This window comes from Ambystoma mexicanum, chromosome 12 (genome assembly GCF_040938575.1).
Source record: "Ambystoma mexicanum isolate Mex_15411 chromosome 12, UKY_AmexF1_1, whole genome shotgun sequence".
In the NCBI taxonomy this organism is placed as follows: Eukaryota; Metazoa; Chordata; class Amphibia; order Caudata; family Ambystomatidae; genus Ambystoma; species Ambystoma mexicanum.
The window spans coordinates 456,120,046-457,265,522 of NC_090936.1; the positions used below are offsets into that span (position 1 = coordinate 456,120,046).

Consider the following 1,145,477-nt stretch of genomic DNA (forward strand, 5'->3'; position numbering starts at 1 on the left):
CTATCCCCAGGTGCTTCGACTTGTTACTCATTTCCCCGTTCTCTGGACCTCTTACGCTCTTCACCATTACCTAGGTGCCTTGACATCTTACCCAGTGCCCATTTCCCCAGGTTTCTTGTATTCTTACCAAGTAGCTCCAGCCCTGACGTTCCCTGTGTGCCCTGCCCTTGCCCCCTTATCGCTTCTGTGGTGGCTTGTAATCTTCCCTCTTCCTTTGTCCCCCCTGTGGAGTTGGCTTCTTCCCCCATCGTCCCCTGAACCGTTGTCCTCTTCTATGCTTTCCTTGCATCCCCGGGTATCTGTACCTCTCACCTGATCCTTGGGTTCTATCCTTTCATCCCGCTTCCCGCCGCCTCTCTGGGTTTCCCCTGGTCTCCCCCGTTATTCCCCCATTCCCTGTTTCCTTTGTTTCCAACCTTTATGTCCTCTACAACCTTCTCTCAGCTGATATACCCTTTTGCCGTGCCTTTGGACCTCTGCCCCTTCCCAACCTAACTTGTTTCCTTGCACACTTCTACCTTTTTGCTTGCTAGCCCCTTCCTGCCCTAAGCCTGCCACTTTACCTTTCTGCTTACTTCCTTTACTTCCCTCTACTTCCCTTTACTTCACATTACTTTCCCTTTACTTTTGCCTTTACTTTTACATTTATTTTGTACATTTTCTTTTTGGAACCCACCTCCCACCTGTAGTATAATTTATAGTGCTTTGAAGTATAGCGCCTTGAAGTTTATAGCAACTCACTGAATGTGTTGGCATCTTGTTACCAGCAATAATGTGAAATACACATAGAGCCAGTCCTATGTTGCCAGTATAACAGGTGAATAGGTGGCTGGAGGCATGCAAGGTATGGAATTCATAATGCAGCCAAAGCCCAATATAAAATACAGAGAGTAAAAATGCATCATTTTTTTCTTTCTACAGAGAGTAAAGGTGCATCATTTTTTTTTCTCTGGATTCCCTCATGCATAGAGGACTACATTATTGAATATTATTTATATAACTGACTGATTTAATTAACAAGTACTAATCACTAATGCTAACTCAAAAACATTATAATGTGGTCCCATGTACAAAGTGAGGTGAAAATACATATTTTGAAATTCGTTTTAAATAGTGCATTTTTCTCTCTTCTTTTCTCTTGCTGTGCTGAATGCAGAAGGCAGGAAGGCAGCAGGAAATCGAAAAAGATACAGTTATTATAATCTGAGGCTACGATTGTTTGGGACATGAGGGTGTTAACAGAATACATTTTCTGCTGATATGATTGGAAGGAAGTGTATCTTCAGTTATGCCATGTAAGCAGAATGGGACAGGTGCAGAGTTCTGCTGAGGAAAGAATGACAGAAGGAAAATCAGATCGCTTTTGCTGGGCGCCAGAGACAGATGATCTTGGTGTCTTAACATTGGCTTGAGAACCCTTTGTTCTCGCCACACACACTTTAGACACTGAGATTACGAAGGCAACCCCTGCTGAACGGGCCGCTCTTCTGAAGGAAATCATCTGGGGGAGAAAACCACAAATCATTTGGTAAGCAGCCAAGTTCGAAGTGAGGTTATTTTTATGCGATTGCTTGCGAATGTGTTCGAGAAACGCTAGGCAGTTTGGATAGCAAAGCAAAAGAAATCTTATGCATTTAATTTGTCATATGATAATGTTGCAAAGTGAATGGTGCTCTGTTTTTGTATTGTTTCTTTTCTTGTTTTTTATTACAGAGAACAACACGATGTAATTGGTAAAATGTCATTTTGAATGGCAATTGTTTCTAAAACACACAATATAAAAGCAGAACGTGCAGAGAGTTTTTGTTTTTCTCTTGGTGCATTTGGAATAGATTTTATGATACGGGGAAGATTTCTTTTTAGGTAGTACATTTGTCATTTTTCCATGCGGATGAAATAATAGATAGAATTAGCGGTGATAAATAGATGTATGCCTGTGTTCCCCAGTGCATGGTGTCTGGGTGAAATCTAATACAAAATATAGATTACTGGGGGTCCATGAACCAGTAATAAATCAGTAATGAGGCCTATGGAAACACAGTTCACTGATGTAGATAAATCAGTGATAACACCACAGGTTATTGGTGATGCTCTGTGTGAAATTGTGGTGTTTCTGAATGTAGGTCCAAGGCTCTCTATAGATCACAAGAATAGTATAAGAATAAGGAAGCTTTTGTGTATGTTGGAGCCATAAATAGAACAGGAAAGTTATGCTCACCACTAGAAATGACCACCAATAGTGTATATTACTAAATTATCTAATATAGTGTAACAAGACATGGTCACTGAAAAGAGGTAAGGCCAAACCCAAACTAAATGCAAAGATAAGTCATCGCCAAATTACTATTTATTTTTGGGCAGTAAGAAAATACTGCCAGACCCCAAATCTACACAAAATATCCTACATATATATAGTACATATATATGGTGCGTTGCAGGCCGGTAAAGTAATCATACAGCACCTACTGGGCGTGGCAAGTGTGTCTCACACTACCATCCGTGCATTAGAGGGAACCCATTTCATAATAGCAGTGTGACACTAAAAGTGAATTTCAGAATGTCTCAAATAGAAGCCACATTCTCAGAACTAGTGCAATATCTGGAGGCAAAGTTATATGCACATGAGACATGGTCATCAAATAATACCACAGAATGGCATGACCGCATTTATGGTGAAGTGCAGAAAGAACCACTAGACAGCATTTTTGCAGAAGGCAGCATAATTCAGGTCTGCCTTCTGAGATTATTAAATGCAGCTGATAAACATGCAGAGAAAGATTGTCTGATACGGCTATGCGCCAAGACATGGTTTATTTTCAATAGGTCCCTGCTGTAGCATGGTGACATCTGCTGCACTGATGTGGAATCCACAGGGATTCCAGAAGGGAATGTGGAAGGAGAAGGGAGAACATTCAAGGGACGTTTGGAGAGACTGAGGATCCCCCTTCAGAGCCTCCCTATATATTTATCCCCTTTTAATACCTATACTTCTACTTATTTGTATTAATAAAATCCCAGTTACATTTATACAACTGTCTCCTCCTCCTTGATGCTACATTGGCGACAAGGAAGTTTTGGAGAGCAATTATCAGATGGGAGCCAAGTAATCTGAAGTTCCAGGTGAGCGTGAAAGGACCTTTGTCTTCATGTATAGTTGGGAATGATACAAACGATTTACTATGTATATTCTGCGTGTAGAAATACATGTATATTATGCCCAATTGAACTCACGGTTCTTGTTAGCACGTGTGCATCTCGAGCTGCATCTCGAGCCGCTCATTGAAAGTAAACATCCTCCGGAGCTTGCCACGAGCCCGTAGCAGTAAGGAAAGCTTGGCATATTAAAGAAAAGAAACTGCAACGTCATGACGCACGTCACGCAAGGACGGCCATCTTAAGTCGGATTACAGTTACAGTTACAGCCACTGTGAACTATTATAAGCTCCTATTTCATGAAGATGTTCAAAATAAGCAGCGATTTTTATTTACGAAGACAACGCATGTGATGACGCTTATATTAAGTTAAAAAAAAAAAAGGGGAATAATTGTAATTGAGGATCAGGCAATCCGCTCCTGCTCCTACTCGTCCCAGTATCTGCTTGTAAATGAGGATCGGGCAATCCACTCCTGCTCCTACTCGTCCCAGTATCTACATAAAGCAATAAGAGCTAACAATAGTTATATTATAGGGATATATGTGACACTCAAGAATCTGCGCACCAAACACACAAGGAATGTATTAGATGTGGGAGAAGAAGAGCCTTGCAATTAAATAACAAAGAGGTCTGCAGCAATCATTAGTAACAGAGGAGCAGGTGCCCATTCTGTAGCTGGCAATATGGCAATACACACTGTCCCACTACCAGCCATGTTTCTGCTTAAAGCTGGAGAACCGAACTTACCATGGAAAAGATGGTTGAAGTCGTTTGAGCACTATGCTTCAGTGGTCTATGGAGCAAATTATGTGTGGAGAGAAAGAAATCACTGTTACTTCACTGTTTGGGACCGGCAGGACAAGAGAAGTATGAGGACTTGCAGAACTTAACTGATGATGAAGGGGATATGAATGAATACGAAAAATGCATTGCTAAATTGAATAAACACTATGAGAAGAAACTGAGTACAATATTGGAAAGGTATAAGTTTGGCAAGAGGTCGCAAGAGAATGGAGAGAGTGTGGAACAATTTATAACTGTCCTGAGAAAATTAGCTAAGAATTGCAAATTCGGACAACAACTAGATGAAAGGCTCAGGGATCAGTTAATGCTGGAGTGTAACAGCGCTAAAATTAGAGAGAGACTATGGGCTGAAGATGACCCGGATTTGGAGGTGGTGCTACGCATAGCCAATGAAGTTGAACACATGGAGAATTGTGTCAAGACGCTAGAGGACAGAGTGAAGAGTACCACTCTGAAGCCAGAAAACGCTATCAATGCTATTCAAATGACAAAAGTTGATAATGCGATCAGTCAAAATGCTGTGGCGAAACGGAAAGAGGAACACAGGATGCAAAATACATATAGATACAGCAATGATGTAAGGAGTAGAGGATTTGCACGAGGATATGGGGCATACAACAGAGGACGGTTTGTGAGCAATAGACGACCTCAAATGAGTCAAATGAGCCAGAGGGGCAGAGGAAGGATCAGGACATGCTTCAGGTGTGACAGTTCCATGCACTTGGCTAACAGCCCTGATTGCCCAGCTATCCACATCATATGCAAAAACTGCAATGGAAAAGGCCATTTGGCCAGATGTTGTAGAGTTGATAAAGGAAGCATGAATTGGATTGGAGGTCCAGAAGAATATGAAGAGGAAGAATGCGTCTTTGCTGTGAGTGATACTGCAAATGGTATGGAACTGGAGAGTCCCAAAACCATCATTATGATAAATGATGCTCCAGTAAGAATGATGACTGATTCAGGAGCAAAGTACACTTTTCTGCCCGAGAAGATATGGAGAAGAATGGGTCCAAGATGGCTTAATGAGTCAGACATTAATCCAAGTGCTTATGGTGGTGTGAAAATAGATGTTGTTGGATGGTTCGAAGCGAAACTAGCCTTTAAGGATAGAATTTCCAAAGGAAAGGTCTATGTGTCAAGAAAGGGAACAATGCCTTTACTGAGCTGGACGCATCAGGCATGGCTGAAGGTCAGATTAGATGCCAGTGCTGAGGAGTCTATATATATGATTGAATCTAAAGAGATGTCTATAGAAACAGTGAAGAAGGAAGTGTTCAAAGACGAAATAGGCTGTGTGAAAGGGATTATGCACAGGATACAACTCAGAAATAATTGCAAACCAGTTGCACAGAAACTGAGGAATGTGCCCTTGGCCATGAGAGATGAGATCAAAAGTGAATTGAAGAAACTAGAAGAACAAGGCATAATTGAAAGGATTGATGCTTCAGAATGGGTATCACCATTGGTAGTGGTGAGGAAGAGTTCTGGAAAGGTTCGAGTGTGTATCGATCTCAGAGAACTAAACAAGTGCATCATTCCTGAGAGACATCCACTTCCCAACAGTCAAGAGTTGCTATCAACAATGGGGTCGGCAAAAGTGTTTTCGACTTTAGACCTTACCTCTGCATATCACCAAATCAGATTGCACAAAGACTCAAGGCATCTGACAGCATTTATAACCCCGGAGGGTTTATATCAGTATAGGAGGATGTCATTTGGTCTTATATCGGCAACTTCAGTGTTTCAGAAGACCATGCATCGAATTTTTGATGGTGATGAGGGCATTATTTTTTTTCAAGATGATATTCTTGCATTTGCGAAAGACCAAGTGGCACATGATAGAATTCTGGATGGTGCATTGAGAAAATTGCATAAGATGGGCATGACATTGAGCAGAGAGAAGTCGAAGATTCATAGGAAGGAAATTGAATATCTTGGTCATGTTATTTCGGAGCAAGGGATTACACCTAAGCCGGATTTGATGTCTGCAATCAATAATATGGCTTCACCGGGCAATAAGGAACAATTGAGAACATTCCTAGGAATGGCCGAGTATTATTCTAAATATGTGAGAGGATTTGCAGATCACACAGCTGTATTGAGGGATCTCACCAGGATGAATATTAAATATGAATGGAATGAAAATTGTGAGTAGGAATTCAAATATATAAAGAATGCTCTGACGACTGCTCCTGCATTGAAGAACTTTATAAGAGGACAGCGTACGATAATCACAACGGATGCCAGTAATGTGGGTCTGGGTGCAGTATTGGCGCAACTACATGATGGAGAGGAGAAAGTAATTGCATTTGCTTCAAGGCTGTTAAAGGGAGCAGAAAAAGTGTATGCAACTATTGAAAAGGAGGCCTTGGCTATTGTGTGGGCAGTGGACAAATTCAGAAGTTTTGTCCGAGGGACACAATTTGAGATAAACACAGATCACAAACCACTTGTGGAATTATTCATGAACAAAGGTTTGGACAAAGTGTAAGCAAGGATACGAAGATGGGTTCACAGAATGCAGGAGTTCAATGTAGTGGTTAAGTATATTCCAGGAGTGAGGAATTATGCTGCAGACTGTTTATCTAGGTTTACGAATGTTCAAGAGGAGAGTGGAAATGGAGGTGATGAGCATCAACAAGAAATTATATGTATGTTACAGGATACAGCCATTGCTAAGGAAGAATGGTTGGGAGCCATGAACAAAGACGTAAAATTGCAGTTTATGATGGAAAATATAAACAAGAGACATGTTCCTGTCAATAAAATCAAGGAGGCAGATGTGCAAGGATTATGGAGTGTCAGAGACGAGCTGAGTGTACAAGATGGATATTTGTTTTGAGGAGACAGATTGATTCCACCTGAAGATGTCAGGAATAAAATAATTGAGCTGGGACATGAAGGCCACCAAGGCATTTCCAAAATAAAGTGTCGGATAAGGAATACGTACTGGTGGCCGGGATGTGATGTGGAAATCGAGAGGAGCATAAGAAACTGTATCCTTTGCAATAAGTCTGATAAGAGTTGTGTGGGCAATGAGTATACGATGGTTATGACTGATGTGCTGAGTAGACCATGGATGAAAGTAGGGATTGATATAATGGGTCCGATATGGAGTGAAGGAAGTCAAACGTTTTGTGTGGTTATGATTGATATTTTAACAAGATGGGCAGAAGTGAAAATGATGCCTAGTGTTACGACCAAAAATATTATCAACTTCATAGAAGAGGTATGTGGTCGGGAAGGATATCCTGGAGTTATTCTATCTGACAATGGTCCACATTTTGTATCGAGAGAGATGGAGGAATTTTTAGAGAAGAAATCGATTAAACATGTGACTAGTGCGGTCTATCATCCAGAGACCAATGGTATAGTAGAAAGATACAATAGGATTCTGAAAGATGCCATTAGATGTGCATGGGCTAATGGGATGAGTTGGAAAGAAGCTGTTAGTGTAACGCTCACCTGATTCCCGTAGAGGCGCCGGTCTTGACTGGGCGTATACCGTATTTTCAAAGGTGATGTGTAACACACGGCTGGCTCTTTGGGCTGGACCTCTGTGCACTGTATGTCTGACTCGAAGGGTAAGATGTCTGCAGATAGAAAATATGGGATTAAGGAACTGGGTTATTGAATGTCTCTCTCTTCTTCCCTTTCTCTTCTCCTGTAGAACCCCAAAGGTTAACGCTCTCACCTTAGGTAAGTGAACGCCGTGCTCTCCATCTGCCTCGGGGCAGGGTGCTGTAACCAGTTTCTTCACTGGATAAGGGGAGCAGGCCTCTTGACTTCAGAGGACTGCTGTCCGTATGTTTACTGCACGAACGGTAAGTTTCGAGTAATTCTAATGTCTTTAAAGTCTTTAGTAATGATGTTTCTTGTTTTGCAGGGTTCCGGCGATGGCGGATGACGGGCTGAAGTGAGTTGAAGATGGAGCCCGTGTGATGAATAGAAGCGCCTGGAAGCACGTAAGTAAGCGCTTGTTGCCTGCTTCACGATGCGCTCTAACTGTCTTTTTATTTTGCAGGTACAAGTTCGGAGCGGCTGCAGGGTGCCGGAATACCCACTGGGTTAGATGTGGAAAGGAGTAATGGCACGTGAGTATTAAAGTTCCCCAATGTCTTTAAACGCACCTTGTTTTGTCTTTCAGATGCGGGATGCAGCGCCGAAGGCCTCCGGAGCGTGCGAAGAGTTGGTAAGCTTTTGTCTTTCAGATGCCGGAATGCAGTGTGAAGACCTCCGGAGCGCACAAAGAGTAGGTAAGCCTTTGTCTTTCAGATGCCGGAATGCAGCGCGAGGCGTTGGTGACAGCCGATGGACCAGGTAAGTGAAGAGCTGTCACTGAAGACCGTAATGCTAACCTGTTCTTTCTTGTCTTTATAGGTGTTGCTGAAGACTGGATTCAGGATGGTAAGCCTTTTTCCTTAGGCCCAGGATCAGACGCAGAAGACACGATGAGCGTTCTGCTGCAGAGGATGCAGAATAACGCAAAGCAAGATTCATCCATCGGGTGTGGTTTAAATAGCCTCCTGTAGTGCTTAGGTGTCTCCTTCCACAGCCACGCCTAGGTAAGAAAAGAGTTCCTGCTTTCCAGAAGAGTTCCAGTGTTCTGAATCTAGGGAGTGGCTCCTGCCCCACCCAACAGGAAAAGTAGTTCCAAACAGAAGAGGATCAGAGGCTCAACTGGCAGGCAAGTAAGCAGCATGGTCTGCTGCAGGTAAGTCCACCCAAGCATTATGAGCCCGGCGCTTCCAGCGCTGGGACTGGGCATATTTATGAGCCTGGTGCCACTGGCGCCAGGACTGGGTCCAAAAGGTCCCAATTGGGACTGGTTGGCACTCGGAACCTGGGTTATGGATCTGCTTCCAAGGGAGTTGGGAAAACCCTGACCTTTTGGAAGCAGAGATCATGACAGTTAGAAATGTCATTATGGCACATAGGTTTACTCCGCACAGTTCTACAGGTGTATCACCATTTGAACTGAGCAGAGGTAGAAAAGTGATCACCAAATTGTGTCCTGGATGGATGGGTGAAGTGGTAAATATGGAACTGGTAACCAGTAATGCTTTTGATATGATTAGACTGAGACAAGGTAGAAATAAAGCATGGCATGACAAGAAAAGATTCAAGAGTAATGAGGCATTGGAAGTAGGTTGTTTTGTGAGAGTGAAGTTGCCAGAAGCTTTGAGAGTGAAAGGCATTAAGTGGTCAGATCCCATTCAAGTTATTGAAGTGTTTAAACATGCTGTACGAAGAAGTGATGGAAGGGTGTGGAATAATGGAAGAGTGATGGGAGTGAATAGGCAAATTATTGGTGATAGTATGGATAGAAGTGATGTTGTTGAAAATAGAGAGAACCAGAAAATTTCCTTACCAGCTAATCCCATATATGTACCAACTGTGATGAAGACTTATGTATCAAGGTTTGGAAGAAGGTACCAGAGACTGATGTACTTAACTGACTATGGAGAGTAATGGCTTGTCTAGAAAGAAGAGGGATGTGTAGCATGGTGACATCTGCTGCACTGATGTGGAATCCACAGGGATTCCAGAAGGGAATGTGGAAGGAGAAGGGAGAACATTCAAGGGACGGTTGGAGAGACTGAGGATCCCCCTTCAGAGCCTCCCTATATATGTATCCCCTTTTAATACCTATACTTCTACTTATTTGTATTAATAAAATCCCAGTTACATTTATACAACTGTCTCCTCCTCCTTGATGCTACACCTGCGAATGCTAGAAAATGATACTAAGCTGATAAACAGGTTAAAATCTGATCTAGATGGGGCAAGTAAGACCGAGGAAATGTTAAGAGCAGAATTGGAGGGATGTCAAAAAGACATGCAGTTAAAATATAGAGATCTTGATACTCAATTGTCTAAAAGCAAGAAACAGTTTGAGGATAGTGAACAAGAACTGGTACATTTAAAGGTATTGGTAGACCATATTAGACAAGACAAAGATGAGGTTGTTTTGGAAATGCAGATTTTACAAAAAGAACATTGTGAATAAGAAAGTGATCTCCAAAATGCTGAACAGGAAATGGTTAAAATGTTTCAAGAAAGAGACAAGAGAAACAAAGAATTCAGTGAATGCCAAATGCAAATGTGTGATATGCAGGAGTTAATTATGAGTGATGAAAACAACTATTTGCAAAATGAGGCAGATAGGCTCCTTAAGAAGTGTAAGGATTTGGAACAGCAAATATGCATTTCCAGGTCCCAGGATAGAGGCAGGGCACCACATTCATTGGTGTTGAGGTGAATCCTATTTCTACCCAAAGATCTAGTGCCCCAGTGATTGGGCTGGTGACTGAACTTGGTTGCAGTGCCCTTGGGGGTTTTGATACACCAATTGGGGGCTGCCACCAATCCCATACACCTGGAACCAGGGTCGAATCACCAAGTTGTGCAATTCCGTGCATAACAACGAGTAGCCCCATAAAGATAATGAAATCCATCAAAGCCCTGATCAAACCATTTAAAAAAGGAGGGGAATGCTGCATAGAGGATCACTTAGAGGCAGTGCATGACATATTTAAAGCCCTCCAGATACCTAAGGAACAATACATGCAGTATGTTCATTTAACTCTGGACGCTCCCACAGCCAGTATCATAAGGGGATTAAATGAACAGCAGAATATCACATGGGCTGAGTTTAAAAAAGAGATTAGGCATCATTTTTCTCCTTTCCAGTCATTCCAAGAGGCGAAGAAAGTTGCTTACACAATTACTGCTGGGCCTAATACATCCCCTCGCCAATTTTTGCAAGACTTGAAAAGAGCTTTTTCTTGCTTTGATGTATCTTTTGACCCCAATTCCAATGAGTTTAAAACTGCCTACTTCTATGGGCTACAGAAAGACATCATATCCCAGTTGGTCCGTGAATTTGACTATGACAAGTCCCTTGAATGTATTGTACACCAAAGCACAAAACTATATCAGGTACTCTATTGTCAGGGTAGAGAAAGTGATAAAATGAAAGACACTAGACCAAAATCTAAAGAACCCTCAGCAACAGTGATGGAAATCAGGTCAGCCAAAATGTCCCTTAAATCTGCTCAAAGTCCAGGTAAAATAATTTGACACCTGAACAAAGGGGTAATCAACAAAGGTTGTCACTCTCTGCACCAATGTTTCAATCACATGATCCTAGTAATAGGGAGAGCTGCATCAGCTCTAGGTACTTAGGAGACAGGCCCCGGGCAGGATATCGGCCGGATATGTCAGGTGTGAACAATAACCAAAGACAAAGTCAGGATCAAAGAAATAATGGTCCCTACCAGACATTGGGAACACAGAGCAGATTTGATCCCAACACCATGATATATGGTAATCAGGATAGACCCCGATATGTGGACCGATTTACTGATAATGGGAATCAACATAGGGGTCACTACCCACAGCATGAGAGACAGGACATGAGGCAGAATATGAATTACGCTCCACGTCAATAAAATGATTCACCACCAGGGAACTACAACCAAAGGATGGGTGCACCTCGCTCGCCTCCACATATGAATCAAGAGTTCAGAAGCAATCCCAATAGAAATCATTCTCATGAGAGATATCAGAATAGATTCAATCAGGGGGGAAACAACCAATATCGATCTAGGCCACAGAGAGAGGATTCTAGAGAAATGGAAAGATTCCAGTGTCTCGAGGCCCAAGTGAAAATGTTGGCTGAGCAAATAGGAAAGCTCTGTACAGCACAAAAAAAGTTATCAAAGGAGGGGGCAGAAGACCATAGGAATGACCAGGGGGTTTATGATAGTAAGTGACTAAGTAGGAATGATACCTGCAATGCTAGGAAAACAAATTGCCCTGACGTGATTTTGCATCATGACTCTGAGATGTCTAAAGATTCAAAGATAAAGATACTGGTAAATGAACATGTGACAGAAAGTGCAAATATCTTTATGAAAGAATTCCGGTTTAACCTAGAGCTAAATCAAATGTTGGAGATTTGTACAAATGAAACAGGAAAACCTGAAATTCCAAAAGAACAAAGAGACATATTTAAGAAAAATGACTAATGTATGGGGAATACCAGTGAACAGGGAGTAAGTGGGGATGCTATAACTCCATCCCTGGGCAATCAGAACAATAACCAAACACAGGCAGAAAAAAATAATGCTCAAAAGGAGGGTAAAGTTCAATCACCCAAATAATTCTTTGAGCCACATATTTTTGAAGAAGTTAAAAGGACTGGTACCATACTAAATGATTACAAATGCACAGAGTTAGACAATGACAAATTGCCAAGTGATGTTGTTACACATGTTCAGTTGGAGGATTGTAATGTGGCCTCTGATGATCCTCTGAACATGGGTAAATGAACAAAGTCTCTCACACAGAAATGGACATAAAGAAGGGAAAAATGTCTTTCCATTTACCAATGTGTTCAGCCAAAAGTGAAAAAGGCCGAAAAAAGGTGAGTCCTGAAATCAGTAAGAATTCGCACTTCTTATGTGTATTAGAGGAAGTTGAAGACAGGTATTATGCTCCCATCACTGTAGAAGAGAAATGCAATACATTTCCAATGATTGACATTGGAGCACAGGCCACAATTATGTCCAAAGAATTGATAAAGAGTATCAATGAAGGGAGATCTCCACAGAATCAGATCACAGTGAGGCAAAATGAAGGTCCCGTGCATAACTTTAACGGGGAGGAGGTGCCTATTATAGGTGTTACCGAGGTTGACATAAAGATAGGAAAACACAGAATGAAACAGGAGGTATTGATCACATCTATTTGTGAAATTCCATTTCTGATGGGGACAGATTTCCTGAAAAGATTGTCTCCTCTCATAGATGGGGTGAATGGAGTGCTGTGGTCCTTAACAAAAAAAACATTGAGACCTAAGAAACTAAAATCACAAAACACCAATATAAATGAATGTCACACCGTTGCCAAAACAAATGATGCAGTAGAGGTATATCTCCAGAATAGCTGTATACCTAGCGTCACTGTTATCTTGATATGTCAAGATAAAATGCAAAGTGAAAATGAGAAACAATCTGTACAAATGTATTTAGACCCTAGGAAAAAATGGCAAACTGCAATAGATGAGCACACATTACGTTTTTATTTAAAAGGGAAGACATGCAAACAGAATACTACTCCTAAAACAGACACAGAAAAACACATTACTAGTCTTGCTTAAATACACATGGAAGATGAGCAACCATGGGTTCACATTCGTATAAATGACTGTTCTAAAGTAGTAAAAGCCATACTAGCACTTGAACAGGAAAGAAGCTTTATAAATGAGAAATTACTGCAGAAAATAATGGAGAGGGATGAGATCCCAAAATGTAGAATTAAAAACCAATATGTCTCTGGTTTGGAAAGTCCAGACTTTGAAAATCGAGTTGCGGGCAGATGTATGCTGAAGATTAGTATTGGACAGAAAACAATTCACCATAATGTGTGGATAGTGCGTGGGACACAAAATGACTTTTACATGGGCAATGATATCATGCACAGAATGTGTATGGTGTTAGATTTTCTTAATCAAAAAATATGGTCACGTCTAGGTGGGCCGGCACCTGAATTATTTGAAGACAAAAGACGAGCTTATCATTGCGCACAGCTGGTCCCATATGCAATTGAATTACAGCTGAGGAAGGATACTATTATCCCTGCATTCACCAAGCAGGTTGCCATAACGCTAAAATGCAAAAATGGACAACAGATGAAGGATTCTGATGCATTTGTGTGCTTGAATGAATCCATAAAACAGCAAGGCCTGGACTATGAATACATTCCATTGATAGATGTTGGTGAAGGGTCTGTGAAAATTATGGTGAATAATAAAGGGTGTCAAGATATTCATTTAGAGGAAAATTCTTCATTAGGAATGGCCATACAAAAATCACATTATACTGCAGATCTAAATAACATGGTGATTGGAAATATCCCTGAAAGGTAAGTAGATGCCAGGGGTGTGTTGCCAGAGTATCTGGATTCTCAGCCCCAGGGAATCTTTAAAATTCAATCTGTGTACCCTTATGATTCAAATTAGACAGTGTGCTGTCATCAAAATGATTATATAGTATTTGACTTAAATGAAAAGGAAACAGAAAATCAGCCCATTGAAGTGGAAGCTGATATGCCAAAATATTTAAAAGTGGCAGCTTTACAGAGAGACACAGCCACACAGTTAGAGGAAAGCACAGAGATTCCTTCACTGGAAGATTTCCCAGAATGGTAGAGGAGCAGATTTTATCAGCAGTTGCATGCGATAGCGAATAAGATAAAAATGAACTGAGAAAAATATTTATGGAGTTTAAAGATGTCTTTGCTAATGATGCTTATGATTGCGGCCTAACTAATTTACATGTTGCCACACTACCGGAAGGGTGTAGTAGAAGCCCAGTATTTGTGCACCAGTATAGATTACCACTGGCATGTTTAGAGTCACTAGCAGAGATAATTAAAAATTTGGATTCTCTGGGAATTATCAGGCCAGAGGACATCCAACACACCTATTCTAGGTGTGTTGAAGCCAAATGGTCAATGGCGCCTGTGTGCAGATTTGAGAGAATTAAATAAAAGAGTGCCAGTGTCCAGATGGCCACTGCCATTCATTGATCAAGACCTGGCTCAGGTGCATGGCTCAAAAGTATTTACTACATTAGATCTCACATCTGGATATTGGTGCGTGCCATTGAGTGAGGAGATTCAGAACTTATTTTCATTTTCATTTGATAAGACCCAATACGCATGGGTTAGAGTTCCATTCGGGTAGGTCAATAGTGGGAGTGAATTTGGCATATTTTTAACAAAGGCCATTCCTGGTGCAGCGGAAAGAGGAACCATAGTTTACGTGGATGATGTCCTGATAAAAAATGAAAGCTTGAAAAGCCATTCTGATGAAATTAGACATGTTCTTGGCCAATTGCAAAAGGCAGGTGCCAAAGTATATTTACAAAAAGCACAATGGTGCAAGAAAAAAGTGAATCTTCTAGGCCATGAAGTGACTGAACATGGACTAAACCCACAAAAGAACAAATTAGAGGCCATGCAAAAGCTAAAAGATCCTAAAAGTGTGAAAGGGTTAAAAAGATTATTAGGAATGATGGGCTATAACAGAAAGTTTATTGAAAATTATGCTGAAATTACTCAACCATTGACTAAACTACTAAAGTTGAATACACCCTGGAAATGGGAAAAAGAGCAGACTGAGGCAGTGGCTAAATTAAAGGAATGTCTTGTAAAGGCACCATGTTTAGCATACCCCATAAAGGATAGGGATTTATTTATAGAAATAGGTTTATCTGAATATTGTATGTCAGCAGTGTTATCACAAAAACATGATTTGAATCACAAAACCATTGCTTATGCAAGTAAGGCGTTTTCCCAAGTTAAAATTAAATTCAGTGAATGTGAAAAGACCCTTTTGACCACTGTGTGGGCGCTACAGCATTTCCGCCCCATTGTTCAGGGAGAAAAGGTAATTATTGAGACAAATCATCAACCTTTGCAGTTTTTAGAGAGTAAAAGAATTAGGTCAGGCAACCTAGCACAGTCACAAATTACTTCATGGACACTGGCATTGCAAGGTTTTCCTGTAGAAGTGAGGTATGGCCAAAATAAAAAGAGCCCAGTCGCTCAAGGTTTGGCAGATCTACAAGACTGTGCAGCTGAACATGAATCAAATGAAGAAGTGGAATCTAGTTTACAGGAGTTTGGGCAATCATCGCACAAAGCTTTTGATGAAAAGACATGCAAGGATTTGCCAACTGTATATGTTGACGGTTGTGCTTTTCACATTGAAAATGACAGTAATAAACAATTGGTGTCAGGAATAGGAAATGTCTGGTTGAAATGTGAAGGAATTCCCAGTATAGGGATGACAATTGGGGCTAGGAACAGTCAAGTAGCGGAATTGGCAGCCATTTATAAAGCAATTACTACTGCAGTTGACAATAAATTTAGTGAAATTGTCCCGGTGACTGATTCTGATTATGCACGAAATAACTTTGTGGAATATTTGCCTGGCTGGAAAGCAAGAGGCATGATTACACACAATAAAAAGCCCCTTAAACATGGAAAAATGATACAAGCCATAGACAAATTGGTGTCAGGGAATGATTTGACAATATACTGGAGGAAAATTCGTGGACATTTAAAAACTCCAGGAGAGGATAAGGAGGGAAATGATGAGGCAGATCATTTAGCTAAAATTGGGGCTGTGATGGGAGAGTTGCTACCTATTGAACATTTACTTGGTGAAATAAAAATTGATGCAGTTACACGCTCTAAAGCTACAAAAGAGGTGGATCAACCAGTAGTACAATGGAGTTATGATACACCAGATCAAGATCTGATTAAGGCACAAAAGGATGATCCAATTTTGGGAATCTATTATAATCATTTGATAGACCCTGAACAAAACCCTTTAACAGAAAATGATTGTGTGGGAAAAGAAGAGTTGAGGGTGATATTAAAAAATAAAAAACTAATTAGACTACAGGATGGACTCATGATTAGGGAGTCCATAACAGGACAAATACAGTGGGTGGTACCCCTTTCATTCAGAGGGCTAATGCTACACCATGCACATGATGCAATAACTGCAGGACACAGGGGTTCACAGAAGAAATTAAAGATACTGAAAGATTATGCTTACTGGCCACATATGTCCCAAGATGTGGAATTATATACTAGGGGATGTCTAGTATGTGCCCAATTTAAACCTGCTTCACCAATGCATAGAGCCCCATTAATGAAAAGAGACTTAACTCTTCCATGGTCAGATTTGCAAATAGACTATGTAGGGCCTGTAAAAAGGTCGAGCAGGGGCAACCGTTACATTTTGAGTGTGGTTTGTTTAATGTCAAAACGGATAGAGTGTATTCCTGCACCAGATTGTAGTGCGCAAACAGCAGCTATATTACTGTTAAATCATATATTTTCAAGATTTGGGTTACCACAAAGAATAGAATCAGACAGAGGAAGTCATTTCACAAGCGCTCTAATGAGAAAGGTGTGGCAAATACTGGGAGTGAAAAGAAAACTACATGTTGCATATAGACCCGCCTCTTCTGGTGGAATTGAACGCTGTAATAGGTCTGTTGTGGATCTATTACAGAAGTTTGTAGCAGAGGCAGGTTCCAGCTGGGATTTACGTTTATCTCTGGTTTTGATGGCAATCAGATCACTCCTGCCAAAGCAACAGGTATCAGCCCTCATGAAGTATTGACAGGTAGGAAAATGGTGTTGCCGCAACACCTGCTGTACAGGACACATATGCAGACACTTGTAAGTGCAACTACAGTTCATGAATATATGGAAGAACTGAGGAAGCATTTACAACATGCATTTGCTTTTGTGCAGCGGAATTTAGAAAGTGCTGCTGACAGTGCAAAATCATATTATGATAAAAAAGACATCCGTGAAAGAATATAGTGTGGGGGATCAGGTGTATACATTTCATTCTGGAAAAGGTAAACAAAAACATTCTAAATTTCTGGCAGCCTGGCAGGGGCCATTTCAAATTATAAATAAGGTATCTCCAGTAGTTTATAAAATTTTGAGAACTGAAGGTGAAACGGTAACAGAGCAATTTGTTCATGTTAATCAAATTAAGCCCTGGCACCCCAAATATGAGGTGAGGAGGCGTGAGCGTTTAGAAACAGATCATGTCCCTTAAATACATGAAAGAAAACACACAAGTCTATTTATAGGGCCCAATATCAGAGAAATAAAAACAAAGGTGAAATGGAATAGATGTAAATAAAAAGACTATATGTGATGATCATTAAAAGGGGGCTGAGGCTAATGAAATTGTTTTATTGCAAAGTTGAAATATGTTAAAAGATCAATGATGCTTTATGTATGTTTGTTTTCTCTCTAACATGTGCTTAATTTCAGAAAGCGAAAGAGAAAGGGCGAAATACATTTTATTTTTGGTAAAAGGGTGAAATTAGTATTGTGCCATGTACTTAATCTGTTTCTTTTCTATTTGATTTAGAATCACTAACCTGTCTTTTGTGGTCGGAGGTCACAGGACCCGAGGACACGGGAGATGAGGGAGTCTTGGAGTCCACAGGATGAAGATCAAGTGATGCCTGCCTGCGGGTGGGGGTGAAGACAAAGTAACTGGGATGCCAAAAGAGATTACTCCTATGGAAAAACATCCAATTGTGCCAGGATGAAAGAATTCACCGGATGAAGCAGATGATGTGATGTTGCTGGTTGGGACGTATCAGAGGTGGACATAACTATAGAAAAAATATTTGACTGAATCGGAAGTGTTGTGGGTGCATTAATTCGGATATATCCTGGAAGTATGGAGTTCCACATCTTTATTATTTTAATTAATTATTTTAATTTGTCATGTTAATTCTTTGTTTTAATTATTTATTTTATTTTGTTATTTTATGATTGACTTTGAGTATGAAAACAAAACACTGGACTATGGACATGTCAGTTGGGAAGAAATATGTAAAATATTTCATAAGAACTGATGGACTCATTTGAGATGAATTTTGATTTTATGGTGGTTAAACAGTGATTTATTGTGAAAAATGTGAATATTCATTTTGTTGAATTGCTATGATGAAAAAAGAAAAAGGAGCGCAAGTTGGGTTTCTTCCAATTGTGGCTTGGACCACTGCCAAATTGTCAGAAAAGGAGGGATAATGTAGTATTATTTATAGTGCTTTGAAGTATAGCGCCCTGAAGTTTATAGCAACTCGCTGAATGTGATGGCATCTTGTTACCAGCAATAATGTGGCATACACATAGAGCCAGTCCTATGTTGCCAGTATAACAGGTGAATAGGTGGCTGGAGGCATGCAAGGTATGGAATTCATAATGCAGCCAAAGCCAATATAAAATACAGAGAGTAAAAATGCATCATTTCTTTTCTTTCTACAGAGAGTAAAGGGGCATCATTTTTTTTCTCTGGATTCCCTCATGCATAGAGGACTACATTATTTAATATTATTTATATAACTGATTGATTTAATTAACAAGTACTAATCACTAATGCTTTCTCATTAACATTATAATGTAGTCCCATGTACAAAGTGAGGTGAAAATACATATTTTGAAATTCGTTTTTAAACGTGCAATTTTCTCTCTTCTTTTCTCTTGCTGTGCTGAATGCAGAAGGCAGGAGGAAATCGAAAAAGATACATTTATTATAATCTGAGGCTACCATTGTTTGGGACATGAGGGTGTTAACAGAATACATGTTCTGCTAATATGATTGGAAGGAAGTGTATCTGCAGTTATGCCACGTAAGCAGAATGGGACTGGTGCAGAGTTCTGCTGAGGAAAGAATGACAGAAGGAAAATCAGATTGCTTTGCTGGGCTCCAGGGACAGATGATCTTGGTGTCTTAACATTGGCTTGAGAACCCTATGTTCTTGCCACACACACTTTAGACACTGAGATTAGGAAGGCACCCCCTGCCGACCGGGCCACTCTTCTGAAGGAAATCGCCTGGGGGAGAAAACCACAAATCTTTTGGTAAGCAACCAAGTTTAGAAGTAAGGTTATTTTTATGCGATTGCTTGGCAAATGTGTTCTAAAAACGCTAGGCAGTTGGGATAGCAAAGCAAAATAAATCCCATGCATTTAATTTGTCATATAATAATGTTGCAAAGTGAATGTTGCTCTGTTTTTGTATTGTTTCTTTTCTTGTTTTTTATTACAGAGAACAACACGATGTAATTGGTAAGATGTTATTTTGAATTGCAATTGTTTCCAATACACACAATATAAAAGCAGAACTTGTAGAGAGTTTTTGTTTTTCTCTTGGTGCATTTGGAATAGCTTTTATGATACAGGGAAGATTTTTTTTTAGGTAGTACATTTGTCATTTTTCCATGCGTATGAAATAATAGATAGAATTAGCGGTGATAAATAGATGCATGCGTGTGTTCCCCAGTGCATGGTGTCTGGGTGAAATCTAATACAAAATATAGATGACTGGGGGTCCATGAACCAGTAATGAATCAGTAATGAGGCCTATGGAAGCATAGTTCACTGATGTAGATAAATCAGTGATAACACCACGGGTTATTGGTGATGCTCTGTGTGAAATTGTGGTGTTTCTGAACGTAGGTCCGAGGCTCGCTATAGATCACAAGAATATTATAAGAATAAGGAAGGTTTTGTGTATGTTGGGGCCATAAATAGAACAGGAAAGTTATGCTCACCACTAGAAATTGCCACCAGTAGGGTATATTACTAAATTATCTAATATAGTGTAACAAGACATGGTCACTGAAAAGAGGTAAGGCCAAACCCAATCTATATGCAAAGATAAGTCATCGCCAAATTACTATTTTTTTTTGGGCAGTAAGAAAATACCACCAGACCCCAAATCTACACAAAATAGCCTACATACCACCCTCCACTTGCCCCGTGGCGCCTCAGTGGTCATGCTTACGTCGCCGTCAGATTTCACTGACTGCAGAGTCCCTTGTGGTTTCTGACAGCCCTTCCAGCCTTGATGCACCATGTACCTCCACTCCGACAATTCCCCTGTAAAATTAAACAGGCAATTTAACAATGGTCATTTAAATAACTTTTCTGGTGTGGGCAGGCATACGTTATCCTCTGCTGTAGTGGTCCTGGCAAAGAGGGTTCCTCCCCGTGAGTGCTGCACTTTTATACACCCCTTGTGAGGGTGGGCGCAACCCTCACTTCCCTACCCCTTTCCTGTCCTAGCCCCCTGAGGTCCCTTCACTCCTCGCCCTTCCTGTTGCCTGGCACCCCTCGGTCTACATCTGCTGATCCTAGCTGCTTGGGAGGGCAGCGATCCTTCAAGGGCCTGTTGTGCGCCGCCGCAAGGCAGCAACCATCAAGGCCTCGTTGTTCGGCGCATTCCCTGCCATTTCTTTCAGCAGCAGCAGAGCATTTCACATGCAAAGTGAACAACACAAAATGTGTTGATGTTCACTTTTACTGTCATAGATTTGCACGCGAATGCATGCTTTGTTAGCTCCTTCTTTTGGAAATGTCCTGTTGTGCATATGAAAGCTCCACTGCTGACGAAACAAACGTGTTTGGGAGTTGCCAGCTTGACATGTAAACAAAAAAACAAAAAAACAAAAAAACAACAAAGTTTGGTTTTATATCACTAGACAAAGGTTCTTAACATCATGTTTAGGAAGGAGCTGGACGTGTATGACAAATCTCCATATCTACTGCTTTGATTCTACAATTCTTATTGAATGTCTTTAAGGCACTGCAAGTACCACAAGGTTAAGCAGATTTTCAGGCTTGCATTATCTTGCATTCTGGGCCTTCTAGTTTAAAATACAGGATGTGGGAATAAAGCTACAATGAGATTCATTTGGTTGAACATGTTGCTATAAGGATTTACATGTTGTCATGTGGCATTACAATGCAATTTGTTTAGTTTGGAACTAAACTCTGTAAGACTGTATTATCGGCCTTGAAATCAAAAATTAAAGTATGTGTACCAAGTAAAGGTTTGTATGGTATGTGGTTACATTTGCAGAATCGGTTCCTGGTTTACTATTAGTCAAAATGTGTGATCCTGGTCAAATCATTTAATCTCCAATTTAACTAGAAATATTGGCATCATTATAAGTGATTAAGTTCACACTATTTGAAAAAAGACATCCTTGCAATGGGACACATTCAATGAGTAGGGACCAAATTGTACAACCTCATGCTCCTCTGTTAGTGCCTCCCAAAACTGTCACCTAGAATTGCATTATTGGTGCACTGGCCCTCCTACAATAGCAGCCCTAGCACCTAGCTAGGGTGGCGGGTTGTGAGTCGATGAGGGAGGGGTACCTTTAAGGGGGGGTGGTTTGCCTGGCGCCATGCTTCCAGAATTATGTCACAGTTAGGTGCTGCTGCTCGGAGCCAGAAGAAGAGTCCTGTGGGGTCTCGGGTGGGGTATAAAGGGAGGGAACGCAAGGTGCACTATGTAGGTAAAGAGGAGGCTCTGAAATTTAACGGAGGCTCTGAATTGCAACAAAAATGAAAACTGATACCATTTGCCAACACAAGTGTGAGACTCTGGACTGAATCTGGTGTGAGTCAGTATTCTGAGTGCATAGAAACATTCAAGGTAAAAGGGGGGTATGAATTTGTCATTACATAAAAGCTAATGTTATCACCACACCATGGTATAGCATGGACTAAGTTGCAATGAAGCAGAAGACTAACAATTATTAACCCCTAACCCTAAATATCTAATAGCCTGCTAATATTCAAGGCAGGTCAGCCCATAGCAAAAGCAAAGAGGTGATGGCTGGAAGGTTTAGAATGAATCTTAACCACTGGCGTTGCTTTGGGCAACCCTCCAGACCACCGTTCTTCTCCTGCCAAGCCATTACAGAAGGGGGAAGACCATATGCAAATCAGGCTTGGCCCCACCCCAAAAGGGCAGTCCAGCCCGAACTGCTAGGTCACATCCCTTCTGCACGAGACCACAAGCATCCCCAAACATGTTTTTCCCTTGTTGGGGCTCACCAGTGAGGCGTAGCTTGGGTCTCTAGGCCCAGCAGGCATGGGACCCACGTCTGGGCATACCCGTCCCACTCGGGGTGACAAAGCAAAAACAAAGAGGTGATGGCTGGAAGGTTTAGAATGAATCTTAACCACTGGCGTTGCTCTGGGCAACCCTCCAGACCACCGTTCTTCGCCTGCCAAGCCATTACAGAAGGGGAACGACCATATGCAAATCAGGCTTGGCCCCACCCCTAAAGGGGCAGTCCAGCCCGAACTGCTAGGTCACATCCCTTCTGCATGAGACCACAAGCATCCCCAAACATGTTTCGCCCTTGTTGGGGCTCATCAGTGAGGAGTAGCTTGGGTCTCTAGGCCCAGCAGGCACGGGACCCACGTCTGGGCATACCCGTTCCACTCGGGGTGACAAAGCAAAAACAAAGAGGTGATGGCTGGAAGGTTTAGAATGAATCTTAACCACTGGTGTTGCTCTGGGCAACCCTCCAGACCACCGTTCTTCACCTGCCAAGCCATTACAGAAGGGGAAAGACCATATGCAAATCAGGCTTGGCCCCACCCCAAAAGGGGCAGTGCAGCCCGAACTGCTAGGTCACATCCCTTCTGCAAGAGACCACAAGCATCCCCAAACATGTTTCGCCATTGTTGGGGCTCATCAGTGAGGAGTAGCTCAGGTCTCTAGGCCCAGCAGGGACGGGACCCACGTCTGGGCATATCCGTCCCACTCGGGGTGACAAAGCAAAAACAAAGAGGTGATGGCTGGAAGGTTTAGAATGAATTTTAACCACTGGCGTTGCTCTGGGCAACCCTCCAGACCACTGTTTTTCGCCTGCCAAGCCATTACAGAAGGGGAAAGATCATTTGCAAATCAGGCTTAGCCCCACCCCAAAAGGGGCAGTCCAGCCCGAACTGCTAGGTCACATCCCTTCTGCACGAGACCACAAACATCCCCAAACATGTTTCGCCCTTGTTGGGGCTCATCAGTGAGGACTAGCTTGGGTCTCTAAGCCCAGCAGGCATTGGACCCACGTCTGGGCATACCCGTCCCACTCGGGGTGACAAAGCAAAAACAAAGAGGTGATGGCTGGAAGGTTTAGAATGAATCTTAACCACTGGCGTTGCTCTGGGCAACCCTCCAGACCACAGTTATTCGCCTGCCAAGCCATTACAGAAGGGGAAAGACCATATGCAAATCAGGCTTGGCAACACCCCAAAAGGGGCAGTCCAGCCCGAACTGCTAGGTCACATCCCTTCTGCACGAGACCACAAGCATCCCCAAACATGTTTCGCCCTTATTGGGGCTCATCAGTGAGGAGTAGCTTGGGTCTCTAGGCCCAGCAGGCATGGGACCCACATCTGGGCATACCCGTCCCACTCGGGGTGACAAAGCAAAAACAAAGAGGTGATGGCTGGAAGCTTTAGAATGAATCTTAACCACTGGCGTTGCTCTGGGCAACCCTCCAGACCACCGTTCTTTGCCTGCCAAGCCATTACAGAAGGGCAAAGACCATATGCAAATCAAGCTTGGCCCCACCCCAAAATGGGCAGTCCAGCCCGAACTGCTAGGTCACATTCCTTCTGCACGAGACCACAAGCATCCCCAAACATGTTTCGCCCTTGTTGGGGCTCATCAGTGAGGAGTAGCTCGGGTCTCTAGACCCAGCAGGCACAGGACCCACATCTGGGCATACCCGTCCTACTCGGGGTGATAAAGCAAAAATAAAGAGGTGATGGCTGGAAGGTTTAGAATGAATCTTAACCACTGGCGTTGCTCTGGGCAACCCTCCAGACCACTGTTTTTCGCCTGCCAAGCCATTACAGAAGGGGAAAGATCATATGCAAATCAGGCTTAGCCCCACCCCAAAAGGGCTTTCAAGAACATGTTGAGTGGAAAGGAAACCAAAAATACATATTTTGATATGGTTACCAACCGTTTTGTGACAGGTAGGCAATTTTGGCCTTTTTTCCAATAGGACATACGTGGACGGAATGGAAGAAAAGGGTAGGAAAGCTGAATGGGAGGACAGAAAGGCATACATTTATGAAAAGTAGACAAAATTCAAAGTTTAGGAAGGGGTGGTTTGCACAGGTCAGGCAACAACTATGTAGGGCAAAATTCCATGGTTTGGGGAAAAAAAAAGAGAAAAGGCTAAAACACAGGTAACCCCAAGTCTTTCGGCAGAGCAGATTTCCAGGAATTTTGCTTATACGGACCACATACAGATTTGGGCCTAGGGTGTGGAAGCCACCAAGGAAAACAGGGAAGCCCATGCATTTCCGAAAAGAAGACACCCGTGGGAATCCACAGAGGTCCGACTTGCGCAAATCGGGCCAGAATTTATTACCCCTGGCAAAGTCCAAAATGTGCTGAAATTTCTTTTTTTCTCGCACATTGCACTCTGCTCACCCACCGAAACACACCGCCAACACCAAAAGGCCTACCTTCCGCGTTCCCGCAGGTATCCCGACAAAAACGGTACCTCACATGTGTGGATGCGCCTACCTGGGCGCAAAGGGAAAAGCCTAAAACACGGGTAACCCCAAGTTTTTCAGCAGAGCAGATGTTCAGGAATTGTGCTCATGCGGACAACCTACAGATTTTGGCCGAGGGTGTTGAAGACACCAAAGAAAACAGGGAACCCCATGCATTTCTGAAAAAAGGATACCCGTGGGAATCCACAGAGGTCTGACTTGCGCAACTCACCCCATAATTTATTACACACAACCCCCGGCAAAGTCCGAATTTTGGCAAAAAACCCACAATTTTCAGACATTTACCGAACATGCCACCAACAACACACGTCCTACCATCCCGCGTTCTCACAGGTGTCCCAACGAAAAAACGGTAACTCACATGTGTGGATGCACCAACCTGAGCACAAAGGGAAAAAGGCTAAACCACTGGTAACTGCCAACGGGTTTGGGGAGACAACCTACAGATTTGGGCCTAGGGTGTCGAAGCCACCAAGGAAAATAGGGAACCCCATGCATTCCAGAAAAGAAGACATCCATGGCAATCCACAGATGTCTGACTTGCGCGAATCGCCCCAGAATGTATTACCCACACACCCCGGCAAAGACCCACATGGTAGACAGGTGCCAAAAGCACAGGACATTACCCCTGACTTTCCTGGAGGTCTGGCTGCCCTGCGTTACAGTTTCTCCCTCTGGTAAAGGACGGGGAATGTCCCGGGCCTCCCGGGAACCAACGCTGCGCTTGGGGACATTCAACCCACATGGGAGTCAGCCGCCCAAGGCCAGCGATATGACCCCCTTCCACCCTGGAGCTCTGGCTGGGTTGCGTTACAGCTTCTCCCCTCTGGGAAAGGACAGGGCCCCTGCCGAGGCTCTTGGCACTTGGGGATGGTCAGCCCACATGGGAGACAGCCGCAGAAGGCCAGGGACATTACCCGTGACTTTCCTGGAGCTCTGGCAGGCCTGCGTTACAGCTTCTCCCTCCAGGAAAGGTCGGGGACCCTGCCGGAGCTCCCTGAAACCATTGCTGGGCTTGGGGACAGTGAAACCACACGGGAGACAGCCACCCAAGGCCAGGGACATCATCCCCGACCATCCTGGCGCAAGGGCTGAGCTGCAATACAGAATTTCCCTTGGGTGAGGGAAGGGGCAATTAAAAAAGAATATGCAACATGAAAATGAAACACACGCCGTCAAATAAATGATGGTCTGAAATGAATCATTGCAGGGCTGATGGTATGCTGAATGTCTCAGTAATGGCAAATGAAAAGTCAGAATCAACTGACTGTCTACCCTTACTTGATAACCATAACACTGTTCATACCTCCACTGTTGGTGGTACCGTACCAGGTTAGTTACCCTGAATTGTGCATACTCACGTATGCCCTGCCCCCAGCAGCAAAATAGGCTGTTGAGGAACCATGCTTATGATCCTGTGGTCCAGCTAAAGAAAAGGGAGTTGCAGAGAGCTTTACGTATAAACAAGAGCCTTAATGACCAAGAGTGAAAGATTCTCAAACTCACATATGGGCAAAGGTTGAGAGCACATAGATACAGGATGCTGTTGAAAGATGCTACTAAAATGCTGCACCTAGTTAAATCAAGGGATGTGAGCTCCTTTTGGTGAGTGATTGCTAACACCTTCACCTCGACCTCCCATGCCCAGATCAATCCTATCGGAGAACAAGGCTGGATTGATCATTTTACAAAAGTTTATAAAGAGGATCGAAGTGAGGATGACCAGCAATCAAAATGATTATCGGGAACTTGGAATTTGATCTTCTCTGAGGAAGACATTGCCATCATAATTAATCGTAGTAATAACTCACAAGCACCAGGGCCTGATGGCTTGGCCAAAGCAGTTTGGAAGCTGGATCCAAACGTGTGGGCCTGTGTCTTGTGAATCATCTTTTGGGGGAATTACATCACTGGACAGTTTTGTTTGTTTTATTATTTGTAATGCGCACCAGACCCGGGGGCATCAGGGCGCAATAGGCATCAAGAAGTTAGTTAAGCTTAAGTTACAGTACACGAACCGGCAGTTATACAGAATTATACACAGGAGTTCAGCTTGGGTTACATTGCTGTAGGACAGGTACAAGCAGTGATAAATAAAAGCAAAATGCATAGCATATGTACAGTCAGAAGGTGAGGTGAGGTTATTGGTCATTATCCTTAAGCCAATGGATGAGATTGGACCTGAAGCGAGGGTAGGGAAGGTCTTCCCTCAGAGGCAGGGGGAGGGAGTTCCAATATTGGGCAGCTTTAACCGGGAAGCTGTTTCCACCCGTCTTAGTTTGTTTGAATCTAGGCACTGATAGCAGGTTGGCATTAGCAGTTCTTGTGGGGCGGTTGGAGGAGTGTATGCCAAGATCTTAGTCAGAGTCCATTGTGGTCCCTTTTCACAAAAAGGGACAAAGATTGATCCCAAGTAACTATAGACCTATCACTCTTTTAGCTATTCCTGCTAAAATGCATGATTCCTTAGTCCGGAGAGATCTGACTGGCTCGGCCAAGTGTCTGGGTAGACTAGACACGTTACAGACGGGCTTTCGAACGGGGACTGGTACAAAACGCCAATGCCTTTTTTGTGGGACTACTGAAGAAACAAGCCATGAGAAGGTCAAGGCCTGTGTACACAGCTTCTATTTACTTTTCCATGGCATTTGACAGCATCGACAGGCACTGTTTATGGAGTAAGTTGAGGCTGTGGAGCTGTCTGGAAAATCTGCTTAGGATAATTGTGCCTCTGCACTCAAATACTTCCATTAGGGTGAGGCTTAAAAGCCAGGGAAGGTTATCGAGTGTAATTGAGACCACTCGCGGCCTTAAGCAAGGCTGCAGTTTGGCCCCCATACTCTTCAGTTTGATCATCTCAGACATCAGTGACATTTTTCGGAACATCATTAGCTTCTACCCGTTCCTGACTAATTCTCAATTGGACTATCTTTTTACGCTGATGATTTAGCCCTGTTTGATTACACTCTGATTGGGTTCTAGCACAAATTGGACGCCCTGGAAGCGTATGCTAATCAGAATAAGTTAGTGATTAACATGACAAAATCAAAGATTCTTTTTTGAGGCCGGGAATGAAGCAGAAATACAAGAATTTTCACTGGTGTGTGAGTGGGGCCATTCTGCAGAGAGTACCTAACTTGATCTACTTGGGAATTGGATCCATAATAAAATAGAGTTGCAGAGGCACGATCGATTCAAAAAGGCAATGTTGGCTGCTCAAGCCTTTACAGTGAACTGCATGTTTGGCCATTTCTCTTTGACACCAGTGTATGGTTTCTACAAACTAAAGGTACTGCCAATAGTAACGTATGGGGAAACATGAGGCTTCCAATTCTTCTGGACTGCTATGCCATGGAGGAACTGTTTTGGCGGAAGATGCTGCAATTACCTAAGGGAGTACCAGCGGCTGTAATCTGCTATGAATTGGCCCTATCCTCCATTAAATTCTACATTCTTTGAAAAAACCTCTCTTTATTAAGGAGCATAGGGTGTGCTTAGGAGGACTCAATCTGGTTTGAATTAAAGCTTTTGCTGGAAAATAAATCTTGGGCCTCCTAAAATGAATGGGAGAAACAATGTGACACCATCTGTGAGGATTGTTGTATCCCTAGGGAGTTGGTTTTGCAACACCCTGCTAAAGCAAAAAGAAAACAAAGAACTGGATTGGATTCACACCACTGAAAAAGTGAGAACGTACCACTTATACATAGACTTGTCAATTGATGCAAGGGCAATAAGTGTGTATCCAGAATATTTAAGCAAGTCCCCGAGTGGGTCTTGGGATGCCTAGGTTATGAGGCTGAGGCTAAACCTGCTTCCTACCAATGAAATAATGGGTGCCAGGATAAAGACACCCAGAGAACAAAGGACATGCAGGTTTTGCTCCATGCCTGACCATGTGGAAACTCTATGCTACATTCTCATACACTGTCAGACTTTGGAGGCTAAACATATGCACTATTTTGGTCATTTGTTGCAATACTATGACTATATGCCTACTGAAGGGATGTGGTAACTTATTATGATTTCTTACGGTCAGGTCAATTGGATGGCTGCTGCAATACATTTCTTAAAAGATGTTTTGGAGTTCTGATGATGAAGTTGCTCTGTTTAGGAATCTTGATGGATTTACCCTACTTTTTAAAATAAATGTGAATTAATTCTAATGTCCTAATGACTTTTTTCTTCTCTCTAAAAGTTCTAAGAATATGTAAAACTTAACTGATTGTACGTTTTGTATGAATTTGTTAAATGTAATTTTTTTAACCCAATAAAAATGAAATAATAATAAAAAAAGAAATTAAAATTACCCAAAAGACAGGTGCAGGTCAGTGTTACTCACCGAACCAAGGGTTCCGGAGAAGCAGAGGTGATTGCTGATCCTGGGCCAGGATGGTCTTGATTGAAGAGGAAACTCACTTGAGGGAACTCTTTTTTATGATACACCCCTCTGCAGTAGAATAGGAAAACCGCCAGAGGAACAAATCACACAAAAGAGCGGGAAGAACACACAGCCAATTTACCAGGCTTCAAAAAAAGACAAGATGATTAGCACACAATAAAGCGTTAACAACCTCCTAAGTGGAAAGGAATTTCACCTGCATGAGCGCTGAATATTTGTATGCGAAGTGTGGCCAGAACAGCCTCCTCTCAAGGACCTAGAAGCAGTGGGGGTGGTGAGAATTATCCCCTGGCTGAGATGTGGAAGAAGACTATACAAACAATGAGAGCATCTTCCTTAGCGGGTACAGATTTAGCTGAAGTGGGAGCTGAGGAACTAAAGAACAAAATCCAAACAACTACTGGGATAAAATAATAGACAGGAATGTTAGTAAGGGAGGCTATGCCCAATCGGCACGAGGGCCACACTAGAGCTGGGTTGGTGCACAAGATGTACCTGCGACTCGTCCTGGATGTGCTAAGTATTCTATTCAAATTGAGTAACTTCGGGGGGTGCTGTTACGCTTGACGGAGTATGGCTGCCTGAAAAGGAGCTCCGTGCTGGGCGACTACATCCTTGCTGACATTTGCAGCAGTACGACGAATTTTGTGAAAAGAAGACTGGGGGCTCATTGCACGAGACCCTCTCTGACTGCCACCTGAGTATCAGACCGGGATTTCACCCCCATCCCATGGATATCGCTGTCTCTGGGAGACCGGGAGGCAGGGTTGCCCTGATCCGCCTTTTGCATCCAGCAGGGTCTGCCTCCCGCGTGTGGAGCTGCTGCGGCTGCGAGGGCTGCTGAGGGGGAGGGGGTAGCGGCTGTTGGCCAGCTGTCACCCAGCGCCCGTGGAGAGAGACGTCTGGAACCCATTTTGGAGGGTGACTGGTGTGCAGCCTTTGTCCCATCATCCCCAGTGGCTGCTGCCCCCCCTCTTGCCTGCTGCCCACTCAGCGGCCCTACGTGACAGAGGCCTAGGCTGGAGCCCAAGACTTCCTGGACAGCCCGGGGGCCTGGGTCGCACCCTTCTACGGCTGGGTGGGCTCCCAGTGGAACGCTTGCCTGTCCTGACGACGAGAGGACCGAGCCAGCACCCGCCCGGGCTTGCAGGAGGTGGGAGGACCTCGCTGGGTCCACACGTGGATGGCGCCATCTCCCTGGTCAGGCGGGTGAGTCCACTATTTCACATTGCTGCTGCTGGCAGGGTCGATCAACGGCAGACTACTTCCAACTCACGACATGGAGCGGCCAGGTGTAACTCAATCCCACTGTCGGTTTCTCTGCAACACCCAAAGGTTTCACCCCCCTCCTTCCTGCTACCACTGCCGTGGACATGCAGCTACTGCCGTGGACATGCAGCTTTGTTCTTATCCCTACCTGCAGAGCCACAACTGTTTGCTCCTTAACTTGGTCCCGAAACGGGACTCCTCCGTATAACCTGCTCTCATCAATCAATAACTAACGTTGCACATTCCCTGTATCCAACAACTGTCTGTTACCTTGGGAGCAGGAGGATCTTCGCTCCCCATTTAATACGTGAGGGGAAACAGTCCATTTGCACACAGAGGGGCCCAGCTGAAATGACCAACAATGCCAGCTATCTTACCATCATCAGTGTTACTTGATAGTTGACCCTGGTTTCTCTTTGGCGACCGCATTCCTAAGAACTACATTGGAGGATTCATTGGTCTGCCCAGATCCCTCAGCCTTTTTTCGAGTATACCTTGGTCCCATTTCGTGCAGGTGACCCGGGGAGGGGCTACACCTGCATATCTGAAACTGTACTAGCTTATGCCCCCGGCTACAGTTGGTGCCACACCATTGTTTCTTCTTGCGTCTCTGGATTTATGTGGCTGCAAGCCCTGTTGAAACCTGCTGGTGAGTGGACCACTTTATCTCTACTTCAGCACCCTAACAACTGCATATAAACCAGTTTGCCTCTTCCCTGCCACTTAAGGAGTTCACAGTCACCCTAGCTCTGTCCTCGAGTATGCCTACCCGTCCTGGGAAACGCCGCACTTATCCTCCTGCTGGGGTCCCTCTTTATGAACCCTTACACAGGATCTGCACGCAAATCTCTTTGACCCCCCTAGCCCTTGGCCAAGGGCCTGCTCCAACATATATCACAAATCCAGGCCCAAGTCCGCTCTCCATGACCACCCTGATGCTTAATACACCACCTAGGACCCAGAGATCTCTGTCTGATCGCCCCAGGCCACTCGCTCGAGAATTGTCATATAACTTGAGTGCGACGCATGCTCTGTGGGGCCACCCTGGCTTCCCCTGCATGGCTCGATCGCTGACCGTGGACCCCGCTGAAACCATGACAAAAGGGGCCGGCAAAAAACAAAGCTCCATCAACATGTTTGCGAAAGCTCCATCTAAGTCGAGTGAAGCCGCTTTGGAGTCCGAGCCTGCCACATCAGCACCTCCTGATTCCGCAGAGTCCCAGAAGATGATGGAATTCATGCGGGCAGGGTTTACCACCCTCCACTCTAAACTCAATGATATAAATAGGCCCATATCATCAATCAAAGCCCACATGGAGAAAACTGATGGCCGGGTCACGGAGGTGGAGCCTAGGGTGGGTAATGCGGAGGATAACATAGCTGCCCTCCGAACGGAGGTCACCACACTGTCCAGACAGGTGTCGGAGGTTGCCAAGAAGAATGAGGATCTCGAATAACGCTCAAGGCGTAACAATCACCGCATCATCGGGATCCCTGAAGATAGAATTGAAGGCACCATGGAGGACTATATTGAACAACCTTACTTCTACTAATGAACTCTCCGAAGCTCTCCCCGCAATTCGCCATAGAGCGAGCCCACCACGCCCTGACAGCAAAACCAAAGCCAGGTGCCCCCTTGGACCCCATCATTGCAAGGGTTCTGAACTACTGTGATCAAGATACACTACTCAGGGCTGCGAGGGCCAAAGGAGAACTCTTCCTGGGATCTTCCAGGATCCACTTATATCTGGATTTCTCGGTCTCCGTTCAAAAGGAATGCAAAACCTTTCTAGCAGCCAAGAAAAGATTGTGTGAACTGGGGGTTAAATACGCCATGCTATATCTGGCCAAGCTCCGGATCTAACACTCAAATCAAGTTTTTTTCTTCACTATTCCAGAAGAGGCATCCAAATTTATAGATGAGCATTCCCCCGGCTGACCATACTTATCCTGGTAGCTACGACTATTTCACATACACCACCGGGAAATATATACGTTCCGGCCCGAGAGGCCCTGAATCTTGGTGTTGAGAGTTCCTCGTTCTAAACCTTATATTGAATGCATAGCTCTATTCACTCATAGTTTAACCTCATTGTTGTACTTTGACCACCAATCTTGTATACTGCTTGCGTTAAGTACCATGTCAATCCTTAACTTGTTCCCAGCTCGGATGCATCGCCGCCCAACCGGTGCACAAGCTCCCAGGCGTTGATGCCATTGTTTTTGGTTTTGTTGGATGCAAGTTGGGTTTTCACTCCTCTGATTGGGAGAGGGCTGTGGGTGGGGAGTTATGACAAAAAATGCTTGACATGCAAAGTAGAGGAGTATGAGATTATACTATGTGTATGAAATTTGTTAATAGACACAATGTGTCTAATGACCCAGGAAACAAAATAATGTTTCCTGGGTTTGGACCACCGACTACTGATCCAACATCTAATAATGCCCATGAGCCTTGTTTACCTTGATGGCTGATCACAACCCGGTCTGCATGAGTTGGAATGTAAGGGGACTCAGTAATTACAGGAAGATGAGGAATGTACAATTATATGTTGAACAACATGGGGTTAAAATATTTTTTTTACAGGAGACACACGCTCGATCTGAGGTCTGTGTAAGATTTGCAAAGATATGGGCCCCCAAAGATACTACACTGATTACTCCACTCAAAACAGGAGTGACATGATCATGATCCACAAGAGTGTTAAGTTTCAACACATTGTGTCCCACATAGACCCTTTGGGGCATTATGTCATGCTCTATGGCAGGCTACACAATAAAGAGGTTGTGCTACTCAACATCTAAGGGCCCAACATTGATGACCCTGAGTTCTATACGGACCTGGCTTCCCTGCTTGCCGGATTTCCCCTTTTACTGATCTTCTTGGGAGGGGATTTTAATACGATCCTTGATGTGGACTGGGATAGATCGGGTTCCAGGCCCTGTCAACTTTCCAGAGCAGCTAAAGTAATTCTGGATGCTCTGTCTCAATTGGCGGTCTCGGATGCATGGAGACTAGTACATCCCGATTCCCGAATGTATTACTTCTATTCTTCGGTGCACGACTCGCATTCCAGGATAGATAGGTGGCTCACATCAGACATACCTATTTGGAACATCACACATGTGGCAATCCTCCCCAGGACACACAATTCCCTGGTGACCATTTCCCTTAGTTGGGGCACAGACCATAATAAAACCAGATCGTGGATAATGAAGTTGCAATCTCTATCGGACATAGCCTTCAATGCGGACCTGGAATCTTCCATAGATGATTATTTCGCACTAAATACCGATTCGGTCCGCACACAAGCTACCCATTGGGAATCGTTCAAAGCCTACATTAGGGGAATAGCCATTTCCAAAGAATCTGGGATCCTCAAAGGGATCTCGAGGAATGAAACAGCACTCTCCTCCCTTGAGGCCCAATAGGCCAAGTTACAGTCTCCTGATACCCTTTCCAATATCGGTATAGAATTAGACACGCTCGGCACTCATGCAGAACGGGGAAGGAAATTCATTGACAACCCCGGGCTCACTCGGAGATATAAAGTTAAGGTGAGCAGCCTGGCCGTTTTTTGGCCAGGCTCCTCCGCCAGGAAACGGGTTCTCTTCATATCCCGGCTATAGAAACATCTGATGGTTCCTTGGCCCTTCTTCCACAGGATATTAATGTGGAGTTCCTTCCTTTCTATGAATCCTTATATTCAAATGTTGACACTGTTCCCATGTTTGAGGTTGACGTGTACTTGGACAACCTACCCCTTTCCATTCTCTCAGATGAAACTAGCAGCTGTCTTGATATACCAATTACGGCCAAAGAACTATCAAAAGCCATTGATTCACTAGCTTCAGGTAAAGCCCCTGGTTCCGATGGCCTCCCGATCAAATTTTATAAACAATATAAATCCCGACTGGTCCCCCAACTCCGAGCGCTATGGGAAGAATCCTGCAAGGTGGGTATACTTCCCCCCTCTCCCTGCGAGGCCATTATATCTGTTCTACTTAAACCGAGTAAACCTCTCACTCAATTCGGGTCATATCGGCCTCTCTCCCTCATTAACTGCGATGTTAAGATTTATGCTAAAATGTAAGCCCTGCATTTGACTCCTTATATGTCCCACATTATCCACACGGACCTGTCAGAATTTATCTCTGGGAGATCCACCTCCCTCAAACTGCGTCATCTGTTTAATATTATCAGTCAAATTGACCCTAACACTCAGGCCGTGGTGGCTGCCCTCGACATGCAGAAGGATTTTGACTCCGTCTCATGGAGCTACGTCTGGCATGTGTTTGAGAAATACAATTCTGGGCCCCGTTTGCTGTCCTGGGTCAAATTGTTATATTCAGATCCAGTGGCCATGGTCCATACTGAGGACAGATGCTCGCCTCCCTTTCACATAGCCAGGGGACCAAGGCAGCGCTGCCCCCTTTCCCCCCTTGATTTTTGCCATAGCTATATAACCTTTAGCAGACATAATACAGCAGATCCATTCACACCGGGGGTCTGAGATTGTTGGGGACGCCGGACATTATCTCCCTATATGCAGACGACTCCTTACTCTTCATTCGCTCACCATAGCACAACCTTGCCCCGGTCCTGTAAGACGTCATCCACTTTGGACAGATGTCGGGACTCAAGGTTAACTGTTCTAAATCAACTCTTTGTCCACTTACTGATGCCACCATTCCCCCCCCTTCAACCTTATGGGGTTCGCCTGGTCACAATATGAAATCACCTATCTCGGGGCAGTGGTCGCGCGCCTATCTGAATTAGTGTTTGAGGCTAACTGTCAGAAATATTTAACTACGCTTACCAAGAAATGTTTGGGCTGGGCCACGGGCCAATCTCACTAGCTGGCAAGGTCGGTATTTTAAAAATGATTGTGCTTCCTCAACCTCTTTATCGTTTCCTTAACCTTCCTCTGTGGCCCGGTAGAGAATTTTTCCAATCTCTAAACCGCACGATCAACACATTCCTATGGCACTCCGGTGCAGTTCGCCTCAAATTTGACACATTAGCTTCTCCCATGGCTAGCGGCGGCTTTGGAGCTCGCAACTTTGAAAGATATTGGCTGGTCGCCCAGGCACAATTTGCATTACATTGGTTTACCATTACGAATCCCCCTCCACATATTAGACTTGAGCGGCGTGCGGTTAAGGGGTGGGATATACGCTCTTTGGTTCTTTCGCCCCCAAATCTTAACTGTAGCCCCTTGCATCCTGTAGGCACCACATTCCTTGCTCTGTCTAAGATATGGACGGGGTCCAGCACTTCTCGCCCCTTTCACAGCTGTTTACCTCTCTGGAATTTCCTTTCGGGAGCCCCCTGTATTCCCCTGCCTTTAGTGCGCCACTGGGCGGATGCAGGATTCAAAACCATTCAGGATGTCTTCGACCAAGGTAGCTTCCTAGAATAGTCGGACCTACCAGATGCCTTGCGGCGGAAGCCATCCATTTGGCTTCAATGTTCAGGCCTCCGCCGATTCCTCAAGAGGAGTTATCAGAGTTTTCCCATTATACCCCCTGATGATCCTATTTTAGCTGAAATCCTAAATGCTAATGCCTCCAGAGGGAAGGTTTCCAGATTGTACGCTTTACTACAGTGCAGAGCTACTCCTCCGTTTTATAAGCTTAAATGCTCTTGGGCGGAGGACCTGGAGATTGACATGACTGATCAATGCTGGAATCGTATGTGTGCTCGCACTCACAATGTATCATTTAGTTCCCACTTTAATCTTATTCAATTTAAAATTTTACACAGATTTCACTACACCCCAATTAGATTACACCACATGTCACCTGATCATTCCCCCAGGTGCCCCAGGTGTGGATCCGAGGATGCAACGTATATCCATATGATAAGGTCCTGCCCCTGTCTTGCCCAATTCTGGGTAGAGATCTGTTCCACGCTTTCTGATGTCTTGGATCACGACATCACCCCATTCCCGCTAAAGTGTCTTTTCCATGAATTTCCTGGTGTTGGTCGGGACTCCAAAAAGTTGGCGGGGCTCTGCATGCTTCTCGCAGCACGTTGTATTCTGCTATGATGGCTCTGGCCCATGCGCCAACACACTCACAGTGGCTCACCGCTGTGACCTGGGCCTCAGACACGGAGGAGGCCTGGGCGGTCCAGCAACCTCCAATGTCCAAACCCAGGAATATCTGGTTCCCGTTTCGCTCCTACATCTCCTCTTTCTCAATCAACGATGATGATGGGTCAGTTGCACTTTCTTCTCCTATCAATGTTTTGACCTGAACTATGGCACTAACTCCTGTATTACGTGTGTGCTTTGAATGTTGCCTGGTGTGAAGACTCCTCTGCCTGATTGTTGATACCGCACACCAACTGTTTGTGTCAATACTGTAATTGCTGATTACTACTTATTGCTCACTCTTCTTTTGTTATGTCAAGCACAATAAATAGTTTAAAAAAGAAAATTGAGTCTTTCCAGGGACTGAGGATGCTGGAAGCTGAGTGTCCAAGTAAGAGTTCTCGTGGAGAAGGAGGTAGGCACAGACGTTGATTCAGAGTATGTTGACGGTGAGTACCGTTAAACCCTGGATTTGCACTATGAGTAGCCCAGCTAGTGACTGGAATTGGAATTCCGGAATGCAAAGGAGTGCCGGCAATACAGGTAGAGGCAACCCGTGTGTCAAGTGAGGACTCTGGAATGCCTAGTAGAGCCGAACAATGCAGGCAGAGGTAGCTCATGTAGCGAGCCTAAGTGGGCAAGCAACAAAGTAAGCAAAGTGCTGGGGCCAGAAGTAGAAACAGTCCTTAGCGGGAGCCGGGGTCACAAATTAGGAAGTACAGCGAACGCCGAGACCGGAGGCAAGGTGTTAAGTACCACAAGCCATGTCTGAAACAGGAATGCAAACAGGAGCCGAAAACAAGAGGCGGAAAGCAGTTCGTAACACGTGCGCAAGATCGGTACCAGTGCTGAAGGTCTCAGAGTAACCAGAAGGACCAGAGGCAGGGACAATCCAAATAACAAGCCGGCTTTTACTGGCAACATTATGTATGGGGACATTATGTATGGGGACATTATTACCTGATATCGAAATCCAGGTGGATGCGATAATGCGCTCCAAAACAATTGAACAGCCCGTGGAACAGTGGAGCTTTGATACTCCTGATCAAGACTTGATTAAGGCACAAAAAGAAGATCTTATTTTAGGCCCATTTTTTAACCACTTGCTTGATGCAGAGCAAAATCCTTTGGCTGAAGAAGACTGCAATGGGAAAGAAGAACTGAGGGTGTTCTTAAAAAACAAAAAGAGTATTTGTTTACAAGATGGACTGATCATTTGAGAATCTGTGTCAGGCCAAATCTAATGGGTAGTACCTTTGTCATTTTGGGGACTGATGTTACATCATACCCATGATGCCACAACTTCAGGCCACAGAGGTTCGCAGAAAACATTTGGAATTTTAAAGGATTATGCCTATTGGCCACACATGTCTCAGGATGTAGAACTACATACAAGGGGATGTCTGGTGGGCGCACAATTTCAACCTACTTCCCCAATACACAGGGTGCCATAAATGAAACAGGTCTGACACTCCCATGGTCAGATTTACAAATAGATCTCATCAGGCCCGTGCAAAAGTCAGCACAATGAAAAAGGTATTTGTTGACGGTCACTTGTTTGATATGCAAGTGGGTGGAATGCCTCCCAGCCCCTGACTGATTTTCTTTCAAGATTTGGTCTACCTAAGAAAATAGAACCAGAGCGTGGAAGCACTTTTAATAATGCAGTAATGACAAACGTGGCAAATCATGGGTGTAAAAAGAAAATTGCACATTTCATACCGACCCTCTACTTCTGGGGGTGCAGAACGTTGCAATGTGTCAATAGTTGATATATTAAAGAAGTTTGTAGCTTCTGGACAGGATCCAGTTTAGATTTGCAACTCCCTCTGGTGCTAATGACTACGCCATCTAGATCAACAAATCTCAGCCCACATAAAAATGTTGACAGGTAGGAAAATGGTTTTGCCACAACACCTGCTTTACAGGACCAATGAGCAGGTCCTGGTAAATGCAGCCACAATCCACAAATATGTGGAAGAGCTGAGAAAGCATTTGCACCAGGCTTTTGCGTTTGCACGGCAGAATTTGGAAAAAGCTGCTGATAGTGCAAAATCATACTATGATAAGAAAACCTCTATGAGGGAATATGAGATAGGCGACAGGTATATAAGTTTGATTTTGGAAAAGGTAAACGCAAAAACGCAAAGTTCCTTGCATCATGGCACGAGCCATTTCGGATTGTGGGTATGGTTTCACCTTAGTTTACCGAATTGCTATGAAGAGAGGGAGAGTTAACTGAGGAACAATTTGTTCATGCTAATCAAATGAAACCGTTCCACACAAAGCATGTAGTGAGGAGATTACAACAGGTTGGTTAAACCAATAGGGAATGAAAAGTGTAGTTACATCTGAAAATGAAGTATTTTTATCTCATGGAGGTTCACCTTGGCAGGTAGGTAGGTAGGTAGGTATGAATAATATAAACAAATAATAATAATATCAAATTGAATTGTAAAAAAGGGGGGTAAAAGGGAAGATACATCCGGTAAGTAACTGTGAGTACATTTTAAAATGTATAACAAGGGGGGTGAAAAACAGGCAAGTACATTATAGAAATGTGAGAACCAGGTGTACAAATAAATAAAAAAATAATTTAAAAAATATATATATATATATACGGTAAAACAAGGAGAGAGGCGCACTCCAGTTCCCTGCACAACCTTCTCAGCCATTAGTGTTCTCCTCCGACCGGTTTCTGTGCTCTTACATGTCATCAGGGAGGCTGTCTTAACTTGCAGCTCACAGCAAGTACAAGTGATGATAATCAATGATGAGTGCGCCCCTCTCCTCGTTTTACTATATATATATATATATATATATATATATATATATTTGAAAATGAATAAAGATAAGTCAAGAGTTCCAGATTGGCATTTATTATATTGGTAAGTGTCTCAGGGTGATGTATGATATCAGGTTTTGAATAAATGTTGAATTCTCACAGTCAATGTTCAATTTGTTTATATTGTTTTGATAAAAAATGCCATATTGGATTTTGTTATGTCTAACCTGTACCTTTGCTCCCAGTCAAGCATCCAAGGAGATACAGTCATGCTATGGGATTCCATTTGTGAGCCATATGTTTTATTTCCAGCTAGTTACGTATTTTCCATGTATGTGTATTTTATAGCATAATCCACATTTTGATTTCAGGTAATCCTAAAAGGACCGGGAAACATGAATGAATCAGTGTTCTTGTTCTTGATCCCTCATCTGTCTATTTCTCTTTTGCTTTAGATACTAACCACTTCCCATGCCAGCACTCCAGGAGGTGGAGGCCGCTGGATTCCGAGGAGCTGCCGCCGGATGAACGGGAGTCCCCGGGAAAGAAAAAAACCTGGGCTGAAAAAGAAGGAAGAAGATAGTGACCCCTGATGGAAGTCCCAATCACTGAGGATGAAAACTTGCCTCACATTAAAGCAGCGGCAGGGTCGCGGGCCCCCTTTAAGCCTGTTACGCTCACCTGGTATCCATGGGGACGCCACCCAGCCCTGGTTGGATGATTTGCACACTCAAACCCTCTCCCGGTCCCTTGGTAAGGCGTTGGTAAGGCGTTGGTAAGGCCTCTGGTTAAAGATGGGTCTGCAATATAGGAGAGCTGGATTCAATACCACATTGTTTTTCTGTTATCCCACCTCCCTTGGCCTCAACTCCTTCCACCCCCTTGGGCCTTCTCCTCACCATAATATTGTAAAAGGTGGATTCTCTGTCCTGCTCCTCGTGGCAGGGGCGCGTAGATGTGGGGGGCGAGCTGCGACCAAGTTACTTCACTGGTGCAAGCCCCCCCCTGTGGGAATCCAGGCTGCTGCGACTCCGTAGGTCTGCTGCTTTACAGTCTTTATATGCAGTTCTTATGTTCCTCTTAGTTCGAATAATAAAGTCTTGCTTCTTTCCTTTTAGGTATGGAAAGGTATTTAGGTGTTGTCATGCAGTTTGAAGATGAGCATGGGCCGGTAGGCGAAAGCGGGGTGCGCACGATGCTGTCCGGTGAGTAATGCGCAATGCGCAGCGCTGTTTTGACTTTTATATTGCTAACCTGTGTCTTTTCTCTCCTTGCAGGTTGCAATGTTCCTCGCCGAGCGATGTAATGTTCCAGCAATGATACTGACCAGGAGATGACTACCCAGATAAGAATTGTGTGGCTTTCTTCATTCAGGAGGAAACCTGAGTAAACGCTTACTAATGCTGACTTTCTTTCTCCTCTTTCCAGGTTATGGTATTCCAGGATGCATGCAGTGCCGGATGATGTAATTTGTACTTTCATGTGAGTGGAACTGAAGTCGTGATGGATTGAAGACAGGATACTGTTCCAGGTAAGTTTCGTAGTGTTCTTTCTCTCTCTGCAGGTCCTTGGTTACAGGTAGGCTGGCATCAAAGAACTGGACACAGTGAGCATTACGCTGCTCACAGCAGAATAACGCAAAGCATGTTCTGCTGTTTGGGTGTGGTTTAAATAGTCTCAGGTAAAGTAGTCCAGGTAAAATAGTCCCAGGCCTGCCACACCCAAAGTAGTCCAGGTAAAGTAGTCCCAGGCCTGCCACACCCAAAAGACTAGACTGCATAGCTCAGTTCCTTGTAACTGAGCTATGTGTGTGCCTCCATGTTGGCTGAACGCCCCCCAAGTTAAATAGTCCCATGTAAATAGTCCCATTCTAATGTTGGTCTTCATGATGGTTATGAGCCTAGCACCAAAGGTGCCAGGACTGACTCCAAGAGAGTCTTGGATGAGGTTTTAAGGCCTTTGACCTGGCCCTAACTGGAAGGCTGACTCGCTAGTGAGGGACAGGGGCAAGGGTCATGACAGCACTCCCGCCAAGGCCCCTCTCATGGTGGCACTTCTGCCTGGTCCTGGTTTGGCGGGGTAATTCTGATGGAGCTTTTTAATTCCAATCAACTAAGTAGTATAGTTTGGATCTGGTATATTTTGAATCTAGGATAGCCTTTACTTCAAACTCTGGTTCTCTGTCAACTAATCCTGGTTTTGGTGGTGTCGTAACCCGAGTACCGGGTCGTACCGGTTCGTACCAGTTTCAGGAGTGATACGTGAAACACAGGATGAATCTGCGAAGTGGGTGGTAGGGCTAATTTAACTGCCATTGGATTTATTATGGATTCAATAGAATAAGGTCCCAGATATCGGGGACGTAAGATCTGAGTCCCTTTTATGAGCACATATTTTGATGTTTACCAGACCTTGTCTCCAATTTGATAGTCGGGGGCTTTACTACAATGTTGGTCAGCAAATTTCTTTTGTCTGTTCTTGGCTTGGAGTAAATGTTCTGCTGCCTCTTTGAAGCCCTGGGAAATAGTCGTATGCAGGGTTTTAACCGCTGGCATTTCCAAAGGGGTTGGGGGATCCAATTCTGAAGTATTTCGATGTCTACCATATATAGTGTAGAAAGGGGTTTGTCCAGTGCTGGTGTGTAATGAATTATTATAGGCATATTCAGCTATCCATAACAAGTCTTTCCAATTTCTTTCCACTTGATGTAACATGCAACGTAAGTATTGCTCGATGGTTTGGTTTGTTCTTTCTGTTTGGCCATCTGTTTGAGGATGGTGACTTGTGGATAGTCGAATGTCAATTTGGGCCATTGAACAGCATTTCCTCCAGAAGTTGGATACAAACTGACTACCTCGATCTGAGATCAAGACTGATGGAAAGCCATGTAGCCGTACGATTTCCTCCAGGAATACTTTTACTAAATTGGATGCATTTGGAAGACACTTAAAAGGAAAAAAGTGTGCCATTTTAGAGAACAAGTCTAAAACTACTAAGATGGGGTTGAATCCTGGACTGGGAGGTAGATCTGTAATGAAATCAAGGGACAGTGTGTGCCATGGTGCGGGAGGAATTTCCAATGGTTGGAGAAGACCAGCTGGTTTCTGCTTTTGGGACTTGTTTTGTGCACACACACTGCAAGATTGGATACATTGTATAATGTCTTTTAACGCCATGGGGGACACCAATAGTTGCGTTTTACTTTAGCTAGAGTTTTGGCAATTCCAGGATGACCTTTAATCAGGGAGTCATGATAACCCGAAATAACCTGCTCTTGTAAACCTTTACTTGGCAAGTATAGAAAGTTCCTAAAATATGGTAACTGGTCTTTAATGGTGTAATGTTCTCCTTGAGTGCACCACTCTTGTGAGAAAGTGGGATCCATTAAGCGATGGATCTTGTTTTGGAGTTCACCCTGTGTCAATGTTGTCGTAAGACCCAGGAGTTTGTCTTCTGGAATTATGGCTACTGGATCTGGAGTTATGTATACCCTTTCATCAACACCTATGCGGGACAAGGCATCAGCCTTAGCGTTCGGACACCTGGCCGGTAGGTGATCACATAGTCATATTGAGCAAAGAAAAGAACCCACCACAGTTGACGGGATAATTGAGCCTTTGCTGTTTTTAGGTATCACAGGTTTCGATGATCAGTTATGACCGTGACAGTATGTCTAGCACCAAGGAGATAGTGTTGCCATGCCTTGAAAGCTGATTGTATAGCCAAGAGTTATTTGTCTGTGATGGCATAGTTGTGTTCGGGAGATGAGAATTTTCGTGACCAGAAGGCCACAGGGTGTAACTGGCCAGTTCCTGGGTCCCTTTGTGAGAGAACAGCTTCCACAGCCATTTTAGAGGCATCCGTTTCAACTAGATAAGGGAGGTCTGGGCAAGGATGCCGTAGAACTGGAGCAGAAGTGAATGAAAGGCCTTCTCTGCTTCTTCGGTCTAATGGAACTTTTTATTGTTTTTTCTCAATAGTGATGTAATTGGATGCACTATTTGGGAAAAATCTGGGATGAATCGGCAGTAAAAGTTTGCAAAGCCCAACATACTCTGGATTCCTTTAAATGAAGTTGGTGACGGCCAGTTAAGAATGGCATCTACCTTGTGCCTATCCATTCTGATACCTTTTGGTGTGAGGATAAAACCGAGGCACTCCACTTCAGTGACATGAAAAGAGCATTTTTCGAGTTTAGGATACAGTTTATGTTGGCAGAGTTTAGTAAGGACGGAGCGGACAGGCCTTACATGGACTTCTTTTGTAGCAGAATACACTAAAATGTCATCAATGTAAACCAGGGCGCAAACGTCGATTAACTCCCGCAAAACATAATTCATAAAGTACTGGAATGCAGCAGGAGCGTTGCAAAGTCCAAAAGGCATTACCTGGTATTCATACAAGCCGTATTGGTACAAAAGTGTCAGGGCTCCATTAGATGTCTCTTGGTCTGATAATAGATCGGTCCCGCATAAGATTAAACATTCCAGAATCCACAGTAGAGCGAACAGTTTTCACTCTAAAGCGGGATTCTCTTTAGCTCCTCAGAATCATGGTTTGTCTCTTTCCCCGCTCCCTTTCAGGAAACGCTATGGGTTGCCTTGGATACACTGGCGCCCTTTGCATTCACATAGGTGTTCAGGCCTACGATGCCGTGTTATGCGTGCAGTCAGCTGACCAGTATTTAAGCCCCACCCCCGCGCACGGCGTTGCTTCTGAATTTGTAAATTTCCTAAGCTACGCATCTTGTTACCTTGTCTTCTGGCTCCTTGAATCCCTGGTTTTCTTTGTGACTTTCCTGTCTTGTCATTGCCTTCATCTTACCTGCTCATTGCCAGACCCGGAACGGCCACGAACTGCATTCGCCTCATCCCTCAAGTCTTACACGCTCATTGCCAGACCCAGAACGGCCACGGACTGCATTTGCCACATCCCTCAAGTTTTATCTGCTCATTGCTAGACCCGAAACGGCCACGGACTGCATTCGCCTCATCCCTCAATTCTTACCCGCTCATTTCCAGACCCGGAACGGCCACGGACTGCATTCGCCTCATCCCTCAAGTCTTACCTGCTCATTGCTAGACCCGGAACAGCCACGGACTGTACTCGCCTAATCCCCCAAGTCTTACCCGCTCATTGGTAGACCCAGAACGGCCACGGACTGCATTCGCCACTCACTTGGTAAGCACATACAGTTTGGTTCTTCCTTTTTCTTACTCTTCTGTCCTCTTGGTAGCAGTTACCTTTCTTGTTTCAGGATACTCACCAATCTAGCTTAGAACTATTCAGTCCCATTCTAATTTTCTTGCTTGTGAGTATCAATTCTTCACCTTGTTTTGAGATTACATTGCCTTAAGCCAAATGTTAATACTTGGTTAATTTTTCTTGCAGCCAGCTGTCTGAGTACCAGGGTGTACCAATATTTTCGGGCAATACTCACCTCAATCTGTCCTTTTTTACTCTTGAGGGGTATATTGTCAGAAAGACTCAATTGCATCACGACACGTGTCAAACCACCACTACTGGATTTAGCCCTTGGGCCCTAACAGAAAGGCGGTTTTCCATTTGTTTCCTTTCTTCACTCGAGCAAGATGGTATGCCCCCCTAAGGTCAAGTTTGGTATAGATTTGGGCATCTTTGACTTGACTTGATCCAATAATTCGGGAATAAGGGGCAGTGGATAACATTTTTTTACTGTGATCTGGTTTAATGCACGATAGTCGATGTAAGTCCTCAAATCTCCTTCCTTCTTTGGTACGAAGAATAAGGGACTGGCTGCCAGTGATTTAGATGGGTGGATAAATCCATTTGCCAGGTACTGATCAAGATAAGATTTCAAATGGAGGTTTTCTGGTTCGGTAAGTGCATAGATTCGACCACAAGGAATTTGCGCACCAGGTATGAGGTCGATCTGACAATCGTAGGGCCTGTGCGGTGGTAGAGTATTGGCTTGTTCTTTCTGGAACACGTCTTGAAATTCTTGGTATTCATTTGGTAGAGTACTAGTCACGCCTAGTACAATCACCGCCGTACTGGGAGTAGCAGATATACATAAGTCTGTTTTCCCCTTTTCTTGGTAATAACAGGTGCGAGCACAATCATCGGAAAAGGCCAACATCTTGGCACACCAATCTTTTACAGGGTTGTGAGCTACCAACCATTGCATCCCTAAGATTAGTCGAAACTGAGGAGCTTTGATGAGATCGAATGCAATAGATTCTCGGTGTCCATCCTGGCACAGTAGGGTTAGTGCTACTGTGCATTGGGTTACTGGTCCGGAAGCTATTTCTGCCCCATCAACAGTAGTAACTTTTTCAATAGTCGACTTAGTGCATAAGGGAAGCCCCATCTCTGCTGCCAGATCTTGGTCTACATAATTCCCAACTGCTCTGCTGTCTATGTATTCTTCAACAGCATGCATCCGAGACAGTTGTTGGTGATTGATTTGATCAAAATTACTGGTAATATAAAGTGTGAGGTCTGTGGCTCATCCTTCTCGCTCGACAAGCGGACCTCTACGCTTGCTGGGCTTGGTAGTTTTCTGACTCCTTGTTATTATCTTCCTTCTCTGTGGCTCCAACAGTTCTCCTTGGTGGTTTCACTGGCCATTCTTTGAGGAAGTGGCCTGATTTTCCGCAATATAAGCATAATTGTTGTTGCCTTCTCTTGTCTCTTTCAGTTTTAGTTAAAGTGGGCCGTACACCTCCGATTTGCATGGGTTCTACCGTGTTTTCCAATGTACGTGGAACATTATCCTTTGACTGGACATACACAGCTCGAGTGTCTAACCTTATCCGGTCAGCTTTTTGGTCTTGTAATCTGTGATCTAATTGCACCACAAGGTTGATGAATTCTCCACAGTCTTTAGGTGGGTTAACCACTTGAGCAAGGACATCCTTTAGTTCCCCTCGTAGACCCCGATGAAATAGTGTGGTCCTCTTTTCCTCAGGCCACCCAGCTTTAACGACTAGTCTGTTAAATTTTGCTATATAGGTAAGCAAGTCTTGACTTCCTTGACGGAGTGACAAAAGTTTGTTGTCTAATGCTTGGCCTTGGGTATGACGAGCAAAGAGTTTTTCCATTTCCAGCTGGAAAGCCCCAAAGTCATGTAACAAAGGGTTATGCTGACTTACCAATGGTACAGACCAATCTGCAGTACAGCCACTCAGATATGACAAGACAAAAGCAACCCGCACTTGGTTGTTAGGAAAAGCCCCAGGTCTGCAAAGGAAATGAAGACGACACTGGTTCATGAACGTTGCGTACTTCTTGGGGTCCCCTGTAAATCGTTCAGGTGGAGCTAAAGGAACTGCCCCAGGAAGGGTTATTTGTACTGGATTGCTGGAAGAAGTTGGTACAGGTGCTTGCGGAATGTTACCAGGCAATGGGGTCTGTCCTGCCTGTGATTGGAGCAATTGTCTACTTATTTCGTCGGTACGATCCTTAGTAACAATCAAATCCCTCCTAAGAGAGTTGGTTTGTTGCCTGGCTGAATGTACTTCAGCGTGTAATTGTCCCAATAACTGAACTAACTGGTCAGTCTCTGAAGTCTCCATGACGCCCAGGTGGATAATATTATTGAGGCTTTGCGTTCTGTTACGCTCACCTGGTATCCACGGGGACGCCACTCAGCCCTGGTTGGATGATTTGCACTCTCGAACCCTCTCCCGGTCCCTTGGTAAGGCCTCTGGTTAAAGATGGGTCTGCAATATAGGAGAGCTGGATTCAATACCAGATTGTCTTTATGTTTTCTCACCTCCCTTGCCCTCAACTCCTTCCTCCCCCTTGGGCCTTCTCCTCACCTTAATATTGTAAAAGGTGGATTCTCCGTCCTGCTCCTCATGGCAGGGGCGCGTAGATGTGGGGGGCGAGCAGCGACCAAGTTACTTCACTGGTGCAAGCCCCCCCTGTGGGAATCCAGGCCTGCTGCGACTCCGTAGGTTTACTGCTTTACAGTCTTTATGTGTAGTTCTTATGTTCCTCTTAGTTCGAATGATAATGTCTTGCTTCTTTCCTTTTAGGTATGGAAAGGTATTTAGGTGTTGGCATGCAGTTTGAAGATGAGCATGGGCCGGTAGGTGAAAGCGCGGTGTGCGCGATGCTGTCCGGTGAGTAATGCGCGATGCGCGATGCGTGACGCTGTTTCGTCTTTTCTATTGCTAACCTGTGTCTTTTCTCTCCTTGCAGGTTGCGATGTTCCTCGCCGAGCGCCGTAATGTTGCAGCATTGATACTGACCAGGACATGACTACCCAGGAAAGAATTGTGTGGCTTTCTTCATTCAGGAGGAAGCGTGAGTAAACGCTTACTAATGCTGTCTTTCTTTCTCCTCTTTCCAGGTTATGGTATTCCAGGATGCATGTGGTGCCGGATAATGGACTTCGTACCTTCAGGTGAGTGCAACTGATGTCGGCGATGGATTGAAGACAGGATACTGTTCCAGGTAAGTTTCGTAGTGTTCTTTCTCTCTCTGCAGGTCCTTGGTTTCAGGTAAGCTGGCATCAAAGAACTGGACTGGTGAGCGTTACGCTGCCCACAGCAGAATAACGCAAATCATGTTCTGCTGTTTGGGTGTGGTTTAATTAGTCTCAGGTAAAGTAGTCCAGGTAAAATAATCCCAGGCCTGCCACACCCGAAAGACTAGACTGCATAGCTCAGTTAGTTGTAACTGAGCTATGTGTGTGCCTCCATGTTGGCTGAACCCCCCCCCCCAAGTTAAATAGTCCCATTCTAATGTTGGTCTTCATGATGGTTATGAGCCTGGCGCCAAAGGCGCCAGGACTGACTCCGAGAGAGTCTTGGATGAGGTTTTAAGGTCTTAGACCTGGCCCTAACTGGAAGGCTGACTTGTCAGTGAGGGCCAGGGGCAAGGGTCATGACAAGCCTTATGATGGATGTGCCACTAATCTGAGGGAGTTGGCTTTTACAGAGAGCCTACTTATCTTTCCCTGGCACAATTGACAGCTTTCTCCAGGTCAGTTTTCCCTCTCTATTGCATGGACACTCTTAAAAACCTTCAGAGTAAGTTATTTTCAACTGAGACATTGACTTCAACATTTTCATTTCTAGGGTTGGACTGATGCAACCATTAATGGAATAGGCATTGTGGGCAACATCATAATTTCTTTAAAGGTATTTTATTTTCTTTTTAGGGAAAGGACTTGGTATCTGTAGCTTATTGATGACTTATTAAAAAAACTCATTCAAAAAAATAAATAAATCAAAGATTACTAGAATAAAAGAAAAAAGACAAAAACAAGAAATGATCAATAGATCGAAAAATCAAAAGATAAAATAAAAACATCTAAATATTAAAAGAAAAATTAAAAATATGCATTCAGAGATATGTGAAGATTTTTGGTTACCAATTACATGATGTTTAATGTTATAAACATTAATGGATTAATTGGCGTATAAGAACCTAAAATCAAAGTATATTTTTTAAAATGTTTTCTCAAAATCACACGTGGATAGAACTGTAGCCGGGATTACTTTGTTTCTGCAAAAACAAAAGGGGTAAGTATGTAGGAAAAGAGGAGGCTCTGAATTTCAACAAAAATGAAAACTGATCCGATTTGCCAACAAGAGTGTAAGACACGAGTGTACAACTCTGGACTAAATCTGGTGTGAGCCACTATTGTAAGTGCATAGAAACATTCAAGGTAAAAGTGGGGTTTGAAGTTGGCAATACATAAAAACTAATGTTATCACCACAAAAAAATACAAGGGGGGTCCTGGGAGTCCCTCTTCCAGATATTGGTCCTGGTTACGTGAGTCTTACCCAGATTCTTTAGCTCACTATCTTTCACAGAGGAGAAATATCCAAAACATATCAGTCTTTTTTTGTCCTGCCCTGGGGCAGTCCAGCACCAAAATGCTCGGCAATTCTCCTCTGCACAAGAGTAGCAACAGCAACCCCAGACACGTGTTTCAGTCTCGTTGGACCTCATCAATAGGGTGGAGCTGTGCCTCACTTACAGCAGTGACCAAGGGATCCACGCCTGGATTCCCCAAGTAATTTAGGGTAAGACCCAAAGTTACATAACTTATGTAACAAAAACACAAGGGGGGTCCTGGGAGTCCCTCTTCCAGACATTAGTCCTGATTACGAGAGTATTACCCAGATTCTTTAGCTCACTATCTTTCACAGAGGAGAAATATCCAAAACATATCAGTCGTTGTCCTGCCCTGGGGCAGTTCAGCACCAAAATGCTAGGCAATTCTCCTCTGAACAAGAGAACCAACAGCAACCCCAGGCACGTGTTTCGGTCTGGTTGGACCTCATCAGAAGGTTGGAGCTGTGCCTCTCTAAGAATAGTGAGCAAGGGGTCCACGTCTGGATTCCCCTAGGAACTTAGGGTGAGACCCAAAGTACCATAAAATATGCAAAAAAACACAAGGGGGGTCCTGTGTGTCCTTCTGCCAGACATTAGTGGCAGTCTTACCCAGATTCATATGCTCACTATCTTTCACAGAGGAGAAATATCCAAAACATATCAGTCTTTGTCCTGCCCTCGGACAGTCCAGCACTGAAATGCTGGACAATTCTCCTCTGAACAAGAGTACCAACAGCAACCCAAGACACGTGTTTCGGTCTGGTTGTACCTTATCAGTAGGGTGGAGCTGTGCCTCTCTAAGAATAGTGAGCAAGGAGTCCACATCTGGATTCCCCTAGGAACTTAGGATGAGACCCAAAGTTACATAAAACATGCAAAAAAAAACACAAGGGGGGTCCTGGGAATCCCCCTGCCAGACATTAGTCCTGCTTACGAGAGTTTTACCCAGATTCTTTAGCTCACTATCTTTCTCAGAGGAGAAATATCCAAAACATATCAGTCTTTGTCCTGCCGTGGGGCAGTCCAGCACCGAAATCCTAGGCAATTCTCCTCTGAACAAGAGTACCAACAGCAACCCCAGACACATGTTTCGGTCTGGTTGGACCTCATCAGTAGGGTGGAGCTGTGCCTCTCTAAGAGTAGTGAGCAAGGGGTCCACGTCTGGATTCCCCAAGTAACTTAGAGACCCAAAGTTACATAAATTATGCAAAAAAACACAATGGGGGGTCCTGGGAGTCCCTCTGCCAGACATTAGTCCTGGTTACGAGAGTCTTACCCAGATTCCTTAGCTCACTATCTTTCTCAGAGGAGAAATATCCAAAACATATCAGTCTTTGTCCTGTCGTGGGGCAGTCCAGCACCGAATCCTAGGTTATTCTCCTCTGAACAAGAGTACCAACAGCATCCCCAGACACATGTTTCAGTCTGGTTGGACCTCATCAGTAGGGTGTAGCTGTGCCTCTCTAAGAGTAGTGAGCAAGGGATCCACGTCTGGATTCCCCAAGTAACTTAGGGTGAGACCCAAAGTTACATAAATTATGCAGAAAAACACCAGGCGGGTCCTGGAAGTCCCTCTTCCAGACATTAGTCCTGATTACGAGAGTCTTACCCAGATTCTTTAGCTCACTATCTTTCACAGAGGAGAAATATCCGAAACATATCAGTCGTTGTCCTGCCCTGGGGCAGTCCAGCACCAAAATGCTAGGCAATTCTCCTCTGAACAAGAGTACCAACAGCATCCCCAGACACGTGTTTCGGTCTGGTTGGACCTCATCAGTAGGTTGGAGCTGTGCCTCTCTAAGAATAGTGAGCAAGGGGTCCACGTCTGGATTTCCCTAGTAACATAGGGTGAGACCCAAAGTTACATAAAATATGCAAAAAGAACACAAGCGGGGTCCTGGGAGTCCCTCTGCCAGACATTAGTCCTGCTTATGAGAGTTTTACCCAGATTCTTTAGCTCACTATCTTTCTCAGAGGAGAAATATCCAAAACATATCAGTCTTTGTCCTGCCCTAGTGTAATCCAGATGTGGACCCCTTGCTCACTGTTCGTAGAGAGGCACAGCTCCACCTCACAGCCCAGGCCCAACCAGGCCGAAACATGTGTCTGGGGTTGATGTTGGTATTCTTGTTCAGAAGAGAATTGCCAGGTATTTCGGTGCTGGACTGCCCTTGGGCAGGACAAAGACTGATATGTAGTGGACATTTCTCTTCTGTGAAAGGATGGTGAGCTAAAGACTCTGGATGAGACTGTAACCCGGGATACAGGCCGGTAGTAGAGCTACTCCCAGAAACCCCCTTGTTTTTGAAATGTTATCACCATAGTATAGCATGGACTAAGTTGTAATGGAGCATAAGACTAACATTTATTAACCCCTACTCTACTAAATCTCTAATACCCCGCTAATATTCAAGAGAGCTCAGTCCATAGCCCTATGGTGCAAAATATTGGTGACAAGCCAGCTCATTTTAAAAGAGAATAAATGTGCAGAATGAAAGCTGCTTTCTTGCAAGGAAGATGTGAACAGAAGAATGTGGAGTCTGTTATGCTCAAAGCAAGCTCATTGTTCATTTTCAGAACAGGAACCAGAGCCCAAGATAAGTAACTTTATTTTTTAATCCTTTGGCTTCTGCCTGAATCGTGGTCAAAGGTGCAGGCTGAACACATGCTCTCTGGACCTTTCTAAAGGGTTGGTTACTGTACAAAGGGAGGTGGTTTCGATTGGCACATGACATCATTGTCAGAGGCAGACATTCCTTATACTTTTTTTGAGCAAACATTCATTCATGGGCAGGTCACAGAAAGAATTCAAAAAGAGCCGTCTATCACGGGTCTGCACAGGCTAGCTCTGCTGAGTTCATCCATGCTGAGAGGGGAGAGAAGCAAAAAAAGACATTTTCCATGCGAAGCACTGAACAGCTGAGCTGAGGGGGAGTCCTGGCTTTGCTGTACGGGGGCACAGAGAACCAATCCTTATATTGGTAGGATTCCAGTACAGTGAGGTGCAAGGTGAATTAATGTTTTTTTTTACAAGAATATTTTACAGGCAATTACAGTTTGAAGAGTTTTGGCGAAATTGACAAATGTGCATATTTCATTTTGAGGTGCTGCGCTGAGTAATTGCTATATTTGAAGGGTTTTTGATTAAGTGCATTTTACAGACAGTCAAAGCCTAGAAAAGTGTGTTCACATTCTTAAACATAGACAGCTATTATTCATGTGTTTTTCACTGTTCATGTAGCAAGTGTCAGATGTAACAGGAGGTTTATGAGCTGTCAAGGTCAGTTATAGCAGTGTTCTTGCCACTTATTGCAAAGAAGAGTGTTTGAAGTCTATTGTATGAAAAAGCTATTTACTGTACGGAGGTTTTACAAATTAGATGTATTTGAGGTAATGTTTATTTTTATTTCGGAATCACAGGGGATGTCGTGTGAAAACTCAGTGCATTGCACATGTTTTTGTACTTTGCATACATTTGAATCCCTTATAAAGCACAAAAAGAAAAGAAGTAAGTCAGCCTTGGTCTGGGAAGCAGGTCATAATTGCTTTCTACCGCAAGTGGTATTTTAATTTTACTGCATGTGGTAAAATGCAAAACCAAACTGGTCACTGGGAATGGGCTCATATCCTAAGGGGCTGGTTAGATGAATGACAGCATTCAGGTGACATGGTAAGTGTATTCTGAAATACCGCAAAACAGACCCCAGTTACCACATGATAATGAAATTGTGCCCTAGTGCACACCAGGTCCAGTTGTTAGCTTATCGTTTATGATCCCTGTATAAGAATAATTCCAGGTAGTCCTATATATTTGGGGCTCACCAAAATACCACAAAACACCCTAACAAATCCCTCTCGTTTGTCTTCTCTCTGCCTGAGAACAGCGAACTGCAGAGGCAGCTCTGTTAGCAAATTTTCCTGCCCTCCCGCCCTACAAATGGGAGGTTGTGGGGTGGGTTGGTTGAGATAGGTTGGCGCACTTTGCATTGAATTGAGTTATGGGCTCAACCATTTTGGGTCACTGGAGAGGAGATTTATTGCTGATCTATGCTATGGTCCAAGGTTCAGTGCAAAACTGAGAGGTGTCATGCCAGGGGCTCAGTGAGCGGTCCTCACCGGTCCGTGAATAAGGGGGGCAGGACTGGGGGCTGGTCAGTTTCAGTAGTCACATATTTCCCTCAGGGCCATTCCCTGAGCATGGGGAGTGATGGCCATTGCCACGCTCAAGTAGGTAATAGATGAAGTAATGATAATGATGTAATAATTACGTAATTGGTGACGTAACAGTTAATGTCGTTGAGCATGTATGGCCCTGTCGCATTTTGGTAATGTAAGAACTATAATAAATGTGGTCTAATGCCTTCCAAAGCATGTCATTGTCTGGTGACCCTCACTGGCTCTGCCGCATTCGTCACCCAAAGTCCTAGATCACTTGATTTGACAGGCAGATATCTCAATCTTTCTGCTATTCTAGGATCTTGGGTACACTAACTGCGGCAGGCTCAACATTCATTTTCTCCCATGTTGCTGTCAATCACAGAAGTTGCTTCCGCCATGTAGAGTACTGCCCCACAGGGAATGAATGAAACTCTTTGCTATATCATGTGATGCTGTGATTGCATCCATAATAGCACACCTTCTGCCATTTCTCATTTTAAAGGAGCCTTAAGATCCAACAATGATGGGGTAGGGGACTAATGCAGGAATGGGGGGATCAAGGCAAGATTACTTTGTTACAAAGTTGGTGTGTGCAGGTTTCGGACGGTGGGTTCTCTATGGGCTGTAAGCGTAAGATATTTGGTCAGCTGTCCAAAGCAGTAGTTAATCTGCACTCTTGGTTGCCAAGGTACTTGTTTAAGTGGTTGCCTGTGTGTCTTTGCTTGAAGAGTGCAGGGAGTCGTGTTGTTTATCTGTGGTGGGGTAGTTTGATGTTTAAGGAAATTTAGTTCAGACACATGCCTTCAGATTGTGTATGTTCCATTGTGTAACCTGTATTGTTTCGATGGGCTGGTTGTGTGCCACGTTGTATTGTCAGTTAGGGTGAGAGGTAGAATGATTTTGAAGTGGCTATTGTTACCATATCTTTCTCCAATCTTTCGCTGTGAAGACCTGCTCTCAAATCTTGACTCTAATTCTCCCTCTGTCCTCATCCTTCTTGACCTCTGTTCTGCTTTTGATATGGTAAAACCACAACATCCTGATCTCTGTCTGCATGATACCCTGGGCATCACTTAGCAGGCCCTGGCGTGGCTAGCATCCTTTCTCTCATATCGTCCTTTCCAGGTGGAACTTTGGTCCTTTCTCTCTGCTATCACTCTCTCTACTTGTGGTGCTCCAGAGGGATCTAATCTATCCCCCTGGTTCTTCAATGTCTACATGGCCCCTTTGGCCCACATGATCTCTTCTTTCACCTCCAAATTTCAGTGTTATGCGGATGACATAGAGCTCTCTTTCAAGCTACCGTCGGTCTCTTCCTGTTCCTTCCCCTCCTTGCTCACCCCTAACTGTCTGTCCGCAATTCAGTCCTGGTGTGATTCTAATGATCTCTGCCTTAATGCCAGTAAGACAGAGATCATCCTCATTGGGGCCCCTGTTTCTGCTTTCCCACTTTCACTCTGGCCGGCCTCCCTAGGTCCTGCGCCTTCACCCATCAATGAGGCAAAAAATCTGGGGGTTATCTTCGACTCCACTCTCTCCTTCTCTTCTCATGTCTTGGACATATCTAAAAAGTCCCACAACCAGCTGTACCTCCTCAGAGGCATTCCACCTTTTCTCACTTTCCCCCAGAGGCTCACTGTCACGCTGAGCCTTGGCCGTTGATCTGTGGAAGCTGCTGAACCCCACCAGACCCTCAAAGATGTGAAACATTCAACTCTTGTTTTCCACAGCTAAGTATATCACACCCTCAAGGGAAAGGGGGAATTGAGAAAATAACAAACAACAGACACCTTCCGGACCTCCAGATGATCTGCAGCGTAGGAGGAAAATACAGGTTATGACAGCATGGAAATAGTTAATTATTGCATTTCCTACAAGAATTGACCACTATTACTGCATACCTGTTTATCCTCTGCAGAATGCTCAGAGGATGAATGTTAGCTTTTGAAGAAACACACTACACAGTCTCACCAACTTGAAACTAAATTTGCTTCTTCACTTATTCCATTGTTCAGAATTAACCTGTTGTCAGATACTTGAATGTATAGTGTTTTTAAAAGCAGTTCCAGAAAAGGTTCTATTCTATAAACTGACAGCAGATCTATGCATCAACTAAGAATAACATGGAGAAGAAGCATGGGTAACACCAATGAATGTTAATTTGAATTGCTTTCCATGCAGATGAACTAATGTTTAACCACGCTCCTGTCTCCACGGATTAAGGAATTAGTCACTGCGCAATTAAGGTGTCCTATGAATCTTTTTATTGTTGACTTTGTGAGTTAATAAAGGAAATTGAATGTTCAACACACTACTGGCATTCAAAAGTCTTCCGCATGCATGCGGCGCGGACGGCAACGCAAACCTGGTTAATAAAACAGGATCCGTGTATGCCTGCGAGCCGCTGACAGCTGACACTTATTCACAGCTATCAGCTAAATAAGCAAACATGGCCGTGTCTACCGCGTGCGAGACTTATCAACACGCGTTAATGCGCAGCGCTTTAATTGAGGAAAAAAAAAACTTTTATAATTAATTCCTAGTGATTCTCCGTAAGCGCGAGCAGCCGAAAACTGTCTTCAATAGAGTCGAGGCTCGAGCTCTCACAGTTAAGATTAGATGCGCAATGTAACAGCACAGTAAACCTTAATATGTACAAGCGGAACACACAGTTATTTTAAAACGGAATATCTTGAAAATTAGTTTTAACCAACACGCTCAGACAATGGTTAAAACACTTGCTCTTCACAAATAAAATATCAGTCTTTTGTCACTTATCTTAAAGAATGGTTCATTCACTGCTTCCTGTGAATCCTGGTATCAGTTCTAGATAGTACTGGAATAATTCTTGCTTCTGCAAACTCCTGTTCCTGTTGATACGCAGATAAAGGCCCAAAACACTGGGGAACGTGAAACGCCAGACCTGCTCAGCTGTTTAAAAACGATGAAAGGTAGTTGGAATTCCCTTCCACCAAACGAAAGGAATTCCCAGCCAATCAGCTCACTGAGTTTGTCCTCCATCTTGGCTTGGGTTCCTATCAGTATACCAAACTGAAGTTAAGGAAACCTTCACAACAAAAAATGACACCTCAACATTTTCTCCTAAATTCACTCCCAAAACTAATTAACCCACACACTGGACCTACCTTAACATACATAATCATTCCTTGAAGACAATCCTGACAGCAACCCCCTCCTCAAAGCCCTGTCCCAGGGCCTGGCTTGTAAGAAAACCTTTTATGAAACTTGGCTACCAATAAGGGGGCGTGTACCACATCAACGTTCTCCCAAGTTCGCTCTTCCGGACAACAACCAGCCCAATCAATAAGATATTGTAACTTTCCCCTTACCAACCCGGAATCCATGATGGATTTGACCTCAAACTCTTCAAAGCCTCCTTCCACTAAAGTAGGACTCACAGGAACTCTTAATCTAGTTCCCCGATATACAGGTTTTAATAAACTAACGTGGAAATTAGGGTGAACCTTTAAATTGACTGGTAATTTCAATTTCACAGCAACTGGATTCATCACCTTCTCCACCTCAAATGGACCAACATATATTTGACTAAATTTATTTCTTCCTTTAATTTTCAAATGTCTTCTAGATAACCAGACCATCTCTCCCACCTTATACTGAGGACACCCACTTCTCTTAGAATCAGCATACTTTTTATACTTAACTTTACTTTCCATTAAACTATTTTTTGCTTTTGCTAAATTCTTTCTCATAGCCTGCAAACAGACTTCAACTGGCGGATTTTATTCTTCCTTATCAATGACATCTGACAAAAAACGAGGATGAAAACCCCTTCCCAAAAAGAATGGAGACATGGAAATAGACTCCTTTTCACTATTATTGTAAGCAAACTCTGCAAGCCAAATTAGATCTACCCATTATGAACTCCCATCCAAATAACACCTTAGATACTTCTGTAGCTCTTGATTTACCCTCTCAACCTGACCATTCGTCTCTGGATGATAACCTGAAGATAAACTAATTTCCATTCCCAAGCCTTTAGAAAATGCTTTCCAAAAATTAGAAATACATTTAGGACCTCTGTCCGAAATGATTCTGCTGGGTAGACTATGCAATCTGACCACCCTCTGAAGAAAATTCCGAGCCAGACTTTCCACAGTAACTGCTGCCTTTAATGGAATAAAATGTCTTTCCTTAGATAAAAGATCAACAACCATTAAGGCAAGATCTATATCCTATTTAAATCAGAACAACATGATCTTGGAAATGCTCAATTTTGTTCTACAAAACAATATATTTCTTTTCAACAACATGATCTATCTACAATGCCAAGGCACAGCCATGGGTGCAAAATTTGCACCTTCATATGCCAATCTGTACATGGGCAGCTTTGAACTCAAACATGCATGGTCACACAAAGCATTTACAGAAAACAATCAGATCATTTTTTGGGGCAGGTATATTGACGATATACTAGTGATATGGAATGGTAACCAAAAATCTCTGCAAGACTATCAAAAACAGCTCCACAACAACAATTATAATCTAAAACTTACTATGGAAGAAAGTCCAGACCGGATTCATTTTCTTGATTTAGAACTGTATATAGAAGACAAGATTCAAACTACTCTCTATACAAAACCTACTTCTGGCAATAGTATCTTACATGCCGACAGTAATCATCCACCACATACAATAAAAAATATACCCTATGGAGAATTTACAAGAATTAAACGGAACTGTACCAAAGACAGTGAAATGTACAAACATTTGGAAACAGCAACGGACAAATTTCGAAAAAGAGGCTATCACGGCAAACTTTTAAGAGAGTCACTAACAAAAGTTCAACAACGGAATCGCCAAGATCTTCTACATACAACAACACAACAAAAACAAGCAGACAAAAAAGCCAACAAAATAAGATTTGTTACTACCTTCAATTCAGACAGCAAAATTATAAGGAAAATCTTAAATAAACACTGGAATATGCTTACATTGGATGAAGAGTTGAAGGATCACATTGATGACCACCCTCTGACCACATATCGCAAAGCAAGAAATCTCAAACAAACTCTATGCCCATCGCATTTTACACAAGATTTATCAAAACAAGGACAAACACAATTATGGTCAACAGAGAAACTAGTAGGATTTTACAAGTGTGGTCAATGTAACTATTGCAAATTAGCAGAAAATGGCAAAAAATCTATAACTTTACCCAATGGAAAAACGCACAATATAATGGACCTCATGAACTGCAACACGAGCAACATAGTATATACCATCATCTGTATATGCAATAAACAATACATAGGCAGCACAACAAGAACTCTTAAAATAAGGATTGCTGAACATTTACGCACAATCAAGAACAAAGACAATAGATACCCACTGGGAAAACACTTCGTAATGGAACATTCTGAAGAGAGTATGGATGCGATAAGATACTTTGGCATTGAACAAGTCAAGATGGGACAGAGAGGTGGCAATAAAGAAAAGAAACTTCGGCAACATGAAGCAAAATGGATTTGTTTAATGGACTGTTGCAACAAAGGTCTAAACACTGATACGGAAATGGAACACTTTTTGTAAAATATGTAAAATATGTCTAAACAAATTGCAAAAAATGTAAAAAATGCAAAATATTATGTCAATTTATAATTCATAGTGATAACTTACAAACCGGTTTCTCCAGAAGGTATAGACAGTTCCCTATGTTCGACTCAATGTAAACCGGCAGAGACTAAGTTCTCTCCTCCGGCACAAATACGTTTTCTCCCGATCCAAAATGGCGGTCGGAACAACTACGTGACACACGGTGCGTAGTGACGTCAGTTTGCGTCCACGGCGAGGTGACGTGATCATGTTGCGACGCCATGGACTCACCATAAAAAGCAGCGGCTCTCGAGGGGTGCAGCGGACAACCGTATTCGATGCACACCCTCGAAAGTGACCGCCAAGATGATATAAGACCAAACAACACTTCCAGGTAAGCCCAATAACAGCAACCGAGCATATTCTAAATGGCAGAACTTATTTTTGTTAAAGAAGATGTTACTTTTCAACTGTAATAGGCAAACAGCCACGCTAACATCAACCACACATTTAAAAATTATATATTTTTTTGTAATTGTTCAGAAAACTTTGGATATAGACAACGAATTTGTGTTAAAAAATTAGACGATGAAGGAAATTGATGTAATATCAGAAGCTAGCACTAACAAGGAAATCCCAATATATGTAAGTAGGTACCATATATAAATAAACTTGAATAGGGCAAACCTGATGATGATCTGCTCTATAAAGCATTGATTTGCTGCTTTTTTTCTTTCTGTTCCTTTTTTCTCTTTAGCTCCAACCAGCATAACTATACGTTAAAAATCCCTCCTGAAGATCCTTGCCAACACAAGCAAGGTGAAACACGTGTAGAGGGTGAACCTTATAACCCTCACAAATGAGAAACAATGTATTGAATCAACTGAGGGTGAACCTTATAACCTTCACAACTGAGAAACAATGTATTGAATCAACTGTGTAATCAATCAAATAAAATTTATATTTGGAGCGCAAAAGTGGAAGTCTGGTATTTTTCCAAGGAATTCATTCATGACATTGGGCAGCCGCAATGTCCCAAGCTCCACATGCAGCAAACAAATAGCACAATATCAGTGCAGTGACCTCTCAAAAAACAGCATCAAGGTAGCTCGCAACAGCTATTCAGGCTGAACGCACTCTCATCAACAACCACTAAAACTGACGTACAGCCTTGATCTCTGGGTAACTCCGAAATAAAATCAACAGCTACAGTGTGCCAAGGACAAAGAGGAATAGGAAGAGACTCCAGCAATCCCATGGGCTTTCCAGAATTACGTTTTGCTTGAGGGCAAACTGAACATGTTTTCACAAAGTTCAATGTATCTTGCAGTATCCTTTCCCACCAAAACTCCCTCCAAACTAAATCCAAAGTTTTTCTAAAACCAGGGTGTCCGGAAAACACTGATTCATGACAGTCCTTTGATGCACATTCTCTCAGCTCTTGCGATGGTAAATATAATCGATCATCAAAAAATGGAAGACCATTCTGGATTTTGCGAGCTGGATCTTGCAGCTCCCAATTTTCCATTTGCTCTTTCGTCATCATCTTTTTTATCTCTTCAGCCAAGTTCCTGGGTATGTGAGTTCCTGCCAACACAAAACACTCTGAAGCAATCAAAGGCCGAGGATTACACTCACTTTTCACAGATTCGCTTCCTGGGAATTGGCGAGACAAAGCATCTGCCTTACCATTTAACTTTCCTGGCCTAAATGTGACTACAAAATCATAATCCACAAAACGACCATCGTAATTGTCTAGGAGTTAACGTCTTAGCTGATTTAAAAAATAACATATTGCGATGGTCAGTTAAAACTGTTACAATGTGTCTTGCCCCTAACAAATGATGACGCCATTCCACAAAGGCTGACTTTATTGCTAAAACTTCCCGATCCGAAATGGTATAATTATTTCCGCTGGCAAAATTGTTTTGGAAAAGAAAGCCACAGGATGCTATTGTCCTGTCTCTGGATGTCTTTGAGACATAACCACTCCCATTGCCAAGTTTAAAGCGTCTTCCTCAACAAAAAATGGCTTAGCAGGATCTGAATGCACCAAAATAGTGCTGGAAACAAAAAAAGCCTTTAACATCTGAAAAGAATTCTCTGCCTCTGCGTTCCACAAAAACTTCACCCTTTTCTTGAGTAGCTTGGTCATGGGAGACATGATTTGAGAAAAACCTTCAATAAAACAACGATAGAAATTAGCAAAGCCAATGAAACTTTGCACTTCTTTTACTCTGGAAGGTGAAGGCCAATCTATTATTGCTTGAATCTTTCGAGGATTCATTTCTAAACCTTTGGGAGAGATTAAGATGATTATACCTTAATTTCTGAAGTACCTTTCGCATGTGGATTTGATGTTGAACTAAATCCGAAGAAAAAAATGAAAATATCATCAATATACACTACCACAAATACATCGAGAAACTCTCGAAGTACTTCGTCAAAAAAAAACTGGAATGCCTCAGGGGCATTACACAATCCGAATGGCATGACAAGATATTCAAATAGCCCAAACCTTTTTTAAAAGCTGTCTTCCACCCATCCCCTTCTTGTACTCGAACCAAGTGATAGGCTCCTCATAAATCAAGTTTAGAAAAGATTGTAATACCTTGAATTTGATTCAACATTTCCGAAATTAAAGGGAGAGTGTACCGGTTTTGAATTGTCACCCTATTAACTGCACGGTAATCGATACAAGTTCTTAAGGAGCCATCTGGCTTTGGAACAAAAAACAAAGGGGAAGCAGCAGGTGATTGAGAATGCCGAATGAACCCTGTCTTTAAATTTTCAGTCAAATACTCTTTTAAATATGTATTCTCTTTTTCTGTGAGGGAATAAACTCTACTACTTGGTAACACCGCCCCTGGCTCTAAATCTATTTTACAATCAAATGGTCTATGTGGAAGGAGTTCACCTGCAATCTTTTCACCAAAAACATCCCAATAATCTTGGTAACAATTCCGTAATTCTCCAACTGCAGCTCCAATAGTGTAAGCAGATGCTGAAGAATCTTCCTCTGACAAAATTCTAGACACAGAAATGTTCTCCTCCTTAAACTCTCCCAATCGACAATGTTCCAAACAAAAGTCAAATGACAACTCAACTGTCCTCCGACCCCAGTCAATTCTTGGATTATGGGAAGTAAGCCACGGCATACAAAGAATGATTTTTAATTGTGGTGCATCAATTAATTCAAAAGAGATCTCCTCTCTATGACCACTGGTCATAACCATGTTCATTAACTCAGTTTCATGAGTGATAGGGCCAGATGTCAACGCTGTGCCGGCCACTGCCCAGACCTGTTCTACCATTCCCTTGTGTTTAAATTGGATGCCCAGTGCTTTAGCCACAACCCAATCCATGAAATTTCCTGTGGCCCCATAGTCAATAACTACTGGCCCTGATCCCTTTAATTCAGCATTTACCAAGAAGGATATGTTCACTGTTAAATGTGGTACTGCTGCTTGTAGAGTGTTCGCCACTTGCTGTTTCTTAATAGCCGAAGTGATAGGCCTTTTTGGAGTATATGAACAATTTCCTAAAAAATGACCACTCCTACCACAATACAAGCAAAGTTTGCTTACACGTCTTCTCTCTTTTTCCTCTTTAGTCAAAGGACCCCTTATCCTTGAACCTTGTTCTGACCCCTTTGCCTCAACTCCCCGACTTCTAAATTCCTTATTTACAAATTCCAACCTGGAAGAACGTTCTCCTCTACCCAAACTTCTGACTTCACCAAATACTCTTTTCCGTTCTACCTTCCTCTCATTTAAACGGAAATCCAATTGAATGACTAAGTCCATCAATTCATCACATGAAGCTGGTCTATTAACCACAGTAGATAAAGCATCTTTCAACCCTCTATAAAAGAGTGACAATCTCTTTTCTTCTGGCCACTTGCTCCCCAACACTAATGACTTAAATTGAGTGATGTAAGCGACCAAATCTCGCCCTGCCTGCCTGAGTTCCAAAAATTCACCATCAACTTCCATAGAGATCTGTCGCCGGTCAAACATCTTTCAAAACTTCTCTTGAAAGAGCGCAAAGTTTCCCAAAGCTAAATGTCTCTGACTAATCAAAATCCATGCCCACGCAGCTGCCTCTCCAGATAATTAGGACATAACAAAAGTTACCTTGGCAGTATCAGAAGTGAATAACTCAGGCCTGCTTAAGAAATGAGGCTCACACTGGGTGTTAAAAAAATGAAACCTTTTGGCCTCCCCTCCAAACCTTTCAGGAGCAGCCAAGGGAACAGGAGTTAAAAAGGATCGAGCACCCTTAACCATTCCACTACTCCCAGTTTGAACAAAATTCTCATCCTCCCGGTGCAACATTGGTGGTTCACAACCCTCAAGAAACCTGGAAGCACCTCCCCTCCTATTCACAGCTTCCTGTAGACTGGTCACCTTCTCATTTAATTCTTCCTTCTTTTTAATTAATTTCTCAGTTTCTGCATGGGAAATGTTTAATTATTCTCTCAACTCTCTAATCATATCCCCCAACACATCCATTGTGGTCTGGAAGAGGTTACAGCAGCTCAGGCAGATTTTAAAAAGTGTGGCCTTTCATTCTGTCACATTGAGCCTTGGCCGTTGATCTGCGGAAGCTGCTGAACCCCACCAGACCCTCAAAGATGTGAAACACTCAACTTTTGTTTCCGCAGCTAATTATATCACACCCTCAAGGGAAAGGGGGAATGGAGAAAATAACAAAGAACAGACACCTTCCGGACCTCCGGACCCTCAGGATGATCTGCAGCGTAGGAGGAAAACACAGATTATGACAACATGGACATAGTTAATTATTGCATTTCCCACAAGAATTGGCCACGATTACTGCATACCTGTTTATCCTCTGCAGAAGGCTCAGAGGATGAATGTTAGCTTTTGTTTGAAGAAACACACTACAGTCTCACCAACTTGAAACTAAATTTGCTTCTTCACTTATTCATTGTTCAGAATTAACCTGTTGTCAGATACTTGAATATATAGTGTTTTTAAAAGCAGTTCCAGAAAAGGTTCTATTCTATAAACTGACAGCAGATCTATGCATCAACTAAGAATACCATGGAGAAGAAGCATAGGTAACACAAATGAATGTTAATTTGAATTGCTTTCCATGCAGTTGAACTAATGTTTAACCACGCTCCTGTCTCCACGGATTAAGGAATTAGTCACTGTGCAATTAAGTTGTCCTGTGAATCCTTTTCTTGTTGACTTTGTGAGTTAATAAAGGAGTTTGAATGTTGAACACACTACTGGCATTCAAAAGTCTTCCGCATGTATGCGGCGCGGGCAGCAACGCGAACCTGATTAATAAAACGGTGTCCGTGTATGCCTGCGAGCCGCTGACAGCTGACACTTATTCACAGCTGTCAGCTAAATAAATAAACACGGCCGTGTCTACCGCGCGCGAGCGTTATCAACACGCGTTAATGCGCAGAGATTTAATTGAGAAAAAAGAAAACAACTTATATAATTAATTCCCAGTGATTCTCCGTAAGCGCTAGCAGCCGAAAACTGTCTTCAATACAGTGGAGGCTCGAGCGCTCACAGTTAAGATTAGATGTGCAATATAAACAGGACAGTAAACCTTAATATGTACAAGCGTAACAAATAGTTATTTTAAAACGGAATATCTTGAAACTTAGTTTTAACCAACACGCTCAGCCAATGGTTAAAACACTTGTTCTTCACAAATTAAATATCAGTCTTTTGTCACTTATCTTAAAGAATGGTTCATTCACTGCTTCCAGTGAATGAAGCTATCAGTTCTAGACAGTACTGGAATAATTTTTGCTTCTGCAACCTCCTGTTCCTGTTGATACACAGATAAAGGCCCAAAACACTGGAGAACCTGAAACGCCAGACCTGCTCAGCTGTTTAAAAACGATGAAAGGCAGTTGGAATTCCTTTCCACCAAACAAAAGGAATTCCCAGCCAATCAGCTCACTGACTTTGTCCTCCATCTTGGCTTGGGTTCCTATCAGTACACTAAACTGAAGTTAAGGAAACCTTCACAACAAAAAATGACACCTCAACATTTTCTCCTAAATTCACTCCCAAAACTAATTAACCCACACACCGGACCTACCTTAACATACATAATTATTCCCTGAAGACAATCCTGACACTCACCATCTCCATAGCCCTGGTTCTCTCTAGAGTGGACTACTGCAACACTCTCCTTCTCAATAGTCCTACTTCTACTCTCTGACCTCTTCAACTAATCCAGAACAGAACCGCAAGAATTATCTTTGGCCTAAAGCCCAGGGACTGCATCTCTCTGCCGCTGAAATATATCCACCGGCACCCAGTGGCTGCAAGGATCAAGTTCAAGTCCCTCTGCATAGTCCACAAGGCTTTCTGGGGACAGGCCCTGCACTACCTACAACGCTCTGTCCCTAAATACTCCCCTTGTAGAGCCCTCTGCTCGGCCTTTTCCAACTCTCTGTGTGTGAGCCATTTCGTTAAACAGAAATTTATGATATTATTGGTTATTTTTAACACGCTTAATACCCATAGGTTTTTCAGCGTGGAACCGCGGATCAAACCTGTGTTGCTCTGTGTCGTCTTGCTTCCAAGGCGCGCGTGTTGCAGCTGAGCTATCCTCCAGAGACAGCACTTTATCCTCTGCAGGTCCCTCCCACTGGAACAGCCTCCCTGCCTGTCTCTGTCTTGAGCCAGATCTCCTCAAGTTTCCAGAAACTCCTGAAGACCTTCCTCTTTCTCTCTCCCTCTCCTGTGCTAACCCCCTTTCTCCTTCTCCTGCTTCCTCCCCAACTCTGCCCAGTTTCGCTGACTGGTCGCCTGGTGCACCTTCAGATCCACACAGGTCCCAGGACCCCCCGCCAGTCCTACACTTGCCTCCGGGACTCTGTACTCTGCCTCACACTTCTACACTCAGAACACGTTCCATGTGAAAGGCAACCTCTTCTGCACTTAACCCAGACCCCTGAAGGATTGGGTGCATTTGTTCCACAGCCGCCTCCCTCCCACTTTTTTAAAAAATGTTTATTTTCATTTAGTTTAAAAAACTTTTGAAAATAAAACACATTTTTACGGTTCTCACGGAAACCCTACACTAAATTACATATATCTTAAAACAGTTTTCACAAAAACCCTACACTAAGTTACATATATCTTAAAACAATATAAAGAGAAAGAGGGATAAGTCTCTGAGTGAAGGGTGGAGACCTTTTGCTCTCAATCTAGTACAATTACCGACAGGGCTTATATACTAATCGTGCTGGGGGATATCTGATCCAACAGCAGCTGCAGTTGTGCTAGGAATTTCATTATTGCCAGCATCAATGATTTACTCTCACAGTTGTGGAGTGGCGCCACCATTCTTCTTCAGTGTAGGTCTGATGTTTGTCTATCTCCTTCCTTAGGCATGTCTCCCGATGTTCGCTCAGTTTACTGCAGGTGATAATTAGATTTTTAAGTTTTCGTCTTCTTTTAGGCAAAATCTACATGTTATATTGTTTGTGCGAATCATCTTCCTGTTTTCCAAAATTTCTTTGGTTTCAAATATGTTGAGGCGGAATTTCAGATACAGTCTTCTTAGATGTTTATATGGGGATAGCGTTAGATATTTTGGCATCCTGTTAACCCTTCTGGCCTCAATGGGTGAGTTTTTCATGGATTTATGGGCTGATCTTCTCTTGCCGATTTCAATCCAGTCAAGCTCCAGTAACTTCTTTTTGACTGTGGCAGGGCTATTCCATAGTAGAAGTTCATCAGTGTTTAGTTGATTTAAAATGGTCTTGCTATGTTCCCTTCATTCCGCCAAAACTGAGTTCCCTGGTTGGTTTTTGTCAATTAATATATTAAAAGGTGCTAATTTTGCATCAGCATTGGTCTTTCGGAATAATGTTAGTTTATTCCAAATTATTCTGGCGTTGAGTGTGGATATTCCCATTTCATACAGGACACAAGCAGTTGGCGTGCTTTGTGGTATCTGCAGAACTTTCTTCCAGAAATGGCCCTCACATCTTGACCAGGTGTTACAGTCACATCCAAACATGTTTTCGGCTCCATAAATTAGAATTGGGATTACCTTGGTTTGAAAGAATTTTCGAACTGGGACAAAGGAGTATTTTCCGAATTTTTTATGTAGAGTGATCCCTTGTGTGGTTAGTTGATTGCAACTGCTTATTAGTTTCCTCTTCATGGGCTCATCGTTGATACTAGAATTAATTTGTGTTCCTAGATATCTTGTATGAGGAACCCTAATTAATTTTTTTTGTCCAAGTTCCCAGCTGGCCTTTACCTGTCTCGGTTTTCGTCCTCTTCTATCTTCCAAAACCAGAATTTCTGATTTTTTTGCATTGATTTCCAGACCTAGGCCGTCTGTGAAATTTTTTAGCGCTGATAGTTTTCGCTGCAATCCTATTGGAGTCTGGTCTAGAATGACCATGTCATCAGCATATAAAATATGGTTAAGTTGCTGTCCATTTATCTTAGGTGGAAAGGAGTTCACACTTTTTAGGGCTTCTTCAACCTCTGATATATAGAAGTTGAACAGTGTTGCGCCAAGTGGGCAGCCCTGCTTCACGCCTCTTTCCGTAGGAATCGCACTTGTTAGGTTTCCAAGATTGTCCAGCCGTACTTTAATGTGGGTTCCTGAGTATAATTCTCTTATCGCTGCGATTAGACTGCCATTGGAGCCTCTTGCTTTTAGTTTCAGCCATAGGAGGTCGCGATCTACCCCGTCAAATACAATCGCCATATCTATAAAGGCTAAATACACTTTTTTGCCTAATCTTATCGCATCCACCTTCAATAGGTTCAGAATAAGGAGATTAAGGCTACAGCCCACTCCTCTTACAAATCCGGATTGGCGCTTGTCGTAAGTCTCTGATTTCTGGATCCATGTTGTTAATTGAGCTAACAGAAGACTCGCGAAGATCTTCCCTACCACATCGAGTAGAGCTATAGGCCTGAAATTTGCAGGATTTGTGCGAACTCCCTTCTTAAATATAGGCATTATAATTCCTGATTTCCATGTCAGTAGGAACCGTCCTTCTTTAATTATTTGCTTGAAGAGAATATCGCAGAAATCAGTCCACTCCTTGATGTTCGCCTTCAGATCGGCATTGGATAGACCGTCAGGTCCTGGAGCCCTTGAAGCACTGCATCTTTTGATGCATGATCAAATGTCTTCTTTATCGATCTTAAGATCCCAGAGCTGACCAGCTTGTTGGTTCTGATAGCATACGCTTTTCACCTTCTTGAATAACACCGTAAAGTGTCCTTCTCACTCCCTTTCTGTGACCATATTCGAAAGAATTGCTTTTTCCGGATGTAAGGATTCATTGATTATTGTGCAGAATCCTCTCGAGTTTTTCTGGTTTAGCGCGATCAGCATCATCTCTGCGTCTCTTTGTTCCATTGATGCACCATGGGCTTTGTGCCAATTTTTATATCTGTTCTTCGCTTTCTTTTTTAGAGTCTTGCCATCAAGATCATGCGAAGTACAGATTTCTCTCAGGGTTTTCCGTAATTCTCTTTTTTTTTGTACCACCTCAATATCATACTGGTGTTTATGGTAGTTCGTTTTATTTTGTGCACTCTTTTTTTTGATCTTGTAGATTTCCAACAAGTGACTATATTCAATCGTGTCCCTTTGTGTATCATTATCAATCGACCGACGAGACTTGATTATCTCCAAAATATCATCATTTCTTAGCTGTAGTCTGTTGTGTCCAGGTTCCACGGCTAATTGGTGGTTCCATTTCTGGCGCTGAGTCAGATGTTGATTATGCCATTCCATTAACAATACATTGTGATCACTTTGCTTTGTTTCCGAGACTTTGAGTGACCTTATTTCGTGCAGTATGTTTTCGTTCACAAAGAAGTAGTCTAGAATTGACTTTTGAGACCCCCTTTGCCAGGTCGCATTTGGTGGAATGTCACCCTCTATTGTGCCGTTCAGCATTACTATGTTTCTACGTTACATCTCTTCAAGCCAGTTATCACATTTGCTCTTCTCTCTGTGTGTTACTGAATTTTTTAACTGTTCTACTTCGGTCAACTTCATGTTGAAGTCTCCACATATTATGATGCGCGCATTCTGGTCTGAGGTTAGAAGGTTGTCCACTGTCTCCAGTATTTCGTCTGCGAATTTCTGATGGGTTCCTATAGGTGTTTTCCAATATATGTTCATTATATGAATGATACTTAACACCGATGATGTCTTTTCAACTTTTTCGAGGCTAGCAATCTGTAGATGTGGCGAAATTATTTCCGCTGTTTTAATTCTTAGCCCACAATTTCTTTTTATGAGGATCATTTGGCCTGATGTCGGACGGCCCTTATTTCCTTGTGATGCTGGATTTACAGAAACATCATAGCCCTCTACACATGGCGTATTGATTAGCCATGTTTCCTGTAGGCATATCACGTCCGTTGTCGTTAATGCTTCAGGCATCAACCTCAATAAGTGTGTAAAACCTCTGGTGTTCCATGAGGCGAACACACTGTTGGATTTCTGTTTTTGGGATTAACTTGAACTTGGTTCATTCAGAGATTTTGCGATCCAGGACCAATCATTTGTCATCCCTTTCGTTTTTTTGGAATCTTCGTCCGTCACTGCACTTTTCTCTTTAGTTGCCCCATTCTCCACTGTTATTTTTATTTTGTTTTGTTTTATTTCATCTATTGAGAGTAAATGGGGGGACTCAGTCTCTTCCCTCGGAGGGTTGTTAATTTCTTGTTCATCTTGACAATTTCCGTTCATTCCAGCTGTAATAGATGTGGTGACTTTAGGCAATGTTGATGGATAGTTTTGTTCTTTATCTGTGGGATTTTCATCATTTGCTAAGGCATTGTCTACCTCATATACTTGGAACCCTGCTTCCAACAACTGGCGTTCGCACATCATTATTGCTTGAGCATCTTTCTTTTCTTTGATGTGCAATAACACGAATTTCTGGTTTGTATCCACAATGATTTCAACTCGATCGATTTGCGCACTTTTCAGCGTTCTCAGAACCGGAATCGTTTGGAAGAGCTGCAGTATCGAATATCTGTTGAGAGGAGTATCTCTTTTCCTATGTTCAATTTTTTCAACTAGAATTCGATAGAATGGATGCTGGCTTGGTGCTTCTTGTTTTGGGGGGTGGGCGTTTTACGCTCCCTATTGTTGGACATTTTTAATTTCTCAGCATTTGCCTTATTCGTACTTCCTGCTTCATTTGAGGCAGTTTGAGCTCCTTCTTCTTGAGTGGGTCTAGTTGGGTCTGTGCTTATATGGGATCCATTGTTAGAGCTCAGCGGGTGTTCCGATTGTTGAGTAACTTTCATCCTTTTTTCCTCTAGAGTTAGAAATCTTGATGTTTCCGATCCAGCCACATTTTTTTCAATCTTTTTGAGCTTCATTTTTGGTGGCGAAATTGGCCAGGAGATGACTCTTTTGTCATAGCTAATGACTTCTTTTTCTGGGACACTTTTTTGTGGGTGGCATTGCGAGGAGTCCTTATCATCTGGACATTTCGAATGACTCGATTTGTCGTCTGATGTGTTCATTCTGTCCTTCGCCTTCTCACCGTTTGGCTCATCAACCGTTGGACTACTGTAAGTTGATAAATTTAGTAGTTCTTCAGAGTCATTATCATCATCATCAACCATTATTGGGGCAATAGTCTCCTTAGGCCCGTTGTTTTGCTTTGTGGTTGAATCATTTGGTCCACTGTATCCGGCTCTATTGTACCTTTACTGTTATTCTTTTCGGTTTGCTCCGAGTTGTTTACCGTAATGTTCAGAGCTTTAATGTTTCTAAAAGAATTTGCAGTGTTTCTTGAGGTTTTGTTTTTGTGTGGCTCTAAGTTTTTGGACTTTTTTTTGCATTTGCCTCGTTTTGTTTTATCTTCATTAGACTCTTTTTCGTTGCTTGAACCATCAGATTTTTTGTTTTTTCAAATATATCGAACCACTCACTGTCTTTGTTCTTCTGGTTTTGGTTTGCCACATTCTTCTCTCGGGTCTCTTCAATCGTTTTCTGTTCAGAAGACACTTCTTTTAGCAGGTGTCGGTTTACAGTCATTTTTTCTATTACCTTTGGGTCGTCAGTTGACTCCTCTATTACTCTTGATTGAGACGGATGGCAGCACTCATTTATAGATGGTGCCGATGGCACCGCATTCTTTTCACTCTCTTTTCCCCAAGGTCTTTTTGTCATCTGTACTGATTATCAATTCTTTGTCATAACAACAGTTCTGAAGTATTGCTTTCGTAGGTAGCTTTCTCATTCCTTCTGTTTGTGAATTATCGTTTATTTGGGCAAAGGACTGACCACTTGTACCACGGATCAGCGCGGTCCCGTTTAATGCAATGGGATCAGATCTACTTGGGTTTGGGTCAAGATTCATAATAGGTTCACATTCTTTTTGTAAAATAAGGAGTGCTTGTTTCGCTACTTCCGCAAAGAGTCTCTTGTCTTCCGAGTTATTTCTTAAGGATTCTTTTAGTGTTATGAGCGAGATATCATTACCTCGTCTCATCGTGGTAAACTGTGCAGTCATTTCCGATAAGTCGGCTTCTAGTTTTATGATTTTTGAATTGAGGAGGGCAACCAAAGTCACTTGGTCTCGCAAGTTTTCGTTTAGATTTTCATACAATTTTAGTAATGGCGCTACAGCTATGGTAGTTGCCGACATCTGAATTGGGCTCAATTTTGCGATTATAGACTCCACAAGCATTGGCATAGTTTGGGCAGGGCTTGGTTCTCTCTGTCGCCAGTTGATGGCACCTTGAGCAAGCCTATTTCTTTTCTCTGGAGAGCTGTCGCTACTGTTTGAGTCCGATGAGTGACTACCGGCCGTCACATCTTGTGGTCTTTTGGGAGGACGGTCCTCTGCATCCAGCATGCATCCAATTGCGTTCATTTTATTTCCGCTTTTAAAGCGTTTGTTTAGCCCACAGGTTTCTCTTTCTGGGCTTTCCTCACCCCTGGATCTCTTTTGTGATGATAGAATCTCGTCGTTTCGTGCCTCAAAGGATGGAGTGTTTGTTTCAAGGGACAATATTTCACTGATGTTCTTATCTTTTTGTTGTGACCAGTCTGCGAAGGGGGTCATTCTTCCACATGTGATAGATATAGTAGCTCGCTCTGATTGAGTCAGTTTCGAGTTTAACTCAGCGAGGTCTCTTAGTACTTGATCAGCAATCCCGAGGGAATCTCTCCGCCGGGGTGGCTGCACGCAATTTTGAGCCTCCATTCTCATTTTCCACATCTCTGTGTGGGCCCAGATGTCCTCCAAGTCCTCCTTCGTTGAAATAGCTCTTGGTGGGGCACTTGGAGAACGTTGATCCCTGTTGCCATCGAACACCGGTCTCTCCTTTGAGGGGTGCACATTGTTTCTTATCTTCGGTTCACTATGGATTCCCAGTGTTGGTTTGTGCATCTCCGCACCTTTTAACCAAGCCAGCAGCTTTAGAGACGATCCGGGTCGTGGCAATTTCCCCAGTTTTTGTGATAGGTATGTGGCATCCCCTTTTGAGAAGGCGTTTTTGCTGGTGGAATTTTCCTTCGTCATAGACTCTGGGGTATTGCAGAGAGCTAGTACCACGTCTAGTGGGTTCTTTGTGAGAGGGGTAAGTCCCCCTGTCCTTTTTGTAGTTTTGTTAGGTTTTGTCGCCTGTGGAGGACTATCATGTAGTTGTGAGCAATGTACCATTGCTAGGCAGAGCGGCTCATTAGGCTTTGTCGCACCTCCCTGATTAGACTTTGAATCCGCCTCCTCTTTCTGCGCTTCCGCCGTCCTTGCGGCTTCCCGCATTATCTCAGACTCACGACTCTGTGGATTGCCTACGTTGATGTATTCGCGAGTCTCTTTGCAATCTGCCTCCGGCAACCCCACCACTTTGCACACGCTTGCAGAAGTCTCTTCCCTATCAACATCGGCTTCATCATCTGATGGTATGCTTATTATCTGTTCAACGAGACATGTGTAACTGGAGCCGATTCTCAGACTCCTGGCGAGCTGGTGTGCGTGGGAGTGGGTGACGGTATCTCGCACTGCCGAAGTCAGGTTCTCGCAATGAGGTTTCCTTCTGTGCGGCTGTAACATGCATATCGTTTGCTTGCTCGCCTAGTGTTGTTAGACTTGTTGTATCGCCTAACGCTGCTTGTGCGAGCCCGCACTTTACTTGAGCACGGGTCTTAGTCAGTGATCCGTTCCTCATATTAGAGGCGGTTAACTATTTACTATATGCAGGTTTTTCGGCACAATATGTGTTCGAGCTTTACGTTAACTTAGACGAGAAATGCAAACAGGCAGAATTTTCAATGTCCTTACTTCGTCTTCACTTCAATCCGTTGCATGGAGATTTGGTCCAACAGGTGTGTGTCTCCTTTCTCACGGACAGGGGGGCACCGACCCCTGTCCGTGCTGCACACACGTAGGGGGCACCACCAAGGACCACTTCACACCACTTCCTCTGCGCGCGCTCTGCGCTGTTTTGAGGCAGTTATAGCCACAGGCACAGGTTCGAGTGCACAGGCTACGACTCCAGGCTCAGTATGGAAATGAAAAAAACACTCCAAAAATGGCTGCACACACATAGGGGGACCACCAAGGACCACTTCACACCACTTCCTCCGCGCACGCTCTGCGCTGTTTTGAGGCAGTTATAGCCACAGGCACAGGTTCGAGTGCACAGGCTCCGCCTCCAGGCTCAGTATGGAAATGAAGCAAACACTCCAAAAACGGCTGCACACACGTAGGGGGGACCACCAAGGACCACTTCACACCACTTCCTCTGCGCGCGCTCCGCGCTGTTTTGAGGCAGTTATAGCCACAGGCACAGGTTCGAGTGCACAGGCTCCGACTCCAGGCTCAGTATGGAAATGAAAAAAACACTCCAAAAATGGCTGCACACACATAGGGGGGACCACCAAGGACCACTTCAAACCACTTCCTCCGCGCACGCTCTGCGCTGTTTTGAGGCAGTTATAGCCACAGGCACAGGTTCGGGTGCACAGGCTCTGCCTCCAGGCTCAGTATGGAAATGAAGCAAACACTCCAAAAACGGCTGCACACACGTAGGGGGGACCACCAAGGACCACTTCACACCACTTCCTCTGTGCGTGCTCCGTGCTGTTTTGAGGCAGTTATAGCCACAGGCACAGGTTCGAGTGCACAGGCTCCGCCTCCAGGCTCAGTATGGAAATGAAAAAAAACACTCCAAAAACGGCTGCACACACGTAGGGGGGACCACCAAGGACCACTTCACACCACTTCCTCCGTGCGCGCCCACGCTGTTTTGAGGCAGTTATAGCCACAGGCACAGGTTCGAGTGCACAGGCTCCGCCTCCAGGCTCAGTATGGAAATGAAAAAAACACTCCAAAAACGGCTGCACATACGTAGTGGGGACCACCAAGGACCACTTCACACCACTTCCTGTTTACGCATTTGAATGCACTAGGCCTAGTAAGATCGTTTTTGTCCGGTCCTCGCTTTGTCTTCCCTCCGTAGCTTGGTTGCACCTGAAACACTTGTGCATAGGTGCATTATTGATGATGACCTATCAACCTATTCAATATGAATGTCGCCAGGCCAAGCACGGTAGTTTGTTGTTCTGTATGTCCTTTCCCCCTCTCCACCCACCCTTCTCTCCACAATCCTTGTCATGCACTTGTACTATCTGGCAAGTCGTTAGACTTAGCACAGCAGCTTATTATATGGCACTTGCACTAGTAGAAATGCCTCTGGCCTAGTATATTAGTTAATTTTGTTTGATCATTCAGAAACTTTAAGGCCTAAGAATTACTTTTTTCCCTTGTTCCCTTCCTGCCTTGAAGTGCTTTGAAGCACCTCACTTGTGTATAAGCACTTTACAAATAAACAATTACAATAAATGCTGAACTTAATTGCATGCTCTCCCATACACCAGAGTTCCCCGTTTTTTTTTTGTGTTTAGACAATTTTTACAAATGAAGCGACAGTGTGTGTCGTGATTGTGCCTTTTCGATCAGTCTTCTATGTTTTCTTCCTGTGGAAGTAAGGTTTTAGCCTTTCCTTCAAGGTCCAAACTCTGAAGGAATTTGGTTGTAGCTATGGTCAAGGATGTGGTGTCTTCGCTCATCATCCAATTCCACCAGGCTTCTTCATTTAGTGTCAGATTTTTATGTCTGTGTGGTTGGAGATATGAGTTTTGCAGTCCCGGGACAAAGTAAGAGAAGGTGTTGCACTGTCTCGGTGTAATTTGTGTTCTTGCAGTAGCGACAAGTATTGTTCTTAGATTGTTTCAGGAAAAATAAGACTTCATTCGTTTTCAGGACGTTTAGACGGGCTCTTAATCGGGAGTTGCTGATCGGGTGTGGTTTAAATAGCTTTGGAAGAAGTTCCAAGTGTATCCTTCCTCTGATTAGGTATGTATCCTTCCCCGACCACACCCGGGTGGAAAGTAGTCCCACAGGTAAAGTAGTTCCATTCAGGCCTCAAGAGGGCCTGGATGTGGCAGCATGGTCTGCATCAGGTAAGTGCACATTAAAACACTTGGACACATGTCTAGCTTTATGAGCCTGGCGCCTAAGGCGCCAGGACAGAGGTCCAACATGAGCCTGGCGCCTAAGGCGCCAGGACTGTGTCCAAAGGGCCCCAGCTTGGGCCCGCTGGCACTCCCCTGGGGGAAATGATGCCTGCCTCTGGGGTTGCTGGGTTGGACCTGGCTCCTTGGAGGTAGGCATCATGACAAGAATCTCGGCACATCCATCAACATCATGCTGATTAGCATTCTAAAGGCGAAAGTGACGGAAGGTTACCCAAGAATATTATAGCCTCTATAGACCTGGTCCAGGCATTCGACTGTGTGAACAGAGAAAAACTGTGTGATAAACTGGAAAAATCAAGATGTCCATCTACCATCTTGCAACCAATCAAAACACTTTATAGTGAAACCTCAATGAGAGTGCGACTAAACGCAGCAGGCCAGCTGTCAGACCCCATAAAGACAGCTAGAGGGGTCAAGCAGGGATGCCCTTTGGCACCTGTGCTTTACAAAGCTTACATGGCCGACATTGTGGACACTGAAAACGACACTCGATCCTTCCCTCCCACAATAGGGGAGTCTAAGGTTACAAGACTCCTCTACTCGGACGATATAATTCTCTTGGACCAAACGGCCATCGGCTTACAGCGCCAACTAGACAGTCTCGCAGCTTACTTAAAGAAAAACGCCCTTGATCTAAATGTAAACAAAACTAAGATCATGATCATCGAAAAACCAACAAAACCGACAAGAAGACCACACCTGTTCATAAACTCAGAGAAACTGTAAACGGTGGAAAGTTTCACTTACCTGGGGGTCAAAATTTCCCAAATTAGCATAGACATCACACAGTCGAATGCCTGGACCAGGTCTATAGAGGCTATAATATTCTTGGGTAACCTTCCGTCACTTTCGCCTTTAGAATGCTAATCAGCATGATGTTGATGGATGTGCCGAGATTCTTGTCATGATGCCTACCTCCAAGGAGCCAGGTCCAACCCAGCAACCCCAGAGGCAGGCATCATTTCCCCCAGGGGAGTGCCAGCGGGCCCAAGCTGGGGCCCTTTGGACACAGTCCTGGCGCCGCTCATGTTGGACCTCTGTCCTGGCGCCTTAGGCGCCAGGCTCATAAAGCTAGACATGTGTCCAAGTGTTTTAATGTGCACTTACCTGATGCAGACCATGCTGCCACATCCAGGCCCTCTTGAGGCCTGAATGGAACTACTTTACCTGTGGGACTACTTTCCACCCGGGTGTGGTCGGGGAAGGATACATACCTAATCAGAGGAAGGATACACTTGGAACTTCTTCCAAAGCTATTTAAACCACACCCGATCAGCAACTCACGCTTCGCGTTGTTCTGCTCCTCGCAGCTGGACGCTCACCGTGTCAGCTCCTGCATCTGGACCTCAGCCACGCCTGTCAGTATCCTGGGTCACCTGCAAAGGGAGACAAAAGACCTTACCTGCTAAATCAGCACCACAGAGACATCACACTGACGATCCTGAAAAGGAAGACATCATTTTAAAAGCATTTCGCTACGATCGCTGCAGTGCTGCATTTCACTCACCTTTCCTGGACGCCACCATCTTCAGCAGCGATCATCCGGATCCACAGCCACTTCCCAGAGCCTAGAGAGAAAAAGACAAGAACAAGGTGAGAGAAGGAAGGGAATAGGAAAAGCTCAGTTTCCTTGTAAGTCTTACCTGTTGGGTCATTCCCATTTCATTTCGGGTCTTGCCGCTTCCAGGCATCCGGACCCCGGCCCCTATGGGGAAAAAAGACAAAGACATTGAATGAGCGAATGCAAAGACATTACCCGAGCGCTCATCCAGAACTTACCTGTCATTTACTGGAACTGCACGTTTCACTTCGGGTCGGCGCCATATCTCCGGCATTCCGAACCCCGGCCCCTAAGGGGAAAAAGACAATGAACATTATTATTAAGCTTGGACTTTTGAACTTGCAACATAACTTTTACAGAGCCTTACCTGAATAGTCAAGCTTACCTGAACTCCCATCAATCCTCAATCCAGTGAAGTAACTGGGTTTCAACGCGCCCCTGCATCAGAAGCAGGATGGAGAGCTCATCCTTCCTGACCCTAAGGTGAGACTTCACGGGGAATCGTGGAAGGGTATCGTGGAGGGTTGGAAGAGATTGGGAGGCTTGAGCATAACTCAGTCAGTAGGTAATACTCCCTTTTCACGCACAGGGGAATATTCCTGCGAGCCGGAGAAGCCAGAGTAGAGGCGCCCTACCTGTCCATCTTCAGAGTTCTGTGCTTCACCATAGAAGATGCATCAGCACTAGAAGTCAGACCTGCACCTCCGTTTGAATCAGGTGAGCGTTACAATTCTTTACAAAGCCGGATTGGTACGGGTCTGCTGTTTTTGACTCCTTCTGCCAATCCTGGAATTCGTCCAAGATCAAGGCCCCAAATAGCTTACCTATCACATCAAGTAAAGCTATTAGCCTATAGTTTTTAGAGTCTTTCTTTGGTGCCTTCTTGTAAATTGGGACTATGTTCGTCGTTTTCCAAGATCCAGGTATGTTTCTTGTGGCGAGACATCTGTTGAAAATCTCTAGGATCAGTGCTGCCCAATCTTCCGGGTCCTCCTTTAGATGAATGTTAGAGAGTCCATCAGGGCCCGGGGCTCTGGAATTTTTCAGCATCTTTATCTTTTTCAGGATAATTGATTTGTTGTATGTTATGGCCCAGTCGCAAGGGATGTTGTTAGCCGCATCGGGTTCACTGGCTATTAGCTGTTTGAACAGGTTAGTGTAGTGAGTCGACCACGTTTCCTCACTGACACTATTTAGCATAGCTGTGTCTGTGGATGTTGTTGTACCTTTGATAATAGACCAAAAGTCTTTGGAGTTTCTGCTACAGACGGCTCGTAACATTGTCTCCCCATCGTGTTGATATAATCTCCATCGAGAAGTCTTTAGCCATGATTTGTAACTTTTTTTTAGTTCAGCCGCAAGGGCTACATTTTCTCGAGTAGGAAATGTTTGAGCACGTCTCAAGGCTTTTCTCGAGTTTGTTTTCCTCACCCTTAATTACTTGTTGTGTCTATGAAGATGCGTGTTTCCAGGACCACTTCTTGTTGGCCTGTGTTGTAGGTAAGGAACAAGGAGCGGGCGGTAGTCCAAATTTGTTGTTCTCGGGTCTTCCATATTCGACCCGTTCTTTCGGTTGTAGGCAATCATGATGAAACTGATTGCTTCTTTTGTCAGCTTTAGCTGGGTCCCTTGTGAGTTAGCTTCGACCTGGTACGGCATTACCGTGTGTGTATCTTTAAATGATGGCCATGTTGCTGTTAGGAGATTATGGTCACTTCGGGTAGTTTTGATCACCTTAAATGAATCGATGGGTGAATATAATTCCTTGGAGGCAAAAATGTAGTCAATGGTGCTCTTGTGACCTTCGCTTTCCCAGGTCAGGACTGGCGGTGAGGATTTGTCTAGTAAATTTAGATTGTGCAGATCCCGAGAATACATAAGGTTGATCCATGGTCGGCCCCTTATCGTCGATTTTGCTCTATGATGGTTTCAAATTGATATTGCTGTGTCTTCCCATCCAGTTTCTGGGCAGGTTGCATTTAGATCGCCACATATCAGTATGTTATCCACATTGTAGGTGATTGTTGCTTCTGTCAGTGTTGTTTCACCAGCATTTAGAAATTCTTTAATAGAATGTACCGTGGGATTCCATTAAATGTTCAATAATAAAATAAGTTCCAACTTTGTGCTCGTAGATGACCTCCGGCTTTGATTCCATTCCAGGAGAATCACTTGGATGGAGAAGGACGAGACCAAGCTGCGTTCTATTCGCAAACTCCCTCCTGTGCGGACCGCTGTTAGGAGGCACAATGTCGGGCGACCTTTTGTTCCTTTGTGTGCCGAGGAAAGTAGAGTCTCGAAGCATCTATACTTGGGGGAAGCAGAAGCCAGGTTTCTTTTAGGCATAGAAGGTCAAATTGGCCTATGTTAATCTCACCAACCTACATGAGGCGAATATGGCCTCTGGTGTTGTGCGTTTTTTCCATTGGATGATCCTCTGTTGCAACTGATAGAGGATGTTGTTGGTTGCTATTTCCTGGTATAGCAAGCCAGTGCTGCTGGTATACATGGCCACCTTTTTGAGTCCTTGTCGGTGTTCTTATGTTGCCCTGTTTTTGTAAGGGCTGAAGTTGAGTTTTTCCTGTTTTTTTTGTTGCTATCGGACATGGGTCTCGTACCTGCTGATTTTCGAGTTAGGTCTCTCTCTGTGTCTCTAGTTTGATCTCCCTTGCCCGTTATTAAGTTACTTGAAGATTTAGGTCATGGATGGTTTTTCACGATCGATGTTGAGTTAGTGAGATCTTTCCCACTGTGTCCAATGGTCTCGTTAAGCCAGTTTCTTACATCATGCTTTGTGCAGTGTGGGTCGTGCCCTCTCTCTTCTGACGTTGTTTCTCGGAGATGGTATCCCATTTTATGAAGTTTACCGGCAGTCAGGGGCAGACGTTTCTTTATGGTTTGAGATGTGATGTGTAGAAAGATACTGTCAGTGCGCCGTTTGTGGGCAAATTCTACAACCTTTATGTCTTTGCTTCGGATCCAGTCTTCGTTCATTATTCTGTCAAAAAAGCCTCAACATTGCTCTTCTGTTTAAGATGATTGTTTCTCCTGTGTTTGAGTATTTTTCTATCTTTAGAGTTCTTGTTGATTGACTCCTGGGTGTAAAGAGTGCTGAAGCTTGTGTTTGGTTGGAGGCTGAGTGTGAAGGAGGACATGGGTTTCTTTGGTGATATCTATTTATTTTTTCAAGAGGTTTTGTCCAGGGACGTTGGGCGCCATTGGTGTGGGTTATGTTTCTCTGCTCGTAAGAGCAGTTAAGTTTCTCTGTTTCTCTTACAGGTGGTGTAATTTTCTCTGTATTTTCTTTCTTCGTTAGGCGTGTCTTCATTAGGCTTTGAGCCAGATGGTCGACAGATTGTTCCTCTTCTTCGACTCGCAGGGTGGTATTCGCTCTGTTTCCTTTCCATGTAAGGCATGACTTTGTTTAACTTCAAGCCTGACAGTCGACGGAGCGTTCTCCTTTCTGGACTAATCCAGAGCCCCCCTTTTGTCCAGGGGGACCAGTCGGGGCTCGAGAGTGAGAATTCAAGCTTTTGGTAGGTGGTGTTTTAGCTTGCCCAAAGTGCCATCATACTGGGGTGGGCAGTGACCCGCTTGCAGTTGGCACTTCCTTGTCTGTTTGCCTAGGGGCTTTCTCTCACGGTGAATGTGGTATCGAGTATTTCAGCATCTGACAATTCAGATTGGTTAGTGGACAGAGTTTTGCCCAGTTTGTTGAAAAACTTGCCGATTGGGTTGTTTGTGAAGGACATATTTGAAATTGATTTTCTGAATTGGGTTTTCATGACAACCCTCTGGTGTGGCATTGATGATAAGGTTATGTTGGTTTTTGTCAGTTTATGTCGTTGTAGACTGGGTCCTTCAAGAATTTTATGGTTTCTTGACTCGCAAATGTTTCTTTCACTTTTTGGCCTGGGGGGGTGAAAAAATCATTGTACTGTTCAGCCCTCCGGGAATTATCTCCCCTTCCGGTTTATCTGTGATGGAGTTGATCAGGACTTTTATCCGGTTGTGTTCTCTTAGCATGTTGAGGTTGTCTGTGTCTAAGTCATCGTGGTCATCCGAGTTGATTCTAGCTATGTTGAACAAATGGTTTTCTTTAAAATCAGTTAGGTCTAGGTGTGGGCTTGGTAGTTCGCCCCTTGCTGTTACCGGGTGGACTTCATTCTCCAGATTTGAGCAGAGATTGGTTGGTTGTTGTTCCATTTCATTATCATGGATTGTTTCCTTTAAGTTTTGCAGTTTATTGTGCGTTTTTTCTTTATTAACAGTCAGCAAGTTCACACACTGCTTAGTAAGAGGGTGTGCAGTGACTTTGGTGTTAACTGTGGTAGGGGGGGGCAAGAGGTCTGGTCGCTGTTGGCCCTCATCCTCTCCCTTCACTGTGCTTGCACATTTCACTTCTGCCGGGTTAGAGTCAGAGTGTTCAATGCTGGCTCAAAGAGCCGGCTTGCAGGGGGCGGACTGTTGTGTTCACCCATTTCCGCATCAGCAACTGCCCCCTCAGCCGTCTTTGAGTCCTCTGATTGGTCGCCCACTGTTATCGGAGAACTGCTCTGTTTCGAGCACGGTTCGTCATCAGAGGAATAGGCCGAGTCATCGGAGATGTGAATCGAGTTGACGCCCCGAGGTAGGTTGTGTTTGTGTGGCGACCTCAGCGGGGGGATTGGAGGGGAGCACTTGACCTCCACAGACTCGCTTTTCTGCTTCGAGTTGGTGTCGAATGTTTCAGGATGGTAGGATCTTTTCCAGGTGTCGCAGATTTGATTCAGAGGGGGCGAGGAGGTGGGGTAGGGGGGTGAGTGAGAGTTTTGTTGTACATAAAGGGCTTGGCGATCTGGTCGATCCGAGCTATCTTTAATTGTGTAGCGGCCACTTCTCAGGAGGCGGCCAGCGTCTTCTAGTGGGTCTACTACGTCTTCCAGTGCTGGTCCCTTCTTCATTTACCTGTTCTCCCTCACGGTCGCCTTCCCTCCGGTCTCTCCCGTTTCGGTCACACTCGCCTTGAAGTCAGTCTTGTCAGTCAAGGCTGCCATCCTGCCCAGCTGCCGGACTGCCAGACTGCACTTCCTCGCAGCTCTCCGGAGCCGCTCTGCGGCCGAAATGGGTTTTTAAACCCTCCGCCTTCAATGACAGGCAATGGAAAAAAGACTGGCCTTCTCACAGGAAAAAGAAAGAGAGCAAGCTGCCAGATGCCAGGGAATAAACCATGTAATATACACAAATCCTGCGTGGATTAATTCAATAATCTTTACCAATTGTCATTCTATTCTTCTATAGGCATACACTCGACAAATCAAATCTCCAGGTAATATGACAATATTCAAACCTGTAACTTTCAAACCTATATTTTCTTTAACTTGTTTTTTCTTACTACATTTCTTTAATGTCCCATACACTCAACTAATCATCCATGGTGTATTTTGTTAGGAAACACTCCATGTATTAATTCCAGCATTACCTTATATGCATTGATATCAAATGACTACATCCATTGGTATGCTGTTTGCTTGTCTACCTATTGCATCAATACTACTTTACAAAGACTAGATACAACAGATCACAAACCTTTACAAATATGAACAAATCTACACAATTCACTCAAAAATATACAATAAAGTGGCCAGGTGCCATTAGAAACATGCTGAAATACATATTTCCCCTTCTACCATACTAAAGTGCCACAGTGTCTGTCATAAAGTGCCATAGTTTTCTAACTTGTTAAAGTGCCTAGTACCTATCATACTAAAATTGCATACTAAGGTGCCAACTAGCATAACATACATTATCTAACATCATTCTAACATTGAAAACAGAATACCCTTCCTATTTTTCATACAGCCTGGGTGTCGGCTATTTCAACGATGTGCAAGCAACCTCATGTTCCCCATGGCTAGTTTAAATAGGACATATCTGTATAAAAGACATATTTACAAAAAGTGCGCAAAAGAGTGCCACATGTGGTAAATACTATAGTGATATATTAGAGTCAAACAGTTCCCCTGCCCTCAATAGAGGACATTATGTTCCATATTGAGGGCAGGGGAACTGTTTGACTCTCATATATCACCATAGTTTTTACCACTTGTAGCGCTCTTTTGCACACTTTTTTGAAGTATGACTTTTATGTATTTGCTATACACCTGTTTGGTTTTAGTGGTACCATGTGTTTGTTTAAATGATAGAATCATAAAACATGACCAATGTTCGTCCTATGTTAATAAAAGAATGAAATGAATTGGTTATCATGACTCCTGACCTATCGCACTCCTTTCTACGTTTTTGAGTCCTTATTTTGAAATATTGTCCTTTTTTGTTCCATGAGACATCACTCATTGCTTTTGCTTCAATTCCTCCCCGATGTCCACGATGAAGGGGATACCCATCCTTTTGGTATAATCCTAACATAATGCACAATGAATGTTTTGTTGTGTTTATGGGATATTAAAAAAGTGGCAAGAAAAAACAGGAGTTAAACAAATATAAATGTGAAAATTACAGGTTTGAACATTGCCATATTACCTCGAGAATTGGTTTGATGAGCATATGCCTATAGAAAAATAGAATGAAAATTGGTAAAGAACTGCATTGCATGGGCACACCATGCAAGGGTGGAAGTTTTGGGCTTTCAAAGTGCACTTTAAGCAGCAAAAGCACACAGAAAATTGGAAGTGTTTGCTCCAGTTTGTTTTTACCAGAAACTCACCAGTGAGATAAGATTCAGAAGAGACCGACTCACCAGAGCAGCTAAGAAACAGAGGGGCAGCGGACCACAGTGCTTGCTTTTATCTTAGTTTTACTCCAGTCCTTTTTCTTATTTTGGCTATTAGGTGGTGCTTACAATCTGAAAGTATTGCACTGGAGTACAACTAGGAAGGAGATGACCTGTGAGGAGGGACGCGCAACTTGAGGGTGTTGGTTAGCCATTTACCAAAACATATCTGTCCATGGTTATGTTAATCCCTATGGTCATCACCACCCCCTTCCTGCCCCTGCCCACCCAAAACGCATCATCCTGAAATTACCTTGAGCTTGCTCTATTAAGCAGTAACATTAAACTTTGCCTTCTAGTGTTATTTTCAAGCAGTCTACTGAGAATTAATGGCTTAATTGCAGCTGCAAATGAGCTATTGGTATACTAAAAATGTCTTAATCGGTTGGGTCTTCAACCACTTGATTTATATATATTCCTTAAACAGAGATCCTGTTTAAACAAATATTTGGCTTGTGTATAAGTATTAGATAGGCATATGCCAGACATTCATGGGCCTAGATAATCACACCATGTTCCAGCTGTTGGCATTTTATGGCCAAGTAGTACCATTATGGCCAGGTAAATACATATTCAATGCCTACACAAAAGCCGAAACTGTTGTGTTTGCTAATTGTTGGATTCAGTAAAAAATAAAAATAAATGCCATGAGGATTTGCAACTACGAAGTGTATTGAGTTTAAGGTATGGGTATTGACTGCTTGAAATATTTAATTTCTGTTTTGAACAATTACTGTTATTTACGAATAAAAGTATTTAAGAGAAAAACATACAGTGATTTAAAATGAACATTAAAGTGTCCCATGTCATAGATTGACTCCCTGTAGTACACAGGCAGGAAAGGGATTTTTACCGCCTGACACTAGATCCATATGCAGCTAAAATGTTATTGCCAATCAAAATATGTTTAAAATATGTTTGTAATTGTGTTTTTTTAGTGTAAATGAAGATTCACAGATAACACTAATATAATGTTCTAAAGAGATGTGTGTCAAATAGTATCTTGTTTAATTTGCATGCACAGTTTTAATAAAGATTTACATTCATAAATATATTGTTTTGATATGTGTCAGGGACAAATCTAGTGCCACTAGTTTATTATTCCAGGCAATGTCTAGCCAACATTGCAAATTAAAGGTCAAGCCACCACCCTACCCGGCACTGTACCTCCCACCGCGGTTTCCCCAAACACTTCCTCTACACCTCTCACCATCCCACTACTCCTTTTTGGATGCAGCCAGAGTACTGCTAGTTCCTTTTTTCCACTTCCACCACTGATCTAAACAGATAAAGGGGCATGGAGGGGACGGAAAGACATAGGCTTGAATATTGCTTAATGTTAAGGCACTGCATTTTGCTATGCTTTTAAATATAATGTGTATTAGGTCATGGCTAAATTAATTGGGGAAACTCTACAACAGCTACGCCTTGTCACAGTCCTTCCTAATGAGGAGAACTGTACCTCCATGACAGGGATCCGGATTGACTTCCCAATCCCGGAACGGACTAGTCACATTTCCTACACAGCAAGCCCTTCCCCCTGCATCGAGGATAAAAGCACCAAGGGCCAGCAGGTATATGGTGACAGCTTATTCTGGGCAAATCCTGGAGACTAAGGCACCCGAAGTGAGTTATGTGGTCCTTTGGGGCGTGAAGGTGGTAGGAGGCAGCAGGGGCACAGCGGAGCTTCTTCAGAAGCTAGCAGGTGCAGTTTGAGTCTTGTTTTGGCAAGTTCCACCGATGGAATGGCTTGGATGTCCGTGAGGAAGAGCATTCAGGTGGAGTGGAGCAAGAAGAGAAAAGGAGCAAAAGCAGGAGAAGGAGCGAGGGTGGGTGGGCGGTTTGACAGAGTGCTTGCAGCGGGACAAGAAAGAACAGGAATTTAAAGAGAGCAATTTTGCATGGGTGGCCATGCAGCACACGGTTGGTTGGTTGGTAGAGGTAGGAAAGGATCTGGGTAGTTTTAGATGTGTGCTTGTTGAAAGTTGCGAACTGGAGAAAAAGTGGTCAGAGAGATAGGAAGATGTCAAGTCAAGTGCAGTGTTTGTAAAGCAAACAGAGGAAAGAGTTTGAAGGAGGGAGGGATGTGTGGGAGTCTGTGTGTTGTCTACAAGTGTGAGTGAGACTGGTGCCCTGCATAGCTTTGTGGGCTGTAGGTGTCATGTGTATGATGCATGTCATGGGTGCTCTAAAGGTGACCATTTGTCAGTTGCCCGTGTGACCGAGTATTGTTGAGTTGATACTACTTTTACTAAATGCATATGGTTAATCAGGGTTACTTCACGGTATACTGGATTACATCTCATTCCTTGCTGAAGCTGCAGACATCTGTTGTAACATTACTGCTCACAAGTTGGTCTTCTGTTTGGTTCAGGAGACGTCAGCCAGACCCTAACTGTGCTGAAGTGGAGATGGGAGGGAGCAGCTGTCACTTCTAACCTGAAGGGCATCTGGTGGTGTCTGCGGGCCAAGGTGCTGGTCCCATCTCCGGTGTACATACAGCTTCATGTTCTTCTTGGGACGGAAGGTGTGGTGCACAAGAATGTTTTACCCAGACAAGGAATCATAGGACACAGAACATTCAGTACCAGGACCAGGCTATGTGTTGATGCAGAATTGTTACCCCATAACAACTGACAAAGCTGAAAAGTGTTGCAGGCCACAACAAGAGAGGGGCTCATGCGATACACTGGCCAGTGCCTGGTATTGGCACAAGCAGCCATTTTGCCCAAAACAGCCATCATGAGTCTAGGTGCTTTAAAAGATTTTGAGGATGTGAATTCTTGGACTGCTCAGAGGTCCTGGATGGAAGAACATGTGCTCACTTCCAGAACTTTGAATGGCATGTGGCAGATGGTACCATTCGCAGCTGGCTGCTGGGAAGATGCCTGCTGTGTGCAGTGGTGATATTCCATGATTTCTGTGCCCTTAGGCCGGCCTATGAAGAAATCAACCTTGGGCATTTGAGATTATTTCTACAGTTAAGGTGAGTAGTTGATGGGGCCCTCTTTTTTGTACATCAACATTTTGACAAGTGGAAACGCCCCCTGTGTGCTCCTAGTCCTTCCCCTTTTTGTTATGTGATTGATATAAACTTGATATAAATTTAATATAAAATTGATATCAAAGAAAGATATCTATTTTATATCAAATGTATATTTCTTTAGTGGTCTTCTAGTTTTATTTCAAAAGGATATAAAGTGAATAGAAATCTTATATAAAAATTATATAAAGTGAATATCAAATTTATATAAAAATGTAGCTGCGAGCGTGCATCTGCGGCGCTGCATGTTTGAGGTCGAAGTGAGCTCTGAAGACAGGGACTGTGAACTTAGGGTTTTGCAATGTGACGCAAGAGTGGATTTGGCCTGCCAAATATATAACTGACATCATGATTTTATAACACTTTGTATATATATTCCTTATACATCTATGCACAGTCGCGTACGTCATCATTTTATAACACTTTTTATATAGATTTAATATAAAAGGAGGTTGCGTTTTCTAAGGCATGCCATCAAAATTTGAAAATGTTAAGGAGCGGATTGAGGTGAAAATAGGTTTGGGATGGTTTTGGTATTTTAAGGTGAATAAAAGTGGAATGTAAATGTATAAATGTGAATACTTTTTTATATTAGCTGGTTGTGGTTTTTTAGGTTGAGCTGGTGCAGACATGCCACATGCCCTTGCTTGTCTGTTCCAGTTTCTATATTTTTAATCACGCTATAGCTCTTGTTGTGCAGTTGGCTGTAATATATAATGACAAAGGCGGTCTCAGAGCTATAGCGTGATTAAAAATATAGACACTGATGGGGTATAGCTTTATCAAATACTAACATTAAACCTGACAGAGTGCAGATAGAGGCGGGCACACTGGCCCAGGTAAATAGGCAAAGTGTGTTTTACAGGGCTGACACAAAATGTTCAAGCTTTTGCATTTGGCAGTGCTGTGTATTTGAAAAATATTAACAATAATTTGAAATGTTATAAATAAAGTGTGGTTTTGCAATGCCCATGGAAGAGTTTAATGCATGGGGACAGAGGGAGCGCTTTGTGCCGGATAAAAATATCTGCAACAGAATTCTGGGCATGCTAGGCAGAAAGAAGCATTAGGCCTTTTAAAAAAAACTATTAAGAACAATTTTCATATATCACTTTGGAGTCACAGAAGATCCAGGGCCCTGATGCTTCCCTGTGCTGTTGATAATTGGAAGCCTGTTATCTGAAACCCTTGGGTCTGAAGAGGGCCCTCCCTTTTCTGGGTTTAGGGTTTAGAAGAAATATTGTCAGAAAGAACAAAAGGAAAGATGTAAATACTTTCCCATTTAAAATGGGTGGCGCTATGTTTCAAATAATGTTATTATGGTGTTTATATTCTAGAGCCTATGTTCATGTAGGAAACGGCAGAGAGATATACAATTGTAAGCCAGTGTTAAACATGTGCAAACATGTAAGAAATGCATTTATGCCAGCCTGCATCTTTATATATGGAAGCTGCAGTGTCCTTTTTTAATGCTATGATAAAAAAATGTAGAGTTCTCCGACTTTGCATGCAGGATAGTATAATGTGTTGGTAACTGTTTATGGCGCAGTTACTTAATCAGTCCAGCACTGTAATATTAACGCTTGCCAATATTTTTAAAAGAGCTGCCGACATATATGTGGGGGAAGTTCAGAGTGTCCGCTTGCATCTTTATATATGGAAGCTTCAAACATGAAGAAAATGTTAGCTAGTCACTGTTAAAGCTACACTATAAAGTGTTGTCTTGTGCCAATATGTAAACCTACAGCCGTTTTAAAATGCAAGCCAGTGTAAATATGTATTTTAAACTAAGGAAATGCTGAATAGCCGCGTGAAAGATGTATTGGGTGCCTTGACGCTGTAGCCAGTGTGCAAAAGTTGTCTCTGGAATGTACCTGGCGAGATAAGGCTGTCTGCAAACTATATGCATATTTGCTGTACAGTTTTGGCAGTGTGTATGCCTTTTCAAACTTGTCTTATCAATGTTTCTGCAGGCTGCCACAGGGAGTGCATTTTATCTGCCATGAAAAGAGTATTGGTGTTATGGAAAGCTGACTTCAAAGTTTCTGTATTAACACAGCTTTAAATTGTAAGCATTTGTAAATTGTGTCAACAATGTGCTTTATACAATTATTTTAACTTTTCTAAAATGCTGAGGCCTGGCTGTAACTATGCACACCGCTTTGTAGCCTGTGGACAAATGTGTACACATGATGTATGTGGCTTTGTGAAGTGGCAGATAGCACATGGCTGAATAGGCGTCTTTGTGGAAAAAAGTGCAACCAGTTTTTTTTTCTTTCACACAGGCAAATGAAAATGTTAAACATTGATACAAGTGTTAGAGTGCTGCAGCATATTCTGAGACTGATGAAATATGTTTTTTAGGGTTGGACCTTCATTAACACAGCTTAAGACTTTAATATTTTTCAGCTTTTAGGCAAAGGCAAAGTTGATAGCCCTGGCCTTTATATAGGTATAGCAAAGTTTGTTCAAAGTAAGCAGAAATGAATGCAGAATCTTACACCCGGGGCTTTATTTGATAACAAATGTACTAGAAGTACTGTTTGAAAAATCTAATGTGTTTGAAAAATAGTCTGCCAAATGCTAGCGACCTGAATTTGAATATAGGGTGTGCAGAAAATATATTTTATACAAGTGTTGAGGAGGGCTGGGCTTACAGCCAGAAACTATGTTAGTGTATTATATTAAATTAGACTCCGGGACTGAACAAAAAGTGCTACATTTCACAAGTGTGTGGGGGAAGCTCGGAGCACCAGCCTGCATCTTAATATGTAAAAGCTGCAGTGTGCTTCTAAAACACAATGATGAGGTAGAAGATAACATTGTTATGGTAGAGTTAAAAAATATCACAAAACGTAACATGAAGAAAATGTTAGCTAGCCAGTAGTAGAGATTCACTGCAACGTGTGGCCCTGTGCTAATATTTAAACTTAGCGAATTAGACACCATGCACTCCAAATGTATGGCGTGATTATTATAGAAAAACAATTCAAGAAAATATAAAACAGGTTTTAAGGTGCAGAGGAGAAAAGAAACAGCCCTGGCATATGGGTTGTCAATACAATAGAACAAGAATGTGTTCCCTGTTAGGGAACTCCCGTCCCCTGCGCACTATCTATGGCTAGAGTAGCCCAGTCATTTTCGAATAGTAGAAATAAGTATTTCAATTCAAGTTACTGTTTTCTCTGTAGATCTGTTTATGCAAATAAGACCAAAAGTAGTCAATTCACAAAGTCTTTTTTCTTTAACACGGTGATTTATTCCAAATGTATATGCCCAACGCGTTTCGAGATTCATTCTCTTCATCAGGGGCTGTGAGTTCAGTCAATTTCCATTTATCTACAAATATTCAACAAAAATACGAATCAATAAGTGTATAATATCCAAAGTAATCATAGTGTAAATCATCTAAACATTGTTCTTGTACAGAAATCAAGTTCAATCATCATATGTCAACACCTGATCAGATTTCTCATAATGTGACAATTTAAATGAACCAGAATTTTTTACAATGTTGCCCATCCTCAATTATAATTTCTGAATATAATTCATGATTGAGAACACAATAAGGAAGTTTTGGAAAAAGATAAATACCATGTCAAAAATAGAGAAAACATGTTAATTCTGTAAATGGTGAGATATGCTAGAGATTAGCCTCAAGAATATGTCTATGCTTTGGACTAAGTGTTCTGACTACATAAGTGAAAGAGAAGTTCAAGCACTTACTGCAGTATAGGGTGTAGCTAATTCCAGACGTAGCAGAGACGCCAAATAAGTGTGGCTGAAGCGGGTCAGCCGAGAACAAGTCTCACGGTCAAGAAGTCTGTGTTCCTACGGACAACAAAACGGGGTAAAAGTAAAGAAAAATAAGGGCCTGGGCTTAAAGTATGTCAAGAATTGATGCAGAACGAGCCAAAAAGTACTTACAATAGGAGGATTCACGAGCTATCCAGTTCTTGCCTTGTCCAAAGCAACAGAACATGGCAGCATAAATATACGTCATGCGCGTGACGTCATCACGTCGAGAACGTGTCTGACGTCACAAAGGTAAACAAGTGGCGTTTGTTGGCTATGTGACGTGATTACATTGTGAACACAGTTCTTATTACTATTGTAATGGAAGGAACAAAGAGTAATGTGCGAAATATACAACCAAATTATCTGATCCTGTCTGCAGGTCAAATCGCGTGTTGTGAGTGTATGTAAAAAATCAAAAGAATCTTATAATGGAAGCAATAGCATGCGATCTGGGATACCTTTCACTGCTTAGTCCATATCAGTAAGGGTATTTCTAAGACTTAAAGAGCATTGAAGTGTCAGAAAGACTGTCGTTGTCAGAATAAATAGTAAGGTGCTGTGGTATATATGGTGTACAACTAAAATGGTTCCTGTCTCCTAAAACTGGAGTGCACAATCTGATACAGTACTAGACATTTCACAAATTAAGTCAATAAGTCATAAACAGATCCACAGAGAAAACAGTAACTTGAATTGAAATACTTATTTCTACTATTCGAAAATTACTGGGCTACTCTAGCCATAGAGAGTGTGCAGGGGACGGGAGTTCCCTAACAGGGAACACACTCTTGTTCTAATATTTAAACCTAAAACAAAGGCATTTACTTTTTAAAATAAACATGTTGTGGAAAAGGTGAAGCCGGGAGCTTTATACAAGTGGATCGAATTGTTGATTTTTTAAAAATGGTCCAAGTGTTGGGGTGCTGCATCGAGTATAAGATGTGATGCTGATGTTTATTGTGTAAAAGGTGATTTATACTGATTGTATATTTTTATGCTTTTTATGGAAATGTCTGCCAACTGGATATTGCAGCACGACGTCTCTATGGATGTGGAATGTGGCAGCCAATAACCAGTAGCTATTGGATTTATGGCGTTTGATGCATCTAACGCAACACGCCCCATTTGCTTTCGGGTCCAGCAAGGGCTGATGGAGTTTTTGGGGGTCCCAATAATATAAAGCTGTTATATTCCGATGCAATAATGGATGTTTTGGGATTACAGCCTTTATCAATTACCACTGGAATGTCTGGGATGCCAACACAACAGAGTTGTTTTTCAAATTTATCAATGGTTATTTTGGGACTGCAGCCTCCAGAACGCTTTTGTTTTTAAATGTTAACAAGCCTCAATGATGATGGGGGGCTGCCGCAGTTTCAGAATGGCTTTTGGGGCACTTTAACATGGGTGAATGGATGGGACATTTCAACGATGGTGATTGGCTTTTCCGATTTCTCAGTGGTTCTCGGTAATCAGTGTCTTGGTAATGCTCTGGCTTACGGATGCAGGGCAAAGAAACTGTGACGGATTTATATCAATCCCATATCAAAAGGAGGCAGGACTAGGAACATACCAGGGGCGTTCCCACCTGTCAAGAAATGTTGATGTACAAAACAAGGGGGCGACAAGTACTACTAAGGTGTTTAGGAGCGAACAAAAGTTAGTTTAACAAATTCAGTTGTTGTCTTTTACAGTCTGATTAAATCTACCCAAAAGGTTCTCAGATGTCACCCCAAGCTGCTGACTCTGATTCTTCACCTGGATTCCTGTGAAAGGCAATAAAACAAGGAAGACAGACGAGTACAGATTTAGTCTACGTGCAACTTCACTTTATGACATATTATACTTCCCATTTAGAATCACATCCGGAATGGCATTACTCATCTTGATTAAAGCTCCGGCGAAAACAAGAGAAACAAGACATAGGGGGAGGAATTTACTAATCCTTGGATTGTTTATGAACCTGAAATACAGAGACCTTAAAAAGGAACACAGAAATACAATGCCTTAACTTTGTATTCAAATCCAGGGTCAAGGAAATAATTAACTTTCACTTGCTCCGATTCTTTGGTAAACATCATCTGTAATGTGGAGTCGAGCAAATATAACAGTTCAGAAACCTTAACTGCTGATAATTAGTGCTGGTCAGTGTGGAGAAGGGTGAGCAACATCCAACCTGGCATTTATATTGTCCGCTAGTGAAGGAAGAGACCAGGATCTTAAATATCTCATTGGATTTACCATGCAAGAGCACATGAGCCGGTGAGTTTCAGAGGCACAGGAATCACTGAGCAGCTCTGCATGCGAGCACGATACTTTACAGTAACAGTATCAGTGAACACATTGTTTGTGCTGTTAAACTGAAAATCTGAGTTGTTACAAACTGATAAGCCATTGTTAAAGATAATAGAAGGTTTAAGAAGAGAAATATATGCGAACAAACTTTCCCATTGTGATTCAATTAAGGCTTTACACAGAAAGTATTATAAAATTGAAAAGGGAAAAGAAACATTGCGCAAGCCACATAAATGGTTTGAGTGTTTGCTAAATGAGCTAAAGAAGTGTTGGGAAACCTTTCAAGACTAATATATTTGAATTATTCCAATGAAAGGCACATTGTGAAGATTTATTGAATATGGGTTGCACAACAATTTAACTCAAATTGTACAGTCACAAACATTGCAGGCTGAGGAAAGCCAAACAGTGAACTTTGTTAACCAAACAGTGAACTTTGTAAATAAATTCAGTGCCAGAAGGCCAAAGACTGGAGGGAGATATATGACTTTCACTGGTTGAGCCAGGAGAGTACCAAGGAGAGGCCAGAGAAGGGTAAATATTGTCCACCAAAGCCAAGAGACCAAGAAAGAGGGATCCTGGTTGCGTGACATGTGATGCGTGGACCGTGTGGTCCAACTGCACCGAGACCAGTGAGCCCTGACCTGTGATAACCCCATTGTTTAAAAGACTGGAAGATATATACTTGGCGGAGCTGAAGTCTTGGGGAAGGGAGCCTCAAGACAGAAGGAGGAATATCTGTTGTCTCGAGAAGACGCCTCGAAACCATCATTTCTTTGAACTGTGCGATTTGAAACTTGGGGAGATGGGAACCCCGAAGATTGTGTAGAACTGTGTTACATTGAGAGGGAGAGAGGACATTCTGAGACATTTGTCGAACTTTCTTGAACCAGAGGAAGGGGAGCTGGGGAAGAGGCTGAGAGCTGGAGGCAGCTCAGAACTTTGTGTCGATTACCATTTATTTGATTATTGACATCCATGCACATTCTTTAGTTATAGTTGTGAGGGCAAGCATAGGTTTTGGACATAGACTTTTAAGTTGAACTCTTTGACTCAGACATTCCTTAGTTTCGTTCGGGCGGGGAAATCCCACCTCAGCATAGGGTAAGTTAGACCTTCTACCATCCTGACATTGGAGGTAATTACTTTATTTTGAATTTTGAATCTACTGTCTGTGTCGTACTTCATGATGCCTTCACAAATGGTGTCAGAGGTGGGATGCAGCTCAACCGAAACAAGTTGGGGGACCCTAAAGTTTCAGAAACAAAGTGCCAGAGCATCGCATCCCACAGTAGCCACTAAAGGCTCTATTGGGTTCGATATCTGTGGTAGTAGGGATGAGACAAATCCTTCAGGTGAAATAAGACTGATTTTATATTGATGCCACCCCGATACATACGTTAGACTAGCACCCAAGTCAGGGTTAGCATGGAGATTTGGGATTGATGTTTTGGCGGGCGTGATAGACCCAGACCTCCGAGGTGATGTTAAGTTCTTGTTACAAAATCACAGAAAGGACCAATTCCAAACTCACCAAGGGGGTAAGGTTGCTAAAGGCTGCTTGAGAAAGCAGTATTCCCTAAGCTTAAGGAGAAATCGGGGGAGGGAAGCACAGACACCCTACAGAGGAAGAGCCGGTGACACTTCCCTATTTAGCTTTTGCTCAGAGAAATGACCCCTTGTTGGATGGGGCATTCTTGCAGGTAGTATCAGAATCAAAGGGTTGTGAGAAGGGCGGGGGGCCTTCTTTGTTTTAAAATATGGGCTTTTCTATAGAGGAGATACAACTTCCAGAGGTCTAGTAAAAACTCAGTTGGTGGTCCCCAAAGTCATAAGATGGTGGTACTAGAGATAGTACATTCACATTTGACAGGAGGTAATTTGGGGCAATTCAAGATTCAATCACATATAGCGAATAAGTGCTCTTGACCCGGAATTTGCGCAGACATTACACCTTCATTCAAGCATGCACAGTTTGTCAGAAAACTAGCACACATATTCCACCACCAGTCCCCTTGAATCTGTTACCAATAATTGAAGTGCCATTTTCCAGGATTGGTATGGATATTGTGGTACCCCTAGAGAGTTCTAAACTGGGGAATAAATACATTCTAGTCACTGTAGATTATGCCACACGTTATTCAGAGGCCTTTCCCCTGAGAGCCAACACAACACATCAGATCCTGAAACACCTGCTCTATTTTATTTGCAGACTGGGGTTTCCAAAGGAAATATTGACGGATAAGGGTTCGACTTTCATGAGCAAGCTTATGGGTGGGGAAGTTAAAGAACTAGTACCCATTTCTGCACTGAGAACATCAGTGTATCCTCTCCAGGCAGATGGCCTAGTGGAAATATTTAATAAGACTCTTAAGACCATACTCTGAAAGTTAGTTGAACAAGATGGTAAAAGTTGGGACCAAATGATATCGTGGGCCTTGTTAGCAGTTTGGAAAACCACTCAGGCCTTGACAGGATTTTCCCCACTTGAACTCCTTTATGGACAAGAACCACAGGATGTCCTGGATATGTTGAGGGAAACTTGGGAGAAGAGAGAGGAAGCTCCAATCCTCCACTCCCAGATTGCAAATAGGTTAAAAGAACTGTGAGGGTCAGGCATGTCTCTTTAATTATGGTCAGGCAGGGATAATGAAGCATACACACTTGCAGCCTGTCAAGGGGTTGCAGGTGTATAAAAAGAGATCAGCCCAGCAAGAGACATAGCAACAGGAAACCAGGGAGACCTGTCTGAGGAGAAGCAAAACGAGAAGGCCAGCAGGAGCTGTGGCGAACTGTGGGGAGCGGCGCGAGCCGAGCTGAAGTGTCTTTAGACTGGCTTTAAAACTCCTAACCATGTGTGCAGAGTTTGCGCAGTGGGAAGCAGTGCTGAACTGGGTCGATCCTGTAATCCTGAAGACTGATGCTCATTAACTCTGGGTGTGAGAGCCATGACGGAGCGTCTTAGGGGTAGACTGAAGACCCTAACAATTGAGGTAGCAGTGGAAGCAGAGGAATCCTTCAGATTCTGCATGTGCATTCAAGAGCCGGTGAGTTTCAGAGACACAGGAATCGTTGAACAACGCTGCACACGAGAGCGATACTTCAAAGCAGCAGTATCAGTGAACGCATTGTTCATGCCGTTAAACTGCAAATGCGAGTTGATACAAACTAACAAGCCATTGTGAAAGCAAATAGAAGGCTTAAGAAGATAAATAATATCTGCAAACAAACTTTCCCATTGTGATTCAATTAAGGCTTTACACAGAAAGCGTTATAAAACTGAAACGGGAAAAGAAACGTTGTGCAAGCCACAGAAATAGTTTGAGTGTTTGCTAAATGAACTAAAGAATTGTTGGGAAACCTTTCAAGGGAAATATAAATTAATTTTCCCAATGAAAGGCACGTTGAGAACATTTATTGAATATATGTTGCACAACAATTTAACTAAAATCTTACAGTCAAATGCCTTGCGGGATGAAAAAAGCCAAACAGTGAACTTTGTAAATAAATAAAGTGCAGCAAGGCCAAAGACTGGCAGGAGATGTATGACTTTCTCTGGTAGAGCCAGGAGGCTACCAAGGAGAGGCCAGAGAAGGGTGAATATTGTCCACCAAAGCCAAGAGGCCAACAAAGAGAGGGATCCTGGTTGCGTGACATGTGATGGGTGGACCGTGTGGTGTGACAACAGCACTTAGATCAAACCCGGAGGTTTGTGAATTGTTATTGAAACAGATGTTTGAAGAAGTGGGTAGGTTATCTGGACATAAAGTGAATTGGGACAAGACTGAGGTTTTCCCGTTATCAAGGATTCATAATACAGAAATTCTGAATATGTGGAATTGTAAATGGTCCCCTGAGGGGGTTAAATATCTTGGTATTCATATTACTGGTGATTTAAATAAAATTGTGTAAAATAACTTTGATATGGTGTTGGACAAAATATTTTGCTCTATAAGAAGATGGGAAATATTTAAACTTTATGGGCGAAAATAAACACCATCAAGATGGTCCTGTTACCAAAAATACTCTATATTATTCAGTCGATTCCATTTTTGATCAGTAAGAAGCAGATATTGAGAGTTGATAAGGTTTTCCAGATTTTTTTATGGGGCTTGGATAAAAGACCTCGTATTCCACAGTATATATTGATGCAGAAGGTTGAAGAGGGTGGATTTGGCTATCCTGACTTGCATAAATACTGTAAGGCATTCTTGCTTAAGAAAGGATGTTATTATTATAGAGATGATGATTGTACAGGACCTAATTGGTTACGCATGGAAAAGGATATCTGCAGTCCATATCATTTGAAGAGCCTCTATAATATGGGGAAAACGTTGACTAATAGACTGCAATTTAAATCAATACTGGCAACTAGACAAGTTTTTTGGTTGTGGTTTGGAGAGAATAAGCAGACGTATGGATTTAGTGAAGATGCTTCACTGTGGTATAATGAGGTTGTACAGCTCAATAACAGATGCCTTAACTGGAAAAGTTGGGTTAGGATGGGTATTTTCACCTTAGGGGATTTATTTGATGGAGATCGTTTGCTGTCATTTGAAGAGATGCAGAGGAAATTTGGTCTGAATGTTAGAGAAAGAAACAGATATTCGGATATAATCTCGTTAATTAATCTTCGGAGAGGCATGTTCAATTGTTCCATGGGAACTAGACCGGATTTGTGCCAACTACCTTTAGGACAAGAGTATAATGCTTGTACATACATGAACTTCATGCACTTGGATAATAGACATGTTGAGGCTTGGGAGAAATTAAGAGAGGCTTGGTCAGTGGACATGAATACGAACTTTACGGATAAAGATTGGAGAGATATACTTAGAGTGAGTGCCACCTTAGGAGTAGACTTAAATCTATGTTTTATCAGACAGAAAATAATAGGTAGGGTATACTGGACTCCGGTTAGGATGTATAGATTGAAATTGCAATTGGATGATTTGTGTTGGGGATGTGGGAAAGACAGATGTACCTTGTTACACCTTTTTTGGAGCTGTCCCAGAGTTTGTAGCTTTTGGAATGAGGTAATTGACAGAATAGAGTTGACTCTGAGTAGAATTTTACAGAGGTCGGCAGTTAATATCATTCTTCTTCTACATAGAGGTTGGTGTGAAGTTTCTATGAAATACAGTGTATGGACTGATAAAGTTCTGCTAGTAGCAATGAGACTGATTCTCCGGGTTTGGAAAACCAGGAAAAAACCCTCGGTGGAGGAATGGTTAGTGGAGTTGCAGACCCTATCTAATTATGAAAAAATGTCATTCAAGGCAAAAGAGAAGGAGGAGTACAGTTCGTTATGGGGGCCATTTAATGCCTTATATGACTGAATATCTAGGAGGTGGTTAATGTTAAGGAATGGGAAATCCCTTTTTTCTCTTTTTCTCTTCTTCCTTCTTTCTCTTCTCTTTATGTTCCTTCATCAGTTTCTTCTTTGTTCTTTTTCACAGTGGATTGGTTGGTGTTTGTCTGTGCGAAGTTTTGTGTTTGTGTTTGAGTTCTGATAGGAGTGGTAGTTATATTTTTTGGAATTTTTACTGTTTGCATATATTGAAAGTGTTAAGTATGTCTATGCGGGTGTGTTGGGTTATAATGTATACTTCTAAAAATGTACTTCTTGAAATGTAGTTAAACTGAGAGTTTATGTTCTTGATGTAAACTGAAACCCTTGTATCATATTGGGATGAATTGTATTTGTTGACATACTAATAAAAAGATTTTTTAAAAAAAAGATCAGTGAGCCCTGAACTGTGATAACCTCATTGTTTAAAAGACTGAAAGAGGTATACTTGGCGGAGCTGAGGTCTTGGGGAAGGAAGCCCTGAGACGGAAGGAGGTATACCTGCTGTCTCGAGAAGATGCCTCAAGACCATCTTTTCTTTGTACTGTGCTATTTGGAACTTATGATATGATATGATATGATATGGCATTTATAACGTGACTATACACAAGTGTTTCAAGGGGTGAATATCCTTAGGGGAAGGGAACCCCAAGGATTGTGTGGAACTGTCACCTTGAGAGGGAGAGAGGTAATTCCGAGACCTTTGTGGAACTTTTTTGAACTTGGGGAAGGAGAACTGGAGGCAGCTCAGAACTTTGTGTTGGTTACCATTTATTTCATTATTTACATCCCTGCACATTGTTTAGTTTTTGTTGTGAGAGCAAGCATAGGTTTTGGACACAGGTAGACTTTTAAGTTTAACTGTTTGACTCAGACATTCCTTATTTTCGTTCGGGTGGGTAAATCCCACCTTAGCATATGGTAAGCTAGGCCTTCTACCACCCTGACATTTGAGAATCTTGAATCTCTTGTCTGTGTCATACTTCATGATGTCTTCACAGTGTATAAAGTTACCTTTTGACACAGCTGTTCCATCTTCAAGGGAAAGCCATGGAATGTTAGTGGCAGAGGGCAATGGACAGTCACCCTTCAGGTTACAGAACAACCGGCCTTTGTGAGTTAAAAATAAACTAACTGGGAATGGCTGGAATCAGTTGGAAAGGGAGGGGAGTACCGTTTGTGGTACTCTGGTGCAGCTGTGTCTCCTGCAATCCCTCATGGCTTGATGAAGCTTTGTTAGCCTGTGCAACATATGCCAGGGGAGGCCTGATGCAGCCTGGACAAGACACATCCTGTCCTGCGGGGTATTACCCTGCCCTGGGGCCAGATGGGGCCGGGTGAGCAGAGCTGCAAACTCCAGGGCTTCATCAGCAGTGCAGCCAAGTTGAAGGTCCTCCAAGTCCCATGCTGCAGTAACCTGCACGATTTGAGTTGAGGTATGGCGATGTGGCTTGTCCTAAGCCAGACTAAAAGGGGCACTGTTTTAGATGTTCACCTCAGGGGTTCCTTTTAGCGACTCCCTGAAGGGTGAGATGGCCAGGTTTGAAAGGGACCTGCAGACCAAATGAGTGCAGGAGTGAAGTTGAATATGAACAAGGATGTAATTTAAGATGTAGCAGTCATGTGTCTGGTTACTGTTTTAAATAGTATCCCTGTTTTGCCGATGGTGATAGACAAGCCAGCAGATCAGGGCTAAAAAAAAAAAAAAATACCTATTAGAATGCCATTACTATTATGGAGGTTTCTTAGCTTCTGCCCACTGCACCTTTTTCTTCTGTAGCTGCACCCTCAGTTCCCATCCACCCAGTGTTGCATTTCCTTCATTATTTTCAGGTTCCCAGTGTTGTGTTTTATATTTCCTGTTACAATTTGTTCAGTCTTATTGACCATTTTTCATAAGTATTCCCTCTTGTTGAGATTATGTTTATATCCTGTTTCAACACATGCTAGCTTGTAATTAAATAATCATGGCTTTCACACTGTGCAAAGAGAAACACCAACCTTCATGGGCATCTCTCCTCCAAAACCTCTTTAGAAGTTTCAATTAATCCTCTGACCTATTCTTGTCCAGTCCGCTACTCAATTTACTGTCTCAGCTGGGCATCGCACATCCAAGGCATGATGACATCAAATGCAGAAACTCACAGCTCTTCATCAAATAATCCACCAGGGACACAGGCAGCAAAGACAGAGACAAGGTTTATATCCATTCAGCTCTGCAGAAATGCGGACGGGAAATCGGTGTAGTATCCCCCACCCCAGAATTGAGGCCTCAGAGCACAGAAAACTCAGGGTTTTTATTTATTTATTTATTTGTTTATGGTTTATATAAACCTTTACAAAATAGTTCATCAAAATAGTTCGAACAAATAGAATTACATTTTGAAAAGACAATAAAACAGTTTTGATACATTATCTTCAAACACAAGTCAAACCATCTTTTTAAACATATTATAATCATGACAATTCAGAACTACTAAAACGTAAATAAACAGAAGAACATTAAGACCAAAATTAAGAACAGTTCGTATCAAGTCAATTTACAAAACGTTAAAAGATTTCATTAGCTTCTAAAACCTGTTAAAACCAATACATGGAGGTCTCGATGTAAGGAGACAGTTCGTTATGATCATTTAAGATAAATCACAAACATTTTTTAAAAATGCCATTATTCTTAATTTTAAAACAATCGAGGTGTTATGTTTAATTTGAAACCATAAGAATTCGGTGTCAACGGCGTGTAGGTGCAATACAAATTGTTCAAAGTAATAAATCCTCTGTTTTAAAAGAGCTGGACATTGTAGTAATAAATGCTTCAGAGTTTCTTCAGTCCCTTCTGACTTACAATATCTACACCATCCCCAGTTTATGTTCTGGAGATTCCACCTCTTTAAAATATGGTTTGTTTTCAGGGTATCGAACCGAAACCTCATGAAAGAGTTTCTAAAAATTCGTGAAGGATATTTCACTAAATAGTTCTGGAGAATGGGGTAAAATTTCCAAAAGGAGTGTATCTGATTAATGGTTTTCGATTGTTGAACCATATCTAGAGTCATTTGCCAATCATTACATTGGAGTATATGCTTCACTTTTTGCTGTTTGTTTATCAACATCTCCAGACTTACACCTGCCTTCAACAATGTATCTTCAGCTACAGTCCTTAAATTCACACAGTAAGGGTTAGATCGATCGTTGGCTGCAATCGTGTATAGAGAAGAGATATCATTTCTCATACATCTTCTCCATAATGACATTTTTCTCCAAACAATAATCGATTGTAAAGATTACAGCCCAAATTCGTATCTGATTGCCTGAATAGGCACACCTTTAGGAATGAAGAACAATACACCTTTCCACATATCTCTTTGAAGTTTTTGTTATAAAATCTGAATCTTCAAGCTCATAGAATTCTAAACCATAAGTGAGTTTAGGAATACCAGAAGTAATATAAAAGCGCTTCAGAGGTATGGCCGTGAATCTTCCATATTTGGCATCAATTTTCGACATATGTCGCTTTATTGTTTCTGCTTTAACCTCGAGGTGTCTTTTGATTATGGCCATCGAGCTATTTGCTGTAAAGTGATATCCTAAATATCTTAGGACTATTTGACTTTTTAAGCGTTTTTCCTCGCAGCACCAGGTTAGGGGTGATTGTCTTTTATTCGATTTTCCCATTCTCATGATAATAGTTTTCGCAGCATTAATTTTTAGATGTAGATCAGCAGTAAATTTCACAAATGCATAAATGAGTTTTTGCAGACCAATTTTTGTGCGATCTAATAACAAAAAAATCGTCTGCATATGCTATCGATTCAATTGGAGTTTCACCTAATTTCGGAGGAACCAGACCCTTACCCGATACGGCGTGAGCGGCTTTAGATACATATAAATTGAATAAAGTGGCCGCTAACTTGCAGCCTTGTCTTAGACCATTAGCGATAGAAATTTCCAAAGAAAGTCGCCCTGCTGAGTTAAGCCTAACCTTGATCTTAGTATCAGAATATAAATCGATAATCATCTCTAATAGATGTCTGGGTATCGAAAGATCTGTTAGGATTGACCATAAAATGTGTCTATCTACAAGATCAAATGCTTTAGAAAGGTCCATAGAGGCCACAACGATCACATAACCCAAGTTCTTAGCTGTTTTGGATTGGAGGCTTTTTAAAATAAGGCCTCCGCAGTCCGTCCCTACGTTCTTTCTGAATCCAATTTGTTTGACATCTATTATGTTATTGGTGGTCGCCCATGCATCTAGTTCTTCTAGTATAATGGACGTGAAAATTTTGTACTCGGGATCGGAAATTGCAATTGGTCTATAGCTTTCAGGAGCAGATCTAGGCCCGTGTTTAAAAATTGGAATTAATATTGCTAATCTCCATGAATATGGTAGTTGCTAGGATATTTTTAAACAACATGTGCAGAATATCCCCCCATAGCTGTGGATTAGTTTTTAGGGTTTGGTTAGATAGGTTGTTGGGACCTGGTGCTGCCGATTTCTTAGATTTACTAATATTAGTGATATTTTTAGGAGAGATATCCAGTGTCCATGTGGATTTTTTTATGTGATGATGGCTGCCGCTGTCAGTATCATCACCGTACATTTTTGCAAAGTGAATTTTCCATTTGCGTTCGCTGATCGAAGTCAACAAATCTTTTTTTGTGAAATCTGAGTCGCATTAATTATCTGCCAAAAGGTAGAGATATCTTTACCCTTAAGTATCGCAAGCATGTTTTCGCCGTCCGTTTGATCTCTAGCAACTCTATTAGCAATTAGCCAGTTCTTGTATTGCTGCTTAATGCTTCTTAATTTCTTTTCTCTTTCCACTCCCTTATCTGTTGTTTTTAGAATGCCTCGTAAGTCTCTTCTTAGCTGTTTTTTATGGTTTACAATATCAATGTTCAAAGAGTGTACATGATTAGGGGGAATCTTAGTCATTTTTTTTTACCACATGCAGAAACTATCACTTCACTAATATAGTTCGAGAAAAATGCAGGTGTCAAATAGTATTGACATTCTTCATGAGTCATATTCTCTTGATTTTTTTGTAGAAGTGATGTAAATCTCTTGGGATTGGAATATGACCAGCGTATACGAGTGCCACTAGGATTAGCAATCAAACCCGGCTTGTAAAAATCATCGTCTTCATGTTCATTCATGTGCGTTATGTAGGTCGACAGGAGATTATGATCGCTGGATTTCATTTCAATTACCATTAGATTAGATATATATGCGTCTAAGCCGTAAGAAACAAATACATAATCGAGAATTGAACTGCAACCTCTCGCATGCCAAGTATGGGTTTGGTTAGATAGTAGTACTAGACCATCACTTCTGCGAAATTCAGCCAAATAGCTCCACGCAATTTAGCATTATCATTCAGGACTTTGGGTTGCTTACTAGTCGCTTTTAGAGTACACATTAAAGAGTCAATTTCCATGATAATTATGTTGCAGTCTGCATTTAAATCACCAGCCATCATAACCAACCCATTGACCTTCACATCGCGCCAGGCATCAAGTTTTGTCGTTACTTCAGCTAGTTCTTTGATTAGGTGTGACACATTATATTTCAACGGATTCCAATATATGTTAATAAGACATATGTCAACCTGGGTACTTCCTACTTTGATTGTACATGTAACTACAAGAAAAAATTTCAGTTCAGACCATATCTCGGCGTTTCTGGCTTCAAGTGTATATTTACATGCGATTAGCAAGCCTCCCATGGGCATCCCTTTGAGTCCTTTTTTCGCAGTTATTTGCCAGATTTCATGATCTTCCCAGGTAAACTCCGTTATGGCCCATGTTTCTTGCAAAAAAATCAGCTCATGTGATGCTAAAAGATCTGTTACCACAGAATTATTTAGTAAATGCGCGTGGCCTCTAGAGTTCCAAGAAGCAATAGAGGTTCAAGTGGATGTGCTAAAGAGGTTTTGCCAACGCTTTCAGAGAAGTGATAGCGTCTCTAAGTGCTAAAGTGAGACCTCTCCACTCTTGCTTTTCAGTACCAAAGCCTTCTGTGTCATCTACGTGTGTTTTGGGATATAAATTACTAGTATTACTCCCTACATACTTAGATACTATGGGTATTCCTTGTTTGAGGTCGATGTGAGAGTATGGATAAATATCAAAACCTTTACATTGCAGGGTTTCAGCTTCTTTCAACAATGTATCTCTGACCAGCGGTGACGGAATTACTAACCGCACATAGTCCAATCTTTGTTTGTGTAAAAAATCTATCAGCACTATGTCCTGCGAGGAAACCAGTGTCAAGGAGGGGATCGTGGCAAATAGAGAGAGAATGTAGGGACGATTCAGAGAAATTTGTTTACCTTCAGGAAACAGAGTAGTCATTATTAGGCTAGGTATCTCACACAAGGCTGGATTCTTTAGCTCTTGGCTGTTTTTTACCCAGTCAACATTTTCCTCTGCTTTTTGTGTTTGCATTCTAGCCTCGCCATGTACTTTGTTTCCAAAAGAGAAGTGTTTGTTATTATTAAGTTGGTCATCTAGAATTTTTTTTACAATCATTGCAATTTCTGATTGTTTATCCACACATTCATGCTCCATTTCTTTACAGTTCACATGCGTGCCCTGTGCCGCGTTATCGGACAGGGTATTAAAGCCATTTTCAGCATTTGACACACGATCATAACACAAGCCTTCAGTCTTCTCTGCTTCACAAATAGGACCATCAGATAAGGGCAGGTGAACTTTATTAGCCAGTTCATTAGAGGTATGGGAGATATCAGAATTTTTATTATTATCTTTCGATACAAATTGCATAACCTCTTCCTGAAGAGTGTTACCGGGTGGCAAGAGTTGTTTTAATTGCAAGGTAGTTGGGTCACCTGGTGTTTTTACCGGGATCAGTTTGGAATTAGAGTTATTTACCTTCTGTTTCTTAGATGTTATTTCCCCAATTTTCATTTTATTTTCATTACATATGCCTGCAGCATTTGCTTTGAAAATTTCAAATATGTCGACTAGACCAGTTTTTAATGAAGATAATTGTGAAGCAATACCCACAATTTCTAGTTTATTTTTCATGGTCTCTGAGATTGATTTTTCGGCTTCACTGTAGCCGTCTTGAATTGCCGATTTTACTAAAACTCTTCCATTCTCGAATCTAGACTCTTCATTGGGTCTACCTTTCACCATCTCGATATTTGTCTCATTGGTATCCACCAAGTCTTGATATTCTTCATCTATTATGTTTTTAAAGTTGACATCTCTTAAATATTTTCGCGATGTTTTGTTTTGATTTTTCTTTTGATTTTTCAGTTGCATTTGTTGTTTTTTTCTCTCTTTTTTAGATATTTTTACCTTAGGTGGTAGAGTTATAGGTCTGGGCAATAAGTTTCTTGACTCGTTGTCCAGAGTGGTTTTGGCCACTGATTCAGGCTTAGAGACATTACTTTCAGTCTGTGAATCTTCTATGGTAATTGACTCTATCAATGGTGCTTTCGCTGAGTCGACAGCGTTGTCTACTTCAATAGTTTCGACTCTAGACTTGTCGTTTACATTATTGTTTGGTGTTAATGATATTTTGCAGGTTTCCTTATGTATTAACGCATTAAGGTTCAAGGGGACCTGGAGTATAGACATATTTATTTGGGTCAATATTTCGGTATGTTTTCTTAGTTCGCTCAACATTAATCTATTGAAAATTCCCATTAGTGTACATAAGTCAGTGTTTTTAGAATTATCCATTGTGATCCCCTCAGCAGTCGGATCTTCCCCTTTCTCAGTACCATCAATATTTTCTTGAAGTTCAAATATATCCACATTCGCAGTTTTAAAAATATTAGGGGTGTCGTCCATTGACTGTTTAGCCAAGTCAGGTTCCAACTGAGTTGTTGATATTTCACCCCAAAAGGCTTTCAAGCTGTCCTTCTGTGGGTGAATTACCACGTCTTCGGCAAAAAGGGATCGTGAGGTTTCAATAGTTTGGCAGACGTTATTTTCAGGTTCTTTGTTTGCCTTGAGCTGATTTGAGCATGCCTGTGCACATAGCAGTAGCTCGTCCTCGCATGGAGGAGGTAGAGGAAGAGCGGCGGCACGCGCAAGGCTGGCCCTCCGGGTTGAGACTGCAGTAAAAAATTCAGCTTGCGGGTCTTTCAACATATTGACAGACTTCATTTTTTTGCATTTCATCTTAGTATCGCTAATATTCCTAATCAACTTTTGTATCCCAGTTTAAGTTATATAGAATGTCAAGGTGTCTCAGTAATAATTCTTACCTCCCTGTGATATGGATTTTTAGAAAACCAATGCACTATCAGTGCGAGTGTGTCAGGTACCGCACAACATATAAGTCGCCCGTATCGCGCACCGTGCACTGTTCACAGTTAAGCAGTTAACAGTAAACAGTGCTTGCTGGTGCTTACTCGGTGCGCGCGCAGGTGCGCTGCAGTATGGGTAATTATAGAGAGAGGGCAGGGGCAGGAAGGGGCGGATCCAATGATGCTCACTGTAAAAGTAAGAACAATGTTTTAGGCATCAGTATACATATTTCAACACTTAAAAATGGATAGTAAAAAAAAAAAGTGTCCGTGATATTTAAAGTCCTTTAAAGTCCGTGTGAACTACAAAGTCTTACAACAAAGTAAGAACTACAAAGTCTTATCATGGGAGCGGGCAGGCTTGTGTCTCAAATATTCACCGTCAGGCAACTAGTGTTGCAGTGAAAGACGTCCTCCTGCTCGATTTCCAGAGTGCAGGCTTACAGGTTGCAGCAGCATACGGGGACGTTTCCAAACGGCTTCAGACCACTTGTCAGCATCTGTGCACAGTAAACAGTGCTTGCTCGTGCTTACTCGGTGCGCGGGCAGGTGCGCTGCAGTATGGGTAATTATAGAGAGAGGGCAGGGGCAGGAAGGGGCGGATCCAATGATGCTTACTTCAGGCAACTAATGTTGCAGTGAAAGACACCCTCCTGCTCGATTTCCAGAGCGCAGGCTTACAGGTTGCAGCAGCATACGGGGACGTTTCAAAACGGCTTCAGACCACTTGTCAGCATCTGTGCACAGTAAACACTGCTTGCTGGTGCTTACTCAGGGTTTTTATAGTTTTACACAGTGAACCCAATACTGAAAATCGGTATGATACATTTAATTTGTTGCATTAACAAAAGACCTTCCAACAATACTTTCTTGGGGCACAGCTTTACATGACCATCGTAGTTAGATGGAATACAGCGCAGCCCAACCACATGACACAGCCCACCCTCCCCCTGAGGGAGCTTTCCATCACATCGAACAGTACTAAAACTGCAGACTCTGCCGACACATGGTGGCCATTCCAGTTCTCAGGCAGCTAAATGTCCCTTCATAATTTAATAGGGGACGTGTAGGTAGGCATACTTGGAAATCGGACAGTGGCTTATTGCATCCTCCCACACCCTTATGGGCACCCATGCGCTTTACCAATACATCAGGGTTTAGTCTGCGCCACCACCCCTTAGCATGGCTGCAGTTCATTAGTCATTTTGACAATGATGGCTGCTGCTCTGCACTGTTCGAGACTCACATACATCCACCCTGAATTGTTGTGGCTACTGTGGTTTTTCAAGTCCTCTGCCAGATTATGAAGATTAGAGAGAGCCACCTCGAACCCCAATACTTTGTTGGAAACATACTCTGCATTAGTTGATTCGCCTTTCAACTTCCCCAATTCTAGATTCAAAAGGTGCCCATCTGTGATCCATTTGCTGCATTTTAGCATTAGTAACTGTCATGACAGGCTTGCATGTCTGTAATTCAACAAGGATGGTACTCATGACAGAATCAGACAGGGGGAGGAGTTGATTTTAGATCTTATAGGGGCACTTGTGGTAGAAAGGAGTGGATTCCTTGGTAGGGGCACCTTCTTCAGAAGCCATTAGTCCTGGAGATAACGCAAAGAACAAGTTACTTACCCCTGTTAATGTTCTTTCAACTGGGTGTCCTCATCTTTGATATTCGATATCCAGCTTCAGCTGCTCCGGAAAGAGTTTTCGGCAGAGGGCGCTGTGCGTTGATGGAGTTGACTCGATGTCCCTCGAGAGCCTCCGTCTCGAGGATGATGTCATCGAAGGTATATATAGCATGCGCAGTGCATGTTGGCTTCAGTTCTGTTTTTTCAGTAGAAACTACCTGCATAACCCCAGATTTGACCAGACTAAGCTTTGAAGGAGCGTAAGCTGTAATAGCATGAGAATTTCTACTGTGGGGTAGGCTGGGAGAGCGATCATCGAGGAATGCATGGGAGGAACATCCAGTCGAAAGATCTTTACCAGGGGTGAGTAACTTGTTCTTCTAATGGATTGTGTCCTCCCACATATTCTTCATCTTTGATAGACTCCCAAAGCAGTGTTTGTTTTGGTGGAGGAAGTAAGAATGTTCTCAATGGTTTTCATGAATCTCACGGAGGACAGCTTTTCCAAAGCTTTTATTCTGACTGAGGGAAGAATCAAGGCAGTAATGCTGCGTGAACGTGTGTGTAGTAGAGCACGTAGCCGCCTCACAAATGTTTTTTATCGGGACACCCCTTTGCAGAGCCATAGAGGTAGCCATGCACCTAGTGGAATGGGCCCTTAAGCCTTCTGAAAGTTCTTTGTCTGCCAGCCTGTAGCATTCTGAAATGGCCAGAATTATCCATCTGGATAAGGTCTGCTTTGTCACAGCCTGACCCAGTTTGTGACCTGTATAGCCTATAAAAAGCTGATCTATACGGAGTTTGAATAAACTAGATATGTAGAAGCTTCGAGCTCTATGTGGTTCCAATCTGTGCAACCTCTCCTCCACTTTGCCAGGATGAGGTGGAGGATAGAAAGTGGGCAATAAAATGTTCTGTCCTACATGAAAACCTGAAATGATTTTAGGTAAAAATGAAGGCTTAACCCTCAGGACAACCTTATCCTTGTTAAAGGGTGGTTTAGATGAAAGTGCCTGCAATTCACTCACTCTACAGGCTGACGCTAATGCTACCAATAAAATGGTTGTAAACGTTAGCAACCTTAATGGACATGAATGTAGAGGTTCAAATGGGGCACACATAAGACATTTTCATACAAGATTAAGGTCCCAAACTGGAACCTGGAAAGGAGATGGGGGTGAGCGGGAGACACATTGGTGAGTCCCTTCAGAAATTGTGTTACCAGTGGTATCTTAAAATATGATGATTCCTCAGACGAGCACATAAAGTTGGACATCACCACCGAATAGCCCTTAATTGTTCCAACCTGGAGCTCCAGATTGGCCAGGTATAGTAGAAAAGAGAATACTTCTGTTTTTTTGCATAGTAAAGGGTCTACATTATTGTCCTTACACCTGCTGCAGAATTTGTTCCAACGCCAACGGTGAAAAGGACTTTGTTGCTAGCCTTCTGGCCGAAAGCAAAATCTTCATTACGTCATCCGGGAGGTGCCAATCCTTGTATCTCAGCCTCTCTGAAACCATGCGTGAAGACTGATAGTCTTGACCACTGGATGGGGAATCTCTCTCTGTCTCTGACAAATTGGAGGACAGATGGACATGTCCAGGAGGTCCGGGTACCACGTCCTCCTGGTCCAATCAGGATCATGGGTTTCCCGAACTTTCTCAACCTCCTGATCACGTGAGGAATGACGGGGAGTGGAGGAAACATGTACAGGAGTGGAAACTGCCAGTCCACCACAAATGTGCCTCTTAGAGCTCCTCTTGGAGAAGTACAGTTTGCACTTCCGGTTGACAATGGTCCACTTGAGGGGTCCCCCCAAAGGTTGAAGATCTCTTGAAGGATTTCCTGAGCTAGTTCCCACTCGTGGGGGGCTGTGCTCTGCCTGCTCAGAGCGTCCGGCCTGCGTTCTCCTGTAAGGAAAAAGGTGTTGGGTGTCCCCGGCCCGGGCCATGCGGTGAGGTGGCGTGCTTCTGAAGGGCAAAAACGGCAGAGAGGTGGGCACCACTATAAATTCAAAATTTGGAGCAAGTGGCGTGTTTGTTGCGTTTGCAGTAATTTGCTTCTCATATATGGAGCTACCAGGTTAGGAATAGCCCAAATGACACCGGGGCTATAACAAAAACATAGCATCAAAAGAAAAACAGAGTGGGGTCCACCCTGTAAAAGCTGGTGCTCCTCGTTGCTCCTTGAAAGGAGCTAAATTCATTTGTACTCAAGTTCCACCTGCACGCGTACTGAAACACACACAGCAACACCATGAAGCTCAACACAATTATTGCATACCGTTTCTCCCGCAGAGATATCTACCCCGTATATTTGAAATTGAAGGAACACGAGACACATATTCTCGCCAGTCATAGCTAAGTTAATTATTAAACATGACGCTAGTTACTGAATTTTGTAAAAGGTATGATACAAAATGCTAATATGGGTTTGAGTATTCTAATTAGGGTACTCTGTCTCTTTCTGTTTTCTCCTGACCTGTTCATCGGCATGCAACCATGCATCTTTTGTGACACGCTCAAATGGGGGTATGTAAATACTTATAATTAATTACATGATTGGAATGTTTGCTTGAATTAATGTTTTTTTGAACTAACGTAACCCTGACGAAGGTGCTTTGCACCGAAATGCATTGGCCAAAGAGCTTGTACTGTTAACTGAGGATTTGTTGATTCTCTTGGGATAATTGTGTGATTAAAACACAAATCTTTTACAGCATATTTTCGAATTAGTATATTTTGAACATTTGATCATTGAAGCAAGTAAACTATAAATAGTACAATTGACGATTGAAGCAAATATATTACAAACAAAAGCTTTACATTTTGGAACTTGAGTACAAATGAATTGAGCTCCTTTCGAGGAGCAACGAGGATCACCAGCTTTTACAGGGTGGACCCCACTCTGGTTTTCTTTTGGTGCTTCTGAAGGGCTCCGTTCCTCATTGGGGCAGATTGTTCCGTCAAACGCAGGAATTAACATTGCCTTGGGTGGAGCCGGCGAGCCCTCCCCAGGCCTCAGTTAAGTGCTACGGGGAGTGTGAGGGCGATTGGTGTGAACATTCATTCAAGGTCTAGGGAGGATAGCTCAGGGGCAACGTGCTCACCTTGGAAGCAAGACGACGCAGAGCAACACAGGTGCGATCCCCGGGTCCGTTTTAGAAACCTCTGGGTATTAAGCACGTTATAAATAACCTATCATATCATATCATGAGAACAAAATCAACAACATCCGACAAATCATACAAAACAGACCAACCAACCACAACCCTCAACCAACCGAACCTAACACAGAGCCCCAGCACAAACTCCAAAACTAACCAGAAATATCAGCAGGGGCATTCACCTTGTTGGTAAAACACAGCAAGAAAGCAGGATCACACATGGATGCCTGCCCCCCTGACATCTACAAATCAATCCTCACACAAGGAACGCCATCAGAATATTACAGAAACCTCCTTAATCTCTCACTAGCAACAGGAACGGTACCAAGAGCCTTGAAATCAGCATATATCAAACCATTTTTAAAAAACACAAGAGGCGAAGTAGAAGACCTCTCCAACTACAGGCCAATTTCAAACATTCCCTACCCAGCAAAACTCCTTGAAACCTACGTATATAAAATAACCCAAGAACACGTAGAAAAACACCACCTGCTAGACCAAGCACAAGTCGGTTTCAGACGCGCAAGAGGAACAGAAACAGCACTAATATCCATCTAGGACGACCTAAAAACTAACGCTGATTCCAACACAACCACAGCCCTGATTCTGCTCGACATCACCGCAGCCTTCGACACTGTCAGTGATGACACCCTAACCAAAAGACTAGAAGACACAGGCATAACGGACATGGCACTACTCTGGACTAAATCATTCCTAGCAGACAGAACAGAAACCGTATGGATAAAACCCTTCAAATCCACCCCACGAGTTAACGACTGTGGAGTACCTCACTATCACTGCTGTACTTCAACATCTACCAGACTCCAGTAATCAGAATCTTCAAAAAATACATTACATGCTACAACTACGCAGATGACACTCAAATCATCTACAAAATCGAAGACACTCAAGTTGATCACTCAACCCTAATCGAGTGCCTAAAAGAAGTCTTTAACTGGATGAATGCCAACAACCTGAAAATCAACCCAGGAAAGACATAAATCATGATCATATCCAATAACAAAAAGAGAACAACACCTACAGTCCTTGGCCAGCGGAAATGGGAACCGCACCAACACCACCTAAGGTAGTAAAAAATCTGGGAGTACTGATGGACAACACCCTAACCTCAGAACCACAAATAAATGCAATCATCAAGAAATGCTTCTTCCTCCTCCACACAGCAAGAAGAATCCTACTTTTCCTCTCCTTCACCCACAAAACACCCACTATCGTCGCCATCATCATGTCAAGAATCGGCTATGCAAACAGCCTCTATCTCGGGATACCAGAATACCTTCTGAAGAAACTACAACGGATCCTAAATTCAGCAGCCAGACTGCTCCTCAAACTATCACCCCAGCCCTCAAAACACTGCACTGGCTCCCAGTCAAACATCGGATCACCTTAAAAACAATGTGCATAACGCACAGGGCAATCAGCGGACAAGGAGCTGAATTCCTACAAAAGAAAATAACAATCTACAAGCCAACAAGACTCCTCAGATCAAGCAACAAAATCCGCCTGGAACAAAAACCATACCTTAAGAAAAAAATTGGGGGCTCCTCCTTCTCCCACTTAGCCACAAAAACCTGTAACAACATCCCGAAAGAAATAAGAAACACCAAAGACCACCTACAATTCAGAAAATTACTAAAAACCTGGCTCTTCAACACCACAGATCCAAACTGAAAAACCAAAACAACCGAACGGGAAACACAAACAAAAGGAGGACTAAACTTAGGATGACACTGACCACAGCCAGAACTGACCAGAGAAACCCTTACTACAACAATAGAGACAATGCTAAGTCTAATAGGGCACAAGCGACACACATGAGGACAGAAATCAGCATCCCTAGCCAACCCCAGCCAACAACCTCACCCGCCCCATGACTGCTACCAGATTTCTATACTTGCATAGAGTTGTGTGAATGTTAGCACTGGCCACACTTGAACTAAGTTGTGGAAAATGGCATGGGCACTGACTGTGTGGAGTTATGAATGAAGGCAGGTGCCGCCTCTGGACATAATTGCAAGCGTTGGCATGTGCCACTTCTTGAAGGAGCTAGGAGGAATAGCTGGCAAAACAACCATATATACTGTTTTGTCTGTCACTATCACGACATTCTTTCCCCGTACAGAGGGTAGAAAGGCCTCCAGAGCAAGCCTGATTGCCCTCAGCTCCAAAAGATTGATGTGTAGTTTGGACTCCGATGGAGACCAACAACCACTGATTAGATCGCTGGTGTGGGCTCCCCGCCCCGTGAGTGAGTTGTCCGTCACTACTGTTATCTCCGGCCATTGTTGCCAAAATGGTTCTCCCCAGAATGTTGTCCTCGCAGGCCCACCACAGGAGATCCTGTACGACCCTGCTTGGAACCTGAGGTAGGTCTGACATGTTGTCAGAGAATTGAGACCATTGTGTTCTGAGAGCCCATTGAAGGGTTCTCATTCTGAGGCGAGCCTCTGGCATCAGAAAAAGGCAGGATGCCATGAGGCCGAGCAACCACTAAAAGTCAAAGGCCGGGAGACGCTGGGCACTCTGAAACCTTGAGACCATCTGCAGAATGTCTGGAGCCCTCACCTCGGGTGGCAAGCTCTTTCCCAAGGATGTATCCAGTATACCCCCGATGAAGTGGAGCTTCTGAGAAGGTGTCATATGGGACTTCTTGTAATTGAGGGAGAAGCCCAGTTGGTGAAGAGAGTGGCAGGTAACGTTCAGATGATCCAGGACTGTTTGGGAGAACGCGCCTTGATCAGCCAATCGTCCAGGTAGGGGTAGACGTGAATCCCCCCTCTCCTGAGACTCGCTGCAACCGCAGCCATCATTTTGGTGAAAAGCCTCGGGACAGAGGTCAGCCCAAATGGCAGAACTCGAAACTGATAATGAGAACCGCCAATGGCAAACCTCAGGTACTTTCTGTGCTCGAGATGGATTGGTACATGAAAATAAGCATCCTGAAGTCCTATGGCACTATCCAATCCTGGATTTGGAGGGTCTGAAGGATCTGAGAAAGTGTGACCATCTTGAACTTGTCCTTCCTGAGGAACTTGTTCAAGCATCTCATGTCCAAGATGGGTCTCAGTCCTACGTCCTTTTTGGGCATTAGGAAATATGGAGAGTACCATCCTTTGTTCCTCTCCACTACAGGCACTGGTTCTATAGCGCCTTTCTCTAGCAGGGTCAACATTTCCAGCACAAGGAGAGGATCTGGAACTCTCAAAGAATGGCTCCCCGGTGGATGGTTTTGAGGTCTCTGAATGAAGGGAAGGCTGTAACCTTAGGCTATGGTTTCCAATGCCCAAGCATCCGAAGTAATGTCTCGCCATTCTTTCAGATGCTGAGACAGTTTGCCTCTCAGTGGTGTTTCATAACTCAAGACTTCAGAGAGGTTTTGAGGCGGCTGAAGCAGTGGCTGTTGGTAAGGAAGCCCCTGCTTGCGCAGGCTTTGCACCTCTCCCTCGCCCACGAGGGAATCTTCTTTGGCCTCTTTGACCAGCCACTCCTCTCGTTCTTCCAACTGAGGAGTAGTAGCGAAAAGATCTACCCCATCAAGGCTGTCCACTGGTGCGAAAAGGCTGAAGCTGCCTAATAGCGGCACCAAGGATTTGGCTGCCGCCTTCGAGGTCTGCAACTTCTCAAGGCTCTCGTCAGCCTTTCTGCCAAAAAGGGGAGACCAGTCAAAAAGGCATGTTAAGTAGTCTGGATTGCACATCCAGCGCAAATCCCAACTTCCTCAACCACGCAAATCTGTGTATTACGGTGCTTGTTTCTATGGCTTTGCTGATGCTGTCAGCAGAAAGCAGACCCGACTGAAGAGACTCGCACATGGCTTCTTTGCTGTCTCTAACAATAGCCAAGAATCCGTCTCCTCCCCCCCCCCCCCCCGGGAACATGCTCAGCCGCTATGGAAATACAGTCCGATAAGAGTGAATGAGAATTTTGCTAAGGCACACGTGGAGTTGGCTGATTAAAGAGCCATGTTCCCTGCAGAAAATACTTTCCTTGCCCATGCATCTACTCTTTTGTCATGCCTATCTGGAGGAATGGTTAGGTAAGTTGCTTGTTTTGAAGTTGCCATAGCTGCCTGCACCACCAGACTTTCTTGGGTGGGGTGTTTTGTTTTGACAAGTAGTTGGGGTCACTACTAGATGGGTGGTATTTTCTAGTCAGGTTTTTGTTTGCTGCCGGAACTTGACTCTGGCGTTTCCCAATTTGCTGCCACCCTTTTTTGAAGAGCAATGTGGAATGGTAAAATGGGATCCATTTGCGGACCCTTTTCAAGGATGTCTGTTAGATCATCCTGCTCGAAGAGGAGGGCAGGTTTGCGACATCCCAAGTAATCTACAACATTAGACATCAACTGTCTATTTGATGCATCTGCATGCTCACCAGCTTCAGGTTTATCAAAATCTAGCTCTGGTGAAGTGTCAACTCCACTGGCTGTTTGCAAGTTGTCATAAAGATGTTTAAGCTTGACTCCTCTGAGATAAAACTCTCAGGCACATTTAGTGTACAATGTAGCCCAAATGGTGCATTGTTATCCGATGGCTCATTTTCCTCATAAATTGAGGTTAGTGATTTGAAATAATCCTGTCTTGGTAAAGGAGTAGAAGTCTTATCTGGGATGGGCATCGAACGCTTCAGAAATTTTGAATTCGATGCTCGAGGAGTTGTAGATATTTTTACTGAAGTCATTTTCGGCTTCAACGGCATCGAGATAGCAAGGCGCAGCTGGCGTCGATGGTGTCGACAACCTCGATCTCAACTTATGCTTCGATTTAAGGCTTGAAAGCTCCTTCGATGATTTATCATAACGTCTAGGCTTCACCGGCTCTCAATGAGGATCTGGCCTTCGTCCCGGGCTCGAGGGCATGCAGGATTTGGCTCGAGCCCTTTCCTTACCGGCTTTAGAAGGTGCGGTAGGCTCATGGCTTGTCAAAGGTTTTTGTTTCTGAAATATTTTTACCATTTCTAACCTAAATGCTTCCCATGCATTTCTACCCTAAATGCTTCCCATTCGGCAGGAGTGGAGACCTTTGTTGGACAAGAGATAGCTCTATCAGGAAAGGAGTCTGACGACGAAGTCGAAGAGGGGGACCTGTGGTGTTTCTTTTTCGACTTCCTGGATGACGATGAGGAGTGGTGGGAGTCGCTCCTCGATCTAGACCTTTTCACCTTCTTCCTTTGAGGAGTCGCCTCTCGGCTCATCCGAAGAAGGTTTTTTTCGACGGGTCGTCAATGGGGATTTCTTGGGGTTTCTACCTACCGCCAATTTCCCCTTTGGATCCTTCAGAGCTTTTCCGGTCATCGACTGGCATTCCGAGCAGGCGAGGTCTTGTGCTCCACACCGAGACACCACAAACATACTCGATGTGGGTCGGTTATCGACATCTTGGAGCCGCAGTCCTGACACTTCTTGAACTCGGACTACGGGGTAGTAGGTGTCGAGGATGAAGACATTTTCACGAACAATAGAAGCGCACAGAATTTTCTTGAAGCGTAAGCTTACTCGGAAAAATGGTACCGAATCCAACGGGCGCTGCGCGTGCTATATTTACCTTTGATGACATCAGTCTAGAGACGGGGGCCCTTGAGGGACATGGAGTCGACTGCACACCGCAGAAAACTTTTTCCGAAGCAGCTGAAGCTGGCTATCGAATATTAAATATGAGGAATACGTGGGAGGACACAATACATTCGAAACAGGATCTACACACTCATTAAAGGAACTACAGCTGAGACATTTTATATAAAGTAAATAGCCTGGAATGAAAGAAAAGTTGCATGTACAGCATAGAAGTGTTATACATGCCAGCACTGCAAGCAGAGGTTGTGTGCAAAGGAAAAAGAAACAGCCAGTTCACATTGTAGCTTCATGCACCATATTACACATTGATAAATCAAGCTTAGAAAATATTTATGCACAGGTAACAGCAACGTTGTTTTCTTCAGGAAAAATATTGCACATGATTATAAATTTAAATTAATGCACCAGAAAAAAAAGGCTCAGAGGTAAAAACCTGAGCATGCTGTTATAGCATCATTAATTCAAGCAAAACGATGTAGCAGGTATGCCAAAAAACATTGGTTAGTCATAAGGGCTATGCAGGATAATAAAAACCCTTTTGGAATGACTAGCTAAGAAGCACACATTCACCGGAGTGCGCAATGTAACCTGAGGGAATGCCAGTGTGATCCTAAGCAGCCATAGGCAAACATGACATAACGCTGCAATGGGCAGCGCATCTGCGTGTCCCCCACACACAACTAATATACCAATAAAAGTGCTCCAAGGCTTCACCACAGGCTGCTTAGTGTGCGAGGATCTTTGAAAAGACACACAATTCCCAAACGGCGGCACCCATCATGGATGAAGGACAGCAGAGCAGGATTGAGCGAATCAGGCCACCATCTCCTTCGGCGCATAGCCATGGTCTTCTTGTGCAACCTATAATACATGTTTTCTTTATTGTGGAGATACGAAACATCAAGCTGAATGACTACATGCATGTGAGTCTATCACATAATAGCCTATTCAGTTGTATATCAGTCTTGAAAGTGCATTAGAACTCAGATATAACAGATGCTCATGTTCGAGATCAGCCATAACTGGATTTTAGATTCATATCAATTTCTCTTCTCGTATTTGCAGTCCCGTGCTTATCATGGAAAAGGAACAAGTTACTTACCTGTAACTGTTGTTCTCCAGCATAGGTCTGGCATGGATTCACATGCTCATGAATATTCCCCGTCGTCAGGCCGGGAATCCTCGGTAAAGAAAAAAATCAGTATCAGTTTCGTTTCTGATCTGTCTTTCTTAGTAGTAACCAATCACTGATCTCTCTGGGTCATACTGCCCTCAGCCAATGACTGCCCTCTACCTAAGCCCCTCCCCTGGCAGCCATCCTCAGATTTGGTAGCACGTAAAGTGGCAGTATGACCAAGTGAAGAGCCGCAGAGGGGAAGGAGGGAGGGTCCGCATGTGAAATCAAGCCAGACTCATGCTGGAGAACAACAGTTACAGGTAAGTAACTTGTTCCTTCTCCAGCATGGGGTCTGGCATGGATTCGAATGCTCATGAATATAAGAATACATAGCAGTATACACATGCACAACCACAGGAGGTGGCAACAGGCTCAACATTAAGCAATACATTAAACATCTCTTACCTCCTCACCAGGCTCACCTTAAGCGAACAGGTTGCGCAGCACTCCTTGGCCGACCCTGTATTCCTCCCTGGAGTCCCGATCGACGCAGTAGAATCTCGTGAAGGTGTACGTCGACCTCCACGTAGCAGCCCTGCAGATGTCCAGCAGGGGCACACCAGACAGGAACGCCGTGGTAGCAGCGATCGCTCTGGTCGAATGGGCTCTCGGACGGCCGTGCAGCGGTCGGTTTGCCAACCGGTGACAGTGCATAATGCAGCCGGAGAGCCATCTGGAAATGGAAGCCTTCGAGAGAGCCTTCCCTTGATTCACAGGTCCAAAGTTCACAAACAGCTGTGACGTCTTCCGAAAACTCTTTGTGCGGTCCACGTAGAACTTCAGCGCTATAGCCACATCCAGCGAGTCCAAAGTCCTCTCGGCCGGAGACGACGGGAAGAAAACTGGCAACACCAATGGCTCGTTGAGGTGGAAGTCCGACGGCACCTTGGGCATAAAGGAGGGGTGCATCCTCAGCACCACGCTCGTGTCGTGAAAAGTCAAGTATGGAGGCTTGCAAGATAGGGCCTGGATCTCTCCCACTCGTCGTGCGGAGGTGATGGCCACAAGAAATGCTGTCTTCCACGACAGGAACTTCAACAGCGCCGAATGCATAGGCTCGAATGGGGCCCCCATGAGCCTGGTCAGCACCACGTTGAGCTCCCACGCCGGGGCAGGGGCCTCCACTGGCAGGAACGATCGGAATAGTCCCTTCATAAATTCCTTCACCAGGCGCGCGATACCACAAGGACGCCCGCCCTGTAGTTCTGGTGTATCGGGAAATGGCAGCCAGATGTATTTTGATGGAGGCGTGAGCCAGTCCAACTTTGGCCAGCGACAGTAGGTACGGCAATACTTGAGGGGCCGTAATCTGCAGAGGGTTAATCTTCTGCGCACGGCACCAGACAGAGAACCTCTTCCACTTATATCCATAGCATTTGAGAGTTGAGGACGCCCTGGCTTTTGCAAGAACCTCTCTGCAGTCAGCCGGGATATCGTATCCTCCAAACTCTAGTGCAAGCCTGCAAGTTCAGCGACTCCAGGTCGTGATGGAGAATGGCGCCTCCTTCCCTGGAGAGAAGATCCGCGTCTGTCGCCAGCTTGATAGGTGGGGACGCTGACAAATCCAGAAGGTCCGGGAACCAGATCTGTCTCGGCCACGCCAGTGCGACGAGGATCATCATGCACCTGGACCTCTTGAGCTGGTTGATGAGACAGAGCAGCAACGGCAACGGAGGGAACGCGTACAGGAACAGGGCATCCCAAGGGAACGAGAAAGCACCGCCCATGCTCCTCGGCTGGGCGAACCTGCTGGCGAACCTCTGGCACTTGGAGTTCATCGCCGTCGCGAACAGGTCGTTCTGGGGTTTACCCCACCGTTGAAAGAGCCGGTCCACCTGGTCCTGGCGTAGTTCCCACTCGTGGCACGAGCGCAGCTCCCTGCTGAGTGAGTCGGCGATGGTGTTTTTTATTCCTGCCAGGTGGAAGGGAACCAGAAACATCCCCTGGGCGACGGCCCAGTGCCACGGATCCTGGGCCTCCTTGGATAGGGCTGGGGATCTGGTGCCTCCCTGCTTCCGGATGTAGAACATCGTGGTGGTGTTGTCGGTGAAGATCCTCACCACTTTGTCCTTGAGGGACGGAAGGAACGATTTGAGCGCCCAGAACACGGCTCGTAGCTCCAGGATGTTGATGTGAAGAGACCTCTCCTCCGGGAGCCAGAGGCCTCTTGCGTGGAGATCTCGGGTGTGGGCCCCCCATCCCTCCAGGGAGGCGTCCGTCGTTACCGTCTCCTGATACGCTGGGGCCTGAAAATCCATGCCTGCCGAGAGGTGCGCAGGGGCACCCCACCATAGAATCGCCCGACAGAACTCCTCGTCGAGCGGGATCCTGTCTTCGAAGCAGCCCGCCGCTTGAATCCAGCGGGCGTCGAGGAACTCTTGTAGCGGACGCATCCGAAGTCTGCAAAGGGGCACAAGGTAGATGCATGAGGACATCATCCCGAGGAGGGACTTGATGGACCTCACTCTGGCCAAATCCGTGGCTAACAGGCGCTGCACCTTGCCCAAAATGGCCTTCGTCCTTTCTTCCGACGGAGATGCCAATCGCTTCACTGTATCGAGCTTCGCTCCCAGAAACAGTGCCACCTGCGACGGGACCAGATGGGATTTGGGGTAGTTGATGGCGAATCCCAGCTCCGTGAGCAGGCGGACGGTCCTTGCTGTGTGTTCGACGGCGAGTTCTTTTGACCTTGCACGGATTAGCCAGTCGTCCAGGTAGGGGTAGACGTGGATCCCTTGCAGGTGCAGCCACGCCGCCACAGGTGCGAGGCACTTGGTGAACACCCTGGGTGCCGACTTTAATCCGAACGGCACGGCTCTGAATTGGTAGTGACGCCCCTGGACTACGAATCTGAGGAACTTTCTGTGACCTTTTAGAATGGGGATGTGGAAGTAAGCATCCTCCAGGTCCAGTGACGATAGGAAGTCGCCCTCCTCCAGTTGTCCCAGCACGTGCTGGAGGGTGACCATCCTGAATTTCTGTGCCTTGATGTACTTGTTCAACCGACGCAGGTCCAGGATGGGGCGCCAACCGCCTGTCTTCTTTCGGACGAGGAAGTATCTTGAGTATACTCCGGAGCCCCGGAGCCTCTTGGGGACGAGCTCGATGGCACCCTTCCTGAGCATCGCCCTTACCTCCAACAGCAGTTGAGGGACGTGATTCTCCTTCCTGGCCACAGGAGGAATGCGAGGACACTTCTTTTGAAATTCCAGCGAGTGTCCGCGGGCCAGGGTGTCCAGCACCCAACGGTCGGTGGAGATGGACTCCCACACGCTGATGAAATTCGTCAGCCGGCCTCCCACCGGGGTGCTTCGGTGAGGGCCCGACGCTTCGGCCGGTTCAGTCCTGCTTGGAAGAGGCCTTGCCGCCTTGGCCTCCTTGCTGATGGCGGCAAGACCCTCCTTGCTTGCCGCGGCCTCTGTAGGCCTCCTGGGACGAGGAGCGGGCCGCCTGGCGGTAAGTAGAAGAGCCGCCGCTGGATCCCTTGGAGGCTCCCTGTCTGCCTCCAGAGCTCCAAAAGGGCCGCCGTTGCTGAAGGACTCCTAGGGCTTCCATGTCTGTCTTGATGGCCTGGAGGGACTCATCCACCGTCTTTCCCAATAGGTTGTTGCCGTCGAACGGCATGTCCAAAACTCTGGTCTGGCATCCTGGCGAAAGTCTGTCGCTTTGAGCCATCCTCGTCGTCGGAGGCAAACCCCGTTGCCCAGTTGGCGAAATCCGGTATCGGCAATGTCCGTTGCCACCGTTATGGCGTGATCCGATGCCACCTCTCCTTCCTGCAGAATCTGTAGGGCCTCCGCCCTCTTGTCGTCCGGTAAGAAGTCTAGCAGAGGAGCTATCTTGAACCAAAGCTCCCTGTCGTACGGGCCACAATCGCTAAGGCATTGGCCGCCTTAATCGTCGTCGCCGCCGACAAGATGACTCGTCATCCCATGGAGTCCAACTTCTTGCCCTCGCTGTCCGGCGGGGAAGTGGAAGTTGAAGCCGCCGCACCCACTGCTTTCTTCTTGGCCGCTGCCGAGACGACCGAGTCCGGCATGGGCTGGGCCCTGAGGCACAAGGGGGCGCTATCGGGGACCCAGTACTTCTTCTCGTACCTGTCCCTCTTGGCGGGTGTTTCCACCGGATCCTCCTCGGAGGCTGAATCCGAGTCTGTAATGGCCACCGGCCCCCCCCTCTTTTTCCGCCGGGGTCTTCACGGGGGTCTTAATGATGGTCTGGAAAGAGGATTCCCTCCGCGGCGGCAGGAAAACTCTGGGCCCCGAGGCCACCTCCACTGGCGTAGCCTCTGCCGGCTTCACCAGGGCCGCTGCGACAACCTCGATAGAGGCCTTTGCCGGGTGGATCAAGGCCCTCACCACCTTGGGTGCGTCCTGGGCCTTCGCTTTGGGGGGAGGGTCATCGCCTCGCTCCCCCTCGGCTCCCTTCGAGATCGACCGGGGCCTCTCCAGAAGCTTACCCGGGTTCTCGGACTTCCTCTTCCCCGAACCAGAGCGCTGGCTCGTGGTTGATCGTGCCGGGGAAGTCGTGCCCTGCCTGGCAGCCGAGGAGCCCGACCTTTCAGCGCTCCCGGTGCCCGCAGACACGCAGTGCTTGGCCTTCTGTTGGGCCCCCGTAGCCGGGGACCTCACAGAAGACCTCACAGAAGACCACTCAGACTTTTTCTTCGCCTTCTCACCTGCTGTGCCCTTCTCCAGCCAGGCAGCGAGGCGGGAACGACGATCTTGCTTGGTCCGTTCCGACAGGTTCTTGCAGAACGCACAGTCCTTCTCCATGTGCGTCTTGTCCTCATGAAGGCAGTAGAGACATCTTGAATGCTCGTCCTCCTTGAAAACATTTTGCAATCCGCATCCTGGGCAGCTCCTCAACAGCTTGGATCCGGGCGTCGAGCTTCCCTTGTCCTGGGCCATGTCCATTGAGGTAGGCCACAGATCTTCTGGAATCCTCCAAGAAGCGTAACTCGACGAAAACTTCACCCTTGAGGGGCATAGAAGAATTCCGAAACGGGTCTCCGTTATCGGAAGTAGAAACGGTGGAGCTTGAAGCTCGATTAACCGAAAAAAATTAGAAAAATCTACTGAAAAACTCCCAACACTTGAACGTGCGGTAAAAATCTGAGGATGGCTGCCTGGGGAGGGGCTTAGGTAGAAGGCAGTCATTGGCCGGGGGCAGTATGACCCAGAGATCAGTGATTGGTTAGTACTAAGAAAGACAGAACAGAAACGAAACTGATACTGATTTTTTTCTTTACCTGACGACGAGGAATATTCATGAGCATGTGAATCCATGCCAGACCCCATGCTGGAGAAACGACAAATACTGCACTGGAATGCAAAATTGCATGAGTCAAAAAGGTTTCAGAAACAGAGTATCACAGTTTAGTCTTATTTATGAGAAATGAAAGAGGTGAAGAGAGTGGGTGGTAGTTTGTATTTTTAGGGGGTGTTATAAACCATGAAACATTCATCTGAAGGGCATCTTGGAGCGGTTGATGCAGCGTCTGACATTAAATCTGTACACTCTAAGGGCAGCATTTTGAACTTAATCTTGTCCACATTACCAGCTTCAGTGGGCTTCAGTACTTCTTACTCAGTAGTTACTCTGCATGCTTGACAGAACAGCTATATACACTACTAGAAGTCAAGTGGGTTTATTCCATGGAGTGTGAGTGTGCGTGCCGGTCTGTGCATCTTGAGATGGAACCGTGTGCAACCTGCACATACATATTTGACATCCAGCTGGACAGAATAAGCATTTTTTCCTTTTTAGGTGAATCATCAAAAAAAGGAAGAAGAAAAAGAATCCAAAGAAATTTAAAAAGAACTCCGAAGAAAGTTTGCTTGGGGTGGCAGGCTCTTTCCATGTGCCAAGAGTGGATTATTTTTGGTCACTCACTTCATCTTAATACGTTTAAAAAGAAATCCAGCAGCTATATGTGCCCCATGCATTTTGGTTTTCAGCCAAATAAAAATTCCTGTGTATTAAAATAGGGAACACTGGCGGTTCGTAAAAGGATAAAAGTAACACCGATCAGCTATTGCTATGAAGCAAGACTAAATTGGGAATTGAAAGCATGAGGAGACATTAAGAATTCTCTCTGTGGATGAAACAAAATCATAAAATGTGTGGCTGGCTTTATGAGTGGGGTAGTGCACTATGCTGTAAACAGGAAATTCAATGACAGCGTAATCCATAAACTGGAGCCAGTAATTTAGATACCCCAACCACAATTTAGTGGGGGCAGATGGAGATCGGAGTTGCAGTCAGGTCTGCTGGTCTAGAGGATGATCAAAGATCTGGTTGGGGTGGTCTTTACGTTAGAATGAAGATTCCAATAAAGGTAAATGAGAAATTGTAATAACACAGAACCTCAAATTTGGGTAACTATGTCCTTAAGAAGATGGACATTGATATCTTTCCTAGACACAACTGCAACACCCCTGCCAGGTCTGCCTATCCTATATTTCGATAGGATAAGACAAACCTGAGGAAAGAAGTCATATCGCAGGGCCTTGGTGGAATCTGCAAATCATGTTTCAATGATTAAGAAAATGTGTAGGTTGCACTCCTTTATGGCATCAGGGAAGAGCATATTTTATAGTGGATCAGGAGTTTAACAGCAGAGTTCTAACACCCTGCGATCGGGTGGAGCAGGTATGATAGGTGATGGCCTTACTGTTATAGAAAGTAGAGGGGGACTTGGGATGCAAGAGCCTTAGGGGGGGCTGCATAAGAATTGGGAATTAAAGTGGGGACTTCTGCGGGGGACAAATGATAATAGTTTTAAGGTTCGATTGGTTTGGAGATCAGTGCTTACCTTCAGATTTTGACAAACAGAGGTAATAATGAGTAATGGGGACATTGCATTGGTGATGTGAGGAACAGGTGGATTTCACCTGAAGCTCAGTTTGAGCATCGGCACGTGCAGACAGGCTTGCCTTTGGTGTGCCTTCAGACAAATAACTTCTGTGTACCCAACCCAGACTTCCAAGGGTGTCCTATGGAGCCTAGGTGTGCTCCGGCTCAACAAAAACGCTACAAACAAATGAAGGATTATTTCACAATGAGTTGGCCACGAGTCCCTAGGAGTCCAGGCACACATCTGTAATTTTAAGGAAAAGAAAGTATTTTTAAAATAAAGGATTGTAATAAGAAATTAAAATGGGGTTACAATGATGCACCCTACAACCCTTACAACCTCGGTCTAAACGTGGGTAAGACAGAAATCTTGCTGATTGGTCCTCTGGCGGTACTAAAAAAAGCTTTATGACCAACACTCAGCATTCAATATTGATAACATCCGGATCCCCATCTCCTCCTCAGTCAAGACCATTGGGGTGTACCTGGATGCCATCCTCTCACTGTCTCGCCAGGTCAATTCCATAGCATCCTCGCCAGCCTACCCGACCAAACTACTGAATGCGGCCAAACCCTTCCTGTCCACCGACAGCTGCCTCACCATCGCCAGGACGGTCAAAGGCTCAAGGTTGGACTATTGCAATGTCCTCTTTGCCAGCACCTCTGCCAAAAACATCCAGAAGCTACAATTAATTCGAAATAATGTGCTACGAGCTACCCTTAATATCCCAAAAGGAGAACACATCTGCAGCCAGGAGAGCAGCCCATCGGCTGCAAGTCAGAGAGCATGTCCTATTGAAAACCCTGGCTATCACCCATAAGTGCTTCTTTAAGATGGCACCCCCTTATATTTCCCAGAAGATAAGGAGAGCCTGCTCCTCCAGACCCACAAGAACCCTGTTTGCCCATCGTTGCATACAACCTAAAGTTAGGCGTACCAAAGCGGGAGGCGCAAGTTTCCCCTACATTGCAGCCAAACAGTGGAATTCCCTGCCACACACCCTGAGAGCTGAACCATCCTACTGGGCATTACGCAAAACCCTCAAAACCTTGCTGTCCAATTAGAGCTGGCCCGTAACATTCTTTATGTCAGGTACCATTGAAGGTACATTACCTATACAGACACTGCCTACATATTGCAACACTATCAAATTGTATGTAACTGATCACTGTAACAGCGCTGTGATGCTCTTGGGCTGTTGTGTGCTTTATAAATGAAAATAAACAATCCCCCCGCCCCCAGGATACAGCAGAGTAAAGTTTGTTCATGAGGGCTGGGGCACAGTAGTCAGCAAACCTTTGTCTTTGTGGGACATTACGTTAAAGGCAACTTCAACGATAAGAGGTTCCTGCACTCTTGCAGCAGAGAACATATGCAGTTTTTGTTCAATTAAACATATGCTTCGTGAAAATTCAAACCATACTATTAGAATACATACAGTGTATGACATTTAAAAATCAATCATTTTTTATTACATACATTTAGTATATCAAACATTGAAAATGTACAGCAATAAATATAGACCATGAGTCAATAGTCTTTGGGGGAGCTAGGAATGGGAGATCATTGTGGCAGGGATGGCACCACAGAACCTGGTAGAATAGATGGAACCAAGGATCCTTGCCTGTGGGAATATCTGAAGGCAGAGTGGGCAAGCAAATATTCTATTAGTTGTGGGACAACAGATCCTTAAGTGCCCCCCTAAGAGGGTGAGGGGATGACAGGAAGAAGAAAAGGAAGTCTGTGCAATAGGGTTGGAGGCTGCAAGATCATTATGGTACAAGTGGGCAGCAGAGGATTGTAAGTGTTAGAATCAGAGATCCTTGTGGGATGGGCGCAATCCTAAGTACTTGTTGGATCAGTGGCATCTCAGATTATTGTGGGAAGATTGGAATCTAAGATCATTGTGGTGTGGGAAAGGGGAGGCAGTATCTCCAGGCTGAGGAGTAGGACCACAGATCCTTGCTCGAGGGAGTGATTGAGGGCATTCTTGTGTGTGTTAAGGAGCTCATACTTGAGGGCCATGCCAACCAGGGAAGCATGGCGGTGCTGTTCCTGTGAGCCCGGGCCATGGGGCACTCCCACCACTTGTTAATGAAGCGGTGGAAAGGGTCCCCCCTCTGTGACATATGGGTAAACCCACGGTGATGGCCAAGGTCAGCGGTTGACCCTGGTGACCCTCCAGTGGTTGTTTAGAGAGAGCAAATGCCTTGGAGGAGCCGATGAGCAAAATGGCACCTGTGTGCTGGAGGATCGGGTAAGCCGTTGGCTGCTCTGATTCAGGCAGGCAAAGTGCTGAGGGAACAGCATGACAGAAGCGAACAGCTTTCTTGTTGATATGCTGCCGTGTGGAGGATCGGAGCGAACTTGGTATTGAAGGCAGTGGGTCATTGGAGCGGTCGCCATGAGCGGCTCACATGTACCATGGCTTAAGAGCCAGCAAAGAGGGCCAGTTACGTGCAAGCTTGCTGGAGGTGCTGGAGTCCATGCCGGCGTCCGTTTGATGGAAAACCAAGTCTGCACAGGGACACGGCCAGAAAAGGGAGAGGCAATAGGTGGCTTGTCCTTATTATTCCATGAAAATGACTCGTGACCTTTGAGGTGGAGAGGGGGCCAGAAAGGCAATCAGTGAAGTTGCACTTTTGGCGGCTCATCAGGCATTTGGACAGAATCTTGGCGCAGTGGCCCTTGGTAATGGTCTAATGTCATTTTGAAGTAGATGTTATATCTCCTGTCATGACCCAACATGGCTTGTGTTCGGAGTAGGTAGGAGAAACACTGAGGCTCCAGCCTGACTTTAGAGGTGGCTCATGGACAGTGGGGTGGGCATTAGAGAGGTTTCCTCAGACGCATAGAGCCTACAGTGTTGATTACATGGGTTAGAGAAAGCAATATGGCGAAAGCACCAGCGAAACCCAAGACGTCCATATCAGGGGATATCAAAAGCATGATGCAAGTTCAGGAGGGCACAAAGAAAAATTAACAGCTTGCAGCTGTGCAGATACATTCCCCACGAGAGTCAGTGATGATGGAAGACCCTCCTACAATTAAGTCCGATTTACAGCTCATGCTTGCTAAAATTAAAAAAGAAATTAAAGACAGTGAACCTTACAAGTCCATAGCAGACATGGATAAACATGTACTGGCAGCAGAAAAAAGATTGGAGGAGGTAGAAACTACCCTATGTGACCAGGTGCATGAACAAGCTGAGCTATCAGAAATGATGTCAAAGATGGAACAAAAGTTGGAATTCCTCATGGTGAAGCAGGAAAGATGGTGAGAATAGAATGCGTCAGAATAACATCAGGCTGCGGGGGACTCCGAAGCAAATAGCTGATAACAAATTGGAAGAATATGTGAGAGCATTGTTTCAGGATCTGGCACAAGCAATCTTACAAAGGAGGAAGAATCTGAGATTAGTGACAAGCTGGCTCTGGGAAAGAGACGCACACTACAGGTGGGCCTTCCACTGCAGTCTGACCTTCGAATTCAAAGGAAAATCTTACAATGTCTCTAAAGAAGAGGAGGTTGCAGAGCTCTTACAGAAGGACAGAGGGACTACATCTTTTGATTTATACCCGGATATGGACGGCACAAAGAGGGGACAGAGAATGTCAGAAAGGGGAGGTTGGAAGAGGGGCCATCCATATCCTAGGGTGAGAGGAAAAGGAGAGCGTATGGCAAATGTTGCCTGAACTAAGGATGGCTCCACTTGTGGATGGTAATATTGTCAATGAGGGGTTGGGGGTACATGCATGGGGAGAGGAGTTGTTGGTGTGGGTCAGAAACAGTGGTGTGGGGATTGAAAGGAAGTAAATTGATTGATGAGAGGTGGGAGCAGAAAGGGACTTTGGTTCTGAAAATTGACCCCAAAATCCTTGGACGACTGTAGGGTCCAAGGAGTCTGAATAATTACTTCAGTTTTGTGTTATGACAGTCACCCTTATTGTTTTGTGTTCTTTATTTGTTTTCAGTAGTGTACTTTAGTAGTTTTCAGATGTGGTGACATGGGTGGGGATGGGAATTGAGGACATTTATTTATGCTAATCAACTTTTTGCAACAATTATGGGGGAGAATGTTAGTAAGCGGGGGATGGCTGACTTAGGATTGGTGACCCTGAATGTTCAGGGTCTTAATTCTCCTCCAAAGCGGGCTTCCGGACTGCAGAAGTTATCAGAACTGAACATCTCTACTGGTTTCCTCCAGGAAACGCATTTGTTACAACAGGATGAAAGGAGGTTAAGACATAAATAATCCCCTACTCAACATTTTGCTTCCAGTGGGTTTAAAAAGAGAGGTGTTGCAATTTTTTTTGGACTGGGAGTAAGGTTCAATAAAGAATACTTATATAGAGATGCAGAGGGCAGATATTTAATTCTCAAGGGGCAAATAGGGGGCAGGTATTCACTCTTGTGTATTCATATTCTCCTAATGATCATCAGGACCAGTACCTCGGAGGTCTTTTGAGTAGGTTGACAGGCTTTGTGAGGGATATGTTAATAGGAGGAGATTTTAATTGTGTGATGGACCCCACTATGGACAAGACACTTTCCCCATTGAAAAGATTATAATAGATGCCGACAGGAATTAGCGAGGCCTCTCCGGAAATAGAGACATGGCGTTTTTTCCATTCAGAAAATAGAGACTATAATTACTTCTCAGCGGTTCATAGGGCCTACTCCAGGACTGATATGGTTTCCTCAAAGATGATCCCAATGGTGCTTTCGGTAGATATAGGTCTTAGATATCTTTTCGATCATCCGCCGGTAACTGTGGCCACGCAGATAGATAGGTCTACTGAATCCAAGAGATAGGGGTGGCGCACCAATGATTTGGTTTTAAGGGTTATAGCAATAAGGGCGCATATGGAGGAAGTGATTCAAAATTACTTTAAAGAAAATGAGGTGGGGGATAGGGACTGGGGAATTATTTGGAATGCAGAAAAAGCTGTCATTAGGGGGGGAATTCGCCAGGAAAACAGTGGCTTTTCTGAAACCAAGGGACCACACGCGAATTGCGCTGGAGCAAGTGGTTTAACAGGAGGAACAGGCGCACAAGGGTAAAGGTTCTCTAAGAGCATTAAGAGCAATGATGAAAGCTCGAACTCAGGTGGAGGCGCATGTGGCAGACCAGTCAGCCCAAAAGATATTACAGGCTAAAGAGTCTTACTATATTAAAAGATAATAGGGTGAACCAACTAATAGCGGCAAAATTAAGTAAACAAAAACTGAGGAATTATCTTGCAGAATTGAAAAATGGAAAAGGTATAAAGCATCAAAAAGAGGCTGATGAAATGGAAATTATTGAGCCATATTATACACACCTATTGAAGGGGGAGAGTTGGGATTCAACACGACAAAAATAATGTTTACAAAGGGCAGGCCCACTAAAGGCAGCAGTGGAAGATCCAGCTCTACTAGATAGCCCCATAACCCCAGCGGAAGTTGGGCTGGTTATTGATGCGTTACCTCGGAATAAAACTCTGGGACCAGATGGTTTTCACAATGGGTATTCTAAAAAATTCAAGCCATGGTTAGTACAACCTATGGCAAAATGATTTAATGCAATTCTAGAAAGAGGGTTGGTGTCACAGGATATAGGTATTTTGATGACAACACTAGTACTTAAGCCTGGTAAGGACCCAGTAAAATGTGAAAGTTAGCGCCCTTTTTCACCACCCTATTTCTCTCCTCAATCGAGATGCTAAAATATATGCCAAACAGTGCTAATCGATATTCTATATCACCTCTAACAGAGACAAGAGTAAGGGCAAGAGTGATAAAACACCGTGTGCATAGGTATGATAAGGCTGTTCAAGAACAAAAACAAATGAAGTGGGAAGTTAATAAGTGATATTAAGCCGTGTGCCCGGGATTTAGTGTTGTTAGCTTAATCGGGAAAGAGAGACAAAGATACAAAAACTGGCCCAAGGCCCATCGGCACTTATTCCTGCAGCAGGATGGGCAGGCTATGGTAGCCATTACTGAAGTGAAGTCAGAAGCTAATTTCTGGTCTGATATTAATGTGCTGGAGATAAACCAAGAGGTGGTTCAAACAAATCCCATACCAGACGATGTCTGAGTTCTACACTTCTTGGATTTGTAAGGAGAAAAAGTGTGTGACTCAGCGCAGATTGTGCCCAAAGACGACATAGTCTGGAGTTCAGATTTTAGATTGGATGACTGAGTCGCACATTTGTTGGGCAAGTAGCTCGAGGGCAGGGGGCCCCAACCAACTATCTAATACTGTCTTTAAACAGGCTCCATAGATGTGGGCATCTATCTTGTATATCCTGTTCAGGGACATTATTGGTCTACAGAGGACTCTGCTGCCTTGGAAAAACACATACATGATTCCAAATTATAAGAAAGGCAATCTTTCTACGTTGGGTAACACTCGCTGATATGTTTAGCAATATTTTCACGACCTTAATCTTGGATTAGGTTGAGCAGTGGGCAAGTGAGGAAGGTTCTGTTAAAAAAGGCCCAAACACGGTTCGATTGTAACGGTTTCCTTATGCATGGTTTGCAGTCAATGGCCTGGGGTAAACACCCCGCCGATTTACATGTACCATTGGATCTCTCCAGCGCTTTTGATTCAGTGGACCATAATTTATTATGGGCAAAATTACAAAGCTGGGGTATGCCCATCGGCCTCCTCAACATTTTTATATATCTTTACACAGAGGCTTTGATTTTGGGGAGGTTAAATAATGAGGGGTTATAGATACGAAATCTGGACTGCAACAAGGGTTTTGGCACCGCCCTTTAATCTGTATGTTGCATTGCCGAAAGTAAAGGTAAAGTTATCCTGGCTTGTGTACAGCAATTTTCTTCTCTTTGTTATGACACCAATTAGCCTTCAGCGACTGCTCACAGCATTTGCTCAGTATACAGGGGTTAATAAATTAAAAAATCAACCCTCAAAAAACAAAGGTGATGACGTTTTGTTGTAAAGCGAAGACATTTTATATTGGTAAAGTGGTTCCAAAACTACGTTATGGTTTGGAGGTCCTCCCCACCTGGTTGATGGAGGAATTGGACTACTACAAAGCCTTGCTTTGGAGGAGGACAGTGTTTTATTCCGCAGTGTGTCCCCTTAGCGGTCATTCGTCATGGGTTTGGCCTGCAATCATTTTCTAGTTAAGGTAGTGTGGAAGCAGCTGGTTTTGTACGTGAAAATTCAACACTATGTACGCTGATTTAGGAATAGTGGTGCATACCTATACCGGCTCTGCTAGAAATGTTTTTGTAGGTCACCGTCAAGACCAACTTGGGGGGTAAGATGGGTCTAGTGACATCTTGATCTCTAACCCATCCAAAGTGAAAGTTACTGTGTTATTATTAAGGGACCGATACGAACAGGGGAGGCCCTTGGTGAGTTCACTTTGTATGGACACCTGAGAAGTGTTCACGAGAGAGAGGGTACAGCAGAATCTTATGTGCTAAGATTTCCGAATCGGGGGTATAGGAATACATTTATGAGATTTTGTTTTAATGTACTACTAACAAAGGGAATAGTGTGCATTCGAAATGGGTTGCTCAATGAATTGCCCTTTTGTAGGTTTAGTTGTAACCTGAGGGCAATGGAAGATTTAAAGCATCTATTATTATTTTGACCTGCACTGGTGTCTCAGCACATTATATTTCTTGGTACTTTTGTTAACAATTTGGCGCATGTGGACTCAGAGCAGAGCACCTATGGTCAATCATGTTGGGGGGCAGATCTGTTGCTCAGACACTTGCTGTGGTGAGATTCTTAAAGGACTAGACCTATGGAAATGAAAAAGGCAGAATCCTCTGATAATTGTATTTGTACCTTGTTGTATGTATGGATACTCTTTTCTCTTTTACTTAGAAACCATGTTATTGCTCCTGTTTATCTATTTTTTATCTCAGGATAATTTAACGTGATAAATTGCAAAGATTTTGATTGTATGTTTTAAAGAGATGAACTATAAAGGTTTGTTTTAAAACATAAACAATAAAAAAATTCAATAAAACATATGCCAACATTTTATCTTCTATATTGATGTTGGTGTTACCCAAATTAATTCACCCAGACCAAACTGGTTTCATTACAGGGCGGAATATGCATAATAACATTCAGGGGGCTGTCAACCCTATTGACTGGGGGAAGCGGACGGGGCAAGAAATGTCAGTGCTGGCTTTGGATTCATGAAGAGTATTTGACAGCATGGACTGGACGCATTTGCAGCATACACTGGAAGCATTTGGGTTGGGACCCACTATTATAAAGATGATCTTGCAAAACTTTCAGATTCTGGTTACGAGAATTAATATGAATGGAACACTGCCGGCCCCTAAGAATATATTGAGAAGCACTCGTCAGGGATGCCCGCTTTCCCCATTGATTTTTGTGATGGCAATGGAGCCGCTTGCCTACAGGGTTAGACGGGACACTGATATTGTGGGGGTGATGGACAGGGGGCATAGCTCCCTATGCAGACAATATATTGTTGTTTCTGCAGGATACAGAGAAATCCTTACCGAAGGTGATGACAATCTTAGGGATTTGGGGGAAGTCTCTGGCAATTATAAGAAATCTAAAGAGCTCAACATTAATGGAAATTTGGAACATCTGGAAATGGTTGAAAAATGGGTCACGGAATAGCCTATAATCTTGGAACGGGAGGGGGTAGACTATCTAGGGATATGCCTGACAGCTTCTTATACGGAGCTATACAAGGCTAATATCCCTCCTCTTTGGAGAGACTAATTGAGGATCTTAAACGTTGGGACCTGCCGGAGCTCTCATGGTTTTCCAGAATTGAGGCGATTAAAATGACCTTACTCCCAAGAATCTTGTATGTGTTTAGAGCTTTGCCCATATGTATTATTCCAGCCGTTATAATCAAGAGATTACAGGGGGGAGTGTTTTCTTGGAATTGGCCAATTTAACCGAATATATTTTACCGTATGACCTAGTTGACTGCATTTAGGCTGTACAAAATGATCACACAACTAAAAATGCGGTCAACTAGTCCATACGGTTCCATTATAGCAAACAAGGTGAACAGGGGTTGCGTTGGTGTCCCCCGCTCCCCTTGCTCGCTATAATGGGAAAGGGGGTTGATGGGTTGTCCCCCGCTACCGGGACATTAGAAGTAGGGGACTTTTAAAAACAAAATCAAAAACAGAGGAAGGGATCATGCAGTGTCAGTTCTGACCCACGTTGCAGGGACGGAACTGACGCCATCAGGGTCAGAATGAAAGCGGACGCTGAAAGGTAAATGGGGGAGGGGGTGGGTTGTATTGGGGGGAGTGGGAGGTGAAAATGAATTTGTGGAATTTGGCCTCAGCCAAATTGGGTTTTCAGCAAAATTGCCTATAGTCAATTCCGCTGTGAACAATTATGCCACGGTCAAATCATACCAATCTGTTTTCTTTTATTTGGAATAGGAACAGAGCTAGAATCCCGAGAAAAGTCCTTACTAGAACTCTGCTATTAGGTGGGCTGGGTAGCCCAGATATCAGGATATATTTATTGGGAGCCCATATTACACCTAGGTTGGAATGGAAGTTGCAACCTGGAATTGAAAGATGGCGTGATGTGGAACAAGGGGCGACATTATCCCTTTAGACAAACTCCCTTTTCTGGGTGGTACAGCAAGACACAGTGGGGGTGAACAAATGGAGTCAGCTAAATGTTCCTTAACATACCGGAATAGGGCTTCAACATTTAAAAAAAAGATGATTCCAGGACTGGGGTCCTTATCTTCTCAGTCACAATTCTGATTTTAGACCAGGGATGAGTAGGAATTACTTTGATGCCTTGACAGGGTGAGATGCTATTATTCTAGCAGATCTGTATAAGGAAGGGGTTCCCCAATCCTTTGAACACTGTAAGGAGACATTTTAAATGGGACAAAAGGAATGTTTTCGCTATAAACAAATCAGACACTAGTTTACAAATAGAGAAGTTCGGTGGGCTGGTAAACACCTGGAGGGATTGAACTCACTATGGTAGAGGGAGGGGTGAAAAAAAAGCATCTCTAACATTTGGATACTGCTTCCGCAGAAGATCAGATTCCGTATATGGATCACTGGGAGAGAGACCTAGACACAGACATTTCAGAGGAAAGGTGAGGCCAAATATGGGAAAGGGCACATAAAACCTCCAAGTGTTCGGCTAATAAGGAAGCAGCATATAAAATATGCTTTAGATGGTATCTCACCCCTCAGCATTTCAGTAATATAACAAAATCTTCCCCTCTGTGCTGCAGAGAATGTGGGGATATTGGTAACCTGGGACATATGAGGTAGCCTTGCCCATGTTCACAAATATATTGAAAAGAAATATTGGGATATATTAAAGAGATCACAGGGGTACAATTGCCCCTAGACCCTGTGGTACTGATACTGGGGGCGGCCTCTGCTGGGATATATGGAGCAAGAGGTGCACAAGCCGATCACACATCTTTTGAATGCCCGCCAGGTTAACAATGGCCCAGTTTTGGAAATCTAAAGAAGGTTGTATTCTTGCACAATGGGGGTGGGGCAGGGTGGGGCGAATATGGCGAGGGCTAGTAATGGAAAAGGATATTGCCAATGACTTCCTGGACACTACCACAAATATTTAGTGGTCTGGATCCCGTTACACGAGTTTTTATGACAAAGGGAAAGGGATTTGCACTTTTATAGGCCAATGTCATTGAACAATTTTTCAATATGATATGGTTCAACATTGAATTTAAGATTTGTGTCAATAAAAGCGGGGGAGGAACTCTTGTTTATGGCATGAATAAGGGGGAAAAGGGGTATTGGGTCTTTTGAGATCTCATACATGTCGCTAAAGTTAAGTTATGATATGGGATGTTCAGATTTGGAAACGAGATGATGTATTCTGGTATATTCAGAATGATGGGTCTGTGTACAAGGTAGGTAGATGAATACAAAAATGCAAAATAAAGCTTATAAAAAAAAAGGGCTCATACTTGCTAGATGGACTGCCGGTTCTTTGATACAGGAGCATATGTTTGATGCAGTGTACAACACACTATTTTGGGAGTAAAGACATTTGAATTACAGGGTGCATAGAGTTTTCGTGCTGAACAGTAGAATTGATCTTTTGAGTGGAGTAGTTGGTACCGTCAAGACAGGAGTGTGTCTTTCTTTTTGTCATTTTGTTCATTTGTGGTCTGATGATGAGTTGAGCTCATGTCTTTATCTGACATTATGGGATGAGTAGATTAGATCCTTGTCTTGAGAGGTGTTATTTCTTTCTTGTGAGTGGAAGATCTTTGAGGCTTTAACACATTCATGTTGGAGGGACTTTGCCTAGAGACTACTGCCAAGGTGTGGGGATAATGGGCACATCCTGGTAGTTGAAGCTGCAGATCACTAGTGGGTGGTGGCATACCATTGTAGCAGGTTGAATTAGAGCTGTGTTTGGGGCATAGATGGTCATTTTAATGATGCAGGAGAGCCTTTCTGAGATGTACAGTGAATGATGCAAGGATGTATGCAACCTCTTGCTAAGGGCTGATATGGTGCCCCTTCCCCTTTTGCAAAGGTGCCACATTTGATGATTTTAGTTCCAATATGGTACCTCTTGTTGTCAGCAGTTCCTCGCAGGGATCGACAGAGCAGTTCCTTGCTCATATAGGTAGATCCGACCCTTGCTGAGGTGAATTTAACAATTAACTGCATGGCTGACTAGAGCAGTTACTTGCTGGTAGAACAGTCACTCTTTGTTTATAGTAAGGCAGATCATTGTTGGGGATACAGCACGTCCTTTGTGGTTAGAACATGTATTATCTGGGAAAGCTTAAGATGTTTCTAGCAAAAAGGAAAAGTACAGATGGCATTGACTCTGGGTGTGGTCAGTCATTCTCAGATATATGAAGCCCACCATGAAAATACTGCTTTGTCCCTTTCAACAGTGATGGGCTACGAGGCTTGCAATGTCAATGAGCATCAGACAAGACCTATATAGTCAGTCTCATGGAAGCAACAGATGCAAAGACTCTTGGTCCTTCTGATGTGCTTCACAGGCTCAGTGGTAGATCCCAGGCATGAAGTTAACAGGAGTAATGGCCTCCCAAGCTTGCCGCAGCATCCAGATGAGGCTGGACAGTAAAGGGTGAGATAAAGAGGCAGCTGTGGAAAAAAAACACATTTTATTAGAAATGTTCTTAAAGATGAGCTTCATACATATATTCTCAAAGTCATCATTTTATGGAATGGTGAATAACTCTCATGATTCATTCAGACTCAAAAAAGGTCTCAATCTGTGACCTTAGCAGGGACACATACCAGAACCTTTGCACAACCTTTCATACTCATGCTGCCTCAGTATCTCAAACAGCAGGATCTACTGTGGCATGGATGACAAGCAACAGGTCTCACATACTACCTTCTCCCTAGAGCTACTCTATGGATAAAAGATCCATTACAACTGGGGCCCCCTTCCAGAGACAACTGATAAGCTTGTATTTCCAGCACTTCTGCTCTATTTCTAGTACATCGCTCACACCCAGCACACCTGCCTCACACACCTTAAGTATCCCCACACTGAGCACTGATGTTAATTTCTATTCAGCCTCCCATATCAAGCAACCCTGCTTCATTTCATGCCACTCTCAGTCTTCCAACACATTTGCTCTACTACATGCAGTTATCTTACATGTATGGAACTTGTTCCATTCCATGCATGAATTTCACCCACAACCAACATTCTTGTCCAATTCCCCAAAGCCTACTGTAAAGGAATCATGAAGAAAGACACAGACAACAGATGCAAAGCTCAATATAAAAAGGTTAATTAAATCAAATGTCAGTATGGTAGAAGGCCTAACTTTCCCTATCCTAAGGTAGGATTTCCCTACCTGAGCGAAACGAAGGGAAGTCTGAGTCAAAGAGTTCAACTTTAAAGCCGGTGTCCAAAACCTATCCTTGCCCTCAAGCTAGAATTGCCTCTAACTTTAATATTTCTCCTTCATTCTGTGCACCGAGAGCATGGTTCTGCTTCTAAACCTCTGCGTGCTCCGTTAGCTGAAGAACTACAGTCCCCAGCACCAATTGTAGTTCATTTGTCCTTTACCTTGCCTGCAGGCATGGCAGAGCCAGCGCAATAGCAAGAAGCCGTTTAGTGCCAGTTGTGGGCGCTGGATGTTTTACCTTCTAGGTAAGTGTACTTCTAGTTGAATCTTCTTGTTTTCCAGGCCTGAATTTTGTGTAGCTATTTTAGTACCTTTACCTGTAGTGGCAATCTTCACCATGGCTTGTTCCTCTACTCCTGATTTAGCCATGGCTGCCTGGAAAACGGCACGGGAAGCCATTGCATTCAGATATTTACAAGAATTCTAACCGAGTTATGTTGCACCAAAACATGATATACCTGCCCATGAGGACGGTACAAATATTTCAACCATAGATGTAGTACAAGTGGACCTCCAATACATAGGATAGGAAAACTTAGTAATCGCTCAGCATAACTTAAATACCACAGATAATGCTGGCCACTATCCTTGCATAATCAATTTGGATAGTCATGATAATACCAAAAGTAATATGGAACAGGATAACATCATAAATCTTAAGACCTCGGATCAGACTATTAAAAGTCAAAGGGCCTCATTACACGGATGGCGGTGGACCAAGGTGCTATTAGCACCTTGGCCCATGCCGGTAAAATACCGGCACCGCCTTGGTGGAAAGGGGAATTACCGCCCTATTCCAAGGTTGGTGGGGCGGTAATTCCCCCTTCCCCCATTGCCCTTCCCCATTCCCATTTTTGCCCCATAGGGCTCTATGGGAATGGGGAAGGCGCTACTTACGGTACCGCAAATTGCGGTACCGTAATTGGCTCCCTGGTCCCTTTGCGGGTTGGTTTTTAACGCCTGCAAAAAGCAGGCGTTAAATTCCCCAACCCGCAAAGGGACCTCGTAGTAAGACGGTAAGGGTTTACCGGTACCGGTAAAATACCGGTACCGGTAAACCCTTACCACCTACCGTGTAATGAGGCCCAAAGTCTGCTCAAAGTGATGGAGGAAAAAAGTCGAAGTTGCTGTTCCGAGAGGGCAACAGATATACAACCGACTGTGGCACTCATTCAGAGAAGGGAAATACACATAGAGACGCACTATACATTCAAAGAGCATGCGTCTAACCAAGAAATTACACCACAAGCACTCACCTCAACTTTAAATGTTCATCAGGAGAAATTAAAAATATACGCATGGAAGAAAGAGGAGGTTTAGTCACGAAACCTGTCTGAAAGAAAGGCACAAACAAAAAATTGCCCTACTTAATACTCGTTCACAGGGTAAATCAGCCAGTAATATTCAGGACTAGATACTGGACAGAAATATAGACATCATGGCTATTACGGAAACGTGGCTGAAAGATTCCAGTGGTCAAAGCCACTCCGAAAGTCTTCAAATTCCATGGTCAAAATAGAGACTGTGGAAATGGGGCAGGAGTAGCAGTTATAATTAGAGGAGACTTACGCCTCTCCAGATCTACTGTTACTTGTGAGGATTGCGAGATACTACACCTAAAAATCACCTCGTATCTGGTGCACTGTACTAATATGCATCTCGTTTGGTGGCCGATATACCAAGATAATAACTTTAATGAAGAACTGATATATATTCGAAGGATCTATGTGATTACTGCAACCCTCATAAATCTGATGGCCGAAAATTGTGACTTTTTTTTCCAACACCCTTTACACCACATACATATGCGGTTGGAGACCCCTGCATCCTTCCCATACTTGTATTATATCCCATACCACCTCCCACTTATACATGTGCTGTAAAGAGGGGGGGGGGGGTCAAAAAAATGAAAGTGTCAGAATTTTCGGCAGTCTGAATTCTGGAGGTGACATGTTGGTATATTTCCTATTCTAACAAATTTAAACAAATTGGACTCCTCCACCTTGTTGATGGGGAACTTTAATAGGTGGAGAGGGAATGAGATTGATAACGAGTCCCTCCTGCCGAAACAAATACTAAATAATATTGAAATTGCAGTACACAACAGCGAAACCGACCCACATTAAAGGCAATGTACTGCACTGGGTTGCTTCCACAAAGCTGCAGATTGGTCCCATTATTACTGAACTGTGTGCTTTGTCTAACCCCTTTCTTATCAATTTCCAGATAATCTTATCAGGAAGCAGGGCTTGGTATGCAAACCTCTCAAGAGTATTACTAACAGAAACTTGAAAAAGGTTAGTGCCGATAAGTGCTAAGGCCGACACAAATGCCCCAGAACATTTTCAGATTAAGTGGATTAACAGGGAGTCTCAGAAAGGAGAAGGTGTTGCTATTTTGGCAGAATTCCTTGCAGTGTTGTGCGACGCAGGAGATACTGCCCGTTGGTACGCAAAACATTGCGTGAATGTTCACGCATTCAAACCATTAAGAACCGAGGATCGGACCCTCTGTGGCAAAGCCCTCACAGGACAAGGATGCAGTGTTGTGCGACGCAGGTGCACAGGAGACGCTGCCCGTTGGTACGTAATAAGTTGTGCCTACATCCACACATCCAAACCTTTAAGAACAGAGGATCAGACCCATGTAGGACAAGGCTCCGGTGTTGTGCGACACAGGTGTTTGGTGACAAAGGGGTAGCGGCACAGAGTGCAAGCGTGTGGCGCAGCTGTTGAACATTAGTGACCGAAAGGTTAGAAAGGTGCGGGAAGTGGGAGCAGCCACTACTGCTCTCTATTAAACTTCCCGGCCTTTGCGTGTTCTTCCACCTAACCATCTGACAAAATGTACTCTGTCTCTGCACAACCCTAGGCTCTCCCCTCTAGCGACTGGCCGTACTTTGTGTTTTTGTGTCCCTTCTCTATGTCCCCTTTCAATTGCGGCAACTGTTGTACTGTGAACTGTGTCCAATTAGGCTCTCTCCCACTCTCTAGGTCCCCTTTCAACTGTGGCTACTGTTTGTGCTGTGAACTGTGTCCCATTAGGCTCTCTCCCATTCTCTAGGTCCCCACCCCGCTGTGGGTAGCGTTGTACATTTGTGTGTCACCCATCTGCTCCTCCTGTGTGCTCCTGACTGTGTTTCCCTCTATGTGCATCCTTTGTTGTGCAGCGCCGGGCTGTGCATCTCTCCTTCTCTCTTTCGCTCCCTCCTCCTCCTCCTACTTTCCTCCTTGCACCCTCTATGGTGCTCTCTGCTTCTCCCATCTTTTCTAACTCCTACTCTATCTCCTATCCCTCTCACAAAATCTAGAAGGAAGAATTTAATGAGGGACATCCTGGTCTCCAACCCAGGACTCCCTATCGCTGACACCTACATCAGTGCTTCCTACAGACAGACTCTCACCGACATCCTCTTTGTCGTTCCCTCACCAGACCTATGGACCCCTCATATGGTCTCGGCTCTCTCTCATATCTCTTCCTCTCCCCTTAATGGTGGCACTAGGTGGGAGGCCTGCTTGGCCTCCTACCACTCCTCCAAGCCCATCATTAATGTCTATCTGAATGGCACTGTCTTGGTCCAGGGCCCTCAGCCCAATCTCCTCCTTTTCGATAGGCATCTTCCGCGTCTCGTCAACATCCTTCCGTCTCATCAACATCCTTCCTTCTCCTGCTACTCCTTCGAGCATCTCTCAGGCGCCTCTGCGACTTCTGTCTTCCGCCGCCACCCTGGCACCTAACTCCTCCTCCTTCTCTCTGGTTACTATGCCACCTCGTGTTACCACCTCTGCCCACTCTCGGGACACTCTACCACTTCCGCTGGGCGTACCACAAGCCTGTACCCCACCCCGGAAGTCTTTTAAATGTGGCAACCCGCTCTACGTCGCTACTCTCAATCCTCGCTCTGCTGTCAAACACTCCTCTGACATCTGCCACCCCCTCGAAGAACTTGACCTGGATGGCCTCTCTCACCGAGACATGGTTCGCGGCCATCTCTGTCATAGGTATTGACACTCTCCTCCGTGATGGCTACAAGATCCTCTCCGAACCCAGAACCAACCGGCCCGGATGGTGGAGTAGCTCTGATCTTTCCATAGTGGGTCCCTGCTTCCATCGTTCCTATGCAGGCCTATTTCTCCTTTGAATGCTTGGTCTGCAGGCTCTCTATCTCTCCTAGCCTCTCTCTGACTGTGGCCACCATCTACATGCCACTTGGCAAGGTTGCCTTCTTCCTCTCAGAGAGGGCTGGCCTCTCCTCTTCTCTCCTTTCAACTTCTCCTCCTCCATTCTACCCTCTGGTCCGACACACTCTGCCGGACACACCTTGGATGTTCTCATCTCCTCAGACATCCCCCTCTCCAACCCTCTCACCACTCCTCTCGCTTGGACTGACCACTTTCTGCTCTCCTCTCACCCTCTCTCTCTGTCCCTCAGGCTAAGCCTACCCCAGCATTGCCATCTACCTTCTCGGTCATTCAGCCCATGAAGCGTGTGTCAGTGGATGCCTTTGCTGCTACTTTCTCTGCTCCTCTTACGCTGCGGCTGACTCACACTCTGACACAGCCCTCTCTAACCTGCATCTTTCTATCTCCAACACTCTGGACGTCCTTGCCCCTGTCATGAGAATCCGTCTGAAGCCTACCTCCAAGTGCAACTCTTGGTATGCTCCGACCTCTCTGCCCTGAAACTCAAGTGCAGGGTGGCTGAGAGAAAGTTGAGGGCTTTGGGGCATACTCTGACAAACTTGCCTGCCGCCTTCTCCAAAGGCAATACAGACTCTGTCCTGTCCAAGAAGAGAGTCCACATCCAAGCCTGCGTCTCCGCCTCCTCTAACAACACAGTCAAAATCTTTAAAATTTGCAAGGAGCTAGCCAAATCTTCTGCAGTCTCCACCTCTCCTGTTCCCTCCCAGGCCCTCTGTATGTCTCTGGCTTCTCCCTTCACCACTAAAACTCAGGACATCCTGTCCTCTCTCTCCTCTACCTCTCCCTCTACCTCTCAGCCCCCCCTCTCGCCGACCCTGCCTCTCCTCCCCCTGTCCCCCTTTCTCTCTGACAACACCTAACGATGTTTCTAGACAAGTCCAATCTATGAAAGTATCATCCAAACAGGTGCTCTCCTGCTCCTCCAGGACCACATTGACACCCTTGCTCCAGCCTTGGCCGATTTCTGCAATCACTCTTTCACAGCTGGATCTTTCACCTCTCTCCTCAAGCACTCCCCTGTGCACCCCCTCCTTAAAAAGCCTTCTGCTGATCCTATCAGTCTGGCAAACTATCGCCCGATCTCTATCACTCCTTTCCTGGGCAAAATCTTGGAAAATCTGCCCATGTTCCAGCTTACTCTCTGCACTGAATGTGTTGGTTGTCTGCATAACCATCACTCTGGCTTCACAGCAGCCAGAGGCACGGAAACTGCTCTCCTGAACACCTATGAAGATCTGCTCATTAATCTTGATTCTAGCCTTCCTTCTGTCCTCATCCTCCTTGACCTTTCCTCTGCTTTTGACATGGTCGATCATGCCATTCTGATTAAACAACTCATTGAGAACCTGGGCATCACGTATCAGGCTCTGGAGTGGTTGCCCTCCTTCCTCCTGGACCGACCCTCCCAGGTGCAACTTGGGTCCTTTCTGTACACCACCTCTCTCTCCACATGTGGTGTTTCCAGGGCTCTATCCTCTCAACCTGGTTCTTCAATGTCTACTTGGCCCCTTTGGCCCACCTGATCTCTACCTTCTCCCTAACTTTCAGTGTTATGCAGATGACACTCCGCTCTCTTTCAGGCTCGCCTTAGCCTCCTCTCCTCTCTTGCTCATTCCTGACTGTCTTATCTGCGATTCTAGATTGGTGCACCTCCAACGATCTTCCCTTTAATGCCAATAAGACGGAGATCATTCTCATTGGGACCCCTGCTCCCGCTTTCCGACTCTCCCTCTCTGGGCACCCTCCTTGGGCCCTTTTCCTTCGCCTTCCTGTGAGGCTAAAAACCTTGGTGTCATCTTCGACTCCACTCTCTCCTTCTTTCCTCACATCACGGACCTTGCCAAGAAGGCCCACTACCAGCTGCACCTCCTCAGAGGTATTCTTCCTTTTCTCACTTTCCCCAGAAGCTCAGTGTCTCCAGAGCCATGGTTCTCTCTAGGCTGGATTACTGCAACAGTCTCTTTCTCAATCTGCATTCCTCTACTCTCCGCCCTCTGCAACTAAGAACAGGACTGCAAGACTTGTCCTTGGCCTCAAGCCCAGGGACCATATTTGCAGTGGATTAACTTTGCTGGAAATGTTGGGGGGGACATGACATCTAAAGGAAAAGGTGCCCCTGCCAAATGAATGGGGACAAAATGGTGTGCCACGAAAGTTGGGGGGACACTCTTGTACCCCCCTAAAATTACGCCTATGCGTATTTTTCCAACATTTAAATATCTCCACTCACTCCCGGTGGCTGCAAGGTTCAAGTTCAAGACCCTCTGCATCGACTACAAGGCTTTCTAGGGCCGGAGCCCACACTACATCCAACTCTCTCTTACAAAATACCTTCCTTCTCGAGCTTGTCGCTCGGCTACCTTGAACTCTGAGGGTCAGACGCTTCCCGAGGCAGAGTAGGGTGTAGATCTCTCTCCTCTGCAGGTGCCTCCCTTTGGAATGGCCTTCCTGCCCCTCTCAAACTTGAGCCGGACCACTTGAAGTTCCGGAAGCAGCTCAAGATCTTCCTGTTCTCCTCTGCTTTTTCTATCCCTCTACCATGCTGGCCTACCTACCTGTCTGCTGCGCCGACTGGTTGCTGGACTACCCTCAGTCTTACTGGGTACCAGGCTCCTCCATGATCAGGCCGATTTCTGCAATCACTCTTTCACCGCTGGATCTTTCACCTCTCTCCTCAAGCACTCCCCTGTGCACCCCCTCCTTAAAAAGCCTTCTGCTGATCCTATCAGTCTGGCAAACTATCGCCCGATCTCTATCACTCCTTTCCTGGGCAAACTCTTGGAAAATCTGCCCATGTTCCAGCTTACTCTCTGCACTGAATGTGTTGGTTGTCTGCATAACCATCACTCTGGCTTCACAGCAGCCAGAGGCACGGAAACTGCTCTCCTGAACACCTATGAAGATCTGCTCATTAATCTTGATTCTAGCCTTCCTTCTGTCCTCATCCTCCTTGACCTTTCCTCTGCTTTTGACATGGTCAATCATGCCATTCTGATTAAACAACTCAGTGAGAACCTGGGCATCACGTATCAGGCTCTGGAGTGGTTGCCCTCCTTCCTCCTGGACCGACCCTCCCAGGTGCAACTTGGGTCCTTTCTGTATACCACCTCTCTCTCCACATGTGGTGTTTCCAGGGCTCTATCCTCTCACCCTGGTTCTTCAATGTCTACTTGGCCCCTTTGGCCCACCTGATCTCTACCTTCTCCCTAACTTTCAGTGTTATGCAGATGACACTCCGCTCTCTTTCAGGCTCGCCTTAGCCTCCTCTCCTCTCTTGCTCATTCCTGAATGTCTTATCTGCGATTCTAGATTGGTGCACCTCCAACGATCTTCGCTTTAATGCCAATAAGACGGAGATCATTCTCATTGGGACCCCTGCTCCCGCTTTCCGACTCTCCCTCTCTGGGCACCCTCCTTGGGCCCTCTTCCTTCGCCTTCCTGTGAGGCTAAAAACCTTGGTGTCATCTTCGACTCCACTCTCTCCTTCTTTCCTCACATCACGGACCTTGCCAAGAAGGCCCACTACCAGCTGCACCTCCTCAGAGGTATTCTTCCTTTTCTCACTTTCCCCAGAAGCTCAGTGTCTCCAGAGCCATGGTTCTCTCTAGGCTGGATTACTGCAACAGTCTCTTTCTCAATCTGCATTCCTCTACTCTCCGCCCTCTGCAACTAAGAACAGGACTGCAAGACTTGTCCTTGGCCTCAAGCCCAGGGACCATATTTGCAGTGGATTAACTTTGCTGGAAATGTTGGGGGGGACATGACATCTAAAGGAAAAGGTGCCCCTGCCAAATGAATGGGGACAAAATGGTGTGCCACGAAAGTTGGGGGGACACTCTTGTACCCCCCTAAAATTACGCCTATGCGTATTTTTCCAACATTTAAATATCTCCACTCACTCCCGGTGGCTGCAAGGTTCAAGTTCAAGACCCTCTGCATCGCCTACAAGGCTTTCTAGGGCCGGAGCACACACTACATCCAACTCTCTCTTACAAAATACCTTCCTTCTCGAGCTTGTCGCTCGGCTACCTTGAACTCTGAGGGTCAGACGCTTCCCGAGGCAGAGTAGGGTGTAGATCTCTCTCCTCTGCAGGTGCCTCCCTTTGGAATGGCCTTCCTGCCCCTCTCAAACTTGAGCCGGACCACTTGAAGTTCCGGAAGCAGCTCAAGATCTTCCTGTTCTCCTCTGCTTTTTCTATCCCTCTACCATGCTGGCCCTACCTACCTGTCTGCTGCGCCGACTGGTTGCTGGACTACCCTCAGTCTTACTGGGTACCAGGCTTCTCCATGATCAGTCTCCCCTATACTGCCTCTGCGCCTACCGTGCAGTTAGGGGCTGTATCTGTAACCCCACAGTCCCCTGCCTCCTTGCACTTACCCAGAGCCACACTGCCCTGGCTGCACTTATTCAGAGCAATACTGCCCTGATTGCACTTCCCCCTTCCCTCTCCCTGGCACTTCCCCTCCTGCCTTCCCCCTGCACTTTACATCGAAACACTTGTGCACAGGCATATTATAATGGACATATCATATCATGCAAAGTATCATGGTTAATAATACTCCAGACCTTGACCCTCCACATATTCTGGTGGCAAGGTATAACCATGACTTGGAGGCAATGCTTAATAGCACAGCACCAATTAGGACAAAAATGGTCAGGGACCAGCTGAACCATCATGACTGGTTTTCCCCAGAACGTACAAAGCTCAAACAAGAAAAAAGGAAGGCAGAATGCTGCTGAGGCAAAGATAAGTCAGAAGAAAATAAGACCACTTGAAAACATATTGAGAAACAATACAAAGAAGGTATATGTTAATGTTAAAGGTATTTGTACCATGCACCGTCACCACCAGAGTGGTCCCCAGGCGCTCTGGCGGATCTGAAAAGGAGGGTGTGAAAGAAGGAGGGCTGGGGGGTTTAGAAGGGTGTAGTGGGAATAGGAAAGTGAGAGTTGTAATGTCCTGTTGGCAGCTTCAGTTCGGTTTGCACCGTTCGTTGCGCTTAATTGCGGTTTTCCGGTAGGTGCGAATTCCCATGTGCTGTTGTGCCGGGTTATGTGTTATTTTTTATTTTATTATTTTAAAATGTTTTGGTTTAAATATTAAACCTTTCATTTTTTGAAAAGATCATATTGCATATCTATTACAAGCGCTGACGATTGTCTTTAGGAAATTTGTTACTTAACTGTCTTCAAAAATTGTCTTTAGGAAATATACAATGGTGAAAATCTCCTTTTTTGTTTCGCCCCAGAGGAACTTTGCCCATCGATCTTCTGGATTCAATTGAGCTGTTGCTGATAGATACATATCTCTAATACAGATCTTAGTATTGGTCAGGGCTGAGCATAATATGATAAATATGTTTCAAAGTTTCTGTTTCGTTTTCTTTTCTGCAGAATCTACAAAAAGCCATGTCCTTTGGTAAGAGTTTGTTCGATGCTAGAGATTCACTTGTTGGCAACAGGTTCAGTCGAAACTGGAGAAAAAAGTCTCTGGCTTGGGTAGATGGGAATTTTTGGAGCTATGTCGGCAGACAATTAACTGAATGTATGTCAAATTTGCAGTCTTGGTTAAGTTTGTATTTTCCTTTGGCTTCAATAGTCGCTATCCAATCGTTTTGAAGGAGTCTTTTTTTTGCTTTTTCTGGTCGTTGTGTTAGTAGTTCGATTGAGATGTTTGCTGCCTTTCTGATGTCTTCCGTGTGATTTTTCCTGCAGAGTAGTAGCTTGTGCTGCGTTTTCTTTTGTTTGAAATATTTGTAATGCTGGAATATGTTGGTCAGACAAGATCTTCCTATATAGATCTAGTTTTCTCCATGTGTGTAATGATGATAGCGATTGGAGTGACAATTCATATCTAATGCGAGCCACGGGAAGTGACTGTAGTAATGCTAACACTTTCCTCCAAAAAAGACCTTCCAGATGTGCCCATATCATGCTGTCCAGGTTGATAAACGATTCACTGCCGTACAGGAGGATGGCCACCACCTTTTGTCTATAAAAAGTAATGATCGGTTGTAAAGTAAATTTGCCATATTTACGGTGGAGAAAAAGACCTTGGCGTGCTAGTGACAAAGTTTTGGTTTTCAGAGAATTGGCCCAGTTGACTTCTGTTGCAGATTGATTCACCCATATCCCTAGGTATTTTGCGGTTGATACTTGAACTAATGGTCGTTGGTTTAAGTACATTGTTTTCCTTTCTTGGTTATTTTTATTAGTCGGTGCTAGCATCATGATTTGCGATTTTTGCGTGTTTATTTCAAGGCCATTTGCCTTCATGTAGATTTCTAGTGTAGACAGAGCTATTTGCAGCCCTCTTGGTGTTTGAGAGCAGACGACGATGTCGTCAGCATACATCATACAGGGGATGGGTGTTCCATTTAGCTTTGGGGGCTTAGCTGTCCCGGTGTTTGTCTCAGATTCATAGTCAGCTATGAATAAGTTGAATAATGTAGCCGATAGTGGGCAACCTTGTTTGAGGCCATTAAAGGTTTGTATATCTTCCGAGACTGTGCCATCCTTTGAGAGTCTGACTGATGTATTTTCATATAGTAATTTCAAAGGTTCCAATATGTGATCTGGGCATCCCCATAGATGTAATTTAGACCAAAGTTTTGTTCTATTCACTAAGTCAAACGCCAGTTTGAGGTCAATGAATGCTGCATATAGTTGATGTTTATTATGGATTGCTTCTAGTTTTAACAAATTTAGGAGTAATAAGTTGATGTTTATTCCGACGTGCTTTACAAAACCCGTTTGTCTTTTTGCAAATATTTGGTTTGTTTTTGCCCAGGTGTTTAGCTGTTCTAGCAGTACATTTGCAAAAACTTTCCCCAGTGGATCCAAAAGGGCGATTGGTCTATAATTGCCTGGATCTTTAGAGTCATCTTTTTTATAAATTGGCAGTATTACTGCTTTTTGCCAAGATGGTGGTATGGCTTTGATTTTATCGATTGCGATGAAGATGAGGGAGCAGATCTGTGTCCAGGTTGATTTGTTGGCTTTAATGATTTCATTTGAGGGACCATCGGGACCTGGTGCCCGTGACGGATTTAATTTGGAAATGGCCCTCTCAATATCTTCAGTCTCCCAAATGAATGACCAAGTCACTTTTATTTGTTTATTAGGTTGCTTTCCTTCATTTGTGGTTTCCTTGTAAAGGTTCGAAACATGCAATTTCCATCTGTGTTCGTCCACATTGGATGACATTGGGATTACTGCTTCCTTTTGTGGGTTTAGAAGTCTCAATAGGTCTCTGGTGTTGTTTTTTTGTAAGTCGGACAGCACTGTTTCAGCGTCATTCTAATTTTGCATAACGCGATTGGTTTTTAGCCAGTTTTTGTAGTTTTGTTTTAGTTGTCTTATTTTTTCGTGGTTTATTTCTGGTAGCCGTTTTATCGTCTTGATTTGACGTCTCAGCTCCTTTTTTTTGCTCACAATTGTATTTGAGTATGCATGCGCATGGGGTTTGGTCGATTGGTTTGTTACTTTATGAGGTTGTTCGAAATTATTCAATAATTGGGGATAATTCAATCGTTGGCTGTTATACAGAGTATCGCTGTTTAGGCAGTCAGAGAATTTTCCCAGGGTGTAGCTTTTAATTCCTAGTCTAGTTAGCCTTTTGTTTATGCTCAGTTCTGGACATTGCAATTTTTCTTTTGGTGGGTTGTGCATTTGCCATGCAATTGTCAAACCTCAAAACCCTCCTATTCCGCTAAAGTCTTCCACATGCACTCTCATGCTTGCATTGTAACCACAGCATAGCATAACCTCTAAGCTCAATGTTTATTACCAATGTGAAATGTACTCGGTAACTCGGTTTACATCTGTAAACACATTCCTATGCTTGTGTTCATGACTAAGTCTGCTGTAACAGCGCCACGATGCCCCAGGGCAGTTCTGTGCGCTTTATAAATGCAAATAAATAAAATAAAAAATAAAATAAAATAAATTGTCAAGAGCGAATGGTCACTCTTATCAGATTTCACAATGTCTGCTTGGATTAGTTTGGAGCGGATCTGTTCCGGCAGAAATATATAGTCAATAGTGGCACCAGAGGAGCCTCCGGACCAGGTCTGCTGTGGCTTTGCCGTTGTTTGGTCTAAGAATGGTACTCTGGAAAGGTCTCTTGTCGTCAATTCTTTTAACCATTGTTTGGCATGTGAGGCAATGTTGCCGGTTTTTAATGGTAGACCCATTTTGTCAAACAGATGAAGATTCAGGTCTCCACATAATATTATGTTGATCTTTGGGAATCTTAAAGAAATATCATCTAACCCAGAGCACACCTTATCAATGAAAATGTCATCGGCTATAGCAACTGGATTCCAGTAGATGTTGACTATGCCGAATATGTCTCAAATATTTGTTGCATCTATCTTGTTAATATAGTTATTTGTATCCAATCGTTGACACTAACTGATTCAACAATTTGGAAATTACTGCTCATTTTGATTAGGGTGAGCAGTCCGGCAGACGGCCTTCCTTTTTTGTTTTTTATAGCTGGCGTCATCAGCACGGTATAATTATCGCAAATTGGTTGAATTGTAATCCAAGATTCTTGAATGCATATAATATCATAAATTGTCAAGTCATGATCCTGGTCATTGAAGAGATGGCTGTTTCCTCGTGTGTTCCAGGAGCATAAGGAGACTTTAGACTGAGGTTGTTGCAATAATGGTTATTGGCTTATGTCTCTTTGGTCGGAGTATGTAGTTTGGGACCAATCCATTACTCTCTTTATTTGATATTCATTTTGATTCATATATTTTTGATGGGACTTGTGTAAATCCCGGTAATTTTCTTCCTTGGTCCAGGTGTTTCTTTGGTTGTATTCAGTTCTTGTCGATCTTCGTTGATTGTCAAAGTTGTTTGGTTGGTTAAAGAGGTAGCTCTATCTTTGAAGATTTTTTTCCATATCAGCTTCATCTTGTGGCTTTGCATTATCCACTTCAAATCCAAGTGAGGATAATGTCTCCTTATGGTTGATAATAAGATGCTTTGTTCTGGCAGAATTAAGGAGTAATTGTATCCTATCCAGATATCTCTCGTCTGTGAGGTTTACTGTCAAGCTGTCATGGGTTTTGATGTTTTTTAAGTCCGGAATGACCTTGAATAACCTCAGAACATTTGTTCAATTGAGAATCAGTTCATCAGTGTTATTTTGTATTCTTTTTAAGACAATTGCACGTGATTGGGTGATTTTTCGTGGGTTGACAAAAATGGGTTGCAGTGTTCCAGATTTTGGTGTTTGATTTATACCTGGTGACGACTCGATATTCCAGACATCAATTCTGGAATGATTTAAATGTACTTAATCTGAGGCAAATGTGGAATTGGATATATCTTCGCATGATAAAGTTAATTGTGATTTCTGAGATGACCGTGTTTTCTCATATTCATCTACAATCACAAGAGAAGCATCACTTGGTTGAATCTGAGCTTCTTCTGAGTTGTATGGTTCTTCATCAGGGTACTGTGACAAGTTGAGCAGCAGTTCTAGCTGCGCTTCCTCGGTTCATTCTTCCGTTTGGCTGTTTTCTCGTGACATTACCGAGCTGTTTCCTGTCTCACTTGGCAGTTGGAATGGAGGAGCACTTGATCCGTTATCTGCCACTGGTAGGGCAGTGTTCATTGTTTGATATGGCACATTGAGGTTTTTCAGAAAGGCTCTAGAGCCAACTTGTTTTTTTCTTTTTTTTGATTTTAAGTGCTTTTGTAACTTTGTGTTGTTGACCGTAGGACTGAAGATGGCGTAGATGCTTGCTATTGTTTTAGAATTCATTTCTTTATTTTTGTTTTGCATGTTTGGTATACTAACACTTGTGCCGAGCTCTTGAGGTAATTGAGTAAGATTGTTAGACTGATTCGACACTGCCGTTGCTGGCCCAGTTGAGCAGTTTTTTGTGCTTTTATCATGTGTGGTTGTTTTGGTTTGGCAATTACAAAGTGCAGGATCAGTTAATTGAGAATCAGTTTGTTGTTTGCTGGCGGTCATCATTGTTATTAATGCTGAGGTTAGCTGTGAGTTGTCTGCTCTATCATTTATCGCAATGTCTGAGAGGCGTGATTGCCATTTCTTGCTTGTTTCGGCCTCATAGTCTAAGCGATTTTCAATTTTGTGTATAAACGACTCAATAAAGATCTGTTTCGGATGAATGAGTGTCAATAGTGTGACTTGGTCTTTACTCGCCTCTAGACATGCTTCTTGCATTTTTAGAAAAGGTAACATTGATTGTGATGGGACCGCAATAAGCATATTTTGTAGGTCCTGCATGGTAGTCGGTATTGAGGGAAACTGTTCAGTGTTAGGTGTTGTATCTGAATACCCATGTTTGAGTGGGTTCACTTTGTGTGTTTCATGTGCGGAGGGCCTGTTGGTCTGAGGCAGTATGTGTGTTATCTGTTTTGGTTTGGTATCGTCTCCTTTTGGAGCATCAGATTTGAAGTGATCATCCAGCAACATTGGCTGAAGCTTGGACGTAGCTTTTTTCGTGGTGTGAATGTCCAAAGACTTCCTTTCATTTTTCTTGGTTTGCCAAAAGTGTTACAATCTCGATCATGTCCAGTGATAATCGTGCTATTTTTGGGTTGCTTTGGGCTGAGAGTGAATTTGCTATGTCCTGTGAAAGACGCTTGCTTCCGTAAATTGATTGCCAGCGTCTCTTCGCTAGCGCTGCTTTGTCTCTTTGAGAGATCAGTGGTGTGGATTGGTCCTCCAAGGCGTGATTCCCTGTTAATGACACATTTAAAGTATTTGTTAATGACGAGTCAACGATGTCTTTATCTTCATCGTATATAAAGATTTTTTTTGTGCACGGCAGTCGGGTTGCTGTTTGTTAGCTCTCTTATCACTCTGTTCTTCAATGGCATCGCATTGTTTTCCTCGACTTGCTGAATCCTCACTTGGGAGGTTCCCTTCATGTGTAATGGTTGAGATCTTCTTTTGGTTTGTTCTATCTTCTTTCTGGGAAGTGGCAACAGTTTGGAAAGTATCTATAGGTGCAAAGCTGTTCCTTTCTTCCTGTGCAGCGGAATCGGCTGGGGCTTCGTTTCTTGTAGGATTGCTCATAGAATTCTTTCCCAGCTGGATTGGTTTCCCTATTACCAAAAGTTGTGTAATTTCTGCCTTAACTGGTTCTGAAAAGGTCAGATCAAGGGTTTTTGAGCCGATTTCGATAGGCAGAGGCTGTGAATCAGATGCCAAAAATACCTCTCAGTCTTGATCACTTTTAGTTGTTTTCATGATTTTCGTTCTTGGTTTACTTTGCATGTTAGATGTAGAAATCGCTTTTGAGCGTTGTCTTGTGTGAGGGCCACTTTAAATGTTGTTTAATGGGTCCAGTACAGCATCTTCTGCCATCTTATATGCAGATTAAATTTCGAGCTTTGTAGTTTGAATTGGGAATCTATCTGCAGTGGCCTATCCTGGTTAAAACATTTTCTTAATTGTGCCGTGGGCTAATTGTCAGTGGCTGCTTCGTTCTTCGACTGAAAGTTTGATTTGTTCGAGGTAAAGTTGGAAACCTTTCCCAAGTCTTTGCTGCTCTTGAGTCAAAGGCACATTGCCTGCAGTCCTCGGGGCTCACTTTAGTGTTTCTGAATTGCGATTGTAGGCTCCGAGTTGAAGTATGAGCTTACTAGGTACCAACAGCAAGGTCCGGGTGGCTCCTGAGTCAAATGCACGAGGCCCGCAGTCCTCAGGGCTAACTGCTGTGCATCTGAATTGCGCTTGCAGGCTCCGGGTTGAAGTATGAGCTTACTAGGTACCAACATCAGGGTCGAGGGAGGCCGTAGGCCTCAGTGTCGGTATACGTTCCCTTCAGTAGAATTTTTTTTTTTTCCCTATAACAACGAAATGACCCTGTGCAATCAAATGCTATGTGCTGTTGATAGGAGCACCAGTATTTGCAGACAATTTGGTGGCACACGTGCTCAGCTGTAAATGCTCAAGTCTCAAAGCAACAATTTGATTTGGTTGCAATCTTTTGTAGAATGTAAAATATATTCAGTTACGTTAAGCAGTTGCAGTTTTATGGCTTCTTTTATACTGTAGTTAAGATTAGAGGTCTGGAAATCAGAGGGGTACTCTAGAGATTATGCTCTTACCTTATCTGGCATATGTCTCTTACTCCTGCTGTTAGAGGCTGCACCATGGCAACGCAGCAAACAGCCAAACAGCAGGGTAGAGAGCAGCCCTTCACACGACAGGGCTTAACGCTGCAAGGGTCGCTGGGGCGTTCTTTTGTGTGCCTTCTTCCTGGATGGGCGGGGCAATGGGCAGAGCAATCCAGCAAGTATCACAACGCTGTTTGTGATTCACTGTACGTATCTCACTGAAGAATGAAGATTATACACATGAGCCCAACGATACGATTTCCTCTCCGTGCAGTCAATTCAAAAAGGATTTGTGTACTGTTCCTTACACGTTTGTACCACGCAGCACAGCCAAACAGCAGGGTAGAGAGCAGCCCTTCACGCAACAGGACTTAACGCTGCAAGGGTCGTTGGGGCGTTCTTTTGTGTGCCTGCTTCCTGGATGGGCGGGGCAATGGACGGAGCAATCCGGCAGGTATCACAACGCTGTTTGTGATTCACTGTATGTATCTCACTGAAGAATGAAGATTATACACATGAGCCCAACAATACGATTTCCTCTCCATGCAGTCAATTCAAAAAGGATTTGAGTACTGTTCCTTACACGTTTGTACCACGCAGCACCACCAAACAGCAGGGTAGAGAGCAGCCCTTCACCTGACAGGTTATGTTTTATTAGTCTGTTGTTGCAATGTGGTGAAGTACATGCGGATTGTTATGCAGAGAGGTGGTTGTGTGAGTTTCTGTATCAGATGTGTATATGGAAAGTTGGGGTTTTAGAGTTGGTTTAGCAGGCTTTCCTTACCTCTTTGTCTATGGTAGTGGGAGAAAAGGACTGGATTTCGCAAAGTGGTAGACATTGTGTCCCGATGCGACGCAAGCCAATAACCACAATCCCGTCTAGATGCGACACATGCCAATATGCGCAGTTCTAACAGAGAGCGGCATTGGCTAATATTTACACTTCTATTTGGAGTGGCTAGCAATGTTAGGGTACAGTTCATCTAGATGTGAGAGGGGCTAGGCAACACAGTTGACAGCTTAGTGGGTATATATGGGGTTAACAGTTGCCAAAAAGATAGTGATACATCATGCAAGCTTTAGGCTAAAGGCTGGTGGGGAAGATAAGATGAGAGAGGTGGGTCAATTCAGTGGGGCGCAGTGATTGCTGTGAGCGAGTGAAACAATGTTATGCGCACTATCACCACTGGAGTGGTCCCCTGGCAATCTGGCGGATCTGAAAAGGAGGAGGGTGGGGTAAGTTAGTACGAGTGAGCGGGAAAAAGCACAAGAGAGCTGCGATGTGCTGTTGGCAGCTTCAGTTCGGTTTACACCCTTTTGCTGAGCTTAAGTGTCCAATGTGGTTCGTAGAAGTAATGGTAGGTTGTGCAAGGCTACGTGAGGTTTGTTTGTTGTTGTGGTGTACTGAAGTGCGTGCGGTTTGTTGTGCTTTACAGGTATGGTTGTGTTTAGTCCGAGTTTAAGAGGTGTACACAGAGGTGAGGATTTTTAGTAGGGTTGGTTAGTGGCATCACTATATGGGTGTGACTCATGCTAATATTCATAATTCGGCCAGATGTTGTACATGTCAATCTTCACAATTCTATCTAGATGCGACTCATGCTAATCCTCCCAACTCTGGCCAGATGTGCTACATGCTAATCTTCACAATTCTGGCTAGATGTGGTACATGCTAATCGTCACAATTCTGTCTAGATGTGATACATGCTAATCTTCACAATTCTGTCTAGATGTGACGCATGATAATCTTCCCAATTCGGTCTAGATGTGGTACATGCTAATCTTCACAATTCCTTGTAGACGTGGTACATTTCAATCCTCAAAACTCTGTCCAGATGCGACACAAGGTTGTTTCACAATACTACCTAGATGAGACTGGTTAGGCGATGGCTACCTTGTGGATGTGGGGTGAATGCTAGCTAAGGCTGATAAGCAAAGGTAGGTTGAACACCTGAGGTTGTAGGAAAGGTAATGTGATTGGGTAGTTAAGGTGCTATCCAGGATGGCTAGCCAACATAACAGTAATTGCGAGACATACCACACGACCGTGGGCACCATGGAAATACGAAATGAGAGAGGTAGGTCTGTTTAGTGGGGTGCAGTGATTGCTGCCACTCCCCAACCGCACCACACTCATCTTGTTAGTCGCTGATGGTTGATGGCTGCCGGCTTCCTGCTTCCCCAGCTGAGACCTGCCGACACAATCTGGAGCTGCTTATGCAGGAGTTGTCCTTTGCCTCTGGGTCCTTCGCCGAGGACTGCCAGGCAGGACGGATGCCCTGGTTAGAATTCTTTAATGGCTTTCCTGAACCAATCGTGGTGCAGGGGAGCGAGTGGAGGCGGGACAAAACTAGTAAAGTCCGGAGGGAAAGGGGAAGCACCGGGAACAGGGGCTTGTTAAACACCCAAAACCAAACCTAAATGGGCAAAATGGGAGCCATGGGCACCTCTCACCTGCCTCTGGGACTGAAAATGGCGTGGTGAGTCAGCTTACACAGGGTCTAGACCCTCTTTGTAGCTGGAGGTTCAACTGGCCAATCAGGGTGCAGGGGAGGGAGTGGAAACAGGACAAAACTAGCAAACCAGTCGGGAGGGAAAGTGGAAGCACCGGGGACAATGGGCTTGCTAAACACCCAAATCCAAACCTAAATGGGCAAAATGGGAACCAAGGGCACCTCTCACCTGCGTCTGGGACCGAAAAAGGCAAAAAGAGGTTCTTTTAATGGTGAAATTGAAAACTAAGGCAATAATACAAAAAAACTCTTTGAGATCCTGAGAACACTTTACTTAGTACAGAGGTGGACTGTATAAACATGCAGCTTGCCTTTGCCAACAAGATTGCAAAGGCATTCGCAAAGATTGCACAAGAAACTAATTTAGAAATGCAGCCTCAGAAAGAAGCAAAATGTGTAGAGAACAGCGACTCTTTTAGCTTTTCGCCTATTCTGATTCCTGAGATAGAAAAAATACTAAAGAAAATTCCATCAGGGGTGCTGTGACTGCTCCAGCTCTTCTGTGTGACTCACGCGCCTCCTACATACCATCAGGGGTGCTGTGACTGCTCCGGCCCTTCTGTGGGACTGCCGCGCCTCCTACATACCCTCAAGGGTGCTGTGACTGCTCCGGCCCTTCTGTGGGACTCCCGTGCCTCCTACTTACCATCAGGGGTGCTGCGACTGCTCCGGCCCTTCTGTGGGACTCCCACGCCTCCTACTTACCATCAGGGGTGCTGTGACTGTTCCTGCCCTTCTTTCTCCCTCTGCCTGCAAGCACCTCCCTTCCCTGATTCCGGATCCTGGCTCTTCAGTGGGGACTCTCGCACCTCCGACACACAATCAGGGGTGCTGCGACTGCTCCGGCCCTTCCGTCTTCCTCTGCATGCAGGCACTTCCCGCCTTGACTCTGGACTCCCGCTCTTCAGTGGGACTCCCGCGCCTCCCACACACCATCAGGGGTGTTGCGACTGCTCCGGCCCTTCTGTTCTCCTCTGCCTGCAGGCACCTCCCGCCTGGACTCCGGATCCCGGCTCTTCGTTGGGGACTCCCGCGCCTCCTACACACCCTCAGGAGTGCTGTGACTGCTCCGGCCTTGATCTATGCCGCTGGGGTTGGCTGACTCCCATTTGAGACTGGTTTTCTCTGCTCCGGTTGACTTGTCCCCAAACAGAGGTGCTCCTGGCTCGGTGTACCGGTGCGCCTCCCTTACCTGCAGCTGCTGTTTCCCTTCTGCCACTCCTCCTTCGTCTGGCTAATGTGGCCCTTCGACCTCCCACACATCTGCCTTCAGCCTCTGGGCCGCCAACCTCTACTGGATTGAAGTGATTCTCTCGCCCTTTCTCTGCTGTCTTTGATTCTGCACCTACTGCTGACCCGGCTCCTACGACTACAGAAGTGATTCATTAACTCCTTAGACTCATTTAGTCGCATTACCACCTTAGACTCATTACCTCCTCCATTCCCCCTGTCTGCTCCTCCCCCTTCCATCCCTTCCTCTTCATTTTCTAATATTTCTCGTCCCACTGGTCGTGGTGGAGGTGTTGGTATCCTCTTCCATCCTAAATACCTTTCATCTACTTCTACACTGTCCTGTTTCCTAACACTCTACACTAATGCAGCACCCAGTTTTCCACTCTCCCTACCCTTCATGGACAATCCTACAGCTCTTTTACATCCCCCTCCATCCTTAATTCAGCACTTTCTCCACCATACCATTCCTATCATTGTGTGCTTTCCTCGTCCCTAGTTTATGTTTCCACCTTCCCTGCAACATCTGGTCTTCAAGTCACAATCTCTAGCCCCATTGTAGGACCCATGTCCTCAGCTCCGTTATCAATGGTAAATTCTGAATGGTTTTTGTGCCAAAAAATGCATTGCTTGTCCTGTGATTTGTATTAACATAAAAACATAAAGTAAACACTAGTGGGTTCTGTGACACAATCCTTTTCTATGATAGAGTGACCTACATTAATCTATAATAAATCACTGGTACCTTACTGTCTTTGCACTAAATATTCCAGTGACCTATGAAGAACCAGAGAAAAATGTCTCATTTCAGCCAAGTACATTAGCAAGTAATTCTGAAGGAGTTTAAGACGTTTCCAAAAGTTCTCCCACAGGAATCAATGGGGTCAAATCCCACAAGTCTGCTTCATAGGGAAATGTAAGGTAAGTTCTCCTTCGACACTGAAGGTGCAGCAGAAGGAGCTCCCGGCCTGAGGGGACCCCCAAGAAGAGCTCCAGCGCAAGTCTGAGAACCAGAATGCCAGGAAGAGTTCATTGCAGAGGGAATACAAAGTTAACTCCAGCCAATAGAGATCAGTGATGGAGAGGTGGATCTCAACACCCCTCTACTCCCAGAAGCAAGCAGCCTGTGAAGGTAGAACTAACTACAGGACAAGGACACCATGATCAGGGGACAAGGGATCATAGTGGCGGAGCAGCATCAAGCCACTCGATGTCCAGGCAAAGAAGACTCCCCACCTTTAGACACTTAGGCCACAAGGATTTTACAGTGAGGCAGCACTGCAGGTAAGGAAGATGTCTCAGAAAGGCACATCCACACGTGCCAACAAGGATGATAGTGGTAAGCAAATGGGACAGCCATAGGTTGGATTCCACGAACAGTAAAGGAGCATGATGCAAGAACAAAGCAGCTAGGATCCAGCAAGTATGGCCAAACCAGGATCTTCAGAAAAAGCCAGATTGCCTGCATTTGTCAATTAGGATCTCAGAAAGGCACAGGGTCTACCACTGATACTAAATTCACCCAGGGAATGGCCAAAACCAACCCACCAATTACACTCCAACCAGCTTACAAAGGATTTGGCAGCCAGCCAATTACGCTCAGCAAACCATCAAGAACCGTGCCTCCGACAACAGATGTAGACTGGGAAGTCTAAGGACCTTAGAATAGTATATACTAGTTTGTACCAGAGCCCAGGGTACCTTTATGGGCTCTGGGTGAGCCCATGTCAGCAAAATGACAATGTTGGCAGTGCCTCATCGTCCACACAGACAAAGAAATGGCCCACATCAAAAAGGGAGTATTGCTTAAAAAATGCATCCGTAACCAATGGCTTTCAAATAGGTGCATTAGGTTACTAATGTGGTAAAAGTGGCTACAACACTGGTGCAGCCACAACTAAAACACAGCTGCCATCAGTCCAATCAACAATACACTTTCAGAGTGAGAATCATGCTTGGACCAAAATTAGGTGAATAAAAAGAAGCAATCCTGCATTGTTAGTCATATGGGCTACTAGAGGTTGCATATAAGAAAAGGGTTGCAGTGGTAAGAGCACTTCAGTAAACGTCCCTTGAACAACAAAAGTAAAGTAAAAAACATGGAAGCCAGCAGAAGTCTTTGAATGTTAGGGAGCCAGAACCCCAAAAATGAAATCCTGCCCTAAAACCCCAATTTCATATAAATGTGGAGGGCCAGCACCATTGCGTTTTAAAACCTAGGGATGAGTTCAAAAGTAAAGAGGAGGAGGCCAAGCCAAAGTATGGATGGGAGGAACCACTGCCTTAAGCTGCAACCTTCGAAGACCATCTTGGCAGCAATGGTTTACTGAAATATTGGTTGTATCAAACTTCCTCTACCAGAGAAAGGGACCAAGCTGGGTGCCCACATTCCTTGACCTGGTGACACCAGTTGAATTGTAATAACTAGAGATCTCTGCCTTCAGGAAGCCTTACCACCTGTTCCCTACACAATAAATGTACAAGAGTGACGGACACAAAGCAGACCGATAACAGATGGCACCCATGACATGTTGCTGCTAAATACAAAAAAATGCCTCAAGAAAACATATCCATACAAGATGTGTTTCTCTTTTCTGAACATTACTGCTGAAAATTGCTGAACCTTCCGCCACCAGAACAGTGTCTTATCGCTTGAAGATCCCCCGGAAGCTGCTCATTCAAAGCAACTGAAGACTGAAGACCAGCAAATAACACTGCTGAATTCAGGCCACCATCAGAACACAAGAGACGACAGGTCGAAATCGGACACTGTTGAGGCCGAGGCAAGGGACTTCCCACTAAGTTGCCTTTTGGAAAGGCATTCTGGTAATGTTCAATATATGCTTCCTAATAGGAGTTGCCAAAGCCTCAGGAACAGTCAATCAAATGCTTGTCTGACTCATCCTGCTATTTTATACATGACACTAACACATGTTTGAGTGGCCACTACTGATAGCAATCTTATCACACGATCAAGGTTGAATTTAGGCATCGCAGATTAACCGAACTTATAGGTTAAGAACAATAGTTAAGCTCACGTAACCATTTACACAAGAAAGTTAAAACAAACAAATTCTCTGTATCTTTTTTTCTCCTTCATGAATGTTCACCAAAGTTGTCATGCAAAAGACCCGGCCAGGTCGGGACACTCATGCTAAATTTAGCAAAGTTTCAGCAATGTTTTATTGCCCAAAATAATTGTTGACAAATACATGTTTCTTGTACTGCAGTGTACATGGAGGTTGAAAAGTTAAGCTTTCAAGCAGCATATTTCAAAATGGTCGACTTCGGTTTCCAAGATTTTTGGCACACATGTAACCCTTATCCAGAGATTGTGCATGTTGTAAAGAGTTTGCTTGTAATCAGAGGCAGGCAAACTTGAGATATTTACTTTAAAACAAATATTTGCATGTCTGCACATGTGCAGTAGGGTTGGAGGGCAGGAGCATATACAGCAAAATGCACCAAATGTGCACAATGCCTCCAGACACCATCAATACTTCGCCAAAAGTGAGTCCCCTTCCACTCCATGTTCTATAAACCGCACATATGTGGATCATTCACAAAATATTCTGCATGCACCAACAAGACAAACTGTCAAAAAAGCGTGCTAAAAAGAAATGTTTGCTCCTAATACCTTGCCACTCCAAACAAATTTGTCAAAATAATATACATTCAAATCATGCACTACTCCTCTTGAAAAAAGAAGAACAAAATACAATGGCAATTTTGCTTTGAATACATTTTAAAGTTACTATCTATAAACAGTTAAAGTCTACAAACAGTGGGCAAGCCAACATTATGGTTTAACTTATTATGAAACACTACACATAAAATAAAACTAACATTCTTGCAACCTTAATTCACCCTCATAAACAAGGCAAAACGTAAGATCAGCACATATGTACATCTTTACAACACAACCCTACAACATGAAAAAATACAGAGCAAATATGATAGTAATAATTTCTGTGATCATAGACTTCGCAACATGGAAGTGGCGTAGCTTCCAACGGATGCCATATTGCAAGGGTTTTGTTGTGTGAAACCATCACCTTTACATCACTTCAACTGAAGTTGTTTTACTGAATTTCAAGGGTTTTGTTATTCTATATCTCACACTACCTGCAATACTCAAGTTGGTTTTCTTTTCCCATCATCACAGATGTCATTTTCAATATTATGCTGCCAAGCTACCGTGAGAAACCAGAAGGTGTCTCACCCGCTAGTCTGTGGGGGCCTCTCCCTCAGGCAGCCAGGGCAAGGCCCATCGCCTTTGGATCCAGACCCTGTGGGTGAACCAGTGCGGGAGGATCACCTGGGTGAGGAGTCTTTGGGGGATGGGACACCGGATGGCGAGATGCGATATCCCCTTCCCTGTAACCGCTTTACCCCCCATCTTATCCAAGAGGATTATTTAGAAACTCTACCACCCACACCCACCCCGCTTCCCGTCACAAACACTTTCACACGGACAGCCCATTCTGGGAGAAAACACACTCACACCGAGCATTGTACCTGACATGTCCCACTACTGTGGTCAGGCAAGGTCGAGCAATTAGCGGTAATCATTCACACCTGACTTCCATTAAACTTCCCCCCACAGATAAAAGGCGCAGCACGAGAGCACACTCTGAGCGAGGCAAAGCACACGAAGGAACATTACTTTTCCGATGGCAGCTGAAAAAAGGAAGAAAGACGGCAAACCAAGAAGGGTACACAAGGAAGGAAATACCCATGACCTTTTCATCGAGAAACTGCTACTTTCCAGAATCCTTCAGATTAGAATGAGTGAGGCCAGGAAACCAGACTGAAGAATCCCATATTGTGTGTCGGAGATAACCAAGGCCCTCCTGCATGGCTGACTGGGTTGGGGAGGAACAGCAGCCGTGATGGTACCGGCCTTGGCTCCAAGATAAAAGGAATGAACATAGCCAGTGAGTTGGGGAGACGATACAAGACCGGTCTGTGTTGAACTCAAGGTTGCAAGCAGCAACATTGTATAAAGAATGAAGATTGAAACGCGTGTGATGAAAGACACAAGCAAAGCCAAATTGCTAATGAGCGTTTGAACATTTACATAGGAAGATACGATACCAGTGACAGAGTGGTCCAGCACCACGAGAGTGTGCATTCCAAGGTCTCTGTACAGTATGCAGCCAAGAAGTGTCAGAAACGAAAGTGAAGGATTATAAATTAACATTGTGTGAAATAAATCGAAGTGGTCCTGCGACAGTTTGAGCAAAACCCATCGCATATTCAAAAGTCTTTGATTGCTGATATCCAGAGGAAAAGCCAGAAAGTGAGATGCATGGTTCGAGCCCAAAGGAGGGAGACCAAAGGTGAATATTGTGTAAAAGGGGTCCGAGCCCGAACGAGGGAGACCAAATGTGAATATTGTGCAGCAGGGGTCCGAGCCCGATCGAGGGTGACCAATGATGAACAGTGAAAGTGAGAACTTGTAAATGTGAAAATCCTGATAAGAAAGGAACTTTGGTACTTGTTTGTTTGCGACAGTCCCTTTGCAGAAAGATATTGTTATTGGTAAAAAGGTTTTGGCAGAAGACCCTGTTACCAATGCTTTGAACTGTATCCTCGTGGAAGAGAAGCCAGAGTGTGTACGAAGCTCGAACGTGCCGCCTTGCCCCGTGCTGAATATGTGGGGAAGGGAAGCCAACTGCTCAACTATACTGACATATTATTTCTTGAACACTCTTTCTTTTGCATACATTATTGTCCCATACCATTTTGTATTTAGAAGTAAGGATTGGCAATAGGTTTAATAGTATAGGCCCTTTTATTTTAACAGAAGACACGACTAGGACTGCGTTATTATTATTTGATGGTCGTAGCTTGCTACCATCCTTAGCTTTAGGTTTAGATAGGTGTTCAACCAACCCATTGAAGTTCAATAAAGACCCTTGAACTGTTATCACTTGTGTCTGTCTTCACTGTTTTATACCATGTCTTCCTTACACTACGCACCATGGGATTTCCCCCCCATTATGGGTATATGTCCAGTGGCCACTAAGCGATAATGAAGACGCGGGACAAGAATGTGTGTGATATTTAGTATATTTTAGCATACATTTTGAAGAGGGTTTTTCCAGATTTTATGAAGAGAACACAATAATGTTCCTGCTATTGCAATGAATCATCATTAGAAACACAGAATGCCACTCGCACAAAAGATTCTAACGAATACTTCACTCATGATGTAAAAAAGACAAAAACACATCATCATTCATTTGAAAAGGCAAGAAGAATAAAAGTAATTATTATGCCTTGCCCCGCACAAACTCTCAGGTTTCCCACCTGCTACAGTTTCAGCTTCCCCACAAACTCCCTGTATGCAAACAACCCCCTTCTAATCCTCCCAATATAATTTTAAGCACATTCTAATTTCGCATACTCAAATCAGTGAAATAAAAATTGCGTCTTTTAATTTCTGAAAATCCTAAGTTGCTGCAATGCCCCACAGGAGATTTATAAAACGTTTTTATGTTAGTGGTGCTACTCAAATCAGTGAAATAAAAATTGCGTCTTTTAATTTCTGAAAATCCTAAATTGCTGCAATGCCCCACAGGAGATTTATAAAACGTTTTTATGTTAGTGGTGCTCCTTTTTCAGCCAAATCTAAACAACAGATTTCCACCAAACCAAAAAAGGGCACATCTGCACCACTTTGACCCACTTTTGAAACAAATCTGCAGCAAATCTGGCAAGCTGTTTTGGCTTTGCAACTGTTCAATGAATGCTCATTTTACCAATGGCAAAAGCAATGCAAAAATGAAAACACATTTTTACAGGCTTTATAACTTTAAATCATAGCACGACTTTGTCCCACACTTTACAATACTGTGGGCCCCACGCTAGGAAACATCTTTGAAAAATGTCATACAGATGTGTTGAACGAATCAACATTTATTAGAAATCGAAATGTTCTCAAAGTCAATGGGTCTTAGGTGTCATTTTAACTAAAGAGGGAATATGGTGGCCCACATACCTCTGTTTGGAACATCTAGCCAGCTCTGCTCCTGTGAGCTAGCTTAAAATCACTCAATCACTGCTACCCTCTTGTGTCAAGGAAGTTGTGGGTTAGCTTGTTCACCTAGAAATGGGAAGGTAATGCTAGCTTCTACCCTTAGGTAGAACTGGTGGAATTCTAGCACTGACCCACCATTTACTGTGTCTGTTCTCTGTCATTAGGCCTTCAAAGAGGTACATACGGGTTGTCTTAGACTCTGATGTGCAGTGCATCTCCAAACCAAGAGGATTGCCCTCAGGTGCAAACAGTCTAGTGGTCCAGACCAACTGTTTGGGCCAAAGTAAAGTTTGTCAAAATTACTTTGTTTTACATTTGGGCACAGACAGATTGGAGGTGTTACTGAATTCACTGGGCAGTTCTGAATAGTATGTGTCTGGGTAGACTACAGGAGCACTGTTGCTTTGTAAATTCTGCTATTCAATCCACTGGAACGGCCCTTGTGTAATCAGTCTGACAGAACTCAAGAGCATACAGTTGGCAACTAAGAAATATTATCTACATTATATTGCTACAGCATTTAAAAGTGATGGATTACATTAGTGGCCATGTTCATAAGGCAGTTCCAAACTCATAATGAGACCTCACAATGTTTCTATAAATCCTTTTGAAGTCTTAAATTATAGGTGTTAAAAATGCAAAGAAGGGTCTGGTTAAGTTAACTCATGCCTTGGTGGGAACATTAGCAGGAGAGTGTCCTCCTCAGTCATGTCACATTCACTCTCTCATCCAGAGGTGGTCCAAATCATAGTAGCAAGAAAAGTAACTTAATGAAGCCCCAAAACTCCCCTCCCACCCCAAACCCATCAAAACGGTGTTCACAAACAAGCACACATTCCCAAATTACCTTCCAGACCTTCTTCCTCACAAATGCATCCCCGGAATGCCCCCAAAATGCAACACTGCTCCCGTAATCGTCGATTGTGTTCATCAAACAAAAACCAACATAACCTATTAGATTCTTCTAAATATGCTAAAGTTCACAATAAGACGGGTGCTTTGTAGTCCCAGGGCCGTGGCTGTGGAATATATTCCCTATGATCAATTACACTGAAGCCAACAACAGCCTTACATATATATATATATATATATATATATATATATATATATATATATATATATATATATATATATATATATATATATATATATATATATATATATATATATATATATATATATGGGATACATTACTCTCCGTTATCGTATTTCTGATGCTTGTATCTGCTTAGATTCACATGCTGTGCATAGGCCGACATCTAGTGGAAGCTGCGGAGTATTACAGTTTGTTTTTCGAAACTCGAAAATGGGCGTCGACACATGCGTGCCAATAATACTATCCCTAGTGTGACGTCCACTGTACCCAAGATCCCTCAAGCGTCAAGAATCCTCAGATTGTATTTTTTCTGACATGAGGAAGCACGAGGAGTAGCGTGAGTACAGATAATCCAAGCAGATAGACAGAAAGGTAAGACTACAAGCAATCATGCGCCTTCTCTCGGAGGGGAGGAAGGGTGGGTAGCAGATACAAGCATCAGAAATACGATTACGGAGAGTAATGTATCCCTTCTGAGGCTTGTGGAATCTGCTTAGATCACATGCTGTGCATAGATTAGCGAGCAGTACCAGAAGAAGGAGGTGGGATGTGAGAAGGGTCATGAGCAAATAAGTGTCTTAGAACCGCTTGTCCCACTTGTGTATCTGCTTTGGAATGGGTGTCAATGCAGTAATGCTGAGTAAAAGTGTGAATAGAGCTCCAAGTAGCTGCTTTGCAAATGGTGTCGAGGGGAACATTTGCAATAAAAGCCAGAGTGGCCCCAATGCCTCTAGTAGAGTGGGCCCCTGGCGTAAAAGGCAGAGTTTTTTCAGAGAGAGTGTAACACAGCTGTATACAGTTGATAATCCACTTCGAGATGGCGCCTTTAGAGACGCGATCCCCCTCTCTGCCTGTAGCTACGGAGACAAACAGTTGATCTGTTTTCCTTAGCGGTCTGGTTTTATTTACATAGTAGAGGACCGCCCTACGCACATCTAGGGTGTGTAGTTTCACCTCAGCCGAGCTTTGCGGGTTCTGGAAGAAAGCCGGAAGCTCGATGGACTGGTTTACATGGAATTTTGATATAAATTTAGGTGAGAACCTAGGGTGTGTGCGTAAAACCAGTTTGTCTTTGTGGATAGTAAAGAAAGGATCCTGCACTGACAGAACCTGAATTTCACTGACCCTTCTTATAGAGGTAATGGCTACTAAGAAGGCCGTTTTATAAGTCAGGTGTTTGAGACTACTTTTATGCATGGGTTCGAAAGGGGGGCCCATGAGCTTAGCTAGCACCACATTAAGGTCCCAGCCTGGCGGTGGGTTAGAAATAGGAGGGTGAAGTCTCTTTACTCCTTCGATGAAGGCTTTAACTACTGGTACTTTCCACCACGACACTTTGCTATGGGAAGTGGTGTAAGCCGAGAGGGCTGCCAGGTGTACTTTCAGAGAGTTAAAAACCAATCCTGCATCTAGCAGGTGGAGCATGTATGTAACAATGTTGGAAGGAGTGCAATCAACCGGGTTGATTTGTCTACTCTGGCACCAGATAACGAACCTCTTCCACTTGTCAAAGTAACAGTGCCTTGTGTTTGGTTTCCTAGATTCCTTTAGGATGTCCATACACCTCTGTGGTAGATTGAGATGTCCAAACTCTATGACCTCAGGAGCCATGCTGCTAGATTCATTGAGTTGGGTTGCTGGTGCACTGTTTGACCTTGTTGCTGGGACAGTAGGTTGTACCAGGCTGGAAGTTTGATGGGCTCGCACACCGTCATCCTGCGTAGGTGTGGGAACCACGGTTGCCTCGCCCACATAGGAGCAACTAGGATGAGCGTCATCGATTCCTTGTTCATCTTGTACACCACTTTCCTGATGAGAGGAGTTGGTGGAAAAGCGTACGCAAACATCCCTGACCAGTTCATCCACAGGGCGTTCCCTTGGGAGTCTGGTTGGGGGAACCTGGATGCAAATCCTGGGCATTGTTTGTTTTCGCTTGTGGCGAATAAGTCTATAGCGGGGAAACCCCACTGAGAGAAGAGATCTTCTACGATCTCTCTGTGAAGGACCCATTCGTGTTCCTCTGGGAGGGAGTCTCTGCTTAGAGCATCCGCTAGGGAATTGAGCTCCCCTGGAACATGTTGCGATGACAGGAAGATGTTCCGTCTGAGTGCCCATATCCAGATTTTCTGGGCAAGTTTGGACAGATTTGGCGAACGAGTCCCTCCTTGCTTGTTCAGGTAGAACATGGCTGTCGTGCTGTCCGTCCGGATCTGCACTGACAAGTTTAGTAGATGGGGCTCGAACGCCTGAAGCGCTCTGAATACTGCCAGAAGCTCTAGCAGGTTGATGTGGTTCTTGGCTACTGAGTGAGACCAGAGACCCTGAGCTGTGTGGTGGAGATGGTGAGCTCCCCACCCCGTCAGGCATGCATCTGTAGTCACCACTGCCTGTACTTCGGGATCGTAAAAGGGTTTTCCCCTTGCAAGATTCTCTCTTGTCCACCAGTGTAGGCTTTGTACAAGTGTTGGCGAAACGACCACTAGATCGTCCCACTGACCACTTGCCTGAGACCACTGTTTCGCCAACCATTCCTGTATGGGACGCATGCGCAGGCGCGCGTGGGGGACCAGGTAAATGCATGACGCCATCATGCCCAGTAACCGCATTGCCTTGCGTACCGATATTTGTTGACCGGACTGATAATGTGGAATTTGCAGTAGTATATTCCGAATTCTTTCCTCCGAAGGGAAGGTCAACCCTTTCTGAGTATCTAGGATTGCTCCTAGGAACTGTTTTGAGGTGCTTGGCACTAGGCTCGACTTCTTCTCGTTGATTGAGAAGCCTAATTCGTGGAGGAGGTCGATAGTCCTCTGAATGTTTGTCCTGCATATTCCTGGGGTTTCCCCCGTTATGAGCCAGTCGTCCAGATAAGGGTACACTGGGATTGCCTCCCTGCGTAGGTGTGCAGCTGCCACCGCCAGTACCTTGGTGAATACCCTTGGTGCTGAAGCTATCCCAAAGGGCAGTACCTTGAATTGGTAGTGGCGACTGTCCACCTTGAAGCGCAAGTACTTTCTGTGCGCTGGGAGCATGGAAATATGAAAATAAGCATCTTTCATATCCAAGGTTGCCATGTAATCCCCCTTTTTTAGGAGGGGGATTACTTCTTGTAGCGTGGTCATACGAAATTTTTGGGGCTTGACATACTTGTTGGCAGGCCGTAAGTCCAATACTGGGCGCATTGTCAAATCTTTCTTTGGCACAAGGAAGTAAGTTGAATAGATACCCTTGTTTACCTGGTGTCCCGGGACGAGTTCTATCGCGTCCTTTTCTAGTAGAATGGCGATCTCCTCGAGAAGGATCTTTTGATGTTCTAAGGAGTGTACTCTTTGTCATGGAGGATGGTTCCGGGGACGCTGCAGTAGCTCTATACAATATCCTGTGGATACTGTTGACAGCACCCATCTGTCTGAGGTGATCCCTTCCCAAGCCTGGGTGAAGTTGGAAATGCGTCCCCCTACTGGGGTTGCGTGAGAAGGGACCCTGAACTGAGCGTCACTGCTTTGGTGGAGGCGTGCCGCCTCCCTTGTTGGGGCTGCCTCTGCCTTTTCCACGACCTCTTTTGTTACCCCTGCCGTAACCCTGGGTAGACTGCTGGTTGTTGTTCCACTGTGTACCCTGCCCCTGGGAATAGTTGGATCCTCTCTGTGAATTTTGGCCGCGTGGGCGACGAAAATTACTATTTCCTCTCTGGTTAGGGGGTTTATTGGTTAGCTGGCCAAGGGATTTGAGTGTCTCGTATTCGTCCTTGGCATTCTTTAGTGCGTCTTCGACCGCTTTCCCAAACAATAGATCGGGTTCCACCGGTTTGTCTAACAATGAAGCCTGAGTTTCTGTTTTAAAACCAGACTGCCGTAACCACGCATGCCTTTTGATAACAGTACCTTCTGCTATCAATCTTCCTGCGTTGTCCGCGGCGTCGAAGGTTGCTTTCAAGATGCAACCAGACATGGCTCTACCCTCTGCGGAAATCCGAGCCAATTGGCCCTTTAACGGTTCAGGAGCAGAGGCTATGAGTGCCGCGACTTCTTCCCACTGACGGCAGTTGTAGCTGGCCAACAGGGTGGTGGAGTTAGCAATCCTTGCTTGGTAGGCGGACGTTGAGGCTACCTTTCTGCCAAAACCGTAAAGCTTTTTGCTCTCCTTGTCGGGAGGAGCTTCTGACGAAGACAAGGGTGTTCCAGCCCTCTTCCGAGTGTTGGTAACAACTAGGGAGTCTGGTTTCAGATGTCCTCTTATATAGAGAGTGTCAGACTGGGCTGCCCTGAAAAGTTTTTCAACCCTGGGGTTGACTGCTCTGGTGAGGTTTGGGTTCACCAGGGACGGATCTATTCTTCGCTGGATGGATTTAAGGATAGGGATGGTCTGGGCAACCGGCCTCCTTTCTCCAACCAACTCTTCTGCAAAGTCCCTTTCCTCCTGTACACCGTGGGTGTCAATGTGAAAATGTTCTGCTGCGCGAGCGAGAACCTCGTTTAGGAGGGGCTGGTTATAGACTGGCGAGTCGGTAACTGGGGCTTCGTTCTCTACCGGGGAATCTACTCTGTATGTTTCCGGTTCATCCTCTTCCTCCTCCTGGTCCTCATCATCCCCATAGTATTCCGTCCCGGTTTGCTCTTCCATAATTTCAAACTCTTGGTCCCCACCAAGGAAAGGCTCTCCTTGGTACCTAGAGTAAGGTGTAGGGTAAGGCTGCACCTCGAAGGGTTCAGGTCTTATAGTGGTTTCAAACCGGGCCTTCTTACTTAGGGGGATAGGATCAGTCGAACCTGAGGGTGTGGCCCCCTGTGGGTCATACGAGAGGAAATGTTCTGGATTTTTATCATAAAAATCAGCCAAGGAAGACATTCTTGACATGACTCTATCTATGTCTTCACTGGACCATTTCTTGGAACTGGGGATGACTTTTTCAGGCAGTTTAAGGGATCTATCATGAGTACCCTTGCTGGTTGTTGATTTATCAGCAGACTTGGATTTGTCTGTATGTTTAGGGGGGAAGGATTGTCTTACAGGTGAGGAAGAATGTGCAGGTAGTCTTTTCTGCTGTTTTCCCCCCTCCCCGTGCGTAGAAAAATGTTTTCCCTGTCCCTTGGAGGCTCCGGATTTTTTCGACGCCTGGCGTCGGGGATCGGGAGAGGTATCTCTGTCCTTCGAGCGTGGGGCCTCGCTGGTGTTAATTGCGGGCTCCGCCTCCTGGATCGCGGCCTGGGGGTGGAAGTCGTCTTCGTCCTCCGACGATCGAACTTTTGTTAGTCTAGGGAGTGAGGCACTCTTGGCAAGAGTGGATGATTGCCTTGCGTCATGCGGCGATCTCGATCGAGAGCGCCCAGAGGACACCGAGTCGGACCGTTCTATCTGTGCCTCTTTCCGAGAAGTCGACGTCGTCGAGTCTCGGTTGGACTTAGTGTGCTTAGTGTGTGTAGGGTGTGTAGCGCTTGCGTCGCCGGGGGTCTTCCCCATAGCCGCCCTGCCGGACGACCTTCCGAGGTCGGGGACCTGCGCTCGGCTGTCTTTCGACGCCGTAATGCCCTCGCCGTCCGAAAGTACGGCGTCGCTGCCATCGCTGAAGGCACCCTCCGCTGCTATGGCCGCATGCCTGGCGTGGTGGGCCCAACGCTTTGTCGAACGGTCCTTAAGTGTCTTAGGTTTAAACCTACTACACGCTCTGCAGTTCGCTTCGGGGTGGTCCCTCGGCAAGCAGAGATTGCACGTGGCGTGCCTGTCGACCCAAGGGTATTTGCGATTGCACTTGGGGCAGAATTGAAAAGGGGTACCCTCCATACGCACCTTGAGGCAGCGGGCTGATAAGTGTAGGAAATATATAAGGTGTACCTATATACTAAGAGTGCAGAGTATGTACCACCCCCCACTCTCCCTACTTGCAGGGCCGAGGCCAGCGGCCTACCAGGCCCGGGCCGAGGCCAGCGGCCTTCCGAGGCCCAAATCCGTCGTGCAGCAGCCGACGGTCGATTTCTTCTCCAGCCGGCGTCGAGTGTCGAAGTTCGACGTTGGGGTGGGGAAGGATGTCAATAACAATTCTAAATTTATAATTTTAGCAAAAGTATGGCTAAGGCCAGGGGACTCCGCAAGATGCTTCCGACCAGTATGGCGGAAAAAAACAATCTGAGGATCCTAGACGCGTGAGGGATCTTGGGTACAGTGGACGTCACACTAGGGATAGTATTACTGGCACGCCTGTGTCGACGCCCATTTTCGAGTTTCGAAAAACAAACTGTAATACTCCGCAGCTTCCACTAGATGTCGGCCTATGCACAGCATGTGATCTAAGCAGATTCCACAAGCCTCAGAAATATATATATATATATATGGGATACATTACTCACCGTAATCGTATTTCTGATGCTTGTATCTGCTTAGATTCACATGCTGTGCATAGGCCGACATCTAGTGGAAGCTGCGGAGTATTACAGTTTGTTTTCCGAAAGTCGAAAATGGGCGTCGACACAGGCGTGCCAGTAATACTATCCCTAGTGTGACGTCCACTGTACCCAAGATCCCTCACGCGTGTAGGATCCTCAGATTGTATTTTTTCTGACATGAGGAAGCATGAGGAGTAGCGTGAGTACAGATAATCCAAGCAGATAGACAGAAAAGGTAAGACTACAAGCAATCATGCGCCTTCTCTCGGAGGGGAGGAAGGGTGGGTCGCATGTGAATCTAAGCAGATACAAGCATCAGAAATACGATTACGGTGAGTAATGTATCCCTTCTGAGGCTTGTGGAATCTGCTTAGATCACATGCTGTGCATAGATTAGCGAGCAGTACCAGAAGAAGGAGGTGGGATGTGAGAAGGGTCATGAGCAAACAGGTGTCTTAGAACCGCTTGTCCCACTTGTGTATCTGTCTTGGAATGAGTGTCAATGCAGTAATGCTGAGTAAAAGTGTGAATAGAGCTCCAAGTAGCCGCTTTGCAAATGGTGTCGAGGGGAACATTTGCAATGAAAGCCAGAGTGGCACCAATGCCTCTAGTAGAGTGGGCCCTTGGCGTAAAAGGCAGAGTCTTGTCAGAAAGAGAGTAACACAGCTGTATACAGTTGATAATCCACTTCGAGATAGCGCCCTTAGAGACGCGATCCCCCTCTCTGCCTGTAGCTACGGAGACAAACAGTTGATCTGTTTTCCTTAGCGGTCTGGTTTTATTTACATAGTATAGGACCGCCCTACGCACATCTAGGGTGTGTAGTTTCACCTCAGCCGAGCTTTGCGGGTTCTGGAAGAAAGCCGGAAGCTCGATGGACTGGTTTACATGGAACTTGGATATGAATTTAGGTGAGAACCTAGGGTGTGTGCGTAAAACCAGTTTGTCCTTGTGGATAGTAAAGAAAGGATCCTGCACTGACAGAGCCTGAATTTCACTGACCCTTCTTATGGAGGTAATGGCTACTAAGAAGGCCGTTTTATAAGTCAGGTGTTTGAGACTACTTTTATGCATGGGTTCGAATGGGGGTCCCATGAGCTTAGCTAGCACCACGTTGAGGTCCCATCCTGGCGGTGGGTTCGAAATAGGAGGGTGAAGTCTCTTTACTCCTTCCATGAAGGCTTTAACCACTGGTACTTTCCACCACGAGACCTTGTTATGGGATGTGGTGTAAGCCGAGAGGGCTGCCAGGTGTACTTTCAGCGAGTTAAAAACCAACCCTGCATCCAGCAGGTGGAGCATGTATGTCACAACGTTGGAAGGAGTGCAATCAACCGGGTTGATTTGTTTATTCTGGCACCAGATAACGAATCTTTTCCACTTATCAAAGTAACAGTGCCTTGTATTTGGTTTCCTGGACTCCTTTAGAATGTCCATACACCTCTGTGGTAATTTGAGATGTCCAAACTCTATGACTTCAGGAGCCATGCTGCTAGGTTCATAGAGTTGGGTTCCTGATGCACTGTTTGACCCTGTTGCTGGGACAGTAGGTTGTACCAGGCTGGGAGTCTGATGGGTTCGCACACCGCCATCCTGCGTAGGTGTGGAAACCATGGTTGTCTCGCCCACATGGGAGCAACTAGGATGAGCGTCATAGATTCCTTGTTCATCTTGTACACCACCTTCCTGATGAGAGGAGTTGGTGGAAAAGCGTACGCAAACATCCCTGACCAGTTCATCCACAGGGCATTCCCTTGGGAGTCCGGCTGGGGGAACCTGGATGCAAATCCTGGGCATTGTTTGTTTTCGCTTGTGGCGAATAGGTCTATAGTGGGGAAACCCCACTGAGAGAAGAGATCTTCTACTACGTCTCTGTGAAGGACCCATTCGTGTTCTTCCGGGAGGGAGTTTCTGCTTAGAGCATCCGCTAGGGAATTGAGCTCCCCTGGAACATGTTGCGATGACAGGAAGATGTTCCGTCTGAGTGCCCATATCCATATTTTCTGGGCAAGCTTGGACAGATTTGGCGAACGAGTCCCCCCTTGCTTGTTCAGATAGAACATGGCTGTCGTGCTGTCCGTCCTGATCTGCACCGACAAGTTCAGTAGATGGGGCTCGAACGCCCTTAGCGCTCGGAATACTGCCAGAAGCTCTAGCAGATTGATGTGGTTCTTGGCTACTGAGTGAGACCAGAGACCCTGAGCTGTGTGGTGGAGATGGTGAGCTCCCCACCCAGTCAGGCATGCATCTGTAGTCACCACGGCTTGTACTTCGGGATCGTAAAAGGGTTTCCCCTTTGCGAGATTCTCTCTTGTCCACCAGTGTAGGCTCTGTACGAGTGTTGGCGAAACGACCACTAGATCGTCCCAATGACCACTTGCCTGAGACCACTGTTTCGCCAACCATTCCTGCATGGGACGCATGCGCAGACGCGCGTGGGGGACCAGGTAAATGCATGACGCCATCATGCCCAGTAACCGCATAGCTTTGCGTACTGTTATCTGTTGACCTGACTGATAATGCGGAATTTGCAGAAGTATATTCCGAATTCTCTCTTCCGAAGGGAAGGTCAATCCTTTCTGAGTATCTAGGATAGCTCCTAGAAACTGTTTTGAGGTGCTTGGCACCAGACTTGACTTTTTCTCGTTGATGGAGAAGCCTAATTCGTGGAGGAGGTCGATAGTCCTCTGAATGTTTGACCTGCAAATTCCTGGGGTTTCCCCCGTTATGAGCCAGTCGTCCAGATAAGGGTACACCGGGATTGCTTCCCTGCGTAGGTGTGCAGCCGCCACCGCCAGTACCTTGGTGAATACCCTTGGTGCTGAAGCTATCCCGAAGGGCAGTACCTTGAATTGGTAGTGGCGACTGTCCACCTTGAAGCGCAAGTACTTTTTGTGCGCTGGGAGCATGGAAATATGAAAATAAGCATCTTTCATATCCAAGGTTGCCATGTAATCCCCCTTTTTTAGGAGGGGGATTACCTCTTGTAGCGTGGTCATACGGAATTTTTGGGGCTTGACATATTTGTTGGCAGGCCGTAAGTCCAATACTGGGCGCATTGTCAAATCTTTCTTTGGCACAAGGAAGTAAGTTGAATAGATACCCTTGTTTACCTGGTGTCCTGGGACGAGTTCTATCGCGTCCTTTTCTAGCAGAATGGCGATCTCCTCGAGAAGGATCCTTTGATGTTCTAGGGAGTGCACTCTTTGTCGTGGAGGATGATTCCGGGGACGCTGCAGTAGTTCTATACAATATCCTGCGGATACTGTTGACAGCACCCATCTGTCTGAGGTGATCCCTTCCCAAGCCTGGGTGAAGGTGGAAATGCGTCCCCCTACTGGGGTTGCGTGGCAAGGGACCCTGAACTGAGCGTCACTGTTTTGGTGGAGGCGTGCCCCCGCCCTTGTTGGGGCTGCCTCTGCCTCTTCCACGACCTCTCTTGTTACCCCTGCCGTAACTCTGGGTAGACTGCTGGTTGTTATTCCATTGTGTACCTTGTCCCTGGGCATAGTTGCCTCTTTGTGAATTTTGGCCGCGTGGGCGACGAAAATTATTGTTCCCCCTCTGGTTAGGGGGTTTGTTGGTAAGCTGGCCAAGGGATTTGAGAGTCTCATATTCATCTTTGGCATTTTTAAGTGCGTCTTCGACCGCTTTCCCAAACAATAGGTCGGGTTCCACTGGCTTGTCTATTAAAGAAGCCTGGGTTTCTGTCTTGAATCCCGACTGCCGTAACCACGCATGTCTCTTGATAACAGTACCTTCTGCTATCAATCTCCCTGCGTTGTCAGCGGCGTCGAAAGTTGCTTTTAAAATGCAACCAGACACGGCTCTCCCCTCTGCCGAGATCCGAGCCAGCTGGCCCTTTAGCGGTTCTGGAGCAGAGGCAATGAGCGCCGCGACTTCTTCCCATTGATGGCAATTGTAACTAGCCAACAGGGTGGTGGAATTCGCAATCCTTGCTTGGTAGGCGGACGTTGAGGCTACCTTTCTGCCAAACCCGTAAAGTTTTTTGCTCTCCTTGTCGGGAGGAGCTTCTGATGAAGATAAGGGCGTGCCAGCCCTCTTTCTAGTGTTGGTCACCACTAGGGAATCTGGTTTAAGATGTCCCTTTATATACAGAGGGTCAGACTGGGCTGCCCGGAAAATCTTTTCAATTCTGGGGTTGACAGCTCTGGTGAGGTTAGGATTCACCAGGGAAGGATCTATTCTTCGTTGGATGGATTTGAGGATAGGGATGGTCTGAGCGACCGGTCTTCTCTCTCCTACAAACTCCTCCGCGAAGTCCCTTTCCTCCTGTACACCGTGGGTGTCGATGTGGAAGTGTTCCGCTGCTCGAGCGAGAACCTCGTTAAGGAGGGGCTGGTTATCAACTGGAGAGTCAGTAACTGGGGCTTCGCTTTGTACTGGGGAATCTACTCTGTAAATTTCCTGCTCATCTTCTCCCTCCTCCAGGTCCTCATCCTCTGCATAGTAATCTGTCCCGGTTTGTTCTTCCATAAATGCAAACTCCTGGTCCTCTTCAGGGAAAACTTGTCCCTGATAACTGGGGAGTGGAGTAGAATATGGAGTGGAGTAAGGCTGAACCTTGAAGGGTTCAGGTCTTTCGACCCGGGGCTCTTTACTTAGCGGGATAGGATCGGAGGAGCCTGAGGGTGTGGCCCCTTGAGGGTTATATGAAAGAAAGTGTTCTGGGTTCTTATCATAAAAATCAGCCAAGGAAGACATCCTAGACATAACCCTGTCTATGTCCTCACTGGACCATTCCCTGGAACAGGGTATTACTTTAGCAGGTGATTTATTTTCAAGGGTAGACTTGTGTTTGCTTGTCTGCTTAGGCTTTACAGGGGTGGAAGGCTGTGCTTTCCGCTGTTTCCCCCCTTCTCCGTGCGTGGAAAAATGTTTTCCCTGTCCCTTGGGGGCCCCAGAGACTTTCGACGCCTGGCGTCGAGGGTCTGGAGAGGTATCTGTGTGCTTCGGGCGTGGGGCCTCACTGATGTTAACCGCGGTCTCGGTATCTTGGAGCGCGGCCTGGGGGTGGAAGTCGTCTTCGTCTCCCGACGATCGAACTTCCGTTAGTGTGTGTAGCGAGGCACTCTTGGCAAGAGTGGATGATTGCCTTGCGTCGTGAGGCGATCTCGATCGAGAGCGCCCAGAGGACACCGAGTCGGACCGTTCTTTTTGTGCCTCTTTCCGGGAAGTCGACGTCGTCGAGGTCCGGTTGGTCTTAGTGTGTTTAGTGTGTGTTAGGTGTGTAGCGCTTGCGTCGCCGGGGGTCTTCCCCATAGCCGCCCTGCCGGACGACCTTCCGAGGTCGGGGACCTGCGCTCGTCGGCTGTCTTTCGACGCCGTAATGCCCTCGCCGTCCGAAAGTACGGCGTCGCTGCCATCGCTGAAGGCGCCCTCCGCTGCCATGGCCTCCTGCCTGGCGTGGTGGGCCCAACGCTTTGTCGAACGGTCCTTAAGTGTCTTAGGTTTAAACCTACTACACGCTCTGCAGTTCGCTTCGGGGTGATCCCTCGGCAAGCAGAGATTGCACGTGGCGTGCCTGTCGACCCAAGGGTATTTGCGATTGCACTTGGGGCAGAATTGAAAAGGGGTACCCTCCATACGCACCTTAAGGCAGCGGGCTGCTAAGTGTAGGAATATATATAAATGTAACTATATATCAAGAGTGAAGAGTATGTACCACCCCCCACTCTCCCTACTTGTAAGGGCCGAGGCCAGCGGCCTACTAGGCCCGGGCCGAGGCCAGCGGCCTACCGAGGCCCAGATCCGTCGTGCAGCAGTCGACGGTCGATGACTTCTCCAGCCGTCGTCGAGGTTGAGGGTCGACGTTGGGGTGGGGAAGGGAATGAATAAGAATTAAAATTATAATAACAGCAAAAGTATGGCTAAGGCCAGGGAACTCCGCAAGATGCTTCCGACCAGTATGGCGGAAAAAAACAATCTGAGGATCCTACACGCGTGAGGGATCTTGGGTACAGTGGACGTCACACTAGGGATAGTATTACTGGCACGCCTGTGTCGACGCCCATTTTCGACTTTCGGAAAACAAACTGTAATACTCCGCAGCTTCCACTAGATGTCGGCCTATGCACAGCATGTGATCTAAGCAGATTCCACAAGCCTCAGAAATATATATATATATATATATATATATATATCTTCCTGAAAATGCATTTACAGCTTCTACCCAGGAAGCAAACGCAATTTAGTATTCAATTTGTTGATTACATCCTCTATAAATAAATAAATAATGTTTCATATAGTGTTCCATGATACATTTCTCTTGGTTCTAAGAAATCTGATAAGGTTTTTTATTTGTATTACCCACATTATTAGTAACAGAAAGGTGTTGCTATTTTGGCTCTCACCCACACTACCTTCCTCCAAATCAACCCTCCGGTTTGCATACGACATGGCAGCAGAAGCCATACATGCCAACACTATCCATTCCATTCGGGAGATGCCAGTCCAGTCCTGGCTTTAGCTTTGCATTCTGGAACTTGTAGTCCTGGGAAAGAGGAAATCCAGGACTGCAAGTAAGAAGCAGAAGGCCACAAGCAAAATCAATTATTTGATTTCACTGGAGATAACATCCTCCTGAAAAGTTTGGGCGTCCATGCATAAGCCCAGCACACATTTTGGAGAAAAGGAAACGCTACCATGCAAACCACTCACCTGGATCCAACCTAAGCATCAGCAGGCAGATGATCACAGCAGCCAGAACCATCTTTTTTAGAGGGAGGGAGAGAATGTGGGACCCTGCTGACCTCAACGCTCTGTAGAGAAACTTCAGCAGGGTTCTCTGCCTGTGGGGTGCAGGATCTAATCAGCAAAAAAGAAGACATACATCTTAGGGACAGTAAAAAACATGCAAATATACAATTTGAGACAATGGCCTGATGGATATTCATGGTAATCGAGTGGAGAGAGCGGATCTTGAGGCAGCTGGCTTTTATACAACTGAGGCAGAAGCAATCTGTTTTTTAAACCTATAGGCAAGCCATTCCTTCCACAAAATGAGGTTTCACACATGTGTTTATTTATTTATTTATATAGCGTGCCAAGCCCTGGGGCATCTGGGCGCATTGAATACAGGTACATGTGATACAGGAAGCATTATTTACAGATTGCATAGGCAATTTTCTTAGACGTATAAATGATACAAGACATTATTTACAGTACACTTACATATGATACATTTTTAACAGCCAGCCAATGAGTAAGGTCATTTGTTTCTTTAGACTTCTTGTGATAGAAGCCATGTTTTCGCGTTTTTTCTGAATAGGTGGAAGGAGGGTTCTGATCTTAAGGTAGATGGTATGGTGTTCCACAATTTGGCGGCTAACACAGGGAAGCTACTGCTTCCGGCTTTCTGGAGCTTAAACCTGGGGATCTTTAAGCAGTGAGCTTGGGACGATCTCGTAGGGCGTGCAGAGGTATTTCGGGTGAAGTTGTCGGCCAGATAGCTAGGCGCCCAGTTAGTGAGGCACTTATACGTAAGTGATAGAGATTTGTACTCTATCCTTTGGCTGACAGAAAGCCAGTGGGTGTTTTTTCGTCTTATGTCATGTTGAGATCGTGGAATGTTTAATGCTGATCTGAGGGCATTATTTTGGATTACTTGCAGCTTGTTAAGGTTGCGTTGGCTTGTGCCTAGGTAGAGTGCATTGCAGTAATCAATTTTGGAGAGAACTAAGGCTCTGGCTATGGAAGTGCAGTTAGTGGTGGTAAGAAGTGGTCTACAAGCGCAGATTAGCTTGCAGGTGTAAGCCGTGGATGAGGCTTTTGCGTTGATTTGTCTAGTAATAATAATAATAATAATAATTTGGCATTTATATAGCGCTACGAACCCTCAGGTATCTGAGCGCTGCTTATTATTACCCACGGTGTGTGGTGCTCATTTATCGACCTCGGAAGGATGAAAGGCTGAGTTTGGCCCCGCCGGGATTCGAACCTGCATTAGCAGGCTCTGCACCGATGTCAAAGCGAGCGCTCTACTCGCTGTGCCACTTGACCGGCTTACTAGTCATAGTAAGTGAAGAGTCTAGGTAGATGCCTAGCGTTTTGACATCCTTGGATACGGTTATGTTGTTGCCATCAATGTTGAAGGTACTGCTCTACATATGCACTGATTGAAGTTTTAACACCTTTCTGTGTGTCCAATTTGAGCTTCAACATAATGCAGTTTTTCAGATCACAGGCAACAGAGCAGCCTGGAGCATAGATGACTGCAGACGCAAGTTAGAAGACAGTCAAAACATCAAGGGCTGAGGACCTGCACCCAGTGCGATTCAGCCTCTATGGGTTTTTTAATACACTGCTAGTCATCCTTCGTTCTCGGTTGCTCTTCAGCTGGTGTGACGAATCCTTGAATATTGTCCCTTCTCCCCAAGGGGGAGCCCCTTCCCAGGAAGCCAGGGTTGGCAAGGCTGTTACACAGATAGCCCCCCTGGGGGTGCTACTCAGCAGGAGGATGTCATGGGGAGAAATCCCCCTTATGGGACTAGGGACGACTTCTCTGGCAGAACGCAGTATGTCCATAATACATCCCAACCTCGCTCACCCTCATTCCCTGGACACAATACACTAGTCCCTCACACTTTCATATACTTGTGTCAAGTAGTTAATCTAACCCCCTGTGAGGTCCACTGAGACAAGAAGAGTAGGGACTACATGCCTGAAGTATGCTGGAAAACTGGGATGAAGAAGAGTCCAGCAAACCCAATAGAGAGTGATCATATTCATACTTGGACAAAGAAGACTTTCTTTTTCCATGAGCATTGGTGGAGTACCAAGCCAAGAAGGCTTTTGAGACTTTTGGGTTTCACCTTTTTGATCACCCAGAAGTCAACTGGTTAATCATACAGATGGAGACCTTTTCTCTAGACCAAAAAGATCACGTCTTTAATTAGTTTGATTTAGAGTGTAAGGGAAGGAAATAGATTTTGACAGTATTTGGTTGAGGCAGGGAAAACCCTCCTAGTAATTGGGACACCTAGGCTAAATAAAAGTCTATAGCCAAAAATATGACACCTGTGTGTTAGTCTCTACTTCTACACATTTACACTGGTTAAAAAAACAAAAAAATGTTTTGGACACATTGCTGTGCTATACAGATGCTCTACTGAGCTTGTCTGCCTACCACTCCCTAAAAGTCATAAACCAGGCTAGAGAGGGCAATCGCGGCAGTGGCCTAATTTCCTGGAATTGGATTGCTTCGTAGCTCCTCTCTAGCTGCAATCTAAAAGTCTAAGAGCTTTACACTGTCACAAGATCCCATTTGTGACTTGCACTTTTGATATGGGCACAATGTAAAATGGAGTGTTTTGTTTGTTTGCTTTATGCTTCTAGAAAGGCAAGCTCTAATTAGTGTGAAATACAGCTTTTAAAGTAGAAATTATTCCTAGCAGATGTAAAAAGAAGCCATTTATCTCTAGACATTTGCAGCTATGTATAGCTATGATTGTTTTGTGTACGACTCTGTCTAATGAGTCTAATCTATGTTGAAAGGAGTACGAGGTACATGAGCACAGAAAATGACTGTCCCATTTCTTTCCCTATCTGTGTGGTACATGTAAGATGTTGAGCTTTTTACTGTCATGTAGCCTACAGTGCACAGTGTTATGCAGGTGTAACCCCCTGGCTCGAACTGACTTCTCATAGGTTGGCATTACTGTCCATTTTGGAGTTTGTAGGAAACATCTGTAAGAGGAGAATATAGATAGACAAACACCATTGTTACTTAAACGCCTTTTATTTATTGTGAAATATATTGGTGCTATGATGTACTTTTGTAAGCTTGTTTCTGCCCAAATTTATTGTGAGAGATGAACAAGTTACTTACCAACTGTAACGTTCGTTCGACTGGATGTTCCTCCCACGTATTCCTCATCTTATGATAACTCGCTGTCTTCAGCTTTGCTGCTTCGGAAAAAACAATTTCTCTCGGCAGAGGGCGCTGTGCTCGAGGTCGTGGCGTCGATTGTCCCTCGACGGACTCTGTACTCTGTCGACGTCACCGATGGTATAAATAGCTCAAGCCGCGCCCGTTGCTTCAGTTCTGTTTTTTCGATGAAACATATAGGAGGAACACCCAGGCGTGCCCCATAACTGATGCACTCATCGTGAGAGGAAAGTGTAAGAAAACGTAGACTGTACTGTGGGGTAGGATTGTCAGTCTAGAAATACGGATACCTCTACTTTGAGACCGCAAACGCATTCTGGTGGCCGTGGGCCAACCGTCTCATGCACGATATGACAAAATATAGGTTTTCGAGTTTGCCAATGAACGGCCATTTTGATGTAACAAGAATCGCCATTTTGTTTTCTAACCATTGCTCATTGCTTTCTGTTCCTATTGCTTCGCAGTATATTTTCCGCTTACACTGCTCGACTGTGAAACATTGTTGTCTGTATGTGAAAAGGACAAGGCCGCAGGGCCATGAGGATAACAAGAGTTCGCTGAAACACAAACGTAGGCAGCGCCAGGAAGAATGACCGGCTCCCTCCCGAATGTAGCCTTGAAGCAGAACTGCAGGTCATCTAATCATTTCACAGCTGCCAGCCAGTCTCGTTATATGGTAGAATATGTTAGAATAATACTGCTGAAGGCTTGAATTATGCTTTTCTTACGGCCCCCCTTTTGCTAGAGCATGTCGGCTCCCAGGACGGGAATAGCACCTGACAGATAGCAAGGTCCAGAATGCAACTCCCCCCATATGTAGTTTGCTTTCAAGAACAGAAGCGCTGTGTTCTATTCAACAACTGAAAGATGCCTTCGCACTCACAAATTGCAAATTGTTACTAGAATAGATGTTTGAAGGTGTCATAGTGGTCAGAGATGTCCATCATCACACCAAGTTCAAAGAAACCCAATAAAGGGGGTTGTTAAACATGTCATTGCTGATTGTTTGATATGCATTTTGTATATATGTAACAGATGTACGTAATTCACTCTCTTGCGTCCCTCGAGGTCTAGAGATACACGTCGCGGGGCGTGAGACCGAGTTGGCCAACTGAGACTTTTGCTTTGCAATAAACCCTAGCTTTGGGAATACAACCTCGTGTCTGGTGTATCTATCGTGTGTGGTGACTCGCCTTGTTTCCATAGACGTCATGGTCCCCTAGGGGCCCCTTTCAGGATGGGAGGGTCGATGAGGAATACGTGGGAGGAACATCCAGTCGAAAGAACGTTACAGTTGGTAAGTAACTTGTTCTTCGACTGGATTGTGTCCTCCCAAGTATTCCTCATCTTATGATAGACTCCCATAGCAGTGACAATTTTGGAGGCAGGAGTACTAGTTTTAGTTTTCGTGAACAGAATGCAGAACTGCCTTGGCAAATAATCCCTCATTGGAGGAGGCAGTATGCAAGCAGTAATGCTTGACAAAAGTATGCATTGTTTTCCAAGTTGCAGCTGCACAAATATCTGCTGCCGGGACTCCCCTCTTTAGAGCCGCAGAAGTAGCCATTCCCCTTGTAGAATGGGCACGAAGCCCATCTGGTGGGTCTTTTCCCACTAATCTGTAGCATTCAATTATGGCTAAGATGATCCAGCGGGATATGGTCTGTTTTGTTACAGATAAGCCTAGTTTATGACCAGTATAACCCACAAATAGTTGGTCATCTTGTCTCAATTTAGACATCCTTGAGATGTAAAAACTAAGAGCCCTCTTGGGATCTAGTCTGTGCAGTCTCTCCCCTTCCTTGCCCAAATGAGGAGGAGGATAAAAAGTTGGTAGTACTATTTTTTGTGACAAATGGAAGTCCGAAACTACCTTTGGTAAGAATGAAGGTTTAACTTTAAGGACTACCCTTATAAAAAAATAGTATATGGTGGTCTGCATGAGAGAGCCTGAAGTTCACTAACCCTGCGGGCTGATGATAGGGCCACAAGAAGGACAGTTTTTAGTGTTAAAAGCCTCAATGGACATGAGTGCAGAAGCTCAAAAGGTATACACGTCAAGAATTTTAATACTAAATTTAAGTCCCAAGTTGGGACATGAAACTCTCCACACTCCACTATGAATGCGTCTCCCAGAGCTCCTCTTTGAGGAAATTCCCTTGAGCAGTACTGATCGCACTTCCGGTTGATCGTGAACAGATCCACTTGAGGGGTTCCCCAAAGGGCAAAGATCTCCAGAAGGACTTCCTGAGCCAGCTCCCTCTCGTGAGAGACCGTGCTCTGCCTGCTCACAGCATCTGCCGCCGTGTTCTTCTCTCCGACTAGGTGAATTGCAGATAGAGAGATTTCTTCTCGTATTGCCCAGAACCATAGCTGCATCGCCTCTTTGCACAGCGGTAGTGACCCTACTCCTCCTCTTTTGTTGAGGTAGTACATGGCCACCGTGTTGTCCGTCATTATCAGGACATTCTTTCCCTGTACAGAGGGCAGAAAGGCCTTCAGCGCTAGTCTGATTGCCCTCAGCTCCAAAAGGTTGATGTGTAGTTTGGACTCTGATGGAGACCAAAGACCGCTGATTGTCAGATCGTTGGTGTGTGCTCCCCACCCTGTGAGTGAGGCGTCCGTCACTACTGTTATCTCCGGCCATGGTTGCCAAAAAGACTCTCCCTTGAGAATGTTGTCGTTGCAAGCCCACCATAGAAGATCCTGAGCAACTGCGCTCGGGACTTGCAGAAGATCCGACATATTCCCTGAGAACTGAGACCACTGAGTTCTGAGTTCCCATTGAAGGGATCTCATTCTCAACCTGGCCTCTGGTACTAGGAAAATGCAGGATGCCATGAGGCCGAGCAACCTGAGTAAATCGAAGGCCGGTAGACGTTGGGCATTCTGGAATTTTGTTACCATCTGCTGAATGTGGAGGGCTCTCACTTCGGGAGGCGAGGCTTTTCACGAGGAAGTGTCCAAGACTGCTCCGATAAACTGGAGCTTCTGGGATGTATCATGTGGGACTTCTTGAAATTGAGGGAGAAGCCCAATTTGTGGAGGAAGTGGCAGGTGATCGAAAGATGTTCCTGAGCTTGTTCTGGAGAACTTGCTCTGATCAACCTGTCGTCCAGGTAGGGATATATGTGAATACCTCCTCTCATGAGACTTGCTGCCACAACCGCCAACAGTTTGGTGAAAACCCTCGGGGCGGAGGTCAACCCGAATGGCAGAACTCGAAACTGATAATGAGAATTGCCAATCACGAACCTCAGGTACTTTCTGTGCTTTGGGTGGATTGGCACATGAATGTAAGCATCCTGAAGGTCCAATGATACCAACCAATCTTGGAGTTGGAGAGCCTGAAGGATCTGAGAAAGAGTCACCATCTTGAACTTGTCCTTCCTGAGGAACTTGTTCAAGTTTCTCAAGTCCAAGATGGGTCTCAGTCCTCTGTCCTTTTTTGGAATGAGAAAATATGGGGAGTACCAACCTCTGTTCCTCTCCGCTACAGGTACCAGTTCTATGGCACCTTTCTCTAGCAGGGTTAAAATTTCCTGCAACAGGAGCGGATCTGGAATTTTGACGGAGTTGGCTCCCGGTGGATGATTCTGAGGCCTTTTTAGAAAGGGGAGACAGTAACCTTGGGCTACTGTTTCCAGTGCCCAAGCATCTGAGGTAATAATGCCCCGCCATTCCTTCAGATGCTGAGAGGTCCTGCCACCCACTGGTGTTTTGTGCAACAAGGTCTCAAAGGGATTTGGAGGCGGCTGCAGGAGTGGCCGAGGGTACAGATGCCGCTCCTGAGGCTGATTTTGCACCTCTTCCTCGTGCTCCACGAGGGAAGTTTCTTTTGCTCCTTTGAGAAGCCTGTCCTCTTCCTCTACCAAAAGAGGAGTAGTATCGAAAAGAACGACCCCTCCAGGAAGATGAGCTGGAATAGGGTTTTAGAGGCTGGCGCATAGAGGCGCTAAGCGATTTAGCTGCCGCTTTCGAGGTCTGAAGTTTTTCTAGGCTTTCATCAGCCTTGCTGCCAAACAGCCTCGAGCCATCAAAGGGTATGCTAAGGGCTAAGGAGTCTGGCTTGCACATCTGGTGCAAACCCCGACTTCCTCAACCACGCAAATCTGTGTAGCACAACGCTTGCAGCCATGGACCTGCTGATACTATCAGCAGTATCCAGTCAAGACTGGAGACATTCCCCCATTGCCTCCTTCCCGTCTTTGACTATATTCAGGAAGCCTTCCCTTTCCTCGCCTTCCGGAATATGATCAGCCGCCGCCGAAATACAGTCACACGGGGGTATGGGTAAACCTGGCCAGGGTACAGGTGACATTTGTCGATTTAAGGGCCATACTGCCTGACGTGAAAACTTTACGTGCCCATGCGTCAACTGTTTTATCCTCTCTATCTGGAGGAATAGTGGGATATGCAGTTTGTTTTTATGTAGATGCTGCCTGAATGACTAGACTTTCTGGAGTTGGATGCTTATTTAAGTATTGAGGATCCGTTCCAGCTGGTCTATATTTTTTGGGAAAAGTGCTATCTGCAGCAGCAATACTCTCAGATCTATCCCAGTTTTTCTCCACCGTCCTCTGAAGAGCCCTGTGAAAGGGTTGAACTGGATCTTTTTGAGGCCGTCTGACAATTACATCCGTCATGTCATCCTGTTAAAAAACGGGTGAAGTGCTACCCCAACCCATATATTCTATTACTCTGGTCATAAGACCCCTGTACACAGCATCTGCATGCTCTGCAGGATCAGGTCTGGCAAACTCTAATTCTGGGGAGGTGTCAATTCCACTGGTAGAATGTAGAGTATCACTCAGGTCTCTCATTCTAGATTCCTGGTCAATAAGTTCCTCAGGAACTTGCTTTGTGACATAAGAAACTCCAAAAGGAGTAACTTCGTCTTCTTCTGAGCCAGATTCCTCATAAATTGAGGACATGGACTTAAAAAAGTCTGACCTGGGCAAGGATGCGAACCTCCTTTCTTCTTCTACCATACGCGTCGAAGGGATTGATAAATCCTTCGAAGTTGTCGAAGGAGTCTTCGATGACTTCGAAGATGACTTCGACACGGGCGTCGAGGATGTTTTTGGTTTTGGTGCCGAAACGGTCGACGCCGACGGCATCGATGAAGTCGTCGAAGCCTTCGACGACTTGTGTTTTTTGTATGGCACCGGAGAAGGAACAAGTTACTTACCTGTAACTGTTGTTCTCCAGCATGGGTCTGGCATGGATTCACATGCTCATGAATATTCCCCGTCGTCAGGCTGGGAATCCTCGGTAAAGAAAAAATCAGTATCAGTTTTGTTTCTGATCTGTCTTTCGTAGTAGTAACCAATCACTGATCTCTGCGTCATAATGACCACAGCCAATGACTGCCCTCTACCTAAGCCCCGCCTCTGGCAGCCATCTTCAGATTTGGTAGCACGTGAAGTGGCAGTATGACCAAGTGAAGAGCCGCAGAGGGGTAGGCGGGAGGGTTCGCATGTGAATCCATGCCAGACCCATGCTGGAGAACAACAGTTACAGGTAAGTAACTTGTTCCTTCTCCAGCATGGGGTCTGGCATGGATTCACATGCTCATGAATATAAGAATAAATAGCAGTACACACATGCACAACCACGGGGGGTGGCAAAAGGCTCAACATTAAGCAATACAAAAAACTCAACATTAAGCATCTCTTACCTCCTCACCAGGCTCACCTTAAGCGAACAGGTTGCGCAGCACTGCTTGGCCGACCCTGGACTCCTCCCTGGAATCCCGATCGACGCAGTAGAATCTCGTGAAGGTGTGCGTCGACCTCCACGTAGCAGCCCTGCAGATGTCCAGCAGGGGCACACCAGATAAGAACGCCGTAGTAGCAGCGATCGCTCTGGTCGAATGGGCTCTCGGACGGCCTGGCAGCGGTCGGTTAGCCAACCGGTGACAGTGCATGATGCAGCGGGAGAGCCATCTGGAAATAGAAGACTTCGAGAGAGCCTTCCCTTGATTCACAGGTCCAAGGTTCACAAACAGCTGTGATGTCCTCCGGAAACTCTTGTGCGGTCCACATAGAACTTCAGCTCTCTAGCCACATCCAACGAGTGCAAAGTCCTCTCGGCCGGCGACGAAGGAGACGGGAAGAAAACAGGTAACACCAAGGGCTCGTTAAGATGAAAGTCCGACGGCACCTTGGGCATAAAGGAAGGGTGCGTCCTAAGCACCACCCTTGAGGCATGGAAAGTCAAGTACGGTGCTTTGCAGGATAGGGCCTGGATCTCTCCCACTCGTCGTGCGGAGGTAATGGCCACCAGGAATGCAGTCTTCCACGACACAAACTTCATCGGTGCGGAGTGCATCGGCTCGAATGGGGGCCCCATGAGCCTGGTCAGCACCATGTTAAGTTCCCACGCCGGGGCCGGGGCCTTCACCGGCGGGAACGACCGGAACAGTCCTTTCATAAACTCTTTTACCAGTCGATGGGACCACAGGGACGTCCGTCCTGTGGTTCTGGTATATCTGGAGATCGCCGCCAGATGAATCTTAATGGAGACATGGGCTAGCCCAGCCTTTGCCAGCGATAGCAGGTACGGCAGCACTTAAGGGGCCGTAATCCGTAGGGGGTTGATCTTCTGTGCTCGGCACCAGATAGAGAACCTCTTCCACTTATGACCGTAGCATTTGAGAGTCGAGGACGCCCTGGCCTTTGCAAGAACCTCTCTGCAATCGGCCGGTATATCGTAGCCTCCAAACTCTAGCGCTGCAGGAGCCAAGCCTGCAGGTTCAGCGACGCCGGGTCGTGGTGGAAGATGGCGCCTCCTTCTCTGGAGAGAAGGTCCACGTCCGCCGACAGCTTGACGAGAGGGGACGTTGACAAGTCCACAAGGTCCAGGAACCAGATCTGCCTCGGCCACGCCGGTGCGACGAGGATCATCCTGCACCGGGACCTCTTGAGCTGGCTGATGAGTCAAAGCAGCAACGGCAACGGAGGGAACGCATACAGGTATAGGCCGTCCCAGAGGAACGAGAACGCATCGCCCATGCTTCTCGGCTGGGGAAACCTGCTGGCGAACCTCTTGCACTTCGAGTTCGCCGCTGTTGCGAACAGGTCGATTTGGGGTTTGCCCCATCGTCGGAAGAGTTGATCCACCTGATCCTGGCGCAGTTCCCACTCGTGACAGGCGCGCAGCTCCCTGCTGAGCGAGTCGGCAATGGTGTTTCTTTCTCCTGCCAGGTGGAAGGGAACCAGGAACATCCCCTGGGCGACCGCCCAGTGCCACAGATCCTGTGCCTCCTTCGATAGGGCTGGGGATCTGGTGCCTCCCTGCTTCCGTATGTAAAACATTGTCGTGGTGTTGTCTGTGAAGATCCGCACCACCTTGCCCTTGAGCGACGGAAGGAACGATTTGAGAGCCCAGAACACGGCTCGGAGTTCCAGGACGTTGATGTGCAGGAGCCTCTCCTCCGGGAGCCAGAGGCCACTTGCGTGGAGATCTCCGGTGTGGGCGCCCCAGCCTTCCAGGGAGGCGTCCGTCGTCACCGTCTCCTGGTACGCCGGCGTCTGAAAGTCCTTGCCCGCCGTGAGGTGCGCTCGAACGCCCCACCACTGAATCGCCTGCCGGAACATCTCGTTGAGGGGGACCCTGTCTTCGAAGGTGCCCGTCGCCTGCATCCAACGGGCGTCGAGAAATTCTTGAAGAGGGCGCATCCGTAGTCTGCAGAGGCGCACCAGGTAGATGCAAGAGGACATCATCCCCAGGAGGGACTTGATGGACCTCACCCGGGCCACGTCCGTGGCTAGCAGGCGCTGCACTTTGCCTAGAATGGTCTTTGCCCGTTCTTCCGACGGGGCTGCCAGGAGCCTCACTGTATCGAGCTTCGCTCCCAGAAACAGGGCCACCTGATACGGCACCAGGTGGGACTTTGGGTAGTTTATGGCGAATCCCAGGTCTGTGAGTAGCTGGACGGTCCTCGCAGTGTGTTCGACGGCGAGTTCCCTCGTCCTTGAGCGGATGAGCCAGTCGTCCAGGTAGGGGTAGATGTGAATCCACTGCAGGCACAGCCGCGCCACTGCAGGTGCTAGGCACTTGGTAAAGACCCTGGGGGTCAACTTCAATCCGAACGGCAGTACTCTGAATTGGTAGTGGCGCCCCTGGACGACGAACCTGAGGAACTTTCGGTGACTTTTGAGGATGGGAACGTGGAAGTATGCATCCTCCAGGTCCAACGACGATAGAAAGTCGCCTTCCTCCAGCTGTCCCAGTACGTGCTGGAGGGTGAACATCCTGAACTTGTGTGACCTGATGTATTTGTTCAAACGACGAAGGTCCAGGATGGGGCGCCAGCCGCCCGTCTTCTTCCTGACGAGGAAGTACCCTGAGTACACCCCGGAGCCCCGGAGCCTCTTCGGGACAAGTTCGATGGCGCCTTTGCTGAGCATCGCCCGTACTTCCAACAGCAGTTGCGGGACGTGATTTTCCTTCCTGGCCACAGGTGGAACGTGAGGGCACTTCTTCAGGAATTCGATAGAGTGTCCTCTTGCCAGGGTATCCAGCACCCAACGGTCGGTGGAGATGGACTTCCACACGCCAACGAAATTCGTCAGCCGGCCTCCCACCGGGGTGCTGCGGTGGGGGCCCGAGACCACGGCCGGTTCAGTCCTGCTTGGAGGTGGAGGCCTTGCCGTCCTGGCCACCTTGCGGACGGCGGCGGGGCGCTCCCTGCCTGCCGCGACCCCTGTAGGCCTCCTGAGACGAGGATCCGCTGGATCCCTTGGAGGCACCCTGTCTGCCTCCGGAGCTCCGAAAGGGCCGTCGTTGCTGAAGGGCTCCTAGGGCGCGGGCCGTCTCCGTGTCCGTTTTTATGGCTTGGAGGGATTCGTCCACCGCCTTCCCGAACAAGTTGCTGCCGTCGAACGGCATGTCCAACACCCTGGTCTGGACGTCCTGACAGAAGTCGGTCGCCCGGAGCCAACCCCGTCGTAGGCAAACACCGTTGCCCAGCTGGCGGAACCCGGTATTGGCAATATCGGTTGCCACCGTTATGGCGTGGTCTGACGCCACCTCGCCTTCTTGAAGAATTTCCAGGGCCTCTGACCTCTTGTCGTCCGGTAGGAAGTCCAATATGGGGGCCAGCTTAAACCAGAGCTCCCTGTCGTAACAGGCCACGATCGCCAGGGCGTTGGCCGCTTTGATCGTCATAGCCGCCGACGAAATGACCCGCTGCCCCATGGCGTCCAACTTCTTTCCCTCGCCGTCCGGCGGGGAATTCGACGTTGAGGCTCCTGACCCCGCAGCTTTCTTCTTCGCCCCCGCCGAGACGACCGAGTCTGGCGTTGGCTGGGCCCTGAGGCACAGGGGAGCGGTTTCGGGGACCCGGTACTTCTTCTCGTACCGGTCCCGTTTGGCTGGTGTCGTGGAGGGGTTCTTGAGAACCGACAGGCCCTCCTCCCAGATGTCATCGATTAGGGGCACCGCGATGACAGTCTTCCTCTTGGCCTCCCGGCGCTGATAGAGGAAACCTTCCTTTTCCTGCTCCTCCGGGCAGAGCTGGAACAATTCGGACGCCCTGGCGATCATGGCGTGGAATGAGCCAATCTCGTCGGGCGGCGAGGCCCGTGCGACGGGAGACCCGTTCCGTCGTCGTCGCCCTCGCCCTCAGAACCTGTCGTCGAGCCCATCGCACCGTCATCTCCCGACTCGTGGGAGGATGAGGAGGGAACTGTAGGCCTTACGGGGGCGAGCGGAGGAGAGGGTTGGGTCCTCCGTCGTTTGTTCTGAGGACTTCCCGACGGGCCAGGTTGCGGGTCCTCCGGCCTGAGCCGTGGGAATCTCGTCCTTATCTCAGAGCATAAGGACTGGATCGCAGACAAAATGGCTGCCGAGCCATCCTGAGGCCTAGGTTCCGGCTGCGCCGGAAGGGAAGGCTGCTCTTCCTCGCCATCGTCGTCTTCCTCGGTTATCTCCCGAGGATCTTCCTTACGGGATCGAACCTTCTCGAATTGGACTTCGAGGTTCCTCACGGCCTCGGTCAGTTCCTCCTCCGAGGCGGACTCCGAGCTCGAGGAGGCTACCGTGCCCCCCCTCGCTTCTTCCATCATGGTGGCCACGACGATGGGCTGAAAAGAGGATTCTCTAGTCCCGGAGGCAGTCTCCGCTGGCGGGGTCTCTGCCGGCTTGGCCAGAGTCGCCGCGATCGCCTCGATAGAGGCCTTTGCCTGCTGGGTAGGGGCCTTCACCACCTTAGGTGCATCCCGGGCCTTCTCCTTCGGGGGTGGGGCGACGCCTCGCTCCCCCTCTTCCGAGATCGGACGGGGCTTCTCCCGAAGCTTACCCAGGGTCTCGGACTTCCTCTTCCCCGAACCGGAGCGTTGGCTCGTGGTTGACGGTGCCGGGGAAGGTGCGCCCTGCCTGGCGACCGAAGAGCCCGACCTTTCGGCGCTCCCGGAGCCAGCGGACTCGCAGCGCTTGGCCTCGTGTTGGGCCCCCGTCGCCGGGGCGCCCGCACAGGACTTAGAAGCCCGCTTGGACCCTTTCTTCTTCTCACCCGTTGAGCCCTTCTCCAACCAGCTGTCATGGTCCGCTCCGACAAGTTCTGGCAGTCCTTCTCTACATGAGTCTTGTCCCCATGAAGACAGTAGAGGCATCGCGAATGTTCGTCTTCCTTAAACACATTCTGCAGCCCGCATCCAGGGCAGCTGCGAAACAGCTTGGGTCCAGGAGACGAACTCGCGTCCTGGGCCATCTCGAAGTAGGCCGCGAATCTTCTGGAATCCTCCAAGAAGTTGATTCAACGAAATCTTCACCCTTGAGGGGCGTAGGAAAATCCCGTAACGGGTAGCCGTTAACGGGAGTGGAAACGGTGGAGCTTGAGGCTCGATTAACCGGAAAAATGTGAAAATTCACCTGAAAAAGCGCGAAACACGCAGTAAAAGCTCGAGAGCTAAGCACAAGGACTCCCAACACTTGAACGTGCGGTAAAAATCTGAAGATGGCTGCCAGAGGCGGGCTTAGGTAGAGGGAAGTCATTGGTTGTGGTCATTATGACGCAGAGATCAGTGATTGGTTATTACTACGAAAGACAGATCAGAAACGAAACTGATACTGATTTTTTCTTTACCGAGGATTCCCAGCCTGACGACGGGGAATATTCATGAGCATGTGAATCCATGCCAGACCCCATGCTGGAGAAGTGCTTGACTCCCGAAGAGTCTTCGACGGCTTGGCGTCGACTCGAGTTTTTTTAGTATCCTCAACACTACTGGTTTTTACCACGGTAGTCTTGGACTTCCCTTTGTCGTCCAATGGAGCGACCTTAAGGGTATGGCTTTTTTGAGGTTCTTTCGAGGGGGTCGGGCCGCGTTCTCGAAAACCTCCATCATCTTTTTACGGAATTCTTCCCATTTACTGGGAGAATCCGATTTTGTCGGACATCGAATTTCTTCGGTCGACTCTGAAGAAGAAGATGATGAGGGAGCTCTATGTCTCCTCTTCATTTTTTTAGACGATGACGAAGATTGTCTCGATCCACTCCTAGATCGTGATCTCTTGGAGTGCCTATGGCGATCAGATTCCTTCGAATCAGTCGCTTTCTTATGATTTTTAGACGTAGCCTTCTTAGAGGCTTCCCTCCCCACCGAGAGTTTACCTCTCCTCTCACGAAGAGCTTTCTCGGTCATGGATTGGCAGGAACCACAGTCGTCGGTTCGGTGACTGGAACCGAGACACCAGAGACAAACCCGGTGGGGATCCGTGATCGACATTTTTGATCCACAATCTACACACTTCTTGAACCCAGTCTTGGGTGTCGAAGGAGTCGAAGATGACGACATTTTCTTCACAGAAAATCTGAAGCGCGCTGTTCTCGATAGCAAAGCGATCGGAAAAACGGAACTGAAGCAACGGGCGCGGCTCGAGCTATTTATACCATTGGTGACGTCGACAGAGTACGGAGTCCGTCGAGGAACAATCGACGCCACAACCTCGAGCACAGCGCCCTCTGCCGAGAGAATTTTTTTTTTTCGAAGCAGCAAAGCTGAAGACAACGAGTTATCATAAGATGAGGAATACGTGGGAGGACACAATCCATTCGAAATATAGGTTGTTTGATGTACTTTTGTTAAGCTTGTTGCCATGAGGTGGTCATTGATTCTGCCCCAAACTATTTAATGTACTTGAAGTATATAAATTCTCTCTGGTAGGACCCCGACCTGGATTGCTTCCCTGTAGGAGGACATTCTGAACGTTTGGCCAGTAGCAATGGGCTTTCACCCACCTGACTCCTTGGTGAATGGAAGAAGGAAAGAATGGTTGGAGCTAGCAATGGCTGCTGGAGGACAGTTGAGCAAAGAAGAGAAGGTGACCAGGCGGTGTCAGTGCAGCTTCTCAGGTGTCAATCGCCCCAGAATTCCCCAGGGGTGGCAAGGCAGCGATGTGGCATTTCACACCTAGGCCATGCGAGTGAAGCAGCCCATTTCCAGAGCCCAAGCGATGATTGCAATGGAGCTGTCCAAGCAAAGTGGGACCCAGCCCATGAGTGGGACGATATAAGACTGATTGAGAGACTAGCACCAGAAGCAACAGGCGTGTCTTTGCACCAAGCACAAGAATTAGTGGGCCGAGCCAGAAAGCGCTTGCTGTCATTTCCAACAGTCATCGAAACCGATCGACCTTGTTGGTCAGGAGACCTATCATGATCATGACGATATCCGTAAATTTGTGTTAGGATACGTTGTTTATATATATGCTTACCCTGTGTGAGCATTGCTTTTATGTTATCCCGTATGCAGGGGTGTTTTAGGATCCAGGAGTGACGTTTTGATGTTCCTTGAGCCTGCTGCCCAGTTGATTAATAAAGTTCAAGGAAATTCCACTTGGCAGCATGCCTCTCAAGAGCACATATGAGACAGGGCCAATTAAGCAGGCTTGTCTGTGATCACCTCCTTGTTTGGATTTTTAATTTTGTAAATCTCATTGAGTGTGTACATTTGTGACTAGGGACAGCTTTCTCTCTCTATCCCTATTAGATAGGCAACGCACCACTGGCCATCTCGGGAGAGCTATCTCTGACAGGGTCAGGGTGTGCTTCCTTTTGAGGGAGAGCCTGTGCGTTTATCTGACATTTGCAAGGATGAAAATGATAATCTGTGTTCAAATATAATCCCGAGGTGGGGAGAGAGCAGCCAAGTGCCCCGGGGCAGGGTGAGAGCAACCAGGTCTCCCCCTACCTCCCGAGGCAGGGTGAGAGCAACCAGGCCACACCCCTCCCTGAGGCAGGCGTGAGAGCAACCAGATAACTAAGGTGGGTGACAGAAATCAGACCCCAAGGCGCGGGGAGGGGATAGAGAGAGGCAGGCCAGGGGGGAGGGGGATACATCAGACTCCAAGTCAGAGTGTGAGACCAAGACCCCAGGGAGGGATATAAACCAGGAGATAGCTGAGTGGAGAAAACACCATGAGATTCCGTATGGGTCGCCCAAGGAGAATACCTGTTGTGGACCTACGAGCCAGGGGGTTCCCAAGGGAGGAAGATGACCCAAGACTGAGACAAAGTGCCTGCCAATTGTAAGGAACTCATGGTGGCAACAGTAAAGACAGACACAAGTGATCACAGTTCAAGGGTGTTTATTGAACTTTATACCGGTTGGTAAAACGCCTAATCTACACCTAAATCTAAGATGGGAGCAAGCGTCGACCATCAAATAAAAATAAGGCAGTCCTAGTGGCATTGGGTGAAACAATAAGGGCGTATACTAAGAAACCTATTGCCAACCCTTACAACTAATACAAAATGGGTGTGGGATAGTTTTCAAGGAAAGAACTGTTGTCAAATAATAGTTCAGGATGCAGTAGCTTGGGTCCCCCTTCCCCACGTTTTGAGCACAGGGTAAGGTGGGATCCTGGAGCACAGCACAGTTCTCGAGCTTTCCCCAGCATGAGACGACAATTCCGGTTTACATTTCTCAGAAGCCTCGACAGCCAAGTCTCCTTTTAACAAAAGTCTCTTGCCTTCGAGGATCACTAAAATAACAAACAAACACAAAGTTCCTTTTCATGTTTTCTTTGGGTGATGGATTCACCCCTCGGCCCCCCCTCTTCTGGGCACTGACCCTTCCCAAATCGTATTCCATGAATTAATAAAAGTTCCTTTTCCTAATGGACTTTGGGTGATGGCTTCACCCCTGGATCTCCCTTGTTCGGGCTCAGACTCCTCTCGACTGTTGGCCTCCCTCTGCCGGTTTAAATATGGCTTTCAACAAAGTCTTCCTCTATCGTTTTCATACAATGTCTTTTCATCAGTTGACTGTGAACCTCACTTTCTCTGGTTCACTGGGTTCCCCTCTTCTGGGCGCAGACCCTCTCACTTTCCAGCCTCCCTCCACAGGGTTCAACCTTACCTTCACATTTACTTTCAATGCTTACGGGATTAACTTCCCTTGCTTTCTCATGTGGCGGGATTCATTTCCCTTGCTTTCTTTATAATTCTTAGGTCAAAGGCTTTCGACTGTATGGGGATTTTGCTTGACCTCCTGTACGACCACTTTGACCTAACATGACGGCTTTTGGCATCAGTAGTTTCACTCAGACGAGGATCAACCAGAGTCTCTCGAGTTACCACCCACGTGGTGCTGGTTCCCTCTGCAGCTGGTCTCTCCTTTAACACTTTTACAGTTCTTTGAACTTGGTTAAGTTGCCCCTTTGCGACATTCATTCACCACAGCCCGGCTCTTATCGGTTCTACCTTCGATTTACCGGCTGTGCTGAACCGCTGGGCTTTCTTCATAACTGGAGTCAAAGCCTCCCTCTTGCCACCTTAACAGCCTCCTTGTCAGCCTCTCGATATTTGCAGCCTTTCTCCTCCTTCTGAACTGCCGGGTCTGGATAGCTGTCTCCTGGTCCGGTCTGCCTTGCTCGTACTGTGCTCTCTTGCTCCACCCTTTATCCCTGTGGGGAAAAGGAAGGGCCGTCAGGTGTGTGTGATTTAAGTCAATTGCCTGACTCTCCTTGACCCTTGCATTGGGACATGTCAAGTAAGGAACAAGTTACTTACCTGTAACTGTTGTTCTCCAGCATGGGTCTGGCATGGATTCACATGCTCATGAATATTCCCCGTCGTCAGGCTGGGAATCCTCGGTAAAGAAAAAACCAGTATCAGTTTCGTTTCTGATCTGTCTTTCGTAGTAATAACCAATCACTGGTCTCTGCGTCATACTGACCACAGCCAATGACTGCCCTCTACCTAAGCACCGCCTCTGGCAGCCATCTTCAGATTTGGAAGCACGTGAAGTGGCAGTATGACCAAGTGAAGAGCCGCAGAGGGGTAGGCGGGAGGGTTCGCATGTGAATCCATGCCAGACCCATGCTGGAGAACAACAGTTACAGGTAAGTAACTTGTTCCTTCTCCAGCATGGGGTCTGGCATGGATTCACATGCTCATGAATAAAGAATACATAGCAGTACACACATGCACAACCACGGGAGGTGGCAAAGGCTCAACATTAAGCATCACATCAACTCAACATTAAGCATCTTACCTCCTCACCAGGCTCACCTCAGGCGAACAGGTTGCGCAGCACTGCTTGGCCGACCCTGGACTCCTCCCTGGAATCCCGGTCGACGCAGTAGAATTTCGTGAAGGTGTGCGTCGACCTCCACGTAGCAGCCCTGCATATGTCCAGCAGGGGCACACCAGATAGGAACGCCGTGGTAGCTGCGATCGCTCTGGTGGAATGGGCTCTCGGACGGCCAGGCAGCGGTCGGTTTGCCAACCGGTGACAGTACATGATACAGCCGGAGAGCCATCTGGAGATGGAAGCCTTCGAGAGAGCCTTCCCCTGATTGACAGGTCCAAAGTTCACAAAGAGTTGTGACGTCTTCCGAAAACCTTTCGTGCGGTCCACGTAGAACTTCAGCGCTCTAGCTACATCCAGCGAGTGCAAAGTCCTCTCAGCCGGCGACGAAGGCGACGGGAAGAACACAGGTAACACCAAGGGTTCGTTGAGATGAAAGTCCGACGGTACCTTGGGCATGAAGGAGGGGTGCGTCCTGAGCACTACCCTCGTGTCGTGGAAAGTCAAGTACGGTGCCTTGCAGGAAAGGGCCTGGATCTCTCCCACTCGTCGTGCGGAGGTGATGGCCACGAGAAAAGCTGTTTTCCACGATAGAAACTTCAACGGGGCCGAGTGCAGAGGCTCGAACGGAGGTCCCATGAGTTTGGTCAGTACCACGTTGAGCTCCCACGCCGGGGCCGGAGCCTTCACCGGCGGGAACGATCTGAACAGTCCCTTCATGAACTCTTTCACCAGACGATGAGACCACAAGGACGTCCGGCCCGTGGTTCTGGTGTATCGGGAGATCGCAGCAAGATGAATCTTGATGGACGCGTGTGCCAGACCAGCTTTGGCCAGCGTCAGCAGGTACGGCAGCACTTGGGGAGCCGTAATCCGTAGAGGGTTAATCTTCTGTGCGTGGCACCAGACAGAGAACCTCTTCCATTTGTGTCCGTAGCATTTAAGAGTCGAGGACGCCCTGGCCTTTGCAAGAACCTCTCTGCAGTCGGCCGGTATGTCGTATCCTCCAAACTCTAGCGCTGCAGGAGCCAGGCCTGCAAGTTCAGCGACTTCGGGTCGTGGTGGAGGATGGCGCCTCCTTCCCTGGAGAGTAGATCCGCGTCCGCCGGCAGCTTGATTGGCGGGGACGCCGACAAGTCCAGAAGGTCCGGGAACCATATCTGCCTCGGCCACGCAGGTGCGACGAGGATCATCCTGCACCGTGACCTCTTGAGCTGGTTGACGAGCCGGATTAGCAGAGGCAAGGGAGGGAACGCGTAGAGGAACAGGCCCTCCCAGGGGAACGAGAAAGCATCGCCCATGCTCCTCGTCTGGGGAAACCTGCTGGCGAACCTCCGGCACTTGGTGTTCGTCGCCGTCGCGAACAGGTCGATCTGGGGTGTGCCCCACCGTCGGAAGAGGCGATCCACCAGATCCTGCCGTAGTTCCCACTCGTGGCACGAGCGCAGCTCCCTGCTGAGTGAGTCGGCGATGGTGTTTTTTATCCCTGCCAGATGAAACGGCACCAGAAGAATCCCTTGGGCGACGGCCCAATGCCACAGGTCCTGCGCCTCCTTGGACAGCGCTGGGGACCTGGTTCCGCCCTGTTTCCTGATGTAAAACATGGTGGTGGTGTTGTCGGTGAAGATCCTCACCACCTTGCCCTTGAGGGACGGAAGGAAGGACCTGAGGGCCCAAAACACTGCACGGAGCTCCAGGACGTTGATATGCAGGGACTTCTCCGTCGGGAGCCAGAGTCCCCTTGCGTGCAGATTTTCGGTGTGCGCTCCCCACCCTTCTAGGGAGGCATCCGTGGTCACAGTCACCTGGTGGGCTGGGGTCTGGAAGTCCATGCCCGCCGTCAGATGCGCGCGGGTGCCCCACCACCGTATCGCTCGTCGGAAACTCTCGTCGAGCTTGATCCTTTCCTCGAAGCTGCCCGTCGTCTGGATCCAGCGCGCATCCAGGAACTCTTGCAACGGGCGCATCCGGAGCCTGCACATGGGAATGAGGTAGATGCAGGAAGACATCATCCCGAGGAGGGACTTGATGGACCTCACCTTGGCCGCGTCGGCCACCAACATCCGTTGCACCTTGCCCAAGATGGTCCTGGTCCTCTCCTCCGACGGGGAGGCCAGAAGGGACACTGTGTCGAGCCTCGCTCCCAGAAACAGTGCGACTTGCGCGGGCACCAGGTGGGATTTGGCGTAGTTCACGGAGAATCCCAGGTCCGTGAGGAGTTGGACGGTCCTTGCCGTGTGGACCACGGCGAGCTCCCTCGTCTTGGCGCGGATGAGCCAGTCGTCCAGGTAGGGGTAGACGTGAATCCCCTCGCGGCGCAGCTGCGCCGCCACCGGTGCGAGGCACTTGGTGAAAACCCTGGGTGCCGACCGCAGTCCGAAGGGAAGGGCTTTGAACTGGTAATGACGCCCTTGGACCACGAATCTGAGGAATTTTCGGTGCCCCTTTAGGATGGGAATGTGGAAGTAGGCATCCTCCAAATCCAACGACGATAGGAAGTCTCCTTCCTCCAGCTGACCCAGGACGTGCTGGAGGGTGACCATCCGGAACTTCTGCGCCTTGATGAACTTGTTCAGGCGTCGCAGGTCCAGGATGGGGCGCCATCCTCCCGTCTTCTTCTTCACGAGGAAGTAACGCGAGTAGACTCCGGAGCCCCGAAGCCTCTTTGGGACGAGTTCGATGGCGCCCTTTCTGAGCATCGCCTTTACCTCCAGGAGAAGTTGAGGGACGTGAAGTTCTTTCCTGGCCACGGGGGGGACGCGCGGGCACCTTCTTTGAAACTCGAGCGCGTGGCCCCGGGCCAGGGCGTCCAGCACCCAACGGTCGGTGGAGATGGACTCCCACACGCTGACGAAGCCCGCCAGCCGGCCTCCCACCGGGGTGCTTCGGTGGGGGCCCGACCCCACGGCCGGTTCAATCCTGCTTGGACGCGGCCTTGCCGCCTTGGCCTCCTTGGCGACGACGGCGGGGGCCGCCAGACTTGCCTCGTCCTCTGTAGGCCTCTTGCGACGACGAGCGGGCCGCTTGACGGTAGGAAGCGAAACCGCCGCCGGAACCTTTGGAGGCGCCCTTGCCTCCGCCGCTCCGAAAGGGCGTCCGCCGTTGCTGCAGCACTCCAAGGGCCCGGGCCGTCTCAGTATCCGCCTTGATGGCCTGAAGGGAATCGTCCACTGTCTTCCCAAACAGGTTGTTCCCGTCGAAGGGCATGTCCAGGACCCTGTTCTGGACGTCCTGCCGAAAGTCCGTAGCCTTGAGCCATCCGCGACGTCGAAGGCAAACGCCGTTGCCCATCTGGTGGAACCCAGTGTCGGCGATGTCCGTCGCCACGGTGATGGCGTGGTCCGAGGCCACCTCACCTTCCTGCAGGATCTCAAGGGCCTCCGCCCTCTTGTCGTCCGGCAGAAAATCCAGCAGGGGAGCTATCTTGTACCAGAGTTCCCTGTCGTAGCGGGCCACGATAGCCAAGGCGTTGGCCGCTTTAATCGTCGTCGCCGCCGACGAGATGACTCTGCGTCCCATGGCATCCAATTTCTTTCCCTCGCCGTCCGGCGGGGAAGTCGACGTGGAGGCCGCACCCCCCCCCGCTTTCTTCCTGGCTGCCGCGGAGACGACGGAGTCCGGGGTAGGCTGCGCCCGGAGGCATAGGGGGGCCGAGTCCGGGACCCGGTACTTTTTCTCGTACCGGTCTCTTTTCGCTGGCGTCGTGGAAGGGTTCTTGAGGAGGGAAAGGCCCTCATCCCAAATGTCGTCCAACAGAGGCACTGCGAGGACCGTCTTCCTCTTGGTCTCGCGCCGTTGGTAAAGGAAGCCTTCCTTTTTCTTCTCCTCAGGGCAGAGTTGGAAAAGCTCGGATGCCCTGGCGATCATTGAGTGGAACGATCCAATCTCGTCGGGCGGAGAAGCCCTGGGGGGAGGCGACGACGGAAAATCCTCGTCGTATGCCTCGTCGTCCGTACCCGTCGCTGCCGTGTCAGTCCCCGTATCATCCCCTCGGGTGGACGGGGAGGAGGGCTGGACGGGGCGCGACGGTTGAAAAGGAGGCGGTGGATGGATCCTTCTTTTCTTGGTAGGGGGAACACCAGAAGGTCCCGGTTCTGGATCCCCCGACGGGAGAGGTTCCTCCGTCGGTAACGGTAGTCTCGTCCTTATCTCGGAGCATAAGGACTGTATAGCCAACAAAATGGCCGCTGAGTTGTCTTGCGGCGCTGGCAGAGGGGAATCCGACGGGCGAGCAGGGGCCCCGTCGGTATCCTCGACGATGTCGTCGTCGTCACCTGCGTCGGGGCCCATTCCGACGGGCTGGTCTTGTTCCACGCCTAGGCCGTGGCTTAAGACCTCGATCAGTTCCTCTTCTGAGGTTGAGGCCGAATCTATGACGACGCCCTGCCCCCCCTTCTTCCCCACGGAGGGTTTCACGGGGGTCCTATCGATGGGCACGAAAGAAGACTCCCTCCGAGGAGGCAGGGAGATTCTGGGCCCCGAGGCCGCCACCACTGGTGCAGCCTCCACAGGCTGGGCCAGGGCCGCCGCGACCGTTTCGATAGAGGGCTTGGTCGAATGGATCAAGGCCTTCACCACCTTAGGTGCGCTCACCGCCTTATCCTTGAGGGAGGGGGCACTGCCACGCTCCTCCTCTGCCTTAGAGCTCGACCGGGGTCTCTCCAGGAGCTTCGCCGGGTGCTCGGCCTTCCTCTTACCCGACCCAGAGCGTTGGCTCGTGGTTGATGGTGCCGGGGAGGGTGCGCCCTGCCTGGCGCCCGTAGAGCCCGACCGTTCGGCGCTCCCGGTGCCAGCGGACTCGCGGTGCTTGGCCTTATGTTGGGCCCCCGTCGCCGGGGCGCCCTCAAAGGTCTTAGAAGACCGCTCAGATTTCTTCTTCTTCTCGCCAGACGGGCTCTTACCCTCCAGCCAGCTGGCGAGACGTTGATGGCGGTCCTTCATGGTCCGTTCCGACATGTTGCCGCAAAACGCACAGTCCTTCTCCACGTGCGTCTTGTCCCCATGAAGGCAGTACAGGCAGAAAGAGTGTTCGTCCTCCTTGAAGACGTTCTGCAGCTGGCATCCAGGGCAGGCCCTGAACAGCTTTCCGGGCGTCGAGCTTCCCTTCTCCTGGGCCATCTCCGAGACCGGGCCTGAGAAGCTTCTGGAGTCCTCCGAAGTGTAGCTCGACGAAATCTTCACCCTTGAGGGGCACAGATGAATCCGACACGGGTCCCCGTTGATCGGATGTAGGATCGGTGGAGCTTGAGGCTCTTTTGACCGAAAGAATCGAAGTTTTTGTGAAAAAGCGCGAAAAAATAGCACTAACGCTCGAGAGCAATAGCACGAGGATCCCAACACATGAACGTGCGGTAAAAATCTGAAGATGGCTGCCAGAGGCGGTGCTTAGGTAGAGGGCAGTCATTGGCTGTGGTCAGTATGACGCAGAGACCAGTGATTGGTTATTACTACGAAAGACAGATCAGAAACGAAACTGATACTGGTTTTTTCTTTACCGAGGATTCCCAGCCTGACGACGGGGAATATTCATGAGCATGTGAATCCATGCCAGACCCCATGCTGGAGAAACAGGTTGCATATTAGTCCATTGTCTGTGGTGTTGTGCTAAAGTGCTCTGTCGGAAAAAAAGGGGGGGGGCAGTGTTTGTGAATTTCCTACGGAAGAGGATCGGAAAAAAGTGTGTTTTATGGAATTACAACCCTCATGTTAAAGGGTTTTTTGGTGATCTCGGAAGGGTGGGTTTTGGAGGGTTTGTGAGGTAAATGGAAATAGCTGGGATCATAAAATGAACGGAGGGGATTGTGGGAACGGTAGTGTTTTACCAAGTTAGACTGGGTGTTCGGGAATCAATTATCAAAGGGACGTGAAGAAGAATGATTGGAAGTAGTCGGGTAGAAAAGAGGACAACAAAGATTCTGAGAGAGATGGTTTCTGAAGGTGACGGAGTTTGGAATGCTAGTTGGTTTAGCAGAGGTGTAGCAGTGATTGGATTTTACTAAGGGAGGTCAAAGTGGAATAGCCAAGGAAAACCTTGGGGACTTTGCCCCCCTCACCTTCCCCCTCGGTATAATACTGCGTTCTCCCTTTTGGCATTTGCTGGGAGAATACCATGATGTTTTTCGAGAGAGAGAGAGAGAGAGAGAGAGAGAGAGAGAGAGAGAGAGAGAGAGAGAGAGAGAGAGAGAGAGAGAGAGAGAGAGAGATTGACCAAAGACTGATACGCAACCCGGAGATAGGAAGGTGGTATTCTCCCATGTGGACCTGAGAATCCTCTATTCAGGGGGCCGGGAGAGGGCCATTGCTTTTGGATACCAACCCTGGGGGTGGACAAGCAAGGGAAGATCACCTGGGTAGGGGAGAAAGGGGATGCACTCAGAAGAATACCCCAGGCGAGATGCAGTATCGCAACGAGACGGTAAGTGAAAGAGAAGAAGTCCAAGAAGCCTTTGTGGGCTATGCAGGTCCCATGGTCCCTACCCCAAGACAAAGGCAAACATGTCACTCCGGAACAAAGCCTGGCACGGGGAGGACAAGATAAGTTAAAGACTAACTCAAATCCCAACACTTTGTTGTCTTCCCCTAGTTTAGATCATATGAAGTACTATGAAGATCAATACCCTCAGGTCAGGGTGTTTTGGGTAGAGGGGAATCCGATATATTATATAAAACAGGGCCAGGGATTCCCCTCTCTCTTTTTCCAATCGCCTTATAATAATGTAATCTATAGAAATAAATCCCCATCTTATCTTGTATCCCCATTTCAATAAGTATTGGGACACAGAAGAGGCGACCGGGAGCAATGATGATTACCCATAGAAACGACATAGGAATACAAAGTGAGGCCTACCATGTAACACCAGTAGACTGTCCCACTGATAGAGTCAAGAATGGTCAGGCAATCAACCCAAACCATTTACCCCTGACTCCACTTGACAATTACTTCAGGAACAAAAGGTGTGATTCTGCCAAGAAGTACGAGCGAGTTGGGATTGCTGGTTGGAACATGAAGGCAGCAACATGAGAAGCCTGGGAGGACAGGAGGAGAACGGGACACCGAAACGCTGGCCCGGTGTACCAGAGGGGTCGCAGCGTGGCAGAGGAGCCCTGTCTCTGAAGCCGAAGGAAGGCGAGTGGTTGCTGATTGGCCGTGTCCAGGCCAATGCTTGTTCCCCTGGAACGTGTGTCTGTCAAAGGGGTGTCTGAGGGGCAGGTGGTGAGACCCTGACCTCACACGCCGGATCCCGGGAAGCTGCTCGCTGGTGTTACACTGCCTGGGTGAGTCTCCATGTGAATGAGAGGAACCAAAGCAGCGTGAGGATGGCTGGAGCGGGAGCAGCGGCTTGAAGGAGAAAGCAGAAAGTAAAGTGGTAAGCGGAAAGTAAGAGAAAGCAAGGAAAAGCAGGGTGAGGGTGCGCAAGGGGTGCAAAGTAAGACAGTAAAGTGAGGCTCCAAGCGAACTGACAGATTGTAAAGCAGAGTGACAGAAAACAAAGAGAGGGTACGAGTGACCCGAAAACAGGAAAGTAGGGTGCGAGCGACCCGACAGATGAGAAAGGTTAAAGATAAAAAGAAAGAAAGTAAAGAAAGGGTAAGAGCAACCCGAAAGCTCCAAAGGAGGGTTTGAAAGACTTGCAAGTTGAAAAGAGAAAGTGCAAGAGGCACGATACAAGGAATGGAAGGTGCACGAGCAAAAGACAGAGTGCTAGGGGCACGATAAAGTCATGTAGAGTGTGCAAGAAGCACTGTGAAGAAGAGAGAAGCATGCAGGTGTGCACCATAGAAGGAAAGAAAGGTGAAATAAGGTGAAAGAGAAACAAAGCCAGAGTGGAAAGGTGCCCAAAAGGAAGAAATATAGTACAAAGAGAGGAGTCCGAGTTGTCGTGCCAGTGAGGACTCAAAGCCCAGCGTTTTCGAAAGTCTCTGACACTACCCCATGGAAAGAACTGTGTGTTAAAATGGTGCATCTTGACAAGGTGAACTTTTGTGTGAAACCAGAGGGGCGTAGGCTTGGGGAAAGGAACCCTGAGAGGCCCTCAAAATACCTTGTTGAGTTTGAAGAAGAGGGGCCTAAACCTTGGGGAAGGGAACCCTGAGTGGCAACAGGAACTGTGTCTTTTTGTTTGGAACTGGAAGGATCGAAGCTTGGGGAAGGGAACCCCAAGAGACCCAGAGACATTGTGAACTCTATTGACTTACGGCAAGAGCCCTACCTGGTTGGTTACAAGGGCAACCCTTTTGAGTTGAACTATTTTGAAGTGGCAGAACTACACCTATTGTTAAGATCACCAGAAAACAGCTGTGGTTTATATTTCCTTTTTAGCCACCATTTTTTCTTTAAGGAGATCCCTGAACATATTTTGTCTGAGAGTGAGGGAAAGCATAGTTTAGACACAGACAGACTTTATTTTTTCACTTACAGACATTGACAGCCCTTAGAAGCATTAATTGAGGGAACCACCCCTTTAGAGTTGGGGCCAGTTAGGCATTCCACCAACCCAACAAAGTTTAAAAATAAAGGCGTTCGAAATGTGACTTTTGAGTCTGTGTCTCTCTTGATAGCATGCCTGTCTCACAGATGCCTTTACTTGAACTGAACAACGGGGAAAGAAACCCCTTTATGACAGAGACATCACAGTGGGATCGGAAACCTGACACCATTCTATATATTTTGGATAAAAGACCCTTATTGTACTTTTGTGTAATTTAGGTTCTTTTTAATATACAGTGGAAGAAATAAGAATCAGGCTACGATAGGTTTCTGGACGGTGGACCAAACTATTTTGTAGGACATCCTCACAAGCACTCTTTTAGACTGCTTCCTTTTCTTTAAGAGTAGGGAGGAGAAACATGGACACTGCTTAGGTTGTTGGTTTTCAAATGAAGAACTACTATACCCAAAACACCACCTTGTACGACTCTTGATTCTAACTGACCACAATGGACAGTGACGTAGGCTTTTGGGAGTAGGAATTGCCTTATGCAACAATAAGTTGTAGCAATAAGTAGAAACAGAATGCAGCCGTTTGAGGATAACAATTTGATGACTCTTCCTACAGAGAATGCAATGTTCTAAGAAAACTCCCCCAATAGATGTGTCCCTGTTTCAGTCCAAGCCCAGGTGCTCTTTCCAAGCCTGGTTCGGGAGAACCGAAGTTCGGTGGGCACCAGAGTGTGGACTAGGTTTCCAGCAAGACATAACACATTGGGCCACTCAGAGAGCATGCACAGACGCGGGAGGGCCCCATGGTGATATGCAGCATTAAGGCAGAAGTAACTTCACAAATAGTGCACTTATCAGTTGGCCCCTCATCTGGTCAGCCTCAGGTGCATTCTTTGCGTGCTGTTACAGAAGTGTTGGCTGGACTGAGGACTGGGAGTCTTAGGTTGCTATGACATCATCTTTACTAGGGTCGCTGGATGGGCACCATGATGCACCATGTGCTGGCCCATGCTTCGAGATGCAAATGTGATTATAGTAAGGTGGGAGTACTGTGGCTAGTCAATATTTACAGTTTAAGCCAAAATAGAAGCCCCCCTTCACAGTGAAAAGAGATCTTGTGTGTAGTGTATCTCATTTGGGGTAGTGATATTACCTGCTTTTTTATTTTAGGAGAGGGGTACTATCTTGGAGCGTTTCACAAAATTCTTTATTGAAAATTGCCTAACAAAGTCATCCTTTTCAGTTGTTCTGGGAGGGGAAGGTTAAGTATTGGTCCCCATCCGGCCTGGTGGTAAAGGAACTGCAGGTGGGCCAGACGCAAACTACCCTTTACTACACAGGCATATGCAACATCCTGCTGAACTACACAGCTAACTTGATGCACCCAAATGCGACAACTGGCAAAGATATGAAATCTTACCAACATGTTTCTTTATGTCTGGCAACAGTTCATCCAATTTGGTCACTTCTGTTTTCAACTGGAGGCCAGGGTGATCCCAGGACTGCCTATGCTCTGCGATGCATCCCAGGAAAGTCTGCTGCTGCTTTTCAGAAAAATCTCCACATTTCATGGCCAGGTCCTCAGCCTCTTCAAAGTGACCAAGGGGCAGCAGCACCTGCTTGAGGAACAGTCTGACAACCGTGGTATATCCTGGCAGACCCTGGTTCGTCCGATGCCTCAACCACTTGCCACCAACCTCCAGCATTGCCAGCGGCTCCTCCACTTTGCTATGCAAGAGGATGCTGTGGGGAACCAAAGAGAGAACACGAGCATCAGTGGAGCTCCAGAATAGTTCCCTTGACATTGAACATTCACATACAAATAACACTCCCAAAAGCCCACATTTAGCTTGGATAATTTTCATTGAAAACAGTGGCACGCTGCCCAGTCTGCCCCTACCTACTCCCTCAAGCAGGACCATAACCTCAGGGCTGCATTGTTGTTTGTTCGCATTGATTGCAACCGAGCTACAACATACTGTGGTCCCGTCCCCCTAGCTAAATGCACTTCTGGGAAGTGGCCGATTCTGCTCTCTGCAGTAGACAAAGTGCACTTTGATAGGGCCAATGAATGCACCACCATTGAAGGCAGTGACTTCTCTGCTCTCTTAACCTAATCTTTTCTGTTTCATTCTTTCTGTTTAGGAGCTTTGCTCTCTTTATTTTTCTCTTCTACGACCCAGGCTCATTGCTCCTCCTTTACTGCAAATCTCTGTTCTGTTCCCAACACATTTCCAATGTGTAGTTTCCCATTTACTGAATATCAATCGCTTTGTTGTCTAAGGTTTAATCGAACAGCTTTACCAGACAATCTCTTCTTGCTGCTTTAGTCGCCTGTGTCTGCCCTCTGCCTCAACTACACTTTTATGTCTTTTTCCCGCCCTTTAATTTCCACTGTATCTTCTCCCAGACTCCCTTCAAGGGGGCCCAATTCTAATGTGTCTAAATTAAAAAATAATGGAAGTCCAGTTGACCACAGATGGAACCATGTCATTTTATAGTTTAAAGATAATAGTGCAAAAATCAATCACCTAAAAACATTTTTCCTTAAATATCTTTCTAAAAGGACAAACAACTGTTGATTTTCGTATCTTTTCAGATACCCATAAACAAAACCATAGAACCAAAATTAGTTGGTGAGTGACAGAAGTAGAGAGATTTTGTTTCCTTTCAGATTTTTACATAGACCAGTCCCAAAACATTCTCCTTTCCGTCATGTACTTTATCGATGTATGATTTTTTGCTACCCTAACTGGGTTACTCCCTCTCTGTACCACCTTAACCGCAAACCAAAATTCAATGATTTCCATATCAATTCAAGAACTTACATACTGATGTACAATAGCAATCTACTGGGCTTGCATTCCAGTGTGACCCAAACACACCTGTGGTTGCAGAATTTCTAGAGTGCCCTAGCGTTCAGAGGGTGGCATCTGAGGAAGACTGTCTGTTGCGCCGATGCCGATGGGGTGCCTCATCGAGGTGAAAGGATTGATTTTGTTTCCAGATAGGCTAGGTGGCAAAAGGGGTCCCAAGCCCAGCTTCCCCAATGCAGTCCTCACCTGCTTCAGTAAGAAAATACGCAAGTGGTAGTTGATAAATCTTGTGTGTCTGCATTGTGAATACCAGTGCTTTGGGCACATGCACATCAGTAGATGTTACACTTGTAGGCAGTCCATATTATGGCTCGGAAGCCAGTCTGGTATAAAATTGAATAGAAGGCCAAAGGCCAGTCTTTCAGAATTGCACCTGCTCTTGTTGGTCACTGCTCCTGATTCTTCCAGTCATGGCAGCTTTTTGTCTGGTCATGCATGTTTAGTTTACCATGATGGATCCCTAGTCGGTTCTGCCACAAGGCTGGCAATACCATTTCTTAGCTTCAGTGCATTTTCTTCATCTAGCCTTTTGGCTCAGTAATATTTCGAGTATGCTCACCTATGACCTTCTGGGCTTAAAAGCTCAATATTAATATTGTTTTTATTTATTAAAATAGTACAATACAGCAATTTACAAGTTTTTTATACCACCCATCATCCAATAAAATCAAAAGAGAGGTATAATATGTGAAAGGGCAAGGAAACAACAACACAAAAAGTTTCATCAAAAGGTAGTGAGTAGAAGCTCAATAAGTCCCCACATTTGGGTAAAATGATAAATTGTGTTCACATTATTTACTTCATAAAAATAAATCTGTATATCATCCATGTAGGTGTGAGTGTGATTAAAACCACAAACTGGAAGAGAAGACCTTCACCAGTTACATAAGGCTTCACAAACAAATATTAAATGTCTGCCTGTTTCGAGGACATTTTCCCTGCAAAGTCGGCAACAGCAAGAGTTTCTTAGTAGGCCCAAACGCTCCATAATCATCTCCATTGTCGGAAACAATACAGAAATTGGTGCGAAGCAATGTATGTACAATCCAATATATAAGGGAAAATAAACACTGGGACGAGGACAGTTAACATATTGGCATATAAAATCACTTGCTAACGATTTAGATGAAAGGTTCACAAGTGATTGTTCGAGATCAACATTTTACACCTGAGCTTTGTAACTGGCAGATAATTTAGTAGTTGAATATTCTGCAAGTGAAAAAACAAATCGCTAGAACCAAAGACAAAGCTCATTGTACAGGTTTTTGAATTTACATTTTCCTGCAACCAGACACCACACTAGATGTTATTAAGCCATAATATATCGTAGTGTGTCCGGAGAAGTCTGAATTATTTTCATAGCTTAATTAACCTTATTAACCAATATGGCACTAATAATAAATGGAAGCTGAAATTTAAGGTAAACAAACTCAATCGGAGTTGAAGTCGATAACTAAAGAATACTTTTTAAACATTACCGTTCCATTTTTTAAAATCTAGCTGAGTGTTTAAAAGCCTGTATTACTCCACCCCGTATACAATCACTGGGTGAACTTTGGCTTTGTAAAGTTGCAACAGAGAGATGGGTAGCAGTTTTCTCTGGCGAATTGATTGATGACCCCAATTAGTTTAATGAATTTGGCAAGATGTACATTCCATAGGAGGTTCAGGTCGAGGCTAAGACCCAGGTAGTCATATGGATCAACCTGCTCTATCCTTTGATTTCCAATTCTCAGTGAACTTTTATTACCATTCCTAGGCAATTTTGGACTAAAAAACCATTGTTTTGGTTTTATTAATATTGATGATCAGTACGTTTAGTTTGACGTATTTACAAAGATTGTTCATTGAGATTTGGAGACCTCAAGGTGTAGCATCAAGCAGAACTAGATTGTCTGCGTATGCTAGCCAAAATTCTGTATTTGGTCCTAGTCTAAGGAGATCGCAGCTGGAGTTTAAGTACCAGAGGGAGGTCTGCCAAATAAACATTAAAAAGTAAGGGAGCTAAAATACAACCCTTTTTTAATCTGAGCCTTGACTTTAGAGGATAAGGAGATAATCATCTTTAATAAGCCAAGTAGGATACCCCAATCATGTAGCTTTTACCATAACCGCTCCCTGCAAATAGTATCAAACGCGGCGCTGAAATCAATAAAGCATACACAAGTCAACTGACTTCTGGTCGCCCAGTTATATTCAATAAGGTTGACCAACGTAAGTATGTTGGCTAAAGTGCCAGCACCCTTAATGAATACCGTTTGAAACATAGGGAGCAAACTGGCCTCTGTGGCCCACAATGTTAATCTAGAGAGGCGTACTCTTGCAAAAATGTTGGCAGGAGCGTCTAGCATAGCTAGCAACCTGTTCTTGGAATCGGATATAGGTCCCTTTTTTGTGAATTGGAACGATAATGCTTTTCCACCATGATGAAGGGATCCGACTAGTCTGACTGATGGTACTAAACAAATGAATCTAGATTTCCTTACCATTCAGGGTGATCTTTGATGAGAGCATTGCAGATAGCATCTGGGCCGGGAGCATAGGAATTCTTTAATGATTGAATAACATAGCTGAAGTGTCTCTGTGTCAACTTAAATTGCCAGGTGATGTTGGTCAGTTTAGCTGTGTAGGTGGCATCTGGGAGTCTACCCAGTGTATCCTTAATGAGCAGAGTCCAACTGTCAATAGTCACATCCCCAACAATTAAGGTTGGCTTAGTTTGGACCTGACCAATTGCCAGAAACTTTGATGGCTACCCGTTTGTACAGAGACTGCCAAATCTTGACTGCTATCTTTTCATTTCTGGTTACGATAGTGTTTCAATCATTTTATGTACATACGTTTCCGTTCCTTCACCAAAGCTGCAATCATAGAGTTCTCCAATTTATTTATTCCTATTCAGGAAGCGAAAGAATCGGTAGTTGCCTCAATCCTTTACATAAACTCCTTTCTTGATACTAAGATAGACTTTCTGTATCCTATTAGCATGAACACTGAATGGCGTAAGAGTACGTTATTCATGCACCTATCCTGCAATTACTGCTACACAGGATGTTTAAAATTGATATGAATGCTAAATGGTTTCCTGACAGCCAACAAGCAAATATTCATGCATTTTCCAAGTATGAGCACTCAGCAGTCAGTTCATTACAAACCAAGACATTGTGCTTATTTTTTACCATTAACAAAGCAAAACGTAATGGGATTCTCTGGACAGACACACTATGGGTCGACACCTTTGGGATGTATTACTGCATAGAGTACTTTAAACTGTATTTATTTAATCAATGTACTCTGTATTATCCCATGTCAAGCTATGTATCGTATTTCAGCTAGCTCTTGAATAAGCGCATTTTAATACACATTGCATAAAGTGTTTAAATTAAGCTCAACATTACGAAAAAGTCCCAGCTGTTCTGGCCAGTCAATTACTGTGTCACTCTTGCATAGTTGCCGGCCACTTGTCAGGGTTAATCTATTTTATTTCTGAGTTTTCATGTTCAGTTTTTGGAGGCGCTGCTTTACATGCATTAGATTGTGCAGCATCTGTGCCTAACTGATACACACAAGATGGACCGTTACCGCCTCACTTCCACATGCACAATCTGGTAAGTGCAATACATGCAAAATGGAAGACTCGGGTGATATTTCACGATACAGTTGTGCATGACCAATCGCACTGGAGCAAGCAGTTTTGCACTTGCCACTAATGTAAATGTGCACGTGCACAGGTACAGTTATATTGTCTCATGTCATTTCAGAACACCTAAGATGTTCAATTTGCCCACCATTTGTATGATTAATGAATAGAATTTTATAATTGGTTTTGCATTTTTGGTGTCCAAAACATGTATCACGGTAGTGAAGGTAATCTGGCAGACTGTCTGGGTCAGATGCCAGATTGCAAGCTCCGTATTAACCTGTGCTGATTTAGGCGACGGGGCGCTGATTTGCTACATATTTTCTAGACTTTTCCCCAAAATGTTTTAGTCCGAAGCAGGGCAAAGCTGGCTTCATCAGAAGGGGTTAAACCAGGCTGTTCCAAAAGGGGAAGCATCTATAACTTTTTTAAAGATTCAGTGAACGTGCCTTGCCTAAAAGACAAATTCATCAAAGAAAACCAAAACAATAGAGATTTTATCATCAGGTATAGCTTTCAACAGAAAAGAAGTAATACAATCTGCATAAAAGGTGGGTTTTATTCCGGAAAGTAAAAGATAAAAATCTGACAAAGTAGATAGAAAGAAAGAATCCTGTGTCAGGGAGACCCGCAGAGAAAGTCCATAAGGCAGGGTTGGAAAATGGTGAGTTTTTAAAAGAATCTCAGATTGATGTTTTTCAATCTTATCCAATAAATGGAAATGTAACGAATACGCTAAGTGAAAGAAAACTAAGCTGGCATCTCAGCAAAAGAATGAACACATTTTTTAATAACTTTGAAAAGCTCCCCGGGGTTGATTGAAAGCTGATGAAATTTGAATGGCGAGATAAACAGATATAGCAGTATAACATTTATAAGAAGCACAAAGAGAAGAAAGACGTGAATGAGTAACAGGGCCACTGGTTTTTCTTCCAGACCATTTCCAGATGCCTTATACCTAACTTTTCAGACATTAGATCACTAGAATAACAGTACAGATGGGCTACAAGAAACACACAGAGGAGCAAGTTTGTCAGAAAACGTCTCAGCAGTTAGCTGATAATGAGAGGTTACAACATTTACATCAGTGACATTGGAAATAGGAGATACAAAACCAGAATAAATTAAGACCCTAATTAATATATTAGCAGAGATATTTTTAAAACCCCTACATTTGCACTTAACATTGGGTCCGGAAAAGGGTTTACTTGTTTTCCTTTTTGTGTAATTAAACAAAAAAGAAATACCAAATGATCAGGCCAGTCAATGGGGAATATATCACAGCACTGCACAAACCTTGGATGAAATGACCAGGTTTGAAATATTTCCATGTTTATGAACCGGTAGACTAACAGATTGCATTACATTAAAATTATCTCAAGAGGCTGACAATAAAGACATACAAGGGTCATCAAACATTCTAGGGAATGTTAAAATATCCAAGAAAGATTGTTAGAATGGTTAATAGATTTAGTAGTGAAAATTTCACAAATAATTCCAACTGTATTTATAGAGACTGGTGGAGGGGCATATAAAATATTGAAATACAAAGAAAATCTAGGAGAAGAATAAAATACAAAGTAATCATTTGCAACGCAGAAGAAAAGAAATAAACCATTTGCAAGTTTAAACTATTTCTAAAAAATTACAGCAAAACCACCAAGAATTCGAGAAAAACATTATACAACATAGATCAAGATCAGTTATTAAACTCAGATCATTGATAGAAAGTGCATTCGATGCCACTGAACGAGCATTTGAAAAAGTCTGAAAAACAAGTGGCTCTCAGCAGTAATATTTGTAGAAAAACAACAAATCTAAATGAACTGTGGTTACAGAGACATATTCAGGGAAAATATGGGGACGGAGCAGGACTGGAACTGGATGATAACCCCAACGCATTGTAACGATAAAACCCAACATTCACCACACAAACCAGCACATAACGGGCTTAAGATCACGTCTTGGCCTTGACTGAGCGGGTCTTGACAGAAACACCTAAGATACTGATGATGAAAATAACCAAAGATCACATGCAGTTACTTAGCCAATCCAATAGTCCCAAAAAGGCTGCCTTTCATGCATTGATCCGAAATTGAGGGAGCTCGGGGAGCACTGCCACTTGATCCCCACACACAAGGGAAATTGACTCCTCCAATAGGGTCTGATGGTGAATCAGTGGTCACCACTGTGGTAATTGTATAGAATGTTGATTGGATGCAATGTTATTTAAAGGTAGTTCTACATTGTTCCACCACAGTGACGTTTGACAAATGGGACACACTTGCCAAAAAGAAAGTGTGTTATGTTCCCTTATGCCTTATTTAACGCAGCAGCGTGCAAGGAAGCAGAAGCCCAGAGACAGGTACGAAAGAATTAGGTGTGGGTGGGGGAAGGGAGTTGGGAAACTGGGATGAGCGAAGGGTCACGACAAAACAGGTACCGCAGGGGAGGGTGCGCACCCCCACACTCAGACCAGGGAAGGGGGAAGATAGGCTGGGGGATGCGACGAATTTGGACAATTCATCCCTTGTTGCCAAAGGAGAGACACCCCCTGTGATAGGGAGGTTGGCCCACTTTGCAAGACTCTGCCTCTCTACGGTTCTGGGCAAGTGAAACCACACTGGGAGTGACACCCCATTAGGCTAGATTTTCATTTTTATACACAATCTCCTCCACATGCGAATCCCCCAGAACGTTTTGCTGGACTAATGGATTTTTGGTCTGTTCCCTCTGACTGAGTGGTAACGTTTTTCCACACTCTCTCATTCTTTTACCCTATGCTTTGGTATACTTTTTAAAATGTTCTTTTTATACCTCTTTCTTGGAGAAATGCTTTCCAGCACATTTATGGAATCTGTCTTTGACTTTTGCAGCACACAGCACTTTCTATGAAGTGTTGCTGGGAGCCCCTTTTCCCTCTTTTATTTTCTGTAATTTCCTTTATTGGAACACATGTTCCCAAGGGCAGGGGGATATTTAGTATCCTCCCTATCTTTTATATTGTGAGATCAGCACACCCCACCTTAAGTGGAGTGCTGATGGGTTATGCAGTATCCCTTTTCTCACTGCTCCTGTAACATTTTGGTTACAGTAACAATCTAATCTGAATAGCTGGTGGCAGGGTTTTTATCCTACCTACTTCTGGGCCAGTTATACTCGCAGGCTGTACCTCACAGCCGCATTAGTGGACAGAAGGGTCACCACTGACACAAAATGTTGGCTGTGTATTCTTTTGCCAATTCAAGATAGCTTGTCCTTTCTTGGTCCTTCTTCTGTGGTACAGGGTGGGGGAGGTCCTGGTTTGACCTATGTCTTTGGTGGGATCCCTTTGAGAAGCATGCAAAGGCTCCAGTGTGCCTGTGAGGACAGGAAACTAGGAGGATGCTGTGCCTGGCTGGAACCAGTTCCAACTGGGAGGTTGGCGGTCCTGAAAGGACAGCCACCAGCCAGAGTTTAAATGGTGCATGGGTGCTCATTGGCTGGGTTCCTGAGGCTGAAGACAAGCTGACCCCTGGAACAAAACAATCGATGAGGAAGAAGAGGAGAGATGTCCGCATGCTGCTTCCAGATGAAAGGAGATATCTTCTGTGTAATCGCTGTCCGACCCCTTCTTCCAAGTGTCAGGAGAACTCCAAAGAGGAAGACTCTTCCCCTTCAGACTGGTCGAACCAAACAGTCTTAATAAGACATGAATTTTGAGCACTCCCACAATGAGCTGTGACCTTCACAGGCTGCAAACCACCAATACCCTGGTACCTGTGACCACTGTGCAGTGCATCGTCTTCCGAAGATCGAATCCTCCCAAAACTTTGGTGGACTCCTGCCGGACCTCCAGTAGAAACATTCCACTCCTTGAAGTCCCCCTCACCAGAGTGCTGGACCGGAAAAGCAAGACAAATTGACCGAGCGGTAATTATTCTTCACTGTTGCTTCTCAAAATGTGCCAATGTTGCTACTCAAAAGGTGCCAAAATCACAGAAGCCTGAAGAATCCTTTGCTGGAAGCCTCTTCACTCAACTGCTGCTGCGAGATCCACTCCAGTGTCCCTTCTTTCATCTGTCTGACCAAGAATCCGATGACCGGGTCTGCTGCTGCTGCATCGTGGGGGCATCATGCTGCATCCTCTTCTTCATGCCTAAGGTATGCTAGGACTCTTGGTAGAACTTACCTAGAGTTGATTTCAAGGCATAAAATAAGCAGTGTTGCATAGCAATCAATTTGCTATGCAATTCTGTAGGTTTGCTAATATAATTGGCATATGTATAGCAAAGCTAGCTATTTAAGTTACCCTGTTCAATGAAAGCACAGCTCACCCTACATTCCTCTTACCTTCAGGGCTCTCTCCAACGTCTTTTCTCTGCTCACTGCACATTTAAAGGGGCTAATGTAGAGAGAGTGCAGCAGTAATCCTCTCCTTCATACAAGTGCCAAAGGCCTATATGGGAGTGCTAGGCAAGATTTGGGTTTTCTTTTTCAAATAATTGCAAAGCAGAAGTAATCAGGATTGTAAATGTATTAAGTTAACTATAATCTGTCTGGCAAAGACCAATATGTGTCAACTTACATTTTTTTTTAAGATGGTCTTTGTCATGATTCCTGCCCCTCATGTTCCCAGCCCTCCAGAATGTCAGGTTGGGGCCAGGCCACAATCACCTACATGGCCCTCAAGGGCCTCTCCATCCCTCCAAAGACCCACTTGGAGTCAGACTTGGCGCTTGTGGCACCAGACTCACTCACTCCCATAGGATAACATTGGGGATTGGACTTGTAGTGTATTGAAGGTGACAAGATGGATGCCCCCACATATTTCGGTTCCCAGAACTGCATGTGCAGTCTAGACTTTTGGGTGTGGTTCAGCCCAGAGACACCTGGGTTACCCAGAGACTATTTAAGCCACGCCCAGGCTGAGAAACATGCTTTGTGTTTTCTGCATCTGCAGCATGACACTCACCGTGTTCGGATCGGTCTCCAGTAGGCCTGCATCTTTCTTCTGCGCTCAGCTCTTGCAAGAACAAGAACAGCTAGGAACAGCCTTACCTTGCGGCGCTTCTGCCCATCATTCATCGCTCCTTCTGTTCTGCGGGCATCTTCGGCGGTGTCATGCCCATCCCGGCACGCCGCTTCCCAAGGAAAAGGAAAAAGAACAGAAAAAAGGCATTAGTAAGCATTCAGCAAATCTTCGCTTATTTTTAAAGACTGTACGAGCTTCAAACGCTTACCTGAATCCCAGCCGCTCTTGGGGAACTCTGTCTCCGGAACTTCTCATCCATCTGCAAGAGTGAAAAGACACTCCAGGTTAGCGTGGAAACATCTAGAGGCGCCGCATACCGTGCTTACTCACCGCATTTCTTCTTCATAACCGGCATCCACGTTGAAAACGTTGCGGCACCTAAAAGACACAGAAAAAGAACTCAGTTCAATACAAATACGAAAGGGTCGCATCGCGCATCATGCTCTCACTCACCTTCAGCGCTACTCATCTCAGCAGCACGTCGACATCCCCGGCCACCGGCCATCATCTAAGGAAGGAAAGGAACGAAGTTAGAGAACTGTTTAAAAGACTCATTATACTTACCTGTCGGACTCTTGCCAGTGAAGTAACTAGGCAGCAACAAGTCTGCATCAATCAGCGCGCCCCTGCGCTGAAAGCAGGACCGAGAGCACACTTTCCAAGAAAACAAGGTGAGCTGTGGATCAAAGGGAAGGGTTGGACCCCGGGGAAGAAGGGGTTCAAGCACACAGAGACAATAGGGAGTTAAACTCTACCAATCCTGTGTTTCAGGCCCAGTCTCCAGTCGAGTAGACTCCAGGGAAGGGTTCGAGGTCGTAAGAGGTCAGAACAGGCTGAGTGACGTCCCCGTGGATACCAGGCGAGCGTTACAGTCTTGCAATTCCTATCCTAAACATTTAAGTTGTTACATAATACATAATTACAGTATTGCTACTGTAAAACACTGCTTTGTCTCCATGTTTTACAGTAATGTGTCTAAATCTCATAGGGTCAACTATATTTCATTATGTTGGGGAAGATTAATCATACTGACAAGTGAACACTTTTGAAAATGTGCATTATCACACAGCCAAGTACATTTGATGGCAAACCTAGTTCTGTAGCTTGCTGGTTGCATGCATCTTGCAACTGGTGCTCAACCCATGAACAAATCCCATACTCTTTGACATATTTGATCACTGCAAACTCCAATATTCCACAAAGGGTGCCTAGTTCTCTGCCTGCAATGCCATTCACGCTACTTAGTGTTTTACTTTCTTTACTCTTACATAATGAATACACAAAGCTAAGATTTAAACAAAGTAGTGATCAAAAGTTCCAGCCAGTATGTACATCCACAGATCTACTCCAATGCCATACACTGTAGTTAGCCTGCAGAGCTAGCTTTGCTCTAAGATTATGATTGCATTATATGTTCGCACCTGCGGGAGAGAGCTAGCCAAACTCAGAGCTTTTTATCATATCTATTTATTTGTGTCCATTCATGCAGCTAACCTTTTCCATTTTACAGACACTCATGCAGGGCTCGTAAGGTATTTTCACCCACTTGCATAGTTTAGTAGATTTTATGAAGGGCGAGCACCATTTGAAGGGGATGTTTGAAATATTTATTTTATATTTACTTTGTTTGCAGTAAATGTCAAATAAAGGTTTCACTGTGCATGGCTGGCCTCTGGGTGGCAGCATGTTCCGAACAAAGTAGGCTTGTGGTAAAATGCATTTAAAGTTGTTGTCATACGTTGCCATTGGTCAAGTGCATTTCTCTTAGGTCAAGTAGGTAAACTAAGATACTTGACCTGCAGGTCTAGTGGAATTTTAAAGAATTTGCAATGACTGACTCATTTCACTTATGTCTTACTTCAGCGGCACACAACACTGCTGTATTGTTGCTTATTTTATGTCTTGGGTACAAATAACTTCTGGTGACATTAAAAATATTAGTACAACATTGCTAATCAAATGGGGTTGTTTGCTACTTAAGAACATTTTAATTAGCAAACTCTTCTAATCAATTTTGGAAAACTAATTTATGCCTTGGATTTGCTGCTCCTTTGTTGCTGGAGTGCTGATTCATGTGTTTGGGAGTTTGCCCATACATGTTCGCCTAGGCCTAACTCCTGTGTGCTTACAGGGAGCCTTCTCCGAAGTGTCTGACCCCATTTCCCAACCAAAGGTTTTACTTACTTGCTACAGAAGACTTCCTCTGGAACTTTTGAACTTTCTACAGCTTGTGCCTTACATGTTTGCCCTCCAATCTGTTTCTGAGACACTCATAACTAGATAGGGACCGACTTCTATTTAGGGCTGTGTTTAATAATTACAAGCATTTACTTGCTTTATGTTGGTTTGGTTTCAGCCAATTTTACCTGACACAGATCTCTGAGAAAGTTATTACAAAAGTTTTACTTACCTTTGAATTGCATACGCCCATTCTACACGTAGTACAAAAGTGATTTATTTACTGTGAATCATGTTATAGTACTTACCTTTCTGAAGAATGACTTACCTTACTGTATATATACACAATACATCATTACTTTTACATAACTTTTAGTGTGTTAACGTTTCTTTGGCCTATGTGTATTAGGTTCTGTGTACCTCCTACAGCCCTTTCTCCCTCCTAAAATAAGGCTGGCTGCTGAGCCATTTCTACCTACAAAACATGTGTGGTTGAGGCCTACACTAAGAGTTGGAGCCCTGCGTCCCAAGTGCCAGTCTTCTAAAATCTTACATAAGGAGGACTTTAGTAAAACTCTGCAACACTCCCCTCACTGGGACAAGGACTCCCAGTCCAAGGAGGACCTCCTTGAATGGACTACATGTTCGCCTACATGGGTCCGTAAAGATATTTACTACAAATCCCAGCAATCCTTTCACCCTGTTGGCTTCAGGTAATCCTGACTGTTGTCTGAAGGCTGTCGTAAGGGACAAAGGACACCTTTTTTGATTGCGATAACATACATACATACAGAGAATAAGAACTGGAAATGGAGAGACACCAGCGGATCCATGCTTGACTCCTATGGAAGGAGGAGAGTACACAGAGGCAAGCCTCTCTGAACACATCCTGAGGGGAGGAACTATGTGCAGCCACAGAGCCAGCGGTGGCATAGCAGCGCGAAGCCTGGTAGCTGGAGGCTACGAAGCGGATATGATGACCAAGCAAGAGGCTCCGGTCAGGAAGACAGCCTAGACAGGGTGCAAACCATCTTCCTGGTGCTGAGACCACTAAAGCTCAGTGGTGGGATGGGTGCCCAGCAACAGACACCGAAACAAGAAGATAGCAAGGAGCCAGAGTCCTCGAGTTCCACACAACGAGTGCCGGTACGAGCGAGACGAGCATGAACAGGGATGCGAACGCTTCCACCGGTAGGACGCCAGAGAGGACAAGAACTCTGCCAAAGCCGTTCCCAGTACGAGACACTGGGAAACCGGAACAAGCATAAGACCCATGTAATCTAAACAAAAACAATGTGAAAAATGCATATCAAGGCTGGAAAAGTCCCCTCAAGCGCGAAAGCCTGAATGACTGAAACGGCATGAGGCCCAGTACAAAGAGAGTGACAAACACGATCCGTGTCTATAAAGGCAGGCAAAGCCTTTTACAGTATCAGAAAGTGAGAGGCTTATATGGACACACGTCCTGTGGACTGGAAAGTGAAGGGAATAAGTATGCTTCGCATTCAGGCTCGGGAAGCCAACAAGTGTGGGCAAGCAATTAGAGTGAGAACCAATAATCCTACCTAAGAGCTGTGGGACTTTTGGGAGTGCCAGTAATACGGAGGTGGGATACAATGAAAAGCAGAGTAATCCTGGAGAGATTGTTACTACTGGTAAAAGCTGAAGTGATCCTGGAGGGATTTAGCCAGCGGTAAACCGTGAATGATCTAAAGAGAGTAAGAATTAGTCTGTTCCCAGAGAGGGAGAAGAGATAAAAGACATTTTAACCTACTAACTACACACCAGGTCTGGACACTGTGTAGTGACATTATAACGGAACTTGGAGACTGATAATAAGTCCTAAAAGAGCCAGCCAGGCAGAAGCTCATTCCGAGGTGGTTGTGCAAGTCACCTTTCTTTTTAGTTAGATTTTTTCCTGAAGTGGTGGGGCCAGTTACTAATTATGAATTTGGAATACAAACTCTTATTTTGGGCACCCTTATCTTGTTTTAGAAGGCAGGGAAGTCCCCTCACAGTGATAGGGCTATATCATTATTAGACACCTCATTCAAAATCTTTGAAAGGGTCCTCTTGGGTGACAGAGTCCTGGCTCGGGGAAGGATCAGTCTTGACGGACATTCAAATTGTTTTCCGACCAGGATAGGGAACCATGGAACAGGGGCTCAATTTGTATCTCCTCATCTCTAATATTGTGTTTTGCAAGGGAGAGGCGGTTTACTTGGCCTTTATGGACCCATGCATGGCCTTTGACAAAGTTGATAGCCTTATGTTGTGGGCCGTGCTGGGGTTGCTGGTGTGCCCAGAGGAAATATTGGTGGTCCTGTGAGAGATCCACTCGGAAAACAGGGCAAGTGTCCGTATCGGACCAGGGGGCCAGTGTACGGAGTGTTTCAATGTTGGAATGGGGGTTCGGCAGGGGGGTGTGCTCGCTCCCATATTGTTCACACTTTACATTAATGGGCTTCTGAAGGCCTTGGTGGACACAGACGTAGACTACCTGAGCCTGGGTGGTAGGCCCTTTCCGGTTCTGGCCTATGCCGTTGATACAGTCCTTATGACCAGAAGCCCAAGGGCCCTGCAGGCTTTGGTAGACCCCTATGCAGACTTTATGGAAGGACCCCTATGCAGACTTTATGAAGGGGCTGTGGCTAAAAATGTATACTACTAAGTCTGTAGTAGTGGGCTGTGTAGGAAGGAAGAGGCCAGCAAAGATGTGACCCATGGCTTGTAATGGGGAAATTATTCTGAGAGCAAAGGAATTTGACTATTTAGGTGTCAGATTCTCTGAGGCCGTTAATGGCACTGCTCATCTGAAGAAAAAAAAACTGTCTGTAAGAATAGGTCAGCAGGTATTTCTCGTTTTCTAATGAGGTGTAAGGGACAGCCCCTGAAACCTGTTCTGAAGTTCTATGCAACCCAGACCAAGGCAGATACTCTGTACGAGCCCTACTGTGGGGTCACATAAAGGCCCTTGAACTCCAAGGGAAGGAAAATAAGTGTTTCAAACAGCTTCTGGGCCTCCCTGGCTCATACCCTTGCGTATCGTCCGCAGGGAGTTGGGGAAGGAGTATTGGGAAGATGAATGGGCAGCTGCCCCTAGCAATTTTTGGTTACGCCTATGGGCCAATAAGCATGCTACTTTATGCCATTTTATTATTAGATCCACCTTGTGTAGGGAAAACTGTTGTAAAATTCCATGGCTAATGTATATAAAGGAGTCCATGTACTCCAGCAACACGCAGGTTGAGTCCCACCTCCCAAAAATACACTGCTGTCTCCCACGAAATTGAGAGTATGCAAGCAGCCTTTGAATCAGGAGACATGTGAAAAAACAGGTCCACTTGGAACTATCAACCTACTCTGAAAACCAACATTTGTTGATAAGCAGGGTGGATGAGATCCACCCGTACCTGGTGTGGGTGTCCAAAGATGAAGGATAGATGGCTCCAAACGAGGGCCAGGTTTAACTGCCTACAGTTAAGGTGCAATACAGAAAAGCGGCCAGGTTTCCCCAATGATCCAAGCTGCCCAATGTGTGGGGTGGCAAGGGAAGACCTGAAGCACGTTTTGATATTCTGCCCCGCTTTTGGGGAGATCAGGAGCACCATCTTGCAGGTAGTGAAGAATAACAACATCCGCCTTCATAGGCCGTCAATATCTACTCCTGATGGCAGAATCGAAATCGACTGCTTAGGCTCTCCTGTCTTACCTGAAAAGAGAAATGTACTAGAGGAAGGGGATTTTAAAAGGTCTGGAAAATGTTGAACGGTCTAGAGCTATAGAGTCTTAATCCCTCTGTGAACGTTTCGGCACTGTAAAAATCATTTCTAATGTTATGCACTTACTGCCGAAATAAAACATTTTTTTCTCCCATCTGTTTATGGTGATGTCTGCTTGATGGATGATCCAATCCAAATAAACTTGATTGAATTGATTGACAGGGGTAGTTAGGCATGTTTCCTTTATTTAAATAAACCTATGTCTAACATGACCCATTGTTTTAGTCCTTCTTCTGGTTCATCACAGGGAGCACAGGTATTCCCAGCACAAGTCAGGCGAGGAGGAGCTGGGGCTGCAGTGCTGTACCCCATATTAGAGGTGGCAGCGAGAAGGAAGCAGCACCACAATGTTGTTTTCAAACATTCAAACAGCATAATAGCTGGGCTCAGGAAACTGGGCTTCAGCATAACTGGCCTGCAGGAAAACAAATATCTGTGCAACGTTACTGCTCCCCTTCTGCACTGGCACAGATAACTTAAACAAATATTGAAAAGATGCTTCCCATAGCAACTGCTGGTTCTTATAATTAATTCAAAGTTACCCATTCCTTACTTTTATGTGCGGACAGTGAGTCTCCATAAGTAGGTGGGCATATGCTCAAACATGGGTCCCTTGCTCACTGTGCAGAGGGCATCAAGTTACCCCTCACTGATAAGGCCCAAAAAGGCCAAAACATATCCGTGGCCTAGCGTTGCTGCCTTTTCTGGACTGCTCCTTTGGGTAGCAGCTACAAGACTACATTTACACATGGCTCGTCCCATTCTGTATTAGAAGTTGCCCAGAGCAAATGCCAGTGGTTTTTATTCTCTCACAGCTTTCCATGGTTTGGCCTATATAGTGATTTATATAATTCGCCAGTAATAGTGTAGGATGAGTTATACCAATTGGGGACTAAGGGATGATTACAATTCCATAGGGTACTTAAAAAGAGCTAGACCAGAGGTTACAGAGTGCGAGTGAGGATGAGGTGATGTCCCAAGTTAGATGTTTGGTTATGGGAATAAAAGGACCTTATGGGCCAGGTGCCACCACCCGCTCCATGACGGTTCTGTCATATTATCGACAGTCATTCTTATGACGGGTGCTTTTACAAAAGCTTTTTGCCAGAAAAATCCATTGAAATGTTTATTTTTTATTTTTGGGGGGCTTACCCCTCCCAAACCCGCTCTCCCCCACCTATTTTTAACTGCCTCCAACCCCCCTAACTCTTATCTGCCCTTTCCCACCAACCCCGCCCCCACAAATGTTCAAAGAGTTTTTTCGCCAAATTGTTTTCGTAAAAACAACCGCCGAACAAAACGACTGTCGATGAAACGACGTTGTACCCTTCATGATGCAAACCCAAGAGGAGGCACACTGATCCTCCAAGCTCCCCAGTCTATCATGATCCGCAGGATAAAGTCTGTCAAGACCATGTAAAAACACTCTGATCTGCTAGAACCCCAATGATGTTTGTGGTGAGAGTAGAGGGATTTCAGCATGGTCGGTCCAGTCAAAAGAGACTGGGATCATGCAGAAAATGCGCAGGGAGAAGGCAAAGACCAGGTTGAGCTTGTTTTGGGGAAAAGTATGATTTCTTTGAGCTCCATGGTGATTGTCAGAGAGAGTAGCGATTAATGCATGTGTTTTCCTGGTTGAGAAGCATGGACATAGAAGTCTCTGAGAAGAATGCTGTTAGAGAAGGACATTGTTAAAGAGGAGAGAAGGTTAGAGAAGTCGACGATCAAGTCACCACTTCCCTTAGGTGGCACGTGGGTGAGGTGGAAAGAGACTGAATTATTGCGTTAGGGGGATACAGCACAAAGGGTATTCGAAATAGTTATTTGTAGGTGTCAGGATTACTGTACAGGGCCAGTCGATCATATGGATGGCTGTCACCCCGCATTCAGATTTCCCCATGCCAGTCAGTATGTTGGATACAGATATCCCCATGCCAGTCAGTATGTTGGATACAGTAACCTTGAGGTAGAAGGACGTCAAAGATGTGGGAGAAGGTGTTTGTGAACCAGGTTTCTGTGATAAAGAGCCTTAGGATCATTGTAGAATAGGAGGTTGGCGATGGTGGCATGAGCAACCACTGAGTAATCAGTATAAAGGGGCGAGTGTGGGTAGTTGGAGCGTGTTGTTGGGATAGACAGGAATGTTGATGAGGTTCATCAAGGTAGCTGTCCAGGGCTGCCTTGGGCGCCTAGATGTGCGAACCCTGGAGATGATGGGGATAGGCTGTGGTAGCTGCAGACACATGGTGATGTATGCTTGATGTGTGAGGGGAAAAATGAAGGGCCCTTGACCCTATCAGGTCTGACCAGGCAAGGTCCTAGTCTTCACTCATCCTTTGCTGAGGGAAGAGGGTGCTGCCTAAGGGGGACTGGCAAACTAGGTGACGGACAGAAGAAATAAGTGGCAGAGCTTAACCAGTAGATGTGGGCGAAATGACTTCCAACTAAACAAAATTGGCAACATTTTCCTCCAATTTTCTTTTGCCAGCGGAAGAGATTTCCTAATTCACCTCTAAAAGAAATGTCAATGTCTTTTGCATGGAATTTCAGGTGGAAGAAACTAAACTTGTTGGGCAGCAAAACACCAAAATGGCCGCTTTTGCACAGCGGGTGCCATAGAAGGCACATTTTGCTCAGAATTCGCCAATTTCTCTGCAGAGAGAATCTCGGCTGTTTGGCCCACCCGAAGCGAACGGACTTCATAGGAGAAGACGTGAAACAGTTTGTGGGCCGAGAATATCAGTGGCATGGCATGTGACCAGCGGTCTCTTCATTGCTGTCTTCTTGGAGCTGGCTTGGAATGTTTACATAGCCAGCGGGAAACTAGTGGGTTGCAGTGCAGCTGAGTGGAATGGTCAACTCACGTGAGCAGCAAACTCCTCCATGCTGTCTTCTTGGACATTGCCTGGAGTCCTTATGTAGTCCCTGTGAAACAGGTGGTGGGCTGGGCTGGTGAGTGGCAGGACCTAGACACATGGCCAGCAGCTTCCTCAATGCTGTCCATCTGGAGCTGGCCTGGAGTCCTTATGCAGCAGCCAGGAAAGGCAGGAAATTGGTGGTGGGCAGGACAGCTGAGTGGCAGGGACTGGTCATGTGACCAGTAGCCTCCACAATGCCGTCTAGGGGCCTGATTCTGAGCTCGTACTCAATGCCACGTAGTAATACGACATTCCCTGCTCCAGATCCTTTGACCTCTATTCTGCAGGAGTGGAGTGTAATGGGTTACCCTCTTGGGAGCTTGGTATCTCCCAGGCTGGTGCTATTGTCTCGTGGCAGTGACCACATGACAGGAATTGAATAAAAGGAATGGAGTTCGGAGACGAGTTCAGTCTGCTGCAGAACTCTGTGTCTGAGCCCCTGTGAGGAGCTGCTGCGACGGACTCTGTTCCTTTAAGGCAGAGAACCTGCCTACAAAAGCTGTGTGCCAGCGCGGAGCGCGACGCGGAGTTCGGAGACGAGTTCAGTCTGCTGCAGAACTCTGTGTCAGAGCCCCTGTGAGGAGCTGCTGCGACGGACTCTGTTCCTTTAAGGCAGAGGACCTGCCTACAAAAGCTGTGTGTCAGCGCGGAGCGTGGCGCGGAGTTCGGAGACGAGTTCAGTCTGCTGCAGAACTCTGTGTCTGAGCCCCTGTGAGGAGCTGCTGCGACGGACTCTGTTCCTTTAAGGCAGAGGACCTGCCTACAAAAGCTGTGTGCCAGCGCGGAGCGCGGCGCGGAGTTCGGAGACGAGTTCAGTCTGCTGCAGAACTCTGTGTCTGAGCCCCTGTGAGGAGCTGCTGCGACGGACTCTGTTCCTTTAAGGCAGAGGACCTGCCTACAAAAGCTGTGTGTCAGCGCGGAGCGCGGCGCGGAGTTCGGAGACGAGTTCAGTCTGCTGCAGAACTCTGTGTCTGAGCCCCTGTGAGGAGCTGCTGCGACGGACTCTGTTCCTTTAAGGCAGAGGACCTGCCTACAAAAGCTGTGTGTCAGCGCGGAGCGGAGTTCGGAGACGAGTTCAGTCTGCTGCAGTCCGCTGCACGTCCGATTGCACGCTATCACATCCTGGTAGCGGGCTGAGCTGCAGCCATAATACAATACAAAATGGTGAATACGATACTGAAGGAGGGACCGCAGACTCGGCAAAAAGCACTGTTACATCGAAGGAAGCCACCGCAGAGGCCAAACAAGGAGGTAAGCCTGGTGGAATTGTCTGCGCTGAATGATTCAACTGGGTCAATTATAAATATGGACAGACTGGAAATCAGTCGACCGTTGAAAGGCACAGTGCTTTCCCTAGTCTATTTGTCACAGACGGTAATGGGCCTCCCGCAGCCTGAGACTGTTTACACGGGAATTGAAAGTAATGATGTCATAATACCTCATCAAAATATGCATCTAGACAAATTTGAGAGCGGCATTGTTGAACCGGAAAAAGCTTTTTCGCCTTCGGTCTACATTGACGCTTATAAAACCCCACAAATCTCTCCCTTTGAATTAACTGACCTCGATTTGTTGGGTATTAACATTCCAAATGTTCTATCTCAGACCAAAGTCTCATTGCCTCCCCCCCTGGCAGATCATAGAAGAGCAGGAATGCAGTCCACACCTTTTTCTCCAATGTTGCCACTTGTCACAAAAAACATACCTATGTCTTCAATACCTTTCAGTACTATGAAAGCGGTTGGCTTGAACACAGATAATGAAATAAACTCGGGGGAGGGGGCAAGCTTTGATCCTATGCCGACTGAATTGCTGAATGTAAGGATACCTGAAATCGCCACAGTGGCGGAGAAAGACCTTAGTCAAGGGGTCTGCCTTGAGGCCGTGGGCACAAACAAAACACATGCACTTCAGAGGCAAAAATCTCAAGACTTTTCCAGAGGCAAGAAACCTACAGAAGTACCATCGACTGAACTCTCAGGACACGAAGCAAGGTTAGCTACAAGGCTAAAAGCCGACTTCTTAGCAACCTATGAGCGTTTAAACGACAGCTTTCGGCAAAATCAAATGGCACATTCATCTAGAAAAGAACCGGCAGACATCAATTTAGTAGGGAATTCATCTTGGAATACATCATTCAGGTCTGAGGGTTCTATGTCAGCCGTAGACAATTTGATACTTCAAAAATCGGACGCAAACTTGGAATCGGTAGGCTCAAAGGATGTAGAGGCCAGAGCTGTCATGAGCAACTCTAAGTTGACTGGTCGGAGAAAGGAAAAGAGAGCCCCACTTGGAGAGAACCAAGATGCCTCTGAACAAGAAAGGCCTGAACCCCCCTCTAAAAGCTCGCTATCCACAGCGGCCGGAATACAAATCCACAATAATGTATTGGCCGCAACATCAATTGCCTTATTACCTTTTATGAAATTGTATGAATCCCTGCATGATGCTGTGAGTGACCAATTGACGCTTCTGGCTTCTGTAAATGCAAAGATTTCAACTTTAGAAACCTTTTCGCAAGCAATAACGCACAGAATGGACTATGAAGCTGAAACATCCCTTAAATGGCAAAACAGATTATGCGAACTTGCTCGCCAGGCAAATGGTGATAATGCGGGCTTAATTGATGCAGTAATCGAATGTACAAAATGGATGCGCCATAATAATCCAACGAATAGCCGGACAGGAAATGCGGGAGCTTATGACTTGCCTAGATTACCACCATCGACTGAATCATCAAATGATAAGCCTGGCGTGATTCCAAAACCTTGTTTCAAGCTCTCAGGACTGTCCAGCTGTAATATGGGCACTGCGTGTCCAGTTAATGAGCAAATGAATATTGTGAAAAACGTCGTTGACGTAAGTGACAGGGGCGCGAAGTCAAAAGAAGCAAGCAAAAAGCAAACGTCGCGTGTCCAGCTCAACTCGCTGTCCCAGCAAGAAGCACCCGACAATACCAATAATGGTGTTGTGACTAAATCATCAGCGGAGCAGGAGCAAGTACAAGGGGAAAGGTTCCCAGGGCCAGATGTGGAAAGAACTGTCCCAGGAAACTTATCTGAAATACTCTCATTTGGGATCTTTAATAAATCCACAACAGCAGAGAAAGCGAGCAAAAACCAACCCTTGGACAAAAAGAGTGGGGGAAAAAACTTACAGACGCGATCTACCCAGAGGCAAGTGGCCAAACGCGCGCGTAAAACGAGCAGCAAAAAATTCATTCGGAATCTATCAACACCGCCACGCCTGTCTATGTTTCAACGTCAGGCGAAACAACCAAAGGAGTTATAAAAGAAACAGAATCAACGAGAATGCCTAAACGGGGCTTGAAAAGAACAAGAGACTGTTCAGGTTGTAAGGACGACGAAAGATATGAGTCATCTATTGACTTATGTGAATTCTCAACCTACTCAATTGACGACGACGAAGAAAAAGAAGTGGCTGCCCCTACGGTAGAAGAATCACCGGGTAACACGGGTAAAGCCAAAGAGACTCAGCCCAGACCGAGCCTTCGAACGGTCATTCCACCACAAGTAAGTGGGCAAGCAATCAAAAACAACAAAAAGGTGCCTCTGCCTTTGCCAACAAGTACGGAAGTAGAAGAGCAGAGCAGTAAATTGCCAGCTGCCCGCGCCCAGCCAAATGACATGTGCGGCAAATTAAATCCGAAATTAACAAGAGCACAAATTGAAAAGCTTGGTAAAAATTCTAATTTGAAAAACACAGAGTCGAACACTCCATTTGTGAGAGGCATCTGGAAAATACAAATCAAAAATGTCCTGCCAGAACAAAAAGAAGTAAATTTGAATCGTCGGAACATACTAAAACTTCTACAATGCATCCCAACTCTCCGAGCTACCAAATCAGATGACATAGCAGTAGTTGAGTACATGTCTGAAGACCATCTGGACTGGGTAAACTTGCATCTAAATTCCAGCAAGCTAAAGAAAGCCGTAAAGGATGCTGCTGCCGACTTTTTGTTCTTCGGATTCGAAATTATATGTGCTGATGCTCAGGACGTAGAAAGCTTCCCCTACTCTTCTATGGAACAAAAAGAGAATGAAATAAGAAGAAAAGAACTGTGGGACCATATAAGGATAAAGCGATCATCGTGCCAAAGTCATGCAACACAAACTGGACAGTAGCTCAGCGTAGATGGATTTGACATTAACAATCAATTAATGTCATGGAACACACGAGGTTTTTCCCATCTTTTTGAAGGACAATGGCAATTAGCAGACAAAACTTCGGCTACGTGAATGCCCAGTGTGCGATGGATATACAGTCCTTCTCAACCCGGCAGGAAAGAACTTGTTTGGTCGTCCCTTCTCTGGTTTGATAACCATGATAAATAACAGCGAGGACTGGAAGATTTTGTCAACTAAGAATCCAAACATGTTCGCACAAGTCACGACAATTCAAGATTCCAGGTCCTTAAACTCCAGAGACCAGGTGACTCTGATAGTGAACATTTACTGGAACCCAGCAATGATTTCACAATCAAGATTTATTTCTGAGGTTATGTCCGCAATCGACGAATGTTTACTCTCCTATACGGATCCTGCAATTATAATATGTGGGGATTTCAACTATTCTTGGGTAAATAACCCTATGACAAAAAGTATAACAACCACATCGAGGAGCAATGAACATATGCAGGATCGGGGTGAAAGATGGGCAAAGGAACTTGCCCTTAGAGACTGCTCTATGCTGAATGGCTGCACTTGTGGCGACATCCCCCCGGGTCCTACCTGGAAGAGAGGAGATTCAAAGAAGACGCTCGATTATATATGGGTATCTAGGAACTTTTTGGAACAAATAATCACTCTCAAAGTCACCGAGACAGAAAAAAGTGACATGACGCACTAGTGCTGAAATGGCTGAAAGTTCAAAAAACAACCTTGATAAAATACTCGGAGAGGATAACCATAAACAATGGAGCAAATAGACTACGTCTGAATGCACCAAAGCTGGTCAAGACAATATTCCGTTTTGCTAACGCGATCGACACAACGGCAATGATAAATTATACATTGTTATTACATCAATACAAAACGAAGTCAAACAAACGAAAAGGGCAAGATGTCAAAGCAAAACATACTTTTAACCCAATAATAAAACAAGAGAAGCAAAATCTTCGGAACGACATCAGACTCTTAAGAAAGGATCCTAATGCCTGTAATAATATACTAATTCAAAAAAGAAAACAGCGTTACCGAAACTGGATGAAATCTTTCAACTTGAGTCGAGTCCAAGCCCAAGCCGAACAAATGCTAAAACTTATTATGCAAAAAGATAGTAGACATATTTGGGAGATAATTAACACCGGTGGGATTAAACATACTTATGCAATGTCAAATGGAGTCAGTGGAGCAAGCTGGGTGGCGCATTTTACTACCATATTTGATGATTGCAACTGCAGTAAGGTCCCCCAACCAGTGCTACCTGATGTAAGATGGAATGTGGCAGACGCAGAGGAAGATATTAATCAGGCAATTCAGAAGCTAAACTCTTCCAGAGCAGTCGGCCCCGATGGTATTTCAAACATGTTGCTAAAAAACCACAGCTCTATATGGGCAAATCTGATGAGTATTCTATTCGAAAGAATTGCTCTGGAAAGAGTACTGCCTGACTCTTGGTCCAAGGCGGTGGTTGTTCCGATATTCATTCAAAAAGGGTAATCGGGACGACCCAAACAATTATCGCCCGATTGCCCTTTTGGATACAATTGGAAAAGTATTTGGGTCCTTTCTCCAGAAACGTCTAGCTCACTGGGCTGAAGATGTTGCCGCTGTTGATCGACGTCAAACCGGATTTACAAAAGGTGTCGGGGTTGAGCTTAACCTAGTGCTTTTGAACTGCCTAAAACTAGATGCACTGAGGTGTAAGAAAAAACTATATATCGCCTTTATAGACCTGAGTCAGGCTTTCGACAGCATAAATCGTAATCTGCTGTGGAAAAAACTTCATGATTGGAAATGTCCAAGTGAGCTGCTAGCCCCTCTGATTGCGCTACATTCCAACACATCCATTAGAGTTCGGCTAAATGAGCAAGGCGACTTATCTGATGAGATATTGACAAAACGAGGAGTCAAACAGGGTTGCCCTTTAGCAGCCCAGTTATTTAAGCTCTTCATTTCTGATCTACCTCTAATATTGAGTGAATTAAGAGTTTTTCCCCCGTTGGTGAATGGTCATGAATTAAGTTGGGCTGTCTACGCCGACGATATTGTGTTTATGGATTCCACTCCTATCGGACTGCAACGCCTGCTAAATGAATTCCAGAAATATTGCATGCAAAATGACCTACGAATTAATACCAAAAAGTCAAAAATCATCGAGGTGGGTCACTGTAAACCAAAGAAGACAGGTAACTTTGAATGGAGGATAAATAATGAACTCCTTGCGATAACTGATAGCATAAGATACTTAGGTGTTTTGTTTAACAACTCAATTCGAGAATGGGAGTGGTCTCAAGACTTGGTGGCCCGGATGAAAATGTTTGCTTTGCAAGGGGCAAAATTGCATGCAGCCTACGGAAAATTCACTCTAAAGCTGGTTCTATCATTCTACCTTCAAAAGGTAGTTCCCGCTATAACCTTTGGGAGTGAAACATGTTGGAATCTTCCAGAAGGCTTGTAGGACAAGCTTGAAGGTAGTTTTTGGCGTAAAGTGTTGAGATTACCAAATAGCTCATCAACTGTGGCAATACGATATGAGCTATGTATTGAGGCTCTATATGGAACTGTTCTGTGGAAATCAATCTCCATGTTTAGGAAAATGCGGACGGAGATGGTAGTAAAACCATATGAAATACTACACTCTGTTTCTGAACATTCATCTGCCTTTTTATTAAAGGAGTGGGAGAAAAAACTACTTCTTGTATTAGAAGATGCTGGAGTTTCTGTAGAGACTGTAATACTTCGCCCCCAAATTGCGAAGAAAAAAATTTGTCACCATAACTGGCTAAAAAATGAAGAACGCCGAAACAAACTGACAACTTCTCTGGACCTTGGAAGTGCGCTAAACAAACTTGATGCAATTCCAAAATATTTGGAGAAATTTCCTTCACAATACCATCGTAATATGTTCCTGCGGATGAGACTAAATCTATATAAAACTAGGGAGATACAGCTCCTGAGGCATGATCCACTGGTGCAGACGGCAGAATGTAGATTCTGCAAACTTGGCCAAGAATCGGTGAGACACCTAATATTGGACTGTGAAGCCATTACAGCGCAGCGTAGTCTGCATTTAGACCGCTTTGCTCCCTCTTCAGGAAACATGGATGCCTGGTGGTGTTACCTGATCGCAGGTTTCAACACTCAGTTAACCTGCGCAATAATAAACTTTATGGACGCTCTACAGCTAAACACTGTGTAATGTAATTAGTGATTTTAGCTAGTGAAGACCTTGAGGACTTGAGGCACAAATGTAACAAAAAGGTTTTCTTTCTTTTGTAATAAACTAATGTTACAATAAAAAAAATAAAAAAAAAAAAAAAAGGAATGAGCGGGCTCCCGCTCATCAGTCTTGCAAGCAACTGAACATGGTGTGCTGTGCCCTTATTGTGCAGCACCATGCTGGTGCTGCGTAGCTGACAGAGGGCCTGCCCTGCAGGTCCCTCGACCATAACAGTGCCCCTGCCGGGCAACGCCGTCTGGCTGTCTGCCATATTAGTAGAGCCCCTGCTGGGCAACTCTACCAATGTGGAAGCCGTGCCCCTGCTGGGCAACGCGGGCGTCATCTGCCGTGGCAGGCCTGGGTGCCTCCAGTCCATGGAGGAGCCTGTGTGCTCACGGGTTGACTGGGTGCCCCCAGTCCGGACCGGTCTGCTGGGTGCCCACAGCCGTGATGTCATGTCGGGTGATCCCTACCCTTAATGCTGCTGCGTGATCGCAGCCCGTGTGTCGCTGGGTGCCCCCAGCCTTGGTCAGCCTGGCCTGCGCAATCCGCAGGCCAGGACATAACATGGAGGAGAGATGCTGTGGCAGAAGGCAAGAGAATTAATGTAAAAAGTGCACAGATTAAGCGCTGAAGGGTTAACGTGCACAGAGCACCTCTGGAACCAAATGCAAAATTCAAAGCCACATTTCTACAGTACAAAAAGTGTCGGCGAGCTTGCAGGGGGTCGGTAGCACTTTCTGTAAATTAGAAATGGGTCTGGGTGGAAAGAATATTTTTAAACTAACCAATACACGGTTTCACAGTGTACTCTTCTGCCATCTTGTGGAGGAATTTTGTATTCGCCTTTAGAGGTATTGTTAAAGTAAAACATTTTTAAGTAGCACATTTTTGTAGGAAATGCCGTGTCTTTTATCCAGAACGACACCCAGTGGGTGCCCTAATTCAGCACCTTTTTTTAGGGGCAAAAGTGACGTTGGGGCGAGCAGAATGAGCATGCACTGGCTGCTCTGCACTTTGTGGTCACGAGGACTTTGTGGTCACGATGGCTGTTAGGGAAGGCACTGGCATGAAGTTTAATCGAAAGTGGTGGGTTCCTTGCGAGACCGCCGATTTTATGTTGCATCACAATATTTTAGCTCGCCATTTAGAAAAGTTTAATTCTGCCGTACAACATCACTTTTCTAAATTTGCACCGTGTTCAGAATCAGGGTCTAAGAGGTCGATTTGGCGCTAAACAAAGAAGGGCGGGAACTACGAAAACGAACCATGTCTGATTAGAAGCCGCTTTACTTTTTTCAGCACTGCGCCTGTGATTCTTGTGCCAGGGGTCGCAAGGACCGTGCCAGGGGTGTCAAGGGAGTTGCCATAGGTACTAGTTGGCACCCCATGTGAACCACAAATGGCATGCAGGAAGCTAGGATTACCCAAAGGTAAACCCGTCCCATTCAATCAAATGGTTGCTCAGCACCAAGCATTATTATGCGGAGTTGAATTGTTTGTATCAGCATAGCCAATGTGTCGGTATGATTCGTGCAGTCCAGTTTGTGAATGAACTGTGTTGATATTTAGAAACCGCAGAGCTCATGTTTGGGGCTAAATTTGATTGTCGCCGCTTAATGAGATGAGCCAGTAGGATGGACTATCAAGCGCGAGGACGCCCCCGAATTCCTTCTATATTTCCAAAGAGAGGCTGCTTTGTTATTTGAAAGAGAGCAGATTACATTACTGCCACCAAAGTAGGCTCCCTTCCCTCTCCAGCTAAAACAATGTTCAAAGTGTTTATGGATATATTCTGCACTTTGTTCAGTTTTACTAACATATACAAAGTACTATATAAGGTAAATAATTCTTGGAGGTGTGATCAGTCTGAAAAATATCATTACCATCTTGTCTTTGACAGCCATAATAATATTTTTGCTCAAATCTGATTTTAGCTGTAGAGATAACAGCTTGCACACACACACACACCCCACCTCCCTCCCTGTTCATAGACTTTTTATGCAGGATAAGTAAGCAAGTTAGCTCCAGATTTAGAGAGTACCCAAGCCGTGGTCTTCTAGTTGCCAATTCAGATCTAGTCTTTCTGGACTGGGGGCTCTCCTTAGCATGGTGGTTGCATGTTGGATTGCCAATGACCAAAGAGAACCGTAGAGGACATATCTTTTGTCATTTAAGAGTGTGAACTTTACATTCATTGGACAGGATTTCCCCACTCAATAATAGTTACAGAGTATTTCAGTTAATGTCCAAGGAGTCAAGAGTCTAGGCTGAGAGAAATACATTCAGTGAGAGCTTCTGAAATGATCTCCCTGAAAGCAGATTCTAGAAGGGGGTTTATTAAAAGTTAATCGATTTAGACCGCTAGTACTAGATGTAAGAACATTGAATATAATGTATTTTATTTATTTATTGAGCATTTGTTAGGCACATATACAAGTTACCAGGCACCACAAGGAAAGGTGGGGGGGGAACAAGGGGAGCAAAGAATAATGGCAAAAGATAGTAAATATACAATCGTGGTCCTACTAGGGCTTGTGACATTCGGACGTGCAAGTGCAGTGAACAGAAGTGCAGGAAATTGGGGAGGGTGCAAGGTATGGGAAAGTGCTGGTAGAGTCCTGATGAGTTGATTCAAGAGTCTTATTAGAATATCAAATTGTGTACTGCGCATCGGCTGATCAGAGACTGAAATATAATATAAGCAAAAGATTTCCCTCAATAATCTTCACACGCTTGGTTCCAATGTTTATCTCGACGACCCTCCCCAATTTAAAGTCATTTATAAGGCCCAAATATTTTTCTGTGGTACAGTGGATGAGACCACCCACTCTGAAAACTTTCAAAAGAATAATATACGATCATTCCATGCTTAATGTGCTGAAACTTAAGATTTTCTTCCTCGGTTATGCTTTTGTGGCCCACAAAAACATGTTTCCTTTTCTTTCATTTCTGTGTTATTGCGATATATTATTATCTTCTGTTCCTTCACCCGCCACTATTTTTGGATTAGAGGTACTCCAACGGAAGGAAAGGGATGAGGATTGGGAGGCCGGCCCCTTTCAAAAGGCTTCCATGAGAGCGCAGCTCTTACTATGCTTGCTTTCAAGGGCAAGGGGAAAGATTATGGGTTGGAAGTGACAAGAAAGTGGAAAATAAAACTTGGTGAATGCATTTTTATGAAATAAAAGACCTGAAGAAAAATGGAACCTCCTCCCCTAAAAACAGGTAGCAACTAGGATCCCAAAAGCAGGGTAAGGCACTCTATTATTCTATATACTGTCGCGAAGTGCAGCAGAACCAATGACGCACAGGCTCAGAAAATCAGTGTTTAACAAAAGCGGTTTTATTGTGGGAGGTGCAAAATAAAAAGGGAAAACAAGAAGGATTCTCCTAGGTTCCACTGCAATAAGAAGTCGATGGGCAATATACAAAACTCTCCTGTAGAAACAAAGTCTCTCACTGCAGGGTCCTGTACCAGACTAGATTCAGTGACTCACAGTCTAGGGGTTTAAGTGACTTTGTATTTTTTTTCTTCATTCTTGGTTGACTAGGTCACTTGTCAGCTTCTACTTGTCTGGTTCATAAATTCTCTGCAAACTCTTCCCATCATGTCTGTAATCTGCCCTGCTAGGCCTAGGCAGAAAAATGTTGGAGGCTGAGGTGATGCCAAGCAAGGCTTACCAGCCTACATCCAAGGCTGGGCCACCTTCTTTGGTATTTTATTTGTCCAGCAAACCCGTCTCAACTTCCCACCATCCAGTCTTTCTTTACATCCTCGACAATTCAGGTTGATCTATTTTCTTTAATAAGAGGGGGTTCATTAGTACCTTACCCCTGCATTCTATTCTCATTGCCTTTCAGACACTTTGCCACCTGCTCCTTCCTTCTCATCTCTCAGGCTTAGCTGGCATGTCATTGTCTTCTCCTACCAAGATGTTCATGCTTTCTTCCCTTACAGCCCTCAGTTTTTCCTCCACCCATCTGTTCTACGCCACCTCGGGTTCTTTCACCTCTTCCTTTTCCTCCCCAATCTGGTTAATCACCTCCTCCTTTCTCTCCTTCACATTGGTTTCTCCTCCTTCCTCTACTACTTCTTATCACTGGCTTCCCCCCTCTCCAACATCCTCTGGTCCGCTTAGCCTTCTTCCTGACCTACTCACTCCAGCCCTTCGTACTTTTTCTAAATTAAGCTCTTCCTCTCTAGCCTTCTCCCTCCAAACTCCTCTTCCACTCTGCGACTCCAAACTTTCTGCCTTGGTTTCTTTCCTCTAGCCTCCTGCACCATGCTCACACGCTCCCTCTCCTGCCAGACCTTCTCCCTTAAATACACTCTATATCCCACCTCCAAGGACCTCCCATGGCTATCTAGATTCAGATGTGCTACCTTCCCGCTTCTGTAACATAACTGGTTCATTAGATTTGTTTGCGAGCCAAGTGTGCTGGGGAACCCTCGTTCGTTGGGCCTGAGCCTGCAGCACAGAGGTTTCTCCAGCAGGAATGTAAGCCTCTTCAAGCAGGCATTCAGTTTGATGTGTACAAAGCATTCCTGAATCCCACATTGAGTAGACCACCAAGGTAACGCGGTTTACCAGGAACATGTGGGATGTGCTTCACTATAGGCTCATGTCTGAGCTGGGGGTCTAGGGCCCTTAGGCAGGAAACACTGAACTGAGCATCTTACGACAATATAGTCCCTGAAAGCGACAGATCCTCTACCACAGGTATGGGGTGAGCCAGGGGATCCTACCCACACCACTCCCAGGCTCAGTAGGACTTAGCTGGCGGCGCCAACCAGCCCCTGTGGGTGAAGGATGTGGAACCACCCGCAGTGGTTCCACACCCTTCACCCACAGAGTCAGACAGGGGACTTTATCTCAATACTTGCCTTTGATACATGGTTTATTCAATAAATAAGTGCTGCCGAAGTGTTCCGCAGTGGCTGAAATTGGAGGTGTGCTTCATTTCTTCTTTTCTCCAGTGCAACGTGGGGAGTGTGTCTCTTTAAAAACACCTACCTGCATCAACATTTAAATACTGGAAAGCCCCAAGGCGCAGCAAAGTTCTGCAGACATGTTCGGCCGGGTTTGGCTGGGTGGTTGTAGCACACAAGGTTCGCTTCTGAGGACCTGTGTGCTGTCGCCCTCCCCGCTCTTTCCTCGGCCTCTTAGTGCTGTTGGGGTAGGCCGCTGCCTATAAAGAGGCTTTTCTTTTTTGGGCTCCCTTGCTTCCCTCGCTTCCTAATTTTCGCAGCCTCCTCCGAGGACAACTAACCCTATCCCTCTATCAGCTATACCAACAGGCAAGGTCTGGCGAGGAGGTAACCATCGTGGTGAACTGGAGCTCAGGGACTCTGAGGACTTTTTGGATCTAAAACAGGATTGTATTAGAAGTCCTCGGGGGTTGTACAGCACCGGCTGACATTATCGCAGTGAACAACCAAAGTGAAGAACTAAAGTGTCCGAGTTAGATTGTTTGAACAAGCTGCACTGTTGAGCGAGCTGCACTGTGGAGTCCGTGCATACTCATGCTGAGTCTCCTAAGAATATTTCCACAAATCTACACAACATATTTTGAACTCTAGCTGAGATTGCTACTGCAAGGGTAACCGTGATTTGAACTCTGCACCTTGACTGGTGAACTGCGATTGCTGTAACATTACAGAAACACAGGAACACTGTCTTGCGGGCAAGATTTGTGGGAGTGATTGAGCAGATTTGCATGACTAGCAAATTGGTGGTGAGGGTTGGTGGATTTCAGGAAAGGACAAGAAATCACTGACATAAATCCTCCACCAAGGTGACTGTGGGCCAAGTGTGTTTGAGCCTTGGGTGGGAGCAAGGAAAGGCCAGTATTTTGAATCGTATCAGTTTTACTAAAAATATAGAGTTGACTGCAGGCAAACTGCCTTTGAGCCTCGGAAAATGTAAACCGTGTATAAAAGGAGGGCCACTAAATTGGATCAATAAGTGGTGAAAGTACAATCTGAGATGTGGTTGGAAGTCAACAGAGTCTCGTTCAAGGAATCAGCACAGTCTTCAAGAAAGGCGTCTAAAAAATCCACACCTGCAAACAGAGAAATGGCTCAATTGAACGATTTAGGAGGGAAGAGGGCTCTGGTCGATGCAAGTGGAAAAAACTCCCTCTTTTAATCAGGGAGAGGCAGTGCTTGAGGCTGAAAATCCATATTAGTCCATTGACCTTGTGTCAAATACAAAAACAAGGATCGATATAGAATTGAAAGGGGCCCCTAGGGGACCCTGACGCCTATGGAAACAAGGCGAGCGAGCTTCATACGGGGGGAAGAGTTGCATTCCGGACCTTGCTATCTATTAGGTGCTATTCATGTCCTGGGAGCCGACACGCTCTAGCGGGCACAGCAAAAGGGGGGCCGTAAGAAGAGCATAATTCAAGCCTTTAGCTGTATTATTCTAAAATATTCTACCATATAACGAGACTGGCTGGCAGCTGCGAAATGATTAAATGCCCTGCAACTCTGCTTCAAGGCTACATTCGGGAGGGAGCCGGGCATTCTTCCTGGCGCTGACTACGTTTGTGTTTCAACAAACTCTTGTTATCCTCTCGGCCCTGCGGCCTTGTCCTTTTTACTTACAGACAACAATGTTTTACAGTCGAGCAGTGCAAGCGGAAAATATACTGCGAAGCAATAGGAACAGAAAGCAATGAGCAATGGTTAGAAAACAAAATGGCGATTCTTGTTACATCAAAATGGCCGTTCATTGGCAAACTCGAAAACCTATATTCTGTCATATCGTGCATGAGACGGTTGGCCCACGGCCACCAAAATACGTTTGCGGTCACAAAGTAGAGGTATCCATTTTTCTAGACTGACAGAATCTGACTACAGGAGCGAGAATAACATTATCGAGGAAAGTGCAACTCCGTCTGAAAAGGCTCTGTTACCATTGATAAGTAACTCAATAGGCATAGTGGCAAGGACTTCAGGAACCTCTCACATAGAACTAAATATTTTGGCAAGAGAATCAACGCCTGAACATCAGACAACAAAATTGATGTTGAATAAACCACTGAGTATCTCTGAAAAACGCAGGAACCCTACACTCTGGGCTAGGGTATTAGTAAAACTAATTGACTCGGAAGGAAAAAGTCCAGAGGAGTTTAATTTATAAACAAGGTATCAAAAAGATTTTATTATGCCTGATACATCATTTGAACTGACAAATGAATCGTGATTTAATCAGCACTTAGCATTGTATTTACATTGCAGGAGAATTAAGAACATAGTAATCCATACAATTCATACAGTTGACAATAAATCATTCACTCATTCGTCCACACACAGCCCCCATACATATTCTATACAATGTTTATACCCTACAACAATACATATATGATAAAGCCTGTTAAAAATCATAGCTAGCAGGTTTCGTTTAATAAAGTGCATTAAATGTACACGACCATTACATTTATGACAAAGATGGTCTGCTCCTGAGGTGGGTCAATTATATATGCAATATAACCACATCCGATTTTTCGACCGGTTTCAACGTGTTTGAATCACTTAGCAACGTCTTCAACAGGAAAACAAAATTACACTCTAAAATAAAGGGAAGCATACAAAACAACTATGAGAACCTAACTCTCAGGTAACACAATAGACACTGACAGGGACCATTCGTAATGGAAATGCCCCCACAATTCAAATAATTTTAACCACCATTCCAAACTACATAAAAACGCATTAAGGTGGTGCAGACCAGAAACGTTATCTCTGGGGTGCACCACTTATTTCCCACGGTATCAAACAGGAAGTGCCACCATAAACCACTGGTGCCCTGAGGTGAGATGGAGGAATAGGCCAAGACATCTACAACCACATGTCACAGAAAGGAATGAATGAAGGCCTGTAGTAGTCATAAGGAGGTATTTAAGAAAACTTAAGAAAGTCAGCCCACCTGTACCATAAGCTGGTGACATGCATTTAAACATAGTGGCATCGGGGAGCTGCACCATTCACAAGTAGAGAAAATCTGGAGAATTTTTTCATGCAAGAAGCCTTAGGGTAGTGTGCTATCACTAACCTTATAGCTAGGCGGTGCAACTTCCCAAAGTATCAGAAGCTTCTGCAGCAATGGCCACATATGCCGGAGGTCAGCAAAGTCTAAAGTGAAATGAAAAATATTGAGGTCCAACCCATCCAAGATGGCTGCTGGGACCAAAGAGGCAACTGAATACCAGGAATTTACCACGTTAACCTAGTAGTGCCGCAAAAATCGATTCAATCACGATTCCCAAGGCAATTGCAAGTCCCAAGGCAATAGTCCGAACGGGGCATCTCAGGCATGAGCCAGCACTGAAAACATCTATAAATGTAGATGCCATCAACCCGTGTGGGTATGTGAATATACATTATATTAGTGGCCATCCTGTGGAGGCAGCAAGAAATTTGGCATAGGAACCGCCAGTTAAGGCTAGAACAGAAAACAAGTATTCACATAGGCCAAGGAATACTGCTGAAAGTAGATGCCTACTGCAGTTACCCCATAGTAGTGAACAACAGGCTAATGTAAGCCCGATGCCCACAATTTCTAAAATCCCAAACAAAATCAATTTGTATAATGTGGCTAGTACTAGTACACACAAGGCTAACATATTGCTGTATATCTAAATAGCTCATATGTGAGCCCCATGGGGTATGAGGGCTACCCCTCCCTTCGCTATCAGTGCTCCCTCCCAAATGGATAACGTACCGTGTTATCCGCGCGTCTCCTACAAAGGCCCCTCGTTAGTCACAGCATCAATAAAGTGCCGGAGCCTCTCCACGAGCGTCGCTGATTGCATGACGATCGATAGTAGCATAACGCGCATGTCTATTATATGGCAGCCAATCCAATAGCGCCCCGCCCCACATTACGGGAGAAAGTCACCTGATATACCACGTCTAAAGTTACAGAAGACGCTGGTAGTCTGTCCCATACTGCTAAGCTGATCACGTGGCACCAACTGCGCACGTCCATCGCGGGATGCTGGATCTATGTTAGCCCAATGTCTAGCAGTAGCAGCGGCTTGTACAGAGCAAGCACGTGTCCCCAGATTATTATAAGCCTTGAGATAGGTGCGGGCTTAGAACCATAAAGGGAATTTTCCGATGTTACAAACCAGAGAGGACATCCTTTTAGCCGCAGAGGGCTTGGAGCCATAGAGGGGGGCAATGTTGCCCATCGAGTAGAGGGGAAGATGATTTTTAATTTTAATCACAACTTCCTATTAATAGTGGAAGTTCAAGATACAACCGCATAGCCCCATGTTTTTTCGATATATGTTTTAAACCATGGAGGGGAGAAAACCATGGAGGAAAAATTCTAGCCATGCAGGAAGGATGTTATTTATAAAACTATGTCTGACAAATGGTTGGCAAAGAGTATCAGTGTGAGACAAATAAACCGGGGTCAGGTCTCATCACCATACCCAGTTAAGTGCATCAGGTGGTCCTGAAGGTGCAAACGTGAGATGTGATATCACAATGTGATAGGACCAGAGTCGGGCCACAAGATGTCTGAGGTCTGTCAGACTAAATCACTTGGTGCCCCCAACTCTTATGACATAAGGGGCAATGATTAGCCCCACATTCTGAATAGAATGGTGAAGGGTCTGAACCAACGGACTTCTGTAGAGTCCCAATATGCGACTCTTCACAGTTTGGGTTCCAGGGTTCTAATGTATTGGGACCTTTAATAAGTGTTTTAAGATTAAAGGGGAACATTGTTTACATCAAATAAGTTGGCGTCTAATACCTCAAAGAAAACCAAGCTGAATACATCAAAGCAACCATTAAGCGAGAAAGCGCATAGTGGTTTAGCTTTAGAACAAAATCAGACAACTTTGAAAGGGCTAATGTATAAGGCGGTACATGACAAGCCAATAAGAAAGGACCATCAGCACAAAATCCCAGGGGCAGAAATGAGCGATGTCAATTTCCTAGAAGCGGTATCAGGTCTGGAAACTTTGGAGAAAGGATCTGCTAGGTCACTGGAAGGAAATGTTCAAAAGGTTCATCAATCAAATCAAGGCGAAAAATTGGACCTGGTAGAATCAGCCTTGAACATGATCCAGGATGATAATTTCTCTTTTCTAACTGAACACTGTTCCCTGACCCCAATTATAAGTTCAGCTCTGGAAAGCCCCACATGTTGTTCATGAAACTTTAGTGGAAATGGATGATAGAATTAGGCTATTGGCTCTCTCAATATCTGCATTGAATTTAGTTTTGAGTTTGTCTCACTCTAAGAAAATATTAAAATAACACTTTCACCAAACAATTTGCAACTAAGTGAAATTAAAATCGCTCTACTTTTAGTAAGAGAAATTCAAGTACAAAATGAGACAAACAAAGCTGCAAATAGGGAGACCCAATTTACGATAGAACAAGCATTGTTAAAAATGTATGATAAAGCAGGATTGATTTCTAAGGAGATGGGAGCTAACTTAAAAACATTATAACAAACACCTTTGACTGTAAATGTTGATAAACCAAAACAAGTGTTATGAAGAATTCTAATTTCTGTGCCAATTCCCTTCTACCTTAAAGACCCCCCTGCTCTTTTGCTGGACTTTGGGACTTTTAATTTTTATCCTGGAGTGAGTGAGACCTTTTTCTCAATCTCGCAAGTATTTTTCTCTGATTTGAACCCTGTGTTTCTTTTGGTTTTCGGAATCTGAAACTCCATAGGCATCATCATTTTGTATTGTGACACACAGCACCTTCAGTGCAGTGTCACAGAAAAGTCCTTTTGGATTTCTGTTAAGGTTTAAATACCTTCTCTTGGATAAACTACTGTTTCCAAGAGTAGTAAAGTGAAATTGACGTTAGTTACCTTTTTCTCTTTGTAGGCCCAGTACACACTATCATATGTGGAGTGCTGGGGGGTTACTTAGTATCCCCTTTGTCTACCTTCTCATGTAACATTTTTTGTTACCCTTACTAGAATTAATGGCTGGTGGCAGTGGTTTAATTTTCCTACCATTGTCCCTTTTTACCGCAGGCTGAATCCTCAGCTGCAGTATTGCACCCAGGGGTGCCCATTTTGTCAAAATGGCCCGTCTTCTTTTTTCGCTATTTCTTGTTTGTAAGGTCCTTCTTGAGATTTACTCTGCACGCAAACCCAGGTTTGGTCATTTGTTCCTTTTGTCTTTGGCAGGATTCACGGGTGAAGTCCACCTCTGGCCCCAGCGTATTTGGCAGGGCAGGAGGCGAGGGTGGTTCCAGAAACTCCCTGCACTTAGTCTTCTTGGTTACAGGAATGCACCCAAAGGTGATCGGCTCGCTGGCTGTCCTTGGAGGACAGCCACCGTGCTGTGCGAGTGACAGCTAGGCTGCAAATGAATGTGAGAAACTTGCATAAAAGGCGAGGTCTTTTGTAAGGAAGGCAGAGTCGACCACTGGACGAAGGAACCAAAGAAGAAACTGGAAGAGAAGCTTGCTGCATCATCCTTGACCGTTAGTTTGCCCGGAGAAGCCCTGCTGCAGTGCTGGAGCTCCACATTTCGAATCGACTAGAGAAGCCCGGAAAGGCTTACTTCTTCTCTTGGTTTGGTGGGACCAACTGACCCCAAGACGAACTTGACTGGAACTCCTCTCCCTGCTGGCTGTTCTTCTTTGCTGCTGCTGGAACCGAGTGCCAGGGGACAGGAACACCAGGAACAAGTGCATCATCATTAAGCCGGACCCGAGCTCCAGGAAGATCCTAAGGACTCCCTTGAAGCAGGATGACACAAGCCTGAGCCACCTCAACACAGTGCTGGACCCCAGAAGCAAGGGGAGCTCACAAGGTGTCCAGGAACCGCAATGGTGCTATTTGCCGGTGGCTGAAAGCGAAGTGCTACTGATCTGGAGTAAGTCCATTGCCGCCGCCGACCTTCAAACCATAGTGCAGGAGTCCCCAGATGTCCTCCCTCTTGTCCCCACGACTGAGGCCCAGGAACAACAGGATCTGCAGGACTGCAACAGGAACAGAAGCTAGCTGGATCCCTTTTCTTCACACTCAAGGTACTATGTAACTAGGGGTACTTACCTTTTATTGGGTGTAGCTTGATTGCTCTCACTGGAGACCTGCGTTGGCTGCCCTTTGCAGAGTTGCTTGCAGCTTTGATTTTCACAAGCCTCCCAGCTTGTGGCCCAACAGTGATTCTTTTTTTACAACAAAACTCTCTTTAACATTGTGCAACACTTTTGTGCTATCTTCTAGAAGTGACTCAGCTTCACTAGACTTTGCTCAACTGACATTGGCTGTCCTAACTCCCTGAAGACTCTTCTTACCCTCTAACTTTGTGTTCATCTGTCCTTCAAAAAGTCATACATAACTTGTATAGCTGGGAAAGGGTTAGCCTATATCTGGGGACGCGGTACAAATACCTTTAACATTGGCTTGGAGAAACTGGTTAACCTTTGTTTCCTTCCCTAACCTGTGTCTTTTTCCACAATCTCAGTATTGCATCAAGTGTTACAGTGATATATCAACGTCCACAGTGGCCTAGCAATTGAAGGGGGTGTGGTGTGGTGTGGTGTGGTGTGTGTGTGTGTGTGTGTCCATCCTTGTGGGGACTTTGGTGTGTAAACATGCACACGCTGTGGGGACCTAAACCCAAGTCCCCACATGGTAATGTGTCCCAAATGACTTAAAATGGCCTAACACATCTGTGCCAATTTTTACAACTTTTGAAAAAATGGCCTTGTGGGGACCTGTGTTTATTTTGGTGTGTGGATTTTTTTTTTCTCAGCTCTGCCCCCGTAGGCTGGATGTGGTATTGCAGTCATCAACACACGGACAGGAATTTAAACACACTTCATAAATCTGATGCCCTACATGCTTAGAACAGGCAGCAGATTCATGGGAACCATTTATAAACACTCAAAATTGTGTTAATGGCCTAAACTCTTTCCTCGTTGTGTTTAAATGGAAAATAAATGAAATAAAGCAGGGTGTTTTGCATTTTGTATGTTTACAGACTTTTATAAAAAAATAAATACTTAACGGAAGTATTTCCTTATTGCACAACACATTTCCAGATTCAATTTAAGCACTAGCTTCTTTTGCAACAAACCAATCAAAATGTGACTTTACTTCCTTATGTTTCTGTAAATATGTTGAAGTCCCCACAGAGGTGGTGCGTGATTATATTGTATTCCACACTGTGAAGATCTTACACATATTGTGTGCAATGATGCCATCTTGCCTTTAGTATGATATGTGAATTAGTTGAATGTTAGCTTGACATTTATTTCACAGGGTTGATGTTTATTTGATACCAATTGGATCCCATTACAAGTTCAGTGGTAAGGGGAAAAAGTGGCAGTAACGGAATTCCTGCCACTTTACCTATCTGCTGTTATAATGGTTTTTGAAAATGGATGTTAATTCTTCTGGTGGAATTAACCCTGTAGATACTAGCACCAGATGAATAAACATTGAAAACCAGAAATAATTCCACCAGGGCTAAATCCACTGGAAGAATTAGTGCTGGAAACAAAAATGCTAATTCCATTGTATGTTCAGGTTGAAATACTGGACTAAACACTACCAAAAATAGTAGCTAATCGAACCAAAAACAAAAGGTGAAGGTAAATGCATTCAGGTGATGGAAATGAAGCCACAGGCGCACCCAATAGGCCATGAAAGGGTATGTGAGGCCCATACCTCCTCCAGAGACATTTTCCAACACAATGCAGCCACTGTATGCAGCCACTAGACATAGCAAACCCCAGGCTCTAAGAGTTCCTTCTGTACATTAAGCTGAAGAGGCATGCACAGCTGCATCACAGAGTACAACCAGCACACATTTACAGGAAACACCTTGCAAGGATAGCAACCATTCCTTGGGTTAAGCAATCTCCCTGGGCACTACCTGAAGAACAGCTGATAACAATTTAGCGCCTTAACAGAGAGACGTCAGCTGAGCTACTCTCCCTGATAAAGGCAAATCTGCAAAGAATGATCAACACAAGAACAGCCATCCTGCCATTGCTGAATCTTTTGTCAGTGCTGTACGTTTTCAGAACAAGCACCTTCCAGCACATTATGAGCATGCTGCATGGCTAGTTACAGCCCATGTTTTCAATTGTGCTTGCCCAGGTTCTGGACACTGTAGAGGAGCAGCTGAATGCCTCTGCAGGATGTCCCGCCCTCCTACTGCCTGTATTTTGGGAGGCTGAAACTGCACCATGTTTGACACCAATAGTTGTGACCATACCGCGTAGAGTATTTGAGAAAAGATACCCATTAAGAAAGCCATACCTGATGTACCCCCATAGAGATGACAATCTCTTGGAAGAGATTCCTGAAGGAATATGAAGATGAAAGAAGGAGAAGCTGGTGACATCACAAGAAGTAAGATTGACGCACTGAGAAGAGTGGCTGAAGAAGAGGATGTATGGACCTTATAGAAACTGATGACGAAATATGGAATTGCATGAACATCATTATGCAGAAATTAAGATTGCACGCGTAAAGAGCACTGCAGAAAATGCAAGCCGTTTAATACTGTACAAAGGCATAAACGCAAGTAGAACAAACAATATTAGAAGCTATCTATACGTAGTGAATAGGCTGCAGGCAAAGCCATCTTTATATAGTGTCTGGACATCAGTGTCACAATTTTAGTAAGTTCAAATCCACAGAGAAAGAAGGATTGAGAGATGTTTGTGTCGCAGCACAGAATTAGCTGGAGATCACAGACTTGAAGGGTGAAGCTGTTTGGCCTGGTGTCAAAGCTGAAGCAGCCGAGAACTAGTTATCTATCCATGAAGAACAGAAACCATGTGTAACGCTCACCTGATTCCCACGGAGGCGCAGGTCTGGCTTCGAGTGCTGATGCTTCTTCAATGGTGAAGCGCAGGACTCTGAAGATGGACAGAAAGGGCCCCTCCACTCTGGCTTCTCCGGCTCGCAGGAATATTCCCCTGTGTGTGAAAAGGGAGTATTACCTACTGACTGAGTTATGCTCAAGCCTCCCACTCTCTTCCAACCCTCCACGATACCCTTCCACGATTCCCCGTGAAGTCTCACCTTAGGGTCAGGAAGGATGAGCTCTCCATCCTGCTTCTGATGCAGGGGCGCGTTGAAACCCAGTTACTTCACTGGTTTGAGGAGTTCAGGTAAGCTTGACTATTCTGGTAAGGCTCTGTAAAAGTTCTGTTGCAAGTTCAAAAGTCCAAGCTTAATAATAATGTTCATTGTCTTTTTCCCCTTAGGGGCCGGGGTTCGGAATGCCGGAGATATGGCGCCGACCCGAAGTGAAACGTGCAGTTCCAGTAAATGACAGGTAAGTTCTGGATGAGCGCTCGGGTAATGTCTTTGCATTCGCTCATTCAATGTCTTTGTCTTTTTTCCCCATAGGGGCCGGGGTCCGGAAAATGCCTGGAAGCGGCAAGACCCGAAATGAAATGGGAATGACCCAACAGGTAAGACTTAGAAGGAAACTGAGCTTTTCCTATTCCCTTCCTTCTCTCACCTTGTTCTTGTCTTTTTCTCTCTAGGCTCTGGGAAGTGGCTGTGGATCCGGATGATCGCTGCTGAAGATGGTGGCGTCCAGGATAGGTGAGTGAAATGCAGCGCTGCAGCGATCGTAGCGAAATGCTTTTAAAATGATGTCTTCCTTTTCAGGATCGTCGGTGTGATGTCTCCGTGGTGCTGATTTAGCAGGTAAGGTCTTTTGTCTCCCTTTGCAGGTGACCCAGGATACTGACAGGCGTGGCTGAGGTCCAGATGCAGGAGCTGACACGGTGGGCGTCCAGCTGCGAGGAGCAGAACAACGCGAAGCGTGAGTTGCTGATCGGGTGTGGTTTAAATAGCTTTGGAAAAAGTTCCAAGTGTGTATCCTTCCTCCGATCAGGTATGTATCCTTCCCCGACCACACCCGGGTGGAAAGTAGTCCCACAGGTAAAGTAGTTCCATTCAGGCCTCAAGAGGGCCTGGATGTGGCAGCATGGTCTGCATCAGGTAAGTGCACATTAAAACACTTGAACACATGACTAGCTTTATGAGCCTGGCGCCTAAGGCGCCAGGACAGAGGTCCAACATGAGCCTGGCGCCTAAGGCGCCAGGACTGCGTCCAAAGGGCCCCAGCTTGGGCCCGCTGGCACTCCCCTGGGGGAAATGATGCCTGCCTCTGGGGTTGCTGGGTCGGACCTGGCTCCTTGGAGGTAGGCATCATGACACCGTGAGACGTTGAATCATCTCGTGTTAAGGTGCAAAGAAGGAACACCATGAGTGCCAAGTTTATTAAAGGCAATGAAATGCTTCAAGACAGGCTGCAATACGGGCTCTTGTCACGTAAACCAAGGATCTAAATAGGAGTTGGGCATGCAAACCAGAACTGTGATAAGCGTGTGCCTGTACTCCCTTTTATTCCCAAGAGAAGAGAATCTCCTGCAAGGCCAAGTTCAAGGGCAGTCTGCATGGCAGAAGGCATGGGCGATGAGAGATGAGGGGCTAATTGGGTGGGAAGCAAAAGTCATGCCCACCTCCCGGCACCTGGGAATGAACTTATGTGCTGCTAAGGAGCCGAATGTTCCAGACATGGTACAAGCGTGCCAACTAGTTATAGGGGGTCCTATAGCAAAGGGCTTTATAGGAGCCAATAGTATTATGTGTACTTAATAAGTGTTGAAGATGACTTGCACTAGGGGTGGGCATAAGTTGTCCACCTGACTATAGAGACCCAATCACAACCTGTTCCTATATAGAAATTTTACTTAGATGTTCCCCTTGACCCAAACACAACACTGCCATAAGTTTCTTTTATTTGCTACATAGTATGACATCACTTATGATGGATTTTCAGTACTTAAGTGTATTTATACGTGATTTGCATTGAGAGCTCGAGCAAATGTCCGTTGATGTCCATTGTAACTCCCTATATTAGACAATTGATATTAAAACAGTTGCATGAGAGTTTTGCCATCTACCTGAGTCGGTCTGATTATTTGGTGCAAGAGTTATTCTGCATCCCTTCCATGCATGACATGTTACTGATTAAGGACCTTGAGTTCAACACGCTCATGCAGTATGCAACCGAGTACATCTCCCTGCCCATCACCCATGCACAGGTAAAGGCAACAAAGGCACAGTTGTCTATGACATCCCACTTCCCCAACATCATTGCAGCACTGGTGACATTGGTGGTACCCAAAGCATTGGAAGAGGTGTACCGTAACGGGAAACAGCAACATTCTCTTAACACACAGGTCACCTGTGATGCAGAGTTTAATGTGACCCATTGCTATGCCTGCTACTCCAGGTTCCACCCATGATTCCATGCCCTTGTGCAACAGTACACTACCAGTATATATGGTGACCCAACAAGGCCAACAGACCTGGATCCTGCGTAAATACAGTCAACATCAAACACACATTCAGGGTTCACAAGTGCAAAGGGTAGGACCAATGAGGGGGTGGAGTTTAATTTATTTGACTGTAATGTAATGCATGACCTATCACAGCCCTGTGCTAGGACCTGTCCTGTGACCAAGCACATAAGAAGCTCTAGCCCACTGGACAAAGCCCTGCAGGATAACATCTGGGCATGAAAGGAATGCAAAAAGCCAAATGAACAATGTCTAAACTACAAGTCTCCCAATGTATAAGAAAGCTATACCTAGATAGGAGACGGCACAGTTCTCTGCTGTAAGATGACCGACGTAACACTGACAAGCAGAGATGGCACAAAAAGTGCATCGTATGAAGGAGGATCACGGTCACAAAGTGCACAGGATTATCAGAAAGTATATCAAGGCACATGCATGAGTGCACAGTACTGAAGATTGAAAGATAACATGTGTTCTATATAAGGAGCCCGATCAACAGAAGCAGATCTCTAGAATTGCGGCAAAGTAAAAATTAAGTTTTGAAATGGAGGATATTAATGACTTAATTGGCAAATCATCTGGTGCTTGGGCACCCAGATTGAATGGACTAAGCAATTATGTCTTTAAGAATGCAACCAATCTTGGGCACACACACTGTTCTTATTGTTTAAGGATATTCTAATTGAAAAACGAATACACAATATTTTGAAATTATCTAACAATATCCCCATCAAAAAGTCCTGCTAATTACAGGTAAACAGCCTTAATAGATGCAGAGAGCAAATGATTGTCTTCCTATTTACTAAGGGAACTATAAGAATGGGCTTCCTTAACAGGCTGCTTATCAAAACAGCAGACAGGTTTTAGGACAATAATTGGCACAATGATTAATGATCGATTTGTAATCGATGCACTTGTACAAATATGACAAAAGATGCCCCCCTTATTTGGTGCATCTATTGATCCGTCATTAGCATTTTACATGGTTGGCCATGGGGTGGGGGGTTGATTTCACTGTGCAGGTCCCCACACGGTAAAGTACTTCAAATTATTTAAAACAATTTAAAAAACAACTGTGCTAATTTTCGCATCTTTTAAAAGATGGACCTTGTGGGGACCTGTGTTTATTTTCGTGTGTGTATTCATTTTCTCAGCAATGCCCCCGTAGACCGGAGGCTGCACTGCAGTCTTCAACACACACTTGGGATTTTAAACACTCTTCAGCATTATGATACTCAAACTATTGGCAGACAGGCGAGCATTTTCAAAGGAAAATGTGTTGCCACACATTATAGGTTTCAGACGAATACAAAGTTCTATTTAATGTATTTTTCTCCTTTTAATAAAATTAAGTATGAATCAAATGTAGTCTTACATTTGTCCTTTATATATGTTCAAAATGTTTATTTTGAGCTATTTTAGGGCATAACTACACTATTTGATCTATTAGTCATTATTTTAGTGCTAGAATACTTCAACATGACAGTTGATTGATTGGCTGCGGGTAAAATAAACACGTTTTTCTTGGCCGTTTTTGAAGTCAGGAGTTGCTTTAGCTGCCTGCGTTTCCGTACAGGTGATGTTATAATGAATTGTAGCACACATAACTGTTTTCTTTGCTTACTACCTTACAATGTAGAATGTTTCCCTGTAATACATTAATGGGCTGATTCTCAAAGAATCAGACATCATAAAATAGCTCTGGCGATGCTATGTCTTTTATAGAACTTATTGACAAAGGTGACTTGCACATTTCATAGGCACTGTACTCTATTGCAAATGGTGAACTGGTCAATTATTTGAGTATATAGCGTTAGCACTAATATACTGAGACGTTCTGAGCACCAACGTGGCTTCTGGTTGTGCAACTCACTATGACAGATGTTAAATTGCATAACATTGAAAATTCCCAAAAACAAAAAAACAAATTTCCATCGCTGTATGAGGCATAGAAACACCAGTGAGACAGCAACATTTCACACTGCAAGTGCCTTGTTTAGAAGCATCAGATATGTGTACATTGCCCAGCCCTTTGAGTCTGGCTCAAACAAGCTATCGGTGGAGATGTGGATTTTCCTTGCGTTGAAAAGTGTGTACTGTTTGTGAATACAAATGTGCTTCCTTTGGCGAAGAAACAGCCCCACTAATCACCAAACATATGCAATTATGCAACATTCAGAAGGGATGAGAGTGACATTGAAGTCCCTACAGAGATGGTGCCCTATGATATTCAAGTTATGTATGTATGATGTGTGATAATGTTGCAGTCCCCACAGTAGTGGTGTGTGTTGATGTTGACGTCCCCTCTGGGATGGTGTGTGATGATACTGAAGTCCCCACTAGGATGGGGTATGATAACTCTGAAGTCCCAACTGGGATGGGTTGTTATGATACTGAACTTCCCACTGGGATGGTGTGTGATGATTTTGAAATCCCAAGAGGGATGGTGTGTAACAATAGTGAAGTCCCCACTGGGATGGTGCATGATGATACAGAAGTCCCCACTGGGGTGGTGCGTGATGATACTGAAGTCCCTACTGTGATGGTGCGTGATGATACTGAAGTTCCCACTGGGATGGTGCGTGATGATACTGAAGTCCCCACTGGGATAATGTGTGATGATACTGATGTCCCCACTGTGATGGTGTGTGATGCTACTTAAGTCCCCACTGGGATAGTGTGTGATGCTACTGAAGTCCCCACTGTGATGGTGCGTGATGATACTGAAGTTCCCACTGGGATGGTGCGTGATGATACTGAAGTCCCCACTGGGATAATGTGTGATGATACTGAAGTCCCCACTGTGATGGTGTGTGATGCTACTGAAGTCCCCACTGGGATAGTGTGTGATGCTACTGAAGTCCCCACTGTGATGGTGCGTGATGATACTGAAGTTCCCACTGGGATGGTGCGTGATGATACTGAAGTCCCCAGTGGGATAGTGTGTGATGATCTTAAACTCTTCCACAGATGGTGCATGGTAATATAGAAGTGTCCGCCGATATGGGTGTCATTATGTTGAAGCCGAAATAAAGATGAGGTGTCATAATATGGAGGATTCCACAAAGAGGACGTTGGATTACAATGGCCCAACGTTGATGTTGTCTGATGGTTCGGATAACTCCACAAGTCTGTTGTGTGAAGATATTGAATTCTCCACAGGGATGGTGCATGATGTGCAAATGGAAATTTCCCATCTGGGAAAGGTACAGTGAGTAAAAAGCGTGTGCCGCAAACTCTCATCTCACAACAGGTCATCAGCCATGTTCTTTCTGGAGAGGAGCGCCTACTACCTTTTTTGTAAATATGGTGCATGATGATATAAGTTCACAAAGATTCAGAATATCATTATATTGAATCCCCAGAAGGATGAGGAGTTATGTGGTAATTTCCACACAGATGGTGTATGATACACAGATGGTGGTTGATGATATTAATGTCTATACAGTGATAGTGTGTGATGATTAAGATGTCCCCATCAAGATGATATGTAATTCAAAGAATGTAAAGGGAGGTTCTGTTATTATATTGTATTTTTACAGATGATACAGATGTCTCCACAGGAATAGTTTGTGATAATGTGGAGATCCTGTCATGGATAGTCTGAGGTTATTGCCAAAATGTGGATGTTTTTCAGTTGTGTTCAAGTCTGCATAGGGATGGTGTGCAATGACATTTAACTATTTACAGGAATTATGAATTTTGCCATTGATAATTCCACTTGGATGGTGATATTCGACTGAGGAGGTTGAGGTTCCCATGCAATGTTATAGTATGACTTCGGATGTGTGATAAACTCTCCTCGTGGATTTTCTATGCTGCTATTGATGACTCCAAAGCGATTTTTTATAATGGTGCTGAATTCCCTCCAGGGTGGTCTTTGGGTATACTGAAAATGCATACCTCAATTGTATGTATGATAATACTGTCTAGTGAAAGATCCAATTTAAGTAGACAAAGAATTCCATTTGGCTGCTATACATTGCCCAACTGGTGGGGGTGGGGCAGTCTGATGATATTCAAGACCAGGTCCCTAAAGGGATGGTCTGAGATGACATGTAGTCTGCAAGTGTGTATTATCACTTTGAAGCTACCTCTGGAATATCTTCAGAATGTTTATTTTTAGCTATTTTAGAGCATAGCTGTACACTGTTTGATGTATTATTCATTATTTTAGTGCACAGAATATTTCAAAAGTACAGTTTATTGTTTGGCTGTAGGTATAATAAACAATTCATAGGGCCTCATTATAACTCAGGCGGTCCGGAAATAACGGTGGCGGTAAACCCGCCGCCACCGTTGTTTCCGGACCGCCTGATCCCGACTCCTGCAGGCGGGAGGTGATGTTCCCGCCAGGTCTGACCTGGCGGGTTTAACACCGCCCGCCTGCAGGCGGACGAGGAAACACCGGCAGCATTACGAGATGCTGCCGGTGTTTCCATGATCCCCATTCCCATCGAGTCCCATAGGACTCGATGGGAATGGGGATTAACACCATTCCGCGTCCGTGATTCCTGGAAAACCGGGGTTGTAATGCCACGGTATTTCCGGGAATCACGGAGGCGGAATGGTAATACGAGTCCGGCGGTAACCGAGGCGGTTTTACCGCCTCGGTTACCGCCGGACTCGTAATGAGGCCCATAGTGACTTTCTTTCCTGGCAGTTTTTGACATCAAGAGTTACTTTAGCTGCCTGATATTCAATACTGGGGAGGTTATGATGAATTGTAGCATGTGTCACCTTTCTTTTTTGCCCGCTATCTTGCATTTTAGAATATTTCCCTATAATACATCAATGGGCCAATTCAGAAAATACCAGATATCACAAAATAGCTCTGGGGATGCAATATTTTTTACAGGCTTTATTCACAAAGGTGACTTGCCCATTTCATAGAGGCTGTGCTCCATTGAAAATGGTGCACCGGTCAGTTCTTTCAGTACATTATTAGTATCACTGATGTACTGAGAAGTTCTGAGCACCAACATGGCTGCTGGTAGTGCATTTCACTATAATGGGTGTTAAATGGAATACCATAGAGAATTCCCCAAAAACAAAAAAAACACATTTCCATCACTGTATGAGGGATAGAAACACTAGTGGGACAGCAAGAGTTCACACTGAAAATGCCTTGTTTAGACAGGTCAGATATGTATGTTTTGCAGAGTCCTTTGAGCCTGTCCCAAACAAGCTATGGGCGGAGATGTGGATTTTCCTTGCATTGAAAAGTGTGTGCCATGTGTGAATACAGATGTACTTCTCTTGGTGGAGATACCACCCCACTAATCACCAAACATATGCAATTCTGCTACATTATTCAGAGGGGATCAGACTGAAATTGAAATCTCCACACAGATGGTGCCCTATGATATTTAATTTCCCACATGGATGGTGTGTGATAAAGTTGACATGCATGGTGTGTGTTAAAGTTAAAGTCCCCACAGAAGTGGTGGTTCTTGATGTTGTAGTCCCCACTGGGATGGTGTGTGATGATACTGAACTGCCCACTGGGAGAGTGCATGATGATATTGAAGTCACCAGAGAGATAGTGTGTAATGATATTGAATTCCCCACTGGGATAGTGTGTGATGATCTTAAACTCTTCCAGAGATGGTGCATGACAATATAGAGATTTCTCCAAATATGGGTGTCATTCTTTATTTATTGGACATTTGTATGGCGCCTATACGTGCTTCCAGGTGCCACAAGACAATATGGGGGCTGAGGGTACATAGGAATCATGAAAGTAGAACAACAAAAATTGTTATATTGGTCTTGTGACGATCCTACCGTTCAAGTGCTTGAAAAGGTGGTAAGTGCATGGGGGGAGGTGATAGAGGGAGAAGTGTGATATGGGCCAAAACAGCAAGTGCCACAGGGAAAGGGAGGATGAATGCAGTGGACAGGGAGGGCTAGGTTGGGCTAGTCTGGGAAAGGGAGACCAATGGCAAGTACTGGCAAAGGATGCTGAGTGGACTGGAAGGGGAAGGGACCAGGCCCCAGTCACAGAGGAAGAGGGAGACTTTGCACAGGACGGGCAGAGAGAAGGAAGAAGAGAAAAGGAAAGTCTTGAGAAGTTTCCAGAACTTAAGAAGATCCGGCTCAAGTCTGAGGGCGGGAATGAGGTCGTTCCAGAGGAAGGAGCCAGCCTAAGTAAGGGATCTACCTCCCATTCTCTGCCTGTGAAACATTTGACCTGCAGAGAGCTGGAGCCATAGGATCAAAGGGCTCTGGGTGGGAGGTATTTAGGGATAGAAAGCTGGATGTAAAGAGGTCCCAGGCTCCAGATAGCCTTGTGTATGATGCAAAGAGTCTTGAATGTGATCCTTGCAGTCACCAGGAGCCAGTGAAGAGATTTTAGGGCTGGAGAGATGCGGTCCTTAACGCCATGGATAAGTCTTACAGTCCGATTCTGGATTAGTTGAAGGGAGTAAATGGAGGAAAGAGGCAGAGGCTGTAGCTGTAGTCTAGCCTAGAGAGAACCAGGGCTCTGGAGATGTTGCGCTTCTAGGGGAAGGCAAGGAAAGGTAGAATGACCCTGAGAAGGTGGAGCTGAAAGTTGGGCTTCTTGGCAAGGCCCGTGATGTATAGAGAGAGAGAGAGAGAGAGAGAGAGAGAGAGAGAGAGAGAGAGAGAGAGAGAGAGAGAGAGAGAGAGAGAGATGAGTAAAAGATAATCCCAAGGTTTTTTGCCTCAAAGGTGGGTGAGGGGAGGGGACCCAAGGAGTCATGCCAGAGAGTGGGAGGGAAACAAGGAGCAGGCATCCCAATGAGAAGGATCTCTGTTTTGCTGGCGTTAAGGCAGAGGTCATTGGCGGAGCACCATGCCTGAATAGCAGTCGGGCAGTCAGGTATAAAGGAGGAGGAGGTAGAGGATTGCAGCTTGAAAGAGAGCTGTGTGTCATCTGTATTCCACTGGAAATGAGGGGAGAAAGAGGTGATCAGGTGGGCCATGGTGACAGGATAGAGCCCTGAGGGATTCCATAAGTAGAGAGTATGGTGGATAAGAGAAAAGGACCATTTGCACTTGGGAAGGTCTGGTTGACAGGAAGGAGGTAAGTCACGCCAGTGCCCTGTCTGTGATGCCAAGGGTATCATGGACAAGGTTTATGAGGATGGAGTGGTTGACTGTGTCAAAGGCAGAAGAAAGTTTAAGGAGGGTCAGAACAGAGGGGAGTGTTAGAGTCCAAGTTAGAGAGTAGGTCTTTATGTTGAAGCCGCCATAAAGATGAGGTGTCATGATATGGAGGTTCCCACAAATATGGTATTGGATGACAATGTCCCAACGTTAATAGTGTCTGATGGGTGTCCAGTCATAATGTCGAATACAATAATATCGAAAGTCAAAATGTCGAAAAAAAAATGTCGAAAAAAAAAATGTCGAATTACAAAAATGTCGAATTTTTTTCGACTTTTTTCGATTTTATGTGTTAATAAATATTTTATTAAACTTTTTTTTTAAAATAATTAAAGGTATTTCCATGGGGGGTGGGGGTGATGGGGGGGGGGGGTTTGGGATGGTTTTTTAAATAATTAATTAATTATTTAATATTATATTAAAGATTTTTTTTAAATAATTAAAGGTATATCTATGGGGGATGGGGGGGATGGGGAGGAGGGGGGGCGTTGGGGTAGGGGTTTGGGATGGGGGGGTTGGGGGGGGGACCCCCCCCCATAATAAATGTTACTATCTGGGTAAAAAAAAAAAAAAAGAGTGTTTTGGGTTTTCATTTTTTTTTCGACATTTTTTTTCGAAATTATGACTTTTCCTATTATATGTATGTGTTTTCGACTTTTTTACATTCGACATTTTTTTTTCGACATTTTTGCTATTCGACATTATTTTTTCGACTTTTTGACTATAAACCGTCTGATGGTTTGGAAGGTTCCACTAGTCTGTTGTGAGAGGATTTTAAAGGCTCTATAGGGATGGTACATGATGATATTGAAGTTCACAAAGATTAGGAATGTCATTATATTGAAGCCTGTGAGGGTGTCCTCACTTCTTTCCCCAATATATCCTCCTCCCAGGTGGTCAAGGAAAGGCCATTGCTTTTGTATCATGACCCTGTGGGTTGGATATGTGAGTGAGAAACACCTGGGTGGAGGAGACCTGGGGAGTGGAGATGATGCGCCCATGGGTGAGACATGGCATCCCCCATTTCTCTTTCCAGTGAACTTAAAACCCCCAGGTCTTTGTAGGTTACTGTCGGTCCCATCCCTATCTTTCCCATAGATAATTTCCCTGTAGACATCATTCAGGTACTGGGAAGGGGACGTGACACCACAGAGACATAAATACTCTTTATAATGACTCTTGCATACAAAGACATCACTTTGGTACTGAGAAGAGGAAGAGGCATCAAACACAGAAGAAAGACTTTGGTTGGACACTTAGCGGTCTATTCTTTTGGCATTGTAATTGATGCCTGGAACTTTAAATCCAGGATGCGATGGCATGAGAGGGACTTCTGTCTCCCTGTGGGAACAAGGCGGAAAATGAGAAGAGAAGCGGAGACCTGGAGAGGCAGGAAATGGAGGAGCGGAAACCGGAGAGAAGCCAGGTCGAGACTCACGAGCAAGCCGGGAGAAGTGGAACTGACGTTGTGGGAAGCTGCAGAGACGCCAGGAGTGGAGAGCAGCTCCCTGGGCATTTGCATCTGCAGGATCGCGAGGACAGTGCTTACCAGTGCTCCAGGCAAGGCAGCAGCGTGATGCGAGTTCTGTCGAGGAGGTGTCAAACACCAGATTCTAGACATCCACAACACAAAATGTGTATTTGTCACACACTGCATTCACCCAGGACCCACCCACAGGCGTATCCACAACTTACGGTCGTTGGGGAAGGCTCCAGCCAGTCTGGTCGGCACTTCCCCACACTACCATATATGGAACTTCCACCCAACAGCCAGTCAGGGGGAAGGGACAGAGTCAGGGCTTCCCGGGACTTCAGGAAGATCAAAGTAACAGGTGATGGAGGGCAAGAGGCTACGGGGGCCATCTTGTCTCCATCAGGAATCTACCGATTCCAATGACAGGGCCTGGGCATCCCAAAATGGAGGACGCTCAGGGCACCAGTCAATTCAGTACGGAGCTGCCACCAGCCCGTAGCCTGCTCTGTGGGCCACACACAGGTGCCCAAAAACATACACTAGGGGCACAGGGTTGTACCCCCACCCATGGGTGCCATAAGGTGGGAGCTTCACCGACAGGAGTCCCACATGAACTCCTGCGTGGAAAATACGACAGAACACACAATAAAAAGCAGTAAAGGACAAGGATACGGAGGCCCTGTCCCTCCGACGGATTTCCAGCATCACAGTCCCCCCCCCCCAGACGGAGGTTACAGTGACTAATCTCCCACGAGATAGACACCCTCATCCAGACGGTCAACATACCTTCTGGAAAGACCATCTTCATTATCGTGACTTTTCCCTGGTCTATGCTCTATGGTGAAGTCTACCCCTTGCAGGCTAATGGACGACCTGAGCAGTTTCGGGTTCTCACCCTTCATCTGCATAAGCCACTTCAGGGGCTTATGAGCTGTTTGGACCTTGAAGGTAGACCCCGTAAGGTAGGGCCTTAAATGCCTAAGGCTCCAAACTATACTAAAACATTCCTTTTCAACAGTAGCCCACCTAAGTTCTCTACCCTTGAGTTGTCTACTGATGAAGATGATAGGATGTTCCCTTCCTTTGTCATCTAACTGGGACAAGACAGCTCCAATTCCAGTGTCGCAGGCGTCATTTTGAACGATAAAAGGCTTGCTGTAATCAGGCGCACACAACACAGGTGCCCTACACAGACTTTCATTCAAGCCATCAAAGGCCCTCTGACAGTCTTCAGTCCAATTAACCTTCCTAGGCTGTTTGGGTGAAGTCAGAGTTGTCAGGGGTGCAGCTATGGTTCCATAGTCTGCCATGAAATTGCAATAATACCCAGTGAGGCCCAAAAAGGCTCTCACCTGGGTTTGAGTAGTGGGAGTCTGCCAGTCATGTACATCCTGTACTTTACTGGGGAGTGGTTGGTTTTGACCCCCTCCTACCTCATGACCAAGATACGTGACTTTCCCCTGAGCTGTCTGGCACTTGGTGGCCTTGATAGTGAGGTTAGCCCTTTTCAAGGCCTGCAACACCTTATCCTGATGTGTCAAATGCTCTTCCCAGGTAGAACTGTAGATGGCTATGTCGTCTAATTAGGCCACACAAAAGGCTTCCAGCCCACTGAGAGCATGATTGACCAATCTCTGGAAGGTGGCAGGGGCATTCTTCAAGCCAAAAGGCATGACCCTCAACTGGTAGCGTCCCTCGGGTATTGAGAACACCATCTTTTCCTTGGCATGGTCCGTCAGAGCTATTTGCAAATAGCCTGAGGTAAGGTCAAAGGTGCTCACAAATTTGGCAGCACCTATGGTGTCCACAAGCTCATCAGTCCTGGGCAATAGGTGCGTGTCAGTTTTGTTGACGGCATTGACTCCTCAGTACTCCACACAGAACCTCCAATCATTGGTACCTGCCTGGGAACTTGCCTTGGGGACAAGGACCACGGGACTGGACCAGGGACTGGTTGAGGGTTCAATAATACCCAGATCCACCATCTTGGCGACCTCAGCCTGGATGTGGTTCTTAACTTTATTTGACATACGGTAGCACCGGCTTTTGACAGGCACACTGTCACCAGTGTCAATTTCGTGCCTACATCACAGTCTAAGGCCTGGTGTCAGTGAAAACAGAGAGGCATACTGCTGGAGGCCCTCTGCTGCTCTGTTGTCAGATCGGGAGAGAGATGTACTCCCTCCACTGAGCCATCCTGAGGGTTGCTATGCAGCAAATCGAGAAGGGGCTCACTCTCATCCTCTTCTTGCTCCTCTGAAGCTAGCAAGAGACATGAGACTTCTGCTCGCCTGTCGAAAGGCTTGAGCCTGTTAACATGCAATACCTGGGGGGCTACCCCAGGGACTCCCATGTCAACCAGATAATTGACTTTGCGTTTCTTGGAGATGATCCTGAAGGGTCCAGTCCACTTGTCTGCCAAATCTCTAGGCTTGGTAGGCTCCATCACAAGGATTTCCTGTCCCGGAGTCCAATCCACTTGCAAGGCTTTAAGGTCATGCCAGTACTTATTCAATTCCTGGCTGGCCTTGAGATTCGCTGTTGCCTGACCCATCATCTGTGTCATCCTCCGTCTGAGGCCTAACACAGAGTCCCCCACTTGCTTGGCGGGACCTGGAGGGGTGGCCTCCAAACCTTCTCTGATCAAGGCAAGGGGCCCCCTCACGGGATGTCCAAAGAGTAACTCAAAGGGGCTGAAACCAACACCCTCTTGAGGTACCTCTCTGTAAGCAAACAGCAGGCATGGCAGGAGGAGATCCCATTTCCTCCTTAGGGGCTCTTCCAAAGCACCTAGCATGCCCTTGAGAGTTTTATTAAATCTCTCAACCAGACCAATGGTCTGGGGATGGTAAGAGGTGGAGAACCTATAGGTTACCCCGCACTCTTTCCACATGGTTTTCATGTAACTAGACATGAAGTTGGATCCTCGGTCAGAGACAACCTCCTTAGGGAATCCAACATGGGTGAAAATGCCCAGGAGAGTCCTGGCAACCACCTTGGCAGTAACCGTCAGAAGAGCTATAGCCACAGGGCACCTGGTGGCATGATCAACCAAGCCCAGGATGAACCGATGCCCACCTGAGGTGGGCGGGTCAAGGGGACTGACAAAGTCGATGCCCACCCTCTCAAATGGTGTGCCAACCACTGGCAATGGCTGCAGTGGGGCAATGACACTGCCTCCAGTCTTGCCAGACAACTGACAAGTTGGGCAGGTCCTGCAGTGCGACTCCGCTTCTCCTCCTATCCGGGGCCAGTGGTAATGGGCAGAGAGCCTCTGCTTAGTCTTCTTGGTACCAAGATGACCAGCTAAGGGCACGTCATGTGCCAACTGCAGCAGGAAGGGCCTGTAAACCTGGGGTACCACCAACCTCTTGAGGGCACCAGGTTCAGGCTTAGTGGGCTCACTAACAAGGAGCTCACCCTCCCAATACATCTGGAATGTCCTAGGCACTTCTCCTGTGCCTGGGACAGGGTCCGTTTCCTCAGACCCTCGAGAGAACGGCACTCTCTCTGTCCCTTACAGAAGTCCGCCCGTGAGGGTCCCCCTTCAGCTAGCAAGCATTGAAGGTCGGGTGGTCCTTCGGGTTGAGTACCTCTCCCACAGGAAAGTCTTCTGGCTCGTCTCCCACTGGTGCCTGGATCCCAATGGGTGCTGTCGGAACAGCAGGAAGGAAGAGCTGCACTGCCAGGAGTCCCACATGAACTCCTGTGCGGAAAACACGACAGAACACAGGATAAAAAGCAGTAAAGGACAAGGATACGGAGGCCATGTCCCTCCGATGCATTTCCAGCATCACAGAGGGAAGCCCTCGATGGGACCAGTGACAATGGCCTTGTGAGAACGGGGTATTCACAACTTTCATCTCTGTCCCCAGTATCCTTCCAACCCACTCAGTTTCCTGTGGCCCCTCACACCTGTATCTATTTCTGTAGAGTAGAGTATTCCATGCACAAAGATCATATTTGAATGAGGAAGAGGGAGGCTTGGCCACGAGGAGTGCATACCAGTACTGACAGGAAGAAGATCAGGCAAGAAGGCATAAGCCCACTGCGGAACCGACATACGCAGTACAGTCTGCTAAAACCCACACCAGTCATAAAAAGGGAAGAAATACTGTGTACATTGTCAAGCCTGCCCTCGAGGAGCGAGGAGCCAGACGCTGCTTTCATGGCGAGAGACCGAGGGAAAGATAGCAAGACGCTGCCAGGAATGGACAGATGTCTCCAGCAGTTCCGAGGAGAAGCAACTTGTCCGGAAACGTGGAGAGGAAACCTGACCGGTGAAAGCAACATCAGAGAAAAAAGCACAGCCGAGGACGCTAGTGAGAGCCTGTCACTGCAAAGCCGCCGAGAGCAGATCACTGAACGCCAAAGAAGCACAGAAGCCACACTCCATTCCCAGGATGGACCAGAGACCGCAACAGCATTTTCGCCATGGTAACAAAAGGGTCGGGCCGTCTGGTGGGACGTGAAGGCTACCCATAAGATAGAAAAGAACATTGCAATACGCAAAGGTCAAGAAAAAAGGGATATACAACCAAGTGAGGAAACAAAAAACAACTTTACAAAGTATCCTAAATTGAACAGTACCTGGCAGGAGAGTACACCAGGTCTGTTCAATGGGACATTGAGAAAAGCAGGGGTAGTGAACCCACAAATGAATAACAAACAACTTGTAGAAATAAGAAGTGTTGTAAAGTAGCCTATGTGGGACAGTACCTGGCAGGAGAGTACACCAAGTATGTTGAATTGGATATTGGGTGAAAAATGGAGAGAACTCCAAACATAACACAGCAGGGTCTGGGACCCATGTGAGGGCAGGTGACCTCTACAGAAGGCGAATCCTGGGGTCAAGGACCCATACAAGATCGAAGGAACGCACAGGCAAGGGCTTGGGGCCCAGAAAAAAATTGAGTAGACCCTGAGGCAACCCAGGAGAACCTGGGGCTCAAATAAGAAAGAAAGAAAGAAAGAGAAGTGCAAGAAGTTGTATCAAGGGGTCAAGTACCCACTAACAAAGGAAGAGACATTTTTTGGAACTCCAAGATATTTATTCAAGTCTGGCAGATAGTGCACCAGACTTAAGACAACAATCTTTGAGTGGAGAAAGAAGAATACTAAGGGACTTACATCCTTGAAACTTGGAAAATACGTTTTATTGATCAAAAGGGTCTAGAGTGAAGTCTGGCAGGATAATGAACCAAACTTCATACTCCATTTATGTATGGAGGAGAAGAATAAGAAGCAGAGACTGCCCCTTGAAACTTGGGAACTTTGTTTATACTCACTGTGTTTACTCATTAAGAATGGAAAGTTGTATGTCTACATCCAGAAAGTGAGAATCTCCCTCTGGATCAAGAAGACACCCAGTTTTTCCTTAGTTAGTTGGCATAAGGGACAGAAATATGTTTGGACACAGGATGGTGGTCATCTTGCTTTTCACCACATCCTGAGTCCTTAATGTTTTGTTTGAGCCATGGCAACCCCTCATAGAACTGGGCAAGGTAGATTTTTCTTTTTGTTTTATAATAAAAGTCTTTGCCAACAAGCAAGCCACCACTGTGTCAGACTCGTACTTCTGCTCCCTTACATTGGTGTGTCACAATGTGAAATTCCCACTGAAGATTTGTCATGGTATGGATGCAGACCATGATGTGTGATGATGTTCAAGTTTCCACAGAGATATGTGATGTTTATAATATCCTCACAGTAATGATACATGATGTTTCTACATCACAGCAGGGATGTTTTTTAATGATATTGGAGTCTACGCAAGGATTTAGTGTGATGATACAGATTGACCTAAAGAATGCTATGGGCCCGATTCATGAATATTTGTCCAGCTCAAAGTGAATTTGCACTGCGGAAAAAAGTGACTTTGCACTTCAAACACAACCCCTGATTCATGGAACTGTGCAAAAATGACTAAGCGCTGACTTTGCCCAGCAAAAATACACTTTGCACAGTTGCATGAATCAGGGTTTGTGTCAGCAGTGCAAAGTCACTTTTCAGAAGTGCACATTCACTTTGAACCAGGCAAATATTCCATGAATCTGGCCCTTCATTATTATACTGCAATCCTTACAGGGTCTAAAATAATATTAAAGTTGGCACAAGATTGATGTTCTTTTGTGTTAACCATACCAAATGGATATTTTGTTATGATGTTTGGATCCCCAACAGAGGTAGTATTTCATTATATTGAAGTTCCCAAACAAACGATATCTCAAAAGGGATGTTGCTTGGTGATAGTAAAAGCATTAGTGGTTTCCAGTCACCTGGCCACGAGGGTCTCCTCCCCAGCAGGGAGAGCTTTCTAGTTCCTGGCATTGGAGATATGCTCAAAGGCACCTCCATCTCTGCTGCAAAAGAAATAATGATTTCCTTTGTGGCTCGGGGCAGAGGAGCTCTGGGGCCAGGCAAATGGAAACCAGTGATGCTTTTACTGTCACCACATCCATGGGGCCTTCATCTCCTGCTGCAAAACAAATAGTTATGTATTTCCTTTGCAGTGCGAGCTGGAGGAGCGAGGGTGCCTCCATCTCGCGCCACAAAATAAATAATTTCTTTCCGAAGTCCTAGATGCATGAACTTGAACATCAGAAAGAAGTGATTTCTTTCTGAAGTCCTGCTCTCCCCCCCAGAACATGGTGTGGCAAGGTCCCTCCCCCACAACATGGGAACTGCCGGGTCCCCCACTATGGCAATGACACCACAGGTTAATAGGATTACATGTTAGGGGGCAAAGTAGTTCTGTGTTATGTGAAGGCATCATGAATTAAGAAACAGATAACAGATTCACTTTTCTAAAATTAATGTTTTGGGAGTAAGCTGCAGTGTAAGCTTCAGTTCTTGGCGTTGCATTCTGTGATGGTGTGCCCACTGGAGCAGTCTCCCTTCTGTGTTCGTTGGAAGAGGGTTTTGTTTTGTTTTTTTACAAATACTAACCCCTAGCGCGTAGCCAGCGGAGTAAGCTGCAGTTTGTGGCTTAGTGGCTGAACACTGGGTCAAGTAACTGTGAGTTAGGGGGAGCAGCCTTGTTGTACTGGAAGTTGCTAATGTTATGCGCCATAAGTTGCCTGCTGCTTTCTTTGATCTCCTTGGTTTCACCCTTTGGATATGAACATTTATGATCTGCGGTCACGTTTGAGTCCCCGTCAGAGGATTCTACTCGTGAGAGGATTCTACCTTCCAAAAAGGCCCTGGTTGTGACACAGCAATTGAAGCAGTTGTCTGTTTCCCCAGTGACAGCAGTGAGTGATTCACGCTCCATGCGGAACAACATGAGCGCGAGATCTTTGAGGTCAAAGAGGTCTTTGCTCCTGTAAAGGCTGCCACGATAGTAAACAGCTTTGACCCGGTAATTAAATCTCTGGCGTGGAGAGATTTGATGTTGGTGAGATCTCCAGGTTAAGGGTTTTTGTGACACCGTTTCTCTAGGGATCTGATTGAGAATTTGTTGGAGGTGAGCTCAGGGGTGTAACAAGGGACGGATGGTTTGGTCTTAGCGTGGTTGATTTTTAAGGGTGCATGAGTGTCCAACAGCTTCATAGCAGAATTGTTGAATAATTCTAGGATGGCTGAGGTATTCCCTGTGGTGGGGAAGTCTGCAGTTTCCTTCTAGCTTATTTTACCGGGAAGGTTTTAGAATGGGTGGTGCTAGGTGAGTGAGCATTTAGCCTGAACTTTGTGGGCCATAGTCAAATGAGTGATCGATTGTGGGATGTCAGCATTGTCAGATCAGTGAGATAGGGTCTGTGCAGGTTATGACAGTGGATGATGTAAAGACCAAGGGTGTCATTACGAGGTTGGAGGTAAGTAACTGTCTTTACCGGCATGGAGCAAATATTGTGTCCATGTAGGTAAGAGCCACTAATAGAGGGCTATTACGACTTCGCAGGCACGAGCTATGCGCCATGCCGGTAAAGATATTACTGGCATGCCGCTAAAGTCCCGAAAATGGACCTTAGCAGCATCATGTATAGCGCAGATTTCACTACCGGCATGAAGCAAGACGGCATTAGCGGTCACCACTAATAGCGGTGATCGCTATCAGCGGTGAAGCGGAACCGGAAGTAGCGTCATTGCACAGGAACAGGAAAGAGCACAGCGGCCATCTTTAAAAACCCAATCCATTGCCATCCTCAGCAGCCAGGACCTGTAGTATACTGCTGTGTGGCAAAATCAATCCATAACAACAATACTATACCCAAAGCTTTGAAAAAGGGCGTCTCCCGCCAGCGCAAGGAGCACTTTAATGAAGATGAGCTAACCATGCTTGCGGAGATCCTGGCAGAGAATGCCAATGTGTTTGCCCAGAGCCTCAAGAGGGAGCCTGTCATCAGAAAGAAGCAGGTCTGGGCACTAGTGGCAGAAAAAGTCAGCGCGGTTGGCAACACCCCCCGCACAACTAAGGACTGCAGGAAGAGGTGGAATGACTTGTGCCTGCCAGGCTGCAACATCCTCTCGGCAAACAGGAGCCAGGCCATGGCAACTGGCGGAGCAGCAAGCTCTTCCATTAAGCTGTCCCGGTGGGAGGAGATATATACAATCCTCATTGGCATGGAGGCCATTTAAGGCGTTGGTGAGAGTGTGGCGCAACATCATCGGCGGAAGTAGGTGAGTGTCCTAAGAAAACACTGTGATGCATAGTCTGATGATAGTCCACCAATGTGTCTGTCTGAAGAGGCAAGCCATGCCCTAATACACACACATTCCAAGCCTACTTGTTTTCCGCAGCACAGACACATGCAGATGCCTGCAGCAAGACAATGCCATACCTTACACAAACCACACCAAGTTGTTAATGGCATAAGTCACAATGTATGCAGGCCACAACAAATATGCATGTCACATAGCATACGTCTGCCCCAACATGAGTGACCCCGACGGATGCCTGCACTACCCACCCATATAGCAAGCAACGTGATCATCCAAACTCCACTGCCTATTACCCTCTATTGTGTAGATGAGCAATTATACAAATGTATGCATGATGCTTCTCAAACCATCACTCATGCCGTCCCTCTCTTCGACCCACACAGGCTCAGATCATGACAGCGAGGCCCGGGACTAACCTCTACAGCCGACCACACCCCGTAAGAGGGCCTGGGATGAAGACAACAGGCCTTCCACCTCAAAAGCCCAAGACAAGCCTCATCATGCACCGCAGAGGAAACCACCTCCGGATGCCATGGCACCGGTGCCGCCAAGGGCCGTCGACACTGAGTCCACAACTCCAGTCACACTGCCACAGGACACTCTAGAATCTGCACTCTCAGCAGAGAGCAGTTCTGTCGAGGAGGCGGCAACAACAGCACCCCTGGCTGAGGATGAGGCGCAGGAACAGGTGTGGGTGCCCGTGGAGGACGACTCCTCCGAATTGCCTGGCACACCAAGTCCAGCACCATCCCCGCAGCTCACATCCATAGACTCGACACACGCCACCACCCAGGAGCAGTCTGGGGGGGGAGTGCAACCTGAGTCCCATAGGGGACCCAATAGAAATTGTGCATGATCCACAAGCACCCTCCACCTCCACAGGTGTACCAGCGGGGGTGCAGCGGCAGGAGGAGCTGACTGCCCTGGTGTGACAATTCGTAACTGACAATGCCCAAGCAAGGCAGGAGTGGCGCAAAACCACCACCTCTCTGGGCAAGATCATTGCCAATAGCACAACTAGACTGTGCGAGGAGGTATCAGCCCTGCGGCGGTCCTCAGCCGCATTGCTGATGCATTGGAGGCTGAGCGTCCGGCACCCCAAGTGGAGCAGGCAGCCACCCCATCGTCCTCGAGCTCAACACAGACTATCCTACTACGCAGGTCAGCGCGCACCCTGTGCTGCCCGGAAATGCCACCACCAGGTGCAGTGATTGGCAGGAAGTAGACGGGCCAGCCTGATGAAGGCAATAGACACTTGTTTGGATATGTGTGGGGGAGTTTTGGGGAGAGACGGAGGGGGGTGAGCGTGCATGGGGGAGGCGGAGGGGGTGAGGGTTGTGGGGGAGTTTGGGGGGGAGGGGGTCAGGGTGGTGGGGGGTTAGTGCACTTTCATCTTCACTGTACATTTCAATACACCCGTTGTGTGAAAAGAAATTCTTGAGTGGACATTCATCATTGCGCATGTGTCATTTATTCATATACAGTGCATAGTGTACATGTACTCCCACACCTGGTGCCCTCTGTCCAACTATCATGTCACCCTCTGCAGTAATGTGTGTCAGAAATATTGTGCAATTACTGACTGACGCACAACACATCCCTCCTGTGCATCGGCACTGCGATGATGTGCAGCCACATCTTCATCCCCTTCATCATCACCAGGTGGTTGCAGTTCAATGTCAGCGGGCAGGGGCACATTCCGTCGGATACACATATTGTGCAGCATGACACATGCCATGATGATCTTGGCCACCTTCTCATGCCTGTAGAGGAGTGCCCCACCCGACCGGCTAAGGCAGCAAAACCGTGCCTTCAATAGCCCAAAGGTCTGCTCAATGACCACAAAGGGTGTGGGAATGATTGTAGTCCTCCTCGTGCCTGTTCTGTGGATTTCGGACAGGGGTGAGGAGCCACGGCTTCAAGGGATAGCCACTGTCACCTGCATGGGAGGCAAAAAAGGTATATGTCAGTCGATTCATGATGAACAGCTGTACTAGTCACACATGCCTGCAGATTATCGTTAGTCACATGCACATGTCCCTGGTTGTATGCACGCCATTTTTAGGCCCTCAATGTGTCCTGTTCCATGGACTAATGGTGTGGGTTGCATCTTCAAGATGATACACGGTGTGCACTGCTGTCATGTTTCTCATGCATTGTGTACGCATACAGCTGTGTTCGTGTCTAATTTGTGATGTGTTCTGTGTGATTTTCTGACTGGGAGCGTTGGCAGTAGGCTCTGCAATGTTAGGCATTCAGCGCTGATTTTTCCCATGGTGGCATGCTGCATTCCTGTGGTTGTGGTGGCCCTGTGACAGACAGTGGATTCCCTTGGTGGTTTTGTTCAATGCACTCCCATGGATGCTTGTCCTGTGTGGTGATTTGCTGGAGACAGCAACATAGTGCATATTCACTGCATGTTGCCGGATGGTGTTACGGAGGGTGAGGTCCGCTGATGAGTGGTGCTTGTGTTGTGGGATGGTTTACTTTTTGACATGTTGTGATAGGTGTCAACCTTACTTCATTCCTATGCGATTTGGGTGTCATGTTCTGTTTGGGATGCTTTGGGGCACTGTGTTTATTGATGTGCACATCGTGCTATCACATCAACATTGACACCAATGGTGGTGTGTGCATCTCTCTGCCAATTTCAGTGCCATGTGCCTGTCATGCAACTTACCAAGCTGCCAGGCACGTCATCCAGCATGTAGCGTGGAGTTCCGCAGGACCATTGAGTCATGAGTTGATCCGGGAAATCGGGTACAACAATGTGTGATGATCTGGCAAGTGTCACATACCATCTGCACATTGATGAAGTGGTATTGCTTGTGGTTACGGTACACCACCTCCATGGCATGCGGGACCACCACCTCCACGTGGGTGCAGTCGAGGGCACCTATACAATTTGGCATGTCTGCCAGTGCATGGAAGCCAACTTTTGTATCAAAAATCTCCTGGGGAGTCCGTGTTAGGGATATGTAGTCCCTTGTGTGCTTGAGGAGGGCATCCAGCACTTGTTTCAGAATGCGAGAAAATAAGGGTTGTGATATGCCATGCATGTGTCCAACTGTGTGCTGGTAGGTGCCTGTGGCAAGGAAGTGGAGCACCGACACTATCTTGAGTAGAGGGGGGATGGCGGGGCGTATTTCAATGAGGCTGACAATGTCGCCGTGTATCATGTCCACGATGGCGGTGATGGTATCCCGGTCCAGACGGTACAGGGTGTGGAACTGCTCAGGGGTTAGGTTGAATGCACTGGCTCTGATGCGAGGAATTGGGGGCTGCCTGCGTGGTACCGCTGGCTGCACTGATGGGGCATGCTGAGCCTGTCTCACCCTCCTTCTCCCTGAGTCTCCTCTGTGGTGCCTGCTGTTGCTGTTGTTGTTGCTGGTGTAGCAATGCAAGCATGTCCTCATCCCCAGTATTGCTACTACTATTGGAATCATCTTGGTGTGGGAAGGGGTGTGGTGTGTGGGTGTGCTCCTTTTGTGCAGGCCCAGACTCCATTGCCTCCACCTGTGCTGATTGTGTGCACCTGAAGCAGTTGGGAACACTGCACATAGCATTTTACGGTTTGTTCACGATGCCGGTATTACCAGCATGCCGGTATCCCCTAATAGTGCCTACATGATGCCGGTATTTGCATGTCCACCTGACTTGTGATTTCCTCCCATTAGCGGCATGCCGGTATTGCCGGCATGATGGGCCATGTGCCAGCACCCATGCCGCTATTAGAGGCACCGTTATTAGCGGTGCCTCTAATATCGGGGTCTTAGGTCGGAATAACCTGGAGCGGTATGCGATGCCGGTAATCCTTTACCGGCATCGTTTTTCCATTACCTCCAACCTCGTAATGACCCCCCTAAGACTTTCATTAGGAGTGAGCCTGTCTGGAAATAATACTGGGAAAAATGCTGGTACCATTTATTTGACATAATGTTACATTTCCTTTGTTTGCAAAAGAAATAATCAAGTTGTAATGATTGAGTCAACTTTCTCGCTCGATTAATCTCCATTTATCCAGTTTGTCCGCGACTGCTAAAGAGTTACGTCTAGACTATCAAAGTTCTCCACTAGATTCCACCTCATTTGGAATCGCAAATTGTGTTTTCATGCTGGTGAACGTATTACAGTTTTCTTGTTCTAGCAGCTTGATGGTAGAAAAAGAGTCTTCTTCTATGGTGCCACATTGATGTCTGCATGGTATCATGTTTACACTATGAGCTGTATTTGCTGTGGTTACAAAGAGGTTTTCTTCATTAAACCCATTCTGTTGAGAACTAACCACGATTTCATACCCCGCCGCATCATGTGGGCATTTCTCATCTGCCTCATTACATGGAGTTGCTCCTCCCATCAAACAACTTTTCAGTTCCGACGCCACACATAATGAAATTGTGCTTGCAGCAACAGTAGTAGTAGAAGTAATAGATGTTAATAGTGGATTGGTGGTTGGAGCAACAACAGTAGATGCAAGTAAAGTGTTTGTCTCAGATTCTCACAAACCTTCAACAGGTTCGGAGGTGGATCGTTCATGACCATTGGAACTTGTCAGCGCACCCATTAAACAACCTTGAACAGGCACATTCTCCTTTCTACGTCCGTGGGTCCCTCCTCCTGTGCTCCCTTCACAAGTGGAGTTGTGTATGCGTTTATCTGTGGTCTCCCCTGATAAACTGTTCGGCAAGCCAAGGATAGATGTGTAAGAGATACTTACTTCTTTTTCTGCCCCGCAGTTTCTTCCACGCACAGTAATCTCGGATCCACTTAACTCAGACGTGGAGCTCAGTTTTTTCAGTATCCCGAGAAGTGTTTGATGTCTCGTCAGCAGCTGAGCCCTTTTCATACGATCTGATTCAATTTCGGATTCAGCAAACACTATGTTCAGTTTCGTAATGGAGGGAAGTGTCTTCCCCCGTCAGGTTCCATGTTCCCATGGAACACAGGAAACACTCCTGACACTCTGCGATGCTTTGCGTTGTGGAGTGAGTTTTTTAAGTATTTTGCTCCTCCTCCTTTCAGTCTGCAGTAGTAAGCAAGGACAGACTGTAGGCCTTCTCCAAGAAGCACAATCCTCAATGAGCCTCTCTGTAAGAACCAAGAAGAAGAGAGGCTGAAATCTGTGTGGTGGAGCCAGGAGGATCACCGACTAATCAAGAATAAGCTGCTTGCCCAGGATATGCTGCAGGAACGCCAAGAGCTGGTGAAGGACTGGGCATTCGCAGGTAGTCCACAGCACCGGCTCATGTACCGGAGCCGAGAGGGAAGCAGACCTGATCCATGAAAGCCGGGAGAGACTGAGGAACAAAGCTCATGCGGTCGCAACAAGGAAACGAGCAGAAATCCTTTACCGATTGACTGCAAGAGAAACCAGGAATGCAATTCAGGAGAGCAAACCAGGCCATAGCGAGGGGTGTACAATATCCAAAGAGGTCCTGAGGGGAAATATCAGGACTAACCAAAGGATTGTGCTAACCAGGAGAAGAGAAAATAAACAAAGTGATAAAGTCAAACAAGTTATTTTTGGAAAAGTGACTGTTGGCCAAGAAAGGGCAAGAGAACTGTTATTTGTGAATTCCTCAAGAACAAGGAAGAATCATGGGAGATGAACTCACCCCCTGGAACAAGCCATATTGTGGTTGAAGAACATTTCTGTTGAAGCCATTCATTCTTTTTTTTAATGAACACCTTTTCCAAACCATCCATGGTTAAAGATATTTCGCCTTCACCTTAGTGATAAGTTTATAGTGTGAGGGTCAGAATAGAACTTTGGACACAGGACGATTTCATTTGGGCAGTCTTGGGTGACTCATGGCATTAGATGATTGCATCCCAGACTAGACACTCTCTTCCGAACTAGAAACACAAACAGTAGTGTTGACAGTTCTCTTTTGAAATGGGCTATGTTACTAATCCATGACTCGTAAACTATGTTGTGTATTAAATACTGTGACAAAAATATGAATTGTAATGCTTGTGCATACACTACTATGTTGGTATTTTGCTTGGTGTCACCATTTTTTACTTTCGGTTTTAGAATAAACTTTGTTTTAACTACATGTGTGCTTACACTAGTCTAGTCTAATCTTGCTACATTAGTTTTTCATTGTTGTATGTCAACACTCACCATAGCGCTTTAAGGGTGAGGTAGCTTGGACTCATACTTTTTCCTATATCTCTGTTATACCCTCATGAGCCAGGCCCCCCCATAACCAAAAAAGAGGGTTCACAGCCTATTTTTTGTTGAATATTCTGGAAGAGCCAGCCTGGACATATTTTCCTAATGTATCAGTATTGGCATCATGCACAAAGCAAACATGAGTATGTTCTTATATGGGAATACTGGCAGACTTCTGAACTTCTGTTAAACTTCACACAACCCACTAACAAAAAAAACTCAGCATTTCTGCAGACTTATCTGACTCAAAAACCTCACACAACCATCTCTCGCACTACAATCCACACGCACTTCACAACACCGCAACAACACATGAGCAACACCAACAGCACACGAGGACTGACATCGATCCGATACTCGCACTGAAGCTCAGCACCCGGTGTGTACCGAGTTGAAGCTGCCAACAGAACATCACTCCTCTCACTATCCGATTCCCGCTTCACCTACTAACCCATCCCACCTTCTCATTTGCAGATCCGCCAGAGCGCCTGGGGACCAACTCCCTTGGTGACGGTGCGCGGTACAAATACCTTTAACATTTAACATTTTACCATTTAACATGTATAGGTCCAGCCCATATGGAAATGTATGGGTACAGCCAGCGTAAAAATGTTTTTTGTACCAGCATATATTGTGGTGAAAGGCATGGTGAAAATGCATTGGGAAATGCTCTAGTGCACTGTTGGTAACTTGCATCTATTGGATTTTTTCCTGCTTTACACTACACAACTAATTGCAAACTGTTTGGCTTTTCCCCAATTTTTCACACTGAGTGTGTTGTATAATGCACCATTTAAATGTGTTGTATTATGCACCAAATGTAGCAGATGGAAAATGCCCCTGAACCCACCTTGGTTGTTTTGAGCTCCCTCACCATGCCCCGTTGCTCATGCATATTGTGGCAAATATTTACACCCCTTCTAATTAAAGAATTCACCAGCCGCTGTTGCTTCTGCTATGCAGCTATGCACTAATCTTTGGTGCACTGAATGGCTGGTAAGAATACATCTGCTTGTCAAACAAATGATATGGGATTGAGAGAGGTCCAGTGCAACAATAATTCAATTTTCAGTTTTGGGGTTCGGAGGTCTAAACCCTGCATACAAATGACCAATCTTGTGGTAGGCAGCTGTGAAAGCCGACCTCCCCACCCCCCTCAATGTCAGTCTTTTGCCACACCTTCTCCCGCACACTGTCAATTTCTGAGGGCCCCCCCAAATCCCACTCCCGCTGTTAAACCCCACCACCAGACTCCATCCCCCATTCACCTTTGGTGCTCCAGCGCTGTCTCCCAGGTCTCTTCTAGGCTGCAGCCCCAAAAGACCTACGCATGAGAGGCGGCCATCCTTATGCGGTCTTCCGTGCGTAGGCCATTGGGGACTACAGCGCAGAGACTACAAACCAATTTTGGATTAGTCTTGGCGGCCTCTAAACAAGAAGCATGAGGGCACATAATTCTGTCCCTAAAATCATTAAATCAGCCACATTGTAAGGACATTCCTTTTAATATGATATGATATGACATGATATGATATGGCATTTATAACGCGCCTATACACAAGTGTTTCAAGGCGCGACGTGGGAAGGGGGGGGCAAAGGGACGACAGACAACGATCCTACTAGGCCAGGTGTCATTCAGATCGCGCAAGTGCATGGGAGGGGGAGGGAAAGGGAAAAGTGTGAGGGGGGAAAGGAGAGGGGAAAGTGCAGTACAAGGGGTGGTAGAATAAAAAAGATAAAACGGCCATATGGTGGCAAGTGCAAGGTAAGTGCAGACATAAGTGCTAGTAGGGGGACTGTAGGGAGACAAACAGTCCCTTGGTGCAGGGTTGCCAGAGAAGGCAGTGCAGGTGTGCAACTGGCAGTGCCTGCGCCCGAATCAGACAGGGTGGGCAGGTGGTTTAGAACAGTGCAGACTAAGCCAGGAATTCAGCAGGGGAGAGAGGGAGAGAAAGAGGAAGCGAAGAGGAAGGTTTTGAGGAGCTTACGGAACCAGAGATGGTTCTCCTCAAGTTTCAGGGAGGCAGGAAGGCTGTTCCAGAGGGAGGACCCTGCCGAAGAGAGAGATCTACCACCAACTCGTTGCTTAGAGAAGCGACTGACACTGAGGGAGTTGGGGGCAGATGAGCGAAGAGCTCGAGAAGGAATATATTTGGGAAGAGAGAGTTGAAGGTAGTTCAGCCCCAGTAGGCCTTGTGGACAATGCAGAGGGTTTTGAACTTAATCCTCGCAGACACTGGGAGCCAGTGCAGAGATTTCAGTCTTGGAGAGATAAGATCCCTGGGCTTGAGGACAAGGACAAGTCTCGCAGTCCTGTTCTGGATAAGTTGCAAAGGGCGGAGAGTAGAGGCAGGCAGATTTAGATAGAGGCTGTTACAATAGTCCAGCTTAGAGAGAACCAGGGCTCTGGAGTGAGAGCTTAATCATTTATAAGTACTCCAATTTTCGCAGATAAGTCTTAGTGATAGTAAATTATTTGCCAGGGTCACACACTTTAGCTAAACAGTGAAGCAGGAATTTTAACCCACACTGCAAGTTAAGCACTTGACCACACATCATCTAAGCTTTACTTGGTAAAAATATTTAAGCTTTGGATTTCAAGGCCTACATTAATACTGTCTTATAGAGTTTACTTAAAAAACACCGTAAACCTCAGAAACCTGACATGCAAATCCTAATGGAAACATGTTTAGCCAAAAGAATATCAGTGCAGCTTTATTTTTGACATAAAGTCCCAGAATTCAAAATAATGCAATCCTGAAGCATCTCTTATAAAACACCACTTTTAGAAATGCACTAAAAGATGTTTGTTATAAATTCACTTAGGTATAGACAATAATGTTTTGTAGGTGTCTTTATTCAGTTGCCCACTTTATCTCATTGGTAAACAGATACAGACATTCTAAATAACTGGTGCTGTCTGAGGTCTTTCAGTTGAAATGACCCGACGATCACGCATTTGAAAAGGCTTTGCTGATAACAAAGGACACGTTTTGCATAGTAGTTAAGGTGTTGCCTGCAGACCCAAGAGCGCTGTGTGTGTATCTCAGATTCCCGAAATGGGCAGTGCTTGCTCTTACAAGCTGAGGCGATTCTAAATTTGGCTCAGGGAGAAATACAGCCGTTCAGGGTGGCTTTGCGTGAGCAATTGAGTAAAATGTATTTTAAATAAAAATGAATTAATAGCAGGCAGACAGATGATGTGGACAGATGATGTGTATAACACTTCCACCTTTGGGTTAAACTAACCACAACAAAATAATTTTGAAAAATAAAGCATGAAAACGTAATTTGTCAAAAACGTATCTTTTCAAATGTGGTGCAGTTTAAATGCGCTCACATGAAATCTTGATCGCATAGTTAACACATCCTACATGTGAGGATCCCAAAGAATGCCTTGGGTCGTGGGGATCAGATTACACCAAGGCCAAGACCTATTGTAATGTGAAAGCTCTTGTGGCCTGGAGAGGTTTATGGCCCCTTCACACCTGAGGCCTCATGATGTGGAGGAGGGAAAAGCACAGGGCAAAGGTCTGAACAACCGGAAGTGAAACATGTTATTTGTTACCAAAACACTTTTTTAAAAAAAATCTCTTTAAAAGTAAAATGCTATGTTGCTCACCTTGAAACACTTGTGTATAGGCGCGTTATAAATTCCATATCACACCATATCATACCTGTGTATGTACGTTCTTTTTTAACACTGATGCTAATTCAGAGGCATATTATTTTGAGAGATACACTTGTCCAGAATCTAGAAAAAATATTGTAAATATTATTGAGTTTCTCTAGTTGCGGCAAGGCTAAATTAACTTGTTTGCATTACTCCAACCCAATGCATACCTCTCAAATCACACGCTTTTGGTGGGCAACACCCTCCATTTAAGCAGTTCTCTCACCCGCCAAGCCACTTACTCGCCCATATAAGTGAATGGGCTTTCACCCGCCAAAAACAAAATCGGGTGTTTTCACTGGCCCAGTGGCCACAAAAGGTTGAGAGCTTTGCTAGTGCCAGTGTCTTTATCTGTATTGCACTCCATGTACCCCTGGACTAAGCACAAGTATAGCTAAGCGAAAGAAGATAAATTACACGAAAAGTAAGTAAATAACAAATGTAGCTTGCTAATGCTAAAACTGGAAGTTGCAGATTATTCATGAAACGGGCATCAGTGTTGTTATGTATTTATGCATCTGTAAAGCTCACAACACCCAGATGCATCAAGGCGCTGTTATCTTGCATTTGTATAGTGCCTGCTGCCATATGTTATGGCGTTCATGCACTGTGGTTGGGAGGCACAGTCCGAGAGGCTAAAAGAAGGAGCATAACAGTACATGAGGCGGGAGCAGCAAGGACGTTTTGTGTAGATTATTAGAGGAACAGCAAAGATAGAAAAGAGGCTTGAGAAATATTGAGCTGGAAAAGCTAGAAAAGACAATGTTCAAAGCTGTACCACATTTTCCGTGGCACTCAGCTACATTTTATAGGGTGCAGCGCAAAGAGAAGAGAGGTAGGAGTAAGGAGAAAGCAGAGCCGTAGGGCAACTATCTGGATTGCTAACTCACTTATGCACCCACGGGTAGTAGCTTTGAGATAGGTGGGCTGAATTTATATGCTTCTCAAGGGAGCAGCGCAGGAGGGAAGGAATCTGGAAAAGGGTGTGTTAGCCAGTCCACACCGTTGTGTGGGCGGGCCGTTGTTGCAGCCCTGGGATGAGACGTCCAGGACGTGACGTCAGGGGAAGGGGAGGGACGAGGGAAACGTCGCAGCAGTTGCCGCCTGTGTTTAAATAAAGAAGGTTGCGCACCACGCCCGGCTCCTGCGTATCATTGGCCTTGCGGCCTGCGAATCCCTTGGTGGGGGTTCAACAATGGCGACGAGTGGACAAGCAACCCACCAGCGCCGTGTCGAGGTCTGCAGCCGAGCAGTATAGCGCATCGGCACGCCTCGGACACGGTCACTGCTGGCAAGCCGCGCACTGCCTCAGGTCCACGAGGTACAGCGGAACGGCACAGGGAAGCACGAGGCCGGCGGGAGGGGCCCGGGGGACTTGCACCCGCTCCCCCCCAGCGTGGAGAGTAGCGCCCGCTTCCCCAGCGCGGCTCAACACGTGCAGAAGCTGCAGGACAAGAGAGTTGGGCATGGACCCGGAGAAAATCAAGGCATCACGCGGGTAAGCACCACCCATGCCAAGCGCGTATCGCGCGCCCCACCTATCACACGGAGCCTGCCATTCCCCCATGTGCGACTTGACATACAGACAACCGGCACGGGCTGTGCACGAAGACACGCCTCAAACACGAGGAAATTAACCCATAACTCACCAGAGCACGCCACTAGAGGCAGCAGCCACACACCACCCGAATTCAGGGTCTCAGGACACCGGACAGAAAAATGACAGACTCGGCGAGCACCACAGCCTCATCCTCAGGAGGGGCGGGAACAGCGGCAGCAGCACCAACAGGAGGAACTGATGCCTCACAAGACAACAACCAGCCCACACAAAATGAAGGGGGCGCATCCCAAGTCATGCACATGCCAAACCCCTTTGAAATACTAGACACCTCAAATCTAGGACCTCGCTGGACCATATGTCTCCGGGACTTCAAGTTCTACACTGGTGCCATAGGTGCCACTAGTGCCATAGGTCTAACAGATGATACGAGACTAAAGAACATGTTATTTATGGCAGTGGGGCCGGCAGTGAGAGATATTGCGGGGGAATTACTAAATGTAGACACCGTCACATATGGAGAACTGCATGCCAAACTGTCAGACTATTTTGCACCACACACGAAAGTCGACTATGAACGCCACATTTTTCATACGATCAGACAAGAAATGGGAGAGTCCATAGACAATTTTGTAATGCGCCTTCATATTAAATTGAAACACTGTGAATTCCACAAATACTCCAATGAAGAAGTGCTCAGATCGCAAGTGATTGCAGGATGCCTCTCACAACCATTTCGCAAACAACTTCTACAAAAACAGAGATCCCTGGAGGAAATCCTAGCACTGGCCCGCATGGAAGCTGCAGTTGACTCACAACTAGACAATCTAGGAAAAAAGTCCCTACAACAACACGGCGAAAACTCCGAAACAGTCAACAAACTCTACACGAACCCCACTCAAGGAGGTAAACGTCTCGAGGCCACATGCTACAAATGCGGGTACGAATACCGCCATGCCGGGGAATGCCCGGCCATAGGACAGCAATGCGCTGCATGTGGGGGCATGGATCATTACAGGGCCATGTGCAAGAACACACCGTTACACATGCCAGGAAAACCGCGTACTCAAGATAGGCGCAGATACATCTGCCAGAATTCACCCAGGTCCAGAGGGGAAAGCGACCGAAAACCCATGAGGAGAGAAGACGGCGATCGAAAAAACCGCTACACTCGGGAAGACAGACGCTCTTCCGAAGACACGAGACGCTCACACAGAAGGCGTTTTGTAATATACATCGAGACACGGTCCCCCACCAGCAGTGGCTCCCACGTATCATTGGCCTTGCAGCCTGCGTGCCTGCGAATCCCCTGGCGGGGGTTCAACAGGGTGTATAAGTGGGAATCATAACATCGAATTTCTTTTGCGAATCCTACCACATTTTATTGAAAATAAATGCAGGGGGAGACCCTCCCGACCCCCACAGCCCGCCTACATCCCTCCCACCTTAATTAATACCCCAACCGAACCCCCATCTATATTTTCGATGAAATGTGTTAGAATTCACTCAAAAAAAGGTGTTATGTGGGTCGCAGTAATGGGATCGGATGTTTTGGCAGGATACCGATGTGCAGAGTCCTATGCTAGTTAATGTCCTGGGTTGAAGATTCTCTGATCGGTTTGACATGGAGTCTTCAGGGTCATGGCAGCAAAGGGGCACGTGAGTCCAGCATTGCAGGCATTGTCAGGAACTTCAGAGAGACAAGGCCTTTTAACAGGGCTGAGATTCAGCTGTTCCCAACGTTTGAGGCGAAAGGAGTCCTGTTGGGTGTTCTGGTTGTTCTGGAGCAGTACAGCTTCCCCTTTGGATTCTTTGAGCATCAAAGGATGCTGGTACATAGTTTCTGCCCTTCCTCGAGCAGTAGGACTTTCAGATTGCAGGTTCATAGATCCAGATGTTGTCAAGGTGAGTGGGCAAGAGGGTCTGATTTAATCCCCCTCAGGAGGCAGAGTTAACACATTTCCAATCACACACCAAGCATCACTTAAAGAGAGTGGTGGTTAGCCAATTGCCAACCATCCCTCCAAGCACACCCATGGATTTGGAAGGGTCAGACACCCAAAGGGGTAAAGCCACACAATCCCAGACAGGAATCTACATAGGTCAGTGTTAAGGTGGCCCAAAAGTCCCAGGTAAACCCAGAGGAAACAGAGTCAATCCAAACCAGACTCAATGACAGAGTAGATAGGGTGCATGGCAAAACCGAACTTTATTCATATCGAAAAAAAAAGCTGCGACAGCATATAAGCATTCGAATCTTGTCACTCTAGACATACTTATAAAAGACAGTAGCTTTAATACTACAAATGTGTCATCAAAGATGTCATAACATAATATCAGTTTACAAAACCTACAGGGAAAGGGGATAGGTTAGGGGGTTTGACTACATATAGATTCCATACAAGTTAAACAGTTAATTGGGTTACACATATCTGATGGCTCCACCTGGAACCATCCCTATATCGATAAAGGTTAAACTACATCATCTTCATGGCAAGGGGTTGGTTGGCATATTACTTTATGAGCAGCATGTCTCTAAGGATTTCTATAGGTTGGCAAATTACTTACCAACATTGAACACTAGGCCTCTCATTCTGCACCTTTGTTGCATATGAAGTGCATACTTATGCCTTCTGTATAAGGTTGGAAGCAATGGAAAAAACAAAAGGTAATTGCCTGTTTTTACTGCCCCTAATTATGAAGTCAGTGGTCTTTACAGCATGCAATATTCTTATGAATACAGCATGCAGTAAATACTGTCTTCTTTGAAGGTCAAAGATCCCATGAAAAACCCTCCAATGTTTACTTCCATTGGAAAGTTGCAGGAAAGAATTGTATGCCAATCCCGGACACCCCAAGAGTTTGAAAATTTTGATGGTTGGTATTGAACTCAGATATGAAAGAAACATGTGTATTCTAAAGTCTAAACAATTGCAGACTGGTTAACCAGAAATCCTTAGCTTAAATCTTAAACTTGATGTTTGCCAGTATCAGCTTTGGGTCTGTATCCCCACTTTCATTTTGCTTTCTTTTGGTGAAAAATGTGGCCTTATCTTTACCAAGTTCATAGGTGCAAACTAGCTTGGCATGTGTCGGTCTGACCCACAAGTAAAGGTTCCCCTTCAGGCCACGGGTCACGCTCAATGATTGATGCAAGGCAATGTTATTGTCCAGCACTCGTGGAGTGGCAAACAGAGAACTCTGAAGATTTCCCAGGGGCATCTTTTGTATGGGTATCCTAGTTATGTGCTCCTCGGATAGCTCAGAGGCAACATGCTCGCCTTGGCAGCAAGACAACACAGTGCAACACAGGTTCGATTCCCGGGTCCGCGCTTAGAAACCTCTGGGTATTAAGCTCATTATATATAACCTATCATATCATATCTTACCTTTTCTCTCTCGTCACAAACCCCTTTCTTTCCATCTCTCATCATTCCCCACATACCTTGTAAGCAAAGAATTTGTTATAAATCTTCCAGTATGTTTTTCCTGAATCTTAACAAAAATGTTTTACGTGATATAGAGATGCATGTACTTTAAAATGCATCATTTGGACGCATTTTTGAATACTTTCTTGGACAGAGTACCATCCAGCTATGCTTAGTGGGGTTTGGCTTTCTTGCACAGTGTAATCTGGTGCCACTTTAAAAAACATCTCCTGGGCCACATTTTGTTTGCAGTCCATCCTTGTTGTCCTGTCTGCAGATCTCACTTTGGCCGTTTAAAAAATAAATATTAAGAGAGCTAACAGCAGCCAATGAGTTTGTGAACCACACAGGGCATAGCGTATACCTAGCTATATAAAGTCCAAGAGTACTGTGCAATGAGAGAATGGGGCACATAGCTTAGAGGAAGATGGTTGTGCTATGGAGCAGGGTATCATGGTCATCATCAGTAACCTGTTGTCACTGGGCAGTCTTGGAAGAACAGGGTCTTTCATGTATTTGTTTCTGAAGTATAGGAAGGTGGGGAGCCTGCGTAAAGTATTTCAGTTTGTTGTTATAGAATGTGGGTGTATAGAATGAGTATGTTGACGTTTTAAGTGTATACGTTGTTGTCTTGACTCCTGGGGTTACATTGGGCTCAAAGGATTGCGAAATTCTCTGGTAGGGAAGATGGTATGTTGGTGCATAAGTCATCTCCATTTCCTGTACAAGGAGACAATCTAGTGATCCCACCAAGATGTAAATTACCAAATAGCTCGAGATACATTTAAATACCTGGCCATCCATGTGTGCAGAGACCAGCAGAACTAGTAACCTTTTGCTTTTCTTGGGATGCTAAACACTGGAAATTGTTATCGATATCACTGTTAGGGAGAGCTACGCTTTATAAGATGCTGATGATACCTAGATGTGTGTATATCCTGCAAAATACCCTCATCGCTAGCCCTAAAATTGAATTTGATATAGATGACGCTATCCTGAGAGACACAAGGTTCCTAACCTCGAATTGCCCTACTCACTTTACAAAGCTCTCTCTCGGAAAGGGGAATTGGATTACCCAATATTAGCAGAACTAGCGACGTCCAATGAGTGAGATGGTATATGGGGTGACATGGAGACCCCCAATCACCCCATAAACTGATGGAATGTGCAGGGATTAGCAATCTCACCCCATTGTAATTCCTATATGGGAGAAAGGGGTTGTACACAAGTCCTACAGCCACGTAAGAGGTCATTAAGACTAGGAGAATGGTCATGAGATGTATGGGCTGGGCAAGAAAAATCACGCTTTCTCAACCATTATGGCAGAATTCAGAGATTATAGAGATGAGTACCCTCTTATTGTTTATTCATAAACATATCCTCATTTTAGGGGATATTGTGGAAGGGGGAGCGTTCTCATCTTTCTGGAGTTGAAAACTAAATATGATCTGCCAATGTCTGAACACTATCATTATGTTATGTTATGTTATTTTGCACTTATATAGCGCCTTATATACCATTGGTATGGTCTGAAGGCGCTGGTAGGTTGAACGCCCTTGGGAACCGCAGTTCAGATCAGTGGAGAGAGTAGGGAGAGTCAAAAAGGTGCGTGTGAGCACCGGATATGTGTGCAGCTCGTGCGGCACTTGTGTAATAGCTGCTTCTTATCGGTAGGTGTGGTGGTTGAGAGATCAGGAGAATGTGTTCGTTCTGGCAGGATTTATCCGGAACGGATGTGGCTGCGTTAGGCCTGAGGAAAACGCCTGGCTGGGGGTGTGAGACCAGCAGTGTTTACATAGAATGATGTGGAGTAAGCGGCGGATGTTCGTATGAGAACAGTTATACCGAATGGTGTCATAGTATCACTGTGTTCTAGTTGAGTGGTGATGTAAAGGAGAGAGTAAGCATGGTGGTGTGATATGATGGGTTATATGCTTTTTCAATGTGCAAACTTCTAAATGCAACTTTCCAGGGAGGCTACTGGGCGAAACTTCTAAGTACAATTTTCCACACAGAGGCTATTGGGTACACTTCTAAATTCAATTTATCAGAGAGGCTATTTGGCACACTTCTAAATGTAACTCTCACAGAGGCTATTGGGTACACTTCTAAATGCAATTTTCACAGAGCATCTACTGTGCACACTTCTAAATTCAAGTTTCCAGAGAGGCTATTGGGCAAACTTCTAAATGCAACTTTCCAGAGTGTCTATTGGATACACTTCTATAATCAACTTTCACAGAATGCTATTGGTAGTACTTCTAAATACAACTTTCAAAGCGTGGCTATTGGGCATACTTCTAAATGCAGCTTTCACAGAGGATATTGGGCCCATATCTAAATTCAATTTTCTAAATATAATTTACTCCCGCTCTACACTGCCACATTGGTTTACTCCAAGGAAGGGTTCCTTGGTCTAGGCGCAGTTGTCGGACCATGCGGTCCACCCATCACAGGTCATGCAAATGATAACCGTTGGCACTTTAGAACAGTTCATTCTTCCTGATAGGACTCCCTTGACAACACAGGTTTCCTCTCTGCATCTGTGCTATAAATCCACTTATATTTGTGGTTCACATTACTGGCTTCTAACCTCTCTCAACATGTGACTATCATATACTTTCCTTCATGATATCTCTTCTGGTTACCACCTTGCTTTCACACCATCCAATAGTTTTATCTTTTCACTTTGCTTGCAATTTCTTTTTCTTTCAATTTTGCTCGTTTGCAAATGTACTTTAATTTGTTTCATACTTTCAATATTCTCATATCCTTCTCCTTAGTTCAGCAATCAAAACTTATTCAGTGCTTTTCAATTTGCTCGTTATTCAATAGTTCATATTTGGTCATTCAACCCATTTAGCAGTATTCAAAACATATTACTTGTTTGGCAATTCGCTAAGTATTCAATAATCAACTTTTTGGTCTCCTTTTCCATATGTTCTTGCTTGTTCAGCATTCGATGCAACCCACACCATGCCCCTGGAGCACCCCGGCCTGAGTGAACCTTCCCAGTCACTAACTGGTGTGTGGCCGCTCCTCTGTGTGCACTGGTTTCGCTCTTGGGTTCTTACTCGCTCCTCTCTCGCTCCCCAGGAGCTCCGGCGAGCAGCGCTCACCCTCTCCAGCTCTTCCTGCAGCAGTTGACGGTGTCTTCATGTTCCCCACTCCCAACGGGGAACACAAGGAAGGAACAAGTTACTTACCTGTAACTGTTGTTCTCCAGCATGGGTCTGGCATGGATTCACATGCTCATGAATAAAGAATACATAGCAGTACACACATGCACAACCACGGGAGGTGGCAAAGGCTCAACATTAAGCATTACATCAAACTCAACATTAAGCAATTCTTACCTCCTCACCAGGCTCACCTTAGGAGAACAGATTGCGCAGCACTGCTTGGCCGACCCTGGACTCCTCCCTGGAATCCCGGTCGACGCAGTAGAATTTCGTGAAGGTGTGCGTCGACCTCCACATAGCAGCCCTGCAGATGTCCAGCAAGGGCACACCAGATAGGAACGCCGTGGTAGCTGCGATCGCTCCAGTGGAATGGGCTCTCGGATGGCCAGGCAGTGGTCGGTTTGCCGACCGATGACAGTACATGATACAGCCGGAGAGCCATCTGGAAATGGAAGCCTTTGAGAGAGCCTTCCCCTGATTGACAGGTCCAAAGTTCATAAAAAGTAGTGACGTCTTCCGAAAACACTTTGTGCGGTCCACGTAAAACTTCAGCGCTCTAGCCACATCCAGCGAGTGCAAAGTCCTTTCGGCCGGCGACGAAGGCGACGGGAAGAAAACAGGCAACACCAAGGGTTTGTTGAGGTGGAATTCCGACGGCACCTTGGGCATGAAGGAGGGGTGCGTCCTGAGCACTACCCTCGTGTCGTGAAAAGTCAAGTACGGGGGCTTGCAGGAAAGGGCCTGGATCTCTCCCACTCTTTGTGCGGGGGTGATGGCCACAAGAAACGCTGTTTTCCACGACAAGAACTTCAACGGAGCCGAGTGCAGAGGCTCGAACGGAGGTCCCATGAGCTTGGTCAGCACCACGTTGAGCTCCCACGCCGGGGCCGGAGCCTTCACCGGCGGGAACGATCTGAATAGTCCCTTCATGAATTCTTTCACCAGACGATGAGACCACAAAGACGTCCGCCCCGTGGTTCTGGTGTATCGGGAGATCGCAGCAAGATGAATCTTGATGGACGCGTGCGCCAGTCCAGCCTTGGCCAGCGTCAGAAGGTACGGCAGTACCTGGGGAGCCGTAATCCGTAGAGGGTTAATCTTCTGTGCGTGGCACCAGACAGAGAACCTCTTCCATTTGTGTCCATAGCATTTAAGAGTTGAGGACGCCCTGGCCTTTGCAAGAACCTCTCTGCAGTCGGCCGGTATGTTGTATCCTCCAAACTCTAACGCTGCAGGAGCCAGGCCTGCAAGTTCAGCGACTTCGGGTCGTGATGGAGGATGGCGCCTCCTTCCCTGGAGAGAAGATCCGTGTCCACTGGTAGCTTGATTGACGGGGACGCCGACAAGTCCAGAAGGTCCAGGAACCATATCTGCCTCGGCTACACAGGTGCGACGAGGATCATCCTGCACCGTGACCTCTTGAGCTGGTTGATGAGCCGGATCAGCAATGGCAATGGAGGGAACGCGTATAGAAACAGGCCCTCCCAGGGGAACGAGAAAGCATCGCCCATGCTCCTCGGCTGGGGAAACCTGCTGGCGAACCTCCGGCACTTGGAGTTCGTCGCCGTCGCGAACAGATCGATCTGGGGTGTGCCCCACCGTCGGAAGAGGCGGTCCACTAGATCCTGTCGTAGTTCCCACTCGTGGCACGAGCGCAGCTCTCTGCTGAGCGAGTCGGCGATGGTGTTTTTTATCCCTGCCAGATGAAACGGCACCAGAAACATCCCTCGGGGCGACGGCCCAATGCCACAGATCCTGCGCCTCCTTGGACAGGGCTGGGGACCTGGTTCCGCCCTGCTTCCTGATGTAGAACATGGTGGTGGTGTTGTCGGTGAAGATCCTCACCACCTTGCCCTTGAGGGAGGGCAGAAAGGACCCGAGGGCCCAAAACACTGCACGGAGCTCCAGGACGTTGATATGGAGGGAAGCCAAAGGCCTCTCGCGTGCAGATTTTCGGTGTGCGCTCCCCACCCTTCCAGGGAGGCATCCGTGGTCACTGTCTCCTGGTGGCCGGGGGTCTGGAAGTCCATGCCCGCTGTCAGATGCGCGCGGGTGCCCCACCACCGGATCGCTCGTCGGAAACTCTCGTCGAGTGTGATCCTCTCCTCGAAGCTGCCCGTCGTCTGGATCCAGCGCGCGTCCAGGAACTCCTGCAACGGGCGCATCCGGAGCCTGCACAGGCGGATGAGGTAAATGCAAGAAGACATCATTCCGAGGAGGGACTTGATGGACCTCACCCTGGCCGCGTCCGCGACCAGCATCCGCTGCACCTTGCCCAAGATGGCCCTCGTCCTTTCCTCTGACAGAGAGGCCAGAAGCGACACTTTGTCGAGCTTCGCTCCCAGAAACAGTGCGTCTTGCGCGGGCACCAGGTGGGACTTGGCGTAGTTTATGGAGAATCCCAGGTCCGCGATTTGTTGGACGGTCCTTGCCATGTGCTCCACGGCGAGCTCCTTCGTCTTTGCTCGGATGAGCCAGTCGTCCAGGTAGGGGTAGACGTGGATCCCCTCTCGGCACAGCTGCGCCGCCACCGGTGCGAGGCACTTGGTGAACACCCTGGGTGCCGACCTCAATCCGAAGGGAAGGGCTCTGAACTGGTAATGACGCCCCTGGACCACGAACCTGAGGAACTTTCGGTGTCCATTTAGGATGGGAATATGGAAGTAGGCATCCTCCAAATCCAACGACGACAGGAAATCGCCCTCCTCCAGTTGACCCAGGACGTGTTGAAGGGTGACCATCCGGAACTTCTGTGCCTTGATGAATTTGTTCAGTCGTCGCAGGTCCAGGATGGGACGCCATCCTCCCGTCTTCTTCTTCGCGAGGAAGTATCTTGAGTAAACTCCAGAGCCCCGAAGCCTCTTTGGGACGAGCTCGATGACGCCCTTCTTGAGCATCGCCTTTACCTCCAAGAAAAGTTGAGGGACGTGATGTTCTTTCCTGGCCACAGGGGGGGACGCGCGGGCACTTCTTTAGAAACTCGAGCGCGTGACCCTGAGCCAGGGCGTCCAGCACCCAACGGTCGGTGGAGATGGACTCCCACACGCTGACGAAGCTCGCCAGCCGGCCTCCCACCGGGGTGCTTCGGTGGGGGCCCGACCCCACGGCCGGTTCAGTCCTGCTTCGACGAGGCTTTGCCGCCTTGACCTCCTTGGCGACGACGGCGGGGTCCGCCTGACTTGCCTCGTCCCCTGTAAGCTTCCTGTGACGACGAACGGGCCGCTTGACGGAAGGTGGTAAATCCGCCGCTGGAACCTTTGGAGGCACCCTGTTTGCCTCCGCCGCTCCGAAAGGGCGGCCGCCGCTGCTGAAGAACCCCAAGAGCCCGGGCCGTCTCCGTGTCCGCCTTGATGGCTTGAAGGGAATCGTCCACTGTTTTCCCAAACAGGTTGTTTCCGTCGAATGGCATGTCCAAGACTCTGGTCTGCACGTCCTGACGGGAGTCAGTAGCCTTGAGCCATCCACGCCGCCTAAGGCACACCCCGTTGCCCAACTGGCGAAATCCAGTGTCAGCGATGTCCGTCGCAATCGTAATGGCGTGGTCCGACGCCACCTCTCCTTCCTGCAAGATCTCTAGGTCTTCCGCCCTCTTGTCATCTGGTAGGAAGTCCAGCAGGGGGGCCAGCTTGTACCACAACTCCCTGTCGTAGCGGGCTACGATAGCCAAGGCGTTGGCAGCCTTAATCGTTGTCGCTGCCGACGAGATGACTCTGCGTCCCATAGTGTCTAATTTCTTTCCCTCGCCGTCCGGCGGGGAGGTCGACGTAGAGGCCGCGCCCCCCCCCGCTTTCTTCCTGGCCGCCGCGGAGACGACCGAGTCCGGGGTCGGCTGTGCCCGAAGGCACAAAGGGGCCGCGTCCGGGACCCGGTACTTCTTCTCGTACCGATCCCTTCTGGCCGGCGTCGTGGATGGGTTCTTGAGGAGGGCGAGGCCCTCATCCCAAATATCGTCTAGTAGGGGTACAGCGAGGACCGTCTTCCTCTTGGCCTCGCGCCGTTGATAAAGGAAACCTTCCTTCTTCTTCTCTTCCGGGCAGAGCTGGAAAAGCTCGGATGCCCTGGCGATCATGGAGTGAAACGATCCAATCTCGTCGGGCGCGGAAGCCCGGGTGGGAGGTGACGACGGGAGATCCTCGTCGTAAACCTTGTCGTCTGTACCCGTCGCGGCTGTGTCAGTCCCCGTATCATCCCCACGTGTCGTGGACGGGGAGGAGGGCTGAACAGGGCGCGATGGCTGAAAAGGAGGTGGAGGATGAATCCTTCTTCTCTTAGGGGGAGGGCTCCCAGAAGGGCCTGGCTCCGGGTCCCCCGTCGGGAGTGGTTCCTCCGTTGGTGGTAACGGCAGTCTCGTCCTTATCTCCGAGCATAAGGACTGTATAGCCAACAAAATGGCCGCCGAGTTGTCTTGCGGCACTGGTTGAGGGGAGTCCGACGGACGGACAGGAGCCTCGTCGGCACCCTCGACATTCTCGTCGTCTCCTACGTCGGGGTCCCTCCCGACGGGCTGGTCTTCCACGCCAACGCCGTGGCTTAAGACTTCGATCAGCTCCTCCTCAGAGGTTGAGGCCGAATCCACGACGACCTCCTGCCCCCCCCTTTTTCTTCTCCGTCGGAGGTTTCACAGAGGTCCTGTCGATGGGCATGAAAGAGGACTCCCTCCGCGGTGGCAGGGAGACTCTGAGCCCCGAGGTCGCCACCACTGGTGTAGCCTCCACAGGCTGAGCCAGGGCCGCCGCGACTGTCTCGATAAAGGCCTTGGCCGGATGGATCAAGGCTTTCACCACCTTCTCCTTGGGGGGAGGGTCACCGCCTCGCTCCCCCTCCGATGGGGCCTTCGAGCTCGACCGGGGTCCCTCCAGGAGCTTCGCCGGGTGCTCGGCCTTCCTCTTACCCGAGCCAGAGCGTTGGCTCGTGGTTGATGGCGCCGGGGAGGATGCGCCCTGCCTGGAGCCCGTAGAGCCCGACCGTTCGGCGCTCCCGGTGCCAGCGGACTCGCGGTGCTTGGCCTTCTGTTGGACCCCCGTCGCCGGGGCGCCCTCAAAGGTCTTAGAAGACCGCTCGGACTTCTTCTTCTTCTCGCCTGACGGGCTCTTTCCTTCCAGCCAGTTGGCGAGACGTTGATGGCGGTCCTTCATGGTCCGCTCCGACATATTACCGCAAAACGCACAGTCCTTCTCCACGTGCGTCTTGTCCTCATGTAGGCAGTAAAGGCAAAGGGAGTGTTAGTCCTCTTTAAAGACATTCTGAAGCTGGCATCCAGGGCAGACCCTGAACAGCTTTCCGGGCGTCGAGCTTCCCTTCTCCTGGGCCATGTCCGAGATGTGTCTGAGAAACTTCTGGAATCCTCCAAAAGCGTGGCTTGACGAAATCTTCACCCTTGAGGGGCGTAGAAGAATCCGACACGGGTCCCCGTTGATCGGATGAAGAAACGGTGGAGCTTGAGGCTCTTTGACCGAAAAAAGAGAAAGTTTTTGAGAAAAAACGTGAAGAAATAGCACTAACGCTCGAGAGCAATAGCACGAGGATCCCAAAACACTTGAATGTGCAGTAAAAATCTGAAGATGGCTGCCAGAGGCGGGGCTTAGGTAGAGGGCAGTCATTGGCTGTGGTCAGTATGACGCAGATCAGTGATTGGTTACTACTACGAAAGACAGATCAGAATCGAAACTGATAATGATTTTTTCTTTACCGAGGATTCCCAGCCTGACGACGGGGAATATTCATGAGCATGTGAATCCATGCCAGACCCCATGCTGGAGAAACAGGCTTTGTGCTGCTCCAGACCCTCTTGCAGCCCGCAATGGCCTCAGCGTCTTCGTGGCTTCATGGTTGTCTGCGTCCTTTTCATCGGCCCATATTCGGCCCGCTCAACCTCGAATGTCTGTGCTCTCCGGCCCAAATGGTTCTCTTCTCTGCTGGTTCACACTGTTCTTATACAACTGCAACCATTTAACAGGTTGCATGTGTGAACACTTAGATTCACTTGCCTGGCCATAGTTATTGGGCCATGCCTGACCCTCACAGCAGTCATCTGGCCTCCTCCTCGTCTCAGTACCAGAGTGGTGAAATGACCTGTTAGTGTTTACTCTTAGTCCCCTCTTCCTCGTCCCAGTACTATAATGGTTTTGGATGCAAATGACAGAGATAAGTTTAAAGGCTGCAAGGGAAAAGAGTACCTTGGCATACCATCAACATAGAATCCTGTTCTTCCCGGACTTGGCACCAATGACAGAAAAAAGGATACTGAACTCTATAAAGAAAGCTTTCCTAGCACAAGGATTCAAGGCAGGATTGCTCAATCCGGCAAAACTCCAAGTTAAGTGGAAGGAAAAGGAATACATCTTCTGGAATGCCGAGAAGGCTGAGGACCTACTAAAGTCTATCCCTGTAAAGACTGCTACTCAGGCGAAAAAGCGTTGATAGTCCATGGAGTACCTGAGGGTGAAGGCTGACCTTGTGACTACCTTGAGAGAGTTCATGCCCTCTCTGATACTTGGGCTCCCATGCCATGTAGTAATCTCCTGATTACGTCAAATTCTACATCTAGAATATATGCTATTGACAGGATGTGAAGCTAAGCTATGTGGGAGTTGTAACCAGGCCTGATACTTATTTTGTTTCCTTATTGTCCATCTTACTTGATAGAACAAGATGGGAGAGGTTGGCGGCCTACTGTAATGGTGTTCTGCTGCTGATATCAATATATATTCATGGCACAGAGTATTTTGTGCATCTGTTTTAAGATATTTATAGGGCCTTTGGTGTGGGAGTAGATGAGGGATTGCCCACTGAGGATGACCGACGACTCAGGAGTGGGTTAGGTTGCTTCTTGTCTGGCTAGTGAGTTGTGCTATGGAAATGGTACTGGATGTTTCTCAGTAAATGAGACCAAATATATTTCTTTTAATTCTGATACAGCCTGTACTCCATGTGTACAGTGTTGTGTTCACCCCTTTCAGGTTTAAGGGGACTTCCAGTGAGACCCCTCCATTTATCTTCACAGTGTTGTTGCTTTGTTATGCATTCACATTGAAAAGTGGCCTGGCATGTTAAGGGCTCCTCTCTTGTTTATGGATTAAAAGTAAAAATGTTAATAGACTTTTTTTTATCAATGCAAGAATGGCAGCATTCCATGCATTTACAGTTTGCTTTTGTGGCAGCATATGCAATGATATATTTGCAAAGAAGGAGGGGGCAAGAGGGATGAAGTAATGAAAGATTTAACCATATAAATAAATCAATGTAATACATATCTGGGGGAAAGCCAGATGTTCTGCTATGTTCTACTGTATCTGTAAGAATAACCAGAGACACATTTAGGTATACTTCTGTTATATTTGCTAACACAATTTGAACGATATCTCTTTTTCACAAGGTCAGGGGACAGGCCCATTGAAACATGTGCATAGCTAATTATTTTACAGAAAACAAAATAGGCAGCGTGCTAAATGTGGAAGAGAACAGAGTCATGCAATAAACACTGAAAAATTACCTTTAAGGATCAGACAGAACTGATCTGGTTATATTAAACATATATCACCCATTAGAATTGCACTGCATTCCGGTGGTTGCCAGACATTTGGTCGAAATAAATTGGTTGACCAGACAAATGGTCGAACCAATTTGGTTGAAAACCAAATGGTCGAATTTTTGTATTTTTTTATTTTCACCCCTTTTTTTTATTTTTTTGGGTGGGTCCCCCCCAACCCCCTTTTTTCTCTAAAAACCCCTTTTTTTAAAAAACGAAAACCCGAAAAATAAATATATAAATAAAAAAAAAATTCGACCATTTGGTTTTCGACCAAATTGCGTCGACCAAATGTCATTCGACCAGTTTTCAGTCGACCAAATGACTGGACACCCATTCCGGTGACTGTGCCATTGGAACAATATGAATGTGTTCCTTTCTTTGCTCTACTTTACAGAATGTTTTCCCAATTCTCATGTTTTAGGTGTTGGCTCATCAACCATACCTACTATAGCAAACAACAAATACTTTGAGTGTGAATAGGGGAGGATGCTGTTCACAGGTGGCAAAATAAATGACATTGGTTTCACCCTGCCCTCACCCTCTCCACACACAAGCTGTTCAGACATTCATGGCCCGCATCACAACAAGACATGATCAGCATGCAACATGTAACTTTTGATGTCATTCAAATGCATCTTATTGGCTTATGGTTTCTTATCTAAATTTCAGTGCAGAATAAAGTGTGTTGTGACAAATTAATAAGATGCATAAGTAGTACAAGTTCACTTTGCTCGGTCAATAACAACTTTGAGAAATAATGCATCTACCAGCATAGATCTTTAATATATTGCCACTTCTGATTGTGTCTACCACCAGTGGGCTACAGGAGTCTTCATTGAAAACAAAGCATGCATATGGAGATAGAATGTAAGCTGTTCTTCTGGGTTTATTAGGCAACATTACCTGGAATATGTGGAATGACGTTTCATTACAGGTTTTGTTTTATAAAAGTCATTTAGCTTTGTTTTGTTGCATATGTTGAATAAAAAGCAGGTAGAAGAAATGTTGTATCCGCAGAAATGCATTTTCATACATACAATACAATAGCCTCAAAAGCCTAATGCCACAACTGTATTTAATACACCCTTACGTGGGGACACCCAAGTTAGCCCCCTTGCACTAATATAAAGTCCAGTTAAATTAAGATGTTTTGAACTGGTTCCAGTCACTCACAAATGGTTGTTTCTACAGCTTTCAAATTGCTGCTATGAATGTCACCGGGAGGATATTTTAGAAGCTACATTCATTTTAAATCTGCCAAAAATCCCCCTGGGGTACTATGGGCTCCATAACTGGGGAATTACACTACCCTACCACCACATGTAATCCCATGGGAAACACAGGGGACCAAGTGGCAGTAACAGTAACAGTAAAAAGATCATGGTGGTAATTACGCAGATTTCCTTTCATCCTCAAACCTCTTTTCCTGGCTACACACCACCCCTTTTAGTCACTCCACATTACCCTTTCTCCCTTGCCACATCTCCTTTCCTTGCCCCTCATCACCCCTCTTTCAGTCATTCCATGCAGATCCCATGTTCAAAGCATATATTAAAGCCAAAGCAGTTGGCTTTGGCAATGCTTGTTTTTAGTTTGATTTGGACGTGCTTTGCTCTTCTTTCTACTCTTGTTGCCACTGCCACATAAAGTTAAGAAAACAACCTGCTTGAGACCTTCTGTGTCTGACAGATGCACTAATGCTAATAACACCACCTGACCAGAATGCAGCAATTTACAAACTGCTGTTATGTACACACAGAACACAATTGTAAGACATGTTTTCAAGTGTAACTGCTCCAGCATTTTAGCTTTCTGTTTCACAGGCAGTGTAACTTACACTCAGCGCGTGGTGATTAGGAATATTATTTTAAGTAAAACCTTTAAATAATAAACAAGTAAATAAAAAAAAGGTTTCTTATGCTCATTTGAGTATTGCAGCCCTATTGACTACTTGCCGGCCCTCATCACAGAGAGTATCTGTCCTACAGCTCAGTCCTACACGTGCAATTCAAGAGCACAACACAGAACTTGCCCATTGACAGTAAAAAAAAAACTGTCTGTGAATTAACTTTTTTCTGCCTGCAAACAGAGCCAATAATCGGCAATACTCCTACAAAACAAGTACACATATAATAAAACCAGCTCCAAGTTACGTTTTCATTTGTGAGAACTAGAGGGAAAGTTTTACAGGGTAATTCATAGAAAATCGCACAAAAGTGGCGCACGCGACTGGCGCACAGCATGCCCGTGCGAATGTCTGCACCAGCCGCGTACGCTAAAATCGATTTCCGCGCACAGCGTATTCATGGATTTTCGCATCCAAAACCAGCCGTGGCGCAGCGACCCTGCAGCAGCGCCAGTTACGCCCCCAAGAACACCCTCGCGCAAGGAAAAGCCTTCAAAATCCCCAAATAATCGCAAAGGGCTGCGCTAACCCTGGACCAGTTCACAGGGCTGGAAAACAGCAAACGCCAAGCGGGGAACGTGTATTACAGGGGTTCGTGGGAAGTATCACATGCGATTCCAGCAGGGCACGTGTATTTCAGGGGTGCGCGGGAAGTTCCACACGCGAATTCAGCAGGGTATGTGTATTTCAGGAGTGCGCGGGAAGTTCCACACGCGATTGGCCCCGTGCGAGCAGGGTACGTGTATTCCAGGGGTGCGCGGGAAGTTCCACACGTGATTTCAGCAGGGTACGTGTATTTCAGGGGTGCGAGGGAAGTTCCACACGCGATTGGCCCCGTGCGAGCAGGGTATGTGATTTCAGGGGTGGCGGGAAGTTCCACACGCGATTTCAGCAGGGTACGTGTATTTCAGGGGTGCGAGGGAAGTTCCACACGCGATTGGCCCCGTGCGAGCAGGGTACGTGTATTTCAGGGGTGCGCGGGAAGTTCCACACGCGATTGGCCCCGTGCGAGCAGGGTACGTGTATTTCAGGGGTGCGCGGGAAGTTCCACACGCGATTTCAGCAGGGTATGTGTATTTCAGGGGTTCTGGGGAGTACTACACGTGAATTGGCTGTGTGGGTCCTCCCAGGTGTTCGCTCTACAACCTCCAGGGCCCCTGCAGGCAGCCCACACCACGGGGGACTACCCTGCACCCCTGCTCATGTCCCGCACGCAGCCCATCCACCATGGGCATGCCCCCCAGCCAACCCACATGTCACCTTGCACTACTGATCAACAATGCATGTCTCCCACCACCCCCAACCCCCAGCAGTGCAGGGGCAGCCTCCAACAGGCCCCCACTCATGTCCCCTATTACCCCCACCCCCCAGCAGTGCAGGGGAAGCCTCCAACAGGCCCCCACTCATGTCTCCCACCACCCCCACCCCCCAGCAGTGCAGGGGCAGCCACCACCAGGCCCCCACCCATGTCTACCACCACCCCCACCCCCCAGCCACCAGGGGCAGCCTCCACCAGGCCCCACCCATGTCTACCACCACCCCCACCCCCCAGCCACCAGGGGCAGATTCCACCAGGCCCCCACTCATGTCTCCCACCACCCCCACCCCCCAGCAGTGCAGGGGCAGCCTCCAATGGGCCCCCACCCATGTCTACCACCACCCCCACCCCCCAGCCACCAGGGGCAGCCTCCATTAGGCCCCCACTCATGTCTCCCACCACCCCCACCCCCCAGCAGTGCAGGGGCAGCCTCCACCAGGCCCCCACCCATGTCTACCACCACCCCCAGCCACAAGGGGCAGATTCCACCAGGCCCCCACCCATGTCTACCACCACCCCCACCACCCAGCCACCAGGGGCAGCCTCCACCAGGCCCCCACTCATGTCTCCCCGCCCCCCCACCTCCCAGCAGTGCAGGGGCAGCCTCCAGCAGGCCCCCACTCATGTCTCCCACCACCCCCACCCCCCAGCCACCAGGGGCAGCCTCCACCAGGCTCCCACTTATGTCTCCCACCACCCCCACCCCTCAGCAGTGCAGGGGCAGCCTCCACCAGGCCCCCACTCATGTCTTCCACCACCCCACCCCCCAGCCACCAGGGGCAGATACCACCAGGCCCCCACTCATGTCTCCCACCACCCCCACCCCTCAGCAGTGCAGGGGCAGCCTCCACCAGGCCCCCACCCATGTCTACCACCACCCCCACCCCCCAGCAGTGCAGGGGCAGCCTCCACCAGGCCCCCACCCATGTCTACCACCACCCCCACCCCCCAGCAGTGCAGGGGCAGCCTCCACCAGGCCCCCACCCATGTCTACCACCACCCCCACCCCCCAGCCACCAGGGGCAGCCTCCACCAGGCCCCCACTCATGTCTCCCACCACCCCCACCCCCCAGCAGTGCAGGGGCAGCCACCACCAGGGCCCCACCAATGTCTACCACCACCCCCACCCCCCAGCCCCCAGCCACCAGGGGCAGCCTCCACCAGGCCCCCACCCATGTCTACCACCACCCCCAGCCCCCAGCGACCAGGGGCAGATTCCACCAGACCCCCACCCATGTCTACCACCACCCCCACCCCCCAGCCACCAGGGGCAGCCTCCACCAGGCCCCCACTCATGTCTCCCACCACCCCACCCCCCAGCAGTGCAGGGGCAGCCTCCACCAGGCCCCCACTCGTCTCCCACCACCCCCACCCCCAGCAGTGTAGGGGCAGCCACCACCAGGCCCCAACCCATGTCTACCACCACCCCCACCCCCCAGCCACCAGGGGCAGCCTCCACCAGGCCCCCACCCATGTCTACCACCACCCCCACCCCCCAGCCACCAGGGGCAGCCTCCACCAGGCCCCCACTCATGTCTCCCACCACCCCCACCCGCCAGCAGTGCAGGGGCAGCCACCGCCAGGCCCCCACCCATGTCTACCACCACCCCCACCCCCCAGCCACCAGGGGCAGCCTCCACCAGGCCCCCACTCATGTCTCCCACCACCCCCACCCCCCAGCAGTGCAGGGGCAGCCTCCAACAGGCCCCCACTCATGTCTCCCACCACCCCCACCCCCCAGCAGTGCTGGGGCAGCCACCACCAGGCCCCCACCCATGTCTACCACCACCCCCACCCCCCAGCCACCAGGGGCAGCCTCCACTAGGCCCCACCCATGTCTACCACCACCCCCACCCCCCAGCAGTGCAGGGGCAGCCTCCAATAGGCCCCCACCCATGTCTACCACCACCCCCACCCCCCAGCCACCAGGGGCAGCCTCCACCAGGCCCCCACTCATGTATCCCACCACCCCCACCCCCCAGCAGTGCAGGGGCAGCCTCCACCAGGCCCCCACTCATGTCTCCCACCACCCCCACCCCCCAGCCACCAGGGGCAGCCTCCACCAGGCCCCCACTCATGTCCCCCACCACCCCCACCCCCCAGCAGTGCAGGGGCAGCCTCCACCAGGCCCCCACTCATGTCTCCCACCACCCCCACCCCCCAGCCACCAGGGGCAGATACCACCAGGCCCCCACTCATGTCTCCCACCACCCCCACCAGTGCAGGGGCAGCCTCCACCAGGCCCCCACCCATGTCTACCACCACCCCCACCCCCCAGCAGTGCAGGGGCAGCCTCCACCAGGCCCCCACCCATGTCTACCACCACCCCCACCCCCCAGCAGTGCAGGGGCAGCCTCCACCAGGCCCCCACCCATGTCTACCACCACCCCCACCCCCCAGCCACCAGGGGCAGCCTCCACCAGGCCCCCACTCATGTCTCCCACCACCCCCACCCCCAGCAGTGCAGGGGCAGCCACCACCAGGCCCCCACCCATGTCTACCACCACCCCCACCCCCCAGCCACCAGGGGTAGTTTCCACCAGGCCCCCACCCATGTCTACCACCACCCCCACCCCCCAGCCACCAGGGGCAGCCTCCACCAGGCCCCCACTCATGTCTCCCACCACCCCCACCCCCCAGCAGTGCAGGGGCAGCCTCCACCAGGCCCCCACTCATGTCTCCCACCACCCCCACCCCCCAGCAGTGCAGGGGCAGCCTCCACCAGGCCCCCACTCGTGTCTCCCACCACTCCCACCCCCCAGCCACCAGGGGCAGATACCACCAGGCCCCCACTCATGTCTCCCACCACCCCCACCCCCCAGCAGTGCAGGGGCAGCCACCACCAGGCCCCCACCCATGTCTACCACCACCCCCACCCCCCAGCCACCAGCCACCAGGGGCAGCCTCCACCAGGCCCCCACCCATGTCTACCACCACCCCAACCCCCAGCCACCAGGGGCAGCCTCCACCAAGCCCCCACTCATGTCTCCCACCACCCCCACCCGCCAGCAGTGCAGGGGCAGCCACCACCAGGCCCCCACCCATGTCTACCACCACCCCCCGCCACCAGGGGCAGCCTCCACCAGGCCCCCACCCATGTCTACCACCACCCCCACCCCCGAGCCACCAGGGGCAGATTCCACCAGGCCCACACTCATGTCTACCACCACCCCCACCCCCCAGGGGCAGATTCCACCACCCCCACCCCCACCCACCAGGCGCAGCCTCCACCAGGCCCCCACTCATGTCTCCCACCACCCCCACCCCCCAGCAGTGCAGGGGCAGCCTCCACCAGGCCCCCACTCATGTCTCCCACCACCCCCACCCCCCAGCAGTGCAGGGGCAGCCTCCGCCAGGCCCCCACTCATGTCTCCCACCACCCCCACCCCCCAGCAGTGCAGGGGCAGCCTCCGCCAGGCCCCCACTCATGTCTCCCACCACCCCCACCCCCCAGCAGTGCAGGGGCAGCCTCCGCCAGGCCCCCACCCACCAGCAGTGCAGGGGCAGCCTCCACCAGGCCCCCACCCATGTCTACCACCACCCCCACCCCCCAGCAGTGCAGGGGCAGCCTCCACCAGGCCCCCACCCATGTCTACCACCACCCCCACCCCCCAGCCACCAGGGGCAGCCTCCACCAGGCCCCCACTCATGTCTCCCACCACCCCCCACCCCCCAGCAGTGCAGGGGCAGCCACCACCAGGCCCCCACCCATGTCTACCACCACCCCACCCCCCAGCCACCAGGGGCAGCCTCCACCAAGCCCCCACTCATGGCTCCCACCACCCCCACCCGCCAGCAGTGCAGGGGCAGCCTCCACCAGGCCCCCACCCATGTCTACCACCACCCCCACCCCCCAGCCACCAGGGGCAGCCTCCACCAGGCCCCCACTCATGTCTCCCACCACCCCCCACCCCCCAGCAGTGCAGGGGCAGCCACCACCAGGCCCCCACTCGTGTCTCCCACCACTCCCACCCCCCAGCCACCAGGGGCAGATACCACCAGGCCCCCACTCATGTCTCCCACCACCCCCACCCCCCAGCAGTGCAGGGGCAGCCACCACCAGGCCCCCACCCATGTCTACCACCACCCCCACCCCCCAGCCACCAGGGGCAGCCTCCACCAGGCCCCCACCCATGTCTACCACCACCCCCACCCCCCAGCCACCAGGGGCAGCCACCACCAGGCACCCACTCATGTCTACCACCACCCCACCCCCCAGCCACCAGGGGCAGCCTCCACCAAGCCCCCACTCATGTCTCCCACCACCCCCACCCGCCAGCAGTGCAGGGGCAGCCACCACCAGGCCCCCACCCATGTCTACCACCACCCCCCGCCACCAGGGGCAGCCTCCACCAGGCCCCCACCCATGTCTACCACCACCCCCACCCCCGAGCCACCAGGGGCAGATTCCACCAGGCCCACACTCATGTCTACCACCACCCCCACCCCCCAGGGGCAGATTCCACCAGACCCCCACCCATGTCTACCACCACCCCCACCCCCACCCACCAGGGGCAGCCTCCACCAGGCCCCCACTCATGTCTCCCACCACCCCCACCCCCCAGCAGTGCAGGGGCAGCCTCCACCAGGCCCCCACTCATGTCTCCCACCACCCCCACCCCCCAGCAGTGCAGGGGCAGCCTCCACCAGGCCCCCACTCATGTCTCCCACCACCCCACCCCCCAGCCACCAGGGGCAGCCTCCACCAAGCCCCCACTCATGTCTCCCACCACCCCCACCCGCCAGAAGTGCAGGGGCAGCCACCACCAGGCCCCCACCCATGTCTACCACCACCCCCCGCCACCAGGGGCAGCCTCCACCAGGCCCCCACCCATGTCTACCACCACCCCCACCCCCGAGCCACCAGGGGCAGATTCCACCAGGCCCACACTCATGTCTACCACCACCCCCACCCCCCAGGGGCAGATTCCACCACCCCCACCCCCACCCACCAGGGGCAGCCTCCACCAGGCCCCCACTCATGTCTCCCACCACCCCCACCCCCCAGCAGTGCAGGGGCAGCCTCCACCAGGCCCCCACTCATGTCTCCCACCACCCCCACCCCCCAGCAGTGCAGGGGCAGCCTCCACCAGGCCCCCACTCATGTCTCCCACCACCCCCACCCCCCAGCAGTGCAGGGGCAGCCTCCGCCAGGCCCCCACTCATGTCTCCCACCACCCCCACCCCCCAGCAGTGCAGGGGCAGCCTCCACCAGGCCCCCACCCACCAGCAGTGCAGGGGCAGCCTCCACCAGGCCCCCACCCATGTCTACCACCACCCCCACCCCCCAGCAGTGCAGGGGCAGCCTCCACCAGGCCCCCACCCATGTCTACCACCACCCCCACCCCCCAGCCACCAGGGGCAGCCTCCACCAGGCCCCCACTCATGTCTCCCACCACCCCCCACCCCCCAGCAGTGCAGGGGCAGCCACCACCAGGCCCCCACCCATGTCTACCACCACCCCACCCCCCAGCCACCAGGGGCAGCCTCCACCAAGCCCCCACTCATGTCTCCCACCGCCCCCACCCGCCAGCAGTGCAGGGGCAGCCTCCACCAGGCCCCCACCCATGTCTACCACCACCCCCACCCCCCAGCCACCAGGGGCAGCCTCCACCAGGCCCCCACTCATGTCTCCCACCACCCCCCACCCGTGCAGGGGCAGCCACCACCAGGCCCCCACTCGTGTCTCCCACCACTCCCACCCCCCAGCCACCAGGGGCAGATACCACCAGGCCCCCACTCATGTCTCCCACCACCCCTACCCCCCAGCAGTGCAGGGGCAGCCACCACCAGGCCCCCACCCATGTCTACCACCACCCCCACCCCCCAGCCACCAGCCACCAGGGGCAGCCTCCACCAGGCCCCCACCCATGTCTACCACCACCCCCACCCCCCAGCCACCAGGGGCAGCCACCACCAGGCCCCCACTCATGTCTACCACCACCCCACCCCCCAGCCACCAGGGGCAGCCTCCACCAAGCCCCCACTCATGTCTCCCACCACCCCCACCCGCCAGCAGTGCAGGGGCAGCCACCACCAGGCCCCCACCCATGTCTACCACCACCCCCCGCCACCAGGGGCAGCCTCCACCAGGCCCCCACCCATGTCTACCACCACCCCCACCCCCGAGCCACCAGGGGCAGATTCCACCAGGCCCACACTCATGTCTACCACCACCCCCACCCCCCAGGGGCAGATTCCACCAGACCCCCACCCATGTCTACCACCACCCCCACCCCCACCCACCAGGGGCAGCCTCCACCAGGCCCCCACTCATGTCTCCCACCACCCCCACCCCCTAGCAGTGCAGGGGCAGCCTCCACCAGGCCCCCACTCATGTCTCCCACCACCCCCACCGCCCAGCAGTGCAGGGGCAGCCTCCACCAGGCCCCCACTCATGTCTCCCACCACCCCCACCCCCCAGCAGTGCAGGGGCAGCCTCCGCCAGGCCCCCACTCATGTCTCCCACCACCCCCACCCCCCAGCAGTGCAGGGGCAGCCTCCGCCAGGCCCTCACCCACCAGCAGTGCAGGGGCAGCCTCCACCAGGCCCCCACCCATGTCTACCACCACCCCCACCCCCCAGCAGTGCAGGGGCAGCCTCCACCAGGCCCCCACCCATGTCTACCACCACCCCCACCCCCCAGCCACCAGGGGCAGCCTCCACCAGGCCCCCACTCATGTCTCCCACCACCCCCCACCCCCCAGCAGTGCAGGGGCAGCCACCACCAGGCCCCCACCCATGTCTACCACCACCCCCACCCCCCAGCCACCAGGGGCAGCCTCCACCAGGCCCCCACCCATGTCTACCACCACCCCCACCCCCCAGCGACCAGGGGCAGATTCCACCAGGCCCCCACCCATGTCTACCACCACCCCCACCACCCCCACCCCCCAGCCACCAGGGGCAGCCTCCACCAGGCCCCCACTCATGTCTCCCACCACCCCCACCCCCCAGCAGTGCAGGGGCAGCCTCCACCAGGCCCCCACTCGTGTCTCCCACCACCCCCACCCCCCAGCCACCAGGGGCAGATACCACCAGGCCCCCACTCATGTCTCCCACCATCCCCCACCCCCCAACAGTGCAGGGGCAGCCACCACCAGGCCCCCACCCATGTCTACCACCACCCCCACCCCCCAGCCACCAGGGGCAGCCTCCACCAGGCCCCCACCCATGTCTACCACCACCCCCACCCCCAAGCCACCAGGGGCAGATTCCACCAGGCCCCCACTCATGTCTACCACCACCCCCACCCCCCAGCCACCAGGGGCAGCCTCCACCAGGCCCCCACTCATGTCTCCCACCACCCCCACCCGCCAGCAGTGCAGGGGCAGCCACCACCAGGCCCCCACCCATGTCTACCACCACCCCCACCCCCCAGCCACCAGGGGCAGCCTCCACCAGGCCCCCACCCATGTCTACCACCACCCCCACCCCCCAGCCACCAGGGGCAGATTCCACCAGGCCCGCACTCCTGTCTACCACCACCCCCCCAGCCACCAGGGGCAGATTCCACCAGGCCCCCACCCATGTCTACCACCACCCCCACCCCCAGCCACCAGGGGCAGCCTCCACCAGGCCCCCACTCATGTCTCCCACCACCCCCACCCCCACCCCCAAGCAGTGCAGGGGCAGCCTCCACCAGGCCCCCACTCATGTCTCCCACCACCCCCACCCCCCAGCAGTGCAGGGGCAGCCTCCACCAGGCCCCCACTCATGTCTCCCACCACCACCACCCCCCAGCAGTGCAGGGGCAGCCACCACCAGGCCCCCACCCATGTCTACCAACACCCCCACCCCCCAGCCACCAGGGGCAGCCTCCACCAGGCCCCCACTCATGTCTCCCACCACCCCCACCCCCCAGCAGTGCAGGGGCAGCCACCACCAGGCCCCCACTCATGTCTCCCACCACCCCCACCCCCCAGCAGTGCAGGGGCAGCCTCCACCAGGCCCCCACCCATGTCTACCACCACCCCCACCCCCCCAGCCACCAGCCACCAGGGGCAGCCTCCACCAGGCCCCCACCCTTGTCTACCACCATGTCTACCACCACCCCCACCCCCACCCCCACCCCCCAGCACCGTGGGGCACCTGCCAGCAGGCCCCCACTCATGTCCAACTCATGTTCCCCTGCACCCCCACCCCCCAGCACCGTGGGGCACCTGCCAGCAGGCCCCCACTCATGTCCAACTCATGTTCCCCTGTACCCCCACCCCCCAGCACCGTGGGGCACCTGCCAGCAGGCCCCCACTCATGTCCAACTCATGTTCCCCTGCACCCCCACCCCCCAGCACCGTGGGGCACCTGCCAGCAGGCCCCCACTCATGTCCAACTCATGTTCCCCTGCACCCCCACCCCCCAGCACCGTGGGGCACCTGCCAGCAGGCCCCCACTCATGTCCAACTCATGTTCCCCAGCCAACATGTCATCACAATCTAGATCCCCGGTCCCCATGGTCAGCCTCCAAATGCAAAACACCCACCCGAGTATTGCATCCACCCACTCAGAAATGGAAATAACATGATAGAACTGCAATTGCAAGTTTGGAAACGAACACATGTCCCTCACATACACCCAATGGGTGTCAGTGAATCTCCAAACCCGTATCATGATATGCATGAAACCAATGAGATGATACTACACATTGAAGTTTGATCTAAAAATATGTATTAAAGAAAACAAGAATTGAATCAAAAATAAACTAACAGAAATGGGAATGTAAAAAAAGTAAAAAGAAGCATGTCCATGAAAAAATGCAAAACCAAAAATCAGAATCCAAAGGAATGGTGTCCAAAGTCACAGTCCAGAAAAGAAAATCCAATGTGAAATTATAATAGAAAGCCATTGGCCCCATGGGTAAATGGTAAAAAGAAACGAAAATCCAACAGTGAACTATGTACAGGTGAACAAGCCAGGGTCCATGATCCCAACAAAAGAAATGAAACCTATCTAACAACACTGCCTAATAAAAAATAACTATCTACAAAAATGTGGCCCATTGTCCAAAAGGTCCAAAGAAAAAGCAAAAACAAAGGAAACCTAACACTAACTACATAACTATTTACATGGGCAGCGGGCTAGTCCAACGGCTCACTGGATGTTGTCATGGGCCAGGGCATCATCGAACTCCTGTTCAATGGCTTGGAGGCGGGCATGTTCCCTGGCCCCGAGGTCTCGCAGGGTTAAAGCAGTGTCCAGCTCCAACTCCCTGCGAAGACCCTCGAGGCACTTAGCCCGCCTCAGCGCCCTCCGCATGGAGTTCTCCGCCCTGACCATTGTGAGCCGTTCCTCCTCTGCCCGCTGCCGCTCCGCACCTATCCGCTGGCCCAACCGCTCCCACACGGAAGCCACTCCCATATCAGGTTTCTCCTGCCCTCCGGCCGATGCCTGCACCCCTGATGTTGATGGCCCCGAGCCATGATGCCTCCCACGTCGAGCCTGCCGCTGCCTCCGACGCAACTGCCTGTGCCAGCACGACGGCATCCAGGCTGATGGTATCCACCGACGCCGTCGTGCACGTACCCTGCCCGATGATGCCGTCACATCCTCCATCTGCTGGGGTCCAGTTGCTGGTGTGTCCACCCCTGCTGGACCTCCGACTCCCGACTGTGGCAAGGATGGGATCCCCACCGAGCCGGCTGCATTGGTCGGGGCAGGTCCACAGAGGGCCCTGGTGGCATCTGGGCCGGAAGACGGCATGGAGAACGACTGGTGCATAGTCTCCACAGAGGAGGTGAGGGTCGCCAGATTGGCCAACACATGTAGGAAACCCCCGACCATGGCCGTTCCCAACTGGGCCACGTCGGCACGGTGCTCTCCGTGATGACGTGCATGCTCCTCCCGGGAAGCACGCACCTCATCACGAATTGCACCTGTGCGCAACGCGACGCCAATCAGGACCTTCTCCATACGGCCAGGGGTCCCCTCGTACGCAGGTGGAGGGGAGTCAGATGACATGGACATCCCCCTTACCTGCGGACGGGCCTGGGATGGGGCATCCCGGCTGGTGCATGGTGGTGCAGTCACAGTGTCAGGGACAGTGACATGCACAGGCCCCTCCACAGCGACCTGTGCTGCCTCCTGCCCCTGCCCCTGGACTGCAACACTTGCACCAGCAGGGATGCCCCCACCAGGCCCCATGTGCGCCTCAGTAGCGGCCTCCTCCTCCTCTGTGGAAACTACCAACCTGGATGGCTCCACCCCGTCTTCCGCCGTTGCAAGCCTCTGTGGGGGCTCACCCACCCCTTCCGCTGCAGCCGTGGGGGCATCCCTGCCGCTTTGCTCCACAGAGCCGTCTCCACCCTCTTCTTCACGTGGCGCTGTGTAGAGGGAGACATAGAACACAAGCATCAGGGTACTGTAAAATGGTCCCCTAGACAGGAAGCAATAGCAGATGAGTGGCACTGTCAAAGATCACTTCCACCATGTCCCTCCACAACACATGGCTCAGTGCAGGTAAAACACATGCGGTAACAGGCATGGCGCATGCTATGGACATTAGCATACATGTCCGAGTTATTCTTTAAACATACACTGTTGTTTTGGAACTCACATGCATCATGTGCCATGCCTATCACATGCACACACTTCACCCTAGTTTCATCCATCTGGCCTCGTACACCACAGACACAGTGGATACAAGGATGACTAGGCTGCATCAGTGAACCGGAACATTGCCACAGGCATGTGTCATGCATCCCAGGCATTCACAAGTCACAGACACGCTGGTCAGACACACAGACATGGACAGCATATATGTACATGGCATCAGCACCCATCCCTCACCCATGTCCAGGAACAGAGACTGGCATGCTTTCATGTGGCCATTCCGCATAGGGCAACCCATGTTGCATTTGAACACATGCACCAACCGTGTGGTTCACACATTACTGGTCTCACATGCATGACGTCCCTGCACACACACATGCATACATGGGCTATGTCACACATACAGGCAAGTATCAGACAACCAGCACACTGCGACATGCCCTGTCTCACACAGCAATGCTTGGCCACTTACCGCTCAACTCCAGACGGGTCTGCCTCTCAAGGATCTGGCGGTGGAGCGCTGGGCCTACGCGTTCCAGGACCCTCATCTGGATGGTACTCATGCGGCCCCGGCCCCCCTCCACGAGGCGCCGGGCCTTCAAGAGGGTCCTGGACCTGCAGTCATCCCAGCGCTTCTTGACATGTTGGTAGTCGCGGACTGCCACCCCCTCCGCGTTGATGGCAGTCACGATGTCCGTCCAGATCCGAGTCCGTCCTTCCTTGTTGGCGCGCTTACTTAAAAGAGGGCATCATACTGCCCCAGGACTTGCTCCACCAGGACACCAACTTCGGTGGCACTGAAGCTGGTGCCCCTCTGCCTCTCTGGCCTGGGGTTGCCAGTGGTGCCAGATGTAGCAGTGCCCGACATGGCAACCCCAGAGGCAGGAGTGGGTGGGCAACTGGGTCCTGGGGCTGGGCTGTGGAGCGATGGTATCCCAGTCGGGAGTCTTCTGTTCCAGCAGGGGTGGACACAGCAAATGGACCCCTGCAGATGGCTGATGTGCAGGCACCAAATGGCAGGGCACGGTGGCAGCAGGTAGGCAGGCAGCAGCAGATGGCTCGTGGGAGGCTGCCCGGGGATCTGGGGGGCAGTAATTCGGCCTTTTGGGCAGGAGCGTGGTCTTCCGTGTGCTTACGCGTGGCCAGCTTGATACGGAGTGATTTGGCACGTGAAAATCCTGCACGTCTGCGTGTAAATCGAGGAAAGGCCCTTAGCGCGTATGCACGTCAGCACGCATATGCGATTTCATTGGATCAAAGGCCCTTAGCGCGTCTGTGACGTGAGGCGCGCGGGTGTTTCCCTCATTACACGTGATGACAGAGCACACGTGGATTTCCACCAATCGCGTGTGGAACTTCCTGCGCACCCCAGAAATACACGTACCCAGGCCAATCGCGTGTACGCTCACTTCCCTCCGATTACACGCGATGACACTCGGACGTGCAGTTTCATTTCATTGGCCCAAAGGCCACCATGCGCAGCTGTGACGTCACGCGCATGGCCGTAGAGAATGGCGCGTGTAAAAATGAAGAGATACACGTCCGAGTGTCAAAGCGCGTAATTGGTGGAAATGGCCTCATTGCGAATGCGCGTCTGTGACGTGTGTATAAAAGGTACGTGTAGGACGCCATTTCCTTGTACGTGCTTTTCGTGGAGAGCGAGTGGGTGAAATCTGTACTTCTTGTCGGTTCACACGCGATTTACTTCACAGCGTTTCCAGTTCGTACTCCCTGTTACCTCTGACAGTTTTTTCTCTTTTCCTCTTTTTCCTGGGCCTGTTTCCTCAAACAGCTTCCCTACTACTGTTGTCCTGTCTCCTCAGACAGCGTACAATTCTTCTTTTGGCGGGGGTGTTGCCAACGCGCACACGCGCATATTTTTCACACTTTTGTTCCTGGCAGACGGTGAGTCGCGCACGTATCTAACATCTGTGCTTGCCCCGTGTGTCGCGTACCCCTTCAGAGGTCATTCTAGGCTGCGTGTGACACGCATACGTTCATTCTTGTGTTCCTGGGTGCCACAGCTTAGTGCAGGTTTTTTTTTCCACGCACGTGGTCTAGGAGGGGTTGCGTGCACCTTACTTCCCTTTTTTGGGCTGCCTGTGCGTTGCGTGACCCGTCATCCTTCCCCAGGGGTGACATACAGCCTTGCTAGAGCACTAGGGTACGATCTGGTACCCAAGCCCTTTGACCCCCAATTGCCCAGGACAATAGTTCACATCAACTCCCATACGCACAATAACATCAGTGCCATGGCTGGGAGGCGAACAAGCCGTAAGGGTGGCAAAGGTGGCCGAGCCCCAAGTGGTGGCCGTGGTGGATCCGGTAGGGGACGTGGCCGTGACTTCCAGGGTGCCCCTAGCCCCCCATGTGTGGAGGAGCAGTCAGGGACACCCATGCCCCCCCCCCCCTGGTTGAGGTTACCGTGGCTGACACCATCCATGCTCAGCCCTTGTTGGACCAGCCCACTGTGGAACCAGACCTGGCACAGGGTGACTCCATGGCTGACTTCCAGGTCAGCAGGTCTAGGCCACGTGCGCCGGTGAACGTTGGTGTCATCAGGCCACGTGGATCAGGGGCAGCTAGGTCATCTGCTGCCCCGCGTAGGCAGGCTGGGGAGGCTGCAGGGGCAGCTGCGGCTCCATCCACCCCACCTCTCACACACCCAGCCAGGACAGTGTTAGTCCAAGTCCATCATGCTGACATTCCCCCTGACACCATCACACTTGAGATAATGCCTGCACCAACTCCCATGCTGAGTGTGCAATCCCACGCTCCTGCCCCTAGTGTCCAGAGCGGCGCAGGACACTCCGGATCCCCACCACCTTCTAAGCGGAAGAGGAAGAGTGCTCGTCCAGTAGAGGCTGATGCCCCAGACACGGCTACACAGTCCGGCCCGTCAAGGAAGCCCAGCTTCAATGAGGCCGAACTGAATGCACTTGTAGAGTATGTGTCCGCACATGACCGCTAAATGGTGATTGTTGCAGGATCCAAGACCACACCTGCACAACGTCAGGCACACTGGCAGACCATTGCGGACATCATAAGTGCCCTTGGAATCGTGAGGCGCACAGCTAATGATTGCTACAAGCGCTGGAATGACCTGAAGCGCAGGGCAAAGAATAAGCTGGCCTCAAGTCATGCCGCAACTCTAGTGACTGGAGGTGGGTCTCCAGCAGACGACATAGAACTCACTCCACATGAGCAGGTTGCTGGGACCTACGTCACGGAAGAACAGATCCAAGGCGTGGGAGTAGTGGCAGATTACGAGGCATTGTCCGGTGAGTGCACATGCATGTGTGTGTCATCCATGTGCATGTTGTGTGTGGGAGGGCTTCTGTTTGTGTGCCAGGGGAGGGTGTGTGTGCCTGAGTGGTTCGGCTCACCCATGTACCTCTTCCTAAACATTCTTGGCACCAGCATTTGGGTATAGCAGCATCCCTTCGGCCAACATTAGACATCCAGCCCAACACCACGCCAGTTGCCCTTGGAGTGTCATCTTGTCACTACACTGTTGCTTATTTACCTCTGCTTATTCAGGCAGATTGTTTGCATACCACCACTTTTACTCGGGATTTCTCGGTCCTATTGTCACATGTCTGACATGGCTATGGTACAGTGGACTGGCTCAGTTTCGTGGACATGATTAGTTTGGACATGTCCCTGTGCTATAGGACCATTTTTGACTGGCAGCTGCATGTTAAACATTAGAACCATTACAATGAAAATAATCAATCATATGAACAAACTGGACTGAATGAACAATTGGTGACCTCCTCTCCCTCTTCACTTCATGGCTAGGTTACATGCCATCTGTGTGATGGCATGTGTATTTGACCTGCCAATCACTGGCCAATGTGTGATGGCACTGCTAGGCAGCATGCAGCAAATGTGTTCATCTTCCATCTTGGTGTCATCAATGTGTGGCATCTGCCTCCCCATCACACGCAGTGACGGTGCATGCATGGGAGTGTTTTAGTCATGTGGGACATGTGTCAATCAAGTACTGTTTCTGTAGCCTCTCAGCCCTCATTGTGTGCCATGGTGCTAATGCCTGTTTCCATTTGTTTTCTTTTATGTCTTTGCAGGGGAAGACGCACCTGATACTGCTGGGGTTGTGGAGATGGTGCAGACCCAGGGGGGGTCTGAGGGCCGACCGACCACCAGTGAGTGACGTGGTGTGGTGGTGGGTGAGAACCCACAACTGCTGCAGGTCGTGCTCTCAAGGGGTGTCTATGGCTGCACCTCCCCCGAGCTGTACTCAGGTGTTGATTCGGATGATGAGACCTACGTGCCGTCGCAGGTGAGTGTTCCTGGGAGGGATTCTGTTCTGTCCGACCCACCTGCACCAGGGTTAGAACCCTCAATGGGGATGTCAGTGTTGGCAGGTACGCCTTTGGTGGTTACGGATGCAGGGTCACACTCCGCGACATCTGATCCTGTTCCTGGGCCAGCAGATCAGAGGGGGAATGCAGTCCTGCAGCCTCAGGCAGTGCCGGCACAGCAAGGCGCAGTTCGCCTTGCCCCAGACAGGTGTGGTGCCCGCAGACGTGGTGGCCGTACGCCACCTGGCAATACCGCATGGGAGCAATCCATTTACGGTATGGCAACCCAACAGGCAGCATCATCAGAGATGATGGCTCAGGCCATGGATAGGATGGCCACTTCCATTGTCCCCCCCGAAAGGCTGATGGAGCGACTACAGCAGGCAACTGACTCCATCTGCCAGTCACACAGGGAGGAGAGAAAAATTGGGCGGAACCCTCTTTTTTGTGAAGGGGGCCTGACTCCTGAGGGTGGGTATACTAGAAAAAGAGGAAATTGAGTCAGAAAGGCTACCCTGACCCAAGACGGGAAAGGAGGTCACAAGATTTGCAGCGAAGCTAGGTAATGGCTAGCTTATTAAGACAAACACCCTTAAAGACGGCGAGAGTATCAAGAAAAAACAAGTTTATTTAACACTAACACGATAAACATATTTTCAGAAAACGAGACATATTTTCAAAAAGGGTGCTATTGCATTCAGGATGTGCAACAGTGAGCACATAAATATCTGCTATTTCGTGGGTTAGTAGGCAGAGTGAAAACTTAGTACATGTATTGCTTGGAATCACAATACGATCGTTTTGTCGACACAAAGACTGGTGTTTCTGGTTCGGTGTATTCATTGGTGTTGTTGCAGTGGCTGTACCAGGTGGAGCCGCGCTGCTTGGATGTACCGAACGGTCTTCAGGACTTATACGTTGTGGTTGGAGTCATGATGGTGAAGTGTGTCCATCTAAATATTGTGAGAGAGGACTGGGTTAGTCTGGGGGCGGTGTTGTCAAAGATTTGTATCATTTTCAAGAAAAAGAATGCTGCAAATAAAAGGACCTACCGTGGTCGGATAATTATACGTCTGGGTTGAGGTCCAAATTAATTGGCAGGCATCTGCGGTAACGTCAGATGTCAGGAGCTGTAAGTGAACAATTAAATGAAAAAAGGGTGATTACCCTATTGGGCAACGAATGTTTACAAATGCCTATAAAGTGATTCGGTGCCGTAGAGAGAACCGCCTGTGTTGAGTACAAGTGGTCGTGCACAGTTTTAGTATAAAGGATTGGCGGTGCTTCCAGTGCTGGTTGGGTTGAAATACCTCACTGCTGATGTGGGGAGCCTAGTAGCGGCGTGTGGAACATGGATGCAGGTCAAGTTGGTATTGCGTACGTCTGAAAACCTGGGCTTAGAACCTAGGGGGTTGAGTTTCGGAGGGCATGGCGGAATGAACATGCGTGGCTGAAGAGGTGACTCGAAAGTGGCGCGCACAGGTACCTGGTGATAGTCGACTGTGGAGCTGTGTTGCCTCCTGCGCTTGGTCCAGTTGTTCTGTGGGTAATGAGCTGTGCTCCTCCGGAAAACGATAGTGCGCCTGCGCGATGGCGAGTCGTGTTTTAAAGGCTGCAATGCGCATGTCACCGGGGTGTTGGGTGTACAGGCGCATGAGTCGGTGATTAGTGTACAGGTGCATGAGTCGGTGTGGACGTCAGTCCAGGGTGGGTATTGTACGAGGGTTGTCTAGGCACTGAAGTGAGCATGTGGATTACAATTTAATGCTTTAAAAAGATACTGCGCTGGTTAGCATCCGACAAGTAAAACATTTGCTATTGTCGTGAAGGAAACATTTGGATGTCAAAGGATTGGCAGAAAGTTTCGCAAAAGATTACGGCTAGCAGTTTGGATAGCACACCAGTACATATAGTGCAATTTGACTGTTTATACATATGGTTTTCAAAATGAACAAATTTAACAATTGTAGGAAAACCATCGATTATGGCATTTTGTATAGATGTCAAAAGATGTGACAGGATTGGCAGAAGGTTATTTTGCAAAGGATATCGGCTTGCAGTATGGATGGCACACCAGTACATTTCGTGCAATTTGACTATTTATACATATAGTTTTCAAAAATGAACAAAATTGACAATTGTGAGAATAACATCAATTGTGGCATATTTTCGAACTGAACAATCGAATGGACATATTCATACAGACATGAGCATTTTGTTACCAAGTACACTTTTGTGGACGGCTAAAAACCCAAAGAAGCTTCGTGGCTGATTTTGGTGGTAAGGATCGCTTTTATTTGTTGAAAAAGAGATTCCATTCTATAGAAATGTTTAAACCCTGTTTTACAGAGTCTAGACGGTAAATCCATTTCTGTTCTAGTTTGCGTAAGGCCAGGTCCCTGTCACCTCCGCGAAAGGGGTTCCCCACGGTTTGCAAAACTGTCCAGAAGATGTCATTATGGGTGTGATTTTTGGCTTTGAAATGTGCCACTAGGGGTTTGTCGTCTACTTGGTTGCGCACACAAGAACGATGTTCGCATATGCGTTGTCTAATCTCTCTTTTCGATTTGCCAACGTAGATGAGGTTGCAGGGGCATTTGATTATGTAAACAGACCATTTGGTTTTACAATTCGAGAAAGAATTTAGGGTCCATTGTTGGCCCTTCAGGTCAATTGTTTTGAGGTTGTCTGTCAGGGAACATACCGAACAATTTCCACATTTGAAGTGTCCTTTTGCTGGCGGAAGGTGCCAGAGAGTGGTTTGTTGGTTTCTTGGGGTCTCAACTTCCGAATATGTGTGAACCAGGTGATCCTTGAGATTGCTGCTTCGTTTGAATGCGAATCTTGGTTTCTCTGGTTTGAAAGTGTCGGTTTGGAGTATATCCCAATGTTTAAGGATCACCTTTCTGATGGTGTTGCTTAGTGGCGTAAAGGTGGTTACGCAAGTCATCTTAGTCGCCAGTTGGTCTCTTTTGGTTGGTGTAAGACATGATTCTCGGTTTGTGTTTTTTACACGCTTACGGGCTTGTCTGACGATATGTTTTGGATAGCCTCTTTCTTGTAATCGGGTAGCTAGTTCTTTACTCTTTGATATGTACTCGCTCATTGTGGAGCAATTTCTTCTTATGCGCAGGAATTGGCCATATGGAAGATTGATCTTGAGGCCTGAGGGGTGGAAACTGGAGTAGTCCAAAAGTGTGTTCTTTGATGTGGGTTTTCGGTACAAAGTTGTGCTTAAAGTCTTGTCTGGGTTTTTGTAAATTTCTAGATCCAGAAATGGTATTTTGTTCTTGTCGTGATCCATGGTGAATTTTATACAGTGGTTGCATGAGTTAAGCCATTGTAGGAAAAGGAGGAGGTCGTATTCCGTTCCTTGCCATATCATAAATACATCGTCTATGTATCGTAGCCAACATTTGATCGACTGTTTGAAAATGTTCTGTTCGTTGTAGATAGAGTCCTTCTCAAAAGCGTCCATAAAGAGATTGGCTACATCGGGGGCAAAGGTGGCCCCCATGCTGGTTCCATGGCATTGTTGATAAAAAGTCTGTTTGTAGACGAAGTAATTCTCCATAAGGGCTATTCTTGTAACTTCAAGAAGAAATGCTGTGGGTGGTTCTACTTCTGGTCTTTTATCTAGGTATGTCTTGAGGACTTGCAAACACTCCATTTGTGGGATGCTTGTGTACAATGATTCCACGTCTAGAGTAACTAGTAGGTCTTCAGGTTCTACTCGTATGGTGTCCAACTTTCTAATCATCGCCGTGGTGTCTTGGATGTAGGAGGGCATCTTGCAGATAAATGGTCTTAGGAAGTAGTCGATGTAGATGGACAGAGGTTCTAGCACTGAGCCTATACCGGCTACGATGGGTCTGCCAGGAGGTGTTTGTTGGTTTTTGTGGATTTTCGGAAGCAAGTATATAGCTGGGATGACCGGGTGTTGGTTGCTTGCTTCCGAAAATCCACAAAAACCAACAAACACCTCCTGGCAGACCCATCGTAGCCGGTATAGGCTCAGTGCTAGAACCTCTGTTGGACACCATGGAGAATTACTTCGTCTACAAACAGACTTTTTATCAACAATGCCATGGAACCAGCATGGGGGCCACCTTTGCCCCCGATGTAGCCAATCTCTTTATGGACGCTTTTGAGAAGGACTCTATCTACAACGAACAGAACATTTTCAAACAGTCGATCAAATGTTGGCTACGATACATAGACGATGTATTTATGATATGGCAAGGAACGGAATACGACCTCCTCCTTTTCCTACAATGGCTTAACTCATGCAACCACTGTATAAAATTCACCATGGATCACGACAAGAACAAAATACCATTTCTGGATCTAGAAATTTACAAAAACCCAGACAAGACTTTAAGCACAACTTTGTACCGAAAACCCACATCAAAGAACACACTTTTGGACTACTCCAGTTTCCACCCCTCAGGCCTCAAGATCAATCTTCCATATGGCCAATTCCTGCGCATAAGAAGAAATTGCTCCACAATGAGCGAGTACATATCAAAGAGTAAAGAACTAGCTACCCGATTACAAGAAAGAGGCTATCCAAAACATATCGTCAGACAAGCCCGTAAGCGTGTAAAAAACACAAACCGAGAATCATGTCTTACACCAACCAAAAGAGACCAACTGGCGACTAAGATGACTTGCGTAACCACCTTTACGCCACTAAGCAACACCATCAGAAAGGTGATCCTTAAACATTGGGATATACTCCAAACCGACACTTTCAAACCAGAGAAACCAAGATTCGCATTCAAACGAAGTAGCAATCTCAAGGATCACCTGGTTCACACATATTCGGAAGTTGAGACCCCAAGAAACCAACAAACCACTCTCTGGCACCTTCCGCCAGCAAAAGGACACTTCAAATGTGGAAATTGTTCGGTATGTTCCCTGACAGACAACCTCAAAACAATTGACCTGAAGGGCCAACAATGGACCCTAAATTCTTTCTCGAATTGTAAAACCAAATGGTCTGTTTACATAATCAAATGCCCCTGCAACCTCATCTACGTTGGCAAATCGAAAAGAGAGATTAGACAACGCATATGCGAACATCGTTCTTGTGTGCGCAACCAAGTAGACGACAAACCCCTAGTGGCACATTTCAAAGCCAAAAATCACACCCATAATGACATCTTCTGGACAGTTTTGCAAACCGTGGGGAACCCCTTTCGCGGAGGTGACAGGGACCTGGCCTTACGCAAACTAGAACAGAAATGGATTTACCGTCTAGACTCTGTAAAACAGGGTTTAAACATTTCTATAGAATGGAATCTCTTTTTCAACAAATAAAAGCGATCCTTACCACCAAAATCAGCCACGAAGCTTCTTTGGGTTTTTAGCCGTCCAGCAAAGTGTACTTGGTAACAAAATGCTCATGTCTGTATGAATATGTCCATTCGATTGTTCAGTTCGAAAATATGCCACAATTGATGTTATTCTCACAATTGCCAATTTTGTTCATTTTTGAAAACTATATGTATAAATAGTCAAATTGCACGAAATGTACTGGTGTGTCATCCATACTGCAAGCCGATATCCTTTGCAAAATAACCTTCTGCCAATCCTGTCACATCTTTTGACATCTATACAAAATGCCATAATCGATGGTTTTCCTACAATTGTTAAATTTGTTCATTTTGAAAACCATATGTATAAACAGTCAAATTGCACTATATGTACTGGTGTGCTATCCAAACTGCTAGCCGTAATCTTTTGCGAAACTTTCTGCCAATCCTTTGACATCCAAATGTTTCCTTCACGACAATAGCAAATGTTTTACTTGTCGGATGCTAACCAGCGCAGTATCTTTATAAAGCATTAAATTGTAATCCACATGCTCACTTCAGTGCCTAGACAACCCTCGTACAATACCCACCCTGGACTGACGTCCACACCGACTCATGCGCCTGTACACTAATCACCGACTCATGCGCCTGTACACCCAACACCCCGGTGACATGCGCATTGCAGCCTTTAAAACACGACTCGCCATCGCGCAGGCGCACTATCGTTTTCCGGAGGAGCACAGCTCATTACCCACAGAACAACTGGACCAAGCGCAGGAGGCAACACAGCTCCACAGTCGACTATCACCAGGTACCTGTGCGCGCCACTTTCGAGTCACCTCTTCAGCCACGCATGTTCATTCCGCCATGCCCTCCGAAACTCAACCCCCTAGGTTCTAAGCCCAGGTTTTCAGACGTACGCAATACCAACTTGACCTGCATCCATGTTCCACACGCCGCTACTAGGCTCCCCACATCAGCAGTGAGGTATTTCAACCCAACCAGCACTGGAAGCACCGCCAATCCTTTATACTAAAACTGTGCACGACCACTTGTACTCAACACAGGCGGTTCTCTCTACGGCACCGAATCACTTTATAGGCATTTGTAAACATTCGTTGCCCAATAGGGTAATCACCCTTTTTTCATTTAATTGTTCACTTACAGCTCCTGACATCTGACGTTACCGCAGATGCCTGCCAATTAATTTGGACCTCAACCCAGACGTATAATTATCCGACCACGGTAGGTCCTTTTATTTGCAGCATTCTTTTTCTTGAAAATGATACAAATCTTTGACAACACCGCCCCCAGACTAACCCAGTCCTCTCTCACAATATTTAGATGGACACACTTCACCATCATGACTCCAACCACAACGTATAAGTCCTGAAGACCGTTCGGTACATCCAAGCAGCGCGGCTCCACCTGGTACAGCCACTGCAACAACACCAATGAATACACCGAACCAGAAACACCAGTCTTTGTGTCGACAAAACGATCGTATTGTGATTCCAAGCAATACATGTACTAAGTTTTCACTCTGCCTACTAACCCACGAAATAGCAGATATTTATGTGCTCACGGTTGCACATCCTGAATGCAATAGCACCCTTTTTGAAAATATGTCTCGTTTTCTGAAAATATGTTTATCGTGTTAGTGTTAAATAAACTTGTTTTTTCTTGATACTCTCGCCGTCTTTAAGGGTGTTTGTCTTAATAAGCTAGCCATTACCTAGCTTCGCTGCAAATCTTGTGACCTCCTTTCCCGTCTTGGGTCAGGGTAGCCTTTCTGACTCCATTTCCTCTTTTTCTAGTCACACAGGGAGGACATGTTGGCGTCCAACAGGGACAGGCGGGCGGCACTGGCGACTCTGCAGGAAGCCATCTCCATAGAGTCCCAGGGCCACAGGGAAGCCCTGAGGCTGGAACTCCTTCACCTCAGGACGACTCTTGTTGAGCTTGAGGCTTCAACAGACCGAAGGACAGAACAGCAGCTGGAGCGTCTCACCCGTACGCTCTCAGCTGAGATGCAGGCTACTACGGCGGAGGTCCGGGCATCCCGTGAGTTGTTGCATGGGGACCTCCGCACACTCATCCTCCAGAACGAGACCTACCACACCCGCATGCTTGCAGCCATGGAGGAACAGACTAGGGCCTTGCGTGGGCTGCCTCCCATAGTGCCACCACCTCTGGATGCAGCTGCACAGGGTGAGAATAGCGACAGCAGTGATACTCCCACAATAGGGTAGCCGTGTGGGCCATGAGCCCATGGAGGTGTTTTTTTTCCGCAAGATCCACACAGGTGGGTTTTGGTGTGCACCCTGTCCTCGGACCTCCTGGGTGGCCTCCCCAACCCCCCCCCCCCCCCGGGCCCATTAATGGCCATTTTTCATTTTTTTTTTTTTTTTTTTTTTTTTGGGACAGTGTGTTGCCTTGTGTGGCTCCCGTGGGCATACGCTGCATTGTGGCTGGGCACATGCAGGCTTGTCATGAATTTGGTTCAGATGCTTGGGTTTTTGTCACACACACCCCTCCTGCTTCCCGTTTCCATGGGCTTGCAAAGGGTGTGCCCAAGTGACATTGACGTACATGGTGACATTGGACTCCCATGAGCTGTGTGGGCAGTCTGTAGTCAATACTGTGTATACATTCATAGTGCATATTGTTGTTGTATTGTACACTGCGTGGTGTATTTATATGTGCCTCTGCATCCATCTCATCCTCCATATTTGCAGGTCCATTCCTCATGTCTTCACAATGCGGTCCACCTTGGAACTGGAGTCCATGTTGTAAGCAGTGCACCTACACTCTTGCGTGGCGCTCACACTGTATACTTGCAAGTGTTCGGAGGGCTGTCATCATCAGGTGGTGAGGCTAGCTAATTTTTAAGTCTGTAATGTCATGTTTAAGGTGGGTTGGAGGTTGTGTAGGTGATTGGTATTATTGGTAAGTATTTGGTAATGTGGGCTGTAGGTCCTGCATTACTGTGAGCATTTCATGTGTGGACAGGTTTCCATTAGGGACACTGTAGCTGCTGACACTTGGGGCATGTTGTGGGGATTCATTTCTTTCCTCTCACATTGCATGACATGCCATGGTGTGTTGTGTGGCCGTGCCGTGGAGGGGGTGGGTGACATGGCACTGTTTTTATGTAGTATTTTGCAAGTGGGTATTCATTTCTGCAGCATGGAAGTGTATTTTCATGACACTGCATTGGTGGTGTTTGTGTAGGTAGGGATGCACACATTGTGACACTTCCACATGAACAATCTCAGGCTGCTATGGTTCTGACAGTTGACAGTCCCTTTGTTCGTCTTAATTGTCAGGTCGAGTCATCATTGCTTATCAGATGGTATGTGCCAGGCCTGTGTGCACTCCACTGGGGTGTGATTTCTATGTGAAGTAATTAGCCACCAGCTGCGTACGGGCTGCCTCACCCCGTGCCCTCTCCCCTCCCATGCGCAGCGGGCGTGCATGTGGTTGGGGATGTGGGGGCACCACCATGTCCACGGCCAGGCCCCGGCGTGTTGCAACATTGTGCAGGACACATGCTGCCACTATGATCCTGCACACTACTGGGGGCGCATATAACAGCTGCCCGCCAGACCGGTCAAGGGAGCGAAAGTGTGACTTGAGCACTCCGAATGTGCGCTCCACTATGCCCCGGGTTGCAATATGGGCTGTGTTGTATCTTACCTCTGGAGGCGTGATGGGATTCCGAATTGGCGTCATCATGTGGGTGCTCAGAGGGTAGGCACTGTCCCCTGGTGAGGAGGTGATGGGTATCATTAGTGGGGTAGTGACATTACTCTGCATCTGACATGCATGCATGTGCAGTGGCATTCATACTCACCAAGCAGCCATGTATCACCATGCTGCCCAGCTTCGAGGTCCCGTCTTAGGGTAGACATTCGGTAAATGAAGCTGTCGTGGGTGGACCCTGGATAGTTTGCATATACTGAGGTGATGATTCCCTTAGCATTACATACTGCCTGCACGTTGATGGAATGCCAGTGCTTGCGGTTCCTATAGATGTGCTCAGATGCCCTGGGGGGACGTAGTGCCACATGGGTGCAGTCAATGGCACCTAGCACTTTTGGAAATTGTGCCACACCGTAGAAATCAAGGGTGGCAGCCTGCCTTTCTGCAGGTGTCCTGGGCAGGTATATGTGCCTACGGACTGATGGACGTGCAGTGATGATGTTCAAGACCTGGTGTAGGCAGCGTGACTGCGTGGCCTGTGACACCCCACCCACTATGGCACTTGTCCGCTGAAATGATCCTGTGGCCAAGAAGTGCAGTACATTGAGGACCTTCTCCAGGGGGCTGAGTGCTTGGGAGCACAGGGTGGGTGATATGAGGTCATCCTCCCACCCACTGACCAGGTCCAGTATTATGTGTGGGGGAAACCTGTACCTCCCATACACCTGGTCATCAGGCATCCCAAAAAGGCTTGTTCTGGGAGTGAAAATTCGGGCCCTCACTATCCTCCTCCTCCTCCTCCTCCTTTGGTAACCCACGGCCACTGCTGCTAGGAATGGTATATTCATCCTGGCGTATGAGCTTGTTTGTGGTTTTCGCGCACTTTTATGCTGCGCGGGTCGACGTACGCCTGCTTCATGCTGGCGTACGTGTGTCAGGATTGGACCCTTTTTCGGCACGTCGTAGGCGAACGTGTGAATCTTCCCGCCCACACCAGGAATACACGTAGCACGCTCTCACAGGCACAGTCGCGGGTAAATATTCCCGCCCACCCCTGTAATACATGTGACCCACTCTCACAGGCCCAATCGCGTGTGGAAGTTCACGCGCACCCCGAAGTACACGTACCCAGGCAAATCGCGTGTGGAAGTTCACGCGCACCCCCAGTAATACACGTACCCAGGCAAATCGCGCGTGGAAGTTCACACGCACCCCGAAGTACACGTACAATCGCGTGTGGAACTTCACGCGCACCACGAAGTACACGTACCCAGGCAAATTGCACGGCTGGGGGGTGGGGGTGGTGGGAGACATGGGTGGGGGCCTGGTGGAGGCTGCCCCTGCACTGCGGGGGGGTGGGGGTAATAGGGGACATGAGTGGGGGCCTGGTGGAGGCTGCCCCTGGTGGCCGGGGGGGGGGCTGGGGGGGGTGGGAGACATGGGTGGGGGCCTGGTGGAGGCTGCCCCTGACTGCTGGGGGGTAGGGGGTGGTGGGAGACATGGGTGGGGGCCTGGTGGAGGCTGCCCCTGACTGCTGGGGGGTAGGGGGTGGTTGGAGACATGGGTGGAGGCCTGGTGGAGGCTGACCCTGACTGCTGGGGGATAGGGGGTGGTGGGAGACATGGGTGGGGGCCTGGTGGAGGCTGCCCCTGCACTGCGGGGGGGGAGACTGGGTGGGGGCCTGGTGGAGGCTGCCCCTGCACTGCAGGGTGGTGGGGGTAATAGGGGACATGAGTGGGGGCCTGGTGGAGGCTGCCCCTGGTGGCTAGGGGGTGGGGGTGGTGGGAGACAGGAGTGGGGGCCTGGTGGAGGCTGCCCCTGCACTGCGGGGGGTGGGGGTAATAGGGGACATGAGTGGGGGCCTGGTGGAGGCTGCCCCTGGTGGCTGGGGGTTGGGGGTGGTGGGAGACATGAGTGGGGGCCTGGTGGAGGCTGCCCCTGGTGGCTGGGGGGTGGTGGGAGACATGGGTGGGGGCCTGGTGGAGGCTGCCCCTGACTGCTGGGGGGTAGGGGGTGGTGGGAGACATGGGTGGGGGCCTGGTGGAGGCTGCCCCTGACTGCTGGGGGGTAGGGGGTGGTGGGAGACATGGGTAGGGGCCTGGTGGAGGCTGCCCCTGGTGGCTGGGGGGTGGGGGGAGGTGGGAGACATGAGTGGGGGTCTGGTGGAGGCTGCTCCTGACTGCTGGGGGGTGGGGGTGGTGGGAGACATGAGTGGGGGCCTGGTGGAGGCTGCCCCTGCACTGCGAGGGGGTGGGGGTAATAGGGGACATGAGTGGGGGCCTGGTGGAGGCTGCCCCTGGTGGCTGGGGGGTGGGAGTGGTGGGAGACATGGGTGGGGGCCTGGTGGAGGCTGCCCCTGACTGCTGGGGAGTAGGGGGTGGTGGGTGTCATGGGTGGGGGCCTGGTGGAGGCTGCCCCTGACTGCTGGGGGGTAGTGGGTGGTGGGAGACATGGGTGGGGGCCTGGTGGAGGCTGACCCTGACTGCTGGGGGGTAGGGGGTGGTGGGAGACATGGGTGGGGGCCTGGTGGAGGCTGCCCCTGCACTGCGGGAGGGGTGGGGGTAATAGGGGACATGAGTGGGGGCCTGGTGGCGGCTGCACCTGGTGGCTGGGGGGTGGGGGTGGTGGGAGACATGAGTGGGGGCCTGGTGGAGGGTGCCCCTGGTGGCTGGGTGGTGGGGGGTGGTAGGAGACATGAGTGGGGGCCTGGTGGAGGCTGCCCCTGACTGCTGGGGGGTGGGGGTGGTGGGAGACATGAGTGGGGGCCTGGTGGAGGTTGCCCCTGCACTGCGGGGGGGGGTGGGGGTAATAGGGGACAATTGTGGGGGCCTGGTGGAGGCTGCCCCTGGTGGCTGGGGGGTGGGGGTGGTGGGAGACATGAGTGGGGGCCTGGTGGAGGCTGCCCCTGGTGGCTGGGGGGTGGGAGACATGAGTGGGGGCCTGGTGGAGGCTGCCCCTGACTGCTGGGGGGTAGGGGGTGGTGGGAGACATGGGTGGGGGCCTGGTGGAGGCTGCCCCTGACTGCTGGGGGGTAGGGGGCGGTGCAAGACATGGGTGGGGGCCTGGTGGAGGCTGCCCCTGACTGCTGGGGGGTAGGGGGTGGTGGGAGACATGGGTGGGGGCCTGGTGGAGGCTGCCCCTGCACTGCGGGGGGCTGGGGGTAATAGGGGACATGAGTGGGGGCCTGGTGGAGGCTGCCCCTGATGGCTGGGGGGTGGGGGTGGTGGGAGACATGAGTGGGGGCCTGGTGGAGACTGCCCCTGCACTGCGGGGGGTGGGAGTAATAGGGGAGATGAGTGGGGGCCTGGTGGAGGCTGCCCCTGGTGGCTGGGGGGTGGGGGTGGTGGGAGACATGAGTGGGGGCCTGGTGGAGGCTGCCCCTGGTGGCTGGGGGGTGGGGGTGGTGGGAGACATGAGTGGGGGCCCGGTGTAGGCTGCCCCTGGTGGCTGGGGGGTGGGGGGTGGTGGGAGACATGGGTGGGGGCCTGGTGGAGGCTGCCCCTGACTGCTGGGGGCTAGGGGGTGGTGGGAGACATGGGTGGGGGCCTGGTGGAGGCTGCCTCTAACTGCTGGGGGGTAGGGGGTGGTGGGAGACATGGGTGGGGGCCTGGTGGAGGCTGCCCCTGCACTGCGGGGGGTGGGGGTATGTGACGGAGTCAGCCTCTATATGGGAGTAAAATATAGTCATTAGCCCATTCAGAAAGACCAGGAAGCCACAGCTGTATGGGCTTTCCTCTAATGTTGCTGTCTCCGTTTGTGTTGCCTAGGAAACGTCGCGAGGGGAGGAAAAACCGGAGGACGACGGTTACGTCTGGGCTTATTAGGGGGTCCAAGGCTAAAAGGAAGAGGGAAGGAGGATTCCTGTGACTCGTCCTGAAAAGCCTGCGTTTGAGTTGATACGACGACCGGTTGTCGCCACATAAAGTTTGCAGAGTTAAGAGGTTAAAGATTGAAGAAATACAGCGCCGGCGTCGGAGCCATTACAGAGTAGCCGAAGAGGGGCGTGTGCTCCGCAGCTGTTTCTTGGAAGAAGACAGCTGATCTCCCAGCCTGCCGTGTCAGCCTGTCGGACGCGGCCAGCAAGGAGAATCGGAGGAGGCGGAGACAGCGGGCGCTGAAAGCCGAAGACCAGCTGTCAAGAAAATAAGGGGAATCGGAGGAGGCGGAGACAGCGGCCGCTGAAAGCCGAAAACCAGCTGACAAGAAAATAAGGGGAATCGGAGGAGGCGGAGACAGCGGGCGCTGAAAGCCGAAGACCAGCTGACAAGAAAATACGGAGAGAAGTAAAATCAGCGCGAGCGAATCCCGGTTGAAGCCAACAGTAGCACACTTTGCTACGAAGGTACGTGAAGCCCGGGAGAGGGAAAAAGCAAAGAAAGAGAGCATATGTGCATAGACTAGTGCGGAGGAGCAACAGAAGGCTGCATAGGCAGAGAAAAGAGTCCGTGAAACATCGGGACACCAGTCATAAACCTCGTATGGGCCAGGTCGTTAAGTAGTCCACATCATTACCTCTTTCAATAAACAGTTCATCAAGAAAACCTACGTAATAGACTTACCTGATAAGAAGAGTTGAATAGGACTAATTCAAGAGGAAGTTGAGAGGCATATACAGTGTAGGAAAGAAAGAGCCAAAGATCTGGAAAAGACATTTAGAGACTTACCTGAGAAGAAGAGTCCTAGAGTGATCTACAGGAAGGTCCTGGTCTTCAGGAAGGTCTTCAAATCTACTGCAAGGGAGAAACGTATCCTTTTAAACATAAATGAAAGATAGAAACCAGCTGTTACAATAAAAAAAGAGGATTCTCGTTGTAATTCTCACCACCTACGTATTGGCTCTGAGTCTCATTCATGTTTTAAAAAACTAACTTGTTACAAGTGGTGTCAGAAGTGGGATTCTGAGAACGTCATGGAGGACCTCATTAAGACCCTTTCCGAGGGACAACAGATGCTACAACAAGCTATACAAATGCAGAATCAGCAAGCACAAGCAGATAGATTAGCATTCCAACAGGCATTACAAATGCAGCAAGCGCAGTTGTTGGAAGTCACAAATATCAGGAATAATCCTCAAGTCCCTACTTCCGTATTGCAAAAATACTCAGTAGGAGAAGACCCAGCACATTTCTTCGTGAACTTCGAGAGGGTCGCTCGAAATGCCCAATGGCCTACCGAGAGATGGTGCCACTACATTGCTCCATTGATGACCGGTGAGATGCAGTCAGCTTACCAGACCGCAAATCCCACAGGGGATACCACTTATGGAGACATGAAGAAGGTGGTTCTAGAACGTATGGGACAAGATGAGGAGACCTATCGTATCAAGTTCAGAGAGGTTAGACTGGGGGAAGAGGAGACCCCAAGACAGTTGTTCTACCGAGTGAAAGAACTGGCCGAGAAGTGGTTACAACCCACGGTGTCCTCACCGGTTGAGATATTGGAAAAGGTCATCTTGGAGCAATTCATAGAAGGACTACCCGGCCCAGTACAACGATGGGTCAAACAACACCATCGATTGTCGTTGTTAGAGGCAGTGGAAGTAGCGGCGGCGTATCAAAAGGCAGGACAGACCGGGTGTTGACCTATGCATCTAGTTCTAAACCACACGTCATGATGAATAAACCTACACCCCAACCAAGATGGCCTCATTCTATGTTGAGGAAACCCGAAGGGGAGAACTTCCGGATCAGACCTAGCAGTGAGGGGCCCCCGAATTATCGTACAGCGTCATCATCTATTCGAGGCCCACAGTGCTTTGATTGTGGAGAATGGGGGCATCTCGCCAGATTCTGTCCAAAGAAACCAAAACCAGAACCGATGGATGTGAGTGTTCTAGAATCTATGAAAGAAAGAGACTACCCAGAAACTATACACGGAAGACAGTCTCAATATTTATATACCTGTGAGGCGGAGGTCGACGGGAAGCCTACCACTGCCCTAGTTGATTCCGGAAGTCTACAGACAGCGGTGACCTCAGAACTGGTAGGTGAAAGTCCTCATTCAGCAGGGGAAATTCCTATTAGATGTGTGCATGGGGATATAAAAGCGTACCCTGCAAGAAAGATACAGATTAAGGTGGGTGGAGAAACAGTCGGAGTGAAAGCAGCGGTACTACCCAGTTTACCGAAGCCCTTACTAATTGGCTCCGATCTGCCGAAATTCTCTAAACTAATTCATGAGATTGAGAAGAGCTGGTGGGAAATGGCCCCTTTTCATGGAGAGGAAATAACCTCCCCGTACCCCAAACCTCAGAAGAGTCGGAAACTAAGGAGGAAAATGAAGGGGGAGTGGAGAACTAAGAATGTGTGTCCAGTATCCGTAGATTGGAGGTTGGATGAGGAGGGCGATAGTTTCAGAACCGCCCAGGACCTAGATCCCTTACTCCAATATGCACGAGAGCGGGCTAAAGAGGTTTCCCCTGGAGAAGGTCCTCATTTCATCAAGGAAAAGGGACTACTGTATAGAGTGAGCAAAACTAGGAGTGGGGAGGTGTTGAAGCAGTTGGTGGTCCCAAGCAAATACTATACGACAGTTCTAGAGGTCGCTCATGTACAGATCGGGGAGGGACATCTCGGAACCGAAAAGACTTCTAAGAAGATTTTGGATAGATTCTACTGGCCAGGGATATACCAGCAGGTGGCTAGATTTTGTCGGTCATGCGAGGAGTGTCAAAAGAAAAATAGAGCAAACATCAAGAAGGCACCCCTGCAACCTATGCCGTTGGTACTTGAACCCTTCAGCCGAATAGGAATTGATGTTGTCGGACCCCTGGAACCGACCAGAAGAGGACATAAATACATACTGGTTATCGTAGACTATGCTACAAGGTATCCGGAGGCTTTTCCCCTAAAGGCAACAAATACGCAACAAATATGTGATGTCCTAGTTCCCTTCATTGGACGAGTGGGAATTCCTAGAGAAATTGTCACGGACCGTGGAACCAACTTCATGTCCAACGTTTTGAAGCAAGTCTGTGAAACCCTCAAAATTGAACATTTAAAGACAGCAGTCTATCACCCACAGACTGATGGTTTAGTGGAACGCTATAACCAAACGATCAAACAAATGTTACGGAAGACAACCTCGCCAGAAAACAAAGACTGGGACAGAATGCTACCATGGATATTGATGTCCCTGAGGAACACTCCCCAGTCGTCAACAGGGTTCGCCCCCTTCGAACTGTTGTTCGGGAGGCCTGTAAGGACTCTATTAGATGTGTTGAAGGAAAACTGGGAAGAGCAGTTAGATAATGAGGTGTCGTTGACCGAATATGCCTCCCAATTACGGGAGAGGATAGAGAAATTGCAGGCTACAGCTAGCCATAACCTTCTCCAAGCCCAGATAAACCAAGAAAGATATTACAATCAAAAGACCCAGCTCCGTACCTTTAATGTAGGAGATCAGGTTTTGGTACTACTACCCACTTCGGACAATAAGATGTTGGCTACCTGGAAGGGGCCTTTTGAAATTCAAGAAGTTTTGGGACCCTTAACATACAAGGTGAAACAACCTGGTATGAGACTGTCGTGCCAAACCTATCATGTGAATTTATTAAAAAAATGGATGCCACCCATTCAACCTATAGCTATGATTTCTAGGGAACCCGCATCGGAAGAACATTTTCCCCAACTTAAAGAAAGAATAGGAATTGAAAGTTTGAATATCAATCCTGAACTGAAGTTTACCGAAAAGTCTGAGCTGAACCATCTCTTGCAAGAGTTTGCGGAAATCTTTTCTTCTCTTCCAGGGAGAACTAATCTAACGTGTCATCACATAACCACCAAACCCGGCTCTATCGTTCGTCTCAGACCCTACCGAATCCCTGAATCAAAAATACAAGCTATCAATCAAGAAGTGAAGGAAATGTTAGATTTAGGGATCATCGAACCTTCATATAGTGACTGGAGTTCTCCGGTGGTCTTGGTACCGAAAGTCGACGGCACCGTAAGATTTTGTATGGACTTCCGGAAAGTAAACGAAATTTCCAAATTTGATGCCTACCCAATGCCAAGAATAGAGGACCTCTTGAATAACCTGGGGAAGGCCAAGTTTCTAACTACCATTGATCTAACCAAAGGTTATTGGCAGATTCCTTTGTTACCATCGGACAAAGAAAAGACGGCGTTTGCAACACCTACTGGGTTATATCAATTCACGGTACTACCTTTTGGCCTACATGGGGCTCCGGCAACATTTCAGAGGTTGATGAACCACCTAGTGAAAGGACATGAAAGTTATGTCGGAGCATATCTGGATGACATTATCATTTACAGCCAGAGCTGGGAGGAGCATCTAGTACATCTACGGAGGATGTTTGAAACTCTGAGAGGAGCCGGATTGCACATAAACCCTAAGAAAACTCATGTGGCCACCTTTCGTACGAAATATCTGGGGTATTATGTGGGGCAAGGGATGATAAAGCCACAAGAGGAGAAGGTGAAGGCCATCAAGCAATTAAAATTCCCTGAGACCCCGAAGCAAGTAAGGGCCCTTCTGGGGTTTGTGGGGTATTACAGAAGGTTTATCCCACATTTCTCCACGTTGGCTTCCCCTTTAACAGACCTATTGAAAAAAACCACTGGGAACAGAAAAACTTGGAAAACCGTTGAAACCCTAAGGGCCTTTAATGACTTAAAAGAAGCTCTAACCAATCAGGCGGTTTTACACTGTCCTGATTTTAGTGCACCATTTGTTCTACAGACGGATGCCTCAGGTACAGGTCTTGGAGCAGTACTTTACCAAAAGGAAGGAGAAAGAGAAAGGCCTGTCCTATTCATAAGTAGGAAGTTGCTACCTCATGAACTAAGCTACCCAACCATCGAGAAGGAATGTTTGGCGGTCAAGTGGGCCATTGAAACACTTAGGTATTACCTACTTGGTCGAGAATTTACACTGATAACTGACCATGCACCGTTAGTCTGGCTATCCCGAAACAAGGACTCGAACCAACGAGTGTTGAGGTGGTTCCTTTCCCTTCAGCCCTTCTCATTTAAAACTATTCACCAACCGGGGAAGATGCTTTCACGGGCTGATTTCTTGTCCAGAGCAGAAACCCTTCCCGAGCGTAAGGGCTTAGTAGAGGGGGTGTGACGGAGTCAGCCTCTATATGGGAGTAAAATATAGTCATTAGCCCATTCAGAAAGACCAGGAAGCCACAGCTGTATGGGCTTTCCTCTAATGTTGCTGTCTCCGTTTGTGTTGCCTAGGAAACGTCGCGAGGGGAGGAAAAACCGGAGGACGACGGTTACGTCTGGGCTTATTAGGGGGTCCAAGGCTAAAAGGAAGAGGGAAGGAGGATTCCTGTGACTCGTCCTGAAAAGCCTGCGTTTGAGTTGATACGACGACCGGTTGTCGCCACATAAAGTTTGCAGAGTTAAGAGGTTAAAGATTGAAGAAATACAGCGCCGGCGTCGGAGCCATTACAGAGTAGCCGAAGAGGGGCGTGTGCTCCGCAGCTGTTTCTTGGAAGAAGACAGCTGATCTCCCAGCCTGCCGTGTCAGCCTGTCGGACGCGGCCAGCAAGGAGAATCGGAGGAGGCGGAGACAGCGGGCGCTGAAAGCCGAAGACCAGCTGTCAAGAAAATAAGGGGAATCGGAGGAGGCGGAGACAGCGGCCGCTGAAAGCCGAAAACCAGCTGACAAGAAAATAAGGGGAATCGGAGGAGGCGGAGACAGCGGGCGCTGAAAGCCGAAGACCAGCTGACAAGAAAATACGGAGAGAAGTAAAATCAGCGCGAGCGAATCCCGGTTGAAGCCAACAGTAGCACACTTTGCTACGAAGGTACGTGAAGCCCGGGAGAGGGAAAAAGCAAAGAAAGAGAGCATATGTGCATAGACTAGTGCGGAGGAGCAACAGAAGGCTGCATAGGCAGAGAAAAGAGTCCGTGAAACATCGGGACACCAGTCATAAACCTCGTATGGGCCAGGTCGTTAAGTAGTCCACATCATTACCTCTTTCAATAAACAGTTCATCAAGAAAACCTACGTAATAGACTTACCTGATAAGAAGAGTTGAATAGGACTAATTCAAGAGGAAGTTGAGAGGCATATACAGTGTAGGAAAGAAAGAGCCAAAGATCTGGAAAAGACATTTAGAGACTTACCTGAGAAGAAGAGTCCTAGAGTGATCTACAGGAAGGTCCTGGTCTTCAGGAAGGTCTTCAAATCTACTGCAAGGGAGAAACGTATCCTTTTAAACATAAATGAAAGATAGAAACCAGCTGTTACAATAAAAAAAGAGGATTCTCGTTGTAATTCTCACCACCTACGTATTGGCTCTGAGTCTCATTCATGTTTTAAAAAACTAACTTGTTACAGGGTAATAGGGGACATGAGTGAGGGCCTGGTGGAGGCTGCCCCTGGTGGCTGGGGAGTGGGGGTGGTGGGAGACATGAGTGGGGGCCTGGTGGAGGCTGCCCCTGACTGCTGGGAGGTAGGCGGTGGTGGGAGACATGGGTGGGGGCCTGGTGGAGGGTGCCCCTGGGGGGTGGGGGGTGGTGGGAGACATGAGTGGGGGCCTGGTGGAGGCTGCCCCTGACTACTGGGGGGTGGGGGTGGTGGGAGACATGAGTGGGGGCCTGGTGGAGGCTGCCCCTGGTGGCTGGGGGGTGGGGGTAATAGGGGACATGAGTGGGGGCCTGGTGGAGGCTGCCCCTGGTGGCTGGGGGGTGGGGGTGGTGGGAGACATGAGTGGGGGCCTGGTGGAGGCTGCCCCTGACTGCTGGGGGGTAGGGGGTGGTGGGAGACATGGGTGGGGGCCTGGTGGAGGCTGACCCTGACTGCTGGGGGGTAGGGGTGGTGGGAGACATGGGTGGGGGCCTGGTGGAGGCTGCCCCTGCACTGCCGGGGGGGGTGGGGGTAATAGGGGACATGAGTGGAGGCTGCCCCTGACTGCTGGGGGGTAGGGGGTGGTGGGAGACATGGGTGGGGGCCTGGTGGAGGCTGCCCCTGGTGGCTGGGGGGTGGGGGGGGTGGGAGACATGAGTGGGGGCCTGGTGGAGGCTGCCCCTGACTGCTGGGGGGTGGGGGTGGTGGGAGACATGAGTGGGGGCCTGGTGGAGGCTGCCCCTGGTGGCTGGTGGCTGGGGGTGGTGGGAGACATGAGTGGGGGCCTGGTGGAGGCTGCCCCTGGTGGGTGGGGGTGGGGGTGGTGGGAGACATGTGTTGGTGATCAGTGGTGCAAGGTGACATGTGGGTTGGCTGGTGGGCATGGCCATGGTGGATGGGTTGCCTGTGGGACATGAGCAGGGGTGCAGGGTAGTACCCTGTGGTGTGGGCTGCCTGCAGGGGCCGTGGAGGGTGTAGAGGGAACACCTGGGGGGACCCACATGGCCATATCACGTGTAGCATTCCCCCGCAACACCGAAATACACGTACCCAGCCAAATCGCGTGTGAAACTTCCCGCGCACCCCTGGAATCCACGTAACCAGCCAAATCGCGTGTGAAACTTCGCGCGCACCTCTGAAATCCACGTACCCGGCCAAATCGCGTGTGGAACTTCCCGCGCACCCCTGAAATCCACGTACCCAGCCAAATCGCGTGTGGAACTTCCCGCGCACCCCTGAAATCCACGTACCCGGCCAAATCGTGTGTTGAACTTCCCGCGCACCCCTGAAATCCACGTACCCGGCCAAATCGCGTGTTGAACTTCCCGCGCACCCCTGAAATCCACGTACCCAGCCAAATCGCGTGTGGAACTTCCCGCGCACCCCTGGAATCCACGTACCCAGCCAATTCGCGTGTGAAACTTCCCGCGCACCCCGAAATACACGTACCCTGCCAAATCGCGTGTGGAACTTCCCGCGCACCCCTGAAATCCATGTACCCAGCCAAATCGCGTGTGGAACTTCCCGCGCACCCCTGGAATCCACGTACCCAGCCAATTCGCGTGTGAAACTTCCCGCGCACCCCGAAATACACGCACATGTTATTTTTCAGTCAGCGGGTGTCCGTGTTTGTGGGTACCCCTTTGCACGTCATTTGTCCTGGAGGGCCACAGTATAGGACATTCATCATGGCTGTATATAGGTGCTATTTGTTGGCGCACCTTTTGGCGCACATTTTTTACAGGCGCAGTGACGCTACCGCCTGCTTTCTTGTGGCGGTCGTGTTTGTGCCTGTGCGCTGGTTTGACCGTGCGCTGTTTTGCCCTATTCGATTCCATGAATACGTGTTGTAGGCGAGCGTGTGGGCGTTCCGCGCACTTGCACCCTGTACTTCCCCCGTGACGCCCACATTTTGGCAAGTTGTTCCCCATTCCGAGTGTTACGCCCCGTGTTCCGCCTACTTTTGTTGCGTGCGCCGCGCTATGTGCGATTTTCGCTGTGGCCTGTGCGATTTTCGCTGTGACCTGGCGCACGCCGTTAGATGGCCTGTGCGCCAACGTGCGCCGCGCACTTTTTTAGCGCACATCAGATGGTTTTTTCGCGCACGCCCTTCCATGAATCGATGTGCGCTGCTTTTCGTGCGATTTTCGCACTTGCACTTCGATTCGCACGTTTTTGCCCACTTGCGCCGCGCTAATTATTCCATGAATCGGCCTGTAAATGTCAAGATCCCTGTGATTTGAGTGGTTTTGGGGTTACAATAGGTGAATCCTGTAGCCGTGTAAAGTGCAAGGCCGAGTCATTCAGTCAGGGCCTTTGTCATTGAGAATCACTAATTGGCTGCATTGACACCTCGCCCTCTTTCCAGATGCATTACAATGCGCTTTCCAAGGCAATGTGGAAGAGGCTGCCCAGCACACCAACAGAGGACTGGGGGAGGGGGCTGCTTTGCAGGAAGATTCCTGGCTCTTCATTTCAGTTTGAGTGAAAAAAAGCAGTTTAATTTTAAAAAGTGAATGCCCGCCATATGTTATACTCTCCTCTCTTACACATACAATTAAAAATGAACAATATGTGTGTGTATTTTCTTATACAAGCAAACTTTTAAACATTTGCATTTTATTTTTTAGAGTCTTCAAAAGTCGTTACAATTATTAAGTATTTGCTTCCTGGCAAATGCTACTGCTGCCCCATAAGTGCAGGCATGGCAAATTAAAATATACATTTCACAAAGTGCTAGCACCTTCACAAAAAAGGAAATCTAATTTGTTAAAACGGGTTAGTGCTGTTTATTTTCAGTTTTGCAGGCCTATTATGTGGATGAAGGAGTAATGTCCTTGCAGCTGAATATGGCAAGCCCCTTGATTTCAAGCAACTCTAGATAATACAAGGGAATTAAGAGACACAGCGGAACTATCAACTGTGCGTTTGCTACAGAGGTAAACCACTACTGATCAAGTAGGACACACTGGGCCTCATCGCGAGTTGGGTGGTATCCCGGTGGTATTACCGCCGGGATACCGTCGGGGCTAATAGTGTTATCGCAACCCCCACCCCGGTGTTATTAGCGGCACTGGATCATAGGTTTGGCAGAACAGTAATTCCCCATTGGGCCCATTCGGTAAATTTCAGCGCAACTACCGTCGGCGGTATTACCACGCTGTAATTGCGTTGAAAATAAGCACATTTACGGCGCATTTACCCCCATATGCAGGCAAACGCGTGATTTGCCAGACCGTTAAATGTGACTGTAATAGCGTTACTGCCACATTTAAGGGTTACGCGATGTGTACAGTTGGACCAAATTCATCGTCGGGCTCAGCTGCATATTATGGGACGTTGTAACTTTACCTCTAAAAAGCAAAACATATGCAGCGGGCCCATGATAAATCTGATAAATCCCCTTGGAGCACTATGGACTCCTACAATGCAGATTAAAACTCCCTTCCTCCACTGCTTTGGTTGAGGCTGGGGGGTGCCAGTTGAGGGATAGGCATCCCATGAGCGAACCGCTGGGACGGTGGTAGCACAGATGCATGCAGACTCCCGAGTGCTGAATGCCCCACTCCATCAGCAGATCCGTTGCACACACGACATTGAGGTCACTGGCCTGTGAGGTAGCCCCATTTGGAGAAAAATGTATTTTTCTTTTTGATTTCACTTTGCATTCATAAAAAAATTATTTCTGTAACAGAAATAATGTATTTATGAAGGCAGAGTGACTACAAAAAGAAACTTTCATTTTGAAGTCCGAGGGATCCCTCCACCCCATGCAAAGGAAGACCCTAGGCTGGAGGCCTCCATGTCATGGGTTGGGGAAGCCCTATGACTTCAAAAAGAAACAGTGGGCCTCATTATGAGTTTGCCGGTCTGTAAACAATGGAACCGGTAAGCTTGCCGGTTCCGTTGTTTCTGGACCGGCAAACTAAGAGTTCTGCAAGCGGGTGCCTTTCAGCCCACCAGGTCTGACCTGGCGGTCAGAACGCACCGGCGCGCACAACTCGACGGATGCACCGGCACCATTCATGAATTGTGCCGGTGCATCCGGCCTCCCCATTCAATTGAGTCCAATGAGACTCAAATGGGAATGGGGAGTAATATTTTCCTGCACCTAGGAATGGGCAATTACTGGGTTCGCCGGGGCTGTAATGCACTGGTAATTGCCCATTCCCGAGCACCGGAAAATTCATGACTCCCGTGGCGGTATTTACCGGCACGGCTACCGCCAGGGTCATAATGACCCCCAGTATCTTTTTGAAGTCACTCTGCATTCATAAAGAAATTATTTCCGTTATGGTTCAGTCCTTAAAGGAAATAATTTCTTTATGAAGTCAATGGGACTTCAAAAAGAAACAATTTCTATTTGAAGTAATAGGGCTCCCCTTAACCCCATGACGGGTGTGTGTGTGTGAGTGTATGGTGAAAGCGTGCACACTTAAATGTTTAGGTGGCTGCCTGTGTGAGTGGATGGTGAAAGGGTGCACACTTAAATGTATAGATGGCTGGGTGTGCATGTGTGTATATGGCGAATGGTGTGTGTGCTTGTGTTCTAGGGTGCAACAAAACCTACATTTCGGCGGGGCTAACCCTTCAAATGTTGGGAGAGGCGCCAAGTTCACGGGCGGTGGGGGAGGGCCGTATTTATTTGTGTGGGGGAATCCAATTTCTTTACGCATTTTAATGGGACTATTCTAGTGCAGCTTCAATGTTACAAGCAGTTAACTCTCTCCTTTAAGGTTTAAAGTTCCCACTTATGGACTGCTGCGAGAATTGAGTGCTCAAATGTTCCCTCTCTACCCTTCCAATCACTCCCCTGGCATAAAAGTACTAAACTCACATCACAATTTCAATTGGCTAAATAATTTGGCATTTGAATGCAGGTACTAACAGTGAAATGATTTATGTTATTAATTCTTAGGCTCTTGTTGACAGCAAAACCCAGGTGCCGTTTAACATCTTTGTCCTATTCTGTCCGGCAACTGCTCTGAAGGTCAGCCAGGTCGAGTCAACATAGCCCAACATTTCGGGGGGGAGGAGTGCTGAATCCCAGTCAACTCAATGGTGTTGCACCACTACTTGTGTTTAATGTCTTGATTATGTATTAGTAATATTCGTTACTCCTAGCCCTATTCTTCCTCGTCCCACTATTTGTGTATGAAGCAGTGTGCCTCATACACAAGTGCTGGGATGAGGTAGAGGTACATGGAGGTAATGCCTCGCTTAGCTACCTGTAATCTTCATTACTCCTAGTCAGACTCTTCCTCATCCCAGTACTTACCAATGAGTGAAGGAGCCTCCTATGTATGCCCTGGGACAAGGAAGAGGGACGTGGAGGTAATTCTGGGCCAAGCATCTGATTTTGGAGGTTGGGGAAGGGGTGGGAGGGAGAGGGAATGTTTGTGGGCGGAGCGGGATAGTGTGACAAATCATAATGGCTGTACATGTCCAGTCTAAGCAGGCATGATATGTGGTATTAGTGGCTAGAGAGGCATTTTGGTTCTGCCAGTGTCGTAATTCCTCAGTTTGGCATGACTTTTTTTGTAACTGGGCATTTCTGATAAAGCAGTCCTGCTAGGTGTAATTACCTGGCTAGACTGGCATTTGGGTGCTGCCAGATAAGTCGTTTCTCACTCGGGCATTGTATATTTGTCTGGGCACCTGTGATAAAATGATAAGATACAAGGCATTAATAACGCGACTGTACACAAGTGTTTCTAGGTGCAACAAGACACGGGAGGGAAGATAGAGGGAGGACAAGACAAACTATCTTACTCGGCCTTGTGTCATTCAGATTGAGCAGGTGTGAGAACGAGAAGTGAAAGGGGAAAGGGAGGGGGGAAGTGCAAGGGAGAGTGGAGGGAAAAACAGGGTAGTGCAGCTCTGGGTAGTGCAAGGAGAACAAGGGACTGTAGGGTTACAGTTACAGCTCCTGAGTGTGTGTTAGGCCCAGAGGCAGTGCAGGGGTGACTGATCAAGAAACAGTCTGGACATAGTGAGACCCTGACGGTAGCCTAGCAACAAGTCGGTACAGCAGACAGGTACAGCAGGTCAGGTAGGCCAGGAGGGGAGAGAGAGAGAGAGAGAAAGCAGAGGAGAAGATGAACGTTTTGAGCTGCTTCCGGATCTTCACGTGGTTCGGCTCAAGTTTGATTGGGGCAGGGAGGCTTTTCCAGAGGGAAGCACCTGCATTGGAGAGAGATCTACCCCCATCCACTCTCTGCCTCAGGAAGTGTGTAACCCTGGATGTCCTGAGTTTTAGCAGAGCGGTGAGAGAACAGAGTCATACAGAGGGCCTAGGAGGGAACAGGAGCGGTAAAGATCGCAACAAGATTGACCAGTTACTTACAGATTTTAAAGAGTTTGGCTGTGTTGTTAGAGGCCACAGAGACGCAGGCTTAAATGTGTTTTCTCTTCTTGATGAGTGTGATTGCTTCAACTGGCATTTTGGTGCAACCAGTCTAGACATGTCTAAATGTGGCCTGGCATGCTTTACTATAATGTTATTACACTAGTCTACATTGTGCAGCCAGTTGGACATGTTTTCATTGTGGTTTGGCATTTTTAATAGCAAAGCATTAATGTTCCTGTGCACTGTTGGTGAGTTGCATGTATTGGATTGGTGTTACCCTACAAAACCATTGCAAACACTCTAGCTTTTTAGACAGTTATTCTCAGAAAGTGTGCTGTATATTGCATTAAAACACATATTTTTATCTTTCTCCTAGTCTAGTATGTGGCATACCCATTCAACAGCAGATTTGTGCGTATTGCGCAAGCGTGATAATCTAGGCAACCCAGAGTGTGACGCAACCCGTGATTTGTTGCTGAGTTGGGGGAGTGGGCCCTCAGCATGGCTCGAAGTTGGGCCCCCACATTTTGTGTTACGCCACTGATTGAGGTGGCACACATAGCATGCATGGCACAGCAGGCCTACATTCACGGCAAGTATGCAATGCCCCGCAGGGTTTGAGGAACCCATGGGGATAATGAGTGCCTAAATCCGAACAGTGTTCTACCCAACTGCCCATGAACCTGGGCTTAACAACTCTGCACTGACTTATGACTAACCTGCTGCACCCAGAGTTGCTGCATCACCATTGGAGACTGGAAAACAAAGAAGCTACAAAAATGTCCAAGCCAGCTCGCAAAACAAAAGACACCAAACATACAGGCCTTTATATACATGCCTTTATGATTGCCTCAAAACAAATGCAAATCCAAGACAGACACACTGGGGATGAAGACGCTATAGAGGAAACCTCATCCGCTGGAACCCCACTTACCTCTGACTTTCTGCTGCTGTCCTTAGAATCCTTGAAACAGGACATTAGAGAGACATTTCAACCCGAAATGGTGGTTCTACGGAAAGACATGCTGGAATCCATCGGAGAGCATAAGAGAGATCTAGATAGTCTAGTAGAGCGGGTGGACCAGAATGAGATATCAGCATTGCCCAGCTCGAATCAGATCTGCCTTAAAGTGATTGAAAACTTTGCAGCCCTAAAAGAAACCAAAGCCCTACAACTGAAGTTATAGCCCATATAACTAACTAACCCCCAAGATTGCATTCCACAGCACCAGGTGCCCTTTCACCACCAACCCCAAAGTAACAAGTCATGAAATGTTCAAAGAGGACAGATATTGCATGTCTTTGAGCTATAATCATATGATTTGTATCGCAAGGTGCTGGGAGGTATACTTTATAGTTCAAAACGAGGGTGGAGACCTTGGAGCCGGATGGCACAGAAGGGAGTGAGGGAAATGTGTGTGTGAAGGTTAGAGTGCCCCAGAACCTCCTGTGTGCCAGTCTTAAGGCCTGCCAGGTGCACAGTACAATGATAAAGTAGCATTGTGTTAGGAGCATAGTTAATTCATTCTTTGACCTTCATCAGTGGGAAGAACATGACCTCCACGGCAGCCACGTGATGGAAGACGGACGGACTGGGCTGAAACCAATGACCTGGCATCCCTTATGGGGCAGGCGGATCTTGTATAGATGCACACCAACCAGCCGCGCAGGTTTTTACTGTATGTATTTCATCACTATGACAATGTGTCTCTTCTTAAGACTCTGCTTGTACCCTCTCTTGGCAGAACGTTCTTAGCAGCAGAGTTCTTTGTGTTGCTCGGATCTGGGTGTGAGATTAAAACTTGTTATCCTTACAAAATCTATTTGGGCCTTCCTTCCCTAGTATTCTCTCTGGTGTGAGCGGTCAAGGACTTACCTTCACATGGTTACCGTAAAGTCAAATAGTTTTAAGAGTGACTAAGATCATGTGGTCATTTGTTTATCTGGCCTTACTTATTCATTTGCGCAAAAATAGAGGGGCGGAAACTAAATGTGGATTATATGCCTATTACTCAGATATTGTTACCATGGAGGTACATTTGCGAAGTATGAGTGGTGGTTTGGCAGATTTAGACCCAATCATAGAGTGCATTGGACTACATTGTTATGTTATGTTATTTTGCATTTGTATAGTGCCTTATGTACCATTGTTATGATCTCAAGGCGCTGGTAGGTTGAACGCCCTCGGGAACCGCAGTTCGAGTCAGTTGAGAGAGATAGAGTCGTAAAGTGCATGGGCCCACCAGGTATGTGTGCAGCTGGTGTGGTTGTTGCATGATAGCTGCTTCTTAGCGGTAGGTGTGGAGCAGAGGAGATCAATTGAATGTGTTCAGTCTGGAGGGTGGACATTCAGACTGAGTTCTGGCTGCGTTAGGCCTGAGGAGACGCCTAAGCTAGCCGGTGGGTGCTAGCTATCTGTTTTATAAGGATGATGGGTAGTTTGATGGGTAATGTTAGTATGAGAACAGCTTTACCGAATGTGTCATAGTACTGCTGTGTTCTAATTGAATGCTGGTGTATAGGAGAGAGTAAGCATAGTAGTGGGATATTGTGGTAATCAGTAAAGTGTATGCGACCAGGTACACTCAGTGAAAGTTGGGAATACCTAATAAATTCATTTCTACTACAGTGACACTATCAGTGCATACTTCGGAATTCAACTTTAACACAGTGACGCTATTGGGCACACTTCATCCGCTCGACGCACTTCATGCATTCCATCTGTTCCATGATCTCCCTCCGTTGTATGCACTCCAGCAGTTCTATCCGTAACATCTACTCCATCTGTTCTATCCACTCCATCCGTTCTATCCACTCCATCCGTTCTATCCACTCCATTTGTTCCATGCGCTCCATCTGCTCCATGCATTCGATCAGTTCCATGGACTCCATCCGTTCCATGGACTCATTTCTTCCATGTACTTTATCGAATGCAGTCATCTCTTCCATGATCTCCATCTGTTTCATGTACTCGGTCTGATTCATGTACTCCGTCTGTTCCATATACTCCATCTGTTCCATGCACTCAGTCTGTTTCATGCATGGTCTGATTCATGCACTCCATCTGATCCATATACTCCATCTGATCCATATACTCCATCTGATCCGTCCGGCCGTTCCATCCACTTCATCTGTTTCACCCATTTCATCTGTTTCACCCACTTCATCCGTTCCACCCGCTTCGTCCGTTCCACCCGCTTCGTCCGTTCCACCCGCTTCGTCCGTTCCACCCGCTTCGTCCGTTCACACGCTTCATCCATTCTATCAACATCATCCGTTCTATCAACATCATCCCAACCACCCACATCATCCGTTCCACCTGCTTCACCCATTCCATCCAAATTCATCTTTTTCACCCATTTCTTCTGTTCCACCCACTTCATCCGTTCCACCCGCTTTGTCTGTTCCACCTGCTTCGTCCGTTCCACCCACATCATCCATTCTATCAACATCCGTTCCACCCACATCATCCGTTCCACCCGCTTCATCCGTTCCACCCGCTTCATCTGTTCCATCAGCTTAATCTGTTCCATCCACCTCATCCGTTCCACCCACTACATCCGTTCCACCCACTAGATCCGTTGCACCCACTAGACCCGTTGCACCCACTAGATCCGTTGCACCCACTAGATCCGTTCCACCCACTTCATCTGTTCTATTGGCGTCATCCGTTCACACACTTCATCCCTTCCACACGCTTCGTCCTTTCCTCACAAGTCATCTGCTCCACGCGCTTCATCCACTCCACATGCTCCATCCGCTCCATCCGCTCCGCACGCTCCACTCACTCCGCACACTCTTCGTCCTTTCCATACACTTCATCCTTTCCGCACACGTCATCCTTTCCGCACACGTCATCCTTTCCGCACACTCTTCATCCGCTCCACACTCTCCATCCGCTCCACACTCTCCATCCGCTCCACACTCTTCATCCGCTCTATACTTATCCTCCATTCTACACTCTTCATCCGTTCAACCCACTTTATCCGTTCTACCTACGTCCCATGCACTACATCCATCTCATGCACTTGATTCATCTATTCTATACATTCCGTTCATTCCATTCAGTCTGTCTTTCCATGCCATCAATCCGTTCCATGCACTCTATCTATTCCGTGCACTCCGTCCGTATCATGTACTCATCATTTCCATCCTCTCGTCCACTTTTTATTCCTCTCGGCCACTTCGTTCCTCTCATCCATTTCATCCATTTCATCCATTTCCTTAATTGCAACCACTTCACTGCTTTCATCCAAATTATTCATATCATCCACTTCACTACTTTCATCCACTTCATTCGTTCTATTCAGTTTATCTGTTTAAATTTACATTAGCGCTTATTAGTTTTCGATTTCTCACTCGGATCATGATGCTGGATTGTTATTTATGATATAGCGGCTTTGGGCTAAGGTAATTGAGTTGCTGTTATCTAGTTTGAGTTAAGAGTCGATTTTAGGGGAAGAGCCATGTTTTCAGTAGTTTGCGGAACAACATGAGGTCCTCGGTGAGTCGTATGTGGGGTGGAAGCGGGGGCCAGGTCTGAGAATGATGATCCACCTAACCTGACTGAGTTGGTTTTTGGTATGACTAGGAGGCAGGCAGAGCTTGATCTTAAAGTACGAGGAGGATGACAGGGTTTTCGTTTTTCTTGAAGATATTGAGGTCCGGTTTTGTGAATTGCTCGGTGAGAGATGCATAAGGTCTTGAAGGTCACCCTTCGGGCAACCGGAAGCCAGTGCAGCGTTTTGAGGGCTGGAGAGATGTGATCTCTTGGGCCAAGTGATAGTAGCAGTTTGGCTGCAGCGTTTTGTGCTCTTTGTAGTTTAGTCAGTTGGTACGCGTGGATCCCGAGTTAGAGAGGGTTAGCATAGTCCAGTCCTGACATAACAATTGATTGGACCGCGGAGATCCTATTGGGAAAGGAGAGGTATGGAAAAATGCGCCTTAGAGTTTTAAGGTGGTAGTGGCAGGACTTAGAGACGTTGTTGACTTGGGATGAGAGGGTTAGGTCTGAGTCTAGGATGCATCCAGGGTTTTTTTTACTGAATTTGAGGGTGTCGGCTGTTAGGGAGAATTTTCTCTTTAGGCTGAATTTCCTAACCTAGTGAGTCCCCCAGCAGCTTTGCTGGATTTCTGGAGTTTGGTTTTTTCTCCTGCCAAGAGTGAGACTCTTTTTCTCCCACTCTTGGACATGATTTATGGTGTTCCTTTGACTGTTAATGTGTTTTATGGGCTATGGGGTCCTTTACTCCATAGGGTCTCATGTGTTTTTACTATGTGTGTTACACAGCACCCTCCGTGCCGTAACACAGGGGTGTCATAGTGACACCCTACCATAGACTCCATATCCTGGGACTGACTACTGTCTCCCAGGGCATGTAAAGTCACCATTGCCTTTACTAGTCCCAAATTATTAACAGAAACCAGTACGAACCATCATATTGTGGACGTACTGGTCGGGGCAATTCGATTGCCCCGGGGTCTCTGTTAATCGAGGGGACACGTCTCCGTCCCCCCTGATCAAGTTTTGGCTGGTGGCAGTGGAAACTACTTTTTATATTCGACCGCGAATATTTCCCTATGGGATTTTCCCATTGTTCGAGGCTACCAACTTTAATTATTTAATTCTCATAGCCTCGAACATACCGCCGGTCTATTTATTTAATATTAATTCGCCGGTTGGTATTTTTTGCCAAGACTCGATTCTAAAATGGCTTTTGTGTTCTCTTCTGTGACTCCAACCCAAGTCGAGCCCTTTGTTCCACTTTTTGGCGGGCTTCTCCACAGAAGCCTCCAAAAGGGGTGCCACTCTGTCTGGGTACCACAGGGAGTGTGGGAGGGGGTTTAGGCACCCTGGACTGAGTTACCTTGGTAGCTCAAGTCGCACTCTTGTGTGATTGGCCCAAGTGGTGAGCCGGCCGGCTCATCACTTAGCATGTTTGATTGACAGCTAGGCTGAGTGAATGGGGGTATGCTGCTTAAAAGCAGGGCTTTGGGGACTGGAACTTCAGAAGTCGCCACAGGACCTGAGAATCCGACGAGGGAGAAGCTGAGCCGACCTACCAGGACGACACCACCGGTGGAGCCCTGCGGAACCGACTCATCACTTCCCGACGACAGAGAAGATCTCCCGGCTGGAGAGGCTTCTTCCCCTGACTGGTGGGCACAACCAGTTTACCTTCTTTCTTCGCACCCCAGACGGGTTTGTGGTCGAACTGCCCGTGCCAAGCACCCCGGCGGCAGGATAGCCACTCACCACTGAACCACGAATCAACGGACCGCTCCTTGTACCTGAGAAACTCCGCTGCTGGTTTCTTCCCTGGCAGTACAACAGACTCCTGTCTTCCTCCCCGACGAGATCCTCTCTTCCCCCGGACGAAGCACCGACTTGCATCCGCTGCCAGGAACAATTGCCCCCGCTGGAGTATTCTCAGCACTTTAAGGTACCGTGTCCGCCAGGCCTCCCTTTCTCAAAATTGCTACAAGGTAATAATAACCCCTTAACCTTCTGGACTGGGGTGGCCGCCTTGACCCTCTAACTGGTCCCTCTCTTTGATCCAACTCCTTTTTGAACCGTTACAAGACTTTTGTGCACTGCAACCGTGTGACCTTGGACACATTTCGTTTGGATCCTCTTAAGCGGATGCGGCCTACTGACTCTGAATTCCTAGTGTTACTTTGCCTTCCTCCCTTGTTGTGTTCGTGAAAAGTGTTGGGATCTGTTTCAATTTATTCTCTGCTTTTCTCTCCCTTTTAAAACAAATTATTAGAGTGCCATCTGAGTTAAGTGCTCACCGCTGTCTGAAAATAAGTGGGGTTTTACTTAAGGCTTGTCTAATATTCTTTTAACGGAGTGTATATCTTTTGGTGACCGTGTTTTTGAATTGCTTACTATTAGTGCCTGTGTGTTTTTCTAGATGTGGTTTTAAATAAATAATTATATCTCTTTTACACCAAGCCCTGGTCAGTGTTTACTTGTTCTATTGTGTTCTCTTGACCTATTGTGAATACTCTGTATACTGCCTAACTCTTCTTGAGGGAAGTCTGACTGCTCAGGCACAGCTACCAAGTGAATCTGTGTGGTGCAGACTGCTACCAAGTGGGTTTACTGCCAAACACCTGTAGTCCTAAATCTTTTGCAGTGGTCCCAGAGGGAACTGCACAGGTTTCTGCCTAACATCGGCGAATTGCCCATGGCAGATGGCCAGGGTAGCGGATGCTGATTGAGCGAGGTCTAGGAGATTGTTAGCATCGACAAAGGCATTTAGTTGGGAGTAGGCGGTTCGGTCAATGAGTTTTGCAAGGAACCTGTTATTTGAGATGGGGCGGTAGTTTTTGGGCTCGAAAGGGTCGAGGGAAGTTTTTTTTAGAAGGGGCTTGACATGAACAGTTTTGAACGCGTTGGGAAAAATTCCTGAGGAGAGGTAGTCGTTTTATGATGGTTCTTGCATGTTCTCCTGCGCAGGTAGATGCGAACATTTCTTTGAGGGTTGTGGCTAAGTGCGGACTAGGCCACAGAGATGCTATTAGGCAGACTTTCTAAATGCAACTACACCACAGATATGCTATTGGGGGAGACTTTCTAAATACACCACAGATATGCTATCGGCAGATTTTCAAGGTGCAATTATACCACGGATATGCTATTAGGCAGACTTTCTAACTACAGCACAGATATGTTGTTAGGCAGACTTTCACAATGCAATTATACCACAGATATACTATTAGGCAGACTTTCTAAGTTCAACTACACCACTGATATGCTATAATGCAGTCTTTCTAACTACGCCACAGGTATGCTATTGGGCAGACCTCCTAGATGCAATTATACCACATACAAGCTATTAGGCAGACTATCTAGATGCAAATATACCACAGATATGTTATTAGGCAGACTTTCTAGATGCAATTGTACCACAGATATGCTATTAGGCAGACTTTCTAAATACACCATAGATATGCTAGTAGGAAGGCTTTCTAACTACAGCACAGATGTGGTGTTAGGCAGACATTCAAGATGCAATTATACCTCAGATATGCTATTAGGCGGACTTTCTAGATGCAATTATACCACAGATATGCTATTGGGCAGACTTTCTAAATGTGACTACACCACAGATATGCTATTAGGCAGACTTTCTAGATGCAATTACACCACAGATATGCTAACAGGCAGACTTTCTAAATGTGACTACACCACAGATATGGTATTAGGCAGACTTGCTAGATGCAATTGTAGCACAGATGGAACAGATTGGACAAGTTTTAGAATTAGGGTTGAGTGGTAGGGTAGTATGGTGTGAAGTAATTGGGGTTTTGAAGTATTTACTGTGGGCGTTAATTTCACCTGCAGGAAATATTGAAATGTGGAAAGTTTTCCTCCACATTATTATCAAACTCAATATGGTTGTGTGGTAAAAGAGGCAGTAATTCTATTACTGCCACATCCTTACCACATAACCATGTATATGAGCTTCATTAGTTGGGTGGTGCGGTAATCATGTGGCAGGAATGCCTACAACCAACAGTTTGGGAGTAAGGTGGAGGAAAAACCTCCAGAAATAAGCTGGGAGGTATTTCTTGCACCTTAGCACCCAAAATCGACCAATTCAGCGGTATTACTGCCAGCAGAAATACCACTGTTACCCCCCATGGAGTCCTAGGGACTCCAAATAATGTGGACTAACGCCGCCTACAACCACTTGTAATCCGGCAGTACTACCACCGGACCAAGGGGTGGTAATGGTAATACAGTTTTGCGGTATCTCAGATAATTTAACACTGAGATATCACCAAATTTCGATAATGGGGCCATAAGTAGTACTATTTTCAGCTGCTCTGAGGAAGAATGCAGCTATCATTTTGTGTTCCTCTTACCACAAAATCGGACCAATCCTATGGTGTTTAGCAAGAGTTTACAATGCGAAATATCAAATAATGCAAAAATCACTAAGCAATCCGTGCAGTTCTGTGAGTAAACAAGCGCATTAAAAAATGTGGTCAAATAACATGGGCAGATTACAATAGGTCTGTGAGAATTTTCTAATTCTGTTGAGAGAGCTGTCAGCTTTGTTGTATAAACCTATTTGCTGTCACTAACAGATGAATGCTCAAAGTTCACTTTCAAGATAAATCCATATTTTTTGGCTAGTAAATAGGTTTGCCGTATAACCCCATGGTCTGAGCAGTTGCGTTCAATGTGAAGTATTACCTTCACAATACCAGCAGGCAAACATCATTTTCGTTTTCACGTTCTTTACAAATTACTTGTGTTGCAAAATGCAAAAACGCTCGTCAGCACAAAACAAGACTTCTTTTATGCTGGCAAACGTGTGTTTTTCCCTGTGTAATAGTAAAATACAGATGTGTTAGTGTGTCACCATTGCAAATAGTACATATACAGCATAATAATAAAAATACTTCTTGGAAATGGTACATATTTTATACAACAAAATAATAATAATCATTAGTTAAAAAAATAATCCATCACGTCTTTTAATTTCATTCCAAAACTGTGCTCCGTGTTTGCTATTTCAAACTGAAACACTTTACTTGCTTAGTTTTAAAACAATATTCTTTTGAAAGTGTTTGCTTGTAAGGAGTGAAACTATCTGGGCTTGGGCTGGCATTCCAGCCAGGTCACGGCTTTTGTTATTCACAGGCTGATTGGCATGAGGTGTTTAACACCTGATCACTGGCAGAGCCCGGTTTCCCTAGTGATGTAGGTGGAGGAGGGAAAACGAAGGACTGAGCACTAGGAAGTTTAAAACATTCTGTTGTTCTCAAATACACATTTGTTACCTTCTCCAAACACAAATTCAGACTTGGTCAATGTGTATACTTTCCATTTTTAAACCTGGTCTTCGTTCATCATAATGCAACAGAAAAGCATCTTTAAATTCGTTTTAACAGATGAAGCATAGATTGTATTACAGGGTTACATCAATGTGGGTCATTTTAAACCAGATTGCTGTGTATCTTCACCCATAACCTACTTCATGTTGTTTCATGTGATGTATTTAAATAATAATGTGTAAGGGCTTTGGACCCCACCACCCCCAAACTGATTCTTAATTAACAAAACAATATTTTAAGTGATTACATTTAAATAGCCCCGTTATTTCAGGTGCTCTTTCAATAATTTAATATAACATTATCTTGTAGAGCACAGCTTCTGTCATTTGGTCAGACTCTTGTTGCTAGTTTCTGTGAGGGATGCAGAGGTTCATGAGAGGAGAAGTAGAAGGGACCAAAGGGGACTCAAAGACAATGATGTCTAGAGCTACAATAGGTGACAAGCCCAAAGCTTCAAGTCCTGGCAGGGGCGATTTAGCCCTTTTGCCTGCATTGTGCAAACTTCATACTTTTCCAGCATGCATTATGGTATGGTATTCTTTATTTATATAGCGCATATAGACAGGCAAGTGTTTCAAAGAGCTCAAGGAGGGTGGCAACATGGAGAAAAAAAACAGACGCTCAGAGCCCTGGAAATTCTGAGATAATAGTCTGCACAGGCAGAGTAAGTGCATAAAAAATACATTTAATAGTTTGGGAGACAGCAAATAGGCCTGACGCGATTCTGCAGTTTTAACAGTGCAATTAAGGGGTGAAGACAGGGGAGACAGACAGATGATCTTCAGGCGCGGTGCATACGATCGCGCAAGTGCACAGAGGGTGACAGGGACGCAGAGGATCAAGTGAACCCGGTCGGTTGAGACTGGGCTAAGTGCAGAGAGCCACTCTCTTGGGTTAATTTATCAAATGCATTGAGTCTTGGTGGGATGTAGGGCCCTGAGGCAAGTGTGAGAGAGGACTGGCAGGGGTGCCAGGGACCAGTGAGACTGAGGTACACCCGGTGGCCAGTCAGCATGCTGTAAGGAAGAGGAGGGAGGGAGGGAGGGAGGGAGGGAGAGAAAAAAACAGAACTGGATTAGCAGGGTAGAGGGAGAGAGAAGGAAGAGGAGAAGAGGAGATCCCGCTCAAGACGGAAGGTGGCAGATAGGCTATTCCAGAGGGAGGCACCTGCTGAGGATAAGGATTTCCCTCCAAATCTCTGCTTGGAGACTGGCTCACTCGCAGAAGGTTGGAGGTAGATGAGTGCAGGGCTCGTGAGGGACAGTATTTATGTAGACAGAGTTGCAGGTAGGTGCCAGGCCCCAGAAAGCCTTGCGAACAATGCAAAGGATCTTGAATTTGATCCTTGCAGCCACAGGTAGCCATGAAGGGATTTCAGCAACATAGAGATGTGGTACCTGGGCTTGATGCCAAGGATAAGACTTGAGGTTGTGTTCTGGATGAGTTGCATAGGGTGCAGGGTAGAAGAAGGGAGGTTGAGGAAAAGGCTGTTTCAATAGTCCAGACTGGAGAGAACCAGGGTTCTGGAGACAGTGAGCCTCTGGGGGAAAGTGGAAAAAGTTGAGTACCTATGAGTTGGTGAAGCTTATAGTTAGACTTTTTAGAGATGTCTGAAATGTGAGAGGAGAAGGAGACAGTGGAGTCAAAGGTGACCCCCAAGGTTTCTAGCTTCGCAGGTGGGTGCGCATGCAGGGCCAAGGGAGGCCGGCCAGAGTGACAGTGGGAAAGCGGGAGAAGGGGTCCCAATGCAAACTATCTCCGTTTTAGTGGCATTAAGGCAGAGGTCTTTTGCAGCACACCAAGACTGAATATAGCGGACAGACAGATATGAGTGAGGAGGAGGAGGAGGTGGCCGAGGGTAGCCTGTAAGATAGTTGCATGTCGTCCACGTAGCACTGCAAGTTACAGGTGCTGTCACCTTCTCCCCCCCCTCCACCTCTGGCTGTCTCACATCCTGACATAGCCCTGTCTCTGCTCTACTCTTCAATTTCTGATACTCTTGATGCTCTTGCCCCTGTCATGAGGATCAGTTTGAAGTCCAAAGCCAATTGCAATTCCTGATATGACTCCGACCTAGCTACACTCAAACGCAAGTTTAGGGCAGCTGAGAGGAAATGGAGGGCTTCTTGTTCATCCTCGGACAAACTGGCCTGTCGCCTGCTCCAAAAGTAATACCAATTCTCTGTCCTCACCAAGAAGAGAGTCCACATTCAAGCCTGTGTCACTACGGCATCTAACAACTCAGCCAAACTCTTTACAATCTGCAAGGAGCTGGCTAACCCTGCTGCAGTCTACCCCTCCTGTTACCTCCTAGGCTCTGTGCAATGTCCTTGCCTCTCACTTTATCTCAAAAGCCCAGGACATCCTGTCCACCATCTCCTCCTCTTCTCTCTATGCCTGTGCTTGCTGACCCTCCATCAGCCACCCCCCCACCCTCCTCCTTGTCCTTTCCTCTTTTCTCCCCTGATGAGGGTGCTAGACAAGTCCAATCTACGAAAGCCTCATCAAAACAGGTTCATGCCTGTTCCTCTAAAACCATCAAGGACCACATAGACACTCTCACTCCGGCCCTTGCTGATTTATGCAACCACTCCTTTTCCTCAGGATTCTTGCCCTCCCCTCTGAAGCACTCCCTTGTGCACCCTCTTCTCAAGAAACCCACAGCAGATTCTTCTTGTCTGGCTATCACCCAATTTCCATTACTCCCTTTCTGGGCAAACTCCTGGAAAACCTGGCCATTTCTCAGCTTAACCTTCAGTCTGATTCTGTTGTCTGTCTCAATGACCACCAGTCTGATCTGCTCTACAACCTTGACTCTAACATTCCCTCTGTCCTTATCTTACTCAAGCTCTCTTCTGCCTTTTGACACGGTCAACCATACCATCCTGCTCAACCATCTCTGTGATAACCTGGGTATCACTGATCAGGCTCTGGCCTGGCTGACCTCTTTCCTCTCTGATCAACGCTTCCAGGTGCAACTTGGGTCCTTCCTATCACCTATCTTCCCCAGGGGTCTAACCTTTCGCCCTGGCTTTTCAACCAATACCTGGCAAATCTCGCCCACTGCATTGCCATTTTCTGCTTAAAATTTCCTCTGCTACGCTGATGACAATCAACTAATTTTCAGGCTGCCCTCAGCCACCTCCTCTCTCATCTCTGATTGCCTAACTGCCATTCAAGATTTGTGTACGCCAATGATCTTTATCTGAATGGCAGTAAGACGGAGATCCTCCTCATCGGCACACCTTCGCCATCCTTTCCCCTCACTCTCTGGCTGGTCTCCCTTGGCCCCCTCCTCCTAACCCCACCTGCGAGGCTAAGAACCTCTGGTTCTTCTTTGACTCCACACTTTCCTTCTCCGCCCACATCTCTGATGTCTCTAAAAAGTCAAACTTCCTGCTGCACCTCATCAGAGGTACTCTGCCTTTCCTCTCCTTCCCCCAGAAGCTCACAGTCCCCCAAGCTTTGGTTCTCTCTAGGTTGGACTATTGTAACAGCCTCTTTCTAAATCTACTTGCCTCTACTCTCCGCCCTCTGCAACTAATCTAGAACAGGACTGCAAGACTTGTCATTGGCCTCAAGCCCGGGGATCATATCTCTCCAGCTCTAAAATCTCTCCATTGGCTCCCAGTGGATACAAGGATTACATTCAAAACCCTCTGCATTGTCCCCAAGGATTTCTGGGGCCTGGGTCCAAAATACCTTCAGCTATGCCTCCACAAATACCTCCCCTCTTGAGCTCTTCGCTCCTCTACCTCTAACTCCCTCAGAGTCAGTCATTTTTCAAAGAAACAAGCTGGGGTAGATCTCTGTCTTCGGCTGGGGCCTCCCTCTGGAACAGTCTCACTGCCACTCTAAAACTTGAGGAGAATCATCTCCGGTTCCGTAAGCACCTCAAGACCTTCCTCTTTGCTTCTGCCTTCTTTCCCCCTCTCCCCTGCCGATCTGTTCTCTCTTGGCACTGTGCACCTGGCCACCATCTGTCCTCTGGGCCCAGGTACCTGCTCACCCTGCCACCCTCCCGCACTGCATCCGGGCCACCCCTTGCACTGCAGTCTGTATCTGTACCCATACAGCTCCCCCCTTTTTCTTCCTGCACTTATCAGACCTACTCTGTCTGCTGCCTTAAGCCCAGCACTTGCCACTTGCTGGCTGCACTACCACTGTTTGTTGCCTTTATTATTCATTTATTTATTATTATTTATCTGTTTCTCCTTCCTGCGCTCTTTCCACATCTTCCCCCTTGCATGCACTTTTTCCCACCCCCTCTACCATGCACTTGCGCATTCTCAGTGTCACTGGGCCTAGTAAGATCATTGTTTTGTTCTCCCCTAATCCCCTCCTCTCCCTTGCCTTATCGCACTCTGAAACACTTGTGTATGAGCGTGATAGAAATCAAATATCAATTCAATTCAAAAGTGGCAATCAGACGTGCCAGGGCAGCTATATAGACGTTAAAAAACCAGGGGGATAGGTTGGGTCCCTGGGGAACACCACAGGTTAAGAAAGTGATAATCGAGTGAAAGGCTCAGAGTTCCACCTGGGATGGGCGGTCGGAGAGGAAGCAGGTTAACCATGCCAGAGCCTGATCTGTGATTCCCAGGGTGTCACGGAGACAAGGCACAGGAGAGGTCAAGGAGAATGAGGTTAGAGGGGGTGTTAGTGTCAAGATTTGAAAGCAGGTCTTGACAGGTGTTCAGAAGAGCAGTTTCCGTGCCTCTGGGTGCTCTAAAGCCAGATTGACACATATCTTAGGCCTTGAACACCTCCATCATCACACATCATCCGTGTCGTAACCTTAACATCCCTATTATTTGCATTTGTATTCATTTGAAGAACAGAGATGTCAATTACGATCAGACATCGCTTGCAATAACACATTTACAGATGGTGGAGGCATTTCCCCCAGGGGTGCCTGCTGTGAGAAACCTGAGGGTATTCTCCAAGCAGACCTTGAGATTCCCTTATTCAGGTGGCCAGGGAAGGGCTGGCGCTCTCAGATCGCAACCCTGGAGGGGGACGAGCGAGGGAGGATCACCTGGTTTAGGGGAACGCAGGGTTATGCTCAGTGAAATGCCCCAGGTTAGATGTGGTATTGCATCAGGGAGGAGGACGAAGTCCTTGAGGCCTTTATAGGCTATTCCATTTAAACCCCTTTTCCCACTGTCATTCTCCCTTATCAAAATCCAACAATTTTACATCTCCGAGTGTCCCTATTTTCCAGTTACCTACCCGATTATCCCAGTCATTCTTCTCGCCAGCTCTTTGATTGTAATTTTCCAAACTCCCAGTCGACTGTGACAAAAAACTATAGTTCCCACAATCCCTCCTACTAATTTCACCAATCCTATAAATACCCACCCTTCCAAACGCACCACAAACCCTAGGATGAGAAATATACTTTGAAGGGATTGTGTCCTCCGACATATTTCTTATCTTAGATAATTCGTCTCCAGCTTGCTGGCCTCGGAATTTTTTTCTCTGTAGAGGGCGCTGCGCGTCGACGTCCGCCGAGTTGGTGTCCCTCGACAGCCACCGTATCGGCGCCGACGTCACCATGCCCATAAATAGCCACGCGCGGTGTCCGTTGCTCAGTTCCATTTTTCCGCGCTTCGTGGGGCCTCAGAATATCGTTGCTCAGTTCAGTCATATAAACCTCTTATATTTCCTCGATAAAACCAACTCGTACTCGATGGCTTCCTCATCCGAACCGATAACTCCTTGGTCCGGCTTCAAAAAATGTCGAGACTGCAGAAAGAAAATGTCGATAACGGATCCTCACAGGATCTGTTTGTGGTGCTTGGGAGTCGAGCAAAAACAAAGAGGTGATGGCTGGAAGGTTTAGAATTAATCTTAACCACTGGCGTTGCTCTGGGCAACCCTCCAGACCATCGTTCTTCATCTGCCAAGCCATTACAGAAGGGGAAAGACCATATGCAAATCAGACTTGGCCCCACCCCAAAAGGGGCAGTCCAGCCCGAACTGCTAAGCCACATCCCTTCTGCACGAGACCACAAGCATCCCCAAACATGTTTCGGCCTTTTTGGGCCTCATCAATGAGGAGTAGCTTGGGTCTCTAGGCCCAGCAGGCACGGGACCCACGTCTGGGCATACCCGTCCCACTCAGGGTGACATAGCAAAAACAAAGAGGTGATGGCTGGAAGGTTTAGAATTAATCTTAACCACTGGCGTTGCTCTGGGCAACCCTCCAGACCATCGTTCTTCACCTGCCAAGCCATTACAGAAGGGGAAAGACCATATGCAAATCAGGCTTGGCCCCACCCCAAAAGGGGCAGTCCAGCCCGAACTGTTAAGTCACATCCCTTCTGCACGAGACCACAAGCATCCCCAAACATGTTTCGGCCTTTTTGGGCCTCATCAGTGAGGAGTAGCTTGGGTCTCTAGGCCCAGCAGGCACGGGACCCACGTCTGGGCATACCCGGCCCACTCGGGGTGACATAGCAAAAACTAAGAGGTGATGGCTGGAAGGTTTAGAATTAATCTTAACCACTGGCGTTGCTCTGGGCAACCCTCCAGACCATCGTTCTTCACCTGCCAAGCCATTACAGAAGGGGAAAGACCATATGCAAATCAGACTTGGCCCCACCCCAAAAGGGGCAGTCCAGCCCGAACTGCTAAATCACATCCCTTCTGCACGAGACCACAAGCATCCCCAAACATGTTTCGGCCTTGGGAGTCGAGCACCATTGTTCGAAGTGTGAGGACTGCATGTCCATGACGGCGAAAGCCTTGAAGGAGCGCAAGGGGAAGCTCGAGAGAGGTAAGTCAGTCAAAACCTCCTCAAAAGTTTCTTCGGCCGAGTCGAGGCATTCGTCTCCTCGCCGTCGAAAGCATTCCCATTCTAGGTATCGAAGTAGCTCCCACCACTCGTCGAGATCTAGACACTCAAAAAAGAGACGCCGAACATCCCCTTCCTCGTCCTGTTCTGTTTCCCCAGAAAGGGTCTCCTGCCTCACAAAACACAGCTCTCAGGCTGAGTGGGAGGAATTCAGGAAAAAGATGCTAAGCATCTTCGAGAAAGCGGCCTCGACCCCCTCGAAGACAGATGATGGTGATACCCTGGGTGAAAAACCCAAAAAATCGAAACGCCGCGAGTCGTTGCACCCGGTGAAAGAGTCCACTCGAGAGCGCCATGGGCCATCGGGTAGGAAGGCACCATCTTCGACGCCGTTGTCGAAACTTTCTTCGACTCATGGTTCGGCGCCATTGACGCCGTTATCGAAGGGTTATCGACGCATCGGTCGATCGAATCGATGCCATCGTCGACGCCGACATCGACGCTGATAAAAGAAAAAACCAAGGCTACTTCACAGCCAACGGTTATACCCAGAGCCTCCAGCACGACGCTGAGAACGTCGTCTACTTCCTCGAGCAGGATCCCGATCCTCTCGAGTTCCTCGAGGCCTCTTCCAGTTTTCTCGACGCCTTTCTCGGCGCCTTCGAAGCCTTTCACATTGGCGTCGACGACATCGACGTTTTCTCGGCCAATAATGACAAGTTTGGCTCCTTCTGCTTTATAAATGGGTTTTACACCATTTCCGAGGTCAGAGTACCTCAGATTATCTTCAATCTATGAAGAAGGGGAGGATTCTGACCAAGAAAGACCCTTCGGGCTGCAGAGGACCACACCACCTGTTTCAGAGGATTTTACCTCTGAGGAAAGAAGGCTGAAAGACCTACAGGAATCCTTACATGAGGCAAGTGGATTGGACACTTCCCCAGAAGTGGAATTTGTCAAACCAGACCCAGGGGAACATGCTGAAACCCCCTATAGAATCCTGATTGCAAGAATTATTGAATTCATGGGTTGGTCTGCGCCTTCACCTGTTTTTTAACAGGATGACCTTACAGACATACTAGATAAAGGTCCACAGAAGGATCCTGTGGTCCTTTTCCATACAGCTTTATAAAGGAAAATTTCATCAAATTGGGAAACTCCTGAGGTTATCCCTGCAGTCAATAAAAAATTGTCAGGCAAGTATAGGGTAGCTGCGGATGACCCTGAATATTTATCAAAACACCCGACTCCAGAGATCCTGGTGGTTCAAGCGGCAACTTCATCAAGCAGCAGATCCGGGAGGCCACCAGGGGGCGCACAGGCAATGGCTGCCTGAGTGCGTAGCTCCCGCCGAGGCACGGGTATCCCACGGGATTGAGCCCCCCCCGATACCCCCCCGCGAGCACAACTGGGGCGACCGACTTGGCGCCCCCCCTGGCCCCCCATCGAGAGAAAGAACGGAGCGCGAGCTCCCCAGGGAGCCGGAGCGCGGAGCCCGTGGAGCCGGGAAGGGAGACGCAGCAGGAAAGGAGCGGCCTCGGGACCGCGAGCAAGGCGGTCTCACCCCGGGCGCGCACGGCACCCCAGCCCGACGGACCTTCGCTCCCCCCATCAGTACCCCCCCCCCCCGGGTGCGGAAGACGACCCGGCCGTGGACCGAGCCCCCGGGACTTCGGGGACGTGGCAGTGGGGCGGCCCGCTCCGCCCCTCCCCCAGCGGCCCAGACCAGAGCGAAGAGCGCTGGGGCGGCCCGCGCGGCCCGCTCGGTGAAGAGACGGCATCAGGGGGAGCGGAGCGGGGCTCCCGGGAAACGGCATCCACCCCCCCCCGAAAGTGAAGAGAAGGAGCGGGGCGGCACCCCCCCCCCCCGACAGCGAAGACCAGGTCGGCGGAGGAGGCGGCACCCGGGGGCCTGGAGCGGTGCCCCCGGGGACTCGGAGCCCTCCCCCATCCGGGAGTGAAGGATAGGAGAGGGGCAGCTCCCCCCCTCCCCACCAGCGCCGGAGCCCAGCACAGCACAGCAGAGCAAGGGGGGCCCCGGCGGGCCGGGACTCACCCCCCCACAGGTGAGCGCCCCGAGCGGGGCAGAACCCCCAAAAGCAAAAAGACCAAAGGCGGGGTCCGGGGACCAGGGCCCCCCCCCCGGAGACAACAAGGCCCGAAGCGGGGGCGACCAGGGTGAGAGGCCCCCGCCAGCAGTTGGTGGGGCGTGTGCCCGCCCGGGGGTGCCCCCCCCCAGGACTCACGGAGCGAGCCACAACGTCCCCCCCCTTTATTTGGATTGGAAGGTTGGGCCCCCTTGATCCACCCCACCCCAGGAGACCGGAGGAGGCCCCAGAAGACCACGAGGCACTCGAAAAGGGTGTGAGGCCCCTGCCTGAGAACAGGTGGGGCGTGTGCCCGCCCCCCCGGACCTTGCCACCCCAATTGGGTCACAACCCAAGCAAGGAAGGACGGACCAGTAGGGGACCCCCCGCCCCCCGTCGGGGCGGCGGGGACCTAGACGACAGGACACAGGGAAGACCCACATGAGCTGGAGGGAAGCCTTGCAGAGATACCGCTTCCGGGGAGTTGAAAGAGGTGACAAAGGTTCAACCCGCGAAGGAACCATGGCCCAATCGGGGGAAGCTTCCCCCTCCTCGGCGGCAATGGAAAGGGGCTTTGCCTCGATCCTACAGGAAATAAGGGACATGCGCTCCGACATTGCCCAAAAATTTGAAAAAATGGACCAGAGGGTGGACAAAATTGAGGACAGGCTCCTACAGGTCGAGTCCAACCAATCCTCCATAGCAGTCCAAGACATACAATATAGCATGAGGTTGGAAGCCCTGGAGAGGAGGGACGAGGAGAGGGCCCGGCAGATGGACGATTTCGAAAACAGGGAGAGGAGGAACAACCTCAGAATCTTTGGGGTGCCCGAAATAGAGGGGGAAACGGAGAGGGACGTCACCCGAGCAGTACGAGACATCATTACTCTCCTGTTCACGGAGGAAATGACAACTGAGCCAACTTTTGACATGGTGCACAGGGCGGGGGGCAGGGCCGGGGCCCCCCGGTCGATCCTGGTCCGGTTTCACTACTACTCAGAGAAGACGAAGGTGTTGGAGGAGGCAAGAAAGGCCAGGGAAATCACTTATAACAACGCACAAGTCTCGATATACCAAGACCTCTCCGCCTACACGCTGGCCAGGCGTAGGATGTGCCGCCCTCTCACACAGGTGCTTAAGGAAAAGGGAGTGCGCTACAGATGGGGCTACCCCTTCTCCCTGACCTTCGAATACATGGGCCAAAGATCAACCCTGATCACGGAAGAGGACATAAGGGGAGCCATACAAGAATACGCAGTGGACACGAACCCCCGGAGGGGCCCATCGGGGCCAGAGCACGGGCGACCCGGAGGCCCTGGCCCGCCTGGCGAGAGGAGAAAACGCACCGGCGCGAGGAAATTCAGGAAAATGAACACCCCCTCCCCTTCAAAGGACGGAGAACGTAACGACTCCGGGGACTGAGCACGGGGGCACCTCGGTGTGCCCTGGTCGGAGGGACGCAGACTCAGAGGATTCACTACTATCAACGTCCCTACGACCTGCAAGTAGGTGGGGTCCGCAGAGGGGTCATAGCCGCGGGATATCTTAGGGGGCTCAAGGAGATGAGCTTCTAATGCAGATTGCCTGGCCGAGGTGGGCAGGCTGGTGGTTCGGCCAAAAGCCAGCGATGGCAGAACTATTTGGCTGGACGCCGGGGCGGGGGGTGGGAGGGATCACGGGAGTTGGGGAAGTTCAGTTACGGTTTGGGGAAGGGGGGCAGTTGGGGTTTCGTATCAAGCCCACCCGGGGGGAGGGCGCGGGAGGAAAAGGGGAACACAGAGTCGAAATAACGGAGCACACGGGGAAGAGCGTAGGGGAGGAGCTGACCGAGAGAGAGAAAAATAGTGACTATGGCTGACGGGCTGCCCGCCCTGGGAGTGGGCTCACTTAATGTCCGTGGGTTAAACACCCCCACCAAGAGGTCCTTGCTCTGCAGGGAATTTAGAAGGGCACACCTGGATTTTCTCTTCGTTCAAGAGACTCACTGGCCACAGGGGAAGGAGCCCAAAATGCGGGGAGGGGGAATTGGCGAGGTCCACACTGCATCCCACAAGTGCAAAAAAAGAGGGGTGGCCATCCTGGTAGCGAAACACGTGGGCTTCGAGAAAGAAGCCACGCTGAAAGACCCGGGGGGCCGATACCTGCTGGTGCGGGGGTCCCTGCAGGGGGCCCCACTGACCCTAGCGGCCATCTATGCCCCAAACGAAGGCCAAGCCCAGTTCTGGGAGGAGGTGGGGGACAAACTCAAATATTTCATCCACGGCACGGTGGTGGTGGGGGGGGACTTCAACATGGTTCTAGACCCCACCCTGGACAGGAAACGAGCAGGCCCGCATTCCTCTAGGGCTGCGGACGAGACCATGGCGCGCACCTTCCAAAAAGTCAACCTAGAATTGGGCCTGTTGGACACGATCCCCCTCCCTAGAACAGACTCCCCCTCCTTTACATATTACTCAGCCATCCACACGTCGTTCTCCAGGATAGACTACATCCTGGTAGACGAGACCCTACGTCCATTTGTCTCGGGCCACAGGGTAGATCCCGTCCCCTGGTCCGATCACGACTTGGTCCGAGCTACAATAGCAAGGGGAGGTTTACACGAACGCAGAGGGAGATGGAAGTGCAACGACTCCCTGTTAAAGGACGAAGTCCTATCCCAGGAGGTCCTCGAGGCCATCACGGAATTTTTTGAGCTTAATGACAACGGGGAGGTGGGTCCACACACCCTCTGGGACGCCTTTAAGGCAGCCATACGGGGAACCCTGATTAAAATAGGAGCCCAGAAAAAAAGGCAAAGGGAGGGCCAGGAAAGGTACCTCAGGGAGAAAATCGCCCTACTTCAACCTGGGGGTCTCCCCACAGTTCCCCTAGACAACGAGCAGGTGACCGCATTGGACGACTACAGACTCCAATTGAAGGATCTCCTCCTCCACAAGACGGAGAGGAGTCTCCAACTGGTTAAACAAAAGTACTATGAAAAAGGGGACAGGGCGGACAGGATTCTGGCTTGGAAACTGAGGGAGGTGCAGAAAAGCCGATTAGTGAAAGAGGTTAAGGACGAGGGGGGAAAGGTAGGCCACGACACACCCCACATTGGCGAAGCCTTCCGCCGATATTATGAGAAATTATATTCGTCCGAGTACAATGGGGAGGAGGCGGAGATGGTGGGGTTCCTGAATTCAATCCAGATCCCGGCCCTGTCCAGGGAGATAGCGGAGGGGTTGGAGGGCCCGGTGACCGAGGACGAGGTAGAGCGTGCGATTGGAGGAATGAAGGTGGGCACTTCCCCGGGCGAGGACGGGTACTCTGTCTACTTTTACAAAAGGTTCCGCTCGGCCCTCTCCCCCCATTTGGTAAAAGTGTTCAACGCGGTGCTGGAGGGGGGGTCTCTTCCGGACTCCATGATGGAGGCAATTATTGTGGTGCTCCCCAAGGACGGCAGGGACCCTAGGGAATGCTCCTCCTACCGACCCATCTCCCTGTTGAATGTTGACGTGAAGATTCTGGCCAAGGTGCTTGGGGGGCGGTTGTAGGGGGTCTTGCCGAAATTGGTCCATGGCGACCAGGTAGGATTTATTAGGGGGAGACAGGGCTCAGATAACATCCGGAAGACCATAGACCTGATCCACTATGCCCAGAGGTCAGACCTGGATGCGAGCGTCCTGTCTCTAGACTCGGAAAAGGCGTTCGACAGGGTGGAGTGGAGATTCATGGAACTTACCCTCCAAAAAATGGGCTTTGGTCCACACATCAGGGATTGGGTGGCGGCTTTATATAGGGCCCCGAGGGCCAGGGTCCAAGTCAATGGTGGGTTGTCGGAGCCCTTCCCCCTGTCGCGGGGGACAAGACAGGGATGCCCGCTCTCCCCCCTAATCAATATCCTCTCCATGGAACCTCTAGCCATAGCAGTCAGAGCCCACACAGAGATTAAGGGGATTAAGAGGGGGGAGGTGGAATTTAAGCTCTCCCTGTTTGCGGACGACATCCTGGCTTACTTAGTAGACCCGAAATCCTCGCTCCCCCCGCTCCTCTCCTTGATGGCCACCTACGGGCGTTTTTCTGGTCTCAAGATCAACGCGTCCAAATCTGTCCTGCTCCCTATGAGAACCCGGGACCCGGGCTTGGACGCCCTCGCACGCCTGGAAGGAATATCGGTGGGAAAGGCATCCATTCGATACCTGGGAGTCCTCCTTACTCGGGACTTAACCAACCTAGCCCCTGCTAACTATGATCCCGTTGTGGCAGGAATCACGGCTGATTTGAGGAGGTGGAGGTCTATGATTCTGTCTTGGTACGGCCGCATGACGGCTGTGAAAATGAACATTCTCCCGCGACTTCTTTATCTTTTCACCGCCCTCCCATCTGTAGTTCCTGACCAGTCCTTCAGAGCCCTCCAGAATGCGGTGCGGGAATTCATATGGCAGGGTAAGACCCCGAGAACTGCTAATAGGGTCCTGACCTTACCGAGGGAGGAGGGAGGGTTTGGGTTACCAGACTTTCAACTCTATTTCCGGGCAGCCCAACTACGCGTCCTCCTAGAACATATGAGAGAGGGGATGGGCACTTACTGGTCATACCTGGAGGACATGGACGCCCACCCACTGAAGATTCGAGACCTCCTTTGGGCCCCTAGCAAGTTTATTCCAAACAGACTCAAATCCCACCCAACCCTGGGAGTCCTCTGGACGATCTGGAGGGAGGGTCCCCAGACGGCACACCTAACATCATGGCCATCACCGATGTCCTCTCTTTGGGGTCACCCCCTCAATCTGGGAAGCAGGGGGTTCCGCAACGCCCAGTTGTGGTCAGATATGGGAATGGAGTGGGCGGGGCAGATGTTCAGAGAAGGAGAATTCCGGCCATATGAGGAACTGAGGGACGCCCTCGGCCAGGGGTCCCTCTCCATATTTGAATACATTCGCCTGAAAGGAATTCTTTGTGACCAGGCCTGGGGCCAGAACCTGAAAAGACAACTGACCCCCTTCGAGAAGCTCCTGGACTCGGCATCCTCCAGGAAGGGTGCGGTGTCAGGGATGTACAAGCTACTGAACACGGTTAACCTAGGGGAGAGGAGGGGGTTCCGCTCGTTCTGGGACGACTTAGCGGGGGATGAGATCTCGGAGGACGCCTGGGCGAGAATATTTAAAATAGCCTTCCATGGGAACTTATTTACGGCAGACATGGAACACAACTTCAAGATTTTACAGGGGTGGCACAGAGAACCAATGAAGTTGGCTAAAATGTACACGGGAGTGTCCCCCGCGTGCCCAAGGGGATGTGGCCAGGTCGGTACGAGAGGGCACATGTGGTGGCACTGCCCGAAAGCCCAGGCATACTGGGAGAAGGTGAGGGGCTGGATCGCCGAAGTTTCTGATGAGCTTCTCCCCCAGAACCCCCTGACAATGCTGCTGGGCCTCCCTCCGGAGGACTCGGACATTCCCCGATACCCTAGGATGTGGGAGACAATGCTAAGGGCGGGAAGGGTAGCACTGGCCCAGAAATGGAAGAGCCCGGAGACCCCATCGAAGGAGAACTGGCTAAAAAAGGTAAAAAACATGTACCTGATGGATAAACTGACGGCAATGATGAACAATAATTTGGGCTCTTTCCACGCAAACTGGTACGAGGCACAGCAGACATGGGGTTGGGATGTGCACTGATCCTCAAGAGGGACAAGGAGCGGACAGGGCCCTCGGCCCGGGGGAGGATGGTAGTTCTTCAGCCAATTCTAATAGTTAATGCTCTCGCTCTTCCTGGGGCTCCAGACTCTCGGAGCTCACATAGTGGTTCCCCAGCAGAACGGCTCTATGAGGACTAAGTTTTTTGGTTTGTTCCTTTTTCGGGGGGGTGGGGATGTTTGGGGTGGGGGAGGGGGGGGGGTTTGGGCCTGTTACTTGCACAATCTGTGAAAATGTTCTGCGCCCTTTCGTTATATTATGAAAATGCCAATAAAACAAAGTTGAAAAAAAAAAAGCAGCAGATCCGCTTATCCTACTGTTCCACAGGACAGGGATGACAAAAGGTACGATTCTATGGCAAAAAAAGTCTTTTCTGCTTGTAGTATGGCATTGAAATCCATCAACGCCACTTGTACGCTCGCCAGGTTCAGTCACACACTGTGACAGTGTGCTTCATCAGCGGCTGACTGCATACCGGAAGGAGATGAAAGGGAAGCCTTCCTTAACATCATTAAAGATGGCAAAGATGCCATGTGCGAATCTCTTCAAACTGGCATTGATTCTGCTGACAGTATCAGCAGGGCCATGGCAGAAAGTACTACAATCCACAGGCATGCGTGGTTACGAAAGTCCGGCTTTGCTCCAGATGTACAGGCCAGACTTTTGAATATGCCCTTTGATGGCTCTTCTTTATTCGGTAAAAAGGCTGATGACAGTCTGGAAAAGTTGCAAACATCTAAAGCAGCAGCAAAATCTTTAGGAGCTGCAATCCGCCAAACTCCTTTTCGACCTTCAGGAACCTCGGGGAGAGGAAAGTCCTTTCGCTATTATTCCGCATTCGGGAAAGGCAGAGGACAGCCAGCTCAAAGAGGCCAAAGGAGATCCACCCGAGGTGGACAGGTCAAAAGTACTAAGGCCGCAGCAGGTGCCTCTTTACTCTCGGCATCTGCATCAGCCGCCCCCAAACCACTCTGAGGTCTTTCCACACAAAACACCTGTAGGGGGCAGGTTAACTCACCATCTGACGGAATGGCAGGCTATTACGTCAGATGCTTGGGCATTGGAGACAGTTGCCCAAGGTTACTGCCTACCCTTTCTACGCATCCCTCAGAGTCATCCACCAGGGCACAGCTCTCTAAAAGTTCCAGATCCGCTCCTCCTGCAGGAAATTGTAGACCTGCTAGAGAAAAGTGCCATAGAACCGGTACCTGTAGCGGAGAGGAAAAAGGGCTGGTACTCCCCCTACTTTCTCATACCGAAGAAGGACGGAGAACTGAGACCTATCTTGGACTTACGAGAATTGAACAAGTTCCTCAGGAAGGACAAGTTCAAGATGGTAACTCTCTCTCAGATCCTTCAGGCCCTCCAGATCCAGGACTGGCTGGTATCTCTGGACCTCCAGGATGCTTATTTCCATGTGCCAATCCATCTCAAACACAGGAAATACCTGAGGGTCACAATTGGCGGCTCTCATTATCAATTTCGAGTTCTGCCATTTGGGCTGACCTCCGCCCCGAGGGTCTTCACCAAGCTAATGTCGGTAGTGGCTGCAAGTCTAAGGAGGGAAGGGATCCACGTCTACCCCTACCTGGACGATTGGCTGATCAGAGCTGTATCTTCGGAACAAGCTCAGATCCAGCTAGATAATGTCTGCCACTTCCTTCACAAACTGGGCTTCTCCCTCAATTTAAAGAAGTCACAGATGATACCATCACAGAGACTCCAGTTCATCGGAGCGGTCCTGGACACTTCCCTGGGAAAAGCCTCGCCACCAGAGGTGAGGGCTCAAGATATTCTGCAGATGGTCAACAAGTTTCGAAATGCCCAACATCTCCCAGCCTTCGACTTTTTGAGATTGCTAGGCCTCATGGCATCCTGCATCTTCCTTGTGCCAGAGGCTCGCCTGAGAATGAGATCTCTCCACTGGGAACTAAGAACCCAGTGGTCGCAAGACTCAGGAAGAATGGCAGATCTCCTCCGGATTCCGGACAAGGTAGCCCACGACCTTCAATGGTGGGCCTATCCAGAGAACATCTTGAAAGGAGAACTGTTTTGGCAACCATGGCCGGAGGTAATAGTAGTCACAGACGCCTCACTGACAGGGTGGGGAGCCCATGCCAATGACTTGACCATCAGCGGTCGTTGGTCTCCATCGGAGTCCAGACTACACATCAACCTGTTAGAGCTGAGAGCGATCAGACTAGCGCTGAAAGCTTACCTGCCATCAGTACAGGGGAGAAATGTCCTGATAATGACGGACAACACGGTGGCCATGCACTACCTCAACAAAAAAGAGGAGGCGTAGGGTCACAGCCACTGTGCAGAGAGGCAATGCAGCTCTGGTTTTGGGCAATTCAGGAAGGAATCTCTCTATCGGCAGTTCACCTAGCCGGAGAGAAGAACTTGACACCGGACGCTCTGAGCAGGCAGAGCACAGTCTCCCACGAGTGGGAGCTAGCTCAGGAAGTCCTTCAAGAGATCTTCGCCCTTTGGGGAACCCCTCAGGTGGATCTGTTCGCCACCAGTACCAACAGGAAGTACGATCTGTTCTGTTCGAGGGAATTTCCCCCAAGAGGAGCTCTAGGGGACGCGTTCGTAGTGGACTGGGAGTTTCCACTCCTTTACGCGTTTCCAGCAGTCCCTGTTATTCCTCAAATGATCAGGAGGTTGATAAGATTCCGGAAAACCATGATCCTAATTTCCCCGGACTGGGCCAGGAGAACGTGGTACCCGGACCTTCTGGATATGTCCTCGGCCCTCCAATCCGTCTCCCACTCAAAGAGAATCTTCTCTCGCAGAAGGGAGGTCAGGTTCTCCATCCAGACATAAGAACCCTCAATCTTCACGCTTGGCTTCTGAAAGGTTGAGGTACAAGGATTGGGACCTCCCTGATGACGTCATGGAGGTGTTGCTTTCGGCCAGAAGGCCAGCAACAAAGTCTTTATACCGCTGCCATTGGAACAAATTTTGCAGCTGGTGTAGAGAGAACAATATCGACCCTTTTTCATGCGGTACACCAACAGTGTTATCGTTTCTACTCTACTTGGCAAACTCAGGCCTTCAAGTTGGCACTGTAAAAGGCTATCTCGCGGCGCTATCAATCTTCAAGCGCACTGCGGAGGAACCATCGTATTTCAAACTACCCTTAGAAATACAATTTCTCAAGGGATTAACTAATGTCTATCCTCCAAGACCATTCCAAGTTCCCTTATGGGACTTAAATTTATTCTTAAATTTCCTAATGGGTACTCCCTTCGCACCACTCCACTCTTGTTCGCTGAGATTTCCCACTCTTAAAACTTTCCTATTAGTAGCACTAACATCTGCTAGGAGGGTGAGCGAATTACAAGCTCTATCTTGTAAACCCCCCCATACTATTTTCCATAAGGACAATGTTGTCCTACAGGTGAAGCCTAATTTTCTCCCAAAGGAGGTTTCTGATTTTCACATCACTCAGAAAATTACCTTACCTTCGTTCTACGCTCCTCCCCATCCGGGGAAAGAGGAAGAAAGGCTACATATGCTGCACCCAAGGTGAGCTCTAAGCTTTTACATCAGCAGACTGGCTAGGATTAGGCTAGCAGACCAACTGTTTGTAGGCTACTCAGGTCACAAGTTGGGACTACCCATAACAAAACAGACCATTTCCAGGTGGATTATTTTGGCCATTCTGGAATGTTACAAACTCTCAGGGAAAGAGCCCCCTCAGAATCTTAGGGCTCATTCAACCAGGGGTATCGCAGCCTCTTCGGCCCTCCAAAGAGGGGTACCGGTCCGAGACATATGTGCGGCTGCCACATGGTCGTCTGCACATACATTCACAAGATTTTACAACCTGGATTCCTCCACTAGTCAAGAGACCAGATTTGGCAAAGCCGTATTACATTCGGTCCATTCCTAAAAGGGATACATGACATTCTTACTCCCACCTCCAATTACATGCCACTGCTATGGGAGTCTATCTAAGATAAGGAATACGTCGGAGGACACAAGCCCTTCGAAGAACAAGTTACTTCTTACCTGGTAACGTTCTTTCGATGGGATGTTCCTCCGACGTATTCCTTATCGAGCCTCCCATCCATCCCTGCAGTAATACTTCCCTTGTGGTTGCAGCTCACGCTCCTTCAAGGTCAATAGCCAATTCATGCAAGATTTATCTTATGCTCCAAAACGGAACTGAGCAACGGACGCCGCGCGCGGCTATTGATGGGCATGGTGACGTTGGCGCCGATACGGTGGCTGTCGAGGGACACCAACTCGGCGGACGTCGACGCGCAGCGCCCTCTACAGAGAGAAAATGTCTGAGGCCAGCAAGCTGGAGACGAATTATCTAAGATAAGTAATATGTCGGAGGAACATCCCATCGAAAGAACGTTACCAGGTAAGAAGTAACTTGTTCTTCTGATGAAACTTTTCCCCACCCCGCTCAGCAGGATATTTAGAACCTCTACCACCCCTTTTCCAACATTAACACTTTCCCATACCGTGAAAAACAACACTAACAGAGCCATTTACCTGACATGTCCTAACACAAGGGTCAGGCAGAGTCAGGCAAATAATTACCCATACCTGACGACCCTTTCCTTTCCCCACATGGATAAAAGGCAGAGCACGAGAGCACACTATGAGTAAGGCAAACCGCACGATGAGACAGCTATCCTAGTACGGCAATCCAAGAGGAGGAGAAAGGAAGCGAGAACCGAAGGAGCAACAAGGAGAAAAGCAACCTTGCCATTTCCAACGCAGACACGCAAAGTCTCTGTGAAAGGAATTGTAAGACCGCAAACAATAGCCAGCGTGTTTTGCAACAGATGTCAATGGTATACAAACCCCTCCTATACTAATAATCAGGACAGGGAGAGGCCCCTGCTACTGTTGTACCATCCTAGATTCCAGAGACAAGAAAAGCCAAGCGGTTCATCACAGCCGTTGAGTCGAAGGGAGAACCGATAAGAAACTGAACTGTGTTGAACGAAAGTTGCAAATGGCGAATTGAGGGGAAATCAAAGAACTGTTAACTCCTACTGGGAAAACCAGCTGCAGAGGGGTCCACCACCACATAGGTGCTCACTCGAGAGACTCTGGTTAAATTCCCCACGGTTGAAACTGCCAATACCAGAAGGCCTTGGGAAAGTTGAAAGCCACAAAGAAGAGGTTAAAGTGGTCATGCAGGGGTCTAGCAAAATCCTCTGTACAGTCGAAAGTCTTTAACCGGCACGTAATTAGAAAGCTAAGAAAGATGAATCTGCATAGTGAGAAAGGAGAATGAACATTGTGTTGTCAAAATTGAACCTGACAAAGTGATGCCGACAGAAAGGCGCGAAACATGGGGCCCTAATGAACATTGTGGTGACAAGCATGAACCCGACGGAGGGATGTCCACAGTGGATTGTTTAAAAAGACATTAAGACTTGTGAATGCGAAAGGTGAAATTGTTTTGGACACCAAGCCGTAGTGAACCCGACAGAGGGAGCCAACTTTATAGAATGGTCTGAGTCCGGAAGAGGTCGATCCAGGGGTGAAAAGCCATCAGCCAACGACACGTGATTGTAGCAGATGTTATCTTTTTTTTAATGAAGCCATAGTGAAACCAACGGAGGGAGGCCTACAATCCAGATGGGTCAATGCCCAGAAGAGGGAGATGCAGGGGTGAAAAACCATCACCCTAGTACAATCAGACAGGAACTTTTGTTTATTACTTTGAACCTATCAGACCCTCGGAAGCAAGAAACCTAACCACTGAAGGTCCCGATAGAGCTAGGAATCTTTGTGGATCTGAGCCTGGAAGAGGGGGTCTAGGGTTAAAAAGTCATCACCCAGCATACATATGGAAAGGAACTTTTTGTTTATTATTTTGAACACAGCAGAACCTCGGAGGCAAGAGACTTTTTGTAGAAAAGAGACTTAACCAAAGAATGTCCTGATAGCTGAGAGCAGAACAATCGTCCCATGCTGGGAAAGCTCGAGAGTGTGCTGTGCTCAGGAGTCCCGCCTTGTCCCATGCTCAAAATGTCGGGATGGGAGACCCCAGGCTACCACACCCTGATTTATCATTTGTGAACACTTCTTTCTTTCTTCTCAATCCTATCCCAAACTCTTTTTGTATTTAGTTGTAAGGATTGGCAATTGTTAGTATAGGCCCTTTTATTTGACTAGACGCCACTAGGACTGCCTTATTATTATTTCATGGTCGAAGCTTGCTCCCATCTTAGATTTAGGTTTAGATTAGGCGTTTTTCCAACCTCCCTATACAGTTTAATAAACACCCCTGAACTGTGATTACGTGTGTCTGTCTTTACTGTTGCCACCACGAGTACCTTACCCTGCACAGTAGCACAAAGATATGGACATAGGTGTGCCAGTTTATGAAGGTGTACAAAAGTGGAACATATACCAGTGACAAAACAAAACAAACAGAAACAAATATATATCAGAGAACACTTACAAGCGTAGCATTAACCTAAGGGGGAAAGCTCTTCAAACTAAAGAGTACTATATAACTCTTCAATATTACATTATTACGTGTCGCTGGAGGGAGTGGTGGGGCCACGTAGGGATAATGAGGGGCAGGAGCGGCTTTCTCATTAGCCAGTAAGTTCAGTTTATGCCAAGCTTTGAAGAAATCCACAGTTGGGCTGTCTTTCATTGTTATGGGCGGCAGCAGCTTCCAGTGGAGCAAGTAGGGAGAAAGAGTAGAAGAGAGAGGAGGAAAGGTGTTGCATGGGACAGTGAGTTTGAGTACAGAGGAGGACCAGAGGGAACAAGTTTGTGAGTAGCAGATATACAATTAGACAGATACTGAGGAGGACTACCATTGATAGCATTGAAGACAAGGAGAATGAACTTGAATAGGGAGTGGTTGTGCATGGAGAGCCACCAGCATATTGTCTGTAGGTAGAAGTGGGTGATATCGGTAGGATTTATTATATGTGGGTAGAAAAGTTGAGGACTTTGTCTGGAGCGTCGAAGGAATAGTACGGAAGGCTTAGGAGTAGACTTGACCAGTAGTCAAGTTAGTAATAAAAGGAGGAATTTTACAAATGTTGAGGAGGTTAATATGAGCAGCAGAGGTAGTGGTGGTGATGAATTATTGCATTTGGAGGTCGCTATCAAACAGGACCCCCAAGGTTGCAAGCCTCGTTCAAGAGAGAAAGAAGGAGATGCGGAAAGGGGGAGGTAGGGTTAGCAATGGAAGCCATGAGAGAACAAGTTACTTTCTTACCTGGTAACGTTCTTTCGATGGGATGTTCTGAAGACGTATTCCACATCTGACAGGTAATCACCACAGCTGTGCTGCTTCGGAACATTTTCGGCTCCTGCGTCGATGACGTCGATGCGCTGTCCTCGAGGGCCTCCGTCGAGCGGACGTCACCGGATGTTATAAGTAGGACGCACGACGCACGCAGCCTCAGTTGTAGTTTTTTCCCAGAACGTGTGGCACCAATCTTCTGCCAGTATGACTACAGAAAGCCTTGCGGAAACAGAAGCTGGAATCGCATAAGAAATTCTGAAGAGGGGCAGGCTGGGAGGGAACGATGTGGAATACGTTGTCGGAAAATCCCACCGAAAGAACATTACCAGGTAAGAAAGTAACTTGTTCTTCGAGGGGATTGGTTCCTCTGACGTATTCCAGATCTATGACAGACTCCCAAAGCAGTACCAAAGTAAGGAGGTGGGAAAAGAATTTTGAATTTTAGAATGCCCAATTAAATTGCAGAATAGAGGACTGCCTTGCCAAAGGCCAAATCTTACCCATGGATATAATCCAGGGAGTAGTGTTTTACAAAAGTATGGACAGAGGCCCATGTGGCTGCTTCACAAATGTTATGAATGGGAACACCCCTCTGCAGGGCAGTAGAGGCAGCCACACCCCTAGTAGAATGGACCAGCAAGCCTACCGGAGGGTCCTTACCCGCCAAACAGTAACATTCAGAAATTGTCAAGATAATCCATCTAGACAAAGTCTGTTTAGTAACAGCTTGTCCCAAACGCCTTCCAACGTATATTACAAAGAGCTGATCGTCCGCTCTGACCCGGGACATGCGTGAGATGTAGAAACTTAAAGCTCTCCTAGGATCCAACCTATGGAGCCTCCCCTCTTCCTTACCAGGATGCGGAGGAGGATAGAACGCCAGAAGAACAACCTTCTGGCTTAAATTAAATTCCGACACAACTTTCGGAAGAAAAGAAGGATGAACCCTAAGGACAACCCTGTCCTTATGGAACACCATGAAGGATGGCTTAACGGAAAGCGCCTCCAACTCACTCACTCTGTGAGCGAAAGTGACCGCAACTAAAAATACGGTTTTCAAGGTCAACAGTCTCAAAGGGCAAGAATGTAAAGGCTCAAACGGAGCTCCTATGAGGAATTTTAGAACCAGGTTCAAATCCCAACCGGGCACCTGGAAAGGTGACAGTGGAAACACATTAGTGAGCCCTTTGAGAAACTGGGAAATCAAAAGGAATCTTAAAATAAGAACACTCCTCAGACGAGCGCTTAAATATGGACAGCGCCGCCAGGTAACCCTTAATGATACCCACTTGCAGGCTCTTGTGGGCTAAAGAAAGCAAAAAAGACAGAACCACAGGAATGGCACATGAAAAAGGATCCACATTCTGAACCCTGCACCAGTCACAGAACTTTCTCCAATGGCAACGGTACAGGGACTTTGTTGCTGGCGTTCTTGCCGAAAGCAACACCTCCATCACATCTTCAGGAAGGTCCCAATCCTTATACCTCAACCTTTCAGAAGCCAAGCATGAAGGTTGAGGGACTTGACCTCTGGATGGAGAACCTGACCCCCCCTCCCATGAGAGCAGATCGTCTCGGTAGGGAAGACGGCGTGGAGGGCAGATGGACATGTCGAGAAGTTCCGGGTACAATGTTCTCCGGGCCCATGCCGGAGCAATGAGGATCATCCGGGAACCGAACCTCCGTAACCTCTGCATCACTTGCGGAATGACGGGGACTGGAGGAAACGCGTACAGCTGTGGGAAGGACCACTCCACTACAAACGCGTCCCCTAAGGCTCCTCTTGGAGAAAATTCCCTCGAGCAGAATCTTTCGCACTTCTGGTTGGTACTGGTGGCGAAGAAATCCACTTGTGGGGTCCCCCAAAGGGCAGAGATCTCCAGGAGAATCTCCTGAGCCAGTTCCCACTCGTGAGAGACCGTGCTCTGCCTGCTCAGAGTGTCCACCACCACGTTTTCGTCTCCGGCCAGATGAACTGCCGAGATCGACATTTCCTGCTGGATGGCCCAGAACCAGAGCTGCATCGCCTCTCTGCACAGAGGTAGAGACCCTGCGCCCCCCTTTTTGTTGAGGTAGTGCATGGCCACTGTGTTGTCTGTCAGAATCAGGACAGTCTTCCCCCGTACAGAAGGCAGAAAAGCCTTCAGGGCTAGCCTGATGGCCCTCAGCTCCAACAGATTCATATGGAGTCTGGACCTCGTGACGGACGCATCCGTCACGATCGTTACCTCCAGCCAGGGTAGCCAAAATGGAGCCCACTTCATCAGATTGCCTATGACGGCCCACCACAAGATCCTGGGCGACCGAGGGCGGCACCTGAAAGGGATCCGACATCCTGTCGGAGGACTGCGACCACTGGAGCTTGAGAGCCCATTGCAGAGATCTCATACGCAACCTGGCCTCTGGCACCGGAAGAATGCAGGATGCCATGAGGCCGAGCAACCTCAAGAACTCGAACGCCGGGAGACTCTGGGCAAGTTAAACTTATGCACCATCTGCAGAATGTGATGAGCCCTCACCTGGGGAGGGAAACACTGCCCCAGGGATGTGTCGAGCACTGCTCCGATGTACTGGAGCCACTGGGTAGGTGTCAAGTGGGACTTCAGGCTCAGGCCTGCCAAATTCAACCTCTGGGGAGGTATCAAGACCACTGGCATCGTGCAAAGACTGACGCAGGCCTTCCAACTGGCTATGACCAGATAACAGGTCATCAGGAACCTCCTCAGGAACCAAACCTTCCCCAGACCCTTCCTCCACCTCAGAAATATAATCCAGAGGCTGGAACAAATCCCTGGAAGAGGGCACAGAAAAAGGCTCAAGTACAGGCCTTACCGACTTCTTCAGGGCCTTCTTCCGAGTTTCCACCGATGCACGGGGTACCTTCGGTAAAGCCTCCACAAAAGGCGTGGAGGGCGTCGACGGATTCGGCGTCGATGTCAAGCGAGGTGCCGATGGCTTCGACACAGGCCTCGAGGATGGAGCCCCTAGTGTGTCCTTCGACGGCCCCGACACCGATGGCGTCGATGACTTCCTCGGAGGCAGAGTCTCGAGAGAGTCCCTCGACGGACATGGCGCCGATGGCGTCGACGTCTTTTTAGAAGACCTCATAGGCTCAACCGGTCTCGAGGGCGTCGAGGACCTGGACCTGGAGCGGGCATGGCTAGAGCAATCTACCTTGTCCGATCGGGACCTCGAAGGCTCCCGATGATTGCACCGACCGTCCGAGCCCGAAGGCGTGTGAGCGGTGGCCCTAGCACGTTCCCTGCCGGCTTCTTTGGAAGGCGCTGATGGCACGGAGCCCTGCGATTGGAAAATCGCCATCATCTCCGTACGAAATGCCTCCCATTCCGCAGGAGAAGAATGCTTGTTGGGACAAGCAACCTGCCGACGGGCGGAGTTCTCGAACGAGGACGGGGAAGGCGACCGGTGACAGTGCTTCTGCGAGTGCCTGGAAGAGGCAGAGGAATGGCAAGACCCACTCCGAGACCCATACCCCCTGGAGGTACACTGACGATGCGGAGAGTCGCCCCTCGAATCATCGGTCGAAAGCCCAGCGGATTTCGACTTTCAGGGCTTGGACACCCTACCGACAAAGCTTCTTCTTCCGCTCCCGCAAGGCCTCCGATGTTAACGACTGGCAATCGTCACAATCATCCGTAGCGTGGTCCTCACCGAGGGCCAGAGGCAGACGTCGTGCGGGTCTGTCAGCGACATCTTGGAACCGCAGTCCCGACACTTCTTGAAACCCGACCGCGGTACAGAAGAAGACGAAGACATGATATCCTCACAAACAAACAGGTTCAAAGAACCGAAAGAAGTACTCAGAAGAACCGAGGCGCACCGAGATCTCCGAAGCGAACACGTTCGCGGAAAAAACAGAACTGAGGCTACGGGGGTCGTGCGTCCTACTTATAACATCCGGTGACGTCGGCTCGATGGAGGCCCTCGAGGACAGCGTATCGACGTCATCCACGCAGGACGCAGACGCCGAAGATTTTCCAAAGCAGCACAGCTGTGGTGATTACCTGTCATAGATGTGGAATACGTCGGAGGAACCAATCCCTTCGAAAGAGGATTTCCATTTTTGTGGAGTTCAGCATGAGGCGTGATCTAGTAATGAATTACAGTGAGACAGTTGGTAATCCATTCCAAGATGGCTGGGGTGAAGTAGATACATGTTTTGAGTGTCATCAGCAATAAAAAAGTGATGGTGAAAGACAAAGGATGAAATATGTTTTCCTTATACAAAGGTATAGAGGGTGAAGAGGAGAGGCCATCTACCATGTTTGTTGCTTCTTTACCATCATTTACAGTTTATACGAATGGAAACTTTGGCATCACAAAAGTCACAAACCTTTTCAGGAGCGTAACTAAAAGTACAGTTTCCCACATGGGTAGAGGCATAGTCCTCACAGACCATCCTTGTGGGTGCTTTAAAATCACCACAATACTAGACACTGTGCCTCTTTACAAGTATGGCAGTGCAGTAAAATACAATGGGCCTCAGCACGAGTCTGGCGGTAACCCTTAAATGCAGCGGTAGCGCTATTACTGCCGCATTTAAGTGTCCGCCAGATCATGGCTTTGGCGGATTTCCCCCCAGCTCTGAGCTGGGGGGAAATCTGCGGCAAAATTGCCGATTTCCGGCGCGATTAGTAATAGCGCAAATGTTCCCCATTGGGCCCAATGGGGAATGAGGAATTCCTGAATGGGCCCAATGGGGAATGGGTAATAACGCTTCCGCCAAACCCCTGATCTGGCGCTAATAGCGCCGGGGGGTTTGGCAGTAGGGCTATTAGCGCCAGCGGTAATACCGCCAGCATTACCGCCCAACTCGTGATGAGGCCCAATGTGTGTAACAGATCTACTACCAATTTTAACACACAGCCATTTATCGATTTTGGAGTTTAGTTGGAGGAAAAAAACTCCAGCATTTGACTGGCGGTTTTTCGTCCACAAAATGGAGAAGTTAGCACCTGAAAAATGACGGTCCTTTGTTAATCCTCCATACCCCATTTTAGTTTAATAGGACAGAATAATGCGGATTTGCACCACCTCAGAATCTGTAAGATGTATCTCCAGGTCTCATGTGGTAGTGCTATTACAACAAAATAACAATACAGTAATTGGACAGAATTATCAAAGAGAATTCCATTCAACTCATAATCAAGCTTTTTATCTTTGGAGACATTAAACTAGGGCTCAACATTCACAATGCAATGTAGATGAAAGCACCACAATCAAACAATTGCTGTGGAGAAGCCATCTATTGGCTTGAGGAGATGTGGTCTACATGCTCATTTGGTGACTATTGATCACTGACACCTCACTTCTAATTTAGCTTCCTCGGTTTCCTGTCATCACACAACACCTTGCTGGGAGCAATTAAATCACCATTATGTCACAATTGGTCTATGCGATGTGTAACAAAACCATCATCACACACTAACAATGAGGGCAAAATATAGCATTAAACATTTCCATCTTAGAAAAAAATGTTCACATCATCAACTACTGTCTCTGCAGGGGTTTTAACCTCAACATCACACAACATCTCTGTGGGGCCTTTAAAATCTTTATTGTGATGTTATTTACCTTCATGCTCCCTTATTCATCTTAACCTCTCTATATCAACCCACTAAAACTCCCCTCACAGTGGCATGGCCACTCAAACACCCATAAGGGAAAACACCCTAATCTGTTCTGTGATCTCCCATGTTGCATTGCCACACCTACCCATGTTCGTAAGATGAATCCTGTTTGTATTTCATGGAACACCACACCTGGGGCCCATGTATCAACACAAAACCTACATGTTCAACTCACTCAGTATCTCACCAGCTCACAGAAAGCCAAGCACGTACATCTACATCTGTACTAATCAACACTTCAGGATTTGCAGCTTACATTTGATCTGCTCCCACCAATCCCTACCTTCCCTCTATTGCAGAGCATATTGCCAAAAAGCAACCAAAATTGTAGAAGTCATATCATACAAGATCCATTTATCAAACATTGTTACATACCATCTCTGACTCTAACATTGATACACATCATCTCTGTGTGGACGGTAACATCATTATTATCCCACTTCACCTATGAAATTATCCCATTTCACCTGTGAAAACTTTAATAGTACCCTTATCAAACATCATCTCTGTGAGAACTTAAGCATCAATACAATCAAATGCCATCTCTGTGGGGTCTTCAATCTCATTTTTATCACACACCATCTCTGTAGGGACTTTAATACCATTATAAACAACCCATTGCTGTGGGAACTTTAACATCACTATATTCAAACACAATCTCTTTGGCGTTCCGACACCATTTTTATCGCACACCATGTCTAAGGGGAGTTTAACTGCATTATGATCACACACTATCTATGTGGGGACTTCATTGTCAACATTATCACACGCAATCTCTGTGAGGACCTTAAAGTCATGATAATTACACAGCATCTCTGTGGGCTTTTGAACATCATAATAATCGCATATCATCTCCTCACGGACTTCAGCATCATTATCAGACTAAATACATTAACTGAAAGGTGGTCTTCTATAGTGAACCTTTGGCATTTTGGTGGTTTTATTGCATGAGACTTTACTAGGTTAGTGGGGGAATCATATGCAAAACCCGACTCCTCAATGCCAGTATGGTTCTGTGTGGTTTGTGACAGTGGCACTTCGATTTCTCTCTTTTAAAAGGGGAGAGCCCAAAATCTATAAAATGACAGCGCTGTGATACCTGATTAGCCACTGCTTTGGGGGTGATTGAAATCAATAGAGATGAGAGCTTTGGCAAGGCTCCCTCAGGTTAATTTGGTATTAATAGGCATAAGGCTGCCATGTGTGTAGAGGAATACGTGTGTGTGTGTAGTGTACGGTAGTAGGAGAAGGAGCGGTAAGTCATTTTTGATGGGGAAGGGGAGATGGTTAATGAGGACAACCATTGAGGAGTTCAATACTAGACTCAAATGCTCAGTTCAAGTTTTTGTGGACCTCTGTGTGACCTCTGGGTGGACTTTAAAAATATTCCTATTACACACCATCTCCGTGGGGAACTAAACATCATTAAAATTACACACCATCTCTGCGGGGACTTTAGTGTTATCATAATCACATACCATCTGTGTGGGGACCTAAACATCATTGAAATTACACACCATCTCTGTGGGGACATTAGGGTTAACATAATCACATACCATCTCTGTGGGAACCTAAACATCATTGAAATTACACACCATCTCTGTGGGGACTTTAGGGTTAACATAATCACATACCATCTCTGTGGGAACCTAAACATCATTAAAATTACACACCATCTCTATGGTGACTTTATCGTTATCATAATCACGTACCATATCTGTGGTAACCTTATTTTTTCTACCGTATACATATGTGTTTCATATTTTTTGCATTTTTCTGTATTTTGGTCGCAATTAAATGTACCACTTTGACATTTTCTATGGTAAAATGACTGGTTACCGCGGCTAAGCCTACGTGTTTAACATCATCATAATTACACACTAACATAATCACATACCATCTCTGTGGGACCTAAAGATCATTGAAATTACACAACATCTCTGTGGGGATTTTAGCGTTATCATAATCACATACCATATCTGTGTGGACGTTATTTTGTAATTGTATTATGTATTTTATCTAGATTTATATAGCTGCTAATGGCAAAGCGCTTATTACACACTGTCTCTGTGGGGACTGGAGTGTAGTCATAATCACACACCATCTCTGTGGGGAACTTAACATCATTGTAATCACACACCATTTCCGTTGGGACCTTAACTTGATTACAAGCGCACACCATCTCTGTGGGGACTTTATCATGATTATCGTACCCGATCTCTGTGGAGAATGTAACTTTTCCATAATCATACATGACCCCTATGCGAAAGTTAACTCCACTATTATTATACACATTCCAAAAGAAGAAAGCAACACCATTTCCATTCCACCATTTCTAAAGAGGATATATGAGTGAGCAGGGAAGATGATGTCTGTGAAAGAACGAAATCTGAATCTAAATTCATGATTCCTTTTTTGCCAGAGTGTGTGAGCCTGGGTCAATCAAGTCCTCTCTTGTGTCACAGTTCTCTTTTTCTGGAACATTTTTAACGTTTATAATAGTCTTTAATGCCAGAGACCAAGTGCTTTTTTAAGTTTCAAATGCAAATTAAACATCTTATGGGAAATGCAAAACCAACTGAATCCATCTGTTGTGATACCCATAATGCAAGCAGATACTCACATGTAGATATAAAATGGTATAATGTATACTTAGTACTATAAAGTAAGTATGTTTACATTTGCTTATGATGCCCTCCATCCCAAATGAGAATAATGAAGTAAGCCCCCACAAAGATGGTAACACACGTTAAACTCCCCGCAAAGATGGTGCATACACGTGAGAAAAAATAAGCATTTTTGCAAATATGAATTTCCTGTGTTATGAATTTTTTCTGAACATAATTCTGCTATTAGCCCATTTTTATAACATTGGGAAGGGTTAGTTCCCACAAGGTAGGTTTCCGCACATAGTCCTCACAAGGTAGGTAAAATGTGTGTGTGTAGCAGCTAATGCCCAAGCACTTAACATCATCATAATTACACACTGTCTCTGTGGGGACTTGAGTATAGTCCTAATCACACACCATCTCTATGGGGACCTTATCATCATTGTAATCCCACACCATCTCTGTGGGGACTTTAGGGTTATCATAATCACTTACCATATCTGTGGTGACCATATTTTGTATTTATATTTATTGTATTATATTTAGATTTATAGAGCGGCTAATGCCCAAGTGCTTAACATCATCATAATTACACACTGTCTCTGTGAGGACCTCAACATGATTGCAAGTACACACTCTCTCTGTGGGAACATTATGATGATTATCGCACCCGATCTCTGTGGAAAATGTAACTTTTCCATAATCAAACATGACCCCTATAGGAAAGTTAACTCCACTATTATTATACACATTCCAAAAGAAGAAAGCAACACCATTTCCAAAGAGCAGATATGAGTTAGCAGGGAAGATGATGTCTTTGAAAGAATTAAATCTAAATTTGAATTCTTTATTCCTTGTTGGCCACAGTGTGTCAGCCTGGGTCAATCAAGTCATCTCCTCTGTTGCAGTTTTCTTTTCGGAAACGTTTTGAGTGTTTATTATAGTGTTTAATGGCAGAAACTAAGTGCCTTTTTAAGTTTCACATGCACATTAAACATTTTATGGGAAATGCCAAACCATCAAAATCCATATGTTGTCATAGCTATAATGCTCACATGTAGAAATACAATTGTATAATGTATATTGAGTACTACAAAGTAAGCTTTTGTCCATTTGCCTATGGTGCAATCCATCCCAAATAAGAATAATAAAGTAACATAGTTCTGCTATTAGCCAATTTCTAGAACTTTGGGGTTGGGGGGGGGGGTGTGTGTGTGTGTGTGTGTGTGTGTGTGCGTGTGTGTGTTTTTTTGATTTCACTGTGGGGACCTAAACCCAAGTCCCCACATGGTAATGCCTTCCAAATGATTTAAAACAACTTAAAAGTCGTACCTGCCAATTTTTATAACTTTTAAAAAAATGGCCTTGTGGGGAGCTGTGTTTATTTTGGTGTGTTGATTTTTTTACTCAGCTCTGCCCCCGCAGGCTGGGTGTGGTATTGCAGTCATCAACACATGGACAGGAATTTAAACACACTTGATACAACGGATGCCCTACATGCTTAGGCAGCAGACAGCAGATTCATGGGAACCATTTACACACAAATACAATTATGTTTTAAATGGCCTGAACTCTGCGTTTAAATGTAAAATAATGAAATTAAGCTGTTTTTTGTATGTTTACAGAATTGGATATAATTGATATGCAATGTAAATCTTCCCTCATTGATTGCACAACACACTTCCAGATTCATTTCAAGAATTGACTACTTTTGTAATAAACGAATCACAATGTGACTTACTTTACTTTCTTATTTTTCTGTGATTTTGTTGAAGTCCCTATAAGGGTGGTGTGTGATGAAATTGAATTCTACACTGTCAAGACAACACATCATGTGCACGGATGTCATATTGTCTATAGTCTGAAATATGAATTAATTGAATGTTGGCATCACATTTTGTCTGATTATTCAAAAAATATTCACAGGTTGATGTTTAATTGATACTCATTTGGTTTCATTACAAGTTGATCTCTAAGGGGAAAAAGTGGCAGTAATGGAATTGGCGCCACTTTGATCAATCTGCTGATATAAGGGTTATTGAAAATGGACGCTAATTCCTCTGGTGGAATTAACCCAGAAGAAATGAGAACTGGAGGAATAAATAATGAAAACCAGTGATAATTCCCCCAGGGCTAAATCCTCCAGTGGAATTAGAGCTGGAAATAAAAATGCTAATTCCATCCTATCTTCAGGTTAAAATACCGAACGAAACACTGCCAAAAATAGTGGCCAATTCAACCAAAAATACCCAAAAGGTGAAGGAAAATGCATTCAGGTGATGCAAATGAAGCCACAGATGCACCCAATTGGCCATACAAGGGTATGTGAATACGAATAGTATGTAATGATGCTGAAGTCCCAATAGAGCTGATATGATGGTACTGAGTCCACCAAGAGGATGGTGTGTGGTCATGTTGAGGTCTCCGTTGGGATGTTGTTTGATGACATAGAGGTCCTCACAGGGATGGTGTGTCATTGTATAGAAGGCCACAAAAGAATAGTATGTATTTATGCTCAAGGTCCCATAGAAATGGAATGCAATGATATTGAATCCTCCAACTGAATGGTGTGTGCTGATGTTGAGGTCCCCACAGGGTTGATATGTGATGATATTGAAGTCCTCACATGGATGGTGTGTGCTGATGGTGAGGTCCCCACAGGGATGATATGTGATGATATTGAAGTCCTCACATAGATGGTGTGTGCTGATGGTGAGGTCCCCACAGGCATGATATGTGATGATATTGAAGTCCTCACATGGATGGTGTGTGTTGATGTTGAGGTCCCCACAGGGTTGATATGTGGTGATATTGAAGTCCTCACATGGATGGTGTGTGCTGATGGTGAGGTCCCCACAGGGATGATATGTGATGATATTTAAATCCTCAAATGAGTGGTGTGTGCTGATGTTGAGGTCCCCACAGGGTTGATATGTGATGATATGTAAGTCCACAAATGGGTGGTGTGTGCAGATGTTGAGGTCCCCACAGGGTTGATATGTGATGATATTGAAGTCCTCACATGGATGGTGTGTGATGATGTTGAAGTCTCCTTAATGAAGATGTATTATGATATTAAACATTTCGTATTTGGGCTCTTTGACATTAAATGCCTTACAGATATATAATGCTTCAAGGAAGTAAAAGAGAGGTTTTGTGAAGATGTTGAAATCATTTAAGAAAGTATTTATAGGCCTGAGTGTGTTTTATGTTAACATGAACTCATGTAATGGTAATGTTACATCAAGCTCTGCTTAGTACATGGCCAAATCAGAAATTGAACGAAATCTCACCTGACAATGGGGGTGATTACGAGTTGGGCAGTATTCTGTCTGTAAATCCACTGGACTTACCGTTGCCACCACTTGTTTTGGCAGATTTACAGGTGGATTACATGTGGTGGTGGCGGAGTATGATCCCTTTTTTTCATTGGACTCTATGGGGCATTTTTGGCAGAATTACTGCCTAAGGGAGCAAGGGCTAAAGGTCAGTGTGAACACGTGCCAGTTTTGCTGGACAAGCATTAAATACAGCGGAAACATCATCTCTGCAGTCATCATTCCGGTAGATCCCGCAAAGATGGAAGCCCTCCTCACCTGGTCAAGACCTCAGAACTTGAAGGAGTTACAGAGTTTCCTTTCTTTAACAGCTACTGGAGATTTGTTGTGGGATATGCCAACATCGTGCAACCGCTTGTGGACCTCATCAAAGGATACCTGCCTAACTAGAGGAGCCGCAGGACTACCATCAACTCTGCAGACCATTTACACCATCCACATGAGCCCTTTGATGATAGGTGGACCGACTAATGCCAGGAGGCATTCAAGGAGCTGAGGCAGATCCTCACTACTTGAGCTCCTCAAATACTCAAACCAATTCTGGGCTACACAGATCCTCAGTTGCCTTGCATCTTGCACATTGATGTAAGTCTTCCACCTGGTGATTGTGTGTTGATCCACAGCCTGGGAAAGAGTGGACAGAACAAGCTGAGTAACAAGTGGGAGTCTCAACCATTCAACATTGAGCATCAATTAGTAGTGCTGCCTGTCTACTGCCTGTGGGTATGAGGACAGCCAAGAAACATCAAGACTTTGCAATGGAACCATCTGCTCCAAGTCCAGGATGAGTTTGAGCTGACACCGGTAGTGAGAGAAGAGGACGTGAACCCGAATCTGAGAGTGTTCTTTCGAGACTAATCCTGATCCCATTGCTCCTGCTAAATTGGATGTGGCAGGTTACCCTTACCCATTCCTCCACTGGAATATAGGGAGCCTGACTTGGTACAGGGTTGATCGCTGGGTCAGGAATAAACCCTAGATGAGGCCCCGGCTGATCTTCATCCTGCAACCAGGGAGAGCAGGACTGTCATGAAACTAACTTAGGATTCACCGGGGGTCCAATGTGAGTTTCCCATTGCCTGATCCTAAGTTTTCCATTCTTTCTTCTTTAGTGCAGGTGCCTACGAGTTCAGGGATACTTTAGCAGGACACAGGGCATGAGAGGGGGTTGGGGTTTAACAGGAGAGAGACACGGGGCATGAGAGGGGGTGCGGGGTAACAGGAGACACAGAGCATGAGAGGGGGGTGGGGGGTAACAGGAGAGAGACACGGGGCATGAGCGGGGGGTGGGGGTAACAGCAGGGAGACACGGGGCATGAGCGGGGGTAGGGGTAACAGCAAGGAGACACAGGGCATGACCGGGGGTGGGGGGCAACAGGAGAGAGATACGGGGCATGAGAGGGGGGTGAGGGGTAACAGGAGAGAGAGACACGGGGCATGAGAGGGGGGTGCGGGGTAACAGGAGAGAGACACGGGGCATGAGCGGGGGGTGGGGGGTAACAGGAGAGAGACACGGGGCATGAGAGGGGGGTGGGGGGTAACAGGAGAGAGACACGGGGCATGAGCGGCGGGTGGGGGTAACAGCAGGGAGACACGAGGCATGACCGGGGGTGGGGGGCAACAGGAGAGAGATACGGGGCATGAGAGGGGGTGGGGGGTAACAAGAGAGAGACACGGGGCATGAGCGGGGGGTGGGGGGTAACATGAGAGAGACATGGGGCATGAGCGGGGGTGGGGGGCAACAGGGATACACAGGGCATGGCTGGGGGTTGGGGGGCAACAGGAGAGAGACACAGGGCTTGACCGGGGGGGGGCAACAGGAGAGAGATACGGGGCATGAGAGGGGGGTGGGGGGTAATAGGAGAGAGACACGGGGCATGAGCGGGTGGTGAGGGGCAACAGCAGGGAGACACGGGGCATGAGCGGGGGGTGGGGTGAACACGAGGGAGACCCGGGGCATGAGCAGGAGTGTGGGGGTAACAGGAGAGAGACACGGGGCATGAGCGGGTGGTGAGGGGCAACAGCAGGGAGACACGGGGCATGAGTGGGGGGCAACAGGAGAAATACATGGGGCATGAGCGAGGGTGGGGGGTAACAGGAGAGACACGAGGCATGAGCGGGGGGTGGGGGGAACACTAGAGAGACACAGGGCATGAGCAGGGTGTGGGGGCAACAGCAGGGAGACACGGGGTATGACCGGAGGGTGGGGGCAACAGGAGAGAGACACGGGGCATGAGAGGGGGGTGGGGGGTAACAGGAGAGAGACACGGGGCATGAGCGGGGGGTGGGGGGCAACAGGAGGGAGACACGGGCATGACCGGGGGATGGGGGTAACAGGAGAGAGACACGGGGCATGAGAGGGGGTGGGGGTAACAGGAGACAGACACGGGGCATGAGAGGGGATGGGGGTAACAGGAGACAGACACGGGGCATGAGCGGGGGGTGGGAGGCAACAGCAGGGAGACACGGGGCATGAGCGGGGGAAAACGAGGGAGACACGGGGCATGAGAGGGGGTGGGGGGTAACAGAAGAGAGACACGGGACATGAGCGGGGGATGGGGGGGCAACAGGAGGGAGACACGGGGCATGACCGGGTGGTGGGGGAAACAGGGAGACACGGGGCATGGATTGGGGGTGGGAGCAACAGGAGAGAGACACAGGGCTTGACCGGGGGGTGGGGGGCAACAGGAGAGAGACACAGGGCATGAGAGGGGGGTGGGGGGTAACAGGAGAGAGACACGGGGCATGAGCGTGGGGTCGGGGGCAACAGCAGGGAGACACGGGGCATGTGCGGGGAGTGTGGGGAACATGAGGGAGACACGGGTCATGAGCAGGGGTGTGGGGGTAACAGGAGAGAGACACGGGGCATGAGCAGGTGGTGAGGGGCAGACAGCAGGGAGACATGGGGCATGAGCGGGGGGCAACAGGAGAAAGACATGGGGCATGAGCAGGGGTGGGGGGGTAACAGGAGAGACACAAGGAATGAGCGGGGGGTGGGGAGAACACTAGAGAGACACGGGGAATGAGCGGGGTGTGGGGGGCAACAGCAGGGAGACACGGGGCATGACCGGGGGTGGGGGGCAACAGGAGAGAGACACGGGGCATGAGAGGGGGGTGGGGGGTAAGAGGAGAGAGACGCAGGGCATGAGAGGGGGGTGGGGGGGTAACAGGAGAGAGACACGGGGACATGAGCGGGGGGTGGGGGGCAACAGCAGGGAGACAGGGGGCATGAGCGGGGGGTGGGGGTTAACAGGAGAGAGACACAGGGCCTGAGCGGGGGTGGGGGGCAACAGGAGAGAGACACGGGGCATGAGCAGGGGGTGGGGGGCAACAGCAGGGAGACAAGGGGCATGACCGGGGGGTGGGGGGGAACAGGAGAAAGACACGGGGCATGAGCGGAGGGTGGGGGGGTAACAGGAGAGACACGGGGCATGAGCGGGGGGTGAGGGTAACAGGAGAGAGACTCGGAGCATGAGGAGGGGGTGTGGGGCAACAGCAGGGAGACACGGGGCATGACCGGGGGGTGGGGGGCAACAGGAGAGAGACACGGGGCATGAGAGGGGGATGGGGGTAACAGGAGAGAGACACGGGGCATGAGCGGGGGGGTGGGGGTGCAACATGAGAGAGACAAGGGGCATAAGCGGGGGGTGGGGCAACAGCAGGGAGACACGGGGCATGACCAGGGGTGGGGGGCAACAGGAGAGAGACACGGGGCATGAGAGGGGTTTGGGGGTAACAGGAGAGAGACACGGGGCATGAGAGGGGGTGGGGGGAAACAGCAGGGAGACACGGGGCATGAGCGGAGGGTGGGGGGCAACAGCAGGGAGACACGGGGCATGAGCGGGGGGTGGGGGAACACGAGGGAGACACAGGGCATGAGCGGGGGTGGGGGGCAGCAGCAGGGAGACACGGGCATGAGCAGGGGGTGGGGGGTAACAGGAGAGAGACACGGGGCATGAGCGGGGGGCGGGGGGTAACAGGAGAGAGACATGGGCATGGGCGGAGGGTGGGGGGCAACAGCAGAGAGACACGGGGCATGACCGGGGTGGGGGGCAACAGGAGAGAGACACGGGGCATGAGAGGGGGTTGGGGGTAGCAGGAGAGAGACACGGGGCATGAGAGGGGGTGGGGGAAACAGCAGGGAGACACGGGGCATGAACGGGGGGTGGGGGAACACGAGGGAGACACGGGGCATGAGAGGGGGGTGGGGGTAACAGGAGAGAGACACAGGGCATGAGCGGGGGTGGGGGGCAACATGAGAGACACACAGGGCATGAGCGGGGGGTGGGGGCAACAGCACAGAGACACGGGGCATGAACGGGGGGTGGGGGAACACGAGGGAGACACGGGGCATGAGAAGGGGGTGGGGGGTAACAGGATAGAGAACAGGGCATGAGCGGAGGGTGGGGGGCAACAGCAGAGAGACACGGGGCATGACCGGGGGTGGGGGGGCAACAGGAGAGAGACAACGGGCATGAGAGGGGGTTGGGGGGTAACAGGAGAGAGACACGGGGCATGAGAGGGGGTGGGGGGAAACAGCAGGGAGACACGGGGCATGAGCGGGGGGTGGGGGGCAACAGCAGGGAGACACGGGGCATGAGCGGAGGGTGGGGGGCAACAGCAGGGAGACATGGGGCATGAGCGGGGGGTGGGGGGAACACGAGCGAGACGTGGGGCATGAGCGGGGGTTGGGGGGCAACAGCAGGAAGACACAGGGCATGAGCGGGGGGTGGGGGAACACGAGGGAGACACGGGGCATGAGAGAGGAGGGGGGTAACAGGAGAGAGACACGGGGCATGAGCGGAGGGTGGGGGGCAACAGCAGAGAGACACGGGGCATGAGCGGGGGAAAACGAGGGAGACACGGGGCATGAGAGGGGGGTAACAGAAGAGAGACACGGGACATGAGTGGGGGTGGGGGGCAATGGGAGGGAGACACGGGGCATGACCGGGGGTGGGGGGCAAGAGGGAAACACGGGGCATGGCTGGGGGGTGGGGGGCAACAGGAGAGAGACACAGGGCTTGACCGGGGATGGGGGGCAACAGGAGAGAGACACAGGGCATGAGAGGGGGTGGGGGGTAACAGGAGAGAGACACGGGGCAAGAGCGGGGGGTCGGGGGCAACAGCAGGGAGACACGGGGCATGAGCGGGGGGTGGGGGAACACGGGGGAGACACGGGGCATGAGCAGGGGTGTGGGGGTAACAGGAGAGAGACAAGGGGCATGAGCGGGTGGTGAGAGGCAACATCAGGGAGACACGGGGCATGAGCGGGGGGGCAACAGGAGAAAGACATGGGGCATGAGCGGGGGTGGGGGTAACAGGAGAGAGACACGGGGCATGAGCGGGGGGTGAGGGTAACAGGAGAGAGACTCGAAGCATGAGCAGGGGGTGGGGGGGCAACAGCAGGGAGACACGGGGCATGACCGGGGGTGAGGGGCAACAGGAGAGAGACAAGGGGCATGAGAGGGGGGTGGGGGTAACAGGAGAGAGACACGGGGCAATAGCGGGGGGTGGGGGGCAACATGAGAGAGACACAGGGCATGAGCAGGGGGTGGGGGGCAACAGCAGGGAGACACGGGGCATGAGTGGGGGGAACACGAGGGAGACGCGGGGCATGAGCGGAGGGTGGGGAGCAACAGCAGAGAGACACGGAGCATGAGAGGGGGTTGAGGGGTAACAGGAGAGAGACACGGGGCATGAGAGGGGGTGGAGGGAAACAGCAGGGAGACACGGGGCATGAGCAGGGGGTGGGGGGCAACAGCAGGGAGACACGGGGCATGAGCGGGGGGTGGGGGGCAACAGCAGGGAGACACGGGGCATGAGCGGGGGGTGGGGGGCAACAGCAGGGAGACACGGGGCATGAGTGGGGGGTGGGTGGAACACGAGAGAGACACGGGGCATGAGCGGAGGGTGGGGAGCAACAGCAGAGAGACACAGGGCATGACCGGGGGTGGGGGGCAACAGGAGAGAGACACAAGGCATGAGAGGGGGTGGAGGGAAACATCAGGGAGACACGGGGCATGAGCGGGGGGTGGGGGTTAACAGGAGAGAGACACGGGGCATGAGCGGGGGGTGGGGGTAACAGGAGAGAGACACGGGGCATGAGCAGGGAGTGGGGGGAACATGAGAGAGACACGGGGCATGAGCGGGGGGGTGGGGGGCAACAGCAGGGAGACACGGGGCATGAGCGGGCGGTGGGGAGCAACAGGAGAGAGACATGGGGCATGAGAGGGGGTGGGGGTAACAGGAGAGAGACACGGGTCAGGAGCGGGGTGGGGGGAACATGAGAGACACGGGGCATGAGCGGGGAGGGTGGGGGGCAACAGCAGGGAGACACGGGGCATGAGCGGGGGGTGGGGGAACACGAGGGAGACACAGGGCATGAGCGGGGGTGAGGGTAACAGGAGAGAGACTCGGAGCATGAGCAGGGGGTGGGGGCAAGAGCAGGGAGACACGGGGCATGAGAGGGGGGTGGGGGTAACAGGAGAGAGACACAGGGCATGAGCGGGGGTGGGGGGCAACAGCAGGGAGACACGGGGCATGAGCGGGGGTGGGGGGGAACACAAAGGGAGACACGCGGCATGAGAGGGGGTGGGGTAACAGGAGAGAGACACGGGGCATGAGCGGAGGGTGGGGGGCATGAGCGGAGGGTGGGGGGCAACAGCAGAGAGACACGGGGCATGACCAGGGGTGGGGGGCAACAGGAGAGAGACACGGGGCATGAGAGGGGGTGGGGGGAAACAGCAGGGAGACACGGGGCATGAGCGGGGGGCAACAGCAGGGAGACACGGGGCATGAGTGGAGGGTGGGGGGCAACAGCAGGGAGACACAGGGCATGAGCGGGGGTGGGGGGGAACACGAGGGAGACGCGGGGGTGGGGGTTAACAGGAGAGAGACACGGGGCATGAGCGGGGGGTGGGGGGCAACAGGAGAGAGACACGGGGCGTGAGAGGGGGGTGGGGTAACAGAAGAGACACGGGGCATGAGCGGGGGTGGGGGGCAACATGAGAGAGACACAGGGCATGAGAGGGGGGTGGGGGTAACAGGAGAGAGACACGGGGCATGAGCAGGGGTGGGGGGTAACAAGAGAGAGACACGGGGCATGAGCGGGGGGTGGGGGGCAACAGCAGGGAGACACGGGGCATAACCGGGAGGTGGGGGGCAACATGAGAGAGACACGGGGCATGAGAGGGGGGTGGGGGTCACAGGAGAGAGACACGGGGCATGAGCGGGGGGTGGGGGGCAACATGAGAGAGACATGGGGCATGAGCGGGGGGTGGGGCAACAGCAGGGAGACATGGGCATGACCAGGGGTGGGGGGCAACAGGAGAGAGACACGGGGCATGAGAAGGGGTTGGGGGTAACAGGAGAGAGACACACGGGGCATGAGAGGGGTTGGGGGGCAACAGCAGGGAGACACGGGGCATGAGCGGAGGGTGGGGGGCAACAGCAGGGATACACGGGGCATGAGCGGCGTGTGGGGGGCAACAGGAGAGAGACACGGGGCATGAGCGGGGGGGTAACAGGAGAGAGACACGGGGGATGAGCGGGGGGTGGGGAGCAACAGCAAGGAGACACGGGGTATGACCGGGGGGGTGGCGAGCAACAGGAGAGAGACACGGGGCATGAGAGGGGGGTGGGGGGCAACATGAGAGAGACATGGGGCATAAGCGGAGGGTGGGGCAACAGCAGGGAGACACGGGGCATGAGTGGGGGTGGGGGGCAACAGGAGAGAGACACGGGGCATGAGAGGGGGTTGGGGGGTAACAGAAGAGAGTCAAGGGGCATGAGAGGGGGTGGGGGAAACAGCAGGGAGACACGGGGCATGAGCGGGGGGTGGGGGGCAACAGCAGGGAGACACGGGGCATGAGCGGAGGGTGGGGGGCAACAGCAGGGAGACACGGGGCATGAGCGGTGGGTGGGGGTAACAGGAGAGATACACGGGGCATGAGAGGGGGGTGCAGGGTAACAGGAGAGAGACACGGGGCATGAGCGGGGGTGGGGGTAACAGGAGAGAGACACGGGGCATGAGTGGGGGGTGGGGGGCAACAGCAGGGAGACACAGGGCATGACCGGGGGTGAAGGTAACAGGAGAGAGACTCGGAGCATGAGAGGGGGGTGCGGGGTAACAGGAGAGATACACGGGGCATGAGAAGGGGGTGGGGGGTAACAGGAGAGAGACACGGGGCATGAGCGGGGGTGGGGGGTAACAGGAGAGAGACACGGGGCATGAGCGGGGGTTGGGGCAACAGCAGGGAGACACGTGGCATGACCGGGGGGTGTGGGGCAACAGGAGAGAGACACGGGGCATGAGAGGGGGGTGGGGGTAACAGGAGAGAGACATGGGGCATGAGTGGGGGCTGGGGGGCAACATGAGAGAGACACGGGGCAAGAGCGGGGGTGGGGGGCAACAGCAGGGAGACACGGGGCATGAGAGGGGGTGAGGGGAACACGAGGGAGACACAGGGCATGAGAGGGGGGTGGGAGGTAACAGGATAGAGACACGGGGCATAAGCGGAGGGTGGGGAGCAACAGCAGAGAGACATGGGGCATGACCGGGGGTGGGGGGCAACAGGATTGAGACACGGGGCATGAGAGGGGGTTGGGGGGTAACAGGAGAGAGACCCGGGGCATGAGAGGGGGTGGGTGGAAACAGCAGGGAGACACGGGGCATGAGCAGGGGGTGGGGGGGCAACAGCAGGAAGACACGGGGCATGAGCGGAGGGTGGAAGGCAACAGCAGGGAGACACGGGGCATGAGCGGGGAGTGGGGGGAACACGAGGGAGATGCGGGGCATGAGCGGGGGTGGGGGTTAACAGGAGAGAGAACCAGGGCATGAGCGGGGGTTGGGGGCAACAGGAGAGAGACACGGGGCATGAGAGGGGGGTAGGGGTAACAGGAGAGACACTCGGGGCATGAGCGGGGGTGGGGGGCAACATGAGAAAGACACGGGGCATGAGCGGGGGGTGGGGGGAACACAAGGGAGACGCGGGGCATGAGAGGGAGGTGGGGGTAACAGGAGAGAGACACGGGGCATGAGCGGAGGGTGGGGGCCAACAGCAGGGAGACACGGGGCATGAGCGGGGGAGTGGGGGGAACATGAGGGAAATGCAGGACATCAGCGGGGGGTGGGGGTTAACAGGAGAGAGACACGGGGCATGAGAAGGGGGGATTACAGGAGAGAGACACGGGGCATGAGAAGGGGGGGGTTACAGGAGAGAGACACGGGGCATGAGCGGGGGTGGGGGTTAACAGGAGAGACACGGGGCATGAGCGGGGGTGGGGGGTAACAGGAGAGAGACACGGGGCATGAGCGGGGGGTGGGGGACAACATGAGAGAGACACAGGGCATGAGCTGGGGGTGGGGGGCAACAGCAGGGAGACACGGGGCATGAGCGGGGGGTGGGGGAACACGAGGGAGACACAGGGCATGAGCGGGGGGGTGAGGGTAACAGGAGAGAGACACGGGGCATTACCGGGGGGTGTGGGGCAACAGGAGAGAGACACAGGGCATGAGAGGGGGATGGGGGTAACAGGAGAGAGACACGGGGCATGAGCGGGGGTGGGGGGCAACATGAGAGAGACACGGGGCATGAGAGGGGGGTGAGGGGAACACGAGGGAGACACGGGGCATGAGAGGGGGGTGGGAGGTAACAGGAGAGAGACACGGGGCATGAGCGGAGGGTGGGAGGCAACAGGATTGAGACACGGGGCATGAGAGGGGGTTGGGAGGCAACAGGATTGAGACACGGGGCATGAGAGGGGGTTGGGGGGTAACAGGAGAGAGACACGGGGCATGAGCAGGGGGTGGGGGTAACAGCAGCGAGACACGGGGCATGAGCGGGGGGTTGGGGCAACAAGAGGGAGGCACGGGGCATGAGAGGGGCGTGGTGGGTAACAGGAGAGAGACACAGGGCATGAGCGGAGGGTGGGGGGGCAACAGCAGAGAGACACGGGGCATGACTGGGGGTGGGGAGCAACAGGAGAGAGATACAGGGCATGAGAGGGGGTTGGGGGGTAACAGGAGAGAGACACACGGGGCATGAGAGGGGGTGGGGGAAACAGCAGGGAGACACGGGGCATGAGCGGGAGGTGGGGGCAACAGCAGGGAGACACGGGGCATGAGGGGAGGGTGGGGGGCAACAGCAGGGAGACGCGGGGCATGAGCGGAGGGTGGGGTGAACACGAGGGAGACGTGGGGCATGAGCGGGGGGTGGGGGGCAACAGCAGGGAGACATGGGGCATGAGCGGGGGGTGGGGGGTAACAAGAGAGAGACACGGGGCATGAGAGGGGGTGGGGGGCAACAGGAGAGAGACACGGGGCATGAGCGGGGGTGGGGGTAAGGAACAAGTTACTTACCTGTAACTGTTGTTCTCCAGCATGGGTCTGGCATGGATTCACATGCTCATGAATATTCCCCGTCGTCAGGCTGGGAATCCTCGGTAAAGAAAAAACCAGTATCAGTTTCGTTTCTGATCTGTCTTTCGTAGTAATAACCAATCACTGGTCTCTGCGTCATACTGACCACAGCCAATGACTGCCCTCTACCTAAGCACCGCCTCTGGCAGCCATCTTCAGATTTGGAAGCACGTGAAGTGGCAGTATGACCAAGTGAAGAGCCGCAGAGGGGTAGGCGGGAGGGTTCGCATGTGAATCCATGCCAGACCCATGCTGGAGAACAACAGTTACAGGTAAGTAACTTGTTCCTTCTCCAGCATGGGGTCTGGCATGGATTCACATGCTCATGAATAAAGAATACATAGCAGTACACACATGCACAACCACGGGAGGTGGCAAAGGCTCAACATTAAGCATCACATCAACTCAACATTAAGCATCTTACCTCCTCACCAGGCTCACCTCAGGCGAACAGGTTGCGCAGCACTGCTTGGCCGACCCTGGACTCCTCCCTGGAATCCCGGTCGACGCAGTAGAATTTCGTGAAGGTGTGCGTCGACCTCCACGTAGCAGCCCTGCATATGTCCAGCAGGGGCACACCAGATAGGAACGCCGTGGTAGCTGCGATCGCTCTGGTGGAATGGGCTCTCGGACGGCCAGGCAGCGGTCGGTTTGCCAACCGGTGACAGTACATGATACAGCCGGAGAGCCATCTGGAGATGGAAGCCTTCGAGAGAGCCTTCCCCTGATTGACAGGTCCAAAGTTCACAAAGAGTTGTGACGTCTTCCGAAAACCTTTCGTGCGGTCCACGTAGAACTTCAGCGCTCTAGCTACATCCAGCGAGTGCAAAGTCCTCTCAGCCGGCGACGAAGGCGACGGGAAGAACACAGGTAACACCAAGGGTTCGTTGAGATGAAAGTCCGACGGTACCTTGGGCATGAAGGAGGGGTGCGTCCTGAGCACTACCCTCGTGTCGTGGAAAGTCAAGTACGGGGCCTTGCAGGAAAGGGCCTGGATCTCTCCCACTCGTCGTGCGGAGGTGATGGCCACGAGAAAAGCTGTTTTCCACGATAGAAACTTCAACGGGGCCGAGTGCAGAGGCTCGAACGGAGGTCCCATGAGTTTGGTCAGCACCACGTTGAGCTCCCACGCCGGGGCCGGAGCCTTCACCGGCGGGAACGATCTGAACAGTCCCTTCATGAACTCTTTCACCAGACGATGAGACCACAAGGACGTCCGGCCCGTGGTTCTGGTGTATCGGGAGATCGCAGCAAGATGAATCTTGATGGACGCGTGTGCCAGACCAGCTTTGGCCAGCGTCAGCAGGTACGGCAGCACTTGGGGAGCCGTAATCCGTAGAGGGTTAACCTTCTGTGCGTGGCACCAGACAGAGAACCTCTTCCATTTGTGTCCGTAGCATTTAAGAGTCGAGGACGCCCTGGCCTTTGCAAGAACCTCTCTGCAATCGGCCGGTATGTCGTATCCTCCAAACTCTAGCGCTGCAGGAGCCAGGCCTGCAAGTTCAGCGACTTCGGGTCGTGGTGGAGGATGGCGCCTCCTTCCCTGGAGAGTAGATCCGCGTCCGCCGGCAGCTTGATTGGCGGGGACGCCGACAAGTCCAGAAGGTCCGGGAACCATATCTGCCTCGGCCACGCAGGTGCGACGAGGATCATCCTGCACCGTGACCTCTTGAGCTGGTTGACGAGCCGGATTAGCAGAGGCAAGGGAGGGAACGCGTAGAGGAACAGGCCCTCCCAGGGGAACGAGAAAGCATCGCCCATGCTCCTCGTCTGGGGAAACCTGCTGGCGAACCTCCGGCACTTGGTGTTCGTCGCCGTCGCGAACAGGTCGATCTGGGGTGTGCCCCACCGTCGGAAGAGGCGATCCACCAGATCCTGCCGTAGTTCCCACTCGTGGCACGAGCGCAGCTCCCTGCTGAGTGAGTCGGCGATGGTGTTTTTTATCCCTGCCAGATGAAACGGCACCAGAAGAATCCCTTGGGCGACGGCCCAATGCCACAGGTCCTGCGCCTCCTTGGACAGCGCTGGGGACCTGGTTCCGCCCTGTTTCCTGATGTAAAACATGGTGGTGGTGTTGTCGGTGAAGATCCTCACCACCTTGCCCTTGAGGGACGGAAGGAAGGACCTGAGGGCCCAAAACACTGCACGGAGCTCCAGGACGTTGATATGCAGGGACTTCTCCGTCGGGAGCCAGAGTCCCCTTGCGTGCAGATTTTCGGTGTGCGCTCCCCACCCTTCTAGGGAGGCATCCGTGGTCACAGTCACCTGGTGGGCTGGGGTCTGGAAGTCCATGCCCGCCGTCAGATGCGCGCGGGTGCCCCACCACCGTATCGCTCGTCGGAAACTCTCGTCGAGCTTGATCCTTTCCTCGAAGCTGCCCGTCGTCTGGATCCAGCGCGCATCCAGGAACTCTTGCAACGGGCGCATCCGGAGCCTGCACATGGGAATGAGGTAGATGCAGGAAGACATCATCCCGAGGAGGGACTTGATGGACCTCACCTTGGCTGCGTCGGCCACCAACATCCGTTGCACCTTGCCCAGGATGGTCCTGGTCCTCTCCTCCGACGGGGAGGCCAGAAGGGACACTGTGTCGAGCCTCGCTCCCAGAAACAGTGCGACTTGCGCGGGCACCAGGTGGGATTTGGCATAGTTCACGGAGAATCCCAGGTCCGTGAGGAGTTGGACGGTCCTTGCCGTGTGGACCACGGCGAGCTCCCTCGTCTTGGCGCGGATGAGCCAGTCGTCCAGGTAGGGGTAGACGTGAATCCCCTCGCGGCGCAGCTGCGCCGCCACCGGTGCGAGGCACTTGGTGAAAACCCTGGGTGCCGACCGCAGTCTGAAGGGAAGGGCTTTGAACTGGTAATGACGCCCTTGGACCACGAATCTGAGGAATTTTCGGTGCCCCTTTAGGATGGGAATGTGGAAGTAGGCATCCTCCAAATCCAACGACGATAGGAAGTCTCCTTCCTCCAGCTGACCCAGGACGTGCTGGAGGGTGACCATCCGGAACTTCTGCGCCTTGATGAACTTGTTCAGGCGTCGCAGGTCCAGGATGGGGCGCCATCCTCCCGTCTTCTTCTTCACGAGGAAGTAACGCGAGTAGACTCCGGAGCCCCGAAGCCTCTTTGGGACGAGTTCGATGGCGCCCTTTCTGAGCATCGCCTTTACCTCCAGGAGAAGTTGAGGGACGTGAAGTTCTTTCCTGGCCACGGGGGGGACGCGCGGGCACCTTCTTTGAAACTCGAGCGCGTGGCCCCGGGCCAGGGCGTCCAGCACCCAACGGTCGGTGGAGATGGACTCCCACACGCTGACGAAGCCCGCCAGCCGGCCTCCCACCGGGGTGCTTCGGTGGGGGCCCGACCCCACGGCCGGTTCAATCCTGCTTGGACGCGGCCTTGCCGCCTTGGCCTCCTTGGCGACGACGGCGGGGGCCGCTAGACTTGCCTCGTCCTCTGTAGGCCTCTTGCGACGACGAGCGGGCCGCTTGACGGTAGGAAGCGAAACCGCCGCCGGAACCTTTGGAGGCGCCCTTGCCTCCGCCGCTCCGAAAGGGCGTCCGCCGTTGCTGCAGTACTCCAAGGGCCCGGGCCGTCTCAGTATCCGCCTTGATGGCCTGAAGGGAATCGTCCACTGTCTTCCCAAACAGGTTGTTCCCGTCGAAGGGCATGTCCAGGACCCTGGTCTGGACGTCCTGCCGAAAGTCCGTAGCCTTGAGCCATCCGCGACGTCGAAGGCAAACGCTGTTGCCCATCTGGCGGAACCCAGTGTCGGCGATGTCCGTCGCCACGGTGATGGCGTGGTCCGAGGCCACCTCACCTTCCTGCAGGATCTCAAGGGCCTCCGCCCTCTTGTCGTCCGGCAGAAAATCCAGCAGGGGAGCTATCTTGTACCAGAGTTCCCTGTCGTAGCGGGCCACGATAGCCAAGGCGTTGGCCGCTTTAATCGTCGTCGCCGCCGACGAGATGACTCTGCGTCCCATGGCATCCAATTTCTTTCCCTCGCCGTCCGGCGGGGAAGTCGACGTGGAGGCCGCACCCCCCCCCGCTTTCTTCCTGGCTGCCGCGGAGACGACGGAGTCCGGGGTAGGCTGCGCCCGGAGGCATAGGGGGGCCGAGTCCGGGACCCGGTACTTTTTCTCGTACCGGTCTCTTTTCGCTGGCGTCGTGGAAGGGTTCTTGAGGAGGGAAAGGCCCTCATCCCAAATGTCGTCCAACAGAGGCACTGCGAGGACCGTCTTCCTCTTGGTCTCGCGCCGTTGGTAAAGGAAGCCTTCCTTTTTCTTCTCCTCAGGGCAGAGTTGGAAAAGCTCGGATGCCCTGGCGATCATTGAGTGGAACGATCCAATCTCGTCGGGCGGAGAAGCCCTGGTGGGAGGCGACGACGGAAAATCCTCGTCGTATGCCTCGTCGTCCGTACCCGTCGCTGCCGTGTCAGTCCCCGTATCATCCCCTCGGGTGGACGGGGAGGAGGGCTGGACGGGGCGCGACGGTTGAAAAGGAGGCGGTGGATGGATCCTTCTTTTCTTGGTAGGGGGAACACCAGAAGGTCCCGGTTCTGGATCCCCCGACGGGAGAGGTTCCTCCGTCGGTAACGGTAGTCTCGTCCTTATCTCGGAGCATAAGGACTGTATAGCCAACAAAATGGCCGCTGAGTTGTCTTGCGGCGCTGGCAGAGGGGAATCCGACGGGCGAGCAGGGGCCCCGTCGGTATCCTCGACGATGTCGTCGTCGTCACCTGCGTCGGGGCCCATTCCGACGGGCTGGTCTTGTTCCACGCCTAGGCCGTGGCTTAAGACCTCGATCAGTTCCTCTTCTGAGGTTGAGGCCGAATCTACGACGACGCCCTGCCCCCCCTTCTTCCCCACGGCGGGTTTCACGGGGGTCCTATCGATGGGCACGAAAGAAGACTCCCTCCGAGGAGGCAGGGAGATTCTGGGCCCCGAGGCCGCCACCACTGGTGCAGCCTCCACAGGCTGGGCCAGGGCCGCCGCGACCGTTTCGATAGAGGGCTTGGTCGAATGGATCAAGGCCTTCACCACCTTAGGTGCGCTCACCGCCTTATCCTTGAGGGAGGGGGCACTGCCACGCTCCTCCTCTGCCTTAGAGCTCGACCGGGGTCTCTCCAGGAGCTTCGCCGGGTGCTCGGCCTTCCTCTTACCCGACCCAGAGCGTTGGCTCGTGGTTGATGGTGCCGGGGAGGGTGCGCCCTGCCTGGCGCCCGTAGAGCCCGACCGTTCGGCGCTCCCGGTGCCAGCGGACTCGCGGTGCTTGGCCTTATGTTGGGCCCCCGTCGCCGGGGCGCCCTCAAAGGTCTTAGAAGACCGCTCAGATTTCTTCTTCTTCTCGCCAGACGGGCTCTTACCCTCCAGCCAGCTGGCGAGACGTTGATGGCGGTCCTTCATGGTCCGTTCCGACATGTTGCCGCAAAACGCACAGTCCTTCTCCACGTGCGTCTTGTCCCCATGAAGGCAGTAAAGGCAGAAAGAGTGTTCGTCCTCCTTGAAGACGTTCTGCAGCTGGCATCCAGGGCAGGCCCTGAACAGCTTTCCGGGCGTCGAGCTTCCCTTCTCCTGGGCCATCTCCGAGACCGGGCCTGAGAAGCTTCTGGAGTCCTCCGAAGTGTAGCTCGACGAAATCTTCACCCTTGAGGGGCACAGATGAATCCGACACGGGTCCCCGTTGATCGGATGTAGGATCGGTGGAGCTTGAGGCTCTTTTGACCGAAAGAATCGAAGTTTTTGTGAAAAAGCGCGAAAAAATAGCACTAACGCTCGAGAGCAATAGCACGAGGATCCCAACACATGAACGTGCGGTAAAAATCTGAAGATGGCTGCCAGAGGCGGTGCTTAGGTAGAGGGCAGTCATTGGCTGTGGTCAGTATGACGCAGAGACCAGTGATTGGTTATTACTACGAAAGACAGATCAGAAACGAAACTGATACTGGTTTTTTCTTTACCGAGGATTCCCAGCCTGACGACGGGGAATATTCATGAGCATGTGAATCCATGCCAGACCCCATGCTGGAGAACAGGAGAGAGACACGGGGCATGAGCGCGGGTGGGGGGAGACACGGGGCATGACCGGGGGTGGGGGGGCAACAGGAGAGAGACACAGGGCATGAGCGGGCGGTGGGGGGAACACGAGGGAGACACGGGGCATGAGCGGGGGGTGAGGGTAACTGGAGAGAGACTCGGGGCATGAGCAGGGGGTGGGGGCAACAGCAGGGAGACACGGGGCATGACCGGGGGGTGGGGGGAACATGAGGGAAATGCAGGGCATGAGCAGGGGTGGGGGTTAACAGGAGAGAGACACGGGGCATGAGCGGGGTGGAGGGTAACAGGAGAGAGACACAGGGCATGAGAGGGGGGGTTACAGGAGAGAGACACGGGGCATGAGCGGGGGTGGGGGGTAACAGGAGAGAGACACGGGGCATGAGCGGGGGGTGGGGGGTAACAGCAGGGAGACACGGGACATGACCGGGGGCTGGATGGGGCAACAGGAGAGAGACACGGGGCATGAGCAGGGGGTGGGGGACAACATGAGAGAGACACAGGGCATGAGCTGGGGGTGGGGGGCAACAGCAGGGAGACACGGGGCATGAGCGGGGGGTGGGGGGAACACGAGGGAGACACGGGGCATGAGCGGGGGGTGAGGGTAACAGGAGAGAGACTCGGGGCATGAGCGGGGGGTGGGGGCAACAGCAGGGAGACACGGGGCATTACCGGGGGGTGTGGGGCAACAGGAGAGAGACACGGGGCATGAGAGGGGGATGGGGGTAACAGGAGAGAGACACGGGGCATGAGCGGGGGGCAACATGAGAGAGACACGGGGCATGAGCGGGGGTGGGGAGCAACAGCGGGGAGACACGGGGCATGAGAGGGGGTGAGGGGAACACGAGGGAGACACGGGGCATGAGAGGGGGGTGGGAGGTAACAGGAGAGAGACACGGGGCATGAGCGGAGGGTGGGAGGCAACAGGATTGAGACACGGGGCATGAAAGGGGGTTTGGGGGTAACAGGAGAGAGACACGGGGCATGAGCAGGGGGTGGGGGAAACAGCAGGGAGACACGGGGCATGAGCAGGGGGTGGGGGCAACAGCAGGGAGACACGGGGCATGAGCGGAGGGTGGGGGGCAACAGCAGGGAGACACGGGGCATGAGCGGGGGGTGGGGGTTAACAGGAGAGAGACACGGGGCATGAGCGCAGGTGGGGGGTAACAGGAGAGAGACTCGGGGCATGAGCGGGGGGTGGGGAGCAACAGCAAGGAGACACGGGGTATGACCGGGGGGTGGGGAGCAACAGGAGAGAGACACGGGGCATGAGAGGGGGGTGGGGGGCAACATGAGAGAGACATGGGGCATAAGCGGAGGGTGGGGCAACAGCAGGGAGACACGGGGCATGAGTGGGGGTGGGGGGCAACAGGAGAGAGACACGGGGCATGAGAGGGGGTTGGGGGGTAACAGAAGAGAGTCAAGGGGCATGAGAGGGGGTGGGGGAAACAGCAGGGAGACACGGGGCATGAGCGGGGGGTGGGGGGCAACAGCAGGGAGACACGGGGCATGAGCGGAGGGTGGGGGGCAACAGCAGGGAGACACGGGGCATGAGCGGTGGGTGGGGGTAACAGGAGAGATACACGGGGCATGAGAGGGGGGTGCGGGGTAACAGGAGAGAGACACGGGGCATGAGCGGGGGTGGGGGTAACAGGAGAGAGACAGGGGGCATGAGTGGGGGGTGGGGGGCAACAGCAGGGAGACACAGGGCATGACCGGGGGTGAAGGTAACAGGAGAGAGACTCGGAGCATGAGAGGGGGGTGCGGGGTAACAGGAGAGATACACGGGGCATGAGAAGGGGGTGGGGGGTAACAGGAGAGAGACACGGGGCATGAGCGGGGGTGGGGGTAACAGGAGAGAGACACGGGGCATGAGCGGGGGTTGGGGCAACAGCAGGGAGACACGTGGCATGACCGGGGGGTGTGGGGCAACAGGAGAGAGACACGGGGCATGAGAGGGGGGTGGGGGTAACAGGAGAGAGACATGGGGCATAAGTGGGGGCTGGGGGGCAACATGAGAGAGACACGGGGCAAGAGCGGGGGTGGGGGGCAACAGCAGGGAGACACGGGGCAGGAGAGGGGGTGAGGGGAACACGAGAGAGACACAGGGCATGAGAGGGGGGTGGGAGGTAACAGGATAGAGACACGGGGCATAAGCGGAGGGTGGGGAGCAACAGCAGAGAGACATGGGGCATGACCGGGGGTGGGGGGCAACAGGATTGAGACACGGGGCATGAGAGGGGGTGGGTGGAAACAGCAGGGAGACACGGGGCATGAGCAGGGGGTGGGGGGGCAACAGCAGGAAGACACGGGGCATGAGCGGAGGGTGGAAGGCAACAGCAGGGAGACACGGGGCATGAGCGGGGAGTGGGGGGAACACGAGGGAGATGCGGGGCATGAGCGGGGGTGGGGGTTAACAGGAGAGAGAACCAGGGCATGAGCGGGGGGTGGGGGCAACAGGAGAGAGACACGGGGCATGAGAGGGGGGTAGGGGTAACAGGAGAGACACTCGGGGCATGAGCGGGGGTGGGGGGCAACATGAGAAAGACACGGGGCATGAGCAGGGGGTGGGGGGAACACGAGGGAGACGCGGGGCATGAGAGGGAGGTGGGGGTAACAGGAGAGATACACGGGGCATGAGCGGAGGGTGGGGGCCAACAGCAGGGAGACACGGGGCATGAGCGGGGGAGTGGGGGGAACATGAGGGAAATGCAGGACATCAGCGGGGGGTGGGGGTTAACAGGAGAGAGACACGGGGCATGAGAAGGGGGGATTACAGGAGAGAGACACGGGGCATGAGAAGGGGGGGGTTACAGGAGAGAGACACGGGGCATGAGCGGGGGTGGGGGTTAACAGGAGAGACACGGGGCATGAGCGAGGGTGGGGGTAACAGGAGAGAGACACGGGGCATGAGCGGGGGGTGGGGGACAACATGAGAGAGACACAGGGCATGAGCTGGGGGTGGGGGGCAACAGCAGGGAGACACGGGGCATGAGCGGGGGGTGGGGGAACACGAGGGAGACACAGGGCATGAGCGGGGGGGTGAGGGTAACAGGAGAGAGACTCGGGGCATGAGCAGGGGGTGGGGTCAACAGCAGGGAGACACGGGGCATTACCGGGGGGTGTGGGGCAACAGGAGAGAGACACGGGGCATGAGAGGGGGATGGGGGTAACAGGAGAGAGACACGGGGCATGAGCGGGGGTGGGGGGCAACATGAGAGAGACACGGGGCATGAGAGAGGGGTGAGGGGAACACGAGGGAGACACGGGGCATGAGAGGGGGGTGGGAGGTAACAGGAGAGAGACACGGGGCATGAGCGGAGGGTGGGAGGCAACAGGATTGAGACACGGGGCATGAGAGGGGGTTGGGAGGCAACAGGATTGAGACACGGGGCATGAGAGGGGGTTGGGGGGTAACAGGAGAGAGACACGGGGCATGAGCAGGGGGTGGGGGTAACAGCAGCGAGACACGGGGCATGAGCGGGGGGTTGGGGCAACAAGAGGGAGGCACGGGGCATGAGAGGGGCGTGGTGGGTAACAGGAGAGAGACACAGGGCATGAGCGGAGGGTGGGGGGGCAACAGCAGAGAGACACGGGGCCTGACTGGGGGTGGGGAGCAACAGGAGAGAGATACAGGGCATGAGAGGGGGTTGGGGGGTAACAGGAGAGAGACACACGGGGCATGAGAGGGGGTGGGGGAAACAGCAGGGAGACACGGGGCATGAGCGGGAGGTGGGGGCAACAGCAGGGAGACACGGGGCATGAGCGGAGGGTGGGGGGCAACAGCAGGGAGACGCGGGGCATGAGCGGAGGGTGGGGGGAACACGAGGGAGACGCGGGGCATGAGCGGCGGGTGGGGGTTAACAGGAGAGAAACACAGGGCATGAGCGGGGGGTGGGGGGCAACAGCAGGGAGACATGGGGCATGAGCGGGGGGTGGGGGGTAACAAGAGAGAGACACGGGGCATGAGAGGGGGTGGGGGGCAACAGGAGAGAGACACGGGGCATGAGCGGGGGTGGGGGTAACAGGAGAGAGACACGGGGCATGAGCGCGGGTGGGGGGAGACACGGGGCATGACCGGGGGTGGGGGGGCAACAGGAGAGAGACACAGGGCATGAGCAGGGGGTGGGGGGCATCATGAGAGAGACACAGGGCATGAGCGGGCGGTGGGGGGAACACGAGGGAGACACGGGGCATGAGCGGGGGGTGAGGGTAACTGGAGAGAGACTCGGGGCATGAGCAGGGGGTGGGGGCAACAGCAGGGAGACACGGGGCATGACCGGGGGGTGGGGGGAACATGAGGGAAATGCAGGGCATGAGCAGGGGTGGGGGTTAACAGGAGAGAGACACGGGGCATGAGCGGGGTGGAGGGTAACAGGAGAGAGACACGGGGCATGAGAGGGGGGGTTACAGGAGAGAGACACGGGGCATGAGCGGGGGTGGGGGGTAACAGGAGAGAGACACGGGGCATGAGCGGGGGGTGGGGGGTAACAGCAGGGAGACACGGGACATGACCGGGGGGTGGATGGGGCAACAGGAGAGAGACACGGGGCATGAGCAGGGGGTGGGGGACAACATGAGAGAGACACAGGGCATGAGCTGGCGGTGGGGGGCAACAGCAGGGAGACACGGGGCATGAGCGGGGGGTGGGGGGAACACGAGGGAGACACGGGGCATGAGCGGGGGGTGAGGGTAACAGGAGAGAGACTCGGGGCATGAGCGGGGGGTGGGGGCAACAGCAGGGAGACACGGGGCATTACCGGGGGGTGTGGGGCAACAGGAGAGAGACACGGGGCATGAGAGGGGGATGGGGGTAACAGGAGAGAGACACGGGGCATGAGCGGGGGGCAACATGAGAGAGACACGGGGCATGAGCGGGGGTGGGGAGCAACAGCGGGGAGACACGGGGCATGAGAGGGGGTGAGGGGAACACGAGGGAGACACGGGGCATGAGAGGGGGGTGGGAGGTAACAGGAGAGAGACACGGGGCATGAGCGGAGGGTGGGAGGCAACAGGATTGAGACACGGGGCATGAAAGGGGGTTTGGGGGTAACAGGAGAGAGACACGGGGCATGAGAGGGGGTGGGGGAAACAGCAGGGAGACACGGGGCATGAGCAGGGGGTGGGGGCAACAGCAGGGAGACACGGGGCATGAGCGGAGGGTGGGGGGCAACAGCAGGGAGACACGGGGCATGAGCGGGGGGTGGGGGTTAACAGGAGAGAGACACGGGGCATGAGCGCAGGTGGGGGGTAACAGGAGAGAGACTCGGGGCATGAGCGGGGGGTGGGGAGCAACAGCAAGGAGACACGGGGTATGACCGGGGGGTGGGGAGCAACAGGAGAGAGACACGGGGCATGAGAGGGGGGTGGGGGGCAACATGAGAGAGACATGGGGCATAAGCGGAGGGTGGGGCAACAGCAGGGAGACACGGGGCATGAGTGGGGGTGGGGGGCAACAGGAGAGAGACACGGGGCATGAGAGGGGGTTGGGGGGTAACAGAAGAGAGTCAAGGGGCATGAGAGGGGGTGGGGGAAACAGCAGGGAGACACGGGGCATGAGCGGGGGGTGGGGGGCAACAGCAGGGAGACACGGGGCATGAGCGGAGGGTGGGGGGCAACAGCAGGGAGACACGGGGCATGAGCGGTGGGTGGGGGTAACAGGAGAGATACACGGGGCATGAGAGGGGGGTGCGGGGTAACAGGAGAGAGACACGGGGCATGAGCGGGGGTGGGGGTAACAGGAGAGAGACAGGGGGCATGAGTGGGGGGCAACAGCAGGGAGACACAGGGCATGACCGGGGGTGAAGGTAACAGGAGAGAGACTCGGAGCATGAGAGGGGGGTGCGGGGTAACAGGAGAGATACACGGGGCATGAGAAGGGGGTGGGGGGTAACAGGAGAGAGACACGGGGCATGAGCGGGGGTGGGGGTAACAGGAGAGAGACACGGGGCATGAGCGGGGGTTGGGGCAACAGCAGGGAGACACGTGGCATGACCGGGGGGTGTGGGGCAACAGGAGAGAGACACGGGGCATGAGAGGGGGGTGGGGGTAACAGGAGAGAGACATGGGGCATAAGTGGGGGCTGGGGGGCAACATGAGAGAGACACGGGGCAAGAGCGGGGGTGGGGGGCAACAGCAGGGAGACACGGGGCAGGAGAGGGGGTGAGGGGAACACGAGAGAGACACAGGGCATGAGAGGGGGGTGGGAGGTAACAGGATAGAGACACGGGGCATAAGCGGAGGGTGGGGAGCAACAGCAGAGAGACATGGGGCATGACCGGGGGTGGGGGGCAACAGGATTGAGACACGGGGCATGAGAGGGGGTGGGTGGAAACAGCAGGGAGACACGGGGCATGAGCAGGGGGTGGGGGGGCAACAGCAGGAAGACACGGGGCATGAGCGGAGGGTGGAAGGCAACAGCAGGGAGACACGGGGCATGAGCGGGGAGTGGGGGGAACACGAGGGAGATGCGGGGCATGAGCGGGGGTGGGGGTTAACAGGAGAGAGAACCAGGGCATGAGCGGGGGGTGGGGGCAACAGGAGAGAGACACGGGGCATGAGAGGGGGGTAGGGGTAACAGGAGAGACACTCGGGGCATGAGCGGGGGTGGGGGGCAACATGAGAAAGACACGGGGCATGAGCAGGGGGTGGGGGGAACACGAGGGAGACGCGGGGCATGAGAGGGAGGTGGGGGTAACAGGAGAGATACACGGGGCATGAGCGGAGGGTGGGGGCCAACAGCAGGGAGACACGGGGCATGAGCGGGGGAGTGGGGGGAACATGAGGGAAATGCAGGACATCAGCGGGGGGTGGGGGTTAACAGGAGAGAGACACGGGGCATGAGAAGGGGGGATTACAGGAGAGAGACACGGGGCATGAGAAGGGGGGGGTTACAGGAGAGAGACACGGGGCATGAGCGGGGGTGGGGGTTAACAGGAGAGACACGGGGCATGAGCGGGGGTGGGGGTAACAGGAGAGAGACACGGGGCATGAGCGGGGGGTGGGGGACAACATGAGAGAGACACAGGGCATGAGCTGGGGGTGGGGGGCAACAGCAGGGAGACACGGGGCATGAGCGGGGGGTGGGGGAACACGAGGGAGACACAGGGCATGAGCGGGGGGGTGAGGGTAACAGGAGAGAGACTCGGGGCATGAGCAGGGGGTGGGGTCAACAGCAGGGAGACACGGGGCATTACCGGGGGGGGTGGGGCAACAGGAGAGAGACACGGGGCATGAGAGGGGGATGGGGGTAACAGGAGAGAGACACGGGGCATGAGCGGGGGTGGGGGGCAACATGAGAGAGACACGGGGCATGAGAGAGGGGTGAGGGGAACACGAGGGAGACACGGGGCATGAGAGGGGGGTGGGAGGTAACAGGAGAGAGACACGGGGCATGAGCGGAGGGTGGGAGGCAACAGGATTGAGACACGGGGCATGAGAGGGGGTTGGGAGGCAACAGGATTGAGACACGGGGCATGAGAGGGGGTTGGGGGGTAACAGGAGAGAGACACGGGGCATGAGCAGGGGGTGGGGGTAACAGCAGCGAGACACGGGGCATGAGCGGGGGGTTGGGGCAACAAGAGGGAGGCACGGGGCATGAGAGGGGCGTGGTGGGTAACAGGAGAGAGACACAGGGCATGAGCGGAGGGTGGGGGGGCAACAGCAGAGAGACACGGGGCCTGACTGGGGGTGGGGAGCAACAGGAGAGAGATACAGGGCATGAGAGGGGGTTGGGGGGTAACAGGAGAGAGACACACGGGGCATGAGAGGGGGTGGGGGAAACAGCAGGGAGACACGGGGCATGAGCGGGAGGTGGGGGCAACAGCAGGGAGACACGGGGCATGAGCGGAGGGTGGGGGGCAACAGCAGGGAGACGCGGGGCATGAGCGGAGGGTGGGGGGAACACGAGGGAGACGCGGGGCATGAGCGGCGGGTGGGGGTTAACAGGAGAGAAACACAGGGCATGAGCGGGGGGTGGGGGGCAACAGCAGGGAGACATGGGGCATGAGCGGGGGGTGGGGGGTAACAAGAGAGAGACACGGGGCATGAGAGGGGGTGGGGGGCAACAGGAGAGAGACACGGGGCATGAGCGGGGGTGGGGGTAACAGGAGAGAGACACGGGGCATGAGCGCGGGTGGGGGGAGACACGGGGCATGACCGGGGGTGGGGGGGCAACAGGAGAGAGACACAGGGCATGAGCAGGGGGTGGGGGGCATCATGAGAGAGACACAGGGCATGAGCGGGCGGTGGGGGGAACACGAGGGAGACACGGGGCATGAGCGGGGGGTGAGGGTAACTGGAGAGAGACTCGGGGCATGAGCAGGGGGTGGGGGCAACAGCAGGGAGACACGGGGCATGACCGGGGGGTGGGGGGAACATGAGGGAAATGCAGGGCATGAGCAGGGGTGGGGGTTAACAGGAGAGAGACACGGGGCATGAGCGGGGTGGAGGGTAACAGGAGAGAGACACGGGGCATGAGAGGGGGGGTTACAGGAGAGAGACACGGGGCATGAGCGGGGGTGGGGGGTAACAGGAGAGAGACACGGGGCATGAGCGGGGGGTGGGGGGTAACAGCAGGGAGACACGGGACATGACCGGGGGGTGGATGGGGCAACAGGAGAGAGACACGGGGCATGAGCAGGGGGTGGGGGACAACATGAGAGAGACACAGGGCATGAGCTGGGGGTGGGGGGCAACAGCAGGGAGACACGGGGCATGAGCGGGGGGTGGGGGGAACACGAGGGAGACACGGGGCATGAGCGGGGGGTGAGGGTAACAGGAGAGAGACTCGGGGCATGAGCGGGGGGTGGGGGCAACAGCAGGGAGACACGGGGCATTACCGGGGGGTGTGGGGCAACAGGAGAGAGACACGGGGCATGAGAGGGGGATGGGGGTAACAGGAGAGAGACACGGGGCATGAGCGGGGGGGCAACATGAGAGAGACACGGGGCATGAGCGGGGGTGGGGAGCAACAGCGGGGAGACACGGGGCATGAGAGGGGGTGAGGGGAACACGAGGGAGACACGGGGCATGAGAGGGGGGTGGGAGGTAACAGGAGAGAGACACGGGGCATGAGCGGAGGGTGGGAGGCAACAGGATTGAGACATGGGGCATGAAAGGGGGTTTGGGGGTAACAGGAGAGAGACACGGGGCATGAGAGGGGGTGGGGGAAACAGCAGGGAGACACGGGGCATGAGCAGGGGGTGGGGGCAACAGCAGGGAGACACGGGGCATGAGCGGAGGGTGGGGGGCAACAGCAGGGAGACACGGGGCATGAGCGGGGGGTGGGGGTTAACAGGAGAGAGACACGGGGCATGAGCGCAGGTGGGGGGTAACAGGAGAGAGACACGGGGCCTGAGAGGGGGGAGGTGGTTACAGGAGAGAGACACGGGGCATGAGCGGGGGTGGGGAGTAACAGGAGAGAGACACGGGGCATGAGCGGGGCGTGGGGGACAACAGCAGGGAGACACGGGGCATGACCGGGGGGTGGGGGGCAACAGGAGAGAGACACGGGGCATGAGCAGGGGGTGGGGGGCAACATGAGAGAGACACGGGCATGAGCTGGGGGTGGGGGGCAACAGCAGGGAGACACGGGGCATGAGCGGGGGGTGGGGTGAACACGAGGGAGACACGGGGCATGAGCGGGGGGTGAGGGTAACAGGAGAGAGACTCGGGGCATGAGCAGGGGGTGGGGGCAACAGCAGTTAGACACGGGGCATGACCGGGGGGTGGGGGGCAACAGGAAAGAGAAACGGGGCATGAGTGGGCGGTGGGGGTAACAGGAGAGAGACTCGGGGCATGAGCAGGGGGTGGGGGCAACAACAGTTAGACACGGGGCATGACCGGGGGGTGGGGGGCAACAGGAAAGAGACACGGGGCATGAGCAGGGGGTGGGGGCAACATGAGAGAGACACGGGGCATGAGCTGGGGGTGGGGGGCAACAGCAGGGAGACACGGGCATGAGCGGGGGGTGGGGGGCAACAGGAAAGAGACACGGGGCATGAGCAGGGGCAACATGAGAGAGACACGGGGCATGAGCGGGGGGTGGGGGGCAACAGGAAAGAGACACGGGGCATGAGCAGGGGGTGGGGGCAACATGAGAGAGACACGGGGCATGAGCTGGGGGTGGGGGGCAACAGCAGGGAGACACGGGGCATGAGCGGGGGGTGGGGTGAACACGAGGGAGACACGGGGCATGAGCGGAGGGTGGGGAGCAACAGCAGAGAGACATGGGGCATGACCGGGGGTGGGGGGCAACAGGATTGAGACACGGGGCATGAGAGGGGGTTGGGGGGTAACAGGAGAGAGACCCGGGGCATGAGAGGGGGTGGGTGGAAACAGCAGGGAGACACGGGGCATGAGCAGGGCGTGGGGGGCAACAGCAGGAAGACACGGGGCATGAGTGGAGGGTGGAAGGCAACAGCAGGGAGACACGGGGCATGACCGGGGAGTGGGGGGAACACGAGGGAGATGCGGGGCATGAGCGGGGTGGGGGTTAACAGGAGAGAGAACCGGGGCATGAGCGGGGGGTAGGGGTAACAGGAGAGAGACACGGGGCATGAGCGGGGGTGGGGGGCAACATGAGAAAGACACGGGGCATGAGCGGGGGGTGGGGGGAACACGAGGGAGACGCGGGGCATGAGAGGGAGGTGGGGGTAACAGGAGAGAGACATGGGGCATGAGCGGAGGGTGGGGGCCAACAGCAGGGAGACACGGGGCATGAGCGGGGGAGTGGGGGGAACATGAGGGAAATGCAGGACATGAGCGGGGGGTGGGGGTTAACAGGAGAGAGACACGGGGCATGAGCGGGGTGGAGGGTAACAGCAGAGAGACACGGGGCATGAGAAGGGGGGGTTACAGGAGAGAGACACGGGGCATGAGCGGGGGTGGGGGGTAACAGGAGAGAGACACGGGGCATGAGCGGGGGTGGGGGGCAACAGCAGGGAGACACGGGACATGACCGGGGGGTGGGGGGCAACAGGAGAGAGACACGGGGCATGAGCGGGGGGTGGGGGACAACATGAGAGAGACACGGGGCATGAGCTGGGGGTGGGGGCCAACAGCAGGGAGACACGGGGCATGAGCGGGGGGTGGGGGAACACGAGGGAGACACAGGGCATGAGCTGGGGGTGGGGGCCAACAGCAGGGAGACACCGGGCATGAGCGGGGGTGGGGGCAACAGCAGGGAGACACGGGGCATTACCGGGGGGTGTGGGGCAACAGGAGAGAGACACAGGGCATGAGAGGGGGATGGGGGTAACAGGAGAGAGACAGGGGGCATGAGCGGGGGTGGGGGGCAACATGAGAGAGACACGGGGCATGAGAGGGGGTGGGGGGCAACAGCAGGGAGACACGGGGCATGAGAGGGGGGTGAGGGGAACACGAGGGAGACACGGGGCATGAGAGGGGGGTGGGAGGTAACAGGAGAGAGACACAGGGCATGAGCGGAGGGTGGGAGGCAACAGGATTGAGACACGGGGCATGAGAGGGGGTTGGGAGGCAACAGGATTGAGACACGGGGCATGAGAGGGGGTTGGGGGGTAACAGGAGAGAGACACGGGGCATGAGCAGGGGGTGGGGGTAACAGCAGCGAGACACGGGGCATGAGCGGGGGGTTGGGGCAACAAGAGGGAGGCACGGGGCATGAGAGGGGGGTGGTGGGTAACAGGAGAGAGACACAGGGCATGAGCGGAGGGTGGGGGGCAACAGCAGAGAGACACGGGGCATGACTGGGGGTGGGGAGCAACAGGAGAGAGACACAGGGCATGAGAGGGGGTTGGGGGGTAACAGGAGAGAGACACACGGGGCATGAGAGGGGGTGGGGGAAACAGCAGGGAGACACGGGGCATGAGCGGGAGGTGGGGGGCAACAGCAGGGAGACACGGGGCATGAGCGGAGGGTGGGGGGCAACAGCAGGGAGACGCGGGGCATGAGCGGAGGGTGGGGGAACACGAGGGAGACGCGGGGCATGAGCGGGGGGTGGGGGTTAACAGGAGAGAGACACAGGGCATGAGCGGGGGGTGGGGGGCAACAGCAGGGAGACATGGGGCATGAGCGGGGGGTGGGGGTAACAAGAGAGAGACACGGGGCATGAGAGGGGGTGGGGGGCAACAGGAGAGAGACACGGGGCATGAGCGGGGGTGGGGGTAACAGGAGAGAGACACGGGGCATGAGCGCGGGTGGGGGGAGACACGGGGCATGACCGGGGGTGGGGGGGCAACAGGAGAGAGACACAGGGCATGAGCAGGGGGTGGGGGGCATCATGAGAGAGACACAGGGCATGAGCGGGCGGTGGGGGGCAACAGCAGGGAGACACGGGGCATGAGCGGGGGGTGGGGGAACACGAGGGAGACACGGGGCATGAGCGGGGGGTGAGGGTAACTGGAGAGAGACTCGGGGCATAAGCGGGGGTGGGGGGTAACAGGAGAGAGACACGGGGCATGAGCGGGGGGTGGGGGGCAACAGCAGGGAGACACGGGACATGACCGGGGGGTGGATGGGGCAACAGGAGAGAGACACGGGGCATGAGCAGGGGGTGGGGGACAACATGAGAGAGACACAGGGCATGAGCTGGGGGTGGGGGGCAACAGCAGGGAGACACGGGGCATGAGCGGGGGGTGAGGGTAACAGGAGAGAGACTCGGGGCATGAGCAGGGGGTGGGGGCAACAGCAGGGAGACACGGGGCATTACCGGGGGGTGTGGGGGCAACAGGAGAGAGACACGGGGCATGAGAGGGGGATGGGGGTAACAGGAGAGAGACACGGGGCATGAGCGGGGGGCAACATGAGATAGACACGGGGCATGAGCGGGGGTGGGGAGCAACAGCGGGGAGACACGGGGCATAAGAGGGGGTGAGGGGAACACGAGGGAGACACGGGGCATGAGAGGGGGGTGGGAGGTAACAGGAGAGAGACACGGGGCATGAGCGGAGGGTGGGAGGCAACAGGATTGAGACACGGGGCATGAAAGGGGGTTTGGGGGTAACAGGAGAGAGACACGGGGCATGAGAGGGGGTGGGAGGAAACAGCAGGGAGACACGGGGCATGAGCAGGGGGTGGGGGGCAACAGCAGGGAGACACGGGGCATGAGCGGAGGGTGGGGGGCAACAGCAGGGAGACACGGGGCATGAGCGGGGGGTGGGGGTTAACAGGAGAGAGACACGGGGCATGAGCGGAGGTGGGGGGTAACAGGAGAGAGACACGGGGCATGAGAGGGGGGAGGTGGTTACAGGAGAGAGACACGGGGCATGAGCGGGGGTGGGGAGTAACAGGAGAGAGATACGGGGCATGAGCGGGGGGTGGGGGGCAACAGCAGGGAGACACGGGGCATGACCGGGGGGTGGGGGGCAACAGGAGAGAGACACGGGGCATGAGCAGAGGGTGGGGGGCAACATGAGAGAGACACGGGGCATGAGCTGGGGGTGGGGGGCAACAGCAGGGAGACACGGGGCATGAGCGGGGGGTGGGGTGAACACGAGGGAGACACGGGGCATGAGCGGGGGGTGAGGGTAACAGGAGAGAGACTCGGGGCATGAGCAGGGGGTGGGGGCAACAGCAGTTAGACACGGGGCATGACCGGGGGGTGGGGGGCAACAGGAAAGAGAAACGGGGCATGAGAGGGCGGTGGGGGTAACAGGAGAGAGACACGGGGCATGAGCGCGGGGTGGGGGGCAACATGAGAGAGACACAAGGCATGACCGGGTGTGGGGGGCAACAGGAGAGAGACACGGGGCATGAGCGGTGGGTGGGGGTTTACAGGAGAGAGACACGGGGCATGAGCGGGGGGTGGGGGGCAACATGAGAGAGACACGGGGCATGAGCGGAGGGTGGGGGCAACAGCAGCGAGACACGGGCATGAGCGGGGGGTGGGGGCAACAAGAGGGAGGCACGGGACATGAGAGGGGGGTGGGGGGCAACAGGAGAGAGACATAGGGCATGAGCGGAGGGTGGGGGGCAACAGCAGAGAGACACGGGGCATGACTGGGGGTGGGGGGCAACAGGAGAGAGACACAGGGCATGAGAGGGGGTTGGGGGGTAACAGGAGAGAGACACACGGGGCATGAGCGGGAGGTGGGGGCAACAGCAGGGAGACACGGGGCATGAGCGGAGGGTGGGGGGCAACAGCAGGGAGACGCGGGGCATGAGCGGGGGGTGGGGGGAACACAAGAGAGACGCGGGGCATGAGCGGGGGGTGGGGGTTAACAGGAGAGAGACACGGGGCATGAGCGGGGGGTGGGGGGCAACAGCAGGGAGACATGGGGCATGAGCGGGGGGTGGGGGTAACAGGAGAGAGACACTGGGCATGAGCGGGGGTGGGGGTAACAGGAGAGAGACACGGGGCATGAGCGGGGGTGGGGGGAACACGAGGGCGACACGGGGCATGAGAGAGGGCTGGGGGTAACAGGGGAGAGACACGGGGCATGAGCGGAGGGTGGGGGGCAACAGCAGAGAGACACGGGGCATGACCGGGGGGGGGTAACAGGAGAGAGACACGGGGCATGAGAGGGTGTGGGGGGAACAGCAGGGAGACGCGGGGCATGAGCGGGGGGTGGGGGTTAACAGGAGAGAGACACGGGGCATGAGCAGGGGGTGGGGGGCAACAGGAGAGAGACACGGGGCATGAGCGGGGGTGGGAGGCAAGAGGAGAGAGACACAGGGCATGAGCGGGGGTGGGGGGCAACAGCAGGGAGACACGGGGAATGAGCGGGGAGTGGGGGGTAACAGGAGAGAGACACGGGGCATGAGAGGTGGTGGGGGGTAACAGGAGAGAGACACGGGGCATGAGCAGGGGTGGGGGGTAACAGGAGAGAGACACGGGGCATGAGCAGGGGTGGGGGTAACAGGAGAGAGACACGGGGCATGAGCGGGAGGCAACAGCAGGGAGACACGGGGCATGAGCGGGGGGCAACAGCAGGGAGACACGGGGCATGACCGGGGGGGTGGGGGGCAACAGGAGAGAGACACAGGGCATGAGCAGGGGGTGGGGGGCAACATGAGAGAGACACGGGGCATGAGCGGGCGGTGGGGGGGCAACAGCAGGGAGAACCGGGGCATGAGCGGGGGGTGGGGGGAACACGAGGGAGACACGGGGCATGAGAGGGGGGTGGGGGGTAACAGGGGAGAGACACGGGGCATGAGCGGGCGGTGGGGGGCAACAGCAGGGAGACACTGGGCATGAGCAGGGGGTGGGGGCAACAGCAGGGAGACACGGGGCATGAGCAGGGGGTGAGGGTAACTGGAGAGAGACTCGGGGCATGAGCAGGGGGTGGGGGCAACAGCAGGGAGACACGGGGAATGAACCGGGGGGTGGGGGGCAACAGGAGAGAGACACGGGGCATGAGAGGGGGTGGGGGTAACAGGAAAGAGACACGGGGCATGAGCGGGGGTTGGGGGGCAACAAGAGAGAGAAACGGGGCATGTGCGTGGGGTGGGGGCAACAGCAGGGAGACATGGGGCATGAGCGGGGTGGGGGAACACAAGGGAGACACGGGGCATGAGAGGGGGTAGGGGAAAACAGCAGGGAGACACGCGGCATGAGCGGGGAGTGGGGGGAACACGAGGGAGACGCGGGGCATGAGCGGTGGGTGGGGGTTAACAGGAGAGAGACACGGGGCATGAGCAGGGGGTGGGGGCAACAGGAGAGACACGGGGCATGAGCGGGGGTGGGGGGCAACAGGAGAGAGACACGGGGCATGAGCGGGGGGTTGGGGCAACAGCAGTGAGACACTGGGCATGAGCGGGCAGTGGGGGGCAACAGGAGAGAGACACGGCATGAGCAGGGGGTGGGGGGCAACATGAGAGACACGGGGCATGAGCGGGCGGTGGGGGGGCAACAGCAGGGAGAACCGGGGCATGAGCGGGGGGTGGGGGGAACACGAGGGAGACACGGGGCATGAGAGGGGGGTGGGGGGTAACAGGGGAGAGACACGGGGCATGAGCGGGCGGTGGGGGGCAACAGCAGGGAGACACGGGGCATGAGCAGGGGGTGGGGGCAACAGCAGGGAGACACGGGGCATGAGCAGGGGGTGGGGGCAACAGCAGGGAGACACGGGGAATGAACCGGGGGGTGGGGGGCAACAGGAGAGAGACACGGGGCATGAGAGGGGGTGGGGGCAACAGGAGAGAGACACGCGGCATGAGCGGGGGTTGGGGGGCAACAAGAGAGAGAAACGGGGCATGTGCGTGGGGTGGGGGCAACAGCAGGGAGACACGGGGCATGAGGGGAACACAAGGGAGACACGGGGCATGAGAGGGGGTAGGGGGAAACAGCAGGGAGACACGCGGCATGAGCGGGGAGAACACGAGGGAGACGTGGGGCATGAGCGGTGGGTGGGGGTTAACAGGAGAGAGACACTGGGCATGAGAGGGGGTGGGGGCAACAGGAGAGAGACACGCGGCATGAGCGGGGGTTGGGGGGCAACAAGAGAGAGACGCGGGGCATGTGCGTGGGGGCAACAGCAGGGAGACACGGGGCATGAGGGGAACACAAGGGAGACACGGGGCATGAGGGGGGTAGGGGGAAACAGCAGGGAGACACGCGGCATGAGCGGGGAGAACACGAGAGAGGCGCGGGGCATGAGCGGTGGGTGGGGGTTAACAGGAGAGAGACGCGGGGCATGAGAGGGGGTGGGGGCAACAGGAGAGAGACGCGGGGCATGAGCGGTGGGTGGGGGTTAACAGGAGAGAGACACTGGGCATGAGCCAGGATGTGTTTGAGCTGGGACACACACACACACACACACACACACACGTTTTACCTACCTTGTGGGGACTATGTGTGGGGACTATCCTTTCCCAATGTTTTAGAAATTGGCTAATAACAGAACTAGGTTCAGAAAAAATTCACAATAAAGGATCCAACTTCATATTTGCAAAAATGCTTATTTTTACTCGTGTGTCCGGTACCATCTTTGCGGGGACTTGGACGCGTGTTACCATCCTTGTGGGGACTTACTTTATTATTCTTATTTGGGATGGATTGCCCCATAAGCAAATGGAAAAATGCTTACTTTATAATACTAAATATACATTATACAATTGTATTCATACATGTGAGTACCTGCCTGCATTATAGCTATCACAACAGGTGCATTTTGATGGTTTGGCATTTCCCACAAGATGTTTAATTTGCATTAAACCTTAAAAAGGCACCTAGTTTCTTGCATTAAACACTATTATAAACACTTAAAATGTTCCAGAAAAGATAACTGCGACATAGGAGATGACTCGATTGACCCAGGCTGGCACACTGTGGCCAAAAAGGAATAATTAATTCAAATTCAGCTTTCATTCTTTCACATGCATCACCTCCCTGCTAACTCATATCTCCTCTTTAGAAATGGTGTAATGGAAATGATGTTGCTTTCTTCTTTTGGAATGTGTATAATAATAGTGGAGTTAACTTTCCTATAGGGGTCATGTTTGATTATGGAAAAGTTACATTTTCCACAGAGATTGTGTGCGATAATCATGAAACGCTCCCCACAGAGACATTGTGTAATTGCAATCATGTGTGATTACAGTGATGGTAAGATCCCCATAGAGATGGTGTGTGTGATTAGGACTGTGCCTTGCCCTGTTCAGTCAGTGTGAAATTATGTGGCTGTTAGCGCTTGGGCATTCATTTTCAAATGTAGATATGGTTGTTTTAAAACAACACAAACTAATTACAGAATTATATCTTCAAATATAAGTAATGTAAGGAATCTAAGACGATTTACAGTGAATATATTTTAATATTTTTCATTTTTATATTTTTCATTTTGGTCCAAGTCCCATTTGCATGTTCACTTAAATACACTTAATTTGACCAGTGTGTAATTATGGTGATATTATACGATATGGCATTTATAACACGCCTTTACACAAGTGTTTCAAGGCGGTGCTGTTAAGCGCTTGGGCATTATCCACTATATAAATCTAAATATAATACAAAAAATACAAATACAAAATATGGTCCCCACAGGTATGGCAAGTGATGATGATAACATCAAAGTCCCCACAGAGATGGTGGGTGATTACAATGATGATAAGGTCCCCATAGAGATGGTATGTGATTAGGACTATACTTAAGTCCCCACAGAGACAGTGTGTAATTATGGTGCCGTTAAGCGCTTGGGCATTAGCCGTTATATAAATCTAAATACAATACAAAAAATACAAATATGAAATATGGTCCTCACAGATATGGCAAGTGATTATGATAACACTAAAGTCCCCACAGAGATGGTATGTGATTACAATGATGATACGGTCCCCACAGAGACGGTGTGTGATTACAATGATGATAAGGTCCCCATAGAGATGTTGTGTGATTACAATGACAATAAGGTATCGTTTTAATATTTTTAATTTCGGACCAAGTCCCATTTGCATGTTCACTTAAATACAGTTAATTTGACCAGTAGCCACATTCCATTTGCTTCAGGGTTTTAAATGTTTGATTGTGATTCCCACTTTGTCATACAGAGAGGAATCTGTGATTGAGATGTAGGCTTCCTGGGTTCCTAGTCATAAATGTAACCTTTACGATAGGTCCTACCACAAGAATGGCATGATATAATGGTGTTACTATCTGCTCTCTGATTTAGGATGGTGTATTTTGCTGATCTATTTTGACCATGAGATGAATGCCTCCTCAGGGATGTTGTTGATGAGTGTGGTTTTAAAGTCCTCATAGTGCTGGTGTGTGATGATGGTGGCACTAAAAGTACCCACCGTGATGGTGTGTGATAATCATGGCATTAAAGTCCCTACAGAGATGGCGTGTGAATATAGTGGTTTTAAAGTCCCCACATGGATGTTGTGTGATGAGAGTGAAGCATGGCATTAAGGACCAACAGAGATGTGTAAGTAACCAAAGACATTGTGTAGGATATTAGAAATGTTTAGGTCTCAGTGGGATTGAGAGAGGAGGGGTATGGTAAAGTCCTCACAGAGATGGTGTGTGACGATTGTGCTACGGAAGTCCCCAGAGAGATGGTGTGTTATGACTGTGAGATTTTGAGTGTACACACATAAAGTATATGTTGTTTGGGATGTTTAACAGATTTTATGTGTGATGAGCTGAGTTTTATTGTCCTTGTAGGGGTTTTGTGTGATGATCATGCCATTGAAGTCCCCACAAAGATGTTGTGTGGACATTGTGGTGTTAAAGTTCACACCTGGATGTTGTGTGATGTGAATGAGGATGTCATTAAGGTTTAAAAAAGATGCTTTTTAGTGACCACAGACAATATGTGTGATGTCACAAATGTTTAAGTCCCAAAAGAGGGGGCGAATGAAGAAGGACATGGTACAGTCCTGACAGAGATGTTGTGTGATGATTAAGCTATTGAAGTCCTCACAGAGATGGTGTGTGATGACTGTGAAATTGGAGTTGCCACAGATATGGTGTGTTTTGTTGGGGATATTTAAGTCACCACAGAGACGTGCGTAATGGGTGTGTGTTATATTCATTAGATAAGAGGTATGTGATGATCGTGGCATTGAAGTACCTACATCGATGGCGTGTGATGGCGGATATTGGAGTTGCATCATGGATGGTATGATGTCCGTGAAATTTAAGTCCTTACAGAGGTGTGTGATGAGGGCAATTTAATGTTTTAACAAGGGACAATACAATGATGATAACTTCCCCCTATTTCTGTGATGATGATGATGATGATGATGAGGTTTAAGTAACTGTAAGAATGGTGTGCGATTGTAGTAATGATACATTCCCACAGGGATGGTGTGCAAAGATTCTTTCAGGTCTTGACAGAGGTACATAACTTGTTCCTGATCCTGTTCCACATCCTAGAGACATACAACCGATGGATGGTAATGTTGTTGCACTTCCTGTAAGATATTCACTTAACAGAACTTCATTCGGGCATTAAACCCTATTACAACACCCCAAATAACGATGAGGTGAATAATAAAGCATCACATACTGTGGTCCAGTGGGCAGCAGGGATTTGGATTGCTACAAGGTCACATACTTGCCCACTGAACCACATCGCCTCTCTCGGATTGGTGTGATGATAGAGATGTTACTGTCCTCTTTGGGACAAAAGTGGCATTTCCAAAAAGGGATGGTACGTGATTATGGTAAAGTAAACGTCCACACAAAGATTGTTTTAATAGTAATATCTGCAGGCTCCAGAGAGATGGTATGTGATGACAATGATGATAAGGTCCCCACAGAGACGGTGTGTGATTACAATGATGATAAGGTCCCCATAGAGATGGTGTGTGATTACAATGACAATAAGGTATCGTTTTAATATTTTTAATTTCGGTCCAAGTCCCATTTGCATGTTCACTTAAATACACTTAATTTGACCAGTAGCCACATTCCATTTGCTTCAGGGTTTTAAATGTTTGATTGTGATTCCCACTTTGTCATACAGAGAGGAATCTGTGATTGAGGTGTAGGCTTCCTGGGTTCCTAGTCATAAATGTAACCTTTACAATAGGTCCTACCACAAGAATGGCATGATATAATGGTGTTACTATCTGCTCTCCGATTTAGGATGGTGTATTTTGCTGATCTATTTTGACCATGAGATGAATGCCTCCTCAGGGATGTTGTTGATGAGTGTGGTTTTAAAGTCCTCATAGTGCTGGTGTGTGTGATGATGGTGGCACTAAAAGTACCCACCGTGATGGTGTGTGATAATCATGGCATTAAAGTCCCTACAGAGATGGCGTGTGAATATAGTGGTTTTAAAGTCCCCACATGGATGTTGTGTGATGAGAGTGAAGCATGGCATTAAGGACCAACAGAGATGTGTAAGTAACCAAAGACATTGTGTAGGATATTAGAAATGTTTAGGTCTCAGTGGGATTGAGAGAGGAGGGGTATGGTAAAGTCCTCACAGAGATGGTGTGTGACGATTGTGCTACGGAAGTCCCCAGAGAGATGGTGTGTTATGACTGTGAGATTTTGAGTGTACACACATAAAGTATATGTTGTTTGGGATGTTTAACAGATTTTATGTGTGATGAGCTGAGTTTTATTGTCCTTGTAGGGGTTTTGTGTGATGATCATGCCATTGAAGTCCCCACAAAGCTGTTGTGTGGACATTGTGGTGTTAAAGTTCACACCTGGATGTTGTGTGATGTGAATGAGGATGACATTAAGGTTTAAAAAATATGCTTTTTAGTGACCACAGACAATATGTGTGATGTCACAAATGTTTAAGTCCCAAAAGAGGGGGTGAATGAAGGACATGGTACAGTCCTCACAGAGATGTTGTGTGATGATTAAGCTATTGAAGTCCTCACAGAGATGGTGTGTGATGACTGAGAAATTGGAGTTGCCACAGATATGGTGTGTTTTGTTGGGGATATTTAAGTCACCACAGAGACGTGCGTAATGGGTGGGTGTTATATTCATTAGATAAGAGGTATGTGATGATCGTGGCATTGAAGTACCTACATCGATGGCGTGTGATGGCGGATATTGGAGTTGCATCATGGATGGTATGATGTCCGTGAAATTTAAGTCCTTACAGAGGTGTGTGATGAGGGCAATTTAATGTTTTAACAAGGGACAATACAATGATGATAACTTCCCCCTATTTCTGTGATGATGATGATGATGATGATGAGGTTTAAGTAACTGTAAGAATGGTGTGCGATTGTAGTAATGATACATTCCCACAGGGATGGTGTGCAAAGATTCTTTCAGGTCTTGACAGAGGTACATAACTTGTTCCTGATCCTGTTCCACATCCTAGAGACATACAACCGATGGATGGTAATGTTGTTGCACTTCCTGTAAGATATTCACTTAACAGAACTTCATTCGGGCATTAAACCCTATTACAACACCCCAAATAACGATGAGGTGAATAATAAAGCATCACATACTGTGGTCCAGTGGGCAGCAGGGATTTGGATTGCTACAAGGTCACATACTTGCCCACTGAACCACATCGCCTCTCTCGGATTGGTGTGATGATAGAGATGTTACTGTCCTCTTTGGGACAAAAGTGGCATTTCCAAAAAGGGATGGTACGTGATTATGGTAAAGTAAACGTCCACACAAAGATTGTTTTAATAGTAATATCTGCAGGCTCCAGAGAGATGGAGTGTGATTACAATGATGCTAAAGTCCTCACAGAGGGGGTGTGGACTATTAGTGACATTGAGGTTCCACTGAGAGATAATAGGTGATATAAATTGTATTAAGGTCCCCATAGAGATAAAGTCCACACATAGATGATGTGTGAAAATGGTGTTAAAGATCCCACAGAGATGTTGTATCATAATGCTAATGTTTAAGTCCCTACATTGAGGGTGTGTGATTATCATGATGTTAATGTCCCCGTATAAATGGTGTGCAATGTTGGCGATGTTGAGGACCCTGTAGAGATTGTGTTGTGTGATACTGATGTTCAGGTCCACACAGAGATGGTGTGTGATAATAATGATATCCAAGTTCCCACAGATATGATGTGTAATTATAATGATGATAAAGTCCTCAGAGAGATGGTGTGTGATAACAATGATGTCAAAGAACCACAGTGACATTTTATCTTAACACTCATTATAATATCTGATTAGAATGGTGTTATAATCCTCGCAAAGATGGTTTGGGCTAACAATGATGTTAAAGTCCCCCTCAGAGGTAGTAAGTAGTTAACATAGTGTTAATGTCCTACAGTTATGGTGTGTGATTTATAATGATGTTAATGTGCCCAGAGAGATGGTGCATGATACTTATGAGAGATTCTGTATCGTAACACTAGTGCTCAAGTTCCTACAGAGATAGCATGCGATTCTAATGATATTAACGTCCTTACAGAGATGGTGAGGGCTTTCATTGATGTTAAAGTCCCTCCCAGAGATAGTGTGTGATACATATTATGTTTAAGTCCCCATGGAGATGGTGTATGATGATGATGAACACGTCACAGCAGATATAGTGTCTGATATTAATGATGTTAAAGACTGCACATAAATATAATTAACTCCCTCACCCCCAAAAAGAGAAAGGATGTGTTTCTTCCTCAGATGGCCAACCCCCAAGCCCATAAATACAGATCACCTCAGTAAGTCACAACTCTAGTAAAAACAAGGCATTTGTCAAGAATTGAATAAGCAAACAAACTGCTTCTCTATGCCTTATTGAAGCATTACACTAAACCCTACCCAAGCATGTTTAGGGCAGAACATTTAAATTAGCTAAAAAACAGTCAGTGAACATTTTCTAAGTGAATTACTCAGTGCTTAGAGAAGAAATTAACCACTTGTACAAGAAAAGTGCTTATAACTGCTTGGGAACTATAATTTACACTTTCCAATCCCTTGATACCTGTTGAGGTAAAACAAAATAATAACGGATTGATTGGCTGATAAGAAAAGTGGAACACATAGTTACTACACTGTGTGGTAGAAAAATATTCACTCATAACATAACATTACCTGCATCAAACAATCGGTGTCTGTCTTTTTTTCCAGTCATTTTATGACAGAATCAAAGAACCCCCTGACCCTGGCCAATTCTGTGTAAAAGATCCCACTTTTAGTGTATTGAGAGAGAACTGTATATATATATAGCGGCCAGACATTTCTCGGGCTAATCAGGTCCATGTAATGCTCAAGCCCCAAATCAGGTTTATACAATAAATAATACAAAACGGTATTAAGAGCGGTGCATTCCTCTTCTAACCTGCAATGGGAGAGGGTACCACCTGCACATTTGATCTGTCGCTTCAGTTCTCCAGTACTGGTCCAGATTCAGTTTAGATAATTCTGTTTTCACTTATCTGAACCATGGGAGGGACTCGGACCCCACTAGAGACAAAATATACACCAAGGCATCTTTATATACGGCCAAATCTGGCGAGGTCCAAATCCTCATCCAATACAAAAGGGGTTTCAACCTTGCTTGATCTTCGACCGGTTGAAGGTTGCATTCCATAAATATACTAGTGCTAGGCGAAGAACTTGGTAACATGAATAGCATTTTTAAAAATGTCCTTTCAACAATGGCCAGAGATTTCGAAACCCATGTGTCCCCATATCTCAGCCCCAGTGACAAGGAAATGGCCTGCATCCGGTGTAATAGCAGGAATGGGCTAATGGCATTGCTGTGATGCATTCGGTAAAAATGCCCTATGCCGCCACAATACATTTTACGAGTGGCCATTGCGTTAGTTACCTACTGCAACCACAAACCGTTGTCCATGAACCTGACTCCAAGGTAGTCATAGGATAGGACATGTTCTAGATTTGTTCCAGCCACCTTAATGTCAAGCTCAAGGATTGTGCCAGGCGAGGTCTGATGACAAGTGTCTTTGTTTTCTCTTTATTGAGCTCCAGACCCAATTCATTGCATTTGTCAATGAACTTTGCCAGAGTGGTTTTAAGACACATTGGGGATGTGGCCAGCCACACTGCATCATCCGCAAATAACAGTGCAGGGAGCCTGCTGCGGCCCAATCTAGGTGGGTCAATAACCTCATTGATATAAATGTTAAGAGGATTGGGGATAGCATGCAGCCTGGCCGGACACCTCTCTGAAAAGCAATTGGGTCTGTCAACTCGCCCCTCAAACCTCAGCATACAAACAATGTGTTATCAGTATACAGCTGTTGTATTTTGATCAAGAAGTTCTGGGGGATACCTTTGTTTCTTAGCACTTGCCACAGGGAATTTCTGGGAACACAGTCAAAAGTGTCCTTTAGATCTACTAAGACCGCATATATCCTGACACGACTAAGGGCTGACTATTTATCCAGGATTAGATGGAATTGGAAGCTCTGATCTATTGTGCTGTACCCTTTCCGAAAACCAACTTGTAGGTGGCGAATGAACCCTCTTGATTCTTCCCAGTTCTGTAATCGCTCCAGGATAGCTTTGGCAAACATTTTCCCAGCCTCATCTAGAAGTGAAATGGGGCGGTAATTCCCAGGTTGTTCCCTGTCCCCTTCTTGAAGATCAGAACTTTTTCCGCATTCCTCCATGACCTTGGTGTTGCACTGTTTTCCATTGCTACATTAAAGGCACAGCACCATAAGGGAGCCAATATTGAGGGTTCATCTTTGTATAGATTACCCTTAGCTTGTGCTTGTATAGCTCTTTCTACCTGCCTCTCTGTAAGGACCAGGGCATTTGAAAATGGGGGGAGCATATTCTCTGATTTTAAGCGTTCCTCCAGCTGGTCTGCCCTAACTTGGCACAGCTTCCCAGAGTGCTTGCGCCATGAAGGGGGTATGATGCACTGGAGGGCATTGGGAGCATTACGATCTTAAAGTGCAACCATTTTCCAGAACTGATGGGAGTTGCCATTTACACATGCAGAGTGCAACTCGTCCCATCTATTCTGGTTAAAGTCTGCCTTATTCTTCAGAATCAAAGATTTGTATGCAGACCTGGGATTGTGCAGACTTACCAGTGTGCCCTCACTGAGACAGCATATTAAATCACACTTGGCAGCTCTGCATTCCTCGTCGAACCACCCGTCCTTTGCTTACTCCTTATGCTTGGTTTGTCTGAGAGGCCTGGTGAATGCATCCTGAAGACTTTGTGTCATAACTTTATAATAATCCAAAATGGTTATAGAACCAAATGGAAGGGTGCTAATTGCTTCTATTTCGTGTATGATGGTCTGATACACTTTGGGTTTGAGATTTTTTCACCAACACGTCTCTCCATTTTACCCTTCTTGTTGCATTCCACACTGTCTATCCCTACAGATCTGGACGCATTGAATTGGTGTGCTATAACGCAGGTGACTAAACAGATGGAACTCGTGAGCGGCTTGCCGTCACTCTCATTGCGATTTAGTATAGGGACATTTACCATCAAAGGCCAATCTTCAGTGTTAATCCAAATAAGGTCAATTCTCTGGCAGCCATTCGGCCCAGCGAAAGTATGCCCCGCATAATTGCTAATAGACCCACAAGATTACACCCAGCCGCTTCAGAGATTGATAGAAGATTGTATAATGCTGGACTGAAACTTTCCAATGGCCGGTTTGCTACTGACCAACCAGCTGGGTATACTTTTATCGGCCCGGAAGGTCACTCTAGGATAGATTGTGCCCTAGTGTCAGAATCAGACTGGCAGATAATAGAAGGGTTTCAGGGTGCTTAGAGAGCGATCATATGCTGATACTTCTCCAATTAAAGACCTTTCACCTGAGCCAGACCTGACAGTGGATAGGGCAGTGTCCGTGATGGTTCATGGTAAAGCCAGGCGCTCTGTGAAATGGGTGGGCCTGAACCTGGTTGATCTTGCTCCAGTTTGGTACAGTAAATTTATAGTGCTGCACAAGTGCATTTGTGAGGCAAGTACCTCTCTTGAAAGTAAACGTGCAAGTTATCTCACTTTAATTGAGTAGCTAGGAGAATCCCTGACCATGCCGGAAAGGTGACCAAGACAGGAGGGTAAAAAAAATCGAACTTCTGGTTCGACAAGGTGTGCAGGGAAGCAAAGCAGGCCCTGGTCACATGCCTGAGGGGCACTGGCCAGGTAGATGGAGCTCATGTACAATGGTTACGGAGTGTATATAAGAAGATCACAGCCAGTAAGAAATCTCAGTACCTACTGATCAAATGTGTGCAGAGTGGGGACCAAGTTGGGTCTGGCATCTTATTACGGATATGGATATAAAGGGTGATGCAATAGACCCTGAAAGTATAAGCCCGACCAGATGGTATGCCCACTTTGAAGGTTTGTACAATGGTTACGGAGTGTATATAAGAAGATCACAGCCAGTAAGAAATCTCAGTACCTACTGATCAAATGTGTGCAGAGTGGGGACCAAGTTGGGTCTGGCATCTTATTACGGATATGGATATAAAGGGTGATGCAATAGACCCTGAAAGTATAAGCCCGACCAGATGGTATGCCCACTTTGAAGGTTTGTACTCATTTCAATCTAAGAGGAAGGGAGCATGTATGAGTGCCATATTGGAGGGGGACTGGACCTGTGCTGATGGACTTGGCAACTTAACATTCATACTCGCAGAAGTGGAGAGGGCTATAAGAGTACAGAAGGCAGGTAAAGCGCCGGGACCCGATGGGGTGCTGGTGGGTCTCTATAAAAGCATGCTTGCAATTTGGGCCCTAGTATTAACCATGGCATTTAACACTGTAATGCAGAGTGACTGGGTGACTAATACCTAGACATCAGCAGTAATTGTCTGCATGTACAAAAAGGGTGACCGGGCAGACCAGGGAAATTATAGACACATTACCTTACTGCATGCCACAGGAAAGACATTTGCTAAGGTCCTGCTGCGGCACCTAGTGGCATGGGTGGATGATACCAAGCAATTGAGTCATCTTCAGGCCTGGTTCTAGGCAGGAAAACACAAGATACATAAGTGCTTCCGGTTCTACTTAGTGGTCCAAAAACAACTGAGAATCGCAAACACCAATTTATATGGTGTATACGTGGATCTCAAGGCAGCATTTGACAGCGTCCCTAGAGAAACCCTGCGGGCAGTTTTGCATGCCAAAAATATCCCCAGTGAACTTTTGCGAGCGATCCAACTCTTGTATAATGACAATACAGCAACTGTCTGCTGTGGGAGACGAGGCAAACGCACAGAATTTTTCAGAGTGGACCGAGGGGTCCAACAGGGTTGTGTCCTTGCTCCGGTATTATTCTGTTTGTATATTAACTCTATTATTGAGTGACTATTGGCGGTGAGCACGGATCTGCCAAGATTGTGATGGAACCACATCCCAGTTTTTTTCGCTGACAACGCAGTCCTATTGTTCTCCATCCCTATGGGACTGTGCCTTGCCCTGTCCACTCTAGCAGATGAATGTGGTAAATTTGGGCTGGAGGTAAATGCCTCAAAGACTAAGGCTATGGTCTTTACATCAAAATCATTTGGAATCAAACCATTGAAATTCGAGGTGGGGGGTACAATTCTAGAAGAAGTGGGTTGGTATGATTTTCTGGGAATTCGGTTCTCAAGTGGGGGTCGTTGGGTTGGTCAGGTTGCCAAAGCCAACACTCTATTACAAACAAAACAGTGGGGCACTGAAAGCCTAACATGCTAGGCACGGAAGGGGTGCAATATGCCCGGCCCTAAAGCTATACGTACCGCAGGCTAAGGCAGCAGCATTACATGGCGCTGAAGTCTGGGGCTACGCTGATGCCACCCCCCTAACAATTACAGAGAACACATTTCTGAAAGTGATATTGTTGCTTCCCCAAAGCACCCCCACTAGTACAGTTTGTATGAAGTGTGGTCTCTCTCCCACTGATGAAGAAATGAGCATTAGACCGGTTTATTACTGGCTCTGAGTTTGGGGAAACCAGGAGCTAGTAAAATACCGGAAGCATTAGAGCATGTATTGACATTCGGGGGATGGCACATGATTCAATGGTTGGCCCACATAAAATAAATTACTTGCCCCCTTGTGTTTATCTTCATATTGGCAAAACCCACAGACTTTGGGAGATAACGTGAAAGGGAGAGTCAAGGTGACTTTTCACAGATATAAACTAATAAGGGCACAGGAAATTTCATTAGCCTTGACAACTGGTTCAAACAACTTAGAGCTTAAAGCTACGCAGGGCATGGAGCTACACCTGAATACAGTGGAGCCAGCTAGTGCCCGCTCCTTATACATTAGGCTACCCCTAGGTTGCTTGCCCGTGCAGGAAAATATGAGTAAAGGGGATGGAATGGGTAGCTCGGAGTGCCCAATTAAAGAAGCCCTCTGCCGATGCTTCCTCTACGGCTAACTATCACCCGATCTCTATCACTCCTTTCCTGGGCAAACTCTTGGAAAAGCTGGCCATCTCCCAGATTAACCTTCATACTGAATCTGTTGGTTGTTTCCATGACCATCAGTCTGGCTTCAGAGCGACTAGAAGCACGGAAACTGCTTTCCTGAACATCTGTGAAGACCTGCTCTCGAACCTTGATTCTAACCTTCCTTCTGTTCTCATTCCCCTCAATCTTTCTTCTGCTTTCGACACAGTCAACCATGCCATCCTGCTTAAGCGCCTCTGTGATAACCTGGGTATCACTGATCAGGCCCTGGCCTAGCTGACCTCTTTTCTCACTGACCGACCCTCACAGGTCCAACTGGGGTCCTTCCTCTCTTCTAACTCTCTCTACCTGTGGTGTTCCCCATGGGTATAACAACTCTCCCTGGCCGTTCAACCAATACCTGGCACCTCTTGCCCACCGCATCGCTGCTCTCTGTTCCAACTTTCAGTGTTATGCCAATGACACCCAACTCTCTTTCACGCTACCCTCGGCCACCTCTACTCCTTCTCTCATTCCTACCTGTCTGTCTGCAAATCAGGAATGGCGTGCCACCAATGATCTCTGCCTTAATGTCAGTAAGATGGAGATCCTCCTCATCAGAACACCAGCTCCCTCTTTTCCTGTCTCTGTCTGGCGGCCCACTCTGGGTCCTCTTCCTGCTCCTACCTGTGAGGCTAAGAACCTTGGGGTCATCTTCTACTCCAGCCTCTTCTTCTCTCCTCACATCTCCAACATCTCTAAGAAGTCAAACTATCAGCTGCACCTCCTCAGAGGTATTCTTCCTTTCCTTACTTTCCCCCAGAAGCTCACTGTCTCCAGAGCTCTGGGCCTCTCCAGGCTGGACTACTGCAACAGCATTGTTCTAAACATTCATGCCTCTACTCTGTCATCAACAATTTATCTAGAACAGGGCTGCAAGACTTGTGTTTGCCCTCAAGCCCAGGGATCGTATCTCTCCAGATCTGAAATCTCTTCATTGGCTCTCAGTGGTGGCAAGTATCAAGTTCAAGACCCTCTGCATTGTCCACAAAGCTTTCTGGGGCCTGGGACCGCACTACCACCTACTCTCTTTTCCTACGTATCTCCCATCTCGAGCTCTCCGCTTAGCCACCTCCAACTCTCTGGTGGTCAGTCGCTTTTCCAAGCGGAGAGTTGGGGGTAGATCTCTTTCTTTGGCTGGAGCTACCCTCTGGAACAGCCTCCCTGCCTCTCTCAAACTTGAGCAGAACCATCTCTGGTTCCGGAAGCAACTCCAGATCTTCCTCTTCACCTCCGCTTTCTCTCTTCCTCTCCCCTGCTGATCACCCATATGTTCCATGCACTGGTCACATGGGTACCCTCTGAACTTGGACCCAGGTCCCTGCCTGTCCTGTTGCACCTCGCAATGCCTCTTGGCTCCCCCAGCACTTGTGGTCTGTATCTGTAACCCTACAGTCCCCTCTCTCTGCACTTATTCATTTTATTTTTATTTTGGGATTTGTAGAGCGCACTACAGCCCACAGGCATCAAGCCGCTATTACAGGTGAGAGTAGGTAGGCTTAATTCAGGGTTACAGGAATGCAGCCCAACAGCAAGTTTACCTGCTACATGTTACTTAGTTACATTTACACAGATACATAGAGGTAGTTATGAGGGTAACAACAACAGCATGTTTGATACAGAGCAGAAGAAGCAAAGGGGAGGGTACAGGTGCAGTGTCATACAAATAGCCTGGTTTTGATGGCTTTCCGGAAAGCTGTGTGAGAGTCAATTAGCCTGATATGAGAGGGGAGGGAGTTCCAGTAAGTGGCTGCCATGGTTGGGAAACTGGTACCGCCCGCACGAACTCTGCGGGTCTTGGGTACAGAGATCCTGTTGGTGTATGCCGTGCTTGTAGGCCTAGCTGGGGTAGGTTTGGTAATCCTTTGGACCAGTTAGAGGGGTTCCAAGTCATGGACACACTTATGCGTCAGGGCGAGGGTTTTAAAAACAATCCTTTCCTTAACAAGAAGCCAGTGGACCTGCCTCCTAACCTCCGAGATGCGGTTCCTTTGTGAGATGCCTGTGGCAGCCCTAAGGACATTATGTTGTACTAGTTGTAATTTAGTAATGTTCTTGCAGGAGGTCCCTATGAAGAGGACATTACAGTAGTCCAGTCTTGACCCAATTATTGCCCTAGCAATGTTGAGGCAATTCTGTTGGGATAAGAACGGTCTAGCTGCATTAAGCAATTTGGAGTGGTAAGCTGAGGAGGAAGCAATGGCATTGACCTGCCTATTCATTGTCAGGTTAGAGTCAAAGTAGACGCCCAGGGTGTTAACAGTTTGGGAGACAGAGATGGGGATATTATCAGCGGTGAAGGAGCTGTATTGCTTGTCCAGTTTACCCAAGGTGGCCGGCGATCCAATTAACAGATGTTCGGTTATGCCGCTGTTGAGGCATAATCAGTTTTCTGCCATCCAGGATTGGATCGTTGAGTAAATGGAGTTGAGGGTGTTCAGGTCAGACAGATAATCACCCGAGAGGGGAATGAGCACCTGGGTGTCATTAGAATAGTTTGTGTATGAGATGCCCAGTGTGTCCAGAATGTTGAACAGAGGCCTCGTTAAAAGGTTGTACAGGGTGGGGGCAATGCACAAGCCTTGTGGGAACCCGCATTTGATGAGACTTGGATTGGCACATGACGATTCGGAGAAGACCTTCATAGCTCTTTCCTGAAGAAGAACAAGTTACTTACCAACTGGTAACGTTCTTTCGATTGGATGTTCCTCCGACGTATTCCTCATCCTAGATGTATTCCATCAAGCTTTAGCTGCTTCGGAAAAGAATTTCGGCAGAGAGCACCGTGCGTCGATGTCGTTGAGTCGATGGTCCCTCGAAGGCCTCCGTCGAAGGTGACGTCATCGGGTGTACAAGTAGCACGCGCGGCGCCCGTTGGCCTCAGTTCTGTTTTTCCACCTCAATTTTGTTCTACTGTGTAGATTGTGCCGGTAATCAGGTGTCAGCCTTGCGAGAGTTGAAGTGGCAATAAACCGGAAAAATCTACAGAGGGGTAGGCTGGGGGGGTGATGAGGAATATGTTGGAGGAACATCCAATTGAAAAAACGTTACCAGTTGGTAAGTAACTTGTTCTTCGAGTGGATTGTGTCCTCCAAAGTATTCCTCATCTTAGATAGACTCCCAAAGCATTATGGACAATTCTCTGGAGGAGGGAGTAGATTTTTTGATACCCTCAAATGGCTGAATATAGTACTGCTTTACCAAAATTCAGCTCCTTAGACTGGGAAGCATCCAGATTATAGAATTTTGAAAAAGTATGCAGCGACAACCGGTTTGCTGCTTCACAATGGATTTTATGGGAACACCTCTTTGAAGGGCTGTCGAAGAGGCGATGCCTCTGGTAGAATGGGCCCTTAAGCCCTCTGGTGGGTCTTTCCCTGCTAATCTGTAGCATTCTGAAATGCAAAGCACAATCCAACGTGATATGGTTTGCTTTGACACCGATTGACCCAATTTCCTTCCGGTGTAGCCGATGAAAAGTTGATTATCCACTCTAGGCTTGGAGAGCCTAGAGATGTAAAAGCTTAGAGCTCTTTTCTGATCCAACCTATGCAATCTTTCCTCCTCCTTACTAGGATGAGGTGGAGGGTAGAATGCAGGTAGAACAATTTTCTGATTTAGATGTAAATCAGACACAACTTTAAGCAAAAATGAGGGTGTAACCCTCAATACCACTGACTTCCTGAGCCAGTTCCCATTCGTGGGACACCGTGCTCTGCCAGGTCAGAGCGTCTGCCGTCATATTCTCCTCCCCAGCTAGTTGGACTGCTGTTAAGGAGATTCCTTCTTAAATTGCCCAATACCAGAGCTGCATTGCCTCTCTGCACAAAGGTAGTGACCTTACACCTCCTCTCTTGTTTAGATAGTGCATGGCCACTGTATTGTCTGTCATTATTAGGACAGATGGCAGAAAAGCCTTCAGCGCTAGTCTGATTGCTCTCAGCTCTATAAGGTTGATGTGTAGTTTGGACTCTGATGGAGACCAGCGACCGCTGATTGTCAGATCGTTGGCTTGAGCTCCCCACCCCATGAGTGAGGCATCCGTCACTACTATATCCTCCGGCCAAAGCTGCCAAAACTGTTCCCCTTTTAGGATACTCTCTGTGCAATTCCACCACAGAAGATCCTGCCGAACCTTGTTCGGAATCTGAAGAACATCCGTCATTTGACCTGAGAACTGGGACCATTGAGTCTTTAGAGCCCATTGAAGGGATCTCATCCTCAGGCGTGCTTCTGGCCCTAGGAAGATGCAGGATGCCATGAGGCCGAGCAACCTTAAGAAGTCGTAGGCCTGGAGATTTTGGGCATTTTGGAATTTGGAAACCATCTGAAGAATGTCTTGAGCCCTTGACTTCGGAGGCGAGCTCTTTCCCAAGGATGTGTCCAATACAGCTCCTATGTACTGGAGCTGTTGGGAAGGTGTCATCTGTGATTTCTTGAAATTGAGGGAGAAGCCCAGTCTGTGGAGGAAGTTGCAGGTGACTTTCAGATGATCTAGTGCTTGTTCGGCAGAACGTGTCCTGATCAACCAATCGTCCAGGTAGGGGTAAACATGAATCCCCCCTCTCCTGAGGTGCGCTGCCACCACCACCATTAACTTGGTGAAGACCCTCGGGCAGAGGTCAATCCAAATGGCAGGACTCGAAACTGATAGTGTGAGTCGCCAACTACGAACCTCAGGTATTTACGGTGCTTGAGGTGAATTGGCACATGAAAATAAGCATCCTGGAGGTCCAATGACACCAACCAATCTTGAAGTTGGAGGGCCTGAAGGATCTGAGAAAGAGTGACCATCTTGAACTTGTCCTTCCTGAGGAACTTGTTCAAGTTTCTTACGTCCAATGGGTCTCAGTCCTCTGTCCTTTTTGGGAATCAAAAAATACGGGGAGTACCATCCCTTGTTCCTCTCCGCTACAGGTACTGGCTCTATAGCACCTTTCTCCAGCAGGGTTAGAACTTCCTGCTGTAGGAGAGGGTCTGAAAACTTCAAAGGGTGTCTCCCTGGTGGATTGCTTTGAGGTTGCGTTAGAAAAGGAAGGCAGTAACCTTGGGATATTAATTCTAGAGCCCAAACATCTGAAGTAATGGCTCGCCATTCTTGCAGATGCTGTGACAGCCTGCCTCCCACAGGTGTCTTGTGATGCAAGTCCTCAAAGTGGTTTTGTGGCGGTTGCTGTAGGCGCTGATGACATAGAGGCTGCAGCTGGAGCTGGCTTTGCACGTTTTCCTCGTCCACCACGAGTGGCCTTTTTCTGGCCTCTTTGACTGGCCATTCCTCTCGCCTTTCCATGTGAAGAGTAGTAACAATAGGATCGTCCCCTCCAAGATTGTCCTGGTGCACGAAAAGGCTGAGGTTGCCTAATAGCAGCTCCTAAAGATTTGGCAGCTGCTTTTGAGGTCTGCAACCTCTCAGGGCTCTCGCCAGCCTTGCTGCCAAAAAGGTGACACCCGTCAAAGGGCATGTTCAGAAGGCGGTTCTCTACGTCTGGTGTGAAACCCGACGTCCGTAACCACGCCAATCTGCGTATTACAGTGCTAGTACCCATGGACCTGCTCACACTATTTACAGTGTCCAATCCAGATTCAAGGGATTCCTGAATGGCTTCCTTTCCATCTCCAACAATGGCTAGGAATCCTTCCCTTTCATCCCCTTCTGGTATGTGCTCCGCCGCCATTGCAATGCACTCCCACAGAGTGTACGAAAACTTTGCCAAGGCACATGTGGAGTTGGCTGATTTTAACGCCATACTCCTAGCTGAAAATACCTTACGTGCCCAGCCATCCACACTCTTATCCTCCCTGTCCTCAGGGATAGAAGGGTACGCCATTTTATTTGAAGCTGTGGCTGCCTGGACCACCAGACTTTCGGGGATTGGGATGTGTAGACAGATAGCCAGGGTCGCTACTGGCAGGGCGGTATTTTGAAGTAAGGGATTTATTCACTGGAGGAATAGAATCCGGAGTCTCCCAATTTTTGGCCACCCTATTTTGCAAGGCTATATGGGAGGGTAGGACTGGATCTTCGGTGGGACCATGGTCCAATATATCAGTCAAATCATCCTGGATTAATTGGGTTGGTGGTCTAGCCAATCCTAAATAATCAACCACTTTTTTCATTATTTGACGGTATGAGGGACTGGCATGCTCTCCTGGTTCTGGCCTGCCAAAATCTGTTTCAGGAGATGTATCAATGCCACTTGCATTATGTAAGGATTCCACCAGGTCCCTCATCCTGCTTTCTTCAGAAATCAGGCATTCTGGGACATTTGGTGTACCATATTCCAGTCCAAAAGGCACATTCTCCTCATCAGATCGCTCCTGTTCCTCAAACATTGAGGTCAAGGACTTGAAAAATTCCTTCCTAGGAAGAGGTTTAAAAACCTTTTCTGGGAGAGCCGGAGGAGGTGTGTTAGTGGACCCTGAATGTCTTACAGGCTCTGCAGCCTTCACTTCTTGTCGAGTTGGTTGAACTGGAGCCTTTGGAACCTTTGGCGCCGAGGGCTTCGGGGTCGACATCGACAAGGGCGTTGATGGTGCCGACGGAATAGTGGTCGTCGACGGTGTCGGCTTCGAGGGCGTTGAGGCGCTCTTCGAGGTGTGTTGGGTTTTGGATGGCGTTGGTGACCTCGAGCGGTCGATTTGACTCGCGCTGTCTTTTTCACTTGGCGTCCTGGAAGGTTCTCGATCCTTCCTTCTTCGATCACCCAGGCTCAAGGGCACGCGAGTGTCGGAGCGATGACGCTCCCGGCCTCCTTCCGGAGAAGGCATGGACCGAGGCTTCGCTTTTTCGAACACCTCCATCATTTTAATTCTGAATGCTTCCCACTCTCGGAGGAAGAATGTTTTGTGGGGCATTTCATTCTTTTCAGAGATTCGTCCGAGGACGAGGTGGAGTGGGACCTGTGGCGTCTTTTCTTTGATTTCTTTGTCGAAGACGACGAGCGATGGGAATCGCTTCGGGACCTGGACCGATGCCTTTCGCATCGAGGAGATTTCTCCTCACGGGACCGCGACTCGATGCTAGAGGCTTTTCGGTCAGATTTACGACCTACCTGTAGTTTTCCCTTCCTCAACCGCAAGGCCTTCCCCGCCATCGCCTGACACTTCGTACAGGCCTCCGTGTCGTGGCCTTCCCCGAGACACCACAGACATTCTCGATGCGGGTCCATGATAGACATTTTCGAACCGCAAGATTTACATTTTTTGAAACCCAATTGCTGGGTCGTAGTCGGTGTCAATGATGAGGGCATATCGATATTTCTCTAATAATATTCACTGCGTCACAGAACTCAAGGCATGCCGAATCTCCGAAGCAACATGTACCACGGAAAAATGGAACTGAGGCCAACGGGCGCAGCGCGTCCTACTTGTACACCCAATGACGTCACCCTCGACGGAGGCCTTCGAGGGACCATCGACTCAACGACATCGGCGCCCTCTGCCAAATTTCTTTTCCAAAGCAGCTAAAGCTGGATGGAATACATCTAAAATGAGGAATACGTTGGAGGACACAATCCACTTGAAACAATGTTATCCAGGCACAAGCCCTCAGGGAGAAGTTGGCCGCAGTGGAAAGGTGATGGCAGAGGGTCTTGTGATTCACCAGATCAAAGGCAGCGGATAAATCATGGAGCAGAAGGAGTGCAGGTTTGCCTGCGTATCTGAGGTCATCCATTTGATTTTTAAGGTTTAGCAGGGCCGTTTCGGTGCCATGTCATGGACGGAAACCGACTGCCGAAGACCAAGAAGGTGGTTATCTTCAAGGGATTTTTAGACTTGCAGGTAGGCTGCTTTGTCCAGGATTTCTAGCAGAAAAGGGACAGTGGTAAAGGGTCTATAGTGTCCCTGGAACCAATGGGTTGAGGGAGGGTTTTTTAAGGAGCGGTCAAACCCAGTCTTCCTTAAGTCCATTTGGGACATGGCCAGGCTGGGAGGAGGCATTCATGAATGCAGTGATGAATGGGGCAAGGTAAGGGGCACAGTCTTTGATGTCCTGGGCCGGGCAGGCATCCCCTTTAAAGTTGGAAGGTTTAATGGATTTGAGGAGGGCAATGATTTCCGGTTCGCTCATATCCTTAAATTCAAACATTGGGGAATGTCTAGAGTTGGTTACTGGGGACGGGTTACTGTGACTGTTGGCTATAACGTTGGTAAGTGCCTGTTGGTGGGCTAAGATTTTGGTGTGCAGGGTGTGCAATTTATCAAGCATGGCAAATTGAATTTTGGTACACCAGAGTTCATCCTTCATGAGAGTAGGTGGCGTGTTGGAGGGAGTTTCCAATCTCTCTAATGATGGCAAAGATTTTTTTTGTCCCAGATTTTGCATTAGCTATCCTAGTGTTGAAGGTTGCAGCTTTAGCCTTGATGATGGAAGTTTTATAGTCTTTGGAGATAACTTTGAAGTCTACTTTCGAAGCGTCATTGGGGTTATTTTTCCAGGTGGCGAGCGCTACCCTTTTTTTTTGGAGCGTAGCTCCAGAAGCTCCTGGGCGAACCAGGCATTAGAATGCTTTGTTCTCTTAGCTTTCTTTAGGGTGAGTGGGGCAACGTTATCAACAGCTTGGGTGATGACCATTTTGAATTTACTAGCAAGAATCTCAGGGTCCTTGGAGAAAGGGGGCAAGAGGGCAGGAACCGTGAGGTAGGGGGTGATATTCTCCATGGTGAGCTGATGGCAGCTCCTCGAGTGTGCTGCAGGGAGAGGGATCATTGGCTTAGGGGGCCCTTTGGAGGCAATGAGGTCAAATTTAATGCAATGGTGGTCAGACCATGGAATGGGATTAATATCGGTGACCAAGAGGGAGCAGTTATGGTGAGACACCCAATCGAGCGTGCAACCTTTAATGTGGTTAGGCTTAGAGGTGGCTTGGGTAAACCCTAGGGTAGATAAGACTTTATTCAGGGCAGTGGCGTGGGCACCATTAGGGTCATTAAGCCCTAGATTGGGATCACCCAGGAGTATGACTTTAAATGAGTTTATTAGGTTGTCGGAGAGCGCGTGGATTAGTGCTTCACAAAAATCGGTGATAGGGCCAGGTGGGTGGTAAACGACATGGAGCTAGATGGTACAGTTGGGGGAGAGCCTCATTTTGAGCTGAAGGTAGTCTGAATTCTGCACAAGTTCACCTTCAATCCTTCTGATAGAGTCTCCTTAGCAATGACAGCGACCCCACCGCCCCTATGAGAGGAGCGGTCCTGCCTGAAAAAAGGTGTAGCCACTCGCGATGGCGAGGGCCAGGGCGGGGCCAGAGGTTTCATTCAGCCAGGTCTCAGTTAGTATCAGTAAGTCAATGTTGTCCCTAATGATAAGGTCTTGCACATCTAAGGTGTGTGCTGGTAGGGAGCGTGAATTGACCAGGGCACACCTCAGTGGGGCAGCAGGTGAGGGACACTGGGAGGCGGTAGGGGGGATATGGATCGCTAGACCCGAAGCAGAAGCAACTGGTGTTTTCTGCCAATCATAGGCAGTGGGCGGGTCGGGAGGCGGGAGGGAGAGGGAAACCAGGAAGAGACGCCAGGGATCGAGGGGGTGCAGGCACACAGGGCCTAGAACTACTTTTACACAATACAATGGGCAGAATGGGGCAACAAGGAAGGCTGCACTCACCTGCTTCTTCGGAAGGAAAATAAAGCAAGTTAATTCTGTTTCAAAGCGCCAACAGGGCAATGGGGAGGGAGAGTCAAAGGTGTCTCGGAGGTTGCACCTCCTCACCTCCTTCCTCTCCATTTTCTACGACATGGCCATGGAACCATAACTCATAAGTTAAATACACAATTTCCGACTTGGAAATACTGTGCAAACTCTGCCATTTATTTTTGTTTATTTCACTGTACCCCAGTTTCCTTATCAATAACTTTAGAATAGCAGGTGAATAGCAGAATCAATATTCTCTGCGCAGCTGACAATTAGACATTTATATAATTTATTGTCTAGCATTTTACTTATTGAAAGGTTGAATGGTTGACAGTGCTGTATTGGGCGATGGTGGGTTAAAATGCACACCAATGAGAGCTTTCAAGTTTCTCAGTTCAGTGTCATACAACTGCTATAAGTTTAAAAAAAGACAGAACTGGATGGTTTACACACACACATGGAGCTGAGAAACCTGAAAGCTCTGGTCAAAATATATTTTAGCTTTTAGTAAGGTTTGCAAAGATTAATTGTGAACAACGTATTGCAGAAAGTTCACAACATTGATGCATCCCAAATGGAAAATGTTTGAAATAACGGTTTGAAAGATGATAGGATATGATATGATATGGCATTTATAACGCGCCTATACACAAGTGTTTCATGATAACTATGTATAATAAACGAGCAGAGAGCCATTGAACACTGTAGAATGTCAGCAACTTTGTTCATTTGATCCTTCTATCAGCCAGCATTAAATCTTATCGTTTCATGCAAATATTCAATTGTGTGAAAAATAAAATGTCATTTTGTCACAATCAAAAAAATGTTTGTCATTTTTAGCATTGTAGCATTTATGATTATATTGCATTTTGGTAACCATCGTTACAGTTATTTTTAAAACTGGAGTTATGTCTGCAATTCATGTATTATATGCCTTTCATTCATGCGCAGTACATCATTACAGAACGTTGGCCATGAAGATAGAAATGGCATGCCTCTGTGAAAAGATATAGAAAAAGGCTGGGGCTGCTAACACTGTTTAAAAATACCCATAGTATGAGAGTCCTGCTATCCTCGCGGCTGCCCCATATTAGATAAAATCAAAAACACGGGTGCCCGCCAAAAGTGCCTTCTTTACTGAAACCTTTCAGAACAGGCAAGTTTGCAAATGTTTGTTCTACGGCAATGGCTGCAGCAACCATCCCCCCTCCTCCACAGCACTAAGGAATGCAAAGCCGGGTGTTGTAATTAGGTGCTAAATTCCCCTGAGCCCAGGAGCATCTGCATTACAATAGCCCTTCCCAGGCTGGAAGTGACCTCTCCCTAGATAACACTGGTGGCACTACAGCCAAGGGGAAAACAAAACATGCAGTTGCAAGTGAAACCTCGCATTCAGCTTGTTCTAAAATGAGCAAAACCAAACTTGTTGGTGTTTAATTTAGAAAATAAACGTTGTTAAAAAGCTGCACAGTATTTGGATAATGCTTTTTTTATTTTTAAAGTTAAGCAACACTTAAGTAATGGTGTCACTTTTAATCTTTGTGATTGTATTGTGGTCATTTTTCCTACAGAAACGGGTTGTTTTGCAAATGGAAAAGGCAGATATTCGCATTTTGATTGCAGTGTACTAACGCTTTTACTATGGTTAGACAATTTTATACATTTTGCGCACCAATGCATTGCAAATGGTATATACGGAAATTTGGATTTCACTGCACTTATTTAATGGCACACCATTTTAGTGCATAGCTTTGGATGTGGGGCATTGGGATAAACCCTATGTATTGGGTCTCATTACAAGTTCAGCAGTGCAGGGAACAAATTGTGGTTATTCTGTTACAGCCATTGGGCCTCATTCCGAGGTTGGTGCTAGTCATGGTGCTATTAGCGCCATGACTAGCACCATTACCGTGTCTGCCCTGGTTCAATGGGGACTTACCAGTCTAGTCCGACCTTTGCGGGACCGGTAAGTCCCCATTGAAAATGTCAATCCCCATTCCCATTTGAGCCCCCATAGGGCTCAATGGGAAGGCGGCAATAACGGTACGGTAAATTACGGTACCGTTATTGATCCCGGTATCCCTTTGCGGGTCCCGTCCTTAACGCCTGCTAAAACCAGGCGTTAAGGGAAGGACCCGCAAAGGGACCTCGGAATAGGGCGCAAAGGGATTACCGGCACAGGTGTCCTTACCGGTGCCCGGTATCCCTTTGAGCCCAGGTCGTAATGACCCCCACTATGTTTGGAAGTAACGAAATTACCACAGTTTTTCTCGCACAGCCAAATTATAACTTTGGAGGCAAAGTGGACAATTTCCCTACAGCAACAAGCTGGAGGTAAAACAGTCACTTAACCTTTGCAAAATGGCATATTTAACATGCAATACTTCTGCCATTGATATATATATATACCAAAATTCCACATGGAGCCCTAAGCACTCCAAAAATGGGAAATTGCCACCAATTGTATTGAAGGAGTAAACCCATGAGACCAAATGGTGGTAATGGTAAACGAGTTTGGTGGTAATTTGGCTGAATCAAATTACCACCAAATTCGTAATAAGTCCCAGTGTGTGATTGTGGAGAATTGTGAGTGGAGGGTAGAGTAATAAGGAGGGCTGCATCTGGACATGAAAACACTTATGTGAAGACAAACATTTACACATATAACATCCACCAAATTCCTAGTTTTTTTGCACTGTGCATTATGGCATATACTGTTACCATGTGTTAATACCACATTTCCACAGTGGAATGTAATGGCACTCCAAAATGTGGGAATACCTATTGAATCATGCATATTCCTCCCGTTACTGCATGCTTACCATGTAGCATTGGTGATTGACATGGCCAATATTTCCAAAGGAATAATAATGTAGGCTTTCTCCATAAAAATAAAGTCCTTCAAAATTATCTGAAAATGCATTATGCTCTATCAACTGCACTGACCTTTCTTCAGGATGTGATGGACCACTTTACTATCATATGATATGATATACGATATGGTTTGATATAAGTCATTTATAACGCACCTGTACACAAGTGTTTCTAGGCACAACAAGACAAGTAAGGGAGGACAGATCGCTCAAGTGCGTGGGGTGGAGGAGAGAAGTGCCGTAGGGGAGGGGAGAGTGCAAGTAGCTAGTAAGTGTAGGCGGCAGGTGGCTCATAAGTGTAGAGAGTCAGGGGACTGTACGGTTGCAGACAGTCCCTTAAGTGGTTGCGGGGCCCAAAGGCAGTGCAAGGGCAACCAGTCATGCAGGAGCCTGGTCCTTTAAGTTCAGTGGGTGGCCAGGTAACCAGTATGTGCAGCAGACATGGACATCAGCAAAGGAGAGGGAGAGAGAAAGCGGAATCAAAAAGGAAAGTCTTGAGTTGCTTCCGGGACCTTAGGTGGTCCTGCTCAAGATTGAGAGAGGCAGGGAGGCTGTTCCAGAGGGAGCTCACAGCTGAGGACAGAGATCTACCCCCCACTCTCTGCCTGGAGAAGCGTCTGACCCTAAGAGAGTTGGAGGTGGATGAAGGGAGCGCTTGAAAAGGAAGATGCTTAGGAAGACACCATTGGATATAGGGCCTCATTACACGTTATGCGGTAAACCATGGTGCTATTGGCACCATGGTTGCCGCTGGTACCATACCGGTACCACCATGGAGAAAAGGGGAATTACCACCCCATTCCAAGGTTGGCGGGGCAGTAATTCCCCCTTTCTCCATGGCCCTTCCCCATTCCCATTTTTGCCCCATAGGGCTCAATGGGAATGGGGAAGGCGGTAATTACGGTACTGCAAATTGCGGTACCGTAATTAGCACCAAGGTCCCTATGCGGGTCCAATCTTTAACGGCTGGTAAAACCAGCCGTTAAGGTGGGAACCCGCAAAGGTACCTCAGAAAAGGGTGGTAAGGGTTTACCGGTACCGGTGCCCTTACCGGTACCGGTAAACCCTTACCATCTACCGTGTAATGAGGCCCATAGTGTGGTCCTCGGCCCCAGAAAGCCTTGTGGACAATGCAGAGGATCTTGAACTTGATCCTTGCAGCCACAGGGAGCCAGTGAAGAGATTTCAGGGCTGGAGAGATACAATCCCTGGGCTTGAGTCCATGGACAAGTCTCGCTGTCCTGTTCTGGATAATTTGTAGAGGGCGAAGAGTAGAGGCAAGCAGATTTAGATGGAGGCTGTTGCAGTAGTACAGCCTAGCGAGGACCAGGGCTCTGGAGACAGTGAGCTTCTGGGGGAAAGAGAGAAAAGGAAGAATACCCATGAGGAGGTACAGCTGATAGTGTGACTTCTTAGAGACGTCAGAGATGTGGGGAGGGAAGGAGAGGGTGGAGTCGAAGATGACTCCAAGGTTCTTAGTCTCCCTGGAAGGAGCAGGTTGAGGGCCCAGCATGGGCGGCCAGAGTGCGGGAAGGCTGGAGCAAGAGTCCCAATGAGGAGGATCTCAGTCTTACTGGCATTAAGGCAGAGATCGTTGGAGGCACACCATTCCTGAATAGTGGACAGACAGTCTGGTATCAGAGAAGGAGCAGTGGAGGCTGAGGGGAGCCTGAAGGAGAACTGGCTGTCATCCGCATAACACTGAAAGTTAGGTCAGAAAGTAGAGATGCAGTTGGCCCGAGGCCCGAGGTGACAGGTAGTGGTTAAATAGCCAGGGAGAGAGGTTAAAGCCCTGGGGAACACCACAAGTAGAGAGAGATAGATGAGAGGAAAGACCCAAGTTGGATCTTGGAGGGTCGATCAGTGAGAAAGAAGGTCAACCAGGCAAGGGCCTAACCAAAGATACCCAGGTTGTCTCAGAGACAATTGAACAGGATGGCGTGGTTAACCGTTTCAAAAGCAGAGAATAGATCAAGGAGAATGAGGACAGAATGTAGGTTAGAGTAAAGGTTGGAAAGCAAGTCTTCATGGGTGTTCAGGAGAGCAGTTTCCATGCTCCTGGCTGCTCTGAAGCCAGACTGGTGGTCATGGAGACAGCCAACAGATTCAGTATGTAGATTAAGCTGGGAGAAGGCCAGCTTTTCCAGGAGTTTGCCCAGGATGAGAGATTGGCCGATAGTTTGCTGGAGAGGAAAGATAGGCCAAAGGCTTCTTAAGAAGGGGGTTTGCAAGGGAGTGCTTAAGGGGCGAGGGGAAGGTTGCAGTGGCAAAAGAGTGATTGCAGACATCGGCCAGGGCTGGGGCAAGGGTGTCAATGTGGTCCTTGATGGTTCTGAAGGAGCAGGGGAGCACCTGCTTTGACAAGACTTTCATAGATCAGACTTGTCTAGAAATACTGTGGGGAGTGAACCAGTGGAAGGAGGAGAACCAGCCAGAGAGGGGCCTGGAAAGGTAAAGGGAGAGAAAGAGGAGGTAGAGGAAGAGAGAGTGGACAGAATGTCCTGAGTTTTAGTAGTGAAATGAGATGCTAAGGATGTGCAAAGGGCTTTGGAGGGAACAGGAGAGGTAGAGACTGAAGCAGGTTTGGCCAGCTCCTTGCAGATTTTGAAAGGTACGGCCGAGTTCTAAGAGGCTGCCAAGATGCGGGCGTGGCTGTAGGGGGAAGAAAATGGTGAGGGAAGCAGAACAATGAGGGAAAGGGCAGCTAATAGGGGAGGGACAGTATACGCTATTTAGCAGCAAGGGATCTACAACAACCGGGGAGGAATCATTGGGGGACAGTTCACCTAGTCTCTGATAGGGTGTGAAGTGGTTAATGTGTGGACCTAGGTGTTAAGGGGAGAAATTCCCTGAAGAGAAGGATCTTCTCCCTGAACTTTAGAAGTGATAGGCCAACTCTAATGATGATGGGAGGAGATTCCAGAGTCGTGGTCTGTGGACACAGAAGACCTGTCTTCTGGTTCTCGCCTTCCTGCACCTCCGGAGTTCAAGTATGCATGTCTCATTGCTTCTTGTGTATTGTAGGCCTCAGGAGATACAGAGTTTCTCAGTGAGGAAGTTTGGGGATTTCAGGGTAGCAGCCTAGTAGATGATGCAGCAGGATGAGTGTCGGGGTGATGTGGTCGAATGTGCAGAGTCATTTGAGATAAGACGAGCTGCAGCATGCAGGACACCTCTCAGGGGTGCTATGGTAGTCACTGGGAGGCCTTCCAAAAGGGCATTGCCATCATCTAGGTGTGAGAGATCCAAGGCCTGGACAGTAGATCTGAAGTTGTTTTCTGGGATAAAAGGCTTGATTTTTCACAGGAGAGCGAGTTGTTACTAAGCTGTTTGTGTCCTCCTTGGTATGTTGGGTTTGAAGGAGAGGTGTCTGCCAGTGTCATACCTAAGAGATTTGGCGCAGGTGGGCAGCTGGGGTTTGAATTCTTGAGAAGCATAGCATAGAACAAGTTATGGATGTCAGGGTGTTAGGAGTTGTTAGTCAGCAGTAGGTTCAGTCTTGAAGGGGTTCAGCTTCTGGTAAGCACTAGACATCCGTGAAAGGATCAATGTGAGGCTGGCCTTAAGCCTGTGTATTCCTTTGAGGGAGGAACTCTTGAGGAAGATCTGCATGCCATCTGCGTATTGGTGGGTGTGGATGTTGTGTGAAGCGAGGAGAGTTCCAAGTGGTTCCATCTAAAGATCGAAGATCACGGGGGAAAGAACAAATCCTTGCGGGACTCCCCAGGTGGTTGGTAGGGTTGGTGATCTAGAGGAATCCATTTGTATGAACTGGCAGCCTTTAGCAAGGTAGTATTTGAAGCAGCTGAGGATGAACTCAAATATCCCCATGTGGAGATGTAGATTTTTGGTGAGTGTTTGTTGATTACTGTTTTGAATGCTGCTGAGATATCAAGGAGAGCAAGGAAGCAAGGATGGCCATCATTAAATGTTTTACAGGAATCATTGATCACCTTGATGATAGCTTAGCTGTTTCTGTGCTGCATCTTGTTCTGAAGCCAGATTTGTAGGACTGAAGGAGATTGTTAACCTCGACGTGTTGGAGGATTTGAGTGGCTACTGCTTTCTCAAGGATCTTACCTATGAAGGGAAGATGGGTGATGGGGCGATAGTTTCTGATGTCGTCAGGATCCAATGTTGGTTTCTTGAGAAGTGTGAGGATTTGTCTAGTCTCAAGGGACTAGGGGAGGATGCCTTGGGTAAGGGAGCTGTTTATGATTGTTAGGTCTCGGGGGAGTGCTTCAGCCAGAAGGATCTTGCGTACAGAAAAAGAGGATTACGTCCATGTGCAATGTTGACTTGAGGGATGCTAAGGTGCCAGTGAGATCTTCAATAGTGAGTGTCTTGAAAGGTGTCCAGGTAGTTTTGGTTTTCGGAGATGGGATGTGTACTGTGCTGTCAGTTGTGGCGTTAGCGTCTATGTGTTGGCAGGTCATACTGACCTTGATGAAGGAGAAAGACTTGATTGCGCTGGATTTTCCTATGGATTATTGTACAGGTAGGTCAGGCAGAATGTTGATGGAGTTCTTGATAGCTTTGAAGAGGGCTCTGCTATCATTGTTGGCCTTGGCAATGGTGTTTTGGTCATAATTGGCCTTGGCAGTGGTGATCAGTCGTATGCGTGTAGCACAGTGTTTCTTAAGCAGAAACTGGATAGGCCAACGATATAAAAGCAGGACTAACCCACGACAGTGACTGACAGCTGTGATTACACTTTAGTAGTGGGGAAAACAGAGTGGTCGGGTGGGAGTGGTGTTGTGATTCTAGGCATTTACTCTGGGCTTATACTGTGATATACCTGTGACTTTAAGGACACTAAATACAAAGGTGCTTTTGCTCAGATTGATATTGTAGTCCTGTCTGGAAAGCAGTTAATCCGAGCAGTGTCTGTGGTACAATTGGTTAGTACTATGGGGTGCTAACTGATAGGATGGTGGTTCAAGTCCATACAAGGGCGGTTGGCTTCAGGCATTACAATTAAATCACCAATTATGTTTATTTAATGTATAGCAAATAAACAAAGAGGTCTGTTTGTAAAAAGGAGGTTGAAACTCATTTCTTCCAGGATGGGGTTTTCAAATCAAAAACTCTGAGGTCAGGGGGACAGATTTCTGAACTTTGGGACAGTCCTGGCAAAACTGGGACATCTGGTCACCCTACAGACATATCATTGATAAATGAAGAATTTACCTGAATGCTTTAATTGTTAGGCTTTGCAGGAACTCTGAAGAAGTTTGTTTGTTTGTTTGTTTTATTTCTCTAGCGCACAGAACCTGGAGGTATCAGGGTGCATTGGAACTGTTACAAGTGTTACAGATAGGCATGATCACAGAATACAGAAGACAATGCATTACTTACCGTAAAAGCATTTCTGATGGTTGTATCTGCTTAGATTCACATGCTGTGCATAGGTCCGACATCCAGTGGTCACTGCGGAGTATTGCATTTTGTTTTTCGTAGTCGAAAAGGGGACGTCGACAAGGCGTGTCTGTAACACTATCCCTATAGTGACGTGCGTTGTACCCACAATCCCTCACGCGTCGAGGTCCCTCTGTTTGTATTTTTCTGCCCTGAGGGAGCCTTTTAGCCGTGAGTGAGTACAGAAAAGAGAGAAATATATATAAAAGGATGTCTATGTTCCTTCCATCCGAGCGGGGAGGAAGGGTGGGCGCATGTGAATCTAAGCAGATACAACCATCAGAAATGCTTTTACGGTAAGTAATGCATTGTCTTCTGATGTTTGTTAATCTGCTTAGAATCACATGCTGTGCATAGACTAGCGAGCAGTACCCGGAGTTGGCGGTGGGTTATGAGAAGGAACAGTAGAGAAAAGATGTCTTAATACTGCCTGCCCAACCTGGGAATCAGATTTAGAGTGTGCATCTAGACAGTAGTGTTTTGTAAATGTGTGCACAGAACTCCAGGTTGCCGCTTTGCAGATGGACTCAAGGGGAACATTTGCAATGAATGCTATGGAAGCCCCCGTGCCTCGAGTGGAATGTGCTCTTGGCTTGAAGGGTAGTTCTCTCTTAGCAAGAGTGTAACAGAGAGTGATGCATTGAACAATCCATCTAGATATAGTGGATTTTGAGACCGCATCTCCTTCTCTTCCTGCTGCCACCGAGACAAAGAACTGATTAGTCTTTCTCAGTGGTCTGGTTCTTTCCATGTAGAACATGACAGCTCTGCGTACATCTAGTGTATGCAGACTTTTTTCTCCCGAGCTGGAAGGGTTTTGAAAGAACGTTGGTAGTTCTATAGTTTGGTTTACATGAAATTTCGAGATGAATTTAGGTGCAAACCTTGGGTGTGTGCGTAGAACCACCTTATCTTTGTGAACTGTTACGAAGGGGTCTAGTACAGAAAGAGCCTGTAGTTCACTTACTCTCCTAATGGAGGTGATAGCTATTAGGAAAGCAGTCTTAAGGGTGATATCTTTAAGAGTTGCCTTGTGCATGGGTTCGAAGGGAGGGCCCATGAGTCTGGAAAGTACCACATTTAAGTCCCATCCGGGAGCTGGGTTAGCTATCGGAGGGTGTATCCTCTTTACCCCCTCCATGAAGGCTTTGATAACTGGTATCTTCCACCACGACACTTTAAGTTGGGAAGTGGTGTATGCAGAAAGTGCCGCTAGGTGGACTTTAATGGAATTGAACACTAAACCTGAATCCAGTAAATGGGTCAAGTATAGAATAATGTCAGTAGGAGAGCAGTCAACTGGGTTGATGCTAGTACCTCTACACCAGATAACGAATCTTTTCCATTTGCTAGAATAGCAGTGTCGAGTATTAGGTTTTCTGGCTTCCCTGAGGATGTCATACATCTCTGTGGGAGTTGTAAATGTCCAAATTCTATGATCTCAGGAGCCAGGCTGCTAAGTTCATGGTCTGAGGGCATGGACGCAGTGTTCTGCCCTTGTCTTGTGACAGCATGTTGTACGGGCAGGGAAGTTTCACTGGGGGAGATAGGGACATCTCCATCAAGTGAGCGAACCATGGCTGCCGGGCCATTTCCCTGACCATAGAATCGACAGACCGTTCCCCTTGGACTGGTTCTGGGGGTACCTGGAGGCGTAACTTTGGCATTGTGAGTTTTCCAGAGTTGCGAACAGGTCTATTTCCGGGAAACCCCATTGAGTGAAGACGTCTAAGACGATGTCTTTGTGTAATTGCCATTCGTACTCTCCGGGCAGGGGGAAGTCTCTGCTGAGTTTGTCTGCTAGAAGATTGAGTTCCCCTGGTACATGTTGTGACAGTAGGAACATGTTGTGTCTGAGAGCCCACTTCCATATATTCTGGGACAGTTTGGACAGTCCTGGAGAGTGAGTGCCTCCTTGCTTGTTGAGGTAGTACATGGCTGTGGTGCTGTCTGTGAGGACCATCACTGTCTTTTCTTGTAGCTGTTTCTGAAAGGCTTTCAGTGCTTTGAACACCGCTAGTAGTTCCAGCAGGTTTATATGCTTGGATGCTAAGCTCGGAGTCCAAACTCCGTGGGCCGTCTGATGGGATAGGTGAGCCCCCCATCCTGTAAGGGATGCGTCTGTGGTTAGAGTGGCTTCCACTGCAGGTGTGGCAAAAGTTTTCCCTAATAACAGGTTTTCTTTTGTCCACCACCGTAGCGAGAGAACCAAGGCCTGCGAGACCACCACTAGATCGTCCCATTGTCCGCTGGCCTGACACCACTGGCTGTAGAGCCACTCTTGCATTGGGCGCATGCGCAGGCGCGCGTGAGGTACCAAATAAATACATGACGCCATCATCCCTAGCAAGCGCATTGCTTTGCGTACCGTCACCTCTCGGCCTGCTACATAATGGGGAATTTGAAACAGCATGTTTTGGACCCTCTCGTTGGAGGGGAATACGAGGCCGTCCTTTGTTCGAATTAGAGCCCCTAGGAATTGTTTGGTTTGGCTGGGGTCTAAGCTGGACTTCTTTTCGTTGATGGAGAAGCCCAGTTGGGACAAAAGGTCTACGGTCTTTTGGGTATTGGAGAAGCATGTTTCGTAAGAATCCCCTGTTATGAGCCAGTCGTCGAGGTAAGGGTATACCGGGATGGATAATCTGCGCAGGTGGGCCGCTGCCACTGCCAGTACTTTCGTGAATACCCTTGGTGCAGATGCTATCCCGAAGGGTAGTACTCTGAACTGGTAGTGTTTGTCCTCTATTTTGAACCTGAGGTATTTTCTGTGCGATGTCAACATTAAAATATGAAAGTATGCATCTTTCATGTCCAGTGTTGTCATGTAATCCCCTTGTGATAACAGTGGGATTACCTCCTGTAAGGTCACCATACAAAACTTTTGGGGTTTGACAAATATGTTCGCTGGGCGCAGATCTAATACAGGGCGCATGGTTAAGTCCTTTTTGGGTACAAGGAAGTACACTGAATAAATACCTTCTGTTACCTGTGATAGGGGGACGGGCTCTATAGCTTCTTTCTTCAGTAGTTCTTCCACCTCTTGAAGAAGAATGGAGAGGTGTTGCGGTGTCATGCGTCGGTTCCGTGGGGGTTTGTACTTCGGGGAACCGTTGAACTCGATGCAGTATCCGTGGGCTATGGTGGATAATACCCAACGGTCTGACGTGATTTCCTCCCATGCTGAAAGGAACGATGTTAGCCGGCCCCCGACCGGTGATGCATGGGAGGGGACCCGAATTTTCGGGTCATTTGCTGGTATTGGGCGTGGAACCTCTGGGGCTGGAGCCACGACCTCTTCCCTTTGCCACGGCGTTGGCCTCTTTGACTGAACTGGGTGTTACCCTGGTTAGTGGGCCAGTTGGAGCCAGAGTAATATTGTTGTTGTTGGTTCTGCTGCTGTCTTTGGCCACGAAAGGAGCGTTTATTACCATAGCCTCGCCTGTTAGGGGGCCTAGAAATTTGATCAAGAGTCTTGATGGTATCAAACTCTTTTTTAGCATGTTCTAGGGCCTCATCTACTGCTTTCCCAAACAGATGCGTCTGTTCAATGGGTTTATTTATGAGGGAGGCTTGGGTTTTGGGCTTAAAACCTGAATTGCGTAGCCAAACGTGGAGCTTGAGAAGTATTCCCTGTACTAGGGAGCGGCCAGCCGTCTCAGCGGCATCTAGGGAGTTTTTAACGATGCCCTGGTTTACCAGTGTGCCCTCTGATATTATAGCTAGCAGGCGAGAACGCAGAGGTTCAGGTGCTTCCTCTGCTTCGCTGCGCAGCTTGTTCCACTGTGCATCTGCGTAGCTAGCTAAAAGTGAGTTGTTATTAGCAATTCTAGTAGAGAAGGCGGCGGAGGTCGTGATTCTCTTACCCAGTGCGTAGAGTTTTTTGCCTTCTTTGTCTGGAGGTGCTTCACTAGTGGATAGTGGCACCCCTGCTCTTTTTCTTGTGTTGGTAACCACAAGGGAGTCCGGAATAGAGTGTCCTCTGATGTATAAAGGGTCAGAAGATGAAGGGCTGAAGAGCTTTTCTATTCTAGGGTTGACCCCTCTTACTAAAGCTGGGTTAGTAAGGGAAGGAGAAATTGTTCTTTTAATAGAAGCCAGAAGTGGAATAGATTGGCTAACAGGGGCTTTTTCTTTGATGACTTTTTCTACAAAGTCAATGTCTGGAAGAGTTTCCCCTGTATCAATCTCAAAATGCGCTGCTGCCTTGCGCAATAGTGCATTGAGGGAAGGTTGGTCATCTATGGGAGAGGAGTTCCCATGTGAATCCTTGAAAGGAGAAGGGAGAAAGGCATCAGGGTCTGAATGTACTGATGGGGATTGCCAAGGCTGCACTGACGGTGAATGCCAGGGCTGCGAGGTAGCTGTATCCTCTTCAAACCCTGTAGCAGTGGTGTAAGGATCTTCTTCGAACCCCTCTTCCTCAAGTTCTACCTCTTCTTCTCCACCCAAACACTCCTCATCTTCTTGGAGGTATTGCTCCTCTTCAGTGAGGTCAACCAGCCTAGGAATCTTGACTCTAGGGTCATCCTGTGGCCATTCTCTTTGTCTTTTGTGAGTGGGTGGGTCTTGGTTTCCTAGAAACCTTTCCATTTTCTCCATGCAAGAATGGAGCCTTTCAAGGGTCTCATGGGGTACCCCTGAATAGTCTAGAGGGGGGAAATTAGTGTTTTCGCCTTCGAATCGTTTCGAACGCTCCCACAACGTCGACGAGAGGTTCCCGTCTCCTTCTGAAAAGCCTTCAGGTAGTTCGGAAGCGTCCTTTGGAGAAAGGGGGAGTTCCTGGCTACTTTTATGTTTTTTCGACGCGGTATTCGACGTTTGTTTCGTCGTCCGCGTACGTTTGTCTTCGGCGACAATTCTCGCTAGGCTCTCGACCACGATCTTGTCCGTCGAGGGCTCTGGTGTCGACGTTGTGTGCGTTGCGCGTTGTACCTCGACGGTCGCTCTATGGAGCGTTGCGTCGGATGTTTTTGGGGTAGCGCCCGTGTTAGATGGAAGCCCAATCGCTGGTCGCGGCTGCGTTTGCGGGTGGGGCTTGTGACCTTTACGGTCTGCGGTAGACGCCGGAGTGCCCTGCGTCCCCTTCGGCGCTGATGGATCCTTCGTTCTCGACGAAGAAGAGCCGTGGGTAGTGTGTTTAGCCTTATGGGGTTTGTGTGCGTCCTTGTCGCCGTGGTGTTCATCCCCATAAGCAGGGCGTGAGCCGAGCCCGTCGGGGCCGGGGACGGACGACGAGGAGCGGGAGCGCTCCTTCTGGGGGTTCATGACTTCCGTAACGGACGTCGAGTTATCGCACTCCTCGTCACTTTCAGTAACAGCGGCAGCGGGTGAGGAAACTGACTTCGACATCGCGTAGTCCGCCCACCTCTTAACCCTACGTTCTTTAAGAGTCCTGGGTTTTAAGAGCTTGCAGGCTGCGCAGCTGTTCTCTATGTGATCGAGGGGTAAGCAACGATTACAGAGCTTGTGCTTATCTTTCCAAGTATATTTGCCCCTGCAGCGTGGGCAAAACTTAAATGGTGTCCTCTCCATAGCTGAGGCAATAATAGCTGGCGATAACAACCCCAAGGGAAAGAAAGGGGAGAAAGAAAGACATTCTCAAAGAGAAGAGACAAAGTTCTAACCCCCACTCTCCCTACTGTAAGTTGGCCGTCGAGGCCAGGCCACGTGTTCGGCAGCGCCGAAGGATCTCCTCCGCTCTTCCTCTCCGTCGAAAATCAGTTCGGCGGAGAAACAGCTTCACAGCTAACGTCGAGGGGGAGGGATCGTTATCAGTATATTAAGTTATGACAAAAGGACCGAGGTCCGTGGCAAGTATAGCAATGTCTCTCTAGGAGCTCCGCGAAAGGCGACCAGAAACTGGGCGGAAAAAAACAATCTGAGGGACCTCAACGCGTGAGGGATTGTGGGTACAACGCACGTCACTATAGGGATAGTGTTACAGACACGCCTTGTCGACGTCCCCTTTTCGACTACGAAAAACAAAATGCAATACTCCGCAGTGACCACTGGATGTCGGACCTATGCACAGCATGTGATTCTAAGCAGATTAACAAACATCAGAAAAATACAATAAAACAATGATTAGGACAATTGGTTACAGGTGATGTCCAGTCATGGGAACAATAGCAGTGCAGAGATAAATAATGTACAGTATGTGCCCTTGGCGGTGCTGAAAACCTATTCTTGGCGTAGGTACATCTTAGTTAGCCATAAGATAGATTTTCTTCTGAAGTCAGAGAAAGACTGGGTCATCTTCAGGGAGGGTGGGAGTGAGTTCCATACCTGGGCTGCCATAACTGGGAAACTGTTTCCTCCTGCTTTTTTAGTTTGTACCTGGGACTACCAGACAGGAGGTATTTGATGACCTGGTGACCCATACTGAAGATCTGATGTTGAATTTTTCAGTTAAGAATGGAGGGGCTACATGGTTCAGGGATTTGTACATGAGACATGGCTTTGAGTTGGATCTTATCCTTGATCGACAGCCATTTGTGCTGTCTTCTTGTTTGGGAGATATGTTCTCTCCTTGATATACTCAAAGCAGTCCTAAGTGCATTATTTTGCAGGATTTGTAATTTATTGATAGCGTACTTACTTGCACCTAATTAGAGTCCCTTACAATAATCCAACTTGGACAGGAAGAGGGCTCTGGCAAGTGTAAGGTAACACTCCTTAGAGAGCAGAGGTTTGCAAGCCCTTATCAATTTACCAGTATAGGCAGTAGCCGAAGCTGTGGCGTTAACTTGTTTTTGTAAATTGAGTGTGGAATCTAGAGAAAAACCTAATGTTTTTAGCTCTTTAGCCACTAGGATATTGTTCCCATTGATATTGAAGGAGGCATAATCTGTGTTGAGTTTATTCAGGTTAGCTGGGGATCCTATGATCGGAAGCTCGGTTTTATTGTCATTCATGCAGAGGCCATGGGTGGCCATCCATGCCTGAAAGATTAGATACATTGTGTTCACTAGTGTACATCAGTGTCATAAGTACCCGTTAATAGGAGGAGGATCTGGGTGTCCTCTGCATAGTTAGTGTAGCTGACACGCAGATGGTCCAGGTCATCGAATAGGGGCCTCGTGAAAATGTTGTACATAGTCGGTGATATGCAGAAGCCTTGGGGGACTCCACATGTAATGGGAATGGGGCCAGCTGCTGCTGATCGTGAAAAGACTCTCATTGTCCTGTTATTTAGAAAGGATTGGATCCATGTAATAGCGTTCTGAGAAACGTGAGCTGCTGAAGTGAGGTGATTGCATAGTACTCTATGGTCGACCAGATCAAACACAGCCAATAAATCCAACAGAAGTAACAATGTGATTTTCCCATTGTCTTTGAGTTTGGCAATCTGGGTTTTTAAATCAATCAACGCTGTTTCATTACCATATTGAGGTCTAAACCCAGATTGCCAAGTCCGTAGGAGATGGTTAGTCTCTAAGTCTTCATGGATCTACAGTTATGCTACCCTATCCAGTATCTTCAGTAAGGACAGGACCATAGTGATTGGCCTGTAATTTGTCGGAATTGTAGGGTCCAGTGATTGTTTTTTAAGGAGGGGTAGGACCCACGACTCCTTTAAGTTGATGGGTACAATACGAGAAGTAAATGAAGCATTAATTAGTTTGGATATGAATGGCACCATGTCTCTAGTGGCATCTTTAATTATTTGAGCCGGGCAACTATCTCCTTGGCACCTTGAGGGTTAAAGGGATGCAATAATTGTTTGTACCTCCGGGACGGAGACTTTGGAGAATTAAAAGCATTGGGATGGTTTAATGGATGGCTTTTGGGTGTGGTGTGGAGTATCTGAGTTTTGTAAGTTTAGGCATTTGTCAGCAATTTTACTTTGCAGTGTGCCTATTTTATTGGTGAGAGCATTCTGTATGTTTGTGCACCAGAGTTTGTCCTTTAGGCACAGATCCGTAGAGGTAATGGGTGTCTCCATCTCTCTACGGATAACAAAGAGCTCTTTAGTGCTGGAGCTAGCTTGATTAATTCTATTGTTGTACGACTCGCGTTTAGTATGAAGTATCTCTTCCTTGTATTTAGCAGATAAATTAATCAGATTGGTTTTATTCTCTGCGGAAGGGAGGTGTTTCCATAGAGTTTCCAATTTTCTTTTTTCAGCCCGTAAAGATTTTAACTGCGGAGTGAACCAGGGGTTCAGGTAAACTCTTGGTTTGCCTTTGCACATTTTGAGAGGGGCGATAATGTCCAATGCCTTGGTCATAGTGGAACAGTAGATCTCTACTAACTTGTTGGGATCAGTGGTGCCCTCTAGGGAATTCAGAGTAGGGATCACTTGTGGCAGGATAGCATCCGCTGTAATGTTCCGTTTGTTCCTTGTAGGACATGGAGGCGCTATCAGGTTATTTGTATTTGTATTTTGTTTATTTATAACGCGCAAACCAGCAGGCCCTGGTGCATCAGGGCGCAATTTGTACAAAGTTGCAGAAAAAGAAATACAGACAATAAATTACATTACAAAATTTACAGTAATAGCATATTAACCATCTTTCTAATTACATATATTACAAAGATTACAGTGCCACTAGGAATAACAGAGGATATACCCTAGGGTGTACAGTAACAGTACGGCGGTAGCAGGCCAGAAATAGTATCAGAGGAAGCAGACCGGAGTATGTGAGACAGACGCAGAGCATGTCCTATTGCTGATCAAAGAGCCACGATTTGGTTTTGGTCTTAAAGGTGTTGAAAGAATCTTCAGCTCTGATAGTGGCAGGGAGGGTGTTCCATAGTTTAGAGGCTAGGACAGGGAAGCTGGTGCCCCCCGCTTTTTGAAGCTTAAACCTAGTGATCGATAGACAATGAGTCTGGGCAGTTCTTAGTGGTCGGGCGGTAGAGTGGTGAGATAGCCGACTACAGAGATAGATCGGGGCTTTGTTGGCCAGGCATTTGTGCGTTAGGGCAAGTGTTTTTAAGGAGATTCTCTGTTTGACAGGTAACCACTTTAAGTTGGTTCTGGCTTCTGAAATGTGGTGGTTGCGGGGGATGTTCAAGGCCGCTCGAATGGCGTTATTCTGGGTGGTTTGGAGTTTGCTAAAGTTCTCTTGGCTGGTACCTAAGTAAAGAGCACTGCAATAATCAATTTTTGCCATAATGAGGGTTCTAGCTAGTGTGACACAGTTGGGGGTGGTAAGAAACGGTCTGCAGGCTGCAATAAGTTTGCACGTGTAACCAGAGGCAGACCTAACTGCATTTATTTGTCTGGATAAGGATAGGGTGGAGTCAAGGTAAAAGCCTAACGTTTTGGTGTCTTTTGAGACACGTACGGTATTACCTTCTATGGTGAATGACTGATAGGACGGCTCCAGTTTGCTCAGGCGTTGTGCGGTACCCAGGATAAGGAGCTCCGTTTTATCGTCATTTAGACTTAGCTGGTGTTGGGCCATCCAGGCTTGGATGACCAGGTAGACGTCATTGATGGCCTTGGTGTCAGCTAGATAATCACCTGAGATGGGAATGAGTATCTGGGTGTCATCCGCATAGTTAGTGTAGGAGACACCCAGATAGTCGAGCACAACAAAGAGTGGTTTCGTAAAGATGTTGTAAAGTATAGGTGACACGAAGAACCCTGAGGTATGCCGCAGTGTATAGGGGAGGGGTCCGCGGCTGCAGATGGTACAAAGACCCTCATGGATCTGTTGCTCAGAAAGGATTTGATCCAGGCCGCAGCGGAGGAGGAGAAGTTGGCAGCAGAGTGGAGGTGCCTGCAAAGGATCTGGTGGTTGACCAAATCAAATGCGGCGGAGAGGTCGAGGAGTAATAGCATTGCTAATTTGCCTTTGTCCTTCAATACTTCGATCTGGGATTTTAGGTCTATTAGAGCAGTTTCAGTCCTGTGTCTGGGCCGAAATCCAGATTGTCGTAGACCTAGCAGATTGTTGGATTCCAAGTAGTTTTGGATCTGAATGTAAGCTGTGCGGTCCAGTATCTTAAGCAAAAACGGTACTGTAGTGATCGGTCAGAAGTTCGTAGGTATACTTGGATCTAGGGAAGGTTTTTTGAGTAACGGGATCACCCACACGTCCTTAAGGTTGTCCGGGACAATACCTGTTTTAAAGGAGGAGTTGATGAAGGCCGTAATGAATGGAGCTAGATCATGGGCAGAGTCCTTAATGATGGGAGCTGGGCAAGGGTCACCTTGGCAGTTGGATGGTTTAATTCTCAGGATGATATTTTCTACCTCAGTAACAGTGAGCGGTGAGAAGGTGAAAGGTATGGTGTTAGCAGTGTCTGACGGGAGGGACCTAGCTGGGGAGAGTGCGCGGTTGTCAAGCTTCAGGCTGTCCTGCTTGTCTTTAATTTTGGATTGAAGCATGGAAATTCTATTTAGTAAGGCTGCTTGAATGCTAGCACACCAATTACTATCTTTCGTGCATGTGTCAGGAGGGGAGACTGGGGTTTCGAGCTCTTTTAGGATTCTAAAGAGTTCCTTGGAGTTAGAATCGGCTTGCAAAATACGATTGTTAAGCGACTCTTTTTTAGCAGTGATGATGGCATCTTTGTAGGTAAGGGAGGCAAGAAGGAAGCCATCTTTATGCTCATCAGACGGGTGGCTTTTACAGCGATTTTCCGCACAGCGTTTAGCTTTGCGGAGGATTCTTAGCTGTGGAGTGAACCATGAGTTAAGATGTGCTTGTGGTTTGGCCTTCCTAGGTTTGATGGGTGCTATAGAGTCTATCGCCGTGAGCATAGTTTGGTTATAGGTGTCTGCTAGGGAGGTGGGATCAGAACATGAGTTGGTAGCCGCGTTGAGGGAAGGAAGTAGCAGTGGGAGGAGTTGTTCCTTAGTTATGTTTTTTTTACTACGAGTGGGGAGTGCTGGGGCTATCTGTGTCGGAGCCCACGGGGTAGCTTCAATGTTCAAAGTTATGATGTGATGGTCAGACCATAAGCAAGGGGAGTTGTTGAGGACCTGAATTTCCAGAGTATTAGCTGAGAGAGTAAATGACAATAGATAATGATATGTCCAAGATTGGGGTCTAATAGATGTAATTATAGTATCACAGTTAAGGTTGGCTACCCAATCTAGGGTCCTTCCTTTGCCATGGGGTAAGTAATATACAATTTCATTTTTAAATAAATACTGTGTTGAAGGCCGTCTCGAAATGGTACTTTTATTACTCTCAGCTGGTAATGTTTTGATTATGGCAAAAACCTTTTTCAGTATATTCGCCAATTCATTTCCGTTTTACTTGTAAATTCGAATTTCTAGCATACAACCCCTCCCAAATGTTGTTGGGGACCTAAAGAAGTAAGCACATGGGATTTGCTATCTGTGTTTTCAAGGACATGGCATAATAATGCTCATGCTCCCCATGCAGTGAGTACATTCCAGAGATACACCACCTTGTGCATTGGACACCTGCTCTCCAGCTGTCTCGTCATGCTCCCCATGCAGTGAGTGCATTCCAGAGATACACCACCTTGTGCATTGGACACCTGCTCTCCAGCTGTCTCTTCATGCTCCCCATGCAGTGAGTGCATTCCAGAGATACACCAACTTGTGCATTGGACACCTGCTCTCCAGCTGTCTCTCCATGCTCCCCATGCAGTGAGTGCATTCCAGAGATACACCACCTTGTGCATTGGACACCTGCTCTCCAGCTGTCTCTCCATGCTCCCCATGCAGTGAGTGCATTCCAGAGATACACCACCTTGTGCATTGGACACCTGCTCTCCAGCTGTCTCGTCATGCTCCCCATGCAGTGAGTGCATTCCAGAGATACACCACCTTGTGCATTGGACACCTGCTCTCCAGCTGTCTCGTCATGCTCACCATGCAGTGAGTGCATTCCAGAGATACACCACCTTGTGCATTGGACACCTGCTCTCCAGCTGTCTCTTCATGCTCCCCATGCAGTGAGTGCATTCCAGAGATACACCACCTTGTGCATTGGACACCTGCTCTCCAGCTGTCTCTCCATGCTCCCCATGCAGTGAGTGCATTCCAGAGATACACCACCTTGTGCATTGGATCCAGTGACTCAGACATTAGAGCATGCAGGCTCGGACTGGCCTATAGGGCTTTGCCCGAAAGCGCCAGCCAATGATTCTATAATGGGCCAGGTATTTGTTTATAGCATGGACCACTTTTGGACAGAGTAGGCCGGTTTCATTTGTTTCCACACTAGTTTTAACCAATTTTACTACGCCTTGGATAGTACTCAAACAGTCTGTTCTGGATAGTAATCAATAGTAATGTGTGATTGTGGGCCACTTTTTCATTGGTGCCTGTACTAATTTCATGCCCCAGTCTGACCCTGCCTTGGTGCACCTCGTTGGGAAGTGGACGTGGGATCATAATGCACAGGTTATACTGGGTATGCCTTTTAGCACACAAAACGTAAAGGCAGACAGCAAAATGCTGGTGTATGGTTTGTTTAGTTGATCTTAAGATTTTTTCCTTCTCCCAGTACACCAGTAGATTTTTATATTTTTATATAAAAAGGGGTAATCACACAATACCATTTACATTATTAACCTTCCTAAGCAGCTGAATGACTATAAACAGCAGAGAAAAGAGTTATTTTAAAATATAAACAGTTCTTCTAAAATATAAAAGTCTGTGTTGTGATGGTTCTATGGCAGGTATGGCAGCAGCATGTGGGGTGAGTCCCCAATGTTTTTGGGGATGGGCAGTTTATGCTAGGGGCAGTCCAGCATTGATGGCAGCCTGGGAGCAGGGTCCAAACCAATGCTCCACCCACGCTGTACCTGGCAGATGCAGCCCTGGGAGTCTCAGAGGCCTGTCTTGGCAGCGGCCAGGCCTTAAATCATTACACAGCGCTCCCCTCTCTATACCAGAGAGCGCTGAGCCTGACAGAGCGAGAGAGGGGGCAATGACTGGGGGCGCTTACCGCTCAGGGAGCACTGTGGAGCCAGGACACGGCAGTGACAGGACTGCCAGGAGGCGGTGGTGGGTTCTAGCACTCCCCTACCTGTCAGGGTCAGCTTGGGTACGCAGAGGTGAAAAAGAACCAGCAAAGGTGCGGGTGGAGCACTGTTCCACCCTCCTCAGTGAAGGTTGAGACCAACTGTCCCCAAGGAGCTCTGCTCGCGCCACAAACGTTTTTCTTTTTTTAATGAATCTCTGTGCTGCATCATTCACGGGTGCCTTCCACTCTACTTGTTGCATGCTTCCCCCATTTAAATATCACAAACCTTGAGGATAGCCTTGGCCTGATTTATAAATCTATCCAGCTAACACCTAGCTCCACACACTTTCCACTCTGAATCCAACCTGAGACTGGGTGATCTGCTCCTCACTGTTTCCTCCACTTATTGCTTGGAGATCCCTTTCCCGCCTTCCCCTTCCAAATACACTAATAATAATAATAATGATAATATTAAAATAATTGAGCCATGATTTCTAGCTAGAGGCCACCTGCCACAGTACCCTATAATTCCTAGGTTCATGTCCTCTTCTCTCACTGCTAGTGTCAGCTCAAACTCAACCTGGACTCAACCTGGACTGGGAGCAGTTGGTTCCGTTGTAATGTCTTGATGTTCCTTGGCTGTACTCCTTGTAGACAGGTAACTCTCCTAATTGTTGCTCAATGATGAATGGTGGAACCTCCCACTTGTCTCCCAGCTTGTTCTGTCCACTCTTTCCCAGGCTATGGATCAACACACAATCGCCAGGCGGAAGAGCGTGAAACTTAACCCTGGTGTTTTAGCAGCGTTTGTTTCCTCTGTTGCCTTCTCCACAACAACTTGGACAAGCTGATGACCTTGCTCTAGTTGATGTTTCAGCTGCTTCACATAGCTGACATAGTTCTTGTCACATGTTCCATCTGCGGATACTCCAAAATACAAGTTTACAGGCAGTTGGGCATCTCTTCCCAACGTCAAGTAGTATGGTGTAAACCTGGTGGCTTCATTCTTGGAACAATTATAACGATGGGTCAAATTAGCCACATGCTGACACCGCCTGTTCTTATCAACTGGCATTAGGGTGACCAGCTTCGGCAAGAGGGTTTGATTGAATCTCTCTATTTTGGCATTCCCCTAAGATTGGTATGGAGGCATACTGGTCTTCTTGATGGCAACCAGCTCCAGTATCTGCTTTACAAGTGTCGACTCAAAATCCGGTCCCTGGTTGGAATGAATCCTTACTGTCCAACCATAGTGCACAAATGATTTCTCCCACAGCACCCTGGTAACGGTGGTGGCACACTGATCATTAGGAAGGAACACCTGAGTGCTCAGAGTAAAGTGGTCTGTCACCAGCAGGAAGTTCTGCACACCTTGCCTGTCAATCTCCAACATGATAAAGTCGATGTAGTTGAGGTCAATGCGAACCTTGCAGGTGATGAAAATAAGCAGCATGATGAGTTGCAGTCTTCTTGGTGACATACCTGGAACTGTGCTGACAATAATACTGCATATCTGCTGCTAGTGTAGGCCAGAAAACCCTCGAGTGGACCAAACAAAAGATCAGTCACTGCCAAGATGTCCATGCTGGTCGAGAAATGCATACACTACTGCTCAATAGATCCAGTGGGAAAACCAGGCAATGTAATAGCGAAATTCCAACTTTACTTACCTTATTTAGGATTACTCCCATCTGCACAAGTGTCTTCCACTCCTTCAGCATTGCAGCCTGTTCTGGGTCATGATAGCCATCGATGTCTGGAAGCATCCAGCTTAACTGACTTCAACACATACATCAGGGGGTTGTTGTCTCTCTCTCTGGTCTCTGAAAGTCGCACCATAGAGGTAATCCTGGAACTTGTCTGTGAAAGCCCACCTCAATACCAGAAATGCCAACTTGACTGGGTAGTTCCTCTGCTATGCATGCAGACCTCACCAATCTCTTCTCATCATTGTTCTCCTGGCAAAGGACAGCTCCCAATCCCTACAGACTTGCATCAATGTGTGTGCCAGATGTAAGGCAACTGAGGATCCGTGTAGGCCAGGACTGGAGGGAGGATTCAAGGAGCTCAAGTGGTGAGGGTCTGCTTGAGCTCCTCGAATGCCTCCTGGTATTGGTTGGTCCACCTATCATCAAAGGGCTCGTGTGGATGGTATAAATGGTCCACAGAGTTGATGGTAATCAATGATAGGAGAAGTGTAGGGGTTCTTGGACTCTTGGATGATCCCTGCCTCCAGAAGATCCTCCGGGTAGTGGTGTAAATCCTCTACATCTCCTGGGTCTAGGCATCATAATCACTCCCTGAAGGGCATCTCGTCACTCACACAAATCCAGTATTGCACTGTTTGGGCCTTGCCGATGTCCCAGGGGCTGGTGGAAAAAGCCTTGGCGCACATGGCGACCTGTTCTCTCAGGTGGTCCGGGTTTTATTCTGACATCAGTAGCTAAAGTCCAAGGTCTTCAAATCCAGTACATGTCATGATGCATGTCCCCAGTCTTCAGGGCCAAGCCAGCCTTTCCAAGTTGCAAGCTTCCAATGGGGCTTTAAAGGCCACAAATTGTTATCAGAGGCTCTCCTGGAGCCAGTCCTGGCACCTTTGGCACCAGGTTCATGCTATTTGACCACATGGAATAAGGTTCCAGTGAACATGGAGGCACACATAGCCCAGTCCTGAAGAACTGAGCTATGCAGTCTAGTTTCTAGGGTGTGGCTGGTCCTGGAACTACTTTAGCTGGGACTACTTTACCTGGGCTATATAAACCACACCCAAAGAGCAGAACACGCTTTGCGTTATTCTGCACTCCTGCAGCGCTCACTGTGCCAGCTCTGCTTCTGCTTACCTGGACTTCAGCCACACCCTGTTAACTTCATCGGGAACCACGGACCATCAGCACCTGCCGAACAAGGGAAAAACAAGAAGAAGAACATTAGTTAAGTTCTTACCTGAGAGAAGCAGTCTTTCCAATTCCATCCGAGCGGCTCTTTCACCCGCCGCTCCTGAGGACCACCGCACCCGCAGAAAGGCGACAAGAAGAGAGAACGAAACTTACCCGGAGGCATCAGTCATCTCAGGATTCCATCGAAGCGGTCCACGCGGCCGCTACTCCAGAGCATCACCACACCTGCAGAGGAAGGAAAAAGAGACACCAGGTTAGCCGCGCAATAGAAAAATACTTATTTTAAAGTACATTTCGACGCCGCGCTCACGCGCTAGCACTCACCTGCATAAATACTGCTCGACGCCGTATTCAGGAGTCCGTTGCTTAATCTGGCATCTCCAAGACCGCTTCTGCAAAATAATAAGGACAATAGTGAAACTTTGGCAACAAGAAGAAACACTTAAGCAAAAACAGTTACCAAGAACCAATTGGTACCAAGACTTACTTACGGAGTCACAGCTGGTCTGGATTCCACTACAGGCCGTAGGATCAGTAAAGGAACTAGATCCAGGGAAGGTGCCTAAGAACATTAAAGCGCCCCTGCATTCAGATGCAGGATGGGGAGCCCAACGTTAAGATACCTAAGGTGAGACATAAGCACAGAGGGAAGCAGTTGGAGGTTTGAGGGAGGTGGGAGTCTTGCCCACCCTAAGCAGCAAGTTAACTTCCCCGTTCATCACTTTAGGGTAGCACCCAAGCGTGAGTGAAGCAGTGGGACAGGAAGAGACGCGCGCAGACGTTGACCGTTCAGCTTCGTGCAACGCCCCTGTGGAGACCAGGTGAACGTAACAGTACCTTCTCTGATTGGCTGTTAGCAACACCTGCTAGGGCTACAGGAGGGGTCAGGTGTGACTGCATGATGATGATGATGCATTCTGGTAAACATATGGTCCTATTGGCCACATTAATGACCAATACCTTGATGGTCTTGAGGCACATGCTATCCATTGTCACCATGGTCTCTTGTACTAATAAACCCCTTGGGATCTCCCCTAATTCTGATGACTCCATCACCAGACATCTTGGGTGTTGCTCCCCACTGAGTCGCACTCTGGCAGGAACCCTCACTGTGGCATGTGCCAGGACTGTGATCTGGTCCAACCAGTTGTTGTGGACATCTACAACGGGTCCATCAGGTAAATCTCTGGACCGAATTTCTATCTGCAAGCATGCCTACTGGCACATAGGGTGCATGGATACTGTGCTGACATATCGTGGTTCAGCCATCTCCCAACATAGTGCAGCCAATGCATTGAACATCGAGGAATTGGTTCTAATCACCACCAGTGAGTGGGTTCCTCGCTCCGTTTGCTGCACAACAAAGCCATGGAGACGATGGAGGTGCTGACTCCAGCTACATTGCATGGAAATTGCAGCCTGCATCAGATGTATGCCAGATATTTGTAGGGGTGATCTCTCTTGCAGAGGAGGATCAGTCCAGTCAAGGGATCCAATGGGATATCAGTTAGGGGTTTTCTATAGAACCATTCATACACAATGTTCATCTGTGAGCTGCTTTGCAGTAGCGTTTGTGCCTGCTATCCATCAATGGTAACTGTCACAGTGACTGGAGGTCATGGGAGCCCTTTAGGTACAAAGTGTTCCAGTGCTTCTCTTGATGGTAGTTAGATTACTGGTGATCTACCTCACAGGTGGGCTAGCCAGTTTGGGTGGATGCTGGTTCTCAGATGACTTTCCCACAAGTGGTGCCACTGCAGCTTTGGACCTGTCTGGTGGCACAGACTTCCAGTTCTCTGTCTTTACACTGTCGGTGCATAATAATTGTGAGGATTCAGTTGCTCCTCCGTCTGGTCCTCACTGGCGTTTCCCACCATTGCGCATGTTGGAATGTTCAAGGCCTGGAACTTCTCTGCAACTCGGATGTAATCTGGTGGGTTTGTGCACATACAGAAAGTGCTGCTCTGCTGTCCACACCTTTGGCAGAACTGCCGGACTGCAGCGGTGCTGTTCATCACTGGTACACTTTGGGCAGCCGTGGTTCTTGAGCTCGAAGAGCTGGCATTTCCTCTCCTGGGCGGAGAGTGTAGAGTCTCTTCCAAGCTCTGGTAGCATGGGTGACCCTAAAGGCAGTGTCCTGGCTGTCGCCCTCTGCAGCTGCATCACCAAGCTGGTCTGATTCAATTTCACCACTTGATGTCTCCGGTCATATCCTGGGGCTGTGTAAGGAGACACCAGTTGACTAGGTAGACTATACACTGTGTCCATCTCTCCTTCCGGGCCAGTTCATCAAAGGAAGGTGGTTTCGGGATCCGTTCTCAGAGTCGTAGCTGCAGAAGCATCAGCAGCACTGATCTTGCTACACACATTACGTGGTGCTGCCTGACCAGTTTCAGGTTGTTTGGCTCAACCTCCTTCTGCTTGTAAGGCAGCTGCAGAATCGGTTCAGTTCTGGCCATATATTCTGAGAGACTTTCACTGTGTTGGAGGTGGTTGGCATAATACTTAAATGTCAGCTCTAGATCTGACTCAGTGGCTCCAAAGACTCCATCCAGCATGAATAATGTCCTTTGATGTGGGGTTTGGGTGTGTGGCAAGACTTCAGAGACTCTCAAGAGCACAGCGCCTTGTCTCCTTGTCAGGAGCTCTCCAGTCGTGGATTATCTGGTTGGTCTGGTCCACCCTTAACCAATATTCCTCTTCACATCTCGGGGTCGGTTTCTCACCTGAGAAGGGTCTCAGGCAGATATAGGGTCCATGTTCTGCTGGTGTCATGATACCCTCCATTCAACATATGCTTGACAGCATTCGCCATGAGGAAGCGTTCAGTATGGTGCCTCTATCCTCTGGTGTAGAACTGGTGCGTGCTACACCCAGGTGAACTAGGGTTGCTTGTGGGTGCAGCTATGATGGCACCTACAGTGGTCACTGCACGGTGAATGTGTGCAGTGTTGGTCAAGGCAGGGCAGGGCTTGAGCTAGGCATAGGTGGTGTGGATGGTAGGCTAGCCTAATACACTGGCCAGATGTTGAATGCCCAAAGAGGATAGGACACTATTGAGTCACACATGTGGATGGTAAGGGGCAATGTCTCAGGGTCGGCTTTCTTAGGGCCATGGCAGACCAGGATGCTGGTCTCTGCTAGGCCAAGGTCTTTACCCAAGCACTTGACCTAGCCTGTGAGGGACTCGACGGACATGGTTATTTTGAGCACCTGTTGTAGGGGTGTGCTCCATGGGACATCACCTATAATGAATTAATGGTCAGTCTTAATCCCCTCACGCTCAGTCCAGCTGGCTACCGGAACCCAATTCATGAAGCTGGTGCCTGGCTATCTTCTGTGGTGGCAAATCACAATGAATTCAAGAATATAAACAAATCCCTATCCACAAATGTGCACAAAAAACCTATTTACACGATAGAAAAATTGAAACTTACACTAGAAATATGTACACTAACTCTGAGAAGAGAAAGGGTAGGTATGCATAGGTCAAGGTAGGGTAGGATGGGATAGGTATAGGCACTCCAGAGGTGAGCTCAGCAGTGCCTCCAAGAAATGTAAGGGGGTGGTCTTGCCACTCTCCAACCATGCATCCCCATAAGGTTTGGTGGTGAAGGTCATGATGGCTAGCTTCCAAACCACATTTTCCCCCTTTTGTCTCCTGACAGGGGAGCAAGGGGCTGGATGCACAATATATCAACTACGGGCATCCTTGCCCTGAAAGCACGAAATGCATCCTGTAGCTTGGCCAAGTTATCTTTTGAATTTTTGGCTGTGGTCTCTGAAGCAACAACAAATCTCCTAAATGGAGAGTTGAGGGACAGCTTCAACATGCCTGTAAAGAAGGACAGTCATGAATTTCACGCTAAATAAATGGGCACAAGAAGTAGGTGAAATGTGGCAGAAGACCTCACAGTTGCACAGAAGAGAAACTAAAGATATTTGGACTCATTACGAGTTGGGCAGTGCAGTAAAAATGCAGCAGTAATAGCATTCACGCCACATTACCACACCACCCGACTATGAGTTTGGCAGAAATGTAAAAGAGTCACCTCCAGCAATGAGCTGGAGGTAAATCTGCTGACTTTCTACCCATTTTCAGCGAAATTACTGGGGTGGAATTACTGCTGCAGTAATTCTGCCAAAATGCCCCATAGAGTCCAATGGAGTCTGAAAAAATGGGAACATACTCCGCCGCCACCATATGTGATCCATCGGTAAATCTGCCAGACCAAGTGTTTATAACGGTAAGACCAGTGGATTTACAGACAGAATACCGCCCAACTCGTAATGACCTCCATTGTCAGGTGAGATTTCATTCAATTTCTGATTTGGCCATGTACTAAGCAGAGGTCGATGTAACATTGCCATTACATGAGTTCAAGTTAACATAAAACACACTCAGGCCTATAAATACTTTCTTAAATTATTTCAACATCTTCACCAACCCTCTCTTCTACTTCCTTGAAGCATTATATATCTGTAAGGCATTTAATATCAAAGAGCCCACATACAAAAGTTTAATGTCATAATACATCTTCATTAAGGAGACTTCAACATCATCACATACTATCCATTGTTAGGCAGAAACCTGTGCATTTCCCTCTGGGACCACTGCAAAAAGTTTAAGACTACAGGTATTGGCAGTAAACCCAATTGGTAGCAGTCTGTACCACCCAGAGTTACCTGGTAGCTGTGGCCGAGCAGTCAGACTTCTCTCAAGAAGAGTTAGGCAGTATATAGAGCATACACAGTAGGGAGGATAACACAGTAGAATAAGCAAACACTGACCAGAGCTTTGGTATTAAAAAGTATAGATTTATTTATTTAAAACACACTTTGTAAAAATACACTAACACTAATGAGGCAAGCAATTTCAAACACAGTCACTATAAGTATATACAACCCCCTTATAAATATTCGACAAGTCTAGGTTCAAGACACCACTTATTTTCAGACAGAGGTGAGCGCATAACCTAGATGGCACTCTCATATTAAAAGGGAGGGAAAAAGGCAGGGTATGAAACCAACTCAGTACCAACACTTTTAAGAGACAAATGCAAGTCAGGCAGGCAAAATCTACTGTATAGCACACAAAGTCAAGGGCCAGGCCCACTCTTGGAGAGAGCAAGGCTGAATGTCTCAAACACCACAGTGGAAAAGCACTTCCAGTCTTTGTAGAAAAATGTCACAGAACGGTTGGACCAGTTTCGAAAAGAAAGTTTAAGAAGGTCTGGAGGACGACCCAGTGGAAAGGTGAGGATTTACAGGAAACCCTACTCTAACCGTTACAAGGGAAGTCAGGCGGACACAGTACCTTTAAAGTGGGGAGACAGCTCCAGCGGGGGCAGTTGTTCCTGGCAGCGGATGCAAGTCAGGGCTTTGCCTGGAGGAAGAACAGATCTCGACGTGGAGGAAAGCTGAAGATCGTTGCACTGCCAGGGAAGAAACCAGCCACGGAGTTCTCGGTCACAAGGCACCACCTTATGTTCGCGGTCCCGTGGTAAGTGTGGCTATCCGGTTGCCGGGGTGCTTGGCACGGGCAATTCGATCACACGACGTCGGGGGTGACGAAAAGAAAGGCAAAACTGGTTGTTCCCACCAGTCAAGGGAAGAAGACTCTCCAGCAGGGAGATCTCCTCTGTCGTTGGGAAGTGGTGAGTCGGTTCAGCAGGGCTCCAACGGTGGTGTTGTCGTTGCAGGTCAGCTCAGCTTCTCCCTCTTCGGATTCTTAGGTCCTGTGGCGACTTCTGAAGTTCCAGTCCCCAAAGGCTCTGCTTTTATGCACCAAAACCCCCATTCACACAGCCTAGCTGTCAATCAAACATGCTAAGTGGTGAGCACACAAGAGTGCGACTTGAGTTGTCGAGGCAACTCAGTCCAGGGTGCCTAAACCCCCTCCCACACCCCCAGACAGAGTGGCACCACTTTGGAGGGCTTCTGTGCAGAAGCCCGCCAAAAGTGGAACAAAGGGCTCAACCTTGGGTTAGAATTACAGAGGCGAACACCATCTCCATTTTAGAACCGAGTTCTGGCAGAAAATACCAACCGGTGAATTAATATTAATGTAATAAACCGGCGGTATGTCTGAGGCTATGTTTAAAAAGTATTAGCCTCGAACAATGGGAAAATCCCATAGGAATATATTCGCGGTCGAATATAAAAAGTAGTATCCACTGCCACCAGCCAAAACTCGCTCAGGGGGGACGGGACAGTGCCCCCTCGAACAACAGACCCGGGGCAATCGAATTGCCCCTACCAGTACGTCCACAATAGGATGGTTTGTACTGGTTCTGTTAATAATTTGGGACTAGTAAAGCCAATGGTGACTTTACATGCCCTGGGAGACAGTAGTCAGACCCAGGGTATGGAGTCTATGTTTGGGAGCCACTATGACATCCCTGTGTTACTGCACGGAGGGTGCTTTGTAACACACATAGAAAAAAACACATGAAACCCTATGGGGTGAAAGACCCCCATAGCCCATCAAACACAGATAGTCAAATGAACACCTCAAATCATGTCCGAGAGTGTGAGGAAAAGAGTCTCACTCTTGGTAGGAGAAAAAAATAAACCCCAAAAATCCAGCAAAGCTGCTGGGGGACTCACTAGGTTCGGGAAATTAGCCTCTACAGAGAATTCTCCCTAGCATCCATGTGAGGACTTCAATATCATCACATATCATCCATGTGGGGACCTCAACATCAGCACACACCATCCATGTGAGGACTTCAATATCATCACACATCATCCCTGTGGGGACCTCACCATCAGCACACACCATCCATGTGAGGACTTAAATATCATCACATATCAACCCTGTGGGGACCTCACCATCAGCACACACCATCCGTGTGTGGACTTAAATATCATCACATATCAACCCTGTGGGGACCTCACCATCAGCACACAACATCCATGTGAGGACTTAAATATCATCACATATCAACCCTGTGGGGACCTCACCATCAGCACACACCATCCATGTGAGGACTTAAATATCATCACATATCAACCCTGTGGCGACCTCAACATCAGCACACACCATCCAGTTGGAGGATTCAATATCATTGCATTCCATCTCTACTGAGACCTTGAGCATAATTACAAACTATTCTTATGGGGCCTAATATGCCATGACACACCATCCCTGTGAGGACCCCTATGTCATCAAACAACATCCCAGTGGGGACCTGAACATGACCACACACCATCCTTTTGGTGGACTCAGTACCATCATATCAGCTCTATGGGGTCTTCAGCATCATTACATTCATATTCACATACCTTTGTATGGCCAATTGGGTGCATCTGTGGCTTCATTTGCATCACCTGAATGCATTTTCCTTCGCTTTTTGGGTATTTTTGGCTAAATCGGCCACTATTTTTGCCAGTGTTTCGTTCAGTATTTTAACCTGAAGATAGGACGGAATTAGCATTTTTATTTCCAGCTCTAATTCCACTGGAGGATTTAGCCCCGGGGACATTATCACTGGTTTTCATTGCTTATTCCTCCAGTGCTAATTTCTTCAGGGTTAATTGCACCAGAGGAATTAGCGTCCATTTTCAATAACCCTTATATCAACTGATTGATCAACGTGGCAGCAATTCCAGTATTGCCACTTTGACCCTTAGAGATGAACTTGTAATGAAACCAAATTAGTATCAATTAAACATTAACCCTGTGAATATGTTTGTATAATCAGACAAAATGTGATGCCAACATTCAATTAATGTACATATCAGACTATAGACAAGATGACATCAGTGGACATAATGTGTTGTCTTCACAGTGTGGAATTCAATATCAATTCACCCTAAATAACGCAATGCAGAGTAATCTGGAAAATACATTTGACAGTATAGCCTTTGAGCAACTAATTAAGGTTCCCACAGATATTCTGGGTAATGAGAACATTAGCCTGCGCTGTATCTAGACAGGATTGTGAATGTTAGCGAGTGCCACACCTAGACGGAATTATGAAGATTGCCAAGCACTACACTTAAAAGGAATTGAGAATGTTGGCATGTCCCGCACTTGGATAGAAATATGAACATTGGCCTGTGTAGTATCTAGATGGTATTGTGAGGGTTGGTGAGTGCCACACTCAGACTGAATTGTGTAGGTCAGCACGCGCTACACTTAGACAGAACTGTGAATGCTTGCATGTTAAATGCCACATAACCCACTAACCAATATAAACTCTAACTCTCTGCATACTTAAAAAACTCACACAACCATCTCTCGCACAAGCAGCTGCACGCACTTCACCACACTGCAACAACACATAAGCCGCACCAACAGCACACGCGGACCGACACCGATCCAATACTCACACCAAAGCTCAGCACCCGGTGTATACCGAGTTGAAGCTGCCAACAGTACACCACTCCTCTCACTATCCTACTCCCTCTTCACCTTACTAACCCATCCCACCTTCCCATTTACAGATCCTCCAGAGCGCCTGGGGACCAATTCTGTTGGTGATGGTGCGCTATATAAGTACTGTTACCATAACATAACATAACATCATCACACACCACCCCTATGGGGACCTCAACAAATTCACAGAAAAATAAGGAAGTAAAGTAAGTCACATTGTGATTGGTTTGTTACAAAAGTAGCCAATGCTTAAAATGAATCTGGAAGTGTGTTGTGCAATGAGGGAAGACTTATGTTGCGTATCAATTATATCCAATTCTGTAAACATACAAAATACACAAAAAACAGCTTAATTTCATTATTTTACATTTAAACGCAGAGTTCAGGCCATTTAAAACACAATTGAATTTGTGTATAAATGGTTTCCATGAATCTGTCTGCTACCTAAGCATGTAGGGCATCTGATTTATCAAGTGTGTTTAAATTCCTGTCCGTGTGTTGATGACTGCAATACCACACCCAGCCTGCGGGGGCAGAGCTGAGTAAAAAAATCAACACACCAAAATAAACACAGGTCCCCACAAAGCCATTTTTTAAAAAGTTCTAAAAATTGGCACAGATATCTTTTAAGTTGTTTTAAGTCATTTGGAAGCCATTACCATGTGGGGACTTGGGTTTAGGTCCCCACAAGGGGGGGGAAAACACACACACACACACACACACACACACACACACACACACACACACACACACACACACACACACACACACACACACACACACACACACACACACACACACACACACACACACACACACACACACACACACACACACACACACACACACACACACACACACACACACACACACACACACACACACACACACACACACACACACACACACACACACACACACACACACACACACACACACACACACACACACACACACACACACACACACACACACACACACACACACACACACACACACACACACACACACACACACACACACACACACACACACACACACACACACACACACACACACACACACACACACACACACACCCCTCTCCCTCCCCCCCCCCAAAAGCTGGCACCCATGATCCCAGTGTTTAATTTCCTAACAACTGCTGTCAGCAGAACAGAAACATTTATTTGGGATTAAGCAGTTTGACAACCATTTCACATCTTTATAAATATAACTGTTATAAAAACACAAAGGAAGGGCCACAACAATTACAGGGTATTTGTTTGGTGGTCAGATAAAAAAAGAAACACATTTCAAAGAAAACTAGCGAATGCAAGTTTAAGCAGCAAGACCGAGTTTGGAAATTACGTTTTTTTATTGAGTGTAAGATGCCCATTTGGAAAACAATAGTGTGTCCAGCAGGTAGAAAGCCTGCTTATAACAGTGGGGGCCCCCACCCAAATAATAGTCATGGCCACTTGATTCCTGCGGTGTCCCTTCAGGCCAGAAGAAAGAAAAATAGGATGAGCAAAGAAATCGCTCAAACGCGGGAAAAAATAGGCTCAGCAAATGGCGCCTATAAACGCGCGAATGACGGCAAAGCAGATTAGATCAGAGCCACTGGCTTCACTCTGCATAGCAGCGGGCTTGGAAAAAGACTTGTCAGTGATGAGGCAGGCTGGATTCTTGTGTTGTGAAGAGTGCACACACTTGCCAATATTCAAAATAGATAAACGTGTGGCATCATGAAAGATTACGTTTTTAAAACTTAGCATTTTCCGTGCATTCATGTTAAACTAGGCACAATATGTTTTAAATAAGAAACCATAACATGTTGTAATTACTCTAAAGAACTGTGCACTTTAAATACTTCTATGTTAAACTAACCCCTATACTCTTCACTAACTGCATCATCCTAAATGCAAGGATTCTTTTTAAGTATTTGTCTCTCAATGAACATTGGGTTGGGCTCCCACTGGGCTTCAGCTTCAAGGCTATTGTCATGTAGAAGGGGCCCTGCCCTGGGGAATTTCACACCTCCCTTGAGCTTAGACCAAACACTAATGTGGAGGAGGGGAGAGGAAGCAAAGAGCAGGAGAGGGCTGGGAATTCCAGAGTGGTTTCAAACTGGCTTTCAAAAACATGTTCAGTGTGAAAGCAAAATGCTACATTTTCTTAATAAATATGTACTTTTTTATTACATTTAAAATGGGTGCTTTTCTCAGAGTCATGCTTAGGGCATCATGCATTTTGCCAGAACCCATTTAACAGTAATACTACGACTGTTATATAGTTTACACTGTACTGGCTTCATTAAAAAACCTTGCTCTTTATCACCACATTCATTCTGTTGTCCTAAATGCTTAATTTTATAGCACTTCATTGTGAGATTGTGGACAAGGACAACCTCGGGAGTCCATTAGAGTTATCAGCAACATCTATCATAGCACTTCATGCCTTAACCTGGCTTCACATTTTAAAGCAAACTTGATAAGTAATGTTGGTCACAGCTCGATCTGGGTTTAAAGATAATTTGGCAGATTTTTGTGTAGTTGCTATGTTCCAACATACTTTTAGGAAAATATATGTAAAATGGTGCATTTTAAATACACTGGGTCATTTTATTTCTCATAATCAGTCATGATCACAAGAAATAAAGTTAAGGATTTAATACAACATTGCAAGATGCTGGTACTTAAATGTCTTTCCTCTAGTGGCAAAGCCAATCATGCAGAAATCTTGCTTCTCAATCTACAGTATGGGCCTCATTACGACTTTGGAGGTAGCCATGCCCTTAATAAGGGCATGGCTGCCTCCAAAATCAGGTCCGGGTTCCCTGAATGGGGAAATACCGGGCCATTCCGAGTATGAAGAGCCCGGTATTTCCTCTTTCAGGGAACCCACGCCCGGTCCTTCCCCATTCCCATTCGAGCCCTCATAGGGATCAATGGGAATGGGGAGGGAGCTAACAACGGGCCCATTACGAAAAGGCCCATTGTTAGCTCCCTGGTCCCTCGCGGGAACCGCTATGGACGTCTGGAAAAACCAGACGTCCAGAGCGTGTCCCACGAGGGGACCTCGTAATAGTGCGGAGTGGGTTTAACGGCACCGGCACCATTACCGGCGCCGTTAAAGCCATTCCGCACTTCTTTTAATGAGGCCCTATGTCTCAGATATACAAGTACTCACCGACCGCACAGAAACACCACCTCCTTTAGCATCCCTTAATATTACCAATGTAAGTCTTCTCTTTTTTTATTTTCCCACTCCTATTATCAGAATGAACTCTTATTATCGTACCGATAGCTGCATGAGGACACGCCACAGGTTTCAATTCATGATGCACACATGCGAGCACCTAAAGTTAGGGTGACCAGATTTCCAAAATGAAAAAACGGGACGACCAACAACATAAAAGAGGGACTACCTCATCGCAGCCCACCAATTACCGCCCCTCCCCCAACATGCCCCCACAACCACCACCCAATCATATTTCCAGCACTTCTCCATTTTATAAACTGTATATGATCTCATTTGTGCAGTTTTGTCTGTGAATCTTGGCATGTTAATGCAAAACAAGCATTTGCTATAACTGATATTACATGGCTTGCTGTACAACCTTTTCCAAGCCAGTCTCTGTGGCACTGTCAGTAAGTGTTGTGACTTGTACCTGAAAGGTTGGGGGTTTGAGCCAATCCTCCAGCTCTAACATTCTGAAGGTGTTGTGAAAAAAATAATACACTTTTAATTACCATAGCCGCCCAACCATGCAAACCCCAGACGTGGCTTCTAAAATGAAAATTTTCCCGGGACCCCAGGATGGAGGGTGATTTCCCGGGGCTGTCTGGTCACCCTACCTAAAGTATAAAAATCACTACTTTGCATCTTTATCTCTTTGGTGCGTCGTAAGGGTGCCTTAGTTTGCCTTTCTCTGTGCGCCGTTTTTCTCTTGAAGCGAGTACTTGGTTTCATGACCAGCCTATTAATTTCCACCCAGCAGCTTTTGAGCTATTTTGTGCTCAATGAATTTAGCTGCATTCATTGCTCTGTGGTGTAGACAGCATGGCCAAATAGTGGTTTACTTTACTTTTAAGCTAGGTAGTTTATACGCTAATTGTGAATCCGCCTCGATCTGCATCTCGAGCAGTGGCTCAACGCATTTCTCACCCAAATGAGCTTGTAAATCGGAATAGCTGGTTTTCAATGCATGTGCTCATGATGCAACTTTTACTTGACCATTCTGTTATTAAATTATTTGCACGTTATCTGGCACTCTTTTACACGTCTCTATTCGCAAACCCAATACTTTTGGATGTTGAACTTAAATATTTGAGAATCTGTTATTTTATGCTCTCGGGAGATAGCAGACTGTTGATTGTCAATGTTCATGTATCCAAAGCTGCCATGCGCTCGCCATTAGCGAGTTAATGATGGTCTCTTGGCCAGTAATGAATGTGTGCATGTGCTGAATTGAGGATGGCAAATGACTGATGTGCTAGTAGCTTGCAACACGTTTTTACCAATGTAACATTCTATGTTCAGCTTATTTGATGCTGCTACTTGATTCACGGCTGATAATTGGTACCAACAAATGCTGTTGCCCAAACAGGTTAGTGGTCGTTTTGGGCTGTTTGTTGACAACGTGCCTTTTATTCAGTGGATAACTGCATGGGTTTAGTCTGGAGAGGCAGCCCTCAAGTTAAATCGGTTTTGGTGGATTGTGATCACCTACAGTGTGGATGCACTTTTTGTTGCATGTTGGGCATGAGGGAGGATTGGATAGCTGCTAGTTGTGTGGTCTTCTGGTGGATCTGAAAATTGTAGCTGGGTTAAGTTCGGCTTGGTTTTTTTGTTTTTTTGTGAGCATAAAAGTGCGTCTTATTCCCAATGTGGGTATTTTATTGAAGTGTAAACATATCTTAACTCTGTTTTTGACCTAATTCATGCATAGATGTGGTCCCAAGTGTACACTGTTCCAACCTTATCCATGGAGCTTTTTGGGTGAATTAGAGCAGTGGACTCTTTTATGTGTTTTCAATCTTGTTGTTGGGAGAGAGATGGTATTTTTGGGCGTATTTCCAATTTTAGGGGAGTAAACCCGACTGGTACACTCCTATTCTGTAGGGCTGTGTGGCACTGGTTGCAGGCAATCTCCCAGAGAAGCGTGCAAGCTAATTTCCGTGTACACTATACACATACGCATGTGTCCTAAGCAGACCGTTGTGTGCCTCTGGTGCTAGGAATTGTAGGCCTGGACTGATATGTACATTGTTTAGGGTTCTGTTTGTGGGTTTTTTAATTGCTGTGTGCAAGTTACTTTAAGAATATTATGGTAGCATAGATGCTAAGATTGTGGCTGGCCTGGTGGGCAATTTGTATGGCAATGTTTTGTAAGTTGTGCTCTTGGGTTAAGGTATTTTGATAATGGATGCCCTGAGGCGCCATGTTTTCTGGCAATGAAAGTACACAGCGACTGATCCTGGCTGTCAGTGTGCAACACCGGAACGAGTACAAGACAAACTATTTACTAACATTCACCAGTCTACTCTACTCCACTCTTGTTACAGCTTCATATGGGGCACCCCTTCTAAAATTTGATGCAAATGAATTTCTAACCTTCAATGCCTCTGTTAATGTATACAAAAAGCTTGTACACCCAAGAGATGTGTAGCAGACATTGCCCTTCTACCTGTACATTGTATATTGTATTTTGATTTCTCCAACTGTGGCACAGATCTGAGACTTATGCTCAACTATTGTTTACAGTTTTCTTTTTCCTTATGTGTTACTCTCTGTTCTTCCTTCTGAGACACCGTAATTAATATGCAGCTGTCTTGACATAGGAAACTGTGTGGATTAAAAATTGCACCACTAAAGATAAGAATTGTCTTTCCCAATTATATAGACTATACCTTCACAAAACAATTCACTGGTTTTGTTTAACCCCTAGGGGTTTTAGAATACATCACGACTTTGAATTAATGGCGTATCTCTGACAATACCACTTATTCAAATACAACTAATCACATACCGAATTTATAGTATGTTTTAACTTTGCTAGGCGGTTACCACCAATGTGATACACTGCTCATTTCAGCCTCAGGTTCCGCCGTTATGGGCTGCCCCTTCAGTTCACACACTTTCGATACAGTTTTCACTGTACTAGGGTTTCACTTGAAATAATTATACTGAAGCCCCTCTCGCTTTCGGGCTGTCTATTAGAACTTTCCCAGACACCTAATCCAACACTGACCTGCAATACATACCAACCTTGAGACCACGGGTTATTCTTCCCACTACCACTCCCTCCGCTTCTTCCAAACACCATGGAACAAACACTCAGCTTCTCAGAGGATCAAACCAATGAAATTATCAGAGGATCCTCACTTTTTAATATGCCTGGAGCACTATCAATGACAACATCCACAGCGTCAGGAGATTAACTCCTTAAACTAAAGAAAAAATGCTTCCGGACGGAAGTACACGGCCACTTTGTGAGAGTACTTAAAAAACAACATGGTACCATTGGGTCTAACAATTCGCAACGAGCCCGCACTCTTCTTGGAAGACCAAGAATACATGCTTGGCTTTAGCCAAATCGCCACAAAATGCAGCCGGGACCTGATGGTCCTTACTATAACTACGGCACAACTGATCCATCTCAAAATCAAAATAGAACTGGAAAATGAGGAAAAGAAATTCCGTAATGATAGTACATTAGATAATGCACGTGACGAGCTCAAGGAAATCAACAAGATCATGAATCAATTTATGACTGACACCTTAGAGAAAAAACATAAAAAACTAGCTAAGGATATGCAAACATTAAAAATAGAGAAAGTTTACCCCTATCTGGCACCAGATTATAAAGAAAATAAGGATAAAGAAAGAGCACAGAACACAGCAGGTGCCGCTAGACAAAGAAAACGTTGGGTCACATTCTCAGACACCTCAAGTTCAGGATCTGAAGACCCCAATCCGCAATTTGGCAGACATGTGCAGCCCAGAACACCATTTTTTCAACAACCTCTGCCTTTTTTAGGACAAGGGGCCCCAACAACAACTTTTGGGGCCCCCCACCCATGTCAATGTTCGGGTTCCCGGCCTGGCACAGACCAAGGGGACAGCGTCGCAATCGCCGCCGTTAACAGCCCCCGACCTAATACCGGTTTTCAATCTATCTGGGGAAAACCTAACCAAAGAACAATTAGCAATGCTCACAAAAGGTCTCTCATATGTCTCAACCAACCGCACTGATTGATTTGGGCTTGAAAATGAACTTCAAAATGTTTTCAGATCCATTCGACTCAAGGCTTACTTCCAAGATGACAACCAGAGACCAGAAGAGGAAGATACAGGACTTAGAACAAAGTCCAACTTCTGCCCCAATGACACGGACACTGATCCAGCTCTTATCACCTTTGAAAGATGTGTCAGGCAAGAAGTGGCTAAAATTGCCGGCATGCAAACCACAATGAGACACAACCTGACTAATGGTGAATGCCAGGCACTTAAACATCTATCTACCACAACAAAATTGTAATTAAAGCTGCGGATAAAGAGGGTGGAATTGTGGTGCAAAGTATCACACAATATAAAGAAATGGTTCTGACTTTACTCGATGACAGAACTACCTACAAAGTACTGAACAGAGATCCATCAGCTAAAATCAAACAAGAAATGTCTGCATGCACGAGGTATGGCCGTGAACGCGACTGGATTACAGACAAGGAAGAGCTTTTTCTCAACACTTCAGAGGAAAGAATACCAGCATTTTATGCACTTCCGAAAATTCATAAAAATGCCAATTTACCACCTGGTAGACCAATCGTGTCCGGTTGCGGATCGATTCTAGAGCCTCTTTGTAAGTTCATCGACTTTTTCCTGAAACCACTTTGCCAACTTACGCCCACTTACCTTAAGGACACAATGTCCACCATCAACCTGTTCGAAAATCTGACCTTCAATAATGAGACTGATATCTTGGTGACTCTAGATATAAAAGCACTTTATACTAGTATTCCACAAACAGCAGCTTTAAATTGCATACATAACTATTTGACTCACCACATGGAACAAAGACGGGTCCCAGTCAACTTTATCCTGGAATTACTGGAAATAGCTTTAACCAAGAATTTCTTTATGTTTGATGAGACGTTCTATCTCAAAGTACCTGCGACTGAAATGGGGGCAGCCTTTGCCCCGAGCCTTGCCATAATTTTTATGGCAGAATTTGAAGCCACTCATGTTCTCACTCACCAGAATCCATTTTTCAATAATATCAACCGATGGTACAGATATATCGATGACATTATTTTCATTTGGAAAGGCACTGCTAACACTATGGCTGCCTTCCACGAATGGCTTAATAACAGATCCACTGATCTCCAATTCACTATCACCAGTAGTAGAACAGCTATTAACTTCCTGGATCTCACAATTAAACCAGATCAGGGCAAACTGACTTGCACTCTCTTCAGGAAGGAAACTGATAGGAATTCTCTCCTTCACTACCGGAGCAACCATCCACAAAGCCTCAAGACGAATCTCCCTTTTGGACAGTTCCTCAGACTCAGACGCAATTGTTCTGATACTCGCCAATACCAACACCATGCGGAGATCCTGGAATCTAAACTCACAGCACGCGGGTATCCGAAGAAACTAGTCAAAAACGCCAGAAAAGGAGTTCTCTACATTCCCCGTGACACACTGCTTACACCAAAAGATAGAAATACTGAGAACTCAGAATCACCTGTGTGACTACATATGGACCGAATACCAATAGGATCAAGAGCATCATCAATCAGTTCTGGCCGTTGATCCACTAAGTCTTACCCGGTGAACCCCCACCAAGAATGGCCCTTAAACATTCCAAGAATATCAGTGAATGGCTGACTCACGCAAGGCTCCCAAAAAAGACTTCCAGAACAGGTCTCTGGAACCTAAGAGAGATCACAGGTCACTTTCCATGTGGGGCCTGTACAGTCTGTCGGTTCACGGACAAAATAAAGACCTTCAAAATCGAAAACAAGGACTGGATTTTATGCCAACATACAAATTGCAAAACACCTAATGTCATTTACGTTATTGAATGCCCCTGTGGCCTCCGCTACGTGGGCCAGACCAGCAGACCGGTACACAAACGTATCGTGGAACATCGGTCCAGGATCAGATGCCGGAATTTAACATCCCCCCTGGTCGCACATTTTGTGGAATTACAGCACAACCAGGACCAGCTTAAATGGTGGGTGGTTGAAAAAATACAGAACTCGGGGAATGTCACCAGTGCCCTTAATTACAAAGAGGCATGGTGGGTTTTTAAGCTACAGTCAATGGAAAAAGGGCTAAATGAGGCAGCACCACTAGATAACCGGTACTATTGAAGAACAAAATAGGGGGGTAGACATTTTCCACTCTTTAGTATCGGTTGCTAGTATGCCTTGACATGTGCAGTTTCGCTCTATTTACTACAGGTATTTAGGACATAGTGTGAGATCTTCCAACTCTTCCTATGCATCCAAGCTCCTACACCCCTAGGCATTCCAATTAGCTTTTTCAAACAGACCAGCACTCCGGTGTAGCTATCGGCACCGTTTTTTCGGACACTTTTTTCATCCACACAGCAGGCCACAATTTAGCCTGCTTTTCCTTCTACAAGCATATAGTCTTTAGTTATAGATTCACGTGCCCACATCATCAGCCACCTCCTGTTTAGCTGTTCAATGCCTACACGGCAGCTATGTGGCCCCACTCGGCTGCCAAGGCGTTCCATACACTGAGCATGCGCGATGTCCTCCACTATTGACACACACGCACAGCTCTCTTCATTTACTTTGCATATTTTTAGCTCCTGCAATAGGACTTTTGTGCCGGCAGTCCACTTCGATCAGAATTTCAATTTACCTACCTTTCTTTACCGGCACCCCCACCCCTTCCGTGCAAGGCTCCTTCTATTTTCTGTAATACTGCTGCACTAGCCCCTAGTGCATCAGACATCCGAGCAAGCGCTTCGGAGCAGTGTCTGAGTACACTGAGCATGCGCCTTTACTTAACCTATTAGTTACACAGCTTTCGTCCACAATCGAGTACGATAGCTTTGATTTTGCAATGCTTCGCTCGCACTTAGAGGCAAGACACGTACTCGGGAGGCAGGGATTTCGCTTCTGGTTACCGCTCCACTTAAGCCAGTGCTGCTGCAGTATATTATAGTGTACGGCACATATTGATATGGAACTTTTTTGCCTTCTCTTTTTTTCGTTTCAGCACTCACCGGCTACTAAAAGGGGTGATTCTCACACTTGCAGCCCTACAACTAATCTGGGCGGGCCTTGACCCACGTTGACCTCAAAACATTTTGGGGTCCACTATGAGGTTCCACTATGAATAAACCCTATAGGACACCTCACAGCGCTACTGCATCAGTAGGTAAGACTTTGGCCCTTCGTTTTACCCAACTCCTTTTTAGTCTACCTTACACGTAGGGACACACCCACTTTGACCCACCTCGTGATTTCTCTCTCTTTCCAGTTGGACAGCAGGGTCCTGCCTTACTACCTTACGCAAGGGCCGTGCTTGCCACTACCTGCTCCTGATCACCTGGAGTCTACACTACCAAACGGATTCTTTCCCCTCTCTGTACCCCCACGGACCTAAGCTCAAGGCTGGTCTGGTCTTTTATTGCTGTTGTTTGCCACTGTATAGTTTACACTGTTACCACCTTCTGGTACAGGTATCACTCCCCCTTTGTTTGTGTTTACCAACCATAGGGAGATACAATCCTCTTATGGCCCAGAAGAAGGCACACACCCTGGAAGCCGAAACGTCCTAGGGTCCAGTACCATCACTGTGGACCCCCTCTACATCTTTGGGAATGTGTTCCTGACGTAGACCGAGGATTGGTCTTTAACATATTTAAATCAGTGCACTACTATATAGGACCAAAATGACATTGCTCCCGACCTATATTTAAAAGCACACTATTTACTAACACTCACCAGTCTGCTCTACTCCTCTCTTGTTACAGCTTCATATGGGGCACCCCTTCTAAAAGTTGATGGAAATGAATTTCTAACCTTCGATGCCTCTGTTAATGTATGCAAAAAGCTTGTACACCCAAGAGATGATGTGTAGCAGACATTGATTCGGATCTGAGTACTAGAATTGAATCACTTTTGCTCTTCTACCTGTACATTGTATAATGTATTTCGATTTCTCCAACTGTGGCACAGATCTGAGACTTATGCTCAACTATTGTTTACAGTTTTCTTTTTCCTTATGTGTTACTCTCTGTTCTTCCTTCTGAGACACCGTAATTAATATGCAGCTGTCTTGACATAGGAAACCGTGTGGAATAAAAATTGCACCACTAAAGATAAGAATTGTCTTTCCCAATTATATAGACTATACCTTCACAAAACAATTCATTGGTTTTGTTTAACCCCTAGGGGTTTTAGAATACATCACAACTTTGAATTAATGGTTTATCTCTGACAACACCACTTATTGAAATACAACTAAACACATACCGAATTTATAGTATGTTTTAACTTTGCTAGGCAGTTGCCACCAATGTCATACACTGCTCATTTCAGCCTCAGGTTCTGCCGTTAAGGGCTGCCCCTTCAGTTCACACACGAGTACAAGACATGGTAGTAGTGGTTATAAAGGTAGAAAGTTGTTACAGAGATGTGTTCCAGTTTGGGGGATTCCATAGTGTACAACTAAATGTTGTCCATAAGAATACGTCTGCATGCTACAAGGTCCCAATGTGATAAAATGGGAGTCATGGAATTGGTCATCTGGGAGCAAATTCACAGCATTATCTATTGGACACCAGCAGAAGAAATCACAGCAGGGCTTCCTTGCAACGGATGGAGTGGATGGAACAGATGGAGTGAATGGAACGGTTCGAGTGCATGGTACGGATGAAGTACATATAACAGATGGAGTGCATGGAACGGATAGAAAGGATGAGTGCAGAGAACGGAGGGAGTGCCGGGAACGCAGGCAGTGCATGAAACAGGGAGTGCATGGAACGGATAGAATGCATGGAACTAATAAAGTAGATAGAACCAATGGAATGATGGAACGGATAGAGTGGATGCAACGGATAGAGTGGACTGAACTGACAGAGTGGATTTGACGGATGGAATGGATGGAAAGAATAGAGTGGATGGAACAGATGGAATGGATGGATCGGTTGGAGTGCATGAACGGTTGAAGTGCAGCGTATGGATGAAGTATAAAACACATGGAGTGCATGGAACGGATAGAACGAAAAGAGTGCATGGAATGGAGTGAGTGCATGGAACCGAGGAAGGAATGGATGGACCGGTTGGACTGCTTAGAACAGTTGGAGTGCATGGTATGGATGAAGTACATGGAAGCAGAAGAAGTGCATGGAATGGATAGGACGAAGGGAGTGCAGGGAACGGAGGGAGTGCATGGAATGGACGGAATGCATGGAACTGATAGAGTGCTTGGAATGGATAGAGTACTTGGAACCGATGGAGTGGATGGAACCGATGGATCCGATGAAGTGGATGGATCCGATGAAGTGGATAGAACCGATGGAGTGGATAGAACCGATGGAGTGGATGAAACCGATGGAGTGGATGAAACCGATGGAGTGGATGAAACCGATGGAGTGGATGAAACCGATGGAGTGGATGAAACCGATGGAGTGGATGAAACCGATGGAGTGGATGAAACCGATGGAGTGGATGAAACGGATGGCGTGGATGAAACGGATGGCGTGGATGAAACGGATGGCGTGGATAGAACGGATGGCGTGGATAGAACGGATGGCGTGGATAGAACGGATGGCGTGGATAGAACGGATGCAGCTAATGGAACTGATGAAGTGAGTAAAACACATGCAACACAGCCTCACCGAAACCCATCATATCACACCACCACGCTTACTCTCTCCTATACACCACCACTCAACTAGAATACAGTGATACTATGACACATTCAGTATAGCTGTTCTCATACTAACACCCGCCACATACTGCCCATCATCCTAACTAAACTCACCCAGCTGAGCACACACCACCGGCCTAAGCGTCTCCTCAGGCCTAACACAGCCAGAAATCACTCTGGGTATCAACCCACCAGAATGAACACAGATTCCTGACCTCCCAAACCATCACACCTACCTATAAGCAGCTATCACGCAAATACCTCTCCAGCTACACACATATCCGGTGCACCCACGCACCTTATGACTCTCTCTCTCTCTCTCTCTCTCTCTACTGACTCGAACTTCGGTTCCCGAGGGCGTTCAACCTACCAGTGCTTTGAGATCGTACCAATGATACATGAGGCGCTATATAAATGCAAAGTAACATAACATAACAGATGGACAAATGAAAAGCAGTAAACACACACTGTTATTATCACACACAGACACACATAAAGAGATCCTCAGGCAAACATACCACTCAAAGCACCTAGATTTGGTGGGTGTCACTCGCCCTGTACTCAATTCGAGCTTACCAAAATCTGTGTACCCTTCCATACACTTGGATAGGCTATGTTCCACTAAAAACACTGACTTTCAACTGCCTTGAAATTGCAATAGGTTAGGTAGGTGCAAAGAGAGGTAGAGACAAGAAAACAGAGAGGCAGACACGTATAGCAAGACACAGCCACACAAAGGCGGCAATCTCAAATGTCCCTAATCCATGCAGGGTAGGTGATCAATTCCTTGTTTCAGTCTTTGGATTCTGGAAAAAGTACTTTTCCTATTTTAAAATTAGGACTACAAGTCTCAGGATGCAAAGGAAAAACCAGGACTGGAGCACCCACTTAAAGCTTAAATGGGGAAACCTAAAAGCTCTTACAAATGCACATAGGCCAAAGCAAATACATACACGCTCATTCTGACATATTTATAGTCATGCACAGGGAGGCAGCCCATGCACACATACACAAACCTGTATCCCTTATCCACCCAAATCCACTCAGAAGCACCAAGCGTGCCGGCCTCAGTTAACAGGACAGTCATGCAAAAGTTATGGACAGCTGTCTTCTAATAATACCTAGAATGCCCCTGCCTGTAGTCTGTGGGCATTTGTCTTACTACTCTTAGTACTCAGCATTGACCTATACCTGAAGTACAAAAATAGTTTTAGAGTTACCGAAAGTTGCCAAGTATTTGTTGCCTGTGTGAATTATTATCCACTCATCCATCTCATCACAGTCTCCTAGTATTACTCTTTCCAAAATGTAGCATTGAAGAACACTAAACAACATAAATACCCTCCTCCTCACAACATGACGTCTTCTTATCTGTCGCTGCTGCAATGAACAGATCAGTCTTTTCCAGAACCAAAGATAAGCGTATGAAATGTATGACACCGTAATGTTACTTTTGTATTGCAGGTGTGCATATTCCTATGCTCTCTGCATCATTCTACCAATCTTCGGACAGTTGGGACCTACTCTGTGGACCAGTTCCTCTCTGATCCCTGAGTATTGCTGGGCAGGCTGAGGGATCCTGGGGACAGCTTCAGGTCAGGGAAAAGCCAGTACTCTCCCACTCTTGTGGCACTATCCAGCATACAGCGGTCTCTATACAAAGTGGGAGCATAAGCATACAGCGGTCTCTATACAAAGTGGGAGCATAAACACTTATACTGGTTCCAGATCTCAGTAGTGCGAAAGCATGCAACAATTCACTTTTCCGAAGCCCCTCGGTTGCAATGGTTATGGCTCAGAAGCATAAGGAAGAAAATAAACCAACACTGCTGCCCGTGCATGTTGGCAAGCAACCTGGCATATTGAACAATGAAACTTTAGTCTGCAGCTCTGCGCAAAGTAACACCCGCACAGGAAAATGCCTCTGGAACAGACAATGTGGCAGCTCCTATGTACTTACTACATAGTGAACAACCTACTAAGACAGTGGTCTTCGTTATGTAGATGATTTGAACTTCAACTCCAGCCAGCCCTAGCCATCGTAGTCAATGGCGACAGATCATGGGAGTAATAGACACCTGCACTATGATAGCTATGGAGAAGGATACATTCCAAAACCTAATCGCTACTGCTATTGCCCAGTGATGTTGAAAGCAGCCATTCTTTGCTCTCCCCCATTGAACTTTGCACAGTGCGACTTGACACCACAGGGTGCTTTGCTCTAGCCTAGTCACAGCGAGCTGTGAGCATGAAGGCGGCCCAGACAGCTACTTTGGTCATTGCCCGAGACTAGTGCCTAGTGCGGGTGGGCCGGCTGGGAAGGAGGCGAGCGGCAGGTGTCGAGCGGGTGTGTGGCACCGATTACAGTGCCCCTGTGAAGAAACATTACCTAGCGGGTCAACTTCTTGGTGAGCGCCGTGATTGCCCACTACTGGAGCAGTTGAGACTCACTGTAAACTGAAGATCAGTTTGGCCACTGAGATGTTATTGAGACAGCTAGTGAGACAGGCAGCAGGTCTGCAGTAACTCCCAGCTGTTTGCCCATGTTGTGTGCCCCCACTTAATTCGCTAGTACAACATTGTAGCAGTTAGCAAAGTTAGCAAAGGAATTGTATTGGAAGTTGGCTAATACTGATACATTTGCAGCTAGTTGTTGCTTGTTGTATTTTGCCCCTTTTCCCCCTTGCCTTGAGCTCACTTTTGAGCTTGCCCCATGCATATGACCAGGTAGTGCACTCAATTGAGTAGCCCCAAAACACATCACTTTGTTTTGCTGATAGTGACTGCTGGACGGTGTCCTTTGAACTATCGGCATTCATCCGGCATTCATCCTTAGAATGTGTGGAGAGCGCATGGTCTTCAGTGTTCCATGGTGGGACCTGAGTGACTGGATGGAAAAAACACAGCGTGCATCTCGAGGGAAACAAAATGGATAGATGAAATGTTCTCAGCATCAGGGGCAAGTTCAGACTGCATAGTGACTCTACAGTTTAAAAAACAGTTGTCCTTTGCTCTATCTGCAGATCAGACCCTTGTACTGGACACAAGTGTTGGCAGTGTTCTATTACGAGGGTCGGAGGGCCAACAAATTAAGATCTGTATTGGCACATGTCCCCCTGTTAACAAGGAGAGTGTGTCATCATGTCCAAGTATGTCAAAAGATCTAGTAGTTGTGGAAAGCAACAGTAACCTGAAACTTCTTGCATCCCCCTCGACAATTTAGGTTGGGAGGCCCTGATTACCAGTATGTGGAATGAAGGATAAGCTCGGGCTTTGCTTCCTCTGGCGATGGGAGGGGAAAGCAGAGGCAAAAAGTGCATGTCCAGCGGTCTTCTTGTGGCTCGGGCATACCCAGCAGAACTTTCTTGGCGAAGCAGGATACTCACAACCGTTTCACTCGGTCTGCCAGGCCCCCTTCTCACAGCTTGACATTGGCCTCCCGCTACGTATGCCTTTGCTTCCCGCTGTATATGCTCTGCACTGCATCACGGGTCTCAAGCACTCCTCCTGCTATGCTGCCACACCAGAGAGATCACTCCGCACACAGCTGGCTGTGCTCCCATAGCTGCCTTGGTTTCTGCCTCTGCCTTGGCTTCCATTTGTTTCAGGTTTCCCGTTTTTAAAGCTCCCACCTCCATTTCTATTACAAAATGAACTAGACCTCTCACCAACAAAACAGTAGTTTTGCTTTACACCTGTTGTTCTCCTCCTCATCCAGTACTTGCCTGGGGTTGATCGTTGTTTTTTGTTTCTCAAAATGAAGATATGTTATTTTAGTTATCCTCTTCTTTGTTCAAGTACCGTATTGATGCCATTTAGGTCATATTTTAGGGGATCCCAAGATAAGAGTTGACAAAGGCCATGAAGGCTTGGGGGATGGAGGGTTCATGTTGGGAAATGGGGGATACCATGTCTCACTTAAGGATGTCCTCTCCCCAAATCTCCTCAACTCAGGTGATCCTCTCTCACATTTCCAACCCCAGGGTTAGGATCCAAAACCATGGCCTTTCCCTGGCTGCCTGAGAAGAGTATCCCTGGGGAAAATAAGTGAGGATGCCTTTAGGTGCCTCACATGGTGTGCAGTCATAATGTCGACATCAATAATGTCGACAGTCAAAATGTCGACAAATTAATGTCGAAAATCAATAATGTCGACATACAAAAATGTCGACATTTTACATTAATGTCGACATTTTTTCGAAATGTCTAAATAAATAAATATATATTTATTGTTGTGTTGTATGTGTTGAGTATGAGGGGTGGGGGGTGGCAGGGGGTATTGGGTGAGAGGGGTTGGGGGGGACACCCCCATAGTAAATGATATTCTTTTTATTTATTTGTTTATTTATTTATTGAATAATAAATAAATAAATAAATATATAATTACTATGTGTTGGGAATGAGGGTGAGAGGGTGGTTGGGGGGGGTGTGGGGGGGTGTCAGGGGGGTGTTGGGTGAGGGGGGGTTGGGGGGGGGACCCCCCCCCCATAGTAAATTAGACTCGTTTTGGTTATTTATTTATTGAAAAAATAAATAAATAAATAAATAAATAATTAGATTGTGTTGAGTATGAGGGGTGAGAGGGTGGTTAGGGGGTGTGGTGGGGTGGCAGGGGGGTGTTGGGTGAGGGGGGGTTGGGGGGGGGACCCCCCCATAGTAAATGATACTTTTTGTTGGTTATTTATTTATTGAAAAAATAAATAAATAAATATATAAATAATTAGAATGTGTTGCATATGAGGGGTGGGAGGGTGGTGGTGTGGGGTGTGGGGGGTTGCAGGAGGGTGTTGGGTGAGGTGTTGATAGTGTTAAGGGTTTATAGTCATATTGTCGAAAAAAAAATGTCGACATTTTTTTTTCGACATTATGACTTTTTACATTAAAAGTATAGAATGTCGACATTATTATTTTCGACATTATTTTTTCGACATTTTTGTCTGTCGACATTTTTTTGTCGACATTATGACTATAAACCGCCTCACATACCCTTCCCCTAAGAATAGGGCCTCTCGCACAACGGATATATGGTAATAGTTTATTTTCTCATGGTGGGGGGTTGCTGGGAATCTCTCTGGATTGAGGACCAATCCCACACAGAAGTGGTGGCTATAAAGGGTTCTTCATGCCAATTTTTTGCAAGGTAAAAACTGTGAACGGCTTGGGCTGCCTTCATGTAGTAAGGATGGAAATCTGGGAAAGTCAGTCCCAATGATCGTTTCTTCTGGTAGATCCAGAAAGACAGCTGAAGGAAAAATTGTAGTTTTGCCTTGCACATGTATGGGTATAGCAACTTTGGGGTATATCTCTTGATCTCGATTGACACAAGTAATTCTCACCAAAGGAGCACCATTTAATTGCTCATGTGTTACTAGATTAGCTCACACAGCCATCTGTTTACTTCCAGAATCTACTAAGGCCTGTACCAGGATCCCACTCACAAGAACCGATGTGTGACTGAACTTAGATGATGTCCCACAAAAGAAATTGCTCTGGGTTTCAATGTTTTCATAAAAACATGGATCCTCCCATTCTTCTCCTACCATACATGCAATCTCCATGGGTTCCTCACTTTTATTTTGGGGACAATTCCGAGCTAGATATCCTGGCTCGTTGCAGGTAAAACAGATTGGGCTCATGGGTTGTATTGATCTACTGTATTCTCTCCTCACTTCCTCTTTGGCTTTGGGATTTAGCTTTTTCTCTTGGTGGAAAGTTGGGGTGGGGAGGTCCTCTATTTTCTTTCCACTCTTCTAATGAGTGTAGTAAATTAATGTGTTTGTTGGCATCAGTGACATTTTGGGCTGTTTCAATAGCTAAAGAGAGTGTGGGCTTGTTCAGTTGTAAGGCGGCTCGTAGGAGGGAGGTAAGGAGTTGGTAAATTGTTCTATGATTATGGCTTCCAATACTTCCGTAAGCTTTTCTTTCCTACCCCTAAGGACATCATATTCTTAACTCGCTCTCCCAATTCCACTGGTATTTCCCCGGAGTTTAGTTTAATACTTCTTAACTTCTGACAATAGAAATGATTGATTTGTCCCACTCTTTGTAAGAGACCTTCTTTGATTTCAGCAAAGGTGGCTGTTCCTGGGAGGTTTAGTAACTGGTAAGACATTTGTAATTCTCCTTTTAATAAAGGTCCTAGATAGCATAGTTTTAACTCATCCTCCCATCGGAATGGGGTTGCTGACCTTTCAAAGTTCAAGGAAATATTTACTAAATCATCCCCTTCTTTGTAGGTTTGTGTGTGGCAATTATCTTCTTGATCATTGACACTTTAGCCTGAGCCTGAACTCTCACAATCATTTTTTCCCTGAGAGCTTTTGGACTACAGCAACATAAGGGCTCCACAATTTTTACCAATTCAGAGTCTCCCACCCCTGACACCATTTGTGAAAGCAACATGAGTCAGACAGACAACAGGTTCAAATGTTCTCAACAAAGTTTTATTTAACTTTAAATGCAGGGTGGAATGATGCCTAACTTGCCTTATGCTAAGGTGGGATTTCCCTACCTAAAGAAAACTAAGGATAGTCTACAGGAAGTCCAAAGTAAAACTTCCGTCTGTGTCCAAAACCTATACTTGGCGTCACAAATAACTGTATACAGCATGTAGGGATATCAGCATCAAACAGGAATAGTGTTCAATGTAAAGTTCAGAGCTCCTACTAGCACTTTGGCTTGTACTTAGCTCCCCTTCATCAAACAATCAAACACAGGGGTTCCCTTCCCCAAGTTCAAAGAAGTTCATTGTTAGGCAGAATCCTGTGCAGTGCCCTTAGAGACAACTACACACAATTAAGACTACAAGTGGTAATACAAGTTCACCTTTGGTACAAGCCTGTACTACACTGTTAAAGTGGTAGCAGTAGCGGAGCAGCCATACCTATCTCAAGAGTAAATGAGCAGTAGTAGAGATTACACAAAGCACCACAATTACTGTGACTCAAGCAAACACTGACTCAAGGTTTCAGGTAAACAAATATAAGTACATTTATTTTTAAACCATCTGTTATAAAACACACCACTTCTATAAATTCAAAACCACACGTGCAATACACTACACAACCAAACCCACTTGTTCCAGGAAATTCGAGGTAAGTACATTAGGATTTGAAAGACCGGTGTTGCGATACTATCGCGTACCCGCGGATAGGAATGCTCACGAAGTTAAAACACACTTTGTACTTAAGAATTTCAAAAAAGGGAAAGTGAATAAAAATCATAGGCAATACTTTTTCAAGGCAAGTAGACTCGAGGACTTATTCAAAGATACAGATTAAAGTCAATAGGCCTGCGCCAGTGTCAATGGAGCAGAGGCTCAGTTGCCGAGGATCACACGTTCAACAGTTCGAGATTCGAGATGCCAAGAGTTCGTAAAGATTGTCAAATGGAAGGAAAAGTTATAAGAGGGAGGGAAGAAATAACAAATCTTCATGGAGGAAAAGGGTTCACCCAGATTCCGGCGGTCAGACAGAGAGAATGACCAAATGTACACAGTACCTTATTCCGTTGGAGAAAAGCTGGTGCCACGGCAGTTGTTCCTGGTAGTTCCTGCAGACTCACGGTTCCTGCGGCTTCAGTTGTGGGGACAAGAAGGAGGACGTCTGGAGTGATCTGCACTACCCAGGGATGAGACCAGCAGCAGCGAAAAAGACAACGATGAATAAAAGGTGCGCTCCTTTAAATCAGGAGAGGGCTCTTCTGATGGCTATCCGGACCACTACAGCACAGCAGTGATTTCGACCCAGGAGAGGATTCTCTGACTGAAGAAAAGACAAGCTGGTTGATCCTACCAGGCTCAAGGGAAGAAGACTATGGACTGGATCTTCTCTTAGTCGTTGAAGGGGTAGATAGCTCAGGACTGCAGCAGGGCTTCACCGGGACTCGGGGTTGCAGCAGCTGTCTTCTTCTCCACTTCTCTTTGGTTCCTTGCAGTTCCAGAGGCGACTCTGCCTTCTAGCTCAAGAGTCCCGCCTTTTATGCCAAAATCCCCCACAACCAGGCTGTCAATCACTCAGCAGGGGGGTTGTCCAGCCCGGATAACCACCTCAGCCAATCATCACAAAGTGCGACTTGGGTCTCCAAGGAGACCCTGTGTAGGGGGTGACTACACCCCGCCCTCACATTCAGCCCACCTAGACACTCAGACGCCAAAGGAGGGCTTCTGGTCAGAAGCCCGCCAAAGGTCGGCGAACAAAGGAGGCAAACCTGGTTTGCCGCGCTAAGAAAGACCCAAAAAGGATGTTAACAAAAAGAAATGGCGATTAAACCCAACCGGAGCCGAAATAAAAAGTATTTGGGCTAGCGGGTTTAAAGTTCGAGGCTACTAAAATAGCCTAAAACAGTACCACGTTATGTAATATAATCGCGGTAGGAAAATTAGGGTAGATACCACTGCCACCAGCCAAGTCTTAATGTTAAGGAAGCGAAACAATGCTCCAAGAGGTACAGAAAAAAGGGCTAAGATTTAACCCTTTCCAATACTAAATGGGTGTACTGGATCTGTGGTTAAATGACTAAGTAAAATTAATGGCAACTTCACCCTTTTCTGGGGGACAGGAGTCAGCCCCAGAAATGGAGTCGGTGGGAAGTCTAAAAGACAACACTGTGTCACTGCACTGAAGGTGCTGTGTAACACACAAAAGCGTGGGGCTACTGAAGTGGTGTACTCCAGAGTCCACAATCACAAAAACAGATGAAATACACATGGCAAAACACAGGTAAGAGTGGGGGAAAAGCTCCAGAAATCCAGCAAAGCTGCTGAGGGACTCACTAGGTAAGGGAAATTAACCATAGAATGATAATTCTCCCTAACACTTGCCCCCCCACCCCAGACTAAGGCATAGGAGGATTTAATCCACTCCTGGATGGATCTCATACATATAGTCGGTTATAAACATCCTAGTGAGACCATCAGCATTTTGGTGGTGACTTCCTGCTTTGTACTCAATGGAAAAATCAAATCCTTGTAGGCAGATTGACCATCTGAGTAACTTCGGGTTTTCCCCTTTTATTTGCATCAGCCATCTCAAGGGTTGGTGGTCAGTCTGAATAATGAAGGTAGAACCATACAAGTATGGCCTAAACCTCTTCAGTGACCACACAATAGCAAAACATTCACGTTCTATTGTTGCCCACCTTGTCTCAGGATCCCTTAACTTCCTGCTGATGAAACAAATGGGGTGTTCCCTACCTTTCTCATCCAGTTGACTAAGGACTGCATGTATACCTACATTAGAAGCATCAGTTTGTACAATGAAGGGTTGGTGATAGTCAGGAGCTCTTAGGACTGGAGCTTGACAAAGGGCTTTCTCTAGACCTTCAAATGCTTGATTGCACTCCTCATTCCACCTGACCTTTTTAGGAAATTTGGGAGAGGAGAGGACATTCAAGGGAGAAGCTATGGTCCCATAGTTCTCAATGAAGTTCCTGTAATACCCAGTGAGACCTAAGAAGGCTCTCAATTGGTTTTGAGTAGTAGGGGTGGCCCAGTTTTGTACAGCTTGTACATTGCTATTCAATGGCCTTATTTCACCTCCTCCTACCTCATGTCCAAGGTAGACCACTGTACTCTGACCAATTTGACATTTGCTTGCCTTTGTGGTCAGATGGGCCTGTTCCAGAGCCTGCAATAGATAGCCTAGGTGATCAATGTGTTCTTTCCATGTAGGGCTGAACACTGCAATGTCATCCAAGTATGCCATGCAGAAGTCCCCCATCCCATTCAGAACTTGATTGACCATCCTCTGAAATGTAGCAGGTGCATTCTTTAATCCAAAAGGCATTACCTTGAATTGGTATAGGCCAGCTGGGGTGGAGAATGCAGTTTTCTCCTTGGCATGGTCTGTCAGGGCTTTTTGCCAATAGCCTGACGTTTGGTCAAATGTGCTGAGGTACTTGGCTGCACCAAGTTTGTCCACCAGCTCATCTGTCCTAGGCAAAGGATGGGCATCAGTCTTTGTGACTGCATTTAGAGCTCTATAATCCACGCAGAATCTCAACTCTTTGGATCCTGCCTTTGGTACAAGCACAACTGCCTAGACCATGGGCTAGTAGAGGTCTCTATAACCCCGAGATCAAGCATCTTGTTGACCTCATTCCTTATATGGGTCTTACATTGTCTGACATTCTGTACCCCCTGCTTTTGACAGGCAAACAGTCACCAGTGAGTATATCATGCTGGCCTCAAGGGGGTCAAGCCTGGTGAAAGTAAGAACAGGGAGGCAAACTGAATTAACAGTAACTTGCACTCATCCTGCTGGTCAAATGTGAGACTGGAACAGAGATTAACTCCCTCCACTTGCTCATCACACACAATCTCTGTGAGGACCTTAAAGCCGTTATAATCACATACCATCTCTAAGGGACTTCAACATTATTTTCACACTCCATACATGAACTGAAACTTGGTCTTCCATAGTGAACCTTTTGCATTTTCGTGGTTTTATTGCATGCACTCTTTCTAGAAAACTGGTGGGGTTGGGGTCTTAGTGGGTTATAGGGGGAATCATATGCAAAACCAGCATTGTTGATGTATGAAGGTCAAAGGCAGTGTCTGAGTCCTCAATGCCAGGGTGGATCTGTATAGTTTGTGACACTGGCACTTGGATTTCTCATTTATCCAGACGGAAGAGCCCACAATCCATTAAATGACAGCACTGTGATACTTGATTTTCCACTGCCTTAGGGGTTGAGTCAAATAAATAGAGATGAGTGCTTTGGCAAGTCTGCATCAGGTTAATTTTGTATTAATAGACACAAGGCTGCCATGTTTAGGGTAGAATATATGTGTCTAGTTTAAGGTGGTAGGAGAAGGAGGGGTACATAATTTTAGATGGGGAAGGTCTAATGATTTATTAGGACAACCATTGAGGAGTTGAATACTAAATGTTTCCTTTCCAGTTATTTGTTGACCTATGTGTGGCCCCAGGGCGAACTTTGAAAAGATTCTTATCACACATCCTCTCTTTGGGGACTTTAGTGTTATCATAATCACATGGCATATCTGCGGAAACCTTATTTTGTACTTGTAATTTTTTATAATTTTATTTATTCTATAGCGGCTAATGCCTAAGGGCTTAACATCATCATAATTACATACTGTCTCTGTGGGGACTTGAATGTTGCCATAATCATACACAATCTCTGTGGGGACGTTAGTGTTATCATAATCACTTACCATATCTGTGGGGATCATATTCTGTTTTTGTAAAAGTTTAGTATTTTATCTAGATTTCTATAGTGGCTAATGAATGAGTGCTTAACAGCGTCATAATTACACACTGGGGGTCATTACGACCTGGCCGGTAAGGGATACCGGGCACCGGTAAGGAGACCGGTGCTGGTAATCTCTTACCGCCCTATTCCGAGGTCCCTTGGCGGGGACCGTAAGGAACGTGTGGTCTGACCACACGTCCCTTACGGGTCCCGCTAAGGGACTAGGGCGCTAATAACGGGCTTGCAAGTCGCGAGCCCATTATTAGCGCCCTCCCCATTCCCATTGAGCCCTATGGGGGCTCAATTGGGAATGGGGAATGGTTTGTTCAATGGGGATTTAACAGTCCCACCAGGGTCGCACTACACCGGTAAGTCCCCATTGAACAACACTGGACATGGACACGGTATGGGAGGCAGCTACCGCCCAGGTCGTAATGATCCCCACCGTCTCTGTGGGGACTTTAGTGTTATCATAATCACTTGCCATATCTGTGGGAACCATATTTTGTATTTGTATTTTTTGTATTATGTTTAGATTCATATAGCGACTAATACCCAAGCGTTTAGCAGCATCATAATTACACACGGTCTCTGTGGGGACTTTAGTATCGTCATAATCACACACCATCTCTTTGGGGACCTCATCATCATTGTAATCACACACCATCTCTGTGGGGACATAAGTGTTATCATAATCTCTTACCATATCTGTGGGGATCTTATTTTGTATTTGTAAATGTTTAGCATTTTATCTAGATTTCTATAGTGGCTAATGCCCAAGCACTTAATAGCACCACATTAAACACTGGTCTGTGGGGACTCGAGTATATTCCTAATCACACACGATCTCTATGGGGACCTTATCATTGTAATCACACACCATCTCTGTGGGGACCTTAGTGTTATCATAATCACTTGCCATATCTGTGGGGACCAGATTTTCTATTTCTATTTATTGTATTATATTTAGATTTATATAGCGACTAATGCACAAGCGCTTAACAGCACCATAATTACACACTGGGCATCATTATAAGCATGCAGGTCCAGAAACAATGGTGCCGGTAAGGTTACCGGCACCGTTGTTTCCGGACCAGCATACTACAGGTTTGCCTGCTGGAGCCGCTGTGTCAGACAGGGCAGGCCGTGCCGGACACATCAGCCATGGTAGGCAAACCGTCACAGAAGCACCAGCACCGTTAACGGTGCCGGTGCTTCCGTAGACTCCATGGGAATGGGAATTCACAGGATTACCGGCGCCTGACTTTGCGGCTGCCAGGGTTGTAATGCCCCGGTGTTACCGTGAAGTCAGGCGCCGGTAACTCCTTACGGGTCTGGCGACAACCTGCCGGTATCACCGGCAGGGTTACCGCCGGACCCATAATGAGGCCACTGTCTCTGTGGGGAATTGAGTATAGTCCTAATCACACACCATCTCTATGGGGATCTTACCATCATTGTAATCACACACTTTCTCTGTGGGAACTTCAGTGTTTTCATAATCACTTGCCACATCTGTGGGGATCTTATTTTGTATTTGTAAATGTTTAGTGTTTTATCTAGATTTCTATAGTGGCTAATTCCTGAGTGCTTAACATCATCATAATTACACACCGTCTCTGTGGGGACTTGAGCATACTCCTAATCAGACACCATCTCTATGGGGACCTTGTCATCATTGTAATCACACACCATCTCTGTGGGGACTTTAGTGTTATCAGAATCACTTGCCATATCTGTGGGGATCATATTTTCTATTTTTATTTTTTGTTTTATATTTAGATTTATATAGTGGCTAATGCCCAAACGCTTAACAGCATCATAATTACACACTGTCTCTGTGGGGACTTGAGAATAGTCCTAATCACACACCATATCTATGGGGACCCCATCATCATTGTAATCACACACCATCTCTGTGGGGACATAAGTGTTATCATAATCTCTTACCATATCTGTGGGGATCTTATTTTGTATTTGTAAATGTTTAGCGTTTTATCTAGATTTCTATAGTGGCTAATGCCTGAGTGCTTAACATCATCATAATTACACACTGTCTCTGTGGGGGCTTTAGTTTTATCATAATCACTTGCCATATCTGTGGGGACCATATTTTCTATTTGTATTTATTGTATTATATTTAGATTTATATAGCGGCTAATGCGCAAGCACTTAACAGCCCCATAATTACACACTGGGCCTCATTATAAGCATGCAGGTCCAGAAACAATGGGCACTGTTGTTTCCGGAGCAGCATACTACTGGTTTGCCTGCCGGAGCCGCTGTGCCCAACAGGGCAAACCCTGCCGGACACAGCGGTCATGGTAGGCAAACCGTCACGGAAGTACCGGCACCGTAATTAACGGTGCCGTTGCTTCCGTGGTCCGGACTCCATGGGAATGGGGATTAACAGGATTACTGCCGCCTGACTTTGCGGCCGCCAGGGTTGTAATACCCTGGTGTTAACGTGAAGTCAGGCGCTGGTAATTCTTTACGGGTCCGGCGGCAACCTACTGGTATCACCGGCAGGGTTACCACCAGACCTGTAATGAGGCCTACTGTCTCTGTGGGGGCTTGAGTATAGCCCTAATAACACACCATCTCTATGGGGATCTTACCATCATTGTAATCACACACCATCTCTGTGGGGACCTCAACATGATTGCAAGTACACACTGGGCCTCATTACGACCCTGGCGGTAGAGGGTTAACAGCGCCGGTAGAGCTGCCGGCCCCGTCAACCCTCTACCGCCTCATTACGAGGTCTTCTTGCGGGTCCTGTGAGCAGACCAGGATGCTAACAACGGGCACGTCATTAACGGGCCCGTTGTTAGCATCCTCCCAATTCCTATTGAGCCCTATGGGGGCTGAAATGGAAATGGGGATGTATTGGTCCGGGTTCCTTGAATGTGGAAATACCAGGCCCTCCAGGGTCGGAATGGCCTGGTATTTCCCCATTCAAGGAACCCAGACCTGGTACCCGTATGGAGGTAGCCATGCCTCTAAAAGCGGCATGGCTACCTCCATACTCGGAATGAGGCCCACTGTCTCTGTGGTGTCCGTTTCATGATTATCGCACATGAGATCTGTGGAAAATGTAACTTTTCCATAATCAAACATGATGCCTATAGGAAAGTTAACTTAACTCTAATTATACACATTCGAAAAGAAGAAAGCAACATCATTTCCATTACACCATTTCTAAAGAGCAGATATGAGTTAGAAGGGAAGATGATTACTGTGAAAGAATGAAATCTGAATTTGAAATATTTATTCCTTTTTGGCCACTGTGTGTCAGCCTGTGTCAATCAAGTCATTGCCTGTGTCGCAGTTATCTTTTCTGGAACATTTTGAGTGTTTATAATAGTGTTTAATGCCAGAAACTAAGTGCCTTTTTAAGTTTTGCATGCAAATTAAACATCTTGTGGGAAATGTCAAACCCCCAAAATGCGTCTGTTGTGATAGCTATAATACAGGCAGGTACTCACATGTCCAAATAACATTGTATAATGTATATTGAGTACTATAAAGTAAGTATTTTTCCATTTGCTCATGGTGCAATCCATCCTAAATAAGAATAATAAAGTAAGTCCCCACAAGGATGGTAACACGCGTCCAAGTCCCCACAAAGATGGTACCGGACATACGAGTAAAAATAAGCATTTTTGCAAATATGAAGTTGGATCCTGTATTATGAATTTTTTATGAACATAGTTCTGCTATTAGCCCATTTCTAAAACATTGGGAAAGGTTAGTCCCCACAAGGAAGGTATCCACACATAGTCCCCACAAGGTAGGTAGAGAGCTTGAGCAGAAGTGTAATTTGAATACCTGTCACTGTGAATCTCTATGTTGCACCTCTACGGCTCACACTGACCCCTCGAGATAAGCCTGGCTGTTTAGTCACTCTACCAACTTGTGTAGTACAGGCCTATACCAAAGGTTGGGTTACCTATTGCCAAGAGGACAAGGCTGGTGTAGTCTCCCACAGGGTTACTACATTCAATCTTGCCTAACACTGGTGGCAGGCGGTGGGAATTTGTGTAGAGTTGTTACATTGAGTATTTTGCTTTGCTTGTGTTCAACTAAACCTCCACAAGGCTAAGCTCCATTAGAAAGTAAAAAGCAATTTTAACATGCCAAATATGGATAACTTTGGTCAGGAAACCCTGATCAATCTTACAGTAGATCAGCTGAGAGAAATGTGTAAAATCAGGATTCTTACCGTAAAAAGAAAGAAAAATGTATTGATTACAAGGTTGTTGAATCACCAAAGTCTGGGTAGTAGGCTTGTAACACCTACTAACCCAAGATATGTGGAAAATGATGAGGGTGACAGTTTAGAGTTTAACTCCAATCTGGACCAGGAGTCAGAAGAGGTAGAGGAGTCTCAGGTCAGAAACCCCTCTTTGCCACAGCCTGCCCTTTTGCCTCAACCCATGTCCACTTGGATCCCACAAGGTCCAACATTGAGCCCACAGTTTGTTTCTCTTGAGATGGGGAGAAATTGGATTGGAAACCAAAAGATTACATGCTCAAAGAGAAGCTAAACATCAAGACATTAGAATCAGGGAAATGGGAAAGCAGCATGCACCGAATATGAAAAGATTGTCTATTGAGTCTGCTTCCCTCCCACAGTCATCTAGGTCTTCCAGTCCCAAGCGGCCTCCCCTGGCCAAAGAAGCAGGGAGTATGTATGATGTGAAACATGATATTTTGGATTGGTTGGATTCTTTCGAGTACAATTATTGAGTTCAGCATCTCAAAGGGAATGCTTTAATTCCAAGGCTTTTGTCTACGATCCCTCAGGACGCAAGCGATGCTATAAGGGAATTGAGTGAGCTTGAAAGACAAGAGGATTATTATTATTATTGGAGTGTGAAAATGTAAAGCTGCCCTTAATAACCAGATTTGGGAAGACTCCTTCCCAGCACCATAGGACCCTCACTGATGCTACCCCTTGGGCTACCCGGGTGTGTGAATGTTTGAAAAACTCAGATGGTTGGGTTAAGGGTTACAAAGTGAACACCTTTGAAGGAATGAGAAGTCTGATTTTATTAGAATCTATTTTTGATGCCTGCTCTCCTGAGCTGAGACAGCACTTGGCTGACTCACAAGAGATTAATCCAAAAAAGTTAGCAAAGGCTGCTGACTTGTGAGTTGCCAACAGGGCCACTCACAAGGATTCTGGGGCCACTCACAAAAAGGATGTGGGGAAACAGCACTAGAAAGGGGGAAACAAGAATTCTAATTCCAGTCATCCAAAAGAAGGCCACAAACATAAGAAGTGTAAGTCCCATGGGAAACCTGGTCAATCTAGTGAAACCTCTGGTGCCAAACCAGAGGGAGGTCAGCAGAAACCCCCATTCCAAAGAACATTTGGTAAATGTTAGGCATGTGGGTCAACTGACTACGTGAAAGGGGATCCCATTGTAAGGATAAACCTTCAGGGGTCCACACTGCTTCCTTAGCCTTCATCCCTGAGGGAGAAGTTCATATGGCAAGTGATAACATTCAACTATTGGCTGAAGACCGCATTGGCGTCTCAGTCAGTGTTACTTTATTGTCCCTGGGTCTGTGGAAACAGCAGAATGTGGATGTGTACAACTCCATTCCAGATAACACAAAGGAATATTACAAGGACAGTGTACTTGTGAATAGTCAGGAGACCGTGCCATTAGAGACACTGCAGCAAGCATTAAAGTGGTCGATGAAAGCTTTTTCAAACCCGAGAATGTTTCTAAGGCACCCAAAGGTCCCACTAAACTTGCAGGAGGCCCAATCCATATGGTTCCAATACTGCCAGCTCACATCCAGTGCAACAATATGACAGTTAGAATACCTGTCAGTGTACAAAATGAGGTGCCTGAGAAAGTCCTGTTGGGGAATGACTTAAAGACTCTTGAAGTTGTATCAAGCACCACCAGGCCTCCCAGTAAAAGGAAGCAGGAGCAAACTAGATTGGGCAGAGAGGCAACGTTAGATGTATCTCAGTGGGAAGTTACAGAAGTACCTTAACTCTCAGTCCACAGGAAGGACACCCTTCTGATTCCAGGCCAAAAAAGAGACAAATGGGAAACCCAAAGTCTCAGGAAGAAAGAAAGGTGTTCCAAAAACAAGGACATCCCCAAGAGGACAGTCCAAGGTCACTCCAGTGACCCCTCCACCAGCTGAGGCTAAGTGGGAGGACCAACCAGAAAATGGTGAAACAGCTACTGGTGAAACAGAGCTGGAAAAAGCCTTCCCTGTGTTGGCGATCTGGTTCCTAACGACCATCCTGAGCTGCAGATTTTACTTGCATAATGGTGGACCCTCTAGGGCAGACTTCAGCAGAGGTCAAAGAGAGTGCTCTACTCTTGAAGGACGTCGTCAACAGGAAACCTCCCATTTGGAAGGGCAAGAGCCAGGGAAGCATAGGCCGTACTGGGAGGATGGCCTTGTCTACAGTGAGCCTATTGAGTCTACCCGAGGGGACTACAGAAGACTTCTAGTGCCCCAGGTGGTGAGACCCCAGTTCCTACAGTTAGCCCATGAGGTCCCTCTGGCTGGTCACTTGAGCTTCAAGAAGACCAAAGATAGGATATCTCTGTATTTCTGCTGTTCACTTGAGCTTCAAGAAGACCAAAGATAGGATATCTCTGTATTTCTACTGGCCCAAGATGGGGTCTGATTTAGATACATTCTGCAGGAGCTGTCACACTTGTCAGACTTCTGGCAAGAGTGGAGCCAAGAACGTGGCACCCTTGGTGCCCCTCCCAGTGGTGGGAGTTCCTTTTGAGAGGGTAGGGATCAACATTGTTGGTCCCCTTGACCATCCCACTTCTTCAGGCAACCCATTTATATTGGTTGTGGTAGACCATGCTACCAGGTATCCTGAAGCCATACCTATGAGGACAGTTACTGCTCAGGCAGAGGCTAAGGCCCTTCTTGGTATTTTCTTTTACCAGGGTTGCTTTTCCCAAGGTGGTCATTTCAGACAAGGGGTCAAATTTATGTTCCACTATATGCAGACCATGTGGAAAACTATGGAGTGACCTACACGTTCAACAGCCTACCATCCCCAAACCAATGGATTGGTGGAGAGGTTTCACAGGACTATGAAGAGCATGCTAGGTGCTTTAGAAGAACCCCTTAGAAGAAAGTGGAACCTTCTACTGCCATGCCTTCTCTTTGCTTATAGAAAAATCTCTCAAGAAGGAGTTGGTTTTAGCCCGTTTGAGCTGCTCTATGGTCATCCGGTTAGAGGTACTTTTGCCCTGATCAAGGAAGGGTTGGAGAGTGCTCCTTCCCTCAAGCCAGTGAGTCACTGACTATGTGCTAGGCCCCCAGAGGAGAATGGCACAAATGATGACAGAAGCTTCTGATAACTTGAAAGCAGGTCAGGCTCTGGTCAAGCATTGCCATGGCCAGAAGGCCAACATGGTGGAGTTTACTCCAGACCAGCTCGTTCTAGTTATGGTACCTACAAGGCAGAGTGCCTTACAGGACAAATTGATTGGACACTTCAGGGTTGTGGGCAAACTTGGAGAGGTCAATTATTTAGTGGACTTGGGCAATCCCAAGGAGGCACCTAGGGTCTATCACACTAACCGCTTAAAGGCATACGTTTCCAGACCAGAACCAGGAGATTTGCTTTTAGCATCTGATCAAGAGGAGGAGGAGAGTGAACCTCTACCTGACCTCCGCAGGGGACAACCTTTAGATGGAAAAATTGAAGGAGTGAACCTCTCTTCAGATCTGGCTCTGCAACAACAGGAATAGAGCAAAGCTCTGTTGAATCAATTTACCTGCCTTTTTTCACTGACATAAGGTTTGACTCCTTGGGGACAGCATGATATTCTCACTGGTGATTGTCTTCCTGTCAAAATCAGGGGTTACAGGATGTCAGACCATGTAAGAACCCACATAAAGGAAGAGGTCAAGAAGTTGCTTGATCTTGGGGTAATAGAGCCATCTACAAGTCAATGGGCTAGTCCAGTTGTACTAGTGGCAAAGGCAGGATCCAATCAGCTGAGATTCTGTTTGGACTATATTGCTCTTAATGCAGTCACCACGACTGATGCCCCTCCTTTACCTAGGACAGATGAGCTGGTGAACAAACCTGGTTCGGCCAAGTTCCTCAGTACATTTGACCTAACATCAGGCTATTGGGAAATAGCTCTGACAGACCATGCCAAGGAGAAAACTGCATTTCTACCCCAGGAGGCCTCTACCAGTTTAAGGCTATGCCTGTTGGACTCATAAATGCACCCGCTACACTCCAGAGGACGGCAAATCAAATTCTGAGTGGGATGGTGGACTTCTGCATGGCATACTTGGATGACATTGCAGTGTTCAGCCCCACTTGGGAAGAACATCTTGACAACCTTGGATATGTTTTGCAGGCTCTTGTACAGGCCCATCTGACCATAAAGGCTAGCAAATGTCAAATATGGTCAGGGCAAAGTGGTCTACCTTGAACATGAAGTAGAAGGAGGTAAAATCAGGCCATTGCCTAGCAAAGTACAAGCTGTACAAGACTGGGCCACCCCTACTACTCAAACCCAGGTGAGAGCCTTTCTAGGACTCACTGGTTACTATAGGAACTTCATTGAGAACTATGGGACCATAGCTTCTCCCTTGAATATGATCACCGCACACAAATTCCCCAAGAAGGTCAGATGGAATGAGGAGTGCACTCAAGCATTTGAAGGACTTAAGAAAGTCCTTTGTCAAGCTCCAGTCTTGAGAGCTCCTGACTACAACCACTCCTTTATTGTTCAGACAGATGCTTCTAATACAGGGGTAGGTGCAGTTCTGAGTCAGCTGGATGAGAAAGGCAGAGAACACCCTATCTGCTTCATCAGTAGGAAACTTAAGGACCGTGAGAGAAGTTGGACAACTATTGAACATGAGTGTTTTGCCATTGTGTGGTCTCTGAATACGTTTAGACTATACTTGTATGTATCTACTCTTGTAATTCAGACAGACCAGCAACTGTTGCAATGGTTAATGCAGATGAAGGGGGAGAATCTTAAATTATGAAGGTGGTCAATCAGCCTCCAGGGGTTTGATTTCACCATAGAACACAGGTCAGGGTGTAATCACCAAAATGCTGATGGTCCCTCCAGAATGTATGACCAACTGGATTAGGAGATTCATCCAGGAGTGGATTCAATCCTCCTGTCCCTTAGTATGGGGGGGGGGGCGAGTGTTAGGGAGAATTCTCATTTCTGTGCTAATTCCCTTTTACCTTAGAGACCCCCAGCTCTTTTGCTTGACTTTGGGACTTTTAAGTTTTATCCTGGAGTGAGTGAGACCTTTTTCTCACTCTCTCAAGTATTTTTCTCTGATTTTAACCATGTGTTTCTTTTGGTTTTGGAGTCTGACAAACTCCATAGGCATCATCTTTTTGTATTGTGACACACAGCACCTTCAGTGCAGCGTCACAGAGAAGTCCTTTGGATTTCTGTTAAGGTCTTGGATAAACTACTGTTTCCCAAGAGTTGTAAAGTGAAATTGACTTTACTTACCTTTTTCACCTTGTAAACCCAGTCCACACCATCCTATGTGGAGTGCTGGGGGGTTACTTAGTATACCCTTTGTCTACCTTTGCATGTAAACATTTTTATGTTACCCTTACTACAATTAATGGCTGGTGGCAGTGGTTTAATTTTCCTACCATTGTATGTTTTTACCACAGGGTGAATCCTCAGCTGCAGTATTGCACCCATCGTGCCCATTTTGTCAAAATGGCCTGGTCGTCTTTTTTTGCCATTTCATGTTTGTTAGGTCCTTCTGGAGATTTACTCTGCACGCCAAACCAGGCTTGGTCCCTTTGTTTGTTGTGTCTTTGGCGGGATTCACGGGTGAAGTCTGCTTCTGGCTCCAGCCTGTCTGGCAGGGCAGGAAGCGAGTGAGGTTCTCGAAACTCCCTGTGCTTAGTCTCCTTGATTATAGGAATGCTTCCAAAGGTGATTGGCTGGCTGGCTGTCCTTGGAGGACAGCCACCTTGCTGTGTGAGTGACAGCTAGGCTGCGAATTAATGGGAGAAACGTGCATAAAAGGTGAGGTCTTTTGCAAGGCAGACAGAGTCGACCACTGGATGAAGGAACCGAAGAAGAAACTGGAAGAGAAGCTTGCTGCACCCTCCTGGACCGTTGGTTTGCCCGGTGAAGCCCTGCTGCAGTGCCAATGCTCCAAATTCCGAATCGACTGGAGAAGCCCGGAAAGGACCACTTTTTCCCTTGGGTTGGTGGGACCAACTGGCCCCAAGACGAACTTGACTGGAACCCCTTTCCCTGCTGGCTGTACTTCTTTGCTCCTGCTGGAACCGAGTGCCAGGGGACAGGAACACCAGGACAAAATGCATCGTCTTTAAGCCGGACCCGAGCTCCAGGAAGATCCTAAGGACTGCCTCGAAGCAGGATGACCCAAGCCTGAGCCACCTCAACACAGTGCTGGACCCCAGAAGCAAGAGGAGCCCACAAGGTGTCCAAGAACCGCGATGGTGCTATTTGCCGGTGGCTGAAAGCGAAGTGCTACTGATCTGGGGTAAGTCCATTGCCGCCGCCGACTTTCAAACCGTAGTGCAGGAGTCCCCAGATGTCCTCCCTCTTGTCCCCACGACTGAGGCCCAGGAACAACAGGATCTGCAGGACTGCAACAGGAACAGAAGCTAGCTGGATCCCTTTTCTTCACACTCAAGGTACTATGTCACTAGGGGTACTTACCTCTGGTTTTGTGTAGCTTGCTTGCTCTCACTGGAGACTTGCATTGGCTGCCCTTTGCAGAGTTGCTTGCAGCTTTGCTTTTCACAAGCCTCCCAGCTTGTAGCCCAACAATGATTATTTTTACAACAAAACTCTAACATTGTGCTATCTTCAAGAAGTGCCTCAGCTTCCCTAGACTTAGCTTAATTGACATTGGCTGTCCTAGCTCCCGGGAGACTCTTTTTACCCTCTGACTTTGTGACCTGTCCTTCAAAAAGTCATACACAAGTTACTTGTATAGCTGGGAAAGGGTTAACCTATATTTCATTGGGGGATTGTAAAGTGCTTACCTCCTTGGAGAAACTTGTTAACCTTTGTTTCCTTCCCTAGCCTATTCCTTTTTCCACAACCTCAGTATTGCATTTAGTGTTACAGTGATATATCAATGTCCACAGTGTCCTAGCAATTAAAGTCACCTCAGGGTGTAGGTAGTGTATGTGACATCCAAAAGGGTATCTACTTACTTAACTGAACAAGTGTATTTTCGAAGTGTATTTTATTGTTGCATATTGCCCTTTCTAAAGAAGGCTTATTTTAAAATGTACTGTTAAATTAAATAATTATTTAAATAAGAAACCTTGAGTATAAGTGTTATTTGAATACCTGTCAAAGAATCAAGGTGATAAGAAGTTTTGTGCGCTGTGAGGACTTGCTGGAAATGGAGAACTTTTGGTGGAGGTTGTCCTCAGGACATGAAACTATTTGAGTCTAGAAATGATGAATTTGATGGATGAATTGGGCTTTTTGTGTTAGAATAATGCAAAGAGGTTTTTATGTTCAGAGAAGTGTAAGGTTTTGGTTTAAGAATTTTAAGTAATCAAAATTTTTAAAGGATTAATCTATACATTTTTACTTAATGTATGATTATATGTGAAAAATCATTAGTATTTGATTACAACACATTAATAATAAAAAATGCAATAAATAATGTAGTCCTCAACAAGAATTCAATATTAAACCTAAAATACAAAAACTCTTCTGTGAAGTAAAACGAAGATGCCTTAGATGTTATTCCTTTAGAATAGTCACACTTGAGAAACACACAGTTTCTTTATTAAAGGAGAAATTTCAAAAGAGCAACTTGTCTCTAGTTTGGCTTTCAAGCATATGTGAATGCACTGTGTCATGCTAAAAAACACATGTTGGACCACATCCGAGGTGGGTCATGTGTCTGCTGCTTTCTAGATGAAAGGAAACTAAATCTTTAATGGATTTTCTCTGTCAAGCAGGTGCAGAAATGTTAAAAAGAAGAAAAGGGGATGTTTTTCAATGAATCTTTCTCTCTCAATTCTTTCATAAAAAATGGGATCCTCAGGGTTACTTGAATTGGGGATCCCTAATCCAAATGCACCGACTCTGGGTAATCTTGTTGTACTCTTAGGTCAGGTCATTTCATAGCCGACCGGTTTCTCTGGTAGGGGGTAATTAAACCACATTCATCAGGGCTCAAAATCTGGGCAAGTGGATAAATGCCCTCTTCGTTACTATTGCAGCAATGTCTGCATTAATAAGGGTCCTCTACCTGTAGGGGTGACAGGAGGGGAGGGGGAGGAGAAAAACAGGGGAAAATTCCCAATTTACAACCTGTAGTGTGGATGTTGCATAACACACTGCACATAAGGTATAAGAATGGAAGGGGAATCTTACCCTATCCATGTTGGTGGTTAGCGCACAGGGGGGTTGAGGCGGCCTGAGACCTAGGGGCCAAAAACAGTATTTAATACAGTAGTAGTTTTTGTGCATAGTCACAATAGCTAGAGTGCATACTAGTATTCTGTCATTTGGAAAAAAGAGAAGTTGCAGTTGCATCACTGCTGGAGTGGCCGCACATGGGCGTGCCAACTCCCATTTACAAATACAACTCGCGGGCGGGATCCGATCTAGCGGTCCCGTCCGCGTACTCATCTCAAACAAGCGAGGGCTGTCTCCCGCTAGTCGGGGACGGCACCTGCTGTGTCAGCAGGGGCTTACCTGCTGCTTCAGTCTGGGCCTTGCGTGCCGCGCGTGAGAAGTTCTCAACGCTGCGGCTCGCCAGACCCTTCTGGTTATTGTTGTCATGGCGCTGGACTGGATCACGTGTGCATTCCCAAAATGGCCGACCCAGATGAGACAATGATCCTCCATTTTGGGGTCAGGCTAGATGGGGAGTGTATAATGCCACCATCTATATAAGCAATGCCTGTCTATTAACCCAGGCAATTTCTCATGATGGTGCATGAAAAACACCATCTGACATGGGCTTGAGATGTTCTATTTAACATCATCTACTTACGGGTAGTTTGAAAAGCATCTCGTGTTTAGCAACATGTAAACATAGAAAAAGGTAACATGTGAAGCGAAGAAGTAACATGTAACAAAGAGGGCAAATCCCCTTCTTCATAGTGTGGCCAAGGTTTTCCAACTCGTTGGTTCATTAAGGCCAGTCTTATCCGATTTTAGGCGGAAAATCCAAAGCTGCTCTCTTCTGAAGAGGAGGTCATGTATGTTTCCACCCCTTGTGGGTACTTTTATTTTCTCAATAATAGACCATGTGAAATCTGTTGGATTGTGCAGTTGTTCAAGAAAGTGTGTCACCATTGGGGCAGTGGTTTTTGCAGTTCGTATGCATGGCCTGTGTTCAACGAGTCGTGTTCTGATAGGTCTCATGGTCATGCCCACGTATCGTTTGATGCAAGGACATGTGATGACATAAATGACGTTACAGCTATTACAGTTTGTAAGGTTCTCTTGTGTCGATGGGAGATGCCATCCAATATCAATGCTGGTTGATCTTGTGGTGCTGGAGCATGCGCTACATGACCCAAATGGTGTGTGGCCAGTAGCAGGATTCAGGCCCCACAGGGTATTGAGTCTTGGTTCAATGTCCTTGTATGAGTGCACCAGGGAGTCTCTCAGATTTTTCCGTCTTTTTATGGCGAATCTGGGGGTGTCCAGGCATGAGTCGCCGACGTTCAGTATAGGCCAGAGTTTTAAAACCTCCTTCTTGATTTTGTTAGTCAATGGCGAAAAGCTTAGCACAGCTGTGATTTGGTTAACTGATTCTTTCTGCTTGGCATGATGTTCCAGGGGATGCTCTCTGGGGATGTGCATAGCTCTTTTACGAGCTTGTTTCAATAGACGTTTTGGATAGCCCCTCCATCTCAATTTGGTGGGCAAAGCCGATGATTGGCGATTGTAGTCTGTCAGTTGTGAGCAGTTCCTGCGATATCGGAGGAACTGTCCGAACGGTAGGTTCTTTTTGAGACTGGCCTGGTGGTAAATCTTATATGTGAGTAATGAGTTTCTGTCTGTAGGTTTGTTAAAGACAGTGCTCATGATGGTCTCATTCCTGATCTCCAATGTCAAGTCGAGGAAATGCACTGTGCTTTTGCTGTGGGTTTCAGAGAATCTCAAAAAAGGATTTTGGGTGTTGAGCCACATCATGAAAGAGGAGAGGTCTGTTTCGTTGCCTGTAAAGATCAGGAGAACGTCGTCGATGTACCTTGACCAGAGTTTTATTTTGGTCAGCCAGGGGTTATTTGGGAATCTTCTATTCCTCGAATTTGGTCACGTATAGATTGGTGAGGTTTGGAGCAAATGTGGCTGCCATTGCTGTACCGGACACTTGTTCATAGTACTTGTTGTTATAGATGACAAAGTTCTTGGTTAGTGCGATCTCCGCTAGTTGCATCGCAAAGGTGACCGGGATCTTCATTGGTGGTTCTTTTTCTTGTAAGATCTTCTCTATGACTCTCAAAGTTGCCATCTGGGGAATTTTTGTGTACAGTGACTCGATGTCCAGTGTCACTAGTAGGTCACATGACGAGTTGAAGGGCCGTTCTTGTATAAGTTCGATGACTGCCGTGGTGTCTTTAAGATATGATCTCATTTTAGTTACTTCTGGTTTTAGAAAGAAATCTACAAATTGGGACAGGAGTTCCAGAATAGAGCCTATTCCAGAGACAATGGGTCTACCTGGCGGGGGAGTGATTCCTTTATGTACTTTGGGGAGTGCATAGAGAGCTGGCTTTCTCGGAGTTCTAGGGTTGAGAAAGTCGTATTCTTTGTTACTGATTAGTTCTTCGGCACTGGCTTCTTCCAAGATAGGCACTATCAGTTGTCTGATTGATTCTGTTGGATCTGAGCCGAGCTGTCTGTAGCTTGAGGTATCCTGCAGGAGACTTTGGACCATCAGGTTGTAGGCTGAGGTGTCCATGATGACTGTTGCTCCACCTTTATCTGCAGGTTTTATGGTGATGGATTCATTATTTGCTAGTGATTGAAGTGCTAATCTGTTCTTCTTAGAGAGGTTCTTGTAGCCAGGAACTAAATCTGCTTCTAGTTTGTCAAGTTGCTTCAGCAGAGCTTTTTCAAACATGATTGATTCAGGAGAAATGCCATTAGGTGGAGGGTAAAAGGTTGATTTGCCTCATAGATTGGTAGCGCCCTTTTCTCCTGTGGTGGTAATTGAGCCGAAGTATTGTTTTAACCGGATTTTTCTCACCAATTGGCCCCCTTCTATACGAGTCTGGAATGGATCATGGTCTGCTGATGGTACGAATGAAAGACCTTTCTCAAGTAGATCTATCTCGTCTGGGGACAGCGTATATTTAGATAAATTCATGTCAAGGCTTTCCTGGCGTTGGTCATATATCCCTGGTTCACCTTCGATTGTAGGATAAACTCGGCTGAGGGTCCTGCTTCTCCTTGTTGTCCGCGGCCTCTGCTGCGGGTTACAATTGATGACTGATTTTGCCAGTGAACCTGTGGCTGCCAGTTGCCTCTGCCTCTGTTCTTGCCTTTTTTCCGCCCGCCTTGAAAAAAAGGTTTGGATGGATAGGCAGCGTTGAGTGGACCAGTACTGTTCATAGAGCTGTTAAGGCCGGATGAATTTGAACCACTCCCCGAGCTGCCGTTCGAGAAAGACCAATTATTGAGTCTGGCTCTGTTGTGCTGGATCCGCTTTTTGTTATGCTGGTTTAGGCGTTGGCCTGGTGGAACCAGGTTGTTGGCACTCATGTCTTCATAGTAGGCGTCTGTGATATATGGATAGATTCTCTCTTGTGTATAGACAGACAGATCTTTTTGAGTTTAGTTATTTTCTTATTCAGGTTGAAGTCTCTGAACTCCTTCATTGTTGCATCCAGATCTTCAAGGCTTTTCTTGTATTGAGCTAGTACGTTAGAAGATTCCATGGTTTCTTGTTTGTCTTCTATTTCTTTCATTAGTTTCTCAGATACAGATTTTGCCGTACTTATAATTAGTATTAACCAATCCTTTGTACATTTGTCTGATATATAGCTCCAGTCTTTCCTGAATTCTATATGTTCAAGAAAAATTCTCGGCTCGATTCTTATAATAAGGCCCATCGGTGCTGCATGTGCTCTGAGGTACTCAGTCATAATTGCTTCATGTGTCATGACCCGGCGAAATTGCCCCTTCTGGACCTCATGGTCATTGTCACGAAGGGCTTGTACTCCTTGTTCCTCCCAACATGGCCGTTCCAAGCTCCGTGCTATGCACTAGCTTTCACGTCGTGGCACGTACTATAAATTGGTCACGCCCTTTCGGGTCCGCGCGTCTCAACGCTATCTTCGGTAGTGACCCGACGTGTGCTTACTTTCTACATTGGTCCCTTTATCCTCTTATTTCCTTCCTTGCCTTTTATCCTGTTCCTTGATTTCCCCCCCCCTACTTACTCGTTCATCGCTAATCCTGGATACCCTGGAATCACGAACTTCCCGGAACTCTGAACGCGTCCTGCAACCTGACGAGGCTCGGGCGAGCCTATTCAAGACGCGAACCATCCACAGGAAGAGTCCTGCGGCCGAACAAGGGAGATCCCGATCACAGGTGAGACGGGGGAGATTTACGACAGTTTGAGACGCCAAACGATTAATACGGATTCTACCATGGAGAATGCTATTCAGGACCTGATGCGCGGAATGCAAGAACTTTCCACAGAGATGCAGAATTTAAAAGCCGAGAATGCGGCGCTAAGACAGCTTGTCTTGTCACGTGACTCCGCGAACAAGGACAGCGTATTATTGGGAGGAGTGGTTGATAAATACGACGGTTCAACAAAGACCTTACGTGGATTCCTGGATTCTTGTTTGGTACATTTTACCTTCAAGCCCTACTATTTCTCAACTCTTAGGGCTAAGGTGGGCTTCATAATATCGCATCTTTCCGGTAATGCCCTTACATGGGCCACTCCTTTACTCAATTCAAGGGATGCTCTCCTGGATGATTATGAAGGGTTCATCGCGGAACTCAAAACCATGTTCGAACGTCCAGAGCTGGTCCACGGTGGTCAAGAAAAGTTACTTGACTTCCATCAAGGAACCCAAGACATGTTGACCTATGTTACCAGATTCAAACAGCTAGCCAAAGAGGCGGACTGGCCCCTGGAAGCCAGTTTTACCTTGTTTCGCAGAGGTCTAAATGAAGAGATTAAGGACGAATTAGCCAGAGTGGCACGTCCTAGTTCATTCCAGGCCCTCCTGGACTTGCCTATGCAAATAGACTTCAGAATCCAAGAAAGAAAGGCCGAAAAGAAAAAGAATAAAGTCTCAATTCAAAGAAACTCCCCAGAGAATACTAAAAGGACCGAATCTGCCAAGAATCCAAGCACTGATTCTGAACACATGCAACTTGGAGCCTTTCGTGGAGCAATTTCCCCGCAGGAAAGGTTAAGAAGGATACACACAGGCTTATGCATGTATTGTGCCTCAGAGAAGCATTTAGTTAAAGAGTGTCCTCTGGCTCCTCCCCGACGCTCGGGAAACGCCAGCTCCCGATCCTAAATGGAGCAAGGTTTCGGGAGAGCGATGTTTGCTCCACATCAATTCCATCCTTGAACTCTCCTGGACAAAACAAACTGGTGATATTACAGGCCTTTTTATCGCCATTCAAGGACAAGGTCTACCCCATACTGGCCTTGGTGGATTGCGGAGCAATGGGAGTCTTCATTGATCAAGATTGGGTCAGAAGTCATAAACATTCCATATGAAGCAAGAAGTTTTTCACAGCCAGTGGAAGCTATTGACGGAAGACCTCTTTCCTCAGGACCCATAAATCTGCAAACAAGGGAGATCCATCTTTCCATAAATCATCATCAAGAAAGGATTGTGTTTGACATTATAAAATCAGCCCACTACCCCTTGGTTCTGGGCATGCCCTGGTTACAAAAGCACAATCCATATATCAACTAGACGGCCGGATCCTTATTCCTGGGCTCGGAGTTCTGTATGAACCATTGTTTAAACCTGGATACCTCAGTGACAGCTCCTATAAGTCTACCAAGGTGTCCAGAGACACCACTCATGGTTTCCAATATTGTACAAGTTCCAGAGATCTATCAAGGGTATGCTGATGTGTTCTCTACTGCCATTGTTCAAGCCTTACCTCCACATAGACCCGAAGACTGTGCCATAGATACTGAACCCTCAGCAGTGATTCCCTTTGGCAGGATGTTTATCCTTTCAGAACCCGAAAAGAGAGCCCTCCGGGAATACCTAGACACTAATCTTGAGGACGGCACCATAAGACCTTCAAAATCACCAGCTGGTGCTTCATTGTTCTTTGTTCCAAAAAAGGATACCAAAGAGCTCAGACCTTGCCTGGACTATCGGGGCCTAAATCAATACACCCCGAAAGACAGATACCCACTACCCTTGATCTCGGATATCCTTGAAGCTGTGAGAGCGGATATCCTTGAAGCTGTGAGAGGTGCAGTGATATTCACGAAACTGGATCTCCGAGGTGCTTACCATTTGATCCGTATCCGGGAAGGAGACGAATGGAAAACAGCCTTTAGAACACCCTTTGGTCACTTTGAATACCTAGTCATGCCCTTTGGTCTGACTAATGATCCGGCAGTCTTCCAGCGATTTATGGATAGGGTGTTCTCTGAAATGTTATTTCTCAATGTTATTGTCTACTTGGATGACATATTGATCTTCTCCAAGGACTCCTTGAAACATGAAGAACATGTAAAAGCAGTACTTCAATGTCTCAGTGAAAATCAACTCTTAGCCAAACCAGAAAAATGTTTGTTTCATGTTACATCAGTTCACTATCTGGGATTTGTCCTCAGTTCAGAAGGAATTAGTATGGACCCTTCAAAGGTGAAGGCCATACTGGCTTGGCCCGCCCCAACATCTGTTAAGCAAATACAATCCTTCCTGGGGCTTGCCAACTTCTACCGGAAATTTATTCCTACCTTTTCCTAGATTGTTCAACCCATTGTTAATCTCCTGAAGAAAGACGTTCCATTTAACTGGTCTATACCACAAGACAAGGCATTCCAACGCTTGATAAAGAATTCACTCAGGCCCCCATCCTGGCCCAACCTGACATAAATCGTCCTTTTCTAGTGGAAACTGATGCCTCCAATTACGCCATAGGAGCAGTTTTAAAACAAGAATCCGATGATAAGTTGGAACATCCCATTGCTTATCTCTCACGGACCCTGACCACCAGCGAGACCCACTACTCAGTTCTGGAGAAGGAGTTATTGGCTATTCGTCATACCTTCACTGAATGGAGACATTTACTCCTGGTTGCTAAATATCCAGTTCAAGTCCGTACTGATCATCGAAATCTTCAGGTCCTACAATCCATGGAGTGCAGGAACAGTAGACAAGCTCGATGGGCCTCCTTCTTTGCTCAATATCAATTTCAAATTTCACATGTTCCTGGATCGCAAAACTTGATTGCTGATGCCCTTTCTCGGCGTCCCGACTACGTTCCCTTAGAGGATAAGATCTATCCTAAAATGTTTCCACCCACAATCTTTGTAGCTCAAGCGATCAATCTCCTGGAAGAAATCAGAGCACAGACTCAATTATCTGAACTCTGGAAGGACATATCGAAGAAAAATCCCTGGCATCTGACAATCAAGGAAGGATATTTATTCAAGAACAATTCAGTGGTCATTCCGACAAAAGAACTTCAACAGAAGGTAATGAATCTATGCCATGATACTCTTCACTCCGGCCATCGAGGAGTAACCAACACCTTCCGTCTTATACAAAGACAGTTCTGGTGGCCAGGGATGAAGTCCAGTGTAGTTCAATACATCAAGACCTGTGCTATTTGTAGTCAGAACAAATACGATAATCAGAGGCCGGCGGGTCTGCTTCTACAACCTACGTTGCCAACCAGACCCTGGGAAGTTATTGCCACTGACTTCATTGTTGAATTACCACCTTCCCGAGGGTATACAACCATCATGGTAACCATTGACTTGTTCACTCATCTAGCTCATTTTACACCATTGTATAAACTACCATCTTCCTCAGAACTTGCTGGAATTTTCCTGGAACATATTTTTCGTCTTCATGGCCTTCCTTCCAAGATTATTTCGGATCGGGGACCTCAGTATATTTCACAATTCTGGAAACATCTCTGTCGTGTTCTAGGAATCCAACGTGCCCTTTCTTCAGGCTATCATCCACAAACCAATGGGGCAACGGAACGAGTAAATCAAACCCTGGAACAATATCTTTGTTGTTTTGCCACCAAGGTTCAAGATGATTGGTCTCTCCTTATACCTTTAGCCGAATTCTCCTACAATAACTCAGATCATTCAGCTCTCAGGATCAGCCCTTTCTATTGCAGTCAAGGTTATCACCCGTCTGTTTTACCATCAGTTCTTCCAGAATCTACTCCGGTACCTACCCTTGACTCTTGGATTCAGACGCTGATCGACTTACAAAGAGAGGCAAAGGATCAGTTAGAACAGGCCCAGACTCGAACCAAAAGATATGCGGACTCTAAGAGAAGACCATCACCTTCCTATTCAGTTGGCGATCAAGTCTGGTTAGCCTCGAAAATGTTACCTCGACATCTACGACCAAACAAATTAGCTCCTCGCTATTATGGTCCATTTTCTATAAAGGAGATCATCAATCCTGTCTCCTTCCGACTTAAGCTCCCGGATTCCTGGAAGACGATACATCCAGTCTTCCATACTTCCCTGTTGAAACCTTACGTTAGTTCTACTCGAAAACCCTTCAAACCCACACCTGTTGTTGTGGACGACCAGTTGGAATATGAGGTGTCCAGGATATGTGATTCCAGGAATAGGAGGGGTCGACTACAATATCTGGTCGAGTGGAAAGGCTAGCCCCCTAGCGAGAGAACATGGGAACCAGTTTCTAATTTAAAGACCCCTCTTTTGCTCAGAAGATTCCATCTTATTCACCCAGGCAAGCCTGGAGGAACCAGTCTTCGGAGGGGGCATGCTGTCATGACCCGGCGGAATTGCCCCTTCTGGACCTCATGGTCATTGTCACGAAGGGCTTGTACTCCTTGTTCCTCCCAACATGGCCGTACCAAGCTCCGTGCTACGCACTAGCTTTCACGTCGTGGCACGTACTATAAATTGGTCACGCCCCTGCGGGTCTGCGCGTCTCAACGCTATCTTCGGTAGTGACCCGACGTGTGCTTACTTTCTACATTGGTCCCTTGATCCTCTTATTTCCTTCCTTGCCTTTTATCCTGTTCCTGGATTCCCCCCCCTACTTACTTGTTCATCGCTAATCCTGGATACCCTGGAACTCTGAACGCGTCCTGCAACCTGACGAGGCTCGGGCGAGCCTATTCAAGATCCGAACCATCCACAGGAAGAGTCCTGCGGCCGAACAAGGGAGATCCCGATCACAGGTGAGACGGGGGGAGATTTACGACACCATGGAGCTCAGTCCTGATGAGTTGTTTTTTGAGGACTTCCAATTCGTTCCATTCGTCGCTCGTTGTGCCTGGTGTGGGTATGGTTATATCTTCCCCTAGGATTGATGGAATCGCTAGTATTGTCTCTACTAGGTCTTCTGCGAAGGCTAGGCATCTTGCTTCTGTCATGGTTGGCTTTTTCAGAGCGGGCTCGCTCGAGCCGTTTGAGATGAGGTAAAAACGTGGGTGTATTTGTAAAACTACAGGCAACCTGGTACAGGGTAGCTTGACGTTTCAAGCTTGGGTCCACAGCCCGTGGCTGTAAGAAGAACTGTATATATAACAACAAAGACCGTTTTGGGTTTGCCTACTGTGGGATGCCCAGTTCGATAGTCACACTTGAGAAACACACAGTTTCTTTATTAAAGGAGACATTTCAAAAGAGCAACTTGTCTCTAGTTTGGCTTTCAAGCATATGTGAATGCACTCTGTTGTGCTAAAAACACATGTTGGACCACATCCGAGGTGGGTCATGTGTCTGCTGCTTTCTAGATGAAAGGAAACAAAATCTTTAATGGATTTTCTCTGTCAAGCAGGTGCAGAAATGTTAAAAAAGAAGAAAAGGGGATGTTCTTCGATGAATCTTTCTCTCTCAATTCTTTCATAAAAAATGGGATCCTCAGGGTTACTTGAATTGGGGATCCCTAGTCCAAATGCACTGACTCTGGGTAATCTTGTTGTAGTTGTTGTACTCTTAGGTCAGGTCATTTCATAGCAGACCGGTTTCTGTGCTAGGGGGTAATTAATTGGTCTATTATTGAGAAAATAAAAGTACCCACAAGGGGTGGAAACATACATGACCTCCTCTTCAGAAGAGAGCAGCTTTGGATTTTCCGCCTAAAAACGGATAATGCATTTTTTATGAAAGAATTGAGAGAGAAAGATTAATCGAAGAACATCCCCTTTTGTTCTTTTTTAACATTTCTGCACCTGCTTGACAGAGAAAATCCATTAAAATCCATTAAAGATTTCGTTTCCTTTCATCTAGAAAGCAGCAGACACGTGACCCACCTCGGATGTGGTCCAACATGTGTTTTTTAGCACAACACAGTGCATTCACATATGCTTGAAAGCCAAACTAGAGACACGTTGCTCTTTTGAAATTTCTCCTTCAATAAAGAAACTGTGTGTTTCTCAAGTGTGACTATCGAACTGGGCAACCCACAGTAGGCAAACCCAAAACGGTCCTGGTTGTTGTATAAACAATTCCTTTAGAATAGACAGCTGCTGTACTCAGACTATAGTCAATTAGCGCTGCTAGGGTCCAATGCTATTGTATTAACCAATCAGCAAACATCACTTATTTGAAAATGATTTCCCTGGTGCAAAGCCAATCTTTGTGGTCAGTGAATAACTACAATATCTAGGAGGCAGTCTCTCTTGACGCTTCTTTCCCCATTATGTGGAGGAAATTCTTCATCCAAGCAATACAGGATGAGAAGGTCATGCTATCTATATTCCCAAAGCCGAAATACTTTGTTCTCGTGTCCCACATAAGCAGGTGGTGGAGGTAAGACACCATGAGTGGCTTGGAGGAATAAGATTGTGAGTCAATATCAAATAATGGTGGAGGTGATGTTCCACAGTGGTAGAGACCAGAATCTTTACGGACACCAATCAGCTAAAGGCTTAAGCAACAGAGGCTTTCCCTGCATCAAAGGCAGAGGCGTTGCTAGGGGGGGGCTATAGCCCCGGGTCTTTTGGTTGTAGCCCTAGATAGAAGCTCAGGGGCTACAACTAAAAGGCTAGCTAGCCCCAAGCCCTGACATTAGCATAGCCCCAGATCTTTTCCAGACCTAGCAACACCCCTGATCAAAAGGGGTTAATTATCATAACAGATAGTCAACAAAAAGCACAATCTGAGTACTGGGCTTTCTGAGCAACAGCAAATTGTTTCAGAGCTACCCATAAAACATAAACTGGGACTGGGTAACATGTGTATGTTTGGGAAAATAGTTTGACAGAATCCCAATACAAACATCATTCTTCCTTACTGTTCACCAATGCTTCAAGTTTTGTTTAAGTGGAAACTTGACTGGCAGTTCTTGAAATGCAAGATTAATATTAGGTTTGAATTAAACAAAGCATGTTTGTGGGGAGACAGTATGCCTGTAAGGCAGAATCCTGTGCAGTGCCCTTAGGGACCACTACACGTGGTAGTACAAGTTCACCTTTGGTACAAGCCTGTACTACACTGTTAAAGTGGTAGCAGTAGCGGAGCAACCAGACTTATCTCAAGAGCAAATGAGCAGTAGTAGCGATTACACAAAGGACCACAATTACTGTGACTCAAGCAAACACTGACTCAAGGTTTTTGGTTGAAAAGTAAAAGTACATTTATTTCTAGACCATCTGTTCGTAAAACACTTCACATCTATTAATTTAAAACCACACAAAAAATACACTACACACAACCAGTTCACTTTGTGCAGAACAATTCAAGGGAAGTACCTTTGGTTTTGACAGACCGTTGTTGTGAAACAAAGACGTTAGCGGGGGGACAGATGCGATCACTTTTTGATAGTAATGACAGTTCGGTCTTACTAAAGAAACGTGTACCCACGTGAACAAATGTTACCGGAGTTAAAACACACTTAGCGCATGAATCAACACAAGAGAGTTGGGGATAAAAATCATAGGCAATACTTTTGTCAAGGCAGATAGAATCAGAGTACACTTTCCTACAAGTGAATAAAAGTCAATAGGCCTGCGCCAGTGTCAAGTGGAACAGGGTTCCTGTTGCTGAGGATCACACGGTTAGTACAGTTCACAATTCGAGATTGCCAGGAGAACTTGGATATTGTCAAAAGGAGGGAGCAAAAGTTATAAGAGGGAAGGAAGATAAGGACAAGCCTTAGGTGAGGAGAAAAGGGTTCACCATAGTTCCTCGAGGTTGGACACAGTACCTTATTCAAGTGAAGAAGAGCTGGTGCTTCGGCAGTTGTTCCTGGTAGTTTCCTGCAGACTCACGGTTCCTGGAGCTTCAGTCTTGGGGACAAGAAGGAGGACATCTGGAGTGATGTGCACTACCCAGGGATGAGGCTAGCAGCAGCGATGGTGAATAAAAGGTGTGCTCTTTTAAAACAGGAGAGACTCTACAGATGGCTATCCGGACCACTACAGCAGGGTGCAGCAATTTCGACCAAGAAGAGGATCCTCTGCCTGTGGAAGATGAGCTGGTTAATCCCACCATGCTCAATGGAAGTAGACTCTGGATTGGATCTTCTCTTGTCGTCGAAGGGTAGATAGCTCAGGACTGCAGCAGGGCTCCACCGGGACTCGGTAGTTGCAGCAGCCATCTTCTTCTCCGCTTCTCTTCTTTTCCTTGCAGTTCCAGTGGCGAGACTTCCAGCCCAAGAGTCCTGCCTTTTATGCGATAATCCCCCATTCACACAGCCTGGCTGTCAATCACCCAGCAGGGGGGTTGTCCGGCACGGACAACCACCTTAGCCAATCATGACAAAGTGCGACTTGGGTTTCCAAGGATACCCTGTGCAGGGGCGAGTACACCCCTCCCTCACATTCAGCCCCCCTAGACACCCAGGCGTCAAAAGGAGGGTTTCTTGAGAGAAGCCCGCCAAAAGACGGTGAACAAAGAAGGCAAACCTGGTTTGCAGTGGAAAGTAAAACACAAGAAGGACTTTAACAAAAAGAAATGGCGAATAAACCCGACCGGAGCCAAAAGAAAGAGTATTTGGTGAAGCGGGTTTATGCTCAAGGCTACTATGCTAGCCTGGAACAGTACCACGTTTATATAATATAATCACGGTAGAAAAGTTAGGGTAGATACCACTGTCACCAGCCAAGTCTAAATGTTAAAAGAGCAAAACAAAGCTCAGCGAGGCACAGACAAAAGGGATAGGAGTTAACCCTTTACAGTACTCCATGTAAGATGGGGTGTACTGGGTCTGTAGTTTTAAATGACTATGTAAAGTAAATGGCAACTTTACCTGTTTTCTGGGGGACAGTAGTCAGCCCCAGAAAAATTGAGTCAGTGGGAAGTTTCAAAAGACGACCCTGTGTTACTGCACGGAAGGTGCAGTCTAACACACATAAAAAGTGGGGTTCATGGAGTGGTGTCCTCCAGAGCCCACTATCACACAAACAGTAGAAATACACATGGCAAAACACATGTAAGAGTGGGAGAAAGGCTCACACTCTTACCAGGTGGAAAAACTAGGTGAGGGAAATTAGCGATAGAATGAGAATTCTCCCTAACAATGCCCTCTACTGTACTATGATCACACTACACGCACAGGATGCATTTCGTCAGGATGTACTACTAAACTTGCTCTATACTTGGGGCGGCAAAATGTGGCTTCGCAGGACTAAAACCAGAATCTGCTCTTTAAAAATACAAAAAGTCATATTAATCAGGGGGTCGGGGGGTGATCAGTACCAGGCAACATAGACAGGACTGCTCACAAAGAAGTTGTAAAACAATTGTTGGCAAAACCAACAGTTTTTGCATTTGCATAGGCATTTGCCAGGCACTGCCATAATGTACCGCTTGGCAATACGATGGCAGCAGCTGGCGCAAGTACCTGGAAAAGGGCACTCTAATGACTATAAAAGAGCTAAAACCTATGGCTTTTCCAAAGCTTGTTTGTATGAGGACTTCAATGCCAGGAACATATGCAAGGACACACGCATTGTTTACAAATCAAGTGGCTGACAGCATACATGGTTAAGATATTCCTATTAAACCAAGAACGGATTTACAGATGTAATTAAGCTATTACCTTTCAGGAAACTGCTTACAAATAGTAGTCACGGAAGAGTTTTAGACGGGCAGTGTCAGTTAGTAGGTGGTAATGGTCATAGAGATTAGCATGGCCATGGGCAGTCAATGGGTGGGTAAAAAGCCAAACAACCAAAGTCTGTGGGTTCCTCTTCACATCCCAACTCCTACCTATCTGTGCTGCAATGCAACAGTTTGGCTTCAAAGGTGGCGTTTGTTCAATAGCATTGGAAAGTTTACAAGGTCATGGGTGGGGTGGAAAGGGGCCTACTCTGAGCCATGGTGAACATCCCAGGGGCCACCTGTGGCAGACTGGCTCTACAAGGTTACACCAGATAGTAACATGCTTTGGGGGAGAAAGCACTTTTGTCCCACAGAGCTCTTCATGACCATTTGGCAGCAGAGCATGCGCCCTTACAGGCCCCCTTACAGGCTCGCTACTAACATGCGGAGCACTTGAAACAACACTAACTCATCAGGACATCAAAAGGGCACCCTTTCTCATCTCTTCTTGGGTTTACACTTCTTGTATTGTTTCCAGTCATATTATCTAACCCGTTGCTCCTCAAATATGGGTTTGCAGGAGCCTGCGTGCTTTATGTTTTTATGCGCAAAACCGCATGGCGAAATGTCTCTTACGTGGTGACACCGGGACATTACGCAGCTATGAGAGTGCCCTCCACCCACTCCATCCCCATTTGACCCGTTGCTCTGCTGAGCCTACCAACAAAGAGTGCCAAATAATTGCCAGCTGCATTTTTGGAAAGAAGGGAACCTACACTTCACCCTTGTGCCCCCTATAATAATTATGAGAAAGAGGGGGGGCGGGAGGGGATCTCAGGCGAGTAATTTGTGACAACCTAATCACAGCATAGTAAGGTAGCTCAGTTGGTTGAGCATGCATTTCAGAGTGCGGGGTGTAATGCGAATGTCACGGTTATACATCCAATCAAAGTGGATTCATTTTGTATTCTTCTAAAGTTGATACACAAGTGGCAATCCAAGTTGTGGTGTGTTCTATGAAATGCTATTATTAATATGCACATGACACAGCACATCTGCTATAAAAATTGTATTCATGTACAAACGGCACAACAAAATCCCTTCATAAAGACTGCCTGACTTGCCAGATCTGACAAAACCAGGAACGATCCGAAGAGCGTAGGAAAACAGAATATTTTCATGTACATCTAAAAGAAATCCTTAAATTCACAAAGGATGAATTCAAAGTCTGCCATTTAAAAGTGAGTCTCAGCGTGAGATCAAAATGCCCAACTACCGGTTTTTACATTGTTTCTGCTGGTAAATTCTGTATACCGAGTGCCCGAATCAAAGATGTTTTGTGTGACTAGCATGTTAATGACAAAACAAAAAAAAATCGCAAAACTGCAAACTAAGCCTTGCACCCTTCTGAGGACGATAAAGAGTACTCCAGTCATGGTCATACTAAAACCTGCTTTTGTCATCAAACTCCGTGATGATACATCACAGATAAGTACGGGAAGTAACATGAACATTTGAGGGAATGCAGGTAGATTACATAAACATTGAAAGGTGTAAAAAAACAAAGTAAATGGTACAAATCAAAAGCAGATAAAGACATCAGAATAGAACGAAATGCCCGTATAAAAATTACCGACCCCACCAAAAGTACTAAAACACACACCACGAAAAATTCCAACTACCAAAAGTTCGAACTTTTCGTGGTATGTGTTTATGTGTTTTGGTGGGGTCGTTATGAAAATAAAATGTTTTTTAAAAGGCTGACGGAGGATGGGGGGTGTCCCCCCGCAACACCCCACTCACTACAGTGAGCAGGGGTTGCGGGGGACACCCCCGAGCTCTCCTAAAAGAACATTAAAAAAATGATAAAATGGGGGCTGCGGGGGTGTCCCCCGCAACATTCCGCTCACTACAGTGAGCAGGGGTTGCGGGGGACACCCCCGAGCTCTCCTAAAAGAACATTAAAAAAATGATAAAATGGGGGCTGCGGGGGTGTCCCCCGCAACATTCCGCTCACTACAGTGAGCAGGGGTTGCGGGGGACACCCCCGAGCTCTCCTAAAAGAACATTAAAAAAATGATAAAATGGGGGCTGCGGGGGTGTCCCCCGCAACATTCCGCTCACTATACTACACAGTATATTTCCCATGCAAACATTTCTGTCGCGGGAAATGCAGCCGCGGTAATATCACGTAGATCCGAGACATTTGCTGGCTTAATCACAAATGTAGTAAAAATGTGTCCTGGCTCTTGTGCAGAGCATATTGTAGTCTCTGGCATCACACTTGATGCCCCTGGCAAATCAGTCTACTGTAGGTTGCACAGCTCTTGCGGGGCACAGACAAGCAAGTCAGTCCTGCCCGGGCCTTCAGGCTAACAATAGAGTATCTCTGCTTTTCAGCTGAAGTGGTGCAGACGGTATCCAGTGTTTATAACAAAATAAATATAACAACACCTAAAAAAGTCGAATTTTAAAGTTACAGTATATATTGGGTGTGGGGTAAGGGATTAAAAGGGGTGAGGGTAGTTGGGGAGAGGGTAAAAAGGCAGTAGAAACAGAGGGCATAATAATAATTCGACTTCTTTCGTTATTCAGGTGTCATTTTAAAAATATGTCATCATTCAGGATGTCGTTGTAAAGACATGGAACCTGTGCAGACACAATGAGACTAGTACCAATTTAGAAATATTTGAAAAATGCACAGATGAAGTGTTAATAAGCAAGAGTGCGGTCATGTGCTTTCCAAGGGTGAAGAGTAAGCAGGACATTTGGCAGACTTTGTGGGCTGACTGACTCCCCGTCAACCTCACATTCTGTCAGAGGTTGTAATATGTAGGGTATGCGCAGGAGGGCAGGGATGCACAACCCTCACGCTCCCAAATGAAAGCGATGAAAGTGTGTAGTTAGGGGAGGCATTCTCTCTCAAGGCACCCCTTCTCAGAAAGCTATATGCAAACATAGGTTATAAGAACCCAGAAAGGCAGGGTTGCGAGCTGCAAATTCTTGAAAGCCGGACATTGCTCTATATTGATAAAAGGGGTGTCACTGAGGATAGTAATAATAAAATCCATCTTTATGGCCTTTTGATAATAACAGGATACACTAAAGTGCTGAGCATAACTTTTTTTTTTTTTTTTTTTTATTTGAACTTTACTCAGTGAACTAAATTTTGTCAAAAAGAAAGTGTTTTGATCTCCTTCAGAGTGCTGCCATTAGGGCAACACGTAAATTTTCCAACCTGTTTGTAAACCGACAGTGGAGCTTTGCGGTTCGGAGTCCAGAGTCCCCCCCCTGCCTAACACACCGAATCAGGACTCTCAGCGGCCCTTTACTTTTTTCTCGCGTTAAACCGTTACGGGTTAACCTCTGATCTGATTACTGTTTATCAGATTGAATGCGAGTTCGATGAGTTTGGCCAGGGCTTGCGTCCATCTGGCGTTTTCGCCGGAGATCAGTCTCTTCCATAATTCGTCTGGTTCAAAAATCCACAGATTTTCCCCCAATGGGTTGAGGTAGGTAGTTCTGTTTTTCTTTGTAATATCGCAATCCATCACCAGATGTTTCAGCGTCTCGATGGAGGAATCTTTTTTACATAGACGACACCTTTTGTTGGATAAATCTCCTCTGATTGTTAAAATTTCCCTGGTTGGCATCAGGTTTAGTCTTGCTCTCATGATTGACATTCTTAATTTCTTGTCTGGAAACTTGATGCAGTATTTTAGGGGTTGTTTCACTTTATTAAATGATGGAGGTAAGTGATTTAAGAGTTTGTAGCTAGTAGCTTTCTCCGTAGTACAGATCCAGTCCATTTCTACCATTTTCTTTTTGATGCGGTCCGGATTTTCTTTCAGGTCGTTTTCCGAGCACTCTATTTTTGCCAGATCGTCTTTTCGAAGCTTGGTCCATTTGGCCAAAGCCTCGCAATTACCTGTTTCGATTTCCTCCCGTAAGATGTTAAAAATGGGTAGAGTGTCTGACATGATTATTTTTCTGTATAAGCGCATCGCGCTTTGGTCTATCATTGATGCTAGAGACACCAGACCAAGTTCTCTTCTAATGGCTGGGATGGGCGATGATTTGGGTAAACACAAAACTGTTTTCCACACGTACCCTTCGACTTTGGACCAAAGGCTGCGTGGGAGGTACAGCGAAGCCTCCATTCCATAGATCAAGGACAGAACCACTTTGGCTTTATAGAAGGATAGGGCCGGTGTTACCGAAAATTTGCCGAACTTTCGGTCGACTGCCCTCATTTGGGAGGTCAGACATTTTGTTTTTCCCCATATTTGTTTTTGAAGGGTCCTTTCTGTCCTGGAACTGTACAATTGAATCCCTAGATATTTGAAGTTTGACACTACTTCAATCTTGGTGTTATTTAGGAAAACACTAAGCTTTTTAACTGTTTTGGTTTGAGCTTTTTCTATCACTAAGATTTTGGTCTTAGATTTGTTGATCTCCAGATAGTTGTCAGCGATGTAGCTCTCCAGGTTCCTTAGTTTTCTTTGTAATCCCACTTTGGTTTGGTCAATTAATATGACGTCATCAGCGTACAACAGACGAGGAATCTCACATTTCCCGATTTTTGGTGGGAATGATCTGATACTGCTTTCAGATGATTGATAGTCGCCTAGGAATGCGGTAAACAATGCTGGGGCCAGCGGGCACCCTTGTTTCACACCTCGATTTACTCTGATTTCGTCCGACAAGGATCCCTGATAGTTGAGTTTGATTCTGATTTTAGTGAGCGAGTGGAGGGCTTTTATGGGCTCCAGGATCGTGGCTGGGCAGTTCCACCCTTGAAGTTTCGACCAAAGAGTAGGACGGTCAATTCTGTCAAAGGCCTTTGACAGGTCCACAAAGGCCAGGTGGACCTTAGGGGCGCCTTCTTTCACTTTCGCTTTTAGAATGTTTAGGACCATTAGGTTAATCGAGGTGGATCCATTTTCCTGGAATCCCGTTTGCAATATGTCGAAGGACGGACTGTTTTTGCTCCATGCGTGTAGATGTTTTAGGAGGCCTGTGGCGTATATTTTGCCTATTATGTCAAGAAGGGCGATTGGCCTATAGCTCGCTGGTTCATTTCTCGGTCCTTTTTTGTAGATGGGAACTATTACGGCCTTCTGCCATGATTCGGGCACCATCTTTGTTTTGCCGCATTCGGCAAAGATCTTACTGATCGTTTCCGGCCATTCCTTGGGTAACGTTTTTAGGTCCATGTTGGTAAGGCCGTCCGGACCCGGGGCTCTCGAGGTCTTCAGTTTTCGTATGGCTAGTTCGATGTCGTCCTTGTTCGTTAAGTCGACCCAAGATGATTTAGGGCCCTGACTTTTAAATTCTGATTCTATCAATCGACCGTCAAATTCAGCCGTGAAATATTTACACCAGGTGTCTTCGGCCACTGCGTTGGAAAGTGTGGAGGTCTGTGTGTTGTTTGACTCTTTTATAAGGGTCCAAAATTCGTTTGATTTTTTGGATTGAAGTTTACACATCATCATCTCAGCGTCGTTTTGATATTGGATGATTTTGTGCTGTTTCAGCCAATTTTTGTAGGTTTTGACTTCTTGGCGCCAAGCCAACCAGTCGACCTCTGCGTTGGACTTCTTTGCTCTTCTTAGCAGTCTACGGCCCAGTTTCCTTTTTTCAACCAGGGTCTTATCGTAACTGTGATGGTTAAGAGGACGATGTCTCGTTTTCTTTTGCCCTTTCACCCGGAATTCTAGAAGTAGTGGTAGGTAGTTTGGTCTTTCAATCGTTACTTCATTTCCATCCTGGGTGACTTTGTTTGCCCAGGCCTGCCTGATTTTCTTGATGTTTTGTTCGTTCAAACGTAGGCGGGTCTGTTGTAAATTAGTTTCGATTGTCCAATCGTAAGAGCTTGCCTTCCGGTTAATGGTTGACCACGTGCAGGAAAGTAGATTGTGATCACTGTTAACCGTTTTAGTCACCTTGAAGTCAGAGAGGTCTTGGATGAGGCCGTTTGTTATGAAAATATAGTCGAGCGTCGCGTTCGAGCCGTTTCGTTCCCACGTGGGGATGTTTAGTTGTTTAGGGAACAAAGCGGTGGCATTTTGAAGGTTTCTTAGTTTAAGGACTTCCTTCAAGGCTTTGCCTCTTTTAATTGTGAGGTCAGGGCCACCCCGTTTCGGGGGGGAACATTGGCGGTCATTAGAGGCGGACATGTATTTGGCGTTAAAATCGCCACAGATGATAAGCTCGATTTTCTCAAAATCCACGTAAAGCTGATCAATCGTGGTTCCAACGGAGGAGCAGAAAGATTTTATAGACGTTCTCTGGGGGTTCCAATAGCAGTTTAGGATAGCCAGATGGTTCGGGCGCCCTTTGGTCTTCTGTACCCCATGATCAATTTTGGAGGTCAAGGTGACCAGCATTTCGTAGGACTGTTTCCACGTTGTTGGCTCCCTGAAACCCACTCCGGTTTTAATTGCGGTTATCAAACCAGACGATGGTCTGCCCAGGAGGCCTTTCACTGCCGGAGAGAATGTCACTGTAAAGCCATCCAAGACTGGTTTGTTAACCAGCCAGGTTTCTTGCAGGCATAATATTTCATAGTGACCTAAGTCGACGTCACCGGGTATTGTCAGGTGGGCATGGCCTCTCGTGTTCCAAGATGCCAGGGAGTAGCTTTCATTTGTGGGTCGCTCGCGAGTTTCTTTGCCAAATGGTGCTTTCAGGCAAGCTGACCCTGGTCGTTGCTATTGGCCCTTCTTATTGGACCAGTTTCTTGTTAGCCATTGCCAGGGGCCTCTTGGTTGTCTTTCGTTTCCCGTGGTCGCTCGGGACTTTTCTTGTTTAATTTTTGAGTCCTCTTGCTTTTCTCGGGCTTCATCACGAGTGTCCATAATTTGATATTTAGCCTCACTATTTTTTTTGCTCTCACTCCAGGTCCCGTCAGAATGAACCTTCCTAGTTTGACGATGTCTATAATTGGAGTCGTCTCTTCATCGTAGTTCATTCGACCTGGTCCCTGCCCAACCGGACCTCTGAGGTTGCTTGTAAATTTCCTGTCGCTCCTGATGATTACGCCATCGAGTTTGTTGGGTTAAATCGTCCGTTCTGGATCAATAGTGGTTCTGATATTTCGGATTTACCGCCTCTTTCTCTTCTGTGTCTTGGGCGCTCCGTCCCCTTTCTTGTTCCGTCAAACGGAAGCCCAATTGGGCAAATTCTTCGTAGACCGATTCGTCCAGATCCTTAGTTGCGATTGTTTTTAAATGTAGAAAAGCTTTGGCCCTTTTTTCCCTATGATAGGGTTCCACGAGCACGAGGTCGTCTGATCGGATCTTTTTCAGAGTTTTCATTTTCTTTGTTATCTGGAGCACCGTCGGTCTGTTTAGAATTAGGGAGTTTTTATCCGCTTCGATTTGTTCAAGCTTGAACAGCCGGGATCCTTCTTTGAGTTTTTTCCTGGTTGTGATGTCACTTTTTGACGTGCCATAGTTTCTTGAGCTTCTTTGATTTCTAGGAGAGGCTTTGAAACTGCACAGGTTGGGGGGACTTCTTCTTGTACTGGAAACTGAGTTTGCAAGGTTTACGTCTTCAGGAGACGTTTTGGGTGATGGACTCTTTTCCTCTGCCCGATGTGTTGCAGACTTCTTTCTTTGGACTTCTCCAATTTCCACCTTTTCCGTTAGGGGCCTGTCGTTTTGCCTTTCCACGTGCTCTGCGAGACTCTTTTCACTCCCGGTCACTTGAGGGCGCGGATTCGTTGGTTCCTGCTGGCCATCTTCTGAATAGGTGGAAATGTCCATGAGGTCAGCACAAGTTAGAAAGTCCTCTACTGTTCTTGGTGACATCGTGAGATCGATTTCTTTTGGATGGGACTTTTGGTCGGATCTATTTGCGATTTTATGCTTTTTGCCCTGTCTGGGTCCCTTCGCGGCTACTTCAGTCAACGTGCCTGGGGCCACCTGTCCAGTATGAACGGTGTTTTGTAAATGCGTTCTTTGAGTTTTGGACAGTTTTTCTCCTTCTGGTTTTTCATGGACCAGTCGGAGTACGGTTGGTTCTTTTCCCTTTGAAGTTTGTACTGCCTCATTCATTCCCCCCTATAGGCGTTAAAGGGTACGAGGGCAAGGAACTGTGCACAGTTGCGATGGACTCAATCTTTTTTTCGAGAGCTTCCAGTTTCTTCTCCCAGTGTGATTTCTGATTTGACATCGTCGGTTGATCTTCCAGGGTCGTTTGACTTGTTTTGAAGGAGCTCGTCTTGGATTCCATAGTCTCGATCTTTTTCTCCAGAGCCTGGATAGTGGATTCCCATTGATTGTTCTTATTTGGAGCTTTGTACGCTGAGCCATGTATGAGGCTTTCCACCTGAACTAATTTCTCCATCATATTCGATAACAGTGCGGAGTTGTCCTGAACGTTTTCTTTGATCGCTTCGTATAATTTACAAAAAGGGGCCAGGACGATGGTCATCGCGGACATAATAGCAATCATTTCCGGTTTTTTATTGGGAGACTCAATTTGTAGGGCCACAGCGATGTCGCTCAAACGTCTCTTTTTTGGCGAGACTTGGTTTTTTTCGGTTTTTCTCGATGAGGCTGATGAATTCATCCCTTTAGGGTCCCCTGTTGATCGTAAGTTTCTATCAAGATTTGTCGACGTTTTCGGAGAGCCCAACTTCGTCTGCTGGGTTTCCTTATACGATTTGAACGAGTCTCCTTTTGTCGAGGGTGAGAAGGGGAGGCAGCTGGTCCGATGGGGCTTTGACCAGGCCAGCCGCTCTTCTGCCTCTAAATAGGGCTGTGTCGTTTGCTTTGCCTCCTCCTCTCTTTTCTCATCTTCCAGCACCAGTATCTCGTCTATGGTAACTGGAACCCCTTTAGGCTGTTTAGGGGTCTGGAATAAGGGGGCCTTTTCTCTTGGGAGGCTCCTTACATTTTGTAGCCCTGCTGATAAAGGTTCCATGGTCTTTGCTTTTTCTGTGGACATATCAGGTGTTGTTGCGGGTATATATGCTTTTTCTTGCACGATGTCTTTCCCCGGCCCTTGGATGTCTCTTATGGGTGTGTCTGTTTTCCTATGTTTTTGCACAGACTGGGTGTCTACTGTTATTTCCAACATTTCAGCGTCTGATATTTCTGTATCTAGACTTTGTTTTCTTTTGTATTGTTGGGTAAAGAAACTTTTTAGCGAGGCTGACAGCAGGGGATTTGGAAGACCTTTTGACGTTTGGCCACTCTGTCTGGTACGTTCTCTTGATTTTTGTTCTGCCTTATGGAATTTTAATTGTGGTCTCGATTTTACCGTTTTATTCGGTCCCTGAACTTTGGTTGGGGTATTGGTTTTGTTTCTCTTTTTTCTCTTTACTCCATCTCCATTTCTAAGTTGCTCCCCATCAGTTTCCTTGTTTGAATCCTCCAGCTCACCCTCCGTTTGATTTTCACTCATCACGCCGTCTTCGTCGGAGTCCGTCTCTTTGCCGGGATCAGGTAGTGGTTTTCTGTTGATATACTCTCTACAGGGCGAATGGAGCCTTATGTTACTTATGCCCATCGCTTTCCTGTATTCAGCCCGCTCATATTCTGAATCGTGCAGCATGACTTGGACCTGAATTGCTTTTGGGTCCTGTTTATCATTTTCCGTGAATGGTACTGCTCCCTTCACCATTACACCTTCTTTAATTGAACAGTTTCGCTCCTCCTCCTGAATAGGTCGTGGTGGGGATAGCTCAATTATTTCAGTTAGATCCCTTGCCTTAGTGAGATTTTCTGTTTTTTTTGATCTCCGTGATCCTATGCTGTTCGAAGTTTGCAATTTGGCCCCACTTTGCTGGATTTTATTATGGGTTTCTGTGTTAGCTGGATCGACAGGCTCTAAACTAGTCACATCTTGCTCCTGTTCCAGGGCTAGATCATTTTCGAACTCAGTGTCGGCTTTGTGGTTTAGGTCGAAAGGAAACACTACTTCGACCATTTGCGGCGCGGGACCCATCTGTGGGTTAGAACTCGTTTTGCCACCCTTGAATGTGGGGGTAAGCAGGTGAATCGATGGTTCGTTTTCGGTCACACGGTCCTCTAATACGGTACGGACTTGCGGCACTTCGGCCACTTCTTCCCTTGAAGTGGAAGGTTGCATCGACGACTGGGAAGCCATAACAAGGAGTGACGGAGGCATAGCATCCTGAGCTTTGCCTTGTAGATCAGCCACAGTATTAATTTGTGTTCTATGTGTGCTTCCCAAGCGTGATATTGAGGCTGAATCATGTGATGAGCCCTGGGTTAACAACAGGAGGTCTAAGATAGAAGAGGTTTCTTTTGATCTTTGTGACGAATCCGATTTGCTCCTCCTTTTACCCGGGCTCGCTTTCTTCCCTTCTTTTGCCGTTTTTAGCGGATGCAGAACTTTCAAGGTACTAGTAACGGCTTGAACGGGACGAACCTCTGGTTCCATTTGGGATTGGCTTCGAGTTTGCAGCGGTCTGGTGCAGTTAATGTCCTCCCTCACGCGCTCTCAGCGCAAACAGCGAAAACAGTGTGGTCAGATGCGTTGCCCTTTACTCCGCGTTCGGGCTTAACGCCGCAAGGGTGAACTGGCCCTCTGTTTATGGGCTGACAGTGTCACGTGAGCGGTCACGTGACCGGCGCGATGCTCCGCCTCCTCCTGGAAGCAAAGCGTCTGGCGAGCGCGAGTTTTGGAGAAACTCCCAGCGCAGAATGGCGTGCAGCGGCACCAAATGTAAGCAGCTTGTGGTCACTGGACAAGTCTTTCCACTTCTGAAAAGCGGTTCACGCCGCTCAGCTGCACTGGCCCTCTGTTTATGGGCTGACAGTGTCACGTGAGCGGTCACGTGACCGGCGCGATGCTCCGCCTCCTCCTGGAAGCAAAGCGTCTGGCGAGCGCGAGTTTTGGAGAAACTCCCAGCGCAGAATGGCGTGCAGCGGCACCAAATGTAAGCAGCTTGTGGTCACTGGACAAGTCTTTCCACTTCTGAAAAGCGGTTCACGCCGCTCAGCTGCACTGGCCCTCTGTTTATGGGCTGACAGTGTCACGTGAGCGGTCACGTGACCGGCGCGATGCTCCGCCTCCTCCTGGAAGCAAAGCGTCTGGCGAGCGCGAGTTTTGGAGAAACTCCCAGCGCAGAATGGCGTGCAGCGGCACCAAATGTAAGCAGCTTGTGGTCACTGGACAAGTCTTTCCACTTCTGAAAAGCGGTTCACGCCGCTCAGCTGCACTGGCCCTCTGTTTATGGGCTGACAGTGTCACGTGAGCGGTCACGTGACCGGCGCGATGCTCCGCCTCCTCCTGGAAGCAAAGCATCTGGCGAGCGCGAGTTTTGGAGAAACTCCCAGCGCAGAATGGCGTGCAGCGGCACCAAATGTAAGCAGCTTGTGGTCACTGGACAAGTCTTTCCACTTCTGAGAAGCGGTTCACGCCACTCAGCTGCACTGGCCCTCTGTTTATGGGCTGACAGTGTCACGTGAGCGGTCACGTGACCGGCGCGATGCTCCGCCTCCTCCTGGAAGCAAAGCGTCTGGCGAGCGCGAGTTTTGGAGAAACTCCCAGCGCAGAATGGCGTGCAGCGGCACCAAATGTAAGCAGCTTGTGGTCACTGGACAAGTCTTTCCACTTCTGAAAAAAGTTTTATTTTTATATTTCATGCTGGTGGGTATATAGAAAAAAGCTAAAGTAAATATAGGCAAATGAGAGAGGACACAGGCGCACTGTAGTGTTCTTATAGAACATGGCCTGGTAGGGCCAGGCTATGCCACTACAATCATCATCAAAGTATATTCGGATTAAAAATCCATAAACCACAAATAAATACATCAAAGATAATAGGCAAACTGTGTAAAATCAGAATATACACCAAAAGTTTAAAACAGAAAGAAAAATTCAGGATAAAAATTAGATTACAACTTGCCCTCCAACATTTGCAACCGGATGCACTGGTGTTGTTTCTGCACGCAGGAGATAAATCAATGCAGGAAAGGCTCGCATAAAATGTGTAACTTTAAGCAGTGGAACAATAGTTTTCTTTCTGATATCATGATAAAGGGGGCAAAATAAAACAAAATACACAGGTCTTCTTTTGCAGCACTGAACCCCGGGCAAGTTTTAGACTGGTCATAAGGTGCCCTGTTCTTGGTGACTGCTCTAAGCCATAAAAGGTTAAATCGGGCCCTACTCAAAGCCCAGCGGTCTATTGCTTTATTACTGTGCAAGAGATATGTTTGGACGCCAGCTGGGTCTGAAATTAGCAAAAGTTTCCTGTTAGATTCAATCCTGAGCCCAGATGTTTCCCTATTGGCTATAACTATGGAACCAAACATCTGCTTATATTTGTTTGCTGCAGCCAGGGTTAAGAGAGCAGATGGACACTGCAAACATTCAACTGTGACAGGCACTGAGAAATAAAATGCAGCCAAGGAGTTTTACACCAGAATGAGCTCTGCATCAAAGCCTTAATCATCATGTGCGTCAATTTAGCTCTTGGATTAGACCAAAGGTGCCAGCCAGTGCAAACGAAGGGCCATGTACCAGTCATCACCTATGTGCAGTGTGCCCAGTTCAGTATGTACACCAAAGCTCGGTGCCGAACTAGGGAGACCCAGAAGTTTAAAAAAATACATATTCTCTACTACTTCAATAGAAGTATTTTTTTCATGGCCCCACAAGCTAGCGCCATCATTCGTTGCTGGCTTGGTCCGTGCTCTATACATTTCCAAAATAAGATCACATCGGCTGACCCTGGCATAAGTTCATAAAGCGAGACAATCCCCCCAGGGCCTGTCTCATACTAAGACACTGTTTCTCTATATGCAATGCCCCCCGCCAATTTTTGCTAAAAGTAATACCCAATTAGTCACATTTTTCCACTCATGGAATAGTTTCACCATTTCCCAACATTCTTCCCATTTTTATCCTCCTTCCACCCCGGTTAGAACATACCATCACTGCTGAATTTTTGTGTGTTTACAGATAGTTTTAAATCGGGCATGAAGGTAGTGTAGGTGCCTATTAAAAGCTGCAAGGCAATTGGGGTCCGAGCAATCAAGACTGTTTAGTCTGCATAAGCCAGTACAGGGAGGGGCAATGCACCCAGTTTAGGAGAATCGGCCATTGTCTTAACTAGTGCCTTGTATAGGCTGTTAATATTAAGGGTGAATAGCACCGGGGCTACAACACACCCTTGGCATACTCCCAAGGCCACCTCAAAGAAACCATGCCTTGTCCCTGTTCCCCGAACCTTGCGCATGCTCTAGTATCTTCATGGATAATATGTAACACCTTTACCAATTCAACCGGACACCCCATGGATCCGAGCACCTGCCATAGTCTCGCTCTATCAACTCTATCAAAGGCTGTGCTTAGGTCCATGAATGCCAGATATATTGGTTCACCCCTTACATAAATGGAAGATGCTCCAACCAAATACAGATTCAAAGCTTGATCTTGCGTCCCCAGGCTTGGTTGGAAACCATATTGGATGTCTGAGAGACTATCATCAGAGATCCATTGTTGCAGGTGCTGACGTACCGCCCGTCCAAAAATGTTAAAGGAGGTGTCCAATAGTGAAATAGGCTTATATGAAAGGGGACTTCCTGGATCTCCCTTTTAAAAAATGGGGTAGATTCTAGCATTTTCCAGGACTGTGGGTATTCCCCCAATTCTAGATAAGAATTAAAGCATCTAGTCAGTAACAAAGCCCACCTTTCTATTTCCTCCTTAAATAAGTCAGCGGGGATTGCATCTGGGCCAGGTGCACGATTATGGATTTGTCGGCTAACTGCAATTTGGGCCTCTTTCCCAGTCAGGTGTAGTGCAGAGGACTGCTCCCCGTCCTCGTATCTAACTACCTGACCTTTAAACAGTGACTTAAAATGATATGACCAAGCTCTTGCACGTACATTGTTCTCTCTGTGGGTCTTGCCCCCCCCTTGAATGCCGGGCCACCTACGACAAATTCCCAAACATTTTTTAAATCCTTGTTCGAGACTGTCAAAAGAGGTTCTTCCAACGAACGGTTTTCGCAGGAATTCTTTCTTGACTCCAGAGCACTTTTTTACTGAGCTCTTGCACTAATGACCTCTCTCCTGGTGCTAGCCTTATCCCTCAAGGTTCCCTTCAAATTGTTCTGTGCTGCCCTAAACGATTCATCTAACCAGCTGTGCACACTACCTTTTCTGGTTTTGAAATCGTGTTGAAATAAGTCTGTTTCCATATTTTTTGTGATGCTTGAATAACTTCCCTAAGTTGTACATCATAAGACAGGATACATGCAATGTGGTCCAGATTTGGCTGGATCACCTTATACTGGGTTAACACTGGATCCGACATGGCACATTTTATCCTGCGTTTACAAAATGGGTTGTTACAGAAATTGAAATGCGGGTGCATAATTACCGGGGTCCCAGGAGAGCCCAAAGACAAGACCAGCCTCAGGAGAAAAGTGGTCACTATTAATCTCATCTATGACTGCGAAATCCACAATTAATGGCCAATGTTTGACCTGCATGCACACATAATCAATTGCGGATTTACCCTGGGAGCCTGCGAATGTCATCTTACTCGGAACATCCGAGCATACACGTTCGTGGTATCCCCAGTCTAACAACCATGTGTCCAACTGTAGGCCCCTAGAGCACATTCTGTCATCAGACAGTTGAGGGCTAGGGATACCGTATGCAAAATCTTCACCCGGGTCTGCCATATAAGTTGGGATCCCAGTCCCTAATTTGACATTAAAGTCCCCTCCCAGAACCACAATCGTTTGTTCACTCAGCATAGACAGGTAATTTGACTCTAAGAATTCCTTCAATGCCCCCAAACAGTCCTTATCATAAACATGTGGGCTATTATAAACATTAACCAAAAGCAATTACTGACCAAGCTCAGATGAGGCTCCCACACATTGCAAAATAGGGTTCTTCAGCTCCCTCTCCACTATATGATAGTTAGGGGAGGACTTCAACGAAATTGCCATTCCCACGGGGCAGCAACCTTTTACCCACTTTCTCGCAGGGGTGCAGACTGAGACATAACCATCCAATCAAACAGGAGTCATTGCCCACGTTTCCTACGGATGTCACAGGACATCAGATAAGTCACCACTTCCCTCTTTAGTAACTTTGACACTGCACCAGCAATATTCCAACAAAGGAGTGTCGTGGTAGCCCTTAGAGGAGCAACCCCGCACTCCCCAGTCGTACAATTATTATCCCTCAGGACTTCCACAGGTCCATCAGTCTCCAAGGTTCCATCCCCCATGGAAATCAGACAATCCAGCTCCTCAATGCCTGCTAAGGCATCAAAACGATTTGCAGTGACAATTGCGCCCCTCCATGTCCATTCTAATTGTTGAATTGGTGAAACAGAGTGGGATGGGTAAAAAGCAGCCAGGGGGAGGAAGGAGCTTGTATCAAAGCTGTCCACCTTATTAGTCCGCCAAGCTGGATTAAGTGCAGAAACAAGGTAGTCCAGCATGTTGGGGGCTACCACACAGCCCCCCTCCACCCATTTGGGAGTCTTTCCAACCCAAGCCATCCTCCTTGCCATCAAAATACCCCTCGGGTTAATCTTCATCCATGGTAAACGGATGTTGACCCGTTGGGAAGATTTATCAGAGAGAGCTTGTTTCTTCCACACCGTTTTCTAAAGGGGGCAAGCCTGTTATTACTCCTACCAGTGGTACTACTTCCAGCGGGAGATCAAAATCTACTTGCTTTACACCCAGCATGCAGGTATTCCTAGGTGGTTGGGGGACAGAGATGGGTAGTAACATCTGTATTTTCATAACTATCTCTGCAGCCCCAGGTGTGCCTTTCCTGTGCTGATGGATGTGCACAGGCACTACTGAGGGTTCATGCTGTTGGGTGTCAGAATTCTCTTTCTGTGGTAAAATATGGGTTTCATTTTTACATTCAAACCTTTACTAGCCAAAGTAGATGTGTTTCTCAAGTTTACAATCCCCCTGAGCTCCTGGACATGACTCTTCATCCCCCTAATGAAATCATCCATGATCCAGAACGATACATTCAAATAGTCTTTAAGTGAGGTAATATCAAAGAGAACAGGGGCTAGTTTTTTGTCCAAGATCTTGTCTAATGATTTAAAATCGCTCGAAACCGAGACTAGTGAGCTATCAGTAGAGCTTGATGAGAGGTGGGGAACTCTCCTACCCTCCATACAATGTGCCACCAAGTTCTGTCCGATAAACACAGACTCCTAAACACAAAGGACTGTGCTCTCAACATCACTTGGTCACTAGAATTAGGGCATTGAGATAAACTAGGGGGGCTACTATTTGGGGGGAGGGCAATGCTATGTGTATGCCCTCTCAATCACTTGAAAGGGAAATTTCAACTTCAATAGCCCTTTCCATATTCTGAATGCGCTCCTCTATTATCCCAGCCATTTGTTTTAAGTATTCATTCAAAGTTGACTGGTGAGAGGTCAGGCCTACCCCTGCAGCAGACTTGCTTTTTGTTGTTTTGTTCACAGCCAACGGTGGGTCGCTGGCTTTACGTTTGGTCATAATGTAACGGAAGGTGGTCAGATTACCGAGTCAATGTAAGGAACGTACAGAGAACCAAGTGCAAAAATGCAAGTGCAAAAAGTGCAATTGCAAAGAGTACCAAAAATGTACAAAAATGCCCTGAAATGGCGCGTTCTTAAGAAAGCCACATAAAATGGATAATAGGTCATACAATAAAGGGAACATATGGGTGATCAGGGACAAAATGCAGGTGCAAAAAAGTGCAAAAAAAGAGCAAGTACAATAGTACAAAAATGTGGAAACAATGCCCTAAAGGGGCACGTACTTAAAAACGCTGCATATGGTACATCATAAGTCACACAATGAATGTTAAGTATTAAACACATGTTAAATCGCATTAAAAAACATTAAAACAGTTAAACACATAAAACAATTAAAATAAAAAATGAAATAGACACAATTATTTGATGAGATGATAGTTTGCTGACGATGTACAAATAGCAAAATTCATTGACCAGAAATTGATACAAAATTAGACGGGTAGGAGGGCAATAGGTCACCTGGCACTTGCCCCAATTGTTAGGCAGAATTGCATTCAGTACCCTCTGGGACCACCACAGACAATTAGGAAATGTGTAAGCAAAACTAACCTTTGGTATAAGTCTGCACTACACAGTTTTTAGTAGCGAGCTGAGCAGCAGGCTTATCTCAAGAGGGAATGTGAGCAGTAAAAGATGTTACACAGAGGTCTTACAATCACAGTGGTTCAAGTATACACTTACACTCAAGGTTTCTTGGTAAAACACTTATTAATTTATGACACAATCATTTAGAAAACATTCACTAGAAGGAGGCAACTTAATATCATACATAAACATCCTTCAGTTCCAAACCAATACGTTTCTGAGTAAATTAGGCTCCCCTGAAATAGGAGCAAAACATCACTTCCGTTACTTTAAATAGAAGGAAAAAGGCACACGTTAATAAAATACATCACAAATACTTAGGCAGGTCAAATAGTTTTAGTTCACAAGGGGACACGATTCAGTTCAATAGACCTAGGCCAAAGTCAATGGGCTAGTGTCTTGGATAGGAAAGAGCAGTTCTTGTAGTAAACAGTAAAGTCTTTGCCAAAGTTCTCAGAAGTAGTTTGTACGAAAAAGTATTCTATGTCGGGCCACAAGCTGATTAGGCCTGCAGGTTGGGAAAGTTTCACTGTTCCTGAGCCTCAGTCGTGGGGACAAGAGGGAGGACGTCGGGGGACTCCTGCACTGGGTCAAACAAGCTGGCAAAATGGAAGATCTTCGGTTCGAGTAGCTGTGGTCAAGCACAAAAGCTGGTGTCCTTCCCCCTGGTTAATCCTAACCAGCTCAGAGAATGGTATCCAGGTGGCTTACGAGTTAATTGGTCCTACCAATTCAAAGGAAGAAGTCATCTTTGAAGGGGCTTCACCGGGTAAACCAAAGGTCCAGGAGTTGCAGCAGCCGTCCTCCTCCAGCTCTTCTTTGGTTCTTTTTGTTCCAGTGGTGGACTCTGCTTTCCAGTCCAAGAGACTAGCCTTTTAAACAGTTTTCTCCCATTCATTCCAGCCTAGCTGCCACTCACCCAGCAGGGTGGCTTGTCCTTGCCGGACAGTCAGCCAGCAATCACGCCAGAGTGCATTTGGGTCTCCTAGGAGACTAAGCACAGGGAGTTTCGGGCACCACCCTCACTTCCTGCCCACCCCAGACACTCAGGCGCCAGAGACGGTGGTCTTCAGTCCTGAAGCCCGCCAAAGGCATAGAAACAAAGGGACCAAACCTAGTTTGGCACACAGAGACAAACTCTAGAAGGACCTTTCCAAAAAGAAATGGCGTAAAAAATAGACCAGGACCTGTTTAAACATAGGGGCTTAAGGCGCCATCTTGACAAACATGGCTCCCGCGATTTTTAGCTACCGTGTTCGCGGTAAGGAAAAATCATGGTAGTTTGTTGTAAAACCACTGCTACCAGCCATTTCAATAGGAAAGGGTAGCATATGACTGCTACATGAGTTTCTAGACACAGGGGATACTAGGTAACCCCCTCCAGTACTCTATAGGAAGATAGTGTGTGCTGGGTCTAGGAATTTGAAAAGACTAGTAAAATCAATTTAACCTTACATTCTCTGGGAAACAGTAGTTAATCCCAGAGAAGGTATTTAAACCTTTTGAAAGTCTAAAAGACATCCCTGTGTCACTGCACTGAGGGTGCTGTGTGACACACATAAAAAATATGATGCCTATGGAGGTGTCTAAAACTCCATAACCAAAAGAAATAAACACAGAAAACAAACAATTAAAAGGTTCAAAGCCCCAAAGTTTAGCAAAAGAGCTGGAGGGCTCTGAGGTAGAGGGAATTAACACATTTATGAGAATTCTCCCTAACACCAATTACCATAGGACGCCCAGAAAAAGAAGAACAAATAAAAAGGAAAAAACTATAACATTTTCAGTAGCAAACAGAAGGGGGCTTAGCCCCTAGAGGGCAAATTTCAGTGTACTTCTAATCCGCAGATAGAAAGCCAAGGCTCCTCGGATATCCTCCAATATCCCAGACTACAGGTTACAACAGTTACAAGGTTACAAGGGCAGTCTTCCACTACCTTATCACCTTGCTTCCGCGAACACTTGCAGCCCACAGGCAGCCAGTGGTGGATTGGCAAACCAACAAATCGAATCCCGGATTTGTTTTTCCATTTTAACAATGTGCTTTCCACCCCGAAGATTTAAACTCAGGGAAAAAGAAAAATGGCAGGAGCAGGGGTGTGAAACTGAGAGGACAGCACGAGTCAAAACAATACTGTGCAGCCAACAGCGGTAGGCACCAACGAGAAATGCAAGGCAAGGGTGCGAGTCTGAGGCGAGGGTACGCCCGACGGCTTGAGGAGCCGCCTTAGTCCATCTCTCTTCCCCTACGCCTCGTGACTAAGAGTAATGAGATCCGAACATTGTTACGCAGTCCCCGGTTGCAAAATATATAAACAGTCAGATGGATCTGGGAAATAGGCTGCCTGCAGGCTGATTTACTGTGATATCAGAGTCCAGGCTCCATGTCGGATGTCAGTATCCATATGCGTGTGCGCTAGGCTGAGAGCTAAAGCAGCTAGGAGGGCTGCACACCTCCACCTCGCGCCTTTTGTGAAGACTGTGCAGACTGCAAAGGACTCGGCCCGGACTCAGGGTTAGGGTTTTAGAAAATTAACCCTGCCTCCACCAAAGGACGTGTAGAGTTTCTGCTCAGGCTCTACAGATAGCAGACTGCAAAGGACTTAGCCCAGACTCCCAAAAATGTATTCTATCTAATAGCTTCCACTAATATGAATCTGCAGCGCGACCATGCCTCACAGAAACTACAATGATTTCTTCTATTTGAAAGCAAAAAAGGCTATCACAGCACTCGCGGGTAGGTCTATACAAAGGATTTCTCACAAACCCCTGAACTTACTAAGAGTATAGGGCAAAACATGGGTTACTAACAGAGATGCCCAAAAGAGAAAAGAAAACACTGGTAACTTATTCACATCTCTCAAGTGTGCAAAATTCTCTGCAAAATCATAACCCTCTCACATGTTTAATTAGGTTCTGTTTTCTAATGGACAAAAGTATACATTCCATTGGAAAGCATTAATACAGACTGTATGAATCATTCGGTGTGGTGGGGGAAACAGGTAATTTTGTGAGTAAAAAATAATGGTCAAATAATCAGGGTAGGGTCAGAACTACAGACCAGTATTTATTTGAGAGAGCTAGTCCATTCCACTTCCACTTATAAGGAATTCATGCTTCATACCCTCCCTAACTCAAAGCACCTATGCTGTGCCCAACTACAAGGACAGGGCTTAGGGAATACTACCACTTTCCCTCAGAGGAAGCACACCCTGACCCTGTCAGGAGGTGCTGGCCCTAGGTTAAAAATAGGACATCATGAGATGATTAAAATAAAAATCCAATAGGAAAGTGACCCATGCAGGGTAAACATAAATAGCCCTGATTATGCACAAGATCAACATTGCCTAGGGGAATTTAGCATACATTTATTGACCAACTAGGCAATCTGTTCTCAATGCGTGTTTGTAGATCACTCCTGGATGTTAAAACATAAGGCCCCACGTGGGGGAGCAAAGATAAAAGTGCTCACAAGTGCTCACAGAGCAAATGTGAGCTAGTTCACGGACATGTATCTCAATATTATTCTAGGATATCGACAGAGTAACATGAGTTCAACTGGTTTCGATGACTGTGAATGATGGTGTCATCTTCTTCAGGACCCGATCATTCGGACTTTAGAATTACTCAATAGGAATCCACCAATCTGGATTCAGCATACACCCCTGTCTCCTATAGAAAGGGGAGACACAAGGTCAAACCCAAAAGCTCAAACTTCATTCAGCATTAAAGTGCAGGGCTGTGGGTGTGGTCATTCATATACATTTCATGTAACTTGTCTAATTAGTGTGACATTAATTCTGTCATAATTGTGGACAGTTCAGGAAAACTACTCATTCTCAAATATGGACTCATCAGGAAGCAGAGCCCCATGCAATCATGGGTGTTCAGTCAATTTTATGTACACAGTGATATGCAATCTAGCAACAGTTTACAGGGTTCTAACTGCATCAGGTTTGCAAAAGGTGTACTTGTACATACCTCATTGCTCCAGGCTTGGAGGATTTATCAAAAGGAGAGGGGCATCGATCGATGTGGGTGCCAGCTACTGTGGCACGCCTCGCCTGGCGGCATTAGGCACTGGTGCAGTTACCTAGTATCTATTGGAAAAGGGGAACCATACCTCGTCAGGCAGGTTCCACATTGGTAAATTATGTGTATGGGGGTGTATGCTGAATCGGATTGGCGGATTTCTATTAAGTAATTCCAAAGTCCGAATGATTGGGTCCTGAAGAAGATGACACCAGCATTCCCAGTCATTTTAAACCAGTCGATCTCATGTTACCCTGTCGATATCCTAGAATAATATTCGGATACATGTCCGTGAACTAGCTTGCATTTGCTCTTGGTAACAGGGCACCTGTGAGCACTTTTATCCTTGCTCCCCCATGTGAGGCCTTGTGTTTTAACTTCCAGGAGTGACCTACAAACACGCATTGAGAACAGACTGCCTAGTTGGTTAATAAATGTATGCTAAATTCCCCTAGGCAATTTTGATCTTGCGCATAATCAGTGCTATTGATGTTCACCCTGCATGGGTCACTTTCCTATTGGATTTTTATTTGAGTCATCTCACAAAGTCATATTGTTAATTACGGACAGTGTTCTCCCTCTTTCCCTTTTAGATAGGTGGCCCAATACCGTCAACCTAGGGCCAGCAACTCCCAACAGGGTTAGGGTGTGCTTCCGCTGAGGGACAGTGGTAGTTTTCTCGAAGCCCTGTTTTTGGCTGTAAAGGAAAATGGGTTATGAGAGATTGTCTCCCTTTCCGTTCTTGTATGTGAAACAATGTTGTGGTATAACAGAGGGACAAAAGTGTTTTCCCATCCAGATTGTCAAATCTAGTCCCCGATTGTTGTGTTTGTTTGTCAATTCCAAGTAGCCACATAGGTGCTTGTTTACTCCCTGTCCCCGTTCACCGGTGGTGATAGACAAGATCAGGCAGCCACTGGGGGTTATGTACGGCCGGCAGCAGCCAGCGATCGTTCACATTTCGTCCGGGGCGGGGCGAGGGCTCTCCACTTGTACTGGCATTGCAACAAAACAGAAATGCTTGGCAATTGGTCCGATGGCCATCATGGCCTGCCCTCACACCAAATGCTGAAAGATTACTGGCTGCAGCAGTATGTAAACTGCATTCTGTCATTTTTGTAAATGTCGTCTCCTAATTAGCTAAGTCTACATATGTATTACAAATGCATGTCCACCATAGGTCAGAACCTGTAGCACACAACTGAGCAAGATGCTTTTCAGGACTATAGTGGCCTGAACTGCAAGGTAGGAGGAGGGGCGTAAACATTGCATTGTGTTTTTTTTTTAAAACATACAAGCTTGATGAAGTGTTTGGGCCCAGGGCAAGTTCCCTCTGTTTCTGCTTCCGCTGGACGGTAATTGTTGAATCATGCAAATTATGAAATTAATAAATGTATTTCTTGTGTCATTAATGGTGACAAAGCGCAGCACATGCTCCCAGCAATGCTCACTAGCACACAGAAGCTTGAGAGAGTCAGTCAATCTATTGCTTGCAGGTTATATTCTGATGCAAGAGCTTTACAATACGGCAGACCTGTCATGGTCAGCCTGCGCAGCTCCCTCAACTTTCAGTCTAAAGGCCTGATTTATAAAGGGTTTTTGAATGGGATTTAACGCTTTTACAAATCAGGCCATAAATGTAGTGTCATTAAAAAGCGAAGATGGTTTAATGTCTAACAACTTTGGCGGTTTTGCAGTGCTTCAACAAGTGCCCTCATTAGGGTGGTTCAAAAAACACAAGAGAACGCATTTTTAAGTCACTGTTCACACACCACTCAAACACGATTTGATAAGAACCACCGAAAACAGAGCCATAATAGCAATGAAAACCGGAACTCCCTCCAATATATGCAAACCCAATTTACCGAATTCTGTACTTGTTTAATATATAAATCATTATCACACACAGGATTGGAAAGATTATGTTCTGCTAACAGTTTATTTATTAGCAGAGCTGCTTTGCTTACCTTTAATTATCAAGTGATTGACCTTGTTTTTCGGCTTTCCCAGCAGTTTCCACTCTCTATATGAGAAATATACAGACTGTCCTGAAGCCAGCCCAGATACATCACCTGCTTCCCGGCCGGCTGAGCGATCTTTCAGTTCGGTTAGGCTGCTTACTTTCAGGTAGGGAAAGCTACCGGACTCTGGACGCTAGCCAAGCAGAGAGATTCGCTGCTCAGTACTGCAACTACAGTCGTCAGCCTAGGCAAATGCAAAGATGATAGCCTGTGGGAAATTGCCCTCCTGCCCCCAGCCCAATCCACCCCTGGATGTGCAGTAGGCTGCTAGCAGCTGAAATGTAGGTTTAGCATAACCAGGGGTGCAGTTATTGTAGGGGCATTAGCAGCCCAATTCACCAGTATGGCGGCCATTGAATTAGTGATGCATTTGTTAAGCCCTTCACCAGGCCGTTTTGCCCTGTACCATGTCTATGTCTGCGTGATCCTCAAGGCAGGCCTAAAAAGGCCATTGTTTTGATGGGGACTCACTCTGAGCGAGCCCTCCAGCCCCTAGAGTGGTTCAAAAAGGGTTAGTTTGTTATTCTGCCACAGACAAGCCCAATGCACATCTCAGCTTCACTATCAACTTTCTCTCGTTCAAAACACACATCACGAGCAAGACCCAAGCAGCATGGTACAAGTGTGCCCAACTTCACAAAGTCGAGCCTTTCATCCCTGTCCCAAGTTTCCTCACAGTTGTCAAAGTCCTAGACATCTCCAACCTCTCATTGTGCATGTGCGGATCAACAAGTTCCATCATTGCAAGCCTGCCTCTAAAATATTTGTTTTTCGCTTATAAGGTAGTGCTTTTTTTATATTGACATGGTTGCCCTTTTATGGGTAGTTCCTCCTCGGAAATACCTACCAATGCCACATACATGTATTCCTATGGAAAATGGTAGGTGGAGGCACAGTCCAAATATATGAATAGAATTAGGTCTATCTAATTGACTTTCTAGTAAGCACACCATATTAATTCAATGATACCCATACTTGAACACAGTTGATGTTTGTGCCCCCTCGATTCCCAGAAAGGTTAGCAAATTCACTGCGCAGAAGGTGTGCTCCCAAAGGAAAATGCGGGCTTACAATTCTATTTTCTTCTTCACCAATGATCATTTTGTAGTATGCGCGGTGTGCGAAGCAGTGTGTCTGGTGTGAGTCGTGAGGCCAGAATGCTCAGGATCTACGCTTCGTTCTACCTTGAACTGTGTTCCTTGCAGTCCTCTTTCAACTTCTACAGAAAAATCAGAAAGGACTTCCTACATAAACACCGCGCAGGCGCAGAGCGCGGCGGTGTGTGCGAAGCAGTGTGTCTGGTGTCCGGTGTCAGGCGGCAGGTCAGTGGCCAGCCCCCCGGTCCAAGTTACCCTTCACCTCCTGACCACAGCCTCACCCAAGTTATCCATCATGGCGCCCCTTTCCCCGATTGAAGATGACATCAGCCGGCGCCTTCGAAGCAACAAAACATCGCTTGACCAGATGGAAAACAAAGACACTCAAGAACCAAAGGAAGCGAGAGAGAGCAAAATCAGAAAAACAGGAAAAAGTGCCCCTGCGCCATTGATTGAGGCTCCCCCCTCTGGCGAGTACACCCAAATCTCTTCCATTCCTGATGTTTCAAATCTCCCACCCCTCCCGCAGGAGAGCTCTCCGCCTTTAAACTCACCCCTTCCAGCGGCCGCTGGTGGCCCGGAGGTCCTTGAGAGAGCGTCTATGAGTGCAAACGAGTCTCCCACAGCTTCTCCAGCTTCTTCGGTGTCGCCGGAGAAAGACGCGGCAAGGTCAGTTGACTTCATAGAGGGTCTTTCAAGGCGCCCCACTGAGGGGGGCAGATTCTCAAGTCCAGTAAGTTCGCCATCGCGCAAAGCACCGGGCCGCTCTACCGTTTCGACGAGTGAGCTTCAGTCTGAGACCGTCGGATGGCGGTCCCAGCCGGCTCTCGAACGGCCCGAGGCGTCGCGCCCGACTCGGCTCATTGTGACCGCCATGCATTCCCAGCCATCTCCAGCGTCCCTGCGCTTCCACGCAGTAATTCGGAAGCCTACTCCTTGCAACCTACCAACTGAACCGACGGCCTCGCCCCTGGAAGGCGAAGGTGGTCACTGTCCAAATCCATCATAGTGATCAGGAATTCATAAAGCCCCAAGCAGGGTGCAAGGAAAACAAGGCAAACAAGGCAAACAAACCACAGTCAATACCAACGACGAACACTGCCAACGACTCATGGGACACAGAACATGAGGAGCAAACTCTTTGTCCTAACGATTCAGTATTTGAAGTTTCCCACGAATCTTCCCCCTCCCGTAAGAGGGAGCTTAAAGACTCAACTGAGTTACTAGAACACAACGCGAGTGAAGATGCAGCAAAACCAGGTAAACACCGGTCGTCGCCTAGCGGCACACAAACTTCAAACTCTGCTATCCTGGTGGAACCCCACTTCAACATAGATGACTCTCAGTTGGTGGGTAAGGGCGCCGATTCCGGTGCCCTCGAAAACCAAGCCGAACCTCCAAGGAAAGTGAGCAGAAAACCGGCCACAAAACCAAAAAAAAATGCCAGAAAAAACACATTAAAAAAAACTGCGGAAAGTGCCAGCAAAACTGCAGGGCGGACTTAAACATTCAGCAGCCCCATCCACTTCTTCTTTAAAAGAGTACTTCATAACGCAACATAAAAGAAAACTGGACCTGGATCTCGAGCTGTCTGACGCGGAACTGCTGGAAGCTACCATAGACTCACCCCAAAGGTCAAAAACACGCAAAACCCACTTGACAATAAAGGGCGCTAACTCAAGCCCGTACTTAAAACGAGGAACATCTACAGACCGGAGTGCGCAGTCTGAAAGCGCTACCCCGCAGGCCGTCCACAAGTTTAAAGAAACAGCCAGTGGGCAAAATGGAACGGTGCCAGTAGTCCGAAACATCGACCCAGCGAAAGAAAACCTTGTCTCAGATCCTGTGCCTGTTGAAGCACTCATTCAAACTTCAGCTTCCCCGCCTAGAGACAGGAACAGACTGGAGCCCAGAAATCGTCAGCCATTGGATCCACATGCGTGGACACGGCCACACATCCTGGGAAACTCGTGCAGACTCTCGGGTGATTCACTATCGATTTCTATAGGCGAATCAACATCAATGGATAGAAAATGCACCGAACAAACATCACAGCCTCTCTCTGATAGAGGCTTGAAAACTCCAACACAATCTAGGCGACTTAGTGAGATTCCACCTACGACAGATAGAGAAACTCCTTCAAAAAAGAAAGCTGACCTGCTAGCAATCATGTCCGCTTTTTCGATCGCTCTTAATCCATTCGGAATATTATACGAATCAATTCACGAGGCCCTCACAGACAATACAGCAATGCTAAGTTCTATGAAAGATAAACTGTCCTACATTGAAGGCTACCTAACAGCCGTAGAGCGAAACGCTAGTTTTGCAGAATTAACCTTGGGGAAAAAAATAGACAGATTGAGCGAAGAATTGCAAAAAAACAAACTCACTCTGGGTCAGATCACCAAAGCGACTCACTCAATAGCAACCCAGACAACGGAGGTCGGAAAGCACAAGGATCTGGCCCTAATTTTTGCAAAAACTACGACCATGCTGTTGAAGAATCCTTCACAAATGGCCCTGGGGGACAAGGGGCCTAAAGGCACGAAACAGACAAAGGAGAGAAACCCCTCACTTCCCGTTTTAACTACAAAAGATGCGACAGAGGCAAAGCGGGATTCCGCCAACTCCTATAAAGTTGACATGTCACAGAATGCACGGGCAAGCAATAGGGAAAAAACGGACAAAACCCAAGTGAAAGTAAGCCCCGCGGTAGTGCTGATGACCAACACAGACCAAGACATTGTTTTGGCCCTACTAGACATCTCGCAGCACCTAGACATAGGAGAAGCGACGGCCAGCCACCCTCCAACTTTACCACCTGTATCCAAGGCTCAATCAGATCCTGCAAAAGCCCAACTTTTGCCATTGCAACATAAGGCTAAAAAGCGACCCGTTGAAGTACTGGTAGCTCGTTCGCAAAGGCCACGTTCAAACACTCCGACTACCGTCCTGGAAGCGTTAAAAGATCTAAAGAAAACCGAAAATCGTCGAGTAGACCGGGGTCCTGACCTGAGACCCGGCTCATATCGGCGACATGACGGTCCCCGAAGGCACTTACCCAAGAAGTCCTGGAACCCCCGACGAGCCAGAAGCCAAGAAAAACTCCAAACTGGCAGACTGCTCGCTTTTTAAACTGGAACAAACTTCAGCACAAGACACCTACTTAGTCCTGAACCGTAGAACGGTTCTGAGATTATTGGGAAAAATCAGAAAACTCCATCACCTAATATCTGAGGATATTGTACTCATCGAGCCGTACCACAGGGAACACAGAGCGAAAGCGTATCTCCATATAAGAAATAAGGCGCACAGTGAAATCACCCCCAAAGTCATGAGGGATCTCCACCGAATAGGCCTAAAGATCTACCAACTGAAGAAATCCAAACCGGAGAAGGGGGCGGAGAATAGTCCATCCAGAGAGCCCCTGAGATCTCGTCGGGGTCACTGCTCCCCTGCAGGTGACGATAGAAGGAATGACGTAAGATCAAGATGGGTAGACGAAGACTCAAAACTTCACGGCGTCTGTTCACAAAATAAGAACCAACTGAACCATGCAGTACCCAGTCCTCCACAAAGATATGCAGAGATTAGCCAGGGTCACCATCGAGAAGACACTAAGGTGTCCCAGTGGAGGAGAGAGTCGAAAGAAACATCTCCCTCCAAACCATGGAAGTTGCTTAAGGAGACTTTCTCAAGAACCCAACGGCAATAGCAGCGACTGTCGTGTTCCACGGATTCTAAGAGGCGGCTTGAGATCTCTACGACCCAGCCCATAGAAAGTGCCCTTAAAATGGCTTCCTGGAACACCAGAGGATATCGCCACCTAACCAGGCAAAGCGACATAAACCTGGGCTCATTTGATCTGATCTGCTTGCAGGAAACTTGGTTGCTGGACAAACCATCTTTAGATGGTTACGAAATTGAAGTCTCGCCAGCGAAAAGATCCGCAGGGGGTCGTCCCTCAGCGGGTCTATTGACGGCTGTACGCGTGGGCTCAGGGATAGCCCCCCAAGGGAAAAATCACTGAGGGATACGGCCTGTTGGCCTCCTTAACCGCATGGCTTCACTACGACCATGGCCAAAATACTTGGGTAAACTCAGACCTGGCCATAATCAATCGATAATGGAATCCGGAAAAAACAACTACGAAAGACTTCTGCAATAAAATAGTAAACATCATAGACAAAATCACCATTGATTTGAATGTCCCGAACATCATAATAAGTGGGTACCTGAATGCAAAATGTCAACTAGGAGCCACAAAGGACCCAGCTCACACATCCCAACACCTCGTCGATGAAAGAGGTCGGGCTTGGACCGACCTAATGAAATCTAGAAATGTGTTCAACGCGGCAACTCTAGAGGACAGAGGTTCCCAAATTCCAACATGGGAAAGGTTGGGATCTTGGGCCACCTTGGATTACATCTTTATTACAGAAGGCACGATCCCTTATTTTGTGGACTGCACCGTCATAAAAACGATCGCAAGCAACCACAACCTATTGCAGTTGACGTGGGATGGAGCGCTATCGAAAAGACCTCAGTATCTACCTGAATAACAGTCTAACAAACAACAAAATCGTCTTTGACTCACCTCTGAAAATATTAGATAATTCCACGACAATCTAAGCAAGAAATACGGCCATAACACCTTGAAAGCAGCGAGATCTGAGTACTTGTCTCTGTTAGCCCTACATAAAGTGAGCTTCACTGGCAAGTCTCGAAACCATCTGGCCCACACCCACAAGTTCGACAACAAAACACGCTGGTGGAAAAGCGCCTAGAGGTGAGAAAGCTAAAAACGGGACCATCGTGGCCTGGAATCTATACCATACGGCCGCCAGGTCCTACCGGCTCTGGCTGAAGGGTCATCGGCAAATGATGCACCAGAACGATGCCGAAGCCATGTTACGTACCTGGGCTTCCAGAAACACCAGAGACTTCTGGACGCTCATCAAGATGGTAAATGGACAGATTGCGCCGCCGATTGAAAATGCAGTGTCAGAGCAAAATTGGATTACACACTTTTCAGACCTCTATCGTCTACCTCAAACTACAGATTTAGCGATCATCCTCTCCAGCCAGGAACGGTGGGTTAACTTGGCAAATGGAAAAGACATAGTCAAAATAATTTCTAACCTCAAATCATCCAGGGCTCCGGGTCCAGATGGGCTGACCAATCTAGACCTGAAGGAGCACCCCAATGAGTGGGCCCAAGCAATCGGTGAACTCTTTAAACAATGCCAAGCTGAAAAACAAATTCTGGAAACCTGGACGGAAGCAGTCCTAATCCCGATCTTTAAAAACGGGGATAGAGGTTCCCCGGCGAACTACAGACCAATAGTGTTATTAGACACTATTGGCAAGATCTTTGCGTCTCTTTTACTGCTCCACTTCAAAAAATGTGCCAGCATCTCGCCACTAAACGACATGTTCCAAACTGGTTTTCAAAAGAGCGCCGGTACATCAATTAATCTTCTAATCCTGAATATCATCAAGGCCAAAGTAAAGAGAGGAGCGCCAAAGGTCTACATGGCACTGGTGGACTTATCGCAAGCGTTTGACATGGTGGATTGGAGCAAACTATGGGCAAAGCTAACCTTGGGAAATTGCCCTGGCCCAGTGCTTGAGCCGATAATGGCCCTTCACACGGCAACATCTCTCTGTGTGCGCCTTAATCGCCAGAGAATCTTATCAGAGCAGATAAACACAGACCGAGGGGTGAAACAGGGCTGTCCACTGGCCCCAGCCCTGTTTATAGCCTTCATTGGTTACTTTCAAGAGTCGGAAAAAAAAAAGTGCGATCATTCCCGCCAAAAGTGGGGTCTTCGGCGGTGTCTAGACTATGGTATGCTGACGACCTTGTCCTCATGGACCAGACTGCCATTGGCCTACAGAGGCAACTAACAAACATGGCGGCCTACATGGATAGTAACAACCTAAAAATCAATAAAAACAAAACAAAAATTCTGATCCTTTCCAAATCAGTGAAGGCACACCAGACAACCAGTTCTTGGTTTCTTGAAAAGACGAAAATGGACCTGGTCAGCGAATATAAGTACCTGGGAACCCAGATGGACAACACCTTAAAAGTTAACTCTCTTCAAAACTCGCTATGGGGCAAAATACGAAACTTAACTGCACAAACCTGCGCTGTGGACAAAAGATTTGGGAAATTTTCATGGATCCCCGCTCTGCAGTTCTACAGATCCAAAGTTGTCCCGGCCATAGCCTACGGCATGGCTGCAAATCTAACTCTGCCACCAGAGTTTTGGGCCCAACTAGAAGGATTTCTATGGAAATCAGTACTGGGTTTGCCGAAGTGTGCCCCAATGCCAGCGATCCGGCGTGACCTAGGTTTACTATCACTTGCGGGGGTGGTGGCACAAAGCGCCACTCAGTTGTATAGGAAAATATTGTTGCCAAACTCACTCCCAATCTTCCAGGAGGTGGCTGCCGAAATCACCAAAGGAACCTGTAAACCACTAATGGATTGGGTCGCCAAAATCCAATTTAAGCTGCAAGAAGTAGGCTGTAGTGAGGAAACTTTGATTTCTAACCCAGGTCGTGTAAAGTGTAAGCTTGAATACCAGGATTGGATCGCTACAAATGAAAAAGTATCAGTGTACAAATCCTTAAAACATCTCCCCCCGACACATAACCAGTTGAAGGTCCCTCTCAAATACTGTGAGAAATTTCCAGGAAAAGATCTTAGAAAGACACTGATGCGCGCCCGCCTTAATCCCCTGCCGACCAGGGAAATCCTGAACATTAGATCCATCTCTCTGGTGCCGGATTGTCGTCTGTGTGGAATTCAAGACGAAGTCGAAACCGTTCGCCATCTACTCATGACCTGCCCAGCGCTTTCACTCGAAAGGCAAGCCTATTTGACACCACTCACTTCTCAAGACCCCAAATCCATCTGTTGGTCCCGTCTGATAGCCGGTGACTCCTTAAAATGGTCCAGAATGGCGGCAACATTTTTAACAGTGGCCCTATAAAAAGCAAACTCAACAGGTGCCAGTTTACCCCACGCTGTCGGCTCTCCTGCTCCTCCTTTCTCCCCCCCCTCACCTCAAACTGACCAGATCTTCCACGCTCTATACATCTGAAAGTGGTGTCAAAATATGGCTTGCTAGCGTTCTACAAAACGCAAAAACACAGCTTTGTAAAAACCAAAAAGGTTATAAACAAATAAAAAAAAATAAAAGAATTTACAAAAAGTATGCTTTGTAAGAAGTATTGTAGAATACTGTATGAACAACAATACAGCGAAACTAATACATTTAAGCACTCCTTTCAAAAATAAACCAGTTGGTGGTCAGTTTGCTGATCTTTCAGGTTTTGCACGCTTATGTGACAAAAGGTATATTTAGTTCTGATTCCAGTACACCATCCCCCTCACCCTTGAGACTTACCACATCTCCAGAAGTTTCACTGGCAGCTTCTCAGGCACCTCATAATACTGCAGGAGCCAGGAAAGGACCTCTCTCCACCGATTCATCTCTGCCAGTGCCTGGATTCCCACGATGCAAAGGGAAGTCTTCACGTCCATGCAACTGAGCAACAAGAAAGCTGATCAGAACAGGGTCGAGATGAGTCATACATTGTCAAAGGCACATTGCCTGCATGCCCGGGCATCATTAGGACCTCCATCCCAACTGAACATGTCTGTCCATATCCCTTGAAACATTGTCAGAATATGGACCCAAACATGATGCCTACCTAAGGCCTCTGGAGTACCTGCATATGAGTGTAGAGGACAGAGTACCTGCATATGAGTGTAGAGGACAATGTTATCTGTGCTTTTAGGCACCTTGACTTTCCAAGATTACTAGACAAGCAAGCATTAGAACCCAGCATATCCACATGCTTAGCATGCCTGCCCAAATTAGCTGCATAAAGTCTCTACATGCCAATACATAGGGACTGCACTTCCAATGTGCATAGGGATGGTAAAATGGTAGTCTTAATCCATCACTCTGGCTTGGTATCCTTGAACATTTTCAATTTTTCCTGGCTGGATTAACACATTTGCCCTAATGAGTAGCACTCTAAGAACTCTCAAATGCAAATACAAAACACAAGCCATCAAAAACATAAATTCTGTATTACCCCAATTCCTTTATAGTCAGGATACACCATGTTCCTTAATCTCCCTACTTGAGTGAATTTGCATAGCCGAATGTGGAGCTACACTGTTTGGTGGCAGCCTTTATGTAATTTAAGGGGTGTGACGAAGTCCTTCTGTGAGGCCGGGAAATGAGGAGTGAGCAGAGAGCAAGCAGGAGAGTGGATGAAGAAGGCAAGAGATGGAAAAGATTACTGCTGGTCGAGGGAAAGGGGAAAGATCAGGAAGGAGTACTAAGGGAGAAATCGGCATTTTAGGAGGGACATAGGAGGAGGACAAGGAAGGAAAGATGACATTGGATTATGCTTAGCAACAGAGGCGTTCAGAGGAAAGGATTACATGAGAGGAAGTGAGAAGATGGTATTTTAGGAGGGACAAAGGAGAAGAAGGAAGGGCAAACACCAGAGGATATTGGAGCGAAGAGGCGGAGAGAGGAAGAAGACGACCAACAGAGACAAGGGGCCTCATTACACGGTAGGCGGTAAGGGATTACTGGCACCGGTAAGGGCACCGGTGCTGGTAATCCCTTACCGCTCTACTACAAAGTCTCTTAGCGGGTCCCTCCCCTAATGCCTGGTTTTACCAGGCGTTATGGAAGGGACCCGCTAAGGGACTTCAGAGCTAATAACGGTACCGCAAATTGCGGTACCGTTATTAGCTCCTTCCCCATTCCCAAGCCCTATGGGGGCTCCAATGGGAATGGGGAATGGTTCCTGGAATGGGGACTTACCAGGTCCTCCAAGGTCGGAATGACCCAGTAAGTCCCTATTCCGGGAACACGGACCCGGAATGCGGTAAGGGGGTAGCCATGGCCCTAATAGCGCCATGGCTACCGCCTACCGTGTAATGAGGACCAAGGCGAGGTTAGAGACGGAGATGGGTAAGAGAAGGAGTAAGAGGACAGAGAGGACCCACAGACGGAACAAGCAGTGGAGAAACAAAAGTGGCCAAGGCAAGAGCACCTGAGAGAGCAAGCGGGCGTGCAAGAGATAGTGTGTGAGAAAGAGTGTGGGCAGAGAAAGGTGGGGTGAGAAAGAAAGGGAGGGGGAGAAAAAGAGAGGGAAAGAGAGAGAGAGGGGCAGAAAGAGAGGGGGACAGAGAGAGAGAGAGGGGGACAACGAGAGGGAGAGAGAGAGGGGGACAACGAGAGGGAGAGAGAGAGGGGGAGATAGAGAGAGCGGGAGGAGAGAGGGGGAAGATAGAGAGAGTGGGAGGAGAGAGGGGGGAGATAGAGAGAGGGAGAGAGAAGGAAAGAGTGGGGAGAGTGGGATAGAGAGGGAGAGAGAGAGTGGGAGAGAGAATGGGAGAGAGGGGAGAGAGCGAGGGAGCGAGCGAGAACGAGGGAGACAGCGAGAGAGAAAGGGATATAGAGAGAGGGGGAGTGGGACAGAGAGGGAGAGGGGGAGAGAGAGGGAGCGAGGGGGAGAGAGAGCGAAAGAGAGAGAGAGAGAGAGACAGAGAGAGAGAGAGAGAGAGAGAGAGAGACAGAGAGAGAGACAGAGAGAGAGACAGAGAGAGAGAGAGAGAGAGAGAGAGAGAGAGAGAGAGGTGAGGGGGCGAAAGAAAGAAGGGAGAGGGCAAGCGAGTGGGTGCAGGAACCAGAATGTTTGAGAGCATGCAGGAGTGCGCACAAGAGAGCGTGAGAGCAAAGGAAGAGGGCACAAGAAAGAAAAACAGACTAGCTGGGAGCTATAGTAAGGACTCTGTTGGGACTGGCAAGTCCATCAAGGAAACTAACACTGCCCTTCACAAACCCGAGCCAAGAAGGCTCACCTGAACCATGAAGGCTCATTAACAAATTGAGCTCAGGAGGATCATCCGAAACCAAGAGAATATGCAAATCAGGCCCTAACTCTGTAAGGAATTCAATCAACAGTGGGAGTCATGTCTCACTGCGTCATCATTGGCAGGTCGCTAGAACGATGCCAGCCTGAAAATCAGCCCAGGACAGATGTGGAAGAAATAGACTTGTGCAAACCAGGCCAACACTTCCCAAGCGAAGCATGGTATATCAACAGCTGCGAGCAGAGAAACTGGATACCCAACAGCCCGTAGAGCTTTAAGTGACTTTTCGTACATGTTCAGTAGGGTTCAGCCAGACCACGAGCTTCTATGTAGTAGAACTTCCAGACTCAACATTTCTTTTTCTTGTGTTGTTTATCTTTGAACCCTAAATACGGTTTTAACCCCTAAAGTGTGGAGGATGAGCTATCTTGTCCTGCACACTACGTTCACAGTGCGGATGACGGGAAAGCTCGTCCTCCACATTACTCTGCATCGCCCCCCCCCCTTCTGCTGCGCTTCTCCTCCCGACCCCCAGGCTGTAAAGGGGAAGACCTCCCCATCCGTGCCTGGTGGTCGGGGAACAGCCGTGATGACGTCCGCGCACATCATCAGGAAATTAAATGTACATGCTGAAGCCAAGAGGCTTTAGCATGTAAATTTCGCAGACACGCATTTGTGTGCTGCAAGGTCATTTTATGCCTGATTTCCTTGAGTGAAGGCTTGTTGGAAAGGGTGGACTCTTCCCCTTTCCAAAACAAGCCCTCACTTAAGGAGATTGCTGATCATTCAACCACTAAACCACCAGGACATTGATTTGACCAGGACAAACGGCCCCCCCACCACGACTAAAAAGTCCCTGGGACTGCCACTAGACTTGGGGACGGTCAACCCACATGGTGCACAGGCGCCCATGGCCGGGAACATCATCCCCGACTTTCCTGGAGCTCTGACTGCGCTGCATTACAAATGTTGGACTGGGGGGGCGTGGCTAAGCAGCCATGGAGTAGGACGTGGCCGAGAGCAGCTACTCCTGTTGATCCGACGTCGATCCGAGGAAATGCGTGTAAAATAACTTAGATGTTCCAAAAATGCTGGTGCATACATCGGAACATGAGTCCTACAAATGCTAAAGGAAACAAGCCCATTGAATGCAACGTACAGCAGATATGGAACTTGGATCAGGCGGCTCTGGATATGCTGATGGTCCCAAAATGGCAGACAACAAAGCCCCGGCCATTATAATGATCGGACTTGATTGTGGACACCGAGCGGCCCCTCGTTGGGTGCCCACAGGCATTGGTGTGCTCCTCGAGGCTGCGCTTCATCAGCGGACGAATTGCCAGGCGGCAGAGCGGGACTGCAAGCCGGTAACAGAGGATTAGGAAACGAGGTGGTTGCCTCCCGTGCGCTTCCACAGAAGACTGGCTGCACGGCGTGGATGTAGCCGTGTGCCCCCGGGCAGGAGGCCGCGGCATAAACTGTGGCGGAAGCAGCCGAAACGAAGAACCGGAGTGTGGAGACTGTGTGTGGCCCGCTGGGGCTAATGAGAGCCGCGTTTGTCTGGTGCGGCTCGCGGCGCCACCTGAAGCAGCAGCGCCCCGCGTGAAGCAGGAGGACAGGGTGGCAAGCCGAGCTCTGGAGAGCGGGGAAGGAGGTAACTACCGAGGCATTTGTCTGACCCCGGCGTGCGGTGCGGGCGAGGCCAGCGGGAGCTTCGGGCGGCGCCTCGAGCAGCCGCACATGGTTTGTGGATGACCCGCGTTACATAAAGGAACGGCGCAGGTCCTGCCACACTTTAACAATTAATTATAACAAAGGCGCGGGAGCGACACGTAGCAGATACATTGTGGCACATAGTTGTCAATAGAGAGACTACATGCAAGAAGGACGGCAGATACATGAACGGAATGAACATATATTTGATGACGTGCACGCCCTGCTTCCTTGCTGCTGAGCTGGAGAACAGAGCATTGCGCTTCAGCAGAAGGGGCAGCTGATGTAAAGGGAGGCTGCTCACCATTAGCCTAAGCAGCCAGAACAGTGGAATCGAGCACTCAACAACAAACAGCTACCAGAGGACACCTTTATATGCTGGTGGGCTGACACTGATGGAGAAGGTCCCGTACTCTTAGGGGCGAAGGGGTGCGCAACACTGGGAGCTGGGGGCATGCTGGGAGACCGTAGAACCAGCAGATTATCCCGAAGATGCCACAAAGCCTGAAAGTATAAGACACCAAAGAGAAGCACGGCACATGGGGAGTATGTAAGATAGACTGCTGTAGATATATGCAACAGTGCACAGTGTGCACAGAGCCCAAAATCCAGAGGATTAAGGCAAAAGAAAAAGTGATCCCTACCATGCAATAGGTTAAGTTAATACGTGGGAGAGCACAACCCACTCTAGGAAATAGCCCGACAAACTCAAGCCTATAAAGGAGCTTTTCCAGACAATTACCTAGGATCTGAAGTGCCACACTGGGTTCGCATCAAAACAGAAGTGCAAGGTCGATACGTTAGAGACCAAGCAACCCCAGACACATAACTGCGTCTACAAGATGACAGGGCGAGGTGCCATAAGCAAGAATAAGAACAAACAATCCACAATGGAAGCCTTTGCTAAAACGCAGCTATCTCCTGCGACCACAGCGCCTAAGGTGGAGAGCACCGTAGCGACGGAAAATCACCAGATTCTGGCGGCTATCACGGAACTGAAAGACTCATGGGGATTAGCGATGGCGGACTTGCGCACTTCCCTGGAGGCCAAGATAGACGCAGTAGGCATCGACGTCACCCTGCTGAGAAAGGATGTTAGGGTGTTGGCAGAGAGGGCATGCAGCCTGGAGAGTGCGGTGAAAACCAACATGGATACTAGTAGCAACAATGCAAAGGAGGTTCATATTCTGAAGCAACAGGTAGCTAACCTGGAGAATCGTGCGGAGGAGGCGGAAGGGAAAGCAAGGAGGAACAACATCCACATGGTCGGCCTGCCGGAGGGGGAGGAAGGCCAAGACCCTATATAGTACGTTGAGAATCTACTCTTACAGGAAATAGGGGCCGAAAAACCTTCGCAAGGATTTGCAGTGGAGCGGGCGCACAGAGCCCTTATGAGGAGGCCGTAGCCTGGGGCTCCCCCCCGGGTGATAATCGCAAAAATACTTAACTATAAAGATCGCAAGAACATATTGGCGTATTTTCGCAAGGGAGCAACAATTGAAAGGGCTTCATGTATTATTACAGCGTATCCTGACTGACAATGCTGGTCCAGAGGCAACGGTACAGTTATGTGGCAATCAAAAGGAGGCTACGCATGGCGGGTATAAAATGCATGCTTCTGTACCCTGCAAAATTGAAAGTGCAGCACAAGGGCAAGATGTACTTTTTCTACACCCCGGAAGAAGCAACAGCATGGCTGGACCTTCAGGGCTGTACAGAACGAGATACGGAGCAGGCTCGAGAGGAACACAATAAGTGATGGGGACAATGCACATATATTGAGGAGATGCAGGGTGAGTGTCCCAGCGGAGATAATGATAGTGTTTAAGACTAAGGGATGCAATTGAGTAAAGGTTACACTCTGCTGGGATACCTCTGACTGTGTCGAATTTAAGAGACTGGAATATAGTAGTGCGCATATATGCACAGATTGAATAGCAATGCGTGGTTGGACGGTTGCAAACAGGAGCGGCTGGGTGCCAGCACCCTACTCCCCCCCCGCCCTCCCCCAAGTAATAATAGTTGTTGTAGCAGGTCAGTCACTAGGGCGACCTCACCCTGCGGAGCTTCGAGTACAGGCGTGAGCCAGAAAGAGCTGGATGAGGGGATGCCTGAGATCCAGGGATGGAGCTGGGCAACAGTTGAGGCGGGTGATGTTGGGGATGGGAGGGGAGGAGAATAGGGAGTTTGGGGAGTTGGGGAAGGGAAGGATGGCGGGAGGGAGAAACGGAGGGTTGTGTGGGGTGTTTTTAGTTGGGGACAGTTTGAACTGGGGTATGACCCACATAGACAGAAACGAAAGGAGGAACTGAGCAGCACTAGCGGGAGGGGAACGGGAATTCTAACAAGCCATGGGGGACCTTAAAATTATTACATGGAATGTCAGGGGCCTTAATAGTTATTGAAAAAGGAACAAGGTGATGTTATTCCTGCGCAGACAAAAAATAGATATCGCACTGTTACAGGAGACTCACCTGACGCGGGATAAACTGGGAACAGTGGGGAAAAAATGGAAAGGGGTAGTGGGGAGTTCGACATACTCTGCCTATGCCAGAGGAGTGCTTATCTGGGTGGCGCCGCATGTCCCATTTCACAAGTTGCAGGAATCTGCGGAAGCAAACGGGAGAATGGTTATACTAAGGGGACTAGTGGAGAACAAGGAAGTATGCATTGTGAACACCTATGCCCCCAATCAAAATACGGCTACATATTTCAGAACCCTGAGTGCTAATCTGAGCATGTGTATGGGGAGCGCGGTGATCTGGGGAGGGGATTTTAACTGTGTACTAAACCCTAAGACGGACAGATCAGATCGGAAGTTTGATAGACCTGCCCCAGCGGCAAAAGCGCTACAGGCGCTGCTAGACGACTTTGGTCTGGCGGATGTGTGGAGAATAAAACACCCCCATGAAAGGCAGTATTCGCATTATTCTGCCCCACAACAGTTGCATACGAGGCTGGACTACGTCTTTGTCACGTCGGAGATAATGACAGAGATGGTGCAGGCGGAATATAAGGCACGGGTCCTGTTGGACCACTCGCCTCTGGTAATAGGCTGGCAATACTGCCCCCCAAGAGCGAGGATTCCGACGTGGCGTCTCCGGGCAGAGGCACTTAAAGACCCCCTTTTCAGGGAAGACATAAGGGAGGAGATCATACAGTATTTTGAGGTAAATACGGGGAGCGTAGACTCAGCGAGCACGCTATGGGAAGCCTTTAAGGTGGTGTTGTGGGGCATAGCCATAGCAAAATCTAAAGGCCTACAAGGGGGAAACCTGGCTGATCTACAGGAGGCAGAAAGGGAACTGGAAAAGGCGCTGAAAGGAGGAGATGACACTGGAATAGACATGGAGCTGATACTTAAATGGCAACAGACATGCGCGGAGCTATGGGATAGATTGTCTAACCTTAACTATAGGAAATATATAGAAAGACAGCATGCGGGAGGAGATAAACCAGGAAGGCTTCTGGCATGGTTGTACAAGAGCGAGATCCCCAGACCCACCATCAGAACAATAACAAGAAAAGATGGCAGTGTAGCTGACACCCAAGAGGAAGTTAATCAGGAGTTTGCAAGTTACTACAGGGATCTATATGGGCATATGGGGAGAAGCAGTTGTGAAGAAATAAGAGAGACACTAGACGACATAGGTATGCCCACAATAAGTGCCGAAGAAAGAGAGGAGTTAGATGCACGGATCACCATAGAGGAGTTAGAAGAAGTGGTGAGGCAGCTACCTACTAGTAAGACCCCAGGGGCGGATGGGTTTCCAAGTGAGTTTTATAAGGTGTATAAGGCAGAAGTGCTCCCCCCGATGTTAGATATGCTAAATGAAGCATTTGAGATAGGACAGCTGCCGGAATCACTTAGAGAAGCGATTATAATACTGCTTCCCAAACCTAATAAGCCTGGATACAGCTGTGGCTCCTATAGACCGCTCTCAATGCTGAACCAGGATAGTAAGATATTGACAGCCGTCATAGCAAGCAGACTGCGCAGAGTCATTGGTAAACTAATACACCGGACCAATAGGAACATAACTCATAATCATAGGCGACTTCATCGAGTTGTTGAAGGGGTTGCATAAATGATGGCGAAATGGCAATAGTGTCTTTAGACGCTGTGAAGGCCTTTGACTCAGTCAAGTGGCCATGGCTACTGGCAGCCTTGGCGGGCTATGGTATGGGGCCTGGATACATAAGATGGGCAAGGATGCTATATAGTGAGCCGTTGGCCAGAGTCAAAACGGGAGCAGTGATTTCCGAGAGATGGCAACTAGGCAGAGGCACCAGACAAGGGTGCCCATGGTCCGCTATGCTGTACATATTAGCTTTAGAGCCTTTGGCGATATACCTTAGACAACAGTATGATACCATAGGCATCGAAGTGGGAGGGGAGCGACATTTGATCTCCTTGTATGCGGATGATTTGCTGTTGTACCTGAAACACCCGGAGGAGAATCTCCAGTACATCTTGGAAGTTATGGACAGGTATGCGGGGCTGTCTGGCATAGCGGTGAACCATCAGATATCTATTATTTTCCCGTTAGGAAGTTATAAGAGGATCCCTGCTGGGTGGTTGCCAGTGCTGCAAGCTCCTTGGGCTGTTGGCACTTTTCGGTACCTTGGGATAGATGTGTATCACACGGTGGAAGAAGAGCATATGCACAATACCGAGGTAGCCATGAGGAAAATCGAAAAGAGTATGAAGTTTTGGCCAAAGTTACCTCTAGCAATGATGGGGCGAAGTGCAATGCTTAAAATGGTGGTCTTGCCCAGGCTCCTGCATTATTTTGGAAACATCCCGTATTTTATACCCAAGAAGTTCTTCACCAGACTACATGGCATGTGCAGGGATTTTCTGTGGCAGGGTACCAGGAATAGGGTGACACTATGGAAGCTGCAGAACTTTTATGAGAAAGGGGGAATAAAACTGCCTAACTATGAGGCCTATTATGTAGCGAGCCAACTGCAATACGTTGCCAAATGGCTCTCAGACGAAGCGACCCCTGAATCTAGGTTGTTTAGTACAGATAGTGCCCCATTTTACTTAAAAGAAATAATTTGGTTACCTGAGACAGAGATGAAAGCGCGTCCTAAAATGATGATGTTTGGGTGGAGGATCTGGCGCCGAGCATGCCGGATGATGGAAAACCCAGTCCCATGCTCCCCACAGATACCGCTGGTTGCGTTGGCTAGGGGAGATGAACAGCTACGAAGGACAATTAGAAACCACTAGTAATCACTGGGGTTGGTAACTATGGGTGATGTCTGGCGGGAGGGGACTATTGTGAACTTTGAAGAGTTAAGGGAGGAAGTGGGGTTACACGTGTGCCAATATATTGATTATAAAATGGTGCAGGAAATGAAAAAAACTTGGCCAGAAACAATACTGGAAGAAGAGCCTGATGGTACCATAGACATGATATATGATATAACGGAAGGAGGGCACAAGATTTCTAGATTGTACGAAATGTTGATGTCCAGGGTTGGGAAAGAACTAACGCAACTGAGATCAGAATGGGAGGCGGAGGTGGGAGTCCCGATGGAGGATGGGATGTGGGAACGTGCCCTGGGGTACCACAAGAGGGTGTCAAGGAACGCCAGACTAAAACAGATACAACTATATATCACGCACAGGGCATACATGACACCCCTGAGGATATCGAGGTTTCAAAATGCCAGTAGACAGGCATGCCCCAAATGCGACGAAGAAAAAGCTGATTTGGTACATATGTTCTGGTCCTGCCCAGTGATTGAGCGCTTCTGGAGTGAAGTAGCGGGGAAACTAGCAGTAAAAGGGGTCACTATTGTCGTAGACTCAGCCTGGGCTTGCTTACTGGGGGGCTTCCCCAGATCGCAGAAACTTAAGCATGTCAATAAACTGAAAGATTTACCATATGTGCTCGCAAAAAGGAGTATTGCCTTGGGATGGAAGGCTTGTCATAGGCCACGGGTGGAGATGTGGTGGAAAGAGTTGCAGAAGTGGGCGGAGGCGGAGACCATGGTGTGGCAGGAAGCAATTAATATAGGGGGAGAAGAAGAGATGGGAACCCTGATGGCATGGAAATCGCTGGTAGCGGAACTGTTTGGAACAATACACAATCTGACAGAATCCACTGGAAACGAGACCCCACCACGCAGTGCGGATACAGATTGAGTGGAACAATAGGCTCGTAGGGGAGGGTGGGATAAGGGGAGCAGTGACCAATATTGTGCAATGAACAATGTGAAATGGTATTGCTATTTGCACTGCGTGTTTGTTGGTATTTGTTTTGTTTAATTGAATAAAAATTGTTTAAAAAAATAAAAATAATGTTGAACTGGTGGATGGTCGACCCACATTGTAGACAGGCACCCCCGGCCGTCCTGGAGCTCTTGCTGTGTCGTGTTACAGCTTTTCCCTTCAGGGAGGTATGATGACCCTGCAAGGGTTCCCTCGGACCGCCCCTGGACTTGGGGACATTTGACCCACATAGGAGTCAGGCGCCCAATGCCAGGGGTAGCACCCCCGGTCGTCCTGGCCCTCTAGCTGGGCTGCATTACAACTTTTCCCTCCAGAAAGGGATGGGAGCCCTGCCGCTGCTCCCAGGGACCGCCGTTGGACTTGTGGACGGTCAACCCACACTGGGGTCAGGCGCCCAATGCCAGGGAAAGCACCCCCCGGCCGTCCTGGAGGTCTGGCTGGGCTGCATTACAGCGTTTTCCTCCAGTGAGGGATGGGGGCCCAGCCAGGGGTGCCTGGCACCTCTGCTGGACTTGGGGACCATCGAGACCCACATGGGAGACAGGCGCCCGTGCCTGAGAACATCACCCCCGGCCGTCCTGGAGCACTGGCTGGGCTGCATTACAGATTTTCACTGCAAGGGGGATGGGGGCCCAGCCAGGGATCCCTGGCACCTCTGCTGGACTTGGGGACAGTCGACCCACATGGTAGACATGCACCCAAGGCCCGGAGCAGCAGACAGGCGCCCAAGGCCGGGAGCAGCACCCACTGCCGTCCTTCAGTTTTGGCCGAGCCACATTAAAGCTTTTCCCTCCGGGGGTGGGGGTGACGGTGGTGACCCTGCCGGAGCTTCTTGGGACTGCCGCTGGACTTCAGATGGTCGACCCACATGCGAGACAGGCGCCCAAGGCCAGGGACATCACCCCCTACCATCCTGGAGTGCTGGCCTGGCTACATTACAGGTTTGCCCTCGAGAAGGGATGGGGACCCTGCCGGGGCTCCCTGAGACTGCGGCTGGACATGTGGACGGTGGATCCACATTGGAGACAGGCATCCAGGCAGCACCTCCGGCCATCCTCGAGTTTAGGGGTGGTCAACCCTTTTTCTTTTCCGCCCAGGTAAGCGCGCCCACGCATGTGAGGTACCATTTTCATTGGGACACATGTGGAAAGGTAGGACATGTGTTGTTGCCGGCATGTTTTCGATGGTTTCCTGGTGGCAAATGTCTGAAAATAGTGTTTTTTTCCCCTACATTTTGGACTTTGCCTGATCATGTGGGTAACAAAATCTAGGGCAATTGGCACAAGTCAGACCTCTGGATTTCTACAGGTGTCTTCTTTTCAGAAATACATGGGGGTCCCTGTTTTCCTTGGTCGCTGCAACACCCCAGGCCCAAATCTATGGGTTGTCCACAAAGCCAAATCCAGTCTTCCCCAGGGCATTTGATGCACCAGTGGTCTTTTCCGTTTGCGCCCAGGTAGCTGCACCCACACATGTGAGGTACCGTTGTCGTCGGGAAGCCTGTGGGAACTTGGGAAGGTAGGACATGTGTTGTTGCCGGCATGTCTCAATGGTTTCATGGTGGCAAATGGCTGAAAACGGTGGGTTTTTCCCTACATTTTGGACTTTGCCGGACCTTGTGGGTAATTAAATATAGGGTGATTGGCGTAAGTCAGACCCCTTTGAATACCCAGGGGTGTCTTATTTTCCGAAATACATGGGGTTTCCTGCTTTCCTTGGTGGCTGCAACACCCCAAACCCCAAATCTATGGGTTGTCCCCAACACCAAATACAGTCAAATGTGGTCTTCCCAGCCACTTAGGTGTACCAGTGGTTTAGCCTTTTCCCTTTGCGCACAGGTCAGTGCACCCACACATGTGCGGTACCGTTTTCGTCAGGAAACCTGGGGGAATGTGGGAAGGTAGGACATGTGTTGCCAGCGTGTTTCGATGGTTTTCTGGGGGTATAGGTCTGAAAATTGTGTTTTTCCCCTATATTTTGGACTTAGCCTTGTGGGTAATACATTCTAGGGCGATTTGCGCTCTTTGGATACGCACGGGTGTCTTCTTTTCAGATGTGCATGGGGTTCCCTGTTTTCCTTGGTGGCTGCAGCACACCAGGCCCAAATCTGTGGGTTGTTCACAAAGCCAAATCCAGTCTTCCCTAGGGGGTTTGATGTACCAGTAGTTTAGCCTTTTCCCTTTGCGCCCAGATCAGTGCACCCACACATGAGGTACCATTTTCATCGGGACACCTGTGGGAACGTGGGATGCAAGTCATGTGTTGTTGCCAGCGGCTTTCTGTGGTTTCCTGGTGGCAAATGTCTGAAAAGTGTGTTTTTCCCCTACATTTTGGACTTTTCCAGTTCTTGTGGGTAATAAATTCTAGGGCGATTCGCGCAAGTCAGACCTCTTTGGATTCCCTCCGTTGTCTTCTTTTCAGAAATGCATGGGTTTCCCTGTTTTCCTTGGAGGCTGCGAAACTCCAGGCCCAAATTTGTGGGTTGTCCACAAGACCAAATACAGTAAAAATGTGGTCTTCCCAGGGCGTTTGGTTTGCCAGTGTTTTAGCCTTTTCCCTTTGCGCCAAAGTAAGTGCACCCACACATGTGAGGTACCATTTTTATCCGGACACCTCTGGGAATGTGGGAAGGTAGGACATTTGTTGTTTTCTCTTGGTGTTGATAACAGTTTCATACATTTCCTACAGCACTTTGTTACACAGCCCTTTCATTTTCCAAATGTGACCTTCATTTAGTCGCTGCTTTGGGCACTGTATTCTTTTGTAACCTGCACAAGTCATCTATCCTTCAAAAGATGGGCTTGTACTCTTTCAAAAAATGTATGCTTGCCATTCTTTACCACATTCGTTTTCCTTATTTTCAAATGCTAAGCACGTCTGCTCAGGCCGTCAGAATAAAACTCCTGTGTGCCATAGCTCAGTTTTTGGCTCGTGGTATTGCTTGTTTTGTGAAACATTATGAAAAATGTGCGATTTCCTAACTAGAAGAGTCGGGGAAATGTAGCAGTGCATTGCTTTTCTCAATATTCACAGAAGCCATTACCTTACAAGTAAAAACATGTCCAGCACATACTTTTTTTCTGTCACTTTTCCAATTTTATCCCCAAACTATGGGAATACTAGGTACATAGTTGTTGCCTGACTTGCACAAATGACCCCTTCCTGAACTTGGTATTTTGTCTATTTTTCAGAAATGTGTATGCCTTTCTGTATTCCCATTGAGCTTTCCTACCCTCCTCTTCCATTCCGTCCAAGCATGTCCTATTAAAAAAAGGGGAAAAAAAAAATCAACTCTCACAAAACTGATGTTAACCTTATGAAAAATATGTTTATTTGTTTCCCCTCAACCTGTTCTTGAAAGCTTGGAAAATGGAAGTTCAGAACTGCAAACCATTTGTTGCTAGCTCTTCGAAGAAAAAAAACCACAGGTTTCTTTGTACATCATTTTTTTGTCATTTTCTGAAAAAACACAATATATGGCCACTTTTTTGTTACTTTCTCACGCACCACTACAGCAAACTACTAATAACTGGTGGCGCTATGACCACCTACGTGTGGGAAGAAAAGGGTACAAATTTGGCCGGGATATCACTTGTAACGAAAATGTTACAAGGGATTAAATGCGACATACTGAAATGTAAAGAAAAAAAGGCTCAGCACCGGGAGCGAAAACCTGCAGCAGTTAAGGGGTTAAGGATAGGTATCCCCATTCAGTTATCCTTGCGCTGACCTTCACGGTGTTGTGGACCCAAATAAAAACCTTTTTATGGCTCCTAAATGACCTTTTTGTTGATTCCTCAAACCTTGAAACGAGATTCAATCCTGCTGTATCCTGGTGGGGAGCTTACAGATGACTTAATCACTTCTTAGAAAGGTTCTGAGGAATTCAGTTTATATACTATGGTTAGTCTTAATTATGTAGTTTTGTCATTTGGTTGTGCCCCGATTATCGACCAAACGCCTCCTGCCACAACCTACCTGCTCTCTCCCACTTTCTCCTTCCCATACCACTCTACTCTCGCATATTACTATTTTGCTTTTTACTATTTTGCTTAGTTTATCAATTTAATATTATCAAAATCAATACAAATCTGTTTTTTTAAACTATGCGGCTCCACAATCTACTGGGGGTTTTGTAAGATAATTTTTATAAAACAACTGTATCAATACATCTTAGAAAGTTGATGAGAAAATGTGTTCTGCCCTCGCTTGTAGAGGTCTGGTTTTATTAAATGCAATATTAATTCTCATCGATACCTACATGATTCATACAGGGCAGTGTAGATCAGTTGACGGAACTAAAGAACAATAATATCTGTATGCTTGGTTTTGGGGGCTTGGATAGAAGGAGAAGGGGATCAGAAAAAGGAAAGGATGTAAAAAGGAGAAGCGGACAGAGGGCGGGCACACAAGGAAGGAGACATTGAGCTAGATGTTAATGCCAAAGGGTCTGTGAAATAAGGCAAAGAGAAGGTTAAAAGCAGTGGCGATCTTGAAATTGTAATATAAGTAGGAAGAGGTGAATGCTGGAAGAACGAAGCAGTGAAGAAAGATACAGGCATGAGCATTAAAGAAGGCAATGGCAAAAGGCATTTCTACGAACACCTAGGCTGCCAAGGGTGGTTGAATTAACACCTGGGATCGTTTGAGACGTCACCAAAATGGATCCAACAAAAAGACCCCACCACAGATGGTGCCACTCACAAACGATGATAACTGTACATTGCAAATCTTTCACGATTTATGAAAAAAGGTGGTTGTGCCCAAGTACTTTTCCTGTGTGTGATTGCCGATGACAGGGAAGAGAAGCCCTACTCATAAATGGCGGAAAAAAGGTAGATCCTGAAAAGAAGCAGAGGTAGTGCAATCTTCTGTGAACTACAGAAAATTGCCATTTGTGTTTGGGCATTATGGCACCCATAGTGTATGAAGAAAGGAAACCTATTCAGCAGACAAATAGTACTAATATAGGCAGGGACTACATAAACCACAGGACAGTCATATATGGAATGGCTAGAGCTTTTATAATTAAGCCATCAGGTGGAAACAGTGACCAAAACAATAGGGCAGTGGGATAAACCCACTAATAAAGGTTTGCCCTAAGGGAGGGTCCAAGGGGGCAATACATTTTCATGCCAAATCAGCATGAACTGGTTTGAATAGAAATGTATAGTGGTGAGCACAGAGCCTCCACAAAACTAGAACTCATGAGCTCAAGCTGGTTTTGGGATGCTCCCCAGAGGCACAAGAGTCCAAATTTGTGATCAAATGTTTTATGCATGACTTAATCATCCTGTGCAACAGTGGTGAATTTGCTAATATCGCAGAGGAAAATGTCAAAAATGTTGCTAAGCTAGGTGTAAAAAGCATTGCATCATCTGGAGGGGAGTTTGGCCTTCCTGCTGACTGCCTCATTTGATGGTTTCCCGCCTGGGAGTGGTCCCCCAAGATGCAGCATTCGGATTTCAGGAATATAGGTCACATTTCTTTCCCCAAGGGTAACGAAGTGTGAGAGACATGGTTTATACAGAGAAGCCAGTTCAGCTCCCTGCCCATCCACTAAAAATGTAATTATTCTGACCTGTCAGATGGAATGGAACTAAACTTTGAGGACGCAGTCATGCAAAAGGTAGGGCTTGTTTAAGATTTCTAGAAACTGTTTGCCTTTTCATTGTCTTGTGTCCTTTCATTAATATTTTATGGGGTGAGCAAAATTGTGGTGGCGGAAGGACAGGAAATAAAGATATATTTCTTCAAAAGCTGGACTGCTGGATAGATGGCAGTTGCATTGGGTATCAAGAACGTCATATGTAAGACATAATGGATTGGGGAAGTTGTGGGGAACTCTCACTGATGGCAGGGTCTATCTAGTCTAACAACAAACGTATATTTGAAAGATCAGAAGGAAAACGATACAGAAGGATATAATATAATAATAATACTAAATAGAAAATACCAGGTTTATTTTGGTTGGTACCCATGATTTTCAAATTGTGGCAGCACACGAGGCTACAACAGCAGCCTAATCTGCAGGTATGACAGTAATACATAGAGGGGCCCAAAGTAATCCTTTTGTACACTCCGAAATTCAGTGAATGCTGAGGCAGAATACAAAATGAAGGCCAAATTAACTCAATGCTTCGAAGTAGCTAGTGGACAGAGAGGACCCTGGGGAAATGTACCTCAATTCTTTCGACTACGCAGTTGTTGGTTTGAGGCGAGTGATTCTCCTCTGGCAAGGTCACACTGGGTGTGGCAGAGGGAGAACAGGAGTAGAAATAAAGCACTCAATAGGATGCATTGAACATACTAATTTTCCCACCATGTGAGATTCTGCAATGTAGATGAAAATAAAGAGAACCAGATCTTCTGCCCAGTACTGTGAAATTTATTTAGTGGAGTTCGTATAAAGGCCTGGCTAACTTGGTCAGCAGTGTGGTACATTGTAGATGGGTGTATTAATAGCATTGCAATGTAGGATGGCTAGTGTGCATTATAACTGAGGACTCAGTATTTGGCTGGGGAAGTGTCGAGACTGCTATTTGCAACAGCGATGCAGATAAGGCAGTACCAGTGAAGTCAAGTGCTTAGACCGAGTTGGAGTCAAAGTAGAAGGTGGCTAGGGGAAGCACATTAAAGCCAAGATAACAACGATGACCGAGAGGCCCATAACAGCCAACACTGATTGCAACATCTAGAAGCATGTAGGCAAGGTACTCAGCCAGGAGAAGGTTAAGGGCCCTGCCGACAAGCAATCCTCACATGACCCTTAATCTAGCTACTATATTGGTGACAACACATTAACACAAAATATGTTTTTTCACTCTCTACGCGGCCCTCTTTGCAATATATGGGCTATTTGTGTTCCTTCATATACCCAAGTCAAGTAATAGTGACTTTATAATATTCGTGTACAATGATTTAGTGTGTGAATAATGCTAACCTGGCAGTGCAGCCGTGGCCAGAATGAGGGCATGTGGTAGGTGCTTCCTTTTGGCAGTAGGTATTGAACATCCCTGTTATTGCTAGTGCAAACAGCAGAACCAGGCCATGCTCCCTGCATACCTGTAATCTCCATGGCTCTCCGGATCAGCAGTGATGGCAAGGCACCCTCTCTCACACACCTCAAGTGCAGCCGCAAAGTCCCTGTGCACCACCAGAAGATCTGAAGCCTCATTGAGCGCATACAGCGCATGCCCAGGGTCCATCATCTGAAAGTTCCCCAGGCTGCTCTCAGAGGCCCCCGATGCCTTAGGTCCAACTAAAGATGAACACGAACCCTTCATAGCTGACAGGGAAGAAAGAGAAGAATATTTAGCTCACTCAACCTTGTTCCACAATTTGCTTCACTGAGATCAAGGTGTACAAGTTGCATGGCCCTGGTACGGTTATGGGTTTTAGGGATAGCTAGAGGACACAAACGAAAAGACACAAACTAAAGGCCAACGGTCAAGTATTCTGCAAGTTGTACACTGTAATCCTAGCATGAACAGCCACAAATGTCCCTATAAAGTAGGGAATGTCAGATGGGTGTATATCTCATTGAACCAGATCATTTGGACAAGCAATGGAGAGGGGAGAGGGTTTAATCTTACGTCTGAAACAAAAGCCTCTTAAAACGCTGGTAATTATAACATTCTACAAATGGTTCTGGTTGTGTCTGCTTCATCAGAACGGACGGTGGAGAGGACTTTTGTGTGATAGCACGTGGGACCCATAGGTCAGCCAGACTAATTCTTTAAAGGACAGCGCTCAGACATAGGTTGCAGACATAACAAAAGGAGCTTCAGCGGGGCACCTTCATTAAGGCTCGCTCACTAACTCTATAAACCAACACTGCCAAAGAGGTGACAACTCACTGTTGTCACATTACACAGACTCAATAAACCAACAAAGGCATCATTTCAGGTGTCCAGCATCAAACAGGCTTGGATACAACATCTCTATTTTCCGAGACAGACCCCTTCCCCCCAGGATATTGTGGTATTGATTTCCAAATTTTGCAGCAAGAAAAAGGAACACTGTGTAGCATTGATGCTTAAATACAATAGCTATAGGTAGCTAAGCTATGAGATTTAATTTCCAATGTTCTTATTGTGCCTCCAGGCGTAGAACAGTTTCCCACAAAGCGTTCCTTCATGTACAATATATGTGGGTCTTGGGCCTACAAGTGCTGTGGGCACTTTATATCAGAAATTGAGATGGATGTATCAAGTAGTCTAATTATAAGTGGCAGATGGATTAAATACTATATCGTGTACCTTTAAAGCTGCATTTCCAAATGTTACTGAACATTTAACGAATGTTTACCTTAATGTATTTAGGAGCGAAGTCCAAGTCTTACAAGCCCTTTGGTTATGCTAATGTGTGATTTTTTATTGCTTTGCCTCTGAAGCGGCCCGGCGGCTTGAGAGGGAAGAGGATGGGTATTGACCACACGCAGGAAGGCCGCCCTAAACCAACAAAACAGCAGCCCATGACCCTTTGATGCTGCTGAGCCTTTAAAAAAATGTTTTTCATCATCTCATTATGGACTTTTCACATCAAATACATAAAATACATAGAAAATCCACATAACAAAATTCCAAATTAATACAATACAATGTTATCACAATAGATTCTATCACAGAAATATAGCACTAATAAAATCCCAACCTCAAAACATATCTAACCGATTCAAATAATTCTTTACGCAGACTTAATGGTGCAATGCAATATCCCACTTCTAACAACATTGACAGCAGTTCGAAGAATGATTCTTTGTTCCAACTCTTTTGTATGATTCAACCCGATTTCAGACTCTATACAAGCTATGTTAACATCCTACCCTCAATACAGCCAGCCATTCCAGGTTCCTGACTTCCATGGTAATAGATTCTAACCCATATGTCACTGCTGGACAAAAGATCTGTTTATACATAAGTAACATGCCTTTCATACTAAATCCAGCAGTCCAATGGGTCAAGCTACTAATTAAGTGGCTAAGCATGTTAGCCTTTCTTTTCTTATCAGCAATGATCGCCTCCATCCCTCTCTTCGGTGCCATGGGTTGGGCCAGATAGCGATAGGACTCCGTATACTCAATTCCACCAATCAAGGTGTTAATCCTACTGGCTCTCAGATTCTTTTGTCCAAAATACATAAAATTGGACTTACCGCCGTTTACACAAAGTCTGTTTTCCTTAGCATTCTCACATACAGAGTGGGATGATCGTTGAATGCCAGACAGTGTATAATCCAACAACTAAGTATAGTTTACCGCCTTGAATTTCTGTCCGTATATTATAGCGGGCATTGTGGGTGTTATTGTGTAAATTTGTACTGTCTCTTTCCTTTCCTTCTACTTTTCTTTTTTTTTTTACATGCTACTTGAACTTTTAGATTGATTTTATATGTGTAAATGGTTCATTATTTATCATATTGCTATATTGTTATTACTCTGTTCACTGAAGTTTAGTTTATATATGTGTTTAGTTATTAATATGTGTAAAGTTTATTAAATAGACTGTATCACATCAAATAAATAAATAAATAAATAAATAAATAATCCAACAACACAATCTCGTCTGCGTATGCCAAACATACCAGGCGACAATCGCCTATTCTTGGGGGACGGTGGTTTACTGTATTCAACTTTTCTGATAAGTTCGCCCGATATATGTGAAATAGCAAGGGGGCAAGCACGCATCTTTGCTCCATTATCTTTAAGTATTCTGTGCATGTTTGACATTTTCTGCCAGAGGATGTTTCTGTTTACTGTGTCGAAGGCAGCTTGGAAATCAATATACACCACAAATAAATGGGGGAGTACTTTTCCTTAACAGCCGAGGTCAGTAGAATTAGTACTAGTAAATTATGTGGAGGTAGAACATCCCTTATGGAAGCTGTCTCTAGGGGGCTTCATATTTGCTTCTCCTCCACCCAATTATTAAGCTCACGCAGAAGAATGGCAGCAAATAACCTCTCTGTAACATCTAACAGGGAAAAGAAGCCTATAATTTTTCTGCCACAATCTGGAGTTCTTTTTAGATATAGGTGCCAATATGGCTTATTTCCATGAAGACGGAATGAAACCATCCCTACATACCTTATGAAACAAGAGGGTTTGTATAGCTGCCCAGGTTTCACTATAACTCATGAATACTATATTTGACAGGCCTTAGGGCCAGGAGCCTTCTTTTTTTTAAAAAGCTTTTTTTTTATCATAGCCAGTACCAAATTACTGTGTACCTCAATTCCTATGTAGGTGTTGCTGTTGTAATAGTTATGCCCAATATTACAGTCCTCCATATTATTGTAGGACTGCAGGAGACAATATGCTCACACCAGTCTGCCTCACTTATAGGGATGATCAGTGTCTCCTGTTTGCTGTTTGATGCTGTCTCACTAGCGACCACATCCTGGTCACATTACCATGTTTCAACCATATGCTGCCATTGTGTAACCAATAAGAAACGTCTTCCTTTGCTTAACCCAGTAATAATGCCTATGTTTCAAATTCCTAAACGCTATGCGAGTTTCCGTCACCCCCAATTTAGACCTTCTGACTAAGCGAAACTGCCTTCTTAGGTGTAATTTTTCATCCCTTATCTATGAGTCAGAGGTTTTGTGCGTCTTACCTTCTATGACACAGGAAACTCCACCTCCTATTGCTACCCTGGTGGTTGTCATATCCTTAAAACAACCCTCCCTCTCCTCTGCTGACATGGCACATATTTTTACCCCAATCATCTACAGGTATCGAAAGTAAGAATGGATAAGCAGGAGCTAAAAAAGCAGCTCCTGGGTAACCAGCATTAACCAGTGACCAGGAGCTATCACTGAGGGGAAAAAGGAGCTAGTACTTAACGTTCTACAAATCTAACTTCCACATAAAATGCCAACATTATCAGCTATTTATGACCCCTTGTGCTTTAAATTTTGTATAGATGTGTCTGGATGTTTATTTATAGATTGTCCCAAATGCAGAGAGTTAAATTCACATAGGTGTGTTTTGTTCAGTATCAAATTGCCTGGGGAGCCAAAAGTAGCTCCTGGTAGCTGTTGCCATCAAGCTAACCAAGCTCTTCTAGGCTAGAAGCAGCAGCTAACTCGCTCCCACCTCCCCCCAATTTCGAATCGTGCATCATTACACAAATGAACCGCACAACGACTCATTGCGGATGTTATTTCGTGACCAGAATATTCGGTTTCCACCCCCATTTCTTTCAACTTCAACGATTAGTCGCTCATTATCTAGATTAGTGTCTATTTCCAGTATTAACTCCAAGGGATAGTGATCGCTATATGTAGTCTTACTAACTTTAAATTCTCTAAAAATGTTTATTAGCCGTGGCCCAGGAAAAAGTTATCTAACGTTGCCTTCACAGCCCCTCTTTACCATGTACGATTACCCAGCTGATCACCCAGCAACTTACAATCTTGTAGAAAGTCAACCCATCTACGTCCCTGAGAGTTATCCTGACTCTCACCAAAGATGCCACAAGATTGTATATAACCATTTTCTTCATGATCAGGTTATCTCTAGAATGGGCGTTAAAATCTCCTCCAAGTATTATACAATCACTGTGTCCTTTCTCCGTCCAATCCAACAAAATAGACATAATGGACTCTTGTATATAATCAGTAACGGCCTCACCAGGGGGATCGCCAATGTTAACTACCAACAGTCTCTTATACCGTTAGGCAATGACACTACCAATGCCATAAAGTTTTTGTTATTGGAGGGTAAAAACACCAGAGTAGCTTTGAGGATTTGCTTGACCCCAATCTACATACCACCAAAAGGGTGCTGCCCCTCTCTCTGCATTCTGAAAGATTACTAACGATGCTGTACCTGTCCATGAAGTATACTCCAAAGGCCAGCTCTCCTGAATCAAGAAGACATCAGCATCCATTAGTATATGTACAGAGTCATTCTTACTACAGAAATAACGGTCCCTAGTATTTCAAGTGATTATTTTTAGACTTCAAAGTCGATGGCCAAGGTTAGCTGGAATATACCCCTCAGAAACAAACCCATTCATGTTTGTCTCCTAGTTTGTCATGGGCAGGGGTCTTTCAGATCAACCTTTTAGAGTTAGGGGTAATGGTTACTTTCCTATATGACATATGGTTACCCTTATCTGTAGTGATTAAAGGCAGTTTCACCGCAATTGTGTCATACCTCATTCTTTGGAAGTTAACTAAGTGTGACATTATTAAGTCCATAGTGTCACTTGAGCAACAGTGAACTTTAGATGTCGGTTCGGTAGCACACTCTATCATTTCCATGTTAGCAATATGCATTAAAAATGTGGGCTTTGGAAGTTGTTTAACATAGGTTCTCTAAACAGATAACTGCAAACATGTTCTTTTTAAAGAAGCCCTTAGCCTGCAAAAACATACAATAGACCTCTTACGAGGTTGGAGGTAGCCATGCCATTTATACCGGCATGGCTACCCCCAAACTCGGGTCCGGCTCCAGGTCCCGCGAAAGGTAAATTACTGGGCCATTCCGACCTCGGCGGGCCCAGTAATTCCCCTTGCGTGGGACCAGGAGCTTGTACGTCCCCATTCCCATTTGAGGCCCCATAGGGCGCAATGGGAATGGGGAGGATGCTAACAGCGGTACCGTTCATAACAGTACCGTTGCTACCATCCTGTTCTGCTCGTGGGTGCCGCTCTGCACGCCTGATCTCACCAGGCGTGCAGAGCCACACCCACAAACAGAACTCGTAATGTGACGGCATGGTAACAACGGTGCCGGTAGCACTACTGGCGCCGTTGTTGCCTTACCGCCACAATCGTAAGCTTGAAGTAAGGTGAAACCATGGCAGGAGTTCAATTTTAGCTCCGAGTCAATGGCCTGTTGTAATACTATACAAGTTTTAAATGTATAAAGATGTGCCTCTTGTCGAGGGAGAGGGATAGAGGGTGAGAGGGAGATTCACATGGTGGCTTGACACCATGCTGAATTTGTTGCAGCAGAATAAATCTGTCTCTCTGAGCTTTAAAAAACAACATTCTATTCTGGTGTTTCATTTTGCCGTAAAGCTATTTTCTGAACACAGGCGGGAATACTAGAAGTATTTTCTCACATCCACATACTCAAAGTCCCTTGTGGTTAGCACACGGCAAGGAGGGGACAGAAACCAGCAAGTTAAAAAAACATGTCTGATAAAGACAAAAGTCACGCTTTCATGATAAATGCTGCTTATTTAAATGATTTTGGATCAAGGCAGACTTTCTCCCTTGACTTATTGTAGTAGTCCGCCTCTGCCTTGTCCAGCTTAAGATAGACTACAGGTACACTACTGCCTTCCACGTCGGGTTGCAATGGTTGTACGACTGTTTTCATTAGCTTCCATACTGGCCAGTGAAGTGTCCTCTGTTTCACACGATTCATCATCTGAATTAACAATACAGAGAGTTTTCCCCAACCAGCTAGTCAAGGTACCTTATCATTACTATGGTATTTGGCTCTACGTTGAGCCTCCTGTATGCCTTCCGAGCGGGACCCACTGGTGGAGTTTGGTCCGCATTTCTATTGGCAGTTTCATCTATGGTCGGTGCGTTAGAGGCAGCACCTGAAGTGGATTTATTTGTTACCACGTTTACCTTTCTGCACATTTATCTTGCACAGTTTCCTTCTCTCTTTACGTCTTATATACCACCATGCACTGTTATCCACTATAGCTGCCACTGTATCAACATAATAGCATGCCACGTCTTTGGTTGATATGGTAGCAATAGCTGCCTGTTTCCTTGGTTATCACCTTATTCCACTTATTTTGAATATTGATTTTTTTTTTGCAGTTTGGTTATTTCTAGTATTGCTGGCCGGCACAGCCGACGTTGCAATAGTCTCCCACACACAAGCAATAACTTGCCCCTGCGTGCAAACGTCTGCATTAATTTGCCCACACAGAGTTTTAACAATATTGTGACAGCCAATTGCAACGTAGACCGCGTTGATGAGGAAATTCTCGAGCTTTCCAATAAAGATATTTCATCATTCTCGTCGCCGCCTTCCGCAAATAATCTATGTGAAGTTGATAATCTGTCCATTGCATTAACTGGGTAAGCAATTCCACAAGCAAATCATTCTCGTCATTAGGTGTGCTCTGAATCCCCGCTTGCCTAACCGCCACGGCGTTCCCCCTGCATTACAGTCTCCATTCCTGTAGTACCACTATTAATTGTTATTTCAGACAGACCACTGCACCCCGATTTTGTTATGTAGGGAGAGGCACAAATTTAGCAAAGAGTTGTCACCCATAGTTGTCTCCACTTCGGATGCATCACTCCCTTCAGCCATATCGCCCGGCAGTTGAACATCACCGTTTTGTTTGCAGTTGGGACCAAAGAAGGCAGTAAATTGTCCCTTTTAAATCGCCTTTGAAAGGTACCCTTTTTGCAGTGTTAATGATGTAGCTTGGGCCGCTTGAAAGGCAGGAAATACTCAGGTATTAGACAGGATCAGGTGGAAAGATTCTTTATTGTTGCAGTATACAGGTAGAAAGATTACTCAGGAGAAACAGGCAGACACATTCTTTTCAGTTAAGGTTCCCATGCTGCAGTCCCCAACTAACATCCCTGAAACCCTGAGGTTCCAGAATGTTTCACATTCCACAAGCAATTTCACACACCCTCTCACTAGATAAAACCAAATCACAACAGTTAACTTGGGCTAAAGGTGCAAAATTAGCACTATCAGTTTTTTCTTTTTTAAATATTTTTATTCATTTCAACAACAAACAACATATGGTGCACCCCAGCATGGTACATGAACCAAACATTGACTAACTTGCCCTTACCCCCCTCCCCCACCTCCCCTCCAGAGTCTCGCAATCTGCAACCTCACTCAACTTGGTTTAGGACTGTCACTTCTCCTTCACTATCCAGGGAGCTGTTAGTTTCCAGTTCCTGAGCTCCTTAAGGATGCAACCAAGTGTAGCCAGGCCATCAGGGTATCAGCTTCCTCTTCCCATCCTCTACACGCCGCCACCCTCCAGACCACAGTTTCTGCATCTACCCATTTCAAGAGATCTCTCCACCAGGTTTCCACACTCTGTCTCGTTTTGGTCTTCCAGCCCATAGCTATCCTACGTTTAGCTAAGATATACGGCAGATCCTTGGGCTTACTCACACGATTAAGTTTACGTGGTCTTGGAAAGCCCCCACCATGCAAGCCCATACAGAGTCCACTTTTAAACTAATCCCCTTGGCAGCTAGCCAACCTGCCACTTCATCCCAGTATCTAGCGATTTCAGGGCAGGCCCAGAACATATGTATCATCCCAGCATCCTCCCCCCTGCATTTAGGGCAATATTGTTCAACTGCATTAGCAAATTTAGCAATTTTCTTGGGGGTCATATAAGCTCTGTGAGTAATACATAGCTGGATCTGCTGCAATCTAACATTCCTTGATACTGTCTTGTGGTATCTCTGCATCCTCCCCCACAATCCATCACTTATAATCTCTCCCCCCTCCTCCTCCCAGTCCCGGTTTATCTGACTCACCTCTTTCCCAACCTTGGACAACATTATTTCATAAATTCCGGAGATCTCATGGCCACCCTCTGACACTGCTTGGAACGTTTCTATAGCAGCATCTGGGTGCTGGGCCAGTTCTACCTCTGACCACGTCTTCTTCATCAACCTCATCAGTCTAGCATATATGATATACTGCCCACTGTGTAATCCTGTGTCATCCCTCAGCCTGTCAAACCCCAACCTTTCTCCTTCCTGCCACGTCTCCTATAGTTGATACTCCCACAGGTTCCCAATGTTCTCTAATGGTCTTCCTCAATTGTTCATCTACTCCCCTCAATGTCACCAAGAGTACTTGCGGGGAGCCTGGCGACGGGCTCCCCATTATTATACATGCACTGTGACATATCTTCCTCCCCAGGATCAACAATGCCGATCTCTTCCCTTTCGGGGGTTCAGTCACCCACATCGACTCATTCAGGAAATAAGGTGTACTTTCCGTCCTCAACAAACTGGACTCTGGCGTGGTGTCCTTAGATAGCCACCTTACTACATATTGGAGCTGACTAGCTAGGTAATACACCTCGAAATTAGGTAATCTGATCGCTGCCCAATCGTATGAGTTCTGTAATTTCCACAAGGCTATCCTATTCCTGGAGTTGTGCCAAATGAGACCCCTACATATACTTTGCACCCTGGTGAAGAAACATTTAGATATCAAGTATGGGACATTAACGAAGCTGTGCAACAGCCTTGGTAATGCTATCATCTTGAGCAGTGCCGTCCTTCCCATCATGGCCAAAGGCAACCGCTTCCACAATTCTATGCTCCGTTCAATACTCTTAACTGCCATCTCTGTGTTGTTATGCTCCCCCTCTACCTTAGGCTAGACGTCCACTCCTAAGTATCGAACGCGGTCTACAGCCCATACTACTTGTAGCACTGGTAGCTCCCCTGGAGGCATTCTCACATGTCTACCTAGAGGAAACACTATGGACTTCCGCGGATTTACTGTTATGCCTGATAGTATCGCATATCGTTCTAAAACCTCTAGGATATACTGCAAATTCTCTTCGGGATATTGTAGATACAACAGCATATCATCCGCATATAGCAATATCAGATGCTGCCCTCCTTTCATTCTGAGGCCCACCTCTCCATATTGGTATCTCAGGTAAGCCGCTAGAGGTTCCAATGGCAAAATGAAAAGCACCTGGGACCAGGGGCAACCTTGCCTGGTTCCTCTGCTCAGTGTCCACCGGTCTGAAACGACTGATCCCGTCCGGACTCTAGCGATCGGCTCGCTGTACAATAACTTAACCCACTTCAGGTACGCTGGCCCCATCCCGTATTTCCCCAAGGCCGCCAGCAGACACAGCCATTTGACCGTATCAAAAGCTTTAACTGCGTCCAATGAGATTATTGCTAATTCTTGAGAGCTCTCCGCTGTCTGGACTATGATATGGTGTAATCTACGAAGATTGTTGGATATACCCCTCCAGGGACATATCCCGTTTGATCATGATGTATCAAAGTATTGATCATCGGCCTCAGTCTATTCGCCATCACAGCAATAAGGATCTTGCTGTCCTGATTTAACATCGATAGCGGTCTATAGGACCCACAATCTGTGCTTGGTTTATCTGGCTTAAGGAGTGGGATGATGACCGCTTCCCTGAGCGTCTCCGGCAGCCTACCTCTGTCGAATGCTTCGTTCAACATGGCCAACAATGGTGGGAGTAGGTCAGTCATATACGTTTTATAAAATTCGCCTGGGAGACGATCTGCGCCAGGGGCCTTACTGGTAGGCAAATTTTGGATTATGTATTCCAATTCTTCTAGCGTAAGGGGTGTATCTAACCTCTCCCTATCCGTTTCCTCAAGTCTAGGCAGATCTATCTCTTCTAGTGCATCACTTATATCAATTTCTTCCTCTTCAATCTTATCTGCATACAAATTCTGATAATATTCATAGAACGTTCATTCACTCCTTCTTGGGCATCTGCCACTACACCATCCAGCCTGTGTATCTCCCGAATAACCTGTTTCGGTGTCTCACTTTTACACAACCAGGCCAATAATCTACCCGGCTTATCGCCTTCTGCATGCTGGCTTTCTATGTATCTCTTGTAGTTTAGGTTGCTGAATCTCTCCCAGTGGGCTTTGCATCTTTCCTGCAGCTGTCGCACAGCATCACTATTCCCCGGGGATGAGCCTCCATGTTGGTATCCTTGGCCTGGGTGGTGAGATCTGCCACGTTACTACCAGTGGGGCATGGTCCGATAGGACTGCTGCCTTATACTCCACCTTTTTTATTTCCTCCACCAAGGTGCTGGTCACAAATATGTAATCTAGCCTAGTGTGTAAATCACGTGGGGCTGAATAATGTGAGTATCCTCTGTGTTGCAAGTGAAACCTTCTCCATATCTCCACCAAATGGAAATCTTGTGCAAGCGTGGCTAAGGCTTTCGCCGCCGGGTTTGGCCTAGTTACCTTATCATCAGATCTGTCCAGCTTGGGATCTAGCGTGCAGTTTAAATCTCCCCCCATAATAACCGTGCCATCTACATACTGGCTAATCTTAGTATACAGGATCTTAAAGTACAGTGCAGTGTCATTATTTGGGGCGTAAACATTAAGAATGTTTACCTGCCTGTTGCCCACCAGCCCTTTCATCAATACCATTCTCCGTCTGTCTCCACCTCTTGTTGTAATAATATGAAGGGGACATGTGGTTCTATTCAAATGAGGACTCCTCTAGCATACATCAAGTATGTTGTCCCCAACGTGGTTCCCTTCCACTTCTTTATCACCTCCAGTTTCTCCTTGGTCAAGTGGGTCTCTTGCAGTAGTGCTATATCTATTTTTTGCCTTCTCAAATACATAATTATTTTGTTCCGTTTAATGTAGCTATTCAACCTGCGCACATTCCAAGTCACTATTCTTAGGTCACCCATTCCAGCCATACCCTACTCCACCCATCATCCCCCGCTCTCCTCCTGTTTAGACCGAGTTACATTTGTAGACTCCTCTCGTTGCCTTCTGGCAACCCTCTTTTAATCTCCTGCCTGCCGCCACCCTCCCCCCAAACCAAACTCCCCCTATCCCTACCCACACACCAACCCCTCCCAACCAGAACTGTTGCCCAGCTCCATCCCTGGATCTCAGGCTCCCCCGCATCGCGGCCCCTGCCCGGCAAACACTGGCATAAGGGTTGCAGCAGGTGGATACTATGCTACTAATATCCCAACTAATCTACCTAATGGGGGTGGGGTCGTGCTTCCTGGTATCGATCCTATAATACAGTCTCAGTGCACCTACAATTTCGTACAGTTAAATGTCCCCAAACATTTACACCCAAGCACTTCCAGTGTTCCTCGTGCAGTCTGATTTTGGTGGTACCTCCAAGACTACTACTCCATATGTCCCAAGTGAAAATAAAAAGGAAAAAAAGGTGTCCCAGCCCGACCGTCCCACCACCCATCATGGAAAAAAAACAAAAAACAAAAAAAAAACATCAGTTCACTTATCCGTTTCAGCTGACGGCCGGCCATCTGTTCCGTCTGGGTAGCTTATCCCATCCATCCACGTAGCGGCGACCTCCGGAGACTCAAAGAAAAGCGCTCTGTCTCTGTATATAACCTTCAATTTCGCTGGATAGAGCAGTCTGTATTTTAAGCCAGATTCTCGCAGCCTCCTTTTAACTGCCACAAAACTTAAACGTTGCTTTTGACCAGGAACGTATAGTCTGGGTATGCCGTGATCGTCGCTGACACTCTGCTGATGGTTCCACCCTTATGAAAGTGCTCAAAGATCTTCTCCCTGTCTCTGTAGCTCAATATTTTAGCTATGATTGGCTGTGGTGGGGCACCAGGCGGAGGTTTCCTAATCTGGGCCCTATGCGCCCTTTTCACTGGGAACCCGTGGGAGAGTGTGCCTGCACATATTTCCTGCAAGATCATGTTCTCAATGTAGTCCGTGGGGTCGGTGTCCTCCTCTCCTCCATGATGCGGATGTTTCTTCGTGCTCTCCCTTCCGCTTCCTCCGCCTGGCTTTCTAGGTTGTGTACCCTTTGTTTTAAGGTGTGGATCTCTTTAGCGTTCATTGTGCAGGTCTCAGTATTGGCCTTTACTTCCTTCTCCAGCGTTCCTGTGCATTCAGCTATGGCTCTGACATCTTGCCTCAGGAGATTGACATCCACGCTGACTGCGTCGATCTTAGACTCAAGGGAGCTCTTCAATTCCGCTATAGTGGCCTCCAGTTTGGATTCCCATGCTGTCTTCAGCGCAGCAATAGCATCCAGGATCTGTTGGTCTCCTCTCGGTGGTCCGTTCTTGCCAGGCGTAGTCTGATCCACTGGGTTAGTCCCTTCCCCAGTCTGGTTTGGTTTAGTGAAGATGTCCAGTGAGGATTGTTTCACTTTCGATTTGACTGCCTTGGTCGCCATTGCACCTCCACAAGCCCCTCAGGTGCTCCTCTCTGCGTGCCCTGTGGGTTGTTTGTCGCTCCTGTGGGTGTCCAAAGATGCTCTCGGACGTAGTTTACTCCGGTTAGTCGGTCAGACTCCTCCGCCACCTCACGAAGACTATTGCCGGGGACTCCTGTAATACCAAGGGGATCCGAACCACCCTAAAGTATGGTGACACTCCTTGCAGCTTCACTGCTGTTTGCGCTGACCAGTTGCTAGAAGTCCGAGCTTGACCATACCCCGCCTACATATGCAGACTCCACTAGGTCCCAACAGCGGTTGTAGAGGTATCTGAAGGAAGCCAGAAATTATAACATTGGTGTTCCGCAGTTTCAATTCCTTTCCGTGATATCTATAGCACCCCAATGGTATCTCCAAGACTACATAGCGCGCTTAATAGACTATATTGGCAGCGGGCAGGCGCGTGCTCGGCGTGCCCTTTATGTTGCTTGGATCTGAGCATTTGTGTTCAGGCCTCTGCCGTGTCATGCGTGTAGGTGCCAGCTCCTATTGGTGATCTTCAATGTGGTATGTTAGTGGACATGGTCCTAACCAAACCATGCCTGGTGTAGTGTCCCCACCACTTCTGTCACGCGCCCTGTTCCAGTTTCCGTGCCTTCACTGCTCCTGATTACCAAGGTATGTGGCATTTGGGGGCGCCCTGTGATGCAGCACTACCTTGCCCTGCGCAAGGGTGTGGCTCTGTGTTTCTCAATGCAAATGTTGTTACAAGCTGCCCCTCTGATCGTGCCTGTACCATCCGGACCCACTGCCAGTGGTCAATCGTCCTCTACATCCATTCACTATTTGTACATCTGTGGCATCACCCTCCTTCTCAAGATAAAGCTACTTTTGTGAGCACCTCCCAGCCCTTCTCCAGTCCCAGGCTGCAAGCGTGTCTCTCAGAGCTCGACCCTTCAGTCCACTGGATCTCTTATGAAGTCCTGCCGCCCCCGCTCTGATTGTTCGAGCGGCCGCTTGCTACACCATATCAGCGCCGGTGCTCTGCAGACGTGAGGGCTGTAGCCGTGTGCTCAGACCGCTCCTGCCTCCTACTGCTGTAATAAACAGCTGTTCTTGCCGGCCCGCTCCGATTTTTTGAGCGGCCGCTTGCTACATTATATCGACCCCGGTGCTATGTAGACGCCGGGGTCGTAGCCATGTGCTCAGTCCTCTTGTGGGACAGCAGCGTTCGTATGCGCGTCTCCCACAGCTGTGATAAACAGCTGTTTTTGACCGGCTTAGGGGTCAATCCTTCTACGGAGCCTCACCTCTGCGTACTGGGCACCACGCAAACACCGCTACGTTGTGGGTTCAGACATAAAAGCCCTACTTGGCTTCTATCACCATATAGGTGCACTGCTATGCGCTTCCCTTACTTGCTGGGCACGAACACCGCCCTCACTGCACCATAGTCGTGGAGCCGGCTTTTCGCGATGGGTTCCTTTGTTTTTATTTTCAGGCCGCCATTTTGTTTCGTCTCGTGTCCTGGGCCACCGTAGATCCCGTGATGTACAGAACCTTGTTCACACACGTTCTGTGGGCATCAGATTCTCAACGAGTGCGCTCCATATATTCACATGCATGTACATGCGTTTTCAGCGATCCCAGGCACCTACATGTGCACTTTTCTGAACGGATCACTGCAGGATCGGTGGAGCCCCTCAGGGAACAGGTCTCCTCACATGGCATCGTAGCCACGCCCCCAATTAGCACTATCAGTTATTCATCTGTGCTTGACGCAAGTCATACCCCCCTTCAGTCTTTTGATTGCTTTCATTTTCTGGTTGAATATTTCAAGATAGCAGTCAAAAGAGGGAGCATGCTACATACACAGCAGGGACTGGGCAGACAGACCTGCAATTACTGTGTCTTTCTTTGCTTTAAGCATTTACTAATTATCCAAGAATAGATGGTACAGAGCTCTCATTATCTCACTCCCAGTCCCGATTTTATTCTTTGCATTCTGGAACTTGTACTTTACATTTTCCCATTTAAATTCTGGATTACACGTTTCAGAATTCAAATTTTAAAAAAATAGGGCTGAATAACCTACTCATGCACGTTTAGCTGGGCAATGGCCCTTTCTCTGATGGTATGGAGCCAGCATGTGGTGCACTGAGAAACATGAATGTGCAAGATAGCCGACTCATTGAGTCTTAAAGTCGTGCTGGCACATCACACAGGTTGGTCCTCCGTAATTGCCAGTGACAGTGGGTAGGGGGTGCCTGATGCAGAAAAAACAACAGAGCAATCACTCACCAGCCAGTTTCACCACCGCCGGGGCAGGCCGCGGAAAATGTCACTGCTGGGGCGGAGGGCCTGTATAGCATGCTGATATGTAGAAGATCTTGCTGCTGTATTTAGCAGGCAACATCATCACTTCAGTAATGATATGGTCTGCATTTGTCCATCACTTTACAATAGCAAGAACACAATTGCTCTAGTTAGTTAGGACACACAGCCACAATGCTCCACTTGTTACCTATGCTCCACTTGTTACCTGTGGAGTCAGAAGAAAATGAACGAGGATAGCATGTAAAGAAGCAGTTAAACCTATAGTGTCTCACTTCAAGACACAACCAGTAAGTTATGTTGATTAGCATTTGTTAAATCGTGTATGAGGCGTGGGTTGTGCACCCATCACCTCCAATTAGCCTGTGGAAGTTACTGCTGCAACCCAAAATATGTTGATAATGTGGGGAACAGCAATGGGTGGTAGCAATAGCGCTTGCCCTGACGTGGCACAGTTCAAGTCTCTTGCCCTCCCGCCCTCAGAGCTCACATTTTCCAATGTCACAGGCCCCTTTTTAAAATTCTGACCCACTACTCCCTATTGTTCTATGGGCCAGTCCAAACCTGGCTTGTGCCCAGGACGTGAGAGGTATCCCTCGAGATGCACTTAAAGATGTGTTCCAACATCACCAGCAAGCTTTCTTGAGGCAGAACACGCTCAGTGTTTACAGGTTGGCTTTATATAGCAAAGCCATCACCAAATATACAGTTTATGTAGGCCAGCGCCTTGGCCATAGAAGCTATTCCTTGATATAGTTGACATTGTCGTTAGGTAAGCTATCCCTTGCAGATATTGTGTATACGCTTGTTGGGCTTGTTGGACAACAGAGAGATCCCTCAAGATTTAATTTACATGCTGGAGCAGGTTTAGCAGCTATGAAGCAGAATGCAAAGTTTACAGAATGCCTTGCACAATTCAGGGAAACCTCGACATGCACAGGTTACGGACTGGTGCTTTGTACTGTACAGGAACCCCAACCTTACAGATACACAGTTTTCTGGCTAGTGGTGTAAATCCTCAAGAAACACAGCTCACAAGCTCACCCATAAACAAGAGAGCAGAGCTTAAACTACACATTTTCCAGACCTGTATCATGAGAAAAAGAGCTATCTTTTATGGTATATTTTGTAGACCCAATTGGTTTTACACAATTCTCTGTCAAAGTACAGTTTAAAGGCCCATGCCTTGGTTACAATAGCCATACCTCAATATACAAATTTCAAATAGATAAGCAGGCAGTTGTGTTTTTAAGAATAGACACCAGCCCGTAGTGATACATCCAGACCCACAAAGTGTATGAAAGGGGATGAACTTACCAGAGTGGGGAGGCAGAGAATAAGGAAGAAGGAAGGCAAGCAGAGGCTTACACACATGTAAGCAAACAAAGAAAAATTGTGTACTCCCAGATTCCAGGCTTTGAGTCTCATTGCTTGCACAGCAGCACCTGCCAATCGACATAGCTCGCGACAAAGCGGATACAAACCTGCTGCCCCGTGTGAGGGGTCAGTAAAGCGAGGTAGACCACTGCTTGTAGTTTTCTCAAGATTAGACATTGTATTAAAGAAAAAGTTTGCAAATAAAGCCTTGCTTACCCTACTCTATCACTGAATTCCCTACCTGGTCTAAAGGCTAAGGCAACAACTACTAACATAGGTAAACTGGCACTCACTTTAAACAACAACACAAAGAATAATAATAAAGCAACATAAGATAATAAACACAAATTGAACAACATCTGGATGACCTTCACCTGTCCTGGGAAAAGCCCTTCCCCTGGGTGTTTAAGTCAATTTCAACATGTTCAAAGGAAAAGAAAAGTCTTGAACCAGTTCTTGTCAGATCCAAGTCAAAACAAAAGTTCATCAAATAAAAATCCACTGGTAACAATTCTCCGGTTTTGGTTGAAAAGATCCCCTTCCAATTCCAGCCAAGAAAATAACACCAATGGTAATCCTGAATTTCTTCTCTTTTAGTTGCCACAGTTCAAAGAATAGAATGTCTTCATCTACAACTTTACAATTAGTTAAAACCTCTGCAGTACATTCGGTATAATTGCCAGGATGCTTCTCTTTGGGTTGCTGCTTCCCTCTTAACCACCCTTCTACTGTTTTAACTACGAGAACAGTCACCTTTGTCTCACAGTATACCACTACTCCAAACCACTTCAGTGTGACATCCAGTGACAGTTTTATACACCACCACAGTTCTGGTACTTCTGCTTCAGTTTTGTATTAAAGCATTATTAGGTGTGTAATGACAAGACACTTCAACCTCTACAGGTAGGCAAGGAACTCTTCCCTTCTGTGATTTCTAAAAAGGGGGCAGCCTCTCTGCCTCTTCTGTCTGTCTGTCTGCAACCACAAATAACCTGCCCCTGCCCAGAAGACTGACTTCCTCTCAGCTTCAACAGTCCTCAGCATTACAGGTTACTTCCCCAATGTTTTTTCCAAGCACCCAGTTCCCCCTACCCAGACGTATTCACACCACTTCTGTCCCAGTAATTACCCAGAAGCTGTATTGCCACTCTTTCACAATGACACACTTAAACGTAAGGCCATTGAGCTGTTGCCAACTTCACATTTTATGTTAAGGGGTTTAAAGAGTACTTGCTTCACTGGAAAAAGGGTTCACCTCTTGGCTTGGGTATTGCTTGTTATTTTCTTCCGTATAGCCACTACATAAAATTATCTTTCAAGCACAAGGGCGCATGCCCAGCGGTGGGCCAATGATGCAAAAAATGTAGATGAAACAAGCATTCCTAGTCAGTATGCTGGGAATGGAAGCCATTTCCACAGAAACGTCAGCCACAATTTATACCACAAAGACAGAGGGTCCATGCAATGGAAGCAATCTAACCACTCACAAGAGCAAGACACTATTCCAAAAACTCATACTGAAAAGTATGCATACCCAACAGAGGGCATACTGGACGAGAGGAACAGCCGAAGGTCATATTAATCATAAACACACGCACAATTATTTATCATCGACACTGGTGGCACTGTCAACATAAAAAGTGCAGAACATTTCCACCATATACAAGTCTATTCAGGTGCTCCTCAAGGCACAGAAACAAATCCACCTCCAGCATTATTCATGCACTGAGAAGCTTTATCACTGGGTGCGGCATACTAGTTTTTGTACTGACATGGATCTCAGTCTCAATGACCCTAATTACCACATCTCAGAAGTTGTTAGATGGTCATTAAGATCTGAAAAGCTTACAAAAAGGCCAACTCAGCTACCTGTATCTAAAGAAACACTTAAGTCAGTATTTTCTGAAATATTAAACTGGCTAGAAAAATTAAAAACACACTAACAAGACTATAATATTAACGACAAAATCAAACCCATTCCTCAGTATTCGAGGCGCATAGGATTCCACTTTCAGTATCTTGTATCCAAAGAACCAGCCAATCTACTGCAATCGATTATTGAAAGAGCAAGAGGCCTCTCCACCAGTAGTAGTTCCTAAGGATGACGGATGCATTAGACTTTGCATTGATATGCGCAGTCCCAATGTGGGTATCCAGAGCGAACGCCACCCAGTACCCAATATTGAAGACATTAGTGTTTGATTGAACAAACCTGTGAAGTTCTCCAAATCAGATTAAAATCAAGGTTACTAGGAACTTGAACTGCATCTAAATTCCAGAGCTGTAGCGACTTTTTACACAGACACACAGGATAGTACAGGTAAGAACCTTAAGTTTGGCATCGAATCGGCAGCTGAAATATTTCAAGAAACTATGCGAAGTATCGGTTTACTATTCAATAACACTTTCAGTTATAGCAATGACATACTCTTATTCGTCAAGAAGCAGAAGGAACATGAAGAACTGGTATGCCAGACTCTCCAAGAAGGAGGCCTCGAATTAAACGAGATAAACATACCACCTTAGATTACATGGGCACATCTTTTCAGATCAAGGAATGACACCTAACCCTGACAAAGTTCTCACGATACACAAATTACTGCCAACCCATCAAGTGACAGAAGTCAGATCTTTCTTACAGATGGTGGGATACGGAGTATAATACATCCCTAATTATGTGACATTGACAGAGCCTCTTTGCCAACTTTTAAAGCAGTATGTCACCTTCCAGTAGTCTCCAAACTGAAAACGAGCATTCAAAAGCATCAAATCCGCACTATCATTGGCACGACACACGCCATATTTTAATTCATTATGGAGCACCTAGATTGCAGTTGACGCCAGCCTCGTAGGGCTTTGAGCTATAGTGGCACAATAACACCAAAACACATAGTTCCCTATACCAGTAAAGCACTTTCCATGATAGAAGCTGCATACATACAACCAGAAAAGATAAGGAAGGCTGCGGTCTGAGCATACAAACATTTCCACCACTTTGTCATAGGCAAACGCTTCAAATTAGTGACAGACCATGAAGAACTACTATGAACGCCCCTGCTCATATAGAGAGGCAGGCATATGGTTGCAATATGTTGCATCAACCAGGAAAGACTTCAACTTTGCTGATTCGGACTACATCTCCTGTCATCCAAAATCTGCACATGATGATAAACTGCAGAATGAAGCAGAGGAATGTATGTAGGGCTCAACATTAGGATTTGAACAGCTCCTGGGTGTCAGGCATCACACACTAGGCAGGAGCTACTATTGAGGAACCAGGAGGGAGTACACACTGCACTGGAAATCTAACTTCTAGATTATTATTATGGTATTTATTAAGCGCTGACCTAGCTTCGAGAACCAATGGAGCACTTTACAGAGGTATACAACAATGCAGATACATAATAGAGCACTTTTTATAGGTAACAACAGAACAGATATACAGCGGGGGTAGGCTCCAGAGGGGCACAGAGGAGGGGTAGAGCTGTACCGGGTGACGGGGGAAGATAGGGGCGGGCGGCGTCTAGCGAGTCAGGTGGAGCGAGGGGCGACGTGATGGCCTAGGTGTTGCCCTGGGCCTCTACAAGTCACAGAATGACCTGAAAATGCCTGCCATAAGGTAACCCTGGATTTCTAGGGACCCTTATCAGATGGGATGCACTGTAACCTTTTGCCCTTTATATTATGATCCATTATATTAATATGTCCCTTAATTATCCTTTATTTACATTCTAAAACACTGAAACTTAATGTCACATATGCTTGTTTGTAAGGCACTAGTTGGTCCAGGGAGCCAAAAGTAGCTCCTGGTAGCTGTTGCTGTCAAGCTAACCAGACTCTCCCACGGTAGAAGCAGGAGCTAAATAGCTCCCAGCTATTTCGAACCCTGTATATACGCTGCGTAACAACCACTGCTCTTGCCTGCACTCCCAGAAGAGAATTTTCTCTCAGCATCCAGAGGTGACAAGAAGATATAGCTTGCCATCTCTTTTACCAAAAGCAGATGGAAGGAAAGGATGTCGAGCTATACCACTGTCACGCCCTGAAGAATGTCGAGCTATACCACTGTCACGCCCTAAAGTGAGAAAGAAAGAACAAGATCGAAGGGAAATAATACAGGCAGAGTTAGCTGTATCAGAAAAAAACTACTATTAACAGGCCAGAGACTGGTTGCTCCCAAACTTCTAAGAATAGGCTTGCTTAATGCAGACTGCATGTAGGTGACCATGGCATAGTGAATATAATAAAGGCTACTGATAAATCAAGTATGATTCCCATGAATGGATAATCTAGGGGAAGTGATCAAACATTGCACGACACGTCAGTATATAGCCCTAAAAAAAAAACAGGTGCCTCTACAAGTCACCAAATTACCTGAAAATGCCTACCATAAGGTAACCCTGGATATCTAGGAACCCTTAGATGTTATATTTAAGGGTCCCGTTTTCATGGTATTTATTTTTTTAAACATTTCTAGCTGTATGTATCCATATTTATTTTTGGGTAATAGTATAGCTAGTGTTTCTCCATATGACTTGAAATGAAAAATGTTGTACTTTGATGCCTTTAGTTGGATGCACACAGAGCTGGGCTCCTGCACATGTGTCCAGGATTCATTTTTACATTAAAAACAAATTGCTGTTACTGCTATTGTTGCACTGAGCGAAGATGCTGTTGCCATTTAAACACCCCCAAAAGGGAAATATGTTCCCTTTTTAGTTTGGGCTATTAGGTGGCACTTAAATGCCATCTAAATGCCTGAACTATTGCAGTGAAGTACAGGTATGAGGCAGTTGACACGCGAGGATGGACCCACATCGTATGGGTGTTATTTACCAATTGATTGACTGCCTATAGCCATGCTAATCCCTATGGCCAATCACACCCACTCCTTGCCCCTCCCCACCCAAAACGTACACCCCTGCAATCTCTTTGAGCTTGTCTATCAAGTAGTAAAATCAAGCTTTAGACTATCAGGGTTTTTCTAAGCAGTCTACTGAGAGTTAATGGCTTAATTGCAGCTCTAAATGACTATTGGTGTAATAAAAATGTCTTAACATAGTGTGCCTTCAGCCACTTGATTTATGTATGTATGTATGTATGTATTTAGTTTTTGTAGAGCGCCGGTAGCCCGCGGGCATCAGGGCGCTTAAACATACGCAACAGATACTATGTGACATACGACATTTAAAGGGTCTGCTAACCACCGGAAAGCCTCTCAGAGGCATCGTCACCCGATTTCTCATTTGAAAAGGTGAGTCTTGAGCACCTTCCTAAAGGTGGAGTGATTAGTTTCCAAACTCAGGGGTTCAGGGATGCTGTTCCACAATTTGGGAGCCAGTACATGAAAAGATCTGCCCAGCCCGGTTTTCAGCTTAAACTTGGGCACGATCAATAGGCATTTGCCACCTGATCGTAGATTTATCCTGGGATTGTAGGGTACTACACTCGTTTTCAGGTAGGCGGGCGCTGAGCCATAGAGGCACTTATGAACCAGGCAGAGAGCCTTGAACTTTATCCGTTCTTCTACTCTCAGCCAGTTTAAAGAGAGCCTCTCTTCCGTAACATGATCTTTCCTCTTCAAATCTTTTACTAACCTGACCGCCTTGTTTTGGATCACCTGACAGCTGGAGAGATCCTTGGAAGAGGCCCCCAATAGCAGGGCATTCCCATAGTCGAGTCTAGAGAGGATGATGGCTCTGGCTATCGTTGCCGTATTTCCCTCATTCAGTAATGGTTTGATGGCTTTCATCAGCCTGAGATAGTAGGCTGTGTTTTTCTGGAGGAAGCTTGTCTGGGCATGCGAGTCGACCGCAGCATCGACCATCATCCCTAGTGTCTTTACCTTAGGGGCCACCTGTATTGTGGCGTTCTTGATTTGGAATGTGTTATACTCTACCCCCAGTTTTTCCAGTTGACGACTGGAGCCAAACAACATCAGTTCAGTTTTGGAGTCATTCAAGCACATCCAGTTTGCCTGCATCCAGTCGTCAATGATCTTATAAACCCTGGTGATCACTTCGCTGTCTGTGGTGTGATTCCTACCCCCTAGCTCCAGTATGAGTTGGGTGTCATCTGCGTAGTTTGTAAACGACACTCCGGCTTTCACCAATAGGCTACACAAGGAGCGCATATAGATGTTAAACAACATTGGTGATAGGCTGGCCCCTTGGGGTACTCCGAATAGGATATCACAAGGGTCGGAGAAACTGTTACCCCAGTGTACTCTCGCTTGGCGGTTGGCAAGAAAGGACAGAAGCCAGTCAATGGCCCCCTCCGAGCAACCAACATTCTCTCTAAGAGCCTTGATAAGGAGGGGGTGATCCACCAGATCAAATGCGGCGCTAAGGTCTAGCAGCATCAACATCCCCAACTTGTTGTCATCCAGCATAGTCAACATCCGATTCTGCAAGTCCAGCATGGCTGTTTCGGTGCTATGGAATGCTCTGAAGCCAGATTGTTGCTGGTGCAGGATTTCCTGGTTCTCTACGAATTGTTGGAGTTGTTGAGTAGCTACCTTGTCCAACAGTTTAAGGATGAAGTTTGAATTGGTTATGGGGCGGAGGTTCCCGGGATCTTTGGGATCTAGGCCCGCTTTTTTAACCAGTGGAGTAATAGTGACTTTCTTCAGATCTTTCGGCACCACGCCCTCTTGAAATGAAGCATTTACTATTCTTCGGAGGACGGGAGCAAAGATATCCTTGTGTTGGAGAATGATGCCGGGGGGCAGAATGTTTTTGGCGCAAGTGGTGGGTTTCATGTTATTTAGCACCTCCAACATCTCTGCCTCTGAGATAGGGTCGAAGTTAAAGAGCTGCTCTCTGGCAGTGGTCTTGACTTCTATGGGGCAGTTCTCCTGTTTAGGAGAAGTTCTGGCTTTGATAATATTTTGTCTTGCCTTTTCCGTTTTTGCTTGGAATGCATTTAGCACCGTATTACAGTCCTCCTCAGAAGGTTCGAAAGGGGGAGTAATAGATACAGGCTTTTCAATGTTCTTCAAAATATTGAAGAGTTTACCTTGCACTGAAGTCCTTGTAAAAGCAAGCAATGACAAAGCCAACTGTTTTGGCATAAGGTATTAGATAGGCATTTGCCACGTAATTAAATTATTTTCCCAGATAATCGCACCATTTTCAAGCTGTTGCAATTTTATTGCCAGGTAGTACCTTTATATCAGTCGTAAGCAAGAAGGTGTTTTCCTCCCCTTCCCCCATACATTCAATATGAAGGAGATCATCTGCTCTTGCAATAGTGGAGGGACGTCTTCCTTGCCCTTCCATGGTTACAGTGGAAAAGATACCTGGCGCTAATTAAAGAGTGGCTATTACAACATACATTTAGGCTTCATCTAGGACACCCCAGACTCCATTTTTTTAACTAGGCCGCATTTGAGTTACTGTGAAGCCTCCTCTCCCCTCAGCAGCGCCGCGCACAACAAGCACCGATAGCCCGCACCTCTTCCTCCCGTGTCTGCACGGCCCAAGCTTATGTGCTCACAGATGTTCTGGCGCAAATTGTTGCAAGTAAACAGTGCATCTGTTTGTTCTTCCTCTGAGCTCACCGCCCTGTGGGTGACCATGCCGCACCCAGATTTGTGGCTCATCTGTCTCCACAAACCTGATATTGCTCCTTTCAACCACAACTTTGGAAAAGTTATTGCCTGCACAACCCTGTGCCCCTCTATTCTCCCTTTTCATGTAGCACAAGTGTGACCTTTCCCCACTGACCACCCCCGAGTGCACTCCCATATAACTGGTTTCATGTCATTATATGTTATACTTAAAACCAACACAATCCGAACTCTGTGGCGCCTAGAACAATAAATCCCAGATCAAGCCCTCTGATAACGCACCCGGGGGACGAGACACTCACCACCATTACCTCTACAAAGGCCTAATGCAGAAATGTGTTTATCTGTATTTGCAATTGATAGGCACCCCCACATTATAGATGTTGTTTTATGTCATACATTGTTCATCATGTGTCAGAAAAAGTTATGTAGTTTAGTTAGACAGAGTGACACCCTCTCATTGAGACAACCTGACCTTCACACCACCCAGATGAGCCTGGCCGACCCACGTGCCACATGAAGCAGCAGATCTGAACCAGCCTATCCTGTGGAGCCGGTCCTTATATCGATATAATGTATTTGTATTCTCCACCAATCCTGGTGTAATCCTGTGTCTCTATAGGGAAACGTCAATAGTAATGTTTCCAGGACTTATAGTGTACAATTTTTGCAATGTTTGCCAGAGCACTATAGAGGCAGCAGAGCTCTCTGGATGCTGAATTATATAAACCTTTATTTAACTTACAACCAATATCTTGGTTTCATTCCCTACTGGGGTGTGTCCTTATCATTTGCCTATGATCAAATTTTGAGGAGTGAGCACCTTCACTTGGTGACCTATGTGATCGTAGGTGCTCCAACAAGGCCCCCGTGCTGTGTGGCGAGATCCGGAACGCCCCCAGCAAAACCACTGCCACCTGCGGCTGACCAGTGAGCGTACGCACCAGAGAGGTTACAAGGGTCCCGGCCATTGCAAATACCTGACTGCTCGCTGGGGCGGGCCACGGCTTGGTTGGGGTACCGCACCCTGATTGTGGATGGACCGTGAACGGAGGCTCTCGGATCACCTCGGACACGTGAGTATTGGTTGCGATCAACTTAAAGGAGGGGAAGGTAGCGGGATAAAAAGAGAAACATTTTATGGTAAGGAACGGCATGGGAGTCAGGTTAAGTGTGCATGGGAGTGTTATTTGTTTACTGTCGTTAGTGAAGTACGTCAACTTGTACTAATGTATATGCGTTGAATGGTTTGTATGTTCCACTGTCTCTGTTCATGTTTTGGGAGTATTCTGGATCGCAAAAGGTGTAAGTGAAAGTGTTTTTGAATTGCAATGTTTTAAAGTTTATTCTCAGCGAATAAACTTTAAAAGTTTATTCTCAGCGAGGATAAGGTTAACTAACGTATTTTGGTAACATTAGTACACGCACACACAAATACACCCACAAGCAAGGTAGTAACAAAACCAAAGCCATGGGGGCAAACACTCCCTTAATGCATATTTGTCAACACCTCCCTGTGTGCAGTGAGAAAATAAAAAAGCATCATGACCAGTGGCTCACTGAGATTAAGGGGGGGAGGGATCATCCCCAGTATGGCCGGAAGGAGGATCATTTGACAAAAGGGTATTACATCTTGTAACAACATATTTGCTAGCCAAGTACAAGGGGAAGCAGCTCCAAAATAGAAGAGAGGTCCTAGATCTCTGGAGGATGTTTGAAGAAACCCCTCCTGTTACTGATAAGGGAAAGGAAGTGCCACCTGAGGTGGTATCTGTGCCGACAGGAGGAGAGGGAGAAAGTGAGGGAGGAGAACCAAAGAAACTGTACCCACTATTAACCAGACCTGCTGAAGGGTATAGCTATCTGTCCTACCTGCCCCAGCCAAGCACGACGGCCACACTACAGCAGCACCCCCGCCCCCTTATTATCCCATAGGTCTGTCTGGCCCTACATGCGCGCTGCCAGTAAACATTGCAACGTTAACCAGGGATGTAGAAAGACAACTGACCAGTACACAAGCGTTAATGGATAAGGCTAATCTGTTAAAAGTGTTGCCTCCTCTGTCCGGGGGGCAAGCAAGTGTATATACGCTTTTGAGAAAAATACTGCAGGGGTCCCACTGGCTATAGGAGACATAAAAAGCTTGCTAGTGTCGGCTGTGGGTGATCAGCCCGACGGGGTGTGGGTGAAGGCAGGGTTCCCGGGAGTAACAATTGATTGTGACCGCCATGATGGGTCATCGTATAATAATGTAAGGGCCCAGGTGTGGGATGCACTGCGAAGAACCTTCCCAGAAACCCCTGATTTACACTCTGTAATGCAATGCACAATGGGGGATGAGGAAGATGTTGCGCAATACATTCTTCAGGTACAGGATATGTGGAGAGCGGAAACGGGCACGGCTTGGGACCAGTCAACCTCCCTTTTTTACTTCATTATCAAAGGAGGTCTCCCAAAAGAGGTAGAGAAGGCCCTAGATAAAATTGCTGGGATAGATGCCAAAGGCTGGCCTGGAATACAGAGCATCATAGTATACCACTGTAGGAGAATCAAAGAAAGAGAAAAAGAAATCGCACAGAGAAGGTTGGCAGATTAAGTGAAACTCGTTCAACATTAACTTGTGACGGTCGCAGCGGTAACAGTCGCCCTACCCTCCGAAAGGCAGGGGGAGGGGGAGGAAGGGTCAGTACCTATACAGGCGAGGATGGCAGCAGCGTGGCAAACGGGCAGGAGCAATGGGCTGGAGAGGAGCAGTACGAGGGACACCAATGGCAGGGAAGGCCTGAAAGAGGAAAAAAAGAGGTGGGTACAGGGGAATGCGAGGGGGATATGGAGAACCAGGGCCTCGGGGGGGGGACAAGGAGGGAGGCAAGGAACATGTCGGACATGTGGACGGTGGGACCATTTTTCAAGGGCATGTCACACACGCCCGTGGAATATTATCAGAATGCACCACTTTTCGGGGGCGAGACACAGGTTGGTCACCCCCACCCAGGCAGCCCATATGGACTACCCATGGGAGGGTACGGACAGCAGGAACAATATGATAACAGTTACCAACAAGGGCCCCAGCAACCACAGCAAGGGCCACAAACACCACAACAAGGAGGACAACAGCGAGTGACAGTCAAAATATAATGGGAAACACACACTCAAACCCTTTTGTTACTAGTGCAAATGGCATGCCAGCACCGTTGAATGGAACAGCAGTAGTGGGGGAAAGCGTTTTCTCATTTCCAGGTACAAACACACATACCGATTAGGAGAGCCCACAGAGAACACTGGCGTGTCCAGTCCTATCAACTACCCTACGTCCAGACGAGAACCACTGGTGGGGGCAGAGATAGGAAACAAGCAGTTAATCTTTATGGTGGACTCGGGGGCAGAAAAATCATGCATCATGGAAGGCTGGTTTCCGCTGTCGGCAAGATTTTGGAAGCGCAGGGTTTCTCTGGGGCAATTTTAAAGGTTCCCTACACAAAAGATTTGGATGTGACAGTGGGAGGAAAGACAGTGCGAGCACCCCTACTATATCACGAAAACTCGCCAATTAATCTGTTTGGGATGGACCTCCTTATGTCATGGATTAATGGTCATATTAATGGTCGTATTAAGACAAGTTGGCTCAGACCAGGCGAATTTAAGCAAGAGACTACACATGTGAGGAAGTATTAAACACACGTTCACTTCTAATACAGGAGCCGTTTTCAAAGAACAGGCATCGACACATGCGCTACAGAACAGAAGCTCCATTGACCACACACTGAAGCGTAGTCAGCAAAGAGTAAGTGCATAATCTGTCTCTTGGCTCTAAACAAATGCGATGAACACGGTTTGATCCTTTCTTCTTTCTAACCACAGGATATCAGCTTCTTGTCTTCAACTGCTAAGTTTCACACCTGGCAGATCAGATAAGAGGCCAAAGGCAGGGAACACCATACCAAAATAGAAGTACACAGGTGCACATAAGCCAACCACAAGTGACAGCTTCCTGTTGTAGATGAGCTCATAGCAGAGTCAAGAGATGCTTCTGCACTGATAAGCTGCTTTGGACAGGAAGCATGATATGCGGTTAAAGTGTCCAAAGCTATTGTTGCGCTTAAACCCCTTCAGAAAATGCAATCGATATAATGGCAGTTGAAGTAGGCCAGGAAAAAACACTGCGCCTTGCCTGTTCGTCAATCGGAAGCCCATTAATTCGAATGGAAAAAATCAAGGATAAATAGCAGCACATGTCACTTGAATTTTTACATAAATGCCACATATAAACGGTGCGACCCAAAGAACAAAAGCAGGTTCAGACTCTAGCCATTCTTTCCAGGCCAAGGAAATGACGTACATAGTATATGTAGACCAAGTCACGCATGTTAATATAAAAAGCACAACAGACTAAGGCTAGAGGAGAACTTGGCGGTAGCGAGCAGAGAATACATGAGATCGTGGGGGGCTGGGAAGAGCCTTCGATAGCAGGTCAGAGCAGCAGGTCCTCGTGGTCACTTTGCATGCAGAAAAGCAAGGCCTGGAAATCGTGAGTTTAAGTGTGCTGGTTGAACTTTTGCATATGTTAGACTGACGGCGTGCTTTATTATGTCACTCCACTCCTGATCATACCATAGCATAGCTTAGACAACATAACATGAACCCCATGATTGCTCAAGCGGGTGTTTTAAAAATGATGAATTATACTTAATCTTTGTTAGACGCCCAATTATGTTTTTAGCATATCCATTAACGCTTTCCATATATATGATAGTATGTTACGTTCTTATTGCTGTTATTATAGCAGGCATAATAATGATCAAAGCTGGTAGAGAACAGAAGTGATAATAAATATATTGACTTGCTACCTTCAAGGGTCAGCTTCATATTTTTGAGCAATGCTTCATAATAAGGTCTCTTTGAGTCAAAACAAACTACACAATATTTTCTGGCTGTATTTTTGTCAAGTATGACAAGTGGTGCAGAACTCGGGGAACTGTCAAAAGCGCTAGGCCGAACCCCTGAGGCGCCTCTCGTAATAACTCAAGACTTGTGATTCTGTGCCCACTCCACACAGCCCTACCTGGAGGTCAAGGGGGGGCAGGCAGGGAATCACGCCCTATGGGGCAATCAAGTCAGATGGCACCCCATTAAGATGCAACGTCTTAAAGATGACCAGAGCATTGGTAACATTTAAATAACCTCATGTCCCAGTCATGGGAGAGGGCAGGACAGAATTTCTTTTTCTAAAAAGCTTTTTTTAAATAAGAGGTTAGAGTGCATGCAGGAGATGGCGCAAAATGAAATCAATATTCCCATCCATAGCAGAATGGCTCTATATGATTGGTATTTCGATACAGTGCAAAACATTGCCCTGCAATATGCAGTTCAGCAGGGTATAGCACCTGCGCAGCAACCTCAAGGACAGATGGATGCAGGTGGGGTACAACTACAGACATTGAGAATAATATTGGGATCCTGTCCATCCAAGAATGAAGACATTCCAAGGGGTATTCAGAAAAAAGTGTACAATTACAAGCTGCTTATCCACAAGTAACTCCCCAGCAGAGACACAGGGCCCTAGCTATGTTTCTTCCATCTGGCTGAACACCGCCTCTAGCGAGCTGTGACAGCTGGACCTCAATCTATAGCTGGCTTTATTTACAGCCGATAGGCACGCCGTCCATCACATCACTAGCACTGATACTAGCTGACATCATGGGAACACAAGGTGCGGCCGCAGCCATGAATCTAGGCTGTCTATAGCATCTAACAATTATCAAATGGTTGAGAGCATAATCCTACCCTTATTAAAAGGAGAGCCTGCAAGGTTACAAGTCCATAGAAAATTGTCCCAATTAAATGAGCAAGAAAAAAACAGAGCAATTTGGAGACATAGTGACATCCACCTATCAATCATTGGGCAGGGATCGCTTGGGCAGAAGACCATCCGACACACATAAAAAGGGTAAAAAGGATCTTAAGCCAGATAAGGACACACACAATGAAGGGAGATCCTCAGAAAGGATGGGGCTCATTCCAGGGTAAAAAGGGCAATAAGTCACAGAGGCGGCAATTGTCACCCATATAGGAAGAAAGATATACAGAACATGGGCATAAAAATGAAAAATCTGCAGGAGAGAGGCAGAGCCCGCAGTGGCAAGGTTACCACAGGGGTAGATGGTTCTGGGGTAAGACCGGGGGCCAGTCCCATTTTAGACCAACTGACTATGATTGTAGAGACAGGAAACACATGAAAAGTCCCCAGAAGTACGGCACTGATGAGACTTCGTCTCCCTCCGGTCAGGCACGAACACCAGATCGTTCTAAGGCTAAGGGAAGGAAGTGAAGGTCGAAAAGAAACACACGGCAGCATTACAGGTTTCACAGAATGCAGAGTCCACGCACTCATCGCATCGTCCCCAACACTAAATGACACACGGATTGGATTGAGGTTGTATTAGACTCTGGGTCTGACATTTCCATATTTGAATGCAACCACAAGTCACTATTGGAGCACACAAGAATGCACAGATCAGTACTCCCACTGGGCAGACATTGGCTCATAATGAAGTGTATTTTGTAACAATTCAGCTAGAAGGCGAACACCCCAAAAAGATTGAAGCACTATTTTGGCCACAGCTACACATTCAATATAAAGGGCTTTTAGCATTTCAAGACAGGCCACCCTTGTATGTAAGGCAAGCACCAAAGGGTGAAGAAGTGGTAATGCCTGCCTTTTCAAAAGAGGTGAGTGGGGAACTAATGCAAAAATATGCAAGAAAATGGTCAGCGCTGGCAGAAGTGCAGCTGTTTAAAAATCATGTAGGGCACGATAAAGAATGTCCAGCACATGTGATTCCAGTGCTGAAACCACCCCTTCCACAAAGGCAGTATCCAGTTAAACCACAGGCAGTTGCCCACATGCAAACTATAGTAGACCAGCTAATGGACCAGTGAGTAATCATAAAGCAAGCTAGCCCACATAACAGTCCTGTGCTCCCAGTTTTAAAACCTGATGGTACCTACCGTTATATTGTAGATTTTAGAATGTTGAATGCACATTGTAAGACAGAGGCCGTCCAGAACCAACATAGTCCTGGATTGCTAGCCAATTTACACAGATGCAAATATAAAACAATCCTTGATTTAGGCAATGGGTAATTCACACAACCTTTATGTGCAGAAAGCCTGAAATACACTGCATTCACTTTTAAGGGAACTCATTTACAGTTCACTAGAATAACGCAGGGGTATAAAACTTCACCTAGCACATTCTCAAGCAGAATACAGTACTTACTTGCAGATATTCCTAATTGTTAGCAATATGTAGATGATATTTACATCACCCATGAGACTCTCAGTGAACACTTCAAAGAAGTAGACAGAGTCATTCACACGTTGGCTGCAAAAGGATACCTGATTAATTTTAAAAAATCAAGAATAGCTCATTGTGAGGTTACCTTTCTGGGATTCACTCTTTCTGATGAGGGCAGAGGGTTGACAGCAGATTTTCTTGAGAAGTGTGCCAATATAGACCGCCCACTACGCTTTGGCAGTTACAGGCCATTCTAGGGCTGTTACATTTTGGCAGATTGTATGTTTCTAATTTTGCTGAGCTTGTGAAACCATTGTATGCTTTGATAAAACCAAATTTCAAGGCAGCTCACTGGCTGCCAGAACACACCCGTATTCTGAACCATTAATGACTCACACCGGTCCTTTGCAGGACAGGAATACAGATAAAGACTTTGAGATAAACCTTGCGGTGGGATAAAATGCTTTCACATACACAGTGTGCAATCTAGGGGAAACTAAACCAATTGCATGTAAGTCACATGTATATTCCATACCCGAGTTAAAATTTACACCTGAGGATAAAATTCTGGCTTAAGTTCAGATGATTATTCAGAAAGAGCGGCTGCTGGCAGCAAATAGAACCATACACATAAACACACATTTAGCTCAACTAGAAGCTGCCACAAAAGCAAGCGTCCCAAATGCAAAGGCATTACACACTAGATGGATTCAATGGTCAGCACCTCAACATGCTCCAGATGTAAAGTACCATTATAAGTCAGAACTGCAAAGACTGAGTGGATTGAGTTGGACAATGAACACAAAGCAAGACATCTCACAGCCTGACATACCGTTGTTTGATTTTTTTCCAGGTGATTTACTCAGATGGGTCAGCTATCTCAGCAGTGGAGACACGGTCTAAGTACACTGCCACTTGCACAGCAGTCGTAGGATGCTTCACACATGAAGAAGAATTTATACATACTGAAATTGCAACCAAGCATCTGGGATGCATGTCTGCCTAGACTGCTGAATTGCATGGGTTACTACTTGCATTGCGCCAAGCAGATTCAGGGAATCCCACTCTAGTAGTCTCAGATTCAGATTACATTGTCAGGGCTTATGACACTGACTTGCATTATGGATGCAAAATGACTTCAAAGACATTAGGCATAAAACTATTGCTTCCAGGCAGCTCCGGAAGCAGGTTTGGGATCTTAAACAGACGTGCCCTTTACTCTGGGTAATGCACACAAGAGCACATACCAAAGGGCACATTCATAGCACTGGGAATGCATTGGCACATAAATATGCCAAAGAGCCCACAGTGAGAAAAACAATAGCAGCCATAACTCGCTCAGAGACTGCAATGGATGAGGAGATAAAAGAGGCGTGTTTAGGTATTGTACCTAAGCCAAAAGTTTTCCCCAGTAATTATATGTATGACATTGAAAATAATAGAGCAATAGTCACAATCCCTATGAAAAAAGGGGATCCTATTCAAAGATGAATACCAAATAGAGCAGGCAGGGTAAAGCTGATTGCAGCCACACACGCTGGACTTGCATCTACCCATTTTGGGGTGAGTGCAACTGCACAGCTGCTCCTTGATCGCTTCTGGTGGCCAGGGCTTTGACAGCAGGTGAAAATATATATTGCAAACTGTGACACATGTTTACAGACAACTGCGGACCACAGCAAAAAACCTAAGGAGGTTCCTTTGAGAATAGGAGCCTCGCCCTTTGAGATCCAATTTATGGACCATATGGACCACTACCAGCAATAAATACAAGTACATTCTAGTAATAGTAGCTTCTTGCACTAGGTTCAACTGGATGATTCCTCAAAAGAAAGCAGACTGCAAACCAGTCATATGGGCACTCCAAGGTGTAGTAGCCATGACAGTAACTCTTAAATGCTCCATTCTGATAATGATAAAGCCTTCACAGAGCAGGCTCTGGGAAAGGCATTAGAGGCTTGGGGATCAGAGATGCACTTTCCTAGACCCGTCTCATCCAGAGATGAAATGGGCTCATAGGAAGGGCAAACCACTCCATTATGTTGTGCCTGACTAAAATGCATTCTGTCACTTGAAAGGAACTGGTCAGACCAGGTGCCATTAGTAATCAGGAGTGTGAATAATTTACCACGTATTGGTACCTATCAACGCTCATCCATCTACTGTATACTTACAGTATTTATTGGTCTAGTCAGCCTATACACTCTAAACAATATACTTTCACCAAATTAGGTATGGCACCCACCACCTCCTCCCTAAGGCCTAGCACCACAACCTCCGCAAATCTATACTTGGACGATCCAGCACTCTGGATACGCCACTTTGCCACCAAACCAACACCCAACCAGCCCTGTACTATCACCATCAGAAATTCCAGACTGAACTCCAGAACTAGACCACCCACCCACCCAGGCTCGTTCCACCCTAACACACTGAAGAGAAATACTAGTCTAAACATCCGAACCAGTCATCCTACCTCCCCATATTCTCACCACCCTAGTATCTTAAGCAGGAACACCAGACTAAGGGCCCACACCATGAAACACTCGCATCTTGCCCATAATCATGCTGCTCCCCCCTTTGACGCCAATAATCTCGCCCATAATCCACCGCCAACATCTGAAAAAAACCTCAAAAAAGATAAACTCATCAAAGCAGCACTTGTGAATGCCAGGTCTCTTCCTGCCCATGCTCTCGACATTGCTGACTTTATAACCTATGAAAACCTTGATGTCCTCGCAGTCACGGAAACCTGGCTGAATGCCGCATCTGGACCATCTCTGTCCCTCGCAATACCTAACGATTATGCCATTATAAGATCTGACAGAAACACCACTCAAACAAAGGGAGGCGGACTTGCCTTCATATATAGAAATACATTCGACATCAAAATCATCCAAGATGCGCAAATCCCGTCTGCAGAATCCCTGTCAATTAAGCTACCGCTTTCACCCAACCACACAGCCACCGTGCACCTCATTTATCGACCACCAGGACCCATCTCCTCTTTCACTGAGGACATTGCATCACTTATATCTATAAACACCAAACCCAACTCGCAAACCATCCTACTTGGGGACTATAACCTCGGTTTCAACGATCCCAAAGACACCAACGCCCTTGACTTAGCTAATTCCCTATCTGATCTGGGTCACACGCACATTATCCACGAACCCACCCATATCAAAGGTAGAACCCTAGACTGGCTCTCACACAGCAACTGCTCTATTGACCTCCTATTTAATGACCCATGCATCTGGTCTGACCACCACAAACTAATCTTTGCTATCAAAGCTAACACCACTCACTCAGCGCCTATCATCGCCCCTGCCATCTGCACGCGAAACAAGAAAGACATTACTCCCGACAAACTCCTACCTATACTACTCCCTATTCTGAATAATATTGATTCAGATGCAGACCCAACAGCTCTAGTGGACACTTACAACCAGGCTATACTTAAAGCCCTGGATTCCATTGCCCCGCTAAAACTGCGGAAACCGAAACCACAGCGTCACCTTAACACATGGTTCACGCCACAGTTAAGAGAACTACGTAAAACCAAAAGAACCGCTGAGGCACTTTGGAAAAAATACCCCACAGCTCCTAATAAAGCTGAACTAACCCTAGTATCCTCTAGCCACAAAGAAGCCATACTCCTCGCCAAAAAAGACTCATATAACAAAAGGATTACACAAGCAGAATCCAACACTAAAGAACTTTTCAAAATACTCAAAGAATTAGAATCACCTATTGCCCCGAGTGACAAAGGTATTACTGACGCACTATGGTGTAGCAACATCCAGAAAGCTTTATTAGATAAAATAGCTCGCCTACAATCCAAAATTACCTCAAAAAAATCACTGCTATCTGCTGACCCCAACCACAAACAACTTCCTAACATACCTCCAACCTTCCAGTCAACTTGTAAACCTTTCAGCTTCTCACCCCTTTCAACATGGGAAGTAGAAAACATCATCATGAAACTAAAACCTTCTAACTGCCAAGGGGATGCCTGTCCTGCCCCGATTGTTAAAGCAGCTGCACACGATCTGGCGCCATTCATCACCAATTTCATAAATGCCTCTTTCAAATCCGGAATAGTCCCTGACAATCTTAAAGACGCCTGGGTCATTCCACTCCTCAAAAAACCCATGCTTGACCCAGCCAACCCGTCTAACTACAGACCAATAACGACGGTAACATTCCTATTAAAAATACTGGACAGAGCAGCCTACCTACAAATACAGGATTATCTAGAAGCTAATAATCTCCTAGGGCTTAGGCAATCAGGCTTCCGACCAAGACACGGTACGGAAACCGCACTTATTGACCTCACTACCCAGATCCAAACCTTGAAAGACCATGGCAAACTAGCACTCCTTTTGTTGATTGACCTGTCAGCAGCGTTTGATTTGGTTAACCATCAAACACTCTGTCAACACCTGAAATCTGCAGCCCACTTCTCAGATGCAGCCACGACATGGATCAGCTCCTTCCTGGCGAACAGAACCATGAGGGTCTTCTCTCCCACAGATTCCGCCGAGCCGGCTCCAGTACCTTGTGGTGTCCCGCAAGGCTCCTGCGTGTCCCCGACACTTTATAACATATTCACGAAACCCCTCTTCGATATCCTAGACTATCTGGGTGTTACGTATACCAACTATGCGGACGACACCCAGATACTCTTTCCTATCACGGGTGACTACGGAATAGACAGCACAACCCTCAACGAAACATACAAGCATGGATGGCACACCATGGCCTGTGTCTCAATGACGATAAAACTGAGTTGATCATCCTGGGCACTCATGCCAAACTTAAAAATCTCAATCCTTTATTCAAAGCCTTTACCATAGATGGCAACCTCATTTCAGTCTCTAATAACACTAAAACTCTTGGTATTTACATCGATGCTACCTTATCCCTCTCTAAACAAACTAACGCAGTAGCGTCATCAGCTGCTTACACCTGCAAGCTTATTACTGCATGTAGACCATTCATATCCGCACCCAACTGTATCACTCTCGCGAGAGCTCTAGTCCTCTCCAAAATAGACTACTGCAACGCCCTTTACTTGGGCACCAGCTACAAAAATATCAATAAATTACAAGTAGTCCAAAACAATGCAATCAGAGCTGCCCTTAACATCCCCAAAAAAGCACACATATCTGAGACCAGACGTAACCTACGTTGGCTCCCAGTCAAGCATAGAATATCCCTGAAAACGCTTGCCGTCACACACAAAGTTAGGGCTAACCTTGCTCCAGCATACCTCACTAACCATTTCACATCACACTCTGCCTCGAGACCTCTTAGAGCAGCCCAAACTAACACCTTAACCATTCCGAGATTTAAACTCCACAACTCGGGAGGAGCCAGCTTCCCGGTACAAGTATCTAAACTATGGAACACCATCCCCCCACATCTACGTGCAGAACCTTAATTTAACCGATTCAAACATAGCACGAAGTGTTGGCTCCATAACATGGACTCATGACAGCTTAAACCTTAACCTATTGGACATGGCCAATCACTTGGTATATGCACTTGCTTACTATGCCAGCTCCTACCTGTAACTATTTTGGAACTTGGCTTACTGTATTGTTGTGATTGCACATTTATGTAACTGTAACCTTCCTGTAATTGTAACTGTAACGTAACTCATTTAATTGCTCCTTTGTAACTAGCTCCTCATTTACGCGCCCTTATGCCCCCGGGCCTGGCTGCGCTTTATAAATAAACTAAATACAAATACCACGCCAGTCTCTATGCAACGGTAAGACCCCATTTGAACTCTTGTTTGGGAGAAAGATGTATATGCCTGACCTGCATGCTCTTCCCAGCCCCATACCCAGGAACAAGCAACTGCTGGCGACAATACTGCTGAAGGAATCCCTCCAGGTGGAAGCTGCTGAGGTCAGTCCTGAGAACACTCTCAAAGCAGGAGATTGGGAACTGGAAAAGATCCATGACAAGACTCCATTTGGCCCGTCTTACAGACCAGCAGTGCAAGTAATCAGAGTGAAAGGTTCCACAATTGCCATCCTACCCGCAATACCACCTAAGAGAGGTGCTAGGCAAGTTTCTGTGGACCACCTAAAACCTGTGCCAGATGGTTTCCGCAATGTTTCCACGGAACCTCCCTCTTCCAAGTGAGGAGCCCACGCAAGATGAAGAAATGGAGATCCGGCAAATGATGATGATGGGTGTGCAAGTTGGGGAAGAATATGCCAATCTTGATTACACGTCCACAATTCAGGAAGTACTGCAAGTCTGCCAATTTGGAAACAGAAAGCCTTCCAAGTTACTAAAGTGATGAAAGAATTTATTTTGACAGACTTCCTAAAACGGTGTTATAAATTACTGGCAGTGTATTTCCTCTTACTGTGGTTCAGCCTCATTCTATTCTTCATCTCACTGACTTCTGGGCATTTTCTGAGCAAGGTTTCCACTCCACCTGTAAGCAAAGAAGTTGTTCTAAAACCTTTAAGTTCTTCACACATGTTAGAGAAAAGAGAGCTCCCAGAGCCAGGAACTCCCGTCTCAATCCAGATGTTTCCTCTAACTATGGGTCACGTGTGGATGCCATCATTCAAGACCTATAATGGCTCAGCAACACAGCTACAAGTCCACACCTTTTCTGTGATTGATGAATCCAGACTATTTGCACCGAGTAATCCAGTGTCTAGAACATACAGAGAACTGTTAAGAACTAGGCTGCAGATATTTGCACAAAATGCAGTATTTGATGTGTTTGATGATGTGGAGGACCTCCATGAAATAGGCCCCCATTTGTGTTATGTGTGATATTACAATGCCTTTTTACTTGTCAAACGTGAGCCAATTCTGTGGCCTAAATACACATTCTGTGAACACTGTGCAGTGCCTTTCCAAACTGATAGTCCTGAATTCAAAGCACAGTTCCCATATATTTCACTGAGACCATATCAAGCAGGGGATTATATGTTTGAAAATCAGTACAAATTCCCTCCTGAGCCACATGATGCACAACATATGTATGTTGCAGATTCAGTCATCTTTGACAGAAAATACTTTGCAAACATGACTGAACAAACATGGTAGGGAACTGTCCCTCTATCGTCTACTTGGGATCAACAGATATGGCAAATTAAAGGGGTTCACACGTTAGATATGGCTTGTATGTTCCCACATTTAATGTATTTCTTAAATTATACGCAGTTCCAGACCACTTGCAGCAATAGGAACCTGAGTTTCTACCCTGAATGGGAGAAAACGGAAGGTGAGTTCTGGAGTGCGTCCTATAGAGAAGCAAAAGAACGCAATGGCACCAAGCATATTACTTATGCATCAGGGGCACCTGTGTTATGGGCGGTTCAAGCAAATGAATGCAATAAAAAAAGCAGGACTCAGTGTGGGCCCATATAGGGCTTGGAACTCCCATAACACCTCCCTGACAAAAGCTATATCAATAGGTAAGCTGTGCCAAGGATTGCTTTCACAATATCACCTGAGTGAGGTGATACAATCTCTAGACAACCTCATAAAAGAAGTGAATTTGACAGCTATCATGCAGCCAGCTGCTAGTCTGAGGCGCACCCAAAGTAGGTGTGTCAGGAGAGCAGCTACCTGCACCACCTCAGACCCTGATGTACCTTGTGAGGTGGGACAAGCATCCATAACAGAAAAAACGTACACTCGGTCACAAGCAATAATGCAAATCCTGCAAACTGAAAGTGAGGCAGTCCAGCGAGGATTTCATGTGTCAGATGCTAATGATCAAGTGCTACAACAAGGCTTCTATGTGCTAAGAGATGTCATAACAGATGTTGTGGGTTTGATTCAAAATGACTTATCTATCATTAGAAACGACCAAGAGGCATCAGTGAGTCTTTCTGTAGTAACTGATTTTCTGGACACTCTCAGCAGAGGAGTCCCAGATTGGAATGTGATTTCATGGCCTCAACAAATACAGGCACTTAACTTGTCCAAAGTGGCAACACGCCAGGCAATGTCCGGCTCCACTTTCCTATTGCTTAGTGTGTTAGCAAAGAGTGTAGCGGCAGCATCTGCTTGGCCGTCAGGCTCCACAAATTGGATAGCGCACGGTGTACTAGAAATTCCCATTCAAACGGCACCCTCTATCATATGTCAAGAATTAAACTCTTGGGGTAAAGTACATTGGGTGAATGATTCGTGTATCAGAGAAGATTATGTGGTATCATATTCACATGCATGTGTGTCATCAGCTAGGCCTGACCTGACACTATACTCATTACGAGATTGCAAAGGTTCTACTAGAATAATGTGTGAACATGCTGAGCCAGTGAATTCCTGTGACAGTAACTCGAAATGCACGCTGCATTTTGCACCTATTGACTCATTCTACTGTAAAGCACATAGATTGCAAAATGGTTCATATTTGGTGCATTTCAACCAATCTTGCTGTCATGTCCCAGTAGGAATACCAACTCTGATCACTGTAGGCACACAAGTTAAATGCTGTGGGTTCATTTTGGATCCACTTAGCTCATTTCAATTGAAATCATTAGTCTGGCCTGGCGGCAATTTACAAAAACTCGAGTCCCCGAAATTGAGTTTATACATAGCAAAGCTGTTAAAAATGTGGTTGGAAGTGCGAAGTACTGAAGATACGCATCTACAAGCACATTCCACTGTGGTCAAACAGATTGTATCTCTGCTAGGCTCCAAACATACAAGACATGGAGCCTTGCACTCTCTGATTGACAGCTCACAGTTTAATGGGGCCAATACTGGCCTTTCTGCAATCACTAAAGTAGCTTTGCGTCTCCTCCATAAAGGGCTGATTGCCTTGGGCACAGTCATTAGAAAATTTACTTTGTCGAGTGCTTGGTACAGCTGGCTGGTGAGAATACCTGGACTTTTTCTCATATTTTGCTGCAGACACTGAAAATTATGACAAGCCACAGAATTACCGCCCTCGAAGCAACCTGTCTCCGGTACAGAACAGAGCTGTGCAGACGTATTGGATATGAGCAGTGTTCCCTGTTTCAAAAGCATTTTGTTTTGTCATTAACCAGGAAGAAATCTACGGTATCAGCCATCGCTAAGTGCTGAGTTTGTCACCAAGAATCATTGCTTGCAAAGAACGTGGGAGTTGCAGCATTGCCTTCAAGGCTGCCACTGTGGCACAATAGAATCTCCAGGACATTGGCTGTGCATAGAGACATTTGTGGGATTCAGAGGTACTTCCCACAAGTATTCTATTGTGAGTTCATTGAGAGTCCCCCTGACACCACGCCTGATAATGGGGGCATGCCAGAGCAAGAGAAATTGCGCAGAGGACGAAAGCGATTATTGCCAAATGCATCCAGCAACCCCAATGGCATTACCAAGGAAGCACCTGGTCCCTCTGCATCACAGCCGGACACAAGTAAGCCACAGAATGATCGATGCAAACTCTCAAACCCACACCACAAGGCCGCTGGGGAAGCAAACGATGCAAATGACGGATTCCTCTGGTTCCAAGAATACAGGCCAGAAGGAAAAAATGCCTAAGACAGTGCGCAGTGACGACATGAGCATTCTGTTCTCTTCTCCGCAATGCTTCTTGACCTACCTCAGAAAGAGACTCTCTTTTAATTCAGTGTTCAGAACACCTGACATTCTACACAGGTCATCTAAGCAAGCTGCTCAGTCAGACAGCACTGAACTGTAGAATTATCACATTCTACCTCAAGATGCAAGTATGAATGCAAAGCAAACATTTGAACTGGATGACCTCCACGTGCTGATCGCTGTGAGGGACAAAGACACTCACATACTGGTTTATTTCCAAGGACACCGATTCAGACTATTAACTGTTTATGCATGTGACAATGTGCTCAAGATCACAAGCTCGACAGCTCATTGGATCAAAAGACCAGGACATAAGCTATATTGGGTGCTAATTACTAATGGATTCTCAAAAGATCCTGTAGCATATTTTGAAGCCATCGCCAGTAATGATTTTGCAATCAACCTAAATACCTCCTTGTGAATACATGCATTATTAGCTAGGTCCAGTGACAATATAATGGACTCATGCTGAATACCTCAATGTTGGATATATGTATTCATTCATGATAATGTTAGCAAGTAGTGCTAACCCTTTCTAAATTTGATGCAGCTGTTGATGTTTTATTTTTGTGTATAGCACACATTATAGGCTCATAGGCGCTTTGCAAATATATCAAGTGACTTAGTTTACTTCTTGCATGCAACAGCGTTGTGCTGAAATATGATGTATACATGATGTTTCCTTATGCCACCAATATAGGCAATCTTTATGTAAACACAGCTCCCAGTAAGGGTATTAAGGACTTCACAGAGTTACAAATACGTTGATCTGTGCCACATTGCCTTGAGGGGGGTGTCATGGATTAATGGTCATATTAATGGTCGTATTAAGACAAATGGGCTCAGACCAGGCGAATTTAAGCAAGCGACTACAAGCGTGAGGAGAGTATTAAACACACGTCACTTCTAATTCAGCAGCCGTTTTCAAAGAACAGGCATCAACACATGCTCTACAGAACAGAAGCTCCATTGACCACACACTGAAGCGTAGTCAGCAAAGAGTAAGTGCATAATCTGTCTCTTGGCTCTAAACAAATGCGATTAACACGGTTTGATCATTTCCTCTTTCTACCCACAGGATAGCAGCTTCTTGTCTTCAACTGCTATATTTTGCACCTGGCACATCAGATAAGAGGCCAAAGGCAGGGAACACCATACCAAAATAGATGTACACGGGTGCACATAAGCCAACCACAAGTGACAGCTTCCTGTTGTAGATGAGCTCGTAGCAGAGTCAAGAGATGCTTCTGCACTGATAAGCAGCTTTGGACAGGAAGCATGATATGCGGTTAAAGTGTCCAAAGCTATTGTCGCGCTTAAACCTCTTCAGAAAATGCATTCGATATAATGGCAGTTGAAGTAGGCCAGGAAAAGACACTGAACTTTGCCTGTTCGTTAAGCAGAAGCCCATTCATTCGAATGGAAATAATCAAGGGCAAATAGCAGCACATATCACAAGTTTTTACATAAATGCCACATATACACAGTGCGACCCAAAGAACAAAAGCAGGTTCAGACTCTAGCATTTTTCCAGGCCAAGGAAATGACGTAAATAGTATATGTAGACTAAGTCACATGTGTTAATATAAAAAGCACAACAGACTAAAGCTAAAGGACAACTCGGCGGCAGCGAGCAGAGAGTAAATGAGATCGTGGGGGGCTGGGAAGAGCCTTCGATAGCAGGTCAGAGCAACAGGTCCTCGTGGTCACTTTGCATGCAGAACAGCAAGGCCTGGAAATCATGAGTTTAAGTGTGCTGGTTGAACTTTTGCATTTGTTAGACTGACGGCGTGCTTTATTATGTCACTCCACTCCTGATCATTCCATAGCATAGCTTAGACAACATAACATGAACCCAATGATTGCTCAAGCGGGTGTTTTAAAAATGATGAATTGTACTTAATCTTTGTTAGACGTCAATTATGTTTTTAGCTTATGCAATAACGCTTTCCATATATATGATAGTATGTTATTGTTATTATTGCTGTTATTATAGCAGGCATAATGATGATCAAAGCTGGTAGAGAACAGAAGTGATAATAAATATATTTACTTGCTACCTTCAAGTGTCAGCTTCACATTTTTGAGCAATGCTTCATAATAAGGACTCTTTGAGTCAATACGAACTACACAATATTTTCTGGCTGTATTTTTGTCAAGTATGACAAGGGGTGCAGAACTCAGGGAACTGTCAAAAGCGCTAGGCCAAAACCCTGAGGCGCCTCTCATCATAACTCAAGACTTGTGATTCTGTGCCCACTCCACAAAGCCCTACCTAAGGCTTTAGGGGGGCGGGCAGGGAATCATGCCCTAAGGGAAAATCATGTCACTTAGTAAGCTCAATATGACAATTTCTTTTACCGAGAGAGGTGTGGTATGTTCAACATCAGGAGTATGCCCACTTCGAGCAATGCTTATGGATTCAAACCCTGACAAACAAGGTAGCAGTGAGGGGGTGCCCACGAATGCAGATATGTTTATCTATGACATACAGGTTCTTGCGAGGGTGGTGCCAGAAATAACACAAAAGGAATGGAGAGTACCTTCTGATTTCATTTTTGGCCCAGTGGCAGCCCCAGAGATTGTGCCCGGTTCTGTCCCCTCTTTAGATTTACAGGGAGTGCAAGTGTCAGCTAAATGCATTGTGGCAATAGGACTGGACACGCATGGATGTGAATGGAGAAGAGTTTTGTGCATTGACCCAAATATAGCACTGCAAGATTTAAGTGATGAGGAGCTGTTCACTGACGATGTCAATGATGGGGAGATTTACATGCCATGTGACATAATGATCCAAAACAGACGAATAAGCAACCCCCTCATAGCCACCGCCAATGTGCCATCGTCAATATTTGATGAAGATGTGCAGCATGTACCCATGAATTTGTGGACTACAGGCCCCCATGATGTATGGCTCCTAAAAGAGATAATGCCAGTAAAAATAAAACTCAAACCAAGAGCAGTACTGCCCCGGGTTAAACAGTAACAGGGAAGGAGAGGAGGGAATAAAAGAAACCCTACATGCACTGCTGCAGCAAGGTATCATTGTCCCATCAAATTCACCTTGTAATATGGCGATTTATCTGATCAAAAAAGCAAGGGGCGGGGCTTGGAGGATGATATAGGACCTACGCCCACTTAATGACATCATACAGGAGTAGTTCCCCCTTGTCCCAAACTCCATCTTGTGCAGTATTCCAAAAGAAGCCACATGTATTACAGTGGTAGACTTGGAAAATGTGTTTTTCTCGATACCACTTGACCCCATTTCCCAATATCTGACATCATTTACCCTGGGGGGGGGAAGGGATATGGACATTGCAAACTATCCCATGGCTACTGTGAGAGCCCAAACATATTCAACAGGGTATTGCATGAAGATCTTGGTAACACTGATGTTAAAAGCGCCATAATTCAGTATGTAGATGACCTCCTAGTCTGCAGTGAAAGTGAAGAACAGTGCAGGGCAGACTCTATAGCCTTGATGAACTTGTTGGCACAAAATGGGTACAAAGCAGATAAAGGAAAATTGCAGTACTGTCTAGCTGAGGTATTGTATCTGGGACAACTGATATCTAAGGATGGGAAGCGAATAATCCCAGACAGAGCTGCAGCAATACGTGCAACAACGATGCCCAAAACTGAACGATATGCAAATGTTCCACTGCATATGTAACTATTGCAGAGCCTGGATATTAGATTATGCAGCATACACACGTCCCCTACTTCAATCACGCAAAGAAACACAGAAGGCAAGCACAGCACTAAAATGGACACAGGATATGATCACAGCATTCTTCCAGCTGAAAGATCTCATTTCAACAGCACCCGTCCTAGCGACCCCTGATTATGATAGGGAATTCTACTTGTTTTCACACTGTAATGGCACACTCATAACAGCAGTGCTAACACAAAAAACATCACTAGGCCACAAGCCATTGGCCTACTACAGCGGCACTCTAGATTCATAGAACGAAAAGGACCATAAGAAAGCCACTGAGAATTTTAGAAGAAATATGAGACTGCCTAATGAGATAAGTGAGGGGAAGGTGCTGGGTCTTTAAGAATGCCCGGATAACTTATCAGTAAGCTTCATTACTCCTAGTCCTACTGTTCCTCATCGTAGTACTTACCTTTGAGTATGCTCTGTATTCACAGAAACTCCTTTTTCAAGCTGAACTCCTCTTGCCCCTCCTCTTCCAGGAGGTATAACTTTCCACTTACTCAACACACGGCAGTAAATCCAAAGCCAAGTCATGGGCAACTTCTGCACAAGGGCGGGAGGGAAGGGTAGTCCGTACTGGGATGAGGAAGAGTAGGGCTAGGCGTAATGAAGATTACCGGTAAGTAATTCTGGCATTAACCCCACCGTCCCTCTTCCTCATCCCAGTACTTACCTTTGAGTCGTACCAAAGCAAAAATTAGGAAGGAAGCCCATGCCCACCACAAAAGACACAGAAACCAAGGGAAATGCGAAACCAACCCAACACAAATTTATCCAAGGAACCGAAGAAAGGAACCTGGAAGACCAAGACCCCTGTGACCACCTCAACCAGACACAGCCCCCAGAACCTCCAAGCCAAAGGAATTGCACCAGACCCACTCTACGTTGAGCTGGTAATTACAAATTAAGGTGTTCGGTGTAGCCGAGGTGGCAGCCTGGCATATGTCTAGTAAAGGTGCCCCCTGTAAACTAGCCCAGGAGGCGGCCACCCCTCTAGTTAACCGACCCTGGACCAGCTGGGCAGAGGTTCATAGACTCATAGGCCTGAAGAATCAAAGATTTGATCCACCTGATGATAGTAGGAGTGGAAGCCCTGCGGCCAAAGCTCTCCACCTCAAAGGTAACCAAGAGATGATCAGTGAGATGAAAGGACTCCGTCCGGGAACGATATTGCAAGATCACCCGCTTGACATCCAAATAATACCAAGCCTCTTCCCCAGGAGAGGAGGGAGAAGGAAAGAAATCCTAAAGAACCACCTCCTGAGACCGATGGAACTGAGAGGAGACTTTAGGGACAAAGGAAGGGTCACACCGCAAGACCAGAGCCTCCTCCTGGGTCACCAGAAATTGAGGCCAACACAGGAGGGCCCCGATTTCGCCCAACCACCGAGCCGAAGTAACCGCAATCAAAAAGGTAGTTTTCAGCATTAACTACTTCAGCTCGACAGTATCCAGGGGTTCAAAGGGAAGCTTCTGTAGCATAGCCAGAACCAAAGGAAGGTCCCAAGGAGGATCCCCAACCGGGCCATAGAAGACAAGAGTCTGCCACCCCCTTCAACAGTCTTGATAACAGACCATTCCCCCCAGCCAGAGGGGACCAGGAAACCATAAAGGCCCGAATGGCAGCTCATTGAGAAGGGAGAGTAGAGACTGCCAACCCCTTCTCAGACCACTCATGGAGAAACTGCAAAATGTCCATCAGACACAGACCAGCGCCAGAACACCCCTTGTGGAACACCAAGCCAGAAAATTAGACCAATGATGGTCGTATGACTTAAGCGTAGAGGACCTACTCGCCCTCTGGGTCATGCCAGCAACAGCGTCCAAAAGTCCTCACAACCCCCCCAACGAACAGCGAATGGAGGACTGTCCCCCCTCAACAGAAATGGCCAACTGCATCTCCAGAAGAATCAGGAAACACCCCTTCCGAGGCCAGTAAGGAACCACCAGGATAAATACCCCCGGAGGCTCCCTAATCCTGCTGATGACCCTCAAATCAGGCATAAAGAAGTACCGGCGACCAGGCCAAGGAAAGAGCGCCCACCCCCAGACACCTGGGGACGGAGTCCATGAACAAAACTGGAGAAGCTGAGCGTTGCAGGGGGAGTCAAAGAGGTCCAACCAGGGAAGGCTGAACCGCTGACACACCGACAGAAAAACCTTGGGTCGAAGGGACATCTCCCCCGAGAACAGAAACACTCTGCTGAGACGGTCCACAATCACATTGGGGGTCATTCCGAGTTGGATGGTAAGGGTTTACAGGCACCGGTAAAGATGCCGGTGCCGGTAAACCCTTACCGCCCTATTTTGAGGTCCCTTAGAGGGTCCCAGCAGAAAAGGGTGGTCTGACCACACGTTCTCTGCGGTTCCCGTTAAGGGACCTTGGAGCTAATAACGGTACCGCAATTTGCGGTACCGTTTTTAGCGCCTTCCCCATTCCCATTGAGCCCTATGGGGGCTCAAATGGGAATGGGGAATGGTTTACTGAATGGGCACTTACCGGGTCCTCCAGGGTTGGAATGACCCGGTAAGTTCCCATTCAGCCAGACTGGACCCAGACCCGGTATTGGAGGCAGCCATGGTGCTAGTAGCACCATGTCTACCTCCAATCTCGGAATGACCCCCATTGTTCACCCCCTGGATATGGACCGCTCGCAAGGAGACCAGGTGAGTCTCCGCGCAGGTTCCAATGGACAAGGTCAGATCCTCCAGGAAGCGTGACCCTGTGCCCCCCGATGGTTGATATAAGCCGACCCAGGACATCCTTCCCCAGGATCGAATGCTGGAAGCTCACCAGAGCCCACTGAACAGCAGCCAACTCCTTCCAATTGGAGGGCCTCCCTATGTCTAGATGAGACCACTTCGCCTGATGAGACAATTACAGGAGAGTTGCCCCCCAGCCCAGGCCCCTGGCATCAGTAGTAAGAATCATCAGTAAGGCTGGGGACAAGGGCACACCCTTGCAGAGATGGGGCCTGACCAACCACCAGTGAAGAGACGCCCTGAGGGAAGACATGATTGGGATCAATGAGTCATATTGAAGGGATGCTGGGGGCCAATGGGACAGCAGGTGACGCACCAACGTCTCAAATGCAACCATTCCCAAGGGACCACAAAGACACAGGAAGCCACGTGATCCTGAAGATACAAAAATTCCCTGGCCAAAGTCCTGCCAAGAGATCCTTCAGAAGCGACTAGAGCCAGGAGGCCCTGTGCAGCGGGAGCCAAACCAAACCCTCCCGGGTGCAGAACTGGGCACTGATGAATTAAAGATTGTGAGAGGGCGACAAGTGGGACCTCGGAAGATGGCGTACACATCTCCACCGGACCAGGGCATGACAGACAAGATGAAGATGGGACACCGCCCAAAGCCGCAAACCAGCCAGGACTAACTGATCGTCCAATTAGGGGGGACACATGAATCCCGGTCCGGTGTAAAGATGCCACCAGGGGAACCAACAGCTTCGTGAAGACCCGCAGAGCAGATTTGAGAATGAAGGGCAGGACCCGGAATTGGAAGTGATTCAGCCCCACGGCAAACCACAGGAAATGTTGATGTATTTAGAAGATCGGGGAATGGTAATAAGCGTCCTGTAGTTCGAGGGAAACCAACCAATCCCCTCGACACAGTATGGTGGACTACAGGGTCTCCATCTTGAAGTGCTGAGTCTGAACCAAGGAATTCAGGTTCCGTAGGTTGATGATGAGACGAAAGGAGAGCCCCGCCCAGTCTGGGGACCAGAAACACCAGTGAATAGAAGCCAGTCGCCCTCTTGTGCGATGGCACCGAAACAATGGCCCGCTTTTTAAGAATGTCCTGGAGAGCAGAGCACAAGGCCACCTGGTGACGGACGTCCCTGTGCAGAGGAGTCACCTGGAGACTGGACTCCGGTTGAGAAAAAAAGTCTATTTGGTAACCCAGGCAAACTGTGGAACGAGCCCAGGAGTCAGAGGCAATATGTCCCAGATCCAAGAAAATCAAGACAAATGCCCTCCCACTGGCCAAGATTGGGCATCATAACTTCTGAGGCTTAGGAAGGGTCCTGGGATGATGGAAAAGACCTCGGAATGCCCGCATCTGTTCAGGGATGACGTATATAAGGACTTGCGAGTAGGACAAAAACCACCGACAGATGCAGCAGCCACCTTCTTCCTCAACTTGTTCGCATGCTTACCGCATTAAAGACCTGGTGAACCTTGGACTCCAGAGCGTTTCCAAACAACTTTCAACCTTCAAAGGAAAGCTTCAAAGCAGTGGGCTTCTGGGACCAGTGAGAAACAGAAGGTGTCTCACCCACTAGTCCCCAGGGATCTGTCATCCAGGTGGCCAGGACACGGCCATTGCTTTTGGATCCAGTTCCTGGGGGTGGACTAGTGCTGGAGGATCACCTGGGTGAGGGGTCTTCGGGGAGTGAGACACCGGACAGCGAGACGCAGTATCCCCATTCCCTGTAACATCTTTACCCCATCCTACCAGGTGGGATATGTAAGAACTCTACCCTCCCCCTTTTTACAACACGAACACTTTCACACGGCCAGCCCGCACTGGGCGAAAACAGTCTAACACCTGAGCAGTATACCTGACATATCCCAATGCAATGGTCAGGCGAGGTCAGGCAATTACTGACCATCACTTACACCTGACTTTCATTAAGCTTCCCCACATGGATAAAAGGCGGAGCACGAAAGGACACTCTGAGCGAGGCAAAGCACACAGAGGGATAGCAGTTTCTAGACAGCAGCTGAACGAGGGAAGAAAGACAGCAAACCCACAGGGGCTCACAAGAAAGAAAATACCATTGACCGTTCTGCCAAGAAGCCATTGCTTTCAAGAGCCCTCCAGATTAGAGTGATTAAGGCCAGGAAACAAGTCTGAAGAACCCTGCATTGTGTGTCGGAGGTACCCGCACTTCTCCTACTTGACTAGTAGAGTCAGGGAGAAGCAGCAGCCACTGTGGTACCGTCCTTGGCTTCAAGAATAAAGTACGGTCAGCGAAATCAACACAGCCAGTGAGTTGGGTATACTGATACAAGAACGGTCTGTATTGAAGCCAAGGTTGCAAGCAGCAACAATGTATAACGAGCACTGGAACGAGCATTGTTAAAACACTTGTGATGAAAGACGCAAGTAAAGTTAAACTGCTGATGAATGTTTGCTGATGAATGAACTTTGAAAGGAAAGATATGATACCGTTGACAGAGTGGTCTGGCACCGCGTGGGTGCTCAATCGAAGTTTAAGAGTTGTAATGAGAAAAGAATTGTGAATCGAAGTAGTCCTGCGAGGGGTCCAGATAAATCCTGTGCACAATCAAAAGCCTTTGAATTTTGAGGCAGAAACGACCGTTTGGAAAAATGAGATTAATTGGTCCGAGCCTGGCAAAGGGAGACCAATTGAAGGTTATGTGTTAAAGTGGGTCTGAGCCAGGCAGTGGGGTACACTGTGGTGAACAGTGAATCACCTGAGAAATTGTGCAGATGAAAACCTTGAGAAGAAAGGAACTTTGAATGTTTGTTTGTCGCATCAGGTCCTCTGAAATAAGAGATTTTGAATGGCAAAGAGACTTAGGCACACAAGGTCCTGATATTGAGGTTTTGAACTGCATCCTTGTGCTAGAGAAGGCAGAATATGCACTAAGCTCGAGTGTCCCACCTTGTCCCGTGCTGAAAATGTGGGGAAAGGAAGCTAACGGCTCAACTATCGTGACATATCTTTTCTTGAACACTTTTCTTTTGTATGACATTGTTTCCCACACCATTTGTATTTAGAAGTAAGGATTGGCAATAGGTTTATTAACATAGGTCCTTTTATTTTGACAAGGCTCGACTAGGACTGCGTTATTATGATTTGATGTTCGTAGCTTGCTCCCATCATTAGATTTATGATTAGGTAGTTGTTTTTTCCAACCCTATTCAAAAGTTCAATAAACACCCTTGAACTGTGATCACTTGTGTCTGTCTTGCTGTTTGATGCCATGCACCCACACTCACCGGAGAACCAGGGTGGGGCACGGAACCCCCCGGTCCCAGGCGCTGAAGTCAGAGAAATCAACACAGGAGGCCAACCGACATGCCCCACAAATCGAAAGGCCTCACGATAATATCTGCAGGACCCCAAAGTGCCACAGGGGGCACGGCGGGCATCCACATGCTCGATCCACCTCCAAGCCCTGCAGCGGAATCACTGAGCAAGGGCCGCCAACCGTTGCCCCTCACTAGCTCAGCAAGGAGAGGATTCATATGTTCCTGCAGGAACTGGGGGGCGCTAGAGAGCCCGTTGTTAAAATGGTAGTCTCTGTGTGAGCTCCTCCGGCACCTCAAACATGGGGAAGCAATAATATGACCCATCGGTCCCAAATCTTTGCCTAAAGCGGCTGGACAGGCGTCTAAATACTAGGGCAAGGTGAGGACCGATCCTGGTGAGCAGAGGCACCGCAGAAGGGTGATTTATGAATGATGCACTAGCTGCGTATGAGGCCCGGCCGCACGGCTCAGCGCCAAATTTGGCCGAGTGTCTGTGCGCAGCTCGGGTAAAGGGGACAACCAGCGGAGATGCTACTGAGCTCCTGGACGGGCACATCGAAGCGCAAGCGGAGCAGCGGTCCATCGTCCAGAGAAGCTTGGGGCCAGAGGCGGATTGCATCCTTGGCCAGTGCCAGCTGTGCCCGCCCCGCAGCAGAGCACCGGTGCGTGCGCGGGAGGAGGGCCCATCCCCCTGCCGGGATAAGCGGAGGAGTATCGAGGCATAGGAGGGTGTCGCAGTGCGGACCCCGGATGCTGCCGGGATCGGAGCTCCCTGGATAGTGCTGGCCTGGCCCAGGCTGGACGCCCATACCAGAAGAGAAGGTGAGGAGGAGTGCAGCGGGGGGGCAGCGATTTCTGGCACAGCCGCCTTGCATCAGATGTGGACAGAGGCTCCAGGCAAGTCTCCCCTCATCAGTGGGCCCGGCAAGTGCCCCGGAAGGGAAGGGCAAAAGGAGGCAGCACCCCCTGATCTGGGAGGGGGAATAGTGACATCCCTGAACAACTGCAGGGCCCCCCTGGGGATCAGGGCAGACCATTAGTAACACGCATCTGAGCTAACCCCTTCGGGAGGGAAAAGGAGGACTCTGCAGAGCCCAAGGCAGACTGGCAGGGGCATGCAGCCCTCCAGATAAGGAGCGTATTGGTGCTTTTTACGCAGTAAAATAATGTCAATACGGCACATTTTATTTTTATTTTCGTACCATTTACGCAGGCTGGCCACAGTACATTTTTGAGAATTCCCCTATTCTTTCATTCCAGTAGAAGGCGCTGGAACACATATTTAGCAAATGCTAGCTTTCATTTCCTCCTTCTACAGCGACCAGACCGGCTGGAACAATGCGTTTCACATCCTGAGGCCCTGCATTAGCATCTGTAGGTAAGCCCCCTCATGGGCTCTATGTTCCGGTGCACGATGGCGCCACAGTTGACTTTGTGACTCTGGCTAAATTGAACTCTGAGGTGTGTCATCTGCTTCATGTTATGATTGTGTACTTTTTGAGCATTTTGGCAGAGCCGTGTGTCTGCTGATGTGCTTTTTTGTGTGCTGGCCTCACTGACCCCACGAGGCATAGCCATTCCAAGAAGGCAGTTCCCTTCCATCAGCGCCGGTGTGCTTTTGTTTTCAATGCTGGGTGCCTGTGATTGGGCATGGCCTCTTACAACTGGGCCAATGAGGAGGCCGGCAGACTTGGCCTGCCCTCCTCACAAGGCCCACTCGGACACTCCTGGCCCTGTCTACCCCTGTTCACCAAGGTATGCCGCTGTGCCGCCACCGTAAGTGTCTGTGTGCCCCCACTGCCCCTCAAATGTGTCTGTGTTCCCCCTCTGCCCCCGTTAAGTGTGTCTGTGTGCCCCCCACTGCCCCTCGAATGTGTCTGTGTTCCACCTCTGCCCCTCGAATGTGCCTGTGTGCCCCCACTACCCCTCGAATGTGTGCTCCCACTGCCCCTCGAATGTGTCTGTGTTCCCCCTCTGCCACTGAATGTGCCTGTGTGCCCCATCTGCCCCCCCAGTGTGCTTGTGAGCCCCCACTGCCCCCCAGTGTGCCCCCTCTGCCCCTTGAATGCGTCTGTGTTCCCCCTCTGCCCCCGGATGCGTTTGTGTTCCCCCTCTGCCCCTCGAATGTGTCTGTGTTCCCCCTCTGCCCCTGTAAGTGTCTGTGTGCCACCACTGTCCCTTGAATGTGTGTGCCCCCACTGCCCCTCGAATGTGTCTGTGTTCCCCCTCTGCCCCAGTTAAGTGTGTCTGTGCGCCCCCACTGCCCCTCGAATGTGTCTGTGTTCCCTCTCTGCCCCGTGTGTGTGTGTGCCCCCACTGCCCCTTGAATGTGCCTGTGTGCCCCCTCTGCCTCCCCAGTGTGCCTGTGTGCCCCCACTGCCCTTCGAATGTGCCTGTGTGCCCCCACTGCCCCCAGTGTGTCTGTGCCCATCTGCCCCCCGAGTGTGTCTGTGTTCCCCCTCTGCCCCCCGAGTGTGTCTGTGTTCCCCCTCCGCCCCCCCGGGTATGCCTGTCTGCACCCACTGCCCTCCCCCAGTGTGTCTGTGTGCCCGCTCTGGCCCCTATTTCCCTCAGGGCACCCTCCTCTCCACCCTTCCCTTCTTACAGTCCCCTCCTCTCCCCTTCCCCCCTTTCTCTTAAAGTCCACCTCTCACCCCCCCTTGCCCTCCGTGATGTTTCCCTTTCCTCCTCACCCCCTTCCTGTCTTGCATCCTTTCCCCTCTCCTCCCCCCTTGTCTCTCCTCCCCTCCCTACACTGCCTTCCCTCCTTCTGTAATCTCCGGCACTACCCCAATTGCCGTCAGGCATAGTAAATTGTAGTCACCTGTATTTTTGCAGCCTCTCCCCCTCCTCCCCTGCCCCCTTCCTCCCCTGCCCCCTTCCTCTGCCTCCCATGCCCTGTGTAAGATAGGCACTACCCCAATTGCCGTCAGGCATAGTAAATTGTAGTTGCCTGTCTTTTTGCAGCCTCTCCCCCCTGCCCCCCTCCTCTCCCTCCCATGCCCTGTGTAAGATAGGCACTACCCCAATTGCCGCCAGGCATAATAATTTGTAGCCGCCTGTCTTTTGCAGCCTCTTCCCCTCCCCTCATTCCTCTCCCTCCCTTTTCCTGTGTAGCTAGGCACTACCCCAATTGCCACCTGGTGTATTGATTGTAGCTGTCTGCCTCCTTCAGCCTCTCGCCCTGCCTCTCTTCTCCTCTTTCATCTTTCTTTTATCTTAGCACTTACTCTTATCACAGCCCCTTGACTTCTGATAAAATATTGTCTGTCCTCCCCCATCCCTCCATGTTTTCTCCTCCCACTCCCTCCCAGCACTATCTTGGTAAATCGCTGACCCTTTTAAGATAGTGAAATGTTTTGTTCCTCTCCTCTTCCCTTCTCCCTCCCACCTCCCCTCCTCCCCCTCCTGTTGTCACTCTTGCACTGCAAGAATTGCCATCAGGCATAGTAATGTTACTGCTTGTATTGTTTCTCCTCTTTTTTTCCTTCCCTCTCCTCTCCCTTATTGTTCCATGCACTTGTACTATCCGTTATGATTTGATAGTTATTTTTCACATTCTGATTTGTTTCAAGGACCGTATTTTCCCATGTTCCCTCCCTCCATGAAGCGCTTTGAAGTACATTGTGCATAGGCGCTATACAAATAAACAATAAATCAATCAACTGCTGTGCCATATTACTGCAATAGGAGTAGGACGCACACTTTTGGGCATGGTGGAAAGGGCATGTGCTTAGCACAAGAATCGCTGCAAGCGGTGGCTTTTTAAATCAATTCTTCAAAATGCACAGATTCTGTCTGGTGATTTTGATTGGGGACGGGGACTGGCCTGAAACGCAAGTACTAACAATGTCATGCATGGCCCTTGATTTATTTGGCTGAATCTGACCACACATAGTCTTCGCACAACAGCACATGACGGCTACCAAACGAAAAGCACAGCGAACAGTATTAACCGAACTGAAGCTCCCAACAGCACATCAAAACTCTCTTGCACTTTTCACACTCAAGCCTACTAACCCATCCTACCCTTTTTCCATTCAGATCCGCCAGAGTGCCAGGGGACCACTTCAGTGGTGATACTGCACAGTGTAAATAGCCTTTAACATTAACATTGAGTTGAATATGATTTATCCATCTTCAGTGATAGAAGCAGGGCCTTTAACCAGACCACTAAGTGTGACCCTAGCAACCCCATTCATAGCTCTGCAACACCGCGCGGCACAATTAGTCACACAATCCTGTGCATTTACAGCTGACTTTAACAGTGCAGTAAATCTCTGCAAAGGTCAGGCAATTACAAAGAGTCTGACCTAGCAGCCTCACACGTGGAATCTGCAAATCGTCCAGGTGATGCAGATGCTTGGACATCAATAACAGGTGGATTCAGCCACTGTGTGACAGTTTCTCCCTGAGCCCCTCCTTCCTATAGGAAGAGCCAATCTTCCAGCAAACGTGAGTGAGCAGTTAACTGTTAAATACAGGCACATCACAGTGCAGCAATAATGCAATTCTTTATGGGGCGTATAGAATTGCATTATTGCTGCACTGGCCCTCAGTGCAGCAATAACACTGGATTTGACAGGCAGACAGTCTCACCGGCCAGTCAGTGCACCGGAGATTCTAGTATAGCGGACTGTGGTAGAACCAACATTACATTTTCTCCCCTATTGCTCCCAGCCACTGAGGTTGCTTGGACTGTCCAGAGAACTGCCCCACACTCTACAATGTCCTGTTATGCTATGATATTGAATCTTTCATTGCACTCCATCTGCCATTTTCACACTTTCTATGACCTTCAGGATCTGCAAGAAGTGGGTGTTTCAGACTTAAATTGAGAGAGTTAACGGATTGTAACATTGAAGCTGCACTGGAATAGGCTCATTACAATGAGTAATGTAGTTAGATGCCCCTACACAAGTAAGTTTGCCACTTCTCCACCGTCTCTGAAGTTGGTGCCCCTCCCAACATTTGAAGGGTTAGCCCCGCCTAAATTTTAGCCTAGGTGCACCCCTGGATGTGCGCACTTGCATTTTGTTAGGCAGAGAGGCTAGGGAAGCCTTTCCCCGAACCTGGCAGTGTTAACGTTTTACTGTATTTGTTAAGAAAATGTACTTGGAACAAACGCAGTAACGCTGTTACTTTCAAGAAAGACTTCCATCCCCTCTCTGCATATTGCGCTTTAAAATATACTATTCGATAGTATGTGTTGGATACGTTTTACTCTCTTGCAGAGGATAAAACTAATTTTTACTCTCTTGATATTGCATTTACTCTCTAATTTGAAAAAGCATGCGTAAAATACTCCCACGTCAAAATCTTATCTGGAGCACTGGGGTGCATGGGCAGCTGGCAGCCAGCACTGGGGACTGACTCCATCTCAGCGTGAGGAGTGGCGCGAGGCCCTTGATCCCGAAGGCTGCTGTGTAAGAGAATATATGCAAGAAGAAAGGTAGGACAACAATGGCACACCCTAGTTAAAGGAAATATTAAGAGTGAGTAGGAGGAAGGTAAGTTTGAAAACTTTTTTTGAGAATTAGGTAGAAAAAGATATGAGGTACAGAGGAAAGAAAAGCAACCTTGACACCTAGGTTGCACAATATAGAGAGGAACAAAATAAGTTCCCAAGCTGGGAACTTACGTCCCCTGCACACTTTCTAGTATCTGGAATACCAGACCAACAGTTAAATAAATATTATCAATAATATAACTTATTGAATTCAAGGAAATCTGTGGATTATAGAATTTTCAGAAAGGCAAATGAAAAACAGGACATTAAATCGTATAAGGTCACAAGAACCAATCTTCAATTTTTATTCTTGATTTTAAAGCTGTGGGAGTTAGGAGTTTGTTTTCACTTTTTTCTGCGCATGATATGCCTTACTTGATATCTTCCATTACTAGCTTGCCGACTAGCAGTCGTTGCAGATGTCTTCAGCTTCTCTCCTCTTCTGTTTCTTAGTTCCAGTGGCAACATCTTTTCCTCCAGTCCTCATGACCTTGCTTTTATGCAGCAAGACCCCCATTCATACAGCCTAGCCTAGCCTAGCTGTCACTCACACAGTGGGGTGACTCTCCTGGCGGGAGAATGCCCCCAGCCTATCAGGGCAGAGTGCGACTTGGGGTGTCCCACACATCCTGTCTACCCCAGACTCGGTGGCGCCGAAAGGAGGGCTTCTGTGCAGAAGCCTGCCAAAAGGACGAACAAAGGATCCCTGACCTGGGTTAGGATTATAGAGAAAGACACGAGAAAGAAATATTATCAAAGTTCTGGCAATAAAAACCTACCGGAGTAAAGTTAGTATTAAAATAAACCGGCGGTATGTTAGAGGCTGTCAGAAAAAGTGGTAGCCTCGAACAATGGGAAAATCCCATAGGGAAATATTTGCGGTCGAATATTTACAGTAGTAACCCCTGCCACCAGCCAGAAACTTTTGAGAGAGGGACTGTACGGTACCCCCTCGAAAATGAACACTAGGGAAAAACTATTAACCCTTTCCAGTACTTCCATTGTAAGATGGGTTGTACTGGTTTAGTTCATAATTATTGACTGGTAAAGTCAATGGGGACTTTACATGCCCTGGGAGACAGTAGTCAGACCCAGGGTATGGAGTCTATGTTTGGGGGTCGCTACGACATCCCTGTGGTACGGCACGGAGGGTGCTGCGTACCACACATGTTAAAAAGAGGATTCCTATGAGGGTGAGAAAAATCCCATAGACCATAAGCACACAAGATAGCCTAAAACACACACTAGCAATCTGTCTAAGAGTGGAGAAAAAAGGGTCTCACTCTTAGCAGGAGAAAAAAATAAACCCTTCAAATCCAGCAAAGCTGCTGGGGGACTTTATAGGTAAGTGGAATTAGCCTTAGAAGAGAATTCTCCCTAACACGTCGCATCAAGATTGATTTGTGAATGTTAGTAAGTACCACATTTAGATAGAACTGTGAACATTAGCTTCCATGGCATCCAGATAGATTTGTGAATGTTAGCAAGTACCACATTTAGATAGAACTGTGAACATTAGCTTGCGCCGCATCTAGATAGAATTGTGAATGTTAGCAAGTACCTCATTTAGATAGTATCATGAACACTAGATAGAACAGTGAACAATAGCAATGGCCACACAGAGAAAGAATTGTAAACATTGTCCGGCGCCGCAACCAGACAGGATTATGAATGTTAGCAAGTGCTACATTTAAATAGAACTGTGAATGTTAACAAAACCACATTTAGATAAAACTGTGAAGATTAGCCTGCGCCAGAACTAGATAGAACCATGAATGTAAGCAACAGCCTCACCTGATACTGTAAACACTAGCCTGCATCACACCCAGACAAGACTGTAAATGTCTGCAAGTGTCACATTTAGATTGAAGAGGAAATATTAGCCTGTAGGCATGGTTTTTGTGTTTCCCTTGTTCCCTCACCTGTCGTAGGGCGCTTTGAAGCGCATTGTGTATGGGCGCTGTATAGATGAACTATCATTTCATATCACTATACTTACTCTTTACTCTACACCATCACACAACTAGGGCGCAGCTATACCCCTCATATAATTCGGCCTAGCTGCACACATACGAACATTATCCCATGAACACCTCGTCATTCTAATAAAATGCAGCTATACCCCACGACAAACCGGCCTAGCTGCACACATATGCGTCTCACAGGCCTAACGCAGCCAGCACCAAGTCTTGGAGTCCACTCGCCAGACTGCACACATTGAACCAATATCAATACCACCACACCTATTGCTAGGATGCAGCTACCAATTACATCAGCTGCACACTTAACTTGGGCTCCTGTAAGGAAGGAGGGGGTCGGTTTACCCCCCTCCCTGTAACTTCCACATTAAAGGGACCACCTGCTCTTGCAAAAGTGGGGGGGCACCTTCCTTGCCCTTCCCTAGTCCCAATGAACGAGTCCCTGGCACCTACAGAAGCGGGGCTACTGCGAGATACATTTGGACTCCATTTTGTGTACCCCAGACTCCATCTTTGGACTAGGCCGCATTCTGGTATCTTTGAAGCCTTCTCTCCCCTCAGCAGCGCCGCCCACAGCGAACACTGACAGCCCCCACCTTTTCCTCCTGCGCCTGTGCCACCCAAGCCCATTTGTTACGGATGGTCTGGCACGAATTGTTGCAAGTAAACAGTGTATTCTTTTCATCCTTCCTCTCAGATCACTGCCCTCCGTGTGACCGGGCCGAATCATGACTTGTGGCCCATCCGTCTCCACAAACCCGCTCCTGCGCCTCTCACCTCCACTGTTGGAAAGTTACTACCTGTTCAATCCTGTGCCCTCCAGTCTTCTTTTGATGTAACAGAAGTGTGACCCTTCCTCCCTGACCACCCTAGAGTGCCCTCAATATAACTAACCTCGTGTGTCATATATTCTGCCTTAAACTAACACATATCAATCTGTGCCCTCCCGCTCTGAAGTGCCAGAACAGACGACTTTTAAATCTCACCCCCCAGTAAGCCACCTGGAGGGCAAGACCCCAACACCCTTCACCTCGCCAATGATCTGAGGCAGGATAATGTAAATAAGTGTGTACAATTTATAGGCCTCTCTTCATACCAAAGGTATAATTTATGGGTTAATATTTACTGCATGACCTGTGATAGCATGTAGATTAGTTAGACAGCACCAGCCGCCTCTCCCGGACCCGAACTGACCTTCACCTCGCACGGACCAGCCCAGCTGACCCACGTGATGCCTACCAGCCCACCAAGCTGCCAGCCAATCTTGTGGAGCCTGCCCCTACAGTTCCATACTGGGACCTAATCCCTCACCAACCCAAATGTAACTTGTAGACTATATGGAAAACCTCACCTATGACGCTGTAACCCTTTAAAAATGTTTTGCTTTGTATTCTTTGCCAGAGCGCTCTCAAGGCAGCAGAGTTCTATGGATACTGAATTTTAGATAAAACCTTTTTGTCTCGCACAACCAATCTCCTGGTCTCATTCCCTACTGGGATGTGTCCTTTATTCTGAGTTTCTAATTGCATGTGGGGAGTGACCACCTTCAGTTGCTGACCCCAGGGACGTGATCGAGGGTGCACCGAGAGACACCCCGTGTCGTGCGGCGAGATCCGGGACACCCCTAGCAAAACCATTGCCACCTGCGGCTGACCAGTGAGCGTACGCATCAGAGAGGTTCCAAGGGTCCCAGCCATTGTAAATACCAGACTGCTCGCCGGGCCAGGTCACGGCTTGGTTGGGGTGCGGCCCCGATGTGGACAGACCCTTAACGGAGGCTCTCGGATCACCCCGGACACGTGAGTATTGGTTGCGATGACCTAAAAGGAGGGGTATTTAAAAAAGAAGTGATGAGTATAAGTGTAACGGTGAGGGAATAGTGGGGGAGTCAGATCTAAGATATAGGGCTTGTATGAGTGTTGTCTGGTAGGCTTTTTCTTCTCTTTTCTTTATATGGCCGTTAGGTTGTGAATATAGCGGTAATGGAATACGGTAAGGGTACGGGAACCTAGCTCCGAAAGGGGGTGGAAGGCAGCGCTGCATAGCATTGTCTCGACCAGTGCAGGAAATAAGTGGAGATAAAATAGAAAAATGTAGGAGTCTGGTGTAATGAGTAGACTCAGGAGATACTAGCAAATTATTTTTCTTGTGCGCATAACTCTTTTAGAGGTCGCCCCAAAAGGGGCTCAGGGAAGGGGAACAAGGAGAGTGAGTGTGGGAAGAGAATATGATAGTGTGATCAAGGGAAGGAAGGGGGGTGTAACAAGAAGGGTAACAGATCTGTGTTCTATGTTGATTGTCGTTAAAGTCAAATGTGTCAGTACGTCTATGAGTGTATGTAAAATTGTTTTGTGTTGTATTTGTTCAAATTATGTTTTTGAAATACGCTGGAGTCGAAAAGGTGCAAGTAAAAGGTTCTTTAAACTGTGATGCTATAAGTTGTCTATTATAAGGTGAACAGAAGTGTTTCTTGATCCTATCGACACACACACGGACACACATACAAACGCACACTGGAGTCAAGCAAGGAATTATGGGGGGAGTTACACCCTTAGCCCATATTTGCCAGCACCTCCCCGTGTATAGCGAGAAAATCCAAAAGTACCACGACCAGTGGCTCACTGAGATAAAAGGGAAGAGAGCATCCCAAGTATGGCCAGTAGAGATCATTTGATAAAAGATTAGATCTTGTGACAACACACTTGTTGGCTAAATACAGGGGAAAGCAACTTCAAAATAGACAGGAAGAGTTAGATCTTTGGAGGATGTTTCAGGAAAAGCCCCCTGGGAGCAGCACAGACAAGGAAGCGCTGCCAGAGACGGTGCCAGGCCCAGCAGTAGGGGGAGGAAAATCAGATGGAGGGGAACTAACGAAAACGGGTGACGGAGAGCCCACCAGGCTTTACCCACTGCTAACTAGACCCACCGAGGGGTACAGTGACCCATCATATTTGCCCCCGCCAAACACGCCCTATGCAGCCGCAGCAGCAGCCCCGCCTCCCATGACCCTAGAGCATTATATGGTCCAACGTGTGCTCCACCAGTAAATCTTGCACGCCTAACTAATGATTTAGAAAGACAACTCGCCACCACACAAACTGAATTAACACGACTGAGAGCTCTGTGTGACAAGGGCCAAATGTTGCCCAGGGAGGGGAGCCGCCGTCCATCTCGGCGGGCGGGCCAACACTGTCACCACTTCCGTCCAGGAACCCATCTAGCCTGACAGAGGACGAGTGGAAATTAGGTGAATTCTTCTTCCACCTCAACAATACCCCAATATAAATAATACGAGTAGGACAAGAAGGTAGCCACGCAAGTGAAGAACCGGGAAATAGATGAGCTTTGAAGTGATCTGGACGAATATGAGGACGGAGTGGCTGCGGCAGGTATGCCACTGCCACTATGAGAAGAGCCAGAAGATGGGGTAGTGCGGGAAAGGTGGCAGGGGAGGCTCCGAAGCAGGTTGGGAAATATGTCATTGAGTAAGAACAAAGGAGTTAAGTTAAGTAAGACGGAGCAAAACGAAATTGCAAATGCCCCTCATTCACAAGGAAGCAGCGAGGCCCCATTGCATACCATGGGCACAGAAGGACAAGATTAATTTGTTGAAGGCGTTGCCTCCACTTTCGGGAGGGCAGGAAAGTGGATATATGTTTTTGAGAAGCATACCGCAGGGGTCCCGCTAGCCATAGGGGACGTTAAGAGCTTGCTGGTGTCCGCTGTGGGGCACCAGGCAGACGGAGTGTGGGTGAAAGCCGGTTTCCCGGGAGTGACAATAGATTGCGACCTCCATGATGGATCAGCATTTAATAATGTACGGGCTCAAATATGGGATGCGCTGAGGAGGACCTTCCCTGACACCCCAGATTTACATTCAGTGATGCAAGGCACCATGGCGGACGAGGAAGAGGATGCGCAGTACATTCTTCAGGTACAGGACTTGTGGAGGTCGGAGACGGGCACTGCTTGGGACCAGTCAACCTCCCTTTTCTATTTTATCATCAAGAGAGCCCTCCCGAAAGAGGTAAAGAAGGCCCTGGATAAAGTTGCCGGCAAAGGATGGCCTGAAATATAGAGCATTATAGTACACTACTGTAGGAGGATCAAAGAAAAAGAAATTGCGTCGAGGAGGTTGGCAGACAAGGCCAATCTTGTACAAAATAAGTTGGCGAAGGTCACTGCGGTAACAGAGCCCTGCCTACTGAAAGGCATGGAGGAGGGGATCAGGAGTTTCACTGGCAAGGATGGCAGCAACATGGTCTGCATACAGGCTTGGGCAGTGGGCTGGCGAACAGCAATACGAGGGACCACAATGGCAGTGAAGGACTGGAAGAGGACAAGGTGGGTACAGGGGCCAGAGAGGTGGGTTCGGAGGACAAGGGCCTCGGGGAGGGGGCCAAGGGAAATGCTGGAATTGTGGAAGGTGGGGACACTTTTCAAGGGAACGCCACGCCCGACCCATGGGATATTACCAAGGGCCCCAACGACCCAGAAATGAGCAGCAATTTGGCCACCCTCACCCGGGCCGCCCTAATGGACTACCGATGGGTGGTCATGGGCAGCAAGAGCAATACTATAATAACTTTCAGCAAGGGACACAACCAATCCAGCAAAGGCCACAAGCACCACAACAGGGCATGCAACCACAATTAGTACGTCATAACACCATGGGAAACAACCACACAAATCCCTTTGCTACTACAGTGAACAGTGCACCTGCACCATTCCTTGGAACAGCAATGGTCGGGGAAAGTGTTTTCTCTCTCCCGGGACCAAATACCTACTCAGATTAGGACAGCCCACAGAGAGCACTTGCGTGCCCAGTCCTGTCGACTACCCTATGTCCAGACAAGGAGCCACTGGTGGGGGTGGAGATAGGAAACAAGCAGTTCATCTTTATGGTGGACTCAGGGGTGGAAAAATTGTGCCTCATGGAATCCGGTTTCCGCTTTCGGGCCAAAATTCCGAAACGCAGGGATTCTCTGGGGCAATTTTAAAGGTTCCTTACACCAAGGATTTGAATATAACGGTGGGAGGGAAGACAGTGCGAGCACCCGTTATACCACAAAGACTCGCCCATAAATTTGCTGGAGAGGGATCTCCTCGGTAAACTCAATATGACCATCTCCTTTACAGAACGAGGGATAGTGTGCTCCACTCCAGGGGTATGCCCACTCAGAGCCATGCTAATGATGAATACCATGATAAATGAAGTAGCAGTGAGGGGGGTGCCCACGAATGTTGACATGTTCATATATGGAATACAGGTGCTAGCTAGAGTGGTGCCTGAAATAACACGAAAAGAATGGCAAGTGCCCTCTGACTTTATTTTTCGCCCAGTTGCAACCCCAGAGATTGTGCCAGGTACTATCCTCTCGCTAGACCTAGAGGGGGTGCAAGTATCAGCTAAACGTATTGTGGCGATAGGACTAGACACACATGGATGCGAGAGGAGAACAGTGTTGTGCATAGACCCGAATATAGCGCTACGCGATCTTGCTGACGTAGAGCTGTTCACTGACAGTGACACTGATGGGGAGATAATAATGGAAATATGTATACCATGTGACATAATGATTCAAAATAGACAAGTGAATAACCCCCTCATGGCCAGTGTCAGTGCACCGCCTTCAATTTTTGACAAAGATATAAAAAAGGTACCGTCAAACATATGGTCTACAGGCTCACACGATGTAGAGCTTTTACAGGAAGTCACAACCATAAAAATAAGACTAAAGCCAGGTGCAGTGCAACCCAGCGTAAAACAATACCCTGTGTCCAAGTAAGCAGAGGAAGGCATAAAAGAGACGATACATGCAACAGTGTATTATCGTGCTCTCAAATTCACCTTGTAATACGGCTATCTATCCGATCAAAAAAAGCAAAGGGCGGGTCTTGGAGGATGATACAAGACTTACGCCCACTTAATGACATCATACAGAAGGAGTTCCCTCTGGTCCCAAATCCTGTGTCCATCTTATGCAGTGTTCTGAAGGAAGCCACGTGCTTCCCAGTAGTGGACTTGAAAAACGCTTTTTTCTCCTTGCCACTTGACCCCAGTTCCCAATACCTAACAGCATTCACCCCAGGGGGAAAAGGTATGAGCATTGCAGATTATCCCAGGGTTATTGTGAGAGCCCCAGCATTTTCAACAGAATTCTGCATGAAGACCATGGTAACATTGATGTCAAGAGCACGATAATTCAGTACGTAGATGACCTTTTAGTTTGCAGTGAAAGTGAAGAGCAATGTAGAGCAGACTCAATAACACTGTTGAATTTACTAGCCACAAAGGGGTACAAAGTAGATAAAGGAAAGTTGCAGTACTGCCTAGCAGAAGTATTGTATCTGGGGCAGCTAATATCAAAGGATGGTAAGCGAATAATCCCAGACAGAGCAGCAGCCCTACGTGCAACACTGATGCCCAAGACTGTAAAGGATATGCAGAAATTCCCCAGCATATGCAATTACTGCCGTGCATGGATACTCGATTATGCAGCATACACACGTCCCCTTCTTCAGATACTGAAAGAAGCCCAAAAAGACAGTGCGCCAATTAAATGGACACAAGGAATGATCACAGAGTTCTATAAATTAAAAGACATTATCTTGGCAGCACCCGTCCAGGCGACACCTGATTATGATCGAGAGTTTTACTTATTCTCACAATGTAAGGGCACCCTAATGACAGCAGCGCTCACGCAAAAAACATCCCTAGGCCACAAGCCATTGGCCTATTACAGCGGCACACTAGATTATGTGATGCAGGGGCACCTTGCTTGCGAACAAGCACTCGCAGCAGCGGCCTTCGCAATTGAGAAAAGCGCCACCATAGTGATGGGATGCTCAGTGACGCTATTTGTTGAGCACTCTTTGTTTGCCATACTTGAAAGATCAAAATCCACACTCACCACGCAGCAGGCCACAGCATATGAAATAATTATCTCGAGCCCAAACATACACATTGTGCGCTGTAAGACTGTAAACCCAGCCACTTTCATCACAGAGCCATGTAAAGTGGAAGGCATGCAAGCACACGATTGCGCCACCTATGAGGGGGAAGGCTACGATATTCCCAAGGCCAGTGAAAACACCCTAGAGGGAGGTTAGGAGTACTTTGTGGACGGATCCGCGTCCATTGATCCAGAGACAGGGGAAAAACATGTAGGATCAACAGTAGTGAGAGTAGAAGCAGATGTGAATGAAGTGATAGTGCAAACACGTCTCACCTACCCATTAATCTGTACAAGCGGCAGAATTAATAGCACTGATTGAAGCACTACATACAGCCAAGGGATGCGCAGTGACAATATACTCTGACTCGGCATACGTGACAACCACGGTACACCGGGCTGTCCCGATGGCGAAGAAGAGGATCAGAAGAGCAGACGGATCCCCAGTGCAGCACGTACAGTTGCTGAATGATCTCATCGAAATTGGCTGAGCCATCAGTTGTTGCTTTGGTGAAATGCCAGGCTCACACTAATAACACTGACGTCATCTCACTAGGGAATGCAGCGGCTGGCGCTGTCACGAAAGAAGCAACGTACTTCAACCCCAAGCAGTAGAATGTGTATTAAAAACCAACACACAGGACGATAAGGAAGAAGGGTACAACTGCACGCCGATTACACAAATAATTGAGTTACAGAGGCGCGCCCCAATAGAAGAACAGGAAATGTGGGTAAAAAGAGGGTGCAAGCAATCACTCACAGACCTCCTCTGACGTCAAGAAATGACAGGAAAGGTGGTAATGCCAGTACAATTATTGCATTTCAGCAACTTCATTTCCCTGCACACGTTACTAAGCAACACATAGCAGCAGACATCCAGGAGGAACGGTTTGTTCCAAACCTCCAAGAACACCTTGCAAAAACTAATAATAGAATGCATAACATGTCAGACATATTGTACAAGCGGCAGAATTAATAGCACTGATTGAAGCACTACATACAGCCAAGGGATGCGCAGTGACAATATACTCTGACTCGGCATACGTGACAACCACGGTACACCGGGCTGTCCCGATGGCGAAGAAGAGGATCAGAAGAGCAGACGGATCCCCAGTGCAGCACGTACAGTTGCTGAATGATCTCATCGAAATTGGCTGAGCCATCAGTTGTTGCTTTGGTGAAATGCCAGGCTCACACTAATAACACTGACGTCATCTCACTAGGGAATGCAGCGGCTGGCGCTGTCACGAAAGAAGCAACGTACTTCAACAAACCCCAAGCAGTAGAATGTGTATTAAAAACCAACACACAGGACGATAAGGAAGAAGGGTACAACTGCACGCCGATTACACAAATAATTGAGTTACAGAGGCGCGCCCCAATAGAAGAACAGGAAATGTGGGTAAAAAGAGGGTGCAAGCAATCACTCACAGACCTCCTCTGACGTCAAGAAATGACAGGAAAGGTGGTAATGCCAGTACAATTATTGCATTTCAGCAACTTCATTTCCCTGCACACGTTACTAAGCAACACATAGCAGCAGACATCCAGGAGGAACGGTTTGTTCCAAACCTCCAAGAACACCTTGCAAAAACTAATAATAGAATGCATAACATGTCAGACATATAGCTCAGGGATGACCCTTAGAACACTACGGGGAACACTGCCTTGTCCAGTTGGGCCCTTCCGAGAGTTACACATAGATTATGCAGACATGGGAGAAAGATGTAATGGACCAAGGTACCTCATTGTGGTGGTGTGCCCGTTTTCTCGCTGGGTGGAAGCAGGACCTTGTGCACACTGGGACGCGAAATGTGTGGCAAAGTTCCTAGTAAGAGAAGTATTCCCCAGTTGGGGGATTTGTGACGTCATCTGTTCAGATAACGGTACTCATTTAGTAAATGACCTTTTCAAAGAAGTGACATCATTGCTAGGTGTGAGACACAAACTATGTTTGATTTACCACCCGCAGGAGAACGGGAACGGGATGGTCGAGAAGATTAATTGTCTCCTTAAAAGCAGACTCCAAATTGTGTCACACCCTAAAAAAGAATTAGGTGTATTGCTTGCCCCTAGCACTGTTCCAACTCAGAATGCAGCCTAGTAACGACCATCATTTGTCCCCTCACGAGATGCGGGGAGACGCTTTCAAAAGCCACTATCTCCAGTGAGACGGGCATCAGGCGCTCATAGAGCTGCCACAGTACTGGGGGACGAGTTTAAAGAATACCTCACACAACTGACAAGAGCTGTGCAAAGTATAGCTAAACAGATAGCGCCCCCATTCCCACGAGAAGGTGAAACAGATACAAACAACCAAGCATCAGAAAGCCCAATGTTGCAGTTAATGCCCAGAGAGAGTGTGTATGTGCATAGTTTTGTGCGGAGATGGAATTCTCCAAGATTTCACTGCCCTTATGAAGTAGTGTATTGCACACCATCTGCTGTGAAGGCTAAGGGCCTGAAATACTGGATACACCACTCTGACATAGGAAAAGCACACAACAGCACAGCACCTCATGGGGAACAGCCACAAACACGAGAAAGTGCAGTACCATAAGTAAAAATGTACAGACAAACCAGTGAGTAACGAAGGGTGAAAAGTAGAAAAGTGAATGCAAAACTTAAATGCAGCGTGCAGTATTACTAAGAGTATATGGAGGTGGGAGGTGTCTCTAGTTTATTGTTTATGTGTGTACTTAACCCATACATATCAACCCTTCAGGTTCAAACATGGTGTAAAGGAGGGCCCTCACTGATAACACTACAAATGGAGATAGCAATAGGGAGGATGTTAGTGCTACTAGAGCTTATAGTTATGAGTACGGGTTGTATTTTGTTGCCATTGTTTTCTCTATAATGCTGTTTGTTTGGGGATGTTGTTGGGTGTCCTGACCCACGTTTAAGCTATCATGCTACAACATTTGGGGCTGTGGGCTTAGAAAATTCAAGATGGCGGAAAACCCACATGTGCGCCGAAATCCAGGAAAGCTGCGCAGTTTGTGCGCACACCAAAATGGTTGCCTCACTTGCCACCCACCAGTGCGAGAATGAAAGGCCGGGTTGCCATGAGGGAAATGGGTTGCCAAAGGAAAAACAGTAGCGCCGGTTAGCTTCAAAGCGCTTTAAAACCACCATTGGACTACCCGCACAGTAGTCTGAAACCATTGGGAATGGCAATGCTGATTGCCAAATGCAACCTAGAATTGTGGGGAATTCATTTCTTAAATCCCAAAAATGGGTGCAGTACCAGTACTCACCACTATCCAAAAGCCGGCGTTTTAAAACCACCCTGTGTTTCTCTGAAGGCAGGCTCAAAATGCCTATTTTCAAACATTGCAACATGTGCAAAATATTCACTGAACACCAGCAGACATTTGGCAGAATGAGGTTTTGTGTGCTTACAAAATCTGGGAAATGAAGAGCCCAAAACAATGCTTATAACAAAACTGCTATGGAGTCAGCAGTTTAAGTTGCACTGGATTTAAAGACACTAAAATCGAAAATGTTTAGATTAAATGAGTGACCTATGTTTGGTGTCACATGCCTTTGTAACTGTTGAAATGTCATAGTTTTGCACTTAGAATCAGCATTCTAGCTGCATGTGTAAAATTGCAAGTTAATTTAAAAAGCAACAAAAAACATGACAGTTAGCTGAAAGTCTGGCTTAAGGAACTTGATTCTGCCTGGCAACTACCCCCATCAGGAGTGAAACTTGAGTCACAACTGTGTTCCCAGGCCCATCTGCCTTTTGCTGGCCACACTAAGGATATGCCATCTATCTGATAATTGAATTATCTGTGCTCTACAGGAGCTCTGAACAAAGCCTGTCTTGACTCAGGCAAAGGTTTTATTACAGCGGTCGTAAAATGTAGCTTCCTCTTGGCAGAAGCTGGGAGGGGCACTGCCTGTGAGAGCAAGCTGGCTTGGCAGAACTGGATAAACCAGTATTTCCACCATGTGACCTGGGAAACCACACCCCTTTGTAGCCAGAATATTGTTTAGAAAAAGATGAATAACTCATGGTGCGGACATGTGAAAATTTTATAAATGATACCATAATTCTTGTGATTTTTCTGCCCACAGTTTAAGAGGTTTTTAGAACCGGTGGTATGTTCAGGGGGGTGTTAGCGGAAAAGTGGATATTACTCTAAATGTATGCATGTTAAAAATATGAAACTTCATCAGTTAATGTCCATACTCCCTGCGCTTATGTATGTAAAGTTGGGTCAATGTCAGAAATTGAAAAATCAGTTAAAAAGTCAATTATCTGCCATTTCTGAATGCAAGCTCTTAGAAACAGCAGATTTGGACAGAGACATGGCTAAATTCAGCCACACCATGTATATGTAATTTCAAGCAACTGTGTAACTGTGAAATATGTCTTTTGTTATCAAATATAGAATATGTGCAATCTGACAGGGGAGTGGCCTATCTGCAAGCCATAAAATGACATCACTCTGACTCACAGTTCCTTCCCCAATCAAGTGAGGAATGGAAATTTGACCAATGACAAGGGAGAGGGGCAAGTTTAGTTATGACCAACACACACACCCACTTGCAGAACATATAAATGGACCACTGAAACTTAGGTAGAGACCTTCAATTCCATCTGCCGCTGGAAGCTCTGCCGGAAAAATCCATACTTACCTCCATCAAATTTCAAAGAGCCAACACTTAGACGCCAAGATAAACAGAGACTTCAGAACCTTAACCAGAAAGGCCACTGCCAGCAAGAGTATTTGTCAGCAGGCCTCAAAATATTTTTGCAACTGAACTCTTCAGACAGCCGGGCGAGCCGTCTGAATTTTGCCAAGAACTTTTGCAAGAACCCGGTGACAGAAATATCCAAAGAGAAGGCAGGACCCGACCCAGAGAACCGGTGCCTAGCAGAGACCAGGCCATTGTATCCAGAGTGCTGACCCCGATGCTGTGAGCAGTTCCAGAGACCAGACGCTGTGCCCAGAGACCGTCCGAAGTCCAGACCTGTTGACCAGATCGTGACAAAGCCGCCTTCCTGTTTAAAATCTCTTGTGAGTACCGCCAAACTGTACCAAACCAAAGCTCTTAGTTTAAATTCATCTAATTCAATCTATTTAACCTAAGTAGAACTGCCTGATAGCTCCAAATCTGTCACCTGTCATTCTAGCTGCAAAATCTGTCACTTGTCATTTTGAGCTTTTAAAATTTCAAATCTGAAAAACGACCTTCACAAAATCGCTCATATCTCCGCGACCGTTTGTCTTAGAGACTTGCAATAACTTTCATCTGAAAGCTTAGAATCGTGGCTTTCCTACGAACCTAGAACCGCATTCCTACCCCCTATAGTTTTACCGCAATCGCGGAACACGCATCCGCGAATTTTACCGCGATTTGCAAATTTCTCCTCGTGTAAAAACAGCTGCTGCTTGCCTTCCATTTGCCAGAAAATCGTTTGCCTCATAAAAACTATCCCTGAATCATTGCAAGAGTGAGCCTGAGCTAATATTAACTAGATACCACTCACCCTGAACCTCTAGAGGGAATCAAAAGCATTTTAGCATACTTTTCACTGAATTGCCAGCACATATCAAAGCATTTTGCCTGTGTTTTCAAACTTCTGTAGTCTAAGCTTGCTGGGGTGAACTGAATCACATTTGAGTGCATTTCTGAGAACTGTGTGTTTTCCTTCCATTTCCTTGCATTGCATAAAGAGGGGGGGAGTGAATAGCCAGAGAAAAGTGATTACATTGTTTGGTTGAAGTCATATTGAGTATTTTCTGTACTGCATTCATTGAATATTGCATCCACCTGAGCTTACATAAAGCATTCTGTACCACCTTCTTCTTTTGTTCCTATTCACCTGTGTGCTACCTTATCCATTTCATGTCAACTCCTTATTGATTATAGAGAAGCGTGTTAGTGCCAGATTCTCTGTTGTTAATCTTTATCATATCAGATTAAGTGTGATATTCAATTATTAATTTATTATAAGGTGTGACATATATATATCTATTGTTTAAATTTTCAAATAAACCTTTTAACTTGCAAAACAGAACTACTTCTTGGCTCAGTGGGGTCAGGGGGATTCCAAGAGAGGGGTGTTATATAGGGGTAGTCATCCAGAACGCATGAACTGGACATAAAGATATATTAATAAGGGTTTTCATTCAGTACTATAAACTAGGCGCTGACTTAGCTGTAGTGTTGAATTGAATCCTCTTACAAACTGGGGGCTCGGCCGGACGTTTGGGTTAGAATACCACTTGTGCAGCTTAATACAGTGTGCTAACTGACGGGATACATACATCCGGTCGGATCACCACGCTGCATTACGCTGTGAAGCATTCCTCAAAAGGGACACTCCAAGAAAAGTTCTGTTCTGCAAAAATAAAATACTAACTTCTGTAAGTCAGGACAGAGACCAATCTCTAGAATGACGACCTTGGTAGATATGAAAATAGCCAGAGAGCACTTCTTACATAATATTTGTGAGAGGTGAATGGGCTGAGCAGGGCCAGGATGCCTGGTTGCAGGCCATCACGCGACAGGTCACTGAAACAGGGTCAGACTTATGGAGAGATCAGGGTCCATTACATGTGGCCCTGAGTGAACTATATATGGCTCCTAAAGCCAAAGAGGAACACAATAAGATTGCCAGGATAGCAGCATACCTGTACCTATATATGGGAGACATGCAGGATAGATGTGCTGAAAGCCAAAATCTGGCAAATAGGCAACAGGTGGTGTTAGAGAAGGTCCAATCTGACCTGGTCTCTTCTGAGCAGAGGCTGCAGGGGAGCCAGGAGTCAGAAAATGACAGCAGGCAGTACATCATTAAAATAAAAGAGGATATGGGCATCCTACAACAGGAAAAGACAGACCAGGATACCAGATTTCTGGCCCTGCAGAAGGAGCACCAAGACAGTTTGGACTCCTTACTGCAGAACCAGAAAAAGTTGGAGCAACAGATCAATTTCAACAGGGCATGCGCGGAGCAGGTAGTCACCCTGCAAAGCCAGCTAGATAGAGAGAAAGAGGAGAGCAATAAACTGATTCTGAAAGACCTGGATACCCAGGCAGAGTTTGATCAGGAGCGCCAGAAAGCTGGTGCCTTCCAAAGGCAGAGGGACGACCTGGCGGCACAAATGCAGGCTCTTAGCCAGGAAAGAGACGCCATAGGCCAGGAAGTCTGCCATTTAAAAAGGAAAATGGAAGAAAATCACCTGGCCCTCCAGGGGCTGGGTGACCTCCAAAAAGAAAACCAGAACTTGTTAGAGCACACCAGGAGGGTGGAGGATGCTCTAGCAAGAAAGGAGCAGGCCAATAGGGACACAGCTCAGGAGGTAAACCTCCTGCAGCAAAGACTGGCCCAGTTCTCCAGGACCAACCAGGAAGCACAGAGGGAAAATGAGGCCCTCTGTCAACACAATGATTGGCTCCAACAACAGGTAGCGATGCAGGAGAGACTGATAGAGTCCAGTAAGGCCTTAACTGAGGAACTGAAGGCACAAATGCAGGCTCTTGCATTGCAACAGGGAGCAGGGGCGGATAGAGATGAGGTTCGCTGGGAAATGGAAACTCCGGAGCATAACCTCAGGAGCCCTAGTACCAGAGGCCCTCATACCTCTCAGTCCCTGGACTCTGCCACCCCCATGTCCCCTGGCGCACGTGAGCACAGGACCACAGGGATGGCAGATTACTATCCAGCCAGAAGCATGGGGCTCATAGGCCAGTACCACCCAGGAATGGAGGGCTGGGCATCCGGGTATGGGCACCCAAGTACAGTACAGTTCAGTGGGGAACCCCAGGAGAGTAGGCCCCTTAAGGGCATCCTGAAAACCTCTGCCCAGTTAGGTCAGTGGAGGGGGTACCCATCAAATCCTGGCAGCAAGGAGGAATCTGAAGACTCCTCTGAACTGCGCAGGACACAGGAGACCAGGTCCCCACATTCTGCCAGCCATTCCCAGGCTCGCAGAATCCGGGAAAACCTGGAAGAACAGACGGGAACCTCTGGGAGCAGTGCCTCTGAATCCGAGGACGAATGGACAAGGGTTACCCGAACCAAAAAGGCCAATAAGGCAAAAAGGGCCTTGCTTAAGGACCCCTTAAAGCAGATTAAGGCGATCAGGAGCGTCATCACGCCTTACCATAAGAACGCTAAGTATTCTGTTTGGGAGCACTTAGAGTTGTTTGAACAAATGATGGAGACTTTCCATTTGAAGGACAGCCAAAGCTGTATTCAATATGTAAAGTGGACCTTCTCCCCGGAATACTCCAGTTTCTTTGCGGGGCTGGAGGACCAAAATCATTTAAGATGGTCCACCTATAAGGCGGCCATCTTGAAACATTTTTCTGTTCACAGAAATCCTCAAGAGGCTCGCAAGGCAGCCTACAATTTGCAATGTGGGGAGGATCAGGCCCCACAAGAATTTGTGCAGGAGTTAAAGCGTGCTTTTGCACAGACCACAAGAAGGGTGCGCACGGATAGTAGAGAATTTATAAATACGTTTTTCCATGCCTTGCCCAAATATATCATGACCCAGCTCGTGAGGGATTTTCACGAGAAAAGATCTTTAGACTGGGTCATTGAACAGGCTACCCGGATCTATGAGGTGCAGAAACCGATAGATAGCAAAAGTAATGCCCAGAAAAACCCCAAAGCCAACAGCACCCCTGCTGCTGCCAAGGTGGCAGAGGTAAAGGTCACCCCCGTTTTGGATTTGGAGATGGGGGGGCCTAAAAACCTACCTGCACCTAATAATGCTAGGCCCAGGAGGTCCTCGGGTCAGTCACAGACAGGGAGCCAAGGAGGCAGCCCCACAAATGGGGTCCCTCGCTCTCCTGATTATGTAAGTCCCCGTTACAAGGGAAATCGACCCATCCTGGGTTATGTGTGGACTCCTCCAGCCCAAGGGGGGGGATCCAGCCAAGCACCTAACCCAGGGAACTTCCCTCCAAACTTCCCACAGGAGGGCAGAAATTTACCAAACCCTGGGCAGAACTTTTTCCCCAGATATCCACCCGACTTTCAGCCCCAAAACCATCCATCCTTCTTTCCCCAATTCCCTGAGCCCAGACCACTGAATCCGGGAGAGGGGAGGCCAAGGGTGGAGGGGTGCCCAAATCTTCCCAACCCGGGGTATTACCAGAGGAGGGACAGCTACCCTTCCCGGGATCAGCCCAGGGGAGAAAACAGGGCCCCGTATCAGCCTGAGCGGGTTTCCCAGTTAGAGCGCCAGGTTCAAAACATGGCGTGGGATCTGGGTCACATACTGAGGGCTCAGCAGAACCCTCAGATGGGCATGCCGGCGCAGAACGCACCCAACTCTGGACCTGGTGCCCCAGAACAATGACGGGGGCAGCACCCCGATAACTCACCGGTTCCCAGGGAGGAGGCACAAAGGGAAGGGGGGTGTAAAGCCTTGGAGGAAGCTTCCTTCCTCACTTGTAAACAGCCCCTGGAAACCCAGGAACTGGAAACAAAATCTCTTGCCCCTGAAAGTCTGCCTCCTAAGGAGCAGAGGGGGGGTAGGAGAAACAAAAGACCCAAACAGACTCAGTTTGAGGAGGAGGTACAGATCTTCCAATTTGAGGGAGAGGGATCCTCAGAGGATCATGGGAAAAGGATCTTCTCCTTCAGAGAGGGGGGAACTCCTCCCAAAGAAAAATGGGTCCCTAGGGATGCAAATCCAGACTGGGGAGATGTGGAGACTGAGCTACCGCCGCCCACCATCTCATCCCAGAACCAACAGCAAGAAAATCCCCTGGTTCAAACCCATCCTGGTGACTGCCTCCAAAAAGGGGGGGGCGGCCCAGAACCGGAGCCAGGGGAACCCACAATGACGCTGATCTCCAGTTGCCAACTTTTTCTTTCAGATTCCCAAGGCTCTCCACAGAATTCCGCCCAAATCTCTTCGCTAGCGATGTCCAAAACCGGAAAATTAGCCCACCAGTTGTCCAAAAATGTACATTATCTGTGCCCCCTTGAGGAGAAGGAGGGAAGATATTATGCCCTGGTACAAGTACAGGGGCAGGGTACAATCTTGGCACTGGTGGACACTGGATCTCAAGCTACCCTTCTGTCCAGAAGGGCCTTTGACGAACTGAATGCAGGAAGGGGAGGGAATTACCAAATTCCTCTCACCTCACTTCCTGGACAACTCCAGAACTTTGACGGGAAGGAAATTCCCGTCGAGGGGACGGCAGATTTGGACATTAAAATTGGGCGACACAAGTTGAAACACCCGGTCATAGTTGTGACCCCAGAGGGCACCCCTTGTTTACTAGGGAATGACCTCCTGAGAAGGTTGTCACCCCTAATAGATTGCGTAAACAAGGTCCTCTGGACCCAGACTAGCCGACCAATAAAATTAAAACGGAGTGTCAACCATGTTAGTTTAAACGGCACCTGCCACATGGTTGAACAAAAATCTGACCAAGTAGAATTTCACTTCCAGAATAGCCAAATCCCAGACGTGACAGTAATAGCAGTAGGACAACAGATTGGTGATGCAGGGTCCTCTCTATTTCTGAAAATCAACCTTCCTTCCAGTCTAAAGTGGTACTCCATGCTGGAAGGAAACACTCTGAGATTCTATACTAATCCACAATCTGAAACTCCCACTCCTACAGTCCAGAAAGATGTGAAATCAGCTCAGAGCCTGGCTGATATTCAGCAAATTTGAGAGCAGTTGTTCATCCCTGTTCAGTTAAATGATGGGAAGGACTCTGTTCTCGCTCGAGTGTGTGTGAACAACGGTAAGAGCTTCATCAGCGAAGCCATGTTTCGCCAACTCCCAAAAGATCCAGCCGTTCCCACCTTCAAACTGATAGACAAATGGGAAATGGACCTGGAAGCACCTAATTCCAAACATCTCCTGCCAAGCAGGTGTATGCTCAAAATCTCCATTGGCAACAAGAGCATAGTCCACAATTGTTGGGTCGTGCGAGACGTCACTGCCGCCTTTTACTTAGGCAGTGACATTCTCAATCGCTTTGCCATTAGTTTGGACCTAATAAACTTCAAAGCCTGGTCCCGATTAGAGGATAATCCCATGGGCTTTGATGATCCAGAAAAAGCATTTAGGTCAGCTCAATTGCTACCTTATGCAGTTGAAATTCAGGTTAAAGAGGAAGTCACCATCCCAGAAAGGACCCGACAATTCTCCCTGGAAGTGAAAGTCAAAAGGGGACAAGAGTTGAAAAACCCTGATGCTTACATACATCTAAATGCTTCTCTCCAACAGCAAGGGTTAGGGGTAAACCCAACACCATTAGTCAACATAGAACATGACACCATTCCAATAGAGGTGGATAACAGCGACTTAAAGAGTATTACTCTAGCCGCAGGCACCATTATTGGAATGGCGGTTGATGACCGACATTTCTCCATGGATCTTGGAAATGAACTGTTAGGGCCAATCCCCAAGGACTGCTTTGACAGTGACAGTGATGACAATACAACACCAGACAGGATTTTTACCCGGCATGGGGGGAACTTCCTGGTGTACACTTCCTGCCCCTATGGTAAGGAAGATGTGACTTGTGACTTCAGGAGGGATGAGGTGATTTTCCAGGTCCATGAGGGCTGCCTTTCCCACCTGAAGCCTCCAGTCCAAATCAGCACTCTGACCAGGGACTTCTCCACCCAGCTGGAGGAGACCGCTGAGATAGCCAAGCCAGAAGTCTTTCCAGGCTTCAGGCAGATGGTGGAAGAGAGAGTCAACCTAGCTGATGCCTGTGTGACTCTGGAACAAAAGCAAAAGTTGAAACAAGTTTTCTTGGATTTCCAAGATCTCTTTGCGGTAGACTCATATGACTGTGGTCGCACCGACATCCACACAACCACAATCCCCACGGACCCTGGCATGACTCCTGTGTTTGTGAAGCAATATCGCTTGCCTCTCGCATCAATGGAGTCCCTTACTGAAATAATTAAGAACCTTGAGTCCCGGGGAATAATCCGTCCAGTCCACAGCACCTTCAATAATCCGGTGCTGGGAATATTGAAGCCAAACGGCCAGTGGAGACTCTGCGCTGACCTCAGGGAGCTCAACAAACGGGTCCATACTTCCCGATGGCCTCTGCCCTACATTGACCAAGGGCTGGCCCAGATTCAGGGGTCACAGGTATTCACTGCAATAGACCTGACCAATGGATACTGGACCGTGCCTGTCAGCAGGGAGGACCAATACAAACTGGCTTTTACCTTTGGGGGCCAGCAGTATACATGGACCCGGACTCCCTTCGGATACCTCAACTCCGGTAATGAGTTCAATATTTTCCTACATAAGGCCATGCCCGACCTGGGTGCGAGGGGTAACCTGGCTTATGTAGATGATGTCCTCATCAAAAGTTCATCTGTGGAGGAACACATAGCGGAGATCCGTTATGTTCTGACCCAGTTGAGGGCCGCCGGAGCAAAACTTTCCTTTCAGAAAGCACAGTGGTGTAGAACCTGTGTTAATTTCTTGGGGCATGAGATTACTCCTCAGGGTCTCTGTCCCCAGGAAAAGAAAGTGGAAGCACTTCAGAAACTGAAAGACCCCACAACTCTGCGAGAACTAAGGAGCCTCCTTGGACTGACTAATTACAGCAGGAAGTTCATTGAGGGCTACGCAGAGATCACCAGACCCCTGATTCATCTCCTGAAGGGGGGGTCAAGTGGGAATGGGGTCCAGAACAATCCGAGGCAGTAAAACAACTCAAAAGAAGCCTCTCACAAGCGCCTTGCCTAGCTTACCCTGTCAGAAACAAGGAGTTCTTCCTGGAGACAGGGTTCTCTAATACGTGCTTGACGGCAGTATTATACCAAAAGCATGACAAGGTCAATAAAGTAATCTCCTATGCGAGCAAAACTTTATCCTCTGTGGAGGAAAAATTCAACGATTGTGAGAAGGCACTCCTGGCAACGGTGTGGGCATTGAAGAATTACCGCCCGTTTATCCAGGGGGAACACATCATAGTGGAGACTCCACACCAGCCTCTGCAATATCTCCAAAGTGACCGAATCCGGGCCGGAAATGTGAGTAATTCCCGAATTACTTCCTGGATTCTGTCAATGCAAGGCTTTCCTGTGGAGGTCAGATATGGCCAAAACAAGAAGAGTCCCCTCGCGCAAGGTCTGGCTGACTTGCATGATTGTGCCAGAGAAAACTGTCTCGAGGACGAGAGTCTAAAAATAAAGGACAACACGGAGGCATACCTTAATTCCCCACACAAAGTCTTTGAAGAGGACAAGTGTGAGGGAATGCCCACTGTCTATGTGGATGGATGCTCTTACCATGTTGACAACAACGGGGAGAAAGAACTGGTGGCCGGCGTAGGGAATGCATGGGTGAATGAGTTCCCAGAACCCTCCGCTGGATACAAAATTGGTCCCCGAAGTAGTCAGGTGGCAGAATTGATGGCTGTGCATCAGGCCATCCTCACTGCTGTCCAGCATCAACTCCACGAACTGGTCATAATCGCAGATTCGGATTATGTACGGAACGGGTTCGTGGAGCACCTGGTTAATTGGGAAACCAGAGGCATGTTATGTGCTAACAACAAACCCTTGAAACATGGGAAGTTGATCCAAAACATTGATGATCTGGTCACCTCGAATGAGATGACCATCTATTGGAAAAAGATCAAGGGTCATTCCAAAGTAGAGGGACCAGACAAAACTGGAAATGACTTAGCTGATCAGCTGGCCAAAACCGGGGCCATCCAAGGGGATCTAATTGAGATTGAGTCCCTGTTGGGGGAAATCCAGGTCACTGCTATCACTAGGTCCCAGACAAATGCTCACAACGACCTTTCAATTGCACAATGGAGTAAGGAGACCCCTGATGCTGATTTGATTACTGCTCAGAAGGGGGATCCAATAATTGGTAAATTTTACCAGCACCTTGAGGACCCTGAGAACTTTCCCCTGACGGATACCGATTACATTGGGAAAGAGGACCTAAGAGTGTTGATGAAATGTCCAAAAATGTTCCGAATCCAAGACGGTTTGTTGGTAAGGAAATCCAAAGCTGGCCACGATCAGTGGGTGGTTCCTACCTCATTCCGAAGCCTGATGTTAAGTCACGCCCATGATGCGGCCACCGCCGGTCATAGGGGGTTTCACACAACACTGGAAATCTTAAGAGAGGTTGCATACTGGCCACACATGGGGCAGGACCTCGACCAATACTTGAAGGGGTGTCTCGTGTGTGCACAATTTCAGCCATCATCCCTCACGCACCGCGCGCCTCTCCAAAAGAGGGGGATGACACTGCCATGGTCAGATTTACAAATCGACTTTGTAGGCCCTGTGATTCGCTCGGCTAGGGGGAATAAGTACATGTTGACTGTGACATGCTTGTTTACCAAGTGGGTGGAATGTCTCCCAGCCCCAAACTGCAAGGCAGAAACGGCAGCTGCCTTGATGATTAACCACATCTTTTCCCGTTTTGGTCTACCTCAAAGGATTGAGTCAGACAGAGGTAGCCACTTCACCAGTGAAGTAATGACAAAGATGTGGGAGATACTGGGGGTCAGGAGAAAGCTGCATATTGCTTATAGACCAGCTTCTTCTGGGGCAGTAGAGAGATATAACCGAACCATTGTGGGCATCTTAAAAAAGTTTGTGGCAGATTCTGGGCCAAGTTGGGATATCCGATTACCTCTGGTCCTAATGGCCATCAGATCTACCCCTTCATCTGCAACCAAAATGTCACCATTTGAGTTGATGACTGGGCGCAAGATGGTGCTTCCGCAGCATTTGCTCTACAGGACCCAAGAGCAGACACTGATAAATGCCTCCACTACTCATGAGTATGTGGAGAATTTAAGGAAACACCTCCAACATGCTTTTGCTTATGCTCAGCGGAATCTAGAAAGATCAGCTGATAGCATGAAGACCCATTATGACCTGAAAACTTCCAGGAAGGAATATCAGGTGGGAGACCGGGTCTATCTATACAACTTCCAAAGGAACCAGGCCAAGCAGCGCAAATTTTTGCCTACATGGAAGGGACCATTTGAGATCATCGACAAGATCTCCCCTGTGGCCTACAAAATCCACATCCCCAAAGGTCCTTTGGCAGCGGGGGAAGACAAGTGGGTACACATAAACCAGTTGAAGTGTTGCCATCCCAGGCACGCTCTGCAACAACTGGAGGAATCCTCTGGAATCCTAGCGGGTACTGTCTCAGACTAATTCAGTTCCAACCATAAAACATACCACATCTAGTCTCTAAATATTGTGATTTGCATGAAACTGTCTCTTAGTTATACTGTTTTTTTTATCAAAATAAGAATGTAATGTTTCGTCATGATGAAATGCATATGCTGCCCCACTATCTCAACAGTGGTGGAAAAACGTCTATGAGTAGGTATTGCCGCTCTTCCTTTGTCGTCCTAGGAGAAAGAAAACCTGGAGACGGGCCAAGGAGGGCGATCCGGAGACCGGGAACGAAGATCCAATGGGCCCAGTGGACCGCCCAATATTCCCATCAGGACCGGCGAGGAGAACCGATCGATCAGTACCGGATGGAGAAGAAGATGCTGAACTGTGCCATCTACAGAGTGGGAAGAAGATTATGCGGACAGACCGGTGTGTGGGTCAAAACCCTGGGGCACGCGACTCCCCATCGACTCAAATTCAAAGTGCAGTCGCGTGGGGGGGCTTGTTGGGTGTCCTGACCCACGTTTAAGCTATCATGCTACAACATTTGGGGCTGTGGGCTTAGAAAATTCAAGATGGCGGAAAACCCACATGTGCGCCGAAATCCAGGAAAGCTGCGCAGTTTGTGCGCACACCAAAATGGTTGCCTCACTTGCCACCCACCAGTGCGAGAATGAAAGGCCGGGTTGCCATGAGGGAAATGGGTTGCCAAAGGAAAAACAGTAGCGCCGGTTAGCTTCAAAGCGCTTTAAAACCACCATTGGACTACCCGCACAGTAGTCTGAAACCATTGGGAATGGCAATGCTGATTGCCAAATGCAACCTAGAATTGTGGGGAATTCATTTCTTAAATCCCAAAAATGGGTGCAGTACCAGTACTCACCACTATCCAAAAGCCGGCGTTTTAAAACCACCCTGTGTTTCTCTGAAGGCAGGCTCAAAATGCCTATTTTCAAACATTGCAACATGTGCAAAATATTCACTGAACACCAGCAGACATTTGGCAGAATGAGGTTTTGTGTGCTTACAAAATCTGGGAAATGAAGAGCCCAAAACAATGCTTATAACAAAACTGCTATGGAGTCAGTAGTTTAAGTTGCACTGGATTTAAAGACACTAAAATCGAAAATGTTTAGATTAAATGAGTGACCTATGTTTGGTGTCACATGCCTTTGTAACTGTTGAAATGTCATAGTTTTGCACTTAGAATCAGCATTCTAGCTGCATGTGTAAAATTGCAAGTTAATTTAAAAAGCAACAAAAAACATGACAGTTAGCTGAAAGTCTGGCTTAAGGAACTTGATTCTGCCTGGCAACTACCCCCATCAGGAGTGAAACTTGAGTCACAACTGTGTTCCCAGGTCCATCTGCCTTTTGCTGGCCACACTAAGGATATGCCATCTATCTGATAATTGAATTATCTGTGCTCTACAGGAGCTCTGAACAAAGCCTGTCTTGACTCAGGCAAAGGTTTTATTACAGCGGTCGTAAAATGTAGCTTCCTCTTGGCAGAAGCTGGGAGGGGCACTGCCTGTGAGAGCAAGCTGGCTTGGCAGAACTGGATAAACCAGTATTTCCACCATGTGACCTGGGAAACCACACCCCTTTGTAGCCAGAATATTGTTTAGAAAAAGATGAATAACTCATGGTGCGGACATGTGAAAATTTTATAAATGATACCATAATTCTTGTGATTTTTCTGCCCACAGTTTAAGAGGTTTTTAGAACCGGTGGTATGTTCAGGGGGGTGTTAGCGGAAAAGTGGATATTACTCTAAATGTATGCATGTTAAAAATATGAAACTTCATCAGTTAATGTCCATACTCCCTGCGCTTATGTATGTAAAGTTGGGTCAATGTCAGAAATTGAAAAATCAGTTAAAAAGTCAATTATCTGCCATTTCTGAATGCAAGCTCTTAGAAACAGCAGATTTGGACAGAGACATGGCTAAATTCAGCCACACCATGTATATGTAATTTCAAGCAACTGTGTAACTGTGAAATATGTCTTTTGTTATCAAATATAGAATATGTGCAATCTGACAGGGGAGTGGCCTATCTGCAAGCCATAAAATGACATCACTCTGACTCACATTTCCTTCCCCAATCAAGTGAGGAATGGAAATTTGACCAATGACAAGGGAGAGGGGCAAGTTTAGTTATGACCAACACACACACCCACTTGCAGAACATATAAATGGACCACTGAAACTTAGGTAGAGACCTTCAATTCCATCTGCCGCTGGAAGCTCTGCCGGAAAAATCCATACTTACCTCCATCAAATTTCAAAGAGCCAACACTTAGACTCCAAGATAAACAGAGACTTCAGAACCTTAACCAGAAAGGCCACTGCCAGCAAGAGTATTTGTCAGCAGGCCTCAAAATATTTTTGCAACTGAACTCTTCAGACAGCCGGGCGAGCCGTCTGAATTTTGCCAAGAACTTTTGCAAGAACCCGGTGACAGAAATATCCAAAGAGAAGGCAGGACCCGACCCAGAGAACCGGTGCCTAGCAGAGACCAGGCCATTGTATCCAGAGTGCTGACCCCGATGCTGTGAGCAGTTCCAGAGACCAGACGCTGTGCCCAGAGACCGTCCGAAGTCCAGACCTGTTGACCAGATCGTGACAAAGCCGCCTTCCTGTTTAAAATCTCTTGTGAGTACCGCCAAACTGTACCAAACCAAAGCTCTTAGTTTAAATTCATCTAATTCAATCTATTTAACCTAAGTAGAACTGCCTGATAGCTCCAAATCTGTCACCTGTCATTCTAGCTGCAAAATCTGTCACTTGTCATTTTGAGCTTTTAAAATTTCAAATCTGAAAAACGACCTTCACAAAATCGCTCATATCTCCCCGACCGTTTGTCTTAGAGACTTGCAATAACTTTCATCTGAAAGCTTAGAATCGTGGCTGTCCTACGAACCTAGAACCGCATTCCTACCCCCTATAGTTTTACCGCAATCGCGGAACACGCATCCGCGAATTTTACCGCGATTTGCAAATTTCTCCTCGTGTAAAAACAGCTGCTGCTTGCCTTCCATTTGCCAGAAAATCGTTTGCCTCATAAAAACTATCCCTGAATCATTGCAAGAGTGAGCCTGAGCTAATATTAACTAGATACCACTCACCCTGAACATCTAGAGGGAATCAAAAGCATTTTAGCATACTTTTCACTGAATTGCCAGCACATATCAAAGCATTTTGCCTGTGTTTTCAAACTTCTGTAGTCTAAGCTTGCTGGGGTGAACTGAATCACATTTGAGTGCATTTCTGAGAACTGTGTGTTTTCCTTCCATTTCCTTGCATTGCATAAAGAGGGGGGGAGTGAATAGCCAGAGAAAAGTGATTACATTGTTTGGTTGAAGTCATATTGAGTATTTTCTGTACTGCATTCATTGAATATTGCATCCACCTGAGCTTACATAAAGCATTCTGTACCACCTTCTTCTTTTGTTCCTATTCACCTGTGTGCTACCTTATCCATTTCATGTCAACTCCTTATTGATTATAGAGAAGCGTGTTAGTGCCAGATTCTCTGTTGTTAATCTTTATCATATCAGATTAAGTGTGATATTCAATTATTAATTTATTATAAGGTGTGACATATATATATCTATTGTTTAAATTATCAAATAAACCTTTTAACTTGCAAAACAGAACTACTTCTTGGCTCAGTGGGGTCAGGGGGATTCCAAGAGAGGGGTGTTATATAGGGGTAGTCATCCAGAACGCATGAACTGGACATAAAGATATATTAATAAGGGATTTCATTCAGTACTATAAACTAGGCGCTGACTTAGCTGTAGTGTTGAATTGAATCCTCTTACAATGTACTGGAGTATTACTTTTATTTTGGGTGATATAAAAGAGGGGGGACACAGTAAAACTAATACAAGATGGAACAAGCCTTATTTGGAACTGGCTTAAAGTAATATGGGCCCACAATGCCTCTACAAATCTTAATCTCACCACTCTGCATAAGAACCGAACTGTCAAAGCCCCAACCTTTACATATGCTGCTAGGAATTATGATGTTGATGAAGAATCAAATGATTATAATTTTGACAAACCAACCTTTGGTGTATCAGTATCGCCATATGTACATATGGACGTAACCAGGGAACCTACCTCAGATGTCGAGAATATGCACTTTAAACCCCGTACCTCAACCCCACAAATGTATTCAATCTCACAGTCCTGGCAGAGGGATAAGTGAACACAATGATGAAACATGGACAGACATTTTTCCCACAATATCAAAGGGTGAAAAAGCTACGTAATGGTTTAGGTGGGGATAGAAGACGGAAAAGGGGGGCGGAGCACAAAAGGTATGATGCATACCATGGCCTACGATTAGATGCAGTAGAAGACCCCTGCCACCCTGACCAATCTAATAAATCGTATTCAGATATGAGTGACATGGCTAAGCAGGCGACCAATGAAAGTTGTTACGTTTGCTCCTTGATACCCCATGCATCTGGGATGCCCAAAGTTATCATACCCCAAGAAACGCTGTTGTCGGATTCCCAGTGTCTTGTTCATCTAGCCCTTTGTAGGATTCGGAGTACCTTCCAGGCACACACTCTCACAGTACAATTGCTGCAGAACTAGAGAACGTGTAACAGCAAACCTCAAGGAGTTTTTTGTGTGAAAGAGCAATTTCTTATCATCAAAGGGACAATGTTCGCAGAGAATAAGTGGCAAGAAGAGACGATAACGTGCAAGGCAGAAGCACTGCGAGGACTGTCGGAAGATAAACGTCAATGGGTCGAACGAACATGCACTCCAACGTGGTCTCAACACATTGCCCAACTAGCCTGGGTAACAGCTCTTGAAAAGCCCATCAAAATACAACAAGAAATACATTATGAACTTTGCTTTCACGGGGAAGGGAAGGTGTCCATGGGATCAAACAAACACTGCAACAAAATGCTCATTCTCCCAGTCATGAAGAGAGGCACAGCAGCCTTAATGGACACTTACTGGGTATGCGGCAAGCAAGCGAACCTGCACCTCCCACCATCATGGAGAGGTACCTGCACCATGGCCACAATGCATTCGGCAGTGATGGTGATCCCAGAAAGCCATGTCCAGGGGGAGAGGGTGCCCACTGAAATATCCTCGGAACCCCAGTCAGCAACTGAAGAGCCCCCCACATAAGACATCCTGTCAGAAGATAAGTTACAGGAAAGAGTGTCCCGCAAGAGGCGATCTTCAAACTATATCTCCATATCTTGAAACACTTGTGTATAGGTGCGTTATAAATGCCATATCAGATCAGATCAGCAAGTCCTCAGAACTCTTGGCAGAAATTCCTGACCAATACAGACTATTTAACACAGCAGAAACATTCTTTGCCTCACTTGTGCCCAGTAGCCAGACGCAAGCGAATGCAAATTTGCTGCAAATAGTGAGGTGGCAGCGGATCCAGCTGGTCAACGACACAGAAGAAGGATTCAATGTGATCAAAGTAGAACTCAGAGCCCTGCGGTTAATGACCATGCAAAACCGGTACGTCCTGGACCTCCTCACAGCAATGGACGGCGGTGTTTGCCGAATAATTGGGAGTGCATGTTGTACATTTGTACCTTCTGCCGATGCTGACAATGGAACCTTATCACACATAATATCTGCAGTCCATAAACTCGGAGAAAGGATGAAGAAGGAAGGTGGGATACAACCAAGCAATTGGTTCAGCGCCATTTTTGACAGGATCCCTTCTTGGTTCGGAACTATGATAACAATACTCGTCCCAATTATAGTTTTCCTGTTACTGATTTTTTGTGTGTGCCAGGTAGGCGTCCGATGTTGTGCAAAAACAATGCCTAGTTCTGCGATGATGATGGTGACAATGGGCAAAACGACAAAGGTGCAAACAATGAAGGATGTGCAAATACAAACTGGGGAAAATAACAATCCCATATTTCGCATTACATCAGTATATCGCAACCCTGGGGACAGGGTGGATAGTTTGTATCATACCAAAAATAAAGAACCCCGGGAGCTGGAATGGTATAAGGAGGTGTGGGTGGATCTGGATGGGGATGGGGGTATATACATGACATGAACCCCTGATGAATATGCTAGATGGGTCAAAGGTTACAAGGTGTTTGTAGAGCTTGGATGCCCATAAAAGGGACACCAGCTTGGGATGAGGCAGTACTGGAGGCGGAGCACTACAAGAATGCTAGTAACATTAAGAGTAATTTGTTACTTTAAATGTAACGAAAGGCGGGAATGTAAGGAAGGAGGGGGTCGTTTTTCTCCCCCCCTGTACATTCCACACAAAAGGGACCACCTGCTCTTGCAATAGTGGGGGGACACCTTCCTTGCCCTTCCCTGGTCCCAGTGGACGGGTCCCTGGCACCTACAGAAGCGGGGCTACTGCAAGATGCATTTGGACTCCATTTTGTGTACCCCAGACTCCATCTTTGGACTACGCCGCATTCTGGTATCTGTGAAGCCGTTTCTCCACTCACCAACACCACACACAGCAAACACTGACAGCCCCCACCTTTTCCTCCCGTGCCTGTGCCACCCAAGCCCATTTCTCATGGAAGCTCTGTCACGAATTGTTGCAAGCAGTGTATTCTTTTCGTCCTTCCTCTGAGATCACTGCCCTGCGTGTGACCGGGCCGAATCATGACTTGTGGCCCATCTGTCTCCACAAACCGGCTCCTGCACCTCTCACCCCCTCGGTTGGGAAGTTACTGCCTGTTCAACCCTGTGCCCTCCAGTTTTCTTTTGATGTAACAGAAGTGTGACCCTCGAGTGCCCTCAATATAACTAACCGTGTCATATATTCTGCCTTAAACTAACACATATCAATCTGTCCCCTCCCGCTCTGAAGTGCCAGAACAGACGACTGTTAAATCTCACCCCCCAGTAAGCCTCCTGGAGGGCAAGACGCCGACACCCTTCACCTCGCCAATGATCTGAGGTGGGATAATGTAAATAAGTGTGTACAATTTATAGGCCTCTCTTCATACCAAAGGTATAGTTTTTGGGTTATTATTTACTGCATGTCTTGTGATAGCATGTAGATTAGTAAAACAGCATCAGCTGCCTCTCCCGGACCCAAACTGACCTTACCCTCGCACAGACCAGCTCAGCTGACCCACATGATGCCTACCAGCCCAACAAGCTATCAGCCAATCTTGTGGAGCCTGCCCCTACAGTTCCATACTGGGACCAAATCCCTCACCAATCCAAATGTAACTTGTAGACTATATGGAAAACGTCACCTATGACGCTGTAACCCTTTAAAAATGTATTGCTTTGTATTGTTTGCCAGAGCGCTGAATTTTTAGATAAGACCTTTTTGTCTCTCACAACCAATCGCCTGGTCTCATTCCCTACGGGGATGTGTCCTTTATTCTGAGTTTCTAATTGCATGTGGGGAGTGACCATCTTCACTCCCAAGCACCCTTCGACACCCTACTCTCTCAACTGACCTGGACTGCGGTCCTCGAGGGCGTTCAACCTACCAGCGCTTTGAGATCTTACCAATGAAATATAGAGCGCTATATAAATGCCAAATAACCTAACATAACATAGATGGGCAGAAAACGGCATTTGACATTTGGGGGTCCAGAATACTGGTTCTCTGAGAGCACTTTACTGTGCTAACCACCCACCTTTAGCAGAAAACCTGCACCAACTGCTTGCGGAATGTGTACCCTTATCAATATCCTGGATGGGGAGGATAAATGCCCTTAAAATTGTGATTTTGCCAAAAATCCTGTACTATTTCACGGCCCTGCCAGTGGGCGTTCCACAAGGTTTCTTCAGAACCCTTCAAAAACATGTGGGGTCATTTATTTGGAACTGCAAGAGAACCAGGTTAGCTATGGAGATGCTAATGTCTCCCAGAAGCAAGGGAGGGCTGTGAGCACCAAACTTCTGCCTCCATTTCCTTGCGGCTCAAATCAGAGTGATTCGGAATAGGTTCAAGGGCTTTGATCACGGGAAGGTCTGGTGTTGAATGGACAAAGCGGTGGTGGGTTTCGCCGCTGGACGAGGTGCGGTGACGACCTAAGGGAGATATACTTGCAAACATGTACCGTAGCAGGATAGGGGCCCTAGAGGGGGACTCATGGGATGAGCTGGTGCAGAGGGTGAACTTGACCACCTTCTCCTCCCCGCTGACGTTGCTGTTTCGGAATCCCCAGTTCACACTGGGTATGGAAAGGGGTGCCTTCAATGGGTGGGAGGCAGCAGGGTGCCGCAAACTATGCAGCATGTTCTCGAGTCAGGACATTAAATCCTTTGAACAGTACATGCAGGACTTCAGGCTAGATGAGGGGGAGAGATATTACTACTCTCAACTGATGCACTGGTTTGGGAACCCATTGGTCAGGTCAGCGGCCATCAGGGATCTCACGCCTGTTGAATGGTTTGTAACGATAGACACGGGACAGGCATTTGTTAGGGGCGTTATATGGGATTATAGCAGAATGAGCAAGGAGCCAGGCATGTCACTATATGGAGCAGTGGGAAACTGCAGTGGGGCAGCCGATGGAGGGGGAACTTTGGACTCAGTTTAGGGCAGATATCCCCAGGCTAACGCAGGCCATCCAGATACAGGAGATATGGGTTAAGATAATGGTCCAATGGCTTCTCACCCCAGAAAAACTTCATACATTGTAACCAACTGCGTCAGCGCTCTGCTAGAGGGGATGTGACGAACTGGGATAGTGGAAGCATATGTGGTGATGCCCAGTCATACAGCCTTATTGGGACATGACCCGTGCAGCAATTAACAGTATTTGTGGGAGACAGATGCCGGACAACACAGGGATGGCCATCCTGGGAATGGGCAGGGTTCTGGAAAAAATGTACCCTCGAAAGCTCAAAGAAAGACATATGTCATCCTGATAGTGGTGGCAACATTGTGGTGGCACACAAATGGAAACAAAAAGCTGCCCCCACAGAACACGAATGGTTTAGCAAAATCTGGAACTTTGTAGCACTGTATTGGGTGACCTTGTATGGGAGGATTGGTCCAAGAGACCCCCCTCCCCTGCAGCCTCTCCCCCCTGTGAAGTCCATGGCTCGTCGGGGGTTCCCCCTGCCACCAGGGCCCAGGTGGCGGATGGACCACTGGCTGAAGACATTGACCAAACATGCTGTATTTAGCTAGGCCCTGGAAACCATTTTGTGAAATCAAAATGGTTTGAGCCCTGTGCACCACAGCGCGGCCCCCACCCCTGAAGAGTCTCACTTGTCCTTGCGGCCGCAGCTCCCTGGCAGATCCGCTGAGAGCCCGTTCCCACGAACAGACGGACATGAGCTAGTGCTAGATGCAGAACTGTAACATTTCACCTTCCGCAGTGTATCACTGTTCCCAGTATGACCCGTCCAGCAGGGCCGGGGTGGAAAAGAACTGTAAAATGGTCCCCTGACAAAAGCAGAGCCCCCAAATACTAATGAGCAAACTACCTGTGATGAAACTCTTCTCTCCATGACCTTTCTGACTAAAAACATGTAACCTCCATGAAGATGGCAGAATGTGTTTATATGGCATTCGGGTTGAAGTACCCACATCCCCGTAGCTATGCGCAAATGGTAAAAGTGTCCCGGGGTTTTCATGTGATATGTTTCGCCGAGAAGACTGCACCCCAAGGTCCCATGCCATAACTGAACTAATGCTGCTAGAGTGCAAAGGAAGACAAATACAACCCTATTGGGAGCTCATGTAAATGGTGCACGAAAATGCACAGTATGTATGTCCAAGCTCAACATGTGTCACTGCCATCAGTCTTATTAGCCGGTTGTTGCTGCGTGCTCCACCAACCTTACTACTATCTCGCTTACCGCGCATGTATAGAAATGTAACAAAATGTTGTGGTTGTTAAATACTTAACATATAGGTAACGCATTTGAAATGGCCATGTAAAAGGCACTAACAATGTTGAAAACATAAGCTTTGAAAAGACTCAATGAGTATTGTATATTATATGAATGTTTATGCTTCTTCCACTTAAATCTGCAACACACGAGTAAAATACCTTTGTGGGCATATCCAAGGCCATTCCCCCTTCCTCCCCATTGAAGCCTGCCAGACGGAAAGCAGAGGCCTGTGCTGCTCTGCTCCACCTCCCCCAATTCGGCTGGAGCCGCTTCAAACATTCATATTCCCCCGCAGCACCCAGGGCCGCGGCCTGCCACCTGAATTATTTACAACCCAGCAGTAAACCCCGGCCATAAACGCAGGCCTGAAGGCGCCCTTTTTTAGGCTCCACGACCCACGGGCTCACCCTACGTTAATGGCCCCTGTAAACTTAGGACACCCAATATTATAGCAACACTACAGGAACACATTCATAATGACTTCTAACGGGACATGATAACTCGGACAGATCGTCCCTTGCCCTGAGACCCAACCTCGCAACCTATGATACCCGGTCAACAGGACGATGGTAACCATGTATTGATGTATCACCAAAAGATCCCACTCTAGGTGCATTCCTCCTGTGTTGCATTAACCTCTAGAATAACCTATTGGAAGATTTACCGGGGAAGATAATATTGCAATGTTGAATGAATGCGGTGTGCGTGGCCTTAGGGCAGAAAGCCAGGAAAGACGTTCATCACTGACACTGGTCACGGCTGGCACAACAACACCGTCGGGATGAACCCAGCTGACCTGCCCGGCCCGGCCCGGCCCGGCCCACGAGGGTAACCAGTGACGTCCACCAACCACGGCAAACCACATCACAGCGGCACCTATAGTTAGTCGTCGCCACCCAATCCCCACAAACTTGTGCCCCCTATAGTATGTAGGTTCTTATGACGTTTTTTGTAAATATATACGCCTGTCTTTGCTATTGTCAGACAGAGCGCTCTCGGAGTTTGCAGAGTCCTTTGCATGCCCTATTCTGATTGATAAACTCCCATTTAAGCTCACCCGCACTTTGTCTTAGCCTTATTCCCATCTTGGGAGAGTCCATTATTGTTTCTCATTGTGGGGAGGATCGTGCTATCTGGGGGACGCTCGCCTTCAGTGGTGACCCCGACAGCGCGATGATTATTTTTTCTTAACATATATATCCCTACCGTCCCCTTTGGCACGAAAATCTCCGGTCGAAAAGGGATACGCACGGTGCGCCAGCTCCGGAAGGCTGCCCGCCAACGGCGACCGGTACGCTCAGAAGTGCGCACTCAACAGAGAGAGGGTATGGGATCCCGGTTGAAAAATCCCCTTTGAGTACCGCTCGCCGGGGCTGACCGTTGAGCGTACGGCAACACTGCCTGGACGGACCCAGTTCGGAGACTCTCGGTTCAAGACGGGCACGTGAGTATTAAGTGCGAGCGACCATAAAGGGAGCAGGGGAGGAAAACAGGACAGGGAACGAGGTTGTTTGAAAGGGGACACTTTGGGACTACTAAGAACCACGTTAGACTTTCTTCACTTTTTCTTTGCATATGGCCATTAGGATCAAGAGGTGAAAAGAGATAAAGAGACGGGAACCTAGCTCCGCGAGGGGGTAGAAGGCGGCGCCGCATAGTGCTATCTTGACTAGTACTGGGAATATATGAGGAAGTGAAAATAAGATAAAGGTGTCTGGTAAAAGGGAGACACAGTGAATATATTAGGGACTGCTATTCTTTCTATTCTTCTCTCTGGGTTTACGGGGAAAAAAAAAACAGGGTTAGTACAAAAAAAAATAATAATAATAATGTAAGAAGAAAGACGAGTGTATATCAAAACTACAAGACAAATTAATATCAGATTAAGAAAGAAAGGGACAGCTAGTAAGGGAGGAAAGGGATTACAAATTGAGCCGTGAATAGAGTGTTGTCTATGAGTGTGTAGGCATCACATGTGCCAGAACATATTTGTCGCGTTGAATGTATAAGAGTGGTCATAAATGCATAATTATGGTGTGGTCATGGTAAGTGCGACCAGAAGAAATTTTACAAGGAAAAGCGCAATGCAGTAAGGTAACTGTTTTTTCTTTGGATAAATTTGCTGAAGATATTGGCGGGGTACAAAGGGTGCTTTGCTCTTGTATGTGCCCCCTAAAAGTATACAGAAAAAAAGGCTGTGCACAGCAATTCTTAGATTGTTCAGGTGGCAGAAGCACACGCAGGTCCCCACACGCAGTGATACACAAATACTCAGATATATCTGGTAACACATCTATATAAAGATATATATATATATATATAGATATACATCCGTATCGAGCAGCCACGAACTATGGGGACAGAAACACCATTAGCCCATATTTGTAAGAATCTACCTGGGTATGCTGAACGCATTAAGAAATATCACGATCAGTGGATTACAGAGATAAAGGGGGAAGGGTTACCACAAATATGGCCCGAAGGGGGATCGTTTGACAAGAGTGTCCTAGATATGGTAGCTACATGCATTTAATTGAAATACAAGGGGAAGCAGCTACATAATAGGAGAGAAATATTAGACCTATGGCGATTGTTGAAGAAGTACCCCCACCTAAGAAAAGGGAATTAGGTACTGATCTGCCATCTACCACTGACAATCCACTACTGATACCAAAAGACGACAAGGTGTTGCCGGAAGGGGAACCACCAGTAGAGGTAACCAGGTTGTACCCAATACTAACTAAGCCAGTGCCCGCAGAAGGATACAGTGACCCAACATATGTACCCCCAACAACAGTCACTACGACTCAAGGGCCAACAGCACCCCCACCGTATGAGAGTCATAGAGAGCGCGACCAGGTAAGTACACCAATAGTGAACATAGAGAAACTAACAGAAGACCTAGAGTCCAGGCTCTCAGTAGCAAAAGACGAGCTCTCGAGGATAAAAAGCATACGTGAACAGACTGCGACTAATGCTGCTAGGTCAGAGCACACATCAAGAGCACAGAGTCAGGATAAAACCATTGAGGAGGGATGGAAGAAGGGGGAGATATTGTTTAGGATACAAGAAGAACCGGCCCGAATAATTGAACTAGAGGAGAGGGAGGAGCGCACTGACGATGAGATAAGGACCACAGGAGGTAGAGAGGAGCTATTGTGTGATATAGGAGAGGACTTAGAGGAAAGTGAAAGATTAAGCATGTCAATGGGAGGAGGAAGTGAGGGGATGGATGGCGCATGTTCAGGGAGAACCATGGAAGAAGAGTGGGCAGGACGATTAAGGAATAGGTTGGGGAAAATGGCACCACTAGGAAAGAACGGAGTGAAGGTGAGTGCAGATAAGACAACAAAGGGGAGGTTACAACTCCCACTAATACACAGGGGAGGAGGGAGGCCGAATTACATACCCTGGGCTCAGATGGATAAGGCCAATCTGTTAAAGTTATTACCCCCGCTATCAGGAGGGGCAAGCAAGTGGATATATGCATTTGAGAAACACACAGCCGGGGTACCTCTAGCAATAGGTGATGTGAAAAGTCTGCTAGTATCAGCAGTCTGGGATCAAGCAGACAGAGTATGGGTAAAGGCTGGCTTCCCGGGAGTAACGTTAGACTGCGATCGCCATGATGGTGCCTCTCTTAACACAGTACGTGCCAGGGTGTGGGACGCATTAAGAGAGACGTTCCCAGACACCCCAGATTTGCAGTCAGTCATGCAATGTACGATGAACGATGGGGAAGATGCTATGGATTACATTTTTCGGGTCCAGGAGATGTGGAGAGCAGAAACCGGCACGCCCTGGTATCAATCAACATCATTATTCTACTTCATAATAAAGAGGGGGCTCTCTAAAGAGGTACAAAAGGCACTTGACAAAATTGCAGGTATTGAAGCAAAAGGATGGCCCGAAATACAGAGTATAATAGTTCACCACTGTAAACGAATAAAAGAGAGGGAAAAGGAGATAGCGCAGAAAAGATTGGCAGACGAGGCAAAATTAGTACAAACGAAACTGGTGAAGGTTGCTGCAGCAGTAGCCGCGCTTCCACACAGCAGGGAGGGAGAAGAGGAGGAGGAGAGGCTGGTAGCAATACAGGGGAGGATGGCAACGAATTGGGCAGGAGCAGGGCAACGACAGTGGAACGAGCAGGAGCAGAGTGGAGGTCCGCAGTGGCAAGATTGGGCCCTTCGAGGGGGACGAGGTGGGTACAGGGGTCGTAGAGGGGGTGGACAAGGGTACGGGGAAATGGGAGGAAATGGATGGCAAGGTCCCAGAGGTGCGCAGGGAAGCTGTTGAAACTGCGGGAGGTGGGGGCACTTTTCCAGAGAGTGCAGGAGCAGAACAAACAACGTATTTCCAGAGATAGAACACTATGGCAACCCCCACCCGGGAAGCCCATATGGTCTTCCAATGGGGCGACAACAGAGGGAACAAGAGCAGGGGTACCCAGAACTAAGGCAAGTGCATCACTACAGAACACAGAATCACCCACAAAACAACGACATTATGCACTACACCTCAGGCAACCCTTTCACAACGAATGCCAATGGAGCACCAGCACCAGCCCCCTATAGTGGTGTGTCAGTAGTTTCAAGAAGTGTCTTCAGCCAGGGGGGGGGACAACGAGACAACCAGCATAGGACAGCCCACAGAGAACACTTGCGTGTCCTGTTCTATCTACAACCTACGATGCAGCGGAGGAACCATTGGTAGGGGCGCAGATAGGAGACAAGCAGTTCATATTCATGGTGGATTCGGGAGCGGAGAAATCATGTATTCGTGAGGGCCGGTTTCCGTTATCTAACCGGAAGTTAGAGATGCAGGGGTTCTCTGTGGCTGTAATTGAAGTTCCTTACACAGAAGATTTGGATGTGACAGTGGGGGGTAAAACGGTAAAGACACCCTTACTGTATTATGAACAATCGCCAATAAACCTGCTTGGAAGGGACCTTCTTAGCAAGCTTAACATGACCATATCATTTACAGAAAGAGGGATAGTGTGCTCGACACCAGGAATATGCCCATTACGCGTAATGCTGGTAGTGCAGGCTCGGACAACGGCACCGAGAATACGTGGCATGCCAGTGGACGAAAGAATGTTCATAGAAGGCTTAAAAATGCTGGCCCAAGTAGTTCCCGAGCTAAAAAAGTTGGAGTGGAAAATACCTGGAGAATTTATCTTCCGCCCAATAGTGCGCCCAGACATAGCACCAGGGTCAGTGGTATCCTTAGACTTACATGCTGTACAGGTATCAGTAAAAAGGATTGCAGTGATTGGGATGGACATAGATGGGTGTGAATGACGCACTGTACTGTGCATCAATGCTAATATTGTCCTACGAGACTTATCTGATGAGGATCTCTTTTCTGATGCGGAAAATGATGGCGAGATAGTAATGGAAATAGCAATGCCCTGTGACATTTTGATTCAGACAAGACAAGTTCCCGTCCAGTTGATGGCAGTGGTGGGAACGCCACCGACCTTTTTTGATGATGACATGCGACTGGTGCCAAACAATTTGTGGACAACAGGCCCCCGTGATGTAGGTCTGTTGCATGGAGTGACACCAGTGGTAATAAAACTCAAACCAGGGGCAATTGTGCCCCCAAGTGAAACAATACCCATTGTCCCTCGAAGCTGAGGAAGGGATAAAAGAGACAATAAATGCATTGTTAGCACAGGGGATAATAGTGCCTTCAAACTCCCCATGTAACACCTGTATCTACCCGATCAAAAAAGCAAAGGGAGGGGCTTGGAGGGTGATCCAGGATTTAAGCCCCCTAAATGACGTCATACAGAAAGAGTTCCCTTTGGTCCCAGACCCTGCTTCAATATTATGTAGCATCCCAAAAACGGCATCACATTTCACAGTGGTTGATTTGAAAAATGCATTCTTCTCCATCCCCTTGGCAGAAGAAAGCAGATACCTGACAGGATTCACATTAGGGGGAAAGAGATACGAGCATTGCAGGCTACATCAGAGTTACTGTGAAAGTCCAAGCATATTCAACCGCATACTACACGAAGACCTGGGTAATTTACCAGTTGAAAGCACGATCATTCAGTACGTATACGATTTGCTTGTCTGCGCACAGAGTGAAGAGATGTGCAGAAAAGACTCAGTAACACTTTTGACGCTGCTGGCGATTAAAGGGTACAAGGTGGACAAGGGAAAGCTACAATACTGTCAGTCAGAGGTGCTGTACCTGGGACAGCTGATATCAAAAGACGGGAAAAGAATAATCCCTGACAGAGTGGAAGCAATAAGGTCAGTGAGAGAACCAACAACAGTGAAGGAGATGCAGAAATTCTTGGGAATGTGTAACTATTGTAGAGCATGGATATTAGATTATGCAGCCTACACCAGGCCATTACTGCAAGCACTCAAGGAGGCCCAGCAAGAGAACAGGAAAATAGAGTGGTCAGAAGAAATGAGTGACTCGTTTGGGTCGCTAAAAGAGCTGATTTCGAGTGCTCCAGTACTCGCCAATCCTGATTATCAGCGCAAATTTTACCTGTTCTCACATTGTAAGGGAACTCTTATGACAGCTGTACTGACACAAAAGACTTCCCTAGGACACAAACCATTGGCTTACTATAGTGGCACATTGGATGCAGTGATGCAAGGCCACTTCGCGTGCGAGCAATCTCTCGCTGCCGCCGCGTTCGCCATTGAGAAAAGTGCCACAATAGTAATGGGGTGCCCTGTCACGTTGTTTGTGGAACACTCATTATTTGCAATACTTGAAAGATCAAAAAGTACACTGACCACACAGCGAGCAACTGCTTATGAGATAATATTGTCCAGCGCCAATATTCACGTGGTAAGGTGCAGGACAGTAAACCCGGCAACATTCATCACAGAACCATGCACACTAGAGGACATGCAAGAACACAATTGTGCAACTTACACAGGAGAAATGGGGGAGGGCATGGTGGTGTGCGAAAATGCCCTGAGCGAGGGAGAGGTGTACTTTGTGGATGGGTCAGCGTCGATTGACATGGACACAGGAGAGACACATGTGGGACTGGCAGTAGTGAGGCTAGAAGAAGGTGAGTATGAAATACTAGTACAGTACCGCCTTCCGTCCCATTTCTCAGCCCAAGCAGCGGAAATTATCACCCTAATAGAAGCATTACATGCAGCTAAAGGATGTGCAGTAACAATATATACAGATTCAGCCTACATGACGACAGTACACGGAGGTCTAGCCCGGTGGGGGCGGAGAGGGTTTCGAAGGGCAGATGGGACCCCAGTGCAACATGCTGAATTACTGAAAGAATTGATTGAGGCCCTAAAAGATCCAACAGTGGTAGCAATAGTGAAGTGCCAAGCACATACGTCCAACACAGACGTTGTGTCTTTGGGGAACGCGGCAGCGGACGCTGCTGCCAAGGAAGCTTCGTATTTTGAAAGACATGGAACAGGAGAGTACCTATTGCAGCACAAGACGAACGAAGAGCCCCCAGAAGAATACAATGCCATGCCCATATCACAAATACTAGAGCTGCAGGAAGGGGCCAGTTGTGATGAAAAGATGGTTTGGGAAAAAAGGGGGTGCAGCCAATCGGCAACAGATTTATTATGGCGCCAAAATAACTCAGGGAAAGTAGTGATGCCCATCAAACTGTTAGAGATAGCATTTCAGCAATTACACTTTCCAGCGCATAACACTAAACAACACATTGCAGCAGAGATACAAGAAGACTGGTTCGTGCCATGTCTCCAGGAGCACATATCTAGATTGACAATGGAGTGCACAACGTGCCAAATATATAACTCTGGAATGACGCTACGAACACTCAGGGGGACAATTCCAAAACCCATAGGGCCCTTCAGAGAACTGCACATTGATTACGCAGACATGGGGGAGAGGTGTAATGGGGCACGCTACATGATAGAGGTTGTATGTCCATTTTCGAGGTGGGTGGAAGCAGGCCCATGTGCGCGGCCTGATGTTAAAAGCGCTGCAAAGTTCCTAGTAAGGGAAGTGTTCCCGCGTTGGGGAATTTGCGACGTAATTCGCTCAGACAACGGCACTCATTTTGTGAACGAATTCTTCAAAGAAGTGACCACGTTATTCGGAATAAAGCATAAATTGTGCTCGATTTATCATCCTCAAAGTAATGGTGTTGTCGAAAAGATGAACGGACTGTTAAAAGGGAGACTGTCTAAATTGTGTTTTTCGTTGAAGAAAAACTGGATCTACTGCTTACCCCTTGCGCTGTTTGAGCTGAGGAATCAGCCGAGCAAGGACCACCATCTGTCCCCGCACGAAATTGTGACAGGGAGACGGATGCACACAGCACATTCCCCACTACACCAACACTCAGATGCACACAGAAGCGCCACGATATTGGGAGATGAATTCACAGAATACCTGAAGAAGCTAACTAGGGCAGCACGTGCAATCTCAAAGCAGCTCTCACCACCATTCACAAGGGAAGAAGGAAACACAACGGTGTCCATTGCAGAACATGAAGCACAGGTACAATTAATGCCAGGAAAGTTCATTTATGTCCGGAGCTTTGTGTGCCGGTGGAATGCCCCAAGGTTCCATGGGCCGTACGAAGTGGTATTTTGTACCCCTACAGCTGTAAAAGTAAAGGGGCTCAAGTACTGGATACATTTGACAGATGTGCGAAAGGCATATAATAGTGTACAGGAAGAGATGGATAGGGAGGCACAGACAACAGCAAACAAAAGTAATGAAAATGATGAGTGAGCGTGAACAAGTGAATGGAGGTGTGTAACTGATAGACAAAGTTGTTAACGAAAGAAATTATATTACAGGTTATTGATCGAGATAAATGAAAAAAAAATGTGTTCCAAGTGAAAATAACGATGTGTATATTTTCTGCTCCATTCTCTGTGCATTTCCCACCTTCTCCCCTCCCCCACCCAACCCATCTCCCTTTCATGACCTCCTGGTACATACAGTGCCAAAAAGAATGTTTACATGCACGCACTTAATGCACTTTTATATCTCAAGCAGGAACTACCATGGCAACTAACGGGCAGCCTGCAACGGATAGATTTGTTAGATATAGAGAAGTTTTAGCTGAAAGATGAAGATATTCGTATGAGTGTGGATTGTCTGTATGCATTACATTATTTTTTACAATACTGTTTGGCTTGGTTACATATTGGTTTATAGCGTTCATCTCTATCGAGATGAACGAGGGGGGAGGGAACAACGGGATTAATGCGACAAATGAAACAACAACTGCAAATACTAAAGAAGGTGATTTTTTGGTGTAGGACGGATCTAAACTTGTATGGGGATATTACACGACACCGCCCAATGTTGCTATCTCGCCAAATGAACGGCTGCAGGAAAAAATGCGAAACAGCACAACTTCCCCGCCAAAAGCATCTAATTACAATGCCCACAGTTTAAATGATCGCAACCCCTCTGTTATATCATGGTTATACAACACCCCCACCAGCGTGTCCACTCCCGCAACAGAAAACACACTGATAGATAGTATAAAGAAAGAGAATGAAAAGACGGCTGTGAGATACGAAGCATTATACAATGAATGGGAAAAGGGGGCGAAGGGGAGAAAGGGGGGCCTACACTGTTCCTCGTCCTCAGTAGAAGCTGGGAGATATCTTAGAAATAACAGGAGGAAAAGGGAGGCGGGAAGGAGAAAATATGACGAGTATTACGGGTTGGGACTGGACAAAATGGAAGACCCACGACACCCCCACCAGACAAATAAATGGTATGCGGACATGAGTGCAACGGCTAAGCAAACAACAAATGAGAGCTGTTATGTCGGCTCCCTCATTCCCCATGCTTCATGTACACCCAAAGTATTGCTGCCCAAAGAGTTGCCTATTGTCGATGCCCAATGTCTCCTTCATCTCACGTTGTGCAGAATTAAGAACACCTTCCAGGCACATGAGGTAACTTTTAAAATGCTGCAGAATGAGAAGACATGTTATTCCGAAGGCGGTAGGAGTGATATGTTTGGAAGAACCATTTTTTATAATACAAGGGACATTATTTTCAGAATATAGGTGGAAAGATGAAGAAATAATGTGCAAAGCTGAAGCACTGCGAGGTGTGGCACCAGAAAAACTGCAGTGGATAGAAAAAACATGCACACCAGTATGGAAGGAGCACATCTCAAAAATGACTTGGGTGACGGCCATTGAAAAGCCCTTCAAGCTACAGAAAGAAATAAACTATGAACTGTGTTTCAAGGGAGACCCGAAAGTGATCATGGGGGTAAACAAAAATTGCAACAAGACCCTCACCATCCCAGATATGAGAAAGGGAACAGCGGCCCTCATGGACACTTATTGGGTATGTGGCAACCAGGCATACCTCCACCTCCCACAATCATGGAGTGGCAGCTGCTCATTGGCCACCCTACATTCCGCACTAATGGTGATACCGGAAAGCCACATTGATGGGAGCAAGAAAATGTGAGCGACCCCTCAGCAGAATGAGGCCCAGCCAACTGTAGAGTCACAAGTATATGTCCTGTCTTCCGGTAACAAGGAGGAGATGCTGTCACGAAACAAACGATCATCGAACTACATATCAAAAGCATCATCAGAGCTACTGGCACAGATCCCGGATAGATATCGAGTATTCAGCTCTGCAGAAACTTTCTTCGCCTCACTCATCCCTAGCATCCAGGCACGAGCAAATGCAAAATGGCTCCAAATAACACGCGGGGAGCTGATCCAGCTGGCGAATGACACTGAAGAAGGATTTAACGTAATAAAGGTGGAACTGCGAGCACTGCGGCTAATTACCATGCAAAATAGGAATGTCTTGGACCTGTTGACAGCAATGGACAGAGGTGTTTGCCGAAAAATTGGAAGTGCCTGCTGCACTTTCGTACCTTCCGAAGACGCAGATAATGGTTCCTTGTCCCATGTGATCGAAGCAGTACATAACCTAGGAGAAAGAAAGAAAATGGAAGGTGGAGCAGAAGCAAGCACATGGTTCGACAACATCTTCTCCTGGGTCCCATCATGGCTGGGAATGACTGTTACATTTTTGATGCCGACAGTAGTGTTCCTCCTTTTTATCTTTTGTATGTGCCAGGTGGACCTTCGATGTTGTGCAAACGCAGTACCAAACGGTGAAATGATGATGGTGACAATGGGCAACGCTCGCGGTACAGTACAACATATGCAGGAAGTAGAGGTACAAACAGGAACAGAAAACACACCAAGATACCAGATGGTGCCTAGGTACCACAGCGGAGATGTAGTAGACAGGCTGTGGCACACTACAATGAAAGAGCCCCGTATACTTGAATGGTATGAGGAGGTGTGGGTGGATTTGGACGAGGAAGAAGGGTGTATATATCTGACCTGCACCCCGGACGAGTATGCTAGAAGGGGAGAGAGCCTGCGAGGAGTGTGTAGGGCATGGATGCCCATAAAAGGTACCCCTGCATGGGATGAGGCTGTAGCTGAAGAAGAGGAATGCAAGAGGTTGAGTGAGTTACAGTATTCGTTACTTAAGTAACGAAAGGGGGGAAATGTACGGGAGGATTGGTCCAAGAGACCCCCCCTCCCCTGCAGCCTCTCCCCTCTGTGAAGACCATGGCTCGTCAGGGGTTCCCCCTGCCACTAGCTGAAGACATTGACCAAACATGCTGTATTTAGCTAGGCCCTGGAAACCATTTTGTGAAATCAAAATGGTTTGAGCCCTGTGCACCACAGCGCGGCCCCCACCCCTGGAGAGGCTCACTTGTCCCTGCGGCCGCAGCTCCCTGGCAGATCTGCTGAGAGCCCGTTCCCACGAACAGACGGACATGAGCTAGTGCTAGATGCAGACTTAGGACACCCAATATTATAGCAACACTACAGGAACACATTCATAATGACTTCTAACGGGACATGATAACTCGGACAGCTCGTCCCTTGCCCTGAGACCCAACCTCGCGATTTATAATACCTGGTCAACAGGACGATGGTAACCATGTATTGATGTATCACCAAAAGACCCCACTCTAGGTGAATTCCTCCTGTGTTGCATTAACCTGTAGAATAACCTATTGGAAGATTTACCGGGGAAGATAATATTGCAATGTTGAATGAATGCGGTGTGCGTGGCCTTAGGGCAGAAAGCCAGGAAAGACGCTCATCACTGACACTGGTCACGGCTGGCACAACAACACTGTCCGGATGAACCCAGCTGACCTGCCCGGCCCACGAGGGTAACCAGTGACGTCCACCAACCACGGCAAACCACATCACAGCGGCACCTATAGTTAGTCGTCGCCACCCAATCCCCACGAACTTGTGCCCCCTATAGTATGTAGGTTCTTATGACATTTTTTTTGTAAATATATATGCCTGTCTTTGCTATTGTCAGACAGAGCGCTCTCGGAGTTTGCAGAGTCCTTTGCATGCCCTATTCTGATTGATAAACTCCCCTTTAAGCTCACCCGCACTTTGTCTTAGCCTTATTCCCATCTTGGGAGAGTCCATTATTGTCTCTCATTGTGGGGAGGATCGTGCTATCTGGGGGACGCTCGCCTTCAACCTATTCGATTCCAGGGGATCACCAAAGGTTTCTCTCAGACTGGGACATTGTCCTGCATCACCTGCAGCGGTACTCGCGGGCCACATGGTGCCCAAGGAAAATGAGAATGCTGGGACTGGTGTGAGCACTTGCTCCACTTGGGAAAGGCTCCTTCACAGGAAGCTAGCAGGAGATATGGCTGAAGGTTCTAGGGGAGACGAGGACTATGGGGGGGATTCTCAAACAGTGCAAGGGCCCGTACAACGGCTGGCGAGATAGCTTGCCACTCATATAAACGTGGGTATCGGGAGTCATCTACATAGTTTATGGACTCGAGGTGGGGGGCATCCGAACTGGGTGCGTTGTTGGTTACATGTGTTGGGATCAAGGAGGGCATAGGGTAGAAGGTGGGGGGCGAGAAGGGATGGGGAGGGGTGGGGTTACATTTGTTCTTACTGTTGAAAATGCCAATAAAATAAAATAAAAATTGAAAGTGCATTGTTACTGTGCTGCCCTCACCAGCCAAAATAAGCTCCCTGGCCCAGCACGAACACACCCACACACACATTATTTGACTCAACATTCACTCACTTATTCACACACAGCATTCACTCACTCGTTGCATGAGAGGATCATAAGTGACCTTCCCATACATTTTATATCCCCCTGAACCAGTTCCAAATAGCCACAGGGAAATGTTTTTCCTGTGCACCTCTTTTGAAAATCGGGATTTACTTGAAAATGGCCATAACCCCCTTTCTACCTTATGACCGTGCGCAGTTGTGCATTTGGTGGGAAAAGAGCACCTCAATGTGCACAACTATGATGCACACATTTAAATGTCCTCTGTGTCCGGTTCACCACCTTTTTGGCAAAAGTGAAGTGAATGAGCATCCCATCAGTTGCACCAAACACGTTTTGAAAATCGTGGCACAATGGCTTTTCCCTACTTATCACTTCTTTACGCTGTACGGTATTATTTTATTATTTATTTTGCATTTTTAAAGCGCTCACACAGCCCGTGGGCATCGAGGCGATGTTACAGGAATTGTTCGTTTATTTTTTTTCGAACCTGTGTTGCTTCGTGTCATCCGAGACTTTCATTTCAGATAGTGTGGTTCAATGTGTCCCGAGGTAAATTAGGAATGGGAAAGGACACACGAGAAGGAAAGGGTGCATGGGGTATTCACTGTTCCTACAGTCATTAATCCCAGATTTGCTCATGGGCAGGTATTGTGTTAAATACCATTAGCTCCAGAGCAGATACTGTGACTAGAATCGTTAGCCCCAGAGTACGTACTTTGCAGAGCAGGTATTGTCACGTTCTGTGGAGATAAGCCCCAGGGCAGGTATTCTGTCATATGTAACGGATTAGAAGGAACTGTGCCTGGAATCGGTATCCCAGGTCCGGTACTGTGGCCGTAATTATTTGCCGCATGGCAGGTATTGTCAGGTGTAGCTGATCAGCGGTTACGACGTACTGCATCGGAAGTTATTCGCGCCAGAGCAGGTATTATGTATGCACTCATTCGCTCCAGCCAAAGGACCTTTAGTGCTAGAGAAATTATTCATCGTCTTGTTGTTTCGATGTCTGCAGCCAGTAAACCTAGAACAGACACTGTGTCTGCAGTTATTATTCACAGAAGGGTCATTCGACCCAGAGAAAGTACCGGATCTGCAGCCATTAGCCCAGGGAATCATTACTTTCAGAGTAGGCACTGCGAGCATTCCAGAACTGTACCGTAAACGAGCTTCGGAGCAGCTCACATGCCCACGATACCAACCACAACAGACTGCCTTGGGTAATTTCCAAACCAGATGTTTAGAAAGTCACGGATGTTTAGAAAGTCACGTACTTAAAATGTTTAATTTCAACATGTGATAATTGTACAATAAAACGAATTACAGCTTCAGCTGCTGCCTCTCACTTCAACGTGCATTTCCAGAGGTTGCAAAAGGGCTCCTCTTACCAAGATAACAACAAAGCGGTGAGAGTGATCTAAGTTACTGTATGCTAAAAGAAAAGCATATAAAATTCCCTGCTACGAGCTGGATATTCACTCACCTGATCCCGCCTGGAATCAGGAAATGAACGTTTCCTAAAGGGAAATGTTGATAAGTTGCTTTCATTATCAATAACAAATTTAAAGTCCCTATCAGACCCGATAACATTGTGTGCGCGTTCAAAAGTTTGCCGACACTTTCTAACATGCCTTTAATTCGTCATGACGTAACTCTTAAATGCCGTTAAATCGTCGTGAATTTTGCACGGCGGACGTCTAGTACGTACTTAGGGAGAGAATCATGGAGGAAGGGGCAATCCATGCCTTGTACTGGCAGGTATTAGGCGCTTATGCATCTAGGAAGTGTTTCGAAGTGTCAGGTTTTTTTAGGCTGGTGGGTTTGTTTTTCCTATTTTGACTTTGGTTGCACCAACAGCAGATGTTAATGTGTCTTCTTGGCTGGTATTATCCCCATGCACGCCGAGGGAATTTCAGGGCAGATGTTTTTTCCAAATTCGGCTGCCAGCAGCAAGTCGGATTATGCATCATCTTTCTTCACCTGCGCAACACGGCTTTCAATGTTTAAAAAGAGGAAAATGTACCGCACTCTCTGCAGTCAATTTGAACAATGGAAATGTCCAATTTCCAAACAAAATAGCACAGCGCACAACACTGAAAAGGTCACGAAAAAAAATATTTAATGTTGCACAAAGGAATTGTTTAAAATAAACAAAAAATACAAAGTATGGCTGGAACAGCAGCAAAAACAGAGGCAGGACGCCCGGCAGCACGGCCCGCACTTAACACGTTTCACACTCAACTGAGTGCTTGGTAACGTGAGGAAACAAGGGGCTAAAGCACCATAATAGTTGTTACAGACATAGGGCCTCATCACGACTTGGGCGGTAACGCTATTAGCGGGGGCGCTATTAGCCCTACCGCCGAACTCCCCGGCGCTAATAGCGCCGGATCACGAGTTCGGCGGTAATGGAAGTCCCCATTCCCCACTGAGCCCATTTGGGAATGCCCCATTCCCCATTGGGCTCAATGGGGAATCTTTGCGCTAATACCGCCGGCGGATTTCCCACCGGCGGTAATAGCGCGAATTTTCGGCGGATTTCCCCCCAGCTCAGAGCTGGGGCGAAATCCGCCGAAGCCCTGATTCGGCGGACCCTTAAATCCGGCGGTAATAGCGCTACTGCCGGATTTAAGGGTTAATGCCGAAGTCGTGATGAGGCCCACAGTCCTTTAACTATGTCTATGGAACTCAGAACGGTGCCTAGGCAGATGGAAAGAGCAGCGGCCATGATGGAATGAAAATGCCAGAGTGAAATACCTGGAGCCAAACAGCACATATACTAATGAGTGTACTGCAAGCAGGGTCATAGCAATAGCAAAATGATGAAGGCTCAAATGTGCGCATTCCATGTCAGGCAACACTGCAATTCCAATGCCAATAAAAGTAGTTAAGCAGTATACATAGAGAAAAGTAATTCCGAGTGGAAGCACAATATATTAAATAGCCACACGAGAAAATGAATGGCATAAGTCTTGGTCCTCCTTCAAAAAAGTATAGAATACTAATACCAGTGAACTGGAGATAAAGTGCATATACAAGCAATTATAGCAGCAAATAGAAGTGCAAACAATGCAAAGTGCAAACACAAGCAATAATAGCAGCAAGGTTATGTGCAAATTGAAGTGCAAACAATGCAAAGTGCATACACAGGCAATAATAGCAGCAAGGTAATGTGCAAAAATGCAGAGCCATGGTCACAGTAAAAGTGTATATACAAAAAGAAGTTTTCAACATTCTGGCTGATGGAATAAAAGGCAATTGCACACATTTGTAGCAGCATAATGGAGCATAAATGCAAAGGTTGAAAGATAAAAATCTATTAAAATGCATGATATAGCAATCAGGCCCCATTAAAAGATGAAATAAAGTGTAAGTGCATAGCAGCATAATACTGTGCAAATATGCCGGGCCTGGATGCCGGAATCAATGGTAGCAAAAAATGTGAGATATCAGCATCATTAAAAAAGGGGGGGGGATCTAGCAACCTCGATACTATGCAATTATGCAAGAGCCAGAATGACAGCAATGAACATATATAAAATGACAGAGTCCATGGCTAACCAGTTGAGAGGAGATGATGTAAAAACATTTTTTTTGCCAAAAGATCATAGATCTAACATGGGCTATGAGAATAAGGATTAACTACTATTAACCAATATTAAAGGTGGTAGTTAATACTAGTGCAGAACTCAAAAACCATAATCAACTACAAAACTACATACACAAGGAAGGCAGAGCTACATAGACAAGAAAAAGAAGATAAAGGAGAATAAACAAAAACAACAAAGAGCTCAAGTCCCAAAAAGGACGTGTTACAGCAAAAATAAAATAGTTGAACATAAACAATCTGAAAACTAAAACACTGATGAAATAAGGTGTTGAATAGTACAAACAGGCCAAGGATATAATATATTAGGAGAAAAAATTGCCAACAAAGAAAACCTAGGCCAAAGAAATCAAAAAGCAACTGCAAAAGGAGAGATAACACAAACATAAACCATAGCATCCAAATTTAAGTCCCCAAGAATGTGTAGAGCTCCTCATCAAGGTTATGTCCATTGGGAAATTTGGTATCAAGGTCCAAGATGAAACGTGTTTCCAGTTGTCTCAATTTTAGGACGCGGTCTCCACCCCTAGGATGAATGGGAATATGTGCAACTGCAAAGAACGTAAGCAAATTTAAATCATTCTCATGCTCATGCTGAAAGTGTTTGGCCATGGGGTACGCGGGATCTAAGTTTTTAATGGCCCTGAGATGCTGGAGAATTCTGAGCTTGAGCTTACAGGTAGTGCTCCCCACATACCACTTCTTACATGGACACGAGAGGACATAGACAACAAAATTAGTGTCGCAGTTAATGGAGTGATTAATGATTTGATTGCATTTGGTGACCGGATGCAAAAAGGATTTACAAGAGATGGCATGGGCGCATGCTTTACATTTGGCACATTTAGTAAAACCGATGGTGGAGACCGCCAGCCAATTTGAAAATGAAGGACCGGAAACACTAGGAGACAAAAAACTGGAAACAAGCTTGTCTCTGAGCGAAGGTACTCTCTTGTACGTAATGGTGGGGCGTTTAGAGAGTAAAGGGCATAAATCTTTATCCAGGATCAACACGCGCCAGTGTCGTTCAATGATCCTGCGGACATTGTGGGAGGCATTGTCGAAAGAGACAATGAGTCTAGGTTCATCATCTGCTGAGATCTTATTTGTTTTGGTGCCATACAATAGTTTGTCCCTACAAAGTCCTCGGGCTTTGATATAGGCCATTTCGATGATACGTTTGCTATAGCCTTGTTGCAAAAAATTAGTAGCCATGCGGGCAAAATGGTGGTCAAAAGATGCCAAATCAGTACAATTCCTGCGGTAACGGATAAATTCACCGTACGGAATACTTCTTTTACATGGTACTGGATGGCAACTGGTAGCATGCAGTGGTAAACCGGTATTTGAGGGTTTCTTATTCAAGACAGTGTGGAAGCCAGATGTACCTAAAGTTACTACCACATCAAGGTAAATCACCTCGGTGGTGCTGTGACATTCTGTAAAGCGTAAATTGGTCACATTGGTGTTAATACTTCTCACAAACAACTGCCAATCAATTTCGCTGCCCTTACAAATAACAAAGACATTGTCAATGTAACGCCACCATGCAACGACTTGAGTAGAGAAGCTGGATGCAAGCAAATCGCATAGAAATGTAGCCTCCCACCACCCCATTGTTAAATTCGCATATGATGGGGCTATTCTTTAACTTCCTTCACAAGGTGAGGGATTCTGATTTGAACATTGCAGGGAGATGTGCCTACTTTACCGCTCAGTGCTGCCAGGCAGTGCATTGAGCTGTACCGGCCAGAGTCTGTTTGTACCAGAAAATGTCTCTCTTGATTTTCCCCCCACCCACCCTGGCTTTTCTTCTGCTGTCTATCTGTATAGGACAGAGTTCCTTCATTTCCCTGCATTGTCTGGCTGACTAGATGCCAGCATGTTCATGTATACTATGCTAGTATACAGTGAAAATTCAGACTCCTACGTAGTCTTGCCAGCGAGATAACAACAATTGAGTATTTCGCCTTAAAACTAGCCATAGTGTAGGCAGAGGTCTTCAATCTGTGGGGCACCCCCCCTGCCTGGGGGTCACAGCGACATGCCTTGCAGGGGCGCGTGATCCAGGACAGCGAGAAAAGAGAAAACATTTTTTTTTACTCAACTGCATGGCGAGCCACTGGTCCCCCAATGCCCATGCTCAGTCAGTGGGGCGTGATTGGGGGTGGCCACGAAACAGAAAATAAATGCAGCCTGGACGTGCACTTTCCTGCATTTGGATCGCGCATCCAGGCTGCGTTGTTGCTTGCTGCTGGTGCCGTTCATAGGAAAAAAGTCTACAAATTCAAAAATGCTGCCGAAACTTGCATTGACTAGTTGGCTTTAAAAAAAAAAAAATGTTTGTCAGAGCACCACCCCAATACTCTGTAATTTGTGTGCCCCTTGCTTTGTGTTTTATCACAGGTTATATTTATAAAGATGTTATGTTGCTTTTTCTTGTGCTGACAGCAGTTATTAGGAAATTAAACTGGGTTCATAGGTGCCAACTTTTATTAAAGAGGCAGAAATGTCCCAACCCATTGCCCAGCCCAACCCATCCCCTGGCCAAACACATTTTGTAGCACTTCCTTTATAGTAATTGCAAAAAGTCATTTCATGAACAGGTTATGCATTTTTTTTAAATTTAACCTTAAACACATTAAAAGAGAAGAACAATATACACGTAATTATATTTTGTGTATATATAACGTCTCAGCAAAGGTCTGTCAACCTGCTGAGCTACCCCGGTAGCCATCTACTATAGAGCGAATCTATGCATCCCTTGATGTACTTAAAATCACTGCATTACCAACAGTACTTTGTGTGCACCACTGCCATAGAAGTGATTTAAAAGTGGAATTCATGTATATCTCCTGCTGGGGGTGCCAGGCCTTCGCCTGCATGGGGCACCATATGTTGCAGAGAAGCCAGGGGCCCTCATGTCTGGCATGGCAGCCGCGGCAGACTCTGCTGCTACTTCAGCGCCATCATCGAACTGCAGCAAAAGCTAAATGACTATTACTCGATGTTTCCGAAACTTAACTTGCTGGGTTAAGCACTACCGTGTCAGATTCTATGTAAGATATGTAGATGAATGATTGGAATGCCAGCAGGCTGGACTTCTAAACGATTCTAGGCAGGGAATAGAAAGGGTAAACTATAACAAGCTGATACTCTTTCTCTCGCTATATCATTTTTTGTCTCTGTAACGGAGTATAAGTCACATTTTCAGGTATGTGCTCTGACTGCGCTGTTCTCTCTGCCAGCTGGGGTGGACTGGCCCATAGGGAACTCTGGAGATTTCCCGGTAGGACCAAGCACCTCAGGTCCCTTTTGTGTGCAGGGGAGGATGTGCACTAACTGGCAGTGTGTAGTGCGCAAATATTGGTACGGTCAATATGGTACATCTAGAACATTTGTTATTGTACTTTTTCAATTGCAGGAACACAAATTGGCTCGATCATCCCATCTAGGACATCAAAATCCCCAGCAGCAGTGGCACCATAAAAAATCCTGACATCTGTAGTAGGACTTGCCGACGGTAAGAATGCCTTTTTTAAGAACGACTGTGATGGTGGGGTAATTTTAAAGGTATAGTTAGGAGTCACAATCAGGGATTTCAAACCTATTTTTAAGGCTGTTCCTTTCTCATGTCCAGTTTGGCAAGGTACTGAAAGTTAGCGTCTCATGTGGGAGTTGCATTTACAGTGCACTGTGTACTCTCTCCTGGTTTCCCAGCGTTGGGTCCTGCTTACTAGCTGATTTTAACACCAAAGAGCTGGTTTTAATCCCTGCACACCTAATCTTAAAGTCTCATGTAGACCCATGTATCCTTGACTGTACATTTTCATTGCAGCAGCATTGCCCCAAGCATCGGTGTATAAACTTAACCACATGTGTCCCTGCAACAAAAATCCAGTGAAGCACTTGACACAGTCACGCAGGCAGGATTTTTTTTCCATATGTACCATTGGTTGAGTAGAAGTGCTTAAGGTTTATATCGGCAATGTGCATGCAGGTGTGGATTTTGCCACCAAATCTGTGGGCAAGTCCAGGCCCACACTTAAAAATAAATAAATAAAAGTTGAAGCTAGGACTTCACGATCTGAACAGGGAGTCTTCAGAGACTTGTATCAATGTGGTGTTTTTTTTTTCAATCCACCCAGTATTTCTGACTCATTTTTGCAAGGGTTTACCCCCCAAGATTTTCACATGGTTCGTTTTAAATCTGCATGTGGTCTTTAGCAGGTTCATTATTATTTTTTAGGCATTTTTAATTTTTGAAAACTTGAAATATCGTGACATACGTGGGGGTTTGCAATGTTTTCACAGATTCAGGCTCCTTTTTTTGATGGATCGTTGGTACTAAGTGAAAAGATCTTTTTCACTGTACCGATGGGAGAAAAAAGATTCTTTCTAAATAGAACTATCATACTTATCAACCCCTGCCGCACATGAGTGCACGCAGTGGCTGACAGGCTCTGTGAGCCCCAGCGGGCGGAGTCGTCGCAGACGGCAGAAGAGAGTTTTGGACTGTCTACGTGTGCGAGTGTATGTGGATGCATTTGTTGATGCAGGGTGGTGGGTGTTGAAATTGTGTGCTACCCCCTCCCCCAATTAGCGAGTGAATGTGGGGGTAACTAGGAGGGGGCAGTATTTGCTATCCCCGCATTTTAAAGCCAACACAAAAACGGATGAAAAAAATCGGTCTTCGTGCTTTAAAATGCGGATATATCACATAGAACCAGATCATTTCCTAGTGCCCAAAGATGGTAGGAATCTCAAACGAAAAGCAGGAGAGGTGGAAACAGACAAAAGAAATGCAAAAGCACAGACATATGATGTCTCTTATTGGGACTTTGGGTTCACATGGATCGCAGTTGCTGGAGAAGTTAAGCTGCAGTGTGTGGTTTGTGGCGCTACATTAGCAAATGACAGCCTGAAGCCAACACAATTAAGGCAGCATTTGGAAACAAAACATATCGATTTAGCCAAAAAAGACCACAGATTTCTTTGTACAGCAGCTGCAAGGCATAACAAAGCAAAAAGACACTGTTCAAAATGTGGCCTCAGTACCTGCAAATGCTTTGGAAGCTTCTTGCCACATTATCTGGGCAAAAACAAAAAGCCTTTTACAGGTGCTGAGAAAGTAATTCTGCCAACAATTCTCACTGTCAGCCGGGTAATGCTTGGTGACGGTGCAGCAGAGAAATGCAAGTATACCTATGTCCTACACCACAATTTTCTGCTGCATAACTGACCTGTCCTCTGATATCAGTACAGAATTGATATCGCGCTTGAAACAGTCAATTTGCCCTACGGTTGGAAGAAGCCACTGACATTTCAAAAGCAGCACATTTGATTGCTTATTTGAGGTACTGCCATGGAAAAGAAATATTGGAAGATATCTTATTTTGTAAACCAATTCAGGGCAGAGCAACTGCATCTATAGTCTTTGACATTAACTACTTCCTAAATTCACACTGCTTAAAGTGGGAGGCGTGTGTTGGTACTTGCACGGATGGTGCTCCTTATGTTTGGTGCTCGAGCTGGGTTAAAAGCTAAAGTGTTGAGAGGTGCCTCTACATATATTGTGGACACACTGTGTGATACACCAGGAGCATTGCCTGTGCTCAATATGGGGAATTAACACTTGGAGGTGCTGACTTTTGTTGTAAAGATTGTACATTTTATTAAGGTCCACCCCACAAGAGCCCGTCTGCCACATTATTTGCAGAAATGGGAGCTGAACATGATGCTTTGTTGTTTCACACAGAGGTCAGGTGGCTCTTCAGGGTAAAGGTTTTAAATCGTGTTTATGAACTCTGGAACAAAGTGAGACTTTCTCCTGGGTTTAGACCAGACGAAAGGAGAGCCTCTGTGTGATTCACGCTGGCTTGTACTGTTAGCTTACCATGGTGACATCTTTGAAAAGCTAAATTTTCTAAACCTCTCCCTGCAAGGCACAGAAACCACATAATTGGCTATGAACGCAAAAATATCAGAATTCAAGAAGAAACTGGAGCTTTGGAGGAGGAGGATTGATGTCGGCATTACGAATGCGTTTCCATTATTAGCAGATGCTCTGGAGGAGACGGAGTATGATTTTTCATGTGTTGCTGAACTAATAGGAAACCATCTCAGAACCAGTCTCCAAGTACTTTCCAGAGTACAATTGTAACATCAATAACTGGGTGGTTCAGCCTTTCCTGGCAGACATAGGGGCCCACCTCCCAATACACCTCCAGGAAGAACTAATGGAGCTTCAAAGTGACCGCCTACTGGAGAGCCAATTAAAAATAAAATGTCTTTGGGTGGATTTTGGCAAAATGCAGAGTTTCCAACTTTATCCAAATGTGCAGTCAATGTACTGTTATATTTCAGCACCTCATACCTTTGCGAGATTGGATTCTCAGCACTTGCAGTCCTAAAGACTGAATATCGGTCAAAGCTGGAAGAAAACCTGTGGTTGGCTATTGCACAAATTAAACCCAATAGTGACAGGCTGGCTGATGAAAGACCGGCCCACCCTTCACACTAGTTCTCCATTATGCCACTGTCCAACTTGCAAGTGACTGCATTGATAGTAATCTCAAAGTTGATGTACTTAAGAAACAAATTGTTACTTGTCAAATGTTGTTGTGGGAAATAAATATCCAACACTACTTTCACTACAGTCCCCTGTAGCAAAAAAATCAGAATGCTGCGTTTACACATATTTGCCCTCTAATCTAATTTGAGTTATTGCAAGCAATGATTTTGAAAGAATTTAGTGTTTGGCACCCACACCTCCATTTGGGGCACCATTCTACACCAGCACGCGATAACTGTTCGCAACCGATAAACATTTTGAGTCCATCTGTATAGGGGGGCCCAAGCCAGGTAAGTTCTTCTTAGGGGGTCGATAAAGTTTGAAGACCACTGCTGTAGAGTGACTATCTTGTTATCAAGAAAATGTATTTTTTTTAAAAAAGGAGAAAAAGGCAAAAAACCTAATTGCCATCTTGCTGGCACCGTTATATGTTAACATACATTTTGATTGCTAGTTTGGAAGAGCACTTAGACCAGCGGTACTGTGGGTCACGACCCCCCAGGGGTCCGCGAGTGCATCCCTGGGGGGCCCTGAGAGCTCAACATGAAATATAAAATAAATAAAAATTATTATTTTTTAAAAAACTTTTTAGATTGGAAGAAATGGCCAGAGGTGGCTCACATGGTCGGGCTGAAGCATGAAACTGTCTCAGGCAACAATGAAAAAGTTGCCAGCGGTTGTAAATGGATATTCATTCCTTTAGTCACAGAGTGGGCCTCATTACAACTATGGCGGTACGGTAACAACGGTGATGGTAAACTAACGTCACCGTTGCTACCGTACCGTCATAATACGAGTTGTGCTTGCGGGTGCCTGACAGCCTGCCAGGTCTGACCTGGCAGGCCGTGTGGCACCCACGAGCACAGCTCGTTGGATGCACCGGCACCGTTATTAACAGTGCTGGTGCATCCGAGCTCCCCATTCCCATTGAGCCCTTGGGGCTCGAATGGGGATCTACGGGTACCGGCACCCACGAAAAGGCAATTATCAGGTCCGCCTAACTCAGCATGACCCGGTAATTGCCCATTCGTGGGTGCCGGCCCGTATGCAACTCCGGCGGCAGCCGTGCCAGTTTTACCAGCACAGCTACCGCCAGGGTTGTAATGAGGCACACTGTTTCAATAGTACCCAAGGGGGTGCTTTGTGTTAAAATGTAAGTAAATAGTGATATATTCAGCAACAATGGTCAAAATTACTAACTGCATAGTTAAGTAACTCATCAAACTGGTCCACATTGGCCAAAATGGTGGCCCATTTTGACTGGCCCACATCAGTATTTTACGTTTTTGGTACAGGCATTGCCCTATAGGCCAGTCCGAGCCTGGCGGCTCATCCATAATGGCGAGGGGGCGCCCACTCAGTGGCCCCTCACCCATTATGGAGGAACTAAGGAGCCATCCCAGTGAAACTGTGAGCAATCCCTCAGCTGCTTTTTCCAGCTGATGGCGTGCTCCTGGGCTGGCTGAGCTGTCAAAGGGAAACACTGTTTCCCTTTGACAGTTCAGTTTAGTTCCCCAGCCACACATGCTCACTGAGCCATGCAAGTTCTGCAGCGTTTTGATTGCCAGCATTGCATAGCTCATTGGAAATGCTGACTGGTGCACTGCATGTCTGTATGTCCGAGGGGGAGCTCCTGCGCCTACTCGCACATATAGACAGAGCAGCCTGGAGCAGGGCGTTTCAGCACCCACACGCAGGCCAATGCAGAAGGTACGTTTATGTTCATTGATTTTATTTAAACATGTGTATGGATGCGTGTATGCTTATGTTATGAGTGATTGTATTGTGATGGATGCTGGTGTGAATGATAGAGTGATTGCTGTATAAATGTGCAGCGCCTTGCATACACATAATCATGTTGATTGTGTTAGGCCCAGTGGGGCCTAGGGGACAGGGATGGTATCTTTTTACTGGACATCTATCATAGATGTCCAGTTAAAAAATGTCATGCCTGCCCCCTGGGCCCCCCCAGCACCAATTGCAAACTGTTTAGCTATTTACCAATTTTTTTGTTAAAAGTATGCTCTACAATGCAACAAGTTAACCCATTATTTAAAAAAAAAATCACAGGGGGAAACCCCCCCGAACCCTCCTTTTTGGTTCGGGCTCCCTCACTATGCTCGGTCGCTATGGCATTTTTGGGGGAAATAGTTATGCCCCTCCACATAAAAAAAATCACCAGCCGCCACTGGCCCTCAGACTGCGTTGCGAACGGGATGGGGGAACCCAGGGACTATGGTGGGAGCACAATGGGCGGGAACCATGGGATAGTGGTGGGAGCAGAGTGGGGAGAGATCAGGGTGTGATGGGGTGGGGAGAGAACAGCGAGTGGGTAGGAGTGGGATGAGGGAGACTGTGATGGGAGCAGGTGACGGTGCGCAATACATACTGTCCATTTGGCATTTCTGGGGGGTCCCGATCTGCCCAAATTTTTCTCAGGGGGGCCCCGGGCAAAAAAGTTTGAAGACCACTGCCTTAGACCCTCCCCGGTCCATAGGGGACAGTGCACATGCGGGCTTGAACGGCGGAAGCTTAATGTACTAAAGAAACCTTTGCAAAATCCCTGGTTGCTTTTTTACTTTTTAAAGTGGTCCATTATGCATGTGCTAGCGGTGCCCTTGTGGGCGACGTTGCTATGTGTACGGTGCATATACAACTTATACACATGACCACACCTTCAGTGGGTACGAGCAAATCATTCCAGTGCTTTACTGTGAACGAAAAAGAGTCACACAGACCCAGCGATACTCAAAATGTGACTCAGTCGTCTGCTTAGGAGCATTGCAGGATCACATATCCCCTGTGAGAATGTGTCTATTGTATATAAAGGGCACAGTGGTGCTATGCTTGTAATTTTCAAGACGTTGCCCAGACAGCTGCATGCTGGCACACAGGCGCCCGCTAGCATAGATTTCCCTTGTGTGGTGATTGTTGATGTGTGGCACGTGGGAAGCATGTGTGACTTACGCAGCATCTTCAATATTGCTTAATTCTCAAGCAGGGTGCCAAGTGGCACACTTTTGTATGGCTAAGTTTTGAAGTCTTTGGCAGACTGTTTGAGCCGCTGTGTGGTACGGGGTGTGCTACACACACCACCAGGTGTAGTCTCAGGCCGGGGATGGCTGAAATGCCCTGATGAATGCGCTCTTTGATTCCTGCCTTTCTGCTTCTGATGGCATAGGGCACTTTGGGCTTTACTTTACAAAAGCTCCAAATTAGATTTGCTGTTGTGATTCTGAGCACAGAGAATGGTTGCAGATATTGGCCATCCAAGCTCTCATTAAAAAGGGAGAAAAAAAAGCTTCTCTAACCAACAGTGGACAGATGTCCCGCCACCCCCCCCCCCATCTATCTATTTCTCTTAACTTTGCTTGCAGCCTAATGATTGCACCCTTTAACTGCCATTGGTTTTCCCCCCAGTGCCAAGGCCTTTTTTGGTGATTTCAGTATGTCACCATTCAATGCCTTGTAGCTTTTATGTTACATGAGATAGCACGGCCAAATTTGGCCCCTTTTTTCCCCACACAGGAATCCTAGTTTGCTGTAGAGGGGTGAGAGAAAATAACCAAAAAGGGAGGACATTTGTTTTTTTTTTCCAAAAAAGGCCAATAAAATGATGTAAAAAGAAGCCTGTGGTTTTTTCCTTGTAAGAGCTAGGAACAAATGGTTCGCTGTGCTGAATTCACCAATTTCCTGGCTTTCAAGAACAGGTTGAGTGGAAACGAGAAAAACATTATTTTGATGTGGTTATCAACCGTTTTGTGAGAGGTAGGCGATTTTTACCATTTTTACCAATTGGACATGCGTGGACGGAATGGAAGAAAAGGGTAGGAAAGCTGAATAAGAGGACAGAACCCTGACAAAGTGAACATTTTGTTTTTCCCACCAAATATTCAACTTTGTAGTGGATTGTGGGTAATAAATTCTGGGCCGATTTGCGCAAGTCAGACCTCTGAGGATTCCCACAGGTGTCCTCTTTTGGGAAATGCATGGGGTTCTCTTGTTTTCCTTGGTGGCTTGCACACCCTAGGCCCATATCTGTATGGTGTGCACTTGATCAACATTCCTGAAATTCTGCTGTGCGAAAAGACTTGGGGTTAGCCGTGTTTTAGGCTTTCCCCTTTGCGCCCAGGTATGTGCACCCACACATGTCAGGTACTGTTTTTTCGTCGGGACACCTGTGGGAACGTGGGAAGGTAGGACATGTGGTGTTGGCAGCGTGTTTTGGTGGGTGGCCAGAGTGAAATGTCTGAGAATTGTGTTTTTTCGACAAAGTTTGGACTTTGCTGGGGATTGTGGGTAATACATTCTGGTGCGATTCGCGCAAGGCAAACCTCTGGATTCCCATGGGTGTCCTCTTTTGGGAAATGCAGGGGGTTCTCTGTTTTCCTTGCTGGCTTCGACACCCTAGGCCCAAATCTGTAGGTTGCCCACATGAACAAAATGTGCTATGCCGAAAGGCTTGGGGTTACCAGTGGGTTAGCCTTTTCCCTTTGCGCCCAGGTAGGTGCACCCACACATGTGAAGTACCGTTTTTGTCGGGACACCTGTGGAAACACGAAAGGTATATCTGTTGTTGGCAAAGTGTTTCGGTGGGTGTGCAGAGGGAAATGTCTCTGAAATTTGCTGGAAATAAACACAATTCTCAGACATTTCGCTCTGGCCACCCACCGAAACACGCCGACAACAACACATGGCCTACCTTCCTGCGTCCCCACACATGTCCCGAACAGTACCTCACATGTGTGGGTTCACCGACCTGGGCACAAAGGGAAAAGGCTAAACCACTGGTAACACCCAATGGGTGTGGGGAGACATCCTACAGAATTGTGCCTAGGGTGTCGAAGACACAGAGGAAAACAGGGAACCCCATGCATTTCTGAAAAGAAGACACCTGTGGGAATCCAAAGATGTCTGACTTGCGCAAATCTCCCCAGAATGCATTACCCACAAGCCCTGCCAAAGACCCACATGGGAGAAGGGTGCCCAAGGCCAGGGACATTACTGCTGACTTTGCTGGAGCTCTGGCTGGTCTGCGTTACAGCTTCTCCCCACCAGGGAGTCCCGGCAGTGTGCCAATACTTCCCTGAAGGGAAAAGCTGTAATGTAACCCAGCCACAACTCTAGGACGGTTGGAGGTGATGTCCCCGGCCTTAGACACCCATTTACCATATGGGTGTACCGTCCCCTAAGCACAGAGGCAGCTCCAGGGAGCCCCGGCAGAATCCCCATTCCTCCCCGGAGGTGACATCTGTAACGTAGCACAGCCAGAGGTGCAGCCTGGGCTTTCAGACGGTCAACCCACATGGGAGACATCCGCTCCCAGGGAAACAGCAATGTTCTGCTGGCATGGGGGGGCAATTTGTGGCCTGCCCCTGCATTGTGTCCCAGCCCACCAAAATATCTGCCCAGACGGCCCATTCCCACCTACACCGCCAACATTCCAGCCCCAGTCTCACCCACCCCACTGACAGTGGGCCCTAACCATAGAATAATAAAAAACAGTACCCCCATAACGTTGCAGCTGCTCATGTAGAAAAAGCTGTAAACTAAACAAAAAACATTTACCTACGGTCATCCCAGCAAAAACAAATCTACACTAATACTTTCCAATCATGCCCCCCCCCCCTTGCAAGCCATCCCTGGTGGTCTACTGAACCGCACCTCCCCAGTGAAAACACATTTGCCCCTTTCCTAGGTGGTGTCCCCCGCACTCCATTTGGGGTGGGTGTTGAGGCCCACCCCCAAAACATCGGACAGGCCCCCCAATGGATGGGGTAGTAGGGTTTGGGCACCCTGGGGGCAGATTGGCACACTAATGTGCCCATCTGCGCCAAGGGAAGTTTGGTAAACAAAGAAAAATTTGAAAATGGTAGGCTGCACTTTAGGGGGGCTGAGGGACACACTAAACCGCCAGGGAATTTTGTAATGCAAATGGTGATGCACCTTCCCCTCCCACCCCAAATGGAGGGGGAGCATCTCATGTAGCCCTCCCTGGGGGCAGATAAGGGGGGGCATGCCATGCAGTCCTCCCTGGGGTCAGGTGTCCCTTCCTAGGAGCAGATATCTGCCCGCAGTGAGGGATGCAGGAGATGGCCCTCACTCCATTTTGGGGGGAGGGGAGCACCACCCCTTCCCATTATAAAATTCCCCGGCGGTTTAGGGTGCCTCACAGCGCCCCCTAAAATGCTGTCTACCATTTTCAATTTTTTTCTTTGTTTACCAAACTTCCCTTGGCGCAGATGGGCACTTTGGTGTGCTAATCTGCCCCCAGGGTACCCAAAACCTACTGCCCCACCCATTGGGGGGCCTGTCTGACATTTTGTGGTGGTGGCCCTCTCCCCTCCACCCCAAATGGATGGGGGGCACCTCATGCAGGCTTCCCTGGGGCTCCCACGAACGGCTGCATGAGGTGCCCCCCTCCATTTGGGGTGGGGGGAGAGGGCCAACAGCAAACGGGGACAGGCCCCCCCAAGTGGGTGGGGCAGTAAGGTTTGGGCACCTTGGGGGCAGATTGGCACACCAAAGTGAGATACCTCGCCCTTGGCACTTAACCCCTTAAGTCATTGAACACCAGCCAACTAAAAAAAGAAAAAGTGCCATCCTTTAATTGTCCAGCAACTGAATTTGCATTAAAGGAGAGTCTCGATCCCTCGTTTCCCCCCGCCCCCTTCTTTTCCACCTCGTTCAAGCTGGGGAAGATTGTATGTGCATCAGTTTGAGATGTGTGTAATGTGAAAAGTGTACCGGACAGGTACTCTGTTCTCAAGTTCAAGGTCCAAGCACCCTTAAAGAGGTTCTGTAAAGCTGCCTCCCATAAAAAGCGAACTGTCTGGCATTCAAAGACTGTCATTTTGTATTGTAATGCTTTTGAATATTATCTTTTTTACTGCTGGAAGTTACGGATGCTATACCCGTTAGGTAGAGCTGTTGTTTTGCTTTTATGCAATTTTTTTTAAAGAACATAGAGAGAGCTTGTTTACCCCTGTTTTCTATTGCCTTTTCAATTCACAGTAGGGCTAGTTGTGCCAGCCTTTGGACGCGGGGTCAGTGGTTTAATTCCCTCCATGACTCGTGCTCTCCTCCGTCTACGTTAATGTTCAACACTTTGGGAAAATCGCTATATGATTTAATATATACAAATTAAATTTCAAGGGCTCAGGATTACTGCATGTTCTAGTTTTACTTAAGCCACATTCTCTATATAGGTTGGTTCCCGGAGGGTTTTTATTGCCCCTTCAATGCGGTTTGTTTTTTCTAACCATTGTACCTCAGCAGTTAATTGAAGATAGTTTGTCTGTAAACGTTATAACTTATTTATTGAATGCTTTCCAGGGCTATTGATCACTATCATTAATTTTAAAAATGTATTTTTTGATCATTGTTTATGATGATCTGGTGAATGCTTTTTATGATGATGTATTTTTGTCCCTGATGGTACCAGTTCATTCTCGTTAGATGTGGTGGAGCTTGGAGCTATTTTCTTGCTTTTCTGGATTTTTCAGCATCATTGTGTATCGGAGGACTGGCGCGGTAGCTCTGACCTGGGCGTGAAGGGAGTGCTGTTAATTGCTTTGCTATTTGAAAGTGGGAGGTCACTTTGGTCTTCAAGCCTTTTATGCTGAATACCCCCCCTGAGTAAAAATATAGTTTCTGTGCCGCTCCTGCCACAAATGGCTATATATTCTATTCAAAAGAGACACCATAATCCTTCAAGCCCCCCCGTCCCCGCCCGCTGCTGGGCATCCTTCGGGCCCCCCAGTTTGAAGACCACTGCCCTAAGGCACCCTAGCTGTTCAGCATACAGAGGCCCCCTTGGCCGATTCCTTCCCTTCCTCTTTCTAGTTCCACACAATTACTGTTCTGCTGATCAGTATGATCGCTTTCAAACCGTCGCCAAGTAGGGGATAAATGCTCCTACTGGCTGCCCCTCTCTGGCTTTAACGCTGGTGCTTCTCCAATGCCCCCACAATGTTCCACACAAATAGGTCCATGCCTTTTTCAGATAGGTGCACCTGACCCTCTTAAGTAATAAGCTATCTACTTGTATCATGATGTGGCGCATGTGTGAGAAACCATGCCTCTACAAAATGAACCATGGCTTGGTTTACTTTTTTGCAGGATTTTTCCATTGCTCATGAGCGCTGCACTAGTTCAGCTCTAGTGCATAATTTATGGCACAGTAGCAATGCTTAGGTGTGGGAGGGGGGCTTCTGACCCCTTCTGGGGGATAGTGCCTGGCTCATATTAGCAAAGGCCTGCTTGCTAAGCTGCAATCTTTACTTTTTGTTCACCCAGTAAAGATCACTTTGATCATGGGTTCTGTCCCTGCATACCTCTCCTATTTTCAGTCCCTATAATTTCCTGTACATGTTGCTGTCTGCAAGCTGGGACTCTCTATGGTTGATTTAAGAAACTGAAACAGGTGCTTGTCTTTTAAAGGACACACACAAAATGACTGCAGCATTTTAGGTACAAGAGCTCTGCAGTTAAGAATGTATTGCCTCTCCAGAACACCCACCTCTAATTTCATTAGCGAGCAGATGCAACTAGTTGAAGCCACAATGGGTGAACATCTTGGAGGAAGTTACCAAGCATGCTTCACTCATAAATGGGGACACATCAGGCAGGAACATTCATAGCAAGCCCACTGTAAATTAATGGTTTTGGGTATAGACAAGTTTCACAAATACTTGGAGCATACTAAATTTACTTTTTTTGTTGTTGTATTTCTTCCTTTAGGCATAACTCAAATCATGGCACTCTTTAATGTGCTTTTCTTTGATTCCGACAATTCTCTGTGTAATTGAAAGGATAGAAAATTTGAGCCTTTGGAAATTCCTGGTGAAGTTAATTGTAAATGGCTGATTGAGGGTCCTGATGAAAGTAGAAGAGAAATATGTGAAGAAAAGGATTTCAAGGCAGTAGTGCTTTTCCAGTCCGCAGCTAGGCAATGTATTTTTTTTTCTTCATCCTTTTTGATGTTTGGTGGATGAGGGTACATCTGATGTCCCTATGAGGATGCATTCCCTTTTTTTACACATACAGTTGAGTGCTGCACAATGCCCGCCACTCTTTTACAGCCACTCTTTCCTCTAGAGTATCTAAGGTATAGATGGTTTACATGATTTCTCTTCTGTTATTGGCAAAGCGCTATGGGTTGAACACCCTCAGGGACCGTAGTCCAGGTCAGAGTATGTGTGCAGCTAGACTGAGTTTTGGGTAGCTGCATGGGGAGGGAGGTAAAGTGACAAGGAGCGCAAGAATAAGCAAAAATGAAACCAAGGGAACAGATGGGATCGCACTTAATGGGAGTCACTTAACCCAATGTACACTTCAAGCAAAACGTTTGTTGGATTGATAGTCACATTTTGAAGTTTTAACTTGCCTTTTTCATACCCGCAGCCAAGAAACGATGTATTAAGACACAGAAAACAGTTGACGAAATAAATAAAACCTATTGTGATGCAGAGGGAATAGTTGAGGCTTTAAAAAGAAAGGCAGAAGAGGAAAAATCAGCTACTGGTGGTCCGGGAAGTGCTGAACTACAAGAAGAAGATGCAGTGAAAAAAACAAAGAGAATTATATTGTAAAAGCTGATGGGTGGAAACAGACTATTTCAAAAACGTATTAATGGCTGTTCACAGTTATGGTCACAAAAGCTGGAAAACCTAAGTCTTTTGGCAGGAATGGCTAGTGCCCTTCATTCCTTCCTCCGAACCTGCCTCTGTTACTCCACCTGGACAATTGAAAGACACAGCAGTAAATCGGCAGATGTCTCTGTGTAATGTTGCTGTTCCAAAGGTGTAGCTGTGCAACAATGACAAAATATTGGACTATCAAGTAACAGTCAGTTGTCAGCTTCAAAGGTTTTGTCAGACAGATCTAATTTGACAAGCTCAACTCTATCACCACGTCTTCTCAACAGTGTGTTTTTGTTCAGATTACGGTCTTTAAAAACAATGGAATTGGAACTTACCCACAACCGAGTTTGGTTGCTACGTCAGCCTTGGCTACTAATCCACAACGTAATTTTGCACGCTGCTATGTGAAACTGAAGATCCAAGTGCTCTTGTGTGTAGGACTGTATAGTTGATCTGGTGAATTTGTAGGTTGGTGCCAACTTGTAAATGTTTTGTGCTATTGTCTATGATTTCTGTTGGGGGTCAGCTAGTGTTTTCTAGATTGTGGTGAATGGTCAAACTAATTGTTAGCCGCTCATGGTGATATTGGGTGAAGTGATCGTCAGTCTGTCATGCAGGTAACATATTCTGTTTAGGTCACTGAAATTGTGTATTTTAGTGCATTGATTTGTAATTGTGGAGTTTGTGATGCCATGTTAGCTAGAGGTGAGAACTCAAATGAGGGAGTTTACAGGTTGGTTTGTGACATTGTGAGGTGGATTTGTAGTTTTGTATACTAAATCAGCGATCTTAGTTAATGACATTTGAGTGCTTTAGCAAAGATGGAAAGTGAGGACTGCAAATTCCCTTGAGGTTTTCCAGTACACTATCCATTATACTATCCATTATCCAGAAGCCACTCCCGTGTGCATCCTCTTCTCAAGAAACCCACAGCTGATCCTTCCTATCCGGCTAACTATCGCCCAATTTCCATTACTCCCTTTCTGGGCAAACTCCTGGAAAAGCTGGCCATCTCTCAGCTTAACTTTCATTCCGATTCTGTTGGCTGTCTCCATGACCACCTATCTGGCTTCAAAGCTGCCAGAAGCACGGAAACTACTCTCCTGAACATCCGTGAGGATCTGCTCTCCAACCTTCACTCTAACATTCCCTCTGTCCTCGTCCTACTCAATCTCTCATCTGCCTCTGACATGGTCAACCATACCACCCTGCTCAACCGTCTCCGTGATAACCTGGGTATCACTGATCAGGCTCTGGCCTGGCTGACCTCTTTAGTCTCTGATTGAACCTCCTAGGTCAAACTTGGGTCCTTCCTATCATCTATCTCCCTCTCTACTTGTGGTGTTCCCCGGGTGTCTAACCTCTTGCCCTGGCTTTTCAACCTATACTTGGAAACTCTCCCTCACTGCATTGCCATTTTCTGCTCAAATTTCCAGTGCTACGCTGATGATACTCAACTCATCTTCAGGCTTCCCTCGGCCACCTCCTCTCCTTCTCTCATCTCTGATTGTCTTACTGCCATTCAAGATTGGTGTTCTGCCAATGATTTCTGTCTGAACGCCAGCAAGACTGAAATCCTCATAGACACACCTTCTCCATCTTTTCCCCCTCCCTTGGCCCTCCTCCGACCCCCACCTCCGAGGCTAAGAACCTCGGGGTCATCTTTGATTCTACACTTTCCTTCTCCGCCCACATCTCTGAGGTCTCTAAAAAGTCCTACTGCACCTCCTCAGAGGTACTCTACCTTTTCTCTCCTTCCCCCAGAATCTCACTGTCTCCCAAGCTCTGGTTCTCTCTAGGTTGGACTATTGTAACAGCCTCTTTCTAAATCTACCTGCCTCTTCTCTCCAACCTCGGCAACTAATCCAGAACCGGACTGTGAGACTTGTCCTTGGCCTCCCAGTGGATGCAAGGATTATATTTAAAACCCTCTGCGTTGTCCACAAGGCTTTCTGGGGCCTGGGTCCAAAATACCTTCAGCTATCCCTCCATAAATACCTCCCCTCTCTAGCTCTTCGCTCCTCTAACTCCCTCAGGGTCACTCGGTTTTCTAAGAAACTAGCTGGGGGTAGATCTCTGTCTTCGGCTGGGGCCTCCCTCTGGAACAGCCTCCCTGCCACACTAAAACTTGAAGAAAGCCATCTCCGGTTACAGAAGCACCTCAAGACCTTCCTCTTTGCTTCTGCCTTCGCCCCCCCCTCTTCCCTGCTGACCTGTTCTCTCTTCTCTCTTGGCAACGTGCACCTGGACACCCTCTGTCCTCTGGGCCCATGTTCCTGCTCACCCTGCCTCCCTAAGACACTGCCTCCGGGCCACCCCTTACACTGGGGTCTGTATCTGTAACCATACAGCCCCCCCCTTTTTTCCTCCTGAATTTATCAGACCTACCTTGTCTGCTGCCTTAAACTCAGCGCTTGCCACCTGCTGGCTAGACTACCACTTTTGTTGATTATTTATTATTATTTATCCTGTTTCTCCATTGCTCTGCACTTTCCGCTTCTCCCACCTTCCATGCACTTTCCCCTCCCGCTCTCCCATGCACTTGCGTGTTCTCAATGTCACTGGACCTAGTAAGATCGTTGTTTTGTTCTCCCCTGCTCCCCTCCCTTGCCTTGTCGTGCTCTGAAACACCTGTGTATGAACGCGATATAAATAGAATATCATATCAGACTCACCCTATATTAATACCACCTGTTTTAACACAAGGAATCAAACCACCCCTCTTCCTAAATTGTTTGGAAGCATCATGAAATAACTCCTCCCGAAGTTGTCTGCAATAATCCTGTAGTAATTCCCCACCCATCCTGAAGTTGTCATGGGGTCATCCTGGTTAATTCCCCAACCATCCTGAAGTTGTCATGCGGTACCCCCACCCATCTTAAGTTGTCATGGGGTCCCGCCCCACCCATCCTGAAGTTGTCGTGGAGATCATACTGGAGTAATCGCCACCCATCCTGAAGTTGTCATGGGCGTCATCCTGGAGTAATCCCCACCCATGACTGGAAGTAATCATAACTCATCCTGGAATAGTTTCTGTGATAAGTGATATCTCTAGAGTCATCTCATTTAAATATTTTGGCCTATACTCATACTTCAGAGTGGTTTCGGATGATCTCCCTGAACTAGCCATGGATGACTTTAGGATGGAGTCAAACTGATGATTCCAGGAAGATCTTCCTTTTTGGCTTGGGATGCTGGAGGCAGGAGTCATGGTGGTAAAAGACTGCAGAGCGGAAAGCCAATCTGCACTTTATTGACAACACACGTATCCCACGTGTCACATTACACTTGACTACTGCACAAGCCCAGGAGGGGCTTAAATCACAACAGATGTAAACACCGGTTCACCCTTTACATCAAACATCTTTAAGATATTGACTACCCTCTTTAAACAACAATTACCTTTCAGATATTTCATAATACAGTGCTTTGGAAATGTGCTCAACCGGAAACCTACAACTCTTTATTATGCGCTGCTTGTACGCCAGTGCCCTCGTTAAAAAAGAAACTTTGCACTTTCACCTTGCATTTATAACTCAACACAGATGCTTTATAGGGCACAAGCCACCATGAACAGATGAGATACACTGGAAAGAGCCTTCTCGAAGTTGACATGTGACCCTTAAGGAGCCTTTCCTTCAAGTCAGCAGTACAGTACACTTTGAGGAAATCAGTGAAAGACTTGCAGCTTACCTGCAACAGAAGAAGCCATATTGCGCACGGTCACATGTTACAAAGCTCTCTGGGGCTTGTAGCCTTACTTCTGTCATGCACGCATGTTTTTCACTGAATTAATCGGCATTTTAAGAAAGGCGTAAATGGTGAAGCCGAACAGTTATGTATTATCTTCTAGTGGCATCTAGCGGATATTTGAGAACAGCACTGTTTCTCATTTGCATTGGTGTTGGTAAGAGTTTAAGGCTCTCATACGAACAGTTATGTCTTATCTTCTAGTGCCATCTAGCGGATATTTGAGAACAGCACTGGTTCTCATTTACGTTGGTGTGGGTAAGAGTTTAAGGCTCTCATATCTCACTGGTGCATTGCATATATCCAGGACCGGCTGTAGGAATTGTGGGGTCAAATGCGGCAAATTAATTGCGGGCCCTTTAATTTACATATGTTTGAACTTGCTGTGATGTCCTCACTCCAACCTGATCTCAGAAGGATGAAACTTGAGGGAATTGGAACCTGTGGCCAGCAGTTTAAACCTACATCTCTGCAGTAGGCACATTAACCCAATGGCCATCATTGCTGTGTTAATATTGATTTATGGCACACTTGAGTATAAAGATACTTTCTTGTCCACCTGCCCCTGTACCCCAACACATTGGGAGGTAGAAAAAAAGGGAGGCCTGATTATTGTCTATGGCCCCTCAGGCAGTTTTGTAATATAATAAGGAATGAGGCCAACTAGACCAGAGATGACAAATAACTATTGTTTTAATCAAACAGCAGACTACTGACTGCACAGCAGAGTCCCGGATTCCAGCTCTCGCCTTTAACAAGGCAGCCCTTCGGTTCACGGCCGTAAATCTTGCTACACTTCTTGTTAGTGAGCCGGAACAGCGATTTAACATACGGCTGTCTCAAGCGTTTTAAAGACACAGTTGCTTTAATGGATTAATTGGCACTAGTTTCGAACTGGAAATTAGAAAAAAGAGAATATTTTCCTTATTGAGAACAACAGGCATCCATTATGTGAAGCGCCATTGTTGGAAGCATTCACTACGGGATCTACTCCATCACACCGTTTCACCAGCCCCTGAAAGTTTGAGAGGAGGTTAACAGATTTAAGGCTCTCCTGCCATACACCGCTCACCTTTGATTTTTTTTACCAAGAGGCAACGCCAAGTCGGCGATTGCTCTCCTGTCCTGAAGAAGGTTAAACACTAAGTCAATACACGAGGGGACTGTCTCTTCCTCGTATGAAAACTTAACCGAAACATGTTGACAACAGTTTTAAAAAAAAAACCCGAATACCAACAGAGGGGCACATTGTAAAATAACTGAGTGTTGAACTTATAACTGACTGATTCACTATTTGTGGTATATACAAAGTATCACCTTGTTTTATTCAATTTTTGCAAATATGAGTATTGGATGGATGAGTGATGAATGAATGGTTTTGGGTGGGATGTATTGCATTTGGTTTGCGGAGCCGATCTTTTCATGACATGTGTATTCGGATAATAAACAAAAAACTATTTTGATTAAAAACAATAGTTATTTGTCATCTCTGGTCTAGTTGGCCCCAACACATTGGGCCTCATCACAAGTTTGGCTGTAACCCTTAAATCCGGCGTTAGCGCTATTACCGCCGGATTTAAGGGTCCGCCAAATCAGGGCTGCGGCGGATTTCTCCCCAGCTCTGAGCTGGGGGGAAATCAGCCGAAAATTCACGCTATTACCGCCGGCGGGAAATCCGCCAGCGGTAAGAGCGTGAAAATTCCCCATTGAGCCCAATGGGGAATGGGGAATTCCCTAATGGGCTCAGTGGGGAATGGTCAATACCCGTTCCGCCAAACCCGTGATCCCGCGCTATTAGCGCCGGGGGTTTGTCGGTAGGGCTATTAACGCTGGCGCTAATAGCGCCGGCGTTACCGCCCAACTCGTGATGAGGCCCATAGACAATTGCTGTTTCTATGGTAGACTATGCGCTATACAAGATAGAATAACCTAGCATAACCGTGCAAAGCAAAGATTTTAACTCATTCTACTGTGGGGCAGCACTCTGATGGCCCAAGCCGCTTTGGTGATTTGCAGCAAAATGGGAACAAAGTCAATGATGGCTCTGTTGAGGCCAGTCCTCTATACTTCAAGGGATTACATTACTTGCCCAGGATCACACACTGTGGTTAAACAGTTAAGCTGGGATTTTAACACAGTCTACAGTTCAGGCACTTGAACTCATGCCTTCTAAACTCCACTTGATCCAAATATTTACATTTTGGATTTCAAGACCTACAATAATATTGTCTTACAGAACAGCGCTTTGAAGGTCCCATGGCCATGTGTAAGAATGCCACCCAGTTCTGTTTATGTTCAGAATATCAAATGGGTAAGAAAAAGACTGGAAGTCCCAGAATCCAAAGGGAAAACATAGGACTGGATGAGCCTGTGTGTGGCACAGGAAACTTGAGACATCTGATAGTTTCCTTGCAAAATAATACACATCTCAAATGAAGGCAACCTTACAAAATGTAAATTCTTAGAGAAACATGTTCCGTTAAAAGAATATTGTTTTAAATTCATAATCCACATGCTGACCGGAAAACTAGAAATCCCATATTGCAAAATAATACAAGCCTAAAACGATTTTTTATAACACTACTTTAATCACTTTGAGAATTACAGAAAAAAGTTTAGTAACATCACTTGGATAAATCTTACCTTTGTCATAAACCTCCAGAGTGCTGTTGTGTATGGTGTTAAGAGCATTTATCAACTAATGCAAAGCATTGCATCTTAGCTAACGTTTAAAAGGGAGCTGTCTGTCCTTTTGCATATGTTTGGGCATTTGGCACTGATGGGAACCCTATTGGCTAGGTATCTCTGAGGGGACTTTCAGATGGAAAAGTCCCACCCATCATTGCTAAATGCACAAACATATACAAAGGAAACAAGCACTACTAACAGGACAAAACACAACGGAGTAATTGTGCGGCTGGCATTCCTTTAACAATCTTCAATAATTGTAGGTCGTTAAAGGGCTGCCAGCATTCCTTTCCAGAAAGCTCTGTGGACGGAGAAAAATTGGGCAGTGTCGACAAGCCCAATTACAACTACTGCAATGGGAGACACCAGCACTGGAGATTCTCAGAGGCTGACCACCTTTTCCCCAGAAGGTCAGCCTCTGCGCGGGGCCAAGTGCAGCAGCACATGCTGCACTTGCCTAGCGCCAGCACTGCATATATACTTATTTCAGAATGGATGGCTGTATAAACCATGTGAGCCACTAGTAGAATAAAGTATTAATCCAAAATAAGAAGTCTATTAATTATGTCATGTTTCAAAGTTTGTCAAAGGCTTAATTTAATCACTGCCTGAGGAAGTGGTGAAACCACGAAAACTTGCAACTAAATTATAGCCTGATTAAGGTGAATATTATAGGTGTCCAGTCAAAGGATCGATTACAAAAGGCTTGAATGCAAAAGGTGAGAGTCAATAGGGTCGAAAACCAAAGGTTCGAATTTTTTATTTTTATTTATATATTTATTTTTGGGTTGAACCTTTTGTTTTCGAGACTATTGACTCAAACCTTTTGTCATTCGACCATTTGCAGTCGATCCTTTGACCTATAACCAATATTATATATATAACTCACCGTAATAGCATTTCTGATGATTGGATCTACTTAGATTCACAGGCTGTGCATATAGTCCGACATCTAGTGGAAATCGCAGAGTATTGCATCTTTCTTTCGAAGACGTCGACATGGCTGTGACTAACACTATGCCTAACGTGGCGTGTACTGTACCCAAAATCCCTCACGCGTCAAGGTCCACCTGGTTGTGTTTTCTCTCCCGTGAGGGAGCCTTTATAGTCAGTGTGAGCGAGTACAGAAGAGAGAAGGTGTAAGAGGTCTATGTTCCTTCTACTCCACGAGGGGTGGAAGAGAGGGCGCATGTGACTCTAAGCCGATACAATCATCAGAAACGCTGATGCATGCCTTCTGATGCTTGTGGATCTGCTTAGAATCACATACTGTGCATATACTAGCGAGCAGTACCCAGAGATGGTGGTGGGATGTGTGAAGGAACAGTAGCAAAGAGATGTCTTAGTACTGCTTGTCCCACTTGAGAATCAGAGTTAGAGTGAGTATCTAGGTAGTAGTGTTGTGTAAGGGTGTGTACAGAACTCCAGGTTGCTACTTTGCAAATGGAATCAAGAGGAACATTTGCAATGAATGCTAGGGTAGCCCCTGTGCCCCGAATAGAGTGTGCTCTAGGCGTGAAGGGTATATCTCTCTCTCTTGGCAAAAGTGTAACATAGTGTGATGCAGTTTATGATCCACTGAAAAATAGCTGATTTAGAGACTGGGTCCCCTTCTCTACCAGCTGCCACTGAGACGAAGAACTGGTTTGTTTTTCTTAGTGGATTTGTTTTTTTCCAGATAGTAGATAACTGCTCTCCTTACATCCAGTGCGTGGAGGCTTCTTTCCGCCACGTTAGTGGGGTTCTGGAAAAAGGTGAGTAGTTCTATGGACTGGTTTACATGGAACTTAGGCGCAAAGCGAGGGTGTGTGTGCAATGTTGGGACAAACTCCCAGGTATGCCAGAGGGCCACTAGGAGTTTGTGGACTCTCGGAAGGCACAACACCTTCCACAGGAGGAATATAAGACTCAGTCAAGCGGCAAGTTCAAACTGTGGTTTATTACACCAAAAACCAACCGGGATCAGTACAAGGACAGAAGAAATCCGTCAACTTCTCAACATCTCCTGGCTCTCAGGCCTGTTTTGACCTAAAATTGCATCAGAATGACGTCACAACCTGGGCTCCTCTCCAGAAAGCCCATCGAGCTACTGGATTGGGTACTGAGTAATAGTCTGCATATAGTGGCCACTATACATGTTAATCTACTGGCTCTCGCATGTCAGGTTGCTGGCCTGGTCCATCCCCCAAATCACTATCTCTAACAATGTTGCAGTGTCTTACCATTGGTTCTTGCCCATTGCTACCAACCCCTAGCATACTGAACGGTGGTTGGCTAGAGCCAACATCCCCAAGACTGGGATCTGCAAATGTTCTCAGCTCTTGGTGTACATTCTCAAGGTAATAAGAATGACGGTGTCTGCATTGTAACTTGTGTGTACCACCTTAGTCTATGAGTGTGCTCGTTCGCTCAGTGCAACACTTGTCTCACATTGTAACATCTTTGTTGCGAGCTTCTGTCTGGCGGTGTGAGATTGGCTCCCTTTCCCAGTGTTAGTTGCTATCCATTGTCTGAGTCTGCCGGGTCACGTGTTCGGAGACCATGATTTGGAGCTGTGCAGCTCTGAATTATGAAGAATTATTTGCATTTATTGCAGCTGGTGTTACTGTCGTTCAAGGTATGAAATGTCCTTCATATCTGGTGGCCTTGGCAGCCGGTCCTGTCTCACACGTTTGCTCTTGTCCAACCTGAATTCAACTCAGCTCTACTGTAATTTTCCTAAACCATTATGCAGTTCCTACAGTGTCCATGCTATTCTATATTCCCCATACGTTAGTCACACTTGGCTCTGTGAGGTGCTGTAGGTGATCCTGCAGTTACATAGGTTATTTGCATATAAGCATCTGCAAGCTTTACTCAGGATCTCTTGCTTCTTGCGGTTGCTGCCTTGCTGCATTTAGCTAATGGCAAAATAATAAAGCAATGACAGTATGTATATGTATTTGTCCTCTATAGAACTGTACTCTTGTGTTCTTCATGTATTTGAGTGTGTGTTTGTGTCCCAATGTGTGGATGGCACATGTGCTTCATGTCTAACGCTGTTAAGTCATGGTGTCTCTAACAACGTCAGTGGCTTGGCTTCTTGGTGCTTTAGTCAATACTGTCAATTCAGGTGTCTTTGGTTGCAGCCTGAGGCTCCTCATCCACTCTGGGGACTTGTACCCCACCTGGACTATAGGGCGGGCTAAGGGGGTACATCTCGACATATTTGTCTATCATTGAGCATCAGGAATTGGTCCAAAATAGTATGGGCGTTTACAGTGTCTCCTCACCTTCTTCCGTGTTATATATCTTATAGGAGGTGGAGGAGGAGGCAAACTTCCCCATCCCTCTTCTATCCCCCCTCTGGTCGACTTGTCAACCACATCCTTATATGACAGTCCTTTTGCTCTGGGCTGCCATATCTTTGTTATTCCTCCAAGGTGTCTGTAATAGTTTGTGTGGTCGTTGAATGACCAGTGCATATAACAGCATACTCCTTCGGGGTTGCACCAATCGCACTTCCCTTAATAGAACTTTGGGTTGTGTGGATTGTCCATTTTTATGGTCCCTGCTGAAAATAGTTCACACTACGCCATCTTCGATCTCAGCTTGTCTCGTTCTTGAACAATCTCATCTTTTGTTCCTCCTATGTTCACATCCATCAGGATCTGCATTCCGATAGCCTCTTCTGCGGTTTTATTGCATCTTGCCATGCAGATATTGATCCTACACACTGATACTGCTCGCAGCACGAGTGCTCCTTCTATCACCTTCAGCCCCCTGACCGCCATGATGGCATCCATTATCATATATACGCTAGCCAGCTTTTGTCATTCCCTGTTCCTCGTGCTTCATCTTCCATTTTCGCATGCATCTGTGCCAACTGTGCTACTGCATCTGAGAGAGTTCTGTTATCTTCGTTGTTAGCTGGTATAAATGTGCAACAGGAACTCCCTATCTTTGCACAAACTCCTCCTTCTATAGTGGTGAGGAGATCCAGAACATATCTATTCTGGAGCACCAACCTTATTGCTCTGAGCTCTTTTATAGCATTGAACCCATTCACCGTAGAGTTAATCATTACCATCAGCTCCCAACGAGTGATCTGTAACCACTTGGCATTTGTGTACGTCTGTATCCCTGGTATAATTGATGCAAAGAACATCTGTGTCCTGCTGAACAGCCGGTGCTCTGCTGGGATATCATCCAGGGCCGTTTCTGATGCCTCCAAGAAATTATTCCCCCCTCTTTTCACTCTGCTCAATCCGTCCTGCTTCTCCACTTTCTCTATCTGGGCTGTTAGTAGCACCCTGACCGATCTCTTCCTTCTTGTGTTGTTGTTCACCTTCGGGAACTCATCGAGTTTTACATCCTTCTTGAGTACAACCAACAAAGGCATGTTGATGTGTACCAATGAGCATACTCCTCCTCACTCAGGTGGCAGCTTCTCATATGCCTTCGATCCACACGCCCAGTAGTGATCCATCAGCACTTCCGTTCCTGCTGTCATTGCTGCAAGTTGTTCAATTGTCTTGCATCCTACATTCTCGTCAACTTCAACATCGCCATTGTTCTGATAGCACAGGGCTGGACTGATTCCAGACTGCTTTTCCTACTAGCTTAACAGCTCTGTCTGCTATGGCTTCAACCACGTGAGGTCCAGTTAACTTGGGCGTATTGCAGCATCTCACAAAATTACACAGGAGAACAATATCTCCCACTTTCACAGAATGTTTCAGTTCACAGTCTTGTGGTGTGTTGTCACAGCCAATCTCTTCGCTGTCTTCTTGGCCCCCCTAGATCTGCTGTATCTGGCGAGAGATGAAAGAGGCACTAGCAACCAAAGAAGTAATGTAGTCGTACATCTCCTGTCCTAACACATCTGCACTGTTCTCATAATATTTCAATGCTCTTGTGTGAGGAGCCAGGGGAAGATGCATGCGCTGTCCTGTGACCACCTCATGGGGTGTTAAATGCTGGTCGGACCCTGGCTTATTGCGCAATTCAAACAAGGCTAGAGGAAAACAATGCAGCCAGTCTTTCTTGGTGCTCTGCTGAGTTTTGGCACTCCTTTAGGAGTCCATTCAGACGTTCACACACCCCATTTGCTTGCGCATGGTACGCACAGGCAAATGTATGCTTAATGCCTAACAGGGTTCTGAAGTGTTGAAATAGTTCATTGGCAAAGTGGGGGCTGTTATCAGCCCGCAGGACCTCACACACGCCCCATCTCGGGGAAAACTTCCCTGACCAGAAACCTGGCCGCTCTGAGGGCGTCACATTGTGAACAGGGCCCTGCCCCTATCCACCTAGAGAATGGGCAGACAACCACTTTCATGTAACGGTAACCTTGGCAAACTTGGATCATATCCACACAGTCCATGTGGAGATGCAGAAATGGGCCTACAGGTTTTGGTATGGCTCCTCTCACAACTCTCAAAGTATGCCCTCCTGTAACTGTTGGCATGTCAAGCAGTTACTAACCAAATCAGTTACATGTTCATTCAAATTTGGGCAAAACCACGTTTCTCCAATGCATGTAGCAATGACCTCCTTCCCTGTGTGTGTTGGATAGTGCAACTGTGCTAATGCTGTCTTCAATAGCGATAGTGGCATGACCACTTTCCTTGTGTTGTTCTGTTGCCATAAGGCATCTGTCGGAAACATGGAGCATCCTCTCTTTTTCCATAGTCCTTTCTCCTCCTGGGGTGCAGCTCCCAGAAGCTCCATAATCTGTGTCTCTGGTAGTACATTGTAACCTTCCATCATCACCATGTTCCTTACTCCTCCCTGAGCCTTTGGTCTCTCTTTTAGTTCCCACAATTGCCCAAAATACGCTGCACATTTTGCCTCATCTGCTGCTTCATTCCATTGCGATAGGGTCCTCCCCTTTGGTGTGGGCCTGGCATTTCACTAGTGCTACCTGTTCTGGATATGCAATCACCTCACTCAATTTGCCCAATAATAGCGCATGCTGCACTGGAGTCCCGTCTGCTCTCCTGAGCCCTCTCCTAAGCCATCGCGCCAGTCCTGTGTGTAGTGTTGATGTCACATAGGTGGAGTGAGAGTAAATTCTCATCTCCTTCTCCATGCTGTTTTCTAGTGCCAATATGAGAGCCACTAGTTCTGCTGCTTGTGCTGAATAATGGGATGGTAGTCGCGCACTTACAACTACCTCACTTGTCCCGTCCTTCAGTCTGACCACGCAGTCCCAGTACATCTGATCTCATCAATTTGATCAATTGTCGACGAACCGTCAATGTACAGCACGTCTCCCCACTCCAGTGTGTCCTCCACTACTTTGCGTGTCTCACTGAACATCTCTATGTTCTTTGTGCAGTCATGTGCATAGTCTCCTGCATTGAAAACATCTGCCAAAAATGTTGCTGGGTTTACAGTCTTGCATCTTACTATCTTCAGTCCTACATTCGATAGTATCACCTCATACCCTGATGATCTCTGTGTGGTTAGTGTGCTCTTTGGCTTATGCAGTATCGCAACGAGGGTGTGCTCCACGTACAGAGTGGTGGTGCACCCCATTATCACTGCTGACGACTTATCCATGGCGAAGGCTGCAGCTGCCAAAGATTGTTCGCAAGTATAATGACCTCTCATCCTTGGGTCAAGTCGTCCACTCTAGTAGGCGATTAGCTTATGCCCCATGCTTGTCTTCTGAGTCAATACCACCTTTATCACTACACCACCAGTGTGCAAAAATAAGAAGAACTCCTTTTTGTAGTCTGGGGTTCCTAGCACTGGAGCAGTACTTATGACTACCTTCAGTTCCTCAAAGGCCTCAGTCATCTCTGTTGTCCACGTCAGTGTCTTTGTTCCCCTTTTTGCCTCTTTCAGAGCACCCAGTAGTGGCCCTGTGTATGTACTGTAGTCAAAGAACCATGCTCTGCAGTAATCACACAACCCCAAGAACTGTTGCATTTCCCTTACTGTCGTGGGCTAGGGTGTTTTGCGTATTTTGTCTCGGCTCTCTTTGGGGCAATGTGTCGACCTTCCTTGGATATCACCTGTTCAATGTACAGCACCTCCTTCTGGCAGTATTGTAATTTAGCCTTGTCCACTTTGTACCCTTTGTCAGCTAACACTGTCAGCATGTGCACCGAGTCCCTCCTGCACTGGTCTTCTGTGTCACTGCAAATCAAAATGTCATCTACATACTGTAAAACGGTGCTTTCTGTCTGTATGTTACTAAAATCCATCTGTATCACTCTGTTAAAGATACATTATGTCTTGCAGTACCCTTGTGGCAAACGAGTATGTTTCCACTTCTGATTTCTGTAAATAAAGGTGGTCAAGTCTTGTGAGTCTGGGTGTAGTGGCACTGAAAAGAATGCATTCTTCAAATCAATGACTAAAACAGGCAGCTTCCGCTGGACTGCTGCACAGAATTGTCGCTGGATTTGCTGCTAGAGGATACTCTGCTTCTACAATATGGTTAAGAGGTCTTACATCCTGAATAAAATGCCATGACCCCCCCCATTGGCCTTGCGCACGGATTACACTGCTGTGTTGCATGGAGATTCTGATGGTACCAGAATGCGTCTGTCAATCAGAGCTGTGATTGTCTCATAAATGCCTTCATCTGCTTCCTTGGTTAGGAGATACTGCTTTACACTTGGCAAACTCGATCCTTGTTTCAGTTTAATCTTCACTCCTCCTCTGCTCTTTATGCAGCCCACGTCATAAGGACTTGTGGTCCATAAACCGCTGGGCCCTTTGGCCATGTCCTCCTCCCAGAATGAGGGTGGTGCTTCCAGCGCCATAGCCATTCTCTGTGGCACCTCTCTGTAATGTATCTGTAAGCAGTAGGTTATACTCATTTCGAACACCATCTCCAATTCCTGTCTCTCTCTCTTCCTGAATTAGTTCTTCATCTGTCACTGTGGTCAGCCTGCTCCCATCTGCTCCCTGTGTCATCCATCCCATGCACTGTGATCCAATCCTCTCTCGCCAACACTGCCTCTATTTCTATGGACACTATCGATCCCTCTGGCTCGTCCAATGATGTTTCTGGCCTGAACAGGAATTTGTTTGGTACTCGCCACACCTCCCCTGCAATGCTTGGCATCCATGCAATGGCAATGTCAATCCCATATTAAAACATCTCTGGGTCCACTGGCACCCCACTCTGTACTGTGCACCGACAATATGCTTCAACAATCTGATTTACATTTAACATGAGCACACTATGCCTTTGTCTGTGAATGAGATGGTCATGTTTAGTCTGCTCATGATATCTCGTCCCAATATGTTTACAGGTGTCTGTCGAGAGTAAAGCAAAGGTAGCGATAAGTCGTGATCTCCTATAGATAGTGAGATATTATCAGTAAAAGGAACCACTTCTCGAGCCCCAGAGAATCCTTGAGTGTTCATGGCATCGCCTGAAAACATAAATGTTCCTTCCCTAATGCATGACCTAGTCGCCCCAGTGTCAACAAGAAAGGAAAAAGTTGTGTCACCTAACGTCACCCCTATGCGAGTTTCCTCCGCAGGGTAGGGTGTGATCAACAGGATGGGACACATCAAGTTTGTCTGTGGGCTGTCCTATTGCGGGTACAAGGATAACCCATTCACTGTAAAGGGGTTGTTCTCTATTATTGTAACTCCCCCCGGTTGCCAAACAGGTACTGTTGCTACTGTGTCCACGTATGCTGGTGCATAACACAAGAGGGGTAACCGCCAGTCTAAATTAGATCGTACTATTAGTTGTCTATGATTACCTATTCATCAATGATTGTGGTGGTGTTCAGAAAGTCACCAGGGACCCTTACTCTGGTCTGAGGTGACGGTGCAAAGGCAAAGACGGCAGTCCGTAACAATTACAAAATTGCTCTTAGCCTTGTTCCAATGGCTGCAACACAGGATTTATTTCATGTTGATCATAGTTCTGGTTGTAAGACAATAAAGGTGATACATACCAGTTTGCTGTAAACAAACAAGTAAATCAGAGCATTAGTATCATACTTGTAATGAACCAAGCATTTTAAACAAACAACAGTTTGAAGCTCCATATTAGATTTGAACACAGTTCAGCTGGAGGCAAGTGCATCACATAATTCAATGCCAACATAGATATATACACATGCAAAATAGACATATTGGTACAAGTGCACAGTCAATGGGGGGGCAGAGGGGGGGGGCAAAAAAGTGTCCTCAGAAAAGCCCCACAGAATGTGACCTGATGGTCACCATTCAACTGCAGCAAGACCCACATTCTGTGGGGCTTTTCGGTGGACTCATTTTTTGTTCCCACCCCTCTCGTTTCCTCGCATATTTTTCTTGCATTGACTGTGCACTTGTACCATTATGTCTATTATTGCTCGCTCATCCTCCTCCCTGCGTGCTCGTTCTCTCGCCAATCTGGCCAACTGCGACTTTCTCTTCTCCCTCTCTGCTAACTTGTGTTTTTCTTGCTCTATCTCTCTCCATCTCTCTGCATCCTCCAGTTCCCTCTCCATTTTTCCCTAATCTCCCTGTCCTCTCTTCCTTTCCTTGAGCTTCCTCTCTATTCTTTCTTCCTGCTCCCTTTCCAAGCGTTCGTTCTCTGTCTTCCCGCTCCAGTTTCTCCTCTCTCCTTCTCCCTCTGTCCTCGCACTCTAATCTCACTTCCCTGTTCCTCTCCCTTCTGTCCTCCTCGTCCATCAGTTCTGCCCAGTCTGTCGTGTCACTGTCCCTCTTCAGGCTTTCTATCGCCTCAATCGCACCTTCTGCCTCTCCATTTGTCTTCCTTTGAAGCTTTAAAAGTACCTGCGTTGCTATCCATTTGTTTTCGCTGATGCCCTAGAACTCCTCCTTCGCGCGTTGCTGCGCCTCACTGCTCGCCCCTGCATAACTCGCTGGCTGTCCTGCACCTTCTTATAAGGTGGGAGTGTCGTACAGAGGTGCTGAAGGGGTGTAGTCCACCCGCTGTTACCTTGATACATATCAATACCTTTTACCTGACCTCAAGTGGAGGGTTTCGATAATCTGCTGTGTTGGGGATAAAAGTCACAATGTAATAATAATACCTTCCAGTTTCTACAAACCTCTCTGGCTCTACAACTTATCAGGCGTGCTCCGTGCACCGCCGTTCCTCCACAATTGCTGGTTCCTCAGGCACACAACCACAATCCTGCGCATGCGCCTTCCGCACACCGCCACTGGTTCACCTTGTTTGCCAATCCCAAGTTCTCAATACTAGCTCCTCACCGTCTCAAGCTCTCCATGTCCTAAATGCAAACCTAAGGGTGACGTCACCAAGCTACCATAACGGCATAGATATATCAAATATTGCACACACACTGTAATAGCCCGTTACTCCCAAACACACACAAAACCCCCATAGCTGTCTTCCTGCACTCCAGACAGAGTATATCAATATTCTCTTGTGATCGAACTGCACCCGTTGCGTCGCTTAGCATGTGAAACATTTCACTCCAGGAGACTTAACCAGCCGACTCACTTTCCACAATCTAGGCTAGCTCCCTTGCTAACCCTCACGGGGATACCATCATCTATGACCCGGGCTAAAACGCCCCACCCACAAGAATACCTTATTTACATAACTTTTGTCATCCAAGCCCTTGAGTCAATAGTCTAGGTTATTCACCAGAACCTTTTACCTCCAAGACCGAATGTGACCTAAACACAGAAAAGGGACTTCTACCTCTGCTCCTGTCCCTACTCACTAAAACAATACTAATCAATACTTCAACATTACTAGACAATACTTCACCAATACTAAACAATACTCTGTACCCTCCGTCACACCCACGGTTGCTGTTGGACTGGGTCAATACTTACATTCCATGTTATGGTAGTGCTGCTCGGCTGCCTGCTCCACGACAAGGCGCTCGCCTCCCCGTCCTGGTTTCCTTGGACAACTTGCTGACCTCGGGCAGGATTATTCACAACGGGCTCCTGACGACCTGTAAACGGGCACGCGTTTTCCTGTCTTCTCGAAATATGCGAGAGTCCCACAGCCTCTCAGGTTCAGCGGCAAAGGAGTCGACCTTGTGCCGGGCTGACGCAGCCAATCATCCTCTGCGCTACCAACTTGTTGGGAGAAACTCCCAGGTATGTCAGAGGGACACTAGGAGTTTACGAAGTCTCGGAAGGCCCAACACTTTCCACAAGAGGAACGTAAGACTCAGCCAATCGGCACATTCAAACTGCGGTTTATTACAGCAAAAACAAACAGGGATCAGTACAAGAACAGAAGAAATTCGTGGATGTCTCAACATCTCCTGGCTCGCAGGCCAGTTTTGATCTAAAATTGCATCAGAGTGATGTCACAATCTGGGCCTCTCTCCAGAAAATCAGGCTACTGGCTTGGGTACTGAGTAACAGTCCACCTATATTGAACACTATACATGTTAATCTACAGTCTCTCGCATGTCAGGTAGCTGGCCTGGTCCACCCCTAAATCACTATCTCTACCAATGTTGCAGTATGAGGGTCTTACCATTGGTTCTTTCCCGTTGCTACCCACCCCTAGGATACTGAACTGTGGTTGGCTAGAGCTGATGTTCCCAGGCCTGGGATCTGCAAAGGTTCTCAGCTCTTGGGGTACCTTCTCAAGGTAATAAAAATGACTATGCGTCTGCATTGTAACTTGTGTGTACCCCCTTAGTCTATGAGAGTGCTAGTTCGCTCAATGCAATACTTGTCTCACATTGTAATGGCTTTGTTGCAAGCTTCTGTCTGGCAGCAGAAGATCGGCTCCCTTTCCAAGCACTGGTTGCTATCCATTGTCTGAGTCGGCTGGGTCATGTGTTCGGAGACCCTGATTTGGAGCTGTGCAGCTCCGAATTATGAAGAATTGTTCACATTTATTGCAGCTAGTGTTACTGTTGTTCAGGGAATGGAATGTCATTCATATCTGGTGGCCTTGGCAGCTGTTCCTGTCTCATACGTTTGTTCTTGTCCAACCTGAAATCAGCTCAGCTCTTGCTGCGAGGCTTGTGGCCTGCTGTAATTTTTATAAACCATTATGCAGTTCCCACAATGTCCATGCTATTCTATATTCCCCATACGTCAATCATGTAGGTGCTCCTGCAGTTCCATAAGGTTATTTGCATATAAGCATCTGCAAGCTTTACTCAGGATCTCTTGCTTCTTGCAGTTTCTGTGTTGCTGCATTTAGTTAATGGCAAAATAATAAAGCAATGACAGTATGTATATGTATCTATCCTCTATCTATAGAACTGTACGCTTGTGTTCTTCATGTATTCGAGTGTGTGTTTGAGTCCCGATGTGCAGATGGCACGTGTGCCTCAAGTCTAACGCTGCTAAGTCATGGTGTCTCTAACAACATCAGTGGCTTGGCTTCTTGGCGCTTTAGTCAATACTGTCAATTGAAGTGTCTTTGGTTGCAGCCTGGGGCTCCTCATCCACTCTGGGGTAGACTTGTACCCCCACCTGGCCTATAGGGCTGGCTGAGGGGCTACCTCTCGAAATATTTTTTGTCTATCATTGGAGCACTAGGAATTGGTCCGAAATAGTATGGGTGTTCACAGTGTCCCCCCCGGCCTTCTTCGTGTAATATATCTTATAGGATGGGGCGCACCTCCCCATCCCTCTTCAGCAAAACCACCTTATCTTGGTGTGTGACGAATGGGTCCTGAACTGAAAGGGTCTGCAGTTCACTAACCCTCCTTATAGAGGTGATTGGTCTTGTAGGTGAGCGCTATAAGGCTAGCCTTGTGCATTGGTTCAAAGGGAGGCCCCATTAGTCCGGTAAGAACAACATTCAGGTCCCACCTGGGAGCAGGATTGGAAATAGGGGGTGGGGGTAAAGTCTGTTTACCCCTTCCATAAAGGCTTTAATTACAGGAATTTTCAACCATGAAACCTTGCTCTGGGATGTGGTGTATGCTGAAAGCGCGGCTAAGTGGACTTTAAGAGAATTGAAAACAAGTCCTGAATCTAAAAGGGGAGTTAGGTAAAGGACCATGTCTTTAGGTGAGAATTTAATAGGATGAATGCCCTTGCCATAACACCAGATTACAAAGCGCTTCCATTTGCTGGAATAGCAATGCCTGGTGTTAGGGTTCTGTGCTTCTCTGAATATGTCCATGCATCTTTGAGGGAGCTGGAGGTGCCCGAACTCTATGACCTCAGGAGCCAAGCTGCTAAATTGATAGTTTGAGGGCATGGATGTAGTGTTCCCCCAGTCTTCAGACAGCATGTTGTACGGGCACGGCAGCTTCCTAGGAGGGGAGAGTGACATTGCCGGGAGATTGTAGAACGAAGGCTGGCGGTCCCACATAGGGGCCACCAGAATCATCCTGACTGGCTCTTAGTGCATCTTGTGCACTATTCTTTTGAGCGGGGGAATCGGGGGAAAGCATAGACAAATTTCCCAGACCGTGTTATCCAAAGACCGTTTCCCTTGGAGCGGTTCTGAGGGTACCTGGAGGCGTAATCTGGGCATTAGGCATTCTGCAGAGTGGCGAACAAGTCGACCTCTGGGGGAAACCCATTCTGCGAAGACGTTGAGTACAATGTACTGCTGTAGGCGCCACTTGTGCTCTACAGGTAGGGGGAAGTCTCTGCTTGACGACGTCTGCCAGAAGACTGAGTTCCTCCTGTGAAAAGAGGAACATTTTGTGTTTGAGTGGCCACTTCCATATGTTCTGGGACAGTTTGGATAGCCCTAGAGAGTGAGTGCCCCCTTGTTTGTTTAAGTAATACGTGGCCATAGTACTGTCCGTGAGGACTGGAACTGTCTTCCCCTAGAGGTGTGTCTGGAAGGCCTTCAGGGCCTTGAACACTGCTAGCAGTTCCAACAGGTTAATGTGATTGGATGATACCGCTGGGGACCACATGCTGTGCACCGTCTGTTGAAGGGGGTGAGCCCACACCACACTGTCAGATGCGTCTGTGGTGAGAGTGGCTTCTACTGCGGGGCTGGTGAAGGTTTTCCCTTGACCACCACTGCAGAGACTGAACGAGGGCTGCTGAGAAAACCACTTGATCGTCTCACTGGCTGCTGGCCTGACACCATTGGCTCGAGAGCCACTCTTGCATGGGGCGCATGCGCAGATTAGCGTGAGGAACTAGGCAGACGCAGGAAGCCATCATCCCGAATAGTCGCATGGATTTGCGTATGGTCACCTGGTAACTGGCTACATAGTGAGGGATCAGGAACAGCATGTTTTCTCATTGGAGGGAAAGACGAGGATGTCTTTGTTCCGAATGAGAGCCCCCAGAAACTGTTTGACTTGTTTGGGGTTTAGACTGGATTTTTTCTAGTTGATAGAGAAACATAGGTTGAAGAGAAGATCTACCATCTTCTGGGTATTTGTTTGGCATGTTTCGTATGAATCCCCTGTTGTGAGCCAGTTGTCAAGGTAAGGATAGACTGGGATGGACGGCCTGTGCAGGTGAGCAGCTACTACCGCCAGTACCTTTGTAAGGCCGGGGAGCCTCTAGGAGTAGGTGTCCTGCCTCTACGAGGGGCCTCTTTGTTGATATTGGTTGATAATAGAAGAGCCTTGGCCGGAGACCCAACGGGTACTCCCTGAGCCGTATTGTCCATGGGGAGAGAGGGGGGAAAAAGATTGCCCACAAAAGGACCAGCGTGCGTTAGAGCCTCAAAGCTGATGGAAGGGCTTAGCCGTGATCTGGCTGAGCAACTTTAGTGTTTCGTGTTCTTTTTTCACAGTCTCCAGGGCATCAACAGCCTTCCCAAAAAGGTTGGGAGTCTTCAACTGGTTTGTTGATAAGAGAGGCCTGAGTTTTGGGTTTAAACCCAGAGTTCTTTAACCAGGCGTGTCTTTTAAGTAAGGTCCCCTGGTCTATGGTGCCTCCAGCGGTCTCAGCAGAGTCCAGAGTGTTCTTCAATATGTTATGGGTAACAGGTCTGCCCTCAGCCACAACCACTGGCAGGCGTGATCGGGTGGGCTCTGGGACATCTTGAAGGCCCTCCTGGACTAGACCCCATTGGACATCACTGTAAATTGCCAGGAGAGTGGTATTGTTTGCGATCCTAGTAGAATAGGCCGCAGAGGCAGCAACCCGTTTACCCAGAGCATAAAGCTTTTTACAATCTTTGTCCAGAGGTGCTTCCCCCGAGCACAGTGGAACCCCCTCCCTTTTCCGTGTGGTAGTAAACACCAGGGAGTCCGGTGTAGCAGTACCCCTTATATAGAGTGGGTCGCAAGGTGATGGGCAGAATAATTTTTCAACCTGGGGGTTGACTTCCTGTGTGAGAGACGGTGACAGCAAGGAAGGGGCCAGGTGCCTCTTTATAGAGTTCAGTAAGAGGATGGCTTGACTAGTCGGAGGCTTCTACTTGAGGCTATCCTCAACAAGGTCTGAGTCTGGAGCTGCCTCATGTGTTGTAATCTGGAAATGATCCGGTGCTCTTTTTAAAATGCCACTAAACAACATCTGGTCGTCAACAGGTGACGAATCCCTCTGTGGAGGCGAAGAAGGGGGATCTAGACGGATGACGTCCGTGTCAGGGGTATGTGTTGGTGATAGCCAAGGGCCCTGATCCTGACCCCAGTCTAGGTCCTGATCAGCGGTGTCCTGTGCGAAGGGATTAATGTCCTCATAGGTATCCTCCTGTGTTGGGTCCTCTGGGACCTCAAAGATATCTTCCTGATGTCCCTTTGCATAGATGGGTGGTTTCTGCAGTTTGTAAGGAATGGGGCAGGACTCCTCTTCCCTGGGTCTGTTGGGTGTAATGTACCTGTCAGAAAAATCAATAAACTGGGCCATTTTGTCCATGTATTGTTCAAATCTCTCCCTAGTCCCTAGGGAAGAGGCAGAAGGGTCTGGAGGTGGAAAAAGTTGCCCAGGTGGGGAACATTTTCCCCAACAAGGCCTTAGGGAGAGGCTGGGAGGCTTCAGAATACTCCTCTTGATGTGAGGGGGTGCCCTTGTGCTCTGTGGCTGCTGAAATGATAGCTGCAATGATGCTGAATTTTCAGCCATTGAATCGAAGGTCTCGACGCAGCCTGACGGTGCAGTCGTGGTTGGTGACTCCACCGAGACCTTAGTTGCTTGTGCGCCTTTGGACGGTGTGTCGACAACGGTATGTTCTTTATGGTGAAGGCACGTTCCAGAGGGATGCATGCCAAGAAAGCAGTTGCATGGAGGGCGCCAAACCGCGAGGTTCGGCATGCGCCGTCAAAATGTTCGGCGGCCCTGATTGCGGTGTGCACTTCTTCAACGACTCCGTCGAAGAGGCCTTAGGAGTTGTGTGTTTATGTATCCGCGGTGCATGGGTGCCCTTGTCGCTGGGGTGTGAACTGGTGCGTGGGTGCCCTTGTCGCCGGGGTGTGAATTCCCCATAACAGAGCCAGTGGCCTGTCTGTCACCGCCTGGGACAGGCATTTGGGAGCCTGTAGGCTCTGCTGGCAGGTCAATGGCTTCCAATTCGGAGCCATGGCTGCCGACGGATTCCTCGTCGTCCGAAGCAACGCTGCCAACAGGGGAAAGGCTTTCGGCGCGCATAGCGTAGGCTGGCCATCATTTAGTCCGCCTATCTTTAAAAGTTTTTGGTCAAAAGAGCTTACAGTACTTGCATGAGCGCTCATCGGGGTATCAAAGAAGACACTGATTGCATCGGCGATGGGTGTCCTTCCAAGGAAACATGCTGTTACATGACAGGCAAAATGTAAAGGGCGTCCTCTTCATAGCAGAGGGTAGTGGCAGCCAGACCAAGAAGAGAAAGAGAGGGGTAAAGGAAATACATTCTTAGAGAAGAATACACCCAGGGCCCCACTCTCCCTACTGTAAGGGCCTGGCCAGAGGGCCGAGGCCACGCAGTCGACAGTCGTTGAACAGTCGCTGAGCAGGCGTAGGAGTCTTCGGCGGCAGGAATCCCACGAGGCAGTCGTCGAGAAGACTAGTTGGGAGACTAGACGACCGTAGGTCGTGCGGACAAAGTAAGCAATATAAAACTCTTGTGAGCTCCGCGTAGGTGACCAACTAGGTTGGCAGAAAAAAACAATCTGAGGGACCTCGATGCGTGAGGGATTTGGGGTACACTACATGTCACGTTAGGGATAGTGGTACAGTCAGGCCCATGTCGATGTCCCCTTTCGATCTTTGAAAAAGAAAGATGCAATACACCACATTTTCCACTAGAGGTCGGTCTATATGCACAGCATGTGATTCTAAGTAGATCCACAAGCATCCAAACTATATATAGGGTACATTACTCACCGATATCGTATTTCTGATGCTTGTATCTGCTTAGATTCACATGCTATGCATAGGCCGACATCTAGTGGAAGCTGCAGAGTATTACAGTTTTTGTTTTCGAAACTCAAAAAGGAACATCAACAGGGCGTGCCAGTAATACTATCCCTAGTGTGACGTCTTCTGTACCCATGGTGCTTCACGTGTCGAGGTCCCTCAGATGGTTTTGTTTTTGACATGAAGTTGTATGAAGTGAGTACAGGTGTAGTAAAGCAGATTTTATAACAGATAAAGCTCAGTAAAACATCTATGCACCTTCTTCTCCAAGGGGAGGAAGGATGGGCGCATGTGAATCTAAGCATCAGAAATACAATTACGGTGAGTAATGTAGCAGTGTTTGGAGAAGGTGATGGGTTGTGAGAAGGTAAAGCGGCAAAATAGATGTTTTAGCACTGCTTGTCCCACCTGGGAATCTGCTTTAGAGTGAGTGTCAATGCAGTAGTGCTGAGTAAGTGTGGATAGAGCTCCATGTAGCAACTTTGCAAATGGCGTCCAGCGGGACATTTGCAATAAAGGCCAAGGTAGCTCCTGTACCCCTGGTGGAGTGAGCTCTTGGTGTGAAAGGCAGTGTTTTATTTGACAGAGAGTAGCAGAGCTGTATGCATCTGACTATCCAACTGGAGATGGCATTCTTGGAAACAGTGTCTCATTCCCATCCTGGAGCTATGGGGACAAACAGTTGGTCTGTTTTTCATAGCAGTCTTGTCTTGTTTACATAGTAAAGGACCATTCTCCTTACATCGTGTATGGAGTTTTTCTCAACTCAGCTTGAAGGGTTTTGAAAGAAAGCTAGTAGTTTGATGGACTGGTTGACATGGAACTTAGATATGAACTTAGGTGAAGACCTAGGGTGTGTACTTAGTACCAACTTGTCTTTGTGGTTAACAAAGAAAGGGTTTTGCACTGACAAAGCTTGTAGTTCACTGACTCTTCTTATGGAGGTGATAGCCACCAGAAAAGCCATTTTATATGTAAGGTTTTTAAGGCTGGATTTGTGCATAGGCTCAAAGGGGGGTCCTAATGAGCTTTGCAAGTACCATATTTAGGTCCCACCCTGGATGTGGGTTTGAAATGAGAGGGTATTTTTCTTCCTTCCATGCATGCCTTAATAACAGGGACTTTCCACCAGGACACCTTGCTTGGAGAAGTGGTGTATGGGGATAGAGCCTTTAGGTGAACCTTAATAGAGTTAAAACTAGGCCGGAATTGAGTAAGTGGAGCATGCAATGGAGAATGTGTGATGGAGTACATTCTATTGGGTTTATATTTTTTTGACTGGCACCATAATACAAATCTTTTCCATTTGTTAAAATAAGTGTCTGGTGTTTGGTTTGCGTGCCTCCTTGAGGATTTCCATACACCTTTGAGGTCGTTTTAAATGGCCAAATTCTAAGACTTCAGGAGCCAAGCTGCCAAGTTCCTAGACTTGAGGGTGTGGGTGGAATGTTGTCTTCCTGTGCGGTGTGAGCATGTTGTAGGGGCACAGGAGCTTGATTGAATCGCACATTGCCAGTTTGCACAGATGTGGAAACCAAGGTTGTCTCGCCCACACAGGAGCAACTAGGATTAGTGTCACTTGTTCCTGGTGCATCTTGTTCACCAACCTGCTCAGTAGCGGTGTTGGGGCGGGGAAAGCGTAGGCAAATTTCCCTGACCAGTTCATCCCTGACCAGTTCATCCACAGGGCATTCCACTGGGACCAGTTTTGCGGAAATCTGGATGCGAAGTCTGGGCATTGTGGCTTTTGGCTTGTGGTGAACAAGTCTAAAGCAGGGTAACCCCATAGGGAGAAGATATCGTTTAGGATGTCTCTGTCGAGCAGTCACTCGTGCTCCTCGGTAGAGGATCTTTGCTTAATGAATCTGCCATAGAATTTAGTTCCTCTGGAACATGTTGCAATGTTTCGGAACATGCCCCACTTGAGTGTAACTTCCATATTTTTTGTGCTAGCCTGGACAGACTTGCAGAATGTGTGCCCTCCTGCTTATTTATGGAAAACATTGCAGTGGCGCTGTCAGTGAGTATTTGTACTGTTTGATTTGTCAGGTGTGATGGGAAGGCTTGTAATGCCTTGAGCACTGCCAGAGGTTCCAGAAGGTTGATGTGATTTTGGGCTGTGATTTGAGTCCACAGACCATGCGCTGTCAGATGAAGGTAATGGGCCCCCCACCCAGTGAGTGATGCGTCTGTTGTGACAACCGCTGGGTCCTAATAGGGTTTTCCCTTCAACAGGTTCTCCTTTGTCCACCAGCGTAGAGCTTGTACTAGGGTTGGCGAAATGACCACCAGATCGTCCCACTGACCGATTGACTGAGACCACTGTTTCGCCAACCACTCTTGCATTGGGCGCATGTGCAATCGTGCGTGTGGGACCAGGTAAATGCATGATGCCATCATCCTGAACAGGCGCATTGCTTTGCATACGGTTATCTGTCGACCGACCAGATACTGAGGTATTTGCAGCAGTTTGTTTTGTGCTCTTTCTTTCGACAGAAAGACTAGACCCTCTTCTGTTTTTATGACAGCTCCTAGGAACTGTTTGGTCTTGTTTGGTACAAGGCAGACTTTTTCTCGTTGATTGAGAAACCCGATTGAAAAAGTGGATAGGTCGTTCTTTGGGTATTGTGCTTGCAAATTTGGGGATTTCCCCCTGTGATCAGCCAGTCGTCCAGGGAAGGGTTGTGATGCTGGAAATGCATTGGAGGGACAGGGCCTCCTTGTCCTGTACTCTTATCATGTGTGTTCTGTGTTTCCTCTGCACATGATTCCATGTGGGACTCCTGGCAGTGCAGCTCTTCCTCTTTTTGGTTGCAGTGAACAAGACCCTTGGGATACCCTTATGGCACCTGTGGGTGGGAAGGTACAACCCTGTACCCCTAGTGTATGTTTTTGGGTACCTGTGTGTGGCCCACAGAGCAGGGTATATGGGCTGGTGGCAGCTCAATGCTGAATTAGACTGGTGCTCTGAGTATCCTCCATTTTGGGATACCCAGGCCATTGGACTGAGTTGATTCCTGATAGGAGATAAGATGGCCCCTGTGGCCTCTTGCTTTCTATTACCTGTTACCTTGTTTTCCCAAAGACCTGGGAATCCCTGACTGTCCTTCACCTGAATGACTGTTGGGTGGAAGTTCCATATATGGTATTGTGGGGAAGTCCAGGCCTGACTGGATGGAGCCTTCCCAGTGACTGTATGTTGTGGGTACACCCTTGAGGTGGGACCTGGGTGAATGGAGTGTGTGAACAATAATCATTTCATGTTATGGGTATCTGGTTTCTGGTCTGTGACACAATGAATGAGACAGCCCTGACCGAAACTGGTATGAATGCAGCGTGGTGTGCTGAAAGGCTGGGTGCTTGCCCCAATCCACATTCCTTGTTGTGAGGGTCTGGATGGAAGAGAATGGCCTGAATGTAACGCTCACCTGGTATCCACAGGGACGTCACTCAGCCTGTTCTGACCTCTTACGACCTCAAACCCTTCCCGGGAGGCTATTCGACTGGAGACTGGACCTGAAACACAGGATTGGTAGAGTTTAACTCCCTATTGTCTCTGTGTGCTTGAACCCCTTCTTCCCCGGGGTCCAACCCTTCCCTTTGATCCACAGCTCACCTTGTTTTCTTGGATAGTGTGCTCTCCGTCCTGCTTCAAGCACAGGGGCGCGTTGATTGATGCAGGCTCATTACTGCCTAGTTACTTCACTGGCATGGCAAGAGTCCGACAGGTAAGTATAATGAGTCTTTTGAACAGTTCTCTAACTTTGTTCCTTTCTTTCCTTAGATGATGGCCGGTGCCCGGGGATGGCGGCGTGCTGCTGAGATGAGTAGCGCTGAAGGTGAGTGAGAGCGCGATGCGCGATGCACCCCTTTCGTATTTGCATTGAACGGAGTTCTTTTTCTGTGTCTTTTAGGTGCCGCGACATTTTCAGCGTGGATGCCGGTTATGAAGAACAAATGCGGTATGCAGCGCCTCTAGATGTTTCCACACTAACCTGGAGTGTCTTTTCCCTCTTGCAGATGGATGAAAAGTTCAGGAGACAGAGTTCCCCCAGAGCAGCTGGGATTCAGGTAAGCATTTGAAGCTCGTACAGTTTTTAAAAATAAGCAAAGATTTGCAGAATGCTTACTAATGCCTTTTTTCTGTTCTTTTCCCTTTTCCTTAGGAAGCGGCGTGCCGGGATGGAATGACACCGCCGAAGATGCCTTCAGAACAGAAGGAGCGATGAATGATGGGCAGAAGCGCCGCAAGGTAAGGCTGTTCCTAACTGTTCTTGTTCTTGCAGGAGCTGAGCGCAGAAGAAAGATGCAGGCCTACTGGAAACCGATCCGAACACGGTGAGTGTCACGCTGCAGGTGCAGAAAACGCAAAGCATGTTTCTCAGCCCGGGTGTGGCTTAAATAGTCTCTCAGCATCCCAGGTGTCTCTGGGCTGAACCACACCCAAAGACTAGACCGCACATGCAGTTCTGGGAACCGAAATATGTGGGGGCATCCATCTTGTCCCCATCAATGTACTACAAGTCCAATCCCCAATGTTATCCTATGGGAGTGAGTGAGTCTGGTGCCACAAGCGCCAAGTCTGACTCCAAGTGGGTCTTTCGAGGGATGGAGAGGCTCTTGAGGCTCCAGCCCAACATCTTGGAGAGCTGGGGACATAAGAGGCAGGAATCATGACACTGAATGCACTGTGAGGCTAATTGGCTGCCTGCCTGCTGAATGCCCTTCTGAATGATTGGCTGCCCGAGCTTGGCTCAGCAGTGGGAATGAGAGACAGAACAGTATAGCTGGGGACCTCTCACTTACCAGAATTGTTCAGAAGCTGAAGTTGAAACTTGATGCTTAACCTTGAAGCCCACCTCGCAGAAGAAGGTTCTGCTGCTGCTTTCCTTCGACGCAATCCAAAAGCTGTTGTGTCTCCAAGAACTGATCCAAGAGAGGACCTGGCTAGGGGACCTCTTTCCAAGCTACGAGGGAACATCGTGCAGAAAGCTTATCTTCACAAAGGTACCCTGGAAGTCAGTCCCAAAAGACTGTCGACCAGAGACTGGGCCGCTGAGGAATCCTGAACTGAAGCACTGGGACATCGAAGTCCATATTCGTTGACCAGGGTTCAGAGGACCGCCGTAGCCGCTGGAAGCCTGTCGAGTCGTGTTTCCCAGAAGCGGGGACAGCTTGACGCTGTGCTGCTCGATGACCGGGCCGCAATGTTCCACATTTGCTTAAGACACTTTGAAATCCAGGACTCCCTTGCCATCACTGTTGACCGCTTTGTCCCACCAGAGAAAGTCAAGGTTGTCGACGAACCGAGGAGAATCCGCTGGTGGGTTTCCTGCCACCTGAAGTCCACAAAGACGCCAACGAAGATCCATGAAACCCTTGTTGCGAGGACTGGCCCTGTGAAGAGCCCCACGACAAGCTTTGATCCGGATTGTAGCCTGATGCACATTGAGAGTTTTGCCCTCGAAAACTGCAAAAAATTGTAGCCCCATCTTTGTCCAGAGGGTTTATTGGTGAGTTGCCCTAATGATTTTAGGTTATTGCAGTCTTCTTTCACGCTCTTTAGAGCACCTTCCACCGATTTGCCCAACAACACGTTTTGCTCTATGGGCATATTAAGAAGGGCAGCCTGAGTGTCGAGCTTGAAGCCAGACTGGCATAGCCATGTGTGGTGTTTGATCAGCCCTCTATTATTCTCCCTGCATTGTCTGCTACATCCAAGTTGTTCTTGAGGATGCAGTATGCAATTTGTTTACCCTCTGCAATGGAGTGACAGTTGTGTTGTGTTTTAGTGGCTGTGGGACTGAAGCTATTTACTCGGCCATCTCATCCCACTTGTGACAGTTGTAGCTAGCTAATAAGGTGGTATTATTAGCGATTCTAGCCTGGTAAGCTGGCGAAGAGGCTACCTTCCTTCCAAAAGTATACATCTTTTTACTCTGCCTATCCACAGGGGCTTTGGACGAGGCTAGAGGTGTTCCTGCTCTCTTCCTATTAGTTGCAACCACAAAGGAGTCTAGTTTTAAATGTCCCCTGATGTAAAGGGGGTCTGAGGGAGCTGGCCGGAAAACTCTCAATACGTGGGTTAACTGCCCGTGTTAAATTTGGAGTAACTAGAGAGGGCTTGATGCACCTCTATACTGATTGAAAAAGGGGGATGAATTGGGTATCAGACTTTTTAATACCCAGTATGTCCTCAACAAAGTCCTTGTGTACCTGTGTCTCTTGTGTATCTTTTTAAAAATGTTCTACCATTTTTAGGAGCAGGTCATTGTACTGTATTTGATTATCCACTGGTGAGTCTGCCACCGGTGGGTGTGTGTGATCTGGCGACTGTATGACGTAAAATTGGTCGACATGACCCATGTCTCCTTGGTCTTCTGGGTCAGTGTAAATTCCAGTGTCCTTGAAGTCTTGCATGTGTCATAATAAGCAAGCTGTCCTGAGTCCTGCTGCGAGGTGGGGGCTTGTGTGGGTTCTGTGTGGGCTCTCCTGGTGGGGCACGGGGTAACTGCAGACCCGCTTTGAGTAGTAGCTGGTCCGCTGTGAGGTGCACCCTGAAAGTTTACTAAGACCTCGGGGTGGTCATCAAAGAAATTTGCTAGAGAAGACATCTGTCTCGTGACTTTATCAATCATTTCTGCTGTCCATTGAGATGAACTTGGGATTACTGGGTGGGGCAGGTGGGGTGGGTGTTGGTTCTGGTGCAGGTTTTTTTTCATGTTGCATAGCCCCTGATATAGTGCCCTCCCCTTAAGTCATAGTCCCTAAACTAGAGCCGTTTTCCTGTGTTTTTGAAGACTTATGGTTCTTCGACGTCCGACTCTTCAAAAGCGTGTCTGGGACGTGTTTCTTAATGAGCTCCCTCATTTTCGAAGGGGCCTTCGACGCGCACTTCAATGGTTATTTTTCGGCATTCGGGTGCGGTCGACGCGTCTTTCGACGCTCGCTCGTTAGCGTGTGAGGACATGGGGATTTTTGACACATCGCCAGAAATGGACTTGCCGGTCGGTTTCAACAGCATGCCATGGCCTAGGGGACAGGAATCTGTCGGACCTCCCCCTTGACGCTGTGTGTGGCTTTCCGGTCGGCGTTGATGCCGACTTTCGAGCGTCGGAGGTGTGTTTTGCTTTGGTCGTGCTAGTGCCGCTGGTTGTCGTCCCCATAACAGAACTGCCGGCCTGCCTGTTGGGGTTAGGGGCTTGCACACAGGTATCTGACAGATCCCGATTACCCTCGGCATCACTGTAGACATCGATGCTGCAGTTGCTGGAGTCTGCGTCCATGGCGGCGTCGGCTTACATGGTGTGGTGGGCCCGGCGTTTTGTTTTGCGGTCCTTAAGTGTTTTGGGCTTGAACAGTCTGCACGACTTGCACTGTCCCTCAGCATGATCCCTTGGGAGACATAGATTGCATACCTGGTGCAAGTCTTTCCAAGGGGATTTACGATTACAGGATGGGCAAAACTTAAAAGGTGTATTCTCCATTGTGTATGGGGAAGGCAGCCTGGCGAAATAAGTGGGTAGAGAAAGGAATATGCATTCTCTTGGAGAGATTAAAGAATGAACCACCCACACTCTCCCCAATGTGAGGACCGAGGCCCGTTGAGGCTTTCCGAGGGAGTATGAAAGGTTTGTCGAGACAAGTTGGTGAAGTCATCAATGAAGTAGTTCATCCTCGATGCCGGAGATCTTGCGGGAGAATGGCTTTTGAAATTGAAACTCTATCTTACCTTTGGCCTAGCCCCATGTGGGCAACCATTTTCTGAAACTCCAACTATCTACCCCAGGTGAGGTGAACCAATCTGACCCCCCCCGTTATTGCCTGCAAAATATATCCCTGCTAATCTATCTCAGAGCAGTGTGCACTGCACTGTGTTACTGCCAAATAGGACATACACACCAAACCAAACACTAAGAAATGACACAAAATGAGATAAGAATGGACACGAAAATAAAACACTCAAGTCGGTGCAATTATAACAAGAAAACACATGTATTCATGCACACAGTGTGCATAATAAACAGTACCAGCAAAGCAAATTAATGCAATCTACATTTGCCACTACAATGCTAATAACAATGCATGCCTAGTAACAACACATGCAGCCTAGTAACAATTCGCAAGTGTCAGCATTTCTTTCTTCTCATCACCACAACTCGCACATCAGCTCTCTCATAATACACTCTGCCGGCATGAATCATGAATCTCCCCTTGAATCAGTGTGTCAATCCCATCTCTAGTGTGTGCGTGTGCCTATCTCCCATGTCCTAACAAGCCAGTCAATCAGTTAGGCCTAAAATCTCAGCAATACTCCACATTTCATGTGATCAATCTGCTCCCAGCACGACTCGTCTCCTTCTCCTCGAACAGCCAGGCCCTCTGCACAGCCTCGCACCGAGCCTCGCACCGGGCCTCTCAGTGGTCTGGTCTCCTCTTCAAACTGCTCACTCGAACTGCCTCAAGCCTCTGCTAAGCTCATCTGATTTCCTGTCAACTGCTCTCTGCCAGATCTATCTCGAACTCTGCTCTCATCTGCTCTCCCAGTCTGCTCTGCCAAGCTGTATCTCTGCCAAAGCCATCCAAATCTGATTCTACTGCAAAACCCTTTCCCTGGATATACTGTGCAATGACGTACATACATCTCTATGGTAACATATCTCTTCTCTAAGCATTCACTCTTTCTGCAAGCAATCATTTCTAATTACATCAAGCGTCAGACTGTCTGTCAACATCAGTCATGTTCTCTCTTAGCTCACTGTGTTCTTGTCTTCGTGAAATCTCAAAGCATATCTTGTACATGTCTTATGGCCTTCTCCTCTGTCTTACAAAATCATGCTGTCCCTCTCATCAGCTAAAAGCTGGCTTTCACCGCAAACCTGAGCAAAAGTGTTCCATTCCCCCACCCTTCTCTTCACACCAAACACTCTGTGCAAAGCAAGCCTCCCGCCTTTCTGTCTGTCTTCGTTCTGCGAACAAGCCAAGGTCTGCATTCTTTCTGCTAGCCCAAAGGCTACTGCCTTATGTCTGCCTGCCAGCCTTTGTTTACATTCAAATCCTTTTGCGCACCGAGTGGATCTGCTAACTGTCTCAGAATGGCTTAAAAAAGCCTGTTTCATTCATTCTAGCGTTTAGCACATTCTCTCAAACCCAAGCGCTATTTAGTGGACTCAATGTGTTCATACCTAAGTGCACATACATGCGTGTCTAAGTGCATACATCACAACATGTGTCTAAGCAAGTCCTCTTCATATGACAGGCCGATTTCTGTAGCAAAATGCATACAAAATGGGGCTTTCAAATGGGGCATAACAATGTGGGTATAATGGATAACTAATGTCACTAAGAGGAATGAATGATGGATAAATGAATTACTAATGATAACATAACAGGCAAGCATAATATCTGGTTTTACAGGCTAACAAAGGGCAGAAAGAATATACTAGATTTCATTTTTCTAATCAAAGGTGATAGCCAGAAGGAACTTTGCGATATGCGATATTGCGACCAACTATGATGGCGGAAAAAAACAATCTGAGGGACCTCGACACGTGAAGCACCATGGGTACAGTAGATGTCACACTAGGGATAGTATTACTGGCACGCCCTGTCAATGTATTCTTGACATTCCTCACCAAATTTGTTTTCCTTATTTAGACATGCTAAGTACGTCTGTTTAGGCCTTCAGCATAAAAATCCTGTCTATCATGCTCAGTTTTTGGCCTGTGGTATTGCTTGTTTTGTGAAACATAACACTACGAAAAATACTCAGCTTCCACTAATGTCGGCCTATGCATAGCATGTGATCTAAGCAGATTCCACAAGCCTCAGAAATATATGACATGCATTACTAACCGTAATAGCATTTATGATGATTGTATCTGCTCAGATTCACATGCTGTGTGTATAGTCCAACATCTAGTGGAAATCGCAGAGTATTGTATCTTTCTTTCGAAGATCGAAAGGGACGTGGACATGGGCATGACTGTAACAGTATCCCCAACTGTACCTGTAATTATTTATACTGCACTGTAATTATTTATTAATAATGCACTTAATACCGAGAGGTTTTTAAACGCGGACCCGGGGATCAAACCGGTGTTGCTCTGCGTCGTCTTGCTTCCCAGGCGAGCACGTTGCCCCTGAGCTATCCTCCCGGGACAACGTGATGTGTAGTGTACCCAAAATCCCTCACATGTCGAGGTCCCTCTAGTTGTATTTTTTCTGCCGTGAGGGTGCCTTATAGTCAGCATGAGTGAGTACAGAAGAGAGAAGGTGTAAGAAGTCCATGTTCCTTCTACTCCACGAGAGGAGGAAGGGTGGGCGCATGTGAATCTAAGCAGATACAATCATCAGAAATGCTATTACGGTGAGTAAGGAACAAGTTACTTACCTGTAACTGTTGTTCTCCAGCATGGGTCTGGCATGGATTCACATGCTCATGAATATTCCCCGTCGTCAGGCTGGGAATCCTCGGTAAAGAAAAAACCAGTATCAGTTTCGTTTCTGATCTGTCTTTCGTAGTAATAACCAATCACTGGTCTCTGCGTCATACTGACCACAGCCAATGACTGCCCTCTACCTAAGCACCGCCTCTGGCAGCCATCTTCAGATTTGGAAGCACGTGAAGTGGCAGTATGACCAAGTGAAGAGCCGCAGAGGGGTAGGCGGGAGGGTTCGCATGTGAATCCATGCCAGACCCATGCTGGAGAACAACAGTTACAGGTAAGTAACTTGTTCCTTCTCCAGCATGGGGTCTGGCATGGATTCACATGCTCATGAATAAAGAATACATAGCAGTACACACATGCACAACCACGGGAGGTGGCAAAGGCTCAACATTAAGCATCACATCAACTCAACATTAAGCATCTTACCTCCTCACCAGGCTCACCTCAGGCGAACAGGTTGCGCAGCACTGCTTGGCCGACCCTGGACTCCTCCCTGGAATCCCGGTCGACGCAGTAGAATTTCGTGAAGGTGTGCGTCGACCTCCACGTAGCAGCCCTGCATATGTCCAGCAGGGGCACACCAGATAGGAACGCCGTGGTAGCTGCGATCGCTCTGGTGGAATGGGCTCTCGGACGGCCAGGCAGCGGTCGGTTTGCCAACCGGTGACAGTACATGATACAGCCGGAGAGCCATCTGGAGATGGAAGCCTTCGAGAGAGCCTTCCCCTGATTGACAGGTCCAAAGTTCACAAAGAGTTGTGACGTCTTCCGAAAACCTTTCGTGCGGTCCACGTAGAACTTCAGCGCTCTAGCTACATCCAGCGAGTGCAAAGTCCTCTCAGCCGGCGACGAAGGCGACGGGAAGAACACAGGTAACACCAAGGGTTCGTTGAGATGAAAGTCCGACGGTACCTTGGGCATGAAGGAGGGGTGCGTCCTGAGCACTACCCTCGTGTCGTGGAAAGTCAAGTACGGGGCCTTGCAGGAAAGGGCCTGGATCTCTCCCACTCGTCGTGCGGAGGTGATGGCCACGAGAAAAGCTGTTTTCCACGATAGAAACTTCAACGGGGCCGAGTGCAGAGGCTCGAACGGAGGTCCCATGAGTCTGGTCAGCACCACGTTGAGCTCCCACGCCGGGGCCGGAGCCTTCACCGGCGGGAACGATCTGAACAGTCCCTTCATGAACTCTTTCACCAGACGATGAGACCACAAGGACGTCCGGCCCGTGGTTCTGGTGTATCGGGAGATCGAAGCAAGATGAATCTTGATGGACGCGTGTGCCAGACCCGCTTTGGCCAGCGTCAGCAGGTACGGCAGCACTTGGGGAGCCGTAACCCGTAGAGGGTTAATCTTCTGTGCGTGGCACCAGACAGAAAACCTCTTCAATTTGTGTCCGTAGCATTTAAGAGTCGAGGACGCCCTGGCCTTTGCAAGAACCTCTCTGCAATCGGCCGGTATGTCGTATCCTCCAAACTCTAGCGCTGCAGGAGCCAGGCCTGCAAGTTCAGCGACTTCGGGTCGTGGTGGAGGATGGCGCCTCCTTCCCTGGAGAGTAGATCCGCGTCCGCCGGCAGCTTGATTGGCGGGGACGCCGACAAGTCCAGAAGGTCCGGGAACCATATCTGCCTCGGCCACGCAGGTGCGACGAGGATCATCCTGCACCGTGACCTCTTGAGCTGGTTGACGAGCCGGATTAGCAGAGGCAAGGGAGGGAACGCGTAGAGGAACAGGCCCTCCCAGGGGAACGAGAAAGCATCGCCCATGCTCCTCGTCTGGGGAAACCTGCTGGCGAACCTCCGGCACTTGGTGTTCGTCGCCGTCGCGAACAGGTCGATCTGGGGTGTGCCCCACCGTCGGAAGAGGCGATCCACCAGATCCTGCCGTAGTTCCCACTCGTGGCACGAGCGCAGCTCCCTGCTGAGTGAGTCGGCGATGGTGTTTTTTATCCCTGCCAGATGAAACGGCACCAGAAGAATCCCTTGGGCGACGGCCCAATGCCACAGGTCCTGCGCCTCCTTGGACAGCGCTGGGGACCTGGTTCCGCCCTGTTTCCTGATGTAAAACATGGTGGTGGTGTTGTCGGTGAAGATCCTCACCACCTTGCCCTTGAGGGACGGAAGGAAGGACCTGAGGGCCCAAAACACTGCACGGAGCTCCAGGACGTTGATATGCAGGGACTTCTCCGTCGGGAGCCAGAGTCCCCTTGCGTGCAGATTTTCGGTGTGCGTTCCCCACCCTTCTAGGGAGGCATCCGTGGTCACAGTCACCTGGTGGGCTGGGGTCTGGAAGTCCATGCCCGCCGTCAGATGCGCGCGGGTGCCCCACCACCGTATCGCTCGTCGGAAACTCTCGTCGAGCTTGATCCTTTCCTCGAAGCTGCCCGTCGTCTGGATCCAGCGCGCATCCAGGAACTCTTGCAACGGGCGCATCCGGAGCCTGCACATGGGAATGAGGTAGATGCAGGAAGACATCATCCCGAGGAGGGACTTGATGGACCTCACCTTGGCCGCGTCGGCCACCAACATCCGTTGCACCTTGCCCAGGATGGTCCTGGTCCTCTCCTCCGACGGGGAGGCCAGAAGGGACACTGTGTCGAGCCTCGCTCCCAGAAACAGTGCGGCTTGCGCGGGCACCAGGTGGGATTTGGCGTAGTTCACGGAGAATCCCAGGTCCGTGAGGAGTTGGACGGTCCTTGCCGTGTGGACCACGGCGAGCTCCCTCGTCTTGGCGCGGATGAGCCAGTCGTCCAGGTAGGGGTAGACGTGAATCCCCTCGCGGCGCAGCTGCGCCGCCACCGGTGCGAGGCACTTGGTGAAAACCCTGGGTGCCGACCGCAGTCCGAAGGGAAGTAACGCGAGTAGACTCCGGAGCCCCGAAGCCTCCTTGGGACGAGTTCGATGGCGCCCTTTCTGAGCATCGCCTTTACCTCCAGGAGAAGTTGAGGGACGTGAAGTTCTTTCCTGGCCACGGGGGGGACGCGCGGGCACCTTCTTTGAAACTCGAGCGCGTGGCCCCGGGCCAGGGCGTCCAGCACCCAACGGTCGGTGGAGATGGACTCCCACACGCTGACGAAGCCCGCCAGCCGGCCTCCCACCGGGGTGCTTCGGTGGGGGCCCGACCCCACGGCCAGTTCAATCCTGCTTGGACGCGGCCTTGCCGCCTTGGCCTCCTTGGCGACGACGGCGGGGTCCGCCAGACTTGCCTCGTCCTCTGTAGGCCTCTTGCGACGACGAGCGGGCCGCTTGACGGTAGGAAGCGAAACCGCCGCCGGAACCTTTGGAGGCGCCCTTGCCTCCGCCGCTCCGAAAGGGCGTCCGCCGTTGCTGCAGTACTCCAAGGGCCCGGGCCGTCTCAGTATCCGCCTTGATGGCCTGAAGGGAATCGTCCACTGTCTTCCCAAACAGGTTGTTCCCGTCGAAGGGCATGTCCAGGACCCTGGTCTGGACGTCCTGCCGAAAGTCCGTAGCCTTGAGCCATCCGCGACGTCGAAGGCAAACGCCGTTGCCCATCTGGCGGAACCCAGTGTCGGCGATGTCCGTCGCCACGGTGATGGCGTGGTCCGAGGCCACCTCACCTTCCTGCAGGATCTCAAGGGCCTCCGCCCTCTTGTCGTCCGGCAGAAAATCCAGCAGGGGAGCTATCTTGTACCAGAGTTCCCTGTCGTAGCGGGCCACGATAGCCAAGGCGTTGGCCGCTTTAATCGTCGTCGCCGCCGACGAGATGACTCTGCGTCCCATGGCATCCAATTTCTTTCCCTCGCCGTCCGGCGGGGAAGTCGACGTGGAGGCCGCACCCCCCCCCGCTTTCTTCCTGGCTGCCGCGGAGACGACGGAGTCCGGGGTAGGCTGCGCCCGGAGGCATAGGGGGGCCGAGTCCGGGACCCGGTACTTTTTCTCGTACCGGTCTCTTTTCGCTGGCGTCGTGGAAGGGTTCTTGAGGAGGGAAAGGCCCTCATCCCAAATGTCGTCCAACAGGGGCACTGCGAGGACCGTCTTCCTCTTGGTCTCGCGCCGTTGGTAAAGGAAGCCTTCCTTTTTCTTCTCCTCAGGGCAGAGTTGGAAAAGCTCGGATGCCCTGGCGATCATTGAGTGGAACGATCCAATCTCGTCGGGCGGAGAAGCCCTGGTGGGAGGCGACGACGGAAAATCCTCGTCGTATGCCTCGTCGTCCGTACCCGTCGCTGCCGTGTCAGTCCCCGTATCATCCCCTCGGGTGGACGGGGAGGAGGGCTGGACGGGGCGCGACGGTTGAAAAGGAGGCGGTGGATGAATCCTTCTTTTCTTGGTAGGGGGAACACCAGAAGGCCCCGGTTCTGGATCCCCCGACGGGAGAGGTTCCTCCGTCGGTAACGGTAGTCTCGTCCTTATCTCGGAGCATAAGGACTGTATAGCCAACAAAATGGCCGCTGAGTTGTCTTGCGGCGCTGGCAGAGGGGAATCCGACGGGCGAGCAGGGGCCCCGTCGGTATCCTCGACGATGTCGTCGTCGTCACCTGCGTCGGGGCCCATTCCGACGGGCTGGTCTTGTTCCACGCCTAGGCCGTGGCTTAAGACCTCGATCAGTTCCTCTTCTGAGGTTGAGGCCGAATCTACGACGACGCCCTGCCCCCCCTTCTTCCCCACGGAGGGTTTCACGGGGGTCCTATCGATGGGCACGAAAGAAGACTCCCTCCGAGGAGGCAGGGAGATTCTGGGCCCCGAGGCCGCCACCACTGGTGCAGCCTCCACAGGCTGGGCCAGGGCCGCCGCGACCGTTTCGATAGAGGGCTTGGTCGAATGGATCAAGGCCTTCACCACCTTAGGTGCGCTCACCGCCTTATCCTTGAGGGAGGGGGCACTGCCACGCTCCTCCTCTGCCTTAGAGCTCGACCGGGGTCTCTCCAGGAGCTTCGCCGGGTGCTCGGCCTTCCTCTTACCCGACCCAGAGCGTTGGCTCGTGGTTGATGGTGCCGGGGAGGGTGCGCCCTGCCTGGCGCCCGTAGAGCCCGACCGTTCGGCGCTCCCGGTGCCAGCGGACTCGCGGTGCTTGGCCTTATGTTGGGCCCCCGTCGCCGGGGCGCCCTCAAAGGTCTTAGAAGACCGCTCAGATTTCTTCTTCTTCTCGCCAGACGGGCTCTTACCCTCCAGCCAGCTGGCGAGACGTTGATGGCGGTCCTTCATGGTCCGTTCCGACATGTTGCCGCAAAACGCACAGTCCTTCTCCACGTGCGTCTTGTCCCCATGAAGGCAGTAAAGGCAGAAAGAGTGTTCGTCCTCCTTGAAGACGTTCTGCAGCTGGCATCCAGGGCAGGCCCTGAACAGCTTTCCGGGCGTCGAGCTTCCCTTCTCCTGGGCCATCTCCGAGACCGGGCCTGAGAAGCTTCTGGAGTCCTCCGAAGCGTAGCTCGACGAAATCTTCACCCTTGAGGGGCACAGATGAATCCGACACGGGTCCCCGTTGATCGGATGTAGGATCGGTGGGGCTTGAGGCTCTTTTGACCGAAAGAATCGAAGTTTTTGTGAAAAAGCGCGAAAAAATAGCACTAACGCTCGAGAGCAATAGCACGAGGATCCCAACACATGAACGTGCGGTAAAAATCTGAAGATGGCTGCCAGAGGCGGTGCTTAGGTAGAGGGCAGTCATTGGCTGTGGTCAGTATGACGCAGAGACCAGTGATTGGTTATTACTACGAAAGACAGATCAGAAACGAAACTGATACTGGTTTTTTCTTTACCGAGGATTCCCAGCCTGACGACGGGGAATATTCATGAGCATGTGAATCCATGCCAGACCCCATGCTGGAGAATGCATGTCTTCTGATGCTTGTGGATCTGCTTAGAATCACATGATGTGCATAGACTAGCGAGCAGTACCCAGAGATGGTGGTGGGATGTGTGAAGGACAGTAGCAAAGAGATGCCTTAGTACCGCTTGTCCCACCTGGGAATCAGACCTAGAGTGAGTATCCAGGCAGTAGTGTTGTCTAAAGGTGTGTACAGAACTCCAGGTTGTTCATTTGCAAGTGGAATCTAGAGGAACATTTGCAATGAATGCTATGGTAGCCCCTGTGCCCCGACTCGAGTGTGCTCTAGGCGTGAAGGGTAGATCTCTCTTGGCAAGAGTGTAACCCAGTATGATGCAATTCATGATCTACTTGGAAATAGCTGATTTAGAGACAGGGTCCCCCTTCTCTACCAGCTGCCACTGAAACAAAGAACTTGTTTGTTTTTCTTAGTGGCTTTGTCTTTTCCAGATAGTACATAACTGCTCTCCTTACATCCTGTGTGTGGGGGCTTCTTTCCGCCACATTAGTGGGGTTTTGCAAAAAGGTGGGTAGTTCTATGGACTGGTTTACATGGAACTTTGAGATAAATGTGGGTGCAAAGCGAGGGTGTGTGCGCAAAACCACCTTGTCTTTGTGAATCGTGACAAATGGGTCCTGAACTGAAAGGGCCTGCAGTTCACTAACTCTTCTTATAGAGGTGATCGCCACCAGGAAGGCAGTCTTGTAGATGAGTGCTTTAAGGCTAGCCTTGTGCATCTGTTCAAAGGGAGGTCCCATTAGTCTGGTAAGAACAACATTCAGGTCCCACACAGAAGCTGGGTTGGAGATAGGGGGATGACGTCTCTTTACCCCTTCCATAAAGGCTTTAATTACAGGAATTTTCCACCATGAAACCTTGCTCTGGGGCGCAGTGTATGCCGAAAGCGCGGCTAAGTGGACTTTAAGAGAATTGAAAACCAGTCTTGAATACAACAGGTGAGTTAGGTAAAGGACAAAATCTTAGCAATCAATAGGATTGATGCCCTTGACATTACACCAGATAACAAAGCGCGTCCATTTGCTGGAGTAGCAATGTCTGGTGGTAGGTTTCCGTGCCTCTCCGAGTATGTCCATGCATCTCTGAGGGAGCTGAAGGGGCCCGAACTCTATGACCTGAGGAGCCAGGCTTCTAAATTGAGAGTTTGAGGGCATGGATGTAGTGCCTCGCCTTGATCTTGAGACAGCATGATGTACGGGCACGGCAGCTTCCTTAGAGGGGAGCCTGACATTGCCATAAGATTGGAGTAAGCCAAGGTTGTCAGGCCCCCATAGGTGCCACCAGGATTTATTGTGACTGGTTCTTGGTGCATCTTGTGCCCTATTCTATTGAGCAAGGGAATCAGGGTTGGGGGGGGCATAGGCAAATCTCCTGGACCATGTTATCAAAAGACTGTTCCCTTTGGAGCGGTTCTGTGGGTACCTGGAGGCGTAATCTAGCATTGGGCGCTCTCCAGAGCGGGGAATAAGCCGATCTCCGGGAAGCCACATTCTGCAAAGATGCAAAGTAAAATGTCCTCCTGTAGCTGCCACTCGTGTTCTACGGGTAGGGGGAAGTCTCTGCTGAATACGTCTGCCAGAAGATCGAGTTCCCCTGGAACATGTTGTGAAAGGAGGAACATGTGCTTGGGTGCCCACTTCCAGATGTTCTGGGACAGTTTGGATAGCCCTAGAGAGTGAGTGCCCCCTTGTTTAAGTAGTACATGGCCGTAGTACTGTCCGTGATGACTAGAACTGTTTTCCCCTGAAGTGTGTTTGGAAGATCTTCAGGGCCTTGAACACTGCTAGCAGTTCCAATAGGTTGATGTGATTGGATGCTACTGCTGGAGACCACATCCTGTGTGCCATCTGTTGAAAGAGGTGAGATCCCCACCCAGTCAGAGATGCATCTGTGGTGAGAGTGGCATCCACTGCGGTGGTGGTGAAGGTTTCCCCTGCAGAAGCTTTTCCCTTGACCATCACTGCAGAGACTGTACGAGGGCTTCTGAGACAACCACTAGATTGTCCAACTGGCCTGACACCATTGGCTCGAGAGCCACTCTTGCATAGGGCGCACGCGCAGACGAGCGTGAGGAACTAGGGAGATGCAGGAAGCCATCATCCCCATCAGTCACATGGCCTTGCATACGGTCACCTGGTGACTGCTTACATAGTAAGGGATCTGCAACAGCATGTTTTGAACCCTTGTTGTCCACATGAGCAAATTCCTGCAAAATCGGCTCTGCCAAAACACTTGGGGTTACCAGTGGTTTAGCCTTTTCCCTTTGCGCCCAGGTAGGTGCACCGACACATGTGAGGTACCGTTTTCGTCGGGACACCTGTGAGAACAGAGGAAGGTAGGACATGCGTTGTTGGTGGCATGTTTCGGTGGTTTGAAGGTGTGAAATGTCTGAAAACTGTGTTTTTTCCCTAAATTTCAGACATTGCCGGGGCTTGTGGGTAATAAACTCTAGGGGGATTCCCACGGGTGTCTTCTTTGCAGAAATGCACGGGGTTTCCTGGTTTCCTTGGTGGCTGCAACACCCCAGGCCCAAATCTGTAGGTTGTCCACAAGAGCACATTCCTGCAAAATCTACTCTGCCGCAACACTTGGGGTTATAGTGGTTTAGCCTTTTCCCTTTGCGTCCAGGTAAATGCACCCACACGTGAGGTACCATTTTCGCCGTGCCACCTGTGGGAACACAGGAAGGTAGGACATGTGTTGTTGTCGGTGTGTTTTGTTGGTTTGAAGGTGGGAAATGTCTAAAAATTGTGTTTTGTTTCCTACATTTCTGACTTTGCCCGGGCTTGTGGGTAATACATTCTAGGTCAATTTGCACAAGTCAGACCTCTATGGATTCCCACGGGTGTTTTCTTTTCAGAAATGCATGGGGCTCCCTGTTTTCCGTGGTGCCTGCTACACCCCAAGCTCAAATGTGTAGGTTGTCCACAAAGCCAAATCCAGACTTCCCCAGGGCATTTGATGTACCAGTGGTTTGGCCTTCTCCCTTTGCGCCCAGGTAAGTGCATCCCCACAGGTGAGGTATCATTTTTGTCGGGACACCTGTGGGGAAAGTGGGATGTTTTCTCTTGGTTTTCATACATTTGCTACTGCACTTTTGTTACACAACCCTTTAATTTCCCAAATGTGACCTACATTTAGTCGCTGCTTTAGGCACTGAATGCTTTTGTAATCTGCACAAGTCACTTACCCTTCAAAAGGGCTGCCTGTGCTCTTTCAAAAAAATGTATTCTTGTCATTCCTCACCAAATTTGTTTTCCTTATTTAGACATGCTAAGTACGTCTGTTTAGGCCGTCAGCATAAAAATCCTGTTTATCATGCTCGGTTTTTGGCCTGTGGTATTGCTTGTTTTGTGAAACATTACGAAAAATGTGTGACTTCCTAACTGGAAGAGTCGGGGGAATGTAGCAGGGCATTGCTTTTCTCAATATTCACAGAAGCCATTACCTTACAGGTCCAACCATGTCCAGCACATACCTTTTTTAGTTGGCATTTTTCAAATTTTCCCCCCAAACAATGGGAATTTTCCCTACACAGTTGTTGCCTGAACTGCGCAATTCACTCCTTCCTAAACTTGGAATTTCGTCTACTTTTCATAAATGTATGCCTTCCTGTCTTCCCATTCAGCTTTCCTCCCCTCCTCTTCCATTCCGTCCACGCATGTCCTATTGGAAAAAAAAAAAAGGGTAACATCACCTACCTCTAACAAAACTGATGGTAACCTTATAAAAATATGTTTTCCATTCAACCTGTTCTAGAAAGCTTGGAAAATGGCGAATTCAGCACAGCAAACCATTTGTTCTTAGCTTTTACAAGTGAAAAAACACAAGCTTCTTTGTACATCACTGCATACATGTGGTAAGAAAAGGGGCCAAATTTGGCCGAGATATCACATGTAAAAACAAACATAAGGGATTGAGTGGCAACATACCAAAATCACCAAAAAAGGGCTTGGCATGGCGGAGGGAGGGGTTCATTGGCAGTTAAGGGTCATTCAAGATGTTCTTATAGTAAATGGTAAACGTTGTGAAGATGGTGTACTCCCCAATCCATCAGTCTTCCAGACATGCAATTCAACTACGTTTTTGACTTGGAAGCCCAAAACAAAGCACAACTTCAAGATGCACTCAACATCGAACAGCAATCTGCCTTTGATGCTGTACTGTCCGCTATTGGTAATGAAAGATTGCTGCACTGATGTTTTTTAATTGATTGCTTTTGCCCATGTACACAGGCTTTTTCATATAAGATAATAAATATCCTTGTTAGTTACAGGCCAACATCCTTGCTGAACAGCTCTTTTAATCTGTTTGGGAGTGTGTTCCTTGCAAGACTGTCGGATCGGGTTGAGCAGAACAATTGTACTTGCATCATCTTAATAAGCATTTAAAAAGGGACACAAGTTTGATATCTTATTGCATCCAAGTTATTATTTAGCAAGAAAGAAGTGCTGTATGTGGCCTTTATGGACTCTATATAATGTCTTTATACCAATTGATCTTTTGAAAGCAATCATGGATGTGCAAACAAATAATTCAGTGGTGAGTAGAAGTGGTATAGAAGGATTGGCGACTTCACCCATTAGTGTGGAACGTGGACTGCCATAGGTATGCAAACTTGCACCATATTTTCCAATACATTCACTATTTGCATACATTTTATTTTGACATAAATATCTATATTGACGAAAGTGCATTGTTAGCATTGTTAGCAGTAACCTCATGGTCTTCAGAGAAGTGTATCAGAAACCTGGAATCAACCCACAGGTAAATCAGCTATAATAGTGCTTTCTACTAAGCGCAGACAGCCTCTCTGTAGATTGCAATCTAACCAGGAATTGATTGTATAAGAGGGCCCCTATGGGTATTTGGGCATGAGATGTGCTTCTACTTTAACAAGCCAAAAACGTAATGGAAATGGCACAAGCCATACAGGGAGTTTTAAATTTGCTAAGTTTTAACATTCAATGAGTTACATTTATGCTGGGAGCCAACAAGGCTTAAGTAAAATGAGTCACCCTGTATGGCTCAGATATATGGGGCCTAAGGAATGGTGTGCTAATGCAAAAGATTCAAAACAGTTCCTGGAAAAATGATTGGTCTTTCCACATCAGCCCCTAAATTTGCCTCCCTCAGAAATGGAGGCCTGCAGCTCACCTCCTAAATGTCTGGAGTAATTGAAAAGCATACAGAATTCTAGCAGCTATCTGGCAAAGTGAGAGACCTTTGACAGTCCCCCTGCTCAAACCACAAACTTGGCAAGAACAATGCCTCAGATTGTTTCAAAGAGCCTCACAGTCCCTTATTGAAGTGCTGATTTTAAAAATCAATATGCCACTACTGGCCCTTTCTGAATTTGAAAAGTTGCTGTACAGGGCGTTGGGAGATCTGGCAACGCTGGGCATCCTAATCTGGATCCCACTTCTGTATTCTCTTTGGGCAGAAGCAGAGTTTACATGCTGTAAAAAGCATTTTAAAACTTTTTTGTTCTGGGCATATGTCGAAGTCAGTGTTTCTCACTATATTGGTTGTTCATTACACCGTTTTCTGTTCCAGTAGTAACAGTTTGTCACTGGTCGGCTGACAGTGCTTTTATTGCCATATGGGTGTTGCCACTATACACACTGATATTAATGCTACATATGGTGATCCATTCTTGTATGAAATGTATATCATATTACTGTGATAGTGTAGCCATATTTGCCTTAGTTTACTGCAACAAAGCTATGTGATGCCACTTCCTGTTTTGTCAAGGGGTGAAAGGTTGTGTGCAATCACTTCCTGTGATGTCACTTGGGAGCAGAGTCCAATGACATCACTTCCGGTGATGCCATCATAGGTCAAGGGTTATGTGATGGCACTTCAGCTACCACTGGCACTTTGGTGAAATGACGTCCCTGTGTAAACCATCTCCATCTACATTCTAGACAAATCTTATTTGGATCACAAACCACATTCGTTCTTTTACCACCATACACATTCCCCTGAAATATTTCATTAAGCAGATCAATGTGAGATCCCAAATAAATTTCGATCGTCTCACATTTGTTAATTGCTACAGTGAGCATTTTCACTAATGCTGTATAAATCAAGATAGAGGAAGTGCTCTTCATTCTGCTAGTGGGTTGGTTTACAAGTAGGGGAGCCTCCAGCTCTCCCTCAATTATCAGCAAAAGTCATGGTATCGGTTTGGAATACCCCTGGGGACTTGGTGAGAGATTTTCTCCGGGTCTGGGTATTGCAACCACCCACCATCTCCCTTTTAGACAGTTCAGGGTTCAGTCTGTTATAATTGCTTATAAATATATTATCGCCAGAGCTGTCAGGAAAGATGTTTGCTGTCACAATATATGTTTTGACATCAGCAGTGTCGGTAATTTGATAGATCTGTTTACTTCCATCTTCACCAACAGAGTGCTAGACACGTCTGCCACTGCATCAGTCATTGATGGACTTATACAGTTAAAAACACTGTCAAACATTTTTGAGCCTAAGCATGTCAATCTCGAAGATAATTCAGCCTCTCATGGATTCAGTTCCCGGACACATCGCATGTTGTAAAGAAAGTAGTTATTTTAGAGGTTGGTATACTTCCCGTTTCCTTGCTTATCTTTGTAGTGGCTTTAATAATTTTAAGAGGGCACAAACGAGGGTGACATATTGATAGCCACAACTCTCAAAGGTATTAGGAGCCTCTTCACTCACTGGTAGACACCCATTGTCACAGTATGGTCTTGAGCTTCCAGGGACAGGCAGTAGGCCTCCACTTCGTCTGTGTATGCGTCTTCCGCCATCGCCCTAACGCCAGACGACATATCGCACCACTGAAGCAGGCTTGCGCACCTCTTTGTGTCAGCAAGCCTCTCAAAGAGTCAGGTGACCTGGCAGTCGCCCCTGTCTCGATATTGCGGGTATTGTAGGTCGCAGGATTTCTCAGTTAACAGCAGTCATTCAGCGAAACGTCACTTCAGCGCTGATACTCCCCTTTCTATCAGAAAGTGGCTCAAAGAGTCTGGTGGCCCTGCAGTCGTCGTCGCCTCAATAATGCTGGTAAGTGTAGCTCACTTGATTACTCAGCTAGCAGCAGTCGTTCAGCAAAGGTTAGACTTATTTTAAGAGGTAGAAAGTAAAAAATAGTTACATTTTTTAAAAGAACAGTCGGGTGGGTTGGCATCGATGCACCCAGCCCTACAGCCGAGGGGTACATCAGCCACTTTTACTCCCTAAAAACAGGCACATACTCCCAAAAAAGCTCAATGGATAGGTTTGATTCATATAATCACAGATAAGAACGGAAAGAAAATCCAGGTTAAACATGGGCATGAACTAGTGAAACAATCTTAAAATATGTTATTCAAACAATACTAACACAGGAAATCTTCGCTTTAAAATCAAGTACACAGAATTACTAAATCAAAACAAATGATATCTAAAATACACTAGACATGTCTCATGTTTGCCAAACTCAATACAGTATGTAATACATTTCCAAGCAGAGGACTTCTTCACGTCATACAATTTGTAATAGTAGTACACAATGTGCCACAGGAAGCAACTACTATTATTACTACCTGGCCAGAAGAGGTTAAAATGCACCTTTTAATGTGCACAAAGAACTAGGTGTGGTGTATGCCCCTTTAAGCACCGCGTGATGTGTTTGGTCACGGGGGCAGAATTAATAAAAAAAAGAGGCCTCCCGTGTCGCAAGGACAGGGAGCACAGGGACCTCTTGCAGCCAACACTGCTGTCTCAGTATCATTATTCCACAGGTGGGTAGGCCTCATCTGGGTGAAGTCCTACCCCACGTGGTCACGAACCTGCTGTCCCTCCCCCGGGTCTCACACGTGTCCTGCACACCAGTGGGGCTCCTCACTCCAGGCCCGGTCCCGGCAAGCCTGACCTGGCATGACCTTCAGCCCAGATACTCCCGGCGGGCTGCCAGAGGCATTATAACTCCATTGCGCGCAGGAGCTGTGCGCACCCTGATCTCCCCACACGTTCACCCGACATGGTGCATGTGAGGGGAGAAGGAAAACATGTAAATCAGTGCGCAACGCATCCCTAACCACACCCACCTGCAGGGCAAATTAGAGCAACCTCAGCTCTCAGGTTTGGGGGGCACATTTGACTATACGGCAAAAAGAGTGTACAAGGAACAGTGGAAAGTCACTTCACACATGAAAGAATGGGTTGCAGCTCTCAAAAGAAATGCTTGTGCACCCTGCATCCAATCACAGGAAGACGGTGGCCCACATTGTGCAGGACATTTCCACAACGCAGTCTGCACACAAGGATTGCAGCTCCTGCAGTGCTTGTGCGCCCCGCCCTCACAGGCCAATGTATGTGCAGCCAGACTGGTGCCAGCAAGCCTTCGAAGCCTAGCAGGAGTCATGGACAGGTCAGCAGTGGCGTTTTTGCTCACAAATCATACTATAGTCAGCCATCAAATATCGCGGATGACGCTGGAGGCGACCTGCAGGGGGCCAGGGTGCAACACCCATTCATGTGTCTCACACCCCTGCAAGAATTCAACCTACCTGGAGCCCATTCAGCCTTAGGCCCCAGGTGGTCGCCTGGGTGAAGCACCTGGAGATGTTCTTAGCAGCGATGGGGGAAGACAATGATGATACGAAAAAGTCAGTTATGCTTTACTTGGCTAGTCCCACCGTTTGCAATATTTTCCAAACTCTACAGGACATTTAACTCAACCAAGAAGGCACTCCAAGAATATTTTGCACCCATGGCAAATCAGGACTTCAAGAGATCCCTAATGAGGAACACTCTGCAGAAAAAAGGGCAATCTCTGGACGCCTATCATTGCAGACTGCAGAGACTGGCTACATATGCATGGCCAGACAAAGAACACGAGATGCGTGAGCAAATAGTTTAATGAAGACAACAAATACTGAGAGAACCAGGTATAACCTTGGCCGCATCTTTGAACTGCGACGCTCCCACAAACTGGCAGATGTCAGAGCTGATAGTCAACATGGACATTATCGAGAAGGTAGAGGGGCCGACCCCATGGGTCTCCCCAATTGTGATTGCCAACAAACCCAAACAGCCAGACCCCATTTACATATGTGTGTACATGAGACTTTCAAACAGAGCAATAAAAAGAAAAAGACATCACCCAAACTCTTTATGACATTCTAGCTCACTTACAAGGGGGGTGGGGCGTTGGGGGGTAAGATTCTTCTAGGCACTGGATTTAAGATCACATTATCACCACCTGGTGTTAGACACAGCCTCCCACTACATTACTAAGTTCACCACACACTAAGGACTGTACAGATAAGATACAAGCGCCTCAGGTTTGGCATCTCAGCAGCTGTGGAAGTGTTTCAGAACCCAATCCGCGGTGCACAGGCAGGACTAAAGGGAGCCATCAATATAAGTGACAACATCATGGTCTACTCCAGCACGGAACAAGAACATTTGGAGAGGCTGGGGAACGTACTGAGAGTCATCTAGCAGCTAAGACATACACTGCAAAAAGACAGATGGAACACAACCTTTCACCGCATGACAACAGAAAGTGGCATCACATAGCATTGTTTCTAAATACAGTACGAAAATATGGTTTCGATATCACTGTAATGTGATAAGCTTTCATACAAGAACAGATCACCATATGCATCGTTAATATTGTGTATAGCCCAGATTACCAAATTACTGTGAATTCAAGCAGACATCCAAGGGCAAATAATCATGTGTTATTATGTAGCACTTGCGCTTAAGCACTTTATGTAGAACAAATACATACAATATCGCCCAACCTGTGTTGGTACTTATTTTAGCAACCTCAGCCAAATGAAAGGCTAGGTTGGACTTACCGGTATTTGAACCTTCAGATCACAAACATTGCAGCAGCGAGCGCACAAACCCACTATCTAAGCGGCTATAGTAAAATTTGCAATTACATGTCTGAATGTTCTCAAAGTCAGAAAGCAACTCACACTCTGTAGTGGATATCATTAAACTGGTAACTGAGCTTTAAAAGCAGGCCAGTTCATCTGCAGGTCTGGTGCAAAGTTGGCCACATGTCAAGCCTGCCTGGATCTACTTTTCAGGCTTCAGAGGTTGGCAAACAAACCATTGGGAGCATTCATAACTGTGTAAAAGAATTTAGCATAAGGAAAGCAGCACACTCACACTGTATGCCATATTCAGTGCACGCATTACCTCATACATGCAAACATCCTGAACAGCATGCCATGGAGATAGGAAAGATAGACAGACACACTACAACAAAACAATTGTGGCACAGTGAAATCAAGGGCTCCTTTATGTGCTATGGTCAAACATTTCTACACTGTACAGAAGCTTTTAGGCACAAGTATTTTGTCAAGTGGCCGAGGACACCGAGATGGAATGTCTTGTGATGATCGTAACAGAGACAACAGCAGAAAAAGCATGCTATAACTACAGCTTGCGAAAAGCAAAATACGTAGTCCAAAATTGAGGTTTATTCTACTGTAAATGCTTTTTGGAAGTTTTTGTTTGCATTGTGAATTTGAAGTGTTAAGGAACAGACTAAATCAGTGACTCATCTGCTGAAGTATGCCTGAAATAAACCTTTAATGAGTCTAGCAATTATTGTATAGAATTCCAGAAAGACAAATTGTTATTCCCATTTTTTCTTATTTAGGGTCACTGCTCAAAGGGTTATGTGGAACCCCCTCGTGAACAAAAAAAGCCAGCCACTCTAGAAACAAAGGGCCACATCGTGCGGGCCACTACCCAGGAAATTACATTTTTTTACTTTAAACCTTTTCTTTGCAGTAGCAAGTGAGACAACAGGGGGTAGCAAGGGAGAACTCAGGGGTCGCAGGTGCAACCCCCAGTGACCCCAAATTACATCCCTGCCTGTCTGTGGCACTTCGTACTGCAACTGGAGATGGAACGCCTTGGAACAGAGAGCTTTGGAGGAGATCAAGAACGCACTCACGGCGGAAGATACCACAGCATTCTTTAACCCGAATAAAAAAAAAAGCAGAAATCATTGTAGATGCCAGCCCGTTTGGTCTCAGGGCTGTGCTGACACAGCCCGACAATGGTGGGCATGCCCATTCTGTTGCATTTACAAGCAGAGCTGTCTCTGCTACAGAACAAAGATACTCACACATAGAGCACAAGGCTGTAGGTGTATTTTGGGGCTGCCGACACTTCCACCTTTATGTATATGGCAAATCAGTGACAGTGGTCACCAACCACAAGCCCCTTCTGCCAATGATGGCTGGCTCATCCTCCAAACCTCCTGCTCGGGTCAAGAGGTGGCCACTCACCCTGCAAGAATATGACCCAGACCTGGTGTGCTGCCGGGCAATGCCAACCCTGCAGACTACCTTTCCTGACACCCCGTAAAGGCAATGGAGCTGGTAGAGGGAGATGAAGGAAAAGAGAGAGGAGTTTATGCATAGCCTGATGGCGGCGGCAATGCCCATCTCAATGTCCCTCGAAGAAGTACAGCAAGCGTAGCAAATGACAAATGTTTCCGGCTATTGCGGTCAGCTGGGACCCGAGGGAATGGAAACATGTTCTGGAGAAGATAAACCATCGCACACAAGACGCAAAAAGAATGCTTGAACAAATGTGGCGTGTGTAGACCGAACAAACGTTCATGGGCAACGGACTGGTCCTCCGAAGGTTGCAAATGGTCATCCCTCTAGTCTAGTGGCGCGGGTGTTGGTGCACAAAGGCCATCAAGGAGTGGCCAAAACCAAGGCTTGACTCCGGATCAAAGTCTGGTTTCCAGGCCTTGATGAAAAGGTGGAGGAATTTGCCCGAGCCGGTGTGTGGCTTCAGGCAGCATTGCTCCACCAGAAAGAGCCCTACATCGAATCCATGGACCTGACCAACAACTATCTAGGGAACAATACACATGGACTTTGGGTCCACCTACCGAGACACCCATTTCATAGTCCTTGTGGACAGGTGGTCGAGCTATCCAGAGGAATTCAAAGCATCCACCTCTCTTGAAGATGTAGTACCCATGTACTCCCTGATGAAATTTACACAAACAATGCCCCCACCCCCTCCTTCCAAAGCTGAGGGTTCTCAGATATCTCCAGAGCCTGGGCATACGCCACTGAAAAATAACACTGGTATGGCCCAGAGAACGGTCATGCGGAGAGGATGAGGAGGACCCTCAAAGTATTCTGCATCGCACACAGACAGGGTGAATGCAAACGGCGAGCCCTGTACCAGTTTTTTGCTAGAATACTGCATCACTCCACACTGCTCGACTGGGAAACCGCCATCGGATGCCCTTTAACAGCGGTGTCCAAGAGGAATGCTGCCGGACCATGCAATCCATAGCCCTGAAGTGATCAATGAAGAACTGGTGCTTGAACGAAGAAGGAGAGAGAAAGCATCAGAAGGCGATTACAAGATCAACACCTGGAAGTAGGCGACAAGGTGCTGATACAATCCAGACACCCGAAGGGGAAGATGTGCCTTCCCCATGAGCCTACCCAGATGGAGGTGGTGAAAACAAAAAGTGACTATTGTCACCGCCTCAGATGGCTGAGCCACAAGAAATTCAGCTTCTTCTGTTAGATGGGGAGGTCAACCGGAGAAGTAAGTGATGACAATATGACCAGTCCAAGTAGAACAGATTCCCCCACGCTAGCCAGGCCTTGGGAGTGAAGAATCTGATATAAGAGAGCCCACATCCAGCAATGAGGAAGACAGCCTGACAGATCAAGGAGGAGGCACGAGTCTGTGCAGAAAGGACTCAGAAGGCGTTCCCCCGTGAAAGAACGCCGCAAGCAGCCGGACTATCAGAAAGATTTTGAGGTTGATATCCCTCGAGCGGCATGTTTCGCCAGTCGAGTACTGTTATTCATCCCAACCATGATCATTCATGTTACAAGACTATTTGTTTACACTTGTTGTGGACTGTAATATAAATGTTGTGCGTGTTTCATTATGAAAAAGAAGGAGTGTGGTGTATGCCCCTTTAAGCACCTTGTGACGTGGTTGGTCACAAGGCAAAATTAATAAAAGGAGGTCTCCTGTGTCACAAGGACAGGGAGCACAGGGACCTCTTACAGCCAACACTGCTGTCTCCATGTCGTTATTCCACAGGTGGGTAGGCGTCATATGGACAAGGGCCTACCCCCCCCACCACACTAGGTACAAAGAAATCACAATTACAAAAACATTTTTGTTTTACAGTTAAAACATTTTAACTCGACATGAAAATACTTTCTGTAGGAATGGGATTAACTTTTTTACTCCCAGAAAAATGTTATTCCCAATTTTTTTTAAAGATGGGAGTAAAATACTCCCACTTCAAAATCTTATCTTTAGCACTCTATGCACCCATGTGCTCATCTGCCCTTTTTACAGCTGTCGTCTTTATTTGACAGCAATCATCTCTAAAAAGCTGGGAGACTTCTTTACAGTGGTAGTAAACCTTTCTGATCCACAGTGTTGTATTTTTGGGATGTCCGAGAGAAAAAAGCATATTAGGTGAACCCTGTTCCTTTAATCCTTAACCCCGCGCAAATGTATATATATTTTTTTAAAGGAAATTGCGGCTGTGATTTACACACATGCTCGATTTTCCATAACAACATTTTTTTAAAAAGGCTACAAACTAACATGGCAGACAGCAGAAAAACTAAAGAAAACTAGTCTCATTACTATTTCGATTGCTAGCACCCATTCCAGAGGGGGAACATGTAGGCAGCTACGCAGCACACAGGTAAGTAGCAATAAGCAGGAACCTGCGGGAGAGGATGCGTGTGGGAGGGCGAAAGGGTACTATGGAGCAGGACAACAGAAAAAAAAGAATTTAGGATCATGCAGAGGGGCACAGGCAGCCGTTAGACAATGCGGTTGGTCACAGGCATAGGCTGCCCGTGATCCAGGCCTCCTTATTGGTCAGCGCCTCTCCCAGGGGTGGTAATAATGGGGAAAACAGAAGGGTGCTTCAGCCGTAAAGGATACCAATGCAATCTAAATACTTTAACCCTTTTCACTTCCACGTTTCTTATCACACATTATCCTAAATGTCACCCATCCAGGACTCAAGGCAAGCTACACACCCAACCCTACTATAGACTCCAATTGACTATCACACGCAAAAAAATAAAACCACCATTTTTCATCTGCTTTGCAGATTTACTGGGTTGAGCGACATGCTCGAATGTAAAGATGCCCTTTAACATGCTGTACTGAGATATATATTATGCACTTTTAAAGTTATGTTTATAATTGTCAACTGTAACTTCCCAAGTGAAAAAGGAAGATCTTCCTGGAATCATACCCGTCTCATCCAGTGACTCCATCTAAAGTCATCCATGGCTAGTTCAGGCAGATCATCCGAAACCATCCCGAAGTATGTGTCTAGGCCAAAATATTTAAATGAGGACTCTAGAATTACCACAGAAACTACTCCAGGATGAGTTCTGATTACTTCCACTGATTATCTTGTATTACTCCAAGATGACCCCATGACAACTTCTGGATGGGTGGAGATTACTACAGGTTGGTGCCACGAGGATCGGTTTGGAATTGTGAATGATTATTGCAGACACTTATTTCACAATTCTTTCAAACGATTTAGGAAACGGGGGTTGATCCCTTGTGTTCAAGACAGGTGGTATTACTATAGGGTGAGTCTAATTAGTCCGAGTCTAGTTAGACATATCAATAGTGTACTGGAAAGCCTCAAGGGAATTTGCAGCCGTCAATTTCCATCTTTGTTAGAGCACTCAAATGTAGTTAGATGATTTAGTATACAAAACTACAAACCCACCCCCACAATGTCACAAACCAACCTGTGGCTAACATGGCATCATACCCAATAAACTCCCACAATTACAAACCCCTGCACTACAATACACAATTTCAGTGACCTAAACAGAATCCATTACCTGCATGACAAACTGCCGATCACTTCACCCAATATCACTATGAGCAGCTAACAATTAGTTCTACCATTCAACACACCCAAGAAAACACTAGCTGACCCCCCAGCACTAAAACATGTACCATTTACAAGTTTTTACCAACCTACAAATTCACCAGATCACACAAGAGCAGTTGCAGCTTCAGTTTCACAGAACAGCATGTGAGCTACAATTACATTGTTGATTACTAGCAGAGGCTGACATGGCAACCAAACTCTGTTGTAAGGATGTTCCAATTCCATTGTTTTTAAAGACAGTATTCGGAATGATTGAGCAGGTGTGTGGGACTGTGTAGGGGCCACTTCACTGCCCATCATACTGTTAAAAAAACACTGTTGAGAAGGCGTGGCGATACAGTAGAGCTTATCCAATTAGATCTGTCCAACACAACCTTTGTAGTAGACAATTGTCACTGGATAGTCCAATATTTTATAGTTGTTGCACAGCTACATCTTTGGGAACGGCAACATTACACAGTACTGCTGTGTCTTTAAAATTGTCCAGGTGAAGTAACAGAGGCAGGTTCTGAGGAAGGACCGTAGGAGGATCGAAGAACACTAGCCATTCCTGCCAAAAGACTTAACAGCCATTAATACGTTTGGGAATAGTCAGTTTCCACTCATCAGCTTTTACAAGACCATCGGCTTTTACAATAGAATTCTCTTTGGTTTTTTTTCACTGCATCTTCCTCTTGTAGTTTTCCAGCGATCACAAGTAGCTGCGTTTCTCCTCTGCCTTTCTTTTTAAAGCCTCAATTAGGCCCTCTGCATAACAATAGGGTGTAAGTCAAATGTTTTCTGTGTACACCGTTTCTTGGCTGAGAGCATGAAAAAGACAAGTTAAAACAATATAATGTGACTATCAATACAACAAACATTTTGCTTGAGCTGTACACTGGGATAAGTGACTCGCCTTAAGCGCACGCCTATCTGTACCCCCCCCCCCTTAGTTTCATTTTTTCTTATTCTTGCGCTCCTTGTCGCTTTCCCTCCCTCCCCATGAAGCTACCCTCAACTCAGTCTAGCAGCAAACATACCCTGACCTGGACTACAGTCCCCGAGGGAATTCAACCCATATCGCTTTGCCAAGAAGAGAAATCACATAGACCATCTATACTTTAGTTATTGTACAAGAGTGGTGGGCATTGTGCAGCACACAAAAGGGAATGCCTCCCCATGGGGACGTCAAATGTACCCTCCTCCCACAGACATCAAACAGATAAAAAAAATAAATACAGCTTACCTGCTGACTGGAAAAGCACTACTGCCTTGAAATCATTTTTCTTCACTTATCTCTTCTACTTTCTTCAAGACCCCCTATCAGCCATTTACAAAGGCTCAAATTCCCCATCCTTACAAATACACCGAGAATGAGTGCCATGATTGAGTTATTGCCTAAAAGAAGAAATTTAAAAAAGTAAATTTAGTATGCTCCAAGTATTTGGGAAACTTGTCTGTACCTAAAACCATTAATTTATAGGAGGGCTTGCTATGGATGTTCCTGCCTGATGTGTCTCCATTTGTGAGTGAAGCGTCTCTTGGTGCTTGGTAACTTCCTCCAAGATGTTCACCCATTTTGGCTTCAACTAGTTGCATCTGCTCGCTAATGAAATTAGAGGTGGGTGTTCTGGAGAGTCAATACGTTAACTGCAGAACTCTTCTAAAAAGTCATTTTGTGTGTATCCTTTGAAAGACAAGCACCTGTTTCATTTTCTTAATATAAACCACAGAGTCCCAGCTTGCAGACAGCAACATGTACAAGAAATTATAGGGACCAGAAAATAGGGGTTTGCAGAAACTATTTCTACTCTCCTCAAGGTCGGGGCGGCTCAGCATAAAAAGGCTTGAAGACCACTGCCTTAAGGGGATAAAGTGACCTCCCAGTTTCAAATAGCAAAGCAATTAGCACTCCTTTCACGCACAGGTCAGAAACCTCCTTCTACCGCGCTAGTCCCTGATATACAAGGCTGCTGAAACATCAGCTCCAAGCTCCACAACATCTAGCGAGAATGACATGGTCCCATCTTTAGAGATAAAACAAAATCATAAAAAGCTTCATAAACAATGATCAAAAATTAATGACAGTGACCACTAGCCCTGACAAGCAAGTTATGAAGTTCACATATCGTCAATTAACTTCTGAAGCGCAATGGTTGGAAAAAACAACCCGCATTGTAGAGGAAATAAAAACCCTCCAGGAACCTCATCAACCTATATAGAGAATGTGACACAAGTTTAACTAGAACATGCAGTAATTCTGAGCCCCTGAAACTTACATTTGTATTTATTAAATCATACAGCAATCCAAAGTGTTGAGTCATAGAGGGGATTTATAACACTGACCCTGCACCTAAAGGCTAGCACAACTAGCCCTACTGTGCACTGAAAAGGTAATGGAAAACTGGGGTAAACAAGCTCTCTCTATGTTCTTTAAAATAAATAGCATAAAAGCAATACAACAGCTCTGTCTCATGGGTATAGCATCCGTAACTTCCAGCAGTGAAAAAATAATTTACAATACAAAATGATAGTGTTTGAATACCAGAGAGTTCGCTTTTTATGGGGGGCAGCTTTACAGAACCTTTTAGGGGTGCTTTGAACTTCAGAGTATCTTCTTTTCCTATAGACCTTACACAAATCTAAAAACTGATGCACATACTGTAAACAATCTTCCCTAGCTGGAGGGATTGGGGGTCTGAGACTCTCCTTTAATGCAAATTCAGTTGCTGGACAATTAATGGATGCTACTTTTTTTTGTTGGCTGGTGTTCAATGACTTAAAGCAATGATCAGGCTGCAAGCAATGTTAAGAGAAATAGATGGGGGGGTGGGAGGGGCATCTGTCCACTGTTGGTTAGAGGAGCCTTTTTTCTCCCTTCTTAATGAGAGCTTGGATGGCCGATATCATCTGCAACCATTCTCTGTGCACAGAATCACAACAGCCAATCTAATTTGGAGCTTTTGTAAAGTAAAGCCCAAAGCGCCCTGTGCCACCAGAAGCCAGGAATCAAATATAGAGCGCATTCATCACCGGCCGGAGACTACACCTGGAAGTGTGTGCAGCACAGACTGTACCACACACCGGCTCAAACAGTCTGCCACACACTTCAAAACGTAGCCAGCCTTCATGCCAGCCACAGCACCCTGCTTCAGAATTCAGCAATATTGAAGATGCAGCGAAAGTCACACATGCTACCCACTTACCACACATTAACAATCCCCACACAAGGGAAATCAATGGCAGCGGGCATCTGTGCACCGGCATGTAGCTGTCTGGACAACTTATTTGAAATGACAAGCATAGCGCCATCGTGCTCTTTACAGACACTCCAGTTTATAGCTATTTTGCGATCCTGCAAAATTTTCATACTTTTTTGACCACAAACTTTGACCTACAACTCCCCCTAAGAAAAATGTACCTGCTTTTTGGGGGGGGGGGGGCTATGCACGTGGACTCTAAAATGTCCATTGGTTGTGAGCGGGTATCGCGCGCTGGTGTTAAATGGTGCCCCAAATGGAGGTGTGGGTGCCAAAAAAAAAAGAAAAATAAACATCTTTCTAAATCATTGCTTGCAATAACTAAAATTAGATTAGAGGGCAAATATATGTAAACACAGCATTTAGAATGATTTGCTACAGAGGACTTGACTAACTAGTGTTGCATATTTATTTCTTACAGTAACATTTGACATGTAACAATTTGTTTCTTAAATATAACCAACTTTGAGATTACTATCAACGCAGTCACTTGCAAGTTGGACAGTGGCATACTGGAGAATTAGTGTGAAAGGTGGGCCTGTCTTTCAGCAGCCAGCCTGTCACTATTGGGTATAATTTTTGCAATAGCCAATCATATTCTTCCAGCTTTACTCAATATTTAGTCTTTAGGGCTGCAAGTGCTGAGAATCCTATCTCACAAAAGGTAGGAGGTGCTGCAAGGTAAACAGTACATGGACTGGACATTTGGATAAAGTTGGAAACTCTGCATTTTGCCAAAGACAGTTTTTTTTTATTGGCTTTCCCGTAGGTGGTCACTTTGATAATTTATATAGCGCCTATACACAATGTGTTTCAAAGCGCTTCAAGGCAAGGGAGGGGAAAAAAATACAATGACATTCTTACAAGGCCATGAACAAAGGAATGTGAAATTAACTATTGTGCTCGGCATGGCAACATTTCAGATAGTGCAAGAACTTACAGAGAGGAGTTGGGAGGGAAAAGGGAACAGACAGGCGACTACCATACTAGGCCTGACGACATTTCGATTAGAGCCAGAGATTAACAAGAGGTAAGGGAGAAGGGGGAGGAGAAAGGAGGAGAGGACCAAAACAACCGACTATCGTACTAGAACTGACAACATTTCAGATAGTGCTCGTAAGGAAGGGGAGGAGACAAACATTTGTTGCAATCATACTAGGTCCGGGAACAATTCTGATAAGAGTGCACAGAAAAAGTAATGGAGAGCGGGAGGAGAGAGGAGACAAGAACAAAGAGGAGAACAAAGAGTAAAACAGAAGTGCAGAGAAGCATAGGGGAGAGCAAATACAATGTTGCAGGGAACAGAAAATGTAAGCAAGGAGTCAAGATGACGATGGGCACAGCCCGATTCAGGGCCACCCCTCGTACGAGATGCAGGGGAGGTCCAGCATGTGAAGGCAAAGCACCAAGAGTCAATGTGTCCACAAAGTCAAATCCAAGTGTTGGCAACAGGTCGGTGATGGTGAACCATACCATGACAACTCCTGCATCGATTAGGTGGAGGGGGTGGGGAAAGCAGGAAAGAAGAGATCAGGCAAAGCAAGGGAAGGGTGAAGGGGGGCAGCTATCAAGGGGACCAGGGGGGCAGGCCAACAGACATCACGAGGACCAGGTAGGGGGCCACAGGCAGCGTTCCGGGGGCAGGGAGGGGCCTTTGTAGTAGTGGGGGTGGTTGGCTTCCGCCTCCCGGTTGCTATGATTGGCTTAAGAGCCAAATGCAACCAATAGGAGGGGGAGGGGGAGGGAGAAAATGGAGGAGGCGAGGTCCAGACAGTAGGTCCAATTGAAAGGAAAAAAAAGTGGCAGCAAACAATGAGGCAGGGCTGCAAGATGCCTACAATCCGACAGCAAAGGCATTGGAGTGAGAAAACACTGCTGATCTTGTGGAATCCTCGTAGTGCAGCGAAAGTCATTTTTAAAGCATTTCTTCTCTTCAAAAATCATGTCGCACCAACAAGCACTGCAATAATAAAACCAGGTTTACCCCAGTAATATCAGATGGAAAGGCAGCATGGCGAGGCAGATGATAAAGCCTCAAGCATTGTCGTCGGGATCAGGAAGCAGCAAAGAGGCAAGGTGAGAATCATAGCACACCTTTGCTCAGGCAGGTGTCATGACAACTCAACCAATCCTGCGTCTCGGGCCGTCATTACATAGCCATAACCAATCTTCCTCTGTACATAGTCTGTAATTCATACGTGCAATTTAAAGTACATGCTGAAAAGGGATTTCTCCTATCAAAGAAATGCCTGAAAGTATTACTGAAAAGGCAGCCTTATAGGCAAATTTGCACCTAAACCAAACTCCCCAAAGGGCTTGTTCAGATCACAGCAAAGCAATACTTGCCTATATTTGTGCTTGTTTCTTGTATCCTAGAGTTCCCACAAGCACTAAACTGGCATGTTAGTGCAATCCGATCTACCTGCACAAAGAACCAAACATTGTAAGTTAGTGGTGTGCAGACTGCAAGTTAATATCTTGAGGTCCCTCCCTGACACTGTGCTTCTATGCTCTTGACGCTCCATTAGTTCCTTCGGGAGGTGGGCCCCTAACGTGTGCTAGGAAAGGCTGAACCACCCAGTCATTGATGTTACAACTGTCCCCTGGAAAGTAATTGTTCCGAGATGGCTTCCTATTAGTTCAGCAACATATGAAAGATCATACTCTGTCTCCTCAAGAGCATCAAAGGCTCTTCTTTCCTCTGATCTAAACCCAGGAGAAAGTGTCTCACTTTGTTCCCAAGTTCATAAACGCAATTTAAATCCTTTCCCCTAGAGAGCCACCTGAGCTCTGTGTGAAACAAAGCATGTTCGGCTCCCATTTCTGCACATAGTATGGTAAACAGACGGGCTCTTGTGGGGTGCATCTTATACAATGTACAATCTTTACAACAGAAGTCAGCACCTCTGAAAGTTAATTCCCCATATTGCACACAGGCAAAGCTTCCCAGTGTTATCACACAGTGTATCCACAGTACATCTGGAGCTACTGCCAACACTTTTGCTTTTAACCCAGCTCAGCACCACACATTGATGAAGCACCATCTGTGCAAATACCAACACAAGCCTCCCACTTTAGGCAGTGGGAACTAGGAAGTAGTTAATGTCAAAGACTACAGATGCAGTTGCTCTGCCCTGAATTGGTTTACAAAATAAGAAATCCTCCAATATTTCTTTTCCATGGCAGTACCTCACATAAGCAATTAACTGTGCTTCTATTGAAAGGTCAGTGGCCTCATCCAACTGTTTCAAGCGCAATTACAATTCTGTACCAATATCAAAGGACAGATCAGTGATGTGGTGGAAAATTGTGATGTCAGACATAAGGATACTTTTGCATTTCTCTGCTGCACCGTCACCACGCATTACCCAGTTGACAGTGAGAAATGTTGGCATAATTACTTTCTCAGTATCTGTAAAGACTGTTTTCGCCCAGATTTGGTAAGAAGCTTCCAACGCATTTGCCGGTACCGAAGCCACATTTTTTAATGGCCACCACACACAAGTGCCTCTCCCAAATTGCTCCCCCCTTACCTACCAGAAAATATTATTCTGGTCACATCTGCCAGACCCACTCGATCTCACCATGCTAAAATGATGTACATCCCCCACCTTCAAAAGAACTAAATCTGGATGCTCCAGCTTCCAACATCTAGTGCCCAAACACTGGAATGCCTTGCCCACAGCACTCAGAAATGAAGCATCATACACAGTCTTCCGGAAAGCCCTTAAAACTAAACTGTTTAACTAAATCTGTAATTGTCAATAGTTTTTACATTGTTCCACTGTAACCAATGAACACACTGCCAACTCATTCCTTTAACATGTAATTCTAGTGTGTGTTTGTACCCATTAATGTCTATTACTGTCATCATTGTCACTTTTCTGTACTACTCTCGCAACTAAGTAAGTTGTATTGCAACAGCGCCACGATGCCCAAGGGCCGTTTGTGCGCTTTATAAATGTGAATAAATAAATACAGTCCAAAACTCACCTCTGCCTACTGCGACGACTAGCCCCTGCGCACACTCGTGTGTCCAGGGTTGATTAGAAAGACCGATCTGTGCAGTCACGGAGCATTTTTTCTAAATCGACTTAAACCCCCCCAAAATCGGTACAGTGAAAAGATCTTTTCACTTAGTACCAACCAATGATCCATCTAAAAAAAAGGAGCCTGTATCTTGAGTGTAGGCCTAGCAACCGGCCACCTCGCCACTTTGTTTACCCAGACCAGGTGAGTAGAAAGGCCACAGGACTACTTTGGGCCCGTTTTACAAAATAGTTAAAATATCTCCTGGCCAAGTGGAGCCTTGTTCCCCATCTCTCCGTCTCCCTCCCGACTCGTTTCCCATGCTTTTCTCCCCCCCCCCCACCTCCTACCAATGATTCCACCCCCCCCCCGGTTGGCTACCTGATAGTCATACCTGACCTTCCCGAGGCAGACCTCTGCCCAGCAGCCCCTGCGGCTAAGGGCTCCAAGGCAAAGGGCAGCACCAACAGGGGCAGCTCCAGTGAGTGTCCGCAGGGAAGCCAGTGGCCAGCCACCAACCACCAAAGTAAGTGTGGCATGGGTGGGGAGTAGAGCAATTACGTTACTCCAAAAAAACTGTCACTCTACAGTACCCTACCTCTGAACTGTGATTGCTGGCATATGCCACACTTAGATGGAATTGTGAATGTTAGGAAGAATTCTCATAAATGTGCCAATTCCTCCCACCTTAGAGCCCTCCAGCTCTTTTGCTAAACTTTGGGACTTGGAACTTTTTAATTGTTTGTTTTCTGTGTTTGTTTCTTTTGATTATGGAGTTTAGACAACTCCATAGGCATTCTTTTTGTGGCACACAGCACCCTCAGCAGTGGCGCAGGGAAGCCTTTCCAGGCTCTCCCAAGGTTTAAATACCTTCTTCTCTGGGATAAACTACTGTTTCCCAGAGAAGGTAAAGTGAAATTGACTTAAATTCCTAGACCCAGCTATCTTACAATAGAGGGCAGAAGTGAGGGAAGTGCCCGAAACTCCCTGTGCTTAGTCTCCTAGGTGACCCAAATGCACTCTGTGGTGATTAGCTGGCTGACTGTCCAGTAAGGACAGCCACCCTGCTGGGTGAGTGACAGCTAGGCTGAAATGAATGGGAAAGAACTGAATAAAAGGCGAGACTCTTGGCTTGGAAGGCAGAGTCGACTACTGGAACGAAAGAACCGAAGACAAGCTTGAAGAGGACGGCTACTGCAACTCCTGGGCCGTTGGTTTGCCGGGTAAAGCCCTGCTGCAGGTCCAAATCAAGTTCACCTCGACAGAGAAGCCCCTGCAAGGACGACTTCTCCCTTTGAGTTGGTGTCACCAATCAACTCGACCAGAAGCCACCTGGACACCTTATCTCAGAGCTGGTTGTATTTTCCTCTGAGTGTGCAGGAAACCGAATAACCAGGGAGAGGGACACCAGTTTGTGTGCTTGATTTACAGCTAACGGAATCGAAGATTTGCCAGTTGCAAGCTTTTTGATCAGTCCCAGTGCAGGAGTCCCCCCGACGTCCTCCTTGTCCCCACGATTGAGGCCCAGGAACAGTGAGATCTGCCAGGAACAGAAGTCATTGGCTGCCTCTTTTTCTAAGGTACTGTAAAAAACAGACAGAGCACTTACCTCTAGCGGTGAAAGTGCTTTAAACTTTCCCTACTCACAGGCCTAATCAGCTTGTGACCCAACATATGATCTTCTTGCTACAAATATTCCTAATAACTTTTGCAGAGACTTTTCCGTTTAACTACCAAAACTGCTTTGTCCTATCCAAGATTTTAGCCCATTGTCTTTGGCCTAGCCTATTGAATTGACTCGTCTGGTGAACTCTAAATATTTGCACTGTCTAAGAATATTGTAACCTTTCATGTTCTAATAATCTTTGCCTTTTACTCCTCTTGAAAAGGATTTCTGAATTGACATTGAAGTGGATGTGTGTGTATGATATAATTGCCTCATTCTATTGAATGGTTATTAATAAGTATTTTTAACCAAGAAACCTTGAGTGTAAGGGTTTATTTGAACACCTGTGATTGTAGACCTCTGTGTAACATCATTACAGCTCACATTCCCTCTTGAGATAAGCCTGGCTACTCAGCCCCATTACCAGAATTGTGTGGTACAGACTTATACCAGAGGTTGGTTTTGCTTAAACCTGTTGTCTGTAGTGGTCCCAGAGGGTACTGCATTCAAACTTTACCTAACATGCACGCTTAGATGGGATTGTGAATGTTAGCATATGCCACACTTTATTGTGAACATTAGCCTGTGTCGCATCTAGATAGGATCGTGAATGTCAGCATGTGCAACACTTGGATAGAATTTGTGAACTCATTTGGATGGAATCATGAACATAAGCCTGCATCACATCTCGATAGTAATGTGAAGGTTAGCATATCCCACAGAATGGAACTGTGAATGATAACATATGCCACACTTACATGGAATTGTGCACATTGGCCTGAGTCACATCCAGATACGATTATCAAGGTTAGCAGGTGCCACACTCAGATGGAATAGTGAACAGACTCGGACAGAATTGCGAATGTCAGCATGTGCCACACTTTGATAAGACTGTAAATAATAGCCTGCATCACAACTAGATAGGATTCTGAATGTCAGCTAGTGCCTCATCTAGACTGCATCAGGGTTCCTATCAAACCCAAATTTCAATAGAATTGTGAACACTAGCTTCCTTGCCATATAGACAGGATTTTCGAAGCCAGCGCCACACTTTGATACAATTCTTAAATTTTTGCGGGCATCACATATAGAAAGGATTAGCCAGTACCGATCTAGATAGAAATATTCACGCACCACATCCAGTAAGAACATGTAAATCTAGTACATCACAACAGCGATGCCAATAACCAACCCACTAATAATTTCACCCCTCTGCATACACCTTGCAAACTCACAACCCTATCCCAAAACAAACCGCACATAGGCTTGCACAACAGCACACAACGTCTACCCCCTAGCCCAGCGAACAGTGTTAACTAGGTTGAGACTGTCACATCACTGCTCTCTTGCACTTTTCCCGCTTGCTCACTCACCCCCCCCCCTTTCCAGAACCGCCAGAGTGCCAGGGAACCACTCCGTTGGTGATAGTGTGCAATATCCTTTAACATTACATTCGTTTTTTAAAAACAATTTGTATTCAAAAATTTTAAATGCGTAACAAAAAAAAGATTTAAAATGTCAAACACCACATGCAAAGACTCAAAGGAACCAGGCGAAAAGCTTAGGGGGAAAAAATCCCTTACAAAAATGGGTCAGACATGCTGGTTGGACATTGATACAAGTCTCCGAAGACTCCCTGTTCTGATCGTGATGTCTTAGCGCGGTTTCTTGTTTCTATTTTTTTTTTTTTTTTTTAAAAGCGTGGTCCTGGACTAGGCCACAGATTTGCAGTAAAAACCACACCTGGATGCACATTGCACAGGGCTGATTTAAACCTTCAGCACTTCTACTCAACCAATGGTACATACGGAAAATAAATCCTTACCTGCCTGCATGACTAGGTCAAGTGCTTCACTGGATTTTTTTCTTGCTGCGACACAGGTGGTTAGGTTGATACATCAACACTTGGAGCGATGCTGCAATGAAAACAGTTGGTCAAGGATACATGGATCCACCTAAGACTTCAAAATTAAGATTAGATGAGCAGGGGTTAAAACCAGCTCTTGGGTGTTAGGCATCAGCTAGTAAGCAGGCCCTAACGCTGGGAAACCAGGAGAGTAATTGTAATTGGTTACACGCTTAATACCAGGAGGTTTCCAAACGCTGCCCGGGGGGGGGGACGTCAGCGCTTGGAAAGCTCTGGGTATTAAGCATGTAACCAATTACAATTACTCTCCTAAAAAAAAAAATAAACATAAAATCGAACCTGTGTTGCTCTGTGTCGTCTTGCTTCCAAGGCGAGCACGTTGCCACCATCACTCACAGCAAAATAGTTTTTAAAAAAAAGGCGTTCTTACCATCGGCAAGTCCTACTACAGATGTCAGGATTTTTTATGGTGCCACTGCTGCTGGGGACTTTGCTGTCCTAGATGGAATGATGAAAGTTCCTGCAATTGAAAAAGTACAATAAAAATATATAAATAAAGATTATAGATGTACCAGATTGACCCTACCAATATTTAAGCACTACACTAGACCAGTCAGCGCACAGCCTCCCTGCAACACAAAGGGACCTAGGGTGCAGGGTCGTACTGTGAAATCACCAAAGATCCTACAGACCAGTCCACCCCAGCTGGCAGAGAGCACATACTGAAAACGCGACTCATAGTCAAATAAATGATAGAGCGCAAAGCATCCACCCTTTCTATTCGGTTCCATGTCTTAAAATCGCAGCAAAAATGGCTCGGTATACACAAGATCGTGGCACAAATGCTGTGGTTTTGCCATCACAATCATGTAAAGGATGCAGGGGACACCCCCAGAGCCATTATACCATTTAAGGTGAGCAGGGGATATCCCCCACGCCCCTGGGGTACACCTTGACCGGTTAAACCACAATTCTTTTACTGGAAACATTTTTGCCACAATTTACCTTCTATTCCCTGCCTATAATAGTTGAAAAGTCCAGCCTGCTGGCATTCCAGTCATTCATCCACATATCTTACATAGAATCAAAAGAAGTGCTTAACCGACAGAGCTAACTTTCGGAAACATTGAGTAATAGCCATTTGGCTTTTACTTCAGTTTGTTGACAGCGTTGAAGTAGCAGCAGACTCTGCCGCGGCTGTCATGCCACATTCGAGGGCGCCTACAAGGGCACCTGGCTTCTCTGCAACATATGGTGCCCCACGCAGACGAAGACCTGGCACCCACAGCAGGAATATATACATTACTTTTTTTTTAAGTTTGGTTGTAAATAACCTTTCAAATCAAAATGAAAAATCAATAGCATCATGGTAATCATATTAAATTACAGTAATATTTGCATACAATTTAGTGTGTGCATCATACACGCTAGCAACATACAATTCCTATTTTTAACAGTCTTAGCAATGTGACAAGATGAACAATGCAATTCGTGTTAACAGAAAACAAAGATCGATTTCATTATATATATTTTTTTTAAATTGGGTTTCGTGCTAACAAGATGCGGCCAATTCCAATCATTGTACACATGTTGTAGAAGGACGATGACAAAGCGGGCTACAAAATTATTGTTATTTTAGGATGATAGGTAAGCGTGCAAGATTATACTGTAGCTATGTTTGCACAATATTAACATTTTAGAGGTTTATTCCGACAAATCTTGCCAAATAGACTGCCATTAGATGTTCAGTCCCGATAAAAACAAATATATAATTGTGCCTATATTTGAAGAAATTCAGTGGGTGTTAATATCATAAGCAACATTTGATGAATTGGTGAAAATATTCTTAACTTAGTGAGATTAGTGCAGTGTACAAGTAGATGTTCTAAGGTCTCAGGTTGAGTATTCAAGTAACAAAATATGCATAGTATTTATTTCCTGGTTTCTCAATCGAGTTGCTGCTAGCAGTACTTTTGGGGGCCATAAATTAAAACGCAATCTCATTAAATGAGTGCACTAGTTTTGGTCTGGAAAACTCAGCAAATAGGTCAGAATTTAAATTTGATTGGCCAGTTTGTCCCCAAAGTGCCCAATAGTAAAAACCTTGTATTGAACATTCCAATCAAAATACCAATGTTTTTTCTTTGCATGATCAGGGTTAGCGATTAAGACATTTTCTTCAATGTCTGCTTGATTCACGATTATCATGCAGTTTTGTTTCCACGTAAGTGCCAGTACTGGTATTAAAGTATATTCAAACATTGATTTAATTAGGCATTTTCTGAAAAGCATTAGAGCATGCCAAGACACAGCGGCATTTCCACGTAAGTGCCAGTACTGGTATTAAAGTATATTCAAACATTGATTTAATTAGGCATTTTCTGAAAAGCATTAGAGCATGCCAAGACACAGCGGCACTGAGCAATACGAGTCCCAGTTCATGATGGACCACTTGGATAGGGAAGCTTTTAGGTATGGGTACAACACAGAACACACCTTCTAGATAGCCCCCAGTCTGGGTGGTGTTTTCAGGTAGTTTAGCCTGGGCCCCATATATTACTACAGGTATGATTTTTGTTTGTAGAAATTTATCACAGGCAGATAAGAGAATTTGACATATTTTCGGTATAATAATATAGCTTGGGAACACAACGATTCCATTTTATCTTTTATTTTACGTTTGTATGGTCTGATCTATTATCACTGATGTTTTGCTCTAAACATTTGTATTCATGAAGGAGGTCAAGATTTTGTGTTCCGATTGACCACTTGGGTAGAAATTTGTATTACGTGAGGTGCATTGCATTATCAGGATGTTCAATTTGCGAGTATTTTCTGATGCATATTTTTTTGCAACATATGTAGTTGTCTCTGCAAACCGATAGGTGTCTGATCTACTAAAATGAGATCTGCGTAGAGGAGCCACGCTATCGGATATTGTCCAAATTTAAGGGGGGGGGGGTGATCTAGTGGTTTCTAGATGGTGGTTTATGTCTGTAATGTAAAAGTTAAGAGTTGAGGCCATAATGCATCCCTGTTTAAGACCACAGAGAGTACAAATGGACTGGGATAAAAGTCGGTCTTGATTTAGTTTCACTGGATAGATGTATTGGAGTAAAATTGATGGTAAATTAAGAATGTAGGACAGATATCCTGCTTCCAGTAATTTCTGCCATAGGAGATTTCTTGTGATGGAGTCAAAAGCATATAATTATATATTTAATGATAATACTTGTAATGCCGAGGATGAGTACATTGAGGGGGGTGCCCAGATCAGATACAAATTCAGATTGATGGACATCCGTCAGGGCTGTAGATTCAGCCATTTGTTAAGGTCTCTAAGAACTAGTTGGGTGACGATTTTTCCAGGGATGTCCAAAAGGGCAATCAGCCGATAGTGTGTTATGATTTGCATATTGGAATCAATATTGATTGTTTCCAAGATGAAGGTCCAAAATCGAGGTCCACTGTGCAGGATGGGCTTTCAAAATAGCATTTGAAAGTCCATCAGGCGCCAGTGCTCTTTTTTGATTTGCACGAGAATATCAACGTGCTCAGTTATCAATGAGCTTAATTCATTTTTACATGGGATCAGCAAATAGGGTGGTGAAGTAGGCGACCCAGGTTTGTTCACCTATCACACCGAATAAAAGTGATGCTGTATCAGTGCCCTCCTTAAGCAGGCGCCATATCTGGCTACTCGATTTCTATACTAGTGCCACAAGCACAGATTCACCAGCTTCTTGTACCTTAGTTGTTTTAGAAAATTCTTGTAGGTGGTACGAATATTGGCAGCTTTTTTTTATAAAATAGTCCATGTAGGTGGTAAATTTTATCCTTTAATTCTCTCCTCATCTTCGCTTTCTTTTTTTTTTTTTTAAATGACAGGGTCGAATGTGTGTTTTTGAAGAATGCTTGGACGAGATCCAGGTTGAGGTATCAACAAATATGGAGGGTGCCCGTGTAGTAGGGTGGTTCTATTTTAGTATCTACAGATTCTTCCTTTCCTATCTAATAGGAAATCCATTTTGGATTCAGTCCATTTAATCCTGTTTCTCCCTTCTGATACTTCAAGTGCAGGTCTGTAATATTATCGAGAATGGAGAGTCATCTGTGTTCCCATATGCTTTCTAAGATATTAAGATCGCTGTCTCTTGTGGGAATGACAAAATGTGTGTCGATATGAAATTCTAGAATGGCAGATAAGATTACTTCTCTCTCTTCCATGTTGGGCGGGGGGGGGGGTATAACCCTCAATCGTTCCATTTAGCAGTGTGAGGTTCCTTTCTAACATTAGATTCATCCATCTAGTGCCATCTGTGTTAGCAGAAGTTCATTTGCAGTAATACATCTTATATGTAGATCTCCAACAAGTAGCGTTGTGTACGGGTCCAATTCATTTGCAATAAGATCTAGCATTTGATTGACAATCAATAAATTCAACATCTGCTATCACGGCTGAGTTCCAGTACAGATTCAAGATGGCTGCGCAAGACCCAATAAGATTCACAAGATTTGATGACTGAAGTTTAGATAGTTGTATACAGGGATGGGGAGAAGCCCATAATGATATATTGCAATGTATATCCAATTTACCTGCCACTAAGAGGCCTGCCTTTCAATTAATGGCAGGTGTCCAACATATTTCATAATTCAGCCATGTTGGTTCTATGGTTATCCAGGTTTCTTGTAGTATAATGATTTCATAGGCAGCCGAAGGGGGATTTTTCTACTGGGTCGCATGAGATATAGATCCTCTGGTCGTCCAGACAGCCATCTTCAAAGTGTGAGATGAGGAAATCGTTTGGCATTAATGGTTTTTTCCATAATTGGCATCACCAATTGCTTTCTTAAGCCAGGCCCATGTTTCCCCGTGAGTGCTGTTGACGGTCTTTAAAGTATACTTCTCGTTTAAGGTGTGCTCTATTGCCCTCACAGTTAAGGATTAGGGGTTCTGCAATAGTGGGTTTTGAGAAAGGTATCCTGTCAGACCTTGACGTAAATACTTCTCTGACTCTTGTTTTGATGACATAGTATAAAGCCTTCTTGATCTAAATTGTCTTTTGCGCCCCATATTGTTTCCTTAAAAATTGAGAGGGCACAGTCAACTTCTGTGTCCATCCTTCGATTGTTAGTAAAAGTAGAGGATTTGATATCTTGTGACTTATAATTTAGGGATTATTTTGAAGGCAGTTAGTATAGTTCTATTAGGAAATGGATCTCCTCTTTGTCTTTCATTGTTAGTGAAAACGTATCTGATAGCTTCAAGATTTTTTTCTAGTCTAGTCAGGGATGTCGATGTTTTATCAGTCTTTGTGAATGGAATGCAAACGTGCTAAATGCAAATTAGAATGCCCTCCAAAATGCTAGCTCAGAGGTTTACTTGTGGATTGCTATAAATGATCACAACCTATTTTGCAAGTTGAATTGACGGTCATATTTAGGTGCCTTTGATATGCGTGCCCTTTTGTGTTCTCATTGCTCGATTCCCAATTCTTGTCTTCAATCATGGGGGGGGGGGGGGGGGGGGGGTAAGCCGGCCTTACCATCATCTGGTAAGGCCGGCTCCACAGTGGAGTAGGCGATTTATTTAAGGGCAGTACGCGTTGGGTCGGATTCTTGAACTCAACTTGCTCTTGTGTTGAATACATTTTTGTTCGATTGTTAGATGAGATAGGACTGGTGGAATTAATCCTTTTTCGATTTACTCGTTATGGGATGATTGGGTTTTTTTGTTACAATATTAGAACGTGTGGTTTTCTTTTTGCGATTTGAAACAAACACTGGATCCTACGTTTGCATAATTTCAACTATTGTTGTAGAGAATGTTGGATCAGGTTGTATAGTAATGAAGAGGGAGAATCGAGATCAAACTCCTGCCCCCTCACCCCAGGCGGATGAAGAGACAGCAGCAGGAAGAATAAGCAGCGCACTCATTTGAACCAAGCCCCAGCGCACCCATGGGTGACAAATATGCTGAAAGACACCCACTTCACCAACATTGCAACTTCCATGCTACGTTAGAATCAATGCAGCAATACCATAATCTACAAAACACAAGAATCCCTGATTAACATGATCTAATTGCACATTGTAAAGCCATGTTTCAGGAAAATTACAGCCAAGTTCATTTCTCTCACTGAACACCAGCTGCAGTGGGGATTTGTGATGCCTTCATCAATGCTCCTCGCAAACCCACGAGCAGCCAAGGTTGCACAGTAAGATTGCTTCCCTTGAACGACAGTGAACTCAGGCGGGCAGAACATTTTTTAATTCTTCACAAATATGAGTAAGCCACAGCAGAGCATCCAGAGCCCAGTGTGTGTTTTTCTAGGAACAAAAGACATTTTCGCAAGACTCACCATTTGAAACATAATTGTAACAAGAATGGCTCAGCTCTGGCCAATGAACACAGAGCCCAGGGGCGAAAAAGCCTGTTTCAGCTAAAAACCGATGGGAACAGATTCATACTGCAACAATTTTAGAATTAGGTAATGGGGGGGTGGCACAGCTAAACCAACCCACTGACGCAAACATCCAATGTCCAATTATCAGGCTCCCTATAAGGACTACATAGGTAACCTATCACTTAGCAGCCAATAGCAGGATGAGATAGGTTTCTGGGAGCTGATCCAAGTCAGGGGGCCCGGGGGAGACGGCGCCTGGACTTCGATGTGCACGAATCTCTGTGTGTTCTTCATTTGCTGCCCAGAAATAAACGCAGTTTGTAACATGTGGCTGCCTGCTGGGGTCTTTGTTGCATTCCTGTGGGCCAAATGGGAGGAGTTGGGGTCTCCCATAGCTGCTGGCCCCCCACAGTAACCTTCAAATAATTTACATGTGCTGTTACAATATTCTCTGTTGAGAGGGAACCTACACCGATTGTCACAGCGGGGTTGCAAGACCACATTGGATAGCTCACCAGCAGGATTGAATATAGCTGGCGATGTACGATCTTTTTAATAGATCTGATGATGGTTTAATTCTGTGGCTATTGGTATGCGACTTTTCCCCCCAAAGACTTTTGTTATGCTATAAAGCATTATTCATAGCATTCACAGTAGTTTCATATAAAGGAATGGGTGCCTGCTTTAACCCAAAGGAGTGTCTCGGGGTAGGTTTCACAAAAGGACATAGGAGATGAATTGGGCGAGTCCGGATATAGAGTTGGAGATTTTGACAAGTTAATCAGATGATTATTTGGCAGAGTTTCGAATTGAGTTTCAGACAGGGCCTAATTCACAGAAGTGTTTTTTAATAGCAAAACCACATTTGATAATGCTCTGTGAATTAGGCCCATAATGTGCTGCCCTTTAGAGGCAACGTCATTCGGTAAATCACTAGAAGCGTCACATGATTTAAAGCTCATACACACAGGGTGCGGTTTATGAGGGGTTTCTAGGCAGGACATGTTTCTCACCATGTTTTTAACAATCCGAGAGTGCAAAGTAGGAATTTCCATTTTGTCAACTGCATGAATTTCAGCTTCTATGGTTGCTGGAGTTGCCATTGCCAGGTTAGGTAATGCAGTTTCAACTATAGCCTTGGGTACGTTGATGAAGATGCAGCACAGGGTAGGACAAGCTAACAGTTCAGCATCAGTTATGTGATGCGTGGAGGTGACATTACACCGGGTGGGGTTGCCGCTAGGCAAGGTGTTAGGTTGCAAGGGCGGTATACGTTTATTCACAGGCATATCTGGGGACACAGTCGGAAATCACCCTCACATTCTAGGCTGCCAGAATTGCCCAATATCAGCACTAGGGATTTTGACCTTTGATTTTTGGACCAGCATCAGTGTTTTCCTCCAAGTCTATTGGTGCTTCTGACTGTTGAACCCCAAGAAGCTTATTTGCATGAGCAGGCATGGCGGTTTTAAGATTATAAAGTGCCATTTCGCTTTACATGGAAGGGTGGGCATTCTGCTGCACTAAGGATGATGGGGAAGAAGAGTTCAGCTGAACAGCACTCGCAAGCACTCATGTGATGTGCACGCCAGAATATAAGTAAGGCTTCTGGGAGAGGGGCAGGGCTTTGTGTGCTGCAAAAGTATAGAGTGGGTTGTCCAAAAGCTATGCCGTTATAAAAAGGCAGAAGTCAATGAGGTGCCTACCACAGGCTGTTGGGGAAAAGTCACAAGTAGGTGTAATTAGCGATCCGTAACAAAATAGCACAATTCCGAGATCTCCATCGAAGCACGTCGGGATAGAAAGTCCAGCTCAACAGCACTCCCACAAGGTGCCAATGAATTCCACTTTAATTCACGGCTAAGGCAGTGGTGCACCCAAAGTACTGTTGGTAATGCAGTGATTTTTAGTATATCAAGCAATGCACAGACTCGCTCTAAAGTAGATGGCTACCGGGGTAGCACAGCAGGTTGACAGACCATTTCCGAGACGTTATATATGCAAAATATAATTGTGTATGGATATATTGTACTTGTTTAAGGTTAAATGTAACCCCTCAAATAATGTCTTGGGAGGAGAGCTCAGGGGCAACGTGCTTGCCTTGGAAGCAAGACAACACGGAGCACCACAGGTTTGATCCCCTGGATCCGCGCCTAGAAACCAAACCCCTGGGTATTAAGCATATATATATACATACACACAAAAAAACGTGTTAATGGAATGACTTTTTGCAAAAAAAATGAAGTGCTATAAAATGTGTTTGGCCAGGGGGTGGGCTGGGCAGGGGCATTTCTGTCTCTCTTGTGAAAAATCAAAAGTTGACACCCATGAAGCCAGTATTTCCTAATAACTGCTGTCAGCACCACAAAAACATTCATTTGTGATTAACCAGTTGGATAAACATAACATCCTTTTAACATTTGTAGAGCGCTCTACAGCCCAAGGGCATTGAGGCGCTTAAAATGGATCGTAAGAAAGCATATTTAAGGGTTACAAAAAGCCGCCCATCAAGTATTCTTGAAATTACATGTTACAGAACACATTGGTACATACATTAGCAGTAAACATACAGATTGTTTAGGATGTGCACGTGGAGCCTGCAGGTTTACACGAAGAGCTTGGTTTTGATGGCCTTACGAAAAGCACCATGGGATTCAATTAGCCTAAGGTGTGGTGTAAATATAAACTGTGATAAAACACAAAGCAAGGGGCACACAAATTACAAAGTATTGGTGTAGTGCTCTCCCACACAAAAACAACATTTAAAAGAAAACTAGTGAAGGCAAGCGTCAGCAGCGTTTTTGAGTTTGGAAATGGCGTTTTTCCTAAGAATATGTAACATGCACATTTGAACAATAGTGTGTGCAGCATGTAGAATGCCTGCTTTCAACAGTGATGCCCCCAGCCCCACTGATGTTCATGGTTTATTCATTCCCATGGTGTCCCTTTCAGGACAGGTCAGAAGAAAACAAAACGGGATGAGAAAACCAAACAAGGAAATGCACGAGTGACGGCTGGGGAAAGGATCACAGCAAAGATTAGGTCACCGAGCCCCCAGCTTCCCTCGGCAAAGCTGGGGGCTTCGCCAAGCCTGGTCATGGCTGAGGCAGGCCGAGTCCCTAGATACGGAACATTTGATGCCGGATCTCGGACTAGAAGGGCGATGAGGCAGAGGGGCAGCCAAAGCAGGGGGGCCGGTGTTTAATATCCGGCTCCCCATGGCAGATAGCTGGATTCCAGAAATCTGCTGCGGGGGAGTCGGATATCAAACACCGGCAATGCTCGATTACGTCCCCGCTCGCCTCCTCCCCCGTGGCCCCCCAAGGTGGGGGCACAGAGGGAGAAGGGTGCAGGGGGACTAGCAGTGCAGTAATCTGGCCCCCCAGCTCGCCTCCTCTCCCTGTCCGTTCGCCTTCGTGGGTCCACAGGGGAGAAGGGAGCAGAGCGACCAGGAAATGCCTGAAATGCTCACTTCCCAGCACCCACTCCAACTGTGGTGAGGAGGGGTGAGCTGAGAAGCGGCATCCCTTACCCGGCAAGAAGACGCTGGCGGCATCAGCAGGAACCAACAATGCAGACTGGACACGCGATCCAAATGCAGGGAAGTGCATGTCCGAGCTACGTTTCGTGGCCACGCCCCACCACGTTGCACTGACTGAGAATGTGCATAGGGGGCCAGTGGCTCGCCCTTCACAGTTAAGGGAGGCGGAAAAAAAAGAAGTATTTTCTCATTTTTCAAAAGGTCCTGGATCCCCCCCCTTTGCAGGCATGTGGCTGCACACCCCATGGGTGGCGCAGGGGGAAACAGAAGACCTCTGCCTACAGTATGTCTAGTTTTAAGGGAGATACTCAGCATAGCATACATGAACATGCAGGCATCTAGTCAGTGAGACAACGCAGAAAAATGAAGGAACCCTGTTCTATACAGACAGCAGAACAAACCCTCCCCACACCCAGGGTATTTGTAGTAGTTGCTCGCGCTTCCGCGAGCCTTTGTCAAAGGTTCCAGGCGCGTGGAATGTTCATGAGTTCCACGCTCGGGGCGGCGGTTGGTTTTGAAAGTAAAGGAGCTGGGAGGGGATGGATGTTTACGGTGTTTGGGTTGAAGAATAAAGCTGACTTCCACTTACCTGTATCCTACGTTATTACACTGGCGACGAGGGTTCTTCAACCCTGACCCACGCGCCTTGTCAAGCCGTAAACATCGTCTGGTGCCTCAGCTGGTCTTCCGGGCTGCGCTCCCGGATGAGGTCGAGCGCGGCCCCCGGCGTGATTGGTTTCAGCTGGGCCAGCGCTACCTTCACTTTCAGCGATCCGGCCGGCCGCGCTCCCGGACGAGGTCGAGCGCGGCACACGGCGGGGAGTGCAGCCGTTGTCTACGGCTGAGCGGCCGCTGTTCTTTCGCCGAATATCCGGCAGAGCCGCGCTCCCGGAGGAGGTCGAGCGCGGCTGGAGGGAGTGTGTGCGGCTGACGCCTTGCAGCTTAAATAAGTCGGGGACTGAAGAGCATAGCAGGTGAGAGGTGGACCCTGGGAGGGGGCACAGCCCTGCGCTCTTCATAGCCGGGAAGGCGCTCTAATAGACCACGGGTGTCTCGCTGTTCGGCTCCGCCCATTACATGAGGAAGCGAGCCGAAGGCTTCCGATTCATTGGTGGGTGTGTCTGCACTACATCGACTTCAAGGAGAGGAGGGTCAACTCCTTGAGTGCGGACGTTACAGGATCTGCACGCCTCTGTTGGCCACATCTGTTCAAAGAGGAGGAAAGTGACTAGTGCCTGCCTGTGTAACCATATTGTACAACCCATTTCACGTATTCTCTGCCAGTAAAAGGTTTTAGTGGAGTAATTCATCATACTAGTCTGCTGTTTAGGACAGGGTGTATGTGTTTGCACCTTGTTATTCAAGGAAGTTGTGCAGACATTTTCATCTGTTCCATTGCGTTGACCTCAGTCAGTGGCTATGGCGGTTCCATTGACCATGCAGCACAGCAATGCTCGCCCACCTCCAGCCTTCCTCCCCAATCCTGGGGAGCCCCCCATTGCATGGGAGCTTTGGGTGGACACTTTCAAGGTATACCTGAGAGCGTCAGGTGGTTCCAGAATGTCTGATGATGACAAGGAAGCGACTCTGCTCAATTGCCTTGGTACGGAGGGTTTGAGGGTCTTCAGGCACCTTCCTGGTCAGGATGTTTTGGCCTTGTCTTCAGGCGAAGGAGATGGAGATGGGGGGCAGGCCGTGATTTTGGCATTTGAGACTGCTCTTAAGAAGCTAGAGACACGCTTTGGCAAGAGAGCTAACATTGTGCTTGAGAGGTATCATTTCTTCTCAAGGGCACAGGGTCCTGGCGAGAACATTGATTCGTATGTGACGGCACTGCGCACTCTCATTTCTACATGTAAGTTCACGGGCATGGCGGATGAATACATTCGTGACCAGATCATGATGAGGACTAGTGACTCGAAAGTAAGGGAGAGATTATGGACGGAGAAGGATCCTCCGTTAGAGAAGGTGATAGAAATAGCTCGTGCCCTGGAGGAATCAAGGAAGAGCGTCAAAGAAGTGACAGAAAAGGCGGACATTGTACACATGGTTCAGCCACGCAAGAATGAAGAAAATCGGGCCAGGGACAAGGATCAAAGAGCGACGCCGAATAGCAGAGATTTCTGCAAGAAATGTGGTTGGAGGGGTCATGTTGCTGGAGCTAGGGAGTGTCCTGCTTCCGCTGTTGTGTGCAGAAAATGCAAGGGAAGGGGACATTTTGCCCGGATGTGTAAGACTGCTCCACAGAAGGAAGTTGTGCGGATGGTGGACCCTGAAGAAGATGATAGTAATGTAACTGTTGTAGGATATGTTAGTCCCTCTTCTATGGCGGATGTGCTTCCAAAAGAAGGTTCGCTGTTGAGTGTGGGGCCGTCAAAAAAGAGTGCGTGGGCTACCCTTAGTGTGAATGGAGTTCCCCTCAGTGTGTTGGTCGACACGGGTTCTCCTTACACCATGATTTCTCCTGAGATGTACAAGTCTAAGTTCCATAAGGAGGTGTCTAGTTTGAATCCGTCTGACATTAATCCATGTGCGTATGGGCGTGTTCCGATTAAAGTATTGGGATACGAGTGGGTTGATATTGAATTTCATGGCCGGAAAACCAGAGGAAAACTCTATGTAGCTTGTAAGGGTGATCCAGTTATTGGGTGGGATGAGCAGGCTGCCCTGGAAATGGAGGTTCGCCCTGGCAAAGCTGTCCCCGTTTTGTGTGTGAGCAAGGGAAGCGAGGGTGGTTTGAGTCAAGGGAGTGCGTTGACAGCCGATACTCTCCAAGAGAGGTTTCCGTCAGTTTTCTCCTCTGTCCTGGGCAAGTTGCGGGGTTTCTCACACAAGATCGTGCTCAAGAGGAGTGCTGTTCCCGTTGTGCACAGAGTTAGGCGTGTACCCATCATGGCACGTGAAAGTCTCCAGACAGAACTTAAAAAGCTGATGGAAGCTGGTGTAATAGAGGAGGTAGAATCTTCAGAGTGGTTAGCCCCGGTTGTATTGGCACGAAAATCCGATGGTGGTATGAGGATGTGCGTTGATCTAAGAGATTTAAATTCAAGCATCTGGATAGACAGGCATCCCTTACCGAATATACACGAAATGCTTTCACTTGTGGGAGGGGCATCTTGTTTCTCCACCTTAGATTTGTCCTCTGCCTATCACCAGGTGGATCTACACGTCGAATCACGCCCTCTTACTTCGTTCATTACGCCATTTGGAGCCTTCCGTTTCCGGCGTATGCCATTTGGTTTGGCATCTGTTTTCCAGCGAGTGATGCAAAAGTTGTTTTGTGGAGTGGATGGTGTGGAGTATTTCCAGGACGATATCTTGGTGTGGGGCAGGTCACGTGAGGAACACGATGAGACGATTCTACAAGTTTTGGGCATTGAGTTTTGGGCATTTTGGAGAAGAGTGGTCTAACGGTCAAATTGAGTAAGTGTAAAATAAGGGTGGAGAGTGTGACTTATTTAGGACACACACTGGATGCCAAAGGGATACATCCCAAGGCTGAATTGGTGAAGGCGTTATGTGAAGTGTCTCCACCCACCAGTTAAGACCAATTACGGTCGTTTTTGGGATTGGCTGAATATTATAGCAGGTTTATTCCCACGTACTCCGACAAGACAGTGGCCATGAGAGCCTTGCTCAAAAAAGGTGTACGTTTTGAATGGTCAGAGTCGTGCCAGCTTGAATTTGAAGGCTTGAAGGATCAGGTGGACCAGGCTCCATCGTTAGCTTCCTTTTCTCCTTCAAGGAAGACAGTTTTGACAGTGGATGCCAGTGAGTATGGTGTAGGGGCTGTTCTCGAGCAGTGTTTTGATGGATCGTACCGCCCTATTGCTTTTGCGTCCAGGGTTCTTAGTGAGGCAGAACGTAGATATGCTGTCATAGAGAGGGAGACCTTGGCTGCTATCTGGGCATCCAAACATTTTAGAACATTCTTGTGGGGGGTGGAATACACTATACGCACCGATCATAAACCCCTGGTGCATGTATTGACATCTAAGGGATTGTTCCAGGCATCCTCTAGGGTAATGCGCTGGATGGCATACATGAGTGAGTATTATTTTAAGGTGGAGTATTTACCTGGCACTAAAAATATGGTTGCGGATGGTCTCTCTCGTTTTCCTCGCCATGATGTAAGTGTGGAAGACTCAGCACAGGCTGTGACGAGTGATGAATATGTGTTGGTGGCCAAGGCGTTTCCGGCCGTCAATGAGCAGGAATGGAGTAGAGAGTGTGCAATGGATCCCGTGTTGAACAACATCAAGACAGCTCTCGCTACCGGTGCTGGCATGCATGAATTGGATAAATCGTTCGGACAAGTATGGTCTGAACTGTCTGTGGGTCCGTGGGGCATTGCCAGGGGTACCAGGTTAATACCACCTGAATGTCTTAAGGCCAAGTTGGTGGAGTTGGCTCATGAAGGGCACATCGGTAGATCTATGACGAAAAGAAGGCTTAGAGAAGGGTATTGGTGGCCCAAGATGGATGAGGAGGTTGAGAAAGTAGTTAAGGGCTGTGTGGCTTGTTCAGTCAGTGATAAGAGTAGGACGACGTCGCCCCAACCCGTTCAGCCTGTAGAAGTGCCGCAAGACGTGTGGTCAAAGGTGGCCGTAGACATTATGGGTCCCATGGACACTTCTGGGAGGAGGTTTCAGATATTTTGTAGTGTTGGTTGACTACACATCTAAGTGGGTGGAGGCCACTGCCTTATCCTCGGTCACCACTGAGAAGGTGATTGACTTCTTGTCGGCGGTGTTTGACAGGGAGGGAGTTCCTGCTGGAGTAGTCACAGTTAATGGTCCCCAATTTGTGTCAGTCGCCATGCAAGAATTCTTCTCCAAGCTAGGAATTCGTCACCATAGGGTGGCCTTGTACAATCCAGAGGCCAATGGATTAGTTGAGCGGATGAATCGGTTTGTGAAAGGGGCGGTTCAGTTGGCCCTCGCAAATGGTTTGCCGTGGTGCAGTGTGGTGACTGAGGCTCTAAAGGCTTATAGGGTTACACCATCATCATTTACTGGTGTGTCTCCGTTTGAATTAATGCGAGGTAGGAAACCAGGCTCTAAACTCCGGGTAGCCGCTCTTGGGGGAGGTGTGCAAAGTTGCATCAACATGCAGGAAGTTCTTGACAAGGTGCGCATTAAACAATCCCGTTTTTGGGAATCTCAGCTTGCCAAGAGGAAACCCCTGCGTGTGTAAGTTGGTGATCTGGTGGTAGTGAAAAATCCAAGATTTGTAGCTAAGGGTTTGTCCAAATTTATGAAGCCCTGTGTTGTGACCAAAGTAGGTCATGGTTACGTTAAACTGCAAGATGGTACCAGATGGAGTTTGAGGCGGGTGGTCCTTGTTAAAGGAAAGGTGGCGGATACTAAAGACCACTGTTGTGAGGGAGGTGGTGCTACAGTTGGAGGTGGTCCCGAGTGCGCGTCTGAGTGTGTGGTTCCCCTACAGAGTGATAAGGGTTCCAGTAGTGCTGTGGCAGTTCCTGAGCAGGCTACTCGGGTGGTGCATGGAGGTATGGAGGTGCCTGCCTCGGGGAGTGATGGTGTTGCGCCATTAGATGGAGCACCTTGTGCAAAGGGGGCGGATGAGTCTTCTGAGTCCGATTCTGGTAAATGTGCTCTTGACCCGACTGGGGTGGAAACAAGGGTTACAGAGGAGTCTTCAGTGCTTGTGTCAGATAATTCGGTCTTGGTTCCACACGGAAGGGAACCATGTGAGGACTCTGCTTTAGCAGAAGCCTCCAACAAGGTGAATAATCGCCCGACCAGAATGAAGAAGATTCCAGCAAAGTACAAGGATTAGGTTTTAGAATTTGCAGATGATTAATTCTTGGACTGTACATAATTAGCAATCTTATATATATATATATATATATATATATGTCTTTTTCTGCATATTACTTGGTTTCTTCCCTATTTCCCAATTTCCCTATTTGATGTCATATTGAATGTATATTCATTTGTTTTGAGGTTTACAGGGGAGATGTGTAGTAGTTGCTCGCGCTTCCACGAGCCTTTGTCAAAGGTTCCAGGCGCGTGGAATGTTCATGAGTTCCACGCTCGGGGCGGCGGTTGGTTTTGAAAGGAAGGAGCTGGGAGGGGATGGATGTTTACGGTGTTCGGGTTGAAGAATAAAGCTGACTTCCACTTACCTGTATCCTACGTTTTTACAGGGTTCAATCAAGAAAGACATCTTGTGGCACAAACAGACTCTGCAAGCATAGAGCAGTAAAGTTAGCCACATCTCAGTCCCTGCAATGTTCAAATCAGAGTCCCTCAACTCGTAAAGGCGTTACAGAAATCATGCCAAGGGAACTCAATGCCATCGTAGTGCTCCCGCCCCTCCGCCGCGCTGCTCATCCACAGCCACCGCACTCGTCCCCCGCATCATATGTATCACCCCGGCGCAGGAGGGCTCGGGCTCCCCCGAGGGACCCCAAATGGGGGGGCGGGGAGTTCGTTGCTATTCAAACAATGAAAGCAGTGATGCTCAGATAAAGGTGAAAAAACATGGTGTATAAGCGGACTTGTTGTAGGTAGTCGAACTTAAGAAAAACATCTGCCCTGAAATTCCCACGACACGGCCATAAATCACTTCTGTGGGTAGGGGGAGTCGGGGATAATAACACTTACCCGCCAAGAAGACACACTAAGATCCGCTGTTGTTGCAATCAAATTAGGAAAAACAAACCCACCGACACCTAAATATACCTGGCACTTCGAAACACTTATGAGATAATAAATACACAATACAACATCAATACCTGCAAGAACACGGCATGGAACGGTCCTTTCCCCATCATTCTCTTTCTAACCACGTAGACGTTTTATGGGAAAACGTCACGACGACTTAACGGCATTTCAGAAATACGTGCTACGTCATGACGCTTGTTAAGGCATTTCGTAAAGTATCGGCACACTTTTAAACAAATACACAATGCTAATGCATCTCATTGGGACTTTAAATGTGTGATGGATAATGAAAGCAACATAAGGTATAAAACGCTAATTTACTGATTCCAGGTAGCATCAGGTGAGTGTGTGCAATCCAGCTCCGTAGTGAATTTTATATGGATTTTTTTTAGCATCCATTAACTTAGATCGTTCTCACCCCTTTGTTGTTTTATTGGTAAGAGTATCGTGTCGCAACCTCACGTTGGGAAATGCACGTTGAATTGAAAGGCTGAAGCTGTAATTCGTTGTATTGTATTTGTCACATTTTGAAATGAAACATTGCAAGTGCGTGACTTTCTAAACATCTGGTTTTGAAATTACACAGGGCAGCCTGTTGTTGCTATCGTAGACACAGTAGCTGTTCCGAAGCTCATTTACGGTACAATTCAGGCTATTCCTGAAAGTAATGATTCCCCAGGGCCAATGGCTGCAGATCCAGTACGTTCTCTGGGACTAATGTCCCTTCTGTGGATAATAACTGCAGGCACAGCGTCTATTCTAGTTCTAATTCAGACACAGAAACAACACCCCATGAATACCGGCAGACACTAGCTACACTACCTTCTCTAGGCTAATGGTAATGGCCCATCACATCCTCTGGCTGGAGCTATTGAGTGCAGACACAATACCTGCTCTGGAGCTAATGACTTCCGATAGAGTACGTCGTACCTGCTCATTAGCTACATCTGACCATACCTGCCCTCGGGCAAATCGTTACAGACACAGTACCTGCTAATCCGTTATGTATGACAGAATACCTGCCATGTGGCTGATAACTACAGCCACAATACTTGCTCTGCAAAGTGCGTACTCTGATGCTAATGATTCCAGTCACAGTATCTGCTCTGGAGCAAATGGTATTTAACACAATACTTGGTCATGAACAATGACTGCAGAAACAGTAATAACCCCATGCACCCTTTCCTTCTCGTGCGTCCTTTCCCATTCCTAATTCACTAAATCTGACACCTCAAACCACACTCTCTGAAATGAACGTACAGCGTAAAGAAGTGATCAGTAGGGATAAACCATTGTGCCACGATTTTCAAAACGTGTTTGGTGCAACTGATGGGATGCTCATTTACTTCACTTGCGCCAAAAAGCTGGTGAACCGTGCACAAAGAATGTGTGCATCATAGTTGTGCACATTGAGGTGCTCTTTTCCCACCAAATGCACAACTGCGCAAGGCAGAGGGTGGAAAGAGGGTTCTGGGTATTTTCAAGTAAATCGTGATTTTCAAAACAGGTGCACTTTTCAAAGCACAGGGAAAAAAATAAACATTTCCCTGTGCCTATTTGGAACAGGTGCATGGAGTTATGAAATGTATGGGAAGGTCACTTTTGATCCTCTCATGCAATGAGTGAGTGAATGCTGTGTGTGAATAGGCAAGTGAATGCTAAGTCAAATAATGTGGGTGTGAGGGCAACACAGTAACAATGCACTTTAAAAAAATAAAAAAGGTGAGACCACCAGGGGGCGCAGAAGGCAATGGCTGCCTGAAGCTTGGCTCTTCGTCGATGGGAAACATGAGATGAGTTAGAGCTAATCCAGAGGAGAAAACTCTGAAAAAATACCAATATTGAGGAGCGGAAACCAGAGAGAAGATGATATCGCCCTGTGAATAGGGGAAAAGGAGAGGGAAATCAAGTTCACAGAGAGCTGCCCATCCCCCCACGAAGCTCCAAAAAATGGCAGGCGCATGATATGAATTGCCGAATGGGTCACGCAGCATAGAGACCTGCCAAAGATCTGGTGGATGAGTGAACGCTCCAACCTACTTATCCATCCTATGGCTCCAGAGGCACGCTTGTGACCCTCCGACGCGAAGCAAAGCACCCGGAGACAACAAGCGCAGGGAACCAGGTATGTGCTAAAGGGAGCCCCAGACAGCCCCTGACAGGAGGAAAGGTGACACGTGCTAGAGGATGACGCTGCTCGCCCCAGGGAGCATTGAAGAGGTGAGACCCTGAAAGCAATCTTGCGAGGATCAGGCTGGGGGGAAGTGGCCTCCCCCGTGACTTTCGCCAGCAGTGGGAAAGAATCGTGGAGGAAGCCCGCCCAGGGAAGAGGTTGGCGGACTGTGAGCAGCGGACTGCTTGTGGCCGGTGAGGCCCCCCACCGAAGGACCTTAGAGGAGACATCCCAACAGAGCGGTGAACCGGGGCACTGTAGCATCGGCCCACAGCGAATCAAGGAAAGGGGGGAGCAGGGACCACGATTATCTGGCAGCCCCCCAACCCGGATCTCGAAGGGGAGAGTCCAACGCAAGCAGGACGAGCCCGGCAGTGGTGGGGCCCTGAAAAAGAACCAGCCACTGACCCGTGGAGTCCGGTACAGAAGCAGCAACCCAGGAGGGGATAAGGTCTCAGAGCCTACTGAGAGGACTTAGCGCAGAGGGCTGTCGGAAAGAGGAACCCGTTGGAGGACGAAGCAGCAGTGGATTCAGAGAGGGTAATAGAGCTATAGCATCGCCGAAGTGAGTGAGCCCCAACAACAGATCATCCTCGCTGCAAATAGGGGGTGGGGGTACTCCACACTGCGGGGGACCCGAACGGACAACAATCAGCTGCAAAGAAGAGCCTGAAGCTCCCGGGGCGCACAAAGTGAACTGGAACAATAAGGGGCAAATAACAGGTGGAGGCAAGTCAGGAGGCACCAGAAGAGAGAGAGCACAGTCTAGATCCATAGAGAAAGAGGAAGGAAGGGGGACCACTCTTCTGCCTAGAGGGGAGCACCCCCCCAATAAAAGATAGGAAGACCCCCCCTTGGAGCTAACTCGGAAGGTCATCGTACAAGGGGGCCGCATACTGGCGATCAGCTCAGACCACGTCCCAGTTAAGGAATAGCCATGGAAATCACCAAAAAAGCCAATAGGGGAGCCATCCCACTCCCCCACAAGAACTGCCCCAGGAGGGGAAAAACACAGGCCCAGCACTCGCCCTGAGTGGGGTATTGACAGGCCTCAACAGTACAGAAGACCAGATCAACGTGACCTGCAGACCCCCGCCCCCAAGGAACACCGACGCAATGATCATGGCATCCACCAAAGACGATATTGCCAGGATCATGGCAGAAATGAAGGCTTTACGATCAGACATTCAAACCTCAATTTCCGAAATACGAGGGAAAGTGGAACGCATAGAAGGAAAAGTCGAAAATCTTGAGCACAATCAGACCAATGTGGACCTAATAGAAATGAAACTAAATGCCAGGGTGACTGACATAGAACTACGGGAGGAAGAACTAACGCTTAAGATGGACGACATGGAAAATAGGGAAAGGAGGTCTAACTTGCGAATATGTGGACTGGAGGATAAGGAAGACGAAACCCCTGAGCAAGTTGAAAAGACAGTCCAGGACATAGTACACGAATTGTTCGAGGACGAGGGAGGGGAAAAAGTGTTAATTGAAAGGGCTCATAGGGGAGGCAGAGCCTTTGGAGGAGGGCCCAGCTCAATCGTTAAATTTCTGAGCTATAAGGAGAAAACAGAAATCCTCACCAAGGCAAAGCAGAAACAGGACATTGCATTCCAAGGCTCTAAAATGTAAATATTCCAGAACCTTTCAAGCTTCACATTGGCGAGGAAGAGGACATGCAGGCCGCTCTCTATGCGGCTTACGGATCAGTCAGTCCGATACAGATGGGGATATCCGTTTGACCTAACATTCGAGTACAGAGGAGAAGACTATAGAATTCCCTCACCTGAGGAAGCAAAACAGGTCCTGAGAAGCCTGGAGGATCAAAACATCGCCAAGGGCCCCTCTGGCCCCCCAGGAACTCAACCCTCCCAGACGAATGAAAGGGGAGAAGCAGTGCATAGACAGAGGAGGGGCAAGAAGGGGAGAAAGTATTTCAAGCCGAACACGACTTCGCCAGCAAAGCCTCCATGAAAAAAATACGGGGATGGGAGCCATGCAGGGCACAAAATGCAAATACTAATGAATACACATGACTTTATAGAGCGATACACATGAGAATGGGGGAAAAGGAAGGGAGGATTATCAGGTGATATCCCCATCGAGGTTAGAGTTCAAACCCTGGGGGTCCTCAGTTTTAGGAGGGCGTCTCACACCCAAGAACCTGGGCTGACTACGATGGCTGCGGTTCAGTTAATATGTTTAGGGAGGGCAGGGGGAAACAAATGGTTAAGCAAATCTGACGGGGTGGTACATAGGAAAGTGAGACTCCTCATTCCAAGGGTAAAGGCGAGATCAAACAAGCGACTAAAATAGGACCCAGCATAGACATGGCAGGGATCTCCGAGGCAGGGCCGTGGAGAGCAACAATAAGAGTGGGAACATTGAATGTTAAAGGGCTCAATTCCCCAACCAAGAGAGCCCTAATAGTAAGGGCTGCCCTGGACGTCCTCTTCATACAGGAAACCAGACTCAAATCAGGGGAGGAAAGACCATTAAGGGGAAGAGGGGTTGGGCAAACATTCTGGGCATCAGGGGAGCAGAAAAAAGAGGGAGTGGGCATTATTCTCGGCAAACAAATCAGGTTGGTTAATCCAATTGTGGAGGCGTCAATGAATGGTAGACTTCTAGTGGTTCGAGGTGAATGGGAAGCCGCCCGGGTCACCCTGGGAGGGGTGTACGCGCCCAATCAAGGTCAGAGGCCATTCAACGAGGCATCCCTATCCTCAGTAAGGGGTAGCGAGGATGGATTGGTCGTGGTAGGGGGGGATTTTAACACCTGGGCCGACCCCCAAATGGACAGACAACAAGCAAGGGTGAAGGCCAAAAGTGTCCCCGGGGAGGAGACCAGTAGATTCACGTTCACAGACAAGGGTGAAGGCCAAAAGTGTCCCCAGGAAGGAGACCAGTAGATTCATGTCCACAGTCAAGGGGCAGGGCCTAGTTGATGTTTGGAGAACATGTAAACCAGATAAAAGGGGATTCACTTTTAAATCGGAAGTCCACGAGATGTTCACTAGGATTGACTATTTGTTGGTCAACAAAGAAAACAGATTTAGGATCCTGGACAGTGTAATCCACCCCGTAGGTTGGTCAGACCACGATATGGTCTCGGCAACCCTAGAAATGGAGGGGCTCAGCCGCTGTGACACTAGGTGGCGGTGCAATGACTCCCTGTGGAGGGACAAACTCTATGTGCAGGAATTGAGAAAAACAATAGAAGAATACTTTCAGATTAACAACAATGGGGAAGTGGGCATTGGTACAGAATGGGAGGCTGGGAAGGCAGTCTGGAGGGAACACTTAATGAGGGAAGGGGCCAAGCGTGAAAGGGAACGTAAACTCCAGGATGAGAAACTGAGGGATGAAATCACAAAGCTTGAGGGGAGATTGCATGCCCAAGGGTCCTATCACAAAGAACACCCAACAGCCCTTAAAGGGAAGAACTTAAAGCACTGGGGAAGGGAGACGTAATAAGGAAACTAAAGTTTTTAAATCAAAAATGTTACGAAAAGGTGGACAAGGCGGACGAAATGCTAGCCTCGAGACTACGGGCACAAAGAGCAGAAAGATGGTTTGAAGCAATCCGAACAGAAGAGGGGGAATGGGTCGCGGTCCGCAGAGGAAATAGCAATCAATTCGCCAACTACTATAAAAACCTCTATACTACAGATGGAGTGCAGACGGGAGGAGAGATGGGAGATTATGTCGAGGCGGCGGGGCTAACACATCTAATAGACGCAGAACAAACCCTCCTAGACTCGACCATAACACCAGAAGAAGTGAAGGCAGCCATAAAACGACTCCCCCCGGGAGGGGGCCCAGGAGAGGACGGGTATCGTATGGGTTTCTATAAACAATTTGCAGAAATTCTGTCCCCCCCACCTAGCCACGCTATTTAACCACATACGAGAAACGGGCCAGGCGCCCCCATCATTCTCAGCAGCGCATATAGTAGTAATTCACAAGGCAGGAAAGGACCCTGCTTGCTGCAAATCATATTGGCCAATTTCGCTGTTGAATTCAGATGTCAAAGTATTTTAGCCACACGCCTGGAGGATATATTGCCCCGCCTGATCCACCCGGACCAGGTGGGCTTCATAAAAGGCAGACAAGGGGCGGACGCCAATGCGAAAAACCCTGGATATTATGGAACATACCAGGGGGCTTGATGGAAACCATGCCCTCCTCAGCATGGACTCAGAGAAGGCCTTCGACAGGGTGGAATGGGACTTTTTATGGGCCGTGCTGAGGAACATGGGATTTGGCGAGTTATTCTGAGAGAAACCTTTGGTGATCCCCTTTGAATCGAATGGGTCACCCACACCGGTGCCACAAAGTTCTAGATTTTACTAACCCATTTGTGTTCTGTGGTGGCAGCTTTTTGCTTCCACTTGTGTGCCCACCACAAGCATTGCTGCCACTATCAGTATATCGTCTGTCTTTCTTTGGGCTTTCGAGGGTAGATCTTCCAGAACCCCACTCATTCCCAGGATGGCCATCCCTGTGTTGTCCAGCATCTGACTTCCAAAAATACTATTAATTGCTTCACAGGTCATGTCCCAACAAGGCTGTATGACTGGGCACTCCCACCAGATATGCTTCCACAATCCCAGTTCCCCACACCCGCTCCAGCAGAGCACTGACGGAGGTGGTTAGCATTTATTTAGTTATTCTGGGGTGAGATTCAATTGGACCATTATCTTAATCTGTATGGCCTGCATGAGCTTGGGGATATCTCCCCATAACTGAGTCCAAAGTTCCCCGTTCAGCGGCTGCCCCACTGCAGTTTTCTACTGGTCCATATAGTGCCATGTCTGACTCCTTGCCCCTTCTGCTATAAACCCAGATAACGCTCCTACTGAATGCCTGTCCCTGTGTCTATCGTTACAAACCTTTCAAAAAGCGTGAGATCGCTGGTGGCCGCTGACCTGACCATTGTGTACATAAGCCAGTGCCTCGGTTGAAAGTAGTGATAACTCTCCCCCTCATCTAGCCCGAAGCCCTGCTTGCACCGTGCAAAGGATTTCATGTCCTGACCCAAGATCATGCCACATAGTTTGGAGCACCTTGCTGCCTCCCACCCATTGAAGAGGTGCCTTTCCATACTCTGTGTGAACTGGTGATTCCTAAACAGCGATGTCAGCAGGGTGGGGAAGGTTGTCAAGTTCAACCCCCGCAACCAGCTCATCCCATGATTCTCCCACTAGGGCCCCTATACTGCTACGGTACATGTTTGCAAGTCTATCCCCCTTGGGTCGCCACAACACCTCGTCCAGTGGTGAGCCCACCACAGCTTTGTCCGTTCGACACCAGACCTTCCCACGATCGCTCCTGAACCAATCCCGGATCGCTCTGATTTGAGTGACAAGGAAATGGATGTGGAAGTTTGGCACTCACAGCCCTCCCTTGCTTCTGGGAGACATTAGCATCTGCATAGCTACCCTGGTTCTCTTGCAGTTCCAAATAAGTGAGCCCACCTGTTTTTGAAGGGTCCTGAACAAACCTTGGGGAACCCCCACGAGCAGAGGTGTGACATAGTACAGGATTTGTTGGCAAAATCACAATTTTAAGGGCATTTATCCTCCCCATCCAAAATATTGATAAGAGAAATCATTCCACCAACAGCCAGTGCAGCTTTTCTGCTAAAGGCGGGTAGTTAGTACGGTAAAGAGCAACCAGAGAACCAGTTATCTGGACCCCAAAATTTCTAATGCAGGTTTCTGCCCATCTATAGGGTACTATACCCCGCAATTCCTGAACTTTTTCTGGGGGGGCTGTCATGTTTAATAACTCTGACTTGTGGGCATTTATTTTGAACCCTGCCACCTCACCAAAGAGAAGAAGTTCCTGTGAGATCCCTGGAAATGAGGTTTCGGGTTCTGTGATCAAAAGGAGCATGTCATCAGCAAACGCTGCGACTCTATGCTCCTCACCTCCATCAGGCATTGTTCAACTAACTGAAAAGTCGCTTCCACCTTCCCCACTTTGACGAACACCTGGGTGTCGTCAGCGTACGAGTGGAAATTGAACATGTGTGTTCTAAGTAGGTCGATAAGGCGAGCGCAGATACAAATTGAATAGGAGAGGTGAGAGTGAAGAGCCCTGACGGACTGAACACTCCTGTGCAAGAGGGCTAGAGATGAATTCACCCAACTTCACCTGTTGCTGCCTCTCCAACAAAAAGGTGGCAAACCACGTACTAGTTTGGACTGAAATGTTAGCATTCTCTCTGAGCCTTTTCAGTAAGATATGATGGTCCACCGTATCGAAGGCTGCAGAGAGATCTAGCAGAGACATATCTCCCTGATCTGCCACCTCAAGGAGGTCGTACCATACTGCCATTAGTGCAGTCTCTGTCCCAAACCCAGGACGAAATCCTGATTGCAAAGGGTCCAATATGGATTCCTTCTCCACGTGTTCTTGTACTTTGGAGGCCACTATCCTTTCCACTATTTTTCCCAACCAGGGAAGACCAGCCACTGGACGATAGTTTTGCATATTTCCAGGGTCCACAATGGACTTTTTTAACAATGGCGAGACTGTGGCCATTTTTAACATTGAAGGTACTGACCCAGCTGACAGTGATTTGTTGACCAACTGTGTCACAAAGGGAGAGATTTCCCTGGCTAGCCTTTTTGCCACACTAGCCAGAAAGAGAACAATAGATCATTAGTGGGCTTCAGTTTGTCCAGCAAATCCTGTATTGTCTCTTCCGTAACTGGTGAGAAGGAAAAAAGCTCTCCATTGTGAACATCTACAGCTGCCATCATTCTTGAAGGACCATTAGGGCATTCTTCTCCTGTGGAGAGTTGCCTAATGCAGGCAGCGATATTATCTTGAATCGATTCGATCTTTTAAAATAAGAAATAATTATACCTATTGGCCTTCTCCCTCTGGCTTCTCAATGCCCATTTTATAGTGGACTGTGTGAAATTATTTTAGCCCTGTAAATTTACAAGTTTGGGAAGCGGTTTGGTCAGTTTCAGCTTCCCAGGCCCCCTTTCTTGGGCCTTGGTTTATGCATCATCCCTGCCCTCACACAGGTCCAATTAATAAAAAGAGGGGTAAGGCAGGGAGTATTGGAGTATAGAAAACTGTAACCACTAGGAGTATGGAAAGCTGTAACCACTAGGAGAAATACCTATGCTCCTATATACTTCTATTTACACCTATATACGACCCAAGAGATCAGGGGTGCAACATGATCTTAGCCAAGGGGTACAATCACATTAACCACTGAGCTACTCAGTCCTCTAAATCTTCCCTCAGCCCAACTGCACCCACCACTTAGCACACCAGATGGCTTATTGCAACCAGTTCTAGGAGCACACCCTGCCTCTCGTTCACCCCTTTTCAAGCAGCACCCTACCATCAGCCAGCATCTGCAGCATACAGGTACTGCGGTTGTATACGAATTGATCGTTTTACAACTGCTCGAATGACAATTGACCTTTTCACAATTTACCGAATTGTGAAGGTCAATTGTACCATATATGTGGGGGGAAACCCCCCACCCAACGCCAAAACCCATGTGTATATATATATATATATATATATATATATATATATATATTCGGTCAATTGTGAAAAGGTCAATTGTGACCCTTTAAATTCGGTCAATTGGTCATTCGAACAATTGTAAACGACCAATTTGGGTAATACCGGTACTGCACTGGTCCTGAGCCACTAGAAAGCCTTGCCTCTGGGCCGACAGCAACCTGACTCCACTGCGAGCGACGTCAGAGAAAGCACACCACGCAATGAAAGCGAGCTCTGGCACAGACTGACAATCGCTGGAAGACTGAGCAGGACCCACCCGAGGAAAGAACCCTACACCTCTGCCTCTCCAATACACAGAAAAACAGAAGAGTCTGCTTTTCCTCTTTTCTCCCCTGATGAAGTCGCTAGACAAGTCCGATCTATGAAAGCCTCATCAATATCCCTGTTCCTCTAAAACCATTAAGGACCACATCGATGCTCCGGCTCTTGCTGCTTTCTGCAACCTCTCCTTTGCCTCTGGATCTTTCCCCTCTCCTCTGCAGCACTCCCTTGTGCATCCTCTCCTCAAGAAACCCACAGCTGATCCTTCTTGCCCGGCTCACTATTGCCCAATTTCCATTACTCCCTTTTTTGGGTAAACTCCTGGAAATGCTAGCCATCTCTCAGCTTAACCTTCGTTCTGATTCTGTTGGCTTTCTCCATGACCACCAATCTGGCTTCAGAGCTGCCAGAAGCATGGAAACTGCTCTCCTGAACATCCGTGAAGATCTTCTCTCCAACCTTGACTCCAACATTCCCTCTGTCCTTATCCTACTTGATCTCTCATATGCTTTCGACACGGTCAACCGTCTCTGTGACAACCTGGGTATCACCGATCAAGCTCTGGCCTGGTTGACCTCTTTCCTCTCTGATCGACCCTCCCAGGTACAACTTGGGTCCTTCCTATCATCTATCTCCCTCTCTACCTGCGGTGTTCCCCAGGGGTCTAACCTCTCGCCCTAGCTTTTCAACCAATACCTGGCAACGCTTGCCTACTGCATTTCCATTTCCTGCACAAATTTCCAGTGTTATGCTGATGACGCCAACTCATTTTCAGGCTTCCCTCAGCCACCTCCTCTCCTTCCCTCATCTCTGATTGCCTAATTGCCATAAAAAATTGGTGTGCCCCCAACGATCTTTGTCTAAATGCCAACAAGACTGAGATCCTCCTCATCGGTACATCTTCACCATCCTTTCCCCTCACTCTCTGGCAGGCTTCCCTTGGCCTTCCTCCTATCCCTAACTGCGAGGCTAAGAACTTTGGGTCATCTTTGACTCCACACTTTCCTTCTCTGCACACATCTCTGACGTCTCTAAAAAGTCAAACTTCTTATTGCACCTCCTCAGAGGTACTCTGCCTTTCCTCCCCTTCTCTCAGAAGCTCACTGTCTCCCAAGCTCTGGTTCTCTCTAGGTTGGACTACTGTAACAGCCTCTTTCTAAACCTACCTGCCTCCACTCTCTGCCCTCTACAACTAATCCTGAACAGGACTGCAAGACTTGTCCTTGGCCTCAAGCCCTTGGATCGTATCTGTCCAGCTCTGAAATCCCTACATTGGCTCCCAGTGGATGCAAGAATTAAATTTAAAACCGTATGCATTGTCCATAAGGCTTTTTGGTGCCTGGGTCCAAAATACCTTCAACTATCCCTCTGTAAATACCTCGCCTCTCGAGCCCTTCGCTCCTCTACTTCCAACTCACTCAGGGTCGGTCGTTTTTCAAAGAAACAAGCTGGGGGTCGATCTGTCTTCCGTTGGGGCCTCCCTTTGGAACAGCCTCCCTGCCACATTGAAAGTTGAGGAGTACCATCTCTGGTTCCGGAAGCACCTCAAGAACTTCCTCTTCGCCTCTGCCTTTGCTGCTCCCCCCCTGCTGATTCTGTTTTCTCTCTCTCCGGCACTGTCCACCTGGCCACCCTCTGTCCTTCGGGGCCCAGGTACCTGCTCACCCTGCCACCCTCCTACACTGCCTCCGGGTCACCCCTTGCACTGGGGTCTGTATCTGTACCCATACAGGCCCCACCCACTTTTCTTCTGCACATATCAGATATACCCTATCTGCCTAACCTGGGTGCACTGCCACAGTTTAGCCTTTACCTATTTATTTTACTTATTAATATTTATTCTGTTCTCTACTCTGTTCCACACTTTCCACATCTCCCACCTTCCATGCACTTTCCCCCTTTTCCCTTTCCCATGCACTTGCATGCTCTTAATGCCACTGGGCCTAGTAAGATTGTTGTTTTTGTTCTCCCCTGTTCCCATCTCTTTGTCTGGTCGCACTCTGAAACACTTGTGTATGAGCGCGATATAAATAAAATTTCATTTAATTTCATTACGACACCACCTCCAGTCAAGGTCTATGTTTTTTAAAATCATTGTGAACTACAAGAAAAGACACTTCATAGAAGAGATGTCCAGTGGCCTCAGAAACTGTAAAGAAGTTGGGTCCCAGAACTACTCGCTGTTGTGGATTCAAATGCAGAAGCAGCTTTTCCAAAACTATTATGCTTCAAATCCAAATTAATAAAGGGCAGCACAATATTGAAAATCGACATAAACATGATTTAATAGGAATAAGTCATGTTACTCTTATTCCATACATTGCGCCACCTAGTTGTAAACCTGGCATGTATGTTCATTACAGGGTGGTGTGATGAATCAGTGATGATTCCCCCAGAAAACCTAGCCGGGGACCTTTCTAATGTGGCTAGAGAAAGGCAGACGCTTTCTGATCACGACCCTGGGGGTGGTGTTCTCCGGGAGGATCACACAAGGGGGGAAGCAGGTCGGGTAGAATGGAAAATCCCTTTGGTCAACTTCCCCCCAAGAACCCAACCTTCTAAAATGCAGAGTGCAGCTTGTTAGTGCGAATGACCCACTCCTGAAGGAGACTGGGAGGCTTAAAAGGCCCCCTCTGGTGCAGGCCATTGGTGAACAGAGTGAACTGGGAGAGCAGTGTGTAACGCAACATTTTTTCCCCAACAGGAATTCATTATGAAATTCACATGCTGTGATTTCTTATGGATTAAAATCCAAGATTTAATCTTCGATCACTTTGCTAGTGTATACTACATGAATACAGATGAAAGCATAATGGTTCGCTGATCATTCAATGAGAGAAACAAACTAGAAAACCTTTTGAATAAAGTATATACATTTATTATTTCTCTGACAAAAGTGAATAAATAAGGTGAAAATAAAGGATAAATGTTTGTGAGTAATAAAAAATACATACGTCACCTGACACAGGTGGCGACGAAAGATAAGAACCAGTAGCTATCCTAGTATAAACCTAATCTACACCCATGATGCCATTCAAGTGTGGCAAAATACATGTACATACATTCAAATACATCCAAAATCTGCCTTTGAAGTATGACAAAATACATATAAATGTATTCAAATATGTACAAGGTCTTTATGACAAAGTGCATATGAATGCATTCAAATACATCCAAGGTCAGACTGAATCAAATGTTACTACCAATAAAATCCAATAAAGAGTGCAAATATATACAACCAGTGGTAAAAAAAGGGAGAGGAAGGGGTGAAACATTCACCAAGGAAGAAGGCTACCCGTCGTCCTCCGAAAACCAACTGCACACTACATGCACCACTGACATGGTGTGCCCACCTTGGATCTGCCAAGGGCTATGTCATAAAGGAAGCAGCATGGCTAAATCCACTGGGCACCATAATAACTGCACTTCTGTGAATGTGTTGACAATACACGTGATGGTCTCAGCCTACAAAAGCAAAGGGTCCATTGAACAACTTGAGCAATGAAGTGGGACTGTGTAAAGCCCCTACCAAAAATGTAAAGGTCTCCACAATGGGGTGTCTTAACAAAGGGAAAGCTGTGAGCTAGAGCGCTTACTGCGGACGGGGGAGAAGATTTCAAGGTTGAAATAATAATTATGATCTCCAACCGCCAAGGTTGGGCTGAAACAATAAGCAATGTGTTCGTCTATCGATCTATCTAAAGATATTTTTTATATGGCGCTGCTTGCCCATAGGCCTTAGGGCGGTCACAAGACTCACAGACATATAACACATAAAAGAATGTACACAAGTTGGTAAATGCGATTTAGGGGATGGAACCCTTGGGAACCTGTGGTCCTATGTTTTATTTAATCAGACTTTCTGTCAAACAGAAAGGTTTTTAAACGTTTTTGAAAGTGAAATAAGGATACACACCCCCTAATGTCTGGTGGAAACTAATTCCAAAGGGAAGGAGCCCAGTCATTAAAACCAGCCTCACCATTTCTTTTTTTAGAAAGACACGTGGTGGGTATAAATTCACACTGTTGTTAGAACGGAGAGCCAGTCTGACAGTAGTTCTTTTCACTCTGGAGGAAAGGTAGAGCGGGTCTTCGCTTGCTATGCATTTAAACACTAGGGCAGAGCCCTTGAACTGGATACGCTTCTCAACTAGGAGCCAGTGCAAGTTTCTGCGAGTTTCGGAAACCTGTGAACAGCGAATAAGCCCACAGACAGCACGCACTGCTCCATTCTGTGTTACTTGGAGCTTCTTTATATTAGCTTGAGATGTGCCTACCAAAAGACTGTTGCAGTAGTCCTGCTTTGTGTTCACTATGACTGCTGCAATCAGGGCCCTATTAGCTTCGGATAGATAGGGGCGGATCTGCTACAATAAACGCACATAGTAGGAGCATGAGGATTTCAAAAAGTGGAAAAATGTCACCTTTGCATGATGTGGGCTTCATTTTTTGAATAGTCTCTAGGGCCTCACTTTTGGAGACTTCTATAAAAGTTAATCAGAAGGTGCCCAGATTGACTTCTTCATGGAGTGGCATTGAAGTTTCATTAATAGCCTGAAACATCTTTACCTGATCTTGGATATGCATCTGATGTTTTATAGTCTTCTGAGTGAAGCCTTCAAGGATGCGCTGACACCAAACATAGTCCATGTCAAAAGAGTTCTCAACAGAAGTCCCTTTCAGTTCCTGTAGAACTGTGAACAGCTCCTTAGGTTTTGATTTGGCCTTTTCAAACCTGGCATTAAGATTAAGCTCTTTAGCTTTAAACACTGCAGACTTAAAAAGTCTAGCTGTGTGTTTGTAGGCCGAAACTGAGATGTCAGAAGGATGGCTCCGCCAGTTTCGTTCCACCTTTCGTTTCACCCCTATAGCAAGCAAAACCTCTGTGGTAAACCATTGATTACGTGCAGCCACTTTGTTCTGTTTGACTAGGCGAAGGGGGGCCAGAGAATCAAAGGCTTGATTAATAGCTGACCTAAAGGAGGGCGTGAACTCATCAATTCTCTGCCAGTGGTGGTAGCAGTGGAATTACTACTGAGTTAAAGGCTTCAGAGGTGGCTTTCTTGTGATTGCGAATTGGGCCTAATAGCCTAGCTGATTTGTGAGTGGTGCAGGGAGAGAAGAGAGTTTCAAAAAGGAGAAGAAAATGATCGGACCAGATACACTTTTCCACTGATCTTAATGTCAATTTTTGATTCTTGGATAGAATCCAATCCAAAGTATTACATCCCTTATGCATTGGAACATTAGCATATTTATCAAGTCCCACAGAATTCAGGGTCTGTAGTAAGGATATGGCTTTGGAATCCTGTGGGTTATTAGCCCATAGGTTAAAATCACCAAAGATAATAAGAGGTGTAGTACTTTTAAATGGACTCCCTTTAAATACTAAGAGCTGTTCTTCAAATAAAGGTGTGGGCCTATGAGGTCTATAAATAATCAAGACACGAAATGAGTGAACTGAGTCAGTGTTCATTTTCAAAAGCATGGCTTCACATACATCAAACTTGGGGGAAGTGGATATTTAAAATTTAGTTTGAAGATCATAGCAACTCCAACCCCTCTACCACTTTTGCAGTCAGCATGGATGCACATATAGCCATCGGGATGGCTAAGGCTCCTGCATGAAGAGCTGCCTTATGTAGCCATGTCTCAGTGACCACCAGCACATAAAGGTTGTTTTCCAGAACAAAATCAGACATTTCGAGTGCATGCAGGACCATGGAGCGGGTATTTATTTGCCCACATTTCAGTGGAATGCTAAATAACGGAGCGGTACAAGGAGATGCATCCCTTATGCTGTGCTTGGTTCGGCAAGCTTGTGTAACTAGTTGGATCGCAGGATGTGCTTACATGTGAAGAGCGATACAAATTCAATATACATGATCCATTTGTGAACAACTCTGTTAAAGACGCCTGCATACTATAATGGCGAATATATGGTAGAAAGTCAATGTGTTAGCATAAAGTTACAACCCGTGGGCTAGGCTCGTAGCCCATTCAGCGGAACGGGGCGTCTGCCGGTGAGAAACCCAGAGGGCGACTAGAAATTGAAATATAGATTGCTCAAATCATGTCCATAGACATGTTGCGCGGTCCATGACGGTGCATTAACGTGAATATCAAGGCCACTACTCACCCAAACATGAAACACGACTTTATCTGAAGGTAACTTCATAAGACCAACCATACGCTGTGTGCTGCAGAGCTACACTGATGCGGAGCTGGTATACAGCAGTTCACTAAGAAGATAAATAAGCATCTAGCTAGAGATAGTAGACAGACTAGTCGCCCACTATCCAAGTCACAGGTAAAAAGAAAAACTTAAAAAGTGCCATGCTGGAAAGGGACACAGGCAACAGAAACACAAAAAGTGTATGTCAGAGTGTCAAGTACTGCCAGACTGTCAATTATATAATGCCGGCAAAAAAGCGCTTGCAAAAGGCAGCACCAAGATTGGCTCAAAATGATAATTCTTGTGATGGATCTCACAAGTTTGGCATTATATCATAGAATCCTTGCTCTATGGTATTGAGCCTAAACATCCATCTGCCTTCTTTAATTGATAGGCGGGTGGCTGTGTTAGCCGCATTTCTAATGGTGCCTAAAACCCACCATAATATGTCATCTGCAGAGTGACAATGTTCCATGTAGTGGCCACCATGGGAGCTGTGCTATTACAACACCTTATGTGAGAACGATGTTCTGTGATTCTTATGTGAACTGGTCTCATAGTTTGTCCCACGTATCTCAAGCCACACAGACATTGTATGCAGTACACTGCATATGGTGTCTTGCAGTTTGTGTGTTGTCTCAGCTGCCATTGTTTGCCTGCATGTCAAACGACTTGATTTTATTGCTAAATTTGAATATAGTACATATACCGCAAGGGAAGTGTCCTGTCAATGGCCGCAGATCCCTACTAGTAGTCGTGGATCTATTGTCTTTTGGTTTAGAATGTACAAGGTAATCCCTAAAATTCTTCTGATGCATTAAAGCGAATAATGGTGAGGGTTCATTAGGAAGGTTGTTGTACCAATGGCCAAAACCTATGAATACGTTATTTAACTGCAAATGTATCAGTACTATAGGTTAATGCACACACCACTTTCTGTTGTTGGGTGTCAATCCTGGGTTGGAGCAAAGTCTCCTGGGTGTTTATATCTAGCCCTTTTCAATGATTGAGAAACTCGTTTTCTCTGGCACCCTCTGGCTTTGAGTCTTGCTGCCAGTAGGTCGGCATGTTGATCATTGTCAGAGCAGTGTGAGCAATATGAGCAAAAGAAGCAGAAACTGGAGGAGGGCTCCGGGACGACTGTTGAGCAGAGAGCAGTAGCTAGTCCTGAGAGGGTCTTTGCCTCCAGAAGCCTTAATTGCAAAAGCGTGGGAGAGGAAAGCTTGCCCTCTGAAGACCTGTTTTGCAGAGGCTGCGCAGCGGGAGTCTTGGGAGAGGGAAGCTTGCCCTCTAAAGACCTGTTTGGCAGAGGCTGCGCAGCGGGAAGCATGGGAGAGGAAACCTTGCCCTCTGAAGACCTGTTTTGTAGAGGCTGTGCAGCGGGAAGCAAAGTGTGGAAGGCTTTCTTCTTCCCCAAGGCTGTCTCCAGTGACGGATGAGCACCAGAGAACCTCCGGAGCAAAGGAAGCTCTGTGTACAAGTGAGGCGGCCGGTGGTAGACCAAAAGCAGCAGAGTGACAGGTCATGAGGAACCACTGAAAAGAACGAAGTACCTGTGAGCAGCGAGGGAATCAGATGCGCATGCCTTACCCAGTGAGTTCACCAGATGATCGTGACACCATATTTGATTAAACCCATAACAAGAGCTGGTATGAACCCACATTGCCAAAGCTAAAGAAGAAGCAGAATACAACCATATCCTTATCAGTGTTTGGTTAAAAATGCAGTGTGGAAACCACAGTGGCAAGAAGGCTGCCCTTCTCGAAAAGGATGTTCAGAAGGAGAGGAGCATAACTCGCAGAGGTTTTGGAAAGTACTAAAGAGCACCAATGTAAATCTTGTCTTCCCCGAAGAATTGCTTAAAGGTTGATGTTGTAAAATAATACTGCAGAACTGTTGTAATCTGATCTTAACCACAGAGGCACTTGTTTATAGGGGAGTGTACCTGAACAGCGAACCTTGAAGTAGTAGGTCTGGCATGGGAGTAAACCAGGTATGCTTGAAGTCGTATGTCTTACACACAAGAGGCACAAATACTGTCGGGAAGGTTATTAGAACAAGGTTATCCTCGTAAAGCCATTAAGCAAGCTGCTAAAAAAGCATGCTTTGCTAACAGAGATTCCCTTTTGACCCCAAAGAATAAAGATGCAGAACAGCAACGCATTGTTTGCGTCACAACATTTTCCAGACAGACAAATGAGATCAAAAGTCTTATCAACAAATATTGGAATTTGGTGACTAGCACCGGATGTACAACGGGCCAATCACTGTTCGCTCTAAAGCGTATCCGGAATGTCAGTGACGATCTAGTTCATTCTAGATTTATGTCTCCCACTTAACACCTCCAACAAAACACTCTAGAGGCATCTTGGAACCATAGATCAAGTCCATTAGTGGGTCATTACCCATGTGGTAATTGTCGCGTTTGCCAATTCACTTCACAAGCCAGGACTTTTACACATTGCAACCTTGTATGGGAACTATGTAAATTTACCAACTGCCAGAGCCAGAACGTGGTGTATGGCTTAATGCCCATGTAACCTATTATATGTAATTATGACAACTAGAAAAGTTGTCACAAGAATCAATGAACATCGATCCCGGATTTGTATGAAAATTAAATGTGCACCCCTACTGGCACACTTCTTGACAGCCCAATATTCAGCTGATGACATGAGATAGATCATAATGGATCAAATCTAACAGGACAAATGCAATTTTTCCACTACCAACAGACTATTAAAATTAGAACAGAAATGGATATATCGGTTACGGACCCATACCAATGGTCTCAATGAAGAATTACAGTGGCCTTTGCTTCTAAATTAAATGTCTGATTTGGGCACCAGAAACCTCTCACATCGTTGGGGTTCTTGATTGTTCTGCCTTTTGGGTCCACCAAGATGGCGACCAAGATTTTGCCATCAGAATCTTGGTAGATACGGTCTATTTTGACTTTGATCTATTTAAGTCCATTTTCTATATCCATGATGCATGCACCAAGCATCATTCACAAACCAATCCTCTTTTTATGCCTATGAGGCATATATTAAATAGCATTCATGTACAGCGTCAACACATCATTGACTGCGAGTACGAGGTTGCAGAAACTAACTTCTGAAAATCCCGACAGGAGATTCCGAGAAGAATAGTAACATTGAAAACAGATGCACAGCGGCAATGACAACAGGTAAAGGCTTAGCCGTATGCCCTCTGCCCCTTTTTCCTGATGCTTTCCCTCAATGGTTTAAATGCTTTATGCACTCTCTTGGGTTGAGTTCCATCATCCTAAGAAGTTGTGTGCCTCTTTTCATAGCAACGCGGCAGACTTCAGCCCATTGAGAGTTGCTGGATTCAACCTCCACACAGCCCGACGGGAGATCCCGACAAGCAAAACAACTTTACAAATAGACATGCATCGGCAAGGACAACAGGTAAATGTTTTTTCATACGCACTCTGCCCCTGTTTTCCAATGTTCTCTCGATCTGGTTTAAATGATCCATGCTCCCTTCGGTTGCAGTTCAATTATTCTAAGAAGTTGCTTGCTTTTTTACAGCCTAGCGGCAGACCTCAACTTATTGACAGCGCATTTTGACACAGTGCTCAGCAAATACAGACACAGTGCATTTGGTGCCTTGTTTGACCGTTCGATCCCACAGTGGCTGACACAATTTGCCTAACAGCCCACAAATAGGTATACATTGAATACATAGCACCTAGCTGTTCGTGACATTCAGTGGTTAACCATACACACTAATGGACAACCTTTTCTGACACAGTGCTATCCGTGAAGGATTGCTACCAGCGATCTTGTTTCTTACAGCATCTGACTTCAGGGAAATCAACTGCCTTTCAGGCTCCTCAGTTGTAACCACTTATGCATGGGTGCTTCCTCCCTTGAATCCTTCACCCTTTGCTTTAGACGATTACCAGTGACATGCAGACTGAGTAATTACACAGCCACTTACCTTAAATCTTTCGGGGCTGTTGCCTTTTTCACAGCTAATATTCCATTTGGCTATGTTGCTTCCCTCCTGCCTTTCTCTCTCTCTGGGGAGGATCTCGTAAGTCTGGATTCTGTAAAGGCAGACCAGTAGGATTACTTCAATTGTCCATTCAGCAATCTTGGTCTCAAGGTGATTTTTTCACTCCTCCCTTCCCTTTTTCAAATCACATGTGCATGCTACAGGTGCATAGTATCCAGTCTTGCAGTTATCTGTGGACGAACAATTTTAATTTTGTGATTTTGTTTTTTTTTTTCTCTTTTTTTCGTCACTGCATAAATTAGCCATTCTCACCACTTTCCATCCACTTCATCCTGATGAGGCTGGTCCGCAAATCATCTTGAGGACCCTCGGCTAAAGCCGAAACTCGAGTCGACGAAGATACTGGATACATGTATCTCCAAGAAATAGAGATTTTGAAATAATAGTAACGGTTATACAACCAGTACACAGTAATATCAAAATAGTGTTACATTTGGACACTTATAGACAACCTCTTGGTTCCATGTATCCAGTCTGTTTTGTTATGTACAATTCCATATGATTTTAATTTGTCTTTCTTGATTATGATTGGTAATGTTATGTATGTTTTTGGCATGTATAAATGGTGTGAGAGTAGCAGGTGATAAATGGTATTCTAGTAGTGTTAAATTCACATTGCCAATTAGCACTGCAAACATTGTTTTAGGTGAATCGCGTAATGTTGTTTTTGAATTCTTTGAACAATAATGCAAACGAGAATAAAGACATTTTGTTCTATATCCATTGAAAGATTGCTTTTTGAAAATGTGGAGGTCATAGATGGCTAGAGGGCATTGTACTTCTTTTGATTGTGAAGTAGTATGCCTGGCATAGAATTAAACCAGGTAGCAGTTGATGAAGTGGTGTTAACCTATTATCTTGACAAACCTTCTTTGCTTAAGCAAGAACTGTATAAAGCTGTTGCTGTAGTGTTGTATATTTTCAGAAATAAGTGGTTGTTGCAGATGAACAAGCGAAACCTTGAAATTTAGCAGTGCTCACCCTACCTCCTAATTCTACTGGTGCAGAAGCATCCACACAAAGACAATTTATGTTACAAACTAGCTGATAAACAGAGATATTCTTTGTTTATGTGAAGATTATTTTGAATCTTACTATTACAAGAGGAAGAGAAGGAACATTTTGTTGAACTGCTGCAGTGTTGAAGTCACCAAGAACTGTATTAGAACTTTGTTACAAACTAGGATTTCCATATTTATTTTTGGAATTGTGGAGCGGAATCCTGATTGAATCCGGGGAAGGGGAAATCACCCAGATTATAAGGAGAGATTGTTGTCATATTGTGAACTTAACTGTTATATTTTTGGTGCCTTTGAACTGTCATGCATTACTTTATTTAGTTACTGTATGTATAAGTGGGAGGTACAGATATCCTTTGTTAGAGTGGTTCCTTTAGTTTATTTTCGGCAGGAAAATCCTCGTCAGAGTGGAGATGGTGATGCATTTATCCAACCTTTTGAGTTAATAAACAGTATCTTTTTGAAAAACCTTCACAAAGTGGTCCGCTACACGTTTCTGACCCCTCGCAATGGGTTCCTGTTTTTTTTTACTAGTTTGTCCTTTTAGGTTGAAGTATTGTATTGTTATATAACCTTTTTTGGACATTTCCTTTACCTTGGTACCACAATACCTGTTGTTTGAGATGTTTCCTTGCTGGCTTGAAGACTATAGACTAGACTGCCCTTGCCCCATGTTCCCTTAAAAAGTTGATGGCAGCGTACCATTCATGCTGTGCCTGTTTCACCTTTATGAAACTTCGACACACTTATGTATGGGTGTGTAAAAATATATAGGCCGTACAAACATACCTATATGACATTGTTATATTTTGCTTTTTTACTGTGACAAGTACCAACCGTACTAGTACCATAGCATCAAGGCTTGTCCGTGGAGTGGCGTTCTGTGCCTCCTCCAGCAGGTATCCAGATGGTAATCTGCTGGACGAAAGAAAATGAGCAATGATAAGATAAAAGAAAGTGAAAAACATGAATTAGATGCCACAAACACAGTGGGGAAAGAAGGTTATGTGATGACAACGGTGCAGGTCAGTCCCATGAGTCATAATTAAGATTTGATAAGCAGGAGCTAAAGCAGCTGCTGGATATCAAGCATTATTGAGAGACCAGGAGCCACTATGGTGGAACAAGGAACTAGTAGAGCACATTCCACATATCTACCTTTCATATAACATGCAAAAATATCACTTTGTCCATTATTTATGACCCCTTATCCTTTAAATGTTGTAAATATCTATCCTAATGTTTACTTATAAATTGTCCCAAATGCGCAGTTAAATTCACATAAGTATGTTTGTTGTGCATTATTTGGCCTCAGGAGCCAAAAGTAGCTTCTGGTAGCTGTTGGCGTGAAGCTTACCAGACTCCTCTAGGATACAAGCAGGAAATAGCTCCCATCAGTTTCGAAACCTGTAGTCCTGTTAGGGTGCCATGGTTCTGCAAAAGGGAGGAGGCGGAAATGTCCTAAAGTGTTGTGAAAAGTGGGTTGTGTTCCCAAAGCAAATTTGGAGATTTGTTTGTTCGAACATAATTTAATGTTGTATATGGATACTTGGGGGTGTTCGAGAGTGCGCTCTGCCAATCCTGGAAGTTTGGTGGCTTATTTGTCCGGGTTTGTCTGTACTTTGTGCGCTAGCTCAAATTCCATAACGTTAATTCAATGACTGCCAAGCTTGAGCCAAGAGTGGCCTAGTCAAGTGCAGACTTTGTAATGAGGCATGCTTCCGAATTTGCACTCGTCTCTGACTTGTGATTATTGACTCTTGGCAAGTAAGAATGGTGTGCCGTGTGCATGAGGAAAAATTGAGGTATCGCTTTACCTTTTATCCCTACCTAGTAGATTTCAACTTAGATTAAAGGTGAATGTTATTGGTAATCGAAGGAAAGGAAATGGAGTGGTGAAACTGCTACATTAAAATTAAAAAGGCCTATTTAAAAAAAGGTTATTATTAAGAGTGTGTTCCAAGTCCCATCGTGCTAGACTTATTCGTGATGAGACTGGGTTGTGCCTTGATTGTAAGATGGTTATCACAGTTTACTAATACTTAGCCTTCTATAGTGAGAAAAAATAGCCTGAAGTGTATGTGCATGATGTGTTCACAAGACTTTATGAGAAGCACAGGTGACTTTGCGACCAAACAGGTCAGGTAGGGAGAGAAAAGCCAGATATCTGCCCTTCTGTATGCAGTGATAGACTGGCTCCTTCTCTTATGTAATAGGAATATTCTGTCACTGTGAACATGAGGCTATGATACGCTTCCTACAGTAAGGTCATATCGCAGGTCTGAGGAGTAGGGAGGGAAGCTTTCCTGTTCACAAGCCAACTAACGTAAACACCAGTGCACCCAAAGGTCATCATTTAGGGGCCCCCAACCAGCCAAAGTGAAGGGAATGGGTGTGAAACAGAAATTAATGTGCCACAAAGCAGACTGAAAGAGAAAATGGTGATCCGAGCAGCTTGTACACCTGGAAATTTATTTTGTCAGAAATGCAAATTTGTCATGTTGGCAACTCCCTGAACATTAGTAAAATTATCTTTTCTTTTGTTTTTTGTTTTGTTTCCCATTTGCTATGTTTGCAACAAATATCTTTTACTGCACCAAGTCACAACCACAGTTGTCTGAGAGCAAACTGGGCATGTCCTTTTTGAGCAAAACGGTTAAGGACATGAACGCTGTATTTGGCTCTACAAGTGGTCAGCCTTTAAAGCCTTCCAGGGTGCCTTAGCGAGCCTAGGCATGTTGAGTCCATGCCCAAGAAAAGAGTTGTTCTTCTTACTCCATAGGCTCCAGAATTGCTGCGAATGACATGTGTGTCGGGAGGAAAGCTCAGCTGCAACGTGCTTGCCTTGGAAGCAAGACGACACGAAGCAACACAGGTTCGATCCCTGGGTCCGCGCTTAGAAACCTCTGGATATTTAAGCGCGTTATAAATACGCAACTAAGACAAAAAACAATTACGCAACTAGAAAACAAACAATTCCTGTAACAGTGCCTCGATGCCCGCGGGCTGTGTGAGCGCTTTAAAAATGCACATAAATAAAATAAATAAATGTGTTTACATGAGCATTAGCACACATCTAGTAGAGGTTTCATGCATAATGAGATTGTGCTTAATAAACAAAAAGGTGCATTTGCTTCTTATGTGGATGTTTTTACTTACAGCTCCAGGAATCGAAATTAAATCTGATAAGCAGGAGCTAAAAGCAGGTCCTGGGTATCGAGTGACCAGGAGCTACCACTGGAGATCCATGAGCTTGTACATCGTGTTCCGCAAATCTAACTTCCACATAAGATGCAACCATATCAATTTGTCCATTATTTATGACCACTTATGCTTTAAATTTCACATAGATGTGTCCAAATGTTTGTTTCTAAATTGTCCCAAATACACAGAGTTAAATTCACATAGGTGTGTTTGTTCAGCATCAGTTGGCCTGGGGAGCCAAATGTAGCCCCTGGTAGCTGTTGGTATTAAGCTGACCAGGCTCTTCTAGCCCACAAGCAGGAGCTAAATGGCTCCCAGCTCCCCTCAATTTCGGACCCTGAGCTCTCTATACTAGCTATTTCTTTATTCCGTAATGCTAGCTTATGCTTACTGGATGTTATTTGATATCCAGGAGCTGCTTTTAGCTCCCACTCATGAAATATTTTATTTTGATCCCCGTGCACACATGTAAATAGGTATACAAATATGTATATAAATTAAGAGACAGACCATCCTGCGTATAATCATTTTCAAATGTGCTGCAAAACTTGCTATAGTTTACCCATCTGCAACTCCTTTAAATTTGCCTACTCGACAAGTCTGGCAACCTATGATGTCGAATGCTTTCACCATCAGTGTTGCCAAGTCCTGTACCTCATTTAAATAAAGGAACTCCATTTGCGAGAGACTGTTTCATCAGAAGGCACAACAAGGGCTTTGGCAGTGAAATTCTGTAAGCTTACTAGATTTATATTAGTATTTAAATAAACCTAAATGCTTCAAGATGTACATAATTGTGCTACAAAATGTTCCCTTTTCTCAAAGGGAAAATAATTATTTTTTTTTATCGGTGATCCTATATCCTGGGCACTCTGAAGGGAGGATAAAACAAGAATCTCCCCGTCCAAATAAAGGTCACATTTCACCTATTGGTTATATCATTAATGTACAGCAGTGAGTCGCTTGTGAATTCTTTGAGGTGTAGCAGTTAAACAAAGCACTCTTGGCAATGATAGTGCAATTATTCTAGCCACAGGAACCACTCTTCCACTGAAGAGCCAGGACATTCCCTGCGTACCCATTGCACACAAGGACCAATTCCCATGACCCTTTCATGTTCTGGGCATGAACTTTGTTTATGCAGAAGCGGGCTGCCATCTTTAGATATGTTCATATATGAGATGCTAGAGCGAGTATGTGCATGCAGCTACACTTCTATAGGCTACTGTGTTTTTAATTACTTTTAAAACACTTCTTTGACATCACATGAAAGCTGAACACATTTAGACTGTGACCCTTGAAAGCTCCTTTGGATCATGGTTTATTTATTGTGTGATGCAGTTAATTCAAAACATTTCACACATTTAAAACATCAAAAATATCCACTACAAAACGTACAGAATTACAAATGTAAAAATTAAAAAGGTTTTTTCTCTCCTTTCTGTTTTTTTAAACATATATTAATAACGCATAGAATTTTAAGATTAGAACTTCATATTACAACACAATTCCTAAATATAATGCTAAATGGTATTATTTTACCAGGTATCTTAACTGTTTTAATGCAACTGCTCATGGTACATAAATTTACACCCTTATATTAGCATCATTATTCATATTTCCATACTTATTCAGAAATGCTAGAACTTGATAATGTTTGAAATGATTAGATTATTTTGATGAAATAATCCAATATACCCATTCCCCCCCCTATCCTCTTCCCTCCTTATCCTTATATGTCTCTAGTCTGTCTCCCTGTACGTCTCCCCCCAAATCTCTATTTTCACTACATATAAATCACTCGTTGCAGACCTGTGATATAATTAATTCTAAACTACATGTTATATTAATGCGGTTTATATCTATTATAGTTCATATTACATTCGCAAGTGAATTTAACAAATGACTTAGCCTTATAGAAATACTATTACAAAGGATCAAAATCATTTACTATGTCATTTCTCTGTGGTTCTTGTTTTATTCAAAGTCTGTAACCTGTTGATATCTGTATCAAAATCAATATTTTAACAATAAAAATCATTAAAATAAAAAGAACTTCATATTAAATGGAAACCATAATCATTTCATCTTTCACCCCAAAAAAAAACAGTTAAAAAATATAACAACATTGGGTCACACAATAGCCAAAGCCAAAAATAAATGAATAAAATTACCATCTAAAATTCATCTTCAGTTTGTCTTTCAAAGAGCCAATTTAAAAATCTAATAGTAGCAATACACATTGAGGTCGTAGGATCACAGAATCACTGATGCCAAAAATAAGTACTATAATTACTATCAATAATTGGGGCAAATTTACCAAAAATAAGATTACAAACTTCTCCCAATTTTAGCACATTCTGTAAACAAGTGTTCAAGAGTTTCTACCAAGCTCACCACAATGTTAACATAGTTACGTTCTTGGAGATTTTAAGTCTTGCCCCAGGCACATCAAGTGTTGGAAAGAAATTCAGTTTCAATCTTAACATCATGTATCGATAATGTTTAGAGGGGTGCTTCTTGAAAAAAGTGGCGCATTGAAAGATTTCATATTGTGTATAAAATGAGTAAAAATCTTCAAGTTAGCAAACAGCTCCCTATTTCCTGTACAATCTGAAAAGAAAAATGTTTTCTTAGTGGCCGGAGGACGGGAGAGCAATTCTTCCTCTGATGAACAAGCATTTTTCAATTTCTATAAGCACCCTTCCCTCCACAATACCAACACTCAAAATGATTGATTTTTTTTTATTACACCATTGAGTAACATAAACAGTGAACCAGGAGGAGATCCAAAAATCCACTATACAATTGCAAAGTACGCCATGTAATACGTATTTGCAGGGACAATAAACCAAGAATGTGTAATATTGCAGGTAAAGGCAACCCCAGCGGTAGAGAGAACTTTCCACCGCATCTTGGCCTCTGTTTTTTCCCACTCACCTGTCGAGTAAGTATCTGCACCAAAAATGTATTTTGCCACTATTGTTTGCTGATAATAATGAATAAAAGAAGATAACAAAAGTTTCCCGAACTTGGAATCCAATTGGCGCAGCTGCCTAACTGCAATTTGAATTGATGAATTTAAAATTGGGGAACGTGATAATTTATCATTCTTGGCTGTAACAAGCATCCCTAAATACATAAAAACCTCTAGCTTCCCTGAATGTCTGACCCGTTATTGTCCATTTAAAGGATTTAGATATTTTACCTTTCAAACACCTTCTTGGATTCAGTGTCATCATTTTCGATTTCTCAATATTAAGTAAGAGATCCAGATCCTTAAAATATTCATACACCACAACCAAAGCGCGTTGTAAACCAACTGGTGTATAATCAAATTAAACAACATCATCGGTGTATAATAAAGGGTGGATAAAAACAGCTTCTAATTTGGGAGGATTAACTCTCGTAGTGCCTAACATTGTTTTCATATCCAGCATATAAATACTAAATAAAAAGGGGGCAACACACATCCTTGTCATAATCCACGAGTCATACAAATACAATTAGTAGAAGTGCCTTGCATATCTAATCTGACTCTAATTCTAGTGTCCGTGTCCAAGGCTGTTAACATATTCAAAAGTGCACCAGGGCATCCCAATTTATGAATTCTTTCCCATAGTGTTTCTCTTTTAACACATTCAAACGGCTCTGTTTTACCCGCCCTACATTGTTCACCAAATACTTGAATAATAAAACAATTTAGTGACGTGCTGAGCCCCTTTTTAAAACCAGATTGATAAGGTTCTGAAACATTCATCTCCTTAGCCCATACTTGTAATTCTTTTAAGGTAAAAGTCACAACACTTTTATAAGAAGAATCAAGTAAAGATATGGGCCTATAATTACTCAGATCAGCCCTATCATCTTTCTCATAAATTAAAATCACAGTTGCTTCTTTACATGACGGCGGTTCAAAGTGTATGTGCATTATGTTACTAAAGTGTTGATACAAGACCTTGGCTACAAAGTAGAGGATTTTGATGTAGCATTGGATAGGCTGTCTGGAACCGGGGCATTCGATACTTTACATTTCCCAATCGGCCTTTCACCGGTATGAATGTCTGTCTATATTCAGACATAACCAGCCCCTAGTATTCTCTGGGATGTCCACTAGATCTTTCTTAGCCCCACCTCTACCATCCGGTGAGGAATATAGCGTTAAAAAGTATTCTTCCCAAACAGCCTTAGAAATGGATTGCACTTGTAATACAACTTGAAGGAGATTTAATTGAGGACCAAAACTGGGAACCGTCCCGTTGCTGCATTGTTTCTAACATGGCCTCAACATCTCCATGATTCCTCATAGAGCAATGTATTTTCGACCAATTCTTATACTGCTGCTTTAATCTTTTAATCACAATGACATTACCATGACCTTTTCTTTTTTTTTGCAATGCCTAATCTTTCCCTTTAATTCCCTTTGTTTTTAAACGGTCATTTCATCAAAATTATGCATATGCTTTTTAGATACTCCTGTGCCTTTTTAAAATACCAAAAGATGAAGTAATAAAATACTTGTTGTGAGGTCAATTCTGCAGGAGACACATTCATAAAACAACCACTATTATAATTGGATTTTACCAATTTGTAAACTGTTTTGCAATCGAGTGGCTCCACAAGATTGCCTGATCACGTTCCCTCACTTCAACCATGCAGGGTATCAAACTAGTCTGGGCAGTCGTATGCCAGGCTAAATCCAAGATAACAGGACTATGATCACTACCCCCAAACCCATGTTGAACACAAAGTACATTGCATAGTGGGATTAAGTCTGCAGATATAAATGTAATCTGAGGTAGATGTAAAATAGCAATTTGACCACTTAGGTCTTGGTGGAATGTCACCCTGAACATTGCCGTTGGCAATGACCAAATCCCACATGTCCAAAAATTCTTGAATTAGCATACCCCTTGTCCTGGCATATTTAGATACATTTTTCCCTGCATGAGATGTTTTGCTGCTTAAATCTAAACGATCACTATTAAGATCTCCCAACAGGATGATCGAAGCTCCTCCATCTGGCATGCAAAGAGTTAATAACTCTGTTGCTTTAGTTAAGAACATTGATAAATTGTTTGCTACCGGGTTAAAATAGACATGTTAACACCAAGCAGACGTAGTGCAATAATATTTGTAAAACTAAAATCTATGGCCAAAGGCACCTAGGCGCTAAGAAACAGCATGGTGTAGACCAACTCCAGAGACCTTCAAACCAAAGCAAAAACTAAAAAAGATATGTTTTAAGGGCTTTCCGAAATACTAAATGGTCATCATTGCTTTGCAAATGATTTGGAAGCGAGTCCTACGTAGACCCTAGTACTGCGGACATCCCTCCATTCTAATTTTACTACCAGAATATCTGCAAATGTGCAGGAAATCATCTCCATGAAAATCCCTGACAGGTGTTTTACAGCACATAGAAGACCTCCACATGGTCGACCCTTTGGGCCTCGAGAGGCCGGAATAAAACACACAGAAAAAGCATCCAAAACCGGCTCCAACAATATCCATGTATCTTGCAAGTAAATAAAATAATCAGCCCAAAAGTCATTTTTGACCAAAAGATGCTTAAACCCACCAGTATTCCACAAGACTATCCTAAATTTGCCATTACTATTAGTGCTTCAATTAATGGGTTGGCTTTCATTCGAATGCAATGCGTTAACTATGTATGACCAGTTATGTTATCACCTTCCCATTCCTATTTACTGCATTACTGATCCCAGTATGCATTACCTCTGCATTCTCATTAGTCTTAACATATATTATCAATGGGTCTCGTAGCAAACTCACTGGTTTCGATGAAAGGGTCCCTACCAAATCATTTACACATACGAGATTTGCTTGAATCTCATATTCCATTTGACTGAAGACTAAAGCTTCAGAAAAAACAATGCAGTGAATTTCAAGGTAAAGCTCAATTTAACTCTGCTCTGTAATTGCCAAAACATTCTGCACAAGTAAGGTCTGATTTTAAAGTTGTGGCTAACCTGGCGACTTCAGCAAAAATGGCTAATATATACTGCCTATTAAGAGGATAGCTTCCATTAGCCCTGAATTTAAGTTCCAAAAATACAGAATGCAAAGAATCAGAGCCCCTAACTCTGAAACATGGAACGATAGTTATCAGAGTTAGACTCTATGGTGACACTAGGAATGTAATTCGGTGCTGTGGGTTGTAGTTTATCGCCTTCATGAATCCTCTTAAAGGGCACTATAGAGAGTGCCCTATCTAATGGGTCAGAGATTTGGACAGTCTCCTTTTGGGCATTTTACATCTGGCCTGCAATATTTTGGGATACATTTGCATCGTCTGAGTGAATCGTGAGCAAACTAAGATCCCAAAAATCATCTCCTCCAATCAAGATGCTACTCTGAGCAGAAATGTCACCCCTCGGAGACGCGTGTTTCTGCTTTTTATTTACTTTGCCAGTTTTAGTCACTGGCACAGCAGTCAGCGGCTCCAAGCTGATACCAGAGTTCATTTTTGTGCCTATCAACCCCCCATTCTTTTTATTTTTACTTTTGTTTTTGGCACTAACATCTTGGGTCATTTGGGTACTACTCTAGTTTAAACCCCGTAAAAAATGTCCTTGAGCCCTTCATACTTTGTTTAGGAATAATTTTACAATTCTTAGATTTCTTGCTATTTTGCCCAACATCCAAACCATGCTGTTCATAATTATAAAAAGCCAACTCTGGTACCCTCCCCAAAACCAAATCCTTATGGGGAGAAGGGGAAGGAGACCTGGGCCCTTCTCTCTGGCTCAGTTCTCCATCTCCCGGTATATGACTAAAGGCGGATTGCAAGCAAGCCCCTGAAATCACTCAATTTAAAGGCCCTATTCTTTTTCCTGACAAGTCTCCACATCCTGGTGAGCCGTCTTTACTTGTACAAAAGCATTAAGCTTATTGGTCAGCTCTACAATTTAAAGATATGGAATATGTTATTAAAGTCCTCAGAGCACTGTATTTCAGGGCCAAGTGCCATTATAAAACCTTCTACGAAGGACATTTTGCTAACTAAATCCTTTAATACAGATCTGATCTCCCACATTTCAAATTACAAAGTGTCGCTTCCTCTGTCCATAGTATCCTGGACAGCACAGGAATTGACAAAGCATCCACAACCTGGTCACCTGTAATAGAATTAGTATTAGTACCATAGTGATCATTTACATTGCAGAATACTTTACTAGGGTCCAGAGCACCATTAAGAGCCCCACTCCCTGCAGGGTTTAAATCGGATGGATTTTCTCTAGCCACCTCCGACCCTAAGTCAATTGCACATATTTATTAAATAATAAAGGTAAAGATTCAAGTGGATGTCGAGGTTGAGCTCTATAAAGATGAACTTCTTTTTTCCCCTCCCAAAAAGGGGAACATGCCGTGCTAACGTCCAGAGAGAGAGCCATACTCTTTTTGCAAGTCCTTGGGATATAACCGGAGCCAGTATAGAAAAATCAGAAATTAGGCCTTCCTCTGGATAATTAAGAAAATCCTCCGGGTCAAGATGCTCCAACGAAACCGATGTTTTCAATGGGCTTCCTATCTGTCCAACAGCATATTCATTGTCCCATGGCAGCACACCTGCCCCGTCAAGTGGGCCCTACTCGACTTAAATTTGATTTAAAGATCCTTTGCCACACAACTTAAAGACTGCCATATGAGAGGTCAAGCTAGAGGTGGACGGTGCAGTTGAAAGTAAATTAGCAGGCAAACTGGGGCCTGCCACCACCTGAGCTAAAGTCTGCCCTTTTGGGGCAGTAAATGTTGTGAAGTCGGACACTGCTGTATTTGTGTTTAAGGAAGTATTCTCCTGCTGCTGAGCCTGAGTTCTACTTGACATAATTGGGCAATTAAATGATGGCATATTCTGTGACTTCTTTCTGTTTCCGCTCTGTAAGTTATACACCATGTGGGGAACAGGATTTAAAACACTCCACACAGCTGGGCTGAACCAAAAGGCACCTTCAACCTTACAGCGTCACAAGTCTCACTTGTCAGTACGCGATCCCCCAGCAGTGCCAAGTGGCGAACGACTTGCAAATATCTGCCGCCAACTACTCTAAACAAACCATAGCAAAACAAACCAGAGCAAACTTGAATCAGAAGGCAAAGTTTACAAGAACAGGAACAACAGAGTCACTCACCAATTTAAGTCCAGTATATGGATCCACTTCCTTATGAACCTCAAATCGCTGCCCTCGGGATTGGGGCACAGGACAGAGTCACACCAAACACAAAATACATGTGCCGCACACCGCGCGCTCCGTGCCAGGCTGGTGCTTTTAACTCTGTGATCTCCTTGTCGTCAGTAATAACGTAGACCGACTCAAAGCAGGTCAGCAAGAGAAACCGACTCCCAATATTGTCGGAGGGTCAATCCAGGCAAAAGGACTTTTTCCCGTCAGTACCGTCTCTTTACAAAACACACTGCCCACTCCATCGGATTGCTTCTTTCCTTTAGGTAGTGTCAAGGTTCTGTCTCCAGTTCATGGTTTAGCAAGTTGCCGCAATTGTTTTCTGCGTTGCTGATTATACTGGTTAGGACCACAAGGTTTGTTCCGTCCACTGGCCATTGGCAAGTGATCATTACCTCTTGGTGAGTACAAAATGGTGTGCTTTGTGCGTGTGGAGAACTAGCATTCATGCCAGCGGCAACTCACCTTAATGCTTAGCTAATAGTTTGCAACTTAATATTTTTCATCTTTCAGCCCTCTTCTGATTCACACAGAACAATTCCATTGTCTTGTATTGTCCCACATTCATTCTCTTCATGCTCAGCAAACTGGAAACCACTAAATGCACACAGAGCCCCTGGATCTCCTAATCTTATGAATTAACTCCATTTTGCTCTTTTTACTTTGGTTGCCTATGTGGTCAATGGAAATGCCCTGTCAGGCAAGGGTAAGGGCACTTTTGTGTTCAGCGTGGGAGCTTAGCACTTCTTAGCAGTGTGGCAATATTTTGAATGGGATAGTCCGCTGCTTCTCAGACAGCGTATGGCACTGTTGAGACAGTAGTAGTTGCATTTAATTTGTTTCAATTCACTGTTCTCATGGCTTGCATTGCCTTAGCATATGATTGGGAGCATTTCATTTAACATCTCATTTTGTGCTAAATATTTCTGTACACTAGACTGATGGTGGTGTTTGCATTTTCTCATTGACAGTGAAGTCTTATTCCTTTATTTGTACATCCAGAAGGGAGAAGAAGCTGTGTTGACATCTTCTTTTAGATTTGCCTCTTTAACAGTCACATCCCAAATATTTGACATCTGTGGTGCCATAAACTGGAGTTCATACTTGGTCTGTGAGCTCTGAAAATGAATAATGACCCTTAATATATAACGTTTATATCAAGGGTGTGGATTCCAACATATATGTGAACATTCACTCTGGAAAACATGGACCCTTGGCCCCATAAGGAAGCTCAGAACCTTCCATTATGATCTTTTGGAACAACACTGAACATTATAATTCTTTGGGATGCAAATGGCTATTCCGTCTGGGGATGGTATTAGTATCTTTTATTTATTTTTATTTTATTGGACATGTGCATGGCACCTATACACAAGTGTTTCCAGGTGCCACAAGACAAGATTGGGTGATGGGTCTGGGGGAGAAGGGGGGTAAACAAGGGAATCGTGAAACAAAAAACAGTTATATTGGCCATGTGACAGTCCTATCGTACAAGTGCTTGAGAAGGTGTTAAGTGCAGAGGGGTGATGGGGTAGAGGGAGAAGTGCAGGAGAGGGGTTCCCCCAGGGAAGTGCTGGGTGGGCCAAGGTGGCAAGTGCCAGGGGAAATGGGGGAAAGAGAGGATGAGTGTGCTGGAAAGAGAGGTTGAGTGCGCTGGGCCAAGTTGGGCTAGTCCTGGAAAGGGAGCCCAAGAGCAAGTGCTGGCAAAGGATGCAGGGGGGACTAGAGGGGGTTGGTCTGGCCCCTGTATGAACTCTGAAGGGACCAAACCCCAGTCATAACGGCAGAGGGAGAGTTATCATGGGAGGTGGTGAGGGAAGGAAGAGAAGGAAAAGAAGGTCTTGACTTCAGAAGAACTGGCTCAAGTCAGAGGGGGAAAGGGATGCTGTTCAGAAGGGGGAGCCAGCCGAGGAAAGGGATCTACTTCCCACTCTCTGCTTGGAGAAACGTTTGACCTGCAGAGAGTTGGAGCCAGGTGGTATTTAGGGAGGGAAAGATGGAGTCCCAGACCCCAGACGCCCTTGTGAATGATGCAGAGGGTCTTGAATTTGATACTTGCAGTCACTGAAAGCCAGTGAAGAGATGGTAGGGTCATAGAGATGCGGTCAATAGGCTTGAGGCCAAGGATAAGTCTTGCAGCCCTATTCTGAATTAGTTGGAGGGGGGGCGAAGGGAGGAAAGAGGCAGATTGAGGAAGAGGCTGTTGCAGTATTCAAGCCTAGAGAGAACCGGGCTTTGGAGACTGTGAGCTTCTGGGGGAAGGTGAGGAAAGGTAGAATGCCCCTGAGAAGGTGGAGCTGAAAGTTAGACTCCCGTGATGTGTGGAGAGAAAGAGAGCGAAGAGTCAAAGATGATCCCAAGGTTTTTTGCCTCACAGCTGGGTGAGGGATGGGACCCAATGAGTCTGGCCAGAGAGAGGGGAATGGGGTCCTTGAACAGAGGGGAATTGCCTAACATTTCTATGCTGGACTTTTCTTGTGGTCAGGACCACACTGATGTGCAAATGGATATTTCTTCTCTGTGAAAGGTACAGCGATCTAAAATGTGGTTGTAGACCCTGGGTGGTAACCATTCCAGAAAGTAGGCATTTAGCCACGTTAGTTCTCAGTAGAGAGGGTCATTCAATTTTGGCTTGTTCCTTAAACGACTCAAACTGGATTCCATGGAACTTACGGAAAAGGATGTAGGCTGAAAAGACAATTGCACCCCCTTGATTAATAATGCTGGCTACTACACAATAATGGGCATGGCTTTCTCAGAGATTGCACATGGCTTCCAGCAAATGTATTCAATCCACAGATTCATTATCGATTCAAGGTAGGCCAAACTGTTTCCCGTCACTTGGTAATTGGATAAACCTGTCTTATCATGGAAGTCATCTTCGCACTGAAAAGGACCATTTGGTAAAGAAAGCTCTTACAGTACCTCCAGACAATTCAAACTTGGGGCAGCCACTGATTGTTGCAATTGCAAGAAACCTCAGGATATTCTCACGCCTAACACCCGTGGATCCTCTGTGCAGGTGGCCAGGGAAAGGCCATCGGTCTTGGATCCTGATCCTGGGGGTAGAGGAGCGAGGATGGATGACCTGGGTCGAGGGTTCTGGGGGACTGGAAGTGTGGTGCCCTCGGGAGAGACATGGTATCCGCATTTCCCTAGTAATGATAAACCCAACCCTTTCCCCATGTTCATGGGCTGTTATAAGCCAGTTCCCCTCATTTCTCCCCAATTGACATTTGACAGTACTGGGACTAATAAAAGGCAACCGAGAGCAATGAAGACTATGCTCTTTTACCACTCTGGTACTGGGGTGAGGAAGATACCTGTTAGGAGCTGTGAGGATCAGGCATGTCCCCTTAACCAGAGTCAGGCAACCTTAATTGAAGCACACCTGCACCCTGTTCAGACCCTCCAGGATATTGCGGCAGGAAACATTATTTATGGCTGCATTTTTACTGCACATTTTTTATTGACTGGAGGGTATAAGATTGGCACATTGCAAGAAAGAGGCAATGTTCAAGGCCACAAGGGGGCAAGGGTGTCATTATGTTCGCATTATCAATTTAAAAGGGGTAGTCCCCGATATAGCTGGCTTGGCAGAACTGTATTTCTTTTGGTTTAATGTGCATGCCTATTTAATATTATGATAGTATTGATTGTTATCAGTTATAATGCTGTAAATATCCCCCTTATATGTTCTCCAAACCCCACCTCTCTCACCAACACACCTCACATGTCTCAATAGTTCCCCATCACAACTTGTGTTCCTGAATCTCTCGCTCTGTCATACACATACTCATGTGATCTGTTACACTGCCAAGTCACAATTTGCACTCCCTAGTCCCTGCCACACTCCAAATCAGACTTCCAACTCACACCTTATGCTCCCCAATTCCTCCTGCAGTATGCAGTGCTTAATTATTTAATGCTACTTCTGCATCTTGCATTCTTTCTCCCATTCTATCACACCCTCGCCTCATCCTTTCTCCCAATCTGCAGCTCACTGGCTCTTTCTGACCAACTGCTCCCTCTGTGCTTTTTGGCCCAATGTTCCCCCTGAGACCACGCTCACTCTAGTTTCTGTAACTCCACTCCCTCTCTGATTTCTGGCCCGCTGCTCCCTCTCTGATGTCTGGCCCACCACCCCATTGCTTCTTCTCTGCTCTCTTGCCCACTGCTCCCCCTCTGACCAACTGCTCTCCCTCTGCTTTCTTGCCTACCACTCCGCATCTCACCCATCACCCCCCCCCCTCTCTCTCTCTCTCTCTCTCTCTCATGTGCCTCTCGTATTGTGACCATTTTTACATTTATTAAAAAAAATAGATTTAGGCCCAGATCCTCAAAAAATGGAGCATCGAGAGAGTAACCTGGAATGCGCAGTGGCCTCAGGAGAGATCGAGTCATTATATTGCGCACTTGATGACTGGGGAAATGCACAGCGCCTACCAGGGCGCTAATCGCCCCATGGAATACAGCTTATGTGGACATGAAAAAAGTTGTCTTGGAAAGACTTGGCCATGACAAAGAAACTTATCGAGTGAAGTTCCGAGAGACAAAACTACTGCAAAATGAGACCTCTACCCCCCGGCAACTATATTACAGGGTGAAAGAATTGCCTGACAAGTGGCTACAGAGAGCCACCACCAACAGTCAGGAGATGGCTGAGAGGATCGTCCTGGAGCAGTTTGTTGAAGCACTGCTGGGGCTCGTCCAGGGGTGGGTGAAGCAACATCATAGGCCTAGCTTGGCGGAGGCAATCAACATCATCTCGGCTTATCAAAAGGCCGGTCAAGGACGAATGATGTTGTTTGGAGCGGTTAACCACAGCCAGACTATGGCCTCAACTGGTCCAACCAGATTCAGATCTGGGCTAGGACCTGGAATGTCAAGCATCCCTATAACCCGAAAGTCAGAAAAAGAGGGAGGAATGTATGGGCCACCCCAGGTGGTACAACCCAGAAGCCTGCAGTTCTATGAGTGTGGGGAATGGGGCCATATAGCGAGAATATATCCCAAGAAGAGTGCCTGGAGGGGGATCATATTCAGAGGGCATCTGCACACTGCAACGATCACCGTATCCATACCTGTGAGGCTGAAGTGGGTGGGATTCCAACTTGAGCAATGCTGGATTCTGGAAGTTTGCATATGGCGGTCGGCGCCCAGCTGGTAGGTATGAAGACCGTGAGGGGAAAAAATCCCAATTAGGTGTGTCCATGGGGATGTAAAAACCTATCCTACCAAGGAGATCAGGGTTAAACTATCTGGGGAGCAGTTAAACATCAACGCTGCTGTACTACCAGTGCTCCCTGAACCTCTGGTGGTAGGTTTGGATGTGGCCGTAATGCCAAGAATCATTCAACAGATCAAACAAAACTGGTTGGACAGTGCACCCTTTCATGAAGCGACTATAGATGACCGGCCGGTGTGAATGAGGAAAAGTCGAGCAGAGAAGGGGGAGTTGCAAGACAGGTGGTATAAGAAGGTCATGCTGCCAGTGGCAGTGGATTGGAAATTAAATGAACAAGGGGACAGTTACCGCTTTAGCTCAGGAATTGAATCCCACCTTAAGGAATGCTATAGTGGCTGTACAAGAGGAAAGAAAAGGAAAGGGCAAGGGCCGTATTTTAGCAAGGACAAAGACCTTTACTACCGATTCGTACCACAGATGGAAGGGGCAACCTTGAGACAGTTGCTGGTGCCCGTAACATTTCAACCTACTGTTTTAGAAGTGGCTAATGTGCAGATAGGAGAGGGTGCCTTGGGAATGGAAAAAATAGTACAGAAGATTCTGGCACATTTCATTTGGCCCCGGATATATGGGCAGACTGCTTGTTTCTGCCACCAGTGCATGAAGTCCCAGAAGAAGAATAAACCCAATGTGCCAAGGGTCCTGTTACAGACCATGCCCTTGATGCTGGAACCTTTCCAACGGATAGTAATGGATGTCGTGGGACCCCTAGATCCAATCAGCCACGGTCATCGATACTTACTGGCAATCATTGAGTATACCATGTGGTACCCAGAAGCATTTCAATTGAGGTCCATCTCAGCCCAACAAATTTGTGATGTGTTAATGCCTTTTATTGCCTGAGTGGGTATTCCCAAGGAAATCGTAACAGATCGAGGCACAAACCTTGTCGGCCGTCCTCCAGCAAGTGTGTCAAACGCTTCACATCGAACAGCTGAAGACCTCAGTATATCATCCCCAGATTGATGGGATGGTGGAGAGATATAACCAGATAGTAAAGCAGAGGCTAGGGACAACTCTGACTCGCGCAGAGAAGAATTGGGACCGGTTGATGCCATGGATCCTCATGAGAAACACCCCACAATAGTCTACCGAGTTTGCTCCCTTTTGAGATATTATTTCGGACAACCTGTCCTTACCCTACTTGACATTTTGAGAGAGGAATGGGAAGAACAACCACAGCAGGAGATTACCATCGCAGTGTACGCCCACGAGTTAGCGAAACGGGTGGAGAAGCTCAAAGAGGTGGCACAAACACATCTACATCAGGCCCAGCGGATACAGGAATCCCAGTACAACAAAGGTACAAGGATGCAGAGCTTCCAGGTGGGAGATAAGATTTTAGTGCTACTACCCACCTCAGAGAACAACATGTTGGCCTCGTGGAGGGGTCATATACAATAGAACAATTGGTACCCGTCGCCCATAAGGTGAGACAAGAAGACCTGCATTTTGTATGAGGTGGCAGTGGGACAGATGCCTTGCACATCAACCCGGGACTACAGAAGGTACGTGACGAAGTGGACACCCTAATACAGGATTTTAAGGAGATTTTCTCATCCTTGCCAAGACGCACCTCTCAAACACATCATGGAATAGACACTGCGCCCGGAAACATAGTAAGACGCCGGCCGTACCAGATCACGTAGGCCCGAATTCAAGTAGTCAACCAGGAAATCCACTCAATGCTGAAGATGGGGATGATGGAACGCTCCCGCAGCCAATGGTGCTTGCCCATTGTACAGGTGCCAAAACCTGATGGCAGCATCAGATTCTGCATGTACTTCACGAAACTGAATGAGGTTTTCAAGTTTGATGCCTACCCCATGCCCCGTATTTAGGATCTATTGGACAGACTGGGACAGGCAAAGTACCTCACAACTATTGATCTTTCAATAGGGTATTGGCAGATTCCGTTACGGCCTAGCGACAAGGAGAAGACAGCTTTTGCAACCCCCACTGGTCTATACCAGTTCACAGTACTTCTCTTTGGTTTGCATGGGGCACCGTGATCACGGCTGATGAACTCAATTCTAAAAGGATATGAAGCCTACACCGGAGCATACCTGGATGACCTCATTGTCTATAGTACCTTGTGGGAGGCACGACTGACACATCTGAGGGCCGTCTTTGAGACCCTGCAACAGGCCAGACTCAAACGTCAATCCCAAGAAGACCTCTGTGGCTTTCTCTCATACTAAATATTTGGGATATTATGTGGGTCAGGGAACTATTCAACCTCAACAGGATCAACTTGAGGATATCAACAGACTGTTGTGTAATGAATTAAACTTGGGTACTGAATTCCTCTGTGTCCGTGTTTCTCTTGGCCAATCCCAGTCAGTAAGAATGTGAAAATAAGGAAAACAAATGTGGTGAGGAATGGCAAGCATACATTTTTTGAAAGAGCACAGGCTGACCTTTTGTAGGATAGGTGACTTGTGCAGGTTACAAAAGCGTACACTGCCTAAAGCAATGACTAAATGTAGGCTACATTTGGGAAATTAAAGGGTTGTGTAACAAAATGCAGTAGCAAATGTATGAAAATGTTATCAAAACTAAGTGAACCCAACAAATGTCCTACATTCCCACAGGTGTCCCGACGAAAATGGTACCTCACATGTGTGGGTGCACCTACCTGGGCGCAAAGGGAAAAGGCTAAAACACTGGTATCCTGAAGGGTTTGGCAAGAGGCCATTTGTAGGATTTTAGTCTTGTGGACAACCTACAGATTTGGGCCTGGGGTGTCGCAGCCACCAAGTCAAATGGGGAACCCCTTGCATTTTGAAAAGAAGACACTGTGTGAATCCACATAGGTCTGACTTGCGCGAATCACCCTACAATTTATTATCTGCAATGCCCGGCAAACTCCAAAATGTAGGCAAAAAACCACAATTGTAAGACATTTGCCACCAGGAAACCACCGAAACATGCAGCCAACAACACGTCTTACCTTACCACGTTCCCACATATGTCCTAATGAAAGCCAGACCTCAAATGCGTGGGTGTCTTCACCTTGGCAAAAACACATAATTCATCTGTATGCCAAGTGCTCTGGGAATACAAGAATCACTGTGCAGTACCCACTGCCACCCTGTTTTTCCTCTTCAGGCACCTTTGCTCACTCTCCTCATACATACAGTTCACAGTGCAACAGGACAAACATGGTTGGGTTTAGCACAAGAAAAAAAGATCTTGTGAGCAGTGAAGCTGCGTCATGGCACCAACCGCTTTACTGGCCATTCATACACATTTTCATGTCTGCAGTCATTATCCATCCATTTCAGCAGTCGCACCAATATCAAATCTCACTATCTCCACAGCAACCGTATCTGCACACTTACAGCAAGTGGACAACCGCTCACATGGCAACCTCGTCTCCAGGCGAAATCTTTCACAGCAACTTCATGTACTTGCATATCAACTGTGCCTGCATTCAACTGTCCTGTGGCACCAACCGTATCTGCACACACATCGCAAGTGGACATCCGCTCACATGGCAACCTCGTCTCCAGGCGATGTCTTTCACACCAACTTCAAGTACTCTCATATCAAGTATGCCTGCATTCAACAGTCATGTTGCACAATCCATATGTGCAAACATATGCTCACTAAATACACATTCACTAACATTCTAATCATTTCTCCCGTGGTGCCAAAGTGCATTCACAGCAATCGCATCTGCATGTACAGCTCCGCTTTACCTCACTCACACACCAATCACATCTAAGTAATTCTAAAAGAAGATATTTCAGTCATACAAAACATGAACTTTACTGTAGTAAAAAAAAATCATAGCAGGGTGGTACAAGTTATACAAGACACCGCTGCCATAGATGGTGGTCAGTTACCATTTTCATTACACTTGGCCCTCAAGGGAGGGAGCCAAACTGGCGTTTACACATTTTGAAAGTCACGCCTCAAGTGGAGGGAGCTGGACTGGTGTTTCTTTCTAAGGCACGCCTCAAGTGGAGGGAACTAGACTACTATGGCTTGCCAAGGCACGCCTCAAGTTGAAGGAACCTGAATGGCATTCCTTTCTAAGGCATGCCTCAAGTGGAAGGAGCCGGAATCTTGTTCCTTTCCAAGGCACATCTCGAGTGCACAGAGCTGGAGTAGCATTGCCTGCCAAGGCACATCAAAGGGGAGTTAACCAGAATGGTGTTATCTTCTTGTCCAAGGCACCCCTCGAGTGGAGGGAGCTGGATTGATGTTCCTTTCCAAGGCACGCCTCGAGTGGAGGGAGCTGGAGTAACATTCCTTTGTAAGGCAGGCCTCAAGTGGAGGGAACTGGAATGGGGTTTCCTTCTTGTCCAAGGCACGCCTCGAGTGGAGGTAGCTGGACTGACGTTTCTTTCGAAGGCACACCTCAAGTGGAAGGTGCCGAGTGTGTTCCTTCCCAAAGTAGGCCTCAAGTGGAGGGAGCTGGACTAGCATGGCTTGCCAATGCACGCCAAAGGGGTGTGAACCAGAATAGAGTTTCCTTCTTGTCCAAGGCACACCTCGAGTGCAGGGAGCTGGACTGAAGTTTCTTTCGAAGGCACGCTTCGAGTGGAATGAGCATGAATCGTATTCCTTTGCAAGTCACGCCTCGAGCGGAAGGAGCTAGACTGATGTTTTCTTTTAAGGCATGACTCAAGTAGAAGGTGCCAGAGTGGCGTTCGTTTCCAACGCAGCCCTCAAATGGATGGGGCAGGACTAGTATTGCTTGCCAAGGCACGCCAAAGTGAAGTGAGTCGGGATGATGTTTCATTCTTATTGAAGGCATGCCTCCAGTGTAGGGAGCTGGAGTGGCGTTCCTTTCTTAGGCATGCACGAATTGAGAGCCTATGGGTCCCTTTCTAGGAATGATGGGCATTCCACGAAATCACTTGATCTCCCAATACTTTTCCTTTGTATGATGCAAAAGTAAACGAGGCTGTTGGCAGAGGGCTGACATGGAAGGACATTGGGGACAGTACACCCAAATATTCCTCCTCCTTCCTTGTTTTGTACACACCTTACATTTTCTGTATGGTTGTGTCTTCATGGGTGTGGCAGAACATAATCAACAAAGTGTCGTCCTTTCAATCTGGCCACATCGTCTACTTCGGGAAAGTGGAGAGTTGGTACATGGACAATGGTCAGTGATTTTATGACTTCTTTTTCAAAGTAAAAAAATGACAGTTTGTTTTGTGGAGCAGCTGCACTGTATACAACATTGCATTGTATGTAGCTACATGCATAATGTGTACTGCCAACTTCTTGTACCACATGCAAGACCTGCGTGCTGCACGGTATGGCTCAAGCAATTGGTCTGTTTTATCTACTCCCTCTCATGTACTTGTTGCAGTCCAGAATACACTTGGGCTTCCGCACTTGCTGAGCATGCCCTGCACAGTGACAAGTAAAGTACTTTCATCACGTATAGTGCTTAGCATGTGCACATCCCTTCTGTCGCAGAACTTGACTGCCAACACTTCATCACGCTGCAATGCCATATATGCTCCATGTCCAGCTTCTTACAAACAAGTTGTCTGGGGAAGCCTTTGCAGTTACTGCGGATTGTACCGCATGCCAGTGTGCCCCCATTGTACAATTCCTTGAAACGTGTTATTCCTGTGTAAACATTGTCCACATACAAATGGTGATCCTTGTGGAACAATGGTGTGGCAAGATCCCAAACTATCTTCTCGCTTATCCCTGATTGGGCTGGGCAGCCCAGAGGGTTTATGCTCAAGTCTTTTCCAGCATAGACTCTCATGTTGTAGGCATACTCAGTGGTACTTTCATACAACATATAAACCTTGATCCCATATCGTGCTCTCTTGCTCGGAATATACTGCTTGAACAGTAGCCTCCCTTTGAACAATACCAATGATTCATCACTGGATGTGTTCTGTTTAGGAACATACACCTCTGAAAATCGCTGAGTAACATGCTTGAGAAATGGCTGAATTTTGAATAGGCTATCACAATTTGGGTGCGTTCTGGGTAATGCTGTTGAGTTGCCATTGAAATGCAACGTGCTAGGAAACGATCTCTACTCATTATTGCTGGGGAAGAAAGGGCTTGTAAATACAGCTTCAGTAGTCTAGAACAGAGAGATAGACGGCTTCCGCACTATTCCCATGAGCAGAGTGAGAGCCCAAAATGTTCTCATCTCAACATTTGTAGTTGGAACCCAAGAGTGTGCTCTGGAATGGGGTTTCAGATTGGCACCCCGTGCCCTCAAAAACTGTTCAGCATACAGATTGGTTTGCTCAACCACATCTGAAATGAACCCATAATCCACAAAAAGGTTGAAAAAATCAATAGGGCCAAAACCATCTGTATTCTCTGTGCACACTGATATTCTAGTGAAAGGTGGCACAGGAGGCTGAGCCATTGCTGGAAGCACCCAGTTCAACTCATCAGCCATGTCATGACCTGGCACATTCCTCGCATGTCCTGCATGTTCCCTAAACCTTGCAGGTAAACTTTGTTTGGGAAGTGTCAGATGAGGTGCATGTACCCCTTTTATTCTCTTCCTCATCAGTTACAGGTTTTCCCTCCAGTGAGGGAAGGGGACCCTGCCAGGGCTCACTGGAACCACTGCTGGACTTGGGTTGGTGGACCAACATGGGAGACAGGCGCCAAGCCCGTGGCCATCACCCAAACCATCCTTGAATTCTGGCAGGCCTGCGTTACAGGTTTTCCCTCCAGGGAGGGATGCGGACCCTGCCGAGGCTCCCTTGGCCCTGCTGGACTTGGAGACGGTCGACCCAAATGGTGACCATTCTAATAAAAGGAAAGAGCTCCATACCAAGTGTTCATTGCATGCTCAGAAGAAATGAATGTCTGCATTACTAGCACAAACATGTTTCAGAAAGTGGTAGTGATTAGGTTTACTAAAGTTTTTTTTCATACAAAGCAGCCAACATCCTCTATTCAAGGCAGACACATCATTCAACAAATTACCTCTGCACCACCCATTCCCACCCATACCACTGACCCAGCCACAGTCCCGCCCCCGCACTAACAATCTGCACCCCAATTGTAATCTATAGAAATAAAAATGTAAATGTTTGTTTGTTCAAAATCTTAAATCTCTGAAAGTTCTTCACCGATTGCTTTGAAATGTTGACACAATGTTCCATTCGAATAGGCGCGTGTTTTTATATACCTACTATACATAGATGTCACACCTGTGACAGGTAAAAACATGCTTTTTCTGAAAAACGGTGCCATCTGTTGGACGTAAAAGCAAAACACGCTATACGAAATATTTTACGATTCCATTTCAATGTTTCCAATTTAGAATGGCTCTAATACGTGCAGCCAAACTTCAGGATGCACGGTTGCAAGCACGGCGATCACGTTCTGCAGCTTCAGATCTGCTTTGTTCTCACCAGAATGAACGCAACAGGCTAAGAGTGGCTGAAAGATGTCAACGAGAAACAGCAGATCAGCGTCAAACATGACTCCATGCTAAGCAATCACGCAATTACAATCACCTTGCATTCTGGTACAACCCAGCTGATGATTATAGTTTGAGCCGGCATGTTCTCATCAGTACCATGACTGACGTGTGTCCTTATTGCAAGGCTCTGAAATTTAATGGAGAAACGGAAGGAAGGTGTTGCGCCGCCGGGAAAATTAAACTGCCTCAACTTGGAGAACCACCAGAGCCATTAAAAACTACCCACAAGCATTGTGAAATTAAACATATTAGAAACGTGCACTTTCTCTTTTCTTTCTTTTCCATTTAACCAGACTGAGCCACATCAACCCGTGGTGGGGGACAGCTAGTGTATAATAACAAAAGGACATTTCGTACTACTTACATAAGCCGTTGAAAGCTTCGACCTGCCACAACTGTAAAGGAAACAAAAAGAAAATGATCATAATATAATCTGTACTCAGCCCAGCAATAACACATCCAAACTTTCAGGCTGCTATCTGCAAACTTTTCCCTTCCTTGGGCCAGATAAATGGTACATACCAGTCATCTGCCACCAAGAAAGGGTAAACTGCAAACTGATGGGAAATGCAGATGAGGGCAATGGGCATATGGAAAGACCCACCACCCAAAGTAATGTTTTCCAGATGGCCAAGTGGCCATTGCTGCCACCCGGGCTTGCAAAATGGTACCCCAACCCTCCAAATTGCCCTCCATGCAAGCGAGGGACATAGAAAAGAAGTACGGTTGGTGGTATTGTAAGAGGAAATCCACGTCACTGTAAGGCCATGAGAGGATGCTTCCTGCCACACCGCAGTTTCTGCTAGTGCCCATTTCTGGAGGTCTCTCAGCCACATGCCTATCACTGGGCCATGACGAGCTTTCCACCCCATTGCTATCCTGCGCTTCGCTAGGGTGTACGATAGATCTCTGTCTACTCACATGTCTGACTTACTTTGGTCTCGCAAAAATTCCTAACAAGCACGCCTTGGGGGAGACTGAGTCTGACGACAAGCTAACCTTAGTTAGGGTCCGGGCCACACCCTCCCAATATTGGCGTATTTCACATGTATCAGGTCTATGTTGATCTGGCCACATTTCGGATAGGCTTGTTCTGTTGCGTTACCAAATTTTGCAATCTTCTCCGGATTTAAGTATGCTCTGTGAGTGACACATAACTGGATCAACTGTAGTTTTGCATTTCTGGACACTTTCTTATGGTACCCCATAGTCCTACTCCAGGCAGCGTCCGACAGCTGCTCTTGCAAATCTACTTCCCAACATTGCTGCATGTGTGTTGGATTGCTTACTGGACTTGACATCAGTATCTCATATAATCTTGACACTGGGTGTCCACCTTCAGAGATATCGTAGAGTGTTTCGATCGTTAGATCTTCTACCCATTTTCCCCTCAATCTCGGCCACTTCAGTTTTATTCTATGGAGAAGTAAAGCATAGGTTATGTGTTGCCCTTTCCACACTCCTGTTTCTGAAATGACCTCACTGAAGGTCAACGGGCGTCTCTTTTTCAGTATATCTTCCAATGTCGCCACCCCTCTGGTCTCCCAGTATTTCCGGACACTAAGCCTAAGTTGCTCATCTTCTCTTTTCAGCGTCACCAATGGGATTTGGGGTGAGTTGGGTGTTACTTTACCCAGAAAACAGCAGGCTCTTTGCCACATCGTCATGCCTAGCTTCAGCAGCAAGGGGGGCTTGGGATCACGCAGTATTGTGGTCCACATTATCTCTTTTAAAAAGAATGGGGTGCATGCCTGTTGTAGTAACCCTGTCTTGGATCTGTTCATCTGACAGCCAGTACGTGACAAACTGTAGTTGGTACGCCACAAACTATTCCTCAAAGTCTGGCATTTTTATCTCTCCCTGTTCGTATGGGCTCTGTAATTTCTCTACCGACATCCTACACCTCGAGTTGTGCCACAGGAAGCTCCGGCAGATAGTGTTCAGTGTCTTGAAGAAGGCTTTGGGAATATTAAATGGAACATTTGTAAAATAATGAAGCAGCCTTGGAAGCACTACCAGTTTCAACAATGCAGCCCTCCCCATCAATGAAAGTGGCAGCTTGGGCCACAATTCCATGGAGTTCTCTATTTATTCACCGCCTTTAACGTGTTCTGCGCATGTTCTTAGGGTTAGGGTCGTGGAAAATGTCTACTTCGAGGTATCTGAATGTATCAATTTCCCATTTGATTGCTAACTTTGGTCACCTGCCCTCAGTCCTCCCCCTGTACCCTGCAAGGGGGAACAAGCTTAACTTCTATGCATTTATTGTAAAACCAGAAAGGTCCGGATAGAGCTCAAACAATTCTAATATGTATTCTAAATTGGTCTCTGGCTGTCGTAGGTAAAGAAGCATATCATCCGCATACAGGGAGATCAAGTGCGTGCTACCCAGTATTCTTATCCCAGCATCCTGGTATTCTTTCCATAGATATACCGCCAGCGGCTCCAAGGACAATATAAATAATATAGGAGACTTGGGGCAGCGCTGCCTCGTGCCTTTGTCAACCTCCATTGCTCTGATATAGTGGAGCCTGTCTTGACTCTCGCCATTGGGTTGCTGTATAATAGCTTTACCCATTTGATATATGTGGAGCCTATACCAAAACTTTTCAATACCACTAGCAGCCAAAGCCACCGGACTGAGTCAAATGCCTTGACTGCATCTAGCGAGGTCACTGCCGAAAGCTGGGAGCTGTCCTGGGTTTGATCTATGACATGGTGCAGATGTCTTAGATTACACATGATATTCCTATTTGGGACGTAACCTGATTGATCTGGATGTACAAGTTTATGAATTACTGGTTTCAACCTGTTAGCCATCAGAGCCGTCAGAAACTTTCCGTCCGGGTTGAGCAGCGAGAGGAGTCTGTAAGAGCCCAATCGGTATCAGGTTTGTTGGGCTTCAATAATGGAACTATAATTGATTCTCTTAATGACAGCGGCAAAATGATCTAGTGCTTCATTCAGCATTGCCAATAATGAGGGCGTGATCTCTGCCATGAACTCTTTGTAGAACTCACTTGGCAAACCATCCGCTCCTGGAGCGTTCCCTGGTGGCAACCCTCTTATGGTGTGTTCCAACTCTTCTTGGGTTATGGGGACTTTGAGCCTGTATGCCTCTTCTGCGTCTAACTGTTAAAGATCTATCAACGCTAAGACTTCTTTTATTTCTGATTCCTAGGTTTCTGATGTCTCTTCGTATAGTGTCTTATAGAAATCATAAAAACATTTGTTTATGTCCTCTTGTGTCTCACAGATCTCCCCATTCTTAGCTGTGATTGCCCAAATTGCGCTCTGCTCCGTTTCATTTTTATACATCCAGGCTAACGAGCATCTCGGTTTGTCCCCTTCGGCGTGTTGCTTTTCCACATATTTTCTATAACTCAGTTTGCTCAATCTGTTCCAATGTGCTAAGCACTCATGCCAGAGGGCAACCGTTTCTTGGGCACTCCCGCTGGGTAAATCTCCTTGACCGTCTATGGCTTCTAATTTTATCTCAGCCTTAGGTAACTCATTCTCTATTGCGGCCGGCTTGGACCCTGTTCGCTTTAGCAATCGCAGTCCCCCTGATCACTACCCTGAATGCCTCCCATAACGTGCCTGCTGATTCTACACTTCTGGTGTTGTGCGTAAAATACTCCTGCACCCCTTCCCTCAACTGTTCACGGAATGCTTCGTCCCTGAGGGCCTCACTTCTAAGTCTCCATGTCGGGATGCGTGTTCTCGGGGGGAGGAGGGACTTGACACGTAATCATCAATGGAGCATGATCTGACAGCACCCGTGTTTTATATTCCACCTCCTTGAATACACTCGGAGTGTCTTCTCCCGTAAAAATGTATCTAACCTAGTGTGCAAGTCCTGGGGCGCTGTGCAATGTGAGTAACCCCAGGCTTGCAGGTGAAGAGACTGCCATACATCTGTGAGTTTAAATGCTTGCAACAATGTTGACAGGGCTTTAGCAGAGGGGGCCGGGTGCATACATTCGTCATCTGATCTGTCCAGTATAGGATTGAGCGTACAATTAAAGTCTCTGCCTCATATCAATGTAACATCTATGTGTGGACTTATTAGTGGGTATAACTTACGGAAATAAGCCACTGTATCTTGGCTTGGTGCGTACATATTGATAATACAAAATTCTCTGTGTTCAACCTGACCTCGTAATACAACCATCCTGCCCTCTTTGTCTCTGAAGATTTCAAGCACCCTCAAAGGTACCGTTGGTGCCACCCATACAACAACGTCCCTAGTACAAGCAGAGTATGACGAGCCCAGCGTCGTACCTCGACATTCTTTAGCAAGTAGGCATTGTTTCTCCTTTGTAAGGTGAGTTTATTGCAGCAGTGCAATGTCAATTTTCTGATGTCTTAGATAAGTCATAATTCTATCACGCTTAATGTAACTGTTGAGACCTCTGACATTCCAGGATATTATTCTAGGTTCCCCCATTGCACTTAACCCTTCTACTATGCATCAATGGTACTGTGTTCAAATACAGCATATACAGTGTGGACTCATAGGCTAACTCCCCACTAACTACCCCAACTCCCCTACCCCTCACCCCGAACAATTGCCCAGCTCAATTCCTTGTGCTCAGGCCTCCCCACTTCTCGCCCTCGCTCCAGGGTCTTGTCCTGGTGCATGGGCGCAGTAGGCGGATACGGAACTGTCAGTATCCAGACAAACAAATCCACTCTTAGGTGTAGGACTCTCCTGCGTGGTGCGATCTTAAGGAAGCGCCACGTTGTTGATTCCTGCATTTCCGCAACTCTCGTTTTCCTGAGGCGTCCATCTAGTCGGTCTTACTGCCACTGTGTCATGTTGTTATAGGCCTTGCTGTCTTACAGTGGACTTGGTCTCCGAAGTGCGTCTACTTGGCTCCACTCAGACCAGCTTCTGCTCCAGTTGGCAAATAATTCTGTGTGTCCATCCATTCACTCACGTCTTCCGGATCATCATCAAGAAAATTGCACAACCTTTGTGAATCACTTTCAGTCTTGCTGGATATAAGAACATGTACTTTAGATTAGCCACACGTAGCCTTTTTTCACCGCTTTGTAGTTCATCTGCTGCTTAAGCACCTTTAGGGTGCAGTCCGGGTATGCTGTTATTGTGGCAGATGCTTGTTGAATCGTGAGAAAAAAAAGATTATCTTTTTTTCTATGTGAGCCTGTGCACTGTCCATGATCGGCTGTTCTCACAGGTTCCCAATATTGTAACGATTGTGAGGTACACACTTGTTGGTGTTTCTATACAATGGTATGTTTTATTCAGTTAGTTTCACATTCATCATAGAAACATACATTACTTCAACTCATGCTTATGGTGACTTTTTAGGTGGCATTGTGTCATTCTTAAAAAACATGTGTGCCAACATTTCTTTGCACGTGCTACTGTTTCGCTCTTCCTTGGGCTTTGTCAAGGCACTTTTTACTTTGTTCGGTGTGTCAACCTGAATCAATATTTACATTTTATGCGTACATTTCTTTGTTATGACACACATATAGGTAGATTATGTTGCTTTCAGAATTGGAGGTTTTTCATTTCTTGTGGTTCCTCAATGAACAAACCTCTGTGGTTCTGGGGAGTTAAGGGTTGGAGAGGTTTGGTTAGTCTTATCTGCTGGTGCACAGGAAGGGAGCACCATGCAGTTAAGGTGTAATTTAGCTGATTGCTCAGTAATTGGGATGTAAGCAGGAAGCTTACCTTTAATATCGAGTGATAATACTCTAGTCTGGGGTACTGATTAGTGGTCGGATTGTTGCGCCTGCATGCAATCCATCTTCTGGCATGTGCCACTCTTGTTTGTAGCTACCTATATCAATCCCTCTGGTTTAAGACAAGAGGTTTGGGTTTGATGTTTATATAGACCTTGTGAGCATTTATGTGATTGTTGTTGAATTTGTTTGCCATAAATTTAGTTGCTGGTTGGTTGTGGCCTGGGCTCTCCTATTAGGTCGTCCCCTGTGCCTTGTTGGTTTCATGAGTTTCATGAGGACTATTTGTGAGTGATTTCTATAGTGGTGGAGATCCTGTGATCCAAGTTACTCACTGGCAGTTAATTGTGCGTGATGAGACATGGTTCAGATGGAAAATTCCTTTCTTTTTAGTGAAATCGCTTCTTTGTGGTCTTGTGACCTCTGTCTGAGACATCTTTGTGAAGGCTATCTTTATCGCTGTGCTCCTTGAGAGTGATATGTGTGGGCAGATTTGTGGTTAGGTTGGTATTTGTGTTTCAGGGTTTGGTGAGCAGCGCTTGAGCGTGTGAGAGGTTTCCTTATTCCTCCCCCCCACCCCATTTTTCCTTTTCCCCCGTGTGGTTTATTCACTTCACCTTTAATGTGCAGGTTGCTAGACAATTGTGTTATCAGCAATCACTTGATTGTGAATTCAAGTATTGCTGCCAATGTTATCTACGTTGAATATTATACTAGATGAACATTAACATTTGTGGTAAAATTGGAGAAACTTTTCTTACAACCTTTTAGCTGTTAGTTGTATGAGGCGCAAAGGCAATCTTGTTGCCGGCATCCTTTGTTTCTGATTATAAAATCTTCTTCACTGCGTTATCTACGTTTAACATTTGCACTAGCTAGACATTAGCATTCATGGTAACAGACGGAGAGAGACTTCTCGTGCATCATTTTAGGTCAAATTGGGATGTAGTTACCCAGTGGCACTTTGAATCCTTACCTTTTGGGTGTGCTTAGTTGACCCTGTATTCGATCCCGTCCACTCGCGGTTCTCTTGATTACTGAATGCGCGCTTACCGGTAGTCTAATATTGGTCACTTCAATGACGTTACCATTTGGTCATGTGACCTTGGTGTTTGTCACGTGTTCAGGCTCCGTTTAGAGTCCTGTTTGCTCGGTCGGTTGTATTGTTATGTTCAAACATTCCCTTAGTTGCTACTTCCATATACACCGCTGTTGATAATGTTATGTTTGGCGGGACAGACAGATACTGATGGTGCCCCAATATTGTTTGTTAATGGGGTGGGATTCTTTTTTTCCTTCTGTTCCGTATTAAGCGTTAATTTGTGATCTGAACTTGTGTTCATCTATCCCTTTAATCCATTTTGTGTGCTCAGGTCCCAGGTCATATTTTCAATTGGCATTCTACTCGTAACTTATGAGAATTATATGTTTTACAATCTTACAGTTTTTTAACAAGTTGAGAGAGAAAGGGTATTCTCGTTCTCAATTTCCAGACCCATTGTTTCAGTCATATCTTTCCAATTCTAATGCATAGTGCTACTGACTGCTCGGTGCGAGTGGTAGGTGTGTTTCTATGTGTATGGTAGGCTTGTGTGGCCACATTGTTGGTTGTTTTGATTCTGGTGAACTGCTAGTGAGCTGGTTTGGACTATAATGTTCCATTAATTGAGGTGTACTGTTTATGGTATTGGGCAGTTGGTAATTATCCCTCCCCAGATACCACTTCCATTTGTTCATATATTGTTCACAGAAAATGATGCATTTCTTTGTCAGTGTTTAGGCCGGCTGTTATAGCTGTTACGTCGCATATAAGACAACATTCATTTCGGCGCAGACATTTCTCTCGGTCCCCCAGTCTATCATCCTGGGTTATGTATTTAGCTCCAGAGAGTTTTTATGGTACTTGTTCCAATGTTCAACTAGTGCTGATGGGTTGTCTTGGCTCATGATAGTTCCCAGGTGTTCCCTGATTCTTATTTTCAGCTCACGGATAGTACTCCCAACATGCACTTTGTTGCAGATTAAAAGGTAAATTACATACGTGGTTCTGCAGTTTATGAATTCATTAATAATCATATTTTTGCCATTAGCAGTTCTATAGCTTTGTATGTTATTGGCAGCTTATCTACACATACTGCAGTTGGAACACTTAAAGAAACCCTTGAGGCTTTTTACCAGTTAATGTTAAAGGATATTTGTACCATGCACTATCACCACCGGACTGGTCCCCTGGCGCTCTGGCGGCTCTGAAAAGGGAAAGGTGGGGTGTGAGTTAGTGGGAATAAGCTGGAAAAGTGCAAGAGAGCGGTGATGTGCTGTTAGCGGCCCCGCCTCGAAAGTCCGTTGGCTGGGCTTGGGGTGTGTTACGGTCGGTATCTGTCGTGTGCTGTTGTGCGGGTCTATGTGTGGTTTGTTGTTGCAGTGTAGTGAAGTTTGTGCGGATTGTTGTGTTGTACGTTTGTGGTTATGTTTGGTTAGAGTTTGAGAGGTGTATGCAGAGGGGTGAAATTGTTAGTGGGTTTGTTAATTAGCCTAACATCAAGGGGCTAAAACTTCCATATTCTCTTTGCTGGGGTGCGTGAGCATCTCTGCGTCTCCGCCGAGATCTGGGGGTATCAGGTAATATTATCCCCATATATATGGTCGCCGTAAATAATATCGCCGGGAAAAGGTCGCAGCGATATTATATGGGTGACCATATATATGGGGACAGGGGCAAAACATTTAAAAAAAAAAAATTAAAAAGAAAGTTTGGGGGTTGCGGGGGTGTCCCCCGCATGTTCCATGCAATAATGTTGCCACAAAAAACGGCAATTTTTCGGCGATATTTTTGCATGGCGAGATTTTTGTGGCGACATTTTTACATGGAACCGATCTGGGGCTGTCCAACACTCACATTTCCTTTCCCACATGGCATCCACTCACATTTGTAACCATGCCCAGGTTTTGGTACTGGTTGCTTGCGTGGCACCTCTGTGTATGTTGGGCAGGCAGCTGTTTGTGTGTCCTCTCAAGTCTAGCCTGGAGGACGTTCCCGATCTAGTCAGCCACGGTTACTCCCTCCATATGTGTAGGTTGCTCAACATTTATCATCTTATTCAGTTGCTCATGCATGGTACCGCTCCCAGCCACTTTGTAGTGTGGCAAATGCCTAGGTTTGCAGTTATGTCCAGGGGCGGCATCTGCTTTCATTTGCAACTAGTCAGTATGTTTGTCTGAAATTTCTGTTTATTACCTCTCATATACCTTGGACCTAGTTTGGAATGTAGTTTAGGTGCTTTAGTGTACACTATATCTAGTTTATCTGGTAGATACTGAGTCAGATCTGTGTGTCCAATTCGAGTAGATGCCAATTTTTCTGAAAGATCTTTCTTATCTGTGAGTTGTTTGCTGTGCATTGTGTCATCATCCTTATTTTCTCTGAATGTTATGGTGTGGATGTCTTCCTTGGTTTCAGGTAATCCTCTCGGTTCCCGCTGTCTACTTTGCTCATGGCTTGTTTTATGCAATTTGCTTTGTATCCTCTTGACTAGAATCTTTCTTTGATGGTTGTACATTCTGATTCATATGTCTTTTTAATTGGCAGCAGTTCATTTTGGCTCTTGTGAACTCTCCTATTGGGATATTGCATATGGTCTTTTGAAGGTGACAGCTATTGGCTTGCAATGTTGCATTTACTTAAGTCTTCTTTCTGTATGTTTTTGTTTCCAATTTTCCATCCTCTTTGTAGATGTATAGGTCCAAGAATGTCACCTCTCTTTTGCTGGTTTCAATTGTGAACTTCAGGCCAAATTAATTTCTGTTGAGATAATCACAGTACTCCATCATTTCGGTTTCACTCCGGTTCCATATGATAAAAATGTCATATATATACCTTTGCCATTTGACTACTTTTTGTGATAGTCTTGGGTGTTTCGTTGCGTGTTTGCTTTCAAATTCTCCTACAAATAGGTTGGCCATAGATGGTGCAAAACATGTGCCCATGGCAATGCCCTTTTTTCAAGTAGAAAAGTTAGTAGTTCCTTGATCATCTCTATGAACATTAGATGTGATGCTGATATGTTCTCGTATACAAAGTCAATTGTCTTGATAGCCAGTTTGTGGTCAATACACGTGTACAGTGCTTTGACATCCGTTGTGACGATTAGGTAATCCTGGTTCCATATAGTATCATTGAGTATTTCCAAAATGTGCATCGTGTCACAGGTGTAGGATTACATTTTGTACACCTCTGTCAATGTATTTTGATACATTTTCTGTCAGCCAGCCTATCCCGCTGACAATTGGTCTCACTTCCGGCAGTGTGTCGTAGTCCTTGTGGACCTTTGAAAGGAAATATATGGTCGGTATCCTGGGTTTGTCATTACTCATAAAATAGTTTTCTTCAAACAGTTGTTTCCTGTACCATTTATTGATTAGCTCCTGTAGTTCGTTGATACTTCTAGTTATTGTGCTTTTCTGGACTATTGCGTAGCATCCTGGTGTTGCCAAGTGCTTGTTGGCCATTGTTATATAGTCCGGTTTATTCAGGATCACTATATTGCCTCCTTTATCGGCCTCCTTTTTTATTATGTCTCTGTCAGCCTTTAGGTTGTTCAGAGCTAGTTTTTCATTCTTAGTTGAAATCATCCCTCCTTTGCAGAAGTATTCTTCGAGGATCCTTTCCCTGTCTCAGTAGTTCAATATCCGAGTTATTATTGGCCTCGGCGGGGCTCCTGGCGGTGGTTTCCTCATCAATGACCTGTGCGCCCTTTCAACCGTGAAGCCTTGAGTGAGGGCGCCTGGTCCAATTTCTTGCTGCAGCAGGGTCTCTAAATAGTTAGTTGGATCCATTCCTTCTTCCCCTTCCCTGAGTCCAATAATTGTTACATTATTACGGGGGTCATTACGACCCTGGCGTTAAGGGTTTAACAGTGCCGTAAAAGGTGTCGGCGCCGTTAAACCCTTAACTCCTGATTGCGAGGTCCCTTTGTGGGACCCGACCTTAACAGCTGGTTTTACCAGCAGTTAAAGTAGGGTGCTGCAAAGGGACCTCGGTGCTAATTACGGTACAGCAATTTGCGGTACCGTACTTGGCACCTTCCCCAGTCCCATTGAGCCCTATGGGGCGAAAATGGGAATGGGGAAGGGCCATGGTGAAATGGGAAAATACTGCCCCGCCAACCTTGGAATGGGGCTGTATTTCCCCATTACACCATGGTGGACTCGTTACAACACTGGCACCAACCATGGTGCTAATAGCGCCATGGTTTAGCGCTGGGGTTGTAATGAGGGCCTGCGTCTTGCTCTGCCTTCCACATCCTCAGCTCTATCTTCCAGGTTCTGCACCTGTTGTTGCAGTACCTTCACTTCTTCTGAGATGTCCTTTAGGCCACTTGTATTCTCCTCCACTGTCTTTTCAAGTGTTCCTGTGTGTTCTGCTAGCACCCTTACATCTATACTGATGGCGTCTCTTTTGGCTTCGAGAGACTCTTTCAGTGATGCTATGGCTTCTAGGATCTGTTGATTTACCGTTGTCGGGCGTCTGTTCCTTTTGAGATGGTGAAGTTGCCTAGGTGGGGCTTTCCACTGGGTGCACAGGTTTTTTGCATGTTTCCAAAGTTAGCTGCTTCCCTTTGCCTTTTTGCGTTTGAGACGCCATGATCCGTTGCTGTCTCGTCCTTCAGCAGCTCTGTCAATGGTTGCGTCCACAGGTCGTATCGATGTCTGTTCTTACTGATCATTTACTGCCTTTATCCTGATGATTGCGTCCTGGAGTGTGCCGGCGTATGTGATGGGTATGATTACCGCCTCCCGTGCTGGTGCACATTTCTGTGACTAGCCCCAAGCCTGTGCTTGTCTTCGCTGAAGGGGCCTGGATTTTGCTAAGTGGGTCTGCACCGCACTGCCCAGTCTCGCTGTAGCTTAGCAGGCGGCCGACAGGGGATATTGCTCTTCACTGAGGTTTTGCTGCAGGCTTTCTGCGTTCCGTTCAGCCCTCTGTTGACCGCCTGGTGACTCTATCAGTTCCTTGGTATCTGGTGTGTCCTGCACCAGGCTCCTGCAGGTGTGCAGGGTACGTACTTCCGGCCATAGGATTGCTCTTGTTTTTATTCAGTGTTTCTGGCCGCTACAACAGCCCTCCTGCACGTCTCTTGCTGCGTGTGTCAGCTGGTCATATGGTCGCTCTTCTCCGTGTGCAGGATAGCCCAGGCTGAGTTATGTTTTAGCTTGTTTCATCAATTTCCCTGTTGCTCAGGCACTTAGAACCTGTTATCCTGTCTGACTATTGATATTGCACACCCTGCTACTGGCGTAATTCTGAGGATGGTGTTGCTATTGTCTTAGCTCATCATTGTGAGCTTCCTCATGCGTATTCGCAAATAGTGATTCTCCAGCTGTGCCAGTGCACCATTCGCATTTATATTATTGTCGTTGAGTCCTAGGTGCTGCACACGGTACGCATATAATGTTTCAGTGAAATCCCCCTAGGCTTGTATCCTCTGTTCACCTTCCTTTGTTCTTTAGCTGAGCCTTCACTTTGGTACGCCTCACTGCTGTAGCTATGGCTAACGCGCTGTGCTGCAGTCCGACCATGCTTCTAACGCACTTCTTGGGCCCGCTCCCTCTCTGGTCCGCCTATTCGCAGCAGCTGGAATCCGCTTCCACTGGGGGCCAGCTCCCTCTGTGGTCTGCCTATTCGCAGCAGCCTTAAATTCGCTTCCACTGCGGTCTGCCCCGGCTAAGAATATTAATCCAATTGTGCGCGCTCCAGCGGCACAGTAAAATAGGTCAACGGGGAGGGCGGGTTCCTCTTCAAAATCTCGCCTGTACTCACTCTTCTCATTTACTGGCCCACTGCCCGCTCCCCGTACTCCTTACTGTGGACCCTCACTGACCTGACCCACGGCAGCACAACAGTTGACTAGGGGCAGCAGTTGTATCCCAGTCGTCATCAGCCTCGGCCTTCTTCTGGGGGGCAGTCCACTCCTGTACGGCGCAGGCATCCAACCTCGCCAGCCTCCTTCACATGCCTCAGTAGTCTCTGCCCCCTCCGCACCTCATATTGGCCCCAATAGCTCTTGTTGCACGCACAGATGTGCGTCTGCTATTGTTGTAGCCTCACAGCAGGGCTTTCCTGTTGTACCCGCGACAGGGTGAGTTACTAAACGGCAATCATTGCCTCCTCTGCAACTCAAGAGGCCATGTCAATCCGTGCACGGCCGGATCTCTGGATCGCTTGTTTCGGTTCTCCAGACGTTATACTCTTCCTGCTTCTGGTCTCTTATCGTCCTGCATTGTGCGCACACAGTTTCGTGTTATGATCTGCTGGGTAATCCCGCAGACGTCCCTCACTGCAACCGCATCTCGTCTCAGCTTCACTCCTCACACAGTCCTTTGTTCTCGTGACACTGCAATCTTGCATCCGCTTTGGCCATCCGGGTTGAAAACATCGGTCGGCTCCTTTGCAGCAGTCGCCTCCTCAATGTTGCAATTAGCGCCTGGCTCTGCTCTGCGCTCTCATAATGACCTTGTAATCCCGGCAGGCGTCTGCACTCGGTGTAGCCTCTATAATATTCAGGATCAATGACGTATCAGCAGGAGCAACAAAGGATGTGACCTACAGCATGGCTGCTTAGCCACGCCCCTCTGTCTGGTTGGTTGTTAATGTGAAAATGTGTTTTGGATCAATTCTGAAGTGGATTATTTTTTTTAACTAGTAGCAAATGCAGGTGCTCCAAGAGCTGGTGATAGGTGCTCCCTTCCATTGATTCTGAATAATAGTCTGTGTTTTGGATTTGTTGTTTTTTTGGGAGGTAGTCATGCATGTCTAGATAAATGATTTTGGCAGACATGCATTGTCTTGTTTCGGGAATACATTCCCCCTCGAAGAAATTATATGCCATATTGCATTTCTTTTTAAAACACTGAGCCTGAAGGACATGACATTTAGAGACACAATGTTTTTGAGGCGAAAGTCAGGTTTGGAGAACATGGTGTGCATCGCCTCTTGGCTAAAGCTTGGTAGTCACAGAATTAACATTCTGAAGTTTGAACTGGGGTACAAAGTATGGAGACGCCCAGGCAAATAAACCACCAAACTTTCAGAATTGCCCAAACACGCTCTCAAGCACCTCAGGCATCCAACATTACATAGTCTATGTGACAAAATGTCTGCTTCACTGTAGAATTACAGAGATGAGTAGTGACTAAATCACCTACTCAGCCGCACACTACTACGTAACAAGCAGTGATGCCCATCATAAATGTGAAATGGCCACAGCCCAAAAGGTCCTTCATTTTGTGTGGAAGAGCAGCCCAAGGGCAGGCTGTATCTTCAGGAGTGATGGGACCTGATAACATTAGCAACCCAAACAACAATAGTGCAAAGACTCCAGAATAAAGGAGCATCCAATCAAGGTTCTATGAAAATAGAGACATTTAATTTAGCAATAAATTGCAAGCAGGTGGAAGGCATAAAATGCAGACTTGTGTGAAGGGACACTCTGGATAGAGGAGCAAGGGTGTTCAAGCAATCACATTGGGCAACTATGTTACTGTTCAGTGTTCTAGAAGAAACCAATGGAGATGGGGGCCGGGGGGGCTCAAGTACCCATGGTCCCAAAATTGGCCTCATCACATTGCCTTCATTCTTTGTCTTGGCTGCTTGAAAGCATTGTGCCGGACTTCAATGCACTTTCCTCCAGTCGAGTCTGTGTTGAGACAGAGTGAGCCTCATTGATCCATTGGTGACTCGACGTTGAGATGCTGACCTGTGTGGGTCGAGTCAGCGCTCGAGGCAATGCAAGTTGCTGTGTTCCAACAGTTCGAGTCGGGTCGAAACAATGCTTCTGCTGTGTTCAGCAGTTGAATTGGATCGAGAAGATGTTTTGTTGGGCAATGATGGCATTCTGAATGCAACAAGTTGGATGCCTCCATAAACCTGGCTTGAGTTGCAGCAGTGGTGTTCTTCACTGGTGCACAGCGGTGTTGGGACCGCTCAAAAAGTCAGGTAAGCGGGTTGGAGTTCGTAGAGTGCCAAAAGCTGTACCGCAGGTCCTGTATCAGCTCAAAGGGAGTTGAGCATGGTCAACTGCTCGAAGTAGTCTTGCGGCAGTGAAACAGGATTCCAGCTACTCTTTTAACTTCTGGGTAGCTGGGAGACCCAATCCTGGTGACTGCAGGACAAGGTGAGCCCCTCTGTTCTGCACTCCCAACACGAGGGAGCTTGGCTAGTGCCTACAGGAGATAATTCACTTCCAGAGAACAGGGTAATGAGGCCTTAGTCCAGTAGCAATTACCTCCAACTGTTCCACAAGGGTGGTTAGGTGCCAGAGCTCTTCTGCCTTGGAGGCCTTCAGTCTTCACCCCTATGGCAAAGGACTTTGAAGTAGCCAGTACTTCCATAAGGTGCCACTGAATCCTTCATGTACTTCTAAAAATACAAAGAGGAATCAATGAATGAAGTAAGGGGGTGCCCCTCTCCTTTTAAAAGCAACATATAACGGGATTGGTCCAAAGTGCACTTTGCCTTTATGAAAACACACCCAGAGTACCTTGTCTGTGGTAAATAGAGGGGACAGGAACAGAGACCTAACGGAAACCAATACGGTGGGACCTTTCCCTCAGCCCACCTCTCCTTTCTGGCTACTCTAACTCTGCCCTCTTCCCGTTGTTGCTCACTTCAAAATATTCCAGGGGTCAACACCCTAGTGTGAGTGTTATTTCAGTACTCCCTTTGAAGCACTGGTCCCCGGAACCCTCCTGAGATAAGTTCCTATACCGAGGGGAAAGCTGATAACCTTCTTGCAGAGGGATCAACCAGGCAGCATTCTGGCTGTTGCTTCACATGGCTGAGTAGAGACAGTCATATCAGACACTAATAAACGTCAGTCCTGTCATAGCAGGGCCCTGCTTAAAGAGCGGACAATATTGTGCTATCAAATTGCTGTGTCTGAATAGTTGTCATTTAAGAAGTCATCTTGCAGGTATAACTTATTCCAGATTTACGTGCCACCAGTCTGACTAAGGCATACCATTAATACAATTAGTTCACTGAAAGCAACATCTGCCTGCAGGAACTTTGTATTCTAGCAACTGTCATGAATGCACATGTGATCTTTGAATATGCAGTGTGCCACTGCAGAACTGGGGCAGTAGAAATTGGCAGACTGGGTAAAGCAAATGCACATGTTCTATCATTTTGGCATGGATAATTTATGAAGGGGGGTCTGATTAGCAGTCTAGGGTTTTCACACCTGTGTATAAGGCAATCTGCCACAGTGTGCTAACTTACAATTTTTCAAATGTGCCTTGGAAACGCAATCCAATTATCACAACGCTTAAGGATAATAATGCCTCCTCCCTTTTGCAGAATGATTGTCCACCCAATCAATCGTTTGATTGATGGTATTCATACAGTTCGTTTCTTGGCACGCCCTAGGTTTGGTAAACATTCCAAACATAATGTTATGTCTCCCAGACAAACGGAGCTTGGAGAGAATGATCTAATCATCGCTAACTCTATGGGACACCAGAGGCTAAAAAACAATCATATGGACACTGTTCTGTGGGTGCTAGCGCCGGAAAATATGTAATATTCTACGCCTGGTTCTGACGGAAACACCAAAGCTGTTCTGTGCAACAAACCTACATTGTCCATACTGTGTTGGATGCTGATCTCAGAGATGATTTCCAGTGATGTGGGGTACACCAATATGTAAACCACTGTTACATTTTGCACATCAGAACATTTGGAAAGCTTCATGATTGTACACATCCACTCCTTGGCAATTGCCATACTTGGGCAAAGTTAAAAAAAAACACTGTCCATTCTTTGGGCCTCATTACGACCCAGGCGCTAATGGGTTAACAACGCCGTAAAAGGCTGCAGCGCCGTTAACCTATTAGCGCCTAATTACGAGGTCCCTTTGCGGGACCCGACCTTAACAGCTGGTTTTACCAGCCGTTAAAGTAGGGACCCGCAAAGGGACCTTGGTGCTAAGTACGGTGCCGCAATTTGTGGCACTGTACTTAGCACCTTCCCCATTCCCATTGAGCCCTATGAGGCAAAAATGGGAATGGGGAAGGGCCATGGCGGCATGGGGAATTACCGCCCGCCAACCTCGGAATGGGGTGGTAATTCACCATTCCCCCATGGCGGACACCGGCATGGACCATGGTGCTAACAGCACCATGGTCCTCCGCCTGGGTGGTAATGGGGCCCTTTGAGACCCACTCAGAACCTGAAGAAAATAAAAAGAAATGTGCTCCCCATTCTTTGAAAAAGAACAGTGTTATACAAATGCGAAACACTGCTGATGCCTTGGCTGTGAACTAGGTTTAGAAAAGACACTGTCCATTCTCCATGGCTCTGCCAGCTTAGAGAGCTGACTAACACACTGCATTTTATCAAAGCCCATGGGCTTGTGGAGAGCAACCTAGACACCATCCAATCCCAAGAACACACACTGACTTTGATGAAGGGGAAGCAGGAACCTGTGTGCTGTGCAGTAAACAACATCAACAAAAAGAAACAGTGATTATTGTAGCATGTTTAAAAAAAAATGTTTCCCTTCCCAGTTTTGATTTTGTAACTGACTGGCATTTTAGTTTTAAGGAGTTTTAGGAGTTTTGCTCATGTTCTTTTAAAAAAAAATGTTTTATTATTGTTTGTATGTTTTATTTATTTATCTCCCATCTGATTGACATAATGCAGTTCCTTTCAATACAAACTTGTTACAATAATGGTTTGTTATGTCATATAATGCCATGTTTAGTTGCACATTAATGTCATGTTCTGTTTTACCAGTTGCAAGCACCCTGCAGCAACTGCACAAAACACCCAAATAAATACACAAATGCATCATTCAGTTCATGAAAAGGGCAATAACACACAAGTAGACCAGCAAGGATAAGCTGGTAAGTGCACTCTGCATCCCTGATGAACCCAAAAAAAACGTTTGCCATCTTTAACAGGACATGGTAACTACAGTTATGGTTAAGAAGGGTAGACAAGGCTGCCGTGTAAAGATTAACCGCAAGAAGCTCAGGGCCTCAATCAAACAAAGTGTTAGTCACCCAAATATAGTACTACAAACATCCCCACAAAGCTCCTAGCAGGTCTCAAGAATTTCCAGGCATCCGATCCTGGAGGCACAGTTTAAAACAGGCTTATCGCAACTTTAGAAATCAACAAAACTTAAAGGCAACTTCAAATGTGGCAAATGTACAATTTGCCAACACTCCATCAATGGAAAACAGGAAGTTCTTTTACCAAATGGCACTACATCAAAAATCTATGAATTCATCAACTGCAATTCTAAAAATGTTGTTTAGGCTATAGAATATATCTTGGTGACAAATTGGAGACAAATGACTACTCATTGGCTGGATGAAAGACTTCTCACTGAAGACGAATACGATTATCTATACAATCTTCATCCTATCCTGTCCACCATGTATTTCATACCATAGATTCATAAAACATTCGACAAATTTTCCTTCTGCAGACCCATTATAAACAGCATTGGCTCACTCACGGAACCTATATCTCAATTCATTGATACTCGTCTTCAACCACTTGTGACAGGACTCGCCTCATATATCAAAGACAATAAACATGTTATTCAACAGCTTGAATCAGTTACCTGGGAGGAAGAGTTCAGATCAGTCACTCTTGATGTATCATCTCTCTATACGAGTATACTACACAATAAAGACTGGAAACGGCACAATATTTTCTCAAAACCAGGTCAGTTTCTTTCTTACAAGTCAATGACATGTTACTTGAAATGCTTAATTTTACATTTCATAACCATATTTTCACCTTCGATTAACAATCTACAGACAAAATCAGGGCACAGCAATGGGTGCCAAATATGCCCCATCCTACGCAAACCTGTATATGGGACACTTTGAACTCAAACACACGTGGAGACATAAAGCATTTACCATCGACAATAGAGTGATATACTGGGGACGCTACATCGAGGATGTGCTCATCATCTGGAGAGGAAACACAAAAGAACTTGAAGAATAATACAACTACCTTAATCTCAACGAATACAACCTAAAATTCACCCTTACAGAGAGCACAGTGTCTATCAACTTTTTGGACCTAAAACTTTTCATCAAAAATAATTGTATCCACACTACGCTCTATATCAAACCAACATCAGTTAACTCTATACTTCATGCAACCGGCACTCACCCCAAGCATGTTATCCAAAACATTCCATATGTAGATCTTTTACGCATCAAACGCAACTGCACTGACGATGAAGAGTTTGAAACACATGCACAAAAATCTATTACAAAATGTCTTATGAGGGGTAACTCCAAAAAGCATTTGAAGAAAATCTATAACAAAACCAAATCAAGAACCAGAGCTGAACTCCTAATTTTCAAACCCAAGCAAAATCAGACTCTGAATTTCGACAAAACTAGATTTATCATGGCCTACAATTCAAATATAAAACTGCTCAAAACCATCATGACCAAAAATTGGCACATTCTCACCTCCGATGATGACATTTCACCATTTTTGGATGATAAAGCATTGCTCACTTACAGCAAAGCTACAAACCTAAATGATCTTTTATGCCACTCGCACTTTATGGAAAAAAGAAAGAAACAGGCTTATCGCAACTTTGGAAATCAACAAAACTTAAAGGCAACTTCAAATGTGGCAAATGTACAATTTGCCAACACCAGAAATAAACAGGGCAAATTGTGACCTACTTAGGCCAAAGAAAAAATTATTGTCATCCCTAACCGTAGGGGTATAGTGGTACACAAAAGACGGTTAAGCGGGGAAAAATGCTTGGATGGGCAGCGTACAGTTGCCCTCAATAGGTAGCGGAGTTTGGGAAGTCCAAGATGGACGCTAGATCGGGAGATGTTCTGCCAAGTGGCAACCACCCAACAGGTTCTAAGTTGCTTAGAGAGGGAAAAAAATCTCTCTGGTGATAACTCAAGCGCCTTGTAGCTAACATGAATGGTGTAAGGGCATTGGGATTTCCAAGTGCGTCTTTATTAACCCAAATGTCTCAAAATCCTTTTCATGTGGGTGGTTGTCTAAGTTAAAACATTAAATAAAAAATGGTGATATGAACAATCACAAAAATAATTTGTTTAAAAAAACAAAGTCACTTTTTTCGCACTGGAGGTGCTAGAAACCCATTTGATGCTGGGTTGTGGTCTTTAGTGTCTTGGTATCCCCTCCTTGTTTCGATGGTTATAAGCAATTGAAAGCAAATTCAGCATCGGCAGAGGCTGTGTTGTGGAACATCGGATTCCCATGTTTCACAACACAGCCTCTGCCGATGCAGCACACAAACCCGGATTCTATGTAGCCTGTTCAGGCTGTGCATGCTGTCCTACCTATGAGTACAGCAAGTGATTGTGTCACAGTATGAAGAAATCCTATGTCCTGAAGAAGATGGTTCTCAATTGCTTATAACCATCGAAACCGGTCGACCTGACCTGTTGTGGCCCCTCCACAACACCTTATGATATCTCCAAGACAAGGAAGGGATACCAAGACACTAAAGACCACAACCCAGCATCAAATGGGTTTCTAGCACCTACAGTGTGAAAAGAGTGACTTTGTTTTTTTAAACAATTATTTTTGTGATTGTTCATATCACCATTTTTTATTTAATGTTTTAACTTGGACAACCATCCGCATGAAAAGGATTTTGAGACATTTGGGTATATAAAGGACGCACTTGGAAATCCCAATGCCCTTACACCATTCATGTTAGCCATAAGGCGCTTGAGTTATCACCAGAGCAATTTGCCAACACTCCATCAATGGAAAACAGGAATTTCTTTTACCAAATTGCACTACATCCAAAATCAATGAATTCATCAACTGCAATTCTAAAAATGTTGTTTACGCTTTAGAATGTATCTGCCACAAAATGTATGTGGGCAGCACCACCAGACCACTCAAACAAAGAATTCAAGAACATCTACAAAACATCAAACAAGAAGACATCAAATTCACATTGGGTTTTCATGCACAACAATATCACCAAGGTGAAAAAGAGGAGAGGACAGTGTTAAGAGGACAAACTTACCTTTTTTCAGCAGCTCATCTACTTTAAACTAAGCACTAACTTTACCTTTATGACCATCCAATAGAGGCTTCTCTAAGAACAACAACCAACTTTTCATTTACATCAACTATTGAGTCCAATAATTTCAAGATCTCGGAGAATATCAACCATTTAGCGGAACAATCTTCATAGACCAATAGTCAAGCACTTCAAGAATTTTGAGGATATCAATTTAACGAATCGACAATTTACCTCTTACCTCTATGAATTAATAGAGTTACAGTATCCTAAAGACTACATCAGAAGAATATATTCTAAAGAGACTACAATTTACCTCTATGATACAATAATAGAGGCACCTTTCGCAGAAACTTTCAAAATAAGAATATTATGTACCACACTGAACCAATTAATTTATATCTAAGCTATTACCAATAAATCTGATTAGCGCAACAACTTGATCTCCATTGTTCTCCCTTTCTCTATAGTTTAAAACGTATCCTCCTGTCCATGTGGTTCCACCCAGCTCCTGTCTATATAACATGGCCATTCATGACCTAGGGAGTAAGTAGGCTTGTGTTGACTCTCCTTTTCCCTTGTGCGTTGTCTCACCGCACCCAAGAAAACAATGATCCTGACACCCAGGTGTTAAAGGCCTAAAACCCTGAGCCAAAGAGCCACTTGTCACTAGACTGCTTCACACAGAAGGGTGCCTGATTGTCACTGCATACAGATGGGCATACATCTGGCCCACCCCACTTTCCTTACCCTATTTGTCTCGTCCGCATTACTCTTTCAGAGTCTCTTCTTCACTTGGCCACTGGACTGTCAGTCCCCGAATTCCTATTCTAGAGTTTCCTTTTTGGGAAATGTAACATACTACCAGGCAATAAAAAGTCAAAACACTTCAAAAGTCCGCTTGAGCACATCTTTAGTCCATCACGCATTCCGAATAGCTTGAATTACAAAATAGCAAGGCCCACTTTGTCGCATTTTGCAAATCAAGCTTTTCGGAATTTGTGCAATTGTCCTTCCGCTTTCCCTTTCCAGTATTCGGGGGACCCCCGCAACCCCAGCTCACCTATTTCGGTATTTTTGCATTCTACATTTTCTTACCTATGCCGAATGTGACAAAAATGCACATTCAGCATTTTGTATTCGATATTTTGGGGCAATAACCCTATTTTTCCTCTTTGAACACTTCATACACCTTCAAACTTATCCTCCTAATTTCTTTAGTCCTGATCTAAGATCTACCTTGGATGGATCGATCTGCACCCAAGCTATTGCAAACACTATCCTTCTTTACTCTTGAACAACTTCTATTTTGCACCCCCGTTTCTGTGCCTGCCCTCCCCACCACTTCACCCACTTCCTTTACTCTGCAGACTTGAGCCTATATACTTCGGGCAGGAGCCCAATACTCTTAAATTCACCATAGGCATAGCTGCTTTAAGGCCACTACAATTGTGATTTGGTACAGCAGTAATCTGCAACCCTTGGCTCTAGATATTTTCAACTACAACTTCCATCAGCCCATATAGACGATGGTGAGGGATCATGGAAATTGTTGTCTGGAGAGCCGCAAGTCGCAGACGCCTGTGGTACAGTATAGAACATGTGTCACATAAAATGACAGTGGAGGCTTCAAGATAACATTTGGACGACATACCATTTTATATCTTTCTCTGGCACTTCAAACATTCTTCAGGAGTTATATCCATGTGCTGAAAAGGTTTTCAACTGAAAGTATATTATAAAATTAAATGCAGGAAAGGGAGTAAGGGAGGAGGGCAGTTGTCTGACATAAAAAAAGGCTCCAATAGGTCTTGTCGTACACAGCACATCTGTGTTTGGTTGGTCATTTGAATTGGGGATGTGGGGGTTGCAACTAGGGGCCTATTTCTTTAGTTATTAGAACCATTGTGTTTAATCTTCTAACATACTGATTATAACTGGAGGAGTTCCTCAGTTAGCAGTGATGAACACAAACCATAGAAGAGGAAAGAGGATTATATAAAATCAATGTGACACATGCAGTGTGAAAGTTCTTTGAATAATGTGACCATAGCAGAATTACATCTTTTTAAAACTCCTTTGAAGGTGGTCATGAGAAATGTCCCCGCATCCTTGTCCCAGTGATGTTGATTAAGACCCCACTGACCTCTCCTTCATGTACTTGCTTTCTTTGGGGATTAGTTACCAGGGTCCCATGGTGACTAGATTGAGGCAATGTCCACGTTCTCCAGCATGGGGTCTGGCATGGATTCACATGCTCATGAATATTCCCCGTCGTCAGGCTGGGAATCCTCGGTAAAGAAAAAAACCAGTATCAGTTTCGTTTCTGATCTGTCTTTCGTAGTAATAACCAATCACTGGTCTCTGCGTCATACTGACCACAGCCAATGACTGCCCTCTACCTAAGCACCGCCTCTGGCAGCCATCTTCAGATTTTTACCGCACGTTCATGTGTTGGGATCCTCGTGCTATTGCTCTCGAGCGTTAGTGCTATTTTTTTCACGTTTTTTCTCAAAAACTTCGTTTCTTTCAGTCAAAAGAGCCTCAAGCTCCACCGACTCTCCATCCGATCAACGGGGACCCGTGTCGGATTCGTCTGCGCCCCTCAAGGGTGAAGATTTCGTCGAGCTACGCTTTTGGAGGACTCCAGAAGCTTCTCAGGCCCGGACATGGCCCAGGAGAAGGGAAGCTCGACGCCCGGAAAGCTGTTCAGGGTCTACCCTGGATGCCAGCTGCAGAATGTCTTTAAGGAGGACGAACACTCCTTTTGTCTCTACTGCTTACATGAGGACAAGACGCACGTGGAGAAGGACTGTGCGTTTTGCGGCAATATGTCGGAGCGGACCATGAAGGACCGCCATCAACGTCTCGCCAACTGGCTGGAAGGGAAGAGCCCGTCAGGCGAGAAGAAGAGGAAGAAATCCGAGCGGCCTTCTAAGACCTTTGAGGACGCCCCGGCGACGGGGGTCCAACACAAGGCCAAGCACAGCGAGTCCGCTGGCACCGGGAGCGCCGAACGGTCGGGCTCTACGGGCGCCAGGCAGGGCGCACCCTCCCCGGCACCTTCAGCCACGAGCCAACGCTCTGGGTCGGGTAAGAGGAAGGGCGAGCACACGGCGAAGCTCCTGGAGAGGCCCCGGTCGAGGTCGAAGGCCCCATCGGAGGGGGAGCGAGGCAGTGTCCCCCCCCTCAAGGATAAGGCGGTGAGCGCACCTAAGGTGGTGAAGGCCTTAATCCATCCGGCCAAGCCCTCTATCGAAACTGTCGCGGCGGCCCTGGCTCAGCCTGTGGAGGCTACACCAGTGGTGGCGACCTCGGGGCTCAGAGTCTCCCTGCCACCTCGGAGGGAGTCCTCTTTTGTGCCCATCGATAGGACCCCCGTGAAATCTCCGGCGGGGAAGAAAAAGGGGGGGCAGGGCGTCGTCGTAGATTCGGCTTCAACCTCGGAGGAAGAGCTGATCGAGGTCTTAAGCCACGGCCTTGGCGTGGAAGAAGACCGGCCCGTCGGGATGGATCCCGACCCAATTGACTACGACATCGTCGAGGGTGCCGACGGGGCCCCTGATCGCCCGTCGGATTCCCCACTGCCAGCGCCGCAAGACAACTCGGCGGCCATTTTGTTGGCTATACAGTCCTTATGCTCAGAGATAAGGACGAGACTACCGTTGCCGACGGAGGAACCTCTCCCGTCGGGGGATCCTGAACCCGGACCTTCTGGTGTTCCCCCGCCCAAGAAAAGAAGGATTCACCCTCCACCTCCTTTTCAGCCGTCGCGCCCCGTCCAGCCCTCCTCCCCGTCCACCCGAGGGGATGATACGGGGACTGACACGGCAGCGACGGGTACGGACGACGAGGTATACGACAAGGATCTACCGTCGTCACCTCCCACCAGGGCTTCTCCTCCCGACGAGATTGGATCGTTCCACTCCATGATCGCCAGGGCATCCGAGCTTTTCCAACTCTGCCCTGAGGAGAAGAAAAAGGAAGGATTCCTTTATCAACGGCGCGAGGCCAAGAGGAAGACGGTCCTCGCGGTGCCTCTACTGGACGACATTTGGGATGAGGGCCTCGCCCTCCTCAAGAACCCTTCCACGACGCCAGCTAGAAGAGACCGGTACGAGAAGAAGTACCGGGTCCCGGACGCGGCCCCCCTGTGCCTCCGGGCGCAGCCTACCCCGGACTCCGTCGTCTCCGCGGCGGCCAGGAAGAAAGCAGGGGGGGTGCGGCCTCCACATCGACTTCCCCACCGGACGGCGAGGGAAAGAAATTGGACGCTATGGGACGCAGGGTCATCTCGTCTGCAGCGACGACGATTAAAGCGGCCAACGCCTTGGCTATCGTGGCCCGCTACGACAGGGAGCTATGGTACAAACTGGCTCCCCTGCTGGACTTCCTACCGGACGACAAGAGGGCGGATGCCCTGGAGATCCTACAGGAAGGTGAGGTGGCGTCGGACCACGCCATCACTATTGCGACGGACATCGCCGACACTGGGTTTCGCCAGTTGGGCAACGGCGTGTGCCTTAGGCGGCGTGGATGGCTCAAGGCTACGGACTTCCGTCAAGACGTACAGACCAGAGTCCTGGACATGCCGTTCGATGGGAACAACCTGTTTGGGAAAACAGTGGACGATTCCCTTCAGGCCATTAAAGCGGACACTGAGACGGCCCGGGCCCTTGGGGTTCTGCAGCAACGACGGACACCCTTTCGGAGCAGCGGAGGCAAGGGCGCCTCCAAAGGTTCCGGCGGCGGTTTCTCCACCTACCGTCAAGCGGCCCGCTCGTCGTCTCAGGAGGCCTACAGAGGACGAGGCAAGTCTGGCGGACCCCGCCGTCGTCGCCAAGGAGGTCAAGGCGGCAAAGCCTCGTCGAAACAGGATTGAACCGGCCGTGGGGTCGGGCCCCCACCGAAGCACCCCGGTGGGAGGCCGGCTGGCGAGCTTCGTCAGCGTGTGGGAGTCCATCTCCACTGACCGTTGGGTGCTGGACGCCTTAGCCCGGGGCCACGCGCTCGAGTTTCAAAGAAGGTGCCCGCGCGTCCCCCCCGTGGCCAGGAAAGAGCTTCACGTCCCTCAGCTTCTCCTGGAGGTAAGGGCGATGCTCAGGAAGGGCGCCATCGAACTCGTCCCAAAGAGGCTTCGGGGCTCCGGAGTTTACTCGAGATACTTCCTCGTGAAGAAGAAGACGGGAGGATGGCGCCCCATCCTAGACCTGCGACGTCTGAACAAGTTCATCAAGGCGCAGAAGTTCCGGATGGTCACCCTCCAGCACGTCCTGGGTCAGCTGGAGGAAGGAGACTTCCTGTCGTCGTTGGATTTGGAGGATGCCTACTTCCATATTCCCATCCTAAAGGGGCACCGAAAATTCCTCAGGTTTGTGGTCCAAGGGCGTCACTACCAGTTCAAAGCCCTCCCCTTCGGACTACGGTCGGCACCCAGGGTATTCACCAAGTGCCTTGCACCGGAGGCGGCGCAGCTGCGCCGCGAGGGGATCCACGTCTACCCCTACCTGGACGACTGGCTCATCCGAGCCAAGACGAGGGAGCTCGCCGTGGAGCACACGGCAAGGACCGTCCAACTTCTCACGGACCTGGGATTCTCCGTGAACTACGCCAAGTCCCACCTGGTACCCGCGCAAAACGCACTGTTTCTGGGAGCAAAGCTCGACACAGTGTCCCTTCTGGCCTCCCCGTCGGAGGAAAGGACCAGGTCCATCCTGGGCAAGGTACAGCGGATGTTGGTTTCCGACGCAGCCAAGGTGAGGTCCATCAAGTCCCTCCTCGGAATGATGTCTTCTTGCATCTACCTCATTCCCATGTGCAGGCTCCGGATGCGCCCGTTGCAGGAGTACCTGGACGCGCGCTGGATCCGAACGACGGGCAGCTTCGAGGAGAGGATCACACTCGACGAGAGTTTCCGCCGAGCGGTCCGGTGGTGGGGCACCCGCGCGCATCTGACGGCGGGCATGGACTTCCAGACCCCAGACCACCAGGAGACAGTGACCACGGATGCCTCCCTGGAAGGGTGGGGAGCGCACACCGAAAATCTGCACGCGAGAGGCCTTTGGCTCCCGACGGAGAAGTCCCTCCATATCAACGTCCTGGAGCTCCGTGCAGTGTTCTGGGCCCTCAGGTCCTTCCTTCCGTCCCTCAAGGGCAAGGTGGTGAGGATCTTCACCGACAACACCACCACCATGTTTTACATCAGGAAACGGGGCGGAACCAGGTTCCCAGCACTGTCCAAGGAGGCGCAGGACCTGTGGCATTGGGCCGTCGCCCAAAGGATGTTTCTGGTGCCGTTTCATCTGGCAGGGATAAAAAACACCATCGCCGACTCACTCAGCAGGGAGCTGCGCTCGTGCCACGAGTGGGAACTACGGCAGGATCTAGTGGATCGCCTCTTCCGACGGTGGGGCACACCCCAGATCGACCTGTTCGCGACGGCGACGAACTCCAAGTGCCGGAGGTTCGCCAGCAGGTTTCCCCAGGCGAGGAGCATGGGCGATGCTTTCTCGTTCCCCTGGGAGGGCCTGTTCCTCTACGCGTTCCCTCCTTTGCCACTGCTAATCCGGCTCGTCAACCAGCTCAAGAGGTCACGGTGCAGGATGATCCTCATCGCACCTGCGTGGCCGAGGCAGATATGGTTCCCGGACCTTCTGGACTTGTCAGCGTCCCCGCCAATCAAGCTGCCGGTGGACGCGGATCTACTCTCCAGGGAAGGAGGCGCCATCCTCCACCACGACCCGAAATCGCTGAACTTGCAGGCCTGGCCCCTGCAGCACTAGAGTTTGGAGGATACGGCATACCGGCCGACTGCAGAGAGGTTCTTGCAAAGGCCAGGGCGTCCTCGACTCTTAAATGCTACGGACACAAATGGAAGAGGTTCTCTGTCTGGTGCCACGCACAGAAGATTAACCCTCTACGGATTACGGCTCCCCAGGTACTGCCGTACCTGCTGACGCTGGCCAAAGCTGGACTGGCACACGCGTCCATCAAGATTCATCTTGCTGCGATCTCCCGATACACCAGAACCACGGGGCGGACGTCCTTGTGGTCTCATCGTCTGGTGAAAGAGTTCATGAAGGGACTGTTCAGATCGTTCCCGCCCCGGCGTGGGAGCTCAACGTGGTGCTGACCAAGCTCATGGGACCTCCGTTCGAGCCTCTGCACTCGGCCCCGTTGAAGTTTCTGTCGTGGAAAACAGCGTTTCTTGTGGCCATCACCTCCGCACGATGGGTGGGAGAGATCCAGGCCCTTTCCTGCAAGGCCCCGTACTTGACTTTTCACGACACGAGGGTAGTGCTCAGGACGCACCCCTTCTTCATGCCCAAGGTACCGTCGGACTTCCATCTCAACGAACCCTTGGTGTTGCCTGTGTTCTTCCCGTCGCCTTCGTCGCCGGCTGAGAGGACTTTGCACTCGCTGGATGTGGCTAGAGCGCTGAAGTTCTACGTGGACCGCACGAAGTGTTTTCGGAAGACGTCACAACTTTTTGTGAACTTTGGACCTGTCAATCAGGGGAAGGCTCTCTCGAAGGCTTCCATTTCCAGATGGCTCTCCGGCTGTATCATGTACTGTCATCGGTTGGCAAACCGACCGCTGCCTGGCCGTCCGAGAGCCCATTCCACCAGAGCGATCGCAGCTACCACGGCGTTCCTTTCTGGTGTGCCCCTGCTGGACATATGTAGGGCTGCTACGTGGAGGTCGACGCACACCTTCACGAAATTCTACTGCGTCGATCGGGATTCCAGGGAGGAGTCCAGGGTCGGCCAAGCAGTGCTGCGCAACCTGTTCGCCTGAGGTGAGCCTGGTGAGGAGGTAAGATGCTTAATGTTGAGTTTGATGTAATGCTTAATGTTGAGCCTTTGCCACCTCCCGTGGTTGTGCATGTGTGTACTGCTATGTATTCTTTATTCATGAGCATGTGAATCCATGCCAGACCCCATGCTGGAGAAGGAACAAGTTACTTACCTGTAACTGTTGTTCTCCAGCATGGGTCTGGCATGGATTCACATGCGAACCCTCCCGCCTACCCCTCTGCGGCTCTTCACTTGGTCATACTGCCACTTCACGTGCTTCCAAATCTGAAGATGGCTGCCAGAGGCGGTGCTTAGGTAGAAGGCAGTCATTGGCTGTGGTCAGTATGACGCAGAGACCAGAGATTGGTTATTACTACGAAAGACATATCAGAAACGAAACTGATACTGGTTTTTTTCTTTACCGAGGATTCCCAGCCTGACGACGGGGAATATTCATGAGCATGTGAATCCATGCCAGACCCATGCTGGAGAACAACAGTTACAGGTAAGTAACTTTTTCCTTAGTGTTCACCTGATGCCATAGCAACTTGGATGTTATTGCAACTGGTTTCATTCACCAGGATGCCATTTCTACTGGTAACACAAGCTGGTGTCAGTGGCACGTAACTTTATCGATTTGTGGTGCATTGAATCGAATTCTGCTAATTGAACAACAAACGTAGGGTATGTTGGCACTCCAGGTCAGCGTATCTCTCAGTGCTATACTCTGGCTTGTCCGAGATTTTGGCTAAACACACTGGTAACAATGATCTGACTGCACATGCCATTTGCATGTGTGTGTTTTGCTGGAACCCTACGCTAATTAAGCAGGTTAAGTTAAGGAGAAATGTATAAGGCCGTTCCGAGAGAGGTGTATGTGTCTGTGCTACAAAGCCAGGTAAGAACTAACAACTCACCAAGTGTTAGTTCCCCCACTGTTGCTCAAACCACTAAGGCACCATTTTTGAGAAGCAGGAGAGTTGCTATCCTGAAATACTCAGGCATATATGCCAGGGGTAAACAAATTCAAGTTCCAAGCTGTTTGCCAGGCAAAAAAGTCACTGACCACCTCAATTCACCACACACACACAGCTCACAATCTGGGTCATTACGAGTTAGGAGGTAGCCATGCCTCTTGCTTGGGTTACCAGGATGCAGGGAGCATCTTGAACCCGAGGAGTGATGACCATATTGGGTGGATTGCATGTGATTTATTTTAATTTTTTTGGTTTTGTTTTTGTTTTGAGGTCTGAGCCTCAAGTCGGTTTCCCCTTGCCATCTCTTATGGGGAGGAGCTGCAGAGACCAGGGCCAAAGGTCACAACTAACGCCATGCAGAGGCTATCGGAAGGTTTGGGCTAGGATCAGTCCGAACTCCACATACGTGGTTTCCTCTACCTGCATGGGGGAATGAGGGTAAGTTCCTTTGCATGGGTGGGTGGTAAGACACTCTGCATCAACTAATTCCTACAGGCTCTTGTGTGTAAAATCCAGCCCTGTCTGGAGATGGTTTCCCAATTCCTGGCTTTTCTAGAAGTACAATATCTGTCACAGAGGTATCAGGTAATATTATCCCCACCAAAAATATCGCCGTACATATGGTCGTTGGGAACGGCCATAGGCGATATTTTTGGTGGGGATCATTTATGGGTTAAATGGATGGGGGGTTGCGGCGGTGTCCCCGCTCCCTTTTAGAATATATGGGGGTTGCAGGGGTGTCACCCGCAAGTTCCATAGGGTAATATTGCCGCAAAAATATGGCAAAATGTTTGTATGGCAATATTTTTGCGGGGATATTATCTCATGGAACCATCACAGATGCCTGCAACAAAATCACACAAGACCAAAATTACTGTTCAATGTCTCTACTGAATTGTCTGTTTGGATGATGGCCTGAAGGATAAGTGTAGCTCAAAGGAGAGCTATCTAAGCGAGAAAGTGGCAAGTATTAGGAGTAATACCAAGTCTTTTATGGGATACCTAAGCTAAAGGACCAGATGTCCACAGTCCTTCCCTAAACTAATTCCTATTCTTAAGGACCAAAGACACAAATTCCATCCCTGTGCTAGAAAACGTAAGTCTTCTATGCCTCTGCCGTGGATGGTGTTCAGCCAGGCTCCATCACAGGGAGCCGAGTGCCTCCACAACTTATTGTCCATATGGTAGATGACATGGCAGTTCTGGACCATTGCCCATGATTTAGTCATTGTCTTTGTCTCATCCTTTTATTTACATTGGTTGTTAATTGTTTGTGTCCTAGTAGGATGAGGTAACAGCCTTTTACAGCTTCCAGTCCTTTAGGAATCCACACCCTACTTGTGTAAGTATGGGTAGAATGTCATCACCCTCTACCCAGGTCTAGCAAGTCTATCTTTACTTGTGCTTTTGGCCTTGCTTACTCCACAAGGGCTTTCTCCAGTGCCTTTAGGGGATCTATAAAACCAGTCTATTCGCTCCAGATCACAGGAATGTCCAGCTTGCTTGAATAGTAGCCCTAGCCTCCCTTCAGGTATTATTCCACTGGTCTAGCTGTCCCTCCTTCTTGCACAGTCATTCTAAGTGACCCTACTTGCTTATAAGCAACACTCTAGCACTCTCCCATAGATTCACAAAAGCTCCCTCTTTTATACCTGCTCCTTGTACTGTCTTCTCAACCCTTTCCTAAGAAAGCTGCACTGTCTCCTAACCCGGTCAGCCACTATGGGTCCTGGCTCATAGGTCATTTTCTCTAGTTGGCTCATCTAACATGATTGGTCAGTCCAAGTTAGATGCAGCTCTTCCCCATATGTCCCTGTTATCCCGGAAATCACTTTTGTGTGGTTCTTCTGGATTTCAATAGGATTGCTCTTGCTTGCATAATGAGCCACAGGTTCCCTGGCTGAGGGCTCCAAGGGGGCCTGGCATCTTGGGGTTAGGCAGATCAAAATGTCTATCTCTTCTGAGTTCCCAAAGTTGACAGGGTCCTTGCAACCTAGTGTGCATGCGGCTGGCGAAACGTAACTTATCTCTGCAGTGGTTCTTTCTCTGCGTGCTGTGCAGATGAGTGTTTGCTAGCGTTTTTGCTGGGTTTCTTGCAGGTTCCCCCCCCCTTTAGTTTTGATATATGTTATTCTTTGTATCAGGGTCATGGTAAGTCTACTTGGGAAGGGGGAACCTGGTATCACTGGGAGGGATTAGGTCACATGCTGGCCTCGACTGACTACCAGTTTCTCTTCCACTATGGGCTGGAAGACCCTCAGAGTTTGCCCCCATTTATCACCTCCAGAAGTCGCATCACAGAGTGGGGGGCCTCCCCTATCCACAAGAGACCTTCACTCCTAGTACGGGTGATTAAACTGGTCACTGTGTCACGCTAAGTTACCTGAGATTTTCATGACATCTAGTATCCCCTCTGTGGTGACCTTTTGAAAACGAGAGCATAGTTAACTGCAGCCTTTCATTTAGGACCCCCTATGGAGTTGGTGTGAATCTATTTCCATCTCAATAGTGCCTCAATCAGATTCCCTGTTAAAAGCATGACTCGTGAAGAACACATTTTGTTTAATTTAACTATACATTTTGAGACCATATTCCAGTTGCATACTTGGAATGTTTTAATCAATGTTATTTCTTTTGTAGAATTGTTGCGATGTATGTTTGCCATGGAGACCCACTCATGCACTTCTAAATTCCCATAGACATATTTTGTGCTTCCAAGTCTTCGTCGACGGCTTGCAATCAGATCTAAAGTTTTGTTTCAGGTATACATAAGGTATTGTGCAGGAGATGGCTATTACCTTATTGTTAATGATATTCCTTTTTTATGTTCTACCTCTGCTGCATACACAGGTTCAATAAAAAGTATCATGGATCCAGCAGCCATAATGTGCCCACCTCCCCCTCTTCCTTCTGACCTCGTAAGTGAAATCCTACAGATGCTGAGCATTAGAGTCACAGGTCAGAGTGTCTTCTGCTTCCACCACGCTTCTCTTGCATAGGCGAAGCACATAGGAAGTGTGGAACATCCTTGGAATAGTCCTTGAAACATCTGTTCTGATTAAGCATCTTTTGACATTGTCGGTCAAATAAGGAGATTTAAAAGGTTAGTTTCCTATATTGCTGAAAATCAGATTCTAGGGATGGCATTAAATGTTGTATGGGAAACTTTTAAAGCAGTGCTGAGTGGCACTCGTCAGTCAGGATACAGCATACGGCGGGGCGAGAGAGAATACAAGGGTTCAATTGCTAAAGGATGCTCATTCAGTGGGGGAGGGTCACCGGCATAGAGTATATGTTCTGTTTATTTATTTGATGGCAATTGCAGGAAAACAATGCATTTTTGGCACAAAAATTGTTACAAAACCTTTAACTTTGATTGTCCTTAACAATGGGTGAGAGGATGTGCATATAAGACCAGATGATGCAGGTGAGGTAGAAACATGAACCAGGGACAAGGACAGTAGAGCATGATATTGGAACAGGATATTGGAGGAAATGCTACGTTTTTGGATGAAGGGGTGAGGGATAAGTGTTGTTGGGCTGTCGTAGAGAGGAAGAGGGAGAGGAGAACAGGTAGATGTGATGTCATAGAATGCTATGCAAGGAGGTATTAATTAAATAGAGAGTGGGAGTAGTGTGGAGTGGAAGAGCATTGCAGAGAAACGGAGCAAGCAGAGGAATAGAGCGGAAAAGAGAGGGAGCACAAGAGGTAGAAAGGACGTGAGACAAGGATGATCGTAGGGAGTGAGGCTGAGAGTAGGGAGTGAGATGGGCAGATGGGTTTGGTGGGGCAAGTCTGTGTATAGTTTTGAAGATGGTGAGAACACGGTTATACTTTGCCCTCTGTCTCATACATCACCAGTCTAACTGACGACGGGCTGGGGAGGTGAAGCAGGGAAGGTTGAAGAGTTTACAGACAGCAAAGCTGAGGACTTTGTAGAGAGATAAAAAAGCATAGTTTGGAAGGCCATAGAGTAGAACAGCACAGTAGTCAGATCGAGGGAGTACTACAGAATAGATTGTGCTTAGCAGTGTTGAAGGGAAGATGATGTCTTATTTCTGGCCGCAGTGGCAGATTTGGGGATGAAGAGGGAGAAGTTGTGAGATGGGTCGAAAACGACACCAAGGATGCAAGCAGAAGCCGTGTAGGGAAGGTAGTCCGGAGGGAATATTAGAAGAGGTGGAGAGGAAGAGATGGCATGTTTGGATGGAAAGTAGGGAACTTCAGTCAAGGTGGAGTTAAGCATGAACGAGTAAGATGCTATCCGGTATTTGATGGTGGAGGGACAGACATTTTTTATGGTAGCTTGTCAGATAAGGAGGGAAAGAAGAAGAAGGTCCAAGTGTCCTCGGCGAAAGAGTTGATAGGAGAAGCAATAGGTGGAGATCAAGGTGCCAAGAGCAGAGGTATAGAGAGCTTAGAGAAGTGGCCCAGGACTGACCCGTGGGGAACACCAGTCAGGGGGTGAGTGGGGAGGTAAGGCTATTCTAGGACAACTGGAAGTGTCTGGGGGAGATGTAGGAAGCAAACCAAGCAAGTGCCTGGTCCCCTATGCCTAGGATAGATAGTGTTGAGAGAAGGTCAGAAGGGTTGATGGTATCAAAGGCAGCAGAGAGGTTGATAAGATTAGATGCACGGTTAGCATGACGAGTGGAAGAGATGTAGTTGCTGACATTGAGGAGATCTGACTCTGTAGTGGGCAGCGGTCAGAAGCCAGATCGAAGAAGATCCCGGAGTTTGAGTGTGTCAAGTAACTCAATGAGCCATTTGAAAACTACACACTCTAAGATGAGGTAGAAGCGAGATAGGATGAAAGTTGGCAGGACAGTTAGGATCTGGACCAGGTTTCTTAAGGATAGGGAGGACCGTAGCCAACTTAGAGGATGATGGAAAAGTGGCACTGTCAAGAGAGAGTTGGAGGGGAGTAAGATATGGAGCAACACTGGGAGCTATGAGTTTACACTGTGTGTGGGGATAGAGGGTATATGGGGGCATATGAAGGCTTAGCCCTTAGGAGGTGGTCAAGAATCTCATCAAGGCTAGTGGGGCAAAGGAAGACATTGTTGAAGGAGAGGAGTGTAGATGCGGTGGAGAAACTTGAGCAGGTGGGGGCATGGAAGGCCCTTAGCTAGCTGTTGGCCCTTAGCTGAGTTGCCCCAAGGCAAGGTGTCAAGTATTGGAAGTGCTGAGGAGCATCAAATGGCATGCAGGGGAGGAGGGCCCTCAGCTTGCGGCTACTGGGCAATGCAGCCGGGAGATGGGAGTCGTGGGCCAGGTGCCATGTTTGATGGTGGTGCAGGTGGATGAGGGTAGGCTGCAGGATGCCACACTTGGATTTGCAGCACAAGCCAGTGGGGTGGGGGGGGCAGGATGCCTCTTCAGGCAGCCTCAGGCAGATGGAAGGAGTGATTCTGGTGCTGGTGCTCGGTCTGAGGGAATTGTGGATAGCAAAGACTAAGTTAGTCTCCCTTGTCTGAACATTTGGCACACGCTCTATATCAGACTAAACAATATTACTGCTCTTGTGGAAATAAAGCCAACAGGTTGCTGACTTATAAACTTAGGACTACTCAGTCTAGAAATTGAATTCCATGCTTGGCTTCATTGCACTGAAAAGGATTCAATTGTCATCTAAACCCAATATTTTAGAGATTTATGTCTGGGGACAGATTTTCCTCTGACTTTCAACAAGAATGCATTGATTCTCCTAATTTACTTAGCCTATCGAAAGAGGAATGCACATTACTGTGCTTGCCCAGGTAATAAGGTTGGATATCTTCCTCACTAAACAATAGGGTCCCTGGACCTAGTAATGATGGACTTCCCTCCTTATTCTACAAATTGTTCATATTCCACTTGCGAGACCGATTGACAGAGCTTTTTAACCACTTTAGTGCAACCGGGTGGGTCTCCCAGACAATAGCAGAATCCACAACCACACCTTTGTTAAAATTTGGGAAAGACCGGACTGATTGTGGTGCCCATCATCCAATTGCCCTGCTAAACGTGGATGCCAAGATGTATGATACCGTTCTGTCATCTACACTAATGTAAATCTGTCCTTCTCTGGAGTAGATTGAGCAATCAGACTTCATTGTTAAACTTTGCACCCACGATAGCATATGGCATGCCATTGATTTGAATACCCTAGTTCAGTGGTAGTCGCACTAGATGCTACTAAAGCGTCTACAGTAGACATGGGCCACATAAAGGTTTACTTGCCATGTTTAGTTTCGTACACAATTCTCCAGTTGTATTTCAGAGTTATTTCACTCACCTTTTACTTAGGTTATGTTTAACGGAGCCTTTATGACACCATTTCAGATTTGAAGAGGGTATTGACTGGGGTGACCCCTGTCACCACACATTTCTGCCATTTCCATGGAACCCTTTGCTCGGAAGATCAAAGCCAACAAAGATGTCCAGGTCATTGAAGTTAGGGACTGACATATAACATTGCACTTTATGCAGAAGACATACTTTTTTATCTCAAAGATTAATCTACCTCGCTCCCCGCCCTGGTAAAGGCTCTGGCAGATTGTAAAGGGGTTTTAGGGTCCTGCTTCAATTGTAGTAAATCCAAATGGCTAAATATTAGAGAAACGTCAGCAACAACTTACCTTTGTGGTAGATCAGAAGAAGCAGACCGACCAGGATTTGCCATTTCAAGAGGTGTTTATTATAAATAATAAGAACATGCTTGACATTCCCTACTCTAAGGATGTGCCTACCTAACACAACTAAACTACGATGCTTGTCATCCGTTCTGAAGTCCAAAGTAAAAGTCTGTCCTCTGTTGAAAACTAATCTTCACTGACCCTACCACTCATCCTAAATGACTAAAGAACAGGAGAAGGACGGCATTCTCCTTGGATTGCTATCCAGCAAGTACTTCTCAGTACCGGATCCACAAACAGCTCTCTGGTAGAAGGACCTTGAACTAAAGAGCAATCCAGGATGATATATATGGACACGTGCACAGAAATAGTGCAGGTGCATTCAAATTAAGAAATGTGCCTATAAGCCTGTACAGCCTTTCTTCCAACTCAGTCTTCATAGAATTCCTTCATCGCACTCATGTTTGTGCTGGAGGAGTGTGGACAAGTGCAGATGTTTGGGCATATATGGTGGTCCTGCAGCAATGCACAGTTGTACTTCAAGGAGATTTTACCTAGAATTTGGGAAACATGAGGCCTGCAATTGCCCCAGGATCCCGTGATGCTAAAGTTGATTGGCCGGGGCCCTATGGTGGCATCCCTTATCATGCATCGTTTAACACTGCTGGATTGTCCCTTGCCCTATGTTGGAAGGATCCAGATCCAGCGCTTGATACTCAATCTAGTGGTGAAACATTTAGGGCATGTGGGTCTTGTAAAAAATGTCTTCTGGTTTCTGAATTATTACCTACATTCCTCATAAAAAGGGCCCATATTTTGGATTATTGTTATTGTTATATTGTTACACACTGAAAGCCCTATTGAGCAAGATTACTGCTGCAATATGGGCAGAGAGATATATGGTATGTTAATTAGATATGGATTGCATTCTACCTGTACACACTTGTTTGAAATGATCAGATTATGGCTTTTGTTCTTACCTTGGCGCTTGGTGGGCTCCATGCACCTGCCACACTTAACTGTATTTGTTTCTCACTGGTTTAAAAAAAAAGTTGTTGAAAAAAAAGACTGAATTATTCATAACCTTGCCACTCTAAAACACACATTTAAAACAATTCATTACAAACTCATACCTGGCCATTGTGGCTATATTGCCTCAGGAAGGTGCCTTTAAAAATAATTTTTTCTGTCGGAATTGAATCCAGTTGGCTAGCGTTTGTCAGTTAATAAAGCCCTCAAACCAGTCTCCCATCTAGAAAAGGTAACAAAAAAATATAGTGCATAGTCTCTGCATGATTCCACCTTTTTTGAATGAGCAAACTTCACTATTTACGTTGTGAATCCAGAATCTACTTCTAGCAAAGCAGGACCAGATCATCAGAGATTTAACTATATTAAATATAGTCAGGGACTAGCAAGTCTGCTAGTATTTAAACCTGAACCCTTGCGCCAACATCACTTTTCTTTCTTTCTCTGTTAGACACTGCTTTGTACTACTTATTTTGCACTTCTTGGCTCATTTGCACATTTGGAGTCGAGTTGATCGTTTTTTAAAATACAATCCTGTCTAGATTTTAATTGATTAATTTTATTGATTTTAGATCTTTGTAGAGTTTGCATCATATTTGAACTATCTGGCTCACTCATTCATTTTACTTCAGACAGATTAGACCTTGTCTGCTTTACAACTGTAGCATGGTCTGCATTATTCTGTATACTCAACAAACAGCAGGCAGCATCCCAATAATATATCAGAATGCTTAGAAACTATGCACAAAGGGAAGAAGAGGCAGAATTATTATTTTCAGGAACCACTCGCAAGACTCCTGCAACGGAAGGAGATAATACTTCATACAGCTCGAATAACTATTAAAACAAGAACTATCCAGATGGTGGGAGATTAAAACATTGGCAAAATACTTACAAGTAGAACGTATACCACGTGGACTCAGGATATGTATTATCCCACCATTTGAGGAAAATGACCTACAAGGACTATAGGAATGGGAAGAAATGCTTACCTCTACATCAAAGGAAATGATACATAGATTAATACAGAATGCTAAAAAACATGATAAATTAATAAAAGAAATCACAACAACCAAAGAGAAAATTGAACAGCTCAATATTCCTGAAAAAAACTTTCAAAAACTACGAAATACTGGTCAACACAATAGACAATTATGAAAAACAAACCAAAGTAAAAAAACGACGACAGTTCTTAAAACACGAGCTGGACTGCAAATTCAAAAGGGTCTACACCTTCAACAAACAATACAATTGTCACGGATGGCACTCTGTTAAGAGAAGCACAGGACACCCAGGAGGGGTTTTGGGTGGTTGTGCCGAAGTAAGGTGGACAGATAAGTACACACACAGCTGAAAGTAATGAGAACGAAGAGTAGGCAAGTGTAGCAAGGAATAAGGTACAACAGAATGGATTCCTTCTAGGGGTGTATGCAGATATAGGAAAAGAGTATTCCACGAACCTTAGGAAAAACTCTAGCCTTCTGCACAGTTTGCTATAACAGAGGCCCACGCTGTTTGCTCATGGCTTGGAACAACAGCTATGGGTGTCCGTAACGTAGAAACGAGACAAGGGAAGGGGCAGAGGTTGCCTGATGGAAACCAACAGACAAGCTATGTACAAAAGGGTCTACAAACAGTACAAGAGAAGATACTTACAAATCCAGGAAAAGGAAGTTGATAGCAAACTAGCAGAAGGAAATGAAGGGAAAGTCGTGTAACAGGATTGGATAGCAGAGGGCAGTAAGGAACAAGGTTGAGAGCTCAGAGGAGCAGGAAAGCAATGAGCAAGCCCACAGGAGCAGGGCTGTAAGGTAGAGAGCCCAGAGGGAAAAGGGCTTAGGGCAGCGGAGTAAAGCAGGCTGCACAGCAAGGAACACAGAAGGGCCGAGCAGCAAGGAGTGAGCCCTGAGGGGCAGGGCCGCTGACCGTAGAAGGTTGCAGAGGACTGTAGAGGGCTGCTAGGCTGAGAACGCAGCGGAAAAAGGTAGGTAGCAAGCAGCGGAGCATGATCGGCTGCAAGGTAGGAAACCCTGAGTACAAGGGCTATTGGTAGCGGAGAGAAGCAGGCTGCGCGGCAAGGAGCCAGAAGGACCGGGCAGCAAGGAGTAAGCTCAGAGGAGCAGGGCCGCTGACTGTAGACGGCTGCAGAGGACTGTAAACTGCAAGGTAGGAAGCCCAGAGGACAAGGGCTGTAGGCAGCCGGAGTGAGGCAGGCTGCAGAGCAGGGAGCCCAGAGGACAAGGGCTGTAGGCAGCCAGAGTGAGGCAGGCTGCAGAGCAGGGAGCCCAGAGGACAAGGGCTGTAGGCAGCTGGAGTGAGGCAGGCTGCAGGGCAGGAGCCTGGAAGACCAGGGCGGAAGGTAGCAGCTGAGCGTGATCGGCTGCAAGGCAGAAACCCGGAAGGGCACAGGCGGGGGCTGGAAAACAGCAGAGCGTGATCAGCTGCAATGTAGAGAGCCCGGCAGGGCAAGGGCGGAGGCTGGAAGGCAGCAGAGCGTGATCAGCTGCAATGTAGAGAGCCCGGCAGGGCACTGGATCCAAAGCCGGAGTAAGGAGGAACCGCATACAAGATCCGTAGCTCAAAGCAACAAGGTTCCGGAAAGACTCCTAATGCAAGAGAGAGAGCCCCTGCAGGCAGCAGCTTTTATACTGACCAGCCCAGCACAGAGGCAGGCTAATTGGTCGCACCTGGCTAAGCACACCTGCAGACAATCGGCCACCTATCTCTCTGTTCCTGAGCTGGTGGAAGCAGAGCAAATCCCTAGGGCTTCTGGGGATTGTAGTTCCGAAGATGATGAATAGGAATGGCCAGGAATAGATGGTTCTAGCCAAGTGCATTGTGGTAAGTGTAGTTTGTTGGGAAAAATAGAAAAGCACCAAAGTCCCACAAATGGAAAATAAAGTCCATATTGATCGCAAATGTATGCGCCCATGGCGCAGGCATGACAACAATACACCAGCAAAACCAACACCTAAACCATTCAAAAGCTCGGGACCCAGTCCAACCCTACCACAAGGTTCAGATACCGACACAGTAAGCGACTCAGAATTAGAAGAAAGACCGACACAAGCAACAAGCCATTTGGAGCAACAAGAACCATCAACATCCCCACCTTCAAAACCAAGAGGTGTTCCGTCCTCTTTTTTAGAGGAATTTTTACAACAAAAACTTCTGAGGAGCTATGCCACAAGCAACGCCCAAAGAGCAAATATATCAACAACACAAACTATCGGCCAAGAGGAACAAGAGGTAAAGAATCGAAACACAGATCCCGACGCAACAGAAGTAAAAACAAGATCCCAAAATCCTCAGCGACAACGCAAAACGTGATCATAAATCTCACAGACCCCGAAATATCACCCAACCTAACTACTATGTCTATTTTCAAAGAACAGTAGACCTTTACCAATTCTGTAGGAAACTCAAACTGAGAACATTCTTCTCATAAACCGAACAAAGAAAAAGACTCCCAAGGGCAGCTACACCTTCAGACCTTTCATTAGAACACGTGGAACAAATAATAGAGCTATTGAATATACCAGACCCTAACAAACAATACACAATGGAGTCCTTCGCCATAGAACAAAACATCATTCTAGGACTTGCATCAGAAACAACACTCAAAACAAAATCTAAATTTCAACCTATATTGGCTCCAGATAATGGTATTGACCTCTTTTTCAAAACTACCCAACAAGATCTAAGACAACACTACCTAACGGGACATAAAACCAAATCAAGACCGAATTTAACATATCTGGAATGCCAAGCACTGCAGGAACTTCAACAAAACAAAGCAATAACCACGAAGATCGCTGATAAAGGAGGCAACATAGTACTGTTAAAAACCACAGACTATGAAGAAATGGCTATGCAACATCTCAATGATCATGCATGTTATGAAAAATTACACACAGATCCATTACCAAAGATAAAGACAGACTGGATGCTAATGAGCCAACACTGGAAAAACCAAGGTCTTCTTACAGATGAAGAATATGACTATCTCAACCCACAGTTTCCAATCTTTGCAACCATCTACTTTGTACCAAAAATCCAGAAAACATATCTTCGTCTACCCAATAGCAGACCCATAATCAACAGTATAGAATTTTTCACAGAACACATCTCTGAATACACAGATCACCAACTCCAACCTTTAACAATCTCTCTAGCCTCCTATGTTCGGGACACCAAACATATTATTCAACAACTGGAAAACCTATACTGGGAGCCAACATTTATGCTAGTCACCATGGATGTCTCTTCATTATACGCTAGCATTCTGCATGACAAAGGACTCCACACCACCAACTATTTCCTCAAGACAAGATCCATATCCTATCACGATCAAAACAACATGATCCTAGAAATGTTACAGTTCACTCTGGAAAACAATATCTTTATTTTCAATAAACAACTTTACAGGCAGACTCGGGGGACCGCCATGGGTGCCAAGTTCGCCCCATCGTATGCCAATCTATACATGGGGCACTTCGAACTTGAGCACGCATGGCGGCACCCAGCATTCACAGAAGATAACAATATCACCTACTGGGCAAGGTACATAGATGATATTATACTCCTATGGAATGGCAATAAAGAAAAATTGGACCAATACCTGCATCATCTTAATACCAATACCTACAATCTGACTCTGACAATGCAAAGCAGCAAAACAAGAATACATTTCCTGGACATCAACCTTTATATTCAAAACAATAGGATATTGACCACACTTTTCGTCAAACCAACAGCAGTCAACAGTACCTTACACGCTACCAGCAATCATCCGGCACATGTCATTAACAATATTCCGTTCAGAGAAATGTTACGCATTAAAAGGAATTGCTCCACACAACATGAATTTGAAAACCATATACAAAATCCAAAAAGCAACTTTGTCGACAGAGGATATAGTAAGAAACTAGTAAATAGAAGCTACATCAAAACCTTCACAAGAACGCAATTGCTACAGGATAAACCAGCATCCCAGGCACGTCCTCACTTTCCCAAGACCAGGTTCATCACTACATACAGTTCGGATAACCACACAATAAAAAAAATGTGTCAAAAAACTGGAGCATCTTACAAACAGATCAGGATCTATATGACACAATGGATGAGCACCCAACAATAACTTTCAGGAAAGCCCCAAGCCTCAAAGACAAACTAAGTCTGTCTCACTACCAAGCACCATCTAATACATCAAGCACAACAATGTCAATCTGGCTACAGGTACCCCTCAAAGGCAACTACAGATGTGGAAACTGCCAGATATGTAACTATTCGGATAATGGAAAGAAATTCGTCCAACTACCAACAGGCAAAACTAAAGAGATTAAACAACTCATAAACTGCAATAGTGCATTTGTAATTTACGAAATCAAATGCCAATGCACAAGAATCTATATTGGAAGCACAGCCAGGAAACTTAAAATCTGGATTGGGGAACATCTCAGATCAATAAAAAACAAAGATATCCGATCCCCATTAGCGACTCATTTCATAAACCTACATGAGGAAGCAGACCTTAATAATCTAAAATTCTTTGGCCTTGAGAAAGTGAATCCACTATCGAGAGGAGGAGATCTTGAACGTCTGCTGCGCCAATGAGAAGCCAAATGGATATGCATTATGGACACATGCCATACAGGTCTAAATTCAGACCAAGAACTACACCATTTCTTATAGCCAACAAAGCTTTTCATTTCACCATAATCAACAATAACTAGCTGCCCGTGCAATTGATTACACAGGTAATCGTCTGCCTCTTATCCCGCAGACAAGACACGACACAAACTGCAGCCTACGTCCCAGTTTACAAAAACACAATTCTCATAACTATATTAATTATTCAGAGAGACAACATAAAATATTCTAGAACACAATCCATATAAATTCGTTTTCACAAAATTACACATCAACAATTTCGTTAAATATTACATTACAATCAAAATGTAAGACTCAAAGAAGCCAAAATAAACAAAAAAACAAACTTTGGGCCAGTTTAAAGAAAGCTATGTTCGCAATACACTTTAGCCCAAACAAATATGGTGGCCGCTACAAACACACGCGCATATCAATGTAATCTAATATAAACCAATCCAAAATGGCGGCCGCGTCCCAGATGACATCACGCTAAAACGGAACGCAATCAAGAAAGTAAATACTTCCGATTGCTCGTAATACAACGCAAGTCCCACCACAGATAGCGAGCGAACGAGTAAGCAAGCATTTACAGAGAAGACCATAAAGTAAGTAAATATCAGAGGGTACCGTCCATACTCTTTAAATTTGAACATTTAAATTGAGCTTCATACAGAGACTAGATACCATCCACCATTCCCAATTTAAGCATGTGAACTGAGATCTCCTAAATGTTTGATGTGTCAGATGAAATCATACTACACTATATTGAGCCAAAATCTGATGGCAGTTCACTTTCCTTGTAGGGCTACAATCATTCATTGAATTTTGCCAGATAAGCAGTGACTAACAGAACACTTCTCAAAGCCCTACCTCAGATCACGAGTAAGTACTAATGTAGCTATGCAAATAGCAAAAAGTGATTTGCCATATAAACGCTTAAACTGCAAACTCAGTGTTTAACCCATAGCATCATACCCACTTTTTCTTCACTGGGTACCCCACTCAGGATACCACAAAAACAAGTATCTTAAGCAAAACGAACAGGGAAACAAAATTCCCTTCCCAGACGAACCGCCCCCAAAGGGACGGGGAAACACGTGTCGGGAAAGAAGGGAAACAAGATGTCCCATTGAGACAATTGGGACCGACATAAGGGAAACAGAATGTCCCAGCAAGACAACTGGGACCAACACAATTGAAACTACCAAGCATTATTCCATCCTCAAAATAGAGTACCAAGCACCTTTCTACAAGGAAACAGAATCAGTCTCTAACGCAACTACTGTGGAAAACAATTAACATCTAATCTGGCTTGTTAAAAACTCAATCTACAACAGAGCTCCAGCGAGGTAACTGGGACCAACTAAACTGCAAATCTAGAGCATCTAGCTCTCTTGACAAAACACCACAAGTTCAAATTGGAACTAAAAAGTCCCAGTGACGTAACTGAGACTGTTTAACAAACAAACTTAGCTTGGAACAAAGCCCTAGTGAGGAAACCATTGGAACAAAAAAGTCCCAGTGACGTAACTGCGACTACCCAAATAAAGTTCACAAGAAAATGAGGAAAGTTTTACCCACTAGTCATATTTGAACAATGTAAAGGACAAAAGTAACATTAAGGTGGAATCATTAGGTGGAATCAAGTTTGACATGACTAAACAGCCAATGTATTGCTATTTGATTTGCAATTTCTGAAGATCTAAAAACAATAAATATAAATTTAATAAAAATATACTGTACTAATTCAAAACGTGGTAATAGAGTTTTTCATCCTTTAGTGGTACAAGCGCCTACCAGGGCTAAAACCCTAACATTGGTCTGCATATTGACCAGACTTCGTGAACGTTGCAAGGCAAACTAAATTCCCCAGTGGAATTGTAGTCCGCACGCCCATCTCAACAGTTGTCAGGTGCATCAGAACCAGCTTATCGGGGACTAGCAAGTCTGCGTAAGTCTACGCTTGACACGTCAGCGCGAACTCCCTGGTTCACTGGTTCCCCAGGTTTCTGCTTACAGGGGAGGTTTGTTCGGCCATTGATACCTCCCGTCGAACAGATTGTGTCTATCACGACAAGCAAAAGTAACTCCCCATGCCAAAGGAATGTAGGGATATACGTACATGAGTCCAACTTGGCTAAAATGGAGTACGAGTCAGGGATGTGCTCAAGCGTTGGCTCAGGTGCTGTTGTTACCGGGCCTACGCCTGTGGTTACACCTGTCACTCTTGAGACTTTTTAGAGGGCTTTGCTAGTTTGGTGGTCTGAGAGACAGAAACTCAAAACGCGAGTTGTACTGCGCCTATCAAGGTTTACCTACTTAACACCTACTTAACACTAGATCCTTAGATAAGCATGCCCTGAATGTGGGTGAGTATGTAGCGGACAATCAGATTGACCTAATGTGTTTAACAGAAACTAGGATGCAAGACTCCCATCAGCCCCAATTTACACCTTGCTCTACCCAGAGGCTACACATTTTTTGGACACAATAGAGACACTGGAAAGGGAGGAGGAGTAGCTATCGTGGTTCATGAGGAGTTGCACTTCTTTCAGACACCTATTAGTTGTAAAAATGCTTATTAAGATTACCCCACCCCTATTAACTGAATGAATATTGACCTGTTTACCATCCCCCAAATGACATGCCACTCTTTGCTGACAAATTTATAAAAATGTTGTCATCTTTTAATAAACCGAATAATGCAACATTGGTGTTGGGAGGTCTTAACAAATGGTATAACAACCCTCTAGATACGGAAGCCACCTGTCTAGCACAATGACTTGCGACATGTGGTTTTGAGGTCCATAACAAAGACCCCACCCATAAACTAGGTAATATATGGACTGGGTTGTCGGCAAAAACCTGGCCCTAACCCCTCTGGTCATAATTCCTTGTATTTGGTCCAAACATTCTTTTTCATTTCATTCAACCTGAGTAACCCTGTTCTTACAATAGTTTAAACAAAAACTATTGAAGAAAGTGACTAGTAGGAACTACAATACAATCAGCTATGAAGACTTAGCGGGCAGCCTTATGAAGTCAAGATTAAACCTAGACCCTCCTGAGCTGCTGCTAGCTGAATGTGACAAGGTGATAACTGACCTTTTGGGCCAGGTAGCGCCTATTAAAACCAAGACCCTGAGAGAAAAAACCAACAACCATAAATGGTACACGGCAGCATTGATGAATCCAAATAAAGAAAAACGAAGGGCGGAAAGAATCTGGGAAAACAAATCAATCACAGATGAATAAGGATAATTGAAAGTCTTTAGAGAAAGCTTATCGTGCAGAGATCCTCGTTGCCAAAAAAAAACGTTTTTGACTGTCAAATTGCTAGCTCCAAGAATGATTCTAAGAAATTGTTTGAGATCCTTCGAGACCTAGAAAAACCCAAAGCCACATTTCGTGCAATTACGCCATCTGACACTGTAAAAACATTCAAAAGGCCTTCTCAGACAAGATAGCCAAAGCCCATCCAAATATTGCTAATAACAAGGAACGGTTAAATGAGGAGGTATGTGCAGAGAATAAGGAAGAACTGGACCAATCAGGGCAACTTAAATTCTCCTTTAGATCTATCCATGAGGAAGAACTGTTAAAGATCCTAAAAACTATGAGAAGGTCTACCTGTGTTGGAGAGACCCTTCCCTCTAAAATTATCCTTGCAAACAGCAAACATTTTATACCTTTCTTGACGCGTCTCATTAATGCAACTTTTAGAGATGGCAAAGTCCCTGACTCCCTCAAAAAGATAGCAGTGATTCCTTGATTAAAAAAAACAGGTCTGGACCCTAAGGACTAGTCAAACCTTAGACCTATTTCAAATGTACCCTTCCTACTGAAGATAATAGACAAGATGGTAACGGTCCAACTACAGGAATACCTGCAAGGTGCAGAGGCTTTGCACTGGAGGCAATCCACTTTTAGGGCTCACCACAGCACTGAAAGTGCCTTGGTGGACCTGCAGATGGAAATGCTTCTTCTCATGGATAAAAGCAAGTCGGGGCTGCTGGTGCTATTAGATTTATCAGCAGCCTTCGGCTTGGTGGACCATGAGAAGCTTGGAAGCAGGTTAAAAGAGGCAGGAGTATATTCAGACGCAGCAGCTACCTGGATCGCCTCATTTTTAGAAAACAGAATGTCGATTCCAAGGTGGTCGCCGACACTAGGTAGACGTGTGTCGGTGGCGCTCCGGCAACCCTCGAGCTTGTAAGACGCTCCACCACCCCCTTATTGAGCATCGAGAGCTGGGAAACGGACATTACACCCGCTACCTGCTTTACAGGCAATTCCTGCACCAGCGGGTGGCAAGCAAACAGCATTCTCCAGTCCTGCAAGAGGAGCTGCCTTCGGGAGGCCGCCGAACGGGCTCAAGCTGTGGCCGGGCTGTGGATTGCGGCGTAGGCTGTGGTGGGGTGACTGCCCCCCCCCGTCTCGAGTCGGGGCTCGACATGGCCCTGGGAGCCCCAGAGCGGGGGTGAGGTCGGGTGCGGAGCCTGGCCCTCCGGCGCCCCGGAGGATCGAGAGGACGGCGAGACGCGAACCGCCGGGCTGGTGAGGAGCTGGGGTACGACATCCGGTGCCGCTTTCCTTGGTGGATTAAGGGCGCAGCAGGACATCGGGCGCCCGTGCTCTGCCGCCATAAGAGAAGACCACCATCAGGAAGGCCATCGAGCTGGTCGGGGCTGTGGGGGTGCAGTGTACGCAGCCTCGGAGGGAGCAGCCGGGAAGCGGCGGCCCCGGGAGTGGAGGGGCCGTGGCCTGAAATGACTCGCAAAGCCTGGCGGCAGAGAGGTGAGCCGCGCCACGGCCGGTGCGGCGCCTGAGGTTAGTGAGGGCGCTTGGCCTCTGTCGCTGCACCACTTTGGAGGCGGTGGGGAGCACACAGAGGCAAGAGGCGAGACCGGAGGGGAGGAGTGGGCCGGAGCGAGGAGCTCACACGTCTGCTCCCACAAGAAACAACCTTGTGTACCCTCGCCGGCTAACGGAGGACGGTCTCTGGACATTGTTCCAGTGACGCCTTTGGAAGGACAAGGAGTTCTCAGCAGGAGAGGCCCTAGAATTCTGAGCATTCCCATTTAGGGCCGGGTCCTGGTTCTGGGGACCCGGGCGCGAGCCACGGGTAACCCGATATTTCCGCTGGGCAATGATACCTGATAGAGACGCTGACCCCTCCTCCCCGCTCCTGTGCTGGGACAAAGTGCCCCCCAGATACCATGAAGTGGGATTGTGGATAGGTCGGGCGGCCATCGCAGCTGGAGGTGTGTGGTAGCTGTGTGTCGGCATGTCAACAAAAAATAAAAGCAGATCCACCAAGAGTGGGATTATGCAGGCTGAAAATCTCACATCCATGTGGGCTCCTAAGGATACACTGGAGGGAAGGAACACCCAGCAGGACGAGGGACCGGAACGGACGCAGCCCGAAGAGTCGCACCAGGGCCCCTCCCTCTCCAGGCAGGACTTGCATCGGGAAATGATCTCCCTGCGAGACTCGCTAGCAAGGACGTTTCAGGATCAATTTCAGTTGGTGCGGTCCGATTTAAATCAAGCCTTGTCTGAGATCAAACAAGAAGTGGGTCAACTAGGCAAGAAAACAGATCTGGTAGAGAGTGGCTTGCAGGAGGTGAGCAACGACGTCAGGGAGAATAGTGAGGCGATCGACCGATTGGATACAGCTACGCGGAACCTCGAGATACGCATGGAAGACCTGGAAAACCGCTCTAGACGGATCAACATCAGATTGAAACTGCTGCCTAAGACGGTCCCAGATAAGGAACTGAAAGAGAGAGTCCAAGAACTCTTCGCGGACATCCTGGGGGAGGACTCGCCCGACAAGGTTGAACTGGATAGGGTACACCGAGTGGGCCGCCTTAATGTCACCAGAAATCAACGACCGAGAGATGTACTGGCAGCCTTCTCGAGGTACGCGCAGAAAGAAGCGGTACCGAGGGCGGCGAGGTCTAAGGAACCGATAATGTATAAGGGACAAAAGGTCGAGCTCTATCAGGATATCGCGGGCATCACCCTACTCAAAAGGAGGCAGATGAGCCCCATACTAGGGCAGCTCTGGGAACAGGGAGTTAAATATAAATAGACCTTCCCTTTTGGGCTCTTGTTCGAGTGGGAAGGGACCCAAAAGAGGATTACCTCGCCACAGGAAGGGGCTGCTCTTCTACAGGTGGATTTGGAACAGGATCAAGGGCCGGCAGGCCCGAGGAGAATGTCGGGCCCGGGGGATGGCTTCAGGCCAGGGCCGTGGGAGTGGTCATTGGTCGGGCAGGGGAAACAACAAAGGCGGTCCTGGAGGGGCCCCGCGAGTCAAGGAGGAAAGAAGAGTTCTGGCATAGTTGAGGGCTCGGAAGCAAATGTGCCCTGATAAGGAGCGGGTTCATCTAATAAGGGGTGGTGGACTCAAGGGACGACAAGGAGGGGAAGAGGAGTGAGGAGCAAAACATCACGGAATCGGTAAAGGCGTTCAGGCCTGGGGGAGAGGTTCGGGAAAGGAGGCCCGCTGTTTTGGCCTCTGGGGGGTGGGGGGTTGGAGGGATGGGGTGCAGAGGGGGGTTAGGGTTCAATTCAGCCACACAGTGTTTCCTTTGTTGGAGCAAGAAATAGTGGAGGGGTATCCCAGGTCCTTGGATGGAGGAGATGGTCTAGTGGAGATGTACAAATGGAGAGATCATTAACCATTAACATTCAAGTGGATCATGCATAATGTTAGGGGGCTCAATTCCCCATTAAAGAGGAAAAAGCTTGAGCTTTTCACAAAAAGATTTCGCCCAGATGTTCTGGGTTTGCAAGAGACCCATTTGTTGCGTGGGGACCAACATAGGCTTAGACTAAAGAGCTTTAATCAAATAGTGCACGCCTCAGGAGCGACGAAATCCGGGGGGGGGGGGTTGCCTTGGCAATAGGCAATTTGACCAACTTTAAGGTGGTTGAGACGACTAGAGATAAAGAGCGAAGATATTTACTGGTTGTGGGCTCCATCGGGGACCTATTCTACACGTTAGTTGTGGTCTATGCCCCTAATTCACTGTTACGGATAATTGGGGAATGTGTAAAGGGTCCAGTAGTCTTGATGGGAGATCTGAATATTGCATGGGACAGATCAAGGGACAGGTCCGGTGATAAAAGCAGAGGAGGGGGAATGGTAGCCTCACCCGCTCTGCGGGATAGAATGTCAGAGATAAGCCTAAGAGACGTCTGGAGGGAAGTGAAAGGGGAGGAGGACGGGTTTATTTTCTTCTCGGAAGTTCATGGAACCCAGTCAAGAATAGATTATTTCTGGGTTTCATCAACTTAATGGGGAGGGTCAAGGGGGTGGAAGTAGGCCCGATGGGCATAGTGGATCATAAGATACTCATAATGCAGCTCGATTTGGGTTTTTTGAGACCGAGATTATGGGGCTGGAAATACCCTGATTATCTGCTACGGGACCCAGTAGTTGTGGGAGAGATGGAGGGTAAGATAACAGAATACTTTGAGGGCAATAAAAGGGGCGACACGGGAGAGGATGTTAGGTGGGATGCATTTAAGGCCACAATGCGAGGTGAGTTTATAGCTGCCAACGCACAAAAACAGTTGGCGGCCCTGGCATCCCAGCTTGAATTGGAGGTGGAGGAAGCGAAGGGGAGGGTGGTTGAGACTCCCAGATGATGCAATCATAGGGATTATAGAAGGGCAGTAGGCCAACTACAGCTATTGCGTACTAAAAAAGCGGAAGGAGCCCTCTTGTCGGTGAGGCAGAAATGTTATGCTAAGGCATAATAGAACAGGCGTCCTGCTAGCGCGGCTTCTCCGAGGGGCAGAGTCACGGAACATGGTCACAGCGCTGCGCACGGGTAGGGGGGATAGAGTTACCCACCTTGGGACCTTCAGGAAACTATGACAGAGTACTATGAATCTCTATATAGATCACAAAACCCCCAGGAACGACATCAAGAGAAGTTTTTAGACACAGTCCAGTTGCCAAGAGTTGGGGAGGAGGCCCAAGACTTTTTAAATCGTTAAATTCCCACCCTTATCAACCCTAACCTCAAACTTTATGTTTATAAAGTTGATTGTGCCCCTATTATTAGCTTGGCAGGTTTGTGCAGAATGTCATTTCTTCCCACACATCATACAGTTGCTATATATGGCATGGCATTGTTTGCAATGTGCCATATGGACCAGTTTGCCTCATCTAAAACCTGATCCTCTGTTTGCTCCTGGCCTTTGTCTTCCATCATTCTCCGGACACTGGTGTTTGGAGAAATGTTGCATATTATTGTTATTTCATTTTTATAATGTGCAACACGCCCAAAGTCCTCTGTGCGCAGGAAGACGTCTGGTCAAACAAGAAAAGGGGAGATCGAGCCACGGAACAGGCAGACAAGGGAAGAAAAACTAATTGTTGGAATTAAAGAGCTGTGTTTTTAATACACTCTTCAATCTAGAGACACAAGGAAGATTCCCAATTTGAGGGGGAAGAGAGTTTCATATAGTTGTAGCACACACTTGAAAACAGATGTCACCAAAATTGTTCCGATTGTGTCTAGGTACAAAATGTTTATTGACCCTACTGGAGCGAAGAGTACAACCCATAGTTGATTTAGACAGCCATTTATTGGCTTGCCAAGGTGCCTTGTCAGCCATGCATTTGTACATCAGAGTGAGCAATTTATTAATGATGGGTTGGCTAACAGGGAGTCAATGCAGTGCTTTTCTTTAGTCTGAGACATGGTCCTGTGGATCAAGATTGCAAACTGCTCTTAGTGCCCCATTTTGGGCAGTTTGGACGCTTTTCAGAGTATATGTGGATGTGCCGGCAAGGATACTATTACAATAGTCAAGCCGAGAGTTAACAAGTGCTGCAGTCAAAGAGGAGAGGTGATCAGTATGGTTTAATTTGTCTAAGCAGCTTGTTAACATAGGCACATGACTTCTTGACATGGCTAACATGTTGCTTCATTGTTAGCCCAGAGTCTAAGATGACACCCAGTGTTTTGACAAAGGGACTTACTGGGATAACACAATCGGATATAGTGAAGTGGCTATACCTTGGGTCTAACATTTTTTATTCTCTGACTAGAGCCAACAATCATTCCCTCTGTTTTTCTTTGTTAAATGCCAAGGATTTTACCCACATCCATTCCTTGATCACATTGTATGTATCATTATTGAGAATGGAATACATGTCAGTCACCTGGGAGCTCATACACCAGCTGGATGTTGTCGGCATAGTTGGTGTATTTGATGTAGACGCTGTCCAGTTTGTAAAAAGGGTGCCCATGTATATATTGAACAATAGAGACAAGAGGCAGGCACCCTGAGGAATGCCACAGGATAATATCTCTGCATGGGCCTGGAATCCACCCATTGCTACTTTCGATCAGAGACCAAGAAATGAGGCAAACCAGGCGATGGTTGACTCAGAGCAATTGGCAAGTTTACACAGTCTTTCTAGCAACAAGATATGATGGACCAGATCAAACGCGGCGGAAAGGTCGAGCAACATAAGAAATGCGACCCTGCTATTATCTATGCTTTCCGCCAGGCTTGCTCAGAGGTTCAGCATTGGTGTTTCTGTGCCATGCATTGCATGGTCGCCGGACTGACGTATACCAAGCAAGTTGTTTTATTCCAAATGCTCTTGAAGTTACAAGTAGGCGACCTGTTCTTAGATTTTCAATAAGTATGGGACATTGGTGATTGGTCTGTAGCCTCCAGCAGCCTCAGGATCTAGAGTAGTTTTTTTCAAAACAGGAGTGATCCATACCTCCTTGAGGCTCCCGAGGACACAGTAACTAGTTATGGATACGTTAACAATACTAGTAATTAGGGGAGAGGGACATAAAATAGTCTCTGATGATCATTGCAGGGCATGTTTCACCAACACATATTGTGGGTTTAAGCTCATTCACAATGTCAATCAAAGATTTTTGAGTGATGCAACTCAAGCTGAATTCTGGAATGGAATTGCATAGAATGGTTTTTAAGACTGCATTCGTATGTGTACTTCCAGTATTGTCAGCTACCCTGAGTCTGTGGCTGGTGATGGCAGATTGCTGGTTCTGTGTTTTGGTTGTGAAGCTATTTTGAATTTCACTGAGAGGGGCTTTGTTAGTGCTATTTTTCCTACAATATAGTTGTCGCCGAGTGGAGGCCAGTTCTTTTTTTAATCTGATTTGGCATTGCTAATTCTTTGTGCATAATTAACCTTTTTTGCAGCTACAATGGCTTTTTTAAAATAATCGGCAGCCGCCACTCGATAATTTGCAAGAGATATAGAAAATGGATCCTTCCTCCATTGTCTTTCTGCAGTTCTTTTCAGTTTTCTGTATTTTATTATATCAACGGAAAACCATGAACTACCAACAGCTTCTGTTTAAGTTTCATGACCGTAATAGGTGCCAGATTATTAACAGCTGAGACCGTCATCTTGGTGTATTCCTGCACCAGTGCATCAATGTTCAAAAGTGCCAAGACGGGAGGAAACAGTGGGAGAAGATCAGAGAAATCAGAACTACACGTTGTTAAGATTTCTAGTTTTAATGTTGAAGATTCTCGCTCTGCAGTGACTGCAACTTCTGAGGCTTCTATGCTCTGTGATTTGTATGGCGGTTACTAAATCTAGTTAGTCCAAGTCTGCAATCTTTTATATTCTTATTGTGGGCATTAATTAGAATTTGCACTCAAAGTACCTGTTCTGGTGTAATATTCTCATAGTTACACTTTGCAGTGCAGCAAACCTTCGTAAGTCTCCTACATGATAATTGATCCTTTCAGCAGGGACCTGCTTGTGGGAGTAGAAATTGAAACGTTCCATGACATTGGGCCTCATTACACGGACGGCGGTAACCATGGCCCTAGTAGCGCCATGGTTGCCGCCGTATTTTACAGATTCCGCCTTGGTGAATGGGGGAATTACCGCCCCATTCCAAGGTTGGCAGGGCGGTAATTCCCCATTCAACAAGGCCCTTCCCCATTCCCATTTGTGCCCCCATAGGGCTCAATGGGAATGGGGAAGGAGCAAATAACGGTACCGCTGTTAGCGGTACCGTTATTTGCCCTGAAGTCCCTCAGTGGGTCCCTTCCTTAACATGTGGTCGGGCCACACGTTAAGGACGGGACCCACTGAGGGACCTCGTAGTATGGCGCTAAGGGATTACCGGCACCGGTGCCCTTACCGGTGCCGGTAATCCCTTAGCGCCATCCGTGTAATGAGGCCCATTGTTTTTTATCTGAAAATCTATCCTCCAGTGTTTGAACCATGTTGAGTACAAGTCCTATCCCTCTTCATCGGGCCCATCAGGGAGGTGCTTCATCAACCTGACAGTTTCTAAGCCAATTGTAGTTTTTAGAATGGACATTTTCATGGTGGCATGGAAATCCTATTTATCCTGTACATCCATGTACCTCACAAAAAGTTCCTGCTGTAGTTTCCATTTTATGCTTCAGTTCCCTGGCATAGCCATAAATGGTAAAATAAGTGCAGATCCTTAAATATCTAGGCATGGATCAAGTTTGTATTCCCAGGATACAAACTTGGCACAAACACAAGTGACCATTGAATAAGCGTGCAAACAATTAAGCTGAGGGCAACTTTGGCAGATGTATATTGTGCTTCGTGTCTATTCCACGAAGGTCTACGTTAAGTGCTATTCTACATTCTACAATGGAATAATTATTGCAAGGCGCACACACTGTGGGAGTCAGTCTGAAATTCTGTTAGCAAAGTCTGTCTAAAATAAATAAGGATGCACATTTCCTGTTATGGTTCCAGATGATTGCAGCCTAATTTCCTCAAGGGTGAGCTCTGACCGTTCAAAACACATATGATTAAATCACAGTCTGCAATAATTCATAGGGCTTTAAAACGCTCTGTTAATTCAAATGTTGTCATACAGTCGAACGAAGGAGCTCAAGAACATATTCAGAGCAGAGAGGCTTTGGAGAAGACAACTTTATAAAATCATCACCCTCCCTTAGGGTGTGATGCACAGTCCCCTCGTCCGACTGAGCAACAAATTCAGGCGAAAGAACAGGAGACATCGCACAAGCCTCTTGAGCCAAAAATTCTGTTAATAGGTGGGTGCACCAACTCTTGAGACATTGCATGTCTGCTGAATGACACTCTCAGAAACCTCACAGTTTTTCATTTGAATGACAGAGTCAGCATACTTAATTATGCTCAAATCATGTAGACTGTTCATCATTGTACAATCCAGATTTGTGAGATTTCTTATTGGGTGGATGGACTTAATTTCTGTACTTGTGCCCGATGACTTAGGTGAAAAGTCTGTAATCCGCTGACTGCAATAGGGACAAGAGTTAATTGTCCACTGAATTTGCGTACTGCTGGGTTTAATTTGTCTCCCAGCTTCCTCCCTCTTTTGTGTTGAATCTCTGGGAGTAGGACTGAGGAGGGTGTGTTAGGCATGCCTTGAGTAGTGTGTGATTTCTTGTCACTCAAATTATGCCTTCACGGCAGCCACAATATCGGCCTCCTTGCCTTACATATCACTGCCCTCCAAATGAACATCTAAGGGATAATTGCCATGACCAACAGAGACAAACCCTACAAACGTTGTCAAAGGGTCACTTGAATCAGCTGCTCCACTCTAGCTTCTCAGGCCAGTGCTAAGGGCCATGTTCAAACCCCTGCAAGTTCTAGAATGGACCTACGCTCAAAAGGGAAGCTGTAACGCAAGCCTTAGTCACAAAGAAAACTGGATGTGGTAACCAATAAACATGGCAAGGGCTCACCAGTGATTGTAGAAAAAAGTACATGCACTGACTTGGGCTCAAAGGGAAGATTAAATGCGACCCAGCAGTCAACGAAGACAGAGCAAAGAAGAATCAAGTAAATCACTTAATCAGGTGCTGTAAAATGTAAAATACCATTCTTCAAAGATGAAAGCACCGCCTGTAGGTTTTGCAGCTGAAGACAGCAGAAGACAAATGCCTCTGCACAGAACTCTACGGATGCTCTGTGTTTGAATGGAGTTTTTATAATCTAGGCTCCTCCTTCCAGCAGAGCAGAATACATAGAGAGACTTCACACCACGGCAGAAGACAAACACCTCTGCAAACAACTCTGTGCAAGCATTCACTGAGCGGTATGGGAGGAAATGCCTGTTCAACCATTATCGTTCCAGGCAAATCACTGGCAGGAGGAACCATATGGGAAACACAATATGAACCATGTGAAAATTCTCGATTCTCAAGCTCCTTCTGGCGGCTGTCATTTAGTCATTTGCTTGTATATTCCTCTGTACACTAGGGAAGTGGTTGATCCATGCTTTAAATAATGGATTTCAAGCATGAAGAAGTTGCCATGACATCTGGTCCCACAGTGATGTGATAAGGGGATATTGGCCTCCAGTCATGCTCATCCTTGGTAATCTCTTAAGAGTTGATGATAGAGGATGTGCGTTGGATGAGTGGGTGGTTCGAGGTGAAGAGGCCAGTGGTCTGGAATAAGTCAGGGCATTGTTGGCCATCGGGGTTAAGGGGTACAAAGGAAGCAGGTCAGAAAAATGGCTTGCAGGGAATGAATGCTTGGCATCAATTTTCTAAAGATTGGTGTATAAAATAAAAGGCATAATCACAGGAAAACATTAGGAGTTTGACAGGCGGAGGATACAGCTGCTTGCCCACTAGGCAATCTCCAACTGAGAATCCCTGGAACCGTGTCTGCTGCCAACACTGTACGCTACAGGACACCCAGCGGTGGCAACTGACCATCAGAGGATATAACACTATGTCCTCATTTCAACATAAAAATGAAGACTAGAATGGTAATGCAGAACACTGAGGCACCTGAAAAGTAATGAGTTAAAGTCCTTCGGCTCTGGATAAAGAGCAGGATTATGCTAGTGTCTGAACATGACCAGAATTCTAGTACTCCTGGATCTTGCTTTCAATCTCTCAGCCCATGATCCGCAGGCAAACTCCCCTGTGGAGTTGAGGGCCACAGGCACGGACAGAGTATTCCCTTTAAAATTGCTAAGAAAAGGGTTGGCATTTGAGAGCACCAGAGCCGTGGCTGGCACCGTCTGGGACGGCATTGGGGGATGCAAGAAAAATTGCACGCCTATGTGTTCCCTCTGAACCTGTCAGTTGCTACCTGCAGAGATTTAGCAACCAGAGCCACCATTTCTACACTCCACATTCAATCATCTGTCGTCCCAATTACCCCATGATGGACCTTGTCAATCAGGAAGGGGATGCTGACTTTTGACAACCCTTTCCGCATGTGGCCAGGCAGCTTGATTATAACCCATACACCCACCTTAAAAGTGGGTTCCCGAATAGCTGGAGGCCTGCTGTGGAGACACTGCATGCATTCTGGATTTTAAATCAAATTAGCGTATACTTTCTTCACAGCCCAGGGAACAGAAATGTCCACATTGAATTCTTTGAGCAGGTTTGGAGGGAAGCAAAGCCTTTCTGCTCCATATCACATCAAAAGGCATAACCTCCTGTGCTGGAGTAGGGTGTGGTTCTTTATGTGAATAACCTGCACCTGAAGACTTTCTGTACATTGTGAGGGATCAAGATTAAGACTCAGATTATCGTCCTATCTCCATCACTCCTTTCCTGGGCAAACTCCTTGAAAAGCTTGCCATCTCCCAGCTTAATCTTCACTCTGAATCTGTTGGTTGTCTCCATTACCATCAGTCTGGCTTCAGAGCTGCCAGAAGTACAGAAACTGCTCTCCTGAACATCCATGAAGACCTGCTCTCCAACCTTGATTCCAACACCCCCTATGTCCTCTTATTTGATCTCTCTTCTGCCTTTGACACGGTCAACCATGCCATCCTGCTCAACCGTCTCCCTGATAACCTGGGTATCACCGATCAGGCCCGGGCTTGGCTGACCTCCTTCCTCTCTGTTCGACCCTCCCAGGTCCAACTTGTGTCGTCCTTCTCCTCTATCTCTATCTCTACCTGTGGTGTTCCCCAGGGGTCTAACCTTTCTCCCTGGCTGTTCAACCAAGACCTGGCACTTCTTGACCACCGCATTGCTGCTCTCTGCCCCAACTTTCAGTGCTATGCGGATGACACTCAACTCATTTTCAGGCTCCCTTCTGCCACCTCTTCTCCTTTTCTCATCTCTGACTGTCCGCCATCCAGGAGTGGTGTGCCGCCAATGATCTCTGCCTTAATGCTAGTAAGACCGTGATTCTCCTCATCGGCACACCTGCTCCCTCCTTTCCTGTCACCCTCTGGCCGGCCTCTCTTGGCCCTCTTCCTGCTCCCACGTGTGAGGCTAAAATCCTTGGGGTCATCTTCAACTCCACACTTTCCTTCTTTCCTCACATCCCTGATGTCTTTAAGAAGTCACACTATCAGCTGCACCTCCTCAGAGGTATTCTTCCCTTCCTCTCCTTCCCCTAGAACCTCATTGTCGCCAGAGCTCTGGTTCTCTCTAGGCTGGACTACTGCAACAGCCTCTTTCGGAATCTGCCTGCCTCTACTCTGCGCCCTCTGCAACTTATCCAAAACAGGATTGTGAGACTTGTCCTTGGCCTCAAGCCCAGGGATTGTATCTCTCCAGGACTGAAATCTCTGCACTGGCTCCCAGTGGCGGCGAGGATTAAGTTCAAAACCCTCTGCATTGTCCACAAGGCCCTCTGGGGCCTGGGACCTCAATACCTTCTCTCTTCCTAAATATCTTCTTTCTCAAGCTCTTCGCTCATCCGCCTCCAATTGCCTCAGGGTTAGTCGCTTCTCCAAGCAGCGAGTTGGTGGTAGATCTTTCTTCTGCTGGGGCCTCCCTCTGGAACAGCCTCCCTGCCTCTCTGAAACTTGAGGAGACCCATCTCCGGTTCCGGAAGACCTTCCTCTTTGGTTCTGCTTTCTCTCCTCCTCTCCCCTGCTGATCTCCTGGCTGAATCTGAACTTGCACTGGTTACCTGGCTACCCTCTGATCTCAAGGTCCCCACCCGCTAGTTGCACACCTGCACTTCCCCCCTGGCAACCCTTGCACTCAGGGACTGTTTCTGTATCCCTGCAGTCCCTACGAGCACTTGACACCTGATGTCTACAAATACCCCTGCACTGGCCACCAGCTGGCCGCACTTTTACTTATTGTCTTTATTTACTTACTGTTATCCTATGTACTTGCATTGCCCCTCCCCTTAGCCCCCTGCACTTTCTCCTCTCTCACCTCCCCTGCACTTACGCAATCTCAATTTCTAGTTTAGTTTTAAGGTCCAAGTGTCCCTTTTCAGCCTTGCACAACCTTGTGACGAGCCTTCAGTTGGGATTGATTGTTTTTTGTATATATTAAATTTCTCTGGGCTGCACTGTGGTTACCAAGTCTGAGGCTGGTCAGACTTATGGGGAAATCAGTATACAGTCTTTTAGAGTGACGGTAACCTTATATCTTGCGCCCTCAGCTGGTTTCTTGTATAACAAATAAAGAGAAAAATTGGTTTGTTTTGATTCGTTTGTTGTTTTATTTTGATTTCTTATTTCTAATTCGAGCTATATCCATACACCCTCGACACATGTTTCACTGTCTTTTTAAGTCAGACAGGAGGGAAAGGAAGCCTCTGATTGGCTTAATAGTTTTTATACATTGTCTGAAAAACAAAATACAGTTTCACTCTTAAGCTTTCTTTTTTCATTCTGAGCAACACAAAATACATTTCCAGATTAATCACCAAAGGGCTTTGTGTTTTCTGTTATGCTATGCAGACATTTTGAAATGCATTGGTTTTAAGCAGGGACGTAAAATTGGATTCAAATGGCCATGAGTAATTTCATACAATGATAACATTACAAGCACTCACTTTTTGGTGTATTCTTTAAAGATTGAATCTTATGAGGTATTTTTCTTTTTTCCTTTGTTTTGTGATGTTTATTTTCCCTTTCTTTCTGTTTGATTGTATTGTATTGTATTTATTAATCTTATATAGCGCTTTATACCAAAGCGCTGTACAGTTACAACAACAGGGTACATTTAACATAACAAAACTAACAACAGAAGCAAATTACTGTCAGGATCGGCGGGTGGAGGCTTTGGGACTACTGGCGGCATTGACCTGCTCAGAGTTACGCTCTAGTCCTCATCCAACATGGCGGCTAGCCCTATAACTGCCGACTCCGCCCCTTCCTCCAGTGCGTTGTATCTGTTTACCCTCCCGTTACTTCGCTCGTACTCTTGTGACTTAGCTAGAATACTTTTCTGCGCTTTTCCTTGTTCTGTTTTCCTGTGCCTGTGCATTTTCAGTCCTACTTATTCTTTGGTTGCTGTTCTTCCCTTTCATACGGCGTTAGCTGTATTTCTTATCTACCGTTTTTCTTGCCTACTCCGTTGTAATTTCTTTCACGGCGCTTGCCGTCTCCAGTCTCCCGTTTCTTTCTCCGGTCTTTTATTTGTTTGACTACTTAGCATTTATATCTTAGGTTAACTTTTCTTTCTACATTCCTGGATGGTAGATTATCAGCCTTCTCACTGAATCTATTGTTATACTCGTTGGACTATTGGTCTTTGGAATCATCCATCCATCCGAAAACCACCTTATCCAGGGTTTTTTCTGCCTTCCGGCTTTTTCCCTGGGACGAGGCTGGCCCCCCGGGGGGCTCCCGGAGGCAAGTTCTCAACTCTGTCACGGTGGCCTCTGGAGGGGCCAGACCTTACTTACACGACAGAAGAGGTGGAAAGCTTAAGGAAGACAATTCCAAGAAGAAGAAGAACCCAAAGAAGTCGGAAGCTACACTTAAGGAGAGCTCTTCGGAAGTCTCAGGTGAGGAGAAGGGGGAGTTTAAACCTGGACCTGACAGCATACAACGCCCGACTCACACTATGGCTTCTTTGGAACAATACCAGGAATTGGTGGCGGCTATGCAGAATCTAACCGTCGAGGTTCAAGCCTTGAGAACTGAGGATATAGCGCTCCGACAACAGGTAGTGTTTCGCCGGGAGGAATACGGCGATTTACCTACTATGCCACTTTCCTTCGGAAAGTATAATGGTTACCCCGGAGGCTTTAAAGACTTTATTGATGCATGTAGGGTGTACTTTGCCTTCAGACCCCATGCTTACGACTCAGCCAGATCAAGGGTGGGCTTCATCATCGCTAACCTCTCAGGAAATGCCCTATCTTGGGTCACTCCGTTGGTAACTAACAATGATCCATCTCTGAACGATTATGACCGTTTTTTGGAGGTATTTAAGGAAAGGTTCGATAGACCCGAAGTGCTGTATTCATCTTTGGAGGCTATTCTAGACGTTTGTCAAGGAAGCTCTGATCTTCAAACCTACATCTCTCGCTTCCAGAGACTCGCTGCCAAGGCTGACTGGCCAGATTCGGCTCAACAGACTATTTTCAGACGAGGCCTTCACGATGATATTAAGGACGAACTAGCTAGAGTTGCCAGACCAGCTTCTTTCCGAGATCTGATTACCTTGTCACTCCAGATCGAATTTCGACTACAGGAACGACGACAAGAAAGAAGACGACCCAGAGGAACTCCTCAGGTGTTAAATCTTCCTCCTCCTTCACCTCAAATAAGAGCGTCACATATGGCAGAAGAACCCATGCAAGTCGGAGCCGCTCGAGGTCCCCTGACTCAGGAAGAGCGAAGGAGACGACGTGATACCGGATTGTGTATGTATTGCGGTTCTTCTAAACATCTTCTAAGAGACTGTCCGGAGGTTCCACCTCGACGGAAGGAAAACTTCAGCCCCCGTTCTGCTGCAAGGGAAGTTTCGGGGGACTTGACAAGTACCCTTGCAACAGCTCAAAGACCTTAGAAAGTACAGAAGAGAACAGTCTGATGGTGTTTAAGGTTGAACTCTGGCGGTCAGGATCCGCTCCCCTCGAGGTACTGGCAATGTTGGACTGCGGAGCCGCAGGCAATTTCATGGATTTAAGATGGGCAACTGAGCATCAGGTGGCTACCAGACTCAAGTCAGCTCTCATACCAGTAGAAGGGGTAGACGGTAGACCTTTATCCTCTGGACCAATCACCACAGAGACATTCCCTCTCAAGTTGAAGATGGGCCATCATGAAGAGACCTTGGAGTTTGACCTGATCAGGGCAGCCCATTTTCCTTTGGTTATAGGCATTCCGTGGTTACGAAAACATAACCCGCACATTAACTGGACAGATAATAAGGTGAAATTTGATTCTCTATTTTGTAAGACCAACTGCATAAATCAGTCAACGGAATCCCTTTCTAATGTCAGATCTGTTGAAGGAAGGTCTGTCCACAAACCTGTGATCATATCTTCTATCCCTCTCCAGTATCAGGCCTATGCTGAAGTGTTCATGGATACCCTACCCAAAATGCTGCCTCCACACAGGGTTGAAGACTGCGGTATCAACTTAATACCTGAGGCGGTGATTCCCTTTGGCCGCATGTATCCTCTTTCTCTTCCAGAGCGGAATGCCCTTCGGAACTATTTGGATGCCAACCTACAGAATGGACTTATTCGAGAATCTAAGTCTTCCTGTGGTGCTTCTCTGTTCTTCATCCCCAAGAAAGATACGGTGGAGTTACGCCCCTGTATAGATTATCGTGGTCTAAACAAGGTCACCATTCGTGACAGGTATCCTATGCCCTTGATAAGAGACATAATAGAAGCAGTACAAGGAGCGGTCTACTTCACTAAGCTGGACTTAAGAGGTGCCTATCACCTATTGCGTATCAGGCAGGGTGACGAATGGAAAACGGCCTTCCGCACCCCATTTGGCCTATATGAATACAGGGTAATGCCGTTAGGCCTTGTCAATGCCCCGGCGGTATTTCAAAGATATATGGATAAGGTATTTGCTGACATGCTGTTCATAACAGTGGTGGTATACCTCGATGACATATTGATATTTTCCAAGACACTGGCAGAGCACAGAAAGCTGGTCTTACAGGTTTTGCAGCGCCTTAAGTCTCATCAACTACTGATCAAACCAGAAAAGTGCCAATTTGAAACTACATCAGTTTCCTACTTGGGATTCATACTGTCCAAAGAGGGCATCGCAATGGATCCTATCAAGATAAGGGCAATTGGAGAGTGGAAGGAACCTACCAATGTTAAGGAACTACAAAGTTTTTTGGGGTTGGCAAACTTCTATCGAAGATTCATTCCCAATTTCTCTAACACCGTGCTTCCGCTCACTTCTCTGCTGAAAAAGGGGATAAGATTTATCTTTGGGGAGGAACCCAGAAGGGCATTTTCTATTCTCAAGGATTGCTTCTCTACGGCACCCATTCTAGTCCAGCCGGATCAGACCAAACCTTATATCTTGGAAACAGACGCTTCCTTAGGAGCTATCGGGGCCATTCTACTACAGAAATCGGAGGACGATTTCGAACACCCTGTGGCCTATTACTCCAAGACCCTAACTTCCAGTGAGCGGAACTACTCGGTACTCGAAAGGGAACTTTTGGCCATTAAGTTGGCTTGTCAAGAGTGGCGTCATCTGTTGCAAGGGGCAGCTCACAGCTTTACTATCCGCACAGACCATCGTAATCTGCGGGTATTACAGCAGATGGAATGTACAAATGCACGTCACGCCAGGTGGGCCTTCTTCTTCCTGCAATTCGATTTTAGCATCACTTACATTCCCGGTACTGAAAACATGAAGGCAGATGCCTTGTCTCGAAGCCAAGGGGAAGGTTCTGGTATTTACAAGGATCACGAACTCATTTTCCCAGGTCTCAAGATTGTTGCATCCACTCTCTCTTTCCTTCAAGATCTGATACCACAGTATCAAACAGGATTAGACCTTCCTTCCTCCGTCATCCATGGTGAAGATGGGCTGTACTATCATGGAAAGGCGCTGTTCATTCCCACCAAGAAGCTACAGACTCTAGTCCTATCATGGTGCCACAACACCCCTTTAACAGGTCATCCCGGAATTAGGAAGACTTATAACCTGCTACGTAGGGGATTCTGGTGGCCTACACTTCGGAATGATGTAGGACGGTATGTATCTACCTGTTCGGTTTGTGCCTCCAACAAACATCGAACTGGAAGACCGGTAGGACTACTACAACAACAACCCTTACCAGGGCGCCCCTGGGAACATATCTCCACTGATTTCATTGTGGATCTCCCACCATCTGATGGCATGACAGTGATAATGGTGACAGTAGATTCTTTCAGCAAGTTAGCCCACTTCTCTGCCTTTAAGCAAGTTCCCTCGGCCTCCGAGACTGCTACAGTATTTCTTCGAGATATTGTCAAACTTCATGGGTTGCCTCGGACCGTGGTTTCCGATCGGGGACCACAATTCACTTCGAGATTCTGGGCTTCTCTTTGCCTCACACTGGGAATTCACAGGGCTCTCTCTTCGGGGTACCACCCTCAAAGCAATGGACAAACCGAAAGGTTGAACGCCAGTCTGGAACAATATCTGAGGTGTTTTTGTAGCCCACAACAAGAGCACTGGTATCGTTTCCTTCCGCAGGCAGAGTTTGCCTACAACAATGCATTTCATACATCTATCCAGATGAGTCCTTTTTTTTGTACTTATGGGTACGATCCTCAGCATCTACCCTGGCTTAGTACTCCATCCTCCAAGATTCCAGCTGTAGATGGTGTGCTTAAGGACTTGCATGAAGTACATGAAATTGCTCAGAAAGCACATCAGGCCAGTCAACAAGCACAAAAGAAGTGGGCAGACAAGGGCAGAAGCCCCAACCCGACATGGCAGATAGGTCAATTAGTCTGGTTGTCCACCAGATTCTTACCCCGATGGGTCCATTCTGGCAAGTTTTCCTCACGATTCCTGGGGCCATTCCCTATTGTGCAACAGATAAACCCGGTGGCCTTCAAGATCAAACTCCCGAACTACCTTAAGAGAGTCCATCCAGTTTTTCACGTCTCCTTGCTTAAAGAATACAAGGATGACCCATTCCAAAGACCTGTCCTTAGAGTACGTGCCCAGGAGACCCCAGCTCTGGAAGAATATGAGGTGGCCTACCTGGTGGACTCCCGGTACCGCAGGGGTAGGTTGCAATACCTGGTTCATTGGAAAGGATACCCATTGGAGGAAAGATCCTGGGAACCTGTGAGCCACATTCATGCATCCCGATTGATCAGAAGATTCCACCACTTCCACCCGGGTAAACCTGGGGGACCCCCAAGGAGAAGGGGGTATACTGTCAGGATCGGCGGGTGGAGGCTTTGGGACTACTGGCGGCATTGACCTGCTCAGAGTTACGCTCTAGTCCTCATCCAACATGGCGGCTAGCCCTATAACTGCCGACTCCGCCCCTTCCTCCAGTGCGTTGTATCTGTTTACCCTCCCGTTACTTCGCTCGTACTCTTGTGACTTAGCTAGAATACTTTTCTGCGCTTTTCCTTGTTCTGTTTTCCTGTGCCTGTGCATTTTCAGTCCTACTTATTCTTTGGTTGCTGTTCTTCCCTTTCATACGGCGTTAGCTGTATTTCTTATCTACCGTTTTTCTTGCCTACTCCGTTGTAATTTCTTTCACGGCGCTTGCCGTCTCCAGTCTCCCGTTTCTTTCTCCGGTCTTTTATTTGTTTGACTACTTAGCATTTATATCTTAGGTTAACTTTTCTTTCTACATTCCTGGATGGTAGATTATCAGCCTTCTCACTGAATCTATTGTTATACTCGTTGGACTATTGGTCTTTGGAATCATCCATCCATCCGAAAACCACCTTATCCAGGGTTTTTTCTGCCTTCCGGCTTTTTCCCTGGGACGAGGCTGGCCCCCCGGGGGGCTCCCGGAGGCAAGTTCTCAACTCTGTCACGGTGGCCTCTGGAGGGGCCAGACCTTACTTACACGACAGAAGAGGTGGAAAGCTTAAGGAAGACAATTCCAAGAAGAAGAAGAACCCAAAGAAGTCGGAAGCTACACTTAAGGAGAGCTCTTCGGAAGTCTCAGGTGAGGAGAAGGGGGAGTTTAAACCTGGACCTGACAATTACAAACATGAATCAGTCACCAAAAACAGTATGTAGAGCAATTATTCAGAGCGGTAAGAGGAGAGGAGGGGGAGGGCTAGGAGGAAGAGGGAGGGAAGGTAGGAGGAGGATGGAAAGGAGAGGGTGGGGAGAGGATGGGGAGGGGGAAAGAGGAGGGAGAGGTTAAGGGGGAAGAGGGGAAAGGGGTAGGAGAGGGGAGTGAGAGGAGGGAGGTGTCAAGTTCGGGGAATGGAGAAGGAGAGATTTGAGGGAGGTGCAGAAAGAGCAAAAAGTAAGAGAAGAGCAGATAGAGAGAGGCAAGGAGTTCCAGTGGAGGGGGGCCAGGAGTTGGAAGGAGCGGAAATGGGAGGAGGCACAGGGGGAGGGAGGAACAGTGAGGAGGAAGTGGTCAGCGGAACGAAGGGGACTAGAGGGGGTGTAGAATGAGAGAAGGGAAGAGAGGTAAGGGGGAGCAAGAACGTGGAGAGATTTGAAAACCAGACAGAGGAAGTGAAATTTAAGTTGAGAATGAAAGGGGAGCCAGCCAGTGGAGGAAAGGGAAGCAGAGATAGAGTCACGGGGGGAGAGGAGACAGAAGGTATGGATGGCAGAGTGATAAATAGATTTGAGGTGGGCAAGATGTGAAGTTGGAAGACCAAAAAGTAAGGAGGAGCAGTAGAAGAGGTGAGAAAAGATAAGGGAGGAGATTAAGAGTTTAGTAGCATGAAAAGTAAGAGGGGGCGAACTTTGCGAATATTGTAGAGGTGGTAGCGACAGGCACGAGACGTGAGTGAGATATGATGGGAAAAAGTGAGAGAAGAGTCAAAGTGAAAGCCTAGGTTACGAGCGTTGGAGGAGAAAGTGAGATTAGAGGGAGGAAAATGAATGAAAGGGGAAGGGAGTTGGAAGGAAAGAAAACTACTTCGGTTTTGTCAGAGTTAAGGGAAAGAAAGCGAGAAGCCATCCAGTTTTTAATAGCAGTGAGACAGGAGGAAAGTTTAAGGTGGAGGTCACGAGAGAAGGAAGAGAAGGAAATAAAGAGCTGTGTGTCATTGGCATAGAAATGGTGAGAGATGCCAAAAGAGGTGATCACAGGGGCAAGGAGCGAGGTGTAGAGAGAGAATAGGAGGGGACCAAGCACAGAGCCTTGGGGAACTCCGTATTCAAGAGGGTGGGAGGGAGAGGAGCGGCCTCCCCAGGAAACAGTAAAAGAGCGGGAGGAGAGGTAAGAGGAAAGCCAATTGAGTACAGAGCCTTTGAAACCAAAGGAGGAGAGAGTGTTGAGAAGAAGGGGGTGATCAACAGTGCCGAAGGCAGCCGAGAGATCAAGAAGAATAAGGACAGAGGATTGCTTAGAGTGTCGGGCAGAGAGGAGGGAGTTAAGGATGTATATGAGGGAAGTTTCAGGAGAGTGTTTAGGGCGAAATCCAGATTGAGAGGGGGGAAGGAGAGAGAGATTAGTGACAAAGGATGAGAGCTGCAAGTAGGCAAGGCGCTCAAGAAGTTTAGAGAGGAAAGGGAGAAGTGAGATAGGGCGGAAGTTCGAGGTGAGCAGGGGATCAGCGGTAGGTTTCTTCAGAATCGGAATGATGGTGGCATGTTTGAAAGCTGAGGGGAAGGAGGCCGACGAAAGGCAGATATTGAAGAAGGAGGTTAGGTAGGGAATAAGTAGAGGGAAGATCTTAGGAATAAGAAGGGAGGGGACAGGGTCAGATGGGGCAGACGAGGGATGGGCTTTGGAGAGGAGGATAGAAACGTCAGAGGGGGAGACTGGGGAGAATTCAGTCATGCAAGTAGAGGGTGATGAGGGAGAAGGGGGTGGGGGAGAGTGAGGAGGAATTGATTTTTTGTCGGAGGGCAATAATCTTTGAGGAGAAGAAGTTTGCGAAGTCAGAGGGAGAGAGGGTGGAGGAGGTTGAGGGATCGGGTTGGGGGAGAGAGAAGACGAGAGAGAGTTTGGAAGATACGACGGGGGAGGGAAGCTTGGGAATGAAGAGGTTTTGAGTAGTAGGAGCGTTTTGCTGAGGTGAGACAGGAGACATAGAGGGAGTGATAAGAGAAGTAGGAGGATTAGTTGGAAAGTGATGGAGATTTGAGCCAGAGTCTCTCAAGACGTCGGAGGAGACAACACATGGAGAGGAGGTGAGAGGAGAGCCAAGGTTGAGAGGGTTTCTGGGTTGGACGGAAGAAGGAAATGGGGTGGAGGAGATCAAGAGAGGAGGAGATAGAAGAGGAAAGAGCAGAAAGTGCATCATTGGCTGATAGAGAGGAAAAGTCGCGGAGAGAGGGGAGAGAAGAAGAGCAAGTTTAAAAAAAGAGGGAGGGATCAAAGTTACGAAGGTCACGATGCGAGAAAATAGAAGGGGATGGTTTAGGGGAAGAAGGAAGAGGGAGGGGCGTAAGAGAGAAGGAGAGTAAAGCATGATCAGAGAGGTGGAGAGGTAGTATAGAGACAGAAGAAGAGGGGTAGGAAGAGTTAAAGATAAGGTCAAGAGGAGCTAGAGGTGTGAGTAGGAGAGGAAGGAAGAGGGGAAAGGAGGTAGGAGTCTAGGATGGACAATAAGGGAGAGGAGTGAGGGGAAGAAGGGAAGTGAAGATTAAAGTCGCAGAGAACAGTAAGGGGGGAGGAAGAGGGAGAGATGAGAGAAAGGATGTGATCGAGGTCATCATAGAAGGTAGAGAGAGGGCCAGGAGGGGATATATAATTAGAAAGGAGATGGGGTGAGGAGGGGAGAAGGATTTGTAAAGAAACTCGAACGAGGGGAAAGAAGGAAGGGAAGGAGAGGAGGGAGAGGAAAGGTATTTGGGGTTGAAGAGGAGGCTAATACCTTCGCCACGACCAGTGGCGCGAGGGATGTGAGAGGAGGAGGATGATGCACAGCTTTAGGATTGTGAGCTGAGTAGAAGTGGGAGAAGATTTTTTAGTTTGCAACTTTCTATTGGCTTTCTAAGAAATCTTAGCTACCTGACTTCCTTATTTCTTCTATATGATTAGAGCGGGATAGGGAGGAATCACTGCTCTTACCTGTGTGGATTGGAGCTTTCTCTTTTTTTAAATGATCCTTTCCAGTGTCGGATCATCGCGGCTTGATAACCTTTGTTACGAGTGTTTCCTCTTCCGTATTTAGTTTCATTACATGTCGCGGTCACGTGATTTTTGTTATCACGTGACCACTGGTCCTCCATTTTGGTTTGGCAAACTCTTTCTGTTTCTTAATTTTATTAGTTTGTTTTCACTTCTTCATATTATATTCTAGGCTAATACTATTTTCAATTCCCATTATAAATGAGTATGTGTTCCATAATCACATCTGTGAGTGTGCCATTTTGGATTGGGGCTTCAAATTTTCCTACTTTACATCCTCACGTGTACTTTTTTTAAATGTATTTTTTTTAATCTTATGTTAGCTAGATACTGGTCATAGAGTGTGTGCAATTCTTTGGTGCTTAATCTATAATTTTTTTCATTCTATTTGCATCTATGCAAATACAAGCATCTTACTACTTTTTACAAACATTTCAGTCTTTGTTTCTAGCGTTCGATTTTTCTCTGGCTGAACAGCTTTTGATGTAGTCCCATTAGAGAAGATGAATCAGTTCCGCATCTGTGTTCAGACCCATATGGCAACTGTCTAGAGTACATATCCAAAATGCTTCTCGGGATCTAAGTATTTTTTGCAAATTTCCACCTCTGTGGCTTGGTTTTTCTTTCAGTTCCCAAAAACTTCATTTCATTTTTGGGTTGGTTGGTGTGTTCTGTCAGGTAATGGTATCCTAGCGGGTATCTCATGTCATTCTTGTTGATGGCTCTGAAGTGTTCTTGAATTCTTGTTTTCAGTTTCCTCTTTGTGCTGCCTACATAGATTTTTATTGCATATGCATTTTATTGCATATATTACCGTTTTCGTGTTGCAATTTATGAAATCCTTAATTTTGTGTTGCTTTCCATTTGTCAAATTAATACTCTGTTTTCCATTTTCTGAATTCGGGCAACTCATGCATGTTCCACATCTAAAGTTTCCTTTCAGGGGTTTTCTGTCCCATAATTGTGTTAGTCCTTCTTTTGATGTTCTCAACATCTCGCCATACGGTATGTTTTTTATTACATGTTGTGGGTGATGACTTCCAGCATGTAGAATTGTATTTCCTGCAGTTGGTTTTATGTAGAGAGTGATTAGAATTCTCCCATTTTTGATATAGAGTTCCAAATCCAAGAATTGTATTGAGTTTGTACTGATTCATTGTGAATTTTAGATTACATTGATTAGCATTGAGGTAATCAAAATATTTTTCTAAGGCTGCTGAGTCTCCATTCCATATCAGAAGTATAACGTCGATATATCGACCCCAATATATAATGTTTTTAGTGAAGGCTTCATCGATCCAAGCGTGTTCTAATTCAAAATGTCCTACATATAGATTGGCATAGGCCGGTGCAAAATTTCGCTCCCATGGCCGTTCCTTGTTTCTGTCTGTAGACTTGATCATTAAACAGAAAAATATTATTGTTCAGTGTAAAGTTGAGCATTTCCAAGAGCATCTCATTATATCTAAACTATGAGACTGATCTCATCTTTAGAAAGTAGCTAATTGTTTCTAGACCTTTTTCGTGGGGTTTGCTCATGTATAGAGATGAAACATCTAGTGTAACTAGCTTGAAATTCTGTTCCAAATGTATTTCTTCTACTTGCTGGATGACATGTTTGGTATCTTTTATGAATGAGGTTAGCCCAAATACTAAAGGCTGCAGGTGTGTGTCCAAATATTTGGATATTGGCTCAGTAATGGATCCTATACTGTTAATGATTGGCCTAAAAGAGGGGAACGTTTGATATGTTTTGTGAATTTTCGGGATGAAATATATAGTGCCTAGAATAGGAAAAGAGTTAGTGAGAAAATCTTTTTCAGTGTCCGTTAACAGGCTTTGGTCTGTCTAATTCAGTAGCATTGAGGTCCATTCTGAACCTAATTTGGCTGTTGGATTTGTCTGTAATTTGTGTTCATCAAAATGATGTTTCCTCCCTTGTCGGCTTTTTTAATTGTTATATCTGGGTTTTTCCTTAATTTTTCTATTTCCATTTTTTCTTGCCAATTTAAATTTTGTTTAGTATTCGATAGTTTGCCTAAAAAGTGATGTGATCTCAATTCTCTTACTGTTGCCCTGCGGAATAGAGCTATGACATTTTCTTGTGCTGGTATGAATGTTGATTTCGGCCTTAGTTTGGTTTCCTCACTCAAATCTATTTCAATATCCATTTCCTCTGTGAATCTTTCCAGTGTGTATACACCCTCTTCTTCTGCTAGATTTAGAAGTTTGGCTGTTTTTTCCATATGGGAAATTGTTAATTCTGATGGGATTTCAGTATTTAGTTTTTTCCATATTGCCTCGTTTGCGCAAAATATTATTTGAGTTTTAACCTTCTACAGAATCTATATAGATCCATGTTTAGAGCAAAATAATCTGACTTTGCCGAGGGGCAAAACGTAAGGCCTTTGTTTAGTACTCCAATTAATTCTGGTGATAGGTCCATTTTTGATACATTCACCACTATGTTTTCTTCTGTGGTTTTGGATTTGTGGACCTTGTTTTTTCTCCTTCGCTTGTTGATGCTGTTATTTGTATTGGTGCCCCTGCCCCTCCTTGTCCTTGTTCTGGTTGCGTTGTAGTTCCTTGTGTTTGTTGGTTTCTGGAATTAAATTTGGAGGTCTTCATATTTTTGAATTTGATGTACTCCTCTAAAAAAGCTGAGGAGATTGCTCCTGTACTAGCTGATGTTGTTGGTGGCAGAAGAGTTTGTTGTTCTATTTCTATGTCACTTGAAGATTCAATTTCTGAAGATGGTGGAGTGGTCGGTGATGGTTTGAGTGTTTCCCCCCTGCACTTTCCCCTTCCCCCTTCCATGCACTTGCGCAATCTCAATGTCACCTGACTTAGTAGGATCGTTGTCTCTGTCTTCCCTCTGTTTCCCCTCCCTTGCCGCGCCTTGAAACACTTGTGTATAGGTGCGTTATAAATGCTATATCATATCAGACACAGTGGCATTTTCACTGTTTAACAATTACTTGTATTATCAAAAGAAAGAGGGGTTGGGGAAATCCTGCCTATCCATAACTGTAAAGAGGGGTTTCCTTGCTTCAACAAAACTAGGGAATGTCTGTATGAGGATGTCTAAAGCAAAGAGTTCTCTGGCCTGTGTCAAAAATCCTAAACTGACCCTTGCACACTAAACTCAATATAACATGAAATGTGGAATGTCTCTTGGCTGAACACCTTCAGCTTCCTTCCAAAGTTCCAAATATAAAGAGTTGAAGGTGCAGAAAAGAATAATGAATAAAGTTATGCCGGTGAAGGGCCTTCCCTTCCCCTAAATTCTTTCTTGTAATTCAAAGTGTCAATTCTCATATAGTCCACAATCCCAAAGGGGATGGCTCTTCCCTTGAGTTTTCTCTGTTTGCACAACACTTTACAGTTCTTTCATGGACCACTGATGCCTTTTTCAGAAAGGGGTATAGTTGTTCCCTTTTGGTCCACAGTTCAAATAAAAGGGTATTTTTCTTCCCTTGTTTTCTCAGCACTTTATGGAGGTCTCTGCCCTGTTTCACTACTTGGGTGCGGGTCTCAGACTCGCTGTATGCCTGGTTTACTCTCCTGCCAGGGCTTTTTGTCTTTTCACTTGCATGTAAGCCGAGACTCGCTGAGTGCCCGGTTAACTCTCCTGCCAGCGCTTTTTGAGTCCTCTCAATATTCAAGTGCAAATCCCAGGTTCACACTTTTCATTAAGATTCACTCGTTTCTGTATCCAGGTATTTATATTTCTCTTATGTCAGGCCACCGACCCTTATTAAACTGTGTTAAATGTCCCAGCTCCCTTGTTTGGGTTTTTTCTCTTTTCTAGCAGCTTCAGAATCCCTCGCGTCTAACGGTTTCCTCCGATGTCCATCTTTTGCCTGGCAGCGCAGCTCGTCGGCTTCTCGGTTCCTTCATGGCCTTCTCCCTCGCTCGGCAGCTCCTGCCGCTCGGGGTTGCAGCGCGGCAAACCCTCTTCTGCCTGACTTCCTTGGATACTGTCCTCGCCAGCTTCTTTACTCTGGTCTGCAGCTTGCTTTCCATCCGTGTCCCTACCAGCAGCGGGAGGGCTGACCCTCTCGTTCTTTTCAGGTGTTCCATATTTGAATGTCCATGCATTTGTTAACATCTTCCAAGGACTAGGACGCAGCATTGACTTGCCGCCTATAGTGATCTTCATCATTCCATCCTTCTTCCTCATCCCAGTGTTATAAAAGGGGTTTGGGAGGTACATAAGCCTAAGTACTTGTTTTTTCAGTGTTATAAAAAAGGGGAGGGATGTACATAAGATCGGTGTTCACTAAATAGTGGAGATTCTTTATCCACACCACAATATGCCATACAAGAATGTGGGAAAAGTAAATGGGTGTTATCAAGGAGTGCAGGTAAAGAACTGTTCTGACCCAGCAGGCTCACTTCGCCACCCCAAGTGTTGTCCACCCCCAGGGTTGTAGTCGGGTAGCTTCTGCCTTTCCCTGGCCACATGGGAGATTTCCCTTGGGGAAGTAGTGGCAAGCTTGCTAGATTAGTCACAACATATAGTTTGCTTTGTATAGCAACTTGTACAGTGTTTTTGAGGACTCTCAAATCTCTTGGCTATACCATTACCTTGAGGATGATGCAATAAAATAGTGCAGTACCAAATCCCTTTGGCTTTCAAAATGTCTGATGTCTAGTCTGAGATGGATTGCACACAATTGCCACAAACAATGGTTTCTGGGAACTTCTCTTTCTAAAAGAGAGCCTTCAGAAACACTCAGTCTGCAGTGATGTATTCCACAATTTTAGCCTCTGTCCATTTCAAGAAATGATCAATCAACACTAAGATAAAACTTTCTCCAAGAGCCGTGGTATTGTAGAGCCCCTTTAGGTAAATGGCCAGGGTGTGTCAAGTACAAGTGGGGGTTGCTTGCCTCGTGACCAGGGTTTGATAGGACACCGTCTCACAAAACGCTAATGTTCATATCTATAGCATGCCCCCAAAAGTCTTTGGAGTGTGGCCAACCTGCCAGTACAAAATGTTGCATACACTGCAATACATCATCCTTGCTCTGGGCAAGTAGCCACTCCGCATTGGTGACAACACACCCTTTAGCTACAAAATAAGTGTTATCAATCTTTGCAGTGTCATCAGTATAATTGTGCAGAATGCGTTCTTCTACCCCTTGTAGAGGAAAATATGACAATCCGTGCAACATTCTGCCTTCCAGGTTTATAATCTGTGCGATCCACCTGTAGAAGGGCAGTTAATCTGCCAAGTTTGGGCAACACCTGGATGTGCAGTCAGCAGACAGCACTTGTAGTAAGGCCTGTAATAATTTCTAAGTGTAAAAGGGGCACCTCAAAGGAATTGGTGGAAGTTTTACATGGCCCAGATACAAGTGAGTTTCTTTCTGTTGTGGAATAATTCACTTTCAGTGGGTGGGAGATCTGGAGGCAAAGGCTACGGTATGCTCATGCATGCCTATGATGTGGGGAAGTTCTGCCCCGAACCTATATTGCTAGCGTCAACAGGGAGTATAGTACTATTTTCTGTAGAGAATTGCTTTAATGTAAGCACTTGTAGTATGAGCTGCTTCGTCTGCAATTCTGCTTTTGGTGGTCCGCTTCCCCTGCTCTCCAGGCAAAATTCACTTTCTTCATATGTAGCCTGCCAAAGAGCTTCACTGTTGCATTCAATAATTTTCAGAACAACCCACACATTTATTTACTTATTCTATTGTGACAGAGGCCTTCTTGATTGCATTTAGAATATTTGTCTTTCAGACTGACCCATTTTTCCTGATAGTGTCCCCCCAGATGTTCGATTTTTGGCATAAAGAGTACGCATTTGCTGACCTTCAATATTAGAACATGCTTGTTCATGGTTTTCAGGACATGGTTGAGGACTTACACATGCTTCTGGGAAGGGCTGATGTAGATAAGAAGATCCTCTTGGAAGACATTGATCAGGGCCTGAAGGACTGAAGCTGCGGAAGCAATTGCAGAGGTCGCCCTGCGGATGTGATGAAACAAGTCAGCTCAACCGAGTCTTATGGAAATTCTCTCTAATGATGAGCTCACTTTTGATTGAAGGTACAAAATATTGCAGCATCTCTAATTCTACTAACCATTTCAGTTCTATTGGAAAGGGGATGCTTTTCCACTTTTATGTTGCGACTATTACTGTGACGATCTATGCGCCTTCTGATATTGCCTTCTGTCCACTTCGTGACACCAGATTTTAGGCTTCAGAACCAATTTGTGCTTCAAATATCTCACTGTCTCCAGGCTCAATCATGTCTTAAGGGTGCCCAGTCACAGGATCGAGAACAAAAGATCGAATGCCCTTTTGTCTGAAACTAAAAGGACCGAAAAAGAAAATTTGAATGCTTTTATATTTATTTATTTATATTTTTTTGTTTAGTATGCATAAACATTTTTTTTTAAAAAAGGAAAACAGGTGTTTGGGGGGAAACCCCCCCCCCCCACCCCATAAAAAAAACTTTAAAAAAAGCATTCCAAACTTTTTTTTCCGCCACTTTTGCTGTCGTAAAAAAGGCATTCGATCCTTTTGTTTTAGATCCTTTCACCTATAACCTGTCTTAAGACTAATAATAGTCATCATAACTACAAAGCTGATATTTCAATCATCTTTTTACAAGTTAGAGCCAAGATAATTTTTCAACTTCCTGTGTACCACTCACAGGGTTTATTGTTTCTGAAAATATAACATTTTCAATACCTCCTGTGAAGTACACACTTCTTTACAATTCTCATTCAGACATGTTATAACAACAAAATATAAAAAAATTACTACATCTGCTAATGCAGCCCGATCAACCTATTTAACAACTCCTGGTAAGGGTATTGTGTACAGCCCTATGCTGCGTTTGGGTACCATGTCCCATCTTCAGGGGTAAACCCTCATCAAGTTCCTATGATCAAACAAAATCACATATTCAAATTACAATCATAATAAAGAAACACCCATGTATCCAATTCCTTTCCCCTCTAGTACCAGGTACCACACAATTTCATAGTTCCGAACTGAGCTTTCTCAGGAAGCAAACGGTCAATAACCTTCTCAACAATGTTGTTTAAGCTAGATGCTTGTCTGTTGTTCTTGTGAATGATCTCTTACAACCAAAGGTTCAACATAAAATTCACAGATGGAAAGAAACCTTTCCCCAAAGACCCATCAAACCAACACCTAAAGTGCAAATACTGTGTTCTGGTTATAGTATATGCAGGTATTCTGTGGAGCATTATCACTGTAAATGAAATCTGAAAACTAAACTCCAGAGTGTTCAGATCACATTCAAACTCTGTACTCACCCCGAAATTCGATCGACATTAGAAATGAACAGCTGCAGCAGTGCATGAACGACAAGCACCCATCTCTTACAAGTTGAGAAGGTTGTGCCTCGTCACCACGCGCAACGTGGCAAGTGCGTCCCGGGAATGGGGGCATACCTAATTTGAGCTTCATTTTAGAATGCATTATCACCAACATGTAATGCCTATGTATTTGATTATTAACCATATATTGCCATCCTCATTCACCTCACTTAAGATCTGTAAATCATCAGAAATGTGAACTGTAAATAAACTCCTTTACTGAATTTTACAAGCAAATTTCAAAACCTCGGAGATTGTACTGGTAACCCTATAAGAAGTACATTATAATCAAGTGATATTGTATCATTAGTTTGCAACACAGTTTTTCAGTGATATCATGTATGCATCAGCAAGTCACCCCAGTCCAGCCCATCTGGAACAATGCCCACCTTACAGGTCTCAGTAACCTCCCGAAGTGGCCGAACTGGGTGACAGCCGGTATACAAACCATCCAGCAAATATATGTAAACAATCAGATGCTGCAGTTTGATGAGATCTCGACTACATACGATCTTCCAGCCACCGAAAGCTACCACTATGGGCAACTACAACATGCACTTAGTGTACATAGGGCTCAGCTGGCGGACATGCCGGAGTGTACACCCATAGAAAGAAACATAGCCATAGACAGTGTAAGTAACAAGGTCACATCTACCATGTATAATGCTATCTCCTCGTTTGCCACGAAGGAGTTGTTGCACCTGAAAATGAAATGGGAAAGAGATATGGGCCCAATCTTACCCGAAGAATGGATCTCGACCCTGATGTATCCTAGAGGCACTGCAATCTCAGTGAGAATCAGGCTAGTCCAGCTGAAAATACTTCACAGAATATACTACCCTCGAGTAGCTTTGTATAAATGGGGTAAAACGACTGACCCTAAATGCCTACGCTGCAAACAAGAGGAAGGAACTTTTTACCATATCCTATGGCAATGCACACGAATACAGCACTTCTGGCATAAATGTAGTGAACGACTATCAAGGGTCATGGGCCGACCGATCCCAACGGACCCCAAACTCCTGCTCCTAGGAATTGAAGAGGAAGGAGACATGTCTCGCTTCGAAAAGTTACTTCTCTCAACATCCACAGGAATCGGCAAAAGAAACATTGCACAACTGTGGGGCTCAGAAAATACTCTGAAATATGACCAATGGATATCAGCTGTAGATGCTATCATCCTAATGGAACGTCGAGTCTACCAAGCAAGAGGCTGCCCGGGCAAAGCTGACAAAATCTGGGGGAAGTGGGAACAGACATTGTAGGTCACGCACAGTACAATCTACTGGACTTTGGGGCACAACTCTTCCGTGGCCAGAGAATATAACAGCAATACCTGTCGCCGCTTGAATGTGGCTATCAAGTAAGAGCCAATTGTTGTTTTAACTCTATCTGTACCTTATTTTTTATGTGTTTCCACATACATACATATTTATATAGTACCTGCTCGCACTGCTCTACCATTTGTATGCAAAGTTATATAGTTGTGTATTGAATGTTATTGTATTAAGGGAAAATGCAATAAAATGTGTTACTAAAAAAAAAGTATACATCAGCAACTCACATTTTTAGTCCCTGCAAATGGTGTGTATTTAACATTCTCAAAGATCCATCATTAAAGTAAAGTAAGGGTAAACACCTACACCTCTAGTAGGTAATTACCCTATACATCTATCTTGAATGTACAGGTTCCAAATAAGATGTAACAATTCAAGTCAAAATGATTGTTCATCCTTCTAGGTGCCAAAGAAGACGGTCTCAATCCAGTAGATCTCTCATTGGTGTAAAAGTTGTATCATGTTGCTTCCTCTGCTTGGTAAGGACACATGTTCCAACACAACAAACTTGATCTGTGCAACTGTGTGGTGCTTTTCTTCAACTTGAGATGCACAGATGATCAAGGATTTTTGTTGTGGATCTGAGACTTGTGTTCCACCACTGTAGGTTGACTTTCATTGTAGTTAGGCCCACATAATATAGCCCACAAGGGCATCGTAGTACATATATTACATTTGTCCAGTCGCAAAACTCAGTAGATTAACCTCTTTACCACTAAATGGATGTCTGATTCTCTGGCCCCTAATTAGGGTATTGCAGTTTTGGCATAACTGGGGCAGGTCCGCAGTTCGGTTGTAGGTACCTCATTCAGCATGTATCAGCAAATTCCTTATGGAGGTTACATCTTTGTGTGCAAAAATAGGCAGTAGGTGAAATAACCCAGATGTCACTGTATCATGTTGCAGTATGTTCCAATGTCTGGTAATGATACGCTTAATATTCGCACTCAGTTGTGAAAAAGTATGTAAATAAACCAGGGATGGGGACTAACTCTTATGGTGGTCTTGTAACAAAGTATCTCAATCTAAGCTGTTCATTCTGTTTGGCCATAGTCAAATGCCGTTGAGTTCTAGTTGAGTTTTATCTAGACACATTTGTACATGTAAAGCAGGGTATTGGAGCAAACCTTTTCCAACATAGCACCTGTGTTCAATGTTCTTTGAAATACACTATGGTTTTAAAAGTTTTCTTTAAGTAGTAGTTAATATTGGGTGTAGTCTCCATCCTGTTCTTTAATCATGTCTTGAAGCAGCTTGTCTAGTTTGTCTTACACTCGGAAGGGTACCTTGAGTACTTTATGTTTGACCAGTTGTGCTTCAGCTATCAGTACTTCTGGCAATATTGCTTGAGTTTGGCAATGGTGAAAGTAAATACTATTGGATAGGCATCTGTGAGCTTGTCGGGTTCCTTTTATTTGTCAGGCAGTTAAAGTTCCTTCGAAGAATGTATACGAAGCTTAGCAGATTCCTTGTTGCTTTGCCTGATCATTGGTATATGCTTGGCTCCTCGGGATAAAGCATAATGTGGCAAGCGGCTTGGCATTTCCAGCTTAGAATAGCCCTTTAATATCCTGTAATATATATTGTTTGTGCCCTCCCCGTCTTTGACGTGCAAAAGAATAAAACAAACACACCCCTGACGGGGAATAAGGCAAAGAGAGCAGGCTGCGGTGGTTCAAGGAGAGGTCTTTATCTAGTTGAATATTATTCAGGAGATATCTGAGAGTGCTCTGCACAAGTTATCATTACATCATGTTTTATAGGGTGCGTGACGCAACTAACATAGGATACTACGTTGGTCTTGGATTGGTCGGTTCTCTCGATGTCTCAGGTGGGGTGGCATCTCTTCATCTGGGTTGGTCGCTCGGTTGGCAGGAGGATTGACATCAGTCATCTGTGCTCCGCATGGGTGAAGGTCAGGTCGCTGGGAGGCAGGGTGGTCACTATCTAAGCTAACATAATATATTCACAAAAAATGCATGCACTAAATAAGAGTTATTCAAAGACCTTCAGTAGTTTATCATGTCTCTATAAAAGTCACACATATATCTATACTATCAATAACATAGGATTATACAAGTCATAGGTTAAGGGTCTTGACCGCTATAATACACCGGTTGAAGTTAAGGTCCGTACACATAAGAATCTCTGGTATGTGGCATTTGTTAGTGGTAGGCAACAATATATTGCAGCAGGGGTCTAATGTTAGTTGGGAATCTGCTGGGTGTGCATCATGGCATGGTCAGCGGCCTGGCACATGAAAGGAATATCTTGCAGGGACACAGGGTCATGATGGCAGTGAATTTCCACAGGTGAGGATGCGGGAGGGGTGATGGACAGGCTATGTGCTTAGCTGATGCTGGTTCACATGCAGGACAGTAATCTCAGAGGAAGAGTGATGTGTTACATTTACAATTGTGTTGCAAACATCTCCGGCTTCAGCGTGAGAATGGACCCGTGAAGGTTTCCAACCTGAGTGAGAACGAGAGTGGGGGCCCTGTGCTCTGCTCGCCTGGCCGTGCTGCTGCGAGAAAAGGGAAGAGAAATGTTTTTGTACTATCGCAGTGAGGCCTAGTCACCAAGATGGAGTCGAAAGGGGGTACAAAAATGGATGCCCTGTGTCCTGCTCAGTGGTCCCATCTACGCGAAAGTCAACCAAGGTTAACATCGCATAAGGGCAAGGGGCGAACCCACTACTGGAGGGACTTGGTCCGAGTTTTGTACTGAGAAGTAGAGGACGAGAGGGGCCTGATGGCCCCTCGCTCCCCCACATTCCCCCCTTTCATTACATCTAAAGTAATGAATGATGATACCTTATTCCTTTCATTCTCCCTTTGGTAGCACTCTGCTTCAGCCACTGCTTCGTCCCAGGCCGGGGTAACCTTTATTGGCATCCATGCTCTGCATACACTTCTCATGCTATTCCCTCTTCTTGCATATTCATCTGGAGTACACATTAAGTATATCCCACCACCCCCGTCTAGATCTACCCATACTTCATTATACCATTGCAATTCTGTTGGTTCCTTGATGGTGGTGTGGTACAAATTATCGACCCTGTACCCATATTGCCTGTAGATGGCAGTCATCCTGTACTTTGGAGGGTTATGTTTCCCTCTGTGTATTTGGGCTTCTATCATAGTTGCTACCGTTGTTGGACGTCACATTGTTACCATCATCATAGTCGAGGTAGGCATACTTTTTGCACAACACCGGAGTCCCAGTTGGCACACGCGGAAGAATAGTAACACAAAGACGATGATAGGGACTAGTATTTTCATCATCACATTTACCCATGATGGTATCCAGCTGAACAAGTTGTCAAACCATGTGCTTTCTTCCGCTCTGCCCTCTGTTCTCATCTTTTCTCCTAGATTGTGGACTGCTGTTATTACATGTGAGAGTGTCCCGTTATCTGCATCTTCGGATGGCGCGAATGTGCAACAGGCCCCCCTGATTTTCCGGCAAACACCACCGTCCATTGCCGTGAGGAGATCTAGAACATATCTGTTTTGCATTGTCATTAGGCGCAAGGTGCGGCGCTCTATTTTTATAACATTGAACCCTTCTTCAGTGTCGTTGGCCAGCTGGATGAGCTCCCAGCGCACGATCTGCAACCACTTGGCATTTGCTCGCGCTTGGAGCCGTGGTGTTAGGAGCGATGCAAAACATTTCTCTGCTGATGAGAAAAGTTTGTATTTTTGCGCGATCTCAGCAAAGAGTTTTGATGATTCTGATGAAATGTAGTTGGATGATCTTTTATTTCGTGACAACTTTGTTTTCAGCTCATATTCGGACAATAATTCATAAGCTGGAAGTTCTGTGTTTTCTCGTGTTGGCGCTGCCGATGGTTCAGCCGATTGCCCTGCTGCCGATCTGTCGGCTGAATCTCCTGCTGCCGATCTGCCAGCCGAATCTCCTGCTGCCCCTTGGATATGGCTTTCTGGTATTACCATTAGTGCTGGTTGGAGAGTTGCTAAGGCACACGTACCCTTTCAGGATGCGGGTAGATGCAGGTATGCTTGCTTGCCGCAAACCCAGTACATGTCCATGCGGGCTGCGGTGCCTTTTTCGTGTCTGGTATTATTACTGTCTTGTTGCATTTTCTTACTTCTCCCATGTTCACTTTTCCTTCTCCACGGAAGCATAGTTAGTGCAGTATTTCTTTCTGTGTTTTTATGGGCTTTTCCAGCGCTGTGATCCATGTTAGTTTAGCAACATGCTGAGACCATATAGGCATGCACACTCCTTTTATTCATTGGAATGCATCTTCGGCCAGCCCCTGTAGTGCGTCTGCTCTGCACTCGATAGTTTCATCGTGCCATTTGTTCTCGGCATACCTCGTCCCCTTTATGGCATATCACTCCTTGATGCCGGCTCGTGCAGGTTTTCTCACTCTCCATTCTTTCTAGACTGACGGTGTGTGCCTGGAATGTGCTTTTTATCCTACACAGAACTAAATGAATTCAACACTGAGCCTCCGACAAGGGCACTTCCTGTGGTATCAACATTTTTGGTGTCCCTGATGCATGAGGAATGAGTGAGCAGAGATAGCAGCTTTTATTTGTTGCTTGCTTTGCCGTGGCACTCATGTCCGAGTACCATTTGTTAGACTGGTCAGGGTGGCGGGGGTCTTCTATTTCGTCTAACCCCAGGTCATGATAAATGTCATATCTTTTCCCTCCCGCCCCCCTTTTCCTTCTCCTTCCCTCCTTGTTGTTTTTCACTCTTTGGTAATGTATGGGAAACATTCCAGCCCAGGTCATGTCATTGCTGTTGGATATTGCATGTGTATATTCACTAGTGGTAGCAGCGTAATATGAGTTAGGCTCCATAGCTACCTGTATGTCTGTGCTTGTATTAGCTAAGTCTTTTGGCCAATAATAGTCGCCATCATATTCATTTGCTTCATAATCACTGCTCATATTTATGCCAGGATGTAACAATGAAACAATTGTTGGACCTGCAATGGCGTGCTCTGAAGATTGCGTTACATTTGTACCATTAATACCAGTGTTATATGTTTCTCCCCACATTGTCTTTACTCCAGTCCATATTAAGGTTGATCCTTCTCGTATCATATTAGCCCCCTCCCTGCTTTGTGTAAATCGTTAACCAGAGATAAGAGGGTATAGTACCAGGCCATAAAAAACAGCATCACTGAAAACAAAATTCCAGCACATTTCAAAACACATTCAACATTGCTAAACCTTTTTGCCCTAATGGCATCTCTATCACTATCAAATGTAAGTGCATTTGCCGCGATTGTACTTCGTTGGGACATTTGTCACCTGGAGGGGCGATACAAAGTTGTTAGGTCACCACGAAATGTACATTTATTTGCATATTTATGTTTTCATCTGTTTCTCATTATTTTCATTTTGTACTTTCATTTCATATGCAATTATTAGTCCTGTATTTCAATTACATTTTCTGTTCTGAGCATTTCTAGAGAGAGAGAGAGAGAGAGAGAGAGAGAGAGAGAGAGAGAGAGAGAGATCGTAATAGTGATATTAACACAAGGCACAATAACTTTGACGGCCCACCATCACTTTGTAAATTGTCCTTCTCGTTCAATCATATTTTCATTGTTTTCCAACATCTGCTGTAGTACTAGTTCCACATTCTTGTTCGCTCTGAGGGAGTGCACTATCGCGTGCCCTCCTCACATCTGAGAGGTGCACTCAATATTTCAGTCCCTTGACCTTAAACGTGGTGGGGGTACTGTATATGACCTCGTATGGGCCATGAAACCATGGTGAATTCCATCTTCTTACAAAACTCCTAAAATAGACCTGTGCTCCTGGCATCAGCGGCCCACTTGCGTGGTGCAATTTGTCGTGCTATGCTGCGAACTGCGCGCGTCATCTGAGTTAGATATTCCTTAAATTCCTCCCCTAGCACTGTGGCAGCCCTGTGTACGTCTGATGCTCTCCTAATCGGGGAGAGCGGCGTGTGTATTCGCCTCCCAGTCACAATTTCATGGGGGCTCAGATGATGGTCTTTGCATGGTTGCGTTCTGAGTTGGAACAGTGCTAGTCGTAAGCAATATACCCAGTTTCTCTTCAATGTGTTACACAACTTTGATAATTTGCTCTTGAGCAGGCCGTTGATCTTCTGCACCATCCCATTGGCCATTGGATGATATATGGAGCACAGTTTGTGCATCACTCCCAAAAGTGTTGTCACTTCCTTGAAGATGTCATTCACAAAGTGTGTGCCGTTGTCTGATCGTATCACATCACATATTTCCCATCGGGAGAACACTTCTCGTACAAAAAAGTTTGCTGCACACTTCGCGTCTGGGTGGGGACACAGACCCGCCTCCACCCACCTTGAGAATTGACACACCACCACAATTAGATATCTTGCTCCGTTACATCTCTCCCCCATGTCGGCGTAATCAATGTGGAGTTCTCTAAATGGCCCTACTGGTCGGGGCAAGGTTCCTCGCAACGTTCTCAGTGTCATCCCTGAATTGTATGTTTGACATGTTGTACACTCTATGACGAACTTTGACAAGTGCTCCTGCAGGTTAAGGACAAACCAATGTTCCTGAATGTCTGCTGCTATGTGTTGTTTTGCTACATGGGCTGGGAAGTGTAGTTGTTGGAATGCAACTTCTAACAATTCTACCGGCATCACTACCTTTCCCGTTGTCTCCTGTCTCCATATGAGATCTGTGGCTGATTGTTTGCATCCTCGATTCAGGACGTTTTCACTTGCTTTGGGAATATCATCGCCCTCCCCCTCATATGTTGCACAGTCATGTTCCTGCATGTCCTCCATTGTGCATGGCTCTGTTATGAACGTTGCTGGATTTACCGTTTTACACCTTACTACATGTACATTGGGGCTAGAAATTATTATTTCGTATGCTGTTGCTCTTAGTGTTGTCAATGTCGATTTTGACCGCTCGAGAATTGCAAATAATGAATGCTCGGCATATAGTGTTACCGAACATCCCATCACAATTGTGGCACTCTTTTCAATGGCGAAGGCTGCACCTGTGAGGGCCTGTTCCCACGCGAAGTGACCTTGCATCACCGCATCTATTGTTCCACTGTAATAGGCCAATGGTTTGTGCCCTAATGATGTTTTTTGTGTCAGTACTGCTGTCATCAATGTTCCATTGCAGTGTGAGAACAGGAAAAATTCCCTCTCATAATCTGGGTTCGCGAGGACTGGAGCATCTGCAATGAGGTCTTTTAGTTTAAAGTACTGGGTCATCATATCATGTGTCCATTTTATTGGGGCTCGCTTCTTCTGTGCCTCTTTTAGTGCTTGCAGTAACGGACGTGTGTATGCTGCGTAATCAGGGATCCATGCTCGGCAATAATTACATATGCCAAGACATTTTTGCATGTCCTTCACTGTTTTTGGTATGATTATGTTCCGTATTGCAGCTGCTCTGTCTGGGAGTATTTGTTTTCCGTCTTTTGATATCAATTGCCCAAGGTATACAACTTCGGCAAGGCAGTATTGCAATTTCCCTTTATCCACTTTGTACCCCTTTGTAGCTAACACGTTTAGTAGTATTATGGAGTCTTCCCTGCACCCTTAGGTCGTCTACGTATTGTATAATGGTGCACTCTACATTTATGTTCCCAATATCCTCACGTAGTACCCTGTTGAAAATGCTGGGGCTTTCCCAGTACCCCTGTGGGAGTCTGCGATGCTCATATCTGTTGTTTCCTAGTGTGAATGCTGTGAGGTACTGTGATCCTGGGTCAAGTGGTATAGAGAAGTAAGTGTTCTTCAAGTCAACCACAGTGAAACATGTTGATTCTTTGGGTATACTGCACAGTATTGATGTAGGGTTAGGCACTAACGGGAATTCTTTTTGGATGATGTCATTGAGTGGACGGAGCTCTTGGATCATCCTCCACGCCCCTCCTTTTGCTTTGTTGATCGGGAAGATTGCTGTGTTACATGGGGAGTTTGAAGACACTATGATACCTTGGCTCAGGAGTGCATTTATTGTTTCCCTAATTCCTTCTTCTGCTTCTCTCGATATTCGGTATTGTTTCACTCTTGGCGGTATGGCACCTGGTTTAAGTTTTATCTTTATGGGTGTCACTTCATGCAGTAGCCCTACATCATGGGGGCCTGTGGTCCAAATTTCTGGTGCTACTTTTGCCATATCTTCCTCAACTATTGTTGGTGGGGCACTGACAGTAGCCATAAGCGGGTTATGCACTTCGCTGTATTGGATCATAATGTCACATGGTATACTTATTTCCATCATTATTTCTCCGTCCTCTTCGTTATCAGTGAATAATTCTTCATCAGTTATATCTCTGAGCATTATGTTTAGGTCTATGCATAGCACAGTTCTCCACTTGCACCCATGCGTGTCCAAGCCTATGACCACAATATGTTTACTCGATACCTGAACTGCCTCAATGTCTATGGACATTATCGTTCCTGGCACGACATCTGCACTTGTGATTGGGCGAAATATAAAGTCTGATGGTGTCCTCCACTCCTTTCTTGTTATTTCAGGCACCACTCGGGCTAACACCTTGATACCATAGATAAACATGTCTATGTCAATCGGTACCCCTTGCACTACAACTTCATTCATCATTGTGCTGATCATCAGCATTGCTCGTACTGGGCACACTCCTGGGGTGGAACACACTATTCCCCGCTCTGTAAACAAGATAGTCATGTTCAATTTGCTTAGCAAATCTCTTCCTAGCAAGTTGATTGGCGCGTCTTTGTGGCACAGTAAGGGTGCATGCACTGTTTTCCCCCCCACCGTTATATCTAGATCTTTTGTGTAATGAACTTTTAAAATAGCCCCAGGGAGCCCCTGCGTTTCCAAATTCCTCTTCTGCACATAGGGTGGTGGATAGGACTGGACACGCAAGTGCTCCCTGTGGGCTGTCCTAATCTGCGTACCTCACTTGACCTGGTACTGAAAAGACATTATCTCCAACTACTGTTACACCACGGAATGGTGCAGGTGCACCGTTTGCAGCAGTTGTGAAGTTGTCATTGCTGGCGCTTCCTACAGTGTTTTGTCGTGCTATGGGCTGGGATGCACTGTTATGTGGCTGTAGGGGTGGCTGTCTTTGTTGCATTTGGGGCTCATTATAACACTGGTCCTGCTGTCTTCCGCTCCCCATCGGTAGTTCATAGGGACTACCTGGGTGCGGGCAAACCCATACTTGTTCATTGTCCATGGGTGGTTGCCCTTGAAAGTACCCTGACGGCCGCATTCTGCAATCTCTCGAATGGTGTCCCCACCTTCCACAATTCCAACATGACCCATGTTGTCCACCTCTCATCCCTTGCCCACCGAAACCTCTATTTCCCATACCTCCAAATCCCCCTGTCTGTCCACGTAACCCACCTCTTCCTCTGGTCGGTCGTTCTTGCCACTGTGGTCCTCTCTGTGGTTCTTCTTCGCACCACTGTCCTTGTTCTCCTGCGGCCCACAGTGCTGCTATTCCAACTGGTCTGTTTCCCAAAAGTTCGTCCCCCTCGTTCTCTCTATCAGCAGTTATGCTGGCGTTTATGGCGGCGACCTTCACCAATTTGTTCTGCACTAGCTTTGCTTCATCTGCCAACCTTTTTTGTGCTATCCCCTTTTCCTTCTCTTTGATCCTCCTACAGTGGTGTACGATTATACTCTAAATTTCTGGCCAACCCTTGGCTTCTATCCCAGCTATTTTATCCAAGGCCTTCTGTACCTCATTCGGGAGCCCTTTTTTGATAATAAAGTAGAACAAGGCCGTGGATTGATTCCACGCTGTGCCAGTTTCACTTCTCCACAAATCTTGCACTCGCAGTATGAATTGCGTAGGATCCTCATTCTCCTCCATTGTACATTGCATCACCAAATGTAAATCAGGAATATCTGGAAACGTGCGTCGCAAGGCGTCCCATACTTGCGCTCGAACATTATTGAATGCCAATCCATCGTAGCGGTCACAACTCATTGTCACTCCCGGGAACCCTGCTATTTCCCGCACAGCGTCTGCCTGATCACCGACAGCAGACACCAGCAAGTTCTTTACATCACCTATCGTGAGTGGTACTCCTGTCATGTTTTTCCCAAATGCATGTATCCATTTTCCGGCCCCTCCCGCAAGTGTAGGGAGGAGCTTCAACAGGTTGTTTTTATCCATTTGGGCCCACGGAATGTAATGTGGCCTGCCTGCTCCCTTATGTATCAGTGGCATCTGCAACTTATGTTTCTTTCCTGTCTTACTCACTGTCCCTTTCTTTATCTTACTCACCAACATGTTCCCTACTCGCTGCCTTAATCTGCCTTGCCATTGATGGATCGTCAAAATCATCGAGCTGAGATGGTAGTGGGGATCCCATAGCCGCCGCTCCCTCTTCATGCTCATCTAGATCACTCCAAACCTCTTCTACTTCCTCTTCTTGCTCGCCATTCTCATCGTGTCCTTCTCCTCGCTGACTTTCGGGGGTAGCTGGGCGTATAATTTTCACTGGTTTGTCATTTAGATGAAACGGGTGCTCTCCCGACCTCCATTCCTTTTCTTGCCCCTGCGATATATGTGTTCGATGAGAGGATATAAATTGTGCTGGCTCTGATGTTGCTGGTGCCAACTCCCCTGTTGCGCTTAAGGAGGGTGTAAGATCTGCTACAGATAATGGTGACACTTCCCCTCCCCGCGGCAGCATTTGGCCCTTGTCACACAATGCTCTCAGCCGTGTTATCTCCATCTGTGCATGCGCTAGCTGGCGGTCTAGATCTCCACATAACCGCGCTAAATTTACAGGGGGTGCACTCGTAGGGCCATACAGGCCTCCTTTGTCATATGGTGGCGGTGCGGTAGCTATTGCTCCGTTAGAGGGAGTGGGGCATGGCGGTATGTACAGAGGCTTGCTAAATCCTACTGCTGGCCTTGACATCAAGGGGTATATTTTAGTTGTGTCATTTTCAGCTGTGGCCGTTGAGCACTCACCCTTTGGTGTTCCACTTACCTCTTCTGGCGTTTTCTTCTTTTCAATTGCCTTCCCCGTACTTAACCTCTCCTGTGGGGGCTATTTCCTCAAACATCCGCCACAGATCTAGCACTTCCCTTCTGTTCTGCAATTGTTTTCCCTTATACCTCACCAATAAGTGCGTGGACACTAAATCTTACACCCGTTTATCGAACGACCCACCCTGTGGCCAAATTGGTACTATGCTGTCCCCTTTTATCTCTGTCACCCACTGATCGTGGAATTTTTGTATTCTATCACTATATAGTGGGAGGTGTTGGCAAATATGAGCTAGCGGTGTTATTCCCCCCATGACGATATTTCTCTCTTTTCTTGTACGTGCACTTGCACCTGGGCCTCCCTTCCAATCACCCGCCTCCAACCACTTGTCCCCTTATACAGATCAGCAATGTCAAGTGTTTCTCAATTATAGGCAATTATCGTGTACCAATATTCAATGTTTCCTTTGTACCTATTGCATTTCTAACTTCAGTAGTTCACCTTTAGCATGTATGACTTTTTATCAACAAATCACTTACAATATTTCAGGATATGAGACACAAACGGACAGAAGCAAAAACATATAACACATAACATGCACATGCACTTTTATTTCTCCTTTGTTCCGGTTACTGAACACCTTTCCCCTTTCCCCCTTCTACCTACTCTTCTCATTCACTCCCCACCTCTTAAACCCTCTTACTTGTCCCCAAGGAATTCTTGCTCACACGGAAAAAGACAATTCTAAATAACTACTCTGAGTCTACTCAATATACGAGACCCCTACTATTTTTCTTTTTATCTTCACTTATTTATCTGCACTGGACGAGACAATGCTATGCCGCGCCGCCTTCTACCCCGTTCGGGCTAGGATACCTCTTCTCCTCTTCTCACTTTTTCACAAAACCTAATGGCCATATAAAGGACAGATCAGAAAAGGCCTCAACATCACTCACACAGTCCCTGCTCTTATCCTTAACCCACTATCATCTGTTCCCTTGTCCCCGTACTTTTCCCCCTTAGCTTTCCTTGGCAACCTTCACAACCGGCACTCACGTGTTTGGTCAGGTAATCCGAGGGTCACCGTTCTCGGTCTGACCCCAGTCAGGTCCGCACGCCAACCAAGCCATGGCCCGCCTCGGCGAGCAGCTTTTCAGTCGGGTATTCGTCAACCGGGAACCCTTGACCCTTTCTTGTAGTGCGCACAGGCTGGTCGGCCGCGGAGGCAATGGTTTTGCTGGGGTGCGTCCCGGATCTCGCCGCACGGTGTGGGCCTCGAGGCACCTCTCCAAATCACGTTGCAGGGGGTCACCAAATGTTTGTGCCCTCCCCATCTTTGACGTGCAAAAGAATAAAACAAACACACCCCTGACGGGGAGTAAGGCAAAGAGAGCAGGCTGTGGTGGTTCAAGGAGAGGTCTTTATCTAGTTGAATATTATTCAAGAGATATCTGAGAGCGCTCTGCACAAGTTATCATTACATCATGTTTTATAGGGTGCGTGACGCAACTAACATAGGATACTACGTTGGTCTCGGATTGGGCGGTTCTCTCGATGTGTCAGGTGGGGTGGCATCTCTTCATCCGGTTTGGTCGCTCGGTTAGCAGGAGGATTGACATTAGTCATCTGTGCTCCGCATGGGTGAAGGTCAGGTCGTTGGGAGGCAGGGTGGTCACTGTCTAAGCTAACATAATATATTCACAAAAAATGCATGCACTAAATAAGAGTTATTCAAAGACCTTCAGTAGTTTATCATGTCTCTATAAAAGTCACACATATATCTATACTATTAATAACATAGGATTATACAAGTCGTAGGTTAAGGGTCTTGACCGCTATAATACACTGCTTGAAGTTAAGGTCTGTACACATAAGAATCTCTGGTATGTGGCATTTGTTAGTGGTAGGCAACGATATATTGCAGCAGGGGTCTAATGTTAGTTGGTGATCTTCTGGGTGGGCATCATGGCATGGTCAGCGGCCTGGCAAATGAAAGGAATATCTCGCAGGGACACAGGGTCACGATGGCAATGAATTTCCACGGGTGAGGGTGCGGGAGGGGTACGACACGTTTGTGGAGGTGGACGAGCTATGTGCTTAGCTGATGCTGGTTCACATGCGGGACAGTAATCTCAGAGGAAGAGTGATGTGTTACATTTACAATTGTGTTGCAAACATCTCCGGCTTCTTCGTGAGAATGGACCCGTGAAGGTTTCCAACCAGAGTGAGAACGAGGGTGGGGGCCCTGTGCTCTGCTCGCCTGGCCGTGCTGCTGCGAGAAAAGGGAAGAGAAGCGTTTTTGTACTATCGCAGTGAGGCCTAGTCACCAAGATGGAGTCAAAAGGGGGTACAAAAATGGATGCCCTGTGTCCTGCTCAGTGGTCCCATCTATGCGAAAGTCAACCAACGTTAACATTGCATAAGCACAAGGGGCGAACCCACTACTGGAGACACTTGGTCCGAGTTTTGTACTGAGAAGTAGAGGATGAGAGGGGCCTGATGGCCCCTCGCTCCCACACAACATATACCAGTGGAGATCTATGTATTATTATAAGTAGATGTGAATGGAGAATATTATGAAAATTTACAAATTACAATATAAATAGAGCTGATATTGGGGTTACTGTAATCCAAATAATTTGACAATGCGATTTTTCAAAATAATTTAAAATGAGTATTTTGACGCTGTTAAAGCTGTACACCACAGCGCAGTAGTAATCAAATTACTAGGAGAAAGTTAGTTATGGATTTGGTATATTGCAAACTCACGGACTACATTTGCATTCAGTAAGTTTAAAATCTTCGTTAATGGAACCAGTATAATTCTGTATCTTTAATTTTAAGTATATAAAGATTGAAGGGAATTGCTAAAACCTGTTATAATTGAAACAAAAACTGGGAAGTCGGTCTCGTCTCGCATTAAAAGATGGCCACTGTGGAAAAACTAAACCATCAGTGCTTGTTTTAAATAGTCCTGCTTTTCTATGCTTTAAAGGGTATAAAAAGGACCCGCAAGAAGGCGCCCGACATGCCGATGAACACGCGCTCATGAGCGTCACTGTAAATGGTTAACAGAACAAGTATACTTAGGTAAGGAACAACTTGAGTGATTATGTGTGATAATGTGAATGGAATTAAACTGGAATATGTGATAATTTATAAATAGAGGAAATGTTGAAAAATATAAATTGAATAATTTTATTCCATATCAGAATCAAACAATGGAGCATGACATACTAATTGGAGAAGATAATCATAGAATATAATTGATGCACTAATTTGAACTGGAGTGGAAAATAGAGAAGATCACTGATGAATCGCTGTACTTATATGAGAGAGTGTAGTGTTAGTATACCAATTTAACATAACATGGTGTTGGAATCTCCTAGCAGAACAGCGTTTAAGGAAGACGATGAACAAAAGTTGGAACCAAACTGCTAAATGTAAATCATAAATGTACAATTGAGTGGGGGGGGGCTTTAAAAACTATTAATGTAAGTAAAGAGATCCATTGCACTTTGTGGTACAGTATACTTTAAGGAATCTATTTAGATACGACAACCATGTAAATTAATATAAAGGAGATTCTCAGCAAGACTGGTGAATGGTACCATTATGTTGAATGGAGCAGAATCGTAAGAAACAAGTGATATTGTTTTAGGACATAGTGTGACATATATATGTGTAATTTGAAAAACATTTTTACAAATGTTAAGGTACAATCAACAAAAAATGAACGTCGACAAACATCAAAAATAATAATGGTAAGGTAACAACATAATAAAATGTATTAATCGATTTAAAACAATATTATATTAAAATCAAAGATCATGGTAACCCTAACTCGCCCTGTTTTTGTTGTACATTTATTTTGTTTTTGCTCTAAAATGATTTACAGTGAAAGCAATGTAATGTGATGTGTGAATATTTTTTTTAATATAAATGTTAAACTGTTTTTGTTTCTGTTTTTAATGTGTATTACATTTGTGCTGATTTTGTTAGTATTTACAGTTTGCATTATTTACTAAATTTAATTAAGCACACATTATGTGTTTGCATTTTTTATACATAGTGTAATGACAAAAAATGTTGGATATATATTTGTAGAAGTAAATGTTACTAGGCTTTCACTGTATACATGTTAACAATGTTTTAGTTTTTTATTGTATTTTCTTTTGATACTGCTATGTTTGTTTACTAAATTATATGTATTTACAATGAGGACGTGTACATTGTTAATTGATGTTATTCAGTCAGTCAATAACTTTATTTCAGCCGTGAGGCCATAAAAGTACAATGTGACACATGAAAAGAAAGGAGAAAAAAGAACATATAAATCCAACCCTTATAATAGTTGAATCAATTACAATAAACCCCTTGAGCGTGTCGGTACACCAACACGCTCAATTCCCAGGAAAAGCTTGTTCAGAAAAAATTACAATAACGGCTGACTCATCAGTTGTACCTATGGGATGGGTACTTTGGCAAAGGGGGTTACCAAGTGTTCTTTTCCAGAGGGGGACAGTGTTTGTGCCAGAAAGCACTAAGCCTTGTAGCCTGGTTTCAGAGAAATTATCAGCATTATACATGGAGTGTGTTCTAATTTCTATGGCGCTGTTTGATGAGGGGTGGCATCTCTTGTTAAATCTCGGTATGCTGTTTTCCACTCTCGACTCCCTAAATTCAATTCGTATGGATTCATGAGTGCTTTCCCCCTGGTGTTGTGACCTAATGCAGCTTTGGATGTCATAACGAGTTCCAAGGATGCAACCCTGTATGGCACGTAGCCAGTGCGTACACTTGTTCACAAGGGCTTCCCTGGTTTTAAATTTGTTAGGGTTCAGTTTGGTTACTGTGAAAAACCGGAAGGTGTTTCACTGCCCAAACCCAGGGATCCTTTGCTCAGTTGGCCAGGGCATGGCCATTGTCTTTGGATCCAAACCCTGGGGGTGTACAAGGGCGGGAGGATCACCTGAGTCAGAGGTCCTCCGAGAGTGGGGCAGAGACACCGGATGGTGAGCCACAGTATCCCCCTTCTTACAGTTACTGACAATCGCACACTCCCTCTACCGTTTTGGGACATTTCCAAACACACAACATCTCCCCCTCCCCATTTTTACATAATACTGGGAAGAAGAAGAGACAACTGGGAGTAGTAAAGATTACCTGTATAAAACACCTTATGACACAGAAGAAAGACCACCACCAACTACCCTCATGTTGTCCCATTAATGAGATCAGGCCGGGTCAGGAACTTAATTGTAATCGTACACACCTGACCCCTATTGCCTCTCCCCACATGGTTAAAAGGATGGGCACAAGAGCACACTCTAAGCAAGGTGGTGCACAGGAAGGAGCAGCTCTTCCAGAGAGGGGGCGAGCCAGGCAAAGGAGAGCAACAGATCAGAGGACTTGGGGAAAGAAGCTAAAAGCCAGAAACCCCTTTTGCCAGCAATCGTTGAATCCTGAAAGCCGCGTGGGCTGCGCCAGCCAGCTAAACTGGGAAGTAAGAGCAATTGTATCCAGTGCAACAAGGTTAACAGCTGTCCACCCGGGTGAGCAGCAGAGTTGGGTAGGCACCAGAGCAGCGAGAGTAACGACCTTGACTTCACATTGAAAGACGCGACAAGCAGGCAAGCCTCTCTAACGCAACCGGTGAGTAAAGTATACGGTCTGTGATTCGGAGTGCCTGCAACTGTTGCTAAGGGAAAATGAAGGTAACGCATGAGAAGATATGCCGCGAGAGAAAGTGAGCCTGTGTTTAAGAATATTGACTCACAAGTACTAAGTAGTAGAGTGGTCAGGCGAAAAGGAAGTAGCCCATTCGAAAGCCTCTGTGAAAGGTTGTGAAGTGACAAAGACAGAAAGAAGTGAAATAGGTGAATGCATAAAGGCGAATACATTTGAAAGGTATAAACCAGTCAGTTTGATCCTGGCAGAGGGAAACTGGGAGCGTAAAGTAAACTTTGGTGAAACTAAGAAACACAAGTATCAAGAGGCATTGCAAGGGAAAAGGAATGATTGTGAGAATCCTATGGAAAAATGCCAAAGTAAAGCAAAAGTCCTCATACTTGCGAAAGTCTTCGACAAGAAGGAAAAGAATCGAGCCCGATGGAGGGAAGTCTTACAAAAGATATGATGAAAGCATGGGGAAGGGAACCCCGAAAAGCTTATGCTCAAGCTCGATTTGAGGGGAGTTTAAATGGGACTATAACCAGATTGAGAGACATTTTTGTTGAACTGTAACCAGATTGAAAGACAATTATTAGGGGTTATGTGTGATCTTACCAACCACAATTACAGAATGATTTCATCAGGGACAAAACACTGAAAAATACAGAATTGTGTATTTGGGCCTTCCTCCAAACACCCTTTTTTCCACCCTTTTAAAGCCACCCCATCCCGACCCATTTTAACCCCTTACCCCACTACCCTTTATATATTTATTTAAACTTTTCGGTGTTATTGTCCACTCTGTTACCTACCACTCTGTTTTGTTTCCGATAAAATGACTTATACCTGGATACCTTATTAAGCTGTGCAGAAAAGAAGGGGGATAACCTGGACTTGGGGTGGGTGGGGGTGGAAACCTGAGAGGTTGAACCCTCCAATTGCTGGGACAAGCAATTCGAGAACTTAAGAAGGCTCCGGGAGACAGAGCAAACTGCTAAGGTGTCTGCAACCCAGAGTGTGTCCGAGTGCAAAGTGTTCCTCCTAAAGCCTGCATGCCATATAAGGTGAGGTAGAGGAGCCCTAGTGAGACATATTTTTTCCATTCACTCATTTTTGTTTCACACTGATTTTTCCTTTACGAATACATTTCCCTGTGCATGTTTATTATAATAGAGTGAGGGCGGGCATTAGGTTTTCTAGTTTAAATATTATGATTTCGCCCAGACTGACCAGGTCTGTTTACCTTTTATTTTGAAGGTTGAGCACTTAGTGTTAGAGCAAGATAGTGGTGTTTCAACCCCCTTAAAAGTAAATAAAGGTTTTCAAACTTGTGAATATTGTGTCAGTGTCCATTGTTGGATACCATGCCTTCCTCAAAGGACATTGTGAAGAAATAGTACCACCCCCCCCCCCACCGGCCTCTATCAACTCGTTGGTTTTAGTGGTGGGATTTCGTTTAACATAACCAGCCCCGCTGGATATCTTTCCCCCCACAACTTTAGCTCTTGGTGTGCAATCTTCTTGCCAGGCAGGGGTCAGCAAGGGCATGGATGATGTAAAGGTCTGTCCGCTGTGTGTACTCTGGGTATGATCACCTCTGTATACCTGAGGCCATTATTCCTTTGTCGGCCAATGCACTGTTAATCCCACCAACTCTCTATTTCCCCTAATGTGCCTACCCTGACTGGATTGGTGCTGACCACACTTAAAATGACATCCGAATTACTGGGTACTATGGTCTCCACAGGCTTTAAATACCTTATGTCACTCTTCTTGCTGGTTGGGAACTCCCTTGTGGTCCCCCCTCATTCCAACCGCTCCGATAAGGGATAGGAGTAACTTCTTTAATGTCGCCAGCACAGATAAGACTTTGCTACAATTGCACTCATTGGCCGTGGGTGCCCCTTTTCCAGCCGGTCGGGGAGGTGCTTCAACGACGGCCCAGACAGGGAGGGTGGACAACAGGCTGGGCATAAAGGGCTATCGCGTGTTTGGTCACCGCTCTCAAAGCTCATAGTCCCTTGTAGAAGGACCTGAATCAATGTTATTTTGTCATCCCTACTATCCACGTCACAGGATGTGCACTTCATTAGCACCCCTCCTCGTGGGCCAAACGTTTGTCCTACGTTCGAGGGGGTCACACCTGTACTGGCCATCAGGGATAAGGCTGTGTCTCCCTCCGTGCTGGTTATGGTGGTTACAGTAGGAACAGGAGTGTAAAGCAGATCAGTATGCTGATTGTGATTCAGGGCCTCAGATGGCATAACGGGCGTATTGATCTTGTTAGTCTCATTGTCACTTTCCTTTCTGTTGGGCCCCGTACAACCGCCCTAGGGAAAGTGCGTCAAAGATCAGGGGCAAACTCCTTTTCGTGCCCCATAATAACATTGGATTCGGTATGGCAGCAACTGTGCTAGCTATAACCCGTTGCATGGGGCTATAGGAAATGGCCTGCAGGGCGACCTCCTTCTGGCTGGCCTTCTCTTCTTTTATTTTAGTTCTTTCACCCAAGGAGTTCTGTTCCACGCGGTTATCAAAAGTACAGAGGAATTGGTGGATTGCTTTTATCAGGATGTTTTCCTCCCCCACAGGACCTATTGGGCTACAAGAGCAAGGTTCAGCTGCACCAGTTACAGGTAGAACAGTTGGGATCTTCCGCCTTAGGGTGAGAGTTCTGTTTAGGTGTGGCCAGAGACATGCTTGATTGTGCTGGGACAGTGGTATGTAGTTAGGTTGGGTATACTTTTGTGTTCTTTATGCACTTTTACGTTTTCTTTTTTTTTAACCATAGCTTTCAATTTCGGTTAGTGCCATTAGCAAGGTTGCAATAGCATTGTTTCGCCGTACCCGACCCAGCCCAGCTTCTCACCTGGGCATCTTCAGTCGGAGCCATGTGTTTATAACGAAAACAAAAATAATCACATAGTTTTTCAGTGACACTTTAATAACAAAAAAAGTCACGTTTCTTTTCTATTTTTTTAATTTGGGGCGGTCTCCCCCCTGACTCCCACTGTTTCTGCAGCTGTTTTACCCCCCAAACTATCCTCACCCCCTTTAATACCTTACCCCACTTCCATATATACTTTAACAACAGAATTCGACTTTTTAGTCGTTATTCAGCTGTCACTGAAAAAGTTTGTTGTTTATTTATTTTTCGTTCTTAACACTGCATACCCTTCAGTCTTGCCTGGTTGCTTGATTGAAGCTGGTTATACAACTGCTATTGCTGTTCTGCGAAATCCTGCGCAGTCCACTAATACAAAAGCTTCATCACAGGGTCCTTGCACCTGCAGGTGCCACACACTTGCACCCTTTCCTGAGGGCTTTTACCCTGCGGGTGGGGTCCTCGGCTCTTCAAGAGCAGGGGGGCTTGACCACACAGCAGTGCAAATGCTCCCAGGGGAAAACAACAAAAAAAACATTCTTCAAATGAAAGTAAAACTCTTTTGGGTTTCTTTTGCAGCAGTATTTAAAATAATGATACAGCTGCTAACTCAAGCTAAGGACTCAGAAAAAGACCAAAACAGGTGTGGGCTTCCCAAATGCTTGCATCCTTCCCTGCAAGCTTGATATTATTTTATATGTGAAGTATGGCACTTGAATGTGCATGTATGTTTCTCCAGCACGGGGTCTGGCATGGATTCACATGCTCATGAATATTCCCCGTCGTCAGGCTGGGAATCCTCGGTAAAGAAAAAATCAGTATCAGTTTTGTTTCTGATCCGTCTTTCTCAGTAGTAACCAATCACTGGTCTCTGGGTCATACTGCCCCCAGCCAATGACTGCCCCCTCCCTAAGCCCCGCCTCTGGCAGCCATCTTCAGATTTTTACACACACTCAAGTGTTGGGAGTCCTCCTGCTTAGCTCTCGAGCTTTTGCTGCGTTTTCGCGCTTTTTCAAAGAGAATTTCTCATTTTTCGGTCAAATAGAGCCTCAAGCTCCACCGTCTCTACATCTGATTCACGGGGATCTGTGTTGGATTTTTCTACGCCCCTCAAGGGCGAAGATTTTGTCGAGTTACGCTTCTTGGAGGATTCCAGAAGTTTCTGCGGCCTACCCGAACATTGCCCAGGAGAAAGGAAGCTCGACGCCCGGAAAACTGTTCAGGGCCTGCCCTGGATGCCAGCTACAGAATGTGTTCAAGGAGGACGAGCATTCGAAATGTCTCTACTGCCTTCATGAGGACAAAACGCACGTGGATAAAGATCATCTTCGTCTCTCCAACTGGCTGGAAGGAAGGAGTCCGTCAGGTGAGAAGAAGAAGAAGAAGAAGTCCGAGTGGTCTTCTAAGTCCTGTGAGGGCGCCCCAGCGATGGGGGCCCAACAGAAGGCAAAGCACTGCGAGTCCGTGGGCACCGGGAGCGCCGAACGGTCGAGCTCTTCGGCTGCCAGGCAGGGCGCACCTTCCCCAGCACCATCAACCACCAGAGGAAGAGGAAATCCAAGAACCCGGGGAAGCCTCTGGAGAGGCCCCGGTTGATCTCGAAGGATTCGGCCGAGGGGGAGCGAGGCGGTGACTCTCCCCCCAAGGTGAAGGCCTCAAACGCGCCTAAGGCGGTGAAGGCCTTGATTCACCCGGCCAAGGCCTCTATCGAGGGAGTCGCGGCGGCCCTGGTGCAGCCTGTGGAGGCTACACCAGTGGAGGCGACCTCGGGGCCCAGAGTCTCCCTGCCTCCGCATAGGGAAGCCTCTTTCAGACCTATCGAAAAGACCCCTGTGAAGACCCCGGCGGAAAAAGAGGGGGGGGCAGTGGCCATCGTGGACACGGACACAACATCTGAGGAGGAGTTGGCAGAAGTCCTAGAGGGCCTCGACGAGGGCGTCGAGGAGGCCCGTCCCCACGGGAGGGATCCCGACGAGGGTGACGATGAAAGTGACGGCGGCACTGGCGAGGGTCATAGTCAGCCGTCGCTTCCGGAGCCGCAGGATAACTCGGCGGCCATTTTGTTGGTGATACAATCCTTATGTTCAGAGATAAGGACGAGATTGCCCTTACCACCGACAGAGGACCCGGTACCAGGTCCTGCGGAGGAACCAGAGCCGGTCCTGGCTGGAAGCCCCCCGAACAAGAGAAGATGGATCCACCCAGCCCCACCTTCTCAGCCGTCGCGGCCTGCTCGGCCTTTACCCACGTCCCCCGTCCCTGGGGATGACACGGGAACAGACACGGCCACGACAGGTACCGACAACGACGGGTACCGACGATGACGGCGGTGACGATGGGACGTAGCTCCCATCACCGGCCCGGGCCTCCCCATCCGATGAGATCGGATCTTTCCACGCAATGATCAACAGGGCATCCAAGCCTTTTCAGCTCTGCCCCGAGGAGAAGAAGGAAGGTTTCCTTTACCAAAGGCGCGAGGCCAGGAGGAAGTCAGTCCTCGCCGTGCCTCTGCTGGATGACATCTGGGACGAGGGTCTCACCCTTCTCAAGAACCCTTCTATGACGCCTGCCAAGAAGGATCGGTACGAGAAGAAGTACCAGGTCCCCGACACAGCCCCTCTGTGCCTTAGGGCACAACCTACCCTGGACTCGGTCGTCTCAGCGGCGGCCAAGAAGAAAGCAGGGGGGTGTTGCTCTCAACAACAACTTCCCCGCCGGACGGCGAAGGGAAGAAGCTGGACACAATGGGACGACGACTTATCTCGTCGGTGGCAACAACGATTAAGGCGGCCAACACCCTCGCAATCGTGGCCCGCTACGACAGGGAGTTATGGTTCAAGATCGCGCCCCTGTTGGACTTCCTACCGGATGACAAGAGGGCTGATGCCCTGGAGACCTTGCAAGAAGGTGAAGTGGCGTCGGATCACGCCATTACATTGACAACGGACATTGACGACACCGGTTTCCGCCAGCTAGGCAACTGCGTTTGCCTTAGACAACAAGGTTGGCTCAAGGCGACGGATTTCCGCCAGGATGTGCAAGCCAAGGTACTGGACATGCCGTTCGACGGGAACAACCTGTTTGGGAAAACGGTGGATGAGTCCCTCCAAGCCATCAAGCTGGACACAGAGAATGCTAGGGCCCTAGACGTCCTCCGGCAACAGAGGCCGTCCTTTCGGAGCGCCGGAGGCAAGCAGAGTGCCTCCAAGGGGTTTGGCGGTGGCTCCTCTACGTACCGCCAAGCGGCCCGCTCCTCATCGCAGGAAGCCTATAGAGGACGAGGCAAGTGGGGGGGACCCCGCTGTCGCCGCCAGGGAGGCCAAGGCGGCAAGGCGTCCGCCAAGCAAGATTGAACCGACAGCGGGGTCGGGCCCACACCGAAGCACCCCAGTGGGAGGCCGGCTGGGGAAGTTCGTCAGCGTGTGGGACTCTATCTCCACCGACCGTTGGGTGCTGGACGCCCTGGCCCAGGGGCACACCCTCGAATTTCTAAAAAAATTCCCCCGCATTCCACCCGTGGTCAGGAAGGAAAATCACATCCCTCAACTACTCTTGGAGGTGAGGGCGTTGCTCAGAAAAGGTGCCATCGAGCTCGTCCCGAAGAGGCTCTGGGGCTCCGGAGTATACTCAAGGTACTTCCTAGTAAAAAGAAGACAAGAGGATGGCGCCCCATCCTGGACCTGCGACGGCTGAACAAATACATCAAGGCACAGAAATTCCGGATGGTCACCCTCCAGCACGTGCTGGGACAACTGGAGGAGGGTGATTTCCTGTCGTCGTTGGATTTGGAGAATGCATACTTCCACATCCCCATTCTGAAAGGTCACCGAAAGTTCCTCAGGTTCGTGGTCCAAGGACGGCACTACCAGTTCAAGGCCCTCCCGTTCGGATTGAAGTCGGCACCCAGGGTGTTCACCAAGTGCCTCGCACCGATGGTGGCACGGCTGCGCCTGCAGGGGATCCACGTCTACCCCTACCTGGACGACTGGCTCATCCGAGCAGGGACAAGGGAGCTCACCTTGGATCACACAGCAAAGACCGTCCAGCTGCTCTCGGACCTGGGTTTCTCCATCAACTTTCCCAAAACCCACCTGGTCCCGTCGCAAGTCGCACTGTTTCTGGGAGCAAAGCTCAACACAGTGGCGCGTCTGGCCTCACCGTCGGAAGAAAGGACGAAGGCCATCCTGGGCAAGGTGCAGCGCCTGCTTGCCACGGACGTGGTCAGGGTGAGGTCCATCAAGTCCCTTCTCGGGATGATGTCCTCCTGCATATATCTTGCGCGCCTGTGCAGGCTTCGGATGCGCCCTCTGCAAGAGTTCCTCGACTCCCGCTGGATCCAAGCAACGGGCAGCTTCGAGGACAGGATCCCGCTCAACGAGACCTTCCGACGAGCGATCCGGTGGTGGGGCACCTGCGCTCATCTGACGGCGGGCACAGACTTTCAGACCCCTTCCCACCAGATAACGGTAACGACGGATGCCTCCCAGGAAGGGTGGGGAGCGCACACCGGAGAACTTCACGCGAGAGGCCTTTGGCTCCCGGAGGAGAAGACGCTCCACATCAACATCATGGAGCTCTGTGCAGTGTTCTGGGCCCTCAGGTCCTTTCTCCCGTCCCTCAATGGCAAGGTGGTGAGAATCTTCACCGACAACACCACCACGATGTTCTAAATCCGGAAGCAGGGAGGAACCAGATCCCCAGCCCTCTCCAAGAAAGCCCAGGATCTGTGGCATTGGGCCGTCGCCCAAGGGATGTTTCTGGTGCCCTTTCATCTGGCAGGGATAAAAAACACCATCGCCGACTCACTCAGCAGGGAGCTGCGCTCGTGCCAAGAGTGGGAACTACGTCAGGATCAAGTGGATCGACTCTTCCGATGATGGGGAAAACCCCAGATCGACCTGTTCGCGACAGCGACGAACTCCAAGTCCCAGAGGTTCGCCAGCAGGTTTCCCCAGCCGAGGAGCATGTGCGATGCTTTCTCGTTCCCCTGGGAAGGCCTGTTTCTTTATGCGTTCCCTCCATTGCCGTTGCTGCTCCGACTCGTGAACCAGCTCAAGAGGTCCCGGTGCAGGATGATCCTGGTCGCACCGGCGTGGCCGAGGTAGATCTGGTTCCCGGACCTTCTGGACTTGTCAGCGTCCCCACCAGTCAAGCTGCCGGCGGACACGGATCTTCTCTCCAGAGAAGCAGACACCATACTTCTTCACAACCCAGAGTCGCTGAACTTGCAGGCCTGGCGCTAGAGTTTGGAGGGTACGATATCCCGGCTGACTGCAGAGAGATCCTTGCAAAAGCCAGGGCGTCCTCAACTCTCAAGTGCTACGGACATAAGTGGAAGAGGTTCTCTGTCTGGTGCCGTGCACAGAAGATTAACCCTCTACGGATTACGGCCCCTCAAGTGCTGCCGTACCTACTGTCGCTGGCCAAGGTTGGACTGGCTCTCGCCTCCATTAAGATACCTCTGGCTGCAATCTCCCAATACACCAGAACCACAGGACGGGCGTCCTTGTGGTCCCATCGCCTGGTGAAGGAATTTATGAAGGGACTGTTCCGATCATTCCCGCCGGTGAAGGCCCCTGCCCCGGCGTGGGAACGCAACGTGGTGCTGACCAGGCTAATGGGGGTGCCATTCGAGCCCCTGCATTTGGCGCTGCTGAAATTCCTGTCGTGGAAGACTGCGTTTCTTGTGGCCATCACCTACGCACGGCGAGTGGGAGAGATCCAGGCCCTACCCTGCAAGCCTCCATACTTGTCTTTTCACAACACGAGGGTGGTGCTGAGGACGCACCCCTCGTTTATGGCCAAGGTGCACCTCAACGAGCCCTTGGTGCTACCTGTTTTCTTCCCGTCGCCTTCGTCTCCGGCCGAGAGGACTTTGCACTCGCTGGATGTGGCTAGAGCGCTGAAGTTCTACGAGGACCGAACAAAGAGTTTTCGGAAGACATCACAGCTGTTTGTGAACTTTGGACCTGTGAACCAAGGGAATGCTCTTCTCGAAGGCTTCCATTTCCAGATGGCTCTCCGGCTGCATCATGCATTGTCATCGGTTGGCAAACCGATCGTTGCCCGGCCGTCCGAGAGCCCATTCGACCAGAGCGATCGCTGCTACCACAGCGTTCTTGTCTGGTGTGCCCCTCCTGGACATCTGGAGGGCTGCTACGTGGAGGTCGACGCACACCTTCACGAGATTCTACTGCGTCGACCGGGATTCCAGGGAGGAGTCCAGAGTCGGCCAGGCAGTGCTGCGCAACCTGTTCGCTTAAGGTGAGCCTGGTGGGGAGGTAAGAGATGCTTAATGTTGAGTTTTATGTAATGCTTAACGTTGAGCCTTGCCACCTCCCGTGGTTGTGCATGTGTACTGCTATGTATTCTTATATTCATGAGCATGTGAATCCATGCCAGACCCCATGCTGGAGAAGGAACAAGTTACTTACCTGTAACTGTTGTTCTTCAGCATGGGTCTGGCATGGATTCACATGCGAACCCTCCCTCCTGCCCCTCTACGGCTCTTATCTTGGTCATACTGCCGCTTTGCGTGCTACCAAATCTGAAGATGGTTGCCAGAGGCGGGTTTAGGGAGAGGGCAGTCATTGGCTGGGGGCAGTATGACCCAGAGAGCAGTGATTGGTTACTACTGAGAAAGACAAATCAGAAACGAAACTGATACTGATTTTTTTCTTTACTGAGGATTCCCAGCCTGACGACGGGGAATATTCATGAGCATGTGAATCCATGCCAGACCCATGCTGGAGAAAAACAGTTACAGGTAAGTAACTTGTTCCTTTTATATTCTTTAAAATATTCAGTGTATTTTTTTTATTGCAATTTTTGGGGAAATGATGCTTGTGTCTAATTATATTTAGGGCTCCCGGTTCGCCGTCTTTATGGATTTTTACCTATAAATACAGATGGAAATGAATTGGTTTCCTGTCTGTATTTATGTTTAAAAGTTTAAAAGCCATGCTGTCAGTCAGGCCTGGTTGGCCAAGGCTGCGCAGACTGGCAACTTGGAAAATGTAATTTCCTTTGTAGGCTGAGCTGTATTCTGTGCAAGGCTTTTTGATGGCCTGGCAAATACTTTTAATTCACTCTTTGTTTTCTGCACTTTCATCTGCAGATCAGCTATGATTAGAGAATGGATGGTTGAAGTGATCATTGCCCGTCTGAAGGGTGTTAAAGGTTTGTGCTTTGAGATCTTTTAGCAGTAAATATGCAACTGAAAGGCAACTATGTATGCGCTTCAGCTGCTTAATCTGTGCCTCATCCCAAAACAACATTAAAGGTGAATCGCAAAGTAAAACCTGTGACCATTTTAATCGCCATGGTGAAAAGAGTAGGTAGTTGTCAGCATTAACACCTTAATGGGATTCAGCAGTTTACTTTGCATTCTCCTATTCATATTACATTTGAGAATGCAACTTCAAAGTTAAAGCACTCTTGTTGACATTTGGGCGCTGATTCATGGAATTATTTGCACGTAAAATGCAGATTTGCGCGCCATTCTGCCTGAAAATCCCCATACCTCAAATGGGGATTTTCGGGCAGAATGGTGCGCAAATCTGCGTTTTACGCGTGATAATTCCATGAATCAGGCTGTAGATTTAAAAAATTAGGCAAAATACTTGTAAAACTTAATTTCAGAAAATAAAAATAATAAATGCAGATAAATACAGATAAAAAGACCAGAAAATAAATATGGATAACTACAGACCGAAATGTCAAAAACTAAATACCATAAAACCGGGAGCCTTAAAACCCGGGAGCCTTAATTATGTTTTAAGTTTATGTAGTAATTTTGTATAACAAAAATGTTATACTTTCTTTTAACATATCATAGGTCTACATTTAATGTACTTTTGAATGATGTTACATGTTGAACAATTACTTATTTTTATGTATGAAATTGTTAAAAAATGTTTGGTTATATTGTATGCTTTTAAGATTGTGTGTGGGTTTAGGTTGCCATGATTTTTTATTTACATTTTTTTTAATTTATCAAAGTTTACTCTGTTACCTTACCATCATTAGTTCTAATGTTTGTAGACTTTAATGTTTTGTTGGTTTAACCTTAACTCTTTTGTAAAAAAAAAAAAGAATTAAAAAAAATAATTGCAACTTTTTTTTATTGTTACCTGATTATTATTTTGAATGTTTGTTGTAATACCATTGTGTGTTGTAAAAGCAGGTAGTATAAGTGTGTGGTATAAGAGCATAATGCCTAACCATGCACAGCGTAAGTGTATATATCGTAAATGCATGTGTTGTAAGTTTGTGTTGTAAGAGCATGTGTTATAAGATGTGCGTCGTGTTTTGTAGCAGCGTGTGTTGTAGGAAGGTTTGTCATAATTGTGTGTCATCAGATTGGTGTGTTATGGGAGCATGTGCGCATGTGCAATAGGAGCGCGTGTTGTAGGTGCATGTGTCAGGTGTATGGGTAATAGTGTGTGTCAAGATTGTGAGTAATAGATGTGCATCTCGTAGGTGCGCACGTGCCATAAGAGTGTGTCAAAGGGTCCTGTGTTGTAGGAGCAGATGTCATAGGAGTGTGTGGTAGGAGCACATGTAGGAGTGCGTGTTATATAAGTGTGGGTGTTGTAAGAGAGTGCACAAGTTTGTGTTATTAATGTTCATATACACAATGTTAATATCATAAATGTGCATGTACGATTTTAATACATACTATAACTCCATTCTACTCATGCATTGTATGTCTCCTAAAGTGTACATTTTCTTGGCAAGTCACAGCTGACTTTAATGTAAGTTTTAAAGTGATGGAATAAATGTACACTTTTAATATGAAAAGTTTAAATTTTCATAGAAAAGTGTACATTTATTCCATTACTTTAAAACTTACATGAAAGTCAACTGTGACTTGCCGTTCATGTGAGTTATTAGGAGATTAATTGTGTACGAACAGTAAAACTCATATGCTATGTGTACAGTTCGTATAACTTGCCTTTGATGTATTATACAATCTACGTACATGATTGCAGTAGATGTTGTAGGCGCCTGTGTGGTAGGAGTATGTGCTGTAAGAATGTCTGTCGTACAACCATCTGTTGTATGAGCGCATGTTGTAGGAGTGTGTGTGGTAAGTGTACTTCTTAAGAGTGTGTGTGTTTGTGTGTGGTTTGTAAGACACCCGAAGGTGCTCTCCCAAGCAGACCTTAAGAATCCCTTATTCAGGTCGCCAGGGAAGGGTTGACTTTCTCAGATCCCAACCCTGGGGTTGGACTAACGGGGGAGCACCACCTGAATGGGGGAACCTGTGGTTATGTTTGTGAGAGTGCCCCATGTGAGACGCACTATTACTCCAGGGACGAAGGCGAGGAGGACGAAGTCCCTGAGGCCTTCATAGGTTGTTCCACGTCTACCTCTCTTCCGCCCAAAGAATTGTCCTTACCCAAATCCAACGACCTCTCCATATCTGGCAAATCCCTTAGGAACCCAAACCCTGTTACACTCACAAACCACATCTCATAAAATTCCTTTGTTTCTGTTTCCTATCCGAACACTCCCAGTCATTCTTCTCCACATCCCTCTAATTATGGTTTTCACACTCCCAGTCTATTTGGACCAAACACTACCGTTCCCATAAGCTCACATTTATTAACCGAACCCCCTTGTATGAGGGCTATAATTTCATATAACACCTCTTCTTCCTCATATCCCGTAGGATGCCTGGAATCTCTACCACTCCCCTTTTCTGACACAAATATTTGGCCAAACCATGATAAACGATGGACTCACCCCAGAACTGTTCACCTGACATGTCTCAACACCAGAGTCAGGCAAAGTCAGGTAATTGACCAGAACCACACACACCTGACAACACTTTCCTTCCCCAGAGGGATAAAAGGTGGAGCACAAGAGCACAATACGAGCAAGGCAGACCACACATCCAGGAAGCTAACTCAGCACGCCAGTTCAAGAGGAGGAGAAAGACGGTGCATACCGAGAGGGTGACAAGGAGAGAAGCAACGTTGCCCTTTCCGATCATGCCCTGTGAGACCTCCATATAAGGAATCGTAAGACCACGAGCAATAACTAGCACCTGTTGCAGCAGATGTCTATGGTACCTGAGACCCTCCTCCGCTGATAACCAAGCCGGCGAGAGACGCTTGTCTCTGTGGTACCAACCTTGACTCGGAGGAGAAAGAAAGCCAAGCTGTTCATCACAGCCGGTGAGTCGAGGGAAGAGTTGATAAATAAATCGAATTGTGTTGAACGAAAAGTAGCAAACGGATACTTGAACTTTGAAAATATAAAGAACAATTGATGTGAAAGGGGGAAAACCAGCAACAGAGGAGTTCGGCACCACATGGGTGCTCACTCAGGAAACTCTGGGTGATTACCCAATTAATGAAACTACTAAAACCAGAAGGCCTTGGGAAAGGTGAGAAGATGCGTCAAAGTGGTCATACATGGGTCTTGTAAAATCTTCGGTACAGTCGAAAGTCTTTGACCAACGGATGATTGTGATGCTAAGGGAAATGAATCCTGCATCGTAAGAGTTGAATGAGAAACGGTACGATTGACAGATTGGCAAACGTGAACCAGAACGAGACATGCCAACAAAGGGGGGCGAAGTCTAAGTCCCGAAATACAGTTTGTTGACAAGAGTGAACCCGGCAGAGGGGTGTCCACAGTGAATTGTACAAAAAGACAATTTACAAAAGTCACCAGATAAGTTGCATTGAAAGCCATAGTGAACCCGATCAAGGGAACAATCGAGTCAGATCTGAGCCCTAAAGAGGGACATACCAGGGTGAAATCCAACACCCACTGACCCGTGAGTGCAACAATTCAAAATATAATGGGGAAAGCCTTTGAATGCATGACATGCCAGAGGTAACCCGATAAACAGAAGTGATAATCGAGAGGGGTCTGAACCCGGAAGAGGTGGAACCCAGGGGTGAAGAACTATCACCCTAATACAGAGAAGAACTTTTTGTTGAACTTCTGTTTAGATGTTTTGGACCTGACTGACCCTCGAAAGCAGGAGAACATAATTTTCACAGGTTCTAGTATCTTAAAGAACTTTCCAGTGATCTGCGTCGGGAAGAGGAGGATCCAGAGGTGAAAGACATCACCCGATGTATATGTGAAAAGGAACTCTAAGATCGTTATTTGAATACATCAGGCCCACAGCGGCAAGAGACTTTTTGATAGAAAAGAGACTTAACCACCAAATGCCCTAATTGCTGAAAGCGTAACTGTTAGCTTGTGCTAGGAAAGCTCGAGTGTGTGCTGTGCTCCAAGTCCCACCTTGTCCCCTGCTAAAAACGTGACGGGAGACCTCAAGTACTGCATCCAGACTTCTCATTTGTGAGCACTTCCTTCTTTCTTAGGAACATTGTCCCACACTTCTTTTTGTATTTAGCGTAAGGATTGGCAATAGGTTTTTCTTAGTATAGGCCCTTTTATGTGACACAGCGCCACTAAGGCGGCCTTATTATAGGGCGGCCTTATTATTAGTTGATGGTTGAAGCTTGCTCCCATCTTAGATTTAGGTTTAGATTAGGCGTTTTTCCAACCTACCTTTGCAGTTTAATAAACACCCTTGAACTGTGATCATTCGTGTCTGTCTTTACTGTTTCCACCATGAGTTCCTTACAGGTTGGAACATGTTTCAGAAGAGCACGTGTGCTACATCCACATATTATGTGCAGTAGGGATGGGTGCAGTTGGTCTGCTTGTTATCGGAACATGTATTATAGGAGTGTGTGTTGCAGGAGTGCATATTATAGCAGCACGTGTAGGAGTGTGTGCCATGAGTATGTGTGTCTGTATGGTAGGTAAATGTGCGGTAGGTGCGTGTGAGAGCACTTGTCGTACGTCTACATGTCATGTCTATTAAGGGCATGTGCATTAGGTACACGTTGTAGGAGCACGTTTTTAGTATTCGTATATACAATGTTAATATCACAAATGTATGAATAGGGTTTTAATATAAAATGGTTATGCATTGTATGCCTCCTAAAGTGTACATTTTCGTATGAAATGTGTACATGTGTTCCATCCCTTTTAAAACCGACATCATTCAGCTGTCACATGACTGTGTGTTTTTAGATGTTAATTGTGTAATTTATGAACTGTAAAATGTGTACGCTCTGTGTACAGTTCATATGAAATGTCTTCATGTATTACATCACTTTAAAACGGATTAATAATACTTCTGTTTACTAATCAATATGCAGCTTTATTTTTTCTTTCGCTCTTAAAATTATCTTATGTAATTTTCAAATTCGTTTGGCAATTTAATGTGTTTGCAATGCATATTTACACGTTTTTGATTTTTATGTTATTTATACTCACAAGTACTAATAGCATAATTAATGAATACCTTTCAGAAGAGCCAGGTGTCTTGAAACATGTGTTGGCAGGTGTACAACTTAAAGTAACATGAAATAAGATAGAGAAATTAATACGGTCTTTGAAATGTGTTTATTTTTTTTGGACTACCACACAAATACCCTGTAACCTTTGTGTTTTATCACAGGTTATATTTATGATCATGATGTTGATGATGGTGATTTTCTTGTCAAACAGTTTAATCACAAATAGATGCTTCTGTTGTGCTGACAGCAGTTATTAGGAAATCAAACAGTGGGTTCATGGGTGCCAACTTTTGATTTTTCAATACAGGGGCAGAAATACCCCCACCTCCGCCCTGAATATAAATAAGCGACCAGCCCAACCCATCCCCTAGCCAAACACATTTTACAGCATTTGTTTTTTAATACGGAATTGCAAAAAGTCATACCCGTTTTTAATAAATATGTAACATCTCCGTAACGGTCACTCAACCTGCTGACCTACTCTGGTAACATCTCTGTAATGGTCACTCAACATGCTGAGCTACTCTGGTACAGGGTCAGACTGGGGCATAAAGTTGTCTTGTGCACCAATTAAGAAGTGGCCTTGTGACAGACTGTTTGAATAGTACCCAAGGTCGGGGTCGGAGGTTGATCAAATGTAATGCAGATTGTGCAATTTAAAGACTATTTGTTAAGTAACAATGATCAAAACTACTAACAGCATAGTGAAGTAGCTCATCTAACTGGCCTACACTAGAATTTTGCGCTTTTGGTTCGGGCATTGCCCTGTTGCACTATAGGCCAGTCCTAGTCTACCCTGGTAGCCTTTTACTGTAGAGCGTGGCTATGGGGCCCTTAATGCACTAAAAGTCACTGCATTATTAACATTGTTTTGGGTGCACCAGTGACACAGAAGTGATTTACAGTGCAATTGATGTACAGTGTGGAGTTAGGAAAGAAGCAGTTGAAAGAAATTGCCATTTTAAAGTATTATGAACATTTCCTTTGAGCACAGTTCAACTGTCAGCTCCGCCTCCTTGGACCTCCGCCCTCTCCTCCAACCTCCGACTCCACCCCGGCCCTTGTGGGACCCACCCTTTAAATTGTTTCCATTTCCACCACTTCGATGAATGTAATATGTGGTCGGTGCCGTGTATGCACTGCTCCTGCACGTGCTCCTGCACGTGCTCGTGGGATTCATTTGTTGCTGAATCGACATGAAAGAAATGAAACCAACAAACATGAAAAAAACTATTCACAGCCATCTCTGGTTTAGAACAGTGGCCCAGCGGTGTTTACAGTGCACTGGGATTAATCTGTGCCATGTCTGCACAGCGGCACTGGCTCGAGGGAGTCTCATTTGTTGCTGAGTAGCTCCCTCGACTTCCTGCTTCTCTCTGAGGCACGCGCCTGCTGGCCTTGGTGCTGAACACCTGCTGCAAATTAATCTAGACTATTATTGCTTCTCCTGGCGGAAAGTCAACAGTTGTTGCTGGGGACAGCAGGCTCCAGGGAGCATTATTGTTTTTCCCTCGTAGGACGGGCGGGAGAGGGGTAGGAACTCTGGACTTTCCCTCTCGGCAGGCGAGTGGGTGCGTGGAAAAGGTACTGTAGGAATACCGGCAAATGGGTAGGCTTTACTATCAAAGATGTTCTGTACTTCTGTTTTATGAACAAATCATCTACGTGACTGAATTCAAGATTATGTGGATGCTGAATCGTGGAAGACCTTTAAGACAATCCTTAGCTTTCAGTCTCCCCCTCCCCCATACAGGTCTCGACTCTAGAACGATGTAACATTCCTCTTGCATAGTCTCGCTCTGGTGGATTTGATCTCTAGCAGCGAAAATCAGTCTACCAACAGACCTTGAGCGATTCGAAATGCCCACACGGTTGCACACTGGCAGGTGACAAAACACTTCGAGTTAAGTTTCTTTAGTTGTTAGTAAATGCATTGAACACTCATTCAATGACCTTTCGAAACATCCGTTCAATCCTTAGCGTTTCGAAAGAAAGTTAGTCACCTCAGCACTTCCATGTCAGAAGATGCTCATTTGATCTCTGATGGTTTAATGTATCCCTAGTTGAAGGGAGGGCGATTGTGTTTAGCAGCAAAGTGCTCACGTCATTTGAAATGATTGAACTGTGCAGCCCTACTCGATACACACATTGTGGATGAGGGAGTGGTAAGCATGTATGTATTTCTGTGTGTGGGAGGAAGTGGAGAGGTGTGTAAGTGGTGCACTGAACAGCTACAGGTTTTGAGTTTGCTGTGTGGTTCTTTCTGGATTCCAGCATACCTCTAAATCTCTGTAATCCGACATAAACAAGCAGAAAACAACAAAGAAATATGTTCATTCGAATAAACTGTGTTTTCTTGTAATTATGAACATTTTCAAGGTCAAGTAGCACTCTGTGGTGTGGACAACCTAAACAATGAATGAGTTTTGCCACAACAGTATGCATGCTGGACTCTTTGGAATTGCTGGCTTCTAAGCTTACCTACTTAGTCTTGCTTTATTCCCCTCTGTCACTCCCATGCTGCAGAGAATATTTCATTCTAATACATTTTGAAAAGTGCAATTGAGATGCTCGTCTTAGTGTCTATGATGGACACAGTGTATGTCATGGGGAAAATAGATGACACTTGCCGTGTTCCGTATAGATGCTTCATGCTTGTGTTGATGGATCGGAGTTGCTGGTGGATTTAGACCCCTTTTGTTAGGGTTGTCCTGTTGCTTTTTTTAGCAGGGGTCTTCTCAGTATTCCTGGCTTGCAGTGATATTCATATGCCGACAACAACCAGAACTAGGTCTTGTGATGAATCCTATGGAGTCATCACTGATTCCCTGTCAAGAATATCCTCCCATGTTGCCAGGGGATGGCAACCCCTAACTGATCCGGACCCTGGGGGTGGTATTATGAGGAAGGATCATGTGGGAGGAGAGGGCTTTGGAGGGAGGGGGGGGCATCAGGAGCGACATGGTAGTCTTCACTTCATAATGAAGAAGACTTAATCATTCCTACTGTTCTGGTCACTTATGCCATTATACAATTGCTTCCCATTATAAACCCCAAACCGCCTCTTCAAAATCACTCTAGACAAAACATTCATACCTCATATATACATAACACTGAATAAAAATCCTAAACAATATCACATGGGAAGCTATAGAGATTCTGTAAACTCCAACTCCCAGAAAGCCTCTAATACTGAGACGAGAAAGAGGATGAACAAGTGGATGACGATCAAGAGAAACACATACATGCAGACTAGTTGTTTTGAGGAGGTCCAGATGAGCAGCACATTTAAAGATGGTATCTGCTTTTCCAGCCAGAGAGACAGGGAAGAGAGAAGCAGACCTAGAAACGTGAGAGGCAGAGCTGAAGCGGGACGCTGTGCAGAGAGGATCTGCATTGGAGGAAGCAGGTACCTGTATCCCACTGCTCGCAGGCGTTAAATACAGGTGTGGCGTGAGGTTGGCAAAAACACTGCCAGGCTCAAGAAAAAGCTGTTGGAAGACCAGCAGCTACGGGGACACTACCGGAAAGACGGTTGTGCAGTGGGACAGCGTGTACAGGGGGGTTAGCGCAGAGCTGCCCTGGGAGTGGAGGGGAGACCTTTATATGAAGCAGAGAACATCCTGAAGCAGGAACTTCACGGCAATGGCGTGCCTCGGCACGGAGACACTTAAGTACACCAGTGAGTCCATCCAGAGTCAGTGGGACCCTCGGGTGTGCCAACTTAACTGGGAACAATTAAACAACTATTTTGAATACCGGCCAACTGAAGTAAAAAGGCAGAATTTAAACCATTCCACATACATGAAATGTCAAGGTGGGAAAAGTTGGAACAAGCATTAACTCAAGCAAATGAATGATAATGAAGAAATAAAGACGCATAATCTTCAACAAATCCCCACACATATGATGTCAGTGTGGGGAAGCCTGAAACAGTTAGGACCTGAAGCCAATGAAGCAGAAGTACAGTGAAGCAGTACAACTGTGTTGAATTAAATTACAGTGAAAACAAAAAAGTTCTGGTGAAGGAAATATACCAGACAGTGAACATTGGGAGGCAAGATACCTGGCAAGGGAGTATAGCAGGGGATCTGCAAGACCCAGACAAAATGATTCCTGGCAAGAGAGTATATAGGAGGTTCAGTAAAAATGCATAAAGAGTGAAAAGATTCCTGGCAGGGGAGTATACCGGGAGGCCAATTAAAGTTATATGAAGAAATGTATTTGTTTAACAGAGTATATGGTAACGAAGTACATTGGAGATTCTTTTGCCATCCTTAAGAGGTTCATATTTGAAAGAGACATTTCTTTTGCTATCCTTAAGGCTCTGTTGTTTGGAAGACACACTCCTGCTACCCTTAAGGAATTGTTATCTAAAGAAACACTGCCAGCCCAAAGAAGATATATTTTGAAAGAGATACCTTTGCTATCCTTAAGGAGCTGTTGTTTAGGAGGGACACTTGTGCTATTCTTAAGGAACTGTTATTTGAAAGAGGCATTTTTGCCACCCTTAAGAAGTTGTTATTATGTGGAAGGGACATTCTTTTATTATCATACTTAAATAATCCAGGGGAGTGGAAATCCCCCCGTGAAAATACTGTTTTTATTGGATATGTCTACGTACCTTAGTTCGGAACACCCTCTGCCAAATATAAGTCAGATGCACTTCCTTGCAGTAGTATGTTTTGGACACAAGAACAGTTAATATAATTTTGACGACGAGACACAGATTGATCTTTAATTTTACTTTCCTAGGTAGGGAAACTCTCTGTAGTATCGGGAGATAGAGGCCTTTATCTGACCTTTTTGTATAATAAAGATGTCTGACCTTGAAAACATTACCCCTCACCGTTTCATTCAACGCATCTTTCAAGTCTGGGAGCCTGGCGAGCTTTGACAGTCAACTGAATGAAGGATAACTACACTAAGCTAAACCTAGCCAAGACATAATTGTCTGAGGTAAAGCCAAGAGCATAGTACACCTCTATAAAGCGGTCCGTTATGTACCTGTATTGGTGAATATGATATATTTTATTTATATTGCGCTCATACACAAGCGTTTCAGAGCGAGACCAAGCAAAGGGAGGGGAACAAGGGAGAATAAAAACAGCGATCTTACTAGGCCCAGTGACATTAAGAACGTGCAAGTGCAAGGAAAGGGGAAAAGGGGGGGGAGTGCGAGGAAGGGGGGAGTGGAAAGTGCGGCACCAAGAAGAGAACAGAATAAATAATAAGAGCAGTAAATAAATAAATGCAATAAATGAAATAAATACAGACATAGGCAAGTGTGTAATTTGTCAGATAGGGTATAACTAATAAGTGCAGAAGAAAAGCGGGGGATTGTATGGGTACAGATACAGATCCCAGTGCAGGGGGTGACTTGGAGGCAGTGCATGTGGGTGAGCAGATACCTGGGCCCGAAGAACAAAGTGTGGCCAGGAGCATGGTGCCGATGAGAGAAAGCAGATCAGCAAGGGAGAAGAATGGCAAAGGCAGAAGCGAAGAGGAATGTCCTGAGGTGCTTCCGGAACCGGAGATGGTTCTCCTCAAGTTTCAAGGTGGCCGGGAGATTGTTCCAGAGCGAGGCCCCCGCCGAAGACAGAGATCTACCCCCAGCTTGTTTCTTGGAAAAAACGACTGACCCTGAGGGAGTAAGACGTAGAGGAGCAAAGGGCTCGAGAGGGGAGGTATTTACGGAGCGATAGTTGAAGGTATTTTGGACCCAGGTCCCAGAAAGCCTTGGTGAACAATACAGAGGGTTTTAAATTTAATCCTTGCATCCACTGGGAGCCAATGAAGGGATTTCCGAGCTGGAGAGATATGATCCCAGGGCTCAAGGCCAAGGATAGTCTTGCAGTCCTGTTCTGGATTAGTTGTAAGGGGCGGAGAGTGGAGGCAGGTAGATTAAGAAAGAGGCTGTTGCGGTTGTCCAGCCCATAGAGAATCAGAGCTTGTGAGACAGTGAGCTTCTGGGGGAAGGAGAGGAAAGGCTGAGTACCTCTAAGGAGGTGCAGTAGGAAGTTTGACTTTTTAGAGATGTCAGAGATGTGTGCGGAGAAGAAAGTGTGGAGTCAGAGGTGACCCCGAGATTTTTAGCCTCACAGGTAGGGGTAGGAGGAGGGCCTAGGGAGGCTGGCCAGAGAGTGAGGAGAGAGGATGGTGCAGGTGTACCAATGAGGAGGATCTCCATCTTGTTGGCATTCGGACAAAGATCGTTGGTGGCACACCAATTTTGAATTGTGATTAGGCTATCAGAGATGAGGGAAGGAGAGGAGGTGTCTGAGGGAAGCGTGAAAATGAGTTGGGTGTCATCGGCATAGCACTGGAAGTTTGAGCAGAAAAAGGAAATGCAGTAGGTGAGGGTAGCCAGGTATTGGTGGAAAAGCCAGGGCGAGAGGTTAGACCCCTGGGGAACGCTACAGGTAGAGAGGGAGATAGAGGAAAGGAAGGACCCAAGTTGTACCTGGGAGGGTCCATCAGATGAGAAAGAGGTCAGCCAGGCCAGAGCCTGATCGGTGATACACAGGTTGTCACAGAGACGATTGAGCAGGATGGTATGGTTGACCGTGTCGAAAGCAGAGGATAGATCAAGTAGGATGAAGACAGAGGGAATGTTGGAGTCAAGGTTGGAGAGCAGGTCTTCACAGATGTTCAGGAGAGCAGTTTCCGTGTTACTGGCAGCTTGGTGGTCGTGGAGAGAGCCAACAGAGTTGGAATGCAGCTTAAGCTGCGAGATGGCCAGCTTTTCCAGGAGCTTCCCCAGAAAGGGATTAATGGAAATTGGGCGATAGTTAGCCGGACAGGAAGGATCAGCTGTGGGTTTCTTGAGGAGAGGATGCACAAGGGAGTGCTTGAGAGGGGAGGAAAGATCCAGAGGCAAAGGAATGGTTACAAAAATCAGCAAGTGCCGGAGCAAGGGTATCGATGTGGTCCTTAAAGGTTTTAGAGGAACAGGGATGTACCTCTGTAAAGCGCTGCGTTGCTTCTCAATGCTAGATCTGCGCTCAATAAATACCATCATAATAATAATAGTGAGTTCACAATAATAAATGGTATTTGACTGTTCAAATAACCCAGGTATACGAGCTCTGGGTCATTTTTAACTGAATCCTGAACATGCTTGCAAAAATGGCTGCCAATGACAAGAACTGATTGTTTTGTTTAATACATCTTACATGTTTGTGCAATTTCCTTTCAGCACTTTACCTGCAGTTGTTATTACTCCATGCCTTTGTGTCCAAGGGTCTTGACTACGGAAATGCCCTTCATTATAAGCACTCAATCGTAGAGGGTATCACCCCATTACTGCGCAGCCAAAAATACCAAAGCCCAAAATACTGAATTTAAAATGCTGCATTTAGCTGCATATGCATGCAAGGGGTTGGTTAGTGTGATAATAAATATGGCGGAATTGCGGGGTGTCTGCCCCGCATATATATGCAGCGAAATGGGTTTAAAGGGATAAAAACTGCATTTTAGGCTTTGATATATTTTGTTTTTGTAGTGATCACATAGATCCATCATAGAGCACTATGAAGCTCTGGCTAGGGCAGAAACGAATAATGAGCCAAGTTGAGACAAGCTTTGTGCACCCCTCCTACAATTCAACTCCTAGATAATCTGCCCTACTTACCTGTGATCGTCCTTGACTGGTTCAAGATGGAAGGACGGGGGGTGGGGGTGTGAGGGCTTTAAACCTTTATCTGGGATGGGGCCATGTTATTTTCAGTCCTACTCTTTTCTCCAGAGAGATGGGAACTGCAGTCTTCGGTCCTCCGGAGACTTACATCTACTAAAGCTCATGATATTTCACACAGCGCTGGGAGTGATGGCGTATACTGCTCCAAATCTTACGTTTTCACCCAAGTCCCGTTTCATTAGGACAGTTGCAAAGCCTACTTGCCCACAAGGCGCTCCTCTGCGGTCTTCTCTTCGTGTGCATTTTATTTGCATTTATGTTTTGATCACATGCAAGGAACCCTGATGCCCCCTGCTACTAAGGTTCTGTATTATCCAAAAATCAAATTGCTGATGATGGACATCTCTCCCAACTGAAACGTACGTTTTTTTGGCATCCTCTTCACTACACGAAAAAAATATGCCTTCAATTTCTAAAAGTGCTTTCTGCAGGGTTTAGGACATTTTCGTCCCCATTTTTCTCTTCCTCTCAAGCTATGGTGTTTCGATACCTGACTTTGCAACATGTCTGTGGTGATTTATTCTATGCACTAAAATAGATGACCCATGTTTGTTCTCAGCCCTGTATACTACATACAATCTGAAATCGATTTTCAGTTGGCCATGACTTCCCACTTTATTTCTGTGCATTACGTGCAAACGTTTAGAACTGAATCTATGATATAATCAATACTTGTCTTATCTGTGGCAGCCGCTTCCATAGGGCGGGTGAAAGGGGGTGCTGCGCCCCCGTCCAGGGCCCCCCACCAGGTGTGCAATTGCGAACGGTGTGTGTCCACTAGTAAAGTTGTGCAGAACAGATAAGATAAAAAATGTATATTGGTCAATGCCCATAAAAGTACATTGAAAACCCACAGCACAAATGTTATATAACTCAATACAATAACTAAAAATATAAAACATCACACTAAAATGACATATACTACAATGTAAGCGCTCTCAATTCCAGCGCATGCTCAACATAAACTTATATTAGTTGTGCATAGGTAACACTTGGAGGGGATAAAATCACGCTGTGCATGTGCTTTTTAACCCCTGATCTCTAAACAATTGACAGATATATTTGCGCCGCAGTTTTGCGATTAGAGTGCATATTAACAAGAAGTATAACAGATAATCCACATCATGTTGATTGCAGGGGCACCTATTCAAACCTTCTTTTGTCCTGCAAGGTGCCTTTGTAAAGCGAAGGAAGACTGTCCTCCTTCTTGTGTCATTAAACCAAAACATGTATCTTGATGGTCCCAGATCGTTCTTCCTGCTAAGATAACCCACATTGCTTCTTTCATTAGATTCACAACCCTCTCTTTTCGATTTGTTTTGACTTAAAAAAGTCCTTTGTCAGGATTTCTGCGGCCTCACCCCCCCTCCCAATCCTCCCCTGCCTGATTTGCCATAGAAATAATCCACCAGACCAAGCTGTTTAAAAGTCATACGAATATAGTTTTGCCATTTTAACTTGTATTGTATGCCCGAGATCAAAATATGCTGAATTAATGACCTTGTCAATGAAAGAGCTGGGTTACCCCAGAGACAGAGCCAATACAACAGTGGTTGGCGCTGAATAAGATCTAAAGCAAAGGTCATACCACATTCCTGGTGTAATATGAAACCGGGAAAGCCTTGATTTGCCCCCATAATTCCTCTTAAGAACTGATTTTCTTTACTTTGAATAGACAAAGGCACCTGATGCCCCCAGACTGCTGCTCCATACATAGCCACTGAAATAGACTTTGCTTTATAGATGCATAGGGCGTGCTCAACCGGAAGCCCACTCATACTATTTCCATAACGCAGTATGGAGCCATTAATCTGGGCACATTTACTGGCCTGAGAATCAATATGCATACGCCACTCATGTCACACCCAAGTACGTAACAGAGCTAACCTATTGCATGGCATGTCCTTCGGCCAGTATGGTTTTCGTTTGACTTCTTATGGTCCCAATACACATAACGTTTGATTTTGCCACATTTCTTTCGGACATGTAACTACAAAAGCCCTTCACCAACTGTTGGATGGCTGTTCCCGTTCTTGCAATAAGAACGGCATCATCAAAGTACATTAACACCGGGAGGCGCCTTCCAGCTAGCTATAGGTACATCACTTGAAAGGTCATTTAAAGTGGCAGACAAATTCATTGATATAAAAAATAAAAAAGCAACAAGGCCCACAAACATCCCTGTCTAACGCCACAAGTTGAATTTATGGAGTCTGATAACTTCCCGAATATGTTACACATACTCTTACAGAGAGGTCTGTGTACATAGCTACCAGGAGATCCAGTAAGAGAGTGGCACGCCAAGGGATTACAGGTATATCCGCAGCTTCCCGCGATTTATGCAGTCAAAAGCTGTGCTTTGGTCCATAAAGGCTGCATAAATGGGGGCCCTATAGCCATGAGCATATTTCCCCAAAATAATAGACAAATTCAGGATTTGGTCAACCGCCCCCACGCCTTTACAGAAACCATATTGGATATCTGATAAAATAGCATTCTCCCTCTACCCAGTCCATGATTTTCCCATGCAGTCCCTGGCCAAACCACTTAGCTGTTGTATCAATTAAGGAAATTGGGCGATAGCATGTTGCATCTGCAGGGTCCCCCTTCTTAAAGAGCGGCAAGACGATAGCCTGGTTCCAGCTGCCTGGAATGGTCTTAGTCCATGAGATAATATTACACACTCTAGTGAATAATGGCACCCAGATTTCCCGTTCATATTTAAAGAATTCAATTGGGACAAAATCTGGACCGGCATCTTTCCTGTTATATACGGTTTTAAGTGCGTTATCCATGTCCTTTATAGAAAAGCTAAGATGATCATCTTGCGTGGGGTTATGAGGTGCTCCGTTTGTCACACTTGGGGCGGCCTTAATGCTGCAATAGGTAAATGGTCACTGGAGTTATACATTCTTGAGTAATGATCGAACCAACTCTTTGCTGAAATCTCTGCAGCTCCCCCTCTATCTTTACTGGAATCGTTATTTAAACCTGCAGCAATTGTTCCCCATTATAGTTTGGAATCACCAGAGACGGCGGACATTTCCCGGTCCTTCCCTCTCATTGCAGCCCATTCTGCTTTACCCCTGATAATCGCATTTCTATATAATAGCCTAAAGGCTGCAATTTCGCTGTTGCATCTAATTGGGTGTTCCAAGGCTATGAGGAGTGATTGTTTAGCAAACTTAAACTTGTTCCCAAACCACCTTAGCCATTTGCTGTCATGCCTTAGCTTCCTTTTAGAACCCACAAAAGCCTCACCTGCAATCCTCATTATACTGCTCCATTTATTCAGCACCCTGTTTAAATCAGTAAGGGGATTCAGACACTGTGCCGAACAGATTCTGATCTCTTCTGCCAACGTCTGCATTTGTGAGCAGCGCGGGCGGCATCAACAAATCTGTGTGCAGGAATATCTACAGTGTCGTCGTCATCCTGGGCCGGCTGCCACAGGGGCGCATCCCGATTTACGCAGCTTTTTCCTTCAGTGAAGTCGGTGGAGCTCGTAGCTCCAATCACTCTACCTAAACCCATCAAACTAGGAGGCTGGCGGGGCGCTAGAGGGGTGGCCCGCTAGTATTAATATGTGCGCAAACAGGGCACCAGTAGGAAGATTCTATCATCTTCTCATCTGACCTGACCTTGCTTAGTTAGGTCAGGTGCATAGCAACAGAACGTCATTGGCTGTTTGCCAGCCAATGACATTTGAGTGTGAGGGTGGGGTGATGGGTGCACAGTGTTGCCACCTTCACCTTGTCTCTTGGAATCGTGCTGGTGGTGACGGTGTAGAAGAGCTACCCAGAGAACAGCAGAGGCCAGTGCCTACCTTGCCAAAGTTGCCAACCCTCCGGACCGCCACCGCCGGTAAGTAAAGTTAATTAACTTATCTTGCAGTGGCTGCCCGGCCAGCCCTCAAATCATTCCCCATGACAGTGCTCCAGGACCGTCCTGGAGCCCTGCCATGGGGAATTCAGTACCTAGTTATTGTACCATGGGCGACGCCGTCCAGGCCGGGTAGGTCCATCGACACTCGGCTGGTGTGGGCTCAGCACTTGGGTGAGAGAGAGCCCAGCCGAGCGTCGAGGCAGCAGGCCCTACCCCGGCCTGCCTCTGAGGCTCTGAGGCTCCTGTGTTCTGTGGTGGTCACTCACTGCTACTGTTGATGAAATAGATGATTTTGTTCAGTTAAGTAACTTGCTTTAAAGCCTGCAGGTTAAGTTACTTAACTGAACAAAATCATCTATTTTATCAACCGTGCACTACAGCAGCCAGTCCCTCAAATCATTCCCCATGACAGTGCTCTTCAGGACCGTCCCATCCTGGTGCCCTGCCCTGGGGAATGCAGGCCCTAGTTGTTGGACCTCTAACTGAGCATTGATACAGGTCCAACCCAGTCTGGCCTGGGTCAGGAGCAGCAGAGCCAGGCCGGATAGGACCTGCGTCGACGCTCAGCTGGCGGTCCAACAGTGAGATCCATTATTTAACGGTCTGTGATCAGTGCTGATGAAATGCGGCACTGTATGATTTTGTTCAAAGGCTGTGCCACTGTGATGAACCGAAGAGCGAGGGCATCAACTGGCACCTAGATGTGAATAACCTTACCAAGGCGCTATTTCAATGCGCCGATACTGCTAAGATGCTAGGCAGGGGTCCCCAATGCACACGCCTTTGACACTGGCCCAAAGCAAGTACAGTGCAGCACTGCACACAAGCAGACATGCATTAAACCAGAGCTAGCTACCGACTAGTGGACCCCACCATTCAGCTGTCCCCCGGGCAGAAGAGACTTTATGGCCAGTTTATGTGCACATGTCTACCCTTGACGTGGACACATTGCCTGTGCTACCTGCTAGTGTAAGAGTTTGCTGTGGAATAAAATGTGTGCGCATTTTATCAGGCACATTCACCGAATTGAATCGATTCGTGGTTTCTAGGTTTTCGTGTACCATTCCTGGCAGCATTCCTAGAATATTTTGGGGTAAATCGTAACGTGCAGTGTTTCTCCTTGTGTTGGTTTTCTGAATGATATGTTAATGGGTTCCTATCTTACCAGCACTACTTTCCAGACACACTTTGAGTAATTCATGAATCACGACACACCATTGGTGAGAGATGTATCCGGGCCGTGTCTGTGCATCTGTTCTCCTTTTCCGGCCCTTATCTCGGGTACATGTCATACAGGTGACTTATGGCTTATGTTTAAAGAGCGTGATGATGTATTATGCTGGCTGTTTTTGAGTACACTTAGGCTTTGGTGGGTCACAGGGCACGGGAGAGAACGATGGAGGCAATCATGTATGCACAGAAGCATACCAAAGTCTAGGTGCACAAGCACCTCCATGCAACAGCCTCCTCTGGCATAACGAACAACTGATACAACTCTTCCCCGTCCTAGTACATCTTTCTTTGTTTGTTTAGGCCCATAGATATCCCTAGGGGTGGGGAAAAGGAAAGGGGAACATTGTCACCCATAATTGGTGGTTTACCCTCCCCTGCAAAGGACACTTCAACAGGCTTAAAGGTACCCCTCTGACCAGCCAGCAACCACGTCACGTTTTACAGTGTCTTTTCTTTGCATAACCTGTCCTTTCGGGGTAAATATGGGATACGAATATATTTGGGTCAGGGGCCATCTCTCTAAAAAGAATTCTCCACCAGAGGGCACTCTGCACGAGTCCGCGGCATCGATTTCCCTCGGCGGTATCCGTCGAGCGTCGACGTCATCCACTGTATAAATGGCTCGAGCTGCGCCTGTTGGCCTCAGTTCAGATTTTCCGATAGCTTTCGCCTCGTATCAAGAAAACGGCGCTTCAGTTCTTGTGAAAATATCTGTCATCAAACCCTTCCACGCCTAAAACTGGCTTTAAAAAATGTCAGAAATGCGGGAAGAAGATGTCGTTAACAGATCCCAATCGAAATTGCCTCTGGTTCTTGGGTCCCGACCATCGGATAGACGAGTGCGGTTCCTGTCAGTCGATGACCAATAAGGCAATAAAGGAATGGAGAGGTAAACTGGCAGTGGGGAGGAGTCCTTGAAGTCTTCTTCGAGAAGAAATAAAGGCTCGGCTGAGTCTAGTGAAAGACATCACAAATCAAAGAAATCAAGGTCGAGGAAATCTAGGAAGTCATCTTCCTCAAAAAAGTCGAAGAAAAGGCAACACCGGTCTCCCTCTTCCTCTTCTCTGACGTCTTCAGAAGAGGTTATCACCTGCCCTTCTAAATATGATTCCCCGAAGAAGAGGGAGGCCTTCGGAGCCTCAATGTTAAAAATCTTTGAGAATGCAGCCCAGACCCCCCTGCTCATACTAAAAGTGACAGGGGAAGATCTAAGACAAAAAGATCAGACGAAAAATCTTCAAGGATGCCTTCGAGGGGATCCTCCCCGACGCCTCACAAGAACCGCGTATCAGTGCAAAAACGAGAGGCAATACTCGACAAAATGGTGCCGGATACTCATCTGCCATTAAAATCATCATTGAAGTCTTCCTCGAAGCCTCTTTTGAGGACGTCGGAGTCCAAGGTGTCGGCAGGCCACTCAAAGACTCTTAAGGCTCCTTTGACAGTTTCGAGGGTTACTTCAACGGCGTCGATAGCTCCTTCAACGATATCGAAGGCTCCTTCGACTGTATCGAAGCCGTTACCGATAACGTCGACGCCATCGACGCCCTTGTCGATGTCTTCGTTGATTACTATTACTAAATCGACTTCTGTGTCGAAGGCAAAGTCTATGCCACTGGAGAAGATTTTTTCGTACGGAAAATAGGATTTTTTCAAATCCATGTCCTCCATTTATGAGGAAAGATCCTCAGAGGAGGAGCATGTTTCACTGACTGGTGTAAAGTTTGGAACAAGGGAAGTTCCTGAGGAGTTGATGGACCCTCAATCAAAAATGGCAGACCTATATGAGTGCCTGCAGACAGCAAGTGGTCTGGACACATCTCCAGAGTATGAGTTTGAAAAACCTGACCCTGCTGATCATGCAGATGCAGGATACAGGAGATTAATAAGTAGGGTAACAGAATTTATGAGATGAAACAGAAATTCCCCTACTTACCAAGAGGATGACATGACAGATATCCTTTCGGGGGGACCTCAACAAGACCCCATACTCCCTTTTCACATAGCTTTGCAAAGGAAGGTGATGACTGCATCGGAAAACCCTGAGTCAGCTCCTGCAGTTAATAAGAAATTCACATCTAAATACAGGCCCTCTTCTTCAGACCCTGAATATTTAAGGAAACATCCATCACCTGAAAGTCTAGTGGTTCAGGCTGCCACGTCTACTAGGAATGCAGTATACCCTACAATTCCCCCAGACAGGGATGATAAAAAAATTGCTGCATGATACCGTAAGATTTTCTTCTTCGGGTAGCATGGAATTGAAATCTACAAATGTAACTTGCACCCTTGCAAGATTTACATACACCCTGTGGGACTGTATGACAGCGGCCGCTGAGCATATCCCTGATGGTGAGGAACGGGAAGGTTTCCTAGCCATGGTAAAGGATGGAAAGGAGGCTATGGGGAATGCCTCCAATCAGGTTTGGACACTGCGGACAGCATCAGCAGGTCCATGGCATCTAGTACTGTGCTACGCAGATTCCTGTGGCTGACAAAGTCAGTTTCTGCACTGAATGTGCAGGCCAGACTTCTCAATATGCTATTTGACGGCTTGAGGGTGTTCGGCAGCAAGGCGGATGAAAGTTTGGAAAAGCTGCAGACCTCTAAAGCGGCAGCAAAAGTCACTTAGTGCCGCAATATGACAACCTCAACAACGCCTCTACACAGGCTCATCTTCCTGGAAGGGTCGTCCCTTTCGATTTTTATTCCTCATTTGGAAAAGGAAGGGGACATGCCAGTCAAAGAGGACAAAGGAAATTTCCCCAGGGCGAGTGCCAGATCTGCCCCAGCAGTAGCAACTGTCCAATCAGCCGCTACTGCAGCTGCCGCAAAGCCACTCTGAGGTTTTGACCCACAAGACCCCAGTGGGAGGCAGAATCTCTCAGCATCTGGAAGAATGGCGGGGCATTACTTCAGATGCTTGAGCACTGGAAACAGTATCCCAAGGTTACTGCCTTCTCTTTCAGAAGAAACCTCAGAATCACCCTCTGGGATACAACTGTGCCAAAATTCCAGACCCGCTCCTGTTGGAGGAAATCTTAACCCTGCTAGAGAAAGGTGCAACAGAACATGTACCTGTAGTGGAGAGCAACAAGGGTTGGTACTACCCATACTTTCTCATCCCAAAGAAGGACAGAGGATTGAGACCCTTCTTGGACTTAAGAAACTTGAACAAGTTCCCCAGGAAGACAAATTCAAGATGGTTACCCTTTCTCAGATCTTTCAGGCTCTCCAACCCCAAGACTGGTTGGTATCATTGGATCGTCAGGATGCTTACTTTCATGTGCCAATCCATCTGAAGCACAGAAAGTACCTGAGGTTCGCGATTGGCAACTCTCACTATCAGTTTCGAGTTCTGCCCTTCGGGTTGACCTGCGCCCAAGAGTTTTCACCAAGCCGATGGCGGTAGTGGCAGTGAGTCTCAGGAGAGGGGGGAATTCATGTTTACCCCTACCTGGACAATTGGTTCATCAGAGCACGTTCTCCAGAACAAGCCCGGGAACATCTAAGCAAGATTGTCCTGATAATGACGGACAACACTGTGGCCATGTACTACCTCAACAAGAGAGGGGGTGTAGGGTCACTACCACTGTGCAGAAGGGCAATGCAGCTCTGGTTCTGGGCAATACAGGAAGGAATCTCTCTAACAGCAATTCACCTAGCCGGAGAGCAGAACATGGCGGCAGATGCTCTGAGCAGGCAGAGCACGGTATCTCACGAATGGGAACTAGCTGAGGAAGTCCTTCAAGAGATTTTTGCCCTTTGGGGAACCCTTCAAGGGGATCTGTTCGCGACCAGTGCCAACCGGAAGTGTGAACTGTACTGCTCAAGAGAATTTTCCCCAACAGGAGCTCTAGGAGATGCGTTCGTGGTAGACTGGGAATTTCCACTCCTGTACACGTTTCCTGCAGTCCCCGTGATTCCTCAAGTAATCAGGAGATTAAGAAAGTTTGGGAAAACCTTGATCCTATTTGCCCCGGATTGGGCCAGGAGAACGTGATACCCGGATTTTCTAGACATGTCCATCTGCCCTCCAATACGTCTTCCACAAAGAGAGGACCTTCTCTTGTGAGAGGAGGGTCTGGTTCTTCATCCAGAGGTCAAAACACTCAGCCTTCATGCATGGTTTCTGAGAGGCTGAGATACAAGGATTGGAACCTTCCGGATGACGTAATGGAGATTTTGCTTTCGGCCAGAAGGCCAGCAACTAAATCCCTGTACCGGTGTCATTGGAACAGTTTCAGTAACTGGTGCAGAGATAAGAATGTGGACCCTTTTCAATGTAATATTCCTACAATATTGTCTTTTCTTTTACATTTGGCCAATTTGGGGCTCCAAGTTGGCACTATAAAAGGTTATTTGGCTGCGCTATCCATTTTTAAACGCTCCTCAGAGGAGGAATCTTATTTCAAGATACCTTTAATTGTACAGTTCTTAAAAGGGCTGACTAATGTGTTTCCTCCAATAACTTTTCAAGTACTTGTGTGGGATCTAAATTTAGTGTTGAAATTTCTCACATGCATTCCATTTGAGCCATTGCATTCTTGCCCGTTAAGGCTCCTTATTCTAAAGACAATACTGCTAGTGGCAATTACTTCAGCCTGCAGAGTGAGTGAGTTGCAGGCGCTTTCTAGCAAACAAAGATAAAGTTGTTCTTAAGGTCAAACCCTCTTTTCTACCGAAAATTGTCTCCGATTTTCACCTGTCATTGCCTGCCTTTTATCCTCCTCCTCATGCAAGTAAGGAGGAAGAAAGATTACACAGATTAGATCCTAAGAGGGCTCTTAGTTTCTATATATATCGAGATTGGCAAAATTTCGTCAGTGTGATCAACTTTTTGTGGGATATACTGGCCGTAAATTAGGGCTGGCAGTGACAAAACAAACATTGTCCAGATGGATAATTTTAGCTATAACTGAATGTCATAGATTGGCTGGGAAAGATCCTCCAGATGGGCTGAGAGCTCATTCAACCAGTGGCATGGCGACTTCAACAGCTCTTCAGAGAGATGTCCCAGAACAAGATATTTGTGCAGCAGGCACTTGGTCATCCATTCACACATTTGTAAAGCACTACTCCCTAGATTCTACTTCTTCACAGGGGGGTCTCTTTGGAAAATCATTACTTCATACTATGCATGATTAATATTTCTTGTACTCCCTCCTCCAATTCAGACTGCTTTTGGAGCCTATTTAAGATGAGGAATATGTGGGAGGACACAATCCGTTCGAAGAACAAGTTACTTACCAACTGTAACCTTCTTTTGACCGGATGTTCCTCCCACGTATTCCTCATCGACCCTCCCAGCCTACCCCATAGTACACTTTACATGTTTTACACTCAAGGTTCCTTTAGAGCTTTTGGTCAAAGGGACACGCCTTATCTACTAATTATTGACTACAATATACGAAAAAACAGAACTGAGGCCAACGGGCGCGGCTCGAGCCATTTATACAGCGGATGATGTGGACGCTCGACTGATACCGCCGAGGGACATCGACGCCGCAGACTCAAGCAGAGCGCCCTCTGGTGGAGAACATTGTTTTCCAAAGCAGCAAAGCTGAAGTTAAGGATATATCTAAGATGTGGTATACGTGGGAGGAACATCCAGCCAAAAGAACGTTACAGTTGGTAAGTAACTTGTTCTTCTTAATTTTAAATACACCATTTGATTTCTTTAATCTGTGCTTGCTTACTTTTGTGGTATGACACCCGCAACAATCCTGCCATTTTAGTGCCCGACAGTTGAGCATTTTATCCAAGAGCATACTTTTAATTTATTGGATTATCAAACTGCTCAATAAAATTGAATGCTTCTATTGTGCTGGCAGCACATATTAGGAAACTACTGGATATTAGATATCATTACGGGATATCTATATGATGAATTTCTTTATGCATACACCATAGAACCCATTTTTCAAAAATGTTCATGGGGGAGAACGTCCCCCATGCACACCCCTGGATGTGGGTTGGGCTTGCTCGCTCCAAAATTCACCCAGAGAAATGTACGCCCCACCACCTTTCAAAGTCACCAGCGTCTACTGGTCTTATCCTTTTTGTTCTAATTAATGTATTCATCAGTTTAAAGCTTGACAAATGGTTTTTAAATAATGTTTTTGAAGCTCTGTCCATTTAAGCACTGCCGCCTTTCCACATCTGGATATTCTCCCTCATACCGCCAGATGCCTTTTGTGTACAGTGCCGTTGCCTCACATGCATGTTATCGAAGTGTGGATATGAAGTCAACAGGGTTTCCTCAGGGAGAGGAGTTATTTTTGGAATACTGTGACTAAATGGAGAATGAGAGCCGATTTGAGTGAATGCATTTGCGGAATATAAACTATGTCTGTCTCTGGATTTAGAGCAGCCCACCCCTCCACCCCCTTGGCTATGAGCTCACAGCGACCTCCTGATGCTTCCTGCATGGAGACCCTTCAGTTGCTAATCATGAACAGTCGCGCTTTTGTGCTCGAAATGTTTTTATATGTAAAATATGTTTATTTATGCAGCACAGTTCAATGAAAGTGCTTTCCTGCATTTTGGTGAAGCATAGGGTTTCGGTCATAATGTAGTATACAACTGGGACATAGCAAGAAACAATGTCTTTGCAATGACGTGCGTGTGTGTGTTCTTCACAAGGCTCAATAGAATTATAGCATGGATGTGAGCGACCTAATTAGTGAACTAGGTTCTCACTGCTGTAGTAAAGTCCAGTTTAGCTCCCTCCCTCGTGAAACAGATCCTCGCTTCAACTGTGGTAAACTTTCGGAGGTTCTCCGAATGTTTGCAAGGCCAGACTGTGTGCATGCCTTATGCGTGGCCATGTATGCAGATATCCTTGTGGTGGTGATGATGGTATCCCTATCTACTGGTATGTGTGCAGACTTCCGAGGAGTGCTTGTTTGTGTATGTTTCCACTCACTGTTCCCTGCTCAAATATGCACGCCAAAGTATGTTTTCATTGTTTATTGATGACGCCATGTTTTGGGAACCATTTTATTGAGCAGGTTAAAAAATGAAAGGAGAGCTTCATTGATGTTAATCTTTATTAGAGTTTTATAATGCCAACACTTTTTAAAAAAGAAATCTGGTCACTTAACTTGTTCAGCTCCTATAAAATCATGTCATCCGCATATAACTGGGAGCATTGCTAATGCGACTTAACCCCAGTGCCTGTAGGCCACATGCTTTCCCCGCGTCAGTGTGCTAAACATCTGATTGGGAGGCGTGCTTTAGCACTTATGTGCCTGAGAATGGGGTTCCCATGTGCATTATGGATGGGGCGTGCATGCGCTGCTACTTCGACCCCTGATAGTGTCTCCTGTTCCAAATTCAAGGGGAATGAGATGCGACACACTGCCCTTTAAAGGTGGACGATGTCTTGGAATACACTTCACCAAAATGGCAGCTAATTTTCAAAGATTGAATCTGGAACAATTACTTTTGTGCTTTGCCATTGATGTCTATTGGCTTTTCCCTGGTTTCTTGATATTCTCTAGAGCACTCCATTCCCACCGCTGCTTCTGCAAGAATTACTTTTGTGGCAGGGCAGTGGCTGAAGTAAAGCCATCACTAGACTGTATAGTTCAACATGAGGGGAGTGGTGGGGAGGGCCCATGTGGGGGTGGAAAAGTCTGGCTCTCCCACATGTTCAGTGTTCCTTTTAGGCATTACAGATTTGGATTGCAAATAAATAGGGACACTGGGACAGGATAAACCCTGCAAAAGGATTATATGGGGATACGACCTAGGCAGATCCTGCATGGAGGTTTCATTGTCATGTATCAAGAGTGGTGTGCCTAAGTGCAGGAAGACCCTTCAAAGACTGCATGGAAGGTTAAGATGATATTAGAAACTCTGCTGTCGTGTGGCAGGAGCATGCCTTAGCGGACTAAACTGAGAGATCCTTTCCCGCAAAACGTTACAGGCACTTCACCAGTAAACCCATCCTACATGATGGGCATGTGAAATCCTTGGTGATTCTTTGAGTAGCTACTTTAACATTGTTTTATGATGCCTTGAGTATTTTTTGTGATGTATTTTATGAATGTGCACATATACACCACGTTGTGATGCAATTAAGTGGTTGGTGTATGTTTGTTAAAATACTTAATACACATTTTAAAGAATAAAGAATGGATCACTGGATGTGGATTCCAATTTCCCTGTACAATTGAATGTATCTTTCCAGAGGCACAGCTAAATGGAACACGTTTGTGACCTGAGCTCTCCTTTCACTTTATAGATCTGGGTAGACTAGAGAAACAATGGACGTCTAGGGAACCTGCACCAGTGTATAAATGGGGGTCTTTCCGGTACAATGATATTGATGCATCATGCTCGAATACAAAGTAATAGTTGTGCCTGCCTTATGTAGCCAAGTTTGTTTTCACTGTTGTTTTAACAACTTCTTTTCATTGTTTTTCCGACAGAGCCCAGAAGGAGGAAGAGAACATCATGGTCTTTGCCCATCGAATGGACACCAGTCACTCATCCTTTGTTGTCCCAACGCTCCTCCTGCCACTGCAAAACAGCAGTGTACCAGAGCACCCAGTCCTTCTGGAGGGCCCTGACATGACTAACAGGGAGAACAGCAGACATGGGGCCAATGGCACATCCTCACATCAGCAGCAGACACTCCTGCCCGGTGAAATAGCTGCAGCTAGCTTGGTGTTTGGTGCCCTATGGCTGCTATCTGTGTTTGGGAATGCATTGGTGTGCTTAGTGATTCATAGGAGTCGGAGGACCCAATCCACAACAAACTATTTTGTTGTCTCTTTGGCATGTGCTGACCTTCTACTTAGTATAGGTAGCACACCTTTTGTGCTGCTCCAGTTCACCTCAGGACAATGGGCACTTGGTGGGGTTATGTGCAAGCTGGTGAGGTATTTCCAATATATTGCACCAGGAGTGCAGATATATGTTCTACTCTCAATCTGTGTGGACCGTTTCTACACAATTGTCTACCCACTCAGCTTCAAGGTATCCCGGGAGAAGGCTAAGAAGATGATTGCAGCCTCCTGGTTCTTTGATGCTGCCTTTGTCTCACCTGCTTTTTTCTTCTACGGTTCTGATCTGGGCAGCCATTGCAACTACTTCTTGCCAAATTCGTGGGATGGTGCCATCTACAGTGTGGTTCACCTCTTGCTTGGGTACCTCCTACCGTGTGTCCTTATTGTCCTCTTCTATCAGAAGGTTGTTAAATATATATGGAGGATTGGCACTGATGGGCGGACTGTGAGACGAACCATGAACATTGTTCCTAGGACCAAAGTGAAAACCATCAAAATGTTCTTGATGTTGAATGCTGTTTTTCTGGTGTCTTGGTTGCCGTTCTATGTGGTTCAGCTCTGGCATCCCAGTGAAGCAGACAACAGAAAGAGCTCCCTGGTGTTTATGGCCATCACCTGGATCTCCTTCAGCTCCTCTGCATCAAAGCCCACCCTTTACTCTGTCTATAATGCCAACTTCAGGAGGGGGATGAAGGAGACATTCTGCATGTCGTCAATGAAATGCTACCGCAGCAATGCCTACACCATCACTACCAGCTCCCGGGTAGCTAAGAAGAACTATGTGGGCATTTCAGAGATACCAGCCCCTGCAAAAACAATCACCAAAGATTCCATCTATGACTCATTCGACAGGGAAGCAAAAGAAAAGAAACTTGCCTGGCCAATTAACTCAAACCCGCCAAATACATTTGTGTAATGACTCAGTAATGTGAAATTGAACATGAACAATATTGATGTTTATCACTCGACTGCTGGGATTCAATAATGAAAGAGACCTTAAACTTAAAGGTATCCACTGAGTGGCTAAATGTAACAGGAGGTTGGTATGCCCTAACCATGTTTCCAAATCCCATGGTTCCTTCGATTACAATTTGCAAATAGCAAGTAGAAACCTACCTTTTGACGCTCATCGTGCTAACCAGAGTTCTCTATACATGATTGCCGGTGGGGTCATTGGGAAGTAGCTGGAGTATAAGAAAAGGTGTAATAAACACTGCTCGTGCCAAACTGTGCAGTGAAGTGAACAACTTGTTTCTGTTGGATACCCAACACATGTCATTTCACATAAGCACAACTTTGCAACCTAAAGACGTACTCCTTTTCTGAACAGGTGCCTGCTAACAGAATGCACTTACTGGATCAACCTCTACTTAACTCACAATGTCGAAAACCATGAGCCTGCCTGGTTGTCGATTACTGGTGTTCATCGCTGGTTTTCTACGTGCATTCTACAGTTTCAGGTCACTGAATAAGCACAACGTATCCCTATTGATCTGATGTTCTGCAGCCCTCCTTCCCAATTTTCGTCTGGGAATAGGAAGACTCCAAAACGATTCCTCCATAGATGCTGTTTCTTTGAGATAATTTAAGCCCTCCCACGCAAGTGTGCTCCTCCACATCCAAACCCCCCTCGCTTATGCATCACTGTCCGGTTTCTGCTTTTGCCTCTAGTGCAGGATGATCACTTGCTCATCTCAGTGCCTCAATTCCTGTTTTTGAGCCATGTTTTTTGCAGTTTAGTCTTTTTTATGTTGTGAATACCCCCCCCCCCACTATAATTTCCCTTTTATTTTATTGGCTCTGAAAATAGAGACAATAGACATGAATATCGCCGGTTATCAAACAATGCATGGGTTCCCAAAGTCTGTGCCAGCTTATCTGCAGTAAGCCTGTGTCACCAGTTTGAATATCTGCACCTACTGAGTTCTTGTCACTTTTATGCCTATTTAACACCAAGGTTTTTGAAGAGTTGACACGCTTGTGTACAATCCAGCACAATATGCTACCCCTAAGCCCAACTCTTGTTGTTTAAAAAACAATCACACAGCTATAGTGCATACTGTGCAGTCACCTCTGTGCCTGGATGTTTATTGTGTTTACTGTCTTTTTCTCATTCTGTCCCATTAGTTCCTTAAAGCAAAGTGATGTACCTAGAATATAATTTTAAATCAAAGCATTAGTACTGTTATGTCTCCACACTGTATGCCATTGTTTTAACACAGTATCTGACTCAGGTAATTTACTTCATTAAAATTACTTCGTGGGGAAGTAATACTGAAGATGTAATGACGGGTTTGGATGAGTGGGGAGTCAGGAGTGGTTGGGGTAAGGGTGGTAGTGAAAGGGAGCAATGAGGATACCCCCTTTAAAAAAACGTAAACAATAAAATGTGAAGCAAAGTAAATTACCACAAAGTAATTTACTTTGTTAAAAGAACATAGAACCCTCCACACAATGTCCCCACCACCTACACAGTTTGATCAATCATTATAATACATTCTGTTTCTGTTGTCTATAAAAAAAAAACTGCTATTGCCAGCTTTGCAACCGCCATAAAAACGTTGATTTTCAAGAAACAGGTGTCTGGGAGATGGAAAAGATTGGCCAACTTCCTTGTAAACACTAAAACTGCGCCATCATTCCTCTATACTGCTTCCATGTGGTAAACGACTGCAACATTTTACTTTCTGTCACAGACACCCTTGTCTATGTTAGCTCAGTCTTCACAAAAGAGTGTGGCTTCGTCCTTTGTAGCTGCCCAGAATGGGTACCTGTAATGTTTTTGCCTTCAGCCAGCCTAATAGGAGGCCAGTGACAAAAATGGAAGTGTCCTTCACTGTGACAGTACGAAGGACAGAGCCATCAGACCTTTTAAATATTGATTATTCAAGACCTTTTCAGTGGATAATGGAGAACATCCTAACCTTCATTATGAGACTGTGGTAAAAGTAAAAATAACAAGGGTTTGGAAATATTGTCAGTTTTTACCACTCCACTGATTGAGGGCCCGGTGGAATTAACCAGGCATGCAGTGATTACTGCCATATTATGTAGTGAAATACCTCATTTTTTCCTTTGCAGAAGTGCAAGCGATTCTCTTCAATAGAGCAAAAACGTTTTCCTGTGGGACATTCGAAGGGGTAAAAGCGGACATGCTGCGGCCCACCTTCTACCACCTCTGGCAAGTAATGCACAAAAGGGTAAGAAATTGCCCATATGTGCATTTGAAGAAATTGTACACCAGTGGTATGAACGGCTGCTGTACATTTCCAATATCAAAATCGGGGGATTCAACAAAAAAAAAGAAATCTAATGCACATAGTATTTCAGGAATACTACATGCGGGTTTTCCAAAAATCTGCTTCAGTTACATCCAACCTAGCAGTTTTTTGTATTGAAGGCAGATTTGTAGTAGAATTACTGCATGCAATAACACACATCTGCTGACCTCACAATGTAAGCTATACTGTTTTTGTTGTTGTTGGTTGCACATCTGGCAACAGTAGGGGTTTTAAACGAGAGACTATTGTGTAGGAATAATATGGTGCATGCAGTAGGTGAGTGAGGGTGGTGCCGTGTGCAGGTATGCTTGAACTAATGCGTCAGTTTCCGGGTATATGCTATATATGACATTATGCTCTATGGAGGTAATGGAAAACGTGATAAACATCCACATAGGCTTGTCATAAATGAAATACAACTATGTAATGAAAGGAGTTGGGGGATACAGATCAACATGTATGTTGTGTTGAAATTTGGAGTAGTGATGCAGTACATCCTGCTCCTTTCAGTTCCTGGTTTTCGACTCATAAGTGAATCTCGTTTCTGTGCATAACGTAGAACTGGTGTTTCAAACAGTTCCGTTTGTCATGGGACACGTAATGATTCTTGGCTATGACTCTGTGCCAGCCAGAAGTGCTGCAGTTTGCAAAGCTGTTGGGTAGCGGTTCTAGGATAGCGAGCGCCCTCCAGCATTCTTCATTAGTATTTCTTGTTTGGGAAACGCTTGCTCACAAGGACCTACACCACTGTACCTGTTGACTGTTGCACTGCAGATACATTCATGTTGATGTTGCCAAGCAGCACCTTTTCTTTGTTAGTGGACTGGCCAGATCACTCCATCTTGGGCTAATCCTGGCTTTGATGAAACCACCAACAAAATTCCTCCATTTGGAAGTTATCCATTTTTTCCAGGACCACAAAATTGGCAACATTTCCCACGGAGGACAATTTAACTTTAGGCAAAATCCATCACAAAGGTCCATTCCCTGTCTAGACCTATAACGCATGACTGTTCTAAGGAGGGAAAAGGTAAGGTGTCAATAAAGATTTCTCTACCAGCATATGTACTTGAATTCTACTGCATCCGATACAACTTATAACAGACCTCGCAAACCCGCTAACTTTAAGAAAAGGGGTCAGAAAGACAAATATTACTCCTCCTTGCTGGTATTGGCACTGACATTTCTTGTGGTGGCGTAGTGTTTTTGGTAATGGAGGTCAACCTAGTACTTCAAATACTGACATTGCTCAGGATGTTGGAAAATACTTCACACTTAGCAGCCTACCTTAAAGGTCTTCAGGTGGAGCTCCTTGACTCTTCTGTTATAAACTAGGATATGCATTGTCTATAGCTCTCCTCCACTCTGGGGTCTCCAGCACCAAGCCCTTTTCTAAAAGTAAGTTCCATTAGTACCAGGGTGTTCAACAAATAGCAAGTGCCAAGTCTTATGATAGTTCCTGTAATGCAGATTCTGGCTCATACAACTTGTCCTCCATCATACTTAAGAGAAGATTCTTTGGGCATGTCTCGTCTTCCTTTGCCTGATTTAGTACATTTCAAGTTGAGAAAGTAGTATTGATACTTTTCATTTTTACGTGGTACAAACGTTGATGGGCAAGTCATTGGGATCCACACTACAAAACTCTTTTAGTAAACTGATTTAGTAAAGACCTCAGGCAGTGTTATATGATGCATGCTAACTGGCTCATTCATTACTATTTTAGGTGCATGGTTATAGGATTGTCTTTAAGCTTCGCAAGTGGTGCCTCCTCAAGAGCAGACAATTTCCACTATGCCATTGCATATTCGTTCCCTTTCCACTTAATCCTGATGCTGTTCTTTCAACTGCAGATACTCTAATCTGAGCCCTAAATATTGTAGCGTGGATACTGATGCTGAGAAACACCCTTTCAAATAACGAACAACCTTTCCATCCTACTAAACCTCAAATATGGTCACGTGACGGCTAAGTAGGTCCTGGACTTGACAGCTGTTGACAAGTGGCAAGCTCCCTCTCAACCCACCAATCCACAATAGGGTATGTAGGCCTCTGATGTTGTCCAGTCTCTTCTCAACTGCAATAAGGCAAATTAGGGGCAACAATATCAAAATATCAAGTTTCTTAAGAATGAGCATTTCATTATTGTTGGTAATTTTCCTGCCCAGTAAACAGACATACAAACTGCAACTCGCAGTGCTGTGCTGCTGTTAAAAGATGACGGCCCAAACGTTGGCTAGCCACACCCTGTACAGCACACTGCTGCTCTCAGCCTAGGTCCGAGCTTTAAACAATCAAAAGAAAAAAAATACATTGTAGGGCCCCCAGGAGGATGTTTTGTCAGAATGCTGGCTTATTTTACATAATTCTGTTCTGCAACTGTTCCCTAGATCCCTCGTGAATTAGCTGTTTGAAACAACTGCAGGTGAGCAGATATCATATAGCCATAGCCGTGCATCCAATGGCCCCTGCACAGTGCATGCAGCAAACATACTTGGTTAAGAGTTTATTTCTTGAATCAAAACATCCCGGAAAAGGTCATTGGCCTTCCTTTCACTTGGAAGACATCGTCCTCGCAGTCCACAGATGACTGAAAGTGCAAGTGAGGTGTAGTTACTGTTAATTCCCTCCGTGCAAGTTTATTTGCATGCACTCATCCTTCAGGTTTCCAATTATCTCAAAATCCTGATAAAAAAGATGTTGCACCAAACCAAAAATAGCTTTGTTCTCAGTGTAAAAATTCACAGGAAATATGGCTTAATTTCTTAGACGGTTATCTTATCACTGGCTGCATAAACATCATCCATCAGCATGAGGGAAAATGTAGGATAGAGAATATCATCCGTCCTATAACCAGTGGATAATAGTGTCCTTTCATCGAGACCTTATTAATGAAAGATTTCTCTTGCCTTGCAATTAGAGCAATCTGCCTCACCACTGCAGTTTCATAACACTGCAGTCGAGCCATAAGAATTAACTGTTAAAAAGCTTTTAGAATGGGTTTAACCATATAAGAAGGGACAGGGATTTTATTCCTGTTACTCCAAACTTTCCAAAATGTCCCCAAATCTCAGGTATGAGCAGTTTGATTTATATGACCTCAATCAATTTATGTGTCCTTTCTATAGTTGGAACCATATTAAATCTGCAGTGAGCCACCAGCATGCTTAATCAAAGCGTCTGAGAGGCCTGCAAATGTTTTTGCCCATGCCCAACCCAGTCAACATTCCATTATGTCCCTTCATTTGCGATCTGGGTGTGCATGCAAAAATGTTCTTCCATGCGAGTTATGTCTCTGCAGTGGAAATGCCCCTCCAGCCTGATGCATCCTAATTTCCTACATCTCAGTTAAACATAGTAGAGCAATACGGAAGGCACAAGTACCTTTATCTTGGGGTGAATATTTACTAAAGTTCTATTAAGGGTGGTGGCCTAATTACAATTCCGGGTTGCCAACCTTTCCCCCACATCGAGTTGAATTGGTAATTTACGACCCTTCATCTCGTATCTCTAATGTGCAATTTGGATGGCTTCCTTTTCCTAATTTCAGGAAAATAATACTCCACTCTCTCCTCCACATTGGCAACAGTGCTTATGCACTCAATAAGAGACTGTTCTGCGAGGTTGTCTCTTGTGGGATGTGGCCCACCAAATTTCTTTGACTGAATACAGATTGGAGAGGACAGTTCTCGACAAGTGGACACAAACCTAGGAGGCTGCATATGAATCATTAAAAACAGAAAGCAATTGTTTGCCCATCTGCCCCAATGTCAGCTGGATAAGATATTCACAGATCTACAACAGCTGTGGAGCATCACAGTTCTACCCTCTTTGCCAGCAGGAAGGACTCTTGTGATTTTGGGCCATTGCTAGTCATCCGGTTACTGTTGCAATAGAATTGAACAGTGTACACATTTGAAAGTTTACAAGCTTATCAGACTTTTCCATCCATCAGACAGGTGGCAACTGACTTGCACAGTGTTTCTTATGGAAATGTCCCACTTGAGTTGGGCGGGTAAGGTTCCTCAGTTATATTTAGACCAATTTGGATTATCCTATTTATGCTTCCCAGATGGAGAGGAGTCAGGAGTTCCTTGGCGACTCTTTCCCTATTCACTATTTGGGAATTATACTTTACATCCAGAAGGCACTACAGAAGCTACAGAGAGTACAATTGAATCCTAGATTCTCAATTAGTGCCATTACCTCAAATATTGATTCTTGGACCTTCTGTTATTGCCCAGAACAACTTCCTTGTTCTTTCGCAGGTCTCCTGTTTTTATAATATAGCGTGCCTGCTGATACCTTTGAGGTTAATTTAGGCATCACTTGTGCTGCTTTAAGTACTCAACAGGGAAACACTATGAATATCAGTGGTTAAGGTTTTATCATTGATTTCTAAGAAAGGAAATGAGTCATTTTCTAATCTCTTTTAATGACCTCACATCATTACTGACAAGTGACAGACAATGGTAGCATGGTGGGTTATTGCATCAGCAAACTTTCTGCCATTGTGACTTAGTTCAAGAGGACTCGTTGTTTTAAACGCTTTTTACAAAACTCGGATGACAAAGCATCACTTATAAAATGTCATGCATTTACATCTCCAACTTCTTGATCATGCGCCTCTTCGAGAGGTTAATATGTTGCAACTATATATGTTTGTGATCTATAAAGTGCAAGCCTATATGGAAATCAACAGAGTGCTGCACATGGGGGATGCACCAAGGAGGCTACAAGCAAGGATGCTGCGATAGCACATGTGCTGGGATGGATAGCTGGAGCAAGGGAGACAGGAAGCTCCAGGTGGTGAGGATTAGGTTGATTGCCGTGATCATTAATTGGAGAGAGAATGTTCTTTTAAGTGTACAATCTTTAGGTCCTTCCTGAAGTGTAGGATGGAGGGGGCTAGTCTTATATGCATTGATAATCTGTTCCAGAGAGAGTGTATAGCAGGAAAAGGACTGTTTCTGTTTGTCTGCCATCTTGGTGTTCTTTGTTTCAGGTCTGGTGGTGTTGTGGCTTCTAGTAGTGATCTGTCCTCTGGGGACACACAGTTTCCTGGCCAGGTAGAGTGGTGTGTAGGTAATGCAGGCTGTCTCGAATATGATATGATATTTTATTTATATGGCGCTCATACACAGATGTGTGCTTGAAGGTGTAGCCAGTGCATCTCCTTGAGAGAATGGGTTGATGTGCTGGAATTTTCTTAGTACTGTGGCAAGTCTTGCTGCCGTGTGATGGACTGCTTTGACAGGCCAGGATGGCAGTTGTGATTACTTTGAGGAGGGTGTTTCCACCACCAAGTGTGAGATGACAAACGTTTGGACAACTGTTGTGAGACGGAGTAAGAATAAAAGGCTTGCTTTTGCAGGGGAGCACATTACAGATATCATGCTGCTTGGTTGTTTTTGGAAATGTGTATTTTGAATAAGAAGCCAATCAAGAGATTTTACACTGGGTGAGAGTTGAGATGTGACTCTGTAGAGCACCCTATCAGACAATTATGTACTTGGGCATGCTTGTTGAGGTTTCCTATGAGAAAGAATTCAGCTTTTGTCTTGTTGAGCTTCAGGTAGGTGGTTTTCATTGTGATTTGTGTGAGAGGAAAGCCATTTATTGAGTTGATGGGTGTCATTGAGGCAACTGAACATTAGGTAAACCTATTTGTCAACTGTGTATTGGTGTCTCTTGATGTTGGTGTTGGCAAGGAGTTTCACCAGTGATGCTATGTAAAGGGTGAAGATGAGAGGATAGGATGGAGCCTTGCAGCACTCTGCAGGTTACTGGGCAGTATTGGATTCTGTTGGGGCCTGTCTGGATGAGTTGTTTTTTGTTGCATAGGTAGGTGAGGAAGCACTGTGGGACTGTTCCATCGAAACCCATGTATGTGGTGAGGCTGCTGAGGATGCCTTTTGTGGTCAATGGCATCAAAGGTAGCAGAGCGGCTGAATAGGATGAGTAAGCAGGGGTCTCCTATATCCAGGATGTGTAGAGCATCGTCACTAGCTTAAATAGTGGTGGTCTCTTTGCTGCATCGTCACTGAAAACCAAATTGGTAATCCTGTAGGAGATTGTGCTGAGGGATTCTTTCTTGCAACTGGATGGCAAGTATTCTCAATCATGTTGTTGAGGCAGGGTAGCTGCATAAGGGGTTAATAATTAGCCAGGAAGGATAGGTCGAGTGTATGTTTCTTTAATAGAGTAGAATGTGTCCTATTTTCAGTGCTCCTGGGACAGTGCCTTGTGTGAAGGATGCCTTGATGACGCTGAGAAGTGGTTGGAGTGCACCTCTGACAACCTTCACAATGGAGGAAAGTTGCATTTCTTTGTATGTGGTGGGTTTGAGGGCTGCCAGAGAGCCAACCAGCTCTTCTTAAGCAATTGTTCTAAATTTGGTTCACCAGATATGTTGTGGGGTGGTAAAGCTGGGATGTAAAGCTGGGATGTATGTGGTTTGTTTGGAGATGCCCACGTTTTTCCTCATCTTGTCTGTGAAGACGTTTTGTTAGTTGCATTTGACAGTAGATTCAGTATTGCAGGATCTGGCAGGGGGTGGATGCAGTGCTTCACAGCTTGGAAGGTTGCTCAGCTCTTGTTGGATGCTTCCAAGCGGGTTGTTCTGTAATAGTTTGCATTGGCTGTTGTGACCAGTGTTCTAGTTGTGAAATGGTTTTCAATACTTTTCTTGTTTGCATAGGCCATTCTAGCTGTCAATGAGTTCCTGTGTGTACCAAGGTCTGGAGGGCTTCAGTGGTCCATGTGTGTTGGTGGTCTTAATTGGGATGCAGTTAAGTGAGCAGCAGGACAGGGCGACCTTCTCTGAGGGATCAGATGTGTAGGCAAAGGTGATGAGCTTTCCTTCCAGTGTGGCCATGGGGAAGTTCATGAGAGTGGTGAGGTGTCATGGATGGTGTGACCTGGGTGGCTGAGCGATGTGTGGTGGAGCAGGATGGATATAACTGCCAGATCTGTCCAATAGAAAGGTGGGGGGAGGTGGGAGACACGTGATGGCTGGAGAGGTATATACTAGGTTGGGTTTAGGACGCCTGCTACCTTTTTTGAAAAATGTTTGCAAGGAACTTGGGGTTGGTCACCCTGAGTCACCTGGGGGAACCCAAACGTGGACCCCCTGCTCACTGTGCTCAGAGAGGCACAGCTCCACCTCACTGATGAGGCCCAACAAGGCTGAAAAACGTGCATGGGTTGCTGTTGGTACTCTTGTTCAGAAGGGAATTGCCATAGCATTTCGGTGCTGGACTGCCCATATGGGCGGGACAAAGACTGATATGCAAATGGATATTTCCCATCTGTGAAAGGTACAGTGAGCAAAAAGCAATAGCTGAGGACTCTCAAAATGAGTTTATTGCCTTTGTTGTTCTGTGATATGTTACTTGATGTCCATGGTGTGAAACAGTTTGTGTAGTGTCTGTTTTTCTTGATGCCATGGATCACAGGCAGCTTGAGGTCCACAAGAAAGATGTTGGTTGTCCTGTTGACAGATGCTGTTGTGCGAAACCTTTAATTTTCAGCGAGAAAGGCCTTTTTGGCTTGGAGTTGTTGCCAGATCAAATAGAAGGGTGCTATCTGAGTGGGAAGTAAAAAGTGAGGCAGTGTGTGTGTTCCTGGAGAGTGCATGACCATTCAGTCTTGTAGATAACAGTTTTCTGCCAGTGTTTCCTTTGTGGTCCTTGGGTTAGTTGCTATAACCTTTTTGGAGGACGACATACAGGTTGGGCGTGGAGTTGAGCCAAGTCTCTGTGATAGTGTTCCCCTAGGGTGTGAGTGGTTAGCAATGTCTGCTGCATGCATAACTGCTGAGTGATAACTGACTAGCGTGTGTTTGCATTTGTGTTTTGGAGATGGATCATGGGCGGTGAGTAGGATATGGATGAGATTCTGAGGTGAGTGGGAGTAGGGTGTCTACTTGGTATCAAATATCAAATTATTATTTGGGTGGCGATAAGGATAGTAAGGGACCCAGGCGTGCTGCACATGCTGCTGCCACCTTACCTTGGATGTATGAAACGGGTTCAGGAATTGCCATTTTCTTTTTCTACCCAAGCAGGAGTTGCCCTTTTCATTGTCTACCCACACCGGAATAGCCATTTTCTTAGTTGTTAGGGTGTCTCTTGCCTTGTCACTCAAAGAGTTAAGAAAAGGGTGACCTAGATCCAATTCCCCCGGCTGATCAACTGTAAAAGAAAAGATTCTGGGAGGCAGCTTAAGAAGGGAAAGAAGGGGGTGATGCAGATAAATGAGTATTACATGATTAAAAGGTGAAGGGGGAGCAGAGGTCATGTGAAATCACTTAGATCAGTTTGCCAGCATCTATCAAGCATTAGCCGTTTTAACCAATGGCACCCTTTCACTGGTTCCATGTAATAATGTCCTTGCAAAAATGTTGCCTGGCAAAAACTTTCCAACAAATTGCTGTTTTTTTACAGGGACATTATTACAGTGAACATGCGGGGGACACCCCGTAACCCCACAAACCTTTTTTTCGAAGGGATTGTGTCCTCCGACGTATTCCTTATCTTAGATATAAATCCTTCAGCTTTGCTGGCCTCGGAAAATTTTTTCGCCAGAGGGCGCTGCGCGTCGATGATCGCCGAGTCGATGACCCTCGACGGCCTCCGTGCCGACGTCGACGTCATCCTGCCTATAAAGGCCGCGCGCAGCGTCCGTTGCTCAGTTCCGTTTTTCCGCGCTTCGTTGTGCCTCGGAACACCGTTGCTCAGTTCTCGTCAAGATAACGTATATAATAACTACTATTTACCTCGATATCGATGGCATCCTCCTCCGACCCGACGACCCCTCGGTCCGGTTTCAAAAAGTGCCGAGACTGCGGGAAGAAAATGTCGTTGACGGACCCTCACAGGGTCTGTTTGTGGTGTCTGGGAATCACGCACCAGAGTTCGGAGTGTGAGGAATGCCTTTCCATGACGGCGAAAGCCTTGAAGGAGCGTAGGGGGAAGCTCGAGAGAGGTAGGTCAACTTTAACTTCCTCGAAAGCTTCTTCGGTAGAGTCGAGACGTTCGTCTCCTCACCATAAAAAACACTCTCGATCTAGATCACGAAGTGGCTCCCACCACTCGTCGACATCGAGACACTCGAAGAAGAGACGTAGGAGATCCCCTTCGTCATCTTCGTCGAGTTCTCCTGAGAGAGTTCATTGCCCCACAAAACGCAGCTCGCAAGCTGAGTGGGAGGAATTCAGGAAAAAGATGCTAAGCGTCTTCGAGAAAGCGGCCTCGTCCCCCTCGAAGACAGCTGAGGGTGATACCCCGGGTAAAAAACCCAAAAAATCTAAACGCCGCGAGTCGCAGTACCCGGCGGAAAAGTCAACCCGAAAGCGCCTCGAGCCATCGGGAGATAAAGCATCATCGACGCCATCGTCGAAAACTCCTTCGAAACAGAGGTCGGCGCCATCGACGCCGTTGTCGAAGGATTCATCGGCGCATCAGTCGATCGAGTCGACGCCGACGTCGACGCCGATATCGACGCCGGTGAAGGAAAGAACCACGGCTACTCCACAGCCAACGGTTAGACAAAAGACCTCCGACTCGACGCCGAGAACGTCGACGTCGTTCTCGAGCAAGACTCCGATCCTTTCGAGTTCTTCGAGGCCTAGTACACATTTCTCGACGCTTTTCACGGCGCCTTCGAGTACTTTCACGTCGGTGTCGACGACATCGACGTTTTCAAGGCCTGTGATGATGGCTCCTTCTGCATTGGAAATGGGGTTTATACCATTCCAAAAACCAATGTATCCCCCTTTAACCTCGATTTTTGAGGAAAGGGAGGATTCAGACCAAGATATTGATTTACAGAGGACCACATCACCAGAGCCAGAGACTTTCGCCTCTGAGGAAGGAAGATTAAAAAATCTTCAGGATGCACTTCAGGAAGCTAGTGGCTTGGACACTTCTCCTGAAGCAGAATTTATCAAACCAGACCCAGGAGAACATGCGGAGACTCCATATAGAGCTCTGATGTCTAGAATCATAGAATTTATGGGTTGGTCTGCACCTTCTCCTGCCTTTCAGCAGGATGATCTCACTGACATACTGGACAAGGGCCCACAGGAGGATCCTGTGGTTCCATTTCACTCTGCTCTACAGAGAAGGATTTTGACAAACTGGGAAACGCCAGAAATTATCCCGGCAGTAAATAAAAAACTGTCAACAAAATACAGGGTGGCTAGTTCTGACCCTGAATATTTGTCAAAACACCCTACTCCTGAGAGCTTGGTTGTACAGGCTGCAACCTCATCAGGCAGCACATCTGCATACCCCACTGCTCCGCAGGATAGGGATGACAAAAAATATGATGCCATGGCTAAGAAGGTTTTTTCTGCCTGTAGCATGGCGTTAAAGTCTATTAACGCGACCTGTACGCTCGCTAGGTTCAGCCACACCCTTTGGGAGTGCGCTTCATCAGCGGCTGACTGCCTCCAAGAAGGAGAGGAAAGGGACGCATTTTTAAACATCATCAGGGATGGTAAAGATGCGATGTGCGAGACCCTACAAACTGGCCTAGATTCTGCTGACAGTATCAGCAGGGCCATGGCGGCAAGTACCACAATCCGCAGGCATGCGTGGTTGAGGAAGTCTGGTTTTGCCTCTGACGTGCAGACCAGGCTTTTGAATATGCCCTTTGACGGTTCTACCCTCTTTGGAAAGAAGGCGGATGACAGTTTGGAGAAACTGCAAACGTCCAAGGCAGCAGCCAAGTCATTGGGAGCTGCTATCCGTCAGAATACCTTTCGTCCTTCGGGATCATCGTGGAGAGGACGATCCTTTCGTTACTATTCCTCATATGGAAGGGGCAGGGGACGACCGGCTCAAAGAGGCCAAGGAAGATTTACCCGTGGTGGACGGGGTAGGGGAAAGAAAGCCGCACCCGCAGGAGCAGGAGCCACTTTACCTTCGGCAACTGCATCAGCCGCTTCAAAACCACTCTGAGGTCTCCCCTCACAGAACACCAGTAGGGGGCAGGTTAACTCACCATCTGACGGAATGGCAGGCTATTACGTCAGATGCTTGGGCTCTGGAGACAGTAGCCCAAGGTTACTGCCTGCCCTTCCTACATATCCCTCAGAGTCATCCACCGGGGAACAACCCTTTGAAGCTTCCAGATCCGCTCCTCTTGCAGGAGGTTTTAGACCTGCTAGAGAAAGGTGCCATAGAACTGGTACCTGTAGCGGAAAGGAACAAGGGTTGGTACTCCCCCTACTTCATAATACCGAAGAAGGACGGAGGACTGAGACCCATCTTAGACTTACGGGAATTGAACAAATTCCTCCGAAAGGACAAGTTCAAGATGGTGACTCTCTCTCAGATCCTTCAGGCCCTCCAGCTTCAGGACTGGTTGGTATCTCTAGACCTCCAGGACGCTTATTTCCATGTGCCGATCCATCCCAGGCACAGGAGATACCTGAGGTTCGCAATTGGCAGCTCTCATTATCAATTTCGAGTTCTGCCATTTGGGCTAACCTCCGCCCCGAGGGTCTTTACCAAGCTAATGTCGGTTGTGGCTGCAAGTCTAAGGAGGGAAGGGATTCATGTCTACCCTTACCTAGACGATTGGTTGATCAGAGCTGTATCTTCGGAACAGGCTCAGAGACAACTAGATTATGTTTGCCACTTCCTTCACAAGCTGGGCTTCTCCCTCAATTTAAAGAAGTCACAGATGATACCATCACAGAGACTCCAATTCATTGGAGCAGTCCTGGACACTTCCCTGGGAAAAGCCTTGCCACCAGAGGTGAGGGCTCGAGATATTCTGCAGATGGTCATCAGATTTCAGAATGCCCAATATCTCCCAGCCTACGACTTTCTGAGGTTGCTAGGCCTCATGGCATCCTGCATATTCCTCGTGCCGGAGGCTCGCCTGAGAATGAGATCCCTCCAGTGGGCACTGAGAACTCAGTGGTCACAGTTCTCAGGAAGGATGACAGATCTCCTTCGGATCCCGGTCAAAGTAGCCCGAGACCTTCAGTGGTGGGCCTGTCGGGAGAACATCCTGAAAGGAGAAATGTTTTGGCAACCATGGCCGGAGATAACAGTAGTCACGGATGCCTCACTCACGGGGTGGGGAGCTCACGCCAACGACTTGACCATCAGCGGTCGTTGGTCTCCATCGGAGTCCAGACTACATATCAACCTGTTGGAGCTGAGAGCCATCAGACTAGCGCTGAAGGCTTTTCTGCCGTCTGTACGGGGAAGAAACGTCCTAATAATGACGGACAATACAGTGGCCATGCACTACCTCAACAAAAGAGGAGGCGTAGGCTCACTACCACTGTGCAGAGAGGCGATGCAGCTCTGGTTTTGGGCAATTCAGGAAGGACTCTCTCTATCGGCAATTCACCTAGCCGGAGAGAAGAACTTGACAGCGGACGCTCTGAGCAGGCAGAGCACAGTCTCTCACGAGTGGGAGATAGCTCAGGAAGTCCTTCAAGAGATCTTCGCCCTTTGGGGAACCCCTCAAGTGGATCTGTTCGCCACCAGTATCAACAGGAAGTGCGACAGATTTTGCTCAAGGAAATTTCCCCCGAGAGGAGCTCTAGGAGATGCGTTCGTAGTGGACTGGGAGTTCCCACTTCTGTACGCGTTCCCTCCGGTCCCTGTCATTCCTCAAATGATCAGGAGGTTGAGAAGGTTTCGGAAGACCATGATCCTAATTGCCCCGGATTGGGCCAGGAGAACGTGGTACCCGGACCTTCTAGACATGTCCATCTGCCCTCCAATTCGACTGCCATACAGAGAGGATCTTCTCTCGCAGAAGGAAGGTCAGGTTCTCCATCCAGCCATCAAGACCCTCAACCTTCACGCTTGGTGTCTGAAAGGTTGAGGTACAAGGATTGGGACCTTCCGGATGATGTTATGGAGGTGTTGCTTTCGGCCAGAAGGCCGGCAACTAAAACTCTATACCGCTGCCGTTGGAACAAATTTTGCAGCTGGTGCAGAGAAAAGAATATTGAACCCTTTTCTTGTGGTACACCTATGGTGTTGTCATTCTTACTTTACCTGGCTAATTCAGGCCTACAGGTTGGCACAATTAAGGGCTATCTCGCAGCGCTATCAATCTTTAAGCGCACTGCAGAGGAGCCTTCATACTTCAAAATTCCATTGGTAATACAATACCTAAAAGGATTAACTAATGTTTATCCCCCGAAACCTTTTCAAGTTCCCTTATGGGATTTAAACCTAATTTTAAACTTCCTAAAGGGTGCCCCTTTTGAACCACTACACTCTTGTTCATTGAAGCTTCTCACCCTCAAAACTGTTTTGCTAATAGCATTGACATCTGCTAGAAGGGTTAGCGAGTTGCAAGCCTTATCGTGTAAACCTCCACATACAATCTTTTACAAGGACAAAGTTGTTCTTCAGGTGAAGCCTAACTTCCTCCCGAAGGTAGTCTCGGAGTTTCACATCACTCAGAAGATTATATTACCTTCTTTCTACCCTCCTCCTCATCCGGGGAAGGAGGAAGAGAGACTGCACAGGCTGGACCCTAAGCGAGCCTTGAGCTTCTATATCAGCAGATTGGCTAAGATCAGACAAGCAGACCAACTCTTTGTAGGTTATGCAGGACATAAGTTGGGCCTTCCAATAACAAAACAAACCATCTCCAGATGGATTATTTTAGCCATTCTGGAATGCTACAAATTGGCAGGAAAGGAGCCTCCTCAAAATCTAAGGGCTCATTCTACCAGGGGTATCGCAACATCCTCAGCCCTTCAAAGAGGGGTGCCAATTCGAGATATATGTGCGGCTGCCACATGGTCGTCCGCACATACATTTACCAAATTCTATAGCCTGGATTCCTCCTCTAGTCAAGAAACTAGATTCGGCAAGGCTGTGTTACACTCTGTCCATTCTGGAAGGGTAACATAACTTTTATTACTCCCGCCTCCAGTCACAATACCACTGCTATGGGAGTCTATCTAAGATAAGGAATACGTCGGAGGACACAATCCCTTCGAAGAACTAGTTACTCTTACCTTGTAACGTTCTTTCGATGGGATGTTCCTCCGACGTATTCCTTATCGACCCTCCCATCCATCCCCGCAGTATGACTTCCTGTGGGTTTGCAGCCTATGCTCCTTCAAGGTGATTAGTCTAATCCAAAAACATTACTGGGGACTACAAAACGGAACTGAGCAACGGACGCTGCGCGCGGCCTTTATAGGCAGGATGACGTCGACGTCGGCACGGAGGCCGTCGAGGGTCATCGACTCGGCGATCATCGACGCGCAGCGCCCTCTGGCGAAAAAATTTTCCGAGGCCAGCAAAGCTGAAGGATTTATATCTAAGATAAGGAATACGTCGGAGGAACATCCCATCGAAAGAACGTTACAAGGTAAGAGTAACTAGTTCTTCTCAAGGTGAGCGCGGACACACCCTCAATCCCCGCCCCCTTGCCCCCCTATATATGGTCACCATGTATAATGTCGCCACAACCTTTTCCTGGCGACATTATGTATGGAGGCCATATATATGGGGACATTATTATCAGATACCTGGATTGTCACTCTTTGCAAATGTATTATCACACTAGTGGATCGTTTTGATATAGCAGACCCTGCACAATGTATAGCTTTTAAGTTTCATTTGGGGAAATCAAAATCCTTATGACTTTATACTGCACCATAGCTGATGGGATGTCTCAGAACAGGTACCATTCTTGCTATAGACACTGTTGACAATTATCTGATAGCACACACCCAAGAGCAGGTGGCAAGAGAGCTATATATATATACATATATATATAGCTACATGTAGGGTGAGAACGCTTCATTTGAAGTCCTAACCTCCTCGGTATTGCTGAAAAGCAAGGAGATGAGGGTGCAACACTGTTGAATTTGCGATAGCCAGATGAAAACGGCCAATTCAGTGAATGGTTTCATTAAACTCTGTCTCAATCAATTCACCCATCAAGGAGCACATAACCTGCTGACAGAGTGTTTCAGTTGGAACCGTGCAGAACAGTTTTCCCCCAAAAACTTTGGGTTCAAACATTGGCCTGGCTAGTTCTTTCCCAATGCCGAGGTTCAATGAGGAGAAAGGGGGATGTGCATAGTCTGGTAATTTAAGCTGCGAGAAATTCTTGACAAACCCTGCCCAATTCTACTTCCCGTAAACTGACCTCTCTTTCCACCATAGTGACTTAGTATGTTTTTGGGGGCAACCTTTTCAAGAAACCTCTCCTCAGCACCTAGGCCATCACGTCGACCCCCGCGCCACTTGACTCTCTAGACACCGTCTGCCCGCCACCTTGTACAACTGTACCCCTCCATATCCTTCCCCCCTCGCTGTATATCTGTTCTGTTGTTACCTCTGAAAAGCGCTCCGTTATGCATCTGTACTGTTGTATACCTCTGTAAAGTGCTCCATTGTGTATCTGTATTGTATACCTCTGTAAAGTGCTCTGTTGCTTTTCGAAGCTTGGTCCGCGCTCAATAAATACCATAATAATAATAGGATGGGTCCAGCCTCGGGGGTTCAATAGAAGACGAAAATCACTTTTTAAAACAAATGCATTTCCTCCCTGGTATGCAGAGAGCTGGACTTTAGTTTGGCTGTGGAAAGACTCTTTAACCGAATGGTATGTTGATGCATACAGATAATATTTTTCTAACAACTTAATCTCAATAAAGATTTTTTTGCAAAACGAAAATGTTCTCTCTCTGGGAGGAAGTAATAGTGGAAAGGAAGAACATATTTGTTTGTGGAAATTTAAATATTAGTCTTAAAATATATATTTTGTATTTAAAAAAAGAAAAGTATCTAGAATGCTTCTGGTAGGACTAATGCCCAATGTGTCAAAAAATAAGAAATGTTAACATGGCATTGCTGTCTTCAAGGTACAGCCGCCACCTAGCTCTCCATCATTGAATGCACACTCTGTGTTCTCCTACCGCAAATGAAGGAGGGAGTCTCTTAATTTCCTATGTTTAATACTGGGTACTGAAGAAGCACTTTTGTCATATTTGCTTTGACTCCCTTAAATCTTCTGTATGAATGTAACCCTCAATGGAGAGGAGAACGGTTACCCCTCTCGTTTCCAGGGTACAGGGACTTTTCATATTCCACCCCAGCTGTTATTCTAAATGTAGCATCTCCCTGTGTGTGATGTAAAATATAAATAGGTTTCACGTGTACATGTATTTCAGTGTTTTCGAGATTATTTCTTTCACATTGCGGTGTGGCTGCAATGTCTATCACTAATGTCTGAACTTCAGGGATCTCAATCCAACTACAATCCTCACTAATTGTCTGTGGCGTTATGTTGGTTTCAACTGTCATTGTTGGATGGACTCCCTCTGTGCATTCTTTGTCAACAGGCCTGGACCCTACTCTCTATTTCGGCCATCCTCATTACTTTCCCCTGTTGTTTCCAACTTTGCCCTGCTCTCAATAATACATGTCGATTTGAGAAAAAAAGGTAACTGAACTCCTACTTTCTCTGCCTCCTGCATGATAAAAGCAATTCCTATTTTATGAAAGTGTTCTAGGGATCACTTTTACATTCCCATATTTCAAGACTCTGCGTTTACACAATTCCTGCCCTTCGAGGCATGTTCCACTGCTTCTTTTGTGCCACAGCATCTCTTTCGTACCACAAGTTTATGCAGGTTTCCACTTCCTTTGATGCTTCTTCTGATCAGGTCTTCAATGGAAGCTCTTCTACATTGATTCATGGCCTCTTTTTTCACAGTTCCTTTATTGGCCCTCTATTACTTCCTATCCCTGTACTGCTCTGGACCTCCTTCCCCCTCATACACCGATGTCATCCAACCCCCTTATTCAGTCCTTCCTAGACCCCTTTTTCTTAGGCCTTACTTTGGGAATCCCTTCACATGTCCAGGATTTGTTCTGCAATGCAGATAATCGGGGGGAGGACTGGCAACATGTAGCCTGAGGGGCAAGTTTACTTTACTGGCCCATAGTGCAGTGGTCCCAACTTGCAGAACAAGTAAACTCAATACCAACTCCTCCCCCTTACACACATTCTCAAGTATAAATACTACTCATTATTGACATGGCTTTCTTTTTATACAACATATTTTTCAGTTATGTTTGTGGTTTCTTAGAGACCCCTGGAAATTCTCCCAATTACCAAACATAATCTCACAAGGATAATATACTTGGTGAAATGGGAACGCTGGGATTTCAGCATAATTTTCAAGGTCTTACAATTTGTAATTTGACAGCAGGCTACATCTGCTCCGATCTCATCTTTTGTTTTAGAACAATGTAAAGAGGTGGCGAAGCCAGTGAATTCTTTGGTAGAGCAGAGCTATTGCTGGACCAGTGGGTCTGTGTTTGCTCTCGGAGCCAAACACGAGCTGGCATGGCAAAATACCCATACCTGGCTTCCTTCCTCCTCAGCCCACAACACACAAAACCCATACCTGCACTCTGTGCCCACCCCCAAAACATAAGACCAACACTTGTCATCCTCCCTCATCAGTGTGCTTGACATAAATTGTTACAATTATAATTATTTATAGAGTTACACTATAAAGTATAAACCCATATGAGTGAGGTTTTCAGTACAGATAGTTCAGAAAAATAAGGCACAGTGATGAAAAGTGATTTGATCGGGATACACATTCACAAGTATGGTGTGTTTTCGCTGCTGTGAAACTGCACTTTGCCATTTTAAATGTGCAGTTTTTGCTACGGTCGTTTTCGTTTTTTTGTTAAACATATGCGTTGGGTGTTTGGGGATGGTTAGGGGTGGTGGGTGGCAGGATGAGGTAGGTGGGTTTGCGGGACCCCCGTAAAAAAAAAATAATAAAACAAATAAAAGACAGTGGTGAAAACTGCACATTTACAATTTGAACGTGCAGTTTTCACGATGGCAAAAACACCTGGAACCACATTCACATATTGTATGAAGTGTGGAAGGTGGGGATTTGGGCCCTGTTTTCTTGGTTCCACAGTTTTACAATTCAGAAAGCATGGGAGACTTCATCTTCTCCTTTTCCAACTACAATATTAGAAACAAAAAAATGATTTCTGCAAAGTTGTTATTCAAGGGCTAAACTAGTATACTGTTCCATGAAACAGAATACATCTGAGAAACAAGCTAAGATTATAATGCAAACTTACTATCCTTCTAATTGTAGTCTGCACAATTGTGTGTACTTTCAAAGCACCAAGTCACATGATAAAGCAACCCGAAAATATGAGAAGTAGTAATTGAAACATATGTTCATAAAACAAGTATATGCATCACTTAGTGAGAAAAAAAAAAGGGGGGGTCAAGCCAATCCCACAACTGGGTGCAGTGGCATGCAGGTGAGACATAGATCTCAGCAACAATCAACCTGCTGACCTACTGTTCCAAATGTGTACCTCCATCTTATTTACCCTATTTTCCTTACCAGTATTCCTCTGGTGTCCTTCCCTTGTACCACCTTCTTGATGCCATTCTTTCTCACAATGAATCTGCTCCCCTTTTGCTCCATCCTTTAACTATTAACCCAATCCCATTCCCTTACCTTGCATGCACCTCCTTCCTTTGCCCACATTGCTCAGTCAACAATTACTTGCCACCCTCCCTCATCACACCAATCCCATTCCTTGCCCTTCACCATCTTCTGTTGCCCTGGCTTACAGTTAGAAGGTAGACCACTGTGATTTGCCAGTTAGCTACTGCCAGACACGACAAGAAGCTGTGGTATGGGTCTTGCTGATCATTGTGGCTATTTAGATAATGCAGAGCGAAAGACTGTGAGGGGACGTGCCTTTTTTTGGGCTCCCAACTTACACTTTCTTGGAAAGTCAGCTGTATATTTTAACTTACAGAAGCAGAGAGAACTGCAATGGGCATACACATTGGACCTGGTGACGGAGAAGGAGCTAGAGCGGCCTATTATATTTATGTGTTGTCAAATAAGGTGAAGTGTGTGTGTGTGTGTGTGTGTTTCCGTTTTTGGGGTAATGTGTTTGAATGTATTTGTGATAGTCTAAAGTATAGGTGGAAGGATGTATCTGTGTTCATGTCCCTTTGTATCTATTTATCTGAATCTGGTGCTGGTTTGCATGTGTCTTTTGTTGGTCACATTAGAGAAGAGCGTTCTGAACAAGACAATGAAAAACAAGCACAGACTTGGTGGTTCATTCAGAGTTGGGTGGTAACAGTAAAATCCTAAGTATTTGGGAAATACCATTGATTGACCGTCCACCCAATTCAGGGTTTGATCAAATGCCATTGGCGATATTCCATTGGAATACCGGCGGTTGTATTTCAGGCAGACATTTTGCAGAAAATCCACCTATTTTTTATCTCCACCTTAAAATACTATCTGGCCCCAAATTGTATAAACCTTTCTTTTCCTCCAGCATGGGGTCAGGCATAGATTCACATGCTCATGAATATTCCCTGTCGTCAGGCTGGGAATTCTTGGTAAAAGAAAAACCAGTTTAACTTTCACTTAAAAACTGTATTTTTCCTCTAAACCAATCATTTCCCTCTGGGTCATTCTGCCCCCATCCAATGACAGTCCTTGCCCTAAGCTCTGCCTGAGGTTGCAACCATCGCCGGACTGTATGGTGTCAGCGACCGCAAGGAAATGGTAGGCTAACCCGTCCTTGTCTTTGGTCCCTCCGGACAGTGAGGGGAAAATGATGGATGCCATGGAGAAGAAGGTGATTTTACACTGCAGCGTCCACTATTAAGATGGCCAACGCACTGTAGATCCTAGCCAGGTATGACAGGGAGTTGTGGTACAAGCTAAGACCGATCCTGCAGTTCCTCCCAAACGATAAGAAGATGGAAGCCCTTGCTCTCTTCCAGGGAGGGGAAGTGGCGTCAGATCATGCCATCACAGTGGCATTGGACGCCACTGACACACGGTTCTGGCAAATGGAGAACTGTGTCTGCCTTCGTTGACAGGGATGGATGAAAGCCACTCATTTCCATCAGGAGGTCCAAGCAAAGGTGCTGGACATCATCTTTGACTGGTAGAATCTGTTTGGGAAGGCCGACGACGAGTCGCTCCTGTCCCTCAAGATGGATACGGAGATGGCCCGTTCCTGCGGCACTCTCCAGGAGCACCACTCGTTTTTCGCTCCTCCAGGGGAAATCAAGTAGGTCTTCAAAAGGGTTCTCCACGTCGTACAGACAGCCTTCCCGATCCTTAATGCAAGAAGCCTACAAAAGCCGCTCCGAGGCCTACGGTAGCGCAGGACAGCATCACTGCTGCCCGCAAGGCAGGACGCCAGTGCCCAAGACCCCCAAGCAAGCCTGAACCGGCCAGGACGTCAGGCCCCCACTCGTAAACCCTGTTGGGAAGCCGGCTGATGTGGTTCGTCAGCGAGTAGAGAAAGATCACCACCAACAGATGGGTGCTGGATGCTCTCGCCGAAGGACACATTTTGGAGTTCCAAATCTGTTGTCCGCGGATCCCGCTGGTTCCCCGTTTGGATCAGCATATCCCTCAGTTTCTGGAAGATGTACGAGCCATGCTACAAAAAGGGGCGATAGAGCTAGTTCCCCAATGGCTCTGGGGCTCTGCAGTCTATTCCAGATACTTTTTAGTGAGAAAGAAGACTGGACTGGAGACCCATCCTGGACCTACGATGTATGAACAAATACTTAAAGTTCCTAAAATTCAGGATGGTCACGTTGCAGCATGCGCCATGTGCTCGGCCAACTCGAAAAAGGGGACTTCTTGACGTTGTTGGACCTGGAGGACGCCTATTTCCATGTCCCCATTCACAAGAAACATCAGGCATTTCTACGTTGCATGGTGCAGAGCCAGCAATACCAGTTCACGGCCCTACCGTTTGGCCCAAGAGTGTTCACAAAGTGCCTGGCACCAGTGGCGGCCAATCTACGTCTACAGGGCATACATGTATACCCGTACCTGGACAACTGGTTGATTCATGCCCGCTCACAAGAGCTGGCCGACAAACACACAGAGACAACAGTCTGACTATTGACGGATCTGGGGTTCTCATCAACTATACGAAATCCTGCTTAATGCCATCGCAGAACGTGCTGGTCCTAGGCACCAGACTCAATACGGTGTCTTGCCTGGCGTCGCCCTCGGAGGAGAGGCAAGCAGCCATTCAAGGAAAGGTGCAATATCTGTCGAAGAGGGCCACAGTGCATGCCATCAAGTCGTTACTGGGCATGATGTCATCCTGCATCTACCTCGTCCGTCTCTGCAGGTTGCAGATGCAAAGCCTACAGGAATTTCTGGATGCCAGTTGGATTCAGGTGTCCAGAAGGTTCACAGACGAGATATCTCTCAACGAAGAGTTCCGACGGGCGATAAAGTGGTGGGGCGTCTGCTCCAACATCGCCCAAGTCAGGGGATTTCAAACCCCCCCATACCAGGAGACGGTCACCACAGACGCCTCCCTTGAAGGTTGGGGAGCGCACACCAGATGTCTGCACATCAGAGGCCTGTGGCTGCCAGAGGAGAAAGATCTACATATCGACATCCTGGAGCTACGGGCAGTGTTCTGGGCTCTCGGGTCGTTTCTACCATCACTGAAAGGCAAGGTGGTGAGGATCTTCACAGTCAACACCACCACCATGTTCTACATCAGGAAGCAGTGGAGCAATCAATCCCTGGCAATCCCGAAGGAGGTGCAGGACTTGTGGCACTGGGCAGTCGGGCAGGAGATGTAACTCGTCGCTCTTCACCTAGCAGGAGTCGAGAACACCATTGCAGACTCCCTAAGCAGGGAACTGTGCTCCTGCCACGAGTGGGAGCTTCGTCAGGATGAGGTGGACCACCTGTTCATCAAATGGGGAAGACCCCAGATCGATCTGTTTGCAACGGCGGCAAACTCCAAATGCCAGAAGTTTGCCAGCAGATTTCACCAGCCGAGGAGCCTGGGGTACACGTTCTCCTTCCCATGGGAAGACCTGTTAATGTACACTTTTCCTCCATTCCCTCTCCTGCTACAAGCCATCAACACACTCGGACAGTGTCAATGCAAGATGATCCTAATCGCCCAGGCGTGGCCAAATCAGATTTGGTATCTGGACATTCTCAGCCTGTCAGTGTTGCCTCCAGTCAGGTTGCCAGTGGTTCCAGACCTTCCTACCAGAGGGGGAGGCGCAATCCTTCATCACGACCCAGGATCGCTGAACCTGAGGGCTTGGCTCCTGCAGCTTTAGAGTTTGGAGTTGCCAGCAGACTGCAGGGAGGTCCTTGCCAAGGCCAGGTATTTGTTGACCTTAAAGTTTATACAGCTATAAGTGGAAGCATTTTGCTACATAGTACCGGTCGCAGAAGATTACCCCTCCGAGGGTCACGGCTCAACAGATCCTCCCTTACTTGCTATCCTTGGCAAATGCTGGTCTGGCACATTTTTCCATCAAGGTGCATCTGGTGGCTATCCCCCCAGTAAGACCGTCGCTTTGGTCCCATAGTCTCGTTGAGGAGTTTCTCAAAAAACGTTTCCAATGTTTCCCACCAGTGAAGGCTCCTGCTCCGGCGTGGGAACTCAATGTGGTTCTGACGAGGCTCATGGGGGGCCCCCTTCAAGCCTATTCATCAGGCCCCACTCAAGTTTCTCTCATGGACGACGGCTTTCCTTGTGGCCATCACCACTGCCAGACGTGTAGGTGAGATCCAGGCCCTTTCCTGCAAGCAACTGTATCTGACTTTCCACAAATCAAGGGTGATACTGCATATGCACCCCTCTTTCATGCCGAAGGTTCCGTCGGAATTCAACCTCAACAAGCATTTGGTGTTACCTGTTTTCTTCCCGAAAACCTTTATCACCGGCGGAAAGAGCCTTGCAATCGCTAGACGTTGTGTGTGTCGCGTAGAGCTAAGACTTCATAATTGTTGAAGTTTGGTCCTGTGAACCATGGGAAGGCCTTGTCCAAGGCTTCCATTTCAGGGTGGCTCTCTGGCTGCATCACACACTCTCACCGATTGGCTGTCCGAGAGCCCACTCCACCAGAGCGATCGCTGCAACAAGAGCGTTCCTGTCTGGTGTGCCCCTGTTGGATATCTGCAGGGCTGCTATGTGGAGGTGCACGCACACCTTCACAAAGTTCTACTGCATCGACAGGGATTCCAGGGAGGAGCCCAGAATCGGCCACGCAGTGCTACACAACCCGTTTGCTTAAGGTGAGTCGGCTCTTGAGATAAGAGTTAATTGCTTCTGTTGAGGCGTGCCACCTCCCGTTGTTGTGTAATGTTGTACTGCTATGTATTCGTTATTCATGAGCATGTGAATCCATGCTGGAGAACAATAGTTACAGGTAAGTAACTTAAACCTTACTGTACAGAACCGAAGCGTAGAGTGAAAGTTTTTACAAAGGGCCATGTTGAGGGGGTGAAAAGGTTGGCATCTTGGATTGCCTCCTCTTGATACCTTACCCATATAATTCATAAAAGTGCCAGAAAGTATCCCTTTGTACCTGAAAAATTTGACAGCAGGGATATGAGCCATTACTGTACATAATACATTTCTTCCTTTACATTGATGCTTAAAATGGCTGAAAACAAATTTTAAAAAACCTTTTTACATTATTCGAGAAATACCACCTCTGCTGGTGGCAAACCTTGATTAGGGTGGATTTTAAGAAATGCCACCCGTGGAGCTGCCAACTTTCTTCAGCAGAAAATATGCCCAACTCTGAATGACTCCCTTAGTTGTCTTCTGACGATGAATACCTCAATATTAAATTTATGTGGGTTTTTCAACTGTGTCCAGATGTAAGTACCACAAACAGTCCAACAGCCATTTCTATAACCATTATATAAGTAACATCCATGGAAGGTATTCAGGGTTCTATTGAACTCTTTCTCTAAGAAGATACTGGTGATCAAGAAATTCACCAGAACATGGGGGAAGCATTCCTACAGAATCGGACAGAGGACAAACTCTAAAAGAGATAGACCCTTACTTCTTTGGGAAGTAGGAGTCACTGCTTTGGATTGTAACAGACCAATGTTGTCCCCTGGTGGTGCTCCATTACTATCCAGGGTCACATAATCTTTTAAATGCATACATTGCCACTGTCCGGTATGAACATGCCCTTGCCGCCTAGACTCCTCTACCTCTCACTCACTGTGGAGGACCATGTGTGGGGGCCTCTCGGACACATCTACAACATTGCTGAAATCAAGATGAATGCCTCTCCCTGTTTACACAATCTGAGCAGACTTTGCAGCGTTCTGTTCCTTTGTGGCAGGTTAGATTCTGAAGGAGTTTATCTTTATCAATTTTTTGTTTTTACATTTTCGAGCTCTGGCCCATGGGGCAACAGCCCAACCAGGCTGACGGCCAGTGAGGCAACTGCCCCTTTGCTCCCCTGACCACCTTGCCAGTCCATCCCAATCCTGTGTGGGGTTTGCTCCCCTGCCCTCTCACCCACTCTATTTTACTCCCATGTCTAATTTCTTTCAATGTGAGCTTACTCATCCTGGTCCCACAGGGTATGTGCAATATCCCCAGCTACCAATGGAATTATTGATAACTTAATGTAGCAGGAGGGGAGACGATATGCTGCTGTTTCTGAAAATGTACTGACATTCCGAATAGTCAATGACTGCTTTTTCTAAAATATTTTCATTGGTGAGAACTCTCTCTATAACTGTGGCAGACTGGCCCATATGAGAATTTCCTAATAGGTTCTTGGCCCTAAAAACAGTAAAACCAAGCCCAATTCTTGGCTATGCTCCATTACGGTGAACGAGAAAAAAATATATATTTCAACAAAGATTATTTGCATATCATATATTTTTGTCATTTTGAAAATCTGCTGCCTTCCCTATTCACGAAGCCCACTAGTCCCGCTCTATTGCCCAACAAGCCCATGTTGGTGAAAGGGCTGAGGAAGTTTGGCAATTTAGCCAGGTGCACTTGACAAGTATTTTCCTGATCTCGCATAGCACCTGCGTGCAATGAAGCATGCCCTTTGCAAAGATGGGAAATGTAGAAGTTAAAGGGAACAACACGTTTCAAAACACAATGGGCCTCATTACAAGGCTGCCGGACCGGTAAAATCGATGTCGGCAGGGACCCGTGTCACCGGGCTCGTCCTTGCCGGTATGAGCGTCGACACGCGGCAGCCATGCTAGTGACACTGGCATGCCGCAGTTAAGTGCACATTAAGAGGCGCACAGACATGCAATTACCGGCATGGAGATGCCGTTAATAACGGATACAATGATGCCGTTAACACCGGCATCACGGTGCAGCCGTTAAAACGAATCTGGTGTGTAGAAATCTGCCACAGGTGCACACAATCAGCACAGGTGGAGGCAATGGAGTCAGGCACAGCACAAAAGGAGCACTCCCACACACCACATCCCTCCCAATACCATAATGCTACCATTAGCACTTGCAGTACTGGAGCTGGAGGACATGCCTGCACTGCTACTCTTTGAGGAGGCAGTGATCCAGAGAATGCAGAGGAGGTGCAGGAGGAGAAGGAGGGCGAGACTGGGCCAGCACATACCAATAGTGCAGGCAGTTGTACCCCGCAAGCAGCCATCAATCCCTCACTTAAGGGCCAGTCCATTCGACCTAACCCCTGCACAGATCCACACCCTGTACCGGCTGGACAGGGACACCATCTCCACAATAGTGGACCTCATTCATGATGACCTGGTGAGCCTCATCAATATCCAGACAGCCACCACCCCCTTGCTGAAGGTAGTGTCTGTACTGCACTTTCTTGCCACAGGCACTTACCAGCACACAGTGGGGCAGCCTCATGCAATCTCACAACCCTGTTTCTCCCGTGTGCTTAACCAGGTGGTAGATGCACTCTTGAAACACGCAAGGAACCACATCAAGTTACCATGGACTGCGGAGGAGGTGAATGCAACCAAAAGAGCATTCTATGCACTGGCAGGCATGCCAAATGCAATTGGTGTCCTCGACTGTACCCCTGCGGAGCTGGTTGTCCGGCATGCTGTGGAGGTAGTGTACTGCAACAGGAAGCTCTTCCATTCCCTGAATGTCCAGATGGTGTGTGATGCACGCAAAATCATCACGCATTGATGTGCAAGATTCCCTGGCTCTACACATGGTGCTGCGCAACTCCACGCTTCCCCACAGTGCATGACACACTGCACAACGTACCTGGCTGCTGGGTGAGTCTAACCACAGGGCCATGAGGGGTGTTGATTGGGGGGATCGCAAGCATAGGTGTCTGCTGGCTGGGTCATGAGGGGTGTTGGAACATAGCACAGGATTGCATGCATGAGGAGCACAAGTGCACACCACATGCATGAATCCATAATCACTCCTGAAAATAGGCGTAAGCATTACCATGAATGCAATGAAGTGCAGATAGGCTGTGTCGGGCAATAGAAGGCAAAGTCGGATGAGGAATCAGACCTAGATACCTCTACATCCCCAACATGCACAATAACAAATTACACACATAGAATGGAACAAGACCACACACAGCATCCTGGGTGCCTAAAACTGTGACACTAGTAAATTCAACAGAATATGGAAAACAGCCAAAGGATGCAGATGTGACATGCCTACAGAGCTGTGCGTACATGCAAGCAATATACACAGTGATCACACCAGCACATGCATTTGGAACATCATAAAACATGAACCACAGGTACCACAATGCACCACCCTGCAGTCACAACGCATGAAATACAGGTAATCTCAGCAAAGAAATCACAAGTCATGCTTCCATGCCTGAGCTAAATCCAACTGCCACACAGAGAAATCTCAATCACTGCACTCAGCCCACAGGTACACCGCAGATCAGTATCCGTGTCATGTCACCTTAAAGGACACCTCCAAGTACAATGGGTCAAGTATGGAAACAATTACAATCATCAATCACTTATCACCACCAACATATGATTGAGAGGAGCAGGACTCATCCAAAGTACCTTATTCCCAACATGCCAGTCCCCACCCAGCCGTATCACAGAAACGTAAACCTTCACCCGCGGCTCATACCATCAATGTGAATCTGCCGTAGTCATATGGGGGAATGTGTCGATGGACATGTACATGGTGACATCAATAAGTAGAATGCATAACGTGGAAACCCCTGTGTTTCATGAAGCATATTAGGCAAATGTGTGATTATGAACAGTACATGCATAGGCCATTTTCATTGGAAACACATCAATTCAATATGAGAACATCATGGACTTTTGGACTTGATTTGTGAGAGTGCAGGTTCAGATTGTATGTTCCTTGGGACGTCAATAGCACCCATCCCATCCCAACCATGGATCATCCCTAAGTACACTTACCTGGGTCTTTGAATAAGGAACATGTCATGTGCAGTTATGAATATTCTGTTGCATGTAGTCATGAACACTGTAAAGGCAGTGCTAACAAGGAATTACCGAATTATTCACAAGTACCCTTCCTATTGCTCCCATGCAGGTGATGCCGGGTATCCCCTGAAGCCATGGCTCATGACCCCCATTAGACAACCAGCCAACAGGCACGAAGAGGACTACAACCGTGCACATGCACGCACTTGTGTCACAATTGAGCAGACATTTGGGCTGTTGAAGGCCCGGTTTCGCTGCCTCAGCAGGTCGGGTGGGGCACTCATTTACGGGCTGGAGAAGGTGGGCAAAATTGTGTGAGTATGTGCCATGCTACACAAGATGTGCATCCGGTGCAACGTACCCCTGCCCCCTGGCATGGATATGATGCCACCTGGGGATGAGGAGGATGATGGGGAAGATGGTGGAATTCATCAGCGGCACAATGTGGATGAAGGACGTGCGATATGCCAAGATTTAATTGCCCAATACTTCTGATGGACTGGAGTACACGTGGCACTGGCCATGGGTCACACTGGGCATTGTACATTATTAAATTGACACACACTCAAGAATCAATGTCCAGTCAGGTGTTTTTCTTACTCACACCACCTTTATTGATCAATTCTTAACTATGTACATAATTACTTAACTACCACCACTATCCCACTGAAATGACCCCACACTGCCTCCCCCACCACCACTACGCCAATACCAAATACCCCACACCCAATACCCCAACACCCCAATACCTCCACACCCAATACCCCAACACCCCACCCCAACTACCCCCACAACAACTTCACTACTACTCCATCCCAACATGCACTTGTGAGTACTACTATTCACGTCCCCTTTTTGGAGGAGGGAGGTGAGCCCCTGGGCGGCGAACCAGTCGCTGTAAGCGACGCACAGGGCTCGTTTGCATCGAACTGGCCGGTGTTGTGCTCGATGATGGACCGGGTTGGGGGGTAGTGGTGACCTTTCTTTGGTCCGCTATAGCGGTCACAACTGTGTGATGGCCTGGGCCATGGAAGCCATTACTGTATTCCCTACCCGCACGCGCCTGGCAACGTGGTACACGGCCCTGCTGACCACCCTTACATTGTCTTGCAGGGCTTCCTGCATGGCCTGCTGTGTTGCTTCTGCGTCTATCATGTACTGCCTCACCATGTCCTGCATAGCCTGCTGCCGCGCTTCCATTCGTGACAGTCGCCCCTCGATATCCCTGATGTGCTGTACACCAGGTGCTGGCACGGGAGGTGGGGTGTGAGGTTTTCCGGGGCTGAACACAGCTTCCTCGCTGTTGCTGTTAGGGCCACTGGCCTCCACTGTGCAGTGGGCACCTGAGCCATGTACAGGTTCACCACATGGGCTTGCCTGCCTGTGTGGCATTGATTCGAGGTCCCCATGCTGGCTATGTGCTGGGGAGTCTGCGTCCACCTCACTCTGCACCGCAGATTGTGCCTCCTCCAGCTCACTGGGCTGGGGGGATTCCAGCTCTTCCACTTGAAGTGGCTCCTGTGCCCCAGATGTGGATGTTTGCCCGGGGGCCTTGCTGCCAGGAGTAGATGTTGGCTGGGGGGGCCTTGCTGACAGGAGTAGATTTTGACTGGAGGTAGGTGGTACCTGCTCAGTCTGCTGGCCTGCCTGTGTGTCCTCTTGACGGGGGGCTGTGGCGTGGAAGGTGTGGTACGCTTCAGTCTTGCCGTGGAGGTAGACGTCTCCTGGCTGGAAGCAGTGTCTTTGCCGCAGCGCTGACGTGCAACGGCTCTCTGGGGTGTTGGACCGTGTTCCCCCTCGCTGTCTGTTCCTGTTCCAATGGGTGATAGTGAGGCAGGGCATTAGTTATGGGTGTGCATACATCCGACATACATCGATGCTAGTACATTCTTAGCCATGCGCATTCTCATGGACATGTTGGAGGGCCTGGCATGGTGCACACTAGAATTGGGGGGGGGCATGAAGTGTCGGAGCATCCTTCTGGTGCGGCCATGTTGTGCATGGTGTCTGTTGTGTGGCCTACAGTTGTCTAGTGGTTTGCGTGTTGTCGACATGCCACAGGGGCTGTGTGCCATGTGGTGTTTAATTGTGGAACTGATGTGCTCCCATTCTGTACGTTGATGCATTGATGTTTACACTGCGGGTATAGACATGGTCGGTGTGTCAGGTGTGCAAGTGGTGGTGGATGATGTTTACATCTTGCAATGGGATGGCACGGTGGTGAGGGCTGCAGCTATACAGTGATGTGTATGTGTGTGTGCGCATGCAGATGGTGTTTGTGTTGACGAAGAAGGTTTATGTGGAGTGTGTCAGTGGGGTTTGTTGGATGTGTTTGTGGCAGGGACATTGTAGTTATGTGGGAGGTGGCTTTAGGTGGGAGCAAATGCTGCAGGAATTTGGTGCCACCTACTTGCCATTTGGACTTCGCATTTGACGTTGGGGATGAAGGTGTGTGATGTGACTTTGAGATTACGGTAAGGAACACTCACCATCATCGTCAGTTGCTGCAGCTCCCATCTTGGCATTTCCAACGCCCTCAATGCCCTCCATGTTGATGACAGTGCTGTAGGTCTCCTCCCATGTGACAAGTTTATTGGGGATGGCGGTCCGCCTCCTGTGCCCATCCACTGGCTGCGCTCGGCAGAGAATAGGTTGCGGACCCGCAAACTGAGATCGTCCCACCGCTTGTGAAAATCGTGGACAGTCTGGGGTGTTGTCCCTACCGCTGATACCTTGCCAGCCACCTCCTCCCATACAGCTTTTTTCCATAGTTGGGTGGCCCGGCACAGGTCGGCCAACATGTTCAGCTCAATGTCACTAAACCTTGGTTTCCAGCGACGGACGGTGCCTTGCCAGGTTGACATGTTCCTCTGCTTTCTTCCTGCCTACACTGTTCTCCTGTTCAACTGCTGTAGACTGAGCTTTGCAATGGATTGTGTTTTTAAAGATGGCCGCCGGTGCATTTCCCATTCCGGCACGTTGACGTTTCCGTTGCCGGTATTACCGCCATCGGGGTACCAGTAATTGAGGCATCGCCGGTGCGGGGCGTTACCGGCATGCCGGAATGTGCGTGCATGCTGACTCGGAATCTACCGTAGATTCCGGCAGTAGTGCTACAGGGACACAGTAGCACCGGCATGCCGGTAATTTTCTTTTTTTATGGAAACTCGTAATGAGGCCCAATGAGGATGATGAAAGGAGAAACAATGGGTCAAATTGCACAAAATAAAATACCTAATGACAGAACTGTCCGTGACTCTAACATCTATGAGTCTACAATGAGGCAATCATAGGAATGAATGACCTTTAAAGACATAGGACAATGGGCACAGCACAATTTGCAGTGTCAGATTGCGTGGCACCAATCAACCCACATGACACACTAAAATGGGAAATTTCATGCTGTTGTTGGTGGGGCTGCGAGCCATGACTATTTCAACAGTGTAAGCACACTAGTACCAGTGAACCACTGCCTGCTCCACTGACTAAGGTGGCAGGCAGTGCTACCTCACAGGTCTTCACTCCATGGACATCACCATCATTATTAACTGTTAGTGCCAACAGGTTAAAAGGAACACAGTCACTGATGACCAGAACAGATCCCGGAAGGAGGCTCACAGACTTGAACAAATATACCACAAAGGGTAGAAAAACTACATGACACACAAAATGGTAGTAACCAAAGAGCACAAAAGTGCAGACTGCATATGCTGATATTGAAGCTTCTGCCCTCAGCTGTTCATACAATTTGGAGTAGAAAACGGGGAAACCCATTAGTGACTGTTGCACTGTCTCATAGACAATTTTCTTCTAGTTCCATGTAAGCTCACTCTACTTTCAGATGGTCATCTCAACATCAGCCAATTAAATAATGGTTCTGTGTAATATTAAACCAAGAAAAATAACACGGTAATGAAGTAAAAACGATGAGGTCAAAATAACCACAAAAAAAAAAATACTTTTATTGATTTATTTATTTGGTAAAGCGCACTAACAGCCTGAGGGCATCGAGGCGCTGTTGCATGAAAATGGAAATGTATTAGTAGCGTATGGTTTCCTTAGTTACATTCAAGTTAATTGTTCTTGGTTACATTGAGCTTGCAAACAGAATATTCCTCCTCACCGGAGATTGAGATTACAGTAGGAGGAAGAAGCTACAGCTATTAGTATATTGTCCAGTTACATTTGACGTCGCATGATGGCAGAGGAGGAGCGTAGTGTTTACCTCGGTGGAAGGACCTAGAGCGGGTTTAGTTAAACAACATTGTTTTTAGTGCTTTCCTGAATGCTATGTGGGATTCCATACATCTCATGTGAGATGGAAGAGCGTTCCAGTACGCTGCTGCTTGGACAGGGAAGCTGGACCCACCAGCCCACATTCTCTGTGATTTTGGCATGGAAATCTTATTAGCGTAAGCGGATTTTATAGATCTGCCTGAGCTAGTTTTGACAACTCTTTGGACAAGGTATACAGGTGCTAGTTTATGGACACATGTGTGTGTCAGAGCGAAGATTTTAAACATTATTCTTTCTTTAATGGGGAGCCAATGCACCTGTTTTCAGGTTTCCGAAATATGTTCTTTCTTGGAAATGCCAGTGGCAGCCCTTAATGCATTGTTCTGCACCGTCTGTAACTTCGTAATATTTTTTACTGATGTCCCTGCAAAGAGGGCATTACAGTAGTCCAGCTGAAATCCAATAATTGCTCTTGCAATTGTGAGACAGTTCTGTTCCGACAAGAAGGGTCTGGCTGCATTCACCAGTCTAGCGTGGTAGGCTGAGGATGACGCTATGGCGTTGACCTGCATGTTCATGGAGAGTTCAGAGTCAAAGTATACCGCCAAGGTCTTACCAACTTGCAATACAGGGATTGGTGTGTTGTCAGTTGTGAAGGAACTGTATTGTTTGTTAAATTTCTTAAGGTTCATGGGCGATCCAACCAGCAGAAGTTCGGTCTTGTCACCATTAATACCATTAGTATCGTTACTTTGAAAACAGTACAAACCAAAGAAAATATATAGGAAGTAAAAATAACTTTTACCCACATAGATTAAGTAGCATAAAACACACCAATCAACTCAAACAAAAAAAGTTCATTTTTTAAAACATTCTGTGATTCAATGCTTGCAAAATAGGGGTGCGTGTGCTTCATTATCACCGCCTCGCACCCTACTTTGCCCCCAACTCTCTCCTTTCACTGGTTCATTTAACTCTCCTCACTCTGCTGTAACCACTGGTCGATTACATGCTTTTTTACTGCAATCTTCTGTACTCGCACGGATTCTGCTTCCACACTCTTTACTGAGAAATGCCCCTGTTGGCGCTGTATGTGATTTTCTTGCACCAACTCCTCGTATGTCGACAGCCATAACATGCTTAAGTGGTTCCGCTGCAAACAAGGAAGTGTGTTATTCCCTACTTGTAAGCCATTCTTTGCATAAAGCATTGTTATAATTTAAGAAATTGTCAAAATGTTTGATGGGCTAATTTGTACTTTTATTTTTATACCACTATTTCGGTATTGCTTAATATTTTCTTCAAAGACTTTTTTTTTTCTTTTTTTAACAGTTACAGAATGGAAAATTCAGTAGGTTGTGCCACAACCATCTTTCACTGTGGTGAGCAACTCGCTATGTCTCCTGTGCCAATGTGCCCTGTGTCTGTGCAGGCGCTAAAGCTAATGGGTTAAGCACTCACCTCCGACGTGGGACAAGCCTGCATTTCTGAAGTTTGCATTCTCACAAAGGCTGTGTTTGCCCTTCATCCTTCCAATGTCAATACATTGAGTAGCATATCGAGCAATAGTAACAACCATTACCACAGTGCTGAGAAGCACGAGGAAAAAGCAGTGTATCAAATTGGATATTATTTCATTGATCAGGTTAGCTGCATCATAAAGTCGAGCCACTTCTGCATGGACATATAATGGACAACACAAAGGTAAAGGTCGCACAGAGGAATGTAGCACTCTGCAGACTACAATTGGAAACTGTCTCCCAGGTGCATGTCTCTTACTGAATGGAGCGGACCAATACCAGTGCAATCAGACAAAGATTGCCTCCAACTAATCCTTTTCATCACACATTGTCCTGGGGGGGGGGGGGGTCATCGACAACCCACTCAATGTACAGGCCTAAACACAAACATGCACCAGCTCGGTGAGGATGTGATCTGACTGCTCATACACCGGATGCATGCTTTGGCACAGAGATTTCATGCTGCCAGCTCAAACACTTGTTTCTTAGATCATGCAAAGCGCACAATGTTTAGGGCTTCCAAGATACATCAGGTCTAACATGACATAATATCATGTAATCCATGTTCTATATAGAGCCACGTCATAATGTATTCAATTTTCTATGAACTTGCCCTGGGGACAGTGAAGACAGAAGCCAGTGATGAATGTAAACTTGTTCAATTAGATCTGGTTTGGTGGCATGGTTGCTGCGATTGTAGATCCTTTTTTAATCCTGTATTTATCACTTTGCTTAAGAATCAGGCAGAGTGGGGAGACAGCGTTTATAATAAAATCTTAGCTTATCAAACGTGCCAGAGTTCTGATCAGTAGTGTCCATGCGAAACTAGAATTTATGAAATTATGCCCACGTCTTTAAACAACATTTCAGGTGTGGTATCGTCCTGCAGACCTTTTCAATGGTATTACTGTATACCATATCTCTGATCCGTCCAGTAAAATCTGGGGGTGTAGCCCTTAGCCAGGTCTTTACAATTCTCCTTTAAGCAAGTCACAGAGCTAAATTCACAAACAAGCCACTAAGTGAGATCTTTTTGGTCTGTTTGCATGACCTCTCCCAGAGGTCATCTGCAATCACATCTCCCAATGCAGTCTTGGCATTTGTCCGTGGTTTAGACCTTTCCTCCCAAATAAAGTTATAGAGAGCAGTAGTTGGGTGCCTACATCTGGCTGCAGTCAGTGCAAGCTGGAAAGCACTCATCACCTCTGAGGCAGGTGGGGAGGATGTATTGTGATCTCACAGTATGGATCTATGTTGGGTATAGTGTAGTGATGAGGTGCCTCGTTGCCGCATCTTTTCAAGAAATTGCTCCAACCCCATGAATACCCCTTCTGGAAAAACAACTTTTAATGTTAGCTCATGGTCAATGGTGTGATTTTTTTTAGTCCAATCGCAGTGCCCCATTTAAGTGGAAGTACTTCATTGTCATCAGCAGGGAATAGGGTGTCGCACTACCTATATTTCAGCCCTTTCTTCTAGGCCATTATAGTGCTATATGCAGGTGTTTTTTGGGTAATCTTTTAAGAGCCAGGGAATGTTAGATAGGAGCATGCACCAACTGGGCCAGTTAATCCACCTTCCATAAGTACATAGGTGAGTGCATCAGTGAGATCAGACCAGTGAACTGCATGCTGAATCTGAGCTGCTAAGTAGTATGCCCTCAGATCTGGGAGCACCAATCCCCCTGTTGTGTAGCTTCTCAAAAGGATATCCAGCTTTATACAAGCCCTTTCCCCCACCCGCACCAATTTTCTTTGTATGGATGTGCATTGTTCGAAGATCTTTTGTGATAAAGCACAAGGTATATTCATAATCCAATCTAACATTTTAGTTAAGACTATCATCTTAGCCAGTGCAATCCTGCCAGCCATGAATATTGGGAGAAACACCACCCTCTTGTTTATCTTTTCCTTCAGTTCATGTATCAGCATTACAATGTAATTTTGCGCATTCATGGTTTCTATTCAATATAATTTAATAACCATATATTATACTCTTTCACTAACGTCAACTCCGTTTCACTGACGTTCATCCCATCTGGATTTCCCAGGTATAAAACAGATTTGCTCCAGATTATTCCAAAACTAGATACCGCCCTGGACCAATTAATAGTTTTGAAGCCTTCTTGTAACACTTCTGTGGGTTCCTAAGATATTATCTGCATATAACTAGAAAACAGATTCCATTGTCCCAGGCACGATTCCTTTTCCTGCTCATACTTAGTGAAAATGGTAAAGTCAACAGTGCAGGCTTCGTTAAGCTCAAACAGCTAAATAAAGTCCTCCCGTTTATTTCAGATAAATTTCATGCTCAAGCAGTGGCAGCTTGTGTTAATGTGAGTCTGGATTATTGTAATGCTGTTTACCTGGCACAGCCTTTCTTATGCAACGCCTGCAGGTGCTACAAAACGCAGCAGTGCGTTTTGGTTACCCACTTGCCAGCCAGAGCAGGAGTAACGAACGCTAGACAATCTCTACATTGGCTCCCGGTAGAAGCTTGAGTACAGTTTAAGGCGCTTTGCATTATGCACCGTGCACTAGGTGGAAATGGATACTTAGCCATCCAGGAGAAACTGGGTAGATATAGACCGGTGCGTTCTTTGAGATCTTCTAATGCAGCACTCCTTCAGATACCCAAGTACAGCAAAGAATGTTTGGGTGGCCGGGCCTTTTCAGTGGCCGGCCCCAGGCTTTGGAATTTACTGCCTGAAAATGTGAGAAAAATTGAGGATTTCATATCCTTCAAAAAGTATCTTAAAACGTTTCTTTTTAGATAAAGCTCAGAGATACTTACGCCCTTTGACACCTGGGTTTCGTTTACATCCATCCTGACTATCAGTTGTTTGAGCGCCATGATGCCTTGAGTGATAGAGCGCTATACAAATAAATTGATTGATTGAACAGTGAGCACTCGTGGTGAGTGTCCGTCTGTAAGTGGATAGCCTGTGAAAACACTGCATTTACCATCACACTCGCATATAGCCTTGCATACAGTAGTTTATATTGCAAAATACAACGTGGCCCAACCCCTAGCTCATAAAGTACTCCAAGCATATATACCCACCTCAGCAAATTAAGTGTCTTCTCTGCATTCATTGCATTCTCTAGTGCCTTAGATTCGGGCCCTCACCGCACATCACATTGTACAACATGCATAGATTGCTTCCAGTGGAGCGTCCAACAATAAAAACCTTCCTTGTCAGGGTGAACCACTTTCTCCATCAGCGCTATCAGTTTAGCCACCAGATTGCCAGCTAGTATTTTTCTTTCTGTATTTAAGCGATAGAACCTGAGGGGGGAGGGGCATTACCGGTATGGTAATGCTCCTGGGGCGATAATTAGAAGTGCGAAGCAAGGGCTTTAACGTAGACCCTGGGGGAATTACCTGACCGGTAATGCCCCCCCCCTCTGAGAGTTCTGTTGCTATTAGTACCCCTGGCACGTTATACTGGGGTATTAATAGCAATTTCTCTGGAGTTGAGAAACAGCGGTGCAACAGTTTCTCAACTTGAGAAAAAAAAGCAAAAAAATGGCTGCCAAGGATCGGGGAGTAGTCCCTTCTCCCTTTCCATGGCAGCCATTAAAACAAATGTGAAAAAAAGTAAACAAGCAAAATGCTCACCATGGAAAGGGAGAAGGGACTAAACGTAGTCCCTCTTCTCTTACATGGTGGGCTGATGGGAGAAAGAAAAGGAACTGCGAGGGATGCGGTACGCATCCCTCGTCAGGCAAGTCTTTATCACCCAGATAAGGACTCGACGAGGGCCAATCAGATTGTTTGTAACAATCTGATTGACCCTTGCTGAATATTAATTAACAGTATCTGTGTTCTGTATGAGCAACACAGTCTAGAATCTTTGTTTGGTTGATGCAGTGTTAGTATACATGCTTCCCATTGACTATTAGGCAGCAATCCTGCCTCTAATGTCTCTTTATGTCCCTTCAACTGCTGCAGTGCCAGGATCTGCACAAACTGCTTCTGAAACTCCATGTATAAACTATCTGGCCCAGAAGCTTTCTCCGAACTGATGCTGTCAGTCATGGCCAATATTTCCACTACTGTAATGTTCGCATCCAGCACCTCCTGCTCCTTCTTGCTTACTCCGGGCAACGCAGTACCTTGTAAATTAGTGTCCATTTCATCTTCACAAGTTAGGGTCTTCTGATGGGGCAACTAAACATAAAACATTTCAAATTTAGCACAGATCTGGCATAGGTGTAAAATAAGCCACCTTAAGGGCCAATGAGCGATTCTACGTGCCATTTACCTTTCTCTTGTTTTACCCTTATTTCTTTGTACTCCTTTTCTGCAATCTGTATGGCACTTTCAAGTGAATTTAAAGGAATGGTTCGGTCAAAAATTTTTATTGCCCCTACGGGTCGGCCATGTGTTTTTAAGCCTAAATCGCTCGATTTTAGAAAAATTTCCTATGGACCGTACCCGAGTTTTCGTCCATTAAATGCATGCAAAAACAGGCACCAGTGAGCTGCCATTTTGTGATAATCCTATCATTTCCCCCATCGCCCTGGCTGACCTGCTTTTGCAGCACTAAATCATGTCCCCCGCCCCTGAGCCTGACATTATGAAAACATTCATATTCCCCTCCTCTCTCTGTGACGTTACTGTGCTGCGTAGGCAAACGCGCCCAGTCGTCTTCTACGCGACTTCACACAGAACCCAGAAACCAACACAGATCAGCTCACAACACAGCGCGCCACAATTCGGAATATGAAACTGTACTTTAAAATCAAACAGCAACACGGTAAATTTGGTAAAGTACATTTATTTGACATTAAATGTTTATAGAATATTCAGCAATTGCCATATGAACTCCGAAAGTAATTTATTTTCTTTTATCTCTATCCGCAAATCCGTAAAATTTTATCGTGAGTCACGCGCTGTTCCTTTATGGTACACAGGGTGTTGGTTTTCGTTCAAAGAAGCACTTTTGTCGCACGTTGAACCGCAAGGCTGTTCCATCAAGTAGGCACTAGGCCAGCGTAAAGGTTGATATGTTGCTTCTAGCCGCTAGTACCGCGTAAGGGCATATGGGCCTTTGGCGATCGTCCCACAAGATCATCAGACTGGTGCAGTTGTTTACATTAAGCTGCAGCTGGCGGCTGAAGAAACCATCTGCCGGTGTCTGAAACTGGTGGCAGTGGCAAAAGGGGAATATATACCTGTTTTGAAAACATAAAATGTATAATTAGTCTCGCCAGCCGATCTTTATTAATATTATTCATTTTATTTATTACGGCCGAGCTGAAACTATTTGCTTTCAACGATAGTGCAATGGAGTATGTTCGGCTCTAAAATCAATGCGAAAACTAACAAAATATATCAAGGTTAGTACACAATGAGAAACGACTTTGTCTACATGCGCGTGGAATGTGGACCTGCATGCCCATGTGCCCGCTACAAGGACGATCCCACAAACGTTTTCAAAGCTCTTCATTCATTCATTTATGCATGCATCCATTCATTAATTCTTCATTCCGGTATAAAAGCGTCTAAAGAGTTACTTACATTATATTTGCAATTTTCATTGTGTCTCTGCGTAATGCAGTCCGTAAATCCCACTGTGCTCTTGACAACGATTTTTCGTATACTGAATTAACATGAAACTCGGTCTAGTTTAAGAATTTTCTGCCTTATCGTCTCTTACGTTATTGCACCCCCCAAACTCCCCTTCAAATGAAGTTCTTTCTGCATGGTCCCTGTCTCTCAAGGTCAAAAAACAATAGAACCTTATACTTCCATTGCGAGTTGTGGGCCTCTTCAGGGCGCGAGCTGAAAATCAAAGCCGCTGACCTTCATTAGAAATGAGCATACATTCTTTCTTTGCAACATACCGTAGTAAAGCCATCTGTGAGAACTTGAAGTTTCGAATCCATCTATGTTGTGCGCCTCAATGTGCAAATGCGAACTGGCTTCTCTCCCATCTGCAACGGCTCGTTTGGCGCGTTCTAAGGCCCCCAATTTTGTCCTCGTTGTCTGCGAGCTTTGAAGCCCCAAAGAACCATAACTATTGAGACTTTTAATTTTTTGGGGAAGGTCAGGGAAAGTATAAAGTACCCGAGGAGTTGAGTTGAAAGTGAGATTTATTGTTTGTTTGTTTTATTATTTGCAATACACAAGCCTCCCCTCGGTTAACAGTGCCCAGCATTTATAACAGATTGCGAAAATTAGTTACATCAACAAAAATATATACATACACATATAGACAAGGTCAGCAATATGAGGTGAATAGAGAGAGAATTCAAAGATGACACCCAGGTAGTTCGGCACCCAGGATGGTGAAGGTAGGGGTTAGGGTTAGCGTACTTTGTATGCACACTGTACAATAACATTTATTTACAAAAAGACAATCGTATTACAATTATTTAAACCAGGATTTGTACTTCACAACCAGCTCTCCTTTGGGTGGACATGGCACAGTGGCAATGTTGGGTGGCAATGGATCAGTGCTCTGCACAGAAACGTTCAAAATTCCATATCTGTGCTTCTCTAATACAGCAACAATAAGGCTTTTGACAACGTCGAACTCCATTTCCTCATAGACTGGTTTGATCACCCATTGCTTACTTCTTTTTGAAAAGGCCTTAGTGTAGCGAGGCATCCTTACATTACCCTTAGTCCTAGATTGTTCACGTCTGAGATTCTGGTTATGGGCCAAGACGGCAAGTAGAGTCCTATGTCTCATGCCCTGTATGCTGAAATGCAAGCGCTTTGGCCTGTACTTTAGGCACATATTGTGGAACACCTCCAAACCTCCTGTGTGACAGAATTCTGTCAGTCCCCTCAAATCTCTTTATCGAAAACAATCTTCTCAATGGCTTTGTGTGTCGGTGAAGATGGATTCAACCACTTCTTCCGTGCCTCCACTGGGGATAAAGGGCCATGTTCACATTGGTGGAAATGTAGGTTTTCTGACCAGCTGTGCACGTTGGTACAGTGGTGCATCAGTGACCGCCATTTTTCAAGTAGTATTTCCACTGACCCTTCACAAGTTTTGGAGCTCCACCAAAGATGGTTGCTGATAGACTGGGGCCACTCTGAAATACTTTCCAAACCTTTTTTTTTCCCTGCAGCCGAGATTTTCTTATCGATTGATTTAGCAAGATGCCATACGTCAAATTGATGTTTAATATGTGGGAACTGCTCTCTCATTGTCTTGGCAATTGAAACGTGTCTGTATGTGGCTATAAGGTCGATGTGCATTCCCCTCGATTGTAGATATTCCACTGATTTTATAAATCCTAGTTTCTCCATGGCCACTGAGGATGTACATTGTGTTACCTGCACGACACCAAACTCACAATTTTCTCACTATCCATGTCCTGAAAGTGGTAGGTGCAGTAATTGGCAGAAAATCCCGGGCTGTCGCACTGTCCATCGCCAGCTAGCCTGAATCGTTTGCCTTCGAATGTTCTTGCTAGAGACAATTGTTCAATTTTCCAAGCATCACTAATGGCCGGAAACAGATAATCATGTTGGTATTTGTAGTACTGCGTTTTTTAAATGAAATGGAGTCCCACAAACTGAAAGAAAGACTCTAACTTTCTAAAACTGGAGCCACTAAAAAGTGATGCAGCTGCACACAGTAGATTGCCTGCTGGCAGTTTCCCCAGCATCGGTTGTGCAGACCATGAGAACGTATGATGTAATCTACAGGCAGCATGTATTGTGATGTTACTGCCTTGTTTTTGACGAGTCACATGAATCAATGGCTTCCCACATACTTTCCCTCTGACAGAATGCCCACATTTCAGCATACTTATAATATCCATCAAACAACTGTTGAATACTATGTATTTGCCCTCTTTCATTAGACTGTCATCCTGCGTCAAAGTTGTTTCGGCCTGTGACGTTGTGGACATATCACCACATTTGAAAGAAATATCGCTGCTATCAAGTTCTGATGCGTCGGTGAATGCTGCTGCTGGTTCATTCTCTGTCATTTCAACATCTGCTACCTCAACATTGATGGGAGAACACAACAATGTCGACAGCTTTTTTGGTGGCAATTTTTTGGCAGGTGTAGATTGTGTGAATTGATCTGCGACTACTTCAGAGCTATCTTCAATACATCCAGTATCATGTTGTTGCGGCGGTGTGGTCGTACTGTAGCAATGGTCCAATACAACTTTACTGGATTCTCCAGACACATTCATTTCATGTTCTGGCCATTGGACATGAGCATCCCGAGTCTCAACATGCCGCGTCTGAATTAATAGTTCCTCCATAGTGTAAATGGTCTGGCAAGCAACATCTCTCATTCGCTTCACTGTCTGTGTATGTATAGTTCGTAGACCCACGGGTAACTAGAGGACAGATTGGAAAAGGGATGTTCAGTTTAAACACAAGATAAAGTATAGTACAATTGACAGGAAAAAAACATAAAATGGTCCCCAGCACAAAAACATTTCTAAAGTTATGAACTGTTTGTAACTAACCTTATTTTTGTTTCTTTTCTTTGCAACTTTTTTGACTCGACCTTCAACATCTGCACACTGTTGCTCCGATACGCATCCGCATGTCTCCCCTTCCTCTTGCGCTGCAACGACTATATTTTCTGTATCCGCATAGACAGCACGGAATGAGGCTCCATTGACTCCCTGAAACATAGTATTTTCATTACTGTGTATCAAAATATTGTTAGCATAAAATGCACGTGAGGATGAACACACATGTACATCTCAAAAGCCAAACACGATTTAAACATTGTGTGGAACAATCAGAAGACAAGTATTCGAGCTCTGATGACCTAGTTCGATGGAGCTGTCAGTATCCATACCTCTGGCTCTCCATGGACTGCCACGAATGATTGTATTGAAGAGGAGGCATCAGCAACTCCCTGAAACACAGTACTTGCGTTAGTATGGTTTTCAATATCGTAAACATAACACACACTTGGGGTCGACGGCACAGGTACATATAAAGAGATAACCACAAATGTTGCATTGTCTAAAAGAATCAAGGAATATTTAAAAATGATCAGATTTAATCGACTTATTTCTCCGATTTCTTTACATCTGCATCATCTAAATGGGATCTTGTGATTGTAGTGGAAGCTCCATCATCTCCCTGAAACAGAGCACTTGCGTTAATAGGGAAGAAAGTATAGCAAATGGAATCACGTTATATGATCACGCTCGATGGAGCTGTCAGTATTCATACCTCATGCTGCTGAAGAATATCTAGGGCTGTTGTCAATGTGGTGCGCACTTCCGAAAGCTGTTGCGCCGATTCGAATCCGCATTGTCCCACTTCCACCGGAATTACTTGAATGTCAGGCTCCGCATCAAGTGCGTGGGTTGACGATTCAACAACTGCCTGAAACATAGTATTTGCATTAGTAAGGCTTACAATATTGAAAACACAACACACGCTTGGGGTAGACCGCACAGGTACATATCAACGGCTAACCACAAATGAAACATGGTGTAGAACAATCAAACAAGTGTTCCAGTCCTGATGATCACGGTCAGTTGAGCTGTCAGTATCCATACCTCGGGCTGCTGAAGAACATCTAGGGCTGTTGTCAATGTGGTGGACGCTTCAGCATCTCCCTGAAAGACAGTACGTGCATTAGTATGGATAACACTAATTATAACTGAAAACAAACACCAGGGGACGACAACTAAGGTGTATATCAAATGGAAAGCACTAACCAAACAACTGGTAAAATAATCACACGATACATACAAACTATTACTTGACATGCATAAAACAAGTCTGTAGCGGAATAGCCAGGTATGATTACCTGATACGCGCTAGAAGTGGTTGATAACTGCGAGCACGTGACGGAAGTAGAATGTTCTTGCTTCAGATTCAAGGGATAGTCAAGAAGTTGTAAAGGTAAATTATTGTTTGATAATGAAATGCCAATATTTAAAATTGCCATGTAAGGAGACAGAATACTTGAGTAATGCGCAATATAGCACAGTTCCCTGTGCCCATATATAGATTTCATTTGTGGGTTATGAAATCTAAAAATAATATATTGATAAATGTCATTATTCAAAAAGCTATACACTCATATCAATGTCGAAAGTATTACAAATTGGAAACAACACCTAAAATATCAATGAATCCATTCGGCTACCTACACACTACCGCAAGGCCTAAAGCTAAAAACGGACACTTGACTCACCAGTGGCGGATTGTGGATTGATAGAGTGGGAATAGCTTTTGCAAGCAATTTTCGTGTTGATCGCTGTTTATTCTTCTTTGTTACCCAAGATGTGGTGTACATGTTCGAGGGAAAGTGCCGGCTGCAGATGCGGTATCGATCACCCCTCTTGTCCTCAAAGATTGTTGGACTCTACTTTCCAGCTCATCCAGTGGATATCCGCAATGTCTGACCCATTCTCTTATTCGATCAACAGTTTTCGGGAATACATGCATTGTAGTGCCTTCAGATTCAGCATGGGTCTTTGAAGGGCAACCGCTAATCGAACAGGCAGGCATTGTTGAAAATTCTGAAAAGTAAATATCAAGATTATTATAAAACCTTGATGAATAAAAATGTCATAAAAAAGTAAATGAACCATACCATGCTCAATGCAAGGTTTGTTTTGGTCGCCAGAACTATACCAGTTCATCATTTGCGGCTTAGTATTTGCATAAATTACAGAAATGTTTTAAATTATGTGACTAAACTCTGAACATGTGACTCGTCCCTTGGATGTTCTGTCTTGCACGAAAAGGAACCATGCTTACATTATAGACTGGACCCCCGAAGGATGCAATTCGATGACAATTGACACATGAAAATAAATAGATCTATTGATAGCATAACAATTGAAACTCAAGTCAATAGCAATGAGACCAATGACCATAGCTCTATTGGGTACTGTAATAGCAAATAGATTGAAATGTAAAAATGACCGAAATATGACTAGGATACATGGCCTTACCTTGACCAACAAACAGTTGGATTCAGCAGGCCGAGCAGTATGTTGCAGGAGAACAGGTAGCTGGCCACAGGTAGCACACTGACGAGTTTGCTCGAAGCGGTCACAGATAGCACGGCGACGAGCAGATTAGCATAGATCTCAGTGCTTCTCAGGTAGAGGTTCAGGAGTTGACTTGCAAAGCACAAATATGTTCTCATGAGACATATCAAGTGGTTTATAAAGTATTAGAAACAGGGGTGTGTTTGTGAATGAATGACGTGTGTATGTCGTGGTATTATGTTTATTGCAGGGGGGCGGCCTGCCTCAGGGGTGGCCTGCCTGGAAACACGGGGTCTGAGGAGGCCATGTGAGCGATGGCCCCTGGGCGTGGGATACCTTTTGAAGTGTACATGCTGTTTGGCACCTTGGCCGTTTGCGCCCGTCACAGCCCCCCATGCCAGCGCTCATCCCCGGGTGCGAACCGCCTTTTATAGAGGGGGTGGGATGGATGGGCCTGGGACGTGCAGATAAGGCACAGGAAGACTGCTGAATGGAGACACTTATGTGGATTGCAGGGGGGCGGCCTGCCTCAGAGGAGGCCTGCCTGGAGACACGGGGTCTGCGGAGGCCATGTGGGCGATGGCCCCTGGGCGTGGGATACCTTTTGAAGTGTATTTTTTGGCACCTTGGCCGTTTGCGCCCGTCACAGCCCCCCATGCCAGCGCTCATCCCCGGGTGCGAACCGCCTTTGATAGAGGGGGTGGGATGGATGGGCCTGGGGCGTGCAGATAAGGCACAGGAAGACTGCTGAATGGAGACACTTATGTGGATTGCAGGGGGGCGGCCTGCCTCAGGGGAGGCCTGCCTGGAGACACGGGGTCTGCGGAGGCCATGTGAGCGATGGCCCCTGGGCGTGGGATACCTTTTGAAGTGTACATGCTGTTTGGCACCTTGGCCGTTTGCGCCCGTCACAGCCCCCCATGCCAGCGCTCATCCCCGGGTGCGATCCGCCTTTGATAGAGGGGGTGGGATGGATGGGCCTGGGGCGTGCAGATAAGGCACAGGAAGACTGCTGAATGGAGACACACTTATGTGGATTGCAGGGGGGTGGCCTGCCTCAGGGGAGGCCTGCCTGGAGACACGGGGTCTGAGGAGGCCATGTGAGCGATGGCCCCTGGGTGTGGGATACCTTTTGAAGTATACATGCTGTTTGGCACCTTGGCCGTTTGCGCCCGTCACAGCCCCCCATGCCAGCACTCATCCCGGGTGCGAACCGCCTTTTGGCGTGCAGGCAAGTGTGTGGGAGCGAGGGGCCATTAGGCCCCTCTCCTCCTTTACTTCTCAGTAGAAACTCGTACCAAGTGCCTCCAGTAGTGGGTTCGCCCCTTGCCCTTATGTGATGTTAACTTTGCATGACATTCGCGTAGATGGGAACACTGAGCAGGACACGGGGCATTCATTTCTGTACCCCCTTTCCACTCCATTTTGGTGACCAGGCCTCACTGCGATAGTACAGCGCGCAGAGCACATGGCCCACAGCCTCGTTCCCACTTGTCCTTGCCCATGCACCCTCGCCAGTGGAAAGTTACTGCCATTCTGACCCTGTGTCCTTGCAAGGTATTCTCTTCATGTGCCAGACCACTGACCGCGCCATGATGCCCACCTAGCAGATCACCAACTAACATTAGACCCCTACTGCAGTATATCGTTGCCTATCAATAACAAATGCCACATATCGGAGATTCTTGTGAGCACAAACCCACACTTCAAACAGTGTATTATAGTGTATTATAGTGGTCAAGACCCTTGACCTATGGCCTGTATAATCCAATGTTAATTGATAGTATTGATATATGTGTGACTTTTATAGAGACATAACCGACTGAAAGACTTTGAACAAGTGTTATTTAGTGCATGCATTATTGATAATATATTATGTTAGCTTGGATAGTGACCACCCCGCTTCACAGCGACCTGAACTTCACCCATTCCCATCCTTGAATGGAGACACACTTGATTGATTTAAAAAATCGAAACAACCATTGTTAAAATATATGTGGTGTTTTATTTTGTAGTTTATTTTGATGACACAAAAATACAAAACTTTACACATTGTACAGTTCAGGTTGCAGCACAGCGAGAGAAAATCCCCTGTACTGACCGCTGTCACTCGGGAACGTTTCTCTTATGGCACGAACGGCACAGGCAGGTATCACTCTTCGAACGCGGTGTCCAAGCCTCCCGTGAAGCCACCATGTAAAGGAACGATAGGCCACCAGCCAGTACCACCTGTGAAAAGGAATGAAACAAACTGTTTTTAAATGACCAAGATAAGTTTAATAAACTTTTGTTGTCAATGACAATTCTTGTAACTAATGGCATTCTGCTTGGACAAATGCTATCTAGACACTGCACACTATTGAACGACTTTCATGCGTTAACATGATATGTATATGTAATTTTGGATATAGTAGAAGACCATGAAATAGTAGTGGCATCACAAGCAGAGTATACTTACTTGTTACTCGGATTACGAGGACGAACAGTTGGCCGAAGTTCGTGCATAAGCACCATCATTATCCTCAACACGGACCGTGTGAGGCAGGCTGCCCTGAAGTCTGGCAGCTCGGTGATGCATTGCGGTCGTGGCTCGCCTTCCGAAATGTAGGCCACGCATCCAGAGTTTTCACAGCAGCAGCAGCAGTTCTCGTCCTCGGTTGGCATTAGCTTGCACCGATTGCATGTGCACCAGGTGGAAACACCGTCCATGCGACTAGGTCCAGGCTCTTCAGCTGTTGAATCATCCTCCCAACTGCCGTCCGAAGACCCATCGTTTTCGCGTGTTTCCCTTTCCAGTAGTTCCTCCTCGGTATTCTCGGGCTCGTACATGTAGGGCATTATTGTATCCATTGTGTGTTACACAAACTAAAATAATTTATAGCGGTGGTACTAGTATCTGTTCACACGGGCTACAAGCAACGAAGGTAGCTGACCAGAGCACAGAAACGAGTCACAGAATACTCAAAGTAGCACAGAGAGAGGAATGGAATCGGAAATCTGCTGCTGTGTGTTGTGAAACGGTCTGTTTATACTTATTGAGGAAAGAGGCGTCCTGACATTTCCATGGCGACACGTCATTAGCTGAAGCGCAGCGAATGTTGACACGAGACGTGCTTTGGCGTTGTGAAATGGGCGGTACGCGTCTGCTGATGACAGGCTCAGGGGCGCGGGATATGATTTAGTGCCGCAAAAGCAGGTCAGCCAGGGCGATGCTGGAAATGATAGGATTATCACAAAATGGCAGCTCCCTGGTGCCTTTTTTCACGTGCGTTTAATGGACGAAAACTCGAGTAAGGTCCATAGGAAATTTTTCTAAAATCGAGCGACTTAGGCTTAAAAACACATGGCTGACCCGTAGGGGCAATACAACATTTTGACCAAACCATTCCTTTAACTCTGTTTTGTACATCAGATCCTCGTTTAAGCAAGATCTACATCCCTTTTCTAAACACTGTAAAGTCCTCCCTGATTGCATGCATGCTCACCCAATCGGTCACATTCCTTTCAAAGTAACATTTAATATCATCTGGGGTGGAGGCAAAGGCCAGGCCCCTTAATGGATCTGACTGTTTCGCTGTAACAGCATAGTCACCTTTGATCACTAATTAGCACCAGACTGTGGAGCGATACTGTTCTAAGTAAGATGTTGCAGTTTCTTGGTGTGTGGAATCTTCTGATACAACACATCTATCAATTCTGGATGATGAATTGTTAACACTCGAGAAATAGGTGTGCATAGCTCCCTTAGGGTGCTGTTTCCTCCAGATATCGATCAACAAGTAAAACTCCATTGCTTTCTTAATACAAGTCGCCGCCTTAGAAAGAGTGTGTGCCTTAGTTAATCATCCAAGTCTATAATTCCCATCCCAATTCAGATGGGTGCACACAAGTATTAAGGTACTGGGAATACACCTGACACAATCGCTCGGGTGCCTCTACGGGGCCAACTACCCCCACAAATCAAACAACTCTGGAAACAGCTAAATACATGGGCCCACTCTCCATCTCCTGGCTCGGCAGAATAAATGCCATTAAAATGACAATCCTCCCACCTATTCCAAACCCTTCCAATCTCAGTGCCGGAATCGTTCTTCCGAGCAATATACAAAAGGATAGGCACATATATTTGGAAACAAAGACCCCCCAGGATAGCGCTGAAACTCCTGCAGATGCCGACTAAAAGAGGAGGGCTAGGCGTGCCAGACCTCTGTTTTTATTGTAGGGTCGCTCAAGCTAGAGTTATAAAAGACTGTCTCTTCGCAGACTCGCGGAACATGTGGCGCCAGATGGACCAAGCAGTAGTGGTCGCCCCACTGGGGGGAAGCCATCTGGCTACACGAAGAAAGCCACCCCCCCAATATGCATGTATCAGATATCACACCCCTAGTGGAGCAACAATGGGACTGGTTGGCTCGAAACCGGCGCTTCACTACCTTCCCTTCCCCATGTACCCCGATATTCAGTAACCCCCAATTCACCCAGGCATTCCCTATGGGGCCTTCAAGAAGTGGAAAGACGCAGGATGTACTAGGATTGGGGATATATTCCAGGGACAAGACATAAAAACATTCCTGCAATGTAAGAGGGAATTGGGGCTTGAGGAAACCGATAGAATGCAATACCTCCAACTGCGTCATGGTTAATGGGCCCCAAGATGAGAGCAGCGGCCTCCAGGCCCCTTACACTATTTGAAAAATTCCTCATAACTGACCCCGGGGATAAATGATTCATATCCAACATTTACAAAATAGGCTTTGATGGAGACCAAACCTTACCCAATACATATATGAGGGCATGGGAGGCCACAATAGCGGAACCAATAGCAGGCGAGGACTGGGAAGGGCTCTGGCGAGATATCCCTAAACTCACTCAAGCAATGCAGATCAGGGATCAAGCAATACAGATCAGGGAATTCTGGTACAAGTTGGGAGGCCACAATAGCGGAACCAATAGCAGGCGAGGACTGGGAAGGGCTCTGGCGAGATATCCCTAAACTCACTCAAGCAATGCAGATCGGGGATCAAGCAATACAGATCAGGGAATTCTGGTACAAGTTGATGACACAGTGGCACTATATGCCCTCAAGGCTGATAAAGATCTACCCCAACACAACGGGGAAGTGCTGGAGGGAATGTGGGGAGGTGGGAGACTGGTTGCACATCTGGAGGGGATGTCGAAAACTGGAAGGGTATTGGAACCAAATTTAGAAAAAGCCTACACTTCTTTGCGCCAAAGTAGATAAATAAAAAATTCCAAACAACCGTTGTTTCTGATGAAAATAATTCTTTGATTATTTTTTGCTTTGATAAAGGTAAAGCCCTTCTTGGATGACACGTGGATGACACGTGTTTCAGCGACTCCGCCTTTCTCAAATCCGGGCTATTCATATTGATACAAATGAAAAAAACTGAAAAATGAAATACATATGTAACTTACAACAATTTCACACATACTAAAAAATGTGACTTTCTTGTATTTTAACCCCACACCATGAATCTCCAGAAACCATGCTTGTAACAATACATGACACGTTGTGCTTTCTAGGTAAAAACTATATATTTTATTTTTTTTTAAACAATTTTAATTTTTATTTTAGAAACCAAACAGAACACCACACAATACAACTGTTTCAGCACATAGAAGCATCATTAAACCATCATATTACACACAATAATTCCCCAACTCCCCCCTCTCCCCCTTAAAAAAGAGCCGGCTCCTCCATGTCATCCACAGGAGCATTATCGGGTAGCGCAGTGCGTATGCGCTCATCGTCCGAGCCCTGCGATTCATCGTGACCCTGGTGTGGGTTAGCCATAGAGGCCACCAACTGCCGCCAGGCCAGCAGGGGCCCTATCTCTTCCTCACCCCCTCTAGTGACCGCTTCAAACCAAACTACGTATTCCGCCTCCTCCCACCTCAAGAGGTCCGCCCACCATAGCTCTACCTTGGGCCTGTGAGCCGCCTTCCAGCCCAGAGCAATCCTGCACTTGGCCAGCACACAGGCCAAATCCTTCATCTTGCTTGTGTGCTTTAGGTACCGGGGTCTGGGAAAAATCCCAAGCATACATGGCCATGGTGATCCGACGTCCAACACCACTCCCCCTCCAGCCAATTTCATTTTGACCTCCTCCCAAAATCTGCGCACTTCTGGGCAGGCCCAAAACATGTGTAGTAGCCCTGCTTCCACCTCCCAACACCTGGGGCATTTCTGCGTAACCGAGCCTCCAAACCTTGCAATCTTCTGGGGGAGTCAGATAAGCCCTGTGAGTAACATACAGCTGGAGTTGTTGGAGTCTCGCGTTCCGGGACACGTTTTTATGGTATCTCTGGGCCCTCTCCCATTGCCCGTCCGTCATGGGTCCGCCCACCTCCCCCTCCCAATCCTGTCTCAATTGGAGCAGCTCCTTCCCAGCCTTCGCTCTCAGGAACTCGTATATTCTCGATATTTCGTGCGCGCCCTCTGAAACATCATACATGGATCTCAACATCATGATACATGATGATACATCATGTATACATGATACATCAACATCAGGATCTCCAGCCAATGCCGTCTCAGGCCATCTCTCTCTGACCCGTTTCACAAGCCTAGCGTAGGTTATAAATTGGCCTCTGTGAACCCCTGTCTCATCCTGCAGCCTCTGGAAGTCCAGTACCTCTCCTTCCTGCCATATGTCCCCAAGGGTGGCCAGGCCCACCGATTCCCAATATCTACGGACTGACTCAAATAGTTGAGAGTCGTTACCACACAACGCCACCAATGGGGCCTGCTGGGAGAGCGGCTCCACGTCCCCCATCATTCTCCACGTTCTGTGCCAGACCTCCCATCCCAGCCTCAATAGCCGCCCCCTTCGCAACAGTTTATCCTTTTGTAACCATACCACTTCCTTCAGGAAGTATGGGGCAGAGTCTTCCCGCAAAAGTCTAGCTTCTGCCGAGTCCTCGGCCGACAGCCACCTGGCCACATACAGCAGCTGCCCCGCCAGATAGTAGAGTTCAAAGTTTGGCAGGCCTATGACCCCTTATCGCACAGGTTCTGAAGTTTCCACAGGGCCATCCTGTTTCTAGAGTTACCCCACACGAAACCTCTGCACATGCTATGGAGTTTCACAAATAGGCTCCTGGGGATCAAAAACGGAACATTCACAAAAAAATGCAAGAGTCTGAGCAGGACCACCATTTTAAGCAAGGCCGCCCTCCCCATCATGGACAGGGGCAATCTAGACCAAAATACCATGCTGTTCTTGACCCCTTCTACAGCTCTCTCTGTGTTATGTTTGTGTTCCGCCTCAATCTTGTGATAGATACTTACTCCCAAATACCTAAATGTTTCCGTCTGCCATGGTACTGGCAGGATAGGCAGCCTCTCTAACGGGACATTCTTATATCTGCCCAGGGGAAACAGACTAGATTTTCTAGGGTTCACTGATATGCCGGAGAGAGTGGCGTAGCGGTCCAGCACCTCCAGTACATACTGCAGGTTCTCTTCCGGGTAGCGCAGGTACAGGAGCATGTCATCCGCGTACAGTGATATCAGATGTCTAACGCTCACTGTGCTGATGCCCACCTGCCCATACTGTTGCCGCAGGTATATCGCCAACGGCTCTAGTGCAAGTATGTATAACATGGGTGACCAGGGGCAACCCTGCCTGGTCCCCCTGCTGAGTTGCCAGAAATGCCGTATCCCTTTAGGGCCGCTTTGAGCCAAGGCCACCGCACCGAATCAAAGGCTTTGACAGCGTCTAGACACACGATGGCTAGCTCGCCCGTGTCTTCCGCAGTTTGATCAATAATGTGGTGGAGCCTCCTATGGTTATCAGTGATGTTTCTGCCTGGGACGTAGCCCGTCTGATCTGGGTGTATCAGCTTACCGATCACCCTCTTCAACCTATTAGCCAGCACTGCCGTGAGTATCTTGCTGTCCTGATTGAGCATGGACAAAGGCCTATAGGACCCGCACTCCGCGGCCGGTTTACCTGGTTTCAGTAGTGGGACGATCACGGCCTCGCGGAGGGACAATGGAAGTTCCCCCTGCTCATAGGCCTCGTTGAACATGGCAAGCAGTGGCTGAAGCAGCTCCTGCTTGTATGTCTTGTAAAACTCACTGGGCAACCCATCTGACCCCGGCGCCTTGCACGTGGGGAGATTGCGGATCACCACCTCCAGCTCGTCCGAGGTGACAGGGTTGTCCAACTCCCCACGTTCTAGTTCATCTAGGGTGGGCAGCCCAATGTCCTCTAATGTGTCCAGTATATCTTGGCACATATCCTCCCCAGTGTCCTCATACAAGTGTTTATATAATTTGAGGAACTCCTCGTTCACCCCTTCCTGGGTATTGCGGATGCGACCTCCCTCCGCCCGAACCTCATTGATCACTGACCGGGCGGTCTCGCTCCTGTACAGCCAGGCCAGCAGTCTGCCAGGCTTGTCTCCCCCAGCGTGTAACCGCTCCGTATATTTCTTGTAGTTTAATCTACACAGTCGATCCCAGAGTGCACTGCCGGCTAACTGAAGGTCCCTTACCTTTGCTCTGTTATCATGGGCGGTGTCCTCTTGTTGTGCGATGCTCTCCAGCTCCCTTTCCGTGTCCTGAAGTTCCCTTTCGATACCGCCCTGGAGCCCTTTAGATTTGGAAATAGCTACTCCTCGCACCACCACCTTAAAGGCCTCCCACAGCGTCCCCACAGAACGTACGCTGCCCGTGTTTATCTAAAAAAAAAGCCTCAATGGCATCCCTCAAACCCTCCCGGAACCCCTCATCCTGCAGTGCCTCTGTCCTAAGTCTCCACGTTGGGATCCGAGGCCTGGGGGGTTGGTGCCGCCACTCTACCACCAGGGGCGAATGGTCAGATAATACCCGGGCTTTGTATTCCGCTCCCACCATTTCTCTCATTATCTCAGCCGACACAAACACATAATCTAGCCTCGTGTGCAAGTCATGTGGCCCTGCATATTGCGAGTACTGCTTATCCGTGGGATGCAGCCTTCTCCACACATCCTCGAGGCCAAGGTCTCCCAACAATGCCCCAAGCGCTTTGGCCGCCGGCGACATCTTCCCGGTCTTATCAACGGACCTATCCACTCTGGGATTCAGGGTGCAGTTGAGGTCCCCCCCCCACACCATCGCACCCCCAGCCGGGGGGCCAAGTTTACCATGAACGGACCTAAAATAAGCTGCGGTGTCGTGGTTGGGTGCGTACAGATTTATAATATGCACTTCCCTATTTTCCAGGAGCCCTGTTACCGTCACCATTCTGCCCTCCGGGTCTACCATTGAGCTAAGTGCCTGAAACGGCACATGCGGCGCCACCCAGGTGATAACCCCTCTAGCGTACGCGGAGTACTTGGCACCCACCACATTACCCCTCCTTTTCCTCTTGACCACCTCCAACTTCTCCCTGGTGAGGTGAGTCTCCTGCAGCAGGGCCATGTCAATGCGCATCCTTTTTAAGTACAGCATTACTTTATTTCGTTTCAGATAACTATTGAGGCCCCGTACATTCCAGGTCACTATGCGGAGATTACCCGATGCCATCTATTCGGTCTGTTCCCAACTACCCTCTCCTCTGAATGCTCCCTCTAATGATCCTTGCACCGGCTCTCCCCTTTCCCATTCCCAACAATTCCCCCCCCTCCCTGTTTCTCAACTACACACCACAGCACACAACCCAACCCCTCCCCCCACCCTACCCTTCCCCAACAAATGGCCAGCTCCATCCCTGGATCTCAGGCCCACCCGCGCCTGGTCCTGTCTCGTATATGAGGACTAGGACCCCGCGGGGCATCACCAATCTAACAGTGACCGAATGAAATATACAACTATTGGGATCAGGGGGTGCCCCCCAGGAGCTCCCTATCATCTGTTTTAGGAGAAGTGCATCCAACGGATCCAACTGGCGGACACCATGACTCACTCCCCACCAGCATAGTACAACTCTATATTCAAGTCCCAATGTCTTAACTATATCTCCCCGGGTGCCGCGACGTCATTCTACTTATCTCCAGCAGCTTCCAATTGGACATCCGGTTCCTGAGGTCGGCCCTGCATGCCCAGCCAATCCATCGCCTCTGCCGGCGTCTCGAAGAAAAGAGATCTGTTCTTATAAAACACCTTCAACTTGGCTGGATAAAGCAACATGTAACGAAGGCCTGCTTCTCTCAGCCTTCTTTTAACCAACCCAAAGTTCATCCTGCTGCGCTGTACAAGCAGCGTATAGTCCGGGTACGCCGTGATTTTTGATGACCCCCTCTCAACCGTTCCTCCCCTCTGGAAAAATTTGAGAATCTTCTCACGATCCCGATAGTTTAGGATCTTTGCAATCATCGGCCGCGGAGGGGCTCCTGGGGCCGGTCTCCTGGTCAGGGCCCTGTGCGCTCTTTCGACCGCAAACCCCTGGGTCAGCAGCCCGCCTGTTATCTCCTGTAAAAGCAAGGTTTCCACGTATTCTGTGGGGTTTGACCCTTCCATTCCTTCCGGTAGACACACTATACGGATGTTATTCCGCCTGGCACAACCCTCTGCTTGCTCTGCTCTGTCCTCCAGGTTGCCCACCCGTTGCACGAGGGCATGGAGCTCCTTCGCATGCGCGGCACACGTCACCGTAGTCAGGGCCATCTCCTTCTCCAAGGCCCCAGTGCGCTCCGCAATCGTCCGCACATCTTGTCGCAGCAGGTTCACCTCCTCCTGGACCGCTCCAATCTTAAGGTCCAGGCCCTCCTGCAGTTCTCTCATAGCAAGGCCCAATTTCGTCTCCCAGGCCACTTTTAAGTCAGCAATCGCTGCCAACACCTCCCGGATCGTACCCGGTGCCTCTGCCGCTGCCACGGGGGTCTCCTTACTTTTTCCCTCCTCCGCACCCAGTAGGTATAGGCCTCCATCGTGGGCTGCTTGATCCTAGGTCTAACCACTTTGGAGGACATCCTGCTAAGGCGATTGGGCGGAAGCATGTCGTGCTTACCCCAACTCAAATGTCCGCGTGGTCACGACCCCCCCTCAGCTGTCCAGCCGTGCGCCTGTCTCTCCGCCCGTTGTCTTGAGTGTTTTAGGCGTCACCTTGGTGCCTCTCCAGTGTTGCTCGCTGCCCCCGAGCTATATTCTCTGACCTCCTTCTCCGCTATAGTCTGTGTGGTGCCTGCTCTTTGTTGGGGGCTATGATGTGTTCGCCCGACTGCCAGCAGCCTCTCCTATACAGCTGTGTCTTCCGTCGTTCTTAAGAGTGCGACATGGCCAGCGCCTGCTGCAGGGTTCCTAAGGCTCGCTACAGTTTTGCGCAGAGGCGCGATTGCCGCTCACTCATGTTGTCGTGGCAGCTCGTTGCTCCGGCCCTTTTTTGTAATCTGCTTCGTTCCCAGCCTGCCTCCTCACATTTGTCTTTCTCCAGAGTGGGTCAGGATCATCAAAGGGTTAGCATCTCCACCCAGGCACCATATGGTCCTGCCGCCCAGCTTCTGACGACTTGCGGTGCAATCCTGATGTGTGTATCCCGCTCCTCTGCCAATGCGCCTATGGCTATTTGTCCAGTCGCGCTTCGCGTATTTTGTGTGCAGGCAGTATGGCGAAGTTTCCCGAACTACTGACAATGGGCTGTTTTCCATCCGTGAGCAGCCCGCATCCCCACGTTTGTCAGTTTCTGGGGCGAGTCAGGATTCCCAAGGGGTTAACTTCCCTGCACCGGCACTATGCAGTCCAGCTGCCCAAGTTGTTGTGGTTGATGCCCTCCCTCGCAATTCCAGTGTGTCCATACTTTGTGAGCGTATCTCGCTCCTCTTCCAGTGCCCGCGACTATTTTCTCACTCCCAATTCACTCACGTGTCATTGTGCATACGACCTGGCAAGGTTTCCAATATGTTATCACTGGGCTGGGTTGCATACGCGAGCAGCCTACCTCCTCGCAGTGATCAGTTTCTCTTCTGCAGCTCACGCTGTCCGGGGCCACTTTCCGCTTGCCACTGTATCTGCTCGCAAAGCATACAAAGTATCTGTTCTGTCCTTCCCTCGACTCGCACTGTGTCTGCTTTCTGAGTGCCGTCCGCCTCGCGCCTCTTGACTCTTCAGTGATCCACAGCCCGCAGCCTTCTCAGTTCATGCAAGCGCTGCGATCCCCACACCCAGGAATCCGTTGTGTGGGCAGCGCAGCCCGCGCTCTCCTGAGGCTCGCCCTTCCACAACCACCATTACGGGGAGCTCCGGCGTGGGCGCCGCGTGTTTAGTTTCATTTCCCCTGCCATGTCTGTATCTGGCACAGGGGCTCTCGTTCGCGGCAGCGCTGTTCAGGGCTGCGGCTCCACTGTTCGCCTTCTCGCGGTCCAATGCTGCCAGCTGGTTGGAGGATCGCCGCTCACGCCGCTCTGCCCCAGGCTTCCTTTGTCCTAAGCCGCCATCTTGGGGTCCTGTAACGAAGGATCCTCGGACTTCAAATGTTCACAATCCGGTTCCAACTTCTCGGGCGTCCGTGAGCTTGCATGCACTGCATGCCCCATGCATTCACACGTCCTTCAGCGTCGCATGAGGCTTCCCTGCCAGTTTTAGATGCACTTAATATCAGGATAATGGCCGGATCAACAAGAGCTCTCGGGAAACACCACCTCCTACGTGGCCCTGTAGCCACGCCCCCCTGTAAAAACTATATTGTGTGCGTGTGTCAGTGTTGCAGGGCCAAGGAAGGGGGGAGGGTGGAAATAAAGTTCTTTTTGTCGTTATTATATTGTTGACCTGTATACTATTTAACAATATTCTATCTATATCTCATTCTTTGTAAAATACCAGAACTGCTATCATCTTGTTACCTGACACTCATAGTACTGTACAATCACAGATCTTACCCTTTTTAGTAAGGTTGCAGTTCACCCAATGTAGTGTAATTTTGCCGTCCTATTATTGACTTTTACGTCCTGGGTTCAATCCCACCTACACAAAAAAGGCATAGATATTTGTTTACAACCATATATTAACATTAGGATTAAATCTGTCATTATTCAAAAATCAGCGTTATAACTTGGCTTGGCTCCATGTTTGTGTGCTCTTTGAAAAAAATATCTATGATCAGGCTGTTGCCACCACTAGTAATTGACCAAATTGACCAACACCTCCATAGCATCTTTGGCACTGGCACCCACAGAGGGCCGACGGAGGGGATACTTTGCACGCTCATCGGCTGGCCAAATTCAATGGACGAAACCCACGAAGAAGGCCTATGCGATCCTATCCCTGTCGGCACTTCTGGTCATAGCACAGACATGGAAGGCCAAAGACCCCCCAACAGAGCATGACTGGCTTTTGAAAATATGGCATTTCACCACACTGGAGTTGGATGCCTTATACACTACAAGGGGCACAAGGAAAACTTGTCATATACTGGGAAGAAGTGATGGCCTTTCTGAACGATGACTATCTAAAGAGTTTCTGCCTGCACACTCTCTGTATCTTGGAAATAGGGTAAACCTGGATCAGGGGCACCGGACTGGATCGATGGGGGCGGAGGGGTTTGTTTCTTTTTCCTATGAGCCATATGTTGATATGTACACCAACTTAAAATCAATAAAAACATGGTTAAAAAAAAAGAAATCTCTGGCTGTTACCCATTCAGCATCTAAATCTCCATGTCCTAACCCACCAAGGGCCTACTAAAAAACAAGCTCTTGGTTGTCATAATTAGGCCCATAGATATTCAAAATAATTGACTTGCTTCCTTTTAATAAAATCCACCTCTGATCTGCAATTAAAACGTGATTGTCTTGTGTATCAGCATAATCACACCTATGGAGCTAGTCGCATACATCATCCAAAGTGGTATCTAGTCAATTCATCTAAACCCATTCCATCTAATACCATTCCATCAAAATGTTCCCATCTAAAAAATGTCCTTATAATGCATGTTTTGGGGGTAAAGGGTTAATTTTTGTTCAGGTGCATTTTAAAGGGTACAAAACGGGTGTTTGGGAGGAGGGGCCCAAAAAAAAGAAAAAAAATGCATTAGAAGGATATTTTTTAGATGGAAAATGTCGATGGAATGGCATTTGATCCAATGGTTTTAGATGAAATGACCAAAATCCTCCAAAACCTGTGGGAGCCCTAACCAAATGTACATTTCGAACTTTGGGATGCAGGCAAGTGAGTTTATTATAAAAACAGTACTTTCACACCAGACTTATTAGTAAATCACTTTATGCTGCCGTTTCCAGCGTTGCAGCCGTCTGACATTCCATGGCATGAAGGTTAATGTTATATCCAACATCTGGCAGCAATACCCATAGGTCTAAGAGGTGCACTCCCACCTTTAATGCCTGTTCAGCCTTGTCAACAACTAGCACCATTTATGTGTGCCTCAAGCTTTGCTACATATCCATCTTAAAACAATCAGTGTTCCCATATTTACCACATGTATACAAAATAAAGGAAAAACATAGTCTGAGGTGCCATTCAACCCACTTTGCTTAATCTCTCTGCTCACATCCACCATATGGATCCCAGTCATACAAAAGAACCCTCAGCGCCCTAGAAGAAATGAGTGGTAGAACATGAACTTCACCAAAGTCATTCATTTGCTGGTGCAGAAATACACAACTCATCACCAAATAAAGCAACACTGTAAGTGTGTTGTTGAAGGAGACTGACAAGGAGGGGTCATTTTGTGGGCTATAAACCTTTGTTACTCAAGAAAACCTCTCTCTCCCAGCTTCTAATTGGCTTGCCCTGCCTCAACCTAGGAAAACATTAGTGAATTGTCAAAATGTCCGTCAAAATGAAATGTTCTCTGTCCTCTGTCAGAAACCAACCAATCCAACACAAACACTATAAACATAAGTATTTAACTAAAGTAAAGTGAAGTTCGTATTTCCTTCACTAGGTCATCACAAAGGACAAGGGGAATACCTCCCTTCTCCTGGCACTTCTATAAATGTTCTCCACAGTGGTCTTTAAGCACTCTTGCAGAAAACTTGAATTCGTCTCTTTAACTCCTTCCAGGGAGTAGAATAACTCATAGCCTTATTTTGCTTCCATCAAACTCTGATGATGGATAGCTTTTCCAGGGTTCTCTGTATCTTTTCTGTATGTCGCTCTACTGGTTTCGATATCGTATTGAGGAGGGGATTCATTCCCACAGCTCTTCGACCTTCCAATGACGTTTGTTGGGCCACAGCGACGAGGGAGACAACCCTTGATGCCCTCCGTCTTAACAGAGGTATTTGGTGACTCATTGATGAGGGAGATGGCTTCCGTTAGATTCTTCTTAAGCAGTGGTATTGGGTGGACCAATGTATGCGGGAGAGGTCTCTCTAGATGCACTCTGCTTGGGCAGTGGTATTGGGCTGACAACTGCGACAAGGGAGATGACTCCCAAAATACTCTTCAATTATGTTTAAGACTCCTACCGGTTTTTGACTGCTCCTGCCACCTGTGTTTTTCCAAGGGCAGCTTAGTGATTCTTCCTGGGGTTTGAAGTCGTCCTCGTACTCCAGGACACTGCCCATGTGCTTCTTGTTGCTGTCTGCCTCTTGCGGTGCACTCTGCAAAGTTATGGTACTTGCAGCGGTTCCAACTACGCCAATGCAGCTCTGCTGGGTTGTAAGATCTTTGGTGTCAGTACCGTTTCCGGACGACGCGGTCCACCTTGCACCAGTCGCGCCACTGGAGTCTTTCCTCAAGCTTGCTGGCAGGCTAATTCCTGTCATATCTGCACCCCACTCTCCTCTGGTGCCCCTCGCACTGCTGCCACAAATGTCTGCTTCACCCGGTTTGAAACTCCCAGACTCCAGGCTGCATACATGCTCCCCTTCTGCTGCTTCTTCATGCTTCCTTTCTCTTAGTCCTTCTTTTTATTTGATCTTGCTCTGTTGAGCCCCCACATCCCCCCGCGGAACACTGCAACGCTTCCTCTAGTTCCATGGAGCAGTCATCATGTTTCCTTTGCGGTCACCTCGTCACAGTTCATTGCTGGTTTTGCATATTGTTATTCCATATGCTTTTCATGCTCTTTTTCGTCCCAGTATGTTTTATATTTGGTACAGTCATGGTCTTACAATAACACATGGTTCCACTATCAATGGTGGGAGGAAAGGGTGGACCATGAGGGTAGGGGGTTATGTGACAGGGATTTAGGGATGCTTTTCCCCAGGTGGATGTCCCTATCCCCAGGAGAGGATTCCCTCCCTATGAGGTCCTCCCACATATTACGACTCCTAGGGGGACTGTTTCGGGTGGCGCCTCACCTCCCTAGCCTCATAGGAAAGGGTTCCCCACTGGGGAGAAGTGGCAGGTCCTGGATAATTGTCACTGGACACAGGCAGCTAAGGCAGAAACAGATTTTATTCCAAACAGTTGTGCAGAAATGGGTCAGGAAACAAGAATTGTATTCCTGTTTCAAAATTGAGGCTCCCCAAGCACATAAACCTCAGGGTTTGTATATACTTTTATATAATAGACATACAGAAATCAGTATGATACATCTAGCCTGTTACACTAACAATGGACTTCCTAACAGTACATCCTTGGGGCAGGGTTTCCACAACCATCCGAGCTCGAAGCAGCACTGCTCAGCCTAATCATTTGACATTCCAACACACATAATGGTACCAAAACTACAGACTCAGCAGTCACGTGGTCGCTATTCCTGTTCTTGGGCAGCTAAACCCACCGTGATGGTCTAATGCAGGCATGTAAATAGGTGTACCTGAGCATCAGACTCCTCTACCTTCACAGACTCAAAGCTTCTACATACGCCACTTTTTTATGCTTTGTAGTACAATCCTTCATTTTGCTTCGTGGTTTGGACCCATTTGTATGCATTCCTGTAATTAAAATGTTAGTCCACCCTTTGTGTCCTCATTCTGAATTCCTCCCAGGTCTCATCATACCCCTATTCCTAACTATTCAGCTTTGTTAGTGTGCTTACTGTTATGATGTGTATTTTGACCATCACCGTTCTATTCAAAACACAAGCAGATGAGCACTTTATGCGTGAGGGGGGGATACCTTAGCTGCAATTTGTTTGTCTTGGAAGCAAGACAATGCAGTGCAACACAGGTTCGAATCTCGATCCAGGCTTAGAAACCCATCTCTGGTATTAAGCACGTTATAAAAGAACAATCGTGCATACTTTCCCTGCATCAGTTGGAAGATGTGTTCATCCAATTTCTTTGATTCGTTATTACACTCGTCCACAGTATTTGCCTGTTTCAGATCAATGCTGCTAACAATCAAAGGCAACATATGCTTAGTATGAATATGGATTACTCTTTTCTGACAATTGGTAATGCAGTACCAGAAACAGAATGAGAACATGGCTATAGCAATGGGTAATATAATACAATAAGAAGGGACAACCAAATTCACCCACTCAGTAATAAAACAGACAACATCAGTGGTTGTGCATAGTGTAACTGTGCTCCTCGATAGGTCAAAGGCTTTCTTTTCTTATATTTTCTCTATAAGGTATGGCTGTTTCTTAACGTCAGGTAGTTGACAGATTTCTGGTATTAGTTTCCTCAAATCTGTATGGGATCATATTTATTCAATACTAATTCGTTATATATCTTAATTGAATATTATATCGGACCACTGCAGGCCAATTGATGAAATGTTGCTCAGTCAGTATGGTAATGGAAAACCTCAGATCATGCTCAAGATTGTCTTTCCGGTGCACAATACTGTCATTTAAAAAGAACATACTGGTGCCATTCGGCATTTAACCTTTCCCAGGAACTTCACAACATACCATTTCTGCGACAGTCATTATACTGGCAGTCTTTACTTTTTGTATACATTGGACTTTGGTTCTCGAGGTCATGAAGACCAATATGCACCCTGGAGCGTGGGAGCAGCCAATCGGGTTCCCTGGATCACGGGCTGAAACCTCTAATCTCAGCCCACGTTCCATCAAACCTGGAGGCTGACCCCACACCCCGCAGTTCCATCTTCTACCCATCCTCCCGTTCCTTTAATTTCTTTAGAAACCACAAGGCCCCTCCCCAGCCCCACTTACCTGATTGTGGCTTCACTTCGTCTCCCTTTGCTGGCCGCAATGGGAATGGAAGAGTTGCTCCTTATGGAGCCCGCCATCTTGATCCATGGCACCCATCTTGTGCCAGTATTTTCATTCAAGGAAGGGGACGCGCGTGGCGTCCCGTTTCTCTGAATGAAAATACATTTTTCTTAGCACCCCAGGTTTCGGGATCGGAAACCCAGGGTTTTAATGGCATTAACGCCCTCTCCGGGGGGGTGTATTGGGTGTTATCGGCCTGGGAACCCTCTTTAAAGGCCCTCGCTCTGCTCTGGCCTTTAACTGAGGCCTTGTGCCAGTAACACCTGATTGGGCAGGCCGGATCAGGTGTTAACACTATATAAGCGCCCAGGCTAATCCATAGGTCTGGCTTCAGGTCAGGCATGCATGGTACCTAACAGTTTTCTTCTCCTGAGACCTGTACTTCTCAGACATCTCAGTGAACGTCCCAAACACAGTCTGCACAAATGTTTGTAGTCTGCTTATAATTTGGGGCCCATATACTTTAAACGGACCCATAAGCGCTGAATGATCAGACACCGTCCTCGACATTGCACTACCAACTGCTGTACCTACATTCTCGTCTCCATGACCACAGCTGGGACTCCTGCATCTCTCTTCAGCTTCTCAGGCCATGCCTGGTCAGTGATGTCATCCTGAATGGATCTTAACTGGTCATTAAATTAATCTTCTACCTCTTAATGTTAATCCAAATTTGTAGAGCGCAAACCTGCGCCAATTAAGGCATCATGGCGCTAGCAAAAATACCTTAGAAGGAGAACCGCGAGGCAATCAAAAAAGAGAAAATCAAAACGGCAGGATCTTGTGTAGTAGATGAAACAACAAATGATTCTCAGTAGCACAAAGAGAGCAGGGCTCTTTGTTCCATAAAATTGCCCGCTGCCACTGAGAAAACCTCCCACTTGAGAGCGTTTGAGATCAGAACGTGCATACCTGATTCAGGTTCCCATGCTTAAAGCTCGAGAGGGCTTATAGGCATGGAATTCTTCAACCGACTCCACAGGAAGCATGGTGGACAATGCAGAGTGCCTTGACCTCTATACGGCAGGCCACCAGCAACCAATGTAGACGGCGAGGAACAGGCGAGATGGAATTATGCAAAGGGGTGCCAGTGGCAGCCCTAGCTGCAGAGTTCTGTAACACCTGAAGCCTATTAAGAAGATAGAAGGGTTGGGCCAGATACAGTGAGTTGCAGTAATAAAGTAGCCCGAAGACAGAGGAAGTTACCATAGGAGCGCAGAGATGTATAGGCAAGAAAGTGAGAACTTTCCGCAAGATTTTAAGTTTGAAGTATTCATTCTTGCAAACCATACTTACCTAGGCTTCTGCCGAAAGAGATGCAGAGATTGTATAGCCCAGGTCCTTCACCACTGCGAATGGGGTCGGAAGTGGACCAAGAGAAGTAGGCCAGAAAGCTTGTGTCCAAAAAGAGGCAGATGAAGGGCACCCAACCACCAGAACTTCCGTTTTGTCAGCATTCTTCTTCAGCCATTTATGGGTCATCCACCTCCCCACAGACTCCAAGCAGCCACGCAGACGAGTAGCTGCGTCTACTGCCGCCAGATCGAGTCGACTGACAATTTGAGTATTGTCGGCCTAGGAGTAGCAGTGGTACCCATGGGACTGGATGAGTCTGGCCAAAGGCTGAATGTAGAGATTAAACAGTATTGAAGAAAGAGCAGAACCCTGCATGTGATAGGAACAGAATTGGATTGAAAAGGATGAAGTGACAGAGCGATTTTCCAGAAAGGATCCAAACCAGGACAGTACAGAGCCAGAAATCCCAGCACTAGACAGTTGAAGAAGCAGGATGGGGTGGTCAATGGTCTCGGAAGCCGCAGACAGATCTAAAAGGATCAATGCCCCAACACACCCCCCAGTCAGACAGCCGAGAGAAGTTGTCCATGACCGACACCAGAGCAGACTCAGTTCCTCGCCCTGGTCTGAACCCAGCCTGAAAAGGATTTTAAAAAAAACACTTTCCCAAAAAAAGAGAGTAGGGGAGAGACCAGTGATTCTAGGAGCTTCATAAGATAAGGAAGTCAAGAAACAGAGTGGTAGTTCGAACAGAGAGAGGGATCACAGTAGTTTTTTTTAAGAGTGTGAATCACCATGGTGTGTTTAAGAGTAGCAGCAGAAGAGAAAGATAGATTGACAGTACCGGTCACAGAAGGCGCAATGGTAACAATACTGGTTTTCATCATGGAGAGAGGAATCTTGTCAAGAGGCAAACCTCTTTTTCTTCATTGCAATAATAATCTCCAGAGAAGAGAATAGCAAAAAAAACTGACCATGAAGACCTCCCATCTCCACTAAAGGGTCAATACCAGCAGAACATTGCAAAGAGGAGGAAATCATCTCCTGGCGAATAGACAGAATTTTGTCTAGAAAGAAAGTAGACATGGGCCTCATTACGAGAACGGAGGCAGCCATGGAGCTGTTAGCTCCATGGCTGCCTCCGTTCCGGGCTCCATTACCGGGTTCCTGCAATGGGGACTTACCGGGTTACTCCAAGATAGGAGGACCCGGTAAGTCCTCCATGCAGGAACCCATCCCCATTTGAGCCCCCATAGGGCTCAATGGGAATGGGGAGGGAGGTAATAACGGGCAGATTACTTCTGATTCGTTAATGACTCCCTCTTCTCCTCGCAGGACCCGGAAAGCACGCCTGGTTTCCCAGGCGTGCAAACCGGGTCCCACGATGGGAAGCTTGTAATCGGCGCTCCCGGAATGAAGGGGGCCGGTGCTGTACCGGCCCCCTTCATTCCGGGAGCGCCAGCCTTATAATGAGGCCCATGGAGTCACATAGAGCTAACATCTTAACAGACAATGTCCCACTCCATCTACTTTCTTGCATCCGTGATGTTGGAAACAACTAATTAAAACGTTCTTTGTGATACTTGACAGATACTCTATTATCTACAATTCCCCCAGCCTTGCATTTATCGCTGTGAGTTGAGATCCAATTAGTGAGCCTAATATTTTCCTAAGCTCACTCAGCTTCTCCCTGATCCCATTGCCCTTATAGATAGACCATGCAGAGACCACCATGCAGAGGCCATCCCAAACTCTGCCTCCAGACTCATTTGATTCAGTTTCCTACTTGACAGTATATCCTTCTGCTGGGCCAGTCTGATCATTGCATCTTTTGAACAATTGCCAAAATTGAGAAGCCAATTGGAAGACCAGAATAGACCGAATGTAATGCTTCCTGCCAAACTTGACATTTAAAATCTTTCACTTTTCTATCCTGTTCCATTGTGCACATTATGATACCATAGCATTTGTGGGTGAACTGCAATTGCCTTAGGAACACTTAAACAGCATTTTATTTACAACTGTATATATTGGGAGTTTTTTGAAGGTCTACCTATGCCAACAGTCTAGTTTCTCCTGCAATTACTGTCTCTTTTGGCGTAACTGTCTATATGTTAATCTATAATATAATTATAACACTGCTCTCCTGCTGTACAGTTTCCATTGGGGAGACAAACAGATTTGAAGCGCTACTGCTGTATCTACCTTTTCAATTAATGTCCAATCAAAATACAGGTCATCTCTAAATAGTTTGTTTAACCGTACCGTTTTTCTCCTGATTATCCTCGTTCCATTAGCTGTCCATTGTACAATTCTGCATGGCACTTGTGTATTTTATGGAGAAAGAATATTGCCCAATACTCTGTTATATTACTTTTCTGGCTTGGTCTTGGTCTTGGCATTTCAAATTCCTCTATTTTCGTCACTGATGTTGTAGGCTTGGTCTCGGCCTTCTGAATTCTTTGGAGTAAGTTTAACCGTTGCTTATTTTGAATTTGGCGCTGCCTTATCACTTATTGTTAACATTAGGCACAGATCCTATAAAATCCAAGAAAGATTTGTGTGATGAGTTAGGGATACATCCAAGGAATTTGGAACTACGGGAACTCAAAAGGAAGTCTAAGTTTACTACCCAACTGAACGCAGAAAGTGTAATCGAAACGTTCTATAAAGCAGTCACATCAGACATTCACTGTTACATGGATAAAACCAAACGAGGAGATGGAGTCTCGAATTTGACTAATCAAGAGAGACAATCATTAACAACGCTAGCAAACGATTCTAGTATTGTAATTAAGGAAGTCGACAAAGGCGGGATCATGGTTATTCTAATTAGAGATTACTATATCACAATGGCAGATGTACATCTTTTGGCACCAGGGTGTTATACCAAACTATTGACTAATCCCTCTGGACAGACAAAAGTTTACTGCGCTGGTCCTAGAATGGCATAAGAAAGGCCTATTACCAGATCACGAAAGGCATTTTTTGATAAGGAAACATCCGGTAATGCCAACCATGTATTTTCTGCCCAAAATTCATAAATGTTTCGAACGATTATCAGAGGTGCGGCCTATTATGAGTGGCATAGGATGGGCATCTGAAGGGTTGTCGGAATATATTGATAAAGCAATTCAAGGATTAGTCCCATCTTTGGCATCCTATTTGAGATATTCGACACAAGTACTAGCAATTCTACAAGAGTTTCAATGGGAATTTAATTTCTTATTAGCAACCCTCAATGTTAAATTCCTATACACTTCAATACAATACAGCTTGGGCATAGAAATGTTAGATTTCACTTATCTTAATTTTTCTGCCTCTAGTAGGGAGCATGTAGATATGATAACATCTTTCTTACACTTCACAACACAATTTGCCCTTATTTAATGAGTGTTATTATGCGCAGAACAAAGGTGTAGCCATGGGAGTAAAATATGCTCCATCACTGGCTAACCTATTCATGGACTATTTTGAACACAATCATGTTTGCAACGAGAACATATATTGTAATGAAATTAAAGTTTGGAAAATGTATATTGATGATGTACTACTGTTATGGAATGGCACTACTGAGAGCTTTGACAAATTCATTGAATACTTGAATGCTAACAGTTTTGAAATAGAGTTCACAGGAACCATTAACATCAGCACTATAGGTTTTTTAGATCTGACGATATATGTGAAGGAAGGTCATTTATAAACCAAGACATTTAGGAAACCGACAGAAGTTAATTCCACCCTATTTGCGAACAGGTGCCATAAAAGATCAACCATCTCTAACATCCTGGTTGGCGAATTCTATAGAGCTCAAAGAAACTGCAGCACGGACAGTACTTTTAAACAGGAATGTGACTTGCTAATGCAGAGATTCCATCAAAGAGGGTACTCACAAGACTGTGTGCGCCTGGCTCGAGCCAAAGCACTCTCTGTTCAGAGAAAAGACACGTTACAAGCTCAATATAAGAGAATAGAATTGGAAGAGACAAAGGTTAGGTTTATTGCCAAGTATTCACATGAGAGCAGTGTGATGTATGCAATGGTGCTTAAGAACTGGCACTTGTTACAACTAGATACAAAACAAGCCCAATTTTGTATATACAAGTGCTCCGACAATCAGAAGCAAACTGTGTCCATAACTTTTGCAATCAAACATTCATAAGGGCAGTGGTAGTGATTGGCTTAAACCTACACTCAAGGGTTTTTACAAATGTGGAATGTGTGATGTCTACAAATTTGCACACAGCAACACCACAATGTTTTCATGTCATGGAGGGATTAAAACAGAAATACGAGAATGTACTAATTGTAGATCGAAAAACATAGTATATGCACTTATTTGTATCTGTAACAAGGTGTACAGTGGCAGTACTATATGAGAACTTCGAGTAAGGATCAGAGAATGTCTGTCCAGTCTAAATAGCCAGAATCCGAAACTACCCTAGCCAACCACTGGCAGGAAAATCATCAAATGGACAATAAAATGGACACACAATTCATTGGTCTACAGAAAGGATTGTGTGTAAAAAGAGGCAGCGATGTGGAGATGCACCTCAGGCAACTGGAAACGAAGATGATATGCAGATTGTAATGTTTAACACACAGTCTCAACAAGGACCACGAGATGCATGGTTTCTTTGACTATGCTAACTTTGTCTTATCTGTTTTATAAGTGATCATATAGGCCAAAGGGACTTGACTATAACTCATAATCTATACTGGTATAATCTATCAAATTGAGTATGTACTGAACCTCCAAATAATAGACTAATTGGTTACTGAAATAACCATGCCCATTTTGCATAACCCATCACTACATATCCTGCGCAGCTCTAGAAAAGATAAGAATAAGGGTAATAAGTGAAGATAGATTCAGCTCTAACTAGTCAACAATATGTTATCAAACATTTTTGTTAGGAAACAAATGTTTTGCACCAACTTCAATGTACAACTAATATTATACATGCAAACAATGTTATTTGTCGTATGGAGTGTAATGACCCACGGTGCCCGACAGCAGGATGAGACAATTTGTTCCAATGAAACACTTGTGTATAGACACGTTATAAATGCCATATCATATCATATATCAATGAGAGCATCCCCATAGCGATCTCACATCCGTAAATTATATGCTAACCCTCCTGAGCTATTCTTATTTACAAGTGTGGCAGACTTAATTTACAATGGTGACCCCAATCTAGGAAGTTTCTTATTCATTGTGACAGGAATGCAGTCTGTATTGGGCTGATAACACACAAGCAAGGAATGCAGGCAGTGAAGGTGTAACAATTTGCCATATCAAGCACGATTCGGCACTCCTACAAGCAGCAACAGGTCTCAGATATTGATCACCTCATTATCACATGCATACCAATTCTACCAGCCCTACGAGATTTTACTAATTAATTGGAGAAATGTCTCAATTGACACTTCAACAAGCCACCATACTGATTTTGGGATTAGCTGAACACGCAAGGTTTGTGTCTGTTAATTTAACGTCATACGTTGTAAGGCGCACACAGTCAATAGATATCTCAAGCTAGTAAGTAGTTTCCATGGTTACTGACGCTATTCAAGGCACGCAATGCCCAAAAATTACAGCAATTGCTGTACCTAATTTCCAAAATGGCTCCCACACTCACTAGCACGCAAACGCCAGAAGGAGGCAGAGACCTCCAATGAGGAGGCAGACTGTGTATACAGCATTAATGCGAGGTAAGGAGTTGCCCCATTACATCACCTACTTCTTTTACACATTCCACATTAATGAAGTGAGACATGGAGGCCCGACGTATTATTCATACAACTTTCATAGGAGAACCCTTGGCATCGATATAGTATCCAAGTACCTAAGCTTATACAACTCAAGAATTGATTACATGCGACGACATTCTAGATGACCACACAGCATATTTGAGGTTGAGTGGCAACATAGAAATCCTAATCCCAAACAAGGATCTTTCCTAATATTTCAATAAGTTGAATTCTAAGACACATTTTTATTACTTATCTTCAGAATTACTGGAACTCATGCAACTGCAACTAATCACATTTCGGGCAAGCTACAAAGAGAATACACTATTTGAGTTTAGGGTAAGTGGTAACCTGACTGATTGCTAAGTACCATCCATATATTTTCATATATGAATTAGTATCCTGCTCTGGGCACGCAGTGGGTTTTTCAAAGGACAAGACAAATTGATTCATGTATTTGAATTATTCATTATCCTTTGGTGTATAGAGAATTAGTGAACCACTTATGTTTTGAATGGTGTTGACCTATAACATCATACAATTCTGGATTAAGAGCTATTATGTATGAATACAACTGTGGTTCCTGCCAATGAATGGCAAACAGCTTGAATCTTTTGAAAATATGAAAATGTTGGGATACATGTGAAGCAATTATAAGATTTGACATATAAGAAATTACCAATTAGAAACCCTATGAGGATGTATACTAAGAAGAGTATTTCATAATTTTATTGATGTTAAGCTAATCTATTTTTCCTTATTTTTTCCATTTCTTTCTCCCTTTTATCTTTCCCCCTTTTTTTATTTCGGTATTCCATCCATTATGGACTGTGTCATTGCTGTATCCCCGAACCTTTTATCTCCTCTTCTTTGGATACTAATTGAATTTGGAACCAGTATTTTTCATATTTTCTTTTTATGTATGATAACTATTGCTTACTGTCTACTGTACGCACATCTTCTTGACTATTATTGTTGCCACCAAATGTCTATGTAGAAATGTTTGCCCTGAACAAGATTGAATAGGTCAAAATACGAGTTGGCAAAACTTTGGAAAAACCTTAAGCAGAATTTTAAATATGCATTAAATCAAATTGATGAATTCAATACCTGACGTTCATGTATATTATTTGCTAAGAGGTCTATAGCTAACAATTTAGGACAAGTTCAGTGAGAAAGGCACATTTTCAGGCTTACTCTGTTTTGTACTAGGGGGGGTGTGGGTCAGCCTATTTAGTGCCAGAACCTGCAGCTGTTTTCAACTTTAATTGTGCAGTCTTCACTTTGTCTTCTACACTCATTATTATTACTATTTATTTCTATTTTTGACCTAAGCTGGCCCATAACCTGGTTTGACCCCGCCCATGACTTATCTAACATCTCTCTGCTAAGCCTCAGACAGGGTGGAACATACAGAAGGGGCTTGTTGAACTGCAAATTGCTTTGTGTTCAGTGTAAACCAATGTAATAATCAATACCACACTCCCAGGAGAGTAATCTACAAGTCCTGCCCGGCCAGGTAGAAATATTCCTGTGCTTCCACCATGGCCAGTCATTAATCTGTAGCACGGTTAATTGTTCCTGAACAACCACTCGCTTTCTCATATTTGCAGTCAGCTTACTATACAAATATTAGATAAAACAATGATGGCGTCATCATTGTCTGGTTTAATGTCCAGCAGTGTTGCTGTGTGGCAGGGCTCTGTGTGCATCCAGGTGGGTACATCTCAGCACCGAACAGCAGTTACTGTCATCAATACATTCTCAAAGAGTCCCATCTACCGTTTATCTAAACAATTCTTCCTCATGCTTCTTCACAAATGCCTACTGTCCTGGCTGGAAAGTATAGCAAGAAGCAGTTGGGCCCTTATGCAAGGCTTCCTATACCTTCTGATTTATAGAAGAAACAGTTTTCACTAAACCTTTGTAGTACCCGAGAACCACATCATCCACCAATTGCACTGTACGCCCATTCAAAACCACTGGTGGAGTTTCCGGCACATGCTTTGTCCTACCAGTGAGTGCATCGTAGGGATTTAGTCCTATTATCCTACTGGCAGTTCCCCCTCATATTCATTAAATCTAGTGGTGGTGTATCTTGGCACTTCAAGCCAGTTTCTGCACATATATCGGCTATTGTCCCTTTAAGGATCAGGTTTTGGCATTCCACTAAGCTCACATACAATGGGTGGTTTATAGTGACTATTTCGAATTAAATAATTTTGAATGCCAAAATGTCGAAAAAAGTATACCTAAAAAAAACATTTCGAATGTCTTTTTTTTTAAATGTTTTGTTTGAAATTGGGGAGTTGCCCCCCAAACTCCCTTTTATTATTTTTTGAACCCTTTTTTTTTACTTGCGAAACAAAAAAACATGTAAATTAAAAAATAAGACATTCAATTTTTTTTTAGGTATCATTTTTTCGACATTTCTGTCATTCGAAATTATTTTTTCGACATATTAACTGGATACCACAATGGGTCCCTCCATTACTATTGATACTCACTGGTACCCCACATCTCAGAAGGGAATATCAAATCACTGCTTCCAGAACTGGGTTATTCCTCCACCCATCTAGAGAATGCATCTACTTACCAGTATGTATTCAGGCTCGCTATCTTTAGTATTTTCACTGGATTAGGGCAAATAGGGTACCTGGGGCAGGATGTGCCCCTTATTGCATGTTAGTTAATTTTCCTATATTTTGATGCTGCCATTTCAAACATGTCCGAATTATTTGTTCTTCAATTTGTTTAAAAACCTGGGGCTGACCATTCCCTCTGATTACCATTCCCACTTTCGACAGATGTGCTATGCCATGTATCATTCATACCAAGTATGCTTATAATGCCATAAGTTATCACTGACATCCTGCTTTTCCCCAAGCATTCTTTTATGTACCAGGAGCCTGTTCCTGCAACACTTTCATTTGGTCCAGTGTTTCATATGGTGGTGTTTCTGACTGCACATGTTGCTTAAGCTTTATCCTTTCTGCAAAAAGTCTCAAGGGAAATGGCAGAGTCCTTGCTGTATCATCGGTGAGCTCATTCCCTTTGCTGAGGTCATCCTTTGTGGGCTGGTGCAAGGTGGATTTTACGACTAATTATTTGGGGAGTTTTACCAATTGCAGGAGACAATTTACATAACAAGCATTTTAATGTCGATCCCCACTGCAGTTGAATAACCCTGCTCTTTCCACAAACTGCCATAATTGTGCACTGTACCAAAGCCATAGGGAGAATCGGTGGAACTATTGACTTGCTTGCCTTTCGCTAAGTAGCATTCACAAGTAGGTGCAACCAGTTCAGCTATCTGTGCGTGATTTACCTCCTCTCATTACATGCTTTCTGTCACTCCACAGGCTGTACATACTGCATAGGTTGCCTTCAGTCCCCTGTTCTAATTTCACCCACAACTCCCATCAACCCTGCTCTGGGTTTGATGAGGGCACTTGTAGTTATAATACAGTCATGCTCCTCCTCATTTGAGGGGTAGGGCCATACAAAATGCTGGATTTAACACTGAGCAGCACACAAGTGAGATGTTTGCGGAATTCAACAAGATTAGCTCATACTTAGTGAACCACAATGTTCAGAAGTGTTGTGTTTTCATTCTTTATAATATAATAGGGCAGTTACAGTGAGTGGGACCACACACATGATCACTATAATACATAGTACAATATTTTCTGACCTTTGGACAGCTAATGCAGTAGCTTCAACTGCCTGAAGACAGTGTGGTAATCCAGCCACTAGTGAACAATGTGCTTTAGTATGCAATTGGGAAGTGTTTGTCACCATGTTTTTGTATTAGCACTGATTGGGCATAGCCCCTTTTTCATGACAATATAAGATGAATGTTTGTGTTAAATCTGGTAGACCAAGGGCTAGGGAGTTTATTAAGGCCTGTTGTATTTTTTATAAAGACCCTGTCAGCCTTATATGTCCATGGAATGGATTTGGCTGTATTCAAATGGGTAACTTCTTGTAGCGGTTTCACTATGTTCACATAGCTCTTTACCGACAATACTCTGTGGTCCCTAAAAAGGACGTCATTTGGATTATTGTTGCTGGTTTGGGTAATTTTATTATGGTTTATACTCTTGGTTGTTTTATGTTCTGCTCAGCTGCTGATAGGTCATGACCTAATTAATGCACTTTTTCTTTACATGGTTGCAATTTTTGTTTTGATACCTTATGCCCTTTTTAGGCAAGGGCTGTTAAAAATACTAGTGTGTATTGCTTGCATGCTTCAAGAAAACAATTAAAGTTCCTTAGAGAACACATGTTAATACATGTAATTAATCAAACGACTAAGGATTTGTAAACGTCATGCAGTTATTCAAAAAAATGTAATATCATCAGTGATATAATACATGCCACAATTGACAGCACAAATTATATAAAACGTGCATAACAAGTAAAAGCCTGTAACATCATAGATCTCAAACCGAACATATCCTAGTAATCAAGTCAAACAATGATCAAGAGAATACACCACAACGTTGATCAGAAAGCTTGAAAATACAGAACATCTTATACCTTGCTCCAGTTTTAATGTGGGTTTGTGTGAAAACAGTAATATTTGGTTCTCATATGCTTTTCACAATATCAAATGATGTTAAACCGATACACCAGTTTTCAGTGCTAAACCTGTCAGTTGTCCTTCAAATGTGATATTGCCAACTTAAGTTTTGGCCTTGTGAGCCAGTAGATTATTTAGCTAGGCCGCCTTCAGGGCAGGAGAAACATGTAAATAATATGTTCTTATTCAATAGTTGATCTAGGAACTGATACAGGAATGTTTTTTTAGAACAAATCTTGTTGTTGAGTGCTTTTAAATATCAAGATCAAAATTGCATACTGGCAGGTTGGAAAAGTCTAATGTAAATCGGACTGCTAATACCAGAGTTCCTTGTACCAAACTTCCAAGAGGCCCCCAGAGCCAGGCAACTTGGGTTTAATTGTGGGGGATTGTGTGGCATTGAAAGAAATTGCGTTGACTTGATATTTATAAAATGTGATATTAGCACTTGATTTTTAGGAGCATTTTAGAGATTTGAATTTTAGTATATTGTTTTTACTCTTGACCAGCCATTTTAGATTAGTGAAGCCCTGAGGAGATAGTCCCCATGCTTACTGCATCACTCTCCTTTAATATTTTACAACTGTAACGCTGTAAATTGCTTTTTTCTGTTTGCCCGTGCTGTAGTACCTCAGGACTACGTTTCCCAGCAGCCTTCAGGGCACTTAAGGACCTCAGGAGCATGTCAGTGCTGGCATGTTGGGAAGGCAATGGTTTGTGCCGGTTCGTGTCAGGAAAATGCAGGGGAGTAAGTCTCCTCCACGCTTGGTGCAAATGTACATTTTGAAGGTACTTTACTACATAGAATTTGGATTTAGTCTTATCTAACATGTCAAATCTTCATTCTTTATTTCAAAAACTGCATAGTAATGTAACAGATGTTACACCCCATGAAACTGAGCTACACCGCTCAAAACAGCAGGATATTGTAGCACACTATACGCTCCTAAACACGCCTTCTACTATGTCAGTACCTTTATCATCACATTTACACAGCCAGGAAATGGATCCTGGTATTCCAGAGTTAATGGGCACAAAGACTGACCACTCAGTCGCCAAGGATACACTCATTTCCTCACCACCAAGCAGCCCTAAAAAGGAAGCAATGCCATACCTTGATACTCAAATATGTACTTCACACATAGCACTTGTTAACCCCACTGAGACACATACTAACGTCTCTCAGTCCTTTAAGTGAGATCCCAGCATGGCATCCCCTCACGCCTCCTCTCTAAGCATGGCGCTCTTGAATATACGCTCCATTGTGAAAGCGGAGGTTGAAGATTACATTACCACATCTAACGTGGACATATTTGCCATTACAGAGACATTGATAATGAATCCACTTATATGGAAGCATTTCCAGCCCTTCCTTGGGATTATAAAATCTTTAGAGTAGATCATACTGGCCAAAAGAGTGTGAGGGGGAGTTAACCACATGGTAAGGGATCACCTGGACTCAGGGCCATTTTAAGAACTTTTAGGGCCCTGGGCACGGACATCTTTAGGGCCCCCTCCAACAAATCAAAGGAATTAAGGGTTCAAGAATACTGGTGGTGGTGACCCCCACCCATCGCGCTCCGACCCAATAGGTTGATATGCTGTCTTGCTGTATAATAAGCACGTGACGTTTACTCCCTTTAAGTCTCCTTGCCCTCTTCATTCTTGCTCTAATCAGAAAGCTAATGTTGGTCTTCAAATACTACTTGTTTATCAGTCTACAAAGAGGTTACTGTTCTAGTACATACAGGATACTTTTTATCAATAACATCCAGGAAGGTAGATGTAGTATTAATGCAGGACCGTATGTAAAAGGTACATGTAACCCATAATAGACAGAGAACTCACATCAGCTGCCTCACAGAATGCAAAAGTGCTCATGCATGGATAGAGACCACCAATTGGAAGGAAGGTGAACGCTACACATACCGTAGCATGGATAGTGGAGGCAGATTAGAAGCTACAAGGAATGGGTCTTTATCCAGACAGACTGAGATTAGAAGTGGGATGTAAAAGCAAACCGTTTTTTGTGTCAGACAAGCAACCCTTAAAATATGCTTGCCTGAGACCTGCAACATATGGTCTGCTCTTCTGTCTACCAACCCTTCCACCCAAATAGCCTACATAAGAAGAATGATGAAGTAATGGGCTAAACGATACCAGCAGCATGCAAGAAGGCAAACCTCACAGAAAACAGCACAGTAATGTAAGATATATTAGATGATTTGACCAGGATCACTGTATCGTCTGCTGGCAAATCCAGGATACAAACATGAAAGCTGTTGTTCCATAGAAATGTGATACTTATTCACCTCTTGGACTAACAGTTTATGCCATTGCCTAAGGTTGCCGATTGCCTAGGTTTTACAACACCCCATCTGAACACACCAATTTCTGGACCTTCACTATATGGATGATATGTTCGTTTTTAGAGCAACCCCTATCTGGTACAGGTACATTGCTGATAATGGCAGATGTTGTTCTGTAAAACCAAGTACATATGCAGACAGGTTTATAAACTTCAGATATAGGAAAGGCTCAGCCAGCCTTGCTGAAATGTGATATTCTAATTTTACATATGAATACATATCTCTGCAATGGTTGCTTCATGCACTGAGCTAACTTCTGAACCATTGTGGCACTGAATTTATCAATATGCATTTCACCATTGCCTATTGCACATGATCAACATAATTCCCACAGGAAGTAAAGAATGCTACAGAGTTGTGCCATAAGGAACACACAAAGTATGTATACCACAGTGAACACAGAAAGCAATACATGATGAATTGATCAAGGCAGAATGTACTTGCCAAAACAGAAAGGCAATGGGGTTAGAGCTTCAGCAGCACCCCATAAAATATCCTGACACCTGCTATTTAAGACTGGTGAACAATGGAATCTTACTTCTTCAGATCAGCTAGCCTTGTGGGGCCCCCTGGGCAAGTGCCCCTTTTGCCCTCCCATAAAAACATCTCTGCCTGGACTGTCATACAGTTAACCTTGTCAGCCCAGACATTGTCAGTCCAGAGGGCTACAAAAGCATCTTAATAAAAATAAGAATACATCCAAATGTCTCTGTGAGCATTCTTATATAATATATAGACCACCTAAGCAGATGCTGTTATTTGAGGAACAACTCCTTGACCTCCCGAATCACATTACTAAGCCTAAAACACCCATAATTGTCCCTGGGAACTTTAATTATTGGGATGAAGACAAACAAGATAAATAATCTACTTCACTATTGGTAGCTTTCGATACCATTGGCTACGTCCAATGCATTAAAGAACCCACTCATAGGGACGGACACACCCTTGACTGGGTTCTTACACAGCAAATGCATATTAGGAATTCTTCCATATGCATATGCCCCTGGTCTGACCATCTATTGGTTAATTTTACAGTCCCTCTCCCTGGGGCATCATCTCGCCTAGATAAACAGCCCAGAATTAAAAAAAAAGAGTCAGAACATTATGCCACCCAAATTGTCAGCGCTCTTGAAATCTCAGCTATCGGCTCTTGACACTCGAGAGAATGTCACAGACTTGACATACCATCTGTCTTCCGTTATCTCTGCTAAAGAGTCTCTGGTGCCAGAATAAATTAAAACAATACAGCCAGAGAATTTAAAGAACGCCTGGTTTGACGATAACCTCCTCCAGACAAGATTAAAGAAAAGAGCATTGGAAAGGGAGTTACGCAAAAATCGATCTGTGGTTACCTTGAACAATTATAAAGATTTTGTGAGAAAATGTAAAAATACTATCACTCAAGCCAAATTCAAACATTATAATACCAGAATTAGTGATGCCAGATCTAGTTCAAGTGAACTGTTTAAAATTCAGAAGAAATTCAAGGGCAAAGATACATTCAATCACAATATGGTTCAAGATTCAGCCTGGTGTCAAGAAATAAAGCAGGAGTTGTCTGATAAAATTCTTGGGCATCAAAAAGCTATACTTATGTGGCAATCTAATCTCAACATCATGTCACATGGCATTTACACGACGATGTCAACTGATTTTAATTCTTCTACTAATTCCCGGACACCCACATTTAATTTCAGAAAGTTCTCCGAAACTGAAATGTCGACGATAGACTCGCACTTGAAACCGACATTCTGCACGGGAGACATCTGCCATATCAACATCCTTAAAGGTTCATTAGATGTTTTTACCCCTTGAACTGCCAGAATGGTTAATTTTATCATTTTCATTTAAGGAGGCTTGGGTTACAACTCTATTAAAAAAAGAGTAACCTTGATCCACCTTAGCCAAAAACTATTGCCCTATAACCAATGTCCCATTATTTCTCAAGAGCCTGGATAGGGTGGTCTACCTACAACTTCAGGACTTCATAGAGAAGAATAACAACTTAGGCACCCGTCAGTCAGGGTTTAGAGCAAGACATGGGACAGAAACGGTCCTTTTGGATCTTAAATCCAACTTCAAGGGTATAGTGGAAAAAGGGCAACCGGCCTTGCTGATGTCATTAGATCTCTCAGCAGCATTCAACCTTGTTGACCATTCCATACTTGTCGACAGACTTAAAGGTCTGGCCTGCTGCTCCGACAGAGCCACAGATTGGATTGCCTCCTTTCTGGGTCCTCGAATGTCAAGAGTGGCAGAAGAAAATGCTCAATCTCATCCCACCACCATTAATACGGGATTGCAACAGGGCTCATGCATATCACCATCTTTATTTAACATCTATATCAGACCTCTGCTCGACCTCCTGGACTACCTGGGTGTCCGCTATACCAACTATGCGGATGACACTCAGGTAGTCCTGGAGTTGTCTGTCAATTATGTTCAAGATTCGGAGACCTTGAATGTGGTGAATGCTGCCACGGATGGCTTCAAATTCCCTTGCACTCAACAACAAGAAAACTGAGCTGTTGATTGTGGCAACAAGGCAATGGCTTAGGAAATTGAATTTAGCCTATGAGAAACTTTAACATCACAGATAATAAGATCATTGTGACCAGGTGTGTCAAAGACCCTGGACGTCCATCTGGATACAGAAATGATCGTGAAGACCCAGGTGGCATATACACGCTCGTCATGTGTCTCTGTCAATAAACTCTTAAACCAAATCCGGCCATACATCACCATCAACAATAGATCACTTCTGGCTACTGCCCTAGTAAACTCAAGACTCGATTACTGCAACAGCCTTTTAATCGGGACGTCCCAGGCTAATCTTCACTCCCTTCAAACCACCCAGAATAGTGCTGTACGAGCAGTGTATGGTTTATCCAAACAAGCCTATCTAACCAACTCAAGAAGAGCTTTACATTGGCTTCCTGTCAGGCACAGGATCTCACAAGCTTTTGGCTCTCTCTTTTTAATGTTGGACTTCCACTGCCCCCCAATATCTCTCAAACCGCCTAAGCGTAAATTATTCAACTAGGAATCTGCTCTCTAACGACAACCATAAACTCAAGCAACCACGTTCACGCTGGCCAAATATGGAGGAACCAGTTTTGATGTTCAGGCACCCTAAGAATGGAATGTCCTGCCTTTAGCGCTAACAGCCTCTCAGTCCTTGACCGCTTTTAAGAGAGGCCTGAAAACATACTTGTTCAACCTTAAACCAGGTTGATGAGAACAAGCCCTCATAGTCCATCTCCACCACTGATCCCCTGACTGTGCATTTCCTATTTTGGTTGTTGTGTGTTGTTAATTGTGTGCTTTGAGTCCTACGGACATGTGGCGCCATATAAAAATTAAATAATAATGTTACTGAAACAAAAATAAGCGAATGCTTTATTGTATTAAAGTTGTGTTAAATAAGGACATTTCTCCAGATGTTCAAAGGAACCAAGCTTTTACATTTTCTTAATGTTTTGTGTGAAATATTCAACTATTGTGTAGGTTTCCTTGGTTTTATATGGTTTAGTAAGCCTAAAAAAGAATGACTAAAAAGGTTTGTTCTAGATGACTGCGTCGTCTAATTCTTTAAAAGATTCAAAGATCAAGGGCCAGCTGCAATGAAAAGCATAGTGGATTTTACCTGTGAATCTGGCTGGGCATCTCATTGAACATAAACTACACACTGCGAAAAACACTAAGTGAGTTTCCATACTACGTGCCAAGCATTATGTAAACTCGACTTACCTCGCGAACCTTCATGTTGGCCAAATACTAGTCAATTATGCAAAGTGATTTCGTGAGAGGTGCCATATTGGTCACAGTCATGACTCTAGGACAACATTAAGGCACACTTAACTGTATGGCTTTATGGCCGGCTGACCACCATGTTAAGGTAAAATTAGTATTTGTACACAACTATGTTGATTTTTTTCAATGCTATACAATTTCTGTGAAGAAGACAACTCGATCACCAAGGAGAGGCTTGCCATTCGATAAGCCATGAGGAGTCTCTTTACTGAAAATGCCAAAAAGCTGTCCTTAAACAGACTGGTGTGCAAGGTACTTGATCAGCATATTAATTATGGCCAATGAGGCTCTTCATTTAGGCCAGTGATATGTGTTGATAATCAATATATCCAAGTCTGTTCTAGTTTATGTAGTCGATTGATCATATGATATGATGATAGGTTATTTATAACGCGCTTAATACCCAGAGGTTTCTAAGCGCAGACCCGGGGATCGAACTGGTGTTGCTTGTGTCTTCTTGCTTCCAAGGCGAGCACGCTGCCCCTGAGCTATCTTCCATCATAGAAAATAATGGTTATCCTGTTTCAGCATGTCAATGATGGCCCATTCAACATCATTCTCTGTGTGTTGGTAATCCATGTAGTGCCACACCAAAGGCACTTGAACTGGGTTGCGAATCATTGTGGACCAGTGTTCAATGATCTCAGTTGATACCATGGGCATGGTCATGTCTATGTACATTTTTGTAAAAATACTGGGGTCATTCTGGAACATTAGCCCTCCCGCACTGGGTTCACTGAATCAATACAAATAAAAACAGCAGTAGGACCACCCTATGGTATTGCAAGCATTACTAGCATTGTGTCTTAGTTTCCAACCTAGCATGTGACTTAGTAAAAGACCCCTGGTCTTTTTATAAAGTGCTACTCAAGCCGTAACACATATGTGTACAGAAAACATTGCTTTATTCCATTCATGCAATTCATCACCATTTACAAATATTGATATCTTCAATAACGTGCTTGGGGTTAGTAAATGTGCAAAAACATCTGTATATTTCATCAGCATTTCCAGGGTGCCTACGAGATCCCGATATGATTGTGTCTACACAGTTATCATGGCAGATAGATGTATATGATACAAAACATTTTCACAATACGATCAAATCAGTCTAAACATCATCAACGAGTTGCATTCTATGTGATGGCGTTCATGTCTTATCTCAACAAATATGCCATCAACCACATCTTTGTGCAGTCAACACTCCGTGTTTCGGCCTATTCACAGGACACAATACAGATGGTATGTCCCAAATGTTTGTTCTATATATAGCCTTCATCACGACAAAACAACTTATTGAACATCATTCAATTCTTAGCAATGTTTTTGTTGGAATCTAAAGAAAATCTGCGTATGCTCTTAGTACATGCTATTTCAGGGATCACAACACCACATACTCCATTCCAAGGTACAACACTGATTGCGAATCTAGATGTGCGTTTTCATCACTCATGGGGAAATAATTCTTCCACCTGTTATAGTTATAATACCTAGAAGTGTAAACAATGAGCAACTTCAGATTGTTAACACTATGCCTTTATATATCCACAAAGTAAACCCACTAGTGATGTCTTTGTCACATATTGTCTCGCTGAGACACCTGTCACTGCTTTCCTGATAAGCACTTCTGCTATTCTAATTTTAAATTAATTCGACCTTGTGTAATTAATTATATTTGCGCTAGACCAATAATGTAAGCCCAATGTAGCCCATTCCATATGTCGATTTACGAAAGTCATCACTTCACGCTGCATGTGTCCTAATATTCTACTTCAAATATGAAATGTCTATTTTGTGGACTACATTTTTCTCAGGTGTAATTACCTTCATCCTTAAACAGGTTCCATGCGCTCATTAAAAACATAGCATTCAGATACTGGCATGGTAGCGCGGTTGTTTGTGCCACATTCATCATACACCTGTCACAGCCATTGTTGGTTCCACAGAAAAGCAACTTACTAAAGCCTTATATTTCCTGTGCATATAACAAGTAAAACGTAACACCTAGTCTAAGCACTGCCAATCAATTTTGCGTGTCTATTAAAGCTCCAGTAAGGCCAAAAACTTGCACATGCATACACTGCTATCACAAAGGTTATACAACTGTTGCCTATGTGGTATTTCCCTTGCATTGTCATGTTTACATGTGTCACCATATTTATCTAGAAAACTGTATGAACGTGTGCAGATATATTGAACTTTGGTTTGTTTAAAGCTATAACTAAACTCAGATTAGTAACATTGTGCGCATCCAGGTGGTGGGTAATTCTGGCACATGAAATCAATGCTCACACAAGGGTTCCATTCTATACTGGTGTTTGAGCCATCTACCACTGTGCTCAAACATCTGATCCATCTCTGTTCGATTTTCCTCAGTATCTCCACCATGTGGATTCATCCTAACTGATTGTATTACAATATTATTGGGAGGGTAAAGCGAATATAGTGCCTGTGCGCCACCCTGTATCAATTGGTTCGGTGTATGAAATATACCTGTATCCTGGCTGCAGTAGCCTAACTGGGACTGGCATTCACTTTTAGTCAGTCAGAAAGTAGAAAAATAAGGAAAATAGTTAGGTCTGGTGCTCCGCTAGGAAATAAGACAATAAGTATGGTTTATATCAACACTGTTTAGGAGTTTATTAGAGGTTCCATGAGGAATAATAGGTACTGTGGACCAGTCCCATGTGAGCCAACATAGACCTGGTAGTTGCACGTGCTTATGTTTTGCCCGTTATCCGGCTTTGTCAAGGCATTCCATAATACACTTGATTAGTGGGTACAGTAGATGTTTGGTGCATATATTACAGTTGTTTGGTCATCATTTGGTAATTCACTCCTAAACAGTGTTGATATAATCCATACTTACTGTCTTATTTATGGGGACGTTGAATTCAGTAGACAGCATTTCTACTTATACAATTAGAGAATGTTTCAAGCCTCCAATTCAAACCATTCAACTCAATGTTCTTCACGTTTTGCGATACTGAACAGTTCCCACATTTAAAATGACCCTGGAGTAGCAATCCATCCCATAATTCACGAATTGTAGCATCATGTTTCTTTGTTTTCCATTCATAATTTTCCCCAAATCAGTTTATGGGGATGCACCTAATGCCTCTTGGTAGGCATAGTTACTTTCATGAGCTGATTCATATCAGCCCATCAGGGATTATAGCACTATAACAGTGCTCAAATCTGCAGTACATTTCTCAGATTCTTCTCTAATATTTGTGAACTCCTTACACAAATGCCTCAAATCATCAGGGGTCCATGCGGCATGCACTGTTACCAGGCTACTAGTTTCATCAGCATCCAATCCTGGTGGTAACTGTGTCAGTGAGGCTTGAAGGTGTGCCTTCCCTGCAGCATGAATCACACATGCGCGGGTATGGGAGAAGCTGGTGGAGAACTTGGGGCAAGGGTGCCACACTTGCTGTGCTTTGGCTGGGTTTGTTTGGGTTGCACTTGCATTGCTTGCATGGGTCGCAAAGTTTGTGCCACTTGCGTTGCATGGCACGGTGCATCTCTAAGGTTTCTATAATATCTTCTGTTACCATTTTGTCAAATTATTTACCCATTTTAATGTCCTTTGATAGTGAATAGAGCTTAGGCATGGGGGCAGATGGTTTACGACTCTCTCCTTCAGCCATTCCCCGCTTATGTTTTGTGCCTTTTCTATTTCCTGCCATAATTTCATATTTGATTCCTCTATGTTTCTTACTCGAGTATTCCAGTATTTTCAAGCTATCTGCGAAGCAATTTAGAAAGATTTCCCACCTTGCCAGTTTCATTGATGAGCCCTGCTCTTCCAGAATACTCCTCAGGTTGAAACGTTTCAATATGTCAAATATCCCAATATCCTAAGAGGAACTGTTGACGTCTATCGCCCTTCTTTAATATGTCAAATTCTTATGAATATCCACATGTTTCTGGTGGGTAGCTTATACACATAATAAGCTGCTGTACCCCTGTCCAGTGGTTCCGGTTCTTTTAACGGATTTCTCCCATTTCTTTTCCGTTTTTACTATACCTTGTGCCTATTTTCATGCCCGCCCTCAATTCCCATCAACTCCATTTTAATTTTCTCTTCCATTCATTTCCAATTCCCTGTGTTGTGTTTTACATGTCCTGCTAATGATTTATTCATTTTTAAGTGTCCCTTTTGTTTTACTATACCTCTTAGAACAGTTCCTTTTTTTCATCTCATTTTACACTTGCAGCCTTATATTTCAAATATGGCTTTCACGTAGCCCAGGAAGAAGCACCAACCTTCACAGGCAGGTCTCCTCTGAAACCCCTATTGAGGTTTCACTCAGGCCTCTCTCCTATCCTTTTTCTCGATTCTGAGGCATAACCACACTAAATGCAGAAAACCACAGCTCATCCCCAAATAATCCAATAGGAAGATAGGCAACAAAGGCCGAAACATGTTTTATTCCATAGAGCTGTGCACAAATGGGTCTGGGGAAGCAACATAATATGCTCAACCCAAAATTGAGGCCCCTGAGCACACAAACCTCAGGGTTTTATACAGTTTTACACAATTGACCTTACGCAGAAAATCAGTATGATACATTTAGTCTGTTGCATTAGCAACAGAATCCTTAACAGTGCATCCTGGGGGCATGGCTTTACATGGCCACCCAACCTCAATGTAGAACTGCTCGGCCCAATGATGTGACACTGGCCACCTCCTTCACATTACACCTAATAGTACAACAACTGTGGATTCCGCAGTCACATGATTGCTATTCTGGTTTCCAGACAGCTGAAACCGTCTTCATGATCTAATTCATGGTGTGAAGTTAGGCATAACTGGGCATCTGACAGTGGTTTCCTTTACTTGTACGCCCTTATGTGCACCCATGCCCTTGACAACCAATGAACATTTAGTCCACACCACCACTTCTTAACATGGCTTCAGGTTCTACGTCATTGCCACAATGATGGCTGCACTGCTGCACTGTCCAGGGCTCTTGTAAGTCCACATGCCTGGAGTAAAATGCCATCAGCTTCCACACCGGCTCCGGGCAAGCCCGCCATTTTGGAGCCAGTTGTGCTTAGTGAGCTCCACCACTTCATAAAGCTTGTGCTCATGTACTTTTAAAATTATTATTCCTTCAGTCACCAGCAATCTTGCAGCCCACCGCTTCCTTCATGATGCAGCACAGTTTCAACTATTGTCGCAGAGAGGTGCCCTGGGCCGCCGTAGTCGCTGCCTGTCAGCTTTTAAATACGATATATCCCTTCAGCCATGGCGAAGCGTGTAATGTCATTCTAATTCAGTTCTCGTGAGGATGGCTCAGGGGCAACGCGCTCGCCTTGGAAGCAAGACGATGCAGAGCAACTTACAAATAACCAATTTGTTGTCGTCATTACTGCATACTGTTGTCTCTTAACGGCTCCTTTTTCTGTTGTATAGTGCTTACGCAATGTGCCATGGTATGTCCCTAACCAGTATATAGTGTGATCCTGACCCCCAGTGCCCAATCAATGCTGTAGGTGTCAACATGAAGAAAAACCAGCAAGGAATAAGAAGATAAACAAAACATGTGACGTCTTTGGTTAGAAGGCGCACATGCGTGAGCCTCGTTTCCGGCCGCGCATGCGCGGTACCAATAAAGACGGTCCGTGCGGCAGATGCCGCCGGGACCTTGGAAAGCATAGACGTGTGTGTCGTTACTTCCAGTGTGCATGCATGCGTGTGTGAGTACAAGGCGGCCCGAGGCACGGGTGCGCCCATCACATTGGTGACGAGGATGGGATGCAACGGAGGAAGCGTTCGACACGCGCAAGTGTGTCAACCATGAGCATTTTCTTCAGTATGCATCCCGGACCCGACGCGAGCGATGGCGGCGATGTTATTTTCAGCGCGTGAGGCAGTAGCGGCCTGCGAGGGTGCTCATGCGCTGCCCACGTTCTGCGGGATAGCATCACCTCAATTTTTGGAACTTTTGCAGTCTTCCAGCCCATGAGGACTGCAGTCTGACCTGGCACCACACGTTCTTGGTGGCAGGGTGCCAGGAGGATCAACCAGGGGCTGATTGCCAACCAGGTGTTGGAGGGGATCATCACCGCAGCACCACAGGGCCACAGCTCATGCATCCAGGTACGTCAACATCTGTCTAAGTCAGGTTTGCGGCCTCTGCCATCAGACTGAGGTGCCTGTGCCACCTGTGAAGATGACGGACAGCAATGGAGAAGCATCTGCGGCACCGACGGTGGTGCGTAGGCAACATGGCTCGTTGCTACCAATGCAGGAATTTGACACTTCTGGCCCACCTTTGAAATTGTGCCCAAAATGGCTCCTGTGGATAAATAAATTAGATTTGAATTTCACAGCAACTGGAGGGACAAATGATGATGCCAAAAGAGCCACACTGCTCTATTCAGCGGGGATGGATGTTCTCCGCATCTATGAGTCCCTAAACCTGCAGGTAGTGACGTATGTGGCTGTCAAAACAGCGCTTCAAAACTATTTTATTCCATTATCCAATGTGGACTTCGATCGATTTCTCGTGTGCGGGGAGAAGCAGCGTGAGGAGGAATCTCTTGATCAGATCTGCGCACATCCGCGACAGATGGCAACCACCTGCAGGTGGGACAACGAAGAAGTCATGGTTCGCAATCAGGTGATCCAAGGTTGCAGTTCAGGCAAGCTACGGAGGCAGATACTGCGGGAACCAGGTATGACTCTAGCTCAAATATTGGACAGCGGCAAAGTGTATGAGCTGGCTGAGACGAGAGGCGCGAAGATGGACGCTGCAGTGCGCCCCGGAAAATGTGAAGAGGCATTTGCAGTAGGAAAACAAGCTACGTCAAAAGCTCGCTGGAGCCAGAAGCGCCAGGAAGCGGCTCCTGCGCATGGGTCTGCGGCCATATGTCAGTACTGTGGGTATGATTTGCCCCACTCCAAAGACTGTCCCGCCAAGTCGAGGATCTGCGGCAGGTGCAACTATCCCGGTCATTATGCCAGGTTGTGTCGCGCAGCTGCCCGGTAACCACGCACCATGTGTCACGATGCCTGCCCCCGGAAAGCCAGACCAGGCCCAGCAACCCCGGAAGCAGACATCATGCCACTTGAAGCATGCCCAAAAACCCCAGTTAGGGGCTATTTGGCTACAGTCCCGGCGCCTATGGCGCCAGGCTCATAAGAATAAAGTCAGTCCTGGCGCCATGGGCGCCAGGCTCATTATAGAAAACTTACCTGATGCAGACCATGCTGCATACCTACCTGATGCAGACCATGCTGCACGAAGCCACAAGCCAAATGAGGCTTAGAGGGACTATTTTACCTCAGGGACTCCTTTCCTCTGGGGTGGGGCTGTGGAAGAATACTTACCTGGGACTTCTTCCAAGGCTATTTAAGCCACACCCGGACAGCCACACGTGCTTCGCGTTATTCTGCGTGCTGCAGCGTAACGCTCACTGTCTCTTCAGCAGCTCCAGTCTTCAGCCATGCCCGCTTCAGCCCTGGAACACCTGGAACAAGAAAAGGAGGAGAAGAGATCAGAACAAAACCCTTACCTGAATCCTTGATCCAGCACATCGTCGATCTGGAAGAGAGAAGCCTTCACAGGTGCATTGCCACGCACCTCGCAGCGCCGCGCTGAACTCACCATCCGGGGCTGCATTCCTTTACTCCATCGCGAACCCAGCATCTCCAGGCCATTCTTCAACACCTGGGGGAGACAAGAACAAATAGGTGAGCAAGGGCAATACAAACCACCCCCAAAGACTTACCTGATTACCACAGGGGGGGTACTCACCTCATCTCGGGTCGGCGCAGTCAATCCTGCATCACCGCCGCACCCCGGCCCCTAAGGGGAAAACAAGGACAAAACAACCTACCCCCAAAGACTTACCTGATTACCACAGGGGGGTACTCACCTCATCTCGGGTCGGCGCAGTCAATTCTGCATCACCGCCGCACCCCGGCCCCTAAGGGGAAAACAAGGACAATACAACCTAACCCCAAAGACTTACCTGATTTACCACAGGGGGGGTACTCACCTCATTTCGGGTCGGCGCAGTTAATTCTGCATCATCGCTGTACCCGGGCCCCAAAGGGGAGAACCACAATAGGCTTATCAGGATCTTACCAATTGCCACTTGGAACTCTTCTAGTGGTTTAAATCTGCAACCTGCAAGGAATCTGGCAGAGTGAAGATCAGACTTTTGAACACTTACGAACGATTGGACTTTAGAGTCAATATTGGAACTCGCCAATTCCCCCGTGCCAGTGAAGTAACTGGTCGCCTATGCGCCCCTGCGCTCGACGCAGGATGGAGAGCTCATCTTTCCAAATCATCAGGTGAGATTAAGAGGGGACTTCAGGAGTGTTCTGTGGGGAGACAAGGGGAGTGGGAAGGCGGGTTAACGCTCAGATTACGGGAGGTTAATTCCTCTTCTCCATTGCAGAAAGATATTCGTACGAGTCCAACAAACGAAGCTAAGTGGGTCTGTCCAGTCTGTCATCTCGGCTCTACGTGTTACTCTGGAGGAAGCAACAGCGGGCCAGTCCAGATCGATGCCCCCGTGGGAATCAGGTGAGCGTAACAGAATGCGATGACTACCCACAAATACCCACCTGGGCGTCATGGAGACCTCGGAAACTGATCAGTTGGCCCAATTATTAGGGGAACTAAGGGCCGAAGTGCATTCCGCCCGCCAGGAAACCAATGCCCTCAGGAGGGAATTGACAGTATCAAAAGAACGAACAGATGATTTGGCCAGACAGCTATTACAAAGCCAGGCTGGACAAACACCTCTACCTGGACTCGGGGCCAGCCCAGCTCCGGTGCCACCGAGTAACCCGGTGCAGATAAACCTTCCTGGAGCCGTTCCCTTGGCTCCGCCTGAACGCTTTGCCGGAGACCCAAAAAGGTTTGCTATATTCATGAATCAATGTCGCTTACACTTTTTATGTAGACCTGGAGCTTTCCCAAACGATCAAGCCAAGGTAGCTTTTGTACTATCATATCTCAGCAGCAGTGCAGCGGACTGGTCCATTCCGCTAGTAAATCAGGATGACCCGATTCTTCGAGATTTCCAAGGTTTTCGAACAAGCATGGAAAGACTGTTCGCCCAACATTCCCAAGGACAGGTTTTGGATAACGAACTTTTATCCTTACAGCAAAGTAATCAGGATCTTTTTCTTACATTGCAACTTTCAATAGATTAGTTGTGGAAACCGAATGGCCTGAAGCCAAGCGAATTACATTATTCCATCGAGGGCTTCGGGGAGAACTCAAGGATGTTTTAGCCCAAGTCGTGAACCCGCCTCTAGACTGTGCTGAATATATAGATTTTGTGGTCCAGTTAGATCACAGACTTCAAACCAGAAAGGCTGATCGAACCAAGTTTGAAAACAGGATCTTGGTTAAAACCTACGTAAGCTCTAAGGGGGTAGATGCCTCAGAACCCATGCAAATCGGGGGGGTTAGAGGACCCTTAACCCAAAAGGAAAGAGAAAGAAGACGGCAACAGCAATTATGTCTATATTGCGGAGCTACTGGTCATTTCCTTCGGAACTGCCCTGTAAAACCACCCAAGAAAACTATAGGAGCAGCAGACGAAAACCACTTGAAACCTGACTCGGGAAACGACCACGCCAGGTAAGCGTAGAGGTCAGCTTGCCGAGCTTAAAGAAGGACACTCTGACCTCGCATTTCACCATACCCATGGTCCTTATAGATCCAGAGCAGCCATCACGCATGCACGCGGTAAAGGCGTACGTAGATAGTGGAGCCATAGGAAACTATTTGGACTGTGGATTGGCTTCCAGGATGAATCTATCTCTCACCCGAAAGACCACTGCCGATGTTGTCACCACTGTTGATGGAACTGAAATTGCCTCTGGGCCCGTAACTCATTCCACTGCAGAGATGACATTGCTGGGTCAGGATGGACACCGAGAGGTTATGCTGTTTGATTTAATCAAGGCTCCACAGTTTCAACTGATACTGGGAATCCCTTGGTTGGAAAAACACAATCCCTGTATTGATTGGCGAGAGAAGAGACTAACCTTCCCAGAATGTGCTAACACCTGTTACCCAAAGAGAACTTTAAATTCAGTACTGGCCCCAATAGTCCCAGCTGCCATACAATTACCTGCTGAATACCAAGACTTTCAGGATGTCTTTCAAAAGGAGCAGGCAAACACCTTACCACCGCACAGATCATATGATTGTCAAATAGATCTCATACCAGGAGCACAACCACCTTGCAGCAGAATCTATGCCCTCACGGAACCTGAAAATCTCCACTTGCGCCAGTATCTTGCTAATGGCTTCATCCGCCCGTCCAAGTCCCCTGCATCTTCCGCTTTGTTCTTCGTGCCTAAAAAGGAAGGCGACCTTAGAACAAGCATGGACTACCGCGCGCTGAATCAGATAACTATCACGAATCGATACCCATTGCCTTTGATCCCCGAACTACTAGACCAGGTAAAGAACGCTTGTATATACACAAAACTAGACCTTTGGGGGTCATATCATCTGGCACGCATCAAAGAGGGTGACAAATGGAAGACTGCTTTTCGCACCAAGTACGGATTATTTGAGTACCAGGTGATGCCTTTCGGACTGTGTAACGCACCAGCGGCCTTCCAGTTCTTCATGAACGATGTCTTCCGAGAGCTCATCGATGTTTGTGTAGTCGTTTACATCGACGATATCTTAGTATACTCCCTATCAGAATCCGATCATGTAAAGCACGTCCGAGCAGTCCTAGAGAAGTTACGCCAGTCTAAGTTATATGCTAAACTGGAAAAGTGCATCTTTCACACTACGGAAGTAGAGTTCCTTGGATTTATTCTGACCCCGAAAGGAATCCGGATGGATACACGTAAGGTGGACGCAATTCTTAATTGGCCTTCGCCAAGCTCAGTCAAAGGAGTTCAAAGCATGCTCAGCTTTGCCAATTTCTACCGCAGGTTTATCCCGGACTTCTCACACATTGTACATCCCATTACAACACTATTGCGAAAGAATAAACGCTTTGCATGGACAGAAGAAGCCGAGAACGCCTTCCAAGAGTTAAAAAAGAAATTCACGTCCGCTCCTGTACTACGACACCCGCGCCCAGAGCTTCCCTACATAGTGGAAACAGATGCATCCAGTTCAACTATGGGAGCAGTGCTCTCCCAAAAGGATCCCGAAACTAACCGGCTGCACCCAGTGGCGTTTTGGTCAAGAAAGTTTTTGGCTCCCGAATTAAATTATGCCATAACCGACAAGGAGCTGTTGGCCATCAAGTCCGCCTTCAAGGCTTGGCGGCACTATCTGCTGGGTGCCAGACATACCATTGCGGTCATCACTGATCACCGCAACTTACAATACCTAAAGGTAGCCAAGGCCCAATCTTCATGCCAACTCCGTTGGGCATTGTTCTTCACCAAGTTTGATTTTGTAATAACCTATCGACCAGGTTGTAAAAATGGAAAAGCTGACGCCCTGTCCCGAATTGGAATGGGAGAAACAGAAAGAGCTTTAGAACCTGTACCCATAATTCCCGAACAGAGGATCCTTGGTCTGACATCCATACACTCTCTGGAGGATATTCAAGAAAGGGTCCATCAACTCTTTGATTCCGATGCCTTACAGGGCTGGGCAAGGAAAGGTCCAGAGTATTCTGTCACCAACAATCTACCTTATTACCAAGCCCGGCTATTTCTGCCACTAGAGGAACTACAGAAACTTGTCATTTCTCATTACCACGACACCTTGATAGAAAGGCATCCTGGCATCGCAAAAACTGAAGCCAAAATCAAGAAACAGTTTTGGTGGCCCACCTGGCGAAAAGATGTCAAGTTGTTTGTCATGTCTTGTGGCATTTGCGCTCAAAATAAAGGGGAAAAGAAAAAACCTGTGGATTATTACAACCATTAGACATACCACCTACTCCTTGGCATACCTTGTCATTAGACTTTATCACGGATTTACCCCGTGCAACGGTTATAACACCATTCTAGTAATTGTAGATCTTTTTTCTAAAATGGCCCATTTCATTCCTTTAAAAGGAATACCTTCAGCTTCAATCCTGGCCAAGGAGTTCCTTGAAAATGTTGTACGCCTACATGGCTTTCCTTCCGTGTTAATTTCGGACCGGCAAAGTCAATTTATTTCACATTTTTGGAGGAACTGCTGCCAGCTGGCACAAATTGATGTTAGGCTTTCAACCAGCCACCATCCCCAGACCGACGGTCAAACAGAGAGAACCAACCAGACTCTTGAGCAATACCTACGTTGTATGCTACATCAATCTGAGGGGGATTGGAAAGACATTCTTTGGATCGCCGAGTATGCATACAATAATTCTGTACACTCAGGAACTAAACAAAGCCCTTTTTTTACCATATATGGTCACCATCCTCGAACCTCAGATTTAGATTCTCCCCAGCATTTAGAGATGCCCGCGGTGGACCATCTCCACGCTGTTATCACACAAGCCTTTAAAGAGGCGACTGCACATTTACAAAAGGCTAAGGATAAATACACGAAGGATGCTGATCAACACAGGAGTGAAGCACCGCAATACCAAGTAGGGGACCAAGTATGGTTAGCCACCAAGTACTTACCACTCAAGGGAACACAGACTTTTAACCCCAGGTATTTGGGACCTTATTCTATTAAGGATATAATTAACCCAGTGGCCGTCAAGTTGGACCTGCCTGGTCATATGCGTGTTCATCCTGTTTTTCACGTGTCTCTTTTGAAGCCTGTGCAACCAGGAACTAGGCAAACCACCCCACCTGAACCTATCCTCATAGACGGAGAACCCGAATTCGAAGTCAAGAATATCTTGGATTCTAAAAGGGTGAGATCAAAACTCTTCTATCTCATTGATTGGAAAGGTTATGGTCCGCAAGAAAGATCTTGGGAGCCTAGTGACCATGTGCATGCACCTCAATTAGTAAACAGGTTCCACCAAGAATTTCCAGACAAACCTAGGCCGAGTGGGAGAACAGCTTTAGGAGGGGCCTTGAGGGGGAGTGCTGTCACGATGCCTGCCCCCGGAAAGCCAGACCAGGCCCAGCAACCCCGGAAGCAGGCATCATGCCACTTGAAGCATGCCCAAAAACCCCAGTTAGGGGCTATTTGGCTACAGTCCTGGAGCCTATGGCGCCAGGCTCATAAGAATAAAGTCAGTCCTGGCGCCATGGGCGCCAGGCTCATTACAGAAAACTTACCTGATGCAGACCATGCTGCACGAAGCCACAAGCCAAATGAGGCTTAGAGGGACTATTTTACCTCAGGGACTCCTTTCCTCTCGGGTGGGGCTGTGGAAGAATACTTACCTGGGACTTCTTCCAAGGCTATTTAAGCGACACCCGGACAGCCACACGTGCTTTGCGTTATTCTGCGTGCTGCAGCGTAACGCTCACCGTGTCTTCAGCAGCTCCAGTCTTCAGCCACGCTCGCTTCAGCCCTGGAACATCTGGAACAAGAAAAGGAGAAGGAGAAGAGATCAGAACAAAACCCTTACCTGAATCCTTGATCCAACACATCGTCGATCTGGAAGAGAGAAGCCTTCACAGGTGCGTTGCCACGCACCTCACAGCACCGCGCTGAACTCACCATTCAGGGCTGCATTCCTTTACTCCATCGCGAACCCAGCATCTCCAGGCCATTCTTCAACACCTGGGGGAGACAAGAACAAATAGGTGAGCAAGGGCAATACAAACCACCCCCAAAGACTTACCTGATTACCACAGGGGGGGTACTCACCTCATCTCGAGTCAGCGCAGTCAATCCTGCATCACCGCCGCACCCCGGCCCCTAAGGGGAAAACAAGGACAATACAACCTACCCCCAAAGACTTACCTGATTACCACAGGGGGGTACTCGCCTCATCTCGGGTCGGCGCAGTCAATTCTGCATCACCGCCGCACCCCGGCCCCTAAGGGGAAAACAAGGACAATACAACCTAACCCCAAAGACTTACCTGATTTACCACAGGGGGGGTACTCACCTCATTTGGGGTCAGCGCAGTTAATTCAGCATCATCGCTGTACCCCGGCCCCAAAGGGGAGAACCACAATAGACTTACCAGGATCTTACCAATTGCCACTTGGAACTCTTCTAGTGGTTTAAATCTGCAACCTGCAAGGAATCTGAAAAAAGTGAAGATCAGACTTTTGAACTCTTACGAACGACTGGACTTTAGAGTCAATATTGGAACTCGCCAATTCCTCCATGCCAGTGAAGTAACTGGTCGCCTACGCGCCCCTGCGCTCGACGCAGGATGGAGAGCTCATCTTTCCAAATCATCAGGTGAGATTAAGAGGGGACTTCAGGAGTGTTCTATGGGCAGACAAGGGGAGTGGGAAGGCGGGTTAACGCTCAGATTACGGGAGGTTAATTCCCCTTCTCCATTGCAGAAAGATATTCGTACGAGTAAAGGCGTACGTAGGAAGCTAAGTGGGTCTGTCCAGTCTGTCATCTCGGCTCTACGTGTTACTCTGGAGGAAGCAACAGCGGGCCAGTCCAGATCGACGCCTCCGTGGGAATCAGGTGAGCGTAACACCGTGGGCCAGCAAGGGCGAGCGAAGGTGGCTTTAGGAGACAACGCTCCATTGCTACACTGGAGCAGGACACTCAAAGACTCAATATCACGGAAGAAGAGGAAGAGGAGGAGGAAATCTTCTTTATTTCAAATCTTGCGACAGGAGTGAAGAAAAGGAGGCAGCCTACGTGCGTTGTAGACATTCAAGGTGCCCCCATCCAGGTACTGATTGACACCAGAGCCTCTGTTTGTGTACTTGCCACCGACCACTACAAGGCCATCCCGGGCCCGACACCATTGGAGGTGTTAAAGGTGAAGATATTCACTTTTGGGGGTGACACACCACTACCCATTCAAGGGGTGTTCGTGGCGACCATAACTCGGGGGGCCAGGACCATCAAGGCACGATTTTTCATCACCGACGTGAGCCCGCACTCCCTGCTAAGCTGTGCTGGGTCAGAGCCGCTGGACCTTGTGCATTTTGCCCTCGAGGTGTACCAGGTGGACGTAGAACAGTTACTAGATGAGTTTTCCAGCCTTTTTCAAGGGGTGGGCAAGTTGAAGGCTCCCCCGGTGCGTCTACACATTGATGACACCATTCGGCCCACGGCCCTAAAGCATCGACAAATCCCTTTCCATCTTCGGGGGAAAGTAGAGAAGGAATTACAGCTACTAGTCGAGTTGGACATCATAGAAAGGGTGGAAGGGCCGACGCCCTGGGTATCTCCCATTGTCGTGGTGCCAAAACCAAAACAGCCAGGTGCTGTCCGCATCTGCGTGGACATGCGTCTCCCGAACGCGGCCATTAAGCGGGAAAGGCATATAACACCTACGCTCGATGACATTGTGGGAGAACTACAGGGGGTCAAAGTGTTCTCCAAATTGGATCTGAGGTCAGGGTATCGCCAGCTAGAGCTCCACCCAGACTCGAGATACATTACGACGTTTACCACACATGAGGGCCTCTATCAATTTAAACGCCTAAGTTTTGGCATCTCGTCTGCAGCGGAAGTCTTTCAAAATGTCATTAGGGGAGCGCTGGCTGGCCTAAAAGGGGTGCTCAATATGAGTGATGACATTCTGGTTTTCACTGAGTCCCAGGCCGAGCATATGAAGAGATTAAAATCCACTTTGCAAAGGTTGAGGGAGCTGGGCCTTATCTTACATCGAGGAAAGTGTGCATTTTTCAAGGATCATATTGGGGTTTTTGGCCTCATCTTCCACGCCAATGGTGTTTCTCCAGACCCGGAGAAAATCAAGGACATCCGCTAGGCTGCAGCGCCCCAATCCCCCACAGAGGTACGTAGCTTCCTGGGGATGATTAACTACTGTGGGCGGTTCATTAGAGGTCTGGCGTCCCTGTCTGAGCCTCTCAGAGCTCTGACAAAGAATGAGGCCACGTGGGTGTGGGACAAGAGAGAACAGGAGGCCTTCCAAGAGATCAAGAGGGCCCTTTCGGATCGGGACACAATGGCTTATTTTGACCCCACTGCAGAGTCTGAGATTGTTGTTGATGCCAGTCCAGTGGGACTGGGCGCAGTGCTTATGCAAGCCGATGCCAGAGGTGACATGCGCCCCATCGCATATGCGAATAAGGCTCTTACCGACACTGAAAAACGCTACTCGCAGATTGAGAGGGAGGCGTTGGCTATTCTGTGGGGCTGCCGACATTTTTGTCTGTATATCCTTGGAAAACCTGTGACAGTTGTAACAGACCGTAAGCCACTTCTGCCCATCCTAGCGGGTGTGTCGTCAAAGCCTCCCCCGCGGATTGAGCACTAGATGCTTGCGCTCATCGAGTATGGGGTCAAGCTTGTGTACTGGCCAGGAACGAACAATCCAGCAAATTACCTGTCCCGTCACCTGAACTACGTGCGAGGGCAGGGACCCAGTGAACTGGTGGAATGCCAAGAGTTTGTTCACAGCATTGTGGAGAGTGTGATGCAGGTGGCACTGTCCAGGGTAGTAGTGGCCGAAGAATCATCAACGGACAAAGCGTTCAAGATTATTCAGGCTGCCATAAGAAGTGGGGACTGAAAAGAGGTGCTCCAGAACAACACCAGGCGGGAGGTCAGGGCCCAGAAAGATCTTCAAGCCCTCTGGAGAGTAAGGGATGAACTCTCGATATTGGACGATGGTCTACTGCTGCGGGGACGGCAGATTGTAATTCGGCGGACACTGAGGGCTTGTGTCCTGGAATTGGCACACACAGGAAATCAAGGGGTTGCAAAGACGAAGGCACGGCTGAGGCCCAAAGTATGGTTCCCTGATCTGGAAACCCTAGTGGAATCACACGTGAGGAAGTGCTTGCTGTGCCAAGCAGCAAGCCCCATAGAGAGAGCTCCACCCATCAGCTCCATGGAAAGGAGTGAGAGCCTGTGGGGCACAGTCCACGCTGACTTTGGGTCGACTGGGAGGGGCATGTACTTTTTGGCCATAGTCGATCAGTGGTCGAGATATCCCGAAGTGGAGGTAGTGGAGTCAACGGCGAGTAATCACACCATCATGGCCCTGGTCAAAATGTTTGCGACTCATGGTTTTCCCGAAATCCTGTGCTCCGACAATGGGCCGCCGTTCACGGGGAGCCTGTTTGCGCAGTACCTGAGAGAGAAAGGGATCCACCACCAGAAAGTTTCACCCCTCTGGCCTCGAGCGAATGGAGAGGCTGAAAGACTCATGAGGACCCTTAAAGTATTCAGAATATCGGCAAATGGAGGGGGTGACCTGAAGAAGAAACTGGTAGAGTTCCTGCAGGAATATCGAACCACACCTCACCAGTCGACCGGAGTTGCCCCGGCCAAGGCCTTGTTTGGATGCTGCCCGAGAGGTTTGATCCCTGAAATTGAGGGCCGGGAGCCTGGGGTTATAGACAACGACAAAGTCTGTGAGGAAAGAGCGGCGCGCAATGAGAAGGAGAGTGCGAGGAGAGGTGCGCAAGACAAAGAGGTTGCAGTGGGAGACTCGGAGCTCGTGCGTCATCGTCGACCTGAAAGGAAGCTGTCGCTCCCCTGAGAACCACATCCATGGATCGTTACCCATGTCAAGGGGACCATGGTCACTGCGGCCAACGAGAGAGGGACCGTCACCCACAACCGATCCTTCTTCAAAAAGGTAGATGTCCAAAGTCCGGAAGAGGAATCGGAAGAAAGTTCCTGGCCCGGAGCAGTGTCTGAGAACCCGGCTGTGGACTTGCCACTGGACATGTTGCCACAACCTGATAGCCCCGTGTCGACCACACGGAGCAGAATCAGGTATCCCATGCGACATGATTGCAGACTGCCGGTTTGTCTCAAGGACTACGTCCTGGACTCAGGGTACTGAGCCGACATCCAAGTGAGATCAGCGACCCCGTTGGGTCCGTTTACAGTTACCATGGTTAATGTCTTTACAAAAGTTGTTTTTGTTTAAAGAAAAGGAGGGATGTGACGTCTTTAGTTAGAAGGCGCGCATGCGTGAGCCTCGTTTCGGGCCGTGCATGCGCGGTACCAATAAAGACAGTCCGTGCGGCAGGGACCTTGGGAAGTTGATGTGTGTGTCGTTACTTCCAGTGTGCATGCATGCGTGTGTGAGTACAAGGCGGCCCGAGGCACATGTGTGCCCATCACACAACGGAAGCGCATTCCAGTGAGGAGGGGCAAGTAGAGTAAAAGAACGGAAATGGAACTGAGCACAAGGGGCTGATTCATGTCAGTGCTCAATGAGTTTAAGAGTGCAAACTTCCTGCAGCTGGATTCCTTCCGGGGTACAGCACGCACTCCAGCATAGTCAACTCCATCCAGCACTGCGATCCACCTGCAGCAGTGATATGAGTGCATTAGGATCAAAGTAGAGTGAATATTTTTCTGGCGTGCCTAATCTACATTGCATGAGTACAGCTGGGCGAGTTTCCGCCTGCATCTTTGACAGAAATGCATTTTTTTAAGAATTGCTTTCTGATGAAACTAAAAGGGGGCTCTCACTGCTATTTATTTAAAATCAGCCCTCGGTTGGAAAGCATTTGTCATACATGGTCATTGAGAAAGTGGCAACGAAAAATAAATCTTTAAACTCGCTGACATATGCATTGGTACCCAACTTGCCATTTGCTTTTGCAAACGCATCGTTTATGGACTTGCCTGTGATTTCTCTATGGGTCTGTTTCTAGGAATGGAGAGCTTGCACCCAACCTCATGCAGCTTTGGCTAATCACACAATTTTGGTTTACTTAAGGAAAATTTGGTAGGAATGGCATCTGATGTAGCATTCGTTGTTACAGTTTTATTAATTGTATTATTCTTTTGTAAACGCTTGCACTCTAATTACGGAAACCAGTCTCTAAACACAGGACCAGTATTCGAACCCGTACTGCTCTGCATTGTCTTGCTTCCAAGAGAACGTGTTGCCCCTGATCTATTCTCGGGTCCTAGCATGGAGGATCTCAGATGCATGCACGGTTAACCTTTTCTGCACTCAAACAGTGCTAAGATTAATAAAGCTGTTAGTGGGCAATACATCCCAGTACAGATTACAATAAAGATTTCCCACGCTTACAGCTCAGGAAGTCTTCATTCTATTAAAGACAAAGAGGCAAACATTATGCTTTACTTTCTTTAATACTGCCATGTCACCATTTCAAAACTTTAACTTTAACATTACATTTAATTTTCTTTTTCTAAATGCATAAGTTTAGAAAAGCAAAATTAGATCCCAGGGTAAAGTTCTTTGAGTCAAATAAAGTTCCAACCATGAAAATAAGGACTACACTCCCCATGATCCTCCAGGACTCAGTAGTCCTGACCTTCTCCTTTCCACCTATCAGTGCTCCTTCTGTGGTATAACTACTCCCCACACTAGGTCCCTTCCTCTTTCTTTTTGCTGCCATTGCTTGAGATAAGTACTCTTTCTAACGTTCCATTTTAATAATGATAGTGAAGTTCATTTTACATTCCAATTTAAAATGCTGGTTCCATTTCAGTAATGAAAGGGAACTTCGTTTTACATTTCAATTTGTAATTCTGGTTCTGTGTAAGTAGCACGCGTTTGTTTATAATATTTACTTCACGTTACGAACCACATGGTACCTGATAGTTTTTGCGCGTGCGAGCGTATGTTCCTTATTTAGACCTTGCGATTTCTTGTCAAGAGTGAGTTTCTTCGGTTATTAAGGAGAAGCGGGACCTCTGTCAGGCTTACTCAAGCAGGAACTTCTGTTAGGATTTTGCAGGCTCCCATAAACGCTGTGGCATCTCCAGCCGGTTCTATTAGTGTCTTTTGGCTTCTCAGGGCTCCCCAATTCCCACTGATAGACTTGATGTGTCTCTACTCCCCTTTATCAGGCTCCATAAACTTGTTGGGTTCCCCAGTCAATGTCCATACCTTTCAATTGCGTTCCCTCTTCGGGATGGTTTGCTTGCCTTCTGTGGCTCGTCTCCATAGCAAATCTACTTCTCGTGCAGAGCTCGGGGTTTAAGGCTCCCCTCTGCAGACTAGAGTCAGCAATGGTTGTTGGGTCCACCACAGATTCCTCGTGGGCATGCTACCAGAAGAGACAGTGCCCCCCCGCCCCACGTCTCCCTTATGACCTTGGCTTCACGGTCGGTTAGAATGCCAGCTTCCCAGTGTCCTACGAGTGCTTCGATGGAACTCCACGCTACCGCTGACTCCACAGTCTAGCGTGGCACCACCCCTCTGTGACGTCTTCCCATAACAGGATTGCCTCTGTGTAGGATTCTCTCCTCTCACTGTGTAGGAGTTTCTCGGACTCCCTCGTTCAAAGTTCCTCATATTTTATACACGTCTTCTCAAACAAAAAACATGTGTTCTTCTTTGACTGTAGAGTTCAGGCGGAATCCAGCCTTACCTGAAGCCAAAGAGATGGGGGAAATGTCACTATTTGGTGCTTTAGAAACAGAAGTAAGAACAGTCCAGTTCCCATATATCTAGGTAACATACTTCGGACCGGGCGTTCTTATTGGAATGGGAGTTCCTGTCCCCAGAAGGGGACTCATTCCCAGTGAGGTCCCACTTGTCCCGATCCCTAGGGAGGGTCTTGCTTAACAGGCTCATCCCCCTAGCCTCAAAGGGAGTGGCTCCCCTCTGGGGAGAATGGATGCATTTTCCAGATTTGTCTCATACCCCTCCCCTTAAATGAGAGGCTCCTTCTTGATTGGGAAGTGGGAAATGACTTAAAAAGTCCACCTTGCCTTGTTCTTTCCTCTTTTGATGTTTCACCAAGAAACAAAATGGTTGCAGCTCTAAAAACCATCTCATGACTCCAGCATGAGAATCTTTTCTCAGACTCATCAAGGTTAGGGGGAAGTGGTCGGTCACAAGCCTGAACCTTCTTCCTCTGAGATAATAATGCAGGTTCAGGATTGCCCAATTGATAGCTAAGGCTTCAGGTTCCAATGTGGCATATGACTGTTCTCTAGGGAACATCTTCTGCCTTGTGTACAAGACAGGGTGTTCCAAGCTTTCATGTTCTTGTGACAACACAGCTCCCAGTCCAACCTTGGAGGCATCCGTCCGAAGAATACATTCTCCACTGAAGTCTGACATCTTCAAAACAGGCTCCTGAGACAGGATTTGTCTGAGGCCTTCAAAGCTTCATTGGTCTTCTCTTTCTCAGACAAGCTTTTGTGGGTGGGAGTTCTTCAGCTTGTCAGTAAGATTGGCGTCCAAGGTGGAATAATTCAGTATAAACCCTCTGTAATAGCCTGTCAATCTGAGGAAAGCTTGAAGGTCCCTCTTCGTCTTGGGTACAGGTGTCTCTTTTAGGGCTTTGACCTTTTCTGTCTGGGGTTTAATCAGTCCATTTCCCATGAAGTAACCCAGATACTTTACAGCAGACTGGGCCATATGACATTTCTTTGGCTTGACTGTTAAACCTGCTCTCTGGAGGGTTCTTGCGATCACATGAAGATGTTGCATGTGTTCGGGTCAGCTCTTACTATGTATAATGATGTCATCTAAATTGTCTCCAGAGAAGCTAGAGTAAGGTCTTAAGATCTTATCCATCAATCACTGGAATGTGGCAGGAGCACTATGCAAACCAAAAAGGAGTACCTTAAATTGAAAGAGCCCCTGTGCGGTGGAAAAGGTGTTTTTCCCCTATAAGTGGGGTTTAGGGGTACCTGACAGTAACCTTTGGTTAGGTTCAGAGTGTATATGTATTTAGATGACCCTAACCTCTCCATGAGCTTGTCAATTCTGGGCATGGGGTAATTATCAGAAGTGGAGATGGAATTAAATTTCCTGAAATCTATACGAAATCTCCATGACTTGTCCGGTTTTGCCACAAAGACAATGGGGGATGACCACTGACTTTCTGCAAGCTGAATGTTGCTGGCCTGGAGCATTTTGTGAAGCTTGGTCTCGATAATTTTCCTCCTTGCATCCGGGATCCGGTAAGGTTTTAAATTGACTGTTTGCCAGGCTCGGGTACGTACGTAGCGGAAGAATTTCTGCGCTCTACCTGGTTGCTCAGAGAAGACCTTGGGAAATTGGTCTAAAAGGTCACAAAGGTCTTCTTGTTGGGAGAGTGGTAAATGATTAGGCACCAACTGTAGTTCACGGTCTTGGTCTGTAAGGAGGGTGGACACGGTGACCGTAGTCTCCTCCACTGGGTAGACTTTCCACTCTTTCAACAGGTTTATATGATAGATTTGGGTTTTCTGCCATCTATCTGGTTGGGCCACTGCATAATTCAAGGTTCCCTTTCTCTGAAGAATTTATAGGGACCGTATCATTTTGAGATAATTTTGTTCTCCGAGGTGGGAAGGAGAACTAGGACAGATTCCCCAATGGAAAAAACCTACCACTTGTCCATAATGTAGGGATTTTTGATGTTCTTGTGCCCTACCTAGGTGATGTTTGACAATTTCCCTAACAGAAGCCATATAGAATTGTAACTTCTGGGCAGTCTGGGAAATGGGTAGGATGGCTTCCGCTCTCTCCTCCCAGGTCTCTTTCAACATATCCAGTACATCTCGAGGTTCTCACCCATATAGTAACTCAAAAGGGAAATATCCTAGAGATGCCTGAGGTGTTTTCCTAAATGCGAAGAGAGACCATGGAATCAGAACATCCCAATTTCTACCATCAGCTTTCCCAACTTGTGGACAATTCTTTTTAGGTCACCCATCAGGGGATGATAGAGGGAGGTCCCTAGCATTTTGATGTGCAGCATTTCTTTCATGTCTATTATTTTTGACCTAAAAGTGGTACCCTGATCTGTGAGGATTTCCTTGGGGAATCCTACTCATGAAAAGAAGGGATGGAGATGTTTTAGGATCTGTTGACTAGTATTATTCTAGTATTATTCCTAAAATGAAATGCTTAGGGATATCGAGTAGCATAACCAATGATCACTAGGATGTATTTATTCCCCAATTTAGATGTTTCTAATGGGCCATCTATGTCCGATGCTATTCGAGAAACGGGCATTTAATAATGGGAAGTGATTGTAATGGGTCCTGGGGAACAGGAGTGGCTGCACTCTTTTGGCAAATCTTGCTGGTGAAGACATAGTTCTTCACATCTGCGAGCACTCAAGGCCAGTAAAACCAGGTATCACCTGGCTCTGGGTATTCCCTATCTTCTGATGGGTGGCCGTGAGGTGGGAGTGGACCAGTTCCAACACTACCCTGAAATGACAACAGCGAATCACCAGTTGTGTTCGGTGGAGACCATCTTTCCCCACATCTCCTCGATAAAGTAACCCCTTTTTTATACAGAAAATATTACCAGTTTAGCTATGCCTTTGTTCTTCCGAGGTTACCCTCCCAAAGACAACCATTAGGTCTGGATCATTTCTTTGAATGAGGGCAAGATTAGGTCATGGGACAATGTCTTCAGCCTCTCACCCCTCATGTTCCGCTCTAAGGAGGCAGCTTCCCCTACCCCACTAACCCTCTCTCAGTTTCTATTAAGGTCACCACTTCTTGGGGTACTGCGGTGAGGGCTTGCTCAAGGATCCTCTTTAGCCAGATAGGCGGTGGTCCCATGGTTATGGAGGATCACCTTCACCTCCCCCCTTTCATCGGGATCTATTACTCCAGCATCAACTTCAAAGGCATATCGCCAGGCTAGTCTGCACTTAGTTGCTGGTCTGATGTAGGTTCCAGGCAGAGGGAAAAGACTCAGATCTGTTGGTATTAACCACCTTTCATTCATCGGCATAAAGATGGTCTCTACGCTATATATATCAAAGCTAATGGATTGAGGTGTGGCCAAAGTAGGGGCTTTGGCCTTCTCTACCAACTTAGTAAAGAGGAGGGGTTGCTAGCCTATATCAACTGGCCTATATCCCACACCTGACACCATATGTGGTGAACCAAAAGAAGGAATTGGATGAGTTAATGCTATTTTCAAGTAAAATGCCTAACTGTCCCTAAAACTAAGGGTGCACGTCAAAGTCCAAAGTAAAATGTTCTCCGTCCAAATCCTAAACAAATAACTGGCCCTACCACTTCAGGAAAACAAAAAGAGAAAGGGGTCAGGGTAAAACCTCTGTCTGGCCCAACACTTGGATAAAGCTTCCCAGCAGGTTTTCAGAAAGTCCACCTGTACTAGAGTCCTTCTAACCAGAAAACAAAATTCTTAATAGTTTCGCAAAGTTCCAAAGAGTTCTTGGAAATGTTTATCTGTCATGATGACCCCCGGACATCCGGACCCAGCCCAGCAGCCTCGGGAGCAGGCATCCATACATTTATTGAGACCCCAGCAGCCCCGGCTGGGGGCTATCTGGGTTCAGTCCTGGCGTTTTAGGCACCAGGCTCATAATAGACATCAGTCCTGGCGCCATGGGCGCCAGGCTCATAGACATTACTTACCTCCTGCAGACCATGCTGCAAATGAATCAAAGCCCACGTGTGGCCTGGATGGGACTATTTTATTACAGGGACTATTTTTTACTCGGGTGTGGTTCTGGGGAACTTCTTACCTGGGACTACTTTGCAGGCTGTTTAAACCACACCCGAACAGCAGCCCATGCTTCGCGTTATTCTGCACTTCAGCAGCGTGACGCTCACCATGCCTGCAGCATCCAGTCCTCTGCCACGCCCACCTCGAACCTGGACACCATCCTAGAAGAAAGAGAAATAATAACAAGAACTTATCTTTAATTTTCATCTGTTCCCGAATTCGCCGCACTTCAGAATTGGAAAAAACATGTCGGAAATAAAAGCATCGCATCGCTAGCAGGCGCGCTGCGCCATACTTACCGGTCTGCATCTCCACGGTTCAGCGCTGCAGCCATCATTTCATCACCGCATCCGTGGAACCTGGAAGGGACAAAGAGAACAAAGTGAACTGGGTGCTAACAAAGAAAATCAAAGCAACCATATTATACTCACCAGTTACCGCTCCCCTGGCCATCTTTCATCGGCGTTCCACCTCTTAAACGCCACACCTGTGGGAGAAAAGAACACTTGTTAAAGACATTTACTTTGCTTTTACCGGACAACGCTGGGTAATACAGACTCTTACCCACGCGCAACCTGCAGCACTTCAGGTGAACTCTTCTCGGATTAAGCTGCAATACAAAGGGATAAAAACAAGTGAATAACAGACAATTGCACTCTATAGACATTATACTTACAGCTCCTTGCCATTTACCACAGAGTCCAACACGTCTGGAACTCGCCCAAGATCTTCAAACCAGTGAAGCAACTGTGATTCTACGTGCCCCTGCGCTCGGTGCAGGATGGAGAGCTCATCATTACAAACAATAAGGAAAATACTTCCACGAATCAAGCAGACGAAGCTAGGAAGGTCGGTCCAGTCAGCCGTCTCTGCACTACGAATAACGCTGGTGGAGACCTTAGCAGTCCAGTTCCGATCGACGCCCCTGTGGGAATCATGTGAGTGTTACAGAACGCAAAGCCGATCTACAAATCCCCACCCGAGCGTTATGGAGACCTCAGAAACTGACCAACTGGCCCAATTATTAGGGGAACTTAGAGCGGAAGTGCACTCCGCCCGTCAAGAGACTAATGCCCTCAGGAGAGATCTGATTGTGTCAAAGGAGCGCATTGATGATCTTGCTAGGCAATTGCTGCAGAACCAAGCTGGGCAAACACTCCTACCTGGACTTGGGGGGGAATTCAACCCGTTTCATCGAGCAATCCTGTGCAAGTGATTTTACCAGGAACTATCCCTTTAGCTCCACCTGAACGCTTTGCTGGGAACCCAAAAAGGTTTGCAGTGTTTATGAATCAATGCCGCTTGCACTTTTTATGTAGACCTGGAGCCTTTCCGAATGACCAAACCAAAGTAGCCTTTGTATTATCATATCTTAGTGGCAGCGCAGCAGATTGGTCCATTCCACTAGTCAACCAGGATGACCCCCTTCTCCGGGATTTTCAAGGTTTTCAAATGAGCATGGAAAAACTATTTGCCAGACATTCACAGGGACAGACCCTGGATAACGAACTCTTATCCTTACGACAGGGTAACCAGGATCTGTTATCCTATATCGCAACTTTCAATAGGTTGGTGGTGGAAACCGGATATCCTGAGGAAAAGCGAGTTACATTATTTCACCATGGACTTCGGGGAGAACTCAAAGACGTCCTGGCTCAAGTTGTGAACCCACCTCAGGATTGCGCAGAGTATATAGACTTAGTGGTCCAGCTAGATCATCGACTCCAGAATAGAAAGGCTGACCGAGCCAAGTTCGAGAATCGGGTATTAGTTAAACCCAACGTTGTCTCCAAAGGGACTGATGCATCTGAACCTATGCAGATCGGGGGGTTAGAGGACCCTTAACGCAAAAGGAAAGAGAAAGCAGACGCCAGATGCAATTGTGTCTGTACTGCAGAACCTCAGGACATTTTCTACGGTTTTGCCCTGCAAAACCACCCAAGAAGGTGGTAGGAGTTGCTGATAAAGGCCAAAGAGTACCCGATTCGGGAAACGACCACGCCCGACAAGCGTAGAGGTCCGCTTGCCGAGCTTGAAGGACGCTCAGACCTCACACCTCATCATACCAATGGTCCTTGTTGATCCAAAGCAGCCATCAGGTATGCATGCAGTAAGGGCATATATTGACAGTGGGGCCATAGGAAATTACATGGACCACGATTTGGCTTCAAGGATGAATCTACCTCTTTGCAAGAAGACCACTTCGGATGTCATCACCACAGTCAATGGAACTGAAATAGCCTCAGGGCCCGTAACTCATTCCACTACCGAGATGACACTGTTGGGTCAAGACGGGCATCGAGAAGCTATTGTGTTCGACTTCATCAAGGCCCCGCAGTTCCAAATCATTCTGGGAATGCCATGGTTAGAAACACATAACCCTTGTATTGATTGGCGAGAGAAGAAAGTGACCTTCCCGGATTGTGCACGTACCTGTTACCCGAAAGAACCTTTGAACAAAGGCCTGGCCACAATTACTAACCCAGTCACGCAGTTACCTCAGGAATATCAAGACTTTCAAGATGTTTTTCAGAAAGAACCGGCAAACACATTACCGCCTCACAGACCATACGATTGTCAAATCGACCTCTTACCAGGTGCACATCCTCCTTGCAGTAGGATCTACGCCCTTACTGAGCCTGAAAATCTTCACCTACGACAATATTTGGATCAATACCTTGCTAATGGCTTCATTCGGCCATCCAAGTCTCCGGTATCCTCAGCTTTATTTTTCGTGCCTAAAAAGGAAGGTATAGACTACCGCGCGTTAAATCAGATTCCGTTAAAAAAACGATACCCCTTGCCTCTGATCCCCGAGTTACTAGACCAAGTAAAGGACACTTGCATCTATACCAAGTTAGAGCTCCGAGGGGCATATCATCTGGTACGTGTAAATAAGGGCGATGAATGGAAGACTGCCTTTCGCACCAAGTACGGATTATTCGAATATCAGGTGATGCCCTTCGGGTTGTGCAATGCACCAGCAGCCTTCCAGTATTTTATGAATGATGTCCTTCGTGAACTCATTGACGTCTGTGTTGTTGTATACATAGACGATATTCTAGTGCACTCCTCCTCAGAATCAGACCATGTTAAGCACGTTTGTGCAGTCCTTGAGAAACTAAGCCAGCATAAGTTATATGCAAAAATGGAAAAATGTGTTTTTCATACTACAGAAGTCGAATTCCTTGGATTCATCCTTACTGCGAAAGGGGTCCGAATGGACTCTCGAAAAGGTGGACGCAATTCTCAAGTGGCCATCACCCAATTCAGTTAAAGGGGTACAAAGCATGCTTAGATTTGCTAATTTCTACCGCAGATTTATTCCGGACTTCTCACATGTGGTACACCCCATCACAGCACTTTTGCGAAAGAACAAACGCTTCTTGTGGACTGAAGAGGCTGAAAGAGCCTTCCAAGAATTGAAATTGAAATTCACGTCTGCGCCTGTCGTAAAGCATCCACGCCCCGAACTTCCATATATAGTGGAAACCGATGCATCCAGTTTAGCCATGGGAGCTGTCCTATCCCAGAAGGATCCAGAAACATGTCAACTTCATCCAGTAGCATTTTGGTCTAGAAAGTTCACGGCACCCGAGTTGAACTATGCAATCACCGATAAAGAATTGTTAGCCATCAAATCAGCCTTTAAGGCTTGGTGGCATTATCTTCTCGGTTCCAGGCATACCATTACTGTAATCACAGATCACCGGAATCTGCAGTATTTAAAAACAGCCAAGGCCCAATTGTCGCGGCAACTTCGATGGGCATTATTTTTTGCCGAATTTGATTTCACAAAATCGAATTGACCAGGTTGTAAAAATGGCAAGGCAGATGCATTATCCCGAATAGGAATGGGAGAAACATATTCCAACCCGGAACCGGTGCCTATAATTTCAGAACAAAGAATCCTCGGCATAACTACGCTACAGACTTTAGAAGACATTCATTTCAAAATCCAACAACTTTTCGATCCAGCAGCCCTGCAGGACTGGGTAAAGAAAGGCCAAGACTATTCTGTCATCGATGATCTACCTTACTATCAAGGGCGTTTATTTCTACCTCACAAGGAACTACAAGAACTAGTCATCTCCAATTATCATGATGCTCTGATGGAAGGACACCCTGGTATCGCAAAAACCGAGGCTAAAATTAAAAGACAATTCTGGTGGCCCACCTGGCGAAAAGACGTAAAGTCGTTTGTGCTGTCTTGTGGTATTTGCGCCCAAAACAAAAGTCAGAAGAAAAAACCAGCTGGCCTTTTACAACCGTTGGATATTCCGCCTACACCATAGCACACTTGGTCCTTAGACTTTATTACCGATTTGCCTCCATGCAATGGATTCAACACCATTCTAGTTATCGTGGATCTTTTTTCCAAGATGGCCCACTTTATTCCTTTAAAAGTTTTACCATCCGCTTCAATTTTGGCCAAGGAATTTCTCAAAAACATTGTGCAAATCCATGGATTTCCTTCCATATTGGTCTCTGACCGAGGTAGTCAATTCATTTCGCAATTTTGGAAGAAATGTTGTCAATTGGCGCAAATCGACGTAAGGTTATCAACCAGTGACCATCCCCAGACCGATGGTCAAACGGAGAGGACCAACCAGACTCTCGAACAATACCTACGTTGCATGCTACACCAAACGGAAAGCAACTGGAAAGATATTTTATGGATTGCTGAATAAGCATACAATAACTCAGTACACTCAGGAACCGGACAGAGCCCCTTTTATACTATCTTTGGGCATCATCCTCGAACCTCAGAACTCGACTCGCCTCAGCACTTAGAAATGCCTGCAGTAACTCACCTGCACTCTACTATTACACAAGCCTTTAAAGAGGCATCAAAACATTTGAAACAAGCAAAAGAAAAATACAAGAAAAATGCAGATCAACATAGAAGTGACACTCTACCATACCAGATTGGGGATCAAGTTTGGCTGGCTACAAAACACATACCTCTGAAAGGAACTCAAACTTTTAATCCTCGATATTTGGGACCTTACACCATCAAGGCCATTATCAACCCGGTGGCCGTCAAATTGGAATTACCCTCTAACATGCGGATTCACCCTGTCTTTCATGTCTCACTTCTAAAACCAGTTCAGCTGGAATTAGATTAGCCAAACCACCCGACCCCGTCCTCATAGATGGGGAACCTGAATTCGAAGTTAAAAACATCCTGGACTCTAAGATGGTTAAATCAAAGCTTTTTTATTTAATCGACTGGATAGGCTACGGACCACAAGAAAGGTCATGGGAGCCTAGTGACCACGTTCATGCCCTCGATTGGTGAAGAAATTCCATCGGAACTTCCCAGACAAACCAGGGCCAGGGGGAAGAACAACTTTAGGACGGGCCTTGGGGGGGGGGTGGGAGGGGTGGTGCTGTCATGATGCCTACCCCCGGGCATCCGGACCCAGCCCAGCAGCCTCGGGAGCAGGCATCCAGACATTTATTGAGACCCCTTGCAGCCCCAGCTGGGGGCTATCTGGGTTCAGTCCTGGCGCCTTAGGCACCAGGCTCATAATAGACATCAGTCCTGGCGCCATAGGCGCCAGGCTCATAGACATTACTTACCTCCTGCAGACCATGCTGCAAATGAATCAAAGCCCACGTGAGGCCTGGATGGGACTATTTTATTACAGGGACTATTTTTTTACTCGGGTGTGGTTCTGGGGAACTTCTTACCTGGGAATACTTTGCAGGCTATTTAAACCACGCCCGAACAGCAGCCCATGCTTTGCGTTATTCTGCACTTCGGCAGCGTGACGCTCACCATGCCTGCAGCATCCAATCCTCTGCCATGCCCGCCTCAAACCTGGACACCATCCTAGAAGAAAGAGAAATATGAACAAGAACTTACCTTTAATTTTCATCTGTTCCCGAATTCACCGCACTTCAGAATTGGAAAAGACACGTCGGAAATAAAAGCATCCCATCGCTAGCAGGCGCGCCGCGCCATACTTACCGGTCTGCATCTCCACGGTTCAGCGCTGCAGCCATCATTTCATCACCGCATCCGTGGGACCTGGAAGGGACAAAGAGAACAAAGTGAACTGGGTGCTAACAAAGACAATCAAAGCAACCATATCATACTCACCAGTATGCTGACACATAGTTGGAAGAACGACACCAAAAATCCACAATGACAGGAGTCCACCACTGCGGGAAATGCTAGATCACAGGAGTCCACAACTACAGGAAATGCTAGACCCTTAGTTTTAACAATATCCATCCCTGTGTGTTCTCTCAAGGATTTTGTACAGAAGAACAAAGCACTCCCATCGAAGTGGAGATTCTAGCTGCCATGCTTAGTTTTAGGGAGTGAGGCTGTTTCTCACAACTATACAAAGAGAGGTGTGGCTTCCACAACTTAATGGTGCAGACAACTAGTCTGACATAGTGCTCTGGTGAACATATGTGCCGGACAGGAGGCTACCCGACCCCATTACCAACTATTAGGAAGTATGACACTGTAACCACATACATTTCTGCCTTGGAAACGAGGAAAAACTCAGTCAGCCACGAAGGTAATGAACACCTGAATACATATGATACATACAATATTTGCTCGGCAAGACGGCACCTTGTACTGGTTTCTGCAATGCCTACTTTGCAGATGACTACCTATTGTCTTGTGTCTAATTCAAGCTTATCATTGAGTTTTTGGACAGCCCTTCAGACATTGCAGGAGAGTTAGAAACCTTATGCATCACCATATTAAACTAGGACACCACTTCAGAAGAGCCAGTACAGTTCAGAAAAATCAAGATCAGGGTAAATGTTCAATCCACTGGCTTCCGGAACCTCCAAAGAATCATAAATAATGATATCAACATCAGTGTCCTCACCACCACCTTCAGTGTCGTCCAGCTGATAGGCATTGCTAGTCACGACATCATCTACAAATATCTGCTCCAAAAGACCAAAAGTCAAGTTTACTGTTGTGATAATTTTCCAAGTGTATGGATATCCCGTGGGCCCTACATGTGGTCTGCCTCTGACGATAACACTGGTGTGGGAGCTGCCTTGGGCAGCAAGAATGGTGCCAGCTTCTGTGCTCCAGTACCTGCCATCTCCAATGCCACAATGAACTCCAGAAGCGGAGAGGCTGGTCGGCCCACTTTCATCAAAAGACTTTTCCTGACAGGCTGTGGGATTAGAACATGCACAAATCTGTGCACCCTGAAGGAGCTGTGTGGGGCAAACAACTCAAGGTAAGGAGCCGGTCTAGAAGGGGTCGTTAAAAAGGAGGCACGTGTCAGTACCTATGCAGGCAGAGAACCAAGGGTAGAGGAAAGAATAGCGGGAAGGGAAGGAGTGGGCCCTTGTGGGTGTTCAAGAAGTGCAGGGGTATCCCCCGCACAAGAGAAAGGTGGGGTTAAGCGCCAACGGGAAGTGGCTGCAGGGGTATCCCCCACACGAGAAGGGTCAAGGGGAGTGGGACCAGGGAAAGTGAAACCAGGCTTCAGCAAAAGTGGACCGTGTGAAAATAACATGTTTTTAGGCTAATATCAGGATGTGCTGCGCATGGGTTTGTCAATAGTAAATGTAAGTGCTGCTTGGGACGGTGTACTGCGGCTGCCTAAGCCAGTAGAAGTAACAGTGTGTATCTATGTGCATGGTGCACGGTGCAACATAGATAGATGGAAACGATATGGCTCTGCACAGGCTAGTTTGTGTGCATTCAACTGAACATTATTTGAATAAAGGGAGTCACAGTGTAGCATGTATAGCATCTCTCCGCTCAAGCCAACATTTATACATGGAAAAGAAAATGTACTCAAATTGGATGACATCCAACCTCCTTTTAAGATTGTGCTTTAATCAGTGGTGTAGACAGGATATCTTGCCAGTATAAGCTGACACATTATTCACACAGACCCACAGCAGGGGGCAGGAGCCCCTGCAACTAAAGGAGATATGCATATATTTGTTAATGTTTACTTTGGCGCTCTACTGCAGACAGGGCCAACATTTCAACTATTCTAGTAAGGTGGGTCCAAAAAATAACTTCCTCTGAGTTTTAGTATTGTACTTTAAGAACTCGCAACTCAAAAGACAGTATGGTAAGGGTTGTGGCTTGTAGTCATTGTTTGGCCAGGGCATGCCGCTTGCTGTGTGTGATTTGGTGAAAATGTTGAAGTGCAACAAAACAAGGTATTTTACTTTGTGATTCAATTTGTTGTTTCAGAAGATTAATTTGCTAAATAGGCTGCATGACGGTTATGAGACCAGATGCCCCTACTGCAGTGTAAAATACTTAAACATTCACACTTACCAGAAATCCATGTCACAGGCAAAGGAATGCAACCTATTGCATCACAGCGAGCGTCAGTAGCTTCACAACATTTTAAATGATACCTATTAACATTACCCAACTAAACAGTATTCATTCTAATGACTGTGTCTAATGACTGCCCTTCCTCTCCTTCCCCCAGAAGCTCACTGTCTCTCGAGCCCTGGTTCGCTCTAGGTTGGATTATTGTAACAGCCTCTTTCTAAATCTACCTGCTTCTACTCTCTGCCCTTTGCAACTTATCCAGAACAGGATTGTGAGACTTGTCCTTGGCCTCAAGCCCTGGGATCGTATCTCTCTAGCCCTGAAATCTCTCCATTGGCTCTCCGTGGCTGCAAGGATTACATTCAAAAACCTTTGCATGGTCCACAAGGCTTTCTGGGGCCTGGGTCCAAAATACCTTCAGCTGTCCCTCTGTAAATACCTTCCCTGCCAAGCTCTTTGCTCCTCTACCCCCAACTCCCTCAGGGTCAGTCGTTTTTTCCAAGAAACGAGCTGGGGGTAGATCTCGGTCTTCGGCTCGGGCCTCCCTCTGGAGCAGCCTCCCTGCCACTCTGAAACTTGAGGAGATCCAAACCCCCGGAAGCACTTCCTCTTTGCTTCTGCCTTCGCTCCTTCTCTCCCTGCAGATCTGCTCTGTCTCTGCACCATGCACTTGGCTTACCCTCTGACTTTCGGGCCCAGGTACCTGCTCAGACCTGCCACCCACCCACACTGACTCTTGGCGATCCCTTGCACTGGTGTCTGTATCTGTAACCGTACAGTCTCCCCCTTTTATCTGCACTTATCAGACACACCCTGTCTGTTGCCTTATACCTAGCACTTGCCACTTGCTGACTGAACTACCACTGTTTATTGCTTTTTTACTATTTATTTATTATTTATCTGTAATCCTTTGCTCAGCACTTTCCACTTTTCCCGCCCTCCCATGCACTTTGCCCTTTCCCTCTCCCATGCACTTGCACATTCTCAATGTCACTGGGCCTAGTAAGACCGTTGTTTTTGTACTCCCTTGTTCCCCTCCCTTACCTCGCCGCGCTCTGAAACACATGTGTACGAGCACGATACAAATAAAATATCAATATCAATATCCAAAAGAAAGAGTGGTCGTGGCAGAATTCAAACATATCCATGTCTTCTCTCCTGGTGGTACAGAACAGTAAAATGCATGCAAACGATCAACTGAATAGGAACATTCAAAATCCTGTGTCATAGATGACCTCAAGAACAAACTAATCCACGAAGACAGTTTAAGGGTTTTTATTAGAAGATTTGTAAAGTGGCTCACTAAGTGCCATCCCTCTCACTCTCATCTAGCTCAAGCTGTTCCCTCCCTATCCAAGGCTTCCCTTAACTCCAGGATGGTCTCTGGAGATCGATAGCCCCTCCTATTATGTACCAGTGGTCAGTGCTGTCATATATGAGCAACATTACAGTCAATTAAACCACGAGCGTGGATTTCTTTCAAGAGCTCACATTAAAAACGACATTACTGTTAGGATTTGAAAACCTGAAAAATTAGGCACTACCAATTTTGACAGATTAGGCACAGTGGCATCAAATGAGTTGCTCGGGATCGTGCACTTTTGGCCAAGTTTGCACTTGACCACATTTTGTCCCAATTGTTGGCATATAGCAAGGTGCACGATAAACCAAAATGACAATATTTTAAATATCTGTGTAGAAACATGCTATGCAAAAGAATTATCATTGTAGCTTTATATTCTTCATCATACATGGAAGTATCCAAGTAACAGAATACTAATTGATCTAAACCTAACTGATCGGGGTTCTCTACAGTATTTTAAAGAGAAATATTCCCAACAAAAGAATTTTATTTTTAGAAGTCCACCACATTATATTCTTTTTTTAAAGTTATTATTATTAGGTTATTTCTTGTACACAGACTTAGCTTCGGGAAGCAATGGAGCGCTTCACAATCAATGGGGGAAGAACAAGGTAAGGGAGCAGAGAAACAAGGGAGCGCAATTGTCAGCAGTGGATCTGCAAATAACCAGGGGAGAGAACAGTGGGGACCAGAGCACCCAGTCCTGGGTATGGTGGGGTGTGTACAGTGTATGGATCTAGGTGTAAGGGGAGACCATCCTTTGACGAGAAGGGTCTTAAGCTCCTTCCTGAATTGTAGAAGCGGGTGTGAAAGTCAGATTTTTATGGGAGTCTTGGGGCGTAGACAGAGAAGAGCCGTCTTCTTTCTATTTCATTCCTGCACTGACAGAGTTCAAGTCTGCACATGACCTTATGGTGGATCATAGGCCTCCAGAGATGCTGAGTTTCTCAGTGAGGTAACCTGTGGACTTCTGGTTGGCAGCCTTGCAGCTGATGCAGCAGAATGTGAAGATGATACAGGCTTGCAGCCCAAGCCAGTGCAGTTCGATGAGGTTCGGGTGATGTGGTCGAATTTGCAGAGTCCTTTGACGAGTCTTGCTGCAGCATGCAGGACAATTCTCAGGGGAGCCACGGTAATCACCGAAAGGCCTTCCAAAAGGGCATTGCCACCATCCAGGACTAAGGATTGGACAGAAGAAGTTGTTTTCTGGGACGAAGGGCTTGAATTTCAGCAGAAGAGAAAGTTGATACCAATGCATTTGTATCTTCCTTAGTATGTGCTGTTTAAAGAAGGGGCATCTGTCGATGTCAAACCCAAGGGACATGGTGCAGGTGGTCAGCTGGGGTGTAAAGCCATTGAGGTGCATAGCAGAGAGCCAGGTCTGGATGTTCGGTGTTGTTAGTCAGCAGTAGGAATTCAATCTTGCAGGGGTTGAGCTTCAGGTAAGCCCTGAACATCTACGACTGGATCGATGAGAGGCAGCCCTTGAGCTTGTGGAGGTCTTCGATGGAGGATATCTTGAGGTAGAGCTGTGTGTCATCTGCATATTGGTTGATATGGATGTTGTGTGGAGCAAGGAGAGTTCCATTCAGTTCCATGTAAAGGCTGAAGATCACAGGGGAGAGGATGGATCCTTGCAGGACTTGACAGGAGATGGGTATAGTTAGTGATCTGGAGGAATCCATTTGAACAAACTGGTGTTGATTAGCAAGGTATGATTTGAACTAGCTGAGGACGATCCTGCTGATCCCAATGCAGTGATGTAGATTGTCGGTGAGTGTCTGGTGGTCTACTGTGTCAAATGCTAATGATAGGTCACAGAGAACCAGGAGGCAAGAATGGCCATCATCAAGGATTTTAAGGGCACAGTTGATCACCTTGATGGTAGCCGTTTCTGTGCTGCATCTGGGTCTGAAGCCAGATTGGTGGGACTGAAGAAGATTGTTGGCTTTGATGGGTTGTTTGATTTGTTTGCAACAGACTTGCATATTGCTATTCAAGATTTGGACAAGAACGTTTGAAATTGTAGAAAGAAACAAACCATGTTTGTGTCAAATAAGATAAGCAGACTTTCCTGGGCAGACCCTGAAATAAGTTTACAAGAGGCCTATGACGTTGGTCAGCTCTCGCATGCCTTCCCACTCAAATGCCCTACATGAAACGAAAGATCAGGCAACGGGCTAAACAATGCCATCATAATATGAAAATGCAATCCTGTTCACCCAAGACAGAACAGTACAATATAATGAGACAAGATAGCCGTCCATGATCACATTATCGCTGATGGGGCAAAGCCGGGATTTGGTCCTTGGCACTTTGCCTCCATTGTCTTTAATATGGCCACCTAATCGCCTGTCCCGACTAATGTATTATACTCTTAATTTCCAGGCAGCTACCCAGTTTTTACTAACCTCATTTAAAGAACCAAACTCTAGACCTACACCATACTGATGCTATGCTAGTATTTATAACTATCGTTTGCTTCTGCAAGTAGATTGTTTTGTAGCACAGTTGGTGTAACTATTACCAAAGTTTTAGATTCTCAAGATTATCAACCTCAGAAAGACAAAAGGCTAACTCTGCCAGGATTGTGAACTGTGCTCTGGCATATGAACCCATATCTATGTAATAAGTTCTTGACACCCTGAACTATCTTACGACCCATCGTGGCACTCAACCTATCAATGTGCATTTCAATGGTTATTACACATGATAAATATATTCACCAAAAGAAAGGTGAAAAGCAACCTAGGTTTTGCTATGGTGAATGCAATAACTGAATGTACTACAGAGAATAAGTAATGCATTATAGGATTAATTCATCAATTCAGACCTTAGTTAAACAATGGTACAATTAGAGTCTCAGCAGTGCATTATACAATATCATAACAGATTATTTATTTTCACTGACAACCTTGTATCAGGCAAGTGGGAAGGTGACCTGTCCATAAGTCAACTGAATGGCAGATTGATGTGTGCTGTTAAGTGTACACATTTAAAACCCTGGCAGGGGCCCTCCTACTGGTTGCCTGATATAAACATTATTACATCACCGTCTGCCAATCCATGATGTTCAATTTTAAACCTGATTCTGTACTCAACCAGAACAGAGCCATCAGTGAGTGTGCATGAGTGCTACCACAGTAAAATCATAGCAGTTTTTCATGAATTCTTGAACAGCACACAATCTCTACACCACAGTAAGTACAGCACACAATCTCTACACTGCAGTAAGTAGTGATATGATGTTTTATTTGTATCGCACTCGTACACAGGTGTGTCGGGTGCCAATGGTCCAGTGTGAGGATTGCTTGCACTTCTCAGCGAATCCTATGGAGCCCTGAAAGCACACCTAGGGCAGATAAGGCTCAATTTGCGGTGAGCAGATTCTAAAGTAGTGGAGTACGGTTGAAGAAAACAGATATAATAAAATCCTGTTTTGAGACGTTGCATGCAGCTGTGGAGATGGCCAAACAAGACTGCATTCTGCAAAATGCTCTCTCATGGGGCCTTCCACAAAAAGTTTAACCCAGAAAAGGCAATTTCAGAACATTTATGGCTCGACCACTTCACTGAGTCTTATAATGAAGAGGATGATAAATCCCCCATTAGTTTTAATATTTCAGACCCCAGTTTATTGGACTCTTAAAGCTAAAAAACAAAACAAACAATTATACAAGTGGGTTATGCTCTCAATTGTCAAGAGTGAAAAGGCCCTGGCCTGGATAGTTTACCAAATGATCTCTTTAAGACAGAAGCCACATGGTGTCAGTACTAGAAGCCACATGGTGGCTTCTAGTACTGACACGAGTATTCCATGTAATTAATAGAGATAATAATTCTCTGGGTTCAGCCGAAACTTTAAAAAGAGGGAACACGATGATCATGCAAACTATCTATGCATCACCTTAATTGATAGCTTGGGTCTGGGGGAAGAGGGGTGTGAAGGTTTTGGAAGAGAGACATAACCAGTAGGCTATAGAGTCGAACATCCTCTGTCATATACAGACAGGCCTCAAAAAGGGAGTCGTGATCAGTGAGCAGGTATTCCGGTTGTCAATGCTTATGCAGATGTATAATGTGCAGAAAGGGGTGGCACTGTATGGATTATATGTCAATTTAAAGGCTGCATTCAGCAATGTTAATGGGGGGTAAACTTGAGTTTTGTGAAACTTTTTTGTGGGAGGGCAGTGGCTATGGCTGCAGAGGTATATAGATCACAAACCAAGTGTGCAGTACAATATGGGGAAGAAGGATGGAGATACAGTCCCACTGTGCGTTTACCAATGGGCGACAATGCCTTCCGTACGAAACGTGTAGCTCTGGCATCCCTGATATTCCACCACAAATGGAACTTGATCAGATAAGAATTGAAAAGGAGGCTTAATTTAAACATGTCATCTTGAGGTTAAGACTATGCTTCAATCTTGTACTTGTCATTTGTAAGAATGCTACGTTGGATGGAGCCGAGTCAACCACCGGGCAATATTGGTCTGGGATTTTATTACATGTGAAGTCGGTGTTAAAGAATGGAGTATGTATGATATTATTCTCATGCAACTGAATGATCCTCGCATCATTACGTCGAAGCGCCATAATGGGGCTGGGTTTTAGTGGATGGTTGTGGGGTATCCAAAGGCAAGCCCCCGATTAATACATCCTGATTTTAAATTTCCTTTGGGTTATGAACTGTATCTGGATAAGCTTGAAACTTTTCATAATAAAACCTATTTGTGTAGCCAAGATTGGAAAATCTTCTGCTAATGAACTACATGTATTCTTGATATGCAACCATCACAAAGAGATGCCCCATGTGTTAATGGTATAAGGAATATGAATATCATTATGTATTTGTATGCCATACTCATCAATTACGGATGCATATGGCTTGCCCCACTTCTTAGAATAAGTAATGCTAGAACTTTGGAGGGGTCTCCCAACAACTACAGAAGATTTTCTATTTGCTGTTGCCAGTTTCTTTTTTTAAAGTAACAAAAGATGTGGGGTTTGCCTAATCTACCAGAGGTACTAGGGCAATTGTATACACATCAACATCTAGGTGTACCTCTGTGGAGTTACGTAGGTTTATACATAAAGGAATAAACTACAGGACAGACTATAAACTTTAGGCTGTCCTAATTTTGTGCTGGGTCTTCTAGTCTACAGATCCCAAACCTATCCATGTGTGTGTGCACTCTGTCAGTCCCCATCATTCAGGGCACAAAAAGCCGGTGCCTGTGGCCATTCAGAGTACCAAGAAGTGAGTACATACTGTATAGTTGGAACTGGGCAGTATTCAGTCGGGTGTTGGTGAAAATTATTACGAACCAATGGGTACTATTTGCCCAGACAGTAACCTAAAAATCAAAAGTAAATTTTATTGTTCACATCATACTGTTGCAAGAACATCAATTTTCGGACCATGACTGACAGTTGAAACACATAATGAAAAAAGTAAAATTCAAACACTAACAAAGGATTAATAATGGAAATACACAAAGGGCCTGATTCATGGAACGTTTTCCTATGGGATTGCGCCATTATAAAACACTTCCATGAATCAGGCCCAAATAGTTCAGAAAAGAGGCACATTAAGTTGTTACATGACAAAACAGTGCAAGGTTGTGCAAAAAACAGTACAAATGCACAATAACAACCTGCCTCGCTTCCTACCAGATGTCATAGGATACCATGATCAGGGGAAAAGTAGTTGTGTGGAGCTATGTTGTCATCTATTGAGTCAAATTCTATTGTGAAATACTTCTTTGTGGTCAGGAAAAGAGAATTGCAAACTGGAGTCATGCCATCTATTTGGCCGAATCTCATTTACTACAGTACTCTGCCCGTAATTCACTAATTGTTCAGGTAGTTATGGGGGCATGCGGCTCTATTACTTGCCACAGTCCGTGGGTCATGTGGCCCACTTAGGAAGGTAGGAAAGATAAACGTATTTTATCTGCATTTATTAATGCAGAAGAAATTGTCAGGGTCTTTCATCGGCCAACGTGAATGCGTGGGAACGTATCCAGTTTAGAAGTCAGGAGCTGTTAACTCCTGAGCAGGTGGTCCCTGTGGTTGCCACATTTCGGCGGTCTGTAACATTCTATGTCGCCTTCATCAGGGCTTCCTTTTGTGAAGAAGCAACTTATTGATAAATCAACTCACTGAATTGTTACTTCTTCTCTATTTTGTGGATTCACACGGTTTCACAAGGTGCCAGGGCAGCAGAGTTATGTGGTCGGTCCAGCTGTCTTTGGTCACCTTGTGAGTGGACATGCCAGTACTGAGACATCCACAGACCTCTTTTCGTGCACATCTCTAGCCTGACCTGCATAGTCTGCCTCCACTTCCTACTTTGACAGCCACAGAAGAGAACTCTCACAATACGAGTAAACATTGTTTAGACAACATAACATTATATTTACACGATTTGTAAAACTTAATAAAAAACTTTTTAAAAAAATGTATTTACACAGTTTTTACAAACAGTATATTAGGCAGGAAAAGGAAAGATAGAATCAGAGAAGGGGAGAGAAAAGAAAGAGCAGAAAAGAAGAGAGAGAAGAAGAAAAAGAAAGAAAAACCAATCGACAAAAGGGAATTCTTCAGATATACAAGTAATTAAAGATATTCCATACAGCATAATATTTGTCGGCTTTTTTAAATCTCCGATAAGCCACTTTTACTCTACTTGATAGAATGGTTAAATCTATGGAAGGCCTAGCATCACTCTTCCAGCATTTTAGGATCTGTTTCTTAGCTATGAACAGTGCCCTATAAGCCCAAAAGAGCTGGCCAACAGGCAGCGGAATACCTACCAGAAACAAACCCAGCCCAAATAACTCAGAGTATGAGGGAGTGTTGCAGGACATCCTCCCAAAAGCTAATCATTTTCACACAGGACCAGAACATTTGCAAACAAGTACTGTAGAATCTTAGGTGGACCTTCTATATCCCTCCCTTGCCTCAAGCATGCGTATCATGGACATACGAGGCACACCTTTATTCTTCAACATCTAGGATCCCAACTGACTTCCCTTCCCGCCACCCGCTCCTCCCCTTCCCGTGTCCCCATGTCACATGACATGAGTGTCTGACGACACCACAAGTACCAACATTGGATTTACAATTCCAGCATATATCATCTTGCACACGCTTACGTTTCATTTTTGAAGGCGTCCAATAAATACAATGCACTTCCCGCTGTTGAGTAAACCTCAGATCCAAATCAACTTTGTATATGTAAGGTCCTGCATAAATACAATTCCAATCTCCCTCTGATAAGTCAAAACGCAATTCCAAGGTCCAGGTAGTCCTACCCTGCTCAGACGGAACATTAACTGCACTGGTGCAAGACGTTTATACAGAGTAATAGCCGAAAGAGGCATACTTTTGGATAAGTGCAGTATAGGTGTAACATTATGCAATGAGGCATTTAATGGCACAAATGCATTCTCAAAACCTTCGTAAAGGACACAATATCGACGCTTTTTCCATACTAAGAAGGCAGTCCAGGGGAACTGGATGAACAGTGTTCTTCTATATATGAACCCAGTTTGGGCAGTTAGCTGCATCTTCTCTTAACCAAAAATGAAGGGTGTGCAAGGTGAAGGCTCTATGATATGAGACTATATTAGGGAAACCAAATACCCCCCCCCCCCGCCTCCCAAGCGTACTGGTTTTGTAAGTACATCCATTGGGATCTTGGATCTACCCCCCTCTTTCCATGAAAAGTTTTGCAAACTCTATTAATATCACAAAGTAAATCTACGCCAGAGAAAGAGGAAGCATACTAAAGACGTAAAGCAGTTTTGGAAGTAGGGTCATCTTTATTATATTAATCTTTCCCCACTTCAAACATAGCACCGTTATCTCTGTGAGTTTGCCCCGAATATTAGAAGCTAATAAGCAATTAACTTGCCTAGAAATTCGTATTCCCAGATATGTGAAACCATTCTCAGCTCAACCATCCTGCTCAACTCCAAATAGTCCTCTATGAGATGAGGCTGAAATTAGGAAGATCAATATTTTAGATACATTGGGCCTCATTATGGTGCCGGAAACAAGGTAGGATTATGGCTTGTCGGCCACGCACATCCCTTATCCGCGAAACCAGTGACGCTGTCATCACGGTAACACTGGTGTAGACGGATGTACCATCACCAATGTTAGCGGTGCATCTGCCTCCGCTGCGTGCATGCCTGACATAGCGTCACCATGTATGCAGAGCCGGAAACACCGGAACCGGAAATAACGTGATCGCCGGAATCGGAAAGAGGCCGGCGTGCATTACAATAATCACAATCCACTGCAATCTCCCTGTACCAGAAGCCATCCAGCCTTAGTGAGTGGCCCATCACATACAGGGACATAAGATAAAGGATTCCTCAAATCTGCCAGCAGAACCCACACTTCAGTGAGGCAGAGCTAACCATGCTGGTGGAGCACATAGTGGCCAATGCAGGGGAGCTTTTTTCTTCCAGCCAGCGGTGCTGCACACAGCTCCGGTGCAAGGCCATATGGACAGAAGCAGCCCAGAAGGTGACAGCTGTGGGTTTGACAGCACAGAGCGTAAAGGACTGCCACGAGCGGTGGGATGACCTCGGGCTAAGGGTTCGGAAACTTGTGGCTGCACACCGGCGCAAATGCACATTCACAGGTGCCGTACTACCCTCCCCCCTGAAGCTGCTTCCATGGGAGGACAAGTGCAGCAGTGTGCTGCATCTGGAGGGCATCAAGGGAGGCGGTGCAGCAGAGGCAGGAGCTGGGACACCTGTCGAGGCTGGCGAGTACAGAAAGTGCACAAATATAAAGCTGACTCAAGCAAATCCTGCTCCCCTACCATCAATGCACATAAATGCCCATAGCACTGTTCAGATCACCCCAACCACACCCAGTACTCCGATGCCCCCGTCACTGAATACAGTGCAAAGCAAGTCACATGCCCTGCCCCCAAGTATGACCCATAGATGATAATGCACCACACATGACTGTGTGTGAACTGACACTATGGTTCATGTAAATAGACTGCCACACATGTGACAGGTCCAGCAAACACATCAGGATGGCCCATTACAGTTGCTGCCAGGGCTGCAGCGGCCAACATGCTTGTCTGTGGTGGGTGTTGTGGTCCTGGCATGCAGGGTTGCGATGTAATCACTGCCACCATCAACAACATTGACACTGCACATGCCTACCGACCCCAATGAGACTGTATGGGAATCAACACCAATGTGAATCAAGAACATCCTGCCGCCTGACTTACTTGTCTCTGGACTTAGATCATCCCAGTTGTACTTTTAAGTCAGCATATGTACATTGGTAATGACTCCAGTAGCAAGGTGCCAGTAGCACTGGCATGGTCAATACAGGACCCATAATGAGGCACAATGTCATCTGCACAATGCATCAACCACACCCATGCTGGGATACCCATACACAGGTGCATGTACAGCATGGCTACAGCATAGGCCACGCACACAGGCCCCCTACAACTTTTGCAACACTTCCCAAATATCTGCACACGGGCAGACACGCATGGCACTACCCACAGCCCAATGTGGGTGTACATGTGAGCATACCCAGCACACCTGTTTCACGTGCTGTCTGCACAGTGCCTGCAGCTCACTCAAGGCAACCCATGCATGAGATAGACATACCATGCATCAATGCTTGCACCAACAATGTAATATAGCTCGATGACCATGTTGCATGGAATTATACAATACTCATCCAGTCAGTCCCCTAACAGCATGCCTTTCATTCACCCACAGGAACATCATCTGACACGGATGGCGGTCAAGCAGGAACATCATGGACAGCGGACATGCAAGGCCCACAGCACAACGCCCCTCATCCTCTGCTGCAAGCATCTCGACCATCAAGGCAGTTACAACTGCTATGGTACACCATGCAGAGGTGGCTGACAATCCTGCTGCCCCTCTGGCTATCCCACCTGCTGCCCCCATGACATAGGCAGCCCCTTCATTGACAGTTGTTCCACATGTTGCTATTTTGGGCCTGGCAGGTGGGAGGGTACGCTTGGGAGGTGGAGTGAGGGTCCATAGTTGAGATAGGTAGTTGGGGCTTGGGAGGTGGGAGGGTACATTTCGTGGGGGGGTGGGGAGTCCATAGTTGGGATAGGTAGTTGGAGCCTGGGAGGTGGGAGGGAACATTTGGAAGGGGGAGTGGGGTCCATAGTTGATAGGTAATTGGGGCCTGGGAGGTTGGAGGGTACGTTTGGGAGGGGGAGGGGAAGAGGGTCCATAGTTGGGATAGGTATTTGGGCCCTGGGAGCTGGGAGGGTCCATAGTTGGGATAAGTATTTGGGCCCTGGGAGGTGGGAGGGTATGTTTGGGAGGGTATTGTTGTTGTACCTGTTTTCTTCTGTGTGTGTATTAATCATTTAATTAAAGTGTTACAAATTACGTGTGTGAAAATGTGCTCCATGTGCTTATGGGGATGGTTCAGAAACAATTGTGAATAAGTGCTTCCCATGCATGTTGACCATCCATGGCATCCTGCCGGGGTCGCACTCCCGTCCTATTATCGTCGTCATCCCTATCCTCCTCATCTGCTGGGTCCAGGGGCAGTGCAATGCTCAGTCTAATACACATATTGTGCAGCATGGCAAATGCCAGGATGATTTTGCCAACCTCTATGGGGCTATACATTAGTGCCCCGCCGGATCTGCTGAGGCAGCAGAACCTGTCCTTCAGCAGTCCAAAAGTCTGTTCTATGATGCCCCATGAACGGATGTGTGTCCGGTTGTAGGCCTCCTCATGCCTGTTCCGTGGTCGTCTAATGGGTGGCATCAGCCATGGCATGAGGGGGTATCTGGCATCCCCTTCATGGGAGTAACAGAAAGGTGATTGGATGTTTATGCTGGAAATTAGTTGTCAGTGATGATAGCATGTGCACATTCTCAGTATTTTGTTAGCACACAACATAGTGCATGCCACAGATGACCCAATACATTTTGCTAAATTTGATTGTAACAACTTCTATATTCCAGACTTTGCTCACTCATTCCTAGTGAGACTGTTTGACCTGCTCAATGTCTGCAGTCATGGTATGTCCTTCAATGCAATTACATTTCTTATTCCTTTCAATTTACACAATGGTGGGTTTCTGCTTACTAGGAGCCTCATGTCTTGTATGGTGCTAACAATCTGCATTATGCATCCACAGCACACAAGAGTGAAGACCCTGCTGTGTGCAGCGGGACAAATAGGCATTGTGCACATGGAAGCACCTGCTACTTCCTCACCAGTGGCAATACTCCCGTGTACATGTCCCCATTGCATAGTGTGCCACTCCATGGTTAGGGCATATTTAGATTAGCCAGTACATGGATTCCTGTGACATGGCAAACTGTCATGGGCCTAATGCAGCGGTAAGCTGGGTGCACTCCCCACTACACAGGTGTCAAGCATTGGTCATTCTATTCACCCAACAGCCAGGTGCTCTCTCCGATGTGACGTGCCATGTACCCTGGCAATGTGGAGTTCCGCAAGACCATTGAGTCATGTGTCGATATAGGAAAACGTGCACAGCAATGGGTGATGAGGTGTTCAGTATCACAGACCATCTGCACATTGAGGAAGTGGAATTGGTTGTGATTTCTATGCACTGCCTCAATGGCATGTCTGGCAACCAACTCCACATGGGTGCAATCTAACGCACCAATGCAAATGGTTATGCTTGCAAGGCCACTTTGGTGGCATTGACCTGGGCAGGGATTCAGGGTAGGGCAATGTGGTCTGCCACGTGGCTTAGCAGTGCATCCAGTACCTGGAACAAAATCCTGGAAAAACAGTTGTGACAGCCTGTGCAGCTCACCGACGGTGTGCTGGTATGTACCGGTTGCAAGGGAGTGCAGTACTGACACTACCTTCAGCAAGGGTGGAATTGCAGTCAGTATATTTATCATGCTGCAGATGTCGTCATTAATGAGGGTGACTATTGATATTATGGTCTCCCTGTCAAGCCGGTACAAGGTGTGGATTTGGCTTGGGGTCAGGTTCCAGGGCGAGGCCCTGATTCGGGGTATTGATGGCTGCCTGCGGGGTGCTACCTGCTGCACATTGATGTTAGGCATGGCTAACTGGTTCATTTGCCTCATGCGCCTACGCTACCTCCTCTGCCTCTCTGCTGCTTCATCCTCAATAGCTCCTTGCAAGTTCCCCAGCCCAATTGCTGCCACAGCGACTGCCAGCATGGTTGTGTTGAGAGATGGGTTGAGTGTGGGTGTGGTCCTTTTGTACATTCCCAGTGGTAAATGGTGTGCAGCAGGGCTAAATTACTACACATGGGGCCTGTTGCTGCTCACCTGGCACTGTTTAACGCCTGGTCCGCGGTGCTGGTCTTACAGATGCAGTGGTCATGGTGCCACCGCCATTTTTATGGCAGTGTTTCCATTTAGGCAGAACTCCGACTGTGACTGTACTGCCGCCATGCCAGTAATTCAGGGAAATCCAGCGACTTATTCCGCTGTTTATGGTCACAGTGCTACCGGGTGCAGTAGCACCGTGGGGGTTACTTTGCAGTGACGCTGTTTCCACTCTTGTGGCTCAGAATATGCTGGTCCAAAAAATGGTGCCTGTATTGTGCTTCCGGCACTGCTATTTCCGGACCGGCATACTTTTAATGTAGACCCGGCCTGGCCATTTCTCTTCAGCTTATCACGGCTGGACAGGACCTATACAAATGTATGGATTGAAAGAGGATTGAATAAGCAACTCTGATCTTTTGAATTTAAAAATAATGAACACCAGACATTTTTGGAGACATGTCCTAAAGACTATTTGGACCTATAAGAAGAGCAAACAAAGGGGGTGGTAACCCTATCTCTTCCAGCCACACTCAGGTAAGTGATGTGCCTGTTGTTAGAAGGCAAAGCTGCTGCAACACTTAATAAAAATGTGTGAGTGTAATCATAACACTCAGTTGATCAAAACAGGGAGGTGCAAATGGAAAAACATCTAACAAAAGCACCATAGAAAACAACCACTAGATAATAACAAAACTAATTTTTATTGATCTTCATGATAAAACTAATCTAAAAGTTCCACTTGAAAAAGTGGAGAACATGATTCACAATACATATAAACGTAATGACAGCAATTGGTATGTTGTTTTCAAAGCTAAACATTTTTTTGGTGGGTTAGTACGTGAAGAATAGTACTGTATAGGCACTATATGTGCAACATCAAACATTTAGAAGTAGAGCACTGTTTGATTGAACCAGCTCTATCAAAAGGAAAAACCTATTAGATGTCTTAGGTTTCTATTTGTGAGAGTCAATTTGGACACAATAGTGATTTGTCATTTACCAGAAGCCATTTAAAATACCAATTGGATGCAAATTAAGATCTCAATAAAGACACAATTTTCCCTCTCCTGATGAACCATTGACAGTTTCAATGGGGAAACACGTGTCGAGTTAAGGTTATAGAAATCAAATTGAAATTGAAGTAGAATAAGGATTTGTGTATGACAACTGATTTGAAAACCATAAGGTGTGATGCTAACACCAGGCAAGATATGATTTCTTTTTTTCTTTTTCTATGAAACAACAACAATAAAGAGTATTTTTGAGAACACCATCAACATTGATTTGGATTCTTTCAAAACCATATTTGGATTTAACTCTAACTAAACAATATTAATTGGATGACTCACCTTTGAACAGTTTAAGTAATTAGGTTGGCGCACTGGAGTAACTTTTTCCCAATTTCTCATTTACTCATACTTGTTATGAGGCCCATTGATTTTATAATCTGACACTTGACCAAATCTACTCAGAGTCTCAGGTTCAGAAAGTAAAACTAGAAGGTTGTTCGTGTAAAGAAGGAGGGGCAGCTACCTATCAAGATACCTTTTATGCCAAAATTTTCCCTAATAGTGATAGCCAGAGGCTCTATAAAACGAGCAAATAATAGAGGGGATAACAGACAACCCTGCCTTGTACCCGATGGATTAAAAAAACAATCGAATAATCAACTATTTACCAATACTCTAGCCTCTGCATCATTATAGGGGGATTAAAGAGCTTCAAAAAACGAGGACCACAATTCACTCTTGTTAATACTTGACGAAGGAATACCCAGCTAACCCGGTCGAACACCTTTTCCGCATTGATGCTAATCGCAGCACAGCGGTCCATCGAATGGCCCTTTAAATGTATAACGTTCAGTAGTTCCCTCAAATTATCGTAACTATTCCTACCAATGATGAAACCCGTCTGATTTCGGTGGAACAGTTTTGGTAGTAACGGGTTAATTCTTACTGCGTGCATTTTGGCTAAGAGTTTAAGATCTGCGTTCAATAAAGTTATGGGTCTATAATTACCGCAAATTGAGTGATTCTTGCTAGGTTTAGGGATCACTGATATTACTGCAGTTTTCATGTAATCAGCCACTCACTCGGATTCACTGATCTCTTTAAAAAGACCAACCAGGAAGGGTGCAAGCAAAGAGCTGAATGTTGGTCCCGGACATATACCAGGTGTTAATAACCCCATTGCGTCTATAGTTTCCTGCACCGTAATCTCGCTTTCAACACAAAGTCTATCACCATCATTTAACTTAGGGATAGGGATTCGGTCAAGGTATTCCGACACCTCATCATCACTTATATACCCATCTTCACAATATAATGACACATCAAACTTCTGGAATGCGCCACAAATATCCTTGTTTGTTCTGAATATTGGCCCATTACCTTCCGATATGAACAGTACCTGCCTTCCTCGCTCTCTTTCCCTCAGTCTCTTAGTCAACAAAGCTCACAATTTTTCCCTGTGTTCCCAGAACACCTGTCTGGTGTAAAATAAGTCGGTCTCCGCTTTAGTGTGAATTACGCTATCCAATGAGAATTTGGCACTTAGCATGGTAGACAGGGTAATAGCAGAAGGGGAAGAAGTATGGTCATCCACTGAAAGCTTATCATTAGACTCTAAATGCACATCTATCTTTTTTTTTTAATAAGGAGGCATAACTAATTATCTTACCACGCAGGTATGCATTCAATGCATCCCAGATAGTAGACAACCTATTCACCTAGTCAGTGTTATCTCTGAGAAAAAGCTAAATCTCAGTGCCGATTTGTTTAACAAAATCCCCATCAAACAATAAGCGAGTATTGAATCTCCATTGTCTATTGCCTCTTTAACCTCCTTAGGATTGATCCAACTCCAGATACACACAAGCATGATCGGAGATCACAATATCACCCATATCTGACAAATTTACGGCACCTTAGATGTCCTTGCTAACTAAAAAGTAATTAATCCTAGAGCAGAAACTATACTGTTTCTTATCTGGATTTAGATCACGTCATATATCATGTAAGTCCCATGACTGCATAAGTTGCAAGAGACCCTTTCTGCCCCTCTCCTCTGCAAAAGAACGTGAGAGTTCTGATTTATCCAACACTTTATCCAGGATGGTGTTGAAGTCCCCACCTAGTAATATTGTGCCGTCTCCCATGTTCATTAAGATCTTTTTGAATTTGCCGAAAGAAATCAGATTGTGCAATAATAGGGGCATAAATATTTAGAATTATTAGACCTCTATTCTCCACTAGCAGTCTAACAGCCACAAATATACTTTCAGAATCAATGTCTACTCTTTCTACAGAGAATCACAGGCTTTTCCTAAACAAAATAGCCACCCCTCTCAAGTTACTGGCAAAGGCACTGGAATATTCTTTCACAAATACACTATTCAGGATATATTCCATTTTATCCTGCTGTAGATGGGTTTCCTGGAGTAGGACAATATCAGGTTTCTTTCTGTTCAGGAAATTAAGCACTTTCTTCCTCTTTGTTGGGTTAGTCGCCCCCTTCACATTTCAACTTAAGATATGTAAATGGTCAGACAAGAAAGAAACACATTCCACATTGAAATTGATCAGACATCAAGTGACCGGGGCCTCACCCTCAATGAAACTGCAGCCCCCAATATAGGACGACACCACTCAAAATGCAGATTTGTAATATATCTGTTAATAACATGAAAGGTCAAATTCCCTACAAAATAAAAAGAAGCAAGAAATACATACTTCAAATCAGAAGAGAAAAATTTAAATGTAAACATTTAAAAAACATGCAAAAATAAAAGTAATAGAAACAGTACTCTAAAACAATTTGATACCAGAACATGGCTAAAGAATAGCAGATCGAGATCTCGCAGCCACATAGACCTATATTTTAATATATTTAGAAGAAGATGCAGATGGATCAAGCAGATTGTAAGTTTTAGCATACAACCTGAAAAGTATAAAGGAATAAGGACTACAAAATAATGAAAATACATAGTCTTCAACAATTGATAAAAGAATGGAAACAAGTTAAAGAACCAACAATTTCATCAACAAAAGCAACTCTGCAAAAATATTTGTACAAACTAATAAAGCATTCTCCATGACCCCCAGCCAGAAAGTTCCTTCATTAGAGATTAAAAAAAAACCTTAGTACAGATTTATTAAGTATTGACCGAAAATAGGTACAATAACATTATCTAAATATGACCTACTAAAACCAGTTGAAAGAAAACAAAAAAAGTTATACCATATGCTCAATCCACACTTCCCTGTGCAAAGATGTAGATTAAGTGATACAATAAACTGGGAAATTGAACGCCATCCAGTTCACCAGGATGTACGGACCTGCGCAAATATCTCCCGAACTTTCAAATGAAGGATTGTGCAAAGAAGAACGACATTGCAACAACCAAGGATAGGCAGGAGCCCGCCATCACTCACAGGCAGAAAGTATTAACAAGGACCGTCCATATCAATGCAGTTGAATAATCAGTTCATAGTGGGTAGGCAAGTTGAACATGTAATAAGCAGCAAGGGGCAATGCTGTTGGTGGATAGTGGCGTAAGACATTCTTTTACTCTTTTGTTTCTCCTTCCTTTTTATTTTTTTAATCTCCTCCCGTCCCTCTTCACCAGCATATCAAATATCTTGGTGTGTACTCTCATGACCTATTTTCATAAGTTCTTTTCTAATTTATTACATTTGAAATGCAATTCTACAAAATGGGGGTGACTCAAATCATGAGGTAAGTGGAAATACGTATGTTTCACTACTGGGGCCAAGCCCAATTACTAATGCAGGTTTACAGTTACTCTTTAAGAATGCATGCATTTTAGGGCATTGAGCCAGCAAGACAAACTGTTATTTTTCATGTCTTTGTGTCATTTAATTGCCTCACAAAAACTTTCCTGGTCAAACGTGCTTTTAAATTTTCATGAGATATCATAGTAAGTTTGGGATGCATAGGTCTTGTTAACTCGATATTCCTTTGTTCCTTTTTTCTTTCCTTTCTTCCTCTTCCCCCTTATCTTTTTCTTCTTCTCTTTTCCCCTTATTCTACCCTTTCTCCGTCAAAATTCTCAGTGGGTTGCATCTGCAAAGTGTACATCACACACAAGACGGATCCAGGGAAGCAGACCATGCAGGTGCAGAAAATAGAGAAAAACACAACAGGAAGGGATTCTGAATTGTGACCAGAGAGTGTCAGATGTGTGCTCCATCAGAGCACACCAATCTCGCCAGTCGCATACAATATCACAGTCTGGTTACCAATGTGAAATCCCCACCCCCCCAACAAAACAACATGAATCCTCATTGGCAAAGGTTGCACAACTAAATTATAACATTATCGAGTGTTCATGGGGCTGGCAGTTAACTGAAAACACTTCACCGGCCATCTGGCTGCACCATCCCTCAAGGCTGTATCACTCAACTGGAAGAAGCACAACAGATGAGAAACCGTGCATGGGTCAAAAGCTGTAATCCAAGTACAGAGTTATCTAGTAAGCGCTCATAATGAACATCTATCATCGTTCGCAGTCTACTCCATTACAGTAGTATTGGGACCTATATAGAGTCCTTACAATTCTTATTGGTTTGGATTTGCACCATTCACTCGTATTCCTGTACTATGACATTTATGCAGCTATGGCAATGCATCTCTATCACGATTAGTTCAGGCACTTGCGATACATTAGCACAGCTTTCATAATGTTCCCCTATGTCAGTGACTATTTCTTCAAATGCTAAGTCTGATGGCATGCCCATTGTACTAGTGGTGACATCATATGATTTTTGTCTCAGATACTCTGATGGGGGGACATTTTCGTAAATTATCTTTATAAATAGTGACGGCTGTACCATGTTATGAAAAAGTAAAGAACAACCAGCCACCTAATGCAAGCATCAGTGAAGCCAAAGGGTCTGGCTTTACAAGGATAAACAGTTCTCACTTTCAGCATGTGTAATGCCAAACCTATTTCCTTTGCCAATGAAAGTTTTATGGTGCTAGCCCTCACATCTTTTTCACAGTGACCATAAACAGTTTGGGATTGTACTACTTTTCTTTAAGTATTTAGTTGCTCATGTTGTTTACAAATTGCCGGTATGTAATTTATGCTGGCATATGTAGCATCATGAGCAATGCATGGCAGAGGGCAAGTTATGGTTGGTTTACAATGGCTGAGTTACGGATGTTTTAGGGACCATTACTCCTCAATTTTGTTTTTGGTATTGGCCTGAAACCGGGATGCCCCTTTAACAAAGTTTATTCTCTGAATTTCAGTGTTTCTTTTTGAAATGTATACTTTAATCCTCACAGTACCCACTGAGTTTTCAGGCAAGCCCTGGCTATCCCTGAGTCACCCGATGAGCCCACTGGGCATGGCCTATTGCCAAAGAAACCACTTTCACGAAGGCATTACTTTTGGACAGGCCTCAGACCCCCAGGCACATTGGTTGCTCTTGGGCATGGCCTAAGGCCATGGCCTAAGGCCATGGCCAGTGACCATTTTGTACAAGGCAGTGCTGAAAGACATGTTACAAGCCCTCCCAATCTTCCCAAAGGGCACACTGGGCATGGTGGTTGCTACATAAATTGGCCAAAGTCCATCCCCTGGCCCCCGAAGGAACTCAAAATGGCTACAGGTGATGTCCTGCTGACGGGCCCCTCGGGAAACCTCGTGTATGGAAACAAGGCACAATCATCACACACAAACTGATATGCCAGACACGAGGTTCAATTACCAAAATGTAGGGTTTATTGCAAAGCAAATAGTCTCAGTCGGTCGACCGGATCTCACGTCTCGCAACGTGTGTTACACAGACCTTGTGAGATGCAAGAGAGTGTGCATTCTACAACAGTTACATATATACAAAAAGATCATCATATTATCAGTTAGTGACACATCAAAACTGCCCATAATGTGTCTTCTTCAGCAAGGCTTCAGTGATTGACAATTATGACATGCATGACACCTTCTAAGACATTTATTCAGCAGACACTATTCTTTGTTACAGAGAACATAATACTCTTGTTCCATGAGCGAGCTGTGTTCGTAGGAGAGACACATTCCAAAGCATGCTATCTCCTAGTTTCTATTCTTGTGCTGGGGGTCAGCTTGATCTAAAGAGGCCCAGTAAGGGGGGGCTGTGAAAGAGTATAATTCATGTCTTTAGCTCTCCATTTCTACAATTTCTGCAGTTTCAGCGAGACCAGCTGGCACCTGCTTGGTGATTAAATGCCTCTCTGCTCACCTTCAAGGACTTGTGAAGGAGGAAAACAATGTATTTCTGTCTGGGCTAGTCCCTCAACGTGTAACTTGTGGCCTTGCTCTGTGCAGGGGCAAAACAGAGTAGAATTCATTTTGCAAAGCGTTTGAACAGAAAAGCAAGAGGAAGCAAAATGGCAAATTCTGTTGGTACAAAATGGACACTCTATGGTTATGCTGACGATTCTGTACTGGCGATGCTAGGCGTATGATGCGGTTGGTTTTCGGCCAACATAATATACCGTCTATGCTATGGTAGGGTAGGGTATTTTTCTAGACTAACAAACCCTCCTCTTGGCCGTAAACCAAACGCATCAACCATACATCGCGTCTTCCTCTGACCATGTATCTGATTATGAACTATGCATACTGCTGTAATCATCATCGTCATCATCAATATTAATGGACATTAGTTCTTTCATAGTTTGCATTTCGTGATTCGTATCCACTTTGGGAGTTCTTTTTTGTGTCACCATGTGTATTCATTAATCACTTATTTCAGTGCAAATTATTGGCAGGCAGTGTATGCAACAACATGTCACAATGATCCCGTGTATTGTTGCTAAAATTGCAATTAGTTTCCATCCCCATGAGCGTAGTAACTCCCAAAACCAGGAACTTATATTCAGTTCCCAACCACCTGTTGGAGGGTGAAGGTCAGAGCTCAGAACGTGTAACTTTCTTTATTGTCTCGAAAATCATAGGGGAAGAATCACTTACAAATACGCAGCACACTGACCCCACAATTTTGTAAACACCTCCAAGGTCAGCCAAAACTATGTCAAGAGCCATTCTATTCTGAAGTGTCATTAATCTAATTGCCTTTTCTTCTAGAGTCATATTATACAGTATATCAGTCATTCCATTTATTGTTTTTTCTAACATTCTTGATAATCTTATATTATAGGAGTTTATTGCTTGGCCCCAAAATGGTATAAATGATTTTGCTATGTCCCCTGCAATAAATCCTGCTTCAGCATCCCGCTGAGGCCTTGATCTAGATAATTTCAATATATCTGATGTTCGGGAAAGGAATACCCCCAGGGAAGAGGATACCTAAGTAACATGTTCCACCCCAATTTCTAGGTAGCCAGGGATAAGCTTTTTCTCCACATACAAAATAAACGGGGTCACCTACATATATTGGTTCTTCTCTCTCAAGTACCGCAATATTCATACATCTATCAAACATCCCTAGTGGATAGGAACCTTTCTGTCGTAAGCAAAATGGAACAGTGCAAGGATTGTAATTTATTGTAAATGACGGGGGCACTACATCTTTGTTCCCTACTGGGTTCATGTGAAACGTGATTACAGTTGACTTATACGGCACATACAGTCTGTCTACTGGCATTACTACTGGTTTTATTAATCTTGCTCCTTTAAATATTGTGCAACCTGTACGGGTTTCATTACCACTTCTTCAAACTCTTCTATGTTTGTCGTGTCTAATTGACCTGTGTCACTCTTATTCCACTTTCCATAAAAGAGTGCACTTAGTGATGTATAGCATGCTGTATTAAGGGGTACCGGCCGTACCTACCAACCTATTCCTTTTCCGCCATGCTGGGTTAAATGCGTGCAGACCCAGCAGTTAGTCTTGTTCAAGAATGAGTGAGTCATATTCATAATCAAAAGCAATGTGTCATTACCATAACCTTCCCTGTGTCTTTTTTCTATTGGAGGGAGAGTATAAGAGCACATGGACTGGACTTTCCATGACAGATGCTTTTGTAGCAGGTAAGAGAGAACTCAATGGGTGCATGCTCTCCAAATCCCATAATACTGGAATAATTGTACATACAATGCCCAGAAGCGTCATAATCATTAGCATTACTTTCTTACAGTAATTATTTCTATAGTTCTTTATAGTCTCTATATTTATTACATCATCAGCGTTGGTGCAGGAGGGGGCAGAAGCATGTATGGGCATCATGCGTGACTCTTCTTCTCCAACAATGTTCGTTGTGAATACTTCTTGCAGCAGTACCTGTTGAAACACTGCCAAGTTCGAAAATGTTGTCAACGTGTTTTGGCCAGTTCTCGGCAGCCTGGATTGCTAAGTGTAAGGCAAAATTATCGTGCTCCTGCACATTGCTCAAAAGACTCCAGAGCAAACATCAATTCCCTTTGTACCATAAGCGCCCCGCTCGTTCGCACGGGGTGATCAACAAATGGATTTTTTATTTCCAAATGTATCACCGGAAGTGGCTTTCCAGAGGTTCCAGATTGGTACAACGCCCACGCTTCATCTCCCTAGGCCTCTGGTCCCAAGTCATCCGTGATGGGAATAGAGGCAACAAAAATGAGACACAAAGATCAGATCACTTTTGATTTTGGGAACGTAGGTTGTAACGTATTGCTCCAGGTACTGTGTGATCAATGAATAGGGCAGGTGCACTTCCACATGCAGACTCAGAGTCAGCCTGTGACGCAGAAAGTGATGGTGGGCGCCAGAGTGTTGATGCACGTTTTGTGTCAGCTTGTGACAATGCAGATTCAGCTGGGCAGAGTTGGGGCGCATCTAGCCCTTTCTCTTTTTTAGCAATCTTTTCAGGCTTTCTCTCAGGCTCAGGCAGAATTTGTGGCAGAGAACTGGCAATGGTGTCTTTCGAGTCGGAGGCAGCGGTTTCTTTCTGGTCGTCTGCATCAGGCAGTTCTTTCAATGGCGATGGAATTCTCTTCGTGTTGGTGGCATGGATCCACGCCGTACGACTGTCCACACGGACTGCAGTTTGTGTTGCCAGGAGTACCTGGGAAGGCCCACGCCACCTTGGCGCAAGTGATGACTTCCGATCAAAGTTCCTTATAAGGATCCAGTCGCCGGGCTGCAGACAATGCCCCGGGCCGATATATATGACAGGAAGAGCTTCCTGCACCTGCTGATGAATCAAACAAAGCTTCTGTGTTAAAATGTTACAGTATGTACTAAGCACAGGGTATTCCACTTCACTCAAGCGCCTGGGCTTTGGCGCACACCAAACATTAGCTGGTCTCCCCATCACAATCTCGTATGGGGAGAGTCCAGTCCTTGCTTGCACAGATGTGCGCATGCACAACAAAGCTAAAGGCAATGCATCTGTCCATTTTAGTTTATTCCCTGAACTAATCTTGCTTTTCAATATGCGGTTCTGGCGTTCAACAAGACCAGCACTCATCGGGTTTCTGGCACAATGGAATCATTTATCAATCGGAAGACCTGCACAAATCTGTAATATCACGGGGGCAACAAAATGCAGGCCGTTATCTGACCATATGACCCGTGGCAGGCCGAATCGGGAAAAGTATTCTTTTAGCATCACTTTTGCCGTGCTTATTGCAGTGCAGTCCTTTAGTAGGTATGCTTCCACCCATTTACTGAACGCACACACTACCACTAAAATGTATTTTAGGTTCTGACATCTTTCCATTTCTATGAAATCAAAATGGATCACTTCAAAGGGCATGGGGGGAGGCAAAAATACCTATTGGAGTAGCTGTTCCTCTTCCAATATTGTGTTGCAAACATGTCATACAATTCTGAACTAGTCTCTCAGCATTCTTTCTTATGTGCACGTTCTGCCATACTGTGGCCAGATGCTGAATCATCTTTTTTGCACATATATGAGTGGGGCTGTGGGCCATGGTGACCATTGCAGTTACATAGGAGTTGGGCAGCATCCACTTTCTACTTTCTTTGTCCACCCAGCAACCTTCTAAGTCTAATTCTGCAGAGCCCTTAGCCCACCCTTCTATTTCATCAGCAGTTGCATCCGCCTGCATCTCTGACTGTGGCAATCCCATTTTCTATCATGCAGGGCACTTCTTCTGACTGTACTATCAACATTTTTGTGCGTAAATCAGTGGCCGTTTGGCAATTTTGTCTGCAAATGCGTTTCCTTCTCCCATCTTGCATGTTATTTTCTTATGCACCTCGCATTTCATTATTGCCAGTCGCTTTGGACACGTAAGTGCAGACAGCAATCGTGCTATCAAAGGGCCATGTTGGATTCTAGTTCCATGTGATGTTAGGAAACCCCTCTCAGCTTAGAGTCAGCCAAACTTTTGCAGTACCCCAAATGCATACTGACTGTCAGTATATACGATTACATTTAGATTTTCAGAAATTTCACATGCTCTTGTCAATGCTATTATCTCTGCTGCCTGCGCTGAATTGTATGGACTTCTTTTGCTCTCTACAATGCTCTTTAGTGTCGTGATGGCAGAGGCAGCAGTTGACGTGCCATCAGGTAATTTGAAACAGGAACCATCACAAAACAGTTCTCTGTCTGGCTTTTTCTGTGGGGTGTCTGTTAGATCAATTCTCCTTTTCGTTTCTTCCTCTGTAACCATTAAACAATCATGGGGAGGTGGATTCATTCTCACCCCCTTCTTCATTGGGAGGAGGCATTAATTCTGCAGGATTCAAGGCGCAACACCTCTGAATTTGAATATGTGGGGCAACCAGGACAATTTCATATCTAGTCAATCTAGCTGATGTGAGATGTTGCATCTGCGTTCTGTTTAAGAGAATGTCTACTGTGTGTGGCACCATCAAAATTAAGGCGTGCCCCAACACCATTCCCTCGGTTTGTTTTACTGACGCGGCAGCTGCAGCAACAGATCGCAAACAACGTGGCAAAGCGCATGCTACAGGGTCCAGCGCGGAAGAAAATAACCGCATGGTCTATTTCTTCCTCCTTGTTCCTGTGTCAAAACAGCCAGCGCGCAACCCTCATTCTCATGCACAAATAATTTAAAAACCTTTTCATAATTTGGTGTGCCAGAACTGGAGCTGAGCAATTTTGAGCAGATCAAATGCATTTTGGCATTCCCCATCCCATGGCAAAGGCAAGGCAACATCCTTTTTTGTCAATGCCACCACTGGCTTCACAATCATAGCAGAATTTGGTATCCACTGCGGCAATATGAGGCCATGGTAAGACTCCCTTCTGTGTCTTTGGAATAGGCATACCAGAGATGTTCTCTATTCTTTCTGGTGTCAGTCTTCTCCCCTCTTTTGAAAGTAGGTAGCCCAAATAGGCCACCTCCTTTCGACAATACTGAAATTATTTTAAAGACGCTTTATGGCCATGCAATGCTAAGTGTGTCAACAAAATGGCGGTTCCCTCTTTGCAAATGTCTTCTGTATCAGCAGCAATTAACAAGTCATCAATGTACTGTAATAGTACACAACCCGCTGGTAGCTCTAGCATGTTTAGTTGTTCTTTTAATGCTCTGCTATAAATGCTTGAGGTCTCAGTGTAACCTTGTGGAATTTGTGTGAATGTGAAAGAATGCCCTCCTAGTGTGAATGCAAATAGGTATCTGCTATCTTGGTGCACTGGAATGCTAAAGAATGCATTCTTAAGATCGACTACACTAAAATATGCAGCTGAAGCTGGAATCATTGTCAGAATGGTAGTGAAATCTGGGACCAATGGAAATTGGGGATCAACTACTTTATTCAATGCGCGTAGATCAATTATGAAACGGAACGGTATTTCATTACCTCCTTTCTTATAAACTGGCAGAATGGGACCGTTACAAGTGCTACCAGTAATTTATTCAATCACGTTTCTTTTAACCAAATCAGAAACAATACATTTCAATGCTTTCTCTCCTTCCACTGAAATTTTATACTGGGGAATACACGGCAGTGTTACTCCCTCTTTCAAAACAACTCTCAACGGTTCTATTTTCAAACAACCAACATCGTAATCATTCATTGCCCATATACAAGTCGGTACCTTACTTAACTCTGTTGGCAGGGGTCTGGACAAGAATTGGGACACTGGCATTTTCTGTGGCGAAATCGTCAAAAACACTCCATCAGGAGAACAATGAATGACCGCACTTAGTTTTTTCAACAAGTTTAAACCTAATAGATTCTCTCCGCAATTTTGTGTCAACAGAAACGGGCATCACTCAGTGAATGTTCCTAGGCACTGATTGTGACAAAGAGCTAATTACTGGGGTGCCTGCGAATCCTACTAAAACATTCTTTTGCCCTGACAGTGGTATCTCCGGAACCAAGTAATGGTCTATTGAGCACTTCTGTGCACCTGTGTCAACTAGAAAAGTGTGTTCCTTATTCCCAACTTTCATTTCTACGTACGGTCCTTTCTGGTCAACGGGAATAGACACTGGTTCCGACCCCTTCCTGGGCCATCCTAGAGGAACAATGCATCATCCGATGTATAGTCACCAGAATAGTATGTATTTGATTGCGTATCAAAAACATTTCCATTCCCAGTTCCACTCTAATGATTTTGGTTCCGATTCTGGTTACTATTTCCTTGATTATTCTGATTTTGTTGTGCATTAGCGTTTCTATTCTGCTCCTGTGCTCCCGGGCGACCTCTGTTCTGTCTTCTAGGGCCATTCCCATTTCTATTTTGCAAATGTTGGCACTGTGCTCGCCAATGACCCTCTTCCCTACAATATGCACATTGATTTAGTCCAAGTGGACCTCCATGCATGTTTGAGTAATTCCCTCTTCCTTGTGTATTTCCTCTGCCCCTATTATTATTCGCTACATGCTGTAGTAACACTCTTGTTTTTAGATTCACTCTATCTTTCACCTCTTTTTCTGTATTTACTCTATTTTCATAGTACTGGGCCATGTGTAATACCTTACTCTGTGATGTTGCTTGCCATGCACTTTCAGATGTCATTATCAGATTTTGAATTTGAGGTAACAACCCTCTCACATATTTGTCAACACATAGTCTTTTCCCAGGTTCAGTGCTTAAATCTTGACCACTAAAATCTGTAAATACTTCTTCAAATCTACTGAAATAGTTAGTGGCCATCTCATCTTTGCCTTGCACGCATGCAGTTAACTTGTCCCATATAATTCTTCTTTCAGTACTATAACCTTCAATTTCTGTACTATTTGTGCCGGTAACGCTGACATATTTGACAATGGCTTTTTCAGCTGCTTTTCTGTCCGCATCCTCTTTTATTACATTTTCCCAAGTAGCACCCAAACTTTCATGATCATCTACATTCCTAATTTGCTTCCAATTATCTGCTGGAAGAATTACAGGGAATAATAGGTCAATATCGCTCATATTAAAAATCGCTGATTTCAAATATGATTCAATTTCTTTATAGAATCCAGGGATTGTTTGTTTTATATTATTTACCTCTTGTCTGGAAAAAGGGACATGTACATATTGTGATGTATAATGCACTTCTGTCACCTGCGCTGGTTGCCCATTTGTGGCAGGAATTTCTCATTTCTTCACTAACATGTTTTGATGGCGGAAAAAAAATGCTGTTGCACATATGGTGCAGTCTCTTTTCTCCCTCTTCTTACCTCCTTGTACCGAAACCCAGGAACAGAAAACATCTTTGAATACAATTCATCAAGTTCATTTTTAAACTCAAAAAGCCTGTCCACATGTTCCTTCATCTCTGAATCACTCTCTTATACGTGAAAAGGCATTCAAATCCCGCAACTTCTGCAGTGGCCTCATACCAGTTCATAGCTTCCAACTTTCCATAAAATATTCTCCCATGCATTACAACAATACCTATTTTTCACTGAGCTTCTTATAATCATACATCGACTCCAGCGTTGATGTTTCATCATTCCCTTCAATATACATTTCTGCCTGTTCTTTCAGCTCTCCCTTTCTCTCCCTGCTGATCGCACTATGTTTTATTCTAGCATACACGCTTTGTGCAGGTCCAGTCTTTCCCATACTGCCTTCTCCGATAGCTGCGGATTCAAGCTCGGTAGGTCGAGGGGGAAGTGGGATCACATGTTTAGGAGGGGCTGGTGCAGATGGAACAACTGAAAGGGGAGTGGTAAGTGAGGCTGTAACTGAGGCTGAGAAACAGAGGGTGCTGGGGCTGAAGCTGAGCAATGGGCACCGATACAATTATGTCAGTTTTACTTTTAGGGCATTCTTGCCTTTTCTCATTTAAAATCTTATTGAAACCAAAAGAGGAGAGAGGGTCAAGAATCAGGGAATGATCCACCGTGTCAAAAGCTGCAGATAAGTCAAGAAGGATGAAAACAGAAGAGTGTTTTGAATAACGAGCTGTGAGGAGATAGTTAAGTACGGAGGTCAAGGCTTTTTTGGTAGTATGATGGGGCGGAAACCAGATTAAGTAGGGGGAAGAAGATATAGATCAGATACGAATGTTGAGATTTGTGAGTAAACAAGTTGCTTGCGGAGCTTAGATAGAAACGGTAGGAGGGATATAGGATGTAAATTTGACACAAGAAGAGGATTTGCTGTGGGTTTCTTCATGATAGGAATAATGATTGTGTGTTTAAAGGCAGAGGGAAAAGTCAAAGTAGTAAGACAGATATTAAAAAAGGAGGTAAGAAAAGGTACCAAGAGCGGGTAGACTTTGGGAATGAGTAAGGAGGGAAGAGGATCATCAGGGGCAGCGGTAGGGTGAGTTTTGGCCAAAAGAAGGGCCACTTCAGAATCTGATACAGGTGCGAGATTAGAAACAGTAGTAGAGGGCATTGAAAAGGATAGAGAAGAAGGATTATATGAAGGTCACAATAGGATATCCAGGCATAAGGAGTGTACTTTAGAAGAAAATAAGTTAGCGAGATCAGATGCTGATAAGGATGATGTAATAGAACTATCAGGTGTAGGGGGGAGAAAAAAGGCTAGTCAAAGTTTGAAAAATACAATGAGGGTGAGTAGATTGGCTATGGAGAAGATCGGAAAAGTACACTTGGCAGATTTAATGCAGTTGTCATAAAGAGTGTAGTAAGAGATATAAGTGTCCTGATTGGCCAGAGAATGTAGTTAGATGACTTTCTGCCTCCACCAGCGTTTCTATCTATACTCGGGTACAAGTGAAAAAATTCCAACATGCCCGGACTCACCGATGCAGTAGGACTCAGGCATGTGTGGCTATTCAAAATCAGAAATTCAAAATCAAACTGAAAGTCTGAGGACCAAGAAATAGACAACAAAATCAGTGAAGAGATTTCAATGCGCGAGTAATGCTCAAAGGTGAGAAAGAACAAAACATTCTGAGCAGACTACAACTCGCAATATATAATCCACACAACTCTTAGTTTATATCACAGCATGAATAGTTGTGTATCCTCCATGGATGCGGAACCTTAAAAATGGCAGATTTTTTAAATGGGCCACTCCATTCCATGACCGAAAACAGTTGATGCGCTGCTATATAGATGCGAATGCGGTTGCCTAGCAACTCCTTTGTTGACTGCTATACGTGACATCTCCTGCGCCTGATGGTAAACATATGGAAAATGGAAAAAGAAAGTATGATTAACTGACGATACACGCTGCATGCTAATACGTTTCAAACTAAAATTAATAACGCGTGTGAATTCCTGAGCAAGATCGGGTCGGAAAAAAGCCCTAGCATTGAAACTTCCAAAAGAGAGATAGAACTTTATATTGCTACCACCCTGCACAGGCGCGAATATAAATTTAGCAATGACGAACTGAACATCGGTTGCCACATATACGCTACTGTTTTATTGGGTAGGCCAAAGAGACATGCAAGATACTATCAGGCACGGCAAACTGACTGATCTGTTGCAAATGTGAAAGAAGTAGCTACACGCTGTATCTAGTAAAAAAAACTGCATATACGTACGGCCTCTCACATTAAAAGGCATTCTTTTATTTTATTTGACTAATCACGAGAAGCCTGAGAGACGGACCGCTCAACCTGCACCATATTTCAACACGCACTACCCATGGAGCAGCGTATTGAGGTGACCTTCCATGTAGATCATATAAGATATCTGTGGCTTGATATGGGCATCATTCTAACTTTCCCATTATACCGGTGCCACATCTGGATTACAAACGAGAACAACAAAAAAGATATACATATGTGTATGACTGAATGAGGAGAGACCTCCTCTACAAACGGGGGAGATGGCCGGGGCATGCCCAGCAATGGGAACCAAGGCTTAGCCATAGAGTGTGACAATTGTCTGTGAACAGACCCACCAGAATTGAGTGCTTATTTTGCAACATCCAGAACACTACACCTGGGTGAAACCCCTTTTACATGATTTTCTCCATAGGCGGGGTTGGATGCCCCATCTTGTCTGATGGACATCGTGACAGACAGCACTTCCTCAAACATTTGGTCCTGAAGAAGATGAGCACAGTAATAGTGTCATCGAAACCAGTCGATCCTTTGATGCTGCCGATATCCCCAGACGACCCAGGGGATACAATCTATAAGTATTAAATATCAGTGCCGTTTGTCTGTATGACTCCATATCGGCTAACTTCTGATTGATCAATGTTTTTTAATTTTTTTTTTCCTTGAGCTAGACTAACAGCATACGTTTGAATAGCTAAGGTAGTTCATGTACTACCGTCTAATCTTTCCTCTCTGTAAAAGAAATGTACCCTTCTTTTATCTTTACGATATATTGGGGAACATAATAAATCCTCTAACAATACACCCTATGTATACATTTCACAGAGGGTGAATAAAATTATGGCTAAGTGCCAAAGAGGAAGTATTCCCTCGTGAAATGTACAGTGTGCGAACGATTCTGCGACTGAATTTCGGCCTTTTTTAGATTACTCAACCATTACATTGTAGAACTAGGGGTAAAGTGGATTAGCACATTTTGAGTCATGGCTGTATTTGAGACCAATTGTACACCCGAGGGTGAGGTACTTAACCTCTGTTGAGGTTGAAATTCTATGAAACCTATGGATTTGTTTATGTCTTCAAAGCAATACGATTCGTAACCTAACATATGAAAATTGTTGCGTTGATCCCATAACATTTTTGCAATTAAGGGAGACTGAACCTTACATAACATCTTGTTATTATTAGAAATCGACAATTTAATCCAATCAATGTCCTCCTGTGTGTTCAAATTCCTCAAAGTAGGACACTAGGAATATCCTTAGGAATATCCTCACATGACTTGACATGTGCAATGACAGACTTCTGCTGATTTCCATATACTTCATTGGTATCTTTTATAAACAAATGTACCCCCTGTTGCTCTGTTTCAACACCCAAACTATCTTGGTGCATACGAGTTTGACAAACATCTGAAGGCCCATATTTCTCAACATTTACACAGACTAGAAATGTCTGTGGCAAGGAATCTGTGTGGCTGAGATTTCAGTGTTTCCATTACCTGTATTACTCTGTTTCAGGGATGGGATTTTTATTTGTGTTTGCATTTGTGGGCCTAACAAAGTTATCGTTTGTGCTTGGTCACCGTTACAACTATCTTTTTTAAAGGTTTTTTTTGTTTTTTATTACCTGGTAAAGCCCAGCTAAATTGGATTGTTTCATGTTGGTTTTTTGACTTTTGATAGTATTGAGAGTATAAGAGCCGGGACCTACTTTAAGAGCTGCAGAGCCTTTCACTGCATTTTTCTCATTCTGAGATAAATGTGGATTCTGTTGTATAGTTACAGGCACTTGTTGTGTATTAACGACTTCAGTTTGATGCTCCTGAATCTCCATTTCCAGATGGGCTCGAGATTCAGCATCTAACTGACTAAGGTCAAGACCATATTCCTGTGTCAAGTCTATCAATACCACTTTACTATTTTTTTTGTATTCGCACCCTTTTTTTTGCTTTGCTGGTCATTCTTAGTTTCCGTTTTGTTTGAGGAAATGCTAGCATTTCGGTTTCTTTTATTCTCCTCGCTTTTTTGCTCTTAATTGTAGTTTTTTGGCTTTTCTAGACATAAAAAATGTCCATCTGTGATTAGTCTCCAACTCTTTTTCTGGAATAACGACCATCACCTCCTTCTTCTTTTCTCATTCTTCTTGATCCAACAGTACTGTAAGTGCTATCGGGAGTGAGTAGGTCTGCAACCCCAGGACCTCTTTTATTAGCTCACCTTTAGATGGTCCAGTAGTGTCTTTATTTCCCACCATTTCTTTTATAAATAGGTTTTCTAGTACCAAGAGTCTATCATGATGCAACTTTGCTGCCTTGATTAGGTCATTTCTTGTCTCTTTCTGTGATGGCTTATACAAGTCTCCTTTTTCTCTCATTATTTCATGCTCATTGAGAGGGTTCTCAACTTTATCTATTTTAGTGCCCTGTGTTGCATGTGTTGTCATGATAACAGTGTGGTTTGTAACACCAGGAAGATTTGTGTTAGTAGCATAAGTGTTGGCATTTAATTGTTCTCTTTGCGCAGCTGCAGCCCGACCACCCCTCCAAGTATGCTTTCTGTACCTCCCAACCACGTGGTTCTGCCCTATATAGTCACAAAGAATTCCTGAATGACCCTGCGCTGGTCTTTTTCCATACCCACCAATCTGCCCCCTTTGTCCTCCAGATTAGCTATGAATGCTCTGTTCCCTGGCCCTTCGTTGCCTCGCTAGCACCTTCCCAACCCTGTTCCCATGGTCATAGAATGTCTGCCTGCTTCTCAAGAGGGTGCTTTCCACTGACTGATCAGCTGTTTAAGTTGCCCCCTAACCTGGGCCAGTTGTCTAGTGACCTTGTTTGTACCTTTCTCCTTGTGGGCTGCTTCCAACTCCTGTATCTCCTTCTCCAGGTTCCTCTCCACCACCCATCTCTCTTCCCTTAGCCTCTTAGATGCTTCTATTAGGCAATTCTTGATCTCAATCTTGAATGCGTCCCACCTCTCTCCGATGTCCCTCCGCCCACATCTCTGTGGATCTGCTAATCCCAGCCTCCACCTGTTGCCTTATCCCTGGATCCCTCAGAGGTATTCTTACAGCCACCACCCCATGTCCCCCCCGTAGTGCCCCTCCTTCCCACACAATTTGCACAGCTAAAAAGGACACTTATAACCAACGGATCCTTCAGGTAGAATACAATACCAAAGAGCTCTTCAAGATCCTCAAAGAACTTGAATCTCCTATTACCCCAACAGACAAGTGCAACACTAACGCCGCCTGGTGTAGTAGTATACAAAAAGCACTTTTGGACAAAGTTACTACCTTGAAGACTAAAATTAACAATAAACAATGTAGCCGGATGACAGACCCTCTCTCTACGATCCCTATCTATAGCCCACCAGTACCTATGCATTCCTGCAAACCTTTCAACTTCTCTCCACTATCTATCTGGGAAGTGAAAAATATCATCAAAAAACTAAAACCTTCAAACTGTCAAGGAGACTCATGTCCAGCACTCATCATCAAGGAAGCTGCCCATGACCTCGCCCCCTTCATCACCACCTTTATTAATGCCTCTTTTAAAGCTGGCACTGTCCCTGACAATCTTAAGGATGCATGAGTCATCCCCCTCATTAAAAAAAACCTATACTTGACCCTAGCAACCCATCTACGTACAGACCAATCACCACTGTGCCCTTCCTCTTGAAAATCCTAGACCGAGCAGCCTATTTACAAATTCAGGAATACCTTGAGTCCAATAGACTCTTCGGTCTCGTCAATCAGGCATCCGCCCTAAACTTGGCACTGAATCAGCCCTCTTAGACCTCAAAACACAAATAAAGGACATTAAAGACAAAGGCAAGATAGCTCTACTACTATTAGTTGACCTCTCGGCTGCGTTCGATCTGGTCGATCATCAAATTCTCTGCCACCATTTAAAAACCGCTGCCCATTTCTCAGACAAGGCCACATCATGGATCAGGTCATTCCTTGCAAACGGAACCATGCACGTTTTCTCCCCAACCGCCTCAGCTGATCCTTTACCTGTTACCTGTGGGGTCCCACAAGAGTCCTGTTTATCCCCCACACTATACAATGTGTTTATCAAACCTCTATTTGATATTCATGACTATCTGGGTGTCACCTATACCAACTATGTGGATGACACCAAGATGCTCATCCCTATTAATGGGGACTACACAACTGACTCAAAGGCTCTTAACAAGGTCTACTCAGTTATCCAAGCATGGATGGCACATCACGGTCTATGGTTAAACGATAAGACTAAGTTACTCATCCTAGGCTCGCACCCACTATTTAGCAAACTGGATCCTGCTTTCCAAGCTTTTATCATCGATGAAAACACCAATAAGGTGTCAAACACCACCAAAACCCTTGGATTCCATCTGGACTCGACCCTATCTCTGACTAAACAAATCATTTCAGTGGTCTCAGCATCAGCTTACACCTGCAAATTGGTGACAGCTTGCAGACCCTTCATCACCACCCCTAAATGCATCATCTTGGCAAGAACCCTCATCATGCCCAAAATCGACTACTGCAATGCCCTTTATCTGGGAACCTGCCAAATGAACATCAATAAGCTCCAAGTAACCCAGAATAATGCGATTAGAGCGGCTCTCAACATCCCCAGAAAAATGCACATTTCCGACACCAGACGAAACCTCCACTGGCTCCCTGTGGCACACAGAATTTCTTTCAAAGCCCTTGCACTTACACATAAGTGCTGAGCAGATCAAGCACCTGGCCAACCGCTTCACAGCACACACAGCTACCCGACCACTTAGATCTGCACAAGCTCATTCACTCGCTATACCTAGATTTAAACTACAGAATGCAGGGGGTCCAGTTTCCCAGTTCTTGCCTCCAAACTTTGGAACACACTTCCCAATTCTCAGAGATCTGAACCCCGATACACCACTTTCAAGAACTCTGCTAAATCTTGGCTCACTGAGCAAGAGCTTGCCACCACTAGCGCATAATCGTATACACATGCCATGCCATAGCTATGCCTTCTGTGCCAAGACCTTCTATGGTCATAGAATCTATGCAGACAGCCTTAGCTAGTTATAATTGTTTGTGCTCACTCATTGCATATACTGTGTACTCATTGAAATATATGTGCCCTTTTTACTACGATGACCTGTACCATGTATCTCAAGCAATGTAACTTGGAGGTTGTTTACCTGTAACCTTTCTAAGATATGCGCCCAGATACCCCTGGGCCGGGTGCGCAATATCAATAAACCAAATACAAATACAGTGTATGATCCAAGATAGTCGTGCTCCCAATATGGACTCTCACCGCTGCTCGAATTACCCGCTCTGTTGCCAAAATGTAATCTTTCTAAGAGTATGTTTTGTGGACGTGCAAGTAGAAGGAGTAGTCCCTATCCTGTGGGTGATGTACCGGCCATGCGTCTTCGAGCCCTAATTCCTCAATTCTTTCTCTTAACTCCTTAGACATTGTCCCTGTTGTGTGCCCCCTCACCACTCTGGATCGGTCCATATTTGGGTGCACATCTAGGTTATAAACCCCTGCCAACCCCAGTTCATCCTCCCTGAATCGGTCCAGTTCCGCCAAGACTCCCTCCAAAAATCTTTCCTGCCCCTGGTTGGGTGCATATAATCAATGCCCACATGTACATTTGACCTCTCATTTTCCTCCTCACTAACACATATCTCCCCTCAGGATCTCGTTTCATTTGGCCCCCTCTATCTTCATGGATTTGTGAAAGAGGATCACCACCCCTGTCCTTTTGCTCCCCACCACCCCATGATAGTGCAGCGGGTATTCTCTACTGTGAAAACATCCACCGCCCCAAAACCGGGTCTCCTGTAGGCAGACTATCCTGCTCCTCCTATCTTAATCTCCTGCAGCACCACTACTCTTTTGCTTGGGCTGTCCAGCCGCCTTACATTCCATGAGTCTAACCTTTACGTTCACCCTCATCTGTATGGTTTATAGTCATAATGTCGACAAAAAAATGTCGACAGACAAAAATGTCGAAAAAATAATGTCGAAAATAATAATGTCGACATTCTATACTTTTAATGTAAAAAGTCATAATGTCGAAAAAAAAATGTCGACATTTTTTTTTCGACAATATGACTATAAACCCTTAACACTATCAACACCTCACCCAACACCCTCCTGCAACCCCCCCACACCCCCCACCACCACCCTCCCACCCCTCATATGCAACACATTCTAATTATTTATATATTTATTTATTTATTTTTCAATAAATAAATAACCAACAAAAAGTATCATTTACTATGGGGGGGTCCCCCCCCAACCCCCCCTCACCCAACACCCCCCTGCCACCCCACCACACCCCCTAACCACCCTCTCACCCCTCATACTCAACACAATCTAATTATTTATTTATTTATTTATTTTTTCAATAAATAAATAACCAAAAAGAGTCTAATTTACTATGGGGGGGTCCCCCCCAACCCCCCCTCACCCAACACCCCCCTGACACCCCCCCACACCCCCCCCCAACCACCCTCTCACCCTCATTCCCAACACATAGTAATTATATATTTATTTATTTATTTATTATTCAATAAATAAATAAACAAATAAATAAAAAGAATATCATTTACTATGGGGATGTCCCCCCCAACCCCTCTCACCCAATACCCCCTGCCACCCCCCACCCCTCATACTCAACACATATAACACAACAATAAATATATATTTATTTATTTATACAACATTTCGAAAAAATGTCGACATTAATGTAAAATGTCGACATTTTTGTATGTCGACATTATTGATTTTCGACATTAATTTGTCGACATTTTGACTGTCGACATTATTGATGTCGACATTATGACTGCACACCCATCTGTATATATCCCTTCATCCTTGGACACAATAGCCCCTTCTACCCGGCCCCTTTTGCCAGGTCTTGCCTGACTGCCCCCTAGACTAGTAACTCATTTCATAACAATCCCTGGATCCCACTGACAGGTTCTTGACGTGACCCCCAGCTACGAACATCGTGCAATGCTTATTCCCCCCCCTGCATGTTCTAATTTCTTACCCATCATCCGCCTTTATCTTATCTTTCCCTCATGTCGAGAATAGCCGCCATACATTTTACCGGCCTTCACCGGGCCCCTTTGTCTACTTAACATCTTCATATCTTCATCCCCTTCTTTGAGCCCTGGCACTGGGAGATGATTTGTACCGCTTCCTGCACTCCCCCTTGGTGCCTCATTATTCTCCATAGAGTCCCGTGGCCATTTTTCAGCGATATTTTTTGCATGGCGAGATTTTTGTGGCGACATTATTAAATGGAACCGATGAAGAGACATTTACAGCCAGGCAACATTTGGTCGCATCACTGTCTGGTTGAGGACTAGAGAAACCTGAAACAGATAGCTCCTTAGATAGTGCAGGAGAAGTAATGATCAGAAGTTAGGAGATGGATGTTGTAGATTGCGAGACTCTGGAGGGGGATGGGGGGGTTCAGGGAGGGGGGCAAGGTAGTAAGTATTTTTGTTTAAGCACTGTGTGCCGGTTCACTGTATGTTGATTGTTTTGAAAACCAATAAAAACATTTTTTTAAATTAGCGAGGAGAAGACGGTTTAAACCACTAACTGAGGAACTCAATAAGAGGAGGATGAAATATTGATGGCTCTTTCCGATAAAACTGCAGTTCTGCATGGGGAATGAGGAAAAGATGCTCTCTCAAGTAGAGGATGGACTGAGGGCACTGGGTATGTGGGTTCCATGTAATAATGTCACCACAAAAATCTCGCCATGCAAAAATATCACCGAAAAATGGCCATTTTTGTGGCGACATTATTGCATGGAACATGCAGGGGACACCCCCGCAACCCCAAACTTTTTTTTTTCTTCTTTTTTTTGCCCTTGTCCCCATATATATGGTCACCCAAATAATATCGCCACGACATTTTCACGGCGACCATATATATGGCGATATTATTACCTGATACCGCTTCATCTTCACCCCTTCTACCCACCGTTTCTCTCCATACCACCGTTTCTGCATCCACCCATTTCAGGAGTTCCCGCCACCAGGCTTCCACATTTGGTCTCTCGCTTGCCTTCCAACCCATTGATATCTTGCGCTTGGCAAGGATATAAGCCTGATCTTTAGGTTTGCTCACATGCTTAACTTTGCGCAGTCTTGGGAATCCCCCTACCATGCACACCCACAGAGAGTCCACTTCCAGTTTAATCCCCTTATTAGCCAGGAGGTGCGCTACTTCTTCACAGTATCTAACTATTTCTGGACATGCCCAGAACATGTCTACCAACCCAGCATCCACCTCCCCGCATTTCAGGCATTTCTGTGTGGTGGTATTTGTAAACCTAGCAATTTTCCTGGGGGTCATATATGCCCTGTGGGTAATAAATAGCTGAATCTGTTGTAGTCTTACATTCCTTGACACTTTCTTATGGTATCTCTGCATCCTCACCAATAGCCCATCACTTATTGTCTCTCCACTTTGTTCTTCCCAGTCCCGCCTCATCTGCACCACTTCCTTTCCAACCTTGGACATCATTATTTCATAAATTCGGGAGATCTCATGGCCCCCTTTTGACACCACCTGAAACGTTTCTATAGCAGTATCTGGCTGCTGGGTCAGCTCTATCTCCGATCACGTCTTCTTCACCAATATCATCAACCTAGCATACGTAATATATTGTCCACTATGTAAGCCTGTGTCTTCTCTCAATACATCAAATTCTAACCTCCCCTCTTCTTGCCATACATCTCCTATGGTCGTTATCCCTACTGGTTCCCAATGTTCTCTAATGGTCTTCCTCAATTGTTCATCTACGCCCTTCAGTGCTACGAAGGGCACCTGCGGGGAGCACGGCAGCAGGCTTCCTATCATTCTGCAGGCTCTATGCCAGATCCTCCTACCCAGGTCTAACAGTGCCGAACTGCTTCCCTTTGGTAGGGTTGGCCACCCACATCCGTTCGTTCAAAAAATAAGATGCACACTCCGCTCTCAGCAATCTGGACTTCGGTGTGGTGTCCTCGGATAGCCATCTACCCACATACCGAAGCGGGCCAGTCAGGTAGTACACCTCGAAATTGGGCAGTCCGATACTTGCTTGATCATACAGGTTCTGCAATTTCCACAGGGCTATACTGTTTGTCGAATTGTGCCAGATGAACCTTCTACATATACTATGCACCCTGGTGAAAAAACGTTAAAGTATCATGTATGGGACATTCGCGAGATTGTGTGGCAGTCTGGGTAATGCTATCATCTTCAGCAGTGCCACCCTTCCCATCATGGTCAGAGGCAACCGCGCCCAGAATACTATACTACGTTCGATCCTCTCTACCGTCTTTTCTGTTATTCTTACGTTTATCCTTGACTTTGTGATATATGTCCACCCCCCAAGTACCTAAACGTGTCAATTGCCCACCCAATCTGTAACACTGGTAACTCATGCCTACATATCTTCCTAGGTAGAACATTGTGGACTTTCATGGGTTGATCGTTAAGCCCGACAGCATTGCATATCGTTCTATTATTTCCAGATATACTACAGGTTTTCTTCGGGGTATTTCAGATACAGCAGCATGTTATCAATGTATAGCAATATCAAGTGCTGTCCTCATTTTGTGCTAATGCCTACCTCATTATAGTGGTGCCTTAAGTATATCGCCAAAGTTTCCAGTGCTAGAATGAATAGCATCGGGGACCAGGGACAACCTTGCCTGGTGCCTTTGCTCAGATTTCATCGTTCCGAAATAATCGGTCCTGTCCGGACTCCAGCCACCAGTTTGCTGTACAGTAATTTAGCACACTTCAGGTATGCCGGTCCCATCCCACATTCCTTCAAAACTGCCATCAACCATGGCCATTTGACCGAGTCAAAGGCCTTTACCGCATCTAGTGAGAATATCGCTATTTCTTGGGAGCTCCCCTCTGTCTGGACTATGATGTGATGTAGCCTCCTGAGATTATCAGAAATGCACCTATGGGGGACATATCCCGTTTGGTCTTGATGTACTAGGGTGTTTATCATCGGCCTCAGTCTGTTTGCCATCACTGCAGTGAGGATCTTGCTATCTTGGTTCAGCATCGATAGCGGTCTATAGGATCCGCAATCAATACTCAGTTTGTCTGGCTTGAGGAGCGGGATAATGATCGCTTCCCTGAGGGTCTCTGGCAGCCTGCCTTTGTCGAACGCTTTGTTCAGCATAGCCAGCATCGGTGGGAGTAGGTCAGTCTTAAACGTTTTGTAAAACTCGCTCGGGAGATCGTCTGCTCCCAGAGCTTTATTGGTGGGTAGGGTCTGGATTACGTTTTCCAGTTCTTCCAATGTGAGTGGTGCATCTAATCTCCCTGTTTCCCCAAGCTTTGGCAGATTGAGCTCTTCCAATGTCTCCAAAATATCGATTTCCTCTTCCTCAATCTTATTTGCGTATAACTCCTGATAGTAACTATAGAAGCATTTGTTCACCCCTTCTTGGGTGTCTTTTACTAAGCCATCTCCCCTGTGTATTTTTTGGATCGCCTGTGTTGGAGCCTCACTCTTACGCAACCAGGCAAGCAGCCTATCCGGTTTATCACCTTCTGCATGCTGTCTTTCTATAGATCTTCTATAATTTAAGTTACTTAACCTTTCCCAGTGGGCTCTGCATTCCTCTTGTAATTGGCGTATGGCCTTGGCCTCAGTCGGGGAATCCGCCCTCCCTTGCATTTTGTTCTCAATCTCTTTTTCTGTGTTTTGCAGTTCCTTCATCATACCTCCTTGTAGATCGCTTCTCCTCTCACTACCACCATAAATGCTTCCCAAAGCGTGCCTGCCGACCTCACACTTCCCTTATTAAGCTCAAAGTACTCCTTTATGATCTTCCTCAAGTCTTCTCTATATAGTATCTTTCAGCGCTTCAGCTCTAAGCTTCCACGTCAGTATCCTCGGCCTGGGCGGAGAGACCTGCCATGCCACGACCAACAGTGCATGGTCCGATAGGACTGCCTTGTACCCTGCACTTTTCACATCTTCTACCAGTGTGCTGGCCACAAATATGTAATCCAACCTGGTGTGTAAATTATGTGGGGGCTGAGTAATGTGAGTACCCCCTGTGTTGTGAGTGAAGCCTCCTCCATATGTCAATCATATGAAAATTCTGTGCAAGTGTGCCCAGGGCTTTCGCCGCTGGGTTCGACCTGGTTACCTTCTCATCAGATCTGTCCAGTCTGGGTCCAGTGTACAGTTGAAATCTCCCCCACTATAACTGCTCCATCTATATATGGACTGATCTTAGCATACAGGTTTCTGAAGTATATCGCAGTGTCATTGTTTGGGGTATAAATTTAATTATATTTACTTCTTTGTTCCCCACTAGCCCTTCAACAATACCATTCTGCCATCTGTCTCCACCTCCTGTTGTAATAATTTGAAAGGGACGTGAGGTGCTTCCCATGTTATAATCCCTTTAGCATACACCAAATACTTTGCTCCCACTGCGGTCCCCTTCCATTTCCTCTTTATCACTTCTAGTTTGTCTTTGGTTTAGTGGGTTTATTGCATCAGTGCTATATCCATTTTCTGTCTTTTCAGGTACATCATAATCTTATTCCGTTTGATGTAACTGTTTAACCCCCGTACATTCCAGGTCACTATCTTTAGGTCCCCCATATCAGCCGTACCCTACTCCTGCCGCCTCCTCCCCCACTTTCTTCCTGTGCAGACCGGGTTGTGATTGCAGACTCTTCCCATTGCCCCCTTGTAATTCACCCAAAGCCCCCCTCCTCCTCCAATCCCCCAAACTGAACTTCCCCTGCGTCTACCCTCCCCTTAAACCCAACCCTTCCCAACTGATGCCCAGCTCCATTTCTGGATCTCAGGCTCCCCGCATCTCGCCCTTTTCCCAGCCTACGCTTGTGCACAGGTCGCAGCAGGTGGATACTATACTACTAATAGCCTAATTAAACTACCTATGGGGTAGAGCCATGTTCCTCTGTGCCACTCCAATAATACAATATCAGTGCCTCTCATATTTCGTTGTTTAAACGTCACCAAGCAACTGGGGTATCCAAACTATTATAGAGCTCCCTATATTATTTTAGCTTATTTTAGGCAATGTCTCAGTTTCTTTGTCCTCATATAACCGATGTGCGCCCACAATTCCGCCTCAACCCATCAGTCCCACAGCGTATCAAGGAGGAAACACCTGTTCACTTATCCGTTTCAACTGCTGTCCAACCATGTCGAGGCATCCTCTGGAGTCTCGAAGAAAAGTGCTTTGTCTCTGCATAGGACCTTTAGTTTTGCTGGGTATAGCAGTCTGTACTTCAGGCCAGACTCTCGCAACCTCCTCTTAACTGCCACAAAACTCAAGCGTCGCTTCTGCACTAGGAATGTATAGTCCGGGTATGCTGTAACAGACGCCGACACCCTACTGATCGTTCCGCCCTTCCGGAAATACTCCAGGATCTCCTCCCTGACTTTGTAACTTAGAATTTTTGCTATGATCGGCCGAGGTGGAGCACCTGGTGGAGGTTTTCTAGTCTGGGCTCTGTGTGCTCTTTCCACCGTACACCCTTGGGAGATTGCTCCTGCACCTATTTCCTGAAGTAGCATGTTTTCAACGTAGTCCGTAGGGTTGGGATTCTCTTCTCCTTCCGGGAGTCCCACAATGCGAATGTTATTTCTACGTACTCTCCTTTCAGCTTCTTCTGCTCAGTTTTCTAGGTTGTCCACCTCTTTGTTGCAAGGTGTGAATCTTTCTGGCGCTTGTCGTGCAGGTCTCTGTGTTCACCTTTTCTTCTTTCTCCAGCCTGTCAGTTCGGCTATAGCCCTGACGTCCTGTTTTAGGAGATTAACATCCATACTGGCTGCGTCGATCTTCAACTCTAGGGAGGTTTTCAGTTCCACTATAGTAGCCTCAAGTTTGGATTCCCATGCAGACTTTAACGCAGTAATGCCGTCTAGGATCTGTTGATCTCCTCGTGGTGGTCACCCTTTACCTGGCGTGGTCTGTTCCGATGGGTTTGCTGCTTATCCAGGCTGGCTTGGTAAACATGTCCAGTGAAGATTGTTTTGCTTTTGATTTGACCGGTTTGGCAGTCATTTCGCATCCGCAGGCCCCCCGGGTGGCCTCCGCTGCTTGGCCTGCAAGCTGTCCATCACTTCTGCAGGCTCCTATTTGTGCGCTCAGGCGTAGTTTGTTGCTCTTGGTCGGTGGACCGTTTCTTATGTGCGTCAAGGTCAGTTAACGAGGCATCCCAGTATAGCCTGGGGATCAGTCTTGCTGCCACTTTGCGATGCCCACCTTGGTGTTATCGCCTCAGGGTATGGAGGTCCCTTTCTGTTTCCCTGTGGTAGCTTGCAGCTTCCCGACTGTCCGCGTTAACGGTTACCAAAAGGTCCACGCCTCACCAGGCACAGCACATATATTGCCCCGCTACTTGGGCACCACAGTGGTTGCATGAATGTCAGAAAGAGAAGCGTTTCTGTGTATGTATTCTCGTACAATTTGCGCTTCTTATACAGGCAGGGAGAAAGGACGGTCAGCGCTTCTCTGGTGTTTCAATTTTCTGTGTTGTTTATAACTGGTGGCTTAGTGTTCAGTGGCACCAAATTCAACAGTGGTCGCTCCAGCACTTTGATTCTGTGTTCATGGCACAGTAGGGTGTTTTATGTGCTACCATAGAGCCAGTTGGTGTCCGCCTTATTCAGCAGAGGCGAGCAAGCAGGTCCGGTCCTTGCATTAGGCCTATGTGGGCCTGCTGACCTCTCTGGCTCGTAGTTGGGTCTGGGCCTCTTTATCTGGGTCTGCCCTGGTGTTATGTGTGGACACCAGCTCTGTGTGCTGTACTCTCGTGTGTTCTGTTGTTGGGCACTTTCGCAGCAGGACTAGATCTGGTGCTGTGCCTTAGCCATCTCAGTCAGGTGCCTCGGTGCCCTAGTTCCCGTAACTCTCACTGCTCAGAGCAACTGCAGGTAGCAGTCACTTGGGGTGCTTTCTGATCCTGCCATTCCGTGCTGCGCACTATGTTATAATGTATGGCAATCAGCGCAATTATTCGTTTATTGTGCAGTGTTCTCCTCTAGGGTGCTCACCCAGCCTGCACAGGCAGCTCCGTCGTGTTATATGCAGGAGTCACCAGCCCCCACTGTCGGCAATCGTTCATCTCATTCCCACTGTTCATCATTGCCATTGATTTCTTTCTTGGTTTTATTTCTCCTTCTTGTGTATCTTCCTCTGCTGTATTGGCGCACAAGTCCTCATTAGCCCATTACCTTCAGCAGACTTCGGCACCAGTGTCACAATGTCACACTATCTATTTGTTGTACCCAGTTTCAGATCACGTTCCCATTCTCCAGTCGGGCACAGCACACGTCCACCACGTATCCGCTCAATACAATGTATCTTGTCCGGTGCTTCCTGATCACAGGTTCCAACGGCCACATAGCTGTTTCGCCCACTTCTCAGTGATGCATGTATGCGTGCTGCTACCAGCAGCAGCTCCCCTCTACATGTACTGCTTTTACGGTTTGGGGTCCAGCAGCTTGCAGTATTCTCCATGCGCACTTCGGGCGGCATATACTCTGCGGTCCACTATGTTCCAATCACCTCGTTTCAGCTATAATCGTGTTGTGGCGAGCCTGTATTGCTTTCCAGTGCCGATGCAGCGTTCCATCCATATTTACCACCGCTTGCGACCTGTCTGCTCTTGTCCGTAGTCCAGATACGTATCCTGCTGCTCGACTCCTTTGTTCTTCAATCGTCCGCCATTTTATTTCCTTGCGTCCCGGGCCACCGCAATCCTTGTTAGGCAAGACACTTACAAACCACTGCTTTCTGTGGGCTCCAAACCTTCAGTCACGCTCTGTGAACTCATGTTCATGCACATGTATTTACGTCTGTCTTAAGCACCCGAATGTGCACTTTTAGCACAGATTGTTGCAGGATCAGCTGGAGCTCCTCTGGGAACACGTTTGCTCACATGGCCCTGTAGCCACGCCCCTCCCCCTCACTAATGTTAACTCAGATAGTATTTGTATTTATTTAAATTTATATAGTGCTTTAATCCAAGGCGCTTTACAAGAGGAACAATCAATTACAACAAGCAATACATGACAATTGAATCAAACCAGAAAACAGTACAATGAACAATGGAAGGAGAAAGAAGTTTGAAGAAGCGGGAGGGGGCACAGGGTGGAGGAGGAGGGAGAAGGAAGAGATCAGCTGAACTGAGAGAACGAGAGGGAGTATGGAAAGTAAGAAGGTAGGATAGGTAGGAAGGGGCAAGACCATAGAGGGCTTTGAAGACAAGACAGAGGAAATTAAATTTGAGCAGAGAGTGAAAAGGTAGCCAACCTAGTGAGTTAAGTGATAGTGTAATGCTTACCTGGACTCCTCAGGAGCGTAATGCCTTCTTAGCTTGTGGACCTGGTACCTTGGCACTTTTAGGATTCTCTTTCTGTTTAAACAAACAATGACAATAGACATGCTATAACATCTATTAACTGACATAGTACTGCCTGATATAAATATTCCTGTAATCCCTCCCTTCTCACCTGTGTTTATTTAATGTGGAGCTCTCCATCCTGCTTTTCTACAGGGGCGCGTTGAGATGAGGAAACAATGGTAACTTGGGTAGCTGAAGTACTCTATAGTATCTTGCCTTGAAATGTCTATTCTGTTAACAATGAGTTTTTGGGCAAGTAAGCTGGTAAACTGCTGTGATCTTAAAGGGCTTGAATGATTCCTACATTGGAGAGATCTCTCTAATGATTTGCTCTTTTTTTGCAGGTCCTCAGAATTTGGGAAAAGAATTATGGCTGCAGAGTTACACAGCATGAGAAAACGTTTTTAACACGCAAGTTCGCCAATACGGAGTAACTGCCGCCTTCAAGGATGAGCACGGAAACTGATGGTGAAAACTTGAAGAACATTCAGGTACATAAATGCTTATTAAACGTCCTCTTTTATTAACTGTTAAGTTTGTTTGTTAATTTGTGCTGTCTGCAGGTTTTCGGAAAAAACAGAGGAAAAGTACCTTCGGAAGATGCAGTGGCTGCGGAAGAAACTTCTGACGGAAGATGACAGCTTCTGAGATAACTTCGATCAGGAAAGTCTTTTCTATAAATATTGTATTCAGAAGTGTTCTGTAAAGCTAATGTCCATTTTCTCCTTTTACAGGTTCTGTGAGGATAAAAAAACAGTAGCGCTATCCGCTGTCAGCAGAGTAGATGCGAAGCGCACCTTCCAGCGGAGGCTGGGTTTAAATAGCTCCCTACGCAATATGCATAGAACGTGCTGCAATTTGTAAATGGATCTTGCTGCAGCCATGTTTAGTGTATGGAACTACTGTTAAACATCACAAGAGCCTATGGAAACATATGCTGTGAATGGTGTAAATGCCACCTGCTGACTGATATAATGTTCCCTACCTAGCCTGAATGAGGATTATGCTCACTGACTGGGATCATGACGGATAGATAGTCACATATTTGAATTTCGCTCCCCCTCAGATGAAGGTTATCTTTCTTTCCTGAGGGTCTGCTTTTCGACTGCCCACTCTGTGTTCTCTTTCAATGTCCATACTCCGGCCCTGTTCCCTCTCTGCGAGATCCACAAACATCTCCTGGATGCATCACTCCAGATACGACCCTTCCACCCCCTCCTTAAGGTCCTTGATCTGGATATTGCCTCTCTGTGATCGGTTTTCCAGATCCTCACACCTCCAGGGCCTTAATTCAGTCCCCCGCACCTCTTGCCTGCTTAACCAATTTGGGTATTTGTTCAACCAGCCCAGTGATGCGCCCCTCAACCTCCATCACTATCGCCCAGGGCATCGATATCTCTACGATCCACCGCGATTGCCTGCGAGAGCTCCTCTCTGATGCTGGCCCACCTCTGCTTCGACGGCTCTGTTAATTCCCCCTTGAACTTTGCCAGGGCCACAAGATCCTCCTTGGTGAATGCCATCTCCTTGGTACTACACGTTGTCTGGTTTCCAAAGTGGAGCTTGGTGTATGTATGCCCCCTCGGAGAATCCTCCTATCATCGAGATCCAGATGTGTTGCCTTTCCTTTTCAGTCACATCTACATCCTCCGGACCGAACCTGCAGCTGACTGTGCCACCTCAAGGGGTAGATGCTTCATCTCTTCTCCACCTCCTATTACCCCTCCAGACCACCTCTGCTGAAGCACCAGGACTCGGAAGGCTCCCTCTTCCCTCCTTCACCCCAGTCCAACCATTATGTGCTTCTTCTCCGGGAGGACCCAGGCTCAAGCCCCCCCCCGCGTGTCTTCCCCAATGTGGCCGTCTGTTCTCCTCACCATCTCTGCGCTTTCCTTCTTCTTCGAGCGCTGCTCTTCCACTGTCCTGTGCTCTCCACTCTCCCCAAGCCACCCTCCACTTGCTGTTCCATGAAGTTCACACAAGAAAATCAAGTTTTAGGTAGACAGTGGTGTGGGGCAGGACTGCGAGCAAGGGAACGCGTTGGGGCATAAGCTAGCATCAATTAACCTCCAGCCCTTTTTGACTCCACATAAAACCGAGCTGCTTCAAGGGTTTGCTTCCCCCCCAGCTGCTCCTGCCCTCTCTTCTGGAAAGCCCACCACTTGTACTACTCCCGACCCCCCCCCCCCCACACCCCTGAGTTCTTACACTATTTAATCCCTGGAGGGCCTCTTCTTCCGCCACCTGCCTCACTGATGGCTGCTCCTGCCCGCTCCTTACCGTGGGCACCTCACTTCCTCTGCTGCCTCCCGGTGGTCCGTCCTCAGCCTTACACTTCTTCTCGTGCTGGCACAGGAGCCTCCACACTGCACTCTCTGCTCCGGTCCTCTTCTTGTGGCAGGAACACTGCTCGCTTGCGATTACATTAGCATTTCATGCAGCGCTTCAGTGCTGTGCTGCTCACTGGCAAGTTTGGCACACATTAACTGGGCACAACGCAAGCCGGGTCTGTGGGAAATACCGCTCACTCCGAGACGCCGGCTAGCGTCTCCCAGAGTACTCTGAGGGTACCAGTGATGCGTTAGACATGCCCAAGTGCGTCCTAGTAATGACACGGTTATGCCCACCGATGCGCAACACTAGCGTAAAGCGCTTTGTGGCGGACACGGCCGACATTGGCATTTCACATTCTGCATCGCAGAGAAAAGAGCAGCTTCCACAGAAGCTTTGCGAATACAATTTTGGCGGCAACATGTGTCTGCCAGCGTTTAAAGCAACTGTTTACCTACACGCTTCACCAAAGCAATGTGATAGCTCATTTAAGGAGCATAATTACAACAAAAAAACAAAATAGCAATTTAAAGCAGTGTGCACAGAGATTACCCAGTCACTGTTCATAAGTGTCATCACAATGTGGAGGACACTGTGCCTGAATATATTATGGAAGACTCCTGGAGCAAAGGCACACAAGAGAAGGAGTGCCAGGAGAAGGGCATGAAGGACAGTCTGGAGACGCTAGAAGCCCTCATTGGCAATAAGTTCCAGAACAGGCAGAAGATGGGTAAATTGAAAGGGGATCAGAGTACCGAGGAAGATCCATCCCATATACACCTGCAAGAAAGAGTTGATCAGGGGAGTAATGCGACCCGGAGGAGGAAGGCCTCTTCTACTCCCCAGGTCAAGATATGGGCATAAGAGAGAAGGCCCAGGAGGCAGCGACATTCCAGAAGCTTAAGGAAGCTTTCCAATTGAAATCAGCAAAGCCCAGCCTCTTAACCCCTGCCCCAGGTGTCCAAAATATAGGGGACGACAATGCAGACACTGCATGCAGTGAAGCACCAGTAGCAGGTCCCAAAAAATAAAAAAACAGACAGAACAGGAGCCCTCAGATATGTTCGATCCAGAGGCCATTCGACACCCAAGGTCCTCAGAGTGGTCGCCCTCCATGAAAGTTACCGTTTATGTGGCCCATCGGTTGAGGAAGCTGCTGGATAAGGAGGCAAGGTACCGGATGAAAGCGGAGTGCCCCAGACCCAAGCTACCGGGTAAGGTAGCGGAGGCACCCGAGCTAGACCCAAGAATCCTCAGTTATCACCAAAGCGACCAAGGATGCCTGTAAAATCATGGATAGAAACTGGAAAAGGTGCCAGGACAAGCAATTAGATCTAGCAGGCCCCATAGCTAAATGTATGGACCTTGTAGAGATGGCTAAAGACACGGGAGAGCCTGTTGACACACAGACGCTCGCAAACTGGGCACAAAGGGCAGTCTGTACATTGGAGAATGCACTTCATCTTCGAAAAGAAGGAGTATGCTGCTCAAAATTGACAAACTAGGATACTTGGCCACCTACGAGGCAAGGGAGACAGCACAAGGCCTTCTATTTGTAGAAACATTTGCAAAGGAGATTAACAAATTTGTAGGAACATTTACAGCACTCGAGAAGGCGCAATCCTCGATAAGGAAGATTTTCCCCAGTCAGGTTTTTGCAGGGGCTGTTCGCTACAGAGGTCGAGCACCCGGTCGCTTTCAATGGAAGGGATCCATCTGCTCACAGACATCCTCATGGAAGGAGACCAGCGTCCTTAAGATTCAGCCTCATTAGCCAATCTCACTGTGGCAGTGGTAGAATGACATCCCTTCTTGAAATTTCGCTGGAAGGGACAAGCTTGGCAATTCAGGCGTCTACCTTTCAGACCGTCTTCAGCTCCCTGGGCCTTTACCAAGCTCATGAAACCTGTAGCTGCAGCAATATGGCTGAGAGGCGTGAGAATTATAGTGTACCTAGATGACATTCTCTTCCTAGGCCAGGACAAAGCTCACCTGCTAGAGCAAGTGCGATGGGCGGGCACCCTCCTCTCCTCTAGGGTTCCTACTAAACCACAAAAGTTTGGTTCATAGTAGATACGGTAAAGGCGACGCTGCAGCTTCGAGCACCCAAAGTCAGCGCGATCCAGAAAGAGTTAAGGGGAGTTCTAGGGAAGCAGGTTATATTGCTTCAGACTCTAGCTAGAGTAATGGGTCTGCTGGCATCCTCGATTCAGGTGATCTTCCCGGGCTCCTTGCACTACAGGGCGCTGCAGAGGTTAACGATCAGACACTTCATCGGGGCTGCGTTACCAACAACTCATTCCCCTAGAGGAAGAAGCAAATGCGAAACTGAAGTGGTGGCTCCACCACATGGAGGCACGGAACGGCCAAGCAACGCTTCAGACCTTATAGTAGAGTCAGACGCGAGCAGGTCAGGTTGGGGCCAAAGGTGCGGCCAACTGGAGACGGGCAGAAGATAGTCACAGGAAGAGTTGGCCCTGCACTTCAACTGCCTGGAGATGGTTGCAGGCTCCTTTGTGGTAAAGGCGCTCACAAATGACAGAGCAAAATGTTGCATCCTACTTCGGATGGACAACATATCAGCGGTCCACTACATTGATCACCTGGGAGGAACCACATCAAGGATGTTAAATGATTTGGCAAAAAGACTTTTGGCATTATTGCCTGAGCAAACAAGTCTCCATCATGGCAGAATACTTGCCAGGAGAACAGAACTAAGTGGCGGATTGGAATTTGCGCTACCTGAGAGAATCCAGCGATTGCAGACTACACAAGGAGACGTTCCAAAGGATCGAGGAACTTTGGGGTCCTCTCCATAGGGATCTCTCTGCATCTCGCATGAATGCGCAACTGCCCAGATGGGGTGCTGGGCACAGATGCATTTCTCAAAGATTAAACCTGACAGATGGACTACGCATTTCCCCCCCCATTTATCATGATAGCCAACATTCTAGCGAAGATTCACAGAGAGAAGGGGGAAGCGGTAGTAATAGCACCCAAATGGAAGTCGCAATCATGGTTTCCAGAACTGATGGAACTTTCCACAGATTTCCCGAGGGGATACCATTGCGGGGGGACCTGCTATCCAATCGGGAAGGGTGACCTCATCCTCTGATTCAGATGCAGAGCCTCTGGCTGCTAGCATGCAAAGTTTTGGGCTACAGTGGAATATGCTGGGGATTTATGAACAGGCTGCTGTCTTTATCAGATAAACCTGGGCTGTGTCTACTCTCAGGAGCTATGGCACCGCATGGTAGCAATGGGAAGCCAGGTGCTTCATTTTAGCCCCTTTAGTGGAAGTGTTGAATTTCTTAGTATCTCTGTCGCAGGGGGGGTAAGGCGGTTCACACCACTGGATTGTATAGGTACACCATATTGGCCGGCCACAACCAGCAGACAGTGCCCCTGTAGGGGAACATCCGGCTGCCATGAGGCTTCCTGAAGGAGTTAAGATGGTTAATCCTCCGGACCCGAAAGACACCACACTGTGGGACGTCAACAAGGTGTTGGACTTGTTCACACAGTGGCCTGACAATGACCCGTTACCATGCAAGCAACTGTCAGGTAAACTGGACACGTTGCTATGCATAGTTTCATGCAGGAGTGCGTCCAAAGTTATAGCTCTAGAAGTGGTCAGGACAATCTTCTACCCGGACGGCATGGAATTTATTTTTTATGCATTTTACATAATAGAACAAAACAGTTATGAAACACCCCCCACCACCAGAGGTTCCGTCAACCTTCTCCCCTTGCGCTTTTCCGATAGAGTTCATATGATGTCTAATATTCTTATCTTGCGTGGACACCACTGTACCATGTAGTCACTCTGTAGATAGGTAAGCACCGGACCCCATTCCTTTCGGACTCTCTGTGTCTCCTTGTATGTCACCCATTCCAGTGCTACGAAGTTCCATATTTTATACAACCACTGCTGTACTGTTGAGGAAGTTTGTTTTTTCCAATTTTGTACCATTGTTAGCTATGCAGTTATAAGACCCCGCTTCTGTGTCTTATGTGGTGTCTTCGCTTCCAGATCCCACATAACACACCACCATAAGTTGTCTTCCAATAGATTTAGGTTTGGGTATATTGCCTTCATTTGGTTCTGTATTTCCCCCACAGAACAGCCAGTAAGCCTTTCAAAACTGATCTCATTCTAGGCATGCTGGAATTTTAGTGGTGCAATATTTTTTGTATTATTGTTTCTCATTTCACGTATGGCCATGAGTGCAACAGTCAACCCAGCTTGGTGTGCAATCGCCCTTTGCCCCTCCTCTCCCTTCACAGTCCACCCATGCCATCTATATATTTACCCAGCACTTTACATCCATCCATATCCATGCATCTGTATTTCATGCTGTAATCATCTCTGTCAACTATGAATACTGGAATTAGTTTGTGCATTTTTAAACGCACTGAAGGTGGGTATCAAATAGCTACTTAGCTAACAGCAATACATTATTATCAGGTGTTGAAAACTAGGTGCATTGAGTAATGTTGCATTAAGTTCCATAATCAAAACAGTGACTCCTACCTTCCGAGGTAAGATATCCCTCATGGCATTCCGCAAGACCTTGAAAACAGTGTTCTTCACATAATGTGCGCCACAATCATCAGCCTAGCCTGATAAACTTCAAATGTATTTTGTACTCTTATCGACTTTGCACCATAATGCATCAATGTTCAACCTTGTAAATGCATTTCCCAGCTGTACCCACCCTGTAACTAAGCTCCCTGCAAGTAACAGTGCCTTGATGCCCACGGCTGTTTGTGCGCTATACAAATGTAAAAGAAATTGTGAAATTATTCAACCAATTGACAGAATTACCAATGTCGTCGTGTATTGTGGTCATGGTGGAAAATCCTGTTTTCATAATGTGTATTCAAATTTAGATTTGAGAAAATAAAGTGGCCCGCTTTGACCAAAATAACTGGCCCACGCTATCATTTTGCATTTTTGTTTCGGGCATTGCCCTATTGACCAGTCCAAGCTGGTCTGCACCTCACCTAGGCGCATCTGTGAAAGAATCCCTAAATGTTGTGGGAGCAAGCGCCTTGATAACGTACACATTGAAGTAAATATTTTGCTATGTGGATTGCTTCAAATATTTAATTGTGTTAAACTGCAAAGCTAGCCATTGAAAACAGTTAATATTGTTCATTTTTGTGACATGTGTTTCCTAAAACTAAACCAACCAGTGGCTTTCTGTGAACACAGAATAAAGGGTTTCATTGTTATTTGTCCTTGAATCAACCGTACTAACATTTTGAAGACACAACGGTCGCACTGCCACATAGAATTGATAAGATTCACTATATCGTAGACGGACATAGGAAAGTTAAGTTTCAATAATGAGATCCGTCTTTCGAAGCGATTGGTCATCCGTCGCATAGAGAGAATGAAAACTCGACAATAGGGAAGCATAGAGTTGCATAATATTTAGGCAAGTGGGGATGGCATGTGTGCTGTATGCTACATGATTATCGATGTGACAAATTACTGTTCAATGTGACACAAAGTGTTAATTGTAACAGAAATTGATCGTTAACATATTTAGGTACTGTGTATATTCTATTATAAACTGGCTACTGAAATATATTTCTGCATTCTTGATTTTACATAGTTATATTTTACCGATGTGTGCCTGCCATGGGTTCAATCTTCCAGTGGACTGCTTCTTCCACCATAATTGGACAATAACCATCAATAACACATCTGTGATGACCATTATCTGGGAAGATCGCCAGACATCAATTTGCCCTTTTTCCGGTTGCAGTAATAAGGAGCAACATGGCAGCCTATAGGGTCTGAAAATGTGCGGATGTGAAAGTGTTGTATATAAAAGTGAAATTACCCCTTTCTTCTCACTAACGCAAAGCCATGTGCATCAATTAAACATCAGTGATGAAAAATAAAAACTTTCTTTGAAGAATTCAAAGACTGGGATTAATCAATGAACGGAATCAGCATTATAGGAACACCATTCACAGTTACACAAAATGCGAAACAGGCTATATAACCTCCTGACTATTTTGCGGTTTTCTTCTAAATATATGTTTTTATATACTTTTTGTGAGAAAAAAAAAACGTTTGTATTTTGTGTAGATGTTTATGTTCCTGGTTCTGCATTAGGTAACATTATGAAGTGGGTGAGGACAGGGTACATTTGGCTATTTTTCCCACGAACGTCATTAAATATAGGTGGAGCATGTTGTTTTGACTAGTGAGGTCAGCTTTAGGGGCGGGTGATCTGAATTACAGCTGCGAGGGCACTTGAATTTAGGGCGATAGAACAACTGAGTGTGGAGGTCGAGTGTTGAGTCTGCAGGAGCTGCCACAGTATTTTCTCTAGCTCTATTGAGGAGGAGCCTGCTGCCTGTACTATACCCCCCAAAACAGGCCGCAGAGTGTGGAGGTCGAGTGTGGAGTCTGCAGGAGCTGCCACAGTATTTTCTCTAGCTCTATTGAGGAGGAGCCTGCTGCCTGTACTATACCCCCCAAAACAGGCCGCAGAGTGTGGAGGTCGAGTGTTGAGTCTGCAGGAGCTGCCACAGTATTTTCTCTAGCTCTATTGAGGAGGAGCCTGCTGCCTGTACTATACCCCCCAAAACAGGCCGCAGAGTGTGGAGGTCGAGTGTGGAGTCTGCAGGATTCGCGGAAAGCCGGAGGCTCCAGGTAAGAAACACCTGGGAGAGTGCTTTAGCCTTCCTAGCTGGCATCGGGACTAATAACCATCGATTACTAACTGAACTGATACTATAAGACTAAAAGACGGCTGGAATCCTGATCGTTTATAAACAACTACAGCTTCTATCCCAGGAACTGCCGGCTTGTGATTAGCAAGAGGGGACTGTGGGACCTTGTCCTTTGACCCACTCGCCTAGAGCACCCCCTGCTTTGTTTTGGCCTCTTAAGTATGTATTTGAATTATTAAATCAGCGATTGCTAGCTGTGGGCCTTGTGGGACTAGCGCGTGGGGACTGCGGGACTCTGTCCTTTGACCCACTCGCTCTGAGCACCCCTGCTGGCATTTAGACTGTTTAACACCTTGACTGGTTCCCAGGATAGCACGACTGTGTTCATCGCTTGCCTATGTACATAGCTTGCTTCTCTGCCACCACCCTCTCCTACACGTCTGCTGGAGTAGAGGTGCGGCGTGTACGGAGTCGTCTCCTGGCCTAAGAATTCGTCTGATTGAGATCAATTAATTGTCTGAGCGTCCCGACAGTTCTCCGACCCCACCCACCCTGCCTGTTGTGCCATCTGGTGTGGAGAAGCGGTGTGGGTGGACCCGGTTCCTAGTACCACTGGCCTGCCCCCACGACTCTGCCGCTGTCCGCCGGTGTTCTACTGGCGCGTGTATAGTGGCTCAGCTCGAGCGTTGGGAGTGCGAAGATTTCCCACCTGCCTTTCCCGTGGTCGTTTGCCTCCCCCACCCTGATATAAACAGTGCTCACCTTCCTCCTTTTCCTGCAGCTGCCATTGAGCCCGGGTGTTTCCTTTCTCTCCAGCTGCCCGCCCTGACTTCCCGTCTCCCTGAGCTGAGAGAAGGGGTGGGGCTGTGAGCCAGTACCTCCTGGCCGCGTGGATCAGCGAGCCCCCTGCTGTTTTGGGCGTGTGAGCCTGAGTCTGTATTTGAGACAGCTGATCCCAGAGTCAATTGGAATTCAAAATAAATAAAACAAAAAGGGAAAAAACCCATTAATAACAACAAATAAATAACTCATAATAAGTATGACAGAAAAGAAAGAGCAAGTTGCGCTTAACATACACCCCAACACAAGGATGCAAACAAAATTTTTGGAGGAAATGCGCACAGCTAATGATGCAGATATCCTACTAAATCCCTCTAGACAAACCGACTAGGACACACTTAATGCAGCTAGTTATAATGGCCATAGTGATGTAGAAATAAAAACGCTAGATGCACCAATAGCCATAAATCCTGATAGTGCTAATTCTTACCATGACAAAGAAATTAGCTCTGAGGCACAATTCACTGCAAAAGTCAAAAAGATGAACCCCTCAACTGAGTTTAACGCTGCGATCAATTCAGCAGAAGAAGAAACTAAACAAGCTGTACTGAAAAAAATATAGCTTACTACACTGAGGCATCTCTCCTCTGCTTCGAAGGCAGCGCAGTCCCAAGTGACCAACCTTCTTTCCACATTAAGCGAATTCAAAGATGAATCATGGTCAGTAGGTAAATGGGGGATTATGAAATGAGAGGAAAGGATCGAACATCTATACTCGGCCCATTATCACAAAAAGAAAGAGCAAAGCATGCTAAGATTCAATGGAAGAATCATTATGAAAGTACAAGGACTCCTGAGCAGAAAGTCACAAATGCGCTTCCCATCAATGCTAAACGGATGGAGCGACTACCACTTCGTTTGAATTGAAATGGAGGCTCTGATGGAACTACAGGAAAAAAACGTAAAGGTAAAAAAAAAAGAACAAACTTAACTCTTCTTATTACGAGTAGCCTTGGGATAAACCCTAGACCTTATTATCCTATAGCCAACGAAAACCAATCAATGTGCACAGATAAAATGGAACCAAAGAACGAACAGAGAAAGTGCACCTGCGCAACATATTTGACAGCTCCCCAAGAGTCTATAGCGACCTCTATGGTCGATCTCCAAAATATGCTGATGGCGGTGATGACCCAAACAATGATTCCATACATAAAGCTCCACGAATCGAACACGGAGACAGTGAAAGAGAACACAACCTTATTGGCCTCAATCTATGCCAAACAAAAGAGCCTAGAAGTGATAACAGCGAAACTCCAAGAACGTCGTAACAAAGAAGCAGAGATCAGCTACACCTGGCAACAACGTTTAGATGAAATAGCAAGACAAGACAGATCGGATAAAGCCGCACTTATTGAAGCTCTTATCGCTATAACAACAATAAAAAAAAAACAATATACAAACAGAACTGAAGGAGACGAAATATACTACAAACGGGACTCAAACTATAAATCAGAAAAAGACGACAACTAACAAACCAAAAGGCTCTCCCTATGGAGAATAAGAACACTGACAGTGACATTATGCTCATTGACCTAACTTCAGATCCACCATCCAGTGAAGCTGCCAAAATCGTATCCTCTGAACAGTCAGTTCAAAGCCCTAAAACAGATACCCCCAAAGGAATGCAAAAAAAGGGGACTCAAAATTATAGCATATTTGAACAACAAAATCCAAATGATTCACCCAAAATAAAAGAAAAAATTTAAAAGACCTAAACCAAAAAGCACCAGAATGGCTCAAGAGTATTTTTGAGAAATCTGATGCAGTGTAAATGAAAATAAAAAAGCTATACAAATCCAACGTCAAGAAACAAAAACAGGCAGACCTAAATCGAGCCCACCGCGCAACCAAATCTGCAAAGTCAACTAAAGACAGCAGTTGAAGGGATCCAACAAATCAACAACTCAATTCTACTTGCTGGAACTGAGGACAGCGACAAAGAAAATACAGAATCGTTAATAAACCCGTCAACGTACTCTGAACAAGAACCAAAATATAAAGAGAATGAAAATCCTGAGAAGTCAACTGAACATAGAGATCAAATCAATACGTCATCAATGATTGTATTGGACTGCTACGAAGAGTCCGATGAAGGTCCAATGATAACTGCACAGCTATCATGTGAAGAGATCTCAGATGGCGATTTAACTTTGTCAAATAACTCCTTAACCTCTACGCCCTCAGTGACCGCTAACTCGGACCAAACCTTGAATTTAGATGGCCAGATGCAACGTAAATCAAAGAAATCTAGTCGGATAGAACCAAAGAATCCATTAAAATAACCACAATTCGTCGACCCTTTACATAAGACCCATCGGTACTTATTAAGACTAGAAAGGATAACAACTCGCAATGTGAAATGAATCATGAATAGGACGAACACACTACTGCAAGCCATCCCAAACCTAAAGTCGATCACTACGAAAGACCTGAAAACAATTGAATTCATCAACACGAGTTTGGGCAACATTTGGATACATTGTCATACAGAAAAATACGGAGGAAAATTGCTTCATCTAAGAAAGACATAAAATACCTTGGTTTTGATATAACAATAGAAGAATGCTCCGCTCAGCAATATGAAAATACACATAACGAGCATATTCTCGAAAACAGCCAAATGTACTCAGAAATGAGCAGCACTGAAGACATGGAGAACACCAAGTTCTGGGACCGGCACAACAAGAGCTTCAATGAAACTGATATCAGCTTCCATAATGCTGATATTCAACAGCAAAGACTGCGAGGAGAAAGCTACAAGAGAAGTCTCGACAAAACCCCTTTCTGGAGAGACCTCGACTCAACAACTAGCACCAATGATTCTAATGACAAAACTCCATTATAATAACGAAATTCAGATACCAATCAACTTGTGATATGCTGTTCATGGAACACACGTGGTCACTCACATTTGTTCCATGAAGCCCATGCAGGTTTGAATCATGCAAGTATAACATGCTTACAGGAGACATGGCTCACTGTTCCTTCCATCTGCGAAGGATACCTTACACAGACGAACCCCGCAATTGCAAGCAAAGCAGGTAGACCATCAGCCGGTCTAATCACCCTAATTAAACACAACTTTCTGTATGAGATCATAGAATATACAAACCTAGACAGCTATGCACAAAACACAATACTAAAAAAGACGAATATCATCTGGACTGGAACAAAGTTCAAAGGATGCTGGGAACTCCTCTAAATATTTGAGCATTACCAACATTTATTGGAACCCAAGGAAACATGACGACGAGCAGATAACAGACACAATCCTTCCTCTAATTGACACCAATACACAGAAATATGAAGGTATAGACCACATTTTATGCAGTGACTTTAATTTCCACATCTACGACTCGAAAGGAAATAAGTTAGAACATCATCGTCTTGAACCTCGTGCCAGGAGATGGTCAACTGAACTAAACAATAGGAATTTTGACCGCCTGGATGCAATAAACAGACACAATGACCCCCAACTCCATCCTGGTCACGTGGAAATAAGAAATCCATAATAGACTATTTTTACATCACAAAAAGAATCTCAGCAGTCAGCAAGGAAGCTGAAAACATATTCAGCAACTTAAGTGACCATTACATCCTGAAGCGTTCGTGGGTCAAACATGACTTCTCTACAAGGAGAATATACATCCCTCCGATAATGGTGAATTCCAGAATGAATCTACTCAAAATCACCCATCACAAACTAAAAAACTTGACAGAAACACTCAAGAATGCTGATTTAAAACATAACAAAATAAACTATAGATGGCTGCTGAATCAATTCAAATTGACCTCTGTCCCGAACAACCTTCAACATCCCAGGCATCAGTACATTTATAATGAATCGATTGTAGCAAATAAAAAAAGAGAAATGCGAAGAGAAGTTAGAAGAGCAAAACATGAAACAAGTTTAACCAAAAAAACAAAAATACACAGAGCTAAGCAAAAATTAAAAAATTGGTTAAAAAATGCGAAAATGATACAAGAACAAGAGAATGCTGAACAAACGATGTCCACTCTCAGAAACAACAACACCCGACACCTGTGGGACCTTTTAAATGGGAACACTAACAAACAAGATGCAATGATAGTCGACGTTACTGAGCAAGACTGGACCAGGTACTTCACCGAATTATATAAGGAAAGACCATCAATCCAATGAAAAATCATTACCCCCTAAGGAAAATACATGGGAAATTGTATATGAAGTGAAAGATCTTGAAAAAGCGATCCAGAACTTAAATGCATCGTGGGCCCCCCGACGGGCTATCAAATGCAATTCTCAAAAAGGATCCTAAAACATGGGCGGAATTCTGTGGTGCAATTATCGATCTAATCATTAGCACCAAAAGGATACCCACATCCTGGCAGCTGGCAACAATAATCCCCATACACAAACAGGGCTCCACTAAAGACCCAACAAATTACCGCCCTCTGGCCTTATTAGATCCGCTGGGGAAAGTATTCGCAAACCACCTTCTAACAAGATTAAACGCATGGTCAAAACAGAATTCCCATCAAGCAACTCCACAAACGGGATTTGTGCGAAGAATAGGCACAAGCATTAATTTATTAATTTTGAACATACTAAAACAGGAAGCGGACAAGTCGAACACCCAAGTTTACATTGTATACGTTGACCTAAGACTTACTGTCATGACCCATATAAATAAAAAACCCTAGCTACCCCATGGGCCAGGATGGGCCTTGGATCGGGTCTCAAACAAACTCAGGCATCCTTTGCTGAAGCCCTCTTGGGGCCAGTCCTGGCACGCTCATACTTCGTGAGGACTTTTGTTTTGGGACTACTTTATTTCCAGTGCCAGCCAACATGAAGGCACCTACATAGCTTGGTTCCAAGAATGTGGTATAGTGTTTTGGGTGTGGTAGCCTAGGAACTACTTTACTTGGACTACTTTTCTGAAGCTACTTTGCAATCCTGCAACGTGACGCTCATCTTGTTCAGCTGCACCTGCCTACCTCGGAAGAACAGCATCTGAAAAACAAAAGGACATCGTTAATCGCAGCAGCTTACCTGTGATTCCACCGCTAGCTGCCCTCCGCTCCTGCAAACAGCATCCAAGGAACAGCGAGCCTCCCGGACCGACGGATCTGCAAAAAGGAGAGAAACAGGACATTAGACATTTTACAATTGTGTCGACAGCTTACCTCATGAGTCACCCATCGACCAGCATCACCTGGGGACTTCCTGCTCCGGGTGAGCACTGCAACACAACAGGTTAGCAAAGGCAAAGCATCATAGAGCTGCGCATAACACCTACTTACTGCATCAAGGCGCTCTCGAAGCACCATCACTTACCGGCGGTTCCCAACTCAGCCAACGTTCCACAGCAAACTTCCGCACACCTAAGGAGAGAGAAAAGACATTACTACCTGAAAGACTCTAAAGGGCCTGCATCAGTGAAGTAACTAGATCGCACTCGCCCACAACGAACAACGCGCCCCTGCCAAGAAGGCAGGACGGAGAGCACACCAAAACCCATAACAAGGTGAGGAAAGGTCTGGGGAGGGGCTGCGGGCATACGGGGTGTAGGGAGGCTCTTACCCCCGTTACCCAGTCTAGAACATTGGCCACCTGTATTCCAGGCAGAACTTCTCCGCTGATCGTACCTGGGAGCGGCTGAGAAGGATACCAGAGTCCCCACAGCTGGGTGGCGTCCCCGTGGATACCAGGTGAGCGTAACACTTGCCTTCGACACCATAAACAGAGACCTCTTGTGGAAAAAAGAACAAGTTACTTCTTACCTGGTAACGTTCTTTCGACAAGATGTTTCTCCGACGTATTCCTTATCTTTGATAGTACGTTTCCAGCTTGCTGGCCTCGGAATTTTTTTCTGTAGCGGGCGCTGCGCGTCGACGTCCGCCAAGTCAATGTCCCTCGACGGCCACCGTATCGGCGCCAACGTCACCATGCCCATAAATAGCCACGCGCTGCGTCCGTTGCTCAGTTCCGTTTTGTAGCATAAGAAAAGTCATGCCTGAATTGGTTAGTGACCTTGAAGGAGCGTAAGCTGCAACCACAAGGGAAGTTATCACTGCGGGGATGGTTGGGAGGGGCGATGAGGAATACGTCGGAGGAACATCCCGTCGAAAATATGTTACGAGGTAAGAAGTAACTTGTTCTTCGAAGGGATTGTGTCCTCTGACGTATTCCTTATCTTTGATAGACTCCCATCGCAGTGGCATGTAATTGGAGGTGGGAGTGATCGTGTTATGTATCCCTTTAGGGATGGACCGCATGTAATACGGCCTTGCCAAATCTGGTCTCTTGAGCAGTGGAGGAATCCAGATTGTAAATTTTTGTGAATGTATGTGCGGACGACCATGTGGCAGCCGCACATATGTCCCGGACCGGTACCCCTCTTTGGAGAGCCGAAGAGGCTGCGATACCCCTGGTTGAATGAGCCCTGAGATTTTGGGGTGGCTCTTTCCCTGCTAGTCTATAACATTCCAGGATGGCCAAAATAATCCACCTGGAGATGGTTTGTTTTGTTATGGGTAGTCCCAACTTGTGACCAGAGTATCCTACAAACAGTTGGTCTGCTTGCCTGATCCTAGCCATTCTGCTGATGTAAAAGCTGAGAGCTCACCTAGGGTCCAGCCTATGTAGCCTTTCCTCCTCTTTCCCCGGATGGGGAGGAGGGTAGAACAAAGGCAAGGTACTTTTCTGAGTAATATGAAATTCAGAAACCACCTTTGGGAGGAAATTAGGCTTCACCTGTAGGACAACTTTGTCCTTGTGGAAGATTGTATGTGGGGGTTTACAGGAGAGAGCTTGTAGCTCACTCACCCTCCTAGCAGATGTTAGTGCTACCAATAGGACAGTTTTAAGCGTGAGAAATCTCAGCGCGCAAGAGTGAAGTGGTTCGAATGGAGTGCCCATTAAGAAGTTTAAGACTAAATTTAAGTCCCATAAGGGAACCTGAAATGGCATTAGTTAGTCCCTTGAGAAATTGTACCACTAGAGGAATTTTGAAATACGATGGTTCCTTCGCAGTGCGCTTGAAGATAGAAAGCGCTGCAAGATAGCCTTTTACAGTGCCTACTTGAAGGCCTGAGTTTGCCAAGTAGAGTAGAAACGATAACACCGTTGGTGTACCACATGAAAAAAAGGGTCGATATTCTGTTCCCTACACCAGCTGCAAAATTTGTTCCAACGGCAGCAGTATAAAGACTTTGTTGCTGGTCTTCTGGCCGAAAACAACACCTCCATGACGCCATCAGGGAGATCCCAATCCTTGTACCTCAACCTTTCAGAAGCCAAGCGTGAAGGTTGAGGGTTCTGGTGTCTGGATGGAGAACCTGACCTCCCTTCTGCGAGAGAAGATTCTCTTTGAGTGGAAGACGGATTGGAGGACAGATGGACATATCTAGAAGGTCCGGGTACCACGTTCTCCTGGCCCAATTCGGGGCAATTAGGATCATGGTTTTCTGGAATCTTCTCAACCTCCTGATCATTTGAGGAATAACAGGGACTGGTGGGAACGCGTAAAGGAGTGGAAACTCCCAGTCCACTACGAACGCATCTCCTACAGCTCCTCTCGGGGGAAATTCCCTTGAACAGAACAGATCGCACTTCCTGTTGGTGCTTGTGGCGAACAGATCCACCTGAGGGGTTCCCCAAAGGGTGAAGATCTCTTGAAGGACTTCCTGAGCTAGCTCCCACTCGTGGGAGACTGTGCTCTGCCTGCTCAGAGCGTCCGCTGTCAAGTTCTTCTCTCCGGCTAGGTGGACTGCCGATAGAGAGATTCCTTCTTGGATTGCCCAAAACCAAAGCTGCATCGCCTCTCTGCACAGTGGCAGTGATCCTACGCCTCCTCTTTTGTTGAGGTAGTGCATGGCCACTGTGTTGTCCGTCATTTTCAGGACATTTCTCCCCTGTACTGATGGCAGGAAAGCTTTCAGCGCTAGTCTGATCGCTCTCAGCTCTAATAGGTTGATGTGTAGTCTGGACTCCGATGGAGACCAACGACCGCTGATGGTCAAGTCGTAGGCATGGGCTTCCCACCCCGTGAGTGAGGCGTCTGTGACTACTGTCATCTCCGGCCATGGTTGCCAACACAGTTCTCCTTTCAAGATGTTCCCTGGATAGGCCCACCATTGCAGGTCGCGGGCTACCTTGTCCGGAATCTGGAGGAGATCTGTCTTTCTCCCTGAGAATTGCGACCACTGAGTTCTCAGTGCCCACTGAAGAGATCTCATTCTCAGGCGAGGCTGGGAGACGTTGGGCATTTTGAAACTTGGTGACCATCTGTAGAATATCTTGAGCACTCGCCTCTGGTGGCGAGGCTTTTCCCAGGGAAGTGTCCAGGACCGTTCCAATGAACTGGAGTCTATGTGCTGGTATCATCTGTGGCTTCTTTAAATTGAGGGAGAAGCCCAGTCTGTGAAGGAAGTGGCAGACATAATCTAGCTGGGCCTGTTCCGAAGATACGGCGCTGATCAGCCAATCGGCCAGGTAGGGATAGACGTGGATCCCTTCCCTCCTTAGACTCGCCGCCACTACCGACATCAGCGTGGTGAAGACCCTCGGGGCGGAGGTCAGCCCAAATGGCAGAACTTGAAATTGATAATGAGAGTCGCCAATTGCGAACCGAAGGTATTTCCTGTGTTTGAGATGGATTGGCACATGGAAATAAGCATCCTGAAGGTCCAGAGATACCAGCCAATCCTGGAGCTGGAGGGCTTGAAGGATCTGAGAGAGAGTTACCATCTTGAACTTGTCCTTCCTGAGGAACTTGTTCAATTCTCGTAAGTCCAGGATGGGTCTCAGTCCTCTGTCCTTCTTTGGTATGAGAAAGTAGGGGGAATACCAGCCCTTGTTCCTGTCCGCTACAGGTACCGGTTCTATGGCACTTTTCTTTAGCAGGTCTATAATTTCCTGCAAGAGGAGCGGATCTGGAACTTTTAGAGAGCTGTTCCCCGGTGGATGACTGTGGAATGTGTAGAAAGGGTAGGCAATAACCTTGGGCAACTGTCTCCAATGCCCAAGCATCGGACGTTATAGCCTTCCATTCCGTTAGATGGTGAGTTAACCTGCCCCCTACAGGTGTATTGTGTGGGAAGGCCTCAGAGTGGTTTGGGGGGCGGCTGATGCAGATGCCGAGGGTAAAGAGGCACCTGCTGCTGCGGTCTTAGTACTTTTGACCCGTCCACCTCGGGTGGATCTCCTTTGTCCTCTTTGAGCCGGCTGTCCTCTGCCTTTCTCGAATGCGGAATAATAGCGAAAGGACTTTCCTCTCCCAGCGGTTCCTGAGGGGCGAAAAGGAGTTTGGCGGATAGCAGTTCCTAAAGATTTTGCTGCTGCTTTAGAAGTCTAACTTTTCCAGACTGTCATCAGCCTTTTTCCCGAATAATGAAGAGCCGTCAAAGGGCATATTCAAAAGTCTGGCCTGTACATCAGGGGCAAAGCCAGACTTTCGCAACCACACATGCCTGCGGATTGTTGTACTTGCCGCCATGGTCCTGCTGATACTGTCAGCGGAATCAATGTCAGTTTGAAGTGATTCGCACATGGTATGTTTGCCATCTTTAATAATGTTAAGGAAGGCTTCCTTTTCCTCTCCTTCGGGTATGCAGTCAGCCGCTGATGAAGCACACTCCCATAGTGTGTGACTGAACCTGGCGAGCGTACAGGTGGCGTTGATGGACCTAAACGCCATACTACAGGCAGAGAAGACTTTCTTTGCATAGAGTGGTACCTCTTGTCATCTCTAGCCTTTGGGACAGTAGGGTAAGCTGTCCTACTGCTAGATGAAGTTGCCGCTTGGACCACCAGGCTCTCTGGGGTTGGGTGTTTTGACAGGTATTCAGGGTCAGCAGCCGCTACCCTATACTTGGTTGACAATCTTTTATTGACTGCAGGGATAACTTCGGGTGTTTCCCAGTTAGATGCAATTTTCCTTTGTAAGGCTGCATGGAAGGGGACCACCGGGTCCTCCTGTGGGCCTTTTCCAACAGGATGACCTAACAGATATATTGGACAAACAGGTGAAGGCGCAGACCAACCCATAAACTCAATTATTCTTGCCATCAGGGTTCTATATGGTGTTTCGGCATGTTCCCCTGGGTCAGGCTTAACAAATTCCACTTCTGGGGGAAGTGTCCAGCCCACTTGCCTCATGTAGTGACTCCTGTAGTTCCTTCGGCCTTCTTTCCTCAGAGGTGAAATCCTCTGCAGTAGGCAGTGTGGTCCTCTGTAACCCGAATGTTTCCTGGTCAGAATCTTCCCCTTCTTTATAAATTGAAGAAAGTCCAGGGTATTCTGACCTCTGAAATGGAGTAAAACCCATTTCTAAGGCAGAAGGAGCCAAACTCGTCGTTATTGGACGAGAAAACGATGTCGTCGACGCCGATGTAACAGGCTTCGAAGGCGCCAAAAACAGCGTCGAAAAAACTGGAAGGGGTCTCGAAGAACTCGAGAGGATCGGGATCCTACTCGAGGGCATCGACGACGGTCTCGGCGTCGTGCTGGAGGCCCTTGAAATCACTGTTGGCTGTGGGGTGGCCTTGGTCCTCTCTTTCATCGGCATCGAGTCGATCGACCGATGCGTCGAGGAACCCTTTGACAACTGCGTCGATGGCGCCTGTCGGGGGGGATTCTGCCGGGGTCGGCCGGGCCGTCCGCAGACCTCCGGGCAGGGAGGCCCCAACTCCTCCCGTGTATATCTCGGATCGAGACAGAGTATGAGGCACACACAAGGAGCAAGGCAACTTCTGCCGTTTATTATGCAAACGGCAGGGATGGGTCAAGGAGCGTACGCGTTCGTCCTGACACACACACAATAGTGGGGCTCGCAGGCCCTTTTTACTACATTATGACGCGCTACTTGCGTCATTCCAAAAAGTTACCAAAAGAACCTATCGCCACTCTTGATTGGTTGCTCGAGTGGTGGGGTTAGTATAGTACGCATATAGAGAATGATATTAGTGGTTAAGATGTAGTCAGGTGGTATATCTGGGTTGTCCCTACAATTAGATACATAAGAATTGTTACATGAAGACCCCTGAGGATTGGCTAACGTTACTGACGTCTGAGATAAGAACCTCATGTTCTGATTGGTGCATCCGTGAGCTCCCCAGCCTGGGACCACCGTTGTTCCCAGCACACGGTGCACCTGTGGTTGCAACAGTGTTTCAATATGGGTACGTGCAGGCAATGTGAGGATTTATTCATAGGTGGGAGACTGACCGTTCCCACTGTAGCAGGTGTCCATTGAGCCTTTCAAGTGTGTCGGCCTGCGTCTCGTAGCGAGGTACCCAGACGCCTTTTCTCTCCTGGGTTTTGGCATCTCGTCAGGTTCGGCTTGGTCACGTGGGGAGGGACCGTGTTTGAGGCATAATTCTGCACAATTAATATTGTTTTTCCACTGTATGTCTGGTTTAATTTGCAGATATGATTTTAACATTGGTACGTGGAGTGCGAGGTTGCAACATCGTGCCTTTGAAGATTTGTTTCTTGACTGTGGGTTTGCAACATTACGACCTTGGCTGGTTGCTCCACTGGGTTCTTTCTGCAGGCTCAGCAACCTGACTTTTGCTTTGTTAATGTCCACGGGAACTCTTGCTTGAGGCCTACTTGGGCCTGGTGCACGAGTAATCCATTTAGTGCATGGATGCTTTAGGTTATAGTGGCATACAGTTTCATGGCCAGTATCGTGTTTCCATTATATCTCTCATGATGGTAACGGGTTTCAAGAGAAGCGTGAGCAAGCGTTATAAATGAGCTCATGGTGCGTCTTGCGTTTCTGCATTCTGAAAGCCTATGTAAAAATAATAAAGATGCACGTCCGTGAATAAGCCTGTCGCCTACGTCAGAGCACTGAGTATGTTCTTCGTGTAGATTGGTGTGGAAATGTTCAGCGTGTATAATAGTTCAGCGGTGCTTCCCGTTATCTAGGTCGTCATGGCATCTCTAACGATGTGTAGATTTCAGTCTAGTTGGTCCGTGCCGCAGGTGTCGGCATGGCCAGTGCGGGCTGTTGGGCAGGCAGATGGACACATCCGTATGTTTCTGTACCAGGGTATTTGGTCATCTGGTAAATGGGCAAACTCTTCTCGTGGCGGGTGTCTGGGCCGCGACCCTCTAGGCCAAGCGCGAGAGGTGAAGGACGGGAGTCTGGTTTTCCATTCTCCCACTTCAGTCCCCCCTCTGGTCGACTTGTCGACCACAAACATATCCTTCTCGTTATCTCCTCTTACTCTCCATATCTTGGTTATCCCTCCGAGATGTCCATAATGGTTTACGTGATCTTCAAATGACCAATACATGTATTCGCATGTTCCTCCAGGAGTACAGTACACCCATCTTCCTATGTAGCTCCTAGGGTTCCTTGGGTTCTCGATCTTCACTGATGGTGGGTCTAGATGATTGGCGATGATTTGGGTGCGCAACTTCTCCCTTTCGTGTATTATCACACCTGTGTGCTGGCCGTCATCCGCTGGCATCAAGGGGTGCATTCCCACCATTTCCAGCAACTCATCAGTTGAGCGCGCCTTCCGGGCTTTCCAAAATCTAATTATTATCAGTGCAGCTCCAGCCAAAATAGCACATCCCACTATTATTTTCAGTCCATCTGACAGCCAAGATGGCATCCATGACCATAATAGTGAAAACCAGCTTTTATCCTTGTTTACGCCGTTACTTTCGTCCATCATTTTGGAGTGCATCTGGGCCAATTGTGAAACTGCTTCTGTTAGTGTACCATTGTCGGCATCGTTGGCAGGTATGAACGTGCAGCATGATTGTCCTATCTTTGCACAAACTCCTCCTTCCATTGCTGTGAGAAGGTCCAATACATATCTGTTCTGTAGTGCTACCATCCTTACAGCTCGCAGCTCCTCTTTAATTGCGTTAAACCCATTTACTGTCGAATTTATGGTCATCATTAGTTCCCATCTGGTTATTTGCAGCCATTTTGCGTTTGCGTATGCCTGCAGTCCCGGATGTATTATTGAGGAGAAGAACATTGCTGCTCTGCTGAATAGTCTGTGTTCTGGCGGTATTGATGTTAGTTCCGTTTCCGACCTTCCCCACAGATAATTTCCTGTTAATGGCTCTCCTTGTCTTTTTCTCCTGTTTAGGACAGTATCATTGCTGTTGGTCCTGTTTTCTTGCTCCTTCTGGAGTGGTGCAGATCTCTTTCTTCTCCTGTCTCCTTCATCCATTTTCGGAAATTTCGCCACATCGACATGCTTCTTAGGTACCACTAGTGATGGTACATTGACGTGTACCATTGTGCACACACCACTCCACAGGGGAGGCAGTGTATGATATGCCTTTTCTCCGCAGGCCCAATAATGGTCCATTATTACTGCTGTTCCCGCTCCCCCCTCAGGTAACTCCATCACACTTGCACAATTGGTGTTATATCCCACGTCCACCTCTCCTTTATGCTGGTAACATACTTTGGGCGCAGTCAATGGTAATATAGTTATCGGGTCTTCATCTTCTTCTACCCACGTGAGCATTGGTACATACTTGATCCATGTCGTCCAACATCGATGATTGTGTGTCTCGATGGTTGAGATAGTTTCTTTTGTTACCATGTTGCTGCCAACCACTCCTATCTCCCAGCTGGTACCCAGGAACACCTTTCCTGTTATCGTCAGTAATGGCCTCTCCCAGCATCCTTGTTTACCCGGAACTTCCGTGGCGTACCAATCACATGGTAGATACTGCAGTGTTACCTTCTTTGTTTCTCCTTTTTCAGGGCCACTTGTTATGTATCTGAATGCTTCAGCATGTAAACTGGTCTTGTGATAACTCAGATAGGTCTTGAGGAAGTTGTTTTCATATGGGTATGAGTCTCGTGTTTTCCATGTCATGTGCACTACTGTTCCTTGGAATCTTCCTTTCGTTTGGAACAGGGCCAAATATATTATGCACTGTGCTGTTTTTTCATCTATTTCTGTGGCAACAAATGTTCGTGAAGCGCTCATGGCATATGGTATTAATGAGCAAACGTAACAGCTATCCTCAGTTGTCTGCTTACCAATGCGGGTCATGTGCTGGTACCATATGTTGTTTGTGACGTGTGCTGAATCTTGTACATAATTATCAATACCTTTATTGTCTGAGTATGTGCTGCGTTTAACTTTATTTCGCTTTTGTTCATTGTTACTGTTACCACCTGACGTAACACCTGTTGCAGCAGGGAGGTGGGGTACATTAGGTTTGGGTGCAGCAAAAAAACTCATAGCATAGCTGTACTGCCATACAGAGGCAGCCAAAACTCCGGTGATCATAAAAATCCCTATTATTTTTATTACATATGCTAACCTCACCGACATTTTTGCTCTTACCTTGCTGCAGTCCTGGCAGCGTATTCTTGCGACGTTAAAGTTGCCCGCCTAAAAATTCTCAAAAAGTGCTTGTTATTAAATGTTAGTTTTGTTTCATTAAGCTCTCCCTATCAAATAGTCATTCAGTGCCCAGGTGAAGAGTTGCTCCCACGCTACTCTAAGTGATCGGTCTCTCAAGACCGGCAAGTATGGGCGGAGGTGGGGCATGTAATTTTCTATGGCCAGGAGGAAGGCCGTGTAGTATACACGTACCCTTTTCTTTTTTAAGTATGTTGGCCTTTTTATTTCGTATACAAATTGGTGTGACAATTCTTCTGGGTAACTATCGTCTGGCAGCACCATCTACGCCTGCACACTGAATTTGTTAGATAACTTTTCTTAACAATACAATATTACGCAGCTCCTGTATGTGCGAGAGAAAAAGAGAACATTCACGTGTTTACATGTGTATTGGTGCAAGCGAAGTCCTTAGTTTTTATTACAATTGTATTTAGTAGTCAATGGGGGGGGGGTTTGCTCAGATGGCGGGAGCAGTTTTACTCTTTGAACGTGTGACCATGGGGTGGGCAGTGTGGGGATCACCCCCTTCTTCGTCCGTTATTCTCTCCGAGGGAACAATTGGGTCGTTGTCTGTGGTTGTGTTTTCTTCCGCTGCCGGGGATGTTGTTGGCGTTTTTCCAATGGACCTGTCGTTGGCGCTGGGGCGGGTCTGCAGTTTGTAAATTTTTACATCATGCAGGTGGTTCCACGCACGCTTATCCTTTAGTTTTACTGCTCTTGTTGATACGTCCTCTACTAAATGGGGGCCAGTGAACCTCTGCTGGTTCCACTTTCTATTAAAATTTCGAAGTAGTACGTGGTCACCTTTGGCAAGTTGGCACAAGTTCTCCTTTCCCAATTCTGTATTTTCGTCTATTTCTTGGTTGCTGGTGGACCCGCCCCGTGTGCGCTCGAGCTGTTGAGACACAAACACAACGCTAGTAATCAAAGAAGACACATATTGATACATTTCATCACCTAACACATTCGCAGAACTTTCTTGGTCGGTGAATGCCCTTGACGTTGGTGTTAGGGGAAGGCGCATTTGGCGTCCAGTAACCACCTCGTGTGGGGTGAGGTGGTGGTCGGACCCTGGCCTGTTTCTAAGTTCGAACAGTGCTAACGGAAGGCAATACAACCAACTTTTCTTTGTTGTTTGCTGTATTTTAGCAATTGCCTCCTTCAATAGGCCATTCAGGCGTTCACATACACCATTGGCCTGTGGGTGGTACGCACATGCAAATTTGTGTTTAATGTTCAGTAGGGATGTGATATGCTGGAACATTTCATTTGCGAAATGGGGTCCGTTGTCTGATCTTAACACCTCGCACACTCCCCACCTGGGGAATACCTCCCTTACTATAAATTTGGCTGCTCTAAACGCATCAGGGTGTGAACAGGGCCCTGCTTCGATCCACCTAGAAAATGGGCATACTACTACTATCATGTATCTATTGCCTTGACAAATGTTGATCATATCAACATAGTCAATGTGGAGGTGCCGAAAAGGTCCTTCTGGTCGGGGTATGGTACCTCTTATCACCTTTAAAGTATGACCGGCCGTGAACTGTTGACATGTAAGGCAATTGCTGATAAAATTTGACACATGGGATGTTAACTCGGGACAGAACCAATCTTCTCTAATTCGTGCTGCTATTATTTCTTTGCCTGTATGGGCAGGGTGATGTAATTGGTTCAAGGCGGTATTTAACAATGCCAATGGTATTACAACTTTCCCAGTGCCACCCTGGCGCCATAGTGCGTCGGTTGGTGACATTGTGCATCCTCTTTTCACCCATACTTCTTTTTCGGCCATTGGTGCAGCCGCTTGTAACTCCATAATCTGGGTGGCTGGGAGATGGGTGTACCCTTCTTTTATTAACATCTCCCTCGCTATTCCCCTCCCTCTCCCTCTCTGTGAGTCTGTGGGGTTCCATATCTCACCAAAATATGCAGCATATTTTGCATGTGCGTCTGCTGCTGCATTTCCTTTTGATATATAGTCTTCTCCATTGGTGTGTGCTGTGCATTTTACTAGGGCTAGTTCTTGGGGATCGTTTATTACTTCAATTAGTTCAGCCAACAAGAGGGCATGTTGTACTGGAGTGCCGTCAGCTCTCCTAAACCCTCTTCTTCTCCACTTTGATAGCCCTGAGTGGACAGTGGATGTAACATATGCACTGTCGGAATATATAGTAACTTTTTTATCAAAACTTTCCTTTAGTGCCAATATGAGTGCAACCAGTTCCGCCGCTTGAGCAGAGTAATGCTGTGGTAATTGTACACACTTAATAGCCACACACACTGGCGCTTCCATCATTTGTACTACTGCTGCCCCAGTCCTCCTTATCCCGTCTCCTTGATCAATAGTTGATGACCCATCAATAAACAAAAGCTCACCTCCCTCTAGTGCGTTTTCTTCAACTTTCCTAGTACATGAGTACATCTCAGTTACTTGGGTGCAGTCGTGGGCGTAATCTCCCTCTTCAATTACTTCTGCTAGGAACCTTGCAGGGTTAACCGTGCTACATCTAACAATTGCCAGTTCAGCTTTGGACAAAATAATCTCATAACCTGTTGCCCTCTGTGTCGTCAGTGTGGACTTAGGTTTATTCAATATCGCAAATAGTGCATGTTCTACAAATAGTGTAGTTGGACACCCCATAGTTATTGATGATGCTTTTTCTACTGCAAATGCAGCTGCAGCAAGACCTTGTTCGCAAGAGAATTGTCCTAACATTATTGGATCTAAGTGACCGCTGTAAAATGCTACTGGTTTATAGCCCATGCGAGTCTTTTGGGCCAATACTGCTTTCATTACTGCTGAGTCGCAATGTGAAAATATAAAAAATCGTCGCTCATAGTCTGGGGATGCTAGTACTGGAGCAGTTGATATTGCTTCTTTTAATTCATCAAATGCCTCCTTCATTTCCATAGTCCATCCCAACTTTTTCTCCCCTTTATTTGCTTCCTTCAAACCCTCAAGCAGGGGTCCTATGTAAGAGCTGTAATCAAATACCCATGCTCTACAGTAGTTGCACAGTCCCAGAAATTGCTGCAGTTCTCTTACAGTCTGTGGCACGGGAGTGCCTGATATTGCCTGTGCTCTTTGTGGTGCAATCCTTCTTCCATATTGTGATATCAGTTGGCCAATGTAAAGTACCTGTTCCTGACAGTATTGTATCTTTTCCATGTCTACCTTGTACCCCTTTTCAGCCAATATCGTCAACATTTTTAATGAGTCCTCTCTACATTTATCTTCATTTGTACTGCAAATTATTATGTCATCCACATACTGTAACACTGTGCTTTCCAACTCAACGTTACCCAAATCCATCTGTATTACCCTATTGAAAATTGAAGGTGATTCACAATATCCCTGTGGTAATCTGGTATGTTTCCACTTCCTATTTCGGTAAGTGAAGCTTGTCAAGTCTTGTGAGTCTGGGTGTAATGGTATTGAGAAAAAAGCATTTTTAAGGTCAATCACTGTAAACCGTGATGCTTCTGCTGGAATGCCACACAAAATTGTGGCCGGGTTTGCTGTTACTGGATACTCTGCTTCTACTATGTTGTTCAACGGTCTGAGGTCCTGTATGAACCGCCAAGACCCTCCTTTAGCCTTGCGCACCGGGTACACAGCTGTGTTGCATGGGGATTCTGAGGGGACCAATATGCCATTGTTTATAAGGGCTGTTATGGTTTCGTATATGCCCTCATCTGCCTCTCTTGACAATGGGTATTGTTTCACTCTTGGTAGTATGGCACCCTTTTTTAATTTTATCCTTACACCCCCTATGCTTTTAATGCATCCTACATCATAAGGGCTAATAGTCCATAATGATTTTGGCACCTTTGACATATCTTCTTTAAAAAATGGGACTGGTGTGCCAGCGGGTGCCTCAAGTGCTATTGCAATTTTCTGTGCCACTTGTTTGTGAGCCACTGTTAGCCACATTTCTACACTCATCATGAACACCATTTCATTTTCCTCCTTTTCTTCTGAAAACAACTCTTCATCTGACACCTGGGTCAGCCTACATCCTTCTGCTAGTGCTATCACCGCCCTCCATGCTCTCCCTTCTTTATCTTGGGCGTGCACAGCAACATAATCAGCTGTTGCAATAATGCTCTCAATGTCCACTGCAAGGACCTTCCCTTCCAGTTCATTAGCTGGTGTTTCTGGTCGGAATAGATAAGCTGCTGGTCTCCTCCATATTTTCCCTCCTATCCCTGGCATCCATGCAAATGCCATGTCTGTTCCGTACTGGAATAGCTCGCCGTCTACCGGCTCCGCCCTGATCGCTATCTGTCCACAGTATGCTTGCAAAATCTGTCGTGCTGCAAGCATGTTAATCCCTGGAGTAGAGCAAATTATGCCATCCTCTGTAAAGGAGATCGTCATATTTAATCTGTTCATTATGTCCCTCCCCAGTATGTTTACTGGTGAGGCACTATAATACAAAAGTGGTACTGACAGATCGTAATCTCCAATAGATAGCGGAACGTTATCAGTAAATGGAACCAACCCTTTAGCCCCAGAAAACCCTTGTGTGTTCATGGCTTCGCCTGACATCTTAAACTTACCTTCCCTTATGCAAGACCGGGTTGCCCCGGTGTCAACAAGGAATGATAATTTTTTGTCACCTATCGTTACCTCTATGCGTGGCTCCTCCGCACTATTAGGTGTTACTGACAGGATGGGACACACCAAGGCCGTCTGTGGGCTGTCCTATTGGGGGTACAATGACTGGCCATTCCCTGTGTAAGGGTTGTGCCCCAACACCGTCACCCCACCCAATTGCGTTCGTTCAGGTTGTGGTGGTGGTTGTATTAACGCTGCACCAGTTACTTGTGGCAGGTATTGTTTTATTTGTTGTTGTGGTAGGGAATAGTGTTGGTCACTCCCTTGTGGTGACATCTGCTGTGGTTGTATGCCCTGCTGTTCTTGTGATGTCCTATGTTGTGCTTGTTCGTTCCATGCTGGTGTTCCTGGCCTGACCCTGCATGTACGTGACATGTGTCCTAATAGTCCGCAGCTCCAACACACGGGTGGTTCCCTGTTTTGCCATGGGAAGTTCCCTGTGTTGTCCTGGTATACTGGTTGCCCTGTCTGGTAGTTATTTCTGAGTCCCCCAGCCTGTTGTTGGGTATTATATCCGTATCCTCTTCCCCTCATAAACCCTCCTCTCCCTCTATTATAATTATAATACCCAGCTCCTTGCATTGGGTACCCTCCTCCCATGTTCTGTGCGTGTGATTGCAGAGGCAGCACTTGCTCTATTACCTCTTGTGGAGGCGCTATTTGAGCTGGATTTTGTGCAGCCACTACTTGCGTTGGGCTTTGGGCCATTGGTGTTGGCGCAGTTATTAGTGCCCCTTCCATGGTATATTTAGTAAGTTTTTTCTGTACTAATTTGGCCTCTTCTGTTTTCCTGTCCTCTTCCTTTTGTTTCATTTTTCCTTGCCATGTTCTACAGTGATGTACTATAGTCAGTTGTATTTCCGGCCATGGTTTTGCTTCCATCCCCACTACTTTCTTTAATTGTCTCTGAACTCCTTCTGGGAGCCCTTGTACTAGTATATGATAAAATATGGCTGGTGTTTTGTCCCATTGTTCTCTAGTTTCCATGCGCCACTTCTCTTGAATATCCTGGATATAATCAACAGGATCCTCGTTCTCACCCATCTTACGGGAAGTAATGGCTCCTATGTCTGATGTGTCTGGGTACTGCACTCTTAGTGCCTGCCATAGCGCATGTCTGCAGTTTGCAAATGGTGCTCCATCATGCGATGTGTTTGTTATTGTTACCCCATGGAATCCCGCTCTTTTCCAAATGTCATCCGCTCTATCCCCTAATATTGATATTAACAGGCCCTTAACATCTCCCACTGCTAGTTTCTGTCCTGCGGTGTGTTTTTCCATTTCATATATCCATTTACCCGCACCTCCACTTAATGATGGGAGCCTACATTTTATGTTTTCCTTATCCGTATGTTTCCAAGGTACATATTGTGGTCTAACCCCTCCTCTCTCCAGCAGTGGCATTACATTCTGTCTTGTGTCATCCTTTATGCTCCATGATGTTAACTCTTCACACCCCTCCTCTTCCCCCATTCCTTTTACTACTTCAAATCCTTCCTTACTACCTCTTCTCCTACCTCCCTCTTCTTCCTTTCCCCTTTTTTCATCCTTTCCTGTGTTCAATATTGGCACGTCTGTTTGCCTGTCTTGCCTGCGACTAGGGAGGTCCCTAAGCCGACATGCATAAGGTGTAACTTCGTCCATGAAGGGTGCGAGCTTTATTCTGTGCAGAGAGCGTGCAGTTGTTGAACATGTGGGGTGTGGCGTTAGAGAGCGTGATGGTGATGTGGGTGGCGTGTGTTGGTTGGTGAGCGTCGGTGGCGTGTGTTCGTTAGTTTGTGTTTCTCCCATTCTTTTCACTTCCTCCTTACTTCTCTCCAGCTCCTCCCATCTTCTACTCACCCATGGCGAATCTATGTTTGTTCTAGTGAGGTATAGCTTATCTAAGCTTTCCCTTTCACTCTTCCTTCCATCCTCACTACAAAAATCATTCATAAATTGCGCCCCCCACTCTGCCTTTTTTCCTTTTATTGTTACAGTTTTTAAGTCTATTAGGTCTCCCTCTTCCTTTCCGTTGTTACCACCTGTTCCCCTTAGTGCTGACGTTGTTGCTACCTCTCTATTTTTATATACTTCTCCCCATCTTTCACTCTCCCTCTTACTCTCTTCTCTCTCCCCTTCACTCCTCTCCTCCATCTCCCTACTATTTTCCTCTCTTTTCCTTTTTAATTCCTCCATTACTTCGTTGCTCATCTGTTCCAATATCCTTTCATCCTCTCTCCTCCTTTCCCATTTCACCCTTTCTCTTTCTACTATACTCTCTATTACCTTCCCCTCTTCATATTTTTTAGCTGTCTCTGATATTATCCTCCTCCATATTTCCATTTCTTTTTCATTTTCTTCTTCTTCCTTCTTCTTCTCCCTCATCACTACTCTTGATACCCTTTCTGCTGCTGCTTTTACCCTTACAGCTTCCCTCTTTCTCTCCTCACTTTGCTCCCTTAATTTTTCCAATTCGTCCTTACCTTCTTTCCTTTTCCTCACTCTCTCTCTTTCCTCCCCCTCAAGTTGTTTTATCAGTTCATTCTGCTCATCCCTTAGTTTAGCTAATCTTTCCTCCAAAATCTCTTCCTTCTGCCGTAGCAGCTCCTCTCCCCTCATTTCACTCTCTCTTTCACTATCCTCGTTTGTTCTCTTTACCGCCTCCCTTTCCTCTCCAGTTAGTGATCCTCGTAATTTCAACAATATCTGTGCAGCTACCCACTCATCATTTCCTATCTCTACAGTCTGCTCTTCTCTCCTCCCGTCCCCCATTGGTATCTTTCCATGAGCCACATATGGTGGAGGGCTGTATGCCGGGTTTGAGTATCCTTCAGCCGCCCTTAACTGTCCTTTTATTTCTCCTAATTCTCTTAAAGGGTACAACCCTCCTCCCTCTGTTTTCACTCCCGGTGTTAAGGGTATCTCATTGCTCGGTTCCTGTTTTATGTCAGCTAATTTATCAACCTTTCCTCCACCCAGTTTTTCATTCCCCATATTCTTTGTTCCTTCACTCTCCTTTTCCCCATCCGTTCCTTCTTTCTTAATCTCCTTTTCTTCCGGTGTTTCCCCCATAGTGAACATTCCATTTGGTCCTGGTCTAGACCCCTGGAACATCCTCCATAAGTTAAACACCTCCACATGGTTTGCCAACTTCTTCCCCTTGTATGTATTGTGCAGATGGTTTAATAGTGAATGTTGGGCATATGGGTCAAAGCTACCATTAGGCGGCCATGGTGTCAACATTTTGTTGTCCGTCCCCTGGGTCCACTCTATGCTGTACTTAATTAACTTCTCCCTATGTGGTGGCAGTGTGGTGCATATATGTTGTAGTGGGGTAGTGAGGGTATTCCCCCACCCTCCCAACCCTCTCCCGTATGACATACTAGCGCACCCTTTCTTACCCTTCCCCTTGCTACCAGTTTGCAACATACAACCTTTTATTGCTTACCTTGCCCCGCAAGTGTGGGGACTTACGACAATCCTTTGACAAATTATGCAATTATAATAATCACAAAAAAAAAAAAAATTATAAAACAAATATATTTATGATGTTATATTATATTCCTTCCCCTACGGCCCCCTGCGGCCGAAGCGCACGCAGCCCCCTGCAGCTGCGTACCCCTTACGACGATCTTACACAGTCGTCCTTTTTCCCCGTTCTCCTCCCACCTTTACACTTGCCGTGGCCGGCGTTCTCCGTGCGCAGCCACGCCCCCTTCCCCTTCTCCTCTTTGATCCACTCGTTTATCGTTTATCTCCGTGTCCGCTCCTTTATCATGTTTCTCTTCCCCACCAATGTCAAACCCAAAGCTTCTTGTGTTCACGATATCTTACTAAATCCCTACTGGTGACGTCACCTATTTCTTCGAACTACTGGTATATTCGTGTTATGTTCTTTAAATTCAAAATACACTTGCAATCTACCCCGCTAACCCTACAGCTGTCTTCCTGTCTCTCCTTGAACAAGGTAATCTCATCAATACTATAACCGGACTGCGCACGCTGCGTCGCCTCGCGTGTGATACGCCCCTCAACAGGAGGGCTTAACCAGCCAATTATCTTCCGTTTTGGGCAACTACGTAACTAGCCACCGCCCACAGGGAAACGTCATCTACCTATCGAGTTTCTTGCTCGAACAATAGGGAACCTCATCTACCTATCGAGTTTCTTGCTCGAACAATAGGGAACCTCATCTACTCATTGAATGATAAATGTCAAATCGTAGGAAACCACACACACCCACCCTCACACGTAGTCGCGATTTAGGCCAATCAGTGTCTTTCGAGCGGCTGCACGTGATGTTTTCGTGCCCCGCCCCCCTCTTTCGCGTAACGTTAGCTTTTTGTTGCGAGCGTCTGCACGTGTTGTTCTCGTGCCCTCCCCCCCTCTTTCGCGTAACGTTAGCCGCCTTCTCTCGCACTCAATTCACTACCATTCATTCCATTATCATCACTCAATTAAACCTTCACCCCACCTTTTTACAATACCTCCCTCCTCCCTTATTTACTTCCGCCCCCTCCCTCACAATTTCGCATTGCTTGTTGTGCGTGTCATGCTCACCAAGTTCCCTCGATGCAGGGCCGCTCGACTGCGTGCACCCCTC

At 46.7% G+C, this 1,145,477-nt stretch overlaps 2 protein-coding genes and 1 long non-coding RNA gene across 19 annotated transcripts; 1 reads left to right on the top strand and 2 right to left on the bottom strand.

Annotated features, from left to right (window-relative positions):
* Nucleotides 1-126,589: 126,589 nt before the first annotated feature.
* PEX26 (peroxisomal biogenesis factor 26) lies at nt 126,590-673,312 on the bottom strand. 2 transcript variants are annotated; one of them, XM_069628687.1, is made up of 8 exons: nt 673,236-673,312; nt 568,490-568,712; nt 550,967-551,107; nt 331,722-331,787; nt 326,283-326,348; nt 207,944-208,266; nt 179,313-179,459; nt 126,590-137,268 (listed from the first exon to the last, which is right to left on the bottom strand). In XM_069628687.1, the coding sequence occupies exons 2-8, from the start codon at nt 568,708-568,710 to the stop codon at nt 137,165-137,167; spliced, it is 1,068 nt and encodes a 355-aa protein (XP_069484788.1). In that variant the 5' UTR covers nt 568,711-568,712; nt 673,236-673,312; the 3' UTR covers nt 126,590-137,164. The 2 variants fall into 2 exon arrangements, with proteins under 2 accessions (XP_069484788.1, XP_069484789.1); XM_069628688.1 differs by lacking the exons at nt 326,283-326,348; nt 331,722-331,787.
* Nucleotides 673,313-673,421: 109 nt separating this feature from the next.
* GPR19 (G protein-coupled receptor 19) lies at nt 673,422-952,445 on the top strand. 16 transcript variants are annotated; one of them, XM_069628692.1, is made up of 7 exons: nt 673,422-673,510; nt 678,784-678,882; nt 849,006-849,173; nt 851,376-851,508; nt 893,853-894,053; nt 910,656-910,750; nt 949,814-952,445. In XM_069628692.1, exons 6-7 carry the CDS (start codon nt 910,725-910,727, stop codon nt 951,087-951,089), a joined length of 1,302 nt encoding a protein of 433 aa, XP_069484793.1. In that variant the 5' UTR covers nt 673,422-673,510; nt 678,784-678,882; nt 849,006-849,173; nt 851,376-851,508; nt 893,853-894,053; nt 910,656-910,724; the 3' UTR covers nt 951,090-952,445. The 16 variants fall into 16 exon arrangements, with proteins under 16 accessions (XP_069484793.1, XP_069484790.1, XP_069484791.1 ...); XM_069628691.1 differs by lacking the exons at nt 673,422-673,510; nt 678,784-678,882 and adding exons at nt 774,143-774,178; nt 793,333-793,450; XM_069628689.1 differs by lacking the exons at nt 673,422-673,510; nt 678,784-678,882 and adding an exon at nt 774,101-774,178.
* LOC138513652 (uncharacterized) lies at nt 741,722-774,000 on the bottom strand. The gene is made up of 6 exons (XR_011281792.1): nt 773,910-774,000; nt 757,629-757,718; nt 757,157-757,247; nt 751,983-752,058; nt 747,623-747,774; nt 741,722-747,197 (listed from the first exon to the last, which is right to left on the bottom strand). It is a non-coding gene; the product is annotated as an uncharacterized lncRNA (long non-coding RNA).
* Nucleotides 952,446-1,145,477: the final 193,032 nt, after the last annotated feature.

Bases quoted from the DNA above. Each gene is read 5' to 3' on its own strand.
- PEX26 (XM_069628687.1), bottom strand. From the start codon at position 568,710: ATGAAGGGTTCGTGTTCATCTTTAGTTGGACCTAAGGCATCGGGGGCC. The intron at 326,349-331,721 runs GTAAGTCTCTAA...TCTCCCTTGCAG, and splicing joins TCTAGGACTCTTCTTCTCAG to TAGATTTGAAGACCTTCCTG. The intron at 208,267-326,282 runs GTAAGTCTCTAA...GGTTCCCCACAG, and splicing joins TCTAGGACTCTTCTTCTCAG to CATCCTCTTGCATAGCAAAG.
- GPR19 (XM_069628692.1), top strand. From the start codon at position 910,725: ATGGTTAACAGAACAAGTATACTTAG. The intron at 910,751-949,813 runs GTAAGGAACAAC...TTTTTCCGACAG, and splicing joins AACAGAACAAGTATACTTAG to AGCCCAGAAGGAGGAAGAGA.